The sequence below is a fragment of the Podarcis filfolensis genome, assembly GCF_964270895.1.
Source record: "Podarcis filfolensis genome assembly, chromosome: 1".
Lineage (NCBI taxonomy): Eukaryota > Metazoa > Chordata > Lepidosauria > Squamata > Lacertidae > Podarcis > Podarcis filfolensis.
This window is the reverse complement of record NC_139604.1, coordinates 103,393,845-104,483,497: the sequence shown is the minus strand read 5'-3', so window position 1 is coordinate 104,483,497 and position 1,089,653 is coordinate 103,393,845. Positions and strand designations below refer to the sequence as shown.

The following is a 1,089,653-nucleotide window of genomic DNA, read 5'->3' as shown; positions in this document are numbered from 1 at the left end:
CAGAAATCGCGTGGCGATGGTTAGCTAAAGTGGTACCTCAGGTTAAGAACAGTTTCAGGTTAAGAACGGACCTCCAGAACAAATTAAGTTCTTAACCTGAGGTACCACTGTATTCTGATTTCATATGGCTAAATTTTGTAAGCTGCCTAAGGGGTCTTCTGTGGAAAGGCAGGATAGAATTATTATAAACAAACCAATAAGGTTGCAATAAAGCTCCATATATTTATGAGTCTCTTCTCTATGTGCCATTTTAAGTTTAATTCCTTCAATGTAGATTTGATTAGAGTCTATAGGTCACTCTAATATGATGTATGTGTCAACATGCACAGCTTAAATAGAAGCTTTTGTGTTACCACCTGCAGGAATGATGAAAACCCGCAGCAATTCTGAATGAAAAATAAAACGTGATCTTAAAACGAAACAGAAAAAAAAGTGCAAGTAGATAAATAGGTACCACCCCGGTGGGAAGGTAAATGGTGTTTCCGTGTGCTGCTCTGGTTTTACCAGGAGTGGCTTAGTCATGCTGGCCACATGACCCGGAAAAACTGTCTGTGGACAAACACCGCAACCCCAGAGTTGTTCACGACTGGACTTAACTGTAAGGGCTCCTTAATCTTTACCTTTACATTGTATTGCACAGTAACGATTTTAAATACACCTCCCATATATTACACTGGAAGTGAGAGCTGGACCATAAAGAAGGTCGAAGAATTGATGCTTTTGAATTATGGTGCTAGAGGCGACTCTTGAGAGTCCCATGGACTGCAAGAAGATGAAACCTCTCCATTCTGAAGGAAATCAGCCCTGAGTGCTCACTGGAAGGACAGATCGTGAAGCTGAGGCTCCAGTACTTTGGCCACCTCATGAGAAGAGAAGACTCACTGGAAAGGACCCTGATGTTGGGAAAGATCACAAGGAGAAGGGGACGACAGAGGATGAGATGGTTGGACAGTGTTCTCGATCCAAACTGCGGTCGGCAGTGGAAGACTGGAGTGCCTGGCGTGCTCTGGTCCATGGGGTCACGAAGAGTCGACTAAATTACAACAATATTACACTAGAAACTTTTGGGTGATATAGGGCATCAGTCAAATGCTGCAAATAGTAAAAAAGCTACATCATTTCTGTTTTTTACACACGAATTGTCAGGGGAAAGCGCGAACGCAGTCCCCCACTACCACAAATTATGCAGTCGAGTTTCCCGCATTTGGGGAAATCGCAGGGGTCAGCACACCCGCAGTGCAATGGATGAGCCTCGCCCTGGGAAAACCTCCTTCATGATCAAGGTGTCTCCCCTGCCAGGTAAGTATGCTTTCTCATCAGACCGGACCCGGGCCGCCTTCCTCCCGCACCTCTTCAAGGCACAGCGACCATACCAAGCCCCGCCCGAGGGCCCCGTCCCCGCTTCCCTTTGCTTGCTCGCAGTCGGGCATCATCTACCGGCGCAGTCTGACGGATCTGCGACGTCTCCGAAGGCCCACGAAGCCCGTATCGTGCTCCCCCACAATGCTCTGCGACGGCGCCTTATCTGCATGCGGGAGTGGCTCCGCCTCCTCCTCCTCCTCCTCCTCCTCCTCCTCCCGCTCTTCCCAGCCAAGCCCCGCTCTGGCCAAAGGCTTCTGTTCCTTTGTACAGTACTTTGTACTATTGAGCCCTCGGCGCCTTGCCTGCAATTATTATAAGCTGGAAAAATGCAACCTGTGCTGCTGATAGAAGTAGTGTGACTCATGCAACACGTTGGCAATTAATATACACAGAACAATAATTATACATACTGTATCAACCTTCTGAGAAAAATATAAAACATTAAATAAAGCCACATAGACTTGCGAACTGACCAGACTAAGATGAACTTATAATGTCTGGTTTCAATAGCAAATCAGTTTTTTAAGCTTAAGCCAAGAAAGGGTATTCTCTCTAAGATTGAATATCAATATATGTACAGTGGTACCTCGGGTTACATATGCTTCAGGTTACAGACTCCGCTAACCCAGAAATAGTACCTCGGGTTAAGAACTTTGCTTCAGGATGAGAACAGAAATTGTACAGCGGCGGCGCAGCGGCAGCAGGAGGCCCCATTAGCTGAAGTGGTGCTTCAGGTTAAGAACAGTTTCAGGTTAAGTACGGACCTCCGGAACGAATTAAGGACTTAACCCGAGGTACCACTGTATCAAGACTTTGAGATTAGACCACTGAAGAAGGCCGGAAAACTATATTGGGAGTGTGCTACTTGCAAGCCCCAGTAAAAGGCCCCCCCCATTGGGGGTGAACAGCGGCCTCTTGATTACTTGGACTGCCAGGGTGAAACACGTGCAAAACGCCGGCACCCTGTCTCTACAACTCCACTAGCATCTCTCGGTATCTTGAATAACAACGAACTTACCTTTTGTTGGTATCTTCATGAACTTCTCTAAAAGACTGAGTTCAGCATCTGAAAAATCTATTGAAACCAGACATTATAAGTGCATCTTAGGCTTGTCGGTTCACAAGTCTCTGTGGCTTTATTTAATGTTTTGTATTTTTCTCAGAAGGTTGAAAAAGTATGTATAATTATTGTTCTGTGTATATTAATAGTCAACATGTTGCATGAACTGCACTACTACAATTATTATAAGGGCAAGGACCAGACATGCTTTGCCTCCACAGCCTAAGAGACAGGCCGGGGCTGGTTATCCATCCCCAGACGTTGAAGAAATAGATTTCAGTGATTCCTAAGGTGTTATTGGGATGTAGGTGGCGATGTGGGTTGAACCACTGAGCCTCTTGGGCTTGCCGATCAGAAGGTTGGCGGTTCGAATCCCCGCGACGGGGTGAGCTCTCGTTGCTCGGTCCCTGCTCCTGCCAACCTAGCAGTTCAAAAGCATGTCAAAGTGCAAGTAGATAAATAGGTACCGCTCCGGCGGGAAGGTAAACGGCATTTCTGTACGCTGCTCTGGTTCGCCACAAGCGGTATACTCATGCTGGCCACATGACCTGGAAGCTGTACGTTGGCTCCCTCGGCCAATAAAGCGAGATGAGCGCTGCAACCCCAGAGCCGGCTACAACTGGACCTAATGGTCAGGGGTCCCTTTACCTTTCAGGCGTTATTACTCACATTTGTCTGCCCAAATGGTCCGCCTCTATTGCTGTGCTCCTCTCATTCCCCACCCCTCAGCTACGGAGTCCAGCTTGGGACAAACTTGTTAAGCTAACTTGTAGTTAACAGAAATACCACAGAAAAGGCGATCGGAGGCACTTTTCCAAGGAAAAGCTACTGAGCAAAATGGAGGAAGAAGAGTTGCTGCGGAAAGGATCCGCAGGAACCTGATGGAATGCCTTAGCACCAGTAGCGTGGGGGGTGCAGGGGGTGCCGGCCGCACCGGGCGCAACATCTGGGGTTAGGGCAAATCCATGGGTTAGGGGGCGCAAATCCACGGGTTAGGGGGCGCAAATTACTTGCCTTGCCCCGGGTGCTGACAACCCACGCTACGCCACTGCTTAGCAGTAAAAAGAAACGTGGGGTGCGGTGGGCAATGAGAATGCCATGAGAAGAACTAGTGTGGAAATTAAAGCGAGATGGAAAAGAAACGCCCTTCAGCTATTACCTGAACAATGCTCAATATATATGCAAGATTTCCACGAATGCCATAGGATGGCGCTACTGCAAAGCCATTGTCTGCGGGAAAGCTTATAAAGGCAGGGCAACTTCGCAGTGTTTCTTGTGGAAACGCAATCTGTTCATGCTAGAACGTAAGAAAGTACTTGGTGCAACGCTCTTCTCCCGGGGACCAACCAGGCAGTCGTGTCTCTTGCGAATCCCACAAGGAGATCAGAGCACAGGATCCCTTCGGCACTCGTGATTCCTAGCAAGTAGCACTCATCGGCGCGCAACTTTACTGACCAAAGCGCGACCAGTTTCCTCAGACGTTCATTTTTTTTAATCGGAATCGCGAAGAAATTGAACGTGAAATACAACGTAGAACAATAATACGAACAAAGCACACTAATTCTGTTTTTTGCACACGAGTGATCAGGGGAAAGCGCGAACGCAGTCCCCCACTACCACAAATTATGCAGTCGAGTTTCCCGCATTTGGGGAAATCGCAGGGGTCAGCACACCCGCAGTGCAATGGATGAGCCTCACCCTGGGAAAACCTCCTTCATGATCAAGGTGTCTCCCCTGCCAGGTAAGTATGCTTTCTCATCAGACCGGACCCGGGCCGCCGTCCTCCCGCGCTCTTCCAGGCCATAGCGAGCATACCAAGCCCCGCACGAGGGCCCCGTCCTCGCTTCCCTTCGCTCGCTCGCAGTCGGGCGTCATCTACCGGCCCAATCTGACGGAGCCCCGACCTCTCCAAAGGCCCGTGAAGCGCATTTCGTGCTCTCCCATAATGCTCCGCGGCGGCGCCTCATCTGCATGTGGGAGCGGCTCCGGCTCCACCTCCTCCCGCTCTTCCCAGCCAAGCCGCGTCCAGCCAGGGGCTGCTGCCTCTCAGTTCCAGCGACCGCCTTGGTTTAGTGCACCGCCGGAGAAGTTGTTTTAGACGGTTATTAGTTTCCTTCGTCGTCCCTGCGCTGCTGAGCACTCGGCCCCTTGCTTGCCAGGGCGATGACCAGACACGCTTGGCTCCATAACCCAAGTGGAGTTTTCCTGGTTTATATTCTAACCCCGTTCGAATCTATACATTATCTCAGTGTGCTTTCAAAACATATGTGCAATCCAACCCGAAAAAGTCTGTCCTTAAAAGACGTTTTTTACACCTAAACAACAGAAATTTTGAATTCAGAAACACATTTTAAACAGTCACTGATGGCCATTTTTTAGAGTTGTGGTAAATTCAGAGTTTTAAATGTACTGAGAATGTTTGCCTCTTACCTCTGGGCACTGGAATACTTCTAATAATACTTCTTCTTGGGTCATTTATAAGGTTCTGGAAAAATAAACATGTTAGACAATGGTTGTGGGCATGAGCGGAGCCAAGGGGCAGTGGCGGGGGCAGCTCCCTCCCTGCAGATCATGGAAAACAATACTTAATCTACTGACCAATCACATCAGCTCTGCCCCCCCCTAACAAAAGTCCTGCCCTCCCTAATAAAGGCCTGCTCCCCCCAAAAAATCCTGGGTATGCCCATGGTTGGGGGCCTGATAACTCAAGTGAAAAAGTAAAGCATCAAAGGGAGTTACGGTTGGGTTTGTACAGTACAGGGGTCAGCAACCTTTTTCAGCCGTGGGCCCGTCCACCGTCCCTCAGACTATGTGGTGGGCCGGACTATATTTTGGAGGGGGAAATGAACGAATTCCTATGCCCCACCAATAACCCAGAGATGCATTTTAAATAAAAGCACACATTCTACTCATGTAAAAACACCAGGCAGGCCCCACAAATAACTCAGAGACGCATTTTAAATAAAAGGACACATTCTACTCATGTAAAAACACACTGATTCCCGGGCTGTCCGTGGGCCACATTGAGAAGGCGATTGGGCCACATCTGGCCCAAGGGCCTTAGGTTGCCTACCCTGGTATAGTATATGATGCTAGTCCCTTAATCCTGGCACTATAGTATCAGTGGTGTCCTCAGATTATGACTTTTGGTTGCAACTTCAGGACCCCACCCAGCGGAATAAGTTGGAGGGCCTCAAAATTATGGCGAGCTAGCTTTCCAAATATACAATGTAATACAATTACCATATAAAGTGCCCCCCCATAATACATTCATTTTTTTTAATGAATATTTATTAGATTTTCCAATTTTATATAAACACCAAAAAAAAAGAAAAAGAAAAATATTAAAAACAATTCAATTTCAATAACAGTTTTTCAATCACATATTTCTTTGACTTCCTCATACCTCCCCTTCTTGTTCTCTAGTTCCCTTATTAATTCAGCAAATCCTAATCTCTTAACTTTCCTTTTAAAATGAAACCTTATTTTCCATTCAGCTTTTTTTAAATTTAATAACATAAACCATTATAATCCCCATTATCTTTATCATAACAGCTAGTCCCCACCAAAGTTCAAACCAACATCTTTTCAAAATTCATTAATTTTATAATATTTCTGAAGGTAATCCTTAAATTTCTTCCAATCTTCTTCTGCTGACTTTTCTCCCTGGTCGCGGATTCTGCCGGTCATTTCTGCCAGTCCCATACAGTCAATCAACTTCATCTGCCATTCTTCCAGAGTGGGTAGATCCTCAGTCTTCCAGTGCTTTGCTATAAGTATTCTTGCTGCCGTTGTAGCGTACATAAAGAAAATTCTGTCTTTCTTTGGTACCAAATGGCCGACTATGCCCAAGAGAAAAGCCTCTGGTTTTTTCAGGAAGGTATACTTAAGTATCTTTTTCATTTCATTATAAATCATTTCCCAGAAGGCCTTAATCTTTGGGCACGTCCACCATAGGTGAAAAAATGTACCTTCAACTTCCTTACATTTCCAGCATTTATTATCGGGCAAGTGATATATTTTTGCGAGCTTGACTGGGGTTATGTACCACCTGTATATCATTTTCATAATATTCTCTCTTAAGGCATTACATGCCGTGAATTTCATACCTGTGGTCCATAACTGTTCCCAGTCAGCAAACATGATGTTATGTCCAAGATCTTGTGCCCATTTAATCATAGCTGACTTAACAGTTTCATCCTGTGTATTCCATTTCAGCAGCAAGTTATACATTTTTGACATGATTTTAGTTTTAGGTTCTAGCACTTCTGTTTCTAATTTAGATTTTTCCACCTGGAAGCCAATTTTCCTGTCCAAATTGTATGCCTCCCTTATCTGAAAATAATGTAACCAGTCTCGGACTTTGTTTTTTAATTTCTCAAAACTCTGCAATTTCAGTCTATCTCCTTCTTGCTCCAAAATTTCCCAATATTTTGGCCAACTGGCCTCCATATTGAGTTTTTTCTGAGCTTTCGCTTCCATTGGTGACAACCACCTTGGGGTTTTGTTTTCCAATAAATCCTTATATCTAGTCCAAACATTAAACGAAGATCTCCTAACAATATGATTCTTAAACGCTTTGTGAGCTTTAACCTTGTCTGAGCTTTAACCTTTAACATTCAAACTGAGAGTCTAAATTCCAACTGCATGTGAACATATTGTTGTTTTGTAATTTAGTTAAAGAATAAAAGGAGAATATCCTGGATGCCTAGATCTAGGTTTGGGGCAAGCATTCTTGGGTGAGAGAACCCCAGTAGAGATTTAAAATAACAAAACATGCAGTTAAGTATAGCGTGTAAATTTAGGCTGTTAGACTTCTAAAATATCCCGTTCTAAGTTTCTTCCAAAGTTCTGCTCTTCCATTAGGATAGAGACCACATGTTTCAAAGGTAAGATTTATGTGCCTTTCCATACAGCAGCAATAGAAAACAGGCAGTACAACTTAGTTTCAACAATGGTAAGAGTTTCTAAATTATTTGTATAGGAACAAAAAGATGGCTTGTTAAAGCTAAGCGATCTGGGCTTCGAGTAACTAGCACAGACATCCTTACTGGTCAAGTTCACATTATGGAAAAAGAATGAGAGAGAACAAAGAGTTTGGTAACCCTTCCTCCCAAGGTGAGAGGATGTGACCTAGCTAAGCCTGGCAGGACAGCTTACTCTGTGGTCTTAACCCCTTAATGGATTAGAGTTAAGCATATTGGTTATATGAGACTGGATTTACCCCCCCGCCCACATTTGATTATAGTAACAGCCCCACTTGCAGTACACAGCCATTGAATATCTTTGAGCACCCCATGGTATGGAGATGTAGTGATGGAAAAAGTTACACCAGTTAAATAGTCTCTCGGTTCAATGTGCTGCAGTGAGGTGTGCTATTTTGCCAGAGGTTGCAGTAACAGTGGGCTCCACTTGCCATGGATTCAGCATGCTCCCCTTCAAAAACTCAGTGTCTCTGCATGGAACAATCAATTATAGTGACCAGGATTATAAACTGTTTATTATGACTAGCGTAGTGCTTTGCCGTTTATGTGATACTGTGTTTGACAAGAGCTAAAATGAAATACGGTGCCCAAGATGTTTCAGCAAAATGCCTTCCTCAGGGACAAACATTACCAAAGTCTTCTGTTTCAAAAGGTGCTTCTTCCTCAGAGGTTTATTTAGGCTGCCTCTGACAAGCTACTGTTTTCAACAAATTATTTATTTGACTCCAATAAAAATGGTTCCGTATATGAAGTTACCTGGCAGGGGAGATACCATGATAACCAGGAAGGTGGTTTTCACAGGGTGAGGCTCATCCATTGCACTGAAAAGGAAGGAAACTCGAATTACCCCACCATGCAATTTGTGTTTTCCACAGGAAAGTGGCTACATTCATAAAATGTTGCTGTCTCCTTTTCTGACAGAGGCCCAGGTCACCTAAAATGGGATATGTTCTGGGAGAGAAATCAGATCCAGGCGCTGCTTTCCCAGTCATGGCAGTTTCATGACAAGAAATGCTGCACCTGTTGAACATATCAGTACCGTATACGGAACAGCTGTCAGGAAAGGAGGAGGCAGCACTATGTTCAAGACCCCGGTACAAGTCAGGCACAGGGCTGACTTTTTCTTCTTCTTTTAATGAGGACCAGTAACAGGCCTGTCCAGTTCTTTCCTGCATTGGGAAAAGACAGAACCTTTCCAATATAGTAAAACGTGCTTATTGTGAAACACTCTCTCTACAGGTGCTCCTTTAACCTAGCGGCAGCAGTAAGGTTTTAAGCGCCGGTCATCTTGGCCGTATTCGCTTTTTATTTACAGAACACTTTGTATGCCACCGTTTCATTGACAGAAAAATCAATGCAGTTCGATATATATATATATATATATATATATATATATATATACATACATACATATACACACAGTGGTACCTCAGGTTAAGTACTTAATTCGTTCCGGAGGTCCGTTCTTAACCTGAAACTGTTCTTAACCTGAAGCACCACTTTAGCTAATGGGGCCTCCTGCTGCTGCCGCGCTGCTGGAGCACAATTTCTGTTCTCATCCTGAAGCAAAGTTCTTAACCAGAGGTAATATTTATGGGTTAGCGGAGTCTGTAACCTGAAGCGTATGTAACCCGAGGTACCACTGTATACACACTATACACACACACACACACACTATATATATACATAAACTATATATACTATCTATCTATCTATACACACACAAAAACCACACATTTTCAGGTCGCCAGCAAACTATTGGGGGGGGGGGGCGAGGAGGAAGGTTTTTATTCATCGTCTGTGTGAGCCTGACGCTGCAGAAAAGTTTCCAGCAAACGTTGAAATACGGAAGACGCTTGGTGAGGAATCGGGTCGATGACATGGCTCGGACCAAGGCGCCTCACCACAGCCCGCTTCCACAGCCGCCGCCGCCTGAGCCGTAGGCGGGGCTCTATCTTTCTCCGCCGCGCTCTCATTCGCCGCCCTGCGGCGGAGGCGGGAACAAAAAAGCGTCCCGAGACCCCGCCTCTCTCCGGGCTGCGCCTCGCAATGCGCGCTCCTTGCCCCTTTTGACGTGGCACCGGCTTCCCCCCTCAGCCATGTTGGTTGCGTCGGCAGCGCTCAGGCTGCTGGGTTCCCGTGTGAGGAGAGGCTGAAGCGGGCGGCGGAGGCGGCTGCTCCACTGGCTGAGCGACGCAGGTGGGTAGAAGCGAAGGGCTGGGCGAAGGGAAGGGCTGCGCCACTTTCCGAGGAGGAGGAGGGGAGGCCGAAGTGGCACAAGAGTCAAGTCCCGCCGGAGAGCCGCTCGCCGACTCGGCGCTGGGAGCGCGCGCAGCGTGAGAGACGCTCCTTCTGACCCCCGGGCGCTTTGGTGCCTGTCGGGGGACACCCCCCAAAAGACCCCCCAAGCCGCTCCCGTTTACTTGTAGGCTGAGGTAAGTCGTAGCGAGGGGTCAGCGCCAGGGTGCTTGTTTTCTCCCATTCCTCCCCTCCCCAAAGCTAGAATTGTGATTATAATGTGATTATAAATTTTATAATGTGATTATAAAATACATATTTTTATATATAACTGCCCCCCCCCTTTTCCCTCTTCCGCTCGCCCCCAGCCCAGGACGAGCCTCTCTCATACTCCCTCGCCCTCTTCTGTAGGTGAGGGGCTGTACTGTGGACGAAGTGTGTGAGGGAGAGACTTGGAGTGGGTAGGCGGTTGTGGCACACACGGTGGCTGGAGCATTTGGGAACCAAAGCCTTATTCTGCCCCTTCAACGACCCCGCCTCCCTCCCCGGTTTGGGCAGCGTTGGGTATGAAGGATATTGGGATTTCACATCTGAACTTTACTGAGGAGAGGAGTCAGCGGCCTGAACTACAGTGGTACCTCGGGTTACAGATGCTTCAGGTTACAGACTCCGCTAACCCGGAAATATTACCTTGGGTTAAGAACTTTGCTTCAGGATGAGAACAGAAATCGTGCTCCGGCGGCGCAGCGGCAGCAGGAGGCCCCATTAGCTAAAGTGGTGCTTCAGGTTAAGAACAGTTTCAGGTTAAGAACGGACCTCCGGAACGAATTAAGTACTTAACCCAAGGTACCACTGTAGTACCTTATGCCCAAGAAACGCTGTAAGTAGCTGCTTTCCTGTGGGGTTAGGAGACTAAGAGTGCTGCTCTTAAATCATCTGGATAGTTTGGAAATAAAAGAGGGGATGTGTAAGAAATGAAGCAGGGTGATGTACACAAAGATGTAAAGATGAATGGGAAAGTCGGGATCATAAAGAGGGAGCAGGAATTGTGCTACATGGCAGTGTATTTTTGTCCCTAAATCCAACTGTTTTAAAGACAAAAATAACCCCCACATCAAACTGATGAAATAGGTAAACATTTGCTAATACATTGTTGCTTTGGTTCTCCGCTCTATGGTTTTTCTTCTTTTAGAATGTCAGGAATGAATGGAGTTCCTCTTCATGCAGCTGACAAATTGCCTCTGGCCCAGAAACGTTAATGCCACAAAACATTTGTTAATGCTTAAGGTGCCATAGGATTCTGTTGTCTGAGCAATGTGTACACTGTGTTCCCACACTGCAGAAATGGCAGTATTTGGCACAAATAATGCAAATCAATTATTAGTAGTAGAGTGAACAGATCTTAGTAAAAAGTCACGCAGTTTCTTTCTATAATACAAGAAGCCTCCATTGATAATCCCCCAGGGTTTTCAGAAAAACAAGCTCTCTCTCCCAAGAGCTTTATTTGTAATCATATGTTTTCCTGGATTTAATATATAAGTTGCAATAGCATTGGAGATTATCTTCCAAGGGAGGGAATATATGTAGTGCTGTACACTCACTTTTGAAAGTGATTCACTTCACAGGTAACGATATCATCTGCCATAAACAGACATGCAGCATGATACTAAACATACATTCAGTGCAGCCCATTTCAGCCTTCTGACAGCTTCTATTGGTTTGTTTAGAAACTTTAATTTAAAAGTTTTATAAATGTGGGGTATTTATTCTATATTCCACCTTTCTCCCAGTGAAGATCCCAAGGCAGCTTACAACACAAATTAAAAACACAAATTAAAAATAAATATTAAAGTTAGCCAAGCAAGTAGCCCTATATAAGCAGCACTGAAAATGCTTAAAACCATTTAAAAGCACAAAGAATTACCACATCCACTCTCGGGAGACCCTTTCAGAACAGCTAGTTGATGGCCAAAGGCCTGCTAGAACAAAAAAGTGCTTTCCTGCTGGTGAAAGAAAAGCAAGAGGAAGGTCAGTGCAGCCTTCCACAAGGTGGGAGCTGCCACTGACAAGACCCTCTCTCATGTCCTCAACCAAGGTACTTATGAAGGTGGTGGAGCCAAGATAAAGGCCTCCTCAGAAGATGTCAAGGCCCATAAAGAGAGATGCAATAATTATTCAGCTAGCCTGGATCCAAACCATATAGGGCTATGTCAGTCATAACCAGCAAACTGTCTCTGTACACACCAAAAAGTTTTCCTGAATGTTAGGTATGAAGATTTTGTTGAAGTTCAGAGCGTTAATTTTACAAGTTATATTTTAGGGAGCTAATAATCTCAGCTGAACAAAGAGGTAAGTATTTAAAATCATGTTGGTGCGTAAGCATACTTAGGGCTACAATATTAAGCTCATTTACTAAGGAGTGGGTCCCATTGAACTCACTGGGATCTACTTCTGTTTAAACTTGCTTAGGGGTCTTATGCTGGATTATAACTTGTTTTTAGATATGCTGTATTTACTAGATGTTTGTATAGATTTGTAGTACTTTTATGATGAACATCATAGTTCTGGGCAAACTTACTTGGAAGTAAATTCCACTTAAATTGGTACAACTTACAAGAAAATAGGTTGTGTTGTGCCTAGTGTTTTAGGCTGTAATTCGTGTTTGGAAGGCAAAAATAAAGGAAGAAGATGGGATAAATTCCTTTGCCCAGATCAGGTTTTCTGAGCCAAAATGTATGCATAAGCTTTGTAAGGTCAGCTATGATGTGGTATTGAGAGGTAAGCATATTTTCATCCATTGGTCTTTAACTGGTGGATTAGAACCCACAAACGTGTAAAAGGGGTTGTGCTGGTGACATTGCTATCATTCCCTCCCCCTATATTTTAAGAAAATAAAATAAGGGAAAATGGAGAAGGGAGAGGGGAAGATACTTAACACCAGTATAATAAACACATTAAGTTTGTGTCTTGTATTGTAGACAGGGGTTAAAGGTGAGTTTCAGATCTGAAAAGTCTGAAGACGTCTGTTCTAATCAACACGTTGTGTGTACCTTGGTCTTTGTAGAATGTGTAAGCATGTAATAAAACAATGTACAGTGGCTTTTTAAAAAGTGGAAGCATTTCATCCTAAGGTCTTTATCTCACGGATAGTTAATGGAAGGTATTCAGTTAAATAATTGTGTGAGGGGAATGACTTCAGTTTACGCAGTGGGACTCCCCCCTCTCCTCCCTCGCACACCTCCTGAATCTGCCCCGAGAGTTCCCCTAAATCTGTTATTGGGGGCAGCATTGAGCAGAGAAGGGAAGAGTCATTCTGCTCACAGTTACTTAGTTTGCTTGTGCTTGACACAAGCTTGTTTACATGGAGCTCAGTGAAGCACCCAACCAAATGCCTATAATTTTGAGTTGCCGATGAGAATATTCTTATAGCTGGCTATATGCATGTCTTTGGAAGTGCAGAGTTCAACTGTAAATCTGTATGTAGGGCAGGTATTGCTTTTGTTCCTTCATCATATTTATTGCAAATTTTGGTAGCAAAGAGCCAAGTACACATTGTATGCAAATACTCAAAATCAGAGTCCTGACACTCTTTTTCATTAAATAAATTTTTGTTTGGAGGAAAGTGTGAAGAGTAGACAAGTGGTAGGGAGGGGCACAGAGAATGCTAAACTGTTTTCCTTCTCACTGTTTATCATATTCAAACCCCCCTCCCCTCAAAGACGTGTTCCCCCTTGGGATTTTTCTTTCTGTAATGGGAAAAGCTACTTTGGGTCTGCTGTGGGTATGAGGCAGACAAGGGAAGACCTAAGCACCACCTCTTCCCACATCTTGCTTGATTTATTGCTCTCTGATTTTTCCACGTTTTGCTAAGTTATTCAACTTCTTCCCTCCATGGACCTTTTGATAACACAGTGTTGTGCTTTTTTGCATGGGCTTCGGCTGGGGTAATTCTGTCAATGACAGCAATAAAATAAGAGCTATTCATTAAAAGCAGAGTTTCAGGGAGCTGGCTGCTTATAATTGCAGGTCAGAGAGCTGCATTGGTGAGCTCTGCAACTTCAGCAGAAATTCTGCTCTCTCCTTGCTCCCCCCCAACTTGCAGCATCACTTTGTTCTGCTTGGCAAGCTGCTGTTGAAACCTGCAAGTTTCAAAAGTTTATTGATGCAGACTTTTTCAGTACAGCTGGATAATACAGCTATTAGTAAAGGTAAAGGTACCCCTGCCCGTACGGGCCAGTCTTGCCAGACTCTAGGGTTGTGCGCTCATCTCACTCTATAGGCCGGGAGCCAGCGCTGTCCGTAGACACTTCCGGGTCACGTGGCCAGCATGACAAGCTGCATCTGGCGAGCCAGCGCAGCACACGGAACGCCGTTTACCTTCCCGCTGGTAAGCGGTACCTATTTATCTACTTGCACTTAGGAGTGCTTTCGAACTGCTAGGTTGGCAGGTGCTGGGACCAAATGACGGGAGCTCACCCCGCCGCGGGGATTCGAACCGCTGACCATATCATCGGCAAGTCCTAGGTGCTGAGGTTTTACCCACAGCGCCACCCGCGTCCCAATACAGCTATTAGAAACACCTAAATTGAAGCTTGAGATTTCCCCCCAGTGTACTGAAGCTACAGCTGCTGCAATAAGTGGAAGGTATTTGGTGGGTAATATCATTTTATGATTGTGGAATTCATTCTGGAGTAGGATCCTGAGAACAATCATTATTGACCATGGTTCAAACTTCTTTCAGAAAACCAGAGTTAATACTAATTATGGTTTGTCCAGGTCAAGACATAATGAGCTACTGTGGTTAGTTGAAAGTGGAGACTAAGGTTTCCACTCTTGCGGCTGCACTGGAAGAGGAGAAGGGAGCCCATGGTGCACTGTTGCATGCCAGTGCAGCCAGTATGATACAAATGCATTGTGCAATATAGATGTGCCCAGGGTAGGTTTTTGTGGTATTATCTTCCCATCTATGTCACTCCCTCAATAGTCCACTTGCAACATTGATACTTGCCTATAGTGCTTTTATTTATTTATTGCTTGATCTGTAGAACCTGCACAGCAGCTTACAATAAAATTACACACCTACAATAAAACCATACATGTACAATAGAAAGTATTTTGGCATTCAGCTTTGGAATTCTAACAAATAAAACTTTTGGCTTTACATATACAAAGCCACATCGAACTGTTGACAGGTGTTTGGTATTAAAATAACAAATATAAATCAGGCTGTTTATAAAATTTCTTACTCACTTTTCACTATAAGGGCTCAGGGCAGGTTACAACGATATAATATTTCCCCCCTCAAAAAGTAAAACAATTAAAAGTAGAATAGAAAAATATAAATTCAACAAAAGAGGTGGGTCTCGCAAAACAAAATACCATACCTTAACTGTCAAAGGCCAGGGTAAGGAGTTGTATCTCCAGCATACAGTGCAAGCTGCACAATGAAGATGCTACCTAGGCACACCTCTCTGGGGAGGGGTTTTCACAATTTAGGGGCTGCTGCAGACCCAGGATACATGAAGAGTGTTTGGCATGGAGAGTACAGATAAATTGAATAATTCCTAGATTATGAGCGGAAAGGTTGGAGGAATTTTACTGAAGACATGGCTGTTGCTGAGCTTGGTAGCTCTTGAATATGTTCACTATTTTGTCTTGCTCCCCCCCTCTCGTTCTGTATTGCTCTTCTAGTGTGTAAGTCTGGTTGGTCATATTTAAAACGACCAAAGGTTTGTTGGTGTGGTAATACAGAACTGTTGTATTATACTGGATACTTTCATTGCAGTTCAATTTGTCCAATGTGAGTGGTGTGCCATGGTGACTGTACTGCTGAGCTGCTGCCATATCTGATGTGTTTACCAAGCTTTGAATAATACAGCAATCTGTAGCAACCACATATGGTGGTGTGTATTGCATAGTACCAGTCTGAACTTGCTAGTTAAAGAACTTAAGAGGTGAATGAACCCTTCCCCCGTGCACACTGTTTTGAAATGAATGGGAGTGTGGTAATCCTTGTGATATTCTTTTGGATAACACTTCTCAAATCAAAGTTACTTTGCAGGTCAGTGTACTTTCGAGCTGACACTTTATATTGCTGCAATGTTACAGCCGCTTGAGAGATGTATGTATGATATCTCTTTTTTAATATGTGCACTGGCAATACTGTAGAATGTCCACTATCCAAATGCAACAGAGGCTCCTAGTTGTTTTTTGTTTTCCCGCACGTAGCTCTATGAAAAATGTATGTGTTTCGAGATAGCTAGTAATGCAGGTAGCTTGGAGGTGCTCCATAATGCCCGTTCAAATGAAACGAGGCTTGGTTTCTAATTCATTCTCCAAAACTTGCATGTATCCATTAATGTGTGCTTCTGTTTCAGAAATAAGAACGCAGTGATGGCAACCTTCCTCGAGTTCATTCAGCAGAATGAAGACAGGGATGGCGTTCGATTCAGCTGGAATGTATGGCCTTCCAGTCGTCTTGAGGCTACAAGGATGGTGGTTCCTGTGGCCTCTCTGTTTACACCATTGAAAGAGCGGCCTGACTTGCCTCCCATTCAGTATGAGCCGGTCCTCTGCAGCAGAACTACCTGCCGAGCTGTTCTAAATCCATTATGGTAATTTCAGATAAAGAGTTTTAAACTTTGCATGGATATTAGTACTTTATTATTGTTATAAAAGGTATTTTATATATTATTTATGTTCGGGAGTTTGAAAGACAAATTTATTTTCAGACCTTCGCTATAAAAAAATGTTACAAATAGTTAGTATCTTGGACATTTAAAAAAACAACACCCTCACAAATCAATACAAAATTATGCACAGCACATAAAAGATATTATCTGAAGTGCAGCTCATTATGGGTGATATCCAGCTTCAGTCATGCTTGGAGTAGACCTTCTGAAATCAATTGAGTTAAGTAACTTAATTGATTTCAATGAGTTTGTTTGGAGTATGATTTGGATACTTTCCGAAGTGCATTTCTGAAGTTGACAGTAACTGTGAGCATGCCTTATCTACAGAATTTTTCTTGCTCCATAAAGTTATCCATGACAGCAGTTAGAAAAAAAATGGCCAAAAAGTGTAAATAGTAAAAACAGTTCTTATTTTGTAGTATTTTTTCCCAAGGGTCTTAATACCTTATTCCCACAAGATCTTTTTTAAAGCAAGTCCTGTTGATTGTAACAGGACTTTAAAAGCATACGTATAATGTATGGTTCTGTACTGAAGCTGTTTTCTCGTGGATAAATTAACTGAAATCATACTGGCTCATATGTACACAGAGCTTCTATGTGATGCTTCATATGTGTGCTTGCCATGTACAAATCTGCAATATTTTTTTTAATGTGCTGTGCTGCATACCATTAACAGAAAAGGTATCCCTGAAATTTCCACATGCCAAAAACTATAAATACCAAAATAAAGGTAACACTGGTGCCACTTTGCTTCTGCAATATTATCAGCCACTCACTGCTTAACTAACTTGCAGCCACGTGGCTAACCAGATTATTTAATATAATTGTTCTGCCTTTTGTTATGGTGCATGGCAAGACACAACTCTAATTTTATTTATTTCCCTGAATATTTATACTTTCCCCAGTGAGCGTAAAGTAATTTGCAATAATTGTAAGGAAACACACTAAAATGATAAATTTAACAGTAATCGAATAAAAAGCAGTACCAAACACAACTTATGGTATCAGGAAGGAGTTAAGATAAAGCACAAATATTTTAATGGGTTAGAGAAGAAAAGTTTTGATAACTAGCTTTGATCAGAATAAATGATGAGACTAAAGTTTGTGGGTTGACCATTGACCAACGGTCTCAGTGACCTGACAATAAAGCTTCTGTCGGAAGAATGGGGAAAGATGCAGTTTTAAGCTATCCTTCCCCTGCCTCTCCAGCCCCCACTACATCAGGAACAGATTTAAGGTGTGTGTTGGGGGAGGGGAATGGCCAAAAATTGCTTCCCTTCACATTCTTGCTGAGCGACAGTGTTAGATACTATGCTGTATTACCTGTGCCCATGTTTAAGCATGAAACTGCAAAGTATCTGACTTGCATTCATAATTTGTCTATTAAAACACTTTAAAATTTATTTTTGTAGCCAAGTGGATTACCGAGCAAAACTATGGGCTTGCAATTTTTGTTACCAGAGAAATCAGGTAAGAGAACTTTCAGGTGAATGCATTTTAAGATTGAGATATGAGTGGTAATAATATTAACATGTAAAGGGTTGGGGTGGGGTGGAATAGACTAGTATAGGTAAACCCTTTCCAGCTTGTTGCTCTGCAGATATTTTGGACTTCAGCTCTCAGCAGCCCCACATATTGTGGCCATATGTCAGGGATGTTGAGAGTTATATTCTAAAGCACTTGGAGGGCACCAGGTTAGGAAAGGCTGACTGGTATAGAAATTTATGCTTCAAAGTGGTTTTTGTTTGAATTTTTCATTTGATTGGATCCCTTTTCTTCTGCAGTTTCCTCCTACGTATGCAGGCATATCTGAGATGAACCAGCCTGCAGAACTCTTACCTCAGTTTTCTAGCATTGAATATGTCGTACAGGTAAATACCTTGATTAAAATCTTTGGGATTCTTGGGTCAGAAAAGTTGCCACTGTGATGGTCTCCAATATGTGGAGTTTGGACAAGGACTCAGCTATATAGTGGCAAATAAAACGTTTTAGATGTGTTGTAAAGTGCAATATACAAATGTGACACTAGATGGCATAGTGAGTTCGATGTATTTTTAAAAACATTTTTTAAAAAAAGCGTTTTCAAAGCATTTTTAATACGTGTGTAGATTCCACCTCAGAGTCAGCTGTAGTCATACTTTCCTGAACAATTAGTGTAGCCTAAAACCTATGTAACTCAGAAGTAGGAGGAGCATGGGTAGTTCAGGGGTGACATCCTAAATATGTTTCAGCCACCATGGAGCCGGTAGCACAAGTGCTCTTCAGCTTATACATTTGTTTCAACTAAACTGAGTGCTAAGCAATACAGTCGTACCTTGGTTCTGAAATGCCTTGCGACTCAAACGTTTTGGCTCCTGAATGCCGCAAACCTGGAAGTGAGTGTTTCAGCTTGCGAAGCCGAACGTCCAACGCGGCTTCTGCAGGTTTTGATTGGCTGCAGGAAGCTCCTATAGCCAATCTGAAGCCGTGCCTTGGTTTTCAACCATTTTTGGAAGTCGAACGGACTTCTGGAACGGATTCCATTCGAGAACCAAGGTACGACTGTATAGCAAAACAGATTTAAATAACACTGGAATCTAATACACGTATGTCTGCCCAAGTCAGTGCCTTACACTTTGCATAGTGTTAGAGAGATTCATGTGTTTTTATTTAGGACTGTAAAACGGATACAACCATGCTGAAGCCGGTTTTGCATGAGTATTCCCAAGAAAGCATTTGATCAGGTATAGTTTGGGGATAGTTACAACAAAGCTATTCCTGACTTTTTGAAGTAATGTTAATGCTGCAATCTTGTTCACTTTTTCTTAAAGCGCGGACCTCAGATGCCTTTGATATTTCTTTATGTTGTTGACACGTGTATGGAAGATGAAGACTTGCAAGCTTTGAAGGAATCCATGCAAATGTCGTTAAGTCTCCTCCCTCCAACTGCTTTGGTTGGACTCATTACTTTTGGGAGAATGGTGCAAGTTCATGAGCTTGGCTGTGAGGGGATTTACAAAAGTTATGTTTTCAGAGGCACAAAGGATCTGACTGCAAAACAGCTTCAGGTAAATATAAAATTAATATTAAAAAATGGTATTTCCAGTTTTGGAGCCGCTCTGTCTTTGAAGATGGAAGTAAAAAAATCTGTACCTTACTGAACAGTTAAGGAATTAAGCAAACCTTTTCAATGTGTAAAATGAGAAAATCAACATCATAAAGATGTTTCCAAACTTTTTTTAAAAGTAAGAGATTTTTTTAATTAAAAAGACTCGGTGTAAATGAGTAAGAAATATTCCTTAATTTTCTTTAAAATGTTGTTGCTGTTTATATGCTGAATATGTAACTATATTCAACTTTATTATGTTAAATATACTCACAGGAAATGTTAGGACTTACAAAAATGAATGTTGCACAAGTGGGGCGTGGCCCTCAAGCTCAGCAGCCACCACCATCAAACAGGTATTTGTTTTTATTAAGAAGAAAAATGTACTAAATTGTTTTACAGTAAGCCCTGCTTTGTAATTTTGCAGTATGAGTCATTGGAGGAAAGGTGGGTTATAAGCGTAATAATAAATAGATGAATAAAAAATGTTAAAATGTCAGATATTGAGGTCAATCCCTGTTCCCAACTCTCTTTTTTCCAAGCAAGTGTACTCAAGATGCAAACTTTAGCTTGTGCCAAATCCTATTCATTCATTTATTTACTCATTTATATGCATGCCACCCAGTAACAAGCTTTCTGGGTGACTCACAATGAAAGTAAATCAGCTGCCAACTTAAGTCATACTTGGGGTAGAAGCACTGAAATCAATGGGCTTAAGTTTGTCATGAATAATAATAATAATAATGGGTAGCTTCCAACATAATATAAAAACACAGGGAGACATCAAGCATGAACTAACTTAAGTCTATTGATTTTGGAAGGTCTATTCCAAGTATTACTTAGTTGGATACCACCCATGTAACATTAAATTTATAACAAAATTTAATTTGTATTTTAAACACTATAATTGTGGGTCAATACTTTGCAAATATATAAATGGTCTAGAATTATTTGAAAGCTTGTGCAATCAAGGGAAACTTCTTTTTAACTTAATGTTTTTCTTGTTTCCAGGTTCTTACAGCCGGTCCAGAAAATTGACATGAATCTCACTGATCTTTTGGATGAACTGCAACGTGATCCTTGGCCTGTTCCCCAAGGGAAAAGACCTTTGCGGTCTTCTGGAGTGGCACTTTCCATAGCTGTAGGACTGCTAGAGGTAACAACTTTTCATTTATGCGCATCTGAAAGTTCGCTGCCCTTATCTGGGTTACCTGAATGGGTTAAAGCAATGTGAATTTGATTTGAAATTGGAAAAATGCCGAAGGTTGTTCCCTCCGATTGCAAACAGACTTTCCTGAAGTTTTTCCAGTTCAGCTGTTTCTTTTTGCAGTTATAGAAAAGTGAGGGACTATAGTGCAAATACTAAAAATACTTAGTTAAATAGGTCTCAGCATTAACCTTAGGTCACAGTTCAACCTATTTTAGAACTCAATCAGCATTTCCGAATATCATCGCAATATGTCTTTGAAACACATCTTTTTGCTTTCTGTCTTAAAAACATTTATTATCCCACAGTGTACTTTTCCTAACACTGGTGCCCGTATAATGATGTTTATTGGCGGACCGGCTACACAGGGACCTGGGATGGTTGTAGGAGATGAACTTAAGGTGCCTATAAGGTCTTGGCATGACATTGAAAAAGACAATGCCAAATATGTAAAAAAGGGTACTAAGGTAAGAACACATAAGTTTTAAATTCTGTAATTATTTGGAATATATGTAAAGTAATGTGAGATCTGTACATAATTTATTCAGTGACTGCATATTTTCTAAAATTAAAACCCCTCCAAAACAAACTGGTAGATTTCCATTAACCTTGGAGGCATATTTTGTGTGCTTGCCTTGACAGAGGGTGACATAAGCATAATGGAACATATAGGACTGTGGAAGAAATAGCATGTAATTCTCCACCCGTCCAATACTTCATGTAGCATCTCTTGAAACTGCTGTGTGATTATATGTCTTCCTTCCCTTCAAAACCACAGTGTATTGACAGCCATCATGCCAATGGAATAAAGTTTAATCCAGATGAGATTGGTGATGGATGGGAAGTTGAACTAGGAAAAAGTGTTACATTCTAGATAAGGTCACAACATTCCCCCTAAAATATCAGATATAGGGCTTGGGGCTGCTCCTTGATGCAGTTCTGCTTCATCTTGTTCAAACTGTATCTGTTGTCCGGAATGCCCGCCCCCCAAGTAAAGGTAGCTATTTTGGCTTATACAAAATCAGAACAATTATGAATTAAAACATATTTCTGTTTTAAATACTGATCTAGTCTTGTATAGCATCTGAAAGAATATAATTTCGCAAATACACTTCATCTTCTGAAGAACGTTTGAAGCCTTAATGTAAAATGTGGAAAGTTTGACCTGCATTGTTTAGTAAAAGTTATGTTTACATTTGTGTCTCTAGCATTTTGAAGCTTTGGCAAATCACGCTGCTACAACCGGTCACGTTATTGACATTTATGCATGTGCATTAGATCAGACTGGTCTTCTGGAGATGAAGTGCTGTCCTAACTACACTGGGTATGTGTTACATTTTACAGTAATGTAAAAGAGGCTATATGCAGAAACAGTGTTCTTGTGTAATTAAGAGAAAAGCTATATATTGGAAGTCAAGTGGACTTGCATATGTTTGCATGAGTATGTCTGTGTCAGCAAAGTAGTCACTACAATTAATCTTTTTCAATCATGAAATTATAGATTAAAACGAGTTTTCACGTCAGAAAGCAATACCCTTTGACTAGTACTCTTAATTGCAATATATTCCTTTCTCCTGTTTAAAGATTTTGTATCACACAGCTATTAATACTGAGCATAATACTATTCTGGGGAGTAATCTTAAAGTAAGATTTTTCTCTCTACTGAGAAAGTTAAATGCTGCTGCACAGAAGCACTATTGTAGGATTATAGTGCTGGAAAGTATCATCAAATCAATTCTAACCTCCTGTCCTTTGTCAAGCACCAATGTTTTCTTTCTTCTCCTTCCCTAACACCCATAATCTACACCATGGTGTGCTGCAAGCATGAAAGGCACACCCCGCAAAATCAGTGGGTGATATCCAATTAAGTCTTACTTGAAGCAGACCTATTCAAATTCTGCCAGCGCTTCTACATCGATATGTATAAAATGGTCTGTTTGTGAAATAAATTGTTTAGGGATAGCCACTGGGCCCTCAGTGCTGCTTTCCATGTTTTATTACTACATTGTAAAACGAGCATGGTGTCGAGCCATTTCCTATAGCTCCCACCAACTAGCATCGGATGCTCGAATTAGAGGTGGTTTTTCCAATCTGATCCTAAGAGATATTCATAATTCCCCTTGGAAAACTACAATCAACCTCAAACTCCGCTCTCTTTTTAATCTGAATTGCAAAACTGTTCTTAAATTAGAGTGTATCAGTCCGGCGGCCCTACCTTCAATTAAAAAGAAGTTACAGCTACTTGACTTCTCTAACACAGCTGCCGATGCAAGAGGGCCGTGTTCAGGCCTAGCCCTAGCTATTCCTCCCCCTGAAGGAATCCCTCTATACTGTTTCACAATTTCTTCGGAGGCTAAGCGAAGGGCCTTTACCTGTGCCCGTCTCAACTGTTTTCCTACAGCAGTTCTGTCGGGTCGTTATTCCAGAGTCCCCATCGCAAACAGAACATGCAACTGTAATGACTCGGCCCTGGAGACTATGGAACATGTAATGCTCTTCTGTCCCAACTGGACAGATGAAAGATCTCGGTTTTTAACTCCTCTCATGAACAAGCTTCATCTCCCAATCCAGCCCTGGATAGTGTCCCTCTTTTTGCAAGATTCTGATTGTTGGATCACCGAGATGACAGCTAACTTCCTGCTCAGTGTGATGAAGAGGAAAGCTGCACTAACTTCTTTTTCAACACCACAGCTGTAGTCGATACTCTGCACAATCGGATGAAGTTCCAAGTAGCTTTATAGTACAAGGACAATGGAGCTAGGACAAATCTGAGGAGCTGAAGGACCCCTTTAATGATCCTCCTCCAGCCTCAGCAGTTTTTTGTCTTTTTATTCTTGAACTATCGGTCATTCGATGTTTTAAATCCCCTGTTGTTTTTGTTATCTCCTTTCCCCCCCCTTTAAGTATTTGCCCAGGACGATATCTACCTTTACCTCCCCACCCCCATTTTATGTTATGCTGTTATTTCTATGTATATCATGCTATGGCCACACGGCTAATGCAATAAAATCTATATATATATTACTACATTATGCCTCTTCAGGAATGAGCTGTGGGTGGGGTGGGGAAGCCAATGGATATAAGCTGATCCTGCATTGCTTCCATGAGTGCTTGTGATGGTCACTTTTATACATAGCATATAGATCTGCAATATCACAACGAAATATGGGATGGCAGGAGTGGAGCAGAAATCTTCACAGGTGAACTTGTGGTAGCAGCCTAGAGTGTGATGACTTAGAGCAGTTCCAGATTCCATTATAACTTCTCTTTCGCGTTTTTCATATATTGTTTGACTTAATTATTCATTTTTCCCCCATGTAGGGGTTACATGGTAATGGGAGACTCTTTCAATACATCCCTGTTCAAACAAACCTTTCAGCGTGTGTTTACCAAAGATGCACAGGGGCAATTCAAGATGGGATTTGGAGGTACCTTAGAAATCAAAGTAAGATTTGGAATTTTACTATAAATATTTTTAAAGGTCTTGTGTTGTTATTCCATCACATTTGTTTACAACTAATTAAACTATTGCACTAAGGTATTATTATTGCTAGTAACAATTGTTCAGTCAGTGTTTTAGTTTAAACCTTTAGCGTTGGGGTCGTAGTATTTTATTTTACAGTGAAAATAAACACTGGAATTTAGTGTGGCTGTGATCCAGCATTCATTGCTTGGCAAAACTGTTATGAATTCCTATCCTTGACTTACAAGATATGCAACTGGGTATCTTTCCTGTAGGGACGCGGGTGGCGCTGTGGGTAAAAGCCTCAGCGCCTAGGACTTGCCGATTGCATGGTCGGCGGTTCGAATCCCTGCGGCGGGGCGAGCTCCCGTCGTTCGGTCCCAGCTCCTGCCCACCTAGCAGTTCGAAAGCACAATTAAGTGCAAGTAGATAAATAGGTACCGCTTTCTAGCGGAAAGGTAAACGGCGTTCCGTGTGCTGCTCTGGTGCCAGTTCGCCGGAGCAGCTTCGTCACGCTGGCCACGTGACCTGGAAGTGTCTGCGGACAGCACTGGCTCCCGGCCTTTAGAGTGAGATGAGCGCACAACCCTAGAGTCTGTCAAGACTGGCCCGTACGGACAGGGGTACCTTTACCTTTACCTTTATCTTTCCTGTACCTTTGCAGACACAGCTCACTCTAACATCTTGTAATCTGTTGATATGATATTTAGATTGCACTCACAATACATACTGAATGTCAACAGAAATATTTCTCTGTTGCATAAAGGTGCAATTCCTATAACATTTCTTCTTGCCAGTATGGAACGTGGGCAGCAGGGCATGAGATCCAGGGGATAGTATGGTGATTTGTCCATATCCTGCTGGTCATATGAATATGCTGCTGAGGAAAAATATATATCTGGGAAGGGGCTGTTGCTTAGTGGTAGTGCACATGGTGTGCACATGGAAGGTCCTTGACCCAGTATCTGCTATCTCCACAAAGGATGATGCCGTGAAAAGTCAGAGTAGACAATACTGAGCTGGTTGGCATTTTTATAAAACATCTCCATATGTTCACCTGTACGAAAGTGTGGGACTCTAAGGAACTTTGAGGGTACTCTGGGTCAGGTGCTTGTTCTGAGATATGATTTGTCATCTCTGCCACCAATGCTTGTTCTAGATTGGACTTGTAAAGGAGATGTAAAGTTAAAGTGTATAGGCGTCTACAAACTAGAGGAATGAAGTCTCATAAGTCCTTTTAGTGCAAGGAGTACTTTTAGTTGATCCAGTGAGTTGTTTAAGGCTGCAGTTCTCTACATACTTACCCACAGTGCAGTCTCATAGAAACCATTTTTACTACAAGAAAAGCTGTCTGGTTTCTGCTCCATTCTGAATCAAATGACTGTGCAGACCTCTGTTAGCACTGCTGTTTACTAGTAAAGGAGATTTACAAGCTCAGACTGCCAAGAGGAAAGATTATCCTACATTCTGCAGGAACAATCTTTTGTTCTTATTTTATTTTGCTCTTCAATCTGTGTAGACTTCAAGAGAAATAAAGATATCTGGAGCTATTGGACCTTGTGTATCTCTCAATTCTAAAGGGCCCTGCGTATCAGAAAATGTAAGTTGATTAACCTGTAAATCACATATACAATCTGTGCCTTTCTCACTTTTCACACACAAAATGCTATAGAAATTATGTAGTAAAATCTTGTGTAAAATCCTATTAGCATGTTGTCATTTTCAAAGGCATGATTTTACAAAAGTTTTGACTTTTTGTCCTTCAGGCCGGGTGAGCAGTGAGTTGTGTGGCTGTTGGCTGGTTTAGAACAGTTGATACCATTTTAATCCAACCCTTACACCTGTTACATAAAAATGCAGTAGATCCAGCTTTTTCTGATGTGACTAAGCATTAGTGGGTATCATATTGCGATTACACTATACCACTCTGTGTGTGAGTAATTCAATGTCACACTAAGGTGATTGTTCTGACAGGGAAAGCATTTTGGCTTGCCTGAAGGAACAATCCCCCTCCTCACCTCTACGTGCCGTTCCAGGGGTTCTCCCGATTCCCCTAGAGACAATTTCGTGTTTGCGCAGGGCGATGTGAAGGAAAAGCCCTGTTGTACAAGGAGAAGTCCTTGTGCAGGGCTTCTACTGACAGGACTCATTAACTGAATCCTGCCGTGTGTGTGTGTGTGTGTGTGTGTTTATTTCACTAGCCACTCAGTTTCCAAAGTAGTGAATATATTGTTGAGGAGTAGAAAGCTCTAGGTAGCGATAAGCACCTTACATATAGGCTTATTTATTTATGTATTGTACCTCTTGTGGTGCCTCCTGGGTTCAACAATGCTCACTATATATATATATATATATATATATATATATATATATATATATATATGTGTGTGTGTGTGTGTGTGTGTGTGTGTGTATCAGCATTATAAACTTCACTATTTGTCCTACTTACCCTGTAGTTCTTTGGATGTGTACCAGTAATGTCTTGCTTAGTGCCAGTATAGTGGCTCATTGTTTCATTTGGCTTTCTTCACTACCATAATGTGGCATTATTTCCTTCACGCAGCCAAAGTATACTCGAGTCTGTGGAAATTCATGTTACATGTTAACAACATGTTAAGTGTTATCTTATATATATAATTTTGCTGTATCTAAGTAACTGGGATAGGAACCATTGAAAACAGCAGTACGTTTTCCCAAATCCTACAATTTGCTGTGTATAGCAAATGTAACTTTTGCTGAAAATTATTTGTAATATTTTTGCAGGAGATAGGAACAGGAGGTACATGTCAGTGGAAGATTTGTGGACTTAATCCTACCACAACCCTAGGATTGTATTTTGAGGTGGTTAATCAGGTAAGATAATTTTTTTAGAGTACATGTGCATATTTAAATATTTTTACTGATTGTGTAGGAGGTAGGTGGTTGAAAAAGCACAATTCCCACTTCTTCCTCCCCATTTTAATTGGAGCTTTGGGGAAGTAGCTGATATGGTCTACAAAAGTAGTTTCTTTCAAGAATTATGTGATGGGGCCTCCTTGTGTGTTTCATCACTTGGGGAGGGGGGAAAGCAAATTATAGTTTTCCCCATTTTAATTAGGAACATTTTTTGAGACTTGCTGTAGCTTGTAATACCATAAGGCGCTAAGCAACAAACCAGGAAGTCCCTGGTTTAGTTCTCACCTGTGTAATGAACTTGGTGGGCAGCCTTAGTAGTTTGCCTGCCTTCAGCCCACATCTACAATATGAGGGTAGTAATAGTTTTTTACCTTATAGGGTTGTTTGTAAGAAATGCTGAGGTCGTGTTTGTGAAGCACTTGGTTGCTCTAAGTAGCTATATACATATTACACCGTATTATCTTGTCTCATCTACCGTGCTCCTGTCTTGCCTTCAGATTTGTACATCTCCTATAGTATTTTCTCTACTTAAAGCACTCTGTTTTGGAAGCTGCTCCAGTGTTGAATTAAATTGTAGCTAAATATAGGCAGTAAGCTTACTGACTTAATTTTTTCATATTTGTACAGCATATTGCACTTATTAAAGTAGCTTCTGACAAATCACCTCTAATTATATAATTGACAGTGGCAGTGATGGGATTCTTAATGTAGTGATCATGCTGCACAACTTTCCTGTGATTCTGTTCAATTTAATCTCTTCACCATTTACCCTTCGAAACAGCACAATGCTCCAATTCCTCAGGGTGGGCGAGGTGCAATCCAGTTTGTGACTCAGTACCAGCATTCGAGTGGACAGAGACGAATCAGAGTGACCACTGTTGCCAGAAAGTAAGCCCTCAGTTCTGATGTGCTATTCTAGATATTTGTGTGGTATGCACACTGTTTAACAAACAGTATTTTGCTTAGAAAGTAGACCTTATGTATGTAAGGTCTGACATTGTATGTAATGCTGACTTTACACTAGCGGAAAGCACTTTGAAATCATGCACAGCAGAGCACCTGATTTTTGTTAATCTGCCAATATTTATTTATTCCAAAGAATCCCAGGGCAGCAGACACATAAACAAGAAAATGAAAACATCATAAATCCAGTACAGATGAGGTCTGGGAAAGAACTCTCCACTTAAAAGGCTTTTTGGAAAGGGAAGCTTTTTCAGTAGGCTGAAAAGGCAAACAAGACGGCGCTTGTCTATTATTTAATGGGAGGGAATTCCAAAGAGTAGGTGCCACAACACTAAAGGCCCCATTTCTATATGGAGAAGTACCTCCTGATGAGATAGTATCTGCAGGAAGCCCTCACTGCAGAATGCACAGTGATTGATTGAGTATATGAAGGGTGAGATACTATTTTAGGTAGCTGGATCCCAAGTTATATAGGGCTTTATATGGTAGAACCAGCACCTTGAACTTAGCCTGATTGCAGATTGGCAGCCAGTGCCAATTGAATTGGATACCTAATCATTGCAGTTTCCTACACCTCCACAAATGCATGATCACATTAGCAACCATGGAGGTGTGCTGTGTGTGATTACGATTCAGAGCATGGTGTGCAGAGAGCTATATGATGCCTTTCCTTCAGGGGATCATGAATTGCTGATGATTCTGCAAGGCCTGCTTCTGGCATAATGTCTAAATTGGCTCTAAAGGAATTGTTGTATTTGCAACAAAGTGAGCTTCCTGCATGTTTTATGTTTCTCTTAATTGCGTAAGGGAGCTTTGTTTTGATTTGGAGGAGCGACATGGATTGGAGCTGTTCATTATTAAACTGATACGTTTTTGCTTCTCTCTGATGACATGTGTGGTAAACAAATGCTATTCTTTTGCAGTTGGGCTGATGCTCAGACACAGATTCAAAACATCGCTGCTTCTTTTGACCAGGAGGCGGCTGCCATTCTTATGGCCAGGCTGGCAGTGTACAGGGCTGAGACGGAGGAAGGCCCTGATGTTCTTAGGTGGTTGGACAGACAGCTCATCAGACTGGTAAGGCATTACAAATGTTTGAAAATATTGATTTCTCCTCCCATCTGAGATTGTATTTAGGGAGAGATTAGGACCGGACCTGGGACTTGTATCCGCCTTCTCTGCCCCCAGTGCAAATAGCAGATGTAGAGGTCCTGATCCAGAATGGGCTACTGCTCCTATTATTTACTTTTAAAAACCAACAAACATTTGTTCAACTGATGATTGTGTGAATGATGCCGCATCTTGTTTGTTCCTAAGACGGCAATCTGATACATTGTTACATTTTGAGAAATGTATATTTTGAATAGTTTTATGTGCTTCTGGTGCTAGATGTAAATTTGGCTGGCTTATATACAGTGTATAAAGTTGCAAAGGAACTTGCTGAAAGATGTTAGAAGAATGATAAAGAAGGCTTTTCACAGTGGATCTACTTTGTACTATAAAGTGCCAACAAAAATAAGCCAAAGGTTTTGCTTGTCATAATTACCTCTAACTCTTGCATTTCAAAACTTCACTCCACAATTTTTAAAGTCATGTTTTTTCTCAATAGATATACTGCTCAAGTAAAACTTAATTGTCTGGAAGCCTCAGTTGTATTCCTCCCTCTTCTGAGAGCCGAAAAATAATATACAAACATTAAGCTTATTGCTAACTGTTAAAGTTGATGTGAATGTTTCCACAAAATCTGTGGGTCTTAAACATTTGGTATTGAATGAATCATTTTAGTTAGATTTCATTCTGGGATCTATGTATGGTAACTATGTACCGGACACTCTTGAACAGAATTTTAGAAGTCTCCCCATGCTACTTCGGTGAAGTTAGGTTGTAGTGAAGTTAGTGTAATGTAGTGAAAGTAGAAGTATATATTTCTGAAAATGTCATGATAGTATTTGAAGTGTCACACTGAAAACTTAAAGACTTTTTAAAATTTATCTAGTGTCAGAAATTTGGAGAATATCACAAGGATGATCCAAGTTCCTTCAGATTTTCAGAAACCTTTTCCCTTTACCCACAGGTGAGTATGAATGAAGTGAAATAGAGAACATTCTATATCCAGTATGATGCTTATATTCACTTTATTGTAAGATGTCCAAGTGTCCTTGATTAGGTTGCAGTTTTAAAAAAAGTTACCGTATGTTTCATGCCAGCATTTTCGTATTTGTGAAGCAGTACAACATAAAACCGAATAGTATTTCTCATTCTAAGCCTTTTAACTTTGGCTGTTCTGAATTTCTTAGACTTTTAAATCACTACTTTTAAAAAATACTGTATCATTCTAGTTTTGGGATCAAATGTGCCACAAGACTGTCATAACTTTAAACACTCGAGAGCATTTATATAAATATAAACCATGCTATAAATATAAACATCTAAGTGTGATATTAACTATAACACAATTTTTCATTTTTAAAAATTATGCCTTCATTGAGAATTTTCCTTTTTCAGTAAAAAAACATAACTGCAAAAAGATCACCAAGAGCAATTTGGGTCCACAATGAAAAAGTATACAACACCTACAAGAACAGTGTGTGCACTTTTTAAACATAAAATGGCATATTATACTACTAGCATACATACAACAGTGCAGTTGTAAATTACATGCAGTGTCAACAATTTTCACAGGACTTGCAGCCCTAAACACCTCATTTCACAACTGTATTAGACTACTGTCCAATGAACAGACAAAATTGAAGTACATTTTTTTCTGTGATTTTCTATCATTTTGTTGGCCACAGAGGTCACACCTGGTCTTTTCCTTGCTGTCAGCATTGTTACCCTACAAATTTGGAGGTTGTCTTTCTTTATGTCCCAGACAAGCTAGATGATGTCACTAAACTCAGTGACATAAACCAGTATCAAATCTTTTTGGAAAGAAACATTGCTACTGTTGATGCAGCTGGGTTTGTGGACAAGAAACATTGGGGGGAATTTCTGGTTTGTTTTATTTTGCAGTTTATGTTCCATTTAAGAAGATCTCCTTTTTTGCAAGTCTTCAACAACAGTCCTGATGAAAGTTCCTACTATCGCCATCATTTCATGCGGCAAGATCTGACTCAGTCCCTTATAATGGTTCAGCCAATTCTATATGCCTATTCTTTCAATGGACCCCCAGAGGTATGTTGGTGTGTATGACCTAGTGTGTATGAATAGCTGCAAAAAGAAAACTTGAAAATGAAGAAGACTCATTAGTGTATTGTTGGGAAAATAATTTCAAACTAAATTGACGCTTTAAATTAAATGTAAAGCAGTTTTGCACAAGAAAATTTTGGGAGCATGTTATGTTGCTTGCTAAATGTAACAGAGAAAGCTGAATTTTAAGAAATGGATTTCTCTGTTTTGTATATGTAGTTAAGACACTTTTCTCTTTTTATATTAGCCTGTTCTTTTAGATAGCAGCAGTATTCTGCCTGATCGCATTCTTCTCATGGACACCTTTTTCCAGATCCTTATTTATCATGGAGAGGTAAGATCAAGTCACTTTGACTTCCATATCCTACTATTTGGGCATACTTATTAAAACTAGTGGCTGTCTGCTATGATTAAATGGGCACAAGATATTGGTCATAACATTATGTTTGCGGACTGGGAACAGTTGTGGACCACCGGTATGAAATTTACGGCATGTAATGCCTTAAGAGAGAATATTATGAAAATGATATACAGGTGGTACATGACACCAGTCAAGCTTGCAAAAATATATCATTTGCCCGATAACAAATGTTGGAAATGTAAAGAAAATGAAGGTACATTCTTTCACCTTTGGTGGACGTGCCCAAAGATTAAGGCTTTCTGGGAGATGATCTATAATGAAATGAAAAAGGTATTTAAATATACCTTTCTGAAGAAACCAGAGGCCTTTCTCCTGGGCATAGTTGGCCAATTGGTGCCAAAGAAGGATAGAACTTCCTTCATGTATGCAACAACAGCAGCAAGAATACTCATTGCAAAGTATTGGAAGACACAAGATTTACCCACCCTGGAAGAGTGGCAGATGAAGGTGATGGACTATATGGAATTAGCGGAAATGACTGGCAGAATCCGAGACCTGGGAGAAGAGTTGGTGGAAGAAGATTGGAAGAAATTTAAAGACTATCTTCAGAAACATTGTAAAATTAATGAATGTTAAAAATGATGTTGGATTGAAAATAAGAGGCACTAGCAACAAAGTTAGTGAGAATATGCAAAAATGAGTTGATAAGGGATGAAAATATAGAGCTATAATATGTTAAGATATAGAGTTAAGATAAACGAAAGAGGGTAAGGATTTGCTGATCTGATTATTGAAATGGGAATACAAAAAGGGGAGGTGTGAGGAAGTCAAGGAAACAAGCTAATGAGTTTAAAGTTATAGAAAATGGGTTTGTTTTTAATTCTTTTGTATCTATTTGTTTTTTTTCTTGTACTCTGTATGTGTATCTTTTTTTTCTCTTTTATGTAATTTTGTATGTTTCTTTTTTCTTTTCTTTTTTCTTTTTGGTATTTTGCAAATTTTTGTTTTTGTAAAATTTTAATAAATATATTATATATAAAAAAAACTAGTGGCTGTCACCCACACATGGCAATAGCTCTGTACTGGAGGCCATTTCTTATGCTTTGTCCAGTTTTAGGAGCTGCTTGTCATGTGGAGTTGCTTGGTGGAGCTCTGTCATGTGTCCATATTGGTAGCTTCTCGAGGCCATCATGGTACTTGAATTTTCTATGAAAGTGCTTGTGTGCAAAAATCCTTATAGGTTAAGGCCTTGAAAGCTAATACGTTCACTACCTGCTATATTTACGGAAGTTGCTATTGTCAGTAAACATACATTCTTGTATTTCAGTTAATAAATAACACTTAAGTAGGCAATTCTATGACTACTTACTATGGCATACTTCCACTGAGGATGATGGCACTAGGTGTCATGTATGATTGCTGTGACAGAGCTGCTGCTTGAAAAATGAGAAACTATTGAGCATTTGTTATTCAGAACATAATGGAATATCACAGTTATTATTTGCTCTTGGTAAAAATATAATTACAATAGTGTAATTCTGGTGATTAAATCACTGCTAAAACATTAATTGACTGACCTGTTCCCCAAGATTTCTTACTGCTTCCTGCTCAAACTAGATTATATAAAACTTGTTTGGATGAATAAAACAATGTGTGTTTAATGCTCTATAGACCATAGCTCAGTGGCGCAAGTCAGGCTACCAGGACATGCCAGAGTACGAAAACTTCCGCCATTTGCTCCAGGCTCCATCAGATGATGCTCAGGAAATTCTTCATTCCAGATTTCCAATGCCACGATACATAGATACAGAGCATGGAGGCAGTCAGGTAAAGCATTGTTGCTTCAGTTTATGGAAGAGGTTTTCAATCTTTTGGGGTCCACAGCTCCCTTGACCAACTGCATTCTTTCTGCAGCACCCCTGTGGGGCTCAGGAGCTCAGTTATGTCACCTCTTGCCTACAGAGCTGGCAGCCTCTCACCCTTTTTCAAACACCCTCCCTTGTGGAGTGTTCCCTCAGCCTCCTCTCCCCTCGCCTCTCCTTTGGAAAGCTGCAGCAGCCGCCCCTGGTCTCTGAGCTGCCTCTCCACCCCAAAGAGAGGTGCCTCCTCCCATTGCCCCACAGGGGCCTGGGAAGCACCCCCTGGCCAGCCCCAGAGGCAACATTTGCCTGGGGAGTTTTTAGCCACAGCTGCTGCAACAAACAGCTGTGCAAGCCTTTGGGAGGCAGAAAGATGAGAGGGCACAAGAGGAAGAGAGGGAAGGGAAGAGGGACAGAGGCCAGTGTTGCCCGCGGCACCCCTGACCATCATTCAAGGCACCCCAGGGTGCCATGGCACACCGGTTGAAAACCAGTGGTTTATGGAATCATCTTGCTAAATGCAAGACAGGCCAAATCAATATTGGACTTGCGTTAATAAACTTTCAAGTTTCATGTAGTTGAAATAGGTATGAATTATGACTCAACTTCTAGCATACTGAGCATGTGATGGCTCATGTGCTTGGCTGAATATTTAAGCTGCTTTTAGATGCTCATGATTCAAACCCACCCCCCATTTTCTGGTAGGATTTAGACAAGACAAGCAGCAACCCCCTTACTATTGTTTGCATAGGCTCCCAGAACATAGCTCACCTTCATTCAGTCTTCTCAAGCCAAACTATACGTGGTAGGGCTGTGTACATTTATTCCTTGTTGCTGCTCACTTAGCACTTTTTAATATTTCATACTTAACAAAAGCTGAATGCTTTTAAAAAAATAAAAGCTATGATTCTGTGAATGCAGACTATATAACAGATCACATGATGGTCATTCTTGTTGGAGTGTAAATAAAGTCCATTCTTGTTGGACTGTAAACATTATTTAGAATAACTTTATTTTCCTTATTTTTGTTTAAAGGCTCGTTTTCTGCTTTCTAAAGTGAATCCCTCTCAGACCCACAATAATATGTATGCCTGGGGTCAGGTAAGTTTCAAGTGGATTAATCAAAAGGCTAAGATAATAGAAATAATGTTTCCTGCTTTAACTCTCATAAAACAATTTGATAGTTAATCAAATAGAGAGCGATTACCAATATTAAAACTTGTATGTCAAAAACAATACAGTATTTTTAGAAGTTGCCATTCCGATTAAGGAAATGCTATGTTGCTTTTTTGTTGCCCTTAAAAATAAGCATTTCTTGCAGCCTAGAAACAATGTGTTTCTCTCCTTCTGGGAGTTTTGATAGGATACAAAATATTCAAAGGCCTTAAAAAAATTAGGTAGAGGTGAAGATTGTTCTCAGTAGAAAATGTACTAAAGCCAGTTTTGTTGATGAAACCGAATAGCAGAGACAGCCTAAAAGCTTATATTGTATGAAATTCATTACCATTGGATCTTAAAGAAAGGTTAGCAGATTCATGGAGGGTCTAGGACTATGGCTGTAGTTCACATGCTTAATATGCAAAAGGTCGCAGGAAAATACTTCTGAAACCCTGGAGAATCACTATTACTCATCGTAGACAATGTAGACTATACAGTGCAGACAATATTGAGGAAGGTGGGCCAATTACAGTCGTACCTTGGTTTTTGAACAAAATGCATTCTGGGAGTCCATTTGACTCCCCAAACCATTCGAAAACCAAGGCATGGCTTCTGATTGGCTGCAGGAGCATCCTGCAGCCAATCAGAAGCCATGGAAGCCGCACTGGACGTTCAGCTTCTGAAAATAGTTTGAAAAATGGAGCACTCACTTCCGGTTTTCAGATGATTGGGAGCCGAAACATAGGAGTTCCAAGGCATTTGGCAACCAAGGTACGACTGTATCTGAGTTGCTAGGTGGCAGATTCCTACATTCCAGCTAAACTAATAACACCAGGTTCAGAAGTTGTTTTTCAGTGGGATAAGGAAGGGTTAATTGGATTGGGTAATGATCACAAGCTATGAGGAAGGCAGGAGAGCAGAACTGGAGTGAATCCCCTCAGTTTTTTCTCTCCTGCCTTGGTGAAACAGCTCGTTCCTCCTGACTCTCTCTGTTCCTGTCAGTTAACTGTTTTTTTCCTTTCAATATTTTCCATTTTTTTCCTGTGGTTCCTGTTTACCGTGCTTTGCTTCTCTTGTCAACTTTTCTTGCCTACTTCGTAAAAAATAAATAAAATCCTGTCTTTCTCTTCTTGCTTTTTCTGCTCCTCTTGTGCCTTGAAGCTTCTCTGTGTTCTTTCTTATTTCTTTGTTCCTTTCTGCTGCCTGTCCTCTCTATATTTGCTGAGGGGACAGTTGCCAGTTAGGAGAAGCCACTGATTGCCCATTTTTCCTCCCTGCGATTGCCGTTGCCCCTATTGGAACAGCTGTTAATTGTCTAGTAAAGGGAAATGTGGAGGTATATTGGTTACTTAATTACAGTGATTAGACTTACTGATTTTCATAGTACATGTTCTCATGGAATATTTTGGCTTCGCTTAATGAATTTGACATATTTTCTAACGCTTTCCCTTTTCTTATAGGAATCTGGAGCACCCATTCTCACTGACGATGTCAGTTTGCAGGTTTTCATGGATCATTTGAAGAAACTTGCTGTATCAAGTGCTGCCTAAGTGTGGAGTGCAACAGATGTTGATTAGCTGAATCAACATTTCAGCTTTATTTTCCATTTGATGTACTTGTAAAACAAATGCTCTGATGTGTTGCAAGCTGCCTAACTACAACTTAAAGTAGTGTAGTTTTCAGAAAAAGAGCATATCAAAGGCCTAAGTACAAACTACAGTTTGGAAAAGTAAACCAAACTGGGATATAATTCAGGGGGGCGGGGAGCTTTTTTGGTTTCCATGATACTGTAATTTGTCTTAGTCCATTGATTATAACTTTGTACTATCTTTTATATTTGAACAGTCAAAATTATTATTCTGGCTTGCACTGCAGAAACACTAAATGTTGTAAAAAAAAAAAGTCTGTTGTCAGCAATGGGCTTTCGTGATTTGCCTTCTGGCATATTCATGTTTATTCTTCTTGGCTAGAAAAGAACAAAGAAACTGACTATAAAATGCTATAAATCCAATTTCTTGAAATCGAAAAATATTTATTTTCTGCAATCAGTTGTATGTTGATGGTTTAGTAAGTGTTCATTTTTGTTTGGTTTTTTTGTTAGGAAATCTTTTCTATATTTTCTAAGTGAAGTTTAACAAGCAAAAATTGAAACAAAATTGTCAATTGTTATCCAAAGTTTACAATTTGACAATCATTTGGATAATATCTGGCAAAGTCTGTGATTACTACACTTAATTAAAACACTATCAAATCTGGGTGTTTTCAAAACAGAGGAGAAAAATTGATGTCCTCCACCTGTCTACAGTGTCTACACAGGGAAAAACACATAGTTATAGTACCATAAACAAAAACATATTGCTGCCTATTTCCATAAGTAAGGTATGCTTATTTTATTATAGCCATATAATGTTATGACATTGTGTGGTGGTTGGTTTTTTTGTTCTGCTTCTGTTTTGTTATAAATTATGCAAGTTATGATTCTTGTTGAAGCAGTATTACACAGTACACACCATAATTGTAATAAATCTGGTAATACTCAGTTTTAGCTTTGTTTCATTGAGAACAAATATATTTGCTTTTTAATAATAAAGTTTTTATGTATAGAACAGATGGTTGCATTTGTAAGCCTATGTCTATATGCAATAGCTAAATTTGATCATAATCATTTAATAAAGAAAAAATGTATTCTTATATGTAAACAATCTTATACTGTTTCCCCCTAGCAGAACTCACAACCACACTTGGCAGGCTGTTGCTGACTAGTGTAAGTTTGAGCAAAAGGACCTGAATTGAGCTCAAACTACATACTCCCAAAATGTTTTCATCTAGCCCTTGAGATGGGTCTCAGCACTAAAGTGCAAGAAAAAAAAAGATACCTAGCATCATTGACTCTGGGAACAGTACGTCTATTCTTGTCACCAACACATTGGCCTTTTTCTCAAAAGATTTGCTTAACTTGAACTGCCTTTGAGCCACACTTTCCCTGCCTAAATCTAAACGTCGTCCATTTTAACTCTCTCAGCCTCATGTAATCTAGCCCCTTAGCTCTATCGCTGTTATGGATGTAACACTTAAAGATAGGTAGCTGTGATACTAGCCAGGAGGGAATGTGAATTTTGCTTCCCGTACTAGCCAGGAGGGAATGTGAATTTTGCTTCCTTTGTGTATTCACCCGGATTGGTCTTACTGCCTGACCTCAGTGTCCTATCCTAAAGTGAAATACCTAATACATGGGAAATAATTTTACTATCTCTTTTGGTCCAGTGTGACTGGAAGGCATAGTGACACAGGTTTAGGGCTGGATGAATTCTAAACTCATTTGAAGGGAGGTTGCAGGAGAAAGAGGGAGATGGGAAGCAGAGACACTGCATTGGCTTTACTGAAAGTCCCGCAGCTCCATCAGGTTCCTTTGTCCCTCACCCATCATCTGGCAGCTGCTTTTCTCTTCACTGGGGAAGATAAAACCAACTGGGGAAAATTTGTTGGCATCCGTCTGTCTCAATAGACAATGTAGTGCACCTCTGGGGTGGTGCGTGAAGTCAAACTGCTGCATTAGCAGCACCCAAGTGACTTTCCCAGGGCTCAAGCCTGGGCACTGTGTATGGAGGTCTTTGGCTAACCAGACAACAATACTCCCCTCTCGGCCTCACTGGTGCAGTCCAAAGGAAAGCAGAGCAATACTTTTGACACTTGACTGGCTGCAGGAGTTGCCAGGAGGAGATGTACAACATGCCATCCAACCATATTAGAGATTCAACTCCAGATTTGTGTTGGGTTTATTCCTTAGCTTTTTCTTCTCCTGAAGAAACCCCGCAAGGAAGCGGAGGTTTAGGACCAGAGTTTTCCTTCTCCTAGATGGGCTACCTTCCCAGGTTGACAAGTCCCCATCTCCCGTTCACCTCTCTACAGCACATGCAGAAACCGCCTTCTTGGCCATTGGACCCACTATTGGCTCATCTGCTCAACCCACTGGGACCTGTCTTTGCATTCAGGGAAAGTCCTTAAGTCAATGAGAGTTTGAGACCTATCGGCTACCCTTATCTGGCTTAGCCGGCTAGCCAAAGCCGTTCCTGGGATGTGGCCACAGTCACATGCTGACAGCTTCTAGGAGCCACAAGGGGGAGCTGCTTGTAGGGGGGGACAAAAGGTGAGCAAACTACCCCTGAAGGAGCATGACATGTCCCTTACCAGAGGTGCTACCTCTCTCCTAACACCCCATACAACCCTGGGGAAAAAGATACAGGCACCAATCTCTTTCTAGTGGAAGTAAAAACAGTATGACAGGCTTGGGGAAACAGATTAGGAACACTCTCTTCTGGTGTTGCACTTCCCCTTCAAATGGCAGTATCGGTAACTGTATTCTATCAAAACAACACAAAACCATCTCTGAAAGGAATTGTGGAACTGCATTTAGCACGTGACTCTCTTTCTGAGCAGGTTTTGGGAAACCTCAAGAGGGCAGTAGCAGCTTATGCTACAATTTCCCTTCAGATCCAAATGGTATCCATGACCGGTGTAATTCTCTTGGAGCTGGTAAAGTCAGCTCTGATTATACTGTAATCTATTATTTCTAGGCTCTGTATCTGGCACCTTAATGTTAAAATGTAATTGTCCTTTCCTGCTTTTTGTACTTGGCAAGTCAAAATGACACTTCGAGTGGCTGCATATGAAAGGGTGTTTTTTTTTTTTTTGAAGTAAGTTGTCATCATTGAGTAGACTTCCCAGAAATAATTCTACAATCCGCTGGTATTGAAGGGAATCATAAAGCATCGTTTTTAAAAAGATTGCATTGCACGAAAGATAATCAATGCATGTGTTCTGAGTGTCAAATGCTGTAATGAATCAGCAAACATAGATATGGATTTTCTGCTTTATTTCTGCCTTTCATACAGGTGCTTAGATTGTGTAAGATGCCCTTTAGATTAAAGGCTTTCTGGATCTGCCTAGCCTCTGGTCCTGGATACAAACTGCTTTCGTCTCCCTGACGGGGGATTTTTGCCTGGGAAACTGAAATGGTTCCTAAACTCTTTTACCCACATGAAAATTGCTCAGGGTCTTGGCAGACCGCTTAAAAAAAAATCTTTCTCTTGTAGCAGCTGTAATGTGCTGTGCTAGGTGCTGTAGGATTTTTAATTGTTTTTTACAGACATGCTACAGATCACATGAAGAAAACCTGCAAATCACTGGTGCTCCGTGACCCAAAATTGGGAATCCCTATACTAGGGGATGGACAGTGGAATCTACTAATAGATCTTTGGGTGATATGTGTGAGATTGGCTTCTCATTCCCAATTGTTTAACAGAATCGAAAACAAAATGGGGCTTTTGTTTTCTGTGCTTAAAGAATGGTTACCAGGCATCCAATCCCATAAGCTTAGACACACCAACACTCTTTCCTCTCCGCAGGATGCCTATTGGGACTAGGGAATGAAAGACCTATGGATCACATGCATATTTGTGGATTATTCACACACATTCTTCAGGGGCATGACATTTCATTAAGGAGAAATGGCTAACATGCATGCACTCAAGGGAATGTATAAGAAAGAAACCAAGAACCAGCTCTAAGTATTTCTTAGATATAACACACACACCCTTTTTTTAAAAAAAGCCTAGAAATAGGGAGTGGGAAAGTTCAACCAATGTTTTCCTCATATGTTCCCCTTATACTATCTATTGAGATTGGGTCGGGAGGGCAGAAAGCTATCAAAAACAAACAAATACATTTGTACGGTGCTGCTCCTATCATAATTAAAGTCATGGTCAATGTTTTCGGGGGACCCTCGTTCAACCTCTTGCTGTTTCGAAAACTGGCTATTTTCCCAATAAATCAAATTTTAATAAATACCAAATAAACCCATATCCATCTGAACATCTGTGGATTTATTTTGTGTCGCATAGCATATGAATTGCATTCTAAATTATTTAATACCAGGAGGTGACTTTCTAGAATGAGAAGCTGATGTATTATAACCTTTATTTGACTTGACACAGTATTTCCAGAAACGTTAATCAAATCAAGAGCAGTGGTTTCAGAAAATGCTAATTTATTAGGAAATGAAAAAAAAGTTTACAACATTAATAATGTCCTGAACTTTACTTGAGGAATTTGTTCAGGTAGATTTGGCTTGGGTTTGGGGGCTTGGACGAACCCACAGAGCAGTGCACAAGAGGGAGGAGAGAGGGGACTATTTCATTTAGCAAGCTGAAACAACATATATCGTAGTGCAACACTAGGGTTGCCATATTTCAAAGAGTAAAAACTAGGACACCCTAAAAGTTGCTGAGCTCCAGTTGTTGAGCTTAACAAAGTTGTTAAGATCCAGGAATCCAAGACGATGCACCACCTTTTGGAAATTCTCTCCCGGACATCAATTCTACCTTTGAAATCCCTGTAATGTCTGGGAAAATCCGGACGTATGACAGCCTTATAAATGCTGAATTCCACCCTATCTTTTCTGCAGTCTACGTTAGTTCCCTTCTTGTTTCGTAGGTAAACAACATTTCCCGAGCCTAGGGTGCCAACACTATTTTAAGGTTACATGGAACTAGGTGTTAGGCACAACACCCAGGATGTAGATTGCCTTGCCTGCATGTAGCAACAATGCCATGCTCATGAAAGCTGTGAAGGAGTTGTACTTTGCTGTCCTGAACTGAGTGTATGGTCCTTATTTGCATAGACTCTTGCAGGGGAGGCATTTTCCCCCTTTCTCTTCATTTGTGGGATTATAAGGTTAACTTGCCAACAAAGGTCCGTATAGTTAAAGCTATGGTTTTCCCAGTAGTGATGTATGGAAGTGAGAGCTGGACCATAAAGAAGGCTGATCGCCGAAGAATTGATGCTTTTGAATTATGGTGCTGGAGGAGACTCTTGAGAGTCCCATGGAATGCAAGAAGATCAAACCTATCCATTCTGAAGGAAATCAGCCCTGAGTGCTCACTGGAAGGACAGATCCTGAAGCTGAGACTCCAATACTTTGGCCACCTCATGAGAAGAGAAGACTCCCTGGAAAAGACCCTGATGTTGGGAAAGATTGAGGGCACAAGGAGAAGGGGACGACAGAGGACGAGATGGTTGGACAGTGTTCTCGAAGCTACCAGCATGAGTTTGACCAAACTGCGGGAGGCAGTAGAAGACAGGAGTGCCTGACGTGCTCTGGTCCATGGGGTCACGAAGAGTCGGACACGACTAAACGACTAAACAACAACAACAAGGTTAACTTGGAAACCTTGAGGCTCAACTATGAAGGCAGTGAAAACTTCATTGCAGATAAGGAGTTTGGCATGTTTCTGGCTTTATTGCAGAGATTAATGCACATCAATTGTATGGAAAAATATTCTAGAAGCCGGAGTGTTTTTTTTTAATATGTGGGTTTCCATAGTGGTTATTTGGGAGGGATACAAATATTATTTGATATGCTGTGCTTATTATTTGGCCAACAAGTATGCGCTTGAGATGGTGGAAGAAGTTATGAACATTTTGCTAGTTGTGTATCGCACTAAAATTGGAACAACCTATTATAGTACTTTACGAAGAGCAGCAAGTTGAAATAAAAGAATGGCATGGAACAAATCAAACCTATGGCAATGGAGGAAAAAAAGTTAAATCTGATCAAGGCAAAACCAGCCTTAATTATATTAAGCCTTAATTTGCATCTCATTTCCCAGGAAGATCATTCGCAGTGGCACCAGAGCAGTTGGGGTTTCATAATCTAGTAATCATATGTACAGATAACAGGGCTACAAATTAGAATAAGAAATCACAGGCTGGAGAAGATGGGAACATTGAAACAATAAGACCGAGAAAGTATTGCAGCAGGAGCCTGCCTCAAGGCAAGATAATTAGGAACAGATTTGAAGCTTATTTACATTGGTGAAAAGTTGAACTGAGAGCGATCATTCTGAAACCCACAGAGCCATACTGCATGCAGAACACATGACACCAGTGAAGTTATTCATGATGTTTCTTCAGAGTTCCACTTGTCACCCTCTTTCAATTCTCAAGTGATTGAAGAAATACGAAGCAAACTAGTGCGACCAAGGTCATGGGAAGGAATGCTGGGATTATTGTTCAGATCCAAAGGTTCATCAGAGCAAACTGTATTTTATGGGGATTTGTTTAATTTAAAAAGTAGGACACATCTACTTAATACACCTCCAGCCATTTTAGTGGAAGAAGATATACCATCATGGTGTAGTTGTAAGTTGGCAACCACCTAATAGGAAACATGCACTGAGGTAGAGCCACAAATGAACTCTGGAGTGGAAAATGGAACTTCTGAATGAAGTTAATTTGCATATATTATGCCCCACGGAGGACCTTAAGGTCCATAAATAGCAGCACCCTACAGGTCCCGGGCCCTAAGGAAGTTAGATTAGCCTCAACCAGAGCCAGGGCCTTTTCAACACTGACTCCGGCCTGGTGGAACGCTCTGTCTCATGAGACCAGGGGCCTGCGGGATCTGATTTCTTTCTGCTGGGCTTGTAAGACAGAGTTGTTCCGCCCGGCCTTTGGCTTAGAATCAATTTGATTCCCTCCCCACCTTTCTTTTTTTCCTTTCTCCTCCTGTGATGAGGCTGCATTTTAATGTTTTAATTGTTTTAATGTTGTATTTTAATCTTGTTTTTTAAGTTGTATTTCAATCAACTTGTTTTTATTATTGGTTGTTAGCTGCCCTGAGCCCAGTCTTGGCTGGGGAGGGCGGGGTATAAATAAATTTATTATTATTATTATTATTATTATTATTATTATTATTATTATTATATAAGAGAGGGGACAGCAAAACTTCATCTTTTGCAAGTGCTGCACAACCTCCTCTGTTGAAATGAAATTGCAGGTGGGCAGCGTGTGAGCATCAGAGCTCTTGGAAATCATTGTCAAGGTGCATATAGGTTTCTTAAAATTTTCAGTACGTAGCACATCTGATATAAAGAATCAGAGCAAAAAATTATGTGCTTGCATACTGAAGCTTTACAGAGCAACTCTAACTACAGGACGCTGGTGTAACTGAAGCTGGCGCAAGTTATCCCTATTCCAAATACTTTTCAGGAGCCACTGTGAGGGTCTACTGCCAACTGAAATGGCAGGTGAGAGTGGGCCCAGGTTTTGAGGATTGGGCCCTAGGTCCCAAGACCAAGCAGACCATGGTTGGGAATAGGGAATTAACTCTGGCATATCTCCAGGTCAGCTGGGGCGAGGGATTTTTTTATGCTGGTGTTGCTCTAGGTGAATGCCCAAGACCTGCTGAATCCAAATCTTGATCCTAGTGGATCTTGAAGTTGGATTGCACTAGAGCTGGCCTAATCAATGCAGTGGAAATGAAGGTGGTTTTTTCCACCTCCAGTTTAAAAAAAACAAGAGCGGGTATATTGTTTAAGCATAAGTGAAATGGTTGGAGGAGACGGGTTTGGTGTGCAGAAGATTACAGCCAAAGGTGTTGAGGCTCAGGGTGGCAATTATTTATAGAGTTTTTTTTTTAGGTTAATGTGATGTATCTCTTTCCTGAAAGGGTGGGGGGTGGAGGGAGGGTGGAGGGGTGGAGGGAGGAGAAGGAAAGTGTGTGTGGGGGGGGAGTTTGGAGGGAGGAGGGGGTGGAGGGAGTAAAATGACGATGCGGGGCAAGGAAAAGTTTGAAATATAAACCGTGAGTTAACCTGGACTTTTAGTAAGGTATTATAAGCCAAAACCTTTTTTGTTGTTGTTGTTTAAAAGCAGTTCTTGTGGTGTTTAGTGTCACTGGCTTTTGCCGTAATAAAACTTGGAACTTTAAAAGCAGTTTTCTTTAGGGAGCCTGTACTGCCAAATGCAGCCAATGACAAGAACCAGGCAAAGGCACACCTTCAAAGGTTCTAAACGTGCAGTGCTGAGGAATGGTTCCCTGATCATAAACCCTGAATTGTCCACCCCAAGCCCTGCCTTATTTCTACCCCCAAACATCAAGCGGGGGGGGGGGTGGCTTAGAGAAACCAAGAGGGGTGAGGTTTAAGTGCACAATGTATTCCAAGCCCCAGCAGCCTTTAAATTTTACAGTGGGCTCCCGATTTAAGTGGTACCAATGGAAGGGGTGGCAGGGTAAATTAAACCCACACTAGAAGAGTAATAATCAATAAACGGCAGGCACAAACACACGCTGCAAGCACACACACACACACGACTTAAAATTGGAGAGGAGCCCTGGGGATCATCTAGTCCAACCCCAGCAATGCAGAAATATTTAACTGTCCCATACAGGCTCTCAAGGACAATGGAGGGGGAAAAACACATAAGCACCCTGGCCAACAAATTAAATGTAAGGCAAACCCTCTCAGTCACCCAGACCAGCCATGCAGGTGGACAGGCAAGGGCAATAGAGGGGAAAACATACAAGCATCCTGGCCAAAAATTAAAAGCACCAGGAGTGGGGGGAAATAGAAGGTTAAATGTAGGTTTTTACACGGAAAAGAGGACACAGCAAGGCCAACCTGGATGCCTGGGTTTTTAAAAGCAGTAAAGCAATGAGCGCACGCAAGCCTCTTAAAGTTAAAAGGCATGCAAGGAACCAGACCCCTCCCCCGACTCCAAACCTCATGGCTCTTCTCTGTGATGACTCTCCTAGCTGATGACTTGCGAAGGGACGCTGATGAGGAATGAGGCCAGGGAGAGGCTGGCACTGCAGCAAAAGGCTGCTGAACACGCCCCCTCCACGGCACCTGGTTGGGTGGCCATCGGGGGGCGTGAGTGCCAGCCAGGTGAGCTGGAGGCAGGGGGCAACGCCCCCTGCTGGGCGGTGCTCGGGCTCCCGCCCACAACCACTCCCCTCTCTTTCAGGGAGGAGAGTCTTTGCAGGACAATCAAGGGGTCACAAAATACTTGACTTCTGTGTTTAGTAATGCTGTAAAACCATCTCCAGCGCAATAATATGACACATAATTTTAGTTCAGTGACTGAACGTATTTTTGCAACATCATAAAATCCTTTGATCTTTTCAGCCTGTTAATTTTACCACATATTGGAGAAAGTCCCATTACTTTCTCTGAGAAGTTGTTCCTTAGTCACACTATCATAGCATCCTGTTCCTTCAATAATATCTTCATGTATTTTTTTAAAAAATTTTTTAATGTGCCTTGTTAACATGTTCAAAATGTTCATAAATCAAGATTTGTGTTTTTTTTTTTTTAAGTAAAAGATAAAACCAGTAGTCTGCTTATACCCTCTCAGCCTGGTAAGTCCACTGAAATCAATGAACTCAGGTGTACCTAACTGCACAGGAAGAGACTGTATACAATATTTTTTCTATATTTCTGTGTTTTTGAGCATTTCTTTAGAGTTTGGGAGCTGGATCCAGGTTAATATAGTTAAACCCCATTGATTTCAATGAGAAATAAGCACAACCAAGTTAAGTCTGCAGTATTGCATTTTCCCATCACGTCTGTGAAGAAGTCAGTGTAAAAAAAATGGGACAGTTTATATTCTGAAGCTGTCTTTATGAGAAACTATGTTAAGTTTCTTTTGTCAGTAGGAGCAACTTTACCTTGCAAAAAGCACGGAGGTTATATCTCACCTGGGGATACAATGTAAGTCCAACGGAACTGCACTGTAATATGGTACAAAGCACCTCTTTACCACATAAGTGCCTCTATTCATTTCAATTTTGGCCCTTAAGCAGTTGTAGAAATTCAGCGTATTCAAAGTCCGGATATTTTTGGAATGCTTCCACTAAGAAAGTGGCTGTGGATTGAATTGGGTCCTGTGCTAAAACTACTGTAAGTGTGAGTTGGGAATTTATTCCATACTACAGCTTAAACTAAGCTGATAATGCATGAGGGCAGGGAAGCTTTCCTGAACAAGGCCCAGTTATCATTTTGTGGGACCTGGGCCAAATGTGTAACTTTGCCCCTTCTCCCACACACTCCCAGGGCTGGCCCAAGACATTTGCAGCACATGGCAACCCCACTCCCATCTCACTACAACATCGTAGTGACATACCCTCCAACATTTCTCCGATGAAAATAGGCAAGCCCCATTCCATAATAATACTTTTACTATTTATACCCGCACACCTTACTGGGTTGCCCCAGCCACTCTGGGCAGCTTCCAACATACTGTATATAAAAGCATAATAAAACATTAAACATTAAACAAAACTTCCCTATACAGGATTGCCTTCAGATGGCTTGAAGGTCAGATAACTCCATATTCTTCAACATTTCTCCAATGAAAATAGGGAGACCCTAAGGAAAAGGGACATTCCGGGATCAAATCAGAAACTGGGACGGCTTCTTTAAATCAGGGACATCCCTGGAAAATAGGGACACTTCGAGGGTCTGCAGTAACACAAGTTTGGTTACTAGGGATGGATGACTCTATTTCAGTCCCATATCAGTTTTGTTACCCTCCAAGTGATCTGTGTTTTGCCCTGCAGAGTTTTTAAAGGGAAAGGGGGGCGGAATCCTTAAAAAACACCCACTTTTACAAAAAAAGAGAAGTAGTACCGTACTTACAAGGTGGTCTGAGGGCTGCCTCTTTCTTTAAGCACGCTAAGCTGCTTAGAAGAGCTTCATGGCTATGCAGTTTTTCCAAACCCCTTTTGAAATGCATTCAGAAAGTGGCTGCGCATCATAATGTGAAGCCTCTCCCAGGGAAATTGTATGGGGAAAAGATGGCTGCTGTGTTGTCTTCAGCTACTCATGTCTTCCACTTTTCAGCTTGGACATTTCTTTCCCCTGAACAGTTAGTCTATGTGAGGATATTCCCTAAATTACTTTGGGTTATTTCAAAGCAAGTGTTGCATCCCCACCCCACCAATGCCAGTGATTTTTAGATGTGTGTAAAATGTAAAAGCTGGAGTTCCAATCGTTGTTGCTTAGGTCACCCAATTCTTCAAGAGACTGTAAGATATTTAACGATGCATTGGATCATCACAGTCACCAAGACGTTTATAAATCCACTAATGCAAGGCTTTCTCTCCATAAGGCCAAAATGTTGATTAGGCACCAGTAACGTGAGCAGGTTTGTTTTTGTAAATTCAATGCCTTTCTATTCTAGACTTTGTCCATGAAGGTAGTTGCCTCTTTCGTCATGGAACGGAGAGACAGAGTCCTTTTGCCTGCGGGATTACATTGTTGGTTCCTCCTTTTTGGAGTAAACTGCAGAATATTTACAAAACGCCTCCAGCTTCCTGAGGTATGAATAAATACCAAGTAATTTATTCTCGCTTAATAACAGAATTGAACTAGCTACAAATCTACAGGGTTGAAGCTGCCTGCCTTTATGTCAGCTTATCAGTGTCAGACAGCTTGCTTTTTACACAAATGCCATCTTGCTGGCCCATTAGAGGAAATTGCTGCCCAACCTCTGCCTGCTTTTTTTTCTTCTTTTTTTTTTACTAGTTAGTAAATGAAGAGCCGGGCTTTTGTCTTTTCTCTCTCTTTTCTTTAGGAGTGTTAATCATGGCACATTGGCAGCGCTGTCTTTAGCATATGCACCGCCGGGGTGCAAAGATCCATCCAGCGCCCCAAAATTTAGTTTAGTCCCCAAATTAACTTTTATTACGCTTATGTCAGACACCACGCTTACGCCTTATCTCGTTTACGAAAGAAGGGAGGAAAAAGAAACAAACTTTTTTTATGTGCTCATTTATTTATAATACACTTATACTTAAGTATACCACATCACCACACTTAAACTTATAAGTATTGTTTAGGCACCTACTTAGGAGAAATATCAGTCGTGTCAAAGGTGCCGCTGACCCCGCTGCCGCATAGCAGCTCAATACAATACATAATATAATATTTTGATCTAAGAGTTAATATCGCATCACGGCGCCATTGTGAATGACAAGCGCCGTTGTTGAGTCTGACAAGCACTACCGTCTTTGGTAAATGAGTGCACAAAGTCTAAAGTCCTTTAGTGAAACAGCAGGTATACATTTTGGTAATACCTAGGTATATATGTATTTTGTTTTTCTAGCTTGATCAAAATTATTTATTATTTCATAACAGGTAGATAGTTAAGAGCTTAGGTGGCTTCAGTGCCAGGCGCAGGGCACCCTCCAGAATTCGGCGCCTGGGTGCCCTGCACCCCTTGCACCCCCGGGTAAAGACGGCCCTGCTATGGTTTCCTGCTTTTTCCTGCTACTTCTCTTGGTTCATTCTACAACAAATGGGGAAACAGCTATTAATAGCACCGTGTTCAAGGTTTGTGCAATCAGTATTGTGAAGCTCTGTCATCCTTCTCTCACTCTAGTTCTCCAGTGGAGATCTTTGGCTCCTGATGAAGCACAGGACCTTGAAATGACAAACTGGGGGAAAAGGGCTTCGGATGTGTCTTTGCTTCTCAGGCTCTGTGGGGGAGGGGGGGAGTCATAAGGGAAAAACGACCTTTCATACATAAGTTTTCTTTTTCATTTGATAAATTTAAATTGTTTGTAGTGGCAGGTTTTGGAGGATATTGTCTTCAGAATATGCTCTTCCTCTTCTGCGTATTAGTTGCTTGTTATTTAAAAGGTCTTCAGGAGACTTATACTCACAAACATAAAAATAAATACATTATACCATTAAAATTCACACAAAACACCCATCTATCCATCTAACTCTCTGCTACACTGGGATAGCTCTGTTGGTAGAGCTCTTAATCTCAGGATCGTGGGTTTGAGTCCCACATTGGGCAAAATATTCCTGCATTGTAGGGGGCTGGACTAGATGGCCCTTGTGGTTTCTTCCAACTCTACCATTCTATGTCTATGATTTATCTATCCATACAACCCCTCTCCCCAGTAGCAGCCACAGGAAGCTTTGGCAGCACACTTATAGCAGAACAAAAGTAGCTCAGTCCATCAAAAGCCTAAGGAGAAAAAGGCAATTCTTTACCTGGTGCTGAAATACTGATAGCAAAGGTGCCAGGCTGACCTTGCTGGGGAGATTCCACAGATGGGGGTTCACAAGGCTCTCTCCCTTGTCATCACCCTCTGAGCCTCCCTCAGATAAGGGACCTGGGGAAGGGCCTCAAATGAAGTTTTAAGGACTCAAAAAGAGAGTTCCAGAAGATACTGGGGTCCTGAACCATCAAGAACTCCCAGGCTTATTCAGCTTCCCCTCTGTGCCAGATCTTATAAGTCCTGAGGAGCAAGGATCTAAAACACAAGTGGTTGCACAAACCTGGCCAAATATTTTGTCCATACCCATAAGGATACAATAACTGAAACTCATCTATTGACTTTGGACAAGAAAGCACTCTAGACATCTCCCCAGGATCATCACCACCAATGATGGGAGTCCAACCCTGCCATTTTTAATTTGAACCAGACATTGAACCTTCCAAGGGAAAAAGAGACCAAGGGCATCCTTATAAGTGCTCATTGACTCCCACGTTTCAAAGCTCCACAGATGTGGATTTGAGAATGTGTCTGTCATGATAATGTCCACTCTCAGACTCTTAGCCACCAAACTAATGAATGGGGAGCCTACAGCCTTTCTGATATTGTTGGGACTCTACTTCCCACCAGGCCCACCCTGCATGGCTAATGGTCAGGCTTGATGGGTGTTGGAGTCCATCTGAAGAGTAATATGTTAGTGAGAGATGGGTTAAGTAACTCCTTTTTGAAGCCAGTTTGCACTGCAATGGGAGTCAGGAAAGCTTTTCACTAGCTCCACCTGGTGAGAATTCTGCCATTCCACCTTCTGGGTTTGTCAGATGCTATTTTTCCAGTTTTTTCAGAATCTCAGGAAGGCATTACCTGTGCGAGAATATGAGCAGTACCCTAGAACACTGAGCTTACCCTGTGAGAATTTATGTCTGAATGTCTGGCAAGGATTTTCATGGCATTTTATACTACCCCTGTGCTCTGGTTTTGAGTCTGATCTTCTCTGCACCCAGTTGTGCTCCTACTTCCTTCACTTTAGTCATGTCTCCACAATAATCAGTTGCACATGAAGATAACAAGAGGTTGATGAGAACAGTCTAAACAACAGCTTATCAATTTTGCTTCCCGAGAGTGTTTTTGTCTTCTTTTGTCTGGGTATCTACATCTTTCTCACTCCCAGAGGAGGAACTTTCGGAGAAGTCTAGAGGGGAAAAGGTTAACAAGCTTTTCGCCCTCCCTCACCAGCAACAAAATGTCTGGAGCCAGTCCTGTGTCACAGTCAAAACATGGTGTTATTTATCTGCAGTATTTTCTTTTCATGGTGGCTCAGTCAAAGACTTTAAAAGTTATCAAAACAATACAGAAGCACATTTTCTTATTATTCAAGACAGGAGATTAATGTTGGGAACTGGGTGGGTGGGGCACAATTCTACCCCTACCATTGTAATGCCAAGAAAAATGTTGCATGGATTTATTTACATTAGCAACTTGGGGGGCTGGAGTGAGAATCTGCTATGCATGCCAACTATCTGCTGAGATGTAAGGACAGTGGTACCTTGAGTTAAGTACTTAATTCGTTCTGGAGGTCCATTCTTAACCTGAAACTGTTCTTAACCTGAAGCACCACTTTAGCTAATGGGGCCTCCTGCTGCCACTGGAGCACAATTTCTGTTCTCATCCTGAAGCAAAGTTCTTAACCCGAGGTACTATTTTTGGGTTAGCGGAGTCTGTAACCTGAAGCGTATGTAACCTGAAGCTATGTAACCCGAGGTACCACTGTAGCTTAAATGTGACTGTGTACCATTGCCTCTGCAAGCTGACAGGCTAAGAACCATCCAACAATGCAAATGAAAAGCATTTCCCCTTATTTTTCAACTTGAGTCAATTTTCTGAATGCATGTCTTTGATCTCAAATTAATCATTGAGCATCTATCCAGTTGCACCTTGTTCTTCAGTTGCTGCTCTGGAAAATACCTTAAGGACAAGCATACAGGCATGTGATTAAAAAATAAAACTGAGGGCCGAACCTAAAGGCTGTGATAGTATGGGAGCTCAATAATGGTTTTGCAGGGTTAGCTCCTTGCCTTCTTATACAGTCTGGCAGTGAATGATACATGGGCACCTGCACTGTGGTATGGCAGAAGAGGGGGTGTGCTGGAGGTTTTAGTCTAGCTATACCTGCTGTTGGGATGCATCCAAGGAAACAGGGGCAATTTGCAAGCCCCCAGCTGGCTCCAGCCCACTGGCCGCTAAGCCGGGTGATCTCCAGTCCTTGGAGCTGCGTCAGTGACCCCAGCTTCAGAAGCTGGAGCATGCTCTAATCAGCAGAGTGAACACTACGCAACAGAAGTGGCAGGAGACGGTTGTGTGAGCATTTTTACAAGCAGTTTATTCAGCATACAGCAGGACAAAGAAAAACATGTCTTCTCCCTTTCGTGTCCAAAAGCAAGCAGCATAAGCAATAGCTATACACAAAATGGAAGTTCCCAGCAAGCTGTGCTGGAGTGTAAACAGACATGCGACATAGAGCAATCCACACATCTGTTCTTAAGGTGGAACGAAATATTCTAACACCTGCTCCCCTGGCCAATGGATGCCAAGCAATCTGTTAACCCTCTATAGCAGAGTGTGTTAATCAGAATCCTTATCTTGCCCTACATCCCCCTACTTTCAGTCAAGATAGTGTTGGAAGTTCAACAGCAGGCATCATTGTTTGTAACTCAAGGGTTAATTCTGTTAATGTCAACTAGCCAGCTAGTAGAAATGCTGCTTAGCAACTGAGCAGTATACCTCTTTGCTGAGGTATCACATGCCCTGATTGGCTGTGTAGTTCTGAGGAAGTTTTTCCCTCTGTATGTTTGGTTGTATGTCTCCCTGCTATGTATAGGGCCTGACATAAGAAAGGTAAAACCCCTCTGTTCCTTTCTCCTCAAATTCTACATGGTGTTTTATCAATACTTTTCTCTCTCTCTCTTGACTTCATCTGTGTTATCGGTGACTTCGCTAGCAGACAAAACAGAACATACGCAGTTAACTCTAAGTTGTAACAATGCAGCCAGTCACTAATGACTGAAGTATCCATCATGCAGACTGAGGTGGTAGCTGCTTGAAGTTGGGGCAATAATAACATACCTTCAACATTTCTCTGATGAAAATAGGAACATCCTAAGGAAATGTGGGACATTCTGGGATCAAATCAGAAACTGGGAAGCTTCTGTAAATACAACCACTGAGAACTTGGTGAGAAAATGGCCGTATATAATTTATGCAACTGTTCTCTGTGTGTGTATGTGTATGTGTTTACATACTGTGAAGTTTTTAAAGGCCTTTCAAAATTTACATTGAAACTATAAGAAATACAAAGAGCTAAAATATAAAGCAAAACTCAGATCCAGAGGGGGAAATTTTCTACTCACTTAAGCCAGCAATTATTAATAGCATCCACCTCTGATGTTGCTGTACAACTAAGGGATTTCTCAGTCAGAGCCAATCTGATTTGGGAAAGATTCTTACAATGTATTCAAGGCCAGATTTAATTTTCCTGTTATCTGCAGGAGTTTTGCCATACATCTTGAACTGGTCGATGATTCTGTGGTGGCTTATTTTGTTAACAACAGATATCAGCCAGCCAATCAAGAATTCTACACTCAGCTATAGACTTTTTTTTTAAAAGGACCCTACACTACAAATCCTTTGCATTTGTGATTGCCAGTGTAAATTAAGATGGGAAACCAGTTCCGTATTGAACAAACTGTACCGAAGAAGTTGAAAACACCATGAAACCACAAATAAACTGCAACATGGCATGGCACAAAAATATTGGGCAGGATCCAGCCAAAACTAACCATATTTAAATACCAGTTGATTAAGGCTGGGTAAACACTTACGTATTTGCAGCACAGTGAAGTAGTGCTTCTCAATTCAGAACCATTCCTGCTTGTCTTGAACATGCTGCTTTCTAAATAGATTGATTTTAAATCCCACACCCACACTTGATACACATTGCAAACCTTCCCTTTGATTAGTTTAACCACACCTTTTGCTAGATTTGCAGTCAGGTGTCATTTTGGTATTATGAGATGGTTGAAGAGAGGATATCTGTCATCTTCAAGGTGGCTACAATTTTCAGGATGGTTTCATGGCACCTGCACTGATTCCTTTTCACCAATAAACAAAAAAAAAATGTTCAGCAGCACCTTAGAGACCAACTAAGTTTGTTCTGGGTATAAGCTTTCGTGTGCATGCACACTTCTTCAGATACACCAGATACTTCAGATACTCTTTTGACCAAGAGCCTCACAGATGCCTCAATCAATCAACCAATCAGTCAAATCCAGCTGGCACTAACTTGTAAGAGGCAGCATGCAGGCTTTCGCCTAGTAAATACAGGTTCCCATTCACATTTTGATGAACATGACATTGTTTGTACCAACACAGGCTGGAGCATCCTGCATTTGCTTTGCCCTAACTAAGCTAACCTGTTCCTGATTGCATCCTGCAATTTATTGTGAAAAACAATGTGTGCCCATTCTCTCTGTTGCTTTCACACACACCTGGGAATGTGTTTTTTTGTGTGATGTTCTCTCAACAGAACGGATGAAACTAATCCACCAGTCCATTTCAAAGTAAAAAGAACAATAATGAACTGCCTCAGGCTAGCTAAACTTACCCAATCCATTAGCATTTAACATGCTGGTGCTCCTTGGCTGCTATAAAATGTTTTCATACCGTTGACAATTGAAGAGAGGGTCACACCTTGTTTCCTAGCTTTAAAAATAACAGTCTGGGACATAGCTTAGAAGGTCAAGGTACCCGTCTCAAAACGTTGTAAGTGCCTTTCCAGTTGCTCTTTAAATTGTATGTTTATGATGCTGATCCTGAAAAAAATTGCACACACCTACTGATGTTTCCTTCTAGAACTTCAGTGGAACTTTTCATGATGAGAAACGGATGTGGAACCTATTGCTGGACCAGAGCTAGAGATTCCAGTTAGCTAACTATCTGCTAGAACTTGGACCAAATGTGAGTGTGAAAGCTTTTTAAAAAGAAGAAAGGGTTTGACAGTAACGCAGCCTGCACCAGGGCCTGATGACCTAATTAAGGTCTGCAAAATGTTGCAATGACCACTTTAAGAAGGTAAAGGACTCCTGACAGTTAAGTCCAGTTGTGAACGACTCTGGGGTTGCAGCGCTCATCTCGCTTTACTGGCTGAGGAAGCAGACGTTTGTCTGTAGACAGTTTTTCCGGGTCATGTGGCTAGCATGACTAAGCTGCTTCTGACAAAACCAGAGCAGCGCACGGAAACACCGTTTACCTTCCCGCTGGAGTGGTACCTATTTATCTACTTGCACTTGACGTGCTTTCAAACTGCTAGGTTGGCAGGAGCTGGGACCGAGAAATGGGAGCTCACCCCGTTGCGGGGATTTGAACCGCCGACCTTCCGATCGGCAAGCCCTGGCCTCTGTGGTTTAGACCACAGTGCCACACGCATCTCACAATGACCACTTAGTGGGATACTATGAAACTGCACAAGAATGTAGCCTTGCTACAGAGTGGGCAGGCATTCTAAGGGAGGGCACCCTTGTTTACTTGCTTTAAATATATATATAGCTTAGTATCGCCATATAAACACCCCCCCAAATGCTCAGCAACTGTGTCTGGATCTTTACTTCTTGAAATATGGCAGCCCTAATCCAACTTAGATATGCTCTGCAGTTGTGGATTGCTGAAATGCAATGCTTCGAAAAAACAACAACAAGCTTTTCCAGGATTCCTTACAGATCGGTTAAGAAAAAGAGCCAAGACAGGAAAAATCTAAAAACAATGTGGGTAAAGACTAGCAGCATAAAGCCAATAACTAGGGTTTGAAAATTCACATTTAAAAGACTTGGGGGAAAGGATAGAAATGATATAAGAGTAGGTACCCAGGGAGTCTCTTGTGGGAGAGCATTCCACAGAAAATAGGGCACCTTCACCAAGAAGGTCATCTACTTGACCAGCTGCTACATCTCAAAAGGCAGTAATCCCTGGAGGACGGCATCTGAAGATGATCTCAGACCACTGGTGGACTTTTGTGGAGATACACAATTCTTTGAGTAATCTAGTCCCAAGCTGTGAAGGGCTTTAAAGGTAACCACCAGCACCTTAAATCAGAGATGGGGAACACGTGTCCCTCCAGGTGTTTTTGGATTCCTAACAACTCCCATCAACCCCAGCCAGTGGTTGTACCTTGGAATTATTTACCACCATGCGTTCCCTGCACATCACCTGAAAAGACTCCAAGTTAAAAGTTCTAAGTCATTGGAAGGAAATATGATTTCTGCACCTCTTCCCATTAATCTTACATCTTAATATAGAATGTTATCACCATCTTGGTCCTAGAAAATGAGAGATACAGTTGACGTAACATCTTTAATTAACCTTTCCTGCATTATGCCTCATTAATCTTGTATCAAGGCACACATTCTTAAAGGGCACTGTCAGAAAAGTACCTAATTATAAAGCTTGAAGATATGCTCCTTCAAATGGTACTTCTCTAAAATTAAAAATGATACAGAAACAACACTTTCTCCACCCAAATAAACCTGTCATGTGACCAGAGTTCATGTAGCGAGTATATAATGAAGAGCAGTCTGTGTGTTCTGACAGCATAGCACCTCACATGTCTTTTGTCAACTGATATTCGAAAGGTGGTTAAAATGTAGACTTATTTTGTCAAGAGAGGTTTTGAGCCAATTAATAACTGACATACCTTTTCTTGGACAAGAATGATTTGGCTGAGAAATGCTATGGGAACAACAAAGATCTCAGAGAGCAATAGTGGAAGCTGGAACACCTGGTGGATTGGGGAGAGGGCTGTGAAGGACACCTTCCCTCAGTCCGCTGCTCCTTTGCCATTGCTATCTTCCAGAGTAGCAGAGCCAGGAGCCACATAGCACTGTGGTTTGGTATAATCAAGAGTGCCTGGTACTCTAGGCCTGTTATTGTGAAAGCAATATCATTTACCCATAAATCTGACTTTATTATTATGAGCTGCTGTGAGATCCATAATTGCATCGAATGTCAGTGTACAAATATTGTAAAGTACTTGTGGAAAGTATTACTGGTGGGTTGCAAAAGTAACCTGAATATATGGGAAATTATCTAGCAAATGAAAGACTTGCCATCTACTGTTTTTTTATATTCACAAAGGAATTTATATTTTAACATTGTGTGCTGTTTTAGATGAGCCACTGTGAGCCTTAGGCTTGCTCCTTCCCCCTTTCTTCCTCCTTTGTGCATGAAAGAAAGCGAGTGAAAGTGTTGACGATGGGATGTCAATTCAGATTTATGTCAGTGTTTCAGTCTTCAGTTCTCCACATTCCCACATCACTTTGTGATTCATCAGCATTTCAGAGCGATTTTCTCCAAATATACACATTTTCCTGTAATATATACATTTCTGCAAAACAATTTCTACTAATATAATAGATGAGCAGGAAGTACCTGGCACTGCCTGGGAATTCGAAGAAACAACAACAGCAGCAGCAACAACAACAAACAGTGGTTTTTAAATGGATAGTGTAATTTGAGAAGTTTAGGGCTGGGCACAAACACAAACACATACCCAGCCCAGGGCACTGACCTGACCCAGGGAGCACCAGGCCCAACCCCAAATCAGGTGGTTTTTGTGTGTGTCTGTGTGTAACTAATGCTTAATTAGACTTAACTTGGTCCATCACCCTGATTTAAAATGGTGCCGGGCATCCAAACATTGACAAAAACCGCTGCCTCCACTTTAGGAAACCCTGTGCCAAGTCTGGAGATATCTTCAGAGGCATCTAAATAGGTGTAGGATGGAAACATCCTGCCAAATTTGGCAAAGACCAGCATGGGCAGACCTTGGTAATATGCCATCCTGTGCAAGGCCAATATTTGATGCCTTTCCCCTTAGCCCTTGTGGTGCCAGCTTAAACCAGGCTTCATGAAGGAGGTGCAAGGATCTGGCAGGGTCCCAGACCCCTCCCACCTCCTTCCAAAAGCCTGGTAGGCACTTGCCCAGCTTTGGAAAGGAGGAAGGAGTCATCTAGGACTCTGTAAGAGCCCTTCCTGAAGATGGGCAAACGCTTACCAGGCTTTGAGAAGGTGTCCTTCTTGGCTGCATTGCACAACCAGTGCAACTGTATCACTTGCACTGTCTTAAATCCGCCTCTGAGACTAGCCTGAACATGGCAGCTTTCCATGTTCCTATATTCCTAAAAAGAGGACGGTACTGTTCACACAAAACAGCTTTCACTGGTCTCCACTTGTGGGTGGAAGAGAGGGGAGAAGAAGTGTGTGAGTCTGAGGCACATTCTCATAACCCGTGCACAATAATTGACACCATTGCTCTGAGCATTCTGACTCCCTCATACATTTTCTTAGTGATTCCCAATGAGCTAAATGTTTGATAGACAGCAGATAGGAAAGATGCATTCTATGTGCTTTCTGTACGTCAAGTTATCACTTTCATATTTAACTAGAATCCTCAGACTGTGAATCTAACTCTGTTGTATTATTTATCACCACTTTCTTTGACAAAAGCAAAGCATGCCCTATATACTCTACTGTTTGGAACATTTTGTTTTCCAGGCTGCTTTTTGAAGACCAGAAGCCTAGTCCTAATGCTTCCTGTGCCAACACATAATTAAAAAACAACACAACTGGTGGCTGTATTTGGGGGCCAAGAAGGAATTTGCCTACAAACAAACTGGGCCTGTTTGAGATTTTTGCCTTCCTCATAGCAGTTGTCACAACTTTCAGCTGAAAAGGCATTGGGTTGACTCCTTAGTCGATTACTGGGCTGTGTATATGAGATGGTGCATCTCCCCAACTTGAGCAGCTGCGATATCTCAGGCTACCCCAATAAGAGGACTGGGTGGAAGATTCTGTCCCGAAGCCCAAATGTGGAGGCAGATGGGCCATAGAACTTCCACTGACAGCCTGGAGGGCCAGCTTCATTGACCTGCATCTTGAGATGACCCTTAATACCAGAGGTTTACACTTTTTGAAATATGGCAACCCTAACTTGGATTTGCTGAATGGTTTCTTTAAATGTAAAGGTTCATCATTGTTCCACCCCATGTGTATGTCTTTAAGGGGCCAGAGCAAGGGCCAGAGCAAGATAATGAGACCCAGCTTTACAGCTGTGAAACATAGCAAGTGCTGCTGAGTTGTATTGATTAAGGTGTGTCAGCATTTGGGTGTAATATAAGGAGCAGCACCTAGCTCTCCCATTACCCTGGGGGATGGGTTGGTGGTTGGGTCATGTTTGTTTGTTAATGTATTTAGTGTAAAAGGAGTTTTTGTTTTTCTTATTAAAACCTTGTTTAAGTTATTTTTGAGTCCTTTTTTTTTAAAATGCATGGTCTCCCCAGCAAGCTCTCTGCAGCGCTACCATACTGCAAACAGCCAACAGGATTAACTAACTAACTAACTAACAAGGGATGCGGGTAGCACTGTGGGTTAAACCACAGAGCCTAGGACTTGCTGATCAGAAGGTTGGCGGTTCGAATCCCTGTGACAGGGTGAGCTCCCGTTGCTCAGTCCCTGCTCCTGCGAACCTAGTAGTTTGAAAGCATGAAGTGCAAGTAGATAAATAGGTACCGCTCTGGTGGGAAGGTAAACGAGGTTTCCGTGCGCTCCTCTGGTTCGCCAGAAGCGGCTTAGTCATGCTGGCCACATGACCCGGAAGCTGTATGCCGGCTCCCTTGGGCAATAAAGTGAGATGAACGCCGCAACCCCAGAGTCGGCCATGACTGGACCTAATGGTCAGGGGTCCCTTTACCTTTACCTAACTTGGAGAAGATCCCTAACTTGGCAGAGAGAGAGAGAGAGACAGAGAGAGAGAGAGAGACAGAGAAGAGACCTGAAATACAAGACAAACTGTCACAATACAGGACGTAGCATTTTACATTGAAATACAGGGCAATCCTGTATTATATAGGACAGATAGCAACCCTAGCATGGGCCTGCAATTAAGTCAGCTGCCATGGACTGACTGGGTGCCAAGGAATGGTGGGAGGCACCAGCTGGGGACCTCCCAGGGGAAGAATGCTCAGAGCCAGAGGACTGGTGATTGGACGATGACAAGTGGTCAGAGGGAGGAGCGAGAGCAGACTGGGAAGAGGAGGTGTCAGGAGCTGAAGAAGTAACAGGGTTTAGTGAGCAGGAAGAGGCTGTGGTAGAGGGGAATCCAAGCTCAGCAGCAGAAGCAAAAGGTGTGTGTGTCAAGAGGCAGAGATGAAGCAGGCTGCTGAAGAAGCCAGGGAGTCTTCCCCGCTTGCTGTGACCATCTCCCCTCCTCCCTGGTCTCCCAGAACACAGAGATGAATGAAGAGGGTAGAGCAAAGAGAGACAAGACAAAGGAGTCTCAGATTACTGGGAAAGGAACCGGGGGGGGGGGGGAGAAGCCTTAGAGAGAGGTGGGAAGATGGGGACCTTCAGTCCTCACAACTGCCCCATTGAGGCAACACCTCATGGGAAGAGTTGCTGTGATCACTAGGCCTGTGCTGTTTTGGCTTCTTTTAATGAAGAGCTCAAGAAGTTCACTCTTTATTCAAAGAAGCCAAACCATGGAGTTTTATTGCTGATCTTCCCCCATCTCCGGCTCCTGACATCACCTTAGGAAAAATGTGCTTTTTCTGGCATATGCTTTTTTCTTGCCTAGATTCTAGACCCTATCAATTTTAACCCACACACTTGAGCTCAGCTGGGTCACGCATCTTTGAGGGAACAAGCTGAAGAGGCACCTACCTATATGTGTTTTACTTCTTCCCTGCCTGTTCCCTCTCAAAAACAGGCTTTTATCTGTGAATTGAATGGTCTATTCTGGACCCTGAGTATGATGATTCATTTGTCAAATATTCAGCTGGGTTATGGCAACCTGTATTTCTTTCTCAACATTGAGTTTATTCCCCCTAAAAAGAAAATGAGAGCTTTGTGTAATACAAATTAAACCGAATACATGGAGAAAGCAGGTTAATTGGCAGGGAGAGCAGAAGGTTTTGAGGGCCAGCTGTGCCCCCTGCTCCACTCATATGTGGGCCTTGATAGGTGCTTCTTTATGCTGACACCTGATCCCAACCCAGACTCCGATTGAAAGAAGAACCAGCAAAGCACCTTGGGGATATTTGCAGCAAAAACTGTGTTGGAACAGAGATTCTGACCAAGAAGTGCAGGCTCAGCAAAGCAGGTGCAAATGGGAATTAATTACCCTGGACTAAAAACGTGCAAAAGTAAATAAAAAGTGACCCAGTGTGTAAACTTCCATTGTAATTACACTTTCCAGTCACAGATTCAATGACAGCGAGAATGAACCTCTTTTTCTCCACATTGTGAGGGCCTAAACAAATGTGTCAGAGTTTACACAGAGATTAAATCTCCAAATAAAAAAAATGAATGTGTGAACCCTGAGACAAATGTACCTCCAAAAATTAATGCCACCAATTTGTTACCAGCCCACTAACCATTCGTTTGTGTAGCCAAGGCTGTTTATAAAGGCAAGTAAGGTTTTTAATTAAGCCATCAGGTTACAATGCTCTTTGGACTATTCGACCCAGTAGGCATCTTATAATAATGAATGTCTTAATTTATTAATAACACCTTTGCATTTGACTGTAGTAATTGCAGTAACCTTTCCTTTTAACTCCAGTCTTATTGTAATATAATAGGATTCTCTGGGTGAAAGATATAATAAGTGCCATTAACTTCCCGTGAAGTGGAAAGTTGATGTGTCACTCAACAGCCTGTTTAAAGGAAAGCAAATAGACAGGAGCATTCGATTTAAAATGTTATGTCCATATCACTCTTCTGAGATCAATAATTTCTTTGAAGATCTGTGTGACTCTCCCATTCATCAGGAATCTCATTTTTTAGATGACTAGAATGTACATAGCTCTTAAGTGTAAGCAAATATTAACATTACTTTGGCATTTCTTTGAAAACAGCCCGTTTTAGAGAATAATGAATCTTATCTTATTTTTTTGCTTTGTGACCTTTTCCATACTTTGCTAATAGGACTCAGCCCCTTTCATTGAGTAATTGGTGTGAAGACAGCCCCCATCACTGAATATATTGGCACAAAGGCATAATGAGGTGTGGGTGTATACCATCAGGGATGGGGCACGTGTGGCCTGCCAGAGGTTGCTGGACTACAATGCCATCATCCCTGACCATTGGCCATGCAGTCTGTCCATCTGTGGCTGATGGGAGCTGGGATCTAACAACATGGGGGATGGGGAAACAGGTTCTCCACCCCTGACATAAAGGGCTTATTATATATATGAGAATGTGGCAAAAAATAAATGGAAGGCCACCTTCTGCTCCCCCAAATCTGGAGCTCTAACATGTATTGGAGTTACAGGTCTTCAACCACCTCACCTGCCAAATAATCGCAACAAAAATGTAGCCCCCAGTCTTTAGCTGCAGATGACCTTCTTCAGCTATAGTCTCACCCCTTCCTGGGCAACTCAAATCCTGGTCTTTGGATGATTTTTATTCAGTGGGTTATATTCAGTTAAGAAGGTGGTGGAGGGTAAATCCTCCTCTTCCTCCTCATCACTCAACTCTAAATTTTGCACCATGTGAGATGTGCACTTCCTGAATAATTCTAAATATATTGTTATACTCCACCCCCGACCTCAGCTGAGCGGTAGCATTCTAGGGGCTCCCAGAGCTGTTTCCGTAAGAAAATCAAGGCCCAGCGGTCTGCAGTGTCATAGAAATGTGGCTTATTCACACATACAGTGATACCTCGGGTTACATACGCTTCAGGTCACAGACTCCACTAACCCAGAACTAGTACCTCAGGTTATGAACTTTGCTTCAGGATGAGAACAGAAATCGTGCTCCGGCGGCGCTGCAGCAGCAGGAGGCCCCATTAGCTAAAGTGGTGCTTCAGGTCAAGAACAGTTTCAGGCTAAGTACGGACCTCCGGAACGAATTAAGTACTTAACCCGAGGTACCACTGTATTTACACCTGGAAGCCTTCAGTGGAGTGCGTGCAGAACATTACACCCCAAGAGCTTCTTTCGTTGTTCCCCTCATGGCTTCAGCAAGCTCAGGTCCAAAGTGGCAGCCGGTCATGACCCCTGGTCTCTCAGTGCAGCCTCCTCCAACCAGCGCTGGATGGAGTTCTCCCTACATCAGGGGTGTCTAACTCAAATTCATCGGGGGCCGCATCAGCAGTTTGGTCACCCTCAAAGGGCCGGTTGTATCTGTAGGACTTACAGTACAGGAGAGCAGGGTTCAGGCAGCCGTTGGATCTGCCACATCACAGGATGGCATGCGCTCAATATAAAAACAAGTGGAGGTTTCCTGAATGCATGTAAAGTGGAGGTTTCCTGTGTAGAACGGCCGGCGCCGCTAGAGGGCAGACGTTCTCTGGCTTGTAGGCTGCCGCGCATGCGCTGAAGAGGCGGCTTTCTTGTGTCAAAAAAAAAAAAAAAGCGAGAATAAAAGGTGAAGGCTGGCGGCCGGCGGCGGCTACACGGGCCACATGACGAGGTCTGGCGGGCCGGATTCGGCCCGCGGGCCTTGTGTTTGACACCCGTGCCCTACATCATCCTCCTCCTTCCCAGCAGCCTTTGAAGAAAACAACTCCTCCTGCTTCTAGCATCCTCCCCCACTGTCACGCTGGCAACCTTTGTTTCAAAAGCATCCTGCAAATGGCACCTTTTCGGTGACATCCTGGCAGCCTCTCCTTTTCTTATCCAATGTTGGATGGACAGAGCCAAAGGGAGAGTCTGTTTTTTAATGAAGATTGCTTGAAAAAATGGGGTGGGGGGTGGGAATTGCCAGCCATAGGCAATCCAGGTACTGTGAATTCAAAGAGCGTAATCTGCAGAAGAGAGGCCCTCCTACCTCACCTGACTTACGAAGCAGTCACGTAAAATACTCTTGATTGTTGCCTGATCTCTACAGCAGTTGTTTACCCGAGAGTCTAAGCAGACCTTAAAATGGTGATTGCATTGTTATGCTAAGCAGTTTAATTAGAGTTGTTGTGGCGGATATGTGCAGAATATATCTCTATGTGTATCGCAAATCTCTTTAAGTGGGATGTGAACTCATAAAAGGACAATTTAATTTTAGATGGCAAATGTGGTGTTCTTAATTGGGGGGGGGGCACCCAGGCTGCAATGAATATTCATTGTTACACCGTTATGATTTGCCAAGCACAAAGTTCACCGTGAAGTAGCAAAATCTTTTCTCCCCACACCCTGCAGAAAAGGTTGAAGACTGCCTGGAGCCAAGTCTGCTCAGTATTATGATTATGAATTATTTAAGGTCAATTCTGCATGTTTAATCACTCACATCAGTGAAAGAACAGAACTTTTTTTGGCACACTTGTCCCTCCTCCCTGGCCTTTATAACAATGCATTTAAATGATCAACATTTGAAAATTTCTCTACCATAAATGCACCCTGCTCTTCTACTTTATGTCTGAGCTGTAAGCCAGGAGAGTCTTAAAAACAAAATTGTTTTTGTTTGCCTAGAAATCAACAGCAGCTTTGCCACTAGATTCCTTGATGCTGCCTATGCACAGGCAAAGTGTTGAAATTCAAGCTGTCAAGTAGAAACCGCTGTAAATTGCTGCAGGGGGCTGGACATCACAGCTTATTGTAGGGTAACCAGCCTCATATAACCAGCAGGCTTGAGTCTAATTGGTGTGTGAAAGAGTTAAAACCATAGAGTAAGCTGTCCTTCCAGGCCTAACCTAAACCTTTGTTATTCCTCTCTACATGAGGAATTCAGTTTGTAAGGATCTCCGAGCTGGTTGCTGCAGTGCATGGCTTTAACCAGCCTCTTGTTTCTGACCAAAATGGAGTTAAAAACTAGTGTTTTTCTATAACAATAATTTATAAACTTTTACCTTTTGTAACAAAGCAATATTTTGACTACCTGTGCGTTTTTTTCTGATTGCTGTATGGAGAAGCACATGAATTTGACTTTGGAAGAGTTTTGTAAGTAAACCACTTTACGACTTAGCAAATGTGTGGTCTATCTGTGCTAGCAGTGTGGCAAAGCTTCAGAAAAAAACTTTTTTTTTTAAATAAAATATTTATTAGGGTTTTACAAAAAACAGAAATTTACAGAATAAAGAGAGAACAAGAAAAGGAAAAAAAGAAAAATACAAAAAATACAAAAATACATAGAAAAAAAGAAAATACAAAATACAAAAAAACAAATAAGTAGAAAAAGTTAAAAACAAATCAATTTTTTTGATATCTTTAAGCTCGTTTGCTTGTTTCCTTGACCTCCTCACACCTCCCTTTTTTGTATTCCCGTTTACATAGTCAGTTCAGCAAATCCTTACCCTCTTTCATTTATCTTAACTCTATAACTTAACGTATTATAACTATATATTTTCATCCATTATCAATCCATTTTTACATATTCTTATTAGCCTTTTTGCTAATGCCACTTAATTTCAATCCAACATCATTTTAACATTCATTAATTTTACAATATTTCTGCAAATAGTCTTTAAATTTCTTCCAATCTTCTTCCACCAACTCTTCTCCCTGGTCTCGGATTCTGCCAGTCATTTCCGCCAGTTCCATATAGTCCATCACCTTCATCTGCCACTCTTCCAGGGTGGGTAAATCTTGTGTCTTCCAATACTTTGCAATGAGTATTCTTGCTGCTGTTGTAGCATACATGAAGAAAGTTCTATCCTTCTTTGGCACCAATTGGCCAACTATGCCCAGGAGAAAGGCCTCTGGTTTCTTCAGGAAGGTATATTTAAATACCTTTTTCATTTCATTATAGATCATCTCCCAGAAAGCCTTAATCTTTGGGCACGTCCACCAAAGGTGAAAGAATGTACCTTCATTTTCTTTACATTTCCAACATTTATTATCGGGCAAATGATAGATTTTTGCAAGCTTGACTGGTGTCATGTACCACCTGTATATCATTTTCATAATATTCTCTCTTAGGGCATTACATGCCGTAAATTTCATACCTGTGTTCCACAACTGCTCCCAGTCAGCAAACATAATGTTATGTCCAACATCTTGTGCCCATTTAATCATAGCAGATTTAACCGTTTCATCCTGCGTATTCCATTTCAACAGCAAATTATACATTCTTGAAAGCATCTTAGTTTTGGGATCTAACAGCTCTGTTTCCAATTTTGATTTTTCCACCTGGAAGCCAATTTTTTTGTCCAAATTATAAGCCTCCCTGATTTGATAATAATGAAGCCAGTCTCGCACTTTGTCTTTTAATTTCTCAAAACTCTGCAATTTCAATTTGTCTCCTTCTTGCTCCAAAATTTCCCAATATTTCGGCCATTTGGCCTCCATATTGAGCTTTTTCTGAGCCTTTGCTTCCATCAGTGACAACCACCTTGGGGTTTTATTTTCAAGTAAGTCTTTATATCTTATCCAAACATTAAACAATGCTTTCCTGACAATATGGTTTTTAAATGCTTTATGTGCTTTAACCTTGTCGTACCACGAATATGCATGCCACCCAAAAACGTTATTAAAACCTTCTAGATCCAAAATGTCTGTGTTCTCAAGAAGCAGCCAGTCTTTCAACCAACAGAATGCTGCTGATTCATAATAAAGTTTAAGGTCTGGCAGGGCAAATCCACCTCTTTCCTTTGCATCAGTTAGTATTTTAAATTTTATTCTGGGCTTCTTGCCCTGCCAGACAAATCTAGAAATGTCTCTCTGCCACTTCTTGAAACAGTCCATTTTGTCCAAAATTTGCAATGATTGAAACAAAAATAACATTCTTGGCAATACATTCATCTTTATAACAGCAATTCGACCCAACAAGGAAAGCTTCAAATTTGACCATATTTCTAAGTCCTTTCTCACTTCTGAGCAACATTTCTCATAGTTGTCTTTAAATAAGTTTAAGTTCTTAGCAGTCATATTAACCCCCAGGCATTTTACTTTCTTAACCAATGTTAAACCTGTCTCCTTCTGAAACCTCTCTTTCTCAATCGGTGTTAAATTTTTCTCAAGAACTTTAGTTTTTAACTTGTTCAACTTGAATCCTGCCACATGACCAAATTCTTGAATCAGTTCTAATACTCTTTTCGTACTAGATTCTGGCTCCTGTAACGTCAATACTAAGTCATCTGCAAAAGCTTTCAGTTTGTATAGTTTGGCTCCGACCTGTATACCTTTAATCAGACGGTCCCTTCTAATCATATTTAGCAAAACTTCCAGGACCGAAATAAAAAGCAATGGGGAAATTGGGCAGCCTTGTCGTGTACTTTTCTCTATCTTGAATTCCTCTGTCACCACATTATTAACTATTAGTTTAGCCTTTTGTTCTGAGTAAATTGCACTTATACCATTTTCAAACCCTTGACCAACCCCCATCCCCTGAAGATTTTTCTTCATAAAATTCCAAGAAATATTATCAAAGGCTTTCTCCGCATCTACAAAGATTAAAACTGCTTTAGTATTAATGTTCACTTGCAACTTCTCCAAAATGTTAATTATATTCCTTGTGTTGTCAGACAAGTGTCTACCTGGGAGAAAGCCGGCTTGGTCCTTATGTATCTCTTCCACTAGTACTTTTTTAAATCTTTTAGCCAAAATATCAGCAAATATTTTGTAATCCACATTGAGCAGGGATATGGGGCGGTAGTTCTTAAGTTGTGTCTTTTCAGACTCAGTTTTCGGTATAAGCGTAATATAGGCTTCCTTCCACGACTCTGGCGCTTTTCCCCCCTCCAAAATTTCAATACAGACCTCCTTTAGTGGTTGAATTATCCAGTCCTTCAAGGATCTATAATATTTTGAGGTTAGGCCATCCGGCCCTGGAGATTTGCCCAACTGCATATTCTGGATGGCACCTTCTACCTCCTGTTCTGTAATTTTATGGTTCAACATTAACTTGTTTTCTTGAGAGATTTTTTGTAGTCCATTTGTTTTTAAGAATTGGTCTATATCAAACTCTTTCTGTGGCCCTTGTGTATATAACTGTTTAAAATACCTCTGGAAGCATTTTCTAATTTCCACTGGATTCTGAATGTTCTTTCCTTCCACTTCCAAATTGGTAATAGTATTGAGCTTTTGTCTTTTTTTCATTTGCCAGGCTAACAATTTTCCACATTTATTAGCCGATTCAAATGTCCTTTGTCTCATTTGTTTAATTTTCCATTCAATTTCCTGATTCATCATCTTCATATATTGCACTTGATATAACTTTATATCTCTCAGAATCTCTTGTGACTTTGGTTTTGCTCTCAGTTTCTTCTCACCCTCTTTTATTTTTTCCAAAATTTTATCTTTTTTCTCATTTTGAGCTCTCTTCTTTATTGCATTCTGTTGAATCAGAAACCCCCTCATAACTGCTTTACTTGCGTCCCAGATTACTCTTTTTTCAATAGTGGTGTTCAAATTTATCTCAGAATAGTCTCTCAAGGTTTTTTGGGCCTTCTTGATAACCTCTTGATCTCTAAACAAGGTGTCATTCATCCTCCATCTGAAGGAACCGGTTGGTGTTAATTTCATCTCCATTTTCAGAGCATTATGGTTGGAGCAAGTTTTAGGGCAAATTTCCACTTTTCAAGTCTTAGGTGCCAGTCCTCTAGTTATCCAAATTTGGTCAATTCTTGTCCATGTCATTTTGGCTTCAGAAAAGAAGGTTCCCTCTCTACCCAAGGGATTCTTAGTTCTCCAAATGTCAATCAAATCCATATTGTCAGTCAGTTCAAAAAAGGTTTTTGGTAGTCTGCCATCTTTTGTAACTACCTGTCTCTGCGACTTGTCCATGTTTGTAAATACCACTCCGTTCATATCTCCCATCATGATAATGTTGTAGTCCATATAGTCTAACAATGTCTCATGCAACTTCTTAAAAAATTCAGATTTCCCCTCATTCGGTGCATATACTCCTATTATCAAAAAATTTTCTCCTTGTGTTTGAATTTCAATTGCCACAAATCTTCCTTGGTCATCTTTAAAAACAAATTTCGGTGATAGGCTCTCTTTTGCATAAATAACTACTCCTCTCTTTTTAACCTTGTCCGATGAAATAAACTCATGGCCCAATCTTTTATTAATCAATACTTTCCTATGTAGCCTTATTACATGTGTTTCCTGTAAACAAAACAAGTCCAGTTGTTCCTTTTTCAGTAAATGAAAGACTTTCTTCCTTTTCTCCGGGGAGTTAAATCCATGAATGTTCCAACTTAATAGTTGCAGAGACATGGTGTATTTATTTTGCTTTTCCTCCAACTGCTCCCAATAATTGTTCTTGTTCTGACGGTGGTATCACTTTCTCTAGCTTGTCCAATCCCAAAGGTAGTGGTACTATGTCTTGTATTCTTGGTTTTAAAGCTCTTGGCTCTTCTTCAGCTTCTTTTTGCAGGTCTTCTCCGTGTTCTCTCAGAAATTTTTCTTTATCTTCCACTGATCTTATTTTAAACTTTTTCCCTTTAAAGGTAAAAGATAGGCCTTGGGGGAATTCCCACCTAAAAATGGTTCTGTTTCCTCTCAGCAGGGCCACCAAATCTCCGTAGTTAGACCTAAGGTCCAAAAGATGTTTCGGGATGTCCTTAAATATCTCCACTCTTGATTCGTTTATTTCCAAGGTCTTCTGGAAGTGCAGACTCAGTATTTTGTCTCTCTCCTCTTTTGATCGGAGGGTAATCAAACAGTCTCTCACCCTGTTCTTTCTCCCTCCTCTTCCAAGTCTAAAAGCACTTACTATCTTGAAGTCTTGCTTATCATCCAGATTCCAAAAGTCTGCAAATTCCTGTGTTAGAAAATCACTTAGGCTATGTTTTTCAAGTTCAGGTACCGCCCTGATCCTCAGATTAGTCTGTTTCTCCTTCAGTTCAATCATAGACAAAAGCGACTGGTGGTCCCCAAGCTGTTTACATATCGGTGTTATCTTTTCCTCTACAGCCGCTGCTTTTTCCTTTGCTTCCTCAGCTGTCTTTCGATTCGAAGTAGATTCTTGCAGCAGTTTTTCAACGGATTCTTTATTTGAATTCACCTTCTGCCCCAAGTTGCTGATGCTAGTAGTATTTTGGTCAATTTTAGTTGTTGCTTCAGTAACTTGTTTGCTTAATTTTTCCAAGGTTTCATAAATTTTACTTAATACTGAAGTAAATCCCTCTTCAGAAGCCATTCCTTTTGACCCAGCTTGTGCAGGATCTTCCCCTTGTGGTGCAGGAGGGCCGGATGCAGATGCTCTGCGCTGCTGCAATGCTGCACTGGTCTGCTGCAGTCTAACCTTGCCCGATCTTGTTGTTTTTTCCTGAGTCAAGTTCTTTTCCTGAGGCAGGTTTGCCATAACACTTTATCTGAGAATCAAGGTCAGTCCCACGGCCAAAGCTTGTTTTGCAGTGGAAATTTCCCTGGCTAGTTAGAAGTGGAAAATTCCCCAACTAGTTGTAGCAATTTCAGTGTTCCTCTAGGGGGACACAGTAACAGTCAATGATATTGCAATAAAGTATCTTTTCCAACTTTCCAAAGTCCCCCCTTCAACAAAATAAGCAACAGTTTCAAGTCCAAAGAAGCCCTTCAAAAAGTATCTCACTTGCAGAGTTAGCTGTCAAAAAGTTAAATTGTCCATAAATAGTGCGACTCTCAATACAGCAATTCTATTGATCCTGGCAATCCGTTCCCAAGGATTAAGTGGTGGTCTTTATTCCCTTTTCTCTCCTTCTTTTCTTTTCTTTTTTTTGCAGGCAAAAAATACTTTCCCCTCTTCCCTCCCCTCTCCTGCAATTCAGGGAGGGAATTCTTTTGATTTGACGTTAGGATTTAAGTCTTTTTAACGCAACTCTCCAGGTCTTAGCTTAGACAGTCTTTGCTTTGATCTGTATACAGAAAACGGAAGGCGGACTTCCTGTTTACGCCTTCCCGCTTCAGTGCCAAATTAATCCTTTTTTTTTCTTAATCCCCGATCTTTAAACTTGACCTACTCACGGGTAGTTGTTTAGTAGCCGAATTGTCACAGGAAAAAGGTCAGCGCTCTCCGGCAACAGCTGTGCGGCTTCACTCCACGGAAGAAGCAATTGACTCTCAGCACCGCGCCAGACTCCCCGTTTCGCTCCGGAGCCCCTCGCAGGGTTCCCTCGCAGATTGGGGGGGCGCTAAAGGTGCCCGCCGAGTCCCACGGTCACAGGCTTCACCCGCCTGTGATTTCGAAGGGGTCCCCGCTTCGCCGTAGCAGCAAGACCCGATTTCCACGGAGCTACTCCCTCAGAACTAGAGGGAACCCACCATTGCCGATGGCGCCGCCTCCGGAAGTCCCAGAAAAAAACTTTTAAAAGAGGACATGTTGGGACTCACTGGAAGGGCACATTTTAAGGGTTTTCCAGCCAATATTTCCATGTGTTTCTTTGCTGCAAGTTTTGTAATGTTAAATCTCTGCTGGGGTTCTCTCACCAAAGAGCACCTGTCCCAAACTTGGGTCTTGGCTTCCAGGATTCCAACATTTATTGTGTGTAGTGAAAATGTCACCACAGAGAAGACATCTCTAGGAAAAAAAAGATAAAGTGGCCTTCACGTGGCAAACATTAACATGTGCACAGTCTTGAAGCTGCTCAGCAAATTTATTTGTTTAGAATATATAAAGGCCAACCAATAGCAAGTTGTGTTAAGTTGTGGGTGAACATATCAGACGACACAGCGATTCTTCAAACAGCTCTTGTTTATTCAGAGGCCAGAACAGAACTGAATTGAAGGGTTCAGTCAGCCTGCTTATATAGAGCTCCAGTGCAACATAATTGTAACAACTTTCTAAAACTATCCAATCACTGAACGTCACTTTCAATCCCTTATTTGCATAACTATCTACAGTATCCCCCTGCTGGCCCAGGGTGAGAACTTCAGTACATAACAAGTTGACTGTGTGACCTATATCAAGAAATAAAATGCAGTTCCAGTCCCTGTCCTTGTCCCTGGAAATGATTATTTATCTTCTGCTTTTCTTGTATGTATGAATATATATATAATTATATGCAAGAAGTCTTTATTGATCTTTAGTTTTGATTTGTTGGGGAGAAATTATACAACAATGAATATTTGTCCTGAACTCATCCTAATTTGCTTATGTAAGTGGTTGCTTGTCATCCCATGATAATTTGTTCATTCCACACTTTTCTGCACATTTCCTTGTCACTTTCCTAACTCCAGGAAGTTGTTGTTTTTAAGTGAATTTGTTTCACCTGGTTGACACTGCACTTTAATTTACGTTAACTCTGCAAGTCTAAATTTCCAGTATATTCAAAATACTGACAGTCTGGAGGTGATACACAAATCCTCCAAGTCTACTTCCAGCAGTGGCTGACTATGCCTTCCAATTTTAAAAAATTGAGTACTGTTTAGCAATTATTTTAATCTCTCTCTCTCTCAAAATAGCTTTCAGAGTGCTAGTTGATTTTTTCAACAATAAACATTTTGACTGTTGCCTGTGCTAATTTCTTGTAATAAACACAAAAGTTAATGGTGCTCTGCCAAGGCAGGTTTTTGGTGTCCTCTGTAGTTTAATATTTTGTGTGCATTCTTGGCTACAAAATTTAAAAAAAGACAGCCAACCATAAATTGAACGTCATATTTCTTGGATATGGATTGAACCATGTAGCTACATTATTAAAAATTTACAACCTGTTTTACATCTTACATAAAACACACTTTCTACAAAGATGGCTGGAGGCAAAAAGCAAAGCTCATAGAAGCTTGTAAACGTATGATGAGGCTTTGGTTTCAGCATTGCATGAAAGGAATTGTTTGCCCACCGAAATAATAAAATCATGCTCCACAGAGCACAAGAAAATAAGTATTATTAGATATAATTTTTTACTTTGGCTAATTTAATTGTTCTTTTCTCTAATGATGACAACTTCCAGTTCTGAGAGGGGGCAACTTTGAAAGTAGCAATTTTTACTAAGAATTTAAAATTTGGAACCAGTTATTGATCCCATGGAATCATCCAGAGGGCATTCCAAGGACCATAGGATCTATAGGTCAATGGGACCGTCCCCTCTATGACTGAACTACAACTCCCATCGGCCCCAGCAAGCCTGGCCAATGGCAAGAGATGATGGGAGGTGTAGTCAAAGAACAACAGGAAAGCTGTGATGGCCTGGGATTCAGACTCGGATGCTGAACCTGAGGGATCCCAGCCTGCACAGGATTCCCCGCCTCCAGAACCAGCTGAGCCGGGGCTGGGGCATGAGCCTGAAGGGTCCTCACCTGTGCCGGATCCTCAGGAGCAGACATCAGCTTCCTCTGCTCTGGCTCCTGAGGTGATGGAGGACCCATTGCCTGCAGGTGCTCCACTCTCAGCCCCGTCAGAGGAAGCTGAGGTTGCCTCTGGGTCTGGTAACCCTCCTGCCTCTCCTGAGCTGCAGAGGCTCAGGGCAGAGAGGTGGAGGGAACTAAGTTCCCGCAGGAGGAGTGCTCACTTCCAGGCCAGGAGAGGCGAGTCACCAGAGGATCGGGGCAGCCCCATGCCTCGAAGCAGATAAAAGCCGACCAGCCCCAGTCCCAGATTGCGGGAGCAACATTGTTGGTTGCTAGTTCCTGCCTGAACCCTGTCCTGCTTTCCTGCCTGAGCTCCTGACCCACCCTGGCTCCCTGCTTGCAAGCCTGTTCCTGACTTCACCTGGCTCCCTGCCCTGCACCCAGCTTCAGCTACTACGGACTGCTTCCACGTTGCACCTTTGACCATGGACCAGACTTGGACCTTGCCTCTCAGGTAACCCATGGGACCAGCACAAAAGCCAAAGGTTCCCCTCACCTGCCGTATGCAGAGAAGGAGATTTGCAGGCAGAACAGGTGGTCGGCCCATGGAGACCTCCTGGTTGCATCCATGGAAGTTATCCCTTCTCCACACTCAGAGGAGGGGAGAAGAGATATGTTGGTGGCAGGTCATGTTAGGTTTGGGTTCCTTAGCCGTATCCCCTGAATACTAGGTGTGCTTTTTTGCTTGAAATCTTTTAAATAGATAAAAATACAAATTTCCTCACATCCCTCTGGGACTGAGAGAGAGGAAAATATGCCAACCCTGAAGCTTCTTTCCCAACCAGACAGCCAACAACCACCTGCACTTCCCACTTCTGTTATGGTTAACACAAGCATAGCAGAGCTCAGGGTTCGGCAGTTGTGCTACGTCATATTCTACCTTCCCCATCCTTACTTAATTGCTCTTCCTGTTAATTAATTTTTGCATGCCACTTGAGAGCAGGTACCTAACGAGCCTGAAACCACAGGGTATTACTTGCACAGCTCTTGCATTTTTACAGTTGCATGAGTGAAACGGATCAGTGTTTGATTAAGCAATTTTGAAGTTATTGTAATTTTATGTTGGGTTTTGGTAGGAAATTGGGCCTTTTAAATATGTTTTACCAGAAATCCTTTTTTTTTTTTACTGTGTGTTCATCATGATTTGTGCTCATGATAGTATTGGGGCAGTTATACGAAATCCTGCTTCCAATACTGTTTGGGCCTGCAGAAGTTTTGAGATGGACATACTGTTTATTTCCAGTTAGTGCTTGTCCTACAACCTCCATCTTTCTAAATCACGAATGTTCCACTTCATTTTTTTGTCCTGCTTTTGTTGCACTAGAGTGCAGGTGTTCTCTTTCAGATAGCATAATGCAAGAACACTGGGGAAGCATTGCAGAGGAACTAATAAAATGGAATGTTCTGTGGACAGTCCAGTATAAATCCACTAATCCACTGTTATTGTTTCAATGATATGTTGCAGAATACAGTGCACATGACACCTCCTCCCTCTGAAACTGGAGGGACCGTATATGAGGCAGAGGAAGGTTAATAATGAGGCTTTTACTGGTCAACGCTAAATCGAACTTATTCTTAAAATACGCAGATCAACTAAAAACTTGTTTTTAAAAATGAAGGATTCCAAGTCGGTATTTCACCAGAGGGCACTATCTTTCCAGTTTCCAGTACAAATCACAAGTACTAGAACAGATATTTTAACTTCACGGGAGCTTTTAAAGTCATCTATATATAGTCACAGGATTTTGAAATATTTTTAAGCTCTGAACTGACTAAACTCCCACTAATGCTGTATTGCTGTCTGTATAGGGAAATATTTTATACAGAATGTTTCATTTTAAAATGACATGACTCAAGTAAATATTGAGTATGATTGACATCAGCTACCTAATTCTAGATATCAACCCCCCCAACCTCCCATTCTTTTCTCTGCAGTTTGTACCCCACTCATATTTTTACACAAGTGTTAGGATAAGGTTCAGGTGGTGTAGTGGTATCCTGGAAAGGAGGCTGGAGCAAACTTTGAGGAGGGGTGTGTGCGGATCTAGGATTTGTGGGATGGTGCAGAAGGAAAGGAGAGCAGTGCTCCAGATTGCATCACACCTTGTAGAAGAAGAAGAGGAGTTTGGCTTTGATATCACGCTTTATCACTACCTGAAGGAATCTCAAAGCGGCTAACATTCTCCTTTCCCTTCCTCCCCCACAACAAACACTCTGTGAGGTGAGTGGGGCTGAGAGACTTCAGAAAAGTGTGACTGGCCCAAGATCACCCAGCAGCTGCATGCAGAGGAGCAGAGACGCGAACCCGGTTCCCCAGATTACGAGTCTACTGCTCTTAACCACTACACCACACTGGCTCTCAAGTGTGCACATGCACCTATCAGATCTTTCACTGATTGGCCACGTTGGAGAATGCAGGGATGGGAAATATGTGTTGTGCCCGAAGAGCCATCTGCTACCTGGTATTTGGCCAATAAAAGTGGGTGCACATGAGGCTCAAACACTTGCCTCTTGAGACAACGCAAGCTTATTGTTACGTCCGAATCAAGCTTACTTCTGTCTGCCCTAATTTTGTCCCTTCTGAATCCTAATTTGAAATTTCTTCTAGAGATTCAAAATCCACAACACTTTCAAGTAGACCCAATTTATGATTCGCATTTGCACTAACCCATATTATGTAATAAGGATAGTTCAATTTTTCTTCTTCTGCGTTTTCTGTATATTTTAAACTTTTTTAACCTCTTGTGAACAGAATGTGCATGCTCGGGTACCAAACCACCCGCATTCTTGTAGCATTTTAACTCTTTAACACAAAAAGCCCATCTTCATTGTGCTCGCGGTCAAACAGCACGTGGGCTAGAACTGCTTATGCAGCCTTAAGGTCATAAGGACTACGGCCCAGTTCACCTGTGAACAGGTGTATAAACACCCCAGCGCCTCTGGCTGCGTTCAGCAATTCGTAATACTGAATGAACTGCCATGCAAATCCATAATGGATTTTCTGTGGAAATTTGCTACTTGAGGCAGGGAAGCTGACATGAAAACGGAATTCTGTCTGAGGCTTCTGCGCTGCCCATGCCTCGATGGAACATCTGAAATGTTCAATGTTCAGGATTAATGAACTGCTTACCAGCTGTCATTTCCCTTTCGTGAGACTCTGGAGGACAGTTATCACACCCACAGCGGGAAGCTATTTATTGGAATAGTTATACTTGCCGCAGACACTTCTGCTCCAATAATCTACTCTGCTTTACAGGGCGCCTGAATGCTGTAGGATAAGAACTGATTACAGAATGAAGGGAGCAAGAATGTGGTGAAAAAATTCTCTGTAATTGAAATGTCACAGTATGTTAAGCAAGGGCAAAGCGAAGCAACTGTTTTATTCTTAGTGCTCATTTCTGAAGAAAAGGAAAATTGCTAGAATAATTTTTGTCCCGGTTGAAAACTAATTAAGTGTTTGATGCTGAGCTGGTTTTTAGGTGAATAATGGCAAGACATGATATCTGAATTGCTTGGATGTGTCTTCAAAATGCCACAGTATATGAACAGGGGAGGGTGTGGATGTTAAGCCAACAATTATAAGATGGCAACAGATTTGGGGAGGGGGAGGGGAAGGGGGAGAGACGGTGTTTATTCTGAGCCCCCTTCTTGTCTGTGGTGGCACCCCAAATCATAGCTGTCAACTTTTCCCTTTTTTAAGGGACATTCCCTTATTCCGAATAGGATTCCTCGCAAGAAAAGGGAAAAGTTGATAGCTATGCCCCAAATTTAGAATGCCTTTCCTAGGGAGCCCCATCTCTCATGTCTATATTGCATGCATTTCTGAGGCATTTCTTTGCCCACTCAATTTAGAGTGTAGAATTATTATTTTGATGGTGTGTGTGGAATTGTGTGTTATATTGTTTCTAGCTTTTTGACTAGCTGTATTTTGCTTTGTTTATATGTTGGTTTAAGACTGCATTGCTCTGCTCTGCTAATTTTATCCACACCTTTGTACATCACCTTGGATAAAGGATGGTTTAAATATATTATAAATAAACAAATAAGCTACCTGCTGCCAGACAGCAGGTATCACCAGTAACTGCCCATTTATTTCAGTGGTATTCTCTGAGTAAGGATGAGTGATTCAGGAGGGGAGTGTGGGGAGGAGGGTTACACAAAGGCTCAGCCCAGTGCCATTGTTCTGACTGAATTCATGCAACAAACTGCCTTAATTTTGTTTTTAGCCAGGAGAACCCATTGTGGAATGCTTATATCATGTGAAATCTGGACCTAAGAAACAGTTAATTAATGGGAATGCTAAAACGTTTGGCACTGTGACTGTTGCACAGTTTTACTCTTTCATTCCAGATTTTGGAAAGTCCAGGAAAACTTTAAGAATAGAGTTACATGATTACCTGGCCCTGCAAAAACATTCTTTCTCAATTCTGAATCCTGCTCTTTATTGCATATTTGTCCTTTTACATGGCTGCAGCATTCTCAGTGAAATTCTTACAGTCCATAGTGACCTAAACCTGCCAGATAAGCACTGCCTGGGGTGATGAAAAGCCCAAACTGAAATTTACAGTGCTTTCTGACTGATAAAGAACTGCGAGGAAGGTCAATATTGCTATTTTAAACAGACAGCTCTGAAGAATTATAGGCCTCTGATCCAGCAAAAATTTACTTGTGACAAAAGCAACTTTTGCTTAGAATGAACCATCGCCACGCTTTTTAAACATATGTGATTTTAGCTTCTAAAGGCTGCAGTGCAGTTTTTGGCTCAAAGCTGCATCAGAATGCATTTTTTAAAACTGTATATCTCAAGATAAAATTTGTTTCAAAATGCATACCTTAAGAGAAGATATGTTGTGAAACACATCATGGTTCAAGTGGCTTTCACTAGTCTTTTCTTAGTGCTCCTTGTTAAGTGTTCAACCTGATTAGATGACATTTAATGAACATTCATTCTGATTTATTAGCAGGTTGGTGAGATGGCCTTGTGTCAAAGTGAGCATTATCTCACATTTTCCAGTGTGTTTCTCCATCATTCTCCTTATAGCAAGAAGTCCCATCTTTTGGGGAAGTGGGTTTTTTTGCTTAAGACTTCCCAAGCAGCTTTAATTGAGAAACCTGGATTTGGCAGGATGTGATTGAATATCACCACAAAAAAGCTATAGTCTGTAAGCACCCCTTAGGCTAAGGGCTGAGGCAGTTCCCCCCCCATGCATTTTTTGAGGGTGTTGGAACTTTTCAGAGGGCATTCGGCTCCGCCTCCGGTCTCCTTGCAGGATCATGTGGTGTTGCGTGATGTTACATCAGGCTCCCTCAATCCTCTGGAGAAGCTGGTGCCTCTGAAGTGTCCTCAGTCTGACATTAGCTCTCAGGAATTCAATTAATCATGAAAGGGGTAAATGTGGATGGAGGACTAGGAATGCATACCCCCAATTTCCCCTTGTTAAGTTGTGGGTGAACATATCAGATGACACAGCGATTCTTCAGACAGCTCTTGTTTATTCACAGGCCAGAACAGAACTGAACTGAAGGGTTCAGGCAGCCTGCTTATATAGAGCTCCACTAGAACACAACAGTAACCATTTTCTGTAACTATCCAATCACTGAACGTCACTTTCAATCCCTTATTTGCATATGTGGACCTGAGTGAAAACTATCTACAGTATCCCCCTGCTGGCCCAGGGTGAGAACTTCAGTACATAACACCCCTGCATGCTGGGTAAGTCCCACATTCCCTAACCGTCCACATGCAAGCCCTAAAATCTGAAGAGGGCTTCTGATCATGTTCAGTTAATTGCAGTTAGATGCTTCCTCATGGTTGGGAACCCTGCAGTGTCAGCTGAACATGATTAGAAGTTCCCTTCAGACATCTGTGGTAGATGGCATATCTGGTGTGTAGGGGACAGGGCGAGGATGTGTCCAGTTCTTTACGCACATTTAAGCTCCATGTGATCAGCCTGCACAGATGAATAGGGTTGTTGTGCATGTTAAAGGCGACAGTGTTTTTATGAATATGTTTGAAAACTGGATCATAGAATGTGCACCTTTCCTTTCACCTATTTAGGTTGTTTATATTTTTCTTAGAAGTCAACGGTACTCTCAAGAATGGATTAATAACACCAGACAGACAATGCAGTTTTATTCCCCCTGAGCTTAAGGTGTCAGAGATTAGACATTCTATCAAGTGCGACAGATTCTGATTGATTGGCTCTCTACTTCCCCCCACTTCTTTTGCTGCTCAAGGGCAGCTGAATGAACAAGACCAAGCAAGGATGAGTGACTTTTAGATGTGCGAAAAGGGCATTTCCTCCTTGTCTCATGGCTACCGGCAGGAGTCCGAGAACCAGATACGGTACAGCTAACGAAAAGCACTGGAAGGCAGGGACAGCCTTTAATAATGCTCACTTTCTTGTCACATGATATGTAGCACTACTGGGAAATAATTGACACTTCCTTGTAATTAAACCCTACTCCTGTGGGGCATGAAACATCCCGTTTTTGTTTCTTTCAATATCTTTCAATAAAAGGCTTAAATAGTTAGCTTGGATCTGAACAGGCTTGTTATTCCTTTGAAAGACTGAGGTTAATATTCATTCTATTGTACTCATTTCGGATTTGGGTATTCTGCACCGACTAGAGAATTCATTCTTAATTTGAAGCTATTTCAGCACTATGAAATATTTCTCGGCCTGCTACAAAGGCACGGAAATGGAGGAGATTGGTTCTGCGGCTTCTGTGTCTATTTTAATCAGACAGAGCAAATGCATTTGGAATAATGGCTAACTTTGACTCCAGCTAGGAAAAGACTTGACAGTATAAATATTTTTAAACTATTTCAATTATTTCCCAGTAATGTTACTAAGATTTTTCAGGCTGAAATCCTAAAGAGACATATTGAACAAAGTGGAACTTGCTTCTGAGTAAGCAGTGTTTAAGATTCACTGTTAGAGTTAGAAAAAAAATTCCGATAAATATTATTTGGACTGTTCTTTTGTATGAAACTTAGGAGAAATAACTGATAATCTGTTATAGAGTTTGTCTTCTTCTCATAGCTGTCAACGTTTCCCTTTTTTAAAGGGAAATTCCCTTATTCCGAATAGGATACCTCGCAAGAAAAGGGAAAAGTTGACAGCTATGCTTCTTCTTCTTCTAAACCCAGTTATACAAATTCTAGACCATTTGTTTCCTTTTTTAAAAGCCTCTGTATGTTGAGCCTATGAGTATTTCTTAGTTCTTAACAGATATACCGTAATTCCTCCATTAATTTAACCGAGTTATCTGCTGCTCTATAAGTGGTCATTGAGAACAATAATTGCAAAGGAGGCAGCTGGATGCAAGAGGAGGAGGCGGTGAACGGTGGCAGAGAAGCCCAGATCAGCTGAGGTGACCAGATCATCTCGCCTCATGGGCAGGCCGGCTAGAGTTTCTGGTCCTGACTCACCTCAGACTCATGACCCAGCCCTGATTTTTTTCTGACTTTTATCCTTTCTGTGATTCAGCTGCTTTTTCCCTCAATTGTTTCTTTATCTTTTCCAAATCTTGGCTCTGATTCCAAAGCTCAGAATCACCCAGCGTTAGCTTTGCCTGATATCCTACATCTAGGGTGCGCCCTTTTCCAGTCTGAGGGCCACATTTCCTTCCGAGAAACCTTCTAGGGGCCACATGCAAGAAGTGGGTGGGATCAGGAGCAAAAGTAGGTGGAGAAACAAATATTTGTTTTACTTTCTTTTTTTTTAAAAAAAATAATCTTTATTACTTTTAAGACTTACAAAAAAAGAAAAAAGAAGAAAAAAGGCAAGAGAAAAAGACAAAATAGAGCAGAAAAGAAAAAAAGAAAAAACAATACAATACAATATATAAACAATACAAAACACAACCTTAACACACAAAACAAAACAAAACAAAACAAAACAAAACAAAACGACAATTTAAAAACATATACCATTTCATTACTCTATCTTTCATTCCCTTATTTCATCGACCTCCTCTCACCTCCCTTTTTGTATTCCACTTCTGTTACTTGTTTCAGCAATTCCTTTCCATCTTTCTCCGTTTTTATCATTATGAATATCTTAACATATTTTAAGCCTTATTTTCCATTAATACTAAAGTACTTATTTATACTTAACTCCTTATAACATTTCTGCTAAAGCCATAGTTTCATTCCAACAATTTTCTAACACTCATTAATTTTACAATATTTCTATATATAAACTTTAAACTTTCCCAATCTTCTTCCACCATCTCTTCTCCCTGGTCTCGGATTCTGCCAGTCATTTCCGTCAATTCCATATAGTTCATCAACCTGGAGATCTTCTGTCCGAGGCTCTTAACTCTTTTCCACCAGGGAGAAGAGATGGTGGAAATGTTTGTTTTACTTTCTTACAGTAGGCTACTTTTCTACACATGCATAGAAAGATATATTCCAACCAGGCAAAAAAACATCGGGTGCAAAGCAGGGCTAGCGAAGGCTGCAGCCCTGGGAGAAGGGGCGGGGTGGCCTATAGGCCTGAGGCCCAGTCAGAAAGTCTGGGGGTGGGGGCTGCATTTGGCCCAGAGGCCTGAGGGGTGCCCATTCTTATTCCATAATTTTTGCAGGCTGAAAATGATAGTACTTGCCTATAGCAGGTGATTTATGTTTTTGATTTTAGCTCCCTGTGTGATTTTAAATAAAACATTTCCTATCACTGGTGAAAAAGAAAACAGCTTTCTAATTGATGGGAGCTGCTGCTGCATGCTGTGTACTGACATAATATGGCATTTTACTCTTCAAACAGCTCCAGAAATGCTGAGATTTTTTTTTTTTTAAATTCTAACTTTCTTTGGTAATTATTTATGCAGTCTACAGGCCTAAATGAAACTTCCGGCTTGTACTCATTGGGTTATCAAAATCTGAAAACACATAGCGTGGGTTTTAACTTTTAGTTAAAATCTGGGATCTTACGGTCCCAGGTAATCCACAAGCAATCTCCGGTTGGAGCTATCGCACATACTTCTCTAGTCAGAGAAAGATGGAGATACTGTTCTTCTAGACAGTGAAGTATTATCTCTCTCTGATCTTGCTGCCTTTGTAAAAGTATACATTTAAAACTCAAATACTTGTTGGAGTCAAATATACATCAGTTTTCCCATTCTTATGTAATGTATGCAAGGGACAGCTGGAGCAGAGTGTGCCACACTACCTGGTATGAACAGGGTCGGTGTCAGGAGTAGCCATTGCAGGGCACCTGTTGAAAGCCACACATCTGCAGGGGGCCCATTGCCCATCCCTGAGGTCTCCTGATCTCGGAGCGCCTCCTCTTGCTGCCTGTTCACTCTGAGCATCCAGGAATAATAAGAGGGAGTAGAAATGGAGACCCCTCCTCTGCTTCCTTCTGGAGAGTTCTGTGGCCTGGGCCCAGAGGGAGAGGTTGAACACATGGGCAGTGGTGCCTCAGAGAAGGGACCCTACGAAAGCCTCCTCACTCAGGGATCTCAAGACCTGCAGCCAGCAGTTGATATGAAGGCAAGACACCCAAAGGCTCTGGCAAACCAGAAAAGCCAGCACATCATCACAGCCATCCCCCTCCTCCACTCCATGGTCTCGGCTATTGTCTCAGCAAGATGCAATATTGTTGAGAGAGCAGTAAAGAAGAATGGAGACGTGAAGAATAATAATAATAATAATAATAATAATAATAATAATAATTTATTTATACCCCACCCACTTGGCTGAGTTTCCCCAGCCACTCTGGGTAGCTCCCAATTGAGTGTTAAGAACAATACAGCATTAAATATTAAAAACTTCTCTAAACAGGGCTGCCTTCAAATGTCTTTTAAAAATATGATAGCTGCTTATTTCCTTGACATCTGGTGGGAGGGCGTTCCACAGGGCGGGCGCCATTACCCAGAAGGCTCTCTGGTTCCCTGTAACCTTACTTCTTGCAATGAGGGAACCGCCAGAAGGCCCTCGGCGCTGGATCTCAGGGTCCGGGCTGAATGATGGGGGTGGAGATGCTCCTTCAGGTATACAGGACCAAGGTCATTTAGGGCTTTAAAGGTCAGCACCAACACCTTGAATTGTGCTCAGAAACGTACTGGGAGCCAATGCAGATCTCTCAGGACTGGTGTTATATGGTCCCGGCGGCCACTCCCAGTCACCAGTCTAGCTGCTGCATTCTGGATTAATTACAGTTTCCGGGTCACCTTCAAAAGTAGCCCCACATAGAGTACATTGTAGTAGTCCAAGCGGGAGATAACTAGAGCATGCACCACTCTGGCAAGACAGTCCATAGGCAGGTAGGGTCTCAGCCTGCGTACCAGATGGAGCTGGTAGACAACTGCCCTGGACACAGATTTGACCTGCGCCTCCATGGACAGCTGTGAGTCCAAAATGACTCCCAGGCTGCGCACCAGGTACTTCAGGGGCATAGTTACCCCATTCAGGACTAGGGAGTCCCCCACACCACCCGCCCCCTGTCCCCCCAAAACAGTACTTCTGTCCTGTCAGGATTCAACCTCAATCTGTTAGCTGCCATCCATCCTCCAACCGCCTCCAGACACTCACACATGTCTTACTATCTGATAATGTGCAGGAATGGCCCACTCTGTGAAGTGCAGCTGCAGCTGCATGCTGCCTACAGGGAAACATTGAGCTGTCTGCAAATATAATAATGTCATTGGATTGTGCTAGTAGTTGCTGCTAGAGGCTACTGGCGAGACATCCCCATGCAAATCTGAAGTGTAAAAAGCACAGATTCCAGAAGGCTCCTGTCTAATAACCCAGATTTACCTATACAGAAGCAATCTCTCTCACTTAGGGTCTTGACAGGATACAGTGACGAGAGCGAAAGTGTCCCAGTGCTTACTCATTCATGTTGATGGAGAAAGTGGCATTCTCCCTGCCTTCTTGGTAGACGATCACTTTGCAAAAGCATTTGAGCAAAACATTCCCTCTGTGCCTCGCGTCCAGTTGTTCAGAGTAATTCTATGACAAGCAGTTTTCACTGCAGAAAGATACCTCTCCAAACCCCCTGCCGCTTGCAATCTCCACAAGTGCTTGGCTTGTTTGTATGCTTAAATAGCTTGACTCCCAAGCACAAATTAAGGACTCATTTCAATGAGATGAATGCAAAAAAACTGGCTATGTTCCCAAAGGATGACGAGGCGCATCCTCAGAATCAGATGATAAAACTGTTCTGGACTACAGTTGTACCTCCGCTTACGTATCCCTCCATTTGTGTAAACTTTGGGATATGTAAGCGGCAAACCTGGAAGTATATTTCTGGGGTTTTGCCACACGTGCAGAAGCACTCTACTGACCCATTTCCCCCCTTTGTAATCCAGCCAAGTGACTTTAAGTTAATGCCAATCAGCAACCCTGACTTCAAGCTCCTCTTTCTGCAGCGGCAGCTGTGTGGAGTTCCTCATGACAAACTCAGTAGTTTGTTGATCCCAGGGAGTTTGAAATCAGCACCGATCAGCTGCTAGGCACTGACTTCAAACTCTGTTCTGCTCAGCTTTCAGCTCGGCTCAGCTGTGCTATGGAGCTTCCAAAAGCGATGGCTTGGAAATGTGAGTGAGAAGGAGGAATGCATCTCTTCAGCTACTCCCAAGACTGACAAGGAATGAAATTGGGTGTGGAGCCAGAAGTCATATGTAAAAGGGAAGAGCTGTACTGTTTTACTCAAAGAAACATGTTAATACCAGAAATATAAATAAAACATGATGTTGCTGCGGTTAGGCTGTATGCCTGAGTCCCTTCTATTTCCTGGATCCAGCAAGGATCCAATTGTTGGAATAGCCAGCCAGCTTCTTGGTAATGTCCTATGTATGGGTTGTTAAGGTAACAAAGGAGGTGGCTTTGTGCCAGAGATCAATTGGTTGGCCTCCCTCCCTCAATCAGCTGGTAGTTAGAAGGGCAAAAGGCAGAGTGGAGGTGTTTGTGAGCTAGAAGCTGGCTGCAGGCTGAAGCCTGTGAGGGAAAGACGTGCTGGATTTCTGTGCCTGTAACCCATGGAATCTTGCATTGCTTGAAAATCGGGGTGGTATGAAAAAAATCGTAAGCAAAAATTGGAGAGAGGTATCGAGTGTGTCACAGTCCAAGCTCTATGCTTCTCCAATGATTCAAATACATGCAGACTAGCAGGATTTGATCATTTATTTCTTAATTGTTTTTGTCTAACCAGTCTCAAAGACATTGGCTGCGTAACATTGCAAAAGCCACAACCATAAAACAAGGAATAAAACGAGAAATGCGCATTTTTAAAAAGTGCTCTGAATGAATTCCTGTGCCTAAAACATAGCCAGATATACAGGAAAAGCCAGCTGAATCTGAATAGAGACATGTTAACAATTGTTAGCTCCGTTCCATTAATTCATACGCCTGCCATTGCAGCCTGGTCCAAATCTGCAGGGTTTTGAACACATCTGAAAGATGCTGATGCCTGGCCTTTGGAGGGTCTCCAGGGGAAGGGGAGCCATCAGAGAGCTCTCGAGGGCACCACTTTACATATTCTTGACATCCTATCTCAGCACAGGCAAATGTATTATTAAAAGGCAGCTCTGGGTCAACCTAAGATAATGCAATGTGTCAAAAGGAATGAAGGGGTCCCTTAGGGGTGCTTCTTCCAAGCCTTTGTAGGTCAAAAGTAGCACATGGAAGTGTACCCAGAGGGAAAACAGGAAGCCAATGCAGACTCTAACGGACTGGTGTAATGTCGTCTTGTGATTCTGCTGTCAAGAGAGAGGCTGCCACTTTCTGCATCTCCTGAAGCTGCAAAATAGCACTGGTTGAATAACTGGATGTCACTGAACAAGTGAGGAAACTAATAAACATTTGTGAAAACATCCGAGAGGGAGCGAGCTCATTGTTGAAACAATAAGCTCTTTTTTTTTTTTTTTTTACAGAACAAAACTGGATTTCTGCAGTTCATCCTTCTGAGGGTTCGGCTTTTCACAACACCCACCAAGGAAAAGGACCACGAAGGCACACAACCACGTAGAAATCATTTGCTGTCCTGTGAGACAAATTACACAAACCTTTGTTGCTTTTGAACAACTGTGTCAGACATGCTTGGATACCATAGCAACCACCAGCATGTTTGAAGTACGCCAGTAAATTCCATCAGTCTTTTGGTGCCAAAATAGCAGCTGCTACTGTCTTACTGCGAAGACACATCACACGCATTCAGTTTTGTTTTTATCCTACAGAAACTAAATCTGCTGATTAGAAAAAATACACTACTGAAGAAAAATATTTGTTTCAGCTACATATTCTTTATGTAGGGAACATTTCTATTCCTTGGTCGAGAGGGATTCGCACTTTTATAGTAGTCATCCAACTGAAAAGTTGTAGGAATTCATTATGTGGCCTTCATTATGAACCAGAACCCTGTCATGTTAGCACATTGAACAACTGACTATTAAAAAGAGATGAAGAAATCCATTGAACAGGCCTTCACTGTGCTAACCAAATAAGTCATAATCAGAGAGTAGACCCGAAGAAGAAGAAGAAGAAGAAGAAGAAGAAGAAGAAGAAGAAGAAGAAGAAGAGGAGGAGTTTGGATTTGATATCCCGCCTTTCACTCCCCTTCAGGAGTCTCAAAGCGGCTAACATTCTCCTTTTCCCTTCCTCCCCCACAACAAACACTCTGTGAGGTGAGTGGGGCTGAGAGACTTCAGAGAAGTGTGACTAGCCCAAGGTCACCCAGCAGCTGCATGTGGAGGAGCGGAGACGCGAACCCGGTTCACCAGATTACAAGTCCACCGCTCTTAACCACTACACCACACTGGCTCCCCATTAACTCGAGGGACTTATGTACCTTGATTTCAGTGGATCTATTCTAAGTGTGACCGGGATATCATTGCATTTCCAAAACACGGAATAATAAAGACTTTCTAGAAGGATTCTTAGCTTACTTACTTGTGAATTTAGGAGGCTTACAGACTCATGCTCTGACTTCCTCAAAGGTTATTCTTGTGGTTAGGAATTGGACAGGTAGACAAGACTAATTAACATTATTTTGTGCCTCAAAACCATACAATATGGCTGACTTGGTAAGGAAGCAGGGGTAAGAAGTGGTCTGATAACAGATATTGTGACTTTTAAGAGATAATTTAACTATGCAAGCACAATGGGCATTGTGCATTTCTGTCTCATTAGTACATGCTTTAACATTTATTCAATTGTTTCTGGAGAGTGTAGATTGCAGGTGCCTGCTATATCTTAACAGGATAGCTGCTCCACAAAACAGGGGCAGCTACACTAAAAGCCCTGCTCTGAGTTATTGTGGTGTGGGCTTCTGAGACCTTTGGAACTTGCTGGAGAAACTCTTCTGCAGACTGCAGCAAACTACAGGGCGTATAAGGGGTTTGGTGGTCTCTCAAGTAACCTGTATAGGGTATTATAAGTTAGTACCAACATCTTGAACTTGGCCTGGTTGCAGGTTGGCAGATCCTGAAAACAGAGTGTTATACGCTGGCGGTAGTTTCTCCACACAAACAACACAACTGCCATGTGCTGCAACAGCTGCAGCCTCCAGACTAACCCCAAGGGTCATCCCATATGCAGCACATTGTAGTAATCCAACTGTGAGGTTACAACTGTGGTCAAATCATTCTGAACTAGGAACGGTTGTAGCTATCTTAGCAACCAAAGTTGGTGAAAGGCACTCCTAGACCCGCCAAGTGTCCCTATTTTCCAGGGACATCCCTGATTTAGAGCAGCCGTTCCGGTTTCTGATTTGATCTTGGAATGTCCCACTTTTCCTTAGGATATCCCTATTTTCATTGGAGAAATGTTGGAGGGTGTGCACTCCTAGCCACAGAAGGCATCTTCACCTCCACTGACAGAGCTGGAAACAGGGGCACCCCAAACCACGCGCCTGCTCCTTCCTCATTGCTTTGGAGCAGAAGTTCTCAACCTGTGGGTCCCCAGATGTTGTTGGACTACAACTCCCATCATCCCAGATCTCTGGCCTTGCTAGCTAGGGGTGATGGGAGTTGTAGTTCAACAACATCTGGGGACCCACAGGTTGAGAAAGGCTGCTCTGGAGTCTCATGGAAGTCTTTTAGGCCACAAAACTCCTGTGGTTTTATTTTGTGCTTTCTTTGTGCTGTTTTGTTAAATGCTAACAGTGTGGGCAGAATTTTCTTGAGAGAAGCATTAACATAATAGTAGGCATAAGCACTTGCAGTACATAGCTCAGAATTAGCATATCTTGAGTTGGAAGCATTTGTCATTTTTATCTCTTTCTGCCATGCTATGCTTACCTACTGAAAACAGATTGTCCCGTGCAACCCTGATGAATGAAGCAGCACACTTGTAAACGGATATATTTATATTGCTTGACGACGACGATGAAAATCTATCTTTGCCACACTAATGGAGCCGGATAAGATTAAATCTAAGGTGATACGCTTAATATCAGTTCTGCAGAGCTGGTGGCATAAGGTTTGGGTTTTCATTTATCTGGTGGAGAAAACCAACACATGACAACTTCTCAATCTATATATTGAGATCCGAAATGCGAGTGGAACTGTTAGCTATGTTGGCATGATGACACATAAGAAGACAGGAAGAGCCAGTGGCCAATCTAGTCTTGCATCCTGCTCTCACAGTGGCCAACCAGAGGCCTGTGGGAAACCTGCAAGCAGGACTCAAGCAGAAGAACACTCTCCCCTTTCTGTGGCTTCAAGCAACTGGTATTCAGACACATTACGACCTCCAACTGCGGAGGCAGAGCATAGCTAGGAGCTGTTGATAGCCTTAACCTCCATGAATTGGTCCAATTATCATTTAAAGCAGGGGTAGGCAACCTAAGGCCTGGGGGCCAGATGCGGCCCAACCACCTTCTCAATCCGGCCTGCGGATGGTCTGGGAATTAGCATGTTTTTACATGAGTAGAATGTGTCCTTTTATTTAAAATGCATCTCTGGGTTATTTGTGGGGCATAGGAATTCGTTCATTTCCCCCCCTTCAAAATATAGTCCGGCCCACCACATGGTTTAAGGGACGGTGGACCGGCCCACGGCTGGAAAAGGTTGCTGATCCCTGTTTTAAAGCCATCCAAGTTGGAGGCCATCACTCCCTCCTGTGAGAGTGAGTTCTGTAGTTTAACTATGCACTGCATGAAGAAGTACTTTCTTTTATCTGCCCGGAATTTCCCAGCATTTAGCTTTGTTGCATGACACTGTAATGCAATATCTGTTCCACTAGTGCAGTTCAACTGAAGGAGCAGCCAAATCAGGATGGAGATATGAGTGGGATGTGGGCGAGACAGGAAATGAGCAGGCATAGGTCAAATCTTATACTCTGAGCGGATTGGCTCTTCCTGTGTCTGGTTGGCATAGAGGTGCCACCACGACATCTTTGTGACATCTTCTCTACAACATCATAACATTTCCCCAAATCACTACTCCACCCTGTGATTGGTGGGCACCCATGGTGTTGCCACTGATGGGGGGGGCGTTGACTGCCACCTTAGCTCCTCTGTGTGCTTTTTGGAGCAGTGCATCCCTGCCCCCACCATTCTGGGATGGGTGAATGTAGGTCATGGTGGAAACTGAGCCAGCATAGCGCCAGCTTATCTACTGCTGGCGTAATTGGTAAGTATAGGGTTGCTCTGTTAAAATCCACATCTAGCTTTCGAATCATGTGGGCATAGAACACAGTTCCTGCTGTTACTTCCTGCTGTGCTACACTGATATGCATCTAACCTCTGGAGCTATTCTATCTACCATGATGGAAAGCTTTGTCAAGTGCAAGGGTGTTAAAAGAAGTGCTTACAAAGGATAGCGCTTCCAAATTAACAAATAAATGCTCTCAGACAAAACTGCTGAACATTTGCAACTCCTATTGATTTGAAGTGCTCTGTTACCAAAGACAGAAAGAAAGAAAGAAAGAAAGAAAGAAAGAAAGAGAGCAAGCCATTGGTGGAGTAATATTACCCAGAATTCAAATGAATCAAGCCCAAATGTGAATGGATTTATAAAAGAAGGGCATAATCAATCCAATGTTGAACACTTTAAAACCCTATTGTTTTCAGAGTAAGGACATTAAGCATTACTTTATTTAAATAAATGGGCTTTAAATATACTTAGCTTTGGTAGGACTGTGGCCACAATTTAGAGTGAAAAACTAATATTGGTCTTGAAACCATTCAGTGTTCTGAAGCTTGCCTAGAGAAGACGTTATCTATTTTTGCATGCCACCCCAAACTCTGAGCGGTGTGAGATTCCAGGGGTTGCAAGCGCTTTAGCCGGGGGTCTGTATTTCCTTTTGGGAATGAGGCACAGCAGAGACTGTGACCGTGTCCATGTTCGAAGGAAATGCTCACAAAGCCTGGAAGATGCTCTGGAAGCGCCTGCTCTGCCACCAGTGCCTCACTCTCTAGACCAGGGGTCAGCAAACTTTTTCAGCGGGGGACCGGTCCACTGTCCCTCAGACCTTGTGGGGGGCCGGACTATATTTTTTTGCAGAGATGCATTTTAAATAAAAGGACACATTCTACTCATGTAAAAACACGCTGATTCCCAGACCATCTGCCGGCTCGATTTACAAGGAGATTGGGCCGGATCCGGTCCCTGGGTCTTAGTTTACCTACCCATGCTCAGTCTAGACCCAATGGAAAGTCAGGTGCTGAAGGTGCAACAAGCCCTCAGCCAACTTTGAGCAGGATTGCCTTTGGCCCAACCCTGCTTGTGAGCATTCTGGGAGGGACTTTTTCCTATGCAGGATCCTTCCCTCAAGTGTTTGCTGCATGCTATTCAACCACCTCATAATTCTACCATCTTACTGTGCAAATGTAAACCTGGCCTGTGACATGAGCAGTTGTGCTGTTCCTAAGGGAATGGGGGAGGGGGAATCCCATAATAAATATAGGCAGTCATGGGAGTCTCCTTGGGCAAGTGCTCTGTGGGAAAACTACAGAAGAAGAGGAAGTGAACATTTGCTGATTTGCATGTACAAGAGATTGAAACAGATGCTGCTTTCTAATAGAGGCATTACAGAACATTCAGACTGAATATTTGTAAGCACATTACTTTTGTAGTGTGGGCCTGGGGGGGCCGATTCACTGCTACCAGAATTGTTTGTAGCGACTTTTAATGGGATGCAAGGAGATGGGTTTCTTCCAGCAAAAGTACCAGTTGGATCTTGGCTCTGAAAAAAGGATTTCATTTGTCTAATCTGTTGGGGGAAAAGCAGTTGCTGACGATCCAGAGCTGTTCCAAAAGTGCAGGTGCAAAGGAGGTTTTGCTTTGTTTACAGAGGAGAAACAGCAGCAATATAGGAAAAGTAATCTGCATTGGTGAGTGGGTGGGCGCCTTTGGGATGACTGTACCTCAGAAAGTCTTATTTTTTTGGGGGGGGGTGAAGATTGCATTTGCTGCAAGTTGAACTTTTAAATTGACAAATAAGCCATCTGAATAACTAGCAAACCTCAAAACAATTTTAATGACTACTTCTGTTTTGTTTGTGTCAGAGTCTTTGTTGATCAAAATATTAACTTATAAGACCCTTATTTGCTAGGGCTTCAGCAAATTGTGATAGCTTCAAAGGAGCCAGTTAAGCATAATTGTTCAGCTCAACATCATAAACTGGAACCAAAATCTCTGTGATCACACTGAACCATGAGATACAAATGTGCACAAAAACCACTATAAAGGGTTGTTATGTTGTGGTGTAAATACTATGGTTTCCTTTTTCTTTGCAAAGCAGTGGGGGCTGGTCTTTCCTGCTTAGGTTAAGTGCAGTCTCATCGTGACAATTTGCTATGATACATTAGCACATATTAGCCCTATTCCTATATGATGCACAAAAAAGCTGTCACATGTGGAAATCGCAGTGGGACTGTGCAAAGGATCCTGCTTGACTGTTGTGCCCACCTCTCACACAGTTTATGGGTTGAGCATGGAGCCACTGCAAAGAGGTACTCATGTGCAATTAGCTGAAGTGTGGAGCAATTATGCACATTCAGCTACTCAAGTGTAGAATCATAGAATTGTACAACTGGAAGGAATCCCATGGATAATCTAGTCCAACCCTTCAGCGGTTGCATCAGTGGGGGATAGCTGGATCTGTAATGCAAGGGAGTTCCACAGAAGGGGTGCCACCATTGAGAAGGCCCTGCTGTGTGTAGTGGCTATCAGTGACAGTACCACAAGCAAGTAGGGCCTCTTCCACAAATCTGAAAACCTGGGTTGGTTGATACTCAGGAAGATACTCCCTCAAATCCTTGGGGCCTAAACCACTCAGGGCTTGGTCTGCTATATAGAGATGGTTCTGTTAAGAAGGTTTGATATGTGAGACAGAAAGTGCCCTTCTGTGGTTACTTTGCCCTTTTCCCATTCCTCCCTGCCCGGGGGCTGGTGCTGCATGAAGCAATAGGGCAACAGAGTGACTCCAAAAGTAATCATTTGGAAAAGCTCTAGAGCTGTATGTTAGCACAAGACCATTCTGAAGTGATTTGTGTGCACCAGAATCCAAGGTCAAGGCCACAGTGGTATTCAGCCCTGTTTGCTCACCTTTCACGAAAACAGGGGAACTATTTCTAGCCTTTGATTAATGAGAACAGCTTGCATTGACTTCCGTATCCTGATAGCATTAATGACCTGCAATCTTTCAGAGTAGTGCTCTTTAAGCTATGTTGAATTGCCAACCAATATTCTTTGTTTGCTTATTCTCTGCAAGGCCACGGGACACAGTGATGGAAACCTGGCAACGCCTACGAGCCATCTGACATCGCTCCCCCTCTCTGCTCACTGCACATATGCAGTTCAGCTGTGCCAAAGTTCAGAAGTAGTTTGGCTTTAATTTGGGAGGGATCGCTGTTTGGCCTTTACGGAAACTGAGCATCTGAAAAGAAACATCCCCCTTGAAAGAGCCGGAAGGGGAAGAAACTCTTGGAAAGAAAAATAAAGCTGAAAAGATGTAGAACCTAGCGAATTTCCTAAAAATATATCATGGTTCTATAAGATTTCAGGATAACGCTGCTTCTTAGTGGTGGGTAGTTGTCATTCATGAGGAGTTCAAAACACAGTTATAAACATCCACTTCACTATTTTCAAGTTGTATTCAAGTCTGTCGCTTCAAAGCCCTTGGCAGGCTTTGAACACAAGATATGCTGCAGCACTTTTCGGAGATTTCCATGTTCAGCTAGTCCATTCCATGTCCTTGTCCCCTGACTGCATTGTTATTAGAACAGCTAGCACTGTAAGTGTAGGCTGGCTGTGGAAGAACGCTGTACTGATACAGCAAACTCTACTTTCTTCCAAGAAAGGAGAAGTAATGTTACTCTTATGGGTATTATGGACTAGGCCACTGGGCTCGATTCCTAAGTCCCCCACACTCCAGAGGCCTACTTTGACAGGGGGATGGGATCACCCACTTCTTGGGGGCCCATGGCAACTATTAATAGTCTAACTCTTTCATAACACTCTAAACTAAAGACAGAAAAGGTCCTTACTGCTACAAGAAATAACAGGTTTAGCTACAGCCCATCCATATTTAATTTTCAGTTAGTTACATTTTTCTGTGCTGGATTGCCCTTTACAGGCATGGGTTGTTCGTTTACTCCACTACAGCGGGATAAGCAGGGGAAGAAAAAGAGGCCATCTTGATTTGTGCTTCACCTCTCACAGTCATTTTAATCTCACATTTCCTTCAAGTGTTTGACTCAGTTGTACATTCTTTTTCTTCTCCTGAGTTTTACTGCAGGGAAAAGCACAATGATAAATAATGCACATGTTAGCATGAATTATGAAGCGCTACGTATTTCATTGAAATTAAGCTCTGTTGAGATTTCACTGTTTATGTCCCTCAGCAAGTTAAAGCAACTTGTGGCCTTCCTTCATCTTAAAAACAGTCTTGGGTAACCTGCCTTTCTGGAGTCTCAGCAGGTCCTGCTGCTCTACACACCAGACATTCTCTGTCAGAAGGGAAGATAAGAATTTCCATTTGATCAGTCCCAACGGTTGTTGTTTTTTTACCTAGAAATTCGGTTGCAAACTTTTATTTGCACATTTCTTAGTTGCATACATTTCACACCGAAACTTATTTCCTCATAAAGCTATATGACATTGTGGCATATTTATTGATTTTGGTGCATAATATTAGTTTGTTGACATTAACGTGAAATGAAACCTCTGTTGCTTTTGGTAAAAGGTGGCCAGATATATTTTGCTTCATATATTCTGAAGTGCCTTATTTATTACCGTATGGTAGGAGCGGACAACCTTTCTTTGTGTTGAGGGTGATGTATGGTGCTGTGTGACTGTAGGAGGTCATTTTACTGTGGCTTTTGCCACTGCTGCAAGTACCCAAATACCCTGGCCCTCCGCCAAAGTTTCCAGCTGAACTGTCACCTTCGCAGGTGTTCCCTGCTGCCAGAATAAAGCCCATTGGTTGCTTCCCATTTGCTGGTATGATCCCTGTTCAAGGCTCCAGCATCAGATGCGTCATCTAACTATGGTACACATAAGAGAGAGTACTAACTGCTGGGGATCCTCTGAATGCTGGTGACAGACTCTTGAACAGGAGTGCATCAGCAAATGGAAAATGTGCAAAATTGCTGGCTGTGACAAGGAGTTAGTATCGTAGGGCTGCCATATGTCCAGAATTTCTTGGACATATCCGGGATTCGGCCTCCGAAATAGCGTCTGGGCTGCTCAACAACCTTGCCAAAAATAAAAAAAAATCTTTTCAGCACTGCCCCCACCCGAAAAGCCCTTTTACCACAATAGCCACATTAGAAATTACTACATTTTCCGTGACCCAAGTACTCAAAGTGTTCAAAGTGAGGGAGACGGAAGGACAAAAAGATTTGCATGCCTTTGTGCATCAGCAAATGTGAGAAAGAAGCTTGTCCTATGTTTGATCTCGTGATGACAGTGGCATTGCATCGCCACACAGATACATCAAACACTCCATAGTCTCCAGCAGTCTGCCTTCATACCACCTTGCCATTACTCCTACAGCTCAGCTCCCAGCTCTTGTCTAAACTCACGATGACCTTAAACAGATAACTGGAGACAGATTTCTGGGGTGATTTTTGTATACATACCTCAGGGCCTGTGCCCCTCGGCGGGGACCAGTTTCGCCAACTCCTAGGTACGACTCTGAGGGGATTTTGCCTGGGGGAGTTTGTTGCTGTTATTGGTATTATTTTTTGTATCTTTATTTTTGTATCTTCTTATGATTTACATGGAAATTGTTCAGTTTGGTTGTGTCCTTTTTGATGTGTTTTATTTATTGTTTCTGACTATTTTTGTTCTGTTTGTAATTACGTTCTTTTAAAAATGTTGTTAGCTGACTATAAGGTTATAAACATTGTTGGGAGTTTTGCAGTATGAAAAATAAAATAACTTCTACAGTGATACTTGGTTCTTGAATTTAAACTGTTGCGGGAGTACATTCAACTCGCAAAACCATTCAAAAACCAAGGCACGGCTTCCAATTGGCTGCAGGAACTTCCTGCACTCAAGCGGAAGCTGCATTGGATGTTTGGCTTCGAAAAACGTTCACAAACCGGAATACTTACTTCTGGGTTTGTGGAGTTCGGGAGCCAATTTGTTTGGCAACATAGCTGTTCGGGAACCAAGGTTTTACTGTACTTGGCTGCATATTGTATTTATTATAGTATTTAGAAGTTGTGTCCCAATTCCTGCCCTGTTTCTCCTCCATCCTCTTCAGGAAAAACATGTTATCGCACACTCTGGAGAGGATGGGCCCAGGCATCATCTTCCCAATACCCTGTATAATAAATGGAGGCTGACATATATTATGGCTCCCACTGTAACAGGCTGCCAACATTTACTTTTCATTGCAGTTCCTTTACAAAAGAACTTTATGAAATGCTTCACATTATTCAGCAATAATCTTGAATGATTACTTCTCATGGAGCCTCTCCAGATATCCTAAGCCTTGCAATTTTACCCTGACAATTCTTGTAACAGCTCTTAGTGGAATTGGCCTTGCTATAAAATCCGAGCAGAGTAATGTTTGAGAAGTCAGTTAACCTGGTGCTCCAGATCTGTGAGCTGATGTGCTGGTGTGCAAATTGAGGAATCAGACGCAGTGACAGTGGCACGAGTGTGGCACCGAAGCTTCTTGCAGAGGGCTGGTGCACTGCCAGTTGACCCAGGATATTGCACTAGTGCTGAAGTTCCTTTTCACTAGAGGCAGCACAGAAGCTGTTTGTAAAGGCTAATCCACAGAAGTTCTTGCATGAGCCTAAAACAATGTGCAGGATTGTGACCAGTGACATTAAGTGATTGGAGAGAGAATTTGGAAAGAAGTGCTTATGGGTCTTGATAATCTACATGCTTTAGACTATTGTGACTATTAGACTATTCACAATATTTAGAACATTGTGAAATACAGCGTGATCCTATATTCTGTATATTTTAGCAACTGGCTCTATGGGTTTTCAGCTTCTCAAGATGGACTTAATCCATTCACCTTTCATGGGACACACTCAGATGGATACATAGAATCAAGAAGGAATCTATAATAATACTAATACTTTGGAGAGCCAGAAGTGCAAGCCTTTTTTCTCCTCACTGTCCTTTAATAAAAATGTTTGGGGGTTTCTTATTGTCTTGATGAAAGTCTAAGCATGTATGTTAAAATCTAAAACACAATGTCACTGCCAAGGAAGGAACAGAAATATTTTAAATAGCAATCTGTCACCTGCCTCCAAGATTAAAATTGCTTCCACAATTCTTCTTTGGTGATCACTCGTAGCTGAGTAAGATTGTCTTCCATAAACATGGTTTTAACAGTGTGTTGCCTGTACTTCCTAAAATGAAAGGAATTATGTCACAATGGTGACTTGTTCTGCTGCAAAAATACTGACACAAAGTTATGCTTTTTGTCTTTCAAACTGTTTCAGAAGGCAGGCAGAGCAGTTAGGTGACCTATCTCCCAGACTGTAGGACCACTCACCTCAAAGGATCTCTGTTTTGACAGGCTCCATTTCAGTTTATACCCCCCAATATTATATTCAAATTGGCACCCCTGATCTAGACACTGGTCCCAGACTTGCATAGCCAATGCCTGATTCATATATCAGAAAAAAATAGAGTTTGGTGTTATCATAGTTGAAAAAAATTAAAAACCCACCACTGTTAAAGAAGCAATGCTGGGTAAATAATGCAATCAAAATAATCAACAAATTAACAAAGTATGTCAGATTCCAAAACAGAAGGGAGCAAGAGTTTTATGAAAGAATACTTCTTTCCTGACTGTTGACAGATTTGACAAGATATCAATATTAAGTGGTTTGTCATAATCTGAATCAGATGCTAGACTAATGTCTTGTGGGAATGCTCGATACGATGGTATAACAAAGAGGTTATAAAGCATGGATTTCTTTCTGATATGGATGCTATTTTCATAAACAGCATTCACGACATGCAGATAATTACAGATGCTATTTATTGTTACTCTTAGTGCAAATTTATATATCTATAATTTTAAATTCTTTCTATCACTGCTATTTAAAGGTTTGCACAGTGCCAACACAGATACGTAATGCTCTGATTTCTCTCTCTCTCTCCTTGGCAGCTGGCTTTCAGGTTGACATTTAGCTTTTTCCAGAGTGGAGGAAGGTAGGGTGACTGTTTAGCAACTGCATCGTGTTCTCTCCCAGATAGCCTGAGTAAAGAAGCAGTTGATAACTGGCCATAGAAGCACGAGACTTTGCCTTATTTCCAGAATACGTTAGGCCTCTGTGTGCCCATGTCCCCAAGTTCCATCTTTGAATTCTCCCAGCGGCCAGCGCTGCTCCACTTGCCTCATGCTTTCGAAGTACAGTGGTACCTCGGGTTACATACGCTTCAGGTTACATACGCTTCAGGTTACAGACTCTGCTAACCCATAAATATTACCTCAGGTTAAGAACTTTGCTTCAGGATGAGAACAGAAATTGGGCTCCGGCGGCGCAGCGGCAGCGGGAGGCCCCATTAGCTAAAGTGGTACCTCAGGTTAAGAACAGTTTCAGGTTAAGTACGGACCTCCGGAACGAATGAAGTACTTAACCTGAGGTACCACTGTAGTAATTTATAAGTTGCTTATAAGATGTGAGTGGTTAGGATTATTATCTTTCACCCCCCCTTTGTTAATTGACTGGCAGATGAAGGAAATCAGATAATCATTTCCCCCCCTGTGTCCTTCAGTCTTGTCATGAAAACTACCAGATGGGGCTGATTAAATGATATATGAGATTCCCCCCCCCCCACACCCCGCTTCTCTGAAGTTGTTTGGCTCCACAGCATTGCTTTTTATTGTGCTTGGCAGCCCAAGGGACTAACTGACAAATCAAATTATATTGAGAATTTTGATTCCCATCATTTATTCCCTTCTCCATCTCCTATTTTATTAAAGCCAGCATTTGACAGAAGTATCTCGATACTGAAAAGCCACATTGGTTATTGTCGCCACCACAAGTACAATTCACACTCAATTTGAAAGTCACCTAAATTTTTTAAGGAGCTTTAGATGTTACAAATATCAGCTGCCAGTCTCCTTGGCAGTCTCTTCTGCAGTTGGCCTTAAAAACAACAACCTGTTTGTAATATTTGAAGGGTACTTGCATCTGACAAATAGCCATCTCCTAGAATCATATATTCATGGAATCATAGAATTGTAGAGTTTGAAGGGACTCCAAGGGTCATCGAGTCCAAGCCCCAGCAATGCAGGAATCTCAGCTAAAGCATCCATGACAGGTGGCCATCCAGCCTCTGCTTAAAACCCTCCAATGAAGTAGAGTCATACATGCAAATGTGGCCTACACAAGTTTCCTACATAACTTCTCTTTTGACGTTACAATTCCCAGTTTCCTGACTTACTGCAGAGCCTGGTTTGTGGCCTTGGGTGGTGGAAGAGTCAGCATCTTGATCCCCTTATGTGGCCGGGAGGCCTTTTTGTGCACTTTGGCAGCTGTGCATGAGGATGAGGCGGGGCATTATCTTGCTGAGCCAATCAGCATTGGTGCTGGGGATCCCCGGGGTGGGGCCTTGCAGAGGACCAGATGGAGGGCTCTGTTCCCACTGGTCTCCTGGGGTTGAAAAGGCAGGCCACTGTCAAATTGGCTAGAATAATTACAGAATTGAATAAATGATGGTGGACAAGATTTGAAGAGACTGGTAATAAGATCTCAAGATCAGAGAGACTTTATGTAGCAGCATCTGGGGCAAATAATGGTCATTCAATATACAGTGGTACCTCTGGTTACGTACTTAATTCGTTCCGGAGGTCCCTTCTTAACCTGAAACTGTTCTTAACCTGAAGCACCACTTTAGCTAATGGGGCCTCCTGCTGCTGCTGCGCCGCTGGAACACGATTTCTGTTCTCATCCTGAAGCAAAGTTTTTAACCCAAGGTAATATTTCTGGGTTAGCGGAGTCTGTAACCGGAAGCGTATGTAACCCGAGGTACCACTGTACCAAGATGGGACTATATGCCAGGTGTGTGTGCAGGAGCCAGGCCTGGTGACCAATAGGACTTTGCAGGACTGGGGCCTTCCTAAGTTTGTTCTGAAGAGGCAAGGCGTGGCCTCACAGGTGAGGCCGATTGGTAACTCACAGCACCTGGTGGCAAGAGCTGGGAAAGGATTTAAGGTCAGCATTTCCCTTCGGCTCTTTACCACAGCAACACACTTCCTGCCTTGCTGCGTTTGGCTTCTTGCTTCCTGATCCTTGAACCTCTTCTTCTTCGTCTTCTTCATCTTCTTCTTCATCGTCTTCTTCTTCTTTGTCTTCGTGACTCCTTGCTTTCTGACCCTCGGATTCTTGGCTTCCTGACTTCCGGACTCTCGTTCCTGCTCCCACCCCACCATCTTGCCCCCGGTCCTGACGTCCCCTGCCGGGACTTCGATTGCCCCTGAACTGAACCGCGACACCATATAACTGGAAGAAAATGAATGAACAATGGTGGGAAAACAAGGGGACAGAATTGGCTGAATCAAGAACATTGATCTCTCTGCTTTTCATTCTCCCTCTTTCAGTGTAGAAGGAAATAAGAGGCTTCCCCCTCAAATTTCTTCTCCAGCATTGCTGCCTTCAAGATAAAATTATAGAAACAATAAAAGTACTCTTTAGTATATGAAGGATAGAATTGATATTTTTAAAAGGGAACTTTTTATTATTTCTCTGCAAGTGCTGAATGTAGTAGAAGAATTAACAACTGAAATTCTAGCAAGTGAACTAACATTGTACAGGGTAATCTGCCTAACATAAAATAAGACTTTGGAATTATGCATTACGTTCTGATCATCGCAGCTTCCATTCATGGCCTAAAAAAGGAAGGATGAACAAGGTTGAGCAGAATAAAAAATAAGACTTACTATACCTGTTTGGTGGCATGTATAGATGTTCAGTCTTTATTAAGAATAAATACAGGGGACTCCAGGGTGTAAGTAACCTTGAAGAAAGAAGAGTGAAAATTACCTTTTGCAGCCATTTTTCTCAGGGGCAGATTGTGTTTTCCTATAAATGGTATTCTAAGAAGCATCCTTGGGTGTGAAACACATTCTAAGCCAGTGATTGCAGCAACAGTAACTGAACTTGCTTCAATCAGGGGACAGCCAATTTAACGTGTGATATTTTACTGTATTTTTGGTTTTTATGGAAGCCGCCCAGAGTGGCTGGGGAGGCCCAGCCAGATGGGCGGGGTATAAATAATAAATTATTATTATTATTATTATTATACTTTGCTTTGAACTCAGACATAAAGAGAAGAAGAATTTAAGTGGCAAAATATACAAGCACTGCTGTGAAATGCGCATGCTTAAGTGGCTAGATTAATGGACCTGCCTATTTGTGATTTCAGTCAACAGGAATTACAGCACAGGCATAGGAGCTCAACTGCAAAATTTAGGAAATCTGTTTCAAGCATTTTGAACAAGGACACCTCTTCTTCACAATACAGCAAAAAGACCAGTTTGCATTAGACTTTGTCTGCATTGCATCACGGAAGAAAATGGTTCTTTTAGCCTCTTTTTTTGATCGGATCTGTGTCCCTTGTGTTCAGAGTGACCTTGTACTCAACTCTTACTTTTGTGGAGGAGTCACAAGTGTCTGAAGCTCCAATTTGTTCATTAACATCCTGCAACACTTAACCGTTAAGCACATGCTACAGTCTTACCTAGATGCAAATTGGCTCCTTCCCAGTGATGGATCTTGGGCTTTCTTACAATCATAGTTTACTATTAGTCTCCATCACATAAAGACATGCTTGAATTCTTTCCTTCATTTAGGGGATTATTTACAATGCACTGCTTCAGAAGCACTGGTACAGGTTTTCCTGAAATGACACTGGAGGCATATCATTAACAAATTAATTTAGTCAGGTGTGATTTGTAGTCATGTGGATACCAGAGAAAAGGAGTATATCACTATATAAGTGCTTTCCCCCAAGATACTGGTTGGTGCATGATTATGACTCAGATTGTCATCTGACATCAAACCTGGGGGTAGTGGACACAAATCATGAATAAAGGCAAAAACAAACAAAGAAACAGAAATGGGGGGAGGTAAAATAGCTGTCAGTTTCTGAGCCACAGGCAGCCTGGGCCCTCGGGGTTTCTGGGAGTATGTGACGCTCAGCCATATTTGTTTGTCCTTGACTTTTTGTTTTGTTTTACAAATGTCTTTCCCTAAAATCTAACCAAGTTTTAATGTGCTCAGAGTAATCACCATTGTGCTTAACTCTGCTGCGAGAAAGTAATAATCTCTCTTCCAAATCTATCTCCATCAACTTTCATATGTCTGTTTCTGTGTCTCAAGAATTTTGTTAAATAATATACATATTGAATACAGGTGACTATCCACTTATGCGGGGGTTACGTTCCTGGCCCCTGCATGCATAAGTGAAATCACATAAAGTGAGTAGCACCCTCTGAACACCCTTTTAAGTGCCCTCTCTGCTACCCTCTCTTCAATCCATACCAAAAATGCTGTATCAAAAAATATCCTCAATCAGAATGGAAGCTCTGAGGCCAGCAGGACATGTGGGAAAGCGGCTGTGGCTGTTGCACCACCCCAAAAAACAGCTGTTAGTCGGGGAGGCTGAGCAGCATAAACAAAGCCTCGCTGAGCCTCTGGTCTCTTCAGGGATTCCTCCATCCTCACCAACATCCTCTTCAGGCTCTGGGGAAGGTCTCCTCACGAGCCATGAGGACTTTCCTGCTCTCTCCTGCCATTTCCCAGTATGAATTTGATTATTTAAGTATTTTCCGGTGCTGCGTCATACACAGTCATGTGTGAGTAAGGGGGGGGGGGAATGCCTGTATGATAGCTATATTACATTGTTTGTTCATCCATGTGATAAACCAATGTATACCTTCCAGAAATCTTTTGGCAACAAAACAGTTGAATTGCATGCACTGTATTCTAAATATTTATTTTACTGGATTCAGTGCCACGACACTCCCTTTTAACTGAATTACTATATTGTTCTATTTCCCACTTATATTCTTGATTTATAGCTGCAAATATGCCGTGGCCTAGGGTACCAAAATTTTCAGTATTTGGACACAAATCTGTTAACTCTATTTCAGTGTGACATATGTGTGCATAAATAACAATCTGTTAGCTTCAGGCTATAAATGGACAATAAATCAGACTCAGGAGGAAAGAAATGAAAAATGGTAGAGGAACACAGAGAAGCACATATAATCTCGCCTCCTGCTGCAAATGAGGACTCTTGTCTTAATTGCTCGATGTCAGGGGCTGGCCAGAGGAGGAGGAGTAGTGGAGACCACCTCCCCATCCTGACCCTTCCAGGGAAGAGGAAGATGAAGATAGTATAGATTTACAACACGGGTTTGCAGGAGGTCCCTGCTCAAAGGCAGATGAGGGGAAAAGTTGGGAAATAATGGAAGAAGAGGAGTAGGCAGAGTTGGAGCAGCAGCTGGCTAACATGTTGTCAGTAGAAAGCATTCCAGACTCACCATCTCCCAGAACCCGTGAGCCTTAAAAGTAGGAGAGCAAAGAGCTCAAAGACAGAGAGGACGTAGCAGCACCCATAGAGGAGGTGATGATGACAACGAATGAGGAAGTGGGAGAGAAGGGAGGTGGAGATTCACTCGGGACAACGCCATTATCCAAGAGCCTCTCTATAGCCTCTCTCTGTATAGTTTGAAATAAGAAAGGTCTGTAAGAAACATTTCCTTGTCTTTATGCTTTCCTGGGCAACCAGCCAGGGGCTGTTGACAGCACCCTCATTTAGTTTCCACCATTGAAATGTTTCTGTCAGCTTTCAGGAGACATTAAATAGAGGTGTCCACTTTTTTTCTCTTTACACAGATGAGACCTGCAGTCCTACAGTCCTTGAGAGGGCATCCAAGAAGCCATAGAAAGCGCTGACCCTTCCTCTCTGTGGGCAAAGAGAGAGCTCCAAGCAGGGCCGGACCTTGGTAATATGCTAAGGTTGCCATACATCCAGAATTTCCCAGACGTAGCCAGTATTCTGCCCTTGCAAACAGTGTCCAGGTGGAAATGTCCGGGAAGATCTGGACGTATGGCAACCAATGTCGGAAGTGTAGTTTTTGGTGAATTTCCCTGCTATAGAAGCCACTGCATCCCTTGTCCTACTGATGCTGGTGTGTCAACATTGGTAGGGCTGGCAAGGGTGTGTGCTGGGGGAACCCTCACTTCCATCTGGCCATTGAGAGCCTGATAGGGTGTTAGATGTGATGGTTCACTGGCCTTTGGTTCCCTCCCCCTCCCCTGGCTCACCTTTATGGTGGCAACCTTACAGTGCAATCCTATACATGCTTAGGTATCCTTCAAGGTAAGTGTGCATATAGGATTGCAGAGATGTAACATTTCTGGAAAAGCTGAGGCCAGGGCAGTCCACCCCTGCCCCTTGCCAAAAACCCCCCAAAAAACCAAATGGAAATTTGGTAAAAAGTTGAAATATATGCATTATTTATGTTCTTGTTGGTCTAAACTTACTATTATTTCAAGTACATAAAACAAGATTGAGCAATAAGAGTTGCTGTGCAGATTTCAGGTTGCACTTAAGATTGTTGGGTCAAATAAAGAAAGAATGGCTGAGCCTCCATTTTTGAAAATGTAAAATCCAGCAGCAGTACCCAAATTCATCCTCCGCCCTAAGAAAAACACACAGGTTCCTTACAAATGCTCTGTTTTCCTTTGCAGTTGATCATTCTGTGAATAAAAAAGAGGTGATTTTTTCTGACTCCAGGTCTCTTTCAAATCCCTTTTGGCCTTTTTTTGTGAATTTGTAGTATTTGCTTAGCTGAGTTCCTTGTGGCCACTGTTTAACTGTATGCAGTCCTGCTGATTTTAGTGCTGGCTACAATAACAGTAGGTTATTATCAAGGTATCATTAACATGCTAATGAATCCTGTCCATCAGGGCTTATTAATAGCTAATATATTCTTAAAATCTGATTAGCCAGAGCCTTAGGGTGCAAAGTTCCATTAACATGCTAATATTCCTTGTCATTGCCTGGTGTTGAGGTAGCAAATGTATCCTATTAGTCAATGAAAAGCAATTCTTCCACTGTGCTAAAGCCATTAGCATCCAGGAAAGCACTGATATCCAGGTTGCCACTCAACATTTCTTATCACACATCAGCTTAGCATAACAAGTTTTCAAAAGTAGTTCATAGAAATAGGAAGGAGGGGAATTGCCATGATGCTCGATAAATTGCTTTGACAAGCCTTGTTAATGTTTGTTTAGCAAGTCAGTCCCTGAATGTGTTACCAGCTGTAGGATTTAATCATTTTGGGGGTTTTTTTGTTTTTTTAAAAGGGAATAAACTGAATTCCAGCACAGATATCTTTGATTGTGGCTTTGTGGCTTTATGGCTTAAATGTGTCATCAAGGACATGTGCACAAATAGCACTGATGACAATGATACCAGTAAAGCGAGATGAGCGCCGCAACCCCAGAGACCTCTGCGACTGGACTTAACTGTGAGGGGCCTTTTACCTTTTTTAACCTTATGGTTAAGTCCAGTCGCAGACGTCTCTGGGGTTGCGGCGCAGATAGTCTGCAGATAGTTTTTCCGGGTGATGTGGCCAGCATGACTAAGCTGCTTCTGGTGAAACCAGAGCAGTGCACAGAATTGCCATTTACCTTCCCACCACAGCCGTACCTATTTATCTACTTGCACTTTGACGTGCTTTCGAACTGCTAGGTTGGCAGGAGCAGGGACCAAGCAATGGGAGCTCACCCTGTCATGGGGATTCGAACCGCCAACCTTCTGACTGGCAAGCCCAAGAGGCTCAGTGGTTTAGACCACAGCGCCACCCGCATCCCACATACCATAAGGTTGGAGGAGGCTTATAGGTTATCTAGTCCAAAACTCTGCTGGATGCAGGAAATCCAGAGCTGGAGCATACTAACAGTATCCCTGTTGGTCTAAATTTGGCCACTCTGTACGTTCTTATTGTATAGGTTGAATCAAAGAGCATCATTTCTTTTGCAGAAGGGCTTTGAATCCAGAAGACACCTCCACTAACAAACAGGAGGACGAGACACTGTCTCCCACTTCCCTCTTGAGCCCCTTGCTGCACCCTCGCTCCAATCTGTTCTATATGAAGATAAGAACTTATCAAATCACCTATGGACTTATAAATTGTGTTTGTCTCTCATCTATGGCCTTATAAATTGTGCTTGTCTCTCATCTATGGCCTTATAAATTGTGTTTGTTTTGGTTGTTACTATGTTATGTGTTTTTGTGTTTTTACATTGTAAACCACCCTGTGATCCTCGGATGAAGGACAGGATAGAAATTCAATAATTAAAAATAAATATCTGAAGAAGTATCTGAAGTATCTGAAGAAGTGTGTATGCACACGAAAGCTTATAGCCAGAACAAACTTAGTTGGTCTCTAAGGTGCTACTGGACATTTTATTTTATTTTTTTAATTTTTTTATTAAAAATAAAAAAAATCTCCCTTCCATGAATTTATCCAATCCTCTTTTTAACACCATCCAAGTGGGTGGCCATTGCCACCCCTCGTGGGAGCGAATCCCATGGTTGATTTATATGTTAGGTGGACTTCTTTGGATTTGTGCCATGTGAAGATGTACTTCGTTTGTTTTGGAGAACAGCATGGAGGGTGGCCTGGGGTGGGGCTACAGGAGGAAGGGAGAACCTGTAAAAAAGAATGCTTACCTTTCATTAGCAGATGCCTCCACAAGATCAAAGACTCTTCTGAAAACATAAAGACTCAGTTTGTTTGTGGAAGGGCACATCTGGATCTGGATGGGCACATCCTTGGTGTTCACTCCCCCTGCCCCAGGAATGTATTATTTCAGTTTTGATATAAAAATGCTGGTACAGTATAAAACAGTACATAGCACATAACAAAGAAACAAAAAACAAGAGTATTGAGGTATTGTAGTATCAAAAGAAGACTTCTTAAGGTTCATTGTCCTTGTTTAGTAATTGTTCTTTTTCCTTTAGGACTATCCTATATAGTCTTCCAATGAAGTCAATGTGTGGAGGGTGTTTGGTTGCCAATTATGTTCTTTGTGCCACAACCCCTTGGCCTTAATTGCTGTTTTTATTGTACTTTTAATTATTGTTAGCAGCTGTAAAATAAATCTTCTAAATAAAGAAGCAAGCCCTTTCTCGCCATTCAGCGTACAATGTTCTGCCTCAATATTTTCCGACAAGAAGCATGTCAAGTCTTGCCCCTGAGAATATATGCATAATTTTTTTCTTTTAAGACATATAATTTGTCCAGGCCTATCACTCCCATTTGTACATTCATAATGAACCAACCCCAATCAAACTTCCAACAGTAGTAATAGCTCGTCAATCCCCCTGGGGAAAAGAATTTATGTGGTCAGTTTCAGTTGTTTGGGCTTACTGGTCTTTTGCAAAGCAGATCTGGGTTATTTAAGAATGCTTATGCTCTCTTATTAAAATTTTCACCAAAGCATGGTTCATCCTGTGTACTCTCGTTTTGACGTTACAATGTATTGCTCGAGTACTTTGGTCCCAGGGAAGCAAAAGCTGTTGGGTGCCTACTAAGCCACACCCACTGGCAACTTGGCCTCAGGGCTCAGGTTAACCCTTTCATGCACATGGCAGTTTGTTGTGTTACCAGCGTCTTCCCAATGTTGTCCTCATTGAAATGTCAAGTTCTGTTTTCCTCTCCATTGAATCCCAATTTCCCATTTCAGCATTTATTTGTGTTTTTTCTTCCTTATCTGATTTTCTGCAGAAATGGTAGATCTGGATTAAATAAGAAAATAATGTGGGATGGTATTTGGTGAGGACAACATGGATGCTGCAAATAAGAAAGGAAGAGAAAAGCTTGCACACACAAGCAGCACCAAGTCCATAATAAACTGTTGTGTGGAAACACTACAAAAAATGCTGTTAAGTATCCAGTAACTTTCATTGCAAGAGAACTGGGTGGCACTGTGGTCTAAACCACTGAGCCTCTTGGGCTTGCCAATCGGAAGGTCGGTGGTTTGAATCCGTGCGACAGGGTGAGCTCCCATTGCTCTGTCTCAGCTTCTGCCAACCTAGCAGTTCAGAAGAAGAAGAAGAAGAAGAAGAAGAAGAAGAAGAAGAAGAAGAAGAAGAAGAAGAGGAGGAGTTTGGATTTGATATCCCGCTTTATCACTACCCTAAGGAGTCTCAAAGCGGCTAACATTCTCCTTTCCCTTCCTCCCCCACAACAAACACTGTGTGGTGAGTTGGGCTGTGAGACTTCAGAGAAGTGTGACTAGCCCAAGGTCACCCAGCAGCTGCATGTGGAGGAGCGGAGGCACGAACCCGGTTCCACAGATTACGAGTCCACCGCTCTTAACCACTACACCACACTGGCTCTCACTGGAGGAGTGCACCTTTAGGGGTAAAGTCTAACCACTGGAGAGTTACAGCACCAGTACAAGTAGATTAATAGGTATCGTTGCGGCGGGAAGGAAATGGCGTTTCCGTGCACTCTGGCACTCGTCATGGTTCTCTATGCACTAGTAGCGGTTTAGTCATGCTGGCCACATGACCCAGAAAGCTGTCTGTGGACAAACACCAGCTTCCTTGGCCTGAAGCAAGATGAGCGCCGCACACCATAGTCGCCTTTGACTGGACTTAACCATCCAGGGGTCCTTTACATTTACCTTTTACCCAAACGTGTACAGGAATCCCTAATAACTCTCATCTGTAACAGCAGACATATTCTCATTGGCTTTTTTTGGCGGTTATCTGTCGTTAGTTCATTACCTATGTCCTCCAAACTGCAGTAAACATTTGAAAAGTGCATAAAATGAATTTGTGCTGACCACTGCCTGCAAACCAATTTGAGGATGCAATCAATATATTAAAGGAGTGCGAATTTGCAATATTCATAATAATCCCTCCCTCCCTGCCCGCCTCTGCCCCTGCAAAGATACTCTGAGCCCCTTTTTTATGCAAAGGGCAAACCCACAACAAAGGTAATCATCAAATTGTGCAATAAATGTTAATAATATTCTAACCATGAACTTGCTCTGATTTAATATTTCTACCCAACTTTAAATCATTTTAATAATTCCATTAATAGTAAACAGACTCTTAATTTGAAAATGCTTGCATAGCAAAGTGTACACATTTGTTCCGTCCTCCTCTTGAACAAATGTATGGTTGCTATCTTTTTCTTGAAAGGAGCTCATCTGAATCCACTCCATGAAATTAGGTGCCTTTAATCTTTTACAAAATCCATGAAGCGTGTTCTGTGGCAAGTATGGAAAATCTGCTGTCATTCACACTGTTTCTAGCAGATGTCGCAACATGGCTGGAGGAGTAAGAGAAGGCCCAAATTCATATCATAGCCTCTTCCTTTTTGATGCAAGCTTGGATCATTTGTAAAGGCTTAAGATTGCACCACTTCTGCTGCCTTAAATCCTGAGAATTTATTGGGGTAAATCACAAAGCTGTTGAATATCGTTTGAACACAGTCAACATCAATGACATGTCAGCATCATAGAAACATGCCTTATATGTACTGAGGCAGACCATTGATCCATCTAGCTCACTATTGTCTATACTGTCCTGATTTCTACATCATCGTAAGCTCACTACAGGGGTAGCCAATGTGGTGCCCTCCAGATTTTGAGGACTATGGCACCCATCAGTCCTAGCTGGCATAGCCAATAGCCAGGAATGATGTGATTTGTAATCCAAAACATGATGTGATTTGTAATCCCCTGGTTTATGATGACCACATCAACATTCTGGTTCCTAGAGAGCACCTGCTCTGCTTCTCCCCAGACCTGTTGGGTCAACACAGGACCATGGCTAAGCCAAGCTTTGCCTTAGCATGTCATCTGAACTTGGGATCATGGGCTGGATCGACAGTGACCTGTTTAACATTATTTCACCCTATTAGAATGATATTAGATATGTCATTCTAAAACATCACAGGGCATACTTGTTATTAAAACATTTTTACCTTGTTTTTTCCATGAAATGTAAGTAATACGCAGCCACACCATTATCCAAAACGCTGTTTCTTTCCCTGCTGGTTGCTGGTTGCTCTGTTCCGCACTCTGGTGTAGCATTTTAATTCTTCCTCCCTCCCTCGCTCTGTGTCCTTTGTTATGTGAACTGAACACTGCCCCTTGAATACCACTGGAGTGGGGCGGAGTTTGAATGCAGAACAAAAAGGTAAAGTGCTACATGAGTAGTGTTTCACTGATACAGCAGCATAAAACAATTAGAAATTAAGCTATAAAAAAGACAAGGTAATAATGCATTAGGAATGTAAAAAGTGGGATATAATGAGTCCATCTACATGATCAAAACAATTCATTAACCCTTTCTTAAAAATGATGAGTGTTGATCCGCCCATGGTTAAGGTCTCTCCTTCTGACCATGCCCTGTAACCATAGGGCAAAGTATGGTGTTGTTAAGGAGGAGAGACCTTAATCAGACCCATGAATTGACATGCCAAGTCAGATCTTGGCTTAGCTGCTGGCAAATGCTGACCTAAAAAGCCTGGGAAGGAACAAAGTGGCTGTGATGTCCACCTCAGGAGCCACCACATTAGCAGCTTCAAGCTAAGCTATGGTTTTGCTTAGTGTGGTGTGCAGATGTAGCCACTGACTGTCTGTGGCTCTCTAGGGTTTCAGACAGGGGACATTTCCAGTCCTACCTGGATATGCTGGGGATTTCCCCTGTGACTTCCTGCATATGCAAAGCTGGTATTGCTGAGATGTGGCTCTTCCCCATCCCTGGTTCAGTGTAACATGGAAATTGTTTTGGGGTAGCAGGAAGCAACACAAGGATTATTTGGACTACAGCACACTTTTAAATGAAGGGAAGAGGAAAGAGGGGAATGCTGAAGGCCTTTGAAGGATGCTTTACTTTGGAATGATGGAACGTAGTAGCATAGGAAGTTGACTTCTCCTGAGTCAAATCATTGGTCCATCTAGCTCAACCGTGTCTGCATTCACTGGCAGAGGAAGAGGAGTGCAGGGGGAGCACACAGCCCCCGGCAGTGCGATCCCAATGGGGTGCCATCGTGGCTGCCTCCCCACCCGCACTGGGCACCATGCCCCTATGGGCAGCTCACCACACCCCCAGGACACATGCCAGCCCCTGCCCCCGCCTGCTCTCCACCCCCCAGTGCCAGAGCATGAAGCTCCGCCACTGTCTACATTGACTTGCAACAGCTGCAAAAGACAGTTATTTGGAAGCCAACAACTTGTTTTTTCATTATGAAATAAACAAATGGGAATAACTTTTGGTGTCCTTAATTCCTTCAGGCATATAAAACCAAAAAATAGATAAGAGAGAGACAGTTTGCAGTGTAAATGAGATTGCTGCTCACCTGAAAACATGGGCCGTTTTGGGGTAGAAAAGCAATGTGTTTAAAATTCAAACCATAGAATCAAAGAATCATAATGCCAGGCTTCTATTCTTTGTGCTACTTTCCCACATAAAATGTCATTATCTCTTATTTGAGGCATCTTAGTTTCTCCTGACTATAATAAGGCATGTATTCTAACTTAAGAATAAGAAGAATGGGTTTGGATGTGAGATCGCTTCTTTCAGCGTCTGGGGATTGACATGAGAGCCAGCAATAGTACCCAACACGTTCAGGGGCCAAGCTCTTCATTTTCCAGCCCATCAAACATACTGAGCACTTGGTTCCCCTTTCTGCCAATCACAACATGTAGCAAACAGTAGAGTGGAGTTTAGTTTAGCCCCTCCAGATTCTCTAGATTTTTATATCTGGTAGCTGTACAAGGTCAAACATCTGGGGGGTTTATAGACTTCTGTATTCTGGGTGGGAAAAAGAAGAGTTTCTCTTCATGCATTTTACCTATGTAGCCTACCTATTTAAGTTATCAGTGTCTTGCCATGTGACCAAATGATGTCAGTGAGTCAAGAAAAAAAAAGGCCTAGTCATTTATGCAGGGCATTAAACCTAGGATCTTCAGCATGTAAAAGCACTACCACTTATAGCTAGAACAATTGCCTTCCCATTCCTTGGGAGTTCTGAATTTTTTTTACTGAATTGTCCTTCACCCCCCAAGCTTTCAGATGCACATAACAGTGCCTAGCCAATAGCGTAGGTAGTTGCCATGCAGACAAACCCACACATGTACTGAGACACAGGGTCTGCCATTCAGGTATGATAGCATCCATTCATAATTTACAATGCCCATGTGAACATTATTTAGGCAAGGTACAAGGCCATTCATAGCACTGATTCTGCCTTCAGAATTATTCTGAAAGAGATGCACCTAAGAGGCCACCTTTCCCAGCATGATAGTTTATAAGAAAAGAGGAAATCACTCACAGTACTATAAAAAAAATAAAATGGACACCTTTACACTGAAAGAGACCCCGCAAGCGAACAAAAAGCTTTCAAAAGATAACAAAATACTGAACCCAATTCAGAAGACAAAAGCTCTGGTTTCACCTACAAATGTCAAATCCAGAGGACCATGTTTGCTGGCCACCCTACATAACAAAATCCATTACGCCTGCATGATTGTTAGACAATGGCTATGGAATGAATCAGACTGTCTCAAATAATCAATAAAAGCAGCATGTGAGTAATTATGAAGGACAATAGAAAAAAAAAGCTCAATCCATTTCATCCAATCACCCAAGCACATAATGGCAGCTTGAAAAGCTTGTGCATGGTTGCTCCTAGTCAATAGCACACAGACACACAGGCACACACACAAACACACCTTGCCTTCACTTTTACCCACCACCACTTTTACTCACCACCCCCAGTTACAGATAGGTAGCCGTGTTGGTCTGCCATAGTCAAAACAAAAAATTTTTTTTTCCTTCCAGTAGCACCTTAAAGACCAACTAAGTTAGTTCTTGGTATGAGCTTTCGTGTGCATGCACACTTCTTCAGATACTGTGTATCTGAAGAAGTATGCATGCACACGAAAGCTCATACCAAGAACTAACTTAGTTGGTCTTTAAGGTGCTACTGGAAGGAAATTTTTTTTTTTTTGTTTTCACCACCCCCAGTATTTGTGAAAGAGGAAAAGTGACAGAAGATAATAATAAATTATTGATACTTCAACAAAAAATAAATTCATGGGCTGACACCTGACACTCTCCTCTCCTTGCAGCCTCATTCCCCAAAACTGCTCTGGGGCGTCACCCAACCCTCTGGGGCAGATTTCAGAGTTGTTCAAAGGGCTGCATGGGGAATCTGTTCCAGCAACAGTGTCCATTTCACTGGCACAATGTCCTCATTGCATTTTGCTTTTTAGAAGCAGAAGAGAAGAGAAGATTATGGATTTGATATCCCGCTTTATCACTACCCTAAGGAGTCTCAAAGCGGCTAACAATCTCCTTTTCCCTTCCTCCCCCACAACAAACACTCTGTGAGGTGAATGAGGCTGAGATACTTCAGAGTAGTGTGACTAGCCCAAGGTCACCCATCAGCTGCATGTGGAGGAGCGGAGACGCGAACCCGGCTCCCCAGATTACGAGTCCACCGCTCTTAACCACTACACCACACTGGCTCTTTTAGTGCAAACCTATTAATGTTGCTGCTTCACAACTTTCATTCACTGGGTCCCAAATGGCTGAAGCAAGAGCAAAACTGCAGCCGTTTTGCTGCCACCAAACCTGTTGGGTTTCTATCCGTGAAACTTTATTCGTGTCTTGATGTCATTTTGGAGATTTGTTTCCTCCAACCTTGCAAGTAGCAGTCAATTATTTTGGTTTAAATGCACTTATATTCCACTCAGCTTCCTTTCACGCATGGCAGCATGTATTTCGTATAATGTAGCGGCTGATGATAATGCCCAAATAAACCAGCACACCTTTCTCTTATTCCCCTTCCATCACAAGTAGATATGTCCATAGCCTTGAAAATGTCAGATGGTATTCAGGGATCTTTACCATTAGTCGGAGAAGGGTATGCAAATCAAAAGGAGAGCTTCATCATCTGCATTTCATTGCAATCAGCATTTTGCCTGAGACCCTGTGGCATTTTTCTCTATCTGGTCAGCAAACTGAGCAGCTTCTCTACTGGAATCCTGTGTGAAAGGACAGCACATACTGTTCTGCTTAAGATGTATTTCAATGTTTTCTCATTATGTGAAATTTTGGCTACAGTCCAGTGCACAGTTCAAGGGGGGGGGGAGAAAGAAATACTTGGAGATAATAAATTTCATTTTGGGGGGATCAATTTAATTTACTGTTCTGCACCAGATGGGATGAAAAGATGATAGACCTCTCATGCAATATCAGCCAAGGTTAAAAATGCAATTTCCAGTTTATTAAACTGCAGAAGGTTGTACTTCAGTAATTGCATACCTACTATCAAAGGTTCTCTGGAGACCACTGTATATACCAATGCAAAGAATCCATCATTTTCTAGAAAATGAGTGATCCCCCAATTTCCTGGAATATGATTCTATTTCTGACTTTGCCTTCAGTTGGCAAAATTTGTCTACCTTATTCTTCTCATTTGAATACATTTCCTGATGTTTTGATTCCTGTCTCAAAATCTATTATGCTGTACTTTTAAGGGCTTATTCTCACAGTATCTTCCCATTTTCTACGTATGTACTAACAGTTTTACATTTTAGGAAGCCTTTATATCTGTCTATATATCCATGGCACGCAAGCACTTCAGTTTTGATGGATTTTAGCTTTCATAATGTTACTGAACATTGCAATAAGATGAAGTTCAATAGGGAACAAATTAGTTAGTGAAATCAGGAGGCTTGGGGAGCTGTTAATGCATATGACTCACTTTTTGGAATGAGCCATTAAAGCAACTTTATTGTTTTAGTAGTGAGATTTCTGGATCCATTCTATCCATAATAGTATAGATGGTTACAGTGACTCAAGATTCCCAAAGAAAATAACTGTTTATAATCAACTATGGTGACCACAATGTTGTTTCTTTAATTGCCCGTATGCACCACTGTGCTTTCAAACTTTTAAGCAAGTAACTAAATTATCTACACTTCAGATGGATGGTGCAATGTTTTTCTTTCATGAAGGAAATCTGTGTGCACGGCACACCATACAAATGTTTTCCTCATGGACGCTTACTTCCGATGTATATGGTAGTCACTGAGAGAGACGGCGGTTCTGAACTGGGACCACCGCAGAGGCCAACAGGCTAAATCCCCTTATATACTCTTTGTGTGAATGGTATCACATCTAGTTTGGCCCTACAACTCTTTAAATCCCTGACTTCTATCAGGCATAATTTTAGACCTTCTTCTTCTTCTTTGGTGATCACTCGTAGCCGAGTAAGATTGTCTTCCATAACACAGTTTTAAAAGTGATTTTGTGACTGTGGAGACCAATTCTGGATCCACATGTCCTTCCACAATGGGGCCATAGGTTTCTAGGCTGGAGCTGAATACAGTGAGGGTTTGCCAAACATGCCTTCCTCTTAGCTCGTTTCTCCCTTTCATCCTGAGTTCGAGTGTCTTTAAAGTCCATGACACCTTTGGTAAAGGCTGTTCTCCAACTGGAGAGCTCACAGGCCAGTGTTTCCCAGTTGTTGGTGTTTATACTACATTTTTTTTAGATTTGCCTTGAGACAGTCTTTAAACCTCTTTTGTTGACCACCAGCAATACACTTTCCATATTTAAATTCAGAATAGAGTAGTTGCTTTGGAAGACGCTAATCAGGCATCCACACAACATGACCAGTCCAACGAAGTTGATGTTGAAGAATCATTGCTTCGATACTGGTGATCTTTGCTTCTTCCAGTACACTGGTATTAGTTCGCCCGTGTAATTTTTTTTCGGAGTCTCCGTTGATGGAATCCTTCGAGGAGTTGGAGATGGCATTTATAAGTGGTCAATTTTAGACCAAACTGGTAGTGATAGACACATTCAAAGTAGGCAGTACAAGGAAAATTCTTAACTTTTACTTTTTAACACTTGGGATCCACGAGAAGTACTGTGTTTCTTCTTGTGCACAAACTTGCAACCAGTGCATGTTCTAACAATAGCAGCAGAACTTTCCTGTGTTCAGCTGCATTTTTTCTATTATCTTCCAGTTATATTTTTATTACATTAAATTGTCTAAAACCAGAACATTTGACCATGTTGCAAAGACTTGGAGGGCATTGTGTACTTTTTTAGAGGACCTATTGAATTAGCTAAATCAGATAATCTCTCCTCCTGAGACATTTTCTCGCATATTACTTGCTGAATGCTGAATTTTTAGTTCAGTTTGGTTTGACTTTTCATTATGTGCTATGTTTGGAAGTCACTGTTAGACATATGTGGGTTTCTAGGAAGGAAATGTTTAGCTGCAGCAGGAATAAACATTTGTCAACAAAAAAAATCACATATTTGGTGTCTAGGGAAAAGTGATAATGCAACATGTTAGCACTGAAGTGTATGTGGGGATTTTTTTTGTTTCAAAATAGATTACCTTCAAAAGAAGAGCAACTTAGCATTATGTTTCTCAGGTTCCTTCCTCACAAGCCTTAAAAAACCACAGATCGGGGAATCTTTTATACTGAAACAAAGGTTTCACACTCAATCTCTGCTGAGCAGGTAGCAATATTCCAAGGGGGTCCCAGGCACTCACTCAGCGTTGCGTTTCTTCTGGGAAATGAAGAAGTGACTTCAGTATGGTTTACTCTACCCATATTTGCACCTGGCTCTACTTGGGAGAGAGTTCAGAGCATTACATCTCAAGAGGGCCCTGTTCCTCAATGGCAGAACCTCCGGCCTAGTTGATGGTTTCCATTGATAGGTTAATGCTTTGGTTCCAGCACCTTTTGTCATTCTTAATGACTTCTATGCCAGGTGAGGTCCTGGCATCTTCCCTTCATTACTTCACATATTATCTTCTAAATGGTATCATTTATTAATTTCTAACATTCACTAACTCTAGCAGTTACAGGTGCCCTTGCACCCCCAAACCCTATTACCCCAGATCTGTATCCACACCTTACTCCAATTGTGTGGCAGCTGCTTTTCTGTGGTTGGTTCTTGCAAAGTTTGGGTACCGTTTCAGTTGATGTTTCCCATGGAACCTGTACCTTTGCTACTAGCAAGGTAATATCCTGCTTTGTGGCTGTTTGAGGCTTGCTGGGGAAGCAGGAAGTGTCAGGTAAAGTCAAGGTAATGACAGGCAATTGTTGATTTGAACATTACCCCAGCCACACAACACATGTTCATGGAAAAGCTATTCCATGCAACTAGGATAATGCGTAAAGGATCCCAGACCTGCCCCACTTCGTGAACTCTCATTTACTACATAAAACAAAAGATAATATCTATCTATCTATCTATCTATCTATCATCTATCTATCTATCATCTATCTATCATCTATCCATATCTATCATCTATTTATCATCTATCTATCATCTATCTATCTATCTATCTATCTATCTATCTATCTATCTATCATCTATCTATCTATCTATCTATCTATCTATCATCTATCTATCTATCTATCTATATCTATCTATCTATCTATCTATATCTATCTATCATCTATCTATATCTATCTATCTATCTATCATCTATCTATCTATCTAATCTATCTATCATCTTTATCATCTATCTATCCTATTTTAATATAAGCATTGTAAAAAAATTAGATAAAATGTAGCTGTATTGTGCTGAGGCCTTGGTAATTCACAAACATTAGTGTTATATGGCAACAATATTTGCAGCTAATAGAGTTCTTTGATCATGGAGGGGGGGAACAAACTATGAAGAGAAATAATTGCATCATAATCTGCCTCCGCATTAAACAGCATGTGTTCTGCAAAACAATGCTGTATTTTAATGCACTGCATGTACATAACGATCTCCACTAAGAAACAATGTTTTCTCTAGCATCCTATATAATCCCCAATTAAGGGATACTGTCAGCCTAAAGCAGGGGTTGCCGGCATGACACCCACAGGCGTCGGTGTGCCCACCACTACCTCATAGGGAGCCCCCCAAAGATCGCAGTATAGATCCCCTCAAAAATCCACAGCGTATGAGAGACTCTTTACTTTTCCTGCTCAGTTTTGGTTTGCACTGACTCAGCCTTTCCCACATTGGAATTGCTCCCTCAGACACGCCACATTTCAATAGATGCCAGGATTTGACATTTACCCACCTTTCCTTTTATTCTGAACAGAGGAGAGGTACAAAGGGTGTCTCTCTGTGAGTGAATGTGATGGTGGATGGGACCCTTTTCTGGAGACCTATCTCTTTTTTCTGCTCTTTTAGTTGTGGCAGCCAAGATGTGGCAGCCACTTTGTATTATGGCACATCCCCACAGCAGCTGTCTTCTGTCACGTTCCCAGAGCAGACATTTTGTGCCATTTTGTGGCACCCATGGCACTTTCTGAAAATTCAAAGTGTGCCCACTGGCCCCCAAAGGTGGGTGAGCCCTGCTTTAAAGACTTGTGGAAGCAGAGAGAGGGGTATATAGGGGTAGACACTTTCTATACCCAGCAAGTGTCCTGGAAAAACCAGGACATCCCATTTTTTAATGTGAGAGCAGTGGCCATTTTGGTTGCCGTCATCTTGGGCGATTTCGTGCTGCAGTTCCACCCCCCCCCAAAAAAAACCCACCCCACTTTTTTGGGCACAATAAGAAATGGGAAGATTGTGTCTGGGAGGAAGGCATCCTGGATTTGGGCTTCAGAGTGTTGGAGAGTATGGCATTAATAAATGTTGTCCAATGAGGAAGGGCTGTGCTATGATGCCTTTCTGGTAGTGCGGAGATATGTTATTCTACTCAGTGTGCTGTCAAAATATTTGCTGTCTGTTACCAAGAAGGTGGTTCTGCAAACTGCAATGTTTGTGGATGAATTCTGTCCTCAGAAGGCAAATCTTTTATTTTAAAAGTTTTGTCTCCAAAAATGTCATTATTTCATATTTCATTATTTTATGGATTAGATGCCAGAGAAAACAGGGTTTGAGGTAAAGTTTGAGTCTATTCAATCTATGGTGAATGAATTCAGCCATAGATAGAAGAGTGCGATTGTGGTGGCAGGTTCTGCCCCCAATTTACATTTAAGGGTTTGAATATAGCCTGTTGGCATACAGCTCTCTATGAGATCCGGAACTCAAAAAAATAAAAATAAAAGGTTTTACTTGATAAGAGCTCTACAGTTGTAAACCGGCTCTGTTCACACATAGCAGAGCCAGTGTGGTTTAGGGTTGGACCTGGGTACACATAGCAGAGCCAGTGTGGTTTAGGGTTGGACCTGGGTTCAAATTTCCACTCAGTCATGAAATTTGCTTTGTAACCTCGGCCAATCACTCTCTCTCTTGGCATAGCCCATTGTGAGGATAAAGAATTTCAGGTGAAGAAATGGAGGAACACTTATGCCTCAAGGAAGCAGGGTGATGTGTGCTTGTGTGTGTGAAAATGGTATAAATAAAATGTTTCCCCTCAATTTGTAACCTTCAAATAGGTGTTCATATACCAGAGACTTACACCTTCCCACACATGCATTCACCCCCTTCACACATTATTTAGAGTTAAGAATGTTGGTTATATGAGGTTATATGAGGCTGGATTTATCCCACAAGAAGGCAGTGTTATATGGATTTGGGGGTCCACAGACTCTAAACACCAGCAAGTATAACTAGACCTATGCAATATGTAAACATCTTTGTCCCCCTAAAGCTTTAACACACAAGTTGAAAACTAATGCCTGGCAGCTTGCTTTAATTTAATCATCCTCTTGTAAATCATGGTACCAAGGCTAGTTGTTATAAATATAAATTCTAAGTGGATTATTTATTACCTTAATCTGTTTGCAGCCTGTACAGGTTCAGACAGTGAATAACTCTTTGGATATACGTGAAATCCTGGAACCCCTATTTTAAAGTGTCATCCTACTTTATTCCTCCTAAAGTGATGGTTTTCTATTTTTGTATGCATGAATCATTAGTTTTCATGGCAACACTTTTGAAATATAATGTTCACGCTGAAATATCAAGCCATATGTCAGGCTTCCAGAGGCGGCGCCAACGGCAATGGCGGTCTCCTTCTAGTCTGGAGGGAGAAGCTCCGCGGAAATTGGGTCTGTCCGCTATGGCGAAGCGGACACCCTTTCGAAAATCACAGGCAGGAGAAGCCTGTGAACGTGGGACTCGGCGGGCACCCTTAGCGCCCCCTGGATTTGCGAAGGAACCCCGCAAGGGGCTCCAGAGCGTAACGGGAGCTTGGCGCGGTGCTGAGAGTCAATTGCTCTTTCCGTGGGGTGAAGCCGCACAGCTGTTGCCGGAGAGCGCTGACCTTTTTCCTGTGACAATTCGGCTGCTAAACAACTACCCGTGAGTAGGTGAAGCTTAAGAAATTGGGACTAAAAAGAGAAAAAAGGGATTAATTTGGCACTGAAGCGGGAAGGTGTAAACAGGAAGTCCGCCTTCCGTTTCTGTACACAGATCAAAGCAAAGACTTTTTTAAGCTAAGACCTGGAGAGCGGTGTTTTAAAAGTTCCAAATCCGAACATCAAAGTGAAAGAACTCCCCCCCCCCAGGTTAGTGGAGAGGGGGGGGAGAGGGAAAAGTGACTTTTTTACTTCTGGAAAAAATAGAGACAATTATCTAACTCCTGGGAACAGACTGCCAGGTTCACTAGAACTGTTGCATTGAGAGTCGCACTATTTATAGACAATGTAACTTTTTAATGGTTAACTCTGCAAAGGAGATACTTGTTGAAGGTCTTCTCTGGACTTGAAACTGTTGCTTGTTTTCTTGAGGGGGACTTAGGAAAGTTGGAAAAGATTCTTTATTGTAACTTTAATGACTTTATTGTAACTTTAATGACTGCTACAGTGTCCCCCTAGAGGAACATTGAAGCTGTACATCCAGCTGGGGGATTTTTCCATTCTGGACTTTGGGGATTTTCCACAGCAAGACTTGACCGTGGGACCGACCTTGATTCATAGACAAAAGTGTGATGACTGATAGGACAACAAGATCGGGCAAGGCTAGAGTGCAGCAGCCCAGCACAGTTTCCCAGCAACGTAGATCATCTGTTCCCGGCCCTCCTGTGACACAGGGGGAAGATTTTGCACAAGCTGGGTCAAAAGGAATGGCTTCAGAAGGGGATTTTACTTCTGTGTTAAATAAAATTTATGAAAAATTGGAAGGCCTAAGCAAACAAGTTACGGAACAATCAACTAAAATAGACAGGAATACTGCCAGCATTAATAATCTGGGACAGAAGGTGAATTCCAATACAGAATCTATTGAAAAATTGCTGGAAGAATCTGCGTCTAATCGAAAAATAGCTGAGGAAGCAAAAGAAAAAGCAGTGGCTGTAGAGGAAGAAATAAAACCTATGCGCAAACAGATTGGGGATCATCAGTCACTTCTGTCTATGATTGAACTGAGGGAGAAACAGACCAATCTGAGGATCAGGGCAGTACCGGAACTTGAAAAAGATAATCTAAGTGACTACCTTACGCAGGAATTTGGAAAATTTTGGAATTTGGAGCTGGAGAAAGACTTTAAGATAGTAAGTGCGTTCAGACTTGGAAGAGGAGGGAGAAAAAACAGGGTGAGAGACTGTTTGGTTACCCTCCGAACGAAAGAAGAGAGAGATAAAATACTGAGTGCGCACTTCCAGAAGACTTTGGAGATCAACGACTTGAGAGTGGAGATTTTTAAGGATATACCGAAACATCTATTGGATCTTAGAACCAACTACGGAGATCTGGTGGCCCTACTGAGAAGAAACAGAATTGTTTTTAGGTGGGAATTCCCCCAGGAACTATCTTTTACCTTTAAAGGGAAAAAGTTCAAAATAAGATCAGTGGAAGATAAGGAAAAAATTTTGAGAGACCACGAAGAAGACCTGCAAAAAGAAGTACTAGAAGAGCTAAGAGCTATAAGATCAGGAGTACTAGACATAGTACCACCACCTTTGGGACTGGACAAACTAAAAAAAGCGATACCACCGTCAGAACAAGAACTTTTGGGAGCAGTTGGAGGAGAATAGAATAACCACACCATGTCTCTGCAATTATTAAGTTGGAACATTCATGGATTTAATTCCCCGGAGAAGAGGAAGAAAGTCTTTCATTTATTGAAAAAGGAACAATTGGACTTAATTTGTTTACAGGAAACTCATGTGATAAGGCTTCACAGGAAAGTACTGATTAATAAAAGATTGGGTCAAGAGTTTATTTCATCGGACAAGGTTAAAAAGAGAGGAGTTGTTATTTATGCCAAAGAGAGCCTATCACCGAAATTTGGTTTTAAAGATGAACAAGGAAGATTTGTGGCAATTGAGATTCAATCACAAGGAGAAAAATTTCTGATTGTAGGAGTTTATGCACCAAATGAGGGGAAATCTGAATTCTTCAAGAAATTGCATGAGACATTGCTTGACTACATGGACTACAACATTATTATGATGGGAGATATGAATGGAGTGGTATCTACAAATATGGATAAGTCGCAGAGACAGGTTGTAACTAAAGATGGCAGACTACCAAAAACCTTTTTTGAACTGACTGACAATATGGACTTGATTGACATCTGGAGAACTAGGAACCCCCTTGGAAGAGAGGGAACATTCTTCTCTGAAGCCAAAATGACATGGACAAGAATTGACCAAATATGGATAACTAGAGGACTGGCACCTAAGACTCGAAAAGTGGAAATTTGCCCAAAAACTTGCTCCGACCATAATGCGGTGAAGATGGAGATGAAACTAACACCAATCGGTTCCTTCAGATGGAGGATGAATGACACCTTATTTAGAGATCAAGAGGTTACCAAGAAGGCCCAAAAAATCTTGAGAGATTATTTTGAGATAAATTTGAATACCACGGTTGAAAAAAGAGTAATCTGGGACGCAAGCAAAGCGGTCATGAGAGGGTTTCTGATTCAACAGAACGCAATAAAGAAGAGAACTCAAAATGAGAAAAAAGATAAAATCTTGGAAAAAATAAAAGAAGGAGAGAAGAAATTAAGAGCGAAACCAAAGTCGCAAGAGATTCTGAGAGAAATAAAGCTATATCAAGTACAATACATGAAAATGATAAATCAGGAAGTAGAATGGAAAATTAAGCAGATGAGACAAAAGACATTTGAATCGGCTAATAAATGCGGGAAACTGCTAGCCTGGCAGATGAAAAAAAGACAAAAATTAAACACCATCACAAATTTGGATGTGGAAGGAAAGAACATACAGAATCCATTGGAGATTAGAAAGTGCTTCCAGAGATATTTTAAACAACTATATACACAAGGGCCACAGAAAGAGACTGATTTAGACCAATTTTTAAGAACAAATGGATTACAAAAAATCTCTCAAGAAAATAAGATAATGTTGAATCACAAAATTACAGAACAGGAGGTTGAAGGTGCCATTCAGAACATGCAGTTGGGTAAATCTCCAGGGCCGGATGGTCTAACCTCCAAATACTATAGATCTTTGAAAAACTGGTTAATTCAGCCACTAAAGGAGGTCTGTAATGAAATTTTGGAGGGGAAAAAGGTGCCAGAGTCGTGGAAGGAAGTTTACATTACACTTATACCTAAAACTGAGTCTGAAAAGACACAACTTAAGAACTACCGCCCCATATCCCTGCTTAATGTGGATTACAAAATTTTTGCTGATATCTTGGCTAATAGATTAAAAAAGGTATTAGTTGAAGAGATACATAAAGATCAAGCCGGCTTTCTCCCAGGTAGACATCTGTCTGACAATACGAGGAATATAATTAACATTTTGGAGAAGCTGCAAGTGAACATCAATACCAAAGCAGTTTTAATTTTTATAGATGCGGAAAAAGCTTTTGATAATATTTCTTGGAATTATATGAAGAAAAATCTTCAGGGAAGGGTGGTGGGCCAAGGGTTTGAAAATGGTATAAGTGCAATTTACTCAGAACAAAAGGCTAAGTTAATAGTTAATAATGTGATGACAGAGGAATTTAAGATAGAGAAAGGGACACGACAAGGCTGCCCAATTTCCCCATTGCTTTTTATTTCGGTTCTGGAGGTTTTGCTGAATATGATTAGAAGGGACCGTCTAATTAAAGGTATTCAGGTCGGAGCCAAACAATATAAATTGAAAGCTTTTGCAGATGACCTAGTTTTGACGTTACAGGAGCCAGAATCTAGTACGAAAAGAGTATTAGAATTGATTCAAGAATTTGGTCATGTGGCAGGATTTAAGTTGAACAAGTCAAAAACTAAAGTGCTTGAGAAAAATTTTACACCAATTGAGAAAGAGAGGTTTCAGAAGGAGACAGGTTTAACATTAGTTAAGAAAGTAAAATATTTGGGGGTTAATATGACTGCTAAGAATCTAAATTTATTTAAAGATAACTATGAGAAATGTTGGATAGAAGTGAAAAAAGATTTGGAAATATGGTCAAATTTGAAGCTTTCCCTGTTGGGTCGAATTGCAGCTATAAAGATGAATGTATTGCCAAAAATGTTATTTTTGTTTCAATCATTGCAAATTTTGGACAAGATGGACTGTTTCAAGAAGTGGCAGAGAGACATTTCTAGATTTGTCTGGCAGGGCAAGAAGCCTAGAATAAAATTTAAAATATTAACTGATGCAAAGGAAAGAGGTGGATTTGCCCTGCCAGACCTTAAACTTTACTATGAATCAGCAGCATTCTGCTGGTTGAAAGACTGGCTGCTTCTTGAGAACACAGACATTTTGGACCTAGAAGGTTTTAACAACGTTTTTGGATGGCATGCATATTTGTGGTACGACAAGGTTAAAGCACATAAAGCATTTAAAAACCATATTGTCAGGAAAGCATTGTTCAATGTCTGGATAAGATACAAAGATTTACTGGAAAATAAAACCCCAAGGTGGTTGTCACCAATGGAAGCGAAGGCTCAGAAAAAGCTCAATATGGAGGCCAAATGGCCGAAATATTGGGAAATATTGGAACAAGAAGGAGACAAATTGAAATTGCAGAGTTTTGAGAAATTAAAAGATAAAGTGCGAGATTGGCTTCATTATTATCAAATAAGAGAGGCCTATAATTTGGATAAAAAAATTGGCTTCCAGGTGGAAAAATCAAAATTGGAAACAGAACTGTTAGATCCCAAAACTAAGATACTTTCAAGAATGTATAACTTGCTGTTAAAATGGAATACGCAGGATGAAACGGTTAAATCTGCTATGATCAAATGGGCACAAGATATTGGTCACAACATTATGTTTGCTGACTGGGAACAGTTGTGGACCACCGGTATGAAATTTACGGCATGTAATGCCTTAAGAGAGAATATTATGAAAATGATATACAGGTGGACATGACACCAGTCAAGCTTGCAAAAATCTATCATTTGCCCGATAATAAATGTTGGAAATGCAAAGAAAATGAAGGTACATTCTTTCACCTTTGGTGGACGTGCCCAAAGATTAAGGCTTTCTGGGAGATGATCTATAATGAAATGAAAAAGGTATTTAAACATACCTTCCTGAAGAAACCAGAGGCCTTTCTCCTGGGCATAGTCGGCCAATTGGTGCCAAAGAAGGATAGAACTTTCTTTATGTATGCAACAACAGCAGCAAGAATACTTATTGCAAAGTATTGGAAGACACAAGAGTTACCCACCCTGGAAGAGTGGCAGATGAAGGTGATGGATTATATGGAATTGGCGGAAATGACTGGCAGAATCCGAGACCTGGGAGAAGAGTTGGTGGAAGAAGACTGGAAGAAACTTAAAGACTATCTTCAGAAACACTGTAAAATTAATGAATGTTAAAATGATGTTGGATTGAAAATAAGTGGCATTAGCAACAAAGTTAATAAGAATATGCAAAAATGAATTGATAAATGGATGAAAATATAGAGTTATAATATGTTAAGATATAGAGTTAAGATAAATGAAAGAGGGTAAGGATTTGCTGATTTGATTATTTAAATGGGAATACAAAAAGGGGAGGTGTGAGGAGGTCAAGGAAACAAGCTAATGAGTTTAAAGTTACTAAAAACGGATTTGTTTTTAATTCTTTGTTATCTATTTGTTTTTTGTATTTTGTATTTTTATTCTTTTTTCTTTTTTATGTATTTTTCTATGTCTTTTTTTGTATCTTTTTCTTTCTATGTGACTTTTTTCTATTTTGTAAACTTATGTTTTTGTAAGATCTCAATAAATATCTTTAAAAAAAAAAAGAAATATCAAGCCATATGTCTCTCCAAAAGGTTTTCTTTAAGATCCTTGGCTCTCAGCCACGAGACGAGTCTACAACACTGTCACACATCTTTAATGCATTACAGTGTTAATGGACTTAATGATAATATTAAAAGCCACATAGAGCTTACAAATGTTTTAACTATGTTCTGAACACACTACAGTGATTTTGGTGGGTAACGTTGGGAACCTTAGAAGTGAAGTTTTGGAAAGGTGTTCAGAAGACGTTTCGGGTGAAAGTATTAAACAGGTGACATGTTCAGATTGAGGAACATGTGTTTCTTCCTAGCCTCAGGAACTGAATGGGATTGATTGATTGATTGATCATACATGGCCCCAAAGAGGTCACCTAACTTGGCACTGTCCAGACCCAGATACACAGAGAACTTTAGTCTATATTACAGATAAATTTAATAGATATCTAAAAATTCAGAGAAACATCACCTAGATTTAGGTGACTGGACACTGACAGTCACCTAGATCTAATTGTGTGCATTCACTTTTATGTGCCCTAAATGTACAGAAATATATATCCATTTATTAGACATTTGCAACATTCATCTGGGGTTATCAGCATCAACGTGAGAATGTTGAGATTCATCAGTTCTTGGACATTCAGTGTAGCACAAAGGATTTGTAAGTGCTTCAGCACTTGTCACTGCTCCTTAGCACCTTTTAAGGAACTGCACACTTCTAAGAATGTTTACAACAGGAGGAATCAAGAGCCTACAATATCATTTTACATGAAATATAAATTTGGTGTTAATCCCAGAAGTGTATGTTGATTTGCATCTCCTAGCAATCTGAATACGGATTGTTAACTGTTATTAAAGGTTAAATTATAAGGCATATAACAACACTGGGCACCCATTTGCGGATAAATGGCTCTGGTCCAACAGGGGTCAAAACACAATTTGGTGGCTGGATTGAGCAGCACAGGTGAAGAGAGGAGGGCCAGGTCAATGCCTACTCTCCTGTTCTTGCTGTGGAAGAGGCAGCAGAAAAGCCAAGAATCATGAGATGAACAGAAGCGAGTCAGTGGGTAGATAACACATTGTTGGCCTTTTATCTCTTGCTGAGTTGAAACTATACACCCCCACCCTCTGTTTATAGTTGCCAACCAGGGACCAGCTATAGGCAAACTCTGCTTGCAGACTGTGAAAGATTCCTATGAAACATACATTTGGCTCCTGTTGATGCTTCATGTGCAGAACGGCTGATGGTTAGCAACGTGAGTTTTGTTATTTCCTTCTGTACTCTGTGAGGCCATCTAGCTTCTTGACACCACATGTGGGAGAGTCTGTTCCAAATCAGAACAGCTTGTAAAGTTTTTTCTGTGCCTCAAACTAGTTAGCAGCACTATTCAGACTCCAAGTTAGCACTGTTCTAACTCCAGGTCTCTGTGAGAAATTCACAGACAGGTGCCATCTTGTCATGGTGTGGTGAAAAGTCACTTGAAGCCCAGGGGAGCCACTTCACTTAAATGATTCCCGCCCCCGCCCCCCCACTTCATGGTGCTGCCTGTATGAGTTTCAAGGAGCTATAATGCCACAGGGTGTTCATGAATGGGCTCTTAGCGATTTTGAAAAAATGGAATAAAGTCTATTGATCAGCATAAGAAAAGCTTATGAAATAATTTAAGTGAACTACTTCACAGGTGGGTATTTCTTTTTTGCACCTGTATGTACCTTCTCAAGAATGACATCTGTCTTAGGATGTCTTTTGAAGTGTTGATATAATCTTTATTTTATCCTGCTGACTTCAGCTCAGACTTTTTAATGCACGGAGTAAATGTGTATGTATGTTTAGGGCAGGGGTCTGCAACCTTTAAGACAAAAAGAGCCACTTGGACCCGTTTCCGAAGAAAAAAAAAACTGGGAGCCGCAAAACTCGTCATTATAAAAATAACTTTTTTGTCACTTTTTTATTATTTGTTTGACCCCTCAGAATTACTCCTCCTCATAGAAATAAACGTTAAATTAACAAGTTACCTTTTTTTTGTGTGTGTGTGTGTTCTTCACTCCCCTTCAAAACAGTGACTAGCGTACATGCCCCCTTTCAATGCAGTGACCAGCGTACAATGTAGCGGGCGGGCGGGCGGGAAGGTGACGTCGGGACGGTGCATGACTAACGCACGCACCGCCCCCATGCGACGTCACAGCCAGTACAGCGCCCGCCACAGTGGGGAGTGTTGGGGCGCACAATGCGCCTCCTCCCCTCACTAGTATCCGCCCCGGAGCCGCGGCGAAGGTGTAAAAGAGCCGCGGGTTGCCGACCCCTGGTGTATGTGGACAATGTTACAGTGGTACCTCAGTTTTCGAGCATCTCAGAGGCTGAACATCAGAGGCTGAACATTTTGGTTTTTGAACGCCGAAAACCTGGAATTGCTTCTGTTTTCGCACGGGCCTTGGAAGTCGAACGGCTTCCGCTGCGTGTTTTTCAATTTTCCCAATTGAACTTGCAGCCAGCCCTTTGTGCCTCAGTTTTTGAATGTTTCGGAAGTTGAACGGTCTTCCAGAACAGATTATGTTCAAGAACCGAGGTACCACTGTATTAGCCTCACCCACATTGTTGTTTATGCTGTTTAATTGGTACACTCAGTCCAATGTCTACAATGGTGTGTCTGCTTGTGTACAGTGGTGCCTCTGGTTAAGAACTTAATTCGTTCCGGAGGTCTGTTCTTAATCTGAAACTGTTCTTAACCTGAGGTACCACTTTAGCTAACGGGGCCTCCCGCTGCTGCCGCGCCACTGCAGCACGATTTCTGTTCTCATCCTGAAACAAAGTTCTTAACCCGAGGTACTACTTCCAGGTTAGCGGAGTCTGTAACCTGAAGCATTTGTAACCCGAGGTACCACTGTATAATTAACTCTGAATGCAGGATGAATATTCCTTGTCATATAACTGCCCCATCAAGAAAAAAGCATCACTATGATTTGGGTACTATATATTGCTTATGTTCTGTTCGCGTTTGTGTCATTTCATAAAGCCAGATATCATTTATTTGACAGAGTACTCTATCAATGACATTTCCATGGAGTTTATCTGGGCTGTAATGGACAGTTTCATTTTGTAATCTCTCTGTTGAAAAACCTTTGCTATCCATTTCTGCATTAGAGTTTTGTGCTGTCTAATGTAATTGTGGGCTGCCAACATTATTGAAATGTTTCCTTTAAATTGAGTTTATAAATTTATTTTGCCTGTTTTATTTATCTTTTGCATTTTACTTCCTCAGTGCTCAGTTTGCCCTAATGAAGAATGAAAAAATATTGTTATTATTTTTTACATTGCTTTTAGTGTTCAGCATCCAATGTATTGTCCATTCATGGATACTATCTGGATATACAGGTATAATCTAAGTTTTCAGATTCTTTGCAGCAGCAATTGTTTGGGGAACATTTTGGTAGAGATAAAAGCATAATTTGACCAGCAGTATGCTACTCCACATGCAAGACAACTTGGTAGGCTTTCAGACATGGAGACAGGCAATGAATATTAATAATCATTTATTCTGTTTCAGCACTGCTAATTTGAATAAGTTACTGAGCTATGACTAAACCTATATGACAGCTATTTTGTTTTGTTCCCTGAATACAAACCTGTATATCAATAAAACATTTCATTTTTATCTTCCATTTTACGGTCAGGCATATGCTTTCAATATTAATGTTTTAAATATTCAAACACAAATATTTTATTTCTGCAGGGTCTGGCAGGTTATATCACAGTGCCTGGAATGAACAAGTTTGGTTTTACAAAGTTCACTGAGGCAGTTGGCAAAATCTCTGAACTACGCTTGAAAATAGTTCCCATAATTGTCAGGTGAAGTTATGAATGATGCAAGTTCATTTGGGTGTAGAACTTTGAGTTATTTCTGGTTCATCTTCAGATTTGTTCTGTTACATGTACTTGGCGGCCAACTTGGGTGTCTTAGGGAAATTCATGGAGGATATGGCAATCGGTGGCTACTATTGGTCACAAAGGCTCTCCCCTGCCTCCGTGGTTGAAGGCAGAATGCATCTGAATGCCAGTTGCTGGAAACTGGAGAAGAGAAGAGTGCTCTAGCTCTCAGGTCCTGCTTGGGGGCATTTGATTGGCCACTGTGAGAACAGGATGCTCGACTAGATGGGACATTGGCCTGATCCAACAGGCTTTTCTGTTCTTAAGCATTTTTTTGCTCTTCAGACACATTGGAGATATATTTCTTAAAGATAATAATGGATGGGAAAAATAAACAATTCATGTTCCACTGTGTTGATATTTTCTTAGGCTTCTTAAGTTTATTTTATACTTCAAGCACAGCTACTTGTCAGTTTCTGAATTCTGAATTTTGTTATTATTAGGTTTCTGTTTTTGCAGAGGATCATTTGAATGAACTTGAATTGTGCTGTAAACTGAATGTGAGAAAAACTAGTTGATTTTGTAAAGGGGCAAATGTGAATTGGAATTCATTCCTTTTTCGGACACTTTGAACCTTCCATGTTCTAGGTTACCATGACTGAATCTCCAGCTTCCAATCTGAAAGGATAGATTCAGGGCCAATATTTTAGCTAGAATATTTTGGTTGTTCCTAATTTTCTCTCCGGGTTTCTGTGCTTCTTTAATGCATTGGCAATCCATTCATTCATGAGGAAAAGAATAATAATGAGAGAAGATAAATGATGAGATCCAAATGGCAGGCTGGAATATTTGAAATTACAAATAGTTTTACTAGCAGAAAGACACTCCAGCCTGCCATCTTGAAGAGCAAGCTGGGATGTCCATTTGCACAAGTAGGGTACATGTTTGGCCATCAAGTTGATTGGGCTAACTTTATCATTATTTGTCTCTCATGATTGTTTTATTGTAATTTGTATATGATTACATCTCTCAAAAGCTATATTTTGTATTTTATAGCAAAGTGGGATATATTGGTAATAAATTACTAAATATATAATAATGGTACCAGTCTATTTAAAAGATCACATATCAAATATAAAATATTTTGCTGCAACACTGAATTGCTTGTGCTGATTCATTCTAGCGATGACACGAAGGACAAATCTGAGTCATCCTAGCACTTCTCAAATACAAGAGCACCTGTTGCTGGGACATATGTCTAGTCTATTCAAAATCTTTTTAAGTTATGTAAAGATTTTAGACCTGGAAATGAAATTAGATCGATGGAATGATAAAGCAAAATCATTGACACAGGGTCACTTCATTGCTCGTTTAAGGAAATTAGCTTTGACAGTCTTCTGGCACTCTCTTTTCTTTTACACTCTAAGGTTCCTTCCTAAAATGAACTTTCCAAGCTTGATCAGACATGTTTACTCCTCACTAGTCTAAGGCCTAAGAGATCCATCATGGATTGGGAATCCTGGGTTGTATCCAACTAACTTGTTTGTTCCACTTGAGCAATGGAACTTTCCGTCCTCTTGGCACACCATGCACCGGAAAGTTGGGGGGAAACCCAGAGCAAATTGAAGAGGCACATAGGAGGAGGAGAGGAGGGGAGCAGGGGAAAATAAAGGCTAATCGACACCCGGAGCGGTACGACACATGCGTACGACACATGTGAGCTGTCGCTACAAAGGGCGCATGTGCGGCGTCCCTATATACAGCGCATGTGTTGTATGTTTGCCGCCGCCGATGCCTGAGCGCCGTACGGATGGTGATGGGTGTCAGGATTCACAGAACGCTGTGTGAGATAGTAAGTCTGCAGGCTTGAGTTTGCTAGCTGATGCAACTGGCTGATGCAATCAGCCTGCAATACTTTCTATGGAAGTGCTGGGTCAGAATGACTCAGCAGTAATGTGCTGACAGTTGATTGGCTGTCATTGGTTTAAAAGGGAAACCTGTCCAGCAGTAAAGGTGTGGTGTAGAGGAGTGTGGTCAGAGAGAGTTAGAGGTCTTCCTATTTGCCTTAAGGTGCAGCCAGGTACTCTGTTTGACTGTAGGAACTGCTCGTGTATTATAGCCTGTAGATATTTGTATATACAGGGGTACCTCAGGTTAAGAACTTAATTTGTTCCGGAGGTCCGTTCTTAACCTGAAACTGTTCTTAACCTGAAGCACCACTTTGGCTAATGGGGCCTCTCGCTGCCGCTGCGCCGCCAGAGCACAATTTCTGCTCTCATCCTGAAGCAAAGTTCTTAACCCGAAGTAATATTTCTGGGTTAGTGGAGTCTGTAACCTGAAGCGTCTGTAACCCGAGGTACCACTGTATATAGCTCACAATAAATATACTGCACTGAAGAACCTGGAACTCTGAGCATTTCTGCTAAAGCGCCGCAAAGAATTCATGACAGTGGGGTCTTCTGCTCATGGCTGCAGCAGTGGTTTAAGCTTGCGGCTGTAGCGGCAACTGAGGGATCCCACTGCCATCTGTACGGTGCTCAGGCGGTGGCGGCAAACAGCTATGTACAGCGCATGTGTGGCGTCGCTACGTACAGCGCATGTGTGCGACACCGCACATGCGTTGTACGTAGCGGTTTTCTGCCAGCGCTGCTCGAACGCTGTACGAACAGTGGCGGGATCCTCTGCTCGTGGCTGCAGCCGTGAACAGAGGATCCTCCACATGTGACTGCGGCGGTGCGGTGGCTGCTTGCGCCGCTGCACCCAGAGGCAGCGGGGCGAGCACCCCACGGGGTGCCTTCTTGTCACCCCCCCCAAACATGGCACCCGGGGCTCACTGCCCCCGCTCCCCCTGTGATGCCACTGGAAGGGAGTTCCATTGCACAAGTGGAAATAATTGCACTGATGGTACAAGTTAACTAGGTACTACCTCAGGAGTATAGATTTGTATGCTGGCTGCAATGTCCTGTACCAGGAACTAATTACACAGCAGTTTTGTGTACTTTAGCATCATGATTCAGTTTTCCTAAATGTAACAATCTAATATAAGGGTTATTCTTCACAAATATTTAAAAGTCAGCGATACAGCAAATTATTTTTCATTTGGCATTTACTGATTGAATGTAATTCTCCATTATGGCATGGAAGACAAAGTGATTTATGTCTCAATAAAGAACATGCCTTCTAATTCACTAGGTTAAAGCGAATGGGTTAAAGTCCTTTAAATTAATCCCCACTACTCTGTATTGATTAAACTTCTGGATTTGATCAATAGGGCAGAAAATTGCCATGAAGCCCTTGAAGGGATTCCAAACTTCTTTGTTTCTCAACCATTATATAGCTGCAGGGGAAAAAATGGTCCCTATATTATTGTGGGGGTGTTAGCATCAACTACAGCTAGGTAGTGTAGCTAAATATCTGAATTATTTCTCACTCATTGCACAGATATGTTGAACATTTCCCCCAAACATTTTAAAATTATATTTAGTAATACTATAGTTAAACTTCACCTGAATTGCTATCATTCATCAGACCCTCCTACAGCTGAATGCAAACTTAAGTTTTCTTGCTGTGCTTCATTCCAGATCTACCCTGTGGTCCTCATGAAACTTGTCCATTGCTTCCTAATTCCCTCCCATCCTGCCATCAATCCCTCTGAATTGTTCCAGGTTTTCCTGTTGTTGTCAGTCCGTACTCCAGGTTCTTGATACTTATTCCACCTTTCAAATGAGCACAGAAGTTTGACCAGTTGCAGGGTGGTATGGGGAGGATATGCTTGCTGAAGGTTCCTCCCTTCACTAGATATCAGTGAGGACCTGTGGCTCTCCTGATGTTGGTCTACAACTCCTACCATTGGCCAACAACATCTGGAAGGATTCAGGTTCTCCATCCTTGCTCAAAATTATATTTGGTTTCATGACCATGGCTTTCATCCTGACAAGCAAGAACAGATTTTAGAGCTTGATTCAATTTGTTGCCTCCTCAGTTATGGTGCAGCAATCAGCATGTTGGCACAGGACCTGGGAAACCAAGGCTCAAAACCCCATTCAGCCATGAAGTTCACTGTGTGACCGTGAGCCAGACTACCATCTTCCCATCTAAACCACCTCATAGAGTTGTTTTGGGAATACAATGGGGAGGGAGATACCGGTAAATGTGTGTACCACCTTGAGCTCCACTGGAAAGATGGGGTACAAATTTAATACAATAATAATAACAGCAGCAGCAGCAACAATAATACTTTGCTCTAGAGGTTTGCACCAAAAGGAAGTGATGTTATAAATTTTTTATTTGTTCAGGAGGTATACGTATTCTTGTAGACTAGCTATCAGAAAGTATCATTTTGTGAGTCAGGAAGCTGCAGCAAAGTGCTAACAAAACAGCAAGCAGCCTTTATTCTGTTGGGAAATAACTGGTGAATAGCAACTAATATTGAAGTCCTATGTGTGTGTGAAACTACAAAATAAAAACAGCTGACTGCCCGAATTCAAAAGCATGGGGCTTGACTCACTTTCTAGCCCCAAAGCCCCTAACAGAGTTTAAAACTGAAATTCATGCAGCGTTTCCAAAATGTGGGAGATAAAGATTGTTAGACCTTTAAATAGCCCAGTATTGAGCACTCACAATGTGCTCCCATGTTGCTACCCCTCTCACAATGAATAGATCACAAACCTAAGTAAGTTTAAATGCTTTACTTACAGTAATCAGAGGTCTCACTTGTGCATCATTCAATGCTACAGAAAAAAGACAGGTAAAAACTTTTTGAGTACAAAAATATAAAAGTTAGTTTTCAAACATGGAGTCTAGAGTTTGGGAACTCCACCCTCATGTGTCTGGTCAGTTACATGGTTCAAAAAGAGAAGAAAGAGAGAAAGGAACAGGAAACAAACCTTACTTCCTCCCTCCCAGAAGGTGAGTTGGTGTGACCTAGCTGTGCCTTCTCTAGAAATTTGCAGCTCTGTGGTCCTTAACTCCTTCATTTATTAACTAGCATAGACATGCCTTGTTAGGTTTGACTGCAAAATCTCCCACATATTCCAGCTGCAACACAGCCCTTGAAATATTTCTGATGGGGAGAGTTGAACAGTCAGTGACAGACACAAACCAATAAATTCAGTGGGGACAGGTGTGCATTGAGTACTGGCCTGCTGTAGTGGAAGATGCATTTCTGCTGCATATAATTGCTTTGCAGGAATTTTTTAAGTAGAACAATTCTCCTGAACATTGTTCACATTTGGGGAAATTGAGGTTGGCTGTGGTTTCCAGGCACATGCACCCTGCCTTTAAAAGCAGCGAAAAACCTACAATTAGGATTATCACATAGGATAATGGGCTGTGCAGTTTTCTACTGGGAAGCAATTTCTGTGTAAGATTATGTCTAATGTAGCCTTAATCTGGCTGGTTCTGTTCCCCACTATAACATTATTTATTTGATTAATTCTGGAGGGACTTTACAAGATAAATGCTATTGTCAAGGTGTAACTATTTATAATCAGATTGACATTGCATAGTCCTCTACTTCTTGAGATTTTGTTCTGAAGAGCAGACAACTAACTGAGATAAATATCACAGTAGCAATGTAACAATGGTTCTTCTTAAAGACTGAAACTTGGAACATACCTCTGTATAGCCTGAAAACTTGCTTCTAGTATATTACAGACAGGTTGATCCAGTAAGAAATATTATTGTCTTACATTGCATATGACAGGAGAAGTTGTAATGCTCTGTAGTTGGTTTCTGTATGATCCTGTAGGGTGCACTGACAGATAGTGATGACCTGACAGCATAATACAACAAGTTAGGCCAGCACAAGAGTTCTTTTCTCCAATCCTATATGCTTGTTTTTCAGGGTAGTAGCTATTAGCACTGGGCCATTAATGTTGTTTGGGCAAATTGAATACAATGAGGCAATTGACATTATAGTCACTGCAATAGTTATGGGTGTGTTGATTTTCCAGAGGACTTATTGATTCATTTCTTTGTTGGGCTCCTTGCAGATGAGGAGAATGAATCAATAAAAAGTATAAGGATGGAGAAAATGATGAATTGTGACCCCGGTGGCAGCGACGAAAATAAATGAATCTATATTTAGTTTGACTATAATGCACTTGTTTGGTATAAATGGCTATAATCTAAAAAGAAATCACTTTAAAACATTGTTAGTCACTTTTTCAGCGAAAGTAACATTATTGGAAATTATGCAAGACCTGATTTTCCCTGTGATGATTTGTGGAAATTATTGCCCTGGCAGAATAGCTAAAATGTTATCTTGTATAGCCACATAAAAAAAGAAACCCAACTAATATGTACTTTATATTGGAGGAAAATTGGGTATGACTCCCATGTCCTCTCTGACTTTGGGGGCAAGCTGAGACAAGAATTTCCTACACCTCCATGTCTGTTGGGTGAGTGGGGCCAGCCAGTGTCAGCCACATTGCTTGGCACCACACCAGATGTCCACATTGGAGAAGATGTCTGCACTGATAAAGCCCGCCCAGGCATAGACTTCTTTGGTGCAGATACCTATGCAGATACCCATGTAGGGCAGCGTTTCTCAAACTTGGGTCTGCTGCTGTTTTTGGACTACAATTCCCATCATTCCTGACCACTGGTCTTGCCAGCTAGGGATGATGGAAGTTGTAGTCCAAAAACAGCTGGAGACCCAAGTTTGGAAAACACTGGTGTAGGGTGTGTAGCAGGCATTTTAAGCCAGCTTTTCTAATGCTATGGTGAATTTGAACTCCTCTTATCTTTTTGTGTTTCTTTTACAACATCACTGTACACGGCTTAGAAATCATGGTTTTAAGTGGCATATAAACCGTTAAAATGTCAAAAAATATGTGCTGAAACTCACAGTCTAAAAAATTTTACCAGAGCTGTGAAAAGCCCCATGTATTAATATTAAAATGCCCTTAAGAGACCTCAGGAAGTCACCACCTCTTGGTCTCTGTAGAACAATCAGTTTAGGTCTACCCAATGGGGTATGGTGCATATTTATATGCTATATAAATGTAAATGTTTCAGGTCTAATATATAGCACTTTATAGGGACCCTGAGGATCTTTGAATCATGGCAATCATTCAGTTATACTGCTCGTATCCACTACACAGGGTCCTATCAGCATCAAAAGTATTTTAGTATCATTTGGAAACAATTACTCAAAGACTTAGGACTCAATAACCAAACTAGATGCATGTAGCAGTCTCGCTGTTCCCTCCACCCCCCCTGCCAATGAAAAGCAGCCATGGGGCACTGCAAGTTTGATTAAAGAAACAGCAGGGGGAAAGGTCTCATTAACCCTTTCCCCTCACAGAAGGAAAGCCTCCATAACCCTTTGTGAAATGATAGTTCAGTGTTAGAGTGTCTGCCTTGGAAAAAGTCTCAGGTTCAGTCCCTGGTATCACTAATGTAGCCAATACAGAGTTAGCTAGAACAATAGTCGGATTCAGTTTCTTATGTTGCTCAGGCTATTCCTTTTGTTTCTGCTCAAAATCATGTCCTTCTCCCAAGCTGCCTTTCCACCAACAGGGGGAAAGAATTGAATATCATGCTCACCATTCCGCCAACAAAACTTGCAGATTTCCAATTTTCTTTGAAAGAAGAAAAGTAGAAAGTTGGGAGACTGTTACATGCACTTGCTGTGTAATATTTGACATGGAACATTTGGTTTGGCACCAGCACAAATTAATTAAAGTTACTACAGAACACAGTAAATGTCCCTTGGGCCATTTGTCTTATTCTGCCATGAACCATTGAAGTCACTCTAAGTAGATTCAGCCTTGCCTCCAGTCTGCAGCCATAAGTCACGCAAAAGCCTATAGAAAACAAACATTCGGTGAAGGCATATCTTGGACTGTGGTTAGGCACTGGGTAGATGATCCAGCCTTTGGGCATGGGGATATTTGCAATTATTTGACTCCACTACGAAATCGTCTTTGCAATTTATTGGTGTTGCTGTGAGAAATGGGACTTGTGAGAGCCAGTTCAAAACTGAGAGCCAGTTCAAAAGTGTAGAAAAGGCTAAGCGTTCTCCAAATGAGTTGAGTAAACACAGCAGGGTGGAGAGCACTAGCTGTCTTTCTAGTCACTGTCCATGCGTTGGAGGGAGACTGAAGCGAAGGCTCCCTGCACAGGGTTCTGTAATAATAATAATAATAATAATAATAATAATAATAATAATAATAATAAAATTATTTATATCCCGCCCTCCCCAGCCAAAGCCGGGCTCAGGGCGGCTAACAACAATAAAATAATACAACATTCTAAAATCATTTCATTATAAAATTAATTCAAATCAAATTGATGGCAACCATTGGGCTAGAGTTCTGTGAAGATTGCCAAAGGAGGGAGTCAGGCTGTGCCCTGGCCAAAGGCCTGGTGGAACAGCTCTGTCTTGCAAGCCCTGCGGAAAGATGTCAAGTCCCGCAGAGCCCCAGAGTCTCTTGTGACAGAGCGTTCCACCAGATTGGAGCCACAGCCGAAAAAGCCCTGGCTCTAGTTGAGGCCAGTTGAGTAATGTGTGGGGAACCTCCATCAATAAATGAAACTCTCCACTTTACACAGTCACCTTCCTGTTGGGATACTGCCAGGGAGACGGAGGCATCAGGCAGGCCCCCAGTTGTCTCTGGACGATCACCGGTCTCCCGTGGAACAGCATCAATTAGCGACACGAGCCTCAGAGACGTTCCAAGACCCGTGCACACCCTTTCAGCAGAGTGTGTGAGTCTCCACAATGAAAGATGCAGACAGAGAGAGAGCATATATATACAGCTTTATTCAACGTGGTTCAGAGCAAAGGAAAAACATGACTGCTTGCCTTCGTGTCCAGGAAAACAGCCAAAATACAAAAGCTATATACAAACGGAAGTTCCCAGCAAGAGCTGGAAGTAAACAGGCATGTGATGCACCAGTCATGCCTGCTCCTTTTAAGGTGGAATGGAACTATATCCTAACACTTCCAGTTCATGGAAGGTGATGAAAACAATAGGGATGAGGATGGATCAAGAATGCTCATCACAATTCTCCCCTTTGTGTGTTTACTGAACTTACTAAGAAAATGCCTAAGGAGAATTTAAGTTTAGAAAAACTAAGAATGCAGGTGAGAGAAACTGCATGTTTGAAAACTCACACTGAATTTAAAGTATCTCAGGATGTTCAAAGCTCATCAGGCATAGTTGTCTCTTTTTTTTATTAAAGATTTTCTTGTTTTACAAAAGTGTTTGCAATGTCTCTCTCGTATTCCCCCCCCCCCCCGTAACATTTTTTACAAATCAGTTTCATTTATTGAGACATTGGGAAGAAAAGGGGGAAAGAGGTGGAGGGGGGGAAAGATGGGTGGGGTTGGGGTGCGGTGAAGATGTTTCTATTTTACTTACTATATGTAGGGTTTGGTGTCAGCGTTGCTTGTGCAGGTTCTTTGTTGTTTGCTTGTGTTCCTTTGGTGGTGAGGGAGGTTGGGGTTGGCCTAGGGCCCCACTCACACCCGAAAACAAAGATCACTACAGCCAATCACAAACAATCAATCAGGGATAGTTCTAAACATGCATGGCGCTCTCAAGGACAGGAGTTTTCAAGCCTGCAATTCATCATCTGCATTCCTCTGACTGGTAGAGTCCCATAAGATCTGCACCAAATCTTTTCTAATAGATGTCTGAATCTTCTCTGAGAGCCATCTTCTGTTAAAATGTTGACAATGTGAATTACCATGTACCAATCTAGAGTATTAGTGTTGGTATATGCCTTGTGGATACAGGTTCTGTCCAACACTAGTCATACTCAGAGAGCTGACCGACTGAAATGAATGAGCCTAAGTTAGTCATGTTTATTCATTTCAAAGGATTTACTATGTGTATGACTAATGCTGTCGTTGTTATTCCCAGAGTGTCTATGTTGACTTTCAGGCAAGGTAATTCACAAAGGTTCACACACCAGTATAAAATTTATGTTTAAAAGAAAGCAACTTAGCAAAAGTTAAGACAAAAGCTAATGCCAACATTTCTTAAAAAAATTAAAAGCCAAATACATCCGTGTTCTTGCCAAAAAAAGCAAAGGACAGACCCACAGATTTGTCAGAGACAGCAAGAGTAAACCCTTAGGGTGCAGTTCCTCCTCATAAGGGTCCCCGGCAGTGGGGTGGGCAAGGCAATGGGAAACCTTGCCCCTTGGTGGTCCAGCACAGGTTCTCCTGCCGCTATGTTGGATGCAGTCCATTCATCCTATCAATGTGTAAGCCATTTCCCCTCTTCCCATTTTAGTCATCCTATCCCTGTCACCCCCAGTAGTGTAGGGTTACCAGATGTCCCCGTTTCCCAGGGCCAGTCCCCGAATTTGTGAATAAGTCCCCGGACAAATTCCATCCCTGGAATGTCCCTGGATTTCATCTAATGTCCCTGGGAAACGCAACGGTGGCAGTCTCAGCAGCCCGGAGCAGTTGGCTCTGGCTGGCTTCAGGAGCTGCTCAGAAGTCCCCATGTGATGGTGGTGCAGGGGCTCTAAGATGCAGCTTCCAGGTTGCCTCCACCTTCCCTGACCCCAGCAATTAAGCTGTGAAGGGAAGCTTCATGCTGCCTATCGGAGGGGGCAACGATCTCTCAGTTAGGCAGCGGGAAGCCTCCCTTCCCAGCTGAGGGATCCCCACCCCCTCCTGCTTGCACACAAGTAGGAGTTGGGATGGGGCTGCTCTGATGGGAAGGGAGGCATTGCACTGCCTGAGAGATCCCTGCCCCCTCCTGCTTGCACACAAGTAGGAATGGGATTGGGGCTGCTCTGATGGGAAGGGAGGCATTGTGCTGCTCGAGCCTCACTGCCGCCGCCGCTCTCGGCCCTCCTCCGCCTTCCATGCCTGACCCACCACACATCACTTCCCCACCACCACCGAAGAACCAACAACTCAGGGGCTGCCCAGGCTCATGGAGAAAGGAGATAGAAGGGGAAATGTGGCGCTTGAGGTCAAGGCGGAGGCCACCCCTCTGCCACCGCCATCGCTGCAGCATCAGCGTCCCAAATGTGTAGTAATTAATTAATTAAAGTGTCCCCGGATTCATTGAAAATAATCTGGTAACCTTACCGTAGCGGCTTGTGAGACATTCCACGTGCTCTCCCAACAAAGTGGGCTGCTGATGCTTCCTGTGAGGGTAGAAGCAAGGAGTGGGGAGCTCAGCGCATTGTGCCACAGCAGGACCCTCGGATTGGGTCTGCTACCATGTGCATTGCCAAGCTTGTTGCTTCTCACCCATCCCTTCTCCCTCTCAGTTAGCGCAAGGGACTACTGGCCACCCCACCCCCAAACCAGGCTCTTTAGGGAGTTCATTCTCATCATACTTTGCAGGTAACTTGCAGAAATTTATGGAATAACATTCTTTAGAGGCTGTTATGGCTCGGCCATGCAGGATTTTTCTTGTTGTTTTCATTGATTTGCAGTGGTATAGAACTTTGATTTACTACTTTGGTAAACACCAAGAAAGGTGACTTCTGTTTGTCATCCAGGAACAGCTTTTTGAAGGTAATAACAATATACCGTTCTGGCAGTAGGTGAGAGTGCACAATGCAGGCAGCAAGCTATAATAATTATTAAAGCTATCTGTGTGACACCATTTCTGCGGTAGTTATAGTAACAAAGCAAACATTTCAGCAGCATCTGATACTAAGAGCCTGTTATGGGAGAGACGTATTTTTCATAGATTTCGTGCATTTAAGAGTAGCTGGTAATTTCAGTTCCTTTCCCCCAGTGTGCTTCTTCAACTCCATTCTCAGCTCAGTTCACCCAGTTTGGACTACAGTACAAATTATTTCAGTGCACATGTGTGTACTAGACTTTGGAAACTGTTTGCTAGTCTTTGCAAACTGCCATTGTGCCAATGAGAAAATTAGAGTAACTGCTAAAGATGTGTTTATTTTAACACAAATTTTAAAATGTTGTTGGTTATTAATAGACCAGCTGAAATAAAATGCCCTCTAGGGTGTCTGACTCTTTCACCTCCAGTATCGAAGAAAAAGTGTTATTATACAGTGGCACCTTGGGTTACAGACGCTTCAGTTTACAGACTCCGCTAACCCAGAAATATTGCTTCAGGTAAAGAACTTTGCTTCAGGATGAGAACAGAAATTGTGCTCCGGCGGCACAGCAGCAGCGGGAGGCCCCATTAGCTAAAGTGGTGCTTCAGGTTAAGGACAGTTTCAGGTTAAGAACAGACCTCCAGAATGAATTAAGTTCTTAACCCGAGGTACCACTGTACTATCACTGGTCTTAGATTTTTGGTGAGTATACCAGATGCTGATGTCTTTAGTTTATAGCACCATACAGTGGCTAATTTTTGCATATTGGGCTGAATCCAGAGTATGGACCCCTCCAGACTGCTGTTTTGTTGCCAGTGTATGTATTTTCTTGACATAATAACCATGCATTAGCGGTGGATTTATTAGTTGTTCTGTGATGCTGCCTGGAGGGGCAATAATGCAGCAAAAGTGGGACAAAAATAAACAGGAACATTTGTGGTATAAAAAGTTACAGGTTTCCAGTGGAAAGTTAAAGGATATGCACTGCTTGGGAATGAAGAAGTATGACTGCCCCCAAATCGTTTTGAAAGCAGGTTCATGTATGACTGAATCATGACTATATCTTTTGGAAAGTGGTATGTCTGTCTCTCTGTTTGTCTGTTTGTTTGTTTTCTATATATTTGAACACCTCTCGAGACATCATCGCTTAACTGGGCATAAGGGTTTCTGAGGTGCATATGGTGCTGTTGACATATGGATGCTGGCCAGCATTTTGAAACAAAATGGTGGGCCAAAACGTGACTTTGGCGTAACTTTGCCCATTTTTGAAATAGGTTCAGTTGCCTCTTGAGATTCTGTTGCCAAACTTTGCATAGGGGTTTACGAGGTTAGGGCAGCCGTCTTTGTCAGTGTTTGGATACTAGGCAACATTATGGATTGAGATGGCAGACTGCAACATGACTTTGGACTGACATCACCTGATTTTTGGTATGATGAGTCCAAACTCACAAATAGCACTATCAATTTTAAAATCACAATTTGAGGGGGGGGGGGAGCTCTAAAAATACCTAAACAGTGCCAGGCACTCCCTGCTAGTACACAATAACGAAAACCCTATGATAGCTGCATGCACTTCATTCTCATTGAAAGCAATGTGAAAGGTCAGCAATAATTCAACGTAAGACTCATCCAGCTAAGTGTAATCAATATTGCTTGGAATCCAATCCATAGATTTAACATGTGAATATTGCCACCCAACCAGTACACTGATCATACATGGCAGCAGGACTGTGCGAGTGCTGCCTTGTAAAATAGGCTGTAATAGGGGGATCAGCTTTTTGAAACAGAAAGGAATGAAATCAGACCACTTGTCTTCCCTCCTGAATAGCTGGTGTGAATGAAACATATTATACAGGGACAAGCTTGCGTACTCCCAGGCGCTACATCAGAAAGGTGCATTATTAATGCATTACCTTTTCATGCCTGCAGTTCCTCATCCAGTAAGGAATACACATGCAGGAACCTGTGTGTCTGTATGTCTGTGTATCTCTTACCTGAATTGGAGGGATTCCAAGAGACGGAGGTGAGTTTTATCAAATAAGAACTGTTGTTAGACTCCAGACCCCATCAGCCCCAGTCAGCATGGCCAATGGTTGTCAGGGATGATGGGAGCTGTAGTCAAACAACATCTGGCAGGCCGCAGGTTTCTAATCTGTAGTCTAATGCTTTTCCTCTGAGATAGATACATTTCTTGCTCCTTTGCAGGTTAATTGTTAATGGGTCCTAAACACAGGAGTGCTGCAAGATATGAAAATGTTGTCCCGTCATCCATGTGGTGTCTTCTTAAAACCTGTGACACTTGTGAGGCTTTGCAGATTGTCTTTTGTCTGTGATTGATATAACCATCAAATGTAATAAGGTATTGTGTTCCAGCTTTATTAATCATTTCACGCCACGTTCCTGTTCCAGTGCTAAAAAGTGCTCCTTGGCAATTCTGGATAATTTACTGCTTCAACATCTCTATAATTAGCAAATTCATTATTTTCAGCAGCTACACTTCATTTCAGTTAACTTCATCACAGCTGGCTTATCATCATAAAACAGCAAATGGCTTTCAGTGGTAAATCTTACTTGCATTTGATACCTGTGAGGAGCTTCTGACAGTCCAGTTATCCATAATGGCAGGCACCACAGCTGCTTAATAACACCAACAATACACATAAATGTAGGGAGAGAGATATACGGAGACTAGTACACTGCAGGCTTCCCCAGCCTGGTGCCCTCTGTGCTGGGTGAGGCTGTTGGAAGCTGTAGCCTAAAACATCTGGAGGGCATCAGGTTGGAGAAGGTTGATGCACCATATGCTTACTCTAGTTTCCATCAGAAGACCATTAGGATGGCCCCACGTTGGCTTGCGGCATATGTGTTCCAAAAAGAAAGTAACAGGCAGAGAATTCTGTTTGCCTTTGGAAATGAAATATATGTAGACCAAAATGGAATAGGGATATTATTTGGAGAGGAGTCATACCTAGTCCTCAGTTTTATTATATCTTGTTCTTTGATGTGCCATGCAGAATTAGGATGCTACATTCGTTTCTGCAGCCTACAAGATTTGCCATGCTTGCCTAAGATTATGCAATTATGTGTGGTTATTTTTATGCATCATGAGAAAAAAAAATGAACTGCTGTTGCTCCACTGCACCCTCCATAAGAGCATGTTCTCCATACGCTTTTCTATGCTTGGCATTTAACCTTGGCATTTCAGCAGTAATCAGTGCTCAAAAGATTACATTGAAATGCTATTCATGTTGCTATAGTGAAAGTGACAGCAGCAATAACCATGTGTAGTCCAGCACATCCAGTAAATTTATGACATGGTGCTAAAACTCTGCTGCATTTCCCAGCTTGCTGAAAACCATTGGAGAGAAACAAACTTCAGAGCAAAACACCTTCGAAAAAACAAAGCACCTTTGCCGGCTGATTGTACCTGGCAGACCAATCCCATGTCATCCACTTTGGTTGCCCAATGGGATTTAATGGCTGACAGACAGAGCAGAGATGTACCCCCCAGGATGTTGAAGAAGGGTACCTGAGGAGCTCTGCCTTCACCCATTGCCTGCCTACCTGCCCTTTTTATTACACGTTCATGATGGTTTGTGTTCATGATGCTATCAAGGCAGTTCTACGTGATTCTACTTTCAGTATTATTTGTGCCTGCAAAAGTTTTAGGGTGGACATACTGCTCCATTTCCAGTCAGTAATTCAACAGTATCTCCAGGAAAAATAACACTATAGCACACCATGGACAACAACTCTCACCTTCTCTGATCACTGACCATGTTGCCTGGAGCTAATGGGAGCTGGCGTCCAATGATGTGTGTTGGTGTTAAGTATAATTGGTTTAATTGACACTGAAATGGTGAATGACTAAATGTGTATTAATGAAGGCTTTAATGTGGGGGTTTTCCATAGGGCTATATTGAAGTCAAGAAGTGGTCTCTGAGCTTTAAATGGGTTGATAATTAACTATTGTAGTTTTCTGCTAGCGAACACTTGAATGTTTAACCTTAGATCACATGAGAGGCCTTGAAGTGCAAATCTGCCATCTTGAAGGGAGTTGCCTTTGAGTCTTTGTTCTCAAACTCTTTGTGACTGAGGGTGTAAATAGCTCTCCAGGAAAACAGCTACAGGCGCAATGAACGCTGTAAGGGAAGAGACCTTTGCGTATAGGTCGGTTAGGATTATTTCATATTTTGTAAGACGCTGAGCCTATGCCTTGGACTGGTATATGTCTTATGGAACTGTCTGGATGTATCATTTGACGTTTCTGGTTTGTTTGTTTTTTGAAGAAAATTTGAATAATATTTTAATGGATCTGGACAATGCTTCATTTCAAAAGGGGTTAGTTTTCATGCACCCAGTCATTTCAAACTGTGCAATATGAATATCTGCAATAGTTGGTTGTTCCAAACCTAGAAAATGACATATTGTCCCAGCCTAGTGTGAATGGGTGAATGTGGGCTCCCAAGAAGGAGATCACGGCCCCTTTGCTTTTCCTCCATCAAGGTTGCTCTTGTCTGAAGGAGACACCAATGAGCCTGGATTCATACGTCATGTTAGGCTTAGCTCACAGGACCAGTGCAGCAGCAGACAGACCCAAGAGCCCACACACTTATGCTATCTCATGGTTTGGCTTAGTATCACATGTGAAGTGAGCCATTGCTGCCCTGTGTTCAGTAACAATGCCTTGCATGTGTCTGCTCCAGTTACAAAGAAGCAAATTGCTATGGAAGCAATAATGTTGAAAGTCAAAGAGGCTGCTAGAGCAAAGACAGTTTCTTAAAATATCAGCATTTATTTATCTGTAGGTGGAATTTCTAAATAGAAGAAGGCTGATAAATGCCATATAGAGAATTCCTTGGCATAGTATATTTATCTTCCTGGTGTCCAGTGTAGTAAACAAAATCTGCCCTTATTCCCTTATGGGGGACATAAGAGCCCTTATAGAGTCCTTTGTAGGTTCTCCATCGGTAGGAGAAAATAACAGAGGCCAACCAGAGAATATTGAGAAGCAAAGCAGCTAGTAAGCCTGATCTTTATTGAACTGTTGCAGCAGGGTGCTCCCCTCACATGCAGGAAAGGAGGAGGACCCAGAACAAAGGTGTGCCTGCCCTTATATAGACATTTTAAATTGCCTTCCCTGGAGCTCAAGACCACCCCTCCATACATCATACGTACATCACAGAAGGGGTGTAACCCAAGACCACCCCCCACAAACATCATACCTACATCACAGAAAAGGTGGTCTACAACAGAAATTTGAATGTTGTTGTTTTTCCTGTCTGCCAGGTTATCTGATAATGCCTTATCTGATTGCCTTTCCTGGTAGTCTGGCCATTCCTTTGAGATGGTGATTTCCCAATTCCTGAGACAATGGGAAGGTTCCCTCACCCCCTCCCTCCTTGCAGAGAAAACATTTGGTCAATTTGGGAGTCAAAATGGTTTCAGGGAGGTCTTCCTGTGCTGCTCCAGACATGTGGCCCACATATCTATATACGTGCTTGGTTGGTACATTTATGAACATTTATTATATATAAGACCTTAAATTTTTTTATTTCACTAAGAATTCCTAGTGGTGCCACTGTTTTCAGAAGACGTGAAGCTACATGTATCATTTCTAGTTTCTGTGTTTCTTCCAGTTATGTTCAGAAAAGGACCTACGGAGGGAAGGAAGGAAAGTGGTCGCATGACTCTGAGTGAGTGCCCTTCCCTGATATAGGCCTATATTGCTATAACTACTGAGCTGACTTAAAAAAATGTAACTGTTAGAATAGCTGTCCTGAGTTTAAGAAATCTGGTGAGTCAACTGATCAATCAATAACTATAAATCAATAACTATAAATAACTATCCTTATTACCAGAATGTGTTTCTAATTATACAGAACAGAGCAATGAATTAACTGGTGTCAACGCACTGCAACACCCCTTCCTCTACCCACTTCTTTCAGCACATTAATATATTACTTTTGTGTTTCAATACTGTTAACACTGTTAAGTAAAGTAAATGCCTACAGCAGCAGCAGCAGCTGGATTTATTATCCATTCTGATATATTCCCCTAATGTAGGCACAGATCACTGCAAGGAAGTGTGCTCATAACCAGAGAGTTGAAGGCAAGGCCATCAATCACATTTTTCTTTTCCTCAGCTCAATTAACAAACACATTTTTCTTTCTGCTTAGTTTGTTTTCTCCTTTCTCTCCCGAGCTGTCTCTGTTTGTTCTCTCTTATCTCAACTTCCTGCGCTGATGAACAGGTGGGGGCGGGGGCTGAACACGGACGAGGCATTTGCTCATCAATTTAAGGGCAAACATTATACTCATTCAAATAGTTTGAGAATAACTTTGCCCTTGTCACATAGCACCTTGTCACAATGGCATTATCACCGTTGTACTAATGCAGCTGTGTGTATAACCAATATAGCTCAGTCTTTGTTGTTCTAGCTGTGGAAGAATTGGTCTTGTCTGCCCGCCATTCAGCTGATGCCTAACGGCGCTTACCCATGTAGACAGAGCAGGGGCGCCAACTTGTCCCCCACATTGAGGGGGCGTGGCATCGTGTGATGTCATATGCACATCATGCACAATCTGGGTTGCACAAACCAGGAGCACCACCCCCAATCCCCATTGTGCCCTGGTGGTGGCTGGGGATGGGGAGTGCAGAGGGTGATCTTCATTCTCTGTATATCCCACCCCCACCTGGTGGGCCAGCGCTGGCCCTTCAGTGGTGGGAATGGGAATAATAATAATACAGTGGTACCTCAGGTTAAGAACTTAATTCGTTCTGGAGGTCCGTTCTTAACCTGAAACTGTTCTTAACCTGAGGTACAACTTTAGCTAATGGGGCCTCCTGCTGCCGCTGCACCGCCGCCACGCAATTTCTGTTCTCATCCTGAAACAAAGTTCTTAACCCGAGGTACTATTTCTGGGTTAGCAGAGTCTGTAACCTGAAGCGTCTGTAACCCGAGATACCGCTGTAATAATAATAATAATAATAATAATAATAATAATAATAATAATTTATTTATAGCCCGCCCATTTGTCTGGGTTTCCCCAGCCACTCTGGGAGGCTCCCAACAGAATATATAAAAAAGCAACAAAACATCAAACAAAAACTTCCCTAAACAGGGCTGCATTCAGATGTCTTCTAAATGTCATACAGTGGTACCTCTGGATGCAAACGGGATCCGTTCCGGAGCCCCATTCACATCCAGAGCAGAATGCAACCCGAATCTGCGCGTCTGCACGGGTCACGATTTGCTGCTTCTGCGCATGACGTCATTTTGAGCATCTGCGCATGCGCCGAAACCCGGAAGTAATGCCTTCCATTACTTTCGGGTCACCGCGGAGCGCAACCCGAAAACGCTCAACCTGAAGCAACTTCCACCCGAGGTATGACTGTATAGTTATTTATTTCCTGGACATCTAATGGGAGGGTGTTCCACAAAGCCGACGCCACCACAGAGGAGGCCCTCTGCCTGGTTCCCCGTAACTTTGCTTCTCGCAGTGAGGGAACCGCCAGAAGGCTCTTGGAGCTGGACCTCAGAGTCTGGGCAGAACGATGTGGGTGGAGACTCTCCTTCAGGAGGGCGCGTTTGCAGGTGGGAGGCCTATCTGTTTGGCGCCCCCTCAATACTGGGGGGGGGGGCTTGGTCCACAAATATTGAGGGAGGTGAAGCCCCTGCCACCCCCTATAGTTTGCCCCTCTGACACCAAGTTAATATCATGTTTATAAAGTGCTTACTGCATAGTGTGCGGCTCTATCACACTAACGCAGTGTTCACCTCTTGCACAAAGGAAGTGAAGCACTGCCCGGCCTTTGCCATCAGCCAGGGCACCATATGCCACTGGGAGGCTACCTATCTTGCATCTCAGGAGGAACATTACACCAGCCAGATCTTACCCGCTGGCCAAAGAAGAAGTTGTTACAGGCAACTTCCTTCCTCTTTCTCTGCCACCGACACTTGCTTTAGGATTTTGTACTTCTGCATTTTGTCCTCCTTTACAATAGCCGTCAAACATGTCAGTGTGTGAAATTAATGTTGGAGTTGGTTCCCTGATAGTAGGTGTATGAGAAAAGGTGCCGTTCGTGGAAGTATTTGATGTTTTTATATTGCTGCATGCATCCATCAAGTTCAACGGGGCTCGGGTAAACACAAGGCCTGTAGACTTCCCTTGATATATTGGAGCAATTGTGTGCGGATGCTTTCTCAGGACTCCGTCCAGGTTCTTTCAGGGTCTCATTTGAGTCACGCTCTAGAGATTTGCTAGAAATTATTTTCTCAGCTTCTGAGCACAGCTGGACTTACATAGTGAAAGAAAGAAAGAAAGAAAGAAAGAAAGAAAGAAAGAAAGGAAGGAAGGAAGGAAGGAAGGAAGGAAGGAAGGAAGGAAGGAAGGAAGGAGACACTCCTTGTTCATGTGACCTGTTGATTAGGAAAGTTGAGGCCAGCTGAGGCAAATGCCTTGGGGGGCAGGATCCACAGGGGCAGCAGATCCAGCCTCCACTGTTGTAGTGGCAGCAACAGCTGCTGTGGAGGCCAACTTTGCCACCTCTCCAGTGGCCTCTTGGCGAATAGGAGGTGCTGCTGGTCTCCATTCACTCTTGTTCCTGATGTAGATCTTTATTTCCCCCTTGTTCCTGATGGATGTAGATCTTCACTCACCCCTTCTTCCCTTGTGGGGGTGATGCCATTTTGTTGTTCACCCCTCAGGTGCCAAAACTATGGCCAGGTGTCTTGGACTGGCTGTAGTATTGAGTAACAAATGGGTAGGAATTGGTATATCATTTGTTACCTCATTCAAATCCACTTGTTTGGGTGCAGGCAAGCTCACCTGTCTTTATCATGAGCACTCATCCTCTACTGAGCATCTGGTGCAGGGAATGATAGACAAAGGGCCTCCTGATGTCAGTATTTTCATCCCTCCCATTGCAAAGATCACCAGATCATGTTTGTTTCACTTTCTGCCTTTGAGAAAGGAGGGGGCGGAAATTACTCTTCCAGACTTCCGTCCCTAGTACTGTGTGATTTTTTTTCTTTGATCTGTCTAGAAACAAGATGGCAGTATGAGAGAGCTGACTCTCTCGTGCATGTTGGTTATGTTCTTTTATTTGTTTAATTAGAAGAAATAAATTAGGTATGCAACAAAAACTCAACAGCTTTGCTTCCGTTACTCTGCTGCTTTTGAGGTGCTCACATCAGCAAATGTGAGTCTACTGCACCAGGACCTATTCCTTGGGAATGTTGTGCTGCTGTTCCTGTGATCGGAAGGTCAGAGAAGGTGCTCCTGACACCCAGTCCATGCAGGCGCTGAAGACGTGGGCTGCACATGGGTGTACGGAAACCTGACACCAAGTCCCTTTAAGAAGAGATTGAGGGAATCAGGCAAAGGCAAGACCAGGGCTTGCACCATTTAAGCCGTCCTTTCCTGCATCACACAGAGCAGATTTATAGCAACTGCCCTGTACAAAGGCATACCTGTTGCTAATGTTAAGTAGTGGGTGAACATATCAGATGACACAGCAATTCTTCAAACAGCTCTTGTTTATTCACAGGCCAGAACAGAACTGAACTGAAGGGTTCAGCCAGCCTGCTTATATAGAGCTCCAGTACAACGTAACTGTAACACTTTCTGTAACTATCCAATCACTGAACATCACTTTCAATCCCTTACTTGAATATGTGGACCTGAGTGAAAACTATCTACATTATCCCCCTGCTGGCCCAGGGTGAGAACTTCAGTACATAACAGTTAACTCCTACTCCAGTGGGGCTGGTTCTTTCATTTTTTGGTTCTTGGTGTTTTATAAGTGTTGTTAGCCTGCTTTGAGGACTCTAATTGAAAAGTGGGATTCAAATATCCTAAATAAATAGACAACTTGGAAATTAACTCAGACTCAAGTAAACTAAAACATAAATGAACTTAAAATGCCAATTTCCTCTGGCAGATACTATGGTATGTCCCTTTTTTAAAAAGAGATTGCTCCTTTTTTTAAAAAAACACCAAGTATTAAAATGCTATATTAAATGAAGTAAAATGGGATGAGATAAAATGAATTTATGCAAATCTGAATAAAATTATGTAAAACCTAAATGAATAAAAGCATAAAATAAACTTAAAATCCACAACCTCCCTGACAAAACACAGCATTCTCTTTCAGGAATTTTTTCCTCTTACCAGTTGCTGCAGACAGAAAATGTACAGTTCTAGGGTTATATATTTATCCTGTCTCCCGGAAGATTTTCCCAAGAATTGTTCTTTCAACGCATTATATAATGGAGAATATATAATCATATGTATGTGTTCAGAATATGACATGTGCCTGAACCTTCCTTCTGAAACAGCTGAAGGCATGAAAGTTAGCAGGACTTTAGTCAGTGCTATTTTTATAGAAAAAGAGGTGCCAGAACTCACCATGAACACCTCCCTCGTTCTGTTAGAATGGTAATGGCACCCACCTGAGAGGTGCCAGAACAGAGTTCTAGTGAGTTCCAGCTGGAAAAAAGCCTCAACTTCAGTAAATACCATCCTATCTCTCTGTTTCTGGGAATGCTTATGAGGTAGTACGAAAGGAGCACAAGCGATATTTTTATACAATGGCACCATTTTAGAAATTGATGCAAATGCTCTGTCCATCAGAAGGCATACCTCAGACCAGGGTGGCACCCCGTGTCAGGAGCTCGTCCTGCTCTCGAGTAGGACCCTGGCAGAGACACATGCCCGACTGGCATAACTCGGAAGGACTGGGCTTTAATGGGCCCATCTAACTGAACTAAATCATTCTGCCCGGACGCTGAGGTCCAGCTCCAAGGGCCTTCTGGCGGTTCCCTCATTGCGAGAAGCAAAGCTACAGGGAACCAGGCAGAGGGCCTTCTCAGTAGTGGCGCTCACCCTGCAGAATGCCCTCCCACCAGATGTCAAAGAGAAGAACAACTACCAGACTTTGAAAAGACATCTGAAGGCAGGGAATTTTTAAATGTGTGACATTTTAATGTATTTTTAATCTTTGTTGGAAGCTGTCCAGAGTGGCTGGGGAAACCCAGCCAGATGGGCGGGGTACAAATAATAAATTATTATTATTATTACTTACTTCTCATGAGACTAGCCCAGGATTGCACTTGTAGGCTGCCAGATGAAGTTTGATGGTTTTCAAATAGGTTTTTATTGTACCTTGCGTAAAATTATATAGAGTTCATGAAAGTTGCTTCTGTCTTTTGCATTTTTAAGACAAATGTTTAATCCTATCCGAATTAATTGCTTCTACTTTTTGAGGAAAAGAAAGCAGGTGCCAAATTTGGCATTGTCCACCAGCCTTGTGCAAATCTCTTAATGGTGGGACCCGGGTGCACAAATTTGTAAGAATGTCTTTGGGTTTCAGCTGGAGCCAAGACCTGGCTCTTAGGCATCATGAATTCAATTTTATGTTTCTCTAACATCCCCTCAACGTGTAACGGGAATCTCTAGGTTCAACCAGGAGAAGGATTTGTACAAAGAGGAAAGAGCAGAAGGATTTGTCTGCAACAGTAGGCAGTTATCCAAACTGTTTGACTTATGCTGCCTTGCAAGCAATTTCCCCCCTCCAAAAGCTAAAAGACCAATTTCTGTGTTAATAGGCAAGCCTTTCTGTTGTAGCACTCTTGATCCCTCTACTGAGCACACCATATGTTTAGGAGGGACTGAAAGGACACTCAGTTAATGAAAAATCTCCACCACATCAGTGAAATACAATGGGACAGATTGTGCCCCAAGATATGCTCGCACAACTTCAATTGACTTTCCTGCTGCTTTTTCTTATTTCCTGTACATTTCTTTAAAGCAACTGAAAGCGGAAAAAAGAGTCTTCAGCTTCTGGCATTAAAACTAAAAGTAAGAAAAATAAAACTGCAAAGCTCAAATCTACACTCTGAGAAACAAAACACACACAGAGATTTTTTTTCCTATTAGCTACTGAATAGCTGCCTTCAGCTTATTGCCTAGAGTTGGCCAGGATACAACCAAATGCCTCTAGCTTTTCTTTCTTCAGACAATGGAGAATTCCATCAATGCCAGTGTCTTCTAGATTATAATCTTGGGTGTTTTTTTTTTTTTTAAACCACTTGATTTATTGTAATTTGTGTGTGTGCAATAAATTGTGAATTTTATGAGTGCAGCAAAGCACAACTGAAGCAGCACTCTGTTTAGTGCAGATAGGCAAAGCGCTGTTGATGATATTCAGGACTTCTGCACATTTAATTAAAAGTTTCCTGTTTACAGTTCCTACCCATTTTATTCCTGTTGACCAGGAATTAGTGATAAATGGCCCCCAAATGCTCTCCTGAATAGCCTCTATTAATTGCCCTAAGCTGCAAGTCTTAACAATGTCTAAACAGAATTCAGTGGGGCTTACTCTAAGGTGGGGGGGGGGAGATAGAATTGGAGCTTTGATGTTAGTTTCTTTTCCCATTGAGGATGAGGGGAAGTTTAACAATAGATTTCCTCATTATTTTTTCCTTTTTTGTATAGTGAAAGAGTGCTCGTTCATTATTAAAAGTTAACAAATCAAATGGTGACATGTCGCTGTGGGATGGTACTTTTTAATAAAGCGAATGGGTGGGTCACTACCCTAAAATTATTTGTAAGTTACAAACACTTTTTTTTGCGTTCCAGCCTTAATTGGGATGGAAATTAGAAAGTGTTACTTAGCTTATGCCCGCTATGACCTCAAATTCCCACTGATTCTACTAGTTTCAGTTCAGTAACTCCTGCCATTAATAAAAGGGGGGTGGGGAATACAACCTGGAGATAAGCAATACACTAGGTTGTATCCAATGAAGTCACCCCATTAGCGCAAGGACTTCCACTTGAACAGTGGAACTTCCCCTCCCTTTTCCAGTGTGCCCCCTGGCCTCCAAATCTCCTCTGGAGCATAGGGAAATGTGGTAACGTCAGCATGGTGCAAACGTACCGGCAGAGCCAATCCAGCACTCCTGAAGACAGGTTTGCAGCTGACCTCAATGCCACCACAACACCCCTCCTCCTTCTCCAACCCAGTATGCTGCAGCCAGTCTGCCAGAGGTCAAGTGAGCTGAGTGCCACAGCCCTACCATGCTGTCTATTGCTGCCTCCAAGGTCTCTTCCAGCACTATGATTTTATAAATCAAGGACATGGGCCTTCTCCTTCAATGTCACCCATGTTTAGAAGGATGCAATTATTACTGTAGTTTTCCACTCTGAAGTAGTTTTATAGTCTGTAGCTGACATGAGTGAAAACTTTATTGTTGTTGTTTAGTCGTTTAGTCGTGTCTGACTCTTCGTGACCCCATGGACCAGAGCACACCAGGCACTCCTGTCTTCCACTGCCTCCCGCAGTTTGGTCAAACTCATGCTGGTAGCTCCAAGAACACTATCCAACCCTCTCGTCCTCTGTCGTCCCCTTCTCCTTGTGCCCTCCATCTTTCCCAACATCAGGGTCTTTTCCAGGGAGTCTTCTCTTCTCATGAGGTGGCCAAAGTATTGGAGCCTCAGCTTCACGATCTGTCCTTCCAGTGAGCACTCAGGGCTGATTTCCTTCAGAATGGAGAGGGTTGATCTTCTTGCAGTCCATGGGACTCTTGAGTCTCCTCCAGCACCATAATTCAAAAGCATCAATTCTTCGGCGATCAGCCTTCTTTATGGTCCAGCTCTCACTTCCATACATCACTACTGGGGAAACCATAGCTTAAACTATACGGACCTTTGTTGGCAAGGTGATGTCTCTGCTTTTTAAGATGCTTTTTAAGATGCTGAGTGAAAACTTACTTTTCACCAAAATGTTATGTACACATCTGCCACAGTAAAGTGCATACAGTTCAAGGTAATTTCACTCACCACTTGCTAGGGTAACCAATGAATATCAGCATGAACTAACAATTATAAAGATACAAGTATATAGTATCCACAAACTTTTATGATCCAAGTCAACTCATATGAGTGCAATCTTTAGATGTGATCCAGCCATCAAAGACATTCTTTGTATGGGAACTTGCATAATTCTTGCGGATAAAACATCAAGCAATTAATGAGTTGACATTTTCAATTAGCAATACTGACAAATAAGATATTTCCCTCTGGCCTCAGCAGATGTTGCCGGAACATGAATTTCTTTTACAAAAGAAACCTTTTATATCACCTTGTCAAGCAAAATAAAGCAACACAAGGACAAATCACTTTAAGAGTCTGATACTCAGGATAGATATGGGGAAAAAGAAAATAATAAAGCCTCACATCAAATGTCAGGTGCCCCTGGCCAAATAGCTATCTCTAGTCACAGCAGGGTTTTAGGCTGCGTAGGGATGGAAGAAAGGATCTGTACAGCAGAAAAGGGATTTCACTCTGGGAAACTGTTTCAAACCTTCACAAGGTCAGATGGCACAGAAAGAGGCTATTACTTGAAAGAATTATGACATATCAATGTACAGCAATTTCAGAGAAGAACTGAGATTCAGAATTTGCTTATATGTAGAGATCAAGGAGAGGAAAGGGAGGAAAGAATGCTTTGAGTTTTATAACAACGTTAAAGGTCAGTTTCAAGTGCAAGAAACTGAATGAACATCCAACCACAATTGTCCGATCAATATTTCACTGGATAGCAATGTAACAAGTAACCTTGGGTCACGAATGGATGCTCAAACAAAAGAAAGTCTCTAAACTTTCTATTTTTGTAATGCGACTGTTTCTGTTACCTTTCAAACAATGACTCACAGAGTGGTTCACAATGAAATAATACAATACAATTAAAGCATTCCAAATACACGATATAAACTAACAGGTTAAAAGCAGTCAAAATAAATTAAAAAATTAAAAAATTGTCCAGTAGCACCTTAGAGACCAAGTTTGCTCTGGGTATAAGCTTTCGTGTGCATGCACACATCTTCAGATACTCTGAAACAGAAGTCACCAGACCCTTATACAGTGGTACCTCGGGTTAAGAACTTAATTCATTCTGGAGGTCCGTTCTTAACCTGAAACTGTTCTTAACCTGAGGTTGCGGAGCTCATATCGCTTTATTGGCCGAGGGAGCTGGTGTACAGCTTCCGGGTCATGTGGCCATCATGACTAAGCCGCTTCTGGCAAACCAGAGCAGCGCACGGAAACGCCGTTTACCTTCCTGCCAGAGCGGTACCTATTTATCTACTTGCACTTCATGCTTTCGAACTGCTAGGTCGAGAGGAGCAGGGACCGAGCAACAGGAGTCCACCCCGTCGCGGGGATTCGAACCACCGACCTTCTGATCAGCAAGCCCTAGGCTCTGTGGTTTAACCCACAGTGCCACCCTTGTCCCACTACCAGAGCATAGATGACAGAAGTTAGGCTATCCCTGTCCAGACAGGGGAGGAGTTGGGTTACTAGCCAAAGCTGAGGGAAAGCATTCTGTGCCACTGAGGCCACCTGAGCCTCAAGGGACAGCGGTGGATCCAGAAGCTATGTACCTGCTCCTTCAGAGGGAGTGTAACCCCATCAAGAACAGGCAACCTCCCATCCACCTGGTCCAGGGAAACACCCAGCAACAGGGCTTCAGTCTTATCTGGCTTGAGCTTCAGTGCATTGGCTCTCATCCAGTTCATTATCACGGCAAGATAAAGCTCCAAATAACATCAGCTGCCCCATCTGCAGATATAAAAGTGTGTCATCAACATATTGCTGACAATGTACCCCCAACCTCTGGGTGGTTTCATGGAGGTGTTAAACAGCATGGGGGGTAAAACCAAACCCAGTGGAAGCCCACTTTGAAGGCTCCATGGGGCTCAAGATCTCAACCCAGGCATACATGGCCAAGAGTTGCCAAGACTTTGATAACTAAACATTATCAAAGCCCCCCCCCCAAGAGAAAAACTATTTGCTGACTTGTAACTTCTTATCAGGTATTCAATTATTAATTTAATTTCCCAATGCTACTGCCATCTTTGCTGGACTCCCTTTCTCACATATGGAGAGAATCTGTTATCTAGACAATAAAAATGCAAATTACACCTTTCCCTTATCTTGTGTGATTTGTTTAGTGGGGTTGCCACAGCAAACATGAAAACAATGCAACTCTACATTGTATATTGATTCTCATGGATATAATTTGAGCATCCAGCTGAATAATGTAGGTAATTTAATTAATGTAATATACTCTGTGATATAATTATCAGACCCTGCTGAGATGTATACTGTATGTACAACTGAAATAGATGAGCCTAATGAACAAAGAGATTTGCATTCCACAGCGATATGGTGTCAGCAGTTTTTATAGAATTAATTTGAGGTTAGTTTATTTGCAGATGAAAATACCAATTACTCTCCTTTTGTTTGAGAAAGCATACTTAATTTCTCCCTCCCTGTCTGTTGCATGAAAGCAGCACGTGTATCATAAACTTAAAATTGAAATTTTGAATTCCTGTATTTTGCAATCTTTCAGGGAACAATATATGTGAAGCCAAACACCCACTCCCCGTCTTTCCTCCTGATGGAGTCCTACTGCTCCATCAAGTCCTAGGGAACATGATGAAAAATGTGGAGAGAGAGATGAAGTCTCCAATCAGCCATTACGTTAATGAAAAGATTTCTCGGAAGATTAATTCATTCTGTTGTAGAACGTGTACATGCATTGTCAACTAATGTAGAGTTATCATAAGTTCCCACTTGGTAATTGGCAATTGCATTTCCCTAAGTGGGATCAATTAAACTTTTCAGTTGAATTTCTCAGCTATAAGAAGCAGCATAGACGATCCACAATCATGCTTCTGTTTGCAGTTTTACAGTTTGAAAGATGTAAGAGAAATGGCTTTGGAAGGCAAAGGAGAGTGTCAACAACTAGATTAAGGCTATTAAAGCAAAATACTTAATCACTGGATGAGCTTGAGTTTTGGAGAGGACAGGGATGAAATATGTTTGAACAATGAGCTTTGAAGGTGGAGAATTTCATTTGGTCTGCATTCTGAAGCAAACTAACCTAATGGGTGCTTTCCAGACTAATACAGGGATTGGAATGCAGTTATGCTTTGAAGTATACACTTACTTTTTATTTTATTTTACATTTTGTGATGCAGTTCTCAGCTTTTAAAAAACAAAAGTATCAAAATGTGCATTTTTTGGGGGGGGGAAATGTATTCCATTTAAATGCAAATTTTCATGCTGTTTAAAGTAATTCACAGAAAACAGACTTATGAGTAAACACATGTGAAACTGATATGGCTTGGAAACCGACTAAACTGCATCCATCCTACCTGCATGAGGGTCTTCCTGTTCAGAAACGGTCAGGGCCCATAGCCTAGGAGTAAAACATGTTTTGCAATGAGAAATTCCCAGAATCAGTCCTTGGTATCTTCAGTTAAAAGGATCAAACTAATATGAAAGACCTCTGCTGGAGACCATTCAGTGCTATTGCCAATCAGAGTAGACAATACTTAGCCAAATGGATAAATAGCTTGATGGTAATAAGGCAGGTTTCTGCATTTCTGGCAAGATACATACACTTCCACATCAAACATATGTACCGTATATACTGTATGCCATTGAAAGATAGATAATTCCTTTGTGCAAAGTTACTGAAAATTCTGTAGACAAGGTCTGTTTTGATCAGAGGCTTCAAATTATCTATACAGTGGTACCTCTGGTTAAGAATGTAATTCGTTCTGGAGGTCCATTCTTAACCTGAAATTGTTTTTAACCTGAGGTACCACTTTAGCTAATGGGGCCTCCTGCTGCCGCTGCGCCCCCACACAATTTCTGTTCTCATCCTGAAGCAAAGTTCTTAACCCGAGGTACTATTTCTGGGTTAGCGGAGTCTGTAACCTGAAGCGTCTGCAACCCGAGGTACCACTGTACCTTTGTTTCTGATCTCTACGGAATGCTACATGTGGGATAAATTTCCTAGGTTGAGCATCACTTTTTCTGCTGGAAATTGCACAGGATGAACATGCACACATTGAGTTGTGCTTATAACCATGTATACAGTGCAGGGATTCTTGCTGTGTCTACGTATAGCGGAACATGATTAAGAAATGGTGAAAATTATACGATAAAGATAATTGTTATAGATATGGAGAGATGGTATTTCAGCTCTGAAGTGTGTCAAGTGTTCAGCATATAATATGCAAAATTAAAACGGTGTGTGCGTGTGTCGATGTAAGAGATAAGTGACTCTGTATTGGCCTTTGAACAGTACTTAGGGATGAGTGATTATTAACTTCAAAAACAAGAACATGTAAAATATGCATTTTAATTAAATTGCCACTTTGGTAATATAGAACAATTCTTTCCATAAAGGAGAAAATTGCTATTGATGGGGAATTATTGTTTCACAGTAGAAAGTCCTACAATTCACAGCAATTAAGACATAAAGCATTTTCTTCACACACTACACGAAAGCACACACTCAAAACTTCCACCCCGCTGTGAACGCGATGTTTGTTCTGCAGACCAGAATATATTTGGATGTTATATCTGACCAGCTTTTGCAGGAATTCAATATATTCCATTTAGAGCACATGTGTAGCTCACAAATTTGTTTGAATGGTTCAACCTCCAAGCCGAGTTGGAAATATCCTCCATCTGAAACCCTAGATAGCTGCTACTAGTCAGTGTAGATAGGACTCCCAAATCTTGTGGACATGAGAACCTCTCACCCACATCTTCCCAGTGTTCAAGCTCAGTTTATTGGCCTTCATCCAGTCAATCACTGGTTTAATATTTGAATGGTTTATTTAAAAAGTGCATCAGGGTGACCAAAGCTGATTCAATGGCAAAATGGTGCCTAAACACAGATAATCCACATCATCCAGGAATTCCTGAACAATTCTCTCCACCACCAGGTCATGTAAATATTTAGCTCTGTCCTCAGAAGCACAAAGCTCCTTATATTGCCCAGACACGCAGCAACCATTTTAGGTGTGTCTGGCATGTGTGTGACCGCGCATACATGCATCCTGAAAATTTCACAAAAGACGGAAGCGGGTGGTGTGGGAGGAATAGGTGTTTGCAGACGTTTTCAATGATGCTTCAAATATATACGATTTCACTGTGCTTCTTCGGAACATAACCCCTGTGCAAATGGGGAGTTGCCAGTACTTTCACCACGTGGAGCATAACTCACTCGACCTGCGAAGGCTCTCTGTAGGTACAATGTTGAACCCTGAGCCGTCCGGGTTCTAAATTATGCAGGGAGCCTCCAAACATAGAGAAGACTCCCTGCAGCAGGTGATTTTGATTACAGCGGCCGGAGGAACAGAACAAGCTTCACAGTCCTCCAATCCCTTTCACCACACTTGGCCTCCACATGTGAGTAATGTGTGAAGAGGGATCGCTCTGAAAATGATACATGCATCTGCCTGACAAAATTAGAAGCATTTACTACGACTCTTCTCTGATGCACGGTGGGAAAGGTCATGAAAGAACTAATGCCATTATTCTCTTATTCCATTTTTGTCTAGAATTCCATTAGCATAGCAAGCTAATATAGCTGAGATAAATGTGGCCTTTTTTTCTTAGCCTCTGATGTGACATGAATGAGCTTGTACTGAAATGATTCCAAAAAGAAAGAAATAGATTGAATAAAACTGAACATACTATAGACATACTCAGAGCCATCCACATTTCAGTATATTCTTTTTGTTTTCCCCCGAAAGCACACCATACATGAACGAAGTAGAGCCAATACTCTATGTTACGATCCTAGGGTGTGCCTGCTGTAGTTCTGCAAATTTTCTTTCGTTTTGGCTTCTCCCTGGTTTTCTCCTGTGGTTCCTGTGAAATGTGCTTTCCACACATTTTTTGTACTTATGCGCTCCATGTTCTTTGGGCTTGGTAATTAATGCAGCACTGAATATGCACACCCATATATAGACATAAACACCTGTGCAGGGCTACCCACTCACCAGTAGGGATAGCAGAGAAATTGGATCCAAATGTTCACTTTCCAAAACAATATGTGACCCAAATTGTAGCCAAAATCCACACTTCTCCACATTTTGCAGTGCCGTTCTCCAGCCCAAGTAACGAGTACAAAAATGCATATGTTGGAATGTGCATGAATTGCATATATTGGGAAAAACAACATGCCAAAAAATGTGTTACGTTAGGGGAAATTGCTTTACAAAAATTGTGTATATTATGCAAAATTGCATACAAAAATGTGTGTATTAGGAGAAATTAACCTAAAATGCTGATGGCTTTTCACAAGAACGTTTCGTTTTTGGTTTTTTTTTAATTGCAGACTGATGTGGAAATGTGGAGAACTGAATTTAAGATGAGCATAATGAGAAACCGGGAGTGTGGCATAACTGTTAGAGTGTTGGACTGGGGAGACCAGGGTTCTAATCCCTACTCAGCCACAAAGCAGACTGGGCGACCTTGGGCCAGCCACCATCTCCTAGTCTAGCCTACCTCACGGGATTATTGTGCTCCCTCCAAACACCCTCTCTGCAATCCATACCAAAAATGCTGTATCCCAAAATATCCACCACTTGAATGGAAGCTCTGGGGCCACCTGGAGGCTGGAGGACACGTGAGAAATGGCTGCTGCTGCTGCTGCGCTACCCCATACACCAGCTGTTAGGTGGGGAGGCTGGGCAGCTTAAATGAAACCCCACTGTGCCTCAGGTCTCTTCAGGGCTTCCTCCATCCTCTCTGACTTCCTCTTCAAGCTCCGAGGAGGGTCTCCTCATGAGCCACGAGGACTCTCCAGTTTCTCCTGCCATTTCCGGGTTTGAAATGAATTATTTAATTATTTCCGCAGGCATACGTGGTCAAGTGCTAGTCGATACAAGCCTGTATAGCTATCAGTGCTCCTAATAAACTGTCACAAATATTATATTGGCCACAGGGCAGTTGTATAGAGGAAGGAAAGAGCAGTAAGACTGATTACTGCTGAACCAAGGCTTCGTCTGGGCACAGCTTTTTGCACTGAGGAAAAGACAGCATCATTACATGAGCCAACAGTGTGACGCAGCAGCTAAAAAAGCCAATGCAATTCTGGGCTGCATCAATAGGAGTATAGCATCTAGATCAAGGGAAGTAATAGTGCCACTGTATTCTGCTCTGGTCAGACCTCACCTGGAGTACTGTGTCCAGTTCTGGGCACCACAGTTCAAGAAGGACACTGACAAACTGGAATGTGTCCAGAGGAGGGCAACCAAAATGGTCAAAGGCCTGGAAACGATGCCTTATGAGGAACGGCTAAGGGAGCTGGGCATGTTTAGCCTGGAGAAGAGGAGGTTAAGGGGTGATATGATAGCCATGTTCAAATATATAAAAGGATGTCACATAGAGGAGGGAGAAAGGTTGTTTTCTGCTGCTCCAGAGAAGCGGACACGGAGCAATGGATCCAAACTACAAGAAAGAAGATTCCACCTAAACATTAGGAAGAAATTCCTGACAGTAAGAGCTGTTCGACAGTGGAATTTGCTGCCAAGGAGTGTGGTGGAGTCTCCTTCTTTGGAGGTCTTTAAGCAGAGGCTTGACAACCATATGTCAGGAGTGCTCTGATGGTGTTTCCTGCTTGGCAGGGGGTTGGACTCTATGGCCCTTGTGGTCTCTTCCAACTCTATGATTCTATGATTCTATTCTATGATTCTATGATTCATATGGTCCTCTGTGCTGCTGTCTCAGTACCACGTGGTCTGTTTGTTTCCTACACTGGATCTCTGTGTTAGGCACACCATGTGGACGATATTAGAAACTGCAATTTTAAAATTTGACAATGGTCAGAATCCTCTTCTTCCCTTCCTCCTCTTGCGATTGTTTAACTCTTTTAAGAAGCATAGTCTGCTTATCTATGTGTATGCTTTTAATTAATGAATGCATTGTTGTGGACTCCCCCCCGCCCCCTTCAGTGCTAGGCTAATGCAAGAGTTTTCAGTGTGTTTTACAAGAGAGAAAAAGGGTTTATGACCTTGAATATTACTCTATCATCAGTTTCCTAAAACCAATTGCATGCAATAAATCTGAGGGCCATGAAAGCATAAAACTTAAGTGTTCCCCGCAGCTCCATCTAGATAAATGCAGAGACGTGCAAGTATGCGATAGAAACTGTTTTGAGCAGCAATCTATATTGAACTGGATGTCTGAACATGCATTTCTTCTTATTTTTTAAAAGGGTAGTGTGTTACTTAACTGCTTCTGTGGCACAAAGGTATGTTTGAAATTATGGTGGCATTCTAGTTGCCTTAACATCAAAGGGAATGTTGCCGTTGTTTAAAGGCATAACAATTCCACCCTTCTCTTACAATTCGTTCATGATTTTTGCAATGTTCTGTAGATAACATTGGGGAGAGACAGGCATGCTGCAGAGTTTTCTAGACTACCTTGTTTCTTGTGCATTGTTGCCAAGCTGGGCAATGGTTATCACTGTAGAAGTACTGCCTCCTGTTGTTGTTTAGTCGTTTAGTTGTGTCCGACTCTTCGTGACCCCACGGACCAGAGCACGCCAGGCACTCCTGTCTTCCACTGCCTCCCGCAGTTTGGTCAAACTCATGCTGGTAGCTTCGAGAACACTGTCCAACCATCTCTTTTTTTAAAAAAATAATATTTATTAAAGTTTCGAAGAATTACAGAAATAAGAAAAAGTAATAAAACAAAAAATACAAAATACTGAAAAATTAAAACAAATAAAAACAAATCAGTTTTTCCATATCATATCTTTCATTTGCTTGTTTCCTTGAGCTCCTCACACCTCCCTTTTTTGTATTCCAATTCAGTTAGTTAATTCAGCAAATCCTTTCCATCTTTATTTTTATCTTAATCATTTATCTTAATATATTGTAACTTTACATTCTCACCTATTAACAGCCCATTTTTACATACTCCTTTATAACATTACTGCTAAAACCACGTAAATTCATTCCGACATCATTCTAACATTCATTAATTTTGCAATATTTCCGTAAATAGTCTTTAAATTTCTTCCAATCTTCTTCCACCGACTCTTCTCCCTGGTCTCGGATTCTGCCAGTCATTTCCACCAGTTCCATATAATCCATCACCTTCATCTGCCATTCTTCCAGGGTGGGTAGATCTTGTGTCTTCCAATGCTTTGCAATAAGTATTCTTGCTGCTGTTGTAGCATACATAAAGAAAGTTCTATCCTTCTTTGGCACCAATTGGCCGACCATGCCCAGGAGAAAGGCCTCTGGTTTCTTCAGAAAGGTATATTTAAATACCTCTTTCATTTCGTTATATATAATCTCCCAGAAAGCCTTAATCCTTGGGCACGTCCACCAAAGGTGAAAGAATGTACCTTCAGTTTTGTCAGGGAACTGCCATCGGAACTAGCGGAGGAGGCGAGGCTCCACAGCGATGCTGGAGAGGGGCCAAGCAGGGAGAGAGGCAGGTCTCCGGCTGGAGAAGAAAATCAGCGCAACACCAGGGATAGAGGGGGGCCGATGGGGGAAGCAGAGAGGGGGCTCCAGGACTCTTCGCAGGAGACCAGCGAGGAGAGCACAGGTCCTCCGCTGCCCACACCCACCCTGCGCAGAAGACTTCCGCGCAGGGAAAGTAGGCGGCGACTTGGCGTCAAAGAGCTTCTTTGCTGGCAGAGGTTTAAGAAACGCCCACTGACGGATTCTGCCAGCGACTGAACAGCCACAGAGTGGATGGCTGTCCAGTGAGAAACGGTTAACCAGCCAACCTAGCCCAGAGCGGCGGTAACTTACGCACAAGCAACCCCTAAAGCCATTACAAGTTTCTTTACATTTCCAACATTTATTATCGGGCAAATGGTAAATTTTCACAAGCTTGACTGGTGTCATGTATCACCTGTATATCATTTTCATTATATTCTCTCTTAAGGCATTACATGCCGTAAACTTCATACCTGTGGTCCATAACTGTTCCCAGTCAGCCATCATGATGTTATGTCCAACATCTTGTGCCCATTTGATCATAGCAGATTTCACCGTTTCATCCTGAGTATTTCATTTCAACAGCAAGTTATACATTCTTGACAAATTCTTAGTTTTGGAATCTAACAATTCTGTTTCCAATTTTGATTTTTCCACCTGGAAGCCAATTTTCTTGTCCAAATTGTATGCCTCCATTATTTGATAATAATGAAGCCAATCTCGCACTTTGTTTTTTAGTTTTTCAAAGCTCTGCAATTTCAGTTTATCTTGTTCCAGAATTTCCCAATATTTCGGCCATTTGGCCTCCATATTGAGCTTTTTCTGAGCCTTCGCTTCCATCGGTGACAACCACCTTGGGGTTTTATTTTCAAGCAGGTCCTTATATCTTGTCCAGACATTAAACAATGCTTTCCTGACAATATGGTTTTTAAATGCTTTATGTGCTTTGACCTTATCATACCACAAATATGCATGCCACCTAAATACATTGTTGAAACCTTCTAAATCCAAAATGTCTGTGTTTTCAAAAAGAAGCCATTCATTCAGCCAGCAAAATGCAGCTGATTCATAGTAAAGTTTAAAGTCTGGCAGGGCAAATCCACCTCTTTCTTTTGCATCATTTAATATTTTAAATTTTATTCTGGGCTTCTTGCCCTGCCAGACAAATCTAGAAATATCTCTCTGCCACTTCTTGAAACAGTCCATTTTATCCAAAATTTGCAATGTTTGAAACAGAAACAACATTCTTGGCAATACATTCATTTTTATCACAGCAATACGGCCTAGCAATGAAAGCTTCAAATTTGACCATATTTCTAAATCCTTTTTCACTTCCATCCAACATTTTTCATAATTATCTTTAAATAAATTCACATTCTTAGCAGTCATATTAACCCCCAGGTACTTCACTCTCTTAACCAATGTTAATCCTGTCTCCTTCTGAAACCTCTCTCTCTCAACCTCTGTTAGATTTTTCTCTAAAACCTTAGTTTTTAACTTGTTCAACTTGAATCCCGCAACCTGACCAAATTCTTGAATCAGTTCCAGTACTCTTTTAGTACTAGATTCTGGCTCCTGTAATGTCAATACTAGATCATCGGCAAATGCTTTCAATTGGTACTGTTTGGCTCCGACTTGTATACCTTTAACCAATTGGTCCCTTCTAATCATATTTAAGAGAACCTCCAGGACCGATATAAAAAGCAATGGGGAAATTGGGCAACCTTGTCGTGTTCCTTTCTCTATCTTAAATTCCTCCATCACTACATTGTTGACAATTAGTTTAGCCTTTTGTTCTGAATATATTGCACCTATACCATTTCCAAAACCTTGACCAACCCCCATCCCCTGTAGGTTCTTCTTCATAAAACTCCAAGAAATATTGTCAAAAGCTTTCTCCGCGTCCACAAATATCAAAACTGCTTTGGTATTAATATTCACTTGTAATTTTTCTAAAATGTTAATTATATTTCTCGTATTATCAGACAAGTGTCTGCCCGGGAGAAAGCCTGTTTGGTCTTTATGTATCTCTTCTACTAATACCTTTTTAAATCTTTTGGCTAAAATATCTGCAAAAATTTTATAATCCACATTGAGCAGAGATATAGGGCGGTAATTCTTAAGCTGTGTCTTCTCAGACTCTGTTTTCGGTATAAGTGTAATATACGCTTCCTTCCACGACTCTGGTGCTTTTTTCCCTTCCAAAATTTCATTACAAACTTCCTTTAATGGTTGTATTATCCATTCTTTCAAGGATCTATAATATCTTGAAGTTAAACCATCCGGCCCTGGAGATTTGCCCAATTGCATGTCCTGAATGGCACCTTCTACCTCCTGCTTAGTTATTTTGTAATTCAGCATTAACTTGTTTTCTTGAGAGATTTTTTGCAGTCCATTTGTTTTCAAAAATCGATCAATGTCAATTTCTTTCTGTGTCCCTTGTGTATATAGTTGTTTAAAATACCTCTGGAAGCACTTTCTAATCTCCACTGGATTCTGTATATTCTTTCCTTCCACTTCCAAGTTTGTAATAGTATTAAGTTTTTGTCTTTTTTTCATTTGCCAAGCCAACAATTTCCCACATTTATTAGCCGATTCGAATGTCTTTTGTCTCATCTGTTTGATTTTCCATTCTATTTCCTGGTTCATCATTTTCATATATTGTACTTGATGTAGCTTTATTTCTCTCAAGATCTCCTGCGACTTTGGTTTCGCTCTCAATTTCTTCTCAGCTTCCTTTATTTTCTCCAAAATTTTGTCTTTTTTCTCATTTTGAGCTCTCTTCTTTATTGCATTCTGTTGTATCAAGAATCCTCTCATGACCGCTTTGCTTGCGTCCCAAATTACTCTTTTTTCAACAGTAGTGCTCATATTTATCTCAAAATAATCTCTCAAGCTTTTTTGGGCCTTCTTAGTCACTTCTTCATTCCTAAACAAGGTGTCATTCATCCTCCATCTAAAGGAACCAATTGGTGTTAGTTTCATCTCCATCTTCACCGCATTATGATCGGAGCAAGTTTTAGGGCAGATTTCCACTTTTCTTATCTTTGGAGCCAGCCCTCTAGTTACCCAAATTTGGTCAATTCTTGTCCATGTCATTTTGGCTTCAGAAAAGAAAGTCCCCTCTCTGCCCAAGGGGTTCTTTATTCTCCAACTGTCAACTAAATCCATATTGTCAGTCATGTCAAAAAAGGTTTTCGGTAGTCTGCCATCCTTAGTGACTACCTGTCTCTGTGCCTTGTCCATATTTGTAGACACCACTCCATTCATGTCTCCCATCAAAATCGTATTGTAATCCATATAGTCCATCAGAGTCTCATGCAACTTCTTAAAGAATTCTGATTTTCCCTCATTTGGTGCATAAACGCCTACTATCAAAAAATTTTCTCCTTGTAATTGAATTTCAATTGCCACAAATCTTCCTTGTTCATCTTTAAATATGAATTTCGGTGATAGGCTCTCCTTTGCATAAATTACTACTCCTCTTTTTTTAACTTTGTCTGATGAAATAAATTCTTGACCCAATCTTTTATTACTCAATACTTTCCTATGGAGCCTTATCACATGTGTTTCCTGTAGGCAAATCAGGTCCAATTGTTCCTTTTTTAATAAATGAAAGACTCTTCGCCTTTTTTGAGGGGAGTTGAGTCCATTAATATTCCAGCTTAGTAGTTGCAGTGCCATGATGTAGTTACTCTGATTTTCCTCCAACCGCGCCAAGTGTTTGCTCTTGTTCTGTCGGTGGTATTAATGTCACTTTCTCTGGACAGTCCGAGAACACTGTCCAACCATCTCGTCCTCTGTCGTCCCCTTCTCCTTGTGCCCTCCATCTTTCCCAACTTCAGGGTCTTTTCCAGCGAGTCTTCTCTTCTCATGAGGTGGCCAAAGTATTGGAGCCTCAGCTTCAGGATCTGTCCTTCCAGTGAGCACTCAGGGCTGATTTCCTTCAGAATGGATAGGTTTGATCTTCTTGCGGTCCATGGGACTCTCAAGAGTCTCCTCCAGCACCTGAATCAGTGGCCGCCTCTTAAGTTTCTCCTCCTCTCCCTCAAAAAGTGTGGCAATGAATTGCAGGGCAAGATATCACCATGAAATGTTTTCACGGCAATGTCAACTACTGCTGCAGGGTGAAGGAACAACACTATGTGATATTAGTAAATAATAATAATAATAATAATAATAATAATAATAATAATAATAGTAAAAACTTATAATTTCTTTATACCCACCCATCTGGCTGGGTTTCCCCAGCCACTTTAGGTGGCTCCCAACAAAATATTTAAAACACGATAAAACATCAAACATTAAAAACTTCCCTAAACAGGGTTGCCTTCAGATGTCTTCTAAAAGTCAGATAGTTGCTCATTACCTTGACATCTGATGGGAGGGCATTCCACAGGGAGGGTGCCACTACCGAGAAGACCCTCTGCCTGGTTCCCTGTAACCTTACTTCTCGCCGTGAGGGAATGCCAGAAGGCCCTCGGAGCTGGAACTCAGTGTCTGGGCTGAATGATTGGGGTGGAGACGCTCCTTCAGGTATACTGGGCCGAACACAAGTTCAACCTCATGCGCTCACTGAATACATGAGAGCTGGATCAGGATCAAGCCAGCTGGCTCCATGCTGACACCAATGCACCTGTTGGCCATGCCCTTCTGGAGGCAACATGTTCAGCATTCATGTGATGGGATCCTCTGGATCCTACAGATGTAGGTGTGTAGCCATCATCCTTGTGATTGATTGCTATGCTCTGCCTCCACAGCCGGAGGCAGTAATGCTTCAGAGTAACAGTTGCTGGAAATCACAGGAGGGGAGGGTGCTCTTGTTCTCAGGTCTTGCTTGTGGGTTTTCCACAGGAATCTGACTGGCCGCTGTGAGAGGAGGATGAGCCATTGACCTGATCTACCAGGTGGTGTAGTGGTCAAGAGCGGTAGACTCGTAATCTGGTGAACCGGGTTCGCGTCTCCGCTCCTCCACATGCAGCTGCTGGGTGACCTTGGGCTAGTCACACTTCTCTGAAGTCTCTCAGCCCCACTCACCTCACAGAGTGTTTGTTGTGGGGGAGGAAGGGAAAGGAGAATGGTAGCCGCTTCGAGACTCCTCCGGGTAGTGATAAAGCGGGATATCAAATCCAAACTCCTCCTCTTCTTCTTCTAACATTTTCATTGCAAAGGAGAGCCCAACATGCATACAGATTTCTGTGGGTGGGGCACTTTTGCATAACACTGAACAAACAGCCACTAGTAATTGAGAGAGACCGTTGTGAACATCAGCGTTCAGGGAGATGTTATCGGCAGAAGCAATCCCCTTTCTACCTCTTGCTTTCAACAAATGTGGGATGTGCATGCACATGTGGGGAGCTGGTGTGCCGTGGCCTAATGCCACATCACATGCTTCATTGCTATACATTATTGGGAAGAGGAAGGTTGGAGCGGTAATTTTGGCAGCAAGCTCCATGTTTTCGGTAACATCTAGTTGTCAGATACAGTGGTACATCTGGTTACGTACTTAATTCGTTCTTAACCTGAAACCGTTCTTAACCTGAGCTTTAGCTAATGGGGCCTCCTGCTGCCGCCGCACCACCGGCGCACGATTTCTGTTCTCATCCCGAGGTAAAGTTCTTACCCCGAGGGACTACTTCCAGGTTAGCGGAATCTGTAACCCGAAGTGTTTGTATCCCGAGGTACCACTGTAATAATAATAGTATTTCTTATACTCCACCCATCTGACTGGCTTGCCCCATTTACTCTGGGCGACTTCCAACAAAAATATAAGGTGGGGGTGGGGACCAACAAATAGCAACAGGAGCATCAACAATTATGCTAAACATTAAAAGCTTCCCAGAACAGGGCTGCCTTCAGATGCCTACCAAAAAATTATAATCTGTTTGATATCTGATGGGCTGGTGTTCCACAGGGCAGGCGCCACTACCTAGAAGACCTTCTGCCTGGTTCCCTGTAACTTATCTTCTTGCATTGAGGGAACTGCTGGACCTCTGTGTCCAGGCTGAATAATTTTGGGGGAAATGCTGCTTCAGGTATACAGGTATTATATAATACATTTTAATTTTTGTTTCTATTCTTTGTGTTTTTTTAAGGTTTCTCTGATGAAGAGTTGTCATACTTGAAACATATTTGGCACAATTCCAAAGACGTCAGACGCTCACTCTTCAGCAACTTGGAGCAGGTCTTTTAGTGTGACTGCCTGTTCTGTGGAATAGCATTCCTGTCAAGATATGAGAGGCGTCCACTCTCTGCACGTTTCAGAAGCAAATGAAGACATTTTTGTTCTGACAGGCTCTTCTGGCTAGAAAAATGGACTTTACTACAATTGTCCACTTAATAGAATCATAGAATTGTAGAGTTGGGACTCTGAGGATCATCTAGTCCAATACAAGAATATGCAGCTGTCCCGTATAAGGTTTGAACCTTGAACCTTGCCGTTATCAGCACCATGCTCTAACCAACTGAGCTATCCACTTGTTTGCATTTTAGTCTGGTTTTAAATGTCTCTGTGGTTCCCCCACCCCATGCTTTTAACTGTTTAACTATCTTGAGACAGTGGCCTAGAAGGCAGTTAATAAATGAAAGATAATAACAATAATAGTAATAATAGTAATAACAATAATTTTAAAATGCTGCATGTTTATAAATACAGTGGTACCTCGGGTTAAGAACTTAATTTGTTCTGGAGGTCCATTCTTAACCTGAAACTGTTCTTAACCTGAGGTACCACTTTAGCTAATGGGGCCTCCCGCTGCCGCTGCGCGATTTCTGTTCTCATCCTGAAGCAAAGTTCTTAACCCGAGATACTATTTCTGGGTTAGTGGAGTCTGAAACCTGAAAGGTCTGTAACCTGAAGCGTCTGTAACCCAAGGTACCACTGTAAATGACCATTTTCTTCAGCACAGCCTGCTATTTGCCTCCTTTTGTGTGTGTCTGCCTTTAATACAGCCTCCCCAGTGCCAACTATTTAGCAATTGTTTCTTCTTGTTTACGTTGTGCCTCTGCTTGACATATCCAGTCTTAAAACAAGATGCCAAGCAGAAAGTGCAGGGACCGTTTCCCAAGGCTTAGAGCTTATGTGTTGGCAAAGAATTATCTAAAACATAGTTACTCCCCCCACCTCATTTTTGTAATGAAAAGGATATATTTGGGCAAGTCTCTAGAGGTTGCCATGCATCATACTGACACAGGAAGTTATATGTCTTCTCATAACCTTAACTCAAGATGCTCCTGCTTCTATGGATTTATGACAAGCCCCTGTAGAGGAACCATGTATATAGCACAATGTCTCTGCCTTTTCCTCCTTGTCTGTAACTACAATCTGTATTTCATTTTCCAGGAAGCCAGCCATGTTAGTTTGTTTAGCAAAAACAATAGAATCTGATGGCGCCTTCAAGGGGAGCAAATTTATCATGGCATAAACTCTCAGGGCATGCAGCCTTTTTCGTCAAATGCATCTTATGCCACAATAAGGCACACAAGGTTCTGTTTTCCTTTCATTTGTAGCTCTAAAATGTCTACATTAAGGAATAAAGCAGGGGCGGTGATGTCATCATGGGTACAATCCGCATTAGGGTTGATGGTATTGTTGCTTGTCTCTTGCTGGTGATGCACCTGTTTTATTATGTTTTTATATATGTTGGAAGCTGTCCAGAGTGGCTGGGGTAACCCAATAAGATGTGTGGGGTATAAAGAGTAACATTTTTATTATGGCACGGGACATCCCTATTTTCATCGGAGAAATGTTGGAGGGTATGTGAATACAAGATTGGAAAAATTGGAAACAGAGAACTGTAGGTTTGCCTTCAAATGTGAACTGAATTGCATTTCTCCTCCATACCCAGGTGGAAGTGGCTATGAAACTGCTGCTGGCACCTTTTCCCCACCCTTTCCCCCACCTTCCTCACCCCATCTTTAACCTTTAGCTTCAGGCAGGTGAAAGTTAGAAATATCTCCTACTTTACTCTCAATGGCTGGCTGGCCACCATAAATGTTTTGGAGGACATATTTTGATAATGTACGTTTTTCCTCTGCTTTTCCATTTCCCCCAAACTGCTGTGCAGCAGTTCTCCAGGGTCATAAATGGGAAACACGGCTGGTTCTACAAGTGATAAGTGTTCATTGCAATTCAGTGCATGCTTATTTGGATGTTCAATGAGCCTTCGTGGGCCAGTAATGGACCAATCAATTGCCACAGTTTTTTCCTCCTCCCATTGCATATCAATCCCATGGAAGTAGAAAACTATGTACACGCATTAGGCTATTTTAAAACACCTTTTACTAGCTGTAAGAATCTGGCCTTTGAGCACAATCTCAGAAACAATTCCATGACTAGATGGAGAAGCTGGAAATACAATTCCACTATTTTTGGGTCCATGTTGAAATGTTGGTCACTGGAAATGACTACAGTAATAAGCTTATGAAAGAATTACTTGTGCATGTACAAGTATGCAGGTGCATACCTTGAAGAAAGTAAAGAGGGGAAGCCTCAGACATGCATTAGGTGCTCCTCTTCACCTGAAAATGAGCTGTTAAATGCTGCTCATTTCCCATGTAATTATAGCTAATTCCATTAATGTTTGGTGCAGGCTTGATAAAGAAAATGGATATATTACACATGACTTAAGAACCGCTCTATTTTAATTGACTGTCTTGTAACATACAATGGCAAGTAGGGCAGAAGCAGACTATACAGAAAGAAAATGCAGTGTAGGCAGTACAGCAAGTTGCATCCAATGTTGGTCCTACTCAGAGTAGACTCATTGAAGTTAATGCATATTAACTTATGCCCATTAATTTCAATGGGACTCACTGAAGTTAATGGATATTAACTTATGCCCATTAATTTCAATGGGCCTGCACTGAGTAGGACCAACATTGGCCCCAACCCAGAGCATTTTCTTCATGGCAATTATGTTTGACAAAAGTCCTGGCACAGGGATGCCTTACGATCAGAAGAGGCTTCACTGTAGATCACACCATGTACTGAACTATTTTGAGGGTTATGAACAGATTACTCAAAAGCACCCCTGGTGGATCATTCACTCACACAAATACCACAAAGAAAGAACTAAGTGTTGGTTTCAGTCTTATGAGATTGTATTCTGACCCAATGCCAACCCAACCCCGCTTACCTCACTCTAGTAGTCAATAAAGCTGTGGCCTGGCTTTATTTGACAAACCCCCATCTCCTTACTGTTATTTAGCCTTTACCTGGCCTGCTGGGGGTGGCCACTATGTGCCTGCCACACAGTGTTCTGTTCAATGAAAACCAGGTGAAGGGCACTCAGTGCAAGACCAGCCATGCTCGCAGAGTTTTTCCAGCATCATTTGCCCTGTGCTGAGTTGGACCCAGTGCCATAGTAGGCCACTGCCCTTCCTTGTACAGCTCTAAGAAATCAAGGGCCAGTCCCAGACTTCAGAGACTGCGCACAGCAGCACATTTCTCGTGTATTTTTGATGAGTCTTCGACATGCTTGACTAATAAAACTCATTCAGTTTTATTTCTATGTCAAGGTTTAAGGTTAAAACAAATAACGCATTCCAAGCCTTCTCATTGATCTGGCTGGTTGGTGTTGCACTCTGAATAATAAATTGTGCCAGTGACAGTGGTAATCTGAAGATATATAGCACTAATATATTTCCCTCAGTCCTGAACTCTGTTTTTAACCAGAAGAAAAGGAAAACATCCACTTTCTTCGTGGAGGGAAATGATTATCTTTGCAACAATATTGCCTAATAAGGAAAATGTCTAAATTATCATTACCAGAGAATTGCTGTAATTTATGTGACAGGAAACCCCTCCTGATTCCTGCAGATTAAAGCAAAATCATCTAGGGAAGGGAGGTGGTGGATTCCAAAGAAATATATTATCTCTCTTGTGGCAGGCCTAGGATTGCTTTACATGTAATGGCTGTTATGTGGAGACAAGGAAGTGACCCAATTAGAGTAGCCAACTGAGATTTTACACACACACACCCCGTTCCACACATGCACATTACAGACCTTTATTGAGGAACTCCAGGTATTCTTCTTCTCACGCAATGGAGGAGAGTGGGGATGAATGGCACACACCTCAACTGTCCCAATTAAATTGGGACACCCCATTTTTGCAGGCCATACTCTCAAAGGCACAGTGCCCCAAAACGCGCATGTCTTTTGCGATCTCGCACTGGTGATGTGACTGGCATGGAAGCGCATCCCAGAAGATGTGCATCCTGGTTTTCCATGGTGACATGCTGGAGGGTATGGAATGGGCTAGCTGCTGCCAAACCCAATGTGCTGTGTGCATGTGTGGCAAATATCTGCGGCAGGGAGCCTGCTGTGTTCAGAATGGCACCCTCTGCATGAGATTTTTCCTCAACGTTCCTAGCTGAGATATCTGCCTACCATTGTAAACAACTAAAAACTTTGGCAGGATTTGAGAAACACTTGTAATGTACAAAAAACTAAGGGGGAAATGGATTATTTTAAGAAAAAGAGAAAATATATGATACAGTTGAAAAAAATTGAAAATGAAAACCATGGAAGGCTGGAGGGAAGACTAAAGATTCAGGGAATCCTAAATGAACTGAATAAAAAAGATTATTATATAAAAAAAGAGATATCTGCCTACCACAGGCCTGTCATTTACGTACCCCCAAAATATAAGCATATGTTTGCATGTGCGTGCGCACACAGAGAAATAACTACTTATAATTTAAAAGGAAATACATCTCACCATAGTGGAGAAGATTGAAATCAGGCTACCTGCATGCCTGGACATGTGCAAAGTGTTGGGCAATTTTTAGGCTCCCGCTTTATCTTCAAATAAGCATCAGACAAAGGACTCTCTTCAGTAAACTAGGAGAACTTATATTTTCCAGAGATTCCAGGGATCAAACTTGGGTCCTTTTGTATACAAAGGATGTGCTCTATGGGTAAGCTATGGACCATCGCCATGTGTAAATGGTGAGCAGCAAGAGAAACGATGAGCTCTTCAGCTCTGGGATGGTGGATGAAAGTAAACGCCCCCCCCCATTCCTAATGTACTTGTAAGAAACTTCCATATTCAGGGAAGGGAAGAACAACATTTGTTTCCATCTCTGTTTGCTGCTATAGATCAGGCATCCCCAACCTTTGGCCCTCCAGATATTTTGGCCTACAACTCCCATGATCCCTAGCTAACAGGACCAGTGGTCAGGGATGATGGGAATTGTAGTCCAAAATATCTGGAGGGCCAAAGGTTGGGGATGTCTGCTATAGATATATAATAAATTCCCCAAAGGAAATGACTAAGGCCCTCACACATTTATTATGGTGAATTGGACATAGTAGGTTATACTTCTAGGTAATAATGCATAGGAATGCACTGTAAGTGGCATAAGTATTGATTTCCCTTTATTCATTTGTAAATGTATGGAGTTAATATAAAGGATGTCACACACTGGCCTGCAGACAGTTTACTTGAATTTAAAGATCAATTACTTGAAGTGCCAAAGGAATCCTCCGCAAAACCTTTAACCTGCTCTGTAGGAATGAATCCAAGCAGCTGCAGAGCCATTTTTCACATTGAGCTCTGCGATTTTATCTCCAGGAAATAACACAAAAGACCATTCTTCTGCTATTTCCCCTTCTCTCTTAAGGTTTGCATTAAGGAACCCAAAAGGGAGGAGAAATAGAACTTGTCAGTTGTGAAGCTGGACAAAAAGGAGATATTGCCCAGAAGAATGGAAACAAGAATGTTATGTCATCTTGCGTAGGCTGAGATGATTATCTATGAAAGTGCCACCCAGTCCAAGGAGACACGTCTTAAAAGAAAATATGACCTGACTGATTATTGGAAGGTTTAAAGCATTTTCCACTCAGGAGATTTAAATCTCCATGAGGCGAAGAACAACTAGAAAGAAAAGGGAGAAAGCGGTGAGAAGTGATTAAAAGAAGTCCAGCCATCAAAATCCATGTGAAGAAAGAGACACTGAATCGGTGATTTTAAAAATGCCATATACAAAATGCACAGGCCCACAAGATAAAATGTTACTTCTCCCACACGACCATGACCATGGGTGGGGGGGATGCGCAGTGTGGATGGTTTTAGATCAGTAGGGATGGAAGGATCTGCCAATTTCAGTTCTCTCGGTTTCTCGTTTCCCCCCAACATTAGATTTAGTCCTCCACATTTCTGCAGCAATTTACAGTTTCTTTTAAACAAATCCTCATGAAAATTCAGCTGCACTTCGGTGCAAATTTCTCATAATAAACACCTATTTGTACACACATTTGCAGAGGAATTTACCCTAATCTAATGCATTTTTGTATGTTATTCTTATTTATTAAATTTGGATACCGCCCTATACCTGTAGATCTCAGGCACTTACGTGTTATTTTGAATTTATGTTTTAAACCATCTAGCTATATTTAACAAATTTAACATAATAGTAGTCAGGCAGTAGTCACTTTTGCTGATTTCAATAGGACTTCTATTGGGCCTCAGTCCTATACAGTACCCACTTTCCTGGAAGGAATGCATGGGATTGCAGTTAATATTGTATATTCTTAAGTCCAAACAAAGTGAACTAAGGTAAATGGCCTTAAATATAATGTAACACCTTTTTCATTATCATTGTATTTTCTTCATGCTCAATATGGCTTCTTTGTGGAACTGTCTCCATTCATTATTATTTTTTGATTTTTATCTGATTTATTTACTCCAAAAGTATCATGTTTCATGTTATGTAGTATGATTAAACACTACGGTAGAATCCCAATTATCTTAATATGTATTATCTCAACCTCTTGATGGCCCACGTTCTCTCTTTATCTGCTATGTTGGCCCAAATCAATACTGTATAACCTTATGCAAAAAGCACTTCCATTTATTGTTATGGATGTTCCTGTCCTTTCCCGGCCTATTGAAACAAATTAGGTTGTAATGTATTTGGCTTCTTAATCTGAGAACTGGCTATGTTCCCATCTGAACGGTTCCAGAGATAGAAGCTAATCTTGAGTTCTGAAAAACGATATCTTCAAGGGGAGTAAATATTTTTGCTTATAAATTAAATGCTGCCACTATGTTGGCACTTTCTTTTTATAGCTTGGTGCCTGTAGAGAGCTATAAATGCCATCTGTAAGTTTCCGTATCTGGACTTTTTCTGTTAACCTGCATGGAATTTCAATTTCTTTTTATGAACAGCTGCAACTCTTGTTAACTATTTCCCAAGCAAAATAGCTGGAGGAGCCTATCTCTGAAAATTTAATCCAGCTGTTTACACAGCTAAGAACTACTCAACCCTGGTACTTAGACCTGCCAGTCAGCAATCCATAGTACTTTCAATGTGGAAACTCACTTTCACATAGAATTTAGGGTGCAAAGTTTCCAAATACCAACCATCAATTTTGAGCATCTGCTAAATGCCATTCCATGCATATTAACATTCAGTCTTAAACCCAGCTGAGTTTGCAAAGGTCGGTGGCCTTAAGAGTGCTGAGAAACAAGAACACAGTATTATCTAAGTGGCATATTTTAGAGGAATGCTTGACCATTCCAAACACAGCATCCAAATGTTAATGCCTAGAGTGCCACTTTTAATTGAAAGGTCAAAGAGGAAAATATTTCTAAAATTTCAGAATGCTATTCATTGGGAAGATCTTCTGCATTAATCACTGGGAGACGTACGAAAACACTCTAATAAGGTTTGTCCAGAAGAACTTTCTGAAAGATTGAGGCTATCTCTTTGAGGCTGCACACAATTTACAGTGGTACCTCGGGTTACATACACTTCAGGTTACATACGCTTCAGGTTACAGACGCCGCTAACCCAGAAATAGTACCTCAGGTTAAGAACTTTGCTTCAGGATGAGAACAGAAATCGTGCAACGGCGGTGCAGCGGCAGCAGGAGGCCCCATTAGCTAAAGTGGTGCTTCAGGTTAAGAACAGTTTCAGGTTAAGAACAGACCTCCAGAATGAATTAAGTTCTTAACCCGAGGTACCACTGTATATGATTGTTGCAGCAACAGATACTTAAGCTTTGTTACAAGAGAGTATACCAACTAGCAAGAGGGCTGGAGAGAGGCCCAAGGACCAGGTATAATGCCAAGCAAGCTGAGTACAACCCAACCTGTCTGGTGGCCCACCAATGGTTTGATACACTTCCTGTTCTGCTGTCTGCCAAACACTACAAAAAAAATGGTGGTTGGGTTGTCACAAGTTGTGCAGGCCTAATCCATCACACAGTGCAGGAGGAAAGGTAGCGACTGGATAAAATTCCAGTCACAGTATATGGAGACAGAAAAGGGGAAGATTTGAAAAAGGGGAAATGGATGAGTTATGGAACAGAAGTGAAATCTGTTGTGGAAATAAGAGGAGGGAAGGGAATGGAGGAGGGAGAGAAGAGAGAATAGCAGAAGTTTCCCCTGGAGGAAAGTCCCAGGGTCTCTTGACCAAACAGTAGGTTGTTCATAGGATAAGGAAGGATTGTGCAGTTCATTATCAGTTTCCTCTTAGAAAACAGGGTTTGTTGGTTCATGTGATTCTCAGGCCTCTGGTATTATTGCAGGAGTCTTTAAACACTTTTGGTTTAATAATCTGACAGCACTCAGCTTTGGGGTTGTACAATTAAATTTCTGAGTAAAATCTAAGCTGGATGCATTATTAATGTTATCTCCTTACTCACACACGGTTCCCTAAAAGTATAGTATACCTGCTAGTGAAGGCCACAAAGAAGGTGTCCCCTTCAGCCTCCATTGCATCCCATCTACCCCAGCACAGCTTTTTGAGGTCATACAGAACTTATTGGCATCTGATATAGCATCTGGGGCTCTACAGGCCTTGGATGTCTGCTGGGACAAATCTGCAACGCATTTTGAGGATAAAAGCCATTGATCTGAATAATAATAATAATAATAATAATAATAATAATAATAATAATAATAATAATTTATTATTTATACCCTGCCCATCTGGTTGGGCTTCCCCAGCCACTCTGGGCGGCTTCCAACAAAATATTAAAATGCAGTAATGCATCAAACATTAAAAGCTTCCCTAAACAGGGCTGCCTTCAGATGTTTTCTAAAAGTCTGGTAGTTGTTGTTCTCTTTGACATCTGGTGTGAGGGTGTTCCACAGGGCAGGTGTCACTACCGAGAAGGCCCTCTGCCTGGTTCCCTGTAACTTGGTTCTCGCAGCGAGGGAACCGCCAGAATGCCCTTGACTCTAGACCTCAGTGTCCGGGCAGAATGATAGGGGTGGAGACGCTCCTTCAGGTATACTGGACTGAGGCCGTTTAAAGGGCTTTAAAGGTCAGCACCAACACTTTGAATTGTGCTCGGAAATGTACCGGGAGCCAATGTAGGTCTTTCAGGACTGGTGCTATGTGGTCTCGGCAGCCACTCCCAGTCACCAGTCTAGCTGCCACATTCTGGATTAGTTGTAGTTTCCGGGTCACCTTCAAAGGTAGCCCCACATAGAGCGCATTGCTACTGTTGTGACAAGTCCTGAAATGGTGTCCAGTGAGTCAGCGGCAGCGAGTGCCCATCTAATCTGGTGTGGAGGCGGAACATGTCACACACACAAAAATCTCTCTCTCACACACATAGCCACACTGCAGGCACACTCTTGCGCATCTGACAGTTGCACTTACTCCTCTTGAAACAAACATAGCATAAAATGTAAAAACTAGATAAATTTTTATTATACGCACATTGCCCACTCTGTTAATAAAATGTTTTTTAAAATACCTCCAAGTTGCTCAAACTAACAAACATTCCCTTCTGCCTGCCTACAAAGAACATGCATTGTCCTGTTTATAGAGCTGTGCAAGGGGTCTGAGGTGGAAGAATGAATGACCATGCGTCTGTGAAATCTTCCTAATGTTGATTTATCATTCAGTTGAGCTGTACAGTCACATACATTTCCTTAATAAGCAATATCAACATGACTGTGGATAAACAATTAGGCTAATTGTATTATCTTATAATTTTAGGAGTCCGTTCCATGTTCTTTGAATTAGACATGAATTAGCACAATATCTCAATACTGACAGTGAATCAAATTTGTTAATAATTAAATAACTTCCCAAGCTTGACCCCTTTCATAATCTTTGAGATGGGTACTGTGAAATCATTATTTGCAAAACAGCACACAATCAGTTGCTGCGTTTTTATCAAATTATAGGGATTTGAGTGGCGGGCGGGGAGAGTTAATTAGACAAATTACAGGTCTGATGAACAAGCTGGTTTGGATAATCTTGCTAATACGGAATAGCAAATATTGGCTCTAATCCCAGAAAAAGATTCAACTTGTTAGTTTTCTGCTTTGGAGAGGTATTAAGATCATTTAATAGACACGTCATGGTTGAAAATTAAAAGAAATTATGCTGGCCTCCATTCAGTGGTGCTGTCAGGGTAGGACTTTGGAACAGAAGTCCAGGACTGCGCTCAGCAGAATGAGAAGCAAGAACATCAAATGCAGTAAGGCTGGCATGCCACATTTTACATTATCATCTAAAGCAGTGGTTCTCAACCTGTGGGTCCCCAGATGTTGTTGGACTACAACTCCCAACGTCCCTGACCACTGGTCATGCTGGCTAGGAATGATGGGAGTTGTAGTCCAACAACGTCTGAGGACCCACAGGTTGAGAACCACTGATCTAAAGAGAGTTAACAGTCCAAAATCACCAACTGCACAACTAGCTCGATCAACCCAATCTGAAGAATATTTTTTACATGGATTTCTTCAAATCACTTAAGAAGATCCCTGCTGGAAGACGTCAAAGGCCCACTTAGTCCAGCATCCTGTTCTCATCATGTCCTACAAGATGCACTGGGGAAGCCTAAAAGCACAACAGCACTCTCCCCACAATTCCAAGCAATTGATATTTAAAAGCACTACTGCTTCTGACTGTGGAGGTGAGAAGTCATCATTGCTAGTAGCCACTGGTAGCCTTGCCCTCCAGAAATCTGTCTAATCTGCTTTTAGAAACAGCTAAGTTGTTGGCCATCACTACATCTTGCGGGAGCAAAATCTAGTTTTACTCTGAACTGCATGGAGAAATTGTCTGCCCTGAATCCTCCAAATTTCAGTTTCATTGGATGGACTCAAGTATCATGAGAGAGAGAGCTTTTAACAGCCGCATGGTGGTTAGAAAAGGCATAAAGTGGCAATATAATGATTGGGTGGAGGGATTCACCTACTAGTCTGTCTTTTACGCAGCTGTAAAACACACAGGTGATCTGCCAGGGGGGGAACTGGCAACCCTGCTTCTGGACCAACTGAATGAGCCTTCTGTTATCTTGAACTTGCAGTGCTAGGAATCTGATTATTTTTTAAAGGAAATAAGCCAACTGCAGCAACCTTCTGCTTCAAGCAGAAACCAAACACTTATATTTATATCTAGATAGATCCATTCTATTGATCGTAGTGGTATCAGTAAGCAACTATAGATATAGGTATTTTTAGGACTTGGAGCTCATTGCTTTAGAACAGGGGTGGCCAACTCCCAAGAGACTGCGATCTACTCACAAAGTTAAAAACTGGCAGTGATCTGATCCCTGGGGTTCAGGTCAAAACTGAGCTTTTTTTAGGGAGGAGGGAAGCCCTGTTTTTGGGGGTGCAGGACTAAAATGTTCAGCTTTGGGGGGGGGAACCAAAGTTGTTGAGCTTCTTTGGGGGGAGTCTACCAGTGATCTACCACAGACGTCCAGTGATCTACCGGTAGATCACGATCTACCTGTTGGATGTGCCTGCTTTAGAATTTGTTATTGCTGGCATCCATCTTTCTCGGGAGAAATGAAGGAGTGCACCTTCAGGGGTAAAGTCTAACCATTGGAGAGTTACAGCACCTGCTGTGGCTGTAGAGACTGAGACAGGAATATGGGTGAGACATGTTTTATTGCAGGTGGGGCAGATGAAGGCATCCGGTTTTGCTGTTACCGGTGCCCCATGGTATTTCTTCTCTCTGTGCTCCTCCTCCTCTCTATAGAATAGAACTTTTCTATTTTAACACACCACATAAAATAGCATGGAGACTTGACCCACTCTTTAAAATCCAACTGATTTGTTGAATTTATTTAAACAGCAAAACCAATTATCATGGGAAACTCAGAAGAATTGAAGTAGCCCACTTAATTCATGCGATGATGAAAAAAAAATCCAATTTGAATTACATTACAACTTTCAATCATCATAGGAGAATTGGAAATGGCTATAAAGGCAATCATCTCTCACAAAATTATTCGAAAGAATCAAGAGTGGGTCGAGCTCACTTCCTAGGCTAGCTTTCCTTGCCATAGTGTTATCTGCAAGGTCTCATGAGCTAATAGCGAATAAACAAAATTAGTAACCATTTAGGCATCAATCCTATAAACACGTACATGGATTTACACCCACTGAATTACGTAGAAATGTAACATGCACACAGTATGTGCCAGATCAGAATACACAAACAACATTCTAATCGGTTCCGAGGATGAATTTTGAAAATCTTGTGAATAAAGCCTTTGTTATACTTATTTAACAGATAAAAGAGCTGCCTATATACCCGCTGAATGTATACCTTGTCCAGTCATCTAAGTCACAGTCCAATCCAATAATCTACTGTGTAAACAAAGCAGGGCTTGCATTGAAATGTGAACATTAAGTTTGGATCCTAATGTAACTCTTAAACTTGAAATATTTCAAGTTTCCAAGACCCACAGTCTGATCCAGCAAAGACTACGTCATGATACAATAGTGCTACATATACACCTATACTGGGGATTGCTTGGATTTTCATCCTGTTTAATAATTACCATTATAATGTGTTGTTTTTATCTTCTTTTTTACAGTCATGTCAGAGCATCTATTTCTGTGTGAGTGGAACAGACTTTCATTTGCACAATGAGACTTCCCCTTTCTCATCTCAAAATCTGCTATGGAAGGTTGGAAGGCTTTTTGGAGCAGGTTTACAGGTGTGTGAGGGTATGTGGAAGGACTGCAATCTGGCAGTATATGAATAGATTTATTTTTAAAAACCCATCAAAACAGCATCTTCCATTTCCGATGGAGCACTTTCAAAGAGTGGGCTTGATGGATCCCAAATGGAAAGGTCTTCCAGAGCTATGACACAGTCACAGAAAAGGCCATCTCTTGCGCTCACCTGACAGACGCCTTGTGACGGCACTGAGAGCAGGACCTCTGAGGTTCCTGTGCAGGATTAAATGGAAGGAGGCAGGTCCGAATGTAACCTGGTCCTAGACGAGGGGAACTAAGCATTTTCAGCGCAGAGGGCGGTACTGATCCACAGTTACCCTTTTTTGGGCCAAAGTAAAAAAGTGGGCAAGGATAATTATTTTAAAAAACTATGAACAAGTATTTAGGAATCTTGCAGGGGGGTATCCTTTTGGTACCACAGGACTTGCAAGAGTGGTCACCAAAAGATAAATACATTAAAGGGGGGCGGGGCTTGTCATACAGTATCACAGTGCAGTATGTGTGGAAGTCATTAAAAGAATTTAAATTATTTTAAATGGGGGGAGGAATTGGGAGGCGGGGGGCACAAAAATCTTTTGGTGGGAGCCCATAGGAGCAGTTAAAACATTTTAGCACACACACAAATATAAATATAAGACAGTGAGTTCTGGGGTGGCCACAAAAATACTCTTTTGGGTCAGATGTGTCCTTTGTGGATTAGCTGCCCTTTTCCTAAGACCATTTAGATATCAGACTTCCATTTATCAAACTGACAACAAACCAACTGACTTTGGAGAACATATCTATCACTACACGGCCTTAGCCGTAAGCTATAACAATGACACTTAAACTACTGATCTAACACATAGATATCATATACATCATTCCACCACATACCTGTGTAACAATCAACTACTTCAGCTTTTGTAAAATTAGCTCTTAGTTTAAGGAGCCATTGCAGCAAATTGAGCTACTACATGGGCAATTTCCTTATCCCTCCCATTAAGAAGGAACTCGATTTTCTGAATGACTGGCCAATAGGAAATTGTTTCTATGCTGTGGGGCAATAACTCACCTGTGATGATCTTGCACAGAGGACAAGCCAGAAGGTAGTGTGAGTCAAGCCTCCTCCTCCTCCTCCTCCTAAATACAGGAACATTTCACCACAAATCTAATTTTTATTGTTCTTTAAACAGCAGCTGTGCAGGAGGTGGAGGTGGAGTGAGGATAAGAACAATGGGGTGAAGGGAGAGGGAAGGATTAAACCCCTCCTTTCTAATAATTATGCACTACTCAAAATGACTCATGAAACCTAAGTGCAGCGACCACAAAAACCTAACACAAAATGGTGTGGCAGATAAAACACAGCCCAAGTAGATCTCTTCCTTCTGGCAAATTGAAAGTCTGCTGAAATAAAAAGCCAGAGGAGGAGAAGGCCACCTGAAGCTTACAACATACCATACAATCATGACATAAGAAGAGCCTTGCCGTATCATACCAATGGCCCATCTAGTCCAGCATCCTGTTCTCAGTGGCCAACCATATTCCTGTGTGAAACCTACAAGCTATTCCACAATAGTGGTGCAGCCACTAAAAACGCCCTGTCCCTTGTTCTAGCCGACTAGGTTTCCACTCTGCATAGGGAACAGAGAAGGGCTTCCCCACTTGACTGAGATAAGTGAGCAGGCTGATATGGAAGGAGAAGAAAGAAGCCCTTTATGACAATAAATCACATGATCTTGATTGTCAGAGCCCAGTGCTATCAGAGGCAAGCAGCACTGCCCAGATCAGGGTTAAATCAAAGTCCACAAGACCTAAAGGGTCTTGTTCTAGTGGGCAAGCAGACAAAGATCAGACAACCACACTTCTGTCATGTCTCCTTTTACTTGCCTTTTTTCTAAAATTAAAAAGCACCAAAGGGGTCTTGGTGGATCACAAGCTAAACATGAGTCAACAGTGTGATGTAGCAGCAAAAAAAGTGAATGCTATGTTAGGCTGCATCAAAAAACATATAGCGTCCAGATCAAGGGAAGTAATAGTACCACTCCATTCTGCCTTGGTCAGACCACACTTGGAATACTGTGTCCAGCTCTGGTCACCACAATTTAAAAAGGATGCTGACAAGCTGGAATGTGTGCAGAGGAGGGCAACCAAGACGATCAAGGGTCTGGAAGCTAAGCCTTATGAGGAATGGTTGAAGGAGCTGGGTATGTTTAGCCTGGAAAAGAGGAGACTTAGAGGAGATATGATAGCCATCTTCAAATATCTGAAGGGCTGTCACATGGAGGATGGAGCAAGCTTGTTGTCTCTTGCTCTGGAAGGTAGGACTTGAACCAATGGCTTCAAGTTGCAGAAAAGGAGATTCTGACTAGACAAAACATTCTGACTGTAAGAGCAGTGGAACAGTCTCCCTCGGGAGGTTGTGGACTCTCCTTCCTTGGAGGTTTTTAAGCAGCACTGGGCTGGCCATCTGTCATGGATGCTTTAGCTGAGATTCCTGCATTGCGGGACTAGATGACTCTTGGGTCCCTTCCTACTCGAAGATGTTATGATTCTATGATTCTGTGGTTGTAACCTTTTGTCATGGGGGAGTTACTGCAGTGTCCCCTGGTCATTTTGGCTGCTCTATTCGGAACCTTTCTCAGCTCCACAGTGTTCACTTTGAAGTGTGACAAACCAGAACTATACATAGCATTCCAAGTGTGTTTGCAGCACAGGTTGTATAATGGCATTAGGATACCAGCAAAGGCTCATGGAACCTATTTTTGTTGTCCATCAGACCACTCTCAGAGTACATTAACATCTGCAAATATTTCCACATATCAAAGATATCTCCCAAACAGAGTTATACATTAATTTCGATGGAACTAATGTAGGTAACTACTCCCATTACCTTAATTTGTCCTTATGTTACATTCAGAACATTTGCTTCTACTACTTATTTTACCCTTCATTGGCTGAAAATAACAGAACACCTTGCAGGGTTCTGAAATGACTGCTCATGTATCCACAACAGCAGGCACATTTAAACCAATCTGTATTCATACTGGTGATTCAGAAACATTTCCTTACCAAAACATTTTTGTTTGAACTAGCAGGTATTTCAGCAATTTGTACGTCAAGGGAATTATTTGCTGTTCATGCTTCATCACTCTCTGTACTCTGTTTTGCAATAATTCTAGTGTCTGTTCCCTGAACAGCCGAAACAAAATAAAAATCACATGATAATAGCATTTAGCATTTATGCAGTGCAGGGGTGGCTAACCTTTGGCTCTTTAGATGTTGCTGGGCCACAGCTCTCCTCATCCCTGCCTATTATCCATACTTCCTGGGGCTGATGGGAGTTGGACTCCAATACATATGCAGGGCCATTCCTAACCTGGTGAGGTGCAGCATCATTCGAAGCACCTTGCACACATTATCTGAATAAAATGTTAATCTATACAGGCAACCATTGCTTTAGGTGTGACCAATGTGTGTGTGATCGTGCACAAGCGCACAGCACTGAACCCGAAAGTGACCTGTAAACCTCATAAAAGATGTCACTAAAAGGGCGAAACAGGGTCACTGGGTGTGGAATGGGGTGCTTCAATTGCATGTGATTTCAGGTAAATGCGCAATGACCTGGAATGCAACCCCAACACAAATCAGAGATTGCCTGTACAGTGGTACCTCGGGTTAAGAACTTAATTCATCCTGGCGGTCCGTTCTTAACCTGGAACTTTTCTTAACCTGAGGTACCACTTTAGCTAATGGGGCCTCCCACTGCTGCCACGCCACCGCCACAAGATTTCAGTTCTCATCTTGAAGCAAAGTTCTTAATCTGAGGTACTATTTCTGGGTTAGCGGAGTCTGTAACCTGAAGCGTCTGTAACCTGAGGTACCACTGTATTGCTCACCCAAAGGGGTAGTTAGAATTTCTCTGTGGGCCACAGAGATTTGAATTTCTCTGTGGGCCACAGAATTTCTCTGTGGGCCACAGAGCCAAGATGAGATTTGAAGAAGAGACTTTCCTGCCCACCTGCTTAGCCACTACATTGCACCAGCATTAAGCTGTGAGGCAGGTGATCAATCATATACCATAAACTATTACTAAGCAGTCATGAACACAGTGACAGCCTCCTGGATCAGGCCAGTGGCTCATCTGGTCCAGCATCCTGTTCTTACAGCGGCTGTTCCGCGGCATGTGGGAAACATGCAAACAGGAGCTGAGTGCAGCAGTACTCTCTCTTCCTGCAATTTCCAGCAGCTCCTATTCAGAAGCCTACTGCCTCTTGACAGTGGAGGTGAAACATAGCCGTAAGGGTTCGTAATAGCTGTATCCTCCATGAATTTGGCTGTTTCATTTGATTTGGATTTGGTTTCAAAGCCGTCCAAGTTGGTGGCCTCGGCTGAAAGGAGCTGAAAGCTGTTAAATCAATCTGCTTGCCTAAATCTATTTCGTAGGAAACATTTGTCTGTATATAATGTTTTAAGGATTTGGAAATTTCATTGCTGCATTTTATGGAATTGTAAACTGCTATGCATCCAGATAGATTAAGAGTGGAGCGGTAACAAAACAAGGAAATAAATGAAACATATTCAGTTGTTTTCTTTGTACTAGGAAAATATATGCCCACCGTCATGCATGAAACATATTTTTGGTGTGAGATTCTCCCCCCCCCTGACAAGCCAGAAATCCCTCCAAGGCACCTTGCCTTACCTCAGGATTTGTGATTTTTGTGTGATGTCTATTTAAGCCCTGTAATCCTGGCAAAAGTAATCTGTGCCTCATGTCATGTGCAAGTGCTTGTGTGCTGTACACAAACTTTTCCCTAAATGCAGAAAAAGTGTTCTATATGAAATCTTCACTTCACATTGGATCTTCACTTATGGGCGTATGCGTACCACGGTACTCAAAATTTAGGTTGATTTGCAAACCTGTCACAGGCAGGGCTTTTTTCCAGCTGGAACTCACCAGAACTCAGTTCCAGCACCTCTCAGGTAGGTGCCATTGCCATTATAAGAGGACAAAGGAGGCATTCATGGTGAGTTCCGGCACCTCTTTTTCTAGAAAAATAGCACTGGTCATAGGGAACTGAAATAATAAGCGAATGGAATCACAATGAATAATTCAACAATGCTGAGACAGCACTGTCAAATGTATGCAGCAGCACCAATTTTAATCCTCCTTTGTTAATTGCATGTGTAGTGACTAAATATATTGTTCTGGGGCCAAAGTGGTCTAGGTGTAATTTACTTCAGAGGCTGCGGTATGATTAGGTTGGAGAGATGTTTTTGTCAACTGACTTTGAAAAGAACAAGGGCAGAACCCTAAACACACATAAGCACAAACACATACTCCAGGTTATGCTTCTGAGCATAAATATTAGGGGAACTATAAAATGTGGCAGTTGCTTACTAGTTAAACTAAACTGTTAAAAATTACCAGGCAACAGTCCTCAGTTACAAGGAAAACTAAATCTATGGGCCTTGCCAGTAGTGTTCATACTACCAGGAAATAGCTTAGTACAACTCTGAAATCTTGGTAGGCAAGGGGACTTCAACCATTATAATAAAAAAAGAAACAACATCCATGCTATGGAAGTCTGCTTGCTTTATGTCATCTCCTAGCTGATGCACTATACGACATGCATGAAGATACTGAGGGGATGCTCAATCAAGTTGCAGATGACACCAAACTAGGAGGAGTAAGCAATGCTGAAGAAGACAGAATCAGATTCAAGATGACCTTAACAGTTTGGAGAACTGGGCCCAAACTAATAAAATGAATTTCAACAGGGACAATTGTAAGGTTCTACACTTTGGCAGGAGGAAGCAGCTGAACAAATATAAGATGTAGGACACCTGGCTTATAAGTAGTACATGTGAAAAGGATCCAGGTGTCTTGATGGACCACAAGCTTAACATGATTCAAGAGTGTGATGCAGCAGCAAAAAAAGCTAATGCTATTCTAGGCTGCGTGTCCAGATCAAGGGAATCATGGTCCCACTCTGTTCTGCCTTGGTCAGACCCCACCTTTTAAATATTCTAATTATAACCCTACAGTTTGGGGACTAGCTCCAAGCTGTTAGAACCAAGAAGTGGTGGTTCTAACTGCAGTACTGCTGGAAAAGAACAGGAGAAGAAACTTTATTATTACAAAGCACATAAATGGAATCCTACAAAAGTTGTGGCCATTAAAATCACGAGTGATATCTTTATGGAATGCTCTTTCAAAGTAGTGACAACAGAATAATATAATCCAATTTCCAGAGTGACCAGCTATAGAAAATATCATTATTAATATATCTGCTATAAACCTCAAGTCAAAGGAGTTAATGAGAGGCATTGCAATTTGTGACATTTTCTCATCAGATTCATTTTTATTGATCACATTTATCTAGAAAGCAATAACACAGGCAGAATATATATATATATATATATATATATATATATATATATATATAATAAATATAATATTCTGTACACACATACACAAATACACTTTAGGGCATTCTTGGTTTTGCCCATTTCTTCCCAGAAGTGCAATACTATTCTATCTACACTTTTAACATCCAAATGCAATTCCCCTTTCCCAAAGAATAGACATTTGATTAGGTCATAAAATTTTATAATGTGCTGAAATATAGCTGGGGTTTTTTTTAATGATCAGAAAATTCACCAGGCTTTGGGAAGCTCCAAAGCTTGCCCAATATAAAGAGCCAACTAAGGGAGAAATGAATGAAAGCATTTCTGATCATCAAAAATTATTACAAGACTGAGAAAATTTCATGAAACTCTGCTCCTTTCCTTGGTATATTTGTTAACCTTTCAAGGCACATGAATATCCTGAAATGAGTCTCGCTTGTGTGGAGCAATATCAATTGTGCAGAGAAATACACTGCGTGCCGAGGTATCAATCAATAAAGAGAATCTATTGCCGTTTTATTCTAAAACTTATCTGTATGGAAATTGTTCCAGCAGGGATTTCTGTCTAAAGATAAAAATCCACCCTGAGTAGTGCCTATAGAGTTATTTTTCACGGAAGCCCTCTGTGAAGATTTTGCCAGTAATACTAGAAGGGGGTCCACATGGTATCACACCTTCAAACTTGTGCCTGATTATAAGAATCCACTATGGCAATCAAACTGCTGCCATGCACAATGGCAGAATGATGAAAGCCCAGCTTTCCTTTGTTCATGTTGCCTGTGAATAAACAAGAGCATTTTTAATATGAGTTATAATTTGCTGTGTGGCTGCAGGCAACAACACGGTCTTGCTGATGCACATTTATAGTCCATTTCTGGATAAAATTCAAAGGGCTGGTGTTGATCATTTACAATCCTTCACAGTTTGGAACTGTGGTATCTGAAGACTCCTTTCCCTAAATCCATTATGTATCTGAGTTCATCCAACAGGGCCCTTCTCCAAGGGCCCCATGAGGTGGCATCCACAACTACTAGTATGTAGACTTATCCATATTGCCATCTGGGAAGTGTTCGAAGCAGTGTAAGAGTCCACTGGCTTGACATGGCACACTGCCCTCCGTAAAGCAACTTATAATTAGAAAGAAGGTGGAAGGAACTGGCTTGGCTGGAACCTGCATGATTATTTTCTTCTGCTTAAGTAATTTATCGACTAGATGTAGAAAGCTTTAAGCCCAGCAATTTAACCTAATTAAATGCAGAATGGCATTTTCTTAATCGTCTCACTGTAGGAGTATTTTTAATGCTCTTGAAGCAATATGCAGAGTTCGGGTGGTGGTGGGGAGTTGTGTGCGTATGATATTCAAACTGCTATTGTTTGACTTTTTACTGTTCCCCAATTAGCTCCACTGATGTAGGCTAAACAGAAGAAACAGAGGAGAGTTCACTCATCAGAGCCTGTTCTACTTGGCTGCAAAGCCATTTAAATCCCATTAGCAATGATGAGTTGTCCGCTTCTGGTGAAGAGATTCAAGGCGAAATTAAAAGCGGAAAAGAATAAAATGGAAATGGCCGATGCCCTTTGTGAACTGTGAGGGATAAAGGATCAGAGAGGAACAGAAACAGTTGCCAAAAGTTCTCTGCCAGCTCTTTCTAGTTAGAGTGCTACAATCAGGATTGTTAGAATCTGATTTGGTGATTTGTTTTGAGCCTATTATATTGCTGGACTACTGTAATGTATCCTGTGGGGGGCTGCCTCTAATCATATTCTGTACGTTCAAGAGCAGCAGAATGAAGTGGCTCACCTCCTAACTGAGATAGTTTGAGGTGACCAGAACTGTACACAACATTCCAAATTCTGTCGCATCATAGTTTTGTATAAGTTTATCAATGATATCAGCAGTTTTAATGCTTTCCTGATAATCCTTAGTAGGAAATTGGTCTTTTTGACAGCTGCCACACACTGTGTTGACGTCCTGTTCACGCTATGCACTATGATTCCAACATGATAGTGTCTTATTCCTAGTTAGCCACAAAAAGTTCAAAATACTTGAGTACATTTACTGATTATTATTTTTTCAGCCATTTTATCACTCATTCAGTCATCCTCAGTTTGGAGAAACGCTTCTAGAGTGCAATCTCTTTTTGTTTTAACCATCCTGAACAATTTAGCACCATGATCAAGTCTGGTCACCTTACTGCTCACTCCAATCTCTAGATCGTGTATGAACAAGTTAAAAACCACAGATCCCAATACTGATCATTGGGTGGCTCCACTTTCTACATCATGCAGAAAACTGGTCATTTATCCCTACTCTCTGCTTTCTGCTAATTCCTGAGCTACAGAAGGACCTCTCTCCTCTTAGCCCATAACTGCTAAGCTTACTCTGGAGTCTTTGGTGAGGTGCTCTGAAAGCTTTTCGAAAGTCCACATACACTATGTCAATCCGATCACCTCTCTCTATATGCTTGTTGACAATCTCAAATAGGTTTGTGAGACAGGACTTGCCTTTGCAAAAGCCATGCTGGTTTTGCTCCAGTAAGGCTTGTTCTTCTATAAGCTTGGTTAGCTTATCTTTAACAATACTTACCACTAGTTTCCCTGGGACAGACCTTGCCCTGAAAGGGGATATTAGTGACTGGGTGATAGTTGTCAAGCACTTCTGTGTTGAGATGAGCAAGTCTCTTCAGCAAAGGCCAAACCATCTGCTCCTTGAGACCTGACACTGCCTCCCTCCCTGCAACGAGGCATACATTCATCACCAATTAGCTTTTGTAAACCTAGATGGGCAAGAGTTGAGAACACAGGTGAGTAGGACATGCCACTTTAAGCAGCTTATCCAAATTAAAACTGGTCCAATATAACATGGCTAAACAACATTCTAGAAGCCTCCATTGGACTTGACAGTGGTTTCTAATTCTGTATGGCTCTGATCAACATTATCTTAAAAGTACCTAGCATACTTGCCACAGGAATGATTCAACTCCCTGCCTCTTCTGGCCAATTTTCTATTGAAAATAGGTAAAAATAATTTTTAAAAAATACATTTTATTATAACATGGCTAGCTTGCAGTGGTTTTTATTTTGTGGAGGCAATTTCAAATACTAATATGCAACTGGCACAAGAGTCACACAAGTACTCCCCCTCCTGATTTCATTCTCATGGTGCCAAACTGGATGTAAGGATTGTGACGTAGTTTTCTCATGGGAAGTCGTGGTGTTGTTTAAAAAAAAAAAAAGCTAGCAAAAGGCTCTCCGAATCAAATTGGGAAAGTGATGTGGGGGGAGAGGGAGCCTGCTGTGGTCCCAGCCAAAATTCCCCCCCCCCCCCACACCTGCTATTTGTAATGGCTGGTATATAATGAACATTTTCAAGCACTTTGCAATAAACAAGTGTGTAGGGAACAAAAATCATTCATACAGAATTATCTAACTTGGAAATGAATGTGTTCATTGTGCTTTTGTATATTAAAACAATTAATCTTCACAGTTTGCTCTTGTTAAATAGTGCAGTCCTAATCCATTTGTTCAAAATGAGAATGAGTTCTTATCCCTGCCAGTACAATGGGATCAATAACAACAAGGCTCCTCATTACCTATACACAGCGAGTAATGATTCTCCCCCACCCAATAATATGTTGTGTTCTCTGCATATTATAGTTCACAAAGTGTAAGGAATACGTTCTCCCATACTGGAAGTCGCAAAGAGCTATGTGAATCTTTTTCCTGGCCCCAAAATGGAAAGCAACCTTTGCAGGCTGTATGAGTAAATGAAAGGTTGGGGAGATCTTCAACTCCCCCCCAGCAGACATTTTTTGCTGTTGGTTTGACAAAGTCAGGGGGTAAAGACGCACCTCTGCATGTTATGTCTCACCTCAAAAACGATATTGCAGTTGAAAAAAAATTCAGAAAAGAAGATGGAGAAACTGCTGGACCTTAATGTGGGTGGGCTCATGCCTTTCAGAAATAAATAATTCCTTGGCAGAAACTAGAACGTCAACATAGCGAATCAAGGCTGGGCGCACACACACACACACACACACACACACACACACACACACACACACACCTGCTAGGATAGACTTCTTCCTGCAAGCATGCTGTTGGCATAAGCTTTCAAATGAAGTTGTAAAGATGTTTCGCTGCACCACTGACAACAGGAAGCGAGCGAGGAAAACTATGTTAGCAAGGAGACACTAAAAGGCAAAGAAAGAAAAATGAACAAGAAGATGGAGAGTGGCTCACAAGAGACATTGCTTATGCTGAGATCAGTCAAATGACTGTGACATCCTCCTGGCTAGATGATGGCAGAATTTGATTTAGTTCAGGTACAGGAAGCTCATGGGACTGCAGAGGTGGAATTACATTGCAAAGGGTGGGAAAAAGTGGGGAAAGAAATGAGAAAATTTACGCAGTTTAATGCAGTTGACCACTCCTATCAAAGAAGCTAAATACTGATGACTATGAGGAGGATTGTCATGGGGTAAGAGCAAGTTTCTGGATGCTGCAGTGATAATAAGGCTGACATCTGTGACTTTCCATCACTGAAAGAGAGATGCATTCTCCTTCTGTTGTGCACCTGATATTATTTATCTATTTACTGTAGTCCCCTCCCTCTTCAGATAATTACCATCTTCCAAAGAAGCTCACATCAAAGAGATAGAGGCTCTGCCATTAGGCGTACACACTACAAAAACCAGACACACAAGAAAATGTGAATGGAGGGCAAAGGCAGAAGAGGGATATCAGTTCTTCAGGGCCAGAAGATGTGGTAAGTGGCACTTTGGGGCCAGATTGATCTTCCCTTGCTGGTTTTCTTGCTTGTACAGCAGTCGCTGGCATGGGGCCAGAGTGTCATAAGAACATAAGAAGAGCCTGTTGGATCAGGCCAGTGACTGTCAGGGACTGGGTAGAGGACGAATGGTGGAGACCACCTCCCCAGATTTACTCATCCAGGGAGGAGGAAGAGGAAGACAGTTTAGATTTACAACAGGGGTTTGAGGGAGGTCACAGCTCAGAGGCAAATGAGGGGAAAAGTTGAGAAATAATGGGAGTGGAGGAGGAGGAGGAGGAAGCACCACCAGGGGTGTGTGTGACAGCTGATGGACACAGTCTCTTTAGAATGCATTCCAGAGCCAGTGTGGTGTAGTGGTTAAGAGCAGTGGACTTGTAATCTGGTGAACCAGGCTCAATTCCCCGCTCCTCCACATGCAGCTGCTGGGTGACCTTGGGCTAGTCACACTTCTCTGAAGTCTCTCAGCCCCACTCACCTCACAGAGTGTTAGTTGTGGGGGAGGAAGGGAAAGGAGAATGTTAGCCGCTTTGAGACTCCTTCAGGTAGTGATAAAGCGGGATATCAAATCCAAACTCCTCCTCCTCCTCCTCCTCCTCTTCTTCTTCTTCTTCTTCTTCTTCTTCCAGTTCCCTCTCCCAGAACTCGGCGAGCCTTGAAAGTAGGAGAGCAAAAAGCTCAAAGACAGAGGGTACAGAACAGCACCTGTAGGAGAGACTATGAGAATGACGAATGAGGAAGTGGGAGAGACGGGGTGGTGGTGAAGATTCACCCAGGACAACGCTATTATCCAAGAGGCTGGGTTCTATAGCCTCCTACTGTAAATACTGAATAAAAAGTGGACGGTAAGAAACATTCCCTTGTCTTTGTACATTTCTGGGCAACCAGTTGCTGGCAGCAGCCTGACAGTGGCCCATTTTGTCCAGCATCGTATTCTCACAATGGCCAACCAGACTCCTGTGGGAAGCCTGCAAGCTGGACAACCGCCCTCTCACCTTCTGTGGTTTCTAGCAACTGGTACTCAGCATATTACCTCTGGAGCAAACCCATCAGGGTTAGTAGCCACTGAGATCCTCCATGAGTTTGTCTAATCCTCTATTCAAACCTTCTAAGTTGGTGGCAATCACTGTCACTTGTGGGAGAAAATTCACACTATAAGGCGTGTGAAGGACTACCTTTTGTCTGGCCTGATTCTTCCAACATTCAGCTTCACTGGATATCCATCCATGAGTTCTAATGTTATGAGAGAGGGAGAAGAACTTTTCCTATCTACTTTATCTATGTGATGTCCCTTGCTTGGTCAGTCCTGGGGCAACAGTTTGCAAAGCGGCATGCAGCTGTAGTTCCAATGAGGGAGGAGGAATCAGTCCCTGTTGCTTGGGAACTGTGGAAGGTAATGGTGGGGTGGGGGTGATGAAAGTGACCTGACAGGCCACAAGGAACATGGGAGTAAATTACCAGTGGCAACTACTCTTGTGGATTGCTTCTCTGCTAGGTTGCACCCAGTGAAGATTGTGAAAATGAACAGAACTCATTTTCCATATAAAAAAGTTTGACTTCATTAGAATGCAGACGCACCAGGTCAATCTTTTTCTAAATTACATCTTAACAGCATAATGTGTTGTTGAGTTTTTTTTAGATGCAGGTCACTTTCCCATGGAAATGAGCAATAAAATATTCTCTGTGTGTTTATGTGATCACAGTTGCTGCATCATCCCTGTGGGTAATAACATTATCGTTACCATTAAAACTGTCATGAAACTCATTTATAAGTAAATGCATACATTTAGGGGCCGCTAAAACAGCAAGGAAGATTGTGGGAGGGGGTGTGATCAGACATTACTCAAGAGAGCTCAAAGAGGGTCATTTACAAGTAAATTTACCTTGCAAATTATTTAAGTCGATTAACACTTAATGTAAATCATTACAATGCATTTGAGGGAGAGGTGAGTTTGGGGAAGGCCCAGCCCATGATGTCACTTCCTTCAGTTCCCAACACCCATGCAATGTCTTTAAGGGGGAACCTAGCCTTAGACGCAAGGCTTTAGATGTGACTGGGAGTGCTGCATGAGATGGGGTCTTCAGATACAGTCCTGATTCCCCCTTCATGTGATTACTGAACACATGGGAAGGGGAGCAACTGTGAAGAGCCTTTGTGTTACTTTCTCCAGGTACTACCTGGTTATTCTGTGCAATAATTCACTTGTCTGGGAATGTTCTCAGAAAAGAATGGAAGGAAGAAGTATAAAACAAGAAGATACAGAAAGTGAATGGAACTGCAAGGAATACAGTGGTAAAAGATAAACCTTTATTGGGAAAGTATAACTCAAGACAGTTGCATGCACTACATTCTTCCCTAGAGAAAGATAATCTCAGTGTAGGGGAAAATGCAGACACTATCTCACATGAGGTATAGCGTGGGAGCTTGTTTCCTAGTGAGTACACAGATCAGTTGCCAAGGATGAAAGACTCCAGCAACAACCAGCTTCCTCAAGCAAGGCATGGGAACCTTCCCAGCAGGGATGGCAAATCTGTCAATTTTGGTTTCTCATTTTCCCAGTCTTAAATCCAGTTATCCACATTTTCACATGCTTATGACTGTTTTTAAACAGGTCCTCAAGAAAATCCATAGGCATTTATTGCAACTTTATCTTAATATACATATTTCTGCATGCATTCTTGCCTGAGACATATATTTTTGCAAAGAAATTCTCCATAATATAATTTGTTTTTTAATGTTCTTTTCACATACTTTGCACGTGTATGTGCATTTCTGTACATGTTATTTGGCTTACTTGGCATTGCAAAACCTACAAATTTCAACAGATGACCGTGTTTCAGTTCACATTCTGTTTTGGAAAGTGTGAATAAAGCAGGCTTGCCTTTATATGCAGACAAAATCAGATTTCTCCCCCAAACCGGCCTCTATCTAAGACACAGTTAAAAGAGTGAATCTAATCCAATCTGTGCTCAAGTCCTGGTATTTACATTTTTCTTTGCCCTTTCTACCTTTCAGAATCGTCATGCAGCAATAGTCATCCTGGACAATTCTGAAGAACGTGCAACCTTGTGCTTCTGCAAAGATTTCAATAAATGTAAAAGTTGGCAGAACCTTCAGCGCATAGCTCCATTTGTGTTCCACTGTGTTCACAAAGTTCCTGCACAGGAAGAAGAGAAGAAGAGTTTGGATTTGATATCCCGCTTTATCACTACCCGAAGGAGTCTCAAAGCGGCTAACATTCTCCTTTCCCTTCCTCCCCCACAACAAACACTCTGTGAGGTGAGTGAGGCTGAGAGACTTCAGAGAAGTGTGAACAGCCCAAGGTCACCCAGCAGCTGCATGGTGGAGGAGTAGGGACGCAAACCCGGTTCACCAGATTACGAGTCCACCGCTCTTAACCACATAGGACCTTCCCTATGCACTTAAACAGATGGGACACGTTCCTGACTGCACCCCTTTGTGTGCATGAGTTTTCACTCTTCCATCATTGGAGTGAATGAGGGTGCACTGCGGTTCGGGAGAGCTCCCACTGCATGATAAAGGCTTTGCTGTATCAAGAGAAAAGTCTATGCAGTTTCATGAAAGGCTTAGAGCCTTGAGTGTCTGGATGCATGCAGTCTCCCTTACACAAAACAAAACCTACCCAACATTGTTTCATCACCATTTACCTTCCTAAACAGAATGGTTGCGTGGGTTGATGATGACAATGCAATATGGGTCTGAAAGGGAATAAGACCCAGAACAACCTCACACGTATCACAAATGCTCTTTCAAATGCATCTATGCTGCACTTTCAGACAGAAGACCATGGGCTGGCTGCAGAGTTCCTGTAAGCAGGACTACATTGACATTGACATTGACAACAACATGCCGCCTATCTGACTGGGTCCCCCAGCCACTCTGGGCGGCTTCCAGCAATAGATAAAAACACAATGAAACATTGAACATTACAAACTTCCCTATACAGGGCTGGCTTCAGATGTCTTCTAAGAAAAGTCATATAGTTGTTTATCAGTTTGACATCTGATGGGAGGGTGTTCCACAGGGGAGGCGCCACTACCGAGCAGGCACCACTCACTGGGTGTTCTTGCTGGGCACAGCAGCCAACATCTAGGGGCTGAGGTTCCTTCAGCCCCAATAAAAAATTTGAGGTGACCAGAACCCCCAAATTGGTTGGGCATTGCCATTCAACTGGTGTGTGTGCACCATGTCATGTGATCAATTATGTGGGGCAGGGCTTACCTGGCAATATTTTACTCAAGTTGGCACCCCTGATGCTGGAGGACGCATAGTAGGTTGTTGGGGGTAATTTTTGCCAATTATTCTCACCACAGTCTCCTTAAAAGCTGATCAAGAGGTCTGTGGAACTCTCCAGAATGGTGCTGGAAGTAGTACTGTGGAGGGCAGTGGGAAGGGGCAATCAGTGAAAAGTGCCTCTCCTGCTGTTTCTCCACTGTTAATCTTCACTTGATTTTGGTTCCTTCCACAGACAGAAGGAACCCTGCTATTTGCAGAAGGGACTGTTTCCAATCCAATATACTTAAGATTTAACAAGCATGAATTCTACCACAGTAGTTTGCATTATTAATTTACTCATTCTTAATTAAAGGCTTCCAAGCTCCCCCCCCCCCCAGCACTTTGCAGTGCCAAGTAACTTGAGCCAATGCAGTCAATCAGGATAGTTTATGCTCATGCTGGAAAGCAATGTGGGAAATAGCAGAATAAGTTACAAGAGCATAATGATGTGTAAATTGCTTGCACAATTATTCCAAGTCGAACAGTCAAAATTTGAATCATGGAATGAAAGCTCATTTAAGGAAGACTGTCACTATTTAAATCCTATATAGCCAGCCAGCCATTAGTCATTTTTTATCAAGTCAAGATGTAGGAGTGCATTTCTGAAAGGGTGGTGGATTAATTGAAGCTTAGTCATGACGTGAAATCAATATTTCATGGAGATCCAAGTAAGAATTTTCACAGCACTCAGAGAAGACAGAGTGACCTGTAGCGTTTCCCACTTTTGTCACAGTTAACCCTGAAATGAACTGAGCAGGGGAAGAAAAGTCTCAACTTCTCTGAATGCAAATTTTATTGAGAATAAATAAATTTCTTTTGGCGTTTGTTTTGTTTGTTTTGTTTTTTGCATTCCACTTGTGGGTTCTATTGGATTTACAGCTCTCTCTGTGCATAACAATATTGAATTGGATTCTAAGTTGCCCTTCCATGAATGGGGAAATGAACAAGGAAAAAGAAGAGAAGCCATTTTAGCTGATACCCCCTCCCTATCATAGTCACCTTTAAAGCCAGGGCCAGAAGTCATTTTGCTTGCTGAAGTGGAAAATGGAACCCAGCCTCACCCTGAAGTCAAGGTGTCTAGTAGCAAACCAGCAGTGTATAAACTTCATAGACGCTGAAGGGTCAGCCTAGGCACAATGCCAGGGATTGAAGTCTGCTATTTATGGCAAGGCTTAAGTCTTCCTGCTATTCTAGCAGGTTTCCCTAGGAAACTCTGCCTCGTTGCAAATGACTTGAATTCTCCAGGGTTTTGATTTACTCTCATATGGACTGCCATTTGAAAGCACAAATACTTCACACTGCTACCATTCCCCAAAGGAGTATAGTTGTCTTATGGATACTGCACAGTATATGAAATGTAGCTCGCACAGATGCTATGAAAACCTAGGCTTTCTCTGCAATGCTGTAGTCTCAACCAATGAAGCAATGGTAGCATAACACACTGTCCACAAATAACAGATGGCAAAGTTTAGACTTACTGCGGGGTCACTGTGTGTGTGTGTGTGTGTGTGTGTGTGTGTGTGGATGAATAATCTACTGGACTTCTGAACACAGGAGCTGCTGAAAGGGAGCACTGATCATTGCATTGTTTTTTAAGGCTCTCTGAAATACTCAGGCGTTCTGCTGATTGCTATGTTTCTGTTTCTTTTTACAGGATCCTATGAATGCTCCTGCATTTTAGTATTCCTTTCTTTCCGCAGGGCCTGTAAGAGAGTTGTTCCGCCTGGCCTTTGGCTTGGAGCCAATTTGATTCCCTCCCCCTCTTTCTTTTTTCTTTTTCCTTTCTCCTCCTGTGATGAAGTTGCATTTTAATATTTTAATGTTTCAACATTTTAATGTTGTATTTTAATCTTGTTTTTAAGTTGTATTCATTCAACTTGTTTTTATTATTGCTTGTTAGCTGCCCTGAGCCCGGCCTTGGCTGGGGAGGGCGGGGTATAATTAAAAATTATTTATTATTATTATTATTATTAGTAGTAGTAGTAGTAGTAGTATAGCAGGAAAAGATTCAGCCTCTCAGAAAGGAATAAGAAAAAAAATGAAAATAAGGGCTTGCCCACACCAGAGTATAATGTGAATCAGAAATGGTTGTTCTCATTAATTTAGCATCACCCACATGACATCTGCAGCAAATAACTGTGAACTCACACATTCCCCCTCTGAAGTTGGGTTTCCCAATCAGAGAAGTAATTTTAAAAACTGACCTCAGCCTGGTCCACTTTGGGTAGTGGATGTTTTGCTTTGGGTTTCTTTTTAACTTGGGGTGGCTCAACCCTCTACATTAGCTACTCCCCTTTCCAGACCCCTCCTTTAAAAAAAAGCGTTCTTTTCCAGCAGTGTTTGTGCTTAGTATATGCAGTCTCCCTCCATTTGCGAGTGCTGTATCAAATGATTATGTTTTAGTCACTTGCTCAGATTTTCACCAAAAAGGAGTAATAAAAACTGCCCTTGCAGGTAATGGAAGCAGAAAAAACAAACAGGAGGAAAGGAAGAGCCAACATTTGGGGGGGAGCAACTCCAAATCCTTGCCTGGCTTAGAGCAACTCACTTTTTAAAAAGTTCTCTTGTGCAAATCTGGAATATTGAATGGGAAACATCAGGACAGGTTTGGTAAGCGTGAGATTGAAAGCACAACTGTTTGCTTCAAGTAGCAGATTATTAGAATAGGATGTGCACCAGGCACATCTTTCACTCTAAACTACCTTGCAGGTTTGTTGTGATGATAAAATGGAGAGGAAGAGAAGCATGTATGGCACCTTGAGCTCCCTGGAGGAAAGGCAGAATACAGATATAAAAAAAAAAAATACATAAATAAACTTAACAATACCCCCTTGCACTGATCTTATTGCATATCACATAACAAAGCCAAAATTTGGAAGATGTTAGTCACTGTTCTCAGACCCTTACTTTGGCTTGGCTTTCTTCTTTATTTCTTTATTTTTCCAGGGGAGGGGGAAGAGAGATTTCAGCCACTTAATGAAATCCTGGCTCTACTAAGATCAATGGAAAATTTGCCACAAATTTCAAAGAAGTCATGATGAATTTTCCCAACTAATTTCAAAGAAGTCATGATGATGAATTATGGTGACATTAACTTACTCAGAGCCTGTGTTGATACTGCTTTATTTTTGGCGTGAGCTGAGCAATGAGAGATGGATAAATCCTGGCTAAGCAGCATAGCTGTAGGAGTTAAGGGGGAGAAGAAATGTAAGAGACAAATACAACCCCTGCAAACAGGTTCCCCCCCCCTCCTGTTCAGGACAAATGCCAAACAGGGGAAATAGGTTCATAAATCATTGGGAATTAACTCCCTAGTCGTCATTTACTTTTAATTAATCATTAAAATAAACGATTGCATTGTCCACAGAGTCCATAGTTGATGAGATACTTTTTACTATCACCTTTATTATGGAGCATTTCTGGATTTTCGTTTAAAAATGGAAATGTCAGGATATGATTAAGTTGGAGTGGTCAACATGACAACCCTTCTCCACTGTTCACTTGGTAACAAAGGAAGGGGTGAGGGTGGTTACCTTTTTCTCACCTGGAAAGTACACAGAAGGAGGAAATTAGAAGAGTGATGCTACTTCCCACTTTCTCCTTCCATCTGCTCGCTGCAGATTGGTTTTGCTTTACCTCACCGGCAAAGTGTGTCCATTTGAAAACAGATGTAGGTGGTCTTGGCAATGGGGTGTAGCCACACTTGTCCAATGAATGGAACTGTGGCTTGGTGTATACCAAGATCACAAACACGACTTCCGTCTTCATTCACCTGGAGCATGTTCAGGGAGGAAAAGGCATTGATAACCTAATCCATACAAGTGTTTTCAAACACATATCAAGTAACTAACGCCAGCCCTTGTGGATGGCAGGATCTGGACGCAATCTAGATTGACAGCAGTAGGCTGAGGATGAGAATGAATGATACAGGGTTGAGAAAAAATCTGTATTTTCGTGCAGTGAAGAGGTTGGTGTGTACATAGCCATTGTTTTCATCAAGCTCTTCACCGCAATCTCTTTCCTGATCCACCACCCACCACCTCAGACCTCATCTCTGTATATGTGAATTTAGGATTCCACAACCACCACCACTTTACATTTGCTTATACTGAACCAAATTTGAAATTTTAATACCTATTCCTCTGGAGCTACTAACAATCCCATTTCCGTAAACCACCTTGAATAGCTGGATTTCATCAAAAGCTTGGCCACCACACTGTTTAGCCCTCTTTTTTAAAAACATTTTAAAAAAACACCAGTCCCAGTACAGATCCTTGGGGAACCCCCACTTCTTCTACCCCTCCATTGTGAGAATTGTCTATTTATTTCTACTCTCTTCATCTGATTCTTTAACTACTTACCAGTCCTTTTGACCAGTTTACCCACATGGTCTCGGATTTCCTGCATAAGAACGTAAGAAGAGTTTCAGGACAATGGCTCATCTACTCCAGCATCTTGTTCTCAGAGAGGACCTGAGCACCTGAGCCAGATGTCTGTGGGAAACCCACAAGCAGGACCTGAGCACAAGAGCACTCTCTGTTCCTGTGGCTTCCAGCAACTGGTATTCAGAAATATTACTGCCTCCACTATGGGGACTAGCCATCTCATAAGCTTCTATCATTTCACTTCTTACTCACCATTTTTCTAAACTAAGTCCCAAACACTGCAGCTTTTCTTCATAGAAGAGTCACTTCGTCTGCCTTGTTCCTTTTTTGGTTGCCCTTTTCTTAACCTCTCCCAACTCTGCAATATCCTTTTTGATGTGAGAACTCTACACAGCACAGTATTCCAAATGCAATCACACCCGAGAGTTGTATAATGGAATTATGAAATTGGCAGCTTTATTTTCAGTTCCCTTCCCAATGATTCCTAGCACGGAATGTGCAGCTGCACACTGGTAGGTTGGGAGGGTGTGTGTGCTTGCATGGGAGGGGGTTAACTGGGGCCTTAACGCCATTGCCCTCCACTGCATTTCATCAAGCAATTATTTTCCTGATAGTTTTAAGATCCGCTGCAATCGGTGCTAAGCTTTCAAGTCAATAAAAGGCACAGAGTTCAAATAATTTATTAAACATCCGGCCTGTGTTTACTAACACGGAGGTGAACAACTCAGCCCAAAGAACTCGTCTGCCTTCTTGCGCCTAGATTATGCGAGCGTTTCTCCCTACAAAGTGCAAGCAAAGAAAAGTTTCCCTGCCGTCTGGGTTTTATTTATCAGATGTTTCCAATTCTGGAAGGGAACTTTTGGCGCGGGGACTTCAACAAATCAAGGATGTTAAGGTCAAGCCTAACCCCTGACACATTTCCTTTCAGCCACTGAAAGGGAAGGTCTGCGAGAGCGAAGATATTGTTGTGATGTGAGCTGTGAAGAAAAGGAGTCGCCTCGACGCCACATCCCCGCCATCCAGACTTGGCTGGTGCTCGCGAATGCCACTGCGGGGAGGCGAGGCAAGATGAGGGGCCTAGTGCTTGCCTCTCTCGTCCTGATGCAACCTCTCCCCGTGCCAGGGGGCCCCACTGCCGCCGTGCGCCCCCAGAGCGACCACGCCTGGTGCCACCCTTCGGGGTCCTGCTACAGCGTCCACGTGGGCAGCCTGAGCTTCCCCCGCGCCCAGGACGCTTGCGCGGCGCACGGTGGGCGCCTGAGCACGGCGAGCGGCCGGGTGGAAGTGCAGGCCATCGTGTCTCTGCTGAGAGGGGTGGCCCGCGGCGGGTCGGGCGCCTCCTTGTTCTGGCTGGGCCTGGTGAGGAAGGCTCAGCAGTGCACCATGGAGGAGCTGCCGCTGCGGGGTTTCTCCTGGGCCGCTGCCGGAGGACTTGTTGCGGAGGCGAGGAACGAGAGCGCGGCCGAGGGGAGCCTCTCGTGGGTGAAGGAGCCCAGCAAGTCGTGCACCACGCAGAAGTGCGCCGGCCTGCAGGTGACTTGGGGCGAGCCTCGCGCCGCCGAGTCGTGGGGCCTCGCCGAGCACGCCTGCGCCAAGGCCAACGCGGGGTACGTGTGCAAGTACAGCTACGCGGGCGCGTGTCGCGCGCCAGGCGCGGGAAGCCACCTGCACTACGCGCTCCCTTTCCGCCTCCAAAGCACCGCCGTGGAGTTCGGCCCGCCTGGCACGGTGCTCACCCTGAGGTGCCCCGGGCGGGAGGCGCGCTTCACCTGCCGCCTCTCGCCCGACGGCTACCGCTGGGAAGGCACCGAGCGCGGCCTCTGCTCCTGCCCCAGCGGCTACTGGAGCCCGAGCGAGGGAGCGTGCGTCGAGCTGGCCGACTGCTTCGGCGCCCGGGGCGCCTTCCTGTGCCTGTGCTCCTGGGGCGCTCGATTGGCGGCCGACGAAGAAGCCTGCGTGCCGCCGGCGGGAACTGAAACGCCGCCGTCGCCTGCCCTGTCTCCCTCCCCGAACGGCTCTTCGGACGGCCTGCCTGGCTGGAACGACTCCCTGGCGGCCACCGTGCCCTCCGAGGTGGGCAACAGCAGCAGCGCCCCCGGAGCCGTGTCTTCCAACTACCTCTTCATCCTGATCACGGTGGCTGTGGTGACGCTGGTGATCCTGGTCATGGCCGCGCTGCAGATCTTCCAGGCCTGCTTCAGGCTTTGCTGCTCCAAGGGGTCTCAGACCAAGAAGGACGGAGCTCCGGCCACGACCGCCACGACCGCAGATGGCGACCCCGAGGATTCGGATCATTCCCTGGGGCCCAGCAAGGCAGAGTCTGCCGAGGTTTCTCAGGATGAACCCAAGCCTGTGGCGGAGCAGGTGGAGCAGGAACAGCCGCGAGGGGACTGAGGCTGTATTTGAAGGAGGCAATGGACGTGCATTCAGAGAAGGCGCTTTTATTAGGACAGGAATGGGGAGCCTGTGGCCCTCCAAAGGTTGTTGGACTACAACTCCTATCATCCTTATCCGTTGGCTGTTCTTTCTCAGTTAAAGTGCTAAGTAACTCCACAGTGCTGCAAGAGACAAGTCTCATTAAGACCTGCCAAGCTGCTTGTAGAACAGTGTAATCCTATGCACACTTACTTGTGAGTAAGTCACATCAACTTCAGTAGAATTTTCTCCCAGGTGTGCATGCAAGATGGCAGCGTATGGTGTCTAATGGTAACGGTGAAGGCCCTGTGGGACTCCCAATTGCTGCTCCCCAGCTCTCATCACCCCTAGCCAATGGGCAAAGGGATATTGGGAGTTATAGTCCAGCAACACCTAGATAGCCACAGTTTTCCCATCCCTGTAAAAGAAGATTTTTATGACTTAAATATCTTCCCAACATTATTTTGAATCTGGTGTTGTCCTCCGTCCTTACTAGGCTTCTGGGTTGCCAGTACAATTGTGCATGTGTGTGTGATCTATTTGTGAGACTTAGAAAACAGCCTGAAATCTTAGTACTGTGTCTCGACTGACTCATGGATTGGATGTATGAGAACTCATAAGAGAAGTGTTGGCCAGTGCATGCTAAATTTTGTCGCACAAAAGCATTATCTGTTCCAGTTTCCTTAAGTGGGAATTCCAAAAACCTGCAAGGTATGTCTAGCTTATACTGGCTCGTTGCTCTGTATAACACTGTGGGGTGGAAATCTGTCAAGATTTCACTGAGGGTCCAACTCATTTTCCCACCTTCCAATTCCTTGAGGTCGCCTTTAGAAGTCATTGGCCAACTGAGGTGTGGTAGGTTTTGACTGGGGAGAGAGTCTTCTTGGTAGTGGTGTCCAGGTGGTACAGACTATTTTTTGGGGGAAGGTGTCACCTGGTGCTAATGCTGTAGCCTTTTCAGAACCATGCAAATACCTTTTAAATTTCCCAAATATTTGGTTCCAAAATTGACTGATCTGAGGCTGCCTTTATTTGAAACTTTTAATTTTGTTAAATGTTTCTGTTTTTTTTATATGGCTGATTGTTTTCTCTACAGATTTGGTGTAAGCCACCTTGGAATATTCTGTTTTACAGGCAGCGTTAGAAAATGTATTAATGCATACAATGAAGATTTAAAAAATGAAAATTAATTGGTACACACAAATGCATGCCAGAAGCCCGAGGAAAGCCCTGAAATATACATTCTGGATTCTGAGTCAGTCCTACTGCCATTATTTGATTAAAATTGGGTGTGATCCAGGCCCAATCACTATGCCAGCTCCAGGCTAGTTTAGTCTGCAACAGGCTTTTTCTGGCTCCTCCACCTTCCACCCTTGCTGGCATCAGCAATGGGGCTACAGATGTGGCAGTAGCTCCAGCCTTGCCAGGGTTTGGTTTGCTCTGCCATTTTCTCACTGCAGAGCACAGTGGAGGGGCCAGTTTGGAAGGAGAAGCAAATGGGGTGGGAATGTGGGGAAATGGGACTCAGTGAAAACTTTAAGCAACATTTCTCTCTTCAGTAAAGGAAAGGGGTAGAGGATTTCTTTTTAAAGTTTCCTCTGTTGTCTCCCACTCCACAGCTGCGTTCCTTGCATTTCTCTCTTTTAGCATTACTTGAATAGGGACAGTCCTGCCTGTATGTGTGCATTTCAGCTAAGGAATATTTTAAGTCAGTATTCAAATAACATAAATGTTGGTACACACCCACACACCTGCCCCAGATCATTTGAAGAGGCCATTAATTTCCAACACAAACCATATTTTTGCAACAAATATATATGTAATGTTTGTATTATATGTTATAGCATTGAGTGCTTCTAAGCCTCCTAATGTTCATCGGTTAAAAGCACAGAAAACCCTTTAACATTGCAAAGGCAGGGATTGCCCATTCCATCTAGTACAGTAGGACAGTGTATCCTCTTGTCACTCTTTAAATCTTATTTCTAGACCATTAATTCCTTCTAAGACACTTCAAAATGATTCTATGCATCTTGAAGCAGAGGGGGAATGTAAGCTATGATTATGAATATATGATGAATATTTGATGATTGATCTTCATCACATAATCGGGAGTAAAATTCAAATCCTCAAAAAGACGTTTAATAATATTTTAAACTACAGAGGGCTTGATTAAATGTGCCATGGGATTACAGTGAAATTGAAAGGTGGCCAGGGGCAAAATTAAAAGACTTCAAAGGACCATTTTTAAACACCCACCCGCAAAGTACTACAGTCTAATGAAGATTTTTAAAACTGATTAATTGGGCATTTCCCTATCATTTGGTGAAATTTCTTTTCATCTAAAAACAGCTTCATCTCCTAAAACCACTATCCAGGATATATTCACATCCACCCAGCAAATGAGATCTGCATGTGCTGCTTATGTTGTGAATGTATACTGCAGTGTTCATCCACCCTCTGCTGAACTTGATAGATGCAAGCAATGTAGATGGGGGGTGGTCATGCTGGTCTGGGACCACTAACCACATGTAGTCATGTGCTATTAGAGCTGCATTCAGTCTGTTGGCTCTGCTACAAATACCTTGATGTGCATAGCTCTCTATGCTCAATGGGGTACCAAGTTATCCATATTGCTGTGGAGGGAATAGGGAAACGACCATGAAAGCTTTGTGTATACACCTCAGAACTACCAATAATGCATGAACTCATTAGATTTGGGTGATCCATTGCAATACAATGTAATACCTGTAATTCAATGAGATATGATAGTACAGCCTTCTGTTATGTTGTGAAGAGTGTGTGAAAAGTGCACCAATGCAGTCCATGCTATAGAAGCATAGGCACTCTGGTTCCTTGGATCATACGTTTGTGGAATAGGGTAGCTGTTTTTAGCACAAAGCCATCAACTGTAACTATTACATGGAACGAAAATAAGTCCTACTGATTTTGATGGAACGTTAGGTTGGGAGTTTCAGGCTAAAATTCTAAGCACGACACTCAGAATTATGGGCAAACACGGTAGTTCCACGTCAAGCGGTTCCCTTCCTCTTCATGATAGCTAGTACAACATGCCTAGAGGTCCTGACATCATTACACAGTGCATGTCCCTACCAGGGGCAGACAATACTGTTGAATAGTAACAGGGAAATGCATTGTACTAGGGTTAGGGCATGAGAAAAGTTGTACAAATGTGGAACAAGGCAATTTGGCATGGGGCTGCTATTTTAAGTGGCAACCAAAAATTTATTATAATGTTTATTTCTGCCCAGTAGTGGTTGGCATGGTGAGGTGCAGTTGCTTACCTGACCTGTCAGGTGAGTCACTGCTACTTACCAGAAGGGGGAAGCAGAGGGAGCAGAAAGGTTGATGAAGTGCAAACACAGCAGCTGAGCCAATCCGATACTCCTGCTGCTGTGTTTGCACTGTGACACCCTCCTCCTGGTAAGCAGCAGTGACTCACCTGCCAGGAGGTGAGCTAAGTATCTCTGCTCCACCATGCTGTCTGCTACTGGTTCTGTCCCATAAATTGATTTTCTTGTTGTTGTTTGTAAGTCTCAACAGCATGATCTTATACATACCTACCCAGAAATAAGGCCCTTGGTAACTTCCAGGTAAGTGGGTATTACTGGGTTCCATCTTAGGGGTTAAATCAACGGTGCTGATCATGAAACATGGAATGAAATGTATCCCGGAGCAGGTTCCAAGCACCACTGAAGTAGCAGGCTGTTTTTAACAGGATTGCAGGCAGCATTTCTTCGTTTCTCAGAAAAGCTCAAAAGAACTGTTGACAAAGTGCCAATTAAACAGCTGTAGCTTGTGTATCAAGAGACAAGTATTTTTTCTCTATAGCACAACATCAGTATAGATGACTTATGTGTTTACTACAGACAATGCCAGCATGGGTTTATTGTTTGCTGTCTGGGGGCCTTTCAAGATGACCAAATAAAATAAAATGGAAGTACAGTGCAATCCGATATATTTCTACACAGAAGCCAGTCCTGTTGGAGTTGCCCACTCTGGTATAAAACTTAAATAATTTTAAAAGATCACAAAGGAGTTAGAAGATTGGGTTGTTGTTCCAAGTGTTGTTTTAGAACACAGGCATTATCCAATAAACACTTATAATGACCACCTTCTGCTGGGCAGTACTTGTTATTGCAACAGATGTGCTTCTGGTGATGGATAGATTTGGCTGTTATGTTTTCCAGTGACAAAATACTGTAGTTTGATTGCTGGAAAAAAATGTAAGCCAGTAATCACACATGTGCTGCAAATGTTTGTTCTTTCCCTGATAAAAGACAGACGTGTCAAAATTAATATATTAAATTGTACCGGCAAATCAAATGAGTGCAAATCTGATGAAACCTCTCTCATCTACCTAAAGGTAAAGAACCCCTGACAGTTAAGTCTCCCGTTGCTCGGTCCCAGCTCCTGCTATCCTCTCATCTACTACCTACCTACTTTTTATCATTTCTTTTTTTATTTATACTGTGGCATGGTGTCATATATGCTGTAGACAAGGTCTTAGGTGATCTATATGCGAGTTTATATCTGGAATTTTGAAAATAAAATCGCAATAATTCCTCTTTATATGTTAATTTAAGAGATAACTACGCTCATGACAAGTTGGGATATAGCTTTTTTGTTGTGAAAAGGATGCCTTTTTGGTGGATCTGCCTTGTTGCGAGGAAGTTTTAGAAAAAGATCAAGGTAGCAATTAAAAAGGACAACAGAAATGGAGCATGTAAAAGAAATGATAGAGCATTCTTTGAACCATGTAATTCTTTTTCTATGGATACAGAAGAGATCTTCAAACTGTTATGAACTCGTTTTATGTATGATTGAAGTTATGCAAAACATTGCAGAATCCCTATCCACCCCTTTAAGAGTGGAATGAGAAAATGAATGCTTTGAATATGCCTTCATGTCACAGCTTACAAATTATATGGCAGTGAAGAAAGGGAAACAGCGGGAAATTTTGCTTATATAATTGGAAAACTTTTATTAAATATTGACAGAACAACTGAAGTGCAGTATACCCATGTTCAATGTACATGAAGTGCAGTCTTATAGGATATACAATGCATGCCTATTCATAAGTCCCATTGAGTTCAATGAGTTAATTAATTAATTAAATTTATATACTGCCCTTCTAAGAATCACAAGGCAGTTTACAGTATCAAAACAGAGAAATGCATAACACAAACATGGAATCTAGTCCAGTCCCCTGCAATGCAGGAATATGCAGCTGTTTCATACGGGGATCGAACCTGCAACCTTAGCATTATCAGCACCACACTCTAACCAACTGAGCTATCCAGGCAATAATAGCAAACAAAACAATAACCCCCTCTATAGTTTAAATAGCCATAGATTGTTTGATTAGCCAAAGGCCTGGGAGAAGAGGAATGTTTTCACCTGGCACCTAAAGATATGTAATTAAGGTGTGAGGTGAAACTCCCATTCCTGTGCTTGTGAATGTTCTGTTTTTAATGTAACTATAGGAACATGCCAAAAAACTGGCCATCCACATGTTGGACTACAACTTCCCTCATCTCTGACTGTTGGCATGATATAAAGGATAGCACTTAGAGGACCATAGACTCCCCATCCCTGTTTTATTCAAAAGCTCAGTATTGTTTAATTTGAACCAATAAAATATAGATAGCCATCTTTTTTTGTTTACTACACATATATATGAGTAGATTTGATTGGGATCGCAGGTAGTCTTCCAGGCAGAAAGCAATGATTATTTGGAAGGACGATTAGAATTCTGCCAGTTCTAAATTAGTATTATTGTACCATGTAATCCTCATAAGCAGATAAATATACTGCTGCAATGACTGATGCTTATTTAATGCTTGCAGTGTAGCAATGGTCCTGGTGATACATCAGACATAGAAGTCAGGCAGTCATTGTCCAGAGGGCTTGGTCTACTCTGATGTAGTCTAGTCCAGCCATTCATCTAGTAAATACTAGTAATAGTAACAGACTAGATGAATAGTAATAGTAATAGACTAGATGAATAGTAAGCCATTCATCTAGTCCAGCCATTCAACTTATTCATTAATAAGATACCGTATTAATTAGATAAATGTGAGTTTCCTCATGAGTGCATCTGTAGCACTGGGAGTCTGTTCTTTTTCTTTCTGAAGCGTTTTTGGTTCCCCTTAGAGGTGAGGCATGGATGTCCTTAAGATGAAACTCAAATAATCCTCTTCAAGCCAAATGAAGTACAGTCAGAATCTTTGTTACTACTTATTATTAGAAGGATGGATGACTGTATGGGAGTGGCAGAAATGACTGGCAGAATCCGCGACCAGGGAGAAGAGTCGGCAGAAGAAGATTGGAAGAAATTTAAGGACTATTTACAGAAACATTGCAAAATTAATGAACTTTGAAAGATGCTGGATTGAATTTATGTGGTCTCTAGCTGTTATGGTAAAAAGAATTGATATAAATATTGTTTAAGTTACAAAATTTAAGAAGTTGATTGGAAAATAAGGGGTTAGTTAAATGGAATGTTAAGAGATTAGGATTTGCTGGATAAACAATTTGAACTAGAAAACAAGAAGGGGAGGTATGAGGGAGTCAAGGAAATATGTTATTGAAAATTGATATTGAAATTGATTTGTTTTAAATATTTTTTTTCTTTTTCTTTTTTGTTTGTATAAAATTGAAAACTCTAATAAATATTTATATATATATAAAAAAAAGGATGGCAGGCGAGTGATGTATAAACCAGGCCTGAGATCAGGCCTAGGCCTCAAATGCACCCTTCCTGGCCATAGCTGTCAACTTTTCCCTTTTCTTGCGTGTAATCCTGTTCGGAATAAGGGAATTTCCCTTAAAAAAAAGGGAAACATTGACAGCTATGTTCCTGGCTGCTCTGGCTGCATCTGCACTATACATTCAAAACAGTATCATGGCACTTCAGGTTCCCATAGCTAAGAGCTGCAATTCCCAGAGTGGGACTCTTCCAGGGGAACTCTGTAAAGTGCAGCTTTGTGAAGGGAATAGCGCCATTAACAATGTGGGAATGTTCAGAGAGGCAGGAGAGGATATATTGTTTAATATCCTTCCTAACTTGCGCTAGCAAGTTCTAGAACTTAGCAGAGTTTTAACATTCCCCTTTTTAAATGCACAGCGGTTAGCTTGTTGCAAGCTCGTTTAAGCTTCTAAAAATAGGGTTCCTGGTAAGTCCCCTTATCTCCCCCTTAAAAAGAATAGACAGGACAATCTTATTTAAAGTCAATAAAAGAAGTTTACTCACAGTACCTTCAGTTCACAGTTGGATCCCTGAAGGCAGACTTAGGTTACAAAATATATACACTGGAATCTATCCCATAAGGAGAGAGTCCCTTTGTGCTCTGTTGGCTGGAAGCCAACAGGGCATCTCTAGCTGAGGAGCTGTTGCTTCTACGACGAATGAAGTCAGAGAGAGAGGGCTGTGTCCCAGGTGCTTTTGTCACCTGAGCAGGTAAGGTCATGCCCACCTCTAGTCACATGTAGAGGAAGTTTGTCCCAGCCCAGGAAGAAATGGGAAGTTTTCTGCTGGCTGGTGCAAACATCCCCTTTCATGTTCAGTCTAGGAATGTTGTATTTGACTGCTATCTGTGTTTCACACCCCACAAACAAACTGCAATTCTTTGGGGGAAACAATCTCTGTTTAAATTTGTATGATACTGCTCTAAACGTACAGTATAGATTGGGGCCTTCATCTGGCCCTTGGAGTGCTCCCCAGGCGCATACTTTCCCAACTCACACCCTCCCCCAAGCCTGCTCTGCACCCTTCCTGAATATTTATGCCTGGCTGGAATGCGCTCTTGGATCCTGATGGGGTAAGTGAGTGTGAAGAAATAAGCCAACTACAAAGGTAAAAGTTCCATTTATTGTTGTGTTCACTTTGGCCTTTAACCCCATCCACCACTGCCGTGTGGCCCCTGGAAGGTTGCTCAGAAAGGAAGATGTTCTTCATGAAAAATATATCCTATCCCTGACGTAACCATGAAATTGTTCACAATGATACCTTGGATTGGTATCATGGCCCACAGATCAATGGACAGAGCACATACTTTGCAAATAGATTTAAATCGCATTTACCCAAGCCAGCTTTCCCCCCCTCAAGGACAGTATAAGGGTGTGCATGTGTATACACAATTAAAAGTAGGTTTAAACAAAATGTTTTTCCAATCTTCCCAAAAACTCCAACGAACTTCCTAAGAACTCCTTCCTATTCAACAATATTTAGAACTTGGTGCTTCAGCTCTCCTAGCTGTTTCTGTCAAATAATATGCAAACCTGCCGGGATGATAGGAAGAAGAAAGGTTTTAACTGTACTATTGATTTTCTGAGCTGCAGAGATCAATGTGTTCTGAATTTTTTTGTCTTGTACGTGCAATCTAGGGGTTTTTTTACATAACCATCTGGAGCAACCTACATAGGACCTTTACGTTGCCAACAGTTCTACTACCAAAATGTGTCCCTGTAGCTCCCACTGAGCCTTAATTGGCTCCCTGATGAAAATGATGCATTTTCCATTTCATTAAACATATTCCAGCCCATCAATGCATAACACAGTTCGTATCTTTGAAAGTGTTAAACTAAATGGCGTGAGAATCCACAAGTCACTTGCTTTGAATGGTAAACAATATTTGCTGTCACCATGTGGGTGTGCATTTAATGGGGAGTATTTTATACATGAAATAGAAAAAACTAAAATAATCTCAAGATGATTTTCCATATCAGAAATGAATATTGAAATTGGGTCATGTTGCTCTTTCCTGGAGGAAAAGAATTTAAATTAATTGCTTGTTATTCCTGTTTTACTGATGAGGTGAATGTTAGATTGTCATCTAACACAAGGAACTCAAAATATCATACCCTTCAACATTTCTCTGATAAAAATAGAGACATCCTATTCAATAATAATAATAATAATAATAATAATAATAAGAAGAAGAAGAAGAAGAAGAAGAAGAAGTTCACTATATATACCCCTGGCTGGGTTACCCCAGCCACTCTGGGTGGCTTCCAATGTATATATAAGCATAATAAAACATTTAAAACTTCCCTATACAGGGCTGCCTTCAGATGGCAGGATGGGGGTGGGGAGTTGGATAACTCCATACCCTCCAACATTTCTCTGAAGAAAATAGGGACGCCCTAAGGAAAAGTGGGACATCCAGGGATCAAATAAAAAACCAGGGCAGCTTCTGTAAATCCGGGACCGTCCCTGGAAAATAGGGACACTTTGAGGGTTTGAAATACTGTTCCTTTAATAAAAGGCATTAATTTATATTATTATATAAATTCTTGCAGAAGATTGAGAATCTGGAACAGGTCAGATGATTTGAGAGTTGGATGTGTCTACAGTATTCAGGAATTGTAATTATAGAACACTAATTCCTCAGAATGCTTTCTAATAACACTGTAGCATAATTAAAGTGCAGTAAAACACTGTTTTGAAGGCTTAGATTAGAAAGCATTCATGTGTTATTGCAAGATAAAACATTTTTTGGCCGTTGTCTCTCCCCTTCTTTCTTTTATCTCTAATTGTAATTTTTCCTTAGTTATTGGGGAAAGAAACATACCCCACCACACAAACGTTTTTTCTGTGTCCTGTGGAGCTTCATGGCTGTAGATGCACCAGTGGTTTGACTCAATATGAGGCAGCTTCCTATGTTCCTAACTGTGATAAAAGAAAGGAAAGAAGCCAAGAATTCAATTTAAATTACTGACTGATGCAAAAGAAAGAGGAGGCTTCGCCTTGCCAGACTTGAAATTGTATTATGAAGCCTCAGGTCTCTGTTGGTTAAAGGAATGGATAAAATTAGAAAATACGGAATTGTTGGACTTAGAAGGATTTGACAATAGATTTGGATGGCACGCATATTTATGGGCTGGAAAGAAGAAAATCCATAGAGGTTTTGGAAACCACATTTTCAGAGGACCGTTAATAGAAATATGGGAGAGGTATAAAAACCTACTCGAAACAAAAACTCCACACTGGTTGTCGCCATTAGAGGTTATGACGGTTAAAAAAATTAATATGAGAAAGAATTGGATTACATATGGAAATTTGATCATTAAAGAAGGGGGGAAATGGAAAATGAAACCCTATGAAGAAGTGAAAGAATTTGTGTATGATTGGCTGCACTATTTTCAAATAAATGAAATGTTTAAGAAAGATCTTAAAGAATATGGATATGCAGAGAAGGATTCTAAATTCCAAATAGAAATAATAAATAACGAATACAAAAATTTATCCAAAATGTACAAAATATTGCTGGAATGGCACACAAAGGATGAAGAAGTTAAATCAGTCATGATAAAATGGGCCAGAGATATTGGACATAACATACAATTTGATGATTGGATAAAACTATGGAATGAAAGTATTAAATTTACTGCATGCACTGCATTAAAGGAAAATGTTATGAAAATGATATATAGATGGTATATCACACCAGTAAAACTAGCAAAAATGTACAAAACATGTAAGATGTGTTGGAAATGTAAAGAAAAAGATGGTACATTTTTCCATATGTGGTGGGAATGTAAGAAAGTGAAAAGCTTCTGGGAGTTGATATATAACGAATTGAAAAAAATGTTGAAATATACATTTGTTAAGAAACCAGAGGCTTTCCTCTTAGGAATAATTGGTAATGAAATAAACAGAAAGGATCACAAAATTTTCCAATATGCAGTGACAGCGGCAAGAATACTATTGGCCCAGAATTGGAAACAAGAACAAATACCAACGTTGGAGGAATGGAGAACGAAGCTGATGGACTATGCAGAACTTGATAAACTGACTGGGAAGATCAGATATCAACGAGATCAAAGGTTTATCGAGGACTGGAAAAAATTAGCAGACTATTGGCAATGTATAAGTGATAACGAAATAACGTTAGTGGCATTTAAAGAAGCTCTGTAATAGAATAAGAAATATTGCAAAAAAGCAAAATATAAGAGGGGGGTAAGCATAAAGGTAATATAAAAATTTGGAAATGTGTATTAAAAAATTAGAATTCGAACGATTGGCAGAGAAGCTGAAGGAAGTCTAAAAATCGAAAATTTATTGTAAACTGTTAATATGATATGAATATATGGAAAATTAATAAAATATATTTAAAAAAAAAAAAACTGTGATAAAATATTGTTATGGGTTTGCAGGGGACAAGGGCCTCCTAAAATTCCTGGGTTCTAAGTTCTCATACTTTCTGCAATTAGTAAATGTGGGGTCTGATCGATGGATTTAGTAAGGCCTAAAAAAAATAAGCCAAGCCAGCTTCCTTGTGAGATTGCCTGATCAAGGTGCTATCAAAGCACAAAAGCAAAATGGCAGAGTCACTATCCTGGCAAAAGGTGGGACATTCAGTCTCAGTCAAGAAGCGGGAGGTGGAGTCCCTCCCCCAGATGTGCGTTAGTTAGTTAGCAAAAGACAATAAATAGCAAAGTTGGGAAGGGGAAGTTGCCAGGGTTATAGGGGGTGTGATGTCACCACAGGAAAAAATGTCCTTTTTACACAAAGCTTGCATCACATTTTTAGCAAGGGGTGGGGGTGGGAGAGAAGAGTCAAGCCAGAGGGCATGCAGGCTGAGGGACAGACAAATTGTGTGGAGGAGACACACAGATGGTGTTTTGGCTGCTTTTGAATCACATGCTGCACTGCTGTAAGATGTATTGCTCGTGAGATGTATTGCTCAGAACGTTCTCTCCATCCAGACTCAAGTGTAAATATCTGAAGATAAGCCGTATTTCATAAAGACAATACAGCCTCCACTGTGCCTCATTTCCCCCAAAAGAAACACAAAAACTAGTTGAATGCCAAGACCCCTGGAATCCTGCACCGCTCAGTGGAGACTGAGATGGCTGGTAACAATATGTTATAGACTGTGCCTATCTTCAAGATATGGAGGTAGAAGTACAGTGTACTCAGCAGGTCTCCCAAGAATGCTGTCTCTCAACATAAGGAGCTTCAGCCTTGGGTAAATTCTATCTCCAGCTTGAAAAAGGTGGAAAATGATGTTCTATTAAGTTCTTGGAGTCAAATCTTTGGAGCTTCTGTTGACTTAGTTGGAATTACAAGTTTTTAGTGTCTGGAAAGCATATATTTGCATCTACCCAGTCTCCTTTTTCCAATAACAACCAAAATGTAATTGAGAGAAAATTTAATTGGCAATTTAAAAATAAAGCTGTCATAGAATCATATTCAAGAGCCAGTGTGGTATCGCAGTTAGAATCTTAGATAGAGTGCAGGGATGCCTGTGTGTAGAAATAAGGGTGTTGTGGGGATAAAATGGGTTTCTCTATTGGTGGAAGACTTGCTTACAAAAGTGATAAAACACATGTAATTACAACATAGACTAAAGTCTAATCTAATTCAAGTGTACTTGCTCCAAAAATTACCCATCTTCCTATAACTTAGGGATGGGGAACCCGCAGCCCACCCAAGGTTGTTGGCCTACAACTCCCATCATCCTTGACCACTGACCATGCTGGTTGAGGCTGATGGGAGTTGGAGCCCAGCAACCTCTGGAGAGCGACCAGTTTCCCATTTAGACTTTAGTCTAAAACTAAAGTGTAGAATGCCATGATAATGCACAAGGTGACTTGCTAGGTTTGCGAAGCTTCTTTTCAAGAGATGCAATTCTTGTCGTTTATATACAGGCAGTGACCATTTTATGCCCGTCCGATGGACACGTGACCACACACAGGCTCATCATTGCAGACCTGAAAGTGGCCGGAAAATGGGGCACAACAAGGCATAATGGAGCGGGGTGTAACGGGGGGGAGGGTATTGTGCTCTGCCAATGTGTGTGGGGACAGAGCACAACTGGTAGTTGCCTGTATACTAGTTCCCCATCTAGGAAGGCATAGATGCCTCCCAGCACTATAAAGGACGTTTCTTGTAGCGATTGGGAAGAACTGAACAGAAGTTGTCCTAAGACTGATTGTAATATTTTTCCTTTGTGTTTTCTCGCTCTGTGTTTGCCAAATCACTTTCTGTAGTCTATACTATGATGACTATTTTGTTAACCAGTTCTACCCAATTCTATATATTACAGTTTGCATTCCTTACTTTACTGTTACTGTTCAGTTATCTTTCTGTTGAAAACTTCAATAAAGTGTTTTTGTTTTTTTTAAATACCTCCTTTGAGCTAGGGAAAACTAAATTGCAATTGCCATCACGCTGTGTGAATGGAAAAAGAGTAATAGATTTTAATCTATGCTTGTTTGCTTTTAATTTGCTAATTATATTTTTAAAGATGCAACAATACAGTGTGCTGCATTCATTAGTTTAATTTTTTCAAAGCAAACTCGAAATTGTAGATAGAGCTAATAATAGAAAGCAAATATCAAATGGAACACTTAAAACTTCCAATGCACTTTCCTCCAAAGGCAAAACCAAAATATTATGTTTCTGTTTACCTGCTGTGAATGTTAACTAGGAGCTAAACTGAAGCAGCTTAATTATACGTATCTCGCATGCTTTGAAGAACTTGGTCAGAGCTAATCCATGTGGTCGAATCAATCAGTTTCTAGAATCTCAACCATATCAACTTGTTTGTCTCTCCCCCTTGGCCTTAATGTGAATGTGGATGGATAACCAAGGAACAGCCCTTCAGCTCTGTGCGGACTGCGTGTTGGCAAGTTCCTCTGCTGTCAATTGTGCACTGCTCCTCGTGAACAATCTATGTGTGACCTCACAGTTCATCCAAACCGGATAATGACACCTGGGATCTCTCCTCTGTGTGTCAGCAGTTGGGCCCAGTTCCCATTTCAGTGGCTTCTTTCCACCCCACTGGGCTAGGGCCAGCTTGACCAGTGTTTTCCCCTCCCTGAGCATCCTGAACTAGCAAAGGATCTGGCACCCTTTAGGCCATCTTAATTTACGGTGGCATAAAGTATGCCATCTTCCTGTGTTTAGGATGGCCCAGAAAATCATAGTCAGAGCAGATCCACAGAAATCAGTGGGCTTAAATTAGTCATGAGACATTTTAATAATCCCTGTTTTGCAATCCCGTATGGACTCTGCCAATCCAACTCTTATCATCCACATCAAAATCCCTACCCGCCATCAACCTCATCACTCCCAAGCAAAGATGAGAGATTCAAGTACCCATAGGACCTCAATTTATGTTGCAGGCCCTCTACTGCAAGAATTAACAGTATTTGGGGTGAAGCAGAGGGAAGGGTGATAGGTCTGGTAATAAAGACAAGCGGTAGACTTGGACTACTACCCCCACCCACCGTGTGTGCATTGTCCAGGCAAATAATTTATCAGAAGAAAACTTAAACCTCTAATACAGTGGTACCTTGGGTTACAGACACTTCAGGTTACAGACGCTTCAGGTTACAGACTCCGCTAACCCAGAAATAGTACCTCAGGTTAAGAACTTTGCTTAAGGATGAGAACAGAAATCGCGTGGTGGCGGCACGGCAGCAGCGGGAGGCCCCATTAGCTAAAGTGGTACCTCAGGTTAAGAACAGTTTCAGGTTAAGAATGGACCTCCAGAACGAATTAAGTTCTTAACCTGAGGTACCACTGTATTCAGTATTCTAGTCCAGGGGTAGTCAATATGAAGTACTCCAGAAGTTGCTGGACTACATTTCCCATCATCATCCTTGACCATTGGTGATATGGGCTAAGGCTGATGGGAAGTGTAGTCCACCAGCATCTGGCGGGCACTGGCTGATCAAGCCGAGCAACTTCAGTCTCTTATTCCTTGTGCCTTGGCTTTTGACTACTCTTAGTCTGCAGTACACTCCTATTTTCTTTGCAAGAGAGTTAATGGCTGAACATGCATTTTTCTTTTTATAAACTTGGGTCTCTAGCTATTAGTCCAGTGGGATTCTGCACAAGAGAAATCTGCAGTGTTGAATGCATAATGAGAAGAAAATATTTTATTTGCCTCCATAGATTTGTGATTCATTTTCTCAATGGCTAATCCCTGGAGACTGATAAAGTTCTAGAGCCTAGAAATAGCGGAGGCCAAACATAAATCAATTCTTTCTCAGGAATGAAGTTTATTCTATGCATTTATTATTTCTTTGTTTCTTGGATATGATTTTTGTGTGTGGGTATCATAATGGGAATATTTATTTCAAACCCTGCCATTTCAGGCAAATGAAATGAAACCATCAACTCCTGCTTGCATTTTTCAGTGTGCTGTCTTCATGGTGACTAGGTTCTGAATCAAAATGTGCATATTTTGAAATATTTGTTTTCAATGAATATTGAAATTAAGGGCAGCTCATAATACATTTGCATTAAATATTTTGAGGTTACAAGGGGTGCTTTAAAAACTATGCAATCCTGAGCTGGGATACCGAAAAATGACAATACATGAGAAATTTCTTAAAGGAATCCATCAGTTTGAGATCTTTTTGAACCCTAATATACAAAATCTCCCCCACCCTCGAAAGAGGGCTACTTAGGAAAATCAAAATTCTGTATATCTGCATCTGATGGAACTCAATCACTGCCTGTTGTCCAGTTAGGACCCTACAAACGTTATAATCACACGCATGATTATAGATGGTGGAGTTTGATTGCATCTACTCAAACTCCTCATCCCACATGCATTAAGCATCACTTCTGAAATTAATAATAATAATAATAATAATAATAATAATAATAATAATAATAAATACCACCACCACCACCATCCCGGCCACTCTGAGTGGCTTCCAGCAAAATATAAAAATGCAACAATACATCAAACATTAAAAACTTCCCTTTCTGCTGGAGACCCTGCTGTTCACTTCATACACCCAGTTTGCCATATGGACCTTGTTCTGAAGGAAAAACCATGCCAGCAGCAGAACGCATGAATCAGACCTTACTCATGCACAGAGCCGTCTTTCCCATAGGGCTTAGTTGTTCGTTGCGCCAGGGTGCCAGCCTCTCAGGGGCACCCAGCGAGTGGGGGAGCTGCGCGGCTTTGCCAGCGGCCTCCCCTCTCCCTGCACACCTGCCAGCTGCTCCCCGTCGAACATATGGCTGGCGGCCATGCAGCTTACCTCCCAAGCTTCTGTGAGGATTGCTCTCCCACAGAGGCATGGGGGAGAGTTGCGCCCCTGCCCATGGCTGGCAGTGCGCACCTTCGCTCCCCCCCCCAAATCCGTGGTAATTTGGGGGCGCTGGGTGGATATTTGCACCCCGGTGCCGCATCTGCTAAAGACGGCCCTGCTCATGCACAAATGTATTCTATTCCAATAGAACTTACTAATCTTCAGTTATATCAGTATCTTATCCTACTGTAATTAAGGATGCTTTGGTTCTAAAGGTAAAGGTAAAGGGATCCCTGACCATTAGGTCCAGTTGTGACCGACTCTGGGGTTGCGGCGCTCATCTTGCTTTAAAGGCCGAGGGAGCCGGCGTACAGCTTCCGGGTCATGTGGCCAGCATGACTAAGCCGCTTCTGGCGAACCAGAGCAGCACACGGAAACGCCGTTTACCTTCCCGCCGGAGCGGTACCTATTTATCTACTTGCACTTTGAGGTGCTTTCAAACTGCTAGGTGGGCAGGAGCAGGGACCGAACAATGGGAGCTCACCCTGTTGCGGGGATTCGAACCGCCGGCCTTCTGATTAGCAAGTCCTAGGCTCTGTGGTTTAACCCACAGCGCCACCCGCCTCCCTGGTGGTTCTAAAAAGGAAGGCAAATTGTTTATGCTGGGGAAATGCTGCAGTACAGTTTAACCGAGCAGCCGCCACCCTGAATCCGAAACTAAGGGTTTAATCCTGGTGCTTTGGCATGCAGCGCCAATGGAATGTTTTGTGATATTGTGCTGGTGTAGCAGCTGGTAAGCTATAAGCTAAGCAATTATTTTGCTGGCACAGCACATCTTATTTAAGGATTGTAACTAATTTAACAGGTCTGTGCCTATCACTAAAACCTGATACCATTTGTGAGATGTCTACTGGGCCGTGTTTAAGATCTTTGTTTTAGTTTATAAAAACTTAAACAACTCAGCACCAAGTTATCTTAGAGACTGCCTTGCTGTCCCTGTGCTGAGATGACGAGGCCTTGCGGGCAGAGCCATGCATTCAGCATGTATTTATCAGCAACAGGACCCTCAAGTGGGGTTGCAGCAACATTATGGAACGTTTACAAGAATACAACGAACAATTTCATATGGCGTGCAATTTGGTTTTTTTAGTTTAACTTTTATATTTGTATATATTTTTGTCTACTGCTTACATATTTTATATAACGCAGTCCATGCTTTCTTAAAATATATTAATAAATGTCTATTTTTCGCATGAATACAAAGAGCAGGATTCACCTAATGAACCATGTTAAGGGCTTTGGCTTACACAGTGGGGCTTATCCCCTCCCCCCCCCAAGAAATTGGCTGGTGGGGGGGGGATGTCCGCACAGCCCCCCAGAACAGCATGCAAGGGGCAGGGAAATTGTTCTGTCTGGCGAGTTTTATCTTAGGGTTTCTAATAAATCATACATGTTGTTGTTGTTTAGTCGTTTAGTCGTGTCCGACTCTTCGTGACCCCATGGACCAGAGCACGCCAGGCACTCCTGTCTTCCACTGCCTCCCGCAGTTTAGTCAAACTCATGCTGGTAGCTTCGAGAACACTATCCAACCATCTCGTCCTCTGTCGCCCCCTTCTTCTTGTGCCCTCAATCTTTCCCAACACCAGGGTCTTTTCCAGGGAGTCTTCTCTTCTCATGAGGTGGCCAAAGTATTGGAGCCTCGGCTTCAGGATCTGTCCTTCCAGTGAGCACTCAGGGCTGATTTCCTTCAGAATGGAGAGGTTTGATCTTCTTGCAGTCCATGGGACTCTCAAGAGTCTCCTCCAGCACCATAATTCAAACATACATGGTGATAACCTTGGTTATTGCTTTCATCTCCAAACAGTGACATGATTATCCACCCTTGTTTAGATGCTTCTTTTTTTTAAGTCCCTCCTCCTAAATCATTGTATCTTTCCATTTTTTGATAATCAGTATTGCATCTGTTTAAAATCACATGGATATGAATGTAAGAATAACCTGCTGTATCAGACCAATGGCCCATCTTGTCCAGCATCCTGTTCTCACATTGGCCAACCAAATGCCTTTGGGAAAGCCACAAACGTGACGAGTGTAAGAACACTCTCTCCTTCTGCAATTTTTAGCAACTGGTATTCAGAAACATACTGAACGTAGAGACAGAGCATAGCTATCAACTAGCAGCCATGGATGATGGTTCAGGGTAGTTTAGAGAGTTGGGCTAGCACTTTATTTCTGTGCCCAAACTTAAAACAAAACACAATGAAAAACAGCTGCAGAGGCTTTGGTATGGTAAACAAACATCAAAAGCTGCTTTCTCTCAAGGGAAGAGTGCCTTCTTCTGTGAAATTTAACATGTGCTTCTATGAACTTTAATGTTTTCCTGCTGTAAAGTCTCCCCATAGGAGAAACAGCCCCACTGCAGCCCCTTTGTAAGTGCTTCCAGTATCAAATCATATTTGTTCCCATTCAAATTGCCAAACATAAAAGAAGAAAAAGCAGGAATAATGTAATAGCCCTCTTTGTCCATAGGCAATCATGACCAACAGTGTCTTATATTAGCAGTTCAATATCTTTGTTATGTGTCTATGGTCTCCCACACAAAGGCTGGACAATTCGGCTAAACTCCTGTATCTGTGTTGGTTTAGTCTGCCTAGTGCAGAACACCCACTTGTCAAAGTGTATTTGCGTGATGGCGAAAAATAAACAAGTGTGGTGTTATTTAATGTCTTATCTTCTTATCTTCAGTGTATACACTGAATGAAATTTACTTTCTCAGTAGCTGTTCAGGATCAAGCCAGTTGAGCAATTGTACAGAAGCGGTAGAAAATGGATTGCAGAGTATTGTTTAATACATCTCTTTATTAAGCTAACACTGAATTACAGTATTGCTAGGGGGAAATGACAGCGTAAGAGATTGAAACCCTCTTAAAGAAACAGTGACCCAGATTTGAAAAGTCATTCAAAAAATATAAAAATAAATACGTTAATTAAAAATTGGCACAATGGAGGTTTTGTCAGTTGTGAACAATTTGCTGATTTCCCCCCCCTTTCTATTTGGTGGCATGTGAGCTAATACACTGAAAGGGGAGCTTCTCTAAATAAGCTCTTCAGGGAGGCAAGGTACAATTAGCAAACATATAAAAATGGTTTCAGATGAATAATCTACAGAAAAATGAGGGAACTGAAATTCAGACTGAAATATTTAAGCATGAATCAATAATTTCTGTGTTGGTGATTGAAATAATCTAGTTGTCTCTAACCCCAATAATTGAACTTACTCCCCCCCCCTTTAGTTCCATGAATCAACATCATTACCAGTTTCTGTGCAGCATTTGATAGGATTGCTGTATAAAATGGGGGCAATGGGGGGCTTGTCCAAATTACATTCAGCCTGCCTTTTGACACCCCCAAGTGAAATTAGGCAAAAGTACATGTTGCTTCATTTGCACACATTAACCCCTTTCCTATCCCCTCTGTTCTTTTGTTTTCCCTCTTTCTTTTACTGCCACAGACCAAATTCAAGGCACACAATCCAGCCAAATTTAAATAATTTTAAATCTTGAAGATTTCAGTGGGATAAATGCAATCCTATGACATTCGGCAACTTTGTAGAAAGGGGGAGTTGCAATTTTAATTCATTAAACGTCAGTGGGACTTAAGGGCATTGTCCAGCCAAACTGAGGCTATTTGGAGCAGGGATCTCAGAAAAAAAGTGCGCAAGCAGCACTGTTAAACCACATCTCCTACTTTTTTTTGGCTTTACACCTGAAATGTATAATTTAACAGCATTGCAGTCAGAGAGAAAATTTGGTCCTTTCATTAAGGGTACCAGACAACTATAGCTGTAATATTCAGGCTACTTATTACAAGTTGTTGTTAACATTATGGGTACATATTTTTAAGCAATTTTCAGTGTTCCCGATCATCGGAAGAGTACATTTAGTGGGAAAGAGTTGAAGTACATCACCGGAGTACAGTGTCTTCCATTTTGCATCAATTTTATGCAACGGTGTAAAAATAAAAGGCAAAATGATATATTTTATCAGACTGTATACCTGTGATTATTTTAAAACAGGAAGGAGTATGAGGGATTGCACTTTAGCTATTGCCATATATGAAACAAAACATTGTTGGTTTTCCAGACATGGACATGAACAACAATAATAGAAACAAAAGACAGGACACAGAAATGTAAGGAACAAAAAGGAATTTCCCCCAAGATTACAGCCCCCCACCCCCCAGAGAGTTTCTTGAACAATTCCAACCTGTGAATTGTTATTAATTCAGCTTTTGAATAATTACCAAAAACTGCTGCACATCAAAAGCTGTTCCAAAAGAAAACAGTTTTAAAGAGAATAATTTTCACAGAGCAGAAACACAAGTATATTGAGTAACATAAAAACCTGATTGGTCTCACATTTAAAAACAGGAGTCCCAGAAATGGAACAGACAGCAGAGCACTTAGACAGTGTATTACAAATTAATGCTGAAGAGGGCTGCAAAGGCAAAAGTGGGAAGGGGCTTCAGCAAATTCCTGCAGCTTGGAAATGGGGTGGGGTAGCAATGGGCTGGATCCTTCCCTACCCCAGCACCTTGTTTCTGTACAGTTTGTTTTTATTGTAGGGTCTCCTCCTGGGTTGCTTCAAAGAAAGGACGTTTGGTCAAATGGGTCCACTTGACTTGACCCAGTTTGGCAGTTCTCTTGGTCTTAGATTCCTCCTTAAGTCCCTAGTGATATTGGAAATATCCCTCCTGATTCTACTAAGAATACCGCCCAGGCAAGCCTCCAGGGGCAGCAATGCCCATTACACCTGGCAGCCCGTGTGTACTTCGTGGAGGTGTCCAAAAAGTATAGATGGTGTGTCACTTATGAAAAGGCTGGAGCCAGACAAGAGGGTGTAGCTATAGCTTATTACATCAGACCCTTCCTGTGAGCGTCTCCAGGCCATCTAGAAGTGAGCCTTAGGATTCTTTTGGCAAGGCAATTTGATTTGTCTTGAATGTTATTGGTTTATCTTAAGCTACCATTGAATGGGACGTGGGTGGCACTGTGGATTAAACCACAGAGCCTAGGACTTGCCGATTAGAAGGTTGGCGGTTCGAATCCCTGCGACGGGGTGAGCTCCCGTTGCTCGGTCCCTGCTCCTGCCAACCTAGCAGTTTGAAAGCACGTCAAAGTACAAGTAGATAAATAGGTACCGCTCGGGCGGGAAGGTAAATGGCGTTTCTGTGTGTTGCTCTGGTTCACCAGAAGCAGCTTAGTCATGCTGGCCACATGACCCGGAAGCTGTACGCCAGCTCCCTCGGCCAATAAAGCGAGATGAGCGCCGCAACCCCAGAGTTGGTCATGACTGGACCTAATGGTCAGGGGTCCCTTTACCATTGAATAGTTTCCCCAAACTACTAAATAATGGCCCGTTCCCCAGAAGTCCATCAGATTTACTACCTAGTATGGAGTACTTTGTGCATTGTAGCTGAAATAATTTGGCACCCTTAAAAAAAGGAAAGTCTTTAAGATAAACTGTCTCTTTAGTCTGACTCACCAATTCTTTTCTCCAAACAGAAGGAGCCCCCTTAATTTCCCACCCTCGTACCGCTGACGCCGCCTATCACACAGTCCTGGCAGCTCTTTAACCTCCTTTGTTTACACACCTTTATGATATGTACCCACACAGCGCTACGCTTCCCAGATCAAACATCGCTGGGAGCGCCCGGCGCCCGGGCTCTCGACTGTCACGGAGGAAGGTGCGGGTGGGTGTAGGGAAAGCTATTTATCTCGCTCTTATCAGCAGCCTGCTGTTGCCGCGAGATAACGACATAATCGCCTGGCTTTCCAGCAGGCCGGTTTCCTTTCCCTTTCCAAACGGATTGCCATTTCCCCTTGAGCGCCGCTGAATGCCAAACAGAAATTTCGTGTCCAGGGGCGGGGTGTGGGCAAGCGACACCGTATTTAGCTTCGCACTTTTCCGGAGCTGCCTACAGACAGATCGAAGATCTATGCTGCCCCAAGGACTGTTTTCTTGCAAAGGGGTCGGTTGCCTCCTGCGTTTGGGAAGCTCTTGGCTTCCTCCGCCTCTCGGGAGAAGAGAAAAGCGCTCGAGGCGCGCGCCTAGTTGTGCGCTCGCTTTGCCAAACAGGATTTCTGAGACTTGGAGGAGTTTGAGGCAACAAAGCAAGGCTCGTTTAATGCCCCTCTGGCCAGTCTATGTGAGCGCCCTCTGAGCATGTTAAGAGTGCTTTCCAGCCTCAGAAGTGAGAAATTACACTCACACACACACCTGTGTTTATTGGTTGGGTCCTCTAAATTAGAGGGCTAACTTGGAGTCCCAGCACCTCTCCCCCTCCATCCCTCTCTCTTAGTAAGCAAACGCCGCTTAAACAAATAAAGACAAGCTAGGTCTCGATTTGGTTGACAAAAAAGCCACGTCTCTTCTTCCCAGGGGGCCTTGAAGGCAACGGACCTCAGCTTGTGATCTGCCACCAGCAACTAGAGCAGAGGTGACGTGGACAAAAGGAGCAACTCGGGAGAGGGGTGGGGGCAGAAAGAAAGAAAGAAAGAAAGAAAGAAAGAAAGAAAGAAATCACAAGCGACCCACAAACCGACCCACACTCAATGGCCTGGTACCCAAAGCGCAGCGCTGGGGAGGTGGTGGTGGTGGGAACCAAAGTCTTGCTGGGCGAGCTGTGGATTGATCGACGAGGGTGTCCAAAGCAACTGCAGGTAAGAGGGAAGGGGTGCCCGGGTTCAACTGAGCAGAAAGGACGCGCGCGCGCACATATTCCCCCCATGTGATGGGCAACCAGTGCAGTGCTGCTCTCTCTAGCTACATCATATGCAGAGTTGGACGGGACCCCCGGGCTCATCTAGTCCAACCCCTGCAACGCAGGACTCCTGTCGTCCCTGGGGGGGCTCGAGCCACCAACCTCCTGGGGGTTGCACTGACCCATTGGCGCCCCCTCTTCTCGACCCCCGTCCCCTCCCCGGATCCGGCCTTCCTCTCCTGGTGGGGGAGAGCGGCGAGGCCTGTCCTCAGAGGGTTGTAATCCTGGAGGTGCACGTCCCGTTCCTGTACATGCCTCCGGACTCCCCGAAGTTGTCCTGGGGGAAGTCCTCGACGCTGTACGCCCTGCTCTTGAGGGCGGTGGCGTAGTAGTCGACGGGCTCCTCGGCGGCGTTGTCCATCCAGCTGAGGCACAGCAGCCTCTGGAAGGAGCGCTTGAAGTTGTCCGAGAGGAAGCCGTAGAGGATGGGGTTGGCGCAGCTGTTGGCGTAGCCCAGGATGACCGACAGCTGGCTGATGGTGGCGTCGTCGGGCTCCACGAACAGGTTGACCAGCTGCACGACGTAGAAAGGCATCCAGCAGATGACGAAGACCATGACGACCATCATGACCATGAGCGTGATCTTCCTCTCCGAGCGCTTGCGCTGCTGCCAGCCGGCCTTGAGCGCCACCATGCGCATTTTAGCGATGATGAGGATGTAGCACAGGCTGATGGCCACCACGGGCAAGAGGAAGCCCATGAGGAACGTGTACACCACGAAGACCACCAGCCACTTCTGCTTGGGCTCGGGCATCATCATGTTGCAGGCCACCGTGCCGTCCGTGTTGGCTTCGGTCTTGGAGAAGATGATGATGGGCAGGATGATGACGATGGCCAGGCCCCACACGGCCAGGTTGACCATCTTGGCCACGGTGGGCCGGCGGTAGCGCGACGCCTTGATGGGGTGCACCACGGCGATGTAGCGGTCGACGCTGAGCACCGTCAGGCAGTAGATGCTGGTGAACATGTTGACGGCGTCCACGCTGAGCACCAGGCGGCACAGCAGCGAGCCGAAGGGCCAGTGGTGCAGCAGCGTCGACGTGACCAGGAAGGGCACGCTCAGCATCAGCAGCTCGTCGGCGATGGCCAAGTTGAGGATGTAGATGTTGGTGGCCGTCTTCATCTTGGCGTAGCGCAGGATCACGTAGATCACCATGGAGTTGCCGCACAGACCCACCAGGCACACCACCGAGTAGATGAAGGAGATCAGGATGGCGCTGCTGCCTTGAGACTCGCTCCCGCCGCTGCCGCCACCGCCGCTCACCGTGCCGTTGGCGGCGCCCGAGGAGTTCCTGGCGCCCGCCGCCGGGTCCATGCCTCCAGCAGCGCCCGCGACCAGCCGGGCGCAGGGGCCATCCTCCGCCCCGTCGGCCCGGGCTCACAGCGCCGCCCGCGCTCGGGCCAGCCGGCGGCAGGAGGGCGTCAGCATTCTCCGGCTGCCGCTGCGCTGCTTCTCCTCCTCCTCACGCAGCTTGGCAGCATCTGAGGAGCGGCGCGGGAAAGAGCCGTCCAGAAGCAGGAGAAGAGGGAGCCGGGCGCCGCCGTGAGTCCGATTGGCATTAATTGCAGCCTGCCGGCTCGGAGGGATGATTAATAGGCGGCAGGAGGCGCGTCAGAGTCGACGAAGGGGAGGCGGGAGGAGGCTGAGGCGGGGAACGCGAGCGGGAGGCGGCGCCGGCGCGCCTCTCTCCTTGCTCTCGCTCTCTCGCCTCCAGTTCCCGCCAAGCTGCTCCAGAGGGCCAGGCGCTCTCCCGCTCTCCTCAGTCAGTCAGTAGTCGAGGAGGGCGAGCGGGATTCCTCTGGTAAGTGGTAACCCGACCCGGGTTCTTGTGGTGCCGCTTCAGCCTCCTCTTCTTCCTCGCGGGGAAAAGCCACAAGTTGGAAGCCCAGGCGGGCACTGGCGCGCTCACCTTCGAGCCAACCATGCCTCCCCCCCCCCCATTTGTTTCGTCCTCTCCTTATCTTCTCAGCGCCACCTCCCTCAGAGCGGACATCCTAGCGCAGCCTTGGCCGATCCAGATGTTTCGTGCCGATTTGTGTTCCGACATCCGACACCCCCCTCCCCAAATAGGGGAGGACTTTGGTGATCTTCCTAACATGGCGCCGCGTGCGATGCCAAAATTTGGCGCCCCCAAATGGATCTGCTCACTGATGGATCTTCTCAATTTTGTACCCCCGCAGCTGGGGAACCGCCAGCACCGCCCTAAATTCGGAGCTGCCCTTCTCACTTCCCCACCTTTCCCTACAAGCGATTACTTCACTGTAACCTACCATTTCACTTCTCTGCCTTCCACCACATGCTTCGTCCTTCAACCCCAAATGTGCCCCATCCTCCTGTCTAATCTGCTTGGCTCCAGATTTTGTGGGGCCCCAGCAACATGCTTGGTGGGACCTGACCCACCTCCACCCCCTTGCAGTCAGTCCAAACTGTGGGCCCAATCCCAATTGCTGGATCCAAACACACAAGCACAGAGAGAGATATGCACAGGTGAGCAAACAGCGACTGTTCCTTGTAGCATTGCTGCAGCACGCTTGTCCGAGGAAGTGTAAATGGCAAAGGCGCACTGGCTGGAGCTGCTTGCAAGAGAGCAGGTGAGAGATGAGCAGAAATGACGTTTCCTCTGCCTGGCTACCTTCCCCCAGGGGGAGAGAACAGGCAAGAGCATGGAGTCACTGGCATCCCCTGCTCACCTGTTAGCCCTCTCCCTCCGGGTAGCGGCGGCTATTGAGAGAAAGCCTTGAACAATTGAGAGGAAGTGGTAGCAGCTGCTTCCATGCTTACTTTATGGGCAGCGCAGCAGTCGGGCTCAGTGGGGATGTTGTGCTTCACAATCTGCCTGCTGTACAGTTGCAGCTTGTTTGCCGCTTGTATCGTCACCAACGGCAACTGCAGAAGCACCTTAACCCATCTTCGCTCACAGTGATCCTTCTGTTAACTTGCACCTATAGCTTCCAGCTGCTGCACACACTATGGTACCAGTCCTGACTCCATATGCACAACCTCTGTGGACATCTATAGGGATAGGCAAACACACTCATGAAATTACAACACGTCACACTGGGAATACACATACATAGCCTTCCTTCCCTACCACTGCTATAAATATCACATCAATGCCCCTTAAGAGATCCTATTCATGCTCTGGCAACAATCGTAATAGCTGAATCCTCTGGCATAAAAGGTTTGTAAACCCCTGCTTATGCATATTAGCATCGTCAGGCATATAGATATCCACGTCACTCGAGAAATATTTTCCCTTTGCGACTACACATAGACTGAATCATCTTTTTAAAAAATGTGTACTAACAAGCAAGTTTTACAAAACTGCTTTGGCAGGGATGTCTTAGGTAATTAAACATGATTTCTTTAAGACACTCTCTATAACTTCAGAATGGTTATAGCCCAACACACACATATTTTAAAAGCCTCTCAAGTAGCTTCCCACTACCTATTCCATGCCAAGGGCATGCAGAATAGAAGGCGAGATGGAGGAGGACGTGAAAATAAGAAATATTTATGGGGGGCCCCAAAAAAATTTGTCCTTGCTTAGGGCACCGTACTACCAAAGCCCACCCCTGCTGACAGGCAGCAAAACAAAGAAAACAGAGCAGCAAATGGGTGGATCCTGTGCATCTTTTCTTAATCGTATTTCCATACCAGGAAAGGCTAAACATGTTGAATTTCTGCCTGCCACACCACTGTTAAAGACACCAAAATTCTGTCCCCCCCCCCACTGCCAATCCTATACCAATGCCTTTGCTGCCATCCTGTTCCCACTTATCGAGGAGTAAGCCCCATTAAACATAAAGAGACTTACTTCTAAGTAGACATGTATACCATTATCCATTTATTTATTTATTTATTTATTTATTTATTTATTTAGTATACCACCCTATTCCCATAGATCTCAAGGCAGTCCACAACACAAAATTACAATATAAAAAGACAAAATACAGAATACAAATACCAGCAGAAACAAACCAATAAGCCCTTCCATCCACAACACATTTAAAAGGACATCAGATGTACTATACTGTAAGATAACCATACAGATAATTCTTAATGAATTATTTAGCTCCTGCATCCACCCACGCTTTCTGTGTAGTAGTATTTGCAGAAAATAACTTCTAGGGACTACCTGATCTCAGACTGAACCCACCACGGGAAAGATGCATCCTGGTTGCTAGGGGAAACGGAAGGACAAACAGCAGAGAAAATAATACAGAAGCAAGAAAGGTGCACTAAAGGACATAGCGAAACAGTAGCTATTTAGGATTTAGGCTCATTTCACACAAAAATGGTTAGAAGGGTACCTGCACATTTGCTGTATAGCATTCCTTCTAGGTTGACTAGAGTCTTACTTTAAAAAATGAAAGATCAGAGCCCGTAGGGTTGCCTTATTTTGAAGAGCAAAAAAGAGGACACATTTGCCGACTTCTATTGGATCGCTATGACAACTCTATCCATGAAAAAGAGGATGTGTCCCGGAACAAGAAGACATATGGCAACCCGCTGGCGGTGACAGTGGTTTCCATAGACAGGAACTGTTACTCTAGGAAACAGCAGAGCTAGTATATAATTGATATAATTATGTTCTATATAAAATTGATAATTGATTAAAAGCATCTGTACCTACTGCAGCCACTAGCGTCTCAAAGAGCAAAGCAGCATTCATGAGTACTACCAAGCTACACACAGGCTGTTTCAATGGGGTGATGAGAGTTACCCTGCCAGTTACAGACAAATACTGTGATTATGGGCTAGAAGAAGCTGCGTGGCACATTGAAAAGAGAAAAATTTTAGGTTGGTTAAACGACTGGTTCATGCTATTAACATTATCAGTGAAGTTTTTCACCAATGTAAATTGGAATAGAAAAGGAGAGTGCTGGACTCAGACTGATGAAATAGGTTCAAATACCACTCATGTTATTTAGCTGGTGAGCTTTAGAGGCAGGCAAACCTCCCTTAAGTTGATCTAATATGAGCTTGGAAATTACAAGCTTTTTCCATGCAAGTGTTTGGCGGGTGGCAGACAGAAATACATCCGCTTTCTGAGAGTTCTCTCGTGGCTCATAATATTGGCATATGTGGTCTAATAGTGCTGTGTACATGTGCTTTATTATATTGTCTCCTGGGAGTTGCCATTCCCAGAACAAATTACAGTGGTACCTCGGGTTACATATGCTTCAGGTTACATACGCTTCAGGTTACAGACTCTGCTAACCCAGAAATAGTACCTCGGGATAAGAACTTTGCTTCAGGATGAGAACAGAAATCGCTCGGCGGCAGCAGTGGGAGGCCCCATTAGCTACAGTGGTACCTCAGGTTAAGAACAGCTTCAGGTTAAGAACGGACCTCTGGAACAAATTAAGTTCTTAACCCGAGGTACCACTGTATGGTGGAGAGCCACCTGGAAATTCAACCAACCCCTCCCAATAGGGAGGAAAATGGGGAAAGAGGATTTTATGTCTGCATGAGTGACAATACTAACATAAACATTTGCAAGGAACCATTGAGAGAAGATACTCAACAAACAAAAGGTTAATTGGCTCAGTGGCTAGCCATGCATCCACGGTAATTACCGTATTTTTCGCTCTATAAGACGCACAAGACCATAAGATGCACCTAGTTTTTGGAGGAGGAAAACAAGAAAAAAAATATTCTGGATCTCAGAAGCCAGAACAAGAGGGATCGCTGAGCAGCGAAAGCAGCAATCCCTCTTGCTGTTCTGGCTTCTGGGATAGCTGCGCAGCCTGCATTCGCTCCATAAGACGCACACACATTTCCCCTTACTTTTTAGGAGGGAAAAAGTGAGTCTTACAGAGCAAAAAATACGGTAGTTAGCATTTTCTGCATGTAGCTAGCTATAAGGTAGCTGGCTGGCTTTGGGTGTTGCATGCTGACCATGCTCAGAACCTCATTGTACATTCCAAGCTGGAGAAGATCTCAGTTGTTCTCTGGCACTTAGTTCAGAATACAGCAGAACCATTACAAACTGGGCCAGGTAATTATGCATTAAAGCTTTCTTGGTATTCCAAACCTTGTAAGAACTTCAGCAGAGATGAATGAGCTCTTCCAGGATTTCCTGAAATTAACTCAGAAATCTCACAAGTTCTTCTGTCCTTAAAAAAAATAAAAATCTGAAGAACCAAAGTGATTTTTCTTAACTAATCCAAGGTTTCTTCCCTTCTCTCAAACACTCTGATGCTAGGTAATAGTGCACTGGGATATGCAAAGTTGCTACTGTTGATGTCATTTTAAAGGAGTATAAAGTTGCAATATCACTCCTCTACAGAAACTCTGCAAGGGTACCTTTTCCAGCTGTTATGTATGGAAAGAATATTAGGATATTATGCTTTAAACTCACCCCCTTCCTCTGGTTGAAATGCAGAAGACCATGAGAAAGCCCATTTCTTATTAGACAATTTGCTTATGTGATATTTACACAGACTTTCCCCCTTTCTTTTAAACTATTATAGGAAGCCTTCTTAAATAATGTATTGCACAATTACCCAAGCATAAACATTCAATTTACTAGGCAGTGCTGCATGAAAAAAAGAAAACACGACTTGCTCTGCAGTTCATGCTAACCAAGCAGACTGTACTGTAAAGCTATCATTTCAATTTTTTATCCTCCCACCCATTCTCTTTACACCTCCTGACATCTAGAGATACCCTGGTGCTTCCTTTCTTGGAAACTTTTCATATCAAATTATGCTTCCATGATCATTATTTCCTTCTGCAGTTGATGAATCACCACACCAGAGCCCATATGGTAAAAATGATTGTTTAAGCCAGTCGTGTATTCCAGGTTTCTTCTTTTGAGATGTAAAAGAACTGTTCAAGAATCGACACTGGATTTTTTTAAAAAACAAAAAGCTTGAATTTCAGTTTGCCAATGCAAGTAATTAATAAAGACCCTAAAATAAAGTGTGTGAGCTATATATATAAAAAATCCATGGTCCCTCTCTCATGTTTTCTTTAGTGACTTAATGTTATTTAATTAATTAGAACTATGCTATGAAATTTAATGACTGATACAATATTCCTTCTAGTGGGATCAAACAGAATTTATTTAGTAGAATGAGTGCTATGCTTAACAACAGCTTTTTGAATTAAATTATTACTGAGTAATATCTGCTGGGTGGACTGGAAACAAAGTCACTTTTTCTGAAGATAGATGATATAGAAAACAGGCTTTGTTTTCCTGCGATGCATACAAGAAGAAGGCAGAAGATTTTACTTTACTCCTTCTACGGCAAACCCTAGTTGTCATTGTGGGAGATGGATTGAGGGTTAAATTTAGATTTAGATATAAGCCTCCTATCCCAGGTGTGTGGGAGAAATACAAAATTAGGCAATGACACCTTTTTATCCCCTTCAAACTAGTGGTCTGCAGACCTCTCCCTCTTCACCCCTGTTGCAGAGAATGATCTACACGTTTTTAGTAAATTAAACAGAAAAAGGTTTTACTTACATTTAAATGCAGGCAGCACATACAGCAAAAGCAATATGTCTAAGTTACAGTAAAACAAAAGTTGGTAGTCTTAGTTAACATGGATCCTCAGCCATACAGGTCTGCTCATGGTAGAAAAGGAAGTCTCATAGGCAGAAGGAAATATAAACAATTGTCTCCTTTGGCACAGAGTTCTTACCCAGAGGAGACAAAGAAAGTGACTACACACAGAGTTCTATCTAGGAAGTTCAATAACTCTATGTGTACTAGCCCTGTGCTTGTCTAGCAAAGCATGCATTTGTGATTTTGGCTGCAAACCCCACAGTAGCACCTTATGTTCCAAAAACACATCAATAACAAGGTTCTAATGCTATCAGTGCTCCAATAGTTACTATGCCTTCCTTGCAATTGAAGTTTTGCCTCAGCTGCAGGCCAAACTGGACATTACAGCAGAATACCTGTTGGTTTAAATCTAGGTCTGCTCAATAATGCATAAAAGATGTGTGTGCCTTTCTGACATATAAAGGAAGAGAGGCATGCTGGTGAGGTTGCTAATGTCTCTTCTTACAGTATCTTCCTTCCACTGGAGGAGAAAGGGGCGTGCGGTAGGTGCGGTCCTCCCCGGGTGTCATCCCTGGGGGGTGTGTGACATCACCGCGCCACCCCCTGGGACACTGGCCACTCACCGTGCCCCCACGGGCAGCTAGCTCCACCTCTGTTTCCTTCCCTGCAGTGGCCCCCAGGCACTTACCTCTTCAGTTGAGCTGTGATACAGGAATTAAGCTTGGTTGGGAGAAAATGTTTTTGAGGAAGAGGCTGCAGTTAAGTAAGCTGTTAGACCAGGCTAAGTCCAGCTACTCTCAGCCACCCACCCGCTTTTCACTAAAATCAGACCTTGCCATCACCCACTTATGGGGCAGGCCTGGTGGTCTTGATTATCTAATTCAGCCCTTAGTCTCAAGACATGCTTTCAGGACACTCTCTGTGACAACAGCACACTTAGCTTAAAATACCAAAATGAGGAAGCATGAATTGTTCATATCCGAAAGCAAAACCAGTTACAATGGCCCACATGTATTAAAAAATCAGACCAGGGTCAGGCGGCCATGTGTTTCACTATGCATAGGACAGTCCTCTATTTGAAGGGTTTCCTTAACTGACTTTTGTAGTTTAGGATTGCTTTCGGGGGCCACATTTTTCATACATACATTCCACTGTTACATGTTGAGGAAATAGTTTTTGTTGGCATATGAGAAGGTTTGCGCCCATGAGCCCTGTGACCGAGCTCCTTTAACATATATTGATCATAAAGCTAGCTATAAATCATATGGATTTCATGAACCGTCACACAGTTCTCATAAAAACTCTTGTTGTAAAAGTTTCGAATAGATATAGAACATTATTTTTCTAATTTCAGCCAATACGTACCTTGAGGAAAAACACTGAGCAAGAGCAATAGTAATAGTAAAATAACACTGCATTTTATCTTCTTTCAAGCAAAGTCAACATTCCTTTCAGTTTTTTAATATAGGATTTATGCTGGAAAATATTTAAAGTATAGGACATGCCTCGGAATACTAGAGAGCTAAGGCCAATCAGGATCCTGACTGCTGCTTTTCTGAATGCGGGGAACCATATGTGTGTGTGTGTGTGTGTGTGTGTGTGTGTGTATTTTGCTGGGTTGGAAAAGGGCAACCAAAATGATAAAGGGGTTGCAAGAACACCTGGGGCTTGGATAAGGAGAAGTTTCCCCCTGCCTCTCTCGTTGGGGTCATTCAATGAAGTTAAATGTTGGAAGTTTTAGGACAGACAAAAAAGCACCTTTTAAAGAAACAACAACACGGCACATAGTTAACTCCTACAAGTTATAGTGATAGCCCCCAACACAGATGGCTTTAAAACAGAATTAGACAAATTTGTGGGAGGTAAGGCGCCATAAAGGACTACAAGCCATGATGGCTATGTTCCACTTCCACTGTTGGAGACAGTATGCCTTTGAATGCCCGTAGCTGGGTACCACAGTTTGGGAGAGTTACACTAAGGTCCCACCTGCCAGATTCTGCTGTGAGATGAGGATGTTGGACACAATGGGCTTTTGGTTTGACCTAGCAGGCTCTTTTTATCTTCTTATGGATATTCAGCTGGAGCAGGACATGAGGGAGGAGACCTAGAATCTGGAATGGTTCATAGCCTAGTGGTCTGCTAGCCTCCTTTATCCATCGAAAGGTATCTATTTCACCAGGGTTTTAAGGTTTTTAATTCACAATTTAGAATTTTATTTGTAACCCATTCTGTCCACAATGCTGCCTTTTTCTGCTGTGGGTTTTAAAAATAGTTTTATTGTGACATTTAAAAAATTGATTATCTTTTAATATGATGCAATCTGTTGTTTTGTAAGCAGCTTCAAAACATAATAATATTTATTTATAACACATAAATAAATGAACAATGTCCCTGTGCTCTAGAAACTGACAGTGCATTTGCACATTGTGAGAGAAAGACATTTATTTTTCATAACAAAGTAGCACAACAATTACCCTTTGGGTGATCAGTTGGTTGGCTCTGGCAGTGATTTAAAACAGTCCTTTATACATTTAATTAGTACTTTCTCCAGCTACAGACATTTAGTTTGTCTGTTACTCATGTCTAAATCTGTTTTTGGTCCATATCTTAAGAAAGAAGTAAAGCTTGATTATGAGGAATGATCATTTGATTATCTGTAGTAGTTAATCAACTATTTAAAGAATCAGCTGTTCTTACAAATATTATGGAAATAATGCTTCTCTCCACTGAAATTAATTATGATAATACCAATTGCTGTATTGTATTATGGTTGTTGTGGGCTATCTTTTTTTTAGAATGAAGGTGGAGATCATGGCCAATTGTATACAAAGCAGAAAAGATAAAATATATTTTGAATGAAAAAGGCAGATCATCTGCAATTTGTTGCACGTTTTGAGCAGTATAGGTTGTCACTCTGAATTTTTCAAAACACCTTCTGCTAAGGCCAAGTCAGGATAGTATTGCAAAGGCTATAGAGAAATGTGGAATGCAAACTTGTTACTGACCCTCCTTTAATCCCATTCTGCAATGGGTCAGATTGAAGTGCTCCTGAGAGGCAGAAATGCAGTAGGTCAACTTAAGATTCTAAATATAAGGGTTTAAATGACAATATAGTCAGTATCATTCTGCCTGTCTGAATCATTTCCCAAGGTGGTTATGATGACAAAGTGTTGGGATGGATTTGGAAGGTAGGATAGGATATATCATTAGTTCTTCCTGATGTTTAGTTGGAATCTTATTTCCTGTAACTTGAATTCATTGGTTTGAGTCCTACCCTCTAGAGCAGGAAAAAACAAGCTTGCTCCATCTACCGTGTGCTTTTATATTGTAAACCACCCAGTGATCTTTGCATGAAGGATGATATAGAGAATGAATGAATGATAATGACTGCCCTTTAGATATTATTATCACAGCTCCATTTCCTCTTATTCAGGCTAAACATATCCAACTCCCTCAACTGTTCCCAGGCCCTTTATCTTCTTGGTCACCCATCTCTACACACATTCCAGCTTGTCAACATCCTTCTTAAATTGTAATGCCTAGAACTGGACACGATACTCCAGATGGGAATTTGACCAAGGCAGAATAAAGCAGTACTTCCCTTGATCTGGGCACTAAACGTCTGTTGATACAGCCTAGAATAGCATTATATATTTTTTGCTGCTTCATTACATTGTTTACTCATGTTAAGCTTGTGGTCTACTAATGCCCCTGGATCCTTTCCACATGTAGTACTGGCAAGCCAGGTGTCCCACATCTTATATTTGTGCAGCTGGTTCTTCTTGCCAAAGTGTAGAACTTTACATTTGTCCTTGTTGAAATTCATTTTGCTAGTTTGGGCCCAGTTCTCCAATCTGTTAAGGTCATCTTGAATATTCTGTGACACTGGTTACCCCTCACAGTTTGTTGCCATCTGCAAATTGGATGAGCATCCCTTCAGTATCTTCATCTGAGTCATTTATAAAAATGTTGAATAACAACAGAACCCTATGGCACCCCACTTGTCACTTGCTTCCAGGGTGATGAGGAATCATTAGTGAGCCACGACTGGGAGTAGGTAAACCAAGCAGGAGGTCCTAGCAAACAACATCTCTTGGCTTCTGCCCCCAAGCCCAGCCCTGATGGCACCACAACTTGAACCCATCCTTCATCCACTAACATCTTAGCATCCCAGTACAGAGGTGTCAAAAGCACCAGAAGTTCCAAAAGTGGACAGTAAATTATGACCTTTTGGGGAGAGGCGCTGCATTCTGCTACTACAAGGTATTTTTTAATCCCCTTTCTTTAACGAAGTATAGGGACAAAGTTCAGTGAAGAACCTTCTGTATTCTGTTGAAACAGGAAATGTCTCATCCTCCAAATAATCTGTATCGGTTTACTATACCCACCAGTTATTTGAAGATTTGGGAATGATTGAGCGTGTGGGTGTTGTTTAAAGATGACCTTGCTTGGGCACTGTTTTTCATCAACTTTCATTATTATATAAGAAGTCATTGCTGTCAGTGCATTTTAATTAGCATTTCACTCAAGAACTTTGTTCTGCCCAGGTTACTCAATTCACAATGTCAAAGCTCCATCACAGGCATTCTTTCCCCCTGTATTTAATGGCAGCGTCTAACTCTGATGAATGCTTTAATACATTTTGCAAACAGATAACAAATTAATTTGTCACCCAGCACATGTTCATAACTCCTGTAAGCAGTAATTTAAGTGATGTGCACAGTATGGAGAGATACCATTATAACCTACCCCCCCAACAGTTCTTTCTGCATCTTGTTTTTGATGGCGCTTCTTTTCTTTTTTCTGATGACACCCCGCAGAGCAATGCCCTTGGTTCTCATCGCCTTATCTTTGGGTGACTTCATCTTACTGCACATATTTTGTTATTTAGATGGTGAGTCACAAACCTACCACCACATGAAGCCTAAACCAATGCCTTTATTATCATCTGTTCTCATCCATAAAGCGGCTGGTTTTCTCAGGCTAAAGTCCAGGAAGAGTTTAAGATGTTCTTAAATGCTAGAGGGCAGGTATCAGGGCACTGAAAGAAAGGTAGAGAGAGAGTGTGTTGTTCACTCTCCCTGAAGTATCAGAAAGATTCAGATGAAAATCCATATTTGAAGAGTGGTGCCAGTTATAGCAAACTAGGGTTGCTGCTAGTCTACCATGCCGCCCACCAGTTTCTCTGACTCACCTGCTGAAGGTGGGCTCAGGTGTGATGTTGGAGGAGCACAGACAAGAACTGGGATTTATTTATTTTTTGAAACCACTAGAGGAGAGACTGCTTTTTGCTCATGTTCTGTTCACTGGTTTCCTACAGGTATCTGATTGCCCACTGTGAGAACACAGTAAGTGGAATGGGAAAGATTCTTGTGCATCGCATTACCACAATTGCTGCTTCCACACCAACACACATCCTCCTCTCTCCCATAATGCCCCTCTACCACCCTGTTCTTCGATATTACTCTTTGTGATTTTTTTCAACATCTTTGATTTTGAAAATTTGCATTTCTGGTTTGGGGTGGGTTGTGTGGAACCATGGGTGTAGCGGGGGGGGCAGGGGACAGCTGCCCCCTGTCAATCTAAGTCAATAAAAATCAATACAAATCTGAGGTTCTGCACCCCCATCAAAAGTCTGCCCTCCTAACAAAAGTCTGCCCCCCCCCCAAATCCTGGCTACACCCATGTGCAGAACTGGTGGCTTTCTTCTTTATTTTAGTTTTTTTTCATGGTAGAACCAATAAACTTACAATTGATATCTGACAAAAAGAAAAAGGAGTGGAGAAATACTCCTTCATGTTACTTAGGAACTATTATAAGCTTTTCCTCATTTTTGGAGGAAATCGCTTAAATAGGTGGATCATGCCCTATTTGGAGTTGCAGCCTGATAAAAAAAGAAAAACCAGTGGGTTTGAAAGCACTGTTTATCAGCTTAATTTTAGCACAGTGCCTGACCTTTCCACCACTTCAGCCGACAACAGAATAAAAATATCCCCTTGGAAGTGATTCATTCTGATAATGGCAGTTTGGAAAGCATCACCTTCCAACTAGAATCATCTGCCATTTTTTTTTACATTTAGCCTGTCTCCAATAAACAGTTAAGATATCAGTGGCTCTGTGTTGTCCTTTTGCACGTCCATCTTGAAATGTGAACCTGAGATCTAACAACTGGACTGTAGGTTGAAGAAGTATGCTCAGTGGTAGAATAAAGCCCGGCTCAGAGAGGCTAACAACAGAAATCAATTCAGAATCAAATTAATGGCAACCATTGGGTTAGAGTTCTATGAGGATTACCAAAGGAGGGGTCAGACTGTGCCTTGGCCAAAGGCCTGGTGGAACAGCTCTGTCTTGCAGGCCCTGCAGAAAGATGTCAAGTCCCGCAGGGCCCTAGTCTCTTGTGACAGAGCGTTCCACCAAATCGGACCACAGCCAAAAAAGCCCTAGCTCTGGTTGAGGCCAGCCTAACCTCCCTGTGGCCCAGGACCTCCAAGATGTTTTTGTTTGAAGACTGTAAGGTCCTCCATGGGACATACCAGGAGAGGCAGTCCCGTAGGTAAGAGGTCCTAGGCCATATAGGGCTTTAAAGGTTAAAACCAGCACCTTAAACCTGATCCTGTACTCCACTGGGAGCCAGTGCAGCTGGTATAGCACCAGGTGAATGTGATCCCGTGGCGAGGACCCTGTAGGGAGTCTCGCCGCGGCATTCTGCACCCGCTGGAGTTTCTGGGTCAGTCTCAAGAGCAGCCCAATGTAGAGTGAGTTACAATAATCAAGTCTGGTGGTGACCGCCGCATGGATCACAGTGGGCCAGGTCAGGGCGAGAGAGGTAAGGAGCCAACTGCTTAGCTTTGAATGCAAATGCTTTGAATGCACCGTAAGCACATGGGTGAAGTTGACATCTGTAGGTAGGACTGAGAAAGACTCCTGCCTGAGGCCCTGGAGACATATCTGTAACCAGCTTTCCTTGTTAGGTCGGGCAGCCACATTTCTAGGTGTGGGGAGGCACATAGCTCCAGCCACGCACCCAGCTGTCCCATAAGGGGATCAAACGTGCGACCTTAGTGTTATCAGCACCATGCTCAGTCTAACCAGCTGAGCTACGCAGTGTAGACATCTCCCTTTCTTCTACATCCATGTATCTGCCAACTGAGATTCATACTTCCTCTGGTGAAGTGGACTCTAGTAGTCTAAATAACCTTATGCCAGGCATAGGCAAACTCGGCCCTCCAGATGTTTTGGGACTACAATTCCCAAGTTCCCTGACCACTGGTCCTGTTAGCTAGGGATCGTGGGAGTTGTAGTCCCAAAACATCTGGTGGGCCGAGTATGCCTATGCCTGCCTTATGCCATAATAAATGTGTTGGTAAGATGCTCCAAGACTCCGGAGCATAACATGGTTACCCCTTGAAAAGCTGAAATCTCATTGCATTTCCTCCCCACCCCCCCTCAAAATCCTTCAGACGTGTCACCTGGGTATGAAACTTCAAATTGGTTTCATATTTTGCTTTAGGTGAAACTCATCTAATACTGATGACAACTCTGGCACTTGAAAAAAGCCAATCAGCAACAGTTCAACCTGCTGTTGTTATTCTGATAATTGGTTGTTTTGTGGTTTTTCTTTTATGACTTTAATGGTACGCAATACCTATTTTCATACTTATATTTTTGTAACCTGTCCTGGGGCCATTTGGTGAAGGATGGGTTATAAATGCAAATGATAAAGACATGAATCTGGGACAAGACACCTGTTGTTGGTGTGGGGGTAGGGAGGGCAGATAAACCACATGCAGTGACAGAGCTTCAAGCTCTGGTGGGGGTGGTGAAGAACAGGCAGGGGTGTGGCTGGCACACGTCCTGGGGGGGGCATGGTGCGCATCCCGGGGGCGTGGCGCGGTGCCTGTGGGGGCATGGTGCCCAGCAGGGGGGGAGCCGTGATAGCACCTCACTGGGATCCAGCCGCCAGGGGTAGTGATCTCCCACCGCACCCCTGTTCCTTCGCCAGTGACCACATGCTGGAGATTTAGGCTGCAGTCCTATGCACACCTTGGACTGAGCTCCTCTGAACACAGTGGACGTACTTCTGAGTTTACATACATAGGAGTGTTTTTTTAGTGGGTGGCCTCTAACAACTGATACAAAGTCAGGTCAATGATCTGTCTCCTATTTTGCATTGCAGTGATTTGCAGGCCTGGGTTAGACCCAAACCACAATTCAGTGTAGCAGATGCATTCTGGGAAATACGAAACAACAGCTCCCTTACTTCACTTTAGAAATGTATGTCCCTCTCATATTTTGGGAACTACTGAACTGCAGTGATAAGTCAGTAGGCACAATGATTCTTCCAGATTAGCATGACGGCACAGATTTCCTTTGCAGACGTTTACAGTAAAGTTTCAAAGCCAGACTAAACTGGAAGCACGAGTTCTTAATACTCAGAATGAGGAATTAGCATAAATTAGCAGTTGAAATGGTTCAGGCTTGTGCTAGCAGAGTGCTTTGATGAGCATAGTACATGAGGTCTGTCACCTAGTTAAATAAATTGCAGTCAATCAGTCCTATGAGTTGCAGTGTATTAAATGTTCATTTATTTGCATGTGCATAAAACAAGCGTTCTGAAGGAAAACAGTTCTTTGCTTTTCATGGATATATATGCGTGCTGCAGCAAGCATAGTCTTAGGTTGAGGAAACTGTTGTCCTCCAACTCCCATTGGCCTCATCCAGCACGGCCAATGTTCAGTGTGACAGAAATTGTAGTTCAGAAGCATCTGAAGGGTTGTACTTCCCCATCCGTCTCTTCTATGTGTGAGGAAAAGAGGCATGCCTCTTCTAAGATGGAAGCTTAAGAAATGGCTTCCTTGGCAGCTGATCCCAGTTACCGTATTTTTCGCTCTATAACACGCACCTGACCATAACACGCACGTAGTTTTTAGAGGAAGAAAACAAGAAAAAAATATTCTAAACAAAACAGTGGATGTATGATTTTTGTGGTTCATGCTGTGGCCACAGACGTGATCTGACGGTGAGTTTGGGGTAGCCCAATGCAAAAATCCTGAGGATCCATGTGGATCCATGCTTTGTAACCACGTTTTTGCGCCATTGCAGCCCCATGAAACAGTGGGTGCGTGTGTGTTTTTTGGTGCAGGCTGTAGCCATGGATATGCTATGTGATCTGATGGTGAACTTGGGGTGACCCAGTGCAAAAATCCTGAGGATCCATCTGGATCCGTGCTTTGTAACCACACTTTAAGTGGGGAGGGAAGGAAAAGCATTCAAGGGACAAGGAGCACGTGTGGGATGTGTGGAGAAGGATGCTGCTAATAATGCAGAAGAGGGGTTTAAGGGAAGAAGGAACACGCGTGGGGTGTGTGGAGAAGGATGCTGCTAATGATGCAGAAGAGGGGTTTAAGGGGAGAAGGAACACGCGTGGGGTGTGTGGAGAAGGATGCGGCTAATAATGCAGGCGAGGGGTCTAAGGGGAGAAGGAACACGAATGGGGTGTGTAGAGAACGATGCTGCTAATAATGCAGGAGAGGGGTTTAAGGGGAGAAGGAACACGCATGGGGTGTGTAGAGAAGGATGCTGCTAATGATGCAGGAGAGGGGTTTAAGGGGAGAAGGAACACGCATGGGGTGTGTAGAGAAGGATGCTGCTAATGATGCAGGAGAGGGGTTTAAGGGGAGAAGGAACACGCGTGGGGTGGGTGGAGAAGGATGCTGCTAATGATGCAGGAGAGGGGTTTAAGGGGAGAAAGAGCTCGAGTGGGGTGTGTGGAAAAGGAGCTTTTCGGCGAGCTGAGCGGGGAGGGGGGAGGGAAAGAGCACTGTTGCTTTAAAGGAGCCAACCGGACAGCAGCCACTTACAGTAGTGTAAGCAGCTCCTTTTCTCTCCCGCTTTGCTCCTTCTCTCCCTCTTTGCTGCTTTACGCAGCTAATGGCGAATCCCCTGCAACCCAAGTCCTGCTCAGCAGATCAGCTGAGACGCTGGGAGAATCGTAATTTCCCCCTCTCCCTCATCCCGTGCCCTCCTGTCCCCAGCAGCCTTTTAAAAAAGTTTTTTACTGGTTTTCACTGCGCTCGTGGCTCAGAGCCCTCCTGTGCCCTGCCGTCCCTCTGCAGCCTCATTGCTCCGTTTAGAGAGCACACGGACCTTTGCTAGCTGAGGCTGCAGCAGCTGTTGCTGGCTACGGGGCGCTTTTTCCAGCTCGCTATGGCTCCCGTCTGTCCCTCCTCGCGTGTAAGCGGCTGCTGCCCGCTTTGCTGCCATGGCTCTCCTTCCCTCTCTCCTCCTTGGCTCCCCCCCTCCTCCTGGCTGTAAAGCAAGCAAAGCTAGAGCCACGCAAAGCCCTGCAAGTGGCTCCCGCTTTGCTTGACTGACGGCAGCCATGGCTCCGGTCAAGTGCATTCGCTCTGTAACACGCACAGGCATTTTCCCTTACTTTCTAGGAGCAAAAAAGTGCGTGTTTTGGAGCGAAAATTACGGTAGTTCCTTAGCCGGTGGGCAAAGCCATTTTTATTTAGACAGAACTTGGGCCCATAATATGACTTCTAAATATGCTGAAACTGGTTTTACTTTGCCATTTTAATTGTATTTTTAATGGATTTGTTCTTTTTGGATTATTACTAAAAAATAAAAAATAAAAAATTGTATTTGTAGCCACCACTTCCGCTACTGGGTTAAAAAATGGAAATGGAAAAAAAAAAACTGACACTAGTTTTTATCAATTAAAAAAGAAATCTGCTGCCTTAGTCAATGGCATATTTCTAATCGGTGAAAGATCAATTGATTGATCTGGCCAATCAACTGACTAAATAAAGTATCCCTGCAGTACATAAAATGAGCCAGAAATTATTATCCCAAGTTAACAACCTCATTTCAGGTGGGGTTTTTTTTTTTTTTTAAAAAAAACCCCACATGTAATAAATCTCAGTATCTTAATTATTAGGCCTATATTCTTTCTACTTCATTGCTTCCTGGGAATTTCATGAGCCCCACTGTACCATTCTGAAATACTAATTGTAGAATGGTTTGCAAGTCAGTTATCCTCAGGTGACAGAGGTGAGACAGAAGAAAAATTAAGATATGATTGAACTGCAGCTTCCAGGAAATGTTCTGCAGGCCTTTGAACTCCCCACAGCTTTAGATCAGATGTAGGTATTGTGTGTGTGCGTGTGTGCACACACACAGAGAGAGACACATACACTTCTTGTATATACTGTATCTAAGATTTTAAGCTTAATCACCTGGTTGCTCAGACAACCATGATTTGTTTAGCCCACTTAAAAATTATGGCCAAGTTATACTAAAAAAAATAAATACACAAAGCTGACCAAATTATTTTACAACCTGGGGTAGAAAATCCCATAAGTGCCTCTCCTTTGTACAGTAATAATAAATTAAACTATTGAACATAATGAGGGTAATGATATTTTATCAAATTTGTTTTGGTTTTTACTACACATTGCCAAGGTGATGCGGGGAAGGCGTGGATCAGTATCTTACCAAGTTGATCAGTTCAGCTGTCACTTTGTACATGCCCTGGAACTACATGGAACAACTTTGCAAATACAACACAACAGAGGAACCAAATGTTGCCTGAAGCTAGCTACCCTCTTTAATAGAAGATACATATGGGACTGAGCAGAGGGCAACCTTCATTTGTATAGTAATAACTAATTCTACACTTGTACTGTTTGCCAGCTGCTAACAGAAGCACATGGCTCGGTTTGGTCTCATTAGCCCTGCTGAGAACAAAAGTCTCCTCCTGATTGGTGCACTACCCCATCAATAAACAATTCAAGAGCAATTGGGATAGCTCAGTTGGTAGAGCATGAGATTCTTAATTTCAAGGTAATGGTTTCGAGCCCCAGGTTGGACAACAGATTCCTGCATTGCAGGGGGTTGGGCTAGATGACCCTCGCAGTCCCTTCCAACTCTACAATTCTATGATTTTATGAATCACTTAATGTTACATCTGTTTCCCTACATGAGGCTTTCCAACATGAGGTGTGCACCTGAGATACTTGTGTATTGGCCCTACCCACTGCTCCTTAGGTCTACCAAATCATTATTTGGAAACTTACCGGGTTACACATCCAGTGACTCAGCAGAATGCCTTTTGCCCAAGTCTAATCATCTTTTGTCTCTAGTCATCCTGCAACTAGTCACTTTTTGTATTTGGAAATTCCCTCCTTCCCTCAGCATAGGCCTGATCCCAGTTGCCCCTTTCATCTCTGATCCTCTTAGATAACACAGTATTTGTCTCCAAGAGACCAATTTGTTCCGTCTCTCCTTTTCAGACTTTTGCCTGCTTGTTCAACCTGTCCAAGACACTCAGAAGTCCAGCACACTGCTAGATTTCTGCCAGATGCTTCAGGACAGATTGCTAGTTCGCCTCCTTCCTTTCCCTTCCCTGTGGCCACCCCACCTCCCTCATGAACAGCTTCCATGGCTACTACTGCGACTGTTTCTGTAGAGACCATAAAAAAGAATGTCGGGCAACGCCATTTCTTTAAAGGAAAGGGAATTCAGATTGTTCATTTGATTCCATTTAACACTCTTGACATTTGAAAGCAATAAAAGTGTATTCAGCCTACAAAGTGATGCAACCATTTTTCAGCTATGATTATTTCACCTTCATAATCTTCTAAGGGGGGAAAAAATAATCTAACCGGAGCAGATGGGCAATGTTAGAATTCGTTCCAGCATCTCTTGTGAGGTAACATTTAAAGCTGGCCCTGTGTGCGTCCCGGGAGATGCCTCCCATGGTAATATTCGTTAAGGAGGGTGAAACACTTCAAAGTCTTGTAGCACATGCTTTCTGCTAAAGCTTTTGCCTTCAGCATTTTCATCTCCCTCCGCACAGGCTAGTTCCAAATGATTCATGCAATATGTTTCCTGGTTTGTCTTTGCAAGGCTGGCTAGAGTCCAGCTTGTTATCTTAGCATCCCTTCTTCACTCAGTAAGGAGGATAACCACTGTGCTAAATGTACCATTTGAAGGGAAAGATGGTCAGATGGGGAAAGGATAGCTTTAAATGAGATAGAAAGTATCTCCCCCCCCTTGTTTTCTGCGAAAGCAGGGAACATTGCATTTTGATAGGGCAACCATGTTGCTTGACAAACAGGCCTGTTAAGTGTGAGATGTGATTTAAAAACCATTATGGTGATCAATTCCCTTCAGCCATGCATCAATTCAAACTGCTTTCAGCTGTCATGAAACTGGGTCTTAGTCCATAGAAACCACTCTTTGCCAGTCACACGTGACTTTCAGTGGCTGTGCCATATGCTGGGTCACACGAATGCTGGCATCAGGAAAAATTAAAGCCAGAAAAATTAAAGCTACAATTCTGGCAGGGGCTCAAAAGAATAATATGAATATGCTCACAGTCCAAGACTTCCCAAAACTGATTTAGTAGTATGTGTAAAAGCAGTCTTCATTACAGCTAGATTGTAATTGTGGGAAGCAAAGATGGTTACAGCTACTCCAGTTCTTTTAAATATTTGGAGCACAATATCAAGGATTATTCTGTTCGAAATGTAAGAGTTATCTCTGTTAGTGTTAAAGTCAACTTTAAAGTCAAGGAGGGAATGGGTGGAGATGTTCCCTTGCAACACTAGGCAGAATGGCATGATGTTCACTGTGGTAGCACATGCCCTCTTTGGTTGCATAGTTTTAAGGGAGTTTTCTTCTGTTTGTGGCATTGAATGTCTTCCTGCTATGTGGTAATAAAATAATAATAATAATAATAATAATAATAATAATAATAATAATAATAATATTGTTTATTTAGACCCCACCCATCTGGCTAGGTTTCGCCAGCCACTCTGGGTGGCTTACAGCATATCTAAAACCATCAAGTGTTAAAAACCTCCCAAAACATGGCTGCCTTCAAATGTCTTCTGAAAGTTGTGTGATTCTTTATCTCCTTGACATATGAAAGGAGAGCGTTCCACAGGGAGGGCGCCACTACCGAGAAGGCCCTTTGCCTGGTTCCACTAAGAAACACTAAGGCCTGGTAAGCCTGAACCACTACTTTTCTGTTTATTTCTTGAAACACAAAACCTTTCTGTTTATTTCTCCTTATACTGCTTTTGTTCAGCTTACCCAGTAAAGTATTATCAGTCTCTTTTTCTCTCAGAACTCTGTCTGCATTATTCAAGTGACTCTGCCACAGGGATAGCCCGAGATATTTTGCCACTTGAGATGAACCACCAAACGCTCTCTGTCTACGAGAGTAAAGTAGTTGCCTCCCGCCAAACTTGACAATCAGACTTTGTCTAGGTCACTGACACTTGATGGAAGTGATCGCTAAAATGTATCCCATAAATAAAATGTGCTAGAGGGAGTATGGTTTTGAGTACCAGTTGCTTCCATAAGGCATCTGTTTGGCGACTGCAAGAATAGAGGATACTGGCTTTTCTTATGCTCTTAGTGTTAGGAAAACGTTCTTTAAGAAACAGATAAAAGATCCTGGAAGCTTTAAAGAGGGTTCCAGAATTTTTCTTTAGTGTGTAGGAGTGGCACTCTAGGCTTGACATGTTGCTCTTTCACACTAATTCATACTCTTTCAAATTCATACTTCCAAAGAATTGATACTATTACAAACATACAGAAGGGTATTGTCCAGATGTTATACATACTGTATTATATTGTCCTGTGACTCCTGAACTCACTTCACTTTTCAATTTATCTAACCACTGAAGGGGAGAACTGGGAATTGAAATAACTGAAAGAGAATAAAAAAAACCTATAGAAAAACCATTCACTCTTCATTCAACTCTTCTTCATCCAATGGAGACAATAACAAATAACAACAGGGATTTTTCTTGTTTCTTGTATGCACTTACTGCTTCTCCTGTCAATTCCCCATTTCCATGGGTGCTTTTCCTTTAAAAAAAAAATCAAGAAAGATAATTATGAAACTTCATTAAATCTGTTTTGAATATTTTATAGATAAAGAATACAGTGGAACCTCCGGTTACATATGCTTCAGGTTACAGACGCTTCAGGTTACAGACTCCGCTAACCCAGAAATATTACCTCGGGTTAAGAACTTTGCTTCAGGATGAGAACAGAAATCGTGCTTTGGCGGCGCAGCAGCAGTGGGAGGCCCCATTAGCTAAAGTGGTCCTTTAGGTTAAGAACAGTTTCAGGTTAAGAACGGACCTCTGGAACGAATTAAGTACTTAACCCGAGGTACCACTGTATTGGTTGTTATTGGGATCACTGATTTTCATCTACTGCAAAGGCAAGAATAAATTCTTAAGTTGCTCAGCAAAAATAAGCATGTATTCCACTGTGGTAGTTACAGAAGCAAGCTGCAATGCTGGTGCCCTCACTATTTCTTGACTTCTGGGAAACTCAAGGTTACATCTCATCAAAAATATCTTTAATATATATTTCTTCCTGATAAGGTGTGGAAGGGTATGACATGTGGTGGAGGTGAAATTGTGCCAGAGACAACTAAAATGTTTTTCTAGGGGATAATGGAGTCTAACTAATTTGCTGGAACAGGCTCAACTACATTTAGTAGTACAAAACCAAAAGATCAACAGCCACTTCATATGGATCTTTTAATTGAAAAAGATCGGTTTCCACAAGCTAAAATAAGGACATGAAATTTCATACTTAACAAACCCGCAGTGACAAACACTGAACAGAATATGCCATTCTGTTAATATAATTAGGTTTGACATTTGCATGCATTAATTTAAGCTCACTTAAACTCAGTTACACAAAATTCCAAATTTCTCGTTTCTAGCTCTCATCAAATGCTTATTACTTTTTTGTGAACACTTCCCTATAAAAAGAAATCAAGAAAATAATTCCATTGCTATTAATACAAATGCAGATTAGCGTTTGTTGGAATTGTGAGGATACTGGATATCATTATCTGCTGGAAGTTGTCGTAAAGTTAAATGATCCACCATGGTTAATTGGCATGAGAATGAAACTTGGGACTGTCTGCTCCCCCTTTCCTCTTCTGGGTGTCTAACGAGAATTTCAGAAGTTTCCCACTTCTTACTAACCACAGATTAGTGTTGTGTCCTCACAAAATGTGTCCAGTCATAATGATGGCTTACTGAAGCAAGCCAGCTTCAAGCCAAGGTTTACAGGGGTCAGCAAACTTTTTCAGCAGGGGGCCGGTCCACTGTCCCTCAGACCTTGTGGGGGGCCAGACTATATTTTGGAAAAAAATGGATGAATTTGTATGCCCCACAAATAACCCAGAGATGCATTTTAAATTAAAGCACACATTCTACTCATGTAAAAACACACTGATTCCCGGACCGTTCGCGGGCCGGATTTAGAAGGCGATTGGGCCAGATCCGGCCCCCGGGCCTTAGTTTGCCTACCCATGGTTTATAAAGTTGACTTGGTTCCTTGATCAGTGGCCATCCTGGCTGGGACACATGGGATGTTCAGTTGCAAGTGGAGGGCTGCGAGTTCCCTGTGTACTACATTGAATGCGCACATCCATTTTATCTTCATGTGAAGTATCTTTTGTGCATATCAGAGCACACATGCAGACCCTGAGCTGAGGCAGGGGGCTGTGTTGTATTTACAGTGGTACCTCGGGTTAAGTACTTAATTTGTTCCAGAGGTCCATTCTTAACCTGAAACTGTTCTTAACCTGAAGCACCACTTTAGCTAATGGGGCCTTCTGCTGCTGCCGTGCCACTGGAGCACAATTTCTGTTCTCATCCTGAAGCAAAGTTCTTAACCTGAGGTACTATTTCTGGGTTAGTGGAGTCTGTAACCTGAAGCGTATGTAACCTGAAGCGTATGTAACCCGAGGTACCACTGTATTAAGTAAATGGATGGATACCTTTAACTTGTGAGAAGGTGCTCAATCGGGAGAATGGCACCAGTTGTCTTTTGATGTGCTTTGGGCTGCTTAGCGTTTCGCATAGTATGATTTCACATCTGTCTTTACCCATCTGTACAAAACTGCTCAGTGGCTCCCTTAGGTGCTGTGGACTTTATTACACCTATGTCAATTACTTCATCTCAGTAATAAAAGGCTTGCGAGACTGTCAGCTTCTTACATTAGTCCCAACACAACAGCAAGGTTTCTGTTCAAGAGAGTCAGCAAATATAATTCGAGAGCTTTTATGATTTTGTGTAAAGCTTTTGGCCTAGACCCAGACAAAACTAAGCACTTTTAGGTCCCGTTGATTTAAATCTCACTGGTTTACAGAGGTTTGGATCCAAAATCTCTTCACTTGAGGAAGCAGTTCCCCCCAATTCTCCCTCCATCTGCAGCTCCCTGAACCATATTCTTCCAATGATCCCCTAATAGGCTGCAGAGGAAATGGGGTGATTGGAAAACATCGTTCTTCTATTTCTCCTCAACATCTAAAGTACTTTTAGTAGGAACTTGAGGAAGGATCTTCTTAGTGGCTGTTTCTACACTACTTGCCAAGGAGGTCTGGCTAGCAAATCTCTAATGACCTTCCACTCAGCATTGAGCTGCAGGAGGCAATCCACAATAGCTCTCATCAACACCTCAGATGCACAAACCCCTTCAGTAACTGCAGGATAAGTGTGGTGGTTTTCCTGTGAGGGCAGCCATTACAGTTTTAGGATGGGTTAAAAAGAAGGAATCGCTTAATCTTCCTCAGCGTTTCGAGGGTAAATGATCCAAAAATTGCAGACATGAGATAAATGTTTCTGGGTAAGAAATCTGCCAGAGTGCTGATAAATACATTCAAGCATCTTTTAAGTTAATTTTCAAGTGAGAAGAACTAAAATAGATACAATTTCCAGGTAAAGTTGTTCTCTCTGAAAACAAGTTTGACCTGTCAGTCACAATGGGGCTCTCTATCTGCCCATTCCCCTGGCGTTTTGCTCTCCTTCCATCACTCAACCCTGGTATTATATCACTATGTCACTTCCACTTTCAGCAGATGTCTGGGTCATTGAGGTGGCACAAATCATTTCAGGGGTCTTCACTTCAATTCCATTTCACCTCTGACAAGCCAGAAATCCCTTCAGTTCAAATGCACACTTCCTATAAATTTGACAGCCACCACAACATTTTTGATTTCGTTTGCATCATATTGTTAGACAAATGTTGAAGCAGCATTTGGTAGAAAGGTAGGATACACATCTAACAGGCAACAGATAGCTAAATAAATAAGTTTGGCTTGGATCTCATCTTTCCTTCCAATGTGCTTGACTTTGGCTGGATCATTGGGCTGGATCATGTCCAATGTTTTAGCTTTTACTGATTCAGTTCTCATACAAGGCTGAAAATACAGAACTTTAAAAATGACTCAGAGCTCTTACAATAGTACTATTAATATAAAGATCCTAGAACAAAAATAGAGCATAAACACTAGAACAAAATTTACATTCAATAGCTTCTCTGTCTAATCTTGATTTTTGTGGTACCTAGCTTCTTATGACTGACCCTATTTAACAACTGGAATTGCTTTTGAGGGGGAGATATAAACTTTTTATAGGTACTTTAACACATAAATATGGAGAAGTAGTGTTGGGATTGGCCAGCGAATGCCTTCCCCTTCCTATATACCAGAGATAACATCCATGTGCAGTGAAAATCTTTTGAATTTCCTTGGCACATTGCCTCTTTAATTTGGTGTGAGAGCTTTTCCCTAATGAGGAGCATTCATTTCTTGTTCAACTATTGTTCCACTGATGGACTCCCCCCCCCCCATATTTTAGCTAATTCAAGTTTGCTCTTGCGAGATCTATATTTAGTGAAAATCCATTCTGCACATATACAAAATTAAGCAACATTATTTTAAAAACAAATAAGAATCTAATGCCTAGTTATCCAATCAATTATTGAATCAATATAGAAAAGCTATGGGTAGGAATAAACTAATGAGGCCCATCAGTGGAAGCCCTGAGTAAGGACTTCCACTTGTGCAATGTGGCCTTCTCCCCCATCCTATTCCCCTCCAGGTACCCTTGAAATTGGCTATGGGGCGTTTGGGGAAAACCCCATAACATGTGAGGGAAGAGAAAGAGATTTTTCCACCTGACAAGCTGAAATGCTTGTGCAGAGAGAGCAACATTGAATTCCGCCCTATGAAATTATTCAGGGAGTGAAACGAAAACTGAAAATTCGCTGGAAAATATATTTGTTTTCATTATGCAATAAGCAAACATAAACCTAACATACATCAGGATAGATAAAACAAAGTACTTTCCCATAGTTAAACTCTGGAACTCACAGTCACGGCCACCAACTTGTATTAAACAAATCCATGGGAAATAAGTAATGCTTCTGGAAACCAGTTTCTGGAAACCACAGGAGGGGAAGAGTGTTCTTGTGATCAGGTTGTGCTTGCGGGTTTCCCTCAGGCATTTGATTGACCACTGTGAAAACAGGATGCTGGACTAGATGGGTCATTGGCCTGATCCAGCACCCTCTTCTTATATTCTAATCTCTGTTATCTTCAACCTGCTCCCCTCTCCAGTAATTGAAGTGAGTGGTTCAACAATGAGGTGCTCAGTTAGATGGGGTTTTTTTAGAATGGGAAGGAAAGGACTCTTCCGCTTTACCTCAGGAATGGGAAACCTGTGGTCCCCAAGTTGCCCTGGACTCTCATCATACCAGACTAATGGCCAGGCTGGCTGGAGTTGAAGGTCATTGGAGCCCAACAGTATCTAGAGCTCATACCATAGGTTCCCAACTCCATGGAGGTACGTCCTATTTCAACACCTGAGGCAAAGCAAGAAGGTTCTGCTCTCCCCTGCTACTGAACTGTCTTCACAGAGGCCTCTCTTACGTATCTGTGTTGCACGGCAGCACCCACAGAGCAGCAGCAACAATGGTGGGCTCCAGCGGGATCTCATGGAGTGCACAAGATCTTGTGAGATTTCAGCGAGATCTCAAGGGAACTTGCTGGAAGCGGAGTCGCTTCTCCACCAGCAGTGAGGGTGATGGGTCACCTGTGGGAGCCCTGCCTCTTGGGCTTCCATGCCTGAGGCAGCTGCCCCAGTCCTCCTCATCCCTGCTTTTACTTAAAAGAGAGGAAAACATCAAGGCTCATTTCTCAGAGAGCCATTGAAGAGGAGGGAGGAGGAAAATAGTTCTAAATCTGGGGAAATGGGTCTTCTGTATGCTCTTTGACTTAAGGGATCTGGGATAAGTATAGACAGGACCATGGGTGTTCCAATAGCAGTAGTGGCAGTCCAACATTGGATCTCCTTCTGCAATGTGGGAGACAGAAATCTGTTGTATCTGGCAGCCCCAGGAGGGCATTTAAGGCAGTGGTGTAGCTAGCTGCTTGGGTGCCCGGTGCAGTGCGCGCGGCCTGCAGCCGAGGGGGGAGCGAGCTGCCCATGGGGGCGGGGCAAGCTGCCCATGGGGCGTGGCAAGCCAAGGCAGGGTGCGCTGTGTGGAGCCTCTCCACAGCCTCCCCCTCAGCTGTAGGGTAGCTGAAGCGGTAGGCAGACGCAAGCCCCGCGCTGCTCAAAAAAGCAGCGTGGAGCTTGTAGGCAGTCCACCCGCCTCCTTCCCCTCAGGAGAGACGTGTGGCTTAGGCACGCTGCAGGCCCTGCAGTGTGGAGCCCAGTGCCCCCTGCCTCACCTAGCTACCAGTGGCGTAGCAAGGGAGGTGCGGGAGTTATTTTCTTTAAAAAAAGTGTCGTGAGCCCGCCTTTTTTTTACAAAAAACAAACACATATTTTTGCCATTTTGTCACCCCCCTCAGTGATGACACCTGCACCCACTGCACCCCCCTTCCTGCGCCACTGATTGCAGGGGCCATATGAGTGTAGTTTTAATTACTGAATTCCAAACTAGAAATTCCGTTATTTAGGAAGTTCTGTTTTGTTATTGTTATAGAGGGCGCTGTTTCAATGAAGTACCGTATTTTTCGCTCTATAACACGCACCCGACCATAACACGCACGTAGTTTTTAGAGGAGGAAAACAAGAAAAAAAATATTCTAAACGAAACAGTGGATGTATGATTTTTGTGGTTCATGCTGTGGCCACAGACGTGATCTGACAGTGAGTTTGGAGTAGCCCAATGCAAAAATCCTGAGGATCCATGTGGATCCATGCTTTGTAACCACGTTTTTGCATCACTGCGGCCCCAGGCAACAGTGGGTGCATGATTTTTTTGGTGCAAGATGCAGCCATGGACATGCTATGTGATCTGATGGTGAATTTGGGGTGACCCAGTGCAAAAATCCTGAGGATCCATGTGGATCCGTGCTTTGTAACCACGTTTTAAGTGGGGAGGGAAGGAAAAGCACTCAAGGGACAAGGAGCACGCGTGGGGTGTGTGGAGAAGGATGCTGTTGTTACGAAAAAGGAGCAATGCTGCTGAGTGCTCCAGGTGGCTGGAAAGCCAAACAGGATGTTGATGTTTTGGGACTGTACCGTGGGAACAAGGAACAGTCTATTCTGTGCACTGAGCACCGGATGTTAGCTCAGAGTGGCACATGACCCTGTACTGGAAGTACATGGGTGGAGTCTTTCCCTCTCTGCTGTTGCTGCTGAGGAGTGCAGACATGTTCTTTTCTGCACTGCTGGAAAGACAGAAATAAAGGCATGTAAAGACATTTCTGTATGTCTCTTTCCCCTCCCTGGGGATGGCAGGGAAGAGGGGAGGAGTGGTTGTGTTCTTCTCACGTTTGAAGAAGGATCGGCCGATAGAGATCTCGCCTTGTCTTGCCGGGAGTCGCTGACGGGGGGGATCAACAGGGAATCAAGCCGGGCACCTGGAGAGTGCCAAATTCCTCTGACTGAATGATATGGCTTGATCCCGACAGCTTCTAATAATGCAGAAGAGGGGTATAAGGGGAGAAGGCTCCTCTCCTCTCCCACTTTGCTCCTTTAAAGCAAGCAGGCTCTGCTTTTCTCCCTCATCCCCGCTCAACCCCAGCTTAGCGAGCTGAAAAACTTTGCTGCTATGTAGCGAGCTGAGTGGGGAGGAGAGAGGGACAGAGAGCCTGCTTGCTTTAAAGGAACCAACCTCTCCTCTCCCGCTTTGCTCCTTTAAAGAAGCAGGCTCTCTGTCCCTCTCTCCTCCCCACTCAGCGGCTCATCTCCCGCTTTGCTGTTTCAAAGCAAGCCACGGAGGAGGGAAGGAAGGGGAACCATGGATCCTCTGCTCACGACTGCAGCAGATCCCTCCCCCCGCCATCCATAGGCATTCCCTCCGTAACACGCACATACATTTCCCCTTACTTTCTAGGAGGAAAAAAGTGAGTGTTATGGTGCAAAAAACATGGTATAAGCTAGTGTTTATTAAACAGACAGCTGCTTAGATAGATAGATAGACAGATAGATAGATTATGGATTAAATGAAGGGAAAGCACTGTTTAAAGCCATGGAAGGCAACAATTCACTTTTGTTACCTAGCTGTTTCATGAGAGTATTGACAGAGTGACTGTTGAAGGCTGGGTTTTCACTTTTTAAGCATTGCATGCAGGTGCTGATTGTGTTATGCACATTTAAAACAATGCTGGTACTATAATTACCTTTCTGCCTAGCCTTGTAATACTCATTTATCTATTGCAGCAAATAGTCCCCAGGTGTGTGTTTTACAACAAGATTTAGCACAAGCCCACCACAGTATATTCCTTTGGTACTAATTTAAGGGTTTCTTTAAAAAAAATCCAGATGTAAGCTAGATTTTTACAAGACCCCTGGCATCATACTTAAGCAACTCCAAAGACATTACACATGTAAACAAATCTCATCTCAAATTCTTTGGCTCTTGTGTTCCCTGTGTGGCAGACAGAGCCTCATTTTTGTTGTTAATGACTTGAGAAATCTGTGTTCAACACACACACACAAATATTTATTTTTCTGTCACCTGAATACATTCACTGGATACATGTTTGTGAAAGTGGTGAACTCTGTCCAGTTTGATCATGTGGTCTGTGTATTTTGTCACATCCTAAATGGTGGCAACTGGAGAAGTTTAAAAGGAGGGGGGCCCAAGAAAATAACTACACTCTCTCCCCCCCCAATGCTGCTGGGTAGATGTTGGCTCTGATTCCTGTTAAGGGAAGGGAAATGAAGCTTCAGATCTATCGGAAAGAAATAAAGCCATTCCCTTTGTGGAACAGGAAACTGGTCTGTGCAACAACTTATAATTCTCTTCATGAGAAAAATGAAAGGCAACCCTGTGCAAAGTAAAGCTGCTTTGTTCTGAGTCAACAAGCCCATGAATAACTGGGGATGATCTCGAGGCAGCCAATACAGATATGGAGTTCAGGAGAAGCAAAATGGTCAGTAGTATAGGCAGATCAGTGGGTGCCAGGAACTTGCTCAGAAGGTTGTGCTATAGCAGGGCTAGCCAATGTGGCAACCTCCTGTTGTTGTTGGACTACAATTCTCATCAGCCCCAGTCAGCATGGTCATTGGGCAGGATGATGGGACTTAACATACAACAACATTGGATGGGCACCAAGTCGGCTAACCCTGCCTTTTACCCTTTGCAGTCCAGGCTCCAGCTCCTCAGAGCAGGCTGGAGTAAAAGTCTTAAAGGGATAATTTTTGGGTCTGACAGCTGTTGCTTTGGCGCCTTTCCTTTACTTTAGAGATGTGGAATCTGTTGTTGGACTGACTCCAACCCCTAACAGCCCCAGCCATTTTCAGGGATGGTGGTCCCTTCATTAGGTCCTCTTTCTCCATAGTGTGTTTTCTGCACTGCTAAGCAGATCATGGGGACGCGGGTGGCCCTGTGGGTTAAACCACAGAGCCTAGGACTTGCCGATCAGAAGGTTGGCGGTTCGAATCCCCGCGACGGGGTGAGCTCCCATTGCTCGGTCCCTGCTCCTGCCCACCTAGCAGTTCGAAAGCACTTCAAAGTGCAAGTAGATAAATAGGTACCGCTCCAGCGGGAAGGTAAACGGCATTCCGTGCGCTGCTCTGGTTTGCCAGAAGCGGCTTAGTCATGCTGGCCACATGACCCGGAAGCTGTACGCTGGCTCCCTCGGCCAGTAAAGCGAGATGAGCGCCGCAACCTCAGAGTCGGCCACGACTGGACCTAATGGTCAGGGGTCCCTTTACCTTTATCTTTAAGCAGATCTTAGGGAAGTGACTTGCATGATGGACCTTGAATGCTCAGGACAGGAGGCTGGGTTTAGGAGGAGCTGTATCTCAGGCCCCAGTTCAAGGGCTTCAGGTTCCAGGCTGCCAGTTCCACTTGCTTCTCTGCTGGGGATGCAGGCAAGGCAGACTTGACCAGCTCCTTCCACTGCAATCCTGGCAGCTGCTCAAAACTGGCAAATGCCCTATTTAGTAGTATTTAGTGTAATCAGTGATAATGGGGAGGGGCAGCCAGGGCTGACCTAGGATGTTTTACCATCCTGGGCAAAACAAAAAATGCCACCACGTGCATGGCCACCTACTCATCCACATGCTGCCTCATGCATGCACACAGGCTGCATGAGGTGGTCCAGGAAGTAAAAGGAGATGGATGGTGGTGGTGGGTGGTAGATCTGCTGCCAGCAAGTGGATCCACCACCTGAGGCAGTTGACGTACTCTACCTAATGGATGGGCTGGCCCTGGGGGCAGCATCTGATCAGCAGATTCCATCCCTCCATCCACACACATGCATCACTGAATGCATTTCAAGCAGCTGAATAGGGCTTTAATATTTAAAAGATTCTGGCTTAGGGAAATTGGTTTAATTGCCTTTGTATCTCTTAGGGGACAGCTTCAAGGACCGATAAATAAATTTCAAGCATGCTTTGAGAAGGTGTCAAGGGAAAGTGTTTAGATTGCTCTTTTCATGAAAACTGCTCGATAAAAAGCAGTGTTGGCAATAACCTCAAACAGGGAACCAGTCTGTGCAGCCATCTTTTTTGGGTGGGCCTCGGTGGCAGTTTACAACTGGTTTTGATCCTCTTTTTTGTTGTGGTTATTTGCTTGCTTCGTTTGAGCTTCTTCCAGATTTATGAAGCTTCCATCTCACCCATCAGTGATTTGTACTGAACTTTTCAGAACTCCCATTGTTCCACTGACACAGCCCATGACGAATGCCAAAACTGTTCATTAGCCATGCTTGTCAGCAAAAATAAAAAATAAAAAAATCTGTGTACCGTTTTTCACATTCAATCTAAGGCAGTTTTCTGGGGTTAAATGTAGAGTTATCAACTTACCAGAAAATACTATATTGGACCATTCTAGCGCCTTCTGTAGCAGACTGATATAAAAACATTCTCCTGCTGGTTTATACATCACATATGGAGATAGGCATTACCATCGGCTTAGGCCTGCATGTCAGGCTATGGTTGAAAAGTTCAACCAGAAAAGTTGGCAACCCTCATTTGAGTGAGTTTTGAGAAGGGATTTGAGGGAAGCAAGATGGAAATGGAGGTAGCAACACTTAGGGATGGTGGGACCTCAGGTATAAGGGGGAGCAAGGAAGTCATGGAGTACTTTTTACCACTGTGCTAACCTGCCCTATATCCCAGGGATCTGGAAGGAACATTCAGACAAAAGGTTACCGTTTCTAGGTCTGAATGAGAACTTTATATGTGGGGAATTCATTCCTGGTGTCAGGGGCGTACCAACAGCTTAGGAAAACTACCCGCCCCCCCGGGTGCAGGACTAGGGTGAGGTGCAAAAAATCACCCCAGAAATCTGTCTCCAGTCTTCTCTTTCTTTTTGTCCCTCCTTGACCTTGTGGGAGGTGGGCATAAAAGGGGACCAAAAAAAAGGTGTGGAAACCTCTGTCTCATGGAGATTGCTAAGATAGGATGCTCTCCTCGCCCCCCCCCTTGTCCTCAAAGGTGCCCAACTGCCTGTGGAGCAGTGGATCCATTGTTTGGAAAGGGGGAGTAGGGCAAGGGGCTGGTGGGGTGGGCAGCAGGCGCAGCTACTCTCCCTGTGCCTCTGTGTCTGAGCGGCTGTTATGTACTGAGTTGAATAGGATTCAAATGCAGCAGTCTGATTGGTCCTAGAACAATAGGATTCAGAATGCAGGATTGGTCCTAGAACAATAGGATTCAGAATGCAGCAGTCTGATTGGTCCTAGAACAATAGGATTCAGAATGTAGCAGTCTGATTGGTCCACAGAGCCAACCAATCCAGCTCCAGGTGGAAGTGAATCCGCAACCTGATTGGCCTACAGGAGAATTCCGGAATTAGCCAATCATGTGGGGCCCATTGTATAAATAATGTATATAAAGCAGACATTCTGGGGGAACTTCCATTCCTCCTCACCACTATGAGCTGAATAAAGAGCATGAAATCCACTCTCGACTCCGAGTATATTTCAGTGGCTGTAGTGGGCATTGATCCCAGAGAGAGTTAAAGTTATTGCCATGCAGGCGGCCATTGACAGTTACTGCTGCTGCTCTCTTCTAAAGAAAGGTTCTGGAGAGGGGAAGGTTGGAGGCTGCATTCCAAGCAAAGTTGAAAACATGCAAGTTTTGTTGCTGTTGGCTCCTTGTTTTGCTGTTAAATCTGAGGAAGGGATATGGGTCCTTGCCAAGGGAGCAATGGACCCTCAGTGCGCCTCTGCCTGGGGTACGCCAACAGAAATCAAATCAGCTGCTGCAGGTCGCAGTAAGCCTTCAATATTATAAAGGATGAAGCTAGCAATGGACAGTCACATTTGCTGCAATATATTAAAAGAAACGATAAATCACATGAAGTCCGCCACAGAAGGTAATATATGGCCATTGTTGCTATGGAAATCCAGCAGCCAGTAGGAAACAGAGATTGTAAGCCACTCTTAACAATCAACGCTAATAATACTCCAAGAAGACCTCAAGCTGATTCCATCCCCCCTAATATCACCCTGTCACATAGTAATTGTATTTGCTTAAAGTTCTGAGCATATTAGAAAAACAAATTAAGTACAAGTAAAAAGTTTGGCCTTTTCGTCACTGTATAGAAAGCACAGGTGACATGCAATAATCTGTTTTAAAGAGAAGAAAGAAAGGGAAGGTTTTGGTAACTAAAACTAAGAAGTATTGCCATCATCAAAACTTTGTCTTGGCCCTGGCTTTGTGTAACCAGCTACAAAATCCCAAATTTTGTAGAGACCAGCTGAGGAGGGGAGTGCTGTCTGCCTGTGTATGCTGAGGTTTGTATCCAAAGTAATACTAAGTATTGTTCCATTAGTATAAGGAAACAACCTTGTCCAATGGAACTTTCCCCTTCTCCTCCCCCTAAATCTGTTTTGGGTCGTCCCCCTCCAACCCTCTGGAGCAAATTTAGGATGGAGAACATGAGGTCAGAGAACAGAGAACATCCTCATGTAAAGCTGCCCAGGTGCTGTGATCACAGAAGGGCCCATCTGCATGGCGTCTTTCCTTACTTTTGCACAGGTAAACCAGTTGCAAAGCTGGATTCTTCCTTTAAGCAAGGTAGCCGTTCTTTATAAATTCCTCATATTATATCATGAAGTAGGCTGGGAGGAGTGCAAGGCACACATTCCCTTCTATGTTGCAGAAATAGAACTCAATTCAAAAATGCAGAGTAGCTTATCCGTGACTCTCCGCTCTTTCTGTTGTAGCACACAATATAATTGTGTTTGCTTCCTTGACAGTGTTGCCGTAGAAACATAATTAACCAAGGGACAACCAAGGAAGGACAACAGGGAGTGGAGAAAGGGCATAAGATAGTACACAGTAATGATACTGATTCAGATTTATCTGCACTTACCTTATTTAAAATAAAAATTATGTATTTTCTTGCTTGTGAACAAGGCATACAGAGCTCCCACCTATCTGTGTGTCTATCTGTTGTGTCCATGGCCAAGTGACTTGGGAAATCAACTGTTCTGGTCCAAGACATTTTGCTCCCTGAAGCTTAGTGGCAGGGCCAGTGCAGGTAAGCAGACAGATTCTGGAAATTCTGATTTCTCGTAAGGAGGTGAAAGAGAATGCTTGCTCATTAGTAAGCAACTGCCCATTCTACCCACCATGTCCTGCTTCTCTTCCATCCTCTACTCAAAAAAAGACCGAAGGCAGGCTTGGGGTCAGCATAGGATTGATGCAACAGCTGAGATGATTGTACAGTCTTGGTGGCAGGCAAAATGTGCAGCCGCCACAGTAGGGGCAGAATGTGGGTGATTGCAATGTACGTACCCTTTCTGGTATATAAGGAAAAGCTGGCCAATGTATGGTGCTAAGCTAAATATCAATCTAGCACACAGCCTAGCCATCTGACATCAGTGACATTTTGGGGAGGAAAATGTCCTTGAAGTGTCATCAGCTTGCTGTTCCCAAAGAGCTGATTCATTCACTGAAATATGAGCTGCTTTGAATTTTTATCCTTCAACGTTTTCAAAGCGGGAGGAGGGGCATTTTTTCAAGGGAAAGTATACTAGTTTCTGGGGCAACTCTACCAGCCAGACAGTAGCATGCCTTCCATCATCAGGGTCTCAATAGCAAATATGGTTTCCCCAGCATATTAAAACTAATTATGCTCTCCCCAGGGAGGCTCACCTGATGCCTTCATTACATATCTATAGGTGCCAGGCAAAAACATTCCTCGGGCCTTTGGCAAATTAAGCAACCCATGGCCTGTGGGGGAGAAGTTATTGTTTTTGCCTGTTACTATGTTATTTATTTTGTGTTTTCATATTGTCAACTGCCCTGTGATCCTCGGATGAATCATAGAATCGGAAGGGACCGCGAGAGTCATCTACTCCAACCCCCTGCAATGCGTGAATCTTGCCCATAGCCATTGCCAGGTGGGCTTGAACCACCAACCTTTCTGGTTAATGGACACATTGCGCCAAGAGATAGAGTGCAGTATAGAAATATAATAATAATAATTATAATTATAATAATATCCACCTAGCTATTCCGCTTCTGGAAGTGCTGATTCCCAAAATAAGAAGTAATCAATACACATGTATTGTTATAAGACTGTGGGGTTGGTTTGGATGATGCCCGTGGTTCCCAACCAAGCCTAGGGTTTTCTATTTGTCGGAGGGGAGTTTGTAGTAGAAAGAACTGCTAACTGGTCAGGCTAGTCTCTTTGTTAAGGTGATAGGCCTGGGCAAGTCTGTTAGGCATCCATTTACATGTCCAAAGAGTTGGCCAAGAGCAGATGTGTTGCCATAGAGACAGCAGGCTGGTGATACTCTTTCAGGAGGGGGCAATCCCCCCTCCCTGTTTGAAGCCATGTAATCTTATATGCAGGAGGCCAGGAGCTAGTGTTTGTTTAATCTGATCTGAAGCTGAGGGCTGGAAAGAGACAGAGAATGGACTTATTCTCTGTGCTGAATCCAAAGCTATAGCTTTGGGGACTCCCCACTAGAAACCTAACAGGGAAGCAAGATCTGTTGTAGTCCTAATGCTGTGAGTCCTCCCATCTTATGCTCAGATTGCATATATATGAAAATTAAATTTTATAACATATAGACACTGTAGTGTCCAGTGATCTTCATTCCAAGGAAACCAAGCCTTCGGCAAAATGCAGGAAACCCTGAATTTTCTTGCTGCTCAGAGATTGGGGCATGCACAACAGTATGAAAACACATGCCCCATCGAGCAAGCGTGATATTGCAGTTTCCTGTATTGTTGCCCAGGTTTTCTTATCGCAACAACAAATGAAGAGAATGTAATGACATCATAGTGCAATGTAGCCTATCAAGCTTGGTTATGTGATGACATCACTAAGTGAGTCTTATGCTCTTGCTGCAAATGCAACCTTGCTGCCCCAGTAACAGGGACATCCCTGTTATTGCCAAGTTGTACTGCAGCAGTTTTGTTTGTAATGCAGAATAGCAAGATAGGCAATGTTGGCCTGGGCAGCAGAAATGTGTTGCCTTCCCAAAAAGTTTTCTGTTTTTAGGAGGGAGAAAAATGTAGTGATGGATGGGCAGTTCTCTTCAGCTATATCCCTGACTGGGATGACAATTACATGTGCCTTAAGAGAACACTCAGGAAAAGAAATAGTCTATTTTTTCAAATGAAGAAGAAAGAAATATTCTTGAGAACATCAGAAATATGACAGGGTATGACTTACTAGTAGCCCTGTTGGTGATATTACGTTAGTCATATGAAAGTTTTTAGAGGAAGAAAGTGCTCATTGAGCTCTTGATGGTTGACAGAAGGGCTATAAGTCATGAAAGGGATACATCCTCTGTAAAAGAATAGCTATTTATAAGCATGGGATATGGCATTGTATGATTTAACTAACCTAAATCATTAAGGTGAGAAAAGGAAGGCAAAAGAAAAATCACAGTGAGAAACTATCCATTTTTATAATAGAACTCTAGGATTTAAGACAGCAAACACCTTTTGCATTATTAGGAGTATGATAAAGTATAGCATGATTGTCTAGGTTTTTTTAAAAAATCATGTTTTAAAATGTTTTAAAATATAGGGTATCTATCTGATTAATTATAGAATCCTTAAAGGTAAAATTTGGATGATAGAAAGCTGAATCAGTGAGCAAAACTGTATTTAGATAAATGTAGACGAAGTAAGTGTAGATACTTATGGGGAAAAGACACTGCCTAGTTTTTAGAATTGTTTCTTGGTACACATAGTTATTTGTGTACAACTTCCTTTCCTCCGTGAATTTCTGATTTCGCACTACTGTTTGTGGGGAGCAGGGATAAAGCAATGCACTGATTTTACAAGTGATGAACAATTCATTCAGCAGTCAGCACCAATGTTTCAAGTTGGAAGGGGCTTCAGCTCCCTGCCTGCCATATTGGAGCAAGTGAGCAACCAAGGAATAAACTTTTGAGGATCTTCCCCATAGCAGAGTGAGAGGGGCTTTGAGCAACTTCCCCCTCCTCTTACTGGGGGACTTTGGCCCAATCCTGTTGGGTTGCCTAGCTCTTGCTTAAGGAAGACAGGATCAGATTGGCCATTGTTCCGACATCAGGATGGGCAGAACATGGAAATGCATTCATTGGAGGCATACCTCAGCTCAGGGCAGGATGGACCAGCACATATGTTTAGAAGTTAAAAGAGGTCTTTGATCAAAAGAGTGACAAATCCATTTTCCAGCACAGACTTTTCCTTCACTACTGTATTGCTTTGGTTGTAAAAGGTAAAGGTAAAAGGACCCCTGGCCATTAGGTCCAGTTGTGGCCGACTCTGGGGTTGCAGCGCTCATCTCGCTTTATTGGCTGAGGGAGCCGGTGTACAGCTTCTGGGTCATGTGGCCAGCATGACTAAGCCGCTTCTGGCGAACCAGAGCAGTGCACGGAAATGCCGTTTACCTTCCCGCTGGAGCGGTACCTATTTATCTATTTGCACTTTGACGTGCTTTCGAACTGCTAGGTTGGCAGGAGCAGGGACCGAGCAATGGGAGCTCACCCCGTCACGGGGATTCGAACCGATGGCCTTCTGATCGGCAAGCCCTAGGCTCTGTGGTTTAACCTGCCCTGCCACCCACGTCCCTTGCCTTGGTTGTTATAAACATCTTAATTCTTAAATTTGTTGGTTCGAACTGAGCTTCCCCCCCCCCCATATAATATTTATTGGAATTTTACAAAAACATCAGTTTACAAAATACAAAAAAGAACATATGAAAAGAACAAAAAAAAAAAGAAAACCTAAAAAAATACATAAAAAAGAAAAAATACAAATAAAAATACAATATACAAAAAACGAATAGGTAAAAGAGAATTAAAAACAAATCCATTTTTTATAACTTTATGCTCATTAACTTGTTTCCTTGACCACCTCACACCTCCCCTTTTTGTATTCCCATTTAGATAATCAAATCAGCAAATCCTTACCCTCTTTCATTTATCTTAACTCTATATCTTAACATATTATAACTCTATATTTTCATCCATTATCAATTCATTTTTGCATATTCTTATTAACTTTGTTGCTAATACCCCCTATTCAATCCAATCATCATTTTAACATTCATTAATTTTACAATATTTCTGTAGATAGTCTTTAAATTTCTTCCAATCTTCTTCCACCAACTCTTCTCCCTGGTCTCGGATTCTGCCAGTCATTTCTGCCAGTTCCATATAGTCCATCACCTTCATCTGCCACTCTTCCAGGGTGGGTAAATCTTGTGTCTTCCAATACTTTGCAATCAGTATTCTTGCTGCTGTTGTTGCGTACATAAAGAAAGTTCTGTCCTTCTTTGGCACCAATTGGCCGACTATGCCCAGGAGAAAGGCCTCTGGTTTCTTCAGGAAGGTATATTTAAATACCTTTTATCTTAATTCTTTATCTTAATATATTATAACTTTACATTTTCACCTGTTAACAATCCCTTTTTACATACTCCTTTTTAACATTGCTACTAAAACCACTTAATTTCATTCCGACATCATTTTAACATTCATTAATTTTGCAATGTTTCTGTAAGTAATCTTTAAATTTCTTCCAATCTTCTTCCACCGACTCTTCTCCCTGGTCTCGGATTCTGCCAGTCATTTCCACCAATTCCATATAGTCTATCACTTTCATCTGCCATTCTTCCAGGGTGGGTAGATCTTGTGTCTTCCAATACTTTGCAATGAGTATTCTTGCTGCTGTTGTAGCATACATGAAGAAAGTTCTATCCTTCTTTAACACCAATTGGCCGACCATGCCCAGGAGAAAGGCCTCTGGTTTCTTCAGGAAGGTATATTTAAATACCTTTTTCATTTCATTATAAATCATCTCCCAGAAAGCCTTAATCCTTGGGCACGTCCACCAAAGGTGAAAGAATGTACCTTCAGTTTCTTTACATTTCCAACATTTGTTATCAGGCAAATGATATATTTTTGCAAGCTTGACTGGTGTCATGTACCACCTATATATCATTTTCATAATATTCTCTCTTAAGGCATTACATGCCGTAAATTTCATACCGGTGGTCCACAACTGTTCCCCGAACTGAGCTTTTTTCTCCCCCTTCAAAAGACCTACATCCGCCCTCAAGCATTTTGAGGGCCCCAAAACATGAGAGACTAGCCTGGTTATTGATTGATACAGCTTTGCTTGGTTCCTTGGTGGAGGTTTGTGTGTTATATGTGGTGACTCATTATCGTCCTGAATAAGAAAGCAGTGCTGGAGAGGAATGTCTCTTGAAGAAATGATGTCAGTTTCTGTGTTTAAAATAAAAATAAAAATGCCTATGAAGCCGCTACCGTTCTCCTCTCACTCCAGTGTCTCTTGTTATACTTCAGTTTTCACTACTTTTTTCATCATTCTAAACCTTAAAGCCACAGGAGCCCACGTTTCATTTCAGTGTCTGCAATGCTATAGCTTTCACTCAAGGGAGCAAAATGCCTGTTATTTGAAAACAGACTTGTCTTGTGTGTCCTCATCCCCTTCTGAAATGAGCAGCTTCAAAGAGCTTGCTAAGAGTGTGGCAGCTACTCTGACTGAGACCAAAAAGAATAAAAGAAAAATCTTGTTGGCTCTAGGCATTGCAGGATCTTTAAAAGCAAGGAATATTTCCAAGCTCATCTAAAGTAATGAAAGAGAAATGGGGCGGAAATGCAAATTATTTTTTCCCAACTGTTTCTCTTCCTGTGAGTTGCATTACTGTAAGCTCCGGCACCAGGGAATAAATGGTCCTAATAGCGTTTCCAGCAGAGAGAGAAAATCACAAGCACACCTCTCTTTTCACGCTGACTCAAACACCATAAAATTGTCATTATTTGGGACCTGGGAATGTCACAGTTTTTCATTCTTCTCTGTTGTAAACACATGACAGAGAAAACAGTCCTGTTCTCCAGCTCCACTGTGAAGGACTGGGGGGAATCTGCTATATCCTAAGCCCACTTAGCGCAGGAGAGAAGGGGGAAATGCACAGCTCATAAAATTCCCCAACAGTGCAAAAACAGCAGCCGCGCTCCCGGCATGTATGAAAACACAACCAATGCCCACCAATCAATGGCTGTGCTAGTGCCAAGACCCGCAGACCAGCCACACACATGGAGGGAGCGAATGCAGTCTCATGGGGACATAAGCCCATGACATCTTCCTACAGCACAACACGAATGACACCGTTGCATAATGTACTGCAGGTGGGATACTCAGCAGGGCCTCCCTGGCAGATCTAAACTTCATGTTTAGAGCCAGTGTGGTGTAGTGGTTAAGAGCGGTAGTCTCGTAATCTGGGGAACCGGGTTCGCGTCTCCGCTCCTCCACATGCAGCTGCTGGGTGACCTTGGGCTAGTCACACTTCTCTGAAGTCTCTCAGCCCCACTCACCTCACAGAGTGTTTGTTGTGGGGGAGGAAGGGAAAGGAGATTGTTAGCCACTTTGAGACTCCTTAGGGTAGTGATAAAGCGGGATATCAAATCCAAACTCCTCCTCCTCCTCCTCCTTTCATGTATGCAGGTCCCAAAATCGTCCAGCACTTTATACCGTAAGTCATCTGTAATGTATTGAGTTCAGTCTAGAAATGTACTGGTAGCCCATGCAGGTCTGTTAAGCACAGGTGTATTATGGCTCTGGGCAGGAGCACCACTCAAAAGGCAACCCGCTGCATTCTGCGGTAGCTGTGTTTTCTGAGTCATCTTCAAGGGCCACTGTACACTGAGAGACTAGGGACGTGGGTGGTGCTGTGGTCTAAACCACCGAGTCTCATGGGCTTGCCGATTGGAAGGTCGGCAGTTCAAATCTGTGTGACGGGGTGAGCTCCTGTCGCTTCGTCCCAGCTCCTGCCAACCTAGCAGTTTGAAAGCATACCAGTGCAAGTAGATAAATAGGTACCGCTGTGGCAGGAAGGTAAATGGCATTTCTGTGCGCTCTGGCATTCGTCATAGTGTTCTGTGCACCAGAAATGGTTTAGTCCACATGACTTGGAAATGCTGTCTGCAGTCGGAAGCCGGCTCCTTCGGCCTAAAAGCAGAGATAAGTGTCAGACCCCATAGTCAAATTTGACTGGACTTAACTGTCCAGGGGTCCTTCACCTTACCTTTACACTGAGAGCTCTACTGAGGTTCCACTGTATCTGCAAATGTCTGAAATGTTTTCTTTTCAAGGAAAAAAGAAAGAAACGTATTTAGAATCATTTACCAGAGGTTACCAGAGCAGGAACTTCAGACTGTTTGTAACGGTCTGTGGGTAAGTAGCATCTTTACATGGCAATGTGTCCTACTTGGTAACCCAGCCCAGTTTCATTCTACTGTGATCCTTAACCTCTGGACTCACCCTGCTGGCACCACTGATCTTGTGTTCCCTCCTTTCTGTTACTGCCATGCCTAACAGCTCATAGGTGCTGAATTGCCTTTTCTGTTCTGATCAGAGACAACAGGGCAAACCAGCCCCCGTGGTCCTCTGCCTTAGGAGGAAATATAGGTTTCTTGATCCAGGGAGGGGGCTTCCCCTTGAATAGCAACCTGTGACATCCATCCACACATTTTGAGCACATATTAACTGGTTTTCAACAGTGCACTCAACTTTCCCCCTTCTTTTCTATTTGGTTGCTTATGTATTTTAGCCCATAACACTCAAACTGTTTAAGGGGATAAATTTATTCTAAAGCAGAACATTCAGCATTTCAACACTAGACTCTGGAAGTTGTATGTGGTCTTTCTTCAACAGTGGTACCTGCTTCTGAAACATTTGAAAACTGAGGCGTGGCTTCCCATTGGTTGCAAGAGCTTCTTGCACTCAGCGGAAGCCGTGTCACACGTTCGGGTTTCAAAAAACGTTTGAAAACGGAAGCATTTACTTCCGGGTTTTCAGTGTGAGAGAACTGAAACGTACGACAATGGAGGTGTTCGCGAACCGAGGTTCCACTGTATCTGCAAATGTCTGAAATGTTTTCTTTTCAAGGAAAAAAGAAAGAAAGGTATTTTGAATCACTGATCATTTCAAAGGGCTTGCATTATGCAAAACTATTGATACCTTCTGCCTGTTGAGAAGGCCTTTTGGCAGCATTCAGATTTAACAGTTGCTTTTCTAACAAGGTGCAGCATACAAAGCAAAAATTGTTATTCTGCTGTGAATCATTGCTCAATTCCACAATGATTGCTGTGCTGTACAGGGTAAAACTACAAAGATTCACTTCAGTTTAAGGCAATTTGAATTCCCTGAACTAGATTTGCAAGGTCAGTTTAGCATTTCATAGAGGGATGCCTTCCAATTAACTTTTGATAATGAAAGAATTTTCATGTGGTACCTTTTTTATAGCCCAACTGTGGAAGAATAAATGGACAATAACCTATTTGCCAAAAAGCTGTTGCTGGAACTGATCTAGTGCTTTCAAATTTTAGTTAAAATTTGGGTGAAAGCAGGAAGAGGAAAACTGCAGGTCCCTCTTCAAATTACTTTTTTTTTTAATGGTAAGCTTACAAAATGTGACAGCTGCGAAGATGAAAGCAAAATTCTAAATGGACTGCAGAACAAACAAAAATATAGGAATGAAATAAAATCAAGTAGATATTCATTCAGAATTAAAATGAATATGTTGGGGCAGTATTGGTTGACCTCTACCAGTTTATGTTATAAATAAAAAATAAATAAATCTGCATTCAACACTGGTAAAAATGTTCATTGTTGCCTTGCTACCAGAGAAGTAACATTCTCTACCCAAATAACTGCATGAAACAAGACAGAAAATGGCTTTGAGATATAATGGCTTCAGGACATAGTCCGAGGGCTCATGGTGCAGCCACTTTGCTGAAGCTAAACAGGTCTGGGCTTGTTGGGCACCTGCATAGAGACTGCCCTTGAGTTCCATGACGGACGAAAGACAGGCTATAAATGTACATTATAAATAGTTTGTACTATAGCATCCTATAACCCCATTTCCAGATGAAGCAAATGTTGTTCTTCAACAGTAACATTATCTTGAGGTAGTGAAATCCTTGTTAAGTACAGTGGTACCTCGGGTTACAGACACTTCAGGTTACAGACAGTTCAGGTTACAGACTCCGCTAACCGAGAAACAGTACCTCGGGTTAAGAACTTTGCTTCAGGATGAGAACAGAAATTGCACGGCGGCAGCGGGAGGCCCCATTAGCTAAAGTGGTACCTCAGGTTAAAAACAGTTTCAGGTTAAGAACGGACCTCCAGAACGAATTAAGTTCTTAACCCGAGGTACCACTGTATAAATAAGAAGTTAGTCTTGTTAGTCAGTTTGGTTAGAAAGAAGCAAAAAAAATCTCTTATAGAAGCTGTACAGCTCCTGTGCTTTCAACCATCTGCCAGGGTTTTTTGGGGGGAGGGGGGTTTAGTGGATCAAAAATATTTCAGAAGAGAGGAGTCCTACTGTTAGATACCATGGAAGGTTAAACTGCAAGAGCAGTCCATTTTACGAACATTTGTTCTGGCTACTTCTTAAAATTCTCATAATAGCCAGAAATAATATGAAAAATGGCCTCTACAATCTTTGAAGCTAATAAAACGGCTGCTTGGCATGTGATGTGACCAACCCCTTATGTTCTCATCTCCGTTAGTCTGAACTTCACTGGTATTCTCCACTGAATTATCAACCACTACAATCTGAAACAGTGAGTTCAGAAAGATATGCTCACAAACAGAGAGAGAGAGAGAGAGAGAGAGAGAGAGAGAGAGAAATGGTCTCAAATTCAACCTGGCTAATGAATGTGCTTCAGGGACCTTAGATAAAGAGCAGTATAGTTACTCATCATTACCCATTTTTAATGGTCGAGCTATGCCAGACTTGCAGAAAACCACTTTGTATAATAGGACAGCTCGCAATAAGGAAAACAGCCCATTGGCTGAACAGATGATGAGCATCTAAACCTTGATCTGGAGAGGAGATGATTGCATTCACATTGGGAAGAAACAATTCTGTAATTTGTTAGTGCAGAACATTAGGCTAGGCAGAGAGCAGTGGAAATGTTCCAATGCTTTCATCAGCATCCTCGTCAACATAAGGCTCCTCAAAGGCTTCTGAGTTCCTGATGTTCATTCTTGCATATTAAAAGGCTGCAGAAGCGAGTCATCATTTGGACAATACACTATAGGTCCCTGGTTTCTCAGCCCGAGCAAAAGAAGGTCTATCGCTTTGTACGCACTTAAATCTCTAGAGGGATTAAAGGGACCTGCTGTTTGACAAAAGAAACATACTGTGATAGCTGATGGTTTTCTACTAGAATGCACTTTTGGGGCACGTCTCTTTGTTTTGGTTTCCCCTTTATGAAGGGAATAGCCAAGGAGGAATAAAAAATCCCAGAGCTATCACGAGGCAAATTGGTGCCTCTGCCAAACTGAGTGACAGACACCACTAGGCTTTGAATACATGACAGGTTGTATCCTATGGGGCCGCTCAGCTGGTAGTAAGGCTTTCATCAGCAGTAGGGGCAGGGGAGCAATTTCTGACAATTCCTCCTCACTCGGTTGCATCCCTCCCACCCTCATAATCTGCTCAAGATGTTTAGAAAACCCTGCAGAGTTACTTTCCTCGTTAGGTTCTGCCTCTTGGAAGAAGATACTGCACCGTTATAGAAACAGAAGAGAATAGAAATATTTTATTGTCACTGCATCACTTGTTTACAGTGAGACTAACTTTCCATCAAAGTTATTTACTGCATATCTTTTGCTTTTCCACTGAAACACTGGCAAGTCCATTTTGGAGAGGGAGTGGTAAAATGTGAGGGGGGGGGACGACAAATGGGGGCAAAATGGAATTTAAATTAAAATATTAAAAACGGACAATTAGGTTGTGTTCATTGTGTTTGATAATACCTGGCTTTCCCTTCCTGCTGGAAACACATGCAGACAGTTCAACGGAGTATATAGTAAACTGGAGGTCTGTGTACACTGCTGTATTCCCATTCAGCCCTCCTCCTCCAGCTGAAAAACTAAGTTGTTTTTGTCTCATAGCTCAAGTAAATTGATTGAATAGAAACAGAAGGCTGGATAGGGATTATAGCATTGCATTTGACTGATAAGCCAATGTCAGGTTGTTGGCCAGACAGCCATAAGCTTTTCACTGAGGTAGCTATGACTGTTCACAGAAAACAAACATAACAGCTTCAAATCAGATTCTGTTGCCCTAGAACATGGGTAGGCAAACTAAGGCCCGGGGGCCGGATCTGGCCCAATCGCCTTCTCAATCCGGCCTGCAGACGGTCTGGGAATCAGCGTGCTTTTATTTAAAATGCATCTTGGGTTATTTGTGGGGCATAGGAATTCGTTCTTTTTTCTTTTCTTTTCAAAATATAGTCTGGCCCCCCACAAGGTCTGAGGGACAGTGGACCGGCCCCCTGCTGAAAAAGTTTGCTGACCCCTGCCCTAGAATATCTGGCCTGTACTGAAGAAATGGGGAACCCTAGATCTGTGGTGTTTGACTGGGTAAAGTTGAATGGCTTGCCTTAATGTTTCACATTGTTACAATTGTCACTGAATGCTGATTCACTATTGTACTTTTTACAAATCAGATTACAGTATATCTATATTATATTCCATCTGGTAGCATATAATATTTATTGAAGTGGACATGATACAGTTTTGAGGCCCACTCTTTTTTCTGCATCTGAGTCCTTACTCATTTCTGATATTTCACCACAACTTCTGAACCAAGAAATAGATGATAAAGCTGGAATACCAAAGCTCCCATTTTTTTTTTTGTATTAATGTAGACCAGCAAACATTTTATCAGTTGAGATAAGAGACAAGAGTTTTATCTAAGAGACAAGAGTTAATTTTCTTCTGAGGGCAAAACAAAACCCACAGGCAATAAAAGAAGTTTAAAAATCCCAAGTCAATTACAACGTAATAACCCTTTTCTTTAGTTAAACGTGGCTAAACAAGCAAATAGCACGATCCACACAAAATAATACCAGTTTGACATAATTTATAGAGTACTTATGCTTAAAGATCAAAATGTACACAAATCTTTATTTAATCACAAGACAAATGAGTCATCCGTGCAGCAAATTAGTCATGACTGAACAACTGGTTATAGAATAATTACAATTCATGATTAGAAATAATGATATTACCATAATTTAAATTGCTCTGGAAAGGACATTTGCTCACATAATTTATGGGATGGAAACTTGATTGAAGGGAGAGTTCCTCTCTACGGTTCTTGAGAAAGAAGTTCTATTTATTTCAATCACTTGTTCTGCCAAAGAAATTAGAAAACGTGATAAACAAATTGTAGCTAATGTACAAAACCATTTTATAAAACCAGTGTAAGTTATTTTTCAGTTAAAAGATTTTTGTCTCATGTTTACTCTGTTATATACATGCCAAGCGTATTTCCCACTATACATGCTTCTGTATATCCATTGTTTCTTTACAAAAACACAACAGCTGTCTGGGGCTGTTAGAAGATTGTGCTCTTTAGTCTAAACTGCATTGTACAAATGCAAATACAGTCATGAGTAAGTAGCCAGCTGCAGAACTCCAGAATCTGTGGATCAGGGCCACAGCAATGTGTCTGTAGCATTTCCAATCCCACGTGCAATATATTAAATCTCCATTGCAGCTAGGAAGGGAAGGAGTTTGATTTTCTTTGCATTTGGTATGTATCCCGCAGAGGACCCTAAGGTCCATGAATAATAATAGCTTAAAGGTACCAGGCCTTACGGAAGCCAGACTATCCTCCACCAGGGCCAGGGCCTTTTCAGTGATGGCTCCGACCTGGTGGAATGCTCTGTCCCACAAGACTAGGGCCCTGCAGGACTTGATTGATTTCCTTCTGCAGGGCCTGTAAGACAGAGCTATTCCACCTGGCCTTCAATTTGAATTAGCCCGATCCTCTATTCCCTTTTCCCTTTCCTCTTCTATGAAGAAACCCTTTCTGGGACCCCACATTTAAATTCTTCCCTGGTCTCCTTGCTGGCTCTAGTAGGACCAACTTGGCCAGTTAGCCCTGGTGATCATTTGATGTCTACTGACTGGGTGTTCCCACCCCCCAAAAAATGACCCCTGAATTTTTGAATTTTATTGATATTGATACTGCATTTTATGTTGTATTTTATGCTGTTTTTAAGTCGCATTTTCATCAATGTTTTATATTTGCTGTTAGCCGCCCTGAGCCCAGTTTTTAAACTGGGAAGAGTGGGGTATAAATAAAAAAATATTATGGGGGGCCACTAGGTGGCACATCGGAAGATGGCTGACAATAACATCTCTCCGACCCACACGAGGTAATTTGGAGGCTATGATGGGGGTAATTAGCCTCCTTAACCCCCCCAGGATTGTGGGGGGGACGGCCCTTGCCTGCTGTGCCCTATACCACCCCCGAATTTGTGGGGGTGGGGGCACTAGGCACAAAGCCCTCCTGTGGGATTCCGGCACTCCTGGACGCCGTCCCTGATTCGCGCCGCTAGTTGCAAGCATCTTCAAAAGAAACAATTTGGACGAGATAAATTGCACATGCTTCAAGGAAAAAGGGGAGTAAAGACTGCTGACAGAAGCGATCTCTGATAACAAGACAAGAATAAAATATGAGAAGATACGTCAAGATACGGTATGACTGAGGGGGGAGGGGGAAAAAACCTGCCTTCCTTTTTCTTATGTGATTTAACAAGAATCCCCTCCCCTAATGAGTCAGAAACTAAGGACTTAAGCTGTGGATTTAAGGCTGTGTGGAGATAAACTTTCGAACCAAAGCAATGTTTCAAGATGAAGTTGGAAAGCTAAGAGTTTTGGAATGACGCAGTTAAAAATGCCGTCGCCATTTTGGGAGGCATTGTTGGAGCTCTTGGGTCTGGGAGGAGAAAGAGAGAAATAGAGCTGTTTACATATCGTGGATCAACTCCTCGGTGGGACTTAAGAGCGACAAATGCCAAATTTATGATGGAAAGAGCGATGTTATCTATGAAGGAGATATATGGAAACCATCTGGACTTAGTGGAGGAATGGGAAATCCACACAGGATTATTATTTTGCTTATCGGCTTAAGGAGACTAACAGAAGAGATCGTAAAGGAAAAATAGAAATTATATGAACAAGATATGATGTGGAAACACCAAGATAAGACTGGATAGAATTATGAATTTTGTTTGGACTGATTGGGACTGATTTGGACATTAACGCAGTAATAAGAAGATGATCTGAATCCCCCTTTGGATCTTGAAGTATGGGTTCCCCCAACAAAATTTAAAAAATTGGCTTTGTAATTTGGAATTTATGTGATGTGATTTAATTTGATGTGATTGGCCAGTTAATAAAAATTATTTAAAAAATAAAAAAATAAAAAATAAAAAATATTATTATTATTTATTATTATTTTAAGGAGTAACTGCCTTATTCTCAAACAAAACACAATTATCCTACAAAATTCACAATTCTCCACATTTTGTGATGCAGTTCTCCAACCAAGCAATGCATATAAAATGCATATACTAAGCGGAAACCTGCAGGAAAATGCACACATTAGTAAAAAAATAACATCCAAAAATTAATTATATTAGGGGGAGTGGCTTGCAAAAAGAAATGTGTATATCAATCAAAACTGTATATAAAAATGTTTATATTGGGGGAAAATCACATTTGAAATGCTAATAAACTATCATGGATTCATTTTTCAATTATATTTACCTTTAATGATATTTGTCATGATTCCTTCTGTAGAAGGGAAACATACTTTTCTCTAAATTAAAAGAACAAAGGAGTCCAACCAACAGACAAAATATGATTATTTCATTTGTGCCAGAGCACATCAGAGCACAGCAGAACATATTTGCAATGCATGGCTCAATCCTGAAAATGTGAAGTAATAATCTCTGCTCAAGTGCAGAGTACATCACACCAGACTAATCATAATCAGCCTCTGTTACTTCTGGGAATATATTCCAGGTTTGGGGAAGGATGTGGAGTCAGATACTGACAGGCATCGAGCTCAAACTTTTCATTTTAGAAATTCACTGACAAACTCACAAAAAACCAAGCTAGATATAATAGAGATAGCAGTCGCCTTCATTCAGTACAGTGGTAACTTGGGTTAAGAACTTAATTCATTCTGGAGGTCTGTTCTTAACCTGAAACTGTTCTTAACCTGAGGTACCACTTTAGCTAATGGGGCCTCCCACTGCCGCCGCACGATTTCTGTTCTCATCGTGAAGCTAAGTTCTTAACCCGAGGTACTATTTCTGGGATAGCAGAGTCTGTAACCTGAAGCGTCTGTGGAAGGATGTGTGGATCCAGAATTGGCTTCCACAGTCACTTACAGACTCACTGTTAAAACCGTGTTTATGGAAGACCATCTTACTCGGCTGCAAGTGATCGCCAAAGAAGAAGAAGAAGAAGTGCTTAACTGCTAGAATTATCTTGCTTAGTTCTGTGGTAAATATAGCCACAAAACTGCTACAACATGTGTACAGTTCTTTCTCCGACCTAAGATAAAATTATGTACTTTCTCCATCTCTCTCATTCTCTGTATGTATGTATGTATGTATGTATTTATTTATTTATTTATTTATGTGTGTGTGTGTGTGTGTGTGTGCATTTGTATGTATGAGTATGACAAGCAGAGTTGAATACACAACTGTGTTTATTACTGTGAAAGAAGCCCTCTCTGCAGCATTTATACACTTTGCTTTCTAGTTCATTTTCAGTAACTGATGAGACACTTCAGAGCCAAAGAAAACATCTGCTTTTGCCTTTTTAAAATTCATAACGTTTTAATTTTAATCAGCCTATTTTGGAAGAAAAAGGCAGGGAAAGCAATATAACCCAAAAAGTGTCTTTACAAATCTCTTCCCAAATTGCTTTATAGATTGGTTTAACTTTATGACACAATTTCATTGCGCTGCTAAGTTGACATACAACCATCTGTAGCACAAAGCTGCTGATTCCAGTTCAGGTGGGGATATTATTTATATTAGCATATTAGGGTGCTTGACAAGCATACATGCGCCTCTGTGTCTTTTAAATGAATTCCTTGGATGGGGCATGGCGAAGGTCAAAACACAGTAGCATAGACATTGGGTGAAGTGCTGTGAAATCTGGAAGGGTAGACTGAGAACAGGGCTTACAGACATGGGTCCACAGCTACTGAGACAATTCCCATCTATTTCAGCTTGTGCCTATAGCAAATTGAGCCCTTTACCAATCAGCTGAAATAATTCATTGTAATAAAACAGCTTGGGAATCACAAACAGAAAAATTATAATTACGCTTTTACTGAGCAAGCCACTCTTTAAAATACATCAAACAAACTTTCTATACTTATGTATATGTAGCAAAAATTATTTATTATAATTGCATATTATAATTACATGAATACTTAGCAAAAATATATAATTTTTATCATAGTTCTATACTGCCCTTCCTCTGAGGATCACAATATAAAAAGACAAAAATACATAACATAGTAACAAACAAAAACAGTAAACCCGCCCCTCCACCAGCCACAATTTAAAGGGCCATAGATGTTTAATTAGCCAAAGGCTGGGAGAAGAGGAATGTTTTTGCCTGGAACCTAAAATAGATGTTTAATGGCTGTGATGTTGCTTATGTATCTAAAACTGCAATCCTTTGCAACAAAAAAGAGGTTCAGCACCCACAGTTTGAAGGGGGAAAGTTGCAGTTTGGTATTAGCAGCAAGCTGGGGAAATGGCCGGAGCCATGGCTGATGTCTGTTTGAATCCACAGCTGCAGCTTTGGGAGAAGCAAAACCGTCTTCATCATAGGCTCAGGTTGTAGATATGTGTAAATAATCCATGTTATCATAAAGACACCACAGTCTCCACTGTGCCTCATTTCCAAAAGGAATAACAGATCTTAGATCACATGCTTGGACCAAAGGAATCTCGCACCGATCAGAGATTAGGGTGGCGTGCACCACTATCATCCAGTTAGTTACACTAGATGGTAGGGGAGCAGGGAATCAGGAAACAACCAGACATACACAAGGAAGCAGTTTTGAGCAGCACGTCTTCTGTCATGCCTAGACCTGCTGCTGGAGATTTATGTCACTCTTGGCTCAAATCCCGTGGGAAATATAACAACCAGAGACTTGCTATGTTCTTTTATCCTAGTCTGCCATCTCTGTATTTCCAGTGCCATTCAAAGCCAATGCAGCAAAAGACAGGGAGTTTTCACCCATGATGCTCAAAACATGTTTTGCCCAAATCACTCCAAGTCACAATTATATTAGCAAAGAGACATGGTGATTTGGAATATTAATTCATGACTGAATCCGATTGCAGATGGGATTACCCCTCTGAAGTAGAGATGAGGATGATTAAAATAAGCTTCCAGAACTTTAAAGACTGGCGTAGACCACTGTTTGATTGTGTTGGTATTAAAAGCAACTTCTCCCTTCCTCCCCAGTCAGATCACATCTCCAGAAATGCATTCATTATTTTCCCACCCCCACCTCCAACATTTTCCATGCCCCACTTCAATATAAATATTCTTAGAAAAACTTACAGATGCCAAATAATACCTGTTCTGCCTTTGTAAGAAATCAATCTTTTAGTGTGGCAGCACCTACTGTATACTTTGGAACTCCCTGCCTATTGACATTATCAGGTCCAGACACATCCCCAGCTTTGTACTTGAACCTTCAAGGGGATGTGACTCCATTCAGTACAAGAGAGCCACAAGTTCCCAGATCAGGTTGGTTTGCCGCCATTAACAGTGCCATCTTGTTTGACTGAATTTTAGGTTTGCCCATTCTTTGCATATGTGTCTTTGTGTTACAGTATGTCTTTAAAATATGTTATTCCCAAAAGTAACAATAACAGCCTGCTGTTGCTTTTCAAAAATTAGAAAGACTTTGAAAACCTCACTGTGGAAAAATAGATAGTTATAAGATTATGAAGTCTTTTGTAAAACATACTTTGTGAAGCATCCCTTTCCAATTTCTAGGGATGCTAAATTCCTTTGAAGAATCTTGTTAAAATGCGCAGCATCCTTCTAATCTGATTTTATTGTTTCAGCTCTTCCGGCTTCTAATTATTAGCTAACGATTCTTTCTAGCTGACCTTTCCAAATGTCAGTGCCCCAAGCAGAGAGCAGAGCAAGGGGTTATCATGCTTGCTTACGCATTGAGCCATGGAATCATAGGTCTAGAAGGCCAGCAAGCCCCCCTTTCCCGGGATATCATTCTCCATAGTCCACACATCCAAAACCCACAAATTAACTCATACAACACAGACTCTGTTCTCTAAATGATGCAATGCGGCGATACACTTCCTGGCTGTAAAAAACAGTAGATGTAAAACAGGGATGGTGGCATAGAATAGAATGTTTTTATTTATGTAAAAATATAAACATATATTGTTGTTTAGTCATTTCGTCATGTCCGACTCTTCATGACACCATGGACCAGAGCACGCCAGGCACTCCTGTCTTCCACTGCCTCCCGCGGTTTGGTCAAACTCATGCTGGTAGCTTCGAGAACACTGTCCAACCATCTCGTCCTCTGCCGTCCCCTTCTCCTTGTGCCCTCCATCTTTCCCAACATCAGGGTCTTTTCCAGGGAGTCTTCTCTTCTCATGAGGTGGCCAAAGTATTGGAGCCTCAGCTTCAGGATCTGTCCTTCCAGTGAGCACTGAGGGCTGATTTCCTTAAGAATGGATAGGTTTGATCTTCTTACAGTCCATGGGACTTTCAACAAAACAACAGGCATATAAACATAGATAAAACTACAGAATATAAATTCAACCACAACATTGCAAAACTGCAGAGGCCTACCCAAACAAAAGAGGACGTGGAACTGATTGTATAGGTATAAAATGTATTGTACATCTGTAGAAGTGGAATATAGGTAGCCAGGTCCAAAACAACTGGACCTCCTCAATCTTTTAGAAATAGGGGGAAAGAAGAAGAAAGAGAGATGAAAAATGCAATGAATAAATAGGACAAGAACCAGATTGTGGTATGAGATGAGGCATTCAAATCCTCTACCAAACAACTGATTGTGGAACATAAAATGAGAGCCAAAAAACCCCAGACCTACTGCCAAAACTTTAGCGTTATAATTCAAAGCTAAAAATAGTAATAGATAATCCAGTTTATTAATTAATATGCTCCAGATCCCTGTGTTTTTTTCTTAATAGCAGCTAGATAATAGCCAAATAAGGTGAAGCTGTTTTTCCTGTTATTTTCATATGCAGACAGAATTAAGAGAGTAAGGGCTTATCTTCACCTACCTTTCACCCCACCCTTTCCAGCAGAGGCAAAATGTGAGGGGCCCAGAGGGTGCACATTTTTGAGGGGGCACAGTCAGACACACCTGCAACAGACACAGAGCCTTTGCAGCTGAGGCGCAGCAGCAGGTGGGTTGGTCTAATGGGCAGGTAGATGGAGGCAGCAGGCAAGAAGTCTGTTGGAGATGGACTCCATTTGCCTTCCACACGTGCTCCATGTGCACCCTCTGGCACGTGCCCCCATCCCAGCAGCCCAGTCCACCTGGGGAGCACAACACTTGCCCTGCCCGGGCCCTAGCAACCCACGCTATGCCACTGCTTTCCAGGCACAGGTATGCACTTTAAGGCTCCATTTTTCTTCGCAATTGAGCCATCCCCATGAAAACCCACTCTGAATGGCAACAGATGGCAATTCAGATTTTCCGCAGGTGGCCATTTGTTCTGGTTCCATGGCAAAGAGCGGGTTTTCACAGGGAAAGCTCCAGAGAGAGAAAAAAAGAGTGCTGAGACACAGAGCTTTTAAGCACAGACCATGCCTGGACAGTATGAAGGAAAACTTAGGTGTGGGTAAGCCCTCAGGGCCTCTTAGTACAGCTACCCTACACAGAGATAACCTCGTGTGCGGAGGTTGTAATGTGTGAAGCAGCCCTAAATTATAGATAAGCTGCACCCTTTATCTGAGCAAACAATCTAATGAAATGCTTCGCAGGTATTCACAGTGCCCTTGGAAATATATTCTTTGTTGAGATGCAATTACAGATCAATTGCACAAAGTCAGAAAAATGCACCAAATGTGTCTCAAAAAGCAGCACTGTATAAACAGGGAGCTGTCAGGCAGCCTCATACATTTCACTGTAATAGTGATATAAAATAAAACTGCAGAGCATCTCTTAATAGAATCTTCCAATTCCTCAAAAAAAACCCTAAATGGCTGAGAATAGTTGTTTATATAGGACATTATGGCAGACTGAGAGAATTTCAAATGGGATGAGGAGAAGAAAGGGAGAGCAACTGAGACAAAAATACAAAAGATCAAGGATATAACCATCGCAAGAAGGAAATCTGGGTAACAAATGGAGGCTGAGCTAGGAACTGATGGATAGGAATCGATGGAGAGCAGGATTGGTAGAAGCTTCAGCATGAAATCCCTCAAAACAAGAGCAGGAACCAGTGGAAAAGATATCAAGTCAGCAAACAAAATAAGAGATAAAATCAGTGATGGAGTAAGCTGGAGAGGAGGAGTGAAACGAACATGCTGTGTCTCAAATGAACTAAAGAAATCAAATGGCTGTGTGTATGTATGTACAGGTAATTTGCAACTTGCATGTATTTAACTTATGCTCATTCAGCTTTATGTGCTTGGTAAATAAAATATTTTTAAAAAAAATTAAAAGGGGGCAGGAAGTGAGTGAGCCTCTGGGAGAAAAGACTTTGGCAATTCCACCCATCATTGAACCCAATGTGTTTTGACTCTACATGATTTTGGCTCTACATGCTATCCCCAGAATGTAACCCCCATGTATGTTGAGAGTTGCCTGTATGAGTGTGTATACTGCATGAGTTGCAATAAATGATAAGAAGAACTGCTCATTTGCATAGCAAAAAAGGGCCAGTTCTTTCACATGATCACAGTCATGTGTAAAGCAGAAGTTTGTGACATGCATTGGTGGGGCATACATTCCCTATACAGCAATTACCATATTTTTCCGCTCCATAAGACGCACCTGACCATAAGACACACCTAGTTTTTAGAAGGGGAACGCAAGGAAAAAAATATTTTTAAAGGGAGCGCTGAGCAGAGCCTGTATGCATCCCAGGCTCTGCTCAGTGCTCCCTTTCACGAGCCGCGTGGAGCTTGCTTGTGTGTGGCGCTTGCAGGCTTTTCCCCAGGAGGGAGAAGGGTGCATGGCTCCTGCAGGCTTTTCTACAAGGTGGGGGAATTCCCCCACCTCCCACAAAAGGCTGCAAGAGCCGCGCGGAGCGTGTGTGCGGCTCTTGGGGGCTTTTCCCGCCTGCCTCCCGCCTGCATTCGCTCCATAAGACGCACACACATTTCCCCTTACTTTTTAGGAAGGAAAAAGTGTGTCTTATGGAGCGAAAAATACGGTATGTAATTTCAGCAGGAGTTTCTGGAGCCACCCTAATCATGAGAATAACCATGACATGAGAGGGCGTGTGCTAGGGAGCTCATATATCTTCCCCTTGTTGCCTAACACGTAAAGTAGCTCTAGGTCAGATTTGCATTTGACCTTGTGAATTCCAGCAATTAGATAACTGGGTTTGTCTATACAACTTCTGAGAAGATGTGGCAACATGAATCAAATTGCTTTGGGTTTGGGGTCTGAACCTCAAGACTAGGTTTGTTTGGACTGCTTGGTGGCCTATTGTGCTGACTGGTATTTTGAAGTTATACATTGAGCTAATACAAAAAACTCGCCTGGAGGATGGAGAAGCAATCCATACCAGCTTCCAGGTTCCAAGGGAAGATGCTGAACATTCTCTTTCCAGCAAAAAATGCCCCTACCCAAGCTAAAATGTCACCTAGCGTTCCCACATGCAGGAAGTATGTCATAAATCACTTCAGTTAGACAAATTCATGGAAAATAAGGCTACTAGTCTATGATAGATATGTACTGCCTTCAGTATGTATCTGGGTATCAACTGCTGGGAAATACAAGTGGGGAGAGTGTTTTTGTGTTCATGCCCTGATTTCAGGCTTCCCATAGACCTCTGGTTGGCCACTGTGAAAACAGTGTTCTTAATTATTGAGTCATTTGCATTTGTGCATGCACTCTGAGTTGTTGCTGATATTGAAGTCAATGGGGAATGTTATGCATGTGGGATCTCTGGAAATATATCAGTGCAGTTCAAGTCAAGATCTTGAGAGTTGGAATTATTGCTAATTCATTTACTTGGACCACAACAAATGTTTGGAATCACTGATACTACATGCATATGTTTCCCTTTAAGGCAGAGATTATGCCTGCATAAAACATCAACAACCTGAATAATGCTGCATGAGGAAGTCAATTTGAATAGATAGCTGAACTGGGGATGTTACATTTGTAAAGTTCATTAAAATCATCCCGGAAGGCTTTCAAAATATTTTTAACTGCACAATGTTTTTTCAGCATCACATCCTGCTTTGCACTGATTTTGTTAAGGTCTGCTAGCTAGAAATGCAAATGATTTGCTGTGCCCTACTTAATGCTCGTAAGAATTCTGGGGAGCTGTTTTCAAGCTATTCCACGAGCACTGAGATTTTTGTTTGCCCCTCATTTCGTTGTTCAGAATTTGAAGAGCTTTTTAAAAAAATAGTCAAACATACATTTCAGAGCATTATGTCAAGAACTATAAGCCATCCCCACAGTGTAAAATTAAACAGGATCACAATGTTCAAATAACGCAGAAAGTGAAATTGTCAGGCACCACAATTCTGAAATGGTGTTTGATTTTCCAGAGAGTACACCTTTCAGAAGGCCTATTCTACTTTTTTCTTGATAATCTCCAGATGGGATTACATCATTTTTTCTGTCAAGGATTTGACAATTATTTTAGAAGTTTGTTTTCCTTTGGGTGATGTGATGCAGAGGTATCATTTCAGGCTGAGTGGAGGAGGCAAGATTCACAGTAAGGTTCAAATGTCTGCTATTATTTTCAAGATTAAATAGCAAAAACCCAGTGAATTTTAAGGACATTTATTGAACCATCTTAATCAAAGGCATAGGTGCTCCTGAGAAATGAAAACAACTTGTAATATGAAACACAGTACACAAGGGAATCATCACACAGTGCACAGTTAAATGATGGGATTTGCTATCACAAGATAGACATCAACCCGCATGGGTTTAAAATGGACTAGATGAATTCATGGAGGATAATGACTACTAATCATGATAATTATATTTCCAAGGCTGTATGTATCTGAATACCTAGTTGCTGAGGATCATAAGTGCTGTTATTCCCATGACCTGCCTGTAGGATTCCTAGAGGCATACCATTAACCATGGTGAGAACAGAATGCTGAACTAAAAGGGTCTTTGATCTGATCCATCAGGGTTCCTGTGTTCTCCTGCCCTCTCATAATGGCAGCCCTACAAGGACTTTGCTATTGATCCCTCCACTTCCCACAGCTAATGCAACTAGACACAAAAACTGTGTTTGCGAAAGCTGAAGCTGAAACAGTTCCAGACCTAAGTGCTTAGTATTGCTATTGGGGAGGTTGGGCCATGAACCTTCATGATAACACCATCAACCTGAGGAGACTTTGGGTGATTACAGTGGGGGAGGGGGTGGGCATCTGGGTACATTTGCCCTGGGCCTCAGAGGGGTAAGCCAGCCTCACCAGCCAGACTTATGTTGTCATGCCAAGAATGCCCCATGCCTCTCAGCTACCCAGGGTCTCAGACAAGCTCTGCCTGCAGAAATGTTTCTCCCAAGGCTTTCATTCTCTCATTTGGTAGCCAAATGTATTGGGCACACCACATCCTTTCATATTGTCTCACCTGCCCTATATATTGAAGGCAAGGCCATGGGTTTTTTCATATGATAGTTTGAAGCTATGGCAGCAGAACTTTTGAATAACCTACTTTGGCCACATTGTGTGAGGAACAGAACCACAACAAAGTTAACTTGAATGAGATGTAGCCATGTGGCACGTCTAAACCCGTGTGCTGATATCATAATTTCAGCATACCCTCCAACATTCCTCAGATGAAAATAGGGACATTTCTCACTCCCCCACAACTGACCCGCCTCAACCCCCATCCCCCCCCACAGCAGAGCATTTCCTGTCAGAAGAAGGACAAGTGCCACCACCGCCACACCAGTGAGACACAGCACACACACCCTCCACCGTGTTGAGAAAACCCCTTAATCCTTATTTCATTTTACTCTTTGGTAAATCTCAGAAAGGAGCAAGATTAGATTTAGACACAAAAAGCATTTAAATGAAAATCAAGACTCCGTGCGCTACGCTCTGCTCCCTCTTGCTTCCTGCCCAGGGTGGTCCTGGCCTCTGCCTGCCCCTCAGAGCCGACACATCACATGGGGCTAGGTCTGGGAGGTTGCAGCCTCTCCTCTTCCTTGCCCGCTCTCCAGAATCCGCTATGAGCTGGCCAAGGGGGAAGGTCAGCAGCAGTAGCATGGAGAGGCTATGGAAAGCCAATGGGATGCTTCCTAGCAGCTACCACTGCTGCCACTGCCATCGTTCAGCACAAGCCCTGGCTCATCCTCCTCCCCAGGCTCAACTAATAGCCACTGACAGCCTTATCCTCTATGAATTTTGTCAAATTCCAGCATAGCCAATGTTAGGGATAAGGGAATTGTACAAGAAATCTAGAGAGCCATCCAGAGGTGGAAGGAAGGAGAAGTACCAACAGAAGAAGAAAGGCAGATAAAACTGATGGAGATGGAGAAACTGATGGTGAAGATCCGAAACCAGGAAGATCAAGTATTTACTAAAGACTGGAGTAAATTTGTAATTTACTTAATTTACTTAAAAGACCACTGTAAACAGTTAAAATCTTTGGCAGGGATGTAAGGGCACTTGTAATGTGGAATTATTTATGATAATTATGGTTAATTAATAGGTAAAAAGGTAAAGGGAACCCTGACCATTAGGTCCAGTCGTGGCCGACTCTGGGGTTGCAGCGCTCATCTCGCTTTATTGGCCGAGGGAGCCAGCGTACAGCTTCTGAGTCATGTGGCCAGCATGACTAAGTCGCTTCTGGCGAACCAGAGCAGCGCACGGAAATGCCGTTTACCTTCCCGCCAGAGCGGTACCTATTTATCTACTTGCACTTTGACATGCTTTCAAACTGCTAGGTTGGCAGGAGCTGGGACAGAGCAACGGGAGCTCACCACGTCGCAGGGATTCGAACCACCAACCTTCTGATCGGCAAGCCCTAGGCTCTGTGGTTTAACCCATAGTGCCACCCGCGTCCCAAATTAATTAATTAATAGGTAGATAGTGGTAAAAGATGCAATAAACTTAAATTTAAATCTGGAATCCATGGAGGGAGGAAAGGAGGTTTAAACCTTGTATTTGAATGTTTGAAAAGGTTATGTTTTATATGTATCAAATTATTAAAAACCTAATAAAAAAAATTTTTTTTTTAATCTAGAGAGCCATTGGGTTATGCACTATGGTGCTAGAGGTTACACAATAGGCTAAGATTATACATATGGTTTGTAGTGTTGCCAAATCAGGCATCTGTTAGTTAAGAGGCTTTTTCGTAAGACAACTGGCATCATTACTGCATGGTCACAGCAGCCTGTTTATAATGGCAGCACTACAATGAATTAATGGAACTGTCTGATCCCATTCTGAAACGTGTTGGCAGCATCAGGAATAGATTAGTTCCCCTCTGCCAGACTTCAGAGTGGATTGTGACATTTGAGATTATACACCTTAAGGAACTCACGCAAGCTATTTCTACTCCAGGATTTCTCAACCCTTTTTTGAATTCGTACCCCTTCCTTCTAAACTGTTCCACTCAAACCCAACACCGCTACAAGACAGCATTTGGAGATTTTTGCATAACATTATCTGTAGATTGATACTAATCTACGTAAGGCTCTGAGGGGGAACGGAATATAACCTCTCTGACCCCACCCCCATCAAAAATAACAACTGGAGAACTTGGACTAGAGATGGCCATTGTGGCGCCCCCTAGAGGTTTGATGCTGGGACGCGGGTGGCGCTGCGGATTAAACCACAGAGCCTAGGGCTTGCTGATCAGAAGGTCGATGGTTTGAATCCCTGCGACGGGGTGAGCTCCCGTTGCTTGGTCCCTGCTCCTGCCCACCTAGCAGTTCGAAAGCACGTCAAAGTGCAAGTAGATAAACAGGTACCGCTCCAGCGGGAAGGTAAACGGCGTTTCCGCGCACTGCTCTGGTTCGCCAGAAGCAGCTTAGTCATGCTGGCCACATGACCCAGAAGCTGTACGCCGGCTCCCTCGGCCAGGAAAGTGAGATGAGCGCCACATCTCCAGAGTCGGCCACGACTGGACCTAATGGTCAGGGGTCCCTTTACCTTTACCTTTATAGAGGTTTGATGGATTTCTCTCTTACCTATCTACAGCACTGAGCTTTTCAATAGCATGTGTCTGTGGCTTTGCTAATTACATCATTAACCGGCACACAAACAAATGTAATTTGTCGTAGTTGGATTGCTTTATAATTGAGTGTCTCTTCATTATGGCAGGCAAAAGCAACAGCTATTACCACCCGCTTTCACTGTTACGTCATTCCATTGCCATCAATAATTTTAATTTGAGGAGCGGGGACTCCATTTTTAGTGCTTGCAGTTCCAGGTAATGTTAGTATCGCTCCAAGTGTAGCCCTCTTTTTTTGCTACAAGTATTTCCTGTTGTGTAAGTGCTTCTGAGAACAAGGGTTCTGTAAGAGAGGGAAAGCACTGGCTGTATTTTCATTTTAGCTCAGGTCAAGTGTGGTACAGAGAGATGAATTAAATTTGCAGACCTGCTTCTCTAAATCTGCCCTCCCCAAAATTTGGGGTCAGAGTTCAGTTCAGGTCTAGTGGCTATGAATTTTCCAAGCAGATGTTGCTTCCCCACCCCCTTGGAAATGTGCATGGCTTTGGCAGGGGCCTAGGGCTCTCACACCCCAAAGCCCAGTGCCTTGCTTGCACTTTTGTTGCACTTTAGCCCCCTGGGCAGCAATCATGCTACTGGGGAGAAGGGCCATCAGGCAGGTCCCCAGCTGGCTCCAGCCACCGGCCAGCAGCCGGGCAAACTCTGGCCTCCCTTGGAACAGCATCAATCAGCGACTCATAGCTTCAGAAGCCTTCAGAAACTTGAGCACGCAAGCCAGCAGAGTGAATAAATCTTCACAACGGAAGTGGCGGACAGAGACATGTGTAAGCATTATTCACAGGCGTTTATTCAGCATAGTTCAGGAACAAAGGAAAACATGTCTGCTTCCCTTCGTGTCCAACAAAACAGCCGTATAGCAAAAGTAATATACAAACGGAAGTTCCCAGCAAGCCTGTGCTGGAAGTAAACAGGCATGTAACACACAACAGTCATGCCTGTTCCTTTTAAGGTGGAAAGGAACAGGATACACAGAACAAACTTCAGCAGAGCAAACCCACCACTAATGCACTATTACCGTGTCAAGAAAATGTTGCAGAAAACATCTACAATAAAAAAACCAACAGGGAAGGGGCCACTGTAGGAAATAAACAGATTCCCGTTTAACCCAGAAGGCAAAATTGTGGAATATTTTACTTCTGCCCTGACCCTCCAAGAAATATTTGAGCGTCACACACACACAATTGCTATCGCTTCCTTGGTTTTAGGAGCATCTATATGGTTTGCAAAGTCACAGATCACGTCACTGTCAGTCAGTGGGAAGCTAAAATTAAAAAGATGGATGGGTAATGAGGAATTAGCATTTAGTGACCTTAATCAGTCTAGCAATGATTACAGCATTTTCACGCACCATAATATACAAATGTTAATAAGAAAAGTGCCATAAATATGTTAATACATGTAAATGGTACAATTTAGCCCCCGTAGGAATATAGATTATCTCAGCACCTATTCTGCAAACAGGTATTATGGAGCTTACACTTCAAGCATAAACACACTTAGTCTATTACAAATTAAAGAGAAGTGTAAAATGTTTCAGACTCAGGCATCTTTGCTTTGAAAAAAAGGGTTGAAAATAAATGAAAATTAAACTGTGCTACTCCATCTCTACTATTCTGAGTTGAAATGAGGTTTCCTGTAACGGTCAGTTCCTTGCTGCTGCCCTTATACATGGAACTTGATTCTTGAATACAGTGGTACCTCAGGTCTGTTCTTAACCTGAAACTGTTCTTAACCTGAGGTACCACGTTAGCTAATGGGGCCTCCTGCTGCCGCTGCGCCACCACCGCGCAATTTCTGTTCTCATCCTGAAGCAAAGTTCTTAACCCGAGGTACTATTTCTGGGTTAGCGGAGTCTGTAACCTGAAGCTTCTGTAACCTGAAGCATCTGTAACCCGAGGTATCACTGTATGTAGGTGGTGCCACTTCTCTCCCTTCCTTCAGATCCCTCTTCAGAACTCACCTTTCCTGCATGATTTTTGGCTTATCCACTTGATCCTCGTTCCCAGCGCTAACTAAGGACTCAGCTATCTAGCTACAAATAAAACGTTTTAAGTGTGTTTTATACAATGTGAAACTAGATGGCGATGGTGAGCCTTATGGAAAATTCAATGCATTTTTTTAAAAAAAAACGTGTTTTTTTAAAGCATTTTCAAAACAGTTTTTATATGTGTGTAGATTCTACCCAGGCTTTCAGTGCATGTAGTGGTCCATTTGCCCACATTCTTCTTTGTCTGCTGTTCTCCCTCCCTCTGTCTAGCCACCAGCTCTTTTAGATTCTAAGCTCCTTGGGAACAGCTATGCTGCCTTTTGTGACTCTGCAAGTTACCATGTAGATGGAAGGTGCAGAATGAATTAAATCAATCATAGATAGATAGATAGATAGATAGATAGACCATGATGCAGCTCACCCACATCTCAACTCAGCCTCATGAAGAAAGGGGAGGAGCATGGGCGTAGCCAAGGGGGCGTGGGAGTCAGCTGCCCCCCTAAATCCTCAAAAATTATTGAAAAGTATTGTTGTTGTTTAGTCGTTTAGTCGTGTCTGACTCTTTGTGACCCCATGGACCAGAGCACGCCAGGCACTTCTGTCTTCCACCACCTCCTGCAGTTTGGTCAAACTCATGCTGGTAGCTTCGAGAACACTGTCCAATCATCTCGTCCTCTGTCGTCCCCTTCTCCGTGAGCCCTCCATCCTTCCCAACATCAGGGTCTTTTCCAGGGAGTCTTCTCTTCTCATGAGGTGGCCAAAGTACTGAAGCCTCAGCTTCATGATCTGTCCTTCCAGTGAGCACTCAGGGCTGATTTCCTTAAGAATGGATAAGTTTGATCTTCTTGCAGTCCATGGGACTCTCAAGAGTCTCCTCCAGCAGCATAATTCAAAAGCATCCATTCTTCGGCGATCAGCCTTCTTTATGGTCCAGCTCTTACTTCCATACATCACTACTGGAAAAACCATAGCTTTAACTATACGGACCTTTGTTGGCAAGGTGATGTCTCTGCTTTTTAAGATGCTGTCTAGGTTTGTCATTGCTTTTCTCCCAAGAAGCAGGCATCTTTTAATTTCGTGACTGCTGTCACCATTATTAAAAATACTCAGTTAACTGAGGTTCTGCCCTCCCTGCTAACAGAAGTCTGCCGCCCTAGCAGAAGCCTGAAAGGCATTCTCCCCCAAAATGCTCAACAACGTTTTGCTCACACATCCAACAAAAATCCTGGCTAGGCCCATGGGGAGGAGTAACTTGAACTGAAACTCTATAGAGCCAAAGCAATAACTATGGCTAGCTGTTTAAAAAACATAAAAGAAGGCATTGATTCGGCATGTGCACTGGTCACAAGATTAGGCTTGCACCTGTAAACTTTGGGAAGTAGTCTGATCTGTTTCAGAGCTACCCTGTGTGTCTTTCCAATTTGGCTCATTACTCAGGACCAAATTAGAGCTATTGAAAACAAAAGTGCTGCCCCCACTGCTGACCATCTAAAACAAGGTTAAGACTTCTTTCATGTTCACAGATGCCTATGGAATTTGCAGGCGTAGCAGCTCCTCCAGAATGGATTGAGCCTGCCACATTGTAGGCAGATACATCCAGTGGTTCTCATGCAGGGCTCCTTTGAAGGCCAGCAAGACACATCTTCCAGGACTCTTGTTAATGCCAGGGCCCTTTCAGGAACAGTAGGAGAGACCGAATGATGCCCTTTTGTGGGGAGCTGGAAATGGAAGAGTTATCACTTGGTACTCCTCGTCTGTTTCTTAACCAAACCACTTATTCCCATAACAAGAGTTCCTATTGCTTATTCAATAGATGGTGGCAGGCAGCTACTGATTTTTAATTTGCTTTTGAATGATTTAGTCCCAATAGTAATGGCTGGAGTAATTAGCCTCCCATCAAATCCAGTTTAGCAGCTAACTGTGGGGCTATTGAAGTAAGGAAATGGGTAGAGTCGCAAATCTATAGCCAAAAACATATTTTTATTAAGCAATCAAGTATATATTAATTTTAAATTGCAGTGAAATTAGTGAAGGTTTTTTTAAAAAAAGTTATATGGTTTTATGGAGACTCTCTGGCATAAAGCTCTAGATTGTGTAACAATTCTGTCAACAATGAACTTTCTCTTTCATATTTTAGACTCTTACCAGCATACGTGTCATATTGCAGAACACATTTTCTGCCCTGCCATAAGGAAAGAGCAAAGAGGATGAATAAAAAAGCCTATGACAAACTGTGCCTGTTTGGAGAGAATGATATATTAAAAATACTTACTTTAACCATGGGGCTGTAAACTTCTTCATCTTCTTTGGCAATCACTCGTAGCCGAGTAAGATTGTCTTCCATGAACACAGTCTTAACGGTGAGTCCATAAGTGACTGTGGAGGCCAATTCTGGATCCATACATCCTTCCACGGTGGGGACATAGGGAGTTGATCTCGGTGAGGGTTTGCTAAACATTCCTTCCTCTTAGCACATTTCTCCCTTTCGTCCTGAGTTCGAGCGTCTTCAGAGTCCATGGCACCTTTGGTAAAGGCTGTTCTCCAATTAGAGTGTTTGCAGACCAGTGTTTTCCCAGTTCTAGGTGTTTCTAAGACATTTTTTTTAGATTTGGCTTGAGAGAGCCTTTAAACCCCTTTTGTTGACCACCAGTGTTATGCTTTCCATTTTTAAGTTCGGAATAGAGTAGTTGCTTTGGAAGACAATCATCAGGCATCTGCACAACATGCTCATGCCAGCAGCAACATTTGTTTGTGGTGGTCCAGATAACCAATCAATGGACTAGCATTAGTGCAGATATAGAATGGCAGCTGGAATATACAACTACCCAATTTCTTATTTTGGATATAGTAAGGGAATTCTGAAGGGCCTGTAGGTTCAGAACACCTAGACTTGAAACCAATTCCTCCCCTCTCCTGCCATTTAGCTGAAACCCACAGCTGGTAGCAGCTGGTGAGGTGGTGTGATTGGTGGGAGGGGGACTCCATTGCTCTCCTGGCTTCCCAACACAGTGAGTCTCTAATGCTTACCAAGAGGGAGAGGAGAGGGGTACAGCTGAGGAGGCACAGAATATGCTGGCTCTGGAGCTGGAGAACTGTGAATCGAGATGGAGACTATTATCTTCCTTCTTTTCTTTCCTGGGGTAGCTCAGTCAGTAGAGCATGAGGCTCTTAATCTTGAGGTCGATTCCTGCATTGCAGGGCGTTGGACTAGATGACTCTCGCTGTCCCTTCGAACTCTACAATTCTATGATTTTATTATTCTTTCTGCTCTTGTATGGTGGTAGTGCTGCTGTTGTGAGACACCTTAACATCAGAACATGACCTGATATTGAGTCCTGACTCCACCAGTGGAAACCAGTGATGTAGAGATAATCCTAAGCCAAGCAGGCCAATGGTCTAACTCAGAAGAAGACATTTTGCTATGTGCCTATGAATTGCAAAGCCTTATTTGTTTCAGATACAGTTGCAGAGCTGCTAATTTGTGTATTTACTTACCTCTGGAAATAGACAGCTACAGAATAAAAACCATATCTGAAATAGAACTATTCCTCCCAAGAGTAGCAATTTTCTTAGTAATTTGTTTTGGATTTGGAGAATAACATGGTTCCTATTATGGGTCTTCCTTTATTCAGAGCCATTGGACTTTGTAACATCAACATTCAGTTCCATGTTCTTTATATTACAATGTGGCACATTTTCTGTGTGTTTTGGATTTAGATCTGCACTGAATGTTTAATGAGAGCTAGACTAGGACAGGATTGTTCAGCTTGGCAGTGGAAATACATCAGTGGGATATTCTACTGGGGTTAGTATGAAATGCAACCATAAGCTGCTTATGGGCAGAAACCTCTTTTTCTACTGAGCAGTTAGCAAAGTGCATTTTTAGACCTTCACTGACTTGGCCAGAAAAGCCTGCTGCATGCCATTAATTTTCCTACAGACCTTGCAAAGAAACCCATTAACAAACTAGATAATTCATTACTTATTTGCTTCCAGATTCGCCCCTCTCATCCTACTTGAACTACAAAAGCATGCACAGATGTTGCCACTGTGTCCAGTATATGACCTCCATTGGTTAAAAAACAACATGTATTTAGGGCTAAAAGGGGAGGGGACTTGTTTAAAACCCTTTTGGCAGAAACAAAAAGCATTTTGTTTTGACAATTTGGGGGGGAATATCAACAACCTCAGATATGCAGATGACACAACCTTGATGGCAGAAAGTGAGGAGGAATTAAAGAACCTTTTAATGAGGGTGAAAGAGGAGAGCACAAAATATGGTCTGAAGCTCAACATCAAAAAAACGAAGATAATGGCCACTGGTCCCATCACCTCCTGGCAAATAGAAGGGGAAGAAATGGAGGCAGTGGGAGATTTTACTTTCATGGGTTCCATGATCACTGAAGATGGTGACAGCAGTCACAAAATTAAAAGACGCCTGCTTCTTGGGAGAAAAGCAATGACAAACCTAGACAGCATCTTAAAAAGCAGAGACATCACCTTCCCAACAAAGGTCCGTATAGTTAAAGCCATGGTTATCCCAGTAGTGATGTATGGAAGTGAGAGCTGGACCATAAAGAAGGCTGATCGCCGAAGAATTATGGTGCTGGAAGAGACTCTTGAGAGTCCCATGGACTGCAAGAAGATCAAACACATCCATTCTTAAGGAAATCAGCCCTGAGTGCTCACTGGAAGGACAGATCGTGAAGCTGAGGCTCCAATACTTTGGCCACCTCATGAGAAGAGAAGACTCCCTGGAAAAGACCCTCATGTTGGGAAAGATGAAGGGCACAAGGAGAAGGGGATGACAGAGGACGAGATGGTTGGACAGTGTTCTCGAAGCTACAAACATGAGTCTGACCAAACTGCAGGAGGCAGTGGAAGACTGGAGTGCCTGGCGTGCTCTGGTCCATGGGTCAAGAAGAGTCAGACACGACTAAACAACTAAACAACAACAACATCTCAAAGAGGGATTAAAAGGTTCACCCATACAGAGTGAACACAACTGATGATTTGATTGGCTGAGAACATGCATGTGACTGATGCACAGAGTACTGCCCCCACTCTCAGTTGGCTTTGTTTGTTTCAGTACCATCATCATGAAACCAAATCTGACTCGCTAAATATCACATTCAGTATGTGATCCTTGAGTAGTTGGGATCACTCCAGGGCGGAGAAAGACACTCCACCAGGAAAAATAAGCAGCACTAAAGAAGGAAAGCAATGGCAATGGATAGTAACATCTTTCTCATGAGAAGCAGCCTTCGAATTTCGTCTATGATAAAATCTGAAGTGATCCAAATTCTGTTCTCTTGCCCTACAAATTGTTTGCTAAAATGATTCCACTTCCTTCAACATTCCTGCTATTGATTTGTCCTTCCAAACTCACCTTGTTGTTTGATTTAAGAGCATGCCTAGTTTCCCCCCAAAATAGGAGGGACTTAAAAGCACTTAACTTTGCATGGATTGTCTGTTGCTTTTTGAAAAGCTGTGGTTCTGTTTCTCTCCATTAACCTAATTTCCTAGTATCACAAGTTTGCAAAAGAATAAAAATAAAGTGTGGAGGAGGGGGGGTTTTGTAATATGGGAGTTAAAAAAAACTGGAAATGGTTCTCCTTTATTCATCTTCATGGCTCTGGGAGGGCATTTTATAAAATTTTATGAACCTATCTTCTTTGAGAAATACATGTAACCATTTTAATGAGACTATTGAATGCAATACATCAAATTTAGCGGCAATTATCTGAATGCACCATAAGAATGACCGCACATGGTGGCCCGATTTGGAATAATTTTGATCTTGTAAGTTGACTAGTGTGGAAATAGAAAATGTAATTTAATGAAGATAGATGTAAAATATTAATGTCTAAGGTCAGCAAAACTAATAGAGGGTACATATTTTAATGGAATATGTGTGCAGTACATTGACCAGGGAGGAATTCAGATATTGGGTGGGGTGGGGGGGAATCTTTAAAGGCATCATCTTCTGTAATAAAAATGAAATATGGGAGCTGGTACAGAATACTGGTGTATTAAATGGCTTGTAAGAAAGCAACACAGAACACTTTGCTTTTTCGTCATTTGTCTTCTTCCCTTTGTAAGGCAGCTGAAATCAGGCCATATTGTGTGTCGTAAGAATCACCACCCAACCTTGGCTCATTTCCCCCCCTTTTTAGTGTTGGTTAGTTGCTGTGTGCTGACTGTACTGTGCAGGTGCACTTGCTAAAATGCCTGCTCTATAACAAGAAATGTGATATACCACAGATGGGAAGGAAACTGGCTACAGACTTGGAAGGTAAGGAGAACAAAGTGTGGAAAGTGGTTTGCCTGCCTGCCTGTTTGTTCTCTATGCCTTCAGATAGCTTTTGAGATATAATCGCTAAAGTTGCCTGTGGTGAGGAGCTGATTTCATTTACTTTTGGGCGCCATCAGGTGCCATTTTGAACCAAGATGGCGAACCAGAACATTCCAAGTTGCACTGATTTGGATGCCTCCAGAGATATTGTCTCTCAGTCTGGTGTGATGGTTCCTAGGATGGAGAAGCAGGTTTTGGCCTACATTTGGATATTGTCATATGCCATTTTGTGACCAAACTGTTCCAAACTGCATTGCCCATTTTGGTATGATGGTTCCTCAGAGTGAGGAGCAGGTTTTGGCCTGCATTTGGATTCCATTGGATGCTGTTTTGAATCTGGAGGGTGGACCAAACCATTCCAAACTGCACTGTTGTGAACATGTCTGAAGATAAAATCACCCATGATGGTTCCTGAAATAGATGAGTGTGTTTTCACCTACAGTATATTTGGATAACACCTGCCACCACATGCCATAGCAGGTTGCATATTTTAAAGTGAGTTAATTCCATTTTCCATAGCACAGTTAACACAGTTGCATACTTCTGTGGGAAAGAAAACCACCCAATTTCAGAATAGCTGTGATATGTTTCAGATAAGCTAAAGGAACTGAAGAGAATCAGCATGAATTTATCATCAGAAGCCTTTCTTGAGCATACAGTGGTACCTTGGGTTAAGAACTTAATTCGTTCTGGAGGTCTGTTCTTAACCTGAAACTGTTCTTAACCTGAAGCACCACTTTAGCTAATGGGGCCTCCCGCCGCCACCACGTGATTTCTGTTCTCATCCTGAAGCAAAGTTCTTAACCCGAGGTAATATTTCTGGGTTAGCGGAGTCTGTAACCTGAAGCGTATGTAACCCGAGGTACCACTGTGTATTAGAAATGTATACAGAACCAGGAAACATAGCTGTCAACGTTTCCCTTTTTTTAAGGGAAATTCCCTTATTCCTAATAGGATTCCTTGCAAGAAAAGGGAAAAGTTGACAGCTATGCCAGGAAAGATCCAACAGAATCCTAGAATTTTGTATGCTGTTCAGAACAAACCTAGACCACCACAGAGAGACTTCAAATGTAAAAAATATTTATCATGCCTGAACATTAAAAAAAAATAATCAAATGAAGGAGGACCATTAAGCATTTCCAGGAAGCTCTCAATTAATTATATCCTTTAATGAGCAGTAGAGGTAGGCTGGTAGCTATTATATCATTGCAGTTAATCACTTTATTCCATTTTACTTTTCTTAATGATGAAAAATATGTTTCTGGTAGGTCTTGCATTGCCTATCATACCTTCAGTGGGAGCGGGGGTGAGGGAGAAATGACAGAACACAGATTAAGGCTGCCATCTCTCATCTTGAAGTAGCCCCCAGCACGGCCTTAAACATTAAAGTTTTTGTGATACCTTCTATTAAGGGGGGTGTTATTGATGGAGCCTGAGCTAATGACTTGGTTCCATCTTTATTCATGTCACTAAATCAGCTGCATTTGCCAATATCTGACAAAGACGATGAGGCAGAGAGAGCTCTCCAAAATTGCATCTGGACAAAATGCATCCAGAGAGACGATGCCATTTACAAAGTGCATTTTACTACCAAGCATAACAAATTATCTTTTTTTTCTATCTCAGATCTATCCTATTAAGAATGTCATGATCATAAAAATTGTGACAGTGTTATGTGTGAGTAAGAAGCTTCCTATGCACGTTGAGGTAGTGATCCTAAAGTTCACAGCAGGGGTGTATTGACAGGAGGCAAACAGGGCAGTTCTGTGTGCAGTAGCAAATTGAGGTGACGGTGTTGTGCAATTGCAATTAGCTGCAATTAGAAGGCCAGACCGTTTCTCAACATGTTGCCTGGGGGGAGAGAGAGGTAGATGGGGACGGGCGCTGAAAACACACACACCACAGCACAGGCTCTTCCTCAGTGGGAGTAAGAGAGAGAAGGTGAATGAAGGGCAGTGGAAGGGTGTGTGTGGGTGTTTCTATGTTAATTGTGGTTCTTGAGTCCCATCACCTTGAGTCCCATCAGTGGAAAAGGTGGGGCATAAATAAATATATCATCATTGCTGTTGTCGTGACTACTACTACCTAATAGCTTTATCACCCATGAATTTGTCTAAAGCCATCCTTGTTTTGGGTTCTCGGTGTTAGTTTCTGTTTGCCACTGAGCAGTGCTTTGGAGTCACAAGACTCTGTTTACATTCCAAACATTCCAGAGACAGTCCAGGCTGTTGGAAGTCTCATGGGAGACAGGAGACGGATGTGACGTACTGGTTTCCTGTTCCTTTGTTCCTTTGTTGTTCAGTTGCTCTCTGCTTTCACAGAGAGAGGATGTATTTTTCTTTGCTGTCTGCCTAGCGAGAAATAAAACTCTTTAGCCATGTAGCCATAAATCCCATCACTTCCCTGTGCTGGAAACTCTGCTGAACGGGACTGTGCCTGAGGCCTCATCAAAGGCTCAGGTCGTTAATTAATGTTGGAGGATGAGCTTTATCAGCTTGGCCGAGCGGAGGTCCTGACACTCGCTACATCCCATGGGAGTGAATTCCATAATAATTACAGAAAAGTACTAGGTCAACAGGAAGTGGACTGGGCTAAACATCTCTCCACAATGTAATAGGTTGGTGAAGTTCACTTGCCATGAGATTGTGGGGCAGTATTCAGAAATGGGGCGCCCCCACCTGTAGTCTGAAGTGATACCACATGCTTTATCATCTTGAGATTTCTTTCACATCATTTTGCTGTAACTGTAGACCGCACTTGAAACAAAACAATCCAAATGGTGAAGACAAAGAGAGCTTAGGAAGAATAGTGAAGAGTGACAGTTTTGTTAGAAGGGCAGCAAGATATGTGGAATAAGATTTCAGGTGGATAAAAAATATTCAATGCCCATACACCCAAGTTTCATAACATACCTTCCCAATTTATATCCTGCCACTTTCCCATACTACCAACATAATATAACATACCAATGTCACCTCCTCCTGTGCGTTAGAATTCGCCTGAAGATCATGAGCAAGTTGGGAACCAGAACTATCATTATGTTCTTCCTCTTCTTTAACGATAACATGTAGCCGAGTAAGATTTTCTTAGGTCAGAGAAAGAACTGTACACATGTTGTAGCAGTTTTGTGGTTATATTTACCACAGAACTAAGCAAGATAATTCTAGCAGTTAAGCACTTCTTCTTTGGCAATCACTCGCAGCCGAGTAAGATGGTCTTCCATAAACATGGTCTTAACAGTGAGTCCGTAAGTGACTGTGGAGGCCAATTCTGGATCCACACGTCCTTCCACAGTGGGGACATATGCTTCCAGGCAGGAGTTGATCACAGTGAGGGTTTGCCAAACGTGCCTTCCTCTTAGCTCATTTCTCCTTTTCGCCCTGAGTTTGTGCTTCTTCAAAGTCCATGATACCTTTGGTAAAGGCTGTTCTCCAACTGGAGTGCTCACAGGCCAGTGCTTCCCTATTGTCGGTGTTTGTACTACATTTTTAAAGATTTGCCTTGAGAGCATCTTTAAACCTCTTTGTTGTCTACTGGTATTTCGCTTTCCATTTTCAAGTTTGGAATAGCATAGTTGCATTCAACCACTAAAGGAGGTTTGTAATGAAATTCTGGAGGGGGAAAAAGCGCCGGAGTCGTGGAAGGAAGCTTACATTACACTTATACCGAAAACTGAGTCTGAAAAGACACAACTTAAGAACTACTGCCGCCCCATATCCCTGCTTAACGTGGATTACAAAATTTTTGCAGATATTTTGGCTAAAAGATTAAAAAAAGTATTAGTGGAAGAGATACATAAAGACCAAGCTGGCTTTCTCCCGGGCAGACACTTGTCTGACAACACGAGAAATATAATTAACATTTTGGAAAAACTGCAAGTGAATATTAATACTAAAGCAGTCTTAATATTTGTAGATGCGGAGAAAGCTTTTGATAATATCTCTTGGAGTTTTATGAAGAAAAATCTTCAGGGGATGGGGATTGGTCAAGGCTTTGGAAATGGTATAGGTGCAATTTATTCAGAACAAAAGGCTAAATTAATTGTTAACAATGTGGTGACAGAGGAATTTAAGATAGAGAAAGGGACACGACAAGGCTGCCCAATTTCCCCATTGCTCTTTATTTCGGTCCTGGAGGTTTTGCTAAATATGATCAGAAGGGACCAACTGATTAAAGGTATACAGGTCGGAGCTAAACAGTACAAATTGAAAGCTTTTGCAGATGACTTAGTATTGACACTACAGGAGCCAGAATCTAGCACTAAAAGAGTATTGGAACTAATTCAAGAATTTGGTCAAGTGGCAGGATTTAAGTTGAACAAGTTAAAAACTAAGGTTCTTGAGAAAAATTTAACACCGATTGAGAAAGAGAGGTTTCAGAAGGAGACAGGTTTAACATTGGTTAAGAAAGTAAAATACCTGGGGGTTAATATGACCGCTAAGAACTTAAATTTATTTAAAGATAATTATGAGAAATGTTGGTCAGAAGTGAAAAAGGATCTAGAAATATGGTCAAATTTGAAGCTTTCATTGTTAGGTTGAATTGCTGCTATAAAGATGAATGTATTGCCAAGAATGTTATTTTTGTTTCAATCATTGCAAATTTTGGACAAAATGGACTGTTTCAAGAAGTGGCAGAGAGACATTTCTAGATTTGTCTGGCAGGGCAAGAAGCCCAGAATAAAATTTAAAATACTAACCGATGTAAAGGAAAGAGGTGGATTTGCCCTGCCAGACCTTAAACTCTATTATGAATCAGCAGCATTTTGCTGGCTGAAAGAATGGCCGCTTCTTGAGAACACAGACATTTTGGATTTAGAAGGTTTTAATAACGTTTTTGGGTGGCATGCATATCTGTGGTATGACAAGGTTAAAGCACATAAAGCATTTAAAAACCACATTGTCAGGAAAGCATTGTTTAATGTCTGGATAAGATATAAAGATCTACTTGAAAACAAAACCCCAAGGTGGTTATCACCGATGGAAGCGAAGGCTCAGAAAAAGCTCAATATGGAGGCCGAATGGCTGAAATATTGGGAGATTTTGGAACAAGAAGGAGACAAACTGAAATTGCAGAGTTTTGAGAAATTAAAAGATAAAGTGCGAGACTGGCTTCATTATTATCAAATAAGGGAGGCTTACAATTTGGACAAAAAAATTGGCTTCCAGGTGGAAAAATCAAAATTGGAAACAGAACTGCTAGATCCCAAAACTAAGATACTTTCAAGAATGTATAACTTGCTGTTGAAATGGAATACTCAGGATGAAACGGTGAAATCTGCTATGATTAAATGGGCACAAGATGTTGGACATAACATTATGTTTGCTGACTGGGAACAGTTGTGGATCACAGGTATGAAATTTACGGCATGTAATGCCTTAAGAGAGAATATTATGAAAATGATATACAGGTGGTACATGACACCAGTCAAGCTTGCAAAAATCTATCATTTGCCCGACAATAAATGTTGGAAATGTAAAGAAAATGAAGGTACATTCTTTCACCTTTGGTGGACGTGCCCAAGGATTAAGGCTTTCTGGGAGATGATTTATAATGAAATGAAAAAGGTATTTAAATATACCTTCCTGAAGAAACCAGAGGCCTTTCTCCTGGGCATGGTTGGCCAATTGGTGTTAAAGAAGGATAGAACTTTCTTCATGTATGCTACAACAGCAGCAAGAATACTCATTGCAAAGTATTGGAAGACACAAGATCTACCCACCCTGGAAGAATGGCAGATGAAAGTGATAGACTATATGGAATTGGCGGAAATGACTGGCAGAATCCGAGACCAGGGAGAAGAGTCGGTGGAAGAAGATTGGAAGAAATTTAAAGATTACTTACAGAAACATTGCAAAATTAATGAATGTTAAAATGATGTCGGAATGAAATTAAGTGGTTTTAGTAGCAATGTTAAAAAGGAGTATGTAAAAAGGGATTGTTAACAGGTGAAAATGTAAAGTTATAATATATTAAGATAAAGAATTAAGATAAAAACAAAGAGGGAAAGGATTTGCTGAAGTAACCATTTGAACTGGAATACAAAAAAGGGAGGTGTGAGGAGGTCAGGGAAATAAGTGAATGAAAGGCAAGATATGGAAAGATGGATTTACTTTTAATTGTTTTTATTTTTTCTGTATTTTGTATTTTTTGTTTCTTTTTTCTATTTCTATTTCTTTTTTACTTTTGTAACTCTTTTTGAAACTCTAATAAATATCATTAAAAAAAATGGAATAGTGTAGTTGCTTTGGAAGACGATAATCAGGCATCCGAACAACATGACCTGTCTAACAAAGTTGATGTTGAAGAATCATTGCTTCAACACTGGTGATCTTCAAGTACAATGACATTACTTCGCTTGTCTTCCCAAGTGATATGTAGATATTTTCAGAGACACCGTTGATGGAATCTTTCGAGGAGTTGTTGATGCCATTTATAAGTGGTCCATGTTTCACTAGCATACAGTATGGTTCGTAGTACAATAGCTTTGTAAACAAACATTTTGGTTTCTCTGCAAATGTCCCGGTCCTCAAACATGATGTATATTATGATGTATATTATGTATATCATGATGTGTCTTATGCCAGCCGCATTGTTACCTGCGGGTGTGGTGTAGTGGTTAAGAGCAGTAGTCTCGTAATCTGGTGAACCGGATTCGCGTCTCCGCTCCTCCACATGCAGCTGCTGGGTGACCTTGGGCCAGTCACACTTCTCTGAAGTCTCTCAGCCCCACTCACCTCACAGAGTGTTTGTTGTGGGGGAGGAAGGGAAAGGAGATTGTTAGCCGCTTTGAGACTCCTTAGGGTAGAGATAAAGCGGGATATCAAATCCAAACTCTTCTTCTTGTTGTTCTTCTTCTTATATGGCAGGAAAGCTGACAGGAAACCAAGGCCAAGCCTAGGAAGGTTTCCTATACATAAGCTCTCCCTCCTCCTGGAGTTGCTGGTTTCTTAAAAACAGCACTGAATTCACACAAATGCATCTATACAATCCTCACAACATTTTATCCTGATAGCTGAGGAAAGGGGGGAAACTTATACCTTCTTAGTGAAGCATGAGATTTTTCACAGGGAAAAAAGTCATGCTTCTGCCTTACTGAATTTCACTAGCAGTTCCTCTGAAAAATTGTTAGTCCATATCCTGCACACTTAAACTTTATTGAAGATGGAATATAATAGGGCCTCACTTCACTTCTGGTTTGAAGCCATCTCACCTACTCCTTGTCTCTCCATATAGCATTCATTACAAGTATTTTCAATCAATCTTGCTAGCTCTTCAGGGACCACACACTTTCTCATTGCCTGTCCTTTTCTGTCAAGTGCTGTGAAAAGCCTGTTTGAAATCAATAATGTTCACATAGCTGCTTCCTCCCAGAACTTCTTTGCTATCTGAGCTATCTATGGATCCCTATTGATCCACATGGGGCTTGTTGTTTACAAGATTCAGGGGTGGTTATCTCAGCATTGTTCCCCTGCAATAACAACTTCTATGTACATGAGCCAGGAACTGCAAGGTGCTTTAGCCACATGCCTTTGCTGATTATCTTGTGTCAATCAGTACTCAGGCCCAAGGACAGACATACCTGTATCTTGGAACAGATGTAGCGTATAGACAAACAACAGGTTGATAGACTGCAGAGGGACCAATAACAGTCTGGCTGGTAGTTCCATCTACACTGATACAATCTGGTACAGAAAAAGGAGATCCAGGTGGCTTCCACAACGGACAAGCTGCCCAGATGGAGGAAGTTGACAAGCCCAGAGAGTCTCTATTCTCACCAGTGGCAGTGGATTGGCCATCCTGTGTCACCTGACTTCCTTGGCCAGAAGATTAAAAAAAAATATGTTAGTCTTCCCCTCTACAACCTAGTGTAGGTTGTGGGAAACCATGATTGATCCACAGGCCTCTCCTTTCAAGCCTCTAGCACCTGATAAATCACACAGGTCAATGGATTTGTGGATTCATCACATCGGAGGGAGAAACTTGCTACTTCAAGAGAGTCAGAAGCCTCTCATATTTTTTTTTTCCCTGAGGGTCTTGATTCTCAGCTCTTCTTAATGCATCATTTAATCATTGAATATGATTAGCTTATCATAGGATGAAGTGAGTTCAAAGGATGATGTCATATGATAAATTTCCATGTAAATAGATCAATAATCCTCCCCATTGTTTCTGATTCCTTCTCAAATTTCTTCTGCTTGTGTGTGTGTGTGTGACTATTCAAATACACTTCTGGTGTGTTGTAACATACACTGGCTGTGTATATTGAACAAGACACTTCTGTTTAGACTCGGTTCTGCATTCAACATCAGTAAAAGAGTCGGATGACTCTACCCCACCCCCTCCAAACCCTTTCACCAGTCTGTGTGCACAAATGGGTGATTAAAGATATTAAGAATTTGCATAAAGCAATATTGAGTACGTGTCCATTGTGTTCTGAGACACACGTAACATTCAGTAAATAATGAGAAAAAGAACACAGATGTTCAGCATCTGTCGGGAATTGGCTCAGTATGCATATTCTATCTTCATTTAAATTGAAGGTGCAATATGTTCAGGAGATGAACACTTCGGATGTTTTCATGGACAGAATTTTCTTCTGTTGACTGTATTATGCATTCTGTGCTATCTCATAAGTATCCCCAAACAGACATTCTTTCCCCATTCTACTTGGTTCATCTCCTCTGTAAGACAGAAGAGTTTTGTTTTCCCCTGAAAACAGAATCTGCAAATGAGAATTTCTGCTGAGATGTGGAACCTGTAGCCCTCCAGATGTGCCAGGCTCCCATCACTCCCAATCAGCATGGCCAGAAGTCAGGGATGATTGGGATTGTAGTCTGAGAATATCTGGAGGGCTACAGACTCCCCATCACTGTTCTAAGAATGCAAATACAGCAGATACGTACCTAGGAAAGAGAGAGAGCACAAGAGAATGAAAGAAATTGACTGAACACCGATTATCAAATAAGGGTAACCATCTGACAATCTTCCTATAGCTGCATAAATATTGACAAACAACTGTTTGTAGGGTCTTCTTCTTTGGCGATCACTTTTAGCCGAGTAAGATTGCCTTCCATAGACACGGTTTCAACAATGAGTCTGTAAGTGACTGTGGAGGCCAATTCTGGACCCACACGTCCTTCCACAGTGGGGACATTGGTTTTCGGCCGGGAGTTGATCACGGTGTGGATTTGCCAAGCGTGCCTTCCTCTTGGCACGTTTCTCCCTTGCATCCTAAGTCTGAGTGTCTTCAAAGCCCATGACACCTTTGGTAGAGGCTGTTCTCCAACTGGAGCTCTCGCAGGCCAGTGTTTCCCACTGCAACTGCCACCATACCTGATCATTGGCACCATGTTGGCTACCCTTTCCCTTAAATATGGACCTTTTGTGGGTCTTCCAATACCCTGGCTAGTTTGCAATGGAAGCAGCATGCTGGAAATGGGTTAAAGCCCAGACTGCCACTTTTCAACTCACTTGTTTGCGACACTTCTTAGCAGTGCAAATTGCAGGCACCGGAGTAGTGGTCTTATCTGGATCAGGCCTCCTTTGTTGTTGTTTAGTCGTTTAGTCATGCCCGACTCTTCGTGACCCCATGGACCAGAGCACGCCAGGCACTCCTGTCTTCCACTGCCTCCCGCAGTTTGGTCAGACTCATGTTTGTAGCTTCAAGAACACCGTCCAACCATCTCGTCCTCTGTCGTCCCCTTCTTCTTGTGCCCTCAATCTTTCCCAACATCAGGGTCTTTTCCAGGGAGTCTTCTCTTCTCATGAGGTGGCCAAAGTATTGGAGCCTAAGCTTCAGGATCTGTCCTTCCAGTGAGCACTCAGGGCTGATTTCCTTAAGAATGGATAGGTTTGATCTTCTTGCAGTCCATGGGACTCTCAAGAGTCTTCTCCAGCACCATAATTCAAAAACATCCATTCTTTGGCGATCAGCCTTCTTGATGGTCCAGCTCTCACTTCCATACATCACTACTGGGAAAGCCTCCTTTGTAGGAAGGGGTAAACGACCTCTAACTTACCCCTCCCGCCACGATAGGGCCTCAATCAGGATTTGACCTCCATCACTGGCTATTCAGTTTTTTAAAAACAACACCAACACCACATTGAAGAGTGGAGATGCTTGATGAATAGCTTTTCCCTCAAGGAAAAGCAGCCGTCAAGCTTTTGCTGCACACGTATTCTTGAACTTCCACCTTGAATCTATCAAAAATTAGACCTGCGGACACCAAACTACAGGAAGGATGTGGGGCGCACTGCAGCTTGTAGAAATGCACAACTGCTCCAGACAACAGTGTTACAGCAATGCTGGTATTTCACAATTCTTAGTATTCCATCAGAACTACAAAGCACCAGTGAACTTTACAGGAGTCAATGGAGGTTACATGGGTGTGAATGGAAGCGGAATTACTTACCCTTTATCTTGTCCGGCACAAATAGATGGATGACAGTATGTGAACTGCAGCCACCATTACAGCTGACATTAATTTCTCCCTGCCAGCCTGATCACCTAGTAATTGAAAAGCGGCATGTCCCTTTGTCCATATCAAAGAGAAATTCCATTTATGGAAAGGAGAAGCAATTTACTTAGGTTATGATCCATTCAGGTGCTAAATATCCTCATTTACCACTGATTTCAAAAGGAGTTGGAAGCAGAGCTTAATTAGAGTCATGGTTCACCAAGGCTCAGTTTTCAAACTGATCTCCACGGCTATGGTCCATCTCTTGGAAATATGAAGTAATAAGCAAGAACACGCTGTCTTTTGGCATATGAAGGGTGCCTTTCCCTCTCGGCTGACAGTCATGATCAGTGGACTAGGGGGACTAGGCTAGTCCCCTAAATGCTCCCAGTAAATTTGAGTGTTAAAGTATTAAAGCCTGGCGCCTCCTTCCCAAAGGAGTTACTCTCCATGCTGCCTGTGCAGACAGATGTGTCTGTTTATGAAGCAGTGCGGGAGAGGCCCCTGCCTGAAATCCTGGAAAGCTGCTACCAGTCCGTGGAGACAGTATGGAGCTAGATGGATTAATGGTCAAAGCCAGCTTCTGGGGTTCCTTTGTTGTCAACAGTTAGCAAATGGCACTGGACCAAATCTAACCCTATACAGTGGTACCTCTGGTTACATACTTAATTCGTTCTGGAGGTTCTTAACCTGAAACTGTTCTTAACCTGAAGCACCACTTTAGCTAATGGGGCCTCCTGCTGCTGCCGCACCGCCAGAGCAAGATTTCTGTTCTCATCCTGAAGCAAAGTTCTTAACCCGAGATAATATTTCTGGGTTAGCGGAGTCTGTAACCTGAAGCGTATGTAACCTGAAGCGTATATAACCCGAGGTACCACTGTAATGTACAAAAGTGTTCCCATTATTGAATGAAATGAGGTCAAGGGGATAATCTTTATTTATACGTCCATAAAAATATAACAAGGATCGATCCATTATTGGTTAGCTGGTGAATGAACGGGGTTGCTGAGAATTAACATCTTTGGCAATAATTTATTTTGCCATTAGTGGGAATGTCACAAGATGAGGCTAAAAGCCTTTGTTAGAAAAAAATGTTGCAGTCCCTCCACGCACAAGCAAATAGCAAGGATTATAAAATAAAAAAAGAGTTTGCTTTGCACTTTCCATGTTATGTGGCACAACTGAAACGAGACCACGGGGAAATTCACTTCATTGACCTCTGCAAATGAATAGAGGGGAAGATGCAGCGAATGAGCTCTGTAAGTAGCCTATAATGGAGAGAACAACTGCATATGATGCAGTTAAAAGTCTAATGACTATCAGCAAGAAAACCAGTCATTGGTGAGGCATGTTCCTTGGGAGACCATTTACTGCAGAAGTACGCTGTTGGCATTATAGCTGAAAGTTTGCAGTGTAATCAACAAAGCTGCTTTGCTGTCCCATTTTACCTGGAATTCAGTAGCACTTACTTCTGAGCAGACATGGTTAATATTGCACTGTAAATCAGTCAGCTAAAACTTCAGCTACTTCATTGGCGATTGCAATCAAGAGGACACATTTTAATTCATGGGCATGTGAGTTGAGGGCACACGTCTTGTTGATCTTTTAATTTGGTTCTGGAATACAACTATATGCCATGTTTAATTCATTGTTACATTAAATGGTAGCGTGTGTGTTTTAAAAAGATATCAATATTTTAAAAGGGTGTCTATTGATTTGGGTGGGGGGCAGGAATACGGTAATACAAAATACAAGCAACTAAATGCATTTAAACGCAAGCCACAAATTAACACATTAAACTGGGAGAAAGCTCCACTGAAAACAATGAGATTTATTTCTGAGAAGACATTGCTGTTTAAAAGGCAATCAGTCAATCACCTGAAAATTCTTTAATTTAGAGTTGGTTGTCCTAGTAGGTCTCAAACACTTCATCCAAAAGGTAAAAATAAATATTGAGAGGGAGATTTAAGTAAGTTGATCACTATGGTGAGTTAATTTCAATTTTTATAATATTTTACACCAGCAAAAATAATTTATCCTTTTGTCTCCGCACCCGCTCTCAATAAGTACCCATATTGCATTATGAGGAACATTTTCCCGTGTGTGGGTGAGTCAGTCTCCTGTCAATAAACACTGCCACCTTGTGGAACTAAAAACCAACGGAATGGATTTTCACTACTCCTTTCCATTTTGATACTGGAAATTATTCTCTGTGCTGCTAATTCCATATCTGAAATCTCTCCTGATATAAAGGAAGTGATCTCTGTCCTCTTCCTTCTGGGCTGCCACCTACAACCTGAGTAGCCTCGCAGGTCAGAATACATCATTTGCACTCAAGCCACGTGAAAACAGAACACTTGTATGCATCCCGTTCTCCATTCCTATGTCAGATTAATGAGCAGAGAAAGTATGTGCCTGTTCCAGAGTATATTTAGCGTTATGGGTAATTAGCCCTTGGCAAGGTAAATTGTTAGAAATTACTCTGAAATATGTTTCGTTCCTTTCCTCCAATCACGAGAAACTAGTACGCCGGCTAAGCTATAGAAAACTCACGTGGCACAGACACACTATAAATATTTCTGCAAAGCTGATTTTAGGCCTTAACTAAACATTACACTCAGCTGTTTCTCCGCATCGTCTTAAAAAGCTGCTTCAGAAAAGGGCAATTTAGTGCGTGGGAAGGGAGCCTAAAAGCCATGTTTGGGTCTGCTGTAATATTTTTTTTCCCCTGCTGTAATTCAATTGGCAATTTATTTTTACTTCACTTTGGAGAACAGCTGTTGAAAAGTAGGCTGTAATGTCTCTTAAGCAAATTCACCCTTGATGCTTTTCTGTTCAAAACTCACCACAAGCTGCATCACCCTCCTAACTGGGCATCACCCACCTGAAGCTTTTAGCTAGTTGCACTCTTCTCTGTGTTATTAGGCTCTGGAGTTTAATCTCTTCATATATTAGGCTAGGTTTTCTGAAGCGCAGAAGGTGTCCTGTCATCCCTGCAGTTCTGTGATGAGCTGATACAGATGTCTAGCCTGACCAGTTAAAATGTTTGGCATTTGACTGGCTCCTTTTCCCTGCCGAGTAATGCAGCTGATATACTGTGGTTATTAGAAGCTAGCTAGGTAATTGTGCCAGATGAGGCACAGCTTTGGAGTTGCACGACGTGCTCTTAAGCTTTTGGAAGCCAGCAGTTAAGAGAATGTGTTTCACAGATTCTCATAGTTTTATCTGTTTGGAGATTTCATTTGGTCAACATTGTTAAGCAAGCTGCCCTTATTCATGCTTCCTGGAATGCTGTTATCCTTTGGTTTCTGCTCTTTTCCAAGTTTTCTGTTACAATTCTGAGCTCAAAAATGTACCAAAATGCATATTTTATCAATAATATTTACAGAAAAAATAATGTGAGTTTCTTGCAGTTTTTAAAAATAGATTGAGGACATGATATGGAAAAGACAAGTGAAAACATGGAAAACTGACACAGACAACAAATGGGCCGATCTATCCCTAGTTTTATGACTGTACCTACAGAAGATGACAAAGAGAAAAAGCTACAAGCAGCAGCCATGGTTTTTTCCACCTGTTTGTGATTGTCTGCCCAGTAGAGTAGGGGTGGCTAACTTGTAGCCCTCCAAATGTTGCCAGGCTACACCCCCACCTCCCCCAGCCATTGGCTATGTTGGGTAGAGCTGATGGGAGCTATAGTTTGACCACAGCTGGAGGGCCACAGGTTCTCCATCCCTGCAAGAGGCTGGCCTCCACTCCAGCATTTATTATTGCTTCCAGGCATCCTCTTTCATCATAGCCAGGGGTCAGCAACCTTTTTCAGCGTCCACCGTCCCTCAGACCATGTGGTGGGCCAGACTATATTTTTTTTGGGGGGGGGGGATATGAACGAATTCCTATGCCCCACAAATAACCCAGAGATGCATTTTAAATAAAAGGACACATTCTACTCATATAAAAACACACTGATTCCCGGACCGTCCACGGGCAGATTTAAAAGGCAATTGGGCCGGATCCGGCCCCCGGGCCTTAGTTTGCCTACCCATGCTTGAATTCCATCGAGATGGTCCCTTCCAAAGTTGTTGCATTAACAAAAGGCAGCAAGGAAGTTTCAGTATGTCACAAACTATGTAATCGAAAGATACTATTGTAGTCCAAATGCTTTGTGCTTTCATGAATTGCCAGAGGTTTTTTCCCCCCTCACTTCCCAAGCTTCCACCCAGAGAAACCATTTTAACTGGTGACTAGGGAAGGCGTCGATTTCTGCTATAATTGAGCTTACACTGGACCTGAGCCCTGTTCTCTTTCTCATGGCCATTTGCAAGCCAATTGGTTTCATGCAAGTGCTAGTGATACATAGCAGTACAAATTTCTTCAGTTGAGAAAAAATAACCAACTGACCAGCAACTTATGGAACCCGGCCATTATAATTGCCCAGCCCATTTTGATGTCAGATCTCTTGTGCTGATAAAATGTGTGATTCCCTTGAACTCTCTTTAACTGAGATGCCTAACATTCACGTCATTATGTTTCTAACCCTGTTCCATGACTGGCAAGAGGTGGGTGGAGGTAATAATGCTTAATGGTACTAATTGGGTAGCTCAATTTTCTTTTTTAGTAAAAGTCATACACACAAACACACAAACTGATTTTCAGTTTGCCACACAGTACAAGATGGCAGTGCTACTGCTTTCGCAAATAGCTGATAATAAAAATAGTTCAATTTATGCACATTACCAGGTTAGCCAGAAATCCATTCCTAACCATGTCTACTAAGCAGCAAGTCCCATTGAAATCAATGGTGTTTTCTCCCAGATAGGTTAGGATTCCACATCTTATACTACCAGTAAGCGTCACTGAAAAATACAGCCACCTTTGCCCTCTGATCCTCTTTACCATTTATTGCTAAGTCCAAAATAAGGGGGGGAAACATTTGCAGGTGTGATTTAAAAAGGCACATGTCTCTTGCTCTGTTAATCTTGCATGAAGACAAGAACAAAGACACAGCAAGACAAACAAATGGCCATGCAAATGGACACTTGGCAAAGATAAGAGCAAAATCCATTGCACAAGGAGAATCAAAGACAATCATGTCATGCTTGCAAAATGTGGGAGTAGGAGGAGCTGGCATGCATTTTGCAAGCTATGGACTGAACTGAACCAAGTTTATGCAAAGACAGTGCCAGGGTGGGGGAAGCAAACTGGTACATGACTGCAAAGTCCACCCCTATTAGTGACTTGCCGCACTTGGAGTGCAGAATATCAACCACATCTTTACTTCAGTGTAATTAACAATAGAAAACAATATGAAGGCAGCAAAGGACAGCACATTTTCTTCCTCCAGGCATCCCAGAGTCTGCTGTCTTCTTTACAAGTGAGCAGCTGCAAATGTCCAGATGGTAACTCAGCAGCCTACATGCTCTTACTCTCCAAGTAACAGGTCAGCCCATCTGGAACATGCTTGGGAATGTAGCCTGGAGCGTTGATATTGCTGCAGACTCAGCATCTCCCTTTAATTTTATGTGGCAAAGAGACAGTTGATCTGCTTTTATAGTCATCTCTCGACTGGCAATTCACCCAGCTTCACCTGTTTGCTCCCCAGAAGCTGATTGGTGGCTCGGTGGGTCTTCCTTGAAAAGCGACCCTCTTCTCAGCCCAGTGCTGGGCTTGCGACTGTAGCACCTGCCAGGTGTGGTTGGACTTCACCTCCCATCAAGGATGATGGGAGCTGTGTCCAGCCATAACTAGAAGGCACTAACCCTGGCCTAGTGTTTCTTCTGGCCTTCTTCTGTGGGTAGCTCTGAGATTTCAGCCAGCAACCATGAGGAAGCCCTAAACAGCAGTGAGCAACTCAACAGATGTTGTGGGACTATCAGTCACATCAGCCCTGACTATTGACTATGCTGGCTGGGGTTGGTGGAAGTTTGGGGGCAGGGTCTAACAACATTTCCTCATTTCTGCTCTAAAGCTTCCAATAATTATTCCTTTTCCTCCCTAAAATTGGTTTAAATATGAAGAGAGAGTAGATCTATCTTGGTCTTGTTTGGGAATCAGGGTGATATAAGCTTCCTTCCAGGTTTCAGGTGCTTTGCCCCCTCCTAGAATCGTGTTACGTACTTCTACCAAAGGTTGAATAAGCCAATCTTTCAATGTCTTATAATATTTTGCTGATAGGCCATCTGGTCCCAGGGCCTTGCCAAGTTGCATTGAGTTTATTGCATTTTCCACTTCCTGTCTTGTAATTAGTCCTTTTAGTAGGATCTTTTTATCCTCGGGAATGTTCTGCAGACCATTGGTTTTAATAAATTGGTCAATCTTAGTCTGATCCTCTTTCTCCTTCTTATACAGTTGTTTATAATACTTATGGAAGCATTTTCTTATGTCCACAGGGTTCTCCACAGACTTTCCTTCTGTTACAATATTTATGATGGTACTTTGCTTTTGCCTCTTTTTAAATTGCCATTACAGGGCTTCATCCTCTCTGTCTGGACCTCAAGAATCTCCCCACAAACACACCCATCATAATCCCTTTGAGTGCTTGTGCTTTGCCGGAATGTACTCTAGAACTGCTTTGAGTCAGCATGGTGCAAATGCAGTGGCAAACCCAAAATGGTGTGTTTGCACCATTCCAGCATCTCTGCTGCTGGTTGGCACCCCTGAAATCTACCACTACTTGGAGATTTGGGTGCATAACAGTACTTTCTCTAGACTCAACAGTGACCTTCCCCTGCAAATCTCTTCCCTTCCACCCTAACCATGCCTTGACTTCCTTTATTTGTGTGGCCTATGCTATTGCCTTGCCTTTGCTGTTTTATATATAATTGCCATACATTGTTCAGATTTTCTCTTCCCTGACAGTTTTAAAGCCTCTAGCTTCAGCTTTTCCAGCACAGTTTCTAGAGTGCCTAACAACCTCAGAGGCTCATTTACCTGCTGCTCATCTTCCATGGTGAGATATGCCATCACCTGCCTTCTACACAGGAGAGATCAGTCTCTTCACAAAATAGCATATGGACACATCAGACACCAGAAATGACAATACTGAAAAACCAATTAAAGAAATGTCGTTTGTTAAGGGTGCCTAGAATTCATTAAGGGAAAGAATGTGCTTTGAATGTTCTTTAAAGGTATGGTGTGCATGTTAATTTTTCTCCTTTGGGTGTAGATGGAAGGGAAAGGGGTGGGATGCTAAAAGGAACGGGGCAGGAGAGGAAACACCCATCCTGCAAGCAGGGCATTTGATGTGGTACCACAACCACCAAGGACTCTCCACACTTTCAGATGACTGATCTGTAACGTAGGACTCAGCTATACAGCTGCAAAGAAAACGTTTTAAGTGCAATATACAATGTGACACAAGATGGTGATGGTGAGACTTATGGAAAATTCAATGTATTTTTTAAAACGCTTTAAAAATTTTTTTTTTCAGAATGGTTTTTATTTGTGTGTATATTCCACCTAAGATTTGATCAAATTGCAGATTGTTGCTTATTGTCTTCTTGCAAAATCCATTGGAGCCCACTGGAAGTCTAGTATTACTGAGTGATACTAACTGGCTTCACATTTCAGCATCCTTAGTGTGGATTTTCATAATAATTCAGATTTCGGAAACATGAATTGCTTGCCATGTGTGTGTGTGTGTGTGTGTGTGTGTGTGTGTACCCTTCTGACTGATGAGCAGTATCTTGAGAAAGGTACCATGGAATACTCAAGAATTCAGTCCCTTATTGCTTTTTTATTTCCAACTCCCTCAGCTTTTATTGAACAGGCATGCTTGACCTTTCTCAACTCCCACATGAATTCTAATAAAGAGACTGTCATAGTAACTAGATGTTATGGTAGAAAAGTATATACACGGTATATTATAGAGTCAGCAAAAGAAATCCTAAGTTGGTTCAAATATTCTATTCAATGACAAAAAAATAAAATTATATTCCCATCTCCAGAAAAATCCTTTCCATTTTGTGGTATATAATTTTTTTTGTCACATGTAGTATTTAACAGCAAAATAGGTGTAATTTCCTAATTTTCTACTATTAGTACTATTACAATTTCTTCTATTAGTACTACTATAATATTGTTGTTCTTGTTGTTATTGAAATACACGGCATTATCAAACTCTGCCTACCTCCAGGTTAGACTAGTATAATGTGCTCTACATGGGGCTGTCATTGAAGATAGTTCAGAAATCACAATTATGCAGTGGCCAGATTACTAATTGGAATTGGGCATTCTGATGGTACTACATAGGTACAACACCAGTTTCATTGATTCCCAGTTTGCTTCTGAGCCCAGTTCAAAGTGTTGGTTTTGATTTTTAAAGCCTTCTATGGTTTTAGTTGACTAATTGGTTATGTAATTGATTAAATCTAATTACTTAATTGAACATGAGAAAAATAGTTCTTAAAAAACACATTTTTACTGTTTCAAAGGATCCTCACATGTTTTGGTGGCTGAAGCAGTCCTCTTCCTGAAAGAGACACCTCCCATTCTCTCACACATAAGAGAGAATGCCTCTTTTAGTAAGGTAAAGGTAAAGGACCCCTGGACAGTTAAGTCCAGTCAAAGATGGCTATGGGGTTGCGGCACTCATCTCGCTTTCAGGCTGAGGGAGCCAGCGTTTGTCCACAGACAGCTTTCTGGGTCATGTGACCAGCATGACTAAACCGCTACTGGCGCAACAGGGCACCATGATGTAAGCCAGAGCGCACAGAAACACCATTTACCTTCCTGCCACAGCAGTACCTATTGATCTACTTGCGCTGGCTTGCTTTCGAGCTCCTGCCTCTTCTAGGATGGTACCCAACACTAACAAACTAGGCACTTTAGTCAAAACAAATTACAAATATTTCATCTACGGACAGATTAATCACCCTATCAACATGGGATTATTGTGATCTGATTGGTTTATGGACTAAACTTTGAAGTCCTACTTATTTATGGATTTTAGAGTCAACCCGGTTCATGATTCAAAACTGGTATCCTAGAATCCAATCTCTACATCAGGGTTGAGGAATTTGTGGTCTTCAAGTTGCTGCTGGACTCCAGCTCATATCAACCCCAGGAAGAATGGTCAATGTTGTAGTCCAACAGCATGTGGAGGGACACATGTGCCCCAACCCTGCTCTACAGTCTAGTTAATGGGTCACTTTTGGTGGAATCCAGATGGTGCCCTTGCATTCACAGAAGGGCTTTTGATCCAGCAGATGTCTCCAATAAGGGATGTGATTTTGGCTTATTTCCCTTCCCACTATAGCCTCTAGTGCCACTGCCTCCAACCAACTCCAGAATGCTGTTCAGAAAGAAAGAATTTGGATTTGATATCCCACCTTTCACTCCCTTTAAGGAGTCTCAAAGCGGCTAACATTCTCCTTTCCCTTCCTCCTCCACAACAAACACTCTGTGAGGTAAGTGGGGCTGAGAGACTTCAGAGTAGTGTGACTAGCCCAAGGTCACCCAGCAGCTGCATGTGGAGGAGCGGAGACGCGAACCCGGTTCCCCAGATTATGAGACTACCGCTCTTAACCACTACACCACACTGGCTCTCACACTGGTTCATCCTCTGAACCAGGTGAAACATGATGTGGGGAACGGTAAATCAGCAGCAGCAACAACAACAACAAAATCTTCCCCTCCTTTTCCATTACCAGAAATGTACACTGGATCCAAAGTCCTTAAATCCATGTAGCACAGCTTCCCCCAACCTGGTAGACTTCAAATGTTTTAGACCACATGGCTGTGCTGACTGGGAGATGTATTCCAAACCACCTGGAGGACATGAGGTTAGGAAAGACTGGAATAAGGACATGAAGTCACTAAATGGATTTCACCCAGCATCCTTCACAGGCTCAAACATAAAAAATGCAGAATAATCTCAGAGAGACAGAGAGAGATTCACACACCCAAATTGATGAAGACGGACAGACATTTATTTGTCTTTAACTCTGCTCAACACATCCAAACTTTCTGCTGCTTTTATCTGAATGAGGTGCCACTTGCAATGTGATGCATAAGTCGAATTGCGACTCTCAGCGACCTGGCTTTAAAAGCATTTTAATTATACCTAAGAAATTGTTAATTATTTTTGCAAAACAAACAAGGTTGCAAAGAGAAGTGGAGTGGGGAGGCCAGGGAATCTACACTGCATGCTTTTTTGCTGTGTCTAAGCAGCCAGCCGCTGAATGAAAGGAATCAGGCCCATCTTGACACAGGACACCGACCATGTGCCTGGAATGACAAATGTGGCTGGATAAAAAAGGAGGAACCTTGAAAACATTTGACCACAAATAGTTTTTGCTCGTCAGTACATGTCAGGGCTTCATGCTCAAATTTATTCCAGAGCTTTAAAAGGATGCCTAAATCCAAAGAAAAAAAGAATATTCTTCACATGTGGTGGCCACTTGGAAAACCTTACGTGGTAGCCCCAGTCCATGTCAAAACAGATGCATAAAGCTGCCACCTACCTTCTTTTGAAATTACAATTGTTCTGGCTCTTGCAAATGCATGCTGAGGGCTAGATATTGTTCATGATAGGCTCGCTATCATTCTAGGCTTATTGCTTTTCCTGAAATGACTTTTCAGATGGCTGCTACATATCCAGATAGTTCTGTGAAGTGGTCCTGAAGATTTGCCAGGCTTCTATATTTAGGACCCTCTTCTTCAAATATGAAACTTCTAATCTTATATTATTATGACGATGATTCATTTTTAATGTTTTCTGTTCCAGTCTTCCTTCAAGGTACTCAGTGCATTTTGCACATTGTTCCTAAGTGATCTCCCTTCTCTAGGCTTAAGCCCCTTAGTTTTGACAGAGGAACCTTATCATGTCCCTTTGCACCATCTCAGGCTGCAGTCGTAAGGTGTATCTGTAGGGGCGAACCCAGATGAAGGTAGTAGAACCACGTTATCCGGTGCCCTGCTCACCACATACTGATGAGGAAGGAGCTGTGTCAAAATGCACCCCTAGCACCTATGGGCAAGATGGCCATGGTGGCAAGATATACTGCAGCCAAACAAACAGCAGTCACAATTTATTCTGATACGATTGCATTATTTGATGCAGCTGAAAGTTCAATTCTGCAGATGAAACAGGTTAAGTATAATTTCTAGTCTGTTGAGCCAGCAACAATATCTATTAAAATAGTATAATTGGTTGGGTTTGACATGCGATATCCTTTTCTGCCTGGGTGATTTATGCTCAATTCACAAATGCAGTGCCACAACACATTCCAATAATTACTGGCTCTGTCTCCAGCTTGGCACAGCAAAAACATCAGAAGCTAATAGGTATAGTTCTGCCAGCTTTCCGGTATAAGTGGATAATTTGAACTGTATTCATATTCTTAGGGCATGTCCACATTAGTGGCTTGAAACACAGCGAGGTCATTTCTCCACACGGTGTTTCAAGCAGTGTTTGCATGGAGTTGTTCACTTCAGATAAGGAGTGGAGATGTTTTCACCCAATGCAAACTTGTGTGTTCATCTGCATCTTCAAGATAGTTGTTAGGGTATTTCACATTACCGCTAACTCTGCATCCAGTTTTCGAATTGGAGTTGGCCGGTTTGAGGGGGGCGATATGGAATGTAGCTAATGCCAAGTGGGAGCACAATGGATGTGGAGTAAGTGGTAATGTGAAAATACCCTTTATTGTGGGCTAATGCAGTAATGGCTAATAAAGATGCAAAAATCAAAGATGTCTGCAGCAGGCACCTAACAGCAATGTGAAATTCAAGAAATCAAATTGCTCATGTAAAAGACAAACATAACAATTCCTAGAGAACCAGAGATTCCTGCAGTTCTTGGTTCAGATAAAGCTAGTTTCCTAATACAGGTTCTCTAAAGCTGAAATTGTGACAATGGGACAGGCCAGCTTCTACTTAGTAAAGGCTAGATGGCATTGAATGATGAGGATTACATTATCATTAGACCTGCTATCTGGGACCTATAAACCTGGACCATTTTTTAAATGAAATGTGCTATCTGATTTTGTATAAACTCTCTTATGATTCCACAACTGCCCCAGGTAAATTCATTCATCTTCCAGCTGCTCCAGTTAGAAAATATTATCAATTTTTAAGGCTTAACCTGCTTTTTTGCAACAACCCCACTGCAATAAATTATGTTATACCAACATACAGGTTGTTTTGAGTTGCACAATTTTATAGCAACCATTTGATTTTCAGCCACCAGAACTCTGGAAATCTGCCTCAGTTTGTTACAAATATCTCCTTTAAAAGTGTTTTTAAGGAAGTCCTTTTAATACCACTGCCTGCCTACCCGCCTGCCTGCCTGCTAACATATGTTGCAGATTCCATTTGGAACAGCACTTAAGGCTTAATTCTGTCAAAACTGCTTTAGCAGATGTTGTCATGACACTTCCTTTGGCAAGATTAAAGTGTTGCCATTCTAGCGTCTAGCACTAATGGTGAGATAATATAATTTGCGAAGCATAGGAGCTTGACTTTTGCAAAGGGAAATTATCACATGAAACATTTGTAGGGAGAACAGTATTTCAGTAATACTAACATCAGACAAGTCTTCCATATAGGCTTGTATTTTGCTTTCCCAATGATGTTCATATTTTATTTCTTTGAGTTCCCGACACACACACACTCATCCTGAAAGAAAAACAGCCTGCTGAAGCCTGAGAGTGCTAGACAAATTTTATTATGTGTTGTGAACACAGTACTACCTACTGTTTGGAAGTTAAGATAGTAATATAGCGAAGTAGGAAAACTGAAAATAATGCCAATATATTTCACATCTGGCAACCAATGTGCCCCTTTGGTTTCAGATAAATACATGGGTAGACGAGTCTCAAAAGCCTGGGACACAAATTTTCACGGCCCTCTAACAAGTATGGTGGCTCATTTACCAGAAGTGATGTATTTAGTGTATACTGGATTGCATTTTTTTCATGGGACATTGTGACATTGGCCTGCTTAGCGTTTCTTGTCCCAGGCAGTGACAACAAGTGATGCGTGATGTTGTCATGTTGCACACTGAGTTGTACTGAACGTTGTAGGAAAGAGAGGATGAACCAGACCATCCTTTTTGGTAACGCCTCATTTGTGCTCCAGTCTGTAGATTTATTACTGAGACTCCTTCCTGGCTGAGCAGTCCCTGATATTAACTTGTTAATTTATTAATAGAATTCATATATTGTCCTTCATCCAAAGAGCTCAGGGTGGTTCACAGATAGTCATTGCTAAGTGGGTACATTTAGCACGCTTGTGAATTTTCTCTTTTAGCATGTAGTAAACTGTGGTGACAGCAGTCACGAAATTAAAAAACGCCTGCTCCTTGGGAGAAAAGCGATGGCAAACCTAGACAGCATCTTAAAAAGCAGAGACATCACCTTGCCAACAAAGGTCCGTATAGTTAAAGCCATGGTTTTCCCAGTAGAGATGTATGGAAGTGAGAGCTGGACCATAAAGAAGGCTGATCGACGAAGAATTGATGCTTTTGAATTATCGTGCTGGAGGAGACTCTTGAGAGTCCCATGGACTGCAAGAAGATCAAATCGTGAAGCTGAGGCTCCAATACTTTGGCCACCTCATGAGAAGAGAAGACTCCCTGGAAAAGACCCTGATGTTGGGAAAGATTGAGGGCACAAGAAGAAGGGGACGACAGAGGACGAGATGGTTGGACGGTGTTCTTGAAGCTACAAACATGAGTCTGACCAAACTGCGGGAGGCAGTGGAAGACAGGAGTGCCTGGCGTGCTCTGGTCCATGGGGTCACAAAGAGTCGGACACGACTAAACGACTAAACAACAACAAACAACAAACTGTGGTGTGCTGGTAAAGTTCCTTTGTATAATTAAATTTTGTATGATATTATGATATCATGGATTTAAAACATATTATTAAAAAATCTCTTTGACACAGTAAAAATAAAACCGTGTGTTTGTGTGCAGACCAATGCTACACAGAAGTAACTTTACCTACTCCGATGTAAGTGGATGCAGACCTTCTTTATTGTCCATGATACTGAAAATGTTGCTGTGGGGATGAAAAACTAGCTCTTTCCTAATAATGCTGATTTATTGGGCATGCTGCTCACCCAAATTGCAGAATAATAAGGCTTTGTCCGCTGCTGTTGCCAAATGGAGCCGAAACCATTTTTATCTCAATTTCATGTCTTGCATTTTTCAAAGGCAGCAAATTGCTAACTATTATGTTCTCAAGCATTGTAGTGGGGGAAATGAAATGTCCACCTAATGAAATGTACATCTGAGCATGTAATTCTATTTCTGTCTCAGAGTCCGTAACAAATGAACAGCAGGGCAGGGAGCAGGCATATCCTATAAGATATGCAAAGACGCAGATGAAAATTATTAATAGGGGATAAAATAATCCCAAAGGTTGGGAAGAACATCTAATGCATGCTAAGAATGTGGGAGAGAAAAGTTTTCTGAATGGAAAACTGTAACCGTAGCTTCTAGATCATATTGGACCCTGGTTAAGTCAGTTTGTACAAATCTGTCCTGGACCTCTTATTTCCAACCCAAGCATAATAAAATTCAATGATCTTACTTGAAGTAAATACTTGAAGTTGTTTCCTTAGTGATACACCAGCAAGACACATTCTGAATTATACCCACTATAGTACATTTATTTTACCCAAGCTCTAGTCTGACCATAGATTCATAGAATCTTAGAATTGGAAGGGATCCAAGGGTCATCTAGTCCAACCCCCTGCAATACAGGAATCTCAGCTAAAGCATGCATGACAAATGGCCATCCGGCCTCTGCTTAAAAACCTCCAAGGAAGGACAGTCCACCATTTCTGGTGGAAGTCTGTTCCACTGCTGAACAGCTCTTACTGTCAGAAAGTTTTTTCGAATGTTTAGTTGGAATCTCCTTTCTTGTAACTTGAAGCCATTGCCTCAAGTCCTACCTTCAAGAGCAGAGAAAACAAGCATGCTCCCTCTTCTATGTGGCAGCCCTTAAAATATTTGAAGATGGCTATCATAGCTCTTCTCAGCCTCCTCTTTTCAAGACTAAACATACCCCGCTCCTTCAAGCGTTTCTCGTAAGGCTTAGTTTCCAGACCCTTGATCATCCTGATTGCCCTCCTCTGCACACATTCCAGATTGCCAACACCCTTCTTAAATTGTGGTGCCCAGAACTGGACACCGAATGAAATCTTCTCTCAGTCCAAACCTTTCACATCCTTGTAGCTGGGTTGCTTTTGCAGTTTCCTATCTCATCTTTTCTGGCACGCTCCTGTAGTTTACTCCAATTAAAGTCCAGTTAACAAGATAACCTGTGCTTCTAGGAACATGATGTGGGGGGGGGGTCGGGGCAGCTGGAGTGCTCTGGGCACCCAGTGCCTTTGCCTTCCCTCGCATTCCATGGGGAAGGGAGTGCCACTATTGAAAGAGACTCAATTCCTGGTGCACTAGAAACAGGAAGCCTTCACTTTTATTCTCAATTCCCCAAATGTAGGATAAAAGTACATATCAGCAATAATATATATAAACAATTGACAAATGTGACCTGCATTTTTCATTTCTACATCTGGCCTGTTCTTATATTGGGCCTTACAATTTAATATTCAGTCAAACAACACAATATAACATTTATCATATAAAAGAAAAAAGACACACACACCCGACCTCCCTCAACTTTCCCTTCTGGATCTTTAAATATTTACTACGTCTGCTTAATTGTTATCAGGTTTTTATGATCTTATATCTGAATTCTCTTAAATTCTTATCATTTTTACACCAAATTTTCTTTCATAATTACATCTTACACCAAATTACATTCCATATTAGTGTTTCTTGGCCTTTAGACTTGTTTTCTTACTTGTAATTGTTTAATCAAACCCTGCTAGTGAGTCCATTTATTTACAGTATTTCTGTAAATTCAACATAAAAGGTTCCCAGTCTTTTTTAAAATCTTCATTGTCACTGTTTCTGATTCTTTCTGTAAGTTTTGCCATTTCTCCATATTCCATAAGTTTGACTTGCCATTCTTCTTTCATTGGTATCTTATCGTCTTCCCATTTTGGGGCTAGGAGAATCCTAGCCACAGTTGTTGCGTACATAAATAACTTCTTCTGCTCTTTTGGTAATTCCTGTCCTATTATTCCTAACAGAAATGCTTCTGGTTTTTAAACAAAAGTTATTTTAAACATCTTCTTCAATTCATTATATATCATTTCCCAAAAGTTTTTGATTATTTTACACTTCCACCACATATGATAAAATGTACCTTCTTTCTCTTTACACTTCCAGCACTTATTGGAACTAGTTCTATACATTTTTGCAAGTTTAACTGGAGATAAGTACCATTGATACATCGTTTTCATACATCTGGCCTGTTCTGATGCAGCCTTTTCCGAGCAGGGACTGCTCCTTGCTTATTCAGCAGCAGCTTTAGCCTGATGGCTTTGGCGTATATAGCAATAAAATGTCTGAGATTCTGTTCTACCTGGATAGCTCAGCCAGTAGAGAATGTGACTCTTAATCTCAGGGGCGTAGGTTCAAACCCCAAGTTGGGCGAGTGATTCCTGCATTGCAGGGAGTTGGACTAGATGAACCTTGGGTCCTTTCCATCTCTATAATTCTATTATTCTTCGAGAGTAGTTTTAAATGGATGTGTTGTGTGAGTTAGAATTTTAACTAGCCTTGATGAGTTTTGAGGCATGAGTACATAACTGTATATACAACACAGTGGCTCACAAGAAAAGAGAGAGAAAAAGCATCAGTGGTGAACGGCATATGCGCACATACAGCCAGGAAAGAGGAGCATAGCTGGAGAGTTCTGCATGGATGCATGTGCTGATGTGTAACAGGAGCCACTGTACTTCTCCAATGCACAGATAATAGGATACTAAACCTGCAGTCCAAAACACATTATAGGGTGTAAGCCTCATTGAACACAATGGGACTTACACCCGGGTAAGCCTACATAGGATTGTGCTGTACTTCTTGCAAGTGTTTTCTGAAACTGTTCTCATTAATTGGATGTCTCGATGGCCCTGCTACCCCTAAATAAATGCCCACGGATGAGAAGAAACTGGGTTCATTAAAAATGACTGATCACCCACTAACTTTGCTGGAAGTAATTGACTCTGTCTTTACAGAGATTTGATCAGAGAGAAACACGGTCCGTTTTTAGAGCCCAAGACATACCTCCTCCAACCAACCCTCTGTGAAGGTGACTCCAATGCTTCAAGCAACTAATGTCAGCTAGCACAAACTGGCAGTATGCTGGCAGCTTTCCATCTCTATAATAAAGTTCAGCAGCCATGGGTTGCGAACATCTCGCTTTGAGCCTTCCATAAGAAGCTGGCGGTTTTTCATTGTTAAACAAAGAACACTCCAGTGAAGGACAATTTGAAAATACACCTGTCTCAGGCGGATAAAACTTCTGTCTGTCCCCCCCCCCCAATCCTCCTATCAAATCTATGAGAATTCAAAGGTCTTAGCAGCACAAAGTGAGTCTGCGGATGATTTTGACTTTGGGAGTAGGTCCTGAGGTTTACCCTTGAAGATCTGTACCCCACAGGACTGGACACAGACAAAGCTTCTTGTTGTCATTTGCATGGAAGAAAAAACAAAGGCTCTGCTACTTGTACATAGCAAGGTGGACTCACTAGGGCAGGGTGAAAAAACACAGGGGAAATGTAGATGTCCATCATTTATTTTGCAACAGCCTCTGTCATTCTCGCTCTTCCTTTCCCCCACCCTGCTTTCACTTTATCCCTGAACCTCTTGGAAAGTCTAGTCACGACTAGGGAAATTCAATTCAGGTTCCATTTAAAGGCAAACTTACCTAATTCATTTTCTCCCAAAACAATATGTGAACTGAAGCACAACTGTCCTTTGAAATTTGCACATCTCCAGACTTTGCAGCAGTTCTCCAGCCAAGTAACATGTCGGAAAATGGATACACTTGCACATATTAGCAAAGATAAGACACATTGGAGGGAACTGCTTTTCAAAAATGTGTATATTAGACAAACATGCATACAAGCCTATGTATATTAGGAGAAATTCACCTAAAATGCTGGTGAATATTCATGGGATTGTTATTATTTTTTAAATGCAAACTGAGGTGGGAATGTGGAGAACTGAAGGATGGGGGGGGGAATGAAGAACAGAAAGAAACCAAAATTGACAAATTTGCCCATTCCCAGTCCAAAGGGCCAGAATGCAGAAACCCTATAAGGACAAAGTGCAACTATAAGGACATAACAGGTCCAGAAAAAAAGAAAAGAAAAGGGAGGATGAAAGGTTTTATGAAAGAGAACTAAGTCAGGGCAGGGTATGGAACAAAAGAGAAGGTAAGTAGAGCTACAGCCATGGCTGTGTCATGGGAATGAGTAGGGAGGAGAACTGGCAGGGGGAAAGCAGTGGTTTCCCAACCCCTGCCATTGTTGAAAACCATCATTTTCCTCTCAGTGTTCCTCCATCCCTGCTTTACTCAAACTTATTCCATTGTATACAGCAGCCATTTCTCCTCTTTTAGACTAGATGGCGCTTGGGGTCCCTTCCAACTCTATAATTCAATGATTCTCAATTTGCCCTTGCCTTCCATTTTGTGGTGAGGCAGCAGTACACAAAAGTATCACCCTCCCCCAGAATACTGAGCACCCACCAACTCAGAGGAGGCTTTCTAATCTGGTGGCCACTAGCCCATAGCAGCGTTGCGGAGAATGGATCAACGGCAATCAACTTCTGACTAGATCCAATTAATGTCCTGATCCACTCATGGCTATGGCCCCATTTTGCTACTCATCAGAATGGTATCCTACAATTGGTTTTCTGCTGTAATGGTTTCCCCCAAGCTCAAGGCAAGGTGGTGGTACGATCATTGCATGATGCATGGCCCAGTATCTTTGCTCTTTCTAATCTGCTCCACTGTCATCACAAGTCCTGAGCAGAATCCAGTTGAATCAGAGCTATTGTTATTCCTCTTGTAGCAACTCGCTCCCAAGCAGCAAACTCCCTCGCCTAAAACAAATATTCCAATCAAGAAGTAACCGCTCAGGCATGTAATTAAGAAGAAAGCTATGCTCAGAGTTCTACTGTATCACAGGCAGGAAACAAGGGCACTCAAATGAGCAAAGACAACTTTGATAATTATTGATTTAGAGCTACAGTGCGACTACAGTCCAATGATGCTGCCCATAAAAGCACAATAGTTTTTTTTAATAAAAAAAATCAATACCCCCAAATGAATCTTTGCTTGGGGGGAGGTGGGGGAAAAGAGAACACATTTACCTGCATTACTCTCAGAAGAGTTACAGCTTAGTCCAACCAAGAAACCTGTGAATTTGTGGAGGGGAATTCGGTAGTTTCTCCTGGCTGCTTTGCTCCAGAAACTGAGCTGCACATTGTGTTTTGGCAGATCAAAAATGAGGATGGGGTGAAGCTCTGAGGAAAGATAACAGCAGCGCCTCCTCCTGACCCACTGTTGGCACACGAAAGCTACTCAAAGCCTGCATCCCTCAGCAACTGAAGCATTTCAGTCTCAGGCAATGCTATCAGTTGTACAAGATACATACATATCCAAGAATGAGTAACCTCTGTATGAGGTACATAACTATTTATATGACAAATTAGGCTTTGCTCGGTGTTTCTATGGCTGGTTGTGGGGAGACCATAGGGAGACCGCTTATACATCACCCAAAAGGAGGGAATATATTGAAAAGCCTATAAAAAGGACAAAACAGGACACAATTTTGTATGAGGTTTGCACATGCAAATTTAGATTCATAGATGCAAACAGAAATAATTACTGTTATATAAATGAAAAATAAACAGTATATCTCACCTTAGTGGGTAAGACTGGGAGCAGGTGAGTCTTGTGCCTTCTCAGTCTCCTGTTCAGCTCCTTCAAGGTTCCTGCTCTCTCTTCTTAGGATCCTTTATCTTTAAACTGGACTTGAACTGGACAGCCCTCGGAACAGAGAACTCCCTCTAGGGACCCATTCATGTCAACATTCACCAAACTTTTCCATGTATAAGATGAGGTTTTTTTTACTGTAAAATAATGTTCAAAGTGGGGGGAGGGGCGTCTTATACATGGATAGTGCAGATGGAGGATGGGCGATTGGTTGCAGCCGCTAGCAGGAGCTTGTCAGCGGTGAATGTGTGTGTGATTCGTGGCTGTGGCAAGGGCTGCTTTGGATTGGCTGCTGCTGCAGCAGTTGGGCAAGCAGTTGGCGGCTTCTGGTGGTGAGCGGGCAGATGGTTGTTTGTTTCTGCGATGCGTTCATTTTGCAGCATTTGTCAGCCAGGTGAGTTCATCATCCCTACCCCCTTAAAAAGTAGTTGAACAGCCCTGGACAATTCTCCCCAAAAAAGCTCAACAACTCTGGGCCATCTCCCCCCATTTTCTAAAATTTGAGTCCCCCCAAAATTGAGTCTTATTATACATGGGGGCGTCTTATACACGAAAAAAACCGTGAGCACTAGGATACCACTTTAAGCAGTCATGGCTCTCCCCACACACCCAAGATGCTGGAAGCTATGGTTTGTTAAGGGTGCTGAGAGTTGATAGGAGACCCCCTATGCCCTTCACCCGAAACTTCAGAGCTCCCTGGGAAGAGGGATTGACCCCTCTTAAACCACTCTGGGAATTGTAGCTCTGGGAGGAGAATAGGGGTCTTCCTATGGGAGAACCTTGCCATAATATCAGAAGGGATAGCGTGTTCCAAAAGAATTGAAATTCTTTTGCTTGAGAAGGGAAGTTTGATGAAAAACATCTACAGCCACTGCCTTGAAAACAAGATGGGGACGTTTTATGCTTCATAATCTCCTCTGCATTTCTTTGCAATTGCAGCAAGGCGTGCGCAACATTTCCCAAAAAAATGTAAGTAATGGAGAAAGACGAAGTGCACAGATACAACCTCCTAATCCTCCCTGTGTCTTCTGCTTGGAAAAGAAGGTCTGGTGGTGATGGTGGAAACTGTATACTGCAGAGATGTGTAGCTCAGGTAATTAGCAGAACCATGTGGGGAAATGAAGGATGTGACAGAAGGAAATGTCATGCATTCACTTCCCTGTCCCTTATTAGTTCCTACTGCCTTGTGGAATATGGTAGAATGAGTATGATGGGCACCTATTGGGTGGTGTTCATGTTATGAGTGCTTACAAGTACTACCGCTGCAGCAGGAAGGTAAATGGCATTTCCATGCGCTCTGGCTTCCGTCATGGTGTTCCGTTGCGTCAAAAGCTGGCCACGTGACCCGGAAAGCTGTCTGTGGACAAACACCACTTCCCTCAGCCTAAAAAGTGAGATGAAAGTACTTCAACATACAATGAGCCCTGCGACATGCTCATGCCATGTGGTGGCTCCTTTAAAATATATTTTTGTTATCTCTGATGTTTTAAGATTTAAAGCTCCTTTTCCTCAAAGACTGCTTGAGTCATAACCCCCCGTAGTCAACAGCTAGAGATCTCAGAGCTGCTGTTTTCACTTCTACGTCTGTTTATTTAGTTATAAATCTGGCACAAATCTTCAGAGAATGGAAATCCGCTGTTATTATTATTATTTTATATCTAAAACTTTCAATTGCAGCATTTGCTGCTCCTGCACGGTGAGAGAAAGCCAGGGGGAACGAGATTAGGAAAGAACATAGTAATTTCTTTCTCAGTTCTCTTGGCAGGCTGGGAATTACAGTGTTTGTCCCCAGACTCGGGGTTAGCAGGGTGAGAGAACAGCTTGTGTCAGCAGGAGCTTTGCATCCATTTCCCATGCGCCGTCCTCTTTACTATTCACCTCAAGCCTTGAAACTATAAACATTTCTAAATGCCACGGGCTTAGTCACCGAATTACAAGGTCCTTGGTGAGAAGATTCCCTCAGTCACGCTTCTGTGTAACTTCAAAATGGAGGCAATGTTGCTCAGAAGAGAGCGCAGGCTCTGGCGGCTTTCAGCCCCAACAGAGGTTATTATAAACCTCTGCTGCAGCAAGAACTAGTAGGATGCTTTTTTCAAGCCTGATCAATTTTCAAGCGTAACTCCAGCTTCTAGGTCTCCTGTTGCAATTATGCTCTTCAGCAGGACTTCAGACCCAAGCCTCGTGTTAGGTTACTACAGCAACTGCCATGCATTAGAAAACAAGCTCATGAACTTTCGCTTTACAAAAAAAAACCCACCACCAACATTCACAGAGGCAGTATAAATTCCTGTTTGTTTCCAAATGTATTCATGATAGGCTGCCGCTTTTGGGGAAGGAAAGATCTTAAAGGATTTCTGACTTCACCCAAGGCTGAGTTACAGTGGGAAATTGACTGTCTTCTCATGAAAATCAGTGTATAGCTCATTTGCCTTTCCTAAAGGATGTTTTGTGGAGGGAATTGATTATCTAGACCTGTATCAATCTGGTTTCAGGCCTGGTTGTGGCATCGAAACTGCCTTGGTCATCCTGATTGACCTTTGACGGTATCAACACACAGGGAATACAACCCTGCCCTGCTCCTTTATATCCATGTGGCTTTTTGTACTGAGCCTCTGAGGTGGTGGTCAGGGGCACCATTTTATATCCAGCCTCTGGACTTTTTTCCAAAGAGAGCAATTTGATTGGGATGGGTACAGTATTTGGAACACTGAGAATTATCCTGTTACTTTATCCAGGAAACTATCCTGTTCCCTATGCAACTTAACATTTATATAGGAAGCTGTTGGAAGAGGTCATCACTAGGTGGCAACCAACTCTATCTCTCAGTAATCACCAGATTGGTGGCTGGAGGTAGTGATGTGGGACAACAAATCAAAATTGAATCCAGACAAGCTGGAGATGTTAAGTGTTCTGAGTTCTTAAGTCCAAGAGGGCAAACATCCCAGTTTAACCAGGTCTGTTCTAGATGGGGTTGACTTCCGAGAAGGAGCAGGTGTGTGCCTCTGGGTACTCCTAGATCCGACATTGTCACTGGAGGCTCAGGCCGCCACTGTGACCAGGAATTGCTTTGAAAAATCTGCCTTGGCAGTGTCTGTCATTAGCTCACAGGAAGCTCCACAGGTCTCCCAGATCAATCTGTAGATAGGAAGTTCCTGTGGAAACACAATTAAAATTACAGTTTGAGCAGGGCAATATTTGAATTGCAAAGGTTTCATTTCAAAATCTGAGAAATACATATGGCTTTCACGGAGTGCAGCTGGCTGAAGAAAATCTTTAAATGAAAGCAATCTCCCAGGGTCTGAAATTGGTGATATCACACTGCTGCCATGCATTCCATCTCTGACTATAAGGTTTCAAGTGTTTCTATTCATATAACTTCTGCTCTTAGACTTTTCTTGGTCCTGAATTTAACTAAGACAGTTGCAAGTTTACGAACATCTAAACAGAGCTGCATAGATTCAAATGCTTATAAACCTTATGCATGCTGGAGTTTGGGGGGTGGGAACCCATACGTAATCCATACATAATGTTACCCACTTCTTTTTTAGCTCCTGGACCCATCTTGTGGGTGCATATTTATAAAGGGACTGAACAAGGAACTCAAACTGACAGCAATTTTATGTATCCAACACAATTCTTTAAAAAGGCAATTTGCTAGCAGAAGAAACTTCCAGCAAAGACTAATCTTCTGCAAGGGTGGCTGGAGCCCATTGGAAGTCATGGGGAGGAAGACAAGCAGACCAATAGTTGGAGGAGCCAGAACCAATGACAGGCGGAACCAACTAATTCTGGTTTTGTTCCCATCCTCACCCCACTTCCACTAGTTCTACAAGGACAACACCTAAGCTGAAGCTTACGGTGAAGACAAATATTGTGGCCATCTAAGAGATCCTGATGCATCACTGTGAAGAAATCTGATTTGCTTGTTGGATGGAGCTTTGTTATATGTTGAATTTGTGCAGGTTCTACTATTTTAAGGAAGAAATTAGTGCTCGAGGTAGGTAGTTGCCTTTCCACAACCTCCCTTAGAAAGAATCTGGGTGCCAGGTAAACCCAACCATCTCTGGTTGCGGGGAATAGACGGGTTCTGGTCTTGCCAAAGGAAGATGCCAAGGTTTGGTGCTTTTCTTGCTGGAGTTGGCAAAAGTAGAGATTGTTATTAAATCTTATATTACACAAGATTATCAGTTGCTGAGATGAATGCTTGAAATCTAAAAGTTGCGAAGTATTGGAGTGGGAATTCTACTCTGGAATGTTTATTGGCTGAAATCACAAAAGGGGAGGCTCTTTCTTCCTTAATGAGATTGTTACTGTGGAGGATCAAGGTGGGCTTCTTTACTTTTTCATACTCTGCCCTTTTTCATACTCTACCCACAAAAAGGAGAATGCATTCTTGTGGTTCTTTTACACCCATATTTATTAGTAAGTGCACAGTGTTTGCAGAGTGGAACGGGCTTAAGGTTGATATAAGGACCTGCCTCTCCTTGAGACCTTTTGATCGTTGCAGGAAAAAGAAAACAATAGTCATATATTTAAGTGCTATCTGGGCTTCTCAAGCATTATTTCCCCCTCAAAGCATTTAAATTAAATGTAGTCAAACTTCATGACTTGAAATTGATGATATCACAGTGGTGCTGAGTCTGTAATCTTCTGAAACCAATATATAAAGAAGCTTGTTTTGATCTGTTCCACCTGCCCCTATTGTATTTTCCATTATATTTGTCTTGATCTTGTGGGTTTTATTATGATACTGTGATTGCTGTAAGCTCTCTTGAATGATGTATATGCATTAGAAGAGTAAGGTAGAAATACTTTAGACAGATAGATATTGGCAGAGAAGGTGGAACAACATATATATGTGGCTGTGCTCATGTAACCCGAGGTACCACTGTAGTTCTATATAAATTCTATGTAACACCCACATGGATTTGAAGGCCCTGAGCCCACACCAGTGCTTGAGTGGGGAATCTTATCGAATCTGGAATTGCACCAAGAGACATGCCTAGCCAGCTGTACTTTTCAGTCGGCAAAAGCAGCCAGAAACTTGAAATGCTTCAGAATGTGACAATTTCTGTAAGACAAACAACTGCTGTGAATAAAAAGGAAGCTCATTTTCGCTCTCCCTTGTCCCTGATTTTTGACAGGCCATGGGCAACAAAGAAAGCCCCTGCCCGTACATGTTTTACCATGCATGCCTAGCAGTGTTTAATACACTTAAATAATAAATAAATTATGTAAAAGGTTTTATTTTGTTTTATTTCTATTCCACTCTTCTTCTTACAGCTGAGCCATTCAGAGCAGCTAACCACACAGATCAGAAACAAACATTATAACAATAAAAAAGCTTTTAAAAATTATGAAAGTACAATCAGGCTTGCCACAGTAAAATCACTCACTATGTGTGCCAGCTTAGCTTTCAATGTGTTATAGCTAGGCTGTCACTGGTGGACAGCTCAGGTGGGTGTGCTAACCTTATAACAGGAATGGAGTAGTGCATGTAAGAAGTCCATTTAAATGTGACCAGCTCTGACGGGTTATGGCTTTTTTGTATGGCTTGCACTCTATATATATCAGGTCTCCTTTGCCCCCTTTTAGTGATCTGAAGGATGGATGGCTAATGATAAAACAGGGAAGAGCCCAATCGCAGATTGTTGCTGAATTGAGATACCCAACCTTAAACATCAGGAAGGTGATATCAGAATACAATGAAGCTAATGCAAAGGTCTCTTAGACCCCAGCATGCTGCCTGATGAAATGATGGCATTTGTTGGGAGAGAAACAAAGTTAATGTGTCTCTGTTAATTCTCCTTGATCTTTTAGGTGCATTCAGTACCATCAACCATTCTTGGTATTCTGCTGAAGTAACTATTTAAGTTGGGGCTGGGCGACAGCACTTTGTGCTGGTCCCAGTCCTACATGAATGGCTGTTTTCAGAGAGCGGCACTTGGATATTATGGTTTGGTCCTTCTGTGTGGGCTTCCCCAGGGTACGATTTAACCTCTCATGTTTTTCAACATTTACATGAAACCACTGAATGGGGTCATCAGGGGTGTTGCTGTACATAGTCACCAATTTGCTGAGGACACAAAGCCCTGCTCCTCCTTTACATTTGCAAGTGTGGATGTGCTAGACTGGTGTCAGGCCTGGATGAGAGTCAGTACAGTGGTACCTTGGGTTACATATGCTTCAGGTTACATATGCTTCAGGTTACAGACTCCGCTAAGCCAGAAATATTACCTCGGGTTAAGAACTTTGCTTCAGGATGAGAACAGAAATTGTGCTCTGGCAGCGCAGCAGCAGCAGGAGGCCCCATTAGCTAAAGTGGTGCTTCAGGTTAAGAACAGTTTCAGGTTAAGAACGGACCTCCAGAACGAATTAAGTACTTAACCCGAGGTACCACTGTAAATTGAAGTTTAATCCAGACAAGACTGAAGCACCATCGGTGGGTGCTTCCCAAGGCTGGATGAAAGGGTTTGGGCCTGCTCTGGAAGGGGTTACACTCATCACCGCCTTGCCCTGCCCCATCCCAGTGAACACACTGCTGCCGCTGTACCCCCCATCATGCCCCTCTGCCGATTGTTATACAGTAGGAGCATCACTGTGCCTGTTTTATGCTGCCCAAAAGAGAAGCTCGCCATTCTAGTTTTTAACTCCACAGTGAGGCCACCTACAAGCTACAAATGAAGCCATCGCCAGTGCCATTCAGATACCAACTGGAACTCATTATTTCCTGCAGCAAGATACATTTCCTGACATCTGGGCTTAGGGGAGACATCGAGCATTAAAGTGCTTCTGATTTCCCTTGTGGAAAGCAAGACATTTTCAGGCTTGCTCTTCTTCTTTTTTTAAAGTAAGCGATTACATCGCATACAGTTGGGAAAAGCAATAGCACAGGCTGCCGAGGAGAGGCCAGGAAGAGAAGGAGGGCTGAATTCAGCTGTCTCTGCTCAGAGACCAGTTGCTTTTGGCCCTCTCTTAACTATCACCTGACAGCCGCCATTCCATCAGTCATTAGAAGAACTGCAACTTTATAGGTGGGCTGTTTTTTACTGCTTCAGGTGTGTTTTTATATGCTGTGCATGACCCACTCTATGACCTTCAAGAAGTACAAAATATTAATAATGTCGGAGTGTGCTTTTTTCCTCCTTTCTCACCAACCCTTTTTGTGTGTGTGTGTGTTATGCCTTTTAGATAGTTCCTGCTTCCAAGCTTACAATCTTCTCATCATTGTAAGCTAACCTGTCAGCACTTTTAGCTAAAGAGAAGTATATGCTATTCTTGCTCCCAGTCTTCATGCATTCAGCTGAAGGTGTACATAGAATTTATATAGGACTACAGTGGTACCTAAGGGATGCAGGTGGTGCTGTGGGTTAAACCACAGAGCCTAGGACTTGCCGATCAGAAGGTCGGTGGTTCGAATCCCCGCGACAGGGTGAGCTCCCGTTGCTCGGTCCCTGCTCCTACTAACCTAGCAGTTCGAAAGCACGTCAAAGTGCAAGTACATAAATAGGTACCGCTCCGGCGGGAAGGTAAATGGCGTTTCCGTGCGCTGCTCTGGTTCACCAGAAGCGGCTTAGTCATGCTGGCCACATGACCTGGAAGCTGTACGCCAGCTCCCTCGGCCTATAGAGCGAGATGAGCGCTGCAACCCCAGAGTCAGTCACAACTGGACCTAATGGTCAGGGGTCCCTTTACCTTTACAGTGGTACCTTGGGTTACATACGCTTCAGGTTACAGACTCCGCTAACCCAGAAATAGTACCTCAGGTTAAGAACTTTGCTTCAGGATGAGAACAGAAATCGTGCAGCGGCGGCACAGGAGGCCCCATTAGCTAAAGTGGTGATTCAGGTTAAGAACAGTTTCAGGTTAAGAACGGACCTCCAGAACGAATTAAGTACGTAACCAGAGGTACCACTGTACTTATTTGCATGTAGGGGTGTCTCCTAACTGCATGATGGGGGTTCCAAATCAAGACAGGAAAGTGGTACATATGAAGTGTCTATGCTGAGCTCCAGCTGAGCCTTTGGAGGTTGGGAATGAGAACAGTGTTGAATGGAGCAAATGTCCAGGTTTAATAGCTACTTTGTGATTCTCCTACAGAATTTTAAAGAAGCATTTGTAGAAACATAATACAAAATATGTTACATCTCCTCTTTTTTCCCCAGCACTTTCCCCATAATGTTACTTTATTAAATTAATCATTTTCTCTGTGCTTCAATAATGTTCTGCCGGCCTCTATACATGATGAAAACTTTGTAACAATAATTTCCAGCTATGCCTCCATCTAAACTCCATGTGAATAATTACTGGTTGCTTTTCCAACAGCCAATTTGTAGAACTGTAATTTTTGTTCAGCAGTAATTAACTTTTCTTTAAACAGATGGCTCCTGATATATCATGCCACCTTGAAGGCGTCTATTATGCCACCCCTTCGGAAATGATGGTCAGCTTCATTCTGGCATCATTTGCCAGGTGGTTTATTGCTTTTGGGGGGGTGAGGGATTGCACCAGGTAATATAAATGTCTCCCCTCTGAGTTATTCTGTGATATTTCTGCACAGTAATGGTCTAAAGCCAGGGACACACAGCTTGCTAAATGAGATGCTGCTGAATTAATGTGATGAAAGATAACGAAAATCTTTTAACATATTAATTACTGATTAGGTGTAAATGCCAGATAGTTTTAAATGTAAATGCCCGATCCTAAATTAAATTATTCTCTAGATTTCCAAAGCCCTTCTCTCACAGGAGGTGGGAGATGGTTAGCTTCATCCTTTCCCTCTTTTCAGGATCCTCCAGTTGCCATTTGATTGGGTAGCTGCTGCTGGTCCAATCTCATGAGGGGGGAAAGTTCGCTTTGCAATAATGGAGGATCATCACAGTGAGTCAGAGCTGGTGTCTGCACTTGGCATCCTTGGGCAGCTGCCCAGCAGAATAGCAGTGCCTACAGCTGGCATCTACCTATTGTCCTTACCAATAAGTTGTTTGATGAGCATTTTATGCATTTTGTTTTGTCCATTGTTTTATCTTTCCCCCCTGGTTTTAATTTGCTTTCATGTGTTGTAATTTACTGCATCAAGTTGGTTTGAGACTTTTTAATGCATAGAACAATAAATGTAATTAACAACAACAGCAAGGAAGCACAAATGGTAACAGGCACTGTGGATAAAAACCACACACTGGGTTTGCCATATGAATTTTCATCTGCCAGTATGCTGCCCATTTTACATCCTGCTCCACATCACTGGCTGCCATTGGCAGGAGGGAAAAGATGTTCAGGATACAAGGTAAGTTGTGCTACAGGTTATGGCTTTTTTCCATCCTTAGAGAAAGGCCTGTGTTGGGCTACATTGAGTTTTGGTCTGATTTAGTCCTATATATAAGCAAGATCTATATATCTAGAGCCATAAGTTCTCTGAGGGTGGTCATAGATTTCAGAATTGCAGCAACAGGTGTCGTGCAAACTAGAGGTTTTTGGCTTTCGACAAACAAACAGCTGACAACAAAATAAAAAGTTACCAGATAATAGAAATACATCTTCTTTCCATGTAGAGCTAGCGATGCTGGCACTGAGCCCAGAACTCTGCTTGTTTCCAGTCAGGAGAAGAAAAGAAAATAGAGCGGTCCTCTTGTTTCTGGCTTCCAGCGCTGCTCTCTAAAGCAGGCAGAGCCAGAAGGATCAAAATTGTTGATACTGTGATGAGACACAGATGACCACCAGCAGCAGTAGTGATCCTCCATATCGAAAACTAGCAGTGCTGGCCTTAGGCATTTCAGCACCTTGCGTTAAAAATCTAAAATGAGTTATTCTTTCACTGATTGTTTTAAATGACACAGATTGAGGTTGGAAGTGAAAAAAATTATTCCCCACCCAGAATTTTCCACCAGAAGCAATGGCTTTGTGTTACTGTTTTTTTTTTTGTTGTATTTTTTTTTGTTGTTGTTGTTTTTGGAATGGGCAATCCTGACACCTACGCAGTACAGATGAAAGCAGAATTACTTACAGGATCTATCAGAGGCAACCCAGCACACTTGCACAATTTTTTTTCCATGGCCCAGGAATGAGTTTCGCTCCCAGGAATGCAGTAAGGCCACATAAGATCAACTTCCATCAGCCATGCGGCATCTTTATAGAGCAATCTGGAAGCCAAAGTGGCAGCTAATCTCACCCATTCTTCTCATTGCCATCCCTCCCCAGCGCAGGAAGGACCACACCTCAACTCAGTGGTAGAGCATCTGCTTGGCATACAAATGGTCCCAAGTTCAACACATGGCATGGCATCTCCAGGTAGAGGAAGCCAGAAAAGCCACTGCCAGTCAACTGAATAACATAAAAAATAATACAAAATACAGTTTAATACACGTCAACTTATAAATAAATAAATAAATAAATAAATAAATAAATAAATAATTTCTATCCCGCCCATCTGGCTGGGTTTCACCAGCCACTTTGGACAGCTTCCAGCACATATAAAGACATAAGCAGGGAAGCTGGAGACCATTTGAAGTGAAATAATACGCCTTGTTATTAAAGATGCCTCCCCTCAAGATAATTAAGTCCAAAGTCCAAAATGACCTATTTCCACCACTAAATTGGTGAGTATGACTCTGATAACCTCTCCTCCAAACATTCATTTTACACAAATGGGTGGCAGAAAAGGTCTTATATATGACAGGTCTTATATATTACTCTGTGATCTTTCTTCTGTGTGGGCTGGGTACACCCGCACAAGATAAAGCGAGAAATCTTTACCATCTGTGCCGTAAAGTTTTTACAGTTGCACTCTCATATACTCCCTTATATTTTATGAGGCTAGATCAAACAACCCATTTACTCTGGTTCTGCCTTCCTTAATTTGTCTTCATACAGAAGACTAGTTTGGAATAAATAGGTTATGGATTGTTACCCCAATAAAGTACCCGTTCATTCCCATGTTTTCTGATGAGCCATGACTCCAAGTACCTGGAACACCACCCTTGTAACTTGTTCTTGACGTATGATTAACTAGTGATTTGTGACAAAGTCAGGCCAGAGGTTTTAATTATTCTATTGATACCTTTAAAATCTCTCTCTCTCTCTCTCTCTCTCTCTCTCTCTCTCTCTCTCACACACACACACACACACACACACACATGACAATTAAACCTCTTAGGCATTATCACCCTTCATTAAAACATCAGTCAGTCAGTCAGTCAGTCAGTCCAATTTGTTACCAACCAGTGGCCATGACCAAAATACAAACATTATACAAAATATCAAGTGTATTAAATTCCCATCCCTCAAAAAATAATGGATCCCTTTTTAAATAATGGATGCCAGTTCTAAATGCCTTCACTGGCATATCGACAGCGGATTTATCTGCAGCAATTAGCAGGTGATACCAAAGCCTAAGAACATAAAGAGAGCTTGCTGGATCAGGCCATGGCCCATCTAGTCTAGTACAGTGGTACCTCTGGTCAGTGGCGTAGCGTGGGTTGTCAGCACCCGGGGCAAGGCAAGTAATCTGCGCCCCCTAACCTGTGGATTTGCGCCCCCTAACCCGTGGATTTGCGCCCCCTAACCCTAACCCCCAGATGTTGCGCCCGGTGCGGCCGGCCCCCCTGCACCCCCCCACGCTACGCCACTGCCTCTGGTTAAGAATTTAATTCATTCCGGAGGTCTGTTCTTAACCTGAAACTGTTCTTAACCTGAGGTACCACTTTAGCTAATGGGGCCTCCTGCTGCCACCACGCCGCCGCCATGCGATGTTCTCATCCTGAAGCAAAGTTCTTAACCCGAGGTACTATTTCTGGGTTAGCAGAGTCTGTAACCTGAAGCATCTGAAACCTGAGGTACCACTGTACCCTGTTCTCACAGTGGACAACCGGATGCCTGTTGGAAGCCTGCAAGCTGGATATGAGCACATCACCATCTGCAATTCCCTGCAACTGGTATTCAGAGGCATAATGCCTCTGACAGTGGAGGGAGAACAAGGATTTAGCTCCATGTGGTGCAAAGTTTCACCTGCTGAGTTCAATATATAAATTTCCTGTTAAAAGAAGAGTAGATCAAACTTTCCCCACCTGAGCCAGTGGGAGCCCTACTTTTTAACAACTATTCAGAATGATACCTGCATTTCGAAAACTATGGTGTCCTCTCTTAAGCAAAGGTCAAAAAAGTAAAGGTAAGGTAAAGGACTCCTGGACGTTTAAATCCAGTCAAAGGCAACTATTGGGTTGCAGCGCTCATCTCACTTTCAGGCTGAGGGAGCCGGCGTTCGTCCACAGACAGCTTTCTGTGTCATGTGGCCAGCAGGACTAAACCGCTTCTGGCACCCAGAGAACCGTGACGAGTGCCAGAGCGCACGGAAACACCGTTTGCCTTCCTGCTGCAGCGGTACCTATTTATCTACTTTCACTGGTGTGCTTTTGAACTGCTAGGTTGGCAGAAGCTGGAACAGAGCAACAGGAGCTCACTCCATCACACAGATTTGAACCGCCGACCTTCCAATCAGCAAGCCCAAGAGGCTCAGTGGTTTAGACCACAGCGCCAGCCATAAAGCTAAGCATTCCAGGGCACTTGTTGTTTAGTTGTTTAGTCGTGTCCGACTCTTTGTGACCCCATGGACCAGAGCTTGCCAGGTACCTCTGTCCTCCACCGCCTCCCGCAGTTTGGTCAAACCCATGCTGGTAGCCTCGAGAACACCATCCAACCATCTCGTCCTCTGTCGTCCCCTTCTCCTTGTGCCCTCCATCTTTCCCAACATCAGGGTCTTTTCCAGGGAGTCTTCTCTTCTCATGAGGTGGCCAAAGTATTGGAGCCTCAGCTTCACGATCTGTCCTTCCAGTGAGCACTCAGGGCTGATTTCCTTCAGAATGGATAGGTTTGATCTTCTTGCAGTCCATGGGACTCTCAAGAGTCTCCTCCAGCACCATAATTCAAAAGCATCAATTCTTCGGTCCAGCTCTCACTTCCATACATCACTACTGGGAAAACCATGGCTTTAACTATACGGACCTTTGTTGGCAAGGTGATGTCTCCAGGGCACTTACTTACCCTTTAATACTGAGACAGGCTACTGCAATCTTGATGCTTAAGAGCATAAGAAGAGCCCTGCAGGATCAGGCCAAATGCCCTTCCACTCTAATATCCTGTTTTCAACCATGACCAACCAGATGCCTGTGGGAAGTTCACAAGCAGGACCTGAGAGCAACAGCATCTTCCTGACCTAGCAACTGCTATCTAGAGCAGACTGCCTAAGACTGGGGAGGTAGAACATAGCCTTATCTTACCCCATGATAGTCTCCAGAGCCAAGGGCTCCCTGGTAGTATTCTTTTCTCTCACTTGACAGGTGAGTTAAAGAACTCTTTTCCAGCCTAAAGCAGAATTAAATCTGTGGATGCAGCTTCTTATCTTCTTTCCAAAGTTTACCCGCAGCAGAGCATGTTTGTTATCACTTACAAAAATGGGAGTTTGTTGCTGCATTACATCTTCCTGGAGAGTTCTTTTATATTCTCAAATCCTGTTAAGACTTGATTCCTTTGAACAGCAGCAGATATCTGGAATGCTATCCCACACTGTGATAGATCTGTTCAATTCAGCAGAATGTGCTTCTTGCTTTTTCACTAGTGAAAGCCTGGACTTCTGATTCAGTAAATCAAAGCCTGACACTTTCTTATAGGGTCAAATTCAGTAGCTTCCTTTCACATGTGAGAGTCCTTGGGTAAAATAGTGTATTTAATAAAGGCGGGGTTCTACCTTAAAGGAAAGCAAATCAAGAAATAAAAGGTTTATTATGTGGCAGCATCATTCTGCTGTCTGTTAAACCTTTCACTATATTCAAGCAAAATTCAATGAAACAATTTATTAATAGATGAAAGATGATCAAATTCAGAAGTGAGTTTGCAGTGATATGGGAAGAGAATAAAATATACCTTTCAGCTGGATTAATTTTAGGGGTGTGTGTTCATTTTAACATCAAGTGAAAAACAAAAGGTATAAGTCTTCAATAGTTCATTTGAATAGCAGAAAGGAATGGGAATTTGAATGAAATGAAAATTCATTTATAAGTTTTTTAACAGATTTTTTTTACTGAAGACATAGGCTATAATTTTACAGATAGATCACAGTTCATGAGAAAGGAGGGACAGACAGATAAAACTGCTACGTATAGTGGAAATCTCTATTGAGGGCAAAACCCTATGGATTTTGCAGGTTTCTCTCTCCATGGACTCTCCCTCTGGATATTGCTTTTACTGATATACCTCATGTATTTTTACTGCTTTAGTTCAGTTTTTTTTGTTATTATTGTTTTTCTGTCACCCTCAAAATATTTTCAAATGGTGAGCAGTACATAAATTGTTTACATAAATTATTCAGAAATTTGGCAAGTTTGATGCCCTGCGAGTATCAATCAATCAGTTTTTATTGTATATAGCCAAAGGCCTTTACAATGGACGACAGAGAATAAAAGGAAACTTTAATCTAAAACCATACACGAAACCTGTAGCAGTTTGCAACATAAAAAGAAATTTACAACATTAAGACTTAAGACTGGCGTGCATTCACATAGCTGGAACGGAGCTTCTTGGCTGCCAGCACAAATTTGGCTACCTGGTGTGTGATATAGAGGTGTTTATCTGCTAGGAGTTCAACTGTCACTTCCTGTGTGGATCGACCTGGAAGCCAATTAAGAACTGGCAATATAAATTTTCCTCTGGGCATTGTATACAGGAGGCAAGTCAGCAGGTAGCCTTCTACTTGATTGCATCCATGTTTACATTTGTGATCTGTATGGGGAATTCCCTGATATCTCTCCTCTAAATATGTTGAGGGCATCTGTTGAAATCCCAGTTCTACAAAGGCCCTGCATAGTTGTGGGAAGGTTAGAGTCTCAAGGTAACGAGGCCTTGAGTGATTGGTCTTAATTTGGGGGTACCAAGCAGAGTAGTGGGCAGCAATGATGGATGCTCTGTCTTGATTGGCATCCTGATCAAAAATCCAATTTCCAAGGTCACGTGGGCTAAGGGCTAAGTAGTTCTCCATTTGGACATTATAAGCCCTAAGCTTATCTTGGCACTTTTGTGCCCAGCCCCCTGTCCTTAGTTGCTCTAACCAGCAGAGTTTAGTAAGTATATGATCCTTGAAGGCATTTAGCCTGCAACAGTATCTCAGACAGGCTAGATCAATTCTGGTGGCTAGCAAGGGAAGGCCCAGCTCAGCTTAGAGGTGGGCTGCCGGTGTCCCGCAGGGAAGCCCTGAAATCTGCCTTATAAATTTATTTTGTAGAACCTCTATTTCAGATTTGACACCAATTCCCCATATCTTAGCTCAATAGAGCAAATATTTGGGCGATATTTTAGAGACAAACATCTTAATAGTTGGGTTGATTAACTGTCTACCCTTTGAATGGAAGAACCTATATAGCTGCCCAGTAGAATGGCCAGATATTAGATTGATTGCTTCCAGATGGAGTTTCCATGATGACTTCCCATTGATAAGTAATCCTAGATATTTAAATCTGGGTACTTGCTCAAGAGTGTGATCGTCTAGAGTCCACCTGGACTTGGTATTCCTCTTGCCAAATAGAGTGACCTTGGTTTTATCATAGTTAATTTTTAGATGCTCTTTTTTACACAGCTGTCCAAATTTAACCAGCATCCTTCTAAGTCTGATTTTATTCTGGGATAACAAAACGAAGTCATCGGTGCAGAGCAGAATTGGCACTTTACGATTCCCTAGGGTGAGGGCAAAGAAGGATGGGGATACCATATCAGGAATGAGATTATTTACATAGTAATTAAATAGGAAGAGTGCCAGTATACATCCTTGCTTGACACCTTTGTTAATTGGAATTGCCTGTGAGAGGGCAACTTGAAGGCCCAGTCTCACTTGCATGGGGTTCCCTCAATGGATGAGCCAGAGAAGTCTTTTATCGATATTTGAATGGGCCAATTTGTTCCCTATCTATTAAATCAAAGGCTGAGGAGAAGTCAATGAATGCAGCATTCCCTGTGAGCATAGAAGAATGTCAATAATTTTGTGCAATTTGGGTAGAAAAGCTACAGGCAACAGATGACATGCTTGAACTTCCATTAATAATAATTGGAAGATGAATGAATGCATGTATATTATTGAAATGAATGGAAAAATTGAAATGGTTTGTTTTCTTGCACACCCCTAGCTTAATTCATATCCAACTTGAGTATGAGTGCACTTGGTAGCGCTGGTGTTGATGAAATTGCCATTAATTCCTCACTGGGATGCAGAGATCAGATTGGAAGTTTTCTCTGTTGATCCCAGGTCACAAACCTGGATGGGCTGCCCCTGTTCTCAAAACAGGCAAAACTTTGCACAAGGTAAGAGTGGTGGTGGGGTGACGACAGTAGAAAACAAACCTAGACCAAGAACTTAGGGTGCCAGGCCTGCATTTCTAGCTGCTGTCCTAGAAAACAGCTGCAGCAAAAATAACCTCAGGAAGAGGCAATTTTTCATAAGAATGACAGTGCTAACAAAAAACACATTTATGTAATTTATCAAATCATAGTATGAGGGGAAAGTCCTATTCTCTGTTAGTGAGGATTAGATAAATCCAGTTCAAACAACAAATCTGCAAGTGCAACGATATTTTATGAGAGCTGAAAGCTTCCACTGATCGATCGCTGTGATTAATGAAAGCATCGATTACAAACTAAAATTTAGCACACAAGTACTCAGTGGGGCTGAGAACAAAGAATAACTCTGGGGCTTTGAATTCCTGAAGAGGCTGCAATTCTGAAGGTCTGAGAAATCCATCCACTTTACTTTTCCACCACCAAATGTTATTATTTTTCTTTTTAAAAAAGCTTCCCCTCTCTTTTGGAACCCAAGATAAGGACACTGCTTTCTTTTCATGTTTAATCGACTTCAGCCTCCTCTCTAAGAGCTGGGCTACACATTATGTTCAAGAGTAGCCCAGCTTTTGCCTCTTGGAAATTCTGCTTTCACAGATTCACAGAATCATAGAATGGTAGAGTTTGAAGGGACACAGAGGATCATCTAATCCAACCCCCCAACAATGTAGGAATACGCAGGTGGCCCTTATGGGAATCAAACCCACAACTTTGGCGTTATTAGAACCATGGTCTAATCACCTATTTCTGAGGCTATTCCCCCCCCCCCCGGGTTTGGGAAGAGGGTGAATAGGGGAAATTAGCTAATGAATTAAAGTGGAGATCAACAACAGGCAGAGAAGTCAGCCAGCCACTCCTTATACTCTACATACTTGTGATCCCCTTTGTGTTTTTGGCCTGCTGGTGGGGCAGCTTTTGGAATTCTCAGTCACCTGTACAGTGCTGGTTATAATAACAGAAAGCCAAACATTACAAAACCCACAGGCAACCCAACTATGAAACCCACAGGCAACCCAACTATGCAGTGCTCAAAGCAGGGACAATGATAATACTATATATATAAAACCAGTGCTTTTTTTCAGCTGGAGCACAGTTCTGGCACCTCTAAGGTGGGTGCCATTGCGGGCCAGTACTCCCCTGCCCACTTCTTGGCTTTACGGACTTCTAAGAAGCAGGAGTAAAGACACAATGGAGACAACGAAGCCCTTGAAAATAAGTCCAAATTATATCAAACTGCCTTATATTGAGTCGTGCCATTGGTCCATCTGGCTCAGGGGTAGCCAATGGGATGCCCTCCAGGTGTTGTAGACAACAACTCCCGTCATTCCTGACTATTGGCCATGTTGGCTGGGGAAGATGGAGTCCAAAACCTCTGAAAAGCGTCACATTGTCAACACCCTGATCTAGTTCAGGATTGTCTACAGTGAATGGGAGCCATTCTCCAGGGTTTCAGACAAGTAAAATTCCTTTCTGACATAAATAGCACCCCCTCTGCCACCTACACTTTCCAGCCAACTTCAGCAATGTTAAGATTACATGAAATAAATCTTCTGTCAAGGAGTATCCTCAATAAGGCACACAAGTTTATCTTTTTATAGCAGGGGAGGTGCTTTGCTGTCACAGAAAGCTCATCTTCCTGTCATGCTTGTTTCCTTGAACCCAGCAAGCACTACGCAGAAGTGCCAAAATAATGATTCTACATTTTGAAGCAATACACGTAGGCTGAGACGGAAGCCTCCTGCTTTGAAGATCAGTGGTGTGTCAAAATGCACTTGAACATTCTGGAAAAGCAGGAGACTAGCAAATAGTTTTTATGCAAAAACAAAACAAAACATTCTTTCCTTCTCAGAGCCTACCCAATAGCCCAAGTCACCACTGGGGAATCTTTTTTATAATATGCATAAGAATATGTGTCAGTTTATTTGCACAAAGAGTTTGAATGTGACTTCTTCAGTCTTGGAATAAAACTACTTCTTCAAAACTGATTAACCTCCTAGGTAAGTGGAAGGCGGTATTCTATCCCTAGTAAGTTCTTGATGCAAACTTAGATCCTAGATGTGGTAACAGGTGCACGTATTTGCAAAAAGAAAATGTGCATTTATATTCCCCTATTATAAGAAAGACACTTTTGCAGCAGATTGGTTCTGTTTTATTGCATATATGAACAACCTGAGAAACATGGGTCTTCTGGCAACGTACAACATTTTTTGGTTGGTTTGACATCTGGACAGCATGCTTTTCCTTTTATGACTGCACAGATCCTGATATATCAAAGTCTTATTGTTAATGCTTTCTTATTCTGCACTAGGCTGCACATTTTTTGTTGTTGAAGAATGGGCAGGTTCAGGTTGTTCTACTAAATGATAGATGTCATAACAAATGCCTAAAATAGAAAAGAAAGAAAAAATAGCTCACCAGGGGTTCATTTTTTATTAAGTACATCCATGTCATTTTTAGAGCATACATAGAGCTTTGGATGGGGCACAATTGGTCTCCAATGTGGCAGTTAGAATGCAGGCAGGCTTAGACACCCAACTTAGAAGGAATAAGCAAGAATCTGAGCTTCAGCTGCAGTTTATGTAAGGGACTAAGTGCAGGGAGGTAAGTCAGAAAGTGGACACCTGGCAGCCAGCAAACTTCCACAAGTGCAGCCTATGGGGCTGCATGGCAGGCTGTTCAACCCCACCTGTTACATTGAGAATATAGCTCTAGAGGGCATTTTAAGAGAAAAGCCCATGCAATTTCAGGTATGAGTGTTTCATTTGTGGTAGGGACTCAGGATACCCCAGAATAAAGTCATTTTGATCTGAAAGAGATGGACAGGGGAGGTAGCCTACTGGTCAAGGGAAAGTGACCCAGCCCCATTAATCTGGTGGCATCGAGGAAATTATTAGTTGAATACCCAAGAGCAGATGGTGCCAGGTATTCACAGTGGGGTTTAGGATCCCATGTCAAGTGGGGGGAGAACTGTGTTTTTGTAATAATCTGTAGTCAGTAGAAGAGATGGAAGAGGTGATCATGTAGAAAAGAATGGGAAGGTCATGTAGGAAGACAGGATTCTAGGCCCTCTTTCCCATGCGCCTTTACCTGCACATCCAGCCATTGTTTGTCGTCCCAGAAAAAGAAGTGGGGCAGTTCCGAAAGGCACACCATCTCTCATATTCTAAAGGAGACTCAGTTAATTACTTTGTTCCTGAGTATTTCTGCTCAGTGCATTAATCTTAATTTGATGGTGCTGTGAGAGTGGTGCACAGATATGGCATAAGGGATCTCCAGTCTTCCTTCTGACTCCTCCCAGTCCATCCAAGGGAATTTTGATTCATTGGAGTTCTGTTACAAAGGTCAATTTTACGTGGCTAGGGCTCCTCTTATGAGTTGCTCTATCTCATGTGCAGCATTTGAGCCTTTCAGCCCTTTGCTGGACTGGACTTTGAGGAGCCAGACTGGTTGGACAGAGAGTTCATTGCTTGCATGTTGTTGTTTTTAGTGGGACAACAGGGGTTGGTGCAGCCATGCAAGGATTTAACAGGCAAGCTTCAGGTCTCATTGGGTAGAGAGAACTGAATTAGATGCAGCAGCTGAGTTTTCTCTCCTTCCTTGAGAAAAACTGACTGTACTGCAGCAGAAGGGAGAGGAGGTGTTAGCATTAAAGAAAGTAACACTGAAGAAATTACAGGAACTCTCTGGTCACCTCAGTTTTGCATGCCATGTGCTCACTCCTGGCAGAGCATTCATGAGATGGCTGTGTGATGCCATAAAAGCTATGAGAGCTGCGTATCACAGGGTTAGAGTTATGTCAGAAATGAGGAAGGATCTTAGGCTATGGATGGAATTTTTGAAATCATTTAATGGTTTAAAGCTAACCTGCTTTTAGACGCACCATAGGAAAAGGTCCACGAGAGCAGTATGGCAACATCATATGATAAAATATGCCCAGTTAGAGCCTTAAGGGACTACCTAGACATGAGAGGTCAGTCACTAGGACATCTGTTTTGTCCTGCCAACAGAGGCCCATTGATGAAGTTCCTATTTTGGACCATAACAAAGAGGCCTTTGGAATGAATGGGTGCCTGTTTCCTGGACTTCAGAACACATTCATTTAGAATTGGGGCAGCACCAAGAGGGAATTCATAGTATAGGCAGATAGCAGTTTTCTGTCTATATGTCATATGCATGGTTTCTGAAGGGGCAGTGGAAAGACAGTTAATGTTTGTTTATTGTTCACTGTTGTTCTCTTGACAGGTGACTGGGATGGAGGAGACCAAGTCAGAGTCTTCATTACAGTCCACAGCATAGTTTTTGGGGACAGCCATAGGACAACAGGCCCAAATGGAGCTTAGCCGGATGCAGGCAGTTCAATGGTTGGCTACAAAGGAACTAGCTCAGGAAAGGGTGTTGCCCGCTATCTTCCAGAAGGGTGTGGTCAAGCAGCCACCTCACTTCCTGGTTCTGCATATGCGTGGTAATGACCTCAGGCTGGTGAAATGCAAAGTTTTTATTTTACAAGCTTGTTTTGATTTTGATGCTATTAGATGAAGGTGGCCCAAGGTGTTGATTCTTTAATCAAATATCTTACCTGGGAAAGTGTGGCAAGGGCATTCGATAGACTAGAAAGGAAAGGGAACATGGTATTGAGGAAAGCTTTACAGCAGGTGGTGAGATAAAGTATAACAGGGCTGAACTTTCTAGATAAGGTAGAATATATTTATCGGATATGGGAAATTAAACATCCCTGGTGGATCTGCATTGGGGTGTGTAGTTAGCGATACTGGAGAGGTCGGAGAAGAAATGCTAAGTTGTGACTTGCCCTCCTGCAATGGCAAAATTGTGCAGGGAAAGGGAAGAGGCTGGAAGAAACAGTGAGTACCCTGTTCAGGTGAATAGCAATTCCTAAGACTTGCACATAGGGCTGTGGCACTTGTGAGACAAGGAGCGGGTTACTTTTGAGGCTATCCTGTGGCACTAACTATGGGGCTACAATGGGACGAGAATGAGGAAGGCCTGTCTCCTCACTTGAAGAGGTGTGGCATGGGAAAGGGGTGGAATTAATGCCCCCTTTCCTCTTTGCAGGGTAGGCTTGCCCAATGATGACAGGCGTAGCAGCCTGGTAGTTTATATTTCCTGCACATCCACTTTCCCCTCTGCAGATCGCAAGATCAACTGTAATTTTAAAAGGGATCCTTGTGCCTTGTTGTTTATTTGTGATGTCCCCACACAGTGCTTTCATCTGTCACCTTCTCTGGGTCTTAATTTCTGGCAATTCCTCCGATAAAAGCCCTTTGTCATTGCTCTCTGTTTCCCAGTGAAGTGATGTGTCCATGGCATAAACATAAGCAAATGAGAATTGGCTATCATGCAGGCCTCAAACACTGCAGAATCTGGGGTCAAGGTTGGCCCGAGTTACTAGTTTACTGAGAGACCATCAAAAGTTACAATTATCTTCAATTTTAATCCCTTTAAAATAGGAGCAGTAACAACCCTACCATTTTGTTGGGAGGCCAAATATGAGTTGTGGTACAAGTGGATTTCATCAGTCTGTGTATTTCTTTATTAACAAACTTTGTATGCCGCCTCATAACATAAAGCTTTCTAGGCTGCTTACATACAGTGGTACCTCGGGTTAAGTACTTAATTCGTTCCGGAGGTCCGTACTTAACCTGAAACTGTTCTTAACCTGAAGCACCACTTTAGCTAATGGGGCCTCCTGCTGCCGCTACGCCACTGGAGCACAATTTCTGTTCTCATCCTGAAGCAAAGTTCTTAACCTGAAGCACTATTTCTGGGTTAGCGGAGTCTGTAACCTGAAGCGTATGTAACCTGAGGTACCACTGTATTTCCAAACATAGGAGCCAGCTACCAGGAGCCGTAGGGGCTTTTACCCCCATAATAAAATTTTTGAGGGTGCTGCCCCCCCCCAGTTGATAGGCATTCCCATTCAAATGGTGTGTGTGCATTGCATCATGTGATTAGTTTTGCCGGACAGGTCTTACCTAGGCCCCCACAGTAGTTTATTCTAGTTGGCATCTCTGTTTCCAGATGTTGTTCGCTTTGGCCAGTCAAAAAGCAGGAAATGCTGCTGCAGCAGCTGTGGAGGTTACAAACATATATTTCTAAACTTCAGGTCCAACCCGAACGAGAACAAGGACGTCTTTTGTAGCACTTTTATGCTTTGGTCATTTTCCATCAAGAAAATGGAACTTTCAAGCTGCTCCTGTCAGACAAAGTACTGAATGTCCTCTGCTTTTTAGCAGGTTTCCTATGAGCTGACATGAAAGCACTAACCATCTAGTTCTCCAGTGCCCTTATTATCTGCACTCTTCCCAGCTACCATTTCGCAGTGTCACTTTAACCTTAGAAAATATAGAAGCCACAGGAGGAAATAGATCTAGAGTTGCTGAATGTTGAGAGGAAAGGCACTGGTGCTTGACGCACTCGATATTTTTGATGCTCTTTCTGCTTTCTCCCTCCCTCCCTTTCATGGCTAACTTTGTACTTTCCATTCACATGTTCACGTTTGGGAGAGCTTGTTTAGGCAGCTGGCAGGGCCCCCAAGCCCCAACAGGGCCCACTAGCGCTGGCTTCCAAGCCTTGGGCTTACCTGGTGGCAGCAGTGGCAGGCAGCCATTTTAATTTCCCAGAATGACCCTGATGTCACATTGCTCCAGGGCACTGTGGGGAAATAAACTTGCCACCTGCAATCAGATCACATAACTAAATTGGCCTGTGTTTGATGCAGCACCTTATTATTCCTCTCTAGTCCTATATGAAATGCCGCTTTGTTTTATCATTTCAGATGTCTCAGAAATGGACCAACTGAGTTGTTTTTATTGTTGAAAGTATTTTCTGGCTGACAATGGGTTCACAAAAGTGTTTTAATGTGTGGTTCTCGACACTAAAATGCTTTCACAAAGGTGTCTAGCACATCCTAGTCTGTTCTGCAACCATCTTGATGTGAAAATTACTTTTCTAGCCTGTTCCATTTTGTTCTGCCTTTTACATTTACTGTCAAATTGAATAACGATCAAAGACTTACTGTTCTTTATACACATATTTAAAGCACTTAAGAAATGTTCTGTTTCCAGTCCAGAGTATGTTGGTGGAGTAACTTATTGTTAGGACAACCAATTTGGCTTAAACCTAGTTTCCCAAGTTTCTCAGTTGGAGGCACAGCCTTAACTTAAAGAAAATTCGGCCTTCACTGCTACCCTCACTAATAACAAAAGGACTACATACTGCTGCACACCACCCCAATATCCAAGCAGTGCAAGGTTCAGAGGTTCCAGGCACTTACCCTTGGTTTGGTTTCCTCGGAATAGGAGACAGCAGAGACTGTGGTGTCTTTATGATATATGGTTTATTTAAACATATATACAACCTGAGCCTATGTTGGGGGGTAGGGACTCACAGCATTAACACCTCAATAAGTTATTGCTTCTTCCATAGCCACAGTCTTGGATTCAAGCAGAAATCAAGCATGGCTCTCCCTTACAGACTTCTGCTTGCAACCTGCTTCTAGCTTCTAACTCTCACCTTTGTCTTTTGTCCTTCTAACTACCAGCCACTTAAGGGAGGGGGCTTCACCCATTTGTCTTCTCTCCTGGCACCTCTGCTTCCAGCCATGCTGACCTGACAGGGAAGGCCTGATCAAACAGGCCAATCAGGTTGTAAGGGATGCTTTCACTCTTAACCAATCACAGCTTCCATAATTATTGGGGGGAAGCCATGACTGTTTAAAGTGGTATCATAGTGTTTTAAATGTATGGTGTGTATATGGCACTGGTCCTGCAAAGCCTTATTATTAATTATTATTTTTTTAATTTATTTATTGGATTTATATACGGCCCTATATCCAGAGGTCTCAGAGCATTTCACAGAACAAAATCAAAATATAAAACCACAAAATTTATAATCAAAATAAAAACAAGAACCCAATAGCCCCCCTGCCTAAAAGAAAAACCCCACATTTTAAAAGGGCATAGGATGTCAATCAAATCAACCAAAGGGCTGGTTAAAAAGGAACGTCTTTGCCTGGTGCCTAAAGGTATATAATGAAGGGGCCAGGCGAACTTCCCTGGGGAGAGCATTCCACAGATGGGGAGCCACTGCAGAGAAGGCCTGTTTTCCTGTTGCCACCCTCTGGACCTCACGAGGAGGCACACGAAGAAGGGCCTCAGAAGATGATCCCAGGATCCGGGTAGGTTCATCTCAGTCCTGAGTCTTTTAAGGCTTTATAGGTCAAAACCAGCACTTTGAATTGGGCCTGGGAACTAATTGGTAGCCAGTGCAGTCGGACCAGGATCGGTGTAATATGCTCAAACCATCTTGCTCTGGTGAGGAACTTGGCCGCTGAATTCTGCGCTAATTTAAGTTTCAGAACCGTCTTCAGAGGCAGCCCTACATATAGCACATTGCAATAATCTAACCTTGAGGTTACCAGAGCATAGATAATAGTAGTTAGGCTATCCCTGTCCAGATAGGGGCGTAGCTGGGCCACCAGCTGAAGCTGATGGAAGGCACTCTGGCCCATTGATGCCACCTGAGGCTTGAGCAACAGCAAAGGATCCAGGAATACCCCCAAGCTAGAAACCTGCTCCTTCAGAGGAAGTGTAACCCCATCAAGAGCAAGTGATCTCCCACCCACCCGGTCTAGGGAACCACCCATTAACAATGCCTCAGTGCAGCGTGAGGCTGAAAGGGGCGACTCAGCGTTGCGCCAGGGTTTAAATTACCCTGGCCACGCCTCTGAGCCGCCCAATTGGCCACTCACTGTATGGCGTGGCCGGGGCCCCTCAGTGTGACACGGGACGTAGTCCCGCCCCAATGCTGAGGTAGAGGTGGGCCTGGCGGCGAGACCACAACCTGCCTCCACTCGGAAGTGGAAGCGATTATACAGTGATTCCTCAACATTCCTCCTCCCTATTCTTTCAGCTGAAATAGCCTCACACTCTTTGGGTTCACGAAGGATGTCATGGATAGGAAACCTCTTGTTAAATGTGTGCCATCATGATTTTATCCCATTGGCCTGAATTATTTTGCTCATACTAAAAAGGGTTTGAAAAGAAAAAAAAACTTCGGCAAGGAATATAGAATTATATAAGCAGAAGTATGAAATTGGAGAATAATTGCATATAGAGGCCTCTAAAACGCAACAGGAAAAAATAAGAGGCTTGTTTTTGTTATGTGGATGCATAATTCCATCTGCTTGTAATCCTGTTAAGCAAATTGATGTGCTCCAAGCAGCTCAGCGCGTAAAGCATGTAAGAGCCTGCAGAGTTAAGGGCGCGGATTGAACAATGCCCCTAAGGACCACATTAAAAGGCACACAATCCCCTCCAATGTGATTCTGTGTTGGTTCAAACAATAAGCTGCCTATTACTATGAGTGACTTGTGAGACACTGAAATAGGAAATTATGACCATTATAAAACCAGTCCGTTGTGATTTATGCTGATGCTGAACTGATAGGTGCCGCAGTAAAAGAGCAAAACAAAACAACTGAACCAGAAATTGCTCTGGCTACAAAGAGGAAGTAAGTGTGCAAAGAACTGCCCGCAGGGACCAGGAAATAACTAACTAAAGGGCCAGTATAGAAGTGCTCTGAGCTAAATTAACAGGAAACACAATTTGAAGAGCTGGAATCCACAAAAAGCCCCCTTGGTAACAGCCTTTACTAGACAGTCAGTTGCTATAACTGCATTGAAAGCCTGAAAAATCAAAACAAACCAAGTTTCTTAAAATACAGAAGAATGCACAAAAAACAACAACACTGGAATTGGCTACAATGTTCTCTGTAATAACAAATGAGTGAGAAAATGATAGTAATTCCAGAGAAACTGTGTGAGGAAACAATTAAAAAAAAAAACACCTGTCCCCCTAAAAGAACATCAAGCGAGTCATGATCCTATGGGGACACCTAGTGAACATCTTCATAGGCAAAGAAATATTACATTATAATATAGGTCTTTTAGAGCACATTAATAGAACAAGCACATGTACACACACCCTGAATATGCTCCCTAGGAGTAGCATAAGAAGCTATTCTGCTTTTGTATGAGCACTAGGATTCTCAGGCATAATCTTTTGGGTTTTAAGATTGGGGGCTAAGGGGTTTTGGGTCATAATGGTATTGAAGTATGTAGTGGCTGTTCAGATAGTTGGAAAAGCTTTGGGGGGGGGGAGGTTGGCCCAGGAAAGAGCATTCTCTGTGGGTGTCCCTAAGTTGTGGAAGTGCAATCTCACAGAGGTGTGCCTGGCACCTGCGTTATACTGATATCACCGAATGCTGAAGACATACCTCTTTGCCTTGACTTCTGATACCTGATACATATTTTTTAGAACCCACCTTGTTCTGTAATTTTCAGTTGTTTTAAACTGCTTTTAATATTGTTTTGAAATTGTTGTAACCCACCCTGAGACCTTGAGGTGAAGGGAAGACTGTAAACTGTTTATTCTTGTTGTTATTATTGGTTTCTATTGATTTATTAGTTTGTTTGGTGCCTATATAGGATATTGTTTTTTAATGTTTGATGTTTTGCTGTGTTTTTATATATGTTGTAAGCTGCTCAGAGAGGCTGGGGAAACCCAGCAAGATGGGTGGGATATTAAAAAATAATAATTAAAAAACTTATTATTATTGGGGGGCCACTAGGTGGCGCATCGGAAGATGGCTGACAATAACATCTCTCCGACCCACACGAGGTAATTTGGAGGCTATGATGGGGGTAATTAGCCTCCTTAACCCCCCCAGGATTATGGGGGGGACGGCCCTTGCCTGCTGTGCCCTATACCACCCCCGAATTTGTGGGGGTGGGGGCACTAGGCACAAAGCCCTCCTGTGGGACTCCGGCACTCCTGGACGCCGTCCCTGATTCGCACCTCTAGTTTGCAAGAATCTTCAAAAGAAACAATTTGGACGAGATAAATTGCACATACTTCAAGGAAAAAGGGGGAGTAAAGACTGCTGACAGAAGAGATCTCTGATAACAAGGCAAGAACAAAATATGAGAAGATACGTCAAGATACGGTATTGCAAACGACTGAGGGGGGAGGGGGAAATAAAAACTTTCCTATCCTCTTTATGTGATTAACAAGAATCCCCTCCCCTAATGAGTTAGAACTTTAAGGACTTAAGCTGTGATTTAAGGCTGTGTGGAGATAAACTTTCGAACCAAAGCAATGTTTCAAGACGAAGCTGGAAAGTTAAGAGTTTTGGAATGACGCAGTTAAAAATGCCGTCGCCATCTTGGGAGGCATTGTTGGAGCTCTTGGGTCTGGGAGGAGAAAGAGAGAAATAGAGCTGTTTACATATCGTGGATTAACTTCTCTGTGGGACTTAAGAGCGAAAAATGCCTGATTTATGATGGAAAGAGTGATGTTATCTACGAAGGAGATATACGGAAACCATCTGGACTTAGATTGGAAGAACGGGAAATTCACACAGGATTATTATATTTGCTTATCGGCTTAAGGAGACTAACAGAAGAGATCGTAAAAGAAAAAGAGAAATTATATGAACAAGATATGATGTGGAAACACCAAGATAAGACTGGATAGAATTATGAGCTTTGTCTGGACTGATTGAGACTGATTTGGACACTAACGCAGTAATAAGAAGATGATTTGAATCCCCCTTTGGATCTTGAAGTATGGGTTCCCCCAACAAAATTTAAAAATTTGGCTTTGTAATTTGGAATTTATGTGATGTGATTTAATTTGATGTGATTGGCCAGTTAATAAAAATTATTAAAAAAAAAACAAAAAAAACTTATTATTATTATTAAGAATTGAAAGGCGACTGCAGAAAATCTCCTGTTTCTGGTATTCACAAAATAAGTCTGATTTAAAGGGAGGATGGAGCCTAAGACAATAATATTAAACAACTGGTACACTGTTCCTTTCAGATCATCCTTCTCCTCACTTTGCTGGTATGTCCAAAGAGGGCACAGGGATAAAATATATCCAGTCCAAGTAATGATATCAGTTCTATGCATGGTGTCATGGAAATGCAGTTTGTCCTAGGTAGGATTTTAGTTATCCTAAATAAATAGGCAAGGCCACAGATAATTAGCAAGACATCCAGTAGGTATGCCTTTATTTATTTATTTATTTATTTATTTATTTATTTATTTAATTCTGCTGGAATAGGTCTGGACCTTGAGGTCAAAACCCAATCAGTTCTATGCATGATATTTGCTATTTGTGTTATACATAAACAGAAGGTTTGCATCCAGTCATGCCTTTAAGCAAAGGGGAGAGTCCTTCCATTCATAAAAGAGTCTATTGCCTAATGGAAGCTTCCACTAGTGGAAGAAAGGAGGCAATTTGTCCTTCCCAACTGTTCTAGAAGGTCCTCCAACCCTTCAGAACAGATTTATTGGCAGCTATGGGGGGGAATTAGCAAAGATCAGCCCCACTTGCATTAGCAGAGGTGTCGGCTGCATGAAAAGCCCTTCCGTCTGTGGAACAGAACAATTAGATTCCACCCAATGATCTCATTGTTGCAGTTCTGCATAATTTTTCATTGCATGGCTCTTAAGTCCTTAAAAGTTTATTCAGCTCCATACTACTAAGCAGTAACTGCATAATTGAATGTGCCTCCGAGACAGCGTTTGAGACTTCCCTGAATTAGTAATGCCCAAAGGACTATTTATGGTGGTTTGTAATTAAGAGACTGGGGGCCTTATTTCTTTCTAATTAGAGCTTGCCTCCAAATTGTCATTCATACTGAGAAAGTTATCCCATAATGCCACAAGCTTAATGAAAAGAAATTGTCTTTGAACACAAACACCTTATTCCTCTGGTACCTGGAAACCCTATGGGACAGGGACATAAAAGAATGAGCAGAAGAAATGTAATCATTCTTTGGGTTCATTAGTCTCACAATTTGCATCTAAAGGTGAAACTGGATTCTGACCGTGCTAATATGTAGAAACTGCAGGTTGTATTCAACTAAGGCATTGCCTAAGAGGAACAACTTCTGATAATGGAACAGAAATACCCCTCCCTCTTCTCCCCACCCCACCCCACACATCCCGTGCACCCCTCAAATCTATTTTGTGGGTCCCCCAACTCTCTGGAGGATGTGGATGTGTTTGTAGAGGTGCACAAGGGCAGGAGAGAAAATTCTGTTGTGCAAGTTGTTCTGCTTGTGCAATGACTTAATTGAATTCAACCCAGCATGTTAGAATACCAACTTTCATTTGCTTCCCTCCAAATTCTCTTTTTGAAGCATACTCCAAAGATGTAGGGACGCGGGTGGGGCTGTGGGTTAAACCACAGAGCCTGGGACTTGCCAATCAGAAGGTTGGTGGTTCGAATCCCCGCGACGGGGTGAGCTCCTGTTGCTCGGTCCCTGCTCCTGCCAACCTAGCAGTTTGAAAGCACGTCAAAGTGCAAGTAGATAAATAGGTACCGCTCCGGCGGGAAGGTAAACGGCACTGCTCTGGTTCGCCAGAAACGGCTTAGTCATGCAGGCCACATGACCCGGAAGCTGTACGCCGGCTCCCTCGGCCAATAAAGCGAGATGAGCGCCGCAACCCCAGAGTCGGTCACAACTGGACCTAATGGTCAGGGGTCCCTTTACCTTTACCTTTACCAAAGATGTAGCTATGTTCATCAGTGCTCACCAGGCAGGGCACTTGACCTTCCCCCTTCCAGAATCCTAGATGTATTTTAATGTACACAGCCACATGAACATCCAGCTAACAAGAAGTGTAGAGCGATTTCTGAGAGATTTAGCGTGATCCCATTGAGAGCGGCTGCCCAACTAAGAATCCTGCCCATTGCTGGAGAACGTTCCTGCGCCAGGAGACAGTTTAGATGAATGCTGCTTGTTCTGATCTAATGAACCAACGACCTAATGATCCTGCTTCTGCAAATATTATCTGATTTGGAAACCCTAGAAATACAGTAATATAAACCAATGCACACCCTGCAACTGTCCTGGAAAAAACGGGACATTCTGTTTTCCCCCACAACAGCATGGTGGCCGTTTTGGGTGCCATGCTCTTATGAGATACTGAGACGTGATCTCACCCCGAAAAAAGCACTTTTTCAGGACTGTGATCTTGAGCAGTGGTCCAAAACATGTATTTTGAGGGCGCTGTCCCCTCAAAGTGTTTTTTCGAAGCAATGATCTTACATGTTGCCCCCAAATATGCTTTTTGGGGCACCAAGCCTGAAAAAGTACTTTTGAGGAGCCACGATCTCACGCAAGTCATGTGACTTGTGCAGGAGTGTGGCCCCAGAAGATGGTGTTCCAGTTTTCCCACACACCATTTTGGAGGGTATACAAATGAGTTGTGCCTTTTTGTGTTCAGGTGAGGAGCTTGGAGGTGCTTCTGGGCCCTGCCCTTCTTTCTGAGGGGTATGTGGGGCCAGTGGTCAAAGGTAACCCAGCCGAATAGAAACCAACAATGCTGACATGGTTCTCAGGAAATGGACAGTGAAAAGCCTTTTCTTTGGGAACTGTGTACTAATCATTAGGAACAAAAGTGAAGTGAGAGAACATAAGAGTCCAAGCATTTTATTTTCTCATATATATGCAGTCACATTTATTTCAGCACTCATTTTAGAAAGACCTAAAACCTACATAATACCACTCTGTACCCCTTGAGAATTTCTTATGTTTTTCAGCCCCCAAGATAACCTTATTTCCTAATTGATATGCTAATCACATTAATGTTTGAGCTTTCCAAAATTCTAATTAACAGCTTGCTTTGTCTCCAGCTAATTCACTAAATACTTGTTTCTTAACAAGATTAAAGGAGGCGGTGGATTTCCATTTTAGAACAAAACTGCTATCCTATATAAATCTAACCAGGTTTAACTGTTTTATACTGAAGTCCTATGCACAGTTATCTAGGAGTAAGTTCCATTGCACCCAATGGGCCTTATGTATGAGCAGACAGGTATAGGATTGCACTGCCAACTTCTCCTGAACAAACTATTGTTTTGTTTTTCATTCCTTTATTTAATTCATTTTATATGAAGAACTCAAGTATTACTGCAGCTTCCTGGGTGTTCTGAGAGCTCCAAGTCCCCTCATGAAGCTAAATTCTTAGGATCTATGGAGGGGTGAAGAAGCAATCCACGAGTTACAGAGATACTCTAACTTCTGAAAGCAGGAGGGGAGAGAGATGTCAGTGTATAAACAGGTTCCATATGAAAAATTCACAAAGCAATTACCTAAGTGTATTTAAATTGCTTTAATAAGAGGACCTGCAACACAATGTTGCAGTGGAGCAGCCCACCCTGTTCCAGTCAGCCATGCCCTCCCTCACAATGCTCCATTGCATTCTCCCTCCCATCTACTCCTGTTGAGGAGCCAAAAGTTAGCAAGTGAGGGCAACCCCCCCAAAAGCCCCCATGGGCTGTTTGAGAGGTTTCTTCACCCCTTTAGGCTTTTCACTTGCCAGATCTTTTGTACTTCTGCAAAAAATTGGGGTTCTCCTGAGCTAGCTGACACCACCATCCTGTGTATAGGTGCCGCTTTGACTTTATAAGCAGTGGCATTCATGTGTGGGCATCAGATATAGAAGTATTTCTGCCTTGCATTCTTATTCATGTGTTGATGCTTTTATATACCCTGTACCTCTTCAGTACATAAGGTAGTATTCAACAAAATAATTGTGCTAGCAATTAGTGCTACTAAAATGGGATTTCCCCTTCTTCTGTGCATGCTCCATTCTGTCCCACAATCTGCTCTGGTGGTTGGGGGAACCCTCAGAACAGATTTAGAAGGTGTATGGGGGAGGAAGAATGTTCCATTGAGAAAAGAATATCCCTTGTGCTGAGAGAGCTGGTGACTTTGCGCTACATTGAATACAACCCATAACCTCCAAAATTGATTTTCCATGACACCCTAAACTCATCAGTTTAGATTAGTTTTATGAGAATATTGTGCAAGGAACAAAAGAAAGGAATGAGAATAAAATTCATACAGAATGTGGCACAAACATGACAAGGGAAGGCGAACAGCCAGAAAGAAAATGGAAGAAAGATAAGTAAATGACCGTAAGAGAAATCGAGGTGGGAGATTGTTTGCATGTTATGAAAGCAAATGATCTTCTTGACATACAGTTTTACATTTCCTACAAAGATTATATAACTATAGACATGAACTAATGTTTTGTTATCAGCTTCACATGTCAGATTTTTATACCTTATATATAAAACTCAGATATGGCTAACTATTGGGGGCAAAACTATTATCTGCCCCTGTTCTTTGTAACAGACAGTGGAGGAGGCTGGCAAAAAGGAAGTTTCCTGGTGGTTGTTTTTCTTACACAGCTTTTAAAAACAAAGTTTGGAGATTCCTTTGGGAATGTGAAGTGGTATAGAAATGATTTAAAGAAACAACTGAACAAATAAATAATACAGTTCGAAGAGGATCAGATGCAGTGCCAACTCTCCTTCTATATCCACCCAGTTGCCCTATCCTACCAAAGACTGGTTGAGCACATGGGACTTTGGGGATAGATGCATCTGCTTTGCAATGTCCTTGAAGAGTCAGGAGCCACGGGGACCATACTTGTACACTGTGGGATGCAACACACCAACACATCACCCTATATGCTGACACAACTGCTCTGAAGAATGGGCTTTCTCAGCCTTTAAACTCCTCTAATGGCTCTTACTGGAATCTTCTGTGCACTGCGCTCTGAGTTTTTTCCCCTTCTGAATGGGCATTAAGGGTAGTCAGTATTTGCTGTATTAGAATACATGAGGATAACAACAAACCACCATTTTATTATAGCTGTTTATTTGTATTCGGCTTTATCCATATTAGAGTATTCACATATTGATTAAATGAGGGGGGAAATCACCTAAAGAAGTTTCAGCAAATCTAGTCCTTAAAAATGGAGAAACAAAGATGTTATCATTCACATTTCTCTAATAAGTCAACTGCTTTTTTCTTTACTATAGTCAAGTGATTGTTTTCATTGTTCTTTTCATTTAATCTTTCCTATTCAGTTATGTAAATAAAATATGTACAGACATTCACAGTTAAAATTTAAGATAATTTGCAACCGATACATTAGTATACACAGTATATACAGTAACAAAAGATAAATGGTATTCAACATAAACTGGAAAAGCAACTAACACAGGCGATCGATCATGTTACTCTACACCAAAAATATATTTTCACCCACTGATAAGCTCCTGGATGCTGATAGCTTTCTTGTAATCAGCAATAGCTTCTTTCATTAAACCCATCTTGCCACGAATATCAGCTCTGAGTTTAAACATCAGGGAATCATACGGCTGAATTGACAGTGCTGTAAGAAGTTAGCATTGTTATTAGAGATTTCTCAGAGTAAATAAGAATGATATGCTAATATTCATCTGAAAGTGCTTGCTTAATTTGGATATAGAGAGTTTATTGTGCAATCGTCTTCATATCTACTCAGAAACAAGTCCAGACAAGATAGTCTAAATATTAATTTAATCTATTTTGATATTCAATCTGTCTCATAGGTTCTAAATGCAGGTAATTTCTTTTGCTGCCGCCTCAAGTGAAAGGCAGGAATGTACCTTGGGGTCCCTTCCAGGATCAGAGCTGGAAAAAAGCACTAGGGGGAGCTAAACCTACCTGGGTCCAGTGTGACATCACAAGAAGAAAGAGGAGACGCTAAAAAGCAGTTTGCCCACCTCCAAACACAATTCAAGTCTCATACTGTTGACCAACTATGCATGATTGTCCAGACACATCTAGATTGAAAGTTTACACTCCCTACTTCATGCAGCATTTTTGGGGCTGCATAGTTCTGACCATTGGGATCAGAGAGATCATTTAACAGACCATTTTGAAGCTTTGCAATGCCTTTTTAAAAGAAGAGGAAGGTACATAAACTACAGTAGCGCTCTCTCTCGCTGTATCTCTGAGCATTTTTACCTTTTGAAATGGCTTCCTCAGCTTGCTCATATTCCTGCAATGTACTGTAGAGATTTGCCTTGTTAAAATATATTGCTGCCGAGAAAGGAGAAAGGCAAATTGCCTGCTCAAAATCTGCTTTTGCTTCTTCAAATTTCTTTAACAGCGTATTTGTAATAGCTCGATTTAGGAATGCAGATTCATTTGTTGGATCAAGCATCAGTGCCTTGGAATAATAGTTATTTGCCTAAAAAAATAAATAAAATGTATATGCATTTTGAAATTGCTTATTACTTTTGTTTTACAAAATCACTAACAACAACATGAGAAATGAATGAAGAATTTTGTTTTAGGGAAGCCTGGTTGTATTCCAGTCTAGCTGCTTTCTCCAGTAATTGCACAATTTGCTCATTCATTCAGACAAACATTATTCCAAACAATTGTGTTTTGCTGTTTTCTCTGCCATCCCATTTTTGTTGTTGTTGTTGATTTACTGCAAAACTTTGTTGTTGTTGTTTATTAAATTTCTATACTGCCCTTCATCCAAAGATCACAGGTTGGTTTACAATATAAAACACAAAAATGTGTATCATACTAAGAAACAGAAACCATACCCCAAAAACCATACCTCCTACACTTCAAACTTCCACTACAGCTGCAGAATAGTAGTATCAGGTGTGAACTGACTGCAGTACTATTGCTTCATCTGGGGCGAAGGAATAGTCTGTTTGATCGGAGCCATGACTACTGCCAATAACAGAACTGTATTTTATACAGTGGTACCTCGGGTTACATACGCTTCAGGTTACAGACTCTGCTAACCCAGAAATATTACCTCGGGTTAAGAACTTTGCTTCAGGATGAGAACAGAAATTGTGCAGTGGCGGCAGGAGGCCCCATTAGCTAAAGTGGTGCTTCAGGTTAAGAACAGTTTTAGGTTAAGAACAGACCTCCAGAACAAATTAAGTTCTTAACCCAAGGTACCACTGTATTGCTTTTGATATGTTCTTAAAATTACTTCACATGTGGTCATTTTGTAAAAGGTTTTTGCAGTATATCACTTCAAAACTGCTTAAATGTGAAGCAATTAATAAATTCAAGAAACAAACAAATAATCCATTGGCAGTACTTTTGATGACAAAAAATAATTATTATTCCTTTTCAGCAGTGAACTTTTCTGGACTTCCAGAAAAACACATAAAGGACTACCAGTTTCACCTGCTGCATCTATATCAATGCTGACGTGCACAAATTGCCTTTTTGGAGAAGGAAAGTCAACAGTAACAAGGGTGGTAAGCAGTAGACCGTACGAATGCTGGAAAGGGCTGCCTTTCCTTCTAAAGACTGCCTTCCCCTTGGCATGGGGATTATATAATACATAAACATTTCTGAAAGGGTTGGTCCTACAATAATGCTTGCAAAAAATGCATTGCTATCTACAATGCATTCTGATATATTTGGTTATTAAGTTACTCAGTGGATCAAAAATTTGCTCAAATTCTCATGATTTTTCGGAAATTTAAAATGCGGTCAGTAAAGAACATTTCATAAGACTTTCTGATAACTAGCATTATATTTGTCCCATGCTTTATTACAAAGTTATACGTTAGAGTACCATTATCAGCTGTCATTTCTAACTTGAAAGACGCTAATTGTAGCTACAGAAGTAGAGTATATTCATTTGATATCTGGGAATGGCCTTTTTGTCACAAAAACAGCTATTTTGGGCATGCAAAATTTTAAGTACTGTGTAATAAAAAGGTAAAGGTACCCCTGACTGTAAGGTCCAGTCACAAACGACTCTGGGGTTGCAGCGCTCATCTCGCTCTATAGGCCAAGGGAGCCGGTGTTTGTCTGCAGACAGCTTCCGGGTCATGTGGCCAGCATGACTAAGCTGCTTCTGGCAAACCAGAGCAGCGCACGGAAACGCCATTTACCTTCCCGCCAGAGCGGTACCTATTTATGTACTTGCAATTTGACGTGCTTTAGAACTGCTAGGTGGGCAGGAGCTGGGACCGAACAACGGGAGCTCACCCTGTCGCAGGGATTCGAACCGCCGACCTTCCGATCAGCAAGCCCTAGGCTCTGTGGTTTAGACCACAGTGCCACCTGCATCCCCAAGTACTGTGTACATAAATCCCAGTGCATGGTATGAACACATCCAAGCAGATACACGATCCTGCAGCCTTGTATTTGCTAGTTCCTCCTATGCTTGCTGTTGCTATTGGTGTTGTTGACAGATCAGTAGACAGAGCACTGCTGTAGGGCAAGCAACTGCCCAGTACCCCACAGTACTGCAATATGGGGGAAGTGCATTAGAGTCTAGCATAGTTCTCCCTTCTGCCTCCACCCCAAAACTTGTACAGAGTGACCTTTCCAGTCAGCCTGGAAAATCAGGATGTGAGTCACCCATCCTTGAGCTTTAAGACAAAAATGCTTTTTAAAGATTGTGCTAAAAAATCTTCTACTAACTGAAATCATGCAAGCAAACCATTCCAAGGAAAAGAGTTCAGGAAAATTAGCGTGCAAAGAATCAAATACAGACCTGTGAAAACTGCCTGTTGTTAAAGTAGATATTTGCTGCATTGAAATATGCCAAAGCATAGCTGGGGTCAATGGAGATAGCTTGCTGATAATCTTTCATGGCACAGTTTAAATATCCCATAAACTGGTTAATGACACCTCGATTAGTAAGCAGCTCTGCACTTGTAGTTACCTGAAATATAGTCAACATAAATAAAATTGTAGGAATAGAACTCATAAAAGACATAGTTGTTAGAAATAGACAGTAATATCTTGATCTTGACAGTTACCTTCAATTTATGATCTAAAAGCGGAGATGTTTATACACAGCAGCAGAGCAGATATATGCATGAGAATGAACTTAGAAGTGCAAACTAAACTTGGAAACCCACCCATGCACAGAGCACACTTGTTGAAATGGCTAATAGCCATGATGGGCATAACATTTTCCCATGTCATTGGTGCCTACATGCACCGTGACTCTTCCCCAGCACTATCTACCATGCTGCCTAGGCAACTGGCAACATCTGCAACCTTCATGCCATGCAGGCAATTCACCCTGTGGTCTGCATGCCCACCACAGCCACAATCAGTGCTTTTTTTCTTAAATAAATGTTTAGGGGTTGTTATGTACTGAGTTGAATAGGATCCAAACTGCAGCAGTCTGATTGGTCCTAGAACAATAGGATCCAAAAGGCAGCAGTCTGATTGGTCCTAGAACAATAGGATTCAGAATGCAGCAGTCTGATTGGTCCTAGAACAATGCAGCAGTATGATTGGTTGGCAGGAACCACCCAATCATGCTCCAGATAAAAGTGAATCCACAACCTGATTGGCTTACAGTAGAATTCCGGAATTAGCCAATCATGTGCAGCCCATTGTGTAAATAATGTATATAAAGCAGATACCTTGAGGGGACATTCATTCATTCCTCCTCACCACTATGAGCTGAATAAAGAGCATGAAATCACTTTGCGACTCTGAGTATATTTCACTGGCGACGAGGATGGGATCCCGCTGAGCTGACTGCCACACACAGCACCGCAGCACCGCCACCTGTCGCACCGCTGCCTCGCACCGTGTATCCAGCCTTCAGCTCCGGGACACAAGGAACTCAGAATGGCAACCGACAGCAGCTTCTCGCCGTTCAACCCAGCATCTGGAGACTGGGAAGCGTACGCCTCCCGTTTCACCTTCCTCCTAGAAGCCAAAGGGGTCACCGATGAAGAAGACGCCAAGAAGAGGGCAATATTCTTCAGCGTCTGCGGAGAGGAGACGTTTGAAATCGCCCGGGCTCTCCTTGCACCTGAAGACGTTGCTACTGTTCCATACAAAACAATAATGGAACAGCTGAAGGGGCACTTTTCGCCGCAGCCCTCAGTGGTGGCTCGTCGAAATGCCTTCTACACAAAGCGGCAAGCCCCTGGGGAAACCATAACTGGGTTTGTGACCTCTCTCCGCCAAGCCGCCCGGTCCTGCAACTTCTCAGAGCTGGAGAACATGCTTCGTGACCGCCTCGTCGGTGGCCTGAAGGATGAGAAGCTGCAACGACGCCTCTACGCTAAGAAGAACCTAACATTCCAGGTCGCTCTGGAGGAGGCCCTGGCAACGGAAGCTGCTGAGAGGTCGACGCAAGAGGCACGGCCGAGCCAGCCGTCCCAACTGAGGGTCCACCACGAAGACCTCACCGACGACTCAGGATCCAACAGGGAGGAGGTGCACCAAGTACAGCAGCACACTCAAGCAGCCCACATACCACAGCTGCCTCGACGAGAGGGAGGGAACTGCACAAGCTGTGGAGAAAGTCACAAGAGGAGGACCTGCCGTTTCCGCAACGCAGAGTGCAGGCAGTGCAGAAAATTGGGACACATCGCCCGGGTGTGTCGGGCTCGGCCCACCCGACACCAGGCATCAGATGACCAATCCAAGAGCCCCAGGTCCCGGGGCCCAACGCACCAAGGCAACTCGACGGAGCTCACGGACTTCCAGGTATACCAGTTGCCCCACCCCAACGTAGAGAAAATTTATGTAGAGGTACAGATAGAGGGGGGCCCATGCCGCATGGAGCTTGACACGGGTTCAACTCTATCCATAATCTCGGCAAGGACCTTAAGGAAACTGTGTCCTACTGGGGGTCCCAAACTCAGGCCGGCCCCATTCACCCTCCGGGACTTCCAGAAACGTAAGGTCCCCACAATGGGGGTGGGGACCTTCAGGGTGCAATACCGAGGGCGGACGCGGCAACTGGACTTGCTTGTGGTCAAGGGCCCCTACATTAGCTTACTGGGATTGGCATGGTTTGGACCACTGGGGCTAGCCGTCACCGGGGTGAACCACACGAGCTTACAAGTGGACGTGGACGCCATATGCAAGGAATTTCCAGGGGTTTTCGATGGGAAATTGGGACAGTATACGGGCCCCCCCATTGCTCTACAGCTTGACCCCGCAGTACGACCGGTCAGGCTCAAGGCCCGCCGGGTCCCGTTCGCCCTGAAACCCCGTATAGACGAGGAATTGGACCGACTCACGGAGGAAGGAGTGCTGGAGCCGGTGCCTAATGCCCCCTGGGAAACCCCAATCGTCACACCCGTCAAGCCTAATGGTTCGGTCCGCATCTGCGCAGACTACAAATGTACCATAAACAAGGCCCTCACGGCCCATGCATACCCAGTGCCAGTGGTCAGCCATGTCCTTGCCACCCTGGCTGGGTCGAAAATTTTTGGTAAGCTGGACTTGGCCCAAGCATATCAACAGCTGCCAGTAGATGAGGCCACAGCAGAGGCACAGACGATTGTGACGCACAGAGGAGCGTTCAGGTTAAGCGGCTGCAATTCGGTGTCAGCGTGGCACCAGGCATATTCCAGAATCTAATGGACTCTCTCCTTAAAGGGATTCCTGGTGTCACCCCCTTCTTCGATGATGTGTTGATTGCCGGGCCCACACCAGAGGAGTTTGAGGACCGCCTCCGCACCGTTCTGCACCGTTTCCAGACGGCGGGTCTCAAGGTGAAGCGGAAAAAATGTCTACTAGGAGTGCCTCAGGTGGACTTTCTGGGATTTATGGTGGATGCAGAAGGGGTCCACCCGACTGGGGACAAGGTACGGGCCATTTGTGATGCCCCAGCACCCAAGAACAAGACTGAACTTCAGGCCTTCTTGGGACTATTGAACTTTTACCATTCCTTCCTTCCCCACAAGGTGGCGGTAGCGGAGCCCCTACACAGACTCCTGGACAAGCGGGCCCCTTGGGTGTGGGGCCAGCACCAGGAGGCCGCATTCCAGGCAGTCAAGGACTTGCTTGTCTCAAACTCGGTCTTGGCACACTTCAACGAGAGGCTGCCGGTGGTGCTAGCATGCGACGCCTCGCCCTATGGCATTGGCGCTGTCCTGGGACACCAACTCCCGGATGGAAGAGAGGTACCGGTGGCATACTTTTCCCAGACCCTCAACGCAACTGAGTGGAACTACTCGCAAATCGACAAGGAGGGTCTGGCAATCGTGAAGGGAGTAAAAAAAATCCATGATTTCTTGTACGGGCGGCCCTTCACCGTGGTGACTGACCACAAGCCGTTGCTTGGCTTGTTTGCCCCCGAAAAGCAGACCCCCCAAGTGCTGTCTCCTCGCGTCCTCAGGTGGTCAATTTTCCTTGCCAGCTACCAGTATGCACTGATTCACCGCCCTGGGAAGGCGATGGGCCATGCGGACGCCCTCAGCAGGCTACCACTACCGGAAACAGGCCCCGACCCAGCACCTGCACAAGAGGTTATGAGCCTCGAGCTGCTTCCCGAGCACCCCATTCAGGCACAAGAAGTTGCACACCATTCCAAGGGTCATCTCCCGGGTCCTGGACTGGGTGTGGAGGGGATGGCCCAGCAGCAGCCCCGGGCCAGAATTCGCCGGCTACACAACCCGCAAACATGAACTGTCGGCCCACAAGGGGTGCCTGTTATGGGGAAGCAGGGTCGTTGTTCCCCAGCCCCTCTGCAAAAGGGTCCTCACAGCCCTACACGAGACACACCCAGGGGTAGTAAGAATGAAGGCCCTTGTCAGGAGTTATGTGTGGTGGCCAGGGATCGACGGAGAGATAGAGGCCTGGGTCAAACACTGCCAGGCCTGCCAAGAATCCCGCCCAGATCCCCCAAGGGCCCCAGTCCGGTCCTGGGAGTCCGCCCAAGCACCATGGTCACGCCTGCATGTGGACTTCGCTGGCCCCTTTCAGGGGAAAACATTCTTCATAGTGGTGGACTCCTACACCAAATGGCTGGAAGTCGCACTGGTACCATCCACTTCCACGTCCGCAGCCATCCGGGTACTACGCAGGCTGTTTGCAACCCACGGGCTCCCTGACACTCTCGTCTCAGACAATGGGACTGCATTTACGTCAGGAGAATTCCAAACCTTCACAGCGCAGAACGCCATCCGTCACATCCGTTCGGCGCCATTCCACCCTGCCACCAATGGCCAAGCAGAACGCATGGTGCGGACCACCAAGGACACCCTTCGCCGCATGACGCAAGGGGATTGGGAGTACCGCCTTGCCACATTCCTTCTAGCACAGCACAGCACCCCCAGCTCAACAACTGGCCGGAGCCCCGCTGAACTACTAATGGGTCGGCGCCTTGCAATCAGATTGGACCGCCTTCACCCCGATAGAGCGCAGGATGAGGTAGTGGTGGGGGAAGGCAGGAACCCCCGGACCTTCGAGGCCCAGTACCCAGTGTACGCAAAGAATTTTGGGGGAGGCCCTGCATGGGTACCCGCCACAGTCACCAGGGTCACTGGCCCCGTGTCGTAAGAGGTGCTAACAGATGGGGGGCAATGCTGGCGCCGCCACTGCAACCAGATACGGCGACGATTCCCGGGAGAAAACCAGGAGGAGGAAAGGTCAGAGGAGTCCCAAGGGAACAGAGGGGCAGTGAGGCCCATAGAGCAGGAGGGGCAAGCAGGAGAGGCAGAATCAGTAAATACAGAGAGGACCCGTGAGGCCGAAAGGACACCGGAACCAGAACCACGACTGAGCGAGCCGGTTGCGCCAGACCATACAGCCCCATCACAGCCAGCATCCTTGGAACACGAGCCAGAACCTGAACCCCGGACCAGGGAACACCACAGGCCGCAACGCACACGTAGGCCGCTAGCGTACCTTGAGGACTATGAATGCGACCTCCCGGGCAGGACTGGAACTTAGAGGGGAGGGGTGTTATGTACTGAGTTGAATAGGATCCAAACTGCAGCAGTCTGATTGGTCCTAGAACAATAGGATCCAAAAGGCAGCAGTCTGATTGGTCCTAGAACAATAGGATTCAGAATGCAGCAGTCTGATTGGTCCTAGAACAATGCAGCAGTATGATTGGTTGGCAGGAACCACCCAATCATGCTCCAGATAAAAGTGAATCCACAACCTGATTGGCTTACAGTAGAATTCCGGAATTAGCCAATCATGTGCAGCCCATTGTGTAAATAATGTATATAAAGCAGATACTTTGAGGGGACATTCATTCATTCCTCCTCACCACTATGAGCTGAATAAAGAGCATGAAATCACTTTGCGACTCTGAGTATATTTCAGGGGTACTCTCATTTTCCTACTCATATTGAAATACTGCCCCTCAATGAGGCCAAACTTAGATTCACAAAATATTTAGGGGTATGCGTACCCCTGCGTACCCCCAGAAAAAAAGCACTGTCCACAATTATCTATACAGTGGTACCTCGGGTTAAGAACTTAATTCATTTTGGAGGTCTGTTCTTAACCTGAAACTGTTCTTAACCTGAAGCACCACTTTAGCTAATGGGGCCTCCTGCTGCCGCTGTACCACCGCTGCACGATTTCTGTTCTCATCCTGAAGCAAAGTTCTTAACCCAAGGTAATATTTTTGGGATAGCCGAGTCTGTAACCTGAAGCGTATGTAACCCGAGGTACCACTGTATTCTTAATAATCATATATCACGCACTGTTGCGATCCATCCATCCACCAAAGAAGTATCTTTGGCACAAGAGGATAGATGTTTCTCCCCCAAGGAATGGATCCCTTCTAAGGGAATGTTTCCCTCTTCCTCAAGGTGGACACTCTCCTTCACCAAGACCCTCAATCTCCCTGGCAACTATGATATCTCTGAAGCCCTCCTCCTCCACTCTCTCTGCCCCTCTTGCCTTTTACAGCATGAAATGGAAATGGGCACTATGAAATGCTGTGGCAGCTGCAGTTAAGAAAACTAACTTAAGAGAGAGAAGTCAACTCTCTCTCACATGAGCAGTAAAAAGAATGTTGCAGAATTGCCCTGAGAACCTGGGGAAATCGGACGCGCAATCCATCACATACATGTCTTGTATGCCAGCCTGTGAAAGGCTCAGTGCATATGAGTAACCATCAAAGATAAGAAGCAAATTATAAGCAAATTGGAGATAATGTGGAAAGACAGAGTTTACATGAAGGGTATAAATTACAAGCAAGGAAGGACACTGCAAATGATCAGTAACTGATCAAATATTTACCTTGAGTGCAGCATTTGTATCTTGAAAGGCAGCAAAGGTATCGCCCATCTGAAGAGAGACTACAGCTCGCCCATCATAAGCAATGTGACACTTGGGATCGATATAAAGAACTGCTGAAAACTGGGCCCAAGCTTTCTGAAACTTTCCAAGAGCCTACAATAATTTAACATAAACAGTAACAAAATCAGATATAGTAAAAAAAAAACCTCCCACCTCTTTAAAAATGTGCCTAGAACAAACAACATCAAACTGGTCCCCTCAAGATATTTTGGACTACATCTTCCATCATCCTGAACCAGTAGATAACCAGTAAAAGAAGTCCAGAAAATGAACCTTGAATTGTCGTCTTATAATCAGATTTTAATGAAGTAAAATACATGTTACAATTCTAAATAGTTTGATTTTATCCAGTAAAACCAAACCTGTGTTGTTCTCAGGCTCATTATCCATTATATATTGTAGAAAGTGAAAACCTGCAAATGTCATGGGCACAGAAATCCATATGTCTCAGCGCCAGTCTGGAGCTCTGCCAGCCTTTGCTGGCCATCACCTGCAGTGTGGTGTAAACATCACCTGTTGAGTGATGCCAAACAACATCACTCTGTTGGTGCCAACCTCCTTCTGGATAGTGTACTCCAATCTCCCTTTGTGTTGGTCTTGCAACAAACATGTGGGCAGATGCACTCCTGGCAAGATCTCTTCTGCTAGCAGCCAGTGTGGAGCACTGGAAAAAGATGTCCCAACAGAGGAGCTGAGCTACCTTGGTACCTGTTGGATCCCAAACCAGCCCCACTTTACGCTGATGCACCAAAACCCCACTGCTCTGTATTGCCCTACCTACTGGTTGGGGCCAGTTTTAGAACTGCTCACTAACTGTGCAGTTCTATGCATGTTACAAAGAAGCATGTGAAGCTGTTACAAGAGCTTGTGAAGACTGAAAACACTACTTGCCATGTAGGTGTTTCTTGGAAGTATATCGACAAAACTGCCCAAAGGCTGTAAAGCTAGTTCCTAATTTAAATGAGTATTATTTCAAAACAATGTGTAGAGAGCTGCTTTATGACAAACCACAATAGCAATACAGTGAGCTATATGAAATGCAAAGAAAAGGTAATTTGTAATTTCCTTTTTCATATCTCAGTTAATGCAGAACTATTCCAATCCGTTGACTGGTGTGTTGTGCAAGAGTTTCCCAGCAAAGTTTCATTTTAGGACTAACACGTTGACATTTCCACTAGCTTGCATCCATAATTGTTCTTCCATTTGTGGAAAGGTTTCTTCCATTCACAGGAGGATCTTTGATCCAGCAGAGACCCCAACTGGTGGAAAGCGGGGATGGAGGTATTTTCTCCAATCCTGCCTTCCCACTGCAGCACCCACTTACACCTTTCTGGAGGGCTATGTAGCTCAGAGCATATTTCCAAGGAGCATAGGGGGTGGCAGGAAGAATTAGTGAAAACTGCTCCCCCCGCTTCTGTCAGCAGGAATACCCCATGAGCCAAGTGCCGTGCACAGAATCTCTAGATCCAAGGCTATATGTAGAAGCTCCGCCTCATATTTTGGACACTTACTGAAATAGTCATGTTTTAATTGCAGTGCCACTATCTCAGTAGGGCCGATCTTCTATAGTAATGTCTCATACCTCTATGAGTCTGCCAGTATCTTTCTCCTTAACCACTTTGCCATTGCTGTGACAAAGGGTTCTAGTCTGGACTTTAACATGGTTTATTTTTAGGGATCATAGTTGTAAATTTCCTGCCTTAAGCCCATATACTCTCTGTCTCTCATTTCCGTGTAAGAAACCAATTTTTCTACTTCCTGATATGACAGGTTATTTATTAGGCAAAAGGGTTTAAGGTATACACACATTTTAAATGGACACATGTCCTGACCTCACACAAAAGGCGATCCATATACAGAGTGGTACACCTCATGACATTGCCAGCAGGATAAAGCTGAGAAGTATGGGAAGTTACAGGCTGCACTATGGGAACTGTGGAAAACAGCTCCTACTCTGCTTCTTTTCCCCATGAATTTCATAGGAAAATAGTACTGCTTTCTAGTATTGATCTCCAACAGTTAAGAGTGCTGAGTACGATAGGCACAGGTCCTACATAAATCAGAGGGCATCAGTTCTTCTTACTGGTTAAAAATAGATTTAATTTAGGTATGAGAAATGGAAATAATTGACCTACAATCGCACTTATATGTGCTGGTTATTTTATCCTTAAGAAAAGTGTTTAAATCTTTAATGTTCATTATGTATTTTAAGTGAATGCCCTAAATTGTCAGAGGAAGTTTAAGGTTGCTGAGTGCAGTCGAATATTATAAAGACACAGTTACCAATACATTACCTGCAAACTATATCCTGCACAAAGTCTGGCCTTTATGCACAAGGGATTCAGATGTATTGCTCTTGCGAAATCTTTCTGGGCTTGTCTAGTACCTTTCTCATGACCATATTCCAGATATGCATTTCCTCGTCCAATATAGCCATCCAGAGAAAAGGGATCTATTTTAATAACCTTTGAAAATGACTGCACAGCTTCTTCGTATTTCTGAAGTCTGAAAATCAATATACATTTGAAATTAAGTGTTTTATTAGCAACATTTGATATTATATACTTTACAATGAGTGAACAAGCAATGGTGCAGAAACCAGGACCATAAATATATTTTGTAGCCAAAACATCCCTCTCATTTTTGTATAATGCATTCTCACATGGCTTATTTTGTCATGGTTTACAGTATTTATTTCACCATCTATATTCCTTTTTCAAGCATGAGTCACATATTGTGCTGATCATGTGAACTTGTTCAGAAGCAGACCAAAGCAGCATTTTTCTTAATGTAAATATCCTGTTCTGGATACAGGGGCAGATTAGAACTTTGACTTTAAAATCTGATCTATGAGCTGTTCAGGCTGTTACCACCCACCACCATCTGACTGATCTCCTTCGTCTTCTATGGGAAGCTTCTCTGAGACTTGGTGGGGGAAGCTGAGCATGAAGGACTAAGTTTCCTCATATACTATACAGTCCAACCTGAAATGGAAGGTGCTTCCTGACTGCTGTTCCTTTTAATTAACTAAACTTTCTGTAGAGGTGGGGAGCCTCTGAGGAAACAAGCTCCAAATCTCCATCTCCCCTTTGCAGCCTATCCAGAGTGGAAGAGGGGTTGAAGAATGGCTGCTCTTTTCACACACTTTCTGTGCCCTTCCTGAACTGCAGCGCAGACTAGAGCATCCCCACTCTGGTTGGACCAGCCCTGGAGAAAAGGCAATGGTGGGGGAACAGCCTCCAGCAATTTTTGCACTGCTGCCACTGCCCAGCTAGCATGCTAAAAGGATTCCACACTGATCTGGCCCTAGGTGAAAAGCCTGTGGGAAAGAGCAGAGCTACAGGGCCTAAGAACTAAAAGCACACAAGAAAACCATTCAACCTCTTGCTCAGGAAACCACCCACTGCAACTGAAATGTTCCTCAACTTCTGCTTTGCCAACTCTATTGTAAACCATGATATCAAAACATTTATTCTAAATTCCTACTGTTTGGTATTATTACCTATGACAGCAGTGTCCAATATTTTGAAGTAGTTTACAGTCTTTTGGCTTACTCAGTGCTACTTCTGCAAAGTCCTAAAAACAGAGAAAGAAAATATTTGTGATGTACCCAGCACTGACGTCACAGGCATCATCCAATAAGTGCCTATAATGCTAGCACATTGCTCATACCCACAGCTGTGAGTGGAAACCAGCAGTTCCTGAGAAAAAAGTTTTTAAATTTTATTTTAAGTATGTGTATCCCATCATTAATCCAGAGATCACAGTGCAGGGAACAGTAGGTCTGCAATAAATAACAATCAACAGCAATTAAAACATGGCACATAGACCAGATATAAAGCAACTAACTCAGCACAGAATCAGTCACAGCCCCCAAACATCTTTGTAAACAGTCAGGTTTCAGACTGTTATTAGAATAACATCAGTCCAGACATGCATTCCCATCAAGAACAAGTCATCCACCCAGTTCCCTGATAGAGGAAAGATCTAACCAGAGCATTTCCAGTTCAGATTCATTTTCCAGTTACTAGACCTCATCTAGCCAACCACAGCAGCCAGACACCAGATGTACAAGAAACTGCACATCTTCAGCTGACTCACATAACATGAAGAAACAGAGCTGGGTGTCATCTGCATATTGGTGGCACCCAAATCACCTCACCCAGCAGCTCCATATAGATGTAGCATTGGGGGGCAAAATAGAATCCTGTGCGACCCCACAAACCAATTTATATGGGGCTGAGTAGAAGCCACACACTTCCCACCCTCTGGAATCGGCCCTTTGGTTAGGACTGGAACCATCACACCACTGTGCCTACCACCCTCAGTACATAAAGGCATTCCAATAAAATGCAGATCTAGGAGAATCAACAGAGCTGCACTCTCTCATCTCACTACAGAAAGAAGTCGTCCATCAGGGAGACCAAAGCCAAACTGGAACCTAACGACAGAATGAAGTGAATTTAGATAAACAGCCGTCACCAAGAATATCTGAAGTTGACTGGTCACCACCCTCTTGAGTGCCTAAGCAACTAGGCTATATTCAGAATAGACCTACTGAAAGTAACAGGACATGACTAAGTTAGGTCTGTACCTCTAGTGCATTAGCATGTTGGTTCAAATCTACATAGAGTAAGGCACGGTTGATCAACACTTTCAGAACAATGTCCTTGCTGGGCTCAAGAAGAAGAACAATCCCATAATCTTTCAAAGCCTGTAAAAATAAACACAGTAACTGGTAAATAGTGCAAAATATGGAATCTCATTATCCTGTATAAAGACATTCTAATCTCCCCATCTGATTAATAATTACCTGTTTGCTTTTCAAAGAAATAAGCAGGGTTGAGAAGCCTGTGGCCCTTCAGATGGTACGGAGTGAGCTACAACTCCAACCCTCCCTGACCATTAGACATGCGGACTGTGGCTGATGGGAGCCAACAAATTCTGAAGGGTCAGAGGTTCCCCATTCCTGGAATAAAGGCTTGAGAAATGTGGCTTATACTATATAACTTTACTAGGGTGTTTAACAAAGAATTAAATGTACAATTTTCCAAGCTTCAGCAAAGTTCAGAGAAAGTAATTAATTTTCAATATTTTGTTTTAGCCTTAGTTTCATGAACTATAGTGACTATAAAGTTTGCTGTTATGAAATACAAGGGAGAAATAGATTAAGAATAAATTTGGCATAGCTAAAAGCAATTCATTCTTCCCAACTTGGCGATTTGGGGAAAGAAAAGGACCTTAACCATGGCACTGTAGCTGACAGGAGTCCCTTGAGCGACTCTTGGAAGTCAATTTATCATCAAAACTACAAGATATCATGGACCTTGGAATTTCCCAACTGCACCATCTGCTTAACAGGACTATTGATTTTGAACTACCTCTGGTCATCTTAGTAAATCTGTCTTTAACTGCGGTAGTTACATGTGTCTGATTAAGTTTTATTGGTTAAGTAATTTTTATTGGTTTTCATAGAATGTCTGATAAAGTTAAGAAAAAATACAGCAAATTAAGAAAAATATAGCATTTAAATACATTTTTTAAAATGCAGGTTTTTTCTTTCACTGAATTTGCACATTCAGCAAATCTTTTATGAACCAACCATCAACGTATTCCTCATATGGGGTACAAAGGTAGGGAAACAGTTAAGACCAGTGATGTGGGTTTTGTGGGGGGAATTTCCTATGTGAATTAGCATATTTAGGGTAATTTGTGAATAGGAATTTTTTCAGTGTGCATATTTAGGAAACAAGGCCAAAAAATTTGAAACCTCTAAGCTTGCCTAATATTGTATTTGCAACTGGCATCCATTCATTTAACTAATAAACTTATGAAACAGAAAGATTTCCATGGAAAAGCAAAACATTGGAAAATTTACATTTTGTAAAAATTTACATCCCATATCACTGGTTAGAATATTCATACACTAATAGGCTTGGGATATAAATACTGAAAATGCAAGAAAAAGCAACTGGCACTTTTTGCTGTCAAATACTGGCAACATGACAACAACAAAGCTAAAATCAACACAGAAAGGCAGAGCAACCACTTGTCATTTGCCATATTAAATGTGCTTTTGCAGTCATCTATTCACATCCCTGTGGGTTCTTAAGGTGTGCAAGGGTCTGTCAACGTGATGCTCTAAATTCATGAAATCATAGAATAGCCTTCCCCCAACTTGGTGCCCTTCATCTGTTGTAGCAAGTAACTCCCATAATTTTTGAGCATTGACTATGCTATCTGAGGCTGATGCCATGTTGGGGAAAGCTACCACAGGGATTCAAATGCAGAGGCCATTACCAACCAAGTAACACAGTGTGAAGCTCCCCTTCTACCCAAAGTGAATGGGAATAAGAGCTCAATGCAAATGCTACAACGTACACAGAACTCTAGACTGAAGTTAGTAAATACAGTAAGTAAACAAATGTCATAAACTGGAAAAAGGCATGATAATTAAAAATAAAAGCAGGACATTCAGATTCAGAAATAGAGGTAAAGTAATTGAAAAGTATTATGTGACTGCCCTTTAAAAAAGAAACATACATTTTTGCTGTCCTTCAGGCAGTGGTAAGAAAGTGCTCTATTGTAATATGCCAAAATGCAACAATTGTCTAGGTCTATAGCTTTACTTAAATCTTCAACGGCATGTTTGTAAGTCTGTAGGGAAAAAATGACATGGCATTAGTCATATTACCTAAAATCATCAAATAATCTGTATAAATGAATATCGCTACACATTCCTCTATATGTAATCCTGTGTTGGCAGGTTTTCTATTGATATCTGTTGAAATTTGGAAGTTTATAAAATTATGAAGGTGACTTGTATTTTTCATAATACAAGTGGTCATTTGGTGAAGTTACCTGGCAGGAGATTAAGGACAACATTTCTTCACACAAGGCATAATTAATTTATGGACTTCACCACCATAAGACATAGTGATGGCTAGCAAGTTATAGGGCTTTAAAAATAGTTAGATAGAAAAATACGGTAGATATAAGAGGCAGAACAGATTGAACCAAGCCTATTAATCAAGCTTGTAAATGGAAGCTTGATATTCAAAGGCAGAATACATCTATGTTACCTGATGCTGGAAACAGAGAATGACCATCACCTATTGCCTGCTTGTAGTGGCATGTGTCTCAAAAAAATCAAAGCAGATTTTTGTCTGATCCAGCAATGCAATTCTTTTGGGAAAAGCACCCTGAGATTTTCAGGGATTGGACAGATGAAAGGAGCAGAAGTTTATAAGCTTCACAGGGCTCTTTTCTTTTAAAGTATTACCTCACCTATATTAGCTCATACTGTCTCCCTAAAACAGTTACCAATGTTATAGTTATAACTATAGTTATAGTTATTTTTAAAACAAACAAACACTTGTGTCCACCTTCACGACATGAAAGTGTGCTATTTCTTACAAGTGGCAATTATTATTAAACTATGGGAGAGATTCAACATTGTACTCACGTGATTGTTGTGGCAGAGCAAGCATTTTGGCTTGGCAAAGGAACAATCCCCCTCTCCTCCTGCCCCCCGAGCACTGTTTTGGGGGTCCCCCCCCAAAATGAACCAATTTCAGGGGAACAAGCAGCAGGGGTGGGGATTTGTTGTGCAAGGGGAAACTGGGCTTCTGTTGACATTGAATCCCACCCTATATTTCAAAAATATGTTCAGTTAAGGCTGATTACTACATTGGTGTGTTGATCGTAAGTTTTCGATTCTTCTTTAAAATGAGCAGCAGTGTACTCCAAACATCTGTCTTTACCTGCAAAAGGTAACATACTTCATCACCAAAAAAAATAAGACAACATTTTTACCCTGTTATAAAACTTCAGTGCTCCTCTATAAAGATAGGCTCTCACGCTTGTAGGCTGAATTCTGAGGGCTTCGTTGCAATTCATTATTCCCTTGGAAAATCTTCCTTTGCATCCATAGTAAGCAGCACGACTTAAATATGCCTTTACAAAAGCATTACAGAAGAAAACAAACACATTTTAGAAGGAAACAAACACCAACAGGCCCATTACCAGACATTATGTTGCCTGAGATGGCTAGTAATTCTGCTGCTGCTCAGTCTTCTTTATGGTGCTAGTGAAGCAAACATCCTCCTCCTTCACCCTGCCATCTCCTCATTCCTGCTCCTCCTGTTACCTCGCTTTATTTGTTTATTTGTTTTCTTTTCTTTTCCTAGAAGTTTTTCCACTCACCTTGCTCTGAGAAAGACCCAAGGGGGGATCTTCAGAGTGAAGTCCTCTGGGTGAGGTGGCCTGGGTTACAAATAACTTTAAAATTTCTAAATTTAAAACAGCATTTTGGGTTTCAGTGGCAAACTACAGCATCAGTTTAGGCAGTCTTCTGGTTACCTTGTCCAGAAGGCCTCACTCTGCAGAAGGACCCCCTTTTGCATGAGTACCTTGCAAGAGATGTTAAATAGGAATGTAACAGAGGCCTTTAGAAAACTGCTTGCATGAATGCTTCTTACTATATAGACACAGAATGCCTACACAGAGATGTATGTGTTTGGATAGGTAGGGGTGTGGCTAAATGAGCAGGCCTGAAAATTCAGCCTACACCATTGACCCTGGTATACCACAAAGTAAATTTAATGAAGACGAACTAGAATAAACTTTTCCAGGGATTTGCAATCTACTATTTTTATTGCTCAGGGACGCGGGTGGCGCTGTGGGTTAAACCACAGAGCCTAGGACTTGAAGGTCGGCGGTTCAAATCCCCATGACGGGGTGAGCTCCCATTGCTCGGTCCCTGCTCCTGCCAACCTAGCAGTTCGAAAGCACGTCAAAGTGCAAGTAGATAAATAGGTAGCGCTCGGGCGGGAAGGTAAATGGCGTTTCTGCGCACTGCTCTGGTTCACCAGAAGCGGCTTAGTCATGCTGGCCACATGACCCGGAAGCTATACACCGGCAAGATGAGCGCCACAACCTCAGAGTCGGCCACGACTGGACCTAATAGTCAGGGGTCCCTTTACCTTTACCTTATTTTTATTGCTAAATGTAGAACATTGAGGTAAGATAAGCTCTATTTTAGTGTGTCCAAAAATCGAATTTTCAGCATTACCTGAAAATGGTCTGGTTGAACAGCAAGTGTTTTGTTAAAATCTAATATGCACTTAGGTTGATGGAGCTGCATTCTGCAAAGCCCTCGCTGATAGTATGCATCAGCATAACGTGGATATAGCTTGACAGCAGAAGTAAAAGCATCACAGGCCTAAAAATACAATAAAGTTAGTATTACTAAATATTGCCCTTTGTCTAGAATATATTGCCAAGACTATAAAACATTTACAGCTTTAGGACTTTGTACTGCATGAAATTAGGCAAATGATACCAGTTATGGAGAGACAAATTCCAATGTTTAAATAGGCCTCACATTCTGAAAATAGGTTTTAACAACACTCTTCAAGAGGCCCAGACAGTATCTGTTGTTATATGAGGTAGTAAATAGGACCATTTTTTAGATATTACCAAATTGGCCACATATTAACAAAACAGAAGTTAAATGTCTTATTAAGACTTCTAATTGTTATCATCTATCCCAGACAAGAAAATTTACTGCCTAATTTTTTCATATTCACCCAGTTTGACTTTGCTGTAACTGAGATGCTTAGATTAGTTTTTAGTTGCTGGTTTGTTAACGGTGCTATATATATTGTTATTGTTTTACTGATGATTTGTTAATTTATATAATATGACTTATGTCATAACTGGGATGTATTATTATGCTATTGTTATTTATTGTCTGTGAGCCTCTTTGAGATTCGTTTTAATGGAAAGAGGAACAGAAAATCTAATTAATCAGATCTATCCAATTTGGCCATTTTGTTTACTGCACTTAATTGAACAAGAATATTATCAGCTGTTTGGACATATAAAGTATTTTAAATCCAATTTAAGGAAATCACTTGACAAAGTAGCCACAATGAGGGTGGGTGGGTTACTCTTGACAAGCCTTCTTGATCAAAATACATGCTCTGTATTTTTTAGAGAAGTTAGTAAAATTAATCAAAGTGAACCATGTCCTGCTGTACCCAGTGCAGGCTTTCATAAGGGGCATAGTGGAAGTGATCAGTATTTTGTTTTGAACTCTCTTATTCATATAAAACATTTAAAGTTAATTTTCTATAGTATATCAAAGGGGCGGGGGGACATAACATATTGAGGAAACACAGACACTTAACTAAATTCTTCAGCACTCATCCCAACAATTTTGCTATGAAAATGCAATGCCAATGAAAAAGAAGGAGGTGATGGTTCAAATACCAGAAATTCCTCTCATAGAGACAGTAAGGTTTTGCCCTCCCATTCTGGCTCCTGTTCAGCCACTGCCAACTTCAGCTCAGATATCTCCTGTGGGTTGTTAATGCCCTCTTCAGTCCCCAATAAGGCTCTCTGCTCTGCAGGATGGATAGGAAATGGGAGAACCTCCATCCCCAGTTCCTATTATTCACACACCCCTTCTGCTTCTGCCTCGTCCTCATCAGTCTGAACTTGCCAATCCATGTCTAATCCCAATGGAACCATGGGGTTCAAGACAGAAAATCACTGCAGGGTATTATTAATCATGGCAAGTCACAGAGGGGAATTAATTGAAATAATCAATTATGACAATCACAAAGGGGAATGAATCGTAGACAATTATTGAAGAAATTTGAAGGAATTTAAGAACCAACTGAACACAGAATCAATTGATATCAATCACACAAACTAGCAAAAGGAATAAAAAAAATGTAGACAACCACAGAATTAATTAAGTTTGTGACACTGGAACAGCCAAGGGAAGATTCCACTTGCCACAAAGATTAGACACACAAAACTAGCTACAAGAGACAGAAAATTACAGAGAAATAATTGAGAGAATGAATAAAAGGATCCTGAGCACACAGAGCAGAAAACAGAGAAAAGTACAAACCTGAGTAACAAAGAAATGCAGAAAGAATTGCTAAGCTATTGCCAGAAACAAAAGGCAGGAACAAAAGGCTGGGGTTTCTTCTGGGAACAGGCTGCTTAGAAGTTCCTGAGACACAACTGCATTCCTGTCTTCAAGCATTAGAAGTTCAAGCGTGCCAGCATGGGAGAAGAACAGTGGCAAATTGATAATCCTGTAATGCTAAACATTTGTTGCTTTACCAGATGATGTACTATTGTTATTAATTTATTTATTATAAAAATGAATCCCCTGCCTATACATATACTAATAGCTAAAAACAATATTGCAATAGAAGTATAATTGCAACCCATCAATAGCTTGGCTGGTTGATTAAATATATTCCAGGCAGAAGGGATCCAGAAGTGGAATTCAACACGGAGAATGATCTTCCCTCTCCTACCCCCACACATTGTTCTGGGGGATCTGCTGACCCTCCAAAGCAAATCTGAGGGAGGTGCACAGGGGAGAGGAGAGGAAGAAAAGCCCTGTTGTGCCAAAGGGAGTCCTTCCATTGGCTTCTCCTCGCAGAACGGGGTAGCTAAATCTCGCCCTTAGTCTCTGTGCCTAGGTTGGCACTATCCTAAGAGGTGGAACTGAAGTGCTACTGCCCAATTGGAATAGCCCTCAGGTGAGGCTCCAATACTTTGGCCACCTCATGAGAAGAGAAGACTCCCTGGAAAAGCCCCTAATGTTGGGAAAGATTGAGGGCGCAAGGAGAAGGGGATGACGGAGGACGAGATGTGTTGGACAGTGTTCTCGAAGCTACCAACAGGAGTCTGACCAAACTGCGGGAGGCGGTGGAAGACAGGAGTGCCTGGCGTGCTCTGGTCCATGGGGTCATGAAGAGTCGGACACGACTAAACGACTAAACATCAACAATCCCCTTCCCTTCAAATTACTTTGTCTGACATGCCTAAGCAAAATTTAACACAGTTTTGGACTTTCAACAAACCATTGAGGAGTATCCCAACGCTCAAGTCTTTAACTCATTTCAACTCCACAATCAAAACTTTTGAGTACAATGTTTAAAACCAAAATGCCATAACACTTAAGAAATATGTACCTCTAATAAGGAGACTTGCTCCATATAGCACTGGCCCATAAAAAAATATATTTCTGCAGCTTCAAATGTACTAGGTGTAGATCTTGAAGCGGCAGTATCCATCAGCCGCTTCAATGCTTGTTTAAAACTGGCTACAGCATCCTGTAATAAAAAGTAAGTGTAAAATATAGTTAACTGATGTTTGCAATCCCAGTCTTGAGAGTGATTGTGCTGCTCAGTTTGCTCAGTGGTGAATCAGTCATCCTTTTGAATAACAAAGTGGCCTCCATCTTTTTTTCACCGCAGATATAAATATTTACTTCGTTTTTTTAAAAAAACGAAGTACCGTATTTTTCACTCTATAAGACGCACCAGACCACAAGACGCACCTAGTTTTTGGAGGAGGAAAACAAGAAAAAAAATATTCTGAATCTCAGAAGCCAGAACAGCAAGAGGGATCGCTGCGCAGTGAAAGCAGCAATCCCTCTTGCTGTTCTGGCTTCTGGGATAGCTGTGCAGCCTGCATTCGCTCCATAAGACGCACACACATTTCCCCTTAATTTTTAGGAGGGGAAAAGTGAGTCTTATAGAGCAAAAAATACGGTAAATACCCAACCCTATAGATTCTACACATATGTTTACAATTCTATGCACACTTACTTGGGAGTAAGTTCTATTGAAATCATTTGGACTTGCTTCTGAGTAGACATGCATAGGTTTGCTACATTCTTAAACACTGTACGTACTGCCACAAAGAAGACTATGTAATAGAACTCTTTTTTTGCCACCAAGGAAAGAGGATCTAAGGTTATCCCAGTAATGAAAGCTAGACAGAAATACAAACTTAATGAGTTGAATACATAGCCAGAAAGACTGATTTAGTTACAGCTACTTGTCATGTGTCATGGACTAGGCTGCCCAGTTTTAAAAAAAATCAATTTTTACTTCTGCACAGCAAGTAATGATCTAAAACTTGGCCTGCTTTCATCTGGCACCTTGAATCCAAAGAGTAATTGCCATTATTTTTCTACATATTTATCAAGTAGGCCCTGGTAAATGTAATCTTCCCAAGTACTGGTGACACCTGAAGTAGCACATGGGAAGATTCCATTTTTGAGGGTTTACTTTGGCTTCACAGAACACCAGATATCAGAGAAGCATGGCTTACTGCCATGGCCAAAGTTAAAGAGGCATCATTAACCCCCAAATAGGGTGGAAGGGACGCGGGTGGCGCTGTGGGTTAAACCACAGAGCCTAGGGCTTGCCGATCAGAAGGACAGCGGTTCAAATCCCCGCAATGGGGTGAGCTCCCGTTGTTCGGTCCCTGCTCCTGCCAACCTAGCAGTTCGAAAGCAAGATAAATAGGTACCACTCAGGTGGGAAGGTAAACGGCGTTTCCGTGCGCTGCTCTGGATTGCCAGATGCGGCTTAGTCATGCTGGCCACATGACCCGGAAGCTGTCTGCAGACAAACACCAGCTCCCTCGGCCAGTAAAGCGAGATGAGCACTGCAACCCCAGAGTCGTCCACGACTGGACCTAATGGTCAGGGGTCCCTTTACCTTTAGGGTGGAAGAGGGTATGGGAAATGCTAGGGGAGATGAGGTTAAAAAGGAGAAGTTTTCTCTAGTTCAGATTAAAGTCCAAGACAGATAAAAATATAGGGATCATACACTGAGGCCAGTGAGATCAAATGAGCTCTTGACAAATTAACCATTGAGCGGCAAAGACAGCAGAAAAGAACGGACAACCAGCAGGGTGCTGTGTCCCAGCAGAAAACAGCAAGGAGGAATAGAGATTTAATAAGAAATGAAATAGTCACCAGAACCCATGCAGAATTTTATCAGCCTCACACATTTTCCCTATAGCTTTCAAAAATAGTTCCCTTCAAAACTGCAGAAATACAAGAGCATATCTTTAACCTTATATTTTTTGGCTTTCATTTGGATTTTTCCAAGTAGAACAAACATGGCACAATCAGGTTGGTTTTCGGAGGCTGCCAGCGCACACACAATGGCCTTGTTGTGATTCTGACAAAATGACTGAACAAGTGCTTCTTGAACAAGCGAACATTCAAGGGATCCTGTAAAATATTGAAGGACAACTTCATTCTGGGCCAACCTATTTATTATTGTGCATTTCAACGTATAAATACAGATATTATAAGAGACAGGCAAGCTTCATAGCCAATGTTAATATAAATGTTCAGAATGCCAAAGACTCCTATTAAACTTCTGTTAAAGCACTCCAGAGAATACCAGAGTGATGTACAGAAACCAAATATAAAACATACCGTATTTTTCCCTCTATTACACGCAGATTTTTTCTCCTAAAAAGTAAGGGGAAATGTCTGTGCGTGTTATAGAGCGAATGTGTGGTCCCTGGAGCTGACAAGCGTGAGTGAAGGCAAAAATCAGGCAAATATCAAATCGTCCGGAGAAGGGAGGAAAGAGGAAGCTGCTGCTTTCCTGCATTCTGCCTCAGGGTCTTACTGCCCACCCGCTTCTGTTTCCTTACTGTGTTTGCTCAGATGGAACAAAGAGCAGAGAAAACCCCTCCCCTCCAGGCAAGCAGAGTGGAAAACAGATTCCTCTCCGTGCGTCTGGGACTCGAAGGCAACATGCAGGTTGGGGGGGGGGGAGAGAGAGAGAGCGGGCTGGCTTGTGGGGGGGGGGGACTTTTGCCTTCCTTTCCTCCCTCCGGTAAAACCCCTCTCCTGCATTCTTAGCCAGCTGCTTCTCTGCACACCCCTCTCCTTGTCGCTTCTATGTTTTTCCTTCCCTCCCTACTTAAAACGTGGTTCCAATCACGGATCCACATGGATCCTCAGGATCTTTGCATTGAGTCACCCCAAATTCACCATCAGATCACATAGCAATGATCTGATGCAAAAACAGGGCTGCAATGCTGCAAAAACATGGTTACAAAGCACGGATCCACATGGATCCTCAGGATTTTTGCATTGGGTCACCCCAAATTCACCATCAGATCACATAGCATGTCCATGGCTACAGCCTGCACCAAAAAAATCACGCACCCACTGTTTCCTGGGGCTGCAATGGTGCAAAAACATGGTTACAAAGCACGGATCCACATGGATCCTCAGGATCTTTGCATTGGGTCACCCCAAATTCACCATCAGATCACATAGCATGTCCATGGCTACAGCCTGCACCAAAAAAATCATGCACCCACTGTTTCCTGGGGCTGCAATGGTGCAAAAACGTGGTTACAAAGCATGGATCCAGATGGATCCTCAGGATCTTTGCATTGGGTCACCCCAAATTCACCATCAGATCACATAGCATGTCCATGGCTACAGCCTGCACCAAAAAAATCACGCACCCACTGTTGCCTGGGGCTGCAATGGTGCAAAAACGTGGTTACAAAGCATGGATCCACATGGATCCTCAGGATCTTTGCATTGGGCTACCCCAAACTCACCGTCAAATCACATGTCTGTGGCCGCAGCATGAAGCACAAAAATGATACATCCACTGTTTCATTCAGAATTTTTTTTTCTTGTTTTCCTCCTCTAAAAACTATGTGCGTGTTATGGTCAGGTGCGTGTTATCGAGCGAAAAATACGGTAATACAGCAGTGGTTCCCAATTAGCTTATTACTAGTTCTGCATGCTCAACGAGACTTTGGGCTTATATTTCTTAAGACAGCCATCATACCATTTTATGCCAACAGGGCTTCGCAGCTACTTAATTTTCAATTTTTATTTAGCTAGCCACCTTAACAATTATCTGCATTTTTGTTGTTTTAATGGTGCATTCATTGTGTTTTAACATTGTACACTGCCCTGATATTTTGTGAAATGGCAGTATAAACATACTTTTATTTTAAAAAATAAATGTCAAACCATTTTGAACTTGAGGGGACTCCCCCCCCCAACCAAAAAACCACAACTGTGATAGGGTATGAGGGTTTGCTGTTCAAGAAAAGTTCCAGGTGCTCCTGGGCACGCTTCAAGTAATCCTTTGGACCTGGGCCATAGCTTAACAGTGCACAGAAACATAAAACATAAAAAGACAGTACCTTGACCCATTTCTGCAACTTGGTGTATGCAGAAACTTGCAAGATCATAATTCTGCATCTCTAGTAAATACTGTCCTCTGTAAATGAAGTATTTTAACATACATTAATTGCTTGGAATTTCTATGGAACTATTTATTTGTTTTCAAATATTAATAGAATAACAACAAAGATTTAAATATTTGAGTAAATAAAATAATTACAGAATATTATCAACTCTTTATTGGCTATACATTCAGAAACCTTTTTTCAAAAAAATTATTTATACTTTTCAGATATATACAATTCATTTCGACATTTTAAAACTTGACTTACTTCCCCCTTTTTGTGCAGTTCCTTAAATTTATTTTTACTATCTTCTGCATATCCAAATTAACTTAACCTGCTCATTTATTTATCTTCTTTATATATATATACTCTTATAAAGCTTCAGGTTATTACAATAATCCTGCCAGTGTTTTTACATGTACAATTTACATGTAAATATTCAATAAACCATTTCCATTCTTTTATAAAAAGTTTTTTATCTTGATTTCTTATTCTTCCAATAGGTTTTGCCATTTCTGCATATTCCATAAGTTTTTGTATCCATTCTTCCTTTGCTGGGACTTTTTCCCATTTTTGGGCAAGTAACATTCTTGCCACTGTAGTCGCATACAAAAATAAATTTCTATACAATTTAGGTAGTTCTGTCCCTATGAATCCCATAAGAAAGGCTTCTGGTTTTGTCACAAATGTTATTTTAAACATCCTTTTCATTTCATTATATATCATTTCCCAGTAAGCCTTAACCTTACTACAAGACCACCACATATGGAAAAAAGGAACACCATTTAGCAACCTTTGCATCATCCCTAATAAAATACCTAAAATATATCTACTAGGAATAAAATGTGCTAATTCACAATATTGATATCCCACTCTCTATCTTTATTGACCCTCAGGGCAAGTTACATAAATAAAATAAATATTAAAATATCAAAAAGAAGCAGATAAAAGTACAAATCAATGGACCAAACATACGTAACATAACAGCCTGGAAAAATAGCTCTTGAGCTGTTACTAGAAGTAAAATATTCCATCAGATTCTGACAATCAAGCTAATTTGTTTTTAATTTAGGCACATTTCATTTAGTCAAATAACGCCCTAAGAAATTCTATTTATTTATTTATTTATTTATTCAGTTATGCACTGAAGAATCTCAACTATTAAGGCCACTTTAATTAGAGTAGCATTCTTGATGAAAGAATAATATTTATCCAGCACTAAAAGACCTAAAAACTAAATTTAAAAGGATACAAACTACTTTGGTAGACCACACATCTGAAATCATAGTGAGGACCTATGAAGAAATAGCAGAAGCAGCTGAGTTGTATGCTGCCCTCAAATATGAGTCAATGAAGCCTGAACTTCAGGGCTAATGGAGGGAAGTTGAGTTCAGTCCTCCATCTCCTTCAGAGCTGAAGCCATTGCAGAAGCTTCTCTTGGGCTGACAGAATGGAATGCAGTGCTCCAGCTTCCATGATGACTTTACAGTCAAAGCAAGGAATTTACAAGGACCAGGTCCTAGGCCAAGGATAGCCAATGTGGTGTCCTCAAAATGTTACTGGCCTACAACTCCATGCTGGCTAGGGTTCATACGGCTTGGGCTCCAACGGCATCTGGAGGGCAATACAGTGGCTACCAGGCCAGTTAAGAGTTAGCACCTGCACTCTGCTACCAATGTTATTTCTTAGCAACATGAAGGCAGCACAGTATATATGTGCAACCCTCAACCCACATCAGTGTAATTTTTGTGATTTTTCGACAAAGGTAGATATTAACCTAGTATATATCAAGCCACCACTAGTAACCTTCAGTGTCCCTAAACAGACACCAAGAGTCAAACTAGACATGGCATTAATGTATAAATGCATTTATACATGTATGAATACACATTTATTCATTCATTCATTCATTTAAACATACATCCATACATCCATACATGGTATCCCAACCACATTCCTGGTGATGACCCAGACTAGTACACTCAAGGAAGGAAACAACAAGTTTGGGAGGTAATTTTTCCCAGAGTGTGGTGTTGAGGGAAATGATTAAGAATACTCCCTCAAAACTGCTTTTTTAAGTTAAAAAAAGAAACATTAAATGTACTAGCACATTTAACATCACGTCAAAAGCTTACATGATACACACAGTGATAATACAGGTGGACAATAAAAGTAGGAAAGCAAGAATCAAAATGAGAAAAGGAGCTGATAACAATCTTACCTTGTTAAGCATAAGTGGGGTGAGTTGGGCTGGAGATGAATGGCTCTGTTTATATCTTTAATTGCACTCTTTAGATCATGAACCTGTTATTTTAAAACAGACAAACATCCATTATTCTTTGTCTCAGGATACCACCATCTCATTCAATGTGTTCTCCTATACAAGGACCACCTCCTCCTTTTTAAAACATTTTTAATCCATATCTTTTAATATTAAATAAACTTCAACTGATTGTTAAGAAACTTCCACAGCTTTCATTTCTGCCTTGACCAGAAGGAAGGGCCATAATCCATCATACCGTCCCTGCTAGCAAAAGGAAATCCTTTTATGTAAATAATAGGGCATGTCCAGATTTCCAAATCCAAATTTTTAGTACCTTGGTATAACTGGCCAACATTTACTTACATACAGAATTCATTCAGAAATTCTGGACCTATACATTAATTTGGGTTTTCTGAAGAGGACAGTTATATTTTTAAAAAAAGCTTCTCCTGTGATACTAGGAGTTACACTCCAAACTTTTTGTCCAGAGGAGAAGGGGTTCTCCCCTTTGTCTCCCCCAAATATATATGGGGAAATTTTAAAAAAATTAAGCAAATGGGAAGTTTTAACTAGCACATGTATGTATCAAGGAAAAAACAAAGCCAGAATGTTCAACACCGTAGACCTTCAATACTCTTCATTGGTTTTTAGAGCTAAATTAAGCCTTCAGAGAGATGGTTCTGACTAAGAAAACACCAGGACTTCTGTTGTTTGCACTGAGAAAGGATCTTTGCATTTCTTGCACATTGTCCCAGTATTGTTTTATATGTAAGTCTTAAAGCAGCTAGTTACCTATTGAGCACCTATCACACAAATTCTACAGCATAGGTAAAGAATAGATAGATACCCTTTGATGTGCCTGGGCTCTGCACATGTATGGTCTAATATCTAATGGATCCAGCTGAATGGCTTGAGTGAACTGTCGAATAGATTCAAAATAACGGTCCATATATAACATCAAAATCAGTCCAATATTTATGTAAGCTACGGAAAGGCTCCTGAAAATAGAGACAGAATGCTATGAGCATTACATTTTTCAACATGTTTGTGCATTATGCTACATTGAATTTCATATTATTTGTTGAATTAAAGCCTGTCTGCTTTCCAGTAAGAAAAACATGTTTCCATCCTAGACCTGTACACGCTACATATCAAAAGCAAGAGTAATGTTTTGAGTTCCCTCCTGCTATCTCCATGCTGCTTCTTATAGTGAGGGCAGAAGCACTGCAGTGTGTCAAGGAAAGGAATACACATTTCTTTTCCACAGCATGACATGGCATCACACAACCTGCTTTGTAGGCAACCTGGGCACTAAGAGCGTAATGTACCTCAGCACAATTTACCTCTGCTTTCTGGCCGTCCACAAAGTGGGGTTTATCAGTGACCTACACTGACTTGCTAGCTAAACAATTAATTAAACTATTAATGAAAATAATGTGCCATTCTGATACAGATGCCACATTAGCATCAGAATCTATATTAGATTCATTCCCAAGCTCTACTAGTTATGTTTCCTTGGGGAAAGGTGGGGAGCAAGGAATACAAGATATCAGAAGTGTAGCTTCTTGGGTAATACAGCCAAGCAATAGGAGACTACCTGGTCTGAGTAGTTTGATGGTTAATACCTTCCCCCTTCAGCAAAATGGTTCCATTATCCCTTAAGGTGGTGATAGTGGAGCGGTTGTTTTTTAAAACATTAATTGGATCTGACTAATTTGGGAAGCAGGTGGTAGTGTGGATTACTCTATACCCAAACAATATAAAAGTTAGGACCTGTATAGAGTCTATTTTGTTTATGATGGCCCTCTCCGTAGGTCAGGGACTGGCATTTCTGCACCTCCATATGCAGGGCACTGGTTCATATGTCATGCCAAGCTAAAACATGGTTTACTGCAAACACAGAAATACACAGGCTCTAAAAAATTTAAATGGCCCCCAGAAGGTTAGCTTTGGGTCAGTGTGGCCCTTGACCTGAAAAACATTTGCTGGTTTTCATGTGTTTTGTCAATTGATTTTATCTGATCAGCAGGCTTGAATGCCATAATAATAATAATAATAATAATAATAATAATACAGCAAGCAAATATATAAATAAATAACTAGAGCATACCTGTCCAAGGAGAGTGCACTTTCAAAATCACAGATTGCCAGTAACCACTGTTTCAGTTCTGAATACAAGATCCCACGGTGAAGAAAAGCAGCAAGATTCTCAAACTTGTGATTGAGAAGAACTGGGGAGGGATGGGGAAACCAGGTATATATAGTTGTTTCTATATGCCCTTCATGAAATATAGCCTTTGCAATAATTATATATTATCTCAGTCTGCACTAGGACCTTCATCCTTTAGTTAATTCCTTTCCATTCTGGTTTGCTCTTCACTGCTCTGGCACAAATCACACCCTCCTTGTAGAACTGAAAGGCTTGTTTTAAAATATCACCGAATGTGCATGACTGCACCTCTATGATTGCTTCAAGAGATTTAATGACCTTGAAATATCTATGGGAGCTTGTGAAAAAGTTGTATGGTTGTATCAGAGCACAAAACAACTCTTGCATTAAGGAATACTGAGTGATGTTGGATTGAAATTAAGGGGTTATCAGCTGTAATGGTATAAAAGAATATGAAAAAATAGTTATTTTCTGTACATAAGTAAAAGTATAAGTTACAATAATTTAAGAAGATGGATAGAAAATAAGGTTTATAGCTGTAATGCTATGAGATAAGGATTTGCTGGTTGAACAATTTGAACTGGAATACAAGAAGGGGAGGTGTGAGGAGGTCAGGGAAATATGTTATTGGAAAATATGATATGAAATTTATGTGTTTTTAATATTTTTTCTTTTTAATTTTTTCCCTCTTTTTTCTTTTTCTTTTTGGTTTGTATAAAATGGAAAATCTTAATAAATATCTTTTTTTAAAAAAAAACAAAACTCTTGCAACCCCTTCCCAAAGAAATTGAGGTGTTCGTTGTGAATAGGAGCAAACTTTTTTTCAAGGAGGGAAAATACTCTAATAATGGAGGGATAGGAGAAAGGGGTTCTGATCATAAAGGAGGGGAGCAGGACAATGGAAACATTGAAAAATTTGCCCAAACAAATGCGAGAGCCGGTCATTGGCTACAGTCTACTTCTTGGGCTAAATATAATTATTTATTAAATTTGTATACCCCCCTTTATCCAAAGACGCCAGGACGGTTCACAACAGAAAAATAAAAAAGAGATACCGAATACATAATAAAAGAAAAACAAACCAATAACCCCTCACCTACAAAAACATTTAAAAAGCCACAGAATGTTAATCAGTTGAAGAGAAGCATTTTTGCCTGGCGCCTAAAGATATGCAATGAAGGCGCCAGGTAAGCCTCCCTGGGGAGAGCATTCCACAAGCAGGGAACCACCGCAGAAAGGGCCTGTTCTCATGTTGCCACCCTTCAGACCGCTTGTGGAAGAGACATGTGAGGAAGGGCCTCAGATGAGGATTGCAGGGTCCATGTCAGTTCATTTTATGTATCTATATATAGATACACATAAAAATATAGGTACAGTGGTACCTTGGTTCTCAAACGCCTTGGTACTCAAACAACTTGGAACCCAAACACTGCAAACGCGGAAGTAAGTGCTCTGGTTTTTCGGAAGCCAAACGTGCTCCAATTTGAGTACCACACTTCTGTTTTGAGTGTTACGCTGAGGTCTGTCTGTTTTTGCTATTTATTTTGCATTTTTGTGGCTTTTTTGTTTTGTTTTTGTGACTGTGTGGAACCCAGTTCAGCTACTTACTGATTGATTGTGTGACTGCAGTACATTGTTTATTACTTTCATTTTATGGATCAATAGATAGTCAAATTCATGTTAAAGTGCTGTTTTAGGGGTTGTTTTTAAAAGTCTGGAACGGATTAATCCATTTTGCATTACTTTCTATGGGAAAGCGCACCTTGGTTTGGGAATGCTTTGGTTTTGGAATGGACTTCCAGAACGGATTAAGTTTGAGAACCAAGGTACCACTCACTGTATACATATACACATACATATACATATGCTGGAAGGACTTTCCAGTGTTTAAAGGAAACATCCTCAACATATAGATGTAAAATTTGTAAATACTTTTAATTCTATTAATGTTTAATTAAAAAAAAAATTATGTTTTTAGCAAGTCTTATTTTTATCTGTAAGCCACCTTGAGTCCCTTTAGGGAGAAAGGCAGGAGATATAGATATTTGATATACTTAAAAAGAAAAATGTATAAATTCACACTTTGAACTTAAAAAACAACAACACCCTGCATCGATCATAAAAACAGTGTATACTATACCAGAAACACTCAAGTCCTGCAGGGCTTGTTTTGGATCCAGCGTTCGCAAAAGACAACCTCTGTGGTAGTATGCAATCCAGTCATTAGGATTCAAGTGAATTGCAACAGCGAAATCTTCAGCTGCATTTTTATACTGCTCTAGTTTAATATATATTCTCCCTCGATAGGTTCTAGGAATCAAACCAATATTTTCCTCATCATAGTAGATTTACAATATTCTGCATTGATATAAATTCTGTCTGAATGCAAAACTTGTTGTCCCAATGTGATTTAAACAAGTCAAGGCTGTGATCCTAAGTATGCTTACATGGAAGCAAGTTCCATTCATAACAGTGGGAATTGCCTTAAAGTAACTGTGCTTAGAATTGAAATGCAAGAGGCGAGGAAAGATAATGGGCAGCTTAAAAAACATAAACATCAAATTTGACAAAGCATATTGATCAGGATCTCAAAACAAAAGGTGTATTGTGTTAACAGTGCTATATAAATTAACATATTCCATAGACTACCATCCTGAACCTTACAAACATTCTGATGCAAAAAAGAGTTAAATGAAGGTTCAAGAGGCATATATACCAATAGCAGAGATAGCTCTGCACAACACAATTGACCCACCACCACAGACAGATTTCATAAGACATTGGCACTCCTTGTCTCATCAGATCCGGTCTCACTCTCTCTCTCTCTCTCTCTCCAACAGATAGACACAAGTAACACAATGGCACTCATCACTCTTATATATTTATACCCAGAAAGTAGGGCACAGATACTTTCACTCAATGTACAAGAGGTCACAGGCAGACACTGAATGCAGGGCATAATCATTTTCTCAGACACTGTTATAAGGGATTTAGAAGTCAACTATAATTGCTTAAATTCATATATAATTTCCAGTTACCTTGCCTCTGCAATGCTTGGGTCCTGTTTAATCACATTTGTAAAATCATTAATAGCTATATTCCATATAGATTTATTAAAGTAATGTATTCCATGCTTCATAAGTGCATCAGTTCTTTTGGGATTATAGAAAAGGCACTAGATTGAAATAAAATACATGCAATTGTTACCCTTGCTTTTGTATTCATAACGTCACACCAAGGCAATCATTCAATCAACACAAGCATGTCTTCTTGCCAGATGAAATTATCTCCCCTCTCATCTTTCTGTGTGCTCTTCTAGGTGTTCTCCTGACCCCCCCCCCCCGAGCTGATTTGGGTGGGCAGGGGAGATGAGGAAAGTCCCATTGGGCTGGTTGCTGCTAGTGCATCTATTTAGTTGAATGGAGTCCAGTGGACTGCCAAAGCTAGGTTGCTTAACCCTTTCCTTCCCTGCCACTGATCCAGTCAAAAAATATTCCACCACTATGTCCAACTTGGGGAGGAAAGGTTACCTCTTTTTTCTTTCTCAGAGAGAGATAAGAAGCTGAGAGCAATGTTAAGTGGATAAACAGCAAGTGATTAAATCATACTAAATCATACTCAGAATGGGAGCTGTGTCTATAATGTCACACCCATTACCATAAATTGATTTAAGTCAAGACTAATTTAAGCCCATTGATTTCAGTGCATCTACTCTGAGCATGACTACTGTAAGTCAGACAGTCCCATGAAGAGAAAGAACAAAGCAGCCCATCCTGCCAAACTTGTTTGCTTCCAAAGAGTTGTGTTCCTTGCTACTAGATTTACTGCCAAATAAGGTACAATAAGTGACTTCTGGAGGGATGGCGTTTTTGGTGCTGGCACCCTGGTTATGGAATGCCTTCCCAACAGAGTTGGTACTTTTCATTTTTCACAGTCTTTTCAATCCGTATTTTGTCAATTGTGATTTATCTCTTTTTATTATTGGATTGTCTCTAATAAAGTTCCACTCAGAGTAGTTCAACTGAAATTAATGCACCTAAATTAGCCATGCCCATTCATATCAATGAGTTTACTCGAAGCAGAACATCAGACATAAGCCTTAGTCTTATAAATTGCATTGCTCACTCCACACAAGTACATCCCATCAGTACAAGGATTTACACTTGTACAACTTCTCTCTCTCTCTGCTCACCTGCGTCCTCCCCTAATCTGTGCCAGAGAGTTGGGGGAACATCTATGACAGATTTAGGGTAACATGGCAGGAAGAATATGGGGAAGTCCCATTGTGCAAATGCAAATCCTTGCACTGATGGGATTCATTAGTTGGAAATTGCCCAATATTGATTGGTGGGTGGTATACCAAAGTAACTAAACAAATAACTAGGCAAACTCAACTTTTACTCTTGCCCAGTAGGAGCTTTTATTGTTTTTTCTTTGAATAGTAGACCCTCATGTCATATCACAACTTTGGCTTCAATAGTGTTGTGTGACCACCATTTTAAGAACCTTTGTGAAGAATCCTTTGCGAGCACAGAAGTAATTGTACAGGTTTTTTCATTCTGGCCCAAATATATTGTAAAACTCTATATAGCAATACTTACTTTAGCATAATCTTCTATCGCCAGTATTATATCACCATCCTCTTCATGGGCCTCAGCTCTTTTGTAATATATTTCATCATCTGTAGGTCTGCATTTCAGGGCAAGACTGTAGTTGATAATTGCTAATGAATTATCTCCCTGATTTTTGTATATTTCAGCTCTTGACAGATATGCATCTGCATAATCAAAATACTTTAAAATTAGTCTCTTTCAGATGCCCAATATCATTGCTATGCATGTTTAAATTTTTTAAACTAAAATTAATTGCAACTGTAATAAAAATTTGCAAACCAAATCGTATGATTCAAATCTGCAAATGTATTGTAAGTAATTTTCCAACCTTTTTCTAGACCTATGGATATTTGGCAGAAGTGTTGCATAATAATAAAACTTCTGTACATACTGATTTGATATGAGGGACACATAATCAGGAGCTTCTCAGAACAAAATTGTACATCATGGGGTTTCAAAGTTACTTGCCTGCATTGTTTTTGTTGCACTTAATTATAAAATTCAGGTCTTCTAGCGCTGGAAGCATTTTGTTCTGGTAAATGAAAATTAAATGTCTATGCCAATAGGCATTAACCAGCATTGGTTCTAAACTTATTGCCTGTGAAAGTAATGAGATAAATTGGTTATTAGTTACGTAGCTAAAAATTCCAGTGTATCATAAGGCACATCTTAAGTTACACCTCTGGGAACATCACTTGGGATCTAAGGAAAAACAACATGGTGAGATCTAAGTTTTAGGCTCTATACAATCTGGTTCCAGGACCAGGTGGAGCTAGCTTCTGGGTCAAAAGCAGATATATCATCTAAAAAGGGCAAGGGCTGAGTTCCAACCAGGAAACAAGGACCAGAGGGACCAGAGGCTGGTACATTATCAAAAGAACACAAGTCTCAGTGTGAGCGCTAATACACCCAGGAACCTCACCAAAATGCTGGAGAGGGTGCACCTCCACAGGCACATACCTCCACATGTGGTGGGAGTGTCCCAAAATCCAACTATTCTGGACAACAGCCATACAAGAAATATGTAAAATAACTAAACAAGTATTAGACGTCACTCCAGAATTGGCCCTACTAAACATCTTCCAAGACAACAATGCCCATTTACACCACAAAGAACTCATAACCCACCTACTTTCAGCAGCCAGAAACACCATAACCAGACACTGGAGAGACCTGTCAGGAGTAAGCATGGACCAATGGTACCAAATAGTATGGGAAACAGCCCTACTAGAAAAATTAACTAATAAACTGAAACTGACACGGGGACAAACAGAAGAAGACACCTTCACCCCGGTATGGCTCCCCTTTATCACATACACAGCCCAACAGGACAACGACAATAATCCACCAACAGCATACAAATCAATATGGCTAACCTGATCCAAAACACCCACCCACCTCACTCACACACGAAAACAAAGATCACCACAGCCAATCACAAACAAACAATCACACCCTAGGCCAACCCCAACCTCTCTCACCACCAAAGGAACACAAGTGAACAACACAAGCACGCTGACACCAAACTCTACATACATTAAGCATAACAGAAACACCGCTACCCGACCCCACCCCCATCCATCTCCCCTCCCTCCACCCCCTTTCCTTTTTTTTTTCTTTTTTCTTTTCTTCTCTCCCTAATGCCTCATCAAATGAAACAGATTTGTAAAATTGTTACATGGAAGAAGAAAAAAATACGAGGCATTATACTTACACTGTAAAACAAGAAAACCCTTAATAAAATATTTAAAAAAAAAAAAAGAACACAAGTCAAGTTGCAGGACAGCATCAGAGCATCTGTGGAGAGGGCAGTCAGAAGCAGATCCACAGTCAAAGCAATACATCTGTTACATTTATGGAAGCCACCAGGGGAAGGAAACGGGCACACAGGTAATATGCTCACACTGCAGACCAGTTGCTCTGAGGTTAGGATTTGTAAGACCTAGTGGACATAGAATAAACTGACTGAATGATCTGGCAGGTAGGAACAGAGTAGTTGCCTGAGCATGACTGCCCTGGCCTGAGACCTCCTTTAGTGCCCTACAATTAGTTGCTGCAAAACATTTATGCACTGAAGCTCCTTGCATACTTAAAAATTAAATAAATGTACCATTTTTAGAAGAAGAAGAAGAAGAGTTTGGATTTGATATCCCGCCTTTCACTCCCCTTCAGGAGTCTCAAAGCGGCTAACAATCTCCTTTCCCTTCCTCCCCCACAACAAACACTCTGTGAGGTGAGTGGGGCTGAGAGACTTCAACGAAGTGTGACTGGCCCAAGGTCACCCAGCAGCTGCATGTGGAGGAGCGGAGATGCGAACCCGGTTCCCCAGATTACGTGACTACCGCTCTTAACCACTACACCACACTGGCTCTTATAGCTTATACTGTTGCTCTCATATTAACAAAATGCATTTTGAAATTGTTGGCTACAGAAAGTAGTTAAACTCAATCCAAAGTGAATATAAACTGGTCACTGTAGGCTGCAAGTACCTATATTGAATATCTAGTTTCAATATGTTCTTCTGGACCCCAATATAAAACAGTCATATAAGAAAGATCTATGGTCTGTCTACCATAGCTTACTGCTACAGTAAGTTTCCTTACCACACACTATCTCTATCATATGCTACTGAAAAAATACAATTGTCAAGCATCCAATTGATGCATGATTGTGCATGTACACATTGCACCAAGCCCAAAAGTGACTTTTAAAGTGGCAAAAACAGCCCTAAAAGAGCCCAGAAAGGGCAAAAAAGATGTGAAACAGTGCCCAGAAATTCCACGAGCCTTTGCAAGCACAATCCCAGGAGCCCTTGCTCTAACTGTGAAGGCCTGTGGAGAGTTTAATTGGAGCAAGGAGGTTCAGATGGAGTGACTGTGGTGGAGTCTGACATCTGGTAAGTGCTGCTGGGGTTTTTAAAGGGTTTTCAAGGGTTTAGAGTTTAGAGGGTGTTTGCCAGCTTTTCCAATGGTGTTTCCGGTGCCTTAGAACATAACTCCCATGTAAATTGGGAGTTGCTTGTACACAACAGCATACAACAATTCTCTGATACTCATGCCTAGCTTCTTCGGTTCTAAACAAGTGTAGTAGCACCATGTCTGTATGACGTCAAACGTATGCATTACATCACCACCTGGCAAACAGCTTGATGTTTCTATAGTCCACAAACTTGTCAAAAGTGAACAATGACTGGGGGATTTTATGTAGATGAAGATGATGGATGGTGGAGGACCTTGTGTGAGAGGCAGGGAAGGGGAGATCTCCCAGGGTGATAGGAACACTCCCAGGTGATAGCTGGGAAGGCCCATCTCTTTCTGTGTGAGACAAGGCTTAGGATCTACCTTTGAGAGAGGACTTTGCATTTTTCTTCCTCTTTTTGTTTTTGCTTAGTTTGTTTTTCATTGTATTGTATTGTGAAAAACCCTACTGCAATCTTATTAAAAATGAACAATGAGTTTGAGTCAATCATACAACTGTCAATAGCTGCAATGTGGAATTAAGACTTTCATTAAAATATATAAAAAATATTTTTCTTGTGTTCAGATATGTAGGGTATAATGAAAACAGATCACTGGTGACATAATTATCTGCAAAATTGCTAGGTTTCCAGATATAGTCCTGCAAAGTTTTTTTTTCTAAATAGAAAAGTGCATAAAATGAGGAATCCAGAGAGGGGATTATTTGAAAAAGATGCTCTTCCATTTTTTAAGTTCATCTGTCACTACCAGGCGGTCATAGTTATTAATAAGTTAACAAAACATCTTCAGTAGCAAGAAGAAACAGGTATTATTTCTTTGAAACTTACTTTTTCCAAGTCATCCATGGCTGCCTTCATTTTGCCTATTTTCCTGTATATTGCTCCACGCCTACAATAGTTAAACCCAGAAAATTTTCCTTCATCTATTTCTTGGGTTATTTTATCAATTTCAGATTGACACTGCTCTAGTTCATCTGGCTTTCCCTCGAAGAGAAGAGGATTTACTGTGTTTACTAATTCTGTGTCCTTGGTTTCCTCCTCTATGTCCTTTTTGCCTGCCATTGATCTATCAGTAAAAGATTGCCTACTGGGAGGGTATTGCTCATCAAACCATTTATTCCAGATTTTTCTGGCCCAAAGATAATCATCGGTGTCTTCTGGGGTTCTCCCTTGGCTTGCTGCAAATTTTTCAAAATCTAGCCAGCAAGGGAGGCTGGGACTTCGATAACTTCGAACTGCTCGAGATACTTTGATACAGAATTTATTATGAATTGGAAGCTTTCCAAGAGATGCAGACCTAAGGAAAAAGCCAAAACTATAATTACATTTTGCCTGTACATTTGTTGCTGACATATGACCAATATGACATACGTAACAATGTGACATATGACCAATAAATATTCATTATAAAGTTTAATAACGTATTTGATTGCTGCATAATATTCAAGTTTCAACACATAACAGAAGATTCCTATCAGGGGTGCATAAAAATGGTTTACACTGTCATTAGTATTTATTTTTATGTAGAAAATTTATAATTTATGTAGAAAACTTAGTAATCAAAGAGCTCTCTAACTTCTTTATTATACACTCATGTTGCACATGAGAGCTGTGCAACTGTGTCAAACCGATAAAGCAATGTGTATAGCCTAAATAGCATTTTCTGATGGACATGGTGCAACAATAATTTGGCACCTGAGACAAAAAAATCCAAATAGTACCTCTTATGTTTAGTTTAATTTACTGTTAAATTAACTGTAATTAATTTACTGTAATTCAGTGCAACCAAAAGTGCAGCGCCCATACACAGAATCCCATAATGATTAGAAAGTATTTTTCCACATCATTCCTTCACACAGCCACTGGCAGTGCACCAGAGCACTGGAAGTCTGTGAGTCATTTCATATCCTCAGGCAATTTGTCTGCTCTATGTGATGAAATGCAAGAACACGACATGAAACTTGTATTTAGGCAAAAGGGTTGTCTGCTGCCTGAGAATTTGCTGAGGGAAGAGAGGAAACAAAGCTATACCGAATCCTTTGGGAATCTTCTGCCCACAGTTGATGTTCTTGTGAACATATCTGGTACCAATTTGGTACCCTCCAAATGTTTTGGACTACAAGCTACAACACCCATGATCTGTTACCACTGGCTTTGCTTGCTGGGATTGAAAGGAGTTGTAATCCAAAGCATCAGGATAACACCAATTTAGGAAAGCTAGTATTACTGTATTACCCATAAAGAACTGGCACACACATAAAAATGCTATCTGGTGCTGTTGGAGAAATTACTGATTCCATACCCCAAAGTGCTCAATATATGAAATTAAAAGTTGCAAATATTAATAAAAAGGCAGACCTTTTAAGAATCTGTGGAGGTTCTCTTAATTTCTCACAAACACTTTCTAATATATGAACAGAAATGTATTTCCCTGCTGTTTTCAATGATCTCCTTTTGTATGATGCTTTCCTTGGGAAAACGATGTACTTCATCCCAGCTTTTCTAGATTCTTCAGCCAGATTAGTTTCATCTATAGGTTCAGGAGCTGGAGTGGGTGCAATAGATGCAGTTCGTCCTCTAGAGGAGAAAAGACCTTTTGTTTGCTTGAATGTACTTGCCAAAGCTATATCAGAATCTTTATCTGAACCAACAAGAACACTTTTGTGTGCGGCAGATTCTCTTTTCTCAAGGCTAAGAGAGCTTTGTGGCTTTGTTGATAAAATGCCAGGCTTTGTAGCTTCCATATCTACTGAAAGATGTTGTTTTTTCATAACAGTTATCTCTTCCATAGTGGTTCTGAAATTTGCAGAAATCTTCAAAGCAGATTTGTCTCTGAATGATAATTCTGGTGCACTATGAGGTCTTTTAACCAGAACTTCCTGTAAGAAAAACAAATCTCAGTTTTTTGTTTATTTTTAGTTTTTTCGATAACGTTCCAAAAGTAGTCAGCCGTATAAAATTGGATTGCTGGGTACTTAGTATGGGTTGTCTCCAACCCGGCACTTTTGCTTCCACAACTGACTGTGTGTGCAGAATTTCTCCTGTTCCCTCCCCGTGTGCCCTCAAAAGCAGCCCTGGAGCATTGGGGGACCGTTCAGAGCAGCTTGGGGGGGGCTGAAGGAGAAGAAACGGAAGTCCCATTGCATTAGTGGAACTCTGCTAAAGGTTACTATCACGTGAACAGATCCTCTTGAGAGAGTGAGCAAGAATAAGCCAAGCATGAGCAGGTTAATTCCCCCTCTTGCCTAGGCAAGATAAGATTATGTGACATATCAATATAATCAAGTATCTACCCCAACCCCTCTCACGATGGCTTAGTTTCGTCTTAGTTCACGCGAGTGTCAGTGGAAAAAACCTAGGTGGTCTAAAAGGAAGGAAACCAAAGAGAAACCTAGTAACATGCACCCCTTTTCTCTGTAGGTTTTCATTGTAGATCTGTTCAGAGTAAGTACCCAATGACCAGTTCCCCTGACTGAGCAGAAAGACATCAGGCAATAATGCCCTAAACTAAGCCAGTTGTGTATGGAAGTGAGAGCTGGACCATAAAGAAGGCTGATCGCCAAAGAATTGATGCTTTTGAATTATGGTGTTGGAGGAGACTCTTGAGAGTCCCATGGACTGCAAGAAGATCAAACCTATCTATTCTTAAGGAAATCAGCCCTGAGTGCTCACTGGAAGGACAGATCCTGCAGCTGAGGCTCCAGTACTTTGGCCACCTCATGAGAAGAGAAGACTCCCTGGAAAAGACCCTGATGTTGGGAAAGATGGAGGGCACAAGGAGAAGGGGACGACAGAGGACGAGATGGTTGGACAGTGTTCTCGAAGCTACCAGCATGAATTTGACCAAACTGTGGGAGGCAGTGGAAGACAGAACTGCCTGGCGTGCTCTGGTCCATGGGGTCACGAAGAGTCGGACACGACTAAACAACTAACCAACAACAACAAGAAGCCAGTTGTGACACAATCCAGCACTCCCACCAATGCGGCCAGCCTTGCTGCCTCCAGGGAACCATAGATTCCATTGCTGGGAGGCCATGTGCACCACAGCACCTTTCCTCATCAACCATTCCTGCTTAAAAAATACCTTACTGAGCAATTTTATATGTATTTACTTTCAAGCAAGTGCCATTATTTTCAATAGGCCTAAGTATGTTCAGAATTGCAGCCTTGATTCTACAGAATCTATGCTGTCCTCTTTCATTCATAATGAGCATGTTTCTACAGCAAGCAGCTCATCCACAGATGCAAAGAAAGAGTTTAAAGATTTTCAGTTCTGCTGTATACATGTTTATTTTGAAGTAAATGCCCACTGTGTTCAATGGGGCTTATTCTTACTAATCCTATTCCCATTTACCCGGAAGGAAGCCCCATTGAATTCAATGGAACGTGTGTCTAAGCAGGCATGTATAGGATTGGACTGTGTGTTTAGGGCTACAGTCTAAATAAAACTTGCAGCACAATCCTAGGCATGTCTACTTGAGAGTAAGTCATCACAGCTACTCTGTGTAAATAACTGATATAAAAAGTTTGAATTCTGAAAATCAGAAAGTGCTTTAGAATTTCTTCTCACATACTGTTTTGAAAAAATAAGGCTACAATACTAACTCAACCTACAGCACCTAGACGTAAGCCCGCTAAATTTAGTAGGACTAATTTCTGAGTATACATTGTTAGGACTGTGTTGTAAGGCATAATAAAATGAATGTAGAGAGATGTATTTACATTTTAATTGTTTACCCTTTCTTGTAAACAATCCTGGGAATACAATTGAAGGGTGGTGTAAAAATGCCTGAATTTGAAAAACTGTTGACAACAGTTACACAAGCAAAATGATTATTATATTTAATCTCCCAATTACTTTTAATTAAAAAATGTGAATGTTAGATCTCATTGAAGGGAAACATAAGGAATATCTACCACTGAATCGGAACAGAATTAATTTTTACCGAAGCAACAAAATCTATATGCAAAAACTGGAAATAAAATTATTTGGTTGGCACTTAGTGTCACATAGGTCAACTAAGATTTTATAAAACCAACATACATATTTCTTGCAGATGCAACTCCTTCACAGCAGACTACTTACACATTCTGTGATGTTCTCCTGCAACACAAAGTTTTGGTATCTTGTAAAATGAGACATTACAAGAATAACTGGTTATTATCTAACACTAGTACAAAAATTAGGCTGCTTGAATTTTACATTTTTTCAAGCACATTGTTTTTCACTTCCTAATTTATTGACCGCTGCAAGTTAATTATTGCCAAGAAGGAAGAACTCTACAGTCCCAACGTGTAAAGAATGAATAAAAAGAATCTGTCTGCCTTATGGCACAGGCAGAGGCTGAAGCCTCAGCACTGCTTGATCTCAGCATTCTTGCTCACTTAATTGGTTCCAGAGCAGAATAGGAGGGGCTGTTGTCTTAACCCCAACTCTCTCTCTCCCTGTCCCCCCTTCACACTTTGTGAAACCCAAATCCCTGCTAGGATGTTTTACTCAAGCTCTGTGGAGAGACCTGGAGAGCCCAACTCAGACTCTGCATCAAGAATAGGAAGCGGAGCTAATCTCACACTTTAAGGAGCTCTGCCCTAGCAGAGAATTTTCCACAGTTTAGTCAGGTTCATTTTAGTATATACAGTAATTGGAATTATATATTTTAGATTTAGTTCAGAGAGGTTCCTGCTCTTCAGTTTTCCTTAATAGAGGAGTAAAGTTCAAGCCAGCCCTACCCTCCTACTACTGGGGAAGCAATTACGAAGAATCTTAAATGCCCTGCTTAGTCTACCAGAGAATTAAAGATTAAAATAAATAATTATAATTTTGAGTTAAACTTTAAACAAGAAATTAATATTAAATATGGATGTGATTATTGCAAATAATAATTAAAGCTTTAAGCCACACTCTGGATAAAACTGTTGCTATGAAAAATCTACTATATATTTTGGGAAATCGCTTGTTCACCATGCATTTGGACATCTCTTAAGATACTGCAACCAAGTTTTGCATGGTGGTTCCTGCAATTAAGGAGCAGGTTTTCCTCAATGTTTGGATACAATTGGACACCATTCTGAATCAAGATGGCAGCCAGAACCTTTCAAAACAGCACTGTTTTAACCACTGATTTAAAAACTGCACTGATTTTTTGGTTTCTCTGAATTCCCAAGCAATGCTGGGTATGATGCGGCTAATAAATAATAAGTACTAAATAATAAATCTGAAAAAAAGTTATAATACCTGTAATGTTTTCCATTCAGAAACTAAAAGCCCTGGAGAGGAATTGCTTCTTCTACAGATTTTAAGACTCTATGAAACAAAGAAAAATATATACAAAAAGTGGGTTTTTTTAAAATAGAATGAAAGTATTTATTTTCATAACACATTTTTTTCTTGGAAAGCTACCCTAGATTCAGATTGTGAGCACGTATGTTGGTTCTACATTAGGAGTATGAAATTAAAAATAAATTGAGTTTTATTTACATGCTGGTAAAGCTGACATAATTATGTACACTGAAGTCTAAAAATTGTGGTGGAAGAGAGGCATCATGTGGGCTTTCTTTCTGGTTTAGAAAAGGAAATAAAATTTCACATAAACACCTTGTTAAAAAGGAGATATTTGCCACTGGACAATAGTTGTTTAACACATCTAGGTCCAAATAGAATCAAGGAAGGCATCCGGATGAGGAGCTTGGGAATTTACCTTCAAATGACAGAATGGCCAGTTGATGAACAAACAAAAAAGTCAGATTTTCTTAATATTTCACAAATATTACTACTTGCATTCTTCATACTTTTCACGAAATACAGAAAATTAAAGATAGTGTAATTTTGGCAAAAGAGCCTATCTCAGTTGACAGGCTTCTGTTACAAATCTAAGGCATATCTCAGGTGCAGCAGTCAGCAGGGCAGGGTGTCAGCACTTACCTGACCTGCTATCACTGCTGCTGCAGCTTACAGGAAGGGACAAGGCGATGGGTGAGGTGAGCATAGTGCCAGCACACTGGTGGAACCAATCAGGTGTTTCTGCCAGTGCATTTGCATACTAACCTTATCACTGCCTTTCCCCTCCTCCTTTCATTATACTGCAGCAACAGCAGTGGCAGGTCAGGTAAGTGCTAACACCATGGCACCCACTACTGTTTGTAAAATAGAGAAACAGGGACCTTAATTAACTAGGCCTTGGTTCTTCTGATGAGCTGAAAGGAGGAGCTCTGAAGTTAAATACTAGATGGAATTAAGACAGCTGCATGGCACCTTGATGTTTAAGAAGCCACTAAAGAAGTTTTTTATTTAAGACCATTTTCTCTGAAGTGTGCTAATTGTACTTTAGTAAAAAATGTTTTTAGAATTATTATTTTTTGTATTTTATGTCATTTTATCTTGTACTGTACACCACTTTGATGGCCTCAGGCTAGGAAGTAGTTTATAAATCTGTAAAATAAAATAATAAATAAGCAAATGGCAGGTTCTGTCTCAGGCACAGGACGCAGAAGAATGAAAGTTAGGAGATATGGGACATCCAGACTGAAGACTGAAAGAATCTAGTTACCTCTGGGAATCTGAGTATGCCTAAGATTGCTTGGGAAACAGCTAAGGGAATTACCGGTAACTGGACTGCCCAAGGGCAATAACATTCCTCTTTAAGACTGCTTTAGTGTTCTCGAAGCTACCAACATGAGTCTGACCAAACTGCGGGAGGCAGTGGAAGACAGGAGTGCCTGGTGTGCTCTGGTCCATGGGGTCACGAAGAGTCGGACACGACTAAACAACTAAACAACAACAAATGTTCTCCTAAGGAAGTACAAAGGCTCCAAGAGTCAAACGAGTACTGAGGGGCCCATGCCCATCTTGGCCCTAAAGAATTACAGTATACGGACTGAGTGTGGTCCTTTCATAACATTGACATTCAATGAAGAAAAGTTGACAAATGCATTCTGATATATTAAGTTTCTTCAGTATTTGTATGCTGTTGTTACACATTACTCCCAGTTGAGTGGTGTCCCCTCTCACCAGTTCCCCCATGATTCCTCAGAATGCCAGACCACTCTTGCTTCAGAGGACAACCAGTGAGCCCTTTTTTCTCTGAACTCAGGAGCCAGATTCATTACAGAACCCTCCTATGGGCTTCCCCTACTTTCTTGTGCTCAGGTTCGTCCTCTTTTCTTCCGCTATGCTGGTCCCTGTACACAATTAGCACAGGCAGTCCTACTGTTTCTTTCCTCCCCTCAGCAAGCGCCTCTTGGCACCCTTGTACTTGACCTCTCAGTACTTTGCCTGCCAGTTATATGAAACACTGAGGCAGAGGGAGTTCCCCTGTTCATTGCCTGTCTATTTTCCTGTTGGAAGAACCAAACACTTTGGAGCTTTTCCTGCAGCCATCTCTTCGGCTGTTCTCTCCTCCATGCCCCACTATTCCCTCTCAGCACTTCTGTTTAATCTCTGTATACTGAGAGAGGCGTGCTTTGCCGCCAGACTGACTGCTGGAGAAGCTTCCTGCAAATACAAAGGCATGAGCCAATGACAGGTTCCTCCTCACAAAACCCTTCGAAGGCAGCTCCCATAGGAAAACAACCCTTTATGAAATATATAAAACCATTATCACATCAAAAAAAGAGAAACTATTACTGCAATACACACAGAAAGCAAATGGTCAAAGTCCTCCTCAAACTCTAATACTTCTTGATCTCGAAGATCACATGAAAAGTCTTCATAAATAACACCATTAATCAGATTGCTCTGGAAAAATAAAAAGGTTTAATGATAACTTTTAACCGGTGGTATAAACCATCATAGCAATTTCAGTTTAACTTCATAAATCTCTAGGGAAAGTTAAAACGATAACATCAAAACTTCATTGGATTTGATACACTCCATTTGGTCCCACTAAACAAGGAATGCACAACAAGTTGGACAATATGATTTATTTGGGCCAGTAGTGCTTAACATACAAAAAATCTGAACTGTTTGAAATATGGCTGGTGTATATATTTTCACCCAGGTATTTTAGCTTACTCATACACAAACAAACACACCTACACAGAGAGGTTTGCACTATAAGACTCCAGAAGGATCATAGCCAAACAAAGAAAATATGAAGTTCAGCAATAATAAGAAAGAACTAGAATGGTTTTGGGCATTAACAACACAGTACAATCCTGCAGGTATTTAAACATTAGCATTCTCTGTTAATTTAATGAAATATTTAAATATTTTGGAGAATGTGCCCCAATTGCATATGGCATGTAATTACTAACTGTAAGTTCATGTTTACATTAATTTAAAATACACCATTCTAAATCAAAATAAAGCAACTATTTCTATAACCCACACTTTCAGTTATAGATATTGGTACAGAAACGCTATTATTTAATTTATATTTTGTGTAGATAATCAAATGCGATATTAAATGAAATGCTGTGTAGTCTTCACATATATTAAGAATTTTACCTCATACTTTGGAAACAAGGTCTCCTTCATAAGAGAGAGAGGAGCGGCGAATTTCTGTGGAGCTGGTGTCCAAAACATTTTGAGAGACCCTGGATGAAATTTAACCTTCACATCAAAAACAATTAACAAAATTAGTATGACTTTAATCCTAGACATGTTTTCTTCTGAATAATTAGATGTTGCTGTGCTGAATTGGTAAACATTTCAAGACAAATCAGGCATTTTGAGATAAAACAGAAGTGAAGGAAACACAATATGAAGGGCACTTGTATCACCTGGCAAAAGCTACACATCACATTTGCATGGCAAAACCAACATTCTCTGGATCAGGGCAAATGAGTGAAATCTTTATTCTAAACATATTACATAAGAGTATGGACTACCTCAATCAGCAGGAAATCTAAATGGAAAGACCCAAGTCCTATACTTTCATATGCCCAGGATTATATATTAGCAACAGGGGGTGCTTACATCCACAATTGTATCTTAAAGCTGCCCCACACAGTTACACTTAGAGATTTATTAAACTAGTATCCCCAAAACAGAAAATGCCAGGAGACTCCAAAGATGACAATGGCTACAGCAAAAGAATGAGACATCATAAAACTCTCTGCATTCAAGGCCCAGTTAAATAAAGAATTTGCATACAATTACCCCACTGTCAGAGATACAAGAAAGAAATAGAAAAATTAACTGAAAGTCAGGGGAGAGGAAAGGGGTTTCTGTGAAAGAGAAAGAGTCCAGCCTTCAATGTGGTTGGATTACACCATTTGAAAAGGAGATGAGCTTGTCTTGAAAGGAAGCCACTAGGGTTGGTAAGGCAAGTCCTAATATTGTCTATTGAACCTTCTGTACCTTAAGGAGAGTACTGTATAAGAACCTGGGAAATGCAGGCCAAAAAACGACCTACTATACTTTGAATTTTTCTTCTCTATATAAACACCCTCTTTAAAAAAGCAGAAGCAATCTAGAAAGACAATAATTTGTTATATTTCAAAAGATGGGACTTCAGAAAAATATGTTATCAGAATTACGTATCAAATCTTACTTTTTCTCCCAACAGGGCTAGTTGAGGTTTTTCAACATAAAACTCAGCTACTCTTTGCCATTCAGGCATACTTTCTGGTGACCTTGGAGGGAAAACTTTAACTCCATCTTCCTGACTGCATTTGTATACTTCTGAAATAGGAACTCCTTCATTACAAATTCTGGAAAAAAAGATTCTCAGTAAGATACTGGAATATTTGTAAAGCACACACACACAGAGAGAGAGAGAATTTACTCAGTTCAAGTTTTATGCTTTGTTTTGCTTTTAAATAGCACATTCTTGATGGCAAATAATTGCAGGCTATAACCTCAGCAACCACTGGCCAACATAGCTCAAATAATGATGGATTCACACTAAATTTTATTTCAAAGCAGCACTGGGAGATGAGTGTGCTGACAGTGGGGAAATGAATAGAAAGACAGTTAAACAGTAATTGATTTGGAGAAATTGAGGGGGGCAGCCATTTTTTGACTAGCTAGGCCTAACCACAGCAATCATTTTGTAGTGTTGCCTAGGTATCAAGTAGTTTTGTTAATAGTAAATAGGCTAAATTTCATTGAGATTAGCTCTCTGGGTATTTTTTAAATTAGGTGTTAACCGGCTCAATCCCTTCAAATCAAAAGGATCTTCTTATCACATAAGTTAAGCATGCCATGTGCAGTTCTCCTGCCAGTGATCTGTCAACAATTTTGATGAATTGGTTTTAGTGTTTTTACTATATATAAGAGTTTTAATTGCATTTATATGTTTCATGTTTCATGTTTCTGTAAACTGCCCAGACAGCTATGTTATACATCTGGTATACAAAGAGAATGAATACATAAATAAACAAAATGCTAAAAATAGATATTTAAGTCAATTATCATTTTCAACTCAAGAGTACATTCTAACAGTGCCATCTACTGGTGGTTCAAAACTTTCTCACTAGAGAACAGATGAACACTGCTGGGTTCTGCAATAAAATCTGCCTTGAAAGTCCTGTGGGTAGAAAGGCTATATATTTAAAATGACCATTCATATCTTTATTCCTGTGACCACCAAAATATTGTTTTCATTTTAAAAAGGAATGTAATAATGCAAATGTGAAACCACAGAACACCGTTCTAGAGTCTTGTTTAGTCTCGCAGATATTAAAGCATTATCTACACTTGGGTAGTTTCTGATTTCTTAAGAGAATTGTGATAATGAATTACTCTAGCAGGGTCTCCAAAATATAAGCAAGGAAACAATCAGGATTAATTAAACTGCCCACAAAACATTTTGCTGAAGGAATGCCTGTTCACATAAACAAGTCTCCTGAGTCAATAGAATCTATCACATTCTCATTCCTATGAAAAGACACTGCTTGATAGTGTTTGTTGATTCAGACTAGATGCCATTCAAACAACCGTTGTCATGTTAACAAAGGAAAGGGCTTTTCTTGGACCAAAGGGGAAAGGGGGGAAACCTGTCTGACAGCACGGCACAGGGATACCAGAGCACATCTTCAGTTTCTGCCTACCATACACTAAATCAAAGGAATAAGTTTCAGGAATTCCAGTCCCTGCTCTGACCTGTCACCCTAACCCACTATTCTAATGTCAGGATGTTAGGACAGCTAACTGCCCTACAAATATTTGTGCTGGATGTGCTTACTGGGCAGAATACATTGAGAAATGGCTATTGGCTTAGAACAGGGGTGAGAACTGGTGAAAGGGAACAAGTTACCTCTTTAAAGTAACAGTGACATTTTAAAGCAATAATTAAACTTAGTCTTGTTTACATGCAAATAATTCCATTATGTGATATTATCAATAAATTTCAATAAATAATACAGGGAATAGCCGTTTTGCACGCAACCAAGGCACACACAACTGCTGGCATGCATGCTGCTTTCAGCCCTGGAATGAGGCAGGACCGGCTTTTGCGTGCCCCACTGATGCGCACAATACCCAGAATGCAACCCCCACACAAACAGGGAGTTGTCAGTATACTTGCCTGGCAATTGAATTTAAGTCCCTTAATTAGTTAAAATAGCTGGGTTTAGGCTAATAGTTGAACATTAATTAATTAAATTAAATGCGGGCAACTGAAGTTTATATTTTATGTCTTGGGTGTTTTTATTTGCACTGTGCTGTTGTTGAATTGGTGTGTTTTACTTTTGTTTACTGCGCATTGTCCTGGGCTCCTTGTGAAGAACAGCAACTTAAAAAGGTTTTTAAATAAGTAAGTAAGTAAGTAAGTAAGTAAGTAAGTAAAGGGTGGGAATCTTACACCTAGAAATATTGTAACAAAAAGTATCAAGAAGTCATAGCATCATTGAAGAAGAAGAAGAAGAAGAGGAGGAGATTATTATTTATACCCTGTCCATCTGGTTGGGCCTCCCCAGCCACTCTGGGCGGCCTCCAACAAAATATTAAAATACAATAGTCCGTCAAACATTAAAAGCATCCCCAAACAGGGCTGCCTGTTTATAAAGAATTATAAAGATTATAAAGAATATAGAAGGACTAGTCGTTGAGGAAGTATCAACATGGCTTCTGCAAAGGGAAGCCCTGCCTGACTTACCTTTTAGGATTTTTGACAGTGACAGTAAGTATGTGGTTAGGGGTGATTCAGTATACATTATGTACTTGGACTTGAAAGAGCTATTCAAAGCATTACTATTTTACAATTGTTGGCATCCCAGCCAAGAAGACCACTAGCAGGGCTAATCTGGGCAGGAGAGATGCAGGGCAGGAGGGCCATCTGGCCCAGGGCCTCTGGCTCAAAAGGGGGCTCAAATTTAGACACTTGTTAATTTTTTTGCATTTAGTATGTTTCACAACTTGTTTTTATGCACATCAGACCAAAATGTGACACACCTTCTCAGCTAGAAAAGGTTAGAAAAGCTATTGTTAAATAAATTTTAAAAATCAAACTATGTCTCACTCTATTTTTGCGCCCTGTTTTCGGATATTTTTATTTCAGGTAATTGTTATTCTTCTTCTGGTTAGGAGTCTCAAAAGCTGGGCCTCTCCAAACCTCTGAGAGGGCCTGGGCCTTCCCACTAGAACCTCTTTGGCAGGACCGCCTTCTCTGAGTTCTGCCACTTCTCAATGGGAGGCTTGCTGGGCCCAGTCCTTCCTATTGCACCACCCAAAAAAGAGAGGACAGTGAAGCAGGTAAAGCCTTCCAGAAGAAGAGGGCAGGTGAGCACATCAGAGGCCAGAGCAATCCTCACTTGTTCAATGTTTGCTGCCAAAAGATATGCCCCCTGCAGTTGGTCCAGGACTGAAAGGCCAGGGATGGGTAGGAACCTCATGCACTGAGCACCAGCTGTGCTGGGAAAAGGCAGCAGGAGCCACTGGCAGAGGAAGAGGGGCCCGGGGGGAGCGCACTGCCCCCAGCAGCACAATCCCGGTGGGGTGCCATCGCAGCTGCCCCCCTGCCCGCGCTGGGTGCCATGCCCCCACAGGTGGCGCGCCACGCCCCTGCAGGCAGCATGTCATGCCCCCAGGTGCATGCCACGCCCGTGGGACACGCGCCAGCCATGCACCCACCTGCTCTCCGCCCCCCGGTGCCGCAGCATGAAGCTCCGCCACTGGCAGGAGCCACACAAACTCAGTGTGTGCCACAGGAAGGAGGGACACAAATCTGTAGATTTCTGTTATTCCTGGAATGCAAATAAAGTTGTGCGAATTGGTTCTTCACCAGAAAAAAATATTCACTGTTACATAGAACTGCATCATAGTGCTCACTCGGCAACACAAAAACACTGCACAAAGTATTTTCTAATCATACCTTTCTCTTGCCATAAATTCATCATAAGCAGGAGTGGATGGTAAGAACTGCTCTGAGAGGTCACTGCAAAGATTAACTGGTGGTAATAAAACATTATGACCCCTTTTGTCTATAGTATGGTGTATTCTTGAAGCAAGCTGCAGATGAACGGGCAACACACATCTTGGGCAAGCCTCACAAAGAAGGTGAATAAGTGGGTGATCCACATCTCTAGAAAGAAAATAAAGATCATTACCATTTGATGAATGTAGATATTAATTTTAAAGTTACTGAGTCTGGACCTGTATGTTTCTGTCTGGAACCTGTTAAGCTGATTGGGGCTGTCTGCTCTGCTCCTCTCCAAATAACTTTAAAAGCTCATGCCTTGGAAATGGTGCAAGCATTCTGGCGCAAGCTGAAGGGCAAAAGCCAAAGGGTGCTTGTTCTGTGGCTCTTTGCCTCTGGCTTGTGCCCTCTTTGAAGAGGGAGGGAGAGGAGAGGAGGGGAGAGAGAGCACAGTGCACAGAGCACAGTAAGGGAATGTGGAAAGGAATTATCTTAAATATCACACATGGAGAAAAGTCACCATACTGGGGGGTAGGGGTCTTCTATGGAACCTGTGGACCCACCCCTCTATAAAACAACACAGCAGTGATCATTTTCTTTCTTTGAGGGTGAAAGAGAAGGCAAGACCAAAAACTATGACAGATCTTGCTATACTGGGTAAAGAAGCCCCTTCCCAGAGGAGCGGTGTTCAAGCAGCTGTTTTTGATGTTTTGAATCAAACTACAATGGAACAATACAGAATGTATGTAATGAAGATGAGAAAAAGTGTTGCTAAGTTATGGGTTAGTGTTTCTGCACATGGTAGACTGTACTGCAAAATTTCTTAAACAATTATATACCGTAAACAACTACCTCGCACACATATCCATTTTCTTCCACAATACAATTTCCCTGTCACCCTTTTTCAAACATAAAAAGTTACAATTCTGTAGCTCTCAAAAGAAAGCATAACAGACAAGTTTAATTAATCACGGTCATCAATTACAATGTTACCCATTGTGTTTTGTTAAAAGGTTTTGTTTTTAATCTAACTGAGAAAATAACAACTGAACCATAGTTTCTTGTGCCCCTTTGCTTGAGCTCCAAAAGAAGACGGAATCATTTGCCGGTAATGGACAAAAATGGAAACACTCCTAACAAAAAACTAAAATATTTAGAACATGTTGCAGGTAAAGGTGTGTGTTTTTACAGCACGCACTCTCCTTAAGCACTCTATTTATCATCCTTTGAAAGAGAAGACAAAGAAAAACCAATACTATGTGTGTGGCCTACATTAACCTCACTTAATGCACTCAATAACTTTTTTTCACAAAATCATGCTTTTTCTGCACCATTGATAATCTGACAGTAACTTTTTACTGAAGTAAAATACTCATTGTCTGCTGTCATTATTTGTTTTAATACATAATCTTGCTAACCAAATGAACTTAAAGCAATGTAGATAAGCAATGGCATGCACAGGGTCACTTAAATGCCAATTTGACCGTTTCATAAACTTTGGAATTCTTTTCCCATGAGTCTGCTCTCGGTTACTTAATTGAAAGTAATATCCATTTACAAACTTCAGACTTGCCATAAAAAGGCTCTCTTCCGTGTCCCAGAAACTTTTCAGGGCTTGAATCACAACAAAAGCTAGTAATTAAAGCTTTTTTCCTACACCAATAAAGTAGTGGAAGAGTAACCTGGGGTATTCCAAAACACATTTGACCCTAAGAAGTTACTATTCCAAAGGGTGCAAAACTGAAAAACAAATGCATAAATAAATAAATATATACTGTAAAGGAAATGATGCCAGGTACATCATTCAATTGAATGGCCAATACCAAACATATTTAATGAATTAAGTTCATTATTATTATTATTATTATTATTATTATTATTATTATTATTTATTTCTACCCCACCAATCTGGCTGAGTTTCCCCAGCCACTCTGGGCGGCTTCCAATCAAGTGTTAAAAACAATACAGCATTAAATATTAAAAACTTCCCTAAACAGGGCTGCCTTCAGATGTCTTTTAGAAAGAAGATAGCTGCTTATTTCCTTCACATCTGAAGGGAGGGTGTTCCACAGGGTGGGCGCCACTACCGAGAAGGCCCTCTGTCTGGTTCCCTGTAACCTCACTTCTCGCAATGAGGGAACTGCCAGAAGGCCCTCGGCGCTGGATCTCAGTGTCCGGGCTGAACGAAGGGGGTGGAGACGCTCCTTCAGGTATACAGGACCGAGGCCGTTTAGGGCTTTAAAGGTCAGCACCAACACTTTGAATTGTACTCGGAAACATACTGGGAGCCAATGCAGATCTCTCAGGACCGGTGTTATGTGGTCTCGGCGACCACTCCCAGTCACCAGTCTAGCTGCCGCATTCTAGCTGCCCAGAATGCAACAGAACTTACTGAAATAACGCGTGAATACAATTAATAGGGAAGCCATGCACAACAGTCTGCCACAGACAAGACTTATTAAAAGTACCAGGATCTTTAAGAGGAGTACATCTAATTGGTTAATTTCTTTCATCAATTCTATGGATTATAGCATAGCCACTATCTGCACAAGCCTATGTAAGTTTACTCAAAAGTAAGCAGATCTACTCATCAGTAAGTCCCAGTAAGTTAAATGAAGCATATTCTCAGGTAAGTGGGTATAGGAGTGTAACTTAAAGCAGGTATGATTGCAAGGAATTATGTGTACAACTCAGCACATAACATGCAAGATGGCGAGATTTTAAGAAATAAGTGAAAAAGCAGGGTTGTTTCAAACATGTGGTCCCTCCACCCACATTTTTCCACATTCGGGGAGGTTATGTGGAGGATGGGGACAGACTTTGGGTGTGTGGACATTCAGGTGGATGGTTTCCAATGTGACTTACAACAAGATATACGGCAGCCATTCCCTATTTATTTATTTATTTATTTTAACAAAATGCAAATACCGCTTGATTGTACTAAAACCTCTAAGTGGTTTACAAGAGAGTAAAATTATCAGTAAAAATAGTTAAACACATTTTAACATAATTAAAATTAAATATTTTAATTTTATTAATTAATATATTAAATATTAAAACATGGCAACATCTACATGTCTGGATAAGCTTGCCTAAACAAACCTGTTTTAAGCAGGTGTCAAAAAGAGTACAGCAAAGATAGCTGCCTGTTGTCAATTGGCCAGAAGTTCCAAAGTGTAGGTGCTGCCACACTAAAAGATTTATTTCTAACATGTTTTACACATGTATACTATATAGTTGTGGTGTGTGTGCTGGAATATAGATTTTCATAACGTATTTTTTTTTGTGGGGGGGGTTCTTCCAGGGAATATAAATAAATAAAACAAAAGCTTTATTTCTCGCAACTGTGGAACGAGTATTATGTAGTATGTAACTCTGCCAGTTCCACAGATCAAAACTGTCAAGTGCGCAGATATGTGGGTAAGGCAATCCTGCAAGTAAGCCAAACCATTAAGGGCTTTATATATCAAGAGTAACACCTTGAACTTCACCTAGTAACAAATCGACAACCAATGCAGGTAATCTGAGCACAGGTGTTATATGCTGACAAGGTCTTACTCCTGGCAGCAACCATGCTACAGCATTCTGCAGTTTCTGGAACAAGCAGAAGGCAAACCCCACATAAAATACACTGCGATAATCAAATCCCGATTTCTGATTTGATCCTGGAATATCCCGCTTTTCCTTAGGACGTCCCTATTTTCATTGGAGAAATGTTGGGAGGATGTGGCCCATGGGCCCGTCAACTTCAGCCTTGACTAAATTAGGGGTGGGCAGAAAGTAGAGCAGGATCTACTGGTAGATCTCTGCACAATCTGAAGTAGATCAGAAAGGATTGATCATTACCAAATGTTAACCAATGGGAACATGATTACACACACACACACACACACACACACACACAGGAGATAGAGATTGCTGAAATGAACTGGGGGAGAGATAGTCAAGAGTGGACTTGTAAGCAAACTATGAGCAAAGTTAAACTCTGGTAGTCAAACCAATTACTGAATTCTTTGATTCAAAGTATATGAGTTTTGCACCAAATTCCTACTGGTGACTTTAGCAGTTCCAGTAAGAAAAAAAAGTAGATCTCATAAAGCTGAAGTCTGCCCACTTCTAGACAACACTGACTGCAGTATTCTGAGACAGACATATTTCCCAGCCCTACTTACAGTTGGCAAGGATTGAACCTGAGACATTTTGCATTCAAAGCATTGAGCTATGGCCCTTTCCCTACATTAGGCAATAATCTACAACAATCACTCTTTGTAATTTAGGATTGAATCTTCTGCACTCTAGAACATTTATGATGTTGTAATGCAGTGAGCTGTTCTTGTGTTGCGACTAATGCTTCTGTCAGTTCTGCTGTGAACTCATTAGGTAGCCTTCGGCAAATCACTATTCTCCAAGTCTCCTCACCTGAAACATGGAGGTGATAATGCAACCTACTATATAGGTTTGCTTTAAGGTTTACAAAAGCAATTTATGTGAAGCACTTTGAACATTCTGAAATGCTATATCAATGCATAGTATTATTAATTAGTGCTAAAAAAAAAATTCCCCTCACCTCCGTTTAAAAATAAACGACAAGGAAAAAGAGACCAAGATTTGTGTGTCCTACTGACAGAATATAATCTAAGATCAAGCTCAATTGGGCCATAAATCTCTTGCTGGAAGGAAAAGAATTTGGGGGCTGTGATAAGAATGCTGCAGAGATTCTGGGTGTTGGAAAGGAGTATGAAATCTTCAGTGTGTTTAAAAACTGCCCACCTTTTCCTAGGCTGAAGGGGAAATGGCAAAGATCTGTGACATGTTTTACTAGTGAGACAGAATGGTTTTTAGCCTGTTCCGAGGCCTGTCGCCTGTACGGGGACATCGAAGCAAGGGACAGAGAGATAAACTTTGAGATTCAGTTCCGCCCCAAGCCACGATGGGAGAAAACAACAGCTGGGAAGTGAAAGAGACAACACCATATATGGACATAAGTTTCCACACGCAGGGCAGAATAAAGATAATAGTTTGAGTTCCTCACCTGAAGCTTTATAAATTTATATATTATAATATCACGAATGGAAATCATTAATTATGTAGCTGTTGACTATGGGATTATTATTATGACTTAAATGTAACTGACATTAAGATTAGGTAACACAGATCGGAAATGCACCCAAACCACCATGCGGGGAGCCATTTTAACTAAAATGTATTAATTGGAAGTTGATTGGCATTTTGATAATTGTATAATTTGGGAATTAATTGCTATTGTTATAATTTTTTTATTGGGGGTATATTGGAAAACTAATAAAAATAAATAAATTAGTGCTAAAAAGGAAATATTTTTAAGCTCACTTGATCTTTGTAGTCCAAGTGGAAAGCAGAGATACGGGATGCTGTTCATCAAGATCTTCTAAATCCTCCTGAATTTTAACTGGTTTAGCCTTTGGAATTGATTTGCCTTTTATTTCCAGCTCTATGTCTGAGGACAGAGGCTTCTATACAGGGATAAAATTCAAGGATAAAGGGATAAAGTCAAGAACATTAAAAAAGAATGGCTAAAGTAAACTTTCAGCAGCCTCACAGTTGGGTTATTTGCTCAGATGTGCAGTAATTTTTTTTTTAAGTAATATTTATTAAAATTTTAAAGGTTACAAAAAGAAAAAAGAAAAAACACCAAATTAAACAAAAACAGTACAATACATCACAATAAGAAAAAAGAAAAAGAAGAAAAAGAAAGAAAAAACAGAAAAATAAAAACAATTAAAAAACACAACGAACCTTCCCATAACTTATCTTTCATTTGCTTGTTTCCTTGACCTCCTCACACCTCCCTTTTTTGTATTCTAGTTCAGTTAGCTATTTCAGCAAATCCTTTCCATCTTTCCCAGTTTTTGTCCTATAATTTATCTTAATATAATGTAACTTTACTTTCCCTCTTTTCACCAATTAACAATCTATTTTTACTTAATCCTTTATAACATTTCTGCTAAAGCCACATATCTTCATTCCAACATCCTTCTAACATTCCTTAATTTTACAATGTTTCTGTAAATAAACTTTAAATTTCTTCCAATCTTCTTCCACTGACTCTTCTCCCCAGATGTGCAGTAATATTCCTACCCCTTTTTTAAAAAATTCCTTGCTCCTCCCTGTTGTTAGGCATGGCCACAACCACAGACAGGCCATCTGTCAATGTTAAATTATGGAAAGCAACCCTAAAACCATAATTATTAAATATATAAAAGCTGAAGCCTTGATCAAGAAGAATTAGCATGTCTTCCACACTTTTCCTTATCAGATTCAGGACAAGACAGCTGCCTTTCTGAAGGAGAAAAGCAAAACTAACCCTCTTCCGATGTGTCATCTGCACAAGTGATGTTTGCCTCAATTCTGTTCAACGCTCTTGAATGAAGAATTTCTCTTCATTATCAATCTTCCCCACCCCTCCAAACTTTAAGGAGATAAAATGGAGCTGGTTTTCTGATGAAAGGGTCTATCATAAAACATGTGAGGGAGACCCTTGCTCTGAGCAGGTAAGTTGCTGATACTCTATCTAGCGTAAGATATTTAGTAAGAGTGTGTGCTGGAATTTCACAAATTCCAATGCAAAGTGGGTTGCCTTGGAAGAATTTGGAGCTTCTCAAAGGTGAAGCTAGATCTCTGTGAGGAGGCAAAAATGAAAGCAAAATAATTTGCCTACCACCCAAACATAGAGACCACCCACCCAAACAGCATCTCTCTTTCCAAAATTCAAGTACAGATTATTGGCCCTCATCCAGTACACTAATGCATGCACATACCAGTCCAGACCTTTCACAGCCTCTCCTGATTCAGATGTTTATGTTCTAACGAACGTCTATGATTTGTCCCTAAGATCAGCATCCATATCTGAAGACTGGGAAGTGGTCAATGTAACATCCATTTTTTAAAAGGGACTCAGGTTTATCCTGGAATTTACAGGCTACTTTCCTTAGCATTTGCTTTATTTTCAAATTATTTCCTAATTATCCTTTTCCACGCTAGAGATCATCAGAAGGGGACTGAAAAGAAAACTGCCGATGTCATAATGCCATTTTACAAATTTAGAGTATGACTGCACTTGGAATACTGTGTACAGTTCTGGTTGCCTCACCTCCAAAGGAATATTGCAAAGTTGGCAAAAGTTCAGAAAAGGGCAACCAAAATAATCAAAGGAATCACTCCCTCCTTTGTTTTTTCCTTAGAAGGAATAAGGTGACTTAATGGCTTACGAGTCCTTTCTGTAGAGAGTCTTTCCTAGATCTAAATATGAATAAATGGTATTTTAAAATTTATCTCTTACCTGTGATGGTTCAGCTATGGCCTTTCCCACATCTTTTCGCTCTGTAGGAGTTGGCTCTTGTAACTGTACAACCTCTGAAGATGAACTCTCTTCACTTTCATGGAAGCTTATTACCTCTTGTGAAGATGATAATGAGGAATGCTCTACTCTCTCTCTCGGCGTCTCAGTCACTCCTTCGTCAGCCTATGAGGACATTTTAGTCTAGATATACATTTCTACTTCCCTCAAATACATACATACATATATGTGTACGAAAATATTTAGCTCAAATATATAACACTGAAATATTGACCCTGCACAAGGTCCTGATCCAGATTGGACCTGCTATTGCTTATTGTCTGAAAGGTGTCACGTCTGTTTTGTCCCTAAGTTTAACAGCAACATACAGTATACTTGAGAAGAAGGTGAGGCAGTGTTTGATTTTTTAAAATGTATGTAAGCAATGAGGTTCAGGTTTGTGAAGAAACCTTGCCCTCTATCCTTTTCACTAATTCTGTATAGGGAAGGGACAAGCTGTTATTGCTCAGGGTAATGAGAAAGGAACTGTGCACATGCTCAGAGGTACTTTTCACATAATTTCTGCTGGCTACTAGAAATAATGGTGTCGTTTTGCTACCAAGACCCAACTGACCCATGCTCCTCTATTAATGTGAGGGCTACTAAAGTGCTCTACGCAGGCAATTCCTGCATCTCTTTATTCTATTACAATGCTTGTGCCACAGAACATCCCCACTCCTCTGATCTGAGGTTGCTGCAACACAAATCCTTGAATCTTGTTACACGTGTGGGTTGGCCTGTTCTCTACAGCAGCACTGGTTGGTATTATGTGGTTCACTTTATGTTTCTCATAAGAGGCATTTAAGAGGCCTCCTTTTCAAACATTACAAGTAATCAGTGATCTTGCTCTTTGTGGCTGCCAATCTGTCAGGGAACTGTCATCTGAGACTAAGGAGGTGAAAGGGCTCATGGAGGGTGAGAGAGACCACTCAGCGGAGGAGGGGACCAGCAGGGGGAGAAGTGGAGTTCCAAGGGAAAGTGAGTCGGAGGGAGGGCTCAGAGACACTTCAAGCGAGAACAGTGGGGAGGTTTCAGGACCTCCCGTAGGGACACCCACTCCTCGGCGGAAACTGTCACGCCGAGAGTCCAGAAGACGCGTTTCCGTTAAGGAGCTTTTATGCTGGAAGAAGTTCCGTAAACGCCCACTGTCCGATTCAACGAGCGATTGATGGAGCCATGCTTAAGGAGCTCCATCACAGACAGAGGTTTGGGGACTTAGCCAAACTCTGAGGGATCAGGATTTTACGCACAAGCAGCTCACCATCCCATCACAGCAATCGGACAGTCCCTGAAAGCAGCTTGTGCAGAGAGGCATCATGAGCAACCCAGCCGGAGCCGGAGGAGCAGCAGGAGCTGGAGAAAGTCCAAGTCTGGAAGAAAGGTACAGAGTGTTGGAACTCCAGCTAGCAATGCAAACGGCGAGGCTAGAAGAAAGGAGGGCGCAGGATGCAGAAAAGGCAAAAGGCGCTACACTAGCAAGAAAGATGCCAGGAATGGTGCAGAAGTTTGGGGGGGACCCCAGGAACTACCAAGCCTTTAGGACAGAGATGCAGTATGCTCTCGAACTGCAGTTTAACGACTTTCCCGATGAGGCATCGCGAGTGGCGTTTGTGATTGGCCATCTCGAAGGGGGGGCGAGAGACTGGGTGAGGCCCCTGATGGCAGGGAATAGTGACATGCTGAAGGACGCGAGGAAGTTTTTTCGCGCCATGGATTTGATGTTTTCCAGCGAGATTGAACAGGGACTGGTGCGCAGGCAATTGATGGCTTGCAAACAGGGGAGCCGATCGGTTCGTGAGTACTGGACTGAGTTTACAATGTTGATACATAAATTGGGGTGGGACTTATCGGCGGAACCCATTCAAATGCTCTTTGAAGAGGGGCTTTCTTCGGCGGTGAAAGACGAACTTTCCCGGGCGCCCAGGGCGGAGTCTATGGACCAGCTGACCAAATCAGCGCTGACCATTGGAGCGCGCCAGGAGGCAAGAGCCTTGGAGAAGCGGGAGGGGAAAGGAGAGCGTTGGAGGGATTTCCGCATTCCAGAGATTCCAGAACCAAGTTTCCCGCCCGGAGAGCCGATGGAAGTTGGAACAGCGCGCGCGCGCGCAGTTTCAAATCCCAGTGAAGGGAGGAAGAAGGAGGGAAAGAGCGCCAAGAAATGTTATCTCTGCCAGCAGCCAGGTCACTTTGCCAGAGTCTGCCCGCAAAGAAAGGAATGGCAAGGGATGGCGAGAGCTGTTGGGGGGAAGGAGGAGGAAGTCCAGGAGCCAGTAAAAGCCAACGCCTGTCTGCCACTGTCAGGGCACTGCAGACAGGCCAAGGAGCAGTAAAAGTGCCCACTCCGGAACCTCCAAGACCAGCCCTAGTAATAGAGGTGTTGCTAGAGCTGGCAAACGGATACCCACTAAAGACCAAAGCGCTGTTGGACTCAGGCAGCTCCTGTAATTTTATGAGCAAGGAGTTTGCAGCTGAACACCAGATACAGACACTCCCTTTAAGCAACCCCCTGCAGGTCACCACGATCGATGGGAGGGAGCTGTTGGGGGGAGAAGTTAGCCTACAGACCGTCCCAATGGTTATGAGGGTGGCAAGGCACACCGAAAGGATAGCGTTCAATGTAGCCACCCTGGGAGGGGCACCAGTCATTTTGGGAATGAGCTGGCTAGCGTTGCATGACCCGCTAGTGGGCTGGCACCAGAGAGTGGTCTCCTTTGGGTCAGCACATTGCCTGGAACACTGCAAAGAGGGAAAGGTGCCAGAAGGGGCAAAAGCCTCCCTAGCAGGGACGGAAGTGGCGGACAAAGGGAAGGTGCCCAAACAATACGCTGACCTGAGCAAGGTCTTCAGCGAAAGGGAAGCAGATAAACTACCACCGCATAGAGACTTTGACTGCCAAATTAACCTGGTCCCTGGGGCCCAGCTCCCCGTGGGCAAGCTGTACGCCATGTCAGACAGGGAAATGCAGGAGTTGAGGGAGTTTATTGACAAAAACCTGAAGAGAGGTTTCATCAGAGAGTCCAGAGCGGTGGGGGGCAGCCCAGTGTTTTTTGTGGACAAAAAAAACACGGATAAACCGAGATTGGTCGTGGACTACCGGCGGCTGAATGCCGTGTCAGAACCAGTGACTTTCCCCATGCCCAGGATTGATGACATTTTGACCAGGGTGAGGAAGGGAAAGATATTCACGAAACTGGACCTGAGAGGAGCGTACAACCTGATACGAATAAAGAAGGGGGATGAATGGAAGACCACGATGTTCACCCCCCTAGGGGCTTTCGAATATCTTGTTATGCCCTTTGGATTACAAGCAGGCTCCGCCTGTTTTCAATCGCTCATGAACCATGTACTGGGACCTTTGCTCTACAAGAATTGCGTAGCCTTCCTCGATGACGTGCTGATATATTCAGAGAATGAGGAGCAGCATGTAAAGGATGTCAGGGAAGTGCTGAGCCAGCTGCAAGCAAACCAGTTGTGGGTGAAATTGGAGAAGTGTCAGTTCCACACCAAGGAGGTGGAATTCCTGGGGTACCGCCTATCAGACAAGGGATTAGCCATGGATCCAGGCAAGGTCCAGGCGGTGCTGGAATGGAAGACACCGAAAACGAAAAAAGATGTGCAAAGGTTCTTAGGGTTTGGGAACTTTTACCGTAAATTCATCAAGAACTTTGCCCACTTAACGGCTCCCATCACGGACTGTCTAAGCAGCAAGAAGAAATTCGTTTGGACGGCGGAGGCGGAGCACGCTTTTGAGGAATTGAAAAAGGCATTCGCTTCGGAAGAACAGCTCCTGCATGTGGATTTACAAAAACCCATGAGAGTGGAAACTGATGCCTCAGACCGGGCGGTGGGGGCGGTGCTGCTTCAGCCAGGGAGCAATGAGTCGGAATGGAGACCGTGTGCCTTCTTTTCGCGTAAGCTGAACAAATCCGAGAGGAACTACACGGTATATGACCGAGAACTACTCGCCATTCACGAAGCGTTCCGGAGATGGAGACACTTACTAATTGGCGCACAGCATAAGGTGCAAGTGTGTACGGACCACAAGAATTTGGAGTATTGGAGAACGGCACGAGTGCTCAACCAACGACAAGTGAGATGGGCCCAGGAGTTCTCCAAATTCCATTTTGAAATCTGCTATGTGCCAGGTCCAGAAAACATCAGAGCGGACGCTCTCTCTCGCAAACCTGAATATTTGGAGGGGGAGGGAGCGCCAGAAGAGAGACATATTATCCCAGAGGACCACTGGGTGTGTGGTGCGGCCTGGGTGGGGCAAAGAGAACTGGTAGAGGGAACGGTAAATGATGAGTACGCCCAGGATAAGCTCAGAGGTTTAAGGAGAGAGGGAGAAGACCCCGGAGGTTTTGAAGAAAGAAACGGGGCATTGTATTACAAAGGGGCGCTATATATACCCGAAGGGGAATTGAGGGGGAGAGTACTCAAACAGCTGCACGACAATCCCACAGCGGGGCATTTTGGGCAACACAAGACCATGTGGTTGGTGACCAGGGAGTTTTGGTGGCCCAAGGTGAGGGAGGATGTACGGGAGTATGTGAGAAGGTGTGACCAATGCCAGAGAGCCAAAGGAGAAAGGCGGGCACCAGCGGGGTTATTAGAACCGTTACCCACACCAGAACGACCGTGGGAGGCGGTGTCGATAGATTTTATGACTGATCTGCCCAAATCCCAGGGGAAAACCGCCATACTAGTCGTAGTAGACCAGTTAACTAAGATGGGTCACTTTGTAGCTTGCTCACATGCAGTCACGGCGGAAGAGACAGCGAAATTGTTTGTAGAACATATTTTTAGGCTGCATGGCGCCCCCTTGAGGGTGGTTTCCGACAGAGGGAAACAGTTCACGTCCAGATTCTGGAGGAAGCTTATGAGCTTGTTGCACGTAGAGGTCAACTTTTCGACTGCCAGGCACCCTGAGACCAATGGGCAGGCGGAGAGGGCAAACGGTATCCTTCAACAATACCTGAGGTGTTATGTCAATGACAGAGAAAACGATTGGGTCGAAAAGTTGGCACTAGCGGAATTTGCTTACAATAATGCAGAGAATGTGTCCACCGGGATGAGCCCCTTTTTGGCTAATTATGGGTGCCATCCCAGGGCGTTTCCAGGGGAAGGAGGAGAGAGATGGAGTGTTCCGGCCGCTGAATTTTTTGTAGAAGAAATGGAAGCGATCCATCGTCAACTCCAACACAACTTAGAAAGGGCCAAAGAAGAATATAAGAGGCAGGCAGACAAGAGCAGAAGGGAAGGTGAAACAATTAGGTTGGGGCGTCGGGTCTGGCTATCTACCCAAGGATTGCCGTTCAAGGGGGGTTGCAAGAAATTGAGACCCAAAAGATTGGGACCATTTGAGGTCATCCAACAGGTCAACCCAGTGGCTTTCAGACTCCGGTTACCGAACCACATGAAACTGCACCCAGTATTCCACAGGTCATTACTGTCACCATACAGGGGGGAAGGTGAAGGGGTATCCACACGGGGGCCAGCCATAGAAGAAAGGGAAAGCCGTAACTATGTGGCGGAAATCATCGACTCCAGGTGGAAGGGTAATCAGGTGGAGTATTTGGTCGCGTGGGAAGGGGAACCGGAGTCGGAAAACACCTGGGTGAAGGCAGAGGAGGTCCATGACGAGGTCTTGATCGAAACGTTCCACCAAAGGTTCCCCAGGAAACCTCAGCCAGTAGCGAGGTTCCGGAGGGAGTACTTTGGCACCACCGACGATGAGGAGGAACTGGAGGGATTCAGGGAATCGGAGTTGGAAGGAGGTACAGACTCCGAGGAGGAGAAGTACTTGGAAACCGGAAACAGCAAAAGGTGGAGGGAAGTGTTCGAAACTTCGGAAGATGAGGGAGGTTCCTTCAGGGGTTTTGCTCCCTCGCCTCCCGCAGAGGAGGGGAGGGAAGGGGGTGAAGGGGGCCCTGGAGGGGAGGTGGATGTCAGGGAACTGTCATCTGAGACTAAGGAGGTGAAAGGGCTCATGGAGGGTGAGAGAGACCACTCAGCGGAGGAGGGGACCAGCAGGGGGAGAAGTGGAGTTCCAAGGGAAAGTGAGTCGGAGGGAGGGCTCAGAGACACTTCAAGCGAGAACAGTGGGGAGGTTTCAGGACCTCCCGTAGGGACACCCACTCCTCGGCGGAAACTGTCACGCCGAGAGTCCAGAAGACGCGTTTCCGTTAAGGAGCTTTTATGCTGGAAGAAGTTCCGTAAATGCCCACTGTCCGATTCAACGAGCGATTGATGGAGCCATGCTTAAGGAGCTCCATCACAGACAGAGGTTTGGGGACTTAGCCAAACTCTGAGGGATCAGGATTTTACGCACAAGCAGCTCACCATCCCATCACACAATCATATGGTGGAATTTACTTCCAAGTAAACAAGCATACACTGTGAGAATGATTAGCTTTTAATTTGCTATGTTTAAAACAATAGAGAAAATGGTGGAGTTGGAAGGGTCATCTAGTCCAACTTCCTGCAATGCAGAAATCTCAACTAGATCATACAAGATGATCTAACCTCTGTTTAAAAATCTGCAAGGAGAGTTCACCAGCTCTTATGTGAGTCTGTTCCACTGTCAACCAGCTCTTACTGTAAGACTAGTCTTCCTGATGTTCAGGAAAATAATTATATAAAATAAATATATAAATATTTTTTTAAAAAAAATTAAATCTAAAATAATACAAAATATTTTAAAAATAAGCTTTTGTTTTGATCTCTCATTCCATGGTCCAAAGTTTACCAAACCCTATTCCCAACCACCTAAATTAGCAATTCAACCAATCCCAGCTTTACATAGAAGAAACAGTCATTTTATATTTTTCAGTCATTCTATCCTTTTTCCTTGTCTACTGTATGGGAGACCTGCTCAGAATAAATTACCAAAAGAATAACATTTTGGTCTTTTCTAAAAGGCTCACCAAACATAGGAAGCTGATTAACAACCATGATATAAAGCTGGTCAGATATTCAGACAGTCATAAAGTCCTGAGCCACCCCAAAGCCAGTCGCCTCAGCATGGATGTTGAAGGTCCCTAGAACCAGCAGTCTGGGGGTCCTCAACACCACCTCCAAGACTGTCAGCTCAGGCAGGGAGACTGCTGGGCAGCAAGGCGGGCGGTAAACCAGCAGAATCCCTAATCTACGCCAATTGCTCAATGCCAGGAATCTGTCCCAGCCCTGCCTGGAGATGCCTGGACTGAACCAGGAACCTTCTGCATGCAAGTCAGATGGTTTTTCACTGAGATACAGCACTTCACCAGTTTAATCTGAGAGCACCTAGAAAACTACCCAATCACAGGGCATCCGACTTGCTAGGATTCTTTCTCACTTTATAGAGCTTTATCCAGCCCTCCAATTGTCTAGACTCTGCACAGCTTTGCCTAATTCTGATGTCAAGATAAACAGAGCTAAGTGTCATTGGCATATTGGAGGCACCCAAAGACTAGGCTCACACTGAGAAAGCAGATGGCACATGGGATACAAGAATAAGAAAAAGGATGCATAAAACAGCAGCTTGGAAAGAGAATAATACAGGTAGTATCGGCAAAGAAAGGACTAGTCAGAAACAAGAAAGTTTAGAATTTAAGTTTTACCTTAACTTCAGCAATATCTTCTCTCACTCTTGCGGCTTCCATTTGAAAGTGAGCTTGGGGAAAGTGAGCTTGGGGAAAGCTCGCTTGGGGAAAGTGAGCTTGGGGAAAGTGAGCTTGGGGAAAGCTCGCTCTTCGTGATGATCCTGGTATATCCTAGAGAAAATAAAGGGCAAATATACAATCTACAGTACATAAATTATCAATCATCATGGATGAAAGCAGTGATGTTTTATGAACAAGCTGTATCATCTTCACCAGGAATACTACACCTGTAGCCCATCACAGGTTTGTTGGACTACAACCCCAAGCCCTGTCAGTCTGAATGGGGCTGCTAAGACTTGCAGTTCATAAGATCTGGAGGGCACCAGGTTGGGGGAAGGATACTGTATATTAATCAGAGACCCAATGCTTATATGCCTGCCAACCCAGCAGCAGTTGTTGCAAATTTCTTACTGCCCCAAATCAACGGGCTTGAATGGATTCTCAGAAGAAGGGAGCTCTTTCCTTGGCAAAGGTCCAGGGATGTCAATTTTCAGAAGGAGCCATAACACAAGTAGTAATTGTTATGCTTCATTACAACCAGTAGCAGCCTGTGTGGTTGAGTCATCCTCCCAATGCTGGCTCCCCGTGCCCTGCGGAGGCTTTGCACGAAGCTAGAACAGCTAGAGGGAGCGCTGTGCAGCGCTCCCTCTAGCTACTCTGGCTTTTTGATAGCCCCGCGAAGCCTCCGCAGGGCACGGGGATGAAGGCTCCCCATGCCCTGCAGAGGCTTCGCGCAAAGCTAGACCAGCTAGAGGGACCACTGCGCAGCGCTCCCTCTAGCTATTCTGGCTTTTGGATAGCCCCCACGAAGGCTCCCCGCTGCCCTGGGAGGCTTCGCGTGGCTCTTGTGGGAAATGGGGGGCTCTGTCCCTTCCCCCACCTCCCAGAGTGTGGCTCTGTCCCTTCCCCCACCTCCCAGAAAAGCCCCCAAGAACCGCACTCCCTTTAAAGAGCGCATGGTGCTTGCGGGAGATGGGGGAAGATACAGAGGGCAGCTTACCCTCGCGCAGCCTCTTCCAGGCAGGGGGAGCCTTCATCCCGCTGCCCGGGAGAGGCTTCAGCGGCTATCCCAGAAGCCAGAACAGCAAGAGGCTATCCCAGAAGCCAGATCCCTCTTGCTGTTCCAGCTTCTGGGATTCAGAATTTTTTCCCCTCTTGTTTCCACCCCCCCCCCCAAACTAGGTGCATCTTATTGTCTGGTGCGTCCTATAGAGCGAAAACGGTATAAGTCATTGCTAACAAAAACAATTCAAGGAATATTCATGAGATTTTCTGTTATTTGTTTGTTTGATTGTATGTTTGTTTATGTATGTACTTGTATGTACATCTGTTTTCTCATAAATGTATTTATTTTAAATTAATAAAGATATATTTTTTAAAAAGAGAGATTTTCAAAACAAAAGAGAAAAGGAAGCAGATTCTATTACAAATTAGGATATTTAACTGTAGAAATAACATAAAATATATAACATTATGTATATAAAACCAAGTTTGTTTTCAGCTCTCATTTCATCATTTGCTTTCAACAGATATAAAATAGTTGAAATACAAGGTATACTGTAAAGTGGCTAAAGCAAGTTCTGTTATACTAGTTTATTTCACCCTGACAGTGAAATTTAACTGTGGCCACTTTCAGTCCTTGCAGTGGGGCGGGGGTGTTTGTGCAAATGTTAAAGTACCTCCCTAAACTGACTAGCAGTAAACAGCAGTGCAACATAACCCATCTTGTCTCCTAACTGTACCTACCACCACCACTTTTTGCATGTGCAAGTTTATTTTGTAATCCATTCCAAATCTGGAGCACAACCTCAGCTAGCGCAATGCTCCTTCTCCATATAAAGGCATTGTCCCAGTACCAAAGCAATGGCATGCATTCTCATTCTCTGTAAGCTTAATAATCAATTCTATGTTCTGCTGCCATGAGGGAGAACAGCGTAGAATGTCAGGATAAGAAACAAATATTTTTCCATAACAGAAGCTTAAGCTATACCACTTTCGCTTGTTCAGCATCTTCTGCTGTCGGTTCTTCAGGTGCCAACTCTGTTGCCAGATGGTCTTTTTTAACAGGTGGTGGCTTGAGAAAGAAAGAATATTAAGATTAAAAAGCATGATCTTTGATGTCACATTTTAGCCATAATGAAAGCATTTGATGGGGGCCAACAGGTTATAGAACATCCCTGAATGGCATCCTATGGAATTCCACCATTAGATCTTTATCAATGGGGATTGTCCTTTTGCCAGGCTCTACCCTGATAGAGATATCGGTCAGCAAGCAGGTTGCTGATCCAGGATACAAACCCAATGCCCATGCCAAAATCCATCTTACATCTGTAATCAAGTTGCGGCCAATTTTTCAATTCAAGGTGGTGTCTTGTCTTACTTATTTTATCACACTGTCATTTCCCTGCCTCTGTGGCCACTGGCCTGTTGTGCTGTGGCCTGCAAAGATTAAGATTAAAAAGCATGATTCTTAGCATCATCTTTTAGCCATGAGGAAGGCATTTGTTTACATAGTATGTACTACTATGTGATACAATTTAGATTCTTTTCACATTTAGGCCTGGATCTAAAGATCTGCTCACCTACCGGGAAGCTATGTTACCAATTCCCACAAGCTGCAGGCTTTGTCATTTCACATGGTGCTCCAGGTCCCCAAATCCTCCATAGTAGTTTCTTATGGAGTCAATGTGCTCCGTACTGGGGGGGGGGGGGTCAGTGGCCCTATGCTACTATGTACAAGTGACAGGGCAAGTGGGGATTCTGTTCAACCAATATTCCTTCGTTTCAATCTGCAGCTACTTTGATTACAGCGTATATGATAAAGGACTAAAACATTTATTAGAGCAGTCCTCTTAAATAATACTAAAAAATTAACATCATTCTCTGATAATGCCTTGAACCTTATCAATTTTACCTGTTCCATTTCCAAAGGTGAAACTTCTACAGCTGGAGTCCCTTGTTCTCTCACCTGAAGTTCTTCATTCATAGCTAATATCTTCATTGTACGAAAATATATATAAATATATTAGAAAATATATATAAATATATTAGAAAGTACACCAATGTCAAACAACAGTAAAACATTTTGCTGAAGTTGATGCTAATGTAAGTGTGGAATCTCCCGTATAATTTTTTTAAAGCACGTTCTATCAATAACCACTATCCTATGATCCTATACATTTCTGGCACAATTCAAGCTGTACCATACCTATGAACTTGATCTCTGTATACTGTAAGTTAGGCACTACATCAATCTCTGTATCCAATATCAACTTGGAAAGCTGCACATGATACTCAAACATGAAAGTCATGTAGACAAGCACCCTCAGTATGTGTTTCACATGCATGAAACTCTTCCTTAGGGCCCTAGTCAGAAACAGAATAAGTGTTTTATTTTATTTTAACCCATTTTAATTCACTTTGAACCACCAGGATGAAGCCTGTACACACACACACACACACACACAGGCGTGCATACATACATACTTTGCAGCAGGCTGCAACAATGGCTTTTGTGTACTTCCAGGATACTTCTACTAATATATCTATTAAACTACAGAAAACCTATCAAAGGAGGATGCATTTATATTTGCCCAGTCTAACTATTAGTTGTATAAGGTACTACTTTTTATCTGTGTTATAGCACAGTGTAGGTTTTAGAGAAAAATATGCAAATTTTAAAAATAAAACCAAACATATTTCACGCATTCTGAGTCCACCTACTGCTTTGTTTACGTCGTAGTCCTGACCAAGAATACTCTCCACAAGTTCTTTGATCCTCAGGTCCGAGGGAGTTGGTATAGTAGACTTCAAGGATGCAATAATTTCATCAATAGACCTTACAGCTATTCCAGAAGGCATCTTTTGCAGGGAACGCTGTAGTTGTGACCTACTTCGCGTGAGGTGCCTCGCTTTTGAAATGCTTGATGTACTCCCACGTGAAATTTCTACCAAAGCCTCTGCAGCAGACTTCATACTAGATGAGCCACTGCTTCTTTTACTAACTGATATTTCAACGTCAAATATTGAACCTAATAAGCATGGTTTTGAAATTTCTTTCAACATATCAGATTTTCCACTTGAACCAGAAACCACAGAATGTGTGTCATCAGCTTCTACATTTAAAGCGCTGGTTCCTCCAACTGTAGAAACAACTACTTCTTCCGATGTTATTTTTTGCTTTAGTTGTTCCATACCCAAAATGTTTTTCTGTAGAGCAACAGATTTAGATGGTGATTTCGCATGACTCCTTTGATATTTGGGTTTCGGTGGGGGCTCTGGTTTCTTTAGCATTGTGAGTTGTTTGCTTGTACCTACGAAAGAAGCTATTGCTACTGCAACTTGTTCATGTTCACCTTCCATGTTATCACTTTTGATTTCTGAGGTTGTTTTCTTAAAACTAGGGGACTGTTTCTTGTCAACATTGCCCTCTTTCTTAGATGTCTTTTGTGAAGTTGTGACATCTTGTGTTTCATCTTCCAGGCCGGTAATAGTGATCCTAACTGCTTTCAGACGTTTAGAAGAATCCACTTCAAGAGAAGAATCTGTACTTTCAAGATGTGGGGATGGGCTCCTTGAGCTCCTATAAGACAAGGCTGTTTCAGGTGGTTCAACCTCCAAATTGGATTTTTCCAGTTCTCCATGAACATCAGCAATTGCTTGTTTAAACTTGACAAATTTCTGTCGAGATTCTTTGCAGATATTTTCACGTTCCTTAAGGATACGCAATTCTTCCAAATAGCTTAAGCCAAAATGCTCATGTTTTCTAGCCATTTCTTTGCACCTTTCAAGAAATAAGCATAGAATATTACTTATATGTGATTAAAATTCATAGCTATAAAAGATTAGGAGACCTCTTAATATTCTTGACTTTGTAAATTAGCATATCTGGGAGCTTCATGTGGACAAGCTGAAAAGTGATTCCAGATATGCTAATTTATATGAAGCTCTAAATATTTTTTGAAGAACTGCTAGGAAGTCTGAAAAAGGAGAAGAAAAACAGAAAAGCCACAAACATTTAATTTACCATGGTTAGTCAGAGAGAGGAACAGGAGGGCTTCAATTGTCCCATTTAATTTTTCTCCTTCCCCAGCACCACAGGTAACACACAAACAACAAGCAAACTATATCACTGACTGACAGATTTATAAAATGTTCAGCCTCAGCCATGAAGCTCACTGGGTGATTTTGGGCCAGTCATAGTCTCTCTGCCTAACCTAGCACACAGGGTTGCTGTGGGGATTAAATGAGTGAGGAGGGAGAAAACCATTTATGCCACTTGAGCTCCATGGAGAAAAGGTGGGATGTAAATGCAATTGATTAATTAATTAATTAATTAAGTAATTAATTAAAACCTGCTCCTCTATAAAAATAAATAAATCCAGAATGATATTTCAACATTAATTTGACTAAATAGTTTCCAATAAGGGTACTGCCTATTAGAAAAAGCAAGTTGATAAAATAAATGTTAGTTAATTTGCACAATTGTACATATAAGTAAAAGGCAATGATTCTGAAACAGCACAAGTGCTGACTTTTTTACATGATGTGTGTGAAAGTTATACCAGGTGCCTTCTTAGGAGAGGCCTTACCTCCTGAGCAAAAGAGGAAGAAATGCCTCTTTTAAGACAGAGATTGCTGTCTGCCATTTTAACAAAATACTTGCTATTTAAAAAAAAAAATCTGCTGCATAATTAATTGGGGACGCCTTTTTTTACTTTCACAACAGGTCTAGCTGGTTATATACAACCAAGTCATCACACACAGCAGCCATAGTTCCCTCATCCATCCCGCACCCACCCATTGGCAGGGTCCTGTGCCCTTTAGGCAGGGCCAGATTTAGGTTTGATGAAGCCCTAAGCTACTGAACGTAATGTTGCCCTTTATATGTCCAGCTGTCCTTTGCCAACAACAAATTGTCGCTGTTTTTTGTGTTGAATATATGCTATAGGTACCTAATAGATACCTAATAGATATCTAAATCCATTTGCACATAACAAAATATGTATTTTACCAAAGTAATTGTTGAACTGAAATACAATTAATACAGTGGTTTTTTCCTTTAAAAATTTTTGGGGGCCCAAGAGAGTGGGGGCCTAAGCTATAGCTTGTTTAGCTTACACAGTGGTACCTCGGGTTAAGAACTTAATTCTTTCTGGAGGTCCATTCTTAACCTGAAACTGTTCTTAACTTGAAGCACCACTTTAGCTAATGGGGCCTCCCGCTGCTGCCGCACCGCCGCTGCGCAATTTCTGTTCTGATCCTGAAGCAAAGTTCTTAACCTGAGGTACTATTTCTGGGTTAGCGGAGTCTGTAACCTGAAGCATTACAGTAACCATATGTAAGCGTATGTAACCCGAGGTACTACTATACATAAATCTGGCACAGGCCATATAGTTCCCACATCCATCCCACACCCACTCACTGGCAAGGTCGGTCCTGCGCCTTTCAGGCTGGGGCTGGGAATCCGTGGTCCTCAAGTTGCTCATGGACTCCGACTACCCCTAAACAATGGAGTTGGGACCGGAAAATTCAACAGGGCAAGCCCCTTTCCTCTTAGGGCAGGCATAGGCAAACTCGGCCCTCCAGATGTTTTGGGACTACAACTCCCATCATCCCTGACCACTGGTCCTGTTAGCTAGGGGTGATGGGAGTTGTAGTCCCAAAACATCTGGAGGGCCGAGTTTGCCTATGCCTGACTTAGCAGGTTTCCCACGACGATGGAAACCTGCACCTGTTGGATTTCTGCCACGCGGCTGCTTCGCGCCAAATCCTCGCCCGACATAAACTTTTCCCCGCAAAACATTTCAAGCAAACCTCGCTCCGCGATTCCTCCCGCGCCGACTCAACCCGGTCCTATCCCCGCTGTGGACCGCCCCGCCCCCCGTCCGGGTCCGCCTCCCAAGGCAGAAACGACACCCCCAACCCGAAAGCGGTTCCCTCACGGCTCGGTTCCACCTCTCCCCATCTCGTCCTTTCCCAGCCTCTCCCTCCTCAGCGGCCGCCAACGACGACGGCGGCAGCTCTGGCCCGCCGCGGGGAGAGAAGCGCGCGCGGTCGCTTAGCAACGGGCTGGGACGCGGAGTCAACGCAAGAGAGACAGGCCTGGCCGGCCGCGGCTTACAGGGAGTGGGAGAGGAAACGGTGGGGTTGGGGGTGCGTCGTTGGCGAGAGCGCCCCCTGGGGCAAGGGAGGGTCGCGCTGGAAACGATCCCCTCGGCTGCGTTTGGCTCTCTGTGGAGAGAGGGCGTTCAAAGTCCTGCTTGTGGGATGCTAGGCTACGTGGATCATCGGCCTTTCTTATGTTTTATCCTCGGCAGGTCCAGTTAAAAGGCCAGGAGTTGGGGGGTCCTCTTCCCCTCTCAGACAGCTGTGGGCTGCTTGGACCAGTGCCGGATTTGTTGTTGTTGTTGTTGTTGTTGTTGTTATTTAGTCGTTTAGTCGTGTCCGACTCTTCGTGACCCCATGGACCAGAGCATGCCAGGCACTTCTGTCTTCCACTGCCTCCCGCAGTTTGGTCAGACTCATGTTTGTAGCTTCGAGAACACTGTCCACCCATCTCGTCCTCTGTCGTCCCCTTCTCCTTGTGCCCTCCATCCTTCCCAACATCAGGGTCTTTTCCAGGGAGTCTTCTCTTCTCATGAGGTGGCCAAAGTATTGGAGCCTCAGCTTCAGGATCTGTCCTTCCAGTGAGCACTCAGGGCTGATTTCCTTAAGAATGGATACGTTTGATCTTCTTGCAGTCCATGGGACTCTCAAGAGTCTCCTCCAGCACCATAATTCAAAAGCATCAATTCTTTGGCAATCAGCCTTCTTTATGGTCCAGCTCTCACTTCCATACATCACTACTGGGAAAACCATGGCTTTAACTATACGGACCTTTGTTGGTAAGGTGATGTCTCTGCTTTTTAAGATGCTGTCTAGGTTTGCCATCGCCTTTCTCCTAAGGAGCAGGCGTCTTTTAATTTCGGATTTACATATAAGCAAAACAAGCTATAGCTTAGGGCCCCACTCTCTTGGGGTGTCCCCAAAAAATTAAAGGAAAAAAACACCTGGATGTACATTTCCAAAATATAAGATAAAAACAAATAAAATGAAACCTACATACAGCAATGGTGTTTTGTGTTGTCTAGGCTCCTATGATGTACGGTAAGTAATGGCCCCCGCCTTCTCCCTAAAATATCACTGGTGTGCTCATTTCTATATACAGGGTGCCTACGTTCTGCGTGGACTGGTTGCATGGCAACATGTGCAAATGGCTTTAGATACCTATTAGGTCCATAAATTATCATAGCATATATTCAACAGAAAAACAGTAACAATTTGTTGTTGACAAAGGACAGCTGGACATATAAAGGGCCCCATTACCTTCAGTAGCTTAGGGCCTCATCAAACCTAAATCCAGTCCTGGCTACATGGACCATCAACTTTTCTTATGTTTTATGCTCGGTATGTCCAATTAAAAGGCCAAGAGCTAGGGGAATCCTCTGCCCCTCTGTAGAGACAGCCGTGGGCTGCCTAGACCACTGTTCTGGCTCAGTATTTTCATATAAGGTTTTAACATAGAGAGAGAGCTGTTTTGTGTCTGAATTATTTATCATGCTTCAGCTCTTAGAGATTAATTTTACTCTATTTATATCTGTATGCTCTCTGTTGTTGCATATGCTTGCACTCCGGTCAGTGACTGAAATAAATCGATTTATTCATTCATTCATTCAGTATTTTTATTTACTTATTTATATTACATTTGTTAGTTGCTTTATCTTGCCCAAGGCAACCCCAAAGCACCTTGCAAGCAAACAAGGGGGGGGACCAGTCAAGTTAAATATGGTCAAGTGCATAGTCCTCCAGCCTCTACACAATTACTATTTGGGGTGTGGGTGGCACTGTGGTCTAAACCACTGAGTCTAGGGCTTGCCAATCAGAAAGTCGGTGGTTTGAATCCCCGTGACGGGGTGAGCTCCCGTTGCTTGGTCCCAGCTCCTGCCAACCTAGCAGTTTGAAAGTACTCCAAAAAGTGCAAGTAGATTAATAGGTACAACTCTGGTGGGAAGGTAAGCGGCGTTTCCATGCGCTGCTCTGGTTTGCCAGAAGCGGCTTAGTCATGCTGGCCACATGACCCAGAAGCTGTACACCGGCTCCCTTGGCCAGTAAAGCGAGATGAGTGCTGCAACCCCAGAGTCATCCGCAACTGGACATAACGGTCAGGGGTCCCTTTACCTAACTTCTGTTTAAAGGGTCTGTGTGGCAGTACAGTGACACACTAGGACAAGGAGACCCAGGTTTCTCCCTCACATGGCAGTTTGGTTTGTTTTCATGACTTTCCCCCAATTCTTAAGTTCTGCATTATATCTGAGTTTTAACGTAAAAGCCACTTCTGGAACCATAGTGGAATAACACAGTGCAAGTTTAGTGTTCATTTCCAGGTTGTTTCCAAGGGAAAAATCCATTTGCAAATAATATGGAAGTGAGAACTAAACTTGTGCTATATTAGTTCCAGAGGTGGCTTTTACATTGTGTGAAAGCTCAAATATTAACAAGAAATTAACAAGGAAATGTTAAAATAGAATAAACTGCCATGTCAGTGCCGTCATCAGATCAGAGTTTCTCTTGGCCTTAAATTTCACTGAGTGATTTCTCAGGGGCCCTTTCAGAATCGTCTTTTCACCAGCGTGTTCTGCAACATGTCATGGCCCAATAATAGTGCATTTCTGGTTGATTTATACTGGACCATCCAAACATCATTCCACTTTATCAGTTTCCATGATGTTATTGTATTATGACTTGCTGTTATTAGTTTCCTTTATTCCTCCTCTGATGTTACTGTATTGTGACTTGCTGTTATTTTTATTGATTATAGTTTAGCAATGATTTATTGTGTTGTCATTGTTGAGAGTTATTTACTGATATTATGAGAGTTAGTTTTATTGTGTACAATCATATTCCAATGGATTGTTGAATGTTATTTTCTTTGTTTTAAGTGGGTTGTTGTGAATATAAAAGCAGGGAGGGGAGAAGAGAATCAGGTGTGTCACCTTGAGCTCTTTGGAGATACAATAATGCAATCCTATACATGTCTATTCAGAAGTAAGGCCCACTGAACTCAGTTACACTAATTCCTAGGTAAGTGGGCGTAGAATTGCTTGCTGAATCCAGACATCTACCTTGTTTTAAATTAAGAGTAAACTTTCTCATTCTGCCATCCGGTACTGCCCTCTACAGTTCAGTTGTTCACTACCTCAGTTAATGCTGAAAAGCCTCATTGCTGAGCTTCTAACAGTTTTCTTTTGAGCCATACTGGGATGTGTGGAGGAAATACCGATATAAATTATGAAGAAAGTCGGGGAAGAGTCATAAACATGGACAGGATTTTAAAAAGAAAGTCAAAGAGCAACTGAGAGTACGTTTTTTAAAAATTGTGCATCTGATGAAGTGGCCTATGGTCCACAAAAGCCTATGACGTAATACATTTGTCTTTAAGATGCCAGAAGACTCTTTGTAGTTTTAAATAGTAAACAGAACCATCAGTACGCCATTTTAGGCAGCCATGACACCTCTCCACAGGAGCCTCAGCAGGAGGGGCAGGACATGGCAATGAATATAAAGAGCTATTAGCATCAGGAAGGAGGACCTGAATGGAATGTTGGGATTTGCATCCGGAAGGAAGCAAAGGAAAAGCTCACAATAGGCAGAAGGGTAGCCCCTTAGCCTGTGCCACAATAGTTTCTCTGGGGGTCAGGATTCTGGCACACTGGTGAGGAACAGTTTCAGATAAATTGGCACTGTTTATTTTCCTACACTATAGCACAGTAGATGCAAGGAATCTGAGCCCTCTTCAAAGTTATTCATTTGCACAGCAAGAAAGGCTCAATCCTAATCCCACTGAAATCAATAAGAATATCCCTTTTATCCTCTGTGGGAATAGGATTGTAGCCCCAGTGTGCAACTTCCTTCCTAGTTTGAGTTCCACAGAAAGTTGGTCAGAAGCCCAGGGAGATAAGAGGAGACAGAGGAAAAACCCAGAATTACATAATTTCTGAAGGAGTAGCATTAAATCCTATATCTACCCAGGCTACTAAATTCGTAAGTTTTGTTATTAATAAAAAAAAAATCAGTCAACTAGGCATTACAGTGCTAGCATTTTATTTCTGAGCATTTTAATTAAAACATGAACCCACTCTAAATGACAGAAGACTGAATGAGATGCCACAGACATCATATCAAATACATACTGGATTGTCTAATGTCTTTATTTAACATGAATTTTGCTCAGGTTGTAATCAGATTGACTTGGGACACTGTGTGTTGGTCTGTGTGTCATCTTTCTGAATCATGTAAACCCAAGACGTTGGTTTGACTTGATTCAAAATCTGAGTAAACCATGTTGGAAGCCTGGGCATCCATGGGCAGGGGAGCAGGCAGGGGGCAGTTCCCACACACAGATGAACCATAACCCCCAGAGCCCCAACAGTCCTTCCTTAAAATTAGATAGATAGATAGATAGATAGATAGATAGATAGATAGATAGATATAGATAGATAGATAGATAGATAGATAGATAGATAGATAGATAGATGGGTGATAGATGATAGATGCTCACTTGTATAGAACTTCTCAGCATCTTGTGATTTCCACTGAGCACCAAAAGGACACGTAGAAAGGAAATGTTTTTGAGTCTTCTCAAGGTTCATAAAGAAGAACTATAACTCAATATCTGTGGATAGAAATGCCTCCTTCCTACTCATGCATCAGAGAACACTAGTCACACAAAGCTTTGTGGATCTGACTCTTACAAAGCATAAAAGTGCTTGCAGTCCTCTCTCCTCATCTCTGTTCCAAAGAACAGGGCATTTGCCATTTTAAAAGCCATGCAAAAGTTAATGTGTCACCACCACTTAAGTGGTCATGGCACCAGAAAGCCTCAGTTAATGGGAATGAGTGCAAGCAAGCTTTCTGCAACCATCTATTAGCCATCTAGAGAGCTCTGATAAAGCAGGATGCTAGTGAAGGCAGAGTCTTTCTCCACTCATGCATGAATTGTTTGAGTGGGGACTATGCTAACCACCACTGATACATGGCATTCCAAAGACTGAGAAGAGGGAGAACCTTTTTAAGTAAGAACCTTGGCTTAACCAATGTATTTAACTCTAGCCAGCAGGTGGGACTGTTATCTAGAAAGATTTATAGTATTGCCTCCATAAAGGTAAAGGGACCCCTGACCATTAGATCCAGTCTTGACCGACTCTGTGGTTGTGGCACTCATCTCGCTTTATTGGCCGAGGGAGCCGGCGTACAGTTTCCGGGTCATGTGGCCAGCATGACTAAGCTGCTTCTGGCGAACCAGAGCAGCACACAGAAACACAGTTTACCTTCCTGCCTAAGCGGTACCTATTTATCTACTTTCACTTTGACGTGCTTTCGAACTGCTAGGTTGGCAGGAGCAGGGACCGAGCAACGGGAGCTCACCCCGTCGTGGGGATTCGAACCGCCGACCTTCTGATCGGCAAGTCCTAGGCTCTGTGGTTTAACCCACAGCGCCACCCATGTCCCTTATTGCCTCCATAGGTCATATTATTATTATTATTATTATTATTAATAATAATAATAATTATTATTATTATTATTATTAATAATAATAATAATAATAATAATTAAAAAAAGATGTTTCACTCTATTGATAAGTTTTAACTGTATATACATTGTATCAGCTTATTTGCCATGATGCCATGGTTTTAAAAAGGCCTATAAAGGAAGCCCACCTGCTGTAGTCATACATGAGGACTACAGACCTTTCTCATGTCATAACACATTCCTAAATACAATTAACTCCTTAAAGAACGCAGCCTAGAAGGATGAATATTAGCAAATCAGATTCAGACATCTATACCAACATAAAGCATTAGACAGTTCACCTGTTGAATGTCACAGTTCTCCTTATAACACAGTGTTGTCAGTTTAGGGGGAGGGCTTAGACTGTATGCCTGAGTCCCTGCTCATTCCTGGATCCAGCAAGAATTCAATGGCTGGGATAGCCAAGCCAGCTTGGTAATGGCTCCCAAAGTATGGGTCATTAAGGTAACAAAGGAAGTGGCCCTGTGCAAATGGGTGGGCCCTCTCTCCCTCAGCTGTTTGGTAGGTAGAAGTGCAAAGGCTAGAGTTGAAGCATGTGGGAAAGCTGAGCTAGAAGCTAGAAACAGGCTGAGGCTTGTGAGTGAGAGACCTGGCTATGGGGGAAAGCATGTCATTATTGGGTTGTTAATGTGATGAGCCCTTCCATCATAGGCTCAGGATGTATATATGTGAAATATACTCGGAGTCTAGAGTGGATTTCATGTTCTTTATTCAGCTCATAGTGGTGAGGAGGAATGGAAGTTCCCCCAGAATGTCTGCTTTATATACATTATTTATACAATGGGCCCCACATGATTGGCTAATTCCGGGATTCTCCTGTAGGCCAATCAGGCTGCGGATTCACTTCCACCTGGAGCTGGATTGGGTGGCTCCTGTGGACCAATCAGACTGCTGCATTCTGAATCCTATTGTTCTAGTACCAAACAGACTGCTGCATTTTGGAACCTATTCAACTCAGTACATAACAATATGTATAAATATATTCCTAAAGATACCACTGTCTCCACTGTCCCTCAGTTCAAGGAAACTGAACCCTGGCTAAGCACCTACAGCCCCTGGAATATTGCAGCACTCAGAGATTGGGGTGACATGCAACACTAAGTTCCACATATCCCATTACAGCTGATGTTAAAGGCTCAGAACTTAAAATCATAAGAGCCTATCTAGCCCAGCATCCTGTTCTTACAGTCAAGATGCCTGCAGGAAATCCACAAGAGCAATCTTCCCTCCTGCAGTTTCCAGCAACTGGTACTGAGAAGTGTACTGCCTCCAGCCGGTTGAAGGGAGAGCAAAGCCTTATCCTCCATGAATCTGTCTAATCCTCTTTTAAAGTCATCCAAGTTGGTCATCACTGCTGTTTCCCATGGGAGCAAGTTCCATAGTTAAAGTGAAGGTCAGATCAGAACAATGCTGTCATCAAGGTAGGAAACTCCACTTTAGGGAAGTTATCCCACTCGGCGTCTGGCTTAACACATTTTTGAAGTAAAGCGCTATGGGTTAAACCGCAGAGCCTGGGACTTGCCGATCAGAAGGTCAGCGGTTCGAATCCCCGTGACGGGGTGAGCTCCCGTTGCTCGGTCCTGCTCCTACCAACCTAGCAGTTCGAAAGCACATCAAAGTGCAAGTAGATAAATAGGTACCACTCCAGCAGGAAGGTAAACGGCGTTTCCGTGCGTTGCTCTGGTTCGCCAGAAGCGGCTTAGTCATGCCGGCCACATAACCCGGAAGCCGTACGCCGGCTCCCTCAGCCAATAAACGAGATGAGCACCGCAACCCCAGAGTTGGTCACGACTGGATCTAATGGTCAGGGGTCCCTTTACCTTTACCTTAATATGCATTACAACCCAAAGTGATGTGTGTCCAGTCCCTTAAGACCATTAAGGCCAGAGTCAAATACTGTATTACCTAACTGCACCACCGAGTAAAAAAAGTAGCAATGCTAAGTAGCATTCATGTTAAGAGCTGCTCACTTTTTAATGAGCAGCAGTTCTGTGTCTTCAACAGTTACACAACAGAAAGAAGTAAGGCATTTTCTAACAAGCCTCCTGCATCACTTCACATGTTGCAAGATTGTCCCTTCATCGCATAATTACCTCTTGAGATTTATGGTCCCTTGAAATCAGTCAGGCCTTTAATTATTTTATATAGGGCCATCTTGCAATAAATACTCTCACACAGAGGCTTTTCTTTGTATTTGCCAATCTAGCTTTTGCTTTATTTCTTTGCCAGTTTAAACACAGACATTTCCTCAACAACCCAGACTAAAATGCTGCTGTTGATTTTCTCTCTCTCTCTCAACAGTTTTGATGTTTTGATCAAAGTTATTATCACCACTTTACAATTAATGTTTTCCTCCACTTAACAGAAACTTGATTTGTCCAAGCCTTAGCACTCCTAAGCCAAATAGGTAGGTACCCTTATTGTTAAACAAGGTCTAAAATATATCATTCACTTGACTGTACGAATTGTCATAAATTTGTGCCAAGAAACGCAGCACCTTCCTTTGGCTTTGATGTTTATCTGTATAGTACTGTTGCTGGTTGGTGTCGGATAATAAGAGTTGCCAACATGCTAGGCAGAGGGAATCTATTGGTGCTTTAGCATAAGTTCATTCTGCAGAATTTACAAGAGAAACATGATCACTTGTTCGCATCTGTAGATCAAGCTGCTCTTAAAGGCAGAAGAGGAACTTTTTTTGTTTCTGTTTCTTTTTTAATCTCAACCCTACCAGGAAATGACGTAAGCGTAGGTAAAACAGAATAAACTATTGATGGGCTGATATCCTTTGTGCACACTTATTAATTTACTCTTTCTGCCTGAAAAGGTTTCTATGAAATTCAGAAATTATTCACCAATAAAAAGTGAATATTTAATGGAGACCTTCTCAGCAACCTGAGTTTATTAACTGATCCACCAAGACCCCTAGAGATTTCCAAGTGGTCCATGGCATAGGGGCAGAACTACTGTTGTACACAGATGTGACTTTCATAGAGTTTTATCTTGCTTGAAAATGCCCTTGGGTCATTATAAAAATCCACAGCTGACTTACAAATGGTTGGAGGCTGTCATGCAGCCCTTCCCAAGCTGAAGCCCTCCAAACGTTTTCAACTACAACTCCTATCAGCCCCGGCCAGCACAGCCTATGGTAGGGAATGATGGGAGTTGTCTAAAATATCTGAAGGGACCTTGTTGGGGGAGGCTGCTGGAATATGTCCAAACACAATTAAACTAGGCTTTTTAGCTAAACCAGTATACCTCAAAGGGCTAAATATACTTACTGACAGCTGAATCCTATTCCTGCTTCCTCAAAAAACCTATTGAATTCAATGGGACTCACTCCCAGGTGTGTAGGAGGTATCTGAGACCTTTTACTCCCATCAGTTTAGATCCTAGATTTTCCTGGAAAATACATGTATTTGTTATTTATGCCCATAGCTGTCAACGTTTCCCTTTTTTTAAGGGAAATTCCCTTATTCCGAATAGGATTCCTTGCAAGAAAAGGGAAAAGTTGACAGCTATGTTTATGCCCTTGAAATCCGTTTCTGTGTAATGTGAGTAGAATTGCAGCTTCTGATATCTCTATCCTAAACAATGAACCATTTAATCTATTTTGTTTTTTTGTTTTGTTTTCAAGTAATGACTATCTGTTGAAACTTCTAGATATTAGTGCAGCTCGATTTCACTAATCAGTCACATTCAGCCGATGAGGGCAAGTTCTCTGGCTCTCTGGACTCATCAGCGGCACTAAAAACAAATTCCGGGATGAATGTGTAGGCACAAATTCAGCACCGGCCAATAACTCGTGCTGCGAGTTTATCAGATGGGCGATAAAGCCCATTGCTTGCAATGCGACGTGCGACGCGATCCTGCGCAGGTTTACATGGACATATGTGCACGGAGTTGCTTAAGGAATCTTAGCGTGGTTTAACCCGCAGGATGCCGTACCCAGCTCAGAAGGCGTGGGTCCCAATCCCCGCTCAGCCCCAACATTCATTGGATCTTCTCAGGCCAGCCAGTCACTATCTCTTAATTATCCTACCTCGCAAGATTGTTGTAAGGATAAAGGCGGGAGTGGGGAGGACCAGATATGTGGGAGGTAGGTAGGTAGGTAGGTAGGTAGGTAGGTAGTAGGTATGCTGGTTGGTTTGCAGCCTCACCCCCGCAAACTTTCTGGGAAGCCTAGTTGCTCGTTTTCTGAACGGTTCGACTCACAAGTTCCCCCGCGTTCATTCTAGGACAGGGAAGCCTCTCGTTCAGAATCTCCCTGATCAGAATTGTAGCCATTCAGATCCGCTGGAGGTTCCCTAGACTTTACGGGATGATCTGCTGCGGATAATGTTGCCACAGCCTGCTACTTCGTAACATCCGCGTTGCTCCAGTCTTTGGCAGTTCTGTGTGCAAACGCAATTGTTAACATCCTCTCCAGACTTCTTTCTCCAGCATCTTAGTCAAATGTATTGGGAACATAGAACTTTATACAGAGCCCGACCTGTGGTCCATCGAGCTCGGTTTAGTGACTGGCACTGGCTCTGCAGAATTTCAGAGTCGAGGACTTTGCCAGCCCTGGCCACTTTAAAAGGGGGGTTGGGGGTTGGAATTTGGGCTTCTGTCTGCGAAGCATGAGCTCTACCTCTGAACTGACCATCCTTCCCTAAATTGAGGACCTCAGACGTTAGGCGTTTGGTGCCTGCGTCTTGGCACGGCGAGGTGTGTGTGTTTTTCCCCCTTTATCCGGCTACAAGTCGCGCGGCTGTAGGGTTCAGTCTGGAAATGAATGGTTCGCAACCATTCACTCTCTTTTCCTGGGGGCTGCGATGACTCGCGCGTGTGAACGAGCAGATGCAGATTAAAAAACCCTCCAACAGAAAGTTCAGATCAGGAAACCATGTTTGTCAGATCACTCTATACGTTCAATTTCGCTCTAATTTCGCGGGTAGGAATCGCATGATGTGTGTATACGTGTGAAGGCATCCTAAAGAACGAAATTCCAGATCGAAAATGGTTCATGGAGAGAGCTGTGCGTGCTTACTTTCCTCTCCTTACAGAGCCTTATGACCACGCGTCAGATGCCTTCTCCACCAACTTCTCCAAAGTCACATTAACTTCCGAGGGACAGCTGCTCATCTGCTGCATCAAAAGACAAAGAGGAGTCTTGTGGACCCTTGACAATTGGCATGTTTGGGCTGCAATTAGAATTGATGCTTTTGAATTATGGTGCTGGAGGAGACTCTTGAGAGTCCCATGGACTGCAAGAAGATCAAACCTATCCATTCTGAAGGAAATCAGCCCTGAGTGCTCACTGGAAGGACAGATCGTGAAGCTGAGGCTCCAATACTTTGGCCACCTCATGAGAAGAGAAGACTCCCTGGAAAAGACCCTGGTGTTGGGAAAGATGGAGGGCACAAGGAGAAGGGGACGGCAGAGGACGAGAGGGTTGGATAGTGTTCTTGGAGCTACCAGCATGAGTTTGACCAAACTGCGGGAGGCAGTGGAAGACAGAAGTGCCTGGCGTGCTCTGGTCCATGGGGTCACGAAGAGTCGGACACGACTAAGCGACTAAACAACAACAACAACATAACAGGCGACCGCGTCGAGCTTGAAGAAAGGCAGGCCGACCTTTTGGCTCCTATGGCGGTGGGTGCCCTGTTTTGAAGACTCCATTCACGACCCTTGATTTGTGGCAAGAGGGAAATTGCACTCACGGCTACCTGGGTGGCGAGCACGTCTGACCGAGTCTCTCTGATCAACATCATGGGGGCAGCCTTTATTTGCACGAGGCTGGCCAGGAGCGGGAAACGGCACTCGGGTTCCTTTGAATATGTCCAAACACAGTTATCGGTGGGGAAATGCGTCCGAGATGCTGCTCTATTGTTTGCAAGGAAACCAGAGAGGCTTCAGGCCCTGGTTGAGAGCGCAACCTGTTATCCCCCAGAAGCGAGAGGACCGAGGCCATTTCGTGCATGCGGGGGGGGGGGGTGAGGAGAGAGTGCCTGCGCCAATGCTTTGTTTCCAACCGGTTGGTAAATAAATGATACTCTGGTCGCTTGCACGCTGCTTAATGGGAAAGGCGCTCCCTGGAAAGTCAAGATAAGCAGGATCAACAAATCTGGCCGAAATCTGGAGGGGGGAAAGCGGCGGTGTTCGGTGCTGGTGATGCGATGGGGTTGGGTTCGAGAGAAAGAGTGGGGCTCGCATGTGGGTTCAGGAGGTTCTGCCTCTGCCACGACCGCCTCTCGCCTCCGATCCGCGTCCAGACTCTCGTTGGAGAGCTGGTTGCTTAACAGTATCCCGAAGACCTGGGTTCAAATCTCACTTCTGCCCCGATGTCGTCATCAGATGGCCCGGCTATGTGATGTTCCTAGATTCACAGACCACATTTCAGCCACGACGGATTCCTTAGGCAAGCCACTCCATCTGCGAAATGGGCATAATAGTCTAACTTATATAGATCAAATGTCTGTCTGTATGGACTTTGCGCGCCACCGGGGCTTTACAGGAAGAGCGGCGGGTGCGACAGAGGTTAATCCAGTGTTGCTCTTAGGTTGGGAGACCGAGGTCTACATCCCCGCCATCTTCCTGGCTGACCTTGGGCCAGCCCAGTTGCTGCCTCTCCACCCTACCTACTTTGAAGCGTTTGCATGATTATAAGAGCACGATCCCACGCCTGTCTAATCTGAGTCCCAGTCAGCGAAGTCAAAGGAGCTTACTCCAAGGAAAGTGGGTATAGGATTAGAACTAAAAGGAGACATATATACCACCCTGAACTCTTTGGAGGAAGTGGAGTAGAAGAAAAATCAGGTAGATAGGTATTCTAAGTATTATACGCATTTGGGAACATCCCACTAAATTCAGTGGAATAATTTAGGTTGCATCGGGCTAGCTGAGAATTTCTGCGGTAACCGCAGTGAATAAATTGCAGTCCAGAGACACCATTTGACCTACGGGTTTATTTAGTTATGTGCACACTTTTTAGTATAGTTTTCTGCAGTCTCTCGGACATAAGATCATCTCTCTGCGAACCGCTCTGAAAACACAAAAGTGGAGGGCAATATAAATCTTGTAAACAAACTTCCATTATAAGTGGGGTTATTGGTTTGTTCCTGTTTTTATTAGGTATTTTGTGTTCTCATTTTGTATTTTTATGTTGTGAACCGCCCTGTGATCTTCGGCTGAAGCTATACAAATTTAATAAAATAAAATAAAATTCATTTTCTTTCGACTCCGCCTTTTCCCTAGCTAGATTGCTTTATTTTAATTATTGCTAATTCATATGCCGTATGTTTTTGGTGGGGCTAAACTTTCATTAGCTCGCTCGTATTCACCCGTGGCCAATCCTGGGTTGGAGGCAGGAACATTCTCACCTGCGCCTGCACAGGCCACCTCCTCCGCTACGCTGCTCAGCTCAGGTGAGGCAGGAGTGATCGCTCCCTTCCCGTCTCACAAAATGGCCCATCCAATGCTTTGCACCGGGATCCCAGGGTTACGCTAGGCGGAGAGATTTTAAACCCTTAGAAGTGTACCTACCCGAATGTTTTCGCAGCTTCCAAAATGGGTAGGGTCTTGGAGAGAAACAGAAAATGTGATGGGGGGGCACATCAAGCTCCAGACTCCGAGATCCAGCCACTCCTGATTTACAGGGTCTCAGCCCTATATGCCCAGAACATCGGGTTGGGAACTCAGCGGGGGTTGTTTCTTGCATAATAGGCGCAAAAAGGACGGCGATCTGAATTTGGAAGGCTCGCCGTGATTAATTTAAATTGATTTGAATGGGTTCCAAAATCTGAAAAGGCACGAAAATTTCGCGCAGAAAACAAGCTTGGAGAAATGCAAGCCACTTCACGCGTCTAGACAGAAGTATGGAGAGCGAGAGGCAAAGTAAAGGCAAACTTCTGGCTTCTCTGACCCAGAACCTTCCAGCCTCCAACCCTTCTAGATCTTAATTCTTCATTTACATACTGGGAAGATCAGTCCTTCCTATTATATATGGAATTGCGCCTGTGAAGCTTCCCACTGGCTGAGCCGCAGAGATGGCTCGGAATGTTCACCAACATTCCAAGTGCGGGGAACAAAACTAACGACATTGGCAAACCAGAAACTATGAGTGGAGGGGAAATTCTCGTCTTAGCTGGATCTGAAATATCACAGGACAGGAGCTTTGTGGGACAGGCTAGGGACTGGCAAGAGATCCCAGGAAGTAAGGAAACTAAAGACAGGGAACGCAGGAGCTGAAGGAGCAGGTCATACCAGGCAGTCAGGCTGCAGTCCTAACCACAATTACTCTCGAGTCAGCCCCATTGCACACAGGGGGACTCATTTCCAAGTAAGCATGCAGAGGATTGCATTGTAAGAAACTGAAAAATAAGGTGTCAGCTTGAGGGGGCGAGTTGAAGAGGGCAAACGGCTCTGAAATGTACATATTGAACGGAAGCGAGGCATTTTGGAGCTTCCACCATCCTATTTCCTTGAATTGGAGCTTGCACTTGCACGTGTATGTGTGTTTTGAGCGATGGGGTTTAGGAATAGCCGGGAAAACGGAAGATCCCGCGCCCTCTGTACAGTAACCATTTGGTTAAGGCGCGCAGAAGCTGTTTAAATCCACAATGCCTCCCCCCCCCAAAAAGGTCTCTCTCCTTCCTCCTAGTAGCCGAATAAAGGCGCTGTTAACAATTTTGCCCACAAGTCCGATCCTGACATAAACATTGGATTTCATCTCCGCTTTGACAGGGATCCTGCGGGCAGCCGAGAGCAAAAGCGGGCAGGTCTTCACTTCTCCGGAGCTGAATGCGCCAGTGCCCTCCTATTGTTTAGAGCATAATGTTTGCGGTATTCATTGGCTTAACAAAAAGCCAAGGCTGCGTTTCATCTTTCTTTTGTCCAAGCCGGAGAGAAGGCGTTTAATTTTGGAAGGATGGCGAGGGCGAAGGAAACGACCAACATATTATTATTATTATTATTATTATTATTATTATTAGGAGCGTGGATAGCTTTGCACTAAACACAAAGCCGGCGAGGGGAACATTTTAGGATCTGTAGCTAGAAAGCTGCCCTGCTCCGAAACTAGCTGTGACATCTGGTTGGCCACCATCGCCAGAGACAACAGTGAGCTAAATAGACCATTGTTGTTACCCAGCAAGCTCATCCTTTTGCTTCAGAAGGATTAGATGCGAAATTCCGGTCATCCGCAACTCCATTATCAGGTTTAAAACAAACAACCTTTTTTAAAAAAACAGCCTCTGCTCATCCCTTTTGGCAAGGAGGAGATCCTTTTTTACACTATCGGCTATCTTAATGGAGAAATCTAAATAAACACTGAGGAAAGCGAGAAGCCTCAGTTTCCCCCTTAAAATAGAAGGGGAAGTTGAGGCCACCCGCCTCCACGAGAGGAAAAACGGCGAGAGTCTTCCTCGTCCAGGTTTGCAGTCGGATCTGGAGCTGCATTACCTGACAAATGTCAATGAGAACACACCTGGGTATCAAGGTGAAGCGGAAGGCAACTTCCAAGCTAGCGAGCTTTCTGCCAACCTGCACGCAAGTGAAAGGGGGGTGGGGAGTGTATCAATGGTGAGAACTGCACGGCCGGTGCTAAAATAGCTACTGGGAAAGAGCCCCAGTGAAATCAGTGGGAAATACTGTCTAAGGATCAGTTGCCAAGTTAATCTGCTGCAGCCAAAACAAAAGGGGGGGTGTCGTGTCACCTTAAAGGCCAACTGATTTATTGTAGCCTTAGTTTCCGTGAACAACACTCCACTTCTTCAGAAGCGTAACGTGTAAATCTGAACTTGCAATCAATTGGTTTCCATTTTCAGGGTAGTCGTGCATCTGGTGGAGCGGGCTGTGGTCATCATATGACTGTGGTCGTAATAAATACGTTGGTCTTTAAGATGAAACCGCACTCTTTGCTGATTTTGCCAATGGAACAGCGCATTGCAAAGCACGTTCACTTGGAAGAAAGTACCAGGCGTTTAAAGCGGTTTCTTCCTAATGCTTAGGATTGGAGCCAATTTGGGCTCCAGGGTTTAATTTGTTTACAGTGCTGCAAATAACTGTCTTGTGCATCCGGTTAAGAGTCTATTGTTCCCGGAGAGACAAACAGCCATTCTTTCCCATTACTTGCGAGGAGGAGCCTGGATTTTGTGCAATATTTACAGCAAAGTCCTAACCACGTCCGCTCATAAATATCGAGTTCGATGGGGCTCATTCCTAGGTAAGTGGGGTTAGGTTTGCAGCCTTAGGAGGAGATAAGAGACCCTGTGGGCGCATCGCTTTTATAGCAGAGGCCCTGCCACGGTTGCATTTCCCTGGGGGGGGGGGGTGGAGAGCCCCTAGGTAAATGTGTGTGAACGAAGAGAGACAGACTATGTAAAACACAGACGTAGACAAAGAATTGCCTTGGTCGAGTCTCTCCTAAAGATGATGCGCGTATCATTGTTCTGGTTCTTAACATACAAAAGGAGTCTCGCGGCATCTTAAAGATGAACAGGTTTATGGTGAGGCGTGCTATCCTGATCTGGAGTCCTGTGTACCTCATGAGGGTGTGCTCCCTAGTCCACGAAGATTTCTGCTTCCCCCCTCCCTAAAAATAAAATTAAAAATCCGTTCATCTTGTGCCTATTTTTTATTACGGTATGTTCCTTTTGGTGCAATGGGCTGACAGATATTCCCCACCGCACTCCCCGCATGGATTCTTTCCCTCGGGATTATCCATTTCCTCGCTTTCTCCTAGTGCAGGAGAAATTCAGCAGCGCTGAAACGCTCGTTCACACGCCCCTTGCTAGGGATCCTCCAGAGAGCAGGAACTCCGTGCTTAAAGGAAGGAGTTCTTCAGTTGCTTTCCAAGCAATCTCCCCCCGGGGAGTTAAAAGTTCAGGGGTGTCTCGGCTGTCTCGCGCCCCATCACCACCGCCCTACACCCCGGATAAGCCGCTAGAGGTGAGCGAAAGCGCTTAGCTAGGATGCCGTCGGACCTCTCTCCTTCCTGCGCGCATTTCTTTGAAAGTGCGCGCCAGGAGGGGATGTGCGAACGAGCCCCACTAATCTGTTTTTTCCTCCGAGGTGCTTAAGCTCAGCAGAGGTCGGCTCTTGGTGATTAAAAAAAAAAATAACACCTCCTAGAAACAATGACGGATTTTCAGTCCAACACACCTGTGTCCCCCCCACCTCTCGGCTCAAGTGCCGTCTGGTATGCAGCCGGGAGAGGGATGTTCCCGCAGTGGGCGACGCGCTTAGGCAAGTTTTGCTCGCATCCGGGAGCCATGCGGAACTCGCGTCCCGTTGAAGCCTGAGCAGCAAACCTGCCGATCGCTTGGGATGGCCGGGCATCGGGTCCTCCTTCCGTCCAGCAGCTGCGTCTCAAAAAAACAGGTGTGCGCGCTTGAGGTTGTGGCCGGTCAACAGGAGGCGCTGTGACTTCGCCCAGAGTTGTACCTTCGGTCTCACAGTCACACACAAACCTCTCGTCAACCTCTGAGCAGAGAATTCACAGCAACCACAAAGTGGGGTCTGGGCATCCTTCCTTTGCTGGTGCTTTCTGCTTAAGGTTTGCAAGCGGACAACTTAAAAAAATATATATTTAAACTTTTATTGCACAAAACCAAGCTTTGAGTTCAGGTTTGAGTTGGGAACTTTTTGTACGCTGTTCGAAAGTGTTCCAATAAAAATAAGAATAAATAATAAAAATTAGTATTAATAGTAGTAGTAACAAAACAACAGCTATTTTATTTCCCTATCTCTGTTCTGGTGTAATATATTTCTGGAGCTTTAAAGGGATGAGGAACTACGCACTTTTGGTCAATTAATGGAAAGGGGGTTCCTCTGGTCATTTAAGCTACGCACACACACGCGCGCCCACACACGGCATTTATTTAATGATTTATTTATTTTGCTTTCAGTTAAGCTCTACCTTGAAATCAATAGCGTTTCCACATATGCGTGTTTCAGGATCCGGTTGCTAGAAGGAGGTTCAAAGAGAGCTGCCACCTCATCCTATACCCACCTGAGGGTGGTTGTCGTTGTTTTTTAAGGGCGGGAGCGTGGAAGCAAGCCATGCTGCAATCCTAAAGACTGGAAGTCACACTCATTGAAATCTGTGAGATTTGTTACCGATGGTGAAACTGAAAAGGTGTCCAGAGTTGCAGCTGTGTAGCGGCACTTTGATCCTAAATGGAGTGGGCTCCACCCTGCCAAAATCAACCCCGGTCCACATAAATGAACGAGACTCATAAATGCTTCAGTGAAATGAATGGGGCTTTAAGCAACTGCAGCATGGTACCCATTCATCGCAATGGGAGCTACTTAGGATCGGAGAGGTCCATCATCAGCCTGGCAGACAGGAGCATCTCTTCCCACACCCCTGGCCCTCTTTTTCTCCCAAGAAAAGGTTGTGTCTTCTGTGGCAATTCATCCCCTACGTATTGTATTTCAATGCGCCTTTAATTTACAGTGTGATCATATTCAAAAGCAGTTTGTCCTTTCGTGCTTTTATCTTTTATTTCCTTAATGGCACATTTTCATCCCTTGTTCTCGCCTGCTGATTTGAGACATTTGTTTGTTTCAAGGATTTAACTTAATTCTGTTGCCAGATTTTAGGCGGCTGCGGCCAGAGAAGGGACAAAGAGAGAGAGAGAAAGAGAGGGATGAGAGAGGCCGCCTTTTGTCGACAGGTTAAACCATACGTCTTACACCAAGGACGTTACCTAATTTATTTATTTTTTTACAAAATCGTGTTATTTGTTTACTTTAAATGGTTCAACGTAAATGGAACAACAAACAGATGTGATTGAAAACTATTATCTGTGTATCGCCTTGCTGTGTCCCAAGAACCACGTAAAAACGAAAAACTGGGTGCACAACCCGTGTAAACCGAAACGCTTGTTCCGGATGTAAGAGTCCTCCAGCGAAATCAATAGAAAGAAGCGATCTGAAATTACTGTAAGTCGATTTTATAAGGGAATAAAGTTGTGGGGTAACCAGCTCTGGCGTAGTCAATAGGAACTTGAATTCCTCCTTACGCGTGTGTGGGGACTGTGGTCCATACATTCATTCAGGGCAAGGCTGCGCCATCATTTATATCAGTTGAGATTGCTTCCTTGCCATTGATGTTCAAACTCTTAGGAACCCCATTTCGGCACCGCCACCATTCAAAAGCAAGCAAGCAAGCAAGCACACACACAACCCTGATGCGATCATGTTTTCCCAACCCAAAAAAGGAAAAGGATCCACATTCCACTTAAGAGTCAGCCAGGGCAAAATGCTAGAATTTGAAAGCATATTTTATTCCATCGGTTGCATTGGAACTAAATCGCCTTTTCAGCCTCATCCTACTCAGTAAGGCCAATTGACTTTACTGGGATCTCGAGGAAGTATGCACGCAGTCCGGTGCTATGTAACGTTCCTCGGAAGGAACACTTACCATGTTCTCAGAGAGAGGCTTGCGCCCCCGTAGGATTGCAGGCACTGGCCCTAATACTTAACATTATTTGAAATAAAGGCTGAGAAGCCTCGGTCTCGGTTTAAGCAGCGATCCCGTGCACTAAACCGGCAACAAACCCCACAGAACATAGCGGAATATAGGATCGCTCTATAAATAGAAAGGAGGGTGAACCTAGACGACGTGCGTTCGACCGGTGTCCCACTGCTACCGATGGGCAAAGTTGCCCATAACTGGACCCACACCCCCACTGACTTCAACGGGAACGAAGTTCAATTAACAAAGTCTAGATCCAACCCATGGAAAATCTCTCCCACCGTGCCAGAGCCCCTGAAACAAATTTCTGGACCGATTTGCTTGTTTCTACGAAGTGGTTCCCCATCCTCCGTAGCTGGGAGCAATGAAGACAGCACCCTGTAAGTGTAAGGGAACTCAGCCCATTTACTCGGAAGCAGCCCTATTCGAGTTAATGGCCGAGTGGGATCTGCAGAGGATCGCCTAACACAAAAGCAGGAGATACCGGCAGATTTACTGCGAAGCAAGACCCCTCTGCCTTGGTCCCACGCAGCCCTAGGGGCGTGGATCGGGGCCTCCGTCCCGGGAAGGGGGAGCCCCTGCTCTTTTTCCGCCGGGGACCCTTCTGCGGGGACGGTGGCCACCCACCCAGCCAGCCAGGCCAGGGGCGCGGGGGCCAGCCAGGGAGGGATGGCGGGCGCGCAGGCTGGCTGGCCGCGAAGCTGCTCGGCGTGACTCACCTGGGCCGCATGCCAAGCCGAGCCGCCTGGCCGACCTCGCTATTCATTGGGGCCGCGCGCGTCACGCGGAGTGACTCATTCACACGGAGACTCGGGGCTGCTGGACGGCGCGGGGACGGGGCCAAAAAGGAGCGGGGAAAGCCCGTGCGCAATGAAGGCGAAACTGCCCCCAGGAGCTGCCTGGGGAGATGGTCAGGCAAACGGGGATCTGTGGGAGGGGGGCAGAGAGGCACATTTGAGGTCCATCCTGTTGCCCCCCCCAACCCCAGAAGCGGCCACCAAGTGAAAGGGGTCGCCTCTGGTACCCACCCCCTCGAGCAAAGCCAGCCAGCCCTAGGCGCAGGCTGCTCTTCCCAATCCAAGCAGAGACGGGGCTGCGCTCGCCTCTCTCTTGGCATCCCCCCTCGCCCCTCCCCTTCCCCACTGGAGGGAGGGAGGGGGTTGGAGGAAAGGAGGGGGGCAGTATTTTCCCGTTTCCCTCCTCCCTTCACGGGTCCCCACTTCTGCCTCTCCCCCCCCCCAAACAGCACGTCGGTGCGCTTAAGCCAATTACACCGCTTTGCGCCTAAAGTGCCGCCCCGGGGGAGTTGCGCGCGGCCTTGTTTGCAGGTGCATCTCCGGCTTTGTAGGTGCGAACGTCTTTGTGCGGGCGGACAAATGGGAAGAGGAGGAGGAGGAGGAGGAGGAGGAGGAGGGGAAGGGGAAGGAGGTGGAGAAGGAGGAGGAGGAGGAGGAGGAGGAGGTGGGCGCTGCAGCTGCTGCTGCTCCTGCTCCTGCCGCCGCCGCCGCTGGTGCGACGACGTAAGATCCACCTCAGCTCAACTCCCCTCGCATCCCAGCCAGCACTTCCTCACTTCCTCGAGTGGCTGTCCGCCGCACACCGCTCGCTGCTGCCTCTGCTGCCGCCGCCGCCGCCTCCTCCGCCGGGGGGCTTGATCGAGCCGCAGCTCGGCTTCCCCCGCTCCGGGACTGCGGGCGGGGGGCTCCCCGGACCCGCCACTCGCCGGGAGGGGCTGGATGGTTACCCCGGGCAGGCTGGTTCCAGGATGTTAGGGACCGTGAAAATGGAAGGGCACGAGACGAGCGATTGGAACAGCTACTACGCCGACACGCAGGAGGTGAGCCGAGCGGGGTGCGAGGAGGGCTTGGGAAAGGGGCTCCGTCCGCCCCCTCGAGGTGTGGCGGGTGTGAGAGAGAGGGGGAGCCAGGGTCCGCTCCCAGAGCCCGACGAAGCCCAGGTCTGCCTCCCTCGACCTTCCAGCTGCCCGGGAACCCGAGAAGGAAGGCGCCAAAGAGAAACTATAGCGGGCAGCGGGGAGATCTCCCTGGCCGTCGAGTGGACGGAAGACGGGAATCCTTGGTTTCATTCTAGAGTCTCTCCTTGTAGACCCACGGGCGCCCCTCCAACGCCTCTTGATTCTGAGTTAGGGCCTTGATGTGTGGGGCAGGGGGTGGGGTTGTTTGAGGCAAAGACCACTTCTAACCCTTCCGTCGGGGAAAGCTTTCTGCCTCGTCGGCCGCCTTCTCTCTCCCTCCCACCCCTCACTTGGGCTGCTATTGCACTCTGCTGAGCATAACAATCGTTCGTGTGTACTTTGCAACACGCTTCTTTCAAGGCGGAGGCGGCGGAATAAAAACTGAAACGGGAGCCATTCTCCCCGCGACCGGCGGGTGGCGCTGCGGAGAATAGGATCTCTGGAGCCTGCGACCAGGAACCGGGCTCTGTTTTTTGCATTGTCCATTCATATCCACGTTCCTGATTTAACAATATGCTCCAAAGAACTTCCAAGAAAAGATCAAAGACGCGCAAACGAACAATAACGGGTGGAGGAGCATGTAAAACCCCGATGGGGCGGAGGGTGGGAGGGAGAGAGAGATGAATGGGGCCCTCTTAACTGAATAGGGAGTGAAAGGCGGAAAAATACCCCCAAAAAATGGCTTCAGCTGCGAACCGAGCCTTACAGAACCTGAAAGGGAAAGTGACAAGATGATACGAACAAAAATAAAAGTGGGGGCGGGGAGGGAGAGGCACCCAAGATCAAGCAGACCTGACGGCGTGTGTGCAAAAAAGCTCCACATTGCTTTCCTCCCCAGAGTTAATGTCCCGGGTTCATATGCGCTGCCTGCGCGGGCGGTAGACTCCGGCTGAACATATGTGTTTGTGTAGGCTGTCGTATTCCGGATTCTTATTTAATACTGAAGGGTCAACAGAGGCCAAGGAAGGGGTTTAGATTAAATGTATGCCTCTTCCCAGCGCCATAGGCACTCCGGAGCGGGGGGCGACCCTAAAATGCCGCTACTATGCTAATGTGGGGCCCTTCATCGGTAAGCATAATTCATCCTTCTCCGCGCCAGATTTCCCTCTCTCTCTCAATTTGATTTTCCAGTGTTCTATTGACAATTTTACATCCAGTTTTATTTATCGCTCACCCGCCCGCACACATTATTTTCCCATCCAGTCTTGCTCTGTGAAGGATACTTGATTTTTTTTGTTTTTAAAAAACGTATTTGTTTTATAAATTATAGCACGCCAGGCAGGGGGGAAAATCATTCATTTATGAAGAAATAGTTTTCTATAGAAATATAATGCTTATAGAGAAATTATATTCTCCATCAGTTATGCTTAGTCACACTGCATAATCTTAGGATTGTTTACTAAAAAAGAAAAAAAAGTCAGAAGTAGGGGAACCGTCTGTGTATCACCCACAATATCACAACCACCTCTAAGATATGCAAACGCTGTCGGAGAGATATTCTGCAAGAAATCTCAGGCATATTATAAATCTCTTAGCTTTTAGGAATTTGGAATTCTAATTATACTAGAGAACCGGGGCTACACCTACTGAACGTTTAAAACACAAGCAAACTAGGAAGCGAACCTCTTGGATACCATATTCCGGATTCAAGCCCAGCTGATAGCGTGCATTAACTGCAGTTGTTTTAGTAATTATATTTTTAAAAAAATCAAGCGGGGGTTCGCTTTCTCAGTCTATTTTTTTCCCCTGACTGATTTTTTTTATTATTATTATTTGGTCTGTTCTTTTATTCCAGACCGTTCTATTATTTGGGACTCAACGTGGGGAAACTGGCTGAATCTTAATTTAGACGGTCGAAAGGTTTGATGAAGCTTCGGTTGACTATAAACCTCGGGAAAATAGATGGGCGGAGGGAAGCTACCTTTCGCCCCCCACCTCCAAGAAAAGGCTGTGTTGTTTTGGGCCCCAAAGGTGCAGTTGTTCATTTTGTAGAAAACTTCCCGGCGGGCCGGGAATGTGGGGGCAGCCAGCACAGAACAGGGGAGAGAGAGAGAGAGAGAGAGAGAGAGAGAGAGAGAGAGAGAGAGGAGAGAAGGGGGACGCGGGGTTTGTGTCAAAGAGGCCGCAAAGTTTGTTTTTCCCACCAGCCTCTCTCTGAGACTTTGGGAAGCTTTGGGGAAGGAGGCCGAGGAGGAGCCACGACCTCGGAGAGCTCCATTTCGGCGCCTTGCAACAAGGCGCGGCCTCCTTCGGGAAAGGCACCTGCCTCGGCGGCCTATCCCAGTGGCAGATCCGCCACCCGCTTGGGGCAGCGCCGCAAGCCGTCGGGTTTCCCTCCTTCCCTTCCTAGAGATGCGCTTTCTTGTGGCGGCGAGGCTGGCGATCTTTGGAGGGAATGACGGCTTCTAATCTCCGACCTTTCTCTTCCCTCGCTGTAATTCTTAAGTGTATTTAATTCTCACTGGTGTTTCCCTCTATTATTTTTAAAAAATGAAATAATAGTACACGACCTGGCCTTGGAAAAGAGCGCCGGGCTTCCACAGATCCCACTTTAGACGCCCGCGGCAAGGATGTGGAGTGGCTTGTCTCAGCCGGTGCTTTGCGCTGGCAGGACCTGGAAAAGTCTGTGGGTGTCTGATCCTTTGGGCCGACTCATTCTTCTCCCGCGTGTCCCCGAGTTCTGGTTTGTTGCGCGTAATTTGGCACCCGCAGCCACCCACTCGCGCGGCCGGGATTTTTGCTTCCTAAGAACAGGGCCTCGTCTTAACGATGCAGGCCGCATCCAAACATCTCCACAACTCTTGTTTTTACTTTCTGTGGAGATAAAGGCGCTACAGCGGTTTGTGGTTGATCCTCCGCATTCTTTACTTTGAAGGAAGGAAAACGTTTTAACAGGATGCGCGCCAAGCTGCGACGCCTTCGACGCAAATCGGGACCTTTTACGGATACGCCTTGGTTCTCCTATAAAGTTAGATCGAGTAGATTCATAATGTCGCTGTCCTTCAAATGCTAACCATGAGAGAGAGAGAGACCTCTCCCCCCTTTCCTTCTCTCACAACCCTTCCCCCCCCAAAACCCCTGATCCATCCAGGGCCAATATATTTCTAGAGTTTGGAGGATCAACCTGGACACGCTCACTGCCCCTTTAGCAAACCTTGTGATAAATCGCAGGCTAGAGACGGTTAAGAAGGCGCCGATTTGAGTGTAGTTTGCGAGCGATAGTCGAGATCCTAATCCTCGCCGGCTGGTTGCGTGAGAAAGGAAACTTGCGAGAGCAGCTAGGAATTCACCGAGGTGACCAATAAAGGCAAAGGTCGGAAGGGACTGGGGCAGCCACTGGGGCCACGGAGGGAAGGGAGGTTAGGAGGGCAGGCAGGTGCGTTCCGGCTTCTCGACTCCTTTCGGCCCTCTAAATTAAGATTCAGCCAGTCTAACCCCCACGTCTAACCAGTGTCTCCCTCCGCAGGCCTACTCGACGGTGCCCGTGGGCAACATGAACTCTGGCCTGGGCTCCATGAACTCCATGAACACCTACATGAGCATGAACGCCATGACCACCAGCGGCAACATGACGTCGGGCTCCTTCAACGTGTCCTACGCCAACCCCAGCCTGGGCGCTGGCCTGAGCCCCGGGGCGTCGGGGGGCGCCATGAACAGCATGTCGGCCATGGGCTCGGCGCTCAGCCCCGGCGGCATGAACGCGATGGGCAGCCCGCAGGCCTCTCTGAACGGGCTGGGCGCCTACGGGGCCATGGGCCCTCCGTGCATGAGCCCCATGGGGTACGCCGCGCCGTCGCTGAGCCGCGGCGGACGCGACGCCAAGAGCTTCAAGCGCAGCTACCCGCACGCCAAGCCGCCCTACTCCTACATCTCGCTTATTACCATGGCCATCCAGCAGGCGCCGAGCAAGATGCTCACGCTGAGCGAGATCTACCAGTGGATCATGGACCTGTTCCCCTACTACCGCCAGAACCAGCAGCGCTGGCAGAACTCCATCCGCCACTCGCTCTCCTTCAACGACTGCTTTGTCAAGGTGGCGCGCTCGCCCGACAAGCCCGGCAAGGGCTCCTACTGGACGCTGCACCCGGACTCGGGCAACATGTTCGAGAACGGCTGCTACCTGCGCCGCCAGAAGCGCTTCAAGTGCGACAAGCAGCCCGGAGGAGGCAAAGCGGGACAAGGTGCCGTCGGGGGAGGAGGAGGTGGTGGTGGTGGCAACGGCAGCGAAGGCAGGAAAGACCCCGGAGGAGGAGGAGGAGGTTCGCCTTTGCACCGAGGCGCCAAAGGAGGCCAGCTAGAGTCCGCCCCTTCGAATCCCGGCTCGGGCAGCCCGCAAGGCCTGGACCACAGCGGGAGCGGAGCGGAGCTGAAGCCGTCGGTGGCCTCTTCCGCCGCAGCGGCGGCGGCGGCGGCTGCTGCTGCTGCCGCCGCGGCGGTGGCAGCGGCCTCCGTGCCCCCCGGGCCGAGCCTGGCCTCGCTGGGTCACCCGGGCCACTCTCTGGGTCACCACGAGTCTCAGCTGCACCTCAAGGGCGACCCGCACTATTCCTTCAACCACCCCTTCTCCATCAACAACCTCATGTCCTCCTCGGAACAGCAGCACAAGCTGGACTTCAAGGCTTACGAGCAAGCGCTGCAATATTCCTCCTACGGGGCCGGGCTGCCGGGAGGGCTGCCTCTGGGCAGCGCATCCATGGGCGGCCGGGGAGGCATTGAGCCCTCGGCCCTGGAGCCGTCCTACTACCAAGGTGTGTATTCCAGACCCGTCCTAAATACGTCTTAGCTGGCAGGGACTCGAGGGCGCACCAAGCACCAATCTTCCTCCCCAGCAGGGCTGGTTGGTTTGGCCTCTCCCACCCTCTCCCTTCTCCTAGATCTCTCAGCCGAAACTGACGGTGCGTTTCCCCCAACACCATCCCTGCGAGGCGGGGGAAGCAAAAGGAGAAGGGGGCGGAGAGCAGAAGAAAGGACTGTTACTTTATTATTATTATTGTTATTGTTATTATTATTGTATCCCCCCAATGCATAGTGTTTATTCTATTTTGGCCTGGAAAGTCCAGCAAATCGCATTCAACTCCGCAAACAGACACTGTATATACCGCCCACCTTCCCTCGCCATGACCACGAAAGAAAGATTGATTTCCAACCTGTAAATTATTATTATTATTATTATTGGTGGATTTGCCCCCCACCCGCCCCACTTTAACCTTCTTCGGTGTAATCTCATCAGATTTAGTACCTTAACCAATAAAAGCAGACCTACAGAGATGCCTTATTCTAGTGAGTCAGATCTCTGGCTGGCTTGCTCCTGCAAGGTCTCAAGACTGAGCTGTTCCAAGTCCCGCCCGCCCCATCCAGCCCAGCCTTTAGATAAATAAATAAAAAAATAAAAGGCAGAATGAGGTGGAACCGGGGGCCTTCTCTGCGTATACAGGCCTCTCCAGTTAAAGTAGTCCCAAATGGAGAGGTTTAAGTTAAATTTAAATTAGGAAGTCCTCCAGGGACAGGCGATACAGTGCTGAATATATAAATGCGTGTGTGTGTGTATATATATATATATATATATACATATATATATGCCAAGGGAGTCCTTGAACAGAACAGCCCTTGGTTCCTTTCCCCTTGGGGAAAGGAAATCTCCTAACCAACCCAGAGTTGATCTGACCGGTTCGGAATGGCTCCTTTGGGAGAGATAGGTCACACGCACATGGACCATAGAGCCTGATCCTGAACCCCCCTGCCCTAACTCTGCAAAGTGACAGGGGTGGCGGCTGGATATGGATGGAAAGTCTCACGGGTCGCAGTCGTTTTAATTTCCCCCCTCCCTCCAAGCTGTTACTAAAGCGTCTCCTTCACCGGGAAGCGCCCTGGCCACGTGGACGGCGGGGTATTTAATCCCAGGACCCCTTCCCCGCCGCGTGCATTCTCGAACTATATCTATCCGTAACAACAATAATTATTGTCATTCTCCTCTCCCTCCCCCGAATATTTTAAGATAGAAGGGGTTCTCTCCCTCCCTCTCCTCTTCATCAGATCAGTCTATGACCAGTCATGATTCTGCCCCTCTCGAATTTCTTGTGGCCGCTTAATTATCGCCGTTGTTAGCACGTTCATCCAGTGTTAATGCACTTTCCACCGTTTTTTTTTTTTACACGATGTTTTAGCCTAGCCAGACGGGTTGCTTCCCTTTCTCCTCCCCCCCCCCCACTTCCCCTCCCTGTTCGCTTTCACGACGTCCTTAATTTATTTGCACGGTTTTATTACTTTCTTTCTTTACAGCTTGAAAGTGCTTTTAAATGACGGTTTTAAAAAAAAATGACACACACCATTTTAAAGAAAATTTTAAAAAAATATTAATTTTATAATAAATGTGATTGTAATTGAAAAAAATGTTTTGATTTTTTTAAAGGAAAAAAATGACAATATAAGCAGCGACGTATGTTTTTGGGTTTTTTTGCACCCCCTTTCTCTCTCTCTCTCGGTCATTTGCAGTTAAGGACTTTAAATAAATCGAATATTATCAACGAGAGAATTTTTTGGGTTATTTTATTTTATTCCATTATTGGGTAGGATGGATACGTCTATATTAATTAAATGGTCTGGAATAGAAAAAGAGATGGAGGGGGTAAACAAAAGATGTTGGTCCCCCCCCCCCCACTTTCCTAGTTGATAAATTAGGAGCTCACAGGGGTTTCTGTGATACAGAAACCCATTCTTAGTAGACGCACATTAAATATTTTTTTAAATGTACTGAATATTTAACAAGCAGCACATTCCTACAGGGCTAGGGGGAGTCTTATCGCAAACTTAAACCTTTTCTCCTTATGTATGGGAAGAAAAAATAGAGCATCCGATCTGCCCTAGACTGCATTGAAGGAATACTGTTATTGTTTTCTCCCAGCAGAGAAATGTTGTTTTTAATTTGGGTTCTACTATTGTAATGTGAATTATCGAGTGATGAAGCCCCCTCACCCCTCTATTTTACATTAACAAAAGACTCAAGTTTTAATCGACCCCCATAAGAACACGGGGGCGCAATGCCTGCAGCAACCAAAACAGGGATGTTGCCATTGGCTTTAGTGAGAAATGGGTTGCATTCATTTAGCGAGCTCTAAAAATATAAGCTGTGTCGGTTGCTGAAACTGGCTCTGTTGTCCTCGCTTTCTTGTTCACTGGAAGGCGGCTTTGCAGTTTGGTGGTGAATTCTAGCGTGCAGTTTCCATTTTATTTCTCCTAAGTCTTTGCTGAGGGAACGACTTGTAGCAGACGGTGCAAAAGATCGCTTCACTTTGTAGTGGAATTTAGCGCCAAGTTAGCAAGAGAGGAAGAATCGGCGCTGCTCTCATTTTCCTGGTCCTGTCCGCACCTCCCTTTAAATTAGCTGAAGTTACTGCTTCCAATATTTTTTGGGGGAAATCAAATCCTTCCCCGCCTCATTACCAATACACAAGTTTGTGTGTGGAGTTGCTAGTTAGTGTTTGAGTGTGTCCTCTGTATATTATTGGGCTCCCATGGTAGCTGTTCATATTCAGATTTCGCTGTTGTGACAGAAGCCTTTGGAATGAGACCATTTTAAGTAAGGCTTTCGGTGTTATTTTTATTCCATCAGTATGTCTGTGGAAGAGGCCAGGTCTCTATTTCTAAGAGTCTGAAATGCTTTCAGGTTATAAGGCTGCAAACTTAGACACACTTGGGGCGGAGGCACCCCACTAAATTCAGAGGGACATACATAGGGGAAACATGGACCTACACGTACAGCTGGAGTCCAATCCTATGCATGTTTCCTCGGATTGATTCCAATCCTAGGCATGAATCCCCACTGAATTCCGGATGATAGCAACAAGTGAGGCAAGAATCCAGGATCAAACTTGGTAGGTAGATTGTTGCTACTGCTACAGGAGTAGAGAGAATCAAGGTAGCAACCCTAAACAGAGCTCCAGAGAATCTGGTGTAGTAGTTTTAATGCTGGAAATCCTGTCCATAGTTGCCCCAAGGGGTACTTACTTAGGCAAGGTTGCAGCCTAAAGCCAAGTGTTGTGGCAGAGGGTTTTCTGGGCCGGAGATCCACTTCCTTCTATGCAGATCTAAATTCATACACAAGTTCCAAATCACCCTTTTTAATTTCACCCATCGCCCTTGAGTTTCAAGGTTTGCTTATTGTGTTCTGTTGTCGCGTTGAGAGAAGGGGGTCCCCGGTGACGATGAGGATGAGGATTTATTTATACCGCGCCCATCTGGCTCCAAGCGGTGGGATCTCCCATTTTAAACCTGCTGGCTTCCGAAGCCCCCAACTCCTTTTCATGTTTACAACGACTAGGATCCAGAAGCCTCGCTGGCCTCATTTGGCGCTTCCTTGTTTATAAGCACGTTAAGCGGGGGGAGCGGGGCTTCCAAGATCACCAAATGCTTCTCATTACACTCAGCGTCTTAATTCAGTCCATTAATCTGAGGAAAGTCGGCCCTGAAACGAACAACGCTTGCTTCCAGGTCTAGGGCCAAGGACCGCTAACCACAAGTGAGGAGGAGGCCGTGACCAGCTGCTCCACTCCTCGCCCTCCCCTTCTCTGTGCCAGCTTTCCTGGGCTCGGTACCAAGAAGACCCACCAAAACAACGCCCTCCTTAACAGCACATCATTCTGGACTGCGAGGGTCGTGTGTATGCGTGAACCTGGGTCCCATTTCCCTTTCGTCTGCCCATTCCAGACACACACAGCAGAGGAAAGGCCTGCGTCTCCCGTCTAATATCCGCACAATTGGTCCCCTTCTCCAGAATTCAGTTGCATAAAAGGAGACTGTCAAACTCTCCTCTCGGGTTCGAGTGCAAATATACTGTAATTGTGCGAGACGGATTCTCAAGTAACGCTGCATTTAGGAGCTGGGCTTCGATTCAGAGGGGTTCGTTCGGCTCACTCTCGCCTATCAAGACACGACAACTCAAAACCTTCCAGCAGAGAGAGGGCAAATAAACAAGAGTTGTGGGGGGTTTTTTGGGGGGGTGTCTTAGGGAGAGAAGGGAAATCAGTTGACGCTTCCACGCTCTTGATCCGAACTCCAAACCTCACTTAGGTTGGGTTAATAAAGGTATCGCTCTAATGTGGATTTTGGATTTCTTCTTCTTGTGGGTCAACGCGGCTACCATTACCTTTTGCGGCGCTTACTTGGGTCTGCCTTCCGAGTAAACTATGAGAGGATCGGGCGACCCACGTATTTACTTGGATCGACGTGGCTTATTCAGGGAAATGCGTATCAGGACAGCCTGCGAAGCTTTTGTAAACTGCTTGGGGGTGGTGGAGAGAGAGAGCGGGCAGCTGGAAGTGATAGACAGCTCGGGGTGAATTGCCTCGTGAGTAAACACCCAAAGGATCCGGCTGTTGCGCCCAGCACTTGGGCACTTTGATTGTAATCCTAAGCACTTTCTCTAGGGTTACAGTCCTGCACACGTTTACCCGGCAGTAAGACTCGGTGGGGCTTACTTCCGAGTAAACCAGCTTAACGTGGCGCCCTTAGACTGGATTCACCTATAAGTCCAAATGCTGAGGCGTGAGCGAAGCCCCGGGACATTCAGCGCCGAGCCGGATTCAGTCTCACGGATTTTGGGTCCCGCTAAAAGTGGAGGCCGCAGCCTTTGAATGAGATCTCCGTATGGGTGACGTGTTTTTTTTTAGTTCAGACGTGTTAAAAGGAGCCCGCCTCCGCTCTTGTTTCCCATCTCATCTGCATTTCAAAACTTTAAGGGGTGCAGCGGGGTGCCTTGCCCATAACCTATTTTCCTGCTTTTTAGAAGACATCTGAAGACAGCCCTGTATAGGGAAGTTCTTAATGTTTGATGTCTTGTCATGTTTTAATTTGTTGGGGCAACCCAGTCAAATGGGCGGCATATAAATAATAAAATATTTTTAATATTATTATTATTATTATTATTATTATTATTATTATTATTATTCCTACTGCTACTCCAGGCATAGTCTTATCTATTCAGAGCTTCGATTAAAAGACTTCTGGAGATTCAAAGCAGTGTCCGGGCTTTTGCTAAGGCTCCGTTCTTTTGCAAAGGTGCCGAAGCGAGAGTGTTTAGCAAGGAGACGGAGTTTCAAAGGGACCCACGAGGAAAGAAGCGGGCCATCTGCAGCCCACAAGGATGGTTGGATTATGCCCATCACAACTGTTCCCTAAGAGACCTTCGTCTCTTATTTTCCGCAAGGCGTGTGTGTGTGTCTTCCCCTCCTTCCCCCACAAAATAAGCAACGATCATAAGAGATGGGTATCGGGGTTCAGCCTTCTCCACTGTAGGCAACACGCGGCGTAATTGACTTGGAAGATGTACTCCGCGCCTGTGTAATAAAATATATTCACCTGCTCCGTCTGGCGAGGCATAATAATAATAAGCACGCGCGTCCTTCTGCCGGGCTGGTTAATGCATAGCACTTCTGGAAAACCCATCTCTCTACGACCTTTATTCTTAATCAAAGGGGCTAGAGAATACGTGGTCACATCGAAACCTCTAGCCAAAGGCATTTCGCTGCAACACCAGAGCGCGGTTGCGTCTCTGGAAATGCTATGGACTTTTTCCTCTCCACCCCCCACCTTTCTCCAGACACACATATACCTGATAATGAGGTCCATTTACTTCCAGGGGATCGATCTCCCTAGGTGCTGCGGGGAGTGTTATAAACAGCACGCAACTTTTAAGTAATATTATATTGGGCAGTAACGGCGGAGAGAAAGCGCTGGGTCCGGATAGTAGTGGGGAGGGAGAAGGGTGTGAGTGGGGTGGCGGGGGGGGGGTTAGGAGGAGCAAGGGTTCATTCATTACAACAGCCTTGTAAAAATACTTTCCCTGCTGCAGCCACTACTGCGTTTGTTTCGATGTCAATTTCAAGGCAACAGAGGGGAAAAAGCAAAGCTGTTTATTGTCTGGCCGACTCTCAGCTGTCGCCATATCTGGTTTCGGCGGCGGGCATGCGTGTGGGTTTTAATCTTTAGCATCCCTAGCCTGGCATCTTCTGCCCCAGAAGCAGAGACAGGCGTCCTGCAAAGCGGCATTCTCTGCAAGTCTCGCTCCGCCATCCGCTCAGTGGGGAAGGGGGTCTTTGCTCCCGACCCCCCCCCCAAGCGAATTCAGTCCTCCTCCTCGCCGTCGATTTGTTCCCCAGGGGATGCTTGCGCTCTTGTTTCGCTGTCCCGCAGCATAGCAAGGACATAGGTAGATTCCGGCGTCAATGGGGGACGCTCTGGCTTTCTTCCCTTCTTCCTGTGGACGCAGGAAATGCCTTTCCTTTTCAAATGCAATTACCTTCCTTTAACAAGCCACGTGCTAGACAGCTAAAACTGTTGCCATCATTCAGGCTCATTTAACTCCATTAAACTCAAGCAGGGAGTAATTCAGCATATTACTGAAGCCTTTTAAGAGAGCTAACTGGATTTTGGCTAGTGTAAAAGACCCATATGGGGAGGCGGGGGATGGGGGAGGGGAGGCCGTGATAGATTCCCCATAGAGGCAGAATAGGGGCATTTACGGTGCAATACAAGCCCCCCCCCCTTAATTACACCAAAATTCCCAGGACAATATTATGTGGACCGGGAACTGCTGTATATATTTTGCAGTTTATTTCTCTCCACGAATATATTCCGGGGCCATGCTTGCAGATTTACAGAGATGCAGCGGGTTGTTTGTTAAGAAATCCAGTTACAGTTGTTATTATTATTATTATTAATAGAACAAGAAGAAAATATTCTTCTTCCTCAGGGGTGAAAGAGATTGCTTCTCCATCATAATAGAAGTATTTCTGTTTGCACCACAAACCTTCACTTTATTGATTAATGTAAGATGGACCTGCTGATGGATTAAGCTTCGATGGCTCGTGAACATTTTGCCTTTTTTTAAAAAAATGAAGCTTTAAAGGGAAGGATATTTTGCAATTGTTCCAGATAACATCCCCCATGACATTTGACCTCCTTTCCCCGCATCAAATTTTTCAGGAAGACTTTGCAGAAAATGTTTAAGGGGTGGGCATTTGTGGCTGAGACGAAACTTGCAGTTTCATTTAGATGAATCCTGGTCGTGCTCTAAGGGGGCGATCCTAGAAGTGACCCACTTGGAAGAAAGCTTCATGGGAATCAACAAGATCGACTGCCTTTAAAAAGTGCTTAGGACTTGGGTGCCATGAAAACAAGCAGGCGCAGAAAACAAATCAGAAGATATAGCTGTGTGTGTTCGTGTATATATATATCATAGCGCTCTCTCTCTCTCTCTCTCTCTCTCTCTGTGTGTGTGTGTGTGTGTGTGTGTGTGTGTGTGTAAGCGGTTTTGAACCAGAGGTTCCGTTGCTATGAATCTGTTTTTATGAATCTCAGTTGCCTGGAAATCTCTCTCTCCCCCACTCCAGTCCTTTCAAAGGAGCACAACCGGTTCTCAAACATCACGTTGGGATGGATTGTTCAAGCTGATTTATATTGGATGCAATCCACATCCTATTGAGGTCAGTGGAAAGCCTCTCATTGATTTGAATGGATTTGCATATGCTTCTAATGAGCGCGTTCTGAATCTGAGTGGGCTTGCCTTTACGATGAATGGATCTGTACGGATATTTGCAATGAAAACAGAGCCGGGTGCCAAAACCAGCACCAGTTGATACTAATACGCTTATGAATTGACTTTCAAGCTATCTCTGTCACAGAACTCAAAAGGTGGCACTCTACTTACCTGGGAGTAGGGTGCACTGACCTTAAGTGGGAGTTACTCTTGAGTAGACGTACAGAGGATCGCATTGTCACATTCATGTATATGGTGGGGAACGACATGTGGCGTTGTTGGATTCCAAACTCCATCAGCTCCAGCCAGCAGGACCAGTGGTTACTGCATGATGGGACTTGTAGTCCACCAATGTCTCGAGGGCTGCAGCTTCCCCATCCCTGGGATAGCAGCTTAATCTTAGAGTCTGATACATTTACTCAGAAGTAAGTCCCACTGAGTTCAGCGGACTATTCTTCCAAGTAAGAATGCACAGGGTTGCACTTTAGACATTCCTTGAAAGTAGGATCCCAAGGAGACTTACATCTAAAAGCCTGTGATTAGGACTGTGGTATAAAGTACAAACTATTTTAATTTATTGCTGATGCTTGGTTTAAAAGGGGGAGGGGAACCTACTGTGTATACTGCCCAGGATCCTTCGTGATGAAGGTCGTACTAGAAATATAACCAATTTATTAATACAGTATCTTCCTTGTTTATGTCCTGCGAGAGATAACAGGCTGCAGTTCTTTCAACACATTGAACGTTCCAATGCATTCACCTTCCGAGCAAACGTGTTTAGGGTCTGACTGCGCGCGCAGAGAGAGGTGTCACGCTCTCCCCGCCGCTTTGAATGAAGTCCAGGTGTCTCCATTTCTCGAGCAAATGCAGAATAGATGCCTCTTGCTTTTCGAGGCAACAGGGCTCCTGTCACCTGTCGTGGGTCAAGATCCGCAGCCGTTCTTTCCAGGGGCTCAGCAGTGGAAAACCAAGCAAGGAAAGAAGGGTGACGCCATGGAAAACTGCCTTTGTTCCCTGTGTGTTCTTTTCCACTAATTATTCTGCACCCTGTGACAATGCAACAGTTAAGGACAGATTAGTCGAAATCACCTCCCCCTCTCCCAGTAGAGTGCCATTTTCTGGCCCAGGCTTGTGTTTTTCTCCTTTCTCTCTATTGCACACACACACGCACACTTAACCGAGATTTCACAGCTTTGAACTTTGGACAGACCAAGCTTCCCCTTTGTTGTAAGTTTCAGGTTTGCGATAAACGCAAGATACAGAATTCCCCTCCCCAGCTCTCTCCTCCAGTCTCCTTGCTTCTACAGCAGCCAGGATTTAACGGATCCGAAACCCACTGGCTGGTTCCATTCATTGCAATCACAGTGCAAGCCCATAACCTCTGCTCAGAAATAGGCCCCAGTGAGTTCAATGGAAGTTACATCCCAGGTCAGTGTTTGTAGGAACGCGCACCTCCCCTCTCCCCGTGGCTGTGCGTTTTTGGCCTAGATTTTTCAAGGAAGCAAGTTCCACTTCCAGGTAAACAGGATAGTGGATCTGGGAGCCCCCAGCAGGTTTTGTAATTGGTGCAGATTGAATGTAGGTCAGTTGAGCAAGACTTGGCCTTTGCCATCCATCCATTGCACTGTCCATCCCCCCCCCCCCCCGCGCAGACGTCAAAGAGGCCTCTTACACAGCCGCAGTTTCTCCGCATTTCATACAAGGGCACTGGTATTATTTATGTGCAGGACTGCAACCTAACGGCTTAGATCCAGGCACTCCAGCTTAGCTGGCGTGGGGATGGAGCTGCTGGATCGCAACCCTGAACACATTTCCTGTGTTCCATTCTAAATCAACAGGCTTGCTTCTGCTTCTATGTACTGTATAGGAGGTTTCAGTGGAGCTCCTTTCAGGACGAACGTGGCAAGTAATTCAGGTTCGTTTCCAATTCCCACGGATGTCAACAGAACTTACCTACACCATCTCAGTCCTCTTAGGACCCCATTCTTAACGTGATTCTTTCAGTCGCCTCCATTAACCTTGAGCAGATAAACCCTGTACAAGGGTTTGATTTTTAATAGTCCAGTAAATATTTATCTCTTTTCTGGATTTTTAAAAAATGATATATGTTATGGCAGAAGATAGGTAACTAGCCAACTCTTGTTAGATTTCTCAGCTCCTCATTTTGCAATGTTAATTTAAAGAGCCCGGGAAACTCCTCCTTTAAAATATATTAGAAATTTGGAGAGCTGTTGCTAGGTACTGAAAACCTCCCATCTGTGTTTGTTACCATTGTGTTATGAGACACTAGGATTCAATTGCAATACATTGCAGCAACTGGTTGGTTGCCCGACAGCATATATGAGCAAAACACGAATATATCTACTTGGAAGCTAGCCCCACTGATTTAAATCTAAAGAAGTATATGAGAGGTTATGGTGTTTTAAAAATGGTGTGTGTGTGTCTTTCACGGAAAACCAAACAGAGTGTAACCCAGCCTTCAGAGTATGGCATCAATCTTCTTTCCCCACTACAAGGAGGACCACAAAAAGAGAGACAAGAATGGCTGGAGAATATATTCCAGCGACAGCCACCTCGAATGCTTTGCAACTTTTTTCGCGTTTCCACTGGAAACCAAGCAGAAGACAAGCGCTGCAACAGCTGGAGAGCAAACACCGTGCATTTCAAGGAGGGTGAAAACTCACATCGCTCGGCAAATTTAGCCGCCAGTGCGATCGATGCACTTTTGCTTTGGAGTAAAACGCCACTGAGCGGTGGCAGTTACTTGCGAGTAAATATTCAATAAGATCGGGATGTCGAGTAAGCATAACTATATTTAGAACTACAGGCTATCTCTCCTGGAAACCCGATTATATTTAACGGCTGTCTTAAATCGATGCTAAACGTTACTTGGTAGGAATACCCCAATGACTGACGGACTTCCAATGAATGGGTTTAGGACTGGGGCTGGGAACGGGGTCGGGGACCAGCCTGGTCATAGGTATTCCACCTGCTGCTGTACTAGGTTATCGGGAATGCATTGCAAGTCTGGTGAGCTAAAGACCCGCGAAGAGGAAGACAGGAGTGCGGAGTGTTTAATGGAAGCATCAGATAAAATGCATTCTCCCAAATAGGTCTTTTTCTCAGTGGTTGACCGTTGCTCATTTTCTGCAGTGAGCCTGAAGCAAGTTCAAAGGATGGCAACAGAGTCATTCGGAAGCTTTGGCTAACCTAACTGAATTTTATTCTAAACCGAGAAACACAACAGAATACTGGATAGCAGAACTAAAAAGGCGCAATCCGCTCCCCACGGAATCAGCAAAATTCCCAATGGGTGCTAGAGGTCCAAATAAGAATTGATTATTATTATTATTTTACATCAATCAAAGCTTAATGATGCTATCTGTCTACATTACAGAAATCAAGCAAATATTTCTATTATTTACCCATATTCTAGCTCTGGAGAGTAGAGGAGCAAAGCCTTACGATTCTAACAATGCAATTTAGACGGCAACAAGACCCATTGTCTTCAATAGGATTGGCTTCCTAGAAAGTGAATATAGGGGTGCACCCAGCAGACTCGAGGGGGAAATCTTTTCCTTTGCACGCCTCTATACTCAGGGAGTTGTTGCTCTTTGGGGGGGGGGTGTTGTCTGTCCCTGAGGAAACCTCGGAAGGGGCTTCCCCCAGCAGCCAAAGACAACACTTGATTCTGCTGAGAATATTAGAAGGTTCTAAGAGGAGGCAGGGTCACAACAGGCGACTGTGGGGAGGATTCAGTTACGCGTTTTATCTAAACAGAAACGAAATATGAAATGACTGGAGGAGTCACGCCGGATTTCAGCTGTGAGCACTGTAAACGACCGTAGATACACAAACAGAGTACACAAGCTCGATTGTTGTCCTCGTTTCGTCCAGCTGCAGCGGCACCGTCTGAAAAACAGACTCTACCAAGTCTTCACTTTTATCACTAGGTCGGAAATATATATGCTGACAAATCAGGGCAGCGCATTCGAACCTCCCTCCCCTCTTAATACTACAACCAGGCTACAATTTTCGAGAGAAAAGTTGCCCTTTGATGATGATGATGATGATGATGATGATGATGATTTGCCCAGATTCCGACGGGCTTCCAAATCCGCTCGAATCTTACTCTGGCAACCAGTTCAAAACCTTTGGACACGATCCTAAGCAAAGATAAAGACTGGAGAGAGTTAAGCAGACGCATTTAGTTTGCCACTGAAATAACTGGATAAATATGACCAAATAATGCCTATTAGCTAGAAGAACGTCCCAGTGAAACTAAGGGGGCTTTACTTCCAAGGAAAAGCGATTAGGACGGAGGTGTGAACTTGCAAGGCTCACATTCGGGCTTCACCCGAATTCATCGCGCCTTCTCTGTTCATGCAACGAGGGTAGTTAAAAGAGTCCTGGCAAGGTGGGGTTTGCCGCTCGGCTTGCTTCTGTACTAATAGGTTGCTTAATAGCCGAGTTGCTATTTATTCTAGCCTCATTAATCGAGATTAGCAATATGACTTCGTGAATGTTCTCCAAGTGATTTGCCCCACAAATAGATCCAGCAAACAGACTTCTCATGTCCAGGATATTTGATGTCGAAGTCAGATTTTCAGCCTGAGCCTCTATGCATGTTTACTTGGAAGAAAGCCCCACGGAATTCAATGGGGCTTCCCTTCCAAGAAAGTGTGCAAGGAACTGCAGGCTTGGGGGCTAAGTGAAATGAACTGCCTGTCACCACCCCTCTCAAAAACCTGGTCAAGAAGAAGTATTTGAATGTCAACAAATCCACACATTCCAGCCTAAACACATCATGCGCTGTGGCTCCAGCTGAAGCAAAGGGGAGTGGGGAGACAGCATGAATAGATCTAGGGATATTTTAACCCCCTGAACCTTGTATGCGACTATTCCTTGTTTTTGTGTAAAATTCTGCATCAATAAAAGGATTCTGCAACCAAATCAATTATGGAAATAAAATATATCTGTGCGCTTTTTTATTTTGTTTTCAGAGCCATTATAAATTGCCTTACCTGCTCCTTCAGTGTCACCTGAGTTATGGGAACCACTTTAATGGCTGACTGCTGAATTCTGAGCCACCCAATTCATAATGCAATCCGCTCTAGTGCAGGGATTTGATCACTTTGATGCTACACACAGCTCCTCATACGTAGATGTAACAATGAATGCAAACAAGACTTTCAACTGACAATAGAAAAAACAGCTTAAGTTTTGTTTATTCTCTTATATTTATATCACACCTTTCTGATGTTATGGAACCCAAGCTGCTTTTCACATGGCATTAACTCAACTAAGACCCACTTAACTGCAGCAAAGTGGAAGCCTCAGGTGCCTTAGGAACACAGGGAACTGCCATCCGGGGTCAGTCCATCTAGCTCAGTGTTGTCTACAATGATGGGTACCCAATTTCCAGGGCTTCAGACAGGAGTCCTTCCCAACCTTACCTGGAGATGCCAGGGACTGAACTCGGAACCACCTTCAGAGCATAGCTTGTAAAATGTCTTCCTCCTATTTCTTCTGCCTTGAGAATCTGGGCAAATGATTGGGATGAGAGAATATTTAGCTGTTTTAATTTCTCCACTCCCATCCCCATGGTGTGTGTGTGTGGGGGGGGATTTATCTCGGAGAGGATTTTCTAACAGGCTGTGTTCACCATGCATATGGTTTTTGTCCAGCTTTGTTAGACTATGTCCCACTTTTTCTGGCTCTGCTCCATTGCTTTGAAAAGCAGCCTGCCATGCAGAAATGAAGCCAGCTTTGCCAGGTAAATTTCTGTGCACTAGGCTGCTGTTGCAGGCCTGAAAGGGCAAGAGAGAAAGCAAGCAAGCCTTCCTTAAACAACACACAGACCACAAATAAGGTTAATCTATTACGACGCAGGTTGGATTTCTCATGTGTCCTTAATAAATATTAAAGAGGAGGAGCCGTTTCAGGACTGAAGCAAGCACCTAACCTTTATGGGTGCTAGCACCCCCTAAAGATGATTGAACAAGGCCTCTAAAATGCCCTTATAAGTGCTTGGTTTGGTGATGGCACATGGAGGTTAATGGAGGTTAATTTAAACAAGGTCAGTTGGCAGCTTACCTGTCCTGGAATCCCCTGGCACCAAACTCACATTACAGAAAGAATGAAAGACACTCTGCAGGTGCTCAGAGGCACACCAATTACTTCCCTTGTTTCAGACTGGAGCTATGGCGCTGACAAAGATTTAAGAGGCAAAAGGATGATCTCTTTTGAATCTGATTCCCCTGAAAGGAAAGCTCCAATACACTTGTCACCCATAAAGGTTAGGCGCTCTTTCTTCCCAGCCTAGGGTTAACCATCTCTAACAGCAACAGGGCAGACAGAAATTCTGCAGGTGAAACTTTCCCCTAGTGTAGTGTGAGGGAGAAGGAGGAAAAGTCTCACTGGTTGAATTTCAACCCTTCGGAAAGGGCATGAACTGCTTTTAACAGAAGCTTTTAAGAAAAGCAAGCTGGCCCTCTCAGGCCTAGCTTGGGTCTGCTCCATCTGGGCTTCAGCTGCCAAGCGCCACTCCTTTCACAAAGGCCCAAGGAGGGAGAGCACTGGCCTGCTTCACCCCGAGGCTGCTCCTGACTCTTGGGGAGCCTACCCAGCCTTGCCAAGAGCCTGGCTGGCAGCAGCAGCAGCAGCAGCAAGAATCTGGCCCGGGCCTGGCCGCGCTCCTGCCATTGTCAACAAGGCCTTTGTGCCTCGCCGGCTTTGAGCTGCTCTCCAGTTAATCATCTCAAGCTGCAATGGACCGCGGGCAGCAGGAGCAGCAGCCTCAGCCAGCCCGCCTCGGCCTTTCTTCTCCCAGCCAGGCAAGCAGGCATTTAAGCGGACATACATTTCCTCCTGGTACTTCGCAGAGGCGCGGGGAATGTCAACAGCTTGGTAACCAGGAGGGAGGGATGAGGGGGACGGGGGTCCCTCTCTCCTCTCTCCATAGCGACTCTCCGCAGTGACCCCCGTTAGCATGAAAATAGCCTCCTCCAAGCGACGCGGGGAGTCTCCAAGCTGGGGGAGGGCAGGCGACGACGCTCTCGGAGACAAGCTCCCTCCAGCTTCTGCACCCAAGGAGGGCGCTTTGCGCAGGACGCGCGGAGGTGGCTCCACAAGCCAGGAAGGTGGGGGGGGGGGAGAGAAAGCTTACATCCCAATCGCCCATCAGGGCAGGAAAAGGAAGATCAGTCCGTGGTGCCATGGGGGAAGGGGTTTAGGGAGGATGCCCAGGCGCTACTCAGCAGAACCTAGCAGGGCTGTCTTATTTGGGGCAAAAGGGAAGTAATGCACTCGAGCATCCATCCCCAAAGCGCGCGCGGGGAGGGACTATGGAGTCTAGAGTCTAGGTCGCCTCACTGCATCACTGCTCAGCATGGAGGAGGGAAATTACCATTAAACAGACACGTGTACACGACCCAAGGTGCCACTGAAGACTTACTCTTTGTTAAAAAAATGATAATATGTCATCGGTGGATGTTTGTGCCCTGACATCGGAGCCCCAAACGTGTATGTATACGGTATACAGTATATATTAATTCTGAATTAAGTCCGACTGCATCTTACGCATGTTTATACAAAAGTCAGTTCTAGTGTTTGATGCATTTTTCAGAGAAGTAACTGGGATCGCATAGGATTGGATGTGGGCTTTGCGACCCAGCCTGTCGAAGTAAATTTCACAAAATTCAGTGGAAAGGACTGCCAGGTAAGTATATGCACAGCGCTTCAGCCTTCAGTTAAGAAAACACACCCAGAATACCGGAGTTAACTTTCCACCAAGCGAGAACCTAGCATTGGGAGAATTTACTCTGAATCCACACAAACGGCGCTCCAGGAATTCTTCCCCAGGTTTCTCATAGCCTAAGCGAATGGTTTATAGATTGCAACTGACTAGGATCCTAAAGTAGGATCCCCTTGAACACATGTTTTCCACATAACTCACTTCTAATAAATAACTTTAGGACAACACCCTATTACTCTCCCTCTAAACAGGAAAAGTAAGGCAGCAGTAGAGAGACAGTGTGGTGTAGTGGTTAAGACCTGGGCGACAGGGTTCAAATCTCCACTCAGCCATGAAGCTCACTGAGTGACGTTGGGACAGTCACAGTCTCTCAGTCTGACCTACCCCGCAGGGTTGTTGTGAGGTTAAAATGGGGAGCTCCTTGGAGGAAAAGGTGGGATATAAAGAATATAAATAGATGCAATATATTCCCACTTCATTAGGAGTAAGCCTGACTGAATTCATCAGGACCTACTTCTGAGTGAACATGCAGAAGCTAGGGCTGCACATCAATAGAATTTATTTGCAAGGAAGTCCCTCCCCCCCAGATTAGGGTATGTGTGTGTGTAAGACATCTTTACACTTGGAACATTTACTTCTCAGCCACCCCACTGAAGTCAAGGGAGGCACTCTAAAGTCAGTGATCTGGAGATTTCATCTCTGCCTTGGCTTTAGCAGGAGGTTATTTGACAAGGAGGCATTCTTGACCAGCGTGATCCAGGACCTCAGTGAAGCTGAAGCTCAAAAAAGTATTCCTATTGCTTTCAATAGAGTGGTCGAAACTAACACATTGTTGGAAAGGAGCGTTCCACTGAAATCGGAACGATTTATTTTCACCTAAAGACTGTGGCCTGGAGTGGCCTGTCGGCTTAATTGATTCGCGACGGGAGCCTTCCCCAGTAAACCAGGAGTTCCGTTTTAAGAGTTGTACTGTACAACAGCTAACACATGCAGATGTGTGTTCATGATTTGACTACCGTAGTCAAGTGCGCCTGAAAGACCGACCACCGACCGAACCACCCATTGAAAGGTTTTCATTATTACCGCAAATTCCACGCCTTTCAGGGAAGGCAGTTCACCCCAGCATGCACATTACAGGTAGTTGATTAGCTTTGGTAGATTCAGACGTGCCTGGCAGCTGAATGTGTGAAACGTTTGAAGTGATGCAGTACTATTTCCAGGCGTGTTAGGTTTCTGGCCACCCATTCACACGTGCACTTCGCCATTTCGGGAAACTGTCTCTAAAAGATGAGCTGGGGCGTGCGAGACAGCCCTTAGCTGCTGGTTACCAAACGTTGAGAAATCGGATGGTGAGGAAACCGACTGGCGCACAAAGTACGTGTGAAGGTGTGCTAAGAAGTCTCAATGGTGCTTGATTAGTGGTGGCGCGCATCTGAGAGTAATTCTAACCCCCCTTAGCCCGAATCAGTGTCCCCTCCCCCCCAAAAAAACCCTGGAGTTTTGTATTAATGCGGGACATATGTCATCCCCAGGACCAGGGCTTTGCTCCGCTGGTCGAACTTGTTGCGCCAGGGACGAGGTGGTTCTCATCTCCGCATCAAAAGCGGCCGTCTTTCTTCAGCCGGACGGGCAAAAAAGTGAAATAAAATGCCAGAAGCGCAATCCTCGGCCCCCTTCACTTCAAAAGCCGCTATCAGGGAGGCTCCCCGGCGAATTTGCCTGCCTGCCTTTCATTCCCCGCTGGAAGAAGTGGGGGGTGGGGGCGTGCGGGTGGAAAAGCCCCTCCAACAAGGCCAGGGCGCTGCTAATGCGCTTTGATGGGGATTGAATTCATTATCTCCAATAACACAATTGTGCTCGGCCAACGAAAAGAGCAAAGTAATACTCATCTAGAATTAGAGCGAGGGGCTCAGAAGAAAAGGGACGGAGGGGCCGTTTCAAAGGGAGCAGGGGCGAAAAATGAGAAAACACCTAGATGGACAATCGGCTCGGCGAAGGGGGTCCCCCGGTCTAAAGCGCAGAAGTGTATTAAGTGGGCCATTGCGAGGATCAAGGCGCGTTGGTGGTCCCTGACTGCGCATTCTTGCCTTGGCCGGCCAAGTCGAGGCGAACAAGGCCGGGGTCTTGACATTTCCTTTCCTCCAGAGAGTGGGAGGGGGGACGGGGACTTAGACCTCGCCCCTCCCCGCCCCACCCGTCTAATCACATTTACTTGGGAAGCAGGAGAGCCGGACAGAAAGGAGGAGGAGGAGGAGGAGGAGCGGGGGTCCTGTCTCTGGAGCGCAGCCGCTATGGGCAAAAGAGCGAAGTTGGGAGCGCGCCTCTTCTCCTGCAGGAGCGAGGAAAGATACACCTGCGGCAAATATGAACAGCTCAGTTCTTTTAAGCATCTGGCTTAAGCCTTTGATTCGAAAGTGAAAATCTTTAGTTACGTTCAATGGTCCATCCAAATAAAGTGCCACAGTCAATAAGGATGAATTGGGGACGGGAAAGAAAGTATCCCGGACCGCTCCCTAAAGCAGGAATGGGCAACTTGTGGACGTCCACATGTTGTGGGACTACTCTTATCATCCCTGATCCATTGGCGGTGCTGGCTGGGGCCGAATCCAACAACATCTGGAGGACCTGAGATCTCTCCTGGGAGGATGGGATTAAAACAGGGCTAGTCATCTTGGTGCCCTCCAGGTGTTGTTGGAGACCAATTCCCGTCAGCATTGCCTATTATTGCCAGGAATAATGGGGGTTGTATTCCAGTAAGATCTGGAGGGCTCCACGCTGGGTATCCCTGGATATTTTGGAACTAACTAAACAAACAGCTTCATATGCGCATAGGAGTGGCTTCGGGGCAACCCCTGGAGGGCTGGAATGAGCCCCTGACATGCACTTAATTCATAACCGAATATCCCAAGCGTCGCCGTGGAATCATGGCTAAGCTGGAGGAACTCGGTCCTTTGCCCCAAACAGCTGGTGGATCAGGGGCAGGAAGGGGAACTTGTGAGCTGGGGAGGAGAGGGGAACACAAAGGGCAGGGAAGGCGAGCGCGGATGAAGCTGCAAGAGGTCAACTGGAGTCCAGAGCAAGAGCTCCACTAACTCCCCCAAAGTGTTAAACCTGATGCCTCTAGAAAATAACAAGAAGTTTATTTTTTATTTTTAAAAATGAAAAATAACAAGATGATGAAGAAGAAAAGGACTCTGTCGGTCAATATAAGCACAGGTCTTTTCATTTTAATTACTTTCCATTCCAGTCATAGGAGCCCATTCCCAGGGGCCAAGGTCCCTTCGCCCTCCCCCATAAAATAGTATCATTGTCACTCAAATAGTAATAATAATAATAAAATAGTATCATTGTCACCCCAGTATCATTGTCACTCAAATGGTGTGTGTCTTGTGATCGATTATACAGGGCGGGGCTCCCCCCCCCCCAATATTTTATTCAAGTTGAAACCTTTGATTCCAGTGAATGCATTTCATTGGAGGCAAGCAGTTTTCCAGTACATAACTTTGAATGCGTGGATAGCGCTCAGCAGCCACTTTGTTCATAAACGGTGGTGGTGAGGATCTCGATGGCAGGGATGCTGCGCGCAGGGGCCTTTGCAGGCGCTGCAAACCAGAGCGCAAGGCCGAGAGCGTAGAAGGCGAGTCTTCTTTCAGGAGCTGGACGGCGAAAAGCAGCTCAGAATGAACCTGCTCGGTTCCTTCCACGTTTGGCCTCTGCTCGGTCAGGTGGGTGGGCCACACGCCCCGCGTCTCCTCGGGTCGGCGCCTTGCCGCCAGAAGCCCCCACAGAGCGGTCTCCGTCCAAAGCAGCCACCGCCGCGGCTCTCGGCTGCGAAGGGCGGTTTCCCGGCGGTGCCCCGAGGGACAGCCTATGCCCTGACACCCAAGTCTCACCGACCGCTTGAAAGGCGCTCAGCCGGCGAAGAAGATAGTGGTAGGCAGGTAAAGAGGAGCTCCCCTTTCTCGCAAGGCCGGGGGAAAGAGGGAGGCGCCCTCGGGTGCGCGGAAGTGACTGAGCCCTCAGAGACATGGGCCTGCTGGTCGCAGCAGAGAGCCAGACCCATAAAAGCGCGCGCTTGCGGCCTAGCAAACGCCTCCGAGCCTCGTCGTGGCAGTTGCTTCTGCGCGCTGCTGAGGAGCTGAGCGCAACTCAGGGTGGCTTTGCCCTCCGTTTCCTCCCGTCTTCGATTTCCTCTCCCTAGGGCCTAGTCAGTGCTGGATTTACCTATAAGCTAAACAAGCTATAGCATAGGGCCCCATTCTCTTGGGGACCCCAAAAAGATTTAAAGAAAAAAAACACTGGATGTACATTTCCAAAAGATAAGATAAAACCTACACACAGCAACAGTGGCCAATGGCTTTAGATACCTTTAGATACCTATTAGGTCCATAAATTACCACATAGCATATATTCAACACAAAAACAGTGACAATTTGTTGTTGACAAAGGACAGCTGGACATAGAAAGGGCTCAGTTACCTTCAGTAGTTTAGGGCCTCACCAAACCTAAATCTGGCTCTGGGCCCAGTCCATGGGAGTAGCCAGGGGGTAGGGAGAGGCAGCTAAAAATCAATAAAAATACATGGTAAACTGAGGTTCTCCCCCCGCCAACAAAAGGCCTGCCCCCCCCCCCAATCCTGGCTATGGCCATGTGCCAGTTGCTTAAAATAAGCATCCTTGCCACTGACTTTCATTGGGTGGTAACATGGGATTTTTGTTAGGAGGGAGCAGGACTTTTGTTGGGGGGGGCAGAACTGAAGTGATTGCTCAGTTATGTGTTTCTATTGTTTTACTTGATCTTGGGGGGAGCAGCTGCCCCCTGCACCCCGTTGGCTACGCCCATGGGTGGGAACGACATCCTTACACACACACACACACAAACACGTCTAAAATAAGTTAAGGGAGGCAAATTTCACTGAGCCTAACAGGCAACCAATGCTCATGCATTTAAGACAAATTCTCAATTCAGTCGCCAAAAGAGGGTTAGCAAATTAAGCAAAAGCATGTCCACTAGAAAACATACTGGAAGAGTAGCAAACAGATAAAGTGTCTTGGTAGTATCATTTCTTAAATTTCCAAGTCCTCCTTATGCGCAAAAAGGTCTATTAGAGCAAATTGATAGAGAATAATGAAGTTTGGGGGTACACAGGAAATAAAAAATGCAGGCACATTTCTCTGGTTTATGTAAAATACATCACATTTGATAACTGGAAAGGTGGGGATGCACTGTCTGAGCAGCTTCAAGATAAGGAAATTGAACCGGCACCCGCATCTATGAACAGCTTCCGGTTGGAATCAAGGAAAAACCCTGGTTCTGCTGTTTCTAAATACAATAAACACTACAGTATTTGTTCCCTTGTAGAGTATATGACCGAGATGATCTTCCACCTGCTTCTAGGCGCCACTACTGGAGGTCTCAGGAACACTAAAGGAATTATGGAGCAGAATTTCTAAGTCAAAGTGTGTGATCTGAGACCAAGTCCCTTTCATTTGAGAAATCAAGCAAGGTGTGCAAAGTCTTGGTCTATTTCAGCCTTTGCAACAACAATCAGCTACCCTGCACATGTGATGAACACATCACAAGACCAGGCTTTATCTGGATTCCCCACCACAATCCACTCTCGGGGTCTGACACCGTAAAATATTCTTTTGTTCCTGGAATCCAGATGACTGAAGGCCCAGCCAAGGTGCTAAAGTGTCTCCTCCAAGTTGCTGAATTTCTTTGCTCCCCGTGGGACTTTATCTGGCTTAAATGCATGAATGCAAAGGGAATTAAGGTCCTCAGCAAGTTGCAAGATTTGAAGCTAACTAGAAGGGAACCCGAGAAAAGGATATCAGAATCCTTCATGGATTATGTTTTGGGTGTGGAGAAGAGGCTTAGAGTGGCTCCATGCTAGTCCCCAGTATCTTGAATGTTAATACTTTTGCCTAATGTTACCTGCATAGGTGCCTCCTGAGAGTTAAGATTAGAAGAAAGAACATTTGGGAAGGGAATTGAGAGAAGAAAAACCTAACAAATACTTTCAGAAGGTCAAATGATAAGGACTACCTTGTTAAGCTCACTGGAGCTTTGGTTACGTGTCAGATATGGCTGCAAATACGTTCATTCCCTTGTGCAGAGAAGGAGAAAGGAGCTTATTACATTTCAGCTCTTTCACCAGAGTTTATAGAACTTTAAGTGAGGACTAACCCAATGCCACAATAGTGCAATACCTTTATGAGGGCCAACTAAAAACCCCAAAATGATAAACAGTCTTTTGAGTTCTCTAGAATAACAGGCTGGATGCTAAGCAAAAAAAGAAAAGAAAAAAGTGTGTGCATGTGAGTTGGGGGAGATGAGAATGGAAGCTGGGAGTGGTGAAGTTGCTCTCCAGCTTTGCAGTTTATATCAGTCTTGAACTGCAATGCAGGGGGCATTTTGCAGACAACACTGGATTAGCCTTGCAAAGTGCAAGACAGCTTGTAAAATACATCCAGGGTTATTGGGACAAACAAGCAAAAATGGATGTTCCCTCATTTTTATGCATTTATATCCCATCTGTTCCTCCTTTTCCCCTTTTTATCCTCCTAGCAACCTGGTGCAGTATACAGTGGTGCCTCGCAAGACGAAATTAATTCGTTCCGCGAGTCTTTTCGTCTTGCGATGTTTTTCGTCTTGCGAAGCACGGTCAGTCACAACTGCACCTCTTCAAGCGGTTTTTTTAAAAAAGGAAACAAACTCGCAAGACGTTTTCGTCTTGCGAAGCAAGCCCATAGGGAAAATCGTCTTGCGAAGCAACTCAAAAAACGAAAAACTCTTTCGTCTTGCGAGTTTTTCGTCTTCCGAGGCATTCGTCTTGCGAGGTACCACTGTATTAGGCTGAGAGGCAGTGACTGGCCCAAGGACAGCCAGTGAGCTTCATGGCTGAGTGGGGATTTGAATACAAGTCCTAGTCCAAGATTTCAACCACTACACCACACTGGAACTCTTGTTTTTTTTAAAAAAATACAAAATCCAAGAGCTACTCAGTTTGGTCTCAAGCTTTAACTGGAACACACAGTAGAGATGGAAAACAAAAAGCAATGTGGGTATCTTTATATTAGCAAAGTTGGAGATTACTTTCTAGGTGGTGCCAATTGAGGTATCTGATTGGAAAGCATGCGACTCTCGGAAGGAAAGTGTCACCTTGAGGTCGTAGCAACCATCTCACTTCAGCTTCATGATCTCTGTCCTTGATGGTTATATCCAGCAGTCTCTTAGACACAAAAAGCAAAGGCAGCGGTTTGGGCCCATTAGAGGAAACAAAGACACCAAAACACAGAGCAGGGTGATTCTTTTATATTACAAAGGAGTGAGCAAGTTTTGAAATTTTTTATAACTCTTTTATAACTCATTTTGTCAAACAAAATGGGTGTGTATGGGGGAGATGCAAGGGCTGCATCTCTCCAGACTAACGTGTCCTTCAGATAAAACCTAAAGCCAAGGTCCAAAGCTTTTTGTCATTTGAAATACCCGGCAATGTTTCACAAGATACCTTTTGGGCAAACTCCATGTTGGGCAACTGGGATCCTAGACTTTTCTTCCAGTATTGCTTTGAATGACACCTGAATTCTCTGCTGCTTATTTTGCTATGCTGCATATGCTGCATATCCAATATGTATATACTCAGAAATGAGTCCTGTGGAGATCATTTAGGCTTGCTGCCAGGTTTGTGTCTATATACACTTAGGAAAGAGCAAGCCCAAATGATCTAAATGAAACTCGCTTTGTAGCAGACACACATAGGGGTTACCTAGTTAAAAAGTGGGAATTTTATTTGAGTTAGTAATTATTTGTGATATATGACTCAAAAAAGATGTACATAGGTATAGATTACTGTATAAAAGCCTGAGATAATGGTATTTTCACTTTCCTGTTTCCTTTTAGGGAAAGTACAGTATTAGGTTCTGTCAAAACTGCCCTCTCCCTTTTACAGCACAAATCTAAAGCTAATTTACTACCATTTCTGATACAGAAGGTTAGCAATCAATTTGTCAGTGGATTTGCCCATAGCATCATCAACAAACATCATGCCATCTTTTTTTGGGGGGGGGAACTAATGTGATAAGGAGAAATAGAAATCCTGGGGTATAACACTTAACAGTAACCAAGTAGTAAAGCTGTTGAATGGGCCTTATTCATGACAGGAAATTATTGTGGATTCAGGTGAATCCAATCAGCAGTGACTAATTCCAAGTGTGACTTCCAGGGTGTGCAATCACCAATGGATATTCTCTGATCAGGTTGCTGTTAATGTGGCAGACTCCCACTTCCTGCAAGACAATGGTCTTTCACTTTATAGATTACACTTGTGAATGCATCTGCTGGATAGGACACTGTAACCACCAGAAGTTTGTTCCTAAAGGTTAGTCTGAATCTCTTCTATTGTAATTTGAACCCTAAAAGCTTCATAGCTATTTACAAAAAAGAACATGAGAATAAAACTATTTGTGAAAAACAGTTAAAAACAACTTAAGTTCTTCAGAAATAATTAAAATCAACTATAATCTGAAAACCAGATTAAAACACATGGTAGTATTCTACATGTCTGGATATACTTTCCTAAACAAAAATGTTTTTAGCAGGTGCCAAAAAGAGTACAGTAAAGGTGTCTGTTTGGTGTCATTAGGCAGGGAGTTCCAATGTGTGGGTGCAGCTGCACCAAAAGATTGATTTCTTACTAACGCAGAATGAGTTTCATGTGGTACCTGTAGCAGTGCCAGGTCCACAGATCAGAGCAGCCCAGTGAACATAAATATGATGTAAGGTGATTTAGTTGGGGTGTAGGACGAAAGGACAGTTCTGGATTTTAGGCTAAGGCTGCTGCCATTGGAGGCATCTAGCCATTCAGAGGCAGATTTAAGGCAGCGTGACTGGTTCTCATGCACTGGACACAGAGCTGAGGGAGGTGGTGCAGGGCATCTCAATTATTATGTCATGCACACTTGGAACAGAAGGTGAGAGGCTGGGGTATGGACCAAATTTTGGCCTTGCACAGGGCACCACTGAAATTGGAAAGACTAAAGTCTGCCCCTGTTCTCAGTATGAGCTGGTTATAGAAAATACCTTGACAGGGTAGTCTAAACAGTGGAAAAACTTGATTCATAGTATCATTGAATCTTAGAGTTGGAAGGGAGCCAAGGGTCATCTAGTCCAACCCCCTGCAGGAATCTCAGCTAAAGCATCCATGACAGCATCCATCCAACCGCCATTTTAAAAACCTCTAAGGAAAGAGAGTTCACAACCTCCCAAGGGAGTCTGTTCCACTGTCAAACAGCTCTTACAGTCAGAATTTTTTGTCTAGTCGGAATCTCCTTTCCTGCAACTTGAAGCCATTGGTTCGAGTCCTACCTTCCAGAGCAGGAGAAAACAAGCTTGCACCGTCCTCCATGTGACAGCCCTTCATCAAAATGTGAACGTTTGGATGGGAAGACTGAAATCTGACTGGTGGATATACTTGTGAATTCATGGCAGGGATGGCTTGGCTGCGGTGTGCTGAGTGCAAGCGAGGCCTGAAAAGATTTGGGGGTAGTTATAGCAACCAGATCAGTCCCTGTCTCCTCTCTGCCCTCTGAAGCCCTTTCAGCTCCGGCTGCCAGAACACGTTTTTAATTAAAGCGTATAAAAAGTTGTTTTGTCAGGCCTCTCACCATCCCATCAGTTTCAAAATGGTTAATGAGGCATCATCTCTTTTTGATGTTCAGGGAAGCATGGGGGACTACCTAAAATAGCCACCAAGAGAGTTATCTCTCAATCAGGATCCCCACAACAGGGAAAGAGCGACTAGCTTCATGCCACTGACAAGGGGAAAGCTTCAGAAATGTGTTGCCCTTACAGAACTTGCAAGCCCAAAGTTGTAGTGAGCGCCTGTGGATCTGAAAGGGCACCAGGCAGCCTGTGACTCCTTCCCTCCCTCTTCCCTCTTCCCCCAAAACCCCTCTCCTCCCCTGTTTTTCTGTGCCGCAGCAGGTAGCCTTTCAAATGGTCACCACAGGAGGCAGCAACTTCAACCAGGCAAAAGAGGCAGCCACTCCCTCAGGGGTGTTCGTATAAATATATAAAAGAGAGGCGGAATTTCAAGGAAGCCTGGCCTGGTCTACCTGGTTATTTTAAAGGATAGGCCCAGTCTACCTAGGTATCATTATTTCAGTCTTCAGCCTTTCGTTTATGTTGAGCTAACTAAAAAACAACTGAAATATTTAGAAAATCAGGTTTCAGATTATTTTTTAACCTTTAAAGCCTTTTAAAAGCATTTCTAAAACACTTGATAGTTTTAAAACTATCTAAGCAGCGAACAACATAAGAACAGCTGACAATATCCTTTACACAATAATACCTCATAAGAAAACCCAGTAAAATGGTAGTATAAAAGCTTATCCGTCAGGGAAAGCCAGGACAGAAAGATACTGTACTTTTCCATGTATAAGACCAGGTTTTTTCTTTAAAAATTATGCTAAAAAGTGGGGGTTGTCTTATACATGGATAGTACATAGGGTGGACGTTTGATTGGTGGCTGCTGCGGCTGTCAACGGCTATTGGGCGTGTTATTGGTTGCTGCATCAATAGTTGTTGTTGATTGGCTGACACTGCAACAATTGGGTGGGCGATTGGCAGCTTCTGCCAGCGAGGGGACGCGACAGGAGGTGGATTTTTGGAAACATGTGGGTGAGCGATTTTCGGCAATCCCCCTCAACAACTCTGTGCCATCTCCCCCCATTTTCTTAAATCTGAGCCCCCCAAAATAGGGGTGTCTTATACATGGGGGCGTCTTATAGACGGAAAAGTACGGTTTGTATTTAAAGGAGGTCTGGAGCAGCTCCAGGAGCAAATAATTTTTCTTGAGGGACCTTGAAGTGGCCCATCAACCTTTCTCTCTTGGTAGCCGACTGAGCAGGCACCCTGGCCACTTGGCCACAGTCTTCTCCGCTGTGGTGAGGTGTATTATATTTCTATTCAGGTTAAGGTATAGCCTTGCATCTATACACAAAGTTCGCACACATCTAAACCCTCTTTTATCCCCCTTTTTTTGCTTCTTTTTTCATGACGTGTTTGTGACCACCCTTACTAAGGGCCCCAGGGCGAGGGACTGAGGAATGAACTGGGAATGCTACACAAGTCCTCTTAAAAGCATGAAGAGCAGTGCATAGAGCATATAAACCGATCTGGACTCTGCATTCATCATCTGAGGCCCTTCTTCATGTGCCTCCTCCATGGGAGGTCCAGAGGGTGGCAACAGGAAAATGGGCCTTTTCTGCAGTGGCCTCCGTTTTGTAGAATGCTCTCCCCAGGAAGGTTCAGCTGGCGCCTTCATTATATATTTTTAGGCGCCAGGTGAAAAACTCTTCAACTAGGCCTTTGGCTGATTACACAGCCTTCTAAATATTTTGTTGTTTTTGTCTGAACTATTTATTTGTGCTTTTACCTTGTATTTTTATATTGTGAACTGCCCTGAGACCTTTTGATGAAGGGCGGTATAGAAATCTAATAAACAGCAATAATAATATTTGTGCTCTTGTTCAGCTGCTGTTCATTTCAGAACCCCCTGTCAGATCGTGTCCCTTAGATTCCGTTTGAAATGAGAGCCTGCCTCTGGCACTCATAGGTGGCCCCAAAACAGCGATCCAGTTTTTGCCTGACTGCCAGCCACAGCCCTAACCCTTTCTTGGCCAGGTGGCTTCTGACTCTGTGTGGAATAGGCACAGACTCCAAAGACATTATCAGGTAAGGTAAAAAGGTAAAGGATCCCTAGATGGTTACATCCAGTCAAAGGTGACTATGGGGTTGCGGCACTCATCTTGTTTTCAGGCCACAGACAGCTTTCCGGATCATGTGGCCAGCATGACTAAACTGCTTCTGGCACAATGGGACACCGTGATGGAAACCAGAGCGCACGGAAACACCGTTTACCTTCCTGCTGGAGTGGTACCTATTTATCTACTTGCACTGGTGTGCTTTCAAACTGCTAGATTGGCAGGAGGTGGGACAGAGCAATGGGAGCTCACCCCGTCACAGGGATTCGAACCACCAACCTGATCGGCAAGCCCAAGAGGCTCAGTGGTTTAGACCACAGCGCCACCTGCGTCAGGTAGCCAGCTTAGGAAAGGGAGATCTAAATTATTACAACTAGAATCCACAGCATGTTTAAACATTCAAAAGAAGTGTTCCAAAGGGTGTATCAGTTGCAGGTCAATCTAATGATGCTTATCAGCTTGACAAGCTAGGCAAGTGTTGCTAAAGACTGGAAAGGCCTGACCCCTTGCTTCTAAAATTAAGGGGGTAGGTCTATAACCCACAGAGGGTGGGTCACACACATAAGGCTTTTAATGCAGAGGTTTACTGCTGCCAGAGTTAAAAAGCTACAGGCAGTAATGACTCAGGTTAGATAAGGGATTGGATGGGTGGAGCGAGTGAACAATACACCCAAGTGCTTTTCTTTCAGCAACCATGGTTCAAATGAAGGTTACATTCCAAGGGGAGTGAACATTTTTTCCCCCAAGGAAAGGATTGAAAAGCCCTTATTTTTAGTTTCGAAATGGCTAAGAGGGCATATGTAACTCTGAATATTGCCATAGTTTTCTGAAATGGAAGACGCATTGAGTCTTCTGGGATTAACACTTTGCTACCATATGGGTGTACTCTGCACCTTACCCAAATGGCTCATACCTATGACAAAGAAGTCCCATTAAAGTCCATGGATAGGATCCAGCAATTTGAAATGGGAGATTGGCTTGGAATCTCAAGCTGAGAATCGTCAGCATCCTCAAGCAAACCACAATTCGCAGAATTATCCTTCTCCAACTGATATAATACAGCCAGCGACTCATGATGCTTTATATAACTTTTGAATGGTATAACCAAAGCTCCAAGGGCATTGGTTCTAACACCTTGGAAGACCTAAACGCTCATATGCCTTTAGTTGGAATGTGGGTGGCGCTGTGGTCTAAACCATTGAGCCTTGGGCTTGCCGATCAGAAGGTCGGCAGTTTGAATCCCTGCGATGGGGTGAGCTCCCATTGTTCGGTTCCAGCTCCTGCCAACCTAGCAGTTCGAAAGCACGTCAAAGTGCAAGTAGATAAATAGGTACCGCTGTGGTGGGAAGGCAAACAGCGTTTCTGTGCGTTGCTCTGGTTTCGCCAGAAGTGGCTTAGTCATGCTGCCCGCATGACCCGGAAAAACTGTCTGCGGACAAACGTCGGCTCCCTCGGCCAGTAAAGTGAGATGAGTGCCGCAACCCCAGAGTCAGTCATCTGCGACTGGACTTAACTGTCAGGGGTCCTTTACCTTTTACCTTTTTATGCCTTTAGTCATAAGCTTAGCCGGGGGGGCAAGGAAGGGCAGCTGCCCCTCTAAATAGAAATAAAAATACATAGCAAACTGAGGTTCTGCTCCCCTAACAAAAGGACTGCTCCCCTCAACAAAAATCCTGGCTACGCCCACGCCTTTAGTAGAAGAGATCAGAGAGAAATGTCCTACAGTTCCCATGCTGTTTTACTGGGTGACTAGTGCTGATCTAGGGAGTGGAATAAAACCCACCTTTATGGAGATGTTGGGCCTGACTCTGTAGATACCTTATATATAGCACAGGGAGACAAAATAGTTTTAATTAAGAGGGTCAGCAACAACAAACAAAAACACAACCACCGGGTCACATTAACAATACAGTATCTATCAATACATCCGTCTTGGTTTACACTTGTAGCTCAATATACGCAATCCAAATATCCAAATATGTAGGTATCCAAGCGACTTTAGCATTTACTGTTGATGTCCTTTGCTTGATTTTCTGTTTTTGATAGTATTTTTCTCCTCTTCTATCCCTTCTTTTCTTATGCATTCTTTTCTTTAATAAATTGCAATAACACAAATAAATGAAGGGGAGAAAAGGCTCAAGAACACTGTTTTGGTCTTGTCACTTCCATTAATGACTTATGGTGGTACTGCAGGAGTGGCTAGAAAAAAGTATATGCCTTTTCTCAAGACACTTTCTGACCTCCTGATTTCTGCTTATATTGACACTAGTGCCCCACTTTTTCTGCTGCATGGTCCTCCAAGTGACTGTACACTATGGAAGGGTAACCTCAGGCCCAGGGGACAAAGGCGCTCACCACCAGAGCTCCTTATCTGGTCCTCCCCCAGCATCACTCCAGTGTGCCAGAGAGCCAGTATGGTGTAGTGGTTAAGAGCGATAGACTCGTAATATGGTTTGCGTCTCCGCTCCTCCACATGCAGCTGCTGGGTGACCTTGGGCTGTTCACACTTCTCTGAAGTCTCTCAGCCCCACTCACCTCACGGAGTGTTTGTTGGGGAGGAAGGGAAAGGAGAATGGTAGCTGCTTTGAGACTCCTTCAGGTAGTGATAAAGCGGGATATCAAATCCAAACTACTCCTCCTCCTCCCCCTCCTCCTCCTCCTCCTCTTCTTCTTCTTCTTCTTCTGACACCCATTACTGGCCCTGTTTGCACCCTCCTTGAGTCTTTTTGCCTGGTTGCAATGTGTCCTTGCATTTTGTCATGTTGCCCCCAGAAGAATACCTTCACACATCACACACTGGGCCCAGCCACATTTCCCCTTAAGTCCGTTTTCCCTCTTTACCCCGTTTTCCACCTGGTCTGGGTGTCAAATCTCCTTCGCTCTTTCATTACGCAACTTTTGACCCTTTTCTCAGCTTCCCTCTCAAGTCCTTCCACAGTCTCAGGCTACATCGCTTCCCCTTTTGGATTTTTCTAAAACTCTGCTTGCAGCTAGCATTCCACCACGAACCACCCACCTATTGCTCTTATAGTACTTGATAATCCTTTTATTTAGCTCATGTTACAGTATAATTAAAAGCATCAGAATACAAAGCTAAGCTAACAAGATTAACTACTTTGCTTTTATGTGGCAGCCTTTCAGCCTCACTGCTAGATGTTGTCTGCCGGGGCTGTGAGCGGTTTGGAACAGGGGGTTAGGTAGTTATTTCCTTTACTTGTCTTCCGAGGCCCCATGGCATAACTATATCACCAGGAAACCCTTGATCCCTCGCCACTTCTTACTGTATGCTGAAAAGGGCTGTAGAACAGTATTTCACCATTCGTTTTATCCTCACAACAGTCCTGCGAGGTAGGATGTTGACTTTCCCAAAGCCAGCCACAGATTCCATTGCATCACACCACGGCTGAGAGCCTCCAAGGAAATTCCAGTGTGCCCTGTATATTATAACAGATGTGGCATGAAAACGATGGTATAACTGAAACACTGGGCAGTCTGAAGCATTTGTAATGTGAGGGGCCCAGATTTCCAGTGCCCATAAATCTCACTAGCTGATATTATAGTTGACCCACCCATACCAAGTGGTGAGGCTATCCTGGGTCTGAACCACTTCAAGAAGAAGGATACAGCGAAGGCAGCTTTGCACTGCGTGATTTCCCTGATGCTAACCACTGTTCTTTTGCTTTTTCACCTCTGTCCAAAAGACGTACACATAATCTGTTGGACAACTGCAATGCACTCTATGTGGGGCTACCTTTGAAGGTGACCTGGAAACGACAATCCAGAATGTGGCAGCTAGTTTGGTGACTGGGAGTGGCTGCCGAGACCACATAACACCTGTCCTGAAAGACCTACATTGGCTCTAAGTACGTTCCGAGCACAATTCAAAGTGTTGCTGCTGACTTTTAAAGCCCTAAACGGCCTTAGCCCTGTATACCTGAAGGAGCGTCTCCACCCCCATCGTTCAGCCCGGACACTGAAGTCCAGCTCCGAGGGCCTTCTGGCAGTTCCCTCCCTGCGAGAAGTGAGATTACAGGGAACCAGGCAGAGGGCCTTCTCGGTAGTGGCACCTGCCCTGTGGAACGCCCTCCCATCAGATGTCAAGGAAATAAACAACTATCTGACTTTTAGAAGACATCTGAAGGCAGCCCTGTTTAGGGGAGTTTTTAATGTTTGATGTTTTATTGTGTTTTTAATACTTTGTTGGGAACTGCCCAGAGTGGCTGGGGAAACCCAGCCAGATGGACGGGGTATTATTTATTTATTTAGGTATTATTATTATTTATTATTATTTATCATCATCATCATTTCCAATTCATACTCTCTTGTCTAGTGCACAATATGAAACACATGAAAGTTTTACAGGTGCAAGGGAGGGAGAATTGTATTATGAATGTTTAAAGATCACCCAGCTCAGGCTTAGGTTATTTAAAGATAAATAAAACACAAACAGCAACAATGTGGTGTTAGTACCCATCAGGATGTTTATTTTGGAAGAATAATTTCTTTATGCAATGTTAAAGAAAAGCTGATCATGTCATTTTTGGGGTACTCTAACGATGGCCAGCTCACATATGGAGCAACCGCCTCACCATTGCTGAGAACCTCAAAGAATCCCTGAAGCTTGTATGGCCTTCTGTGGAAACACCATTTGGATGATGCGGCGCCTCCATGTGGGCAGGATATTCATGGCAGATCTAGTTCTCATGGCAGCCCAAATTGGAGTGACTCACAATTTGCTGCTGACTGGTGTGGAATCATACAGAAATTGTTAACTGGGGTAATAATTCTGAGGTATCAGCTAGTATAGTCCACTATCTACAGATCTGAACCACTTCAGGACTGTAGGTGGAAGAACTTAGGAAGAGCCTGCTGGATCTCAAATCCTATTCTCACTGGGGCCAAGAAGATGTCTATGGGAAGCCAATAAGCAGGACTGGAGCACAACAGCACTCTCCCATTCCAGCAACAGCTCTTCAGAAGTATTGTGGAGGCAGAATATAGCACATACTCGCCATTCATTTGTCAAATCCTCTTTCAAAGCCATCCAAGTTTGTGGCCATCATGGCCTCCTGTGGCAGTGAGTTCCACAGTTTCACTATGCACTATGTGAAGAAGTACTTTTCTTTGTCTGCCCTAAATCTTCCTATATTTAGCTTCATGGGATGTCAAGGAGTTCTAGAGTTACGATAGAGGGAGAAAACCTTTTCTCTATCCGCTTTCTCAATACCATGCATGATTTTATACACCTCTACCATGTCACCTTATAATTAAAAAGCCCCAAATGCTGCAACCTTCCCACATAGGGCAGTTGCTTCATCCCCTCGGTTGCTTCCGTTTCCCTTTTCTGAGAATCACATGTTTTAACGCTCTACACGCAAACACTCCTGCATCTAGAAAACCAGCACATCAGGGAAAAGGGTAGGTTCGAGTTCTCCATGCTGACGTGTGAGATTTTCATAGTCAGGCTGTTGGGGGAAAGACCAACCGCGTCAAATTTCTCAATGTGCAATTTCGCTCAAACACTTACGAAAACAAGTGGCCTTTTTCTAAAGCTAGAAACCAACCGTACCAAACTTTCGTTTTAAGAAAAGGAAATAACAGCTGAGTAACAGGAGTACCCAGCGAACACTACACAAGCAGCTCCTTCGCTGCCGGTAATGTTAGGGAGGATTTAGATAATATCTGTACAAAAACTGAAATGGCTGTGAAGAGATTTGACTCTTGTGGGGGCGGGGAGGGAGAATGGGAGACAAGCTTGATAACCTACGTGATGGCATTTAAAAGGAAATGAGGCTTCTGCAGGTAAAGTCTTAAATGAGCAATAGTCTCCCCCGATGAGAACCATTCTTTGACAGACAGTTAATGACTGGAACATTTAAGACATAACGTGATTATTGAAAATGAGGCAGACCATTACAATTGCCTGCCATTGGATGGGGTGGAGTCAACTAGCAGCAGCCGGCTAGTGCTTGTTCATGAAGACAAGAGCTGTCAAAGAAATAATTTAATTTAATGTGATAAGAGGCTAAATTATGAAGCTTATGATGCGGGTCATTTTCCTTTAGACATTTTAGGTACTACATCAGGGAGAATCAAGGACGCTGACAGGGATAGCTGCTAAGAGACGGTCAACGGGGTAGAATTTATTGTAAGCTGTATGTAAAAACTATCTGGCTGTTTGAAGGCGGATGCTGTAGGCAGATCCATCCATCTCTCAGGAGTCTCTGGGAAGTAGAACCCACTGAAGCTAGATGGCAATTTGGGAGTATGTGTCATCCTCCCCCTCCCCCGACCAAGGTAATGTATTTCCCCCCTCAAATAATGGGAGTTTCTGTCTTCCACACAATATGTCCTATGTGGGGCTACCTCCGATGACAGTTTGGGAACTTTAGATGCTGCAGAATTTGGCGGGCAAGTTGCTCACTGGGGCAAGATGGTTTGAGCATATTACTACACTGATCCTGGCCCAACTGCACTGGCTGCCAATTAGTTTCCAGGCTCAATTCAAAGTGTTGGTTTGGACCTACAAAGCCTTAAATAGCTCAGGACAGCAGTACCTCTAGGACTATCTCTCCCCATCTGAACCGACCTGGACACTGCAATCATAATCTGAGGCCTTTCTTTAAGTGTGTCCTCCACAAGATATCTGGAGGGTAGCAACATGAGAATGGGGCTTTTCTGTGGTGGCTCCCTGCTCATGGAATGCTTCTCCAGGGTGGCTCACCTGGCACCTTAATTACACATCTTTAGACACCAGGTGAAAACCTTTTTCTATAACCAGGCCTTGGGCTCATCAACATTCTTTTAAATCCTTTTATAGTGGTACCTCAGGTTACATACGCTTCAGGTTACAAACGCTTCAGGTTACAGACTCAGCTAACCCGGAATTAGTACCTCAGGTTAAGAACTTTGCTTCAGGATGAGAACAGAACAGCAGGAGGCCCCATTAGCTAAAGTGGTGCTTCAGGTTAAGAACAGTTTCAGGTTAAGAATGGACCTCCGGAACGAATTAAGTACTTAACCCGAGGTACCACTGTAAATGTCTTTGGAGGGGCATCATTAGTTTTTTTTTGTTTTTGTTTACTATGTATTTTGTGTTCTCCTTTTATATTGTGTAATGCCCTGTGATCTTCAGATGAAGGTCAGTATAAAAATATAAGTAGTATTATTATTAATAATACGTCAATACTCCAAAGTGCCATTGATTTCAATGAAACTTACTCCTAGGGAAGTATGTATAGGACTTAGGTCTGTCTGGACCTAACCAGAGACCTTTCTATTCTAGTGGATAACCCTGGTTTCTTGAATAATGAGAGCAAGGCATATTATTCTGTTTACTCTCTCTACATACCACAAGATTTTATAAATCCCTATTGAGTACTAGCTAAATTTGCTTCTTTTTTTTTTAACTAAGTGGAAGTTCCTTGATGGTGGATTAGTTTGGGAAAGTACCATCCCATTGCAAATTTGCTGAAAATAGACTGAATTGGCAGCTGTAGAGTGAATGTGGTAGTGCATGTTGGATTCTCATGCGGGAGAAATCAGTTGACCACTGCACTTTACGTTTCTTTACACTGCACTGCATCGATTCACAACACACGGCTGTTTGCTCACCACATTCATGAGACGAGAACTAGAAAAAACAACACAGGGTTGATGCAACCTTTCCACTCTTGGCTATGAAATTATTTTTGTGTTTGTGAAGTAACGCACACCAAGGCAGGCTGCTTATTTGCTGAGCGATACAGACCAAAGTGCCTTCGCCAAGTAACCTCAATGACCCCCGTTAAGAATTGCTAATTTTATTTGCAGGGAAAAGAAGGGGATTCCAAGCTATTGAAAGTTCTCAAAATCCTGCTTGTTCATGGCCTCATATTTCAGAGGCTGATTTTTATAAATAGTCAAGGGAGAACACACCCACCAGCCTACATAAAGAACTTGCGAAACAATAAAGCAACATCTGTGAAAGTCAAATACTGGAGAACAAAGCTCTGGGCCTCCAGACGTACATGTTTCAGCAGTTCCCAGACAGTTTTGTATCATGTATCTTAATTTTTGGAATTCCCTTTCAGTTGTTTTGCTTTGGAAGAATGTTGGTCAACAGTTCTTGTTTTCTGGCAAACGTGTGAGAAGGGATGCCCTCTGTCCTCAGACCTCCCGCAGGGTCAGAGGGGATTTTGTGTGTGTGTTGAATCTGGCAATGGAAGGAGGCAGCATATTCATACGTTCTGATAGGTGTCCTTCCAAAATAAAGACAAAAAAACAACCCCACTCAGCAGATCCGAGTCAGGAAATCCACTGTGGTTAGCCGTAATTTACCAATCAGTCTATCTGAACGTAGCAATAAAAGTGTTGCTAATGTACCATAACTCCAATAACAAAAGCCAAGAGATGAAAGAGCTATAACTCTGAGTAAAATTTAGGAATTTCCTGAAGAGGGAAAGAGATTTATTTTGATCTCTCCATGGAGTTCTGAACCCCTGGGATAGGATGGGACAATTTCCCTCTCCCGGACTCAAACATGCATGCAAAATAGATAAAACCGGGTAGAACCCAGCCATGCACTGAGATCACTGTGCATGCAAATGGCCCACAGATCTTGCATCTCATCCCCAGGAACTAGCACCATCCCATGAACTTACCTCCATGGAAAGCTGTGGCACTGCACTGGCTTCCACATTTCTTGGACTGCACAGAGTAGTGGCTGGAGCCACATGGCATCAGATGTGTGACTGTGCCTGCCCTAAGGAGCTCATGATGGGAAGATTACTTGGGCTGATGACTTTCCTGGCCATGTCTTAACCATGCTGCAGGGTGCAAGAATAGGACCAGGTACATTGACTGCAAAGAAGTCTTTGTTCTGAACATACTCTTTCACTGTATTTATTCTGTAAAAAAGGGGGTGAAGAGAAAACGAAATCTGGACTATCAATACAAAGTTTTGAAGCCCCCCATTTCTTGATTTTTACAGTTAATTTCTGACTCGCATTCATGCAATGACAATCCTTCACCTTGAATTGTTTTTAAAAGCAACCTTTACAAAGCCTATTTTAATAAAAGGATTACAATCTACAAAAGGGTAAGAGACAGGTAACCTGAGATCCAATTTTGGAACGTATACTCCTAGTTCAAATGTGCAAGCTTGAACTTAACAAATGTTTAAAATATTTGAGTTTTTTAAACCGTGCCAAAATAAACCACATCTTTTCTAAAGGCTACATATTTAGCTAGGCACTGGCAATGTAAATCATTCAACCATTCCAACTATTTGTTTAAAAGCCTCCTGGAACACGTGCAGCTCCAACAAAACTGAAGAATGAAAAGTCTAGACTGTTGAAGACTACAACTGACTTCCAATCAAATTAAAACAAGTAAGGAACTTTTGGGAGGTTCATTAGGGCTTCACTAATGAAATGCTCTTTAAAAAAAACGAAACATTTTACACAGACCTAGAGCTCAATGGGAAAATGCATACAGTATGTAATATAGGTAAGCAATTTTACCAATACCTAAATTTTAGATTCTAAAGAACGGATAGAATTCCTTCCATCCTTTGGATGCAGAGCAAAACAGAATCTCATATGCAAAGAAGATGCATACATGGGAGCTGGGTTCCACCTGAACATTCCAGCCTAAGGTGGGAACCATGCACAAAAAAAGTTTGGCACCTACAACACTGCACTAAGCCACATGGGCCTATAGGAGGAATAAAACACTACCCTGTTCTGATTGTTCCACCAGTGCCAGAATTTCAGCTTGCCAGATGGAACAAATTCCCCTTCTTCCCCTGCATCCTGCACTAGGAGGATCTCCTGACCCTCCCAAGTCTATTTCTGGGGGCGGGGCATATATGGGCAGGGGGGCGAAGCTCTTTTGCATAAGCAGAATTCCATGTGCAGGGCTTGAACTGCTGTGTCTTGTTAGGCAAATCCCACCTGAAGTGTATAAAATGTATATATGTGTGTGTGTGTATGTGTGTGTGGCACGCTTTCAATCTCACCAGAAGAACCCATTAAGGCAGGGTTCTTAACCTGGGGCTGGGGGAAGAAGGTAGCAGAAAGAGTGGAGAGGAGGGAAGGGAGAATGATAGCAAAAAGATAAGAGAAGTACAAGATGGAGAACGGGGATAAAGATCACCCTGGCAGGGCTGAATATATTGGGCAACCCGCTGACACTGCCCCTGATACACCAACTTAATAGAGGGTTCTAGGGCCCTGTGAGTCTAGGTTGAGGAAGTCAGCCTTGGGATGGAAGATGCACTGCCCTTCTTAGAAGGGGGGAGATATCAGAGGATGGCTGGGTCAAGGGAGAGGGATTCCACTGTACAAAATACCACAGTCAGGTTATGATTTGGGGCCGAATGGGAAACATTGCTGGGTGATGCAAGGTCCCCATTTCTTTCCTGTTCAAGTTGACTTGTTGCAGTGTAGTTAATTAGTGAGGGCTTAGGGGAGGCTTACCATGAATCTAATTACAGTGCTGGAAAGCTTTAATAATGCTCTTATTCTGAGACAACGTGATGCTATTTACATATTTTACCATGACATGGACCATGGATGGCTCACAACTCACTGTGCAGTCCCGCTGAAAAAATACACAGTATCTCCATGTAGCATTGAAGGAATAGTGACACGACTCGCAATGGTAATTACATTTGTTATCTTAGCCAGTGGGGGTGGGCGGGCGGGGGGGACAGGCTCTTACTTTGAACCCTGGGAAGGAGGAAGAACGATCATGATCAGTGTGCAAATTAGAAAGCATCTCACATTTCCTGCGTAAATCAAGAGACATAAACCGTATTCCAGTCTGTCATGCTGAGCTGGAGGCAGCTGTCAAAGGTGAGCCAAGAAGAACAAGGAGTTGAGCCCAGAATCTGAACTGAGCAACCAAGACAGGACACACAGGAACACCCCTGAGCTAGGAAGCCATTGTTGCCCAGACAAGGTCCCAGTGTAAACAGGAAGTCTTTATATAGCGCTTCCTGTCTGGGTCAGCCCAATGGGCAACCTGAATGGATGGGGCCATTCTAGAACCTGACTAGATGATCAAAGCTGCAGTTCTGATAGCTCATCACATGCAGCTGAAGCACACAGAACCAAAAGTTCCTAGTTTCTAGCCCAAGCAGCTTCTGATATCTGCTCATGATGGCCTTTTTGAGAGGAAAGGAGTTTGCAGACCATAAGCAACCCACGTGTATGAAGGACGTTAGAATCTGGAGGATGAACTTTGCAGCAGGGTTTATAATTTTGGAATCTTCAATAGACCGTCCCCCCCATTTTCCCTTCAAGAGCAGCCATGTTACTCTGTACTATGCCAAGAATAGCCGTGTACGTTTGTAGTATTAAAAAGATCAAAAATCCTGAGACATGTTAAGGAACAAATGCTGTATTGTATTTTCAAGGAGCAATGCCCACTTCTTCGGATGTGTGAAATGGATAGAGAAATAGGGATGTACAGATACACACATGGGTTACTCACCCCTGTAGCTCAGTTTTAGTGTGTACACACATGTGCAAGTGCAAGGAGACTGAGATGCAATGGTGGATAAACCAAGTTAACGAGAATGAAACAGAACAGGAATCATTGACTCACAGCAAATACATCATATGGTATTTATTTCCTTCAATCCTTCATTTTTTCCATTATAATCTTTTTCACTGAATCTGTAAAATAATAATCAAGGAAAGCTGGAGAAAGAGATTGCCTGGGCAATTCTAAATGATAGGAAACTGACACGGGTGTACATTTCTTGCGGGAGGTTAATCATATTGCCAGTTTGTTTGCTTTTATTTGAGAGGGTTCATAACAACAAGAACTGCTTTAAATGAGACATAATGAATCTTCTGTGCTTCTGTACAACATGAGACTGGGAATCTCCAAAGAAATCACATACTGAACAATTAAGATGTGAACATAAAGAATTTGCTAAGTTATCAGGATATATCTACTACTACTTGATATATGTTTTAATTTTTCCTGAAAATGGTCTGTATGCCTTCCCTTCAGTGTGTCTTGCACAGGGACAATTTTCATTAACCTATACAGTGTTGGCAGAAAACGAACAGTGTTCTTGAAGAGAAAATGCAACATTTTACAAGATATTAGATGTATATTTTTATTCTGATCTATCATTTACATACATCTTGAATTCTAGCATTATTGGATAATTTCAATATTTATATTCAACCCAGTGGATTTAGAGTTCAAGAATAATCTGCAAGGTTTTGCATCTTATATTAGGCAGAAAGAGTAAGATCTGACTAAGCAGGCTACACTTGGTAAAGAAACAATTGCCCATAGTGTGTGCATGTGTGTATGCAACCCACAAACTTTCTCAAAGGCTTGCTAACCCTACGAAAACAGATCTGCTATGAAAGTAAATAAATTTTCGTTGGGATACCTTTGGACAAATCACAGAACTCAGCAGCCAAGTGGTTAAACATTTATGATTTGATTTTATCTCGGCTTGGAATGTCGTTGGAGTGTCCCACTTCTAACAACTGTTTGCTAAGTTAAGGCTTTAATGTTTACACAGCGCTGAATGAAGCAGCCTGGTCACCAGATGTGAATGCTTCCCCAGACTGGAGTTTTCTATCAGATCACCGTCCTAATGGTCCCTGCGCCAATCTTCTTCCTTAGGACGTCCACCAGCCTTTGCAACCTGGAATGGGGGAGGCGAGTGAAGAAAAGGAAACTAATATTAGGAATGTCCTGGCTGAAAGAGACAGTGTTTGCTCTGGACCAATAAGTCCCAGGGGTGGTCATGCTAGGAAACAAAGCATTACTGTAACAGAGACAGGCTCCCAAGGCAGAATGCAGACAATTTGCGAGGAACTTTTAACCTACAGCCCAGCCCCGTCCCAGTCAGAAGAGCGTGTTAACTCATCTCCCACTTCGTAGTAAACACAATATCTGAGAACCCCGCATCTCTCAGGTTTGCACAGTACTGCCGACTGCTTGTGTGTGAAGTTTCTTGCAGAGATGCCTTCACACAAGCAGCAAATTTGGTTCCTGTCGAGGGGGGCAGGGGCAGGGGGGAACCCTGCTTTGGTGCCTGTTGCTCTCGTTACATGGAACATCCAATTCTCTTTTGTCATTTAAAATATCTCTGCCTTTGTTTCTACCTCAGCCACCAACAAGCTTTAGTTGAATGCATGCTGCATATTTAAATTTCCTTACACATCATAATGTATAATATCATTTGCAGAATTGGAGAAACTAGTGAGATGGTTGGATAGGGAAGGTGGAAGCCCTTTGTGGGAGAATCAGGCCTCCTTCTGTTTCCTCCTATCCCTTCTTCCTTCTACCACGATTCCCTACAATACCCACCTAGTTTTCTGGCAGCCCAGCTCATCCACCTCCCCATTTACATGTTATTAAAAACCAGTTATGGAACAGGCTCCCAAGAAAGGCTCACCTGGCACCTAACATTAAAACAATAAAGACATTTCTCCTTCCGGATCTTTAAACAGGATTTTAACATTTTAAAGATCAGTTAATGTAAAACAGTGTGGCTGGAAGGTGTGTCCCTTTGGTGTCATTTATTTGTGATTAGGTATTATTACTATTGTTATCAGAATATTTATTTATATTCCGTCTTTATCCCTGGCAGGCACCCAAGGTGCCTTACAGCTACCACCAAGAACACAGAAAAAAGAGCAATAATTAAAAACTAATTTGATATAATATTGTTGAGTTTGTGGGTGCCAGACCCCTTTAATTGCTGGGTCCAGCAAGTGTTAGAATTTAATCAAGGCTTGGGGTTTTCAGCTGGGTGCCAGACAATTCTAATCCCAGGATAAACCAACATTCTAATAACAATACATTTTAGCAATTTCCTTTGTTAATGCATCAAACTTTTTTTGAAGGTTCTCCGCCCCCGCCCCCCGCATGGCATAAAAACATATATTGAGAGAAGGGGAGCAAATCCAACACTAGGATATTAAAATATACAGTACTTTTTGCCATTGGGAATTTCAATAAATTGCCCTCAGTAAAGCTAAAAACATCAACAAATTTTATACAAGAAGGAAATCATGTTCCATCATATGTGAAGAATGTTAAGTGCAAATGAATTTGTTCTCGTGGATAAGAGATATATATATATATGGTTACCATATGTCCTCGTTTCCTGGGGACAGTCCCCGGATTTAGAAATCTGTCCCCGAACAAAATCCATCCCCGGAACGTCCTCAGATTTCATTTAATGTCCTCGGATTTATATTTTAAGTGTTGTAGATTTATTAGTAGGGAATGAATGTTGTGTGATTGCTTCATTGGCACAAGACACATCATATGGGGAGTTCCGGCGAGGCAAAATGGTGGGCGCCACGGCAGTGAGCAGCTCCTGAAGCCAGCCAGAGCCAACTGCACTACCAGGCTGGCTCTGGGCTGCTGAGTGCCGCTGCCACTGCCGAGGGGGAACCAGGAATGCCCGGCGCATCAACTGGGGGAACCGCTGACCCCCCTCCCACAACCCATATTGAGCTGGGAGCAAGAGCGCCTGGCCACCCGGCCAACTGCCCAGCAGCGCTCTAGGGCCAGTAAAACCCCCGGAGCTGACACAGTGAGAAGGAGGAGAAGAGAAGGAGAAGGAAGAGAGAGAAAGAGGAAGGAGAAAAAAGAGGGGAGCCCTGACCTTGCCGTGCCGCTGAGGAGGAGAGGTAGGAGAGCACCAGGAGGGCAAGGACACATGGCCAAGCCCAGGACCGACCCAAGCCTACTCCATGGCAGCTAGCGCTCCAGAGGAGACCACAGAAGAGAAGATATTACTTCTTTCTTTATTTTTTTAAAAATGTTTTTAAAATATTTTTTTCCCTCTTAAAAAAAAAAAGTGTCCCCGGATTCTTTGAAAAAAATCTGGTAACCTAGAGAGAGACAGAGAGAGAGAGAGAGAGAGAGAGAGAGAGAGAGAGAGAGAGAGAGAGAACGAGAACTTTATAGCAGATAACTGCAAGCTCTACAAAGATAGGTGCTTTGGTTTTAGTGATCCAAGCAGAAGTATCTGATACTGACAGAGGTGCACACTAGGTATCGAAACTCTCACATTTTCCAGGAGACTCCAGGCTCCTTCCAACTGTGCTTTTTATTGCACTATTCAGAAAACTTCATCCCTGAAACTAGATTAGGAATCCACCCACTACATAAAAACATTGGTACGGGAGAAGGGGGCGGGGTGAGTGGTAGGCAATAAGGCTTTCAGCAAGAAACAGGAAATGGTGACAGAGAGGTTTAACTACTTTTTCTATGCTCTGTGATACTGAAGAAATTTATGCAGGTCAAGTGAACCAAGAGAACAACAGAAGGCTGCGTACATGCAGATGTGCTCATGGCTGCTTGGAATAAGCGGGTGCCTACCGGTCCCAGTAGGATAAAGGATGATGAGCAATTCCCCATGCAGCTTCCAAACACTGAACCTCCAGAATGCTTTCCTGCTGAACTAAAACCCTTCTGTATGTGTCTAAAAGGTTTAAACCCTCCAATTCAGGCATAGGCAAACTTGGACCTTCAGATGTTTTTTAAGACTACAATTCCCATCATCCATGGCCACTGGTCCTGTTAGCTAGAGATGATGGGAGTTGCAGTCCCAAACCATCTGGAGGGCCGAGTTTGCCCATGCCTGCTCTAATTCCAATGGGGATTAACCTCAAGTGTGTGTACAGGGTTGCGAAGTTACTTTTTTGAAACTTAAAAATCATTATTTTTAAGCAAGGGCTGCAACATTTAGATAAGTTTAATCCATGATAAGAGTATGTTGGTCCTCCCTGACGAATCAGGCAGCAGATTTGGAAGTTTTTACCATTCTTTTTAATGGAGGGTGGATCCAAAGTTTGCACAAGCAGGAGGTGACCATTATTTCCCCTTTTCCTCTTGCAAGTTATACTCCCAATCCCCCCTCTGTTTTAGAGGATCAGGTTCCCTCTGAACAGTGAGGGTGGCATTGTATGGGGCCGCAGCACGGTGGCAGAACTGCCTGAAATTGGATGGAGAGCCTTTGCCCCAGCTGAAGCAAGTTCCTTCTGCACCATTTCGTAAGTGATATGTAATTATTTTCTTATCACTTGGCACAGTGAAACAGAAAACCTAACAATTCAGATGTCTGTGTGGGCTCAACATTGCTTAAGATGTAAAAGCTGGGAATGTACCAGTCTAGCCTGTCTGCGTGAAACCTGAGAGAGACAGGCTAAACACTGTGGTACCTTCTTAGTGTGCAAACATTTTATTATGGAAGACGATGCAAATATTTGGAAGTCGTGGAATTCCTCAGGGGGAGCAAGCTCAGCGCACTCCCATCACCAGGTAATGCTACTGGAGTTGTCTCTCAGTTCTTGGGGGGCGGCCACAGCAAAACACATTCCCCCTCAATGTGGCTCTTGTCTTGTTTTCATTTTCTCCCCTTCAGCAACAGAAGAAAGCCCACCAACATTTGTCAGCGAAGTAATACCATTCATGGGAAGGGAATGGGAAAGACAATGGCTGGAGGGCTTACTTATGAGCCTCAAGAGTACAGACATATAAGGAGATGCGACCAACCACCATCAGGGAACACCACAATTGACAAGTCAATGAGGAGTCACCCATGCTTGAAAAGAAATACCCATAGGATGAAAGTTGCTGTCTTCTGGTTAACTCTGAAACTGTCAGGCCTCATTGAAAATAATGAGGCTTAGCAATCATGGCTATGGCTCTTCAGATGAATGATGACGGCTATCATCAAAATGAGGTAGACCACACCACGCATCAGGAATGCAAGACCACTTTGCTCTTTGTTTTATGCCGGAAAAAAAAACGTTGCAGGTTTGATCAATGGTAACAAGCTTTTTCTGCGTATGAAAGAAATGGACCCAAAGCAGAAACTACATCTCAAAAGCAGCAAATTACACTTGAAGAGAAAAGTATTTATCTAAGAAAGTGCTTTTCATTAAAAAATAGTACTTGGGATAGTACAACCAGACTGGGCTGGACTGGCCAAAATAAAATTTTGGCTGCTCTTCCAAAAGCGCTCTCTCTCTCTCTCTCTCTCCCTCCCTCCCTACACACACACACACACACACACACACACACACACACACATCATATAGAGCAAATTCCACAGCAAACAGTGCCCAGTGCACTGGCACAACAGCAGGAGACAGGTCACATTGGCCAGCCGGCCAATGAGCACAGGTTATCATCCTCATTGTTCAGTGGGCCCATTTTTCAAGTGGAAGCTCAGACTCTGGACTGCTTAGCAGGTATTGGCCCTGACGCAATTGCTTCAGTTGCACCAGGGATAATCCAGCCTTGATGACAGTGGGCCCTGATAGGTTTACATGGTGGGGTAATGACAGTGGTGGATGCCAGTGCTGTCATTAACACTGAGTGGCTTGGAGTTGCCATTAATATTTCCCACAATGTACTGGAGTGTCACTGCGCTGGGGGCACTTTAGGAAATTAAAATGGTAGCTTCAAGCCAACTGGCATTGGAATCATAAGCCACAGGGCATCAGTGGGCCCCATCAGGTTCCTAGTACCTATCAGCTGCCCAAAGGTGCTGTGCTGGGGCTGGGATCACTTAAGGTCACCAAGTGAGTTAATGGCAGAGGCAAGATCTGAAGCCGGGACTTTACTGTGCTAAAAAAATGTAGTATAAACACCGAGAACTGGGAAAACACTGGTCTGCAAACACTCCAATTAGAGAACAGCCTTTACCAAAGGTGTCATGGGTTTTGAAGGCACTCGAACTCAGGACGAAAGGGAGAAACGTGCTAAGAGGAAGGCACGCTTGGCAAACCCTCACCATGATTAACTCCCACCCGGAAATCTATGTCCCCACTGTGAAAGGACGTGTGGATCCAGAATTGGCCTCCACAGTCACTTATGGGCTCACTGTTAAAACCGTGTTTATGGAAGACAATCTTACTCGGCTACAAGTGATCGCCAAAGAAGACCGTGCTCATAAAAGGTTATAAAAAGTGAACAATAGTATTTAAGCAGCCAGCATCACCATTATTCATTTCTAATAGTTTATTAATTCACATACCGTTTAATTCCAAATTAGGCTTCTAAGCATAAAATGCTTATAAAAGTATAAACATCAATTTACACAACCATTAAAATATAAACATCCATAATTAAAATACACAATAAAACAACCCCACTAAAGTACACAAATCCATGGTTAAAATGTGCAATAAAGCAGTATCATGCCAAATACGTTTACTTGGAACAACTTTGTTTAGGCATTTAGCTAAGTTGTGCATTAGATCCATTGTTCGGTCCCAGCTCCTGCCCACCTAGCACATCAAAGTGTAAGTAGATAAATAGGTACTGCTCCGGCGGGAGGGTAAACAGCATTTCCGTGTGCTGCTCTGGTTCGCCAGAAGCGGCTTAGTCATGCTGGCCACATGACCCAGAAAAACTGTTTGTGGACCAACGCCGGCTCCCTCGGCCAGTAAAGCCAGATAAGCGCCGCAACCCAGAGTTGGCCATGACTGGACCTAATGGTCAGGGGTCCCTTTTTACCTTTAGCACTAAGAAAGGTGACTGCCCAAAGCTACAACCCTGAGCAGGACTTGGGTCTGCCTGGTTTCCAGTCACTTTGTTGTGCTGGGCCTGAAAGCAGTCACCTTGATCGAGGAGGCTGCAGAAATTGGCACACACGCCGATCACAGATGTATGTAAAAGACAGGAGAGAGAAAGAGATGGAGCAGCAACCGCGAGAGACTTTCTAGACTTCCATATATCTAGGATTTATGAACAAGCTCTGTTTGTAACATATTCGTAATCAGAGATGTTCTCCTGAATATAAACCAAATACATTTCCATCACAATTGTAACTTGCAACCCAAATGCAGGGGAAATTTGATCACTCCTGGACATAATATGCAGTTCTGGACATATTTTTTTTTGACATGCATCATAGAGACAGGAGCTGCAGAACAAAATATGAAGAAATGCAAAGAGTATGTGGATATAATAATAATAATTATAATTATAATTATTATTATTATTATTATTTATACCCCGCCCATCTGGCTGGGCCTCCCCAGCCACTCTGGGCGGCTTCCATAGAAACCAAAAATACACTAAAATATCACACGTTAAAAACTTCCCTGAACAGGGCTGCCTTAAGATGTCTTCTGAATGTCAGGTAGTTGTTTATCGCTTTGACATCTGCTGGAAGGGCGTTCCACAGGGCGGGCGCCACTACCGAGAAGGCCCTCTGCCTGGTTCCCTGTAGCTTTGCTTCTCGCAATGAGGGAACCGCCAGAAGGCCCTCGGCGCTGGACCTCAGCGTCCGGGCAGAATGATGGGGGTATACTAGACCGAGGCCGTTTAGGGCTTTAAAGGTCAGCACCAACACTTTGAATTGTGCTCGGATACTCGTCTATGTTATTCTTCCATTATTATGATATATTATACCCATACTCAGAGTACTTCACTGGTTAAGGAGTCCACTTCAAGGATGTGGTTGCGAAATACAAAGCCCCCAAAGGCTTGTGGCTCTTCCTGCCCATGACTTGAAGTCTGCTGGGCAGGCCCTGTTCTGGTGGTTTGACTTGCCAGATGGAGGGACCCCCTCAACATTTCATCAGCTACGAAACTCACTCTCCGCCCCCTGTCCTGGCTGGCATCAATGCTGTCAACCTGGTGCCTGGACCAGGTTTCTAAGTGTCTTGAGGACAGCGCTGGAAGAGATGTTTGGTGAGAGAAAAAATATATCAAAACGAGGAGTGTATGTGGGGCTTGAAGGAGGAGTGGCAATCTTTATTCCCCTGCAGGTGTGAGGTGAGGAAGAGCTGGGAAGGAGGTCTGTCCTAAGGGAGAGGTGTGACTACCCCACAAAGCAGGGTTAACTGTGGAGCTCTTCTGTGGAATGCCTTTTTGGGTGGTGACACCCCGACCCTCAGTTTTCTAAACTTCCATTTTATCTTTGTGTTTGGCATTATTCTCTCTCCAGTTTAGTTTCAAGCTGTTAAAATTAAGTTAGCTTATTTGTATTGTCTTGAAACAATGTTGCGTGGATTTATTTACTTTTGTATTTACTTACTGACCTCACACTTATTTCTAACCATTCTGATTTTTTTTAATAATTGCAATATGTTGTTCATTTGGTACGTTGTGATCCACCATGGGCACAATTTTGTGGAAAAGTGATATACAAATAAACAGATGGTGGTGGCGATGACCTTTAGACACCTGCCTGTTTCTTCAAGGCTTTCAAACCTCAAATAATTTGCCTGTGCAGCAACAGTGACAAATTATTGCTTCTAAACGTGCAGAACTGTGTTGTGTTTTGATATTTGTTGACGGCTTTATGTGTTATTATTGGATTCCATCCTGAGGTCTTAAGACAAAGAAGAGAGATAAGTTTCAAAAGTAAACAAACATTTTCATCATTACCTTTGTGAGTTTCACTAGGGTGTGAAAGGTGGGATATAAAGTCAACAACAAATGAACCAAATACCTGAATGTACTATTCAGAATAGGAGCAGGAAACAGGACTTTGCCTATAACAAAACACTGCATACTTCAAATGAAAAACAACTGAGCAAATTTAATATGGCAGCATTATTAGTCATTTACAGTGCTATGAGACTAGGGTTGCCATATGTCCGGAATTTCCTAGACATAGCTGGAATACTGCAGTCTGAAGCAGGGTCCAGGCGGAAATCACTGAAATGTCCTTGAAAATCTGGACGTATGGCAACCCATGTCGGAATTCTAGATTTTGTGGAATAGCTAAAAAAAAAAAAAAAAAAAAGCACAACATAAAAAAAGCAAACTCAACGACATTTGTGTCTGGATTTTCACTTTTTGAAATATGTCAACCCTAATGAGACGCTTTGGTTGTATACATGCTACTGGCTTAAAATGAAGCAAGGCCATTGTTTCTTTCACTGGATCAAAGCTGGTTTGTGGGGGGAAACACATCAAAAGATAGTATTTCTTAGGAAGCAACAGGATAAATAAAGGATTGTGGCTTATTTTGTGTGTACATCGCTTCTCACACCAGTGATGGGAGGGCACAGGATGCAGAGTAAACAGGGAATGTGTATGCAGCCTTTGTTGTTTTTGGTACAGCTGCCTAACACAGCTACTGTTCTGGAAATCGGGTCTCAAAAAGTTCAAAAAGAACTACTGTTTGGGTTTCTGTACCTTATATCCTAGCTGCTGTCTAGACACCAAATTGACAACATGAGGTTTTGGCCCTAACCTCTGTGCTATATATGAGTATAACACTGAATGCTGTTCTTCTCTGGGATGACTGCTCTTTAGTGGAAATTGCCACACAGTTAGGGGAGTGTGAATCTTGCTGAAGTTCATGACTTTTTGAAGGGACCAAGACAGGGCGCTGCCAGTATTCTTCAGGAAGCAGTGATTTCACCTCCCTTCAAACCAATAAATACTTCAGTACAAATGCTGTCTGTAGCACAGTTAGCTCAGCTTCATGGGCAAACTGGTTGCTAATGCATGTGAGCCTAGGTTCATATGAACTGTAGTTACATCACCAGTGGACTACATTAGGTCTGTAATTCTTCTTGAGGGGGTTTACACAGCCACATTCATGCACTGATCATGTAATATCAGAAATGCTACCAATGGGAGTTGCACATTTATTTTGCAAAATATGATTGTTAGCAGTGTTCTTCATTGTTGCACAGCAAATACAGTGCAAAACTAGAGGTTTTTTGACCTCTGGTTTCTTCCTGTCCATGGCATGCATCATAAAAACATCACCAGATTATATCTAGGAGTGATCAAAACATGCAATATCACTATCTCTAAAATTAGCTGAAGCTATGAGGTGTTCTTCAGATGGTCAATATTGGTTTTTTGTGGGGAGAACTGCGGGCTTAGTCACATAGTGGTCTTTCTCATCATTGTCATTTGTCTTTGCCCAAAGCAGTTCCTACCTATGAGTAACAGATCATCCATCTTGTTTATTTATGAGCAGAAGCTGTATTTTGTGATAGTTTTCTGATCTTTTGCTTTACACTTGTTGCTGTTTGGAGGCCATGCACACCCTGGCAACCTCACAGAAGATCAGAAGGTTGAAGGTTTGAGTCCACGCGACAGAACTGTGGACTATCTGTATTGATATTACTTGGCACTGTGAATGAGTCTTGTTCATTTCACTACAGCTTTTTATGGGAGAAAAGTAGGTTTCAAAGCTGGCTTGAAAAGTGAACAAGTGATCTCATCTTTCAGAGTGACTTCCTGCCCCAAGATTTTGAAAAGTTGGTTTAATTATATGCTTAAGGGCAGAAAATGAATTGGACAAAATGTGCTCCCTCCCTCCAACACTGGATCACCCGTTGTCCTTTTTCATAAATGTCTTTTCCACCAATCAATATCCAGTGAGGCATGGTTATAAGCAGGGGTAACAAGCATGGGAGCTGGACTACAACTCCCATCATCCCTGTCCATTGGCTATGCAGGCTAGGACTATTGAAAGCTGGCATCCAACAGCATCTGGAGAACCCCAGATTGGCTGCCTATGGGTTTTTGTAATTGTTGGTAAGCTTGCAGGCGGATTATGTAAAAATGCAGTTGAAGGCATGCTTTGCAGCACTGTTTAAATAAGATGAGAGTCTCCGGAAACACTGGTGCTGAGCCCATGACCTGTTAAAATTAATGGTGTTAGTTTCAGAGCATCATATTCCAAGTTCTGTGTGTTCTAAACAAGCATTCCATGATGACTTAAACGCGTGCCGCTCCCTTGTGTGTCCTCTCTGATTGTTTATAGTCCTGGTTTAAAATACCAAGTGTCCTCCATTAAGCATCCTCTGGACAGTATAACCAACACAAACTGTTCCTTCTCCATCACTCTGTATTGCGTATTTGGCAAACTTTGCAACAAATCTTTTGGCACTGTGTCCTTTTAATTTTTATTCTCTCTCATTGTCCTTATGACATAAAATTACGCCCCCCCCTGCAAGCAATCACATTGCCTTACAAGAGAACAGAACAATCTCACACCACGAATCAGAGTGGCATCTGGAAGTGCCCAAAAGAACTGTAATGGGCACCAGAAGCATTATTCTCATTATTACTTTTTCAATGATTGTGTGTGTGTGTGTGTGTGTGTGTGTGTGAAATAAGACTTATCAGAGGCTGAAGGACAACCTCAGTGAGCCCTTTGCTTCAAGCCACATGTAGGTGCCATTGTCTGTTGGTGAAGACAATTTACAAAGGTAAAAATCAGCTCAAAATTTTGGCAAGATGGCCAGTACTTTATTATGTTTTCTCCTAAAGAATATTGAATTTTCTTAAAATTAGACTGGAACCCTTCAAAACTGGGAAAGATTTAAAACTCTGATAAACCTTTATGTGGTAAAAAAAAAGGAATATACAATTTGAAGCTTAAGTTATATGCACCATCTTTATCAATGGATATAAACAGGACTGCTCATCAACTTTTATGCAGCAGGGATTTAAGTGGTTGGCTAGATTGTGAAAAAAATAGTAATATTTTTATATGGACATATTTCATCTGAAACCATCAGAGATGCTTCTGCCCAATGACTCAGGTAAGGCATCTGGCAGAACTCCATAATTAACAGAAATACGGTACATTTTAAAGACTTTATATATCTTTTGGTTATCTATTCAAGGTGGCCTTGCATATTTTTTCAAACATTTTTAGCAGTTATGCTTTATTTGTTCAGCCAAGTTTTAGCACTGTCTGATAATGATTTTTACAACATGAAAGGGAAAAAAACATTTTGAAAAACCAAAACACTATCCATTTATTATATTTGGGAAGAAGTAATAATTGGCCAGGATGCTTGCCTCTTTTATAATATAAAAGTGAGTTATAGCAGTTATTCAAATTAGCAAACACTGTTTTCAAAAAGGTAATTTAATAGTTTGCAGTTATCGAGCAGTTATTATGGATTTTAAAACACTAAGTAAACATCCTTCTTAGTTTTGGACAAAGCATACAACTCTGAGATCTAATTTGTTTTGTGTCGTTGGTCTTGCTGAATGGTAGTTTCTGCTGGGCTGGTGGCTTACATTATTTAACTTCACTATGCCAACATCTGGGTTTGCTCTGAAATATTCTACAACAAGCTGATGTTATACCGCAGCAGCCCTTAACCTAGCCTTTCCAGTTTACTGAGTTTGCTTGGTATATTTTGCCATTGATAAATCAATGTACAAACTTCCATCTCTCTGAAGCTGTTATAAGCAAACTGTAAATGAACACTCGGGTCAAAAATTGGGTGTTGGGATTATGTTGACTTGGAAAACATTTGATTTTCATAGAATACAGTTTATTGTTTGGCAGGGGGAAGATGTTCCAGTGATGCCTACATTTTCATGAAATGCAGTAGTGAACATTATCTAAGGGATTTTAGCTGTGCATAAGTGACAAACAAGTAAGTTAAAGATCCCACCTCTATGAACACCCATGCTCTACTGTAAGAGAAGCTACAGTTCACACAGTGTGTGATTGTCCCTGCATGTGATTAAGTTATGCATGCAGAGGGCTCTATAGAGCCTTCAGATTACCACAGTCTTCTTTCATCTGTTTCTTACATTGGTGATTCCATATTAAGAAAAGCCAGTTCTATGACTCCAAAATGACATGTAGATTGAGCACATGCGGTCAAAGGTTTATATTTTGCACAAGTTATTCTCCTTTTATTAATCAATAGACATGCATAACTTACTTAAGCTCCATCACTTCACCATTGTCCTCATCCCCACCATCCAACCTGTCCACACATTTTCAAGTCTTTCTCAGCAGACATCAATATTTCATTTTCTCAGAGATGGAAACAGAAACTGGAGCCAGTGAGGAGTAGCTCCAGTACCAAGCTCTTCATAAGCAGAAAGAATTGGGCCCTCATAACATGTCCACCAGGTTCTCATAACATTCTTACAAAAACCTATTTACATTAGAAAAAAGGCTATGCCGTTTTCCTTCTGCATACAACTGAATACAACTGGCTTCTCAAGAAATAGTTCAGATATCCACTCCTTCTTAATTAAACAGAGAGCACTGGCTCAGTAGAGTTTGTATCTGCACCAACCTTTGTGGTTGTCACATGAGTCAACAAATACTTCCAGAGTGACCTCCCTCCCCTAGCTTGGCCAGAGAGGATGTGTGCTTGAAGCTTTGTTAAACATCTCAGTGATGGAACGTCCTATATGTTACATTTGCTTTTATATTAATAAATCATCTTTATCTGTTTTAAGAGTACAGAACAGTATCCACTTCGCCTGATACCATCTCTATGACCATAGTAAAGGCCCTAGATGAGCCAAAGGTGTCTTTAATTTGTAACTTCACTGTTGGATCTATAAATAAAGACTTTCCTAGTTGTTGGTTGCTGTTCTACATTGTGTGCATTCATATTCTTTTAGGGTAGTGGTGATCATAAGAGAGAACTAATCCTGCCTTCCCAATTTTTCTTTTCTTACCCAGAGAGCACTGTAATTCCTTACATTCTATTTCTTTCTTTCTTTTAATTAGTGTTTCCAATGCATGTTATATATATCACAAATCTTTATCAGTAGTAAATAGAATATCACATACAAGGGGATTTTTAGAAAATGCCTTGATTTGTACTTAATCAATCATAGTTCCTACCCTGACTTTATTTTATTTCATTTCAGTAAATTAGGAGGCACTAGATGAATTGTAGGGGTGAAAAAGAATACAGCAGACTTTCCCATACCTGGTACCCTCCAGATGGGACTACAGCTCCCATCAGCGGCAGCCAGCATGGTCAGTGGCTAGGGATGTTGGGAGTTGTTTTTCAACAACATATGGATGGCAGCAGCTTAGGGAAGGCTGGTATAGACTATATGAAGTGTTTGGAACACTTGAAATATACTATGTAAATGCTATGACTATTGCACATCATAAAAATCCAGCGATTTCTATTCACTAGTTTAATTAGGACCAGAGGTATGAACTGATATTGTGTAATTCCCATTCAATCAATTCTGTTTTGATGGATTTCATGATATCAAAATGATTTTAAGCACATTGTGCCACACCGCAACACCATCAGTTAACAATGGAGAAAGAATCATTATTGTGATGCGTGACTTACATAATGGCTACAAAAACACATTGGAATAATATTTAGATAACCAGCACTAGGGCTTAGGAAGTTAGGATATGCCATTATGAAGGTTGCCCAGAATAGCTTGATTTAATCCTCACTTCCGTTCCCATCTGTGCATTTTCATCAGGATACAGTGTGATGATCCGTCATAATCAAGGACCCTGATTTGATATTTTCAGCCGGTAATGTGATTAATTACTACATCTGGAAGGATCACTCTTTCTTGACCTCTTTAGGTACGCACAACAGCTGAAAGAACTGTTTGAGGAAATAATGAGAGAATACCTGCTTTGTCTTTTCAACTTTCACATAAGCTGGAAAATCCATACTGTATACTTTTTCAGAAAGTAATATTTTGATTGCATTGCTCAGGCAGAGTTCATGAACTAGCCGCACAGTAGGTGGCTCTGTATGAACCTGGAAGCATTGTTGGACAAATTAAGAAGGTGCCCACTGGCTTCCTTCCTTGCTTTTCTAGATTGCCTCATCTCAAAAGGTTTGGAACAAATAACAATGCATTGAAATGACACGAAATGTCTAACTCAAAGCAGATAAAACATGACAAATGCTGGATCTCAACAGTTCCACTGGCACCAGACCAGCTCAAAGAGGGGGTGGAACTGCTTCTACCTGATGCTCAGGTTGCACCAAAGTAACAGAACTTTAATGCCTCAAGCAAAGGCTTTACAGGTCAAAACCAACAATCTGAGTTGTGTGTGGAAGCCCATAGGGACCTGATGGTCTGGAAACCTGATACGTGCTTTCACATTCCGTGAAGGAAAATGGACTTATCATTGAATTCATTATGGGCCATGTGGAGATCTTTTTGGCAGGTTGGAGGGGGAAGTGGAATGAGATGAGGCTGCTGAAACTGTGGACACGGAGGGTCCAAATCAGGTGGTGCCTCCACTGTGTTGGTGCTGGACACCCCAGAGAAGAAGAAGAAGAGTTTGGATTTGATATCCTGCCTTTCACTCCCTTTAAGGAGTCTCAAAGCGGCTAACATTCTCCTTTCCCTTCCTCCCCCACAACAAACACTCTGTGAGGTGAGTGGGGCTGAGAGACTTCAGAGAAGTGTGACTAGCCCAAGGTCACCCAGCAGCTGCATGTGGAGGAGCGGAGACGCAAACCCGGTTCCCCAGATTACGAGACTACCGCTCTTAACCACTACTCCACACTGGCTGACAGAGGAAGAGCTGACAGAGCCAGCCCCTAAACCACATCTCCTGAGAGTGAGGTTGCCTGGCAGGTGAACCTGAGACAGACAGTGAAGCAGCAAAGCAGAGTCTGCCCCTGACTTCATGGACACACAATCAAATGTGTTAGTGCAAGCAGACCCTGCCTTGCTTGCAAGAGTGGCCACTTGCTTGCCCAGCCCTGTTGCTTGGGATGAGAATTGCACTAATAACTATGCCTGCCCTGCTCTTCAAAAGGAGAGCAAAGGGGATGTGTGTGTTAGATGTTGAGAGCGCTGAACTGTGTAACCACCATCTTGAACTATGTTTAAATTGCATACTGACATGTGGAATAATTGAGCTGAGAGTCTGAGTTCTGTGTCTGACAGGTTTTAAATTTTTTTTATTCTTCTTAAACTCTAAAAAAGAATTAGGCTCAGTCAAAACAAAATGATGGCATTTTCTGACCGCAGGCTCTCACACAAAGGTACAAGAGAAATTTGGAAGTGCACTGGCAATGGGAGCGAGTTGGAAATGGGGTAGGAAGCTATCGTCCCAAGGTGTGGTGCGAAGCCACATGACACATCATCCTTGCTGAAGCTAGGAGCAATTGTTTAAGTCTGGATGGGAGATCACCTAAGAAAACTACTGCATGCTACTTGCTTGTATTCTGCTTGCTTGTTTCCAATACTCTGTGTATTAGTATAGAGACAACTGAAGTCATGAGCCACTCCCTTAAGCTGCTTTCTTCTTGTAATCTTGCGCCATTTAGCATGTTTCTGGAGCATCATCTCAGTTTCCCAAACATCAATGAAGCTATTAACCCCCAGTACCAGGTGTTCCCGTCATCTGTAATATTCTCTCTCCTGCTCCCTCCTGGATTTAATTTAAACTAGCTCTCCTGATCAGGCTCATGAGATTCTCAGCAAACACATTCTTGCCAAATGCGGTGAGGTGCAAGCCATCTCTTGCCAGAAGTCCTTCCTCAAGAAAGCGGAGACCATGGTCCATGATTCTCCTAATGTTTTAAATTATTATAATGAGATTGCTGTGTGATAGCAGTGGTTATTTTTAAAGGAAAACTGAAGAATTATGAAGAATCCCCCCCTTAAATATTCAGTTATTCACACCTTAGTTTTGTTTGGTGGGGGCTTTCGGTTAAATATTTGTTCTTTTCCAGAATCTGTTCCGATGCCCAGTAATGAATTACAATATTTCTTACAGTGGCCAAATCAGTCACCCTTTGAAGAAAATGGGCATCTGCAATCTTTCCACCTGGCTGAGTTAACCATCACTACCTTCACAGAAACCAGACATTAATTTATAGAGATATGAAAACCAAATATTGATTCATATTTAGTCTTACACGAGAACATTATTCTGAATCTACATTGACTCAGCTTCCACAAGCTATTTGTCTTCTCTTCTCCACTTCTTCCATTTTTAAAAAAAGAAGCGGGAAGGTTTTAGAATGTGCAGGGTGATTTTGCTACAGTTTATGTCACCCTGCAAGCTCCTTGTAGCTAGGGGTGCTTGAGGATTTTGCTCTCTGATTTCTGAGGTGAACTGACCTGATTTGCACCTTGTGAACTAACACTTTATTATCTCTTGGGGTTCATGGCTCAAAAAAAGGCAGAGGGCCTTCTTGATAGTGGCGCCCGCCCTGTGGAACGCCCTCCCATCAGATATCAAAGAAATAAACAACTACCTGACTTTTAGAAGACATCTGAAGGCAGCCATGTTTAGGGAAGTTTTTAATGTTTGATGTTTTATTGTGGTTTTAATATTCTGTTGGGAGCTGCCCAGAGTGGCTGGGGAAACCCAGCCAGTTGGGAAGGGCATTAATAATAATAATAATAATAATAATAATAGAAAATATGCTTGGAAATTTACATATTGAGATAAAAATGAAATACCTGTACATATATGAATTCCGAAGGGGATTTTTATTTTAAAAATGACAGATTAAGGTAGTAACAGGCTGGAATGGATTTATGAAGGAACATGTGCAAAATTGATTGGGACCGTCCATTTGCTGTGTGTGGCTTCTTTCTAGAGCTAACCAGGCTTATAAAAATGTTGTTGGCATCTGTCTGTCTTGAGAGAAGTGGAGTGTGTCTCCATAGGTGAAGTCAAGCCACTGTATTAGCAGCAATGACGTGACCTCCCTGGGATGTACAGGAACTATATTAAAAATGAAGGGTTTGTTCCATTACAGTGGTACCTCAGGTTACAGATGCTTCAGGTTACATATGCCGCTAACCCAGAAATAGTACCTCGGGTTAAGAACTTTGCTTCAGGATGAGAACAGAAATCGTGCTCCGGCGACGCGGCAGGAGCAGGAGGCCCCATTAGCTAAAGTGCTGCTTCAAGTTAAGAACAGTTTCAGGTTAAGAACGGACCTCCGGAACAAATTAAGTACTTAACCTGAGGTACCACTGTATTGGGGTGTAAACCCAGACCTTAGAAATGCATATCCCCACATGCCATCATGTGAACAATACTAAAAATATATCTTTATTTTATAATGCTTTATACAGTTTTAAACCTGCCAGTGTGTGGGATTTGTTAGCTTTCAATTGTTGGAAGCTGCCCTGGGTGATGCAAATGCATCGGAAAGGTGGGATACATGGTTTTAAAGTAATAAATGCATAAATAAAAAGGATGCTGCTGGACTACAACTCCCAGCATCCTTGATCACTAATCATGCTCCTGGTGCTAATGTTTGTTGTAGTCCAACAACAAGGCCACAGGCTCTTCACCGCCCTATGAGGTATATATTAGCAGATCCTTCAAGATGCAGACATGACATTAGTACATGTTAAAAGGTGAGGATCTGTAGCTTAACGATAGAGCTCACACGTTGCACATCATCTCATGTCCAATTCCTATCATCTCAGACTGGGAGGATTTCTGTGAAAAACCTCTTCTTGAGAACTTTAAAAACAACAACCCTGTCGATCAGACAAGACAAAAGGGCTAACCTGTGGCTTTCTAGGTTTTGTTGGACCATAGCTTCCCTCACTCGCCCTGCTAGCTAGGGCTGATGATAGGGCTCATCATCATCTAGAAGTCCAAAACAAAAATTTTTTTTCCCTTCCAGTAGCACCTTAAAGACCAACTAAGTTAGTTCTTGGTATGAGCTTTCGTGTGCATGCACACTTCTTCAGATACACACATGTGTGCATGCACACGAAAGCTCATACCAAGAACTAAGTTGGTCTTTAAGGTGCTACTGGAAGGAAAAAATTTTTTTTGTTTTGACTATAGCAGACCAACACGGCTACCTATCTGTAACTAGAAGTCCAAAAGTTAGTCATTCCACAAGTAGACACTGTTGGGCCAAATGGGTCAATGATCTTGAGAGTATAATCCAGCTTCAAGTTACAAGATGGATTCAAGTTACAAGAAAGGAAATTTCAACTAAACATCAGGAAGAACTTTTTGATGGTAAGGTAGCGGACTCTTCTTCCTTGGAGGTTTTAAAGCAGAGGTTGGAAGGCCATCTGCCATGGGTGCTTTAGTAGATATTCCTGTATTGTAGTGGGTTGGACTAGCTGACCCTCAATGTCCCTTCAACTTCTACAATTATAGTTTGGGTCAAAATATTGGGGAAGGAAAATGTATGTCAACTAAGCTTTTCTATTGCTTTAATATGACAAATTTTCCATAAATATTCAAAGAAATTGCTTTGTTGGGATACTGGTACACAGCAGAACGTAACAACTCTTAAGAATATGTCTTGCCTTTAAAATTCATGGACTTTCTATTAAAATTTGTTTGTATGCTTTAGGTATACCCTAGTGATAACTCATCTAGTAGACAGTTGACTTTCTTTATAACTTATAACTATACCGTACATGTCAGTTCCTGGGGAAAAAATCCTTCTGTACAAATGAATTTTCCTGAGTGGAGTAATAACTGGGATTACCGAAGGGTTTAAAACAACTGTGATGTGTGCAATCAGTCTTAAATACCTAAATAAACTTTGTAAGTTCTCAGTTGGATCACACACAACCTCCTTTATACATTGCAATTAGTCTTAATTCTACACAAACCTTAATCCCTAAGGCAGACTGAGTTTGCACACCCACCGTCACAAAATCCAGTGACTTTACTGTGCCCTTTATTCACATATTCCATAGCTTATATGCCAATTAAAGACAATCTCTTCACCTTACTTTCTTCTATTTCAGACTTTCCTCTGTCCCCGCTCTGGGGAAACTTGCATCGGTTGCGTGGCATCCTCTATAATTCCTTAAAACGTTCCCACTACTTTCCTGCATTGTGTAAAAATGGCCCATGCCTAAGAAGGTCACATTAAAAATGTGAAAGCCAACAAATAAGGTAGCTCAAACAAATTCCACTGAATACGGAGAACTTGTTTTTGAAAATAAATAGTTCTCGTTGGCACCTGTCTGTCTCGAGAGACAATGGAGTGAGCCTTGGGGGTGAAGTCAAACCACTGCATTAGCAGCACTGAAATGACGTCCCTGTGGTACAAGCCAGGGCAATGTGTATAGAGGTCCAGCCCAGACAACAGGATGCCCCTAAATGAACAAATTCATAATTCCATCCTGCTTGATGTCCACATCACAAAACATAGTGTTTCTAGAGCAAGAACTGCCCTCTCCAAAAGGTACACAATCCTCCCAAAACCTCTTAAATATTTTTGTTGTTGTTAAGATTGTCAGAAAAATTCTTAAAATGGGGAGAGGGAAACCCTCAGTGCCTTGATCCAGTATGTGCATATGCTTAATTCTCCCCACAGGAGCAAGCTAGCCATACATTTCAATGGAGGGAGCAGCTATGCATAAACATTCTATAGCAGCCAAATTAAATGACTGGCCTCAATAGCTTCGAGTAAGCTATCAACACATCCCTATATGCAGCTATTCCTTCATACCCTTTGGGTGAAAGATTTATATCATCTGAAGAGAATCCTGAATATTCACTCCTCTTACCCTTGGTACAATTGGCCACAACAGGAATTGGATAGGGCTAGCCACACTCCAATACTTGGAGTATTGGAGGCTCCAATACTTTGGCCACCTCATGAGAAGAGAAGACTCCCTGGAAAAGACCCTGATGTTGGGAAAGATGGACGGCACAAGGAGAAGGGGACGACAGAGGACGAGATGATTGGATAGTGTTCTCGAAGCTACCAGCATGAGTTTGACCAAACTGCGGGAGGCAGTGGAAGACAGAAGTGCCTGGCGTGCTCTGGTTCAGGGGGTCACAATGAGTCAGGGATGACTATACGACTAAACAACAACAACAACAACAGCACATATATTTTAGGGATAGTTTAACTCAGAGCTTTCCAAACTGTGTGTCGCGACACGTTAGTGTGTCGGCTGCAGTGTGTAGGTATGTCGTGTGAACGCCCCCCTGTACTCCTCCCGGGGCTGGAAATGGATTAGTTTTTCCTCCAGTTTGCTAGTAAAACTGAATTACTGTGTCGCAAAATGATGCATGTCTGAAAAGCGTGTCACCAACATGAACAGTTTGGAAAACTCTAGTTTAACTCCTAAGAGAACGTCCCAGTTCTCTAGGACCCTACTGATGAAACATAATGAAAAAGTAAAGAAACTAGGTGTGTTAAGTAGATATGAGTGTGCCAACAAGATGAGGAGAAAAATCAATCAATCAATTAATCTAGTAGAGATATGGAAGTTACCCAGTGTTTCTTTAAAGTGTCACACGTATGTGATTACCTGTTCACCTGGCAGAGGTTGCAGGCATGAGCCCTTGCAACAAGCACCTGGCTCTTAGGAAACTAAATTACTCCCTTAAGTCCAAGGTGGCAGACACAGAAAAGCTGAGGGACACACGAAGGTGCATAGATAAAGGCTTTCAGAGATGTGGTTGCGGCACCTCAGTCCCATGCTGATTGGGTCTTGAGACGAACACATCATAGGAAGAGGGAAAAAATCATTTAGAAGGTATCCCTTTTTCAGGTGGTTCAATTCTGTTTCAGGTGGTTATAAGTGATACGAAGAGATGCGTCTAGGATAGAAATTTTACCTCACAGAAAGAAAATAAAAATGAGCACAAGTTCTGGCACAAAAAATGTAAGCAGATAGCAAGGCAAGAGAGAAAATAATCTGAAGGCTGTATTGTAAAGACATTGGGCTGGATTCAACTAGCCAGTCCCACTTGTGGGAAACTTGTGTAAGGACTTCTGCTGGTGCAACAGGGTTCATCTCCCTCAAAACTGTAGGGTGGGGGGCGGGGGAGAAGGGAGATTGTTCCATCACAGAAGCAGAAACGATTGACAGAGTGCTCTTCCTAGCGCTATGCTGAATTTCTCCAATAAGATGAACAACAGAAGTTCTTAAACGATAAATGTAAGAGTTTTACACTGGGGCATAAAACCTGAAACACATGTCCATTAATGCAAGAGTAGGCAACATGGTGCCCACCATACGCTGTTCGACTACATAATCCCTGATCACTGGCAATGATGGCTGTGTCTGATGGAAGTTTTAATCCAACAACATTTGGGAGCATCAAATTGGATACCCTTGCACCAATGGGTTTTGAGCTAGATGTGTTTCTCCAGGAAAGAGACTCCTCGGGCTCTCTGCTGCGTTGCTGTGTGGTGAGTTTACCAGAGCAGTGAGAAATTCAAAGCCCCCGAGAATGTGGAGCTAGTTTCAGAATTCTTTGGGTTTCCCCCCTGAGGTTTGGGATGGAAGTACAGTGGTTTAAGAGGTTGGACAAAGACGTTGCTTCCCACAGGGCCCCATCACTAGGGCCAATTTTCTGCCCCATCACCAAACTTATATAACCTATTGGCCAGAGCTGAAAGCAAGATGAATACACATTACATGCAATGTTTCCTGTCTTCAAACTGAATTCAATTCTCAGAAATAAATTACCACTTGTTTAAGATATCATCATAATGCTTTTAATGAAGCTTTAGGGAGACCTTCAGCCTGAAGAGTCAAACTCTTTACTAAGGCAAAATAAATGTTCTTTTTAACTAACAGTTAAAGCTTAGCTCTAAAAATGGAATTTCCAGTTTAAACTTAAAAATCTGTCAAATATAAACAGAACTTAATAAAATATTGTATGTAAGCAAAACATGAACAAAACTCACTAAAAGGTGCAGAACACAACCATGTATTTCTGCAATTAAAACAAACAGATTTTTAAAAGTTCTCAGAAATTCAGTCAATTCCCCCCCACCCCAAATCAAAACAAGTATTGCTTATTTTTCATGAAGTTAGTTTATTGCCTATACACTTATTAACCATCCCCTTCTAATTTTAGAGGGAAGATTAAAGTCAAACACCAAATTTCCACAAGTTTCCTGAAACTCTAGAAAAGTCATTCTGTTTTGCAGAAAGGCCATTCATAAACCGGCATCAGACACGGGGGGGGGGGGGGATGAAAAGCACTGATGTCCATAAGCCTAGCTTTGAGTCTGCTTCCTATTTAATAGACATTGTACTCTATAGAATGCAATCTGTGCTTTAACGGTATCATGTTTGCAGTTAAAAACCTCAGACTTTAGACCTACGTATAAAAGATAGTCATATTATCCTTTTCTGAGACACTGACCTGTATCCTCATTTAAAAATGAACAACCCATCTTTATGTAATTAAATCTTTGTTTTGATCTATTAGTATTCAGCAAAGTGCCATTTTATAAAACCTCGCCCTGAATAGGCAATGCTGGAGGTAACCATCTGCAGCTTTAGAGTCCGAGTTTGAATTGATGAAAAGAGCTTTGTGTTTTCATTGCCAAGGTTGATTCTTCCAGTCATTAGGCATTCCCCTCAGATCGAATCAATGAAGCTGAAGCTCTTACACCCATGTGTTAAATTCTCTTCCCCTCATGGCTTCCTTTGCCAGCTACACTCCAGAAAGGCTACTGGATCTTAGCCACATTCTTCTCACAGCTGTGTTAAAAAAGAACATCAGAGTGCCTTGCCACAAACCCATATGGGTAACTGGTCAGTCCCCTGTCTGAGGGTCACCTCACATTGTGGTGCGATTATTCAAAGATTCATTCTTGTTCTTGAACTGCGCTGCTCAGATCATTCTGGGAAAGATTATACCCTCCAGTGGGCGCTGGAGGATGTCTTGGACCTTGGTGTGAAATGCACACAATTCCCGTGCTCAGAGAAGGCAGATTAGTATTTACTTTCTGAGGAATAAGATGCTAACACCTATTGAACAGGCTGCCCCAATGTGATTCCCCCCGCCATGCACATTTCATGTGTGAAATGGCAGTGCAACATAGAAAACAGATCCCGTTATGCAAAATGCAATGAAAGAAACAGAACTTATTCTGGCACATGACTCTTACAAGAGTTTAATTTTTTTTAATGCAAAACACACAAGATATTACAGGAAAATTATGTATGCAATTATATGATAAAATGAAATTATGCTAATCTTGTATGTGTGCTGCACACATGTGCATGTTATATCTTACAAAAATTATGATTAATAGTAAAGTATTACCATGTCCTAAAACATGTACTTTTATCACACTGAAATATAATCAGTTTTGATAAAGGGTAGTGCATGATTTAAATAAATGTATGACGATTGCAAGCATGGTCTACAATTTCTCTTAATTGTTTTGCTATTCTTTTTCATATGAAGCACCCATTTTATTGATTTTGTAATATATATCCCATCTTTCCTACATGGACTGTGCACAGGAACACTAACAAAGCAACGCTATGCGTGTTTTCCCAATTGTGCCACTGTGTTCAGAGTAGTTTACTCTCAGGTAAATATGCATGGGACTTATGCACCTTTACCTGGGAGTATGTCCGATTCAACCATATTTGGAGGCATATTTGGAGAAATATGCCTAGGATTATGCTAAAAATTATCTACATTCATTCTGAGGGCACAATGCAATGCACATTTATTTGGAAAGAATCTGCCGTAAGATCAATATAGCTTGTTTGCAAGTGAAAGGGATTTGAAATCTTGTTAATCAGAAAATAATGTTAGAGGGGGAATATTGTGCTATTCTTTACAGTTACATCAGGACAAGAACACCCCTATTTTCATCAGTGAAATGTTGTACAGCATTTGAGCTTAACTCAATAAAATCTCCATGGGATTCTTAGATTGATCTTTGGTCTAGCTTCTGGAATAGCTACACTACAAATTTATATTGCATTAATTAAACTAGAGGTAGGATCCGCAACAAAATGTAGCAAAATGCTGTCCAGCCATTTGGTGCTATCTTCCCCCTGTCTCCAAAATGTAGCGTATTTGGTCACTCACTGGACAGTTGGGGGGGTTATATCCACCTTAAGGGCTTTTCTAAAGTTTTCTTTTTGTAGTTCAGCAAAAGTTATAAGAATTAAACCTAGAGGTTCCCCTTCCATGATGAGGATACTTCCACCAGGTAATAATAATAATAATAATAATAATAATAATAATAATAATAATAATTATTATTATTATTATTATTTTTCCCCAGCCACTCTGGGCGGCTTCCAACAAAACACTAAAATACAATAACCTATTAAAAATTCAAAGCTTCCCTAAACAGGGCTGCCTTTAGATGTCTTCTAAAAGTTTGGTATTTTTCTCTTTGACATCTGGTGGGAGGGCATTCCACAGGGCGGGTGCCGCTACCGAGAAGGCCCTCTGCCTGGTTCCCTGTAACTTGGCTTCTTGCAGTGAGGCCCTCGGCGCTGGACCTCAGTGTCCAGGCAGAACGATGGAGGTGGAGACGCTCCTTCAGGTATACTGGACCGAGGCCGTTTACTATTTTCTAAATACAGAGGTAATGATGCGCTCCTGCTTCCAATCCCATCCCCATGGTTGGAGCTGCATCCAAAAGACTTGTGTCCCATAAGATTCCAACCCCATATCAACACACTCTTCCATTCCAAAGCATGCCTTGAAAACTTGTGGAATTTCAATTTATTGCCCAATTTACCATATCCTCACAAATTAAAATTAGTATAATGCAACTGCAATTTGAAAACAAACACTATAAAAGCAGGAGTAAAACTAGCCAAAAACCAGCATGAAACCATGCAGCAGCATAAAATCAATACAACGGCAGCAAGACCAACAAGGATAAATAAACAAAATAGTTATAAGAATTAAACACGTGGCATTAAAAGCATGGGAGAACAGAAGGGACTTCCCCCGGTACTGGAAAATCCGAAGGTGCCACAAGAGCCTCTCTTATCTATAAAGTACTATCTATAGCAGGTGCAAACTTTAACTGACTAAAACAAATTCAAAAACTCCGTTCATATTAATGGATTAGAATAGCTCCCAAACACTATCAGAGAGGAGATTCCAGTATTCAACTGCTGCTCCTTCTGGTTCACAGGCGTACCATGCATATATGCTGGATCCCCATATATATGCAGTGCTACAGTGAATTGGGAGCATCACAAAAGCTATGAGATTGGGAGCATCACAAAATTGAATTGAATTGGGAGCATCACAAAAGCTATGAGATTGAGAAGCCCAAGGTTCTCATTGAAGTGGTCTACCTATTTTAGTAGGTACAGACCTGCTTCTGATGCTGCAGTCACACACACATCCTGGCCATGGTGATCTAGCAACCTCAAGGTTGGACTCCTGTAATACTTCACTGGCGTTGTTACAGAATGCAGATGCTAGGATAATAGCTGGGGTTGGATGTTGCAACCTATCTTATTGTGCTTCAAGAGCTACACTGGCGACCAGCCTTACGATTGGGTGTCTACTTCAGGAAACTGATTTTGGATGTCATGAAAGGGCAGGGAAATGTTAGTTATTTACTTCATTATGGTTACATTTTCAGTGCCAGGAAAAGAATGGGTGCTTCCGCAGCCAACGTAATTTGACTGACCTATGCACCTTGGTCCTCAGAGAGGCTTGTCTGCTAACTCAGAGACAAAATTTGTACAAACCACTTCAATAATTGTCTACTGAAGGGTGGTAGAAAAAACTGATGGATAAATAAATCCAGGTTGGCTACGTATTTTCTCTAACAGATAGGTGAGCAACTTAACAAGTATTCAAACTATAAAATGACTAAATATAATGAGGACTGAATCACATTATCACTCATGAGCATTATCTGTAGCTCTGCATGCTGCTGCAAGCCATCTCTCTTTTGTGTTGGGTGTTGAAAATACTTGCAAATGCTTAGATCACATGGTTTTCTTTCCATTAACATGGAGAGCGGCCATGACAAGAGTAACAGCTAGGAGAAGCCCAGATGTTGTGTGACTCAGCCCTGACATCCCTTGGGGTTCTGAAAAAATTATTAAGTTCATTTATGATGTTAGCTGCCTTTGGATTGAAGAGGAAAGATGGGGTATAAATATTTTAGAAAGATCCATAGCAATATTTGCTAACCTTCTGCTATCATAGTATATTACGAAACATTCCAATATATAAATAATAATTTCACTATTTCTTCCAAAGATTATCAAGGCACTATCATAAGTTGGCACCTAATAAAAAGGACTTCATCCCACCTGCATTTTATACTCTTAAGAAAACTTCAAGCCATAACTATTAATAGACAGATGTGATGGAAAATTAAGGATATTAGAAATCAGGTGGGTTGCATTGATTTTCATTATTACTTATGCAAAGCATACACTTTGCATTCTTTAAAAAATTGAGTGGGAATACCTGGTTTCCTATTACAAATGATAACTACTTGGGAAATGGGGATGGAGTTGGACAAAATTAGCGTGGTAGGAAGTCTTTCAGTACAGGGATCAGTCAGTTCCTTTTAAAAATGCAGAATATTTTATATCTTTCTCTCTCTCTCTCTCGCATTAATAAAGGCTAAGAAAAGTAGTTCTGGCCTAATTGAAAAATACTCATTTGTATGAAGCCGTTGAGGTTACAAAGAAACTGCAAATTCTTAGCCTGGTTTTCCTGCTGATGAGTAAGAACCGTCTGTGTGGCTCTCCCAGAGGTGTCAGTGGAATCTCTATAGTGCCACACAAGGGTTCTTAGCTCAAAGTAAACACACTTTCCACAAACTCAGCTGCTTAATCTGTTTGCAGGTTGAATTATAAGATGGGGTGGATGACTGGGGGTGCTGGGAAGATGCAGTAAGCATTTCCACAGTTTCTTGATAAAAAGGGCATGCTGTTGTTGTCAAAAGACTTTGCCCAGCTGTTTAATTTTGCTACAGGCTCAGAAGGCTGATTTTAGCATTAACTAACCTGGCAGACAGTTTTTCCCTGAGTAGTTAAGCATGTCAAATTGAATTAATTCTTCTCATAAAAGCTCACGTTAGAGTTAGCATGGTTCAGGTTATATCTGCAGGTCCATTACAGCACTCCTGGTTTGGGGAGGATTAGAGCAAAGCTAGAAAATTTTCTCTGAGATAATCCTGGCCTATACTCTATTGTAACAGCAAATTATTTTAACACTAAAGAACAGAAATGGGATACTTATATAAGCTAGTTGCTTAAGTTATCTGCCCAGATTCACAGCTAACTGGATGGAACTTTTCAAAATATTTTGCCCTCTTACATGCTGCAATTTCTCTACTTTGCTTTCCAGAAAATGATCCCCTAAATTAAGTGAAAATCTAAGACAGGCAAATCATGGCTTTAACTAAATTACTCTGGTACAAAGAGAAATGTAGGAGGTCTAGCTATCCTTTATGGCAGCCAACCTGGTCTAGTCTATGGAGAGACTGAAGTCCTTTTCAGGTGTTTGGGGTGAATCTGTGTTATTCTAAAAGGGAGGGGGAAGGAAGGTGCATGGAAGCTCTGCCTCCGATGTCCCCGAGTACGGTGTCCACTGCTTCACTTCAGAGTTCCTACTGATAAACTTTGAGAAGGAAAAAGGAACATGCTTAGAATTCTCCTCCTGATCAGGATCACAGGGAAGATTCTATGCAGATACAGCTAAATCCAATACATTTCCCAGCACAATTCAAGTGTTGGTGCTGACCTTTAAAGCCCTAAACGGCCTCGGTCCAGTATACCTGAAAGAGCGTCTCCACCCCCATCGTTCAGCCCAGACACTGAGATCCAGTGCCGAGGGCCTTCTGGCGGTTCCCTCACTATGAGAAGCCAAGTTACAGGGAACCAGGCAGAGGGCCTTCTCGGTAGTGGCACCCGTCCTGTGGAACGCCCTCCCACCAGATGTCAAAGAGAACTACCAGACTTTTAGAAGACATCTGAAGGCAGACCTGTTTAGGGAAGCTTTTAATGTTTAACAGACCGCTGTATTTTAACATTTTGTTGGAAGCCGCCCAGAGTGGCTGGGGAAACCCAGCCAGATGGGCGTGGTATAAATAAATAAATATTATCATTAATTATTATTATTATTATTATTACTACACTTGGAATATATTCCCTCTCAATATGGGGAGGTCTGAAGGGGAGCTGGCATGTGTGGGGATGAGTGCCACACCAGTGCTTTAAGATATGGCCAAAAACGGACTGGGAGCACTGAAACTGGTAACAATTGGACGGAAATGTGCAGTCCGGGTAATATTCTTGCAGCTGTATTTAAAAGTGTACAGAAAGAACATTCCAAACCAAGGTTCCCAAACCAAGGCGCACTTGCTAGGAAGAAAGGAGAGGGCCTCACATCTATGAAAACGTGCACATGATTGCACTGCGTGAAACATAGCAGTTGAAGTGAACCGAGGAAACTGTTTCACAACAGCTGCTTAAAATAATTGAAAAATAAATAATATCACAATGCAACATGAATTCACAAAAAAAGGTCTTTGTTTTCGCTGTTCCAAAATGAGCCAATATTCAGCTGACTATCACTGGGAATTAACTGATATCTAAATGACTGTCACGGCATAATTGTATCATTATATAATAGCATTTTTGTCAGCTCAGTCTGTGCAACAGGAGAGATATATGATGTTTGACCCCTTGGTTGCTATACTAAGAAGAAAATTGCTGCCTTTACAGGTTTGGCAGCTGACAGTCTGTCTCTAAGGTGGGGCAAGTGGTAAGCAAGAATTTGCTGGTAATAATTGCAGCTTCTCTTTGGCGTAACAGGAACATGAGATGCTGCTCTAGAGTTCAACTTAGCTGCTCCAGGATATGTGTCAAAACATACAATGTGTGAAACAGTCCAGTTCTTACATAGAATTACTGTGTAACTTTTCAGTTAATTATGTATTTCCTTCCTAACAAGCTGCTGTTTGAAACAAAGATCTGGGGGGTAGATGTTGCTCTTTCACTGGCAGGGAATCAAACAATGGGTTTCCAAGAGGAGTTCTAGACCTTCGGAGCAGAATGGTTTCCTGGTACAGTGACGCTCACAAAATATGACTGCAGGGGCCTTGCTGGTTGCCAGGATTCCTTTGGGGGGAAAGCAGGAATTCTTGGTGGCTACACAATGAAGATCACAGCACGGCAATGCATATACTTAGGGAGAACTCCTTTCGCCTCTGGAAGGTGCTGGGGGAGACTGTCAATAGCATACCCAGGGCACTCAACAGATATGCTCAGTAGAAAATTGGGAGTGAAAGAGCAAGGTTCACTGGTTATTTTTAAAAAAATATTTATGCCATCCTTTACTCTATTTAGAAACACAGCCATTTATCACAACTTAAATGCAGTAAAACAGACAGAACACATAATAATTACACAGCAGCATAAGAAGCTGCTTTATACAGACTAAAGATCAGTTTTGTTTACACTGATTGTCAGTGGCTATCCATGATTTCCTAGACAGCATCTTAAAAAGCAGAGACATCACCTTGCCAACAAAGGTCCGTATAGTTAAAGCCATGGTTTTCCCAGTAGTGCTGTATGGAAGTGAGAGCTGGACCATAAAGAAGGCTGATCGCCGAAGAATTGATGCTCTTGAATTCTGGTGCTGGAGGAGACTCTTGAGAGTCCCATGGACTGCAAGAAGATCAAACCTATCCATTCTTAAGGAAATCAGCCCTGAGTGCTCATTGGAAGGACAGATCCTGAAGCTGAGGCTCCAGTACTTTGGCCCCCTCATGAGAAGAGAAGACTCCCTGGAAAAGACCCTGATGCTGGGAAAGATGGAGGGCACAAGGAGAAGGGGACAACAGAGGACGAGATGGTTGGACAGTGTTCTCGAAGCTACCAGCATGAGTTTGACCAAACTGCGGGAGGCAGTGGAAGACAGGAGTGCCTGGCGTGCTCTGGTCCATGGGGTCACGAAGAGTCGGACACGACTAAACAACTAAACAACAACAACATCCTGGATTTCAGGACCAAGGCTCTCCCAGCCCTATCTGGAGATGCCAACAATTGAACCCGGGACCCTTTTGCGTGCCAAACACATGCTCTACCACAGAGCTACAGCAAATGAAAACAGGCACAAATTAAAAATGACGGGGTGGATAAAACTATTTTAGCTTGGCAACAAAAGGATCATAATGCGACTGCCAGGTGGGTCTCTATAGGGAGGGTAACCCCAGAGTCGGCAGGCGGTGGGGTGGAGATTGCAGAGAAAGCCCCTTGTCATGGCACCTGACAAATGGCACCTAAAAAAGGGTCACAACATGTTAATGCACAAGAAGGGTTGATAAGGGAAGACGTCGTTCTTCAGTTATCTGGGTCCCAAGTCATTTAGGGCTCTAAAGGCGTGTACCAGCACTTTAAACTGGGCCTGGAGGCCAATAGGTAGTACAGCTCCTTTTAAACCGGTGCATTGTGCCTAAATCTTTGGCAAGAAAACTAATGCCAACTATTGAGTTTCGCACAATGTCAGGCATTTTTCAGACAGATCAAAATTAGGGCTGCCACACGTACAAATTTTCTCGGGATTTCAAAGGTCCAGGGGGGATTTACAGCAGGCAGCAGTTTGTCCTGGATCTTAAGCAAGTCAATCAAAACTTTATGGGTTTTGGGGTTTTTTTTGCGTTTTGTGGGAGGGAAAAGCTCAACAACTTTTGGGGTGTCCTGGTTTTTACTTTTTGAAATATGGCAGCCCTAGCAAAATTGAAAACATTGATGTCCTTTTTTCCTTTCTTTTGCAAATTTCCCCCATGATACTGAACAGAAAAGAAATATGCTGAACATGTGTTCAAGGACTGTGATTGATTTGATCTGTACTGCAAAGTAGCCAAGAAAAACCTGGCCTTTTAAATTTTGGATATTCCGGTAAACTGATTTGGGCATGAACTTTTTTCAGCGGGAAAGCACACATCTGAACTTAAAGAAGTATTAACAAACAGGCAGATCTACTCAACTTTAGCCTTCCATGAAGAGAAAGAAAAAGGTGCATTCACTGATTTTCATTTCATCTGGGCCCATGGAAGCTGGCAACTACATGGCAGAACAACATGAGATATGCTGTGCTGTGCCTGGAAGCTGCTGGAAAGCATGAGCCTTTTCCACCATTAATCATCATGCTTCACCTGACCTGCCTCTAGACGTGTGCAGGACATGAGAAATGTGCCATTCTCTCTAAACTGGTACTGTGTAAGATTGAGAAGGGAACACAGTGCGACCAACAGAAAAAGCAATGCAAAGAGGTATTATTATTAATGCATGGAGGGTGGCGGAGCCAAGCAATGGGAACATGGCAAAGAGCAAAGTGCATTCCCATTCTCCCTCTCATTGTATGAAGAGAAGAATAACTGAATAGGGCGAACATGTTACAGTCAAATATACGAACTACTGAAATGGGAAGCTGAAATGTTCCAGGCATTTCAGAAGCATACACAAAGTTGCTTCAAATGTTACAGGGCTGGATCCAGACTTTGCTCCTCTAAGAAGGAACATCCCTTGAATGCAGTTCTGCTCAGGGGATGTTCCCTGTGTGTGTGTGTGTGTGGTTTTTTGGGGGGAGGAGGGGGCAGATTCCAACTCCCCATGCAACCCCTGACACTACCTCTGGCCAGTGGCGTAGCGTGGGTTGTCAGCACCTGGGGCAAGGCAAGTAATTTGCGCCCCCTAACCCGTGGATTTGCGCCCCTAACCCTAACCCCCAGATGTTGCGCCCGGTGCGGCCGGGCCCCCCTGCACCCCCCACGCTACGCCACTGCCTCTGACACTGTTCTGGAGGGCTGGGCAATCCTCCTACAACACCCTGGGAAATGGTGCTGGGAGCTGCATGGGTTGGGAGGAACTGGTAAAAGTCACCCCTCCCCATCTTCCCTACTGGTAGGATGCCTTTTGTGAAGAAAAAGGCGTCTGCAAACGGAAGGACCCTTTCCATCCATCCAGTCTGGATCCAACTGACATGTGCATATAGACATGAGTCTATAACGTGTGAAGCAAGCATGAACCTGTGGCCCTCTAGTTGCTGTTGGACTACAATTTCCATCACCCCTGATCATTGGCCATCTTGACTTGGGTTGATGGGCATTGGAGTCCAACAATATCTGGATAGTCACAAGTTCTGTCTCAAGGCAAATCTAAAAAAATGTAGTATAAACACCAACAACTAGGAAACACTGGCCTGTGAGCGCTCAAATTGGGGAACAACCTTTACCAAAGGTGTCATGGGCTTTGAAGACACTCAAACTCAGGACGCAAGGGAGAAACGTGCTAAGAGGAAGGCACACTTGGCAAATCCACCCAGAAACCAATGTCCCCACTGTGGAAGGACGTGTGGATCCAGAATTGGCCTCCACAGTCACTTACGGACTCATTGTCAAAACCGTGTTTATGGAAGACAATCTTTTTTTAAAAAAATAATTTTTATTAACCGACCAATCAAATCAAATCAAATCACATCACATAAATTCCGAATTACAAAGCCGAATTTTAAATTTTTGTTCGGAACTTGAAATATGGGTCCCCCCAACAAAAATTTATGGAAGACAATCTTACTTGGCTATGAGTGGTTGCTGAATAAGAAGAAGACCTCTGTTATAGAAGATAAATAAATACACAAGAATCCTATCTCTTCTTCAGATGTTATAACTATGAAGTGCTAAGCTGACAAATAAAAACCCTACAGTTTTGTTGCTGGATATAACAATAAATAGCTCTGCTATTAAGTCTGAATAAATATTCAGGTAAGAATCGGCCCACTAACTTTAATAGGGATTTCTGTATGTCTTCTAACTTGAATCTCTTTGTGTCACAGGAAGAGGGGCCCATTTAGTTGACAAACGCCATTTTCCAAAAAGAAAGACAATGTACTTACTTTTGAAGTTTCTCACTGGCCTCCTGTGAAGCCTCTAAAGCTTGCTGAAACTTCAGTTCTGCATTTGCTCTCTCTTCCGCTGCTTGCTGAAGATGGGCCGTCAGCTCCTCATTTTGAAGCAGCAGCATCGACACAACATCCTCTCTGTTTTTCAGAGCTTTTTCATAAGTTATGAGAGTGGCGTTGAACTGCTCCTTAAGGTTCACTTCTTGAGACAAAGACTGGTGTAAACTGCAAAAACAAAAAGGTAGGTCTTCTCAGTATGGTCAGAGCAGGTTTGGCATATAAAAAGAGGACTTTTAAAAGATGTTACACCATGCCCAAAATATTTCAATGTAAAATTCAAACAGCAAGCCAAGAAGATCTGAAGCACCCGTGCTAACTGTTCCACAATACTTTAAAAATAAACACAAAACTAAATCAACGTTTGCATAATGATGCATGCATATCGTGCTACAGTGGTACCTCGAGTTACATACGCTTCAGGTTACATACACTTCAGGTTACAGACTCCGCTAACCCAGAAATATTACCTCAGGTTAAGAACTTTGCTTCAGGATGAGAACAGAAATCGTGCTCTGGTGGCGCAGCAGCGGGAGGCCCCATTAGCTAAAGTGGTGCTTCAGGTTAAGAACAGTTTCAGGTTAAGTACAGGTCAAGAGCCAGTGTGGTGTAGTGGTTAAGAGCGATAGACTCGTAATTTGGGGAACCGGGTTCGCGTCTCCGCTCCTCCACATGCAGCTGCTGGGTGACCTTGGGCCAGTCACACTTCTCTGAAGTCTCTCAGCCCCACTCAGCTCACAGAGTGTTTGTTGTGGGGAGGAAGGGAAAGAAGAATGTTAGCTGCTTTGAGACTCCTGAAGGGGAGTGAAAGGCGGGATATCAAATCCAAACTCTTCTTCTCTTCTTCTTCTTCTACAGACCTCCAGAACGAATTAAGTACTTAACCCAAGGTACCACTGTATACAGACCACTTGCCTCTCAGCAGTACTATGAAGTAGAGGGAAGTGATATGGCCTATTCTCACGAAACAAATAAAAAACCCAGGATTAAATACACTAATGCACTATTGACCAACAGCATAACATTTTGTTACAGCCAATGGCTGTAACAGTAGCTGAACAGCCAGTAGCTGAAACAGAGGAAGTGTGAATAATTAGCACTTTCCTTTCCTTTCCTTTTCGTGATCTTGCATATCCTCGATGTCAAGATACATCAACAGCTTGGGGAACGGATCCATTGAGACCATCCCATTAGCACAAAGACTTCTGCTTGTGCGATGGAAACTACCCTGCTCCTCTCTCCACAAGACCCTCCAATTTGGGGATATGTGGGGGGAGGAGAGAGAGGGGAAGTTCCACGACAGAAGTGGAAGCCCTTCGGCTAACGTTACAACTCCGTTGGACACAACCCTATACGTAGATCTTTATTTCTGCAGAAGTGTCTGAGAAGCAGCAGTATGGTTCACACCTCCTCTGTTGCCACTGCTAAGGATCATCCAACTCCAGCTAGGACTTGATACTTAATGAGTGCAACAACTTCTGGAGCATCATAGGTTCCCCACCTGCGCTGTAGAACTTGGTGGGCGGGTAGGGTGGGGGAAGAAGCTTAAAAATACTGAGCTCACTATAATCAGTGCAGCTTTCAGCTTGGTGCCCAGGGTGAGCACTCTGCTTGTCCACATCTAAGGCTGGCTTTGGGTGGAGCAAAATCCAGGTGCACATTCATTGGTCTTTTAGAATCAGATCATCTGATTGATTAGACCCCATGGATGACAGCTAGTGGCTGTTAAGAGCAATTAAAATGTGCTACCAAGGCTGCAATTCTATGCACACTTATGTGACACTAAGTCCCACTGAACTATATTGAACTTGCTTCTCAGTAAACAAGCATAGGAGCACACTGTTGGAAAGTGATGAAACATGCTTAGGGTGCACTATTTATCACAGTTTTGCCCCATTATTACTCCCATCAATCCCACAGTGTGGTATTTATGCAGTTAACCTATGTTTTTCCACATAGCAACCCAGTGAGGTAGACTAGGCTGAGAAACAGTGACTTCAAGGTTACCACTGATATAAATGAATGAGTGGATATCTTTCCTTAATTATTTTTGTTTAAAATAAATACATAATCTGAGCAGCGTTTAAAAATCTTTGCCCTATATTGCTTTTGCAGGGAGCCATTCTCCCCACCATGTGCATATTTGTTTTCTTGCAAACATTGGGTTGGATAGATTGGATGTCACACATTTGAACCATCATGGAAGTAAGAAATGAGGCATAAATTGTGTTTTCCTATTTTGAGATTTGAAAAGTAAGCATTGAATAACAAACAGAACTCTGTGTCAAGAGTGTTGGCGCTCCCCTTTCCTTTCTGCAGAAAACACGACCGCATTGCCATATCATATAGAAATTAAAACCCTCTGCGCATGCATAAGTAAAATATGGCTGATTTAATAGGAATCTAAAAGTTAAAGGTCAGAGTATCGGTATGTCATTACACCTGCCACCTGAGGTTGTTTGAAAATGGTGCGAGGTACCTATTCAATTAAATAAGGACATTCTGAAACTATAAATAATGTATAAAGAAATACGAAAAAATCCACAGAGCAGAGAGTCTAAAATAAATAAATAAAAACCACTGGAAGAGTAGCAGATAAAATATATTGACTCGCATTTCACAAAAAAAAAAAAAAGAGACGGGGGGGGGGAATTAAATACTAGAGCATTTCAAAGGAAAATGTAAAGCTATAAGCTGAAGACATCACTGTCTTGCTTTTAAGACACTTAAAGAGTTTCATAAAGAGAAGCCTAGAATTCAGTTCTTCTTCACTTTATTTTCTGCCGTTCACCTGCAGGTTCCATGGCGGGTTACAATAATTAAAAATTAAAAAGAGTTAAAACATGTGCATTAATTTACGTCCAAATAAAGATGCATAGGATTGGACCGAACCAAAGGATTCAAGTTACAAGAAAGGAGATTCTGACTAAACACCAGGAAGAACTTTCTGATAATAAGAGTTCTTTGACAGTGGAATGGACTCCTTTGGGAGGTGAAGGACTCTCCTTCCTTGCAGGGTTTGAAGCAGATTTGGGATGGCCAGCTGTCATGGATGCTTTAGCTGTGATTCCTGCTTTGCAGGAAGTTGGATTAGATGACGCTTGCAGAACATCAGAGAGCTTGAAGGCCTCTGGCTTATGTTTACTGTACATTAAGAAACATGAAAAGATCATGTTTGAGTTGGCCTCTTCTGCACCCTTTCAAATCAATGGACTTCAGTTAGTCACAAAAAGCCCAAACAAAACAAGAAGAGTCAGTGTGGTGCAGTGGTTAGCGTGTTGGACCAGGAGGAACAGGGTTCAAATCCTCACTCGGCCAAAAAGCTCACTGGGTGTTCCTGGGTCAACCACTGCCTCTCAGCTGAACCTACCTCACAGGGTTGTTGTGGGGATTAAATAAGGGGAAGAACCATGTTCACCACCGTGCGCTCCTTGGAGAAAAAGGCGGGCTATAAACGTAATAAACAAACAAAATAATGTTCCTTGATTTCAGTGGATCCATTTTAAATATGACTTAGTGAGAGACAACAAAATCCAGATAAAAAGGAAATTAAGAAGAGGAAGGAGAGAATTCTTAGGGGTTGGAAGGATGAAGCAGCTTCAGGAGGCAAGGGAGGGCCACATCAAATGAAGTCAGGGGCCACATGCACCACCCAGGCTACAGGCTGCTCACCTCTGTCTTCCCTGACTTGCGACAGACATAGAAGTCTTTCCTAGTCCTACCTAGATATGCCAGGGATTGATCTTGGGATTATCCAAGGGCAAAGCATGCACTCTAGGTAAAGGTAAAGGACCCCCGTTTGGTTAAGTCCAATCAAAGGCGACTATGGGGTTGCGGCGCTCATCTTGTTTTCAGGCCAAGGAAGCCAGCGCTTGTCCATAGACAACTTTCCAGGTCATGTGGCCAGCATGACTAATCCGCTTCTGGTGCAATGGAACACTGTGACGGAAACCAGAGTGCACGAAAATGTTGTTTACCTTTCCACCACAGTGGTACCTATTTATCTACTTGCACTAGTGTGCTTTCGAACTGCTAGGTTGGCAGGAGCTGGGACAGAGCAACGGAAGCTCATCCCGACACGGTGATTCGAACTGCCAACCTTCCGATTGGCAAGTCCAAGAGGCTCTGTGGTTTAGACCACAGCACGACCCGCATCCTCCTAAACACGCTCTTCTACTGAACTATAGCCATTATTCATGGGAAATAAATCCCTCTGAACACAATAAGACATAAATATAAGTAAACATGCATAAAATTGTGCCGCATGACAAATTCAAAAGGCCAATTTGCCACGAAGAGTGGGCACACGAGGTGGAATTGAAGACAGAGTAACGATCCTAATTTCATGCAGAATGCCAAAACCCCCAGCAAAAGAGCACTCTGCTTCAAAAACATTCTGACAGCATGATGTCACCTTAATATATCTTTTGTGGTGTTTTTAAAGACACTTGAAGGAGTAACTCCATATTTCCAGCAAAGTGAAGAATTATGTGAAGTGGTCATTCAGTTAAAAGTGACACTTTTCTGATAACAGCAAATCTCTCACTGCTGGAACACAACTCGGGCACTGGAATCACCTCAAAAGCAAGTCCAACTTAATGGTTGTGCTATATGCCATTTACTTTTATTATCATCCCCAGGAAATAGGTTTACCCTGCATTAAAATTTATACGGCTCATCTTGCAAGCTGCTTTCTAAAAATTAGCTTGAAGGAAATAGTGATTCAGGAGACAGAGCGGAAATCAATTCCAATTCGATATTGATAGCTACCGTACGATGTAAACTGTGTGTTCTTTCTAATTAAATGTAAACACGCTTGGTTCTAAAGTCCAGCAGTGATGACAACAGCCATTAGAATGGATTGCTTAAGCATTGATCAACCGATTTGTCTGAACCTTTTGTTCATATCATACGTATTCTTGAGCAATCTGCGGCAGGGTTAGTGTCAGTTCCAACTGACTTTAGTTTAGGTCATCTTCAGGTAAAAAAAGAAAAAAACTTGACAGGAATGTTGAGTGCTCAGTAATGCCTAAAGTTATTCATTAACTATGTCCTTCTGATAGCTAATCAATACCATTGCATGGAGCCAAGCACACTGCTCTGAACTGCCCTTCTCCCAAAAGCCAAGTCTTGGTAAATATTTAATGGTAGTAAAGGTGTTTTGGGTCGCTATCAAACTGATTATGTTAAAGAACTCTTAAAAGAAACTTTATCTTCCCTCTCTCTGCAGAATTTGTTCAGCAATTCTATAGCCCTGATGCAAAGTGGTTCGAGGAATGCATTTCAATGCATCTTTTGAATGGTGGATATTCACCTCTGGTGTGCAAGAAAATAGTTTTGTTATAAAAGAATCAAGAGATCTCTTTTAAAGACCTGTATTTCCTTGCTAAAACACTATATAAAGGCAGGGGAAGGGATCCTAGTGCCTTTCATAAGTTGCTGGACTACAACTGCTATTATTCCTGACCACTGACCACGTTGGCTGAGACTGATGGGATCTGGAGTTCAACATCTGGGGGGTGGGGTGTCACAGGTTCCTCAACCCTGTTAGAAAGCAACCCAACCCTCTTGTGCCCCTTTGCGACAAGGAAAGGCTGTATTCCAGTTTCCCAGTTCCATGCCTGCTTTACATATGACGCAAGCTGTTTGCTAATTATGCAGTCAGGTATACTGTATTAGCTGTTTAACTGTCTATCAGCCGCTTCCTGTATGTTCCTGGCAAATATCTCAAAAACGTTGGGGAAGGATCAGAAGCAACTTTTTTTTTTAATGCCCATTTGCTCATGCCAGAATTTGCTTACTCTTCTATTCGCTCACAATAGGAGCAGCTTAATGGGGACAGAGGTGTTGCAAACTGCCTGCTGCCTGCAATGCTGTTGCTCTAGCAATACGTATTCTGCATCCACGCATATATATTCAAATGCCATTTTGGAATCTTCAGCAAAAATCACACCACGGGTTTTGTGGCTGTAAGTATTCTTGAGATAACATTACAAGGGAAATGGAAGAAGCCAACATCAAACTATTACAACAGGATTAAAAAGCACACCAAAAGTTGGTCCAAGTTTAGAATCCCCCCACCAGCATAGGAGCCAACTCCTGGCGGGGGGTGGGAGGAGTCCTCGTGCAGGGCTTCTGTTGAAGGTCTTCATTAGCTCAACGTCATCCAATATGTGTAGGTCAGTTATGTGGTAGGTGAAGGAGTACTGGCTTTTCCTCTTTCCATTTAGGCTGTAGCCTTGAGTTTTTGGACAGCATTTCTCAATTTAGAATCTAATCCACACCATTCATCGTTTCTATACAGCTCCATCATGCCTTCTTGGAATCATCTCTCTTTAGCCTAAAACACCCTATCTGTTTAAATCTGCTTCCTAAAGATGATCCTCTTACCATTTTAATTGCCTTTCCTGCAACTTTATCAGAGAAATCTGCGTAACCCAATACATTTCTGAATGCTTCTGAGGCAAAGTACATCTAAAGTTACACTAGCAAAAGTGCATCCCTATGGGCCTATGGAAGGGGAATGGAGAAAGAGTGGGCAGAGTTTGGCCCATCCGCTGCGAACGGAGAGTTGTCTTGGCAAACTAAAACGATCCTTTTAAGACGCTCCTGTTGCCTATTGTAGTTTCTTGGTCTCGGTTGCTTGCTTCAATCATATTTAGTGTCCTAGAATGAAATAAATATTTCCAGAGAATAACAATGCAGTTATTTTTCTAAGTAGATGTAGCTCCTCTACCCGCCAACAAGCCCTGTTTCCAAGTCTAGCTATGACCCCTGGATTGAAAAGGTTCTTGGCAGAACCCTTGAGGCAGGGAGGGGTCAAAAAAGTCTAAAAAAGGAGCAGGGAATTCAACTGCACATCATAATGGACGCAAGGCTATGCTGCTGATACTATTGTATGGTTTTTGACACTAGCTCCATTCACTCCCTTTGTTAAATCACTCCTAAGATGTGTTTTCTAAAAATGTCTTCTACAGGGAGAATGCAGGGGTAATAATCAGGTATTCTATTAGGTAGTTTTTTTAAAGTCCCTAAATAATCATTTCATGGAGAGAACTGTGATTCCTCCATTTAATCAAGAGTTAAAATATGCACAGTAATTCCTTATTTTCATAATATTCCTTTTGACAAAGATAACAGCCATGAAAACAGTTCCCACCTGGCCAAACCTGACATACAGGTTTTGTTGAGGAAAAAAGAAATGCATGACTTAATTATTGAAATGGATCTATTAGAACTGTCCCCCAATCCACCTTGCCTGCCCCACCTACAGATGAACTTCGAATGACCCGCTTTATGCAAAAAAGAATTGTAATAACTTGCACTAAAAGCTGCTTATAAAGCTCAGGCTGCCAGGAAGACAAAAGCAGAATTCAGAAATGCATGTGATGCCCCTAGAGGAGAAACGTAGGGGGAAAAGTCACCTTTTATCAAGTTTACTTTCATATCAAATAAATAGCTAAAGTAATCTGAGCTGTGCTATAAGTTACTTCGTGCTAATTATGTTTGGTTTCATTAGTCCTTGATACTGTCTATTGTTTAAATTGCTTTCATTAAAACAGCAGATGGTGTCAAGAGTAACACAACGAAGAGACATTCCACTACCCCAGCATTCCTTGAGTAAAAAGGGCAGTATTATAACAAGGGCTCTGCCCGCCCCAATCAAGTACCGGTAATACTACCATGAAAGAGTGTTCTGAGATTATTATTATTATTATCATCAAAAAAACAAGAATTTTCAAATGATTTAAACTAAAGGATGGTTTTCATTGTGCTTTGGGAGGTTAACTCTGCAGCCATCTCCTTATTTTAACCATCTCACCCATTTTCAGTATTCTGAGGTATATATCGGTGCTTACAGAACCAAAACAGCAACACCCATGAACAAGAGGAAGGTATCAGCAAGGTTGGGGAAAGCTGAATATTTAAAATAGAAAAAAAAATATTTAGGAGGGAAGAAACAAATCTTAAGGGGAAAAACAGCCCTGCTCAATGGCCAGTGAATTGGGGGGGGGGGGCAGAAAACAGGGTGGCAAGGGGAATGGAGAATCCAGACAGACTGAAGCACTGAACAGGAGAACTCCATGCTATAACTTTTTGTTGCATGTCTCACTTGCAGGACTATGTTCTGGTTTACATACGGCTGGACTTTGACTTAGATCTTCATTAATGTTGGTAGATTTGGCACTGCCCACTTCTAGACACGTAGGATTCCTTCCCTCAATAAGGGTATAGCTGCAACTTTGCGTGCCACATTTATATACAGATTTTCTGCCAAAGCACTCAAAAATGATATGGAAAGGGACAGGGAAAATTAATGGAGGGCAGGTAATCAGCTGAAAACAGCATAATGTCCTGTAGCAACAAAACATCCTAAAGATTGACAAATTCACCATGGTATGGTAAGTTGTGGTGGACTAGAGTTTATTTCATTGGCTGGACTCTAGTCACACAGGCCTATGCCAGGGGTTGAGAACCTGCAGCCCTCCAGATGTTACTAGACTCCAGCAGTCCAGCCACAATGGTCAAAAAGCAGGGATGATGGGAGCTATGATCCGGCAACTTCTAGAGGGTCACAGGTTCCCCATTCCTGGTCCATAATCAATTCATTAGTCTTCAGGTCACCATGATGCTCCACGTTGTTTTTACATGCTAACATGACTACACATCTGGAAGCTATAATGCTTCAATCTTAGCCATGCTTACTAGGGAGTAAACCCCACTGGATACAATGGGCTAGATTGAAGTAACCTGGCACATTAGCAGAATCTAGTGTGTGGTTCCCACTAACATAATGGGGCTCCCCCCCCCAAATCTACTCTAGTGGTTTGGGAGAACCCCCAAAACAGCACATGGGGAGCTGAGAGGGGGATTGTTCCATCTGTCAAGCAGAAACGCTTGCCACCAACGGATCAAAACAGTGTGGCGTATTTCTCCCAAGAGAAATTACTTAGGAATAAACGTGTAAGATTGCATTCTCAGTCATGGTGATTAACAGCAATTTTCAAGTTTAGGGCCAGTGCACTTGAAACCTGATAGGACAAAAAACAGGGGAGGACTGTTCCAAGTTTTGGGATGACAACTTGTTGGCCCCAGTTAAAAACAGAATTCTGGACTAGATGCATTTTGGCTTGATCCAGCAGGATTCTCTTCGTGCCTTTTTATGACATGACAACTCTGAAAGTTCTTCTTTGTACTTTTGTCGAAATGTGTTCACCAACTAAGCCAAGGAATTAACCCCCACATTTATATTTCAGGGTTCCCTGAGAGCTCCCCCTTTTTTTACTGGAGGCAGAAACGTGAGAAAAGGAGTCAGAGCAGTTTAGGCTTGGAATGCTGCATCTTATATAAGCCCCTCTCACTGGTCAGGTGAGTCTTTCCCTCTCCAGCTGCAATGACCTTTTAATTTATTATTATTATAAACTTCCAAGGGATAGAAGAAAATGTCATTTGGTCTGCATTCTTAAGTGAAGTGATCTAATCCGCACCTTCCAGAACAATACATGGTTCAGAATGTCATCATCTTTTGGACTTCACGCTTCTCCAAATGTTGCTACACAGTTCTTGGCTCAAAAGAAAACAACAATGTACAAACACACGCACATACACACATGGATATAAAGCAATAATCAGTATCCAGGTTCTGACTCTAGCTTCCTTGGGCTTGGTCCATTTATGAAAATAGCTGACCAAGCAGCACCTATGCTTTACATCATAGGCTACTTAAAATGAATCTTGGAAGACATCAAAGACCAGGGATGTCTCTGAACCTCAGCCACCCTGGACCACTGTGTCAAGAGAATGGCATTTTCCCCATGTTCAGGGCTGAGACCATGGGACTAAAACAACCAATAAAACACAGGGGCTGGCTGTATATCATGGAAAAGACATAGAAAAACAAGAGCATAAATTGAAAGTTTTCTCTAATCAAGAGATGGCTCAATCTGGAGCCTGAAGAGCAGGTCTGGTAATTGTGAGGCAGGAAGGGAGTTGAGGCAAGATGTTGAGAGGATAGAGCTGTGCGTGTCATGTGGTCTGTCTGCACCCCTTAAGCTAGCCTACTGTCCTCTGGTGCAGTGGAGAGCACTGTTCATGCCACCAGTGCTGAAGTAAGATTCAGCTGGCAGTCGGGTTACATTCTGTACTTGGAATGTGCCTTTCACCTCAGAGAGCAGAATGTCTTGTGCTGGACCAGGTAAGGACAGTGACTTACCTTCTCAGGCTGCAATCTCATATGCGCTTATCTGGCAATTAAGTCTGACTGAATGTGACTTCTGAGTAGATATGTATATGATCACACTGTTAAGTCCCATTCCCCGCCTGGGTTTCTTTTCGACTCATTGCTACAAACAGACAACACAAAGGCGAGTGAGGAGGGTCTTCTCATATGGATGTAGGATCCACAGTAAAAGGTTATACGTGTGATGGGGAGGATGCTCAGTTGAGACACTGTCAGGAGAAAACGGAAGAGTGCTTTCGGAGGGAAAGTCAAACTGTTATGTACTGAAGTTCTCACCCTGGCCAGCAGGGGGATACTGTAGATAGTTTTCACTCAGGTCCACATATGCAAATAAGGGATCGAAAGTGACGTTCAGTGATTGGATAGTTACAGAAAATGGTTACTGTTGCGTTCTAGTGGAGCGCTATATAAGCAGGCTGGCTGAACCCTTCAGTTCAGTTCTGTTCTGGCCTGTGAATAAACAAGAGCTGTTTGAAGAATCGCTGTGTCGTCTGATATGTTCACCCACAACTTAACACAAACCATTGGAGAGTTACAGTGCCACCTGTGGCTGTAGAGAAGGATACAAGAGAGACATGTTTTGTTGCAGCTGAGGCAGAAGGTGGTGTCGGTTTCGCTGCTACAGATGCACCACGGCTTTTCTTCTCTCTGCGCTCCTTCCAGTGGTCATTCCTCGTCTGGTCACTGCTGTGGATACATGACTTGACTATCTGTCTCCAGGCACTGCAATTGTCTGCAAGGGATTCCCACACAGCAGGGTTAATGTTGCCATCCTTCATGCCATGTTTGCAGGCATCTTCGTAATGCAGAGTTGGTCTGCCAACAGTCCTAGGACTTGAAGCCAGTTCCCTGTACAGCACGTCCTTGTGGATCTTGCCATCTTCCATTCTGTGTACATGACCAATCCAGCGCAGATGTCGCTGGGACTCAAGTGCAAACAAGCTGGGAATATGGGCTTGGGAGAACACATTTTTGTTTGAGACTCTGTCCTACCATGTGATGTTCACAGCACATGTGAAAGGCATCGAGGTATTTCTCCTGGCAGGTGTAAGTTGCTCGCTTCCATAAAGCAGCATGCTCAACACCCACAAGTCCAGAATATATATCTTAACATTCCTGTGTTGTGTATAAATTGTCGTCTAACTGGAAAACCTGTTTATTTGCCACTTGGGTAAATACCACAATATGCTAAGACTTCACAGTGATATATTTTAAAGCTAACAACATGTCTTGGAATTAAAGCTCTCAATAATTACTAAATCTTAACAGTATTCCCTATATGACACCTATTGGAATCAAGTAACTGCCTGCAAAAAATCCATTTTATCTTACTGGACCAGATAAATACAGTGGTACCTTGGGTTACATACACTTCAGGTTACATACGCTTCATGTTACAGACTCCGCTAACCCAGAAATATTACCTTGGGTTAAGAACTTTGCTTCAGGATGAGAACAGAAATTGTGCTCTGGCAGTGTGGCAGCAGCGGGAGGCCCCATTAGCTAAAGTGGTGCCTTCAGGTTAAGAACAGTTTCAGGTTAAGAACGGACCTCTGGAACGAATTAAGTACTTAACCCAAGGTACCACTGTACATTTTGAAAGAAAAAGAAAAGAATTCCGGTTTACCTGAAGTAAAACGACCTATTGTTTTGCCATTGTTGGGTGAAAGATTAATGGCCATCACTAAGGGGACCATCACTTCTTAGCTATCAAGCCTAAAAATACATATTTAAATTTTTGTTTTGGGGTGCTATTTGCTCCCTGCCAGTTCAAGTTTTAACATAATTTCATTGGTCACAATATCAGTTTATTTACTCTGAATGTTATCACTGCATGGTTCCCAATGTAAACACTTCCGCTGAATGCAGCATAGCTGTTTGTGTGCTGAAGGTAAACTAATGCTTTGGTATGGAATTGAAGGGGAGGATGTTAGGATCCACTATTCAGGAAGAACTTTCTGGGTCATGACCTTTTCGTAAGCTGCTTGGCCTCTGGGGCATTGTTAAGGGGTGGCCCAGAGGGACAGAACCCCCTGCTCATTTGAATGGGGCCCTAGATTTCCTGTCTTTCACCCCCACTTAAAAATAAATAAATAAAAGTTTGCTTACAGGGTGGCTTTACTTCTGAAGATCTGCCGCAAGTTTGCATCTATGCATATAAATCAGCATATGCAAATTTTATGCAGATTTACACCATGGACCTGTGTCTCAAATCTTTAAGGCACCGAGCAATACCCAAAAAGCTTCTGACACTCTCTGTGTACTCCTGGGAAGGTGAATCTTTAGTACAGGCATGGCTTTTTCAAAGAGGAAACATGTAAAGGGGTAAAGGAAGTAACCCTTGTCAACTCAAGTTTTGTTTTTGGGCTGAAATAAGTCCCCTGTCAAAGCCACACACTTTCTGAGATTGTTAAAAGTTCTGGGATAGACATGGAATCAGCATCGTGTGCTAAAATGGTAAACTATTAACATCGGTTTATCAAATTTAGATGTAGGGCACACAAGAGTACCTTAATGGCGAGATCTGGGATGTGGGAGAAAGAAGGGAGCTAAGATATTAGAACAAGAGAATATACTATGGAGGAGAAGAATGTCAGCAGCTTGCCTCATCAAGTACTGACAAATGGAATGTGAGAACTGCTCCTTAGATGAAAGGAGGCAGACGGAACAATTCAACTAATGGGATCACATTGAGCTAATGGGATCACTCTGACTTGCTTGGCTTCTGTGGGCATATGTCAAAATGCTAATGTTATTTTAAGGTAGTTTCTTTTATTTGTATATTCACTAGCAGTCGGCCATGACAGGTTTGGAGAATTTCGAGGCAGTTAAAACACATCCACATACTTTAAAAGTTGTAGGACAAAAAAAGCTAACTCCCTGAAAAGAGAAAAAGAGGTTGGGACAGGGGGGTGGGAGTGAAGCAGATGCATGCACACAGAAGCAAGGCCCCCTTTCACTAGTTCTCCACTAAAACCCTAGGCTTAAACTCCCCTCAGTCTGAAAAACAACAACAAAAAACCTCGTTTGAGGGTTTGGACTGCTTGAAAAGTGAGCAAACCTGCTGCTGAAAGAAACTTTTTTTTAAAAACAACTTTAGCAGGCTGACACGAAGCCTGACCTGAGATATGCAAGCAAAGCAGCTTGCAAAGCCCACCAAGTACAATGGTGCCAACTTGCTCCTAAAGCACGTTTAGGGTGGCAGCCTTAGCATGCATGCAGAGAGCAGTGTTTTTCTGGTATTCCCATCATGCTGTGCTGGTATTTTTAAGCTCAGTGATGAGTGCGAGTGGGGGGGGGGAATGTTTCTGGAACTCGACGCCTCTCCGTTCCTGCCCACTTCCTGTACCGTGGGTGCTTCTTAGGATTATAAAAGTCATGAACCACAATTCAATTAAGAAAACGGTTGCATAATACAACTTGGATTTTGCACAACTGTGGCAAGTTTCCCTGTTTCTGATTTATGTAAATAACAGAATCTTCCGACACCAGAATTCCTGGCATTCGTTTAATTAACTCCTTTAAACAACCAATCACTTAAAAACCTTTCTATCTCTTAACAGCACACATGTATGGGTATCTCCTCAGAAGCAAATCCCACTGAGTTCAATAGGCCTAACTGCCATAATGCAGGATGTATGGTCTAAGCATATTTTTTTTTAATTTTTTAAAATATTTTATTAAGGGTTTTCTTGTTTTACAGTGTAAGTGTAATGCCTCGTATTTTTTTTCTCTTCCATGTAACATTTTTACAAATCTGTTTCATTTGATGAGGCATTAGGGAGAGAAGAAAAAAGAAAGAAAAAAAGAAAGGGGGTGGAGGGAGGGGAGATGGATGGGGGTGGGGTCGGGTAGCGGTGTTTCTATTATGCTTAATGTATGTAGAGTTTGGTGTCAGCGTGCTTGTGTTGTTCACTTGTGTTCCTTTGGTGGTGAGAGAGGTTGGGGTTGGCCTAGGGTGTGATTGTTTGTTTGTGATTGGCTGTGGTGATCTTTGTTTTCGTGTGTGAGTGAGGTGGGTGGGTGTTTTGGATCAGGTTAGCCATATTGATTTGTATGCTGTTGGTGGATTACTGTCGTTGTCCTGTTGGGCTGTGTATGTGATAAAGGGGAGCCATACCGGGGTGAAGGTGTCTTCTTCTGTTTGTCCCCGTGTCAGTTTCAGTGGTCTAAGCATATATGGCACAGATCCTGGATTCTCACCAGCCACTACCATCACTTCCTGGTACTGATGATTCCACACTTTGGCCACCATATTTTGAAGCTGGTTCGCAAGCTATTCAGAGTCACTCATTTCAAAAATTCTTACACCCAGGACATTTCTCTGTAGGGGGGTTGGCATGAAACCAGCAGGTAAATTGTCCTGTCTCGTGATTTTATATACCAAACTGCTACAAACACAGGTAATAAGAAGCCGCAACTGATTATAGTTTCCCAGCTTGCAACACAAAACAGACATACAAGTGGAAAAATGGCATCCAATGTTGTCAGATATGATGCTATGCTAATCCTGCGCTCTCCCCATCACCCCTGTTTCTGTGTACCATCTGCAAGAAGTTGTATGTAGAGCAAATGCTTTCTTCTTTATAATTTTGTAAATCTGGCTATGGTCACTAAAATCCTGTGAAACGTAACATCTTAGAGAGGCCATTCAGTAAAAGCCCGGGGTCACTGAGCTCCGCCCTGGAAACCTAAAGATCTGATAAGATTACTTGTATTATCTACAACATCATTAGCTTTAATACGACTAGTGGTTAAACATAGATAAGCTTTTGAGATACTATTGTTATATTCTATCTTGTAACAGTGGGCAACCTATTGTGACTTCACACTGGTCTGCTTCGAAACACTGCTCTTCTTTCATACGATTATCCTCTCAAAGAACAGGCTAAAAAGAACTTAAAGAAGCTTTTTCTGGTGCAAGTAAATGAAATACCACATATAAACCAATATGAGCAAATCTGAGGTTCCTACCCCACAACTTGAAGTTGAAAACAAATTCCCCAACCAGGGGAAACAGGAAAAAACAACCATCTATCATATATACATAAGCAACGAGACCTGCAGTACCTTAAAGACTAACAAATTTATCATGGTTTGTGAATTTGTGAATTCGAGTTGACTTCATCAGCTGCATGAAATGTAAGCTGTCAGATATACATGATTGGGGCGAGGGAGAAAGAAATGTAGAGACAATGACAATTACATCCAAAGTTAAATGCAGCTAAATTTGTGTACATTCACAAATCAGTGTTGCGGATGATGCACCATTCCTGCAATGGTAAAATAATTAATACTAGCGGTAAAATAATGATGTGGCAAAATGCATTAATTGATCACACAACTTAACGTAACACAAATAATTTATGAGGTACACTAACAAATTTCAAATCTGCTAAACTCTAAATCATGAGAATGCAATGGTTCATTCCTGATCCAGACATTACAATTTGGAGATTATATATATATATATATTATATATACAGTGGTACCTTGGGTTACAGATGCTTCAGGTTACAGACGCTTCAGGTTACAAACTCCGCTAACCCAGAAATAGGACCTCGGGTTAAGAACTTTGCTTCAGGATGAGAACAGAAATTTCACGGTCGTAGCGGGAGGCCCCATTAGCTAAAGTGGTACCTCAGGTTAAGAACAGTTTCAGGTTGAGAACGGACCTCCAGAATGAATTAAGTTCTTAACCCGAGGTACCACTGTACACTGATTGCTACTCAATTGTCAGTGTTAATTACTAAATAAATATTTAAATGTTTTCCTAGTTCTAATGGCAGGAAAATGCAGACCTTATGACCTCTTGGCGTGCTATGTGGTGAGTTCCCATAACACAAGATTATTCTTTAATACCCATTTACAGGAGCCAAATACAATAACTTCTTTATAATTAATTAAATGTGATAATACCAACTATTGGTATATCTGTTGAAACATTTTAATGTCTTGAAGATGAGATGGTAAGATTTTCTCTCTAAGGAAAGCCCAAAAGTGCACTAGACCCTTTCTTATCTTTTGGAATAAAGCTTGGCATTGAGGGGTAGGAAACCTGTAGCCTTCTAGATGTCACTGGACTCCAATTTTCACAGCTCAGAGGTTATGCGATACAGTGGTACCTCGGGTTACACACGCTTCTGGTTACATATGCTTCAGGTTACAGACTCTGCTAACCCAGAAATATTACCTCGGGTTAAGAACTTTGCTTCAGGATGAGAACAGAAATTGTGCAGCGGTGGCGCAGCAGCAGCTGGAGGCCCCATTAGCTAAAGTGGTGCTTCAGGTTAAGAACAGTTTCAGGTTAAGAATTGACCTCCAGAACGAATTAAGTACGCAACCAGAGGTACCACTGTATGCAGTCCAACAATACCTGGAGGGCCGCAGGCTCCCCATCCTGGCATATGAAATGGGAAGGGTCTCAAAAGTCAGTCAGTTCAATCAATCCCTAGCTGTGAAGAAGGAAGAACCTTTCATATTTCCACCCAGCCCTAAATCCACTCAAGTGCCTTACAGTGCAGTCCTATTCATATCTATTTAGAGGTCCCACCAATTTCAATGAAACTTACTCTCAGGTCTGCAGACCAAAACTCACCAAGGATTTTGGCAGGTTTAGGGGAAGATTCACGAGAGGAAGCGGTGCTCAACCCGGGCATGGAAAAATTCAGTTTGGGGTCCCAGCGCAGGGTGGAGGACAAGCATTCACAAGAGAGAATCAGTGGGTAGAGGAAGAGTTACAAACCCTCCTGCCAATTCACTCTTGTTAGTATGACCTCCAATCTCTCCATTAGCATTACAAAAGAAGCACAGGGTTTGGAACCCCACATTCCTCTTAGAAATTCCTCTTAGAATTTCGAATTCTGCCCTAACCAATCTCACTAACAGAAAAACAAACATTCAAAACCCGACAGGAATAAAAACACCTTCCTGTCTGCCTTCCCTTCACCGTTACTCCCCGCCCCTTCCCACACAATTCTATTTAAAATACTTTCTTTAAAGCAGGTCTTGCTTGGCACATGGAAATGTCAGATCTGCATGTGAAAACAAAAAAAATTACATAAGAGACAACAACAAGATATATTTTTTTTCTTGCTGGTAATAACGGGGGGGGGGGGGGTCATAGTGTTTCATCCAGACTTGGCTATACTGAAGAGTAGACCCATTCATTTCAAAGGAGTCTACTGTAGGTATGACTAACAGAATAATCCAACCCCCAACAGAGCTGGGTTGCGCAGAGGCACCTCTCCGCTCAGCTGGCCTCCTGCCAACTCCTGAACATGTGACTAGGCGGCACCTTGGTGGGCTTTACACCACACCAGACAGCTGAAATCCTCAAAATGGGGCACTGGGATCAGGACTGAGGTAGCCCAGGATCTGCTGAATGCTAAGCCAGTCACACTGCTGTTGCACAGTAGAATCAGGCTTGATCCGGACCCAATCACTGCATCCTGCCCTCCACCTTCTGCTGGGGCTGCCATAAGGGTCTGGGATGCCAGCAGTGGGTGGGGTTTTAGAGTGTACCCTAAGACTGGCTACAACTCGTAGTACAACAGGTAATGAAAGGCAATTCAGAAGAAGAAGAAGAAAAGTTTGGATTTGATATCCCGCTTTATCACTACCCTAAGGAGTCTCAAAGAGGCTAACAATCTCCTTTCCCTTTCTCCCCCACAATAAACACTCTGTGAGGTGAATGAGGCTGAGATACTTCAGAGTAGTGTGAATAGCCCAAAGTCACTCAGCAGCTGCATGTGGAGGAGCGGAGAAGCGAACCCAGTTCACCAGATTACAAGTCTACTGCTCTTAACCACTACACCACACTGGCTCATTAGGACTTTAGCACAACACTTTACTTGGCTTCTTCACCATACCCAAACCATTTGTGTTTAGGCACCATATTAAAACTTGACCTCCTCTAGTGGTATTATCAACTTTTCTATATTGATACTGACTCTTCTGCAATCGTACTATTTAACTGGGAATGATTTGACACATTTTATTACGATTGTTTTCCATGTTTTATTTTGCAAGCTGCCTTAGAAATCTTAAGGCTGTAAGGCAGGATAAAAATGGTTCTACAGAAACACATTTCTATCACTTCAAAAAACATAAAACAATACGAAGTCCATGAGTTGTATTGATTTGTGTCCCAACGGAAGGCTCTTTGATCCAGTGGAACCAAAAGGGGAGGAGAAGGTGATTTTCTCAGATTCACCCTTTCTCCCTCAGTTTTCTGCATCATCTACCATGTTTTCTCAAAGGGTCCTCCAACCCACTTGAGGAAAGTTAACGGGAGGCACAGGGGGGCCGCAGAAGGAAGGGGAAAAAAACTCCCTTCCCTTTCCCACCAACAGAAGCCTCCATTGGACCAAGCAGCCTTCTGTCAGCAGAAGGGCACAATTGGATACCACCCTATCTGTTTAACAAATTAAGAAATACCAGGAAACTGTTACTGCCATTATTGGTTCCTGTCATCGCAGTAATTTATAGTTCTACTCCCTCCTTCTCTTATATCCCTCTTATTAGACTGGAGGGCCTGCAGTTAGGGATTGATGTGCATTTTTATTTATATTAAGTACACACTAAGCACTTCACAAATAATAAATGATGACGTCCCTGGACATCTCTCCCCTTGCTAATGGGTACTTTTTGCACACAGTGAAAATGTTACCTGTGAAAGGCAACATGATGGAAGTTTTAGGTGTCCAGGCTTTTTATGTCAGAAGGGCACTGAATCTTCTGAAAAATGTGATTGGATAAATCTTAACATATGACTTGGAGGTCCTTCTAGACCTTTGCTATTTACACTTTTAAAATAAAACCCCCAAACCCTATGATGAAGCGTGTCCTTTCTTCTTCAAGAGAACACTCCCCCCCCCCCAGATTTTGGAAAGCCAGTTCCCAGCTACCCTCACAGTCACAGGTCTGGTTCGGTTTTCAGTGGTGGCCCTTGAGTTCTGGGAGAGAAAGCAAAGAGACCACATGCTGAGAAAGGAAATTCTGTGATGTTTTAAATGTTTTCCTTTCCCAACTTGAATATTAGGGGCAAATGTTATTAGAGCAGCGTTAAAAAGTAAAGGTACCCCTGACCATTAGGTCCAGTCGCGGACGACTCTGGGGTTGCGGCGCTCATCTCACTTTATTGGCCGAGGGAGAAATGTTTTCCTTTCCCAACTTGAATATTAGGGGCAAATATTATTAGAGCAGCATTAAAAAGTAAAGGTACTCCTGACCATTAGGTCCAGTCGCGGACGACTCTGGGGTTGCGGCGCTCATTTCGCTTTATTGGCCGAGGGAGAAATGTTTTCCTTTCCCAACTTGAATATTAGGGGCAAATATTATTAGAGCAGCATTAAAAAGTAAAGGTACTCCTGACCATTAGGTCCAGTCGCGGACGACTCTGGGGTTGCGGCGCTCATCTCGCTTTATTGGCCGAGGGAGCCGGCGTACAGCTTCCGGGTCATGTGGCCAGCATGACTAAGCCGCTTCTGGCGAACCAGAGCAGCGCACGGAAACGCCGCTAGAAAGCAGCATCTTCCAGGGAAAAAAGAAGATGGGGTGGGGAGGGGGCCAGTGCAAAGTACCAGTCTAGATTGGGAAAGCAGTGCCAAAATGTCATTGCAAAGCTCATTTTCCTTAATAAAATGGGAGGGGGCCAGCCAGCATTAAGCACACTTTTAAAGAAGAATAATGAATGCAATCATGTGTAGATTGGCCATTAGAGAGGCAATGATGATTCAGCAAAGCTGACAGGTGTGTAAAAGCTCAAGCCGCTTGGGACTGGAGACCCCGGGGAAACAGGGACTTAAAGAACTTGGGATTCATTGGATGTTTAATGGTAGAAAATAGAGAAGAGGAAGTGGACTGAGTGAAAGGACTGGGTATGGGAAGGAGTTAGAATTTATGTCCCATAGTGCAGCAGGAAGAGGAAGTGACTTGGCAAATTTTAAGTAAGTGAATACAGGAGGTGCTGAAAGAGACCGAAAGGTGAAAGGAGGAAGCAGGATATATTTGGTTTTCGGTTGTTGTTTTTTACTCTTGGCATCTACTGGTCTGGGAAGGCTCCTGCCTGGACAATTATCAATCAGATAAACTAACCTGTTTATCAAGCCTCTTTTTAAGGGCATAGATCTGGTCAAAGGTCTTGAATAATGAGGCCACTTACAGGCTGTTTTTTCCCCTTAAAAATAAAATAAAATTTAAGAGCCTCCACCCTGAGTATCCTCCACAGTTCTAGAATATATGCAGTTGGAATGTGAGTATTTCTTTACAGATTTGGGCATGAGGGAGATCCGCTGATCTCAGGTGCTGGAGCCACTAGCTACAAAGGATACAGTGAAACTTTGCAACCTGCAGGGATCCATAAAAAGCTTAGTTCTCAAACGTTTTGGTTCTCGAACGGCGCAAACCCCAAAGTGACTGTTCCGGTTTGCAAACTATTTTTGGAAGCTGAACGTCCAACAGGACTTCCGCGGCTTCCGATTGGATGCAAGAGCTTCCTGCAGCCAATCGGAAGATGTGCTTTGGTTTCCGAACGTTTTGGAAGTCAACTTCTGGAACAGATTCCGTTCCGACTTCCAAGGCACAACTGCACTTCACTTCGGTAAACGTTTTTTTAAATTATTACATAGGAGAATGAATTTTTTCCAGTACCGACCCAGCCTTTGCACAACACTCAGGGTTTTTATGATTTGCATTAATCACCACCTCAGGAATACAGTGGTTAGAAAATTAGAACAGTTTAACTGGCAACATTGTAACTCCTAACTGTCATGCAAAGTTTTGTTTCAGGAATGATTTTCAGGTATTGAATCAGGCTGAATGGCACCATGTCCTGAGTCACAACACAAAGAAAGAACTTGCCTGTCTTCATTCCCAGCCAACTTTTTCTTGGCTCATGAGCCTGAGGTAGATTCCTTTCTGTTTCTCTCCACCCCCACTTTTTCCTTCTTTAGATTAAATAGGTTTTTATTATTTTGGGGGGTAACCCCATGGCGTTGTTTTTTTTAAAGGAATAAAAAGAAGAAGAATCAAATGGAAAACAGCAGTCTCTGGATAAAAAAAATGCTCAAGGAACCATTGTGTGATTATAAGAAATCTTTCCTCATTGAAATGGCTTTGAACTTTCATGCTACAACAGTTGTGAACACCCTCAGGTCAAGGGTTCCTCTCCTCCAGTGGAGGTCAGCCTCCTCCCACATCAGTGAGCTTCATGAGCCCAATGGAAACATCTTGCCAGGGCTGGTCATAGGGGAAGCAAGAAAAGGACAAGAGTGCAGAATTGGGGAGGCACTGATCTGGATAGTGGGGAAGGGCCAGTTGGGTTTGTAGGGGAGAGGCCTGCCCCAGTGACATCAGATGCCGTGACCAGCACCTTTGAGCTGCCTGACTTGTTTCTTGGCTTGTAACTTTGAAACATTTTTTTCTTGTCCTATATAGTTTCTCCCTAAAATATGCATCTGAGAAACTGAATTCAGGGATATTATTACTCTGACCCTTTTCTCGCTTTTTGTAGTCCTAGGAATAATAACACAATAGGGAAAAAATTACATTTCATTGGACATTGCTTTTTCAGTAATATAAATTACATTACCTGTAATAAATGCGAAGGGTCTGGAGCTCTTCTTCTAGTTCTTTATATTGTTGAACAGCTGCCTCTCTTTCTTGTTGCATAGCCATCAATTTTCCCTACAAAGAGAAAGCCAGTTTAATTTCCCCCCTTCCTTGTTTTTCCCAAAATAACAAAAATATATTACTTTATACATAAAAGTTGGCAGTATTCCATGCAAATGCCTTGAAGAGCAACCCTATGCATGCTTACTTGTATGTAAGTCCCACTGAGTTCACTGGGGCTTATTCAGGTAAGTGCCTTTCAGGTAAGTGCCTGCAGGATTCAATTTAGAGGCCTGCTGGATCACACTAAAGGCCTATCTAGTCTAGCTTACTGTTTCCAACAGTGGCCAATAAAATGTACCTGAGAAGCTCACAAACGGGACATGATTGCAATGGCAGTTTCCTGCTGGTGCTCCCAGCAATGGATATACAGAGGCATACTGCAGAGGTGGCATATAAGCATATTGACTAGTAGACCACCTTGGATGCATTAGCAGGAATGAGGAATATAAATCCAACCAATAAATAGTTGTTAATTGAGCTGTTGTCCTCAACAATTCATTCTAACTATTCTTTTTTAAATATAATCTAGCAAAGAGATCTCGGGAAAAGCTGGGCAGTCAGTGCAAATGTTGTAGCGGAGGTGTCGGATGCCAGATGTTTTGGGACTACAACTCCCATAATCCCTAGCTAATCGGACCAGTGGTCAGGGATGATGGGAATTGTAGTCCCAAAACAGCTGGAGGGCCAAGTTTGGCCATGCCTGCTGTAGGCTATTAGCAGCCTAGCTCACTGAGTTCTGCATCAGATGGGAGTTTTTGAACGAGGCCCAAGGGCAGCCCCACACAGACCACGTTGCAGTAATCCAGTCTCTAGGTTACCATTACATGAATTGGGCCCCAAAGCCAAACAGAACCAATGTAGCTGCTGTAAATTTAATACAATAAGCTCCAAGCTTATTCCACTCAACAACCTGGAAGCCTCATTCTATAACAACCGAAGTGTCCAAACATTTTTCAAAGGCAATCTCGCCTAGAGCATTCTTGTGTCCTGTCTGGTTGTGAAGAATGCAAAAAATACCATGGCTAAATCATTGTATCTGTGGGTTCCTTTTCGCACAGCACTCTTTCAGGCATTTACCTTATCCAATCCCACAGAATGTATTCCTGATAGAAGAGTACTGCAAGGAAAAGCTGACCAGATGCAATATCTCACAATAATTTTGCTAGGATAGCCCTACTGTTAGGTAGAGTGAGCTGTTGCTATAGGCAGTAGGTGAGGACAGAGTTATGTGCCATGCAGCCTGTCTCCCTGTGCCTCAGATATGGCAGGCCTCTACCTCATCTCCTCTGTTGAAGTATGATTCAGCTACCAGCCTAGTCAGCTTTTCTACAGGGCACCATCTTATCCTTCACCCCCAGACAGCAAAATGTACTGAGCCAGCCTTGCAGCTCTGAAACAACACCATACTAAGCAGAGGATGAGGTAACAATGCACGCCTGGCCAAGGAATTTGCTCTAAAACTCAAGGTGCTTGCTTCCTCTGTTAAATGTGCACAATGGCATTTACTCTGCTTCCATGAACAGGCAAACAGTTGATTCCTGGAATTAAGCAGTTAAAATTCCATTTGCAGGTTGAGCCATTTATGTGTTGAACCTTTTAGGCTCACAGATATAAAACCACAAAAGAATGTTAGCTAAACCAAGCTATTTTTTATAATTATACTGTACCGTTTGTGAACCAATCTTCTTAAATATTGGGGAAAACATGCCTGAATCAAAGTAGGTGGGTTGTTCCAAGAGGCCAATAATTAACATCCTTGACAATTTTCAGCGTACTGTGAACTGCAATTGAAACGTAGATTGGAAGGAAATGTTTGTAGCAGACACACCCACTCACCAAGAGATTACCAGTTCGATTCTTTAGAGAGGTATCACACCTGATATCCTTTTAGGATAAAGGTCAGGAGATGTAGGTCTGGATTCTCCTTTCACTTAAACCCATACTAGTCTGGTACTACTTCACAAGATTAGCTTCTAGTTTATTGCAACATAAGAGAAGGGAGAATTGACGTAAATGGATTCAAGGCAATCAGTCCCTGAGAAAGAGGAAAATAATAATAATACTAGGCTTGCAGTTAATCTCCTGAGTATAATGTGTAGGATGGAAGCCGAATTCTGGTAAGGCAGAGACAATAGCAAACATTCCAATCTGGGATTTAGGTGCCTGCTACCTGTGACAGAAGCCCAATCCTCACTAAGGTGGTAAACCTGTGTCTTGGTTGTAGCATCTCAGATGGAGAGGGGGACACATAGAAATACAAATAAACCAGCATCATAAAAATCCATGCATATAGAAAATTAGATGTTACGAAGCTGGCTTATTCCTGATATCTAGGGCTGGATATTTATTGTTATCATATGGAGCACAATCTTGCGCGCCCCCACTTCCTTTCAGTTTAGCATTTCAATGAGCTGGAGGAGAAGACTATCAATGGTTACTAGCCATGATGGCTACGGTCTACCTCCATAGGTGGAGACAGCAATGCTTCCACAATGCTTCCAAGCACCAGTTGCTGGAAACCACAGAAGGGGAGAGTGCTCTTGTGCTCATGTCCTGTTTCCTGGGTTATCACAGGCATCTGGTTGGCCACAGAGAGAACAGGATGCTGGACGATATGGGCCGTTGACCTGATCCAGCAGGCTATTATTATGTTCTTAAATCTTATCTGGGAAGTTTGCACTGCAATAAAATAGCTGGCTAGCAAATACCATTCTCTCATTTGCCATGTATTTCTATGCCAGATTTTTAACCTCCCTTTTTGTCTCTTGTCAATAAAAAGAGAGACAGAGAAAGGCCCTGCCATTAGGCTTACGAAACTAAAAAAGACAAGACACACAAGAAAGGGGGAGTGAGAGAAAAAGGCAGAAGCGAGAGATCAGTTTATCAAGGCCAAAACAAAGTGATGATGTATAATGATTTATACCCAGTTTGAGCCAGGTTGATCTTTCCTGACTGGTGTTCTTGCTTGAATAGCAGTTGATAATTCTTTTGGCCAGTGGCGTGGGGCAAGGTGCTTTCCCCCTGTGCTTCTGTAATTCCAGGGCAACAGGTATATGAGACTACAGGCAAATTCTGCATCAACCGAGATCTTTTTGGTGATGTCATGCGCAGAGGACGCCCATCAAAAGTAATCAACTTAATCAAGTCATGTCCATTGATTTCAGTGGGAATACTTTGAATGTCATTTGGAACTTTGAAATGTGACAGCAATATGCAGTAGTCTACTAAGAAAGATTTTAATGGATATGGTATTTTAGGAAAGCTAAAGAACAATGTTGTTTGCCTAGAATTGCAGTGCTGGAAAGAATCTCAAGGATTATCCAGTTCAACCCCTACCACACTAAGACAGGAATCATTATACCTTAAGCAGCTCTGACAACTGTTTATCTAAGGCCTTCTTTTAAAAGTTCGTTGACAAGTTTCTATGACTTAAAACTTTCAGTTAGAAACCTTTGTTCTACATTTAATCTAATCTACTGTCGTTCTTGTAACACTGCTGCCTCTCCTTGGCAAAACAACAACAACAACAACAACAACAACAACAACGACAACAAGGACAACCACCACCCCAATTGCTTTCTAATTTGCTTATACTGAAGAAATGAACCTATGCTGCCAATTCTTGTAGTAGACCAGTATGAAGTAAGCAGCACATAAGCGGCACACAAAACACTACCAAACCATTCTACGTTCTAAATCTTATATTAATAATCCAATAATCCTTGTTCTCTCAATTTTTGGATTATTAATATAAGATTTAGAATGTAGAATGGTTTGGTAGTGTTTTGTGTGCCGCTTATGTGCTGCTTACTTCTAATTTGCTTATGGCAAATGTTTGAAAACTACTTTGTCCCCATAATCTCTTCCCTAGGTCCAGTATTAGGAATGCACCAGATATTCTGCAGTTTTGATTTTTGAGCTGAAAATGGAGGTTTTAGAGGGATAGAGGCTACCTGAGCCTCAAGCAACAACAATGGATCCAGAACTACCCCCAAGGTATGTACCTAGTCCATCAGAGGGAGTATAATGCCATCAAGAACAGGCACCTCCCCCATCCGTAAGGTCTAGGGAACCACCCACTAACAGTGCCTCAGTCTTATCTGGATTGAGCTTCAGTTTATTGGCTCTCATCCAGGCCATTATCAAGGCAAAACAACGGTCCAGCATATCTGCTGCCACACCTGCAGATGTAAAGGGTGCTTCCCCTTCCAGAACTACAATCCCCAGAGTTCCCTGTAGAGAGGGGTTGATTGTTGATCCTGGGACTTATAGCTCTGGGAGCAGAATAGGGATCTCTTAAGAGCTCTCAGCACTCTTTCCCCCCCCCCATAACATTTTATTAATTTTCCATAACTAAAACAAAGCAAACAACAATAAAAACAAAAACAAAACAAAACAAAACAGATTGACTCCACCCTATTCCCTTCCTTGATTCCATTGTATATCAATGTACTACATGTCCATTATAAAGTTTAAACCATTTGAATTACTTATTGTCCAGTCATAATAAAATTACAAGTATTCTCAAAACCCTGCCAATGTATTAACCTGTGTACATTGCTTATGTAGATATGCTGTAAAGTCCTTCCATTCTTCCTTAAATTCGTTGTCATCTCTTTCTCTTAATCTTACTGTCAGTTTTGCCATTTCAGCGTATTCCGTTAATTTAACTTGCCAATCTTCTTTAGCTGGGACACTTTCTTTTTTCTAACAGCTCCCAGCACTCTTAATAAACTACAGCTCTGTGATATGAATGTAGCCTTAGCCCACATTGAATATAACTACTGTTGCATACAATGCATTTTTTAAAATAAAAAAATCATATTTCTTTTTGGTCCTGCTTAGAGGCAGTGTTTCCTTGGCACCACTTTCCCCCTTGGCTTCTTCTTTATTCTTCCTGAATTAAAAGCACTGGTGATGATGGGCAATCAAGGAATGCACACTGAAGAGGGTGTCTGAGAGATAGTGGCATCTCCTAGGACAGAGAGAGAGGTTTTGGCTAAACGCAGAAAATGGAACATCCCAGGGCAAACTTAACTACAGTGGTACCTCGGGTTACAGATGCTTCTGGTTACAGACTCCACTTACCCAGAAATAGTACCTCGGGTTAAGAACTTTGCTTCAGGATGAGAACAGAAATCGCAATGCAGTGGTGCAGCAGCAGCGGGAGGCCCCATTAGCTAAAGTGGTACCTCAGGTTAAGAACAGTTTCAGGTTAAGAATGGACCTCCAGAACAAATTAAGTTCTTAACCCAAGGTACCACTGTAGTAGATTATGCTGGCTTGAAGATGAAAAGAAGTGTGCTTTAACGTCAAAAGTAAATACGTTCTCCTTTCAACATTATGATTTTTATTCACAGGATCTGCTTAGGCATACTTGGGTACAGTTCGTCTCCAAATTGTAATGTCTGGTTCAGGAATGAACCACTGCATTCTCATGATTCAGAATTTTCATATTGGAGGGGGGGCAGTGTCTTCTGATACTGCTCAGCTTTGTATTTAACAACTCACCTGGTTGCCATAAGCAACAAGGAATTCCATGCAGCCAAGTGACCGGACTGGCAGAAGAGGGATGGATCACTCGCTTGCTTCTCTGCCAGCAAACTTGGTTTCTGTGTCTGCCATAAAGGAAGGCCAGACCTGTTGCTCAAAAGGAGAGGGCTCCCCTATAATATTCGGTGCACTCCTATCCATGTCTCCGCAGAAGTAAGTCTTATTGAATTCAATGGAGCTTACTCTCATGTAAGTGGGGTTAGAAGAGCAGCCTTAAGCAATCAATAATTTTTCCTTGCCACAAATGTTGTTGCTCAAGTAGGAAATATTAATATTCTGATAGAAGTCCATTGTATGCATCTGTTTCCTCTGGATGATACATAATCAAGTCATGCAAATGGCTCATGACTTAGCACTCAACTTCTTACAAAAGTAACTTCCAAAGCTTGCAGCAAATACAGGAGCATGGAGAGCACTGGGAAAACCCTCCACTCCCCCCCCTTTTTTTTTTTGACAGCCAGCAATTTAATTATGTTAGGGACATTTTAGATATTAGCTACTGAACATAAAGTAAAGGTAAAGGTACCCCTGCCCGTACGGGCCAGTGTTGACAGACTCTAGGGTTGTGCGCTCATCTCACTCTAAAGGCCGGGAGCCAGCGCTGTCCGCAGACACTTCCGGGTCACGTGGCCAGCGTGACGAAGCTGCTCCGGCGAACCGGCACCAGAGCAGCACACGGAAACGCCATTTACCTTCCCGCTTATAAAGCGGTACCTATTTATCTACTTGCACTTAGGTGTGCTTTCGAACTGCTAGGTGGGCAGGAGCTGGGACCGAACGACGGGAGCTCACCCCGCCGCGGGGATTCGAACCGCCGACCATGCGATCGGCAAGTCCTAGGCGCTGAGGTTTTACCCACAGCACCACCCGCGTCCCTGCTACTGAACATACTAGCCTCCAATTTACCAACGGAAACAAGAGCTCTTTTAGATCAGACCAAGAGCCAACCAGGCAAACAACATCCCTGCCATTATTGCTAGTCTGCCATTTGCCACTCTTGCTTTGGCCACCCAGCACAATCATTTGCCAGCAGGAGGCAGCTCTCATATTATCTATCAGATTATTTTAACATGTCACAAAAAGATGCCTAACTCTGTTCCCAGCCATTCTGAAATGACATGCGGCAACTGTTTTGCACAGCGTTGATTCTGTTAGCTGCCTTGAGCATGCTAATGGAAAGGTGGTGTGTCAAGCAAGGAAATAAATAAACAAATACGAAGAAAAAGGAGAATTGTGAATTCATAGGAATGCAACATCTAAGGTTGTAAAATCTTGCTCTGTTAAAATAAATGGATGTTTTGTTTTTGTCTTGAGCACACACATGACGGCTCCCTATTAGAGCAAAAATCCTTATGATCACTTAGCAACGATTTTGCCAGATTTACCCCTGCTTTTAACCACTTTTTTGCAATGATCTCGAAAGATGCCAATGAGAGCAAATATCAGCCGCTGCAAACCAAACTACCGTGTGCAAACCCGCAGTCTGTTAAAATTGAACTGTAAACTTTCCCCTACATGCCAATGCCCTTCTGCATTTGGAATCTTTGCCAATACTTTTGTTTTTGTTTGTTCAAAGGATCTCATCTGCTGTCACTGTGACTACCTTACAGTTCAGCTCCTGAACACCTGCTGAAGTGAACCTGTCACGCCAGAAATGTTTTGAAGGTTAGGCAATCTCCATTCAGTGAATGGCAAGCACTTGGGTCCTGTTTCCTCTCTACCTTTCAACATAACGAAAAGACAATTGGATAACTGACTGTACAGAGATATTTGCCAACCGAAATGTTATTCCAGCAAGTTTAATCAAGTCATTTTGAATAGCAAAGAATGAGCGTATTTCTGGCAAAAACAAAATGAAAGTATTAAACAATTTACCAGATTGAATTGCAATATTGCGAGTCCATGAAAATTATTTCATAATTCTGCCCAGTCAATAAAATGGAAGAATAAATAATCTATAATATAGTCTTTACTTTCTTTGTAGCTTAAGTGTGGGAAATTACTGATGATTTGCACAATTTCAATACCCGTACCCAATGAAATACTAGATCAATGGGTACTTAGTATAGTAATGACTGTCTTGGGTCCCATTGATTTCCCCCAATTTGCTGTGCTGAAGGGGGTTTGGATGGGGCAGAGGTGTTCTTCCACCTAACCCTGCCTGGTTCTGCCCCTCTCCCCTCTGTTGGTGGGGAAATCCTGCCCTATTGGAACCATGGGGGGGGGATCGATTCAGTTCACAATGATAGGTAAACCTACTACTTCACACATGTTGAGACCAAATATGCAAGCCAAGGCACAGCCATCCTTCAAAATCTGCACTAATCTGAATTCTTCCATGCAGTTCTCCAGACAGGTAATACGGTAGAAATAAATAAATACATGTATTACAATAGAATGCATATATTTGTGAAGACAGCATAATAAATGCTTTCTATTAGGCCAAGTTGCTTTGCAAAAAGGTATATATTGGGCAAAATCAGAAAGATGTGTATATTAGAAGAAATTCACACTACAATGCTGATGTTCTATACCTGTTGTTAGCCACTCTGAGCCCGGTTTTGGCCAGGGAGGGCGGGATACAAATAAAAAATTATTATTATTATTATGAGTTTTCATGAGGACTTTTTCATTATTAAAAAAATTACAGACTGATGTGGAAATGTGGAAAACTAAACTTAAGACTGGAAAAATGAGAAAGTGGGAGTAAACAAAATGGACAGATGCATCTATCCCTAACAATGTCATAAAGGACATCTATGCACATCAACTGCTGTAGCTAGGAACAGAACCTCCATATATAGAAGCAATAAAGGTAAAGGTACCCCTGAATGTTAGGTCCAGTCGTGGACAACTCTGGGGTTGTGGCGCTCATCTTGCTCTATAGGCTGAGGGAGCCGGTGTACAGCTTCCGGGTCATGTGGCCAGCATGACTAAGCCGCTTCTGGCGACCCACAGCAGCGCACGGAAACGCCATTTACCTTCCTGCCGGAGCGGTACCTATTTATCTACTTGCACTTGACGTGCTTTCGAACTGCTAGGTGGGCAGGAGCAGGGATGGAGCAACGGGAGCTCACCCCGTTGCAGGGATTCAAACCGCCGACCTTCTGATTGGCAAGGTCTAGGCTCTGTGGTTTAGACCACAGCGCCACCCGGGTCCCTATAGAAGCAATATACCCCATAAATAAAGAGCATTTTGTCACTGTTTACAATTAAGCTTTAAGGGATGTTTGTTAATTGTTGTGGTATTATCTTTGTTGTTTACTGTCTTAGGCTCTATGGAGGAATGGTGGGATAGAATAATTTTAAATAAAATACCACCAGTGGAGGACCTTGGGGTCTCAAATTTTAGTGGTGCCCTGTGCGATGACAAAATGTGGTGCCCCCCATCTTCCATTCTACATGATTGTTGTGATGCCCCCTGTGGCGCTCCCAAGGCTCTACACCCCATAACCCACCTCTGACACTGCTGCTACTAATTATTTTTATCTCTATACATTACTGAATCCATGCAGTGTTTAAAAACAATTAAGGATCCAGCACTTTGACTTGGGCTTGGAAGCAGAAGCCAGTGCAGTTTTATAAGAAAGGGCAACATACGGATGATATCCAACCATAACCTGTGCATGAGTAGACCAATTGAAAATCATGGTAGATTCACTGAAATGGATGGGCTTAAGTTGCTTAGCTCCATCCAATGGGCTTATTCTGAGTATAACATAGCTGGACAGTGGCGTAGCGTGGGTTGTCAGCACCCGGGGCAAGGCAAGTAATTTGCGCCCCCTAACCCGTGGATTTGCGCCCCCTAACCCGTGGATTTGTGCCCCCTAACCCATGGATTTGCCCTAACCCCAGATGTTGCGCCCGGTGCGGCCCGCCCCCCCTGCACCCCCCACGCTACGCCACTGTAGCTGGATATTACACTGTGCTCTGAATGGCGCTTGGTCAACAATGGCCAAATGGAAGTCTTCAAAGACAGTCCCATATATAACACATTAAAGCACAGCAGTCTAACTGGTATGTTATCAGGATGTGGCCCACAGGAGCTGAGCTTCTCTATCCAGGAGAGGGCCCCCTTCCTGTTGAACTTCCAGCACTTACTGAAGACTTCCTTTCAATGTTTTTTGGATGGTTTTTTGTGTGTGGCAAAAGATACTTCATGCCACCAATGCCATTTGAACACACTAAGACAGAATTGGATTAAAAAGCACTCCAATGCTGCAAACCTGATCTTTAAAGTGGAAAACACATAACCCACCCCCCCAAGGATAGGTGAACCACCAGGATGTAATGTCCAGTGGCGAAAAATAGCTAAAAAGAAAGGAAATTGGAGTGAAAAAATGCTCCCCTCATGTATTGACACCCAAAATCTCAGAGGTTTTCACATCCCCTTTAAGCCTCAGTTGACTAGCCCTTGAGCACCACAGATGTCAACTTTTCCCTTTTCTTGCGAGGAATCCTATTTGGAATAAGGGAATTTCCCTTAAAAAAAGGGAAATGTTGACAGCTATGTTGAGCACACAGCTCCTCTGTGCAACGCCAGGATGCAATTAGATTTGACAGTTGTCAGCCGCAAAACAGGCCCTGCCAATTGCCTATAAAGCAGCAGTGATTTTATTTATTTATATTTATTTTGTTTTTAGATATGATGTTGCCTGACGTGCTTAGCTGAGGAAGAAAAATTATTCACACGATCACCAAATCCTGTTAATGACGAGGTTCAAATGTACAAAAGTTGCATCAAGAGGTGAGCACACAGCGACTTCTTTCGGAGGCTGCAACTTCTGTGACTCCTATCGCTTTGGGTTAGATTGCTACGGATTTTGGCTGTTACGCGGAACTCCGCAAATGCTTTTGATCCATTTTATCTTGCAACGTAGCAAAGAAATGTTGCAATAAGAAACACCAACAAAGATCCGAAAATCTTAAGCTCTGGATTACCATATTGTGTTCTCCTGCCATTCAATGCATCAGACAAAGGCCTTGGTGTTCAAAGTAAAAGGAAGGGAGAAAGGAAGGGGAAAGAAAAAGTAAGTAAGAAAGAAACTGGTCACAGAAAGTGCAGAACACAAAGTCAATAATATTCTTCCACATCTTTCCTCTTTTCACAGACTGGATGTTAAAAGAGTTGCAGCAATTAGGCTTTTGTTAATTACCAGCTGTTGAAACAGATGTGTTGACTGTCCTTATTAGCTCACAGCTGGGACAGGAGAACAACTGATGCTCACTAAAACCAACAGCCAGCTGTTTTGCAGTAATTATCTCCTATAAATAATACAGGTGATAAATGCAGTAAAGCTTGGTTGGGGAGTTTCAATAACAAAAGCACAGTTACTACATATATGTTCAATTTAAGTTTCAGATTCCCCCATCCTAAATATTTGTGCTGGCATACCTTCTTGGAAGGTTTATAATGTTACACTGGTGCAGCAGTTAGCATATTGCATTCTACCTAAACATGTATTTGCTGCTCCAGCAGGCCTCAAAATTCTCTCAACGTGGCGGCATGTGTGCATCAACTATAAACTTATAAGGATGGTTTGTTCTAGCTGCTTCTGTGTTGATCCAGAAAAAGTGAGATCCAAAGTAAGAAATATTACCTCTAATACTGAATTTTATTATGCTTGTGCAACAAGATTCAGTTTGAGTTTAACAAAACTCTGATGAAGTGTCCTGAGTGTCTTAAATGTTTGCCTACTCTTGTAGTGCATTAACACCCCAGTAAAACATACCACTTTACATCCCCTTCCTTTCTGTGGTAAATATATATTCTTCAAATGCCTATAGAGGGCTTGCCGTGTCATATTTCTCTTTATTATATTTTACCATGATTTGGAATAGCCTTAAGTTGTATGTGTGTGAGAATTCACAAGTCATACAATATGAAATAAAAGCAATATATTCTAGGGAAATGAGCAAATATGTCTTTTCATCTCAGCGCATTTGGTTCAGCCCCATAAACAACCAACTGCTTATTTAACTTGCTTATTTTAAGACATATTTTTGACATATACCAAAAGTGGAAATAATCTGAAATTTCTGACATCAAGTTGATAAATGTTACAACACAGGATACAATTTTCCAAATAAGCAAATGATGGAAATATGTATTTTTTCTACTGCTTAAAATTTTAAAATAACCTCATATCCAGGTAACAGTCAATACTGAAAATCTGATAAAGTTGACATTCACACATGAATGCTGTTAAACCTAAAGATGAATGTTATGAATGTCAAAAACAGAGGTGTCCCCACTTTTAGGATATACATACTGATGTGCATGTCAGAATACACCAGCACTTTCCTTAGTTTTCAGTTTTTAACATTATTTGTCTGTTACTAACTTCCACTTGAAATGTCTTTTAGTCATGACATTTTGGGTGTTCAATGTATCATTCAGATTTCCTTATGTGTGGGATAACAATATGCTTGAAAATAAGTCAGAATATCTGAAATAATATTAACATAGATGATCATGTGGTTGTTTATATATTGATTCTTGACGTTATTCCAAATATTTTGTTATTAAAACTCATTAAGATGCGTTAGAAAAAAGAAAGCAATGTAAAATAGAAATTTTGATTCTCTTATGTAAGCAAAGCTGTGCATCACAACCCAACAAAGGACAAGTCTACAGGAATTTAAGTCTATCCACTAATTAGTTCACATTAAAGACACCATCTTACTGAAAACAAGGATTAAGGCAGGCTGAATATTCACCCTTTCATGTCCTTCCTTCCTTATGTCTTGGGTAGAATCACCATAAAAAGCCTGTTCAGCCAGCTTTTAAGTAGAGAAGCTTGACAATAATCAAGTCTCTGTTCATTAAGAGGGACAATATCAATTAAGAGACATTACAGGGCAAGCAAACAAATAAAAAAGCCAGCCCGAGCAGCCCACACAATGCCCATGAAAGTGGATTTCTAACACTGATGTGTTTTAAATTTTATAAATAAAATTTAAAGCAAAGTTCATTATTTTGTATCTCAAAGCCCTGAGTGAAACACATACCCATTCTCAACCTGCAAACACAAAGGAAATGAATTATCTTAGTGCCTAGAGAATTCCATTTCTGAGCTGACCAATAAAGGTAAACAAGAAATAATGCTTCTTAAGGAATTATAACTTGATATATTGGGTTGTCTATGCACCATTTCATTGTTAATACGACTTGGAGCAAAAGAAATCCAAAATTTGTAACAAGTTTCAGTTTGAGAGATAATGCCTTTCCCCACAAAGCTACTCCCCCCCCTTGCCCAGCATCATCTTTAGAAATTGGTGCTATCTTTAGTTATTTGGTGCTACTTTATGTGAATATGGCAAGAAGACAACAGTAAGGCCTTGTAGAATGTAAAGCAGGTCTCACCAGAATTTGCTATCAGTGATGAACGTTACCAAAATAATAGATATAATCTAGAGATAGGTTTGTCTGCTATATTTGTAGCTGAACACAAAACGGAAACTTTCACTAAACTATGTTTGACACTTCTAAGCAAGTCTTCCATCCCTCTTATCGGGAAGAAGACAGCTTAGGAAAAAATAGTAGGGAGAAACCTATTTTATCGACTTCACATAATTGGATTAACTAATCTGTAATACATCTGACAATCCTTTTGAACGTGCAATCTAGGTTGGCAAAGGGTGATCTCACCCTTCCCTGATTCTTCTGACTTTTAGTATTTTTTATTGTGGCCATGCTGATCCACACTGGAAAACATATATGCAAAACCAGGGAATGGTAGTGAGCAATCTGGGAAAAAACACACAGATTGATTCCTTTAGTCCAAAATTTATTTCTGGAAATTGCTGTCATACTCAGTTTCATGCAATGAAAGCAACACAGACTATGCCTACATACAGAATTTGGACATTTTGGAAGTCCAGCTAAAATATCTAGATGTGCAGCCATATCTTGAGTAACCTATAACTTGATTTTGGCCACTGATTTAAAGCAACTGATCTTAGCTATATAGCTACTTTGAATTTGCCTCAGCTGAAAGTGGGAAATCCATTTACACGTTTAAAATATAGGTTAGTTATCCTAAATTCACACAGAGCAAGAAGATATTCCATATTCTGTTTTTATGTGTCTTCAAGGACTTCTGGCTTGTCAGACTGCAATGCAAACAAAAATTCTTCAGCATTCAGACAAGAAGAACATGATTTTTTTTTTATTCCCCCAATCATTTCAGATAAGTAATATTTACTAGACTTAGGTGGGAGGAATTGAGACCTAGTTTTATTATATTTCTGCATTGTTTGTAAATGCTGACATGGTATGATCCACACCTACAACACAAAAGTTAATGGGGAAATGAAATAGATTTTAACGGTGATGTGTTCGTAATGTTGCCCATATTTATGCCACATGCAAACCACACACACACTTTTTGTCTGTCAAGTATATTGTATATTACCTGCTAATGTGCAATTTTAACTTGTGTCAAGTCATGGTCAGAGTACGAGGGCACAGGTGGTTTTTGTAATACACAAAGGCAGAATAGGAACAGAATTCTAATAAAATTCTAAACCGCCACAAGCTGTCTATCACAGTTCCTTCCTGATATATCTCATAAAATACTGGCAAATGTTCCAATTGAGCTACCCAACAAAATTCACCTGGCAACAGTTGCATTGAAACAAAGTTACTGCAGCAACAAGAAACGTCACGGCGTTAATAATTGACATGCAAAGAATGAAACGGTGAGCAAGGGATAAAGAGCACAAAGGAAAGATTTCAGTATAAACTTATCCCAGCCAGTAATCAATCAAATGGAGGTTGAAAAGGGGTTTGGTTAAGTCGCATGCTAAAATGGAAGCAAATTTCAATATTTTATTATTAACTGCCTTTTTATCATGGTTCAAAGAAGGTAGCGGCACTCAAAATGTTGAATTTCATTGGAACATGAAATGAAGAATGTCAGAAGGGAACCCCCACTAATTTCTTTATTTCCTCAACTGCTGTGATCAAGAAAACTCAAGGTAGTGCCAAAACAGTAGCACCAACTGTTTAGTGTTTCTAAGGAAATGGAAAAAAAGTGGTTGAGTCAGAGTTTAAAGGTGAAAGCAGGAATAAGCAGTGGGTTCCTGGGTTTCAATCAATCTATCAAAAGTCACTCCTTTCTGGGAAAGGTGAAATATCCCAGTGACACTGTTTAGATTAATGCGATTTGCATGACTTATCAACAACCTTGGGCAAATTTTGCTGTTGAGTTAACATCCATGACGACTATTGCTGGTAGCATTACAGCACAGGATTCTTAAGAAGCCAAACTTAACAAAGCCAAGACTGAGCAAAAGAGGAATCACACCAGGTGTGGGATGCTGGTGGTAGCGACTCTTTGTTCGTCTGGTACATAAACACACACAAAAATATTAGTTCCCAGGGTTCCAATTACACTACTCACCCCCGCTTTGTTAAATAATTGCAAAAGCGCGAGTAAGCGCATCGCGTCAAAGGTAGCTGCACACTTTCCCCTGGAAAAATCAGAACATGAGAATATATAAATGAGAATATTAAAACGAGATTAAATGGATTCGAGGGCTCTACGCTATTATTTGTAAGATCCTAGGCTTGAAGATTCAGCCCCCTAATACAGAGCACATTGGTTACAGCACTCCTCTTACAGCTAACCCCCCACCCAGCGTATCGATTTAAATTATGTCAAGATTATTTATATAGAATGCTCCATGGAACTGGATTCTTTGATTCTGCATGAAAAACTGCTAATTGAAGCACTTTCCAGTCTCTGTTCTCCCCACCTGATAAGATCTGTTCTTTGATTTTTCAAAAACAAACCCTAACAGGCAACGAAGAGGTTGGCCGACTATTAAAAAGGTAAATCTTACAAAAGGAGATTAATAACTCATTGGGTTTTAAATTTAAGCTGAACATATTAAATAGTATAAACCAAGCTCATTTCCTGCTCCTTGCAGGGACCCGCTAGTTTTTGCTTTGCTTCCAATCAATATTTTCCTGATAGCTTTACGTGCAGGTAGAATGAATGAATCCATTCGCAACTATTCCCCCCCCCCCATTATTAGTAAAAAGTAAGAATCCTGTTCAACATGAGTGTCAGGTTTCTGTTGGGCTTTACTGGTATTTCAGGCTGAAAGACGGACACCACTATCACTTTGATCACAGCAATTTCACAGGACTATTTTTATCATTCCCAGAGAAATGTGCTACTAAATAGAGAAGTCATTTAACGTGAACTATTTATCAGTACAGGAAAGCAGTATGCTCAAATTTATTTCCTTATGCAAGCTTTCCCCAAATCTAGATTTCAAAATTTCATTTTGAAGTGATTATTTCCATGTCTCTTTCGCAACCAAGAACACAGGAGAACAATTCCTCACTTTAAATAATAGCATCCTATCAGTGGAACTCTCCAGCAAAAGCAGTTAAGCCATTGCCCACTCTGTAGAATTGGTGACACCTCAAGTTGTAAGTCAAATCTTCGAAAAAGACAGAGATATTTCTACAGAATAAATATAAAAGCCCATTCCGAGTCAAGTAAGGAACTTTCAGCATCTTTTAGACTATAAAGCTTGTTCCTTTTAATATATTCACTATACAGTGCCTAGTCGTTGTAACACTGTACAAATAATCATTATAATTAACATTATAGGCCACATATCTAGTATAATTCTAATGTTTAAGCATTGTATAGAATTTTGGTTCTTTTTTAGTGGGGGGGGGACCTGTCACTATCACTAATTTAGCACCAATATACCGTACTTGCTAATAACAAGTATTATATGGAACCTCAAACCTACATGTATTTATTGATTCTAATGAAATGTACTTCAAAGTAACCGTATTGAGGATGTAATTTAGCTCTTCAATGTGATCTTATGCACATTTGCTCTGAAGTAAGTCGCACTGTCATCATTGGGGCTTAGTATTTTGGATTGCAGTTCTGGAATGATACACTTAGGTTTTGAAACTTGCTGCTGCAAAAAGACTGAAACCATTAGCCAGAGAGGGAACAGAAAGCCACATTAATGATGTTGTGGGCGAGAGTCGAGAATATGTGACACAGCTAAATGCAAGCATATAAATGGTGATAAATGTATGTTCCATTGATTTCAGTTCCCACACACCTCGTCAAAATCAACAGGATTTTAACAAGTTTCTTAATTTAACAATGTTCCTTAATTAATTAAATTTAATTAAAGCCTGCTGAGGTTTTTCCTGTAGCCTCTTATGCACAATGTTTCTTGGCCAAGCTTTCCAGCATGAACATTCTCGAAAGCAGAGATGAAGGACCTGCAGCCTTCCAGATCATGGGTAGGCAAACTAAGGCCCGGGGGCCGGATCCGGCCCAATCGCCTTCTAAATCCTGCCCATGGACAGTCCCGGAATCAGTGTGTTTTTACATGAGTCCTTTTATTTAAAATGCATCTCTGGGTTATTTGTGGGGCCTGCCTGGTGTTTTTACACTAGTAGGATGTGTGCTTTTATTTAAAATGCATCTCTGGGTTATTTGTAGGGCATGGGAATTCGTTCATTTCCCCCCACCCCCCCCAAAAAATATAGTTCGGCCCCCCACAAGGTCCGAGGGACAGTGGACGGGCCTGCTGCTGAAAAGGTTTAGTGACCCCTGTTCCAGATGTTCTCAGGCCCCAACTCCCATCAGCCTCAGCCACCATGGCTAGTGATCAGGGTGATGGAAGTTCTAGCTGAATAACATCTGGAGAGTTACGGTGTTCCCCATCCTTCATCTAAAGCATAAGGTCATAGGCAACAAAACAACCAACCTCAACTATTTTCCTTTCCTGTGCAGGAGCAGGAGCAACAGCCGGATGTGGGGGGACAGGAGAAGGGAAGTTTGTCTGTCTGTAGGGTGGGGTGCTTGGAAGGGCCATGGAGGGAACCTGGAATTTCCAGAGTATTTTTTTAAAAAAAATATTCTTTAGAAGCTTTGGCAAATCCCAAAAGTTCTTCTTTTTGCAAGCCCAGCTTGTGTAGTATGAAAGGTGGTGGACTCTCCTTCAGTGGAGGTTTCTCGACAGAGGTTGGCTGGCTGATTGCTGGGGATTATTGGGCTGTGATTTCTGCATTGGAGCGGGATGGATTGAGTGACCCGTGGGGGTACCTTCCCATTCTATGAACTCAAAATCTGAGGCTGCAGAAACCATCTTGGCTGTGAGTTCTGGGAGAGCCAGTGTGGTGTAGTGGTTAAGAGCGGTGGACTCGTAATTTGGTGAACTGGGTTTGCATCTCCACTCCTCCACATGCAGCTGCTGGGTGACCTTGGGCTAGTCACACTTCTCTGAAGTCTCTCAGCCCCACTCACCTCACAGGGTGTTTGTTGTGGGGGAGGAAGGGAAAGGAGAATGTTAGCCACTTTGAGTCTCCTTAGGGTAGCGATAAAGCGAGATATAAAATCCAAACTCCTCTTCTTCTACTTCCTGCCTTGCTGGACTCCACCTGCAGAAGCTGAGGCCGCCGAGCAGACACATGGGTTGTGGTTTTGTTTAGGGGGCGTTGTTGCGGACTTTGGTAATTATGGATGTTGGTACACCTGTCTTTTTAGATATGATGATTTATGTGGAAACATTTCAACTTTGTTGTGTACTTTTTGATGTGTTTTATTTATTGTTTATGACTACTTTCGTTATTTGTAATGTTGTACCTTCAGCATGGTTTTAACGATGGAAAAGCGACACGCAAATAAAATGACAATCGATTTAGGACACATGTGACTGATTAAAAACATTTTCAAAAACAACAAATATTTCAAGACACCTTCTATTTGAAGCTTTTTCTTTTGAAAATATATAGTCTTCTAATCTCTCTCATATCATCTAAAAAGACAAACTGTTAAAGGTTAATTCATGAAGTAGGTGCTCTACAGTACAGGATATCTTTCCCTACTGATTAAGGTTTTATGGTTAAGATATAAATACCTGTTTACCATATTTCCCTGTATTTGTTTCCATTTGAGTTATGAGGCATAATATCAGTCCTTTGACTGCTTAATGATCAACAGTCATGAGATATGACCAATCATACATTGCTCTATCTCAAACTCTTCCATTCATTCAAGTGAGCAACTATTCTTTAACAACTCATTTAATCTCCTCATCAGAGTGATAACCATATCACATTATTAGAGCAGAAGTGGTTCCTGCCAGACGGAAAGGAAACAGATTAAAAAGAAGGGTGCGTTTAATTCGAGACATGCAGGAAATTGGAATTATTTCCCATGACTTGAATAGAAACATGCAGCGGAAAGGCAAATGAAAATTTAACCAGGGCTGCATGTAGTATAACCACTTGGCAAGCTGGTCAACTGTAAATGTTGAGGAGAACTGTACTATTTCTCTGCTTCTCCACTTTTCTGAGCAGGTGAGAGAATGTGCACTAAGACACTCTTCACTGCTTGGCAAGATGTTTACTTATAATTACCTGGTAAGTTGGCACTTGTTAAATTGCCAACTATACAGTATTCACTTGATGAAAACCAGTAACTGAGAAAATACATCCAGGTTTTGATCTAACTAAGCTGTGATTCTCCAGATGTTGACTGGCTACAATTCTATTAACCCCTGACCATTAGCCATGGTGGCAGTTGTGGTACAGCAACATCTGTGGAGGGGTCAAAGGTTAGCTACATGTATTCTTGAATGAAAAGCACAAGAGATATGAACTACACTTAGAAAGGAATAAACAAATGCACAAATATAGGATGGGGGACACCTAGCTTGATATTAGCACACACAAAAAGGATCTAAGGGTCTTAGTAGACCACGATCTTAACATGAATCAACTGTGTGATGCAGTAGCAGCAAAAAAAAAAGGGGGGGGGAAGAGAGCAAATGCTATTCCAGGCTGCATCAACAGAAATCTAGTGTCCAGATCAAGGGAAGTAATGGGACCCCTTTATTCTGCCTTGCTCAGACTCCATCTGCAGTATTGTGTCCAGTTCTGGGCGCCACAATTTAAGAAGCGTATTTACAAGCTGGAACATGTGCAGAGGAGGGTGGCCAAGATGATAAAGGGTCTGGAAACCAAGCCATGGTGACTTACCCCTTTTTATCTGAGGGCCACATTCATCCTTGGCATTCATCTGGGGTTCACATGCCAGTGGTGGGATTGGCCAAAAGTGGGTGTGCCACCTCTCTCTCTCTCTCTCTCTCTCTCTCTCTCTCTCTCTCTCACGTTTTTCTATGCATAGAACACGAAGGGCATATATAGGCAGCCCACCTCTTCAGCTGATTGATACAGACCAACTGACATGGGGGCTATCACCCCTTCTCCACCTACCCAGTGATCAATCTGATGACCAGGGAGAAAGCAATGTGGATCCCCATCAGGGCACTCACAGCTCTGTCAGCCGCAGCACTAATTATACAGTACTTTACATTTCCCCTTTTTGCTACAGCTACAAAAATCAGTGGGGTCTTGGGCAGGGGACAGAATTCCTTGGGTGGCTACATTGCCCCCCCCCCAACTGGGGAGAGCCATTCATTACAAGCAAATGTATACTGATAATATAATGAGATGATACAGGTTGATACTCTTACTTTATATAAATTATTTCAAAAATTATAATGAGTACATGCTTAAAATACACTGAGGATTAATGAGGAAATATTTGGGCATGCTCCAGAAAGCTTATCAGGAAGGGCTGGTCCATATAAGACAATTTCCCCCAACAATTTCCCCTTTGGATATTATGGACTACAACTTGCATCAGTCCAGCCAATGGTTGGGGATGATGGGAATTGCAGTCTAAAACATCTGAATGACCCCAGGTTGGGAGCAGGTATCAACTCCATCTTCTCTTTTAGCGACAGTGCCAAAATTTGGAAATTGGGTTGGGAAATGATTCCCCCAGCTCAGAAAACATAAAGCAATTAGAAACTGAGTGCAAACTGTCTCTGAAGTTTGAGCCTGGCTCTTAATGGCTTTTCCAGGAACTAGCCCTCTCCCCAGCCCAACTTTCAAATTACCAGCTGTACACAAAAGTTCTTTCTTTTCTGAAGCAACAGTATTAGGATAACACCTTCATTAGGACCAGCTAAAATGCCACAAATGCCCAGATTGTAAATAAGATGTTTTTAAAAGCATACGTTGCTCACATTTCAACTATTTGTAGGAAGGAATAAAAAACATTTAACAAAAGTAAGATCAAAATATTTTGAAACAAGGGTCAAAAGTACGGTTAATGATTAGCTGTGTTAATGGACTGATTTCTGTCTCTCTCTTTTGGATTACAGAGGCAACTCAGCCATCAGGCAGGTCTATCTCCCCTCATTCTTTGGCCACTTCCAGCAGATTGAGAAAAGCTGGAGAGTAAACACAGGTGTTTTAAAACTGGAGCTGCTGTCATGGACAACCACAAACAGCCGTAACTCGACTGTGGCTATGCCTCTTTCCCGCCCTCTCTTTTTAAAAGGAGAGCTTAAGAAGAAAATGTCAAATGTTTCACCTTTCAACACCTCAAAATAACTCAGAGCTTAAGGTATTGTCCAGGAAATCTCAAGCAAATAGTTCTTTTTCTAATTTTCTTTTCAAATGTAGCCAACTTCGAATTAGTCATGTATTTTTTGATTTTTTTTTTACTAATTACTTTATTTGGAAGATAAGTTTCTTGGTTTCTTGGAAAGCGCTATAGTTATTACGCACAAAGAGCATGATCCAGAGAATCAGTCGGCTAATTTACTGGATCCAGCGAAACTACTCAGTGACTTGTTTTTATAAACATCAGCCGCCATGGTCATTCATACCCTTAAGTCGCTCCTTTACGCAAGCTCTGTTTGGAGCTGCCTTTGAAGACAGCTCTGAAACTTCCAAGTGGTTCTCCATGCAGCCTCTGCTTGGAACAGGACAACCCTCTGAAAAACTGCTCTCCAGAGTGGCGTCCAAAGCAGTGCTAAAAGCTGCAGTTGGAAAGGGACAATTGGAGCTCAGTTTGGGCATACACAGCCACAATCTGTTTAATGACTGCTAAGCGAGATGTTTTGCTTTGAAATGGCAAAAACTGGACCTACTAAAGTAGCAGCCATCTCCCATACTGTGCCATGGGCTCAAAAGACACAATGGGTAAATCAAGCTATGGAATCTGTATTATTTAGACATGAGTGACTTACCCCGAAAGCTGCTTGATTTACCCGGAGAGTTGGGAAGCAGGTGGCACAATCATAGACCTGGCTGGACAACAACTTAAAGGGAAATTCGAGATCCTGCACTGGAATATGACATCTATAGTATGGGCACCAGTGTACTTGAAAGATTTATTGTTAAGAAAACACCCCAACTAGTGTATTAGTGAGTAAAACCTGAGAGCTGGCACAGGCAAGAGCAGGTATAGGCAAACACTACATTTGGGACTACAATTCCCATCATCCCTGACCACTGGTCTTGTTAGCTAGGGATGATGGAAGTTGTAGTCCCAAAACGTCTGGAGGGCCGAGTTTGCCTATGTCTGGGCAAGAGCCATTTGCCACCGCTACCACCTCCTTTGGTGCTGGCCAGCCCCAGCGGTAGGGTTGTGGATGCATGCTGTTTCATCAACCCTGGTGCTGTCCGCCAGGGGGGTTGGATTGCCCCCTAAGTACATTTTTGGTTGCCTCCATGAGAAATTAGCTCTCCTCCACACCCCACCTTTCAGGTACAGTGATACCTCGGGTTAAGTACTTAATTCATTCTGGAGGTCCGTTCTTAACCTGAAGCACCACGTTAGCTAATGGGGCCTCCTGCTGCTGCTGCACCGCCGGAGCACAATTTCTGTTCTCATCCTGAAGCAAAGTTCTTAACCTGAGGTACTATTTCTGGGTTAGCGGAGTCTGTAACCGGAAACGTATGTAACCTGAAGCGTATGTAACCTGAGGTACCACTGTACTAACCTTTTTTTTTTTAACTGATGTTTTATGAGGCAAGCAGCTTTCATTCAGTAATGTTTGTGCAGCCTTTTCTCTGAACCCTTTTTTTTTTTAAAAAAAAAAACCTACAATATCCTATGTATATGTTCAGGCCGATCTTCAGAACAAATGATCAAGGAATAACTGGCATCTGCACAACAGTAACCCTATCAATGCAAATACAGTGGTACCTCGTGTTACGGACAGGATCCATTCCAGAGGCCCGCCTGTAACGTGAAAAGCCCACAACTCGAAGCGTTCTGGTACTTCTGGGTTGCCGCAGGACGTAACACAAAAAGACGCAACATGAAGCGGACGCAACACGAGGTATGACTGTAACAGCTTATAGGAGGCAACCTTTTTATCAGGATTGTAGGGGTAGGAAAAGATTAAACTACTACTTCTAGTCAGCTCCAAGACTGTTACTCAACCCCCATAGCCATTATTTGAATTTCAAAAACTGTACATTACATGCAAAAATGCAACACGTTCAATTCATGTTCAGTTTGGCTCTTTCTGCTTTGGTCTCCACAGCCTGACACAGCAATTCCAGTCTCCAGGCTGATTCATCTTTGCCTGTATGGGTAGACAAACTAAGGCCCGTGGGCTGGATCTGGCCCAAATGCCTTCTAAATCTGGCCCACGGACGGTCTGGGAATCAGTGTGGTTTTACATGAGTAGAATGATATGTCCTTTTATTTAAAATGCATCTCTGGGTTATTTGTGGGGCCTGGCTGGTGTTTTTACATGAGTAGAATGTGTGCTTTTGTTTAAAATGCGTCTCTGGATTATTTGTGGGGCATAGGAATTCGTTCATCCCTCCCCCCCCCAAAAAAAATATAGTCCTGAGGGACACGGCCCATGGCTGAAAGTTTGCTGACCCCTGCTGTATGCCTTTCATGGGCTACAGATGCCTCACAATATCAGATCCTCCAAGTGTCCTATTTTCCAGGGGCATCCCTGATTTAGAGAAGCTGTCCCAGTTTCTGATTTGATTCTGGAATGTCCCACTTTTCCTTAGGATGTCCTTATTTTCACTGGAGAAATGTTGGGAAGGTATAGAATTATCTGACCCCCGAGCTGTCTGAAGGTAATCTTGTATAGGGAGGGTTTTTAAAAAAATGTTTTATTATGTTTTTATATCTGTTGGAAGCTGCCTAGGGCAACCTAGTAAGATGTGTGGGGTATAAATAGCAAAATTATCATTAAGGAATGGGACATCCCTATTTTCATCAGAGAAATGTTGGAGGGTATGCAACACTGACCTGACTGACCTTCATCTACTTTAGATGAAAATAAATAATGCTTCATACAGGCCTTCTTGTGATATGGGCAGAATAGGCTCAAATCTATGAATTGCAGAAAGCTCTACCCTGGCTAAATCCAGATTCCAACTCTGGATCTGTGCAAATGGATTAACCCTGCCTTGCAGCCAGAAACCATTAATCCAAATCACTTGATGCAATCTTGAAACTGCTTGTTCTTTAGTAACCTAATTGCTTTTAATATGTTTGTTCTGGAATAAGTGATTTCTAAACCTGTGGCTTTTAGCATCACACAACTGCCCTTGAACAATGGAATATTCTTTCTCCATTTCCTTCCCACCATCCTTCCAACTCCTAAAGCATCTATTTATTTATTTTAAATTCAAACACAGATTATGAAACGAGTATTTGGTAAACCTGGGAATGTGTTTTCTGAATGTCAGTTTAGCATTATATATGTCTATCAAGCTAAATGAAATCAGACCACAATAGTACTATGGTTACTAGTAGTAGCAGCAGGTTGTTGCAAAAATAAATTTATAAGTTAAAAAGTCAAACTAATTTTATTTCTAATAAATAAATCTCATCAAGTTTGCTTGCCTTCCTTATTTATTAATTACACGGAGCATATTAAATTTATGTGACTAATAAATCTGTAGTTTAATGTTGCATATAAGGGAGATATCAAAGTAGGCTATACTCACAAGAGACACAATAAGGCAATAGGTCTACTCAATGACAAAACTGGATATCATCCAATGCGATTTTGTGTATGCTTGAAATAATTTTTTTTTTAAAGTTTGCATGTCTTTCTTAGAAGTCCTACATTTTAAAAACAACAAAACCCCCGCTTGCGCTTCTTACAGAAGTAATTCCAAGATGAAATTCCAGTTTGTGAAAAATGTTTTTTCTGGACTCACATCTGCTTAACTGCAGACTAGATTGAAGTCTGGGTTGCAAAGTCTTAAAGTTGTGTAGGTAGGAAGCTAGAATGCTCTGACCTAAGTTGCTTCTGCCTCTACTGCAATGTCAACTTTGCCAGGCAAGTTTTTTAAGTACCGAAAGAGAGGAAACATGAAAGCTGATGTCATTTTCCTTTGAACATAAACAAAACCCAGCAAGAGCGTGAATCTATTTTTCTGAAGAAAAACTGAAAAAACAAAACTTTTGAGAGATGTAGACATTCCTCTCCAAGGTCATAGCTAATAAAACATTTGGAAGACGACATGACACAATTTAGGTTTAAAGGTTCACTTAACTTTGTTTTAATGTTTTGAATTTGACGGGCTCACGTGTCAAAAGATGTTTGCATCGTTTTGTGGTCTGACAATTGATCTGCAAGAATAGTTTTTAAGGAGCTTTTTTCTTTTTCTTTTTCTTTTTTTTGTTTCAGTTAAAATTAAAATCCATGCTGCCTAATCCTTGGAGTCAATCTGTAATTAAGGGGATTTCAAGAGAGACCATGCGCTGAATTAATGATAAAATTTAATATCTGTTTAATACTCTAACAAAAGAATGAAAACCAGGCGATACACAAAACACCATCACTTCAGTATTTGGTGTAAATTCGCACCAATACTTTCTCTAGGAATAATCAGATACTTGATGCTTAAGAACACATATTTTTTGCGACTGAACATCTGTTCAGTTTACAGCTAAGGCACTGATCCTATGTACATTCAGGACACTTCCAGATCCTTAGTCTTTGACATGGTGATCATATGATGCAAAGGAGAACAGCGCTTTCAAGGTTCTTTAGAAAGAGGAATTTCAGCAGATGCCATTTGCCATGAAGGTGTGAGGAAAGCAGCATCCACCAACGTTTCTTCTCCCTCAGACCTCTTAGGTTGAGAGCGTTCTACATACACCTGGAAGTGGCATGCTGCTCCTCTGCACGTACCTGGCAGTTCAGATACTCCCCCCCCCACTACTCTGTTTCGCAAGAGACTTTCTGTGTTTTCTGTAGTCTAACAACAATGCAAAGGATGTAAAAAAATACCAACCCACGTTACAAATTCCTGAAAGTTCATTCATACTGTTGTTCGAGGAACCACGGCCTTTCAGAAGCCATTGGACCACAACTCCCACGATCCCTAGCCACTGGCCATGTTGGGTGGGGCTAATGCAAGCACAGGCAAACTCGGCCCTCCAGATGTTTTGGGACTACAACTCCCATCATCCCTAGCTAACAGGACCAGTGGCCAGGGATGATGGGAATTGTAGTCTCAAAAATATCTGGAGGGCCGAGTTTGCCTATGCCTGGGCTAATGGGAGTTAAACAACATATTCAAATATCTCAAGGGCTGTCACACAGAAGATGGAGCAAGCTTGTTTTCTCCTGCTGTGGAGGGGTAGGTCTTGAACCAATGGCTTTGAGTGACAAGAAAGGAGAGTCCGACTAAACATCAGGAAGAACTTTCTAACAGGAAGACCTGTTCAACAGTGGAGCTATCTCCCTTGGGAGGCTGTGGACTCTTCTTCCTTGGAGGTTTTTAAGCAGGAGTCAGATGGCCATCTGTCATGGATGCTTTCATGGAGGTTCTGGCATTGCAGGAGGTTAAATTAGGTGACTCTTCCAACTCTATGATTCTATGATCTGGAGGGGCAGATTCCTCATCCCTAACTGTACAGGTAATATTTTGTATGCTGTGGGATCCTATTGGTAATCTCACTTCCAAACTACCACCCACAGTATGTAGTTGTCTTGTATTTGGACTATTTGCCCATAAAGTCCAAGGTTGTCTACTTGGGTAGGCAGCAGCTTTCTTCTGCATTACCAGACACTTGATCCTTTTGACTGGAGATACTTAGGAATTCAATCTGCCACTCATCTACGTTACCTATCTATAATAAGATAAAACATGCTGTAAGAGTAACCCCCCCCCCAAAAAAAACCCTGTAGCACACATACCTACAAAAGCAGGGGGGGGGCGAAGGATGTGCAATAACAGCATTTTAGCCCAAACTTGCATGCTGCCATTTGAGCAAAAATATTCATATCTATATATTTTTTTAATAACTGCATTCTTTGACTGAGTGAACTGGACCTGACTATACACAGGTCTATTCACATATCTGTCGATATACCATTTTGGACTTCATATATTTACAGCCTAATCCACATTTATATTAGACTGAGGTCTTTGAATTTAACACCTTTTCTTCATATGGATGCCTTTGGGTATTTAAAATCCAAATACATCAGGTTACTGGTTTGTGAACTGAGCTCATCTTAATTGTAAGTTTGGTTCTACAGTGTGAACCGACTAGGTTCATCCCAAGAAGTTATTACTGGCAGATTTTATAGGCAAGTGGTGTTCAGTTAATTCTGCTTTCAAACTGAACTATATTTAGTTTATCTGTAATGTTAACATTCTTCATGCCTTTTCTATTAACGACATTTACATTTTTCTCCTTAATGGAAGGTAAGATTTTGAAATCACAACACTCCTAAGTGAATATTTAAATCAGTGGAGATTGAACTCTTAACGGGGAATGCCAGGCCATTGTATTTATCGCTGTAAGAGAGGAGAAGAACTTCTCTGAGCTTATTGCTTCCTACTGAATAATTCATTTCTGTATAAGTATAATGAAATACTCAAATCAAAGTACATGCCAGGACTGAGCAATCAGGTTCTGCAAGGATGACACATCCTAATATAGTCTCGGCTGAAATCTCCAAGTATTTGTGCTGCTTTAATATCTTCCCCACAGCGGGACTGCGTTCAGCTTGACTTACTTGTGAGTAGTAGTCATGTTTAGTATTTGTGCCTAGCCCTTATGAAGGAACAACATGCAACAAGGAAGGAATTCTATCACAGCACGCTACACAGCTTATTGGCTTTCCAAATCACAGAGGGAATGTGGGATCTGCATAGTTGATTCATAGTTAAGCCTATTATGTACATGTGAGGATCCATTCTATGCGTGTGTTACAATTGCTTGTCTTGTACACTGAGACATCTAGAGTGACATTTACATTCTATTACACCTTTATCACCCGATATTGGAGCAATAAGGGACAACCAAGTATTGGGCATAGCAGAATCTGCTGGCAGGTGACAGAAGACTTCAGATAAGGCCAGTGCCAATTTGGACCATAAACAAGGCTGATCGCTGAAGAATTGATGCTTTTGAATTATGGTGTTGGAGGAGACTCTTGAGAGTCCCATGGACTGCAAGAAGATCCAACCTATCCATGCTGAAGGAAATCAGCCCTGAGTGCTCACTGGAAGGACAGATCCTGAAGCTGAGGCTCCAATACTTTGGCCACCTCATGAGAAGAGAAGACTCCCTGGAAAAGACCCTGATGTTGGGAAAGATGGAGGGCACAAGGAGAAGGGGACAACAGAGGACGAGATGGTTGGATAGTGTTCTCGAAGCTACCAGCATGAGTTTGACTAAGCTGCGGGAGGCAGTGGAAGACAGGAGTGCCTGGCGTGCTCTGGACCATGGGGTCATGAAGAGTCGGACATGACTAAACGACTAAACAACAACAACAATTTTTATGTCCGATAATAAATCCACAGCTCTTTGTGAAAATGAATCATGGACACCAGATTAAAATCCAGTAAAAGGCACAATATTCTTTAGGTGGTGGAAGAGAGGGGACATGAACATTGCCCTTTTGGCACAATTATGACTCTCGCTGGCTTAGTAAACCATCTGAACCAGAGTTTAGCTGTGTGATCTGCTCATCTCATGATCACAGTAGACCCTGGTTTACAAATTCCCGGAGCAGCACTGGAGCCACTTCCCCGCAGTTTCTTCCTACGTAACACCAACAATGACAATATGATAGAAGCACACGGATGGCATGAATCATGGTGTGGTTTCTTCCCATGCAAATGATGCCTGGCTCCCAGAGAAGGGGATGATCACACAGAAAAAACACTCACATGTCACTCTCCTCCTCAACAGTGTTCTGGAGACCATCTTGGCTGTGAGTCCAGGAAGAACTGCTCCCTGCCGTGTAGGCCTATTCCCACCTGGCCTGGTGAGGGAAGGACACCGACTGACGCCAGCTACAGAGACTGACGCTACTGAACAGACTCTAGGTATTGTTTGGGGAGATTTGTTCCTCTTATTGATAACAATTTTTTTTGGTGTCGTTATTTTCAGCTCTTATTTAATGTGGAATTCTTCAAACTGGCTGTGCACTTTTTGATGTATTTTATTTATTGTTTCGACTACTTTTGTTGTATTTATAATTATCTATTTCCCCCCCATGCTGTAAGCTGCCTTGAGCATGGTTTTAGCTACGGAAAGGAGGCATACAAATAAAATGATGCACGTAATGGGAAAGCATGGATGAAGCCACATGGAAGCTGCTCCCATGCCATGTAGCATTATGTGTTCTGGGTCTGGGAATGGCTTCCTAGAACCTGTAAAGCAAATACTTTCAGGATAGAGCCTTAGTTGGCTGCCAGCACTCAGCAGGACAACATAGCAATAAAGTTCTGACAAAAAGCAGCTGCCGGCAGCAATGTGCGGAGAAGTATTTATTTCCAACTGTTCCAACACAGGTCAAAGCCACTGGAAATGAAGACTTATCTACACTGCTACTGGTGGGTATGTTTTGTCACAGACACCTGGAATTGGTTCATATGTAATGTCAAAGTTTGCCGTTATGTCTGAATCAGAGGTAGACCAATCTCATGGATGAAACTTTCAAGTAGTAGACAGGAGAAACTGACCAGTAGGTCTAACCAAGTATCCCCAAATACGCAACAGCAACATCCTACTTCTTGCGGGCTTTCATGACTTGGAAGTTATTCTTGAGGAATTTCTACCTACTGTACAGCTAGAAACACCAGAGCCCTGCCAATAATTTATCTAGTGTGGATTGTAAAAGAAATACGATTTCTTCATTTAGTATTTGCTCTCACTTCTGGCTCACATGCCTCCATACACCACCATACACTTATTAATTTCCTTATTGTTTCCTTTTTCCAGTGGGGGGACGGGACCCTAAATTCTGAACCAACGCTTAAATGTTAAAACTATTAAAAAGTTGCAAAAATAAAAATTTACAGATCTCCCTGCATTTGCAGGTGTTATTCTTGTTTTAGAATTCCCGGCTTGGATACTATTATGGTAGGGAGTTTGGTAAAAATAGTTTGCAAAACTATTTTTACAGATACATTTCTGATGTCCTCATTGGTCACAGGACTGCAGTCAAGAAGATCCTTCAGATTAAGAATGAAAGAAAAGCTGAAAAGTGCAAACATGTATTATCTTTTGAGCCAAGGCTAGTTGGCAGCCTTGAGAATGCATTAAGGCCTCCCCTGCTTTTGTCTCATCTCTTGTGGGGAACTCGCTCATGACATCTACAAATTTCAAGCCACACAAAAGAAAGAGGCTATATCAGGTAAAGGGGCCCTGGTACTATTTTTTAGAAAACAGACGAGGCTTAGAAATATTTATATATGCTTTGCCCCACCTATGTCTCCTCAGTGTCTATTACAGACCGAAGGTGGAACGGCATTTTCAGATAAGGAGGTCATGCATGGGTCAGAGAAAGACCTTTGCTATTTAGAGCTTCCTAAGGCTTGCTTTTGGGGTGAAGGGTTTACGTAACCAGCGTTTATAAGATTTCACTAGAGCACAAACAACAATGTATCGTTATGCACTCACGGTGAATGGGAAAATCTAATGGAGGCTTATTTTGACACGAGAGGGTACGTTGTGATTCTATAAAACAATCCCACTTTAAAGGAAAGAGGATATTTAACACTTCACCTGGGTCAATTTATATATGTATTTGACTTACATCCCAGGTTTAGATTAACAGCGTGTCCCCCAGAGGAAAAACCTTTTCATATGATCCCCCCCCCCATAAAATAAATCATATTGCTTCACAACAACTTACATTTCTGGTAGTGTGACATCTCTCTTTTGGCTACAAAATCGGTTCCTTACAGAGATGCAGCAGTAAAAGCAAAATTAAAGAGCATGGAACGATTTTCTTGTCCCTACCCCACCTTCATTTTTAATTTTAATATCTGAACATTCTGTATAGTGTTGAAGAATCCCAGGCATCTAAAATGTTTGATTCATGTTTCAAAAACAAGCAAACCTGGGGCAGGACTAGAAAAAAAAACAAACCCCAAAACCTGCTGCTCCTATTCATTTGAAATGTTTTCCCGGACAATAGTATTATTGTGCATATATGAACTAAACAAGCTACGTATTATTAAACGTTTATATTAAACCCCCTCCCTTCAGGCCTCAATGTACACTGGGATTAACTCACCACTTAAATGTAATCTATTTTGCTTCTGGAAATATTTTTTCCTTGACCAAATGTCTCCTTCTTTTAACCACAAAGAAAAAGGCTGCTGTGCTCTCAATCCTTTTGTCTTTGGTAACAAGCGAAAGAATACTCTTGCTAATATGTGCTTTCATCTCCAGTGAAACGGACACTTAGGCACACAATTAAAATTACTCATACAAATGAGTCAATAGTACTATTTGTGTAAAGAGAGCCACATATGTAAATATCATCTGAATCAAAATCTCACCGCACAAAGTGGCATGCTACTTCTAAGGAGCGTGTGAGTTTTTCTTTTTCGGAAGCGGGGAAATAGCCAAGAGGCAATTCCACTTGGCTAGTTAGCCCTGTGAAAGATTAGCCCTGTCTAATTCTTCTACTGTTGGCTTTCAGGCAGTATAGAATCTCTGGAAGTTGGGTCACATGAGGCATGTGGCCATTTTCAGACACCTCTATACAGTAGTCATGATATTTGTGCAAAGTGAGATTTCTGATTTTCCATGATGTGCAAGGTACATTTGTCAGATTCAGAGATTGCAACAATTGATGTTGCTGAAACCTCTGGGTTTCTATGCCGCAAATAATATCAATCACATTAAGAATTGTAAGACGTCATCCTAATCCGTCTGTGTTATACTATCTACAACAAACCTACAATATTTACTGCACATACCTGCTGTTGCTGGAAACATGGACGAAATAGATGAATCTCAAAGGAAACAATTAGGATAATTATAGAAAGGGTAGTGTGAATGCCCCTACCCTTTGGAACACCATCTTCTTATGTACCAGACAGGTGCCATTTCTGTTAGGATTTCAGCACCTACACAAGACCTTCCTTTTCTCAATAAGCCTTTTAAGACCATATTTTATCCCAATCTGTATTTGCACATTTGAAATGGTTTTGATATATGAACCTGCTCTATGCTACATATGTTTCTACTGTTGATGTTTTCATTGCTGAATCACCTTGAGACATTTCATAGAAAGTGATTCATAAATGGGATTAATTGAGAAATAGATAGCTGTAAAAATGTCTTCAATACGAGTCCACTTTTCAAAAGTCAATTACAATGTTTTAGCTTTACTGAAAAGAATATTTGTGGAGACAAATATTATGTATTGTAAACAGGACAATTTTGCCAAAGAGGAAAACTGTGTATTCCTCTCTGAATGACTCAACTGCCTTGCAGGAATACATGAAAACATTTACAGTGTGAAAATGCATAGGGTGGGTAATAACTACTTTGGCACAGTAACTTCAAAGTATCAAATGTGACAACTCTGAGCAATGTTACTTCAGTGTCGCAGGCACAAATATTCATTTCTGAATGGAAGTTTAATAGTTTAGCCCTGTGTGACTGGAATGATAAATGCTGGGCTTGGTGCAGATAATTAAACAATAACTAAGTAACAAGCACCTTGGACATCCGAGGATGAATTAACATTTGATTTCACGTTAGCCTAATTCCCCCCCTCATCTAAGTGCTTTTTGAGCCTTCCCATGACACACAAACAAGGATTGGTTTTATATCTACTGTTTTGTGAAAATTCCACGTATTATGACTATACTTAGCTTCATGAGTTGCCACAAGTCCACTTGTTGATAGAGCCTAGGAATGGGCAAATCTGTTTTTTCTCAGGTTCTCATTTTTCCAGTCTTAAATTGGAGAACCTTTTTTTCAAGTCCTCATGAAAATCTACCAGCATTTTATTGTGAATTCCTCCCAATATATACATTATATACAATTTTGGCTCATATACACAATTTTGCAAAGAAATTACTATAGTACATTTTTGCACGTGTGTTTTTGTGTGCATCATTTTTGCTAATATACGCATTTAATGCACACATTACCCAAGTATATGCATTTTTGAACACACTGTTTGGCCGGTGTACTGCACCAGAAAATTTGGAGATGTGCTAATTTCAGAGGGCGGCTGCATTTCGGTTTACATATTGCTTTGGAAAGTGTGAATTGGGCAGGTTCGCTTTTAAATTGAATGGGGTTCACTTTTCTTCTCCATCCCTAACGGGGACAAATGTTTTCACATTTCAGAACTAATCAATATAGACAACAGAAATGTTGATCCTCAAGCCAACTTAACAAAAAGAAAGGTGGGAAATGAGAACAAGTTTAAAGTAGTAAAACAACTGTAGGCTCCAGACAAAGATCTCTCTTTTCTTTTCATTATGCATGTTGGGATGATGTAGAAATATATGTCTCATGAGCCCCGCAGTGCTGCTGGGATCAGGTTTGAGAACAGGCTCCGATGGGGGTGGAGAAGGTTGAACAGAAGGTGGCAGCAACTGAACTGGAGTTTGAACTGGAGTATGAAGCCTTGCTGCTCAGAACCAGGCCCCACCTTCACAGATGGGATCAGACCCACCCACTCCAACTAAGTGTATGCTTGCAACCCTAATATTCCTACAAGGTGAGAGTCTTGCATGTGAGCTCACCACACCTTGTCTTGGCAGGAAAACTCGTTGGGACATCTTCCAGGCTTCTGTCCAATTCTGAACTTCTTGCCCTGCTCCTGAATGATGACTCCTGCCTGCTGTGAGCCTTTACCGTCACTTGCCTGAAGTAAAAGCCTCTGCATGCATTGGCTTGGTGCAAGGACAACATGGATCTTTTAAAAACATTATTTTAATCTGTTTTCTCCTTTTGGTTCCTAAGAGGGTCTAGCAAGGAAATGCAGTGTCAACATAAGATGCCCTTTCTAAAGCTAAAGTATCATTTCCTCAAATCTTCCCACTTTGCTGCCTTTTATCTTTCTCTTCTTTCCTTCTCTCTTCCTCCTCCTCCTTTTTATCTCTTTCTCCCTTTTATCCTTTCTGACAAGACTTCCCCCGCTGAAACTGGAAAGAGGACTCACAAGCTACCCTTTTGCAAACATCAGTATCAACTATGTGGTCACTACTAGGATAGGTCAACAATCTTATTAATACAGCACACACTACCTGAAGCATATCAAACAGACATTCTTTAGAAATATTCATTTTGTACAGTTACCGCTGGGCAAACAGCGACAATTTCCCCCCAAACACTATAGAGCTAGAATACTGCCAGAAGCGAACCGGTGTGAATTGAACGTTAGTTACCATAACACAGCCTGTCAATTTGGAGAATATGTTGTTTTTATTTTGTTGTGCTCATAGGCGTGCACACACCACTAAATAATACCATAACAGAAGGGTGCTGTATCTGTGTTTAAAGAAGGGGTTGTTGGCAAACAGCGAAGCTCACTTCTGCCGAAATGTACACAACTGATATATGCAGCACAGAAAGCTGGCACCCAGGGCTTACAACCTTAATTTGCCTGCAAGAAGGAATGGAGATTTACCTTCAGAGCACGTTCTTGATTGTTTTCAGCAGTCAGATGTCTCGTGTTGTTTGCAGAAGTCTGGTTCTGCTCTTTCATATGATGAAGCTCCTGCTCCAGCAGTTTGCACTGCAACGAGGGAAGAATCCCATTAAGTGAAGGAGCTGGGACAGATCTTTTCTCCTCCAGCAAGCCAAATGAATTAATGCAAATAAAACATATTATATTATATTATATTATATTATATTATATTATATTATATTATATTATATTATTATTATTGCATTGATTTAAACTTCACATTTAAACATGTTGTGATCTAGCATATGGGATAGCACAGATCTTGGTTTATTCATTCTCTCACGGTATAATTACTCACAGACAAAAATGCAAATTCCCATGACTAACACAACATATCTGAAAGATGGCATATAAATTATTGAGAAAAAATAATATTCTAAGTCAGAATGAGAAGCAATTTTGGTATTAAATAGTTACACACACACGAGAGAGAGAGAGAGAGAGAGAGAGAGAGAGAGAGAGAGAGAGAGAGAAAGAGAGAGACTTGTCTACATTCTGACTTAGATGATTTTATATACGGGAAAGTAAAGCTGTCATGTAAAATGTTGAATTGGAAGTTACATCCACAATGTTATGCATTGCTTATTAAAAATAATGTGAAACAAAACAGATTATACACTGCACACCCTATCTCATGCCAGTTAAAGATACAGCTATAAACATCATGTGTTTGCATTAATAATTAGAGTTTAGTACTAAGCAGCAGAATTGTTAATTATTTGTGCGACAGGGAGCATGCTTCAAAGAATTAAACAACTAAGACATAGCCCAAGATATTGGATGGGCATCTAACCAACTTTCCAGAAGGTCATGAGGTGCAATTCCTAGTTATCCTGGCATAAGGGTAAAATGGTGGTTTGGAGGGCAAAATAAAGACAAAAGAATTCAAGACCAAAGAACCATAAGGTGTATAAGGGAGGCTGGAGAACAATCACAAAACATAAAAGGGAACCTCTGAAAGCATGGAGATCTGTAACATAAACACTCTAAAGTCAACTGTATACCAGAAAATGTTAAGAAAAGTAAGAAAATGATAACATTTGCACACTCAGCAGTGTGAAACTTGACAACTGAAAAACACATTTCCTGAAATGTGCCCCAAACTTTGGGAGAATTCATTTTGGAGTGCAATATTGCTAACAGATACAGTGGTATCTCGGGTTACATATGCTTCAGGTTACAGACTCTGCTAACCCAGAAATAGTGCTTCAGGTTAAGAACTTTGCTTCAGGATGAGAACAGAAATCGTGCGGCGGCGGCATGGCAGCAGCACGAGGCCCCATTAGCTAAAGTGGTGCTTCAGGTTAAGAACAGTTTCAGGTTAAGTACGGACCTCCGGAACGGATTAAGTACTTAACCTGAGGTACCACTGTACATGGGGCAAATCCCAACAATGTACCAATGGGCATAACAAAACTTCCTTTTTTTTGTATAGCCCTCACAACCTCCTGGGTATGTGTGTGTGTGTGGAGGGGTGTAAACAGAAGAGAGGAAAGGTAAGGCTCATTCGCACAAACAAAATACTACAGTTGGATAACACCCATGGGGTATGTTATCGCAGAGAGATTTTACATACATATATTAATCTCTGAATAAGCACAAATGTCTTTCTCCAATGAATAACAAAGTTACAATATTAATAAAATTGCAATATAAGCAATTCCTGAAGAGAACAGGTACAGAATGCCAATAAGAAAGAACAGATTTTTGTGGAAAATAAGGCATTTTCCATATTGAACTATTTATTCTCATAAGCAACATCCAGATGTGCAGACTGGCTAGAGTCCAATCTACAGTAGCAAATGCTTAGGTCCTACTAAAATCAATGAAATTTAAATATGTTTAAGAGTGAAATGAACTGGAACAATTATAGCTTTCATTTAATATTAGTTTAATGCTCCTCAAGATGTTAACTGGATTGATGCAACTAGAGTGATCAGTAAGAAAACTTGTCTATGCAAATATCTAGAAGATTCAGGTTGATAGGATAGGAATAATTGGAAAACAAAAGTCCTTTAATGTTAGCTTGAACCTGGTATCAACATCACCAAGCAGCTTTCCTTATTGTGACAGAAGTATATTATAAACATCTAACATGCATTCTGGAGGAGTTCTGGTGCTGTTTATTTCTTTAGATTAGAAATAAGAAAACCTTGCCTAATCCCAGAAGTAGGATTTGGAAGGTGAATCTCACTTTCTCCCTCACACAATCCAGAGAACAACTAACCTTTGGAGAAAATAAGCTCTGCTTTTATATCTCGGCACCAGGATTTCACTAGGCCATAATATTTGAAAGAGAAAGTAGTTGATAGATGCGGGTTGCATCTGATTTAGTCATCTGATTCACTTTCCCTCTGTCTTCTCCCCTCCCAATTTTTATGGAGTTTTCCCCAATCCCATGGAGCAGATTTGGGGATGGAGTTGTGGGGTACATGAAGGGAGGAGAGGAGACGAAAGGGAGAGGAAGTTCCACTGCACAAGCAGAAACCCTTGTATGGATGATGCTGTTGGAAACAAGCTCTTGTCTTTGTACTCAGGTTGGGAGCAGACGACATAAAGTAGTGTACATGTACAATAATAATTTTTATTTATACCCCACCCTCCCCAGCCAAGACCGGGATCAGGGTGGCTAACACCAGGTATAAAAACAATTGATTAAAACACAACTTAAAAACAAGATTAAAATACAACATTAAAATACAGCCTCATTTCAGACAAACTCAAATCAAAACTTTTTGGGGATGAAAACATCAAATCTTCACCAAGGCCAACTATCCAGACTGGTCCTACGGGGGCCAGAAAAAAAGCCAGGGAAGTCCCCAAATAGGAGTTCCATCACAGAAGGAGAAAGGAAAGGGGGGAGGGGATCAAGTTGATTCCAAGTCAAAGGCTAGGTGGAACAACTCTGTCTTACAGGCCCTGCGGAAAGAAATCAGATCCTGCAGGCCCCTGGTCTCATGAGGCAGAGTGTTCCACCAGGCCGGGGCCAGTGTTGAAAAGGCCCTGGCTCTGGTTGAGGCTAATCTGACTTCCTTAGGGCCCGGGACCTCTAGGGTGTTGCTGTTTATGGACCTTAAGGTCCTCTGTGGAGCATACCGGGAGAGGCGGTCCGGTAGGTACAAGGGTCCTAGGCCGTGAAGGAATTTCAGAATTGTAAAATAGTTAAGAGATTGAGTCTGCAGTCCTCCATACGCTCAGGCTCAATTCAGTTCCATGTTGCTTCCTTCCTTCCCCATTCTCTACCTGGGGAGTATTCTGGGGTTGGGCAGGGGAGAGAAGTGGAAGAGCATCTGCTTTGCTTGCAGAATGCCTTGAATTCAATCCGTCATCTCCAGGTAGGTCTGGGAATTTCTGGAGGCTGAAACCTTGGAGACACATTGCCAGTCAGTGTAGACAATATGGAGGAAGATAGAGTAACAGTCTGAGGCAGTTTCCTATGAAGCTTCCAATTGTGTCTATAGGATTCCCATGGCATTGACCGCCTTCATCTATTGCCAGCATTCTTCCAGTGCCTTGCATGGAGGGGAGCCTGGATTGACCCTCTATTTGGCCCAAGGTCCCATCAAATCTAGTGGGACTCAAGACTAAGCCTGCGCAGTTTGAGGCCAAAGGTGAAGGAGACAAGTTATGTTTACTGATAGTGAGATTACTAAACAGGAAGCATTTATTCAGTGCACTGAGCAGCCGATTTCAAAGCTTGTTTTTATCAATGATCTTTTGATCCTAGCTTATTTTTTAACTTATTTTAATAGTGTACATCCTACTTTTTTTAAAAAAGTCAAAAATCAAAACTGAAACTCAGTTGACATATTGGAATGAAACTTCATGTTCCAGACAAAGGTGGTTTAACAGATTTCAAAACTGTTTTATTATTCTGTTCTTCTCTTTATTTTCTTTTGAAAGATCTGCACATGAGGACAGTTTCCGATCCAAAGATTCCTCAAGGAAAGCAAGCAGTTTTCACTGTGATTTTTTTTAAAAATAAAAAACACACAGTCTCCCCCTTGTCCCAAATTCATCATGATTGCTTGAGAGGCAAATATCTCACCACTTGGATGCTACACAACTCCTTCCTTTGCAGACAAAAATAATATCAAACTCTTCCAGTCAAAACACAAACCAACCTTTGGTGTCAATGTGAGTTATGTACTTTGAGCAGCAGATGTTTGGAAACACTTGTATTTATCTAAATTGATTTTATCCTTTTCTTTTCCATTTAAAAGAATTAGCTTCTTCTTCCACTAAATGATGGTCTAGATAGATTTATTTAATTATGCCATAATTCTGAATTATTATTTTTTTCGTTTTAAAAAACTGTGAAGTCTTTCCTCTACACTTCTGGCAAGCAGTCAACAAGAGTGTTTAACTGATTATTTTTACAATGCCCAGCCGTTTATAACCTCCTGGATTTCAGAAGAGTGAAAAAAAGAAAGAAAGAAAAAGAGCTTTGGTAGAGGTCAGACCCCAGGAACATCTGCATTTTTAGAAAAAAAATTATTTGATTAGGAAAAGAAACATTTAACATTTCAACTTGGGGGAAAATGCAATGCGGCTCTAACATCTTGCTAAATCAGAAGCCATAAAAGGTTTGATTAAACACTACTTGTCTCACTGCTGTAATCCAGTCTGAGCTTGAAGCTGTCATGAACTCAAAGATAACTTTGTATATTTGTCTTGCTCCTAATAAATATCAGTTTATGCATAAAAGGAAGAAGAAATGTGGAATGCAAAATTCTGTTAAACCATGTTGGGGTGTGTGTGTGTGATTTCAGATGCAACTCTTGAGGAGCACAAATCCCACTCAATTTAATTTGATTTGCATGAAGGTTACTGGAGCTTATGATCTTATTAGGGCATCTGGCTGGAAACCCAGCCAGATGGGCGGGGTACAAATAATAAATTACTACTACTACTACTACTACTACTACTACTACTACTTTTAGGCAAAATGCTACTAAATAAAGTTACCATGGAATAATGAGTACATTAGGAACCAAACTGAAACAAACAATGCATGCTATTATCATCATTTGCGAAATTTGTATACAGTGGTACCTCGGGTTATATACGCTTCAGGTTACATACGCTTCAGGTTACAGACTCCGATAACCCAGAAATAGTGCTTCAGGTTAAGAACTTTGCTTCAGGATGAGAACAGAAATCGTGCTCTGGTGGTGCAGCGACAGCGGGAGGCCCAATTAGCTAAAGTGGTGCTTCAGGTGAAGAACAGTTTCAGGTTAAGTACGGACCTCCGGAACGAATTAAGTACTTAATCTGAGGTACCACTGTACTGCCCTTCACCCATAGATCTCAAGGCAGTTCACAACATACGACTATCAATCATATCTCCTCTGACTTGTCCAATGTTTTTTTGAAAATTTAATTTTGTGATGGCAGTTGGCAGATCTGTTGAGGAAGGGCAGTGACAGAGCATGTGGTTTGCATGCTGCCAATTTCAAGGTTCAATCCCAGGTAGGGCTGGAAAGACTCCTGGAGAGCTAGTCAGCATGAACCAATGGGATGGGCCTTCAAACATGTCACCAGTATTTAGAGACCTTAGAAGGAACTAGTCCAATCTAAGAGACATGGGAGTCATTTCTGATGGGAGAAAAACAAGGACCACCATTTCAGATTTTACATAGGTGTCCTGTTTTTGTAAGTTATTGGATTAATTTATTACCAGTTGTCCTACAAAGTTCTGTGGACCGGTTGGAGCAGGCATGTACACAACAGGAGGAGGAGGAGGAGTTTGGATTTGATATCCCGCTTTATCACTACCCGAAGGAGTCTCAAAGCGGCTAACATTCTCCTTTCCCTTCCTCCCCCACAACAAACACTCTGTGAGGTGAGTGGGGCTGAGAGACTTCAGAGAAGTGTGACTAGCCCAAGGTCACCCAGCAGCTGCATGTGGAGGAGCGGAGACGCAAACCCAGTTCCCCAGATTACGAGTCTATCGCTCTTAACCACTACACCACACTGGCTCTCATAACCAATCAACACCCAATGACTCTCAGGCAAATGTCTGAGGGAGATGAGGATCATGCTCACAGAATAAGCCATTCCTATTCAGCAGACTTTTTGTATCAGTTCCGTTGCTTCCCCTAGCACAGGCATAGGCAAACTCGGCCCTCCAGACGTTTTGGGACTACAATTCCCATCATCCCTGACCACTGGTCCTGTTAGCTAGGGATGATGGGAGTTGTAGTCCCAAAACATCTGGAGGGCCGAGTTTGCCTATGCCTGACCTACCAGTTCTAAAGGATAAGATGAGGATGCAATTTTGCATCCAGTGAAATCAAACTGTTGACAAGCATATTGGCTAAGAACCGATTGTGCCTTGCATGACTCAAAATGCTCTTCAGTTCACACCACTTGCTCCTCCCAGTTTCTGCTGATTTCTGTCCTCTTGTTGCAGCCCCCACCCCCAATTCCATTCAGATGGATCTCCCAACCTTCAGGAGCAGCAATCGTGGGGAGAACAGATAGGGAAGACCCATTCCACAAGCAAATCCAGGCCATAACTGTTATGTACTGAAGTTCTCACCCTGGGCCAGCAGAGGGATACTGTAGATAGTATGCAAATAAGGGATCGAAAGTGACATTCAGTGATTGGATAGTTTTAGAAAATTGTTAAAGTTACGTTGTACTGGAGCTCCATATAAGCAGGTTGACTGAACCCTTCAGTTCAGTTCTGTTCTGGCCTGTGAATAAACAAGAGCTGTTTGAAGAATCCCTGTGTCGTCCGATATGTTTACCCACAACTTAACAATAACATTGGAGTCGACAGTGGTCTGGTTCACACATAATGCTAAGCCGAACTATGGCTTAGTATGAATGAGCAAGCATGCTAGGACATGGTGAGAATATTGCGGCCACTTTGCTTCTGCCTTGCCCCTGCTGCACCACCAGGAGCTAAATTGTGGTTTGGCATAGCCTTCTGTGCAAACCTGGGCGCACGATTTATCTTGCTCCAAACAAACCATGAGCTATAAATCAAGTTTTGTTTTTGACGTAGTGCTCATGGTTTGTTTGAGAGAGACAAACCACAAGCCCAATTTCACACATAACACTAAACCAAACCATGGCTAGCTTTCTGGTTTGTGGAGGCCACAAGAGCAGGGCAGGAACAAAGCAGACACAGTTTTGTACCTGTGCACCAGATTTCCTGCTGTGGGTTAAACCACAGAGCCTTGCCGATCAGAAGGTTGGCGGTTCAAATCCCCGCGACGGGGTGAGCTCCCGTTGCTCGGTCCCTGCTCCTGCCAACCTAGCAGTTCGAAAGCACGTCAAAGTGCAAGTAGATAAATAGGTACCATTTCAGCAGGAAGGTAAACGGCGTTTCCATGTGCTGCTCTGGTTCGCCAGAAGTGGCATAGTCGTGCTGGCCACATGACCAGCTGTACGCCGGCTCCCTCGGCCAATAAAGCGAGATGAGCACCGCAACCCCAGAGTCGGTCACGACTGGACCTAATGGTCAGGGGACCCTTTACCTTTTTACATACCCAAGTTCACATATATACCTAAATATACTGAAGTCAGTATATTTCACTTCCTTACGCTGTGCCAATAGTTATGGCACTTTCAAAAGACAGATAATTCTGTGCTATTTCTGGAAAACCACAAGAGTATGAATTGCCACCCTGGAATTTTGGAGCGACGAAAACTACTTGGTTGGAGTAGATAACACATTTGCACATATTTTCATTTATTCATTTTTATTTTTATTTTTATTTTAAACTTGTTTCTCCCCCCTGCCCCCGACTTTTCTTGGCCTTCTCTCCTATTTCCAGGAAACTTCTTTCAGCAGAACAAAATTCTAATTGCTTTTTAATCTGGATCAGACATTTGTGTGCGATTCCACACTTGACTTAAAAAATTTAATTTACTCAGCCTGCTGGATTTATTTATTTATTTATTTTTAAATGTGCCTTATATATAAATAAGAGGCTTCTGTTTTACACAGAGGCTCGATTATTCATTCAATTTTCTAATTTCATGCCTCTTATTCCAATAAATTATTTATAAACAAAGCATGTAAGATGATAAATAGTACTCAAGGTAGTAGATTAGTATGCTCAAGCACACTTTACAAACCTGAGATAATGCACCTTTGTCCAGTTGTTCAAACAATAGGCACCCACTGCAGTACAATGGGCTTAAAAAGGTTCAGAGTGCTGATTTGTACATGCCAGAACTATGAACGTTCCTAGCAATTCCTATTAGTGCAGCACACAAAGATGGTGCGTTCATTTCCCGCAAACAACTAGATGAGTACAAGTTGTCGGCTGGTAAAGGATCTCGCTTGACAAAGGCCAAGGTTCTGACGACAGTAGATATAGTGGAATTTGTACAACGAATTATTTTGTGTATGTCTCAGGCATTTGGAAATAAAAAATGGCAATAGTGTCATTACTACTATTATTTATTTATTTATTAATTAATTTACAACAGTCGCAACAGCACGAGCTTCAACACCCTCCCTCTGAGGGGGCTGCATTGTTCATATTTGATCTTCACCGCAATTTCAACATAGTCCCCAAAGAACCCCCGAACAACAAAGATTGCTAGGAAAAGCGAGTGCCCCCAATTGGGCATGATGTGGCCAGATCTTGTATCTTGAGTCAGAAGCCAGCAGAACCTGCAAGTGAGGAGAAGGCAACGTGGGGTGTGTGTGTGTCTGTTGAACACTTAGGAAGTCATGTGCCCACTCAGGGTGGTGCCCTCGGAATGTGGTACCCACCAGGTTTTTCTGGACAACAGCTGGTCGTCCAACTTCCCCAATCCCTGTCAACTTCACACAGCATGGACATGAACTGGTATGAGATGATTAGGAGTTGTAGTACAACAAATGGGAGTCACCAGGCTGACTACCTCAGAACCACATAATTAGGAGCAGGTGCTCTTTCCCTTTGACTCTGGCCCAGTAAGATGCCTTCCAGACTGAGGAAGACCAGGAAACTGAGGGGTCATGTTAGCCATGGCCACGGACATATCAGTAAACACAGGAAGCATCCTGGAGGCCGTGGTAAAGAAGAAGAAGAACAAGAAGAGTTTGGATTTGATATCCCGCTTTATCACTACCCTAAGGAGTCTCAAAGCGGCTAACATTCTCCTTTCCCTTCCTCCCCCACAACAAACACTCTGTGAGGTGAGTGAGACTGAGAGACTTCAGAGAAGTGTGACTGGCCCAAGGTCACCCAGCAGCTGCATGTGGAGGAGCGGAGACGCGAACCCGGTTCCCCAGATTACGAGACTACCGCTCTTAACCACTACACCACACTGGCTCTGGGGGTTTGCACCACCACAGAATTAATTCTGACAAATATCGTCCTGGTTATTTTGGAAAAGCTGGTATGAGACATTACCACTTGAAGAAAAACCAGCACTTCTGTCCTACAGTGAATCTCGAGAAACTCTGGACACTTGTTAGTGAGCAGACAAGACTCAACTATGCCAAAAATCAGGCGGGATTAGCTCCAGTTATTGATGTTGTACGCTCGGGTTACTACAAAGTCCTGGGCAAGGGGAAACTGCCCAAACAGCCTGTAATCGGGAAAGCAAAATTCTTCAGCAGAAAAGAAGAGAAAATCGAAGAAGTTGGTGGTGCCTGCGTGTTAGTGGCATAAAGGATTTTTCTATGTATCCATGCTTCAATAAACACAATTTCAGCTGTGTATTCATAAGCTTAAAAATTAATAATAATAATAATAATAATTATTATTATTATTAGAAGCAGGGTGGGATCCATGTTCTATATAAAGAAAAACAAGCTAAGAAGGTGTGAAAAGCACAGGGAATCAGCAGAGGAGGTATTCCCAACACAGCAATCAAACAACACCAGATCCAATCTAGGAACAGGATTATTTTTTGCCAAATGTAGAAACCAAATTAGTCCTAGTGTGGGTGGGAAGGGGTGTGCACATTATTTATAAAAACTAAATATTATTGATATGATAATATATCCACTGGCAACTCATATGAGCCTATTTTCAGGGTAAACGTTCAGCTTTGGGAATGTCGAATGAATAATAAATAGAGTGTCGTAAGAGCGCATGTAACACACCCTTTCTAAAGTCCCAATCCAAACATCTAGGATAAGGGGACAGAGTGGCACGTGTTACATAGCTCAATTGGTTCTGAGCATGGAAAAAGTATACTGCTTTTCTGTAACTTAGAGCAAACATTTTTTTGTCCAATGATTCCTCAGCAGTGAAATAAAAGAAACTTCAGTTATTGCAGAAGGAGCAATGAAGAGAGGCAGTCTTTTTGCATAACTGTAACTCTTGCTTGGTTGGATGCCACCAATTTAAGTTGACAGACAGGAAAACAAAATTCTGTAAACAAACTGTCATTCTAATGAGCTGGTTTTCAAATAAGCTTCAATGGATTTTCTTGAAATCCATATGCAAACAAGAATATTGCCTAAATGTTAAGTTGGCAGTTATAACACAAAAGGACAGGAATGTTTCTCGTCCTTTGCAAAATACCGACACATTAGTTCAAGAAACAAATATTGTGGATCACTATGCCATAGTCACTACCAAATCATTTATTAATCTTTTCGTTCAGTTATTACTTTTCCAGATCAGGAGTTTGCAGGTGACTTCATATTTGTTTGCCTTTTTTACATATTGAACTCTCAGTTGAGTTGTAAACTGCTTAAGTATCTCTTCTTGTTGGCCTTGTTGTATAATGCATATTCTTTAAATTCTTACAAAAGGCCTTTATGGTAGATGGGCTGCAAGAAACTGAAAATTTAACAGAAAAGCTGAAATAATATAAATAATATAAATTAAGTGCTTTACAAGAAAATGGTGTTAGGTTTGGAATGTGTAATCTTTCTAGCGGCCTATTTTAAGACCCTTAATCCAGGGTCTGTCTTTATACACCAGGGAGATACAAATATTTCTCAACCACTGCCAATGTCTAGCAGATCCAGAGCAAGCATGTTTACTGAGAAAGAGGTAAGGTCCTCTGAGCAGAATCCAGCAGAAATGTCTTCAAAGGATCCCTGCTACTCCATGAAGTTACTATAACCAGCCTGTCACTAGAGCCTAGGATCAGAGGAACTTTCAAAACAGAATTTCAAGGGGTACTGGAGATGTGTGTGTGGGGTGGATTCAGCTAAAATTAGCTGACCTCCTACAGTTAGCAGACATCCCTGCTCAACCAAAAGACCTTGTGCTTTCACAAGAGCACCAACTGGATAAAGAAGCCCAATGATTTCAACAAGGTTTACTCCCATGTATATTTGAACGGGAGTGCAGTCTAATTTGTTAGGCTGCCTCAGCACGACGACTGACTCCGAATAACCGGAGGACCACAAGGTTCTGCCCACCTATGGGAGCTTTGCACTTACGTTGCTCAACAGAGCTGCTTCCTCACTCTTAAGGCACATGGGAAACCTCTTCTGGAAGCAAGGAGATTTTTAAAGTAGGGTGTGACATGAGATGGAGGGCTCCCATTCAAAGGAAAAGGAGTAATAATCCACTCATAGCTGCTCGGATGCTAGCTTGAGTGCTTTACTCCTGTTTAATTGCACCTGCAAGTTTAATGGCAGCAAATTTATTTATTTTTAACCAAAAACTTACACAGATGAGGATTCTAAAACAAAAAGAGGAGACAATGAACTGTTATAGGTAGTTTTCATCTCACGTTCCAACGAGTTGACAATATGGTTGCATTTTGAAAAGTATAAATTTGCATGTAATACGTAACACCAGTGCTTTTTTCCTGGGGGTGCACATACCCCTAAACATTTTGTGAATCTTTGCATTGTACTTTCGTCCATTTACTGTATTTATTTTTCCCAATTTGAACTATAAAATGGTGATTTTCTTCAGTCAAAATGAGAGTACTCCTAAACATTTTTTTAGAAAAAGAGCACTGCATAACATACATAAACACACACACACACACACACACGTAATAAAGAACATAATAATAAAAAAATTAATATCCTTTTAGTTGTTTGGACTTGAGGAAATTAGAAATATGGAGGGAAAAGCCCCCTCAGCTCCAGGTATCACTTCCTCATTATTAAATGGCTTTCAACACATTTCCTCTAATGATGTCACTCTGCACAGAATGCAACAAAAAAAGCAAAACTGGAAGATATAAAACAAAGAGTCATTCAGCTGCATGATCCATGAACAAGCACAATGAGGAAATGTTCATGGGGAACTGTCCTTGTGAGTGTGCTTTCTCCACCTATTTTAAATGAGGAAAGAAAAAAAGGGGGATTCTCCAAAAATGTTTTTTCACCCTCAATTAACCAGTGAGTCAACTGGCGGAGTCCAGGGGAGTCTTTACCGAATCTTTTCACATACAGGAAGTGATTTGTGTGTGCACTGAGGAAGCATACACAACTTTCAATGGCGATTCATTATTATGCAATCTTCACTGCTTGATGGATTTGTCATTGATTTAAATCGCAGGTTCTTCTGCATGAGCAGAGGTACTTCCACTTAAGTAAATGGGAAGATCAGTTGCACAGGGACTATGAATGGGCATTGGAGCGCCTGCATGCACAAGGAGCTGAATCAGAAAACAGCAGCATTCCCCAACCCAGTGTCCTCCCAGTATATTGGACTACAAATCCAGTCAGCCCAAGCCTGCACTGCCTAAAGTCAGGGATGATGGGAATTGTAGTCCAAAATATATGGTGGGCATCAGGTTAGGGAAGTCTGAAATAGGAAAAAAACAAACAGATTTTCTTTTTTAGAAACAACAATAAAACGCATATGCTTTGAGCTATAACATTACATGCATATTATTGCTAAACATATTAAGCTTTTTAAAAACAATATATGTTACTGAAGCAAGCTACCAGTAATACTTAACCATTTTATGTTTCCTCTCGGGGTCCTAATGTTAAATATTTAAATTCATTCCAAAAAGTGGTTAGGGAGTCTGATCTGTATGAACTTAGAGCTTAGCACTATGATAGAAGAGTCAAACAGCAATTAATCTAACAAGCTCTCATGCAAATTTAGGGACATTACCTAGAGTCATGTTCAAAAGGGGAGCGGCCCTTAAGTATTAGAAAGAAGATGAATCTTCCACGTTAAAAATTAATTAATCTTTGTAATTAAAGATAGGTTTAATTGTGCCCTCAGCTACCAGGCAGACATGGATTTTGTAAATTCTACACAACACCGTTGTTTAAACAAGCACAACAGGTGATTTTACAATACAAATAATAGACATTCCAGGGCAGAGATGTGGCACAAAATGGAAGATTCATTAAAATGTGCCAACTGCTTATTCATGCATACATTTTTTATTTTATTTTAAAATCTAGCAGTATAAGGAAGAGAAAACCTTATGGGATTCTAGATCATCATTGCCAATATTCTTTCATCTTCAGAATAAGTATGACTGGTCATTTGATGCACATAGTTTGCAAATAAAGTTTTAAGGCTACAGTATGATGGGATAACTTTATAGAATATAATCTGAATTACTTCAGTTGAGATCCTAGGGTAGAACGTACACAGACACACACAACACACACATCCACCCAAACCAGGGGTAGTTCTGTTTGAGCCAAGAAGTCACACCCTGAACATGATTAGCCCATCCTGCTTTATTTGTGTCCATATTGACTTCTTCTAATAAATATTTTTATTTCAGTACTTCTTGTTGTTGTTATTTAGTCGTTTAGTCGTGTCTGACTCTTCGTGACCCCATGGACCAGAGCATGCCAGGCACTCCTGTTTTCCACTGCCTCCCGCAGTTTGGTCAGACTCATGTTTGTAGCTTCGAGAACAATGTCCAACCATCTCGTCCTCTGTCGTCCCCTTCTCCTTGTGCCCTCCATCTTTCCCAACATCAGGGTCTTTTCCAGGGAGTCTTCTCTTCTCATGAGGTGGCCAAAACATTGGAGCCTCAGCTTCAGGATCTGTCCTTCCAGTGAGCACTCAGGGCTGATTTCCTTCAGAATGGATAGGTTTGATCTTCTTGCAGTCCCTGGGACTTTCAAGAGTATTTCAGTACTATTCATATCAATACTGTATTTCATTGGTCTAATCACAGTGCTATAAGTAAGTTAGATACAGGTTCATAAGATAATAAATATAGTATACAATTTATGTATTTTGTGGTTTTGATATTGTAATTGTATGCTGTGAACCGCCCTGAGATCTATGGGTATAGGGTGGTATACAAATCAACAACAACAACAATAATGTTGCTCAGCACATTATTCTGCACATTTTCATGCAAGAAACACTGATGTTGCAATTTTGTCTAGGTCATGGATGGGAGACAGGAAGAATCCAACTCCTCTAGGTTATATTGGACTATGTGAGCTAAGTTAGTTTGAAAGACAGGGACTGTCCAAAGGTTACTCAAAGATTTCCCACAAGCATCTGGTTGGCCACGGTGAGAACAGGATACTGGACTAGAAGGGCCATTGGCCTGATCCAGCAGCCTCTTCTTATATGCTCAAGAGGGCTTTATGGCTGAGTGGGGATTTGAAGACTGATTTCCACAGCTGTAGCCTGAAACTCTCTTGCAGGGGTAGCCAATATCATACTCTCAGTATGTTGCGGACCTCAACTTCAATCAACCTGACGCATGGACATTATGGCACAGGATTATGGAAATTGTAGTCTGCAACATCTGAAGGGCACTTGGTTGGCTATTCCTGCTCTGACCACCACAATGTGCTGGCTCCCAAGAATACCCTTTCAAATGCTGAGTTTTAACAACACAAGGTTGATGTTTCATTTTTTAAAAACCATTTCAGAGAACAGTAATGCAGCATTGTGGGGCACACAGATTCCTAAACCCAGATGAAGCAAACTCTTTTTCTTTTCTTTTTTACCCTTTTTTGCATCTAACAACTTTTTTTAAAGGAAAAAAAATCACCTTGCTGTACCTCACAGGTGTAGTTCTTACATGAGAAATGTTTGCTCGCCTGTGGCAAGAATGCTTGAATACTTTCTGCATTGCTAAAGGAAAGGGGGGAAAAGGAGAGAGTGATTTGAGTGCTTCCATTTGGTAAACTGAAGCGCAGAAAAGGCTGCTCTAAAGCAGACTCGTGAGGCCTATTGATGCTTACTGATTTATCAACAACTAGCTGGAATCAATAAAGATGGGCAGTCAAGTGTGCTGCTTCTAAATCTTTGTGCTCCCGGCGATTGAACAGCAGCAAGCCCTGTGCCAAGTGGTGCCACGAACAGAAGAAACGGCCTTTGGCTCGTTTCAGATGAGCAATTGGGTGCGTGCCAATTTTGTTCATGAACAGTCATAAGCATGTTCCTGCAGAGCAGGATGTGATCAAACTATTCAGAGCCGGAAAACCAGGTTTGCTTGCCAATTACGTTATTGCTTCAGTGCCGAGTATTAAACAGACAGTGCCACACTGGCCATAAAATGATTCTTTTTTTCTCTCTCTTCAACAGCAATGAATTCTACATCCTTGGCCCTTTTGCAAGACTGTACCCATAATTACAGCTATAAAAGGCAGAGAGTACAGAAATCACACCCAGCGTTCAAAGCCCCTCTTGCAACTTAAAAATAGCTACTTCCCTGCCCCCAAACATATAAGAGAAAACTCACTGTCCCTTCCTCAGTTACCTAGTTTCGGCTGCCAAGCCTCTCTCATGCTAAACATTCCTGTCCAGAAGGTGTAAATGGCAAAGGTCCAGAAGCAGCTCTGAGGTATTTCATCATACTGCCCACTACTGGCAATACTTTTATTAAGAACCCAAGCTGTTAACGTTAACATTTAATCAGAGTTGAAATGTTCAGACACCACTGTTCAACAGAAGGAAAATATGTTAATGGCAAGTTGAGGACATTTCCATACAAAGACTTCCACATTCATGCACCTACACACCCAAACCTGCTGAACAGTCACCAACAAAGTATATTAATTACAAATCTGGGAGGGATACATGTGTTCAAATGTCATGTCCAATAACGGTTTATGATGATGGGAAGGAACCTGGCCTTCCCCTATGTTTGGACACTCCCTGTGTGGTTGCAAATGTTCAAAAGCTTTTGCCTCCATTTTTGATAGGTCATAGCTCCCTGTATCACCCAGACCCAACAAATTGTGAGTAATCTTAACTATGGTTTGATTTGTTTGAATCAAGCCAACTTCAAAGTATGGACTATAAAGCTGGTTTGATTCAAACAAACCGTGGTTAAAATTAGCTGCAGTTTAGGGTTCAGGCCATGCTGAACTGTGGTTTTTGTCTAGACACAACCTGCCATAATAAACCATCGTTTAGAATGATGTCTGAATGAAGGCTCTGTCCCCCATTCATGCACAAACCGTTTTCTCTGCAAAGAGAAGATATATATATATAAATCCCTATCTCTTGGCTAACAAATATAATCTTGGAAAATGAGAGTAAATGGTTGGTGGGTTTTCCTCTCTGAAGGGGCCAAGAGTTAGAAGAAAGACTGCTGTCAATGTTTAGTTATGCTTTAGTTGTTTGTTTTTTATTCACTTGAAAATACATACGAAAAGTAGTATCAAATATTTGAGTTTATACCATTTTATTTGTTTTTGCACAGAGAAAAAGTAGTTTGCATATTTGCTCAGCAATCTAGTGAATGATCTCAGATTATACACACATGTACCATTCAACCCAGTGAGGATAATGCCTATCGCTCTGTTAAGACAATGTGCTCACATATATCTGGGACTCTGTCAGAATTTTCACTACCCATTCCACCAAGAAAACACAAGCAGAGCAAAGTTTGAAGGAAAATCTAATTAAAAACCCTTAAATGCACAGCCACATGTTTATTATAGGTTAATTAAAAACTTAACTGCATTATATAACAATGTGATGCCATGCTATACCTGAAAGGCTAGTTCAAATACAGACAGTAAAGTACAACTGTTTGCTCCCAGAAGACACACAAGTTGTATTACTATACAGCAACTATTAATTTCATTGCCTGCTGAATCCAAACTAATGTTAAAGCTGCATTACTTCCAAGGTTACACGGGGCCTAGAACTGAGCAGAAGGCACCAATAGTAGCCACATGGAGGTAGCCTCTGTTATATATCCTTTGATCCACAGTAGGCTACCTTGGCTGCAGGTTCTAGTACAAACTTGTAACAGCTTTAACGTATACTAAGTGATTCAATAGCCGTTTCCTGGTCAGGGTAAATCGCTCAATAGGACTTATCCGGTACATGCAAGAAAACAGTAAGTACAGCTGGTTTCCAAATAAGGGAAGGGTGGGGTTATAGCTGAATAACCCATGAAGAGCTATCAGGGGGTCAAGAAACTATTGAATAATAAAATGCACTTTTATTTAAACATGCTGCACTGTGCAGGAACATAAGACCCACATGAAAGTCATTGCAGGTTTTCAGCTTGAGTATTACCTATCTCCAGATTACAGGCTGGACTGGGCTACACTACATTTGTGCCTGCATCTATCCCATACGCATGGTAGGAAGAAAGAACACACCTTGCCTACCAACCTTCCTAGGGTACTGGCCCCACCTCCACTGTCATCAGATGCACAAGTGAGAAAACTATTCAAGAGTTAATAGGACCTGTGTGCATAAAATCCAACTCATTGAGTCCCATTCTGCATGGCCGATATTTCAAGTAAAATCCAGGAATGAACTGCGACAAGCATCCTAAGACGGCAGGGTTGTCAGACTCTCATACGCCACCAGCTATATGGGATGGATATGAAAAGAAGGCACCATCCAATCTGACCCTAAATCAGATACTTATGCTTATAACTAGAAGAGGCTTTTACATAGCTTCCATAATCCAACCTTCTCTAAACCTCCACAATGCTTATGCTTTCACAGGCAATGGTCGCCTATTTATCTTTTTTAAAAAAACAACAACCAAACAGTAAAGATGGGATTCAGTCTCATGAATTCTTGTGGAAATCTTATTTCTTGTGCAATGTAAATGGAGAAGTACTGTTTTGTAAATTCGGTTCCTAAATGAAAACAAAACGAAAACCCAAACCAAGAACAGAAATATTTTTCCGCAGTTAAGGGTAATGATCCACCAATAACGCAGCCAGTTCACAACCATTCATCTCAATGTCAGCACAATGAAGGATCAGCGACAGCTTAATCCTTTCCTTATGTCCAGGTGAGAATCCTTCTTTTTATTCACCTTGCAGGTCGGTTGTGAGAAAGCATTAAAGCAAAGTAGTTAAAAATTATTATACAGCACCCTCTCTAAAGAGCAACCAGAGAATAAACGGGGTGTGTGTGCAGGGAAGAGATACAGATAAACAATCTAATAGTGAAATTCTGACAGGTCTGATACAATAAAAGTTATCATTGGCAGGCACTGCTACCACCGAGAAGTCCATAAAAATGCATTGCACTTAAGTGTAATGCGTATCAGGTAGAGCAGTACTGCTTGGAATCAAATATTTGGAGTGCAGTATACTTAAGATAAAAAAGGCATTTATGGCCCGCACTATCTCCTTGAAACTTCCAGTCTGCTATACTGACAAATGTACAAATCAGGTGCCAGGAGAACAGTGCCAAGAAAACGCTCTGGATTAATGGCCTTTACTATTAAGACTGCATTTAATATTTTGGACTGTGTCTTTCAGCTCAAAAGAGATTCACAATTCGCATCCACAGTTGAGAGCCTAAGTTGCTTAAGACCTAGTAGTCAGAGACATCCTGTTGGAAAGCATATTGTGACCAGAAAGGCTGAACAAACCAAAGCTGTCACCAACCAAATATAGCAATCCCCTCTTCTTGGGTGGTCATCTTCTCTCTTACTTTTAGTGGTCTGTATTAAAAAAATACAGCGTGTAAAAAGCAGTTCAAGAACAAAAGATTCTACTGTATTTCCCAGAGGCAAATCATTCTGCAATTTAAGTTATAAGTATATTCTGATGGGTGAACTAGAGGAACAGAAAGCAACTGCTAACACATTTCATTTTCAACCAGTAAGCAAAAATGGGGATCACAGTAGCAGTAAGTCTTCAGAGAATTCAAACATCACAAGATAGTCTTGAATTCAAAGATACATGGAGGGGTACTGCTGGTTTTCTCCCACATATCTGTTCCTGCAAAGGTATACCTGACCCTCATCAGGGGCTCCTTGCAGAGGCTATAACCAAGTTCAACAGCATCTCCCCACCTACACAATGAGCAGAAGTATCTTCCACTCACAGAGTGCATCATAGGTTCTTTGGATCCAAGCCAGATACTGGATCAGACCAAAGTCAATATTCTTTATCCACTCAGTGGCCAGCCAAATATCTCTGAAAGCTTACAAGCAAGCTATGAAGACTAAGGCTACCCCCACCTAACTATCAGACTATACCGGCTGTGTTCAGAGATCATGTTAAACTATGGTTTAGTAAGACATGAATAACCGGGAGGACGAGTTAAAAATCTTTTCCTTCCATTTTTAATTAACCACAGCCTGAAATTTCATCTAGACCCAGAACTCTAGTTAACATTAACTATATTTAACATAAATAAGCTGGCTTAACCCCCCCCAAAAAAACCCCCATAATTTTAAATTGGTTGGCTGGAAACTAACCATTTTTAATGTTATCCACAGTTTGTTAGGGTTGGAAGACATGACAAATCAGTTAGCTAAAAAAGTGGGTGCAAACATTTCAGAACTCTTCTTCCTGGCTAGAAGTACATAAGCCAAGGACGACGACAGGCTTGTTCAAAGCTCATCAAACCAAAGCTTTGTGTATGTCCAAATGCAGTCACTATCTCCATCATATAAGGATCAAAAACAGTCCCCAATACAGCTGATAAAAACTAATACCCATCACATCCTGCGGTAATGGGTCTTAAAAGTTAATTAGGCATTTTATGAAGTACAGTGGTACCTCGGGTTAAGAACTTAATTCGTTCTGGAGGTCCGTTCTTAACCTGAAACTGGTCTTAACCTGAGGTACCACTTTAGCTAATGGGGCCTCCCGCTGCCGCCAGAGCACGATTTCTGTTCTCATCTGAAGCAAAGTTCTTAACCCGAGGTACTATTTCTGGGTTAGCGGAGACTGTAACCTGAAGCGTCTGTAACCTGAAGCGTCTGTAACCCGAGGTACCACTGTACTTATTTTTCTCTACCTTGAATGACTGTCTATGACTTGCAACAGATGACTTTAGGTTCTCAGAGAGAATCATTTTGGTCTATTCTTTCTCAGTAACTCCAGAGCCCTCAAAAACCTGCTCTGGGGGGGGGGTTGGGGGACCCCATCTGGATCACTGGGAGGTTGGGGGAGTTGCAGAAGCATGAAATTGCTTCCACCCCCTTCCTTCAGTGGGAGCCTTTGCCCTGTAGATTTCTGGTGAGATATTTACTGAGAACTTTTGTAGATGCCTCAGGCACCACACTACTAGGCTTTAGTAGATGCCTCACTTCGGAGAAGAGATTTCTCAGCAATTTTGTGCAGTCCTTTTCCCTGTCCGCAATTCTTCTCCCCGGGGCTTTGCAAATCATAGCTGTCATCCTCTGTGATTCTCATATGCCCCTGTCCTGTTCCAGTGTTGCCAATCCTTCTTTCCCAGTGTACCCTCCTTCCTGCACCAATTCACCAGTGCAAGCCCTTGTGGTCCCATCACATCATTTCCATCCAATCAGATTGCAAGATGACGTACTTCAGGAGGGCTCGGCTTGGCCCAGCCAGCTGTTGCACGCCATAGTCCCTCTTCCCTGTGGGCAATTTCTGGAATAGCCAAGCCCAGCCCCACCAGCCCCCCAAACTGAGAATATCCTGCAAACAGAGGACTGGATCCAGAGATCCTGTGTGTGGCATTCTACTCAAAGAATGCAGACACTGTTTGTCTATTCTCTCTTCTCCTGCACCCCCATGTGCCCTGTAAACCTGACCCTTGAAAGTCAGAGAACCTTCTTAAACAGCATGGGAAGTTGCATAGGAAGTGGTTGGTGAAATCAATGAAAACCGCCTCCCCTCCCACGTCTGTGAGCCTCTGATGAATCAGCACCAGTTCTTCTGTAAATGGAAGTCTTTCAAATTGTGGAATGGTTGCTCTGAATCCAAGTCTAGCTATATCCCGGCACCACTGCCCCATAGGATCCTGCGACAACCTGTTCACCTCTATGCCTCATAAAATGAATGTGAAATATTCATGATGCATCAATGATGAGTGCCCTATCCATCCCATTTCACACTGGAATGGAGGGAATCACAGGCAAATAGGCCCCATTCTTCAGTAAAGCAACATTGGGGGGGGGGAGTGGGGGGAGAGAATGACAAATGCCTTTACCTTGCTGATTCACATTTATACCATGATCTCCCCTAAAACCCAAGTCTCTCCCAACAGCACTTGAACCTAAGCTCCTTCCCCATGTAATGTATTTATACATTCGTTTTTACACATACAATTGTGGTTTTTTCATGCCCTTCATATCGGTCTGTATTTCTTTACACTTATCTGTGCTAAATGCCATTTTAATCCCTTAAAATTTCCCACCCCAACTTCCCATCTCGGATTTTAATCTTAGCTTCCTGTGTGATCAAGGTTTCTGTTTCCCCTATATTTTTCTTATCGCCTTTCTCTAATTATCTCATGCGTTATTATTCTGAACAGTGGCTTAGAAAAGAATAGGACATCTCCTTTTTATATTATTCTTATTTCACTACAGTGTGACAACAATAATTTCCTAGGGTGGTTTTCAGCACAAGGAAGTTTTCTCTTAAGAAGTTAAAACCTTAAAACAGGAAAGCAATTCCATTTTTCCCGGCCATGAAGAGAAGGGGGTGAGTGGGTATCTGCCGACAAATCCTTTTATAAAATAATGTGGACTTACTTGAGCCAATGCAGCATCTCGCTCTTCTATCACTGCATTCATTTCTTCAGCTATTATTTTCTTTTTCCGTTCCTGGGTCCTGTATATTCGATCGACAATTTCAGCTCCACTCCTCCATATCGCCATCCCGGTGTCTGCATTGTTTATTCTGTTCAGTAATTCCTGTAATGTCTACCAACAGCATTTTATGTTAGTCAGACATGAAGTTTTAATATATTTTATTTAATATGGGGTTTTAATTAATAGGCACATGTGAATTGTAAATTGACTGAGTGAAGTTATTGAATTTTCATACTGCAGCAAAGATGTACATTATTAGTGTGTCAATTCTTCTTCCCCCCCACATCTTAGTTCCTGAAACCCACTCAATTGAACTTAAGCCTCTAAGATATAAGACTGACATCAAGAAATCTCCTCAGAGAATGGCTTACCATGTCATTTTCTTCAGGGTTAATATTTTCTAGCCTAGGAAAAAGGGACACAGAAAGCCTGATCAGTAGCATTTCCTTAGTGCAGCAAAATGAGTTCGCTTTTTAAATCTTTAGAACCTCAAGTAATTTCATTCTACTAGTCTTTAGAGTCAACCATGACATGGAACATATTAAAGTGCCACCGGCTCGATTCCATCTTTCAATAATACTCCATATCTTCAGGTACCGACTTCAGAATGTTAAGTTATTAATGTTTACTGCTATATATGACTACAAGGATCAATTGTTCATATGTGCTTAGATGAAGAAAGTTCCCCAGCGACAGGAGCACAGATGCTCTTATTTATTTATTTATTTCTGGGCCCGCAACTTTCACCAGAAATTTATATATTTTAATTTTGCTTAATGCAACCCCCCCCAATAATAATAATAAAAGAAAGCAAACACCAACACTCCAATCCTAAACATATTTACTTAGAAGTAAGTCTCACTGCCTTTAATGGCACTTACTTCCAAGTAGGTTTGTGTAGGATTGCAGCCCAAAGCAATGGAAAGGAGGATGAGGTTGTCTTACTATGTTTTCTGCTTCTCAGCAGGTCAGAAAATAAGAAATTTATTTTTAAAACTCTTTCAGCCCAGCTGAAATGTGTGTGTAAAGCTAAGCCATTAAAGGTCTCCGTCCATCAATTCTTGAACAGCCCCACTTTTACCAAAAAATTGTTGTTAGTAGATTTACAGCTCTGTCAAGACCATTCTGCATAGCTGCAGACAGAAAACTAATGAGTTTGCATTAACTGGATCCCACCCCATTTTAACAAGACAAATGCTGGAAGTAAGTAATAACACAGTTTAACAGGTTATACAAGACTCTCTCTCTCTCTCTCTCCACATTGTTAATTTGATTGAACCAGCTTTTCACACAACGTAATGAACCCACTTTTTAAAAAAGAGGGATAAATATAAATAACCTCTAAAAATCAATGTACATGTGTTATCAGGATAGTTTTAAAAAAAAAAAGCTAATGCACAAAAAGTTTGCAGTTTGCCCCTTCATCTGCCTCTGAAGAGGATCTTTGAATGTTATATGGGCTCCTGTTAGCAGGGGAGGGGTGAGTAATCAAGATCGGCTCGCTCACTGGGTGGGTGTCTGCTGTTTGGACAATAATAAGTATAGCCAAATGGACAACTTTGACAAGAACGTTTCTGGACACTGTTTCAAAGCCTGATGGAAAGGTGAATTTGAGTTCCTACCTTTTTATATTTTCCGTTCAATTTTTGATTGATTTTGGAGCTGGAACACATTTAGCAGAAATGATAGCAGGAGCCAATACAAAGCTGTGATTGTACAACCACTAACAGGAACTATACTGATGGTTGATGTACTGCTACCTGCAACAGCTCCATCTTTTGCATTTTGTTTATGCAGCAGAACAAAACAAGCACAGAGCATCATATCCAACTAAGTCATAGACTGAGTAAACCCACTGAAATAAATTGACGTAAGTTAGGCCCTTAGGTTCACCGGTAGCAGTGAATTTTTGAAGCATGACTCAGTTGGGTATGGTCCATAGAAATAATTCTATTTTAAAGTAATATAAGAAATGCGTTTGCAATGCAGCAGGTGCAGGGACAAGAGGGATACATGCTTTGATTACTACTCCTTAATAAGCATGTGGGTTTTGCTTTTTCCTGATGAAAATCATCTACTGGCCTTAAAGGTTTGATTGATTTTCTATATAGGGAAACTTCAGACCGACAGCCTTGTAGTCCAAGCACTGGACCCTTGCATGAAATGTCACACTTCCTTGATTTATTGCTGAATAAAATCAATACTGGACTTTTCTCTCTATATCCATGGCGATTCACCTTGTTTTCTGTCTCGAGAGCAAAACTGTGACCTGAAATCAATAATAAAAACTGCGACAAAAAAAGCCAATGGCCTGTTCAAGACTATCTCCCAGTGTGGCAAAAAATAAAACTCTTGTTGATGCACTAACAACAGGCTCACCCAACTTTTAAGAGAGCCGGTGGGGCACTTCACAAGCTGCTCCTCCTCCAACCCCTATGAGGGCCTCAGAGCTGCTACCTCACTAATCTAGGAAACCTGTCATATGGTTGCCAAGAAACCGGCAAGTACTTCCTCCTGTCTCCCAGATACAGGATTGGATGCAACTAACAAGCTCCTCAGAGGTTTCCTCTTTTGCAATGTGGCCTACCCCCCCCCCCACTCTGCCCTGATATTGTGGGGGGGGGGGAGGTCAGGAGACTGCCCGGTACTCTGTGTGTGTGTCGTTTTGCCTTGTTAGCCAAAATGCTTGCCTTGACTGAATTATTACCTTATTGTGATGCTGAATTTCTCCCTAGTTTGTATCAGGGAACACATATACCAGGCATAGGCAAACTCGGCCCTCCAGATGTTTTGGGACTACAACTTCTATCATCCCTAGCTAACAGGACCAGTGGTCAGGGATGATGGGAATTGCAGTCTCAAAACATCTGGAGGGCCGAGTTTGCCTAAGCCTGAGATAACCCGTATTTTCCCGTGTATAAGATGCCCTCATGTATAAGATGCCCCCTACTTTTGGGGACCCCAAATTTAGAAAATGGGCATATGCACTATCGTGTATAAGATGCCCCCAGATTTTTAACCTTATTTTAAAGTAAAAAAACCTAGTCTTATACATGGAAAAGTACGGTATATAGCACTAATGAAGACTTGGTGCGCTAGTAATAAGGTATAAGACTATAGCTGCAGTAAGTCAACAATCTTTGCCTCCAAGGCTGACAAGACCTGCGGTGGCCAAGGATAAGAGGCTGAAAAAGTAGATGGGGAATGGGGAGAGTGAAAAAGAGTGCATTCAAGCATGCATGTTTGTCACGTGGAAAAAGGGAGTCAGATCCAGCAGAGTTCTTGCCCAAGACATTTGATGAAATAGCGGTAAGTTTTACATCTGGCAGCCAATTACGTACGTACGTTTCAAAAGATTGTTCCAAGAGTTTCATTCGTTTACATGCATCCTCCCTCTCTTCGTTGGGAAGCTTCAGCCTAGCCACGACAGCCTCATCGCGCTCTCGCTGTGCACAATGAATCTCTTCTACTAGAGCTACAATAAAGCAAGAGTTTTAAACATGTAAGTAGGACAGAAACAAACATGCAGGTTTTACCTTTTTGTTTGTGTGCGTATCCTGCGATTCCTTGAACATACTGAAAGGAGCATTTGTCACTAATTTAGAGCAAGTTTGTAACCGTCCAGACTAATGGCTTTTCACTCCACACAGCTAAATCCAGTGCTTTTTTTTCCTTTAAAAAATGTTTAGGGGTAGGTACTCTCATTTTCCTGCTCATATTGAAATAATACCCCTCAATGAAGTCAAACTTAGATTCACAAAATGTTTAGGGGTATGTGTACCCCTGCGTCCCCCCAGAAAAAAAGCACTGGCTAAATCTGGTGCCTAATCTAATCTAATCTAATCTAATCTATCTAATTTATTTATTTATTTATTTATTTATTTATTTATTTATTTATTTATTTCAACAATTCATACACCTTTTAATTACATCTGTCTCTAAGCAGTGTATAAATAACTCAATAAAACAAGAGAAAAGTAAGTTAAAACAATGGGATCAGAATTCAGTGAAAATGCCTTGCTAAAATAAAATTTAAAAAGTCTTCAGTCGGTGCAAGACGTTCAACAGGGAAGGGGATGCCCTTCCAACCCACAACTGGAACAGATTTCCATAAATTCCCAAATGTTAGAGTGGACAAAATTTTATTTTCCAAATTAATTTTACTAATCCGTGGACACAATTCAGAGAGTCTAGGCTACTGGCCTTCATCTGTCTGATCTAAGGTGAGTTGAAGCAGTAGCACTACCAACCATACAAATACAATTATTTCATTTCATTTCATAAAAGTTTTACGCCGCTTGATTGCAAAAAGCCTCCGAGCGAATGAAACAATAACATCACCAGCGGAAAGAGTCAAAAGCAACTGTTTAAAACATTTAACAAAAAACAAATAAATTAAAAAGCACAATGAAGCAAAATCAGATTAAAATACATTCTACACATCTGGGCAGGCAAACAAAAAGCGTTTCTGGCAGGCGGCAAAAAGAATAGAGTGAAGCTGCCTGCCTTATGTCAACAGGCAGGGAGTTGTAAAATGTAGGTGCTGCCACATTAAAGATCAATTTCTTACAAATGTGGAAGGGCTAGGATGTGGCACCCGTAGCAATGCCAGTTCTTCAGATCAAAGTGGTTGAGAGGGCATACATGGGGTAAGGCGGTTTCATAGGTAAACTGGTCTCAAGTTGCTAAGGGCTTTATATATGATTAAAAAAAAATTAAGATCTGGGTTCCCAAATATATGTTTGAGTTAACAGTGTGTCCCAGATCTGAAAAGGGTGGAGATTATTGCTGTAGGCCTGTCTAGAGGACTGAGACACCCAAATGAAGTGTGTTTATTTTTTTAAACACATGCTGCATCCTTCTTGCTGTCAAACGAGACATGCCACTACTACCAACACTTCTATCTCCACCCCCGTCACTTATTTCTTTTTTTAAAAAAGTAATATTTATTAAGAGTTTAAAGGTTACAAAAAGAAGAGAAAGAGTTAAACAAAGCAAAACAATACAATACAATACAAAAAAAACCAAAAACACTGCTTATCTTAACAAAACAAAAGCAAGAGCAGAAACAATTAAAAACACATCCAATATTTCCATATCTTGTCTTTCATTTACTTGTTTCAACGACCTCCTCACACCTCCCTTTCTTGTATTCCAGTTCAGTTAGCTATTTCAGCAAATCCTTTCCATCTTTCTCATTTTTTGTCCTATAATTTATCTTAACCCAATCTAACCTTATTTTTTCCCCTTTGGCCCATTAAACAATCTATTCTTACTTAATTCTTTATAACATTCCTACTAAAGCCATATAGCTTCATTCCAACATCCTTCTAGCATTCATTAATTTTACAATGTTTCTGTAAATAGTCTTTAAATTTTTTCCAATCTTCTTCCACTGACTCTTCTCCCTGGTCTCGGATTCTGCCAGTCATTTCCGCCAGTTCCATATAGTCCATCAACTTCAGCGAACGTTCTATTCACAGTCAGTAAGCATTCCAAAGTGCATCAGTCTTATTGACAGCCCATTTCCAGGTTCAGAGCGGTGGTATTTTAGCTTCCTTCCCTCTCTCTTGCAGGTATATACAATCCAAAACTTCCCCCCTCTTCTCCTGCTTCCAAGGGGGGGTTTACTATTTTTTTTAATGCTGGAAATTTAGTCCTTTACAATCGGCTTTCCAAGACTTTAGCTTGCAGCCTCTTTGCTTCAGTCTATTTACAAAAAAGGAAGGCGGACTTCCTGTTTTGAGCCTCCCCGTTTCGGTGCCAAATTAAGTCTTTTTTTTTTTTTAAAGTTCCGATTCACTCTACTCACGGGTAGTTGCTTTAGGATCAAATTGTCAACAGGAAAAGTCAGCGCTCTCCGGCAATGGCTATGCGGCTTCGCTCCGTGGAAGAAGCAGTCGATTCACAGCACCGCGCCGCTCACCCCACTTCGCTCCGGATCCCCAAAACCGGGCTTCCCCGCGAGTAGGGGAGGCGCAAAAGGTGCCCGCCGAATCCCACTTTCACAGGCTTCACCCGCCTGTGATTTTTGAAGGGTCTCCGCCTTCGCCGTGGCGGCCAGACCCGGTTTCCACAGAGCAAATTCCTCCTGGTCAGAGGAATTCCGCCATTACCAAAGGCGCTAACCCGGAAGTCCCCCCCCCCCCCCCGTCACTTATTTCTGGTAGCAACTGGGAAAAGAAGATGCCTTCTGTGAGCTCATTGCACTAACTTTCTCTTCTGCTGTTGCACTTCTATGGGCTGATTTTACATTCTACTCATGTAAAAACATGCTGATTCCCGGACTGTCCGCGGGCCAGATTTAGAAGGCGTTTGGGCCGGATCTGGCCCCTGGGCCTTAGTTTGCCTACCCATGCTATATGGGCTTTGAGGAGATGCATGAAAGAGATGTGGACCTGCTTCTCAATGGTGGTGTCCACACTTCCCAGCTCAGATTGGCATTTAGCTTCAAGAGTGGCTTTTATGTGGCAGGAAGGGCAAAGGTGTTTCTTCAAAAAAAGAAAAATCAGAAAGTGAGTAATGGAATGGTTTAGGTTATGGGTTAATATATACCGTAACATTTGCACCCTCACCGAACATTTGCCACTAAAAGGTCATACAATATCATTAATAGACTTTTCTTGGCTGCAACCATCTTGGCTGTGAGGGCAGGGCCCTGACTGACTCCAGACGCAGAAGCTGGGGCTGCTGAGCAGACTATTGGGTTGGGGTCCTGTCTAGGGGATTTTGTTGTGGAGGGGTTGTTGTTAATTTTTTGCATCTTTATTGTGGATCTTATGGTTTATGGGGCAATTGTTCAATTTGGTTGTGTACTTCTGGACGTTCTGTTTATTGTTTATGACTACTTCTGATATGTTTGCAGTTATGCAATTATTTTATACATCATAAGCCGCTTTGGTTTTAATTTTGGAAAGATGGAAAATGATTGATCGATCGCTTTTATTTAATGCAAATGTATACAGGCAACCCCCCATTTATATGTGAGTTATGTTCCAAGGCATCGTGCAAGTCAGTGAAATCAGGTATATTTGAAACACCATTGGAAAACCCTGCTCCACCCCCTTTTGTGGCATTTTCAGGTCACTTCCGGGTTTGGTGCAGTCACACACATATTGAACACATGTAAATGGGTGTGTGTGCCTGTAATATCATTTTATATAACAAATCTGTACGTCCTAAAAGCACGCTAGACTATTTTTCTTCTCCAAACATTATCCAAGCAGTTTCTCCTGATTTCTGAGCAAGGTTTGTTAGTGCTCATTTTTATACCCACAACAACATAGGCAACTGGCTGATGAGCAACACCCTGGAGAAAGATTTATGGACTAGATGTGTTGCAGCATTACACTGTCAACCTAATTTCTTGAACCAACCTGGGACAATGGATAAAAGAAACAGGACTTGGGAGGAGAAATACCATTTCAAATCCATGCAGGTCACTAATCACTATCAGCCTAACCTATCTCATACCAGTGTGGTGGTAAGAAAACACCTGCCATTGTGATCTCATTGGAGAAAGATGGAATGTAAAATGGAACAGATAAATAAGTTCCCTCAATGCGAGCGCTATGGCTAAGACTCAAAACTAACGTTGCCATGCCACTCAGCACTGGTAAGACCACACACAGAATACTTTATTCACTTTGGAGCACTAAGTTCAAGGACTTTGACAAGCTGGAGAGTCACTGAGATAAAGGGTCTAGAAGTCAAATCATAAAAGGGTAGGCAAAAATAAATTAGATATGTTAAGCCTAGGCAGAGGGAAGCAGTGAGTATATTAAAAAGAGTATCACTAAGAAGAGGGGCAAGCTGTTGAGTCCATGCACTGGAGACCAAGCAAAATCTAAAACCTGGTTTTACATTACAGAGATGCTGATTTAAGTGAAGTATCAGAAAAAGTAAATAGAAGTATGGACTTCAGTGTTAAGAAACCTGTTCACAGCTCTGAGCACCAAATGGGACAGGAGAGCTTACTGAAGACACAAGAAGCGATCACGAATTTTATTTATTTAATGCATTAATAAACCACTTCACGGCATGAAGTTGCCAAAGCAGTGCACAAAATAAAAATAGAATAAAGCACAGAAGCACAACCTCTAGAAAAATAAAATCACTTCAGCAAACTCCAAAAACTGTAAAATCCCAACCCTGCCCAGAGCCAGTTTAAGGGGGTGCAAGGGGCATGTGTGGGGAGGGAGGGAGGGGTGGGGAAGGCCCCCTTGCACTAGCAGAAGTCCTTGTGTGGACTTCTGCTTATGGGTCCCATTAGTTGAATCCAACCCTTTAAAACCATTTCTGCAGATTTGCAATTAAATGACTAGGTTACACGTCAGGTACACATTTCTTAGACAAGAAGGTTTTCAGTACAGTGGTACCTTGGGTTACACATGCTTCAGGTTACATACGCTTCAGGGTACAGACTCCGCTAACCCAGAAATATTATCTCGGGTTAAGAACTTTGCTTCAGGTTTTGAATAAACATTCACAAACTTTTTATTGATAATAATCAGCTAAATAGTTTGAGGATCTATACAACTTTGTAACATGCAGAAAACAGCAGTCTCAGAGAAACCAAAGACTGGAACTGAGGGAAGTCGGGGGGTGGGGGTGGGTGGGTTTTTTTGGGGGGGGAGGAAAAATGGGGAGAAAAACAAGGATGATATGTTTTTGGATAATATGTCTTGTTTTAATTTTGAATAAAAACATTTTTAAAAAAAGAACTTTGCTTCAGGATGAGAACAGAAATCGTGCTCTGGCGTGGCGGCAGCAGGAGGCCCCATTAGCTAAAGTGGTGCTTCAGGTTAAGAACAGTTTCAGGTTAAGTATGGACCTCCGGAACAAATTAAGTACTTAACCCGAGGTACCACTGTACATGCCTAAGCATCGTGACTCTAGGCACCTGTCTAATTTTGGCTGCTGACTGATTCCAGGGAGGCTGGAGCTGCAACATTAAAATCCCACTTTCTAATACAAGTGCACTCCACAGGTGCATTGGGGCAGTGCAGCTGATGGGGTGAGGCAGTCTAATAGGTAACCTGCTTCCGAGTTGCCCGACAGAGAACTCTGGAAGGAAAAAAAAAGTGACCTGCTATGAAGATTTCTGGGTAGGATATCGTACTTCAGTGGAACTACTGGCAAGGACTTTTAGGACTCTTGTTCCAAAGTCACCTTTGTTATTTCCTGGAACACCAAGGTTTACCTTGGCAACAATATTTCAGCCAAGCCTAGTATGTTTAAGTTTTTCTTTTTCTTTTTCCTTTTCTTTTTAAAAACGACATTTCAATTGAAATGTGAAGCTTACTAAAGCCAATGTGCATTTAATGTCAGGGGCTAATGATATGCAAAGTGAGGGGAGGGAGATAAGGAATTGGCCAAAGTTAAGCACACTTAAGCCCATTGATTTCAACGAAAGTGTTGAGCGTGACTACAACTCAACAGTTCAAACAAATCAACATAAGTGCATTTTGCTTCATAAATGATAGAAACATAAATTTCCAATTATTAAAACGTATTTTAGGTTATTTGTAACAAGATTACTAAATACCCAGCCTACAAAAATGATTTGCCCCTTCAGAAATATAATTGTCCCCAATCCATCAAGTCTAACAGACTTGTAGTTTTAAGATAGATAATAACTGTAAACAGGCAGTTTTTGTAAGGTACATAGCTATTTCAAAGTTCACTTAGAAAATCAACATAGCATTTTAGCTGGAATTTGCTCATTAAATACCCATAACTGTAATGCAAATTATGCTGGATAGAATAAGGCAAATACATATGCTTCTTTCCTTTTATTAAATGTAAAAGCTGCTGTTAATTACATTGGCTATGTCATATAAACTTTTCTCTTTTAACTATTAAACGGAAGTCTTTACAAAAGTCATTAGAGATCCTCATTCTTTGACTTGTATAAATTTCAATATTTGTTCAGTAAAGGTTCACAGCAGTTAAATTACATTAACAAATATTATTAGCTACTATGTAAGCCAACTAAGTAAAATACTTATATTGCAGGTAAAACAAATCATTGGGTGTTTACGATAATATTTGGATATGTCCATTTTTAAACAAGCTTATCAAATATCCTGTAATTCTTAGTCAAATGAGAGAGACTCAAAGTAGATCTTTTCCCCCAAATGCTCAAATTTGTTTAGTAAGCTAATTGTTTTCTAATATAGGATAGAGCAAATATGAAGAAGCTGAACCATTCGGAGTATGAGTTTACTGAGTCAAAGCAGTGTACATATTTTCTTAGTTAAACCTGATTCAGTTGGCAAACCTTTCGGCCACACTTTTTAGCTACCTTTAAAATACAGTAGTAGCAAGAGAGGGTGTTAGAAATCATGCTAGTATAAACATTGGTTCATGATTCTCCAAACAACAGAACCTTGGAGAGGAGGTGGGTGAGAGGAAGAGGGGGGGAATTTCCCAGAAAAGATGTCTGTTTGCTGATTTCTTAGGGGTCATCTGGATAAATATAGAAACTGAACCGATGGCAGAAAAAAGGGATATTAAAAACACACACACACACTTGCAAAACTCACACGGTCTGGATTTTTTTAAGGACTTAAAACAGCCAACAGCTAAGATCTACAAGTAAATATAATGCACAGAACTCTTAACTTTGTACTACGCCACACTGAGACTTAATTGTTGCAGATTATTTCTTGCAAAAAATCCAGTATGATTCCCCCCTCCTTTTTTGCAAAATGAGAATACCACCTACAATTTCTCCTTTCTGCAAGAAAAATTAAAAATAACAAAAAATGGCACCTAAAATGTCAACATCTTTAGAAGCAGCTCCCTCCCACATTTCCACCCCCCCCCCCGTTTCTATTGTGTACATTTTCTAAGTTTTCTTCGTAGTTCTGATTGCAATCGTTGCTTAGGTATCCTCAGTAAGTTAAAAAAAGAAAGAAAGAAAGAAAGAAAGAAAGAAAGAAAGAAAGAAATTTGCTGCAATAATGAGGAGACTGTTGTGAGTAGTTTTGTGATTTTGGATTTAGTATTCAGGATTAGGGGCTGTTGAACTCTGAGTGACCTAGGATTTTCCTTAGAGCTGGTGAAGGAATGATCACAGGACTTCTAATGGATATGCACAGATGTCTTCTACCCAAAAAGGTCAATAGAAGGGACGAAAGGGTACTTTTTATGTTGAGGACATCTCTAGTAAAGATAAAGCTTTCCTAATCTGAAAGATATTTTTAGATTATACAGGCCTATATAGAGTTAATATGTCATGGGAGTGGAAAATGGAGAACAAATAACATTTTCCATTTTTGTTCTCATTTTAAAAGGACGGGGAGGAGGGGGGGCGAAGTGAGAGATAAAGCTTGTTCTGTCATGCCATCCTTTGAATCTGAGATTCCTGTAATGGGTTGCTTGCTTTTCTTCTTCTTCGTTCATTAATGGTAAATCTACTTATAATCATTTTTTGTTTAGTTAATAATCTCCTGGAAAGGAGTAAAAAAAAAAAAAAAAAGGAGTAAGGAAAATTGTTTGGGAAGGGGAAGACGTAAGAGACCTGAAATATGAAACTTCTTTGGTGGGGTTTTATTTTGGAATTTAGCAATTGTTGCAACCCAGAGAGCTTTGGATCCTCTCCGTGCCAATATAGAAATTTGTGTATATATGTACGGGTCATTACAATATGGTACTAATCAGACTGTGCACGTAACATATTGCAAAATACTGATAATCCCAGAAAATTTTCTAAGGACCAGATTGTGGTCCTGTTAAAATGAATGGAAATAGTCCCAAGTCACGATACACTTTTTATTATGTTGTTCTGACGTCATTAGGATAACTGAAATGTAGAAGCATTAGAGAGACGCACGAATAAAATAGAAGTAGAACAGTTTTTGACAGGTCAGTACTAGGAATTACAGACTTAAAGTCATTTACATATAAATGTGACTCGGTAGATAAAGCAATGTGTGCAAACACAGATAGAATGCGCTGACACCCTTGTCGCCGTGTGTTTGTTGTATGTATTTAGTTTGCGGTACTCAACAGCTCCTAAATTTTGGGTGCTGTAAATGTACTGATTTTACCAAAGAACCTGAACGGTTTAGCAATAAGCAAGCAAAGAGACATTGCACTGTGGCATTCCTGTTTACTCAGCTATGCAAAAAGAAAATGAAAGAGAAGGCATGCAAATGAGAATACGTATACGTTTATCTACACTGCATTTACAGTTTCTTACTGAAACCAGTCCTTGTACCGGTGAGAAAACCGCCCTCCTCCTTTCAAAATAGTATTTTTTGCAGTGGTGACAATGACTTTTCAGAATCTACACTACTGTCTTGCAGCCGCAATTCCAAAACTCCTTGCTTAGCTAAATAGTGAAAATTCGGGGATTTTGAATTGTATGCAGATGAATGTTTCTCATCAATAAAGTAGTCTCTCAAAGGAGCTACTGGGATACTTCTGAGTCTACAGAAGGGCATTTTGCTAGCAAGAACATACACAATTAACAACTATATTGAATAATTCATACACATAGCATATTGATGACCGGCTGTGTAATCTTAACTGTGTCTACTCAGAAGTAAGTCCCACTGAGTTCAATGAGGTTTATTCCTAGGTGGGATATATGATTGCACTTTCAGTCACTGAGAATTATTCTATAGTTTCAAAACGTGCTATCTGGCATCTGTGACACAAGCTTATTTTACAAATGTACCCATATTTACAGAATATGATTTTACGCTGAGGCTCCCCACCTCACACATTCTTCATATGAATTACTAGAATTCTTGAGAAGCAAAACCACTGCCTTGTTTCAAATTTCTTAATGCTATGAGTTGAGCAAGTTTACAGAAGTCTACGGCAAATCTCTGATTGATTTTAGTGGAAGTAAACCACACCTATAGTGCATTAAAAGTCTTTGCCTTTATCAAGAAACCATCAGATGAAAGGTTTAGGAAATGAATTTGCATAACATATGAATCTTACAACAAAACTAAGGCTAGATACATACTGTATATAGAAAGAATAATTTTACGACTCAATTATTAGTAAAACTATGTTCGTTACATACTTTTAAAAATAGAATGTCACACATATTTAGATTTATAAACACAAGGGTTGGGAACTGTTGAGATCTTTTGGCTAAAGCCCAATATTGGCCTTATTTCAGTTTAATTGGAAGAGGATCTCAAATTCATCTTCTCCATGAGATATCAGGAACCTGGATTTCTCTTTGTATCAAAGGTTAATAAGAAATGTGTCTGCAAAAGTCAAACAGCATTAAATATCAAAAACTGATTATTATTCCACAGGAGTTGTTCTGTCATTCATAATCTCTCCATGCTCCAACCTTCCACAGCTAATCTTTAATGGATGACATGCAAGAAAGAAAAAATAAATGGCATCTAAAAAAAGTCTGTCGATTGAGCTTAAATGAAATGGTAGATATTTTCCTTTACTGATCAGCGAAAGATAAAAAGGAGCACTTTTAAGGTAATATGGAATTACCAATGCAAATATAATCCTTATTCTTGTGTGTTACTGGATTGTTCTCTCCTCCAAGCCCAAACTGTTGCTTGTTTACTACCACAACAATCATAACTTTTCCCACCTCATTTAAAGTAATGTGTGTCACTTAAGTTTAAAATCCTCATTGAAAGACAAAAAGGAAGAGTGATACAATGAGAGAAATTTGCAGGGGAATTTAAACGAGCATTTCAAAAGAACTGGAATATGGAATATACACACAGAATACAAATTAAGGTAACTCTGAAAAGTGTTTCCTGTAAACTATAAACTCACGACAAATTACTTGTGGAAATTATTTGTGGTGCTGCCCTCTATTTTATAATATGTGCACAAACAATGTTAGTTGTTGAGGGGAGCTGCATTTATTAAACACAGATGCAGCCAGACTATAGTTTTATAAATGCTTGGCACTTAAAGCATTATGGTGCTGCTTTTAAGTGCATATTTAACAGCTGTATATATGTCGGATACTACTTTCTCTTAATCTCACCAGAACTGTGCAGGTTACGAATGATTCTCAAGCTGGGTGTTTGGAACCAACACCCCTCCACCCAAATTCCACACTGTAAATTACTCTGTGCTACTCAGCAAAATTAGATAACCTTATTTTCTGTGTGTGGAATGGTCTCTCCACCCTGGTTTTCTGCCTGCTCAAAATTTGTGGGGGATAAAGTCCTTTAACTCCTCTCTGCTTCTGATGTTCATGATAAACCGCTGAAGGTCTCAGCAAAAGGCAACATTTTCATACAAATGAGGAACAAACAGTTAAATTATTGTTAATGGCTATTTGCCTGATAGATTTTTTTTTATATATAAAAACAGTAGCAATAACCTGACTTTTAGCATAGACAATATATTTTCTCAATGGCAACATGGCCATTGGCCAAAGACTTTAATAAAACAACAAATATGAACAAACTGGCTGCCTGACCGTGTTTATCTGGAACATCCTGCCCTATTGCATGTGTTGAGCCAGCTACAGAAATTTTTAAGGTGGTTTTTACTAAAGTGGCATTTAGCTACCAGAACAAGGCTCCAAAACTTAATACTTTGGGGCTGATTGTGCCCCCATTTTGTCTACCCTTAAGCTCCTATGTTTCAGCTTCATTGGATAACATCAGGTTCTACCATTACGAAAGACTACAGATTCATAAGAGTGAAAAGTACCACCACTGGACATAGCAAAGAAATGGCAGAGCTGGGGAGGTGAGGAGCAGCAGAAACAGAAAATGAAGGAAGAAAAGGGCGGAACTGAGATAAGGGATGAAAATAGGGACATCCTATTCCATAACAATAATTTTACTATTTATACCCCACACACCTTACTGGGTTGCCCCAGCCACTTTGGGCAGCTTCCAACATATATAAAAACATAACATTAAACATTAAAAAAACTTCCTTATACAGGATAGCCTTCAGACAGGGGTCGGAAAACTCCATACCAGGGATAGGCAAACTGGGCCCTCCAGATGTTTTGGGACTACAACGCCCATCATCCCTGACCACTGGTCCTGTTAGCTAGGGATGATGGGAGTTGTAGTCCCAAAACGTCTGGAGGGCCGAGTTTGCCTGTGCCTGCTCCATACCCTCCAACATTTCTCCAATGAAAATAGGGATATCCTAAGAAAAATCAGAAACCAATACGGCTTCTCTAAATCAGGGACATCCCTGGAAAATAGGGACACTTGGAGGGTCTGGCAAACAGACCCGATGAGGGTGGGGGAACCTATGGTTTATGGTGGTAAAGAGAAAAGGGTGCACACTGTGGACCAGACAAAGAAAAAGAGGTAGGATTAACTGGGGGCCCTTAGAAAGGCCTATAATGGCCTCATCTCCTTCTTCTAGGCCATACCACTATTCCCTCCTAAATGCTGGAATGCGTGCTTGAACTGTTCTAATGCCTTCTAATTGCCTGGATGGAGAAAGATGTGTGTAGAAATCCATGGCTTGAATGCAGCTTACAGTATAACTGGAAAAGTCACATCCATTGCTTTGCCCATCTTTGCCCATGGAGGCCCAGGTGGTGTCTGTGGCAAAGAGTGCCTAACATCAGCTTTGGTTGGTGCATCAATCACACCCTTTCATGGACAGGGAAACCTGGCCACTGTGACACATGCATTGGTAACCACACACCTGGACTACTGGAACATGCTCTTTGTTGGGCTGTTCTGGAGGCTGCAGCTAGTGCAGAATGCCACGGCCTGGATGGTGAGTGTTGTTTCTTATTGAGCACATAGGCCCGGGTTCGGCACTGGCTGCCTATTAGCTACTGAGACAATGTTAAGCTTCTGCTACTTACGTACAAAGCATAAATACCGTATTTTTCCAGCTATAAGATGCCCCCATGTATAAGACGCCCCCTATTTTTGGGGACTCAGATTTAAGAAAATGGGGGAAGATGGCTCAGAGTATAAGACGCCCCCCTAATTTTTGACATTATTTTTAGGGGGGAAACCTAGTCTTATACAGGAAAAATATGGTAACTCTGGACAGGCTCCCTGAAAAACCATCTTCCTCTTCACTACCCATTAAGGGTACTGAGATCAGCTAATGAAACACAGTTAGTTTTGCCAATGTTTGATGCCCATCAGCTTGTAACATGGAGGTGGGCTTCTTCACGGGTGGCAACACGGTTGTGAAAAGCCATCTCTGCTGAAATTCAAGAGGTCTCATCAGTGTGGACATTCCACCAGCTCCTGAAAATGCTGCTGTTTAGGCAAGCGTTCACTTGAATGGAACTTGTGACTTTCTTGTTTTAACTGTTTTGAAACTGTTTTAATTGCTGTGTGTTTAATTATATATTTTAATTAAGGATGTTTTAATGCTTCTCTGCCTTTTAATCACAGATTGATTTTATAGTTATAAACCACTGAGAAGCCATTTTGACGTACAAGTGATATTCATTAATAGTATGAAAAATAAAAATATTCTCTCAGTGGTGCAGTGAAAAGGTAAGCTGTTGGTTGGGTCCCATATGTTTCTCTTATAAACAACAAAGACCGCATTCAAATATTATGAACTATAATCAGCCTTTTAGGGTGCTTTGCAAATATTATCTTAGTAATTATTACAACAACCCTGCAAGGGACGTCATTCCCAATTTGTACACAGCAGGACTTAGAGACCATAGATTGCTGTCCAGCAGTTCCTAGCAGAATCAAGATGTGAGCCAAAAGCTTCTAGGTTTGCATCTCAGTCACTTTGTTACCACAAGAAAGTAGCTCTCGAAAACATTATTTTCCTGCTAGTGTTTGAGTAAGTTGGACTTTGGTCTCTTGGCCTTCAGTGAGTCAGACTTAAGCACTGCACTGGTTTTTTAATATAAAAACCAAGGCCTAGTCTTTTTTAACAAAGTCCTACTCTTCTTCCAGCCATGCCTGAATCAAGCAAACTGTTGTTGTTGTTTAGTCGTTTAGCCGTGTCCGACTCTTCGTGACCCCATGGACCAGAGCACGCCAGGCACTCCTGTCTTCCACTGCCTCCCGCAGTTTGGTCAGACTCATGTTTGTAGCTTCGAGAACATCTTTGTGTGAGGTTGTTGTCCCTTTTGTACTTGTTCTGTTGAAGCTGAGAGTTGCCAGGATTTTTTTCAGCGGGAACTGGCCAGAACTGGGAGGCTTATGAATGCACAAAACATGGCTACCTTCTGCTGAAAAAACACTGGAAACTGGAAGCAAACTGTTAGCCAGTGTTTTTTCAGCAGAAGGTAGCCATGTTTTGTGCATTCATAAGCCTCCCAGTTCTGGCCAGTTCCCACTGAAAAAAAAATCCTGGCAACTCTCAGCTTCAACAGAAGAAGTACAAAAGGGACAACCCCCTCACATAAAGATGTGTTAATCACCTCTTGCTCCTCCCTGGTCAACACCCCACAACTTGCAGGATGGACAAAGGGCAAGTGGTTGGATGGACAGTCAGAAGCACCTTCTGCACATCCTCAGGCCTCAATAGCAGGAACTATTGGGACAGAATTGGATAAACTATCATATATGCATATTCAAAATCTAACAGTGGCACATTTCAGGTCAGGTTGAAAATGCTTTAGTTTCTCTCATCCTCACACTAGCCCTCTAAGGCAAGTTCCTATCCTTCCTATTTCATATATGGTCAACACTGATTTAGATCTGATACGAGAGTCTTTACTCATCAGCTAAAGCCTGGTGCCATCTCCAGGAATTAGCCTGCTAGCCTTCAGTGGACTATCTGCATGCTCAAGAATGTAAGGTTGGTAATATTAAAAAACCACATACATTTTTAAGTGAAGAGACAAATCATGACATTAAGAAGATTTAACAGAGGACTCCACAGAAAGCTTCATTCTTAATTGGACATAATGATCAAAATTACAGCATCAAATCTGTTTTCAAGTTTTCTTCCAAAAAATATTGACTGCATGGATTTTATTTTTTACACACACACACACACACACACACACACACACACACACGCTGTGAGTATTTGGCGAGTATTCATGTTGTGAAGCTATGTGTCACAAGGATATCTCAGTTCCTTGGAAACCAGAACATATAGTTTGTGTATCAGATGACAAAACTTTTCTACTAATCCTAATGATTGCCTGTTTGTCTCCTTAAATCACGCATCCGTTTAACATTAATCTGCTTCAGAATTAGGCATACTGACACCTTGTGTGGTTTCTCAGCCTCTGGGTTCCCCTAACATTTTTGTTCTCTAGTTATGTTTCCTCTTCTTCCACCCACCTTCCATTCCATTCCTGCTTTCGCACCTTTGACATATACAGTGGTACCTCGGGTTAAGTACTTAATTCGTTCCGGAGGTCCGTTCTTAACCTGAAACTGTTCTTAACCTGAAGCACCACTTTAGCTAATGGGACCTCCTGCTGCTGCCGCGCCGCTGAAGCACAATTTCCGTTCTCATCCTGAAGCAAAGTTCTTAACCTGAAGCACTATTTCTGGGTTAGCGGAGTCTGTAACCTGAAGCGTATGTAACCCAAAGTACCACTGTATACCGCTTTCCCTCCAACTATAAGAAGCTGTGAAACGCTAATTGCCATTTTGCAACCATCGCTCCACCAGCATCAGGAGATGGAAAGCAGGGACAATGCTTCTGGCCAGCTGAGAAACCAGCAACGTTGGGCTTCTTCTCTCCTTGAATTGTTTCCATTGCAGCCAGTCATTGTAGGAACTTTGGAACTAAGAACTAGTGCCACAGTTGGCTTTTATCCTCACTGGGACAGCATCTACTTCACATTCAAAAGGACCATATTCAATCTCCAGCATCTCCAGGTAAAAGTCCCACAATGCCAGACAGTGCAGAAGATACTGCGTTGAGCCAATGGCCTGACACAATACAAGGCAGCATCCTACATCGTTTTATATTGTAATCCTGAAGGGACAATTTGCAATTTGCTCTGGGAGGCTTTTTGGCTGAAGAGCAGAGGAAAATGCTTTAAATAATTAAACGAACAAATGAATAAACTAACTAAACACTAAGAAGGAATAGCAGCCTCTAGTGGCCACAGAATTGAGTTGGTCAACTGACCATTTCTTCTAAAATATGCCCCAGTATTTCTAAAGAGGCATGTAGCAGCACACAGATTCCCAAACCCAGGGTCTAACTTTGCACAAAACCAAATGTACACCAATACAAAAATGTTTAACCCAGCTTTTCAAATGTGAAAGGACTGAATCATTCTTATTCCCATTTTCTGCCCAGATATATAAAATGCTAGGACTCATCTAAAACCATCCAGTAAATTGACGGCTGGGATGAGACTTGAACACAGGTCCAAGGTACAGTCCTATGCATATTTTCTTTGTATGCTAACATGAGAATTCACATTGATGGTGTGCATATTTTCCACCCTGGCTATATTTCCTTGTTGCTTTAATTCTCCATCTGCTTCCTCGCATTATTTCTCCCAGTTAACTTCTTCTCAAACACCAAAAAAGCAGGAATCTTACTAACAAGGGAAGCTACTTTTGAATTTCAAAGCCAGTTTTGTCAACAGCCTGATTGGCTACTATGGAAATTCTGGGGGAAACTTTTTGCATGTGTGTTTCTTTCAAATGCGTGTGTGTGCGTGCACACACACACACACACACACACACACAAAGATACATGTTTGTTAGACATAGATAATATTTATAAAAGTTACATCACAGCTTTGATAAATTGATGAAAATATTGTTTTAGTGATTATATAGGGATCAACATTCTGTATTTTGTACTCTTCCTCCCTGTTTCATATTAACAAGGGCTTTTCAGCTTGAGTTTTATTATTTTAAGATCCTTCTCAAAGTACAAGGTAAAAGTTTTATAACACACTTCCCCAGTGCCTTTTATTACACACTTTTCTGTCATGATTTTATCACAATTTCAAATGTAAGATAAACATTCATCTGTGTGTTGTATCTGGATGTAAAAGTGGAATCTAAATATGATAAGCAAAACACACAATTATGGGTATTAAGCAACCAGGTTTTACTCAGAGTAGACTCATCGAAATGAATAAACATGATTAAGTTAGGTCCATTAATTTCAGTAGGTCCACCCTGAATAAAACTTAGTTTAATACCAACTGCAGTGATTAACACTAGTGAATCCCAGCAACATACAGTATTAACATCTTTTGAAGACAACCCAAACTAACCTATCTTAATTCAAATACATCTAGGAAAAATCTGCTTTTGAGATTTTTTTTAAAATAGAAGCAAAATGTATAGAGTTCAGCAAAGCACACAATATGTGCCACCTTCAAGTGCAGGATATGGGGTTCTCCATAAACAGCGTGCAGGATCTTACCCAGGGAACCATCCATACATATGCCACTTCTGTGCACAGATCACCCTGCTGGATTATGGCACATGTGTTTTTTATCCAGTTTTCCTCCATGAGCTTGAATGAGCAAAGAAAGTCTACACTGAATAAAATATTTCTCTATTATATACACAGAAGTAAAACGCTGTGCAAACATCCCCAAAACAAACATATAACTTGGAATTTAATCCAAACAGTTCACATCCTGTAAATGTTTAGTTGGTAGATAATCAAGATGTAACTATGATCTATGTAAGGGTTTTATGGTAGTTTTTATATATATATGTCAAAAAAACTATAGGGTTACTTTAAATATGCATTTAATTTATGTTGTGAATATTTAGGGTTCTGTCATTGTGATTCAGAATGGCTAGCCTATCTTACAAATGTTGGTAATATCAATCAATCTCTTTACTGACACTGTAGAAAGCCAATCAACTGACAATTCTACACTATTCCCCAACCCACTTCCATTCACTTTGCCAATGAGATGGGAATGACATCAGATCCACTACTATTAATTAAGCATATTACGGAGAATTAGCTTTAATAATGTTACAACCTTTTCACAATCATGCTAGCGAAGAAGCCATATTCCCGTTTCTCTTTCAAACCTCTTACCAGCTTCATAACATTGTCACCAAGTGTCCTTGTCTACATATGTTTACCATTACATATATATACTCAAGGAACTTACTTTAGGATCTTTAGCCCATAGTCATGGTGAGCCACACCCAAAAGAGTTTTCTAAGACGAGGAACTAACACCAAGACTCTGGCTTAGAATAAACAAATATGCAATTTGTTAAAGAAAACAGAACATAGGCTTCAAGTTGGACAAGCATCTAATGAGTCCATCTCCATCTCTAAGGAATGCAAGAGACGACTGGGAAGAAAGGGTCATGCAGGTGATAGGGGCAGGGAGAGAGAAAAACTAAAGGAGGCTACTGGAGGGCAGAGGGCTGAATGAGGTTAAGAAAAGGAGTCAAAATGTCAATAACATGATCCTGAAGCTGAGGCTCCAATACTTTGGCCACCTCATGAGAAGAGAAGTCTCCCTGGACAAGACCCTGATGTTGGGAAAGATGGAGGGCACAAGGAGAAGGGGATGGCAGAGGACGAGATGGTTAGACAGTGTTCTCGAAGCTACCAGCATGAGTTTGACCAAACTGCGGGAGGCAGTGGAAGACAGAGTGCCTGGGGTGCTCTGGTCCATGGGGTCACGAAGAGTCGGACACGACTAAACAACAACAAATCTGGACAGCTGGAGAGAAAGCAAGGAAACCAGATAACAGATATTACTGTTATTACTAGCATGAGATGGAGGCAGGGAACTTGATCAGCTGAGAAGCAAGTTTCCTTAAATTGCCCAGTTCTCTGCTGATCAAGAGATGGTGGCGGTCTGGCCCTGATACTGATGCTGGCTGTTGTATTGATACATCTCCCAGGAAACTGTGGTTTGGCTGCAGTATGATGCGTGGAGCAAGCCACTGGAGAAGATCTATCATCGCTCTAAAGCAACATTTCTTTCATTGGTTAGAAACCTGAATTCCCTGCTCACCAAACAGAGGTTCAGGTCTCCAGCTGAGAGAAACATGAAGATCTCCATACAAAGGTGTGTGGAAGGAGGGGTGGTAGCATCTCTCTGAACAAGCTAAAACAATAAGTGGGTATTTGAACTGCTGGTTGAAAGGTAGTGGCCGTGGTAATCATTATTTCCCTTGTTTGTTCAGGACCTTCCAACAAAACAAACAACCTTTTTGTGATTGGATTGACATGGTGTTAACAATTCATTTAATGCCCAAATCAGTATGAATACAGGTAAAGCTCTTACTAATACCAGTACCAGGATGTTAAAGCCACCTCTTTTCCAAGCAACTTTAAACAGCCTCATATAAAGAAGTCAAAGCACCCCTCCTTTAGCAAATACATCTAATGTTCATTAGGCCACGTCATATAGCAACCAAACGGGCTGTAGGAGCCCTATGGCCATCTGTTAAACGCTCATCTACTGCACCTGCAGCCTTTTCTGCAATCTTCGCTTCTGCCACTCTCTCCTGCAGCTCTAAGTCCAGCTTTATTGTCTTCAGCTCCTTGTCTTTTTCAGACAGCCGGTCCTGAAGCTGAAGAGTCGAAACGGCGACATTGTTATTGGTATGTAAAAGTGCACGGGCACAATATGAACTTGCAAGAAAGAGATGCATTTCGTTCTCACAAAATGACTCTCTCAACAAACATCGAGCAACGTAAACACAACTCTTACATTTTTGTTTTCATATAAATAACTTTAAAAAATGAAATTGCCGCCCACTTCCATCCTGATGCGTTATGAAGGGAAAGGAACCTACGTATATTCCAGATTTAATTTCACAAACTCTTAACCTACCTAACATACACACAAAGAGAACAATCCTAAAACATGTTGACCAGAGAAGGGAAGTTTCTGGAGCTCAGCAGAACTTACCCGCTAGAAAGGGTGCAAAGTATTGCAGCCTTAAGCAAAAGGTCAAGGCCCCCAAAGTGTGCTAATTTACCTGGTTGAGTTTTCAGATGTGGTTAGCAATTCCAGAACAGGAATTGCTCACCCTAATCTACAGCATAATTCAGGGGTGGTAGCAGAGCATTATCCACATAATTAAATTGATATTTCTCATCCCTAACCCCACCCAACTGTAGCTCCAGTGCTACGTCAAACATTCCATATTGTACAGCACAGATAGGTGGTTATTAACAACAAGTAAGAGCAAACAAACAAACAAACAAACAAACAAACAAGAAAAGCACACTAAGCCACATGGCCAAAACATTTGGAAAGGATTGAGTTAATATGCCTGTCACTATTGATTTCATCATTTGTTGTTTACCTGTGCTTTGTTAATTTTTGCCTGTTGCTTTAAACTCGTGTTTTAATGATTTTACTGGTGTTTTTTGCAGCATGCTCTGAAATCTCTTCATGAAGGGTGGGATTATAAATGGAATAAATAATAATAATAAACATACATACATACATGCAACAGCATTGCAAAATCATGGTCTTAAAAGTTAAGGGAGCTAATAAACAGTGCAACAGAGGTTTCAATTACTCCATACAAGGAACTTCAAATAAACTGAGCAAAAAATAAAAAGTAAACTTGGATATGTCTCTACACTCTGGTTTCTCTTCAGAGTGTATATATCCTTCATAATGAAAACAATGTTGCATTTGAACAGAAGTGTAATGCATACATATTTTTCAGCACTTGAGATCAATAATAATCTGTAATTTCTAACTTATTGTGTTACTATCTTTACTCTAAAATCCACCATGCACTTCTATCACTTAACGAAAAAATGTAATGGTTAATTTGACATTATTATTTTGATAATGAAGTTTGATTATATCTGCAAAACAATTTACTGAGGATTTTACCATTTAATTTATGAAAAATAGATTGCTGTTAGTATAACAAAGCACATCTGAGGGATGCTTAATCTGATAACGTCAAAAACCTTGCACAGACTGACTGTTCTGAGAAGTGGAAAAAATACTGTAAATATGTACAATTTTTAATGTACAATGGATCTCTTAATCATCAATGCAAACCAAAGAGTTTGCTTTGTTACATGGGAGTCTCTTTCTATCAGCTTTGATCCAGGTTATTCAGTGTGTTTAATTAAATCATAGTCAGTTCTGAACAAGGCCAGCCTTTCCAAATTTCCAAATCTGAGCCAAAAAGAACTGCAAAAGAATTTAGATGGCACTATCTGTGATGTCACTGACTTTAAAACAAAAACAAAAAGGCAGACAAGAAGAATATACAAAGATTAACAAACCATGAATCAAATGATCCCTGCAACAAAAGGAAGCTATATCTTGTCAATCAAAACAAACAATAAAGAAAAATTAGAGTAGGTTGATAGGCTTAGAATATTTCACTGTACCTTTTTATTGTTTGTCCTTAGAACGTCCAATTCCCTTAAGAGGAATGCAATATCCTTTTCTTTATCTAGGTTTGCTGTGACATGTAAAGGATCCATGTTGTCAGGCATAACTTCTCTTCCTTGCTTTTCAGTAGAGCTAGAATGAAAAAAGGAAGAAAAACTTCACTGATCAGTTCGTTCAACAAAGAATCTTCTCGTTCAACGTGATACTTGCTACATTCAGGGGCAGGACAAAAGCTGTGTAGTAAAACACACACATCGCACCCAGAAGGTCCCATGTTCATTTCCTGGCATAGGTTTGAAGGAAGGAAGTCTGGGGGGAAAGCCTCTGTACATGACACAGGTGGCAGTTTTATACCAGTTCACACGTCCATAGTTGTTCCTGGATTTTTAAAACTTTCAAGAAATGCAATGCAGAAACTGCTGCTTCTTAAATTTACAAACACAGCACTGTTTTGTAAAGTTTTATATAAGCCATTTGCTATAAATGCACAAAGCATGTGCAGATGTATCTTCCTTTCTTTCCGATGAGATACCTGTTCCTGCTCTGCAAAGAGTCTCAACCATCATGTAACTACAGTGGTACCTCAAGTTATAAATGCCTCAGGCTACAAACGCTCCAGGTTCCACTAACCTGGAAGAGTTACCTCAAGTTGAGAACTTTGCCCCAGGATGAGAACGGAAATTGTGTGCCGGCAGCGCAGCAGCAGAAAGAGGCCCCGTTAGCGAAAGCACGCCTCTAGTTAAGAACAGTTTCAGGTTAAAAACAGACCTCCGGAACGAATTAAGTTTGTAACTAGAGGTACCAGTAATACCTCAGGTTAAGAACTTAATTCGTTCTGGAGGTCCGTTCTTAACCTGAAACTGTTCTTAACCTGAGGTAGCACTTTAGCTAATGGGACCTCCCACTGCCGCCGCAACATGATTTCTGTTCTCATCCTGAAGCAAAGTTCTTAACCTGAGGTACTATTTCTGGGTTAGAGGAGCCTGTAACCTGAAGCGTCTGTAACCTGAGGTACCACTGTACCAGTCTCATCCCATCACTTTTCTACAACTGCCCACTGAATTCTTGTTAGCTTATTTAAGAAGTTATCTCCCGTGATAATAAAAGAAACTGAAGGTGGGATTCAACCAAGTTCTGCTAGCAAAAGCTCTACATAAGGACTTCCACATGCACTATGGGGATTCCCTCCTCCTTCTCCCCCATGTGCCTTCAAAATTTGCTTGGTGTGGGGTCAGTAGAACCCCTGGAACAATGTGCATGGGGAGGAGGAGGGATCATTCCATAGTGGGAAGCCACAAAGCTTGCCCTGGCAAAAGATCACCATCATGTGATGCTGAGCTTTTAAAAGCCTCAAATGAACAGCTTGCTTACCTTAACCTTTTATCAGTGCAAGAGACAGTGAGATTACGTAGCTGCAAAGTTTTGGTACAAGCAGTTTGCATAATGCTTAAACTGGATGTTGGCTGATCAGAACAGTTTAGCTGTTCACTTTTAGTCTGAATGGCTTGTTCTCTTGGCTGTGATTTTGCTGAAGAACTGTGCAAATTCAGGTAACTGGGAGCAGAGACACCGTTCTTTTGCTCAGAATTCTGCTCCAAGATTTCTGTTAGAAAAATAACAACATTTTACTGTTTAATTAAAGAAGATGAAAGATGAGCATTTAATGCAGCTGAATGACAACGCTGCTGGCTTCTAAAGAAGTTCAGTAAAAACAAGTAAAATTTAATGCCAGTTTAACTGCCAGGATTTCCACAGCATGGAAAACCAGCTGTGTGGATTAGTAAGTTGAACACAACCTGCATCCATGCATCTAAGTGGCAGAGAACAGGAGCTCCAGCACATTTCCCAAAGTCATTCAGTACTGAACTATACAAAAAGTATCACATACGAGTATAACTCTTCCAAGACTGTGACTGCAATCAGACATGGCTTCATCGTTGTTTGTTGCAAAAATACAGTTGTTAACATGATCCAAAGTTTATTGATCACGACAACATGACAAGCTGCGGGAGCGCCTTGTGACTGTGCTTGAAGAGAAGGAAGGGAGGGGAACTATATGAAGAAGAAGAAGAAGAAGAAGAAGAAGAAGAAGAAGAAGAAGAAGAAGAAGAAGAAGGAGAGAAGTTTGGATTTGATATCCCGCTTTATCACTACCCGAAGGAGTCTCAAAGCAGCTAACATGAGCCTTAAGGATCATGTGGCTTATTCTCATCACACTAAACTATGGTCTAACACAAGAGTGGGGAAACATTCCCACCCTAGCAGATCAACTGTGACAGATAGTTGGGACAATCCATCTGTCAATCACCTGGTAACAGATGATGGACAGGTGGGTTGCTCCACTTACCCATCAGTCCCTTGCACAAAGCTTCCCAAGTGCCCAACAGCCAGCTGGTCGTTGAGTGCTTGACAACCTCTGCACAAGGGGCTTTGCCATCCTATCCTCAGCACTTCCCAAGCAGTGAGAATATAGCTGGAAAAGCTGCTTCATATAGGTATCAGCTTCATGACCAAGTTCCCCACAAAGACCTCAGTCACAGCTGACCCACCTATGTTTCTACATGCCCTGCTACTGCTGTCATATATCATATCATGACTGCTGCTCTGACATCATCAGGAAACTGCTCCACAAGACGTTCCTACAGTCTCTGTACAAAAATTCCCTTAACTTTTCTGAAAATTCTGCTGTGCTTCCAAGGAACTGAATGCACGTCTTCTTTGCATCTTTAACAAAACTATTATGCTATGGACACCTTCATACAATTCATTATTTACCCACTAAAACAGATAAACTAACATTAGCGAATAGGACCATTTTTTTCTGTAAGGATAGCTTCATATACAGGGAAGTGTTCTATGTGTAAACTAGATAACTGAATACGCAAATGAAGTTAATTTCTCAAATATCCAGTTGACATTACTGCAATCTGCTTTTTCTTGAAGGAACAACAGCAGCACAATCACTTGTACAGGAAATTTCCCCTTCAAGCTGGGGTTTCTCAAGACCGATAATAGAAAGAACATGAATCTCAATGCCATTTATATTCTGGTGACTTTAAAGGTGATCAGTAGTGGAGCACATGCTTGCCATACAGAAAAGTCCTAGCCTCCATTCCTGGTAAGATTTCCATCTGAATCCAAAAGATCCAACGCCAGAGCTCTGTAGACCAGAGATTGGCAACTTGTGATCCTCCAGATACTGTCCAATGGCAACTCCCATCATCCTTGTTAGCTGTACTAGTTGGGACCGATGGAAGTTGGAAGTTCAGGAGCATTTGGAAGGCCCCTGATTTCCCATCCTTAGTGTAAACAGCACCTATCATATACTTAGCAGTGTATGATTTCAGAACAATTTGCATTTGACATAACTGGGGGTATTTGTGCTCCATGAGTGGTATCCATGTACATTTATCTGTGTCTCTTATGCGTCACCAAAACTAAAGCAGACCCATACAGAAACTTGAAGAAGTTGACACCACAGACTTTGGCTCCTACTAGTAAACTGCAGTTACATGTAGGGTTTACAGTACATGTTTCATTATGTGTAGTTTTAGACTGAAGTAAAGCATGGCAATCCTGCCAACTTAGCAGTTCGAAAGCACGTCAAAGTGCAAGTAGATAAATAGGTACCACTCCAGCGGGAAGGTAAACGGCGTTTCCGTGCGCTGCTCTGGTTCACCAGAAGCGGCTTAGTCATGCTGGCCACATGACCCGGAATAAAGCGAGATGAGCGCCGCAACCCCAGAGTCGGTCACGACTGGACCTAACGGTCAGGGGTCCCTTTACCTTTACCTTAAAGCATGGCAATATTTTCCTTCACATACTATTAAGGAATAACTACTTATAAAGGTGGTACAGTTAAAACTCAAGAACGTTTCACCCTTCGACTACCGCTAATCAATGATCAGCAAGTTCTCTCAGTGAGAAAAAAAGTTTTGTACACCACGTTTTACTCCCTACTCAATATTCCTTAGCTCTCTGTGTTACAACGTAAGCCCTAGGTTTAGTTAAGTAATAAGACAAAAATCTGTAGAAGAGAGCTGATCAATACATATATTGTGTCAGCTAGAAGAGACATATAAAATAGACTTAGAAATATCCAATTTGTGATTTATTAAAGAATTCGGATAGGACTGCCAGATGTGTTCTGACAGTATAAAAACAAACATAATTAAACTCGTGCCATCTGTAGGCACAATTTTGTGCTCAATACCGTTTCACGGGGTTGAACAGAGAGATGCATGACTGCAACTCTGCCCATGCAGTGGGGATTTGTCCAGCTTCTTCCAGCTACAGCCTCTTAGTCTTTGCCCTGTGAAAAGCTGCTCTTGAGGGTTGGAAGGCCCACAGGAATAGCACAAGGCATGGCTCAAGGAGGCTGCTCTGGAAATTGACGTAAATTGGGGAGTTTCTGCACAAACAGAATCTGTATCACAGCCATGAGGCTATATACCACAGCACTACTCTTTTCTAAAGTGGAAACAATTAGATGACGAGTTTTTTGTTTTTATAATGAATCAACCCCCATTAGAATTATGAATCAAGAACACGGTGCCCACATACGCCTCCCCTAAATGAACATTGCAAAGTTAATTCCCTGAAATTGATGTAGGTGAATGCCTCACTTTCTAGTGTCCTACTCTGAATGCTCCCACTTGGTTCCCAGTCTTATTTTCAACTCTGGCCACACACAATGGCTACAAAGCATAAGTACCTGTAACTGCACTGGTTCATGCTCATTCCTGCTATCCTTACTTCTGCCTTTCCATCCCAACACCTGTTCTCTCCCCACCTCATTGATATTTAGAACGCGAGGTCCTTGGATCAGAAGTTTGTCTTTGGTGGTCATTTTTCTCTGTTATGCACCATGTACATGTATTGTAATCAATAATAACAACAATACTCAAAATACCATTGTATGAAAACAGTTAAGGTCCACCAACCACAAAAACACTACAATATGTAAGATCATTAAAATAAACACCATTTGCAAGATAAAAATGAAGAGAGATTTAGTAGCCATTGAGGTTCTAGTAGAAAGGCAATTTTAAGGAAACCCCAAATGTAGTAATTCCCTTTCTCAAATTCAAGAAACATTAATGAAATCCTATTTTTGTTTTCTTAAAAGTAAATTCCATCATAGTTAGTGAGGCTTACTCTCAGGTAAGTGTACATAGGATTGAAGCCTAAATTTAGCCACCACCACCAGCCCAGTTTGGCAGATACCGCCTTTCATACCCTCTTCTCAAAGCTGGCTAATCATAATTTTAGTACTCAGTGTCAACTGTGATCATTAAGCACTTACTGTGTAAATATCACGAGCTTCCTTAGGCATTTGCTTATTTTATTTTTTTTGCAATTCATTAACATGATATTATCTCCCAGCATTAGATTTAGGAGAGAAATCAGTTGCAGTTGTGCAGATTTTTTTGTTCTGTGCCTGGGCATTAAGACCATTTTTGAGATTCCACGCATATACAATCAAAATAGCAGTATTGCTAGACAGATAGTAAAAAAAAGAAGACGACAAGGAAGAAGAAGAAGCGGGGAGGGCAATTTCAATGAAACACAATGTTAGTTCTAATGGACGGATGATTGTGTTTGGTCTTTTGAAACTTTGAAGTATAGGTAAGTCTTGATCACACAAATTAATAAATCCTAAAGCTGGAGTTAACAATAACCATTACACCCAAATTCTGCAGCTTAGCCCAGGCAATTTTTCAAAAGGTCAGGTTGTGAACTGGAGAAGATCAGGGAGGTCCACCGCATAGCTTTGTTGCCAGGCATCTCCCGTCTGGATTGTTGCAGGCATTTATTAGTATTCGTCAGCAGACTCAACAAAGCAAACAAGAAATTCAAGCACGAATAATAAAATGAAAATGCTGCTATATAACCCTTTGTCATTCAGCAAATATGGGACTTTTTAGCTACATTGTTCCTAAACCTGGGTTACTACTTTAATTTTTCTCCACCGGGTTGACTGAGCGAGTATGCATGTGTGTTAAATGCAGAGCTCCCTTAACAACTGCAGGACTGCCATTTAATCTGTTGGTAGATGGACCACTTCCTGTGGGAATTCTAGCTATGACTTCCAGATCCACCAAATAAATCTCAGATTAAGAATCCAAATGAAACCTGCCTTTGGCAGATAAAAAAAAAAATGTCAAGATGGATATAAACAGTAAAATTATAAATTATCTAGGTGCTGCACACTGATTTGATGCGCCGGGTTTTCTTTGTGTGTTGTTTATATTTTACTGCAGTATCACAACTACACAAGGTATTCGTCAAATGTCACACTTTTATAATATTGGAGGCATCATTAAAACTGTTTGGCTAAGGACCTTGAAGTGTTTAAGCAGTAGCTCAAAAGTATATTTGTGCAAAGTAGAAGAATAAATTTACATATCAGCAGCAGCTCATAAGGGATGAGTAAATATTCTGTTTATCTCTCATTGTAATTCAGGTTAGTTTAAATACAGGCCTTCAAGATATCATTACAATCTATATAGATTTATTACATAATTTCCAAACACAGTGCCTGGTGGAGTTTTACTCAGCCAAACGAGTACTTGGGTTTTCTATCTAAACCAGCATTTTAAAAAGGGAAGAAAGTAAGCCTTTCCATTATAGATAGATAGATAGATAGATAGTTAGTTAGTTACTGTGACACCTGGCAGATAACACTCTTATTATATATATTTCCTCATCAATTATCCAAATCTTAATTATCTAAATTTCCTTTTTATGTGGAGCAAGGTCATGTCCCTGCATACCCTTTAATTAAACAGAAATCCTCTTTGTCACCCAAATTTATTCAGGTATTAATGCCAATATGATAAATTTTATAATTTAAAATGGCAAAATTAGACAACCACACACGCACACACACACACACACACACACACACACACACACACACACAAAATGCCCCCTGCCTTATTGAAATAACATACCTTTAAAGTACTTGTTTTATTTTTTTAGCCTGCATCACAATAACATTAAGGCCACTTTAGGCAATAATGAGCTGATAAACGTCATTCTCTGGAAAACGGTACATTAAACATGCAGGCAAAATCTTTGATAATCTCATTTCATCTCTGATGCATCCCCCTGGGGGACATGAACTGGTTTTTAATGAAAAAAATGGTTATGTCTTTGCTCATCATACCTGTAGTAAGGCTGGCCTGGTCTAAATTTAAGCTTTACACTTCTTGATAATAAAACTCTATCCAAAAAGGTTTATAAGCAAAGCAATGGCCAGACATTTGCAGTACTTGTGATAATTTCCCTAAACCTTATTTGGAAGATACCTGACAACTCCAAAAAGTGTACAATACTGGCAGCGCAAAGCCATGGAGTCCAAGCGGTAAACACCAAATTATATTAAAGTTGAAGAAATACAGCATTAAGGGATGCCAACTTGCCTTTGAGAATGAACAGGGGTACTTAGCAGTCACTGCTCTCCTTTTTCAATATACTGTATCGGTTTTCAACAAATCAAATCAAACCTCAAGAGATAGGTACTCGGTTGCTCCGTCAAGAAGGAACTTATGAGTTAGATGCGAGCAGCTTCTTCTTTTTTAAGTCCTCACAGTATTGCTTATGTCAAAGTATTCAAAAAAAATTTGAGGAAGAAGGGAAAAAGAAAAAGCTGTGAAGAGAGTGGTCAACTTAGTATTTAACTTAAAAAATATTGAATATAGTTGCCTTTGCTCTTCATCCTTCAGGTTTTTGGTTGTTGTTTTTTTACATTTGTATACACCAAGTATCACTTATATTCACTGATCCATAATGGCCGCTCAGCCCATCCATAAAAGGCGGGTGGCGGTTGTGACCCGGCGCATGAGCTCCTTCACCTCCCTGTGTAATAAAAAAATTAAGGTCATATATAGATATAGATATAGATATAGATATAGATATAGATATAGATATAGATATAGATAAAAGGTAAAGAGACCCCTCCGACTCTGGGGTTGTGGCGCTCATCTTGCTTTATTGGCCGAGGGAGCCGGCGTACAGCTTCTGTACGGCCAGCATGACTAAGCCGCTTCTGGCGAACCAGAGCAGCGCACGGAAACGCTGCTTACCTTCCCGCCGGAGCGGTACTTATTTATCTACTTACACTTCGACATGCTTTTGAACTGCTAGGTTGGCAGGAGCGGGGACTGAGCAACGGGAGCTCACCCCGTCGTGGGGATTTGAACCGCTGACCTTCCGATCGGGAAGCCCTAGGCTCTGTGGTTTAACCCACAGCGCCACCCGCGTCATATATATATATATATATATATATATATATACACACACACACACACACACACACACATAATGTTCATAAATGTACCAATCTAGCACGTACATCGATATGTGGACCACATGTCTGGAGCAGCACAGGAAGACCGTCCTGAAACCATTTTGACTCCCAAACTGATGAAATGTTTTCTCTGCAAGGAGGGAGAGGGTGAGGGAACCTTCCCATTGTCTCAGGAATTGGGAAATCACCATCTCAAAGGAATGGCCAGACTACCAGGAAAGGGAATCAGATAACCTGGCAGACAGGAAAAACAACATTCAAATTTATGTTGTAGACCGCCTTTTCTGTGATGTAGCTTTGATGTTTGTTGGGGATGGTTTTGGGTTACACCCCTTCTGTAATGTATGTATGATGTATGGAGGGGTGGTCTTGAGCTCCAGGGCAGGGAATTTAAAACGTCTATATAAGGGCAGGCACACCTTTGTTCTGGGTCCTTCTCCTCTCTCCTGTGTGCGAGGGGAGCACCAATTGCAACAGCTTTAATAAAGATCAGGCTTACTTGCTGCTTTGCTTCTCAAGATTCTCTAGTTGGCCTCTGTTATTTTCTCCTACCGATGGAGAACCTACAAAGGACTCTATAAAGGGCTCTTGCATACCCCATAAGGTAATAAGGGCAGATTTTGTTTACAACACCTGGAACACGCCGGTTTCCCATGCGGCCGTTGGCTTGCACCCCCTGGCCGTAGTGGAGCATCACGGGTCACCCACCAGAACCTGTTTTGAATCGTGCCTATCCGTGGTGGCCTGGGGGATGTGCTCAAGGAAATGGACATGGAGTGGTAGTCTTCTCTCTGGTCCACTTCCAAACCATAAAGAACTAGCCGGTGCTGTTCGCTGCAGCCCAAGCCACTCCCACCACTGCATATGTAAATGGAGAGAACTGGGGGCCCTTCTCTTCTTTTATGTAGTTATTGCAGTTTTGGATGAGAGGCAGAAAGGACTTTAGAGTTCTGAAAACAGGGGAAAATGGCTTTTCTCCATATGAAATGGACTTATGAATTGTAGTAGGTTCTTGCTTTCTAATGACAAATAAAAACATCAGAAGAAACTAATGGAGTCATGTTTATAGGTTTTACGACATTCTGCAAGAAAAAGAAGAAATTACTGCGAAGGCTGTGAGTTCCTAGATCAGGGTAGCCAACCTGCTCCCCTCTCCATGTTGTGAACTGCTCCTGATGCTGTGGACAACAATTCCTACCGTCCCTGGCTATTGGCACTGCTGCCTGGGGCTAATGGGAGTTGTAGTCTGAAACAGCGGGAGGGCACCATGTTGACCATCACTAGTAACAGAATATAACCCATTCTATACGAACTGTTTACTACTCCTCACCGGAATTCCAGCAACCATAAATCTTTTTCCAGCAAAAAATGTTTGAACAACAACTTGGATGGAGAAACTGAGATGTAAGCAGCTTGCTTTATTCTGCGAACAACCGTCAAGATGAGCCTCTGCCAGGTTTGTGCAGTGATGGCCAACCTTCTTGCCATTCTGATGTATAGATGATGGAGAAATGATAGTATGAGAGACAGCTGACAGGATGATCATAACAACACTATCTCCTACTTAAGACTTGACTCGTACCCCTCTAACCCCACTGCCATGAAGGAAAGAAAGAAAAAGCCAGCATCTTGAATAAAGATCTAGCATGGGTTAGAAATGGAAAAAGGGCTGGTGAACAAAGAAAAGATGTTTAAATACACAACACAGTAACTCTTCCATAATACTAAGGGCTAAGTCAATGTGGTACCCTCCAGACGTTGCTGGAATCTAGCTCAGATCAGCTCCAGTCAGCATGGCCAATGCTGGGATCCAATATCTGGGCAGCACCACATCAGCTACTCATAGACTGTAAACTCCATGTGCAATTCTTTGAATGAGCCCATTATTTCTGAACTGCAGCTAAATTGAACTGAATAAAATCCTAACCCCGGGGGTGGGGGAGAGATCGTAAAAGAATCACAACACAAAAATGAATAGTATTTACAGCTCTAACGCATACTTCCTAAGCCTCCAATGGCCATGACAGATCAGGGATTTTGCAAACTGAACTACTGTACGTTGGAACACAAATATACTGTTGCACCCCGCCCCAATCCATGGATGGATTGCTAACAGACTGGATGGGTGGCTAACAGATTGAGGTTGAATCCTGACAAGACAGAAGTACTGTTTAGTGGGGCAGGCAGGTATGGGGGACTCCCTGGTCCTGAATGGGGTAACTGTGCCCCTGAATGACCAAGTGTGCAGCCTGGGAGTCATTTTGGACTCACAGCTGTCCATGGATGCGCAGGTGAATTCTGTGTCCGGGGCAGCTGTCTACCAGCTCCATCTGGTACGCCGGCTGAGACCCTACCTGCCCGCAGACTGTCTTGCCAGAGTGGGGCATGCTCTAATTATCTCCCACTTGGACTACTGCAATGCACTACCTTTGAAGGAGACCCAGAAACTGCAACTAATCCAGAATGCGGCAGCTAGACTGGTGACTGGGAGTGGCTGCCGAGACCATATAACACCGGTCCTGAAAGACCTACATTGGCTCCCAGTATGTTTCCGAGCACAATTCAAAGTGTTAGTGCTGACCTTTAGAGCCCTAAATGGCCACCATAGCCGCAGCCTTGGATTCAAACAGAACTCAACAATCTCTCTCTTTCTCTTTCCATCTTGCTGCTTTGCTTCTAGCTCACATCACTACAAACTCTCTGCTCTCGACTCAGCCTTATTCCTTCTAACTATCATTGAGTTGGGGGAGGGGCCCCACCGATTTGACATCTTGCATAGATCCACTTCCTTTGTTCCCCTTAGTGGCCCATCACCTGGGCAATTACCTTATCCAAAAACTAGCCTGGTTTACATTTGAACACTTGCTGGATTCCAGTGGTTAGAAGGCTCTCACCATACAGCCTACTCCCCCTATAGCTCATAACACTATTATCGCATATTGTTCCTTAATGGTGTGAAGAACGTTCTCTATCTATCAACGTAATTTCTGTTTTGTTTTACACAGTCAAAAAACACAAAATGCACATTCCATAGCAAAAATTTGGAATTCTATAAACAAAAGGATAACTCATCTTGGCCAATTGATTATGAAGCCCACTGTGTGTAAGGACTATGCATACCAAGATGTTAGGGTGATCTGGTACTATTTCATGTGTAAGTCGCAGAACTTGCAAATGGACTCTTTGAAAGAATTAACCTTTTGAACCTTTCTTAGGGTATAGTGACCCCTAAAGGTACTAAAGTTGAACTGGCTACAGAGGTTCTAAAATGTAATAGAATGAATACATATTTGTTGCTGGCTGTGAAAAGGGGAGCCTGAAGGACACCTTCGGATTTTGTTAGTTGCAGTGGTCCAGTTTCCTCTGAGCCACATCTTAGAAACCTTGATCTGGCAATAACGGAAAAGGAATTCAACAAGTGGGTATAGTGACCATTCATGAAACAGCCATAAGTCAAGGAAACATTTCCTGTCGAGATCAGGACAACTAACCCCATTGCCAACTACGAAAAAGGAAACTCATGCCACAACAGTCTGCATAATAGGATGGCTTCCCAAAGGAGATTTCTTTCTTTCTTTCTTTCTTTCTTTCTTTCTTTCTTTCTTTCTTTCTTTCTTTCTAAAAATCACCTGTGATATTCAACGTTTAACCCACTTCCCCATAAATTCTCTATATTTTATGCTTTGTGGACCCATTTCACGAGTTGTTGTAAAAACAGAGCAGTTGGGTGGTGAACTCCAGTCCACAGCTTGGATGTGGCCTTCTAGGCCTCTTGCCTTCCAGTCTCTGGCACTCTCCCCAAAGCACCCTCTCTCTGTGCCCTCCTTGAGTGCTTTTGTCTGGCTAAAACATCTCATTGAACTGTGATAATGCCCCTTGATTGCCAGGATGGAGAAATTTGTAGAGAAATCTCTGGCCTTTGCATGGCTGGAATCTAGCCTACTGTACAAAGGTAAACAAAATCACATCAATGGCTCTACCCACTGATGCTTCTGGCTCTTCCTACCTCTGGCAAGCAGCCCCTGAATAGTTTTCAACCCCTTGGGGGCTGAAAAAAAGGGTTCCCAATTTCAATAGTAGAATATGCTGGTACAACAGGGTGCTGGTCTTGCTGTTTCTGTTACGAAAAAGGAGCAATGCTGCTGAGTGCTCCAGATGGCTGGAAAGCCAAACAGGATGTTGATGTTTTAGGACTGTACCGTGGGAAGCAGGGACAGTCTATTATGTGCTCTGAGCACCGGATGTTAGCTCAGAGTGTCACATGACCCTGTACTGGAAGTACATGGGTGGAGTTATTCTCTCTCTGCAGCTGTTGCTGTATCAGAGGGTGCAGACATGTTGTTCTCTGCACTGAGGAAAGACAGAAATAAAGGCATGTAAATACATTTCTGTCTGTCTCTTTCCCCTCCCTGGGGATGGCAGGGAGTGAGGGAGGAGGAGAGTGGCTGTGTTCTTCTTTCACGTTTGAAGAAGGATCGGCCGATAAAGACCTCGCCTTGTCTTGCCGGGAGTCGCTGACGGGGAGGTCAACATGGTATCAAGCCGGGCACCCGGAGAGTGGCCAAATTCCTCTGAAGATATGGCTTGATCCAACATATGGTAGCAGACGCTGCTGGTTATCTGATCCATGGGAATCAGCATGAGAGGTGAGAGGTTGATGGATCGTGTGCCATCCTCTGCACCAAGGAAAGAAGATAACGTCTGAAATTGCAGCCAGAAGCTGAACAGACGGCTGGCCCCAAGAGGGGGTGTTTTCCAAGCAACGGAGCCCCAAAAAGGTATGCTGAATATCGGGCTAAAAGTGTGAATGCAGATTGATTTATTCTCTGGTTCACGAGAGAGCTGCGTTTGGAAAAACAAGCTCTGAAAGAAAGGCTTACATACCAGAAATTCCTGTGGTGAGATAAGGATTCCCGTCCCGGGGAAGGTTGCTAAGCAACGACAGTCGGCAGTGGAAAACTACTGACACCTGGGGCTGGCTCAGTCAGAGCCGGGAAAGCGAAAGTTGTTTTGACTTTCAGACAGCTTGGAGATTGCCTGCCTGAGAGATAGGCAGAAAAACAGCTCAAAAAGGAGCTTTTGGGATTTTACTAGCTCGAGAGTGGAGAGCTGAGGCTTGGATTCAAAATGGATGCCAAGGACAGGGGGAGGGAAGAACGGAGTTCTAATTCCCCCACTGATGAAGCTACTGGAGAGGATGCTGTAGCTTTGAACGTTGTCCGATGCTACAATTGCGGACAGGCTGGGCATCTTCAGCGGAGCTGCAAGAAGCCACGCCAGCCAAAAGGAGCGAAGGGCCGCTCAGCAAAGCCTGAGGCGTCAGGCAAAGGTCATACCAAGTCTTCGGTGAAACCTGCAAAGGCCCTGATGGCGAAAGGAACCACGCCAGATGTTGGGAACTCGTTTGTAATTGACACTGGATGTAATTTTCATATGTCCCCGCACAGAGGACTCTTTTCGACGTTTAAGAAGCAAAGCTTCGCTGTGGAACAAGCCAACGGTCAGAAGCTGGAGGCGACCGGGGTTGGATCTGTGTATCTTAAGAGTCTGAACTTGACAATACACAATGTTTACTTGGTTCCTGAATTGAAGTTCAATCTGCTGAGTGTTTCGCAGATTGCAAAGAAAGGACTGAGATTGTCCTACGATGCTGAGAGCTGCGAGATCTTCAAAGATGGAGAGTTATATCTTTCTGCCAGACAGAAAGGTGGACTGTATTTGTTGGACTTTGACCAAAGTGATTACATGGAATGTAATTCTGAGTCTAACATGATTTCTCTTGCAGGTGTGACCAAAACGAGCGCCAAGAAAGTGGCCAGGGTCGACAGAGCGTTTCAGCGGGTGTATGCTGATGTGATTGGTCCTCTAGAACCATCTAGAGGCAATGCAAGATTTTATCTTGTGTGTGTGGATCATTTCTCTAACTTTGTCTGGGTTTATGTGTTAAAGAAACCACAGGAAGCCTTGGAAAGGTTTCAGGAGTTTTGTGACAAGGTTAAAGACATGCATGATGCTAACATTGATTGTCTTTTGACAGATGAGAAGCAGATTTTTCTTTTACAGGGTTTCCAGAGGTTCCTGCAGAAGAAGGGGATCAGACACAAGATTGCTGTTTCAGCGGAAGCGTGGAACAGGGGTGTTTGTGTAAAAGTGAACAAAGAATTGCAAAAGGGAATGAATGCGCAATTGCTTAGTTCACATCTGCCACATGAGTTCTGGGCGGAGTCACTCATGTCGTTTTGTCATGCGTGGGTGAGAAAGGTTTCAAGAGAGTTGGGAAGTTCTCCTTTTGAGAAACTGTTCCGGAGAAAACCTTCTGTTGCCCATTTCAAGGTTTTTGGGTCTCATGTGAGGACAGAAGCTCCAGGTGGAGTAAAGAATGCCAGAGGCATTTTTGTGGGATATGAAAAGGGTCTCTACAGAGTAATTTTGTCTGAATCTGGTCAGGTGATTCTCACAAAATTTCTAGAGAGTGCTCCTGAAAAGGAGAGAGTGATAGTACACACATTTCCCACAGAGGACGATTCAGATGATGATGATGATTTCACAGAGTACAGTGGTACTGAGAGTGACAGTGATAGCTCAGAGAGCTCAGTCGTCACAGTCATTGAGAGGAAATCTCACACAATGGATAGACCTTCACAGGTGAAGGATGAACCACTGTTTACTGTTGGAACTGGTTCTCCAAAGAGTCCTGAGACTGGACCAGTGAGCAGAGAGGATCAGCACCTCATACGCAGGTCTGAGAGAGTCACAAAGGGTGAACCACCCAAAAGGTACTCAGAAGAGTTTGCTAACTTAGCTGTTGCACGTGTTGCTGTTGTACACAACCGAGGACAGGTTGGAGCTGTGTCTAAGTCAGAGACAAAGACACAACAGAGAGTTGCTAGCCAAGGGAGTGCAGATGCACTCGTTCCTTGGAAACCAGACAACCAGAGAGGTACACTGGGGAAACCAGTGGCGGGTAGTTCCAAGGGTGGAACTGAAACAACAGGGGAGTGTTATGTGTATAACAACTGTTTGTTTTCTTCTCTGGATCACGCTATGCATGCCGCAACACGCATTGATTCTTTTGGGGGAGGTTGTTACGAAAAAGGAGCAATGCTGCTGAGTGCTCCAGATGGCTGGAAAGCCAAACAGGATGTTGATGTTTTAGGACTGTACCGTGGGAAGCAGGGACAGTCTATTATGTGCTCTGAGCACCGGATGTTAGCTCAGAGTGTCACATGACCCTGTACTGGAAGTACATGGGTGGAGTTATTCTCTCTCTGCAGCTGTTGCTGTATCAGAGGGTGCAGACATGTTGTTCTCTGCACTGAGGAAAGACAGAAATAAAGGCATGTAAATACATTTCTGTCTGTCTCTTTCCCCTCCCTGGGGATGGCAGGGAGTGAGGGAGGAGGAGAGTGGCTGTGTTCTTCTTTCACGTTTGAAGAAGGATCGGCCGATAAAGACCTCGCCTTGTCTTGCCGGGAGTCGCTGACGGGGAGGTCAACATGGTATCAAGCCGGGCACCCGGAGAGTGGCCAAATTCCTCTGAAGATATGGCTTGATCCAACAGTTTCACCTTGTCTAGATTCCAGTCCTTAACATTTCTCCTCCATCCTGTTCACTCACAAGAGGGCCCAAACGACATTTAGGAAACAGCCCTCCTTCTACATTCATACAAGCACCAAAGAGCACGAAGCTCTGCAGGAGAGAAATGGCCAGAGAGAAGGGAGATGAGAGAAACCCCTTTCTTAGGAGAGCTTAAGTGGAAAGTTAGATATATGCGGGAGGAGGAGTAAGTTCCCTTCAGGACTGAGATTGAAGCAGCATGAAGCACTGGGACATATATACACACAAGTGTGAATGTAATGTGATTCGAAGTAGGGATTTTCTGATCTATTATGTTCTTGTGTTTCTTGTGGCAAGCCACTCACAGCTGTGGAGTAAATGACATTTACTACTACTCCTTCTTCCTTCCCTATACAACACTGACTCTTCTGCCACAAGGGACCCCGGTAGACAGATCAGAAGGCTCCTGGTTTGAATCTTGGTCAACTCAGAATCCAGTTTCTAACCACAAATGTCAAGTTCCCTGCCTCCAGCCCGTTTCCCAGTGCAGTTTTATGTTTGAAGAACTCCACACTCCTCCTTGCTTTTTAATCTTTCCTTTTTAGCACATTACATTTAACTGCTTATTAAATCAAATCGAAGCAAACAAGATGGCTGCTCTGGCTACTGGCTCTCTTCAGTTTGTATGGGATTAGCACTAGGCAATGCTGTTGCTAGCCTGTAACTTCTCCATGCCTGCAGCTTGGGTCTTGGTTTTATGAGGAGAAACAGGAAGCTGATGCTTTTCAGAGACTGTAATTTAGAGCTGCTAGGTCAACCAGAGATGCAGCTAAAATAATAGTACAAAAAGGGTTTTCTGTTTGTAATTTTGATTAAAGTGGAGAATGAAATCAGTCAGTCACTTTGATATTGACTCAAAAGCTGGTGGTGATAGGAAGAATGGATGAATTGCTAGTGTTGATGTACTTTCACTGCTTCCTTGGAAACTAGAGAGAGATGGGCGCAGTGCAATTAACCATGAAGTGTACCTCTACTGAACCACCAGTACGGCTCTCCAATGCTAAAAGGGAGGCAGGTCTCCTCTTGCATTATTTTGCATTCATAAAGATGTTCTAAACCCTTTCAGGAAAAAGAAAAGCGGCAAGACAAGGAAAAGCACGTGCAAAGAAATGCAACATATGCCCCCCCCCTCTCTGCACCCATGATCCGATTGTGGCTTCCGATTGAGTGCAGGAAGCTCCTGCAGCCAATCGGAAGCTGCGTCTTGGTTTTCGAACCATTCCAGGAGTCGAATGAACTCTTGGAACAGATTAAGTTTGACAACCACGGTACGACTGTAAATATCGCTTCCTGCCCCCCTCCCCTGCCACAATTAACCTCAGGGGGGAAAGCTCCCATTCATACCATTGGGAGCTCTTCCACCACCAGCAAACTGCACCATAGGACAGATACAGTGGCACCTCGGGTTATATACGCTTCAGGTTACATACGCTTCAGGTTACACACTCCGCTAACCCAGAAATAGTACCTCGGGTTAAGAACTTTACCTCAGGATGAGAACAGAAATCACCCGGCGGCAGCGGGAGGCCCCATTAGCTAAAGTGGTGCTTCAGGTTAAGAACAGTTTCAGGTTAAGTACGGACCTCCGGAACGAATTAAGTACTTAACCTGAGGTACCACTGTACTCATTGCCAAGATCATGGCTGGAAAGGATTAAACTCCTCCCCCCACCACCACTGAAGCCCCAATGCTAATACCTCCCCCATCTGTAATTACAGAAAGAAAACTCAGGTGTGCTTACTAGCCGTTGTGCAATTAGAATAGCAGTTCAGCCCTCTGCTACGTATATATTATCCTTACAGACAAAAAAAAAAAGTCTGGTTTAAAAGGAACATGCTTGCAGTTACATCACTTAACAGAAAAGAAGTGAACTTTTTTAAACAGTCACTTTAACTACCAGCAAGAACAAATGCATTCCATCCAGGCATTGCCTAGCATTGGCATAGCCCCTGGGGTTATGTATCAATACCTCAGAAGTCCTTACCTTTTGACCAGTCCTCCATCTGTATTTCTGAACTTGTTTGATCTGGCAAGGTCTCCGCGTCTTGCTCCAAGACTTCAGAGCTAAAGTAAAGCCAAGTCTAGATAAATAAACGTAAAACAATATATCAGAACACACCTATACCTTGCCCTTATTTGTCAGGGAATTTACAAGACAAATGACTCAAAAAAAATGTTTATAATAGGACAATAAAACCTGTTTATTTTAACAGGTGACATTAAATTGACTTTCACAGTAAAAGATATTTTTGTTCACACTTTCAGTTTAGATAGATTTATTCTGTTCTCTGTTGAATTTAATGATGGTGTTGAGAAACATATTAGTCCTCAAAGCCTGATCCTGGCAACAGTTATTACAAAATAGAATGAGTAGGTCCAGGAAAGCAAATATGATTACTTTTTTCTTGGTCTGCATTACCAGTGGTAGTGAATGCAGGATTAGGTCATGTCAAGGTTTTGCTCTGCATAATCCTTAGGTATATATGCAAGAAAGAAAGAAAGAAAGAAAGAAAGAAAGAAAGAAAGAAAGAAAGAAAGAGAAAGTTCTCACAATATTTTCAGATTCGTATTAAGATACATAAATCACCACGTTAACATTTTTAATTTGAAAGAATAGTATGCTCATTAGAGACAATGTGGAATTACAGTTATTATGCCTGCATTATCATAGTTTTGTGCCTTTTTGGTTGGTCTTAATAAAGGTATTACCCAACCATGGGTTTTGGAAAGTTTTTCCCTTTCCTGATCCAACATGGCTACCCTTGTTCTTCATGTTTCTTATAATAAGAAAGTTTACTTCTTAGGAACCCCAGACGGCCATAAAATGAAATAAACTGAGAAACCTAGCCACCATGTGGTTATCAAGTTCAAAATAAGGAACAAGAACACTTTAAAAAAAATTATAGATAAGTAGCTTATACTGTATAGCCTGTACTTGATTCAGCTCTAAGAATACACAGTGAAAGCAAGATGAGAGATTTTAAGGGACTTTCTTCTCAGGAGTGAGAGAGAATATTACCTCAGACCCTGAAGTCTGAATTCCTTACAAAAAGTCCTCAATGAAGCTGTAACTTTGGCTTTTTCAGTTCTGTGTAACTGTGTTGATTTGGGGATGGCAATTTCCCCCCCTATATAAGTTCCTCATTTACTTTTGGATTAGCTGGAAATATAGAAGGTTATTATTAATATCAAAGAAATGTGTTTTAAGTCAATGAAGTCTTTCCTCTACATATTGCACAAAAAGGTCCATAATAATTGCAGTCTTTTAATAAGGTATTCATATAGCAAGAGATGAAGAAAATACAGTCTTTAATAACCTCTGGAGTATTTTAAAACATGTCTTAGGGCCTTAATGTGCCTAGTAATATACTATTTAAAACCACAATTTTATCCCTCCACAATATACAGTCATACTTCCCCGCCATTTACCCAGCTAATGAATGCCAGCAATTAGTAAAATGTAATCCCACTGCACAATCAGTTTAATGCTTTTAGCACTCAGAAAAGTAAACACCAAATTAATACTGCTCAAGCCATATCAGATCCTACTTGGAAGCAAGCAATTATAGTTCAGCTCCTCAGGTGTAATTAAATGATTGGAATGATTTAGTTCCATAAATGCAAGTTAATTCATAAGCAAGCAACAAATATACTGGGAGTAATTACAAGAAACATTGGCAGTCTAAGCAGGGCATGCTCTTTTATACACCTGGTATAGGAAAATGCTGCCCTCTCCTGGAAATCGAGTGTGACTATCCACTCCAACAGCCACACTATGTGAAGTATGGCAAAATGCAAGGTGTGAACACAGGAGAATCTTTGAAGGTTAAAAGTCATTATTGCATTTCACACACACAAACCATCAACCATGGTAGTAGCCATAGTAGATTGCCAGCAAGAATTACTTAAATTACACACAGCCAGCGTTCATGGGCTAGCAGGGAAATGAGTCTTGTTGATCCGCAGTAGAATTAGACGGACAGCTTTATTCACAAAGCACTTCTTACACAAATATAACCTGCTCGGAGAAAATCATTTACAATGTCACGTATAAAGACTATGCAAATGTCTGTTTTGTGGAATGTACACAATTTAGGAAAAGGCGTCCCAAAATATGTTTCCACAGAAATATAGAACTGGCACAGTTATCTTGTATGACGATGGCTGCAATCTTATACTCATTTATAGCTGGGAGGAAGCCGTACTGAACTGAATAGGACTTTCTTCCGAGTAGAGATGAATAGGATTTCACTGTACATTTTCCCCTATGCAGGGATTATATCCTACCCACATTTAAAATAATCCCCCTAACCAACGTATTAAAGATTTAAGGCTATTCCAGGGTCATGAACATATTCTATTTCTAAAGAGAAAATATATTCTATACAGTCAATTTTTGAAAATACATTCAAAAAAATCTTCAAAACCGCTCTGGGAAAACTTACCAGTGCCTTCAGTTATATATCTATAATCCATAACCAAACATTGCTAAATAAAATTATTATTATTAATAATAATAATGATGATGAAGGCTGTTAAATAGTGTACACGGAAGATGTTTAATAGTGTACACTGAAAATGCACACAGATTACAATAACTTATTTTCAGAGTACAACACGCATTACAATCTAGTTCAAGTTAGTTAAGACCCACTGAAGTCAATAAGTTATTTGTGACTAACTTGATATCAATGAGGCTTAAGTGCGACAAATTTTAGCTGCATTGGGGCTACGCTCTAATTTTAATCACAGTTAAATAATTTCTGTTGGTGTTGATTGAATCAGGAGTTTTCTTTGACAGCTGCCTTCAGATACCGTAAAATTATAATAATTATCTTCAGAACCAATATTATTTAGTTTACAGTATTGCGGTAAAGTGAGAAGGAAATAAGCTTTATATATCTGTGAAACCACATACAGCCCTCCTCTGTACAGACATCACTAATGTGTCAGTGTGTTTTTGAAGCTTTAAACAAATCAAGAACATAAGCACACTTAGATATTTGTTTACATCAGCCACCAGACACTGCAATTTGTGTAAAAAGCATAAACATATATAAACATAACTAAGCATTGCCAAATTATACAAATTAAAAGATACTAGAGTATACCACCCTCTCTTAACAGACAGAAGCAAATGAAAGGTTATGTTAAACAAACAATAATATGGAATTTGAATCACAACCCTGAGTCACTTTTAAGACTTTGTGCTTTAGTCTCTCTATGGATGCTTTTTTTCTTTTTTGCAACAAAACATGCTTATCTTATTAATCTTTAAATGTTTTTAAATAACCCTTGCAGATACGAATTCAATTATTTTATTAGAAGACATATTATTAATTTTAAAATGTACAGCACATTTACTTTGCCCTTTAATGCCATGGTCTTATTTTTCTATTCAAATCTTGTACACTGTAAGTTAATTGCTTTTGGAAACTACTTATTATTCATGTAAAAATTAATGTGCCAATGTGTTTAAATCCTTTTAAATGACCATTCATGCATCCTCCCCGTTTAAGTACCGATGAAATCTGTCAAAGATATCAGTGCAAGATGGTTTTAAAGAAAGTTCCAATAAAGATTTTTCCCCCTGCTAACATAAGATTTTCATTTTCACCAACTTTACTTGAATTCCATTAATTTTTTAAGCTGCTTTTAATAAATTCACCAAGTAAAATTTTTTAGGCCCCATAGTCTGTCATTTGTGTTCCAGCTGACTCTATGAATATTAATAACAGTGTTATCCTGATTAAATAGGCTTCATATGAAATCCCTGTGAATCCTATAGCTCAGACATCTCATTTTTTCCAACTCTTTATGAATTTGGATTCAGACATTATGCTGGAAGAAATCTTTAATAACAGATCTACTGGTACATTTCTGTATTCTTAAGCAAGAACGAGATCTTCTCATAATTCAAACAATTAAAAGAAACACGTCTACATCTTAAGGTTTCAGGCTTTCTGTAAATACACACAACACATCTTAACTCTAATGGAAACTTCAGCATTTTCAGAACAAAGGACTGGGGTACCTATTAAAAAGTAATACTCATGTCTCTCCCAATACGCACCTTATTTGGTCTTAATTCATAGGTGCTTTGCAGTTACGAACATGTGATTAGATAGAGGAGACCTTCAGGTCTCGTTGCAAGAAGATGCATCGGATTCAAACCCAAGACTTGGCACACATATGTCTATCTTGTTTTTATATATTTTTAATGAAATTAAGTAGTAGTTTACCAAAACCTCGTTCAGCAATAGCTTTAACCAAAAGCAAACCATAAGCATTTCCAGGGACCTCTCTAGGAAAAGAGTGAAATATTTTTTTAAAATAAATAGTCACAAGACCTGACCTCCTCTGAGAGGAGGATAGTGTTGAGAGACTGCCGCCTGATTATAATATGGGTAGGCTATCACTGCAGATTTGCCTTAAAGCAAGCAGGGAACCGTTCCTTAGCCCAAGAGCTGCATCCCTTGGGCTCACCCATCTGGGAAACACTTGCTGGTGGTTGGCAAGGTCAGAAAAGGGTGTGTGACCAAAGTGGGAAGGGCTAAATCTGGTATATACATACACCACTCCCAGACAACACGGAGGTAATAGAGAGGAAGACCAGGGTCTGATGACTGGCAGTTCCCCCACCATCTTACAGCTAAGCCTGATTTGAAGGGGGGGGGAAGTATGTTACTATTTCTTTATGGTACAACTGGGCAACCTGCAATCTGACCCACTTTTATGTGGCCTCTAACATCCCCTGAAGTCGCCCCATTTCCCCACCTCATCTAAATTGCTTCTTGCCTGTTAGCTTCCTACTTTTCCTGACTTCTAAAAATATTTTGCCACTCTTTCTATGATGTTTCAGAGCAAATGCAAAAGGACATCATTACATTTGATAAAAAATCATGCATCGTTTTTAAAATCCAATTTTTCTTGGAGAAAAAAACTTCCCAAACCACCAAGTTATAAATATAATATATACCCCATCTATGAAACTTCCACTTTCTTTACCAAACAGTAGTTATAATCACCTGCTGCACTAAAAAAAAGGAATTACCATACTTTTCCGTGTATAACACGCCCCCTATTTTGGGAGACTCAAAATTAAGAAAATGGGGGGGGAGATTCCCCAAAGTTATTGAGCTTTTTGGGGCGATGATCGCCCACAGTTGTTGAGGTTTTCCTGGGGGTGGGAGTTGTTGAACTTTTTTTAGGGGATGATGCAAAAAAATGTTCACCCACCATACCGGCAATGCCGCTCGCAAACATCGCCACAGCAACCTAAACTCTGTCCCATCACCGAATCCATTGAGTTTTACTTCTGAGTAGAGATGGTGGAATATGGCGGTCATTAGTCTGGAGCAGCTAATTCAGAGCGTTCATTGACTGTGTCCACCAGTCCAGCATGGCCCCCTCAATAGATGGTAGATTGTGTCCTCCCTAAAAGAGGGCACGTGTTGCAGTGAAATCTGGAGACTGACCTCTTGGCTGTGGGTGGGTCCACTGGATAGCCACAACACCTGATAGGTAGGTCCCTCGATGCTGGGTTTCAATCTGGCCAATGGGGTTGCAATCTAAACTGATCGAAGGACCTATAAAAACCTATGCAAGTGACCCAGAGCTTCCTCTTTTGGCTTGTGCATCGGAACACCCACCCACCTCTCCCTAATTTTAGGGCCTTTTGCGATTGACCTTGCTATGCCGTCGTGTGTCGTCTGTCGTTGGGACTGGGGCAAGGCAGGAATTTTCCCACTTGGCTGATTGGCTGTTGCCATTTGGGTTTCGCCTGCCGCATAGCAAGTCGTCACAACTTGTAAGGTTGCGGATAAACACTGGTTCATGTGATAGGGATGGGAGAAGGGTCTCACCATCCCTATGTGAAGGGTATTCCATTAAAGGAATCCAGGGACTCAACTTGGATTGGCCAACCCCTGAAAAGGGGTTGTGCCCGTGCCCGAGTCCAGGGGAGCATCTGGGGAGTGAATAGAGTCTGCTCCCAGGTTTTTCACCTTCCTCAGGTGTTCACTCTTGGCTGACCTATGATAGAGCTCTGGGTCAGTGCTACCTGCAAGGATGTAGGAAGCTAGTCAAACCAGAGCCTATGCAACCACTCACTTTTCTGTAATCATAAAGTTGTGGCCTAAATTCTGCCAAAAACCAAAACTAAAATTTGAGTCAAATGTGTCTTTATTTAGGAATTAGGAGGGAGGTCTCTGGGTCTGAACACGCAATCCACCTTATGGCATAGGATAATCAGTGGGTGTCTCCTTTATGGGGGAGAAAGGCTTTTATTTTTCTGACATGGTGATTGGAATGAAAAGCTATCATAGTTTGGAAAAAAGTAAGGGGTGTGTGATGTGAGAGAAAGTGAGAGCGAAACAAGAGTTGTGGTGTAATTGAGAGGAATGAGGGGATAGGGAGGGAAGGAGGGGAAGAGAGAGAGAGAGCACAAACTCTGAACTAAAGGCTGAGAGTATTTTGTGGTGTACTGTGTCTCCCTCTTATGTGATGAGGCAGATCTGCTGCGTGGTAAGAACATGTTGGCTGCTTACTTCCATACCCACTCTCTTTATATATATGTAAAATAAATCAACTATAAAAAATGTTATATGTCCCCAGTGATCTCTCTTCCAAAGGACAAGCCAAACCCAGGGAGCACTGCCACTGAACCTCTTGACACCTGGGGAAATGTGGAGCATATAACAATACTGTTCATGGCTTTGGGGACTTCCGGGAGAGAGAAGTGGTGGTTTGGCTGCCTCTGTTGGCTCCTGTTGCCAGAAAATAATTACGTGGCAACTGATAATAGACAGACAGTATGACTATTAATCACTCTGGAAATAAGGGTGATTTGGGAGTTAACCTCAAAACACTTTGATCAAACCGTTTTTCTGCTGTCTGCGCCTGGTGGCCTGGAAAGGAGATAGAATGAGCTGGCAAGCTGAGGAGTTGCCATTGTACCCAAATGCCATGTACTCACCTTTTATAGGTAAAAAAGATCCACAACTTCTCTATTTAAAAATATTTCTGGGGCAAAGAAAACAGTAACGAGAGACCCCTCCATCAGCTGGTGAAAATCTACAATCTCAAAATCTGTAAGCACTGTCTTCCATTATTGAAGAAAAACAGAAAGGAAAAACTGATTGTTAAAGTGTCTAAAGCAGAGCAAAAAGTATTATTTATGGTTGGGAATGAGGGGAATCCCTGTGTGAAAAATCTTTGACCATTTTTCTGTTTCCTGCCACTAAAGAAGTGAAAAAACTGAAATTAAAAATTGGCTATCAGTAGCCGTGGGAAAGGAATTTTCTTTGAGATAAGTTGCAGCTGTGATTTTAAGGTAATAATAAATGTTAAGGTAATAATATCCAGAACATCAAAAGCATCCAGTATGATAAAGGTACGTTTGGATCACCCAATGACTGTTGGTATTGTTCAGCAGTTGATGGCTGAACAATTAAAAATGATCAGATCAATGTTTGATGAAGAAAATGTGCCAAAGAGATATGTCCTTTTAAAATGTGTTTTTTTGGGGGGGGGGCTATTCAGTTGCTGTTTTTATTTTTATTATGTATTTTGTGATTTTATATCTTGATTTTATTCTGTGAACTGCCCTGAGACCCCCGGGTATAGGGCGGTATATAAATTCAATAAACAACACTACCACCACCACAGAAAATGGAAATGGGGAATACTCAGAGGCTCCAGACAAAACTGATGAAAAGTTGGCATGACTGGAACATAAAATAGTTAAACTGAAGTAACAGATGGGGATGCTGAAATGGAAATGAGTTCCATTCAAGGATTGGGAGGAGAAGGAGAATATAAAATCATAAATGGTAAAATGGAGAATTATTTGGATATGGTATTGCTGGAACTAAGGAGGCAGGGAAGCTTTGGGAAAACTTCAGTCCTGTCCTTCTAGCAGAAAGAAACTATTCTGAATATGATCTGGAGCAAATTCAGAGAATGATGCTATAAAGTTATGGTACTCTCTCTAGAAAAAGACTGGAAAAAAGGGAAATGGAAGGACCAACGGAGGAGATCAGGATACTATCATAAACACAACAGGAAATGGAAATACAAGAAGTGGTACTGAACATATGGAACTAAACATGAACTAATGGACATATGGACATATGGGAGGTATACAGAATATTGGCCCAATGTGTGATCACAGTGGAGAGTAATGTTGATGAAAATTAATGGATGTAAAGTTAAAAGGAAAAATAGGGTTGACATTTATCGATAGAAATAACCATTAGAGAACCCATGTTGGAATTTTCATGGGAAAAGAAATGAATGATTCTGACACACCTCGACTTAAAAGGAATATTGTTTAACAGAAAGTAGAGAACATGGATGTTGGCATGGACTGGATGTTTTAAATCTTTATTTTTTTTAATGTAACAGGCAGATGGAAAATTGGAAGTCTTCTTTTTGTATGTTTTTCTAATGTTTTTGTCTACTTTATTTCTTTTTCTTCTCTTTCTTTCTTCTGTTTCTCTTCTTTCTTTTTCTTCCTTCTCTTTGGAATCCTATATTTGGGGCTTTTATTCAGGTCCAGAGATTGTATACTCATGGGGGTGGCAGATGGTCAACGGAGGACCCTGGGTGAGAGACAGGTGAACATTGTGTCCCAAGGTGAGAGGCTGAGAGGAGATACCCCAGGTGATAGCTGGGAGGGGCTACTGTGCTCTGTGGGTGGCAAGGGCTAAGAAGTACTTTTAAGTGAGGACTCTACTTATTCGATTTGTGCTTTCTGTAGTTGTAATTTTACTGCAGTAACAGTGCGAACAACAGTAAGGCTGAAGAAACACATGGTAGTTTTATTTGCAGAAAGGTAGGAGGCTAAATCAAAGCACAGAAATAAGGATAATAAGTGACAACAGGAAAGCAAAGCCATGAGTTTACACACTAATGCCCAGTATTCACTTTGTTCATCCTAAATGAAACTTCAGAGGGAATTCAAGACAAGTGTTCCAGGTCGCTGAAAAAGAAGGAAGAAAAGCAATGCCACCCACCATCCCTGCAGCTGCGCCCCCCCCCCCCCCCGGTTGCGATTTCAGGATGCAGAAGGGGAGGAAAATGGCAAGTAAATGAACACGGGAGGAAATCACATTGGGCCCAGTGGGCCTTGCTTTTGTGCAACAATGCAGAATAATAGTGTATCCATATTTGCATCCCATGTCCACTGGATATTTTTTAATGAGCAACCTCAAGCTACTAGAATGTTTTTCCAGCTTTCCAACGTACACAAGTTACCATCGCTGGCATGTTGGAGACTGCCTTGATTCTGTTTTTGTCAGTTTGCACACCGTTTTCAGATGTCCATTCCCCCAGGCAGGTGACTTAGGTAAAGGTAAAGGGACCCCTGACCATTAGGTCCAGTCGTGACCGACTCTGGGGTTGCACGTTCATCTCGCTCTATAGGCCGAGGGAGCCGCCGTTTGTCTGCAGACAGCTTCCGGGTCATGTGGCCAGCATGACTAAGCCGCTTCTGGCGAACCAGAGCAGCACACGGAAATGCCATTTACCTTCCCGCTGGAGTGGTACCTATTTATCTACTTGCACTTTGATGTGCTTTCGAACTGCTAGGTTGGCAGGAGAAGGGACCGAGCAACGGGAGCTCACTCCGTCATGGGGATTCGAACCGCCAACCTTCTGATTGGCAAGCCCTAGGCTCTGTGGTTTAACCCACAGCACCACCCGCGTCCCATGGCAGGTGACTTATTTAACCCTAAATTGGCATTTCTCCCTGTTTCAACCCTGCTGCCCTTGTCCTCTCGAAAGCCTCTTGTAACTTCTGGTCATATCCCTCTTCAGTTATGCCCAGTCAAGATCCCTCTGCACACGGTCACATGTGCCCACAGGCGAGAGGCTTACCATACTCGTATCTGGAGCACATCAGAAGAGGTTCAGTGCAGAAAATGTAAGTTCACCTAGCTGAATTTACCACAGAATCAAAACAAAGTTTATTCCTCCTATTTGAATCAGGCATATAGGAAGAGTATATTAAATGTATAAAGTACTATCTCCATTATAACATCAACTGATAAGGAAGCAAAAACTGAAAAAACGTACCCCCATTTTCCTGGAGTTAATCAGATACCAGGATCTTTTAAGATATCCTGAAACGTTTTGCCCTAGGCCAAGCTAAACTAAATCACTTAATCTAGGAGGGTACTGCATATAAAAGCAAAGTTAGCTTATAGAATAGTTTCCCCAGGGAACAAACAGCCTGTTTTCTTAGCACTCTTATTCATGCCAAGTTTTGATGTAATGACAAACTCCACCACAAAAGGACTCGCATTTCCACAGAGCTAGAAAAATTTACTGGCAAATCTAAAGGTCAAAAAATTAATAGAAGAAAACTCAACTCAGCCCAGAACAGGTGCTGAGAAGTTTTCACAGCAAAAAGGATAAAAGGTTATAGGCATTTTTAATGGCTACCTAAAAACAAAAGAATCTGTAGTTCAGACGCATTTAAATATCATCTCCACCTCTAAACTGAAATTGTGGTTTGAACACTGAGAACATTTCATCAAAAGCAACAACCAGCTCATTTTCTAATAACATTCCTTGATAATAAAAGCACTACACTACTCTGAACACTACAAAACTTCATACTTCTGTGCCCATAACATTTCACTTCTACTCCTTGGTGGATGACTCACACCGGAAAATGAAAGGGGAGATGAGAATACTGTCCCATTAGTTCTCTTGGACTTCTCAGCAACTTTCAAAACCATCAACCATGGTGACCTTCTGGGTTATTAATCTGAGTTGAGCTTAGCTGCTGGAGTTTTACAGCGGTTCTGCCGCTTTCCAAAGAAGTAGTTTCAGAAGGTGGTTCTGTGGGGACTTCTGCTCTACCCCCTGACCTTTGGCTTATGGGGTGCTTCAATTCCCCATGTTTTTAATAGGCTTGTTCACACGTTTCACTAAAAACAGGCACAAGCGATCTCTACACATGTGCAACTGTTTCTGTGAAAGAATGTCCACTTGTTGATTTGTGCAGCTAAATTATTGTGCAGACAGTTACCCAGAAACTCTTTGAATGCTAGGTATGAATAACTGTGCAAGTTTTCCTATGACTGCTCAGGTGGTTGTGGCATCCAGAAGTTTCAGCTCCAGTTGGTGAGGTCAGGCCTGGCCACAGTTATCCATCTTCTAGTCATGACCAGCTCATTTATTTCATTGTTAAGAGCATTTTTATACCACATCCCACATAAAGTCTCGAGGCAGTTAAAATATTAAAATACATATCAACATATTAAAATACAGAATGATAATGCAACCAAAAGCTAGTAGATCCTTGCAGAAAGGAAGATTTAATCCCTCAGCTACCAGCAGGTGAGCAGAGGGTTAAATCCTGCCTGCCAGGAGAAAACAAAATTTATCTCCCCCATGCAGTGGTCAAGTTTGCCTGCTTGGGAACCGCTGAGCAAGGGATTTTGACAGGTGGGCAGAATACCCCACTTGTCAATCATTTGATATCATAGGAGTGACAGGTGGGTTGCCCCACAGGCCTGTGAAAGTTGGCCGATGGGGTCAGATAAGAATCTGGCCCATGGAATCAGAATGTGGCCCACCCCTGACCTACAGGAGTCTCAGGACCATGGAAGGTGGAGAGGAAGACCTTAATTCTTGCCACAGTCTCAACAGAAAATCATTTTTCCACAAGGAAATTGGAGGTTTCTATTGAAAAGCAGGTTTGGAAAGATTGTGTCAGAACCATAGCAGATTATCAGAAAATCACAGAATTATAGAATCACAGCATTGTAGAGTTTTAAGGGACATCTAGTCCAACCTCCTGCAACACAGGAATCTCTACTAAAGAATCCATGACAGATGGCCATCCAACCTCTGCTTAAAAACCTCCAAGGAAGGAGAGTCCACCACCTTCTGAGGGAGTCCGTCCACTGTTGAACAGCTCTTACTGTCAGAAAGTTATTCCTGATGTTTAGTTGGAATCTCCTTTCTTGGTTTGAGACCTACCCTCCACAGCAGGAGAAAACAAGCTCATTCCATTTCCTATGTAACAGCCCTTCAGATAACCATCTTCAACGATCATATCACCTCTCCGACACCTATTTTCCAGGTTAAACATAACCAGCTCCCTCAACTGTTTATCATAAGACTTGATTTCCAGACCCTTTATCATCTTGGTCGCCCTCCTCCGTACATGTTCCAGTTTGTCCCCTCAATTCCTACACTCAATTCATTTATAAAGATGTTGAACAACACCAGGCCCAGGAGAGAACCCTGTTAACTACCTTTTACCATTAACCCAAAGCAACCATTTACATTTACATAACAGAACCCATAAATATTAATTGCGTTCTCGCAGTCATAATGGGATATGGATTTTGGGAAGCTTGCTATTAGGGCTCTGGAAGATCTTAGCTGGGAAAATCTGGCTTTGTGTTTCTGCTGCAAACTACAGCTGCTTTGGCAGCTCCTAACTATTCCTGGCATATTACTTCAGAACAGTAATGTTGAGATATTTCTGGAATCATGCCATAATTGAGGAATGGCACTTTTTAAGCTTGCAACTGAGGTCAACCTTGCATAGAATATAATCAGACAGTTAGAGAGAGACTTATGGGGCCTGAGGGCTCTTTCCATGCCAACTGCAATCAATGGCAAAATCAGCAAATATTTAAGAAGAGGGGAAGCCCCAAGCAGGTTTAAATATGAGAGTCAAATCAAAGGCGTTCTCTTCCTCATGGCGATTAGAACTGCTTGAAGAGGAGCGATCGCCAAGCTAGCTTCGCCCTTCCATGACGCATGGAATGTGTATTAATATACACATCAGAATTAACCATGTTTCTCACTGCTCTGCAACTTCACTTTCACATTCCAACCAGGGATCTATCTGCACTATATATTTAAAGCAGCACCACACCAATTTAAACAGCCATGGGTTCCCCCAAAACAATCCTGGGTACAGTAGTCTGCTAAGGGTGCTGAGAGCTGTTAAGAGACACCCTGCCCCCATTCCCAGAGTTGTGTAACTATCAATCCTTCGTTCCACGCAACTCTGGGAATTGCAGCTTTGTGGCAGAAATTCTATAAATCGCTGCATATGCTCAATGACTTCCATGAGGGCAACTGAACACCCTCTCCTTCTCCAACCCTTTCTCTTGATCCATGTAGTTAACTCATGCTTATGTCCAGTAGAATCTGTACTGAAGAGAACTACTGTAATGTTTATCCAACCCAGGATCTCAAATCCTGATCCCATCTGCACTATACATCCTGCCAATTTAAGAAGTCATGGCTTCCCCCCAAGAATGCTAGGAGCTGTTAAGTGCTATTAAGGGCACTGTTAGAAATTAGCCAGGCGCTGGGAGCATTTTGCAACTGGTGAGGTTCTAATTAAGACCATATGGAGATCTCTGGATGTCAGGCTGGTGACTGACATCTGGCTAGCCCCTCCAGTTTTCTTAAGCAGCTAAGCAAAAGAGCTTATTTATTGCATGTACAGTGGTACCTCGGGTTACAGACGCTTCAGGTTACAGAAGCTTCAGGTTACAGACTCCGTTAACCCAGAAATAGTACCTCAGGTTAAGAACTTTGCTTCAGGATGAGAACAGAAATCGCGTGGCGACGGTTAGCTAAAGTGGTACCTCAGGTTAAGAACAGTTTCAGGTTAAGAACAGACCTCCGGAACGAATTAAGTTCTTAACCCGAGGTACCACTGTATAGCCCACTTTCTTCTTCAAGGAGTACATGGTTCATACCCCTCCTCAGTTAATCCCTACACTGACCCTGAGAGGTAGGTAAAGAGGCTGTGACTGGCCCAAGGTCAGTGAACTTCATGACCGTGTGGGGATATGAACACTGATCTCTCAGGTCCTAGTGTGACACTCCAACCACTACACCACACTGGCTTCCTATAGTACTTCTGCAATATAAATTAAGTAGGTAAATAAATATGGGGAATGCAAAATGTCACTTACAGAAGGAACTGAAATATTTGACTTGAAGCTTGAATTTGTTTTATTCTGTATTGTTTTATTTGATGTTTTAAGGTGCTGTAAACTGCTTGGATTTTTTCCTTTAAAATCTAAAGTGGCATAGAAATGAAACTAATAATAAGAAAAGTAATAAACTCCATGGGGAGGGGGGGGGAATGGTGCCTAGACATACCGTTGTGGCGAATGTAACCCAGGTTTAAGGTGCCATTTGGCGATTAGCTTATATATCTGAGTTTCTAACACTAATCAGTGTTAGAGTGCTCAGAGTTGTTAAGGCAGAGCTTTCCAAGCTGTGTGTCATGACACATTAGTGTGTCGGTTGCAGTGTGTAGTAGGTGTGTCATGCGAATGCTCTCTTCACTCCTCCTAGGGCTGGAAAGGAGTTAGTTTAACCTCGGGTTTTCTAGTACAGTTGTACCTTGGAAGTCAAATGGAAGCCGATCTGGAAGTCCAATCAACTTCTAAAACGTTCGGAAACCAAAGTTCGGCTTCTGATTGGCTGCAGGAAGCCCTGCCGGATGTTCAGCTTCCAAAAATAGTTCGCAAACCGGAACAGTCACTTCCAGGTTTGAGAACTAAGCTGTTCAAAAACCAAGGTACGACTGTAAAACTGAAGTACAGTGGTACCTGGGTTAAGTACTTAATTCGTTCCGGAGGTCCGTTCTTAACATGAAACTGTTCTTAACCTGAAGCAGCACTTTAGCTAATGGGGTGTCCCGCTGCTGCCGTGCCGCCGGAGCACAATTTCTGTTCTCATCCTGAAGCAAAGTTCTTAACCCAAGGTACTAGTTCTGTGTTAGCAGAGTCTGGAACCTGAAGCGCATGTAACCTGAAGCGTATGTAACCCGAGGCACCACTGTACTGTGTCGCAAAATGATGCATGTCTAAAAAAGCTCTGTGTTAAGGATAATCCTATAATAGAATCATAGAGTTGGAAGGAACCCCAAGAGTCATTCTAGTCCAAACTCTGCAATGCAGGAATCACAACATGCAGTCACTCACCCAATTCGAAGCCATAACAGACCTTGTTTAGCTTTGCAAATATACTAGCAGTTTTATTGCTGCACCACTTAGTTGGAGAAAAACCGACTAAACTTCACTCACATTTTAAAATAAAGAGTTTTCCCTTTACATATGGATTATTTTCCTTTACTTGCTTGTCTTTTTCACTTAAGAGGCTGCTACCTGGGCTACAAAGAAGAATTTACTGGCTTTGTCTTGTGGCGTAATGAGAAGTTGCAAACCTTTATACAACTGATGTGTGTGACATAAGACATATTGTATTACCTGGATAAGAAATTAGAGTAGAAATGAGCATTCATCAGGACAGGGGTGTTTGTAAAGCAGTCCTTTGCAGAACACGTGGGTGGAGTACAGGTAAATTTAAGGTCAAGCCATTTTCAATAAATATCTTATCTGTAGTTCAAGACTCCCAAAATAGATTGCTATGACAAAAGGTGATATACAGAATTGCTCAACGAAAGTTTTTTTTTAAAAAAAGTTTCCTGTTGAGACATGACGCGCACCTTACACGGTTCAGCAACTTGGACTATATAAAGGTCTTTATAGAAATCTATTTAATTTTTTCTTTGATTATTAAATAGAAAACTTGGGTGACAAATATAAATTTTCCACTCATCATTCCAAGTAAGACATACACTGTGGGTGTCAGAGTGGAATAAAGCTGGTATCCTCATGGAAGGGCTTTTGAGCGTGTAGGGGCATCCAGTAACAGAAAGGTATTGGAAATTAATTTTTGCCCATTCTTACTCCTGTAGGTGGCATGTGGAGAGCTGCAGGGAGAAATTGGCCAGAAAAACAAAATGAAACCTATGGTACTTTCTCTCTTTGTCAGCAACTGCCTCCTCTGGATCAAAGCTCTTATGGGCATCATCATCATCATCATCATCATCATCATCATTATTATTTTATAAGATGTTTATTAGGGTTTTACAAAAAGCAAAAATTAACAGAGTAAAAAGAAGACAAGAAAAAAAAGAAAAAATACAAAAAATACAAAAATACATAAAATAAAATAAAATACAAAATACAAAAAAGAAATAAGTAGAAAAGGTTAAAAACAAATCCATTTTTTTCATATCTTTAAGCTCGTTTGCTTGTTTCCTTGACCTCCTCACACCTCCCTTTTATGTATTCCCGTTCACATAGTCAGTTCAGCAAATCCTTACCCTCTTACATTTATTATTATTATTACTCTATCATTATTATTATTATTATTATTATTATTATTATTCCCCTGCCCATCTTGGCTGGGTTGCCCCAGCCACTCTGGGTGACTGCCAACACATATAAAAACATATTACATTGGTACCTCAGGTTACATACGCTTCAGGTTACATACACTTCAGGTTACACACTCCGCTAACCCAGAAATAGTACCTCGGGTTAAGAACTTTGCTTCAGGATGAGAACAGAAATCGTGCTCCGGCGGCGCAGTGGCAGCAGGAGGCCCCATTAGCTAAAGTGGTGCTTCAGGTTAAGAACAGTTTCAGGTTAAGAACGGACCTCTGGAACAAAATAAGTACTTAACCTGAGGTACCACTGTATAACATCAAACATTAAGAGCTTCCCAATACAGGGCTGCCTTCAGATGTCTTCTCAAAGTTGTGTAGTTCTTTATCTCCTTGACATCCCATAGGGAGGGCACCACTACCAAGAAGGCCCTCTGCTTGGTTCCCTGTAACTTCACTTCCCGCAGTGAGGGAAGCAACAGAAGACCCTCGGAGCTGGACCTCAGTGTCCGGGCTGGACAATGGAGGTGGAGACGCTCCTTCAGGTACACAGGGCCAAGGCTGCTGAGGGCTTTAAAGATCAGCATCAACACTTTGAATTGTGCTCAGAAACATGCAATAGCCACCGAAAACTGGTTCAAGTATTGTTGCTAACGTTAAGTGGCAGTTCATAGTCATTGTAAAGCTACACAAGCTCCTGACCCATTCCACATTAAATGTTTCCTCACACCTAAAGCAGTAGACCAGAGGTTTTCAATCTTTTTAAGTCCGTGTCTCCATTGATAACTACATTCTTTCTGCGACACCCCTGTGGGGCTCAGGAGCCCAGCTATTTCACCCCTTGCCTGCAGAGCTGGCAGCCTCTCACCCTTTTTTAAACATCCTTCCTTGTGGAGTATTCCCTCAGCCTCCTCTCCTCTCGCCTCTCTTGGGAGTCCTCTTGGTGGCTGCTGCCGCCACTCCTGGTCTCTGAGCTTCTCCCCACCCCAGAGAAAGGTGCCTCTTCACACTGCCCCACAGGGGCCTGGGAAGCACCCTCTGGCCAGCCCCAGAGGCACCATTCGCCCAGGGAGCTTGTAGCTAGGCCTGCTGCAACCAACAGCTATGCAAGCCTTTGGGAGGCAAAGACACGAGAGGGCATCAGGAAAGAGGAACAGAGGCCAGTGTTGCCTGCGGCACCCCTGACTGTCATTCAAGGCACCCCAGGGTGCCACGGCACACTGGTTGAAAACCACTGGAGTAGGCTGTGGCCAATAGGTGGCAACTGGAAATGAACGTTTGTGTATTAACAGCCATGAACATTGCAGTGGCCCAGCTCCTTCTGTACCTCTGCATAAACTTACACACGAGAAAGAGGAGTATTTGCTATTGCATGCAAATGCTTTTTTGGAAAGTGGAATAGCTGAAAGAAATAAGAACGAACGAACAGAATCGTAATTCTTCTATTATTTAGTAACCTTCAGTGACTTTAATATCACTTCAAATCCCTAAAAAACAGGTTAGAAACAAATATTAGCCTTACCAGGATGGCAAAGGAATGGATCAAATTACATTTCAAGGGGAACACTGTATTTTAATTAATGCTACCTAGTGCCGTTACAGACAGCAGTCACCTTCAGTGCAGAGTGGGAGTAACAATTACACCTCCTAATCACACGACGTGAATCGGGGAAATAGTCTCCTACAGGACAGCCTATTATGAGGACCACATGGGTATTTGTCTTCTCCTTGTCTTGACATCCAACTCAGAGCACCAAAGCCAACCGTAGAGGCAGAACCAACACTGGAAGAGGTTTTAAAGGAAATAAATAAAAACTCAGGCCTTGAATTGGGAAAAAATGAAGGGGGGGGGGGAAACCCTGGTTTGTTGTCAAGAGGTTTTAGCATCCACAGATCCAACAAACCTCTCTGATCCTAAAGCGGCCATCTTGTGAAGGTTTTAGCTCACTATGCAAGTGTGCAAAACTTTACTAGAGCCAGCTACGGGTGTCACTTGTGCATTGTCAAAAAAAATAGAGAGGAAACGCATGAACCAACCAAAGAAAAGCACACAGATTTGCAAAAAAAAATTTTTTTGATATGTGCTAATAAACATAAGTGCATGTATATGTGTTCATGCACACATATGTATATGTGTGTGTTCATGCACAAACTTATTGAAATAATTCTCACAGAATCACAGAGTCGGAAGGGACCCTGAGGATCATTTAGTCCAACCCCCTGCAGTGCAGGAATATGCAGCTGACCCTTAAGAGGATTCGAACCTGCAGCCTTGGTGTTATCAGTACTGCACTCTAACCAATTAAGCTTAGCTACAAAGCTTAGTAGTATTGTATGATCAGGGGATAAACATGCCTGCTGTCTAGGTACTAACTACCGTATTTTTCTGTGTATGACAATTCTTTTTATTATTTAAAAATGTTAAAAATTGGGGGTCGTCTTATACATGGATAGTGTATAAGGGTGTGTGTGATTGGTGGCAGCCGCGAGGAGATTGTCATTGGCAATTGGGCAAGTGATTGGTGGCTGCGGTAAGGCCGGCTGACGATTGGTTGCTGCTGCAGCAATTGGCGGCTGCTGGCACCGAGCAGGCAGACAACTGGTGGCTTCGGCGAGGCGTGAGATTGGCAGTGGCAGTTAGGCGGCTGTGTGATTGTCGGCAATTCCAACTCTGGGCAACCCCACCCAAGCTTAACAACTCTGGGCAATCTCCCCCATTTCTTTAATTTGGGGTCACAAAAAAATACGGTTACAGATAGGTAGCCGTGTTGGTCTGCCATAGTCAAAACAAAAAAAATTTTTTTCCTTCCAGTAGCACCTTAAAGACCAACTAAGTTAGTTCTTGGTATGAGCTTTCGTGTGCATGCACACTTCTTCAGATACACTGAAACAGAAGTTGCCAGATCCTTCTATATAGTGAGAAGGTGGGGAGGGGTATTACTCAGAAGGGTGGTGGGAATGGGTGATTGGCAGATAGCTGTGATGAGCCTGTTGACGACTCTTAACGACTGCAATAGGTCTTACAGGATCTGGCAACTTCTGTTTCAGTGTATCTGAAGAAGTGTGCATGCACACGAAAGATCATACCAAGAACTAACTTAGTTGGTCTTTAAGGTGCTACTGGAAGGGAAAAAAAATACGGGTCGTCTTATACACAGAAAAATATGGTATTTACAGTACATGTGAATCGTCAACCATCTTTTAGATGGGTTAGAATCACAGAACAGTAGAGATGGGTCATCTGCTCCAATCCTCCCGACACTAAGGTTGTCCTCTGCCACAGACTGAGCAGCTGGAAACTTCTGGAGCTTACCTTGCACCACTCTGCTGGTAATAAAGTACAGCGGTACCTCGGGTTACATACGCTTCAGGTTACATACGCTTCAGGTTACACACTCCACTAACCCAGAAATAGTGCTTCAGGTTAAGAACTTTGTTTCAGGATAAGAACAGAAATCGGGCTCCGGTGGCGCGGCGGCAGGAGGCCCCATTAGCTAAAGTGGTGCTTCAGGTTAAGAACAGTTTCAGGTTAAGAACGGACCTCCGGAATGAATTAAGTCCTTAACCCGAGGTACCACTGTAAGGATATTGTTACAGGATGAGCATGCACATCCTTGAAGGTGGTGGGGAAACCCTGGCAGGACCAAGGTCCTGTTGTTATTATTTTCATGTATAGACCGCTTACCTCCTGCAGATCTTGAAGATGTTTATACTAATATATATAGGTAAAGGGTAAAGAGAGCCCTGACAATTAAGTCCAGTCGCGAACAACTCTGGGGTTGAGGCGCTCATCTCACTTTACTGGCTGAGGGAGCCGGCGTTTGTCCACTTCTGCAGACAGTTTTCCCAGGTCATGTGGCCAGCATGACTAAGCCGCTTCTGGTGAAACCAGAGCAGTGCACAGAAACGCTGCTTACCTTCCTGCCGGAGCGGAACCTATTTATCTACTTGCACTGCATGCTTTCGAACTGCTAGGTTGGCAGGAGCTGGGACCAAACATTGGGAGCTCACCTTGTCGTGGGGATTCGAACCGCCAACCTTTCGATCAGCAAGTTCAAGAGGCACAGTGTTTTAACCCACAACGCCACCCACGTCCCATACTAATATATATAAGGTATGCTTAATTCAAGCCAGTGGAACTGTTTGGCTTCCTTGACCGTTATCAACTCCCGCGTTATCAACTCCTGGCAGCATAGAAGTTTTCTCAAGGGCACACTCTTCTGAAGGCTGTTTGCCTTTAATAGTAGGAGATGAAACCTTTTTTAAAAAAACTTCCAAACTGAGTTGGAAGTGATTATTTCATCTTGTGGAAGATCCGGTCCTGGAATGGCCAGAGTAAACACTGGAGACCATACAGATCTGGAGCTGCTGTTTCCTCTAGGCTGTGGATAGGAAGCTGTGGGACTCCGCATGTTTTAGAGTAGACTACAACTTACACCAGCGCCTGACAGCATAGCTCATTGCCAGGGATTGTGGGAGTTGTAGTCCAGCAACAACTGGCAGATCACAGGTTCACCCCCCCACCCAAAAAAATAGGCAAGTGACTTTCTATTAAATATCCCCTCTTCCTAGATAGTAACTGTGATAGGCTTTATAAAGATTGCTTTCGTAATTTCTCATTCCACAAAGCTTACTGAGAAACATGAGGTTCAACAGGCCCCCCACGTTTCACGAAAAGAACAGGAATTGAAAGTTTAGCAGAAAGGAAGATTTGGCAGCAGCTGTGGCAGCAAACCTCAAAATGAGGCAAATCAGGCTCAAGCCCAAATTCGGAAGGGTCTGGGCTTGCCTGGAGTGAATATTTTTGAGCTGGGAAAGTTCACTTTCTGAACTTCCCCCATAGTTGAACTTTGCTTCCTTTACTAAAAAATTGTAATTGCAAATTTGGAATAGAATACAAAGGAAGAGTCGCATTTGCCAGCCATAAAGTTTACTCTCCCATGATACTTTGTCTTGAGAAGCTTTGGTTTCCACGAGGAGTATGAAAGCAAATTTGGTCGTCCCCCCCTTTTATTATTTTAAGTTGAAATTTATCCTAATCAAATAAAGAGATAATCTCCAAAGAACCTCTTTGTGCAGGCAAAGTTGGAACGAACACCTCCTAACCCACAGCAATCTGAATATCTTTCACACAAGAAACTCTGTTGACAAGAAACATGCTGAAATGTGGACACATCATATATTAGAGAAGAAGATATAAAGCACACCATACTGGTAAAGAACTATTTAAAAATGCATTAAAGAAGCTCTGTTAAATACAATGCTAATTAGAGATTAAGATGGCTTTTACTCGCAGGCACCCTTTAATCACTTATATTTACTTTGGACAGCACCTTTACTTTTATTTACTTCTTCTGCATCAAATGAGGGGAACAAAGCAGCTCTATCATCTGTACCTTAAAACGTCTGCGTGTGTATCATTAGGGCACACTGCAGAAGAGAAGACTCCTCAGAAAAGCAGCATTGTATAGTTGGAAGGGAAATAGGCAAAGGTAGTGAATAGGTCTACTGCTGCTACCTCTTTAAACAGCATTAATTCAAGAGTTGATGAAGTCTGGACAGGTGGACAACCATAAATTTCTGCATATTACATTTCTACACACTTTTTGCCTACTTCTTGCAAGCTACCCAGAAAGGAGTTGCACCAATGCCAGACAATGCAGATCAGCAATTGCTGGTTGATGTTAGACAAATAATGAAGGGAGCTTCTGCTTTGAATGCAGAAGATTCCAGGTTCAATTCATGGCATCTCCAGGGAGAATCGGAAAAGAATCCTTCCTGAAACCCTGGAGAGCAGCTGCCAGTCAGTGTAGACAATACTGAGCTAGATGGACCAATGGTCTAACTCTGTGTAAGGCAACTGTCTATGTTTCCCCTCTCCACTATTATTTATGGTGCCATATCATATATATGGACACGGGTGGCGCTGTGGGTTAAACCACAGAGCCTAGGGCTTGCCGATCAGAAGGTCGGCGGTTCGAATCCCTGCGATGGGGTGAGCTCCCGTTGCTCGGTCCCTGCTCCTGCCAACCTAGCAGTTCGAAAGCACGTCAAAGTGCAAGTAGATAAATAGGTACCGCTCGGCGGGAAGGTAAATGGCGTTTCCGTGCGCTGCTCTGGTTCGCCAGAAGAGGCTTAGTCATGCTGTCCACACGACCCAGAAGCTGTACGCTGGCTCCCTCGGCCAATAAAGCAAGATGAGCACCGCAACTCCAGAGTCGGCCACGACTGGACCTAATGGTCAGGGGTCCCTTTACCTTTACTATCATATATATATGTTCCCTGAAATCAGTGCTATTTTTCTAGAAGAAGAGGTGCCAGAACTCACCACAAACACTTCCCTTGTTCTCTTAGAATGACAATGGTGTCCCCTGAGAGGTACCAGAACTGAGTTCTGGCGAATACTGGCTTGAGAAAAGTCCTGCCTGAAATAGATATATCTCACTGCTTATTCAAGCTGCCTCGTTCTTCAAATTGTGATAAAACTTGAGTGTATGTCATGAGGAGGGCAACAGATCTCCTCTCTCGTTTTATTCATTTTTTTATTTCCCTCAAAAGTAATGTGTTTTCTAAGCGAGGCTTGTCATGCTCTGACCTTGGCATCCACCGGGACCATACTGTGATTTATATTGAGAATTCCAAGCCTCATCTAATCTTATAAATAAATGTAAAATGTATAAAACAATTACCCTAGAATAAAATTGAATTTTATCTCTCTGTAATCAGTTTTTGTCTATGCTACAAATTTCTGTGTTTGAATACAATTCAAAAATTAATAACAGACATAATTTATTTTCTGACTTTTCATTACTGTGACATTTTAGCAATTTTTTATATATATACACAGGCTTAAATTTTATCTAGGGCTTCAACCCCACAGTTTATTTTTAGCCATAGGGCACTCTTCTGGAATTTCTATTTAAGGAATATGCTTGTTCAAGAAATACACTTCCCATTTACAAACCAAAATATACAGCATAATGAAATGGAGGGAGGGGAGAAGGCTTTGCTACAATGTAAAGATAGATTAAGGAGGAGAAGTGTTGGGTTGCATGTCAACGATCCAAGGATCTTTTGATGTTGGCTGCAAGAAGTCAAGTTTAGTGGGCAATAATATAGAAAATTATAGTAAAGTTACAGTGTGTGTCTGCTATTTGCTTGTATGTTATTTTTATACCGAGTTTTACCATTGTGTTCTTTTTATTGGGGTTTTATAGCTACGTTCAGTGTTGTGTGCCCCTCCATCCACTTTTCTTAAACAGGTAAAATATATGCTTGGCTTTTATGGTTTTGGTCCCAGGTATGGCTAGGCATATGACCATCATAATTGGCAATCATCAAGCCTGTCCAGTTTGCATTCTCCACCTCTTATTTCATACGACAGAAGCTAAAAACTAGCCTCTAACTCTTGATATCTCTTTGCCTTTGATCCTGAAGGCCATTCAGCCATACGCTTATCTATACAGTCTGTTAACCTTTATATGCCACCCGCGTCCCTCCACAGCAAGTTAGGTGCATCTAAATTCTGCTTAAGAACTTGCACTTGAAATCATACAGAGTTAACACCTGAACTCTTGAACATGCACAGATTTGTGATAATTAAAACCTGAAAAAGCAGGTTTATCAAATGTTGTTTGAACCAGTTGCAGCTTAACCCTCCCACTGTACTTTGAAAACTGGGGATGCGGGTGGCGCTGTGGTCTAAACCACTGAGCCTCTTGGGCTTGCTGATCAGAAGGCTGGTGGTTCGAATCCCCACAACAGAGTAAGCTCCCATTGCTCTGTCCCAGCTCCTGCCAATCTAGCAGTTCGAAAGCACACCAGTGCAAGTAGATAACTAGGTACCGCTGTGGCGGGAAGGTAAATGGCGTTTCCATGCGCTCTGGTTTCCATCACAGTGTCCCATTGCACCGGAAGCGGTTTAGTCATGCTGGCCACATGACACGGAATGCTGTCTGTGGACAAACGCTGGCTCCCTCGACCTGAAAACAAGATAAGCGCCGCAACCCCATAGTTGCCTTTGACTGGACTTAACTGTCCAGGGGTCCTTTACCTCTACCTTTTACTTTGAAAACTGCCCCAACCACCATCAGTACCATCATGCCTCCAACTTTTCAAAATGCAGTGCAGCAAAAGGCGTTGATTGGCCCAGCACAGGACACCAAAGGGATCCAGCAAGGCAAAATGGGGACTAACTGGTCAAATCTGCATTCTAAAGGCATTTTGCCCACCAAAGACGCAAAACTACACCAGCACATTGGTTATATCTCCAAGGTCTGATGTGAAGCCTTTATAACGGGAAGTGGGGTACCATATTTGCCCAATACCAGCCAAATCAGTGCATTGTGCTATGGTAGGCAAACTATTAATGTGGAATCAGGGTGACAATATTTCTAAGAGAGTTACATGACTGTTAAGACACTCTTTAGGCTAGATTTCATAATTAGAAACTTCTGTAATTGGAAATGTTTTGATAGCCACCCTTTAAGAAAGAAACAGGCAAGCAAAGCAAGCAAACAAACAAACACTGGGGCACATGCACACACACAGAGCAGTTAGCTGAAGAAATAGTTAAAATTAAAATGCAGCTGAACAACATTTAGGAACAGCTGGTGTAATTCTATGCTTGATGGCAAAGTAATGAAGCTCTTGGTGGCTTGACAAGACAAGCTACAAGCTTGAATGAAATTGTTCAGCTAAAAGAATTAGAATGAAGTTGATGACGGATGCGTTACTGAACATGACAGGGTGTCATCTATTTTAAACAGGATCTTTACTAGGATGTACTGAAAGAAATTTTTCCACTACCTTGAACCCTCTAAAGCTTTTTTCAGTAAAATCTTATTGGAGCTTATTCAGACAATAGGCTAGCTCCAACTGTTACTATTTAATTTTTTTAAAAAAGACACTATAATCTATTTTCAGTGCTAATAATTCAAATCTTGGGGGTGTGGGATAACCTGTGTTATTCTTCTATATCCATTCCACGAAAAAGTAACTCTAACTCTTGCTACAACTCATAACTCTGCAGTTTACTCCATTTCTTTCCTAAAGGGTCTCTCAAAGGGCACATGCTGAAGTTATAATAGCATATTCCATTCCTCATTAACTAGTAATAGGTAGTTTTAGTACCTATTTCCCTAGATGTTAATGAATAAAGCAGGGCTGGAGAACGTGGGGCTCTGGGTGTTGTCCGGCTCCCAACTCCTATCAGTCCCAGGCAACTCAGCCAATATTGTACCCCAGCAATGCCCGGAGGAGCTGCCTGGGCGGCTTTACTTACTGACATGAGCACCTGTTTTCTCCAATACATAATAAGAACTCATACACGCCAAATGCATTTGGATGAACTAAATATTAAGCAGTGTACTGTACCCAGCGTTGCAACCTGATTGAAGACAGTTTGAAAAACTAATCTATAAATTAAGTTTGCACATGATTAAAAATAGTATGTGACAAAAGCAGCACACATGTGCAGGATTCCTAGATGACAATAGTAATAATAATAATAATAATAATAATAATAATAATAATAATTTGTTTATATCCCACCCATCTGGCTGGGTCTTCCCAGCCACCCTGGGTGGCTTCAAACAAAGTATTAAAATACATGTGACATCACTATAGAAGATGTCTTCTTATGTGAGAAAAGGGAGGCTCTCTCCAGTAGTTCTTGCCCCCTGCAGGTTTTATAAGTACATGTAATGAAAAGGGCATGACCTGGGATAGCTCAGTTGGTAGAGCATGAGACTCTTAATCTCAGGGTTGTGGGTTTGAGCCCCACCTTGGGCAAAAAAATGCTGCATTGCAGGGGGTTGGGCTAGATGACCCTCGTAGTCCCTTCCAACTCTGCAATTCGATGATTTCAACTAAACCTTAAGAAAAACTTCCTTATAGTGTGAGCTGCTTATTAGTGGAAGAGACTGCCTTAGATGGTAGTGGAATAGTGGGAGTATTTTTGGAGTCCATTCTAACCCTTGATACCTACCAGAGCAGGTATGAGGAACCTATGGTTCTCCAACATGGCCAGCACTCAGGATGATGGAAGGTGCAGTCCAATATCCCGAGGGCCACAGGTTCCTCCTGCCTCATTTTCATGAACAGTTTGCTTTAAGTACTCTTAAAACCTCCCTATTAGTTGTGCAATACTGTACTACAGAGTTCAAATGAAAAAGAAAATCCATATGGCTAATCTCTGCAAGCCAATAATGTCCAAGTGAGAAGCTCAAATTTATTTCATCCATCAAAGACAACCCGAACAAGGAAAAAGGTACTATTTCAACAGAATTCTAAGTTGCTTTGTTCAATCACTTTGACAAATGTCAAAACATTACCTTTCCCTGCCTTGCATTTCACACTGTTCCTTGAAGCTTGAATGTGTTCGTTTATACTTGCATAAATATCAGTGCAGACTTCTGCAGATTCCTGTTCTGTATGCTGCACAATGACATGACTCAACCAAATCCATAACCTTTGAAAATAAACTTTACACCTTTCTTCTGGGGTATCAGATATAGCTCAGAAGCATAATTACACTACAATAGTGCTAGTCAAATCTAGGTCACCTAGACTGTGTGTGACAGACATGAATTACTGGAGTCTCAGCTCAAAGACGTTCCCTTTATGACATAGTTGCAGGTTTTTGAAGCTTCACTGCTAATAAGAAATTCCTTCCTCACTAAAGCAGTATTATTTTGGCACTGTCTTTGTAATATAGCACTTGATATAAAAAAGATGTCCCATATGTGAAGCAGCAAATTCCAACCCTGCCGGTTCAATGGTTAAATATAATTAATATGATTTCTAAAAACAGCATTGCAAACATAAGTAAATGTCACCAGTTGTACACTTTCATATGAAGGCCTAGAGAACGTCGCAAATTGGAAGTGTAGACGGGGAATTTCATGCACTTCTCAGTTAATACACATAGCCTCCAAGTGACTGCTGAAGCTACTGGACTGGATCCAGAAAAGAGCAACCAGAATCCTTCTTATGCTTTCTGCCTCTTCATCCCACTAGAACAGGGGTCAGAAAACCTTTTCAGCAGGGGGCCGGTCCACTGTCCCTCATATCTTGTGGGGGGCTGGACTATATTTTGGGGGGGTGGGGTTCGAAATGAACGAATTCCTATGCCCCACAAATAACCCAGAGGTGCATTTAAAATAAAAGCACACATTCTACTCATGTAAAAACACCAGGCAGGCCCCACAAATAACCCAGAGATGCATTTTAAATAAAAGGACACATTCTACTCATGTAAAAACACGCTGATTCCCGGACCATCCGTGGGCCGGATTGAGAAGGCGATTGGGCCTCATCCGGCCCCCAGGCCTTAGTTTGCCTACCCATGCACTAGAATTCTCTGTCGCTTGAAAAGCTACTTCTGAGATGGACAGACCCCCCTCACAGACTAGCATGGGATGGAGAGGGTGGTCAGTGGGCCAATAATTCAGAAGAATTTGGCAGTGAGGCCTTGTACAAGCAGAATTGCCTTTCCATGTATGCAAGTACCTAAAAAAAGCTGGCTAGATCAGGCCAAAGGCCCATCAAATACAACCAGTGCTATTTTGCTAGAAAAAGAGGTGTCAGAACTTAGCATGAGCATCTTGTTCTCTTAGAATGGCAATGGCACCAACCTGAGAGGTGCCAGAACTGAGTTCCAGCTGGAAAAAAAGCCCGGATTACAACACTTGTTTCCACAGCGGCCAACCACACCACTGAATAACAATAAAACCACACATTTTGTCAATTTATGCTGGCTCTCAAAACATCTCTTGGAGTCTATGCATATTGCTTGGCAATGCTTGAAATTCCCACTATTTTCCCTTTTTATGGGTACCCTCACTACTGGCATTCAGGTGCCAGGTGAAAATCTGGCTCTCGTTTCAGGACTTCGCACATTATCACCACAGTTATCAGAATTTGATCTTGTGTTATCTTTTATTGTATTTTCCCTAGAAATATATGATGCTGTATTGACTTTATTTAAACTTGCTCAGAGATCCTAGGATGCAGACCAGGAATAAGGTAAGTGCTCTTCATTCAGTTCACAATAAAGTGGTACCTCGGTTTAAGAACAGTTAGGTTTAAGAACGATTTGGTTTACAAACTCTGCAAAACCGGAAATAGTGTCTTGGTTTGAGAACTTTACCTCGGTCTAAGAATGGAATCGCCTCAGTTTAAGAACGGTTTTGGTTTAAGAACGGACTTCCGGAATGGATTAAGTTCGTAAGCAGAGGTACCACTGTACTGTATGACATACAATTTTGAAATATTAGGCTCAGATATCCCCACTTGTTCCAACAATATTCCTATGTCTTCATCCTCAACCTGTTAGCCTCCCAGATTTCAAAGGAATGTGCCTCAAGTATGTGATTCTAGACCTAAGAAAAGGTGATTAGATACACACTGTTGGCGCATAGCTCCATCTAGTGGCTACAAGTACTATAGCACCATCTTTCATTTTTTAAATAATAAACTTTTATTTTTTATGTGTTTCCATACACATGTCTGGTGAGTGCGTTTGTTTGTGTGTCCTATGTGTAGCGAATGTGGAGGTGTGGTCTGCTTGTGTGCTGTATGTCCTGGGGGGAGCACTTGTGCAAATATTGACTATGCTCACTTGGAGTGTGGCCCTCAAGTTGAAAAAAGCTACCCAACTTGTAATCAAACTTGGAGCCCCTGCCTCCCCACCGCCCTGATATTTTTTCTTTTATTTGATCTTTAAAAGCACATTTGGGATTTTGCCTCTTAAAAAATAAATAAATTCAAATGTCCAGATCAGCCACAACAATGTTTATTTGGTGAGTTTCAAAGCCATCTATTCAAATTCATATTAAAAAATGTTTCAGATGCATGAAGTGCAGCAAACAGTGTTTGTGTTTCTTTAGAATGCTATAATAATTTATAATATAAAGGTAAAGCGACCCCTGACCATTAGGTCCAGTCGTGGCCGACTCTGGGGTTGCAATATACTGTGCTATAAATTTCCACAGCATCTATCAAGAGTGGCTAGAACAAAAGTACCATCAAGTACAAAAAGTAACAATATTGGAATTTATTCCCATTTAATTCTCCCTTCCCATAAAGCCACAGAAATTTTAAACCAGAACAGTTAGACAAATTTCCCTGGTTATGGGGAAAATGAAAATAATAGTTTCGAGCTACTAGTGTCAGATCTTTGCAAGAACTCACTGCTCCATTTCTTCGTGTATTTGGCAGCTACCACTGCCAATATTTTAATCCAGATGGGAGGGGAAACAAACCATTATCTGGTGATTTGATACTCATAAGAATTCTGCTCCTTACCCAATTACTGATGGGTGGATGACTATGATGAGGATTCCAACTCTCTTTCTGTTCAAATTAAATTCACTTGGATTCCCAAACTCTCCTGGTTTTAAATCAAAGAAGGATGCAAGAGAGAGAACATTCACCCACCCCCAATTAACTAAAAATAAAATTAAGAATCCTGCAAATCTCTTGCTCGTGCATGTCTAACTGAAGGCCATAAAATGAAAGAGAAGGAATCATTTACCGTATTTTTCGCCCTATAGGACGCACCGGCCCATAGGATGCACCTAGTTTTTTGGGGAGGGGAATAAAGAAAAAAAAATTATTCCCCCCCCCCAGCCGCGGGAACTCCCGCAGGGCTCCCCAGGCTGCGGATAGCTTCCTGAAGCGCGGGGCGCTCTGCTTCAGGGCGCCCCATGCTCCGGGCAAGCAGGCTGCTATCCGCAGCCTAGGGAGCCCTGCAGGAACTCACGCGGGCTCCCCAGGCTTAAGGATAGCTTCCCGAAGCCTGGAGAGTGAGAGGGGTTGGTGCGCACCGACCCCTCTCGCTCTCCAAGCTTCAGCGAAAGCCTGCATTCGCCCCATAGGACGCACACACATTTCCCCTTCATTTTTGGAGGGGAAAAAGTGCGTCCTATAGGGCGAAAAATACGGTATTTACAGAATAGTTAAAGATGTGGAAGTGAGGAACAACATGGAAGATGAAGGCCTGTGAAAAACAAGCTTTTGACTTCTTGCACCTTCAAAATACAGTACTGAGCACAAATTGGAAGTGGAAGAAGGGTAGTTTCTTTCCTGGTTAGACATGCATGCAAAAAATGATTGGAGGAGGGTGTCATACATCATATGTTGTCTGTAGCACCTAATTCAGATTTTAAAGGATGCCAGCCTCACTTTGAGAACCATTCTTAGCAAAAATTATATAAAAATGTGCTTGTTAATTATTCTGAGTTTTCTTGTGCAAATCACTTTGAGAACTTCAGTTTAAATGTCTTTTTAGCTTGTAAAAGAAAAAACAAACTATTTTTTTAAACTTTCTATTTTGTAGCCTTGCCTGTAATGTAATATTTCTTTTGAACACACCAAGATTACAGAATGCAATTAGATACAAGTACAAGTTCAGAACGTGATTTTCAAACACCAGCTCAACCCAGACACCTGTTTTCAAGATGGCAAGGAGAAATGCACAACACAGTGAGGGCATCATCCCACACTATTTAATGGGGAGAAAGTAGGAGAAGGAAAGACAGAAAATACACTATTGTAGTGATCTACTTCAAGAAAGATCTCTGAAATACATTGATCTACTATCAGTACTTTGGAACTAGAGCAACTATTTCATCATTCCAGCAATATATAAGACAAGACAGAATCTCCCTCAAGAAGTTAAAATTGATCAGGCTAGCTGGTAACAGGATACATTTTTTCCCTATTCATCTATTTTATTATTATTTTCTTTAACAAAAGGACTCTGGTTTATCTTTCAGCCCCTACCCCTTCCCATTCGTCTAAGCTGTTTTCCTCTAAGGGGGCCTCTTTGAGCCCTTCTAATAATCTGATCAAAGTAACTCCTTCCATCTGGAAGTCTCTCAGATCCAGATCCAGTCTGACATGCAGGCCAGAATAAAAAGAAAAACAATCAAATTTAGCAGAATATATCACAATTCCAGAGAACGTAACAATCCAACATGTACACCAGTACAAGAGCAATAAAAACATAGTTTTTGCTGGAGAATGTGGACGTTCCATGCACACTATAGCCTCTCTATTTGTTATGGAAGCGTTTCAAATGGCCTCCCAGCTGGCTTTGAATAACCACATAACCAGTGTGCCATTTGAACTCTTGACAACTATCTGTGCCCAGGAATTATGTGCTGCCTGACCCCACTTCCTTGCTCCCAACATCCCACAGGATACTGTCAAAACTGACTGCAGATGACAAAGCTGTCTGCAAACGTGATATGAAGGCTGGTAACATTCACTTTGCCTTATGGGAATCCTTGCAGACAACCACAGTATCCATAGAAGTGCCCAGAGGATAAATTAGCACTGGGAGCAGTGCAGAGAGAAGAAACGCCATGATGCACCTGTAGTAACACAGCTGGATGCCTTCATCTGCCCCAACTGCAACAAAACATGTCTTTTTCATATCAATCTTTGCAGCCACAGGAGGCCCTGTTTTTCACCCCCGAAGGAACACTCTTCCATTGTCTCCTGAGACAGACGGGTGTCAACAAGTAACAGCTGAGTTTTTCAATCTATAAGACTTTCAAATGCCTGTGGTGGCCAATAAAGACCTCATGAAAAATAAAGTTATCAGTGACCACTGGTCATAATGGCTATATGCTACTACTTTAGAGACAGAACACTTCTGAATATCACTTGCTGTGGATCACATGCAGGAAAGAGCTATTTTGTGGGCTTCTCATAGGTATCTGGTTGGCTAATGTGAAAACACTATAGTGGACTCGATAGAGCTTTGTTCTGACCCAGCAGGGATCTTATTACTTTCTTACCAAGCAAACCAGAACAGCAGAATCACACTACTCCACCAAATTCATGATCTATTCCCACAAGCACTGAAGTGGGAGGAGGTAATTCAGATGCTGACACCAAGCCGAGTGTGAGGTGGGTAAGAGGAAGAAAGCACGATTTTACACGCTGACAGACCTATGGAACTCCAGTTCTCAAACTGTGAATTTAGAAGTCTGTGGTCAAGCTAGACTGGGAGCTGCATTAAATTTTCTTGTGCGGGTAAAAAGGTAATGTCCGAGTCTGTCCTGACAATTACTGTTCCACGAAGAATCAGACTTTGAAATATGTGCAGAGATGGAGAGAATGTCGCTACTTTCCTTTTAAACCACTTTGACTGCGCAGCCAAAGTGATATTTAAGCTGAGAACCCTTGAAAACTTACTCCAGACTTTAGAGTCTAAAAGAAACTCAGGTTACTATCAGCGTACTGTATTTCTCAGTGAGGGGGTAAGACTAACGGGGATCCACTTTTAATAGGATAAACGCCATGCAAGTCAAGCGGAGACTGCAGATTCCACTTTACTATTACATGTATTTTTATTATTAGGGACAGCGCAGGAGACAACACCCTGCACTCCCCCTTCTTTCTCCTCCTCCATTGCTCCCATCCTATGAGGCTCTTGCAAACAGCATCAGCCAATTTAAGCTGCGGGGCTTCCAAACAAGTGCCAAATAAGCAATCCTATAACTGCTGGAAGTAACAGAACACCAAGGATCCAGCCTCGGGGAAAGGCTGCCGTTACCTTTTATTTTATTTTATTTTCTCCAGCCGGTACCGCCCAGAGCTTGCCAAACACGCGCGAGGTTCAGAAGACACTCCTTCTGCGTGCAGGCGCCGCTCCCTCCAGCTGCTGCTGCTGCTGCCGCCGCCGCCGCCCAGCGCCGAGCCCTCAGGATCATAGACTCGCGCGACCCGCCCACTTCCGGAATCCTTTAGAAAGCAGAGCCCTCAAGGCGGAAGTGGAAAGGGAGGGGGCGGAGGACTCTCGGGATTGCGCGTCGCTGTGGTTGCAGGGCGACTCTTTCTCTGTCCCCGCAACAACCAAAGCAGGGCACCTTTTGCTGTGTTCTAATGCGGGTCTTTATTCGTTGGGGATTTATGTATAAGTTAAACAAGCTATAGTTTAGGGCCCCACTCTCTTGCGGCCCCCCAAAAAAATTTAAGGGGGAAAACCACTGGATGTACATTTCCAAAATATAAGGAAAACAACAACAAATAAAGTAAAACCTACATACAGCAACAGTGTTTTGTGTTGTGTAGGCTCCTATGATGTAAGTAATGGGCCCCGCCGGCTAGCCTGCTCCCTAAAATATCCCTGGTTTGCTCATTTCTATATACAGTGGTACCTCGGGTTACATACGCTTCAGATTACAGACTGCGCTAACCCAGAAATAGTACCTCAGGTTAAGAACTTTGCTTCAGGATGAGAACAGAAATCGTGCTCCAGCGGTGTGACGGCAGCAGGAGGCCCCATTAGCTAAAGTGGTGCTTCAGGTTAAGAACAGTTTCAGGTTAAGAATGGACCTCCGGAAGGAATTAAGTACTTAACCCAAGTTACCACGGTATAGGGTGCCTACATTCTGCATGTGCAAATGGCTTTATATACCTATTAGGTCCATAAACTACCATATAGCATATATTTAACACACACAAAAACAGTGACAATTTGTTGTTGACAAAGGACAGCTGGACATAGAAAGGGCCCCATTACCTTCAGTAGCTGGGGCCTCATCAAACATAAATCCGGCCCTGTGAAGTTTCCTTTCAGAAGCGTTTCTGCCCTTCCCAGTTTTATCCTAACAACAACCCTGTGAGGTGTGTTAGGCTGAGCTCCATATGCCGAACAGGGTAAGTGCTAGGCCACATTAGCCGCTTGTCCACTTGTGGATGTGGGTGTGCGCTCGGTGCAAGGATTTTAGGAATGTGCTAGCTGCCTCAATCTCCCAGGGTGACTGCTCCTCTGTTGCCATGGAGAATAAAGGAGAAGGAAACTGAACTGGCATGCTAGGTTTAAAAAAATAAATAAAAATCTTTAAACACTCTTCTTTAGCTAAGAAAAAACTCTCACGTTTTCCACAGTATTTTTTTCCTCCCCATTTCCTCAGTTAAAAAGAGCAAAAGCCCCTTTCTTTGTTGCTCCCTTTTGTAGCTTAAACTTGAGTTTCTCCGTTGTTTTCTATGGGCAGCTTACACTTCCACCCGACAGGAGCCAGGGAAAGAAACTGGGAAGCTCTGTGTCCCAGCAGCAGACTCGTTACTCTACAGTTCCTATCTCTATGCTCAGACCTGCACAATAAAATCTCACAGGGTGAACCAACGAGCAGAAAGGCTAACAACGATGGGGCCTTGGTTGCTGTGAGTGGGTGGGACGCTGTTATGTACTGAGTTGAATAGGATCCAAACTGCAGCAGTCGGATTGGTCCTAGAACAATAGGATTCAGACTGCAGCAGTCGGATTGGTCCTAGAACAATGCAGCAGTATGATTGGTCGGCAGGAGCCACCCAATCCAGCTCCAGATAGAAGTGAATCCACAACCTGATTGGCCTACAGGAGAATTCCGGAATTAGCCAATCACGTGCAGCCCATTGTGTAAATAATGTATATAAAGCTGATACTTTGAAGGGACTTTCATTCCCTCCTCACCACTATGAGTTGAATAAAGAGCATGAAATCCACTCTCGACTCCAAGTTTATTTCAGACGCCTTGAAATATTTCAGGAAAGGGGAAGTTTTGGCACTGATTTGAAGGAAACTTGGGGTATGTGGAGCAGGTTTAGCTTCTGATAGAGAAAGAAGGGGGCTTATTTGTTTAATAAAGCACACTAGGGCAAGAGGAGTGCAGAAATTCATGTTCTGGAGGCTTTCAGCCTGCGGTGAATGGTTTTGTTCAGCACCATGTGCAAGGCAGGATTTGGGCTTTTTGTCATGAGATTCAAATCATGAACCGCATGAAAAAATGATAAGGAAGCGGGTGTTTTAAATTGGAAATCAAATATTATGCCAAGGAACTTAAAATGGCTTGGAGGGGAAAGGGAATATAATTGATTTGGTATATTTATCAGAAGAATGGGCAATATGCTGGAATGGATTGACAGTTTTATGCTGGCTTTCAGTGTTTTAGTTGCTGCAGTTTCAGTAAATAGATTGAAATACACATTTAACTGACTTTTTAAAGTCATCTTGGGAAGGTTTTTCTCCAGAAGGTAGAGTACAAATAAATAAATTAAATAAACCATAAATATATTCAACTAAGTTTTGCTCCCAGTTGTTTGTTGTTGTTTAGTCGTGTCCGACTCTTCGTGACCCCATGGACCAGAGCACGCTAGGCACTCCTGTCTTCTACTGCCTCCCGCAGTTTGGTCAAACTCATGCTGGTAGCTTTGAGAACACTGTCCAACCATCTCGTCCTCTGTCGTCCCCTTCTCCTTGTGCCCTCAATCTTTCTTTTCCAGGGAGTCTTCTCTTCTCATGAGGTGGCCAAAGTATTGGAGCCTTAGCTTCACGATCTTCCAGTGACCACTCAGGGCTGATTTCCCAGTTGTTTAGTAGTTGGCAAAGCAAGATTTTATTACGAAAATAATTTTTTTTCTGCAGAGTTAGTCACTCCCAGTTACTATTGAGCCCAAATCTGATAAGACTCAAATAGGCACATAAATTCCAACTCAGCAACTTCACTTTGAAGTTTCCCTTTGAATTTTTGTTCTTGTCGAAGTACGGGAAACTTGAAAGTCCTACCGGATGCCCAAGGAGACGATTAAGTGTCAACAATTATTGTAACCTATCCTGGAACCATTTTGTTGAGGGTGGGCTTTAAATCTAGTAACAGGGTGGCATTTTACTCACTGAAGTAGACCCACTGAAGTTAATGGGCCTAACTTAGTCATGTTCATGAATTTCAATGGGTTTACTCTGAGTAAAACTTAAATGCTGCCCTGAGTCTGTCTAGATTGCCCTGGTGGATGACATGGGGAGTGCAAACTTCTTACTTGATATCTCAATATCAATTTGATACAACTGACCATGTTATCCTCCTGGATTGACTGTGGAATGGGTATCAGAGGCACTGTATTACAATGGTTCCTATCCTACCTGCAATGAGGGAGAGATCTTCAACCCCAGTAGGAGCATGACATTTCCCCACTAGAGATACTTCCCCTCCCCTAACACCACGCTGTATACTGTCTTGTTATATTGTATGAATTGGCCAAGGCCAAATTAAAGTGGTTGGGGGATCTGGTGTAGTTGCCAAAATAGGGTCCCCTTCTCCTCAAAAGGAATGCATGAAATAAGGTAATGGAATATACCGTATTTTTTGCTCTATAAGACTCACTTTTTCCCTCCTAAAAAGTAAGGGGGAATGTGTGTGCGTCTTATGGAGCGAATGCAGGCTGCACAGCTATCCCAGAAGCCAGAACAGCAAGAGGGATTGCTGCTTTCACTGCGAAGCGATCCCTCTTGCTGTTCTGGCTTCTGGAATTCAGAATATTTTTTTTCTTATTTTCCTCCTCCAAAGACTAGGTGCATCTTGTCGTCTGGTGCGTCTCATAGAGCGAAAAATACGGTACATGTTGAGGTATCTTAAAGACCTTTTTGATGGCATGCATCTACCTCGGGAGACAATGGAGGAGTGCACCTTTGGGTGGCAAGTCAAACTATTCGAAGGTTACAGCGCCTGTGGTGGGTGTAGAGACCAATACGGGATAAACAGGGTTTGTTGAAGCTGGAGAAGAAGAAAGTGCCAGGTTGTGCTGCTGCAAATGTCTTTCCACCTCTGGTCGTGGCAAGGTTGATGTTGCCAGCATTTGTTTCCAGACATCTTTCTAATGCAGGGCCTGGTGCCTGAAGCCAGCTCCCTTCAGAGCACAAATTGAGTATTACATAAGCTGTCATGGACTGTATGTGCAACTATTTAACTGATGTTTTTCAGTTACAGTAATTTTTTTGTCTTCAGGTGACACAGTTACTGAAAAGTTTAATCTCCTGAGTGGTTTTTCTTTGACAGCCACTTCTGCTGAATCTTTATGGGCGCAGATGGCTAGAGCTTTAAGCTATCCCCCCCCCCCCTTTATGCCAACTTTGTGGTTAAGATATATCTAGCATCATTTATCCCAGTTGATACCTGTTTTGGATTTAAATCGATTTTATGTATCTGCTGCTGTTATTTTAAACTGCTGTTTATATTCATAATTGTTTTTTTAGACTGGATTTATATATGTAACTGTTATATATGTTACACAGAAATTTCTATGTAAATATAAAATATCCATGATACTACATTGGCTTTTGTTTATTCCATTTTAATCCATTTCCAGTTTGCTTAGACTGCATACATCATTTGGGCCCAGGGGACATTTGATCCTCACAACGCTGTGAGGTAGTTTAAGATAAGATATAGTGAGTCTCCAAGTGTACTTAAGGGCTGACTGTCTCCATGTCACACTGGCTATGCCTACAGAATGTTAGATTTATTTATTAAAATTTATACATTGCTTGATTGTAAAAACAAACAAACAAACCCTCAAAGCAGTTAATGATAATGTTGCCAGATTTGCAAGTGTCCTCATGCATGCACAAGACCTTTGCATTCTCACTCTGCTGTTGATTATTTATCAAAGTTTGACCTCACCTCCTTGTTATGAAAGCAGTCTGGAAGCAATTCCTAATGGGGCCAACTAGCAGAGCTAATCCTACCGTCAGGGAGTGTGAGGCAACAACTTTGGGTAGCTGATTTTCATTGCTCATGAAAGGGCAGAAAATTATTATTATTGTGCTTTTTTTACTGCAGGGAAGAGGGACAGGCATCTTTGCCATTTTCTCCCTCCTCTCCTAAAACAACTGAACCAGCCATGGGTACTCTGTCATTTGACAAGTGTCAGGGTGCAATTTCTTACTCCACATCAGGCAGCAAAGTTACCGGTATCTTAGCCCATCTGGTCTGAAGCAAGAATAGGAGAGCGTACTGGTGGGGTGCGGGCGTGTTTTCTCTGTTTTGTAGCATTTCCCAAAGAACTGACTGTACAAACTCTTTCTTGGGGGTGCGGTGGGGTAGGGGGAGAGAAGACAGCTGACAAATGGGGAGTCCGTTTCTCAAAAACAAGTTGAGCGTGCAGGGCCGGATTTAGGTTTGATGAGGCCCTAAGCTACTAAAGGTATAATGCCCAGCTGTCCTTTGTCAACAACAAACGGTCACTGTTTTTTGTGTTGAATATATGCTATATGGTAATTTATGGACCTAATAAGTATCTAAAGCTATTTGCATAAAAAAATATGTATCACATCATAGGAGCCTACACAACACAAAACATTGTTGCTGTTTGTGGGTTTTATTTTATTTGTTTTTTATCTTATATTTTGGAAATGTACAACCAGGTGTTTTTTCCCTTTAATTTTTTTTTTGGGGGGGGGCCCAAGAGAGTGGGGCTCTTAAGTTATAGCTTGTTTAGCTTATATGTAAATCCGGCACTGTGAGCGCAGTAGACACCCGGCGGTATTTTCTTGCTAGCCGAAGCGAGAAGGGAACTTATAGGGGATCGTCTTCTATTCTCGCGCCCCAACTTCCTAAACGAAACCGGAGTCCTTTTAGACATTCTAGAAGGGCTAAGCCCGGCATTCACCGAACCGGGTCTGCCACATTTGTCTCCTCCTTGCGCAGCAGAGGCTCCAGCCCCTGGGCTGGCTCTGGCTCGGGTCCCAGTCGTGTGGTCTAAAGGTTACAGCGCCGAGCGCCCCCGGCCAACTTCGTGGGGGTGGGAGGGCAGAGAGAGAGAGAGAAAGCGGGCGCTTCTTGCCAAGGCTCCGATCCGCCTGCTCCTCACTCCCCTCCCTCTCCTTTTCCCGCCCCGTCGCTATTTCCGAGCCCAGGGGAAGACGCCTTGCCTCCCCTCCCGCCGCCACCCAAAAGGAGGGGTTCCGACCTCCCCGGCGGCGCAACCTCGGACGCGCTCCCAAGACAGTCGCGGGGCCGCTCCTCCTCCTCCTGCAGCGCGACACCGGCGCAGCTCCACGCGGTTTCCCACCCACTTCCACGCGCGCTGGTGACCATGACGGGGAAAGCCAGGGGCTTTGGGCGCGAAGCGGCCCACCAGATCCTGGCCGGAGGCTCCGCGGGTAAGTCGGCGGCGACTCCGGGAACGCACCCTTTGCGCGCGGGCGCGCTCTTGCCCTCCTCAGTTACTGAAGCCTCTTGGAGAGGTTTGGGCTCCAGCGCGGCGGCCTGCTGCTTTTTCAACCGCTGCAAAGCTTGCCCGGGTGCCGGAATCCTCCCCCTTTCCCGCTCCAGCTCCTCGGTTTGCATTCGCGTGCGCCGAGCTAGGCCCGCCTCCTTCAAGCCCCATAGGCTCCTCTGGCCGGACTTCTCCGCCCTCCTCACGTTGCGTAAAGGGAAGTGCCGGGTTCTGGGCGCCGCCTCCGCTTGCGATTCCTTCCTGAATGGGCTCCTCTGTGGGCTTGAAAGGAAGGGGGAGCTGATGTACCAAGAAGGGCTGTTTGCTTCTGGAGTGAAATAGATAAACGTGTGTTGGTGTGTGTACGATGCGATATGGCAGGCACGTCCAACTCCCAAGGACTGCCATCTACTCCCAGTATAAAAAGCTGGCAGTGATCTACCCATTGACATTAGAGGGAGGAGGAGCCACAGTTGTTAAGGTTTTTTTTAGGGAAGATTGATCAGAGTTGTTGACCTTTTTGCGGGGAGGACTGACCAGAGTTGTTGAGCTTTGGGGGGCGGAGGCAGAGCAGAGCAGAGTGGTTGAACTTTTGGGGGGCAAATGCCATACATGACAAACATTCATTCCCTGTTATTTAAATCCCATGATCGATAAGAGTTCTGCGATCGACCGTGATCTACCAGGAGCACCCATGGATCTTCCTGTCGATAGCAGTAGACCAGTTGAACATGTATGTAGGATATATACATATATACATATATGTATGCATTTATGTATATATATGTATTTATAGGACCAGGCAGACGGTTTCTAAAGCATTAAGTGGCACTTCCTAGATTCTTCTCTGAAAGGATTTACTAAGTTGTTTCTGACAGTGACTGGAGAAATTGAGATGTGAAACCGTTAAGGTGAAACTTGTTGTATGGGAAATCCATCCGGAAGACAACATGTATATCACGGAGTTAGTGATCTAACATGGTTACCCTTCCTGCCTCTGTTCCTTCCCCCTCCCTCCCCCTCCTTAAGTTTTTGATGGTTTGAGACCAGTTTTTGATATCCTAATCAGCTGGGAGGAGGTGAAGCCCCTCACACAGTTGCCTTAGTCTGGTAGGATAGTGCTGGAAACCTACTTTGATGTTGGAAATTATTGTGGGAGAGCAAGGCATCGGGAGGAGGTGGCAATCTATAAAATCGGATGGTTTGGGCAGAAGTTTTGAGAAACTAGTGCAGGGACTGATCAGCCGCAGGGCTGTACAAACTGAGGCGACTGGAGGGCTTCCAAGTGGCAGATAAAAGTGCATGCTTGGTATGTATATGTTGCTTGCTGTTTAGAAATAAAGTCTTCTTCTTCTCCTCAATCACTTGTGTTTTGTATTGCTTCTGAATTTCCTTTTAAAACAACTACCTTGTGTTTGGCAAGACATTTGTGGACTTCCTCCACCTTCCTTAGCTGCTCTGATGTGAGTCCAAGCCATGTAGTTTCAGAGCATTGGGGAATTCACATTCAGAAGACAGGTATTTGCTGTAGTGTTGGTTTGATCCTCCAGGTTAAAGTCAGATCTCTCTTTTTTTTAAAAAAATAATTTTTATTAACCGACCAATCAAATCAAATCACATCACATAAATTCCGAATTACAAAGCCGAATTTTAAATTTTTGTTGAGGGGACCCATATTTCAAGTTCCGAAGGGGGATTCCGATCATCTTCTTGCTACTGCGTTAATATCCAAATCAGTCCAAATAAAGTTCATAATTCTATCCAGTCTTATCTTGCTGTTTCCACATCTCATCTTGTTCATACATTTTTTCTTTTTTCCTTATGATCTCTTCTGGTAATCTCCTTAAGCAGATAAACACCAATTGTAATCCTGTGTGAATTTTTCCGTTCGTCCAATCCTCATATCGAGATGGTTTCCATATATCATCACTTTCATAAATAACATTGCTCTTTCCATCATTTATCTCACAAACTGTCATTCTTGAGTCCCTCTGAGGAGTCTCACACACAATATAAAAGCAGCTCTCTTCCTCCTCCCAGACCCAAGTCCTCCGACAGAGCTTGCCAACATGGCGACGGTATTTTTAACTGCGTCATTCCAAAGTTCTTATGCATTCCACGATCTTCTTAAAACATGCTTTGGTTAGAAAATTTATCTCCACACAGTCTTAAATCCACAACTTAAGTCATTAAAACGACATTTCTGACTTGTGAGGGGGGTGGGATTCTTGTTTAATCACATAGAGGAAAGAAAGGAAAGTTTTTTCCCCCTTCCCCATCAAGTCCCTTTGCCATACTGAGTCTTGGCGTATCTTCTCATGATTTATTCTTGTTCCTCCGACTCGTCTTGTTTCTCAGAGATCTCTTCAGTTAGCAGTCTTTACTCCCCCTCCTTCCTTGAAATATGTGCATTCGCTTCCTCCTAATTGATTCTTTTGAAGTTCTTGCATCTAGTGGCGCGGATCAGAGACAGTGTCCAGGAGCGCCGAGATCCCACAGGAGGGCATTCTACCTAGTGCCCCCATCCCCACAAATTCGGGGGTGGTATAGGGCACAGCAGGCAAGGGCAGCCCCCCCCACAACCTTGGGGGGGGGGTAGGGAGGCTATTTACTCCCATCACAGCCTCCTAATTACTTCGTGTGGGTCGGAGAAATGTTATTGTCAGCCATCTTCTGATGTGCCCCTAGAGCCCCCTCTGAAGTCAGATCTCTATATCAACATTTTTTTTCTTGTTTGGATTAAATGGCATCTCTGTTAATTGATAAATTACAGGGACTGTATTTATCTGAATTGGTTGTTAGGATTTTTTGGGTGGTCAAGTTGTGAATTTATGGTTCCTAAAAGATGTGGGTTTTATTCACATATTAAATAATAATAATCCCAGGCTTTTGCCCCCAGTTGTGTAAATTACGTTTGTGGTAAACCTTCGCCTCCAGCCGCCTGCCCCTCCCTCACCTGTCTTTGCTCTCCGGCCAGTCCAGGCTTCTTGAGCAGGGCTGGTAGGCGTGGTTACATTTTACAGAACCAAGACCAAATAAACCCGGTAGGGCTGCCACCACTCCCTCTGTTCCCGGGGACCCAGAACCACAACCCAGGGAGTAGGCTGTGACCCGTTATCACTGGCTATCCCCACTCTACAAGTTGTATCCACAAACTTGCAGACAGAAATTCTACGGTAGAGCAAACAGTTTCTTCTTTAAAAATTTATTTTAAAAGAACAACAGAAAAACATGCTAAAATAGCAGGCACTTCTTTGGCAAGTTACAAGTAAGAAAAATAAAGACATTGTAGAATCTAACTGACTTACATACTCACAACTAAGAGATAGATAGAATAGTTGGAGTCCTTCCAAAGTCCGCATTCAAAGTCTTTTCCGATTCTCCATTACAAAGGATGAAAGGACGGCTACTAGGTGGAACATCAGCAGCCAGGCGGATTGCAGAGCGCGCCTTCTCAGCCATTTCCAAGGCCTTTTATCCCCAATTTCCAAGTAGCGTCGGAACCCCACAACCAATCATAACTCCTGATTATTTTTTTGAATTCGCCAATGACGAGCTTGTGGACTAATCAATCTAACCCCTGGCAGCTGGACTCATTAAGAACCCAGAGCCCAAATCAAAGGGTCCCTCCCTTTCCGTGAAACTTATGTAGATTCACATTCTCAGGCAATCAAGGCCAGATAACATCACTGAGGGAATGCACTTAACTTCGGACCCAGGTGTCAAAGCTTTCATTAAATCAAGGGGTTTCCTTTCCCATAGTAAATCTCTCACACTCTGGGAGCCTGCTAGTCTGAGGTTAAAGGGACAGAACTTATATCCCATGATCCTTGTGGCTAGCTGGTTACCCACAAGGCCTCACTCTTGTTGCTTGACCAAGGAATAGCTTTCAACTAAACCTAACTTTACTACAACGTTGTAGGCCTGCAAGTCACGAGTGTTACAATAAAGCTCTAGTAGGTGTTGCTGCTAGGTCGGCAGGAGCATGGACTGAGCAACGGGAGTTTGAAAGCACGTCAAAGTGCAAGTAGATAAATAGGTACTGCTCCGGTGGAAAGGTCAACGGCGTTTTCATGCGCTGCTCTGGTTTGCCAGAAGCGGCTTAGTCATGCTATACAGAAGCTGTATGCTGGCTCCCTCGGCCAGTAAAGCGAGATGAGTGCTGCAACCCCAGAGTCGTCCGCGACTGGACCTAACGGTCAGGGATCCCTTTACCTTTACGTGTTGCTGCTATTATTGTTAATTTATTACCCACTCTTCATCCTAAGGTCCCAGGCTGAGTGACAACAATTTTAAAAACAACTTAATCACCAATATAAGGTGAACCCTAAAAACACACACCTCTGGTGTCAGCGCAAAGACTACCATTCTGAGGATACTTAAACCTATGAAAATTCCATTAATATTAATTAGGGCTTGTTCTGAGTAAACATGGTTAAGTGGACTATAACAAAGTTAATACATGTATTAATATATCTGGGGTCATGGACAAGAAGTGGCCTTGGATGCAGATAAACATTCCCATTTACATCAGAAGGTGTATTCAGGCAGTTCAATGAGATTCAGAAGCACATTACAATGTAAATGAATATTTGCATGCAGATGTGCTGTTATCAGTATCGTGCCCAGGAGGCCCCTTACACATGCAGAACTCTTTTCTTTTGCAGGCTGATTAGGTTAGGCTTGGGCCTTGTGTAAAAGACCTGAGGTTGAACAGACGACCCTTTGGATACCAGCAAGACTGAAACAAGCTGCAAAGATCTGAAAGCCAGAAACAGTGTTTTAATTGCTTGAAAACATTCAGCCCAACTAACAGTTCCGTATAATTTGAGGCCTTTTATTTGTATTGTGAACTCTGGTTGGCCTGCCCTATTTACTGCTCTTCTGAACTTAGTTCTAGTGGGCCAATGCTACAATCTATTTTCTGATCTTCAGAGATGTTTGAACTTCCCTGTTTTGCACACCATCATAGTTATTGGTATATGTGTGTGCTGCATATATGTATCATACCCAACATACACTCAATTCATTGTGAACTCTTTGAGGTTTTAAGTTAAAACCTAAATGAAACTGGAAACCAAGGGGTAGGATTTACTCTTTGGCTCTCCATTTTACCCTTTTTAGGAGCACAATGATGTGTTTGTTTTTAATTAATTAGAATGAAGACAAGGACGCCCTTCTGCTCATTCACAGAGAGAGGACATTCAGGAACAGACAGATTGCCAAATAGCACAGCAGGCAGCAAATTGGAGTCTTTTGGGGCAGTTATTATTGACCACAAAACTAGCAAGTAATATGATGCTTATCTTGTAGCATTTCTCTTTCTATAAATAAGAACATAAGATCAGGCCAATGGGCCATCTAGGCCAGCATGCTGTTCTCATGGTGGCCAGTCAGATACAAGCAAGACCTGAGCCACAAGAACACTCTCCCCTCCTGTAGTTTCCAGCAACTAGTATTCAGAAGTATACTGACTCCAACTGTGGAGGCCCAGCATAGCTGTTATGGCTGGTAGCCATTGATTGCCTTATTCTTCACAAATTTGCCCAGTCCTCTTCCACAGACATCTAAGTTAGTGGCTGTCACTGATGGATTCTTATTTTGTGACTGCTAAGTCTTTGGTGACGTATGTGTTTGAAAGCTTTTTGCAAGTCCTAGTATGCTATGCCAGCCGGACCCACCTCTATATCCTTGTTGACACTCTCAAAGAACTCTTTTAAAATATTTGTTTATTGATTTTTTAGAATCCAGCAGCAAAACAAATCAATAGGGTATACAAATAAATCAAAGGAAAACAAAAGGCCATAACTGTGACTGAGTGAAGTACAGGGAACCCCTGTTTTGTGCAGGGGTTGCGTTCCAGGTCATCATGTTTATACCCCGATATGGGGTCTTCCCGGTCTGAAAACAGCCTGCGCATGTACTGCCACACATTCTTTGAACGCGCGCAAGTTGCCTGTACTGTACATAGTTTGTTTACATCATTTTCTTCATCTGCAGTATGAAGATATAAATATGGAACTCTAATAGGGCTGTGATACACGACTTGCACTTGCATAAGCCATGCCAACTCTGTTTGTTTTCTTTATCTTTAGCAATACTTTCCACCAGTTTTCCTGAGACAGGTTTTAAGCTAACCAGCCTGTAATTTCCAGGATCTCCCTGGATTCCCCCACCCCTTTTAAAAAGTTGTTACATTGCCTACTTTCTGGTTCTCTGGTATGGAGCCTGATCTGAGGAGCAAGTTACATATTTTTGTTAGTAAGTAAACTATTTCGCACTTGAGGTTTTTTTAAAGAAGACTCCGGTGAATGCCTTCTTTACTTGACAATTTGTCAGTTTTATATTTTGTCTATTTGGCCTAGATTTCACCACCACTTTCTGCCTCAGTTCCTCTGACTCACTTCCTGCAAAAGTTGGTTCAGGCCCTGGGATCTGTGCTATATCCTCCATTGTGAAGGTGAATGCAAATCATTCATTCAGTTTCTCTGCAATCTCTTTATTCTCCTTCAGCGTTTGTTTTTACTCCTGTCCACTAGGGGCCCAACAGCCTCTCTGGATTCTCTCTGGCTACTAATGTATTTACAGTGGTACCTCGGGTTAAGAATTCGTTCTGGTGGTCTGTTCTTAACCTGAAACTGTTCTTAACCTGAGGTACCACTTTAGCCAGTGGGGCCTCCCGCTGCCACCACACGGTTTCTGTTCTCATCCTGAAGCAAAGTTCTTAACCCAAGGTGCTATTTCTGGGTTAGCGGAGCCTGTAACCTGAAGCGTCTGTAACCTGAGGTACCACTGTACTGCAATGTGTCCATGAGTGCACATAACTGAGAGAAAGCCTATATAGTGGCTGGAACCTAAGAATTGGGAAGTCCAGTGATGTCTCAGTGGTACTAAGTTGGGCAAAGAAGCAAGTTCTCCTCAAAGCACCAGCCCCTAGGCTGTTCCAGCAGTTCCAACTGCTACAATGCCCAGGTTAGGTGGTTAGAAATGATCTTGCGATTCAGTTCTTCACACAGACATGTGGGTGGATGACAGTGAGAATGCTCACAAGGAGGAGATATTGGGTGGAATTGCCTTCCCTTGCTAATGTCAGCTGTGGCTCATTTTGACTGTCATTATGCAATTTATCCAATTTACTTCATCGCATTGCAGTATTCGATCTCTGAGTGAGTAGGAAGGATGAGAAGATCACTTGCACAATGTTGAATTTCATCCTTGGTGTAAGAAGTGCTGGAAATGTAAAGAAAAGGATGGTACATTTTTTCATATGTGGTGGGAATGTAAGAAAGTGAAAAGCTTCTGGGAGTTGATATATAATGAGCTGAAAAAAATGTTGAAATATACATTTGTTAAGAAACCAGAGGCCTTTCTCTTAGGAATTGTTGGTAATGAAATAAATAGAAAGGATTATAAAATTTTCCAATATGCAGTGACAGCGGCAAGAATATTACTGGCCCAGAATTGGAAACAAGAACAAATACCAACGTTGGAGGAATGGAGAACGAAGCTGATGGACTATGCAGAACTTGACAAACTGACTGGGAAGATCAGATACCAACGAGATCAAAGATTCATCGAGGACTGGAAAAAATTAGCAGATTATTGGGAATGTATAAGTGATAACGAAATAACGTTAGTGGCATTTAAAGAAGCTCTGTAACAGAACAAGAAATATTGCAAAAAAGCAAAATATAAGAGGGGGGGTAAGCATAAAGGTAATATTAAAATTTGGAAATGTGTATTTAAAAAATTAGAATTTGAATGATTGGCAGAGAAGCTGAAGGAAGTCAAAAAATTGGAAAATTTATTGTAAACTGTTAATGTGGCACGAATGTATGGAAAATTAATAAAATATATTTTAAAAAAAAAGAATTTCATCCTTGGTGATAAATGTTAACTCTATGGCAACATTAGAAACTATACAATTTGTCATGTTTTGTGTGAAATATTATGGCACCAGGTAGGCAGAAATATATTTTGACCACTGATTAACTATTAACTAAACCTATCAAATACATCTGTGCCAGTCTGCATGAATAAGTCTTTAGATGCCTGGATAGATAGACAGACAGACAGACAGATAGATAGATATATTATTTAGCAGAGACCATGGTCAATAATCAGTTTAGCTCTATTAGCAGTACAGAAATTTCTTTTTTAATAGTAGACTGCAATCTTCTATCTATCCGCTGTTCCAAGCCAAAATCAATAGGACTGACTTCCATAGAGTAGCATTGCATAGAGTAGCACTGTTAGCCGCTTAAGGGAATTGGTTGTGCCTGCACAGATCTGCTGTGCTCCTCGTCAACCCCCCCCCCCCAAAACCCAGTAAGAAGGTTGCTTTGTCATATATGTGCTAAATTGGCCACTGGATGGCAGTATAATGCTGCTTTAATATATTTTAAAAACTGATAAAAGAACAAAACATGTCTAAACGTGCTGTATTTACAGGTGAGCATCAGATTTATGTAGCATGGATGGGGAAAGCATTTAGTAGAGAACATGAAATACCATATTTACTGAGAAGAAGCTATGTTTATTTTCTTTAGAAAAGCCAACTACAGTTCTACCTACCCCCATTCAGTCAATACAGTGGTACCTCGGCTTACAAACTTAATTCGTTCCGGAGGTCCGTTCTTAACCTGAAACCATTCTTAACCTGAGGTACCACTTTAGCTAATGGGGCCTCCTGCTGCCACTGTCACGTGATTTCTGTTCTCATCCTGAGGTAAAGTACTTAACCTGAGGTACTACTTCTAGGTTAGCAGAGTTTGTAACCCGAAGTGTTTGTAACTTGAGGTACCACTGTATAGTTCTCCAAGGCAGCTCACTTACAGTAATTAAAAATAGCCATTTTGATAAAACAACACAAAATTAAAATTGACAATTTACCAAAAAAATGTCGCTGACAACAGCAATACATTCTGCATAAGATTTTCACAATTTTTATGTTGCCAAAGCTGAGGTGTGAATAATTGTCATCTAGAAAGTTATGCCATAGGTTCTTGACAGATGAGAAGAAGTGGGGGAGCAGCTTGATGTATATCTTGAAAATGGATTGTACCTTTGGTTCTGTATAAGCCGTGATGTAAGGATAAGAGAGTCCCAATTCCATCTGCCAGTTCCTATACCTTTTACCTTTGCTGTGTGCCTTGAACTGCAATGCTCATGTTTCCCGGCAGAAAATACTGCAAGTGGTGTCCCTTTGCAGCCAACAAGGAGATGTAAATGTTGCTGCTAGCATCATTTCCCGGGGTGGGGGTGGGATTGTAGTTTGACATTTCTTTTCCTCACCCCCCACCCTCAGTGGGAAAACAGTGCTGCCAGCTTCACTGCCAACATCTTTTCACATTTGTAGGAGGAGTCGTCCCCCCCAGCTTCTTTCATCTTTGAAAGAGCCCTCCACTGCCCTGCTATTCCAACCCTGTTCCCTAAAGTGACCCCCCTCCATGGGTGAAGAGGTTCAGTGTCCACAGCCCAGAGACTCATTAGGATGGCCTCATCAGAAGATCTTAACACGCTAGCAAGTTCATGTAGAAGCAGGTAGCCCTTCATATAACTTACCCATATTCAGTCAAATGTGCCCAGGAAATGCATTTGTATAAGCATTGTTCTGCAACACCTGAATGGATAGTGAAATTTTAGATAGAAAATTTAGTGTTCTATTGGTGAGAGTATTCTCTCTCTCTCTCTCTCTCTCTCTGTGTGTGTGTGTACATTTTCAATAATTTCCAAACTTATTTGGCAAGTTCATTTCCTGCTTTGCGTACTATTTGCACTTTTTAAAGGGCCAGACTACACGTTACATTAAGGTATCTCAAAAAGCACATTTAATGTTGGCTCCTTGGTTTTTCATGGGAAGGCAGAAGCATACCCCACCTGACCCAGTTGAGAGCATAACAAGTTGGGAGGTAGGAATCAACCATTTCTTTCCAATGCCAGATGGCAGCTGAAAATCGCTCTGCTACTATTTGCCCTTAAAAGTGCTGTGGGAGAGCAGCTGAGCTGGGATCTTTTGACATTTTTTGTCTCCAGACAGGCACAAGAAGGAAAAACTTAACCCTCCCTTCCTCTCCATACTTTGCAGTTTGGATCAGGTTCCATATTTTTTTTAAAAAAGGAAAAGAAATCCAGCGTGCTAAAATATAATTTCCGGAAGTTCAGTTCTGAAGAGTGCAATATTAGACCAGTATTCTGAAGCTGTTCTGCACTAAAACTTGCTTATATAAGAGAGTGTGCTTTGTAGGCATAAACTGCAGCCCAGTACAGTGATACCTCGGGTTACATACGCTTCAGGTTACATACGCTTCAGGTTACAGACTCCGCTAACCCAGAAATAGTGCTTCAGGTTAAGAACTTTGCTTCAGGATGAGAACAGAAATTGTGCTCCAGCGGCGTGGCAGCAGCAGGAGGCCCCATTAGCTAAAGTGGTGCTTCAGGTTAAGAACAGTTTCAGGTTAAGAACGGACCTCCGGAACGCATTAAGTACTTAACCCAAGGTACCACTGTATTAGATGGGAATCAAATTGCTTCAGGAAGCTTTATAGCTGTATATAGCTTTTGTGTTTGTGACACATTTGGGAAAATAGTTCACCGTGCACATGTGTTAAGGGCAGAATGACACACATGTCTTGCTCTCTAGTCTAGAGGATACTGAAGGAAGTAAAAGGTAGTATTGTGGTGAAAACCTGGCATTTGTTTTCATTGTAGCACAACAGACAGCAGTATGTTCAACCAAATTTGACACAAAACACACAGATACATAATGGCAATTTACCCTCTTGTATTAGCAAGTTCTGCCATATCCCCACCCACCCCTTGGTAGCTGCTTTTAAAGTAAAAAAGGGAAAGTTGTGATTTCTAATCACAGACCTCCCACATCAACCCTGTTTTCGGCTCTTATTGAGGATTTGGAAGCAACAGGTTCAATCCAATTTCCAAGTATTTACTTCCGTGGAAGAAATTGAGGGTGTTACCAGGTGGGGGATTAATTTGCAAATGGGTCATTGTTGGTAGCAGGTTCCTCTTCCTCTGCCCCAATTTAATGGATCAACCCTTCAAAAAGAATATTAAAGGGGTGGGGAATATGGGCCGGCATTTTGCTGCCAATCATGCCACGTGGACAGTGTAAAAAGCTTGCATGCATGAGAACCACCAATCTCATGATCAACAGCCATCTGGATGCAGCCATAGAAACACTTAGGTGAAGCTGACTGCTGAAGAATGACTAATGTGACAAGAGTTTCCACATTTGCCATCCCAAGCTGTTCCTGAAAATAGAAGCACAATATTGCTGTTACTTTAGCTGTAGTGTTGGCGCCTAGGTGCTTGCTTGTAATATTAGCGGTTACGGTGCAAAAAAAGCCACTTTACAAAGTGCAATGTTATGAGTTTGTGGGTGGCGGGTCTTACCAACCTCTTCTTTAGACACTCCTTATAACAACCATGTATTATAACATTTATATCATGCTCTTTCTCCAAGGAGCTAGAGATTCTCCCCTCTCCCCATTGTTACCTCCCAATGACCCATTGAGTTGAGTTGGTTAGTTGGATTGAGAAACAGTGACTAACCCACAGTTATCAAATTTCCTGGCTCAAGACTCAAGAGGAGATTTCAACCTGGCTCTTCCTGTTCCTAGTCCAACAATCAGATCCCTACACCACACTGGTTCGGTATGGTAGGACATTGTTACTATGGTTCCCAAGCACAATTCAAAGTGTTGGTGCTGACCTTTAAAGCCCTAAATGGCCTCAGCCCAGTATACCTGAAGGAGCGTCTCCACCCCCATCGTTATCCCAGACACTGAGATTCAGTGCTGAGGGCTTTCTGGCGGTTCCCTCACTGTGAGAAGCCAAGTTACAGGGAACCAGGCAGAGGGCCTTCTCAGTAGTGGCCTGTGGAACACCCTCCCAGGAGATGTTAAAGAAATAAACAACCATATGACGTTTAGAAGACATCTGAAGGCAGCCTTGTTTAGGGAAGTTTTTAATGATTGATGTTTTAATGTATTTTTAATCTTTTGTTGGAAGGCGCCCAGAGTGGCTGGGGAAACCCAGCCATATGTGTGGGGTTTAAAAACTATATTATTATTATTATTATTATTATTATTATTATTATTATTAACAAGATGAACATGGGCAAAGTTGCAGTGGCTGATGGAATCCAACAATATCTGGAGGCCCGCAATTTCTCATCCCTGGCCAAAGGCTGCTTAGTGAGGCAGAAATGATATTCAAACTGTCACTCAACCATTGCTCTATAGTAACTCTTCTATGTAAGATCAGAACCATTATTAAAAACTATTGACATTGTGATTACAATTAAGAAAGCACCATGAGTACTGTGGCTGCATAGAACATTTCTGTTTACACAGGGCTTTTCTGATATAGTGGTACCTCGGGTTGCATACGCTTCAGGTTACATACGCTTCAGGTTAAAGGTAAAGGTAAAGGTACCCCTGCCCGTACGGGCCAGTCGTGTCCGACTCTGGGGTTGCGCGCCCATCTCGCTTAAGAGGCCGGGGGCCAGCGCTGTCCGCAGACACTTCCGGGTCACGTGGCCAGTGTGACGAAGCTGTTCTGGCGAGCCAGCACCAGCGCAGCACACGGTAACACCGTTTACCTTCCCGCTAGAAAGCGGTACCTATTTATCTACTTGCATTTAGGGGTGCTTTCGAACTGCTAGGTTGGCAGGCGCTGGGACCGAACGACGCGAGCTCACCCCGCCGCAGGGATTCGAACCGCCGACCATGCGATCGGCAAGTCCTAGGCGCTGAGGTTTTACCCACAGTGCCACCCGCGTCCCTTACGCTTCAGGTTACAGACTCCGCTAACCCAGAAATAGTGCTTCAGGTTAAGAACTTTGCTTCAGGATGAGAACAGAAATCGTGCTCCTGCGGCGCAGCTGCAGGAGGAGGCCCCATTAGCTAAAATGGTGCTTCAGGTTAAGTTAAGAACAGTTTCAGGTTAAGTACAGACCTCCGGAACGAATTAAGTACTTAACCCGAGGTACCACTGTATATGGCTTCACTGTTGGTTAGTGTGTATCACTGTCCAGATTTTGACTATTTTTATTCTGTTTTATGAATGTGTTACATTCACTGCCCGGATACTGTTTATTGTGTGGTAGCCAAGAAAGAAAGAAAGGTCCTTTCCCTTCTGTAAGTGCCCTGCCCATGTCATTGACTGGTAGGGAGGTGTGTGAGGGAGGAGGGGAAGAATGAGGCATGGGGCTTCTTTGGGTGGTAGTGTTGTTCAAGCATTATGTGTTCTTGAATGATATATCCTATTGATTCAAGCAGGTGAGTTAAGTGTAGTTGCACTGGTATGGTATGGAATCCACATGGTATGGAGCCGGGGAACTCAAAGGGACAGATGCCACACATTGTTTGTAGCTGTTGAAGTGTTTTACTTTGACTGATTATGTTCCTTTAGAAATAGATAAATAAATATTGTTGCTCCCTCAGTACCTCTGTTATATTACATTAGTGCAGGCCTTCAAATATTAAAATTGTCAGAGCACTAGTCTTGTTTCTCAAGTACTGAACAGGGGATATTACCCAAAATTAGAGTAAATATAAATCAATGTCGTATTCTTGGTATGAAATTATGTTACTTTAATGTCAATAAACTTTAAATTCAGACTTTTCTTATTAGAATAAATGTTTCCTCTTAAAATGCATGATAATCACAATCAAGACTAAATTTGTTCTGTTATTTATTTTTTAAATGATTGTACATGTTTAGCAGACTTTTGATTTAAATCCCTGTGGATATATTGGAGACAGATGTTTAGATGACCTCATGTTTAAAGTAATGTTATATTTGGACACCAGATTAAATTTTCTTTAAAATCTTTCCTTATAAGAGAGACTGTTAGAAGGTAATCAATAATTTACCTTAGAAACATGCCATTTTATTGAATGATATTCTTAACATTTGTAGGTGTGTCTTTTATATATATAAAATCTATATTTCAGAAAAGTTCTGATTATGCAACAGTTGTTTACATATGAAAATAATGTTTCTGGCTGGAAGATTAAATGAGAAACAGATTTCTGAAGTCCCTTGAATTTGAATGCAAATTTGCCGTATCATTCTGACTCCCCCCCCCACCTCCACTTTGGTCAATGGCTGCAATAAGCTTTTAATAGTACTGGTGGGAGAAGACTCATTAATTTTGAATTGTAAATATCTTACAACTAATGTCTTTTTTCTTTTAAAAAGCAGAATCCTAACCATGTTTGCTCTGAAGTAAGGCCAACTGACAAGTGGGCTTAGGATTTTAAGCAATCCTGTAATTACTTTTAAGTAACACAACAGTAGGCTGGTATGCCAAGTTTTAAATATTGAAAAACTGTACCCACCAATTGTAATAATTGGTCTATAATAATTAGAAATTCATAGTGTTGCTTGGGCATTAAAATGATAAATTGATCTAAATTGAAATATTCTGTTGGAGGCACTTTTTCATAAGCAAAGTTTGTGCAACTAGTATGTAAATTTTTGCAGCTGTCATCAAAATGCCGGCATTAATTTGGAGAATCGCACACATTTCTTATAGTTCACTGTAGTAAATAGTGTTTCTTAGCCTTTAGTGCCATAGCATTAGCTATTCAATTTTATCTAAAAACAAAAGAGAAAGGTTGCAATATATGCTAATATGCAATATTTTGCAACCAAGAAGAATGATACATAGATCTAAGGTTGCCAAACTGGCAAGAAAAAAAGTTGGCCTGCACCATTTTTATTTATTTTTCTTTTGGGCCAGTTGCCTGAAAAACTGGAGGCTGGCTCCCTCCTCTGTCACTTTAACTGTACAGCTTAGAGGAATAGTGCTGTCTCCTTCTCCACACCTGCCAAAAAGACTGCATAAGATCCAGCAAAGAATCAGGACTAATGTTTTTTTTCTGTTTTTCCGACCTCATGCTGGGCACGGCTGCAGTTGCACAGATACATCACTGCCTGCCAACAGTACAGAAACCTACTAGAAAATAAGTTCAGCCTTTCCTCCTCTGAGGTTCAGCTGTATGCAGACTGCTGGAATTCGTCTGGTTGAAGGTCTGTCTTGTCCTCTAGATTGCAAGCAGCCTTTCCCAACCCGGCCAATGGTCAGATGGGATGTAAATCACATTAAGACATTGCGGTATAAAGCGATACATAAAGAGTAGTATAATAATTAAAGCTGGAGTCCAATATATCTGGAGGACACAAGGCTGGAGAAGTCTTGGGGAAGGGAAACATCCTTGCATTTGCATCTATTGGGATCCCTGGAAAAAGCCAAAGGAGGAACAGGGACCAGTTGGAGGCAGCAAGCAAGTGATTGAAGAGAATACAGTGGTACCTCGGGTTACAGACGCTTCAGGTTACAGACGCTTCAGGTTACAGACTCCGTTAACCCAGAAATAGTACCTCGGGTTAAGAACTTTGCTTCAGGATGAGAACAGAAATCGCACAGCAGCGGTGCGGCAGCAGCGGGAGGCCCCATTAGCTAAAATGGTGCTTCAAGTTAAGAACAGTTTCAGGTTAAGAACGGACCTCCAGAACGAATTAAGTTCTTAACCCAAGGTACCACTGTACTGCCAGCTAGGTGCTCTTTCTTCAGCTTCCCCCCTCCCAGTTCTTGGTGCCCCCACTGTAAACAGTTTGAGAACCACCTGCTGAGCCAAGTAACTGCAGTAATTGGGACAATACTGTCACCTCCCATGGAAGGAGTTGCAGAGTTTGTCCTGAATTTGTTTTGTGCCTTACTTATATAGTATTGTGCTTTGTAGATGATGTTTATTCGTTTTAAAATTTCATTGCCATTATTGTGAGTTGCTTTGAACTCAGCATTGTTGTTGGAAAAGCAGAATGCAAATATTAAATAAAATAAAAAAAGTAGCTGCTGGTACTATTGATTGTAATATACTACAGTATAAACAATTGCAGAAAAGACATGCTTTTATGTATGACTGGTTTGTATGGAAACCAGGAATAGAAAACTTAAGACAATCCTTTTTAGTTCTTCTTGACCGGGCAATTTGATGCTTTAAGAATAAATCGCATGGCTACCTTGCATGCTAGATTCAAGCCCAACTTGGAAATTTGTGAATGCATATCGAAAAAACATCTGTCCTAAATTTTATTTGGTATATGAAAGGTATTCTACACTGAAGTTGGTTTGGTGCCACGTGCTGTCTGAACCTTTTGCCCAGCTGAAGCCAAATAGTCCATGCTACGATCTCAGGCTGCAAAATCCTACACCCTGTACAAGTGGAACAACATGTATAGTGGCAACTCAAAACAAATAACCAGACTGCTCTACTATTGCAAAAGTGTGGAGCAAGTGAAAGCTGTGGACAAAAATATTTCTTTCCCCCATTTCTTAATGCCAAGTTTTCCATGAAGGTGAACCTCTGAATGCTTGAAACATCTCGGATTATTCAGTAAATTTCAGCTTGCACCTATGACTGGATTTAGTCTTCCTTGACTTCCTCTACTGAGCTAGTGCCATTGGCTTATTCTGCTTGGAAACTCAAAAGAGTTCAAGAGTTGAATTCAGCTAGGATTTATGTATATGTTGTGTCCATTGATTCCAGCGGGGCTAAGTATGGTTGCTCCAACTTTGCTGTTTTGTGAATCACACTTGACACACTTTGATTTCATAGTGTTCTGGGATAAATTTAATGTGTTTTTTGAAAAGAAAATTCTTCACAGCTGTAGCCTCTCACTGTACATATTAATCCTTAACTTTAAAAATGAGAACATGCTCCTTTTTTATTGGAAGGATATGTTCTTGCGGCTTTGAAATGTATCACTTTAAAAAGGTTCCAATAACGCGAGCCTGACTCTGAAAGCAATGTCAGATCATGAGTAAGATTACCTATAAGGTTGAATATTTTAGAAATGTTCTGAGATGCCAACAGTACGTATGATTAATGCATTGCGTATTTGCAAAATGGCATGGGTTTTCATAGCTAGGCATTTCTCTTGAACTTTCCAATGAAGTTACATGAGCATAGCCCCAAGTGATTATGTGGACAGTTTATGTTACTGCCAGAATTTGCTTATTTTACCTTGCAAGTGAAATCTTTGACACTTACAGCATTTTGAAGAAGTACACAGGCCTGAAATAACATATGTGTGATATGTTTTTGTTCAAGTTTATACTATCTATTTGTTTCTCTAGCTGCTGAAACTATATTTACAACTGCTGGTGTTTCTGCAGTTTAATAATATTAAACTGAAACTTTTAACAGGATATACCATTTTCCTGTCCTAGTTCTATGAATTCATAGTTTTCTTTCTTTATGAAACTGGGATGCTATGAAATGTTCTAATAGCGTAGAGGGAATATATATGTATATGCCAGCACACCTGAAGTCATAATACGAAACAATTCTTTTGTAAATGTCTTCCCCACCCGGCAACTCCTGCTTTCAGCCCAGGTCTATTCGTCACTAGAATATCGTTCAGACAGGTGGGCCTTGTTTCCACAATATTTTTCATTCTTTGTGGAGATGTGGCTGAAACATGACCAGATATGTTTTTATTTTTTTTGTAATTTGAGAATAATCCATCACCAAGGTGAGACATTATGTCTGCCAAGCCCTGAAAAGTCAGTCTACCAGATGCATACCATTGATTTTTCAACACTTGTATCTTTGCTGTATCTGTGGCCATCTCCCAGCTATTCTTGCCTTGAAAATAATGTGACCTATTGCTCTGTTGCTATAGATATTAATAATTACCCTTAGGAACATAAAAAGAGTTCTGGTGGATCAGACTAAAAGTCCATCTAGCCAAGCATACGGATTTCCCACAATGGCCAACTGCATGCCTGTGAGAAGCTCATAAAAGCAGCAGGAGCTCAGTAGTCCTGCTGTTGTGCCCCAGCAATTGGTTCTGATTCTGAAGGCAGGTTTTTTTTTTATTATAACGAGAATATTGTTGAGATCTGCGCACGCACGCTCTCTCTCTCTCTCTCTCTCTCTCTCTGTCGAGTTGGTAAAAATAAATAAGCAAACAAAGTCTTAATTCATAGCCAGTGTGTTGCACTCCAGATGTTATGAACCACAATTTCCATGAGCCCCACCTGATGCTCAATGGTCAGGAATGATGTGAGTTTATAGTCCACAACATCTGGAAGCACCATGTTGTCTACCTTTGCATCAGACATTCCATGAACTTTTCATTTTTTGTTTTCTTCAAGGAACATGAGAAAGTTAGGTCCGTTAATTTCAGTGGGTCTACTTTGAACACAACTTAGTTCACAAAATGGTCCCAGGACGGGTTACGAAAAGGGTTGACACTTCAGCACTCTTCTTGTCCATTCTGTAGCATACTTCAAAGTGTTTCATACTTCAGCAAAAACGTTTCAAAAGGAGACTCAGATGTGAAGCTGCTGAGTTGGAATGTATTACCATGTCTGAGTCTGTCAGACTCAGCATCAGTAGGGACTGGGAGTGGCTAGCTTAAAGCAGAAAGAAAATGTCCCCTTTTAGTAGTATAACCTTGCTTTGCAAACTCCTAACCAGCTGGGAGTGGGTCACACCCGCTTTTATTGAATCTCTTACTCGTTTGTGCACTGCACAGTGATCTCTTGGTCTTTAGCTTCATTTTGTAAGATTATTCTCCAACTCTTTCTTCACTCCATTTTTATGAGATAGATAGATGATAGATAGAGAGATAGATAGATAGATAGGTGTCGCTGTCGTCTGAACCACTGAGCCTCCTGGGCTAAGTAATTGCAAGGTTGACAGTTTGAATCCACGCGATGGGGTGACCTCCCGTTGCTCTGACCCAGCTCCTGCCAACCTAGCAGTTCGAAAGCATACCAGCGCAAGTAGATAAATAGGTACTGCTACAGCGGGAAGGTAAATGGCGCTTTTATGTACTCTGGCACTTGCCACGGTGTCCCATTGCGGCAGAAGTGGTTTAGTCATGCTGGCCACATGACCCGGAAAGCTGTCTGTGGACAAACATCAGCTCCCTCGGCCTGAAACCGGAGATGAGCGCCGCAACTCCAGGGTCGCCTTTGACTGGACTTTACCATCCAGGGGCCTTTACCTTTTACCTTACACACCTATCCATTGAAATTACCACTTAACGTCTTTGGCAAAGTAAGCTCTGACCGATGAATATTTAGTAGGCCGCAATAAATTTGTTAGCCTGGTACCTCAGGACCCTTTGTTGTGTTTGTTGTGACAGACCCCCTCTGTGGACATTTTTTCTCACTGTATCTTTTTACCTCTGCAGAGAGTACCTTACATCCTCAGTGAAATTTTTGTAGCAATGAGTGTCACATTATGTCCTGCCCTCCCCTCAGCTGTCATTGTGGCATAGCATTAGCGCAGGACAAGGTGATGCCACCCTCCTGCAAGGACAAAAACATTGTAAAAGCCTTGTAGCAGCACCCAAGCCACCTTCATCTGTGCTGCCTGGTGGTGCTACCTGAGTCATCACTTCACATGGATGCATGGCAGGGCCTGCCACTGACTGGCTCTGAAATGTTAACCATTCCAGTTTCTGCATGAAATGGGCTACCATGTGTATTTTTTTAAAGGCTGTTGTCTTAAAATAGGTGTCCAATGCATTAATAAGCCACACGTCTATTTCCTGTTGGCATAGTGTCTGCAAAACTAAATACTATATTACATAACTGGTTGCAAATTTACTCCATGTTCGCCTGAACGTTTAGATTGCTGACATTAATGGCTTTCTTCCCATTCTGCTACAGAGACAGATCCCGTCCCATAATTAGTTTTGCTTTCGTAAGGGTTCACGCCCTCTCTTTATTTCATCTTCTTTTCTTTGCCACGCCTGCGTATCCACCTGCATCATCGCATAAAGATACAACTTCTAATTTCATTGTGCTCCTTTAAACTGTTTTAATTTTGATAGATTGGTATTAGCTGCACTCCCCGCCCCCTTCTAACATAGTTTCAAACTGATACTTAATGTGGTTTGAACATGTTTTGCCAGTATATTCCTCCAGATCTTCTTTTCACAAAAGGTATTTTGATAACATTTGCCTTTAAAAAGAAAACGATAAATACCAATATAAGCATACAAACCCTGAGAACATTTGTCATCGCACTGTTATTCTAGTTTATTTCATTATTGTGTAGCAAGAAAAGCAAACGACTGGGTTTTTCAGGGGTATGACAACTGTACTGTTAAGACATGTACAAAATTCTTACTGCATTGCATATTTCAACAACCTTCATTTCTTTCAGGGCCTTTAACACTTCATTGCCTGCATCTCAGGATGCCAAATGCTGCTGTTATTTATCACACTTTATATATTTTCTATTTCTTACACCCAGCATCAATCCACAACCAGTGTGGTGAAATAATTAAAAAGACTGGACAGGGAGATTGTGAATGGCTGTTGCGGCTGGAGAGTTGGTGGAACTTGTGGTGAGCTGTGGTGCTAGCCCAGTTAAAGTAATATAGTGCAAAATGAGAAGAAAATACCGGTTGTTTCCTCCAGGTTGCCATCATGCTAAGAATAGAGCCTGGCCACAGTTTTCCAAACCTCACATTTAGAGTACTGCAATATACTCTGTGTAGGGTTATGTAGTCTGGAAGCTGCAGCTGATACAGTGCACAGCAACAAGACTGCTGTTTCAGTCCAGGGATGGAATCACATGATATCTTTCCTTTGGGAACTGCACTGGGTGCCTATATGCTACTAGACCCAAATGAAGGCTCTGACATTTGTATCTAAATTCCTAAGAGGCTCAGGATCCAAAAACTTGAATAAGTGCCTCCTTCAGTTCATACTGGTCTATGCCTTTCAATCAGTGGGGGAGCTCCTGTTGGTGGTCCTGCATAAATCATCATCATCATCATCATCATCATCATCATCATCATTATTATTATCATTCAACAATGACATCAAATAGGGATTTCTCTGAAGTGGCACCCTGATTGTGCAACTCTCTCCCTTTGACAGTTGGATAATCCCCCTTAATAGTAACTTTTTGATGCTAGTCGAAGGTATTTTTGTTAATTTAGGCTTTGCGGGTTTAATAATTGCAACCATGTTAGATATCAGAATGCTGTGGGGTTGTTGTTTGCTGCGTACATTTTCAATTCAATTTCTAACTTTCATTTTTGAACAATATTTCAAACAGTGTAAGTTGTTATATTTGATGGAATGATACTGTAAGCCTCTCTGTGGTCTGTTTGATGAAGGCAGGGGAAAAATTCAACCGATAAATGATAAACACCAGGTTATTGCTTAACCTGGAGATGGGGAACTAGTGACTGGCAAATGTCATTGCTACCTGCCTACACAATTTTACAGAAAGGGGCTAAATGCCGTATTCACGATAGCACACAATTGTGTGCTAGTGCTACCTGCCTAGGCATAAAAGGTAAAGGGACCCCTGACCATTAGGTGCAGTCGTGGCCGACTCTGGGGTTGCGGCGTTCATCTCGCTTTATGGCCAAGGGAGCTGGCGTACAGTTTCCTGGTCATGTGGCCAGCATGACTAAACCGCTTCTGGCAAACCAGAGCAGTGCATGGAAACACCGTTTACCTTCCCGTCAGAGCGGTCCCTATTTATCTACTTGCACTTTGACATGCTTTCAAACTGCTAGGTTGGCAGGAGCAGGGACTGAGCAATGGGAGCTCACCCCATCGTGGGGATTCGAACCGCTGACCTTCTGATCGGCAAGTCCTAGGCTCTGTGGTTTAACCCACAGCGCTGTTAATGCCTAGCCAGGCAGCAAAGCATTGCCCATCCAGCCTCTGATTGGCCCATTTCACCTTGATTTCCTGGCAGGGAATCCCACTCGGTACCTCTTCCGGCCAGTTAATTCCCTTAATGACTGGCCAACATGTGAGCTTCTGCTGCTGGGGATGGTCAATGGGGCGATGGTCTGCAACTGCCCACCCACCTTAGAAGGGTGAGTGGTCATTGTTGATCTCCAGCTCCCAGTAGCCCCAGCAGCATGGCCAGTGGTCAGGGATGAAGGACATGTTAGTCCAGTAACATGTGGAGAGCCACAGGTCACCCATCTCTGCTTCAAGCAGATCATCATACTGTATTTAAAATACATTTAATAGTTAATATAGTGCAGTCTGTTTTACAGAAAGAAAATAAAATTCTTTAAGCTGGTTTCTTGGTATTGCACAATTCAGTGCACACTATTGCCTAATTCAATATTGCTGGCCTTGTCTGAAATGAAGAAATATGAATTTAATTTAAAACGTATGTATATAAAGTTGCAAGTTTTAAATGCATATACAATTTAATTGTTCAGCTTTACTAATTTTTATGATTTCTTTTTTAAATCACAGGGTGACATCCAACATAACATTAGCACAGAAAAGTTAGAGAGTTGATGTTGTGTGCAAGCAGCAGCAGAAGTGGTAGCATACAAAACTTAGCTGCAGAGTATAATAATTGATTTTGCAGCATCTTTTGTAAAACATGTATTGGATTGGGCTATTGAGCTACACTAAGAACAGGACTCCCACTTGCAGACCGGCTGTTGTGTGAGTGAGCTGCCATAACTGGCTATCTCTGGAAGTTTTCCGAGTGTAACCATGTGCGTCTTTGTTCACATAAATAGAACTATCTTGTGGTAGAACACAATGGACTTCCACACAGCTTGGGCAGCAATTTAGAGGTGGGCATATTTGGGTTTTCCAGTGTGGTGTAGTGGTTAGGAGCAGTGGACTCGTAATCTGGTGAACCGGGTTCGATTCCCCGCTCCTCCACATGCAGCTGCTGGGTGACCTTGGGCTAGTCACACTTCTCTGAAGTCTCTCAGCCCCACTCACCTCACAGAGTGTTTGTTGTGGGGGAGGAAGGGAAAGGAGAATGTTAGCCGCTTTGAGACTCCTTCGGGTAGTGATAAAGTGGGATAGCAAATCCAAACTCTCCTTCTTCTAATACGCAACCCCATTTTATTCATGCCCTTTTGCAAATTATGTCCGATGGATTCCAGTGACATTTACTCTCATGCAAGTGTGCATGCAGATTAATGTGCACTTACTAGTGATTAATTCCTACTGAAGTCCTGTTTTTTTCCTTCAGTAAATACACACAAGATTGCACCACGATTGTTTCTTAGGAAGGCTCTGCAAATTGAAGAATAAACAAGCAGCAAGTAATGGAAGCAGACAGGAAACGAGAGTTGTTACTCTCCAGAGAATGATTAAGCTAGGCTGCAGAAGTTCCCTGATGTTCCCACATTTGGAGTATTTTGTGAAAACATGTGCTTTCCCCAATGCTAAAAAAAGTTCTTAGTGGACAGGCATAGGCAACTTTAAAAGTATACCATTTGGTTCATGAAACTGACAGTCACTGTTAGAATCATGGGATCATATTTATTCTCCAGGAATCACTTACTAGCTGTACACTAAAATATTATCTTGCAGCAGCTTGCTCATGAGTGACAAAGCCCCCTATGAGTGTCCTTACTGTCCTTTTAGTGGTGTCTGTTCTGTTTTATGGATAGGATCCAAAGTTGTGCACATTTTTCCTCACGAGGTTTTTCAGATTCTTCCTGGTAGTAGCTCCCTGAATATTAGAGGTTGCTCTGTGTCTTACCCGTGAGGCTGCAGCTGGAAAGAATATTGGCAGCTGCTTCTGTGCGTGCAGAAGTGCTTTGGACATGTCTCTGGTAATATCTGTATCCCAGTATTTACACAGCTATATTTATTTCAGTGAGACTCTGGGCTTGTCCACATATGAGCATTATTTAGCTATTCATCCACTCCCCACATCCACATTTGAATTAGACTGGAGTTGCCCACACTTGCATTTATTTGAATTTGTATACAAGGAGCAACTTTGGGCTTTCCTGTTAATATTGGTAGGCATTCCCTTTTGTGTTTATCCCAATCTTCTAATTTGTTGATTCTATTATGTTAGTTAAGTACTGCTGGGGCATGAATGCAGATAGGTCCCCCAAGAAGTGTGCAAAAGCACAAAGTCAAGCAATTGTAAATTTCCCTGTGAAGTTTTCTGGTTTTGCGCAAATCTGAGGGATAAAATGAAATGTGTGTGTACACACTCGAGGAGTGCTGCTATTCCACCCTCAAGTTTTACTTCTGGCACACTTCTGCTCTCAGGTCTTTTCCACTAGGAAACAGATCCCACTTCTGACACCAGTGTTACATGCCACCCCCAATCTTTGCCGAGCCATAGTAAGATTCTAGGTGGGTTTCAGGGTTGTGCTTCCATCAGAATATCAAGGCACAGTGGAGTCTGCTGTGTCTTAGAAATGTGGTTTATTCACACATAGTTATACTTGAGTTTTATCAAAGGAGAGTTCACAGCATTTACATCCCAAGAGGGACTTGTCCTTCCCAGAAGTGCAGCAATGGATTCAGAGGCATCCTAAGTGCCATCTCTGTGTCTCTCTGTAATAACCCACTCCAGCCAGCTAGCTTGTCTGCTGCCCCTTCAGTCCAACTTCCAAGAGACTTTGATCTACTTCCACTATAAATAAACTGGCAGCAATCTACCCATTGGATTGACCAGAGTTGTTGAGCTTTTTTGGGGGAGGATGACCAACTATGTATATATGGATAAGCTTCTGTCTCACCCTTACTAGCCTGCTGGTTCTCAGCACACACTTTTCAATTTATTGCCCAATATATTTTGTGTAGACATTTTTAATGTGATTTACTTGTGCAGTTTTTGAATTTTGTGCAAATCTGAGGGATCAAAAGGGGGGGGGGCGAATTCCTTGATTCAGGAAATAGAAATAGTTATAAGCACAGCCGGAAAATAAATGAAAGCATTGATGAAGTAGTGGGCATGGATAGGAGATTAGCAGAAAGTGGTAATTGATTCAGCCACCCAAAAACTACCTGAATCATATAATCTGCGGCCCTGAGTGGAGCCTGATTTTCCCCAATTTACTGGATTAGGTTTACCCAAATTTACAAGGGAAACTCATTGAGACTGGTGGTGTTTGAGGTTAATATCTTCTTGACTAGGCCGGCCTAGGACCCTCGTACCTACGGGACCACCTCTCCTGGTATGTCCAACGGAGGAACTTCCGGTCTTCAAACAAAAACATCTTGGAGGTCCCGGGCCACAAGGAGGTGAGGCTGGCCTCAACCAGAGCCAGGGATTTTTTGGCCGTGGCCCCGATCTGGTGGAATGCTCTGTCACAAGAGACTATGGCCCTGTGGGACTTGACATCTTTCCGCAGGGCCTGCAAGACAGAGCTGTTCCACCAGGCCTTTGGCCAGGGCACAGCCTGACTCCCTCCTCTGGCAATTCTCACAGAACTCTAGCCCAATGGTTGCCATTAATTTGATTTGAACTGATTTTATAATGAAATGATTTTAGAATGTTGTATTATTTTACTGTTGTTAGCCGCTCTGAGCCCGGCTTCAGCTGGGGAGGGCGGGATATAAATAAAATTTTATTATTTTATTATTGTTATTGACTGCACATATTAAACAGGAATGCAAGCAGCTGAAAATACACAGTAAACTCTGGTGTGGACAAGCCCTACAACGTCGGGGTGTGCATGTGCAGAGTTTTAGTGCAGGTTCAGGAGGCACACTTCCTAGTCCCACATGTCACATGAATAAGGAAAAAGTGGTAGTAAGCTATCTGCAGTGCAAATGAACATCCTGTGCAGTGCTTGTCTTACATTTTATTATACACTAAGCCGTTGGAGTGAGAACTGCTTTAAGCCTTATGTATGAAACTCCTCTCAAAGTTATTATAGGAGGAGAACATTCTTTGGTGCCATTCCAGAGAGGGGCAAAATGCACAAGAGGCAGCTGTGAGGTTTCAAAATCCCTCACATCAGATGCTGTGTGGAGGAAGCCAACTGTGGTATTACTGCAAAGCCCTTTGACTGATCTCTCCAGGAGGAGGAGAAAGAGAACATCTGGACATGCCTTCTACCATCCTGCTGATTATCAGCATATTCTCATTGTTCTTATGATGCTACTCAAGTCATAATGGCCAGAGATGGAAAGAATCTCCTTGTTTATTATCATTTTGCCCATGCAAGATTACGCTCATTATCATGATTTCTAATGTGTGCCTAAAGTGTCCCAAGTGACAAAGATTTCACCACTTCCTTTACAGACTACTTCACAGTCTATAGATTTCACTGCAGGAAGCTATTGCTGATATTTAGCCTGCTTCTTCAGCTTAAAGTTGTCGTTTCTTTTCATCCTCCTGCTGTTGAGTGGTGTGCTGTTCCAAAACAAATTGAATGTTGGTGGGCAGACTTCAAGGCTTTATGGTCAGAATACTAAGGAATGTTTAAACCAGCAAGAGTGCATTTTTAACATTGATTCTTATAGTACCTCTAAGATAATGTTGAGAGCAGTGACAACATCAGCTGCCCCCCCCCCGAAATAGAATTTATTAAGGATGTTCTTGTTTTACGGAAGTAAGTGTAATGCCTCGTATTTTTTTTTATGTAACATTTTTACAAATCCGTTTCATTTGTTGAGGCATTAGGGGGAGAAGAAAAAAAAAGAAAAAAAGGGGGTGGAGGGAGGGAAGATGGGTGTGGGTGGGGTCGGGTGGCGATGTTTCTATTATGCTTAATGTATGTAGGGTTTGGTGTCAGCGTTGCTTGTGCTGTTCACTTGTTTTCCTTTGGTGGTGAGAGATGCTGGGGTTGGCCTAGGGTGTGGTTGTTTGTGATTGGCTGTGGTGATCTTTGTTTTCGTGTGTCAGTGGGATGGGTGGGTGTTTTGGATCAGGTTAGCCATATTGATTTGTATGCTGTTGGTGGATTATTGTCATTGTCTTGTTGGGCTGTGTATGTGATAAAGGGGAGCCATACCTGCTCCCCTTTGCTGCAGCGAGGCTCCTCACGGGGTCTCTGCCATGGGAGCATATTCACCCAGTGCTTTTCAAACTGCACTGGCTCCCGGTAGAGTACAGGGTCAGATTTAAGGTGCTGCTTTTGACCTTTAAAGCCCTTCACGGCCTAGGACCCTCGTACCTAGGACCGCCTCTCCCAGTATGCCCCATGGAGAGCCTCAAGGTCCATAAATAGCAACACCCTAGTGGTCCTGGGCCCTAAGGAGGTTAGATTGGCTTCAACCAGAGCCAGGGCCTTTTCAACTCTGGCTCCGGTCTGGTGGAACGCTCTGCCTCATGAGACCAGGGCCCTGCAGGATCTGATTTCTTTCCGCAGGGCCTGTAAGACAGAGTTGTTCCACCTGGCCTTTGGCTTGGAGCCAATTTGATTCCCTCCCTCTCTTTCTTTTTTCCTTTCCTTCTCCTCCTGCGATGAGGCTACATTTTAATATTTTAATGTTTCAATCTTTTAATGTTGTATTTTAATTTTGTTTTTAAGTTGTAATCACTCAACTTGTTTTTATTATTGCTTGTAAGCCGCTCTGAGCCCGGCCTTGGCTGGGGAGGGCGGGGTATGAATAAAAATTATTATTATTATTATTATTATTATTATTATTATTATTATACCGGGGTGAAGGTGTCTTCTTCTGTTTGTCCCCGTGTCAGTTTCAGTTTATTGGTTAATTTTTCTAGTAGGGCTGTCCATGCTTACTCCTGACAGGTCTCTCCAGTGTCTGGTTATGGTGTTTCTGGCTGCTGAAAGTAGGTGGGTTATGAGTTCTTAGTGGTGTAAATGGGCATTGTTGTCTTGGAAGATGTTTAGTAGGGCCAATTCTGGGGTGAAGTCTAATACTTGCTTAGTTATTTTACATATTTCTTGTATGGCTGTTGTCCAGAATAGTTGGATTTTGGGACACTCCCACTACATGTGGAGGTATGTGCCTGTGGAGGTGCACCCTCTCCAGCATTTTGGTGAGGTTCCTGGGCGTATTAGCGCTAGTTTTCTTGGTGTAGGGTACACAACATCAGCTGTTTTCACAAAATTTAGCATCTGGCTTAATCAGGAAAGAGAATTCTTCATTTCAAAACCAGCTTGGAAAATGCAAGAAGAGCCTTTAGTATTTGCGCCCTTTCAGGAAATGAAGAAAACGGTCTCATTTGGACAGTTCCTTCTGCACCTTCTAGGTATGAAGAACTGCTTGCCACTTTTGAAATGCTCACTATTTCACCTGCTACCTCCCTAGAATGGTTAGATACAAAAGAGGATAGGGGACTCCTGCACCTGTAGCTGTTGCATAGACATGGGCATTTCAGCAGGTATAGCTTATTATGTAAACAGGTGTCATGACAAGCTACGTGGTGAAAAGTTATGATCTCTTATCCTCCAGTCCTCCTGAGCGAGCCACGTCCCTCCATCCGAGTTCCTAAGTACATAAGGAGCAACAGGGAGTAATTGTCCAGTGACAATTAACACCCAGATAGCCACTTTTCAGATTCACAAATGATGTGATGTAGTAGCTTGTGACTGGCAAAAACCAACAAGCTCTTTGTCGAAACCAGGTGGGTAAGAAACCTTTAAAAATGGGCTGTGGCTGTAACAGCTGTGTCCTCCTTGTTTTCCCTGACACACAACTGAAGGCTGAGAGTTCGTCTGCACTTCCACTTCTCCCATACCTGGAAAGCACAGGTCCAAGAGGTTTTCCATTTGCCCTATTCTTTCTAGGCATGGGGCTGAGAGGTGTTTTTGTTTGTCCTGACACTTTACCCAGGAAAACCGGTCATTTACCACTGAATCAGAACAAACATACATTTGTAGAAAAAACGATTGATGTGAGTTCTGATTCAGCAGAAGGTCTTTCCTGGGGGAAAGTGGCCGGAAGTGTGGAAGAGCCCTTAGTTTGTTACTTTGGATCAAGTGTAGGATTCACCAAACCAATATTCTGATATAGTGTTTTATTTCCAGGGTGTTAGGGGTATGTCCCTCTGTTGGGAGCACATCATGCTCTTTCTGGCGTAGTTTGGCCACCTTTGGTCCCACCCTGCACTCAGCTCTCACATGTGGCTCCTAGAAGCTGTCAGCATGCAACAGCAGCCACACCTTGGAAATGGCTTCAACTGGCTGGCTAAACCAGGTGAGGGTAGCCAATGGGTCTCAAACCCTCAGTGAGTTAGGGACTTTCCCTGCATACAAAGACAAGTTCCTGCAAACTGAGTGGATGATACCAATAGTGGGCTCAATGGTCAAGAAGGCAGTTGCTGAATGAAGAGGCAGGCAGATGGAGTTTGTCAACCTGGGAAGGTAGCCCTGAAATGGGGGACTGGTCTATCTTTAAAAGCTGTGCCTTCTGAAATTCCCTTTTCTGTGGAACTATAAAAGGTACAGGAACCTTTTTGCACCCCACCACTCTACTCCCACTGCCCCATTTGCTTATCTGTTTGGAACACCTTGTGTTTGGAACACCTTATCCCACTGCTGGTGCAGGATCATGCACACAGGATGTGCTGAGTGTGCCCAGGCACAGCCCAATGTTTCAAAAACCTGGGGATCATCATGAGGATGAGAGAGTATAGAGAAGTTACCCAGCTCCCTCAGTGGCCACAGTGTAGGAGAGACTAAGGAAGGAGAGATAAAGAGGAAGGCAGACAGAGACACAGACAGAACCAAAAGGCTGAAATGGATCTAGAATAGAACTGCAGCTTTTGCTTGTATCTGTCTCTTGAAGTGGCACAGGCAGAACCTGCAGATCCATTCCAGCCTTTTTCTTCTGCCTGCATCTGTCTCCGTCTAATGGCTCTGTCTCCATCCAGGAGCTTGCCACCTCTCACACCTGATGAGCAGGACAGGAACCTTCACCAGTGTGTGATGATAGCTCAGGAAGTGTTCCTTGGCATGATATAACTTGCAAGTATTACCAGAGGTCCCTGTGTGAAATGTTGTTAGGTTAGATCCCAGGCTTAGAAGTTACAATGGGAAAGTTGAAAAAAATAAGTTCTCTGCAACATACTGTTTTCTAGTGTTATCAGAAATAAAGATATTAGGATGTCAGTGGAAAATGGGTCAAAATCAAATCCCCACTTAGCTGCAATATATTTCTTACTGGACAAAAAAAAAGGCAAACCAGGCAAACCTCTAAGGAAGCAATGAAAGTGTTCTCAAACTGCTAGTGTTGCATTTTGCAGCCCTCCCTTGCCACCTCAAGGAGGCCGGGAATATGCAGGAAGTATTTCCTACAGCAGTAAAAGAACAACATAGCTGAAAAGTCTGCTGCTTCTCCTTTCAGTGATGCTGAAAGACTCCTGTTCATCTTGTCAGAATTTTCTCCTAGAATTCCCATGGTAAAATATTGGTTAGAAACAGTCATGGTATTAGGGCTTAGTTTGGCTATCAAATGTGTGTTCATTTTAAGTGGAGTACGCTGAAGATGGGAGCAAACTCCAGCCTGCCCTGCCTTACCACATTGCTACTCGAAACTGTTTTTCTCCAGCCTGGCTCACTTCCCCTATCAAACCTGGCTGGGAGACAAGCAATTTCGAGCAGTAGAGCATGGGGAGAGAAGTGGGTTTTGATTGGTTTAGTGTTTAAAGTAAATTCCCCATTCCCAGAGGTCAAATCAGAATGCACATGTTTAATAAACACACACATGGCTGGTTTGGCCCTTAGAAGTTATCGTTAGCTAGCTTGCTAGTTGACTTGCTCCCTTCTAATAAGCTGGAAGAAAAGCACTTGCCTTCCTCTAAAAGGCTACCTCACCCCATATCATTGTGTCTGCACCCTAAGGAGGGCTAGCATCAGGAGCAGGGATAACTGGGTGTACCTACTGAGGCCTACACTCCTGCAAGGGACCCACAGCCACCCTTTGGAGCCTTCTAGTCCACTTTGCTGTCGCTCCCTGTGTTCACTTGCTATCTCTGAGCATCCAAGCAGTGACAAGGGAGGAGATACAGTAGCACCTTCCACTTGCCGCGTGCTCTTTCTCTGGGCAATCGTATGGATTGGGACTGGAGAGAGAAGGCAAGTTAGTGTACAGTGGTGCCTTGGAGAGGAAATGACTTGGCCGCAGGGAGGGAGGCTCATGGGCTCCCAAAACCTGGAGTCAACACAGATCCTAACATCTGATGTTGAGACCCATCTCTACATCATGGCATGGGAGGGTGCTTGGCATGTAAGGGTCTTTTTTGTAGCTGCTCCCCTCCCAGTTGTGAAACTCATTTTGTGGAAGAGACATGTTTCCCCTCTCTCTTCAGCTTCTACCAGTTGATGAAGGTAGGCCTTATATTTATTTTGATACTTTAAGCCAATGTTTTAAATTATTTCCTGAGTTACCATGGTTTTTTTTAAAAAGGTTTTTATTGTTTAAGTGTGCTTTGAATGTTGTTAGCTGCCCTGAGAGCTACTTTACGTGCCTGCGCAATCAGAAACCAATTGGAAGCCGTGCCTTGGTTTCTGAACCTTTTCAGAAGTCGAACAGACTTCCGGAACAGATTCCGTTCAACTTCCGAGGTACGACTGTATATACTTAAAACTCAGGAATGGGGGAAAAAGGAGGATTGGTTATGTAGAAAAGTTCACATGCACATTGTGCCTCTTTCACTTAATGGCTTTAAGCCAGAGGTGGGGAACCTGTGGTCGCCTGGGTGTTGTTGAACTCCATCAGCCCCAGCCATCATCTCCACTAGTCAGGGGTGAAGGGAGGTGTAGCACAACAACATCTGGAGGGCCATAGGTTCCCCATTCTTGGTTTAAGCAAACAAAGTAAGGCACCTGGAAATTCTCCTGTGCAAACTCCATTGAAATTAGAAACTATGAAGTGCCATATTTTGGTGTGGCTCCCGTTTGTTTCAATGGCACACGTGCAAGAAAACTTCCAGGCAGATTATGCCCACAAGCCGATGTTTACATTATAATAGAGACTGGAGTTTCGCACAGTTCTGAGGGGCTAGGTTCCATCTTGGTGGGCTGCAGTTCTTCCTCTGCGGCAAACATGGAGCAATTGCAGTTCAAAAGGCAAGAGGGTGAGAACTTCGCCCCTTCAATGGCTCCTGAAGAATAGTTCCGGCTCTTTCTTCATCCGTGATTGGTTATTGTCTCATCCCGGTCACCTCTCAGATGCATGCTGAAACATTCTTGGTGTGTAACAGCAAATAAAACAAACCATTTATAAAGCTGAAGCATATTATAAAGGAAGAAACCTTGAAATTCAGTGTGATAATTAACCTTGTTTAATACAGTACTAAGTGAACAGGCCTCATTTAGCTCTATTGTTTCATCATTTTGTTTTAAGTGTGTAACATCCTGCCTGCAGTCGGTATGCTGACGGAAAACTGTCACAACAGTGATCATTACAATCTGGAAGTTAAGTTTGACTGAAACATATGTCTTCAATTTTAATAGCTCAGCTTCCCAGATGCCCTAGAGGAGAATATTGCCTGAGAAGGAGCTTTTCATGTAAGAATAATTTGTGTTAAGTAGCTCAGTGATCTGTTTGTTAGGTTAGAGCTGACAGTTTGTTTATATTTCTAAAGGGGTATGATGAATGGGGGAGAAGTTGATGCTAATTAGCCTAAATTGTTCCTAAAGAATGCAGAACACTTTGCCAGTTTCATTGTTTCTGTTTCTTTGCACTTTTTCAATAATTGAATGGAGCTCAGATCATTCATCATAATTTCAGGCAACATGGAAATAAGTGAATATAGCACGGGCCTGCCTGTGCGATGGAAGATGTCACACTGGGGGTCAATTAGGTAAGACATCAGCCTGGGACTAATGTAGCATGTTGTGCAAATGCAGCAAACGTGAACATTGTCCTCAAAGAAATTAATTCTGTCATTATGCACTGGCATAAAGTATGACCACTTAGAAAGCAGCTTTGTCTAGTTAACATATTTCTTTCTTTGTTCTTGGACATTAACCCCAAGATGTAGGCCAGGGATATTCTGTACTTGAAAACATGCTTCTTATCAAGAGACATATCAAATGCAACAGCAGCAGCAGCAGCAGCAGCAGCAGCAGCAGCAGCAGCAGCTGTGACAGATGAACAAAGTCTCTTGATGGTAGGGGACAAGTGTGCTGTTCATAGACATCTGGGATGTAAAAATGTGACAAATTGAGATGAAAGCCGCTGTGTGCGGTGGCGTAAAATGATGGGTTGGACCAAAGATGGCCTGGTTCGAACCTTTGTTGAACCATGAAGGTCAGCTGTTGTTGACCTTGGGCTGGTTGCTATCTCTCAGCTTACCCACCTTATCACATAGATGTGAGGATTAAATGAGAGGCGAGGCAGACTGCGAGAAGCAGCTCATGCACTGGGGAAAAGCTGCCATGGGAGAGACAACGAGGCATTGGGAAGGTTGGCATGGTGCAGGCATACTGATGGGAGTGACAAACTGGCTCCGCCAGTGTACCACCAGCACCAGGTCAACTGCACCATCACCTTGACCTTCCCTCTCTCCCTCCAGGTGAATAGTGGCAGTGACCCCACTGTCTTGAAGCTAGCATGGCAGCTCCACCCCACAAGGTGATCCGCTTCTGGAAACCATGCATGCTTTCCTGGGCTCCTTTGAGGAAGAGAATAACTAATCTTTTTAGCATCTTACTGATAATACTACCTGCAACATGTTATCCCACCCTCTCTTCCAAGGAACCCAGGGCAGTGTCCTTGTTTCTTCCCCCTCCCCATTGTTATTCTCACCAAAACCCTGTGAGACTGAGAGAAAATGCGTGAGGCTGAGTGAAGATTTGAATCCTAGTCCAACATTTTTACCACAACCCTGGTCTACATAGAAAGCTTTGTAGTATTTTGATTCCCATTTGGTTTAAGTGTGAAAGCTATACCTTTTAATATCGGAATCAAAATGTCCTCTCTCTCTCTCTCTCTCTCTCTCTCTCTCTCTCTTTGTGTGTGTGTGTGAATGAAGTTTCTCTCACACATTTTATACAAAAGTTTATAAAATCCATGTTAAGTGCAAGAAGAAATGTACACATGTCAAATCCAGGCCTTACTCGAGACCATTCCTTTTTAATTTATGCACATATAGTATCACAGGAAGAGATGGAATAAATTTGCGGACTGTGGCGAATGAGAGAACATTTTTGAATCAGGATCTTTAAAAGGGGTGAAATTTGAGTATGATTAAGTTAGGAAAACGACTCGTTTACAGCGGAAGTCAGAGACACTGTGTACATTATAGGCATGTCATTCCCCCCTCCCCTTTTATAGCTAGGTTAGGCTTTTATACAAATTGTGAAGGAATTTGAAGTTCTGAGAATAGATTTTTGTGCCTTTATAAACTTTTATAGATGTGCACAGCACAACAGAATGCAAAGAGAAATAGCAATTAGTACTTAGTATTCAGATCAAGAGCAAACTTTGCTGTAGGGCAGACTGGTAGTTTATACTGCATGGGAGTCTTGCTCACCACTAATTTTCTCGGAAGGAAATGATCCCATGGCTTATGCTATCCACGTTTTGTGCATATTTGCCCTATAATTGGCATTTATTAAAGAGACTTTTGGTTTGATGGATGACTGTCAGGGTACAGGCGGCCAGCTTTCAGGCAGATTGCCTTTTTCTTTTCTTTTTACATTAACTCATTAGAACTCTGCTCTATTTCAACATGTTCTTTGTTTACCTTATGATGATTAAGATTTTTTTTTAAAAAAACTCCAGGTTTGAAGAGAATTAGCAGAGTTTTATTCAATTATTTGCATTTGTAATTTTGACAGAAAGAAAACCAATAGAGAAGCCCATGCATTCAGAGTTTGTAAAGTGTTTAAAATTCTAAGGTGTAATGGCAACTTTAATTAGTTGCCACTTTCATAAGATAATTTTGAAATGCTAAGCCACATCTAAATATTTTCAGATACAGGGTTAAATTCCCTGTACCTTGCCTTCCTTTAAAAAAACACACAACCAAATAAAGCACAGTTGTGATCTCCTAAAATCAGAATGTAAAGTAATATTTTCACAGCAGGGTTTAAACCAATGAACATTCAACAGACCCACATTTAACACCACATTCATCTGGAAGTAAGTGTGGTACATCCCACTGTTTGAATTACTTAGTTGATTTCAGGGGAGCTTACTTTAAAGTAACCATGTTTTGGATCATGGTACCAGGCACGTTATTAGATTGCATTACAACAACATCCAGTATTCCTATAACTTGAAAAATTAACAGCAACATTACATTAAGGAGGATTCAAACAATTAATAATAATAATAATAATAATAATAATAATATAATAATATAATAATAATAATAATAATAATAATAATAATAATAATAATTTATTATTTATACCCCGCCCATCTGGCTGGGCTTCCCCAGCCACTCTGGGCGGCTTCCAAAAGAATATTAAAATACTGTGATATATCAAACATTAAAAGCTTCCCTAAACAGGGCTGCCTTCAGATGTCTTCTAAAAGTCTGGTAGTTGTTGTTCTCTTTGACATCTGGTGGGAGGGCATTCCACAGGGAGGGCGCCACTACCGAGAAGGCCCTCTGCCTGGTTCCCTGTAACTTGGCTTCTCGCAGTGAGGGAACCACCAGAAGGCCCTCGGTGCTGGACCTCAGTGTCCGGGTAGAACGATGGGGGTGGAGACGCTCCTTCAAGTATACTGGACCGAGGCCATTTAGGGCTTTAAAGGTCAGCACCAACACTTTGAATTGTGCTTGGAAACGTACTGGGAGCCAATGTAGGTCTTTCAAGACCGGTGTTATATGGTCTCGGTGGCCGCTCCCAGTCACCAGTCTGGCTGCTGCGTTCTGGATTAGTTGTAGTTTCCGGGTCACCTTCAAAGGTAGCCCCACGTAGAGCGCACTGCAGTAGTCCAAGCGGGAGATAACCATAGCATGCACCACTCTGGCGAGGCAGTCTGCAGGCAGATAGGGTCTCAGCCTGCGGACCAGATGGAGCTGGTACACAGCTGCCCTGGACACGGATTTAACCTGTGCCTCCATGGACAGCTGTGAGTCCAAAATGACTCCCAGGCTGCGCACCTGGTCCTTCAGGGGCACAGTTACCCCATTCAGGACCAGGGAATGCTCCACACCTGCCCGCCTCCTGTCCCCCAGAAACAGTACTTCTGTCTTGTCAGGATTCAATCTCAATCTGTTAGCCGCCATCTATCCTCCAACCGCCTCCAGACACTCACACAGGACCGTCACCGCCTTCACTGGTTCTGATTTGAAAGAGAGGTAGAGCTGGGTATCATCTGCATACTTCCAAATTTTAGTCTTTAGCATTTTAGTCTTCCAAAATGCTACACTAGACAGTTTCATAAGAACTTTGGGGGTTGACATCTGATGAAAGCATATACTTGAAGTAACTTCTCATTATGAATTCAAAACAAAGCATGCAATATTATCATTTCAGTCACCTGACTATGTTAAACTAATGTCAAATATAGCGCGGGGGCATTTTGGGAAGGCATATACAGGTGGTGACCATTTCGTGCGGGGTTCTGTTCCAGGCCTCACATGTGTCAGAGGAACACATGTAAACGTGCCCCACCCTTCCGCCGTTCTGCCTTCTTCCAGGTCCAAAAGGACCTGCAGGTCAGTGTTCGTGCACCAATTGGACGTGCCTAAAATGGTTGCCACCTGTAGCATCAATTCATTGGAATGACTTTCCACTTAAGTTCTGGAGTGGGCCAGTGGTCTTGCAAATGGTCCCTCACATGGCACGGTTGCAGCCTAAGATTTATTCAAAAATATATCCCCCTTACCACCTTTTGTCAGGATCTGACCAGTTGTACTTTCATTTCACAGCACAGCATGTGGAGGAAATTTCTCCATCTCAAAGGGTGAGGATTTAGGATGGTTCCTTTTGAAACGATCCACACTTCACAATTTAAGCTTGATAAGTGCCAGAAGTATATTGGCCATGCTTTTATTAAGAACATAAAGCATAAGAAGATCAGGCCAACAGACCATCTAGTCCAGCATCCTGTTTTCACAGTGGAGAAGCAGATGCCTAAGAAAACTCCACAAGATTTGAGCACAAGAGCTTTCTCATCTCCTGTGGTTTCCAGCAAGTGGTATTCAGAAGCATTGGGGCCTCCGACTGTGGAGACAGAGCGTAGCTAGTAGCCACTGAAAGCCTTGTCTTCCGTTAATTTGTCCAATCCTCTTTTTATTGTCTTTTTATTACTTATTGTTATTTTTCAGCAATTTGGAACCTAATGCACAATGCACAATGCAGTTTGAATGTAAATAATCAACAGCAACAAAAATAATAATCCCATCAACTTTGGTTCTGAAGACCCCAATATGACCTTAGCAATTCCCTTACAGTGGTAGCATTTTGCTTTATGATGGAAGGGAAAGAATAGTGCAAAAGTACAGCATACAAGTAATTACTTGTTACACTATCCATAAATTGGTTTTATAATCTTGGGGCTGGTCTCTCATGCTCTGCAGTATTTGAAAATGCAAGAAAGTCCCACCATTCTCCAGCTAAAGTGTCCTTCTGTTTTGCTCCTTTAGAGAATTTCAGTTTTTTGTGTTAATTTCTCTATAAGGGCTATTTACCACACTCCTTGTACCAGGATGTTAAGGTTGCTCCCTCGAGGTTCTTCCAAAACTTTGGGAAAACCATACGTGCTGCTACCAGCATAAATCCAATTAAGGCTTTGTCCTCCAGGTCCTGATTATCATTCAAATGCAAATTCAATTAAAGCTTTCCAAGTTGGTGGCCATCACTGCTTCCCTGTCGGAGCAAATCCTATAGTTTAACTACGCACTGCATGAAGTACTTTCTTCTATCTGTCCTGAATCTTCCAACAGTCAGATTCACTGGAAATCCACTAGTTCTAATGTTATGGGGGAGAGAGAGAAAGCACACTCCCTTCCTGCCATTCATAGTTTTATAAACTTCTGTCATGTCACAGCTCACTCCCACATGAATGCATTCTTAAATTCATTACACTGGGCTTAAAGGTAAAGGGACCCCTGACCATTAGGTCCAGTTGTGGCTGACTCTGGGGTTGCAGCACTCATCTCGCTTTATTGGCCAAGGGAGCCGGCTTCCAGCTTCCAGGTCATGTGGCCAGCATGACTAAGCTGCTTCTGGCAAACCAGAGCAGCGCACGGAAATGCCTTTTACCTTCCCACCAGAGCGGTACCTATTTATCTACTTGCACTTTGATGCGCTTTCGAACTGCTAGGTTGTCAGGAGCAGGGACCGAGCAACGGGAGCTCACCCCGTCGTGGGGATTCGAACCGCTGACCTTCTGATTGGCAAGTCCTAGGCTCTGTGATTTAACCCACAGTGCCACCCGCATCCTTACGCTGAACTTAAGCCTGCTCATTTCTGCATTTGATTGGGGGCAAATAGGCACTTTCACACATCATGGTAACTTGTAGCCATGCACAAACCTATTTGATCACACCTGCTTTGGTCAGTTTTCACCATGGGAAGAAAGAAACCAAGGTAACTCAAAGCAAATATCATGGATTTTCTTCACTCCAATCAATGCATGATGAAAAGCCAATTATGTTTCAGTTGAATGAAACAAACAATGAGCCATAGTTCATATGTAACAGTAAACCAAGATTTGTGGGGTTTCCTCTGTGTGCTAAGAGGGAGCAGCAAAATAGTTCAGATTGGCAATTTCACAATGAACCATTAACTATGTTTTACAATGATTTGTGAACTGGGCCACTGTCTTGAAATATTGTTCTCTTTAGGACCCCCCCATTCTTTTCCCCCAATGCTGTTCAAAGCCAAAGTCTAACAGAAGTCGGTACAACAAGCATAGATTACCATCTTCCAGTTATCCAAAAGCTATTTAAAATCTGGTCAAGTTTGGCACCTGGTGGAACACTCAACTAGTTTCTTTCTCCCTTCCTCAGTTTCCCATATACCATTGACATAATTGCCTCAAGTCCACTTTTCTATACAGTCGTACTTCGGAAGCTGAACAGAATCCATTCCGGAAGTCCGTTCGACTTCCGAAACATTCGAAAACCAAAGTGTGGCTTCTAATTGGCTGCAGGAAGCTCCTGCAGCCAATTGGAAGCCGTGGAAGCCCTGTCAGACATTTGGCTTCCAAAAGAACGTTCGAAAATCAGAACACTCACTTCTGGTTTTCGAACATTGGGAGCCGGAACGTTTGACTCCCAAGGCATTTGGGAGCCGAGGTACGACTGTATCTAGTCCTGTCTGTGACCCCAGTCATCAGTCCTGCCATTACTTCCATCATGGGTTCTACCTCTTGCAACACAATGTTGGTGTCATGAGAGCCAACAGCACTTAAATCTTGGTAACTGGCCTATACCTATGCAGAGAGAAACTCATTTTAGGGTAACAACTTGTCTTGCACTCGACACACCTGCTTTCCACACCTGTTTCATTCAGTGCTTGTTCTTCCCTTTGGTATTTCTTGACATTGGTTAGTGAGCTTGACAATTCCCTGAAGTAAAAGAACACCCTTGGAGACTCTATGAACAAATAAGACAACCACTAAGAGTTTATGAACCTTCTAGAATGACTGACTCATATAGAATCGTGTTGGCTACAGCAGAGCTACAGTGGGGCTCACATCTCTAAATGCCTTACCTCAAATATAAAATATATGTAGCATTCTGAATCCTGCCAAGGAACCCTTTATTATGTTTATATTATTTAAATTAAGCAATGTAATGTTGATTGGGCTGAGGAAAAATGTAATTGGAGTGGCTAGATGGTATGGTTAGATAGACTTTCACCCCTGGGAACATTAATTTAAATTCCACATTGAGCCTGAAAAGAGGGTATGTTTGGTGGTCACGTCTTCAGTCACTGTTGAGGCACATTATGAACCCACCAGATAATTTGGCATGACTGCCAGCCTCTCATCAAGTGAATCAAGGGAAACTGAAACCATGTAACTGGTTTCTGTGTGGAAGGGAAAATGTGAGCTGGTTCCATATCTCAAGCAAAGGACAATTGCTGACAAACTTTCTGTTCATAACCTCCTTTGTCCAATAGGCTTATAAAATTATACAATAATTACACTGAACAACAGTCATATTGTTACGTATAATCCGCACAGGGAACTTCTAACATGGATATGGTTCCTTCCCCCCTTACGTTTTGAATATCTTTATATTGTTTAAGTATCATTGTGTGGACACTGTATGCAGCTAACTATTTATGAGGAGGAAAATGGCAAGGTACAGGACGTTGCTCTAAGTTTGCAAAGAACTCTGAGAGAATAATCTATGCATATAGTGAAGATATGAAAGTATGAATAGCAAAAGATGGTTCTGGAAGATGGTTTATATTGCAGTCATATGTATGGGAGAGTCACTGAGATGATAGTTGGTGTGGAAGATGCACTTTAAGCTAAAACGCCTCTTGATGTGCTTTACAACCATTTACAATACACATTGTATTGTTGTTACAACGCCCTCATTCAAATTTAGAACGCTGTGTACAGTTCTGGTGAGCTTTAGAAATGGAACGGAGAAGGGTGACAAAAATGACCAGGAGGTTGGAATAACTTCATTACAGTGGTACCTCGGGTTACATACGCTTCAGGTTACATACGCTTCAGGTTACAGACTCCGCTAACCCAGAAATAGTGCTTCAGGTTAAGAACTTTGCTTCAGGATGAGAACAGAAATTGTGCTCTGGCGGTGCAGCAGCAGCAGGAGGCCCCATTAGCTAAAGTGGTGCTTCAGGTTAAGAACAGTTTCAGATTAAGAACGGACCTCTGGAACGAATTAAGTACTTAACACGAAGTCCCACTGTATAAGGAAAAGATAAAATGTTTGGACAAAAAAAAGAGAGAGCACAATAAGACCCCTGCTGGATTGGCCCATCTAGTTCAGCATCCTGTTCTCACGGTGGCCAATCAGATGCTTGTAGGAGGTACAGAAGCAGCACCTGAGCACAAGAGAACTCTCCCTCGCTGCAGTTTCCAGCAACTGGTATTCAGAAGCATTACTGCCGCCAGCTGAGGGGATGAAAGATGGGCCATTGGGGCTAGTAGCCACAGATGACCATGAATTGGTCTAATTCTCTTTTAAAGCCATTCATGTTAGTGCTGTGGGCGCCAATTCTATACAGTCATACCTTGGATCCTGAACACCCTGGAACTTGGACGTTTTGGCTCCCAAATGCTGCAAACCCGGAAGTGATTGTTCTGGTTTGCGAACGTTCTTTTGGAACCCGAATGTCCGACGGGGTTTCCACGGTTTCTGATTGGCTGCAGGAGCTTCCTACAGCCAATCAGAAGCCACAATTTGGTTTTGGAAGTCGAATGGACTTCCAGAATGGATTCCATTTGACTTCCAAGGTATGACTGTAGTTTGACGATTCAGCTTCATAGGATGCCAATGAGTTCTAGTCCTATGAGAGAGGAAGAAAAACTTTTCACTATCCACCTTCTCCATGCCATGCATAATTATCTTTATATATATTATATATATATATATATATATATATATATATATATATATATATACACACATGCTGGTTTTTACTCTCCTTTTCTATAAACTAAAAAGCCCCAAATGCTGCAGCCGTTCCTTGTAGGGGAATTGCTCCATCCTGTTAACCTCTTTGGTTGACCTGGAGAAATTAGACTGGCTCCCTCCATGCTCTCTTTCCACTGGCACGTGAAAACTTTCTTGTTCTAACAGGTTTTGGGAACTTACTGTTTTAAAGGAAAGGGCTGGTGCAGGGTTAGGCAACCTAAGGCCCAGGGGCTGGATGCGGCCCAATCGCCTTCTCAATCCAGCCCCCGGGATGGTCCGGGAATCAGCATGTTTTTACATGAGTAGAATGTGTGCTTTTATTTAAAATGGATCTCTGGGTTATTTGTGGGGCATAGGAATTCGTTCATATTTTTTTCCTAAAATATAGTCTGGCCCCCCACATGGTCTGAGGGACTGTGGACCGGCCCATGGCTGAAAAGGTTTGCTGACCCCTGGGCTGGTGCCACCTGTCTGAAATCCAGGAGAGATGCAGACAATCAGTGTAGAGGCAATGCAGAGCTAGATGGGCCAATGGCCTGCCTCAGTGTAAGGCTCTATAAACATGTGTAGGGCAGGGGATTAGCTACTCACCATGATGATAGTCCCCCAAGTGCATTCATTGAGCCTACTACTACAGTATTTGGATGGTGTTTAAAAGATGAATTGAGCGGCTTCTAAGCACTGAATTCCAGTAGAAATTCTCTTTGGACACCAAGAATTCATCTTAATGATGACAGACACTGAAAAACTGTAACAAAGGGTGGGGGTGATCGCTAAATCATTTTAATAGCTTTGGCGAAGCTACAATTTGCTGCGGCAAGAATTGCTTGTTCTTTTTCGTTCCCATCACATGTCCCATTGTAGTGGTCATTGGATACATTAAATAAAACCAGTAGGCTATTTCTTTCTCTGTCACGCATGCAGGAGATATTCATGCAGTTCTTAACGTGTGAAAGATTAATGTTTCAATAACAGCTTGTTTAATTAAACTACAGAGAATTTCTGTAGAAATTTCCAGTGAAATCTCCTACTTGAAAGTAAGCCCCATTGCAGTCATAGCCAACGCAGCATGGGTGATTCCATGCTTTCCTATTTCTTACGCAGCTCTATGCTTTCCTCTAGAAAAACTGGATTTTCATACCCAGCTGCAACTTTTGATAATATTCTTTATGATGTGGGGTGGCGGCAAGGCGATTCTGCAAGGAAAACAGGAAATTTCCCTAGACGCACACCTCAAGGGGTTTTTATTCACCATTTAAAAATTATTATATGCACACTTTTAACACTCCCATCAGTAGATCTAAGTATAAAAGCCCCTCTCTCATTTATACAATATATAAATATGAATGGGATGAGATCTGTGAACAGGAGGCTATTCACAGGAGGGTGCTTTCCCATCTCATCCTCCTGCTTGCAACTCCCGAAAAGCCTTCCAGAGGCTGTGATGCAGGATGGGGCATGTATGGCCACAAGAGGAAAGGGGGTCTGCCAAAATTCAGGCAGAGACACCCTGTTTGAGATGAGATGCACTTACCTAAGGTGCATCCATCCAGTTTGGGTTACTTCCCCCTTCCCACTACATCCTGTCCACATTCCATCTCACAAAATTCACAAGGACCCCTGACCCTCTGGAAAGGTGTTTCAGCATGGTGCAGGGGTGAGCAGGGAATGGGAAAGTCCCTTTCTGTGAACAGCCTCACGTTCGCAGATCTTGAGATCCAATTATCAATATCAGATGCTGAGAACCTTTCCCCGCTCAGGGCTAATCTGTTTGTGGGTTCCATGCTAGTGGTGGTGGGTGGAGTGGCCTTCTCTAACCCTCCCCTCTTCCTTCCCATGCAGTGGGCTGCTGAGAAAGGGATGGCTCATTCGTGCCAGAGATCTGAACTAATTGCTTGCAGAAGATTACCCTGCTCCCTTTCCCACTGCTCTTTCCTTTTCAGTTCACCCCTCCTTGCAAGAGGTTTGCTTGCAGACAGCTTCTCTCCCTTGTTCCATTACTCCATCCATTTTAGCCACACACAAACACGTTTCTCTCTCTTGCCTTCCTTCTCTGTTTCTGGCTGCCTCTTGCATGCACTAAATAAGGCTAAGGGCCACTGCTTCTCTAGCTCTGCCCAATATCTCTCATGTTTAAAAGTGTGTATAGGACTGCTCTCCTAGAAAATTATTCTCGTCCATGTTGGTTCAGTTTTTAGATATCTATAGGAGCAGGAACTAGATTCATGCCCTCAATCCAAAGTATGTAGTTCCACTTCACTGCTATATATCTATTCTTAATCCTACTGAATTACTTGCAACAAATGAAGCAAGATTCTCTCTAGTGATTGTCCAAAATGCAATGTAATAATTGTACAAAATAGCTCTGTTTATGGAAGAGCTTTTTCGTCTGGTCTTTGGCTCATCTGTCTCATGCACTGTTTCTTGGAAAATGTGAAACAGTCGTAAGGAGCTGACCTTAGAGCTCTCTTAGCACCAAGCTAGACTAAGGTTACCAGACATCCCCGTTTCCCAGGGAAAGCCCCCGGATTTACAAATCAGTCCCCATACAAAATCTATTGAAGATGAAAAGTGTCCCCGGATTCATTGAAAAAAATCTGGTAACCCCCCTTTTTGTTTAAACTCAAATTCCTCTTTATCAAAGATTATTCAAAGTGGCTTACAAATAAAGGTTAAAAGACAATAGAAAGCAACTAATAAATGCAAAAATTCATCAGAGGAGCTGGTCTAATGATACAAGACAGGAGCTGGTAAAATGACCCAAATCCCTTCCCAGCAGGAGACACACATAAACAGCCACCCCTAATGATAAAAAATTGAGCTACAGGAAGGAATGGATCAACAGCCACCCTCAAATCCCACCTTTTCTACAAGGCCTTTGGCTTAACCCTCTAGTTCCCATGCCCTACTTAGCCTAAAACTAAGGATCATGCAATCAAAGCAACCACATATTGCTTCCTTGTTGACCAGCAGAGGCCACTCAATCGAGATGAATGGGGCAGTGCCACACCAACCTCAATTTTTGGCCTGGGGGTTCAATGAGCACAGTGTCTGGGCTTGGCAGAACCTCTTGAGGCGGGGGCATTCTGCACCGTGGTGCAGCTGCAAAAAGGGCTCTGCTCTTAACAGAGGTCTGCTGAGCTTTGTTTGGCAGTGGTATGTAAGAGTGGGGCCTTAGATGTTGAAGAGTGTGAGCAGGGCACATAACAGAAGGTGGTGGTCCTTAAGATGCTCAGCTCCCAGGCCAGTTAAGGCCAGCGCCTGTGATTTGAACCCCTTTCACTTCATCACAGCAAATCTGGTAACCTTAAACTATACCTGAAGTTTCTGTCTTTGCATTTAACTTGCAGATTAAAAAAAAATTAAAAATCTCAACAGCATCACAGTTGCCTTCCCTGTTGCTTATGGACTTCTGAAGGATCACTGTAGAAAATTGGATGTTGGACCAAGGGGACACTTGATCCGATCTAGGAGGGTTGTTCTTGTGATGCAGGGTGTCTGTTTTATAAGTCTATGTATTTGCTTTCACTCTTTTCAGCGGTTACGACGACAGAAAGTGATTGCAAAGACACCAGAAGTCTCTATTGCTCTGTTCCTTGTCCTTCAGAAATGAAACTCTGTAGGACTAGACTTCTCACTGCATGTAGGGGTGTGGAGTACATAGCTGAAGACTTGGTTCAAAAAGCAGGGCTAAATTAATGGCACACATGCACGTTAGTTTAAAAAGGGAAATAAAAATATAGGGATTTCAAAACTGCCTTTCTACAGAAAATAGTTTCCATTCTGTTTCTAATATGTTTGGCCAAAATGTCATCTATGCTCAGTAATATGCAGCATCTTATTTAAAACTTTAAAAAGAAAGATTTTCTTGTGGTTACATTCACAAGTGGAAAATGGGAGACCATGTGTGTCTGTGTATAACATGTGAAGATAGCTGAATAGGGTAGTAGACAAAAGAAAGAGCGAGAGAGAAAAAAGAAGAAAAAACCCCATCCATTTGAAATCCGGAGACCTTTACAATGCTACAAGTAAGTAAAAGCAGATGTGGTAAAGTTTAGAAAATCAAGACATTATTTTCCTGTTTCCATTGAATTTTTCTAAACACATTATAAATAAGCTTTGAAGTAATACAAAATACCCTGTTTGTTTTGCTGATAGCATCTTTTTGTAAAAAACTTTATCAATGCTTGTTTAAGTTATAGACTAAATGATACCTTAGTCCGCGGTTAAACAATTAACTTTATCCCTTAACAAATACAATGCTAAAAGGCTGGCAAGGTCTGAGATGCTAACTTGCAAAAGCCTATCAGAATAGTTTTGAATTTTTGTTGAAAAGCAAGACTATTCTGCATCCTTTAATATGCAAGAAATCTGTACTCGGCTTTATAGTTGTCTCAAAAAAGCAAATAGTAAAACACCTTTTGCATTTTAAAATTTTGTCTCCCCCACTGCTCCCCTCCCCATCTGTCATTGTCCTCTCTGGTAGCAGGATCCTTCCACTTGATCAAAACCAATGAGACTTTCCCTCCATGGAAAGTGAAGTCAGAATCCAACCCATATTTCTGGAACTCTCACAACAAATTTACGTTTGAAATTGTCTCAGGTTGTCTGATTGGCATATTTCCTGTGAATAGGTATATTTCCTATGAAGCAGTAACTGTTAAATAACAAACTACCATCTGGTAGTTTCATTTAATTGGTGAGAGTTTTGAAATAGCAGTCAATTATTTGGTTATTCGGTGTTAGGGGAGGGGTAGTACCTCTGGTGGGGGACACGTCATGCTCCTTCTGGGGTAGTTTGTCCACCTTTGGTCTCCACCCTACAAGCAGCTCTCACCTGTGGCTCCTAGAAGCTGTCAGTATGTAACATCGGCCACACCCCAGGAAACAGCTTTGATTGGCTGGTTAAACTACGTGAAGGTAGCTGATGGGTCTCAAACCCTCGGTGAGTTAGGAACTTGCCCTGCATTCAAAGACAGGCTCCGGCAGATTGAGTGGATAGGACCAATAGTGGGTTCAAGGGTCAATGATGTACTGTAGAGGGAAGTGAGGGGCGGATGGGGCTCATCAGCTTGGGAAGGTAGCCTATATAGGAGAAGGAAAACAATGATTCTAAACCTCCACTGCCTTGTGTCTGTACTCATTCATGAGAAAGGCTGCAGGAGTAAACCCCAAGGAAAAGTCTGTATCCGCTGTGGGACATCTTTGGGAGAAGGGCTAAGGAGGAAGCCCTATATAAATCGGGAGTGGATGGTTGGGCAGTGTCTTGTAGGCCTCTTTTGGGCAATTCCCACAGCCAAGCTGGTGCCAAATGTATTGTTCTTTGGACCACATCAGTGAGGCCTAGAGAGGGATTTTGTCATCTGAGAAGCCCAGCACCTCCATGCACACTGCCCAGGCTTGCACCCCAGAGAGGTTGCTTTGGTGCTGCTAATGTAGCACAAACAACGTGGGAGGCAGCAGTTACAAGTTAACTGGTCTCTGCAGCCACAACAGTTTGACCTCGCCCCTGGAGGTGCACTCCATTGTCTCTTTAGACAGATGGATACCAACAATTTGAAAAATATATAAAGTAAATTAACTGAAGTTAACAACAGTTGATAAGTTCTTCCGTGAACTTTTAGTTGGCTTTTGGGTAGCTTTTTGGGAGAGTTTCAGTTTTTCATGGATACAGCCCAGTAACAGATTCTGTGGTGGGGCAGAGGCACCTACCTGACCGCTTTGCAGGTGAGTTAATGCTGCTTACTGTGAGGGGGAGGGGGGAAAGTGGTGCAGAGGGAGGTGTACTAATGCATTGGCAGGGGTGCCGCATTGGACTGGCCAGTTCATTTGCACCATGCCAATCTCGCTGCTGCCTCACCCCTTCCCAGTAAGGAGCACCATCTCACCTGCAAGGAGGTCAGGCAAGCATCTCTGCCCCACCACAGCATCCACTACTGGTGCATTCTGTCCAGTTCAGCCCAGTGCCCTTGTACAGTGGTACCTCAGGTTAAGAAATTAATTCATTCTGGAGGTCTGTTCTTAACCTGAAACTGTTCTTAATCTGAGGTACCAGTGTAGCTAATGGGGCCTCCCGCTGCCTCCGTGCAATTTCTGTTCTCACCCTGAAGCAAAGTTCTTAACACGAGGTACTATTTCTGGGTTAGCAGAGTCTGTAACCTGAAGCGTCTGTAACTTGAAGCGTCTGTAACCCGAGGTACCACTGTAGTTAAATTGGTTACATTTAATCTCTACTGTAAGAAAAGGATCAAGTGATCATGCCTTGTAATGCAGTTGCATATATATCAGAAGGGGAGACCATAATCTTTCCGATTGTTCCTATTTCTGTCTCATAAAGGTAAAGGTAAAGGGACCCCTGACCATTAGGTCCAGTCGTGACTGACTCTGGGGTTGTGGCGCTCATCTCGCTTTATTGGCCGAGGGAGCCGGCATACAGCTTCCGGGTCATGTGGCCAGCATGACTGAACTGCTTCTGGCGAACCAGAGCAGCGCATGGAAACACCGTTTACCTTCCCGCCGGAGCAGTACCTATTTATCTACTTGCACTTTGACGTGCTTTCGAACTGCTAGGTTGGCAGGAGCAGGGACCAAGCAACGGGAGCTCACCCCGTCACGGGGATTCGAACCGCCAACCTTCTGATCAACAAGTCCTAGGCTCTGTGGTTTAACCCACAGCGCCACCCGTGTCCCTGTTTCTGTCTCATAGGATATTTTAAAACAGACAAAATGTAGACTGCGTCACCTCTCCAGTTTTGATGTGGCAGAAACCATTTGGGGAGTCCAGAGCCAGATGAAGTAACTTGGGTGACAGTGCATCAGATTTACTTTCCCACCCCACCCTGACACTAGCCAGATATCACCTGGCCTCTTTTAATCTCAGTCGCTGCTGAAGTCTTCCCTGTTGTTGTGTCAGGGATGTCAAACCTGGGGCCCTCCAGATGTGGTTTGTCTCCAACTCCCATCAGCCCCAGCAAGCACAGCAAGTAATTAGGGAGATGGTGGAAGCTGGGAGTCCAACAAAGCCAGGAGGGCCATAGGTTTCCCACCCCTTCATGATATGGCACACATTGGATTAATGCATCACTGCTCCTAAAGAGAAGCACATACACCACCCACATTGGAGGTCTCCGGGTTCAACACCCCTGACACAACACTTTTAAACATGCATAAAAATGAATATACCATGAAAATGATATGAATTAATTTCCCAATATTCAAATAAAGACTCATTTTCCATTTATCTGGGCAGGGCTTTGTGTGGTTTAAGAAACAATGTTTAAACAAACAACTGAAACACGAAGGGCATGAAGTTTGTCTTGTCTTGCACCTTTCTCAGAGAAATGGCCACTTCTGATTTCATATGCAAAGCTATTCTAGAACACCTGTGAAACATCGCTGAAGCGAAAATGATTACATTCACTCTGAGACACGTTTTTGTTTAGCATCCAGAATGTCAAAGCCTTATTATACTTCTATTTCTGCCTTGTTTTATTACAATATCATAAAGGCTAAACATAGCTTTCTTTTCAGTTTCCCAGTACATTTCTTGATGTTTGGTATGCATTTTTGTACATGTATGATTCACATTGGGTAGTATTGAACATCTACCCATTGAAATGAGTAAATATGACTATGTTATTTAATTTCAGTAGGTCTGCTCTGCATAAAAATTAGTTGAAAGCATCCCTACCATAAAAGCATACCACATAAAAGAATATGGTACCTGGGTGAGTCCCAAGGATGGAACCTCATCCATCTGCAGACACAGAAATGTATCTGTTCATCTCGGGGGGGGGGGGGAATGGGAAACTGTTGACTCTCCAGATGTTCCTGGAGTCCAATTCCCACCATCCCATAATAATAACATACTGAAGCCATAATTGGCCAAACTACATATTATATAGCCTTCTCCAACCTGATGCCCTCCAGATGGTGCCCTCCATGGCTGGCTGGGGTGAATGGGAGTTTAGTCCAACAACATCTGAAGGGCACCAGGTTGAGGAAGGCTGCATTATCTATCCCCCATCTTCTTTTTTAAAGGGAAGCAGCCACTGGAGCTACAGTCAGCAGTGGAGAAAGGGCAGGTGGGTGCTTAACCCTGTCCCTCCCAGCCATGGTCTATGTAGAATATGCCTCCTCCAGTTGTTTCTCCCTGGCAGGACAGAATATGCCATTCTCCATTTTCCATTACAATGAGAAATTGTGCTTGTGCAGGGCAATTTTTTAAGAAGGGAATTTAAGCACCCCTTCCTGTACTCCCATGGATCAGCTGCCACCTCCAGCGCCTGCTTTTCATTCAAACAAACCAGCAGAAAGTTGCACTAAACTCCATTGCAGAACTTTGGGCCTCAATACACAAACAAGTATCCCTTTAACTTACAGGTCCACTAATTAAAACGGGCTCCTTTTGATCAATCATTTAAAGCTTTCCTTTGATTGATGTCCTAATTAAATGAATTAAAAGATTGCTGACCTGCTTCTGGCTGCTTTTCTTTGGGTGGCATGAAACTGGCTCTTGCTTGTTTCACCTTGAACCTTTTAGCTGTAGCCCTGCTCCCAAAGGGCCATTGTTTCTCAGGCAAGCGACTCGAGAACCTGAAAATTACGCTGCCACTGTGGAAGAGTATCCCTTAAGGAAAATCTAAGCGTGGCTGGTGAAATGCAGTGATCTCTTGCTAAGAATATCGCCAATGTCTAGACGTTTCGTGATATGCTTTTCATTAGTAAAAAAACCTGGGCCTCATCAAACGATAAGCTAAATTAACAGAAAACATAAGTAACTTGCCCACCCGTTCCTTTTTCTTTCACTACCACTAGCAATGGAAATATATCGCATGTCTCCAAATAAATCGTAAATTGTTCATTTCCAGAATTCTCATTTAGGCCCTATTACTACCAAGGGACACGTTATTTAGTTTTAGTCTTTATTCCCTCGTTTCAAATGTGTAAGTAATTTTCGTTAGTACTGTTTTATTATTTATTTTTTTAGAAATAGACTGCTTAATATAATAAAAATTTAGAGTCAGCTGACATAAAAACAGTAACCCCCCATCTTTGCGAGAGGACCGGAGGGTGGCTACACAAGAAGGGGCCTTTTATGCACGGGCTCCTCACTTGTGGAATGCTCTCCCCTTGGGGGCTCGCATGGCGCCTTCGTTACATATCTTCAGGACCAGACAAAAACATTCCTCTTCTCTCAGGCCTTTGGCTAATTAAACAATCTATGGTCTTTTAAAGGGACGCGGGTGGTGCTGTGCTCTAAACCACAGAGCCTAGGACTTGCCGATCAGAAGGTTGGCGGTTTGAATCCCCACGACGGGGTGAGCTCCTGTTGCTCGGTCCCTGCTCCTGCCCACCTAGCAGTTCAAAAGCACGTCAAAGTGCAAGTAGATAAATAGGTACCGCTTCGGCAGGAAGGTAAACGGCATTTCTGTGCGCTGCTCTGGTTCACCAGAAGCAGCTTAGTCATGCTGGCCACATGACCCGGAAGCTGTATGCCGGCTCCCTCGGCCAGTAAAGTGAGATGAGCACCCCAACCCCAGAGTCGGTCACGACTGGACCTAATGGTCAGGGGTCTCTTTACCTTTACCTATGTTCTTTTAAACAGTGGCGGGGATTGTTTTTGTTTGTTACAATGCTATACATTTTGTGTTTTTATATTGTAAGCAGCTTGTGATCCTTAGATGAAGGGTGGAATAGAATTTTAATATTCTGAACTATCAGCACTCGGATAGCATTCTTACTAGCTGTTCTGACCATATTTCTCACCCCAAAACTGCTGTCCTGCTTCCCTCCCATTCATAGCAGATGGCCAATCATAAGGGGAGCATGAAGCAAGTGGCTAAATGGAGGAGAATGTGCAGCTGCACTAGAAAATGTGTTTTATGGATTGTTTGCGTATTGCTACTGAGGAGACTTGCTAAATGCATTATTTTGATTATGAAAAAATGAAAGTGGCAGTAAACATTGCAGTGCTTTGGGAAGGCAGCCTGACATCTGCTCTGTGAAGAGCTGGCTGGGGAATATGCTGCAATAATATCAGCTTTACAGTCTACAGTGCTTTTGGCACAACACATCTTATTTGACAGTGCAAATTAAGTGTGTCGTATAATATTCAATAGCCGCCATTATTTCTCAGATCCAGTTGCTGGCCAAAAATATTTCATGGTAAATTGCAAAGAATATATGCTGATAAATTAGTGCAATAGCATTTAGAAGGGGAATGGAAATGAACTCTCAAAGAATAGCCAGCGCCGCTCACATTTTAATGCGGTCACACCCAAAATGTGTTAGCACCCCCTCCTGTGTTGCCTCCAGCTGTTATGTAAGTCCCTTCCCAGATGTGTGCATTCCCTCTGATGTCACTGGAGATATTTGGACCAGAAACTAGTAAACAAAAGTGAGTCCAAACTTAACTTCAGAAGCCCAAGGAAACATATGGGAAACTTGCTTAATTGTTGTGATTGCAATGACAGATGCTACACAAAGTACGATTTATTGAAAATGAGAAATTGGCATAGGTAATGTATTCACATGTAACATTTGCATGTCACACTTGTTCCTTCCCATTCTATATTTCACCCCTTTTCTGCTTCAAGTGAACATACAAGGCTGCACTATAATGAGTCAAGCTTTTAAGCTTTTGGTCAATTGAAGTTTAGTAGTCTCTACTCTGGCTGGCAGCAGTTAGAATCATAGAATCACAGAATTGGAAGGGACCCAAGGATCATCTAGTCCATGGGTTGGCAAACTAAGGCCCAGGGGCTGGATCTGGCCCAATTGCCTTCTAAATCTGGCCTGCAGATGGTCAGAGAATCAGCGTGTTTTTACATGAGTAGAATGTGTCCTTTTATTTAAAATGCATCTCTGGGTTATTTGTAGGGCATAGGAATTTGTTCATTTTTTCCGTCCAAAATATAGTCTGGCCCCCCACAAGGTCTGAGGGACAGTGGACCAGCCCCCTGCTGAAAAAGTTTGCTGACCCCTGATCTAGTTCAATGCCCTGCAATGCAGGAATATGCAACTGTTTCATATGGGGATCAGACCCGCAACCTGTTAGAATTCCTGCTCCATGATTGCAGTCATGGGATTGTTGTCTATCACATGACGGTATATGTTTTGACTCCACAAAGTGGGAAGTGAAGGAAACAGGATGTTTGTGTTACTGTGTTCTGTGAAGTGGGACTATTGTCCTTTGTTCTTTTCCTTTTTGCTGTCTGATGCTAGAGAGAGAGGGAGCCATGTTGCAGCGCTCCGTGTGTGTTTATATGTAAATAAAGTAGATTAGCCAAAATGCTGAGTTGCTGAGGTCTGTCATGCAAGGTGCGCAAACTCTGCAGATCCCTAAGTGTGCCGGTGTCAGTTGGCATCGGTCGCTGTGATGTTTGGGCAGAAGAAAGCTTTTAAAGCTCCTGAATGATTGACCAGGAGGGAGAGAACATGCCAGTTGGGCATGTGTCTCTGCCAAGTGTAGCACTCTACTCAAGTGTAGACTGAGCTCCTGATGAAACCTTGGTGTTATCAGCACCACACTCTAACCAACTTGAGCTATCCAGGCTCTCATCTCAGCGTTTTTTCGCTTCTGCTGAAGATTCTGCAGCTGGAGATTGTGAGCATTGAGCTTAGACCTGCTGTTGGTAAAGCTACAATCCTTCTTCAAGGAATGAGACCAGAAACCTATAGATATGGGCCAAGAAATGTTATCTGGACTATAAATTGTTTGCCCATGAGCTTACAGAAGCCCAGTGCAACTTGTAAATTCATTTTGAACAGTCAGCGCCCCACATCCCAGGCTATTACACATTGCTTTTGAAACAGCTCTGTGTTTCAAATTGATATCCATGCATCGTGGGCTGGGGGACTCTCTTTGGGGAATAACACTCATAAGAACATAAAAAGGTCAAAAGGCCACCTAGTCCAATATTCTGTTCTCACGGTGGCCAACCAGATGCCTATGGGACCTGCAACTAGGACCCCCAACATATGGCCACCAACAGTGGAGGTACAACAGTCATCATGCCTAGTAGTCACTAACTCAGCCAGAGCTCTGTCAGTAGATGCTGATCTAACTTTTGCCAGTGGCTTAGAGAGAAGGGCAGACATCGACTTTGAATATAAGAAGAGGGCATCTCGGAGTGCATTTCAGTCCAGGATTGAAAGCTCAGTCTTTTCACACAAAAATCAGTTCTTGCTTTCTCTCCAGGATTTCTTTATTTCAGGAAAATGTTTTTGCTGTCATTAAACAATTGGATGGCAGGAATCTTCCCACTCACCTACCCCGTGTGGAATGCTGTGGAATAACACATTGATGACAATTAATTTCACCAGTGAGACAAATAACTTGGTTTTTGATAGAAGCCGAAATGCAGCAGAATGCAAACAGCACTGCATGCAACAAATGCAGGATGTAATGGAAATCAATTCCTTTTTACATCCCTAACCTTGACATACTGATTAGTAGGCAGTTCTGAAAATGGGATGTTTCCCATCTAACAGGACTTAGTTGGCTCATATTAGATACCAGCATTCAAGCATATTTCAAGCCAAGTCATCTGTGGGACTGAATGATGGACTGTGAGACTTCTGTTGCCTCTTCATACTGTTGCCTCTGTCTTGGATTGGAGGATTGGCGGACTTCCAGTGGCTGCTAGAAGGATGCATTTATGTTTGCAGAATGCAAGCTTCATTTACGTCTGTGTGTATATCTACTTGTGGAGAATTTGAGAATATGATCTCTAATAGCCAGTCCCTTGTGGGTTTTGGGAGTCTAACTCATGATTTGGATGCCTGATGCTAGTAGTACTGTGCTAATTGTGTAGTTCGTAAATCCTACAATAGAGCAAAACTGCTTTTTAGTGGCATAAATCTAAATTTTGAACCAAAGGAGGACTTTTGTTCCAGCGGGACTATAGTTTAAAAGGTCTTCAATTATATTTTAGTTTATTTTGATTCCAGTAGTATTGGGCATGGTAGTATATATCCAGAAGAGATCGCTAAACATCAGGAAGAACTTTCTGACAGTAAGAGATGTTCCACCACAGAACAGACTCCCTCGGGAGGTTGTGGATTATTCTTCTTTGGAGGTTTTAAAGCAGATGTTGGATGACCATCTGTCATGGATACTTTAGCTGAGATTCCTGCTTTGCAGGGGGTTGGACTAGATGATTCTTGGTCCCTACCAACTCGTAAGATTCTATAATTTAATCTAGCTGCAAGAACATATGGCTGCATTTGCTTAGAAGCACTGTTACTGATAAAAACTTACTATGGTTTGATATTTTTGTAAACCATTTTGAATTTTTTTAAAATAATCAAGCTGTATAAATTTTACAAAATAATAATAATAATAATGTGAGAATTAATGTACTCAGGGGTTCTTTGCTCAAATCAGGGTGAACTGGTGGGCCTCCAGATATTGTTGGATTCCAAGTCCCATCAGCCCCAGCCAGCATGGCCAATGGTCAGGAATGACTGAAACTGACATCTACCAACATCTAGGGGGCCACCATTTTCATACCCCTGCTTAAATGATGTGTTGTTGTTGTTGTTTAGTCGTGTCTGACTCTTCGTGACCCCATGGACCAGAGCACGCCAGGCACTCCTGTCTTCCACTGCCTCCCGCAGTTTGGTCAGACTCATGTTTGTAGTTTCGAGAACACTGTCCAACCATCTCGTCCACAATATTTATTCTCTGATGAAGAACATTCTCACTGGTTTGCTTACCAGAGATTATATTGATATATGTCTGGCCATTTGCTTGAACCACTGCCATACTTTTTGGGGATTCATGTGCTATCAAGCAGATCTTAACAGTAGGTGTTGTGGCTAATAGTGGGTCCCCAACATTCTGCAGCAGAATAGGGGAGGCGTGTTGGATGCAGCAGTGGGGAGAAGAAGATGGAGAAGCCCTGTTGCCTGTTGGAACTGACTCACTGTTCCTTAGAGTAGTTGTTAGGATAAAAGCAAGACTCCATGCAGAATTTAGCTCCTTGGACAAAAGCTGGGATATAAGATTAATAAGTGATAAATAATGTGAGGCTGGTCCTTCTTAGTTTCCTTTTACAGATATAGACTCAAGACTAAGAGAGAGCCATTTGATCAAGTTGCCCAGAAAGTCTTTGGCTGGACAGTGTTTTGAGGTCAGGTCCAGATAATTTAGAAGGCATCAAAATTAAAAAAGATGTCCATGTTGTTTTGTGCAATAATAAGTGAACAACCAGAGAACTATTTTTAATATTTGCTTATGTGCTCCTTTAGCTGTGTTGATTTAGTAAAGCAAGAAGACATCCGGAATGCAGAAGGAGCAAGAGTCAAGTTCCACCTACCTCATTTTTTTGCTTTTATATGCATTTAAGAATTGCTACAGCTTTACAGAGTCATATTTGAATTAATAGCTTATTCTTGTCCTATTTTTTGTTTTCCATGCACAAGGGGGAAATGTGAAAGTTTTTGAAACAAAGCTTTTAAAAACAACATCTAAGCTGTTCCTGGAAATCAGGAGAGGCATCTAGCTAGCTATTTAAGTTGTGTTTTTAACCTGCCATGTGTCAGGACAGACAAGGAAATTTCACATTCTACATTCGGCTTGCTCACTTTTTTTAAAACAAAACAACTCATCAACAAGTATGAGGTATCAAATTCACATGTCTGTTTTTCCAGGGCACATCAGGGTTACCCAGAGAATATTACAAAAAGAAAAACAAGCAAGGAGAAGATTGTTTTGAAAAGCAGTTCCTTAGTACCAAAGCTGCTGTGAACATTTTTTTAAACACGCCTTCTTGCTGATGTGGGTTGCGGGAATGCAGACTTAGTAAAGTCTTCCTGTAATACTTCAAAGTCCACAGCCAAAGTTAATCTAATTTAACTTTACTGTAGTTTATTGACCAACTCTACAGCCCTTTTCAACAGCCCTCCAATTCACTACATTAACTGTAGTATAATTATTTTCCAAGACAGGAATATGACAAATGCTATTTGCGCTCATAAACGCTTTGCTAATGATGTGAAAATAGGATGTTCTGAAGGCTTTCTACACCCTTTCAATCTGGGCACTGCCAATGAAGTCTAGTGACCAGGGTGTGTTGCATGTAATTTACTATGCAGACTTTGCCAATTCATGTACAATGTTTGTTACTTGACCACAGTATCCCCTTTGCAGGACTGACCCAATGACAGATCCTGCTAATATGACTTCCACTGATACTGCCACTGTGATGGGAATAACACACAGGAGTGGTAGTCATTCATTCAAATATAGTAATAAGGATCTCAGTTCTCTAAGGCCTGCCCTTAAATAGCCAAAACTGCACCACGCAGATATAAGAGGGAGATATCGGAAGGATGACACCATGGGGCTGTGCCAATGTGCCATTACTCCAGCACAAGCTCTGGATCAGGTGGGGGGCTTTACTCCCCAGCCATATTTTAATGTAAAGTGTAAGCCCGGAAGCTCAAATTAGTGAAACAATGCTTTCAGGCCCAGTATACCTGAAGGAGCATCTCTACCCCCATCGTTCTGCCTGGACACTGAGATCCAGCGCCAAGGGCCTTCTAGTGGTTCCCTCACTGCAAGAAGTGAGGTTACAGGAAACCAGGCAGAGGGCCTTCTCGGTAGTGGCACCTGCCCTGTGGAACGCCCTCCCATCAGATGTCAAAGAAATTAACAACTATTTGATGTTTAGAAGACATCTGAAGGCAGCCCTGTTTAGGGAAGTTTTTAATGACTGATGTTTTAATGTATTTTTAATCTTGTGCTGGAAGCTGTCCAGAGTGGCTGGGGACATCCAGCCAGATGGGCAGGGTATAATCATCATCATCATCATCATCATCATCATCATCATCATTATCATGTTCCTTCTCTACTTTGCTTAACATGCTAATGTTCTCATTGGCAGAACAAACATACCTGGGAACAATACTGGTGCAAGTTTTACTGGGGAGATGGGAGTATAAGCCATAAAATTCTCAGTTTTTCTTTTTCTTTTTCAAATGTACCATTTGGCCAGCAGAAAGGAGTGCAGAAGAGCCAAAGATTTTTTATTTTTTTTAAACTTCCCCCTAACATCTGGGTATAGCCGTGTATTTTTACTCCAAGCACAATAAAACAATCCTACTTGCTGGTGGTATATGACATAATGACCCAAATATGTTTTTAAAAAATCATTTATTGCTGTACATAAACAGCCAAGTTAGCACTAGGGATGATAAAATAACAGTGGTAATTCTTCCTTAAGCTGAGAACCATTGGTGGCCCATTAGGATTCCAGATGTGGCAGTGTGTGCTTTCCCATTTGTTTTCCAATGTCTAGTGCTCGGACCTTTGGTATCTTGGCTGTGGTTGTCAGGCATGTTGGCTTTTCAGCTTGAGGTCTTCCTGGAGAAACACACTGACCTAGCTAATAGCTATAAAGCAGCTTATTGTCTTGGGCCTAGTTTGTTAGGAATAGCTGGAGAGAGGGCAGCCTTCTGTCAAAGGTCAAACACCAGCTTGGCCACATTTTCTGCATAGTAAATACTTGCAATAGGTCTGTAAATTGATGGTGGTTACTGGGCAGGAGAAAAAGGAAAAGTCGGGTACCAGCAGCTCTTTCAAATCACTAATGCCCGGGTCCCTCATTGTGTTTACTCAGAATTTAGTCTCACTGAGATTTACTTGCTAGTAAATGTGCTTAGGACTGAGCCACAGACCCTTAGGAATCTCTTCTAAGTACTTAATAAGGAAATGTAGTGTTTCAGCTTTAGCAGCAATAGCAATAGAACCAGCCACAATAAGAAAAACAATGGATGTTTTGCAGTCCAGAATAGAAAATCAGTTTTATCTTACCCCTTTTAGAATATAGACATGACATATTGCAGACACAAATTCTATATAAAATTAGGGTTAGGTTTATGCAGATTCTTTCTTCTTCTTCTTTTTTTTAAAAGTAGCATGACAGTCCAGTTCATGAAATAAATATAACAAATGCAGTTCTGGATAATTTGAAAATTTTTGTTCATTTGGGAGCCATTCCTCATTTGAATATTCCCAGTGAAGCCATTGGACCCACTCATATAAGCACTCACCAGAGGGATGAACGAATTCCCTCACAATATTTCAGCAGAACATAGTCATTAGTGCCATTCAGGAATGACTACGGCATCAGAAAGCTAAACAGTTATTTAATAAAATCTCCTCCTTGGTGAGCTGGATGATCCCCCAAAGCACATTTTAAATCAGCTGGGTGGGTCAATCTTTCGATTCATATTCAAGTTGTTAGTGCAGAATTTGAAGGAGACCTCTGTAGTTGAATATCATTGAACTTCTTTTTGCAGTTGTAAATTTTCTTGTGGATGACAGCCTCTGATGTATCCTTGTGGTCTATGAAAAGATAGATAGCAACCTTTGATGCAACATATAGTTGATTGATTGAAGGAGAATGATGCAGATAAGACGATGTCCAAATATTGAATAGGCGAGGGGACATGCACATATTGATTTTCAAGTCTGCAGGTAGGCTACATGGATACAGGTGTATATGTGTGGTGTCCTCTATGTGTAATCTAAAAGTCTGCATTTCTAAGGCTCACATCACGCAGGGACAATTCTATATATCATTATTATCATCATTTATTTATTAAGACCCTGATGTTGGGAAAGATTGAGGGCACAAGGAGAAGGGGACGACAGAAGACGAGATGGTTGGACAGTGTTCTCGAAGCTACCAGCATGAGTTTGACCAAACTGCGGGAGGCAGTGGAAGACAGGAGTGCCTGGCGTGCTCTGGTCCATGGGGTCATGAAGAGTCGGACACGACTACACGACTAAACAACAACAACAAGGCTCACATCATGCAGGGAGAATTCTATATATCATTATCATTTATTTATTTATTTATGTGGAGTCTGATGAAAGTCACTTGGGAGAGCTTTCTAGAGTAAGGCTCCACCACTGAAAAGGCCCTGTCTCCCACACTCTCCCCAAATGATGGTACTGAGAGCAAAGCATCTAACGTTGTTGCTAGTTCCAAGGCAAGCCTACAGGCAGGTGGACCCTTAGGTCGCATGATCCTGTTTCAGGTGTTAAAGGCTAGAACAATAAATAAATTAACACATTTCTACCCCGCTCTTCTAGTAGCCATGCCACCACCATGAGAAGCCAATCAAGCTGACATAATACTGGAGTTATATGCTCAGACCTGCAAATATGTCCTGACCTGCAAGTACCAGAGGAAAGTCTGGCAGCTGCAGTTTGGACCAACTGAAGCTTCCAGACTGTCTTCAATGGCAGCCCCATGTAGAGTACATTACAATAATCCTGTCTGAAGGTAACTGAAGCATGGATGATTGAAGCCAAGTCTGCCTTCTCCTGGACAGACCATAGCTGGCATATCAGCTGAAGTTTACAAAAAGCACTTCAAGCAACTGCCATCCCCTGAGCATCCAGGGAAATTAGTAGCTCAAAGAGTACCTTCAAATTATGTACCTGTTCTTTCAAGGAGACTGCAACACAATCCAGAGAACAGGTTGAAGCGACCCATCCAGGTTGCTAGTGAGTTTTTAAAAAATAATAGTACCTCTGTCTTGACTGGATTAAGTTTTGTTTTGTTAATCTCTGTCCACTTCTGACTCCAGATGTACCATTGCCTGCCAGAGAAAGGATGATGGGAATGAGAGCCAGTGCTTTTCCCCCCTGGGGGTACTCTAGGGTACTCAAGGGAATGCAGTACCAGCACCCTTTCCCCCCAATGTTAAAAGTGTGGCACCACAGCCTCCTCCAAAACTGTGAGAGCCACATGTGAGTAGAAAAATACCCACCAGGAACAATTCAGATTCATAATTTTTTGGGGGGGAGGGGCAGTTCAACTTAATGGGTTCCCCACCCCTTCAGCAAGTATTACCAGTGGTTGTCACCAACAATCCAAACTGATCAGGAAATGATCTGCCCATGATAACAGAAAGATCCATAGGTTATCCTTTTGGATCTGAGCAAAACACATCAAGTGCATTTCTAGCGAAGTTTGTCGGGCCTGTTACAGTTTGAGTTAGGCCTATGGTTGCTATGGAGGCCATGAAGACTTGGAACTGCTTCCCATATGGGGACCTCAAATATTCCAAGACTAAATCATGGGCTCTTCAACACTACCTTTGAGACCACCTCTGTTGGCTCAGGAAGGGACACTGTCAGGCTGTGAGTGGGGGTACACTAGCAGAATACCTGCACTATCTTGAGAATCCAACATTAAATTCAGACATTCATACCTAGCAGAATGTTGGACAAGGCACCTGGTGAGACAGAGAGAGAAATATTTATTGGCTGGGACAAATTTATTAGATTTTATGGTACCAAGATCATGATGCTGCTTTTATGACTTTGTAATGTTCCAAGGCACAATGATAGAGTCTTTTTGGAAGATGGCACCCTAGAAAAACCAATCTAATCTACATCTTGAAATCAGGGATACAGGTAGGAGTTCTAAGTTATCTGTAAATCACTATACTTGCAAGACCTGTATTCTGAGCTATCTAGAAGATCAGATTTACCAGTGTTTATCTTAAGTACCTGTGAAGTAGCTGAGATCTTATAAACTTCATCTGTTCCACACACCCTTGTGACCTACCGGTCATATATTATGGTCCATCAGAGACTCAGAAGCCATGTGTTTTTGCTATCTGCCTGGGACTGCAGAAAGGGGAAAGTTGTAAAGAACCTGGCAGGCCACAATGGCTAGTGGGCTGCCTTTGGCTTGGTTGCAGGCCTTGTTTTGATTAAGCAGCTCAGGTTCTGTAATGCCTAGGTAAAGGGACCCCTGACCATTAGGTCCATTCGTGACCGACTCTGGGGTTGCGGCACTCATCTTGCTTTATTGGCCGAGGGAGCTGGCGTACACCTTCTGGGTCATGTGGCCAGCATGACTAAGCCACTTCTGGCAAACCAGAGCAGCGCATGGAAACACCGTTTACCTTCCCGCCAGAGCAGTACCTATTTATCTACTTGCACTTTGACGGGCTTTCAAACTGCTAGGTTGGCAGGAGCAGGGACCAAGCAACGGGAGCTCACCCCGTCACGGGGATTCGAACCGCCAACCTTCTGATCAGCAAGTCCTAGGCTCTGTGGTTTAACCCACAGCGCCACCCGCGTCCACTGAGGTTTAAATCTGAACTTGCTAGAAGAGAGCATTACATGTTGCAGGATGGATTTTCATTTCTTTAAAGCACCATCATACCACTTGATGTGTTTTAGTAATAGACTAAGCCAAAATGCCTCCAAAACATCTCTGTCTCAGCACAGAGATATCTGCCAACTGGTTTCCAAGATGACAGGATATATTTCTATAAACTAATGCATTGGCCAAGAGTAGTGTTTTTTAAAAACATAGCAAGATGGTTATGCAAAACAATATAAAATGTGTGCTGGAGGAAAACCTTGCCAGCTGTTTCCCAACACAGAATTCACCATATAGGCTTTAAAACTTCCTGCCAGTACTGTATCTGATTTACACTTTGTCATGAACAGCAAGACGGTTTAGAATGGGACTCCAGCCCTTGGAGGCCTGGATAAATTGCAATGGGAGAAACATTTACATTTGCCATTTTTGTTATCCATTTACCCAAGCCAATTTGACCTGTGACATAAGCTGCAAAGGGTCACAAATAAAATTTCACAAAGCTGCAACTGTCTTTGTGATTTATGCCCATAGCTGTCAACTTACAGATTTGAAAATAAGGGACCAGCAGCCTTGAAAATAAGGGACCAGCAGCCAAAATAAGGGACCTGCAGCTCACCTGTTCCAGGCACTCCAGTCTTCCTGTCCTCCTGCAGTCTGGTTAAACTCATGCTGGTAGCTTCAAGAACACTGTCCAACCAACTTTGTAACCAGAGGTTCAACTGAATAGAATCTGAATCACATGTACCACAAGGCCTATGCAGCCTCAACTTAAGATGGCTCCCCGGCCTGCCTTTGCACTGCAAAGTTTGCAGCAGCACGTGCAACAAAATGGCGTCCAGCATTCAAAAAACCCCTCAGCTTGCATTAGCTAGCTACACACAAGGCATGCAAGCTCCACCCCCAGTCGTTCTTAGACTTCTTATTGGGTGAGCAACACAGCCAAGCAACACAGTTGGAGCCTTCCTCCTCCCTGGCTGGCAGAGAGGGAGGGAGAGGAGCTGTTTCCTTTGAAATTTGAGGGACATCATTTAAGGGACATTTAAGGGACATCCATCAATAAGGGACAGCAGCGGGACATGGCACTGGAATAAGGGACTGTCCCTTCAAATAAGGGACACTTGACAGCTATGTTTATGCCATAAGCTGAGGTTTTATAGACCACAGCAGTTTCCATTGTGAAGAAAGATGAGTCTCTGTCCACCATCTTACAGGGTGAAGAATATAGACTGAAATATGCTTGCAGTTCAATTTTCCAATAGCAATGAACGTCAAGGCCAGGATATTTAGTTGTACTCAGTGGGCACACAATCCAGTAAAAGTTAGTTGTGACTGCATCATCATCATCATCACCACCACCACCACTTTATTTGTATGCTGCCTTTCCACACATAACACAATGCTCTGAATAGCTTACAACAATGTAAACAATGCCTTAAAAAACCAACAATTACAGTAATCATTTCATCATAATAGCAACAATGAAACAGCAACATGTAGTAATGTAATAGCATACAAAAAACAATGTTGTGTTATAAATGTTGCCTCCTGGCAGTTACAAAAAAAAAAAAAAAAGGTGTGTGTGTTTGAGCACCTTGGTCCTAGATGTTCTAGCCACTGCAGCCATGTCTGCTACAGATTAGCCAAGAATTAGTCAGTCTGATCTACTGTCTCAGCCTCAGGTTCCCCAAAGACTTACTGCCCCATTGGCATCACCATTTAGGTAACAACTCCTCCTATGGTGTTACTCAGTCCTGTTGCTGCAGCAGTTTCTTATGAGGGTTCCAAAGGCAGCAGGTGGGGAAGCTGGAAACCCCTTGTGATGTTGCTTCAGCCCAGTTCTCATCTTTGGTACCTGCATTATGCATATAGTGACTCTGTGAAGCAGTAGGTGAGGTCACAACTCCTGATCTTGCCTTTTATTGTCACACATCTGCTGGCCCCACCTCTTCCCTCTGCATGTTAGGCAGAAGACTCCACTTGCTTTAAGTTGTATGTGTGTTGCACCCATTCTCACCTTCTGTATCTGGATCCTATTCCAGCCTATATGTGCCAAAAAGTGAGAATAGGCCCCCTATTGCACGACAGCAGTGGAATTTGTTAGTTGCAACAAAGTCCAGTTCCACCGCTGTGACTAACATGGGTTGTGCCCAACTTGTGAAGTGGCTGTAAACATTTCACAAAGACACTGAAGGATGGTAAGATACGAACCTATTAAAGAGCTACCTATATTGCCAGCTAGGGACGTGGGTGGCGCTGTGGGTTAAACCACAGAGCCTAGTACTTGCCGATCAGAAGGTCGGCAGTTCGAATCCCGCAACGGGGTGAGCTCCCGTTGCTCGGTCCCTGCTCCTGCCAACCTAGCAGTTTGAAAGCACATCAAATAGGGACCGCTCTGGCGGGAAGGTAAACGGCATTTCCGTGCACTGCTCTGGTTCACCAGAAGTGGCTTAGTCATGCTGGCCACATGACCCGGAAGCTGTACTCCAGCTCCCTCGGCCAATAAAGCGAGATGAGCGCTGCAACCCCAAAGTCAGTCACGACTGGACCTAATGGTCAGGGGTCCCTTTACCTTTATATTGCCAGCTGTTCCTCCCCATAGTTATGCCAATGAATATCAGAAGCATGACCGAAGCACATCTTACCTGGTAGAGCCATGTCATTGACATGAGGAAACTTGGCTCTCAGCAGAGACAGGGCTAGAAGAATAGAAAGGATCTTAGAACACCATTTCCTTTCTTTAGCTGCACCAGGCTTTCTGGGGATGGTTGGCTGGGAACTCTAATCCATGACAATTGATAGTGAGAGCATCATTTTGCCCTTTCCCCTTGATGTACTTAAATAGCTTGGATCTGGGAATCATTCCCACATTGAGAATCATGCAGAGAGGGTTTCAGATTAAGTTTCCATTTCAAAACAGTAGAATGTAGCCCTGTATATATTTAACAGTAAGATTATGATTCATTTCAAGAGAATTTGAGTACGAGTTAATGTCTGATCCTTTTAATAACCTACAGCGCACTGGAATCTTTCCCCCCCTTTATTTCCATTAAACACTTAATTGAATTATTGGAATCTAAAACATACATGCTAATTCACCACACAGCTTTAGGATGCAGGCATATTTTAAAAGGGTTGAGCGGAATAAAAATGGTTGGTGTTTTGTCTGAGCACAGACTTTTGAATTTTTCAAAGCCGAAAGAATGGGCAATACTCAAAAGGGAGCAAGATGGTGTGTTTCGTACAAAATAGAAAGGCATCCCCCGAACCATTTCATTATTATTGATTATTTACCCAAGGTTGGTTTCAGCAAACTTGTTTGATATAGTGTAGTTTATTCCCCAAGCTATGAATAAGGTAGTCCGTACTTCAAATTACCTATGTGACTTTAGGCATGCTACTGTCTCTTTCAGTCTCTATCCCATCAGCTGAAAACAGGTGTAATTATACTTACCTAGTCTACAGGATTGTTATAAGGATTGCAACAATATATGTTTACTCAGATGTAAGTCCCACCGAGTTCAGGCTTAAGCCCTGTACTGTAGTTGGATGACGGTGAAGGTGTTAATATACATCGCACAAATCCTACCATTTGAAAACCCTGACTCTGAAGATGTTTGATTCTGTTATTATCCTGTACACTGCTTCGAAGTTTTCATGCCATGAAGGGGTCTATACATTTGCTTGAAGACAACAGCAGCAACAATAATAGAACTTGAGAAAGATATTGGAAGAAGTTTAAGGAATATTTGAAAAAATATGTTAATATTTAAATCTTAGAATAGCTTTGGAAGTGGATATAGGCTGTAGGGTTAGAAGCAGATGGTAGTGTATTTTAAAATAGTATTATTTGTAAGTGATAAAATGTGAAGATTTTTATGGTTAAAGTGTGATTAAAAAATGGTTAGAAATTATGATATATGTAAACTGCTAAATATGAGGTAAAATGAAAATCGGATAGGGGACTTGGGGAAGCCCACCTAACAATGGTAAAAATAAGGATAATACAAGACATTTGTTTGTATTGTTTGTTTTTCTGTTTGTGTTGTTTATTTGTGTTATAAAATGAATAAAATTTTTTTTGGGGGAAACCAACAAGAATAGAACAAGAATAGAATATTCATTGACGTTGAATATCAGAAGATTCAGGAAAGACACAAGAAAGTGCTTCTTCCTACAGCATTATGGAATGTAGTGCTGGTCCCTAACTCGCATCACTTTAAAAGAAGATTAGATAAATCCATGGAGGGTAAAGTTATCAGTGGGTACTAGCCTGGACAGATGTCTTCTATCTCCACTGTCAGTGCCAGTATGCCTCTGATGACCAGTTGCTGGAAATCACAAGTGAGGAGAGCACTGTTGCAACCCTTTGCTTGTGGGCTTCCCATCTGGCATCTGATTGGCCACTATCAATCAGGGATGCTGGGGGACATGGGTCTTTGGTCTGATCCAGCAGGTCCCTTCTTATGCACTTAGTTACTTTAGCCATGTTGAAAATGAATTCCTCAGTTCAGCAATGCTTCGTAAGCTAAGAACGATTCAAGACCTGTAGCTGAGAGCCAAAATTGAAACTGGGAGCCAAAATTTAATTTTAAAATTTCCAGAACTGAAATGCTTATAAACAAACTTAGAAAACAGACTGTTCCCTTACTGTTTGTATTATTAATTGGCTCAGATACTTAAAAAAAAGGGGGGGTTCCATATGCATTTCATTACCGCATGGCATCTAAAAGTCAATGACATACTTACAGGTGTTAATATTTTTATTTATTAGACAAGCTTCAATATTGATTGTGAAAGATCAGAAATTTAGTAGAGGGACTCATTTTACAGAAATGCTATGTAGGCATGTTTACAAAAGACTGGCTTGCCAACTTTGAATACCTTAATAGCTTCAAATCTTTGGTCCCTGTTTGCATGCTGAACTTTAAAAAATGTGATTTACTCCAGGAACAAGTGCTGTTTTTTCTGCAGAATTAATGTTGAAAGTAGGTATTCAATCACTACTTTGCAAAGTCCAGCTAGTGTATCCTTTAATAAGTGATTGTCCATATGCAGTGCATAATGCCCATATGTAATGCATAATGCAGAAAGAAAGAAAGAAAGAAGAAAGAAAGAATACAACTGGAATGGCTTAGCATTTTAGACTTAAAATATCATTTCCTTAGAAGAGATATTCTACCTTAGTATGACATAAGTAAGTGTTGTGTAATTGTGTCTTGAAAGGCAAAATAAATAGGCATTTAGAAAAGCCTATAGGTATATCCATAGATGATTACATATCTAGATATTTTTATATGCATACAGTGGAATTTCTGATGCTACAGTAAATTAAGAAGTTGGATGCTTTTCATATGCTATCCTATTTCAGTAACACAGAACAACCTTGAACCACACTAGAGCAATAATTACCTAACCTAAATCAGAGACAAGCCCAGCCAAACAGCTGTTTTCAGTTTGTTAGGAGATCCATTTGATTTACTCTCTTGGTCAGCTTTCATTACTGTATAAGACAAAACTTCAGTTTAGTTTTTAACCCTGAATTCCCAGTCTTGTTTGCATGCTGCTACAAAATTGCATGCTTGAACTGTCAGAGCCATTCAGCATGCTAGAGAGCTACTGTTGTGTTTTGTATGGACTCTGGTTTTTAGGAGGGAGACATTTGAGTTCCCAATTGTACGGGCAAAACAAAGCCCCAGATCCACATAGTATTCCCAAAGAAAACTGAAAGTTAACTTTCAGACGCTCCTGTTTACTGACATGCCAAACCAACCTATAGGACTGTGATATCCTCAACAGATTATTTCACAAGAGGGTACTGAATTATCCATAACCAGCACCTAGAATGGGAGCAGGAGCTGAGCCAGGAAGCTATGGAGCTGTGTAAGTGAGATGGACACTAAGGAGCTCAGTACGGAACTCAGCCCAGCATGCATCAGGAGGACACTGGGAGGCTTTTATCCTCACTACCAATTTCTCTTCTTCCTGGTCATCAGATGGAAGGGAAAAGCTGAGTCTTCTCCTTTCTCCTGGGTTAACCATTACTTCTGAGGTGACCTATAGAAATGTAGCTTTCTAGCAGCCAAAGGAGTTCTCCTAGGTTGGCTCTAGGCTTTCCACTAGGTCCATTGCTGCCTTCACTATTCAATCAGGAATCAAGGCAGGTCTTGATGGGTGATTGGAGGCCTCAGCTGAGATACCCATGAGCAAAGACACTTCAGGCTGATTTGGGAATTTTGTGGGTTCTGCCAGGTCCTCAATTTTCTTCAGGATCTCCATGAGGCTCCATAATTGCTGTCTTAATTTCCATGTCATAAAATGCTTGCTTCTGTTAAATTTACACCTCAGCAGTGCTGCTAGTTCATAGTCTAAAACTAAGTTGGGCGGAGTTGCAAGTGCCGTGTGCTTGGTGTAAGGTAAAGGTAAAGGTACCCCTGCCTGTACGGGCCAGTCGTGTCCGACTCTGGGGTTGCGCGCCCATCTCGCTTAAGAGGCCGGGGGCCAGCGCTGTCCGGAGACACTTCCGGGTCACGTGGCCAGCGTGACAAGCTGCATCTGGTGAGCCAGCGCAGCACACGGAAACGCTGTTTACCTCCCCGCTAGTAAGCGGTCCCTATTTATCTGCTAGCACCTGGGGGTGCTTTCGAACTGCTAGGTTGGCAGGCGATGGGACCGAGCAACGGGAGCGCACCCTGCTGCGGGGATTCAAACTGCCAACCTGACGATCGGCAAGTCCTAGGCTCTGTGGTTTTACCCACAGCGCCACCCGCGTCCCGTGCTTGGTGTACCTAGCCGTATATGGGACCTTCAACTTCCTTTGGGGGACTTTCAAGCCCACATCTTCGTTGCACTATGCACTATGTGATGAATTTCTTTCTTTTGTCTGCCTGAATCTTCCAACATTCACTGGATGTCCTTGGGTTTTAGTATTATTAGAGAGGAAGGAAAGCTTCTTTCTATTCAATTTCTCCACACCATGCGCAATATTTTACAGCAAACCTCTGTCATGTCTCTTCCTGACTTACCATTTTTATAATCTAAAAATCCCTTATAGGGCAATTGTTCCAGTCTTTTCTTTGGAAACTTTCCTGTTCTGACGAGGCAAGCAGAACTGTACGCAGTATTCCAAGTGGGGCGGCACCATAAGTATGTGAAATGGCATTAGGATATTGGCAGTTTTATTTTCAATCCCTTTCCTAACCATCCCTATCATGGAATTTTCACAGCGCTCAAACAGCCAATGCAGTGATTATAAGGACAGGTGCAATGTGATCATCGCATGCTGCTCCACTCAGAAGTTGAGCACTTACAGTCTGTACCAATTGCACCTTCAGGATCATCTTCAGGGACAGCCTCATGTAAAGTGCATAACAGTTATCCAAGTATGAGGTTATCAGGACATGCGTAACTGAGACCAGGTTACGCATGGCTCCTGAACAAATCAGCTCCCGAACGCTGCAAACCCAGAAGTGAGTGTCCCGGTTTGCGAACATTTTTCGGAAGCCGAATGTCCGACGCAACTTCCGCAGCTTCCGATTGAGTGCAAGAAGCTCCTGCAGCCAACTGGAAGCCGCACCTTGGTTTTCGAACTGTTTTGGGAGTCGAATGGACTCCCGGAACAGATTAAGTTCGAGAACCAAGGTACCACTGTAGCTATTATACCTGCTGAAGCTGGTCATATGCACTCCTTGCCACTTAGGCCACCTGGCCTCCAACAGCAGCTTGGAATCAAGGAGTGCCGCAAGCTATGAACCTTTTTTTCAATGGGAAAATTTGAAATGGATTGCATATGTCATTCACAAAATCTTATGCCATGAGTGGGTAGTGCTTTTGTGCTCAGATCCTGCTTGTGGGTTTTCCACAGGCATCTGGTTGGTCACTGTGAGAAAAGAATGCTGTATTAGATAGGCAGGCTCCTCTTATGTTTCCCAAGTGCTCCACAAGCTTCAGTCAGATGGTCTGTGAAGAGCCCTTAAAATCTGAATCCTATGGAATCCAAATTGTTATATAATAGCATACAACATAAGAAACAAAAGAAGCAATATAAGACAATTAAAACTCACATAGCAACTAGTACAGCACATTACAGTTGCCAAAACAGGCAGAAAAAAATAATTTGGCGGTCCTTGAAGAGCTTCAGCAATTTCTAAGTGGTCCATGGTGGAGGGGGGTGAGTTTGGGAACCAATGTTTTGCTACATTGTTGTTAATCAAAGGTTTCTAGTATGCTGTAGCAAGAAATTTGAAATTTATTAATTTGATTAAGTATAAGTGTTTTACAATATGGAGTTGTTGAATAGTATCAACATTTTACTTGATCAAAACTGAGTAAAGTATTATATTATTTTTATTTATAAAATTTCGTAGTACAACATATACAAATAAATACAAATAAACAGGCCAAACCCTACGCCAAAGGATAAATGGACCTAAATTTGACATCAGGAATCACAAGACAGAGAAACCAGTAGGAGAACACTTCAGTCTCCCAGGACATTCAATACAAGATATCAAAGTAGCTGTCTTATTACAAAAGAATTTCAGAAATAGACTTGAAAGAGAAGTTGCTGAATTGCAACTTATCACCAAACTTAAAACCATGGAGAGACCTGGTCTGAATATAGACATTGGATTCTTATCTCATTATAGACGATAAAGCTGTTTTTAGCCATCTCACCCCTTGCTTTTTCCAATAAGACCAATTGCAGTCGTCATCAGGTTTACCACACCTATCAGCCAATCACCCATTCCCACCACCCTTCTGAGTAATACCCCTCCCCACCCTCCCACTATATATAAGGGTCTGGTGACTTCTGTTTCAGTGTATCTGAAGAAGTGTGCATGCACACAAAATCTCATACCAAGAACAAATTTAGTTGGTCTCTAAGGTGCTACTGGAAGGAATTTTTTTATTTTGTTTCGACTACGACAGACCGACACAGCTACCTACCTGTAAATAAATACAACGTTACAGTGACAGATGCCTAAGCATAGTACCTTCCCATTTCAGTAACTACATTGATACAACAATATTTGGTATTCCATCCCTTCTTTTTATCCCATTGGGCTTGGAGACCCAGCAGTTCAGAAAGTTTGCAGCTACATAGGAATGTTTCCTATACATGTCATAGTATGTATATATAATGTATATATAATGCAATAAGAGTAACCAAGGTGAAACAGGTGACCTCAAGAAACAACTTTTGGTTAACAAATGCATATCTTTAAGTTGAAAATTTAATTATTTGCCTTAAATTTGTGCTTCTTGGAGCTTAATGCCAGACCATGTTAAATAAACGTATTGTTTCCGTTTTTCATTTAACCAATGGGTTATACTATGACAAATCTGTTTTATATCCTCAATCAACAGATGATTGTATTTGGTAATAATTTATCAAGAATAAAATCTGTTTTTGAAACTAATCACCTCATGTTCGGTCTGCCCTTTTTCAAACCTACCATCTGATATTCATTTTGTCTGCAAGACAAACATAGTGATGAAAATGCATATGCCACAGGATATGGTCTGTGGAATGAAGCAGTTCTCATTCTCTCGCTCTCTCTCTTTCTCCCCACATATATTTGAAATATATGGATAAATTTCTTCCCCCACACATGGGCCAAATTTTCGTATTGAAGAGGAGAGGGAAATCAATTTTGCATAGCACCAAAACAATTATGAAACCAGAATTATGTAATTCTGATTCGTTTTGCATCTTAGAATCCAGTGAAATGAATGGGTCAGCGCAACCCGCTTCCAGGATGTAAAATCTGAAAAAAAGAAAATGGGTTGCCTTTGCAAGCTCAAATATAGATTTTCTATGTTTGACCAAATAAAGATCACAAGCTACAAGATCATTGGTACAGAATGAACTTGGGGCCATGTACAGAACTTGTTTCCAAAACTGTCTATATATTTCCAGTACTATTTATCCTTTCATTTATTATATTTGTTAGATGCTTCTTAATGTGCAAAATAATTAAAATAAACATAATTTATCATATGTAGTGGACCTGTAGAGTAGCTAAGGAATTTTGGGAAATGATACATAATGAGTTGAAAAAATAGTTTAAAAAGACTATTCCAAGGAGACCAGAGGTTTTTTTTTAAAGGGATAATGAGATCAGAGATATCAAATAAACAAATGAATTTATTTCTAAATGAAACTACTGCTTCCAGAATTTTATATGCCCCAAAATGGCAAGAGGAAGCAGTCCCCACAAAAGAGAAGTGGCAGATGAAATTGATGGAATATGTAGAACGAGCAAGATCAACAAGTAAAATTAGAGAAGAGACAACTTTTAAAGAGGACTGAAAATTATTTGTAGATTATTAAAATAATTACTGTAAGAATGCTAAAATGCTAGCTGGTTTGGAGTAAGCTCAGCAGTTAAAAATTGTAATGAGAAAAATTTGGAGGTAAGAATGATTAAGAAAAGCAGAATATACAGCAGAAATAGATAATTTGAGGAAACCATGGAAGGGCAGTCAATAATAATAATAATAATAATAATAATAATAAATAGTTGAATTGTTGAGCTGAAATTGTTGAATTGTTGATGTGATTGAATTGTATAGTATTTTTCTTTTTTACTCTGATTGTATTTTGAAAAGTCTATAAATAAAAATTAAAAAACGTAATAATAAACATAATTGATAACCAGTAATGCAAACAATACAATCAAAATCGCATTAAAAGGCAGAACCAGCATGGATAGTGATGAAAACAGGATACAAATCACAATCAAGTCACAATAAAGAACACTAAAGCAACTTTATCAAAAGTGGAGACTAATAATATGAATATCAAACTTCAAAGTTGTATTGCAATAAACTTTAAAAGTTATTGAAATATGTTAAGGTAGTCTTAAAAAGCCTGTGCTTATAATAAGAAAATTTTGGTCTGGCATTGAAAAGACATCAACATAGGTATCAGGTTAGCTTCTCTGTGGGAATCACTCCACATTCAGTTTGGGCACTACTGAAAAGGCCATGTCTCTGAAGGCCACCACCGAAAAGCCCACCCTCCATACTTTAGCTTCTGGACACACTTGGGGAAGTGCCTCCATTTATGTTCTTAGGGCAGGAATGGGGAACCCATGGCTCTGCAGATGCTGCTGGACTACAACTCCCATCACTGCTTGCCATTGGACATGCTGGCTGGCAATGATGCGAGCTGGGGTCAGAGCCACAGGTTCTGTCTGAAACCCTGGAGAGATGCTGCCAGGGTGTGACGCAGCCTTTCCTTTTTGTTATGTACTGAAGTTCTCACCCTGGGCCAGCAGGGGGATACTGTAGATAGTTATGCAAATGAAGGATCGAAAGTGACGTTCAGTGATTGGATAGTTTGTATGCAAATGAAGGATCGAAAGTGACGTTCAGTGATTGGATAGTTTTAGAAAATGGCAACAGTTACATTGTTCTGGAGCTCTATATAAGCAGGCTGACTGAGCTCCTCGGTCAGTTCTGTTCCAGCTTACAAATAAAGAGCTGCTTTGGAAGAATCACTGTGTCGTCTGCTATGTCTACTCACAACTTAACACTTTTTCTTGAGTGCCAAGTGCCCTCCGGAGAAATCTGTTTGAGGCCACATGACAGAGGTGGATGGGAACAAAGCCAGGCACCACTCTCTCTCTCTTTCTTCCATCCTTTCCTTTCCCGCCCCACTCAGCAAACTGCTGTGGGAGGTACAGATCGCTCTTGCCAGAAGTCTGGTCACTTACAGAGGCCTTTTGAAGTTTGGCTGAGAAATGCTTGAGATTAGGCCAGGAGCGGAACATAGCCATAGGGTTGTCGGCTGCCCAACCCTTGTTGGAAGCAGTACTGAGCTAGATGAACCAATGGCCTGACTTAGGCAAAATACACATCTTACATTTAATGCTCATTTACATCACCTGGGAACTATAGGTAAAGGTAAAGGGACCCCTGACCATTAGGTCCAGTCATGACCGACTCTGGGGTTACGGCGCTCATCTCGCTTTATTGGCCGAGGGAGCTGGCGTACAGCTTCTGGGTCATGTGGCCAGCATGACTAAGCCGCTTCTGGCGAACCAGAGCAGCGCACGGAAATGCCGTTTACCTTCCTGCCGGAGCAGTAACTATTTATCTACTTGCACTTTGAGGTGCTTTTGAACTGCTAGGTTGGCAGGAGCAGGGACTGAGCAACGGGAGCTCACCCTGTTGCGGGGATTCGAACCGCCGACCTTCTGATCGGCAAGTCCTAGGCTCTGTGGTTTAACCCACAGTGCCACCCGCGTCCCTCACTTTATCCCTTACAGACATACAATTATCAGCACCCTAACAAGCTAGTTTTCAGGATTTTTGGCGGGGGGTTTGCTTTAAATTTATGTGTGTGCACAGCCTCAGTGTAAAACACCTTCCTCTGTTTATATACTATGGGAAAAGCTATAATGTGGGGAGATCTTCTCAGGAACAATTCCTTTCATGAATTAGTCTCCAAGCCTCTTCCGGTCTTCCCTTGCTTTAAACATTTAGAGGCTAGTTATTCTTTGGGGAGCAATGAATTTCTGTGAAACATAAAGTGACCGATCAACTTGTATATTTAGGAAAGAAATTCCTTAAGTGTTAATTTGAGGCAATTATCAGGGCTGCAGCTTGATATCCAATAGTGGCATGATTATATAGTAGTATTTGTTTTAGAAAATCATCGGAGTTCAGTCAGTTCATGCCACTCGTATCTATCATACGAGTCCCTGCTAGATTTATATTCATTGACCCCCGCTGTGGTAGAACTAATGGACAGAGGGCATCTTAGTACCATGCAAACACATGGTTGCTGACTGACCAGCTTACCCTGCACAGATTTGGGCTACTGAACTAGACTTCCAACTACCACACACTTGACTGAAGTGACTCCTGCCTATATGGTAAAGGTAAAGGCAAAGGGACCCCGACCATTAGGTCCAGTCGTGGCCGACTCTGGGGTTGCGGCGCTCATCTCTCTTTATTGGATGAGGGAGCCGGTATACAGCTTCCGGGTCATGTGGCCAGCATGACTAAGCCGCTTCTGGCAAACCAGAGCAGCACACGGAAACGCTGTTTACCTTCCCGCCGGAGTGGTACCTATTTATCTACTTGCACTTTGACGTGCTTTTGAACTGCTAGGTTGGCAGGAGCAGGGACCGAGCAACGGGAGCTCACCCTGTCGCAGGGATTCGATCCGCGACCTTCTGATCGGCAAGTCCTAGGCTCTGTGGTTTAACCCACAGCGCCACCCCGTCCCTGTATGGTATCTTCACATTAATTTCTGGTAATGATGGGAATTCCCCTCCCTCCCCTCTCAATCACTCTGCTGTGGTGACTAGCAGGTCTTACTAGTACAGTTCTTTTGCTTGTATGTTTTGGATCTAGAGGGTTGACCTGCATGTGGAAGCATGTAAATTGCCTGGTCTTCCTAGATTCCTCTGGTATGCATTTGTTCTGAGATGTGTCCATAGTCTGTAAAGTGAAACCTAACCGGTGGTCCTTTTTACCTAGCTCTGCTAATGCCTTGACCACCTAGCACTAAGAGTTTCTTGGACACCAAGATGCCTTAAAAGTTGTTTTGGAAAACAGAATCCCGGGCAGGAGGGAATGAAATGCAGCTGTTTGCAGAAACCCCCCCAAAACACAAAGCTTAAAATCCTTCCTGCTGATTGGCTGGATTACGTATAGTGTGGGTCACTGCTTTATAATAATTGTTGGTTATTTTCCCCCATTAAAATGAGCACCAACTAAATATTAGAAACAGCTTTTAAAATGAACTGGGAATGTGGATATGCCTAGAGCCTTTATTTTCATTGCCTGCATAATAAGAGGATCTGAGAAGGCAACATTTCACATGCTCTAATGTCTTTTGTTATATAATGAACTTTAATTTGATTTTCCTTCATAGGGAATCCTAGAATCAAGCTTAGGGAATCCTAGAATCCTGTGCGCAGAGAAAAGCTTAGTAGGAAGATAAATGCCAAATGTTCCCAGGTGTCCATGTTGGTGAAAATATGATATACCTAAACATTTTATCAAAATTAATATACCTTCTGTCTCTTTAGGCATCTTAAGTTTCTAGAAATTTGGCAATGTACTTTTTATTTTTTATTTTTAAAGTTTATTTCTTAAAGATAACATGCTGGTGATACCCAAATGTATTTCTCCGTGTCAGATGGGGATTTGTAAGTGTGCTGTGGGTTAAACCACAGAGTCTAGGACTTGCCGATCAGAAGGTCGGTGGTTTGAATCCCTGTGAGAGGGTGAGCTCCCGTTGCTAACAGTTTGAAAGCACGCCAAAGTGCAAATAGATAAATAGGTACCGCTCCAGCGGGAAGGTAAATGGCATTTCCGTGTGCTGCTCTGGTTTGCCAGAAGCGGCTTAGTCATGCTGGCCACATGACCCGGAAGCTGTACGCCGGCTCCCTCATCCAATAAAGCGAGATGAGCACCACAACCCCAGAGTCGGCCACTACTGGACCTAATGGTCAGGGGTTCCTTTACCTTTTACCTATCTGGGCACTTATTGAGATGGATGAGGCAAAAATTAACTGAAACTGAATCCTGCCAAGATGCAATGGCAGAGCATATGCAACTGCCAACCAGGGCGGGCACACAGGGTGCCCCCAAAATGGGCAGAGGGAGGAGGGAGCCCACTGTGCCCCTGGGTCATGCCTGACCCGGTAGTGGAGCTGCGGCTGGGCATGAGAAAGCTGCCTCGGCAGCTCCCTCATGGGCCACAGCCCAGCTGAGGAGAGGGGCAGCAGATTTGCCATTGACCCTCCTCTCCTCTCTCTGCCCCTGGACCAGGCTTGACCCAGGGGTGAAGCTGGGACTGAAGGAAGATGTACGTAGTCTGGAAGTGCTCCTAAACTCAACCTTAGCCTTCAGAGCAGAACTAGTTTCAGCGAGTCAGAGTGCTTGTGGCCAGCATTAGCTGGCTTGCCAGCTTTGACTCTTCATGGAATGTTGCTACTCCTGGGTTGTATCCTCACCCCCACCCCCATGCTGATTAGTCCACAGGTTGTATTCAATATAGTGCTAAGTAGTACTTTGCATGAGTGGAATGACTTGTCCTGCACTTCTCTCCCTCTCCCACCACAATGCTCCCTAAATCTGCCTGGGCTTTTTCCCAACCCAGATTTGGAGACAGTGTAGGACATGTGGGGTGGGTGGCGGTGGTGGGGGTTATTTGGGTAAGTGGAAGGTATTCTGTATGGAAGTGAGAGCTGGACCATAAAGAAGGCTGATCGCCGAAGAATTGATGCTTTTGAATTCTGGTGCTGGAGGAGACTCTTGAGAGTCCCATGGACTGCAAGAAGATCAAACCTCTCCATTCTTAAGGAAATCAGCCGTGAGTGCTCACTGGAAGGATAGATCATGAAGCTGAGGCTCCAATACTTTGGCCACCTCATGAGAAAAGAAGACTCCCTGGAAAAGACCCTGATGTTGGGAAAGGTTGAGGGCACAAGAAGAAGGGGACGACAGAAGATGAGATGGTTGGACAGTGTTCTCGAAGCTACAAACATGAGTCTGACCAAACTGAGGGAGGCAGTGGAAGACAGGAGTGCCTGGCGTGCTCTGGTCCATGGGGTCACGAAGAGTCGGACACGACTAAAAGACTAAACAACAACAACAACAACATTCTGCTCACACATATTTTTTTAAATTGGGATGTCATAATATGTTTCTTTCTGTTATTAGCAATAGCATGCTTAAACAAATATTCCTCAGTTTCCAGCAATAACCAAACATCCTTATTTTTGCACCCCGGCATATAGAATTGGTGAATTGTGTATTAATTTATTTCACCCATTTTGCTCTTCTAGATAATAAATAGCTGTAAGAACTTGCAGTCCCCAAGATGGGAGAAATAGGTTTAGTCATTCTCAAGTTCTCTTATGTACAATACAGGGCAATTTATTCACTGGGAAGAATTGAAGATTAGATGTCCGCTGAGGTTATTTATGATTAATCATGTGAATATCTCCCAATTCAGCTTTGTTTTGGGGGGACATGTAACTAATCAGAATGATGTTAAAAGATGACAGATTTTTTTTGTAGCCACTAGCCTGTTTCTTGGATATCATAAATACCTAATGGCAACCTAATACTGTAATTTAGTTATCCAGTTGTGGGATTGACTAGACAACTGTTCCTCTGGGAGTAATTTAAACTTTAATTTTAAGGAATGTGTCCTGTTACAGGTTAAACATCTGTATACAGAGGTTGTATCTTTGTGGTTTGTGTTATGCATATGTACTGCCTCTTTCCATATACATTTTAAATTAAATCTGTGTTCTATGAAATCCACATATTGCCTTCAGAGACCACCTACATCAAAACTCTGACATCATGTTTTCTTTGAGATTCATTGTGGTAAATTGTACAGATCATTCTTGCCAGCCCTTACTATTGTTACAAGTGAGCAGTTTGCTAATCATGCAGAAGAGAGGTAATTGCAGCAATGCTTTCTGGATGCACATTTGTTTATACTTTCCAGAGAATAAAAGAATTAATCTAATCTGTGTATACTCATAGGATTGCTCTACTTGACTTCAATATATCAATCAGTCATCTCCATGCATTATGATTTAATGACTTCAATCTAACCCAGTTTGAGTTCTCCAACCACCTATCTCCTCGCACTATTTGCTGTGTGTCTGCATTTAATCTAATAAATACCATTGTTTCCTTTGCAAATAGGCTCTGAAATACTGAAAGAATTTTGTAAAAAACTTCCTTTTATTAACACTATTAGTCATTCTAAATCCACTTTGCATATAATGTCACATAAAAACACGGTCTTAATCAGCGCTTGCAGTAATTATAACAATGATAACCTAACTGCCATTGTGCTTAAATGGTGACAATTTCAGTGAGATTGAATGAGCGGCATATGATTTTCATAGAACACAAAGCAATAAGAGAATGGTTTCTTTTGAATCATTGTTAACTTCGGCAACAAAAGCAATCCAATGTAAATGATGTTTCTTCGTGAGCTGTTGTACAATGTTTTGCCATGTTTATAGTAGGCCAATGATTTATTTAGTACTTTTGCATTCTAATTTTTTAATGCAGATTTTCAGCAAAGTTCATCAAAATGCATATGATGCAAAAATAGGTAGAAGATAAATATATTGTAAAGAGGAGGTTCATCACCATCATAATCATCAACAACAACATGATGACTAGATGACCCCCGTGGTCCCTTCCAACTTTACAGTTCTGTGACTATGAGCATCACTGGTCATACACTCTTGCATATCCCCTTCTCTTCACACATCATTCCCTGACATTCAATGACTGAGGTTAACCCAACTGAATTTGACACAGGAGCCTCTGTGTAGCTCTAGAAGTACTGAATGGGGCAACTGTGCATTAGGCCTGCATGAGAAGATGTTGTGATTATTCCCCTACAAAGCTTGCATGAAACAAACAAAAGATAAATAACAAAAATATAATACATTTAAACCTGTTTGGAGATGCCATTTGGACCTTGGATGAGACAATTTAAGATTTTGATCACTTTGAACACCACCAATGTTATCATGAATATGTTACTTAAACACATTGGGAAACAAAGCAAAACCTAAAAAGACCTCTGGAATTGCACAGAAGCAACACACACGTTTGTAGATCAATTTCATACTTGGTTATTTTCAGCAACACATCAATGCACAGTGTGCAAAGAATTGGGCTCATGCCTACTACCCCCATTCCTGATCTCCTGATATGATAGTTTCTCCAGAGCCCATGGATTCATACAACTTCCACATGTGTATGCTTCCTACATAATCAGCTTCCTACATAATCAGGAACAAGTAACAGGCTAATACAGTTTCTTGCGTGAAGGCTGCCTCCTCTGCCAAATATTAACAGAATCATAGAATTGTAGCGCTGGAAGGGATCCCAGTCATTTACTTCAACCCTGTGCAATGCAGGAATCACAGCTAAAGAATCCTTGACGGATCCATCCAACCTGTGCTCAATGACCTCCAATGAAGGAGAGTCCACTACCACCTTCCAAGGTAGTCTGGCCCACTCTTACCATCACAAAGGAACCACTTCATGTTGCCTTATGAGAAGCCTTGCCCTGGATATAGTATGCAGTGGAGAGATCCAGAAGGATAGTCTGTCTTAGGAGGTCTTGATTCTCTTCCAAATCCTCTATCCTGGCATTAAGTCTATTACAGCAAAATCAACAGAGAATCATGTGGCACCTTAAAGATAATAAAAAACTTATTGTGGCATAAGTTTTTGGGATGAAGTGGACTCAAAAACTTATGTTCTCAAAAACTTATGTCATCTTAAGTTTGTTAGTCTTTAAGGTACCACAAGACTCTTTGTTGTTTTCCTCTGTGGCAGGAACAGTTGGTAAGAGATGAGAAATCATTTACTGTGTTGTAAAATAATTAGAATTATTAGAATTAAATGAGTTGGAAAGGGAGACAAGTGGTAGCAGAATTTGTGGAGCAGAGGTGCCTGATTCCAAATCATGTGTGAGAGGGTGGCAGATAATCCTGACTCCTGAAGTTGAATGCCATCACTTCTGCCATTGCTGTATGATGGCCCCATAGTGCGAGAAGAAAGGTGGGCTGCCACAATAACATTCTCGCCATCATGGAGTACCTGACAATATTTGATACTTATTTGACACATAATAATTTGGATATAATGAAACTCCAGAACTGGCAAATTGTAGGAAGTTGGAAATTGATGAGTCCTTAAATTAATTAAAATGAAACAACTGAGAAATAGACATTTAAACAATTCCACTTTCATAATTCATAAATGATTAAATCTTTATTAATTAGGGTTGCCATATGTGTGGATTTTCCCGGCAGTGAAAAATTCCCAAAAAAGCTAAATAACTGATTTTTACTTCTTGAAATATGTATCTAGTACAGTATTGCACTGAGACCAAGCAAAAGACTTTGGTTTTTGAAGTTTGGATATCAGGTGCACTCCTTATAGTTGTTAAAAGTTAATGACACAATAGATGTTAGTCTTTCAAATGCTCCAAGAGCCTTGTTGTTTTCTGCTACAACAGATTAACATGGCTATCCTTTAGGAAGATTCCCTGGGGAACATGAAATCTCTTTCTAGTAACACTATCGTGTTAAACCTCCATTTCCATCACTGTACAATTTCACAGTATTTGCCTTAGCTAAATCATTTATCTACCTGGAAATGTTCTTCCACGCTTCCCCTTGCTTCCTGTCCTGTGCTTCAAGCAGGGGTGACAGGGGAGAAAATGAAGGGTTAAAAATGAAGTGGAGAGGGAACAATAATTTTGCTTTTAAAATGGCAGTTGCCCAAAACTGCTCATGGGCTTGGAATGTTAAACAACTCCTGGTGAGGTGTATTAATGGTCAAGTGATGTAGTCATAGGTATCACATGCCTTTCCAGTTTATCATCATGGCCCCTCAACGACACACACAAACACACAGCTATGTTTTTGCAGAGGCATGGGGGTAGCACTCCACAGCTACTGGAAAAAAGAATATTTTCCTAATACACCGTATTTATTTACATCTCAACTATAATACGATGATTTGCTTTTAGCTGTACTTCTTCTTTAGTAATTAATGCTGATAAGCGGGTTGTGTAAATAAAGTAGAAATAAGACTACAGTGGTACCTCAGGTTACATACGCTTCAGGTTACATATGCTTCAGGTTACAGACTCCGCTAACCCAGAAATATTACCTCGGGTTAAGAACTTTGCTTTGGGATGAGAACAGAAATTGGGCTCCGGTGGCGCGGCAGCAGCAGGAGGCCCCATTAGCTAAAGTGGTGCTTCAGGTTAAGAACAGTTTCAGGTTAAGTACGGACCTCCGGAACGAATTAAGTACTTAACCTGAAGTACCACTGTATCATTAAAATCAAGTAAAATATTGCTGATTCATGTGATTTTGATATAAAGCCATCTAATGCAACATTCTGGGTTGAATTTGTAGGATATGGAATAAAACTGGTTGCCCAACAGGGCTTTCTTGGATATAAACCCCCACCCCCACCCCTCAGAGGATAGAGGCACTCTCTGGAATAGATGGGGACATTGGGGGAAGGTGCAATGCAGCAGAATGGTAATAACCAAAGGATGAGATGGAACTCCCTTTAGTTTTTGCTCACAGTGCATGGTCTGAGGTTGATGTTGCATGTAAAAAATATACTACCCAGTTTATCTGTATCAGCACCAACTCAGATGCGTCTTCCACTTGGCCTTGGTAATGCATGTATAGTCAGTGGTCTCCTTCATTATATGTTACACTGTCACAACATCATAGATAGGCTGGAAGCACTTCTTAATCATTTCCTGGGTTTGCATAACCAGTATGGGGGACGTTGAGGTTCACAATAGACAAAACTGAGCTAAATGCACCAACAAGCTAGCTGTTCTTAAGTGCTCCGTGTGGATAATAATTGCTTTTCGAAATAATACTTGTGAATCCTACACTTTTGTTTTCTTTATATGTCTTTGGATATATTTTAATTTTAATTCAAGATTAAATTTAGGAATAAATTTAGGAACATTTTCTGAATGCCTTTCTTACCTAGTGATCTTGCCACAGCTGTAGATATCAACGAATGTTTGAAGATGCAGCATAAAGCACTGGTAAAAATTTAACCATTACTTAAAACTGCAAGGGAAATGTAAAAACAACAATAAATATGCAACCAGCCATTCAAATATGCTGGCTTGGGCAATTTTTGGCTAGAAAAGCATAAGTGAGTAATTAGATAATTGCTGCCTTGATTGAGCTTAATAGGAAACATTTCAATTAGGCTAAAGCTACATTGAGAGGAAGTAGGTTTTTACAAAGGGAAACATTCTTTGCCATGCAACTGTCAGCTTTTGCCCACACTAAGAGATGGAATTAAGTGGATCGATGCAAAGGAAACAAAAAGAAAGAAAGAAAAATGATTGCTATAATTAGACATACTTGAACATTCAAAAATTAGACTTATAGTCAAACTGATATAATTCCTTGATGATTCTTGCTTTGATAACATTGCACTTAGAAAGCTCTTGCCTGTAACAAATTAGAGCATTAGGTCTGTGGGACTGGTTAAATTTCCCCTTGACAAGAGAGAAAGTAATATTAGCGTTTTCTGCTATGTGACTTCCTTGAATTCCCAGGCTACCTACAATGTAAAGAAACAGATAAAACCGTTTTGCAATTGGCTCGCTTGGCTGTTGATTTAAGATTAATGTATTGATTTACAGAGACCTAGTTCATCTTAAAGAGGCTTGATGGAGCAGATCAGCTGAAGAGGATATGTTTGTCCATCTCCACAGTAGATAGGAAATATTTTAGGGTGCTTCTACATAGATGCATTTTCTTGTGAACTGTATATCTGATTCATTGGTACCCTGGGATAGTATCCAGTTTTAGTCAAAGTAGACCCACAGAAATTGATGAACAGGGAGCTTCACCTGGCGCCTTCATTATATATTTGGCCGATTAATATCCTACAGCCTTTTAAATGTATCCGTGGGGAGGGGGTGTTATTGCTTTGCTGTTTTGCTTTAATTTTTTACTTGTTTTTCTCTTGTATTCTGTGAATCTCCATGAGATCTTTTGATGAAGGGTGGCATATAAAGTTCATAAAAAATCATAACGACTAAGGTCCATTACTTTCAATGGGTTTACTCCGAGTAGAACTTAGTTGAATACCACCCATGGCATCTGTAATAGATAAGAACTCTGAACTGGAGGTTTAGTAACTGGTCTGCTAGAAGTTCTATGAAATTATTGGCATGATCACACTAGTCCTACACACAAGAACATTTAAAGCTTCTTCATTCTGAGTCAGATTGTTAGTCCATTTAGCCTAGCGTTGTCTGGTCTAACTGACTGGCATAATCTCTTCAGGGTCTCAGGAAGAGGTTTCCCCAGCTTTTATATCTGACTGCCATTAAGTAAGGACTTAATGCCATGTGGTAAGGACTGAACCTGTGGTTTTTATGTATGCAGGCAAACATTCTGCTTCAGCACTGAACTATAAACCCACCCCCTATCACAGACAGAATTTCTGAAATTTGATTGACAATTGTTTTCTACCACAGAATGATTCTACCACAAAGCACATTCCCACCCCACCCGTTTTTGCAATGAAAAGAAATCTTGGATATGTCTTGCAGATTCTTTCCTGTCAAAGTGTATCTGAGAATGGGCAGAGGGAGAGAGAGGGTGAAAAGTCAAAATTACCAAGTACATTGAGCATGAAATTGAGGAGCTCAAGGGAGAGTTTCATTTTCCTGCTAGCTAGCTCCTGATAATAATTCTAACAACAAAGACCAGACTGGGAATGATTTATGTCATATTTTTCCTCATCAATAAGTTATAAAATGCAATAAAATAAAATAAATCCAATTCATGCATTTGTTAAATTGTGTGTGTGTGTGTGTGTGTGTGTGTGTCTATTTTCATTGTGTGGCAGTAAGTTCCCTTAAAGAGCCTTCTGGAATAGTAGTACTGAAACCTGGTACTGAGTTTGTTTAGCCTGGAAATATTTTGCCTGAGGTAAAGAACCATTGGAGATTTGCATATCCGCAGTTATAATTTAGTCATTTGTGTTTGGCTGATGTATGACAAATTGACTAATGACTGCCCTGAAGAGGAATGTTTGCCAGCCTGACATTCTGGATGCAGAATTCTCAAATCAATTCTGAGGCATGCTGCCTGCATAAAGGACACAGCCTCTTAAACTTTTGCTTTTCCATCGATTTGTATTCTGCTTGCAGTCTTTCCTCCAGGAGCTGGATTTAGATGAAGCTCTGTATTCTGACAGAAGCTTGACTCCCTGCCAGAAAAACTGGAAATGGAGGCAACCTAAAGTAAATACTGATAATATTTCTCTCCCTCTCTTTTACTCTTGAACATTTTTTTTAATAAAAAGGAAAGGCATATGTTCATAGCCTAACTTGTCCCAATAGAGGGTCAATTACAACCATTTGGCTGCAAATCCAATCCAAGAAAAATACAAAGTAAAGAAACAGCAACAGCAGGTACCCAGAGCCCCCACTACAGTCAGATGTTCTCGGTACATGTCAAATGTGAACATAAAGCCTATGGGTAAGATATTTTTCATCCTTCAGTTTCCCATGAAAGTCCAAAATGAATCAATAAACCAGGGAGACATTTTTGCATAGTTAGGTATTTTCCTGCATAGTCCTATAAATGTCTACAAAGATGTGAGTTCTTTTAACAGGAATCATGAGGAGAATAAATTCATATCTGATTTAGATAAAAATTGTCTGGCCAGATATTTACATACATATGCAAATCCAAGTTAATCAGGGCAACAGAGAGACTGAAATCCAAGGCTTACAGAGATGAAGTTCAAATGGTGACATATTTATAAACCAGCGTTTCCAAAATTTGGGTCTCCAGCTGTTTTTGGGCTACAACTCCCATCATCCCTAGCTAGCTAGTATGACCAGAGCTCAGGGAAGATGGGAATTGTAGTCCAAAAACAGCTGGAGATCTAAGTTTGGGAAACCCTGATATAAACGGTCCCAAAGCATGGTTGGAAAGCACCTGATCTATTTCTGAAGCTGTGTAAATAGCAACTACTTTGAAACCCACCTTCCTCACTTCTACCACATGCATACAGCTCTATGATTTTGGCCCAAGGTAGGGATGCAGATGACTACACAATACAATAACAGAACAGTGAAGAGACTTTGTAACAGTACAGAGAAAACTATGGATACACTTGATCTAGCAGTTTGCTGCAGACATAAGAGATAAGCTCGCATGGGTTGTTCCACGCATTTCAAAGGGAGACCACACGCCACGTATTCAGTGTGCTGTTTCTGAAGTTGAGTGCACAGGCAGTGATCTTATTTAATACCTTATTAAAAACCCTACACAAATCCACAGTGGAGTCCCTAAAACAGTTGGATGGGGCCTTGTGTTCTAGCAACTCCTGCAGCCAAGTTGGTGCCAAACATATTGCTCTGCTTTGCTTTAGACCACTTCAGCAAGCCCAAGATGGGGCTTTTGCCATCTGGGCAGCCCAGGACCTCCATACTCACTGCCCAGGCTTGCATCCCTGGGAGGTCACTTTGGGGCTGCTAACACAGTGGTTTGACTTCACCCCTGGAGGCACACTCCAATGTCTCTTGAGACAGATCAATACCAACTCTATCTATCATCTATCTATCTATCTATCTATCTATCTATCTATCTATCATCTATCCATCTATCTATCATCTATCTAAAGGTGATGTGCAAAATATAATGAAACAAGTTTAAAAAAAAGATCAAAAAACACAAAAGAGAAAAATATTAATTTTAATACAAAATAGACACTCATGGTAGAGCCCTCTTCATCAAGCTGGGAAGACTTGTCATAGCAAAAATGTCTTCTGTTGTTTCTGGAAAGTACACACAGTGGGTGTATGTTATATCTTGACATAAATGCTGTTCCAGAGCTGGAGTCTAAAACAACTGAAGAGCACCAGGTTGGCAAATATTTGTTGGCATCAGGAGGCAATGGAGGAATGCGCTTTTGGAGGCGAAGTCAAACTGTTGGAGAGTTACACTGTCTTCTGTGGCTGCAGAGACTGATATGGGAGAGACTTTTTTTTTTGCAGCTGGGGCAGATGAATGCATTCAGTTGTGCTGCTGCAGTTGCACCACAGCATTTCTTCGTTCTGTGCTTCTCCCAGTAGTCGTTCCTGACTCTGGTCACTGCTGTGGATAGACAACCTGACTGCCTGTCTCCAGGCACTGCAGTCATCTGCAAGGGATTCCCACTCAGAGTTGGTCTGCCAATGCGCCTAATGCCTGAAGCCAGGCTTCCCTATACAGCAGCACATCCTCGTGAACTCAGACATGAACCTAAGGTTTCCTCAAATGAGCAAGGGAAGTCTGGCCCTCCAGCAGATTTCCACATTGGCAATCACTTCTAGGAGCCATCAAATCTAGATGCCACTGCCTCGGAACTGGGGGTCCTGATCCCAGCTCTCTGGGTTTCTGGGTGGTTCTCAGACCCCACTTCATATCCACCTGGGCTGTAGAACAGTGTGGAGTATCAATGGCTCTTAGGCTTTAGGAACCTGTTTTCCAACTCTGAATTTAATAGTTAAACTAAAACTATGTTAATAGATTATGTTTAGTTGTATTAAATCCTTTTATGCTGCATACTTTTTTTCCTTACTGATGCAGTGAATGGCTTTTGGAGAGGTTAAAAGGTGAGAACCTTACCAAGAAAACAGGCGTGATTCAAAGAGGGCATGGTCTGACACATAAGATTACAGATTGTCTCTAAACATCTGTCTTTTAGATCTCTGGTCAAAAATTCCTTGTGAATGTGAAAGTTTTGATTCTGAAATTGCAGAGGAGCTTGTACAGTGGTACCTCGGTTTTCGAACGTCTCGGAAATTGAACATTTCGGTTTTCAAACGCCGAAAACCTGGTTTTCAAACACTTTTCAGAAGTTGAATGTGCCATGTGCAGCAGCGTAGCTAGCCGCTCGGGTGCCTGGTGCGGGGGCATGTCCTGCAGCCGGGGCGAGCGTCTCTGATGCTTGGAGCCTCTTCACCGCCTCCCCTTCAGCTGTAGGGCGGCTGAGGGAGAGGCAGTAGGCAGACGCAAGTCCCACGCTGCTGTTTCAGGCAGCGCGGAACCTGCAGGTGCCTCAGCCACCATGTCACTCCTAAAACGTTTTGTGAGCCCAATTTTTTTAAAACTCATTTTGTCACACACACACTCTCAGTGATGACACCCGGGGTGGGCCGCACCCCCCTTTCCTCTGCCACTGGCCAAGTGGCTTCTGTATTGAGTTTTCCATAAGTAAATGCTCTGGAAGTAAATGGTTTGGTTTTCAAACGTTTCGGAAGTCGAACAGTCTTCCGGAACAGATTACGTTCAAAAACCAAGCTACCACTGTATTTTGAAGAGGGTTGGACAACAGAGTTAAGACAGCAATATGTTGTTTTTCTTTGAAGGTAACATATTTCCTGTATAAGGTTGGACTCATTCAAGTTTCCTATTGCTGAAATGGTGTTTGACCATACTGCAGGATGTTAGTATCCAAAATGCATATGTAAAGGGTTAATTGCAAGAGGTGTCGAACTCTGAGATGTCATACACCTTCTGGCAGTTATGGCAGTTGGTACAGTTATGGCAGTTAGTAGAACAGTCTTAACAGTTAGAGCAGCAGGTATGCTATGTTGTGCCTCAGACTATGTAGGACGTATTAGCAACTTAAGCACCCTGCATTGTATATTTACTCTGCAGCTGTAAATACACAAAGTAAAAGTTATTTGTACCTTAAACTTTAAAAGAGAGTGTCTTGCGTAGTTTTTATAGGAGGGAAAAGAGAACTAATTAATGGGTCAAATGACCAAGGGCTGACAATCTGCATATTCCGCAAATGGGAACTAGAGTCTAATTCCCACACATATGCAGCAAAAGCGTGCTCCTTCCTGCCTCGGCCTGCTTATTTCTGTTGCAGAGCCTTTGCTGGTGAATACAGCTGTCTTTTCTGTCTTCTTTCCACACCAGGGTCTCATTATGGAACTGTCATTGTAACACAGGTGCTATTTGCTCAAAATAGATGCAACCAAACAGAAGGGAGACTTATTCGGCAGAAGAACTGGCTTTATTGGGGAAAAGGGATAATTTAGTTTCAATATGTACCATCCAAGAAGAAGAAGAAAAATGGAAAATTCCTGTCATCATCTTCACTGTTTCCAACAGGCCTCCTTGTTGAACTGGAATCACTTCTGGATTTGATTTGGACTAATCTGACTGCTGAATATTTCTAGTTGCTGGGTATTTTGTAAATGAGACACAATTTAGAAACTTGCACCACCCTGAAGCATTTTTAAAGTTAACAATTTTTTAAAAGTCTGCATGACAGAAAGAACCCCAAGGCTCGCTTGTGAAAATGGCAAAACACATCAGGGCTGCTTTTCCTAAAACATTGGAAATACTGAACTAACGCACAAGTATGAAAAATTATACTGCTATATGATTGAGGTGCCAATATTATAATAACTTAGAAAGTAAATGCTATTGAACTCAGTGGGGTTTACTTCTAAGTAGACACGTATAAGATAGCACTATATAGGAAGCTGGTACACTAATATTTATATTAGTTTGCAGCCTGTACCACATTAATCATGCAACGCTGGAGGTTGGTATGGTGTGATTTGATTTGTTCTGCTGGAGTTGTTTGTTGCTGATGTCTTTGGATTGGGTTTGGTTTCTATATGTTCAGACCCTTCTAGTGTCCCTATTTCCCAGGGACAGTCACAGATTTACAGAAGCTGTCCCAGTTTCTGATTTGATCCCAGAATGTCTCACTTTTCCTTAGGACATCCCTATTTTCATCAAGAAAGGTTGGAGGGTATGGAGTTATCCAACCCCTGAGCTGTCTGAAGGCAGTACTGTATAGGGAAGTTTTTAAATGTTTACTGTTTTATTATGTTTTTATATATATTGGACGCCACCCAGAGTGGCTGGGGCAACCCTGCCAGATGGGTGGGGTATAAATGGTAAATTTATTATTATAGAATAGAACTTCATATGAGAATTTCATAGAATTTCATAGGAGAAATGTTGGAGGGTATGTATGTTGTGTCTCTGTTTGTGGGCCTTCGATTTTCAAAAATATGTGGTATTTTCAGTTCCATTACTTTCCATAGCCAGGCCTGTAGCTTTCTGTGTTTAGGTCCCCCTCCACAAGATTTCAAAGTGGATTAGAAGTTATTGTGCCTCAATAGTGCCCTTCTATAGCTTATAGGCTGTGTGGCCATTTTACATTTGCATGCCAGTGCTTTCTTGACCACCTCCAGGGATCAAGTATGAAGTTTGCAGATTGTTCATCCAAACCATAGGTGCCAACTCTAAGAGGCTGAGGTGTCCTCAAAGTATGTGGAGACAGGGCTGAGCCTTCCCAATCTTGAGGGCCCAGGCCTTCCTGTGGTGGCAGCGGGCCTTCCTGGACCTCCCCGCAGTGGCGGCAGGTCTCATTGGGTCTCCCCATGGTGGTAGTGGGCCTTGGCATGTCTCACAGCCTCTTCCTCACATGCGTGATATTGCTAGAATATTTTTAGGCTTAAAATATTTTGAAGTTTATAAAGTCTTTCTAGCCAATGTGGTAAATTAGGGTTGCCATATTTCAAAAAGTGAATATACGGACACAAACGTTGCTGAGCTTTTTTCAACATGGACACTGATTCCGACTGCAATATTCCGGGTGTGCGCAGGCATTTTTTGGGCCACCTCTCACGAAATGTCTCTGGGCCCTTTTTCGGAGCAGGGCAAGTTGCGGCAGGGAGTTGGGGACAGAGACTCTTGCCTCACTGCATGGCCATAATGAGGAGGGCCTGAGTTCCAGTTCACTGCTCCTGTCACCAGAGACCGTGGGCTCCTTCTGCCTCATTATTGGGGAAGGAAGTATGTTAGACGAATAGACAACATTAACCACAAGCAGGTAGATTCTCTAGACTGCGGGAATGCTAAAGAGACAAGCCACTGCTCCATATAAAAATGTGATCAGCTTTTTCAGCAGGTGGAACTTCTGTGAGAAAGTTGCGGGCAGAGTGGGGGCAAATGTGCTGCCCAAGCTTTTTTGGTGCTTTTCCTAGAGCAGTTCCACAAACTGAAGAGACAAATCTCTTTTTTAAACTGATCAGTGGCTTGCCTCTTAGGCAAGAGGACCCTCTGTGGCAAAAAAAACCTAAAGAGAAAGCTCTGGCAGTGCAAGTGGTTATCTTTGGCACATGCACAGAGCCTCATCATCGCATAAGCTCAGAGGGCAGGCCAATACCCTTTTCAAAGACAATATCCTTACACAAAACTGTGAAAACCACAGAAGGGCACTATCAGTCGAGAAGCTGGGATTAAGGAATGAGTCCTTCCCTGGGAGTTTCTCAAACGCTACCCCGCCTCCCTGCCCCAGGTTGCTCATGCAGAGTATCTTGTGGCCTACTGTAAGTTGGGGGGTGAGAACGCAAGCATATTCCTGCTGTGTAATGAAAGGAAAAGACAACCAGTGAGTGGCTATACATATGTATACACACTGAGGTTATGCCACTCGCTGGGGTGCCTGTCCCAAACCTAGTTCTGGATATGCCTGAATGGTTGCATTCCTTTCCCTTCCCCTCCTCTTGCTTTTCCTTTGCTACACTACTGGTGGTCTGCTGGACTATGTGCAGATGTTTCTCCCATGCTATTTCATGCTTACTTTAAAGTGGCTGTTTAGTAGGGGAATAGAGAATCTACACGTGGGGGACCATCTGCTCCGATGGTGTTCCTAAGCAAACAGCAGATAGCCCTGCCACTGTCTTTGATCCCATATCGCTGCTTTTGGCTTAAGTTTCAGGCTGCTGAGCAAAGGTGCATGTGAGCTTGTGCTTTCTGCCCTTTCTTTCACAGTAGCAGTACTTACAGATGTTTGCTCTGGGACTTTCTTTTCCAGTCTGTTTCTCCTGTCACTCTGACTATGACTGGAGGACTTGATTTCCTGGATTTTTTCTCTCGCTCCCCTATGAAGCCAAGATGCTTCTTCCAGTCAGTGACTTGTTTCTCAGCTGTTCTGGTGTTTGTGCTTTATTTGTGTACCCTCAAATGTACAACCCTACATTTGGTTTCTCCTTTCAGAGAAGGCCAGGCTCAGCACTGAATGTTATAATCCTTTCCAAATCAGGTGTCACACCAAAAAGAAGAAAATTCAATATTTGTGTTGTTAAAGACAACATAGAAAGAATTGTTCTAAGCACCAAGGACAGGCAGCGGCACACTACATAAAAATGGCATTTAAATGGCATTTGGGTGCTTGCATTTTGGTTGTATTCAGGACCATGAAATTCTTATTTGTTTAACATGACAGAGCATTTGTCTCTGGAGGACAAATATTGAGGACAAATATTGAGACTGCCCCCTCATGAATCACAGACAATGCTCAGGGAGAAAGCAGGAATTGCCTTTTTATATTCTGTCAATTGATAAGTATGCCTGGGCTTTCGGGAGGGAATTTTGATTTTTAGTAATTGTTGTAATTTTGCTTTTTAAAGTGTGCTAAGATCTTATGTATGGGTTAGATAAAATATGTTAAATATTAAATACATTGTAAATCACCTGGAGACCTTTTAGTGTTACAAGTGACTAATAAGTTGGATAAATAATAATAATTGAAACTACTCTAGTGGTATCAAAGATAGTGGTTAGGGCCAGACAGAGAACTGGAATGAAAGGGAGCTGAAATATTTGCATCAGTTGCATTTGTTTATTTATTAGTTTCTTAAGTTTCTTAAGCTTTAGTTTCTTTAGTTTGTTTTATAAATAAAAATAATACCTTTATGACTGAGTATGAGTATGTGTGTATGTATGTGTATACATATATATATATATAATCCCTGGATGCATACCGTAATGAAATATGCTGCATGTGCCTATGCTTGAGAATACCCCACTGAACTCACTAGGACTTATTTCTTTGTAAACCTACATAGGATCGTTCTGAAGATCGCATGTTCATTCCGGAGCTCTACATGAAACCAATTCTTATATGTAAGAATTCTGTTTGCTGTCTTAATACCTTTGAAAGAGATGAATAAATAGAATGTTTTGGTGTGTGTGTTTTTCTACAGACAATTGGAAATTACTGTGCTGCTGTTCTATTTTCCAGATGTGGAAAACAGCTTGTCTTTCTCTTTCCTGTTTTAAAGAGGCTAGTCTAGCTGAATTTGTTTCAGATGGCAATGAAATTAAGAGGCACACATGGAACTGGGAATGTTCATTTTTGCATTACCCTACTAATTAATTAGGAGTGATGAAAAATCACTGCAGAAGTCTTCACTAGGCTTTTTAATCAAGTTAAATCCAGACACAGTATTGCTGCTTTTAGAAATCTCAGCTTGAGCTACTTTATTGAGTCCATTTGGTTTGCACCTCAACCTAAGTATTGCATGAAATAATGTATTTTGTTGGAACTGTACAGTTGTGCATGAACATGTACAACTTAAAACTTTGTGATTAATTAATCCTACAAAAGATGAAATCTTCCCTAGATCAATTCCGTAATGAAGCTAGGCCTGGCTGCTGCAGCCATGAACCAAGCTTTAGAACTGGTTTTTGCCTTTCCCCAGTAATTTGTGAACCTCTGCACTGCCACTCCTTCCCATTCCGCTAAGTAATGTGAGAAACCCCAGACCACATTCCCTGTCAAGCGAAAACATTCAAGGAGGGCATGGAGCAAGGGAGTCCTGATAGCCCCCCAGAGAAACTGGTTGTGGAGGGAGGGGCAGTCAGTCCCCAAGCATGACATTCTCCACCCTTAGACTCTGGCCAATGTGTGTGCATTCTACTCAGTGATGTCACTTTATCTGTTTCAAAAAGCTATGGAAAAGCAATAAAATAATAATAATAATATTTTTATTCATACCCCGCCCTCCCCGGCCAGAACCGGGCTCAGGGCAGTTAAGACCAATAAAATTACAATAAAACGTAATAGGGAAAAAAAAGTTAATTAAAATACGGGTTAAAATACAATTTAAAATGCAGCCTCATTTTAGTAGTAGCCCATAAATCAAAACCATAAGGGGAGGGAAACATAAGGGTCAGACTGAGTCTAAACCAAAGGCCAGGCGGAACAGCACCGTCTTGCAGGCCCTGCGGAAAGATGTCAAATCCTGCAGGGCCCTGGTCTCTTGTGACAGAGTGTTCCACCAAGTCGGGGCCAGTACTGAAAAGGCCCTGGCCCTAGTTGAAACCAATCTAACCACCTTGTGGCTTGGGACCTCCAAAGTGTTGTTATTTGTGGACCTTAAGGTCCTCTGCACGGCATACCAGGAGAGGCGGTCCCACAGGTATGAGGGTTCTAGGCCGCATAGGGCTTTAAAGGTCAAAACCAGCACCTTAAACCTGACCCTGTACTCCACCGCTACCTTTTTTCAATCCCAGGCTTGTGGGAGCAAACTCTGATTAGAGAATGTACTCTACATGCACTCTTATTAGCTCCTTTGCTTCAAGTCCAGATCATGATACATTAACACAGAATTCAGACTTAACTACATCCCTGAAGTTGCCATGTTTCTGTGACTACCTAACTCACTTCTCTGCTGTGGATTGTGACCATTTTGTATGGCCTTCTTTCACACAGAGAGAACAGCATTGCATGGAAAACTGTGTTGTTTGTCTGGGTCAGTCCCCACTGATAAATAATTTTATAAAACTTTCCCTTAAGTTTAGTACATACTGAATATATTAGTGATGTGCTTTCCATCAACCCACTGCTTTCCCAAGACAGTGTATCTACAGGCTTTTTCCACTTGCTTTGTAAAGAAGGGCATATAAAACGGCAAAATTAGATTTCTCCCCTTTGAAATATCTTGTGAAATCATCTGCTTAATGGCTAGTTTAGCATCGCCAGGTTTTCAGGGCAGTTGACAAATTGTGCAGTTTTAATGCATGGGAATAATGGAGCTTATGGGGCATAAACCTACTGGTTGTAAATCCTCCTTTGATCTTCTGGTGGTTTGTTAGGGTTTTAGGGGGCATTTAATTTAATCATTTAATTTTCGTCTAAGAAAACAAAAGAAAGTGAGCCAGTACTGAGGAAGAGGGAGTAATACAATTTTACCATTTTTACCATTGATAAAAACAAAATGTAGCAGCAGCCATAGCTCTGCTCTGTCCACTGCTTTCTAAAGAGCAACAGTTTGCATCCACTACATCAGTAGTTATATGTAATTTCATTATATCATGAATTGTTTAAGAAAGGCAATCGCAAAGCCTTTCATGGTGCAATACAGTGGTACCTCGGGTTACAGACGCTTCAGGTTACAGACCCTGCTAACCCAGAAATAGTACCTCGGGTTAAGAACTTTGCTTCAGGAAGAGAACAGAAATCGTGCTCCGGCGGCACAGCGGCAGCGGGAGGCCCCATTAGCTAAAGTGGTACCTCAGGTTAAGAACAGTTTCAGGTTAAGAACGGACCTCCAGAAAAAAATAAGTTCTTAATCCGAGGTACCACTGTAGTGTTGTTTCCTAGTTATTTTAATAACAAAATAGTGAAGTATATTTAGCGCTTTGCTTTAGTGTGAGGACGTGATTTCAGCTTTGATGCTAATATTTATTAGAATTCATATCCACCCATTAAAATTCATTAAAAATTACATTCAGGAGAATAGGGTGGGTTAGGGTTAATGTTTAGAGTATTTTCTCTGTAACATTTAGAGTATTGCTTCTGCATGAAATGAAATAGGATAGCCTTGCACAGACTCTCTCTCTCTCTCTCTCTCTCTCTCTCTCTCTCTCTCTCTCTCTGTGTGTGTGTGTGTGTGTGTGTTCCTTTCCCTTTAGGAGTTTCACGGAAAGCAGGCTCTCACCAACTGCAATTTTCCTCATCTCAGTACCTCAGTGACACAACTGATTTCTCCTTTCTTTTAGATTTTAACAGAAGAGGACCTAGAAGCACCATCTGGTATTCTAAGAGGCCATGTGTACTTCTGTAAGCTTTATTTACAGATGTACAGAAAAATTCTCTCTTCTTTTTAAAATGTATTGTACTTTGCTTTCTAGAAGGCAAACTCACCCTGTAGTGGTAAACATGCTGGCATCAGGTCTCTCTGCTGGTGCTATGTGGAAAAGATAACAGCACGGGAGGCTTTAAAACCTCATATTGTTGTGGCTTCTTAGTTTTGTCAGGTGCTGTGACTTGGTCCTAACACTGAGCTTAGGAGACAAAACAGTTGGAAACCTGGTGAATGGCACCAAGGGTCAGTGAAATTTACTATGGGCAGCTGCTGCTTCAAAGCAACTCTCTGTGCAGAAGCCTATTAAGAAGTAGTAGGTTACTTTCCTGCAGTTTCCCTTAGCATGATGGATGATGTTCTGAAAAGCGAAAGGACTTCCTGTGCCATGGAGGTTGCTTGTGTGTGTTAGATGGTGAGGGCAAGACATTCTTTATTTAGTTAAGTTACCAAATAATTAATGCTACTAGGCTGTTCAGCACTGCCATTTTTGTTCAGATCAATTTGTGTACAATAACATTGCCTCTAGCTCCTGAACAGTATTTTCATATTTGTAATCTGTAATAGGGTTTTTTGAATTAGTAATAGAATAAAGTCAGTGTATAACACATCAATATCAAGAGTCGTCAGATATTTGGCTCCTGCTATAGTTATACTCAGTGGTATTTTTCTAGCAAAAGTGGTGCCGGGACACACCATGAATGCTTTTCTCGTTCTCTTAGAATGGCAATGGCGCCCACGTGAGAGGTGCTGGAACTGAGTTCTGGTGAGTTTTAGCTGAAAAAAAGTCCTGTTTATACTGCACATTGGAGTCTTATTCTAGAACTGAGATTCCCAAATTGTGAGCCTGGATTTTTGTTTGTTTATTGTTTTCACAGTGGAAATTTGGGGGTGTCACACATGCCCCTCTCCACATTTCATGTTGGATTTGCATATGGGAGATCTGGGTTCAAAACCCAGTTCTACCTTGAAACACACTGGATTATCCGCTTGACAGGATTGCTGAGCAAATAAAATTAACCATAAATCTAGAGGGGATAGCGTACCCTCTAATATTTCAAAGATTTAGACTGCAGTCCTAGATATACCTGGCTGGGAATAAGTTCCATCGGGCGTAGTGCTAACAAAGTAGTTCTGTTAGTGCAAGGATTTCTGCTTGCGCAGTGGAACACCCCCCCTCTCCCTGCACACCCCTAACTTTGTTTTAGGGTTCCCCAAGCCTTCTAGCGAGGCACAGGGCACATGCAGGTACGTCGCTGAGAAGGGGAAGGTCCTGTTGTGGTAATCCCTGTGCTGACAGGGCAGGTTAGAAGAATACAGCCCAATGATTCATAGAAGCAGACATACATAGGATTGTGCTCTTTGGCTACAGTCTTATATATACCATAAAGCTAATACTGCACACAATCTGGGGAAGCCCCACTGAACTTCTGCTTAGATAAGACACGTATTGTGTTGCCATCTTCTAAAGATGCTCTTCACATTTCCTGACTCTAATAGAGCTGGCTCTGGAGACAGTAGCTGCAACTCTGAAAGCTTGACTTGAGCAGAGAGGCATACTAGAGTTCTCTTGTTTAATCTGTGCAAGGAGAGTCTCCTCACAGGTTAATAAATAAATAAATAATATTTTTTTTATTTATCTCCTGCCCTCCCCAGCCGAAGCTGCGCTCAGAGCGGCTAACAACAGTTAGATCTTATGGGGGAACTAAGCCTACCGGGGGAGACAGGGGGCTGAGGTCCCACCTGTTATATACTGAAGTTCTTACCCTGGGCCAGCAGGGGAATTCTGTAGATAGTTTTCACTCAGGTCCACATATGCAAATAAGGAATTGAAAGTGACCTTCAGTGATTGGATAGTTACAGAAAGTTGTTACTGTTGCGTTGTAGTGGAGCTCTATATAAGTAGGCTGGCTGAACCCTTCAGTTCAGTTCTGTTCTGGCCTGTGAATAAACAAGAGCTGTCTGAAGAATCGCTGAGTCGTCTGATATGTTCACCCACAATCTAATACCACCCAAATTTTCAAGGAGGGGGATCGGCCCCCTCAATACTCTGTAGCCACAACGGGCCCCGTTGGGCATACCCACGGCCACAGCAGGCCTCATTTGGCCTTCCCGAGGCTGCAACGGGCCCTGTGGGGCCTCCTCCCACCTTGTGATGTCACATGTGCGGTGCACGTGTGACATCACAATTGTGTGTGTGTCCCCCGAGTTGAGCGGAACCCAGCTTATGTGCGCCAAGGCCAATTCTTTTCCCCGCTTTAGACCTGTTCATTGCTCTCTGCTGCTACATGAGGCAGCAGGGAGCACCTCTCCTGTCTTGCAGCACAAAGCCAATATCTGTGGCCCCTGCTAGCCTTGGGGAGGCCCTGGCCCAGAAACAGGATTTTGCCTCAAGGATTCTCCCAAGCCATAGAGGTCCATAGTTTCTCTCTCCTACCTTCTGTTCAGCATGCCCTTGTGCATACGACCCACTTTGTTAATAGAGAAATTGGTCAGAGCATATCCAGATGGTTCAAAAAGGTTATCGGTCACTCCACCAATGCTTAGTTTCTCAGAAAACATATTCCACTCCTCTCATGGTGCTTCTGCAGTTGTGGAGATTATTCCCCACCCCACCGCTTTTCATTTTATCTCCCAACATGAACAGATTATAAAGATCACACGTTAACGTATATTCAGTGCCCAGAAAAAGTACAGAGGCCGCCTGTTGTTTCTCTCCCTACCAGCCTCATGCACATAGGTAAAATCCTTTTGAGGAACCATATCAAGTGCTAAGTAACTGGACACCACCATGCGTCAAAGTTTTACAGCTCCAGCTGTACAGCATGTACATGAAGGGAAAGAAGTATGCAACAAGTCTCCTGTCTCCCTTCATCCTCTTGCAGAGTTCCCCACCACATATGCACGTTGTGCGTTCTTCCGCCCACATAAGGCAGGGTAATATCCGGCCCCGAGCGAAGAAATACTGGCAATAAAACTGCAGCACAAATGTTCCAAGAATAGTGTCCAAATAACCAGATTTAGTACATCTATTCGTATCAGTTTAGGAAAGCAGCATAGGAACTCTGTTTACAGGTTTTTCTTGTCCTAAAACTGCTTGCAGGTGCTTCCTTCTTGTACAACACATAGATGCCAGAGAATAGTTTTCTGGGATCTTTTTGAGGCAGTTTACTTATGGAAATCAGTCAGTGGTTAGCATATACTGTAGATGATATTCTACCTCATCTACTGTTGTTATATTTCCCCCCACAAGTCTGCATTTAAAACTGAATTTCCCCTCTATAGGTCTGTTAGCAACTGATCAAGCCTTAATATCAATTATTATGCATTGACTTACTGTTCCTAGGTAGAATATCTAAATCCTGTTTAGGCCAGTTCTCCTCTGAAGTAAAGTTTCTCATGTTTTATGTTTTTAGAAATGCTGCAAGCTGCCCAGAGTGGCTGGGGAAAGTTCTTTGCTATTCAAATTATTAATGAATTAAAATATTGATTTACATTAAAACGTGGATTGGATATGAGTTTTGCTGACTAGATGGGCAACACAACCTAAATTGTGTTGAGATCAACACAGATTGATACAAGACTATGTGCATAATATTGCCACATTTTCCAGAGAATGAACCTATACTTGTTTGAATATGCTATTCCACTGACTAAAAAGAAAATCTAGTTTGATGGCAGCTTAAATTCAGGCATTTTAAAAACAGATCAGTTTGCAGCTCTATTGACTAGGATTCAGTATGCACCAAACTGCAAATATGTTCCATGAAACTAATTAGACTTGGATTTGGTCAATATCTGTGGAGGAATCCCCATCTATTTATTGAATTTCTATACCACCTTTCACCCAAGGATCGCAGGGCAGTTTACAATATAAAAACTATACTGCTCTTCTGATGCAACATTAAAAAAAATACAGATAAATTGAAAATGATTCAATAAAGAGCAGCAAAGAAGAAAAGGGATAAAATAAGATTGTTGAATAGGGAAATGTTAAATAAAATGGGCATGTTTGCCTTTAGCAATATGATTTGGTCTTGACAGTTTTCAAATATCTAAAAACCATCTAGAAAAAATTTTTCCCCAACCGCTGGCAACAGATTATGGGACAAATTACGACAGTTTTCAAATGGAGTTAGCATCAGCAGTTGAAAAACCCATTGGCTGATAGAGCAAATTGGAAAGTGTAGAGCCCTTTTCTTTGGGATTTTTAAAAATAATAGTCTGGACAAACAATTAGGAAAGATGATTACAGTCGAGTGGCCCCTACCTCAGGAAAGGGGTGAACCAGGACTCTGTGCAATAAACATTCTTATTACCCCCACCCCCAAATCTCTTGAATGGCCATTACAACTCCAGACCACAAATTCTAAATGTAGCCAGCATATATGAATTTCAGCAACAGATTCCTTGGATCTTGTACAGGGGGGTGGCGGGAGAGTTTTATTCTCCTTATGGTAGTTAGTCATTCCAGTCCTGTTTATTTATGTCTTTGCTGGCTTTTTTTCCTCCCCTTGACCCTAGGTCCAGAAGCAACTTCAGGGTCCTGCCAGTGAAGCCGTATGTTATTCCTGGCTGGGTGAGCTGGGGAAAGTGTCAAAGAGAATACTTCTCTTGTACCCTGCATGTGTCAGAGAGAGGCAAGGAGAGGTAGTGAACATCTGCCCATTTTTGGCTTTGCTCTATTGAAAACAATAGAGGGGGAAGGAGGGAGAAAACCCTTGTTTTGCTGCCAAGACCAGGATCTGATGAATATGTAGCATCTAAAAAAGCTACTGGGGATTCCAAATTTTACTTTAAGAACTTGAGCTTTTTTTGTAGCAATGTTAGAAGCCAAACAGGACATGTGTGACTCTCTGTAAATCATTTATCTTAGCAGCAAGTAAAACCGCCTTCATTCCTAATGCCCTGCTTTTAGAGGAGTAGATAAGTGTTTGATTTGGTATTCCATTCTCCTCATTGGCTGTGAGCATCATGAGACAGATGACTGAGATGCTGTCACATAACCAGTTTTGTTCATTTTTTTTAAGCAGGTGCTGGCACTGCTAACAGGAAGGGTCAGATGGGGACAGCTGAGAAGTTACACTAAAAAAAAGAAGGTTCCTGATGTGGAAAACGTTGAGGACAGTTTAGCTGCTATGAGACTCTGCATCAGCTCCATTTGCGAGATTTCCAGGCTAGCTCTCAGGTTTTCTCTAGTGATTAGAGTGTTGGATTTAGACCAGGGAGACATTCTGGATTCAAGTCCCTGCACAGTTGTGAACTTCACTGGGTGACCTTGCACCCCTTCAGTTGGCACTCCTTCAGTTCTCCATGTGCACCCCACAAATTGACTTTAGGGGTCCCACCAACTCTCTGGAGCAGATTTGACGACAGCGCAGAGATGTTTGCCTTTTTATAAAGCTATTGTCTCATTTAGAAGTAAAGACTTGTAAAGATAACAATTCCTTCAGATTTTGTTTTTTTCTTACTGCTCAAACGAAAACAAAAACAAGTAGAACTTCTTAAAGCCAGACAGATCCACCTCAGTGTAGGAAAGCTAGCCAAATCTCATTTCCAAAACATATGGTTTGCCTGCTTCTCTTTGTTCAGTAAAATTCCATATCTGCAGTGTTTCCTACTTCTTGCCAAAGGATATCTAGGCTTGACTTCAAACACCCATGGGTAGAAGTCAATGAAAGACTCGACCTTCATTATTATTATTATTGTGGTTAGTAGCTAAGCTGACTTTGAAACTTCTAAAAGCATATAGAATAACCTGATGTGCAAATGAAATCTTCCAAAATCAGAACTGGCAGCTATAATTTTCATGGGCACCTGTCAAATAAACCTGAGTTCCCAACCCAAAAAATAATTTGTTCAGGTTTATTTTGCTTATGAGTACTTCTAAGGTGGCCATGAGTCCTGTATTTGAAAGGTTATCCATTGCAGATTTAAAGTTAAAGAACCTTGAGAAGGGAGAATTGTTGCCCATTGACAGTTGACATCTAGACAGCAGCGTATGGGTCAACAGCCCACAGCCTTTCCTATTATGGTGAGATGTGTTTCTATTTGAATTAATAGTATTGTTATTTTTATAAATTTGCATCCAAATTCTTATCTGCATTTTTATTTTTGCAAATCTGTGTCACCATTTGTCTTCTTTTGATGTTCTACTTCCTCTTTTTATGATACCACCCTAATAAATTTTCATTCGACTTCTGAACCTATATATTTAATGGTCAATTAATATCAACCACTAGACTATTTCTTCATTGTTAAATTATTGGATAAGTGGTTTACATAAAAACAATGACATACAATAAAATTTCCTTAATAAATAGATAAAACAAACACAACTGTACAAATAAAACTGAGTGGTGTACAAATCAAAAAATTAAAAATTAAGAGTCAAAGTCAATGAGAGCATGGTAAACATAGAAGTCTCTGCCTCACAAATAAGCTATAATAAAGTTTTTCTGGTGATAATTGGAAGTGTGTAACAATCAAGTTCCATTATTAGCACCTCAGAAGCCAAACCAATCCACACACACACACACACACACACACACACACACACCAGTTCTATGTGCTGTCATCTTTTGAAATTGCTCAAGGGCAATTAGGCTTAACAATTCTCATAACTATGTCAAGGGAACCACTGGATTTGTCTAGCAGGCATGTGCTAGGACATTCTATGAATAAATATTACACACACATATATACACACAGAGAGAGTTACTAGGAAATCAAAATGCGGTCATGAGCCTGAATCTCTTAGCAGCCATAGAAAGGTTGGTTCTCTTCCAAATTCTGTGAATCAAACTGCAGGGGTCCATTTTGTGAAGAGAGCCCTGCAGGATTCACACAGCTGTAGAGGGAAAGCAAGTATCTAATCCAGCTGAAACAATTCCAGACTCCAACAAAGCCAGTCAAGCCACAAAACTGTTGTTTTCTGTTTTTAATATTCATGAGTTGTATTGATTACATGAAAAATGGTTTCCTTCTTCTGCCTCTGCTTAACTCATGGGGTAACTATTAATAGGGATCATGTCTTTGTTTGCATCTAGTAAGTATACCCAGGAGTAACAAGATGAAACACAATGGCCTACCTTTGACCTTATTTCCTTAAAAAAAAACCAAAGGGAAGAATAATGAAAATATGCTTATTATTATACATAGGAGGCTGTAATGGTATGGGGAAATTAGGCGTATTCCGTGTGGTCGTCTGGATCCAGTGCCTAAAAACCAAGCCAATAGTTACTGACTGCAACATCCAAACTGTTGGGGATCTGATATCCATTTTCTAGGCTCTGGTAACATCCAAGGTAGATTACTGGAATGAGTGCTACATGGGAGTGCCCAGGAAGACCAGAATACATCAGACCATCCCCCGACCTAAACTAGTTCGTTAAGAAAATCCCCAAACTCGGTTCCATGGGTGACTCTGGGTCATCTCTCTGCGGTAGCTTATCTTAAAGTTTTAAGTGTCTATATGCTTATCACATTTATACATTTTAAATTTATTGTTGTACATTGTTTTTAATGTTTGTTTTCCTTCTGGGATTGTACCCCCAAGTGTGTTTTATAAGCTGGTCTCTGACCGTAATAAATTATCTATATCTATCTATCTATCTATCTATCTATCTATCATCAGTGAGACTGCTAACTGGGAGAAGGCAGGGACAGGATCTGTATCAGAGGAATAAGCTTAATAAGATCTCAGTTTGCACATAGATACTCTTGCTTCAGTGTCTCTCAGCCTCACTCACCTCACAGAGTGTTTGTTGTGGGGGAGGAAGGGAAAGGAGAATGTTAGCCGCTTTGAGACTCCTTCGGGTAGTGATAAAGCGGGATATCAAATCCAAACTCAAACTGCTGCTGCTGTGGTGCAGGGAGCAGAGTCTATTAGCAGTGTTGGAGCAACAAAATCAAGGGTCCTCGGTCCTCAGGTCCTGGCATGAAGAGCTTTGAACTCAATTGTAGGATTGAGCTTCTGGTGCTTTTTGCGCACTCTCTCTCCTAATTGCACGGCAGGGTTTTTGGTTCACCTATGTGAGTAACGTTTTAGTTTGGTTTCTATGTTCACATAGTCATACAGTGCATGTACTATGAATCTCTGCTAGCCATTGAGCAGGGCTGGAAAAGATTTACATGTGTCTGAACTAGCAGAGAGAAGTGCATAAATTCACATAGTAATTCTCATAGTTCTCATGCTCGGTATGAGCTTAATTCAGTTCTGTGACATTTGGAAAAGTTTGTCTAGTATTAATACTTGGGTTGTTGTTTTTTAAGTAGGGGGTTATTCTGACAGACATACTGTTGAAATAAAAACTTGAAAGAATGCACCTCAGATTTTACAGGTGCACAGAACATTCATTTGTAATGACTAATAGATCTTTTTCTTAAAGGCTGACCTAATGTTGAAAGGAATGTTTTGTTTACATACGGTGCTTTCGTTTATTGACAAGTACCAAAATGTATGACCAAATTGGGATTTTGTACAGCATTTTTTATTTTTTCTGGAATCGTTTTCTTTATCCCCCCGACCACCAGCAGGTTGATACAGATTACTGTATTTCCAAAGGAAATAATATTCCTTAAAAGGCAGAATAATGCAGAATAAAGTTGATTTTTAAACAAAAACTAATATAACTCATGTATTGCAGTAAGACATATCTAATATAATATGCTATGATATTGTGATTAATTTCTGAAAAATAATGAACGAGCACTTACTGTCATCATTAATGTCACATGTCTCCTGGGAAGGCTTTATTGACATAGTGTCAAAAAATGCTGAATGCCAGATGGAGTGGCAAGCAATAGGGAGAGGGATGTCAGCTGGAGTGCACAGCTGGACTGATGTCATCACTCAGCACCAAATGCACAGCTGGTTGTAAATTGGGCATGAAGGGTTCAGAGGGAGAAGGAAAGACTAGGCAGATCAGCAGTAGCAATGGCCGCATCAGATCTTTGTGTTGTGCCAAGGATGTTCAATGTGTTTCTTTTTTGCCATTGGACAAACCTGAAAGCAATGCAAACAAGGAGATTGCTTTCTATTATCCTCCTTAGAAGTAAATGTTCAAAATAGCCCCACACAGTAAACGTACTGTTCAAAATTATATTTTGTGAGGTCTTTAGCTTCATTGGTTCCAGGCTTGATTGTGCCTTGTACAAGCCAGTGTGGTGTAGTGGTTAAGAGCAGTCGACTCGTAATCTGGTGAACTGGGTTTGATTCCCTGCTCCTCCACATGCAGCTGCTGGGTGACCTTGGGCTAGTCACACTTCTCTGAAGTCTCTCAGCCCCACTCACCTCACAGAGTGTTTGTTGTGGGGGAGGAAGGGAAGGGAGAATGCTAGCCGCTTTGAGACTCCTTAGGGTAGTGATAAAGCGGGATATCAAATCCAAATCCAAACCCTTCATCCATGAACCTTCTTAGTTTGGCCCATGCTTGCTGCTTGCCCCACTTCTTTTGCCTCTTCTTTCCTATCATCTGTCTTAAATTTCTTCCAAATTCTGTCTGTCTGCTTGCTCCTTACCAGACCGTCCTGGTCGTCCTAGACCAGATCTTGCCAAATTTACCGGAATGAATCAACAGACATTATTCACACACAGGCTAAGTGACACTTAGCAAACCAACAAGGTGCAATCAACAGGTCCTCCTTCAAAATGAACGAAACAATTATTTGTCTGGAAGAGCTGATGATAAATATGCATATCATTATAATTTATCTTCATTATCATGATCAAAATACTTTGATTTGGACCCTTGTATTGCATGCTTAAATTAAAACAAAGTTCAGTCATCTGTGCTTAAATGCGAATGGATCCATCAGTGTGCAAGGTAATATATCTTCTACAAGTCACCTTAAGTTTATGTAGCAAATTGAAGGGGGGGGGGTGATATACATCTAGGTGCTTGACTCTTTTATGGCACATACATTAAAAACATCATCAGGTGTGTTGGGGGAGGTGTTTTGGAAAATATGTCATCATGCATTTTAGAGCAGACATGGTAAATCTATTCATCATGAAACGAAGACCACCACTGTGTTTGCAGAGCAGAAAGCCAGGCTTTCTTTTCTGGATAATAAATGATCACAGTGCTGGAAGTGAGTCAGACTGGCCAGAAGACAAACTATCTTTCATTCCAGTCTTCTGGATTCACCTGTACATATTCAGGTGCTCAGCAGAAATGGGTTTTGTCTTCAAGGCTGAAAGACCCTTTAGTTTAATTTAGGGGCATTTCACTGGACTTCCCCAAGAAAGTAAAATAAATTTGCTAGTGGTTACAAGTTGTAAAAAGCTGTTAAAATACACAGGTTCTGCCTCATTTCCAGTGAAATGCTGCGACTTAAGAACACTCGTTTATTGTTACACACTACGCTCCCAGACTGTCCAGGTAGATGAAATTGGATACCCTTTCGTATTTCTTTAAGCATTTCATTATCATTTACGGGTTGTTTTGCAGGACAGGGAGGGGGTCACCCAAAACCAAAGCCCTCGGAGAAAAGTACAATCTAACTTTCAGCAATGTGCAGCTGAATGCATTAAGAGAAAGAAAGAAAGAAAGAAAGAAAGAAAGAAAGAAAGAAAGAAAGGACTCCATTTGACCTTTGACTCAGGAGAGCCCTTCTGGTTTTCTGTTGCTACGGAAACAAGTTTCCTTAATGGCAGCCCCATCAGAGGTGAGATGAGTAAAATAAGCTGTTATATAATGAAACATGAAGAGACATATATGAAGTATTAAAAGCTTGACTGGGCAAGTCAGCCTGTGTCAACAGTGCATTAAAAACATCTATCATAGTCCGACTTCAGCTCTTATGCCCAGACTGTGATACCCTGACTGCACATTAGGTATGTAGTAAGAAGAGAAAAGTCTAGCCCTCCATCACTAACCTGTTACAGTAGTTTGAATTATGGTTGTGCGTGTAGAAGAGCTGTCTGTGGGATAGGGTGGGCAGACTTGACTATGACTAGATCCATTCTTTTCATTGTTACAGAATATTTTAGGAATAGGAAGACAGTCTTTTGACTATCATTCATTTTCTCTCACTAAATATGTAAATAAGGCTGTAGAGATGGTGACCACCTTGGCTATTTTTTACATAAGTTTTTTTTTTTTTAAATGGCAACAACCCCATGATTCATGTAGGAGGCTTAGGGCATAATTGAATACTTTAGCACACAGTGGATTAGGCAAAGTGTTGATACCTTGAAGGAGTACCTCCCACAATACCTTCTTAAGATTGGAAGGCAGACCCTGCTTGTGGCGCAAAGCCCGTGAGGCTCTGGTACAAGGCAGGGACTTCTCAGTGGCAGCCCCCCAACTATGGAACTCCCTCTTGATTGATACTTGGTTGTCTCCCACATTGCCTCAACTTAGAACATATTTATTTCACCAGATCTGTGGTAGTTGGGGCTCATTTTAACAGAAAGAGTTTATTGTCAGCCACATTGTGTTACTCTTCCCTGGGTAATTTTAAATTTGTGACAGTTATATTAGGTTTTAAGGAGGAAGGGCATGGTAGAAGAGCAGTCAGTCACTAAATACCCTCTATGAACCCACTCAATTTCTTCAGTCTGTGGAAATGGCACTGTTACAAGTGGCACACAAAAAAAAATTTGTTCCGCTCTTGTAGTGAACTGGTGTTTTAGCATGGCAGCCTTAGAACTCCCTGCTGATTGGCACCAGGTAGTTGCCTTCGCTGTACTCTCTGATGCCTGTTTAAAATGTTTTTGTTTTAGGCAAGCCTATCCAGACACTCTTTTTAATCTACTGTTGATTTTCATTATCTTTTTAATTACTTGTTTTTATTGAAAATTTTAATATTTCTTGTAAACTGCTTGGAAGCTTTATTACAGCCAAGTGATGTATAAATTTTGTTAAATGGTCTCAATTGCATATAGTGGTTTTCTGCAGGGGTGAGGAAACTTTGGGGGCAACTTTGTGGAGGCCACATGCTAATGGTGGGTGGCACCAGAGAGAAAGGTGTGTGGAGAAACCAATGCAAATATTTACCTTGTACAGTACACTAATTTCCACACACTCACACACACCTCTGAATTATCCATTCAGGCAGGAAAGAGTCATTTTCAGATTACCAGGGCCCAGAAATCTAGAAGGGAGCCCAGGGCCCAACTATCTTGCATATGTTTATGAATATTGCCATTATTATTATTATTATTATTATTATTATTATTATTATTATTTCAGTTATATTTTTATTAAAGATTTCTTAGTTTACAAAAATACGTGCCTTGTCTCTTTTTTTCAAGTTGCATTTTCTACAGATTAGTTTCATTTGTTGTGAGACATTAGTGTTGCATACAGTATTAGGATAGGAAGAAAAAAGAGGGAAAGAAGGGGAGCAGGGCATGGTGAATGGAGTGGGGTCGGGTGGCAATGCTCCTATTCTTCTACTTAGTGTATGTGTGGGGTTTTTTTGTCAGTGTCACTTGTATGGGTTCTCTTACTATTCGCTTGTTGTTGCCATGTTTATTATTAGCATAAAAATGAGACCACACATTTATTTTATATCCCTGGTAAAGATTTTTAGCTGGTCTGCCCTTGCTGGAGGGCTTGGATTCCCCCCCCCCCCCAGCAGAGCCCAAACCCACCCTCAGAAGCCCTGGTCCTGAGAATGACCTGGAGGTCACATTTGGTCTCTGGGGCAGAGGCTACTGCTAATTTACCGTGATCATGCCCATAGGCATAACCAGGATTTTTGTTAAGGGGGGCAGGACTTTGTTGGGGTGCAGAACCACCGTGATTGGTCAATTAATTAAGATTTCTATTGCTTTACATGATGGGGGGGGGCAGCTGACCCTCCCTGTCCCGTCTTGCTACGCCCATGATCATACCTTCAACTGTGTGGGCAAAAAATAATAATAATGCAATGTGCTAATATGCTTATAAAGTTGATTACACAAGATAGTTGTATCAATAAGAATAATAGAGTTGCAGAGAGAAGAAACACAAGCATGCCCATTTCCATGCATATATCCAGACTCCCTGGAATCTTAATACAAAATTACATATGTTGATAGCAGAAAAACCAGGGTAAATCAGTTCATGGGATTACAGTTTCATTGGTCTATCTGAAATACATTCAATGTCTCTATGATTGCTTATATGAATGGAATTCAACTTACTTTGTGTTTCTTGTTACAATAGTTTTTTTGCAATCAGCTTTATAAACATATTAGTCCACTGCATTTTTTCCACATAGTTTCAGTTATCCTTCTTTTTCCCCACCAATTATTCTTTGGGGAACCTGGTCCCCCACCCCTTCCACCTCTGCTGTTTTCTATTACTTGTGTGGAGTATACAGTTGAGCAACATAGCAGTTTGCACACATGTAGAATGGGTTCAGTGCCACTTCAAAACAGACACCATTTATTTATTTTAACTTTAGTACTACTGTGTGTGCTTCATTTTCTTTTCAGTACAGTTGAGAGTGACTACAGACTTTCTCTGATTCCCGTAGTCTTCATCTTGAGAAATCAGCTACATCCTTATGAAGGAATGAAAATTACACATAATTCCATTCCTCTCTTCAAATAAAGTCCAGTGCATTAAGTCACAGCTGTCTCAGGTGCTGTAGCTTCCAATTGTGTTACTACCATTAATCCCCCAAGATCATTCTAGGTCTCATTAACCTTGGCAGTCTGGAATGCTAACCACCACTATCAAGTACAAATTAGTTTTCATTGCACATATGCTATTTCCAGTCAACCAAGCTATTTGAGATATTACAAAGTAACCTAACTCTGTTAAATTCTCTTGTGTATAGTGGACAAATTGTATGGATAGGATAATAATGAATAGATATATATTTTGGAGGGAAGACTCTTTCTGTCTCTCTCCCCCTCCCTCTGTCTTCACTTCAAGGGAGTAAGGCAAGGAACGGAGACATAAAGTATATGTCAGTCTGGAACTAGTATAGTTTATTCTGTTCTAGTTTATTGATACTAATTATATCCTAGGGAATTTTTTCTTGTTCGTTTGACATGTGAAGCTCATCTCCCATACTAGTGGGGCAGGGGAGAGAGATGGAACTTTTTAGCTGCTTAGTTATGTCTCCCAAAACTGTAGCTAACAGATTCATTTAATTATTTGTTAGTGTTGCATACTATAGATTTGGGTGGAAACAAGGAATGGCAAGGGAGACAATAGGACAGCACTGAAGCATTGTATCCTTGAGTTATTCCTAAGGCATTTCAGCCATTACTGAGCCCTGAGTAGGCCATTTAACATGGCACACAGTGGGATATGGAAGGTTTTGCCTCATCTACCCTCCCACTCTGCGCATACAGCCTTAATTGTCAATTGGGGCATTCAGCCATACCCATCAACTGCCCCATTTTAAGCAGAATGTCCCGGAAACACAGAAGCTGATCCCAGCTTCTGTTTGATTCCCAGATATCCCATTGTTTTGGCTGGTGCTCTGGCACAAGTCCTCACGCCAGAGCGCTGGACCAAAAGACTCTCACTCTGGTAGTCATGAGCAAGGGGCACATGATCCAGAGTGCCAAAGGTCTAGTACTCAGGCATGGCCTACTCACAAGCACCAGGACACCTAAAGGCCCAGCACTCTGGCATGACTCTGTGAGGAGCCCAGAACGCTGGTGCCAAAATCTCACACTCTCTCACCCTGCTTGGTGTGGGGGTTGTGATCTTGTACAGCGCTCAAAAATGTGTGTTTATGGATGACGTGACTCACCTGGGAGTGACTTCAAGTACGTTTTCCCGATTTCAAGTAGGAAAAAGTTGATTGGTATGCATTCAGAATGAATGCTCTCACACTGACAATGCCTCACTCATATGACCCTCTCCACCAAAAAGATCTAACAAGTGAGAACTATTTACATAGGGATTTTTCCGCATGCCCCCTTCAAGAAGTAATCAAGTCATGGGCTGCCCGGAATCCAGGCAGGGTGAAACCCAGGGTGAAACCAAGGTACTGTCAGAGCAGCCCAAACTTTGGCTGGGCAAGGGGCAGAGACACCGCCACACCTGCAGCCCCGTTCCTCATACCAGGGTGAAAAGCAGGGAACAGGCCAAAGCCTTCTACACTTGGTGTAAGTATTGGGCAAAGTCTTCAAGTGACTGCAGTGGGGCCAACTTGGGACCCAACCAAACCCGGTCCAGCTCAGTCCCTTTTGTCCCCAGAACACCCCATTTTTGGGATTTCCCTGGGCTGCTGTTGGTGAGAAGCCTTATAGTACTAGGTAAAAGGTAAAGGACCCCTGGATGGTTAAGTCCAGTCAAAGGCGACTATGGGGTGGCGCTCATCTCGCTTTCAGGCCGAGGGAGCCAGTGTTTGTCCACAGACAGCTTTCCGGGTCATGTGGCCAGCATGAATAAACCGCTTCTGGTGCAACAGAACACCGTGATGGAAACCAGAGCACATGGAAACGCCGTTTACCTTCCAGCCACAGCAATACCTATTTATCTACTTGCACTGGCGTGCTTTCAAATTGCTAGGTTAGGAGGAGCTGGGACAGAGCAATGGGAGCTCACCCCGTCGTGGGGATTCGAACTGCCAACCTTCCTATCGGCAAGTCCAAGAGGCTCAGTGGTTTTTAGACCACAGCGCCACCTGCGTCCCACTAATCTTTCCTTATAGTACTACTTCATGGGCAGAGATTGGTGGAGCTTTCTGGGCTGGGCTGAGGCAGACCTTTACCTTGTCAAAACCTCCCACAACTACCAGCGTGATGGATTAGGGATTTGGATTGCAACCTAAAACAGGTTTGAGTTTCCTCATATATCCCCAGTCACAGATTACTCTGCACACTATCATAACTAAGTATACATTTAAGGCAGAAGTGAAAGGGACAGGGAATCAGTTCCAATTCAGTCATTTCTTCCCAGAGTAAACTAGTGGAGCTTTGAAAAGGAAAGCTATTGCCCAGACAGGTATAAAGGAGACTGCGGTTAGGACAGAATAGCTACTATTAATACTACATATTTACTTCATGTTATTCCCTAGAGGAAATATACATTCTTTAATGTTTTGCAATAAAGGATGAATAACTGAAATGTATATTCAAGTTGAACTTGTCAGCTGATGTAACAGCAGTGCAGTCACTGTGGTTTGGCCATCATAAATTTCCTCTTGCAGTTTAACTGCTTCTATACAGACATTAATTTGACATGCAGTATATTTTGGACTTTCTCAAAGAGTAGTAAGTTGCAGAAATAAAATACTAGGTAGATTACTTCTACTACCTTTATCCACTAGGTGACAGTACAACCCTTTTACCTTTTTTTCTTAGAAAAAGGTAATGGAAAAGAAAAAGGTAACTTAAACAAAAACCTGCTGAATGTGTGCTGTCCAGTTGAATAAATATTATGTAATATGTGTATGGAAATTATCTTTAGCTTTCGTATTACTATGAGGAAATATTTATCTTGATTGAAACATCTGGGTGATTCAGACAGTAGACCTTTAAAACAAAACTATACACTTTTCTGCTCTTTTCAAAAAGACCTTTTTACCAGGGCAGGTTATTGTAGACCAATAGCAAAATAATAGATAATGGAAGTTAATAATGGAAATGAACTATACTTAAGGTAAGAAATATAGAATGTTTGTACTTTGAAGTTAGCTCATGTAAAGGTAAATAATTAAAATTCTTTATCCTAAGGATAGTAATGTATGAAATTAGCATTGCAAACAAAACAAATGTGTTATCTTTTATCTTTAAACATTGTTTCAACACCTGCTTTTTACTGTACTTAGCACATTACTGGAATGGTTAATTTATCAAAAAGAACTCCTTTGTTTGAAATGTAGTTTATTCTCAGCATGCTTAATCAGAAGTCTCACTGAGTTCAACACGCTTACTTGCCTGTATATTTTCCCATGAATTTATAATTTGAGATATTGTGAAAGAAAGAAAACTATACAGTGTGTTTGGGGTTCAAACGATCATGAATGTCTGCAAAATAAATACTTCATAGTTTTTGTTCATAAAAATCTTACCTGTTTAAATGTTGGAGGCTCACACTTATTACCACTTACAAATAGAGTTGTTCTCTATAATGCATCGTGTTGCATATACTTTGGGAATATTAGATAAGGTATTCCTTAGAATATAGCTTAACATATTTATTGTTTATACAAAACTGCATAATGTTAATATTTCAAATATTAAAAACAGGAATATGAATAGCAGCAAAATTAAGACAGGAGTTGGATATTGTGACTATATAATTGACTATACTCAATTCTAATTAAAGCAACTTTCTAAATGAAGCACAGTATGCACTTGCACATTTTATCACGACAGGTGAATTTCTGTTTGCTTTTCTTTCAAAAAGGCATTTTTTGGGCTAGCAATTAGAAGATTGATATATTATTTACACTCCATATGGAAAGCATGCAAGACTGTCAAAAAAGTAAGCCCCCCCTTTTTTTGTTGGTTCCTGAGCACAAGAATTTATATTGTTGAAACACATGCAATATTATAGACACCCACTTTAAACTGATTCCCTTGTACCACAACTGCAAGGGAATCCATGGATGGCAGCTGGGCCTTTTCTCACCTGGATCTGTTACTCTTTCTGGTCCTCTCACATCCACCACTTAGGATACCTGCATCGTAGGTGCACCACTGACAGCTCTAATTGCACTGAGCATCCGTTGGTAGCATTGCACGGGACTGACCAATTTCCTTCTTGCCCCAGTAGACGATTAATGGTTTGGAAGGGGACAGTTTCCCGCACCAGAGCTGATGCACAGCTTACTGGCTGATGTAAGGATTTCCGGACTGAAACACAATGTATTTCACACTTTCTAAGAAATGTGATTCTCTCTGTCTCCCTTCTTAGGCTTGTTGGCAAAAGACTGCATGCATGCGCACATTTATACTTGTGTTCAGTGCATAATACAACACTTTATTTCACTTCCAGTCCTCATTCCAAGACAAATTAGAGTGTTTTGTTCATGTGAGAGGCGGTTGTAGCCTTTATTTATCTCCCTTAAACAAGAAAGGCAGCAAACCAGGTAAATGTGAATTCTGGTGATAGAGTGAGAGAAAGCACCACATTGAAAAAATTAGATAAAAGAATGTAAAATGGCTGAAGAATAGTCAGTGTCATTCCAAAGGATGTTTACCTGGAAGTAAGGTAATTGATGATAGGAAGCTAACAACTTTACACAACTTGTACTTTGAAGAGGGAAATTATCTGCCTGTTAGGTTTATAAAAGCTATTTGAAAAGACTGTAATCTGAAGTGTGTGTGATGATTCAGGTGGAACAGGGATACTGTACTTTAGAATCAGCACTATTATAACTGTACTTTAGAACTGGTGTTGTTAATATCTACACTAGAAACCTCTGTTTTTAGATGTAACTGAATCTAGTACTGTTTTGTGGGGGAGATTAATATCGTTCATATGGTCTCCTCTTGGCAATGAATTTATAGTTCTCACTTGGAATTTATAGTTCTCACTTTTATAAAAAGGCAAAGAGAAATTTTGAATGACCGTAACTTCAAGCTTTTTTCCAATTGATAATATATGTCACTTCCTGATTATACATGGCAACTAAACTGTGGGTATCTGAATGCAAGAAAGTTACCACATTGACAACATTTTCAGGAAATGAGCATGCCATCAGTGTCTGTAGAATTCTTCTCCGTGATTAGCAGAATGTTCTCTATAATGAAAATGGCTTGCAAAAACAGAGCACACTATTTTGTAAGAAGTTTGGCTAGTTTATTGTCTCCAGATTCCCTTTCTGCTACATAGAGACAAGTGCATTTAAAATAATGTTTGCTCAGCCTCAGTCTTTCAGCAAGCTTCTCATAAACTGTGGATACGATGGCTCCCTGCATTATGGTTATCTAGAGTTTTTCTTATGTTTGCTCCAGCGATTTACAAACTGCATTCAGAACCCACATCAATTGGTGGGAAAGCTGAATGTCATTTTACCCTCATTTACTGTGCAATCCTATACTTGTCCTGCTCAGAAGCCAAGTAAATGCTGACATTTTCTTTTTATTGTTAGGGTAGTATTTATGATGTGTTGGATCACAAGGATGATTTTCCATTGAGGCATATATTATAAAAAAATATTATGGGCTCAAGCGTCACTGCTAATTTCCATATTCTAATTGCATGTGATTAATATAACACTCGTGAAAATAATGCTGGAAGGAAAGTTACCAAACAGCAACTGGTAGGCATAAGCCCCCCCCCCATATTTTTAAGATGAAATGTTTCCTTTCACTAAGAACTTTGTGAAGAAAATGATGCGTAGAAATTACAAAGTTGAAAAGAGGAAAGAAGCTCAGGACTTCCCCCACTCCTTTTTGTTTTTTATTTATTTATTGAGGTGTACAGTTTTGAACTTTAGCTTGGTCTTGAGCAGGGGGTCAGCAACCTTTTTCAGCTGTGGGCCGGTTCCACCGTCCCTCAGACTATGTGGTGGGCTGGACAGTATTTTGAAGAAAAAAATATGAAAGAATTCCTATGCCCCACAAATAACCGAGAGATGCATTTTAAATAAAAGCACACATTCTACTCATGTAAAAACACCAGGCAGGCCCCACAAATAACCCAGAGGTGCATTTTAAATAAAAGGACACATTCTACTCATGTAAAAACACACTGATTCCCGGATCATCTGAGGGCCGGATTGAGAAGGCGATTGGGCCGCATCTGGCCCCCGGGCCTTAGGTTGCCTACCCCTGATCTTGAGGATTAGAAGCTCACTTTTATAATAAATGATTGAATATTCAGGTTTCCACATATTTACATGTATACACAGTCAAACCATCCCAGGATGTGCAAAAGTTTTTCATGGATCACAGGCCACTCAAAAGTTACATTTTGTCTAGCCCTGAATTATACAAAGCGATGAAATGTGTGTGAGAGAGAAAAGAATATTTAAAGTTCAGGGGAGATTTGGTTAAATAGTGAACATGCCCCAGGTTTAAACACACACACACACACACACACACACACACACACAGCCCGTTCTGGAAGTAAATTGATTTGCGTTCTTTTCACTAACCTCTGCACTCCAGAGGTAACAAACAGATCAGGTATATGGTAACTTTTAAATAACTGAAGCTTCTGTGCTCATGTCCCCTCACCCCCAGTGATCCAACAAGAAGTTGCTATTTTGAAACGTTGAGAGAGAGAGAGAGAGAGAGAGAGAGAGAGAGAGAGGACAAGGAATGTCCACAGACAACTCCATGGCTCTATAAACATGCACTTTATTTGCAGGTGAGGGAGAGAAAAAAATGAATCAAGTGTCCAGGTGCAAAACACGTACAGAAGGCAGGGTGTGAAAATGTACGCCAACTGCCCCAGAATAACCACAGTGTTTTATTGGGTACGCAATGAAACAGCCGCTGGTTTTCAGCAAGGCCCTGCAAATAAATAAATAAATATGGAAAGAGGTGGTCAATACAGAGAATTAACAGCAAAGCTGTCTGCCTCTCCAGGATTAGATTTCTTTATGGCTCTAAATCTAAGGGTCCATTCATTCATTTTCTGCATTCCTTTTCTTGCCAGCCTTGACTTCCGATTATATTCATTTGCTGAGATGAATTAGCTGTATCTTTGGGAAATGTTCAGATTGTCTCCAACAGCTTTCTAAATGCTCACTCCATATCTAATTTGTACACATAAGGCAGATCGTTATGGACTGTGAGTGATAGCTACCTTCTTCCACTAGAGAGTACTGACTGAAAATTCGAGATAAATTTGTGGATAAACAGTTCAAATCATTAGCTGCAATGCCCTAGGTACAAGTATAGAAGAACTGGACTAGACTGCATCAAAAACATTTCTTTTCCTATTTAAACTCTTTTAACAATGTCTAGTTTAGCCATGAAAAACATTATCTATTTTCCCATGGTTTCCTTTTACACTGCACTGGGAAATTTTTTATTTCATAAGGGGCCAACTTCCACTGACCTCAGTAAAAGAGGACCAGGCCAGGAGTACAATCACGATTAGGTTGCTTTTCAATCATTTGGTAAAATAACGGTTAGGCTGCAGAATTCCAGAAGAAAGCTTTGTTTCTTTCCATTGGATATTTTTAATGTGGCAGCAAAAAATTAATTTTTGGTATAGAAAAGTGAGAAAATGGGAAACGAAACCAAAGGGGAAAAAAGACATACATGGCATGGGAGACATTAAGGGGAAATAGAAACACCTAAGGAATTTTCTGTTTCAGAGTGGTTTTTTTTATAGAAAAGATACCAATTAATGTAATGCATATGTTTTGCAAATGAAAAACCATATTCATTCCATTTGTTAATTTGTATTTGCTAGGTCACTTTAAAAGTTACAAATTACTTATGAGCAGAAATGAACTGTCAACATAATATTGCAAGGTACAATAATCTGCAAAACGATTTGGAAACATCACAAAAATAAATAAACAATGGCAGAAGGTATTCTTAAATTCTTTAGAAGCAGAGAGCCTTTTCTTTTCAAATTACAGAATGAGTAATGACTGCTTACTACATACAGTTTTGCTTGGATAATTTCTGTAATCCACATGAAAATTTAGTTCTGGAGACTAAAGTCAATTTAGAAATTAATAACTTTGATTGACTTACAATGCTATCCTATATGTGTCTACTGCATATATGTGTCTACTGAAAAATATGGCTCATTAAATAGAATGATACTTAATTCTGAGCAGATATGAATGGAAATTTTTCACACTTACATTTTTTCAATTAATGTGAAAAGTTGAGTTTATATGCTTTGATGTCAGGGCTGGAAAAATACACTTGAAAGCTAGATGCTGTGGTATTAGGTAATTCTATAGAACTAGTCTATGATTTTTATCTGAAATGAACTATTTTAATACTATAAATGTAGATATGGTGAACAGAACCATCATCCAAAGTACACTTACTTAGATATGATTTCCATTGCAATCAGCTGAACACCAAGTTTTTCAAAACCTTTCATATTCCAAATGCTTCCTTTAGGAATAACTCTAAAAAGAGTAGGTGTTTAGTTATGAAGATTAAAATTTTTGGAGTTTACTTTGTCACAGAATTGGCAGCGACAAAGGAGCAAGGAGACCACGATAATCATAAAATCAGCTTAAGAATCATTGAATGTATTCTTTAACCTTAATTATTTTATCTTTTTTCAAGGTTTTGTACTCATGTCTATGAGGCAGCTTTTCTTTAAACAAAATGACACATTATGTTCAGATATATACAGTACATGACAGTAATTCAAAGGACTTGCGATCATTAATTGGGCTTATTGTCATCGCTGAATCTTCAAGCTAATTTGAAAGTCCCTGCATACAGTGTATTTCCAAAATCCACTGCTCGGATGAGGCCGACATTTTATGGGTCAATCTGTGTGCCTGCTTTAAAGGCCACAGAAGTAACAAGAGAACTGAAAACTTCAGGAGAGGCAGAAGAAGTTTTGTTAAAGGGAGCATTCCAATCCATTTAGCAGCTTCACAAGTCCTAATGAGATGATAACTCATCGAGTCAAGCGTATTTGTTACTTTCAGGAAGTGCACCTCACGTAAATGAAGGGATTATTTGAAGAAGGATCATAGAAGGGTGGGGACTGTTTGTGATTCAGCTTGGAAAAGGCAGGCACAGATTTACTTTGGTGTTCAGTAACCCACCAGTATTCGGTTCCCTCTGGTGTAGCTATCTGGTCTTTATCTGGTGTGATTCATGGCTTGTGAACTGAGAAGATGGAAGACACTTTAGAAAAGGATTCTTTGTTCAAGCAGATAAAACATACTTTGTACAAAGACTGTACTTTTTGCTAAATTTAAGAGACAAAGTATAAATGAGTCGGGTAATTAGTTTGAAATATTTCTACTTGTTTATTATGTTACTGTGAATCAAAACTCTTATTACTGAATTCATTTAATAGTATATTTATTATATCATTGCACAGGAAGATCTACATTAAGGTTATCCCATTTTATCCTCTAAACCCTGTGAGTTAGGGGAGACTGAGAGACCTATGACCATCTGCAGAGTGAATAAGCAGCTTTGGGGGGTGGCGATTAGATTAGAGAAAGGAGCCAGAGAAGAGTTCAGATCATGCCATTCCTGATCTTCTCTGGATCTGCTAAGTAGAAAAAAGAAAAAGAAAATCAAAGATTTGCATGATGTCTAGTTTAGCCCCTTGTGAGAACAGAAAAGGCTGCATAAAATAGGTCATTTAAAAATAATTACCGGTATATGCTTATCTCCATATCAGATTCAAGATAGCTATCTATGAGCAAAGTTTCACACATGGAAAGAGTGCCTCCTACATCTATTAATGGAAGGGTGACGGTGAGGAGTCTTACGAATTCTACCCTACAGCCCCTAAAACTATACCGTGGACATTAGGGGGGACCTTCAGGAACAGTATGGAATGGAGGGAAGGGTTCGTGGGAGGGGGCAAAAATCCCCTCTCCCTTCAATAGCAAAATTCTCTGCTGGATTGAAGGCCATTTCGTTCATTAAATATGTCCTTTGGAGAATAGCAGGACACATCTGATACGCTTTGCTTGCTAATTTCCATTTTGTCTGGCAAATGGAACAGAGACTAATGGTTTGGCCAAGGTTAGCAGGAAGCTGTCATGGTTGGAAAGATTGTCGGACTGGGCTAACGCTGGCACTGTACTTCAGCCAAAATCCAGAAAAAAGTTCATACCTTACTCTGCACATCTGGTAGCACCTTAAGACATTTTGCTTTACATAGTGTACAGCAACCTTTTTGCTGAACTCATGGCACTTTGTCAGATAATGTGAGGGTGCTGATACTTAAAGGAAAGCTATTGTTTTCCCAATTTGTTTTATTATCTCAGAAAAAAGCCGTTCAGTCCTGGGGGGGGGGGAACCTGTGACCCTCCAGATGTTTTAGGGCTTTTAACTCTCATCAGCCCCAGCCAGAACGGCCAACAGTGAGGGATTATGGGAGTTGAAGTTGAACAAGAAGTTCCCTATCTCTACTGTAATTCTACATTAGATGAATATATGTGTCTAAAATATCATTACACAAATTGTATAGCTGTAGTCGAGAAGAAGTAACAGCCACACAAGTACTTCAGTAAAGCTTGCTGCTTTAGAAAAATAGTTATTTCTAAAACCTATGCCATAATTATTATTGCAGGGTGTTTTTATTTTGTTCTGTTGTTTTAGTATTCAGTGTGCTAAATGTTTTGTCAGAGATTTAAATATTTGGCTCCCCCAAATAATGAAGTCTAATCTGAGTGGAGATCATTATAAATTATAATGGTGATTTCAAGTCAATATTTATTATTTTTCCATGAAAAGTCAACCGATTTGGAAGATTTGCTCCCCCCCCCAAAAAAAATCAGAATTATTGAAAGAGCTTTTATTTAATTTCATTAAACTCCTGCCGGTAGTGAACCTACCAGGTGATGATGCAGGACAGAACCTTCTTTGTAGTGGCACCCCATTTGCGCTGTTGTCCAACATTGTTACCATTTTTTGGCTAGATCAAGACACATTTAATATGCCCATACATTTTAAAGGTTCGGGGAGTTGTTTAAGCTGCCTGTTGGTGGATGTTGTTAATTTTCAGCTGCCTTTATTTGTTTTGACGAAGTGTTTTCGAATTGACTATTGTAGGGTGTGTTTATTTTTTACCTTCTGTACCTTGTATGGTATTTGTACCAGGGTGTGGTACTGAAAGGCAAGTTACAGTTTTTGTTTTTTTAATAAATAAATCCTGGTCCTAAATTTAAAAACGGAACAGTGTGGAGAGGAGGTAAAAAGAAAGACTAATATTTGGAGGGTAATTAAATTACTCTCACTCCCCCCTCCCCCCAAAAATATTTGAAAGCCTTTCACCATTTTTTGCATAGTTCCTGCTAGTTTAGTGAACTGACCCCATTGCTCAAAAAGAGTTAATTTTGTTTGTGGTTAATTCATTATTTACTCGATCCCTCTCTGGGCAGGAAACCATGGGATCTTTTTCATCAGTCATTTTTACTTCCTGCAGATAAACTCTTGTTCAAGCAGCTTAGAAAATTATTCAACTTCCCTCCCAGAACAATTTTTAATCAGGAAAAGGGGTACTTTTCAGAACATGAATTTTATTTGCACAAGGCATGGTCTGATGGATTAACCAGATGTAGAGAAATTGACATTAGTACTTAACTGAGCAGTTCGGTATTCTCCACTGGGTTCCACATTAAGAGACCAAATAAAAATGGCAATTAAGCAGTTGTGAATGAATGACTCTGCAGCAGATTTTCGACGTACATTTCTCTAGCCATTGGGCACGTCCCCTAGAACATGAGATGTTCTTCTGGCTGGATATTATAATATTACTGAATGACTACAAGTGACTGTTTACTAAGTGGCAATTTAAATCATTTGGTAAGTCTGCCCTTTCAGAAGAGAATTTCATTACACATGGGTACTTGATCACAGGTCCAGGTAAGCAGGGGAAACAGAATGTTCTAGACAACCACCTTACTGAGTGACTGCAGGCATGCTGCACTAACTTTACATTGAGTGCCTCTATGATAAGTGATATATTACACTCACCAGCTATTCAATTTGCATTGCCTTAAATCCACACAAATGACACTATCCTATGCTGTGTCATCCGGAGTTACTGTCAATAACAACCAGTTCTTAGGCTCTGGCTTGGGTCTAAATATGTTTATAACCCACATAATCCCAGCAACTGTAATGGCCTTTTGTAATGAGTCATATGTGTCATAAAATTTCACCCACAATGAAAAGAGTAGCAATTTTCAATCCGCTTACAACCAATGGCAAATAAACCAGGCAAGCCAGCATCTATAGTGTTGCTCTGGGGTTTCTTTTGGTCTTGTTTTATATTCTATACACTTTCTTGTGCAATGATTGTGCAATACTAATAATCAACAAAAACTACCTTGCTAGGTTAGATGGGCTTATTCTGTACTCAGTTGGTCTATCTTATGTTTTTGATTAACCCAAAGAGGGAAGGGAAAGAAGCCTACATATTGTCGAAGTGGAATTGTTAGGGCAAAACAGAACTTTACATGCAAATGCTAATGATGTTGTTGAACTTCAGCTCCCATCAGCCCCAGGTACCACGGTCAATAATCAGGGATGTTGGGAGTTCTGGTCCTTCAAGTTCAAGAGGGCACCACGTTGACTACCTTGTCCTAGAAATCAACAACAACTTTGGAAGAAGTGATTTGATGCGGACAGGTCTTAAGGAGACAAGGCCTTTCCCAGTCACCACTTTCCGCCTGCAACTCAGCTTCTTTATTCACCATACAGGGTTCCAGACATCTGTTTACCTGACACATCTGGAACTCTGCAGGGCAGGGAAGCAATTGGGGAGAGTTTCACGGGGAAAGCAGTAGGTGCCACACCATTTCTGCTTCAAATCACCCTCTCCTGAAATGGTTCCGCCTAGAAGTAGAAGCTGTCATGCTTTTATTGCAAACGTTAACATGTAACATGTAGTTCTGCCCCAAATTCAATCATCAAATTGCAATGCATTTTAAAATGCCAAGTTAAACACAAAAATAAAGCATCTATCCTTGATAAGTATAGGGAAGCAGAATGTCCACAAGTAAGTCAGTAGCCAGATTTATTTTATTTTAAGGGGTCACATCAGACTTCTTGCAAATGTTTGAATCAACTTTTTCCAAATAATTGAATAGGCTTTTAGTAATATTTGATAGCAACCTATGCTTATTTTGTTTACATTTAACTTTTTTAATCCCTAGTTTCCCAGTTACCAATTGGGAAATAACTGAGTGTTCACCTTTCCTTCCACCATTTTTATTATTGCTGTTATTATAGTGGTTGCTTCAATGTATATTCTACCTTTCCACAGTGTTTGTACTCAAGGCAGCTGAGCCATATCTTTATTATCTTAAATATTACGAAGAGGGAAATGTACCTTTTGATTATTAGTGCCTTGATATTATCTTCTTAAATGGACTCAGGGGTGGGGGTGGGGGTGAAATAACTGACCCACTGTCTTTCTCTCTCTCTTTTTATACAGATGGGCTTCATTAGTTCATCCTGTCAGGTTTACCAAGCGAGTGTTGATAAATTGCTCTCCTTCCTCGCGTCAAAGAAGGAGAGCAATTTCAAAAGTCTCCATGTTGTTTTACACTTAAAAGCCGAATCTGAAAAGGGACCTTTTACAATTCCACTCACAGAGAATGTCTAAGAGTGTTTTCCATTAGTTATTTTAAAAGGTAGTTAAAGGCATATGACAAAGTATTAGGTTGTTTTCACAACTGTTTTTATATCTGCTTACTTTAAATGGTTGACTATAAATTCTGCTTTTTAACAACTGGCATTCAGTTGTCTTGGATGCTATAAAATTACACACTGCAGACACCTTTTTTGGGGGGAGGGGGGAGATGTATTTTTAAAATATAAGTCACTTGCTTTGTCTCCAGAATAAATTCTCTTTAATCTTTATCAATTTCTGCAACTACTGATATCTTTTCTAAGAATGTGGCCCTACGGGTATAATCACTGTGAGAAGGGATTTATCCATAGTGTGATACTTCCATTAGCTCCAGCCCAGTGCCAGCAGTCAAAGACGTATCCATGCCACAACTCTCTTGTGTTGGATTAATGCAATAGCGCTGCCTCTGTGTAGCATAAAGTCACACATTTTAGTGTACAAATGTTTTGGTAATGCCCTCAGGCTAGCTGCTTTTTGAAGTTTTACCATCACATGGGTACAATGAGGTACCATGGGGCAGCATAGAACACCAAGTCTTTTTTCCTTCTTCTTTTTTTGCAAAATGGGCATGGGTTTTGTTACTAGTCGACCTGCAAACCATGTCAAAAAAAAAAAAAAAAAAACTGGTCCAGCTACCTTTAAAAAAACCCAAAAACTTCATTCTGACCCAGATGCTAGAATAATGTCTGTGTAAAAAGTAAGAAATTTGGCTCAGTTACCAACAGAAAATAAATAAATAAATAAATAAATAAATAATGATGTTTTGAATAATTGTCAAGAATGATATTTCCATTTTACATTCATGCATAAACAGTACAGCTGATGCATCCACACTGTGGCACCATCTTTGACACACCACGACACTTGTTGCTGTCAATGTGTGTGGTTCTTTCACATATACTGCCACATAGTGTATGGTTCTGCCACATGGCTAATCATGCACCCACCCACTAATGCACAAGAGAGATGTCAGGGCCAAGTATCTGGTTGCCAAACAATATAGTACTGTGACAGGTGCAGAATCTGCTCTCATGCCCTCTTCCCTGTGTGTCCTGTGTCCCTTGATCTGCCCCAGGCTCCACTCCCTGGCCCAGCCAAGTTGCCAGAATTTTTAAGCTAAAAAATATGGCAAGCCTAAATACAATGGAAATCACATGTGCTATCCAATAGATGCCCTTGATACTGATTCAGCCTGAAATTAAAATAGCAGTACAGTACAACACTGGAACATGTGCCATTGCATTTCACATGATTCCGTGTTATTATCACCATGTGCTGGCCCATTTGCGGTTTTGGAAACTGCAAAAGAATTAAAAAGAGATGTAATTGTGTGGTGACACCCTCATTACTTTTGTACTGTTATGCAACTGCTTAAAATTATAAAAATCAACGGCCACACAGTTTCTTTGGATATTGGAACTTAAAGGTCTAAAGTTTATAAAACACAAATGAATGCAATCTGAAATTATGCTCACGTTTAGTTTCTATAGTTAGTCTGGACAAATATCTCAGATATCAACAGTGGCGTAGCGTGGGGGGTGCAGGGGGGGGCCGCACCGGGCGCAACATCTGGGGGTTAGGGTTAGGGGGCTCAAATCCACGGGTTAGGGGGCACAAATTACTTGCCTTGCCCCGGGTGCTGACAACCCACGCTAAGCCACTGGATATCAAGGTTCTGTCAATGTGACAAGTGTAAACACTAATGATTATCATTTGATTTTGTATATTACATAGCTATTTGCAGCTTCCAGAAATATACCCCCATATTAGACTTTCTGTTTTTAAAGATGAAGAGCTACGGTTTCAAGACAGAGATTTGCACAAGGCCTCTCTCTTTGCTTCGGCTGAGGGTCGTGCTCTATTTCAGTCCCCAATGAAAAAGTTCATATTTTCTCTAGAATTGTTTCCATCACACTACTATGTCTCTGCTTTTAATTTTTGCCCAGTGTTAAAGAATGCAATAAAACAGGAGTTGAATGAAAGCAGCCCATTGAAAAGCTTCTGAGTCAGAATCTCTTGCTGACCACACTTGCTTATTAGTGTCAAACTGTTATATGGTTTGATGGGCTGGTAAATCTTTAGTGTTAGCCACAAAGGACTAGAAGTAAGACGTTTGCCACAGAAATCTTAGGCATCCTGCAAGTGTTGTTCACATGTTATATGTGTGTAGGGTTGATCAACATGGATGTACAGTGGTACCTCGGGTTAAGTACTTAATTCGTTCCAGAGGTCCGTTCTTAACCTGAAACTGTTCTTAACATGAAGCACCACTTTAGCTAATGGGGCCTCCTGCTGCCACTGCGCCGCCAGAGCACGATTTCTGTTCTCATCCTGAAGCAAAGTTCTTAACCTGAAGCACTATTTCTGGGTTAGCGGAGTCTGTAACCTGAAGCATATGTAACCTGAGGTATCACTGTATTGTGAAAATGTTAAAAGGCAGTCTAGGGAGATGGTGACTATTTAAAAAAAGTACTGCTGTCTGTCCTGAATCTGATATCTGACAGATTTTTTTAACTTATTTTTTTTAAAGAGGTTGTTAAAACCTTTATTATTTATAACATTTGTTCAAGTTTACTTGAGAGAAGATTGATGAGGTCATGCGAGAAATTTCCAACAATCTTTATTGTATTGCGCTTGTGGCTGTGAAGCCTCAGTCATTGTGTGCTTAGAATCTTCAGTTGATCTAGGAACTAAGCTTCTGTGAGGGAAGGGAAATTTGTCAGTTCGTCTCCGGCTGAAATCTGACATGGAGACAGGATGAAGGCTGAGAAGAAGTCCTGGAACGTAGGGAAGCTAAGGGATAGGGAGCCCAGAAGCAAGAAAGTGCGAGGAAGAGTGTAGCAGAATAGAGGGAAAAAAGGGAGGAGAGACAGCCAATTTCAGATTTGACATTATAGTGAATTGGGGATGAAGGACAATGTTTGTTTTTAACAAATCTAATTTGGTTCTGAATAATAAGTCAATTGGAAACACACAGAGCAGCTCTGAAACAGATTGTGCCCCCCCCCAACACACACACACACACACACACACGTCATATCTTGTGACTGGCCCCCACTAGCCTGCATACTACTGACTGTTTAGGTTTACAAGTTTTTTGGGTAGAGGAAAGGATGCAGAACTTTCATTCTGCAGAGCAAAACACAGCATTCAATTGTTAACCATCTTTTCAAGTATATGTCATATTATTTTTCCAGTTGTGTGTCCCCCCCCCCCGCCCTCGATTGCTCTGAAGTCTACAAACAGCTACGGTAAATACTCTGTCTAGATTCAACTCATAATGCTTTATGGCTGCTGGATACACATGAGAAGATAGCTGGATAGTGATCCTTTACTGACTCACAATCCTCTCATGTTCTGTCAAGTCCAGTTGCCAAGTTTCAATCAATTGAAGGGTTTTAACCAGTACCACAAGCTGGGTGGAGACTAATACCCTGATCCGTAATACATTTACTCAAAAGGAAAAATCCACTAAATGCAATGGAACCTATCCTTAACGTTTAGCAAACACAGAGGAGGAGCTGAAAGCTCCCCATTGCTGCTGATGCTGAAAGGGACTGTGGCAGGTGGAGGTGAAGCTCTTGGATTGTCTCTCTTCCTGGAAATAGGAATAAGGCCTTCTCCTGCTGCCTTGACCACCAGCCATTATAGCAACCAAGTAATCCTTTCAGTTTCCCAGCACTGCGCAAATACCATTGGTGCAACAATTTGGCCATCCTCATTCTTGCAAGTGAAACATGTATGCATGGAAATTTTTAAATTCATTCTTAGCTACTATAAAAAACTATGATGCTGTGTGAGTGTGAACATACTTTATGCACCCCAGAGCATCTGGGGCCTCTATTTAAAGCAAAGAACTGATCATATTAAATGAGCTGACATAACCATAACCCACCAGAATTGGAAAAGTCAACTGGGTTTCTTGCAGATATATACTGCTCAAGAGTAGGAAATTTGACTTTTTCCTTATTTCACGTGGCTGCTATTGTTATTGCAGAGCAAAGACCAGGCAAACCCTAAAACAGATGTAAAATACAGTGGTACCTCAGGTTACATACGCTTCAGGTTACATACGCTTCAGGTTACAGACTCTGCCAACCCAGAAATAGTGCTTCAGGTTAAGAACTTTGCTTCAGGATGAGAACAGAAATCGTGCTCCGGCGGTGCGGCGGCGGCAGCAGGAGGCCCCATTAGCTAAAGTGGTGCTTCAGGTTAAGAACAGTTTCAGGTTAAGAACGGACCTCTGCAACGAATTAAGTACTTAACCCGAGGTACCGCTGTATAAAGCTTAGAATGTTTGTAGTCATTTTAAAAGTAGAAGTACTTGTAAGGTACCATTGTGATTTGTCTTCTATTTTTTACCTTTATGGAACTGATATTTGTTGGGTTGTTTGAAAGATAATGTGTTACCAAGGCAATTCTTATTTCTGTAGTGTGCTTTGATTTAGAAATTGCATAGTTCATATGATAGCATATCTAGAGTGAGAAGGAATCCTGCAGTGAGAGCAATAATAAAAAGGTGGGGCTGTTTTCACTACAGAAGAGTCTGTAGTGCTAATTAAGTTAGAACCTGGTTATCTTATTGAGAAACACTATTCGAATGGCTGCTTCATATATCACACACCGCCAAACTCAGGGTTGAAACCATGTCAGGAACCTGCAGCTAATCTCAGCTCTCTAACAAAAGTAAGTGTATACATGAGTTTTCAGATGCTTGTTTAGCATGTTCCACTTCTTATTTTTATGTGTGAATGCAAAACATTTTCAGGTATGTACTAAAAAACCACACCATAAACTGCCCTGAGACCTTCGGGTATGGGGCAATATATTAATAATTATTAAATAAATAAAAAATATAAAGAAAGAAAGAAAATAAATGAAGCAGTTATAAGAACACTGCTAAAGCAAGAGCTACTACTACACACACACACAAAAAAAAAATATATATACATATATTTCCCGAAGGCTAGTATTCTGCTGATGTGGTGTGGGTGCAAAAGACAGCCTAATTCTGGGTATGGCTGTACATGCTGACATGTTCCAGTTAGCACACAACTCATAGTAGATTTCTGTTGAAACTCAGCCATGATATGCTGCCAGCAAATGGGAGTGGTGAAAAATATTCGGAAGACCAACGAAGGCTAAAATAACACAAAATAATAATGCTGTCATCACCTGTTTCCACAACACGGTACTCAACAAAGCTGTGTGCAGTGTGAAGATCCTTGAATAGTTGCCAGTCACCTTTCAGGATTTAGCCCTTTTATTTTCAGCCCATGAATGTGTGGTATTGGTCAGCAATTATGCTAATATACTAGCTGTGATTTCTGAGTATTTTCTCCTCATTCTGTTGCTGTTGTGAGCTGAATATAATTGATTGATAGTGCACTCCTTACATCAAGTAGGAATTCTAGATTTAGCAGCTTAGTGAGGGCAATATGCCCATTTGGTTTTCTCTCAGTTTCTATTTTTTCAACCTTATTTTCAGTTCTCCACATTTCCACATCAGTTTAAAGGTAAAGGTAAAGAGACCCCTGACCATTAGGTCCAGTCGTGGCCGACTCTGGGGTTGCAGCGCTCATCTCGCTTTACTGGCCGAGGGAGCCGGCGTACAGCTTCCGGGTCATGTGGCCAGTATGACTAAGCCGCTTCTGGCAAACCAGAGCAGTGCACAGAAATGCCATTTACCTTCCCGCTGGAGCGGTACCTATTTATCTACTTGCACTTTGATGTGCTTTCGAACTGCTAGGTTGGCAGGAGCAGGGACTGAGCAACGGGAGCTCACTCCATCGCGGGGCTTCAAACCGCCAACCTTCTGATCAGCAAGTCCTAGGCTCTGTGGTTTAACCCACAGCGCCACCTGTGTCCCTTCAGTTCCACATCAGTTTAATTTCATTTAAAAAGTCATCATGAAAATTCATCAGCATGCTGGTGTGAATTTCTCCTCAAAGGTTAGCTGTGTTTATAGGTTATACTGTGAATTAGGTAGGTTCACCTTTAAATATGAACTGAATTGAATCCCGCCCCCCCCCCGCCCATTCCTAGTAGGGACACACAGAGAGGCATGCTTGATTGTATATAACTGGTATAGAACTCCATCCTCTATGAGGGCTTTCAAATCTATTCCTAGACATTTTGTGGAAGTGAAATAAAACATTTTGTATTAGCAAGTTTCAGAAGCGTAGGGATAGGAACAAAGATTTCTGCAGATCTAACTCCTCATGCGCAAGGAGTTTCCCCAGCCACGCAGTCTGTCCCATTCAACAGAGAGGGAAATTCCACTCTCATTTCATGTGGCGCAAATTGAGCTGTCTCCTTGGTACATGGAAAATCCCATATGGTCAGGAAGCTCTTTGTGTATTTGAAATCTCTCTTTTTTTAAAAAAAATAATAATATTTATTAAAGTTTTAAGGGGTACAAAAAGAAAAAGTAAAAAACATCATTTTAAACAAGAAACAATACAACACATCACAATAGGTAAAGAAAAAAGGATAAGATACAAAAGAAAAAAACCCAGAAAAATAAAATCCATTAAACAAAAAAGAAAAAACAAAGAAAAATACAACAAATCTTCCCATTACTTATCTTTCATTAGCTTATTTCCTTGACCTCCTCACACCTCCCTTTTTGTATTCTAGATCGATTATCTATTTCAGCAAATCCTTTCCATCTTTTCAAATTTATTTTCAAAGTCCTGTAATTTATCTTAGTATAATGTAGCTTTACTTTCCCTCCTTTCACCAATTAACAGTCAGTTTTTCCCAAATCCTTTATATCATTCCTGCTAAAGTCACATAACATCATTCCAACATCCTTCTAACATTCATTAATTTTACAATGTTTCTGTAAATAGTCTTTAAATTTCTTCCAATCTTCCTCCACCGACTCTTCTCCCTGGTCTCGGATTCTGCAAGTCATTTCCGCCAGTTCCATGTAGTCCATCACCTTCATCTGCCATTCTTCCCGGGTGGGTAGATCTTGTGTCTTCCAGTACTTTGCAATAAGTATTCTTGCTGCTGTTGCGGCATACGTAAATAAAGTTCTGTCCTTCTTTGGCACCAGTTGGCCGACCATGCCCAGGAAAAAGGCCTCTGGTTTCTTCAGAAAGGTATATTTAAATACCTTTTTCATTTCATTATAGATCATCTCCCAGAAAGTCTTAATCCTTGGGCATGTCCACCAAAGGTGAAAGAATGTACCTTCGGTCTCTTTACATTTCCAACATTTATTATCGGGCAAATGATAGATTTTTGCAAGCTTGACTGGTGTCATGTACCACCTGTATATCATTTTCATTATATTCTCTCTTAAGGCATTACATGCCGTGAACTTCATACCTGTGGTCCATAACTGTTCCCAGTCAGCCATCATAATATTATGTCCAACATCTTGTGCCCATTTAATCATAGCAGATTTCACCGTTTCATCCTGAGTATTCCATTTCAACAGCAAGTTATACATTCTTGACAAATTCTTAATTTTAGGATCTAGCAGTTCTGTTTCCAATTTTGATTTTTCCACCTGGAAGCCAATTTTTTTGTCCAAATTATATGCCTCCATTATCTGGTAATAATGAAGCCAATCTCACACTCTATTTTTTAATTTTTCAAAACTCTGCAGTTTTAATCTGTCTCCCTCTTGTTCCAAAATTTCCCAGTGTATTTGAAATCTCACACCCCAGCTTACATGTTTTCAAACATATCCTAACCAAGGGGGTATGTGTGGTGCAGAAAGCTTCTTAAGGACCTACATCGTTTGCCAAATGCTATGAAAGGCGCCAGATTCCAAGCAAAAATCTAAGCAATCCACACACCCAGATACATGCTTTTTGTACTAGTGCTGCACAGAAAATTTCTACTATTTTACCATCACCATTCTCCATCAGTTAATGAGGAAATACATTGTATTTGAAAGTGGTCAAAGGGGTGGTTTGGTGAAATTCTCATAGGTGTAATGTGGATGAAAATGCCTTGCATTTGAGGTGGGTGAATGGGGCTCATTTCTTCCATTTTACTTATCATCTCTTTGATATGTAAAGATAGTAAGAATATAGACACAAAAATAAAATTATGCAAAATCTTTGTTCGAATCCAAGACACTGAGATTAAGAGTCTTAGGCTCTACCAGCTGAGCTATCTACGGTAATATGTATTTTTTTCTGAGTAGATGGATAGGATTGCACTGTTTTAAAAAAAGCCGTATGTGATTGCACTATTTCAGTCCCAGCGATTTTAAATGAACAATTATGTACTTCTCGCATGAAAACCAAATAACTTATTTGTGACTTGATCAAGTTATACGTATGTTTACACCACAGTTCTTCTCTACTATATTTAAATCTACACTTAGTATTCTTCACATGTTCAATACTAGTATAATATTTTTTTTTAAAAAAATCTTAACTTAAAAGTGAAATATTCAGATGATAAATTGGCAGTGGGGGGTAATTTTATAGTTGCATGCATGAAGTTTTCTCAATATAATATCTATGGAAATGGTAGTAAAATATTAAAGTATTTGTGTACATGAAGCCTTTAATAAGAAATAACAATTCAGCAATAATTAAGACCACTTTTACAAGATATACTATAGTGCTGCTCACAGGCGTAGATTTTAGCTCTTTTACCCTCTGGCAGCCTCTCCAACCAGGTGCACTCTAGCTTTTTTGGGACTACAACTCCCATCAGCGCCAGCCAGCACAGCCGTGCTTTCTGAATTTGAAACCCTGATCACAATCTTCTGAATTTTTGCACCGTGAATATCTCTGCTGACAAAAATGCTTGCTGTAATGTTCTTTATTTGCTGTTGGTTTTGTCATGACACACACACACACCCCACCAACCCTGTGCAGATAGAGTTTCGCTGAACTAGATCTCTTCCACTTTCCCCCTCTATGTGTACGAGAGAGACAAAAAGAGAGAGGAGCTTTTTTCCACGAGAAAGGAAAAACATTCTTAACTATTAAATAGAATAAGGAAAGTGCCATTGCAGTCCGGCAGTTTAAGAGGAAGAAAACCTCACTCTGCATCCTTACGTAATGTTCATAGTTAAGCAGCTGCAAATGGAGAGGCTGAAAGATTGAAACATCCATCTGGAAATCGGCTATTAGATGTATACTGGCACGACTTACCAACATTTTATATCCTTGTAGTAGAAATGCAGTTTCCCTAAGGAGAAGCTAAAAAATGTTTGGTTTTGATTTTAGTTTAACCCTTAGCCCTGCTGCCTGCAAAGAGGCCAGAAGAGACTGGGTATCAGTCAAATACTAAGGTCTTCCATGGCCACCCCCAGCCCTGCTTGAAGGGGTTGAAAGTTGTCATTCAGCACCACCTTGCTAGAGGGACCAGGCCGCCTTTCTCCCCACAGTCCACCTATTCAGTCTTTTCTAGCCAACAGAAGGGCAGAATAATAAGACTGGCAAGCACTTTTCTGAAAAAGTGTTGTTTTGATACTTAAAGCATTTCCCTCTCTCTCCCTCTTACAAAAATACTAACATTTGATTTCAGCTGGTCTGAGTTGCAGGGTGATCCTTCTAAGTGTGGAAAATAGGGTTGCAAGACCTCCATGTCTGACCTGAAGTCTCCAGGTTTGCCTGGCTCCAGGTGGGTAACACTACCTTTAATTCTATATCTATATACCTATATCCAGGGCTTTTTTGAGCCAGAACTTGCCAGAACTCAGTTCCGGCACCTCTCAGGTGTGGGAGGTGGTCATTGTGAGTTCCACTATCTCTTTTTCTAGAAAAATAGCTCTGTCTGTCTATCTATCTATATCTATCTATCTATCTATCTATCTATCATCTATCTATCATCTATCTATATCTATCTATCTATCTATCATCATCTATCTATCTATCTATCATCTATCATCTATCATCTATCATCTATCTATCTATCATCTATCATCTATCTATCTATCTATCTATCTATCATCTATCTATATCTATCTATATCTATCTATCATCTATCTATCTATCTATCTATCTATCTATCTATCTATCTATCTATCTATCATCTATCTATCTATCTATCTATGAGAGCCAGTGTATTGTTGTGGTTAAGAGTGGTAGACTCGTAATCTGGTGAACTGGGTTCGTGTCTCCGCTCCTCCACATGCAGCTGCTGGGTAACCTTGGGCTAGTCACACTTCTTTGAAGTCTCTCAGCCTCACTCACCTCACAGAGTGTTTGTTGTGGGGGAGGAAGGGAAAGGAGAATGTTAGCCGCTTTGAGACTCCTTCGGGTAGTGATAAAGCGGGATATCAGATTCAAACTCTTCTTCTATCTATCTATCTCTCCATGCAGAGAGACAGAGGAAGCTCAAGAGAGCGCTTCAGCCTGGAAGGAGCCAGTTGCAAATTATATTATAGAGACTCTGATGCATCTGTCCTCGTTTGCTCTCTTCTTCCAATTAACATCCGTCTCCAAGGCCTGCCCCATGACATTATCAGGGGCCGATCCGAGGCCTCAGATTTGGGTTCTGACATCTCAGTTTCTGGGATGCTCCTGACCTGGCAACTCTAGTGGAACAGCCGTAGCTTAGTGCATGCAAAAGCCCTCAAGTTCAATCCCTGGCATCTCTGAATACAGCTTCAAAAGACTCCTGTCTGAAACCCTGAAGAGGTACTGCCAGTGGCCGGAATCCCCATGATGTGGGCGGCATCTCTCTGCCCCAATCCGGGTCACTGGGGGTCCCGGATGCCTGTCTGCAACGCCACCCCACAGGGAAGGGGAGTGGACATCTAGATGAAGCAGTGGCTTGATAAGGAAGGCAGCTTCTTATGAAGGGGGGAGTTAAAGAGATTGTTGTTGTTTAATTGTGTCTGACTCTTCATGACCCCATGGACCAGAGCACACCAGGCATTCCTGTCTTCCACTGTCTCCCGCAGTTTGGTCAAACTCATGCTGGTTGCTTCAAGAACACTGTCCAACCATCTCGTCCTCTGCCGTCCCCTTCTCCTTGTGCCCTCCATCTTTCCCAACATCAGGGTCTTTTCCAGGGAGTCTTCTCTTCTCATGAGGTGGCCAAAGTAGAGAGATACCTCGAAAGTTGTTTGCTATATAACATAATTTTATACAGCATTGTCCCTGTGTTTACTATTTAGCCAATTATTTTCAAAAGTATGGAAATATTATGAAACATAGTCCTTCCTGGTCTGTATCACTTGATATTGCAGGTAGGTTCATTTACCTATTTTGCTTGTTTATGGACTTTTATACCTGACTTTTATGTGGTAAAATCAAGTTCAAAACACAAATCACAACAAAAATTAGAAATAATAATGACTCTCTCTCTCTCTCTCGCACGCGCTCTCTCTCTCTATATATATATTTGTATAAATATAAAAATAATAATGACAAAAAATATACAGCAGGAATTCCCCCCCCAACAAAACACCATCATTAAAATTGTATCAGCCACAGCAGACATAAAACCTATTATCAAAGGTTCAGCTAAAAATACCTGCTGAAATAAAGTAGTTTTAACAGCCTGTTTAAATGGAGGCAAAGAGGGGGCCTGATTAGCCTCTCTTGGGAGACTATTCCATCCTTTAGGTCCTGAAGAGGCCCTGCCTCTCATCTCCACCAGCTGCGCTTGTGTTGGCAATGTGACAGGAAGAAGAGTCTCAAAAGCTGAGCTCAGATCTTCAGCAGGTTCCTTCCTTGGGGAAGAGGTGATTCCTGAAAGGCAGAATATCCTGGCTTAACTTATTGGAATGCTCTCTCATGTAGAAGATACACCCACATGTGAAGAGCTAAACTTTCAGGAAGAAGGTTTTAAAGTTTTTTTTTTCCAGTGCGCTGCTGTGAACTCAGAGCTGCTTTACTTCAGAGTCAGCAGTATGTACAGCATTGCACTCTCAGTCTAGATTTCTCTTTAATGTCTTGCCTTTCCACCTGCAGAAATTATTCACAAGGAGTAGTATGCACATGTTTTATTGTTTTATTATCATCATTAATAATAATAATAATAATAATAATAATAATAATATTCTGTTGGAAGCCACCCAGCCACATGGGCAGGGTATAAATAATAGATGGTGATGATGATGATGATGATGATTCAGTGATCATAGCAGGATGTTTTGTGTAGCTGTGCATTCACAGAGATAGCTACAGGGTGCTTGATGAAATCTCATATGTAGGAAGGACTGCCTGAAGAAAACAAGGGTCTATTTTCATCATCCCCAAACCCCTCAAAAAAATACAGACTGGTCTCAGGGTGTGTGTGATTGTTATTAGCAATAAACATACAGAGAGAAAATCTGCTCCTGTGATCTCTGTAACACGCACCCCCCGCCCCCCCGCTCCTGCATTAGCCAAAAACCTCCCATTGGTGCCAGGGGCAGGATTTTCTCCTAATGCTAATTTCACACCAGTGGTGGTAAGTTATCTTTAACAAAATTGTGGTTGGGGAAGGAGGGCTTAAACCTTCCCTCTCCATACGCTGTGGTGCTGAGGACAATCGTCCCCTTTGGAGTTTATTTTTAAAGAACCACCACAACGCGATGTGATTGCTAATCAAGTTATTGGCATAACATATATGTTATGTGTGGTGTAATGGTTAGAGTGTTGAACTAAGACCTGGGAGAGCATGGTTTGAATTCCCACTAAGTCATGAAGCTCACTGGGTGACCATGGGCCAGTCACTGCCTCTCAGCCTAACCTACCTCACAGGGCTGTTGTAGGGATTAAATGAGGAGGAGGAGAACCATTTTTTGCTACTTTGACATCCTGGGAAGATAAAGGTGGTATATAAAAGTCTTTAATAGATAATATTTAATAAATATAGGTAGACCCTCAGTATAGTGTCCAAATTTCAGTACAACCTGAAGCCCCAAGTGTTGGGTCAATCTGCTATTTTCTGAGATACACTGGGCTGAATCTTACTGGTTCCGAAGCGTCACTCCTATAGCATGAAACCAGAGATTTCTTCCTTTTCCAGTATTTATTTAGTAGATAGTTTCAGATTTATATTTTGTTGAAATGTCTGCAATGGTACAGTACTTAGGAGCAGGTCATAGGGCTTATAGACTGTTGAATATGTGACAAGGAGGCTGTAAAAGATCTGGTCAGATGAAGTTAATTAACGGCAAATGAAGGACAGCTGCTTTTTATGTATGTAGCACATCTTTGATCTGCTCTACCCTTCAGACCTCTGTGGACAAGGTAGTTAAATACAAACTAGGAGGCCTATTTTAAAGACATTAAGGCCCTCAGGGGCAAGGAGTGACAGTCCATGCAGCCATGAGCTGTTAGCGTTATTCATTAGAGAACTTTAAACATGTCAGAAAAATAGAGTAATGTCCCTGCACTTAGTTCAGCCTGAACACTGAAGATTACCACAGCTTTGGGACGTATGAATGGACCAGCGTCTGGCAGCGAGTTTCTTGAGAAGGATTTGTTATGCAGGGAAAGAATAATCGTGTGTGAGAGAGAGTTCAATGAATTATCAGGTCATCTTACATAATCAATAGGTGTGTGTGTGTGTGTGTGTGTGTGTGTGGATGTACACACAGTCACAAGAGATGGGCAGAGTCCTAAAGGTGGAGGATTGTAGTGGGGAGGGGTGGGATTCTGTGAGGAGATGGGATGGGAGGAGATTTTAAAATAAATAAATTAAATAGCAGGTGACCAAAATAACTTTAGTTCACTTGATTTATTTTTTTGCTGCCAGTTGTCCACTACTTCAATTTCAAGAATATTTTAAATTCACAAATATATAAATAGGTTGTGAAACACGCTGGGATCTTTGAGTGAAGGGCAGTGCACAAATTTAATTAATAACAATAGCAATAATTCCAATAAAAAGTCAAAAATTTAACTAATAATTAACCAATACTAATTAATAGTGGCATGTTTTCAGGACCTTTGCCTTCATACAACATTGGACCTGCAGGCTGAGATGTTCCACAATTTGAACATGAATCAAGAACTGGCAAAACAACTTGAATTCAACTCTCCTTAAATGTTTTAAAGTGACTTTTTGGTACCTACGGTATATTAGACAACAACATAAAACATAAGATGCGCAATGGCTATTTTTCAAATAATAGGGAGGAATTCAGCATTGTCCTAAAATGAATGTCCCATCAGCGCAAGCATTTCTGGTTACCAGACAGAAAGACCCCGCTTCTCCATCCCCACATGCTGTTCTGGGGGTTCTCCTAACCCCGAAAAATTTTGAAGGTAACAATGGGTGAAGAAAGCCCAGTGGTTCAAGCAGATGGTCTTGTGCAGGGCTTCCAGTGAGCAGACTCATTAGGAGAATCTCCTCTGTTATGCTCACTCTTTCAGAAACTATGGTGGGGAAGCAGAGGAGGGCAATTTTGAGATGAAAACTCCCTCCATCCCCCCTACCACTACCTCTATTCAAATACACTATCCAGAAACTTCTTCAAAGAGCACTGGGGTTGCATTACATGCATTTGTGTGTAATACAGTGGTACCTCAGGTTAAGTACTTAATTCGTTTTGGAGGTCCATTCTTAATCTGAAACTGTTCTTAACCTGAAGCACCACTTTAGCTAATGGGGCCTCCCGCTGCCGCTGCGCCGCCGGAGCATGATTTCTATTCTCATCCTGAAGCAAAGTTCTTAACCCTAGGTAATATTTCTGGGTTAGAGGAGTCTGTAACCTGAAGCATATGTAACCTGAAGCGTATGTAACCCGAGGTACCACTGTATGTAGTTTTACCTTTAGCAAAGCTAAACAGCAATGGGAGAGAAATTGTTTTAATAATGGAGTACAGAAGAGGTAATGGGACGAGGGTGGTGCTGTGGTCTAAACCACTGAGCCTAGGGCTCGCCAATCAGAAGGTTGGCGGTTCGAATCCCCATGACAGAGTGAGCTCCCATTGCTCAGTCCCTGCTCCTGCCAACCAAGCAGTTCGAAAGCGCATCGAAGTGCAAGTAGATAAATAGGTACCGCTCCAGCGGGAAGGTAAGCGGCATTTCTGTGCACTGCTCTAGTTCGCCAGAAGCGGCTTAGTCATTCTGGCCATATGACCCGGAAGCTGTATGCCGGCTCCCTGGGCCAGTAAAGCGAGATGAGTGCCGCAACCCCAGAGTCGTCCACGACTGGACCTAATGGTCTGGGGTCCCTTTACGTTTACCTTTTACAGAAGAGGTATAATTATAGCATGCGAGGAAACCAATTAACAAACTGTGTAGCTAGTACAGTGGTACCTTGGGTTACAGACATTTCAGGTTACAGGCTCTGCTAACCCAGAAATAGTACCTCGGGTTAAGAACTTTGCTTCAGGATGAGAACAGAAATCATGCAGCAGCGGGAGGCCCCATTAGCTAAAGTGGTACCTCAGGTTAAGAACGGACCTCCGGAACGAATTAAGTTCTTAACCCGAGGTACTACTGTACACTGTCTTGAACCATTCATCTTTATAGCTAACCTTAAAGGATGGAAAACTTACCTTTTACAATCTAAGACTGTGCAACGGCAATTTCCCCCTCAATGGTTTATTTTATATACATCAGACAGGTCCATTGTTAAGATTTCATACAGTGGCTTGTCTGAACCTGTAGCTGTTCATGTTTTTGTCCCAGTGTGGAATCAATGCCTGTATCTTTTCTGCTTCAAATCTAGATTATGGACTGAACAGCACTCTTAATAATGTTTTGTGGTGTTTCAAGCATTTGTCATGTCAAAAAACATTCTTTTGGCAGCAAAGGTACTGATTTTGAAATTGAAAAACAAAACAAAACAGCACTTTATCAAGACCAAATAATAATTAGCTCAAGTCATGTTTAACAATTTCACAGTCAGATGTATTTTTACAACAGGATAGCAAGATACATATTGCAATATTTATTGTTATTTTGCATATTTTGACAGTATGTGTTTGAATGCCAAAACAAATATACACAGCTCCAGCTATATAATATACAGTGCTTGACATGTGTTTCTCTCTATGAGCAAATTTCCATTGTGTTTTGCTTCCTCTGTGACTATCTTATTCCAGGAAAATGAATAAAGCACACTGAGGAGGGTGAATAATACACTAAAGGGGATATCTGCAATAAAATGCATGCATGCATCATACTTCCCAGACCTATCTAAATGGTGGAACAATATATATAGAATGTTGACTCTCTAATATCAGTCACATCTATATAGGTAGTAGCACTTGGAAAACAAGTGGAAGCCACAATTTTTCTTTTCTTTCTTTTGCTATTGATGTATTTTAATTTCCTTGTTGTTTGATATAGTACATGTTAATTTCAAAGATAATTTTAAGATATCTGATGGGCATATTTTTGTGAGACCATTGTCCTTTGAGAGTGGGAAGGGGGATACTGAGTTACTCGCAGCAGGGTATTGAAGAATCTTGAATTTCCTGAAATTTCAAATTTTAATATGTGGTGGCCAAGCTTCCCCATGCCCTGCTCTGGCTACTCAAGCTGCATTCATGGGACAGAATGCCATGATATAATAAGTCCAGGAATGCTTTCAAAGCAGTGAGGCCACGGCTTGAAGCAGTGGTAGGGCTTTCTTGTTTACTGTTGAAAAAAGGAAGAAAAAGACAACAACTATTCACATTGGAAAGGTCTATGTGATTTGAAAACAAAGCAGAGTATCGAAGCTGATAGACAGATGGCACCTCACCCCAGAACAATTAGATCATATAAACAAAAGGTTCCCAATTGTGTGTTGGAGGAGCTGTAAGGAATGAGGGTATCTTGCATGTGGTCCTTGTGTTTTCATGCATTTTGGAAAATTTAGCTTTGAAATTATTTGAGAAATAGTGCAACAACCCATTCCGTTATGCACACAGCTGCAACTGAACTCTGCAGTCCTCTACCGTGAAGGCTTTCCTTGAGGAACCTAGCCAGTCATTGGTTGCAGCAACCAGAATAGAAATTGCCCAAAGCTGGAAAACAGCCACAAGATATCCCAGCCTTTGCCCAAATCGTGCCCTCCAGCTGTTTAGACTACAACTCCCATCAGCACCAGCCATCAAAAAGGCATGTGGTTGACGAAGGCTGGACTACACAGTTAACAGAAACTCACATATCACAGTAGATTAACAGGAGGCGTCAACAAAGAAGGTTTATTTATGTGGTCTTCATTTAAATCATGTGTAAATAAAGGGTATTCTGGGCAAAGACCATTGGTTGTCTACTCTTTGGATAAGACAACATTACTTGAAATGAGACATAATTGATAATTACCTATTAAAATAGCTGTTAAAGTACATTGACAAAAAATAAAAACAGGTATTTTAACAGGTAATTATCAATTATGTTTTCCCCATTGAGTAGACACTATTTGCAGTTGCTATTTTGTTCATAATTTCTGTAGAAATTCAGTAAAAAAATTGCAAATAATTTTTTGTTATTATTCTTTAGATTTAATTCTTCAGTTTAATCCAATCTTCAGGGAGTAGTTTTGCCTCCCCCACTCTGGATTTATGACAATTTCTATTGCTATATGATTTGGCTTCAGCTAAGTTCCACACAGTTCACTGTGTGGGAATTAAAACTTGTTCTCTCATGGAAATTAATGGGAGTTAAAAGTGCTAGACTTTGGCTGGACTGTGTCTACTTATTTATAAATAGCTTTTAAGTAAATGGTCTAGGATTCTATCTTAAGCCTTCCATTCAAATTCCATGTGCACTCCTGTGCGTCCATGGAACTCCTATCAAGACATTAAATTATGAGAAATACAGTGTTCATAACAGCCTGTTTAGTAAATTAGGTGATATGATAAAAGGATGCACGAAGTCGATAGGCATTGTCTGAAAGAGGTCCCTTCCTTCTAATGCTTTAATCTACAACTCAGGATTGCTAGAAATATAACAGGGCCACCATAGTTTCTGGGCTACTTTTCAATTAGGATGCTTTAAGTGTTATCAGAACTATTACTATTGATGGGAAAATGTGTATTGTTTCTTATCTGTCCCACCATTTTTTGCATAGCTTGCATGTTCATTTTTTATTTTTGTTTAATAGGGCCCCCTTGCCATATCTGTATACATTCTTGGTTATTATGCAGAGAGTGCTGCCTTGGGAAATCAACTAACTATGCAAACCTACTGTATAATTAAATGATGAGAACAAAGAAAAGATTTTTATCCTTTCGGAAACACAGAAAGCTAACAGAATCGTGAAGTTACCAAAACATAGTTCTTGCCAATGGAAATGGAATTCATCTGATTCATTTGCTGGGAAAATGCCTGCATTAAAAATTTGTGTTGTGCAGGATAAGAAATTAAAACTAGTGCTGCACCAAATTTGCATGAGGTTTGGGATTTGATGCAAAAAAAGAGGGGTTTGGGGGATTTCAGAAAGCTTGTTGGGGGAAAAAACTTGTCAGACATTGGGCAGACTTGTAGACGAACCACCACTGGGAGTCTAGTTCTGGTACAAGCAGGCTGAGGTCTAAAGGTTCAGAGGCAGATGATGTGGTCACAACATGCTGTGCTCAGGTTCACGTGAGAACAAGGCCAGAAGCATAGGCAATGAGTGTTTTGCATGGGTGTTGTGTTCCTGACCCCATGTTAGCAGAGCGCATGTAAGCTCCATTACGCCCCTGCCTCTGTTCCATCCCCTTTTCTGGCCACTTCCGGGTTGCAGCAGTGTGTGTGGTCACGCATCAATTGGACATGCTTAAATTGGTTGTTGCCTGTACTCAGCGTGGTGATGGACAAGTTGTTAGTGAGATACTAGACTGTTAGGGCAAGAGAGAAAGTCTTTATTAGGAATCGTTGCAATGAGTTGCCCACATTTTGCCTTGCTGATTGAGGCCTGTCATTTCGATCTCTGTATTGTATTTGAAAGTAATGGATTTCATTTTATATTATTGCCAGCTGTTAAAGAGTTATCACTGAAACAGTTCATTATCTTGGAAGAACTGTTCTGTCTGCAGCTGTGCTTGGAGCACCCTTTTGTGATGTTTGGAGCACCTACCCTCTCACTTCTGTGTTGCTGTTCTCGCTCTTGACAACATTTTGGATATGATATTTCCTGTGAAAAGGCATTCAGCTTCAATTTCAGCCATTCTTTATAGTGACATACCATTCTAATCATTCTGCTTATGGAATAGTTACTTGACTCTTATTAGTTTGTGACTCCCTACACCATTTATGAATTTTGAATCAGTTTGATAGTGTTATATAAATATTGTCAATATATTATTAGCCTACGTGTTGCTTGATGTTGTTCAGATTGCTGATTGAGGGAGCAAGGGTCCTGGGCTCTACTGCCTGGATCCCTGGTTTTACTGCTTTGGCAACTCACAAAACCTTTCCTTGGTAGTCTTTCATGATGGCTCATATATATAGACAAACACTGATAATGTTGCTGCTACAGCGCCATTTTTTAGACCTGTCTTCTCCCTTCCTTCCTTCTCACAGTCAGTTAGGGTCACAATGTGATATTATCCCCATGCTACCACAATCATTTAGTAAGCCCACAACTTACATGGGGGTTATGTTCTGCAGGTCATGCCTAAATCCAAAATTGTGTATAGTCAAAACACATTGGGTTCAATAGTGGGTGGGACTGCCAAAGTCATTTTTCAAGGAATTCCCCCCCCCCCTTCCACAAACTTTATTTTTTGCCGCACACATAAAGCTGAATGCGCCCAAGTTAAATGTGCCTAAATTGCAGGGTTACTGGAATTAGATGTGGTTATTTGATGATATCATGGAGGGCACAGAAAGGCCTCCCATTCTTCTGATCAAGAAGGATCACGCTCCTATTCTCCAAGCAACTGAGAGGTGTTCCCTATGCTGTAGAGGAAATAGGACATTCCTCTTTCCTCATTTCCGCGCTGCCAGCTCAAACCACTTAGGATTGCGGCCTAATTTCTGGGATGACAATTTCTTGGCTCAAATCACAGAGTTGAGAGCATTTTTTAAAAATGTGGTTTTTTTGTTTTTTTTTGTTTTGTTTACAAAAATTCACCTCTTCACAAAACTTTCCCTTATCTCCCAAAGAAGATCCTTGGAGAATGTTAAGAAGAATATGCAGTGCCTTTGTGTCATAATTGTTCTCTTCTCTGAGCACATTTTGCACGGGAACACTTTATACTTCAATAATTGTAGAGATCAAATGTATTTACCAGGCTTCTCTATCATCTTACAGGTCTTGTAGAAATTTGTCTGATGCACCCCCTCGATGTGGTGAAAACCAGGTAAGGTTCTGCTTGAACAAGTTTTATTGACACTGGAAGACATCCAAATTGGAAGCTGTCAGAACTTAAAAAGCTAGAACTTGTCCAAGTAAGATAACTTCTCCCTTTAATGGCATTTATATTTACTTACTGTTTTTCATAGCATTTGACAGGCAGAATTTGAATAGCATGATGCATTTCTGCTTGGAGGTCATCTGGAGGTGCTAAATACTTCTTTATTAAATGTACTCTTCATGTGACAGCCTGAGATCCTATTCTATTAAAAGTGAAGCGGGGAGGCAGCATGGTTATATTTTCTTTCCTACCATATTTATCATGTGAAGTAATGTTTTGACTTGAAACTAGAAATGTCATGTTGCCTTAAAAATAATATTGATGGTAAATGTGGCCAGAGACAGTTAATTGTGTTTTCAAAACTCAGCAAAAATGAGATTTATTTTTTTCCAAACCTGTATTTGCACATGCCTGTTGGGTGGTTTCATGCTTGCTACCTATCGGGCACATTCAGTGACTTCCAATCATGCATTTGTGGCTGGGCAATTACACTGACTTGTCAGTTTGGAAAAACATCAGCCCAAACATTCCATTTCAAATAATAATAATAATAATAATAATAATAATAATTGTTGTTGACCTCCGTCTGTCTCAAAAGACAATGAAGGGTGCCTCCAAGGATGAAGTCAAACCGCTGCATTAGCAGCACCGGTGACCTCCCTAGGGTGCAAGCCTGGGCAGGGTGTATGGAGGTCCTGGGCTGCCCAGATGATAAGACCCTCTGATCTGGTCCAAAGGAAACCAAAACAATGTTTGGCACCAGCTTGGCTACAGGAGTTTCCAGAAGGAGGTGTACAAGGCGTCATCCTACCATCTGGATTTGTATAGGGTTTACTCCTTAGCCTTTTCTTCTCCCAAAGATATCCTACAAGGCAGCAGAGGTTTAGGATCAAATATTTTACCCCTTCCTAGATGGACTACCTTTCCCATCTGCCCCCACACTTCCCTCTGCAGCACATGCAGAAACCAACTTCTTGACCATTGGACCCACTATTGGTCTCATTCACTCCATCTGCCAGGTAGTAATAGTAGCAGTAGTAGGTAAACAGTGTTTCCATGCACTCTGGGTTCTGTCACGCTTCTGAGTTGCGCCAGAAGCGGAAAGCAGACCCGGAAAGCTGTCTGTGGACAAACACCGGCTCCCTTGGCCTGAAAGCGAGATGAGCACCACAACCCCATAGTTGCCTTTGACTGGACTTAACCGTCCAGGGCCCCTTCATGGATCACTGCCTTGCCGTGGCGAAGGGGCTTGAAGAACTCAGAGAAGCTATGAACTATGCCGAGCAGGGCACCCAAGATGAACAGGTCATAGTGGAGAGTTTTGACCAAACGTGATCCACCTGGAGGAGGAACCGGCAAGCCACTCCAGTATCCCTGCCAAGAAAACTCCATGGACAAAGACAACAGGCATATAAAAGTTATGACGCTGGAAGATGAGCCCCTCAGGTCAGAAGGCGTCCAACATGCTACTGGGGAAGAGCGGAGGACAAGTACAAGTAGATCCAGAGCTGATGAAGCGGCTGGGCTAAAGCCGAAAGGACGTTCAGTTGCGGATATGCCTGGAAGCGAAAGGAAAGTCCAATGCTGTAAAGAAAAATATTGCATAGGAACCTGGAATGTAAGAACCATGAACCTGGGTAAGTTGGATGTGGTCAAAAATGAGATGGCAAGAATAAATATTGACATCCTGGGCATCAGTGAACTAAAATGGACGGGAATGGGCGAATTCAGTTCGGATGACCATCATATCTACTACTGTGGGCAAGAAACCCGCAAAAGAAATGGAGTGGCCCTCATAGTCAACAAAAGAGTTGCGAAAGCAGTACTGGGATGCAATCTCAAAAATGATAGAATGATCTCGATACGAATCCAAGGCAGACCTTTTAACATAACAGTAATCCAAGTTTATGCACCAACTACTGGTGCGGAAGAAACTGAAATCGACCAATTCTATGAAGACTTACAACACCTTATAGAAGTGACACCAAAGAAGGATGTTCTTCTCATTATAGGGGATTGGAATGCTAAAGTAGGGAACCAAGAGATAAAAGGAACAACTGGCAAGTTTGGCCTTGGAGAGCAAAATGAAGCAGGGCAAAGCAGTGGCGTAGCGTGGGTTGTCAGCACCCGGGGCAAGGCAAGTAGTTTGCGCCCCCTAGCCCGTGGATTTGCGCCCCCTAACCCGTGGATTTGCGCCCCCTAACCCGTGGATTTGCCCTAACCCCAGATGTTGCGCCCGGTGCGGCCGGCCCCCCCTGCACCCCCCACGCTACGCCACTGGGGCAAAGGCTAATAGAGTTCTGTCAAGAGAACAAGCTGGTCATCACAAACACGGTTTTCCAACAACACAAGAGACGACTCTACACGTGGACATCACCAGATGGGCAGCATCGAAATCAGATTGATTATATTCTCTGCAGCCAAATATGGAGAAGCTCAATACAGTCAGCAAAAACAAGACCTGGAGCTGACTGTGGCTCAGATCACCAGCTTCTTATAGCAAAATTCAAGCTTAAACTGAAGAAAGTAGGAAAAACCACTGGGCTGGTAAGATACAATCTAAATCAAATCCCTTATGAATACACAGTGGAAGTGAGGAACAGGTTTAAGGATTTAGATTTGCTGGACAGAGTGCCTGAAGAACTATGGATGGAGGCTCGCAACATTATACAGGAGGCAGCAACGAAAACCATCCCAATGAAAAGGAAGTGCAAGAAAGCAAAGTGGCTGTCCAATGAGGCCTTACAAATAGCGGGGGAGAGAAGGCAAGCAAAATGTGAGGGAGATAGAGAAAGATACAGGAAATTGAATGCAGATTTCCAAAAAATAGCAAGGAGAGATAAGAAGGCCTTCTTAAACGAGCAATGCAAAGAAATAGAGGAAAACAACAGAATGGGAAGAACCAGAGATCTGTTCAAGAAAATTGGAGATATGAAAGGAACATTTTGTTCAAAGATTACCATAATAAAGGACAAAAGTGGTAAGGACCTAACAGAAGCAGAAGACATCAAGAAGAGGTGGCAATAATACACAGAGGAATTATACCAGAAAGATATGGATGTCTCGCAAACCCCAGGTAGTGGGGTTGCTGACCTTGAGCCAGACATCCTGGAGAGTGAAGTCAAATGGGCCTTAGAAAGCACTGCAAATAACAAGGCCAGTGGAAGTGATGGTATTCCAGCTGAACTATTTAAAATTTTAAAAGATGATGCTGTTAAGGTGCTACACTCAATATGCCAGCAAGTTTGGAAAACTCAGCAGTGGCCAGAGGATTGGAGAAGATCAGTCTACATCCCAATCACAAAGAAGGGCAGTGCTAAAGAATGCTTCAACTACCGCACAATTGCACTCATTTCACACGCTAGCAAGGTTATGCTTAAAATTCTACAAGGAAGGCTCAAGCAGTATGTGGACTGAGAACTCCCAGAAGTGCAAGCTGGATTTAGAAGAGGCAGAGGAACCAGAGACCAAAACTGCAAACATGCGCTGGATTATGGAGAAAGCTAGAGAGTTCCAGAAAGACATCTACTTCTGCTTCATTGACTATGCAAAAGCCTTTGACTGTGTCAACCACAGCAAACTCTGGCAAGTTCTTAAAGAAATGGGAATGCCTGATCACCTCATCGGTCTCCTGAGAAATCTCTATGTGGGACAAGAAACTACAGTTAGAACTGGATATGGAACAACTGATTGGTTCAAAATTGGGAAAGGAGTACGACAAGGCTGTATTTTGTCTCCCTGCTTATTTAACTCATATGCAGAATTCATCATGCGAAAGGCTGGGCTGGATGAATCCCTAGCCGGAATTAAGATTGCCGGAAGAAATATCAACAACCTCAGATATGAAGATGACACAACCTTGATGGCAGAAAGTGAGGAGGAATTAAATAACCTTTTATTGAGGGTGAAAGAGGAGAGCGCAAAATATGGTCTGAAGCTCAACATCAAAAAAACGAAGATCATGGCCACTGGTCCCATCACCTCCTGGCAAATAGAAGAAGAAGAAATGGAGGCAGTGAGAGATTTTACTTTCTTGGGCTCCATGATCACTGCAGATGGTGACAGCAGCCACGAAAGTAAGAGACGCCTGCTTCTTGGGAGGAAAGCAATGACAAACCTAGACAGCATCTTAAAAAGTAGAGACATCACCTTGCCAACAAAGGTCCGTATAGTAAAAGCTATGGTTTTCCCAGTAGTGATGTATGGAAGTGAGAGCTGGACCATAAAGAAGGCAGATCGCCGAAGAATTGATGCTTTTGAATTACGGTGCTGGAGGAGACTCTTGAGAGTCCCATGGACTGCAAGAAGAACAAACCGATCCATTCTTAAGGAAATCAGCCCTGAGTGCTCACTGGAAGGACAGATCGTGAAGCTGAGGCTCCAATACTTTGGCCACCTCATGAGAAGAGAAGACTCCCTGGAAAAGACCCTGATGTTGGGAAAGATGGAGGGCACAAGGAGAAGGGGACGACAGAGGACGAGATGGTTGGATAGTGTCTTCGAAGCTACAAACATGAGTCTGACCAAACTGCGGGAGGCAGTGGAAGACAGAAGTGCCTGGCGTGCTCTGGTCCATGGGGTCACGAAGAGTCGGACACGACTAAACGACTAAACAACAACAAACCGTCCAGGGGTCCTTTACCTAGTAGCAGTAGTAGCACTAGTAGTAGTAATGATGATGATGATAATGTTTTAGGTTACAGAGGAAAATTGCAGCAGAAAATTGCACCATATGTTGTCAAGTTAAACATGAGTCCCATTAATTTCAAGGGTCAAACAAGACTTGATGGGGATGATCATGTGTATTTTTTTACAAGTCTGCCCCATTAATGAAGTATGGGGTGGTTTGTTTTTTATACGAAAAGGTCTGGTGAATAAAGGACTCTAACACCTCCCTGTACTGTACTCTAATGCATCAAGGAATTTTCTTTCCAGTCTAGCTCACTCCCCCTATCCAAGATAGGCTGGGATTGAATTGCTTTAAGGTAAGATAGGGGAATCAAGGCCTTTGTCTGCCTCCATCATCCCAGGTTTGGCTCTATATTTGGCTGGCCAGTGCCTCTTCTTTCAGTTTTGACAGACGTCGGCATTGCGTCAACAGAGCGTTGGATACAAAGCAATTTTGTGCTAACACTTGTGCTATTTCTTCATCACAAAGCAATGAAAGCAAGGACAGATGGAATAAACCAGGAAAAATAAAATAAATGATTTTTCTTCTCCTTGTCCTTTGTGTTTGCATCTACAAATATTTGTGTAGTTGAGTTTTGCTGGCGTAAAGTTTCCTGAAAGAGAAACTTCTGTGTTGCCTGAGCAAGTATCCTCAGATACCAAGCTGTCAGTTCAGATGCATATGTTTGCCCACAGTTACCTGGGCTTCATCTTAAGGGGGGAACAAAAACAATATTGTTCGGATAGGCATATACAATCAGTAAATAAAGACTTGCTCAGTCAAAAAAGAAAAAACTTCCAAAGTACAAATACTGTAGATCCCTCCTGTCCATTTTGCAGAAATTCATCAAGTAGAAAACAATCTTACAATTTCCCAGATGTAGTTCTCTCCCCATTCTAATTCTGCTATGTTTGAGCAATGTGCATTTGAAAATTGAATCATGCACACACTTACTGGGTATTGAACAGGTACCTTCTTAGATTCAAGAAAAGTCTGTTTTCACATTGAACCCCATTGGGGAGGGAGAGAATGCTGCCATAAGCAGCTGGGTGTTCTGCAAGAAGTTGGAAGAAACTGTTTGCACTTTTACATTTTGCTGCTTAGCGTTTTTGGAATACGTTTGCAGCTTTGGAGTGCTCCTCAACCAGTGTACAGGAAAAGCAGGATACAGAGACATCCTCATCTCTTATTCCCTGTGGCTCACCACAGAAAGGGCCATAGCTCAGAAAGAAGAACCGTAGGACCCTAGCAGAGGTGTTCAAGGTCCCGGGTGTAATCCCAAGCATCTCCAGGCAGAGTTGGGAAAGGCCTTGAGAGCTGCTATCAGTCACTGAGATAGATGAACCGACAGTCTGACTCCATATTCCTATGCTGCTGCTGGCATGGCAACTCTGAATATGATCTGCATCACTTTCAAACATTTTGACTAATACATAGTGTACTGCCATGTGGAAGTATTTTTCCTGCAAACAACATCCTGTGCATATAAAAATAGATTATGAGGATGAAGGGATCCAAATCTGCCTAATCTTCTGCCAGACATGCTAATATTGGGGCTATATCTCAATAGCGGAGCCGATGCTTTGCATGCAAAAGGTTCCAGGTCCCATCTCGGGCAGGTAGGGGTGGGAAAGACTCTCCTCCAAGAAAGCAGCTCTTAAAAATTGTATGAATGAGAGAGAGAGCATGAAAACAGACATCTGCCATCTGAAGTGATTTCAGATCTACTTATAGCCCAGCAAGAACTATTTTGCTCTTTTTGTAGGTTGGACCATAGACAAACCATGATGAAAAATATTTTGAGTTGAAGAATCCAATAAGGATTTAAGATTAGAGTGAGCATAGGGACACAATAATGAAGCACCTTTTGCCAGCTCACTTTTAACCAAAGTACATTAAGTAAGCACTCCTGGGTTTTGAGAGGTTTTTTTTTGGATGTATTGCATTATATAGCTTTCATAGCTTGCTACTGCCTGCTACCTAAAACAATACTCTAGGTCAAAAGCTTTTGGACTGAACATGACTGAACATGTTCCATAGCAAGAGCCCATTTCTAGCAAAAGACTAATCTCACATTTATTTCTACCGGCTATTCTGTTCCAGTTTATTCTTGTGTCCTAACTTCTGATGTTTTGGCCTTATTAGAGTAGCTGTGTTTCCTACATGTGTTTCTGATCGCTTTCCAGCTGTTGTTTTGTAAGTGCTTTTGCCCTCTTTGATTCTTTGCATTTTTTCTAGTTAAGAAAGCACTGCCGAAATTTATTCTAAAAATGCTCAAGTTGAAGGTAGTTATTTACTATCCTGTGCTTCTTTGTTTCTAACCTTACGTGGATTCACAATAGTGACCAATTTTGGTGGTCTTATTAAATAGCGTATATTGTATGTAGATAGGACAATTCATAAGCCCTGTGCCAAGTCTGCAGTGTATTATTCATTTATTCATTCATTCTTTTATACATACTGTTATTGGTCTTTATTGAGTACCATTATACTCCATTATAAGATTCTCTAGTTGGCCATCTGTTTTTAGCATTCAGAATATGTTTTCTTATAAGATCTTTTGTTTCAAACTTCCCACCATTGGACTTTATCTGGCTTAGGGTCATTTCAATGTGGATGTCTTCCAAGGTGCCATCATTCGCTTGTTGTTTTGCTTCCACTTAGAATCGGTTAGAAATTAATATGGGCGTGTTGACTAATAATTCCAACTCAGTAACCTGTTCCAAGTTAACTCTTGCCCCCAGACTGAAGAATGCTGTTGAAATGCAAGCTAAACATATGATTTATTCTAACAAGTTTCTAGTTATCTACAGAGATGACACCAAAGGTCTGGGTGTTGATTTTGGCCAATATTTTCTTAGGTCACCCTGCAGATCGGGTCCGCCAAGACTCTGTTGAACAGGTGACAGAGCATGCTAGGCACAAGAAAAGTTTGTTTTGCCACCATTGTTTAGCTGCATTGGTTTACTGATTGTTGAGGTATTGTGTGTTGAGATGAACAAAAGACTCCTCTATCAGAGTAGTAGCAAAGTAGGTGTCGGCGGAGCAGGGCAGGGGACTTGTATATTACAAAGCTGCTTTGGGCATGGAACCCCTTTTGAGATTCCTGGCAGTGTTTTCCAGGGTAGTGTTTCACTCCATAGGCGTGCATAGCAACCAATCACATATATGGGGGAAAGGAGGGGGGTCACTTGAAAGACACAAGCAGAGTGGAGGCTAAGTGTTTTTCCTGCAGCTGATTCCTCACACTAAGAAGCAAGGCTTTTCTTATATTTACTGCCCGATCATTGGATTCTTATTGGTCACACTAAAGTATTCTGTAATGTCAGAAGCTGCTTTTTTATATACAGATGGTTTCACAAAGCCATAGGTGTGACTGTGCTAGCACGTTGATCATCACATCTTAGTGGGACACAGGTGGCACTGTGGTCTAAACCACTGAGCCTCTTTGGCTTGCTGATTGGAAAGTCGGCGGTTCGAATCCCCACGACAGGGTGAGCTCCCGTTGCTCTGTCCCAGCTCCTGCCAACCTAGCAACTCAAAAGCCCACCAGTGCAAGTAGATAAATAGGTACCGCTGTGGCATTTCCATGCACTCTGGTTTTCGTCATGGTGTTCTGTTGCACCAGAAGTGGTTTAGTCATGCTGGCTACATGACCCAGAAAACTGTCAGTGGACAAACGCCACTGCAACCCCATAGTCGCCTTTGACTGGACGTAACCATCCAGGGGTCCTTTACCTTACCTTTTTTATTGATTCTTGCCCTTTCAACAGCCCACCCAAACCAGGGTCAGCTCCAGGTTTGAGGGGACCTTGCCAAAGTGCTCTTCAGTGGTCCTGCTCCTACCTGGGTGGGTCCTAGTGGCAAGCAGCAGCAGGCAGCAGCAGTGCTTTGAATCAGCACTGTTTAAATTTTCTGCAGTGCCCCTAATGTATTTCTCCAGGACATTATATGAAAATAAACTGGTCCACCACTGATAGGTGATTCAATGGACAGATTTATTTATTTTTAATGTGGGGAGGCAGGACATACATCAGTGGTGGGCCCTGCTGGTGGTGTTTGGGCCCTGGCAACTACCTCATATTGCAACATACTGATGAAAACCACCCATTTCTTCCTTCATATATTTGCTGTGGTGATGTGAGCCTCTGCAATCTATTGATGGATGGATGCAATAGCTGGTCAAATTAAGAAACATAGGAACCACATGGACAGGCTTAATCCTTTTGTGAAATTCAAGCTTCCATCAGTTTAGGACAGTACCTGATATAGCTAAGTAGATAACACAGTTTCCAATTATTACATGTAGAGTCCCCCCCAGCCCAAAATGGCAAATAGTCATAAGTGCCATGTGTAGGATAAGAAGATGCATGTGAATTCCTGAGCATGTCTCCATAATAAATTAATCCCCCCCCCCCGCCACTTTCTCACCTCATGGAGCAGATATAGTTTAATCTGTGGTTTTTTTTTTAAAAAAAACTCAGCATACAATCCTGTTTTAGACAGGCCTAATATTTGGTGTTCTCTCACTATATCCGTATGGACTACATTTTGATAATTTTATCAATTCCTTAATTTGAAATATTTTTAGTTCACCCTTCATCAAGCATTCCCAGACTGAGGACTAGAGGAATTTGAGGGTAGGAGCAACTGAGGAATAGAGATTCTTTAATATATAGTGTGTTTTCCTTTGCTCTCTTAACGTGTTCTGTATTATGTTTTATTTATGTATTTTATCTTGTTTTTGTAAAACACCCTGGAATCTCTGCAAAAAGGGTGACATGTTTTAAATAAATAAACACACCTCATAAAGTTACTGGCTGGAAGCACAGGGCTTCTAAGTTTGCATTTATGCTGCTTTCCACAACTGGTTAACCTTTCTGTATCACCATGTCCCCAGCAGCCAGAGGAGTGCCCCTGGTAATTTGTCAAGACTAAAAAGCCGGAGGGTTTCCTTCTGTAATCCACACTGGCAATTACGCCTTTGGAAAGCACATGCCAGCACAGCGTGTTTGCTTGCCCTGGTACAGTATCTCTGCTGAGAGAGAAAGGGAAATGTTTTCTTACAGTGGAAAAAGCTGCTGTTGATTAACTCTGGTCTCAGGCTGAAGTTGCAGGCTTCATTGTGGAAACTGCACAGTTGTTTCATTCCCCCCCTTGCAAAAAATAAATAAAATTAAAATGTTTTCTTTCATGATATAGCCGCACATCTATTCTTTCTGCTACGTACATGGTGAATGCAACTTCCGCGTGGGGGGGGAAATCATTATTGGCTTCTAGATAAGTTACTTCCCCCGTTTTCTGCTTTGAGGATTAATCTACAGAAAAAGCAGAGGACATAAGTAGCAGGTGCTCTCTAGAATGGGTTCCTGTGGAAAGTGGTCAAATTTCCATTCAGAAATCTAACCCCAATGCTCCTGGCAGTATATTTGGTCTGAATGCAATACTTAGGGAGCTGCCTATGGGGGAAATGCTGTGCCTCTTTCAGGGTATACAATTACTAAAGGGCTGTGGGGAAATTGGGTCCTCCCTTAAAGAGTGAGTATTGTGGTGAGACCTGGACAACCGACACCCTGTATTGTGGGTGGGTACAATTGGTTAGCCACAACACCTGATTGGTAGGTCCCTCTAAGCTGGGTACAATCTGGCCAATGGGATGCAGTCCAAACAGTTCGAGGGACCTATTTATGCCCATGCACGTGACCCAGAGCTTCCTCTTTCGATGTGTGCATTCGGAACACCCACCCACATCTCCCTACTTTTAGGGCTTTGCGCTTAACCTTGCTATGCCGTCGTGTGTCGTCTGTCGTTGGGACAGGGGCACAGCAGGAATTTCCCCCTCTTGGCTGATTGGCTGTTGCCATTTGGGTTTTGCCTGGTGCGTAGCAAATCGTCACAACTTGTAAGGTTGAGGATGGGTTCAGGTTCAGGTGAGAGGGATGGGAGAAGGGTCTCACCATCCCTATGTGAAGGGTATTCCGTTAAAGGAATCCAGGGACTCAGCTTGGATTGGCCAACCCCTGAAAAGGGGTTATGCCCGTGCCTGAGTCCAGGGGGACATTTGGGTGGCGGAGTTAGCCTGTGCCCGGCTTTCCGCTTATCCAGGTGTTCACCCTTGGCTGACCTATGCTGGTGCCCTGGGTCAGCGCTACCTGCATGGCAGGGAGCTAGTTGAACCAGAGCCTATGCAACCAGTCATTCTGTAATCAATAAAGTTGTGGCCTAAATTCTGCCAAAAACCAGACCAAAAAATTGAGTCAAGTGTGAATTTATTTAGGGGGGAGGTTTATGGGTCTGAACACGCAAAAGAATGCCTTTTTTCATTGTTGAATAAGACACTCATGTTATGTTCTTCTGTTTAATCAGAGATGTAGGCCGTGTAGGGATATAAGGGGGCAGGTAAGGCATTGTTTTAATTAGGATGACCCTCCAAGGAGCCTTTCGCCTGGTCACCTGACTACATATCCTTTGGATTTCTATTTAATCTTCCTGAGCTTCCTCTGCCTCCCTGCCTATCTGCTCTCCTTCCACTCTGCCAGTGAGCAGTGGCAAGGAGATAACTGACTGTGCTGCTTTGTGCATGTCTATGGCATCCTCTTCCAGGGCGCTTCTGTCCATGAGAGCCAAGGACCACTATCGGTCCAGAAACAGAGAAGGTTCAGTCATATTAACGCTTGTTAATATGATGCTCTTTGGGTGGGAAAAGTGGGGGATGTTCTCCACCTCCAGTAAATATGATATGTCTCCATTAATAACCCCTTCAGGTATACTTCATGCAGTTTTTATTTGTCCACGTGAATGCAAGAACTCATTTGCTGCAGCTGAGCAAATGTAGCTACGTGGGAACATAGGAAGCGGCCTTATAGAAAGCCAGGCAGCTCAATATTATCAATGCTATCTACACTGACTGACAGCAGCTCCCCAGGATTTCAAATAGGGGTCTCTCCTAACCCTGCCTGGGCATACCAGGGATTAAACTTGAGACCTTCTGCATGCAAAGCCTGCATATGACTACTGTGTTGTTGTTTTTCAAAAGCCCGTACATTAGGAAATCATAAAAGATATCTGGCAGGAGAAGAGATATTGGATTATATTTACAAGAAAAATCTATTTTTATTTTTTAAAAAATGGAAATTGGGGTTTGGAAGTGAGCAGATGTTGGAACTGGAGAAGAAGAAGAAGAAGAAGAAGAAGAAGAAGAAGAAGAAGAAGAAGAAGAAGAAGAAGAAGAAGAAGAATCAAGGGTCTGAATTCAAAGGAACAGATCCCCCCTCCCCATGTATTCATTTTTAAAAGGGGTATTTAAAACGAGCAGCTGGGAAAGGTTAAATGGGATGAAGTTGGAGACATCCATGGAGCACATAAGATATTTCAAAACAATTTAACAGAGTGACTTGGGTGGGTTATTAACAGATGTTAATGATTTGTCGGTGGTATAAAACATTAAATCGCAATCGGGGTAGACTGTGGTCATGCCTAGTTTCTTACCCAGGGACAAAAATTCAGGGTTAGACCACTGTCATGCCTGATTTCTAACCAGCAATGGAACATGTCTGAATTAAGTAACCAAGGAACCACTTTGTTTTAAAGATAAAACAAAGCCCCCCTATATTTAACTCTTTCCCCCCTCCATGCAACTAAGCTAATGTGAGATAATTCATGGGTACAGCCTCTGCTTAGCATATTTCTGAAGAAGAGGGATGCCCTGTCTCTTTACAAGCCAGTTTGTGTGTGTGTGTGTGTTTTCAGTTCACTGGCGATTTAAAATTTTCTAGTACGAAAGGAGAGCGCCGCAAATGCTTGAACGGCTGTACAACTGTAGCATTGCCAATAATTCTCATAAAAGTTGGACATTAGTGCTGTATTTAAATAAGGCCCTAAAAATAACTGTATTCAGCTAATGGTTGCCAAATAAATCCTGTAAATAAATAAAAAGTGAGATAATATCTTGCTTTATTAGCTTTCTGTGTGTTTTCGCCAACAGATGTAGCACTGTGTATTCTAGGCCTAGAGGGGCTTTTGAAGAAACAAGAATCTTCTGAGTGAGCAGCTTGAGTAAAAAAAATACTATCTTCAGTGTGTTCTTGGCAAGCGAGAGTTCAATTTTTATTATTCATTTCTCAAGAGGATGCAAAAATATGTCTAAAGAAGCAGCAACAATGTTTTAACCCTCTATAATTATACAGCGAAGTGGCGGACAGTGAAAGTACGGCAAGATAAGCTGTGCTTGCACACAGAACAGACCGATTCTTGAACTATTTTTAATTAGCCTTTTTGACGTGTATCATTATGGAGACGAATGCACAGGCCTATTGCTCAATCAGTACCAGGGATTAGGACAAGAAGGAAGGGGACTCTTCACTGATGGGGAGAGCTACAGAGGCCCCCACTGCACCCACCAGGGTGAGAAGTTGCTGTTAGTGAGTCCCCCACCAGTGGTAGCCCAAGATGGGGCACGGCAGGGTGGATGTGGGGTAGCCGTGGTTTGGAGTTGTCCCACCAAAAATGGAGGGAAATGACTCCGACTTCCAAGTGTCTCGATTTTCCAGGGACAGTCTTGGAATTATGAAAGGCACCTTGTCTTCTGATTTGATCCCGGAATGTCCTTATTTTACCCGCCAGTGGGGACTTGGGGCAGTGCCGGATTTATGTTTAAGCTGAACAAGCTATAGCATAGGGCCTCACTCTCTTGGGGCCCCCAAAAAATTTAAAGGAAAAAGCCCCTGGATGTACATTTCCAAAATAAAAAACAAAAAGGAAATAAAACCTATATACAGCAACAGTGTTTCGTGTTGTGTAGGCTCCTGTGATGTAAGTAATGGGCCCCACCTGCTAGCCTGCTCCCTAAAATCTCACTGGTTTGCTCATTTCTATAACAATTACTTTGATAAAATACATATTTTATTATGTTCAAATAGCTTTAGATACCTATTGGGTCCATAAATTACCAAATAGCATATATTCAACACAAAAAACAGCGAGAATTTGTTGTTGACAGTTGGACATATAAAGGGTCCCATTACCTTCAGTAGCTTAGGGCCTCATCAAACCTAAATCCGACCCTGACTTGGGGTAAACTTGGGAAGAGGATACCTGGCTTGCCCTTGACTTTCTCATCACGGCAGCGATAGAAGCAGCATCAGGCAGGGACAATTGCTCCTTTATCCCTTGCTATCAGCTCCAACGCTTGTATATTCAAGAGGAAGCTCATTCCAAGGACACCCGTATAGCATACACAAGTAGGTTACGCCAGTTATATGATATAGGACCCGAGCTATTCAGGACTTTCTATGTCAGAGCAATTATCATGACTGATTTAATCCCCCACAAGGCTTTATGAACAGTTTCCCTCTATGCCCAAGCCAAGGAAACTTGGCCTTCTGTCTTAAACCCCACAAGGCAAAGTGTTAAGCGACAGATGGCTTGGTGTGACAGATAAGTGTGAAGTCTCACATTAGCAAATATCTAACATCCCAAAGAAGGATCATCAAAGTCCCCTGGCAATCCAGCCTCTCCTACCACTTACTTAGCTACTAAATTAGATAACAATTGCAGTTATCAATTATCAAAGGTTTTCCCATTGGAAACAAGATACAGTGCAGGCATTAAATAGGGTGCCTAGCACCCAGAGAGAGACAGCAGGAATTTATTAATTTTTACTTTCAGCATTTACAGTATATACTGCTCAATAACAAAAGTTCTCTGAGCAGTTTACAAGATGAATGGAAAACCCGGAAGGGAGGAGAATGGAACGGAGTACTCAGAAACAGGGCAGGATTCTAGCCAGTCGGCCATGAACAGGATTGCAAGGCTCACCTGTTTTGTCTTAAGCAGATTTGTGGTTTGTTTATTTCAAGCCTATGGGGTCCTCTGGGAGAAAGGGTGGGATACAAATTTAAGAAATAAAATAAGTAATAAACCCAATAAATAATTTTTTTTAAAAAAATGTAGAGTCCTTTTAAACTAGAATGTGGTGGAAAACAGGGCCATTCTGAATGTTTGCCCATTTTATTTTTCTGACTTAAAATGGGTAAATGGTTCCTGAAAAATTCTGAAATTATGTAAATGAGCATCTTCAACACACAAGTCCAATTCCTGCTTGCTGTCATCAATTTTCTTTTGTTTTCAGAGAAATGCCCTCCTTCAAATTGCCAAAATCTGGGGAGTTTTTCGCCACAGCCAGAACCTTTCAAAACAAAAAACAAAAAACCCCCTCCACTTTGATTCTATAATTTGCATTATGATTTGAGGTATATGAATATGATCGTATCTAATTTTGTAGATCTCCTCTAAAGATTCCACACCTCAGTGGGGTTTTTGTGTTATGGTGGCTTATTACCTTGACAGATTATATTATTAAGATACCATGTATTTCACTTATTTATTGATTCATATTAATTCAGTTTATTTTGTCTGTTATAAGTGCTTTCTGTTACAGATAATCAGTTTTCTAATGCTTTTTCTCCTGTATGTGGAATGGATTGTTATATTTTAGGTGTGATTTTAATTGCACTTCATGTTGCTTTTGCATTGCACTTATAAATATAATGTAAAAAAATATTGTATTGACATTTTAATATGCTGTCACTTTAAGATACCACATGAAGTGTGAACAGAGCACAGGCACTTTAGGCAGGTGGGTCTAATTGCTAGTTTGTTTCTTAGAAATTGCCGTCATGTAATGTTTGATGAAACATGCACAGATCCTGGGAAGGTGTTTGGATGCTGAAACATGCTAACCAGGTTTTCTTTGCCTTCTGGTAAAAACAAATTGGACTTCGTAATTGATTTTTTTGTAAGTAAAGCTTTTATGTTTGCTTTGAGTTCAGACTCCATCTTTTTCTTGTTATATTTTGTCCCTTAGGAGTGTTTGCACCATAGGTATCTAGAAAAGCAAGCTTAGTATAAATTCGTTTATCTCATCAAATAGCTGTGTTTCTATTACTTTCAGATTTTAGCAAAGCCTGTTACTACAAAAATAATGGTAGGAAGGGAGAAAGGTAATTTTATTTAAACGCCAGCACTTCACTCCCCCCCCCCCACTTACCTGATTGTATCTGGGTTTAATTCACAGAATCTTTAGTGTTTTGTTTTTTAAATGCCTTAAAAGGGGCTTTATTGGGGAAATCATTTTTTGGTTGTTGTTAAACTTTATTTTACAACTATTGACTAGAAAAGAAATATGAGCAACAACGTGTCCTATTGAAATAATAAATAAATAAGGCCATTGCATCCTTTTTATAATGGCATTTAGATTCTCAAAAGGGAACCCCCTCCCCCCCCAAAAAACACATTAGTAGTTCAACATTGCTGCTTTTGGGAAAACTTCAGTTTTATTACATAGAAAATAATCAGTATCTAAGGTTCTTGAAAGCATATAAACTTACCCATTTTTAAAGTTGCCCATTTCACATGCACCCTAGTCAGCATGAAAAAAATAAAAATTAGAGCACATTTTGAAATAGATCAATTAGATTATTTCCCTTTAATATACACCCTAGGCATATCAAAACCATAAAAAATACAACATAAAAATAAAATCTAGACCCAACCACTGAATTCATTGGGACTTACTCCTGGGTAAGTGGGCACTGGATTGCAGCCTTTGAGTGACTGCATAAAATGATGGAAGTCAACTTAATAGTTCAGCTTTGGTAAAAGGAAGAGAGCCCTGATCAATTTGCAAAGAATTGCCTCCAGCTGTGTTGGTTTCCGTCTACTACTTAAACAGAAGCTGATCACAGTTTGCTCTCCTTTTACGTATTTACTTTTTCTGGAATTCAGAGAAGGAAGGCCTGGTGGTGGGTTCAGACTCACACACAACAACGTGACACTTGACAGCCTTTCCTATTAGTTGGCCCTCACGATTCAGAGGAAGCATAAATACTCTTAAATGCTCTTTGCCAGGGATTGGCAATATCTATGACAGAGGACTGTTGCTTTTGTGCCCTGGTTTGATCTGGCTGGCTACTGGGGGATTAAATGGACTTTTGTTCAGCAAGGATCCTCATATGAAGTTATGTTAATTTAGGAAATACAGATTGTTCCTTGACACTTTAAAGAACATACAGTATGTGGGGTATGTTTTAAAAACTTAAAAAAATTCTTGCTCCAAAGGTCTTATCTTACTACACTAGGGATTATATAGCTATATCTGAAATTTCATGCCCATCAGTTCATATCTTGACCCTCCTCCATGCAAAACGTGTATAAGCACCCCCTGTCCCGTTACATCCCACCCCTGTTGCATCCTTCTTATGACAATTTCAGTCACTTCCTGGTCCGGTCACAAGTCTTTCAGACATGTGTTCATCAGCCGTCGCCTGTATTCTTGTTACAAAATTGTACACACATAAATAATAAAAGATGACATGACTAACCAAAATTGGGTGGGGTAAAATACTAAACACATTATTTTACAGTACTCAATAATGGGGTGATTACAGTAAACCAGTAAAATGACTTCAATAAATCAGCTTGGAAAACACAAGAGTAATTGGAGGGAGGTAATTAGTGATGTCTGCTTATCTCTGTCACATTGCTGTGCTATTTCTGTGGGCCCTGCCATTAGAAAAACTGAAATAACAACCACAGGGTGGCACAAGCAGCATTCCCCTGCCTCCTTCACCATTCTTCCTGAAGCCCTTCAACTTGGATAGGGTGGAGTGCATCAATCCACAGGGCAGGAATGGGGAAACTGTGGCCCTTTCGGATGTTGTTGGAGTCCAGTTCTCATCATCCCCGGACATGGGTCAGGGATGATGGCAGTTGTGGTACATCAGCATCTGGAGGGCCAGAGGTGACCCTTTGTCCTAGGATATGCTGTGCCTTATGGCAAATGTTTATGTCTGGCCTTCCTCGGTTCTTTGTGTTTTGAGGGTCTGTATCCTTGGGCCCATGGGAAAAGCAAGCTGGCACCATAACCATGTTTGCGCTCCCTTATCAGTCAGAATTAAAACGTTCTTTGAAGCCAATTCTGTGCATGGTGGCGCTGTGGTCTAAACCACTGTGCTGCTTGGACTTGCCAATCGGAAGGTTGGTGGTTTGAGGCCCCGCGACGGGGTGAGCTCCCATTGTTTGGTCCCAGCTCCTGCCCACCTAGTAGTCTGAAAGCACGTCAAAGTGCAAGCAGATAAATTGGAACTGCTCTGGCGGGAGGGTAAACAGCATTTCCGTGCACTGCTCTGGTTCGCCATAAGCAGCTTAGTCATGCTGGCCACATGACCCGGAAGCTGCATGCCGGCTCCCTCGGCTAATAAAGCAAGATGAGCACTGCAACCCCAGAGTCCACGAATGGACCTAACAGTCAGAGGCAATATGCACCTTGACTTTGCCATGGGTTGGAAATACGTAGCACCATTTGCTCCTCTGTCTCGGGCAGCAAAGTGTCTCAGGCAGCTTATAAAAAGTGGGGGAGGCTTGTCTCTAAAAGTATTTACAGCTCTTAATGGGTCCTCTCTCTCCAGGGTAAAGCATTGTGAAGGAAGGAAAAAGTTGGGGACTAGGCGTTTTAAAATTGGAAAGTGGCAACCCATTGATTCACGCCATTGACCTTGAGGATGTGCAAAAGACAGTCTTCACCAACTTGCCTTCCAAAATGGGATCAGGGGTTGGCCACATCTGAAGCAATTGAAACCTCCCAAAAAAACCCACAGTGATGCCTCCTGCCTGCAACGCATGGTCAAAACAAAAGGAAGTGTCCTTTTTTAATGCTTGGCAAGCAAGATGCAATTGAAAAGGTTGCAAGAGTTTTTGTGTTTCAGCCTTAAAACAAAGGAACCCTCCATTGCTGTTGGAGTTCTGAGTGCAAACAGGCAGACACCTCCGCCCGACCGCTTTAGAGACATATTAGCTAAACCACCAAATTACTGTCCTTGTCGAGCTGTAAACAGCTATAAATCTTGGTTTTAAAAAAATAAACCAGAAAAATGTAGCACATTAAAATTGAATTAGACAATGCACACCACCCATAAACTATATAATAAACAGATCTTGGCCTTGTAGTACAGTTATGATTTCTGACAACTCACTAAAGAAGAGCTCATGGGCATTCTGAATGACCTGTAACATAAATCGCTGACTAGTCATTTACACTGGGCACATGAACCTTGTTTTCTGAAATCCTGGTGAACGATTTTACAATCGATAGCATCTTTACTTCCTAAACATTTAAGCTAACAACTTAAGCAATGGTGGAACAATGGATATCAGTGTATTAAAATATGGGACTCTTGAGGGAAGGTTCCTGTGAGACGTTTTGTACTTGAGTGGCTTGGCAAATGTAGCCCATGTCTACTTGTATTATTAATTTAGTTATTATATAAGGCTATTAATCACCTATTAGCCTATTTATCTAGGCTACCTGCAACAATTTTTGAACACCAAAAAACCCCCCACAAATCAAGTAACAAAATAAAATCTCACATAAAATGCAACATAAATATAACAAAATTAATTAAATAAATATTTCCTTAGGGATAAAAATAGAGTGCTCAAATGCTGAATAAAGGCTAAGATGTCAACTTTATGACAAAAATTAGATATATACTATTAAAGTTGTTTAAAGTTCTTAAAAGGGCTGAGTAAATGAAAACGTCTCTGGGGCAGAAACTACATTACTGTAGTTCCCAGGTGGACTTCTCTGGGGATTGTCTTCCACAGCCAAGAGGCCACCCCTGAAAATGTCCTCTTTCTCCTTGCTGTCTTCCATACTGAGGCATTCCTAAAAGAGCCTCAGTTGATGATCTTAATGCACAGGTAGGATGTGTTCCTTCAGGTACTGAAATGTCAAGCTGTGAAGGTTTTTAGCTTTTGTGCTTGGGCAATGACTGTTCGGCTGAGCCATGCTTGCCTATATTATTATTCCTCCATAACACACATATGCCTAGCAATTGGGTGCTGTGCTGATAGCTCACACAGGTTTGACTTCAGTTGGATGTTCTGCTTGTGTGGAAATCCTCAGGGGAAAAACCTGGCCCCTAGTTTTAACTACTGTTTACAAACCAAAAAAAAACAACATTCCTAAGCAATCCTGTAAAGGCCTCCCCCCCCCCCCCGCAACTGGCCAAATGGGCAGGATAATTTCATTGTGCTGTACAAAATGCGATAAGCTCCATGGAGGAACCTCGCTTTGCATATACAGTTGCCTCAGTATGCAAGTACCAATATTTGATTTGTTTTCATGTTGCAGTTCTGCGGTTTACACAAAAGCAAATTCCATTGAGTTCAGTGGGTCCGCTACAGATTGGTACAGCAATCAGGCCTGGATCAAGACCAGTGCCTTCATGTGGCAGCAGTGAGACCAGCTTGGGATTCAGGCAGCTCAGCCCTATTCCATCCTCGAAACGTCACATTTTGAGACCTAAGACAGCCCATTAATGGCACTCTGGCTCATTCACATGTTTGGCAGTTGTCAGAGGGTCTGCTCAGCAGGAATGCTGGATTAAACCCTGCCCCCACCCCAGCATATAAGGGATTTGTATTACTCTATTAATGTCTTTACAGTTACGGTTTACTAAAGACATGTGCCGTGGTACCTTGGGTTAAATACGCTTCAGGTTACATACGCTTCAGGTTACAGACTCCGCTAACCCAGAATTAGTACCTCGGGTTAAGAACTTTGCTTCAGGATGAAAACAGAAATCATGCAGCAGTGGCGTGACAGCATTGGGAGGCCCCATTAGCTAAAGTGGTGCTTCAGGTTAAGAACAGTTTCAGCTTAAGAGCAGACCTCTGGAACTAATTAAGTACGTAACCAGAGGTACCACTGTATGTGATTTAGCTGCTCGGAATTCCATTTACTCTTGAAGTCCGGGACAAACACCCAGCTACAATATAACAGCACTGGGCATCACAAAACCTTTGTAATTGTTGGGTTTTGTCTTCCCCTTCAGAAAACAGGGTGATTGTGTTCACACTTCTGTTTACTCTACTTCCAGTGAGCTCCCAATGCTGGCTGGAGAAACAGTGTCTATATGACATTAGCCACAGTCTAAATTCAGCCTGTGTCTACCTTGCTGTTTCTTGTACACCTGAAGGAGCGTCTCCACCCCCATTGTTCTGCCCGGACACTGAGGTCCAGCGTCGAGGGCCTTCTGGCGGATCCCTCACTGTGAGAAGTGAGGTTACAGGGAACCAGGCAGAGGGCTTTCTCGGTAGTGGCACCCGCCCTGTCGAACGCCCTCCCATCGGATGTCAAGGCAATAAGCAACTATTTTACTTTTAAAAGACACCTGAAGGCAGCCCTGTTTAGGGAAGTTTTTAATGTTTAATGCTGTATTGTGTTTTTAATATTCGGTTGGGAGCTGAATATTCTTCTTCTTCTTATTATTATTCTTATGAAATACTGCATTTTGTTACTTCCCCCACTCCAGCTTGAATCTAAACTGAGAAAAAGAACAAGTATGTTGCATTGTAAGTCAGTAATGCGTACATAGTCAGAAACTTTATTTAGCAATACTAATAATATAGGCAACAGGAAGAAGTATCACTTTATTTGTGGTGAGATGGCAAAGAGGACAATGGAATTATCTGGGTTTGTATCCTCTGTTGACAATAATCCTAGTAATTTTCTAAGCAGAGTTAATTCTGGCATGTAGTATTTTGGCTAGGAGCCTAGGGGAATGTTCCTCTTTTTATACTTCAATTGTCTTCTTATTTTGCCATAAGTTCCCCTCCCTAGTATTTCTTTTGACTATTTTTTTCCAAGAAAGGGTAACCAGGTCTTTTATTCCATGAAAAAGAATACATGAACTTACTGTGTGCACTATACTTCAAAAATGTTTAAAATTACCAAGTGGAAAATGGGCAAATATTCATTTGTAAACTAATTTTCAATTTTCAATTATTGGTTTAAGAAATACCTGCAAAGTTTGTTTTGTTTTGTTTTTCAAATTATAAAAGGGTGGTTTTTAAAATACACCACTCCCTGCCATGCAAACATACATTTTCTTTTTTGGGTACACTCAAATAGATTCAAAGTGTGAGTGGGTCTTAAATTGACTACTTGTCATATGATGATATGATGATGATATGATATCATAAACTTAAATGGTGCTGAAAGAATGTCTTTGACAGATAGGCAATGAAATAAAAACAAAATATGGCATTGCTTAACAAAAGTATCCATTTTAAGATACCTTTGCAACCTGTGTAAATTTGAAAGGTGCCTTTTAAAAATTCAGTCTTCTCGGCTGGGGAAAAGAGAAAGATGTTTTATGGGGAAACAACTTTTTGTTTGGTCATCCTTTAGTGCCGTGATTCAAGTGACCAGGCATTTGTTAAAGTTTATTATGTCTGAGCTGCAGGAACGTTTATGTGGATTAAGAAGGCATAGCTTGCAGCCCAGATTCTCAAATGGTGTTGCAGCTTTTCATTAACCTAGAAACCTCCTATTTACATGGTTCACAGCCTGGTCTCAGCTCACTTGGAGGTAACAAAGGGTGTCAGGGACACAAGAGTACTGCAGGGGGTTTGATCCTCTAGGGCTGCCATCTGACTTTCATCAGGTCAACTGTTTTAACTCCTGCCTCATTAGGCAAAATAAAATGGAGATTATGGTGTGCAGAAGGATCAGATTACCTGAAGCTGGCTCTGCCTCCTGACACTTGCCATTGACTCTGTATTTGGACAAGGCCTTGCTCACTGTGTTTTCCTTCCAGCAGGGCAGCGGGCTTTAAATTATGTTGAAGACAAGATCATTTGTAATGTATCCCCTTTGACATTGCAGAGGTTAGGTGTGAAGAGAGTATCGTAATAGGCGAAGACACATCAGTCTCAGAGGTAGTTTACCTACTGGAGAGATGTCATTGTCTGGCATGGGTTTAATACTGATACGTGCCGTACTTCATATCAAGTGATGGCTGTCTCTTCACTTTCAAAGAAGGTAGTAAATTATTTTAAAATAGCATTTGTCTAAGTGAATTTATTATTGACTTGATACAAAAGACAACAGCATTGTTTCAGATGATCTTTTGTCAAACAAGACTTTTGGGGCTGTTTGTTGTTACTCAGTGATGCCACTGTAAATAGTTACCCTATTAAGGTAATTATAACCCAGGTCAGAAAATAAATGTGGTTTAAGATTGGCTGTCAATGCCATATTTTTTTTAGAATCAAAGCAAGATGATTAACATTCAGGTGACAATTAAGACGAGCAAGATTAGTCAAGCAAACCAAGGAGCAAAACTGAATGGGATACATGCCCATAACTCCTACTGTTAAGTGGAGGAATCAGCAGAGATCATACAGACTAAATACTAGAAGCTTAGCTACTAGCTATTTTAGGGAAGGATGCAGAGGTTGATAAGATATCGCAATGAAAGTCAAATCCAGATCCGAAACTTAGTGAAGATCTGGAATGGAGAGATGGACAAAATGTGCCAAGCAAATATTGGGAATCAAGGGCAAGTCCTTGTGACAAGGGAAGAGGCAGAACTGAAACACAAATGTCTGGTTCAAATACAGACAGGAAGAATGTGACAGTAATGGCACTTTAGCTATATAAGACAAGGACAGCATGTGGAGAAGAAATCGGGGCTGGGGGTAGCAGTTCCCAAACTGTGGCCCATCAGCTTTATTCAGTGCTGCACAGTGTGTCTGTGAAGAACAGTGCAATAGCAGAAGAAATAGAGAAAAACAGAAATAAAGAGCAGCGAAGAAGGGCAATTTCAGGTCCTTCCAGCCCTCTCTGCCCACAGGAATCTCAGTATACAGTGGTATCTCGGTTTTCGAACGTAATCCTTTCCGGAAGACTGTTCGGAAAACATTCAAAAACCAAAACTATATAGCTGACAGCTAGGCCTCAGGATCTTGCACTCAGCGGAAGCCGCGTGGCATGTTCGACTTCCGAGGCATGTTCAAAAACTGAAGCATTCACTTCCGGGTTTACGGCGTTCGAGTTCTGAAACGTTCAACGGAGACGTTCGAAAACCAAAGTACCACTGTATTTAATAAGCAGAAACAACAACATCGACAACAATTTATTACTTACATCCCAGCCTTTTGACTGGGTTGCCCCAGGCATTCTGGGCGGCTTCCAGCATAATAAAAGCACTGTAACACGTCAGACATTGAAAACTTCCTGATACAAGGCTGCCTTCGGATTATTGGGGGGGTGAGTGTAACTTGTAGCCTGGCTCTTAGCTGAATTCTCTGAAGTAACTGTAGCCATATGTCAACCAAAATGATACAATTCTTGCACACGGAATTGAGGTCTGGAAGCTCTTATCTGATCCAGCAGCAGTTTTGTATGTTGCATGTGAAAGCATCTTTCAGAGCCATGACTCCTGTTGCATTTGCATGGAATTCATCTGAATGCCCAATGCCAATATAATGGCTACTTTGATATATAGCTAAGGAGCAGAAGGAGCTCTGGTTTCCCCATAAACAACATTTATGTATGCACTTTGATTAAAACATTAAAAATGAATACAGATAATACTGACTGAATAAAAAGAAATGTGTAATGCTGATATTTGGGCCTCAAACATAAAAAGATAATGGGCAAAGCTTTTGTTTGCTGACAAAGGGTTATGCTAACTGGTTCCACAATGAAATTTGTTGATTTGCTTATACTGTAATAATTGCTCACTCTATAGGATGTTTCAGTCTACCCACAGTAAGCTGGGACAAACCTACCTAGAATATTACCTATGGCAAATCGCTAGAGGAGGCTGTTAAAAGACACTAATCACAACTGACTCACTCATTCATATAGAATTTGAGAGACACTGATGTGTAAAAATGACATATTTCTAAAGTCCACTGTACATTGTGGCAACAATAGGATCTTTTTCAGAACACACCTGGGACTTGGTTTCACTTCCATGTGCTTAGGGTAGAATTAATTGGACCTCACTTTCATGTGCAATTGGTTAAGATGGAGTTTTCTGCATTCAGAATTTTCCTCAACCTAAATGTTATTTATTTATTAAAAATATGTGTAAGCTGCCCTTCCTCCAAACAGATCTGAGGGCAATGTACAGTAATAACAATAGTAAAATACAATTAAAGCAAAAGATCAGCTGTCATAAAACAGTACAAATTAAAAAACAGCAGCCAAGAACCAAATGCACACCCTTTAAAATGCCTTGGCATGCTGCAGTATGACAGGAAAAAAATGTGTGAAATTCTAAAAGCATTGATTTTTGCCAACAGCAACACAGAATAATTCTTTTTTTAGTTTGGCCCCAGAAACTTACCAGTTCTGTATTGTCTATCATATGACATTGGGTGATGGGCAGGTGGGTGTGGCTTGGATCAAATCACATGATGTGGGGAACCCCCCCCCCCCAAAGCTGTTTACAAAAAAATTGAGGCAATTAAAAAAATACAACCCTACTTTAAAATATTATATGTGTTAACTACTGGATGTGACTCTCCACATCATGAAAGTAAGGAAATTTACATTATTACATAATTTTGCTATGTGGCTGATAATTAGCTATAAATGGAATTTATTTGGGGCTGAATAAATACAAAGGCTTCCCTTCCTACTACAGATGTTAGTTAACTCAGCATGGCCAAGTTGAATGTTTTGCCAACATGCCAGGAAGAAGACTCAAGACAAATAAGCATAGGTAAATGTGTTATATTCATAGGTGTTAACTCCTGGGCCTACCCCTCCAGAAATTATGTGGAAATACTGGAGGGAAATAACAGCATGGCTAAAGTATAGTATAGTATAGTATAGTATAGTATAGTATAGTATAGTATAGTATAGTATAGTATAGTATAGTATAGTATAGTATAGTATCAGTTCAATTTATTGTGTCTAGTGAACAGCCAGTACACAAATGAAAATAATAGTGACAAGAATACAACTACGAATAGTGGTTTACATTTCTACTCCCCAACCTTTATAGGATAAATCATTTCCCATTCTCCCTTTAAGTTTTGTTACATGAATTTGTAAAGCCTTTGCAAGAAATTTGGATGTGTAGTGTAGTGTAATATGGTATGATCAGAGCTTTTTTTACAGCCAGAACTCACTGGAACTCAGTTCCTGCACCTCTCAGGCGGGCACTATTGCCACTATAAGAGAACAAGAAGTGTTCGTAGTGAGTTCCAGCACCTCTTTCTCTAGAAAAATAGCACTGAGTATAGTATAGTATAGTATAGTATAGTATAGTATAGTATAGTATAGTATAGTAAACAAAGTTATCCCCTCTGCAGCATATCTTCTTATATCTGATACACTCTGTGTGGACTGGATATTTTCTTGCTGAATTAGACTTGGATGTCTAGGGTAAACTGACTTTGAAACTTGCTTCAATAGTATCCTTGGGATAAGCCCTTAGGTAGGAATATTCTGATTAAGTTGATATATCTAAAATCCCTTCTTGCGTCCCATTTCAGCCATTTTTGCATTTAGTATTACATTATATCAACTAACATATTGTAAACACATGTCTGTATGTCGCATGTTTGTGGCTCTTTACAGAGCTCTGGAAAGATAAAATGTCTCATGTTTTCTCTGCAGGAGGTCTGGTGCTTTCAGCCAAATTTAATAGGTATTTATGCATTGCAAAGATCTTATCTCATGTCCTATTGGTTCCGGGTCATTCCTAGGCTCACATTATACTGGAACGTGGAGCGAGAGAGAGTGCAAGTAATTTGTTAATGTCATATAGGATGAACTTGGTTAGAAAGGGAAGTGTACACACTTTATAATAACACAAGTGTTTCCTTGCTAATCCCTTGGCAGGTTCATTATCTGTAGAGCCTCAGGCTACAGTTGGCCTATCGTGAGAGAGAAATTTAACCCACAGCATGAAATTAATCCTCAAAGACTTGTGTCTGCCCATTCTAGAAATAATAAATCTAAAGTGATTTTTATAATTCCCCTCTAACTTTATGTAGAGGTGTTATACTGGTATCTAAGTTCTGTGCCACATGCCAGTCTGTTGATTTACATTTTGTTAAGAGATGTTAAGGAATCAAGGAATGATAACAACAAAACGTGAGAAAACGTAAGAACAAAACGTGTGATGCTTTTGAAGATTGTGTGCATGTTTGTGGGTGTTTAGCTGTATTTTCAACAAGATGCTTCTTTATAGATTCAGATATTCAGCACAAATTGATTTCCTTTTAATGCTATAAAAATGCACAAGTAAGAAAACAATATAGGGCTGTAGAACCCAGACAAGGTTGTAACTATATAGCTACGTGCATTCAACAAATGATAACTTTCAAGAAGAAGCTGATGGGTTTCTGCTTGTGAAACAGACTTCCACTTATGCAACAGGACTTCCCTGCCTCCCGCCTGCACATTCTCAAAATCTGCTCCAGAAGGTTGGGAGACTCTTCAGAGGTCCAGGGGTGGAAGAAAGAGAAGGAAAGCCTTGTTGCTAGCAGAGCACTGAATACAACCCAAAATTGTATCTCCCCCCCCCCATTTCCTAAACAATAGGCATATACAAATAATATTCCCTCGTTAATCTTTTTGGTAAAAAATAAGCCATATTTAGAATGAAAGTAAGTGCTTCCATGTGCACGAAAGATTTATCTTGTGTGATCTGCCAGTTTACAGAATGAAGCAGACAACTTGCATGGATTCTTCTAGGTAATGTTTTTTCCCCTCCTCTGTATAAGTGTCGGTAGAGACTGCTGACATTCGTATTTGAAATGGTTTCATTTTTAATGGGATCAGGGGTGGAAACATTTGACCTAATAATAGCTGACCAGTTGTTCATGCTAAACATGAGAGAGAGCAATAAAATCAAGGCAAGGAATCAGATTTTTTAGAATCTTGGTCTCGTTTTAGTCAAGTTACACAGTGAAAGAAGTATTTTTGCACTTAAGAGTACAGATGAGAAGGCAATGAAGGCTGTTATATTAGGTAAAAGGTAAAGGACCCCTGGACGGTTATATCCAGTCAAAGGCGTCTATGGGGTTGCTGCGCTCATCTCGCTATCAGGCCGGGGGAGCCAGCATTTGACCACAGACATCTTTCCGGGTCATGTGGCCAGCATGACTAAACCGCTTCTGGCACAATGGAACACTGTGACAGAAGCCAGAGCGCATGGAAATGCTGTTTACCTTCCCGTCACAGAGGTACCTATTTATCTACTTGCACTGGCGAGCTTTTGAACTGCTAGGTTGGCAGGAGCTGGGACAGAGCAATGGGAGCTCATGCCATCGTGGGGATTCGAGCCGCCAACCTTCTGGTCGCCAAGTCCAAGAGGCTCAGTGGTTTAGACCACAGTGCCACCCGTGTCCCCCTATTATATTAACAGTACAGTGGTACCTCGGGTTACATACGCTTCAGGTTACATACACTTCAGGTTACAGACTCCGCTAACCCAGAAATAGTACCTCAGGTTAAGAACTTTGCTTCAGAATGAGAACAGAAATCATGCGGCGGCAGCGGGAGGCCCCATTAGCTAAAGTGGTGCTTCAGGTTAAGAATAGTTTCAGGTTAAGAACGAACCTCCGGAACGAATTAAGTACTTAACCCGAGGTACCACTGTAGTTTACAGGATAATGTTAAATACATGGTTTAAAAGACATCCAAATAAAGGGAGTGCTATTAACAATGGGGAGAAGCACAATGGGGACACATGGAATTGTGGTGTGACAGGGTAACTGAAATTGAGATAATGCGGGTTTAATGCTAACTTTACTTTTCATAGGAGGGAAAAGAGGAATCACAAGAGACAGCCAAATAGAATGTTTTTCTGAAGAAGCGTTTTAAAGAGTCATGACTCTGGAAAGGAGAAGGAAATTATCCTGATTTCTAACTGATTGTTAAAATCACACTTTTTTATTATTCTAGGGGTGAAAGAAGTATTGAAAGTTGTGAACAGTGCCTTAAGATGTTTCTTTGATCTGAAGATTTTCATGAGGTTGGAGACAGTCATTTAACAGGATAGTCCCCCTTACCCCAGTCATCTTAAAAGAGAGAGAAAGACGTAAAGCTACAAAACAGGCAGTAAAATCTGTTGCAAAGTATACGCCTTGTAGATTACTGCAGTGTCTGCTGCCCACAAACCTTTGGCTAGCATGCTTTCCCCTTTAACAAAAAAACCATGTTGCTTTGTAGCTTTAAAATTATCAGCACATTGAAAAATCTTGTTAAACCCAAAAGAAAGGCCCTGTTTCCCTTTTGATTTAACAGCATTTCAGATGCTGGTGAAAAAAAGGGGGGAGCTCTCCTTTTATTCCCGAAGTCAGTAAGAAATATTATGGAAAATTGCGCTAACTCTTGCAAATCCCTCTACAACTATAAAAGTACAAATGAGATTGTCCCTGCTGTTTCAGTCAGGCCTGTGAACTTCAGAGCAATAGGATATTTATAAGAAAATTCCAGACATAGCAGTGGAGCCGTGATCCATATGACCCAAACTTCCCAGTCTTTGTCTATCCTCCTGTCTTTAAGGAAAAACAGAGGGGCATAAAATAAAAACTTGGAAGAGCACAAATCATTGTTATGACTCGTTATAATGAATGATTTGCGTATTGCTTTATAGACTCGTTAGGTTGAGCTCTTAAGGAAAGCTTTTTTTTTTTACTACTTTATGCTAATTCTCAAGCCACTCTCTCGCCTCAAAATAAGAGTGTTGGTTTTGCAGCGCTGCCTTTCTATCCATCGCTAGGTTTTCCAGCTAAGGAAGTGTGTTGTTGTCAAGGTGCAAGTAAGCGCACCACTCTTGTCAGGGGACGGCTAGTGTTCCCATTTGTTATCACGTTCTGTGTTCAGGAGTCCATAACTTAGGCTAGGCTGCAATCCTAATAATAACTTGTAAGCCTCCTTGAGTCCCTGTCAGGGAAAAAGGTGAGCTATAAATAAATATTTAGTAATAGAACTCAGGATAGCTCAGCTGGTAGAACATGAGACATTTAATCTCAAGGTTGTGGGTTCAAGCCCCACGTTTGGCAAAAGATTCCTGCAGTGCAGGAAGTTGGATTAGGTGACCCTCGTGGTCACTTCCATCTCTGCAATTCTATAATTCAACAACAACAACTCAGAAATAAGTCCCATGAAATTCAATGGAGCTTACTCTCAGATTAGACCTGCAAGTGGGGCTGGGATTGCAGCCTTAGTCAGAAAAAAAGTTAATGTCAATTTTTTATTTATTATTATTATTTATTTATTTTATGAATCTCTCCTGATCACACACCCCACTTCATTTCAAATCCGATGCAAATACAAACTGGGAGAAGAATCTCCACTTAAAAGGAAGCCTTTCCCTAGTTGCCAAAAGGACAACAGAAACTTGTCTGATATGTAATGGGATGGAATTGCAACTGATTGGTGCCATCACACTAAAGGCCCAATTCCTTCTTTCTGTGTACTGGACCTCCTGATAAGATGGTATCTGCAGGAGGACATCTCCCACAGAGCTTAGGGATCTGATGATGTTTTAGGTTTCCTGGGCTGGATCACACTAAAGAAGCATTTCAGTTAAACACGTTGTAAACTTTGTATGAGAAATCGGGTTAGCAAAAACGGGACTCCACAGCACCATCTGGTGGCAAAGTGTTATATCACATATACAATGCATATAAATCGCTTTTTCTTTACCATTCTAGCTGAGTCCCTCGTCTCAACCTATATCAAGATTTGTACACCAGTCCCTGCACCTTGAATTTAACCTGGTAGTTAATTGGCAGCCTGTCCAATTCTTTCAGCAGTGGTGTAACATGATGGCGAAATTCTACCCCAGTGGGCAATTGACCCACTGCAGCTTCTGACCAACCTTGGGGGTAACTCCCATAGCAGTAATCCAGTGTGCTACACATTATTATGATGTGCTTAGAATAATGAAATGCCCAGAAATTAATGCTAGGTTGATTTGTTTTTCTTAAATCATAGGATCAGCAAATTAAGATTGCCCGTTTAAACATGGTCCTTTACTGGCAATATTGGAGGCAAGTATTAAATGGCCTTTCACTTCTAGTTGATAATGAAAACCATGTATGTTTAATATTGGGGCACAGCTGGGTGGATCAGAATAGAACTTTAACTCTTAATTCTAAATTTCCTAGCTTTAGTGAATTCTATTTAGAACTTTAATGGTGTTTTAATAGTGCTCTCTTAGGCTTGGCAATATACATTATAGCCAGACATATCAAACAAGGGTTTTTATTTTTCAGTGAAATGCAGATCTCTTGTTGAAAATATTGATGCATCCAAGGACATTATCTGATTTTTTTTCTACTCCTGACCTTAGCCAAAAGATGAGGAAGTGATAACCTGATATTTTAAAACAAATTTTAGCATAACATTTTATCTAAAAGTAGTATTAACCATATTTCTTAGTACTGCTGTTGAAACTTAGATCCTTATTTGGACTTCACCTGTGTAATTGCCTAGTCAACTTGTGATAGTAGTATGATTTGTACATTTCATTCCCTGCACGGATCACGTTTGCAACCTGACGTTCCAGTGTATTTACAAACAAATTGCAAATAGATTAAGACATTAGCAGGATCACTGTAAAAATGTGCAGTTTCAAAAACATATACAATAACAGAATTAAAAGAATAAGTTGAGACCATTGGGATATGCAGGAAAAGAAGGAAAGAACTTTTAAGGCACTGCAGAAAGGGGGCGGAGTCGAGGTTAAAAGGTTAGAATTATTGTTGAATGATTGTTGAAATGTTTTCTTTTTTCTTATAAATGGAAATTATAATTTTTTTAAAAAGAGTAATAATATAAATAAATAAAAACCTTTAACAAGTTTTCTAGAAACCGGCAGAGTAGCAGGCATCTCCCTGCTTTACTAGTCAGAAAGAAAGTTGCTATAACATAGGGGAAATCAAAACCTCGTAAAACAATTGTGTGGAACTACCTAGCTCTTTTTTTGTAAAGACCTTTCAGTGAAATTCCACTGGCTGCAGAGCAATTGCACCAGTGTGCAGCCTGGAGCCTTTTATGCATGGTAATTAATAGGTAAAATGGAATTCAGTGTTAGGGCTTGTTTAGTATCCCTGATTTGATATGGTTACTATGAATGAACTTTGTATCTTGAGCTTTGTATCTTGTTCTCTGTTGTGGAAGAATGATGTACAGAATTTGCAATGTGGATTTGGGCACATGCTAATGATATTGCAGTCTGATAACTTCATTTGACAATTTAATGCAGTGATGACATGATGGCTAGCAACTAGCCAGTAGTAAAGAAAAACGATGATCTTCCCTGAACCATATGTGGAAAATGTACTCGGGTTCTTCCTCGGGGGCATAAAGCATTTGTGATGATGGAAAAAGAGATGTTTTCTGTATGGACAGTGAATGAATTTTGTTGTTGTTGTTGTTTAGTCGTTAAGTCGTGTCCGACTCTTTGTGACCCCATGGACCAGAGCACGCCAGGCACTCCTGTCTTCCACTGCCTCCCGCAGTTTGCTCAGATTCATGTTTGTAGCTTCGAGAACACTGTCCAACCATCTCGTCCTCTGTCGTCCCCTTCTCCTTGTGCCCTCCATCTTTCCCAACATCAGGGTCTTTTCCAGGGAGTCTTCTCTTCTCATGAGGTGGCCAAAGTATTGGAGCCTCAGCTTCACGATCTGTCCTTCCAGTGAGCACTCAGGGCTGATTTCCTTCAGAATGGATAGGTTTGATCTTCTTGCAGTCCATGGGACTCCCAAGAGTCTCCTCCAGCACCATAATTCAAAAGCATCAATTCTTCGGTGATCAGCCTTCTTTATGGTCCAGCTCTCACTTCCATACATCACTACTGGGAAAAGCATAGCTTTAACTATACGGACAATATACAGCCTTGTCGTACTCCTTTCTCAATTTTGAACCAATCAGTTGTTCCATATCTAGTTCCAATAGCGATGATGCTATTGTATTGTCTCAAATCCAGCAAGGGTTAAGAAGACTTTTGAAATTTGTTAATCAATTCGTAGTTCAAGAAAAAACTAATTATGAAAAGATAAACGTTTTGGCTTTTGCTGATAGGTTTAAAAACACAAGTGGCAAATTGATGGGCAACCCGCTGAGAAGGTGAAATCCTTTAAATATCTAGGTTTATGTTTTACTTCAACTGGGAACTCGAATAAGCACTTCATGAATACAAATAAATTGACTATTAATACAGTGAACTCTCTATCAAGGTTCTATTGGAATAAATGAGGTAGACAAATTCCATCAGCCCTAAGAATTTATGAAGCCAAAGTCATCCCGCAAATCTGTTATAGCAGACAAATATGGAGATCTCTTTAAAAGACAAATCTGGAAATATCCCAGAATAAATATATTTGTGTTATTTTTGAGCTCTCCAAGGCAGCTGAGTCTTCTATTCTTCATTTGGAAGCTGGCCTCTGTTCAGTGAGGGTCAGAGTGCATCTCCTTGCTCTTAGGCAAATGTAAAATTTAAAAGGGGGATAGGGCCCATTTTAATAGTTTCTGCTTTCAAGGAGATACTGAATCTTAACGGTAGAATTGCAGAGTTGGAAGGGATCCTGAGCGCCATCTAGTTAAGCCCCCTGCAATCCCTGACAGATAGCAATCCACCCTCTGCTTAAAAACCTCCAAGGAAGGAGACCCACCACCTTTAGGTGGTGTCCATTTCACTGTTGAACAGCTCTTACTGTCAGAAAGTTCTTCCTGGTGTTTAGTTAGAATCTCCTTTCTTGTAAGTCAAATCCATTTGTTTGGGGCCTAGCCTCTGGAGCAGGAGAAAAGAAGTTTGCTCCATCTTCCATGTGACTGTGACAGCCCTCAAGATATTTGAATATGGCCATCATATCTTCTCTCAGTCTCATCTTATCCAGGTTAAACATACTCAACTCCTTGAATAGAGTGAGTCTGTCCTGAAATCAGGAAATGCTACAAGTTATTGAGAAGTATGGCCATCCATTTAGGACTGTAGCTGTCTCACTGTTATAATCGCTTCACATAACATATATGAAGACATCATGGGTGAATTACCTCTTTTAATGGAATACAAGTGGAAGCTGTTTACCCTTGTTTTCTTTGTGTAAGAGACAGTCAGAGGGTTGGGCAGACCTGAGGCTCAGCCAAAAATTCTACATCACAGACTTTCAGCTCAAACTTTGGGAGCAGGGAGTGAAAAGGGGGAATTAAATTGAGGGCCAGTTGGAGGCCAGACATTATAAGGGAACATTATTCCAGGGCCTAATTCTGCACCATCCACACCACTGGAGTTAGAGTGTGGCAGATCCAAGCTTGTAATAAGACCAAGCCAAATTGACTGAATGCTGAACAATGTTCTCATTTTCTCATTAAAATAAAATGCTTCTATAAAAGCCTTACAGCTTGACTGACATCTTTAATTTGGAGTAAAACTGTGGTAATGTTCACTAAAGTGGATGACTTAGTTCTGAAAAATGCTACTTGCAAATTAGATTATCAACAATATTTATGGCTCGAACTGCAATATGCTGTGAGTCTGTCGGAGAGGCGTTAAACTATTTGTGTGTCATGCACCAGTGAGACAGCTATAATTAGTTATTTTTGTTAACCATTAGTGTAATTACTGTAGCAGATCTCCATGCAACTGTTCCATGGACAAGTTAAACCTGCTCCCAGGCAGGTTTAATTTATGTATCTCTGGCTTTGCCAAGTATTCTAAGTGTCTTTTAATTATTTCAGACACAGTTCTTAGTTCTGTCTTTGGAAAACTCCTGTAGCTTTGACTTACTTTACTAAATGTTATGGAAAACCAGATTAATTCAAAGAGAAAATTATTTCATGATTCCCTTACCATTTCATCATGACATGTCAGGATGTTTGCCTACTCATCAACACTGCTTTGTGAGTGGTCAGTGTATTTATTTTTCATATGTTTACAGGGTAATCCTATGCATGTTTGCTCAGAATTAAGCCACACCATGTTCAATGGGGCTTACTCCCTAGTAACTATGTTTAAGGTTCCAAGTTTACAAAGCCTAGTTAACATTTACAATGATTTGTCAGCAAAGACAGAAGGGAAAGCTTCTGAGCTCCTTGCAGCCACAAGCAAGGAGATGTGCAAGTCCAAGGTTTGCTGTGGCTTGTTTTAGCTCATTCTTTTCCAGTAAACTGTGGTTTAGCTAAACTGCCAAATGGAAGGCTATTGAGGCCTGCAAGTGCTTCCATCTTATCTGAAGTGGTTTCGTTCAAACACAGATAGAGTATGAGTTACTATAGTTTCTGGATGATGGCCCTTCACTCTGCAGGTGTGGGGTTGTGCATTTAAATTATCGTTCGCTAATATTTCACCCAGGAGATCATTCAACTATGTCCTAATCCCAATTTTCAGTCTGATAGAGAAAGAGCTTACCACATACTATCCCTGCACATTTGAATCCATAAGAAGGTAGCTATGCTGTATGAATGAAAAATTTGTATGAATATCTACATCACTTTTAGTTCTCAAAACATTTCCCATCTTCTAACCTTTTTGTTTTTAAGAAGAGGTGCACTTGCTCATAAATGACATGTGCATTTTGATTTCAATTAATGTTGGGATTGTATTTTTTAACCCAGTTTCATCTAATGGTTAGACAGAAGCAGAATTAAGAATATAATATAGCATATCCAGAGTAATGAAGTGTGGCAGAGGTCAATTAGAGAGTGAAGTTGTTGAAAGATCTACTGAAAAGAAGATAATTTCCTGTTTCTGCACTGTTCTACTGTTCTCTGTCTTATGCTTATACTTAAAATATCATTGCAGTATTATAATAGTTAAAATATAAAGCCCCGTATTGGCAAAATTTATACCTCTGGCTTAAAATAATTAGGTATTTGTTTTGAATTCTAATGTCCATATTTTCAACAGTTTATGTGATTTGAAAGATTTACCCTTCAAATAAACTGCAGAATTATACTCTCAATTTACTTATTATCCTTGGTAAGTAATATAAACAACCTGCACATTCTGTTCCAGATGGTGGAATAACTTATCAGTGTTCATTCGGTAATAACTAAGCCCCTAATGAAATCTAAGCATAAGTAATGACAAATGCAATATGTATAGTAGCAAATATCCAAATTGTGAACAAAAAGCATTAGAGTAAATGCCCTAATTAAATGTGACAGCTTAAAATACAGCCCTGTTACTTACCATGTGAATCAGTAAGTATGCAGCCTTGGAATATTCATTTTGAAATTGGTTGTGCTTTTAGGAACAGCAATTTGGGGAGTTTCCAGAATGTAGCCCTTTCTAATTCAAAGCCCTTCCTATCTCAGGGTCTGAAGGTAAGAACAATACCAGAAAACATGTAGATACCAAATCCCTGTGGCATGAACAATCAAATTAAACAAGAATGAAATAATAAAGGATTTTAAGGATATGAATTATTTTGTGATAGGAACATATGCTCTGGCTTTCTCTGCCCTATAACAAGTCAGGTCCATCTAGTTCAGTATTGTCTGCACTGAGCGACAGCAGCTTTCCGGGGTTCCAGACAGAGGTCTGTCCCCATCCTACCTGAAAATGCTGGGGACTCAGCCTTTTATGGGAAAGGCAGCAGTGATTTATCTATTTTATTTCACAAATAAATAAAATTCCCACACTAAGGCTGGGATCCTGAGAATAAAAGGGGGGAGGGTGCTCAAATAGGAAAATCAAATATTCTGCTCCTCTTCTCTTTACTTTGCTTGATTCATCTTTAGCACAGTTGCAGAGGGCTGAAGCAGGGCAGCTGCCGATGTTCCAGCACCCGGTGAAGACGCCTTATGTTCTTCCTTTGCATTTTCCTTGCAAGACTTTCATATGTGCTAGAATTGAGGGCCGAGGTGGTCTGACAGCGTTAATGAAGAGCATGGGTAGGCAAACTAAGGCCTTCTAAATCCGGCCCGTGGACGGTTTGGGAATCAGCGTGTTTTTACATGAGTAGAATGTGTCCTTTTATTTAAAATGCATCTCTGGGTTATTTGTGGGGCATAGGAATTCGTTCATTTATTTTTTTTCAAAATATAGTCCAGCCTGCCCCCCCCAGGTCTGAGGGACAGTGGACCGGCCCCCTGCTGAAAAAGTTTGCTGACCCCTGATGAAGAGTATCCTTAAGCTAAAGGTCAAGACAGGATGCGATCACCAAACAGAAGCTTCTGTGCTTCCAGTTCAGGTTTCTTGTTTTTTCCAAACCAAAACAAGAAGTATAATAAATAGGACTGCAACATCTATATCCGGGCTATGGCTCCTTAAGGCTTCTATCAAGACTGACCCCAGCCACACACACCCTCCCCAGACCACCCCACTCACCAGCCCTGCTTCATACCTTCCTGGAATGCTTTTGCCTGGCTGGAATGTGTCCTTGAATTCTGGTAAGACCTCTTGCTTGCTTGGATGGATGGACGAGAGAGTAAGTTGTGTGCTGAAACTAGACTACTGTACAAAGTTGTATTCTTTGCTCCATCCACTTTTGACTCTGACCCACACCTGGTATATGGCCCCAGCAGGAAATGTGCCCCTCAGACTGAGAAAGGTTTCCCACCCCTACTTTATCTGATCAAAACTTTTAATTTCAATTTTAATTTCAGGTTACCATTTGTCCTCAGTTAATCAATCACAATATACTCTACTGGCCATTTCTACATGCTGGTGGGAGTGTGGGTTAATCTTCTTCTTCTTCTTCTTCTTCTTCTTCTTCTTCTTCTTCTTCTTCTTCAGTAATCACTCATAGCCAAGTAAGATTGTCTTCCATGAACATGGTTTAACAGTGAGTCTGTAAGTGACTGTGGAGGCCAATTCTGGATCCACACATCCGTCTACAGTGGGGACATAGGTTTTTCCAGGTGGGAGTTGTTCACAGTGAGGGTTTGCCAAGTGTGCCTTCCTCTTAGCATGTTTCTCCCTTTCGTCCTGAGTTCAAGCGTCTTCAAAGCCCATGACAGCTTTGGTAAAGGCTGTTCTCCAATTGGAGCACTCTCAGGTCAGTGTTTCCCAGTTGTCGGTTTTTATACTATATATTTTTAGATTTGCCTTGAGAGAGTCTTTAAACCTCTTTTGTTGACCACCAGCATTACGCTTTCCATTTTTAAGAGTGGAATAGAGTAGTTGCTTTGGAAGATAATAATCAGGCATCCACACAACATGACCAGTCCAACAAAGTTGATGTTGAAGAATCAGCATTCTGCTATCCACCAAGCCATTACCTTCCTACATTTATGGTGTCTGCTACTTAAAAGTACTTCAGTCTGATTGGCAATTAATTTGACAAGGAAGGAAGTCTAACCTCAGTAGACTGCAGATTGTTCGTAAAGCATAAAGTTATAAAACATTATTCAGTTTTTAACTTACCATTATTTTGTATATTCGGGTCATGCTTAGTCTTTCAACATTGACTCCAGCGAAAACACTTTTTGAACTGGATTCTTTCTTTAAATCAGCATTTCTCCTTCTGTCTGCCTCCTGCACATCTTCACTTGCCTCTGGTAAAACCAATTCTTGAGTTCACACATGAGCTTTTTTATAACAAGTACTGGCAATCAATTAACTACTTCATTAACAAGTTACGCCCGATTTTATTGAGCCTGGCAACTTCATATCAAAGACCTCTATTCACAGAACTAGATTACAGCGCCTAATTGGCATGTAGTTTAGGGTTGCTATTAAAACTATAAAACTGATTTACTACAAAAAGAACAAATCCAAAATACCTAAGGAGAGGAATGTTCTTCTCTATGCAACATTGTTACTTGCTACTAATAACTCATTTAACAATGTGCAGATCTTGTCTCTTATGAACCATAAAGCATATTTTGCATATTTACTTGTTTCCTTCATTCATTGAATTGATCTAGATTATTAAATACTTAGGGGGGAAAGGAGACAAAGTGAAGTACAATTCTCACTGATGCCAATGGGAAAGATAGATCAAAGGCACTTAAGTGCTTAATGTTTACTTTGCTGTGGTCTTATTAATTATTTTGCTGTGCAGTTATGACTATTAGGACGAGTAGACTCTTGAACTACATTATTTGCAGTAGAATTCTTCATGGAAAGAGCCACTTTTGATGAAGATGTGTGATAACAAAGAAGGATAACATCACTGTGACTACCAGAGAAAAAGCCCTTTCTATATCCTAGCCACAATTACTAGCCTTCCCTGCACAATAAAACTCTTCTTTTAATCTTGCCATCTCTCCTTCTGCTTCATCTCAGTGTAGACTAAACCTAGTCTACAGCAAGATGAGGTAGGAGAGTCCAGAGGTAGTAGAATATGTTACCACTTCAGATTCAAAAGCCAGGTGTGGACTCATATTTATGAATGCTTCCTCCACTAAAAACCAAAAAACAACAACACTGAAGTATAAAAGAACAGGATATGCTAGAACATAGAGAGTTAGAACTCCTGTGTGGTTTTTTTTGGGGGGGGGGTGGATAGGTGTGGGGGACTCCCTGGTCCTGAATGGGGTAACTGTGCCCCTTAAGGTGTGCGGCCTGGGAGTCATTTTGGACTCACAGCTGTCCATGGAGGTGCAGGTCAGTTCTGTGTCCAGGGCAGCTGTCTACCAGCTCCATCTGGTACGCAGGCTGAGACCCTACCTGCCTGCGGACTGTCTTGCCAGAGTGGTGCATGCTCTAGTTATCTCCCACTTGGGCTACTGCAATGCACTCTACATGGGGCTACCTTTGAAGGTGACCTGGAAACTACAGCTAATCCAGAATGCGGCAGCTAGACTGGTGACTGGGAGCGGCCACCGAGACCATATAACACCGGTCTTGAAAGACCTACACTGGCTCCCAATACGTTTCCGCGCACAATTCAAAGTGTTGGTGCTGACCTTTAAAGCCCTAAACGTCCTTGGCCCTGTTTACCTTAAAAAGCATCCCCACCCCCATCGTTCAGTCTGGACCCTGAATCGGCTCTGAGGGCCTTCTGGCAGTTCCTTCAGGAACCAGGCAGAGGGCCTTCTCTGTAGTGGCACCCACCCTGTGGAACACCCTTCCACCAGATGTCAATTACCTCACTTTTAGAAGACATCTGAAGGCAGCCCTGTATAGGGAAGTTTTTAATGTGTGATGTTTTATCGTGTTTTTAATATTCTGTTGGGAGCTGCCCAAATTGACAGGGTATAAATAATAAATTACTACTACTACTACTACTATAAATGCAAGAAGATTTTAGCAAATGGAAATGTAACAAAATGGTATCTCCCACCTGCAGTGTGAAATCGCAGACTCATAGAGCTGGAAGCAACCATGAGGGTCATCTAATCCTTCATCCTGCAATGCAGGGACCTTTTTGCCCAACATGAGGCCGAACCCCATGACCCTGAGATTAAGAGTCTCATGCTCTATCAACTGAGCTATCCATTTAATTGTTTGTGTGTAGACAAGGCTCCTGAGGGATATTTGAGAGCAACTACAATCCTTTTCAGACATTTGGTTTCCATGGATACTATGTGTGGTGGGATGGCAGCAAGCTCCACTCGTTCTAGGCACATTTATCCAAAAGTCTGTTGAGGCTCCAAAAGCGTGCATGTGTGTAAAGGTAAAGGTAAAGGTAAAGGGACCCTTGACCATTAGATCCAGTTGTGGCCGACTCTGGGGTTGCGGCGCTCATCTCGCTTTATTGGCCGAGGGAGCCGGCGTACAGCTTCCGGGTCATGTGGCCAGCATGACTAAGCCACTTCTGGCAAACCAGAGCAGTGCACGGAAACGCCATTTACCTTCCCGCCGGAGCGGTACCTATTTATCTACTTGCACTTTGATGTGCTTTCGAACTGCTAGGTTGGCAGGAGCAGGGACCGAAGAACGGGCGCTCACCCTGTCGTGGGGATTTGAACTGCTGACCTGAACTGCAAGCCCTAGGCTCTGTGGTTTAAACCACAGCACCATGTGTGTAGGGCCCTTCTATAACATTCAAAAGGACATGTCTGGAGTATTTTTGCTCCATCCTATGTACATAAGATACAAGCTCCATCCTGGCCTATGTGCATTCATTTAAAAATTTGCAGAAGGCCCTCCTTACATGCATGTGGTTTGTCATCTACAGACATTCAAGAAGGCACAGGGCTTGGATTAAAGCTTGTTTTTTTTTTAATAAATATTTATTACAGTTTTCAATTTTATACAAACAAAAAAGAAAAAAAAATATTAAAAACAAATCAATTTCAATACCAATTTTCAATAACATATTTCCTTGACTTCCTCATACCTCCCCTTCTTGTTTTCTAGTTCAAATTGTTTATCCAGCAAATCCTAATCTCTTAACATTCCATTTAACTAACACCTTATTTTCCAATCAACTTCTTAAATTTTGTAACTTAAACAATATTTATACCAATTCTTTTTACCATAACAGCTAGAGACCACATAAATTCAATCCAGCATCTTTCAAAGTTCATTAATTTTGCAATGTTTCTGTAAATAGTCCTTAAATTTCTTCCAATCTTCTTCTGCCGACTCTTCTCCCTGGTCGTGGATTCTGCCAGTCATTTCTGCCAGTCCCATACAGTCAATCAACTTCATCTGCCATTCTTCCAGATTGAATTGGATTAAAGCTTGTTGTGCTCCTAATACTGAACAGTACATGAATACAGTGGTACCTCGGGTTACAGACGCTTCAGGTTACACACGCTTCAGGATACAGACGCTTCAGGTTACAAACTCCGCTAACCCAGAAATAGTATCTCGGGTTAAGAACTTTGCTTCAGGATGAGAACAGAAATCGTGCGGTGGCAACAGCGGGAGGCCCCATTAGCTAAAGTGGTGCTTCAGGTTAAGAACAGTTTCAGGTTAAGAACAGACCTCCGGAACGAATTAAGTACGTAACCAGAGGTACCACTGTACTGAACACCTGTAAATAGTTTGTGTTGACAGCCAGAGTCAACCTCTTTTCACACATCTATGCTGGGCATCTCAACCAAGTTATCTAGATTTCTGCTTTTTTTTGTTCTGCAACTTCTTTTGGATAAATTTTAAAGAATGTTTGCATCACCTGGAAATTTAAGCAGTGAGCTGCTTACCTGCTTTCTTTTATAAGATAATTAAGCTTTCAAAAAAGCTTCATCTATACACGATGCAATGCGCATTCCTTTTAATGACGTAAACTATCATTAAATTGACAAATTAATACATATTTTAATACTACATGGTAGAGATTCCCACCAGGTGCGTTTTTCTGTCACCCAATTTAAAAATGCACCAGTTATTTGGCATTCTGTTATTTATTGAACTTTATCTAATGCCACTGGAAGATGTGAGACTTAACCTTCCCAAGGGCTCTTTGAAAAAAGAAAAGTTATGCACCGGTTCTTACTGGAGTGTAAAGCTGTTGAAGAGTGTTTGCTGCTCTGCCAACTTGGCAACAGTTGTTTTTTGGGCTCATAAAAGAAGTTACCCCAGACAACCATTTCGAATGTGCCAGAACTACTTTTATTGGGACTATAGAAAGGCCCCAACATAAGTGCACTCAAAAGAGGTGTGGACTTCCTTTCATAATTGCCCAATGTATTTTCATTACATCATCAGGAAATTTCTCTCTCGGAGCTTGGAAAATGGTCACATTAAAAAACTACTTTGGAAACAGTAGACACCATCCAGCCCAAATTATGTACCTTTAAGGCCCATTACTTTCAGTAGGGCTCCTGTTCTATACATATTTACCTTGAAGTAAGTCCCATTGAGTTCTGTGGGGCTTTCTTCTGAGTAGACTTGCAGAGGTTTGCACTGCAAATCTCACCTGTTGAAATGTACTGTATGGTACTTTTAATTACCTAATGTTTCCTCATTCGTAGCCATTAATTTTTTCTTTGAAAAAAACTACCTAAGACTAAAGAATAAAACACTATTAAAAATCAGTTTTCATCGCAGATGTTGAGAAAGAGTTCCTTAAAATGTTCCAGTCTTTTGCAAATTCCTTATGGAATTGTTATGTTATCTTCTCACACTCTAGAAGCGTCAAGTAAAATACAGCAGCCCTGCTTGCAGACCTTTCCCTAACACAGAAGAGAACAGGATAGTCTCTGTGTGCAGATTGGTGTGTACTTTAGATTATGCTATGGAGATAAATGTAATCTACACATGGGTAGAAATAATGGAGATCAATGAACCTTAATGTGGTAGAACTGAAAGATAATAGGTTGCTGAAGCAAATCCCATGTTCATCGAGTTGAGTAGCAGCTTAAACTTGGGAAAACTCATCAAGCTGTATATTTCCCGCCTCACGCACTACCAGCAGCTGACAGTTATATGAAGTGAGTACAGTGCTGCCTTCAGCGTAGGACTTGGGGGCAGAAGCCCAGGGCGCCACTCAGCAGAAAGCACAGGAGGGATCCCAAATGCAACAGGGCTGGCTTTCCAAATGTTGAAGGAAGTAAAGTACACATCACCATGGGGTGTGTGGGGGGCCTGTTTCAGTTCAAGGGTCTCATAGAGCAACCTTCTGTGGTCCACATTCCACTGATTAGTGGGGCCAGAGGCAAAATTGGGTAGAGCAAGAAACATAAATTTAACCTTTGTGGAGTAGGCTAATTTCTAAGGTAAAAGGTAAAGGTAAAGGACCCCTGGACGGTTAAGTCCAGTCAAAGCCAGCTATGGGGTTGCTGCGCTCATCTTGCTTCAGGCTGAGGGAGCCAGCGTTTGTCCATAGACAGCTTTCCGGGTCATGTGGCCAGCATGACTAAACCGCTTCTGGTGCAACAGAACACCGTGACGGAAACCAGAGTGCACAGAAACACCGTTTACCTTCCCACCGGAGCGGTACCTATTTATCTACTTGCAGTGGCGTGCTTTCAAACTGCTACGTTGGCAGAAAGTGGGACAGAGCAATGGGAGCTCACCCCGTCGTGTGGATTCGAACCGCCGACCTTCTGATCAGCAAGCCCAAGAGGCTCAATGGTTTAGACCACAGCACCACCCGCTCCCCATAGGCTAATTTCTAAACACACACACACCACTCTCGGTCCTCCATCCAGACAAGTGAGAGGCATTACCAGAGCTGATTAGACTCTCATTAGGGCATTATGCCAAAGGCTTCATGGAAAAGGTGGGTCTTTTAAAGCAATTTGAAGAAAGCGTATAGATGTTCTGTGAGGCATTTTCAAGTGTTATAGGACAGCAAAGAATGAAGAGCAGAATCATCTGAGGGAGCAGAAGACCTTTAGATGAGATTTATCAGTTTATCAATAGATAACACTAGGATTTGTGTTGGATCCAAGACTGGACAGGAAGCCCATGTGGGGATTTAAAGAGGGATATTATGTGATCAGAGTGACAAGAAACATGAATGGTTTCACAGTTCCTCCATTCTGCATAATGGGAATAATGGTTATTTCAGAAAACTCTGCCAGTTTAAAAGCTGGTGTAAATAAAAAATAGTTACACATGAGAATGTTGAAGAAGAGTTTGGGTGGAATCTTTGAAGTCAAATTTGTCTTTTTAAACCCTTCTATTGCTTTTGTCCTATCATGGACTACTTTTTATAGGTTCCAGATTCAAAGAGGAAACACTGATCCAACCAGATACAAGAGCCTGGGAGACAGCTTTAGGACCATATTCCGGACAGAAGGGTAAGGACAAACACAATTGTTTTATTTATGATCTACTTGAAAAAAGTTTTTAAAACAATAACTTACTTTAATATCATTGTTTCGTTTAATGTAATATTTGTAACCTTTGAAAGGAAACTCAGAGTAACGGATAATATCAAAATTATGATCAATATAAACAAAATATACATCTAAACAATAAATAACAAGTTTATGGTGGCATCTGTCCATCTCGCAAGACAATGGAAGAGTACACCTTCGAGGGTAAAGTCAAACCATTGGAGGGTTACAGAGTCAGCTGTGGCTGTAGAGACCAAGAAGGAAGACGAAGATGTCTGGTTTTGCTGCCACATGGTATTTCTTCTTTCCGAGCTTCTTCCAGTAGTCATTCCTCCTCTGATCACTGCTGTGGATATACGACCTGTCTCCAGGCATTGCGGTCGTCTGCAAGGGATTCCCACACAGCGGGGTTAATGTTGCCAGCCTTCATGTCGTGTTTGCAGACATTTTTGTAATGCAAAGTTGGTCTGCCTACAGGCCTAGTGCTCGAAGCAAACTCTCCACTGAGCTTGGGGATCCTGCCATCTTCCATTCAGTGCTGTGACAAACAAACTACAAAATACATAAAACAATATTTTCAGAACATCATCTTCCTTAGAGGCAGCTTTTGGGGGAGGAAGTGGGCTTAAGAGTGTTTGGGGATCTGGGAAGATCAGGTGCCCTGACTTGACCAAGCTGAAGTGTTTTCTGCTAAGGCAAAACCACCAATGGCTAGAACCTCTTGTCAATATTGGGTGATCTGTGAATTTGCAGCATGGTGGAAAAACAATACTAGGCCCTTTTGTGTCAATTAGTGTTTTTCTTCACCAGCTGAGTATGTAACTCCTGGAATGTCAAATTTACCATGTGTCTAAGTTTTTATGTGACTGGGGTTGAAGTGTTTAGAATATTTCCTAAGTAACTACGAAACTGATCTTATTTCATTAACTGTTATTGAATGGCAAGTTTTATGCAGTACAGGTGCATGAGGTAATGCTGACACAATGGGAAAGCTGGTGTATGGTAGGTAGGAAACATAAAAACCTTTTTTTTTTAGTTTTAGTGCAAGAAAGATAATGATAAATTTTGTTTCATTTACTTTACATAGAAGACATGTTTTCCTTAATTCATTTATATTAGGTCTGCTTAAAGATAAACAAATAACCTGTCCCTTTAAAAAATGTTCCCTAACATTTAGACTTAGTTCCGAGCCATTTTCCTTCATGTCCAGGAGCAATAGTGACTGCTTCCAGGCAATTAGCAGCACATCCTTTGGACTATCAAAACATTATTTCCTGAGACTGGAAAAAGCACCATGGTATCATTAGACAAAACCTTTAGCAAGAAGGAGCAGTTTCACAATGGAACCAATGATCTAGGATGATGGTGGACTCTCCTTCACTGTGGGTGTTTAAGTAGCCATTTATTGAGAATACTGTAGCTTACACTTTCACGCATTGCAATTCCCTCTCCTCCCCTTTCATGCCCTCAAGTAAAAGAAGGAAAGCTTCTTCTTTCAATTTTAAATGAGCCATGTGACATCCAACCTCGATGAACAGTGGTTACTTCAAACAGTGGCTTGTGAGAACAACCACAGTTCCCGAGGTTCTGATATGATGGGCAACACTGGTCCATTTAAAGGTGGAAAGCTTTCCATTTCCACCTTGCTTGCATGTAAATGGAAGAGAGTATGGGGTGTGCAGAATTCTGCTTCTTGTTCTGGGTTATTGTACTGAAAAACTAGAGTTTCCTGTTTCATCTGAACCTGCTTGTAGTGTTTATAGGCTTAACAAGAAAGTGTGTGTTTGTGAGGGGTTGGTACTGCAGTTGTCTAACCAGCTCCTAAAGAAATAAGTAGTTTGTCACACTGAGGCCCAATTTATATGGGATATGGACCACAGGAAAAGTACTTACCTGTGTAAATGTTCCATGCATGTCCTGTAACATATGAATGCACTTTCAATTTGTGTTATTTTTACACAAGTAGCATTTGTACATCACTGGCATGCCCACATAGGTCAGTGGCAGAGCAACTGCTTTGCAAACAGAGGATCTCAGGTTCGATCCCCATCGCCTACAAGTAGGGATAGAAGTGTTTCATGTCTGGAACCCTTGAGAGACACTTAGACCTTAGACAATATTGAGCTAGATGGACCAGTGGTGTGACTTGGTATAAGCAAGCTTCATTTGTTTGTTATTGCTGGCATGCTAATGTAATAATAATAATAATAATAATAATAATAATAATAATAATAATACTCTGCCCATCTGACTGGGTTTCCCCAGCCACTCTGGGCAGCTCCCAACAGAATATTAAAAACACGATAGAACATCAAACATTAAAAACTTCTCTAAACAGGGTTGCCTTCAGATGTCTTATAACAATCAGATAGTTGTTTATTTCCTTGACATCTGGTGGGAGGGCGTTCCACAGGGCTGGTGCCACTACTGAGAAGGCCCCCTGCCTGGTTCCCTGTAACCTCAATTCTCGCAGTGACGGAACCACCAGAACGCCCTCAGAGCTGGACCTCAGTGTCCAGGTTGAACAATGGGGATGGAGACACTCCTTCAGGTAGGCCATTTAATGCTTTAAAGGTCAACACCAACACTTTGAATTGTGCTTGGAAACGTATCGGTGGGAGCCAGTGTAGGTCTTTCAGGACCATTGTTATATGGTCTTGGCGGCCACTCCCAGTCATATATAGGTTCATATCGGCATTTGGACATGACATTATTGTGATGAACACTTGCACAGGTACAGTAGGCCACGTCACACATCAATCAGGGCCTGAATGTGCACCACATTGCAACCTTGTTTCAGAGATATTTATAAGATTGTTTCATAACCTCTATCATTTTCAAACATACCTCCAGGGCCTGAAATATTCCTCTTACCACCATGATTTGTTGGCTTGAAAAATGACTTCGGGCAAGCTATTTTTCACATTGGTAATAACAGGCAGTCTCTTAAAACAATATAAAAATAACTTGCTAAATCTTAGTATGGAATAAGAGGACAATAACCTTTTGAAAAGCATCTGCTCCTAGACTTTTCTCTGTCAACACCAAAGATTAGCGAATGTAACACTTACTCTTTTAAGGCAGCAGACATTGGCTTTTTCTGGTGAGCACTTTCTTACTCATTGCAGGCCCTTTGGTGAGCTTAGCCGCTGCCAAACAATAAGTGAAAACTTTTGTACTGGTGTTAGGCTGAGTGAGAGCTGATTAGGAATCTGAGACTCAGCCACAGGCAGGTCGTAGTGTTGACAAGAAGAAAGCATGAAGAATTTTGTTTTCTTTTTCAAATCTTGGTGCTCTCAGTCGAGGGAAAGAGGGCAGCCCTTGTGTGCTTTCTTTCAAATGCTTGCTAAAGAAGGTGACTTTAAGAGACATTGTGAGCTGTAATATAAGCGCTGCTTTTTGAAGAATTCAAGTTAAGGCTACACCTTACTAGTTGCAAGCTGTGTTCTCATCATGAGGCTGTTTATTTTTGTTAATACTGCCACCATAAAATCCAACATGAAATTTGAATTGAGTAGGTTATGAGGCTGTGAGGAGAAGGAAGGCTTCAACATGTGGAATTTATGCTATAGGGAAACCTGTTTGGAAAACTTATTGGGAGCATTTAGGAAATAGGTTTAAACCTTCTTCTTTAGGGAGCTTGTGATGACAATTTAAATAAGCCTCAGATTATTTTATGTTTGGCTGCCATATTTGCTTGTCTTATCTGAATATTTTATAACAGCATTTGCTTTAAACAACTGAGGCACCTGAGAGGATTTTCGTCTCAAAAATCTCACCATAAGCTACAGCAGTCAAAGAGATATAGGACAGTAAAGTTCCACTATGAACCACATTTGGAGGTTCATAGTTAATGGAGTTGGCCACTAGACTCTGTCATAGTCTTTTCTTCTTCCAGAGTTTGGATTATGAAGTTTCTAGGGTAGAATTTGGTTAGGCAAACTCTGAGTTTCCATGGCTTCCTTCTCCCAAGGCTTGAAAACATCACTGGCTTGGTTCCTAGAACTGTTGGTTTGTGTTCAGTGGTACTCTATAATCCCTTGCTTTAATAAATTAAAATAATGTTTTTACTCTCACATCTATTTAGCATAGGTTTTAAAAAGAGGAAATAATTGTGTGGGCTTGCCTTTGACTACGTTAATCAGGTATAAAAATGTTAATAGAGCATCAAGTCTATAGTAGTCAGTGTAAAATCCTGATCTTTGCTTTTTTTCAGTTTCAGTTGCAAAACGTAACATTGGCTCACTTCAAAACAACTTCCTCTTGAAATGTTGACAGTTATTTGAACAATTAGATAAGATAGGCCAAGAAATAAACAGAACACAGATTAGCGGCAGCATCATTCGAAGTACACGGAAGTTTCTTAATCACTGAATGGACAAAGAATAAATTTTATGATACGAAACAAACTTTTATTCTGTGGTTTAGCATTTCCCCCCCTAAAGAAGTCTGTGGCCCTCTAGATGTTGTTTGAATCCAGTTCCCATCAGCCCCAAGTAGTCAGGGATGATGGAAGTTGTAGTCCAACAACACCTGGAGGACCACAGATTTCCCATCCCTGTTCTAAAGACTGTTTCAGCTTCCCAGGAAAAGATTTGGGGCAACATCTTAAGTTACTTTTTCACTAATGTACAAGGAAACATGTATATTTGCAGCAATTGCTTCTTTAACTTCTTTCCTTAATGTTTATTTGTTAATTTATATACTCTGTTGTTCTAAACTGCATGCCACGTAAGAGGGATTGTGTTATTTTTTTAAATTTTAAAATGTAGCCAAAAACCCCCTCGAAAAATAAAGAGTTTGTTTTAAAGTACTTCCAATCCTTTCCCATGTGACCTTTGTGCATGTTTTAAAGGGAGAAAGTAGTCTTTTCTACACAGGTGTGCACTTCAAAACTGACTTATTATGCATATGATATTTTATTTGGCTATATGTGCCCAAGTACAAAATGTAAAGTAAAAGCAACTCTAAGCCAGTTAAGAGAAAGATCAACATTTTTGTTTCTTAGAAAAATGCAATTAGGCCAGGAAACTCTGACCACTACAAAGAACGAGAACTCTCATGACCAGTCTCTACAGGACTTTCCTTCCCCAACCCCACTGGCAGATAGGTTTCCTTTGACATTAGCCCCTTTTAGCCAGACTTTACTGCATGTGGATGCTAATTAACCAGACACTTAAAATGCAAAAACATTACCCAGTTTTTCCAGGTGGCTTGATGGAGGCACAAAAAGGTCATGGATGTAGCGTGCACCAGCTATATTAACCAGGCATGCACCTGCTTTGCAGGAGAAAAGAAAGCGAAGTGAAGCAGCAGATTGTTAAAAATAAAAGCATTTTGGTTGAATAAACATTCACAAGTTGTGTTGAAAAAGCGTAAAAGGAACCATTAAACATAGGGTTTGTCTCTTTGAGAGGTTCCTAATTAATGGGATCATAGAATTGAAAATTACCCAGGAGGGTGCCAGAGCTCAGAGGTCCAGCAGAGAAGGTTCATAGTTGTGCTACCTTCAACCACAGGCAGATCAATTAAATGCCCTCTGTTGGAATATCTGAATTTGCGCTGCTATAGCAAGGTTTAAGGGACGCGGGTGGCGCTGTGGGTTAAACCACAGAGCCCAGGACTTGCTGATCAGAAGGTCGGCGGTTCGAATCCCCGTGACGGGGTGAGCTCCCGTTGCTCGGTCCCAGCTCCTGCCAACCTAGCAGTTTGAAAGCCTGTCAAAGTGCAAGTAGATAAATAGGTACCACTCCAGCAGGAAGGTAAACGGTGTTTCTGTGCGCTGCTCTGGTTTGCCAGAAGCGGCTTAGTCATGCTGGCCACATGACCCGGAAGCTGTACGCCGGCTCCCTTGGCCAATAAAGTGAGATGAGCGCCGCAACCCCAGAGTCAGTCACGACTGGACCTAATGGTCAGGGGTCCCTTTACCCTTTATCTTATAGGAAGGTTTGGATACCCATTCCTTGTGTTCGGATAAGTGGATTTTTGCCCAGCGAGCATTTGTAAAGTAGACCTACAAAGAAAGAAGCTTCCTCAGGGTGCAATTCCTGCTAAGCAACTGGTTCAGAAGGATCATCAGTGCATGCAGGTATGTCGAGATGTGGCCACAGGAAATGATCCCCAATTCCTTGGTCTGGCCATATGAGTAGATAGTGCAGGAATTAATATTCTTGCTTTCCTGGATTTTATATTTGAGGTCTATGATTGCTTTGGAGAAGGAAGCCATCTTAATGGCTCAGAATAACTGATTATGGAGTTAAGCATGAAGATAGCCCTTTCCTGAAGAGAGTGGAAACAACCATTAATCATTTACATATGTTCATTATGCACATTTGTTTTTAAACCACATTGGACAGGAAAGGATTAAAGAAAGACACTAACAACCGCAAGATTGGACTAGAAGTTTGAGTCCCTTTCTATAAAATCAGCCATAAGATTATATGGTCAAGCTCTTCTTGGCAGTACTTAGTTAACAGTTAAAAACCAATATCAGGGGATATGTATAGGATTAGGAAGGCCAGCTGGGGTCCCTATGCTCTGGGCTGATATTATTATTATTATTATTATTATTATTATTATTATTATTATTATTATTTGTAAATAACCATTAAGCCATATGTTATCTTGGCCTGATTTTGTCACCCTGATTTTGTGGCAATTGTAGAAATCGCCAGCTTCAGTAATCAAGCAAACTTAATAGGCTGTGGCTCTGAGCTGCAGGATTTTCTTTTTGTGTAGCAAATGGTCTTTCTGCCATGTTCATAATTGAAAGGTATGTTGAAATATGTGGTCATCAAGCCTTGATCAGATGCCAGGAACATGCAGCTGCAGTTTTTTCTCCTCCTCTAGCTGATAAATACCATGTTGACAGTGCTTCCCATCTGACCTGTCTCATAAAAATGAAGCCGTGTGCATAAATAAAATATAAACTATCATTATTTGCAGTCCTTTGAGATTTCAGAACTCATTTGGCTTTTTTTCTTTCTTTTTGCTTTCATGTTTTTTTTAAAGAAAAAGACCAGATTTATTTTATGCTTTTTTGATTTCCACATCACCCTATTTCAAAGGCTCTAATTCTAGTGAGCCTATGGCATTTTGAAATCATATAATCACAGAATTGTGAAGTTGGAAGGGACCCCGAGGGTCATCTAGTCCAACCCCCATAATGCAGAAATATTTTGCCCAATGTGGGGCTCGAACCTATGACCCTGAGATTAAGAGGCTCGTGCTCTACTGACTGAGCTATATTTTCTAGGACAACACTCCTTGTCTCCTTCCCATCCCATGCTCTCCTCTGCTGTGGCCAAAAATATCATTAGGATATAGCACATCACATTTGGTCAAATGCAGCATGTGTTCCTAGAGCTAACAAAATATAATGGGGGGGGGGGAGTTCTGTGGCATGCGCTTTCTCTCTTGCTCTCTTAATGTTAATCATTTCATTTGCCTAATTTCATTAACTTTTGTTTCCAAAATAATTGTAAATGCTGCCAGATTTTTTAAATTAGCAATCGTTTTCCTTCCTTTAGCCAAGAAACAGCTAAAAACCTATTCGCAGAGTAACTGAAGCCCACAGATCTTTAGAGGAAATATACTATTATTTTCACAATTTCTTTGGAGGGGGGGAGGGAGAACCACCTGTGTCTGTTCAGAAACTGGAGGTTAATAAGCGGGATTAAGAAATTTGGGGGCGCATATCTGACCCATAAGTCATGTTTTACCATGCCAACAGTCTCACGCACAGCTGGACGATTCAAGCAGAGCATACACATGCATGCACACAGAACCTCCCGCAGTAACACCCACCACATTCTTTCCTGGATGAGAAAACACTACAACTTGCGCATTTGGGGATGTATCCTTAAACTTATCTCTGAAGAAAAGGGAACAGCACGTTGCTAAGAAAAATGTAAATTTGAGTGCAGGCACATTCATTTATGCTGACAACATACTGTGTGTGTTTTTTGTCTTTGGTATCTCTGTGCTGGAATCAAAAAGGTATCCTAATCAGCTCTGAGATTGCCATTTTTTCTAGGCATTGTCACTTTTAAAGTTTTCCGAAACAAGGTTACATCTGGCATCAGCATTTTTCTTATAGGAGAGTAAGATTTCACACGGCTGGAAAGAGAGAGAGAAAACACATACTTTCTGATGGTCAGGACAGGGAACCATCCATGAGACTGTCAACACTCTGGAACAGCAATTGTTGCTGGAGCCCAGCTAAGGCTTCTCTCACCTTGCTTCTCCTATGATCTATTCATACAAAAATCCCATTCCTACCTACTGGAAGAAGCAGGACTCTTGTTTTGTTCAGCATCTATGAGAGAGGAGAAGGAGAAGGGGACGAGAGAGTACGAGATGGTTGGACAGTATTCTCGAAGCTACCAGCATGAGTTTGACCAAACTGCGGGAGGCAGTAGAAGACAGGAGTGCCTGGTGTGCTGTGGTCCATGGGGTCACGAAGAGTCGGACGCGCCTAAACGAATAAACAACAACATTGAGAGAGGGGACAAAGGGTTTGGAGGGAAGAGTGGAATGGTAGAAGCAATGGCTACCCCACCTTTCAGTACAGGTTGTATTGATGTGCTACAAGAGTGCTTCTGTTTATTGAGTACTCAACCTGATTTGTTTGCAGGGAGATTAGACAGTTTAATTAGCATTCAATATGGTATGATTGTGAAGAGGTTAGATGGCATCGCATCAAAGCAAGTGCTATCTCACACTTTCCAGTGCATTTTCACAATGCTTGCCATATCACGAAAAGTCCATTTCTGGGGAGGGAAGTGGATTTGTTGTTGAAGACCTCCCAACCAACTATAATAATTGCACAATCTGAGTTGGCAAGTGTGTGATTGAATGCCATCCAAAAATAACCACAGTCTGGAAGCACCTCCGATTGTGGTCTGGCAATCCTATGCACTCTCCCGCCACCAGTTTAGCTTTGCAGAAAATTATACCCCATCCCACTAGTACTTTCAGCTCCCCCAAATTTCCAAGGCAGTGACAGATTAGGTGTAAGAGCTGCAGATTATTAAATGCTGCATTTTGCATTCATGAGGTTTCCCCTGGGCTTTCCTTTGTCTGCCCCTCACCCCTAATCACAAAAAATTGTGATAAGGTCACATTTTTTGTGATTAGTTCAGTGGAGTTTTAAAGAGTTCTGAAGGGTTTGCATTGGGGGTGGGAATGCTTGGGTGTATATGTGGAAGTTGTGTGTGCACCCCTTTGGATCCTGGATAAGAATGAATGGAATGGTTTGTATCCAGTGCTGCCCATAGTGAATAGAATGGCCTTCCACTTGCACAACATGATCTTGCCTTCCTTTCTTCCCCCACACACTCTTAAAATCTGATCTGGAGGACTGGGAGCTTCTGGAAGAGCAAACAGAAGTCCCAATTGCAATATTGGATTGTGCTCATGGCTTTTATTTTTAAACCATTTGATGTTCTATTGCAGGTGTAGGGAACCATTCATCCTCTACATGTGTCAGACTTCAGGGAATTGGCTTCCTCTCCCATTTGGCAGTAGATAAGCAGAACAAAGGAAAAGGAGTCATCTTACCAGTTAGAAACTTTAATGATCACAGAAAGAGAACAAAGAATCCATTTCCTAGGAATGATGGTACTCCCAATTAAGAGTCCCATCCACTTCCTCCCTAGTCACCCGTGTCACTCCTGCGTCTTTTGACCTGAGCACGTAACCACTGTGCTTTCTGTGCTGCCACCTTATCAGCTCTTCTTGACCTTGGGCTGAGCGGATGAATGCTTTCCAGAGAGAGTGAATCTGTTAACTCTCTCTCTCCCAAAACAAAAAAATTTTTTTCCTTCCAGTAGCACCTTAAAGACCAACTAAGTTAGTTCTTGGTATGAGCTTTCGTGTGCATGCACACTTCTTCAGATGTATCTGAAGAAGTGTGCATGCACACGAAAGCTCATACCAAGAACTAACTTAGTTGGTCTTTAAGGTGCTACTGAAAGGAAAAAAAAATTTTTGTTTTGACTATGGCAGACCAACACGGCTACCTATCTGTAACCACATCTCTCTCTCCCAGTGCTTCTTCTCCTAGCTGTTCCCCATCCAGTATTTCCCAGCTTCTGCCTTCTGAACTATGTCCCTCTGCAAACCACTGTTCGAAATCTACAGTATACTATCCTCCTGCTTCTGGGAAGTTTCAGGATCCGGATCTGGAGCAGGGGGAGGGGGAGGCTCACTAGCGGAGGAAGAGGGGTGCTAGGGGAGCATACCGCCCCCGGTGGCATGATGCCAGCAGGGTGCCATCATGGCTCCCCCCCCCCCCCCGCGTGCTGGGCACCACACCCCCGCAGGCAGTGCGCCATGGCCCCAGGGTACGTGCCACGCCCCTGTGGGTGGCGTACCATGCCCCTCGGGACTCGCGCCAGCCATGCCCCTGCCTGCTTTCCATCCCACCCCCCGCCGGAGCATGACGCTCCACCACTGGGGAGGCTCCAGCCATACTTCCTCAGTGCAGCCTTCCTCAGCACGGTCTCTGACAACATGTAGCTGAACTACAAATTCCATCACCACTTGCTGTTGACCATGCTTTCTAGGGCTGGTGAGAGTTATAGTTCAGCAAAGGGCAAAGATTCCCTATTCCTGTTCTGCTGTACAGTGGTACCTCTGGATGCGAACGGGATCCGTTCCGGAGCCCCGTTCTCACCCTGAAGCAAACGTAAGACACAATTGCGCGTCTGTGCGTGCGTGGGTCACATTACGCCGCTTCCACGCATGCATGTGACATCATTTTGAGCGTCTGCGCATGCGCGAGCGGCGAAACCCGGAAGTAACGCACTTCGTTACTTCCGGGTTGCCGTGGAGTGCAACCCGAAAATATTTAAGCTGAAGCGTATTCATTCCAAGGTATGGCTGTATTATTGTTACCTGCCTGGATTATCTATGATAGAAAGGAATGACAGAAATGCTAGTAATAAATAAAGTTTCTAGAAGATTCCATAACTGAAAAATGAAATAAGCATGGAGAACTTAGGTGATACATTTCCCAGTGTCTTCTAAGGATCTTTCCATCCTCAGCATATCCTGGGCAGTAGAAAGACACAATCTCTGAGGAGCTGTCTAGGTGGAAATAAATTGTCCCAATAGGGAATTAAAATCTTCAAAGTAGGAGTCATCCATTGAACTTTGTTCATGTATTACAAGCAAACGGGAGCCACAAAACATAAAATTTAATTGAGACTTGCTAGAGTCAGGCTCCGTCTAACAGAGTATTAAAGGTCACATTAGCTTTCCGTTAAGGAGAAGCAGATCAGATCCTTTGTGAAATTCCTGTGGAACTTTCTGATCTTTGCCTGTGATATAATATCCGTCCTTATCTGCTAGGGTGAGCTTTTTGTTGGGTTGTTCCAAATAAGACTTTTGCAACTGAATCTCTCTGTGCTAGCAGGGTTTAATTTAAGAGTTGGTGTACATTTTGACAGTCCTTTTGACAGCAGAGCTCGAGTCACCGGAGTATATCTGTTTATTGAGGACTGACAGGTTTATGGCCAACATAAACATAATCTGATGTTTATTGTGGTAAAAGCTTGAAACTGAGGATAAATTTGACTGAAGAAAATCCTTTTAGCATGTTCAGATGCTATAAATAATAATCTGAATCATATATGTACTTATAACTGCACACTTCCATGCATTCTTCTGTTAATGATTTAGAAATTGAACAGATAAGAATGAATAAACTGGCAGAAGAATGCGTACATGTATTATTCTGTTTTCTCTATACTTACCATTAACAGTGGCAAACCAGTTAATTACCAAAATTTTAATGAACTAGTTTTGCCAATAAATGTTGTGCTAGGTTTTTCTGAAGAATTATAGCAGTTCTAAAGGCTAAAAACAGCAGAACATTTTTTAGCTATGGAAGCCTGTTCACTGCTTTTAGAATCATAGAATCATAGTTGGAAGAGACCACAAGGGCCATCGAGTCCAACCCCCTGCCAAGCAGGAAACTAGCCCAAAATAGCCCAGCCCAACTCTGAAAAAAACTGGTTCTTGAAGTTTTGGAAGCTATGCACAGTTGGCTTGATCCTCACATTATCATGAAGAAGCCTTCCAGTTTTGCACTTTTGCAAAGTTTCTTGTGGTTTTTAAAAATCAGTTGAGCTAGATGTGGTGTAGCAGTTTAGAACGCTGGACTAGGACAAGAAAGAGTTGAGCTCAAAAATTGCCCCTCAGCCATGAGGTCCCAGTTGACGGACCTGCTGCGAGCTTTTTCCTTAATGGATTGTATTGTATCCAGTACAGTGGTACCTCGGGTTACATACGCTTCAGGTTACAGACTCCACTAACCCAGAAATAGTACCTTGGGTTAAGAACTTTGCTTCAGGATGAGAACAGAAATTGTGTGGCGGCGGCGCAACAGCAGCAGGAGGCCTCATTAGCTAAAGTGGTGCTTCAGGTTAAGAACAGTTTCAGGTTAAGAACGGACCTCCAGAACGAATTAAGTACGTAACCAGAGGTACCACTGTAGTGTCCTTTCACTCATGGAAGTCTCTTTGCTCCAGCAGAGAGCATATTTTCACTGTGTCCTGCTGCCCCCGTTATGTCACCTATTGTACTGTTCTAAAAGGTCCCTCAACCTGCTGGAGCAGAAGTGGAGTTTTAGAGAATAGGGAGAAGCAGCAAAAATAGCCTGTCCTCCTCTCATTTAAGGAAACTTCTGCTGGATTTGAAAACCTTCTGTGAGTAGAGGGCACAACTGGATACATGCAGCCCATGGTCTGTTTTCACCTATTGTGCAAGAAACCATGTAATGCTTCTTTTCCAGAGAGCATACAAAGATAAGAGAATCTATGCTGGATCAGATTGAAGGTCTACCTCCTCCATCTTTCTCTCTCCATTAGGGGCTAACCATATGCCTCCAGGAAGCTTATGAACAGGATGTAACATCAAGAGCCTTCCACTGTTCTTCATCTCTCCACCTGCTATTCATGGCTTGGTGCCTCTGAACATGGAGGGCCATGCAGATGGACGTCTGAACTTCTCTTTCTGATGGCATCCTTCCCATGCCGCCTGGGAGTTTGGGACACAATGTGAGGAGCTACAACTTAGAAAAATATAATAGTATCCCCTACCTTTGCATGAGACCCAAAGGGTTTATCAGATCACAGCCAGCAATTTCCATTCCATCTTGAGGCTTACAGAAAGGGAAGAGGGCATGCCTGTTGAACTCTGGGTCCACTAAAACTGTAAAACTTGAATGCAGCCTTCCCAACCTGGTGCCGTCAAAATGTTAATAAGATTACAGTTCCCATCACCTCTGTCCATTGGCCATACAAGCAACATTTCAAGGTTGGGGAAAGCTTCTGTCGTGCATAATAAAAAGCAAAATCACTATAACCAAATGAACCCAGTGACAAAAAAAGCCCCAGTTAAAGTAGCAGACTCACAAAAAGCAGTGGCAGCAGCATTCAATTAGCAAGTGCTTTAAAAGTCTCTGAAAGAGAAACAACTTCACCTGGTGCCTGTAAACTATTAATGATGGAGTGAGATAGTCCTTCTTAGAAAAGGAGCTCCACCTTAGCATAACACAAAAAATTGCATCTAAAGGCAGCCCTGTTTAGGGAAGCTTTTAATGTTTAATAGATTATTGTATTTTAGTGTTTTGTTGGAAGCCACCCAAAGTGGCTGGGGAAACCCAGCCAGATGGGCGGGGTATAAATAATAAATTATTATTATTATTATTATTATTATTATTATTATTATCCCTTACCCTACTTTTCCAAGGCTGGTTTGCTGTACATAGATGTGCCTGCTGAAAATACCTGCATTAAAAGCGAAGAATTGGAAAATCCTACACTCCCCAAATTGGGTAGCCATTGCATAACATAAAATATAATTGCTTCTCAGTCAGTGACATTAGCTCTGAAATGGATTTACACAAAAATACGAATGTGCCAGGTTGGTGTTATTTCAGAGAAGCCAATTTATATAAGCACATGGGTTGCTTGTTTTCTCCATCTGCTCCCTAACGTGGACCACCCTTGGTCATGATGTAAATGAGTGTGTTGTGTGAACCAGCAGTAAGCAATCACTGCATGGATGCACTGATCTGCACTTATTGCAGCCACTGCTGTACTTTTTGGAGCCAACCTGACTTTTTGAAATTGCAGCAGAGTGCATCCATGCAGCAGTGATTTACACGTCACATTTTTCTACGTTGGGTCGCACCTACAAATATTGGGAAGAATGGTGGGTGGGAAATGTCTGGCCTGCATGTGTGAACCACTTTTATTTGTTTTCCTTAGCTAAATTAAACAATGATCCAATGGTGGGAGGGGGAGGGGAGGCGTTCCTACATATGTTCCTAATTTGGTTCATCTTCTCTCTCTCTCTCCATACACACTCTTTTCCCCCCTCCAGATTGCTTTTAGCCTGCCGTGGACAGACTCTTACATTACAAAGTACACAAATTACCCTCCTTCTATTAGCTTGGTATCTTCCTCTTTTGAAAAGCTACCTAATCTCCAAGATGTTTCCTTTTCTCGGCTAAACAGTTGTAACCAAAGGATGCTGCACTTGTGTTTATTTTATTTATTATTTTATTAAAACATTTATATTGCACTTTTATGTAGGAGACACTCAAGGCAGCAAGCCCTACAAACTTGGTGGGGAACAGCCAGTTTTAATATATACTGTATATAAAAAGAAAGAGCCATAAGGGGTGGGTGGGAATTAAACACCCAATTTGCTATCTCCAGGAGCAGCAAATAAAATCAATCAGGCCAGACGCAGACTTAATATGTCACATTCTGGCTGCTTAATGAAAGGTGAGCAGCATGGTAGCCATATCTGGGTCTCCCTGGGGAGAGCATTCCACAGTCTAGACATCTCAGTTGCAAAGGACTATCAGGTAGCAGGCCTGGAGATGGGAAACCCCCTAATACCCAGGTTCAAGTCTCTACTCAGCCATTAAGTTCCCTTGGTGGTCTTTGGTTAAAATCATTTTATTTTAGCCTAACTTGTATAGTTAGGATGTACCGGGTGGCACTGTGGGTTAAACCGCAGAGCCTAGGACTTGCCGATCAGAAGGTCGATGGTTCACATCCCCGCGACGGGGTGAGCACCCGTTGCTCGGTCCCTGCTCCTGCCAACCTAGCAGTTCAAAAGCACGTCAAAGTGCAAGTAGATAAATAGGTACCGCTCCGGCGGGAAGGTAAACGGTGTTTCCGTGCGCTGCTCTGGTTCGCCAGAAGTGGCTTAGTCATGCTGGCCACATGACCTGGAAGCTGTACGCCGGCTCCTTTGGCCAATAAAGTAAGATGAGCGTCGCAACCCTAGAGCTGGCCACAACTGGACCTAACGGTCAGGGGTCCCTTTACCTTTACCTTTAACTTGTATAGTTAGGAACACAGTAAATTGACCTATACTGAGTCAGGCCACTGGTCCATCTAGCTCAGTGTTTTACTTGTTCAAGGGATGGGGAGCCTGTTGTTCTCCAGATGTTGTTGGACTACAACTTGAAAGCAAAGACAGGCTCTGGCGAATTGAGTAGACAAGACCATTAGTGGGTCCAACAGTCAAGAAAGCAGTTTCTGCACGTGCTGTAGAGAGACGTGAGGAGCAGATGGGGTTCAGCAGCCTGGGAAGGTGACCCATCTAGGAGAAGGAGGTTTCTAAACCTCCACTGTCTTGAAGGATATATTCAGAAGAAGTAAATGCTAAGGAAGAAACCCTACACAAATCTCGAGTGGAGTCCCTAAGATGGTTGAATGCTGCCTTGTATGCTTCCTTCCAACAACTCCGGCAGCCGAGCTGGTGCCAAGCATATTGCTCTGGACCACATTAGCAAGGTTGAGAGAGGGGTCTTGTCGTCGGGTAGCTCAGGACTTCCACACACACTGTCCAGGCTTATGCCCTGGGGGGGGTCACTTGGGTGCTGCTAAAGCAGCAGTTTGACTTCACCCCTGGAGAAACACCCCATTGTCTTCTGAGACAGACAATGGCCAACAACAATTGGCCATGCCTGCTAGTGCTGGAGGGAGCTGGAGTCCAACATAGGCTGCATATCTTGGCCCTACGCTGGCTGTTAGTCACTCTCTGGGGTTTCAGATGATGCTCTTGGACTGGTCCAAGGACTCCAGCTGGAGCAAAACACAGCAGCTAGGCTGCTGGAGACAGAACATTACCAGTGGATGCTCAAAAATTTACACTGGCTGCTCATATGCTACCAGGCCAGATTCAGGTTTCCTGTGTTAATTTACAAGGCCCATAACAGTTTGGGTCCAGAATACCTCAAAGATTGCCCTATACCTGCCCAATTACTGAGATGGTGGGGGAGCCCCTGTTAGTGGTTCCCTATAGTGAATATGCATGCCTCGTATCCACCAGGAGCCATGGATTTAGTATTATGTGTCCAATACAGTGCCGGATTTATGTATAAGCTAAACAAGCTATAGGCTTAGGGCCCCACTCTCTTGGGGACCCCAAAAAAATTTAAAGGGGGAAAAAACTCTGGATGTACATTTCCAAAATATAAGATAAAAAACAAATAAATTAAACCTACATACAGCAACAGTGGCAAATGGCTTTAGATACCTATTAGGTCCATAAATTACCATATAGCATATATTCAACACATAAAACAGCAACAATTTGTTGTTGACAAAGGACAGCTGGACATTTAAAGGGCTCTATTACCTTCAGTAAACTTAGGGCCTCATCAAATCCAGCCCTGGTCCAATATTATGGAACTCGCTGCCAGTTGAGGTCAGAGAGGCCCTCTCCCTGCTGAACTTCCAGGGCCCATTGAAGCCTTTAAAAAAAAAATCTAGCTGGCATTTTAAAGGAAGTTTGATTTTATCCTTTTAACTGATTTTTTTTTTTGTATTTTATCTTTGTATACCACTTAAGAGATTGTTGTAGTTAAGTGGTATATAAATTATTTAAATAAATAAGATAATACGTGGGAAGTGTGTAAATATTTTGCCTCGGGGTTCAGGCAGGGCTCTCCAAAAAAAATCACAAAACCAAATCTTAGCAAGCAAGATGATGCTTTTGACATGTAAGTGTTTCCTAGGGATGAGCAAATCCGTGTCTTCTAGCCCATAATTCCACTTTGACAACTTTCTTGCCCATGATTCCATTGCAGTTCTGCAATAATCTGCAACTTGGAAAAATCATTTCAATATTGGTATTTAAATACATGCTTATGAATGTATATAAATGTGCACTTTCTCTCAAAATACTATGTAGATACTTTTAAAGTGACAAGAACCACATCGCTATTTGGACAAGTGTGAAATCTGATGGATAGCTAAGGTCTGAGCCTCACATTAATCTGCAAAGATCAAATTCCTCAAGCATCTGTGGCTTTTTTCCTCCTTATGTCTCTTGATCAATTTGTAGGGTCTCCATTCCAAGTAAGAAAGAGAGACTTCCAGACATGCTTGAGCTACTGGGAATCTTAACAAAATAGAGGTGACTATAGTATTGCCGCACAGCCCAGTTTCATTTGAATTGTGGTGTTAGACCATGCATAGGCAAACTCAGCCCTCCAGATATTTTGGGACTATAACTCCCATCATCCCTGACCACTGGTCCTGTTAGCTAGGGATGATGGGAGTTGTAGTCCCAAAACATCTGGAGGGCTGAGTTTGCCTATGCCTGTGTTAGAACCACGGCCAGCCATGTGGTATCAGTCAGGAGGGGAGAGCAGTTGATAGTTTGCCTCTTGGCCCCATCATTGCACTTATAAATGGAGCTTGGAGGAAAATGGGGGGATTTGCTGACTCTGCGATCATTCAGCACTATGACTAGGCAGATGATCCACTGAGAACTTCTCCTGATGAAGCCCCACTGAAAAGGTTGGGAGTGTAGCAACAGTGTCACCATTTATCGGTTTTCTGTATTTTCTGGATTTGCCTTTTTGTACATTTCTAGTTGTACAAACTGTTTTCGCAGACGTTACATTTTCATTTTAAAAGGGGAAAATATGTCTTCTGCCTCTTGGGGTTGTGAACAAAGAAAGCATCTCAAATGGAAGCCAAAGCATTTCTAACTTGTGTGATCTGCAAACAGCTCAAATAATAGCTCTCAGAGGCTGCAGTGCCCAGTCGCATTTCTAGGAAGTGATAACTCTGACACCTAACAATGATGTAACTGATGAAACTGTTAACTAGTTTGGCAGAAAATACACCCGTATAAACTGGTTCAGTGTGTATATTCCCCCCCAAAAAACTTCATTCAAACAAAAAAACACATAATACAATGCATAATTCATTTCAAACGCGGTAGTGGTGTTGCTTTTAAAAATGAGCAACAATGTATTTTTCTGTAATTTGTGGTTTTGATTGCTGTTAATAATTAACTTCTCCCATAAAAGAAAACTTCCATTGTGTCAAGAAAAAAAAACACCCCAACACTGAACACAGTACATGTCTCATAAATCACTTTTATGTCTTTAAAACAGCTGACTTTACATTTTTATTACATTATTTGAAAAAGTATCATTTCATCTGGAAAGAATCAGTGTAAAATGTGATTGTCAACACAGCTAAACCAGTTTTCTGAAGAAAATGGTTGCTTGTGAATCAGGACTATAATTATGACAGGATTTTCTTCACAGACATTAGTTACAAGAACCAGGAGATTTAGATGGGGATGTGCACAGGAAATACCTGGCAGACAATGTAAAATGTTCTCTGAATGCAAAGCTTAGCTGTTTCTTTTAGGTTATGGAAAGCAAATATGTAATGATGAGGAACAACCTCAGCATTTGAAGGTGAACTGACTTCTCCTGAAGTTGTGAAAGGACGTTTGGCAATGTTTTATGTAGTTCAAATAATACCACATGTATGTGCGTGTAAAGTTATGTTTAACAGAATTATTTCTGTTTGCAGGGGGGAAACCCTATTTTGTATCAGGTTTAATCAGTATTTTTTGTAGGTTTTTAAAACTAAAGCCTTTTCTTCTTCTTCTTTGCTTGCAGTAATACCATTACATCACCATCCTAGATTTCCATTTCTATTTGTTATTTTTACAGTGCTGTCAACATTCAGAGTGCTTTTCCAGAACATAGTTGCTATGAGCTTACAATGTCAAGTTGGGGCTGATTCAGGCAGCCCAGAAGTCAGTTGTGAATGCAGCAAATTCAGCATGGGACACCTCACTACATGTTTGATGCTAGGTGCACTGTTGTCCAGTACAACAACATTGCCGGTGTCACTGGAGTGAAGGAAAGGAAAATGGTGCCATCATCCTCTGAAGTGGCCGCTGCAGTTTGTAGGGCTCTCCCTGATTTATGTGACCATGTCCTAAAGTGCGCAGTGACAATGCTAATCCATATTAATGATTCTGGAAACTGAACCAGATGGCAACATTTATTTTGGACTAATTAATCCAGAATAAATTACTTGAAAGCTCCCCTTAACATAGTGGAGCATATACATGACTAGATTACAACATCAAGTTTCAAGCAAAAAGGAGAGAATGGAACAAGGCGTGGTGGAGAAGCCTTTGGAAAAGACGTGATTCTGCAGAAGGACTTGGAAGAGAAGGGAGATACCATAATTACGTATTATTCAGTTTTTTAATAATACAGAGTAGTATTACTGAACACTATTGTTTCTTTATTTCAGTTACAAATTGCTTCCCACCAGGCATCTCAAGGTGTTTTACAATATGATGACATATATATATATATATATATATATATATATATATATATATACAATTAAAAACATTTGTGTATAAAAACAATTAAAAACAGCAACTATAAATAATAAAAACAGTTTGAAAGTACACCACATAAAATGAAATCCATTCAGATCCAGGGGAAGTACCAACCAAGGGGAAAAAAGAAGTTTTGTTGAAATCTATAAGGAAGAACAATTACACACAACTCGAGGAAAGAAGCGTTGAATTCAGTGGTGCATCTAAGGGGTGTTGAACATGCGGCCCCTTCGGAAGGGGTTGTACTAGATGACCCTTAGGGTCACTTCCAACTTTGCAATTTATGAGTTGGTATTGGATCTCAGCTCGGCCAGAGTAGAGGATGATGGGAGTTGTAGTATAACAACATCTAGAGGGCCACAGGTTCGTCTTCATTGTTCTAAGTAAACATGCATATGAATAGAAAATCCAAAATGAAAGGGTTTCTTTGGAAGGTAGCTGGTTTTTTGGCTGAGTTGCATACCACAAAAAAACGGCTGTAGCCATTCCACAACTTGAAGGCTCCTTCCATTTATGGAGGAGGCCAAGACCCAGCAGAGGGTAGAGAAGAGACCATCTTCACTGATCCATCCTACAGCCCCATCTCCTGCTGGTATTGTCTTTTATGCTTTGCTGGCTTGGCTTCTCCAGAGCAGGAATCTTCAGGGGGAAGGATGAATCAAAGAATATTCTCGCCCTCCCGCACCGCTCCATTGAAGTGAATGGAACATCACCTAACACTAGTCTGGATTCAACTCTATATGTACAGTACTTTTCCATGTATAAGACGAGATTTTTTTACTTGGAAATAATGTAAAAAATTGGGGGTCATCTTATACACGGATAGTGCAGAGGGGGGACGGGCAATTGGTTGGAGCTGCGAGCAGGAGCTTGTCAGCGGCGATGGGGTGGGTGATTGGTGGCTGGGGCAAGGGCTGTTGTGAATTGGCTACCGTTGTGGCAATTTGGTGTGTGGTTGCTGGTTGCTGGCGGTGAGCGGGCAGATGGTTGTTGGCCTTGGCAACGTGTGCGATTGTCAGCATATTTCAGTTGTGTGAGTGATTTTCGGCATTTCCCCTAAAAAGCTCAACAGCTCTGGACCATCTCCCCCCATTTTCTTAAATTGGAGTCCCCAAAAATAGGGATAGTCTTATACACAGGGGTGTGTTATACATGGGAAAATACGGTACTCTCTCCCCATTCTTTAAAATTAAACCCTGGCATTTCATGCATATAGCCAAAAAAGTGCAAATTAGTACACTAGTTAACGGAATGAGCTATGGTTTGGAAAAGGTCAGTTTTCAGTCATTTCCTCCCCTCTCCCAGTCCGAAATTCATTCCCCTCCACACAAGACCTTCAAGTTGTTCCCCCTCCCCGGCTATGGTGGTTGCTACATCTGCTCGTCTTTCATCTTTGCTGAAATTCTCAAAATGATGTTTCTGTTTGCAATTTCCTTCACGTAAATAGTGCAGCATTTGAAGAATTCTGATATCTCATCTCTCTCTCTCTCTCTCTCAGGTGAATGAGATACTTGAAAATCGACATGGTTGATCACCAGCTAGCTATTAATCTAAATGCAGAGATAGTGACAGCCTGTTTTGAGCCAAATGTGGATCCAATTAGTCAGAAATCCTTGCCAATCATGTAGGTTTTCTCCAGAATTTTCTTTGAACAAATGAAGATGGCAAGATCTTTTTTTTATATACGTTTTGTTCCATGTTGTGTTTGCACTAACATGGTTTAGATAGAAACAATATATAGATTTCTGTGGCTGCAAAAGGACTTTGCTTGATAAAAAATAAATAAATGACAAGGAAATTGTGATTCAAAGAGTATGGTTACCGATGGTGGATATTGTTGTGTTTGGGCCTTCTTATATACAATATAGTTTATTTCTCATAGTATTTTTCTTTAAAAAAATTAATGTCATTGTATACCTCACAGTTTAGCCAAAGTTAAGCACTTTTGCACTCCCATTAATTTTATTTTATTTTTATTTAGTGGCTTAGGTCCAAACTATCTGAAAGACCGTACTCCCTCATACGAACCTACCCAGGTTTTGGGATCTTTGGGGGAGGCCCTTGTCTCAGTCCCATCACCCTCACAGCCCTGCTTGGTAGGGATGCAAGAAGGGCCTTCTCTGTGGTTGCTCCCAGACTTTGGAACTCCCTCCCTCCTTATTGTCTTTCTGCCAGCTGAAGACTTGTTCCATCAGGCTTTGGGGAACTGACTGCTTGTCATGAAGGGGCTGGTGCTGTGCTGTTTTTATTGTAATTATTTGTCTGGTATAGATGTAGTGTCAGAGACTTGACTGAAGAGGAGGAGGAGGAGTGGTGAAGGTCACCCCCCTTCTCCTGTAGCTTCCAGAGAGGAGGAAGGCAGCCTCGAATTACAGCAGGGCTTTGAGGAAGATAACAGCTCAGAGAAAGTCAAACAGCAGAATTATGTGGTGTTAGGAGGAGGAGGAGGGCAGACAGAGCAGCTAGTTGACACATCACTGGACAGCGTAACTGACCCCCTTCTCCCAAAACGTCACATTCATTAAGGGTGCAAGCACTTTTTTCTGGGGGGACGCATACCCCTAAACCCGGGGTCGGCAAGGTTTACCTCGCCTGGGTCTGTTCACTCCCTTGGAGATCGCTCCATGGGCCGGATCGCGTCTGTGCAGAAGCGATTTCCAGTTCCGCAAAAGCGAGTCCCCAGTCCGTGCTGCGCCAGTTTAGCACAGTGCGCAGGGACTCGCCGAGTGGGTGTCTTGGTTCAGGGGTGGCTCGTGGGCCATTTAAACGACCCCGTGGGCTGCTTGTGACCCCGTTGGCGACCTCTGCCCTAAACATTTTGTGAATCTAAATTTGGCCTCATTGAGGGACAGTATTTCAATATGAGTAGGAAAATTAGAGTACCCCTAAACTTTTTTTTAAGAACAAAAAGCACTGGGTGCAAGAACAAAGGACACAACAACAGTTGACCATGGGCGGATGCTGTAGAAGCAGGTGGTGTTGTTAGAAGGGAAGGGGGAGGAGCTCAGTGTGAGCAACTCATCATGGGGAAATGACCAGAATTCTTTGTCTTTCACCGTGATGACTGAATAAATCATAAGTAACAACTTTCTTGTTTCCTCCCTGCTTCTTGGTGCCATGGGTGGGGAGGATTCCTCAAGCCTGGCATGTAGATAGTTTTAATTCTGTCAATATTTAATATTTAGTTTTTAGTTTTATCTGTTAGCCATCTTGAATCCCTATCAAATAATAATAATAATAATAATAATAATAATAATAATAATAATAATAATAATTCCACCCTTTCAGGGCATGTTGTCCTCATTTGCAGTTTACAAAACAGAAAAGAGGTTGGAGTGGATGTTCAAACACAATTAATTCTATAAAATAAAATTCAAAGTTCGAATGCAGTAACAATTAAAACCTCTAGCATTGAATATTAATAAAACATGGAACAGACTTTAAAATAAAATAATATTTCAAAGTTCCTTTAGAAACCATCAGCCATACATCCTTCCTTGGGGAGGAAGTTCTAAAGATATGGAGGCACCACTGAAAAGGTCCTGTCTCTGGTGACTGCCAGTCTCACAGCTTTTACTGGTGGATCTGAGAGTGGGGCCTCAGGAAGGTCATAAATCACTGAGATTTATGAGTAATGTCATAAATCACTGAGACTTAAAAGTGCTTTATTTTGGCTGGGTCGTGCCCATCATAATCACCCCAAGAAGCTTCTGCATCGTGGGCTGGTAAAACGGTTTTCATGGGCCACATCTGGTCCATGGGCCGCATGTTGCTGACCTCTGATCCAATCCATGCCATCTTCTGTAATTCAAAGCTAATTTTGAGTCACTTACATAAGAAAAGCACACAGTTCTGTCTTAACTCTACAAAGCCGTGCTGCTTCCATAAAGTATCAGCATTTGTTTGAGATAACAATAGCAGTGAATATAAGCTCAGCTCCTTTGTGGACAAAAAGAAGAATATACAAAATGCTGACTTTGTAGTAGCCTGCCGCTGCCTTGTCCATACCTGCCTCTCTGGTGTTGTGTGAATGACGGACATGCTTTAGACGCTGGAAGAAGTTGCTGAAGGAATTAAATATTGCCTGGTAATGTATTGTGTTGGAAAGACAAAACTTGTGCTGTGGAAATCTGAAGTCTCGAGACCACATATCAGCAAATAATTCCCTCAGCTTCACTGGGAATATAGTGCAAGTAAATACTTTCAGGATTGCGGCACTTATTGTAATTGGTGTTTTCCTGAAGCAGGACCTAATCCTTACTGCTCACACAGGATAGTGCCTGCTGCTGACAAGAAGAATTAGAGCGTAAATAGAGAGAGATAAAAGCCACATCTCCAAGCTATGTTTTTCTTGCAATTCCCCCCCTTCCTGATATATTTTTTTCAAACAGCAGTTGATCTTCCTTCTGTAACATGAGCAAAAGCATTGCACCACAACATTTTAAGCATGCAGTCATAACATCAGAGCAAAGGAAAACAACAATTCCAAATCGATGGAAGGGCTGCAATGTACTTCACCGCAAGCAGTCGCATAACTTCTCCATTCTTGTGCGGCGGTGAATGAAAGGACACGTAAAGTCTCCTGTGAGCAGTTGCATGCTGTACGCAAAGCTCCGTTTCTAATTTTCGGAGCAAATTATATTGCAGTTAGGTTATTTCTTGAGAAGATCATGGGAACAGGCTCTGCTCAGTCCACCAACTATGGTGGCCCAGAAGGGCTTGATTAAACCTCCTGCTTATGCTGTCATCCTGAAGCTGCAAAATACCGTATTTTTCACTCTATAAGATGCACCAGACCACAAGATGCACCTAGTTTTTGGAGGAGGAAAACAATAAAAAATATATTCTGAATATCAGAAGCCAGAACAGCAAGAGGGATCACTGTGCAATGAAAGCAGCAATCCCTCTTGCTGTTCTGGCTTCTGGGATAGCTGCGCACCCTGCATTCGCTCCATAAGACGCACACACATTTCCCCTTACTTTTTAGGAGGGAAAAAGTGAGTCTTATAGAGCAAAAAATACGGTAATAATAATAATAAAAAAAAACAGGGAAGAAGTTCAAGCCACATAACAGGCCATTATTGGTGGTAGTAAATCAATTCACAATTTATATAGACCTAATCTGGATTGCCTGACCACTCTTTGCACCATAAAGGCATCCCTGCTGAAAGTCAGGTTTTTTGTTACTGTTCTTTGCTTGTGGTGTGGTATAGTTTAGACCAAGTAAGTTAACACATACCTTAAATTGGCATGTACACTTTACTGCTTGGAAAACTCTCCCCCCCTCTCTTTCTCTCCATCTCCATCCCTTCCCTCCCCACTTTCTGTGTGTAGAGGAATTTCCCCCCTATTCTCACAAATTCTCATGGGAGAATGTTTGGCGCTTTCCCCCTCCCGTGTAGCAGATGAGAAGTTTTCTGTTGATAGTAATTGGTTTGTGATGTTGCCCACCTATTGAAGGCTGGTGCACAGCTTGGTCTCAGGTGATCCATAAAGAGGAATGAAGTCTTGGGAAGGCAAGCAGCACCTGACAGGCTCGCTGTGTCACCCTTCCTTGACAGAAGCTCTTTGTTTGGAGCTGTTGGCAATTGCAGCCGTTTCCAACTTAAGATAAGAGCCAGAGTTCTCAGGTAATGTCCTCGATCACACCCGATGACAGACTCTTGCATGCAAGTTTTTTCAGGTGTTCTGTTTGTTCAGTAATCCTTCAATGCCAAACTTTTCTAAATAGTGAGCAGGTCCCATCAGTAATGGACATCAGCCATTAAGCTGGTAATATTTGTCATATATCAGATTACGGCTTTGTTATTCCAGTGTGATGAATGCCTGTTATGCTTTGAAAAAGATAGAGTGCAAGACATTTAGCAGTATCCCAGAGCTGCTGCTGTTTTAGAATTTGATCCACGCAAAGTGAAATTAATAGGAAGAACTGCTTCGACTACCCCAAGTTCCAGCTCTTTGTGTCCTCTTTTGTTCTGCATTAATGAATAAACCACAAATAAGCAATAATATTAAGTTCCATCTTTCATAAGCAGATAAAGGTTCATACTTATTAAGAGTTTTGTAATACAGTGATACCTCGGGTTAAGTACTTAATTCGTTCTGGAGGTCCATTCTTAACCTGAAACTGTTCTTAACCTGAAGCACCACTTTAGCTAATGGGGCCTCCTGCTGCCACTGCACAATTTCTGTTGTCATCCTGAAGCAAAGTTCTTAACCCGAGGTACTATTTCTGGGTTAGCGGAGTCTGTAACCTGAAGCGTATGCAACCTGAAGCGTTTGTACCCCGAGGTACCACTGTACTGTTTTCTGGCCCTGGGTATTATTTTTATGAGTTTAGCTGATCTCTCCATGAAGTAAAAAAATCTGGTTCTTTGACAGCATAAACTCTAGTGGCTCTAATAAAATGACAGTTTTCTTTTACCATGAAGTTTCTCACCCTAATTTTTTTCCATTGAAAACCCAAATCATTGGTAGCTTTAAGGAGGGTGTGAGGTCATTTTAGAAACCCCTGTTTTCACCTGAGGGCTGCAGTCGCTCTTGGCCACATGCTAGTGGCAGGTGTGACTACCCCACACTCTTGCACATAGTTGTATAGGACACACAGCTCCCCCTTCAGCTGATCTGTGCAAATCAGCTGGGGAGGAAAGATTACTGACCCATCTGATGACTGGGGAGAGGGCAGTTTGCATCTTCATCTGGCCTCTGGCCTCGGCAAAGAGACTTGCCATCAGCTGCTCTGTGGGAAGGATCCGGGTAACTTTTTAATGTGTGTGGTTTTTTAAAACTCTGGTATTTTAAAAAATACGTGCTTGAATTGCAAGCTATCTTGGAAGGATTTATATCCTGAGAAGCAGCTATATAAATAATTGTAATGAATAAATAATAGAATTTAAACTTCAACATCCACCCCAGCACAGTGTCTATTTTTCCAACTATTATTATTATTTTCTTTTTCGCCATCACTACAAATATTGGCAGGCTACATCACTACAAAGATAGCCACTGTTGCCACCTGGGCCTCTAGTGACAAAGATGGAACCAGGAGCTCCCCAAAGCTATAAACCTGCTCTTTCGGCGGCGGCAGGGGGTGCTGCCCCATCCAAAGCAGGCAATTATCTAGCCTTGGGATAATGAAACCAAATCTTATAAGGAATGGTTGAGGGAGTTGGGTATGTTTAGCCTGGATAAGAGGAGATGGAGAGGAGATATGGTAACCATATTCAAATATCTTAAAGGTTCTCAAAGGAAACAAAGCAAGCTTGTTTCTTCTGCTCCAGAGGCTAAGACCCAAACCAATGGATTCAAGTTACAAGAAAAGTGATTCCGATTAAACTTCAGGACGTACTGTCTGATAGTAAGAGCCGTTTGACTCTCTTTCCTTGGAGGTTTTTAAGCAGAGGTTGGATGGTCATCTGTCATGTACGATCTAGTTGAGATTCCTGCATTGCAAGGGGTTGGACTAGATCACCCTTAGGGTGCCTTCCAACTCTATAATTCTATGATTCTATAGTCTTGTGAGGATTCGGGGTCAGTTTGCTGGCCCTTATCCATCCCATCAATGAGTCCAGGCACCAGTCCAGGACTTGCACCACCTCTCCTGAATTTGGATGCTGCAGAGAAATAAAGCTGGGTATCCGATGACATATAGGCAGACACAAAACAATGTTTGCAAAATGGGGAAAATATTAAAGTCTTAGAACTTTTTCTGCATTGCTGACTTTCCTTGGGACACTTGGTGTGACACTTTCTATGCTTTTATTTGGTGATTATTGACAAGCTACGGTCCAGGGGAATTCACCTGAGTAAAATGAAAACAGGGATATTAACCTCCAGTCCTCTTCCCCTGTCCCTCAATTAAAATGATCACTGAGACCAAACTATATTTCAGAGGTGATTCCTATGTTTATTGCCCCTGCCAGGAACTGGATTTCCCAAGATACCGGTAAATATAAATATCTCAGAGTTCTTTTCATTTTCCCTATCAGGCGAATAAAAACTGCTTGAAAATGGACACTGGCTTTAAAGTGCAAAATTCAGCCTCAGGCTTTTGCATAAAACATGCTGAGTGGACGGCATCTGTCGCTTCCTCCTACATACATTTTGCACAGCTGCTTATTGCAAGGGGGATCACTATGTGCACCAAATGATATATAAGCTCTCCTACCTGGTTACTGGGACGCGGGTGGCGCTATGATTTAAACCACAGAGCCTAGGACTTGCTGATTAGAAGGTCGGCAGCCCTGCGACGGGGTGAGCTCCCGTTGCTCTGTCCCTGCTCCTGCCAACCTGCACGTCAAAGTGCAAGTAGATAAATAGGTACTGCTCCGGCGGGAAGGTAAACAGCGTTTCTGTGCGCTGCTCTGGTTTGCCATAAGCGGCTTAGTCATGCTGGCCACATGACCCGGAAGCTGTACACCGGCTCCCTCAGCCAGTAAAGTGAGATGAGCGCCTCAACCCCAGAGTCGTCCGCAACTGGGCCTAATGGTCAGGGGTCCCTTTACCTTCACCTTTTTACCTGGTTACTAGCCTCCTTCACGTTTTCTTTGGGAGACATTTTTCTATTCATCAGTGAAAATAGCAGTATCTACTCTGTATAGGAGATTCAGAAATGTACCAGGATGTAAAGTGATTCATGGAATGTGATGTCTAACACAGGGTATTGCAGCCTACTTAAAGAATCTGCTTGCTTTCCTCATGAAGAAAGACAGAGAAAATCTGAAAATGCCTTGGGCATGTTTCTTATAAACAAATGAGGATCTGAACAGGAGTTTTAGTAATCAGGGGCTTTTAATATTTTTACTAAAAGATCTCACTTTCCGGTCTCCCCCACTTCAGAAAACTAGCTACGCTTTGGTACCACTGAAGTCAATGGGACAAGCTGGTCATATCTGATGGAAGTCACATTGATTTCAGTGGATTGGATCCAGACTACCAGACTAGAGTGGAACCACACCTATGGGTCACTCTGCTGGAGGAAAGCATTTTTTTTTGCCAATTCCTCCCTGCAACCCCTGTGACTACCCCAAAGCTGCTCTGGAGAGTCAGGAAACGCTACACAATAACCTGGGAGGTGATGCTGAACAAAAAAATCCCCTCCCTTGACCCCATTACTCCAGCGGAAAGCTCTGCAGGATCTCGATCCCGTACATTTGCTATTGGATGTCTGGATCCAATCTAATGTAACTAAAAGGTTAAAAATGGAACTAAAGCATGATTAACTTAGTGTGAATCAAGCCCTATGTGTTTCTTAATCATCCTTTGGAAACCAGATTTTACCAAACAACATTTTCTACTTTCCCTTGAATGAAATGCAATATAGAACTTTCCTTCAGATGGATCAGATATGCATAGTTTGGTCCAATTCTACAATTTGTTGTTATTGGGTTTTTTAAAAAAAAGAAAAGAAAAAGAAAACACAACATATAATGTCAGGTCTACTGACTTGCCAATTTGTGGGTTGTACTCAAATTGCTGCTAGCTTCACGTAGAGGAAACCAAAAATTAACTGCACCCTGTTGCTGTGGGTTAAAAGAAACAAATGTAAATTGCTTCTCTGACTGCTACTTGATGGTTTTCCTGCACCTGATCTTCAAGGAGATAAAATGAGGTTTTCACATGAGCACTATATGTGGAAGAAATGCTTGTGCAATTCATTCTTCAAAAGTTTCTTAAAACAAACAGTATACAATATATATGGCCACTGGTCCCATCACCTCCTGGCAAATAGAAGGGCAAGAAATGGAGGCAGTGAGAGATTTTCTTTCTTGGGCTGCATGATCACTGCAGATGGTGACAGCAGTCACAAAATTACAAGACACGTGCTTCTTGGGAGAAAAGCAATGACAAACCTAGACAGCATCTTAAAAAGTAGAGACATCACCTTGCCAACAAAGGCCTGTATACTTAAAGCTATGGTTTTCCCAGTAGTGATGTATGGAAGTGAGAGCTGGACCATAAAGAAGAAGGCTGATCACTGAAGAATTGATGCTTTTGAATTATGGTGCTGGAGGAGACTCTTGAGAGTCCCATGGACTGCAAGAAGATCAAACCTGTCCATTCTGAAGGAAATCAGCCCTGAGTGCTCACTGGAAGGACAGATTGTGAAGCTGAGGCTCCAATACTCTGGCCACCTCATGAGAAGAGAAGACTCCCTGGAAAAGACCCTGATGTTGGGAAAGATTGAGGGCACAAGGAGAAGGGGACGACAGAGGACGAGATGGTTGGACAGTGTTCTTGAAGCTACAGACATGAGTTTGACCAAACTGGAGGAGGCAGTGGAAGACAGGAGTGCCTGGTGTGCTCTGGTCCATGGGGTCACAAAGAGTCGGACACGACTAAACGACTAAACAACAACAACAAATACACACCCCCCCTAGAAGATGAAATTATTAAACCAATCCTTTAAAGTCTTACATGATCATTTAATCATAAATGGTACATTCTTGCGAAACAGCTTTGTCCAAATACTAGGGCAAGTTATCTTTTTTTCCCCAACCTGAAACCAGGCAAAGAGACATAATTCTGCGGTCGAGAATGTGGAAGATCCTGACTTCAACCTGCAGTTTGGGAGTGTCTCTTATATGAAACCCTGGAGAGGCACTGCCAGTCTGTGTAGGAAATACTGAGCTAGATAGAGAAATGATCTGATCAATACCCCTCACCTCCCATTGCATGCCTCTAAAATTGGCTGTGGCAGGGGGTTAGGAGAACCCCTGGAACAGCACATAGGGGAACAAGGGGGGGCATGGTTCCATTTGGCAGGCTGAAATGCTTGTCATTGCATGGCATTGAATTCCTCCCTAAGTATTTCTTCTCTGTTGATATATTCATGGTGTGTCATGGGCCAGTGTCATTAGACTAGGACTGGGAGACTGATGTTCAGAACCCCATTCAGCCATGAAACTCACTGGGTGACCTTGGGTCTCATTGAGCTACCTGGCGGAAAACTGGGATATAAATTGAGAAATAAATAAATATTAAGGTTGGACTATTGGCACCTGATGTAAAAGAAAGGGTAAAAGGTAAAGGACCCCTGGTTGATTAAGTCCAGTCAAAGGCGGCTATGGGGTTGTGGTGCTCATCTTGCTTCAGGCCGAGGGAGCCAGCATTTGTCCACAGACAGCTTTCCGGGTCATGTGGCCAGCACGACTAAACCGATTCTAATGCAACAGAACACTGTGATGGAAACCAGAGTGCACGGAAACACCATTTACCTTCCTGCCACAGTAGTACCTATTTATCTATTCAGACTGGTGTGCTTTCAAACTGCTCAGTTGGCAGAAGCTGGCACAGAGCAATGGGAGCTCATCCCATCGCGGGGATTCGAACTGCCAACCTTATCGGCAAGCCCAAGAGGCTCAGTGGTTTAGACCACCTAGTGGCACCTTAGGATCCTAAGTCACGCTGGTGAAATTTCAAAAAAAGCAGAAATCTTGCAAATAAGCCCACAAAATACTGCTGTGCAAATGATTAGCCTAGCCTACATGGAAATGTAAGATGCTAGCCTCTTAGCAGACTAGTGAAAAAGGAAAGAAAATCGGTTTTCTACCAAGCAGGTTAATGGAGGAGGCACAGAGCTAAGGAACAGCTTTCTCTTCCACCTTAAGTAGTATGAAAACCAAGCACTCTGGTGTAGGAGAAATGAAGAGATTGGCCTTCTGGCATCAGCCCACTTTCTCACCTGCCTGAAATTCTGTGGACTCACCTGCATGAAACTATTGGTTACCTGTGGTTATCAGGTGCCACATAATACTTGTTCCATATTTGTAAGAAATCATTTTTTTAGTGTGGCAGCACCCACACTGTGGAACTCCCTGACTACAGGCAGCTGCCTTCACTGTTCACTTTTTGGTGCCTCCTAAAAACATTTTGTTAAGGCATTTCTACCTAGATATGTAGCATTTTTGCATGTGTTTCAATCTGGCTTTGAGCTAATTGTTCCATTTAATTATATTTCAAATGTTTTAAATAGTTGTTTTTAACATTTTTTAAAAATAATTTTACCGCCGTATGCTTTTTGTATACACTTTGAGGCTTTATTACAATCAAGCAGTATATAAATATTGTGAAAAAAGACGCGGGTGGCGCGGGTGGCGCTGTGGGTAAAACCTCAGCGCCTAGGACTTGCCGATCGCATGGTCGGCGGTTTGAATCCGCACGGCGGGGTGAGCTCCCGTCGTTCGGTCCCAGCTCTTGCCCACCTAGCAGTTTGAAAGCACCCTTAAGTGCAAGTAGATAAATAGGTACCGCTTTATAGTGGGAAGGTAAACGGCGTTTCCGTGTGCTGCTCTGGTGCCGGTTCGCCAGAGCAGCTTCGTCACGCTGGCCACGTGACCTGGAAGTGTCTGCAGACAGCGCTGGCTCCCGGCCTCTAGAGTGAGATGAGCGCACAACCCTAGAGTCTGTCAAGACTGGCCCGTACAGGCAGGGGTACCTTTACCTTTACCTTTTAAGAGTAGACCTCTTAAAAGTAATGAACCTAACTTAGTCATGTTCATTAATTTCAGTGGGTCTCCTCTGAGTAAAATTAGTTTACTAACACCCAAGGCTACAATAGTGTGACTAAAGCTACAGTCTTCTATACCCTTGCCTGGGATTAAGTCCCGTTAAAGTCAATGAAGATCACTTCTTTTAATTTAATAATCTTTATAATCTTTATTATCTTTATTATTATTATTATTATTATTATTATTATTATTATTATTATTTTAAAAGTTATACCAGATTCCTCAAAATCACTTCTAAGTAGACACTTAGGATTGTGCTGTAAATTTTGTGCACACAGATAAGAAGCGTGTTCCCTCTTTTCTTATTATCTGCCTAAGGAAGAGAAGGAAACATTTCATGATGTTCTGTGAAATGTCCGCTCTGCTTATGCTTTATAAATGTGTAGTGCTTATATTTGTGAGGAATATGACCTTAGTATATCCTGAGTGGGTAATTGAAACCTTGAAGAAAAATACACATTAGTTGACTCCAGAAATACCAGAGTTATCACAAGCAATAGCTTCCATAAGCCTTGAACATGGCACCATAATGCTATCATTACCCCCCATTACGCAATTCCATTTCCTTTGCTGTCTCACCATATTCTCTGAACAAGCTGGTTTTGCAGGTTTCTGTAGCACTTGGAACAGTCTCCAGGAAAAGCACAGGACCTTGATTTTAGCTGTGTGACCAGAACTGCTATAATATAGGTTAGGCATACTTTGGCGTGGCAGCTGCAGGACAGTGCCCGTGATGAGTAATATAATGAGTAACATAATCCCTCCTTGCATGCCTGGAACAATTTTGGACCTGCTGAAAAATGCTTCTCTGCTCTGAAGAACATTTGTTGTTCTCTCTCGTATTTTTTTTAAGTTGCTGCTGATTGTTAGATCTAGTCAATTTTGCCACCCCATAGAACTATGCAAAGGTAATGTCAAATATGGGACCCTCAGTAAGGAGGGAAAGCTTATTCAGCCCGTAATCCAATACCACTCATAGGATTGCAGCTTGAATACGTTTTCCCATCTTCATGAGGTTTCCATAATTGTCATTGCCTTTGTCATTGTCATTGTCATTGTCATTGCCAGGCTACTTAAAATGTCTTATGAAAATAAGGCATTCCTATTAGTCTTCAGAAATTATTGTCTGTATTCAGTCTTAATCATTGCAAGATGTGGTGACAAGCCACTGGCTTAGCTGTTTGGTCAAGTTCAATGTCTGTTAGCATTGATAGCTAAATGAAATGAGAGCCAGTGTGGTGTAGCGGTTAGAGTGTTGGACTAGGACCTGGGAGGCCAGAGTTCAAATTCCGACCCAGCCATGAAGCTCACTGGGTGACTTGGGTCCAGTCGCCAACTCTCAGCCTAATCTACTTCAAGGAGTTGTTAGGAGGACAGTAAGGAGAGGGGGAGAAGCGTGTACAACGTCTTGGAGTTCTTGGAGGAAAAGTGGATATAAATGCATAAATCTCCATAGGAATCTCCATATAAAGAGGCAACATGTTGTGACTCTCTGCTGCTGATTCTGCATTTGTTGGACCTTTTGTCTGGTTCAGTGGTGCAATTTTTGCATTCTTACGAAACGCATTAGGCTTTTTTAAAAAAACCAAAAAAACCCCCACTACTTAGGCTTAAGTAGAATGGTATGCTGGATGGTTCGAATGAAAGAATAGAAAAGCAGGGAGGAGTTTCCATAGTTAATCTTTGTTTCCTGTTTTTTCATGTATGACTCGACCTACCCAGAAGAGTCAATATTAAATTAAAGCCAGAAACAATTATCGTCAATATAATGAAGGATTTTTTGGTTTTTCCTATCAGTTTTGTCTTTCTTGTATACTAATTTCTCATCCAGTATTTTGTCTGATATGCAGCCAGGTTATAGGAATCTGGGGCACGAATAAGAAAATATGTGGGAACAGAATTTAACCTTTAGTGTTTGGGGCATTCTCAGGAACGTGAAAAACTCCAAACACCCACTAGATTAATGGAATGCAACAAACAGAGGGATGTTGGAGCATTCCTGTAATTTGATTATTTATGCATTTCCCCTAAATTCAGAATCTCTTTCGAAATATTTTATCTATGTGCTTTATTTACTTAGCTGTAAAATTTCCTTGGGCATCTGCATCAATGCTGAACTCCTGAACTTTTTTTTTATACATATAAAGAAAACAGAGATACTGTATCACCAGTCACACAAGTAATAAAGTTACTCTAGTATCCGCTGAGTTTTACAGCTCTCCTTACCAGACTTTTAACATTAGCTCATTGCTGGTTCCTCTTAGGAGCTCTTTATCCTCAGAACGTTACTAAAAACCAAGCAGCAAAAGGGGAATCTATTTATATGTGTCTGGATCCTGAAAATAACAAAAACAAACTTTTTTCCCCAGTCAGAAGTGGAAAAGTCAAAATAAAAACCTGACAGTCCACACTTCCTAGATGCCTTCTCATCCATTTTCCTCCATAGCTAACACTCCCTGCTCCTGCCTAGAGTTACCTTCACTCCTATCATTTTCACTCTGACCACCCCCAAAACCTACAAAATAGCAATTCTAGGTGCACTGCCTCTTATATACAGTGGTACCTCGGGTTAAGTACTTAATTTGTCCCGGAGGTCCGTTCTTAACCTGAAACTGTTCTTAACCTGAAGCACCATTTTAACTAATGGGGCCTCCCGCTGCTGCTGCGCCGCCAGAGCACGATTTCTGTTCTCATCCTGAAGCAAAGTTCTTAACCTGAAGCACTATTTCTGGGTTAGCGGAGTCTGTAACCTGAAGCGTATGTAACCCGAGGTACCACTGTATTCTCTTGTTTACAGGCTGTGGTGTTTCTGGAACACCCTGTATCAAACAGGTGAAGTAGGCTCTCTTCCCCAAGCTGCCTCTTCACATGCAAAGACACTGACCATGAGCTAGGTGCTCCTGAATGAGGCATCACAGTCACCCACTTCTTTTCTGTGTCAAATCTTATATGTTTATTTTACACTAGGGTCTGAAATAAGAATGGAGGCATCGGCTGGCTTCACAGTTTTCCCACGTTGTGACTTTCACAAACACACGCACACGCACATACACAAAATGGTTTGTGATATATTTCCAGGTCAAAGATTTTGAAACTGATATCATGATATGGACTTCCTGGAAACGATGCCTTATGAGGAACGGCTAAGGGAGATGGGCATGTTTAGCCTGGAGAAGAGGAGGTTAAGGGGTGATATGATAGCCATGTTCAAATATATAAAAGGATGTCACATAGAGGAGGGAGAAAGGTTGTTTTCTGCTGCTCCAGAGAAGCGGACACGGAGCAATGGATCCAAACTGCAGGAGAGAAGATTCCACCTAAACATTAGGAAGAACTTCCTGACAGTAAGAGCTGTTCGACAGTGGAATTTGCTGCCAAGGAGTGTGGTGGAGTCTCCTTCTTTGGAGGTCTTTAAGCAGAGGCTTGACAACCATATGTCAGGAGTGCTCTGATGGTGTTTCCTGCTTGGCAGGGGGTTGGACTCGATGGCCCTTGTGGTCTCTTCCAACTCTATAATTCTATGATTCTAAACCAGTTTTAGATGCTGTATTGCCCAGCCTAACACACATCATGATTCTCAATACTGCCAGGACAAAAATGATGAAACTGATATCATGATATGGACTTCAAACCAGTTTTGGATGATATATTGATATATTGCCCAGCCCTATTCCACACATCTATCTATGAACAGCTTTTCTGCTATTGGAATATAGGAAGCTACCTTTTAGAAAGCAGGTCAGCCTATTAGAACATCTATCCCAGAATCATGTATTCCAGCTGCCAGCAGCTCTTCAGCATCGCAGGCAAAGGTCCTTCCCGTCACCTGCTCCCTAGTTTTTTAAACCAGAAATTATGGAAAATGAACCTGGGGTCTATGCAAAGCATGTGCTTTACCAATAAGTGGTGGTCTCTTTTTCTACACACATGTGAAAGATTTTTAAAAAATCTCTAGCCTTGTCCTACACAGGTTAGAGGCAGCCAAAACTTTTTTCTTTTTCTTTTTAGCAAGCATTTGTAGGTATTGTTTTCTAAAGGGGATTCTGAATCCTGCTGGCCTGATCTAAGTTTTATTGTTTTGATGCTGTTTTTAATATGATTACTTTTATTGTTAGAAATGTATGCATGCTGTTTAAACATTTTAGCAGAAAACTGGGGGTAAAAATGCTGAACTGAATAAACTCTACGTTTTTGAAAAAGCCACTTCTGCCTATTTGTACAATAACATTGTACCATTACTAGATATGCATCACAAAGAAACAAATCTCTTTCTGTAAAACAAGAAAAGGAGGAGGATTTGTTCATTTAATCTGTTTAGCTGGTGCTGTTTCAAACTGTTCATAGCACTAGTGACTCAGTGCTCAGTCAGAGATGCAGGGCAATTCCAGTCCATCACTTTAGGTTGCGTAATTAAAGTTGATTTAAAGGTCTTGCAGAATGACACCACTTCCCTTAAAGACTGGACTGTTTCCAGTAAGGAAAGTGACGGAGAAATGCACTAGAAAGTGGAGGATAACACTTAATGCAACATAATGTAACCTCCCCACAAACAATTCAGGTTAGGATTGGAGGCAGTGGCATAGCAAGGTCAGGTGTTACCCGGTACGAAAAATTTCTCTATTTTTTTCAATTTTTTTAATTGATTTTCCAAATTTATAACAAACATAACAACAAACAAGAAAAACATTACAATATCGAAAAACAAACAAACAAACAAACAAACATTTATCCTAACTGTTATAGTCCCCCTTTTGTTACCATTGTTGGGCGACTTCCTCAAATCCCCCTAGCTGAGTTTCCATGTAACTCATTATAGCAGTTTTCCAATACTATTTTCATATAAAATTTACTTGTTCAATTAACATCTTTCTTTCTTTTCATTTTGACTTCTATCCATAGTATTATACAATTTCACATATTTAAATCCTAGGCCTATCTGTTACTCACAAGTAGTTCTATTTAAATTATCTTAACATATTTAACTAAATAATCCTTAAATTTCTTCCATTCCTCTTGGTACTCCTCCTCCTTCTGGTCGCGGACTCTTCCGGTCAGGTCGGCTAACTCTAAAAAGGCCATCATCTTCATCTGCCATTCCTCCACTCGGTACGAAAAATTTATTGTCCCCATCGAAATTTTTTATTTTATTTTTGCCTGCGAAAATGGTTTGGCTTTATTTCATATGGGGGGGGCAAAGTTGTTGAGATTCTTTGGCGGAGATCACATGCCTTGCGACGAGGAGGCTGAGGGGGAGCCAGTGGGTGGACTGTTTTGACAGCTGTAAGCCTGTGCACACCAAGCCCACAGCGTCTCTCACATACATTGACTGCTGCACAGCATTTTGTCACCCCCCTCGGATGTGGTACCCGGGGCAGACCACACCCACCGCACCCACCTTGCTCTGCCCCTGACTGGAGGAGACAAGGGACTTGCATTTCCTGCCTGGGAGCTATGAAATTACATCAGTACAGAAAGGAGTTAATACAACCAGCCACACCCTAGGCCACCCCTAACCTCTCTCACCACCACGGAAATGCAATAAGCGAAAAGTAAGAGAAGCCACACAAGTGATGCTGACACAAAACCCCACACATACACTAAGTAGAAGAATAGAAGCACTAACACCCCACCCCACCCCACTCACCATTTCCCCTCTAACACTGTATGCAACACTAATGCCTCACAACAAATGAAACTGATCTGTCGAAAACACAACTTGAAGAAAGAGACAATGCAAATATTTTTGTAAACTCAGAAATCTTTAATGGAAAGAAAGAAAGAAAGAAGTTGCCATATTTCAAAAAGTGAAAATCTGGACACAAAGTTTTTGAGCTTTTTTTGCAAGATAGACAGACAGACAAACAGATAGACAAAAGTTTTTTTGAGTCTACACTTCCCACATTGGTTGCCATCTGTCCAGATTTCAGAAATTTCTACCCAGACACTGTTTACGACAGCCGAATCCCAGCAACGTCCGTATGGCAATCCTAGTTAAAGCGTAAAGTAGAATAGATAGGAATGCAGCTGCAGAACCTGCCGTAGTTATGTTCCCTTGTCCTAGTGGTCTGCTGGAGACATGCTACATAAGCCAATAGGCATTTTCTGTAAATCTAGACTGTCTGGTTGTTGAGGAGTCAGAGCCAAGGTCCTTGACTTCCAACTATTATCAATCAAATGAGATGCCCACTTTTGCCCAAGCTGTCTCTTCATATGAAAGTGTTCACTGCTGCAGTTGATGTTGCAGAGCCGTCACCACTGGCTACAGGCCCAGATAATGCCATTTCTTCTCCCAGGTGGCTTACAGGTATTTGTGGGATCACAAGTGGGTGTGCATAGAGGAGGATACTTTCCCCCTTCCTTTTTTTTTTTAACTTTTATTAAATTTGCTTAGTAACATAACATTATTGTAGATATTCTATAAACAAAGAATACAAAACACAATTCATTCATACTACAATGCATACCTACATAGCATTAATATATATGGTTTCTGAAAAAAGGCTTACATAAAAAATGCATTCAAAATACCATCCGGTTTACCTTCCCCCCCCGTCCCTCCCCACTCCAGCCCCACCCCCCCGGTCAGGCCTTCCTTCTTCATATCTTTATCCATGTACACAGTCTGTTCATTCGAGCTTGTATGTCATCATCAATCTTTATTACTGTCCAGAGACCCAACAAATAATTACAAAACAATACACAATTCATACAGCCTACCTCCAGGATAAACAGAGATTGTATGTTAGGGTTGGCTTCCCCTCTTTCTATCCAGTCCCTGTAAAAAGCCCATTTATTTGTGATTCTTTGGTATTTGTTTTCCCATCTATCCCCTGCCACTATCTGTGCGAATATTTCTGATTGTACGTATTCAAAAACATAATCATTGCATTTTTCCTTATTCCATTTGGCCTTTTATTTCCATCCCAAAGCAATAACTGCCATACCAGCTAGAATCATAATCTTGTACAGCTCTTGCTTATTACTTTTTACTTTGTTATTTCCCAGTATTCCCGAAAATAACAAATCCCTATTAACTTCTATGTTTATTTGAAATAATCCAGAAATTACCTTTATAATCTTTTGCCAATATTCCTTAACCAGATTACATTCCCACCACATGTGTGAATATAGTCCTTTTTCCTGACCACAATGCCAGCATTTGGGACTAAACCCTTTCACTATATACACCATTTGTGCCGGAGTTCTATACCATTTTAATAAAAATCTTTCCCCCTTCCTCAGAGGTGTTTTTGTTCTGCAAGAGTAAATGGAGAGCACTGATAGTGAAGGAGCACAATGCTCTCCATGGGAAAGGGAAGGCTGCCACAGATCTGGTGTATTTCTTCATGTTTCATTCTGCTTAAAAGCAATCCTCTCTTAATGATGTGAGTATGTTTGTCCTGCCCAGTCTAATATTTTGACTGCCACACACCTAGCCCGTTTTTCTGGTGTTCACTCTTTGCTGTGTTTTTGTCCCATTTGGGATTGACTGAAAATGTAATCATTATTTACTTTGGGTTTCTCCACATTTCCTAACCTTGTGGAAAGCTAAGGACATGTTCATGGTATAAGAGCTAAGAGTCTGTTTATGTATGTGCTGTTTGCTATTAAGTTTTTGACATCTACTTAAGGAAAGACATCTCATACAATTTGTCATTAGAAAAAGCAGTAAAGTTACAGCTTGATCCTAACCATATTTACCTGGAAACAAATTCCACTGATCTTAGGGAACTTATTTCCAAGGAAGCATACTTAGGATTAAGGATCAAGTCATTTATGGCTCTGTAGTCTCATTTTTAATGTCCAGGAATAAGAGAGTCCTTACTCTTATCCTCCTGGTCTAGGATCATTATTTCCATTAAAAACAAACCCTGCAGACTCCCAGCACCTGGAGTGGTGAGAAACTTGAGGTCATACCTGAACCAGAGATTCTTGTGTGGCAGCAGGTTGCATTACTACTAATTGAGTCACAACCCCAGCTGTGTTTACCTATCTCAAGCCATTCAAAGTTAGCGATCTTTGTTCCGGTAACTATGGAGTGCGCTTTACTTTGAATTCATCAGTAACATTGGGAAGGGGAGGGGGGAGTGAAATCCATCATTTGGCTATCATCCAAAATGGGAAATGATGTGAGAGTCATTTTAAATAAAATAAAATATACCTCCTAAGTTCTTGAGTTAATGGGAATGATATTTAGCAATCAGTTATATAGAGGAATGGAGGTTTAAATATCAGTGAAATTAGGGTTAAGCCCAGATGGTCTATCAGATTAACTGACAAGAGATTGTTCTTGAAAACCCATATCCTCACCTGTTTATCACTGTGGAATGTTGACATATCGGTTACTTCTCTCATAGGGGTTCTTGTACATCACTTCTTCCTCCATTAGTTAAGTGGGCATCCTGCTCATGGATGAGGAAAATGTGTATGCGTGTGTGCGTGCGGGGTGTGTGTGTGTGTGTGTGTGTGGAGAGGCCAGTATAGTTTTCCTAATTCCTAGGGTAGCAGGAGCAAAGGTATGTAGGAGAATGGCATTGTGGTGTTACGAAAACACACACAAACACACTGAAACAAAAAAACTAGAGGGACTGAGTATTGTGCATGAGTGCTGCCCTCAGACTGCTGCCAAATACTGGCAGCAGAGAAGAGTACTCAGGAGCAAGGCCACATCCAACACAGGCTGAAAGGAAGCAAGTCCACAGCTCGGTGGGAGAGCCAGGTTGGCCCAAGACTTTTTGGCCCTTGAGGCAAATGACAAAATGGCAACTCCTCAAGAGGGAAGGAGGAGTGAGTGGAGTTCTACATCAGAAACCATGGGGGGGGGGTTAAAGATCTACATTGGGAGCAAGGGAGGGTGGTCAAATCAAAGGCCATTATGGTGGGGGGAGGGGCCTGCTGGGCACAGGTGCAGAGGCCATGAGACCCCAGGTGGCAGCCCCTGCCGTTTCCTCTGTGGGGGTGGGAGGAAACCAGCACTGCGTCCTATTCACCAAGAGACCGCTGTAGAGGCCAAAGGGGGTGGCTGCCAAGGAGGTGGCAGATCAGGCTGCAGCCATCACTGTCTCTGCAGCAGCGGCCCTGGCCAATGCATTCCACGGAGGCAAGATATGCTGAGGATTCTGCCGCCTAAGGCAGTCACCTCGCCTTGCCTCATGGGTGGGCCGGCTCTAGGGCTTTGCTCCAGGTTCACTCTCTGGTATCTCCAGGTAGACCTGGGAGAGAACCCTGGAGAGTTATTTCCTGCCATTTTCATGAGTAAATCATGGGGGAATAGAAGCATGCACATAAAGGATGGTGACAGGCCCAATGATGTCTGCTGTCGTGTCACACTGGTGTGAATGAAATTTAGTGTGACGTGGTGATCTCTCGATCAAAAAGCCCCAGTCCCATAATGCAACAGGTAATAATATACTTTGAAAGGAATATTAGAAACTTTGACAGAAGTACTAGCTTTGTAACCAGGAAAACTAATGCGATGATCCTTGCATCTGAATGCACCTTATTGGCTATGATATTCCTGATGTGAGACCCCAGAGACAGGAGTAAGAGCACTGTGTTATTACCAAAAAATGGGATGCTTTTGGGAGGGTTTATGTGAACGTTTTGGATCGCCTCAAACCCTGTTTTGTGTAATGAAAATATCCACTCTCAAACATTCAATGGAGCCCTAATGTCAACTACCTTTTCAAAAGAATCTATCTTCCTAAAGTCAATTGGGGATGAAAATAGATATATTTTTATGCCAGTTACTTTGGCAGTTTATACTTTGGTGTGGTTAATACCAGAATTCTGCATGTCACTGATCTGAAACTAATGCTCCCACAACATGAAATTACTAAAATACATTTAGTTTAAAAACCTTTGCTTTCTGAGGTTCAGTTTGGCTAGTTTCCAGAGGGCAACATAAGAATTCCTATTACGTTATCATAGGATCCTGCCCTTGGTTTTCCTTCAGAATTGGAAAGGAAGTAGCAATGCACTAACATACCCAGCAGCTCCAGTAAAAGGGGGAAATTAACAAAATGTGAATCACCCAGTTATCTTCACAAATTGCTCTAGCTACCTACCATATGGGACTATGCCCTGATTTTCTGAAAACCCTGATATAGGTGTCTGTTTGTGGCTGTTTTCAGACAACAGTTCATTCCATTTTCCTGACATATCCTTACTTGATAATTTCTGCATTTTATGTGATCTTTCACACAACATTAAAACCAGTTCTGGAAATCTAGCAGAATCTAGGATAAGTTTAATACTCATTTTCATGTTAACTGCTTCCAGGAGAAATCTGTTTGCAACCCTCTTAAGCTGGAAAATCATGGGGCGGTGGTGGTTTGTGCTGTAATTTTCATCTGGTTTTCATGGAACATACCATGTGATGAAACTCGGGGTGATGTTCCAGCATACAATTCTTTCCTGCCGTTTTCATAGATGAATCATGGCCAACAGATGCATGCATGTGTGTAAAAGGCGGCAACATATTCATTGATGTGTCACACCATATCCACTGGTGTGAATGAAATTTAGTGTGACACAGTTTCATAACACAACGGGTAATGCAGTGTAAACACACAGAAGCGCTAGCATTCGAAACAGGAAAACTAGCACAATAATCTGAATGCAGATATTTTCACCTCTGCTGCCAGGTTTGAACTTAAAAGCAGGACTGAGAACTTGTGGCCTTCCAGGTGTTCATCCCTGACCATTGACCATGCTGGCTGAGGCTGTCTGGAGTCCAGCAATATCTGGAAGATCAGAATTCTTTTATTTCAAAGGAACCGCTGACTTTTAGTATAGCATGGAGACTCTCTTGGTTAGAGTCACTTTCTAACTTACAGCCCTGTCCTGTTTTGTCTGAGCTGGTCCTGAGGTGTGTGAAGGAGTTCTAAGTTAGATGAGCATTAGGTTTGATCTTCCTTCTCCAGGCAATCAGGTCTGACATCTCAGTCAAGGTCAATGACGTTAGTGCAAGAGAATAGAGAGAGGACAGAGTGCTGGGCTACGTAGGTAAAGGTAAAGGGACCCCCGACCATTAGGTCCAGTTGTGACCAACTCTGGGGTTTCGGCACTCATCTCGCTTTATTGGCCGCTTTATTGGGTCATGTGGCCAGCATGACTAAGCTGCTTCTGGCGAACCAGAGCAGCACACGGAAACACCGTTTACCTTCCCGCCAGAGCGGTACCTATTTATCTACTTGCACTCTAACATGCTTTCGAACTGCTAGGTTGGCAGGAGCAGGGACTGAGCAACGGGAGCTCACCCCGTTGCGGGGGTTCAAACCACCGACCTTCTGATCAGCAAGTCCTAGGCTCTGTGGTTTAACCCACAGTGCCAGACTCAGGATCAAATCCCTGTCAGTGACACTGCTCACTGGGTAATCTTGGGCCAGTTATTATATAACCTACCTTTATGAGGTTATAATGAGGGTAAAATGGGGCGGGGTAGGAGAGACCAGGTGCTCTGCCCTGAGGTCCTCAGAAGAAAGGAAGGATAAAAAATATAATTGAATGAATGAATGAAATACTGAAAATCAGCATTGCTCAGGAATTCTAGGCAGAACTTAGGTGTCTGATTTGCTGTAATGTAATGCCATTTCATTAAACAGTATAATAGAATAAAGATCATCTACCTGGAGGCTAAATTAGTTCTTTAAAAAAATGTGTGTTAATCAAACGTTGCTAGAAAATTAAATCCTTCACGTAAGTTTAGTTTCCTATAGCCTCTTTCCAGCATGCATTTCTTAGAGTTTAATTTGTTTCTGCTGCTGCTTGTGTAGGGTGACTGACAGAAAAGAGGAAGGGGCCCAATTTGGGGCTTGAAGGTGGGGGGAGAAGTTGTATACAAAGATATTGCAAATGATCAGTGGCCAATTTAAGGTGGGCATAGGGCCATAGGAAGCTGCCTTATACCGAGTCAGACCATTAGTCCATCTACACTGACTGGCAGGGGATCTCCAAGGATCTCCCTTGGTGTCTCTCCCAGTCCTACCTGGATACGTTGGAGATTGAACACAGCTTCCCCACAAGCTGGCTTTTACTTGAACTGGGGCTTCTAGCCCACCTTTTTTTTTGACACTCCTTGCCAGTCCTCCTTATCCAAGGGGGAAATTCCCTTGTGGTGGAGTTCCCATTACACAGGATCTGATCCCCATACGCTGCTGTGGGAGAAGATGTTAGGCATGCCTTCGGCCTTGCTATTTGCCTCTGCTGCCAGCTACCCAAAGCAAGTGGGGGGTGGGTGGGCTCAGGAAAGGCAAGGGGTAGCAGGGAAATATGAACAGCAGTTTCACTGGGACATTGTGAATCAGTGTTACAAACACCCCCAAAAACCAATTTATTTACTTTATTTTTCCCCCCAAATAATATTTATTATTTTCAGTAGATAAACATAGTAAAGAAAAAAAAGATTAACAATAAAAACAAGCAAAGAATAAAAGAAAAAGAGAAAAAAGAAAAGATACATACAGTATATTACCACTTAATTAATTAAAATTAAGTACCATCCATCTTCATAAACATAGTATTTGACTTCCTCGAATCTCTTCCATCCAAATTTCTTAGTAATTATATGTAGCAGTTTCCAATATCAGTATTTCAAAAGACCATATCACAGTCCTAATCATATTACATAGCTTTCCTTATCTTTTTTTAAAAAATAATATCTATTACTTTTAAACTTTACAAAAAAGAAAAAAGAAAAGAAAAAAAGAAAAAGCAAAAGAAAGAAAAAACAATACAGTACAATATATAAACAATACACAGCACAACATTAACACATTAAACAAAACAAGTCAGAGCAAAAACAATTCAAAAACACACATCATACCATTTCAATACCCTCTCTTTCATTCCCTTGTTTCATCGACCTCCTCTCACCTCCCTTTTTGTATTCCATTTCTATTAATTGTTTCAGCAAATCCTTTCCATCTTTCTCTATTTTCTGTCATATAATTATCTTAATATATTTTAACCTTATTTTCCATTAATACTATAATACTTATTTATGCTTAATTCCTTATAACATTTCTACTAAAGCCATATAATTTCATTCCAACATTTTTCTAACACTCATTAATTTTACAGTATTTCCATAGATAGACTTTAAACTTTTTCCAATCTTCTTCCATCGTCTCTTCTCCCTGGTCTCGGATTCTGCCAGTCATTTCCGTCAATTCCATATAGTCCATCAACCTGGTGATCTTCTGTCCGAGGCTCTTAACTCTTTTCCAAGTCCCTTCTGCAAGTCTTCTTCATATTTATACATGCACTTACTTTGTCTTCTACTGATCTTGTTCTTATTTTCCTTCCTTTGATGCTGAAGAGTAGATCTCAGGGAAACTCCCACCTAACAATGTTTTTATTCCTTCTCGACAGGTCAGCCAAATCTCCATAGTTAAACCTAAGATCCAAAAGATATTTCAGGACGTGTTTCAAAATTCCTCCAAATCTGAAAGACCCCACAACTCCAGTCTCCTCCTGACCCAAGTCCAAGTCCCCAAGGTCTGTAAATCCCTGCATGAGAGGATCTATCCAACTTTCCTTCTCCAGTCCAAGCAGGGCTCCAATCCTCAAAATCTGACTTTCTCTAAATTCAGTCATAGAAGGCATCAACTTATAGTCATCAGATTGCATCTGTATGGCTGGGGCTCTCTCCCTCTCCACTTGTGCTACTTTAAGTTCAACAACAGCGACTTTCTCCCTCGCCTTCTCCACAATTTGCCATGTCAAAGTAGATTCCTGTATCAATTCCTGAATAGTTTCTGTATTAATGTTCACTTTTTGTCCCAAATTGGTCACTTTTTGTCCCAAGTTATCAATTTTGATAGTCATCACATCTGTCTTCTTGTGGAGCTGTTCCAATGAATCATTTATCTTACATAATGCAACCACTAAGGCTTCTTCTGTCAACATTCTTAACCGATCCAAGGTTAGTCCCAGATTCTCACAGTTTTTTATCTGCAGCTGGAAATTCCCCCAGCTCAGCTCTCGTAACAGTTTCAAAGGCTTCCTCTAGAGGGAAACAGTTTCTATTTGTATCAATCCTTTTAAGCACAGTTCAAGCAATAAAGTTAGTTTCAATTTTCAGTTACTTTTACTCCTTTTTAAACGCAGAAGGAGACAATGGAGACAATGTATTTCTCTTATTTAACTAACTGTCAACGAATGCTCTATTCACAGTCAATGAGCATTTCCAAAACATCAGTCTTACTAGCAGCCCGTTTCCAGGTTCAGAGCGGTGGTAATTTAACTTTCTTCACTCTCTCCTGCAGGCTTACACGATCCAAAATTTCCCCCCTCTTCTCCTGCTTCCAAGGGGGGTTTAATGATTTTAGCTGATGGAAGTTTAATCCTTTACGAAAGGCTTTCCAAGACTTTAGCTTGCAGCCTCTTTGCTTCAGTCTATTTACAAAAGGGGGAGGTGGACTTCCTGTTTGAAACCTCCCCGTTTCGGTGCCAAATTAAGACGTTTAAAAATCCAATTTTCCGTTCTACTCACGGGTAGTTGTTTTAAGATCAAACTGTCCACAGGAAAAAGTCAGCGCTCTCCGGCAACAGCAATGCGGCTTCACTCCGTGAAAGAAGCAGTCAATTCGAAGCACCGCACTACTCACCCCACATCGCTCCGGATCCATAGCTTTCCTTATCGTACATTTTCTTATTTATAAATTTAATTCCATTTTAATCCTAGGCCTAACTGTTTCTTTCAAGTGGTTACATATCTTTAATATTACAATATTTATTCAAATAGTCTTTAAATTTCTTCCAGTCTTCTTGATGTTCCTCTTCTTTCTGGTCGCGGATTCTCCCGGTGAGATCAGCCAGCTCCATAAACTCCATCATCTTCATCAGCCATTCTTCTAGCGTTGGTAGTTCTTGTGTTTCCAATTTATTTACTTTAATAGCTACTTTGAGCATTATTTTTTATGGAAATACAGACTATAAACCAGGGTAGGCCACCTGTGGTCCCCCAACTATTGCTAGACTCCAATTCCCATTATCCAACCCAAAGACCAGGCTGATGGGAGCTCATGAGAGTTGGAGTCAACATCTGGAGTGCTGCAGACCCCCATCTCTGATATATACAAACCATGTTGTTGTTTATTGTATCAGAACAAGCCCAAACCCTAGCTGTATAGGAGCAGTATTTGGTGACTGAAGCCCATGAGCAGCAAAAATAGCTTCCTTTCACTTATGATGATTTAGTCCTTTAAAGAAATCATTACTCTTTTCATTATGTTAATATGCTCATATTAGTACATATATGAGATAAGCTCAAAATGAAAGTATTTCTAAACCATGACAAAAAACACACTGAGGGAATCCAAGCAACTCTTAACTTCAATGAAAATCCCAGGTTCAGACTATAGCAAGCCTTTGTTTGAAAGGAAACCATGCTTCATAGAAGCTCTGCTTTAAGGTCTGGTGATCAGCCTTGATCTGTTCTTCTGCACCTAATATTCTGCACCAATATTCTAGAATTGTTCTGAGGATTAAAAAAAAACAGAGGAAGTGAGCACCGGCCCTACCATTAGGTAGAATGAGATAATTGCCTCAGGTTGCTGGTTCTGGGTGGTGGAACAACAGTGGCTTCATCTCAGCCATTATCCTGAGTACCCTCGACATTATATTGAGCTGGGGTATTGTTTAAGGACTATTGTTTGGGGGTTCAATTGCTGCTATTATTAATATTGTTAATAAATAATAATAATATGATTTGTTTTTATTTTAGATCTTACAATTTATGTGGAAATAGTTCCATTTAGTTATGTATTTTTTGATATTTTATTTATTGTTTATGATTTTTCTGTTGTAATTTTTTCCCCATGTTCTAAACCACCTTGAGCATGGTTTGAACTATAGAAAGGCGGCATACTAATAAAATTATGTATGTATGTATGTATGTATGTATGTATGTATGTATTCTCCTCAGATCTATGTTACCATAGGCTTATTGTGCATCTGCTGAATGAGACTGCTGTCCCCAAGTGCAAAGGAGGATGTTTATCCCATTGTCAGCACTCAAGTAAAATTTGACAGCCAGTTGAGTAAGCTTCTGTACATGGAATGGGGGTGGAGGAGACAGAATTTTGTCGTTTGCCTCAGGCAGCAAAATGTATTGGGATGGCCCTGGATGAAGACATAGAGTAACTCCTTCCCATGAGCTGTTAGGCAAGGACAAGAATGCAAATCAAACTTTTATGGCCTGGAAGAAAATTTTGTCTCAAGTGTCTATTTTCTTGGCAGACGTATGGAGAGGCATTTTCTATTTTTTATTTTTTACAAAATCTCTCCTCATACTGGCTGCAGAGGATCATGTTTGTGTTGTATCTCTGCATGTCTTCTGTATAAAAGCAGATAATCATTTAGTCATGCCCAATGAGCTGCTATTTATGTTGGCTTTGTGACGGGTCTTCTGATGAAGCCAGATGGTTGTAAACCAGCTTGTGGAATCACTGTGCATTACATGAGCCTGATGCTAATCTACCCTAGTCTAGCTCAAAATGAAAAGTCAATTACAGTGAGTTGATTTTAGTTTATTATATCATCTGCATTGTAAGTTTGGACAGGAGCCTAAAGGCCTTTGGAGACATTTGGCCTGTTTTGAAGAAATATGGAATGATAACAACAATAACTATGGTGCTGCACAGCTAAGATTAATTGACATTATTTCCTTGCATGCCAAGATGGCAGCTCTTCTTTGCTAGGGCTGGAACGTTTTGACTGATCAAAAGAACACAGATAAAGAAAACATTTCAAAAAGGGAATGAAACTTGCTGAGGCAGGTTGGCTGTTCAAAGAACACATTGTAAGGTGTTTGAAAAATAAAATCTACAAGGACTGTGACATTACGTAGTGTGTGTGTCACTGCTAATCTAGACAGACAAGTCCTGATTAAAAAAAACAGCAGAAGGGACCTCTATGCATTACAGGATGGGTTGGCTTTTGATGGAAAGGACTGGGAAAGTTCACAACAAAAATCTTTAGTGGTAAAAATAAATGATAAGGCACTGGCTGGAGTAGGGTGGGGAAACTCCAGATGTTGTTGGATTACACAACTCCCGTTAGCCATGCTATCTGGAAGTGATAGGATTTGGAGTCAAACAACAACTGGATTTGGATCTGGGGAACTGATCTTCAAATTCCTGATCAACCATGAAGCTCCTTGGCTGATCATGAGGAAATAGTAGTAGTAGTAGTAGTAGTAGTAGTAGTAGTAATAATAATAATAATAATAATAATAATTTATTATTTCTACCCCACCCATCTAGCTGCGTTTCCCCAGCCACTCTGGGCAGCTTCTAACAGAAGGTTAAAAATACATTAAAACACCAGTCATTAAAAACTTCCCTAAACAGGGCTGCCTTCAGATGTCTTCTAAATGTCATATAGCTGTTTATTTCATTGACATCTGATGGGAGGGCATTCCACAGGGAGGGTGCCACTACCAAGAAGGCCCTCTGCCTGGTTCCCAGTAACTTCGCTTCTCACAGTGAGGGAATCACCAGAAGATTCTTGGCGCTGGACCTCAGTGTCTGGGCTGTATGATGGGGGTGGAGACGCTCCTTCAGGTATACTGGACTGAGGCTGTTTAGGGCTTTAAAGGTCAGCACCAACACTTTGAACTGTGCTCGGAAACATACTGGGAGCCAATGTAGGTCTTTCAGGACCGGTGTTATGTGGTCTCGGCAGCCACTCCCAGTCCAGCTGCCGCAGTGATTTTCTCCCTCTCCCTCTCTTTCTTACCTACCTCAAAAGGAGGCAAAAATGGCATGTGGCCAAGTCAGGACATTTGGAGAGAGAAAAACCACCATAACTAATAGTATATTAAAATGCTTAACATAAGAAGAGCCCTGCTGGATAATAGCAAAAGCTATTTGTTCCAAATGCTTTTGGGAAGTGAGTGCTTTTAATGAAAGGGCTGGCACCACGCTGTTTTATTATAGTTATTTGCATGGTTCTAATAAATTTTATATATGTATATAGTTTTACTTCTACCAATATTTAATTGCTTCTTAATTATTGTTTTTTCTATGTTTATAGTGATTCTCATTTTTATATGTCAGCTGAGGGAAGGCAGAGTATAAATTATTATTATTATTATCATTATTATTATTATTATTAATAATAATAATAGTTTGTGACTGATAAACATCCATGCTGAATGTATAGGACCTGATGGGATGGAGATAGTGTGCATTCATCCCCCTTTCCACAGGTAACAACTGTCATATGATTGTGCTGTAGTGGTTAAGAGAGGTAGTCTCGTAATCTGGGGAAACGGGTTCGCGTCTCCGCTCCTCCACATGCAGCTGCTGAGTGACCTTGGGCTACTCACACTTCTTTGAAGTCTCTCAGTCCCACTCACCTCACAGAGTGTTTGTTGTGGGGGAGGAAGGGAAAGGAGAATGTTAGCCGCTTTGAGACTCCTTCGGGTAGTGATAAAGTGGGATATCAAATCCAAACTCCTCCTCCTCCTCCTCATTATTAATTATCTACATCATTATGCAGAATATGTAGCTTCTATGCACATATTGTTATGTGGATTTTGACAAGCTAGGCACTTTCCATGATTTTCTCGACATATAAATGCTCTCCATGAAGCAAAACCATAATGTTGAAAAAGTCCTTGAACTTCCTGCTTCACTCAGAAGCTGTGCATGAAGTGTTGGGTGGGGGTTGTCGTGAATATTTTAGTTAGTAACTAGTCCATATGACATGAGCTTGAGCATATGTCCATAGAAATGAAAATTCAGATAAAAGCAGCTCTAAGCAATGTGGCCTTGTAAGCAAGGGAAATTGGGACATGTAAATGCTTTCTGCCTGTATATTTGGAAGTGCAAATCAACTCAGACAGCATCTTGCACCTGCAGTTATATTTGCCTACAAGTGAGCTTATTTAGACATTGAGGCTATTTTTTTTAAGTGCAAATTTGGTACTTTTAAGTAATCTAAAATGCAGTCACCAATAAGTGGAAATGCAGAAGTGTTTGCAAACTCCATTGCTGTGTATATTGAATTAAGGTAGCCAGAATGATAAAATAATATATACAGTCATCTTTACTGCCTTTGGGGCTTTTTATTTAAAAGTAAGGTGGGAAATAGTACTCTACTAATTAAGTCTCCACAGTGACTGTATGTAGATATGCTGATGCGAAAATAAAATAAAATACTTCTTTCCAGCGAAGGCTATCAATCTGCAATGAAACTGATTCCTTCTAATCCGTTCTTTTGTGATGATATTAAATAGCTTAATTCTGTGTCATGTTGTCATTACACTCAGCATACAATTGCAAAGGTTTGTCTGTGGTGACATCAGAGAAAAGAACAAATTGCTGTCATCCTCTCTCATAACAAAAGTTCCAAATGCATTTTCTCACATTTTTCTGCGTGAATAGACCTAGGTGTGGTGCAATATTTAACCAGTGACTGTTTCCTGATGTACCTGTTATGCAAAGGAAAGTTCTGTTAGCAAAAGGCCAGAAAAGAATCCTTCTATAATTTTTGCCCTAGTGTTTGGACAGCTAAAAATGCCTGCTGAATGTTCATCCAGTTCTGACAATCTGAGTCATAATGAGACATTTTTCTAGTTTATAAGCTTTGGGGAAATTTCTTCTGGCTTGCCTATAACTGTTTTCTATTGTAAACAGAAAGGCAGGGAAAAGCCAAGTGGGGTGTTTGTGTGTTTGTGTGGCACAGACAGTGGAAATTATAAAGGTGGCAATTAACACCATAATGGAAATTAACACCATAATGAATATATCCTCCAATTTTTGTATGGGACAAAATGCGCTCTGTAGCTGTCTTTCCTTAGCTAGTGCCCTTCCCTATTTTAACATGTTGAGATCTTTTGGCTCAACCCTATTGATTTCAAATCTATTTTTTGTTCAGTTTTTCATACCCTGGTTATTTTAGTGCATTGGCAACCCATCTCAGGACTTGGATGCATGATTTTCATGTAACATGTAGTTCACCCATGAGTCAGGTAGCATTGCATCCATGCTGACTCTCTGGCAGACTCTTGAGAACAACGGGGATGATGGGAACCATATGGTACGAAACTAACACCCACCATAGATATTTGGCTGCTCATCAGCTAGGAACATAGGAAACCATTGTACCAATAAATACATTTCCTAGCTAGTTACTATTTACAGGTCTAACCAGTTAATCATTGTTCTGTCAGATAACCAGTACTACGGGTTGCCTAGGGCTGAAAAACTAATAAGCTCCAGATTCTGTCAAGCTCTGCTCACACTCCTTGATTTTACCTTGACACCACACTTCATCTACCAGATTTTACAGTGGTCCCACCCCAGATCTGCCAGATTCCTCCAAGATCCTGGGTCTACTTCCTAACCCAGACAATAAGGTCTGTATTTTAAAAACACATGTACCACAGACCAGCAACCCTGCTGATATACCTAATATGTTGAATTTGACCCATAAAGGTAAAGGTAAAGGGACCCCTGACCATTAGGTCCAGTCATGACCGACTCTGGGGTTGTGGCGCTCATCTCGCTTTATTGGCCAAGGGAGCCGGTGTACAGCTTCCAGGTCATGTGGCCAGCATGACTAAGCCGCTTCTGGCGAACCAGAGCAGCACACGGAAACGCCGTTTACCTTCCTGCCGGAGCGGTACCTATTTATCTACTTGCACTTTGATGTGCTTTCGAACTGCTAGGTTGGCAGGAGCTGGGACCGAGCAACGGGAGCTCACCCCGTCACGGGGATTCGAACCGCCGACCTTCTGATCAGCAAGCCCTAGGCTCTGTGGTTTAACCCACAGCGCCACCCGCATCCCCTAAAGTTGACCCATAGCATTCACAATAAAAGTAAACCAAGATGACAGGGCTCAGTTCCATTGTTTGATGTATTATTACAACACAATACAACCACTGCCATTTTCTTTTCTGAGGAAGTAAGAAAAAATCTATAAGCTGAAATTCAGTACAAGATGTGGATTTCTGAAACACTAATGAATACTCAGCATTTGCTGCAAAGTACACAGCTGAGGTCATAAGACCCATCTTCCCTCTAGACTTTACCCCAAAAAAAACCATACTTGGCTACAAAAAATATGTAGATAGAGTACTGCAGGCCAGAGGGAATAAGATTTGAATTTAGTTTGTACACTTTTTTTTAAAAAAGCACACCAGGCAATTGTTCCCAGTTTCGCTTTCTGTTGCTTGAAGAGAGGACAGTGTTCTCATCTTTCCTTCTCTTGCTGAATCTATTTATAGGTGTGTCGTGAACAGAACAGGCAGCCAAAAATTAGCAAGGGTTTTGAGCAAGAGATTGAGGGGTGATTAATAACTGTGGAAGGGAGACTCGTTTCTCTGCAAAAATAACAAAGTCACATATGATGATGGCGCGCAACTACTACTTAATCTGACCCATATGTTGTAAATATGGCCATGACTGTCATTCCAAATAAATTAGATTGATGCTGATTATTCATCCGTTCGTTGGCCAACCCAGTGGTTCCTGAGCCAGTTCTGAGCTGGAATCTTCCAAAGTAGTCTAAAAATATATTTCATTAACATCCTCACTGCCTTAGATTGATCTCCTTTTCCACACTATATGTGTCCTTCTCCTTGGGCTGCCCTAAGTGTCTTTATTTTGGGAATTTAGAAAGCCAGTGTGATGTAGTGGTTAGTGTGCTATATTAAAAACTGGGAGACTTGGGTTCAAATCCCCACTCAGCCAGGAAGCTCACAAGGTGACTACGGGCCAGTCTCCCAGCCTAATTTGCCTCACAGAGGCGAGGTGAGGATAAAATTGGGAGGGGAAGAAGCATGCATGCTGCCTTGAGCCCTAAGGAGGAAAGGAATAAGTAATAAAGTTACTACTTTAATGGGCATATTATAGCATGAGTATTATGTAATGTGTATACTTTTCCTGAGTATAACTTCTCTTTGCATTCAGTGGAGCACAGTAGACATGCTGTCATATTTTCCTATTTCGCTATCTGATATTGAATGTGAAATTTTGAATACAGAATTCAGTTTTGCATTTTAAATGTGAAATTTCGCCTTTAAAATGGTTGGCATTTCTTTGTTGATTTGACACACATTCAATATGAAAGCCACTATTCAATTAAATTATTGCACTGGTGCAAGGATTAGTACTAATGCAACAGTATTTCTTCCCTCTCCTCACCCTGTGCATGCCCCTCACTATTGCCAAATAGGCTGCGCAAGGCTGGGGAACCCCCAGAAGAGATTTATGGGGTGGGTGGGGGATGGGAGAGAACATTCCATTGTGCTAGGAGAAAACCTTGCACTGACACAACACTCACCTTAGTGTCATGTTGAGTACAATCCTGTATTTCACTTGCTGTTGAATATCACATGCTGTCAAATACTAACAATTGGGAAACACTTGCCTGCAAGCGCTCCAATTGGAGAACAGCCTTTACCAAAGGTGTCATGGGCTTTGAAGACCCTCCAACTCAGGACGAAAGGGAGAAATGTGCACACTTGGCAAACCCTCACCATGATCAACTCCCACCCAGAAACCAATGTCCCCACTGTGGAAGGACGTGTGAATCCAGAATTGGCCTCCGCGGTCACTGGCAGACTCATTGTTAAAACCATGCTTATGGAAGACAATCTTACTCGGCTACGAGTGATCGCCAAAGAAGAAGAAGATTCTTTTATGACAGCCAACAAATACTGTCTGATACTAATGCCAAATGGTCTGATTATATATAAGGGCCTGATGACTTCTGTTTCAGTGTATCTGAAGAAGTGTGCATGCACATGAAAGCTTATACCTAAAACCACTCACTTGGTCTCTAAAGTGCTGCATTTTAATTTTTAAATTCTTTTGGAAGGATTCTTTTAAAGACTTTCTTAGATCATACAACTTTTTTGAAGACTTGATTCTTTTAAGGGAGTTTTTAGGTTTTTAAGAAGAGTCTTTTAAACTATCTTTTTAAAGAATTGTTTTAATTTATTTTGACTACTGCACACCAGCACGGCTACCTACTTGAAGCCAATTGGTCTGATACTGTTTGATACTAGTGTCATTGCAGGTCATCTATAACATAACTGTTATTGCACGTCTGCAATCAGATATGGTCAAATATTTAAAGGAGATATAGGACATCAGAAAAAGGCATCAAATATTCAATGAATTTTTAGTAAATTTGAACAGAATATAGAGAGTACGTGCAGAATGGAATGGATATCAAACATATTCCTTAGTTTGATGTAGAATAGCACCATGCCTGACGATGCTGAATGCCAAGTACGCAGAGTATTATAGCTGAAAGTACTGGAATACCAAACAGCAATGCACAATACACAAACCTTTTAGCATTAGGTATGCGTTCAACTGTGTTTGATTAACTTCTGAAGAGGTATTTTGTATACTTTAAAAGAAAGGATTACATTCATTTTCACTATAATCCCTTTGCTTATAAATTTCCTAAGTGACTATCTGCAAATTGAGATGTACTTCAACTTGGCCTACATACAGCTAGTAATGAGTGGAATGGTATTAAAAAGAACCCACAGCAAACTGGTGTTTGTTTTTACTTGTAAATAATGTGTGGTTTATCTAGGCTGTGGTCAGACATTTGAATGCAGCAATATAGGAAATGTATTGCTAACTATGGAATAGCCTGTGAACTAATCTTGCGGATGTTAAAAGTACGCATCACAGATGCTTGCCTATATTCCTTGATAATATATCCTGTCAGTGATGCACCAATTTCCTTTGAATTTGGATGTTTTTAAGATTGAGATCTGTTAAGGCTAAACTAGATATACTACCTAATATCTCCCCACAAAGAATTTATAATAATGGTAGCAGTAATTGACTTTTAAAATTACAGTGGTACCTCGGTTTACTAACTTAATCCATTCTGGAAGTCGGTGCTTAAACTGAAACCGTTCTTAAACCGAGGCGCACTTTCCCTAATGAGGCCTCCTGCCACTGGTGCCCTTCCACTGTTCAGATTCCATTCTTAGACTGAGGTAAAGTTCTCAAACCGGAACACTATTCCCGTTGTGGTGTTTGTAAACCGAATCATTCTTAAATAGGACTGTTCTTAAACCGAGGTACCACTGTATCATCGTTGTCCATAATCTTAGTAGTGGCAGCAATAGTAATAGTTACAGATAGGTAGCCGTGTTGGTCTGCCATAGTCAAAACAAAAAAAATTTTTTTTCTTCCAGTAGCACCTTAAAGACCAACTAAGTTAGTTCTTGGTATGAGCTTTCGTGTGCATGCACACTTCTTCAGATACATGCACACGAAAGCTCATACCAAGAACTAACTTAGTTGGCCTTTAAGGTGCTACTGGAAGGAAAAATTTTTTTTTTGTTTTAGCAATAGTAATAGTTATGCTGTTCCATAATAAATAAAAAAATACAAAACAAACAGCGGTATACCTTTCCAATAAAAACAACAACAGTCCCTTCCCATTTCTAATGAAGTGAAATCAACATAATAAGAAAATATTTTAGCTGATTCTAATAAAAGGTATCCTACCAATGTTATTTTGTTGTTGTTTTGTAGTAGTAGTAGTAGTAGTAGTAGTAATAATAATACAGTGGTACCTTGGTTTTCGAACATAATTTGTTCTGGAAGACAGTTCGACTTCTGAAATGTTCGAAAACCAAGGTGCAAAGGGCAGTCTGCAAATTTAATTGAGAAACACTCAGCAGAAGCCATTTGACTTCTGAGGCACATTCAAAAGCGGAAGCATTTACTTCTGGGTTTTCAATGTTTGAAAAACGAAACATTCAGCTTCCGAGATGTTCAAAAACCAAGGTACCACTGTAATAGATCCAGCAGAGGGAGATTTTTTTTGTCAACTCCTTGTTCCCCTACAGTCCCCTGTGACCCCCTCCCTTGCTGTTCTCAAAAGTCCCCCAACCCTATAGATTAACTTTTCAGGGGAAAGGAAGAATTTGTGAATGTCCCAATCCTGCTGCACTTGCACCAGCAGAGCATCTCCGTGAGCAGAACTCCACCCATTGTAAATCTGGATCCATCATTAAAATTGCATCCAGGTTGATTGTTTCCCCCTTTAATGAATCATAAATTATTATTTCAGCACTGTATGGGAATCAGAGAGAGAAAGAGAGGGAAGAAGAGAAGGGGGGGGAAATAATTTTTGAACTTATTTGCAACACGGTAATAAACATACAAAAACAATAGCCCCCCTCCATCCCCCACCAAGCACCCTGGCGTCAGCTTATGAAAATTAATTTAAATCAAGGTGCCACAATTCAAATATCCGTGGAAGCGTTCCTATGATTTACTCAGATATGCACTTTGCACTGTGTGGTGTATTTTTAAGAGCACTCATCTAGTGTTGCCAAACTGAAAAAGTATTTCTAACATCAGTAATACTGTACATTTCACACCAAACATTCTGTGCATCTTCACTGGCAGAACTCTGCAACTCATCTAAATCCAGTGAACCCCTGATTCATGCAGGGCAAGGGAACAGGGCCCTAAAGGTACTTTCTGTCATTGTTTCAATTACAGAAGTATGTGGGTAACAGGCTTGGATTTGACAGCAACTGAAGAAAGAGGATATTATATGCATGCCTTCAATCAGCTTTGTATTTGATCCTTAAAGGGAAAATTATGTGAGAGACAGGGGAGGAAAACAACAAACTAAGCAAGATCCCAATTTCAATATAATTTGGAGAAAATAACTGATTTGGGTTGGACATGTTGCCAAAATGGATGACTCAAGGCTTCCAAACAAGAAATGGAAACCAGAAGGGTGCCTAAAGCCTTAAAGAAGAACAAATTGGGAAGATATGATTGACTGTAATGTTTCAAAATCAACTATTGCAAAGACGAATTTGGGTGGCTGCCCAGAACACAATTGAATGGTGATGTTCATTTAGATGCTTAATGCTGAAACAAAATAATGCATTTTAACTGTGCTTCGGTTAAAGCTGCAGCTGTTAACTCTTTCCATTTCGTTAAAGGCTTAGAGATGTGGTGACACTTTCTTGTCTTCTCTTTCATGCTGAAATTCGGAACACTTATCTGTATCGCTGGTGGTGCTGTCCTCTTCCTTGAACAATAGCAAAAATGAAGGAGAATATAGAAGGGAGAATCCTAGAATTTGTTCTGGGACCTTGAGACCTAGCCATATCTTGAGCGCAGTAGCTTCCCTCATCACCATCTCTGTTGTCCTCCATGAGTTGGAGGGATAACTGCTAAAATGGGAGGCCTTCTTTTTACCCACAAAGGTTTCTTACACAATTTATAACTCCCAACTTCTAGGCATCTAAATCACACAGGGACCCAACACAAGCAGAGTAGTCTGCCCCCAACACACCAAAGGGAGCTGTGGGACTGGTGGTGCTGGCACACTGGAAGAGCTGAGATCGGAGGCCACACCTCATGTTTACACCCCCATGTGATGATAATTGTGGGGGAGATTGCCTGAATGTCATTGCTACTAATGCTGTAGCCACTATATTCTTATTAAGTATAAATTTATCGGAAGTGTGTTTTCGTCAGAGGCAGAGATGGTCTCTTTTTTACTTTCAGGCAGAAAAGAAGTCTTTCCTCCCTTCTGGAGCCAAGAACTAATCACTTGCCCCTTGCCTTTACATTTGCTTCTTTCTTCACACCCACTTTAGTCAGGTTCCATAAAATAACTACTGCAGGACACTTGTATGCATTCGGCATGGCCTGGCCCTACCATTAGACAGAGTGAGGCAGCTGCATATATTGTATATTATTATATCATATGATACTTTATTATTATAGAGATACTGCTAACTTTAATGACACCCCAAACCCACTAAGTTAAGAAGAAAAGAAAGGGGAGGCGGGGGAACCAGATTTGGAAATAAATTAGGGAGTTACTTGAAGAGCAAATTAGAGGGAAAGTAATTCACACACACACACACACACACACACACACACACACACCACAAATTATTTTTTTTAAAAAAATACCATGTTGAAATGTAAATGTTGAGCTGGCTTTCCATAAAGTAATGGTTTAGATCTAGAGTTTAGACAAGCTTCGCAGTTTTTTCTGAATCTCCCCTCCTCACCTCCTCACTGAAGTCTCCTGCATGGTCACATTCCAGCGAGTCCTCTGACCCTTAGGGCAGGAGAAAGCTGAATTGGCTGCACCAGAGAACAGAAATAGAGAAGCCCAACAAAAATGACCAACAAAAATGAATCCTGTAACAATACACAATACCATCACGTGAATTTAATTCCTCCTCTATGTCACATTCTTAGATTCTATTTATAACTCTGCGCACCAACATTTCAGCATAAACCTTCATAATGAAACTTTGATAAATAATAATAATGAAACTTTGATCAGTAATATTTTGTGGGCCCAATACAACTGTGGATGGAGGATATATTTATTCAGTTCACAGTTTAATTTGAACTGATCTCTTCTAATGTGAACTGACCTACCTAATTTGCACTTTTCTGAATGTAAAGTGAAATACAGCTATGCTTTGAAATTCACACATCCCTTAATTTTGTGGGATGTGGGAAAGTTCTCCAACCAAAAAAAGTATACAAAAATGCTTAGACCGAGTGGAAGTTTGCATAAAATGTAGGTATTCATGAAAATAACAATCACAGATGGATATATGAGATATATGAGGAGAAATGATCACTAAAATCTCTGAGATCATCTATAGGAGCGATTGGTTGTCCCCCAGGTTGGCAAGGCTTATCAGCACAAAACTGAGCCTTCAGTGTCATTGGCCCAGTCTTATGGAATGCCCTTCCAATAGAGATTCAGCATGGGTCTTCAGTATTCATTTTTTAATTTTTGCTAAATCTTTTCTATGCCACCAAGGTTATACTGACTATTAAGGGGACGGTTATCTGATAACCTGTGATCTACGATTTTGGTTTTTTATGTAGTTTTCCTTGTTAGATTGAGTGTGTGTGTGTGTGTGTGTGTGTATACATATTTTTAATGAAGATATGGTAAGCATATTAAAAATAAATAAATAAAATGCTGGCGTATTTTCATGGTATGTTTTCATGATACATTCATGAAGCTGCTGAGAGAATGTGGCAACCTGGACGTAAGACAAGGAAAAAACGGACAGATGACCACCATCCACAAAAACATAAAATGAAATAGATGGTGCAAAAAAAAATGACAGTGTTTTTGTGTGGTTTTCTTCTGACACGTGCTCATGTGTATGAATAAATATTTCTCTTCTGAAGTCCCAAAATCTACTGCTTGAAACAGCTGTCCCAGCTTGCCTCCCAGCAAGGTTGCTTCTGCAGAAATATCTGTAAGGATACGACTCCCGTCACAGGATATCCTGGTTATATCTTGGGCAGTTTTTGGCTTTCGTTGCTCACAGCTCATGTGCTTTCCATTATTTGCTGTTTCCTATGTTCCTAGATCAAATGCACATTTTCTTTTCCCTCTCTCCACATGCACTGACTTGGTCTGTCTCTTGAGGGGCACAAGTAGACTTCAAGTTGAACCCTTGTACGTAATGCAGGGCCAAAGTCAATTCATAGATGTTTGAGGTGCAGACAAGACAGATCCGGTGTGTCTTACACAAGCTACGATCCATTGATGACAAGTCATACAGACCTTCTGGAGGCAAGGTGTTTGAGGGAGAGAATTTAATAGAAATCTGATTTTCAGCAAGGCAGGTGATGAGCTGGGTCTGTTGTGCCTTTACCAGCTCACTTACACTTACCATCTGCTTTCACTCCTTCCTTTAAACAAAATCTATTCAAGCTACATGTAATTCCTCTAGCCATGCCGGATACAAAATGGTGGCAAAGACCCACATGAGGATTGTATAAGAGTACTCAAATTAAAGGGAGGATGGGGAGAGCTCACATTCATATGTTCTGGATATGTTTAGGGGTCTTAGTAGACCACAAGCTTAACACGAGTCAGCAGTGTGATGCAGCAGCAAAAAAAGCAAAGGCTATTCTAGGCTGCATCAAAAGATGTATAGCGTCCAGATCAAGGGACATAATAGTCCCCGGTCTATTCTGCTGTGGTCAGACCACACCAGGAATACTGTGTTCAATTCTGGGCACCACAATTTAAGAAGGATGTTGACAAGCTGGAACGTGTGCAGAGGAGGGCGGCCAAGATGATCAAAGGTCTGGAAACTAAGCCTCACGAGGAACACTTGAAGGAGCTGGGTATGTGTCGGGAGTGTGTGCAGGAGCCAGGCCCTGTGACTGGTAGGGCTTAGCCGGACTGGGGCTTTCTTAAGTTTGTTCTCAAGAGGCAAGGCACCGCTGCACAGGTGAGGCCGATTGGTAACTCACAGCACCTGGTGGCAAGAGCCAGGAAGGGATATAAGGTCAGCATTTCCGTTTGACTCTTTGTCACAGCCACACACTTCCTGCCTTGCTGCGTTTGGCTTCTTGCTTCCTGATCCTCGAACCCTTGGTTTCTTGACCCCTGGTTTTCTGACCCTCGGACCCTGGGCTTCCGGACTTCTGGCTTCCGGACTCTCGTTCCTGCTCCCACCCCGCCATCTTGCCCCCAGTCCTGATGTCCTCTGCCAGGACTTCGACTGCCCGTAAACTGGACCGTGACAGTATGTTTAGCCTGGAAAAGAGGAGACTGAGAGGAGATATGATAGCAATCTCCAACTATCTAAAGGGCTGTCACATGGAGGATGGAGCAACCTTGTTTTCTCCTGCTCTGGAGGCTAGGACCTGAAGCAATGGATTCAAGTTACAAGAAAGGAGATTCTGACTAGACATCAGGAAGAACTTTCTGACAGAAAGAGCTGTTCGACAATGCAACAGTCTACCTCATGAGGTGGTGAACTCTCCTTCCTTGGAGGTTTTTCAGCAGAGGCTGGATGGCCATCTGCCATGTGTGCTTGAATTGAGATTCCTGCATTACAGGGGGTTGGACTAGATGACCGTCAGAGTCCCTTCCAAGTCTACAATTCTATGATTGGGAAAATATACACAAATCTAATTAAGCCGCAACTGTTCCTGCAAATTGAATTAAATTTAGAAGGAGCCTTCTAAACATGCCTTTCATTCCCCTCTTCCCCAAATGGTTGTATCTGTGTGTATGCACTAGCACTTTCCATTCATTAAAGATTATATTACCTATTGAAAGTCTACCTACCTAGATAGTAAACAATTAATGAATGATGTTTTTCTCTGCATAAAAAGTAGTATGGTTTGAATGTGGGACTAGGACCTAGAAGACAACAATTCAGTTCCCCAATCATTCCTGAAGCTCAGTGGGTGACTCAAGCCCCAGCCCCTCACCCCCAGCCTAATCTAATCAATTTTGGTGATAAATTTAGGTGGGGAGAACCATATATATAGGGTTGCCATATTTCAGAAAGTGATAATCTGGACACAAGTCTTTTGCTTTTTGTTTGCCAAACTTGTTGAGCTTTTTTTAAAGGAAATTCTCCAAAAGCTACACTTCCAACATGGGTTGCCATATGTCTGGATTTTCCCGTGCATTTAAGCAATTTCTGCCAGGACCCGGTTTTAACGGCCAAATCCCAGCAATGTCAGGGAAATTCTGGATGTATGGCAACCCTACATATATGACACCTTGAGCTCCTTGGAGGTGGGGTAGGCTATAAATGTAATTATAAATTATAATAAATACTAAGTCCCACTGGATAGTATCCAACTAAGAGTAGACCCATTGAGACCATCATGTCTTAATTTTGATGGGTCTACTCTGAGTAGGATTATTATTGGATAGTATAGCTTCCAGCCCTAATCTATATACACTGTGTGTTGAATTTGTGTTTACCTTTCGCTTATTCTTTCAGAGGTGTAGACTCAGATTTGAGCCATGTTCCTCAAATAATTCATTTCAGTTTTGTCCTCTTGAAGTCAGTGGCATTATCTCAGGATACGTAATTTAAGGACTGCAGCAGTAGTTACACAATCAGTATGAAAACAGACCTTCACTGTTGACAATAAGGGCTGTTCTGAATAATTAAGACCGCCTTGAGATTACTGTAGTTGTTTTATTCTGAAAAGAAAACAGGTTTGCCACTTGGCTAATGCTCATACAGTACATACCTGAATAACCTTTTCTTTTTCTTTTTCTTCTTTCAATAGATTGTTCGGTTTCTACAAAGGTATACTCCCTCCAATCTTGGCTGAAACTCCCAAAAGGGCAGTAAAGGTATTATTCCACTAATATAATTCACTATTGTTGTATAACATATGACAGGTAACATATGAGATAACACCAGTAGCAGCTGATGGGGCTGGGGCATTGTTTAGGTGTGTTTGTTACTGCTATTATTGATATTAATGTTTTGTATCTTTATTTTTTTGGATTTTACTGTGATTTATGTGGAAATTGTTCATTTTGGTTGCACACTTTTGGATGTGTTTTATTTATGGTTTATTATTACTTTTGTTATGTTTGTAATTATGCAAATCTTTTCACGTTGCAAGCTCCTTTGAGCATGGTTTTAAGTATGAAAAGGTGGCATACAAATTAAATTATGATTGTGATAGGGCAGCGGTATTCTGCTGACCTTCTGTTGCCCTCATTGCTACTGCTCACCAAGATGTTGAGGGGAAGAGAGAAGGCAGCGGTGAGGCTGGTGCAGTGCAAACCACTGGCAGACCCAATCTAGTTTTCCTGCCAGTGCATTTGCATTCAACAACCTCATCACCCTCTTGCCTTCTACCTCCCAGTAAGCCGTGGCCACGTGGCCAGGGGAAGGTCAAATGAATACAGTGGTACCTCGGGTTAAATACGCTTCAGGTTACAGACTCCGCTAACCCAGAAATAGTACCTCGGGCTAAGAACTTTGCTTCAGGATGAGAACAGAAATTGTGCTCCGGTGGCGCGGCGGCAGCAGCAGCAGCAGGAGGCCCCATCAGCTAAAGTGGTGCTTCAGGTTAAGAACAGTTTCAGGTTAAGAACGGACCTCTGGAACGAATTAAGTTCTTAAGCCGAGGTACCACTGTACTGCCACCCCGCCCCACCAAGATGCCAACAACTAACAACAACAATAACTATACTGTAACCAATAAAACGCTAGCACACATTTTTAAACCTGATTTTTTTTCCGATTTCCAAATAGCACTGTGGAAATTCTGTGTGATTAAGAGCTTTTCACAAATGGGCTTTGTTTCTTTGTGTAAAACATTTGTTCTCTGTGCTCAAATCAGCTTTTTGCGAAACATAACGGAAACACCAAAATAAATTCTTAAAATCCTGGCTGTTTCAAATGATTTAAAAAAATGAAGAAATGAGGGGCTCGACCTGCCACCTAGTCAGAGAAACGTTATGTGTGAGCTGGAAAGATTCACAACCAGGATTCAGCTTCAGAAAACTGATGTGGGTGGCCAGCTGGCATATAACAGTAGGGCCAGGTGAAACTGCTGGTCCCATAAATTCTTTTTAAAAGGCAGGCCCTATGGATGTCTGGGGTCCTCCATGAAGTAGATGGAGAGTTAAGCAAGTATTATACCATCTGGAATTTCAGATGAAGTCCTTTTTTCAAATTAGAACTCCATTAAGCTGAGTGTAGTCCTCTTTACAAATGTCTCACTATATCTGAATTGATGGAATAGTAGTAGCCCGTCTCTACTTTTTCTTTTTTCTTTTCTTTTCTTTTCTTTATAAATGTTTTTATTGAGTAGTGAATGGTACACAGAATTAGGCAGCAGTATAAGGTATGAAAATGGAGAACTTGATAACATATAAACCATTGTTGAATACACATCAGTAAAAATAAAAGTTGTCTTTGAATTCTTTCCAGATGCGAACCATTTTAATTTGGGCCTTCCCTTGAGGATACAGAACCTCCCCACCGTGGATGATAGGTGTGGGCAAATACAAAAGGTTGACATAGCTTAAATGCACACTGTGTCCGAATGCTCTTTCTTTGCAAAACCTCAGGCTTACCCTCACATACTGGGTTAAACGTTCAGAGAGTACTATAGAGCACATTCTGTCCATCCACTTTAAAGGAGAAACTTACCTTATACTTCCTGTGCCGTGCAATCTGAAATTCAGTGGCCTGCTGGTAACCTTGCATTTCAGATAGAATTGTCTGGATTGCTTGCTAATCTTAGATTGAGAAAGAGAAAAGAATGTGGAGTACTTGATTTAGATAAGGAAGCAGATTTTGTGGTTGCATGCATGTGAATGCATACACACACACACACACACACACACACACACACAATGTTCAAACATCTGTTGATAAATACATGATGATTGCAGACTAAGATTCCCCCCACACTATATTTATATATACAAAGTCCATCAGTATCTATAATTGGATGCTCACATAATTATGAGTCTTTAAATTAGGAATTTTTATTTTAGTATAGATTGAATTGGGAAAACTTGCTTGAGAGACCTTCCCCATGAGTTTTGTTTCAACACTAACGATACAATCCTCAGAAGAAAGTCGCATTGAATTCAGTGGCACTTACTTCTAAGGAAATTGTAGATTTGTCCCAATTTACTAGGAAAGAGTTACCCAGAGAAGCGGGGGTGAATCACCAAACGTTTGTGTGTGTGTGTGTGTGTGTGTGCGCACACACGCTAGATGGCCCTTGGAATCCCTTCCAAATTTGATACAATAATTCGAGTTGTATTGTGGTAATTTTGTACAGCTGCCTCCATACCTGCCATCCACATCTCGGGGAAACTTACAGAGAAAGGCTGCCTTGAATTATAAAACTGCTGCGCTGATAAAAGATCACTCAGATAAACAAACAAGGCCGAGTTCCTGTTCAGAAGAAAAATATAATTGTCTATTCCTTTGGTAAATCCATTTGCATGTAAAAATAAAGCCATTATAATTAAGGTAATATGTCACTTGGACGCCATGTGTCAAAGACAATTTCACTTTGAAGAGTTCAGATCCTTTGTCTGTCTGTCTGTGCCTCTTTCTGTCTTTCCCTGCCCCCCCCCCTTCTGAAAGAAAGCTGGTAATTCTGAAGGATAAAAAGCCAAACTTTATAGCCCTGATTTAGTTTCGACTTAAAGAAAAGACATGAACAGTGCCAGTACAATGGTTAACAGATGATCTTGTTGGGCAAATACATATTTTGCATGTGTTCCTTCCCAGACATTTTTACCTTAATGTTATTGAGACATATGGTAAGTACTTTGACGTTTTTCCCCCTCCTCTGTGGAACTTAGATTTAAATGTATCTTTGCCAGATGGACAGCACTGGTTATTAGATACACAAAGACATATATTTTGCAATTATTTTTCTTTGGAAGTTTGTGACGAAAGCATTTTTTTTTTTTTACCATAGCAAAAAATAAAATAAAAAAAATCACTGTTCAACAGCAACAAAAGTTGCTTCACTCTATTATGATAAGGATATTTTGAGCTCTTAAAAAAAAAGTGAGCCATTGAAGCAAACTGTTGAATTTTCTGAAAGGCTAAGTCGTACTCGCTTGGTTGTGTGCATCTTGGACCTTCATTTAGAGTTTCCTAGGATTGTTCAGCTTCAAAACTGTCCCCATAATATGAAACAGAGTTGCTACATACTAACTAGTTCTTCTGTTTATGGGTTTAGGAAGCAATTGTATTTTGAAAGCAAATTTTAAGTGCAAAAGATTGCTAGGTAGCATGCATGGAGGGTATGGGAAACATTAAAGGAATACCTAAAATTCCATGAAAAAGTTCGTTGTGACAATATATAGAAAAAATGGTAGATCTGTTAGTTGAATGTGCAATATGGAAATCTGTTTTGATACTTAGGCTTCAATCCTATACATACTTTTCTGGGAGGAAACCCTATAGAACTCAATGGCGCTTACCTCTGAGTAGACAGGCAAAGGCTTGTGCTGTTATTTTGCCATTAAGGCTTTAAATTACTCATGGCCGCAGTCCTCATTTCACTTAATTTTGCATTGATTTTGTTGCTCACTTCTACAGTACAATATTTCGTAAGTTTACTCAAAGTGAAGTCTCATTGACTTCAACGAGACATACGACTCCCAGAGCCTTGCGTATAGAATTGCAGCCTTTCAAAGCAATCCACTGAGCTCAATAGGACTTATTTCTGAGTACAAACATATTGTAGGGTTATTGTCCAAATTAATTTTTCACAAGTGTTTGTACCACAGTTTTTAACATTGAATCCTATACTGCATTCAGGGAATTAACTTACCATGTTGTGATTTATAGATACATTTTTGAATACTGCAGTAGGACCAGTTTTCCATGTGCTACACGGTGTAAGGTGACATGTTTCATAATACTTGTGCTTCATCCATTCAGAAATGTTTAAAGGAGATTTAAAATCCCATCTGTATACTACAAGTCATCTTACATGAAAAGTTGCTTTGGCCTTAGGCACTCACCCATTCATTGAAGCATCAAACTCTCCCCATGCCACACCCGCTCCCAGGCCCACCCCTCACCAGCTCCACTTTGCACCTTCTTTAGTGTTTTTGCATGGTTGGAATATGTCTTTGAACTCTGATTCTGCCTCTTGCTTTCCAGGGTAGAGGATGGAGAAGGGTGTGTACATGTGTAGAAATTAGCACAAGGGTAAATTGCTCCATCCACTTTCTCCTCTGGCCCAGGCTTCCTCAACCTCGGCCCTCTGGATGTTTTGAGACTACAATTCCCATCATCCCTGACCACTGGTCCTGCTAGCTAGGGATCATGGGAGTTGTAGGAAGCCTGCTCTAGCCCCACCCACCACTGGCACCTGTCCTCCAGAAGAAAGACCACATTGAGGAAATTGTTAGAATTCCTGTTCCATGATTGCAGTCATGGGATTGTTGTCTATCACATGACGGTATATGTTTTGACTCCACAGAGTGGGAAGTAACGGAGACAGGATGTTTGTGTTACTGTGTTCCGTGAAGTGGGACTATTGTCCTTTGTTCTTTTTCTCTTTGCTGTCTGATGCTAGAGAAAGAGGGAGCCATGTTGCAGCGCTCCGTGTGTGTTTATATGTAAATAAAGTAGATTAGCCAAAATGTTGAGTTGCTGAGGTCTGTCACACAAACTGCGAATACTCTGCAGATCCCTAAATGTACCGATGACTGTTGGCATCGGTTGCTGTGATGTTCAGGCAGAAGAAAGCTTTTGAAGCTCCCGAACGATCGACCAGGAAGGAGGGAACATGCCAGTCAGGCATGTGTCTCTACCAGGGTCCTACTTGAGTGTAGGATGAGCTCCTGACAGAAATATGGTAGGGTGGAATGCTTCTTCCAAGGGTACCATGTGTGAAACCGGTTTCAAATGGGGTTGAACTGGAGCAAAGGGAAATGTTACATTTTACAAAGCAGCCTGAGCATGCTGAAAAGGAGAATTGCACCAAAAACTATGGTTCTCAAGGTCTGAGCTGGTGCTCCACAAGAAGGCACTGGCAGTTGCTGCAGGTAGACTCCCTTACACCCTCCAGGGACCCCTTCATTGGATGTCAGTGAAAACAGTTCTGCTCCAGGGTACAGCCATGTTGCCAGCTGCTGAGCAGTGTTACCCACTCAATGTCTTTTCTCTGAAATTTTAAATGTAAGGGTCATTTCTGAATATATCCCGTGCGTGTGAATGCCATGGTATTTTTTATCGCACCAGGTATCCTCAAAATAGTGCTGGCAGCAGTTGTCAAAGCCAGAGACTAGTGATGGGAAATTACAGATTCAGCAAGGAGAATCATAGAATCGTAAGGGATTCCAAGGGTCATGTCGTTCTACCCCCTGCAATGCAGGAATCTTAACTAAGGCATCCATGACAGATGGCCATCCAGCCTCCAAGGAAGGAGAGTCCACCACCTCTGGTGGGAGTCCGATCCACTGTCAAACAGCTCTTACTGTAAGACTAGTCTTCCTGATGTAAATCCTCTACATCAAGTAGGTGGAGAAACTCCATCCTGCAGGCCAAATTTGGCTTGGTGCAACTCCCACTTTGGCCCACGAGGCCATTTGTGATGGCAAGTGTGGGGAAGAGAGAGACATGCCTGGTACAGCTATGCAGCCGAGTTCTCCGCTAGGTACTTGGTCGTGCAGAAGTACCCAGAAAGGAGTGTTGAAGTTACTTTTCTAGTCTGCTGGATCAGTTGTGTGGCTGATTTTGCCATGAGAATCTCTGCGCAGCCAATTGCTGCAGAAAGCAGCTTTGCTGACATTTACCTCCACCCCCACATGCCCATGGAGAGTGATGGCTTGGGGCAATTCTCCCTTCCCACTGCAGGACCACATTCAAAATGTCATGCAAGGTTTGTGGAGTGGGGCTCAAAGGGTGGGTGTGTTTAGTGTGCAAATTGTGGAACTGAGAAAATTTGTGTGCTGTTGGAGAGCTGATAATGTACAGTTTGAAAAATGAGAGGAGAGGAATTAGACATGTTGGGTCTGTGTGTTTATTCATCACCTAACCGAAGGCTGTGACAGGGGCAGCATGTAAGCATGTGCACCAATTTTGCAAGGGAAGAATGTGCTCAGTTTCCATACTTAAACTGCCCAAACCATATTAAAATGCCTTCTTTGTGTCCCGAATCATATTTTCGACATCTTTGTGCAGGTAATGCTTCATCACATCCTTGTAAATGCCCTTAAATTACTCCTGGTTTTGCACCTGTTAGTTACTGAATGGAGGCAGATCCATGAATGAATCATTGCCGTATAATGGATAAGCTCTCCTGACTCTTAGGCACTCACACCTATAATCATGAAGTGCTTTGAAAAGCTGGTACGAAATCATGTCATTGCCTGCCTACCAGAGGGACTGGACACATTCCAATTTGCTTATAAAACGAAAAGATCAGCGGAGGACGCTGTCGCGATTGCCCTCCATGCCGTCCTTGCACATTTGGAGCATCGGGGGGGGGGGGGTTATGCCAGACTGCTTTTTTTAGATTTCAGCTCGGCATTTAATACCATTCTACCACAACGTCTGATGTCTAAACTGGAAGATCTGGGGCTTCCGTTATCACTTTGTGGGTGGATACTGGACTTTTTGTCAGACCGCCCCCAGAGGGTTCAGTTGGGCCCTTATACCTCTAATATGCTTAAGACTAACATAGGAACACCACAGGGATGCGTACTCAGTCCGCTCCTTTATATTCTCTACACGTACGATTGTGTCGCTGCTCACCCTAGTAATAGGGTTGTCAAATTTGCAGATGACACAAGCGTGATTGGGCTCATCCCTGAAAGGGAGGGTGAAACGGATTATAGAGATGAGGTGGAGCGGCTGACAGAGTGGTGCAGAGCTAACAACTTGCTCATAAATACAAGGAAGACAAAGGAGCTTGTGGTGGACTTCAGGAGACAGAAGAGCAATATCCAGCCACTTTTGATTGATGGGGTCTGTGTGGAGAGGGTAACAACGTTCAGATTTTTGGGCATTGAATTACAAGAGGATCTGTCCTGGAGTGTCAACACAAGGGGGCTTGTGAAGAAGGCGCAGCAGAGACTGTACTTTTTGAGAATTCTAAGGAAAAACCATCTTCCGCAGAAACTGCTGCTTGCCTTCTATCACTGTGCCATTGAGAGCGTGCTCACTTATGGCTTATGTGTGTGGTACGGAAGCTGTACTACCCAGGACAGGATGGGGTTGTGCAGAGTTGTTAAGGCAGCAGAGAGCATTGTTGGCTGCCCACTCTCCACCTTAGAGCAGATTTATGCCACAAGGTGCCATAGGAAGGCACTGGACATAGTAAAAGATCCATCGCATCCTGGTCACTGTCTCTTCGAGCTCCTGCCGTTGGGACGGAGATACAGGACGATGAAGACAAGAACGAGCCGTCTTAAGAACAGCTTCTTCTCCAGAGCAATCTCAGCCCTGAATGGGAAGCCTGGACTTTGAAAGTCATCTAATCTTCCTTGCTGTACTATACTGTATTGTTTTAATTAGTGTTTTTATGGAGCAGTCAAGTAATTTCGTTGTCCCTGAGAGGGGGCAATGACAATAAAGATATTATTATTATTATTATTATAAATTGCCACTGATACATAGTGTAAGCAAGGAGCAAAGCACCATTTGTGTTTACTGTATTTCCTGCCTCCCTTTTTAGTGTGGGGTTTCTAGTGAGAAATTTGCCCAGTTGGAAAATCTGCTTTTAAAAAGTTATCTGGGGATCCGGGGGTGGAAAAGTCCAGGTTCAAGCAGCCTTACACTTGTGTACCTCTGGATCCAAACCATTGTTTCGTTTTGGTTCTTTAAAAAACAACCCAATAGTGATGGTGATATTTAATGTTCATACTGTGCTTGATCCAATGTTCTTACCAAGTTTTAAAGGAATGATTCCTGTACCAAAGACTGGAGCAATTTTGAATTGTTTTGTCAACTACTCAAATCGTAATAGCACAGTATTGCTGATCTCAACAGTGATGGATTTTGCAAGTGTTGGTTCAGTCTAAGTTGTTTAAATTGACATTCAATGATCATAAGAAAAAGAGAAAACTGCCCTATATTCACTATCTGGAATAAGGAGGAAAGCTTTGCACTGTTTGGTAAGGAGCAGTCTGTTCTTGGCACAAGAAGCTACACAAATGACAAATGGTTATTTGATTTTTGAAGAAGTTTGGAAAGTATTATTATTTTCTTTCTGGGCTAAGAGGAAAGAAGATATTGAAATACAAAGCTGCTGTAATTGGATTGAGTGCTTGGTATCTGTAGGTATATGTATATATGGGGGGGTGTGTGTGTGTATATAGTCTGAATATTTCTAATATATGTTTAAGTGATATGAGAACAAAATTTGCCTGATTCAAATTTAACCAAAGCCCTGTGTGTAGTACTAATCACTCAACAACGGACCACCAGATCAAATCATTCTCTTTGTCTTTTGTTAGAGCAATAAAGGTAAACAGTTTTCTCTGATAAGAATCTCTACTCCATTCTTGAGTTTTAAATTTCACTCTATTTACTTTCCAGTTTTTCACCTTTGAACAATACAAGAAATTACTAGGCAATGTTTCACTGTCACCAGCACTGGTAAGTAAGGTTATACACTCTTGCAATGGGAATAAGGAGACTTACTATAGTTCCCATTCTTCCTCCTTCTCCTTCTCCTTCTCCTTCTCCTTCTCCTTCTCCTTCTCCTTCTCCTTCTCCTTCTCCTTCTCCTTCTCCTTCTCCTTCTCCTTCTCCTTCTCCTTCTCCTTCTCCTTCTCCTTCTCCTTCTCCTTCTCCCCTCACATTGATCAATATAATGAAGTAGGTTGAGCAAAGACACATGAATGGAGGGACAAGTCAGAGAGAGAAGAGAAAAATTGTGTTAGATCCATATGCTTTGCGGACTAGCAGAAAGAACTTTTGCTCACACACACAGTGGAAGAGTAAAACGTCCTTCCAATGGCAGCCCCACATTAATTTTGGACCTTGATAGGGGACTTTTCAGAGAGGGTCCACATGAAGGAGGATCTTTGTATATTGTTCAAGTGCAGCTGCTGCTCCTGCCAGTCTGGATCCCACCCTCTTTGTTTATGCAAAATATGGAAGAGAATTTGTGCCTGGAGATCTTTGGGCAGGATGCATCTCATAGATCCTAGGAACTTGGCCACCCAGGAATCAGTCCATGTGACTTTAATGCTGTTACCGAAAAGCAAATTGGAAGAGTGCACTAGCAAAAAAACCAAACCAAAAACTCCTGACCATCTGGATTATAGATTTCTTGGTTAAACAAGTTATAGGATTGGAAGTATTTCTGGAGTTTGGCTCTCTCAGTGGAAGTTTTGTGACAGGCATATTTTTGCTCACCATATAAAGGAAGAGACCTTTCATTAGAATTTGCATAATTGGCCAGCGTGATATAAAGTCAGCATGAAGACACTTTGAGTTATTACTATTCTAGTTATTGAATGCATCTGTTATTTTATTGTTATTACATTGTCCTTGAAGGTTCTCTCTCTCTCTCCCTTTTCTTTTCTTTTCTTTTCTTTTCTTGCGGACTGCCACTTTTCCAAAAGAACATGAGATACCGTAAATCCTTAAAGTTGCCACATACCTTTTTAACAGTGAAAGCTCTGGTTCGTTTTGCTTTCTAGGACAAAACAGTATTTTGGTGTACAGCATTCTTTACTCATGGTTTACTGCGCTTCATAGACTATGGAATACTTCTCATGTTATAAAGCCTTGGCAGAGGAGACTGACAGTAATTATTCAAGGGCTTTTCGGCAAGGAGATGGTGAAGGCAAACAAGAGATGTACCTGAAGTCAGGCAGAATGACTCTAGATCTGGCAGAGTTCACAAAAAAGAAAACAAATTTCCCCCAGCAGATAAAAAGTTGGTTTGGGGGTCTACAACATCTATATTCCATCATAGATTTGAGTGTGTTTAAACCCATTGATTCCAGTGGTCTATATTTTGACCCAGCCCACTTCAAATCAATTGATTATATTTCTCACCTGTGGTGGCAATGGGCTGTGCCATTATTGTATGCATATTGGTATGATGATTATATCTGACTGTATGTCACAGACAACTCATCAGCTTATTCACTCAGTATGTTGAAGAATACTGGAAGCTGATTCTGTTTTACTTATGAACTGCAGGGTCTAAAGAGGCCATCACTGTATAATCCTATACATCTTTACTCAGAAGCAAGCCCCACTGCATTCAGTGGGTCTTAGCAGCATGTAATGATTTCAGCCTCTGCCACACACAAACACTTCCTCCCATGCTCTGCAATTTCTCTATTCTTCCTCCAACCCCATGTAGAGTCAGAAGCTTTTCCAGAAATGAACTCTCCTCCAAGATTCAGCTGTCTTTGGAACAGCCAGAGAATTCAGAAAACCCACTGCAATCAAAATGTATTGCATGCTAGGAAATAGTATGAAATAGAAGTCCACTGAAATCAATGTTCTTAAACACAGCTAAGGCTCTACTGGGTTATGACCAGAGTGCTCAATATTAGGAAAGGTGTTTTTTTTTAAAGAAAAAGGTTATACTCTTAAGTGATTTTACTTTGTTTTACCGTATTATGTCAATGCCTTGACTGTCAGTTGCATTCTAATGAGGCCATAGCACCAACCAGTATGTTATTTGGGGTATATAAATATTTGCCATTCCTAATACTAGGAAGCGCAGTTATTTAGTCCTGTGTTTTCTTTGTATTAGATTTACTACCTAATTAAGTCACTGTTTTATACTTCCCTGGTAAGTGGTTTTAAGAGCTGCCTTTGTGTCTATATTATACTCAAAATAACGTGTAAATTATTCTTCACAAGGCAAAACTCTCCTTAAACAGAATATGGAGGGCAATCTTTACCACATATGCACTTCTTAAAATCAGTCACAAAGCTTCCCCACCCCCATCTAGAGAGAATGTGTTGTTGATAGGACTTTGACATTTTATTTGGAATATTTGGAATGTGGTTTGTGGCTTTTGTAATTTCTTCTGCATGAACTGTCAACATCTAATCAAGGACGAAAGCTGTTTAGTAATGGTATACTACTGCACAAGGGTAGGTCTCTCGACTTTCATCATATCAGTCAGCTTAATGCTCAACTTCAGAATGTGATGTACGGGGATGTTTTACCGCAGTGTGCATGAAAACTGATTGATTTAACTCTTTTAGACATTTGCAGTTGCTGGCTTGGGATCCGGGCTAACAGAAGCAGTTGTGGTTAACCCTTTTGAAGTAGTCAAGGTTAGCCTCCAGGCAAATCGGGATGCTTTCACAGAGGTATGGTAACTGGAATATTTTTTCAATATGTTGGGAAACGCAAGTGCTTGGATAACAAGTATAGAATGTTAATCAAGAGCGAGCTGTAGGAAGAGGGGAATCTCTTGGGGCAGTTTAAAACAAGTGATGGTCCCAGTTTAAGTGTTGCCATTTCAAAACAGCTGGAGAAGCAAATTTGATACGGATGATACGGTGGGAAATAAGTATTTGGCGGAGCCTCATCAATGTTTCTAGGGTATTCTTTGCTCTGTAATGGTCAGGAAATGGCATGGTACCAGCACAGAACAAAGGGAAGGGGATAGGAGGAAGGGGAGAAGAATAGAAAGGAAGCACCTTTTTGTTTTAAATATATATCCTCTCTCTAAACTTTACAGTGCGAAAGCCTACAATTTGGTTTTTCAACATTATGCAGTAAATACCCCCCCAAAAAAGTATTCTACTAACATGCTGAAAATCAACTAATAGAAGAGAGCATGAAGGTGCTCAAAGCCAGAGTACATATAGACTCTTATGTTTGTTAGGCCAGAAGATTATGAGGCTATACCTCTAGAACACCGACTTATATTGAACCAGACCATTGGCCCAAGTAGCTCATTACTGTCCCTGGCACTCCTGGTAGGGCAGATCTCGAGCAGGGGCAGAGGAAGGGGGGTGCCGTCTGCCCCGGGTGTCATCACTGAGGGGGGTGACAAAATGACCAAAAATTAGTTTTAAAAAATAAAAAATTGGGCTCATGAAACTTTTTAGTTCAGTCAACAAATGTAACAAAATGTGGCTGGCACTGGGTACCACACCACGGGGGCTGGCATTTACCACAGGCCCTGCAGTGTGCCACACGTCTCTTCTGGGAGTGACGTGGTGGCTTGGGTGCCTGCAGGCTCTGTGCTGCCTGAAATGGCAGCGTGGGACTTGCGTCTGCCCTCCACCTCTTCCTCCACCGCCCTACAGATGAAGAGGAGGCTCCACACAGCGCATCCCGCCCCCCCATGGGCGGCTCACCCCATCCCTGGCTGCAGGACGCGCGTGCAGCACCTGGCACCTGAGCGGCTAGCTACACCGCTGATCAGGAGTGATGACCTTCAAGCAGCATTGTCAATTACCCATCAAGTCCAGCATCCTGTTCTTACAGTGGTCACCCAGATGCCTGTGAGAAACCCACAAGCAGGATTTGAGCATAGAAGTGCTCTTCCTGTTAGAATTCCTGCTCCATGATTGCAGTCATGAGATTGTCGTCTTTCACATGACGGTATATGTTTTGACTCCTCAGAGTGGGAAGTGATGGAAACAGGATGTTTGTGTTACTGTGTTCCATGAAGTGGGACTATTGTCCTTTGTTCTTTTTCTCTTTGCTGTCTGATGCTAGAGAGAGAGGGAGCCATGTTGCAGTGCTCTGTGTGTGTTTATATGTAAATAAAGTAGATTAGCCAAAATGCTGAGTTGCTGAGGTCTGTCACGCAAGGTGCACAAACTCTGCGGATCCCTAAGTGTTCCGCAGTGATGTTTGGGCAGAAGAAAGCTTTTGAAGCTCCCAAACGAAAGACTAGAAGGGAGAGAACATGCCAGTTGGGCATGTGTCTCTGCCAGAGTCTTACTCGAGTGTAGGCTGAACTCCTGTTCTTACAGTAGTCACCCAAGTGCCTGTGAGAAACCCCCAAGCAGGATTTGAGCACAGGAGTTCTCTCCCCTCCTGTAGTTTCCAGTGACTGGTATTCAGAATTGCTGCCTCCAGCTGTGGAGTCAGAGGATAGCCATCATGGCTAGTCACACACAACCCACAAATGTCCAATAAAAAGCGGGACATCCCATTTTTACCCACGAGAGCACAGCTGCCATTTACGTCGCCTTGATCTTGCACAATTTCGCCCCGAGATCTCGTGCAGGGCTGTGATCTCGTGCGACACCCCAAAATGCAGGGCTCAAAAAACCTGCAACCTTTTGGGCTCCGTGATGTCACATGAGTCACGTGACTCATGCAGGAACATGGACAGTAAGATGCGCATCCCGGTTTTAGGACTCAACATGTTGGAGGGCATGGTAGCCATTGGTGGCCCTCTCCTTCATGCATTTGTCTAACTCTCTTTTAAAGCCAGCTAGCTTGGTGGGTGCAGAGCAGTTTATTGTTGGAAGACTATATGGACATTTGCAACACAAAGTGGTTTGGATAGCTGCTTTTGCATTTGGAGTCTTTCCTTTCCAGAGCATGGAGACCACCTGCACTTCAAGCACAAAAAGATAACCGAAGCCCCCAGCATACTTCACCACCTCCTTGCTGGAATATAGTTATTCTGTATGCCTTTTATTCAGGGCTCTTACTTAAAGAAACACATTTTCTTTGCTTCAAATGCAGCAGAAATGAATCTACCAGCAAACAGTATGTCTTGACATGTTGGAAAATGCTCAAGAACTTTTTAAAGAAAACAAACAGAAAATTCCTTTCCTCATTTAAATAAGTGAGATTTTTTGGGGGGGACTGACGTTTTCTGTACAGACTCATCTGACTTCGGACACTAAGGTAGCCACAAAAAATTAAATAATATACCCTGCTTTTATGTAATAAGCAAATTGCAAACTTCAGAGTGAAGTGATTAACAACAATGCTACAGGGTTCTTTCCTCACTACTGATATCAATTATACTGAGACCCAGTTTGTATATAACAAATGAGAAAAAACATGGCTTAGTGTGAATGAGGAAGCAGGCAGGTCCCCAGAGAGAAGATTTCAGTGCCTTTCCCTTGTTCCTGCTGCCACCACACTGCCTAGGGCTGTGCCATTGTTTGTTTGTTTGTAAATTCAAGGCCTCTGGTGCCTTCTCCCCATGGTTATCTTTCATGGTTTTCTGCTGGCTACAAGTAGCAGGACAACCACTGGTCATAGCTTTCCTCCTGCTAAACAGAGCTCAGGACCTCCGCCAGCAGGGGTGCTCCTCTATGCCAGCAGAGAGGTGGCCATGCTCAATCCTACCTCTCTTGATCCATCAACATTGCAGAGGGCTGTAGGACTGCACTCAGTCTCATTGAAATCAATCAAGTGTACTTCTGAATGGACAGGTTTAGGATTGCACTATCTAACTGCTCTTCTATACTCACCTCGATCATAGCTGTCAACTTTTCCCTTTTCTTGTGAGGAATCCTATTCGGAATAAGGGAATTTCCCTTTAAAAAAGGAAAACGTTGACAGCTATGACCTCAATATGTGATCCTCAGATGAAGGGCAGAATATAAATTTAATTAATAATAATAATAATAATAATAATAATAATAATAATATTAGCCCCACTGAATCCAACGAGACTTACTTCTGAGTAAACATACATAGAGTTGCACTTCTAATGCCCCCCCCTAACATAACTTGGCTCATACCACACATTTCCATAGATGCAACACATTAATCAAAGAATCCTTCCCTGCCCCTTGAATTTTTATCATTTCTTTTCAAAGCAAGCTTAATGAGCATTACAGAATCAGTTGTATGTTTTTTACATAAGCCTTTTCCAAATAGATCACTCTTTAAATAGATCACTAGTTATTTATTGAGACTGCTTGCAGCGTACTAAAATCATGGTCTGGACAGACCTAGGTAAATATTACCATAGCAATTTGTTTATGTTGTTATGGTATTTGTATGCCTCTCCCTGGGCATTAAGTTCTTGCTGGGAAGTTCACAATAAAGCCCTGTATTCTATTGCAGCCATATAGTCTGTTTTTGTGTGAGATTTGCTTTTTACTCTTACAAAGTGAATCATAGATACCTGTTAGATATATGTAAATCTGAGTGAAACAAAATATTAAAAGGAAATTCAGCTTGCTTGTCACCTGAATAAGCACTAACCTGGTGGGTTAGATATTATTTGGATCATCTGTTGGTCATTTTTGCTGGCATTTTGCAATGGGAGCTCATTAAACAAATAAGTGCATTGAAATCAGCACCGTTTACAAAGCAGTAGTCAAAATTGTCTTCATTTCCCTGTTTAAGCATCCTTGCGGAAGTCAAGTTTTGCCTTTCTAATTAAATATTTGACTACAAAGGTAACATTAGTGAAAAGCAAAGTTAAGCAAGCAAACAATTGACAAGAAAAAATAATCTTTAACTTGGGGCTAAAGACATAACAGTAAAAAATGTTAAAAGCAATCTTCCACAGTCATGCATTGGAGTTTTAAAAGTTTAAGACTCTAGAAATGGTCACACAAATTAGTTACACAGTTCCTCTAATCTGAAAGTATCCTCTCCCTGGCTGATTTAGAAGGAATGTTTACAATGGTTATTAGGAATATTTTTATAGGAAACTGATATTTTGTGGTTGTGGTTCAAGTGTAGTGTAAAGCAGGGGTAAGGAACCTATGGCCCTCCAGATCTTGGTGCTCTCCAACAAGATAGGTAGACTTCCGATAAGTATCTTATTGGCCACCATGAGAAGAGGATGTTGAGCTAGATGGGCCTTTGGTATGATCTAGCAGGGCTTTTCTTATTATATGTAACTCCTGTTAGCCCCAGCAAACATGGTCAAAGGTCATGATGGAAGATGTAGTCCAACATTTGAAGGGCCACAGGTTCCAATTATTGGCTGAAAGTGTGAGATTTTTCAGATATTAGAGTCAAAATAACCCCAAAATAAGCAAGAGAAGCCAAAGGAAGAGTCTAGAATATATTCAATTGTTCATTAGAAATATATGTCAAGGAACAGGATTGTTTTTATCTGGCTTGTGATACATTTATTGCCTAGAATGCAAGAGTTTCCCGATCTTACAGTTAAAATAATCAAAACTAGGCCTCTGACAGTTCATTATTATTATTATTATTATTATTATTATTATTATGGATCCTTGGGATCCCTTCCAACTCTAAAATACTACGATTCTGATTCTAGATTCTATGATTTCTTATTCACTCTTCACCATGAGGTCCTAAGGCAGGTTTCAACCATTTAAAATTACAATGCTAAAACACTTAAAGGAAATTGCAGTCTGTTGAAATTTTGGGAGGTTGGATGATTACAATGGAATGGTCTCGGTGGTGGGGTGCACGTGTTTGCTGTTATGTATTTACGATTTTTACTTTAATTTAAAAAATTAAAATTAAAAAAACAACAGAAGAGATTGCAGTCAAGAGAATATGGTGGGTTCAAAATCTCTCTCCCCCACTCAAATGTCCGGTGCCAGGGTAAAGAGATGCACACCTTCAGCATATGACAGGTGCCAAAGGAACTTCTGTGGGGAATGAATTCCACAACCTGAGGGCTGTCACAGATAAAGTCCTCTCCTGGGCCACCACCTCTTGAATTATCTCTCAAGAGGGCCCCCTCTGCCCATTGGTGAAAGGGGGGAGTTCTGCAAGGGATTTGCCCCAGAGGCAGTGAAGACGAGACGAAACGCCACACACCTGAATGCCTCTCTCCCCCCAAAACTTGGCAAGAAGGGCATGCTCCACTGCTTGTGGCAATGGTGGAGTAAGTGAGGAGGTGCTTCCACCACCTCAGGTGGCTGCTTGTCACAGGGGAACTCACCCCACCATCTCCACCAGCAGCAGAACATCCCCCTATACTCACACTGAGATGGCCCTTTTTCATTGAAGCTTTTTCACTGAAGCTTCCCAAATGATGCTCAGCTCAATGGATCCATGGCAGCCTCTTATGTTCCTAAGGGCGATGTAACAGGAAAGGATGACAGCCCTCCCTGACTACTGTGCATGGGAGAACTTTCCTGGTTCATTCATGGATGTGCATGCATGTTTCTAAGTAGAGTTCAGAACAGATGCCCTTATATTCATTACCTATTCACATGTGCATCTGCTTACTTGGCAAATCCTTGTATTTGGTTATATTTTAATATGGATTGGGTCATTTCATTTATTGTCTTCTACAACGGAGATTGGTTAAGCATCGAATTGGAAAAGGGACTTATGGTTTATGGTTACTTTGCTTTTTTTCCCCAATACAGCAGCCATCTACCTTTGCCAAAGCTCGGCAGATTATTCAGGCCAATGGGTTGGGGCTCCAGGGACTCAACAAAGGCTTGTCTGCTACTTTGGGACGTCATGGAGTTTTCAATATGGTCTATTTTGGTTTCTACTTCAATGTGAAAAATATTGTTCCCGTCAGCAAGGTGGGTGCCTCATTCTATAAAATAAAAAAAGAAACATACTGAGACCATTTGCGGTTGATAGAGCAAAAGGAAGGGAGGTCAAAGGTAGGCATATCCAGAGCCAGCGACAGCCAGAGCCAGCTAATTCTAGTTTTGTCACCATCCTCCTCTTTCATGTTCAGAGGCAGAATATCTATGAATGTCAGATGTAGAGTGAAGCAACAGAGGAATTCTGTAGCCCTGATGTCCTGCAAGTGTGTGCGCAAGGCTTGGGGCGGCAGCCGCGGCTGGGGGGGGGGAATAATTTTTTAAAATTCATTCCCCCCCCCCAAAAAAACGAGGTGCGTCCTATGGGCCGGTGCGCCCTATAGGACGAAAAATACGGTATACTGCTTTTCCAGTCTCCAAGTGAAGCTGTTCCTTCCCATTTTTGACCTGTATTTAACATACAGTATTCTCTACCATTTTTCCAAAACTTGCTGTGAACCCATCCAATCATCTTAACAGGAAAATTACAAGCTCCATTAGCAGCTTATATCCTCTCTGATAATGCATTAATTATATTAATTTAAAATTGCGCTTCTTGACATTATAGTTAAAATAAACTATGTTTTGAGCTTTAAGATGTAAAACTGGAGCTTTTTAGTGTGGACAAACAGAATCAGGCCTGATCCCACATGTGGATTTTACACCCATTTTGCTCCCTCTAAGAAATCTTCTGGCAATGTGTCACAACAAATGTGCTCTCTATGTTACTATATTGTTTAGAAATTAGGGGGTATTTTCTTGCTTCCCTGATGCAAGAAAAAAGGGGTCTCTTGAAGTCATATTGTAAAGTACCTAGGAAATCCAATATGACAGTATTCGCTGGCAGCTCCCAATGTTCACACATATGGGATTAGACTTTATTAAGGAAAATTTCACTTCCAAATAAACTAATTGAGCACTTTGATGTTCCAGGGTAGGAAGGCTGTCTGAGGAAATATGAACACAGTTGGATTGTCTCAGCCCATACAGAAAAAACGTTGTTTTAAGGCTGACTTTACAGCCAGTTTCTACCTTTTTAAACCAGGGCAAAATAGTCGGCTTTGGGAACAATGTGTTGTAAATTCTTCAGCCAATTAGCTTAGTGAGTTACTACTGTTTATAATGCACAGGGCGCTGCTGTCTGCTTTGCAGTTGCACCGCTGTTGGATTGTTAATAGCAGGAAGCCGTTACTGCTTAGTACAGTGCATCAGCTACACGTGAAACTAAATGTAAAAAACCTGGAGGGGGAAAGCAGCAGACTGAGATTAGCCTTTATTTAATTTAACATTTGGGGGTCCAACACACAAATGAGCATTTTAGTAGGCTTCATGGTGGAAGTTGCTGTCATTTGTAAAATATTCTGGCCAATTAGCTAATAGTGTGCTTGGATTTCTCCCGTTTTGATACAGTAATACTAAGTACATTGTGAAGCCCAATTATACAAATCATCCCCATATGCCATACCGGTCTTGCTTTATGAACTGTGTTTATAAATCCTGTGTGAGGAAATGTGTACTTCAGCAATTTAGACCATGTGTAAAAACATAGCCAATAGGATTGTCAAGAAAACAAGCCCCAGCGTAGGAAATCCTAATGTGTTCCGCTAGAATAACAGGAGTGTGTCGTGTCGTGCAAGACTTCTGATTAAATGCATATTACTTTATAGTCTTTAAGCAATTGAGGTGCTTCTGTGCCTCTTTTAGTTTCTTTCTTTCTGTCTCCCTCTCTCATTCATTTTCTCCCTCTCCTACCCGCTCCCCTTTTGTTTGTTGGTTTTTTGTTTGTTTGTTTATCTAGGATCCAACCTTGGAGTTTCTGAGGAAATTTGGAATTGGGCTAGCCTCAGGAACAATAGCCTCAGTTATTAACATCCCTTTTGATGTTGCGAAAAGTCGGATTCAAGGACCACAGCCGGTTCCTGGAGAGATCAAGTACAGGACCTGTTTTCAAACTATGGCAACGGTCTATAAAGAAGAAGGGTAAAGCATTCTTATTTCAATCATAAATATCCAGGTCTCTGGCTTGTTCACATGAGTCCATAAAACCACATTGTTATATTTCAGATTTGATGAGGCCCATAAAAGCCACCCTTCGCAGTGCTCATGTATCAGGAGCGCTCCAGAGTGCAGCATTTCAGAAATGTGCATATAAGCATTACAAAGGAAAAGTATTGCTTTATCTGAGTTTTCTGGATTTTTATTTACTACACACACACACACACACAGAGAGAGAGAGAGAGAGAGAGAGAGAGAGAATGTATAAAATATCCTAATAAGTCTGCAGCAAGTCATTTCTACTTTTTTCACCACTGCATCAGTCTGGTAGCTGTAGACATCTTTCAACCTCAGTATTGTAATTAGAAAATATATATTCTATTTTATTGCTCCCATTGTGAATGTGGAAGAGTTGTAGCTCAGTGATAGGATCACATACTTTTCAAGTGAAAGGTCCTGGTTCAATCCCTAGCATTTCCAAGTAGGGTTGACCCAGGAAAGAAATTTGTCTGAAAATCTGCTAGTCAATGTCAGAAATAGTGAGTTAGATGGACTCTGTTGGTAAAAAGCCAGCTTCCTATGTTACAAGATTCCTAAGTAGCCCCTGACAGAAGTGCTATTTTAGGGGGTGAATGGATGTGATGCTATATGGTCTTCTCATTTTCAGAGAGCAGCTGATGAGCCTGTCTTGTTCTCATTCTTGTATACTAGGCAGCTGAGAAGTCCCAGTTCCCTTAAGTAAGTGACTGGGAAATCCAGAAAAATGGACCCTGATAACTCTGCCACCTACTAGGATTTTTTTTCCAGTTGAAATTGTTGAGGAGGAATATTTGAACCAGTGGCATTCCCTGCTCCACTGAGATCCAAATGGCACCAGGCAACATGTACTGGATATTTTTCTCGTGGTAGCATTAGAAAACGCAATCCAGAATCAGAATCCCATAAAGTGGCCAGCACACAGGACAAAGAATGAGAACTTCATTTTAACAGATTTTTAAAAAATGTCCACTTGATTGCATCTTACTTTGCCCCAATCAATCTTGGAATACATCTATAGAGTGGCTGAAGGACAATTAAAACTGTCCACATTTCAGAACTGGTCGTAAAATTTATAGAGAACATGGAGATCATCAAATAAATCTTAGCCTTTCTCTCTGTCTTTCTTTCCCCCGTTTCTGTTTCTTTAGAGATTGGAGCGTTTGTGTTGACCATTCCATGCTAGCCTCAGTAGCAAGATGAGAATGCAAACATTAACTTGGTGCATTCGTACCAAATTGCTGCAGTATAATTTCTCTCATTTTTGAAACTAGCATGTAAGGAACACCCTGAACTTAGTGTATGTAACATATGTATAAAGTGAGAAATTAGGCACAGCAATATTGTTCAAGTAGTGTACTGTATTTGTATACTTCATTTGTATTTATACTTATTTTCAGTCCCCACATACCACCTCATATCAAGAGTTCTCTGGAAAGTTCACAACTAAAAAAAAAAGTATAGTGCAGCTGCTATTAACAAATAGCAAATGTCTCATTAATTAAAGTCATGTTTTTGAGTAGAAGGGATCACAGCAAAGCCACCGTAGCTGAACATTAATCTGCTATTTATCCTGGGCCAAGATGTTAAAATCCAAGCATTGTATACATTTGTTATTTCACATACATTTTTAGTGCATTGTCTCAGAAATTGAGCAAATATACATTCTTCCTCCCTCTACCAATTTAAATAAAAACATTCTTCGTTGTTTTCTACAGATTTCTAGCCTTGTACAAAGGATTGGTGCCTAAAATCATGAGACTAGGACCAGGTAATTTTTTTATTAAAAAAATCTAGTGCATTTAATCCTGCCTTGATCGTATTTTTGTAAATGTTATCTTAATATTCAATATTACTGTTAAATATTATTAAGATGAAATATATATAAATACAAACATTGTATTATTGAAATTAAATGACTGTTTGTTTGTTTTTTTATCTTATTGCAATATTTCATTGCTCTTATAGCAATTGATGCAGCCTCATTCATAGCTGCCTGCAGAAACATGGGGCAGAAACATGGAAGGAAACCTTCCTTTATGGCTGATCCATATAATCAGGCACACACCTTTTTAAGTGTATAAGCATCTTGTGTGTTTAGAATGCATTCTAGATACCATTTGCAAATTCTTATGGCCCTGTACCTGTAGACATGCAAATGTAGAAATAAACATGAGGAGGAAAAAATGGGATTGGCTCTTTCCTCAGTCTCCTCAATTGTGTTGTACCGAATGATGTCACCCCTTTAGGTGCAAGGACTTCCACTTATACAATCAGACTTCTTCCCTCTTCCCTCTCCCTACAGCCGCAACTCTTCTCTGGGTGGTTGGGTGCAGAGGCATGCAGGGAGAAAAGGAGGAGGAGGAGAAATCCTGTTGATAGGCAAAACTCCATGTACTAATAAGTTGATTTTGTTGGTTACAACCCATTGAGTCTAACCTGTGCCCAGGATTTATGCCCTAACACATATATGTTGGGAAGGCTGATCTGTACCCTGTAACAATGCAGAGCCTATACACAGAAGCTATCATCAATATAGCAAGGGCAAGGGCACAGTTGGCAGCCTCAGTCTCATTTCCCTCCTCCATGTATTCATTTACACCATTGTTTGACAATCTGTCATGGGTTAAAATGTCAATTTGCTTTGTGCATCCAATGAGTCAGGCTTTTGCCTATAGAGCTTATGCCATAAATAACCTGGCATATCTCTATCACACAGTATTTCTGACTTTGGGTTGGCTTGATAACTTCCCTGTGTTAAGAAAATAAAAAGATTCCTTCCAGTAGCACCTTAGAGACTAAGTTTGTTATTGGTATGAGGTTTTGTGTGCATGCACACTTCTTCAGGTAGTAAGCCATTGCTGTTAGAACTGCCATATCACATCATCTCAAAAGCAACAGTTGGTATCCAGTGCACCTTAGTTGCACTCACAGAAGGATCCCATCCAAGAGCAGTAACTCCTTGCGTTCTTGAAGCAAAAACATTGGATTCTATCTAATGTTTTTTTTCATTCACACAGTCAGCTGCGGGTCATAGAAAGATGGAATGACCCTTAGATCTAGTTCAGGCATAGGCAAACTCGGCCCTCCAGATGTTTTGGGACTACAACTCCCATCATCCCTCACCACTGGTCCTGTTAGCTAGGGATGATGGGAGTTGTAGTCCCAAAACATCTGGAGGGCCGAGTTTGCCTATGCCTGATCTAGTTCATACATATAGCTTGGCTATGGATTCTCATTCTGTGCTGAGGAGGACTGCAACTCCTTTCTCCAAAGGTCTTGTATGATAGCTTCACACATAGAACAATATGCATGGGGTCCCTGCTTCAGACATGAATGGAGTTGAGAAAGCAGGACATACCTGCTCTTCCATCAAAAGATCCACAGCCCAGGTGAAAGCAGGAAGTGGGCATTAAACAATGTGGGTTGTATTCAAAGCAACGCTAAGTAGAATCGTTCTGTCAGCACAAGGATTTCTTCTTGCACAATGGAACATTTCCCCTCCCCCCTCTCCACTTCCCTCATGCCCCCAACCCTCCAGAACAGATTTGGGGGCAGGGTAGGATATACCGTATTTTTTGCTCCATAAGACTCACTTTTTCCCTCCTAAAAAGTAAGGGGAAATGTTTGTGCGTCTTATGGAGCGAATGCAGGCTGCGCAGGTATCCCAGAAGCCAGAACAGCAAGAGGGATTGCTGCTTTCACTGCGCAGCGGTCCCTCTTGCTGTTCTGGTTTCTGAGATTCAGAATATTTTTTTCTTGTTTTCCTCCTCCAAAAATTAGGTGCGTCTTGTGGTCTGGTGCGTCTTATAGAGCGAAAAATACGGTACCCACGGAGAGGGGAGGGAGGAAGTCCTGATCTTCACCCTCCACTCTCATCAAGCCCCCGCTGCTGGAGATGCAGGATGCAGAGATCTCTGTGCCCCCCCGAAGAATCTGTGCCCAGGGCCTTGACCCCCTGGCACTCCCCACACTACACTACAGGTCCCATTTTGGTCCTGTTGGTAAAATACATGTATGCAATTTAAAGCCACAAAGCGTTACAATTTTGTATTTCATAAAATAAAATTATCTCTTCTAGGTGGTGCAGTGATGCTTCTGGTTTATGAATATGCTTCTCGGTGGCTTCAAGAAAACTGGTGATCAAAGACATAACTCCCAAGGCAGCAGATGGTTTAAAGCAATGTCTGTTAAAATATGTTTCAGTATCAAATTGGAAGCAAATATAGCACAAATGGATATGGAGCCAGTAACCCAATCCACCATTTTAGCCTGGGGCTTTCTATAGGTGCTTTTTATGAAGAAAAAGACAAGCAAGCCTGGGCTTCAAACACACTTTCAATGTAACATGTAGTGTGACTTTAAATGAACTGATTTCCCCAGTTGTTATTACGTTTATATCATTTTTCTGTGAGGTGGGGCATTTAGGACACTGGCTATCAATCTGTAACTTTTCATAGTTAAACGATTTGTATTTTTTCTTCAATAAATTTGGATTTTAACCCTGTTTCCTTCATTCTGCGTGATATTTTGTGTGTTTGTGCGTGTGCATGCACACACACACACACACACACACACACACACGAGAGCAGTTTTCCCTTCTGTGGTTTCCAGACAGTGGGAGCACTTCATGCTCCGGTGAAGTGAAGGACATGAGGCAGGAGTTGATAATGCAGGTGAGCTGCGCACAGGTGAGCTGCAAGCAAGCTGCCGGCCAGCTCTGTGGAGGCTCCTTTTATTGACCCAATATGCAAACCCAGGCAGATACATTTTGGGCTGTGACCTTTACACATCTTCCAGTCCCGAGATTGTGGGGTGGTACAAAGTTATTTTGGCACCTGTTTCCACCGCGTCATTTTCCCCTTGCACAGTGTATGATGGAGACAAAGGTCTCAGAGAAAAATGTTACGGACAGGACACCGCAGACTACCAAGACTGCAAAAGGTTAGACAGAGGATACGATGTTCAGACAGCTCTGGCTTTATCTGTGAGGGGGAGTGTGCTCCGCACCCCAAGGTCACGCGTGCAGGCAGCTGAGGCTGCCTGCGGGTGGGGAGTGTGCTCCACAAACCTAGCGATCATTCCTACACTCCGGCACCGGGGGGGGGTGTGTGTGCAGACAGCAGGCGGGGGCATGGCTGGTGCGCATCCCGGGGGTGTGGCACACATCTTGGGGGCATGGCTTGGCGCCCAGCACGGGCAGGAGGGCAGCCGTGATGGCACTCCACCAGGGTTGCACTGCCAGGGGCGGTGTGCTCCCCCCACACCGCTCTTCCCCTGCCAGTGTTTCCAGAAACTGGCATTCAGCAGCATTGCTGCTCTTGTGCTTGAATCCTGCTTGCAGGTGTCCTGCAGGCAACTGTTTGGTCACATGTTGCTGAACCAGGGCGGGCCAGTGGCCTGACCCAGCAGGCTCTTCTTATGTGCTCAGAAAAACTGACTCTTAAAAAACAAAATGTTTGAGAGTAAAAACTGACATGTGCCCTATACATCTTCTAGGATCCAGAACTCCAGCCACCCATATATATCGGTGTACTTCTTCCGAGTGGCTTTGCAAAACTCTGTCCCTAAGATTTCAAGCAAAAGGAATCTAGTGTGGATTGCCGTACAGTGGTACCTCGGGTTAAGAACTTAATTCGTTCCGGAGGTCCGTTCTTAACCTGAAACTGTTCTTAACCTGAAGCACCACTTTAGCTAATGGGGCCTCCTGCTGCTGCTGCGCCACCACTGCATGATTTCTGTTCTCATCCTGAAGCAAACTTCTTAACCCGAGGTACTACTTCTGGGTTAGCAGAGTCTGTAACCTGAAGCATATGTAACCTGAAGCGTCTGTAACCCGAGGTACCACTGTATTTGTATTCTTTCTTTTAAATAAAAAATTAAAAAGCACCAAAGTATAGAGGCATACACTGTGCAATAAAAGCAGAGGTGCCTTCTCAGCATTTAAAAAATACTTGTGCTGACATGAATATCAAAATATCTCTTTTGTCTGGATTTGACCACGGTGACTTCTTTGAAATGTGCTTCAGTAGGCAAAGTCAACAGAAAGGTAATTGGTTCTTTTTGTCTCACACCAAAGGCAAGTCTTTTGGGAGGGTCATTTTGTCATCAGTTATGCATTGGGTCTCTCCGGTGAAGGAATGAAAGATTTTAAAAAAGAAATTAGATCCACCTCAGTTAATTCTGTCTTTATTAATTTAGAGCATTCAAGATATAAAAATAAAAGGCTTTATACATACTTTATATACACACATAGCCTTCTGGTATACATTGTTTCCAACATGTTTTTAATTACATCTTCAGCCCAATCTTTAATTAAAAGCAAAACCTCCTCCAAATACGTGTTTTAAATAGCTACGAAGTTCTGGTTTTCTGGCTACGACCCAACCTTTTTGCCAAATATGACCTCCAATTTTCATTTATAACGATAGCTTATTTCTACCACAGTGTAAGAATATAACACATTGGTCTCAGTTGGGTTCTTTGGCAGGAAGTCCCATTGATTTCAATGGGATTTCCCCCAATCCAAATAATGTGTTCTGTGTGTGGAAAAACAGCTGATCCAAAGCCAAATGGAAGCAAGGGGGAAACCCATATTCAGCAACCACCAGCATAAATCACATACCAAAAAAATGATGGTGCAGAATCGGTAGTCCCTCTGTCCTAAAAAGCAGATGTGAGACGCTTCAGAGTTACAATTCACAGCTAAGAAGAGACTGCTGGATGCGGCCAATGGCCCATGTAGACCAGCATCCTGTTCTCACAGTGGCTGACCAAATACCTGTGGGATGCATGCAATTTAGGCATGAGCACGAGAGCATCTTAAAGGTAAAGGGACCCCTGACCATTAGGTCCAGTCGTGACCGACTCTGGGGTTGCGGCGCTCATCTCGCTTTACTGGCCGAGGGAGCCGGTGTACAGCTTCCGGGTCATGTGGCCAGCATGACTAAGCCGCTCCTGGCGAACCAGAGCAGCACACGGAAACACCGCTTACCTTCCCGCTGGAGTGGTACCTATTTATCTACTTGCACTTTGGCGTGCTTTCGAACTGCTAGGTTGGCAGGAGCAGGGACTGAGCAACGGGAGCTCACCCCGTCACGGGGCATCTTGCCCACCTTCAATTTCCAGCAACTGGTACTCAGAGGCATCATGCTGGCTGGTAGTCCCTGCCCTCCATCTAGTAATCCATGCTGCGAGAAGCTATTAGGCAAGATGGTAGTGGGCAGGAACAACAGGAACACTAGGCCTCCCTAATACCCATTCCTATCCCAAAGGCACTGTGTTTAATCCTTCCTGAGCTCTGCACCACAATTGCATTTTCAGAGTGAAAAATGATGTGGAAGACATTGCCTGTGAGGTGTCCCACGTCCTAGCTATCATTTCTGACCCTGATCCAGCTGTAGTTGGGGGGCAACTACTGACCCCTGGATACAGATGTTCATTCCTCCTTTGTGTCAGAGATGCTCTGAGGCAGTCAAACAGGGCTCAGGTGAGTGTTGCAGTGTAGCTGTACATCTAGATATTTATCTGTATCAGCAATGTGCACTAATATCTTGGGCTGAAACAGGGTGGGTGGGTGTGGATGTTAGTGCTTTAAAGACCCTGCAAGATTTTTTTGAGCAGAACTCATAAGTGTAGATTGCAAGTAAAGATGCTGCTATCAAGTCACATTGCTGTCTGTCTCTTGTACAGTTTCTTGAATTAAAGTCAGTGCTGTTTTTCTAGGGGGGAAAGGGTGTCAGAATTCACCAATGAGGGGTGCTGGAACTGAGCTCCAGTGAGTTCTGGCTGGGGGGGAGCCCTTATTGAAGTGAATGTGTTTTGAGTCAGGACAAGAGGCCAATCCTAAGGCACTTGCTTGGAAATGCATTCCACTGAAGATAATGGGACTTCTTCCAAGGGCTGTGTGAAGGATCAGGGTGAAAGCTTTTGCAGGTCTGGATCATAAGGAATTATTTGTGCAACCGTAATTAGTGTAGGCTTTTATAGAATAAAAATTGCTTTAAAAGGCTGAAGTCATTTCTTTTTCCCTTCCCCATTTTAGAGTAATTGGAAGATCAATACTTGAAACAATGTCAGTAGGACCTCATTTATTTAAATCCTCTGGTCTGATAAATGGGTCCGAAATTGATATAAAAGAGAGCTCAGCTACATAATTTCATCTTGCACTTTGCCTCCTATGCATGTCTTACATGTTCTTAGACAAATGTAAATACTTTATAATAACATAAATGAAGAACAACTTTTAAAGAGCCAGAAAAAAACTAACAGTACGTTGTTCAATGGGCTCCATTGACTGATTCCTGTACTTCGAACAGCATTATTTTCAACAAACCAGCAGGTTTAAGGTTATCAAGGTCAGAGCTTCCCTTAAGGGATGAAGACTGTGTCAACAACCTGTGCCATTAATTCATATTTCCACAAGCATAATTGTTTTAACTATTATTTAGAGACACTCATACTTCATGGGACATTCAGAAAAAAGTGATTATTTGTTCAGGAAAATAAAATGTTGACTACAAGCGCTTTGATGTTTGTAATACATGCTTTTGTTAAAAAAACCCAAAATGGTTTCACCTTGTTCCTTGCTATCCCCAGCTTTGCTGTGGTCATGCTAATATGTCACAGCTATGTAAAATGCTGCTCCCTATGAACTTGGATTCCACATGAACCAAAGCAAATTATTTACTTAATTTAAGATAGGATTGTAAACGTAGGCCCCCCCAAAAAAGTTGCAATCTTGGTTAGAGAGTCGAAATCATTGTTGCATGTGTGTAAATTTACTTGATTTAAGCATTATACTATTCATTGCATAATCCTGTTTTTTAAAAAAAACAACAATCCACAACAACTTCACCTTTCTTTTTTTTAAAAAAAGAATTAAAATTAAATAGAGACAAGGAGAGTAGAGACAAGGAGAAGCTGTCACACTGTATACAAATAGGCTTCTTTCTTTTTCCTAGTGTTTTTCTTCCTCTTCACAAAATAGGATTTTTCATAGAATCGATATGAGCTGCATGAAAGATGGGGGGGGGCGCTCAGGATTAGTGTGTTTAACTTCTAGACTCTGATCCACATGGTGAAGAAATGGATACCCAGGCAAGTGCTTTTTGCACTGTTTTAAACAAAAAGGATAATGTGAAATTAGGCTTACAAGCCTAGGGTAAGGTTACCAGATTTTTTTTCAATGAATCTGGGGACACTTTTCAACTTCCTACTAAATAGATGGATTTTGTCAGGGGACTGATTTATAAATCCGGGGACTGTCCCCGGGAAACAGGGATGTCTGGTAATCTTAGTCTAGGGTGCAGTGTGGGCGTGTATATTATATCTGCCCTTCCTCCAGCTGCAGGTGTGCAGGGATGACAGGTGCTGCCCTCCCCTGCCAGCTGCTCCTGCAGCCCCATTTTAGTCTTTAGCAGCACAATCCTATACAGGATTATTCAGAAGTAAGACTTACTGTATTCATTATGATTTGTACCCAAGTAAATGTGCATATGCCTGTTGTTTTTGTCCATGGAGTTTTATTGGCAGGGATACTGGAGTGGCTTGCTGGTTCCTGCTCCAGGTGGATCATGTTTAGTCAAAACTCTCCACTGTGACCTGTCCGTCTTGGGTGGCCATGCACGGCATAGCTCATAGATTCTTTTGAATTATGGTGCTGGAGGAGACTCTTGAGCAGGGGTCAGCAATGTGCGGCCCACAAAGACCGTTTTACTGGCCCACATGCCATCCGCAAATCGAGCCACCCACTCGGCAAGTCCCCCACATGCTGTGCTAAAGCGGCGCGGCGCGGCAACTTGCCGAGTGGTGCCAGAAATGGTGTCTGCACACACAAAGATACCAGAAATGACGTCCGCACATGTCCAGTTGCTGAAAATCGCTTCTGCGCAGGCGCAATTTTCAGCATCTGGGCATGTGCAGAAGCGATTTCCGGCGGTGCAGACATGCGCAGATGTGATTTCTGGCATCGTGCTGTGCCATTCCGGCCCACAGACGATCTCCGTTGGAGTGAACCAGCCCATGGCCGGTAAAGCTTGCCGACCCCTGCTCTTGAGAGTCCCTTGGACTGCAAGAAGATCAAACCTAACCATTCTTAAGGAAATCAGCCCTGAGTGCTCACTGGAAGGACAGATCCTGAAGCTGAGGGTCCAATACCTTGGCCACCTCATGAGAAGAGAAGACTCCCTGGAAAAGACCCTGATGTTGGGAAAGATGGAGGGCCCAAGGAGAAGGGGACGACAGAGGACGAGATGGTTGGACAGCGTTCTCAAAGCTACCAGAATGAGTTTGACCAAGCTGTGGGAGGCAGTGGAAGACAGAAGTGCCTGGCGTGCTCTGGTCCATGGGGTCACAAAGAGTCGGACACGACTAAACGACTAAACAACAAACATGCATAAGATTGCAATCCAAATCACTTATTCCTGAGTATTTGGGCAAGATCCTGTGTCACACAAGCAGGCTTCCACTTCTACAGCTGGACTTCTCCTTCCTCTCCTACCCCCACACCCCACATGGTTATCTGGCTGTTCAGGAGACCCTCTGAAGCAGATTTGGGGGCACTGGGGAGTTGAGAAACTGGAGGTCCCATCGCACAAGCAGACTTCCCTTGTGCCAACTGGCAGACATTCTTGGATGTCATCCTTTGTTCTGAAATATTCATACGCTGCCCTTTTTGAGTGAAACTCATTCAAGGTGGCTTGAGAGAGCCCAGATCAACAGAGCTGTTCCGCTGGCTGCACTAAGATTGTAGCCAAAATGAATACTGACCCATGATCCAAGGGTAACACAGACAAGGGTAACACACAGCGCATCAAACACAACAACCGCACACCCTTCATTCATTTCAAGCAGACTTGCAGTTAGTTCCTGGTCAGTCAGTTCTGTTGTGTGCCAGAAGAAAATTGTGACCCGGAGACTGTTTGCTCATGCTGATTATATCTCACCAGTATTCTCAATTCAACATTTGACTAAATGATTGCAGTAGGAAAATGTTTTGGAAAGTTTCCCAGGAAGTATCGGCATGACATCACATATTATTTTCTTTGCAGTGCCTTAGAAATCTACCTTTGTTGGCATTTTGAAACAAAAGCATGAAATTCTCATAAAAGAGACAGGATCTTATCTTGCTGTTTCAGCAGTATATGTAGCATGGCTAGGAAGAAACGGAGATAATTTTATTAAAGAAGTCTTTCAAAATCTGTATTGAATGATGTGTCTTTACATTATTGCACTAGACTTACAAAAATACATAATATATTAATATTTTATAATGCGAGGAAATATCATGTCAATTTTCAAATCGTTCCTTTTCATGGTTAATCTTCAGCACGCATCTGCAAGCTCGAGGAGGCTTTCCGAAACTATATTCACAACTTTATTATTGTCCAAGGAAAACAGGCCATCTTGAAAAGATTATACTGTTAAGGGGAAAGAGTAAAAGAGAGCAATTGGGATCCAAAAGGCCGTGAAATGATGCTTGATAAAGAATACAGAAATGCAAAAATGGAATTTTGTTAACATTATAAATAATATCTGTAGTACCGCCACCAATATGCCTATGAATGAAACATGCTTATGTACAACATTGTAAACTTTACCGAAAGTCTTTCTTTTTTTTACATTCAATAAAGCATGAATTTAAGACAACTTTTCTCATTTTCCTTTTTTAAAATGACAACAAAGTTTTGGGCTGGAATTACTGAACACAGGTAAGCCAACAATTTACAGTACAGTTTTCTTTCACAGTGGTTAACATGGGGCATAACTCACCCACCTCCTGCACAAGCACCCATTGAAATGAATGGGAGGTGCACAAGTACTCTACCATGCTTGGGCAGGAGAACTTCCTGGTGGATTGTGCCCTTGGCTTATTTTAAAAAAATATCTGCACAAAATTTCACATTAAATGCAAGCTCCCATTCTGTTCAGGTCCTTCCCATCCATGAATCTTTATATTAGTGTGATGATACCATGATTTCAGAAGATTGGGTACCATATGGAGGAATTTTCTCAGCCCTAATCCAGAGAACATAAGTCACACTCAAGTGCCATTGTAATCAGTTGGTTGGATCCAGAGTCTGTGTGAGCAGAACACAGAACAATTCTGCTGGATGGGGAGGGGGGCATTTTTGCTAATTCCCCCCATAGCCCTTGAAAGGTCACTCCAGAGGGTTGCAGAGACCCTCTGAAACAGTGTGAGACGCAGTAGGGGAGAGGAAATTGGAGAATATTACTTTCCCCTCTCGTTGTACAGCAGATCTTTTTTGGATCTTAATCTCTTCTGCAAATGGAAAGTGCAGAATGGACACTCTGAAACCAACCCACAGGGATTTGAGGGGGTCACGTTAAGTTCTCTGCTGTAGAAACAAAAATGCTTTTCATGAGATGCAGGTGTCTCCACCCTGTGCCCAAAATATACTCAAAAGAACTGTCAAAATTTGGATCGTTTAAGGTAAAGGCCATTGTAAAGAAACGAAAACAACACAAGGCTAGGATGTCGCCTTTCAGGCAACAAAAAGAAAACAGAAATGAGTCGAGTAGTGGGAACGCAAATTATGACCAAGGTCCTTATTTACAGATAGAAAACAAAAGTTAAATTGCCTTTGTAATCACAATAAAATACAGGATAAATAACAGAGCCATGTATTCATTTGCTTTTCTTGTTTGTTAATAGAAGAGGTCAACTGTCTGTTAACCAAAACTCTTCTCCACTTGTCCATACAATTTATTTATTTGTTTTGCGAAAGAAAGAACGATTGAGTGATCCAGAAGAGAACTTCTGGTTTTGGTCGCATTTCTTAGTTAAGATCGTGGCATTATCTACTGGTTTTCCTTGACTGGGTTTTCACAAATCTGAAACAATTGCACGTTTGAGACACTCCTGTTGCTTAGAATAAATATGTGTGGTTTCACCAATGAATAGCCCTCTGAGGGTTGTAAGGTCTTATCGATGCAAAACAGTGCAAGGGGCAGCAACACATTTATCACTTTCTTAGGTTATTTACACTTACTGAACCCCAAGGATTATTATTATTATTATTATTAATGAAGGGGGGAAAATATTTCGAATGTCAGCAGCCCCATAAGGTCCATCTGTGAGAAGGAATTACAGGGAAAGTGACTGGGCTGGGCTGGCTTCAAATTGTTCTGCCATGTTTCTGATATCAGAGTGCAGAGGCCGTGACAGAGTGACTACCTTCTCTGGCTGTCTGCATACCCTTGAAAGCCAGCGACGCAGGGATGTCACAGTTGTGGGGCGATAGCGGAGTGCCTCCAGCATGCTGCCAGCCATGGCCAGCTACGTAACCAGAAGGAGCGGCACTATACGCCATGTACGGAGAGACTTGCGCTGCTGTGGGATAAGGCGCCATTGTTGGTGCAGAGACAAAACTTCCAACAGTGGGGAGACAACTTGGTGCCTGAAAGAGAGGAGAGGAAATAATAACAATTACTGAAAAAGAATAAACACGTGGATTTTTAAAAACGGGGGCAGCCCTGCCGTTAGGCAGAGTGAGGCAATGGCCTCAGGCGGCAGACTTGAGGTGTCATGAAAAGGCAGGTAATTGTTAAGCTATTAAATGGTTGTATTATATTTTAAAGGGACGCGGGTGGCGCTGTGGGTAAAACCTCAGTGCCTACGACTTGCCGATCGTATGGTCGGCGGTTCGAATCCCCACGGCGGGGTGAGCTCCCGTCGTTCGGTCCCTGCTCCTGCCCACCTAGCAGTTCAAAAGCACTCTTAAGTGCAAGTAGATAAATAGGTACCGCTTTATAGCGGGAAGGTAAACGGCGTTTCCGTGCGCGTGCTCACCAGCTGCAGCTTCGTCACGCTGGCCACGTGACCTGGAAGTGTCTTCGGATGGCGCCGGCTCACGGCCTCTTAAGTGAGATGAGCACGCAACCCTAGAGTCGGACACGACTGGCCCGTACGGGCAGGGGTACCTTTACCTTTACCTTTATTATATTTTTACTGCTTCGAATGGGGAGAGGCACTAGTGGGATTTTCTATCTCAGGTCCCAGGTACTTTGAGTGGGAGGTTCGTGGGGAGGGGTTTCCTCATGAAGCAGAATGCCCTGGACCAGCTCTTAGTTTTTTAAATTATAAACTAACATAATAATGTTGGTTTCAGAGGTGCCACTTCAACTTTCCAGGATGTGGTGAACAGCCAGACTTAAAAACCCAATGGCTTTTAGGTACATCTTTACAGTGTAAATACTATATTGTTTCTTTCACCTCATAACAACTACTGCAAGCTTCTTTAATGCTGTAAAATTACTTCCAAAAATATAAGTGGTGCACTTGTTGTGTTTTTGAGTGGGCTATGCTGTTTACTATTGCTGGGCTTGTTTCTATTTCATTTGCTCGGAGGATGGTTTAACCCAAAAGACATCTTTTAAGTTTTGATTTTAACCATACCCACTGGGGAACCCTGTTGAACGAAAATCCTTCATTAACTAGAGAGCATATTTGATCTGTAGAAAATGCAACTTGAAAAAAGACACATTGCACATAACTTCTGTAAACCAAGAAATCTTTAATATTTATTTTTAAAAATAAAATAAAATTGGTTACCCCATATATAACTAATTCAAAATATAACAATAATAAAATGTAAAATAAAATTATATTTTTCAAAAAGAAAAAAAGATTTTACAGTTTGATTTTAGATTTGATTTTACAGTGCCTTCTGCTTTTTAGCTTGCTTTCAAAACACACACCAGAGCAAAAGGCATTCATATAATCACTTGGTGAAACACCCTAAGATGTTTACATACTTTCTTGAACAGGGACTACCAAATTTACATCCGATTGCTGTGCTCATTGAAGTTTTCTTGCACAAGCCACACTGGAATTAAACTGAGCGGCACAGAAGCACTGCTAAGCCCATTTCTATGGAATTCTTGCTGGAGAACCTTCTGGTGGAACCTCCCCCCAAAACAACAACAACATCAACACTGGTCATTAAATCCAGCCCTTGTATTTTAAGGCTTCATTCCTGGGGAAATAAAGTATTAAAAAACACAGACAAAAAAGAACAAATCTCTCTCTCTCTCTCTCTCTCTCTCTCTCTCTGTGTGTGTGTGTGTGTGTGTGTGTGTGTGTGTGGTGATCTTGTCTTGAGGACAGGAGGCATTCTGTGATTTAAAGAACAAACTTCTTTTATTTAAGTAAAGTGTCATTCACTGTGAATTCCTACAGAGACAGAGGGTTGCCTCTCCCTTCTTTATACAAACAGACACCTGGACCACCGGCTTGCACAAACACCCATGGAGAGCAGTTAACAACTTCAGGCCCAATCCTGCTGTCATTCTACTGAGGAGAGACAGCAGACATTTTAAAATTCCAAATTTATGGGAATTTAAAGAACGAAAACCACAGCTTGGGCAATCTACAGTTGCAGGTCATCAGGCACTGCTCTGACACCAAGTCATTGTAAAAACAGCAAAGAGTATTGGGTTGCCTTAAAAGCTAGCGATGCCACAATATTCTCTGCTGTTTTTGTTGCAACAGACTAATACAGCTAGCAACCCCTCTGGAAACCATTAGAATCCCCTGTAATTTAACTGAATAGAGAGAAGTGTGTAAATATTTTGTTTAGCATGTTTGTATTGTATCCTCTCTTCAAGGATTTCAGGGTGGCTTATGCGAGGTTATCTCATTCTCTCCTTAGAGGTGTCTCTGCAGATAAAATTAATCCTCATTTACTCCTTGTCCAGACCCTTTTGGGCTCTGGTGCAATTCAGTGGGAGGGGTGAAGGGCTGCTGCGATTTCACAAATTGTCACAGTAGAACTGCAAGTGGTGGCAGTTTAATGGATGTGAACCATATCATAAGCCCAGTCCCTGCCCTCAAAACCATCTTAACTGGGACACTGATTTGAACTTTGATTTCCCCCCTGCAAGTCCTCTCTCTAACCACCACACTGGATCTTATTGGTGTCTTCTAGAGATCCAGAAGGAGATACTCTCTTAAAACAGGATACTTCCATCCCAAGTACCTTTTTTTTTAACCTTTTGAACACCTGAATGCCAAAATCAGTTTGCCATGTGGCATATATAGATATATGGCATAACAGAGTGTTGGAATGAGGTTTGGGGGAGCAATTCAAATCCCCACTCAGCCAGGAAGTGCACTGGTGTCCTTGGGGCTGTCACTGTCTCTTGGCCTAACCTACCTCACAGGGCTGTTGTGAGGATAAAAATGGAGAAGGGGGAAGCCATGTATAACACCTTGAGTTCTTTGTAAAAAAATTTAATGATAGTTACAGTTTTTTTGCCACACATGTCCCATTACACTGTACCCTATTAAATAATAAAAGATCCCTCTACTGTTATGTTACTACCCCTGTGAACAATGACATTATATATATATATATATATATATATATATATATATATATATATATATATAGACTCCCAAGCAAAACATCTCTACTGAAGTTATTAATATGGAGAATAGAAAGCAAGAGAGACCATTTTAAAAACAAAGCCAAAGTCTACATTCCAACCAACATAGGTCATTTGAATGACAAATGCAGGGAACTGAAAATCTGATTCAAATGTCACTTTTCAAAAAGGCCATGCAATCCTACCTATGCTTGCCTAGAAGGAAGTTCTACTGATCTCAGTAGGCCTTACATGCAAGCAACTATGGCTAGAGTTCCAGGCATGTTGTTGGGACTAGCCTGAAATTTAGGCAGCCTGGGTTAACGGTGGAATTGACACCCATTTGTTAATCTGGCATTTCTGACAAGAACTACATTCACTTGAAGTTGAACTGGAGGGGATTAAATTCCAAGGCCTAGCAAATATTGGGCCAATAATTCAATGGAAGGAAATGAACACCAAAATACAAAATCAGGAGTTGGGAGAACCCTGCGGTGTTTATGGGCTTGTAAGGTACTTCGAAGTCTTTACTTAAGTGCTGGGTTTTGAGAAACATTTTTTTAGTTCTGTAAATATTACTCACATAATCGAAGCCATTGTTTATGAAAGGAAATTTAATTATTTAAGAAGTGCTTCTAGCTGAATGTAACCTATGTTCTTTTCCCTTTTTGCTCCCCCCCCCCTTTTGCCTCCTCTTTAAGGGGCAAAATCCACAGGGGAGATATTTTGGATTGTTTCGAAGGCTCAGAATTAACGTTCTGCAAGAGTCAAAGAGAACTGGAACTTCAGAAGATCTAATGCTAACCCCCTTGCCTTTTTGATGCTTTATATATTTAGCAAAATGCATTTTTTCAATTTTGCTGCGGCTGATGTAGAATATACAGTGCCAAAGGCCTGCGTCAGGAGTTACCCCACAATTATACTAAATTAATCTGTCACTCAGTGTATGGAATCAAAGAGTTAAAACGGGTTCAGATGTACAGTTGTGCTTATCAGTGTTGTGCTAAAGAAGCTGAAGGGACTGCTAAACGTCTGACATAATAAAAGCCTTTCTGGACCCCATGATCTGCAGTGCCCATCTGGCTCAGGATAGCATCTAATGTCCTTGTCCTCAGGTTGTGCGTGTTTAGTCTATTGCAGGGGTGGCCAATGTGTTGCCCTCCAGATGTTGCTTGACTACAGTTCCTATTATCCATGACCTATAGCCATGCTGAGTGGGGTTGATGGGGACTGTAATACAACATCTGGGAGACACCATTTTGGCTCCCTTACATCAATTGTCTAAACACACCTTTGGCACCTGCATCGGTGGCACCATCTTGGGTTGAAAGGGTGGATATTTTTGGATGTTTGGTGGAGATGGATGCCCAAAGGTCACATGAAAGAATGTGACAAGTTATAAGAGTACATAAGTAAAGAAACTTGTATAGGATCCAGGAATAGACAAGTAGCCAGTGTAAGGTTTTAAGGAAGAGTGTCACATGGTCAGAGCAATGACAGAAGTGAATAATTTGGGTGGCAGAAGGTGTAAGAACTGTGTGCATATTGCCTTGGCCCCATTCACACATAAGTCTATACACTGACAATTTGAATGTGTGTAGGGCCTGTTCAGACAGTACACTTAGCATGAGTATGTTGGGGGTGCATATTGAGTCTACATGTCATCTCAACCAAAAAAGGTTGTGATGTCTCAACATACATACATGATACTCTTTTATACACAAGACTAAGGAAGCTTTATCAAAGCTGGTCTATGGTTCATTATGAAACCAATCTATTTGGGTGGTGGAAGAGGGTCATATCTGTTTTTGCATCAAGGTGCTGGTTGGGAAAAGCTTCTCAGACCAACCACCAGCCTGCATTGAGAAATCACCTCAGCTTGGAATAGCATATAGCTGGAAACAGGACAGATTCCAGCTGAGCTTAGTGTTGATTCGCACAACCTATCCAGTGGACATCAGCCTTGAGAAAAGCCCACCTCAATCTGACTTCAAAGCATTTCAACCAGTGCTGCGCCACTCTTGGCCTGTCACTGTGTGGTGGAGATACACAAGAAGCTGCTTTATACCAGATCACACTATTTGTCTATCTAAACCAACATTGTCTTTTCTGAAAGTAGCTCTGTCTAGAGTGTTAGTTCTGGAGACTGTCCTTTTAAACCTTCAGCTCAATCCTTCTAACTAGAGATGCCCTTCTTCATGCAAAAGACGCGCTCTGCCACTGAGCAATGGTTCCTCCTGAATACTGAGAGACACACCTGCCTTAACAAGGAACTTCCAGCAATAAGTATAGTTCAGTCATTTTTAAAAATTCAAAAACTGAATACAGTGGTACCTCGGGTTACATACGCTTCAGGATACATACGCTTCAGGTTACAGACTCCGCTAACCCAGAAATATTTCCTTGGGTTAAGAACTTTGCTTCAGGATGAGAACAGAAATTGTGCTCTGGCAGCGTGGCAGCAGCGGGAGGCCCCATTAGCTAAAGTGGTGCTTCAGGTTAAGAACAGTTTCAGGTTAAGTACGGACCTCCGGAACGAATTAAGTACTTAACCTGAGGTACCACTGTAGTAAACATATAAGAATGATAACTAAAAGTGATCCCACTAGACATTGCCCTCATGTACAGAGAGGCCACCATAAAATTTTCACAAGTGGTCACCATTAAACAGCAAACAGCTAAAAACCATACACTGAGTGAGCAAGAGACAGAGATCACCATCCAAATGGTTGGGGTGTACACAAAGATTCTTAGCTCAGTAACAGAAAGATGTTAGACTTGGGGCCAGACACACATCCCTGGGGAAAGCATTCCAAAGAGGAGGAGCCACTGCAAAAAAAAAGAAGGCCCTTTCTCGTGTAACCACCCTTGGACCTCCCTTGATGGTGGTACCAAGAGAAGGCAACCCAAAGACAAATAGAGGATCTGAGGAGGTTCATATGAGGAAAGGCACTCCATAAGAATCATCTAAAGCTTTATAGGTTAAAAGCAGCACTCTGACTTTGGTCCTGAAAACAACCCAATTCCAGTGCTGAGGGGCCAGCATGATCACACTTCCTGGTCCCGGTTACAAGTCTGACTACCAAACGTTGCACAGTTTCCAAAGGCAGCCCCACAATTAACACAATATAGCAGTCTAGGCACAAGATTACCAGAGCATAGTCAACTGAAGTCAAGCTCTCTCCATCCAGACAGTGGGGCCAGCACCAAAGCTTGTAGAAAGTGCTCTGTGTCCCAGAAGCCACCCAGGCTTCCAATGACAGTGATGGATCCTGAAGCAGTCTCTAAAACTATGAACCTACCTTGAGGATTATTATACCAGAAGTTGAGCTAAATTTCTTAAAATCAATCCATCATTAGCTCCTGCTTCTCTAGGCATGGCTTAGCCTCTGCACCATCATGCTCAGACTGCAAGATGCAGCAAATTTCAAAATGGATTGCATCAAGGCACAGTTATTCTTTAACCATGTGCTACAGAAAGAAATATGAAAACATGATTGTGTAAATAGAAAAGATTTCAGCGTTTGACAGCTGTTCTTTCATCACCCTTCTCTTTCAGGGCATTATCATTCCTCTGCAAACAGATTAATTCCCCCACTACCCATTTGAAAGCTGCAGCTCAGCAGAATATAAAGATGTGTGTCCAACAGACTAAACCTCACGTTTGCGAAATAGCTGTTAAAACTGTATGTTTGCATAACCAAGGGACATGGCAGCACCGATGCATACTTGCTGCTTCCACCCCCCTCTCCCCCCCCTTTGTTCTTTTTGACGGAATGAAGCAATGAGCTTAAATTCTATTTAAACATATTTCTTGGAAATAACGCCCCATGTGTTCTCCAAAGATTGTACTTCTGAGTGTGGACTGGGATGCCAGTCATATATGAGTAATATTAAAAGGGCAATATAACGGGAAGAGGCTGTAAGCCAAGGGCAATACACAGGATGTGAACATACTACATCACTCCTCTATTGGACAGTAAAGATGATTTATATAATCAAATCAGTTTATGCAATCCCAAGAGAAGACTTGACCATTTGCCCAAATACAACTTAATCAGCAACTTAATTCCATCAACGGTGGAATTCTTATTCACCGACATGGAATTTAGTGTACATTAACACTACAGTGGTACCTCGGTTTACGAACTTAATCCATTCCTGAAGTCCGTTCTTAAACTGAAACTGTTCTTAAACTGAGGCGTGCTTTCCCTAACGAGGCCTCCCGCCACCAGTGCCCTTCCACCGTTCAGATTCCGTTCTTAGACCGAGGTAAAGTTCGCAAACCAGGACACTATTTCCGGTTTTGCGGAGTTCATAAACCTAATCATTCTTAAACAGGACTGTTCTTAAACCGAGGTACCACTGTACAGTGGTACCTCGGGTTAAGTACTTAATTCGTTCCGGAGGTCCGTTCTTAACCTGAAACTGTTCTTAACCTGAAGCACCACTTTAGCTAATGGGGCCTCCTGCTGCCGCTGCGCCGCCACTGCATGATTTCTGTTCTCATCCTGAAGCAAAGTTCTTAACCCGAGGTACTATTTCTGGGTTAGCAGAGTCTGTAACCTGAAGCGTATGTAACCTGAAGCATATGTAATCCAAGGTACCACTGTACTGTCTTTTTTTAGAATATAATATATTTTATATACACACACACACTTTTAAAAAATCAATCAGCCCTGCGCACAGTTCTCCGGAAGCAAGATTTCAAAACTGAACTTCCAAATAAATAGCATCAGTGTGCTAGAATGGCATCTATATTCCTTGCCCACCGTTAATTCTACAGTGGCAAAGAGCACAAACATTTATGCGAGCAATGAGTCAACTAACTGAGCTCCTTTCCAGAGGAAATGTTATTTTATTTTCCTAAGAACCGGCAAAAAAGTATAAGGAGAGTATCTAGAACAGCAGTGGGCAACCTGTGCTGTTCCAGATGCTGCTGGAATCAGTTCCAGGCAGTGGGGACAATGCCCACAGATAATGGAAGGTGTAATCCAGAAACATCTAGAGAGCCCCAAGTTTCCCATCCCTAATCTAGAAGCCCTGGAGTAGTATGAAAATGGCAACATTCAGAGGGACAGAGAAACTTGACCTTCATATGCTAAAATTTCTAATAAAAAGCACATCCAAATGTTGTACAAAGTTTCATAAGGACAGCCAGAAATGCTTTGGGACAAAACTAGAACAAAAAAAATAGTTTTTAGGGTTTTCCGATTTATGTTTTGTACACGTGTAGCAGGTACCCAATTCCACCAACAGAGATTTACAGCAGTCCTAAATTTTGCCAAATGTTAAATAAGGCAGCTACCACAAATAAGGAAAACTTGTAGGCAACATACTTGTTGTGACCATTCAACAGATGGCAAATTTTGCCCCAGAGGAAATCCTGGGCAGGATAAAAGCTGGTGAGGAAATACCTGATAGTTTGAGAGAGGCTTAAGTTCACATGGTTGACACACATTTTTATTTCGCCCCACTGCCAACTCTGGTTGAACAGGTTTTTCAGGCTTTTAAACAATTCAATATAATACAATACAAAAAAGCCCATCAACATTTCTGCTTACTGTTAAGATCTGTGGCCACCAATCAGTCAACCAGCTTCTCCAGCATATTGGAAATTAAAACCTGTTTACCAGAGATGAAAGTGGGAGGAACAATTCCTTCTTCAAACCATCATCAATTCTCTGAAAGAAAATTATTGTTTGTCTCCAGATTCAGCAACTTTTTTTGAGGAATGGGAAGAATATAAGGAGCAGTAAAGAAAGGACCGCTATGTGCTTGCTATCATTTCAGTATCACAGATACAAAAAGCCTTTGCTCAGAAGGGGAATATTATTTTTGTTTATGAAAGGCTGACACAGAGAGCAAAGCCAACAAAGGTCCTTTTTAGAATTCCCATTTTTCAGAACATGTAAGTAGCATCTCCAAACTACAGTCTGCCTTAACATAAAACCCACATTGAAGGAAAATCTGGTTCCTAAACCATACCTGAAATCCTGGATTGGATTATGACTTTAGCAGCACATGGATCAAGAAAGCTCAGAAAAAGACACAAAATACCCAAAGTGACCGATCAGCATAATAAAGATCCATAGAGACCAATTGGCATGATTTTTTACCCATTCTGGGATCCTTAAAAGTGATGAAAGACTGGATATAAATCTAAATAAATGATAAAATTGCTTTCAAGAACCATACAGAAGGATAACTACTGCAGCAACAAATAGTTCTAGCTGTCATTTATCAGCCAATCTGAAATTATCCATCCATTGCAAATTAAGCCAATAATAAATCAATATCTTTACTTTTAGCAAAACCTAGGTCCCAGTAAGTGTCTTTGAGATTGGTGATAATTAATTAGATATTGTTTCTCTGCCCCAAGATTTGCTACACCCGCCTACACCCAAACATAGGTGCTAGTCAGCATGCCATAAAGGTATATTAGCTAACACAGTGTAGTCTCAAAACATAAAGATGTTACACTGGCATTGCAGAGGCATCACAAACCGCTAAAGCAAATTATTTAGGTTTGGAGGTGGGGAACCCACAGAGAAGAGTAATGTTTTGTTGTCAGTACCATTGCTCCATTCATAATATATTGCATAATTATTAGGTTATCACGTTTCAAATAAATCTGCCGTTAGAAACAGAAACCATAAAATGTGATTGACTCTACACCAGCAATTACTCACTTGCAAAAATATTGTGCAAACAGTAGGATACAACAAGAAGAAGTGAGAAGTGGTTTCTTAGAGAGTCAGTCAATGAAAATCAAACCACATTCTCTATTGGAAACAGGTTGGGATGGGGAAAGTTACAGGAGAAAGGGCTTATAAATTTCGAACCCCACTGGGAAACTGGGGCTAAATATTTTCAGATATTGTCTGCTGAAAGAAGAACACAGATGGATTTCATAGTGGAGACAGCACCACAACGAGGAGCTGGCAGCACTGTGGGAAGGGAGCAAAAATAGCCTACCAGCTGGGAGAGAAAAGCAAGTCAGATCTTGGCAAGTATTTAAATATGAAGTCAATGGAAAGGCTGGTCCAAGTGAAGGAGGCCTGATGGCTTGTTCTTCCCTCCATCTCTCCCTAGTAAGAAACATGCGCTCTCATGCCGATTTAGATTCTGATAGTGAGAGCCATAGTGGGCACCAGCGGGTGGTAAGACAGCACTGCATACCCATGGCAATACAAATCTGACTTATTAAACAGGGTGGCAAAATATGCAGGAATGGAGGAGACATGTGGTTCCATTCATTTCTGATTTTAATACGAGCCTACCTAATTTGTACTTTCTGAAACAATACGCAAACTGAAATGTAGGTATCCTTTGAAACTCGCACATCCCAGAATTCTGTGATGCTGTTCTCCAAAGATGGTCAGTCTCCTTTTCATTGCAATCGCCATGAACTCTTGGATACCTCAAGGACTGCCACTCTCCATATGACCCTATCCAGACCCTGAGATCATCCTCTGGGGTCCTGCTTCATGTGTCTCCTCTACAGGAAGTCCAGAGGGTGGCAACACGAGAACGGGCGTTTTCTGCAGTGGTTCCTCATTTGTGGAATGCTCTCGCCAGGGGAGTTGACTGGCGCCAGACAAAAATGTTCCTCTTTAACAAGAGTCCATTTCCCTAATACCGCAGCAAGGTATTCAGGTGACTCTTGTAAACCAGTGGCTCCACTGGGTAGGGTGAATGCACACAACCATTTACCAACTGGGTTCCACCATAGGCTGCATGCAACATCATACTAAGCAGGTCATGTGAGCCCCCACAGACTGACCCAGTGAGCCTTCTCACCCCAAGAGTAACTTGGCCTTCTGTATCACTTAGTCAACTGGAACAGAGTATTTTTGCATACATTGGGGCACCAGTGGCATAGTCAGTCAGGAAGAAGGAGGTCTCACAAGGATTCACTGCAGCTCACCTGGGAAGGAATCAGGTGTATGAGGTAGGAACAACTCACACCCTTTCATCTACATCATGCAATGACATGGATGACTTTGCATCATTACTGTTAGTTTCAATGGAAATTTTTCTTCATGAAAACGTGGGTGATATTCTAATCAAGGTAAATTAATAGCTTGGGAACAGAACACATTTGGGAGGTTCCTCCTCCTCATCATCATCATCATGGACCTCCAGATGTCCTCAAGTCCATCAATGATGCCTTGCCTGCCATCATCCACACAAGACTTTTGACACTGAACAAAATAATTCCACTCATCCCAAGTAGATACATGCACAAGCAATCATATGAATAAGTATGAATAGAATGGATAAAGAAAACAGAGACGGATTGAAAGGAAAGGGCTTCTACCATTTTCCTAAGTCTTGAGAGAATGGGCCTGAGAACAAACAAATTCCACAAGAGGGTGCCATAACTGAAGAGGTCCTGCCACTTGCACTCACCAGTCTTGCCTCTGAAGGCCAGGTACTCAGAGAAGGGTCTCTCCTGATGACCTGAGTGCATAGGGGGAGGAAAGGTTACATATAGGAGAAGGCAATCCTACTATGTCCATATTCAAGAAAAATTTATTCCCTAGGAAGGGATTCCCAGGTTCAATGTGAAATGTGATGAGAGGATTTCATAAGCATTTAGATTACCATATTCCTAGGGTAGCGAATGTGATGTCCTCCATATATTGTTGGACTACAACTCCCATCATCTTCAACTATTGGCCAGCCTGGCTGGGGCTGATGAGAGTTGCAGTCCAACAATATGTGGGGGGGGGGCACCATGTTGGCTAACCCTGGCATATTCCACCTGCAACAGTGGGTTCAGTTTAACTTCAGTGAACTTGCAAAGCCAGATCAAGTTGCAGCCTGACCAATTTTAAACCATCCATGAAAAGTTACCCATGTTTAAGGGGTGTGCATGTAGGTATAAAATTCTACTCTAAAGTTGTGTGATTCTAAACAGACTTAGGATGGTATTTAACTAAGTTTCACTCAGAGAAGACCCACTGAAATTATTTAACATGACTAAGTTAGGTCCATTAATTTCTACGGGAGGAATTTCATGTCCTGCTAAGGCGATTGCTCAGTGAGGGCAAGCATCTTGACTTGCAAGATGGAACAATCCTCTCTTTCCTTCCCCCTTGCACTGTTCTGGGGTGGGGGGAGCATGTGGGTGAGTGGAAGCCCCATTGCACAAGCAGAGGTCCTTGCACAGGGTTTCCACTGACAGGACCTATTAGTTGAATCCTGCCCAAAGGTCTATTCCAGGGTTTCCCAAAGTTGGGTCTCCAGCTGTTTTTGGACTACAACTCCCATCCTCCCTAGCTAGCAGGACCAGTGGCCAGGGATGATGGAGACCATAGTCCAAAAACAACTGGAGACCCAAGCTTGGGAAACCTGGTCTATTCTAAGGAAAACTTAGTTGAATACCACCCATATTTCTTAAGCCTTACGGGGGGGGGGGATTTCAACTGGACGCGTTACATATCTCCCCCATTCCTCTCACTGTCAAAGTGCATAATGTAAGTTATTTGAGGCAGAGACTTTCCTCTCAGCTTTTAAAAAATAACCTTTGGTTACTCTGTAAAGTTCCTTTGTCATATAAACAAAACAGTGATTATAAAATATATGATTGGGATATGAGTAAGGAAGAGCTTGAATAAATTCTCTACCACATCCATTTCTGAAGCTACCACACGTAAGACTCAAGGCATTTTTAGCCTGCACAATGCAGCTGGGGGAAAGAGATGTTCTCCACTACTGCACCACTTAAAGGTTCAGGAAGGTGTTCCAGCTTACAGCCTAGAAACACGCAAGGCATGAAACTGTGGTCAAGCATAACGCTTTCTTCTCCTTATAACTACTGCTTCTTCTTTCTGGGCAGATCAACCTGCACGTAAGCCAGCCGATAATCAGAGAGAGAGAGAGAGAGAGAGAGAGAGAGAGAGAGAGAGAGAGAAACAAGCGTGCTTTTCTTGACCATCTATGCCAGCATTGCGTTCTTACAGTGGCCAGCCTGATGTTCACGGGCAGTTCTCCAACAGGACATAGAATCATAGAGTTGGAAGACTAGACCATCTAGTCTAATCCCCTGCAATTCAGAAATATGCATCCATACGGGGGATAAAACCTATCACCTTGGCATTATAAGCACCACACTCTAACCAACAGAGCTAACCAACAAGGCATAAGCACAAGAGAAAATCTCCTGGGGTGTGGGGTCTACAGCAGGGCCTTCAGGAGCTGAGTGGAGTCTGTTACTGCATAAACACACAGTACATTCTCAGTTTGATGGTAGGCTTATCACCAGCTGTCAACTATTCCATCCCTATTTTCAGAAGCAACCTGCTTCTGAATACCAGTCAATGACAGCAATAAGGAAGGGAAGACTATGGTATGGATTTACCCAAAATGTCTATCTTCCTGGTTGGGAACAGAATGCAGGAGTATATGAGCCTTTTGATCCAGCCAGGCAGAGCTCTCCTTAGGTTCTTAAGCACAGCCTGTCCACAGAATATGAGAAATACAGAGGAACGAGTTCCACACACTGAATGTATCTGTAGACAGAACCATCTTATAAATATACCGAGAAGCATGAGTTTTCAAAGACATTCACTTGTGAATTAAAGAATCACAAAAAACCAAACACAGAGACTTTCATCATCAAGCTACTAGCCAGGGAAATGTTATATATAACTCAGACAAAAATCCTTTGTAATCATCCCACTAAAATGCAGTGACTAAATGCAGAGTGTGTGTTTGTGTGTGCGCACGCGCTTTACACTGGTGACAACTTCACTGACCTATGGCAGTGGCGTAAATGTGAAGAGTATTCAAGTGGTGAATCTGTCCCACTAACTTCAGGTTGGCCTATATTCTATGGAGGCAATTACAAAACCACCACTTCCTGAACAGAATCTGAGTAATCAGGTTTCATTCAGGAAACTGTGGAGATTAGGAAAACGGCATTCAGCCCTTAACCCACAGGCAAAACACGTATTTGACTATAGGAAGGGGGGGGTTGGAATGCCTGTGACTTCTCTATATCACATTATCTGCTCTGTTCATTGAAAGGGCAGGATATAAACTAATTAAATAAATAAATAATCAATCAGTCTTAGTTACATATGTATAAAAGGTCCAGATATGCAACCAAATATCACTGGTGAGCAGAGAATACTGCATACTTCCCCCCTTTTTTTTCTTTGCTCATGTAAACACAGACAAGTTGTTTTCTATTTTCATGGAGCGTAACAACCAAAGCTGCAACCGATTCAAAATTTTTATCAGAATGATTGCTTGCTTTTCAACTGGCTAATAAGTTAATCAATTTATTACATCTACATATTGACGAAATTAAGATCTAGTCTAGAAGCATTGTTTTGTTCTTAGATATTGAACCAGGTATGAGACAACTGCAAAAGGTACCAAGCACAAAAACATACAAAAAGCATACCTTTGGCATTTATTTTGCCCCATTTGCCTACCGCAGTATGTAAATTAGATGAAAAAATCAACAAGCACACCCCTAACTCTCAGGCCCACCAATTTAAACCTTGTTAGAATTTGCATTTGCCAAATGTCCAGCTAAAGTTGGTTTTAGTAGGTTAGTCTACTGCTTAAACTCTTTGGGACTTCTAGCCTTACTAAGTGACACAAAAATTAGAGGAATTAGCACCATTCATGGCTGCGAATAAACTGTTTATGAATGTCTCATACAAATAGTCTCTTGCATCTGACGAAGTGCACTCTGGACCATGAGAGCTTACATTTGTTAGCTGCTAAGGTGTCTTGCTTAAGGAAATCAGCCCTGAGTGCTCACTGGAAGGACAGATCCTGAAGCTGAGACTCCAGTACTTTGGCCACCTCATGAGAAGAGAAGACTCCCTGGAAAAGACCCTGATGTTGGGAAAGATGGAGGGCACAAGGAGAAGGGGACGACAGAGGACGAGGTGGTTGGACAGTGTTCTCGAAGGTACCAGCATGAGTTTGACCAAACTGGAGGAGGCAGTGGAAGATAGAAGTGCCTGGCATGCTCTGGTCCATGGGGTCACAAAGAGTCGGACACGACTAAACGACTAAACAACAACAACAAGGTGTCTTGAAATCTTGTAGTTTCACTATTCTCTTATTGTTGATATGAAGAGATGAGGATTGTTAAACACAATCCCTCATGCATCTAAACAGTTAACATCACTATTAACTCTTTCCTGAAAGAGATTAGTGAAATTGGGGGAAAGAGAGAAAGGGGAGGCCTCTATTCAGCCACCTGTGGCATTCCCATTACCCCTGACCATTAGCCAGGCAGCTGGGACTTATGGGAGTTGAAGTCCAACAGCATCTGGAGAGCCAAAGGTTCCCCATCTATTCCCCAGCAATTCTACTACATCATTAGGTAAGTGTTCTACGTGCTTAGAAACATACGCTGCGATTACACTAGTAGGATTGCAAGAAGTTTTGTAAGGAGGATGTGAAATATTGCAGAGAAAACTATGATAAGAATTATTAGTGAAGGAGTATTAAATGTAATGCAATACTGTAATACTGAAAATAATGAAAATAATGAAAATAATAATGAAAATAATGAAATGCAGATTAAGTGATAAAGACTGAAAAATCTTCAGATGCAGTTGATGCAAAACTGAGTCCAAAACATTGTTTAAGATAAGAAAGTATCTTATATGATTTTTGGGAATTATTTGTAAAAATCAATAAAAATATATTAAAAAAAAATAGAATCATACGCTGCATATACACCATGCAGTTAAAGCAATTCCCCAGAAGCCTGGGAACGACAGTCTGCTAAAGGTGCTGGGAAATATAGCTCTATGAGGAGCAAAATACAATTCCTATTATTTTTCCAGGATGGCAGGGATAGAGATGTGCTTCAAATGTATGGAATGTTGGAAGGGATCTCAAAGACCATCCAGTTCAACGCCCTTCTAATGCAGAAAGCCCACTACTCTTGCCCCCTCAATTCCAGTCATTCTTACTACAGCACTATAGATAGTCCCTGCTATCCTAATATTATAAGGAGTGGGGGCAGAGACAGCAGACACCTAGGGATGGAATTAAGGCTGTCTTGACGCATAATTTATAGGAGGAATTCAACACCATGCTCTTCTGGTCGTTCCATCAGCACAAGTATTTCTGTTTGCTAGATGGAACAATATCCCTCTATTCCCCTATTGTGCTATTCTAGGGGCTGTTTTCATCACACCTGAAGCAGATTTGGGGAAGCAAGAAGGGGCCACTCAGGAGGAAGCCCTGTTGCACTTGCTAGAGTCTTTGAGCTGGCTTCCTTAGTTGAATCTAGGCCTGTTTTCACTACATTCCACACCAGCACCTATTAGTCCCCAACCTGACCCTATATTACAGAGTACAGGGTTCTGATATGCGCAGATCCCTTGCAGTAGCAAGACAGGGATTACTTCCAGGATCACACACATTTTGCGCCAGAAGGTTTTTCTACTGCCGAAGAAAGGATGGGAGGAAAAACATTATTTGAGAAACTCCATCTTTCCTCATTAAATAACAACAACAACAATATTTGTACCCCATCTTTCTTCCAAGGACCTCAAGGTGGTTTACATAGTTCTCCTCCCCATTTTTTTACCTCACAACAACCCTGAGAGGCTGAGAGTAAGTAACTGGCCCAAGGTCACCCAGTGAGCTTCATGGCTGAGTGGGGATTTGAACTCTGGTCTCCCAAATCATAGTCTAACACTCTAACCACTACACTACAGTGGCGTACGGTACTTGCTGTGCTCACTGTGCTTATATAGTTTGGTGCTACATCACAAAATCCACAGAACGGGAAGCAGTTACATCCCAGGGGAGATAAAGGCAAATGAAAGTGCACCTGGTCACATGTATGCGGATTTTAACCAAAGGAACACAACAAGGCTGCAGTTGGTTCCCAGTTCCTTATTCAACCCAAGAGCTGCATGAGCACGACCTGGACAAGGAACTGAAGTTTACACACCTCTGCAGTCCAACATAAACTTTGAGCAACCAGAAATCACATATGCCTGTGTAAACACCAAAGGAACAAAAATTCAAAATGAAATCTGTCCTGTGCTGTAACAACTCTGCTGGTGTTAGAAATTGTGTAAGACCTGGGCAGGAGAATCCTCTTTCACAACTTCTTTAGAAATGCTGGGTTGGATCCAGGCCGCTGAGCAGCATTTAGTTCTCAATGAAACCAATGGGACTTAAACTGACCATTACTAACCTGTCCCATTTATTTCAACAGGACCTCAGTTCAGCTAGCTTATCAAACAATCCCATGGCTTGGGTTGTTTGCAAACAGTTTGGTAACCCAAATCCTTTGCAGTACAGGAAACAAGCCATTCCAAGCAATTGCCATCACACTAACAGAAGCTGAGGATAGAGATGCCATGCGCAAGTCTGTATGCCAGGGTGTGATCAGCTCCTTTTGCATGAGGGTGACTTCTGAGGGCCATGTGCCAGTGGTCAGTGGGGTGAGAGAAAAACAGTGGATGCAACAACAAACACACCTGTAATCTTTGTGCAGTAAGTTAGTTTCTATACTCATGCATGCACTCCAGCCAAACAAAACTACTCAAGAAGATGGCAAAGCAGGGGCAATGAGGGGTGTGGCTGGGGAGTGGGTGTAGCCTAGGGAGAGTGCAGTAGGTGGGGCAGAGAGGCTTGGAGAGCTGTATCTGGCCCTGGGCCTGAGGTTCCCCACACCTGGCTTCTATGCCAATTCTAAAAGCCTCTGAACAGAGATGGGTAAGCTGGGGTGTTGAGTATTAAAGGACTGCATATATATAACAGGAATAATAATAACCCAGTGGAATGGAGAACACCAGTGAAGCATTCTCACTGGTTCACAATACAAACTCTATAGGAAGGATAGGTTAGGGCATAAAAGGTTGGTGTCCTTCTGTGTGTCAAACAGACTGAAAATCCCAAAAGGGAAAGACACCTTCATAGCATCGCTGTGGGTGGCAAGACAGGTCCCAAAGTAATGATGTACTTGGAATGTACCCAAATGCCCAGGGTGATCTCAAGATGGAGAATGCTACCAAGGAGGCTTCTAAAGGAGGAAGTGCTATAGTAATGGGCAGGATGGATACGTGCATATTATGGTCTCCACTAAGAACTAAAATGTCAAGATACACTAAATGACTATGCTGCAGAACACATGGTCATAGAACCTAAAAAAGGTGAGGCAACCCTGGATTTAAACTTAAGTGGTGCCCAAGACCTGGTGGGAGATGGAAATGTTGTCAAACTTACTGGAAACAGTGACCATAGTAATCTCAAATTCAGCATTTACATATGTGGACAATTGTCAAGGAAGTCCGAGATAGGCGCATTTGACTTCAAGAGAGGAAGCTCCTTGAAAGTTGAAATGGAAAGTCAAGAGGGTCAAATCTCCCAAGAATGCAGGCAGGGGTTATTCAAAACTGCAATAACAGAAGCCAACTTTGAATGTACAGTATGTTGCAGATTAGGAAACAAAGCATCAAGGACAATAGGAAAGATACCACAAAGGATGTAAGCATGGTTAATGAGAGATGTATATAATTAGGCATGGTGTGAAAATAAGAGAGATGTGGTGTGGAAAATAAGAGAGATCCCCCTCTCATAGTGCCAGAACCCAGAGTCACAACATCATGAGAGAAGAGTTTCCAGCTAACCCACACCTTGCCTTTGGAAGCCTTGCAAGTTGCTGCAGGAGAAGTACTGTAAGCGACAGTGGGGATTCGAACCGCCGACCTTCTGATCGGCAAGTCCTAGGCTCTGTGGTTTAACCCACAGCACCACCCGCATCATGATATATCTTGCACCACAATTCTAAGGAGGTCCTTTGGGCCATATGGTGGGATATACAGTAAGTGCATTACAAAGTTTGTTTGGAGGTTCTAGCAGGGGAGTGCAGCCATCGTGTATCCTTGACCAAAGAATGGTACACGCCTTCTATCTGGGATGGTCGTCCTCTCGAATGCACAGCTTCAGGAGGGACGCACATGAAGCTGTGCGGGAGGAAGCAGACACCCGCCTAGCCAGCCAAATCAGCCAAATCAACCCTGGCAATCAATGGGGTGACAGATGTCACAGCCAGATCACACCATAATTCTAAAGAGGTCCATTGGGTCATATGGCGGGATAGAAATACATTACAAAGCTAATATCCAAGGTCCTAAGGGCACTCTGGGGCCTAATCACATGACCAATGCATGTAGCTTTTATGTGGTCATCTTCACTAATCCCCATTCAAAGGCGGCATTTAAAGCATTCTGAAATCCTGTTAATTCCACTAAGAAAATCAGTGGGGCTTGGTCCCCAATAAGGGTGCTTAAATAACTGTCTCCACTTATCTAGGAATAAACCTCATTGGACACAGTGGGACTTCTGAGTGAATGTGTGGGATAGAGCTGTATGTTTTTCCTGTTCAAAACCAACATGACTTCAGGATGCTTCACTGAAAGGTGCCCAGAGACAGTAGCACAATACTGGATTCAGTTTGCTCGTAATGGACCAGTGCAGGAAAGGGATAGTTTGCTAAGAGAAGACAGAGCTCCTCCCCGCTTCAGTTCCAAGAAAGCAGGCAACTTGTTACAAACCAAGTAAAACCTAAAAATTAAATCAAGGAACTCTTGGTCTGACAAATCATTAATTGAAAGCCTAGCTCAGGACTCCCACGCTGGAGTGGCACAACCTCGGAACCACTTCAGAATAAAGCAAGCCTCCCCTCCAGCCCCTCTCCAACAAGTGACAAGTAATAATATTAATATTAATAATAAATTTATTATTATCTGTACCCGGCCCATCTGGCTGGGTTTCCCCAGCCACTCTGGGTGGCTTCCAACACATATAATCAGGTTTACTCTGGACTGGAACAGGACAAACAGTGCGATCCTATGATCTTGTGTATGTCTACTTAGCAGTCCTATTGAGTTCATTGGGCCTAACTCCTAATTTGCTTAGTTTGCCCAATGAAATCAATGGGGCAAGTTAGTCATGACTTCACTTAAGCCTCATCGATTTCAATGGGAATGAAGTTCAAGTAACTGAGTATGGGAGCTGAGGCTGCTTCCGGAATATATTTCCAGCCAAACTCTCTCCTGTGGGTCCTGGCTTTGCTGAAGACAAAGGAAGCGTGCACAGGATTCGGGCAGGACCATCCTGAATTTCTGCTGCTACGTACTATTTTTGATACGCCAATATCATCCCCAAAAGGGGGTGGTGTGGAGAGGAGGGTCATACACACACAAACACCCCACCCCAAAATAGGTGTGTGTTGGAAGATTGACTTAAAGCAATTCATTGGATCTTGGCTTTACTAGAAGGCATGGGCGTAGCCAATGGGGGGCAGAGAGGGGGAGCTGACCCCCCATCAATAAAAATAAAAATAAATGCATAGTTAACAGGTTCTGCCCCTCTAAAAAAAGGCCTCCCCCCCACCCACAAAAATCCTGTCTACGCCCATGCTAGAAGGCAGCTTGTTTTGGCTTTCATGCGGAACCGTAATCCAGATCACTGTGTGTTCCAGTTTGAAAACGTTTCTCTCTTTATTGGAAGTTAAAAAATGATTCTGCTGAGTAAGTATATTGGAACTCAACTGGAATATGGCACAGGGAGGAAAAGAAAGCCAATAAACCCTAGTCACACTTACCTCGGAATAAGCCCCACTGGATTCAGGAGGGCTTACTTGGAAGTAGGCATGGCCAGGCCTGCCCTCCCCCCCCCCCCGCTCGCCAGCCCTTCTTCTAGGCAACCGGCACTGGCTTTTTACCTGGCTGTACTTGGCCTCGGGCTCCATGGAGCTCTTGTCCAGCCCGTTCACCGCGACGTGCTGCGCTGTGGCCGCGAAGCCGCTTCTGCTCAGGCTGCTCCATTCTTCCACCTTGGGGCTGTGATAGGGCGAGCTGTCGCTTACTGCGGGCAAAGACAGGGCAAAGGAGCGTCAGCGAGGGGCGCCGGCCTCGGATCGGGGTCCCGAGGATGCAGACTCGTGCGCAAGGGAGGGCCGGGTGCGAGGGGCATAGCCAGGGAGGGACAGGGGGGGCAGCTGTCCGCCACCCCACAATCAAGAAATTGTAAAAAGATTTTGACACATTATTATTATTATTATTTTAGCGCTTGGGGTCAAAAGAAATTTAAAACAACTGTGGCTGAGACATTTCATTCCGAATCTGCTAGACTGAGCCAGTCAGAGGATGTTGACAGGTGGATGTCCTCCCCCCCCCCCCAATAAATCCTGGCTACGCCCATGGCCGGCTGGGGTTTGCATCTCCACCAGAGACTCGGGGCCCCGCTCCTTCCTCCCCCCCCCCGCCGTGAAAACCCTCATTTACTTGCGCCTCGTTAGCCAAGGTCTCCCGGGGCAAGGGAAAGGGCGACTGACCCTAGTGCCTGACCGCCCTGACTCGGAAGCAAGTCCCGATCGCCTCTCCATGGAATCATGGCACTGTAGAGCTGGAAGGGGCCCCCCCGAGTCATCTAGTCCAGCCCGCTGCAATGCAGGAATATGCAGGTGACCCCAAATGGAACTTGTTGCTAAGTTGGTGCATCGAGGGGGCGGCAATTTTGGCTCCCTGTTCCTCATGGACGCCCTTCCTTGGGTGCTAAACCCCCCTTTTTTTGCAATCAACGGGGCTTGGAAACCTCCTTCCTAATGGAGGCGGGCTGGGGGTTTCCGTGCCATTTGTTCCCAGATCTTCATTTCCCCCAGCCTGAAACCGTTCCCCCCCCCCCTCCTTGGGAGGAAAAGTCGTGAAACTAATCAAATTTGCTTGAAATCGTTCAAATCAGTGGTATTTGTTTCTATTTAATGCGCCTAGGATTTAAGGTTTCGGGTAGTCGGAAATCAGCCGTCTCGATTACAACGGCTCTTCAAGCCCCGTGGGCAGCCCGAGACTAAAAATGTTTACTTTGAAGTAAATCCCATGACGTTTCATTCCCAACTAAATGGGTTTAGGGTTGCAGCAGCCCTGCAGCCAGGATCCCACGCACGTTGACTCGGAAGCGAGTCCCACCGAGTCCAGCGAGGCTTACTCGGGAGTAAGTTTGCCGAGGCGACACTAGTATACCGCCTCCGCTGGGTTTATATGATTTCCACAGCGGTACTTCCCAGGCGCTGGATCTCGCTCGAGCCTGGAACCTGGTTTTAAGGACTGCGGTGCCATCGCAACCGACGGGATCCACATCCCAGAGCAAGTCTGCTCCAGCGGAGGCCTCTGTTTAAATCAAGGGATTCAGCCTATTAAGCCTTAGTAAATCAGCCAAGCCAGGCGCTAGATCGCTTCTCTCACCACCATCCAACATGACCATTACCAAAGAAATAAATGGAAAAAAGGAATGAAAATGAAAGCAACAGGAGGCCCCGACTTGGGAAAACGTGGGACCTCTCTTCGCATCGCAAGCTTCTGGTGACACCTCAGTCGGTATCTGCCAGGCTTTGCCCGTCAACAAACAGCGAACGCTATTTCAAGCTGTGGTTTTAACGCAGGCTCATAATGCGCCGCGCACACCCCGCCCGTCCCGGAGTCTTCTTATTTTTCGAGGGTCTCGTTCCTTCTCTCCCTCCCCCGCAGTTAAAGTATATTCGGGGTGCGGGGGCGGCAGGCCGAGCGGAGTCCCTTGGTGCAAACCCAGCTTCCCGCCTCCTGGCTCCTTGAATGATTCCAAGAGACGGTGGACCGCCAGCTGACCTGGCGAGGAAGAGGCTTCTGAAATTGTTGAGCAACAGCGCAAACTCGGGATCACTTAACGGAGGCTATTTATTGCCTTCGCTGTGAAGAGATCCTGGTTTTGCACGGGTAAAGTACAACCACGAGGGGTTCGAGGAAGTGGCTGCAGACCTGGACACGCTCGCCTGAGACTAAGTCCCATTGGACTCAATGGCGCTTACTTCTAAGGAGACACGCGTGTAACTGCGCTGTAAGGAAGTAAATAAAACAGGCTGAAGCCAGCCCATCTCCTCCCTGCCTAGTGCGTTTCCACAGCCTGCAAGCTGGAAACTTTTGCTCCTTCTTTTAAAGTTCAAGTAACTGAAACCCCAATCCTACGGTCCGATAAACAGCTATTTATAAGTACTTATTTCTGAATAAACGTATAAAGGAGCAGGATGCACATGTCTCCCAGTAGGACTCACCGCCGAGGAATGTGTTTCCTCGGAAGTAAGCCCCTCTGTGGTCAAGCGCGCTTACTCGCCAGCAAACGTGTTTACGATTTCAGCTTTACCATGTTAGAAAGGAGAGAGCTCTGAGCTCCCACAAACCAACACTGAAAAACCTGTCTGCCTTCCTTTGCTGGAGATCGCAGTTAATGTCCCTGATACAGAGAAGCTGCGATCCTAATAATATTCTGAACCACAAGCAAGTTCCAGTGAAATCAAAGTAACACAGATATTCAGCTGAGCATAGGGGTATATTAAGTTTAAAGGGGTGGGGTAATTTTAGCTCGTAAAAGGGTATTTGCTGTGGCTGCTTCTTTTTAAAAAAATAAAAATAAATCTACGTTAATACTTCTGGAAGGAAATTTGACTGTAGTTTGACTAGAGTCTGTGTTTGACTATAGTTGTGCAAACATTAGATGCGCTAGATACATAGATACAAACACACGAATCAAAGTCTCCTCCAAACTTTTTCAGCCTGTATGGGCCTACCAAAGGAGAAAGCCATGCAAATGACCAGTAGCTTTGTCCACCAGGAAGCTAAGCTTAACTTCATACTTCACACACAAACTAATTCTCATTTAATTAATCGCAAAAGGACAAACCACCACGAACACCTGCAGAATTAATGAATTGTGTTAAATTTCCGCTTAATCTGATGGAAGGTCTTTCCTCCTAACACTTGTGACTTGTGATTTGGGTCGCCTTGTTATGTCCCTGTCCGGGACCGTATAATTCTGTTTGCCTTTTAAGTCCCATCCTAAACGCGTTTCTAGCCACCGAGTTTCCAACAGCCTGATAAACACAATTCATAAAAAGAGAGAAAAAGAAAAAAGCTACCTATTTTTGGACTTCCCCAGCCTCAAAGGCTACCACTTATAACAGAGAGAACTAGAAGTGGCCATTCATTCCAGTCACTCACTTCCATGAATAAACGGTAATCGATAATAGGCAATATATTTAATATCAGAGAATTGGGGGGGGTGTTACAGGGCAGTATGACGTCATTTTAGCACATATTCTGGTTTTACGCCTGAATCCACTTCCTCCAGAGTACCCCAATTGTATTTACTGGCTCCATGGGTGGATTGAAGTCTTACAGCGACATCGCATACCTGTCTATTAAGAGGTAAATGTCACTGAGTTCGAGACTGGGTTGAATTTAAAACGTTCAAATAAGGAACGGAAATGCATTTGGAGCGTTCCAAACAATTGGATTCCAATCTTGTTCTGCGCAGCGTTTAAGCGCCCTTGAATTAACAAGTGTTTACTTCCAAGTAGACGTATTTAAGGTACATGTGGACGGGCAGGTCTGACATTCTATTCCACCTTCCACACTGTTTTCAGCGAACCCCACCCCCTCAAACTCCAGCGCCCAGTTATTCCATCCTAACACAAAGGAAGGAAATTATTTGGGCCTAACTGGATTAAGAAAAACTCCGCAGTTGTTGAAAGTCACCCATCATCCTCTCTTGCTGACAGCCCCTGCGTAGTGATAAGTATCTTTGACATAATTATTTTCAAGGTCGATTTGATGGAATAGTGTCACATTTTACGGCAGGAGATGCATAATGAAAACTAACTCGCAAATTACTACGGAAGGTTTTTTTTTAATTATTTGTTGGAAATATTTAGCTTGCAACCTATATCCTGTTACGGATGGAGGAGGCAACCCCCACTGAGCTCAATAGGACTTACTTCAGAGTCGACGGGTACAGGATTGCACTATTTGAAAGCTGCGCGGTTGCAACCAGAAAACTGAATGTTTGCGTGTCTCTATCCTAAACTTGATTCAATATTAGAGCCTACTTCCAGATGTGACTATGATCCCCGTCTCTTTTGCCATGAAGCAAGTGCCTTTGAAATCCATGGGGCCAGCTGACTTCCTTCCAAGCAAAAACCCGTAAGCATTTAGGGGCGAGAACACTTCGATCCTAAGATAGGACTGATTGGGGGCAAGTCCCATAGATTTCAACCGAATCTTAATTCGAATCCATCAGGGAAAGCTGACAAACGCAGCGAGCCTTCGATGGGATCCACAAGCCGGTTAAGCCAGGGCATTTAGGGTGCAAACAGAACCATTTAAGCGCAAACACTTGGGGTTTTTATTTTATGAACTCCTGCCATCAAGAGGCTGTTGGAAACTCGGTGGATGCCCTAAAGGGCGAAGGAAATGCTACGGGTGCTCGGCAGGGACATAGAGGAGGCCCTCGCAACAAGGACGCGGGGGGGGGGCTCCTCTCCGGGACGAAAGAGGGGAGCCCCCAGCCGCTGGTCTCTTCCCTTCCTCGCGCTGGCGCACGTCGAAGGTTGTCTTAAAAAAGCGAGCTGTCTCTGCGAGCTCCCTGTTCTGCTGATCTCTCACTTTCCCATGAATAGGGGCTTCCTTTCCGTGTCAGCAAGGTCAGCTTATCCTATAAATCAAGGGCAAAGCGCCCTCAGAGGCAGCTCCGCAAACCGGAGCGGGGAAGGGGAAGGGGAGGGAGCGGAGGAGGCCAGGAGACGGGATGGAAAAGCCTCCTTGTCATTCAGATCCCACCCGCTTGCCCGGCTCCCTAGGTAGGAGGCCTTGGCCACTAGGGCTCTAAGAAAAGGAGGAAATACACGCCAATTCGCGTATCGCTCTCGTGCAGCAACTTCTCTTTCCCCAACACCCACCCATAGGGGCACAATTAGCATTTGCAAATCTTCCCCCCTCCCTGGAAAATGCATTGTAATTTTTTAAGGACTGGCAGCATTTATTTTCCTGCAGAAATTCCAACTGGAATCTTAAAAGTGAGCTAGGAAAAGTTAGAACCTAATGTTTAGCTATTATTATTATTATTATTATTATTATTATTATTATTATTATTATTTCTGCCCTCAGCATGCGAAGCAGTGTGATTTTTTTTAAAAAAAACCCTGAATATTTTATAAACATGGTTTTTAAATTATTTTTTTGCCAAATCATACAGCAGCCACAATCTAAATAATAGTGTTTAGTGATGAAAATAGGTAGAATTGATGAGGGGGGAGTTAGATTATCGGGAGGAGTTGACTAGATTTACAGACACTTTGGGGGGGGACTTGGCCCCATTAAAACCTATGAGACCCCCCTAGCGAGACTGTTTGTGTAGCATCACATTTTGAGATGGTGGGCAAGTATCTGATGCCGTGTGTTTAGTTTGAGTGTTTCACTGTTCGGTTCAATCGCTCTTGCCTTTTTGTAACGGCAAGGTTTCGATTTCTGGAGCAAAGTAAGGAAAAGCGAGCCGAGCAGCAGTTCTTTGGAAGGGGCTAAATGCTAGTTAAACATCGGTAGTTTCAGTTTTCTGGACCACCGCTTTGGAGGAAAACAAAGTGAAGCAGAAGAACGAAAGCAATTAGGTGACATTTGAACTTCCTGTCTGAGCAAATTTGGTCTGATTGCGAAAACTGGTGGTGGATTTGCCTGCAATTTCAAGGAGATGCCTTTCCTGTAGGATCCCTGACATGAAAGCAAACAGGCACAAAGAAGGCCTGGCAGGGGAAAAAAGCAAATATACCTGATAGCTTCTCTCTCTTTTTTGCATGCTTGCCTATTGCTTTGCTTGTGCATTATTCATCTATATCATAGGCATTTAGATTTTTAGGATATATTAAAATATGTATAATCTCACACACCATTTGCTACCTTTCTGCCAAACTGAAGGTGACATTTAAGCATTTGAGAAAGTCAGCGATAGTCTACAGAAACATAATGGCACAATAAAATTGTTTTTAGAACACCACAGGATTCTTTATCGTTTTAACACCCTCATATGTTTATATAACTATTACTACCAGGTATATAATAACAGCAAAGAGGATTGTGACACCTTAAAGGCTAACAAATTTATTATGGTATAAACTTAGGCCATATTAAATTTTTAAAAGATGTCACAAGACGGTTGCTTTTGCTGGGGCAGATTAATATGGCTAGCCATCTGAAAATAGGTTGTATTATGTTATATTTATTAAGAGGTATACTTGTAAGGCAGGAGTTACACAAACTAGGCTTTCCAATATAGTGCCATATAACATTAGCAAACATATCTTCAAATATGCAGATAGGCTTGAGTGCCATATCACAAACACATAGCTGCAGCCCAGTCTAAAAAATGAGATGCAGGATTGTTTATTGAGAAATAAATCCTACTATGCTCAATGGCACTTAATCCCAAGTAAGCATATGTAGGAATGCAGCCTAATGTGGTCTCTGAATAGGCCAATCCTGTGCATGTTTACTCATAAGCAAGTTAAACTAAGCTTAATGGAAGTTACTCCAAAGTAAATGTGCCATAGATTTAAGCAAACTGGGTTCTATTTAAATTTGGAACTAGGTAATTTAAAATAAATTGAAATTGTGTGTGTCCACACAGAAACACAACATATTTGTTTTAACGCATTTGATTTTTGTTAGCTCAAATTAGTTTGAGGTACTTTGCAAATATATACAACCCAGTCAAATAGGCTGGATACAAATAATAAAAATATTATTTCTGCTTAAATTGAAATGGGCCATTTAGGAGATATACCCAAAGCATCAGCCAAAGGTCATCTGGGAAGCTGAAATTCCCACCAAGTAAGATGAAGATTATTTCAAAGTAGATGTGCTAGCTAGAGGTTCAGGGGACTTCATCCGCAGGGGGGTTATCTGTAGCTTTTATCTTGGGCAAAGTCATCAAGGATTTCTATTTCAATTTACACCGTCGCCAAGGTAACATTGGCAGGATTTGGTACCGAGGAGATCTTCTAACTTGTAAATAGATGAACCCACCCCACTCCACATCACCCCACAAGTAGGCCCTGGGCCCTCTGGGGGAGGAGCTCAGGGGGTTCCTCCTTCGGTTTGGCTTGCCACTTCCTGCCCTAATCACCCGAGGTCTCCAGGAGCGCTTACCTTGGTCGGTGATGGACCTGATTCCTAAGATGTCGGTGACGGAGTGGGAGGAGGGCCACGTGCGAGGCATATGGACAGCGCTGTGGATGGTGGGCACCCCGGGCGGGGTGGGCACCTTGGCCCCCGCCGCCGCCGCGATGGGGCTGGGGTACGAGTAGATGTGGTTGTAAGGTAGGGCGGGCTGCGGGGCCGCCTGGTGCTGCTTGTAGGAGTCGTAGTGGCTCTGCTGCGAGAGGTTGCCGATCTTGTTGCGCAGGATGCGGCTGATGGAGCTGACCGAGGGCACGTTGTACTTGTCGCACACGCCGTCGGCCAGCAGCCGGTCTCGGATCTCCCAGGCGAAGATGCCGGGGTCCCTTTGTTTGTAGGTCCGGATATGCTTCACCACCGTGGGCGTGGTGACCCGGGGCTTGCTGCCCCCGATGGCCCCCGGTAAGATGGAGCCCGTCTCGTTGTAGCGCGCCAGGATCTTGCTGACACAGCCGTGCGAGACGCGCAGCTGCCGGCTGATGTCGCACGGCCGGATGCCCAGCTGGGCTAGTTCCACAATGCGGAGCCGGATAGCGTTGGGCAACGGGCGCCCGTTGACGAAAACCCCGCCGAGCTGGTTCACCTCCCCGAAGGCTGGCTCTGTGGGGAGAAGCACACGCACCGCACATAGGACTCGCTCGGGGGAACAAGCGCAGCCCCGACGCCCCCCCCAACCCATTTCTAGCCTGGACCCGTTTACTTGGGAGGAGGAAGCCGCCCTGTGACTGCAAGCGCGCAGCTGCATTCCCAGGGATCGGGCCGAGCGCGCCACGGAGCTGGAAGCAGATTCCGCGCAGAGCCAGGCCTCGCTTCTCCCTCGAGGTACCCCGGGTCACCGGCCTTGGCAAGAAGCGAGGCCCGCGGGAAATGGTCACAATCCTAGGCCTGCTTCCCTGGGAGTAAGGCCCCCTGAAGTGAGCGGGGCTTTCCTTCCAAGGTTTCGGCTCGGGCTGCCAAAAAAACAAAAAAACTCTTTTCGGACCGCGGTGGCCCATCCGTCCGGAGAAAATGCTATTTTTGAGGAGGGCAATCTCCTCACGAATCTCCATCCTAAAGCATCCGCCTGCAGCTCTGGAACGGGCGCAGCAGCAGCGCGGGCCGCGATCCTAAAAGACCCAGGCTTGAGAGGGAGTCACTTATGTGGAAACCACCGTTTTGCAATGAGGCGGGACGGGAGGGGGTGAGAAAGTTCGCACCGAGGCGTTACTTGGAAGCAAGTCCTGTTGAAACGGGACCCGGGCTGCAATTTCACCCACTCACCTGGGAGTAAGCCCCCTTTAGCGACAAGAGCGCTTGCTTCTGAGTAGACACAGTTAGAATTGCGCTCTTGAATGCAGATCCAGACGCGAATAAACAAAACGAAAGGGTGGTTGTCGACCACTAATTTCTGCCCCCCTTCCTGTTCCTCCCCTCTCTCTGGGGGTTTTTGTTTTTTTTTAAGAGTATGATTAAAATTATCTGGTTCAGCCTGGAAAATTTAAGTTCTGGGAAATGCTGGCGAGGCAGCGGCGAGAAGCTAGCGAGAGCTGCGGGAGCTCCTCTCCTAAGCCAGCAGCGCTTGGGACATTCCCTCAGAAATACAAGTAGCTTAAAGCTAAGGGCGAAACGCACGGAAAGAGGGCACCTCGGGGAGGAGGCGCCCGAGCTATCTGCCTCCCTCCGGGCGAGCCCCAAATTACAAGCCCAGCCTGATTAGGATCGCCCGCTGCGGCTGAGGCTGCTGATCCTTCGCGCGTCCCTCCAACTTGTAGGAACAAGAGCGAAGTCGAGAAGGCGCTGCTGCCAGCTCCTGCCTCGCCAGCCCCGCACCCTCCTGCCTTCTCCTTCCCCGGCCCAACTTACCCATGGCTCGAGTCAGGGCAACCGCGGAGCGGGAGAGACGTGTGGTGGGGGTTGCTTTTGCTTTTGCTTTTTTGGGTTTTTCAAGATCCCCCAAGGAAACGAGGCGACCGAGTGCGCCTTGGCCGGCCTGGCGCAGTGCGCGCTGGAGGAGGAGGAGGAGGAGGCCCCGGCGGCTGCCTCCGATTTCCACCACGCGAGCCGGCGACGGTGTCAAGGAAAGGAACCCCGAGGAAGTCACTTTCCTGAGACAGGAGACTTAAGTTCTGCATTTCAATCTCGCAGCAACGTGGGCTGGGCTGGGCTGGCCGGGGCGGCTCAGGCTATCACTCAGCAGGGGAACGCCCCCGCCAAGGGCGGACCTAAAGGAGAACGGGCCCTCTCATTGGCAGAGGAGGGTGACAGACATGCTCGCCCTGGAAGGGCCTTCCGTTCGCTTTCGCAGGCGGGCTTGGATCAGCACCTGGGTTCCCGGCGCAGGGGCAGCTCGCAATAGGTGCGCGATAGCTGCGCATTAGCGAGGAAACTAATGCCGGAATGTGCCAGATGCATTAATGAGACGGGTAAGCAGCTCAAGACTATATAGTTTTCATTAGAGAGGGTCCACCTTTTGCCGTCCAAAGCCTGCAGATTTTCAGTGGTTGCTAATAATGCAATTTTTTTCCTTCTACATTTGCGGGCAAAGTAATGTTTCAAAAATCAGAACGTTTCCCCTCCCACACCCCACACCCCGCACAAGAAAGTATTCTTCTTTTGTAAGAAATTGGTTATGCGTTCTAGGAAAGTGTCGATAATTTAAAAAGAGCTACGGACGTCTGTCTAAGGAAAAGTATTAATACAGTGATCAAATGGCAACAGAAAGTGGGGAGTCAGCGGGTCCCATTTTCTACACATGGAAAGAAAAAACAGTAACTTTTGAATTCGTGGCTCCATGAACGAAATTATCACATTAACGTTTACGCACTTAAATCACCCCAGCTAATATCTAGCTGCCTACACACACTTTTTTTTTCTTTGTTGAAACCCGGAACAATTAATCTAAGTGGCTTTCTATGGGAGTCGCTTCCCCTAAGTATCCTTATGACAGCACTCCGAGAAGAAAAAAATCAGCAGAGCTACAACTGCTCAAAGGCAGGCAGATCATGATGCATTGCTGGCTGGCGGGTACAATTTCCTCTAGGCATCCATAGGTCCGTAGGTACCTATTTTAAAAAAATTAAAACTGCAGGGTCCTAAAACGAGAAGGTCACTGGGCCATTAACGTTCCCCTCCTGCAAACGTTTGGCCTGTCTTTAAACGTAGCTCCGCTACGTGAAAATTTAAGTAATTTTGGAGGAAGTGAAAGAAAAGTGCTGGCCGTGCTTGTGGCGAGCTGGGCTCGGCAACACATTCGTGGATGTGAAAGGCTGTGATGTGTGTTTTGGCTGGCACCGTGGTGCTTCTGAATCGAGAGGTCTAATGTTCAGAATATTGACGCGCAGCGTAGATAACACCCGCAAAAACCTCAAGGCAGAGTTTTCTGGGCATTTTTTTTCGCCCGGTTGCTAAGCAGGAACCTTCTCCTTAACTCCCCCCTTCCCCCCCAAAAAAAAAATCACTAACGCACGTCCTTTAGGAAATGGGCCTTCTCGTGTTTTAGGATCGGGTGGCGAAGGGTTTTCTTGTCCAAGAAACACCATCGGGCCCATTAACGACTCCGTGTGAAAACACTCAGCTAGAACAGTGAAAATCTGGTCGGCGTTGCTTGCAAATGGCATCGCCGAACGGAGCTGAGCAAAGCGGTCAGGCTTTTCTTTAAAGAACGAATAAAGGCTGTTGGAAACCCAGTGCCGCATCAAACGGGGTCGTCTGGGTTTGAATTTGAGTCGAATCCCTAAACAGGAGTGTACCAAGTGGAAACCCGAGGCGAAAGAAGCTGCCTTGTGGCCAGTGTTGGTGGAAGAAAGAGCTTGTTATGGGCCGGGCCGGGTGCTTTCAAAAGCTCAGAATATCCACTGAAACCTTTGCTCTGTGCAAGAATGAATGGGGGTTTCGTGTATTCTCCGGAACGTGGTTTGAGGCCGCTTACAAACTCTTCTAAACAAAGAGATTTCTTCCGAGCGAGGACATGCAGACCTCGTGACGGAAGGCAGCCCCACACCACCGAGATGCGCGGTCACCCTTTGGCTACAAGACTTTTCCCCAGTGATAAGAGGTGTGGATCGGAGATCAGCGGGCCACAACCACCGCTTTGGGGTTAAAAAGGAGGCCAACTCTGTGGAGCGTAGACAGGGCATTCTCACGCAGGCTGACTCGTGAAACTGGCAATTATATCGCTTGAAATGTAAAAAAATAAAACTAATGGATAATGGACTCTTGGCGAAATTTAAGCAGCTTTCCAAAACAGCGCCGAAGAATTCTGGGTAACACCGAAATCTGCATAGGCTGTTGCAGCCTACTGAATATTATCAGTTAACGACAGACCTGGGCCGGCAAAAGGACTATGTTGGACTTAATTGGAATGCACACCCCGATCCGTAAACTAGTTGCCTTGAAACGCTGGGGCTGGAACATATTTTCTTCTTTTTTTCATATCCTTGTCCCTACAGTCCTAAATTCATGAGGTGGAATTAAGTCCAGTGATGATGATGATGATGATAATAATAATAATAATAATAATAATAATAATAATAATAATAATCCTGTTGTCATGTTTAGTCAATGGCAGTCACCTCAACCCTATCAAGTTGTTTCAAGCCCTGTTTGTTTCAAGGTGCCCTGTCACTGCTGTCATTTAAGATCGCAGCCGAAGTACCTCGAAATCCTAATCGTTCCCCTTTAACTTCCCTGTGTGTAGATCAGGCTGCTGATATTCCAGTGCTCCCCCTGAATTTACCCAAGAGTGAAACTCTTTCACCCACGCGCCAGTGAAGCCTCGCTAGCTGGACAAAAGATCTCCCCCAGCCCTCGTCGCGTTTATGTGGATTTTCATGACACTTCCTTCCAAGGACCCGCGAGCTCATGATCCGACCAGAGTAAATCCTGGCATTCCAGTTTAAAGGGGGAGGCGAGTCCTTGTTATTGGGACTGGAGTTTTAATCGGTAACAGCCGCTCCTAAACACTTTTATCGCGGAAGGCGGTTCAGTGGATTTTATAATGGGACTTCTTTCCAGTTGAGGTTGCAGTCCTTTATTTCAAGCAAATCGCTACGTTAATCTTCCTAAATAGGCGTGATAGGCTTGAAGTAGACAGCTTCGCCCACGACTGCACCCCTACTATGCCCAGTTACTTTGCAGGATGCCTCACATTTAACTCATTGTAATGGATGTCCTGCATCGGTCGGGGGTTGGACTAGATGCCCTTTGAGGTACCTTCCGACTGTATGATTCTATGAACTTATTTCCGAGGAAACACGCATGGGATGGCGCTGGTGAAAACACCTCACGTGCGTCGGGACCCATCTCCGATCAGCGACCCTCCGACCTGACGGCCGTTTGAACATTTGGCCCTCTGATCCCTGGCAGTTCCTGCCACCCAACCTGAACCGAGAGCCTTCTGCTGGCAGTAATGTATGAGGCTTTGTTCTAGCTTTATTAGTTTGTTTGCTTGTTACATTTGTATGCCGCCTTTCCTTCCAAGGCGCTCCAGGCGGCTTACAATGTTTCTCTTCATCTAATCCCCACAACAACCCTGTGCGGTAGATCAGGCTGAGAGGCCCAAGCTCACCCAAGTGGCCGGATGAGGATTTGAACCCTGGTCTCCCTAGTCCACACATTCCGTCCACTCTTCTGACGTCCTAGAAACGAGTCCTCCGGCCATCTCCATTCCTTTTTGCGCGTTCCGCTCTCGCCCTGGGGCGTCTTCTTTTCCCACCCAACCTGTCCGTCCATACCTTCCCGACCCCCCACCCCGACCCCCAGCCACAGCAGCTCCAACTCCGCCTCTCCCATCCATCCCTCCATCGCTGCCTGCTTCCCGGTTCCTTTTTCTCAATGTGTGTTCCTGATGTGGTCCTGTCGGAAAAGCTCGTTTACTCTGCCCGGGTCCCCAGTGGTTTAAGGATAATGTTTATCAGGAGTGAACGTGCTCAACTTGTTTCCATTGAACTGCTGAGTGTGGGCTGAAATAACAAAGGTCACATCCACAGTGAGCCGGGCGAGGGCGAGGGAGCCGAGAGGAATATGAAAACATTATAATAAACAGCAGCCTGTTGATCGCGCTGACCTGCCTGGCAAAAAGATTAATTTCAGGTACAAAATAATGAAATAATTGGAGGTAGAGAAAGAGAAAAAGAGGAGGGGGTGCAGAAGAGGAGGAAGGAGGGGGCTGGATTGGGGAGGTCGAACAGAAGGTTTCCTTTCCTGCAAATCTAATCGTGCCATAAAAACGGATGCGAAATAGTGCGCGCCTCGGAGCTCTGGGTAAACTCTTTTGCTGGGTTGCGAGGCGTCCCCGTCTGGCAACTGCGGGTTTCGGGGATTCGAATGAGAGTATCACATCCACTGATACCTCTTTTTCCTGGCTCCCCGCCACAGAGGAGCCAGGCAAGCGCTCTTGCTCAAGGCACCTCAGGCCAAAAAGGGACTGAGGAACAGAGACCGGTGGGTTGGGTTTGAACCGTACAGCTCCTGGTCCTGGCACTCAGAAAAGCCCAGACCCACCAGCGGGTGGAGAGATCAGCCGGATCCTATCCATTGTTCTCATTAACTAGGAACACTTCCATTGAACTCAGTAGGACTTGCTTGGCTAGCACTCAGGTCCTGTTTGTGAGTTTCCCACGGGCATCTGACTGGCCACTGGACTAGATGGGCGATTGATCTGATTCAGCAGGCTCTTTCTTATGTGTGTGTGTGGGTTGCAAAGTGCTCATTGCGATGAAAAAGTGCTTCAGCACTAAATGACTCTTAAATCATTATTAATATATTGAGTAGTATAATTAATTCGGTGGTGATGATGGTAGTGCTCTAGGTAGAGTTGGGAAAGAAATCAATCCCCTGCGAGAATGAACCGGCGCAGGCTCAGCGCGTAAGCAGCCAGGATGCAATCCTAAAGGCAGTTACCTAGGAACGCAATGGGGAGCTGTTTCTGAGTAAACATGGATATGATCGGGCAGCAAACCGGAGGCGTATTTAAATACGTACATTACAAGGTGATTTATTGCCCGAGTCATAACTCAGCTAAGTGGAAATGTTTGCATTTCAGCCCGTTTATTGCTCTGGCACGTTAATCCTTCCCTGATTATTCCGACAGGGATTCTCCTCCACCGCCTCGAGATTTTATTTTATTTATTTTTTGCTGAGAGGAGGCACGTTTGGGAAGAGAAATTAAATCAAATCCAACATGATCAGTCCGATCCAATGCAGAATGAGACGTGCCTTGGCAGATCCTACGGAGATTTAGGCGCCTATTGGAATAACGGCTGCAGTGCACCTAAGAGGATCGGGTGAAAAACGTTTGGGATGGGAATGTCTTAACGTAACTGGGGGTTGGGGCTTAAAAATTCCAATCACGTCGTCTCAACTGTCTACTCAGCAGACTCTACTGGACTGAGACTAGACAGGGGGTGGCTGAACGGAGGCATATGGGCGAGGGGGCAACATTTCAGCGAGTTGACATCCCCTGATTTATTAAATTGCAACGAACAGGGTGACCTGATCTAGAAATTCCAAGATCAGAAATAACGGGAGCGTGAACAGGATCCGGCATAAGAGGAAATGCGTGGCTAATTAATTCCATTGATTGATGGAAATGCTTTGGCTAAGTGTAACTAACCCATGTATTGCGACCTACTTTGAGTAGCTTGGGGTACTGTGTTTTGGCTGCTAATGTGTTGTCTACTTTAAGGCTGCGATCCAATCTACATTTTATTTATTTATTATTATATATATATATGTTCCACTTTCCCTCCAAGGAGCCATACACTTCCCGATTTTATCCCCACACAACACTTTGAAATTTAGACTTTTGCGTATTGTAGGGAGAACAGCGAGGTATCTGGGCAACCATTTCCCCTAACTGGGAGAGAAGTGGGAAGGGACAGATTGTCCACCCAAATAGACCAGAGACTTGAACCTAAGTTTCCCCCATCAAAGTCCACTGTGAGAATAGGTGTGCCCCAGTACTGGACTCAGTCTGAATGGGTTCCAATTTCAGTTCTACTTGCCAGGACAAGGGGCGTTTATCTCTCTGGCACTGTCCCCATTTGTAAAATGGGAGGCTGAAGTATTATGCACGGTTACTTAGGAGTAAGTCCACTTGAACCCTGTGGGATTTTCCTCCCGCATAGACTCGGCTGCTGCAACCCTGCCCCTGGCGCCTCGCCACACCAAGTGCAGATTGCTATGAGGTCGGACCGTAAAACTTTCGAAACCGCCGAGTGCATAGCCTGCGTTTCAAAATGGGAAGTGGTTATGATAACAGCTTCTAAGCAGGGTGTCCTTAATTACATCCCATTCTGATTTTCTACTAGTGTGGTAACTCACATCGGCAGCACTCAGACGGGATGTGTTTCTTAAGTCACATCTCCAGAATCCTGATGCCTGGAAGGACCTCCCACAGAAATCAGTGGGACTCTAACAGCGCCATCATATGCAAGGTCACTCAAAAGTTTGCCCCATTACATTGAGCAGAGCTATCACAACTTCTGACTGTTGAGTGTTCAGACTACTGCAGCGTATTTATGCGGGAGCAAGTCCTCCTGGACTCGGTGGCACTTACTTCCGAGTAAATGTGTACAGGATCGGGCTGCCAGATGTGCAGCATCCAGGCATATTCCAGCGAGCAATCCTGAATCTACAGCTCTCAGTGTAAATCTCGTGGTTTGTACGGTTCAGAACCTGCAGCTGTAAAACTCTTGACATTTCCCCCCTCGACAGGAAACACAATTTATAGAATGAGCAGCAATGCGAGCCTGACAGTATACCTTACTAAACCAAACATCTCCAGGGCCGGTTTCCTTGCACAACTCCCTCAAGGTCACCCGCTGCTGCTGAACACCGCCAACCTGGAGCCCACGGGCACGTTTCAAGGTCTTTAAAGTAACAAGAACAATTATTTAAAGGTGGCTTTCCCCCTCTTGAGCCACTCGCTTGATCGTATTCGGAAGAACTGGCAAGGCACTGCGATTGTTGCATAGTAATTGTGCACAGGCTTGCAATCCCCATTGTGCACAACTGCGTAGGGTTGCAATGCGGGCGTTTCTGCCTATGCCACTGGACTGTGGCTTGTTGATTTGAGGCCCCATCTGGTGTGAGCTTCCGTGAGGGGCATCTGCAAGGGAGGGTGGGAGGCAGGCGATCTTGGGCAGCTCCTGCATTTATGGGAAATGCCCGGCATTATACAGGAACATCTGGAAATGAAGGCCAATGCCCATTACAGGAGTTCCAACGTGGCGCCCCTGAGCACAGTCGTGCCACTGATGCCCACAAAAGCCTCTGAGCACTTCCTTCACTGCCCCTTGGTCATGAATCTGGAGTGCCAACTTCAATAAAATATTGACAAGTAAGCGACAAGTAAGTCCCGCCCCCACAATCGATCACAAGCACACGCACCCCATTTGAATGTCCATCAACTTTGCAGGGGCCGGACCCCTCAAATACCCATCTTCCTGGTCACACACAGATGGAGGAAGCTCCAGAGCAGGTATGACAGGAAGTCCTCCCTGTCTGGAGCCACATTCCCCTGTGTCCATTCTAGGCAACAGGAATTTTTTGTACTTGACTGCTCTAGTAATAATACATCCCACACCGACACCTTGGCGTTTAAGCTCACCAACCGGATCCCATCCATGTTTACTCAGAAGTAAGTTCCTACATTGATGATCCTCAAAGAATCGTGGGAACTGTAGTTTGTTAGGAGTGCAGAAAATTGTTAGGAGGTCTCTATTTCTCGCCTAGAGCTACAAATTACAAATTTCCATGGGAAGAGGGATTGATTGCTCAATCACTCTGGAGATTGTAGCTGTGGGAGAAGACTAGGAGCCTCCTAACAATTATTAGCACCTTTAAAAAACTGCAGTTCCCAGTATTATTTGGAGGAAGTTGTGACTGTTTAAAGGCAGCATACTGCTTTAAGTGTAGAGTGCAGATGGGGCCTAAATCGCAGCAGGGACTGGAGGCTAAGCATAGGCTACTGAATGCCACAGGGCTCACTTCTAAACAGGCAGAATTACACTGCACTGGGCTCTAATCGCAGAGGGCTGGACTAGAGAACCCTTTGGGTCCCTTTCGGCTTTATGATTCTGTGGCATCGCAGTGCGCGGGCCTAGATCGATTCCTACCCAGCTACTTCCACAGACATTGCCTTTTGGCCTGGGACGTCAGTTTGAAAGCGCAGCAGCAGCAGCCTCCAATAAGCCGAAATACTTAAATAAAACGCCTAAGCCCCGTCCCGTCCCCCCCCCCGCCCCTTCTTCCTGGACAAAGTCCCCTGTGTGCGTTGAAACCGGCTGGATGTCGAGGTGGGAAACAAAATGGCATATGGGGTCATTCTTCTCCGCTGGGTCTCCTGGAGCTTCAAGACACACAGAGATATTCAGGCGGCCGGAGGGAGGCCGGGCCAATGAACTGCTCCCGGAGACGATTGATTGCACAATAAAAGCGCTGGCCCGGCCGAAATTAACAAGGATGCGAGTGTCTCCGCGAAGCGCCGGCGAGGACGGCCTTGCGCCGGGGAGAGCAGGAATGCCGCTTTTTCCGAGCGCTGCGGCCAAACTGCAGTGGGTGTTATTCCAAACGCCTAAGGAAAAATAACAATTCGGACAGAGACGCGGCCTCTGGGGAAGGACAGGAGGGGCGTCTGTGGAGGCTTCGCGCCGAGAGCGGAGATGCTGGATGGGGCCGGGGGCGAGGGAGGAAAGGGGAAGGCTTGGCGGCTGAGTTTCTGGAGAGCAGAAGGAGGTCCTCTCTCTGCGCGTCTCTCCTCTCCGGCGCTCGGTTCAGTGTTTGGGTGGGAAGCGTTCAGGTTATGTAGCTGCGGAATCCCCTTCCTTGGAAGCAGAGGATGAATCAGGCTTCGTCCACCTCGGCCCTCCAGATGTTTTGAGACTACAATTCCCATCATCCCTGACCACTGGTCCTGCTAGCTAGGGATCATGGGAGTTGTAGGCCGAAAACATCTGGAGGGCAGAGTTTGAGGAAGCCTGGGTTGGATGGCTATCTGTCACGGATGCTTTAGCTGATATTCCTGCTTGGGGGGTTGGACTAGATGACCCTCGGGGTCCCTTCCAACTCTACAATACTATGATTCTATGCAGCCTCATCACGTGAGGTGACTCAGGAGAGCTCTGCTCTCAGAACTTAATCGGAACCCTGTCTAGTCCTTCTTCAAGCAGCGCCTGATGAAACTATGGAACTCACAGGAGACAGTAGTGGCCACCAATCTGGATGGCTTTAAAAGAAGATTAGGCAGGTTCGTGGAGGATAAGGAGGATATCAAGGGCTGCTGGCCATGGTGGCTCTGCTCTGTCTCCACAGCTGGAGGTAGCAAGGCTGTTGGAAACCAGAGGGGAGAGCGCTCTCTCTGGTGCTCGAATCCTGCCTGCGCGTTTCTCACAGGCATCTGGAAGCTGCTGTGAGAACAAGATGCTGGACTTGATGGGCCATTGGTCTGATCCAGTAGGCCCTTCATGTGTTCCGGTGCTGCAGAGTCTCTGAGAATATGCAAAGCGCGTTTCCCTCGTGCCAAAGTGGCCCACAGGGATCTGAGATTAAGGTGACGCTGACTTCAAACAACTGTATATACCTCTTTGCTTAGACGTAAGCCACGATTTGCTTGACATAGAGACCCAAGGAAAACCTCTGCAAATGACTGTTCGGTCAGGATCTAAGACTATAATTTTACAGCACCTCGAAAATCTCCACAGTAAATACGCTTGGGCCGAGATGAGTTTTAAAAAAACTAGAATAATGGTTTAAGAAATGTAATTGTATACTCTCCTGTCCCCTTAAATCTCTTGAAACAAATGCATAAAATAACAACACAGACTGAAAGGGGCTTGCGTGGAGCAAATTCCACTGGTTTCAGAATTCGCGTTTACACGAACGTGTTTTGGAACCTGGTGCGGCTCGCACATTAATCACGTGTTTGAAGGTACCACATTAACAACCATCCTAAGCATATTTACTTGGAAGTGAAAAGCCCCCTCTGGTGGGGATGATGCAAGATCTTGCTGAGATACTTTTATTTCCAATTCTATCGCGAACCAGGCGAAGCCGAAGTTCCATTGACTGAACTCGAGTGCCTTTGCCAGGCTTATATAGGAGCTCGTCCCATTCAGAGGGGACACGCATAGCATAGGACCGGGCCTCAAGCCGGTAATTTCAAGAAGCCAAGTATGGCGAAGCGATGCGGTTTCCTTACAAGGATGTGCACGGAATTGCAACCTTGCAAAGAAGCTGTACGCTGCGAGATTTACTTCCGAGTAAGCACATTTCGGACGGCCTGGATGGACATCAGCCAGAGGGCCTCCTTAGAATCGGGGTCGTTGTAAATTGTGCTGGCTGCCTGCAGACCGGGTGACAGCCCCTCTCCCCCCAGCCGGCGCTTTCCTTCTGAACATTTGTTTCGCCAGTCTGAAGAAGTGAGGTGAGAATGACCTTCACAATATTCTTGAAGAGCGAGGAGGGAGGCGGCTCCCCCATCTGCTGAGGACGTAGCTCAAAGACCAGCTTGAGAAAACGACCCTTTGCTCCTCTGCGCTCTCTGAAACACCCATTTGACAGGAACCCCATGAACTGCCTCTGAAATCATTCGAGAAATTTGTGATTTGAGGTGGCAACCCCTCCCGCTTCTTCTCTCTAACTGAGAAGGAGGACCCCTCTTCTGTTCCTTCCTCTGGGAGCAGCTTGGAAACTCCCTTACTTTTTTATCCATAGCCTAAATGGTCTGCAGCACTGGCCTTAATAGAGGCTGGCATACTGGCAATCCTCTCGTGCTATTGGAAAAGGGCCTTTGCTCAGTGCCGATGATTTGCATGCATGCAGAAGGTCCTTGGTTCGATCCTCAGTAACTCCGGGTACCATTGGGAATGTCCTCTGTCTGAAACCCTTGAGCCACTCATGATAGCTAGGACTAAGTCAGAAGGACCAAAGGTCTGGCAGCTTCCAGTTTTCGTGGGAAGCAAATCCCAGGTGCTTCCTTCTGTTCTGAATCAACAACATGGATATAGGGTCGGGCTGGGTCTAGGAACCTTCACACAACAGCTCCTTTTAGAGAGTGGATCTACCATCCGAGAAGCCCTCAGATAAATCATTGGGCCTCATTTCCGAGCAACAGCTGGATGCCCTGCAGAGTGAAGACACACCAACCTCTCATTGATTTAACTGGGCTTAAACTCGTCTAACTCTGCGCAATAACAGAGAGTGAGACTTGGACAACACAACCTCCCATTTTCCTTGCAAAAACGTGGCGAAGTTTGGAATGGCCCAAGCAGAATTTGGATGGCCATCTGTCAGGGATTCTTTAGCCTGAGGTGTATATTTGCTCCATTGAAATCAATGGGGCGGACTTCTGAGCAACTTGCTGGGGATCCGGGTTGCCACCGAACGGCTTTAATCCAAATGTTTTGTCTTCCGCGGCTTGCGGCTTCATTCTTGAGATAGGCGCACGCCAGTCTTGGTGTTTCCTCTCCTTTGAAATCAATCCTTCTTTTGTGTACCGCATTTGTATACGCGGCTTCCCAACTGCGCCGACGAACGCCGATATAATACTTGCGGCGCTTTGGGGCTTTTGAAACAAGCCTTTGCCTCTCGATTCCGTGCATGCACATGTAGCCATTATGATCAGATGTTCTCCCTCATGGATGCATAAGGATTTTGCTGTGGAATTTTAATCGTTTTTAAATAATGAATCTGAGGCTTTCCCATGTTCCCTCAAGACACTTAATTGAAGAAAAGGCCCTTTATCTCCTTCCCACATTCTGCAGAGGGGGCTTGCCTTTCGCTTGGATGTGGAGAGTCACGTCTAAGACGTGATGTTGTTGAGGGAATTCTCGGCAGGAGCGGAGCGAATCCGACTTGCCAAATCAAACAAAAATCCAGAAGCCACTTCGACTGCTCCCAAGTCGTGCTGAAGTGCACGAGACTTTTACGCGTGAAAAGAAAGTTTCACGCTGGAGGTGTGTGGGGCGGGGGAGGGGGGAAGAGACCGGCCGCCGCCAACGACAGGGAAGACCGTGGCCCCGATCCAGCGAGAATCAGTTGTGTTTCGGTCCCATGGAAATCGACTAACCCCGACGCCTGTTGAGTTTCATGGCCTCCGTACCTCGAGCCAACTGCATGTTTACCCATCAGTAAGCGCCGCTTTATTCAATGGGTCTACCTCACAGTTAAGCCTACCACTCCTATGCGCATAGCTGTCAACTTTTCCCTTTTCTTGCGAGGAATCCTATTCGGAATAAGGGAATTTCCCTTAAAAGAAAGGGAAACGTTGACAGCTATGCCTATGCATTCTATTTGAGGGAATAAATTCCCACCGGACATACTTTCCGTGCAAATCCGTTTAGGATCGGCTGCTAAATGTGGCCAATTTTCTCTGGATTGCGACTATGGGAACCGGGAAATTCGGTTTGGTCTTAAAAGTGCAATTGGCGACAAAAGGGCTGAGAACGGTGCAAACCAAGGAATTTCGGGGTGGAGGCTGTGTTGGCGCCTTTCTTAAGGTGTCCAGCCGCCTCCTGCAGTGGTCACGACCCTACAACGTTCCCAAGAAACCCGGGAGAAAGTCTAAGGCTTGCCTCTGGGTCTCTGCCCCATATCTAACCCCCTGCGCTTGGCCTGTCAAGTCTTCTTCGTTACGGCTGCCTGTCTAGTTTTAATTCCCTCTCGGGAAGGCCAATCCATATCAATTTGATGGGATTCATTCGCTCCTAAGCCAGCGCTATTGGGCGCCATAAATCGCCTTGATCGTTCACTGGGGACGCAGCTTGAAGGCTCCGCCTGAAAAGCGGGTTTGAAAACGAAGGCCTCTTGGGCAGAAGATCCACGTGAGGGAGCAGAGAGATCCAGGCGAAAGAGGGTTCCTTATTCCAGGAGGTGGGGGGGGGGAGGAGAAGAAAGAAAGAAAGAAAGAAAGAAAGGAAGGAAGGAAAGAAAGGAAAGAAAGGAAAGAAAGAAAGGAAAGAAAGGAAAGAAAGGAAAGAAAGGAAAGAAAGGAAAGAAAGGAAGAAAGAAAGAAAGAAAGAAAGAAAGAAAGAAAGAAATTATATTGGCGTAGCGCTATTAACGCTTCCCTCCGCCTCGGTGTGTCCCGAGTTTCCATTGGGGAAATGATCAGGGCGTTAAAATTAATTTAAAGTACACAGGAACAGCTGGAATAAAGTGTATTTATTTTTCACAAACTGTAAAATCACATACCCACACCCCAGACTCCCCGCGGACGGTTCTCCCAGCCTTCCCCAATTATTCTGCCTCTTGCTGGTCAAGATCCCCTTTGCTCGAGGTCGTTGGAGTCTGTCAATGGCAGCAGGACTGCCGCCCTGGGCGAGATCTTGACTTTCAAGGCGGCCCGGGAGGAACAGCGCCGCGTCGCAAGTTGCGCCTGCTCTTGGCTGCTTGGACTGATGGGTTGGTTTTCCTTAATGATGTGTTAGTTGCTTTGGCTGTTTTAATAACTTTGCCTCCACTTGCTCCTTGCCGGTCCCATTGGATGGAAACTAGCCAGTGTCTAATTAGGGTTTTCCTGGAGAACACATTGGACTGAAATGTGCAGCACTCAGCTCATTTGCGTTTGTATTCTTTTAAGCAATCTCTTTATTTATTTATTTTTTAAATCACAGCACAAAGGAAAATATACACATTTTAACGTCTCGAGCTCAAAAGCTGCGGAAAGCTGGATTTTAAAAGCGTATTTGGTTTTAATAAAGAAATCGGTTTCTCATTTGTCACATGTTACATGAATTTAGAGTCGATGGGGCGGGGGGAAAGCCCGCATTGTTCTGTCCTCAATTATAGTGAGCAATTGGGAATGTCTGGGCAATTTTCTCGGTCTCAACAAGGCTGAGCGGGCTTTCGGATTACCTTGTAACAGCGCCATCTAGAGGACTGCCTCGGGCTAGGCGGCGTTTTAGGTTTGAGGGACGCGGTGTTGGTTATTGAGATGATGAAACGAGGTGTTAGGGTCGTCTATTTTAATTTTGGGACTATGGTTGTCTCAGGCAGAAGTGATGATCCACTTTAGGAAAGGCCTTTAGGTCCTCTTGTTGCTTATTTCTCACACGTCGTGTGCCTTGATGGCGAGGAGAGAAATTAAAGAACCGAATTAAACAAGGAAGGGGGGAAATATTTGAAGGGGCTTTTTCCTGGCATCAGGTGAGTTGAAATGTCTCATTTGTTGTTGATGGACATTAGAAACATTTTTCCGCTGCCTTCAGTGGAATGGGACCGGATCTCGGCAATAAAAACAACCCAATCATTCCTCCTCCTGGATCGAGGCCTTTACAAACATAGAGAGACAAGCTTCCGCTTACAAACCGCTTGTCTGAGTGCTAAGGCCCACTGAGGTCAGTTCCAGGACTACTCAGGAGTAAATTGCTTGTGAATTTCTGCCAGTAATAAATGGATATCCAAACAGAGACAGGAAACATTAACCCGCTGCTGAATTTCTATAGCCTGCTTATTTCTCCAACACATAATTTTTACGATTAAAAAATCATTAATAAAAAAATACCTTTTCTTGAACATTTGCCAGCTTTCAACAAATGGCTAAACTGAAGTTATTTGGCATAATTTCCGTTGGCAGAGAGAGGGTTTTCTTCTCTAGATAAAGGGCTACATCCAATATTAGCCATAAACAGAAAGCTGGAAGTGCTGGGCCTGCAACTCAGCTTGTATTGAACAGCTTGTATTGTATTCTGCAAGGGCATTGCCCTGTACTATATGAAGTTAAGTTGCCATGAGACTCCTTGTTTGGTATAATATGGTGTTCTGAAATCCATTTCCAAACGGGGAGTGGGATATTATACGGCTTTCACTTGAAGAAAATCAGGACAACCTCCTCCTCAAGCCTTGAACTCAATATTTCAGGATAAATCTTCGCGCTGATTCCACCTCCCCCCCCCCCGCCCCATAATTTCATTTACCACGATTTCGTGGAGGACAGGTGACATTTAAACAATTCCTTTTCCAAGCCAATCTCTCAAAGAGAGTGAAGAGGTTCTCTTCTGCCCAGCAATGAACCTAACTAAAAAGTCAATCCTTTATTAGGCATAGCAAACCACACATTATCAAACAAACACCGTATACAAATTGGGCGAAATAGGAATTCAGCATAACAAGGTTTGTCCCAGTCAGATCTTTAACTCCAGAGCAAAACAATTTGCATAAATAATACAATATAACACTACCACATCACCGATCAATTATGAACCACTAAATCTCTTTATAATGGTCCAGTCTTTCTACATGGACAGCACTCAGAAATTCAGCCACTATTAAAGTAATTTGATCATTCCTGTCCCAGAGCAGGTCCTGAACCGTTGGTGGCATAGAATTGAACCTGTTAAGTTGCAAGGCCTCCAATAATTGTCTTCTGGCATAAATGCCAAAATCACAAGAAAAGAAAATATGCTCCAAAGTATCAGGTTCCTGTTTACTACATTTGCAGAGACGCTCTGCTTCTGGGAGAGCTAAATATCTTCCTCTTACTATCATCGAGGGAAACTTATTAAATCTGGCTAACATAAACAGCCAGCAGAATTCATGATTCTTCAGATTTGTCATGTATCCCTTTTGAAAATCTCTACACAAAGGACCTAACTATTAAAATAAAGAATCGTGTAGGAAGCGACCAGCGAGTCCCTGTAGAGTCTAGTAAGACAATTTACTTAGAAGCAAACCCCACTCCAATAAGTGGGATTTATTCTTGAGTAAAGATGGTTCGTAGGCGTGTCTGGCACTGAACTTGCCATCCCTTCAATGCGACCAGGCTGCAGTTCGGGATTATTTCTTAGTTCCATTCAAAAGAACCAGACTGGAATAGGCTCCAGCGTAAGCCTTCCATTTGTTTGGTTTGTGGATGGAACTGTCAAGGGGAAATATTTGTAATAGCAGGAGTGGCAGTATTTATATCAGCATTATTAACCTATGCCAGTGAGTAGGAGGTAAATTTGTTCCAGGGCACCACCCGGGAACCCGTTTTGAGCTCCTCCGCATTTGATGTCATCAGCCCTAGGAGTGCCCGCCCTCAATAGATGCAGCATAGACAGCCAATTTGACAAATTGGCCAGCAGGGGGCGGGGTAATCTAGAATCCCCAGTAAGGTAATACCTTTACTGGGATCGAATGAAACGCCACAAAATAATGAGCAAATTTCTGAGTCCCAGAAAACTTCAGCTGCCTTGAAGTTAAACCCACGGAGGGTGAGGTTGGAAGAAGAGTAGCGGGGGGGGGGGAATATCTCGGAGTGGTCTAGCTGTTCCCCCAAGACTGCAGTTTTAGCACAATCCCAAAAGGGCGTTTTGCAGGCATCACTGAATTCACCTCTCAAGGTGCAAAAGAGATTGCAAAATGAGTCTCTGATCACTGGGATAAAAGAGAAAGAAAATGAAACCCCCTGTTCCATTTTCTGAGAACCTGAAATCCGGTCGTTACCAGGTTCTGTCAATGATGAGTGACAGCAAACCAGTCTCAACCGGATTCAGGGCGTCAGACTGTCAGGGCAGAAAAGGATGAAGATTGCAGGAGTATTTCTCTTCCATCACCATCATCATCAAAGCGGAAATCCTGAGCACATTTGGGGGGCCCAGGTGAGCCCCGTCCCGCATAATCAATCACATGATGTGGCGCGCACACACTATTTGAATGGCAATGTCCAATTTGAGGGGGCGGGTCCCTCAAATATTTTATGGGGGAGGGCGAAGGGACCACGACCCCTAGGAGTTGGCTCCTATATTTGGGGGAAAGCTCCATTGAATTAAGTGGGACTTGCTCCCAAGTAGACATGCACAGACTCAGGCTGCACGTGCTGATCGTACTGCAGTTTCCCAAAAAACACCGAACCCGAATTTATTCACTTGGGGTGAGGTAAAAAAGCTCTCTTGCAGAATTATTGCCTGCGTACTTTACTCGGAAGTCTGGGACATACACTCAGGTTCTATGTGTAAGGGATTCATACAGAATGTCTCAAGTGGGAGGCAATGTAGACTTGTTGCACTTGAAAAACACACACAATTTAAAAACAACAAAAGGAACGCACGACCGACCACCTGCGATCAGCAGTGCCTGGAGAGAAGGGAGGAATAATAGAGGGATGTACATCAAGGTTTCCATTGAAGGGGAAAAAACGTGTGTGGGTGTTTAAAATACCCGAGGGGAACATTTTTAATCTTCTCCTGAAAAGATAATGTGTGCCCACGCATGTCTAAAAGAAATACTGAGTGATTAAGAGAGTAATTTAGCAGCTTCTGTTTCCCTCCTGCGCAGAATTCCCGGGGACTAGGAGCTCTGCCGCGCAGGCCCCGTTGAAGTGAATGGTGGCGCTCCTGAACCGGGATCATGCTTTATATAAATGTTACTCAAGAAAGCAAACCGCAGCTCCCCTAAAATTAACTAAGATAGCTGTAAATAACTGCCGCTGAAGACAAGGGCGCTATCAAATTTGAGTTTTGGGAGAGGCTGTAAAACATCTTATTTGGCACAATCTTTGAGGTGCTTTTCCGACTGTGGGAAATCGCCTGGTTTTGCTATATATCGTTTCCTTGAGGCAAACCGGAATATTTAGAAATGAGGGTTTCCGTTTACACATAGTTGGTTCCTAACTCTGAGCCAAATTAGGCGCGACTCCATTCACCGAATTTACAATTGCGCTAATTGTTGTTATTTTTTTTAAAGTAAATAACAGCCGAGGGGGCCGATCCAGATCAGAATCTCGCGCCTGTTATTCTGCAATCTTTTTTTTTTTTTCCTTTTCCCTTTGGGCATTTTTTTAAAAGCCACCTTTGAACTAACGTAACTCCCTTTTCCAGAGAATCAGTAGGAGTCTAGAAATAACCGCATAATGGGCAGTTGAAAAGGAGACAAAGATTAAATACAGTAACAAACTTAGAGGTTGAAGGAAGGAACATTCAGAACCCGGGAGAGATTAGAAAGTGCTTCCAGAGGTATTTTAAAAAGTTATATACTCAAGGGCCACAAGATGAAATAGAGATTACACAATTTTTGGAGAGAAATGGATTAGCAAAGCTGTCAGAAGAAAATAGAACAATTTTAAATGGCAAAATAACACGACAAGAGATTGAACAGGCCATCCTGAGTCTGAAACAGGGCAAATCACCAGGGCCAGATGGACTGACCTCTAACTACTATAAGACATTGAAGGATTATTTGATACAACCTTTGTTGGAGGTCAGTAATGAAATAATGGAGGGGAAGAAGGCGCCTGAATCGTGGAAAGAAGCATTTATCACATTGATTCCAAAGTCAGAAACTGAAAAGACACAACTCAAGAATTACCGTCCCATCTCCCTTTTAAATGTGGATTACAAAATATTTGCAGATGTTTTGGCACGAAGATTTAAGAAAGTTTTAAGTGAGATAATCCATAAAGACCAGGCAGGCTTTCTCCCGGGTAGACATATGTCTACTAACACAAGGAACATCATAGATATATTGGAACTTTTACAAACAAACATAAACACTAAAGCAGTTTTAATTTTTATAGACGCGGAGAAAGCCTTTGACAACATATCTTGGAAATTTATGAAGGGGAATTTAAAAGAAATGGGAGTGGGACGGGGGTTTGAGAACGGGATTGAGGCAATATATTCAGAACAAAAGGCTAAACTGATAGTTAACAATGTGGTTACAGAAGAGTTTAAAATTGAAAAAGGTACACGACAAGGCTGCCCGATTTCCCCATTACTGTTTATTTCGGTTCTGGAAGTGCTCCTGAATATGATTAGGGGGGACCGGTTGGTGGAAGGGATTCAGGTCGGAGCGAAACAATATAAACTTAAAGCTTTTGCAGATGACCTAGTTTTGACATTACAGGAGCCGGAGTCTAGTTTGAAAAGAGTACTACAACTGATTCAAAACTTCGGTCGAGTGGCAGGATTTAAGTTAAATAAGCAAAAAACTAAAGTTTTGGGGAAAAACGTGACAGATATTGAGTTGGAACAGCTTCAGAAAGAGACAGAACTAAATGTGGTTAAAAAAGTTAAATACCTAGGGGTAAACATAACAGCAAAAAATCTGAGTTTATTTAAAGATAATTATGAAAAATGTTGGTCAGAGATTAAGAGAGACTTGGATAGTTGGTCAAGACTAAAACTTTCTTTGTTAGGCCGAATAGCTGCCATCAAGATGAATGTATTGCCAAAAATGTTATTTTTGTTTCAGACACTGCAGATTGTAGACAAGACAGAGTGTTTCCGGAAGTGGCAGAAAGATATTTCTAAATTTGTCTGGCAGGGCAAAAAGCCCAGAATCAAATTTAAAATATTAACAGATGCGAAAGAAAGAGGGGGCTTTGCCCTGCCAGATTTAAAGTTGTATTATGAAGCTGCAGCTTTCTGCTGGTTAAAAGATTGGTTACTTCTTGAAGATACGGATGTCTTGGATTTGGAAGGTTTTAATAATGCGTTTGGATGGCATGCATATTTATGGTATGATAAAGCTAAGATAAATAAGGCCTTCAAGAACCATATTGTCAGAAAATCAGTTTTTAATGTCTGGACAAAATATAAAGACTTACTGGAGAATAAAACTCCGAGGTGGCTGTCACCCCTGGAGGCTAAGGCTCGGAAAAGAGCCAATATGGAGGCCAACTGGCCAAAATATTGGGAAATAATAGAAAAGGATGGTGACAACTGGAAATTGCAGAGTTTAGAAAAGATGAGAGACAAAGTGCGAGACTGGTTACACTATGCTCAGATTAAAGAAGTGTTTAAAAATGACAAAAAGTTAGGATTCCAAGTGGAAAAGTCAAAGTTAGAAACTGAACTGTTAGAACCTAAGACTAAGGTACTTTCAAGAATGTATAACTTGCTGCTGAAATGGAACACACATGACGAAATGGTAAAATCAACAATGATAAAATGGGCGCAGGATATTGGGTATAATATTATGCTTGAAGATTGGGAAAGGTTGTGGACCTCTGGGCTGAACTTCACTGCATGTAATGCGTTGAAGGAAAATGTGATGAAAATGATGTATAGATGGTACATGACCCCTGTTAAACTGGCTAAAATATACCATTCGTCTGATAGCAAATGTTGGAAATGTAAGGAAAATGAAGGAACATTTTTTCACCTCTGGTGGACCTGCCCTAGAGTGAAGGCCTTTTGGGAGAAGATATATAATGAATTAAAAAAGGTGTTTAAATACACCTTTACTAAGAAACCAGAGGCCTTTCTCCTGGGTATTGTCGGCCAGAGTGTGTTAAAAAAGGACAGAACATTCTTTTTGTACGCAACAACAGCAGCAAGAATATTAATTGCCAAGAATTGGAAAACTCAGGAGCTACCCACTGTGGAAGAATGGCAGATGCAACTGATGGACTATATGCAATTAGCCGAGATGACCGGCAGAATTCGAGACCAGGGAGAAGAAAGGATGGAAGAAGACTGGAGGAAATTTAAGATTTATTTACAAAAATATTGTAATTTGGCTGAGTGTTGAATTGGATGCCAGTGCAGACAATTGTCTACCATTAAATTAGATTTAAGGCTGAATTATATGTCAAACCAAATTAAGATTATTAATTAAGATGAGTTAAATGATAATTTGTTTGAAATTAATTTAATAATGATGTAAGTGTATGCGGGAGGTGTGGGGGAGTCCCATGTAACAATTGAGAGATGTTAAATGGACAATGATAAGTTGTGCTTATCTAATATATGCTTTATTTGAAAACTTCAATAAATATATTATAAAAAAAAAAATAGAAATAACCGCATAATGAATTCAGTCCTATATACCTAACTTGTTTATGATCTGATCCTTTCAGCCTATAACCTTCCAGTTTATTTCAAGGATGTTCCAGGGATGGAAAAGAATCAAACCTCTGCATTGCTGAAACGGCTGAGATGTTAGGAGTCCTGCCTCGTTTGCTTCCCTGCGGTTGGACAAAGTGAAGTTAGAACCCATTCGGCGTCAGAGGGACAATAAGAGTCTTTTTCTGGGAACATAAATCCTATCGGGACATCGGTTTATTCCGTTTTTTTAATCGCAGGAATGTGTAAAATATCATTGACTGAAAATACGTAAAAGCTGTGTCCGCGTAAATGGGGCCAAGTTTTGTTATTTCTAGATGTGAATATAGAATAATCCTTTTACTAAGCTCAATGACGAAGAGTTCAGTGTAACTGGAAAGCCTGCATTCCCCAGGTTGTAAGGCAACGGTACTATTTTCTCTAGGCTGTGACTAACTCGAAGTCATATTATACTGACAAAAAATCATGGATTTCAAAGGTGTGAGTAGAACCCCGGGCAAAGCAGTAGCTGCCATTTTGTTGAGATCAAAGACCAAAGGAGAGCAGCAGTGTTAGTCTCTTGAAGCAAAATCAGCCAAGAGTCTTCTGGCACCTTAAAGACTAACACTTTTATCATGACATAAACTTTTGCTCAGTCGAGTCCACGGTAAGAGCTGCGACAGCGGAATGGACTCCCTCGGAATGTGGTGGACGCACAAGGCTTTTAAACAAGGTTGAATGGTCGTCTGTCGTCAATAATTATTTGGCTGTGACTCCTGCATTGCAAGGGTTGGTCTACATGACTCTTGAGGTTCCTTCCAACCCTACAATTCAGTGATCCATCAAATGCGTGGAATGTGTTTCTTGTTGAAAGTGTTGGGCTGCAACTCAGCTTGCACTGTGGGGTGATATCCCTGCATGGGAAGAGTAGATAAAGAGGAACCTTCAACTTTCCTAGACTGTCATTCCTGTGGTGACCTACTCATCTTCCTTCAGTTTAATACTCTCAGGGTTGCTGTCCTCATTTCCTACTTTCTTCTTCATCTTTACCTTGAGAGAGGAGACATCTTTGTGTGTGTTTCCTGCTGAGGTAGGTGAATGAGCAAGAATTAATTTTTTCTGTCACTGAGTAGCTATGACTACTCACAGGTGCCTGGGAATGGGTGTCAGAGGAACAGGATCAGAGGGAAACTTCCAGCTGCGATTAAGCCTCAGCACTAGATATTGGTCCAGCACCATAGAAAACTTTAGGAGCTGTAGATTTGTTGAGGAACTTTGTCCATGTACAGAACTACGGTCAGCAGCTTTCCTTGCTTGGGAATCAAGAGAAGACAGTCGTTCAGGTCTGAAGCTCATCTAAAATGTGTAGTGTAGATCCTTTATTTATTCGTTTACTTACTTACTACTACAGATAGGTAGCCGTGTTGGTCTGCCATAGTCAAAACAAAAAAAATTTTTTCCCTTCCAGTAGCACCTTAAAGACCAACTAAGAATCTGAAGAAGTGTGCATGCACACGAAAGCTCATGTATCTGAAGAAGTGTGCATGCACACGAAAGCTCATACCAAGAACTAACTTAGTTGGTCTTTAAGGTGCTACTGGAAGGGAAATTTTTTTTTTGTTTTTACTTACTACTGATATTATTATGCTATTAATTAATCATTATAATTATATCTCATTTTTTCTCCAAAAAGCTCAAAGTGCCCCCCCCCAATTTTATCCTCACAATAACCCTGTGAAGTAGGTAAGGCTGAGAGACTGTGACTGACCAAAGGTCCTCCAATGAGCTTCATGGATGAATGGAGATGTAAGACTTCCCAGGTCCTAGTCCAACAGTTTAACCACAGCACCTTAGTAGCTGTAGACCCAAAGTGTGGTTCTCCCACATGTTGTTAGACTCCAGGTTGGCTATGCTGACTGAGAGCTGATGGAAACTGGACTCCAGCAACATCGGAAGACCCACAGGTTCTCCGCCCCTGTTTTAGAAATCACTCAGTGGCTAGGTCCTAGGGCTGACGTTTCTTCAGCAGAACTTCACTAGATGAAGAAACAGCACACTTGTGATCATCTCTCTTTCCTCAAAACTGAAGCCACTGCAGCCTGTTGGTGTTTCTTGTTTAGGAACTCTGAGCTGGGCTAAATCATCTCCAAGGTTGGATACATTCCATCAGGATATGATTACCACCCTAACCAAGAGGAATGTCTGTTTATTATTTGTCTATTGGAATGTACATTTCCTTCTTTCTTCTTCTTCTTCTTCTTCTTCTTCTTCTTCTTCTTCTTCTTCTTCTTCTTCTTCTTCTTCTTCTTCTTCTTTCCATTCTCCAAACCAGGCTTCCTCAACCTCAGCCCTCCAGATCTTTTGAGACTACAATTCCCGTCATCCCTGACCACTGGTCCTGCTAGCTACGGATCATGGGAGTTGTAGGCCAAAAACATCTGGACGGCAGAGGTTGAGGAAGCCTGCTCCAAACAAACATATTTGTCTGCTTCTCTGTGTGTCCCTAAAGATACCTGGCAGTTCAGTGAGATGACTGATGGGTTGTCACCTAGTAATACCCTAACCCAGGGGTCTGCAACCCGCGGCTCCGGAGCCGCATGTGGCTCTTTTACACCTTTGCCGCGGCTCCGGGGCGGATACTAGCGAGGGGAGGAGGCGCATTGTGCACCCCGACACTCCCCACTGTGGCAGGCGCTGTACTGGCTGTGACATCTCATGGGGGCGGTGCGTGCGTTAGTCACACACTGTCCCGACGTCACCTTCCCGCCCGCCCGCCCGCTACATTGTAAGGGGCATGTACGCTGGTCACTGCATTGAAAGGGGGCATGTACGCTGGTCACTGTTTTGAAGGGGAGTGAAGAACACACACACACAAAAAGGTAACTTGTTAATTTAACGTTTATTTCTATGAGGAGGAGTAACTCTGAGGGGTCAAACAAAGAAATAATTTAAAAAGTGACAAAAAAGTTATTTTTATAATGACGAGTTTTGCGGCTCCCAGTTTTTTTTCCCTTCGGAAATGGATCCAAGTGGCTCTTTTTGTCTTAAAGGTTGCAGACCCCTGCCCTAACCCATGTTTGAAAAGAGCAGAGAGACAGAGTGATGCATGTTCTCAGTCCAAGGGAGCAAATAGCTTAGTCACACCAGGTAGTTAGGAGCCTAACTGCTTACACCATCTAGCATGTGAAGGGAAGAAGGAAGGAAAGAGCATAATAGTCACACTAGAAGGAGTCACAAACACTCTGTTTACTCATTTTACTTTTGTGCTCTAAAAGATTTTATACAGAATTTTCAGAGGTAACTTTCCTTTCACCAGGTTAAGGGCAAAGACCTCTTCAGGCCCTCTTACAAGTCGAGGGGGACCAGGGCCAGGGCGGCTTCCACCTTTTCAGGCCTCTATGCCATAATAAAAATTAAGAAATAGCAACACCCAAACAGAAAATAAGGTGCCAAAAGGAGAGTGACTTGTTCATTTCCATAGTCAGCTGATCTGAGAGCACACATTCCTCATTGTCTACTCTTGTAACAGCAGAACTGATATTTTAAAATTAAAATTATGAACATTTAAAAACTCTTCACTATGCCCAATTTTTTAGCAATTAACAAAAAAAAGTATTTTACCAAATCACATCTCTTATTTCCTAAAATCTGCAAATCTTAAGCTGTGAGAGTATGTCACACACTGTGGTTTGATGTACATAAAGACAAGTTGCAAAAATTATCAAATGCCAAAAAATTGAATATTTGGCCCAGGCCCAAGGGCCCTCCTGTCCCTCTCCCCCCCCCCCACCCTCGATCTATTGGCCATTCTACTCTTCCAACAACACAATGATCCTTATCCTTGGGTCCTCAAAGTATTATTGGAGAACAGCTTCCATCATCACCATCCAGTTTAGCAAATTAACTCTGGTCCAACATTTGGGGAACAGGAACAGGAATATGGAAAGAGAAAGTCTCGCTTTCTGTCTTCTGGATGTCATTCACACCACAAAGCACCTCAAAAAGTTTGAAATAAAGCTAATAATAGTGCTAATATCCGCTACAAATAGTTTATAGACAGGACTTCCTGTTAGCAACTGCTGTCCCACTCACTGTTTTGTCACATCATTTGGGCAACTAGTGATCAAAGTTGGGGAAAGCAGTTGGGGGAAGGAGTGGAAGAGAGAAGAGCAATCTCTGCAACACACGTTTTCTGTTTGCGGAAGAAGCCTGCCTTGCTCCCACAGTTTCCTCCTCCACAGTGTGAAAGTCTTGATTGGCAGAAGGTCACACTAACGCCTTTCCTCCAGTTCAGTATGATAATATGCCCTGGACTGTGGTTTCTAAAGAAACCTTACTTTGTGCGGACCTAACTCAACTTCCGCATTAAGAAAAGTTGGAATCTGATACAGGAAAATGATATGCAAATTAAACTTCCCTTCCTTCCTTCATCCCCCCCCCCCACTGCTTATTTGCCTAAGTTAAACTTTTCCCAAGCATGGGAACAACAAGGACCACAGCCTGGGTTCTTTTTCAGCATACAGTGCTTGCGTCCTCAATCCAAAGGCCTCCTCTACAGATTTGGGCTGTAGAAGTAGTTTTAAAGCATTTATGACATTGGTTTTCTTGATTTACATACACCCCATAAGAACAACGCCAATGCTATCAAAACAGATGGGACAACAACCTCCTCCTTAAAAAGCAAAAACAAAGGGAATTAAGCCTTTGCCGTGCATACCTAATCATACCCCCCATTGTCTGTAACAATTAAGTGTGGAGAATCATTAATCTAACCAGAGAGATACAGGAACGCCTAATGAATCATGTCTTGCAGTGGCTTGTCCGAGACCACCTAGCGAGTTCAGATTCGAACCTAGAACTTTCGGAATCCCTGTTTACACTTTTAGGTACGGTTCTCAGAGAGGTAAACTGTGCCTCAACATTTCCACTTCAAACAAACGACGTAATTTCTATTTGGAGGATTTAATGCTTCTCCATACAAAAGGACTCTGCTCATTTAATGTCAGGAAGAAGGGTGTTTTTTTTCCCTGGAGGAACATTCCGTCACACAAAGCCCACCCACAGTCTGCAATGTGGTACAGTCCTAACACAGGTTTACCACTTCATGGAGAATTAGGCTTAAGTCACAATGCTGTTTCATTTCAGCTATACTCTTAATCAAAATATGCAGCCTTATTCCTTAGCCAGACGTTTCACAGCCTGTGTGGAAGCACAGTTTGAGCTAGGTTTTATTTTTTTGCAATGGCTCTGGAGACCTGGCAGTCAAAACAGATTCTGAGCCTGCCTCTGATTAAGTCCTGTAGAAGAGAGGAGAGACCTGGTAGAGGTTGGGCTGCCATTTTAAGCCTTTCTGACCCTCCCTAACGTCTAGCGATCCGCAGGTTTATATATGTATCTGTATATATATTGTGACAAAAGTCATTCATCAGGTTTCAGGGTTCTGGCCTAGCTACCAAAGTTCAAGCTGCGGTTCACTGCACATCCGCAAATCTCAGCAAGCCTCAAGTTCAATCCCAAAAGCTGGAGCTTGATGGATGAGTCATTCATCTTTCTTATGAGCGGTTTGTTGTGGGGAGGGAGGGGACCCTGGCTTTGCGGTGCCCCGGCTGAGAGATGGAGCGTAAATCGAACTGCCGAATCATTGGCCGGCGGGAGACGCGGTGTCACGGCCTCTCTGTCCAATGGAAGAACCTGATTTGGCGGAAGATGGCCTGAGGACATACAAAGCATCTTTCATCGGGTGACAAAGGCCTCCTGACTGGATCAAGGTGAATAGGGAGAGTAACCTTTTCAAACAGTCTAAAGAAAACCCATCTGGTTTTGCCCTGTTCTTTGTTTTAGTTAAAAAAAACACAGCAGCACCTGAAGCCTAATTGAGATTGCAAACGAAAACAGCTCTCTCTGGTTAAAGTTTCGGTATAGCGACACGATTCAAGTTGCTTTCATGGAAATAGGCCGTGGCGAGAGCGCAAACGCGGCGCATTAATGAGATAATAGGATGCTATTGACCCACCGCTAGAAGGTAGTAGTATCCACTTGTGACTCGCAGGGAGAAATACACTAATACGGATACCCACCTTTAACATTCTCTCGCAGACCCAGAACTTTTCCATTGTTTCTGTATGCATATTCAACTGCCATCAAGCCTACCGTCATTTAGTGCACGTATGTGAACGTGTGAAGCTGCCAGCCATAGGAGTCGACGCCTAAGGGCCGAGGTCCCGACCCCCTTCGACACCCCCTGACATATTTGAGGGCTCCAGGCTCCCCAAAGTTGATGGGCGTTGCCATTCAAATGGTGTCGGTACAAATGGTGTATTGTGATCAATTATAGGGGCACAGGGCTTATCTGCCTCCCTCCCAATATTATATTCAAGTTGGGACCCCTGCTGCCAGCGTGAAGCCCACACAGTCTCTCTAAAATAGGGCAGCACAAAAATTTTCATGTTGACCCTTTTTCCAGAGGGACAACCGCATCAGCCCAGAGTTTTGCAGCACCTTAGACTTACGGTGCCTTGACCTACCACTTTGTGATTCAAAGGTCCTTAAAAGAACATATTAGTATTATGTATTTATTGCGTTTATATCCCACCGTTCTCTCCAGGGAGCTCAAGGTGACGTGCAAGGTTCTTCCCCTCCTGAATTAATCCCCGCAACAACCCCCCGAGGTAGGTCACGGCTGAGAGGCGGTGGCTGGCCTAAGGTCACCCACGGAGCTTCATGGCCGAGTGGGGATTTGAACCCTAGTCTCCCAAGTCTTAGTCCGACACTCTAACCACTGCACCACGCTGGCACTCGCATAATAATACAGAAAAAAATACAAAAGATATATGCAATAAGAATACAACAACTCAATCAGAACCTTTTTAATTTTTCTCTCGGAAGGTTACCTCTTGCTTAGCTAGCTACAATGCCTAGTGACAATTATGACATCTCACATCTTGCGGAAAATGCTTATCTTTTTGGCCTGAAACGTTCTGCGCGTAACTCTTAAAAAAGCAAACACCCCCCAAACCATCAAACAAAAACCAATGAATTGCATCTCCCTTTTTCCTCCTTTTGTGCGGAGCTCCAGTTACAGTCCTAAAGATGTTTTAAACCTGAAACTTGCGCGTCGGTTCACGCTTCGCTAGGCTCGGGCATTTGATCTGGGCGAAATGGTTTGAATTTGCAGCCTCCCCCCCCCCACCTACACCCCTTAAGGATTTTTAAAAAACAAAACAAAACAAAACGAGGAGAGAGAGAAGAAAAGAAACCCATATTTGTCTTTCACTGGGGATCTTTTCCGCTCAAGGACAAACGCATCATGCAATGGGATGATGACACAGCTTTGGGATCCGAACAGTGTGAACCCTAAAAACACGCATCGAGGCTCTGCGACAGCCACTTTGCAGTTCTTGCCTCCTCGGGAGCGGGGCGCGCAGAGGCCATTAATCTTCATTTCTCCCCTTCTGAACTGCGGACGAATCTCGGCCGGATGAGCCTCTCTCGGTTGCTGGGCTGCGTCCGAGCAGGCAGAGGGCCGCTTGCCCGGTCTCTCCGAGGTCCTTCTGGGGTCTCTGAACTCAGGCAGCTTTTCTAGTCCAATGTGGATCACAGCTGCAAGGGAGAAACCCTGATTTCACATGGGGCAACACAGGGGGACAGAGGGGAAAGTGGACCCCGCACTCCCCAAGCAATCACTCGCCTCCCACTGCTGGATCTTTCCAAGTAGCGCTTTTAACGTGCCTCTCCTCACCCAGAAATGCTATCCGCCTAATCTGTTCTTTCCTCTATCTTTATATCAGACGATAGCTATCCGTTTTGCAAAATGAAGCTGAGAGAGAGAAAGGAAGGAAGGTCCGGTGCCGCGGTTAGAGTGTCAGACTAGGACCCAAGAGGCCAGGGTTCAAAGTGACCTTCGGGCCGGTCACTGCCTCACCTACCTCACAAGGTTGTTGTGGGGATTAAATGAGGAGGGGGAGAACCGTGTGCGATACCTTCAGCCCCTCGGAGACGGCGGAGGGATATAAATACATTCAATAGCTAGAAGGAAGGAAAGAAGGGGGGAAAGGGGAAGAAAGAAAACAGGAAAAAGAACTAGAGTTCATACCGGATGGGGAAATTTATGTCTCCATCCTGCATTCTCTCCATACAAAGAGAAGGCGCCAAAGATGAAATATAACGTGGAGCTGGTGCGGTGGTGGGGTTAAAGGGAGAAGGAATCTTTTAAGATGGGGGGCATCTTAAAACACCCCCCTCCTTATACCAGAAAGTTGTTATGGTGAGCTCCAAATCCCGGTGGAAAGATCAAAGAGCAGGGAATGACTGACACTTCGCCCGGGGCTCAGAACTCGCGTTCAACCCGCGCCTGGCCCGCGCCGGCCTCGCTGCTGCTGAATAAGGGCTTCTTCTGTGCCCCTGTTCTGTGGGGCCCTCCATTCAAGGTGCGTTTCCATAAACCTGACTTCAGGAGGAACTGCCTTGAAGCGGAAAGCCTAAACAAGAAAGCGCCGCTACGATGAACGCGACGCATTTCCAGGTAAAATGTATTTAGGGTCTTTTGTGTGTGTGTGTCCCTGCCTGCCTGCCTGCCTGCCTGCCTGCCTGCCTTACTCCCCTTTAGATCCGTTGGGTGATTCTTGCAGGTACACAAACGCCAACCCTCGGGTTGGAGGGGTGAGGGGAGGCGCAAGTTAGTCGGTTGCAATGGGCTGAAGCTCAGCTCACTGGGCTGCCTTGGGATCGCGGCCAAAGAAGTCTGCAGAATAGGACACAGGACCATCCCTGGCTTGTGTAGAGCGGACGCTCCCGCGGTGGAATCGTTCCGAGGAGAAACTGGATCCCAGTTTGGAGGGAAAGTGTGTCCCTCTTTCTGTTAGAGCTGCCCCAGAATAGGGTGCTGCTGTGGCTTCCCTGGTAGTCCGAGAATTCCAGGTGCATTTCAAAAAGGAACAGCATTAGGAAACCGTAGGAATCAATGCATGTTGTTTACCACTGACTTCAAAGGGATGTCTATTTCTGCGGCTCATAAAACAGGGCGCAGTTTCATGCTGAATAAACTCACATCCATTGGGATGGAACAGGCTCGTGCGCCCTTCCCCGAAGCACTATAAGCAACTGCAACCTAGAAATGTGCATTTATTTTATTATTTCATTTTACAGAGTTTACTTGCTAGAAAAAATGGTTATGCACGAACCCGTTGTTGTTGTTGTTTTGAGAGTACATTTTAATCTAGCTTGTCTCGCGATTAACGTCATATGCTTTAATTCGGGCCCCTTTGGGATCGTTTCATGAGATTTTGGAGCTGCCGATGTTGACTGAACGTTGCTCTGGCATAGGGATAAGTTATTGATTGCCGTCATGGTCGGCTTCCAGAGACAAAAAGGGTAGAAGTGCTGAGAGGAAACGGAAAGGCTGCTTTTATTTTATTTTCGTAATGGAATTGAGACTCACCTTCGAGAAAGAGCTGCGTGAAATACGAATTGACTGAGATAAATACAGAGTAAAAAAAACCTCGATTTTATTTTAACGTGACTACTCAGAAGTACCTTCCATTGAGTCCATTAGCTCTTACATCCAGCTGTGGTTATAGGGTTGCAGCCTAACTACACAAACCTATACATCTCCTAGGTAAGTGTGTCTAGTGTTAGATTGTGCTGTTACAGAGCAATCGCGTGCAGATGTAAGTTGCGCTGTGTTCAGTGATGCTTACTCCGAGGTAAGTGTAAATAGAACTGCACCACTGATCACTTTATTCCTTTTCCTCTACTGTGGTTATTGATCTAAAATGTGCTATTTATTTTGCTGTATAATCGAATGAAATATTTTTTTTAAAAAAATGATGACGGAATCCATTTTCCACTCTCAATTGGGAAAGCAAGGTTTTCACGCTAGTTCATTAACAAACTAGGGAGAATCATTTTACTACATGATTTAAGAAACCTACCTCAAATCAAGAGACTTTTGAACCATGACCGCTGGCGTGAATACCTATTTGGATCTGGAAGAAGGCGGACAGAAGATGACTGGACAGGAATAATAATAATAATACTAGTACTAATAATTGCACTATTATTAACCAGAAACCAATGCACGTACGGCAAAAGAGGATTACGATAACAGAGCAGCCTTTTCAGCGATCTGACTTTTTATTTTTTAAGGAAAGTAATTTTTTTCTCCATTCTCCTCTGCAACGGACTTCTGGGTAGAAATCATAAGCGTGGGTGGCCTTAAAAAAAACACCCCATCGTGGAGACAGGAAAAAACACAGACACACCAAAGTTTCACAGCGGAATCCCATGCATGTGTACTCAGAAGTAAGCCCCACTGAAGTCAAGGGAGTTTATTTCTGTGCAGACATGTATAGGCTTGCACTTGGAGTAATGTAATCCTATATCTATTTACCAGAGAGTAAGCCTCGTTGAACTTACTTCTGAGTAGACATGCATAGGATTGCACTGTAACTGGTGCTCTGAGTCCGACTAGTGAATGGCTCGTCTACTCTGGCATCCAGCGGGCAATCGGTAGCAGCCAATGAGAAGCCCTCAAGCATGTCCCGAGTTCTGCACCCACCCACCCGCTTGTGATTTCCAGCAACTTGTATACAGAGGCATAATGGTAATCCCATTCTGCAGAGCAGCTCTTAGGATGGACAGGCGTGAGTGTGCGCATGCGCGAGTTCTTTTCTTTGGTTCTCGTCTTGTTCCCTGGATGACTACGGGCCGGTCCACACCTTAGGTTATTGTGCATTGTGAACCCATTGTACCTCCTTAAATTCCCCTTGGCCACGAGGCCTTCTCCAATTAGGCTGATTCAAGTCAAGGCTAAACTGTCCCTGCTTAGAATAAACTCAAGCGAGGACAGGACAATTAGGGCAAGATACGGCCAAGCAAAAGTCTTTTTATCTGGGAGCAAGTCCCACACAACTCACTAGGGCTGTGGGTGATGATGGGACTGCATTGCATATTCAATCCTATTTCGGGTTTTAGGATTTTAATATGCTTGTCTTTGGCTGGATCATGTCCAATGCTTTCTTGGACAGTTGCTTGCGAGCAATATGAGCCGCGCACAACGGGGATTTAAACGGAAAGGCTCTGAGATAGGAAGCTTTGGGGCCATTCACCTTCTTTTCAAAAATGGAGCCCTGAACGATTTTAAAGCGACGTTTCCGTGGGAGTGTTTGTCTCTTTATAGCAGGGGAAAGGAATCCGTGTCCCTCTAGAGCAGGTTTCCCAAACTTGGGTCTCCAGTTCTTTTTGGATTACATCTCCCATCATCCATGTGTCAGGGATGATGGGAGATGTAGTCCAAAAAGAGCTGGAGACCCAAATTTGGGAAACTCTGCTCTTGAGGTTGCTGGACTCCAACTCCCAACAACGCCAGCCAGCTTCGGCTCAGGGATGATGGGCATTGTAGTCCCAGCACCCCTGGAGATCCACAGGCTCCCCAGCTCTGCTTTAAAGAAGGCAGGATGGTGTCTTCCCATCGGGTTGTAATTTAAGAATTGCGGAGACTTAATGGTTTGCTTTGCTTGCGCGAAGAAAGAAAACCCGCCCCTCTAGAAAGGCATTATTGCCTCTCTATGGCGCGTAGGAATAGCTCTCTTAACTTCAAAAGTGCAAAGTAAAGCAAACATCCCAGCCAAACTGAAGGCTCTCCACTCAGTCATCATGAATATGAGATTTTAAACGAGCCCGTTCCCTCGGCTCTAATTAGCAACCACAGCAGGACATTTGCCAGCAGCTCATCGCATCTTTTGATGCCAAAACGGACTTCCTTCCAAGCGTTAGAGTTTGAGGCCGTCGCCTTCACGCCTTGCTCGTGATGCTGTCAAAAGGAGCTGTCTGTCCGCCGTCGGAAGCAGAGCACTCGGCAACTTAGACGGGTCTTAACTCTTAACGACCCTAGGAGCAAGCGAGTTAACTCTTGCCTTTGTTTCGCTCTTTAAATATGGAGGAGTGGTGTGTCCCCCGGTCTTTTCTTTTAAAACGAAAGCATCTCTTCTCTTCTGGATGCTATACTCTTTTTAAACTGGGCGGGGGGGGGGGAGAGACGATACCACAAAACAGTGGCGTAGCGTGGGTTGTCAGCACCCGGGGCAGGGCAAGTAATTTGCCCTAACCCGTGGATTTGCGCCCTCTAACCCTAACCCCCAGATGTTGCGCCCGGTGCGACCGGGCCCCCCCTGCACCCCCCACGCTACGCCACTGCCACAAAGCCTGCTTTTGAATTTCCTACTTTCTTCCTCTTGCTAAATAAAAGATCAACGGGCTGCGGCGCCCTCTTGCGGTAGCACAAGCGTCATAACACTCCGCTTTTCATGGAAACTGCGTGCTGCCGGCTGTAAGAACAGCTGGATCTGCGAGCGCCGGTCAACCGTCTTTCCATCCTGAGAATGGTGAAGGGCGATCGTAGCAGAGGCTGGCGGTGCAGCTCCGAGGAGCTGAAGCTCAGAGGGGACACACATATGCGTACCTAATCCACATGTACTCAGTTACCTAATGCACATGTACTCAGTTCTTGGTTTGGGCCCCTTTTGCATCAGTCACTGCCTCAATGCGGTGTGGCATGGATGCTATCAGCCTGTGGCACTGCTGAGGTGTTATGGAAGACCAGGATGCTTCAACAGTAGCCTTCAGCTCTTCTGCATTGCTCGGTCTCATGTCTATCATCTTTCTCTTGGCAATGCCCCATAGATTCTCTATGGGGTTCAGGTCAGGCGAGTTTGCTGGCCAATCAAGCACAGTAATCCCATGGGCATTGATCCAGGTTTTGGTACTTTTGGCAGTGTGGGCAGGTGCCAAAGTCCTGCTGGAAAATGAAGTCAGCATCCCCATGAATGTCCGTCTGCGGAAGGAAGCATGAAGCGCTCCAAAATCTCCTGGTAGATGGTTGTGTTGACCCCTGGACTTAATGAAGCACAGTGGACCAACACCGGCTGATGACATGGCTCTCCAAATCTCTTTTCTGATGAGAGTAGCTTTTGCATCTCATTTGGAAACCAAGGACTCAGAGTCTGGAGGAAGAATGGGGAGGCACACTATGCCAGATGCTTGAAGTCCAGTGTGAAGTTTCCATGGTCTATGTTGATTTGGGGAGCTATGTCATCAGCTGGTGTTGGTCCACCGTACCTGCCTTCTAGCTTACCACCTGCCCACAGGGTGGCGCTTCATGACAGCTTCCTCTTCTTCCTTAGTCTCAGGGTTGCCCTCGCATTCTCAGGCATGGCGAGGAAAGTTGCATGAAGGGTCACCCGTCAGCTCAGCTACTGGGAACTGGGGTGAACTCCTGACCAGTGTGGTTTTTAGAGTGATCCAAATGCCATGTGGACTGACAAATCCTCAGAAGCTTGACAGAATTTAGGTAAATTAACAAGGGCAGCCTTATGATGAAACATGTGACAAAGTCACGTTGGACATCAGCACCTGGAACATGTGTTATTTTCCTGCAACATGTGCCATGTTGCCCCAGTACATCCTGCTGCACACATGCAGCTTAAAAAAAACAGAGTTCTAGTCAACCACAGAAGAATTTTTACATCAGGTGTAACTGAAATATACAAGGACACTCTTACAAGAAAACGTTCCGCGCTTCAGGTGATGATGGTAGAACACAGATGTTCATACATTTCAAGAAAATGGGTTCTAGCCAACGATCATTCTACCCAGAGTAGACCTGTTGAAATGGATAGGCATGGCTAACTTAAGTCCATTAATTTCAATGGGTATACCACATTCAATGGGTATAACTCACGTTTCTTTCTCTTCCGTTCCAAACTCTAGAATGAGAAATTAAGCCTTTGACCCTGCTCTGTAGTCATCACAGGAAGGAAGCAACACATCTTCAGAGAAAACCTGAGTGCTGACTTGAAATAATTAAACCTAATGGGAACCATTCCATTGATGGGACATCTCAGGTGAGCAAAAACTAATTCCATTGCATATTAAACTGTCACATAATAAAGAGGTCTTCTGGGTTCGTTGATAGCTTTAAATCATCACTATCTAACTATAGTTCTTTCTTCCACCATTCACATTATCATATGCGTGTTTATTTGGAAGTAATGTTACACTGTGGCTGGTAATGATTACTCTCTAGTAAGTGTGCCTAGGAATGCAACTTTAGTTGCTGATCTATTCCTGGAAAACCCTCTGCTCTGTTGAGGGAGAGGAGTCATGGTTTATTTATTTACTATGTCTGATCTCCCCCTTTCTAAACCCATATTTTAGGTACTAAAATCTAAGATTTTGGGGTACTTTACATCTAAGATTTAAAGGATTACTTAGAATCATAGAATTGGAAGGGATCCTGAGGATCATCTAGTCCAGCCCCCTACAATGCAGGAATATGTAGCTGGATCAAACCTGCAACCTTGGCATCATCAGCAACATGCTCTAACCAACTGAGCTGGTAAACTGGTTTCTTCTTGATTATCCATCACAGAAAATAATTCAGTCACCTTCAGAATAAGATCTCCATAGGTCAGTAGCAAAGGAAAGGTTTACAACTTCTAATAGAAACATGATGTATATGTTTGGTGCAAAGCTCTTAGTTATTTAGGATAAGAGGAAAAAATATATAAGGAATTGTCCCAGTTACTACCACCCCATCGAAATTATTATCAGGTTGCCTTTGGTATCAGCAAGTACCTATTGTAAACCCCTGTAATATAAAATAAGATGCACTGTGGATTAATGAATCTTATGAAATATATTTGTTGCCTGCTTCAGATGTAGCCCTGATAATTCAAACTGAACTCTGTTTACAAAATTATGGTACTCTTGATTGTCCCAGTGCCATCAGTGTGAAAGGCTAAACTCAGGTCCATAGCCAGATTATTTATGGTGAGGCCCAATCAAACACTGTAAGGTGAGAAGTGTTATAGGTCTGTGTGGAACAGTAAGCACTCTGGTATGTTTAATGGTGTATGCTCTATTAAATCATTTTAATAACATTTACATTTTAATAAAATGTAAAAAATGCCAACTGTTTGTCAGTCAGCCTAGTACCTTTAGTACTGCATAACCTCAGAGAACTGGGAGTAGCTTTATTTCTTCCTAACTGAGCAATTGCAGATGTCCCTTTATTTCTCTTTAAGAAGGCAAGAGATCAGAGCTTGTAATGGATGTAATGGAAAACCATGGCTTCCTGCAACAAAAAATGAACTGCAGTGAGCCTTAGACTCACAGGTTTCCCTTCTCCACTCCTCCTCTTTTGGTTCAGTAGGAGTAGGAGTAGGAGATTGAAAACTTTTATTTTTAATTTAAGTTAGCCACGGTTCTTTATGCTGTCTGAACTCAAGGAACAGTGGTTTGTTTAAACTCCTGTGGTGGGTAAAAGAAGTAGGAAGTGAACATGTTTTCAGGATACAACTCTTAAGATGAATATACGTTCCTCTTTACAAAAGCCTTTCATCTGAACGGGACAACAGCTCCCAGAAGCTTTTCCTCTCCCCTCCCTGAATTCAAAACCTGCTCTTCATGAAAGGTCAAGAACCATCTGAGAATCCAATACACAAAGCAGGCACAATTAGAGTGGTGATGCTTCTGAATACCAGCTACTGGAAACCAGAGAAGGGGAGAGTGCTCTTGAACTCAAATCTGGCTTGTGGGTTTCCTACAAGCATTTGGTTACCCACTGTGAGAACAGGATGCTGGACCAGATGGGCCATTGACCTGATCCTGCATGCTCTTCTTATGGTGTAGTGGTTAAGAGCGGTGGACTTGTAATCTGGTGAACCGGGTTCGCTTCCCCGCTCCTCCACATGCAGCTGCTGGGTGACCTTGGGCCAGTCACACTTCTCTGTAGTCTCTCAGCCCCACTCACCCCACAGAGTGTTTGTTGTGGGGGAGGAAGGGAAAGGAGAAAGTTAGCCGCTTTGAGACTCCTTCAGGTAGTTATAAAGCGGGTTATCAAATCCAAACTCCTCCTCCTCTTCTTCTTCTTTGAATGGAATCATGCCCCAAATCTACTCCTGCTTCCCCCTGCACAGCTTCTACTACAGGGTTGCCAAGTACTAATCTGGAGGATGATACCGTCAAATGTATTTAATCACCAAATGGAGCTGCAGCTGCCCTGACTCCCAACTTTTTATTCCATCATTCCAGTCATTGCCTATTGCTCCAGCCAGCAGGACAGGTTAAACTAGATATGGTGTTTGCCTTTGGACACTGAGTGACAGAGGGAGCGGCAAAATAAGGAGAATGAAACCCACAGAATGATTAGTTGCATTGGGGTGTGTGTGTGTGTGTGTGTGTGTGTGTGTGTGTGTGTGTGTGTGTAAAACATTCTGTAATGCTCAAAGCATTCAGACCCGACCCTGTCTGATGGTAGTAGACAAGGCTGTCATATAAGCCCAGACTGCCTGCCTGAGGTCAATTTTTTTGTCTGCTTCATAGCAGTAAAAAGCTGTGTTTTTCAAAAGTAGCACCGAACAGCTGCAACAGGCAGTATTAAAGAGAGAGATTTCACAATGAGATTCCTGAGCATGGTTTACCCAGACTTCAAGAGCAAGCAAAAATGTAATACACATTCAAAGTAAATCTCTGTATGATCTTTAGTGGTTTTTCATCTAACAGCAAATCTCACTTTGTAATATTTCCCTTTGGAATACCTATCCTGATAGATCCTCCTGTTCTCCAGAAATGTGAGCTTCTGACTCATCTAGGCATTCACTCTCTAAGGTATGATTCAGGTGGAGAGTGCCATTGTATGGTTTAGTTACTAGGTGGTTCTGGACGTAGTTGTATCTGGGTGGAGTCACGGCTTTCCTATCGCTGTTCTCTTTGTGTTTACAAGAGCCAATAAAGTTATTGTCCAGCTTCCTCATTAGTATGTCCTCCATGCCTTCTGGTACCCTGCAATGTGTAAGCCAGCTCTTCCCTGGGGTTTGGCAATGCTAATGTGAGAAGTAGACTATGATACTGGCCCCACCAAAATAATCAATTTCATTCATATGTTACCAGAATTGTGGAAACACACATTGACTCTCATGCTTGTGCAGGGAATGTATGTTTTGGCCTAGCTTCAGCAGCAACTCAACAAGTAAGCTCCTTTTAGAGCAGGGATGGGGAACCATATATTATATTGTGTGACTCCAACTCCCATGATCTCTGACCATTGGTCATCCTGGCTGGAGACGATGGGAGTTGGAGTCTACCAACTTCCAGAAGGCACATATTCCCCACTCTTATCTCTAGGTAAAGGTAAAGGGACCCCTGACCATTAGGTCCAGTCGTGGCTGACTCTGGGGTTGCGGCGCTCATCTCGCTTTATTGGCCAAGGGAGCCGGCATACAGCTTCCAGGTCATGTGGCCAGCATGACTAAGCTGCTTCTGGCGAACCAGAGCAGCGCATGGAAACACCGTTTACCTTCCCGCCGGAGCGGTGCCTATTTATCTACTTGCACTTTGACATGCTTTTGAACTGCTAGGTTGGCAGAAGCAGGGACCGAGCAATGGGAGCTCACCCCGTCGCGAGGATTCGAACCGCTGACCTTCTGATTGGCAAGTCCTAGGCTCTGTGGTTTAACCCACAGTGCCACCCGCGTCCCCACTCTTATCTATAAAGCTTGTATTTCTCAGTAATATCTGACTCAGGAGTGGCCATGCGTAACTTAAGCCGATGTCCATATGCTGTAATGGGCTGGAGGAGGGCCAGTTAATTGAGATTGAAGCCTGGTCATATGGAGACTCTGTGTGAGAGGGGTTTCGGAGTCTGAGAATTTGAAAATGTGCATGTTCTGGATAGGGTTGCCCTACCTCTTAAATAACAGGTAGAGTTTGGGGGTGTTCCTGAATTCATCATGGCCACTAGAGGCCCAGGTGTTGTCAGTGGCAAGGAGCACTTAACATCCAGCTTTGGCTGTTATGTGAACTGCACCATTTCTTGTTACACTGAGATTAGCAATCTCGATGCTAGACTACTATAATGCTCTCTACATGGGGCTGCAATTAAAGATAGTTCAGAGACTTCAAATGATACAGAATGCAGCCACTAGGATGCTTGTGGTAGCCAAACATTCAGAACATATAACTCCAATTTCTGCGACCTGTTTATTTCCCTGCCTATTTATTTATGGGCTCAATATGAAGTACTGGTATTGATATTAAAATTACTAAATAGTTTGGGACCAGGTTAACTGAAGGTTATCTGACACTTGCCCGCATGCCAACCTGGCCAAGCTCCAAGAACAGCGTCTGGGGCTCTGCTTGCAGGCCCACTGTCAAGCTCCATCAGACTGGTGATAAGAGACAGGGCCTTTTTACTCGTGGCCCCATATATTTGTAATTATTTTAGAAAAGCAGAACATATGGCCACTGCTTTGTTGGTTTTTAAACATACTTTCAAACTTGTTTCAAACTGTTTTCTATTAAAAGTGCTGTGAGTTGGGTTTTAAACTGCTGTTGCTTTTAGTTTTGCAACTGGATTCTTTTATTTAAATTTTGTTTTATGCTCTTAATTTTCTTATGTAAGTCATATTAGGAGGCTTGTCCTGAAAGGCAGCACATAAGTACAGTACTGAAAATAAACGACTAAGGCTGCAATCCTAACCCTACTTACCTTAGGAGCAAGACCCTTATATTCAATAGCACATACATCTGAGCAGACATGGTTAGGATTGTGGTGTAAATAACTAAATAAAAGTACCACTCTTGATAATTATGGTTGTAAATAACTGCTTTCATTTTTGACACCTCAAGCTTAAATTTTTATTTTATCACTCTGGCGGTTGTTGCTGTCATCAGTTACAAGAGTTTAGTGTGCAATATTTTGACAGCACAGTGAAGGAAAATGTTGTCAAACTTTGACACCTTTCTCCCTGTTAGATCCAAAAACCTTTGATTGCATTTAATGTAGCTATAAATCTTCTGAAATACTTATATGTCTCTTTTATTATGTGGGTAAACTCTGAGGTAGGAGCAGAGTGGCTGATAACCTTCTGGAAAAGACACGTGTTTACGTGAATATTTTCTTTTTCATATTTAACAATGTGGAAACACATTAAAAGGCAGAAATATTTTCTCAAAATGAAGTAATTACTCTCCCCAGCTTATTGATTTTAATGATGGAAAGAAAAAACCTATTAACACAAATACACATCTTCAAATATGACAAACCAAGCATAGAAAAGCAAGAAAAAGAAAAGGTGGATTTGGGGGGTGGGGGTGAAAAACTTTTTTGCCTTGGAAAAATCTTACTCACTTAGAAAAATATGTCCCATAGCTGTTGACCTTTAGCTCCATAAATCTAGGTCTGATCGGGTCATTTGGTGTATAATTATTGCAATCTGAAAGTAAGTTAAAATATTAGTATATAAGCTGCTTAGTGTCGTAGTACTGTACACATTTGCTGGGCAATTAAAGCAGAAATATAGTGCATTCCTAACTCCTGCTCCATGCTGCTGAAGGAGCTTAGGATGGCGACCATTTGTTCAGTTTCACCAGTGGGGAGGGCTTGGCTGTGTTGTGACTACTCCGCGCTGCCCCCAACAGGGTGGGAATCTACCACTATTTTGGGACAAGGCGAGGGGACAATAGCTTTGAATCCACTGGATCCAAAGTCTAGAAGATGTCCTGTGGGCCCTGATCCTTGGGGCCCTCTGTTGCACCAGACTGGAGCCAGCACAGAAAAAGGGGTGAACTCTGTGCCTTTCCTTCCTTCCTGATCCAGTTTTTTTAAAAGCAGATCTTCTAACTGCACAAATTTTAGCCCCCGGGTTTGTACCATTAGCCTGCTCTAATAAAAAATTACTTCTTTACTTACAAGTAAATGCCTCTGTGCTTTGATCTTGGCCAGGAGCCTGGATATAAAGAGGAAACGCACAAGGCATACAAAGCAGGCACATCAGAATATGGATTCCAATGGCTAGAGTTAGATATAGACAAGAACAACAGAGAAGTAACATATGGAACAATCACATTTCTAAATATATCTTAAGGCGACCTTTATCTTGCAAGTAAGACTCTGTTTTGTATATGTGCTGCCGAAGAGAGCACTTAAGACTCTGTTTTGCAAGTATTCACATGTGGACTGCATGTAAATCCAAACTGTTATTTTATTTTTCTGTTGACTTCTTGAAACATGGAAAAGTCTAATTATTAACTGGTTACTAGTCAGCATGTTCTTTGATACTTGACTTCCTTATGAAAATACAAGCCTTTATGAGTTAATAGCCACATAGTGAGGAACCAAATTGCAAACAAATGATTACCAAACCACAGAGACCAGTCTTTTCAAAAGAAGAAATACTTGAAGCCTGGTGGTAAAATATGTAAAAGGAAGTTCTTTGTGACACCCACTGTTAGCTAACAAGCAAATCCCGTAGGAGCTGCCATGCGAAATGAAAATAGTTTCCTTTACACTGTAGTTCTAATTACATTTACTTGGAAGTTAATTCCATAAGCAACCCTGTTTACATTGGAGGTGGCTGTGTACATTATGGTACAATGCCCTTCCAAAAATTATATTTTAAAATATTTTTAAGCTGCTTTATAGGACAATCCCCCCTGAAGGTCCTAACTGGAGAAAAAGTGGGTGGTGGTAGTAGTATTAGTAATAGTAATGCCCTGACAACACTCTTGAACAATAATCAACATTTAATTATAAATCAATCAACACTGAAAAACAAAGTAAACTTAACCAGCAGATTAAAAACCAAAACTCTGAAACAGCGGCCCAAAGAAAATAGTCCTAATTAAAAAACAGTTCAAACAGTTGGCCCTTCCATTCCAGACCTTCTGAAACATGCCTAGGCAAACTCGGCCCTCCAGATGTTTTGGGACTACAACTCCCATCATCCCTAGCTAACAGGACCAGTGGTCAGGGATGATGGGAAGTGTAGTCCCCAAACATCTGGAGGGCCGAGTTTGCCTATGCCTGTTCTGAAATATCTCTTGGGAGGGAGTTCCGTAAAGTAGGAACCATCACTGGAACGGCCCTGTCAATTGAATTATATTATTTATGTCCTGATGCATAAAGTCTGCACGTATATATACATAATCTGCATAATATATATAATATCCATAATTTGATGGGGTGTACTCATCAAATGTAGAAAACCAGCAATGTAGAAAACTAGGAACCACATGGCATTGGTATAATATTTTTTTCCCATGCTGCAGTTTATTGGATCTTAGGTAAAGATGCTAGGACATAAGTATATCTTAGATTTTTAGCATGAAATCAGTTATTCAGACAGTTTATCAGGTACTTGCTTTTTTAAAAAATAAAGAAGCCTGAGATTTGTTTTGTGTGTGTTTATTATTTAAAATGTTGTTACAGTAAGAGAAGGAATCAGTAAAGTCTGAGCATATGTTTCTTTGCCCTTTTGATGTTTCTGTTTCAACATGAGAGAAGTGTAACTGTGTCTGCGCGTTATTACCAAACAACAGAGCAGAACTCATTGCGAACTTGCCAAATGAAACATTTGTAGTGCAAATATAATAGGAACTGGGTGACTGCTGGATTTTACCTGTTGCATTGGAACTGTGAAGTCTGGTTTTGCCATCAGAATGAGATCTGTCATGTGGCAGTGATTAGCTGCATGACTACTTTTGGGTTGCTATTCTGGTTGGTTCTTTTGACTAACAAGCAAGTAATGGTCTGGAGCAAGGCTTTGCCACCATCAAGTAAACAGGTAATTGGGCTGCAGATTTCAAAACCAGAGGGGAAGCATAGATTTGAACCTAGTCAAAAATATCTCCATTGGCTGCTTTTACAAGCTTCTAGGGAAAAACCAAAAACTGCTCTCTCTCTGCCTTTCCTTTCTGCTTGGCATGCAGAGAACACAGCTCAGATCGTGTTCATTAAAAGTGGGTTTTCTGGCTTGGATAGGACAATCAGGTCTAAATGACTAATATTTTTACTCCCAGCTGCTGGCTCTTATGATTCCCTTGTGCATCACTCCTCCTGTGGATCAGCCACTCTAGTTTGGTGAGCTGCATGGCACGAATGGCTTCAAGAAAATTATTTTCAGACTGATTTCTATTTATGAAGTCATAGCATGTGGGTTTTCTTAAAGTGGGGGACTAGAGATCTTGGGCCCAACACAAAAGACCCAGGACTCAGGAGCTCTTGGGCAACTGTTTATCACACCCTGTTGGAATTCATCCCATGGCTAGTGTTATAAGAAAAAAACTGCTTCTTTTCCCTCATGGGGTATCCAAGAGCCTGTATAGAGTCCTTAAGTGGGTTCCCTATTAGTAGGAGAAAATAACAGAGGCCAACCAGAGAATATTGAGAAGCAAAGCAGCTAGTAAGCCTGATCTTTATTAAACTGTTCCAACAGGGTCCTCACTCACCACATGCAGGAGGGAGGAGGAATCCAGAACAATGGTGCGCAAGCCCTTATCTAGACTTTTGAAACTGCCCACTCTGTAGCTCAAGACCACCCCCCAAAAATCATACATACATCACAGGAGGAGGTGGTCTACAGCAGAAATCCTGTCTGCCAGGATATCTGTTAATGGTCGGTCACTGATTGCTTTACCTGGGCAGCCTGGCCATTCTTTTTTGATGGCAAATACTACAATACCTGAATCCAGGTCACAGGCTAACCCTATTCATACACAAATATGCCCGTAAGACAGGTAAGAAAAAGACAATGGAGAGACTTTCCCATTTCCTTCCTCCCTGCAGAGAAATATTTGAGGTCAATTTGGGAGAGTCAAAATGGATTGGGAGAGTCAAAATGGATTGGGAGAGTCAAAATGGCTTCAGGATTGTTCTCCTGTACTTATTTCAGACACGTTGTTTATATACTTATGTATGTGTTTGCCTTGTAAATTTATGAACATTTAATTTATATATTTGAAATCTTAAATTCTTATAGCACTAGGATGAAATATGTTGCCAAATCCATAACTGGACACTACATTTATCAGGAGGACCAAAAAAAAAAATAATGCCAAAAAATTGTTGCAAACTTTTGAGTTCTCAGTAACTCTTCATAAGGCAAGACGATACACAAAGTGGAGAGAAGATTAAAACCTTTTTTTTTTTAAAAAAAAGTACAAAATTTGGCTGCATGTCATGTTATAGCCATGAGGTCATCTTGTAAATGCAGTTGCAAAATGAAGGTTACAGGCTGAATAAGTCCCTCCCGGGCACTACAGATATAAAGTTAGACACCTAGGATTCTGCGATAAAGAAACGACTAATCCCCATATCTGAGAAATTGAAGTCTAGGTTGTAACAGAGATCTATGGCTATAGATGAAACCTATACAGTATTTCACTTTCTAATGCAATATAAGTTATACTGTGTGTGTGTTTGCACCTAGATGGATAATGGTAGATAGGTAGTTAGATATAAGATCTGTTTCTTCAGCACAGAAGAATCTCTGCATTGGTATTCTCAGTCAGTTTGATTTTTACAAATCTTTACACATTTAATGACCATTCAGACTTAGATGCCCTTCTGTTCTGCACATTTTATGGGTTCACTTCACAGAAAAGCCACATAGTTATTGAACAGAGTCTTCATGAATCAATCTGCTAGTGTGCAATTCAAGTTGCAGTAAAACAAGCCTCCTTCATATGTTAACAATTGTGGGTTTGATGCATAAAAGCATGACACATTGCTTGCATTCGTTTCCTAAGTATTTTATTCCCATTGAGTTCACCTACAATAAAACTTCATTTCACTCTGAAATTCATTAAGCTCTTGTTTCTCTCCAAAAGCTATTTTCTAGCAGGGAAGAGTTTCCTGCTTAAAATGTGGAAATGCTCCCCCCCCCCATTTCAAAGGATCAGCAAGGTATATGAGTGAAATGTCTCCTAATTTAAATCTCGTCTTGTCTAGGTTCTCAGTCCAACATTCTAGGAATAGAGAGATGGGTCTGATGTTCTTCTTGGGAATAAACATGCACACCAATCTACAGTGGTACCTTGGTTTAACAGCAGCTTAATTTATGAACAACTTAGATTAAGAACACTGTAAACTCGGAAGTAGGTGTTTTGGTTTGTGAACTTTGCCTTGGAACTGTTGAATGTGTTCCATTGGTAAATTGAGTCCGCTGCTGCTATGAGAAAGCACGCCTTGGTTTACGAACGCTTTGGTGTAAGAACGGACTTCCGGAATGGATTAAGTTTGTAAACCAAGGTACTGTACTGTGTCTGTCTAAAGAAGAATTTAATTTAATCTAATGATAACCAGGATGGGGAAGTTAAAACTATGCACTTAGCATTTGATCCATAGCTATGGTTCAGCTGAATCCAAAATGTCCCAGACATTAAAAAATGAGCAGCTGTTTGCTGAGACAAAGGAAATCACGATACACATCTTCACACTCATGCAATACCAGGAACCTGCAATGATCAAAATGAACTCTAGAGCTCTGAGCTACCAATAGGATAGTGAAAAAGGTTATAATCATCACCATCATTTGTATGCCACTTTCCACAATACTGTGTCCAAAGCGGCTCACAACATTTACTACTACTACTACTACTATTATTATTATACCGCACTATACCCAGAGGTCTCAGGGCGGTTCACGTATCAAATGCACATTAATAAATGTGGCAATTCAAAAACATATTGGGGAAAATAAAATTATATATATAATGTCAATAAATACAGAAAATAAATCCATGCAATATCACATAACACATTATATAATATAATACAAATAAACTAACTTAATTTAACAGCTTAGAATGAAGCAGGAGAGAGAATAATGCCCAACACAGAAATCAAATGGTAATATACGTAGCTGGGAAGGGCCATTGTCCCCGAAGGACATTTCACAGAAGCTCACCAAAATTAGCTTACATGCATTGGGCAGTAGCTGTGCCTCTCACTAGGTCACTGAATAAATGCACCATTGAAAGGCAGCAGCAAGAAAACTGGTCAGGCAACAAGAAAGATTTTGGGCATGTCATAGATACAAATATGAAACAGATGAAACACAAATCAGTACAGTGATGTTGAACACACTGAAGTTACGAACTGAAAAGGACTGTGCACCCAGGACAGAAATGTGTGTGTAAATTTTGCCTTGCTGACGGTGGTCCTGTAGCAGTTGCTCTTGCTGTAGAAGCAAGATACTTTCGAAACTGAACTAATAAAGAGGCAAGGCTTTTTACAAAACGAACAACTTGTCTCCTCAGCAACGGGAACTGCTCTAGCTTGTGATGCTACTGCCCAATGCATACTGATTGTGATCTATATGCACAACATGAACTATAGGGAAAGATCTGTTAATGAAACTCACATGTCCCACCCTTGATTCTCCTTGTTGTTGTTGTTTAGTCATGTCCGACTCTTTGTGACCCCATGGACCAAAGCATGCCAGGCACTCCTGTCTTCCACTGCCTCCCACAGTTTGCTCAAACTCATGTAAATAGCTTGGAGAACACTGTCCAACCATCTCGTCCTCTGTCGTCCCCTTCTCCTTGTGCCCTCCATCTTTCCCAACATCAGGGTCTTTTTCAGGGAGTCTTCTCTTCTCATGCAGTGGCCAGAGTATTGGAGCCTCAGCTTCAGGATCTGTCCTTCCTGTGAGCAAGAGGAAGAGTTTGGACTTGATATCCCGCCTTTCACTCCCCTTAAGGAGTCTCAAAGCAGCTAATAATATCTTTTCCCTTCCTGCCCCACAACAAACACTCTGTGAGGTGAGTGAGGCTGAGAGACTTCTCTGAAGTCTCTGAAGTGTGACTAGCCCAAAGTCACCCAGCAGCTGCATGTGGGGGAGTGGGGAAGCGGACCTGGTTCACCAGATTACGAGTCCACAGCTCTTAACCACTACACCATGCTGGCTCCCTACATTTAGTCAAATCATGTAGCCTTTTGAAATTGTAGCTATGGCATCCAGACCCCCTCAAAGTGCCACAATTGGTATTTCAGAGTGCATGAATGTACACACAAGCACATACCCACACTCTGACACATATGTATAGACAGTGTTCTGTTTCAGAACAACTATATGATCTATTCTAAAACAAAAACATTTTGCTTCAGTTTGCCAATGAGAATGAAACATTTTGGGCTATTTTTTTCTGACAAAGTTTGAACAGTTTGTTATGAAATTTATGAGGAACCATATTTTCCATTAAGAAAGTGTTTTCAATCATGCATTTCAGTCTATCACACACAAGTGTAAGAAATAAAGCAAAGCTCATTTGAAGATTACGGAAGTCTGTATTGGCATTGCTTTTCACCATTTAATAATTTACATCTTTGGAAATGGTGAGAAAATACTCTGATTTATTCCATTTCATATTTTTCCTAAGGCCAGAGGCTAAATGAGGTAGAATACCAAGGTGTAAGCAAAGGCAGGGAATTGCATTAGGCCACAAAGGCTGATCTCACACTCTTGATGTCTAGAGGTTCATTTTTTCTATTTTTTAAGGGAAAAGAACACAAACATATTTTCTATACAATTTATTTTTCAAAAATGTGGTGAAAACATACCTACAGGGCTCAATTAACATGCCGTGGGTAAACATTCATACAAAACACACGCTCACACACCTGTCTGAAGACTTTCATGTGGCAACCTGAGTGCCTGGTTTGAAAAAGAAAAATGGAAGATTTAATTGATTATGACATGGGCTGGATTTAGCCACAGGCGGAATATATTTGGTAAGGAAATGGGACCATGTGTAGAAACACAAGTTGTCACAAACTGATCATGCCAAGAAATTTCATGAGAGTTTTTGGGAAGGGGGGTGGTGGAATTCATTTATTCAAAAGATGACTGACTCCCAGCATATTTCCTGGAAACACTTTTTTTGTATAATTTTGTATTTTTAAATGAGTATGTTGGGATTGCTTTGTAAACAAAATGAAGGGAATATAATTATTAGTAAAGTATATTACCATGTTCTACCATGACATTACCCCACTCTTTCCAAAGTGGTGGTAGCAGTAGTAGCAGCAGCAGCAGCAGCAGTAATCATCATCATCATCATCATCATCTCCAGTGTAACTCAAGACGGCTTTCAGAGTATTGCAATTGTTGGGATGTAACTCAGCCTGCACTGGAGGCTGATGTGCCTGCATGCAAAAGAGTAGGTAAAAGAGAGGAACCTCCCAGTTTCCTAGACTGTCCTTTAAGCTATGCCGACCTTTCCTCAGATGCCAGACTGATACGCTTAGGGACACATCCAAACCATCCATTTAAAACACTCTTATACCACCTTAAAGTCACAGCTCCTCCCAAAGAATACAGGGAACTGTAGTTTGTTAAGGGTGCTGAGAGTGTTTAGGAGACTGTTAACGAACCACAGTTCCCAGGTTTCCAAACCCCCCAAGTGTCCCTATTTTCCAGGGATGCCCCTGATTGAGAGAAGCTGTCCCAGTTTCTGATTTGATCCCGGAATGTCCCACTTTTCCTTAGGATGTACCTATTTTCATTGGAGAAATGTTGGAGGGTATGGTGTTATCCAACCCCTAAGCCATCTGAAGGCAATCCTGTATAGGGAAGTTTTTTAAAATGTTTAATGATGTTTTTATATATGTTGGAAGCTGCCCAGAGTGGCTGGGGCAGCCCAGTAAGATGTGTGGGGTAAAGGTAAAGGTACTCCTGACTGTTAGGTCCAGTAGCGGACGACACTGGGGTTGCGGCGCTCATCTCGCTTTACTGGCTGAGGGAGCCGACGTTTGTCCACAGACAGTTTTTCTGGGTCATGTTGCGAACCAGAGCAGCGCACGGAAATGCCGTTTACCTTCCTGCCGGAGTGGTACCTATTTATCTACTTGCACTTGATGTGATTTCGAACTGCTAGGTGGGCAGGAGCTGGGACCGAACAATGAGAGCTCACCCTGTCACGGGGATTCGAACCGCCGACCTTCTGATCGGCAAGCCCAAGAGGCTCTGTGGTTTAGACCACAGCGCCACCTGCATCATTGTCATTATGGAATGGCATGTTCCCTATTTTCATTGGAGAAATGTTGGAGGGGAGGGGATTCTTTGGGAGAAGCCATGACTCTTAAAGTGTTATAAGTGTGTTTTAAATGTGACTAAGCACTCACAGATAGCCTTATCCTCCATGAATTTGTATGTTTCCTTTTTAAAACCATGTGGATTGGTGGCCATCTTGCTGCACTAAATTCTATAGTTAAGTATGTGATGTGTGAAGAAGTACTTTTTTTCTGTCCTGAGTCTCTACAGCTTTACTGCATTATTCCAGGTTCAGTATTATGAAAGGTGGAGACAAGTGCATCTCTACCCACTTTGTTCCATACTAGCCATGATTTTATAAACTTCTGTCATGTACTCACTTTATTTAACACATCACCTAACATCCTCTGTTATGAATAGTGAAGCATAGCAGCTTCCTGGGGTGGGGACTGATAATAATCAGGATCACAGCACATGGCCAGGGGATGGGGCTCTACCCTGATTAAAATGGCTACTTTGAAGCTGCTATTCTCATTGAAAGGAAATCCATCACCAGTACCAATAGGGGATTTTCTCTGATTGCAAATGGCAGCTTCAAATGAACCATCAACATCAGGACCACTTAAACTCCTATTTCCACGCATGCTGCAATCCCAATAATTTGCAGGCCTCCCCCCCCCCCCATGGCCCACCCTGCTGCTATTTGCCCTTTAAATAATGTGCATGCTAAATGCAAAGTTGCTTTTCACATCATGTTTACAAGTGACAGATTTTGGGGTTCTGTTGAAGGTTAGCAATTTATATGTGTATGTGTGCGTGCGTGCCATCATGGGGGTTGAGTTTCTGTCTCAGATACAATAAGTGTCTTGGGACATCATTATTTACATTTAATCTTGCACACTTTCACATTCTGTATGCCATGCCAAATCAATGGATCTGAAAAGCTTCCTAACAATTTCATCCATGTGTTTGAATGGGGCTTCCTTCACAGTGGGTGAGTGTGAAGGGCACAGGCAGGGAGGAACACATTTACCTGGGATGATGTCACTTTACACTGAGTAAGTCTTACTTCTGAGCAGGAGTGCCTGAGACTGAGTTGTTAGTTGTGTTAGTTGGTAAGGAATGCTGGTTAGAATTTCTTTTATTAACCTTGGGGTCCCTTTGTGAGACACCCTTCTGAAACACATACAATGGTACCTCGGGTTAAGAACTTAATTCGTTCTGGAGGTCCATTCGTAACCTGAAACTGTTCTTACCCTGAAGCACCACTTTAGCTAATGGGGCCTCCCGCTGCCACTCAGCCGCCGCCACACGATTTCTGTTCTCATCCTGAAGCAAAGTTCTTAACCCAAGGTACTATTTCTGGGTTAGCAGAGTCTGTAACCTGAAGCGTCTGTAGCCTGAGGTACCACTGTAATGTGCTATTCTCTATCTGTGAATGTAGCCAGAGCAAACCCCTTGCATGACTGATAGCAGGTTTGTAGCATTGTAGCAATCCTACAATGTCCTGAAAATATATGGAGGGGGGAAAAGAAGTGGAGTGTGTGTGTCTTCCTTATTTCTGCTGGAAACAGTGACAGAAACAAGTGTCATTGTGTTGTTTGTCTTGTTTATTTATTTGTAAAAATATTTACGTACTATTGTATCATTAAAAATATATCACACAGTGGTATATTTTTATTTTTTTTTATTTTTTTGAAACCAAAAAATAAAATCATAAAAAGTTTTTTAAAAGTTTAAAATGAAAAGAAATTAAAAACTAATATCAATAGACCATTGTGGGGGGCACTCTTAATTGCCTGCATAGGCCTGGCAGAATAGAATTTTTTTCAGCAGGCATTTAAGGGTTGGGACAGGAGGCACCTGCTGAATCTTTATTGGTAGGGCCAGTGGAGTGTGGTCAGCAGACTAGGGGGACTAGGCCAGTTCCTTAAATGTTTCCAGTAAATTAAGAGTAAAGGTAAAGGTAAAGGGACCCCTGACCATTGGGTCCAGTCATGGCCAACTCTGGGGTTGCAGCGCTCATCTCGCTTTATTGGCCGAGGGAGCAGGCATATAGCTTCCAGGTCATGTGGCCAGCATGACTTAGCCACTTCTGGCGAACCAGAGCAGTGCACGGAAACGCCGTTTACCTTCCTGCCGAGCGGTACCTATTTATCTACTTGCACTTTGACGTGCTTTCGAACTGCTAGGTTGGCAGGAGCAGGGACCGAGCGACGGGAGCTCACCCCATCGCAGGGATTCGAACCACCGACCTTCTGATCGGCAAGCCCTAGGCTCTGTGGTTTAACCCACAGCGCCACCCGTGCCTGTAAATTAAGAGTATGAAAGTATAAAAGCCTGGCACCTCCTTCCCAAAGCCTGGGAATCTTCTGCTCAGATTTGGGAGGGAGGCGTGATGCTCACATGCAACATCTGGATGTTGTGACATTGCCCCCTCCCCATGCCCTCACATGCTGGTGCCTCTGTCCCTAACTTCACTGCAGTTGAAGCTTCACTGCAAGCCACTGGGCAGGGTGTTCTACAGGACTGGGCTGATGACACTAAAGGCTTAATTTCACATTGTTGTCAAATGAGCCTCACCAACTTGGGGAACATTTATGGGCTGATGACAAGGGTCCATTGGCAAGATTTTTAAAATTAGCCAGGCAACACTAGATCCAATAAGCAATTATCAACAAAGCACAAGGAGTGGGGGGTGGGGAGAACAGTGAACAACCAGCCGTGGTATGAAACACTGGAAGCTTCAATGCACATACACTGCATAAAATGGATTTGGGAAATTTGGGGGTTTCTAAAGGATGCGCAAAAGAGTCCCCACACTCCCTCCCTTTCTTTCATGCAAATACTGAAGGTTCTAAATACTGTAGCTTCTTCTGACTTTTGCCTCTAGAGGGAGGTATAGGACTCTTCTTTAGCCTTCTAGGCCTTTTCGAACTTTAGCAACTAAAGGACAGGGAGACGAAGATCGGTTCAGTCAAAGTTGAATTATGTCCCATTCATTTCAGAAGGAGAACTGAGGTTAAATATTTCCCACTGAAATTAATGGGATTTGGAAATGCCTGACTTTGGCTTGATTGTGTCCTGAGTAATAAGAAACAACAAACAGTATTAAGAAGTGTTTAAGCATTAAAAGAGGTGCAGCAACAAATCCAGTATTGTAAGATTATTGCTCTCAGAGTTAAGTATTAGGTAAAATTAGGCTAAAATCCTAAACTTTCTTACCAGGGAGTAAACCTCACTAAATTTAGTGGTACTTAACTTCTGTGTAAACAGACTGCAATGTTAAGATTTTAGAATCTACTAAGTAATAACAGCCTGTATAATAACATAGTACGCAATGACACTTACCTGGAAATAAGCCCAGTTAAACTCAATTAGGATTGCAGTGTTAGGAGACATTTTCCCCATTATCTGGAAAAATTAAGTTTGAATGATATATATTCTATTGCATTAATCCTGTATAGGAAACACATTTAGGAGGAAGATAATATTTTGAATAGCGAAACAAGTGATACTTTATGTCATTTAATATGCTTTAACTAATATTATTTCATCTATTAATTTTAGTACATTTGTTGAAGTGTTGCTCTTCCCAAGGCTTTCCCCAATCACTCTTCCCAGTCACAACACTGGAAGCCAAAAGCAGCTTTACTTCTTGCAGAGTTGTTGGATAAAACGCTGTCATAGCTCCATAGCTGAAAGGCAGGCATACCCAAACTCGGCCCTCCAGATGTTTTGTGACTACAACTCCTATCATCCCTAGCTAACAGGACCAGTGGTCAGGGATGATGGGAATTGTAGTCCCCTTTGCTCCCATGTTTATCAGCACCGCAGCCAGAACACCCACAAAAAGGTTATATAATCTCCAGGTTTATGTATTTTCTATATTCATGTATTCAGTATAAGGAAGCTGCCTTAGACCAGGTCAGATAATTTGCACATCTTAACCTAGTATTGTCTGCTATGACTGGCAGCAGCTCCCTGGCATCTCAGGCAGAGGGTTCTCACATCACCTGCTACCTCATCCTTTTATTTTGAGATACCAAGGATGAAGATGGGACCTGGTCCTTTCACTCTCTACTTGTTTGACTTATGGACAGAACTGTGGGAGGTGACTGCCAGGGAGTCACTGAGCAAGCCAGGTCCCAGTGATAGAGCATGAGCTGGGATGAAGTAGGATAATCTCTTTTGAAGTTCTCTGCACACAGACCCTGAAATGTATTTAATCTGGATTAAAGGAGATTTGTGCAAAGCTTGACCAACCCCATACTCGGCGAATGCATTCAGATAACGTCTTATACAGACAAATTCTGCACATCAAATTCAGCATGAAATTTTGTTCAACTTTGTCAAATGGTTATTGCAGAAATATGGAAAACTGAAATATCAGACTCTACTTTTGCTGTTGCTCGGCTGCTTTTGGAATACAGCCAAGATTCACAATATGATCTGAATCCTGGTGTCATTCCTGTTTCCACTGGAATACATTGAAGCAATTCTCTTTTACTTATGTGACTTGGCTCACATATACAAGTTTACGTCCAAGTAGCTCACAGTACTTGGGTCACATATACAAGTTTACATCCAAGTAGCTCACAGTGCTGACATACATATTTTTTATTTTATTTTTTTATTGAAAATATTTCAGTGAGACAAAATAAAGTGAAAAACAAATGAAAAATGTAAATGACTACAGAGATAATTCCATATTATCTTCCAGTGCACCCGTTCTGCTGCGAGTCCCCCACACATCAAATCAGTGGTTGCCAGTCTTTTTGGGCCCATGGGAACATTTAGAATTCTGAAAAAAATGCATTGCGCTCCTGTCACAAAATGGCTGCAATGGCAGCATGGCATAGCACAAGGTGGTGGCCTCATCTAAGAGAATGGAAAAAGAGTCGGGTACACAAAACTGTGCCAACATGGAAAATTATACTAAAAAAAAAAATTATGTTGGAAACTTGTAAAGACCAAACAGATTCCAGGAATCTATTTTTCCAAATATTGCAAAATCTTTTCTGTAGTGTTGCCTGTTGCTAGTGGAGTGGGTGTCATAGATTAGAACTAGGAAATGAATGAATAAACCATAATTCGAAATTACGGTATTCTTGAACCCATCATAGCACAGTGACAAATAAAAAAGATGTAATTAATGCTGGCTCACTAGTGATCATGCAACAAACACACGCATATTCTTCTAGTCTTCAGGCAAAAATTGCTACTAGAGTGACCATACAGATCATTAGCAAGAAAGACAGTTGCTGCCTCTAGGCTTACAATCTGAAAAGACGTGGCACAGAAGAAAATGGGTTGGGAGTGAGGAGGAAATAAGCAAATACTTATAAAAATATGGAACACAGGGTAGAAAAAGCAGCTCAATAGAAACAGCACACCAGAGAGCCAGTGTGGTATAGTGGTTAAGAGTGGTGGACTCGTAATCCGGTGAACCGGGTTCGCTTCCCTGCTCCTCCACATGCAGCTGCTGGGTGACCTTGGGCTAGTCACACTTCTCTGAAGTCTCTCAGCCTCAATCACCTCACAGAGTGTTTTTTGTGAGGGAGGAAGGGAAAGGAGATTGTTAGCTGCTTTGAGATTCCTTTGGGTAGTGATAAAGCGGGATATCAAATCCAAACTCTTCTTCTTCTTCAGAGTAGCAATAGGAAAACACTGTCCAAGACTAGTATTATGACTGAGGTTGAAAATAATCTGCAAGGTGCAGAGGAGCAAAGCATTGTTTCAAGTTCGGGGAAAAGTCAGTTAACAAAGAGAAAGACTGCCTTGCAGGGATCAACCTCCACCCTAACACGCACGCACACACACACACACACACACACAGAGAGAGAGAGAGAGCTCTTTACTGATGAAGATGTACAAGGTGGGGGATAACAATTGTCCTCTGTGTCCCAGAGAAACTCAGAAGTTGATGAACTATAACCCCTTCATCCACAGTGCTCTTTTTGTAGAAAAACGCCTCACCACGAATGCCTCCCCTATTCTCTTATAATGGCAATGGTGCCCACCTGAGAGGTGCCAGAACTCAGTTCTGGCAATTTACAGCTGAAAAAAAGTCTTGATCACCCATGAACCTTGGGGCTGATGGGAGTTGAGGTCCATGAACATTCAGAGAGCAACACATTGGTTACCCCTGTTCTTCATAATTCTGGGTTTAGTAACATTTTCCACAAGTTCCCCCTACCACCACCCGAACAGACCTTAAGCTAACTGGCCTATAATTTCCCAGATCACCTCTGGATCCCTTAAAATAAAATAATAAAACAACAACTGGTGTTACACTCCAGTAGTTATTCACTGACAATATGAAATTCTCAACCCAGGTTTGCAGGGTTTATGTCTGAAGCTGCAGTTCATGTGGCTATTTCTGTAAACCAGGGAAGAGAAGAAGAACCCTAATCCTTATGAAGCAGTATGAGTTGGCCCTTAACTCCAGTAAGAGATGGATTGGAGCAAGGGATGATTTAGATCAGCCTTCGCCACCCTGGTGCCCTTCTAATCTTTTGGACTACAACTCCCATCAACCCTAGCCAACTCAGCTGTATGATCCTGAGACTGAGGAGTATGGCTGTGCTGGCTGGGATTCATGGGATGTGGAGTCCAAAACACCTGGAAGGTGGTGTTGTTTAGTCGTTTAGTCGTGTCCGACTCTTCGTGACCCCATGGACCAGAGCACGCCAGGCACTCCTGTCTTCCACTGCCTCCCGCAGTTTGGTCAAACTCATGTTTGTAGCTTCAAGAACACTGCCCAACCATCTCGTCTTCTGTCGTCCCCTTCTCCTTGTGCCCTCCATCTTTCCCAACATCAGGGTCTTTTCCAGGGACTCTTCTCATGAGGTGGTCAAAGTATTGGAGCCTCAGCTTCACGATCTGTCCTTCCAGTGAGCACTCAGGGCTGATTTCCTTAAGAATGGAGAGGTTTGATCTTCTTGCAGTCCATGGGACTCTCGAGAGTCTCCTCCAGCACCATAATTCAAAAACATCAACTCTTCGGGGATCAGCCTTCTTTATGGTCCAGCTCTCACTTCCATACATCACTACTGGGAAAACCATGGCTTTAACTATATGGACCTTTGTTGGCAAGGTGATGTCTCTGCTTTTTAAGATGCTGTCTAGGTTTGCCATCGCCTTTCTCCCAAGGAGCAGGCGTCTTTTAATTTCGTGACTGCTGTCACCATCTGCAGTGATCATGGAGCCCAAGAAAGTAAAACCTCTCACTGCCTCCATTTCTTCCCCTTCTATTTGCCAGGAGGTGATGATCTAGAAGGTAGGAGGTTCCTTTAGATTCGTTTATTCATTTGTTGAATTTCAGTCCCGCCTTTTCCTCGGAGAAGCTCTAGGTGGCGTCCATGGTTCTCCCCCTTCTCATTTAATTCCTGCAACTTTGTGAGGTAGATTAGGCTGAGAGGGGGTGACTGGCCCAAGGTGACCCAGTGAGCTTCATGGTCCAGCGGCCATTTGACCCTGATCTCCCAGGTCCTAATATAGGCAGTTTGCTGTGCAACTCTCTTTCAGGACACAGGCTTCCATTAACTTTAGATTGCTTGGGCCAGAAAAATTCCAAAGGTTGGTTTGTTGTGGCTTTTAAATTTAATTTTTTAAAAAAACACTTCTGTATTAATTTTGGTGTGTTTATGATACTCAGACGACAATGCAGATGATTTAATTGTGACTGGACCCAACTGCTCACACTTAGCAGCCTTGTCCAAAGCTGACCTGATGCACCACCGTGTTGCTTCGGTTGTGTAAAAATAAAGAAAGAAACCTCCTCTTAACGCGTGTGTTCCCAATTTTCAAAAACAATAGAAATAAAATCAGGAACAAGTCAAGAATAAAGCAACAGCAACAAAGCAATCCTGTTCTAATTCACATGCTAATGATGCAGCTCTCTAGTGTCCCGAGGATTTGCAAAGAGAGAGAGAGAAAGAGAAAGAGAGAGAAGATGCAATTTGCAGTCCAGTTGCAAGCGCGGCACTCTCGGGTTTAAGCTGGTTCCCTCCGCGGATTTCCACGGGCAGCAGCCAAGCTCGACTCTCTGCGAGGCGCTCGCTATGTTGCGCCGCCTGGAGCTGAGGATCCGCGTCTGCCAATGGCGCTGCTGCCCAAGTCAACATTTTAAGCTGCCTTGTAAGGATCAAAGCGCTAACAGCAGGAGCACCATCCGAGCTGCTCCATATACATAAATTAATTACCTGAAATAAATGCTCTTTCTCTCGGCTGGAAGACAACAGAAAAGAGCAGGGAAGCAGGGAGCGGGAGGAAACACAAAGCGGGTTGAGAAGAGGTGCTGAGAGCGCGAAAGGGGGCCGAGAGCAAATTGTGGCTGCAGCTGGGCTACAGCTGCCTCATCCAAGCAAAGCGCGGGGGGGGGGGAGGAATCCCCACAATAACCCGGGAGAGCCAGTCTCCCCCAGCTTTTTTAAAAATCTTATCTCTTTCCTCCTCACTCCCGCCAAGAAGAAGCCCAATGAATTAGATGAGATCATGTTAATATTAATATTTATTGCTATTAATAATACGAACAGGCATGTTTATGATTAACGGTGCTGTTAATAATTAATTAATGATTAATTATAATTATTAAATAGTTATTAACTTAAATTATTATTAAATAGTTAATAATTAAATAATATGAACTAGCATTATTAAATAATTAATAATGCTAGTTCGTATTATTTAATGACATTTGATATTACCCTATACAGTATTGGCGTTGATAAGAACAATACTATTTATTATTAATTGTGGAATAATTTTGTTTATTACTTTTTAAACAATTTATTATTATTATTATTATTATTATTATTGGGAATAAATAATAATCAGCATTACCAATATTATTACCAATTATTACCAAACAACAACATACACACACACAAACACCTTTTCTGAATACCAGTTGCTGGAAGCTGCAGGAGTGCTGTTGCTCTCAGATCCTGCTTCTGGTGTCCCTTGGGCAATTGGGCTGAGTCAGCAGGCTCTTCTTAGGTTCTTAAGATGGTACTGTAAATGCATTAAAGGAAATGTGTGTTGGCTTACCATATGTCAGGAAAATTCCTGACATCTCCTGGTTTTCAGCTGTAAAAATGGCATGGGGGGAATTTTGCCAAACTGGCAAAATGTCAAGGAAAACCTGGATGTATGGCAATGTGATGGAAAAAGCAGCCGAAACAGCTCCAAAAGCTATTCTGGGGGAAGGTTTTCCCATAAAAGTTCAACTTTGCGGGTGTCAGGAATTTTACTTTTTGAAATATGGCAACCCTAAAGCTCTGTGATTTCTTCCTTAAACCTAAATTTGACCCAACCTAAGGCTCAGCATGATTCTTTCTTTCTTTCTTTCTTTCTTTCTTTCTTTCTTTCTTTCTTTCTTTCTTTCTTTCTCATAGAACCAAAAGAGTGAGGGTCATCTAGTCCAATCCCCAGCAATGCAGGAATCTTTCGCCCAATGTGAGAACTTCTCTGTTCCTACCATTTCTGCCACGAAGTGGAAGAAAATAGTCAAAATAGCATGTGGGAGGCTTGGTGGAAACTGTGGGGTTTGCTGCCAAAATCACAAATGCACGTTTTGTTAGACAGGCAAAGGGTTAGTACATAGAGTCTTTGAACTTCCTGGAGTGGACCCTCTGTGTGTTGTCACTTCCTTTGCTTCCACTGGGTGGGAACTCTGTAACAAAGGAGACAATCCTTTATATTTCCTTCTGCCTGTGAGGAGATCCTGCTTTCAGCCATGTTAGCTAAGACTACTAATTTATTTTATTGTAAGTTATAAGGTGGTTTGTTTGTTTTTGCACACTGCTGTATTTTCTGCCTGCATTGAAATGTAAGTAAACACCTTTCCTGTTTATCTTACTAAAAACATGTGGTTCATTCTCTGCGATGGAGTTGAAAAGGGGAAGGTCAACTGATTACATATATAGAAGGGGATAATTGCCTAATTCCTAAGCTTTAATAAACTGCAAAATTGATGTTTTACTCTTCTAAAATGCTTCACATCCAGATTACTTTTATATTTCTACCCCACACATGAAATAGGATTAATCTACAAAATTAATCCTCAATCTGTTTTTCCACATAAAGGTTATGGGCCCAGAGTAGGAATAAAATCCCTGAGAGTACTTTTTAAATAATAATTATAACAAACAACTTTTATTTATATCCCACCCTCCCCGGCTGAAGTTGGGCTCAGGGTGTCTAACATCAAATATATAACATTAGTATAAAATCAAACAATAATTAAATTACCTCCTAAAAACAGGTTAAAAGCAAATTAAAGTCTAATTAGATGGCTTTCCGCAGGGCTAGGTTTGGGAACAGTAGGTGCTCATCGGCTCAACTGTTTACGCTGATCTTACATGGGCCTGTGAGAATGCTGGGAGGCCTTTCATATTAGTTCTTATACAAAAAGAAAAGGGGAGTCAGGCTGAGCCCTGACCAAAGGCCTGGAGGAACAACTCCATCTTGCAGGCACTGTGGAAAGATGTCAAATCCCGCAGGGCCATGATCTCTTGTGGCAGAGCGTTCCACCAGGCCAGGGCCAATGCTGAAAAGGCCCTGGCCCTGGTCGAGGCCAGCCTAATCTCTCTGAGGCCCGGGATCTCTCTAAGGTGTTATTATTTGTAGACCTAAGGGGGGCGTGCCAGGAGAGGTGGTCCCATAGGTACGAGGGTCCTAGGCGTATAGGGCTTTAAAGGTTAAAACCAGCACCTTAAACCTGACCCTGTACTCCACCAGGAGCCAGTCCAGCAGGTATAGCACTGGATGAATGTGATCCCGCGGCGAAGACCCCATAAGGAGTCTCGTCGCGGCATTCTGCACCCGCTGGAGTTTCTGGATTTTTGAAGGCTTCAAGTAATTTTTGAAGGATTTTAACCTGAAGGGGAAAAAAAATTCTGTTTCCTGGTGTCCACATGGACCCTTTGTCCCATTGTTAGAGGATGAGAGAAATCCCCTGCATTTAAGCAACCAAGTCAAAATAAGGGGAACAAACAGAACAACAATGTGCGGGGAATTCTGACCACTGTGAGAAAAAGATGAACAACTAGCCAGATCCAGGAGGACTATTGCTCTATTCCTACATTCTCCCCTTGGCAAGAGTTTGTCTAGAGAAGGAGAGGAAGTATGTTCTGATTCAGCATAATTCTTCTTATGGTCTTCATAAAAAATTATGAAGTTCAGAAAACAGAACTCTCCCAGTCCAAGTGAAGTGGGAAGTCTGGAGTATGGAGACAGTAATGCTTTTGAGTATCAGTTGCTGGAAACCACAGGAGGGGTGACTGCTCTTGTGCTCCAATCCAGTGGCCACTGTGAAAACAGGATGCTGGACTAGATGGATCATTGGCCTGATCCAGCAAGCTCTTCTTATCTTGCTATTATATTCTTATAATCTTATCTTGTTAATCATTATTTTAAAAATATCTGATGCAGTTAGATTCTGGATTAAATCTGTAAATTACAATTTAAACCTCCTGTCTAATATGTGTGGGAGAAATATGAGAGTACAGTGGTACCTTGGGTTACATACACTTCAGGTTACATATGCTTCAGGTTACAGACTCTGCTAACCCAGAAATATTACCTCGGGTTAAGAACTTTGCTTCAGGATGAGAACAGAAATCGTGCTCCTGCGGCGCAGCGGCAGCGGGAGGCCCCATTAGCTAAAGTGGTGCTTCAGGTTAAGAACAGTTTCAGGTTAAGAGCGGACCTCCGGAACGAATTAAGTACTTAACCCGAGGTACCACTATAATCAGGTTGTGAAGCCCTTTTCAGCAGAGTAGAAACACTCACAAGCTTTTGCAGCTTACCTGAAGACAGGAAGTGCTTTTTTCTGGGGCGACGCATACCCCTAAACATTTTGTGTATCTTCGTACTTTTGTCCATTTACTGTATTTATTTTCCCCGGTTTGAACTATAAAATGGTGATTTTCTTGAGTCAAAATGGGAGTACCCCTAAACATTTTTTTAGGAAAGAAAAGCACTGGAATTAGACAATTACACCTTTTAATCCCTGTTTATTAGTGGTCTGCTGACCTTTTCCCTGTTTGTCCTCATTGCTAAAAATAAAACCCACATTTTAGTAAAAATAAAAAGGTTTACTTGCCTTAAACGAAGGAAGCTAATACATCTAAGTAATATTCAGGTAAAAATGCTTCTTAGGTACAGAATACAAAATAAGTTTCCAAAATGGAGCCTGGACTCTAAGCAAAGCCCAGGTAGGTACATCTGCTGTCTTTAAAGAAAGGGAGAGTTCAGGAAGGCAGGAAGTACATAAGATTATTTCCTTTGTTAGAAATTCCCACCAAAGCATTAAGGAAGTGACCTCATACAGTACCTTCTATATTGTTCAAGGGACTCTATGAGCATCAGCCTCTCATGTGCCTGTCTGGCAATCATGCATTACTGATTTCAACTGGAAATCTCACAAAATAAGGGCCTTGCCATGAGACTGTAAAAACCCAGTAGTTCTTCCTAGATCACAAAAGCTGAGTGTTCTTAACTGAATGTGAAATTAAACATTCATTGGGAGAAGAAGAAAATGAGTTGGAAGTCCTTATGGATTTTAAGGGAACCAGGAAGCAGGGATTCATTACAACCTATGAGAACAAAACTTCCATTGAGTCTAGCAATTGTGGGTCAAGGCTCCATCTAAGTGTAGCATCATCAATGCACAGGGCACTTTATAGCACAATCATTCAAAGGGGTGGGAGTCTCTGCATAGGAACCTGTCTTACACTGAAGTCAGGCCACTGGTACATTGTAGCTCATTGTATTCTGCACTGTCTGGCAGTGACTTCCCAGGGTCCCAAACCTGGGTCTCTCTCAGCTCTCCCTGGAGATCCTGGCGATTGAGCCTGGGACTTGCTTTGATGAAAGCAGATGCTCATTGTGTCAGGGTCGAATTGTACAGGTTGAACATAAGAAGATCCTGCTGGATTAGGTCAGTTGCCCATCTAGTCCTTAAATGTAAACTGCCCTGTAATCTTCAGATTAAGGGTGGTATAGAAATGTAATTAGTTTGCATGCACACGAAAGCTCATACCAATAACATTCCCCTTTTTAAACTCACAGCGGATACGTGTTGCTCAGGCTCGCTAAAGCCTCTATAATAACTGTTCTGGTAGTAAAGGTAAAGGGACCCCTGACCATTAGGTCCAGTCGCGACCGACTGTGGGGTTGCAGCGCTCATCTCGCTTTATTGGCCGAGGGAGCAGACATACAGTCATGTGACCAGCATGACTAAACCGCTTCTGGCAAACCAGAGCAGCGCATGAAAACGCCGTTTACCTTCCCGCCAGAAGGGTACCTATTTATCTACTTGCACTTTGACGTGTTTTCGAACTGCTAGGTTGACAGGAGCAGGGACTGAACAATGGGAGCTCACCCTGTCGTGGGGATTCGAACCGCTGACCTTCTGATCGGCAAGTCCTAGGCTCTGTGGTTTAACCCACAGCACCACCCGCGTCCCCTTATTCCCTCATAAAAGATAAGACACGACACAGTCTTCTATAAAAGTATAAAAAGAGTTTACTCACATTCTGTTCACAATCGGATCCCAGAAGGCAGACTTAGCTTAGAAAAGTTACATATACCTGGAAACTATCTCATAAGGAGACAGTCCCTTTGTCCTCTTGGCTTGGAGGCCAAGAGAGCATCTTTGGCTAAGCTGGTTATATTACCAAGGCCGTTTCTCCCCCATTTGTCTGATTCTAGATTCAGGTAGGTAGCCGTGTTGGTCTGATGCAGTCGAAATAAAATTAAATAAAATAAAAAATTGCCCAGTAGCACCTTATAGACCAACCAAGTTTGTTCTGGTATAAGCTTTCGTGTGCATGCACACTTCTTCAGATACCATTTCTCTGAGACACTGATGCCTGTTCACAAGCGATGTCCCAGTGGCTTCTCTGAGCAGCGAGCGACTCTTTCGACTTGCCTAGTCACAAGTGGAGGAGGTCAAACTATTCCAGGTCTCTCTCTCTCTCTCTCTCTCTCTCTCTCTCTCTCTCTCCATCCTCCATGCCACAAGCTGTCACTTTGGGTGGTCGTCCTTTCAGCCATTATGCACGTGGACTTCGTTGCTGGCGGAGCCGAGCCTCGTCCCTGCCACTACCTTCCCTTTGTTTAAAGCCTGGATTTAAGACGCTTGTGTTTTCCTCTTCGCCTCCTCGTATTATCCTTTTAAGCTGTTCTGAAGAGAGACCCCCAGATTTGTTTTATGCTTATTATTTCTTCAAAGTACGTCGAAATATGTCTGCATTCAGAGAACCCCACCGCCACCCCAAAGGGTTACAAATTTATCAGCTTCATGAAAACGGTCAACTCATGAAACTCAAATCAAGGAGTGTCTGGTATTTATGCAATCTCTCCCTCTCTCTGTGTGTAGCCCAGTTCATAGATACAGTGGTACCTCGGGTTAAGTACTTAATTCGTTCCGGAGGTCCGTTCTTAACCTGAAACTGTTCTTAACCTGAAGCACCACTTTAGCTAATGGGGCCTCCTGCTGCTGCCGCGCCGCCGGAGTACGATTTCTGTTCTCATCCTGAAGCAAAGTTCTTAACCTGAAGCAATATTTCTGGGTTAGCGGAGTCTGTAACCTGAAGCGTATGTAACCTGAAGCGTATGTAACCCGAGGTACCACTGTAGATTGTAGGATGCAATGCATCTCTTGTAAAAATAACGGAGCTTTCCCTTTACTCCAAGAACAGCAGATTAAAACACTTAAAACACTTATTCCAAAAAAGAGTAATCTGACACCATAGAAATATACTCCAATCTTATGCATTTCCCCTCATTAAGTGTGCACTGCAGGGTTTAATTGTCACTAATAAGGGTTTAATTGTCCCTAATTTCAGCTGGAACTGGATTGTACCCAAAAAAGTGCTGGGTAGTACCCAGATCGCGAAGCACTTTCCAGCCCATTGATTCTAAAGACTTAAGCATGTGCCTCTCTGAAATAAATGGGCCTGGAACTTGGAAGTAAGTTTTCCGTTGAGCTTTCGGTCCTATTTCCTAAGGAGCCCAGCCGTCAGACCACGTGCGTCACATCCTGGAAATGCTCGATTTGGCACACTTGTGGCGTTGAGGATAACGACCTCTTAATGATAATGATAACGATATCCTCCTGGTTTTGAAAGGCAAGCCCCATTTACAGTAAGCGTGTTTAGGGTTACACAATTGACTATTATCAGCATGGAGTGCCAGGCTTCTAAAAAGTCTGGCAGGGCAATCCTATGCGTGTTCACTCAGAAGTAAGTCCAACTTTATTCCGTAGGACTGCGCGATTGCAGCCCCCACCCCCACCCTGCAATGGATGTATTATACACGATCGGGTTTGGTTTGATTCTAATACTGGCGTATGACACAAGAGGCGAGTGAAACAATTCGAAGGACCCGTGTTTTCCTTACTTCTCTGGTTTAATCGGTTTATTCCGAGGTTTTCTTCTTTCCCAGTTCAATTTCTCTTTGCGCCTGTTTTTTCAGATCCAGCTTCTATTTCTTTTCCTCTAGACGCCAAATCCTATACTTGCGTGCGTGAGTTTCGGAGAGAGAGAGAGAGAGAGAGAGAGAGAGAGAGAGAGAGAGAGAGAGAGAGAGAGAGATGTTCGGACTTTCCCTCTCTTCCAAGGCAAACTGCGGTCCCACAGGACGATCACCCGGTTGCAAATCACTAGAAAAGGCGAGATCAGCTTTGCCTTGAACGCAGACCTCAGTCTCTTGAGCCCTTCAGACCTCTAGGTCGACAGTCTGATTTGAAATCGTAAAATGTATTTGTGGTGCAAAACAGTAGCCATGGAGGTTAGTGAGAAATGTCAGTCAGGGAGACTTGGAAGTAGGTTTTTTTTTTATTGCTGTGCCAATTGCAGTCATTTGCTGTTAGGGGTAAATAGGGTCGCCACCCCGTGCCTTTATTACCCCTGAGTAAATATCATAGTAGAACACGGCTCGGTTCTGGATTACCGACCACCCAACGTGGCGAACGCAAACCTCTCCAAGCAGATCTCGTGTATTTAGGTGTTTTTCGGTTGCGTTCCAAACGCGAGGAGTCTAAGGCGCGTTTTGTCTCGCGCGGAGCGCGATTCTAACCCCTCTACCACAAAGCAGTTAAGTAACAACGTACTTCTTGGTGCATATAGTAAGTATTTCTTGACGCATACGGAGAGTCACAGGGACCATTGGCAATCGCCAGCAGCTTTTCCTTGCCCAAATTCACCATCCCTAAGCCCCGCGCAGCAACCCTCCTTCCCCTCCTTTCCCCCCCTTTTTGTATTTAACCGGGAACAATGCCAACAACAAAAAGACTATCCCTTCGAAGTAGGGTGGGGGGAGCTCTGTCTCCGGGCAAAATGGAACGCGATTTCAGCTGAATATCTTAGTCTGCTCCTAATCGTAATGGCCGTTGCAATTGTAATAATAGCATCTACTACCTGTAGCAAATAATCAAATCTACTGGAGTCTATAGATAAGGAAATCGTTTTTTATTCCTGGGTACCTTCGGAGCAGAGTTTTATATTGCACAACAAATTAGAACCCATTTTCTCACCCAGTATCCCCTCCAGTGTATGTGTGTGTGTGAAGTAGCTTTGTGTGTTCCTCCTTCAACACATGGATTTCCCTCCCTGCTCCTGTTCCTCACACCAGCTGTGCCTTCTCTTCACTACCTAGGCCGCCTGCTCGGGTCTAATCTGGAGATCTGCCAGATCAGGGCACCCGCTTAGAAAGAGACCGACCAGCTGCAAAACTTTCCATTTCTATCTTTCTAAAGTTACTTTCCTCCCCAACAGCATAGAGACTCTTCCTTCTGCCAAAAAGTGGCAAAGGGATGCAGCTTAGCTGTGCTGATGGTTTGGCAGCCCTACATATAAGGCGATGCAGTACTCTAACCTGGAATTTACCGGTGTTAGATGGATTTTGATGAGTAATAAATTAAATATCCTTCCTCTTCTTACTTGTGTAAGAATGCAAATACCTATTTCAGCAGAGTTAAAGATCAGCATCTGTGTACAGCTTATCTCTAGAAGCTTTTAGAGACAAGGTTGTATAACCTTCTAGAACAAATTATGATATCCAAGGGTGCTTAGGCAGATTTGAATCATCTTCCTTCTATGTTTCCTCTTAACAAATAAATCATGCTTAGACTGTTCAAGTAAACAAGAACGATATAATGTTTACTCACAGCAAAAGGCTTGCAAGGATTCAACAGGGACAGTGATGAACACCAGGAAGAATACGTTTATGTTTTTTATTGTACCCCCTTCCAACCACAAAAGTTTAGAGGATATGAAATCATACAGTCCCCTGTTTGTGACTCTTTAGCAATCATGCACTTGTAGTTTGGCTGCAGATTCTTCTGCATAAGACAGCTTCCTACAGGGACCAGGTTCAGGTACTTTTGGAGAAATCTGATTTTCTAGATCCATTTCAATCAGAGTTTAAGCCTGGTTTTGGCACAGAAACTGCTTTGGTTGCCCTGTATCCACTTTGGTTGCACATAGCTATCCACTTCCGTGTTTATTTACTGAAAATAATATCAATCGCAATGGTTATCGGCTTCATTCTACGAATTCCATCTTCCCTGGAAAACGGGTAGCGTTATACTTTGTAAAGCTCTGTGGCTTCCAAGGTACCTTCTATGATTTGGTTAAAAATCACATTGGACTCCTATGATTTGGTCAAAAACAGTCAATCGATACACAACTGTTTCAGCTGATGGCAAGAGCTTTAGCTGCAGATAAGCTTACAGTTGACTCCCATCGCATCTGAAATTCATATTCTTACGTCTTCCACACTGCCAATAGCCCTGTGAGGTAGTGGTCCCATTTTACGGACAAATGACTCAGAGAACATGACATCAAGACTTAGCTGGGTCTCAGCTGCTGATTCTTTCGCTGTCTTCTTTTCGTTGTTGGAGATACAAAGTCAATCCGTTCGAAACGCGTTGGGGGCTTTGATTAGTTCTTATGGGAACTGCTTTACACATTGTTTGCTTGCTCAGGTTTGCTTTGGAAGGTCGCAAGGGAACAGCTGAGCTTAGTAGTTCAGAAGGGTGGGAGCCAGAGTTTTGGGTAAGGGGTAAGTGCACGATACTCAGTAAGGTCAGCAGTTGGATATATACCATAGTTAATTCAATAATAATAATAATAATAATAATAATAATAATAATGGCATGTCTTCCTTTGCTTAACGAAGATGTTGCCCACTCACGGACTTTTGCACCTTTGGCATGCACATCTAAATAAGCGTCCATTTAATTGCTTATAACAATTGTCAGACTCAGAGAGTAGAACTGGCGAGTGGGTCAAATGTAAGTGTCCCACCTAAGGAATAATCACATATCGTCTGAAACATGGAGGAGGCTAGATCATCCCATCCTGCCCTCCCGTGGCTTATTTCTTGTTCCATTGTCCTCCGTCTTGGAGGCTCACATGGTTGAATCCAAGCAAATAACTTTTTTAAAAATCCCAGCACATAGAAAGCTAGAGGTCAGGGGGAAAGGATACTAGTGTACCTGACAGCTAGGTTTCTATGTGCAGAGATGGATTGATTGTACCGGAAATAATTCCATTATGCGACACTCCCACACACGACAACCTGCCCCTTGATCGGCTAATTGTAATAAGTTTTAAAACAGGTTCCCAAAGCAACAGAGTCCAAAGTCCCGCTAGGAAGCTTTGGAGATAGGAACAGCTTGATATAAACACCCCGGTTTATATCAAGATATTTGGGTAGCTGAGAGCAGCTTCTCCCCCACTCCACCCGAGGGAATTACCTTCCCGCCCGCCCAGCACAAGGAGATTCTCCGATGAGCTATTAAGGGGTTGGTGTACTCAGCTCGCTCAGAGGCTGGAAGAGGAGCGTTTTTGGTGCCACTGGAGAGAATCCATAAGAGAAAGAGCAAATATTTGGTGCTGAAGGGCTCTTAAGGGCTGACGAGTACCATTTACTTATTTCTACACAGCAGTGTGGGCTTAGGATATTCAATAGCTTAAAAGGCTAAGAGAGGTCACTGGAGTAGAGACTTTCTCTCCTGACTCGCGAAGTTTGAAAAACAACAACCCAAACCAACTTTCCTTAGAGAGTCCTTGGCAAGTATTCTAAGAGGCACCTTGAATACTTCGTCCCTCCAGGCTTCAAACTACACACAGAGAGAGAGACAACCTCCCCAGAAGCCAGGAACTGTTTGCTTTCAGGGTCAAGATTTTAATATAAGTACCTTTCTTTCTTAGAGGGGTCGAGGAGTTAGGAGGTGGGGATAGTGGGTGAGGGGTCCCCCCTAATTCGTTGCCATCGCTGATGGCCTCAGAAATATTGGCCTGTCCTTGAGGATACATACAAAGGAGAACTATCTCCTTTTGTGAGACACCCCCCTCCTTTTTGGCTACTGTTGTTTGCGGAGAGGAGCCGGCACCTCTCTAAGCTCTTTGCAGCCACGCTGGCTCCGACCCATTTCTTCTAAACAGCCCTATTATATTCCAGGCGGACTTTGCCTTTCCAAGCAGTTGTGATGGCTGCCTTTGGCTCCCATCCTCAGCCCAGCGGAGCCGAAGGGTTTGTATTGAAACCGAGGTCCACACGCAGCCTGGTCCACAACCCAGATGAAAACCAGGGCATTTGGACCCAGACCAGTTCAGCCCCATCCCCTTCCTTAAGTGTAAAAAAGGAAGCATTTATCTCCCAGGGTTTCTGCGTACCATGTTTGGCGACCCTGCTTCTAGATTGAAGTTATGAATTGATATTCATTACACACACACACCCCTAAGCTGGCATTCAAATGCTGGTGGGCACCCGGAGCCCCTGGCTATGAATGAGTTGTTTCCCTGAAGTCGTTTCCATTTAATCTCATTTAAAAAGACATAACTAATAAATTTGTATGGAGTAGGCTGCAGTAGACGCAAAGCAGAGTCGATCGTGGTTCAAATCCCATTGAACCCAATTGAAAACCATGACAACAAGGAACAAGCTCCGATTTATCCCGGAGAGCTAAAGCACATTGTCAGGAGGCGTCAATCACCTATTATTCCCCGTCTGAACAAATGCAAAATCTTGACTGGAACAAATGCTTCCAACAGGTCCAGGACATAGGGCTACATTTCCCCTTTGTTCACAGGCTAGCAGTTGGCATGTATTTGTGTTCCCCTCGGGCCGACCACCCAGGACGTTGGGGAGGCTGATCTAGGAGGAACCAGGGGAGGGACGGGGGAGAGGGCTGGGAAGGGGAGGGCGGGGGGGGGGGAGAGAGAGGCAGGAAAGCGACTGTCACCGGGCACGCTTGATAGGTGGCTCCAATCATCACGGCCTGGGAATCTTTTCTAGAGAGCCTGTCCAGTCCCTAAGAAATATGCAGGAAGTCGGCCAACTGGAGCCCCGTCTCCTGCTCATCCCAGGCCACAAATCAGCCCCAGAGACAGAGCTCTTTGAGCCTCCCCGCCGGGCGCATTATTGCTCTATTTACATTTTCAGCCGGCCAGCGGGGAAAGAGGGCCAGGGGCGGGACTCAGGCTCCGCTCCGAATAGGCGCGCCGAGAGGCGTTTGTGTTGGGGCGCTGTTTGCACAGGGAGCTGCGAATCAATAACCGCAGGAGATTAAAAGAATAATCCCCCCTCCTCCTCTCCCGCGGAGATACAGGCCCATCTGGAATCATAGCGCGAAAGGAACCACAAGCCACAATTGCACGGATTAATTGACGGATTAATTAATTAATTGCTCAGGGGAAGCCTCCTGAAGAAGTCAGTATAAGGATGTGACTAAATGATAAGACTATCAAAGTATCCGCATCATACCTTCCCGGACTTTTGAGACCTCTGGACTAAAAACAAATCATTGTGATGTATGGCATAAGCATTAAAAGATCACAAAAGCATAAAATGCAGAACTAATGACCAAGCACTGAATCAAATTCATTCTCTAAAAAAAGCTTGGCAAACCAGAAATATGTTCAGTCAACGTTGTCTTGCTTAGGTAATGGACTGGATGAGAGTCAAGGTACTGAGGCACAATCCAGACTGAGGCACTGTTAATGGGTGGCTCCCTAGACTGGATGTATGGGAGATGACCTGCTTTTGCTGGGGTTACACTCCCTTTGAGGGAGCAGGTTCATAGTTTGGGGGTACACCTGGATCCTTTACTGTCACTTGAGGCTCAGGTGGCCTCAGTGGCACAGAGTGCCTTCCATCTCTTTCAGCTGGAGGCCCTATCTGGACAGGGATAGCCTAGCATCTGTTGTCTATGCTCTGGTTACCTCTAGGTTAGATTACTGCATCACGTTAATATGTAGGGCCACCTCTGAAGAGAGTTCAGAAGCTTCAGCTGGTGCAGAATTTGGTGGTCAAGTTGCTCACTGAAGGCAAGGCAGTTTGAGCATATTATAAAGATCCTGGCCTAACTGCACTGGCTACCAATTAGTTTCCAGGCCCACTTCCAAGTGCTGGCTTTTACCTACAAAGCCTTAAACAAGTCAGGACTGCAATATCTCAAGGACCACCTCTCCCCATTTGAATTATCCCAGACACTGTGATCATTATCTGAGGCCCTTCTTTGTGTGCCTCCTCCATGAGAGGTCTGGAGGGCAGCAACTCAAAAACAAAACGGTTTACTTACATTTCAAGGCAAGCAGCAAATTTATCAAACTGGTATGCAGGTAAAAATACTTCTTAGTTACAAAATATTAAATTAGCTTCCAAAGTGGAGTCTGGGTTCTGGGCAGAGCCAAGGCATGTACAACTGTTCACATTGCTGGCTTGAAATAAAGAGAAGGAGAGCTCAGACAGGAAGTACATAAAATTATATTCTTTCTTTGAAATTCCCACCAAGGCATTAAGAAAATGACTTCAAACAGTCCATTCTATATTGATTCAGGAAATCTTTAAGTGTCAGCCCCTCATGTGCCTTTCTGGCAATCATGCATTTGTGATTTTGACTGTAAATCCTGCAATTTCTAGCTGCTGTGCAAACCACAGTGCCATCACAGGTGTCCTTGCCCAGAATGTCTGGCTCTGAGAAAGGATCCCCATGGCCCTTCCTCAGAACGTGCAGGGAGGGAGGCCTTGGAGAGGATGACAGAGAGTTTAGCCTCACCTTCTAGTTTTACCAGGGTGACGGTGGTAAGCAGTGTTACCAACAACAGTAGAAAGGCTGGCAGGAAAGTGAGGTAGCTAATAATGAGATAAGTGGGTAAAGGGGTGCACCCTGACTCAGTTCTCTCCTTCTGCCTCATGACTGGGTGGGTCCTGCCTTCCTGAGCTGGAAGCCCACATTTGTTGGACCGAAGTGAATTTAAGTAGCAGTTTGTTTGAGTTGCAATTAAATCTGGTTAACCCCATTGAAATAAATCACATGATTTTTTCGTTTTACCCTAAACCATCATGCAAACCTTTAGCACATAACCACTGAAATAAGTGTTGTGTGTAATGGAATTCAGTATGCAGGTAGGTTTTGTATGCCTGTGAATTGATGCCAGTTCTCAGTGTTTGGAATAAAGGCAAATTTGGTTAGTCCCCTGCATGTCAAATATGCAGTATACCTTTTTCTCATATAAGTTAAGCAGCGGATTCATAGCTAAAGATTAAGTTACCACTTCTACAGTATTTTGAATAATTCCAACATCTCTTTATCATGATCAGCTAATATGCCACAAGACAGTGAGAGGACTTTTGTTGAATTGTTCCTAGCATTTCATCTTAAGGTCTCCCAGCCAAACAGATTAGGTGGAAATCAATTATGTTGAAATCAGTATCTAATAGGATTGAGATGGGAGATATGTGCAGAGTCAATTGCTTCAGAACTAGGTAAGAAAACATCAGTGACCACTTGTTCCTTATAAACAAAAAAATTAAAAAATTGTCCAGTCAGTAGCATCTTAGAGACCAACTAAGTGAATTGTTGACTTCAAATCATATTTCTAATAGATTGTCATTGTCATTCTGACAGACGGTTATTATTGCTGACAATCTGGGCATAGCTATTGAATCCAGTAATTGCCATGACCCTATGGGGAAGAAATATTCCCTACTGCTGATGTTAATGCATATCTGCTCCCCTTGATGCATTCTTCAGAAAACCCAAGTTTGCAATGCAATCCAGATTGAAAGGCATAGATCCAATTGGATGGGGGGCCCACCTGGTGGTATCCTTGCCCTAAAGCAGATGCAATGCTGTCCATGGTGATTCCATAACTTGCCTGGCACCAATTTTGTTCTGCTATTCTCATCATTATTAAAACTTATATACTGCCTTCATCGAAGGACCACAGGGTGGTTTACCGTATAAACACAAAAATGCATAATAACAAACAAAACTATACCCACCCACCCCCCAGGTTAAAAGTGTGGGATGTATTATTACTAGAGCAGTCGAGTACAACAATTTCCTGTTGCCTAGAATGGACACACAGGGGAATGTTGCTCCAGACAGGGAGGACTTCCTGTCATACCTGCTCTGGAGCTTCCTCTCTCTGTGTGTGACCAGGAAGATGGGCATGACCCTAGCTTACCAGATAAAAGGGATGGCCATGCAACCATCTCTCTCTTACCATTTTGACTCTTTCTCTCTTACTCTTGCTCTCCTGGCTCTTAGCCAGTGCATGGCTCAACCTTCACATAGGCTGGAGCCCTCAAGCAGAAAGTCTGAGATGTAGCTCAGACTTCTTTTCACTGTAACCACAAGATAAAGCCCGCCTTCAGATTATTGGTGTGAACAGAATATGAGTAAAACTTTGTTCTTACTTTTAAAGAAGACTGTGTTGTCTTATTATTATTTAAAGAGGGAATTTCCCCTGTTTAACTAGCTAGTACCATCTGAGAATCATAGAATTGTGGAGCTGAAAGGGAATGCGGGGGTCATCTAGTCCAACCCCCTGCAATGCCCTCATTGCCTCACTCCCCATTCCGGACCTTTTTCTAAGCTTAAGTGTAACCAATCCGCTTACTTTTGAGTCCCAAACCCATCTGACTCTGGAAAACAATGCCTATACCTAAAACTATGTACATTTTTCTTCTTCCTTTAAAGGAGAGTGCCATTTCCCCCCTGAGCATCCATTTCACAGGTGGCTGTCTTGCGTTCTTGGGCTCCTGCTGCCAGCATCTGCTTCAGAAACAACCTTCTTTTGTGGTAACTTTCTACAGAATGATTGTAACTCTTAACATTTTATTTTGACATGAAATTTACCACTAAATTAGACTATTGGTTTATCTAAAGTTGGTTTGCTGTTTTTGTGGGATGTAATCCACTGGAGCAGTCAAGTACAACACTTACTGTTTGCCTAGAGTGGATATGCAGGGGAACGTTGGTTCAGCCAGTTGAACTTCCTGTTACACCTGGTCTGGAGCATCCTTTCTTTTGCATGTGACTAGTGTGGGATGTAATCCACTGAGAGCAGTCAAGTACAACATTCCTTGTAATGCTAGGGAAGACATGTGAGGGAAGGTTTGGTCCAGCCAGTCAAAACTTCCTGTTCCTCCTGACTGGAGCATCCTTCCTTTTGCATGTGATAGAAGGTGGGCATGACCTAACCTGTCCAGGTAACAAAAGGAAGAGTCACTCAGCACACCTCTTTTTTTGGACTCCTTCGTTTGACCAGCTTTTAGCTAGGACTGCTCTGCTAGCTCTCAGCTAGCAGAACAGTGGGATTATTCCCCCATATGGGGTAGATCCACATGTACATATTTGTAACTGTCTGCCTTCAGGGATTCAACTGTGAACTGATGTAAGTAAACTTCTTTTACTGACTTTGCATAAGATTGTCACGTCTTTATTCTTTTAAGAGGATTAAAGGGAACTTACCAGGAACGTACAATTCAATGTGAAGACAGACTGAATTGTATAATAGTGAGAGGCTTACACAAGCCTGCAACCAGCTATCTGCTATGCATGTAAAATAGGAATGTAAACTCTGCTAAGTAAAGGAACTTGCTGGCGCAAGTTAGGAAGGATATTAGCAAACAATATATCCTCTCCTGCCACCCTGAACATTCCCACAACTAGTAGGTGGGTATGACCTTTCCAGACCTGGCAAAAGGCCAAGTCACGTAGCCACCTCCTTTCTTCTTTTTCGTCCTGTCTGCTTCCTGATTCACCTGGACTGCACTGCTGGCTGTTAGCCAGCAGTCCTTAGGTTATCTCCCATATGGCGTAAACCTGTTTCTACACATTTGTAACTTTAAGCCTAAAGCCTGCCTTCAGTTATCACACTGTGCTCTGCCTGATCGTGAGTAAAACTACTTTTTGTTACTTACGAATAAGACTGTTGTGTCTTTATTCTTTTAGGAGGGATAAAAGGGGTCTTACCAGGAATAATAAAACAGATCTCAATCTGGGGGAGCCAGATTGAATTGCTTATTATTTTAAGAGACTCACACGAGTCTGCAACCAGCCTTCTTGCTGTGTAAAAGGGGGAATGCACTCTGCTGTATAAAGAAACTTGCTAGCATGAGTTAGGAAGGATAATATTAATCAATATATCCTCTCCTGTTACCCACAACACTCCCACAGTTTTTAGCTTCAGTTGTGTTATGCGAGGGTGGGGGTGGGGGGTGGCATGAGCTTATGGCGCTGGATTGAAAGAACTTGAAAATAGATCCAAATATCCCTTCTACGCTGTTCCCCCCACCCAGGCAGGAGTGGAATAACTCCATCTTCTGGGAACACTGCTGTCAACCCAGCCCAAAATGAGCCTCACTGGCTCCAATACCAACCACTCTAAAGCAGATATGGAGAGTCCAGGGCCCCTCCAGCTCCCATCAGCCCCAACCATCACTACCAATGTCTAGGGATGATGGTGGCTGTAGTCACACAACATCTGGAGGTCAGGGTGTTCCCCAACCCTGCTTACTCCAGTTTAACGCCATCGAATGTGTATGATCTGTGTGCACAAGAACTTCTGAAGTCCCATGAGATTAAAACCTATCCCTACAGCTTTCAATATAATTTAGTTTCGAGTAACTGTGGTTAGGAATGCTGTTTTATCTTTGAGTTTTGGAAAAAAACCATGGCAAAACGATCCTTTCTTTCTTTTCCTTTTGCAGGTTTGCAGGAAGTTGCTTTGTGGTCCATCTCCTGCACTGGCAGGCAGTGACTCTTCAAGGTTTGGAGCAGAAGTCTTTCCACCCCTACCTAGGGATGCTGGGTACTGAACCCAGAATCTACAGCATGCTGAGCCTTCTCTCTCCCACTGAACTGTGGCCCTTCGCTAACTTGGCTGCAAGGAAGGCTCACACCTTTGGAAAGCAGAAATCAATGGTTTGGCGCAGATGACCCTCATGGTCCCTCCCAACTCTACAGTTCTAGGATTCTATGGTTTGGCCTCCACTAGATGATGGGTCGAGCTAGAAGTCTGAAAATACTCTTTGGAAATAGGATCCCGGTCCCACTGACGGAACGGGCTTCCTGGGAAAGCGTTTTCACGACCTGGGAAGCTCAGCCACGCTGGTGCCTCCCTGGCGTTGGGCCGAGAGGGACTCAAGAGGCTGTTCCCGCGGGGTACGCCCCTGGATGTTTGAGGCGCGAAGGAAAACCCTACGCACCCTCTGCGAAAGAAGAGAAGGGGACCCATTGAGACTGAATCCTGGGTAGCTGTGCCCCCGAAGTGGTTCCCAAACCGGGAGAAGAAAACAAACAATGAATAAATTCCTGCATTCTCGTGAAAAGGCTGAGGAGCGAGGGAGGGCTCGAGGCGAAAAGCAAGCGAGCCTCGGACAAGCGCTGCGGATGTCCCTGCGAGGATTCACTTTGTGTGCTCACAGAAGGGCGGAGGGGCTGGCGAGGGCGGCTGCTGGTCCCCGCATACCACCCAAGATGTTATTCACGGCGAACAATTACCATTATCTGTCCCCACTTTGGCCTAATCAGACAGAATCTTTAACACTGAAAGCTGCTTCCTGCTGGCTTTGGGGAGGGGTGATTCTGTGGGGGGTGGGGAGAGCAGGGGGGATGGGTGGGGGGCTGCGTGTGTGTGTGCGTGCGGGGGGGTGTGAGGTTGCCCTTACTCCCCATTAGAGCTTGAGCACTTGACTAATTCAGGTACTTAGCATCCCATAGACAGGGACGGTTTGAAAGCAGCCCGTGTTGACGCTGGGGAGGAGGACTGTTGATATAAACAGGAGCCCCCTCGGTAAGCGACACTAATCTCTCGCCGGAGGGGAAGCAGGGATGAGCCTCCGGCCGAGCCTTCCCGGCACCCAGTAGCTGCGCTCTCCTCGCCTTAGCCTGCCCATCACCGCCACTGCCGAGGACTGACTAAGAGGCGGCGGCGGCGGGCATCTCTGCCATGACTACCGTGGGCAGGATCAGCTTCACGGTGCGGAGCCTTTTGGATTTACCCGAGTCGGAAGGCGGCGGAGGCAAGGAGCAGGACCCCAGCGAGGGATACGGCCGCTCCCTGTACCGGGAATGGATGGAAACGGACAGGAGCCAGTATCTGTGTGAGTGGGGGGCGGCGGAGATCGCACAGGGATGAAGGGCTTGGGGGAGATCCGGGGGAGAGGGAGGGAGAAAATAAAGGCGACCACCATCTTAGAGGGAGATGTAACAGGCGGGGAGATAACGGGGACGTGGTGGTCACCCAGAAGTAATGGGCGGACCCCAAGAATGAACCCCAAGAATATTGCTGGGCAGAGATGATGGAAAGGTGCGTGCGTGCGGCAGAGAGGGGAGAACCCACCCACCCCACCGAAGGGAAATCGATATCGCTATGCATTGAGGAGATATTGAGCGAGAGATGTCATATTTGACTTTCATACATATCGCTCGTGTACGCAAGTGTGTGTACACGGACCCAGGGACGCCCACACACTCGTTACTCAAAGCAAGGCAGAAATACATTTCTTCCTATCATAAAGCTTACTCCAGGCAAAACCGTGAGATCCCTGTAATAGCCTTTGTGCTTAGGAATGGTCCAGCTTAGGTATTGTCTCCTCGGCGCTGACATCTTCAAGATGGACACATATGCGTCTGTTCAGATATTAATATAATATGTATTTACTAATTGGTCACGTATTATATACTAAAACTATTACGACTTCACATGTAGGGTTATTTTTTTGTTTCTTGACGGTGCCTTTTACCTCGACTATTAATGCTTTGCCGATTATATATCTACCGTTTTCTACAGAAAATGTACCATACAAATTTAAGGACACTTCCTCAGCCAGAAAATTCCATTGAATGAGCGTGTGCCTAGATGAAGATGTTGGCAAATATATAATATATGATTCTATAGTCTTTTTTTAAAAAAAAGATCTCTATTCATAGGTTTTTATAATTGTTTAGAGGCAGGGAAATAGACTTCATAGAGATATTTCCCACCTTATGGAAAATCAAAACATTTTCTGTAGATAAAAATAAGAAACCAAGCTCAGCCCAGTATACAATCTATACTACAGTTGCTGTAATTAGTTAATATTACTGTAGTAATTATAATGTAGAATATGCTTGTATTGCTGGGCAACAAGATTAGATCCGCGGCTGTCTTTTGTAGTCCCCCCCCCCCAGGGGCTCAGTTTGTTTAATTACAAAACACGCTTCAGTGTATCCCTGGGCAATTCCCTCATCATAGCTGATCTCTACGGTCTGTCTTTCCCTCCCCTTCCCTCACCACCGATTTCTGTTTCCAAGTAATGGCTCTTAAAGCACTGTAGTCTATTTCTGCGGTAGTTAGTATGTACGCATGTATCAAATTCCAGCCTTTCTACAGAATCCATGGCTTAGATCATGATGGTAATATAATAGTGAAAGATGATCTGACTCATCCATCCATCGATTCATATTTGTTCTAAGCCCAATAAAGTCCAGCGCTTGGATTCAGGTCCCATTGGTCTGAACTCCAGCTGAATGCTAACCAAGTTATGGGTAAAATCCAGCCACACTTAAGTTTTTGGTTTTTTAAAAGAAGTCCAATTGATTTCAGTGGGAGATGTAGCCACGTGTTTTTATTTCCCTTTGAAATCAATGGGACAGAGCTTAATTTGGGCTGGCTAGGCAGTGATTTTTGCTTCCACCCCAGTGAGGTTTGGAGAAATGTTCGATCAAGGAAAATGAGGGGGGCGGACTTAATGAAATCCACACCTACAAGCCTCACTCCTGCCGAATCGTGCTGCCTGCAGCCTTGTAAAATATAAGCTCCCCCTCCCTACGATCCCCCAATAGCCTTTTCAGGCTGCCCTTCAGTCCGATCCTGTGCATATTTGCTCAGAACTAAGTTCCCCTGGATGCGAAGAGACTCCCAAGTAAACGCGCCCAAGATTGCGACCTTCGATGGAAGTAGCTTTGGTCCCACCGAGAGCAGATGGGTTTACAGGCTGTGTGCCCGCTAAACCTTTAAAGCACACATACCCCATTAATCCGGGGAACTGTAGCTTGCTAAGGGTGCCGAGAATTGCAGCTCTGTGAGGGGTAAACTATAGTTGCCGGAATTATTTGGGTGAGTGGGTGTGCTAGAAATGGATGTTGTGTACGCAGCTTAAGTCCAAGTCAACTTGTTTCCGGTCGTCTTGCCAATAGTTTAAGCTCCCCTGTACTCAAGTTGAAGAGAGTAGTGGGTCGTTTTCCAGGCCTCGGCTCTGCTTTCACCAAAAGCAGATCCCCTAGTTAAATACAAGAGTCTGTCGCTCCAGAAGATGCTTCCCGTTTGGCCCAATGTTTCCAGAAGCGGAGTAGCAGTTCTTGGAGATCTAAGGACCCTTCCTATTGTGGAACAGGAACGGTTTGCATCTTAAATCTCCGGCACTAAATTAAAGAAATACGCAAATGAGTACGAGTCCATTTACAGAGTAATTCACAACGTGTACTAGCTTATTTAAAATCCTAATAACCCAGCTCAGTCTTCCAAAACGCTTCTTAGGAAAATGGTGCGCCCCAGGGCTTCCTAGTGGGGTCTTCCGGAGGCAATGGCCCTTGGCCATAAAAACCCTGGCAGGTATTCTTGCTGATGCGCCTCCATTCCGATTTTTTCCATCCACCACTTCGATGAGAGCTGGTCCCTTCGCAGCTAAGCGGCTCCTGAATGAGAGGAGGTGGGGAGAGATTCTTGTCACAGAAAGGCAGAAGGAAGCAGACCCATTGGTTTCTAGAAGCATTTCTCACGCACCATATAACCAAAGCACACCCTTTTGCCATAGTAAATCCACCAGGAATATCATTTCCACATACCCACCCACCATCCATGCTTAGGATAACAAATGCGCTCAGCCGCATCTTCTCTTCTTTTAGCTTATTAAGGCGAGCGGCTGCTTGGGGGGCTTCCGGGAGATCTCTTGATCTAACCTTACGCTTGGAGACGGCGCATACAAAAGGGTACTTTAAAATAGATGTTGAGCCCTTGCAGTTGGGCGTGTGTGTGTATGGGAGAGGCAATAAGAAGGATGAGAAAGTTTAATAGATTTTTGGGCATCCGATAAATGTCTACCTCTCACTTTTCTTGTTCTTTTCTCACACTCACTCACTCACATACATATATACGCACTCTACAAACCACCAAATGCACCAATCATTGTTATTTACTGTTTTGCAGCTTTATCAAGCGCTCCAGCTGCCCAAGTATGATTTAAAAAAATAAGATAAAACGCAAAAGATTAGGAACTCAGCGAGCTAAAAGCCACAAACCCATTTCTACAATTGTACAATTAATATTTCGTAAAAGGACTGGCTGGAGCTCATTGAAATCAAGGGGAGATATTCGCTATTCTAAAACTCTTCCAATAGATAGGGTAAGATAAGAACAATATTTCATCAAGATGATAGCTGAAAGGAAATCTTTCCCGCAGTCTCGCGCTTAACTCGCGTGACACAGAAGCGGTATCGCTGTCTTCTCAACGCAAACCACAGGCGGTTTCGGCTGCGCAACTTCTCCCGCGTCCTAGCGCTGCTCCTGTTCCTGTCGGAGGTTCTTGCAGAAGCGGATTGGTGCTCCAGGAGACCAGTTCACGTCAGTCTCCAGTGTTGTTGGCTGTCAACAAAACATTAAACTATGCCTAAATTAGCCACATTTAAAGATCAATATGAGGCGGATGAGAATTCCCAGAGTCATCTCTAGGCAAGGTTGGGAATGTCTCCCTTGTGAAACCCTGGAGAGCTACTCCCGTGGATGGGACCAGTGGTTTGATTTAGTATAAAGCAACTTCGTGCGTCCCTGTGTAAATCCCACCCGATCCATCATCAAAGCCCTGTCCAAATAAAAAGGTCACAGCGCGCCCAGATAAAGCGCTACCGTTTCGGTTCTTGGGCTTCGGCTTTGTCGGATCTCCAGAGAAAATGGATCTATGGGTGGTTGGGCAGATTTATTTCTGCATTTTGTGTGTGGCTATAGCTATATATTCTAGAAATACACATATCAGGTAAAAGAAAGTGCTGCTTCACGCAGCGCACAGTTAAACTATGGAACTCACCCCCACAGGAGACAGTGACAGCCCACAACTTGGATGGCTTTAAGACAGGATTGGACAGATTCACGGAGGAGAGGGCTATCAAGGGCTACTAGCCATGATGACTATGTTTCTGAATGCCTGTTGCTGTAAATCACAGGAGGTGAGAGTACCCTTGGGCTGAACAACTGCTTAGGAGTTTTCTACAGGCATTCGGTTTCCCACTGTGAGAACAGGATGCTGGACTAGATGGGCCATGGGCCTGATCCAGCAGGCTCTTCCCCATGCCCTCTTTCTCCACAAACACAGCATAATGTACCATTCAGATCTAACCTATATGCCGGATCCATTGAACAGTACAGTGGTACGTCGGGTTACAGACGCTTCAGGTTACAGACTCCGCTAACCCAGAAATAGTACCTCGGGTTAAGAACTTTGCTTCAGGATGAGAACAGAAATCGCGCAGCGGCAGTGGGCGGCCCCATTAGCTAAAGTGGTGCCTCAGGTTAAGAGCAGTTTCAGGTTAAGAACAGACCTCCAGAACGAATTAAGTTCTTAACCCGAGGTACCACTGTATTTCATTGATGATGTCGATGATGGGGGTGTTTCGACTGCGCTTTCAGTCTTCCGGAATTTCCTAATCCTCGCTTACATGCGTCCCTTTGCAGCGGTAAATAAGCAAATGATAACCACGAAACGGGATCTAACGCGCCTGCCTTGTCTCCTTCCCTCCCCAACCCTTGTCTTGCCCCGCAGCTTCGGACGAGAGCGGCCCCGAGAGCAGATCGCGGCCGGCCGCCGCCTCGACGCGAGCGGACGAGGACGACGACGAGAAGAAGAAGAAGCGCAGAGTGCTCTTCTCCAAGGCGCAGACGCTGGCGCTAGAGCGGCGCTTCCGTCAGCAGCGCTACCTGTCTGCGCCCGAGCGGGAGCAGCTGGCGCACTTGCTGCGCCTGACGCCCACCCAGGTCAAGATCTGGTTCCAGAACCACCGCTACAAGATGAAGCGCGCCAAGGGCAGCGGCGCCGGAGGAGAGCGCGGCGGGGAAGGAGCCGGCGCCGGAGCAGCGGCGGCGCCTCTCCTGCGCAGGGTGGTGGTGCCCGTGCTGGTGCGCGAAGGCAAGGCGTGCCAGAGCTGCAGCGGCGCAGCGCAGGACTACGGCGGCGCCCAGAGCGCGCTCGGCCTCCAGAGCTACCCGGCTTTCCCGCAGGCCGCCTCGCTAAGCCTCTTCCCCGCCTACCAGCACTTAGCGCCGCCGGCCCTGGTCTCCTGGAACTGGGGGTGAGGAAGGCGGCGAGGACGCAGACAGGTTGCCAGAAGGAGAGAAAGAGAGAGACACACACACACATACTGGACCCCGCCTGCCCTGGGGCGACGCCTTGGACTGGTGCCTTCATCTCGCGAGGCTTGGATAGTACTACTTTAGAGTAAAATGAGCCGCGGATCCCAACCAGTAAGAAAGAAAAACCCAGACTTCAAATCCCCAGCAGCTTGCTACCGAGGGAAGTGGGCCCAATCCTCTCTCCCGCCGCCGCCAAATTATCTTTATGCGGAAGTAACCGTCGGATCTTGAAGGCTGCAAATCCTACGTACTCTTCCTGGGGGTTAGAGAGGATTGGCAGATATGAACGCGTATAGAAGGAAGGGTGCAAAGTTAAGATCGCCGAACCTAGGTTAATTTCCCTTCAACACACACACACACACACACACACACACACAGAGTGTTCACAGTAAGGGGTCGGGAAAATATGGGGATTTTCTACCCATTGTTATCGGTGAAATGGGATGGCAGCCCTCATGAACGATTGTGAGTAGCAAAGCCACGAATGGTAGTTGTTCCGGATTAATAGACAGAAGTGTGGGAGGGGTGCTTCGGATCCTGGAAAAGAACAGAATTCAACGGGACTTCCCTGTCAATGTTGTGGGGATCGGAATGCCTGCCGTAGCTAACCATGATCGTCTCGCCCTAACCCTGTTTTTGGCCTTTTGTTTTAGAAAGCTGGCCGAAAACATAGTTGCTTTTAAAAAAAAAAAAAAAAAAGAAGGTGGTTGAGTTTCATTCTAAACAAAACAAATAGTGAGTTACTTGTATCAGACATAGTTGATTTTCAAATAGAACTTTCTTACCCTGATCAATAAACCGGATTGTTGGCAAACAAAAACCACCCTCGGGATCCGTGTCTTTTTGGCAGAAGAGGCCGGCATCCCAAGACGCAAGCGCTTGCGATCCCAGAACTCCCATATCATTCACTATTTCTAATGGGACCATGCCTGCAAATTCAGGTTGGCCTCTTAAAGTTAATTGGTGCTACAAACTCCCTCCCCGCAAAAGATCGGACTTTGGGGGATAAGGAAAGTGGAGGCGGGGGGCGGCGGGGGGGGGGAGGAGAATGCAGTGGAAAGTGTGAGGCTAACAGTTGCTTGGCCAAACTTCATATTACCAGCAAACAAATCAGAACAAAGGCTCAATAAATAGCCCTAGTCCTCTTTTCGCAAAAGTTGCGCACACAAAAATCAAGGCCGAATGATCCAATAAACTGGTGTTTGGGAGCGACCAAGATCTCTTCCCTTCTGGAAGGATCCCACTAAGTTCCCTTTTAAATATCTTTTGGGTGCCGTTACCTGGTCATTTGGAATTATGGCATTAAAATCAGTCCCGCTGGAGTTCGCGGAGTTCGCAAGCCTGTAAACGCTCAGAAGGTCGAATTGCTTGCCTGCATTTATGTCGAAGGGGCAATTTACAGCGGAAAGAGTGACTGTCAAGTGACAAGCTGTTAGGGAGATGCTTGACCCCTCCCCCCTCTCTCTGGGGTGCTTTCCTGCATATGGGCTTCTAGGACTGTTTGCAAGGCTAGGACCCCTTCGGGTAGGAAAGCAACACACACACACACACACACACACACACACACACAGAGAGAGAGAGAGAGAGAGAGAGAGAGAGAGAGAGAGAGAGAGAGTTCCACAGTCTGCGATCTGGCAAATGCCATATTTGAATACCACCATCTCGTCCTATTAATGCAAAGCTACATTGATCAATGTGATTGCC

At 42.4% G+C, this 1,089,653-nt stretch overlaps 9 protein-coding genes and 4 long non-coding RNA genes across 36 annotated transcripts; 7 read left to right on the top strand and 6 right to left on the bottom strand.

Moving 5' to 3' along the window:
• The first annotated feature begins 9,423 nt into the window (after nt 1-9,423).
• On the top strand, nt 9,424-37,125 carry SEC23A (SEC23 homolog A, COPII coat complex component). 6 transcript variants are annotated; one of them, XM_083613548.1, is made up of 21 exons: nt 9,445-9,606; nt 16,023-16,259; nt 17,750-17,807; nt 18,122-18,208; nt 19,148-19,384; nt 19,699-19,778; nt 20,434-20,578; nt 20,938-21,096; nt 21,838-21,953; nt 23,951-24,074; nt 25,612-25,692; nt 26,856-26,945; nt 27,769-27,875; nt 28,874-29,027; nt 29,947-30,024; nt 30,963-31,124; nt 31,387-31,532; nt 32,550-33,327; nt 34,395-34,460; nt 35,978-36,641; nt 36,694-37,125. In XM_083613548.1, exons 2-17 carry the CDS (start codon nt 16,039-16,041, stop codon nt 31,525-31,527), a joined length of 2,040 nt encoding a protein of 679 aa, XP_083469674.1. In that variant the 5' UTR covers nt 9,445-9,606; nt 16,023-16,038; the 3' UTR covers nt 31,528-31,532; nt 32,550-33,327; nt 34,395-34,460; nt 35,978-36,641; nt 36,694-37,125. The 6 variants fall into 6 exon arrangements, with proteins under 6 accessions (XP_083469669.1, XP_083469674.1, XP_083469673.1 ...); XM_083613545.1 differs by having other exon boundaries at nt 9,446-9,606; nt 31,387-31,473; nt 33,172-33,327; XM_083613546.1 differs by having other exon boundaries at nt 9,446-9,842; nt 31,387-31,473; nt 33,172-33,327.
• Nucleotides 37,126-46,013: 8,888 nt separating this feature from the next.
• On the top strand, nt 46,014-49,001 carry LOC310766847. Its single transcript, XR_014550454.1, has 3 exons — nt 46,014-46,069; nt 47,541-47,678; nt 48,741-49,001. It is a non-coding gene; the product is annotated as an uncharacterized lncRNA (long non-coding RNA).
• A 30,934-nt stretch (nt 49,002-79,935) lies between these two features.
• Nucleotides 79,936-84,317, top strand: LOC310766991. Its single transcript, XR_014550566.1, has 2 exons — nt 79,936-80,295; nt 84,101-84,317. It is a non-coding gene; the product is annotated as an uncharacterized lncRNA (long non-coding RNA).
• Nucleotides 84,318-196,320: 112,003 nt separating this feature from the next.
• LOC310766565 lies at nt 196,321-201,837 on the bottom strand. Its single transcript, XR_014550257.1, has 3 exons — nt 201,725-201,837; nt 201,423-201,503; nt 196,321-197,184 (listed from the first exon to the last, which is right to left on the bottom strand). It is a non-coding gene; the product is annotated as an uncharacterized lncRNA (long non-coding RNA).
• Nucleotides 201,838-201,868: 31 nt separating this feature from the next.
• On the top strand, nt 201,869-209,252 carry CLEC14A (C-type lectin domain containing 14A). Its single transcript, XM_083617561.1, has one exon. The coding sequence runs from the start codon at nt 203,777-203,779 to the stop codon at nt 205,100-205,102; it is 1,326 nt and encodes a 441-aa protein (XP_083473687.1). The 5' UTR covers nt 201,869-203,776; the 3' UTR covers nt 205,103-209,252.
• Nucleotides 209,253-223,985: 14,733 nt separating this feature from the next.
• SSTR1 (somatostatin receptor 1) lies at nt 223,986-233,540 on the bottom strand. The gene has a single exon (XM_083618850.1). The coding sequence runs from the start codon at nt 229,281-229,283 to the stop codon at nt 228,177-228,179; it is 1,107 nt and encodes a 368-aa protein (XP_083474976.1). The 5' UTR covers nt 229,284-233,540; the 3' UTR covers nt 223,986-228,176.
• A 127,755-nt stretch (nt 233,541-361,295) lies between these two features.
• Nucleotides 361,296-436,005, bottom strand: TTC6 (tetratricopeptide repeat domain 6). Of its 8 annotated transcripts, XM_083609172.1 has the most exons (37): nt 435,853-435,967; nt 435,747-435,771; nt 432,654-433,713; nt 431,845-431,925; nt 430,921-431,004; nt 429,019-429,041; nt 428,889-428,973; nt 421,231-421,413; nt 419,262-419,404; nt 413,868-414,077; nt 410,106-410,265; nt 409,058-409,162; nt 408,248-408,346; nt 405,848-405,916; nt 404,699-404,716; nt 401,971-402,491; nt 400,441-400,909; nt 397,104-397,233; nt 396,624-396,799; nt 395,061-395,197; nt 394,163-394,332; nt 391,963-392,083; nt 390,700-390,850; nt 389,811-389,893; nt 387,545-387,621; nt 385,423-385,583; nt 383,524-383,664; nt 380,592-380,741; nt 379,334-379,474; nt 378,062-378,175; nt 376,113-376,232; nt 375,021-375,094; nt 373,813-374,023; nt 371,459-371,611; nt 364,986-365,156; nt 362,462-362,687; nt 361,296-361,844 (listed from the first exon to the last, which is right to left on the bottom strand). In XM_083609172.1, exons 3-37 carry the CDS (start codon nt 433,701-433,703, stop codon nt 361,711-361,713), a joined length of 6,141 nt encoding a protein of 2,046 aa, XP_083465298.1. In that variant the 5' UTR covers nt 433,704-433,713; nt 435,747-435,771; nt 435,853-435,967; the 3' UTR covers nt 361,296-361,710. The 8 variants fall into 8 exon arrangements, 7 of the variants coding, with proteins under 7 accessions (XP_083465298.1, XP_083465296.1, XP_083465301.1 ...); XR_014546998.1 differs by having other exon boundaries at nt 373,905-374,023; nt 428,889-429,041; nt 435,853-435,973; XM_083609170.1 differs by having other exon boundaries at nt 428,889-429,041.
• Nucleotides 436,006-456,501: 20,496 nt separating this feature from the next.
• Nucleotides 456,502-463,529, top strand: FOXA1 (forkhead box A1). The gene is made up of 3 exons (XM_083575870.1): nt 456,502-456,859; nt 460,464-462,489; nt 462,651-463,529. Exons 1-2 carry the CDS (start codon nt 456,788-456,790, stop codon nt 461,778-461,780), a joined length of 1,389 nt encoding a protein of 462 aa, XP_083431996.1. The 5' UTR covers nt 456,502-456,787; the 3' UTR covers nt 461,781-462,489; nt 462,651-463,529.
• Nucleotides 463,530-482,450: 18,921 nt separating this feature from the next.
• LOC310766526 lies at nt 482,451-488,281 on the bottom strand. Its single transcript, XR_014550215.1, has 3 exons — nt 487,640-488,281; nt 484,384-484,519; nt 482,451-482,709 (listed from the first exon to the last, which is right to left on the bottom strand). It is a non-coding gene; the product is annotated as an uncharacterized lncRNA (long non-coding RNA).
• A 12,360-nt stretch (nt 488,282-500,641) lies between these two features.
• On the bottom strand, nt 500,642-688,611 carry MIPOL1 (mirror-image polydactyly 1). 4 transcript variants are annotated; one of them, XM_083616858.1, is made up of 12 exons: nt 688,475-688,611; nt 654,688-654,784; nt 638,144-638,375; nt 636,769-636,904; nt 634,865-634,970; nt 615,896-616,025; nt 612,922-612,955; nt 612,491-612,661; nt 590,663-590,770; nt 556,266-556,360; nt 534,370-534,600; nt 500,642-501,714 (listed from the first exon to the last, which is right to left on the bottom strand). In XM_083616858.1, the coding sequence occupies exons 1-12, from the start codon at nt 688,493-688,495 to the stop codon at nt 501,648-501,650; spliced, it is 1,428 nt and encodes a 475-aa protein (XP_083472984.1). In that variant the 5' UTR covers nt 688,496-688,611; the 3' UTR covers nt 500,642-501,647. The 4 variants fall into 4 exon arrangements, with proteins under 4 accessions (XP_083472984.1, XP_083472985.1, XP_083472986.1 ...); XM_083616859.1 differs by lacking the exon at nt 688,475-688,611 and adding an exon at nt 687,506-687,704; XM_083616860.1 differs by lacking the exon at nt 688,475-688,611 and adding an exon at nt 655,723-655,819.
• A 4,585-nt stretch (nt 688,612-693,196) lies between these two features.
• SLC25A21 (solute carrier family 25 member 21) lies at nt 693,197-967,768 on the top strand. Of its 4 annotated transcripts, none has more exons than XM_083619562.1 (10): nt 693,197-693,871; nt 836,103-836,151; nt 880,203-880,286; nt 943,607-943,673; nt 952,372-952,431; nt 955,018-955,125; nt 961,063-961,224; nt 963,029-963,210; nt 964,980-965,032; nt 967,343-967,768. In XM_083619562.1, the coding sequence occupies exons 1-10, from the start codon at nt 693,805-693,807 to the stop codon at nt 967,402-967,404; spliced, it is 894 nt and encodes a 297-aa protein (XP_083475688.1). In that variant the 5' UTR covers nt 693,197-693,804; the 3' UTR covers nt 967,405-967,768. The 4 variants fall into 4 exon arrangements, with proteins under 4 accessions (XP_083475688.1, XP_083475687.1, XP_083475689.1 ...); XM_083619561.1 differs by having other exon boundaries at nt 961,060-961,224; XM_083619563.1 differs by lacking the exon at nt 880,203-880,286 and having other exon boundaries at nt 961,060-961,224.
• A 1,669-nt stretch (nt 967,769-969,437) lies between these two features.
• PAX9 (paired box 9) lies at nt 969,438-1,006,842 on the bottom strand. Of its 6 annotated transcripts, none has more exons than XM_083618876.1 (6): nt 1,006,539-1,006,842; nt 1,004,667-1,005,296; nt 997,385-997,527; nt 988,066-988,116; nt 976,460-976,682; nt 969,438-974,681 (listed from the first exon to the last, which is right to left on the bottom strand). In XM_083618876.1, exons 1-6 carry the CDS (start codon nt 1,006,540-1,006,542, stop codon nt 974,677-974,679), a joined length of 1,056 nt encoding a protein of 351 aa, XP_083475002.1. In that variant the 5' UTR covers nt 1,006,543-1,006,842; the 3' UTR covers nt 969,438-974,676. The 6 variants fall into 6 exon arrangements, with proteins under 6 accessions (XP_083475002.1, XP_083475003.1, XP_083475001.1 ...); XM_083618877.1 differs by having other exon boundaries at nt 976,481-976,682; XM_083618875.1 differs by having other exon boundaries at nt 969,438-976,682.
• A 34,137-nt stretch (nt 1,006,843-1,040,979) lies between these two features.
• On the top strand, nt 1,040,980-1,088,769 carry NKX2-8 (NK2 homeobox 8). The gene is made up of 4 exons (XM_083620680.1): nt 1,040,980-1,041,318; nt 1,079,261-1,079,362; nt 1,081,276-1,082,670; nt 1,087,363-1,088,769. The coding sequence occupies exons 3-4, from the start codon at nt 1,082,517-1,082,519 to the stop codon at nt 1,087,890-1,087,892; spliced, it is 684 nt and encodes a 227-aa protein (XP_083476806.1). The 5' UTR covers nt 1,040,980-1,041,318; nt 1,079,261-1,079,362; nt 1,081,276-1,082,516; the 3' UTR covers nt 1,087,893-1,088,769.
• The last annotated feature ends 884 nt before the right edge of the window (nt 1,088,770-1,089,653 follow it).

What these genes read in the sequence shown, in the direction of transcription:
- NKX2-8 (XM_083620680.1), top strand. Translation starts at nt 1,082,517, where the DNA reads ATGACTACCGTGGGCAGGATCAGCTTCACGGTGCGGAGCCTTTTGGAT. An exon ending in GGACAGGAGCCAGTATCTGT is followed by an intron (nt 1,082,671 to 1,087,362) that starts GTGAGTGGGGGG and finishes CTTGCCCCGCAG; the next exon opens with CTTCGGACGAGAGCGGCCCC.
- PAX9 (XM_083618875.1), bottom strand. An exon ending in CAGGTCCATCACCGACCAAG is followed by an intron (nt 997,528 to 1,004,666) that starts GTAAGCGCTCCT and finishes CTTTGCCCGCAG; the next exon opens with TAAGCGACAGCTCGCCCTAT. An exon ending in GGCCTTCAGAGGCAAGACTG is followed by an intron (nt 976,683 to 988,065) that starts GTGAGTGCAAGT and finishes CCTCTCTTTCAG; the next exon opens with GCACCAAGTTGTCTCCCCAC.
- FOXA1 (XM_083575870.1), top strand. Translation starts at nt 456,788, where the DNA reads ATGTTAGGGACCGTGAAAATGGAAGGGCACGAGACGAGCGATTGGAAC. An exon ending in ACTACGCCGACACGCAGGAG is followed by an intron (nt 456,860 to 460,463) that starts GTGAGCCGAGCG and finishes CTCCCTCCGCAG; the next exon opens with GCCTACTCGACGGTGCCCGT.
- MIPOL1 (XM_083616858.1), bottom strand. Translation starts at nt 688,495, where the DNA reads ATGAGGCCCCAGCTACTGAAG. An exon ending in TGCACTGATAAAAGGTTAAG is followed by an intron (nt 636,905 to 638,143) that starts GTAAGCAAGCTG and finishes TTTTCATTCTAG; the next exon opens with CTCTACTGAAAAGCAAGGAA. An exon ending in GATTGCAGAAAAGGCTGCAG is followed by an intron (nt 616,026 to 634,864) that starts GTGCAGTAGATG and finishes GCTTTATTGTAG; the next exon opens with CTCTAGTAGAAGAGATTCAT.
- SSTR1 (XM_083618850.1), bottom strand. Translation starts at nt 229,283, where the DNA reads ATGGACCCGGCGGCGGGCGCCAGGAACTCCTCGGGCGCCGCCAACGGC.
- SEC23A (XM_083613543.1), top strand. Translation starts at nt 16,039, where the DNA reads ATGGCAACCTTCCTCGAGTTCATTCAGCAGAATGAAGACAGGGATGGC. An exon ending in TCCTTATTTATCATGGAGAG is followed by an intron (nt 31,474 to 33,171) that starts GTAAGATCAAGT and finishes AATGCTCTATAG; the next exon opens with ACCATAGCTCAGTGGCGCAA. An exon ending in ATATGTATGCCTGGGGTCAG is followed by an intron (nt 34,461 to 35,977) that starts GTAAGTTTCAAG and finishes CTTTTCTTATAG; the next exon opens with GAATCTGGAGCACCCATTCT.
- SLC25A21 (XM_083619561.1), top strand. Translation starts at nt 693,805, where the DNA reads ATGACGGGGAAAGCCAGGGGCTTTGGGCGCGAAGCGGCCCACCAGATC. An exon ending in ACCATATTCCGGACAGAAGG is followed by an intron (nt 880,287 to 943,606) that starts GTAAGGACAAAC and finishes TTCTTTCAATAG; the next exon opens with ATTGTTCGGTTTCTACAAAG. An exon ending in TTTCACTGTCACCAGCACTG is followed by an intron (nt 952,432 to 955,017) that starts GTAAGTAAGGTT and finishes TAACTCTTTTAG; the next exon opens with ACATTTGCAGTTGCTGGCTT.
- TTC6 (XM_083609170.1), bottom strand. Translation starts at nt 433,703, where the DNA reads ATGGCTAGAAAACATGAGCATTTTGGCTTAAGCTATTTGGAAGAATTG. An exon ending in CGATAGAAGATTATGCTAAA is followed by an intron (nt 395,198 to 396,623) that starts GTAAGTATTGCT and finishes ATTTCAATCTAG; the next exon opens with TGCCTTTTCTATAATCCCAA. An exon ending in GCCTGAAGGACAGCAAAAAT is followed by an intron (nt 376,233 to 378,061) that starts GTATGTTTCTTT and finishes TTATTTTTACAG; the next exon opens with GCTTTGAAAGATTATGGGAT.
- CLEC14A (XM_083617561.1), top strand. Translation starts at nt 203,777, where the DNA reads ATGAGGGGCCTAGTGCTTGCCTCTCTCGTCCTGATGCAACCTCTCCCC.